We start from the raw sequence: 1,153,433 nt of genomic DNA on the forward strand, positions 1-1,153,433 counted from the left end.
TTATATGCCGGAAAATATGGTAGTTTAAACACGATATTTTATAAATAAAGTAAAACAGGACACATGAAGGTTTATAAGTAAGCTAGGACAGTACAAGCTGAGTATAATAGATTAGAATTGATAAATGAAATATTTACAATTTGAAAATTTCCAACTTGATATAAAGCTAATTTTAGTGGTTGGTGTTAGGTGTCGAGTTCCCACCGCTGCACAGGGGGAATCTCGAACCATGTCTGCTGTGGTCTCCCATTCTCCTCCAGCCGCAGTGGAGCCTGCTCATTGGAGACTTCGGTCCCAGCATCTGGCTCAGGCTGATACTGGACAACTGGTTACAACTGCCCTTCCAGGCTCTGTCTTTGTAGCCAGCAATGTTCAGCAGCGAGCAGGTCTTTCTGGGACTAAGTTGCGCTTTTCCCATACTGAGCATGCCCACGGGACGACCTCCCATTGGAGGTCTGGGGTCACATGCTCAAGTCCTGTAGCAGATCCTATTGGACCACCAGGAAGGTCCTTGTCTGCTACAGCTATAAAAGGTTCGCATGGCCACACTGCCATGTGCTAGCATCAACCTATGTTTTGAACCTTGTTACTGTGTGGTCATGTTTGCATGAGGTCAGGGTTGGCTGAAATAAGCCCCTAGAATACCGGCACCTCCGGTGAAGAGTTTTGTGTGTTTGGTTTCAGGTCTGGGCTGAAATAAGCCCCTAGAATACCAGCACCTCCGGTGAGGAGTTGTTTGCGTGCTATGCTGACTGCATGACCCCAGTTTTGCTCTGTTTGGTAGCTGTGTTCCTCTGTGAGGTTAACAGAGCACAGAGTTTCCCTATCCTAGTGATTCTGTGAAGTAACAGAGTTTGCTAATACCGCCATATAGCGCTGCCATTTGCTAGCAGCAGGTTCCTCACTTGCACGGTAGACCTCGGATTGTGAACGCACCTATTCTTACATATATTTATTCTCAGTGCGTTCCGCCAACCCTAACATAATACTAGCGCCAAAGTCTGGCTAGTAAATGGTGGATGATCAGCGTCTACTGTTGAACATCCAGCAGCTGGAGGGTAGGTTGGTGGCTCTTGAGCACACAACCTCAGCTGTGGATGTCACTGCAGTCGCTGTTCAGACTGCTAGTGTAGCTGCAGCCAGTTTGTCCTCTGCCACCACTGTTCTGACTCTATCTCGCCTCCCGCTGCCCGAAAAATTCTCTGGCGATAGTAAATCTTGTAGGAGTTTCGTGAGCCAGTGCTCTATACACCTCGAGCTCCAGGCTGCATGTTTCCCCACAGAGCAGGTAATGGTGGGGTTCATTTTGTCTCTCCTGTCGGACAGGGCATTGGAGTTGGCTACGCCGCTGTGGGAGCATGGCGATCATGTGGTGCAAAGTGCTCCACTATTCTTGAGTACTCTGAAACAGGTCTTTTTGGACCTCGAGTGACCCATGATACAGTGCTCCAACTGTTGGCATTGACTCAGGGCTCGTCCTTGGTCAGCCATTTTGCCATCCACTTCTGCACCTTAGCATCTGAGCTGGAGTGGTCGGATAAAGCCCTCATCCTTATATTTTGGAGGGGGCTGGCTGACTATGTGAAGGATGCTTTGGCCACTAGGGAGATTCCCGCCACACTTGAGGAGATAATAGTTGTGTCCACTCGTATTGACCTCCATTTTAACGAGCGGAGGTTAGAGAGAGACCAGTGTAGGCAGAGTTTTCGGCTTGCTCCCACCTTCGCCAAACCTTTGGAATCTTCGGTCCAGGCCCCTGAGTCACCAGAGGCCATGGGAGTGTCACAAGCGGGATCTAAGTCCCAGACTGCTCGTGCACTCAAGGTCTGTCATGTTTGCCAGCAGTCAGGACATCTTTCCACCAGATGTACCCAGCGGTCGGGGAAACCTCAGCATCTAGTGGTAGTAGGTGAAGGTACACTAGACATGGCGACATTTGCCTCCAAATTGTCCTTTAAGGGGACAATTACAATTGGCTCATCCACTCATTTGGTTGAGCTCTGCGTGGATTCTGGGGCGGAGGGCAATTTTATGTCTTCTGCCTTCACTGAACATCACGCATTACCCCTGGTCATGCTTGCTCAACCAGTAACTGTACGAGTGATGAATGGTCGACACTGCCCTCACAGATAACACACCAGACCATCCCTTTTACTTTGTCCATGTCGCCATCCTATCAGGAGATTATATCTCTGCTCGTCATTCCTGAAGGAATTAATGAGGTCCTGTTAAGGATATCTTGGCTACGGTACCACTCTCCTCATCTTGAGTGGTCCACAGGCAGAATTTTGGGATGGGGTGAATCTTGTGGGAGTAGATGTCAGAAGGAATGTGTTCAGGTTGCTACTACTGAGGTACTCGCAGATCTAGCCTCACTCCCCAAGCAATATTGGCCCTATGTGGATGTGTTCACCAAAAGGGCTGCAGAAACCCTTCCGCCTCACCGCCCCTATGACTGTCCTATTGACCTCTTGCCTGGTGCTGAGCCTCCCTGGCATCGAGTCTATCCGTTATCTCTCTCTGAGACTGAGGCAATGTCACAGTACATCCAGGAAAATCTGGCACTAGGATTCATTAGGAAGTCAGTGTCACCTGCTGGGGTGGGGTTCTTCTTCGTGCAGAAGAAGAACGGGGAACTACGTCCATGCATAGACTACAGGGGTCTTAATGACATCACCGTTAAGAATAGGTATCCTCTGCCCTTGATATCTGAGCTCTTTGATAGGCTTCGGGGAGCAAGGGTATTTACTAAACTAGATCTGCGGGGTGCTTACAACCTGATTTGCATCCGTGAGGGGGACGAATTGAAGACGGCTTTTAACACCAGGGATGGGCACTATGAATACCTATTGATGCCCTTTGGGCTCTGTAATGCCCCAGCCATTTTCCAAGACTTTGTTAATGATATGCTTTCCACCTCGGTCGTAGTCTATTGGGATGATATTCTCATCTACTCTTCGGATATTGACTCCCACTGGAGAGATGTTTGCAGAGTCTTCGACCTCTTACGGGCAAATTCCCTCTATGCTAAGTTAGAGAAATGTGTGTTTGAGCAGGAGTTCTTACCTTTCCTGGGCTATATCATCTCCGCCCAGGGATTGGCTATGGATCCTGCCAAATTACAAGCTGTGTTGGAATGGCAAGAAGCCCATTCTCTTAAAGCGGTGCAGCGCTTTATGGGGTTCATTAACTATTACCACCAGTTCATCCCTCATTTCTCGACTTTGGTAGCTCCCTTGGTAGCCCTCACCAAGAAGGGAGCAAAACCCAAATTGTGGTGTGAGGAGGTCTCCAAAGCCTTCACTTCTATTAAGTCTCATTTTGCTAGTGCTCCCATCCTACATCGCCCCAATGTAGATAAGCCGTTTAATATGGAGGTGGATGCCTCATCCGTTGGTGCTGGAGCAGTCCTCTTCCAAAAAGATGCTCAAGGTTGGAAGCATCCTTGCTTCTTCTTCTCCAAGACCTTCACACCAGTGGAGAGGAATTATTCCATCGGGGACAGGGAGTTGCTAGCAGTGAAGTTGGCTTTCTCAGAATGGAGACATCTTTTAAAGGGGGCTCGCTTTCCCTTCTAAGTATTCACAGACCACAAAAATTTGGTCTACTTACAAACAGCCCAGCGGCTAAATTCTCGCCAGGCCAGATGGTCCCTGTTCTTCTCCCAGTTCCATTTCTCTTTCCACTTTCTATCTGGAGAGAAGAACATTCGTGTCGATGCACTCTCTTGCTCCGTTGTATCATCATCAGAGGAGGAAGAGGAGCCTCGGCTTATTGTCCCTTCTGAGAGCCTGAGAACCGTGGCTCCAGTTTCGCTAGAGTCTGTGCCCCTGGGCAAGACTTTTGTTCCTTCAAATTTGCATCCGGAGGTTCTCTCTTGGGCTCACTCATCCAGGGTGTGTGGACATTTTGGGACCAAAGGACGTCTGAGCTGCTGGCAAAGACGTACTGGGGGCCGCATATGGCCCGTGACATCGGAGATTATGTTCAGGTGTGTGTTTCCTGTGCCAAAAACAAGTCTCCTCGACAATGGCCAGCTGGGTTGCTTTACCCCCTACCGGTGGTGAACAGGTCCTGGGAGATGGTCGGGATGGATTGTGTGGTGGGCTTACCCAAGTCTCGTAGCTGCACCATTATTTGGGTTATCACCGTCAATTTTTCCAAAATGGTACACTTGGTGCCTCTTCCACGGCTACTTTCTGCACGGGCTCTGGCAGCATTGTTTATCAAGCATATCTTTCGCCTACATGGTATGCCGGACAAAATTGTCAGTGACTGGCATCCCCAGTTTGTGTTTCGGTTCTGGAGAGAGCTTTGTCGTCTACTCAGCATTGAGTTGAATCTCTCTTCAGCATATCATCTCGAGACAAATGGGTTGGTAGAGAGGGCCAATCAGGCCCTGGTCACATATTTGTGACTTTTGTTTCTGCCAGGCAGGATGACTGGGCATCCTTGCTACCATGGGTGGAATTTGCCCTTAACAACACTGTAGCCGATTCCACTGTTCAGACCCCATTCCTCCTTAATTGCGGCCAGCATCCATGGGTTGCTGTGCCTATGCCCATGTCTTCTGCTGCCTCCAGGGTGGCAGACTGGGCTGTGGAGGCACAGGACATTTGGGACCGCACTCAGGATGCCATCCGAGCTTCCAAGTAAAGAATGAGGTCCTTCGCCGATGCACATCGGCGCCCCGCTCCGATCTTTGCTCCTGGCTACTTAGTGTGGCTCTCTGCCCAAAACATCAGGCTGTGAGTTGAGTCCACTAAGTTTGCACCTCACTTGGTTCCCTTCAAGGTCCTCGAACAGGTTAACCCTGTGGTCTACCGTCTGGCTCTTCCGCCATGCCTTGGTATCACCGACACCTTTCATGTGTCCCTTTTAAAGCCCGTACACATGTCCCGGTTTTCCGAATTATCTGCCGGGACATCGGGTTCATCTATGGATGATTACCAGGTGAACGCTATTTTGGGGTGCAAGGTGGTACTTGGCAAAATATTTTATTTGGTGGACTGGAGGGGCTATGGCCCAGAGGACAGGTCCTGGGAGCTTGCTAAGCACATTCGAGCTCCACAGCTCATTGCTGCCTTCGAGCGTAGCGAGGTCCTAGGAGGGGGGGTAATGTTAGGTATCGAGTTCCCGCCGCTGCACAGGGGGAATCTCAAACTATGTCTGCTGCGGTCTCCCATTCTCCTCCAGCCACAGTGGAGCCTGCTCAGCAGAGACCTTGGTCCCAGCGTCTGGCTTAGGCTGATACTGGACTACTAGTTACTACTGCCCTTCCAGGCTCTGTCTTTGTAGCCAGCAATGTTCAGCTTTTCCCATAATGAACATGCCCATGGGACGACCTCCCATTGGAGGTCTGGGGTCAAATGCTCAGGTCCTGTAGCAGCTCCTATTGGACTACCAGGAAGGTCCTTGTCTGCTACAGCTATAAAAAGTTTGCATGGCAAAACGGCCATGCACTAGCATCAACCTATGTTTTGAGCCTTGCTACTGTGTGGTCATGTTTGCATGAGGTCAGGGTTGGCTGAAATAAGCCCCTAGAATACCGGCACCTCCGGTGAGGAGTTGTTTGTGTTCTATGCTGACTGCATGACAACAGTTTTGCTCTTTTTGGTAGCTGTGTTCCTCTGTGAGGTTAACAGGGCACAGCATTTCCCTATCCTAGCGATTCTGTGAAGTAACAGAGTTTGCTAATACCGCCATATAGCACCACCATTTGCTAACAGCAGGCCAGGTTCCTCACCTGCACAGTGGACCTCGGGTTGTGAACGCACCTATTACATATATTTATACTCGGTGTGTTCCGCCAACCCTAACAGTTGGTTTGAGAGTGTGCACATTTAATCATAGAGTGATTAATTGAAAGGTTATTCTGTACAGCTCTAATATTTATATCTAGATGAAAAACATGTAAATTGAAAGCCAAGAATTGTGTTTTTTTGAATTGAAACACCTACCTCAAATATAAAATGAAAAGTAATCATACGAATGGTTTGGTATTTTTTTTAATTATACTGACTTATAAAATCATACTGCAAGGTCATTTGTACTGCACAATGAAAAATAAAAACAAAACTGAAGTAATTGTGTTTTTTTCACCATTTAACCACACTTTTTTACAATACAATATTGGATAAGGTAAAAGGTGTCATGTAAAAAGACAATTCCTCTAATAAAAAGCAGCCTTCGTATGGCTGTGCTGATGGAAAAAATGAAAAATAAATGTATGATTCATGAATGAAGAGGAGGAAAATACAAAAGTGCAAAAAGGAAAATTCATCCTATGCAATCGTCTTCTTTTACTGTATTTGGCCAATATTTTGTGCTCTTTTTTATATTTGACCAATCCTCATCCTCCAATGGACAAAGTAGATGGCAATTGGATTTATAAAGCTTCTAAATGCTGTCTGATTCTATACTATATTAGGCTTAGGATGTGATTAAATTGTGGACAACAAACTGGATATTCACAGAAGAAATATGGTTGGAGGTGTGATTGATTTTTCAGGTGTACAGCTATTTTTTGTAACATTGAAATGTACAATAATACTCACCAGACTATACATTAAAACATTTTTTGTTTAAAGCAGTAATGGAAATCCTAATGTAATTTCAATAAACGACAGTGCAAGGACTTCCTGTCATGCAACCATTATTCATAACCGAGACGATCACATGACAGGAAGTTCATATACAAAATCAGCTTAAACATCTCTGGAGCAAATAGGAGATAGGGAGCAAGAGGGAGAAATACTGATATGTCAAAATGGGAAAGTGCTATTATTTTCAATATAAAGTTGTTGGGCTCCATTATTTTTTTAAGTATAAAACCAGTTAAAGCTGAAGAATAGAAATACCAGAAATAGTCACACTAGTTCCATACTCTATATACAGTCATATGAAAAAAATAAATGTGTTCCTTATATTTTGTAACTTATTGAAACATATTACCACATATTTCATCAAATGTGATCAAGTATCCATCATAAGAAGAAGGCTGCATATACAGGGCCGTATTTAGAGTTTCTGCTGCCCTAGGCACTTTTAGAGCTGCCCCCCCCCCATCGGTGAGTATGACACTATTGGCAGGGACTTTGGCAAGAATCGCTGATGTGAAAGTCGCCTTTTGCAGCAGATGGGGCAGTTTTTCTGCATCTGCCACGTAACGGATCACTTACGGCAACACTGCGGTTGGCCTCATTCATTCCCTATGGTATCTGCGGCACTTGCCATGATCTGGCAAATGTGGTACCATACCTCCCAACTTTTGAAGAAGGGAAGGAGGCACAAAGTGTGCAAATTTTAGGCCACGCCTCTGACCACACCCATTTCACAACTAGTCACACCCATATCCACGTCCCAACCACAGCCATATTAGCACTGCTGATCACAATGTTTTATATACAATAATTATAAACGAAAAAATATGGCCACACAGTGCTCCATACTGTATAATGGCCACACATGATGCTCCATACTGTATAATGATCCCACATGATGCTCCATACTGTATAACGGCCACACATGATGCTCCATACTGTATAATGACCGCACATGATGCTCCATACTGTATAATGGCCACACATGATGCTCCATACTGTATAACGGCTACACACAGTTCTCCATACTGTATAACGGCCACACATGATGCTCCATACTGTATAATTGCCATGGGCCACACATGATGCTCCATACTGTATAACGGCCACACATGATGCTCAATACTGTATAATGGCCACACACAGTTCTCCATGATACTGTATAATGACCCCCCCTCCTGTATGCATGGCTCACACTCCCCCCCGTATGCATGGCTCATATTCACACACCCCCCTGTATGCATGGCTCATATTCACACACCCCCCTGTATGCATGGCTCATATTCACCCCCCCCCCCTGTATGCATGGCTCATATTCACCCCCCCCTCCTGTATGCATGGCTCATATTCACCCCCCCTCCTGTATGCATGGCTCATTCACCCCCCCCTGTATGCATGGCTCATATTCACCCCCCCCCTGTATGCATGGCTCATTCACCCCCCCCCCTGTATGTATGGCTCATATTCACCCCCCCCCCCCTGTATGCATGGCTCATTCACCCCCCCCCTGTATGCATGGCTCATTCACCCCCCCCCTGTATGCATGGCTCATTCACCCCCCCCCCTGTATGCATGGCTCATTCACCCCCCCCCCTGTATGCATGGCTCATTCACCCCCCCCCCCTGTATGCATGGCTCATTCACCCCCCCCCCCTGTATGCATGGCTCATTCACCCCCCCCTGTATGCATGGCTCATATTCACCCCCCCCCCTGTATGTATGGCTCATATTCACCCCCCCCCTGTATGTATGGCTCATATTCACCCCCCCCTGTATGCATGGCTCATATTCACCCCCCCCTGTATGCATGGCTCATATTCACCCCCCCCCTGTATGTATGGCTCATATTCACCCCCCCCCCCTGTATGTATGGCTCATATTCACCCCCCCCCCTGTATGCATGGCTCATATTACACAGGAATGCAGGACTTGGATGGCGTGTGGGGAGTTTGCCAGTTAGCCAGACCGGGACCGCTCGGTTCTGCTACATCTGCGCAGCACTCACCTTCAGGTGCCCGTTGAAGTCGTGCGGGTCCCGGTCCGGCTGACTGTCATGCGATTCCTCCAGCGTCAGCATCGGGGCAGAGGAGCGGCTGAACTCGTCCATGAAGATGCGAGCGTCAGCCTCCTCCTTCTCTAGCCCCATGCCTCCTCCGAGCTGCAGCGCGAGAAGACACTTCCTGGATGGTGCAGCTGCTCTCCACGCCCCCCCCTCCCTGCTATCCGCCCGGTGTGAGTTGTGACTTGTGAGTATTGTCTTCCGGGAGGGCAGGTGGGACTCGGAGGAGGGGGGCGGGGGGAGCGGGAGGGGGGCGGGGGGAGCGGGGAGGGGGGGCGGGGGGGCGGGGCGGTCATTCGCTTGTGACCTGGGGCTAAAAAAACAAAACAAAAAAACAACCTTGCTCAGGTGCCGCCCCCCGCAATGTCGCCGCCCTAGGCACGTGCCCTCGAGTGCCTAGTGGCAAATACGGCCCTGTGCATATATGAAAGGTAGGAAGACCAATTCTGTTTTTAAAAAAATGCCCAAGATGGCCAATTTAAATGCAGTAAAGGTATACACTAAGGAAGACCCTGAGCTAAAAGTGTATCTCATAGTCCCGATTAAATCCATTAAGTTCAAGGATTTCTAATTCATGGAAACAGTATGATTTCCTCTTTTTGAGGGCACAAAGGCGATCTCCACCTCTCTGAGGTGAAGGTACATGGTCAGTGACCTTTTAAAATAAAATGATATGGTATATGGAGTAATAAGTTTTTAAATACTTCCCTGAGAAATCACTTCACCATAGTACTTAAGGCCCTGAAACTTTTCCAGAAAGATTTCCTATGGTTTATCCTTATGTGATGTGACGCTGTCTGACTCCATGATCCTCAAAGCCTCATCTCCGATCATGTCACAGATCGCATCACCACGCCCATGTTCTAATTGTAAAGTGCCACCTCATGACTCCTCCCTAGATGCATCAAGACTGTTCACTGATCAGTAGTGTTGAGCATTCCGATACTGCAAATATCGGTTATCGGTCGATATTTGCTGTATTGGAATTCCGATACCGAGTTCCGATATTTTTGCGATATCGGAAATCGGAATCGGAAGTGTGCGGTGCGTATGGTTCCCAGGGACTGGAGGAGAGGAGACTCTTCTTCAGGCCCTGGGATCCATATTCATGTAAAAAATAAATAATAAAAATAAAAAATATTGATATACTCACCCTCGGATGGCCCCTGGCTCTTAGCGGTGCCTCCGTTCCTAAGAATGCAGGGAGTGAAGGACCTTCGATGACGTCGCGGCTTGTGATTGGTCGCGTGAGCGGTCACATGAGCGGTCACGCGACCAATCACAAGCTGCGATGTCATCGAAGGTCCTTCACTCTGCATTCTTAGGAACGGAGGCAGACGCTTGGACCGGTGAGAGCCGGGGCCGTTGGAGGTGTGAGTGTATCAATATTTTTTATTTTTATTCTTTATTTTATACATGAATATGGATCCCAGGGCCTGAAGGAGAGTTTCCTCTCCTTCAGACCCTGGGAACCATTCCGATATTTTGTGTCCCATTGATATGCATTGGTATCGGGTATCGGTATCGGCGATATCCGATATTTTTTGGATATCGGCCGATCCAATCCGATACCGATACCTTTGCATATCGGAAGGTATCGCTCAACACTACTGATCAGTAAATACAGCTCAATTATCACAGTTCATCCACTGATGCTAATATGTAGTTTCTCAGTGAAGCATGTCAGTCCTGAAACATTTAACTCCTATTTACAATCAATGATGTTGCTTTTAACAGTAGAATTGATTCAATGTGTTAAACATGAGGAGAGGTTACATACAAAATGCAAATAGAAATTACGATGCACAAACTAATTGTGTGCCGACAGTTACAGAGAGGAGAGGACCATACCCTTGCAGCCTTACAATCTACAGGATAATGGGGAAAGAGACAGTAGGTTTTGGGTGCTGCAGCAGCTCTGGTGTTTGTGTGGTGGTGGCAGGGTCATTGAATCCTGCAAGCTGTTGTGAAAACATGGGTTTTCAAGATCCACTTGAAATTTACAAATGTAGGGGATAATCAAATGTGTTTGGGCCACAGATTTCTGCAGGATGGGGGAAACTCGGGAGAAGTCTTGCAGGCGATTGGATGAAAAATGTACGATTATGGAGGCGAGAAGAAGTTCTATGGAGGACCAGATTATGAATGGCTTTGTAAATCAATGTTAGGAGCTTGAAGAGGATAGTGTTATGCACAGGAATAGCTACTCTGAAGTGACTGGCATAGGACCAGCAAAAGCACAGTCACAGACACACTTTGGGCAAACCACCACTGCTACGCAAGTCTTTAAGGGCCAGGATATTTTTCACCCATTTTTCACGAAGGGGAGAGGGCGATATAGAGCCCTTCCCAGACTGCTGTCACAGGTGAGCTGGTGTCTGGTGACAATGTGGAGTCAAGTACATGAGTAAATCAAAGCTAGAAAAAAAACAAAGGCAAACCTGGACAATAGCTAGTAAAAAAGAACCAATAACGATTATTAGCAACTACTGAGCAGCAACCAGGAAGCACTCATTGTACACCTACACAAGGGAACTGAATAAACAGCACTAACCTGGACTATAAGCATGCATTTTAAAGTCAGCCCTAATCAGGGCCGGCTCCAGGTTTTTGAGGGCCCCAGGCGAAAGAGTCTCAGTGGCCCCCCCCTTTAACACATACCCCGATTTATGATGCACAGATACGGCAGAGAAATGTATAGTACAATGCCAGATTTCACTTCTTACATGACTGACAGCTATTGTAAATTCTGCAGTGTATATATACAGGACAGGATGAGTGGTACTGTGCAGTGTATATATACAGGAGGAGTGGTACTGTGCAGTGTATATATACAGGAGGAGTGGTACTGTGCAGTGTATATATACAGGACTGGAGGAGTGGAACTGTGCAGTGTATATATACAGGAGGAGTGGTACTGTGCAGTGTATATACAGGACTGGAGGAGTGGTACTGTGCAGTGTATATATACAGGACAGGATGAGTGGTACTGTGCAGTGTATATATACAGGAGGAGTGGTACTGTGCAGTGTATATATACAGGACTGGAGGAGTGGAACTGTGCAGTGTATATATACAGGAGGAGTGGTACTGTGCAGTGTATATACAGGACTGGAGGAGTGGTACTGTGCAGTGTATATACAGGACTGGAGGAGTGGTACTGTGCAGTGTATATATACAGGACAGGATGAGTGGTACTGTGCAGTGTATATATACAGGAGGAGTGATACTGTGCAGTGTATATATACAGGACAGGAGGAGTGGTACTGTGCACTGTATATATACAGGACAGGAGGAGGGTACTGTGCACTGTATATATACAGGACAGGAGGAGGGTACTGTGCAGTGTATATATACAGGAGGAGTGGTACTGTGCAGTGTATATATACAGGACAGGAGGAGAGGTACTGTGCAGTGTATATAAACAGGAGGAGTGGTACTGTGCAGTGTATATATACAGGAGGAGTGGTACTGTGCAGTGTATATATACAGGACAGGAGGAGCGGTACTGTGCAGTGTATATACAGGACAGGAGGAGTGGTACTGTGCGGTGTATATACAGGACAGGAGGAGCGGTACTTTGCAGAGTATATACAGGACAGGAGGAGTGGTACTGTGCAGTGTATATATACAGGAGGAGTGGTACTGTACAGTGTATATATACAGGAGGAGTGGTACTGTACAGTGTATATACAGTACTTCAGCATCTCAGCTGCAACCTGCAGCTGCCCAACTCACCCAGAACCACAGAATACAGGGATACCATTGCACTCAGAGTCACTCAGGCACCGGTAGGAGCTCCTCCGGAATCTGCCTGATAAGTTCAGCACGCAGGAGCCGCTCGCTCTGTATTGCCATGTGTACATGAATATGTCTTATGTCTCATGGGGTTCAGTTATGTGCTACTCTATTATGGGGGTGCTACTCTATTATGGGGGCATTGGGGTACACAGGACGGCTCTGCAGGGCACACAGGCAGGGTGAGGGTACAGGATGGATGCAGAGCAGGGCACACAGGCAGGGTGGGGGTACACAGGACGGCTGCGGAGCGGGGCACACAGGCAGAGTGGGGTACAGAGGACGGCTGCAGAGCGGGGCACACAGGCAGGGTGGGGGTACACAGGACGGCTGCAGAGCGGGGCACAAAGGCTGAGTGGGGTACACAGGATGACTGCGGAGCCTGGCAGGCACACAGGCAGGGTGGGGGTACACAGGATGGCTGCAGAGCCTGTCAGGCACACAGGCAGGGTGGGGGTACACAGGAAGGCTGCGGAGCAGAGCACACAGGCAGAGTGGAGTACACAGGACGGCTGCAGAGCCTGGCAGGCACACAGGCAGGGTGGGGGTACACAGGACGGCTGCAGAGACTGGCAGGCACACAGGCAGGGTGGGGGCACACAGGACGGCTGTGGAGCCTGGCATGCACACAGGCAGGGTGGGGGTACACAGGAAGGCTGCAGAGCCTGGCAGGCACACAGGACGGCTGCGGAGCCTGGCAGGCACACAGGCAGGGTGGGGGTACACAGGATGGCTGCAGAGCCTGGCAGGCACACAGGCAGGGTGGGGGGTACACAGGACAGCTGCGGAGGGCTGCGGAGTGGGGCACACATGCACTTACTGTAGCCAGCCAGGGGCGGAGAGCAGGCTGCATGCACTCACTGTAGCCAGCCAGGGTCGGAGGCGGAGCGCAGAGCAGGAGAACGTGCTCTCTCCGCCCACAAACAGTCACGGCTGGCTACGTTCTCGTAACCCCTATGTGCCTGCCTGCCTGCCTGGCTGAGTGACGAGTGAGAAGATGCTTGTGCCATGCATCTATGACAGCGTGAGTGGGCCCCCCTGTGTTGCCAGGGCCCCAGCACTTGCCCGGGTGCTGACGCCGGCCCTGGCCCTAATCCAAGGGTAATAATCAGGGGATGCATTCCTCCCAGTCAAGTCAGGGAACTCCTCCCTATTCAGCTGAACTGCAGGGTGTACAAATTCCCACCATTGGCTAACACCAGACAAGGCAGCATCCTGCATTAACTGGCAACTGGATGACACAGCATCCCATGTCTCCTGGGTGCAAAACCTGTGGAAAGCACAGCATCACTTGTTCCCACATTGCTCACCACTTCCACACATGAGGCACCACAATGTGTAGTTGCATCACCCAAATGCACTACCTCTGCCCCAATGCAGACCGACTGGTGGAGCAGTCTTGAAACCAGTGGAGGACTATTATGTCCATGGCATATATTTCTAATAGATGTTGTGGAATTGGGAGAAAATGAAGGGATTTGTAGACGGGAGTAGCAAAGTCAAAAGTTGAATAGTAGGGCAGAAGAATGACGGACAGACTGGAGAGGTGTGATGATGCCATGGAGATGATGAGGTTCTAGACCTCACATGGCGTCAAGGCCATCTGAATAACATGGGAAGCTTCCTAGGAAGAGGTGGTGGTCATGCTCCCCAACTACAAAGCAAACAAGGGAGCAGGGTGCAAAAGTGCCGGCCTCTAGCCATTCTGTTGGGTTCTGTTGCGCACCGCATGCAGGACAGGTGTGCCATGTTGCTAAATGTTGTGGCTGCTCTGCCTGAAGCAGAAAGCATTTTGGTGCATATCCTACCACCACAGAGGATTGCTGGATGTTTTTGGGATGTTTCTCTGTCCATGTTACCTCCTCCTCCTACTTCAATTGCTCCAATGCATCCTCATCCAGTCAGCAAAATACCTGCACCACCACCTCCAGCACAGCCAGGGGTAAACCTCAGCAGGCTGTGCTGTAACTTATCTGTTTGTGGGAAAAATCCTACACTGCACTGGAGCTGTGGATGGGGATCAAAGAACAGACAGATGAGTGGTTAGTGCCGTTAAACCTCAAGCCTTGCCTAGTGGTGTGCGATAAGAGACAAAATTTCATAGCCACTCTGGGCTTAGCCGCTTTGACACACATCACATGCCTGGCAAATGTGCTGAGTTTGTGATGTAGAGCTTCCTTAAATTTTCACAGGTATGTCAGAGCTGCTGCTGAAACTGCGGGTTTTCGGCTTTCTCACCAGTCTGCTATGCAGTTTCAATTCTGCCTTCCCACTCAATTCTTTATATGTCACGTATCCACAAGGTGGAACTCCACCTTGCCCATGCTGGAGAGACTGTGCAAACAGCAGCAGGTGATACTAGAGTTTGAGCTGCAGATGAGTCGCTCTGTGGAACAACAACACTTCACGACAAACAAGTGGGCCTCTATGCAGGACGTGTGTGTTGTGTTGTGCTGCTTCAAGTACTCCACAAACACGGACAGTGCTGATGACACCATTATTAGCACTACTGTCCAATTTATGTACCTCCTAGAAAAAGAAAGCTTCAGGTGATGATGAATGAGGTGGTGGCACAGGAGGAAGAGGAGTTGGAACAGGGACCATTCACATCTTTATTGCTATAACATCATTATCAGGCTAGGTGTTCACACATGTCTTAAGGTACCGTCACATTAAGCGACGCTGCAGCGATAGCGACAACGATGGCGATCGCTGCAGCGTCGCTGTTTGATCGCTGGAGAGCTGTCACACAGACCGCTCTCCAGCGACCAACGATGCCGAGGTCCCCGGGTAACCAGGGTAAACATCGGGTTGCTAAGCGCAGGGCCGCGCTTAGTAACCCGATGTTTACCCTGGTTACCAGCGTAAAAGTAAAAAAACCAAACAGTACATACTCACCTGCGCGTCCCCCAGCGTCTGCTTCCTGACACTGACTGAGCTCCGGCCCTAACAGCAGAGCGGTGACGTCACCGCTCTGCTTTCACTTTCACTTTAGGGCCGGCGCTCAGTCAGAGCAGGAAGCGGACGGCAGGGGACGCGCAGGTGAGCATGTACTGTTTGTTTTTTTTACTTTTACGCTGGTAACCAGGGTAAACATCGGGTTACTAAGCGCGGCCCTGCGCTTAGTAACCCGATGTTTACCCTGGTTACCAGTGTAAAATATCGCTGGTATCGTTGCTTTTGGTGTCAAACACAACGATACACAGCGATCGGACGACCAAATAAAGTTCTGGACTTTATTCACCGACCAGCGATATCACAGCAGGATCCTGATCGCTGCTGCGTGTCAAACTAAACGATATCGCTAGCGAGGACGCTGCAACGTCACGGATCGCTAGCGATATCGTTTAGTGTGACGGTACCTTTAGAGGATGGGTTCCTGTACTAACAGCGGCCAGGTACACAAATGTCCCAGCAGGGACTGTTTTGGAGGATGAGGAGGAGGAGAAGGATGATGCGGGACAACTGTGTTCACAGCAGGGTTGCACTCAAAGCAATTTATGGGCTTCACTGGAGAGCAGCTGGGGGATACAGACAATACTGAGTACCCAGATGTTACAACTTCCAGCGAGGAGAGTTTTGTAGTTACTTCTGGGCAATTTGGTACACATGAGTTGCTCAGACTGTTACAAGTGCTGATTATGGTGTGGCCACCCTGCTTGATCCTCATTACAATGCCACCCTTACTTCCGTCATTAGAGGATTATCGGAAAATGTGAGAATACAAGTGCATGCTGACAGATACACTACTGAAGGCATCCTCACCTGACAGGGGGGCTTGGTGGATGCACAAGTCAGAGAAGGAAGACATCAGCACAGCTGGGAAACTGGCACCAACTTGGAAGGGAAGATTATCATGGTAAAAATGTGCAAAGCCTCCACATCCAGCACCACCATCTGATACCGTCCATATTAGCAGGAGGCAGAGTCTACATTCTAGTTGTATAGCAACTCACTCAGGATTAATAGGTTAGAAAGTAAAAAATCCCAACTATGCCTCAGGATTCCTGTACAGACTAAATATACTGACACTGCAGTCTCTAGTAGTGCCTGCGGGCACAGAGATAGTAGTACCCTGCGGGTACAAAAGAACTATTAGATGGCAACTTGGACCTAAACTCCCTAAACGGCCGTCAAGTTGTTACACGATCCTGTTACAGAACAGTATGGCAGAGCAGAGTGTCAATTAACTACAAGAGGAGAATTGTGCCGAACAAAGAAAAAATGTTACAGTGAGCAAAGTAAATAACAAAATAAACAAAATACCAAAGTATAAAGCAATTACTCTGATCAAATATACAGCCTACTTACTAAAACTAAACAGAAGAGAGGTGCAAAGTAAAGCAAAGAAAAAACAAGGTGAAAATCCTTAGCTTAAAGCTCACAGACTGGCTCCAAACATCAATACAATGTCAAAACATCTAATTAAATCTATCACCAGCAGGAAGCGCCAATTGGGGGACAGAATATAAAGCTGCACCCAAAAGATTATAGGTGGACAAAAGAAAACACGTGTGTTAAGCCAGACAGACTGCATGCAGAAAACAGAACCCAAACTTTCAGAGGAATGGAGTGTTTCCTGTGGCTCGGCAGAAAGAGAATCTGATCACAGAACACAAGCTCTTGGGATCAAATCTATGAGCAAGACAGTTTCAAGAACATGGTGGAAGAGTATGTGTCCACACGTCTTCACATATTGATTGATGGGTTTGGCCCATTTAACTTCTTGGTCTTCAAATTGAACGCATGGCCTGAGCTTGCCCTTTACACCATGTAGGTGCTGGCCTGTCTTGCAGAAAGTGTACTGCTGGAACATGGCAGGAGGTGTGAACGCAGACAGGAGCATGCGCCTGTCCACAACTGAAGTGGGCAAGCTCACATTTATTAAAACTAACCAGGTGTGGATTCCACAAGAATTGTTGGCATCTTTGGCTGAAAATAAAAATATACCAGCCACACCCAGCCATTGTTAGACTGCATCGCAGTTTGTTTGTTCTGTTTTTCATTCACAATGTTTTGGAGCCTAGTCAAATAAAAAAAAACACAGGGTGTTTTGCAGAGTACCCCCACAGGGGATTTTTTCAGAGTACTTCCACAGAGAAACGTGCAGAGTAAACACACAATTTTTCCTTGCATGGTATTCCCACAGACACAGTTGCAGAGTAGAAAAATTTGTTTTTACGCACAGTAATCCCACAAACACGGGTGGAGAGTACAACTAACTTTTAGGCCCATAACTCGTACAGACACATCAGTAGAGTATAACTTTTTTTAGGCACACTACTCGCACAGACACAGCTGCAGAGTACACATAAAGGCTTTTTGGCAGAGTACATACATAAGCTTTTTGGCACAGTACACAGAAAGGCATTTTGGCACAGTACGCCAAGAGGCTTTTTTTGCACAGTACTTAGAGTAGATTGGCAGAGTTGCAGAGGCTTACAGGCACAGTTTTTTTGGCACAGCTGAAACTCATACATACAGTACAGACCAAAGGTTTGGACACACCTTCCCACTTAAAGATTTTTCTGTATTTTCATGACTATGAAAATTGCACATTCACACTGAAGGCATCAAAACTATGAATTAACACAAGTGGAATTATATACTTAACAAAAAATTGTGAAACAACTGAAATTATGTCTTATATTCTAGGTGCTTCAAAGTAGCCACCTTTTGCTTTGATGACTGCTTTGCACACTCTTGGCATTCTCTTGATGAGCTTCAAGAGGTAGTCATCGGGAATGTTCTTCCAACAATCTTGAAGGAGTTCCCAGAGATGCTTAGCACTTGTTGGCCCTTTTGCCTTCACTTTGTGGTCCAGCTCACTCCAAACCATCTCGATTGGGTTCAGGTCTGGTGACTGTGGAGGCCAGGTCATCTGGCGTAGAACCCCATCACTCTCCTTGGTGAAATAGCCTTTACACAGCCTGGAGGTGTGTTTGGGGTCATTGTCCTGTTGAAAAATAAATGATGAATAGCATGCCGCTGCAAGATGCAGTGGTAGCCATGCTGGTTCAGTATGCCTTCAATTTTGAATAAATCCCCAACAGTGTCACAAGCAAAGCACCCCCACACCATCACACCTCTATGCTTCACGGTGGGAACCAGGCATGTAGAGTCCATCCGTTCACCTTTTCTGCTTCGTACAAAGTGGTGGTGGTTGGAAGCAAAGATCTTCATACAGAAAAATCTTTAAATGAAAATGTGTGTCCAAACTTTTGGTCTGTACTGTGTACATCAGTAGAGTATTATTTTTTTTAGACACACTGGTCACAAAAAGATGACTGTAGAGTAGAGTAAGTTATTAGAAACACTATTCCTATAGACATAACAGCAGAATAAAATATTTTTTTCAGCCCACAAATGGGAAAGAAACTGCTGCAGAGTACAATTTTTTTTCAGGCATTTCAAAAAACTATGGCAGAGTAAACTGATTTTTAGACACATTACCACTTCTCGCATAAAAAATGGTTGCAGATTACAATTAGAGATGAGTGGTGTTCGAGTCGAACTGTTCGCCAATTTCAAATTTGAGCTGTTTTGGGCAGTGTTCGAGTCGTTCGTCGAACTCAAACAATTTGCTTAAAATTCGGCTGTTCAAGTTTCTGTTTGATAACTGTTAGTTCACCAAAAGCCTAACTTGATTTGCACATTAAAACTGTTTATCATTGTTAATAGACTGTTTCAGTGTATAGTGGGCGGGGGATAGATCTGTGCTGAAATAATGCCGACTTCCGTTTTTTTTCTTTCCCGCATTTACAGAGGGGCGGTGCAGTCTCTCAGCCTATCAGCAGTGCACACACACACAGCAATGTGCATGTGATGCACAGAAGCAAGGGCATGTGTCATTGGCTGTGTATGTCACATGTCCTTGCCCTATAAGAACCAGCCATTTACCACGTCGCCACCATTTCCTCACTGCTGCAGCTTAGTGTTAGACGGCACCACTGCTGCTGTGGGCACTATACAGTCAAAGAGTCTTTTTTTGCGAGCAAATTTTCTGAGAGAAAGGATTAGGGAGTCGGGAGTCGGGACTAGTTGTAATATCAGCCCTTTTCAGGGTAGGTTACAGCAGTTCATATCACTTTTTGCCAGGCAGGTCTGTGCCAGTTCTGTGCAAGTGTTTTCATAGCATTTGGTGTAATCTAGCTCAGCCAATCCTTTGGGGCTGGTATCATTGTCTGGTAGTCATCTGAGTAGCCCACCTGTGAAGCTAGCTACACCGCCTGTGTATCTAAATTTTTACTGCATCTAACCCATGAAATCTTTTTGGGCTTAGTAGCAGTGTCTGAACGTCAGCGGAGTAGCCCGCCTGTGAAGCTAGCTACATCGCCTGTGTATCTAAATTTTTACTGCATCTAACCCATGAAATCGTTTTGGGCCTAGGAGCAGTGTCTGCAAATCAGTGGAGTAGCCCACCTGTGAAGCTAACTACACCGCCTGTGTATCTAAATTTTTACTGCATCTAACCCAGTAAATCATTTTGGGCCTAGGAGCAGTGTCTGCACGTCAGCGGAGTAGCCCACCTATGAAGCTAACTACACCGCCTGTGTATCTAAATTTTTACTGCATCTAACCCGGTAAATAGTTTTGGGCCTAGGAGTAGTGTTGAGCGATACCGTCCGATACTTGAAAGTATCGGTATCGGATAGTATCGGCCGATACCCGAAAATTATCAGATATCGCTGATACCGATACCCGATACCAATACAAGTCAATGGGGCACCAAGTATCGGAAGGTATCCTGATGGTTCCCAGGGTCTGAAGGAGAGAAAACTCTCCTTCAGGCCCTGGGATCCATATTACTGTGTAAAATAAAGAATTTAAATAAAAAATATTGATATGCTCACCTCTCCGGAGGCCCCTGGACATCACCGCTGGTAACTGGCAGCCTTCTTTGCTTAAAATGAGCGCGTTTAGGGCCTTCCATGACGTCATGGCTTCTGATTGGTCGCGTGCCGCTCATGTGACCACCACGCGACCAATCACAAGCCGAGACGTCATTCTCAGGTCCTAAATTCCTAGAATGAGGCCGACCCCGACCCCGACCCTGTCACGACGTCTGGATGTTGGTAGGGTGATTTTAGATTTTTACTCCAGCCTTTCTTGATTTTAGAAGGGCATGGCATGCCTATATCTGTGTCTCCTCCTTCTTTTACTCCTCCACCTCTTTTCTTTTTGCATGACCATATGTAGTTGTGACTTTTCCATGTGTTTGTTGTGTCTTCTGACCAGTTTGTCAGCTTTTGGACACCTTTTAAGGTGTTTTCTATGTGTTTTTTATGTGTTTGAATGTGTTTGTGTTTGCCTGCCATTGGATTCAATGGGGTTCGACGGTGTTCGTCGAACGTTTGACGAACATTCGTCGAACACGCCCCAATTCGACGAACAGAACTCAAACATTAGGGGGGGCTCAACAATAATTACATTCATTTTTTAGACAAACTACTCTCAAAAAGCCACTTCTTAGTAAACAAATTTGGTAGACACACTACTAGCAAGAAAACGCTGCAGAGTACACTAAATTTTTTAAGACACTATTTGAAAAAAATTGTAGCAGAGTACATTTATTTTTTACACACACTACTCGGTGCTAAGTGGTACAGTAACATTATTTGTTTGATCTAGAAATGGCTAAGAGATGGCTGATGCCAGTTATTTATTGGCAACACTACTAGAACACACACAGTGGTCCAGAAAAAATATTTCTTTGGATTCTAAATGGCAACGAGATGTTTGATGACAATTATTTTTTTCTCAAGCCACTAGAAAACACGCAACGGTCCAGAAAAATTATTTGTTTAGCCTACTAATGGAAAACGAAATGGTGATGCCAAATGTTTATTTCCCAGACAATTAAAAAATACACACCGGAAAATAAAAATTATTTCCTTGGCCTATAAATGGCAACAAGATGGCTGATGACAATTATTTTTCCCATACTACTAGAAAGCACACATTGGTCCAAGAAAATTATTTCTTTGGCGTATAAATGGCAAGGTGATGGTTGATGCCAATTGTTTATTTCCCAGACAACTTAAAAGCCCACACTGTGTTAGGGCTAGCAGAATGCACCAAATAATAAAGAGATTGATACAAGGTGTGCTCGCAGCCTGGGGTGCACCGTGCAGAGATGGTACCTGCTGCTATGTAATGGTGGATGGACACTTAGTTTACACGTGGTTAAGACTTTATTCCGTGTGAAATGGTAGCAAGCTCTGTTGCTTCACCCTGTTAGCAGTCACAAGGTGCAGCTAATAGACACTAGTGGGATCCCTAAGAATCACCCCCACTAATCTGGTGATTGAACTGGCTATGACCCTCGGTGGCTTTGAGCCCGTGCCCGAGGATGCCCCGAGTCAGATGCACAGTTCAAGCGGGAATTCCCACCCTATACTGACGGTTGTCAGGAGAGCGCACTGATGGCGCACGGTGCCATAGAGACGGGCACTGCAACATGAAATAGTGTGCCGATAGCACTGTTGGGTGCTAGATAGCTTCCACCATTCGCGAGCAGTCAACAACACGAGGAATAGGAATGATTAAGGAGCTCTCATCCATCGACAGTCATTCCTCTACACACACACACATTGTCAAGATTTATACTAGCGCATGTGAACCTTTTATAGCAGTAGCAGACTGGGACCTTCCAGATGGTCCAATAGGAACCGCAACAGGACCTGAACATGTGACCCAGACCTCCAATGGGAGGTCATCCCGTGAGCATGTTCAGTATGAGAAAAGCGGCATTTGATCCCAGAAAGGCCTGCTCGCTGCTGGTCAGTACTGGCTACAAGGGCAGAGCCTGGAAAGGCAGCAGTAACCAGCAGCACAGTATCAGCTTGAGCCAAACGTTGGGACCGATGTCTCCACTGAGTAGGTTTCACTGTGGCTGGAGAATAATGGGAGACCGCAGTGGACATGGTTTGATGATTCCCCCTGAACAGTGGCGGGAACTCGACACCTAACACACTGTTCCAGAAAAAATATTTTTGGGAACTATAAATGTGAACAAGATAGCAGTTGTTTATTTGCAACACTACTAGAAAACATACAGCGGTCCTGAAAAAAAAAATTTTTGGCTTAAAAATGACAATGAGATGGCTGATAATAATTATTAATTCCCAGACTATTAGTGTTAGGTGTCAAGTTCCCACCGCTGCACAGGGGGAATCTAGAACCATCTCCGCTGTGGTCTCCTATTCTCCTCCAGCCGCAGTGGAGCCTGCTCAGCAGAGACATCAGTCCCAGCGTCTGGCTCAAGCTAATACTGTGCGGCTGGTTACTGCTGTCCTTCCAGGCTCAGCCACTGTAACCAGTACTGATCAGCCGCGAGCAGGCATCCCTGGGACTAAGTCCTGCTTTTCTTCTTCTGAGCATGCCCAAAGGACGACCTCTCATTGGAAGTCGGGGGTCACATGCTCAGGTCCTGTAACAGCTCCTATTGGACCACTAGGAAGGTCCTGGAAAGCTTCCGCTATAAAAGGTTTACATAGCCGCACGGCCATGCGCTAGTATAGACTTATCATTGTGTGTGTGTATGTATGCCTGTCGATGGATGAAAGCTCTGAATCATTCTCATAACTAGTGTTGTTGACTGTTCACGAATGGTGGAAGCTACCTATCGCCTGACAGTGCTATCCCACACAGCTAGCACATGTTACAGCGTCTGATAGCAGTGACCGCCAATGCGGCGCCATGCACTAATAGAGCGCTTTCCTGGCCCAAGTCTGGATGTTAAGTGGCATCCTGCCAGAGCAGCACTGTGCGCACTCTTGTGCAGTAAATCATTAGTTCTGTTAATTTCTGATACCCCAGTAGCGGTGTCAAGCGCAAGAGGTCTAGAGGAACTCTTTCCATGAGTCTTGGGACAGAGTTCTGTGACTCTTTACTTGCGCTCTTAGTGTGGTACCGCAGCCCTGTGACGCAACAGGGTTCGCTTCCTTCATACTGGGTGAAGTATCCACATTATACAGCCATATAGTCCGTCATTACTAAGCAGCAGGTTCCATCTCTGCACGCTGGACCCCGGGCTGCGAATGCACCTTATACCATCCTTATAATTATTTAGTGCATTCCGCTAGCCCTAACAATTAGAAAGCACACACCTGTCTAGATTTCTTTGGCTTATAAACGGCAACGAGACTGCTGATCCCAATTATTTATTTTCTGGACTACTAAAAAGCACACACCGTTCCAGAAAAAATATTTATTTGGCCTATGAATGGCAATAAGATGGCTGATGCCAGTTATTTATTTGTAACACTGCTAGAAAACACACAGTGATCCTGACAAAATATTTATTTTGCCTATAAATGGCAAGGAGATGGTTGATATCAACTGTTTATATCACAGACTACTAGAAAACACACTGTTTCAGAAAAAAAAATATTTTTGGGGCCTATAAATGTGAACAAGATTGCAATTGTTTATTTGCAACACTACTAGAAAACACACAGTGGTCCTGAAATAATATTTATTTGGCCTCTGGATGGCAATGACATGACTGATGCCAGTTATTTATTTGTAGCACTGCTAGGAAACAGCAATCCTGAGAAAATATTTATTTGGCCTATAAATGGTACAAGATGACTGATGACAATTATTTTTTCCTAGACTACTAAAAAACATATACTGGTCCAGAAAAATTATTTCTTTGGCATATACATGGCAATGAGAAGGCTGATGCCAATTATTTATTTCCCAGACTACTAAAAAAACACACACCGGTCCAGAAAAATTATATAAATGGCAACAAGATGGCTGATGTCAATTATTTTTTCCAAATCAGCAAAATAGGTGTTGCTGTCATATACATAGTAGATATAGTAATGATTACCTAGCCTAGACAGGGGAGATTTTTTATGTAGACACTATTCCAGTGTCCCCCTAGCAGGCTTGTGCAAATACTCTAATAAGAGTGATAGATATTTGGAGATTTGTGGCCCTATCGGTTTCTCCTGATATACAGCCAGTCCCCTCTTTTTAGGTGACACTGTTTTGTATGCATTTTTAGGTAATTTTCTACATTAATATACTTTGTATATATCCAATGATTGTGATTTAAATACATTTTTTGGAACATATTGTAGCTTCATTGTCCACTATTGGTCATATAAAAAACATATACTGGTCCAGAAAAATTATTTCTTTGGCATATACATGGCAATGAGATGGCTGATGCCTATTGTTTATTTCCCAGACTGCAAAAAAAAAAACACACCGGTCCAGAAAAATTATTTAACCCCTTCACCCCCGAGACCGGGCCAATTTTTACAATTCTGACCACTGTCCCTTTATGAGGTTATAACTCTGGAACGCTTCAATGGATCCCAGTGATTCTGACAGTTTTCTCATGACATATTGTACTTCATGATAGTGGTAAAATTTCTTTGATATTACCTGCGTTTATTTGTGAAAAAAACGGAAATTTGGCGAAAATTTTGAAAATTTTGCAATTTTCCAACTTTGAATTTTTATGCAATTAAATTACAGTGATATGTCACACAAAATACTTAATAAGTAACATTTCCCACATGTCTACTTTACATCAGCACAATTTTGTAACCAAAATTTTTTTTTGTTAGGGAGTTATAAGGGTTAAAATTTGACCAGCAATTTCTCATTTTCACAACACCATTTTTTTTTAGGGACCACATCTCATTTGAAGTCATTTTGAGGGGTCTATATGATAGAAAATACCCAAGTGTGACACCATTCTAAAAACTGCACCCCTCAAGGTGCTCAAAACCACATTCAAGAAGTTTATTAACCCTTAAGGTGTTTCACAGGAATTTTTGGAATGTTTAAATAAAAATGAGCATTTAACTTTTTTTTCACACAAAATTTAATTCAGCTCCAATTTGTTTTATTTTACCAAGGGTAACAGGAGAAAATGGACCCCAAAAGATGTTGTACAATTTGTCCTGAGTACGCGATACCCCATATGTGGGGGTAAACCACTGTTTGGGCGCATGACAGAGCTCGGAAGCGAAGGAGCGCCATTTGACTTTTCAATGCAAAATTGACTGGAATTGAGATGGGACGCCATGTTGCGTTTGGAGAGCCCCTGATGTGCCTAAACATTGAAACCCCCCCACAAGTGACACCATTTTGGAAAGTAGACCCCCTAAGGAACTTATCTAGAGGTGTAGTGAGCACTTTGACCCACCAACTGCTTCACAGAAGTTTATAATGCAGAGCCGTAAAAATAAAACAAACATTTTTTTCCCACAAAAATTATTTTTTAGCCCCCAGTTTTGTATTTTCCCGAGGGTAACAGGGGAAATTGGACCCCAAAAGTTGTTGTCCAATTTGTCCTGAATACGCTGATACCCCATATGTAAGGGGGGGAACCACTGTTTGGGCGCATGGGAGGGCTCGGAAGGGATGGAGCGCCATTTTGAATGCAGACTTAGATGGAATGGTCTGCAGGCGTCACATTGCATATGCAGAGCCCTAATGTACCTAAACAGTAAAAAAAAAAACCACAAGTGACACCATTTTGGAAAGTAGACCCCCTAAGCAACTCATCTAGATGTGTTGTGAGAGTTTTGAACCCTCAAGTGTTTCACTACAGTTTATAACGCATAGCCGTGAAAATAAAAAAAAAAATTTCCCCCCAAAATTATTTTTTAGCCCCCAGTTTTGTATTTTCCCAAGGGTAACAGGAGAAATTGGACCCCAAGAGTTGTTGTCCAATTTGTCTTGAGTATGCTGATACCCCATATGTGGAGGGGAACCACCGTTTGGGCGCATGGGAGGGCTCGGAAGGGAAGGAGTGCCATTTTGAATGCAGACTTAGATGGAATGGTCTGCAGGCATCACATTGAGTTTGCAGAGGCCCTAATGTACCTAAACAGTAGAAACCCCCCACAAGTGACACCATTTTGGAAAGTAGACCCCCTAAGGAACTCATCTAGATGTGTTGTGAGAGCTTTGAACCCCCAATTGTTTCACTACAGTTTATAACGCAGAGCCATGCAAATAAAAAATATTTTTTTTTCCACAAAAATTTTTCTTTAGCCCCCAGTTTTGTATTTTCCCAAGGGTAACAGGTAGTGTTGAGCATTCCGATACCGCAAGTATTCTAGAATTCTAGAATTAGGCATTCAGGACCTGAAAATTACGTCACGGCTTGTTGTGATTGGTCGCGTCGCGGTCACATGGGCGGCACGCGACCAATCAGAAGCCGTGACGTCACGGAAGGCAGTAAACGCGCGCATTTTAAGCAAAGAAGGCTGCCGGTTCCCTCGATAAGGTGCAGGCTGCGTCGGAGAGGTGAGTATATCAATATTTTTTATTTTAATTCTTTATTTTACACATTAATATGGATCCCAGGGCCTGAAGGAGAGTTTCCTCTCCTTCAGACCCTGGGAACCATCAGGGATACCGTCCGATACTTGTGTCCCATTGACTTGTATTGATATCGGGTATCGGTATTGGATTAGATCCGATACTTTGCCGGCATCGGCCGATACTTTCCGATACCGATACTTTCAAGTATCGGACGGTATCGCTCAACACTAGTAACAGGAGAAATTGGACCCCAAAAGTTGTTCTCCAATGTGTTCCGAGTACGCTGATACCCCATATGTTGGGGTAAACCCCTGTTTGGGCGCACGGGAGAGCTCGGAAGGGAAGGAGCACTGTTTTACTTTTTCAACGCAGAATTGGCTGAAATTGAGCTTGGACGCCATGTCGCGTTTGGAGAGCCCCTGATGTGCCTAAACAGTGGAAACCCCCCAATTATAACTGAAACCCTAATCCAAACACACCCCTAACCCTAATCCCAACGGTAACCCTAACCACACCTCTAACCCAGACACACCCCTAACCCTAATCCCAAGCCTATTCTCAACCGTAGATGTAATCCAAACCCTAACCCTAACTTTAGCCCCAACCCTAACCCTAACTTTAGCCTCAACCCTAACTGTAGCCTTAACCCTAACCCTAGCCCTAACCCTAGCCCCAACCCTAGCCCCAACCTAACATTAGCCCCAAACCTAGCCCCAACCCTAACCCTAGCCCCAACCCTAGCCCTAGCCCTAACCCTAGCCCTAACCCTAATGGTAAAATGGAAATAAATACATTTTTTAAATTTTTTTATATTTCGCTAACTAAGGAGGTGATGAAGGGGGGTTTCATTTACTTTTATAGCGGGTTTTTTAGCGGATTTTTATGATTGGCAGCTGTCACACACTGAAAGAAGCTTTTTATTGCAAAAAATATTTTTTGCGTTACCACATTTTGAGAGCTATAATGTTTCCATATTTGAGTCCACAGAGTCATGTGAGGTCTTGTTTATTGCGGAACGAGTTGACGTTTTTATTAGTAACATGCTCGGGCACGGGAGATTTTTTGATCGCTTTTTATTCCGATTTTTGTGAGGCAGAATGACCAAAAACCAGCTATTCATGAATTTCTTTTGGGGGAGGCGTTTATACCGTTCCGCGTTTGGTAAAATTGATAAAGCAGTTTTATTCTTTGGGTCAGTACGATTACAGCGATACCTCATTTCTATCATTTTTTTATGTTTTGGCACTTTTATATGATAAAAACTATTTTATAGAAAAAATAATTATTTTGGCATCGCTTTATTCTGAGGACTATAACGTTTTTATTTTTTTGCTGATGATGCTTTCTGGCAGCTCGTTTTTTGCGGGACAAGATGACGTTTGCAGCGGTACCATGGTTATTTATATCTGTCTTTTTGATCGCCTGTTATTCTACTTTTTGTTTGTTGGTATGAGAATAAAGCGTTGTTTTTAGCCTCGTTTTTTTTTTACGGTGTTCACTGAAGGGGTTAACTAGTATAGTATAGTTTTATAGGTGGGGTCGTTACGGATGCGGCGATACTAAATATGTGTACTTTTATTGTTTGATTTTTTTTATTTAGATAAAGGAATGTATTTATGGGAATAATATACACTCACCGGCCACTTTATTAGGTACACCATGCTAGTAACGGGTTGGACCCCCTTTTGCCTTCAGAACTACCTCAATTCTTCGTGGCATAGATTCAACAAGGTGCTGGAAGCATTCCTCAGAGATTTTGGTCCATATTGACATGATGGCATCACACAGTTGCCGCAGATTTGTCGGCTGCACATCCCAAAGATGCTCCATACAAGGCAGGATGGATCCATGCTTTCATGTTGTTTACGCCAAATTCTGACCCTACCATCCGAATGTCGCAGCAGAAATCGAGACTCATCAGACCAAGCAACGTTTTTCCAATCTTCTACTGTCCAATTTCGATGAGCTTGTACAAATTGTAGCCTCAGTTTCCTGTTCTTAGCTGAAAGGAGTGGTACCCGGTGTGGTCTTCTGCTGCTGTAGCCCATCTGCCTCAAAGTTCGACGCACTGTGCGTTCAGAGATGCTCTTAGGCCTACCTTGGTTGTAACGGGTGGCGATTTGAGTCACTGTTGCCTTTCTATCAGCTCGAACCAGTCTGCCCATTCTCCTCTGACCTCTGGCATCAACAAGGCATTTCCGCCCACAGAACTGCCGCTCACTGGATTTTTTTTCTTTTTCGGACCATTCTCTGTAAACCCTAGAGATGGTTGTGCGTGAAAATCCCAGTAGATCAGCAGTTTCTGAAATACTCAGACCAGCCCTTCTGGCACCAACAACCATGCCACGTTCAAAGGCACTCAAATCACCTTTCTTCCCCATACTGATGCTCGGTTTGAACTGCAGGAGATTGTCTTGACCATGTCTACATGCCTAAATGCACTGAGTTGCCGCCATGTGATTGGCTGATTAGAAATTAAGTGTTAACAAGAAGTTGGACAGGTGTACCTAATAAAGTGGCCGGTGAGTGTATATATTTTTTTCTTTATTTAGGAATTTTTTTTTTTTTTTTTTTACACATGTGGGAATTTTTTTTTTTACTTTTTTACTTTGTCCCAGGGGGGGACATTACAGATCGGTGATCTGACAGTGTGCACAGCATTCTGTCAGATCACCGATCTCACTTACAGCCGTGCAGGCTTACAAGCACCTGCACGGCACCCGGAAGTAATCCCTGCAGGACCCGGATGCAGCCCTGTGGCCATTTTGGATCCGGGGCCTGCAGGGATAGGAGGTAGGAGACCCTCGCAGCAACGCGATCACATCGCGTTGCTCCGGGGGTCTCAGGGAAGCCCACAGGGAGCCCCCTCCCTGCGCGATGCTTCCCTGTACCGCCGGCACACCGCGATCATGTTTGATCGCGGTGTGCTGGGGGTTAATGTGCCGGGGGCGGTCCGTGACTGCTCCTGGCACATATTGCCGGTTGTCAGCTGCGATAGGCAGCTGACACCCGGCCACGATCAGCCGCGCTCCTCCCGTGAGCACGGCCGATCGTGCTGGACGTACTATTCCATCCTTGGGAATTAGGGCCCACCCCACATGGACGGAATAGTACGTCTAATGGCAGAAAGGGGTTATATGGCAACAAGATGGCTGATGACAATTATTTTTATCGAAGACAACTAGAAAACACGCACTGGTCTTAAAAATATATTTCTTTGGCCTATTAATGACAATGATACAGCTGATGCCAAGTATTTATTTCTCAGACTACTAGAAAATGCACAACGACTTAAAGGACACTACTCCCACAGACAGAGGGGTGCAGGTATTCACAGCAGCTTAAAGATCCTCTATGATCATATGACCAGTACATGACATTATCTTCTCAAACTTAGAAATTGAATAGAAAGATAAATCTGAAATAGGCAAATGATATATGTGAAGAATAAGAATACTGGTAATTAGAAATATAAATAACAGTAAAATGCAGCAGAAATAGAGTTGGATAAAGGTGGTTATTAAGAATAGTGATGGGTAGTGTTGAGCGATACCTTCCGATACTTGAAAGTATCGGTAGTATTGGATAGTATCGGCCGATACCCGAAAAATATCGGATATCGCCGATACCGATACCCAATACCAATACAAGTCAATGGGACACAAGTATCGGAAGCTATCCTGGATGGTTCCCAGGGTCTGAAGGAGAGGAAACTCTCCTTCAGGCCCTGGGAACCATATTCATGTAAAAAATAAAGAATTAAAATAAGAAATATGGATATACTCACCCATCCGGCGGCCCCTGAACCTTACCGATTGTAACCGGCAGCCTCCGTTCCTAAGAATGAGGAGTTTAGGACCTGCGATGACGTCGCGGCTTGTGATTGGTCGCATGAGCGGTCACATGAGTGGCACGCGACCAATCACAAGCCGCGACATCATTGAGGGTCCTAAACTCCTCATTCTTAGGAACGGAGGTTGCCGGTTACAATCAGTAAGGTCCAGGGGCCGCCGGACGGGTGAGTATATCCATATTTTTTATTTTAATTCTTTATTTTTTACATGAATATGGTTCCCAGGGCCTGAAGGAGAGTCTCCTCTCCTCCAGACCCTGGGAACCATACACTGTGAACTTCCGATTCCGATTTCTGATACGACAAAAATATCGGAATTCCGATACCGCAAGTATCGGCCGATACCCGATACTTGCGGTATCGGAATGCTCAACACTAGTGATGAGCGAATTTGTTCAGAAAAAGCTAATTCAGCACGAATATGGCACATTCATATTCGTGATTGGAAATACGAGCAAAATTTTATAAAATTGGGAAAAATCGGTAACATTCAGTAAAAAGTGCAGGAAAATATTTGCGTTGCCACAAAAATATTTTCAGCACTTTAGCAACGTTAATGTTGGTGTATCATATCAGGTACAAACCCAGAACTTTCCCGTACCTATTCGCTAATCCTTATTTATTAGCCTAGACAAGGAATGCATTAGCCATGTTAGGGCTATTTTAGAATAGTAATAGTTTGTCAGAATCCAAAACTCAGCATTAAAAATAAGAAGTATAGTGTTTTATAACTGCAACACCGAAGAAGATAAGAGTAGCAATCTGTGAAAAATATAGAGATTACCTTCATAGAGAAAGTGAGAGATATGTCCATATTGACAGTAAAATAAAAAAGTTATGGCCGTGGGGAAAAAGGGGAGCAAAAAATGGAAATGCAAAAACAGGAATACCCCAGGTCTTTAAGGGGTTAAAGTTCAGTTACACATGTCTTGGTTTCTTTCATAATGCAGTATAAAGCAGAAGCACAATGGTATTTACTGAAAAAAGGAATCTCAAATCAGTGTCAGAGAAAGTATCCTTGCTTGTCACAAGGGACTGTATTAAGTTTTTGCATTGCTTGTGCAATCATTTTTAAGAAGACTAGAAAATTCTCCAAAATTCAGATACAAGTATTTTATCTGTCACCAGGTTTTTGCTATGAAATATGAAAGCAGCATAATAATGAGGAAGAGGCCTTTTTTAACTTTTTTTTTATTTAAAAAAAACATGAAAAGTTTGTCAGTGTGCTCTGCTATTACCCATTACTGCCAAATTAAAATTTTTACAAGTACGAATTTTTCAGAAAAGGGCGTCCCTAATATTCAATTAAAATGACAATGACATGATTTCCTATTTTGAAAACATTCATTTTACAAATACAACACAAAAAATTGGACCTAATTATAAAAATTATAAAATCTTAGTTGCTAGAAGCTAAAGATTAGGCGTCCAAAAAAAGGACATTGGTAGATAATGGGTTAAATTAGCTTTTTGCTACTTCTGGCAACAATATGTTCCAATGGTGAGGACATTTTCCTATTACCTCAGCTGTATTTGCACCAGAGATGGAAAGAGGTTGGCAACAGTCCTAGGAGACAACAGAGTGCTATGCAGATTTTTTAAGGGTAATCGGAGTCCGCAATCTTAGCCAATTTGATTTTCAAAAGAACCAATCTACTCTAGTGGTTAGCTCTCCAAGATGCTTGGAACATCCTCCCTTCTGATTTCCTTCAAAACTGCTTGCAAGTACCAGAAATTTCTTGACAGTCCATAGAAATATTTTTCCCCCGTCAGTAAGAAAATTAATGAGTTTATGATTTTTTGGAAGCTGTAGAGCCTGTGTCTATCATTCTTTTATTCTTCACTGTGAATACAGATGTCTTCTTATGGGATTTATGGTCTGTAGATATGTATGATTTAATCATCTTAATGATTTACTATGGTCATTTAATTTGTCGGTAAAAAAACTTGTCTGATGCTGATTTTTTCAGAAGCTGCCCAGAAAGTAAAAATCAAGTTGGTAACCCTATGCACTAGTGTACATCAAATAATTGATGCTGCTTTAAAGGCAAATGATGCACACTTAATATTTATTTGCTTTGAATTTCTCTTCTGTTCATCCACTTTGCATTTTCTTAAAAGGGAATCTGTCATCAGGTTTTGCTATGTAATCTGAGGATAGCATGAGGTAGGGGGCTAAAACACAGACTAAAATAATGTGTCACATGTCAGGCTGTGTTCGATTGTTTACTTAGACTGAAGGTTTTATCACCTTGTGATTATCATTCCTTGGACTACAGAAGTACTTGGATCCCTGGTCTGACTCCACCCCTTCTGAGATAATCTGTTCACTGTCTATAGACATTGTATATACAGAGCCTGATGTGGGCGGAGGCAGCCTTCTCAGCTCTGCTGCATTGCTTAATCTAAAAATTCTGTGTCAGAACGGCTGCATCCAGTAAATTAAGTGATACATCATTGGAGTCAGCTTCTCATTGCCTACATCAAGCTCCTCTCAGATGAGGTAGCAAAGATCTCTTTACACATTGCTTATAAATTATAATTCATTAAAAAATACTATTAGCATTTATTTTTTAAAGCGTTCTTGAAGCATTTTCCCCAAACATACCTAAAGCTTTTGCACACGGCATATATGCCTATCACTCAGACCCGTGGAAGCGCACTCCAGCACGAAACGGCTCTCATCTGCTCTGCTGCACTTGCCACCCTCCCTTTATCCATCCACTCCATCAGCCACAGAGATGGTTTTGGGTAAGATTTGAAATAAAACTTTTTATGGAGATTGGTGAGTGCCGCTGTGTTTTCCAATGGATGCACCATAGTGCCGGATCCCCATTTGGGACTGGTTAGCTGAGCACCTGCATATACGGCACTTTGGGCTTATGATATCAGACCTAGTTCACATAGGAGTTTACAAAGATAATGCAGAGCCAATTCCCCTCTTTGTGTTTTATATATCCATCTATCTATATATATATATACACAGTATATATATATATATATATAGACATACACATATATATATATATATATATATATATATATATATGAGAGAAAAAATATTGCGTAAGGGCTTTCTTTATTTGCATGTATATTGAGTATGAGGATTCTGCAACATGGACTGATCTCATCACAGAGATAATACAATCAGCCTATTGATATTATTTTGATAATTCTACAGCTTTCCCTCTATGTAAAATAGCTCTATCCACTCCTTCATTCAAGCAGCATGAAAGTTGTATTTTACCAGAATTGAATTATAATGATGAATAACTCCTGTGGTGTTTATATTATCTGATTTCTAACTTAACCTGTCCAGATAAAATTGAATCTAAAAACCACCATGCGTGATTCATTTGTATTAACATGCCAGCTGCTGCCTCAACTAATTTATTTCAAATGAACATATATATGTTTTCCTAGAAACTGAAATCTAGACATGAAAAATGTCATTTATTTGTCGAGGAAGCTGTAGGCTATGTGTTGAATTCCTGTTGCTACCAAGGCAATGACGTCTGGCTTTACTGTCTTTGTTCGCTGTGGTACTTGTCTTCTTTTTATTCCTCAATGCCATTTATAATAGTACACTTTAAGGCTGTGTAATATCAGTATAATCACTTATATATTGTGAGTCCATCAGAAAGAAGACAATCATAGTGATCCTTGCTTTTGTGTCTCTAGGAAGAGTAGAATATATTGTGACAATGTGTGTTAATTGAGCCAATGGCGGCTAATCTGACAAGCAACTATAAGAATAATTACAAAATTGACAAATTGGTCAAATTAATTGAGAAAGGCGCAACCGTGGTTTCAACTCAGAATTTGGTTTCAGGTTACCCTCTATGATACGGCATTTACTGATGAGTACACATACATTGGAGAAGGATCGTTGAACACGATAGCCATGATGCTATTGTATATAATTGAGTCAGAATATTCACCATGCTGAATTTATGGGGTTGTCAGAGATATGTAAAATTCTGCATACAAGCAATAGTAGCACTAAAATACTTAAATGACTTGTTCTATACCTTAAATTGATGGCCTTTCCTTTGGCTAGATCATGAATATCAGATTGATGGGGACCCAACACCTGACATCCCCATGATTAGCTGTTCTCTGTGGCAGCTGGATGTGTTGCGGAGTGGAACAGCATAATTCTACCAACTATAATGGCGGCAGCAGGGTAGTGCAGATCAACTCCCATTCATTTGTATAATACTTATCTTTCATACCAATGTGCATTCTCCTCCGTGTGCACGTACTGCCCGCAGAAGAGACAGCGCTACAGTAAGCGCTGTCCCCCTGTGTGTGGTGCTTAAGGCGGCATTCATCTCTTCTCCCCTGCAGGAGAGAAGAGATGAAAGATCAAGATTTTGTTCTTTTTTGTTAAAAATTAAGTTTGCTGGTGACCTCCCGCCTCCCATCCCCAGTGCGCCGCCTGGCCCCTTGCAGAGAAATACTCACCCAGCTCCCGCGATGTCTCCACTCTCCTCTCAGCGCTGGCAGCTTGTCCTGTGTGAGCGATCACGTGGGACCGCTCATTACAGCGATGAATATGTGCATACTCATCACTGTAATGAGCGGTCCCATGTGACTGCTCACACAGGACAAGCTGCCAGCGCTGACAGGAGACATCACGGGAGCTGGTTGAGTATTTCTCTGCAAGGGGTCGGGCGGCGCACTGGGAATGGGAGGCGGGAGGTCACCAGCAAACTTTATTTTTAACAAAAAAGAACAAATCTTGATCTTTCATCTCTTCTCTCCTGCAGGGGAGAAGAGATGAATGCCGCCTTAAGCACCACACACAGGGGGGACAGCGCTTACTGTAGCGCTGTCTCTTCTGCGGGCGGTACGTGCACACGGAGGAGAATGCACACTGTTCTCCATGTGCACGTGTGCAGGACGTATTGCTGTATGTGCTGCTGGAGAAAAACGGACATGTCTCCGTGTTTTCAACACGGACACATGGTCCATGAAAACATGGAGACATGTGCATAGACCCATTCATTTGAATAGGTCTACGTGTGTCAGTGTCTCCAATACGTGAGAAAACTGTCAGTACACGTACCGGAGACACTGACGTGTGAAAGAGGCCTAAAGGAGTGTGGCTGGAGGGGTTGTATTACTTAGACAAGAACCTCCTATGTAAACATTGGGCACCTACCAACAATATTCCCTAAAGGCAATGACCTCTTTCAGCAAAATAATGCTTCCTGCCACACCGCAAAAATGTTCAGGCGTGTTTGAGGAATATGGCAAATAAGCTTAAGTGCAATGTGATAAATACTTCTTGGTGTCAGATACTACAGGACACCATCAAAGGTCTTTTGTAGAGGTCAAAGAGTCTTTTCAAATTAAATTCATTAGCTCTGCTGAATTTTTGCTGGAAATGATATATGGTAAATCGATTTGCCACAAATTAAATGTACTGCAGATGACACTTAAAGGTAGTGGTCCCCAACTATTCTTACCTTGAAAGCCACATTCAGTTCTGAGATAAGATTGCAAGCAACATCTATAGCACCCACCTTGTCCCACCATAGTGTTACACTGAGCCCAAGATACTGGTATAAACCAATTTATCCCCATTCAGAATTCTTACATGACACATTCCCACAAAACAATTGCATCCGCCTTCAGCATCAATCTCTATCTAATAGCATCATTTTACAGTGGGTACGGAAAGTATTCAGACCCCTTTAAATTTTTCACACTTCATTTCATTTCAGCCATTTGATAAATTCAAAAATGTTCATTTTTTTTCTCATTAATGTACACTCTGTACCCCATTTTGACTGAAAATAAAACTGAAACGTAGAAACTTTTGCTAATTTATTAAAAAAGAAAAACTGAAATATCACATGGTCATAAGTAGGGTTGAGCGACTTTTACTTTTTTAGGATCGAGTCGGGTTTCATGAAACCCCACTTTCTCAAAAGTCGGATCGTGTGAAATCTGTTGTGAATTTACCTTTTGGCTCCCTCTAGTGGCTACTAGTGATTTGACTCTGGGTATGTCATTCATCCCTTGTATGCTCACCTGGGTCGTTAGGTCAGGGGTGTTGCTATATAAGCTCCCTGGACCTTCAGTTCAATGCCTGGCAACGTTGTAATCAGAGCTAATCTGTTGTGCTCTTGTCTACTGATCCTGGTTCCTGCTAAATTAAGCTAAGTCTGCTTTCTTGCTTTTTGCTATTTGTTTTTGTTTGCATTTTTGTCCAGCTTGTACATAATCTGTATCCTAACCTTGCTGGAAGCTCTAGGGAGGCTGGAGTTCTCCCCCCGTGCCGTTAGACGGTTCGGGGGTTCTTGAATCTCCAGTGTGGATTTTTCTTAGGGTTTTTGTTGACCATATAAGTTGTCTTACTACATTCTGCTATTAGTAAGTGGGCCTCTCTTTGCTAAACCTAGTTCATCTCTGTGTTTGTCATTTCCTCTTACCTCACCGTTACTATTTGTGGGGGGCTTGTATCCGACTTTTGGGGTCTATTCTCTGGAGGCAAGAGAGGTCTTTGTTTTCCTCTTCTAGGGGTAGTTAGTCCTCCGGCTGGCGCGAGACATCTAGCGACCAACGTAGGCATGTTCCCCGGCTACTTCTAGTGTTGGCGTTAGGAGTAGTTATATGGTCAACCCAGTTACCACTGCCCTATGGGCTGGATTTTTGTACGTCGCAGACTTACTTGTTCCTCTGAGACCCTCGCCATTGGGGTCATAACAGTTTGCCAGGCCAGTATTAAATGTTAAATGCATTGCAGAAGCGGGATTATAAGAAAGAAAGTTCTGAGTTTTTTTTTTCTCTCTCTCATTTTTTTTTCTTTTCCCCTTTACCTCTGAGTGGCTTGTGTTTGCTGCAGACATGAATGTCCAGACCTTGATTACAAGTGTGGACCAGCTTGCTGCTCGTGTGCAGGGCATACAAGATTATGTTATCAGAAATCCTGTGTCAGAACCTAAGATACCGATTCCTGAACCGTTTTTCGGAGACCGATTTAAATTTAGAAATTTCAGGAATAATTGTAAATTGTTTTTGTCCCTGAGACACTGTTCATCTGGAGACTCCGCTCAGCAAGTAAAAATTGTTATTTCTTTTTTACGGGGCGACCCTCAGGATTGGGCTTTCTCGCTGGCGCCAGGAGATCCGGCATTGGCTGACATTGATGCGTTTTTTCTGGCGCTCGGTTTGCTTTATGAGGAACCCAATCTTGAGATTCAGGCAGAAAAAGCCTTGCTGGCGATGTCTCAGGGCCAGGACGAGGCTGAAGTGTATTGCCAAAAATTTTGGAAATGGTCCGTGCTGACCCAGTGGAACGAGTGTGCATTGGCTGCAAATTTTAGAAATGGCCTTTCTGAAGCCATTAAGAATGTGATGGTGGGTTTTCCCATTCCCACAGGTCTGAATGATTCTATGGCCCTGGCTATTCAAATCGACCGGCGGTTGCGGGAGCGCAAGACCGCAAATTTCCTCATGGTGTTGTCTGAACAGGCACCTGATTTAATGCAATGTGATAGAATCCTGACTAGAAATGAGCGGAAATTTCATAGACGCCAGAATGGCTTGTGTTACTACTGTGGTGATTCTACACATGTTATCTCAGCATGCTCTAAACGTCTTACTAAGGTTGTTAGTCCGGTCGCCATTGGTAATTTGCAACCTAAGTTTATTCTATCTGTAACTTTGATTTGCTCACTGTCATCGTATCCTGTCATGGCGTTTGTGGACTCAGGTGCTGCCCTGAGCCTTATGGATCTGTCATTTGCCAAGCGCTGCGGATTTGTTCTTGAGCCATTGGAAAATCCTATCCCTCTTAGGGGTATTGATTCTACGCCATTGGCAAAAAATAAACCGCAGTTTTGGACACAGGTTACCATGTGCATGACTCCCGAACATCGGGAGGTAATACATTTTCTTGTTCTGCATAAAATGCATGATTTGGTTGTTTTGGGTTTGCCATGGTTACAGACCCATAATCCAGTCTTGGACTGGAAGGCTATGTCAGTGTCAAGTTGGGGCTGCCATGGAATTCATGGAGATTCCCTGCCCTTGTCTATTGCTTCTTCTACGCCTTCGGAAGTTCCGGCGTATTTGTCTGATTATCAGGATGTTTTCAGCGAGTCTAAGTCCAGTGCACTGCCTCCTCGTAGGGAATGTGACTGTGCAATAGATTTGATTCCTGGCAGTAAGTTTCCTAAGGGGAGACTGTTTAATCTGTCGGTACCTGAACATACCGCGATGCGTTCATATATCAAGGAGTCTCTTGAGAAGGGGCATATCCGTCCTTCTTCTTCCCCTCTTGGTGCGGGATTCTTTTTTGTGGCCAAAAAGGACGGATCTTTGAGGCCTTGTATTGACTATCGGCTTTTAAATAAGATCACTGTCAAATTTCAGTATCCTTTGCCGCTGTTGTCAGATTTGTTTGCCCGGATTAAAGGTGCCAAGTGGTTCACCAAGATAGACCTTCGTGGTGCGTACAACCTTGTGCGCATTAGGCAGGGCGATGAATGGAAAACCGCATTTAATACGCCCGAAGGTCATTTTGAGTACTTGGTGATGCCATTTGGGCTCTCTAATGCCCCTTCAGTTTTTCAGTCCTTCATGCATGACATTTTCCGGAAGTATCTGGATAAATTTTTGATTGTTTATCTGGATGATATTCTGGTTTTTTCTGATGATTGGGACTCGCATGTGGAGCAGGTCAGGATGGTTTTTGAGATTCTGCGTGAAAATTCTTTGTTTGTAAAAGGCTCAAAGTGTCTCTTTGGTGTACAGAAGGTTCCCTTTTTGGGGTTCATTTTTTCCCCTTCTGCTGTGGAGATGGATCCAGTCAAGGTCCGAGCTATTCATGATTGGACTCAACCCTCGTCAGTTAAGAGTCTTCAGAAGTTCTTGGGTTTTGCTAACTTCTACCGTCGTTTTATCGCAAATTTCTCTAGCGTTGTTAAACCGCTGACGGATATGACCAAGAAAGGCTCTGATGTAGCTAACTGGGCTCCTGCTGCCGTGGAGGCTTTCCAGGAGTTGAAACGCCGGTTTACTTCGGCGCCTGTTTTGTGCCAGCCTGACGTCTCACTTCCCTTTCAGGTTGAGGTGGATGCTTCGGAGTTTGGGGCAGGGGCCGTTTTGTCGCAGAGAGGCCCTGGTTGCTCTACTATGAGGCCTTGTGCCTTTTTCTCTAGGAAGTTTTCGCCGGCAGAGCGAAATTATGATGTGGGCAATCGGGAGTTGTTGGCCATGAAGTGGGCATTTGAGGAGTGGCGTCATTGGCTCGAGGGTGCTAAGCATCGTGTGGTGGTCTTGACTGATCACAAATATCTGATGTATCTCGAGTCTGCTAAACGCCTGAATCCTAGACAGGCCTGCTGGTCATTGTTTTTCTCCCGCTTTGACTTTGTGGTCTCGTATTTACCAGGTTCTAAGAATGTGAAGGCCGATGCTCTGTCTAGGAGCTTTGTGCCTGATGCTCCTGGAGTCGCTGAACCTGTGGGTATTCTTAAGGAAGGAGTTATCGTGTCTGCTATTTCTCCTGATCTGCGACGTGTGTTACAGAGATTTCAGGCTCGTAGGCCTGACTCTTGTCCACCTGACAGATTGTTTGTGCCTGCTAGATGGACCAGCAGAGTCATTTCCGAGGTTCATTCCTCGGTGTTGGCAGGGCACCCGGGAATTTTTGGCACCAGAGATCTGGTGGCCAGGTCCTTTTGGTGGCCTTCCTTGTCAAGGGATGTGCGGTCATTTGTGCAGTCCTGTGGTACTTGTGCCCGAGCTAAGCCTTGCTGCTCTCATGCCAGCGGGTTGCTCTTGCCCTTGCCTGTCCCGAAGAGACCTTGGACACACATCTCTATGGATTTCATTTCGGATCTTCCGGTGTCTCAGGGCATGTCTGTCATCTGGGTGATATGTGATCGTTTCTCCAAGATGGTCCATCTGGTTCCTTTGCCTAAGCTGCCTTCCTCTTCTGATCTGGTTCCTGTGTTCTTCCAGAACGTGGTTCGTTTGCACGGCATTCCTGAGAATATTGTGTAGGACAGAGGATCCCAGTTTGTTTCCAGGTTCTGGCGATCCTTTTGTGGTAGGATGGGCATTGATTTGTCGTTTTCGTCCGCTTTCCATCCCCAGACTAACGGACAAACGGAGCGAACTAATCAGACTCTGGAGGCTTATTTGAGGTGTTTTGTCTCTTCTGATCAGGATGATTGGGTGACCTTCTTGCCGTTGGCTGAATTTGCCCTTAATAATCGGGCTAGTTCCGCCACCTTGGTTTCGCCATTTTTCTGCAACTCTGGTTTCCATCCTCGTTTTTCCTCGGGACATGTGGAGCCTTCTGACTGTCCTGGGGTGGATTCCGTGGTGGATAGGTTGCAGCGGATCTAGAGTCATGTGGTGGACAACTTGAAGTTGTCACAGGAGAAGGCTCAGCGTTTTGCCAACCGCCGCCGCGGTGTGGGTCCCCGACTTCGCGTTGGGGATTTGGTGTGGCTGTCTTCTCGATTTGTTCCTATGAAGGTCTCCTCTCCCAAATTTAAGCCTCGCTTCATTGGTCCTTACAAGATATTGGAAATCATTAATCCTGTATCCTTTCGCCTGGATCTTCCGGTGTCGTTTGCCATTCACAACGTATTTCATAGGTCCTTGTTGCGGCGGTACGTTGTGCCTGTGGTTCCTTCTGCTGAGCCTCCTGCTCCGGTGTTGGTTGAGGGCGAGTTGGAGTACGTGGTGGAGAAGATCTTAGATTCTCGTCTCTCCAGGCGGAGGCTTCAGTACCTGGTCAAGTGGAAGGGCTATGGTCAGGAGGATAATTCCTGGGTGGTCGCCTCTGATGTGCATGCGGCCGATTTAGTTCGTGCCTTTCACGCCGCTCATCCTGATCACCCTGGTGGTCTTGGTGAGGGTTCGGTGACCCCTCACTAAGGGGGGGGTACTGTTGTGAATTTACCTTTTGGCTCCCTCTAGTGGCTACTAGTGATTTGACTCTGGGTATGTCATTCATCCCTTGTATGCTCACCTGGGTCGTTAGGTCAGGGGTGTTGCTATATAAGCTCCCTGGACCTTCAGTTCAATGCCTGGCAACGTTGTAATCAGAGCTAATCTGTTGTGCTCTTGTCTACTGATCCTGGTTCCTGCTAAATTAAGCTAAGTCTGCTTTCTTGCTTTTTGCTATTTGTTTTTGTTTGCATTTTTGTCCAGCTTGTACATAATCTGTATCCTAACCTTGCTGGAAGCTCTAGGGAGGCTGGAGTTCTCCCCCCGGGCCGTTAGACGGTTCAGGGGTTCTTGAATCTCCAGTGTGGATTTTTCTTAGGGTTTTTGTTGACCATATAAGTTATCTTACTACATTCTGCTATTAGTAAGTGGGCCTCTCTTTGCTAAACCTAGTTCATCTCTGTGTTTGTCATTTCCTCTTACCTCACCGTTATTATTTGTGGGGGGCTTGTATCCGACTTTTGGGGTCTATTCTCTGGAGGCAAGAGAGGTCTTTGTTTTCCTCTTCTAGGGGTAGTTAGTCCTCCGGCTGGCGCGAGACATCTAGCGACCAACGTAGGCATGTTCCCCGGCTACTTCTAGTGTTGGCGTTAGGAGTAGTTATATGGTCAACCCAGTTACCACTGCCCTATGGGCTGGATTTTTGTATGTCGCAGACTTACTTGTTCCTCTGAGACCCTCGCCATTGGGGTCATAACAGAAATCGGCCGATTATTGTGAAAAGTCGGGGGGCCGACCGAAACACAATGCAAGTCAATGGGACTTGGGGATTTTTATTTTTTTTAATCTCTCTCTCTCTCTCCTCGGACAGTGGCAGTGTAAATTGCTACATTCCTCGGACTTTGTAAATCGCCACATCCAAAACGGTAAGATGGCGTTTATACCCCCACCCCCTGTGACGCCGCAAAAAGCAAGACGAGACCCATGTCATCACGCTGCCCACACTCGTTCATTGGCTGAAAAAATGGCGGTTAAAACGTCATCCGAAACGCGACTTTGGCACGAAGATTGCCGACCGCATGGCCGATCCCACACTGGGGTCGGCTCGGATTTCACGAAACCCGACTTTGCCGAAAGTCGGCGACTTATGAAATTGACCGATCCGTTTCGCTCAACCCTAGTCATAAGTATTCAGACCCTTTGCTCGGTATTGAGGAGAAGCACCTTTTGAGCTAGTAACAGACATGAGTCTTCTTGGGAATGATGCAACAAGTTTTTCACACCTGGATTTGGGGATCCTCTGCCATTCTTCCTTGCAGATCCTCTCCAATTCCATCAGGTTGGATGGTGAACATTGGTGGACAGCCATTTTCAGGTCTCTCCAGAGATGCTCAGTTGGGTTTAGGTCAGTGCTCTGGCTGGGCCAGTCAGGAATGGTCACAGAGAAGTTCTGAAGCCACTCCTTTGTTATTCCAAAAATGGAAATTTGGTCAGCTGTAACACATATTTTTGACATTTCACCTGTCTCTTATAAGAAACTATTTGTAGCACATATACAGATTAGAAAATGCATTATGTACTTGGTCACACTCTTTGGTCTATTTTATCCATAGAGCTAAATAAAATGTGATAATATGTTGTAAAGCGTGTATGTACTTTTGTGACTCAATGCCAGAGTTGATAGAAACCTAAAAATTATATACTGATCATTTCTCTTAATCCAAATCTGACATTCCAAAGTGCAGAAGGAATCATATTAACCTTGTGAATTTCATTTTTGTGACTCAATTCTGAAACAATTAGAAGCTTCATTGTGCACTTCCAAACCGACTGGAGATGTGTGAGTTAGTGTAAAATCAGTCATTCAGAATGATTTGCATATTAACAAAAATAATTTGCATTTTTATTAAACATCTCACAAATATAAATGAAAGATTGTCACTGTTATTCCACCCATCTGAATCCTGCTGTTCCTAATTCTTACAATCTATTATCATAGATATAAATTATTGTATTTTTAGAGCAGAAAATGAACAAGACCGAGGTCAGATGATAAATATTCCAGAAATGTAGAAAACCATGCTCAGTGTTTACAGATGATAATACATTTGAGAAAAATGGTTTATGCCAAATAGGTCACAGAGTATTTTCACTATTGACAATTTAGGCACAGAAAAGACATATTGTATGAGGTTCAGTGGTGAAAAGCATTGAAGGCAGGCTCGGACTGGCCCACAGGAGAACAGATGAATTCCCTGGTAGGCCTCCCACCCAATCTATATATTTAGTGGTTTTACCAATTCAGTCATTTCATTATGTACAGACAAAGAAAGCAGGTCTTCATTCGTTTATAAAAACAAATACCCAGTTTATTATTGTATAGATGCATATTAAAATTTGTATGTAAAAATAGAGATAATATAATATACTTAATATACTATAGTTTGCGCAAAAATACCTTGTAGAAGAAAATAACAAATTTATTATAAAATCCATAAACCATTAAATTTCAGCCAATCGGCTGGTCATATTAAAAGCCACATAAAATAAATACAAAAAAAGTCCCAAGAGTCAAGTTGATTAGCTCCAAAGCATATGGAGTTAGAACGATTGATGCATAGAGTCCCCCACACTGAATAGATTTGGAGCAGCTGTATATAATATGTGATGTCAGGGTTACCTCTAAGGTCATGATGCTGGAGTCCATAGTGTAGAATTCTTCTCTGAAAATATTAGCAGCCAGAGAAAGGAAAAAATGCTTTTCAGGAGCGTGATCCTGGCCGGTGACACACGCTCCCTGAGCCTGCTACCCGCCGGCGTACGAGCGTGTGGAAGCTCGTGATTGAAGTCCATGGTAGTGGAGTAGACCAGCAGGACCTCATGTGATGTAGATAGTCATGTGACCGGCAAGGGTAAGAGGCGTAGTGAGGACCAATTTCCTACGTGTTTCGGAGAACACGGTCTCCTTCATCAAATATACTATTTGCATGTAACTTAACAATGGGCCCCTAGAGTCAATGATATTGTTGCACTTGGCACCCGAGTCTGACACAGATTAAAGGGGTATTACAATCTCAACCATTTAGGAATGTCTTTCTCTATGCACTTGGAGCGCCCCCAGACGCAGGGCCGCGGGGTACTCAGTACCGGGCCTCTCTGTCTCGGTCCTGGGGTTGTCACGGTGGCTAGACCCGGTCCGTGACCCTGCTAAGGGGCGTCCAATTAAAGGTAGTGGTGCGTGGTGCAAGGCGCGATGAAATAACGAGGACACAGGATTGCAGTCTCTTTACCTCTTTACTGAAGGCTTCGGCATCCGCAATCCAGAGCACTGCTAACAGGGCTGGCTGAGACCGGCCGGTCCGAAGGCACATCCAGAGTTCCCTTTGCAGCTGGAAATCAGTGCCTACCTACTAGATCCTGGGTGTTGTAGTACTTCCCTGATGAGCACCACGGGATAGTCCTCACAACTGTCGTGTATGTTTCTGTTCTTTCTCTCTCTCCGTCCCCCAGATGATATGGACAGGACGCACCCGTATGACGGGGTAGGCCTGGAGCTATTTTATAGGGACCCTAGAGATGCCCCTCTTCCACAATTGCCTCCGTTGTCTGCTTAGGTGATTTAGGTGAGACAGCCAACCTAAAGTTAACTGTCCTGCCGTGGGTTTGAAGTAATGCATAGAGCTTATTACTTCCTCGGCGTTCCGGCCACCGGTTACGCGCCTCAGAAGGATGTTGCCACGATCTTAGGGCACGACTCCTTCTGGTTCTTTCTCCTTTGTGCTGTGATCTCGTTTCTCACTTCTCCACAGTATACTTCCCTTCGCGTCCTTTCTTAAGATGCCGCCTCAATGAAGTGCAGGCATGGCTCCGTAATGATCTGTCCTTTCGCTAGGCCACTGTCAGGATCCCACCCCTGACAGGGACCCCCCTGAATATTCCCAGTCACCTCCTCTCTCACAGGATGTTACCTGGGCAAAACCCAGTCAGCTTCTTCCTAACTTCCTATCCAACCCCCCGTTTTACCCGAGTGTGAGGAGTGGCCTAATACATAGAAGCCTTTGCTCCCCCTGGTGGCCGGAATGTGAAGTGTAATGTGTGACTGTGATACCTGGTCAGGTGAACTCCTTTAGTGCAATCAGACATAACATCACTCCCCTTAGTGGCAGAGCGACATTACTGCAACGACCAGGACTCTGGGGCGCTGCACACTGGCCAGCGGAGGTTGGAGTTCTGGAAACCCTTTTCCCATAACCTATATTGAAAGGAACTGAAATTATGGATAAAATGCTGCTCAGTGGGCATCGCTGTTTCATTATTTGATGGTTTACTAAAAGAACTTGTATCACTGTGCTATTCAGTTTCATCTTTTTTCTTATTTACCTCTCTAAGGATTATGGGTACAATGCAGAACAGGCTTCCTCAACCGTTTCCAGATTCCTAACCTCTTGTGGCCAGCATAGACACAGATCTGATAGATATTCCCATATCAGCCATTATTGACTAGTTGGGATTGGCAGAGATATGGTTATTCCTTTATGCTGCAAATAACCCATGCTCATTTACACATACCAGTGTTGATACACAACTATGTAACAATGACTCTATTGAGCAGACTATGATGCAAATAATATTTTATGAAGGTTTCTGCATGGACATTTTCTTCCAAGTGTTGCATATTTCTATTTAGCATAGTCAGTAAATTTAATGTGGAATACATGTGTATATGGCACTATTATGAGACCATTGGGTATAAAAATATGCTGCATATAATATCACTTAGTGCACATTCAATTGTCAGTTTTTCCCATATGAGTTCTATCCCATCCTATTCTATTCTATCTATCATTTTAAAATGCGCGCGTGTCCTGCCTCCCGTGACGTCACGGCTTGTGATTGGTCGCGTCGCCCATGTGACCGCGACGCGACCAATCACAAGCCGGAACGTAATTTTAAAATCCTGAAGGACCTGAAATTACGTCACGGCTTGCTGTGATTGGTCGCGTCGCGGCCACATGGGCGGCACGCGACCAATCACAAGCCGGGACTTCACGGAAGGAAGTAAACGCGCGAATTTTAAGCAAAGAACGCTGCCGGTTCCCTCGGTGAGGTCCAGGCTGCGTCGGAGAGGTGAGTATAGCAATATTTTTTATTTTAATTCTTTCTTTTACACATTAATATGGATCCCAGGGCCTGAAGGAGAGTTTCCTCTCCTTCAGACCCTGGGAACCATCAGTGATACCGTCCGATACTTGAGTCCCATTGACTTGTATTGGTATCGGGTATCGGTATCGGATTGGATCCGATACTTTGCCGGTATCGGCCGATACTTTCCGATACCGATACTTTCAAGTATCGGACGGTATCACTCAACACTAGCTGTAATGTCTATTGTCTGTACAAGTCCCCTCTATAATTTGTAAAGCGCTGCGGAATATGTTGGCGCTATATAAATAAAATTATTATTATTATTATTATCCACAGTTATTACATATAGCACTGGTAACTTTTATAGTCTGTGGAGCTGTTCACATATTTTTTCAGACCGAGTGGTCCACACAAAATAACAGAGATACATCTGTAATGCCGGGGGTCACACTTGCGAGGTCAATGCGAGAAACTCACACGAGTCTCTTGCATCAAGTCCCACATTGCCAGCGGCACTCAGGACTGTAGCATACGACTACATATAAATGCCTGCAGCCGCAAACTCCGGTCCCAAGTGCTGGCAGCAATGCTGGGTATTGATGCGAGAGACTCGTGCAAGTTTCTCGCATTGAACTCGCAAGTGTGTCCCTGGCCCTAGAGCGAGTCTGCAGGTCCATGAAAAAATCAAACAGTATTTAAATACTATCCGCTTTTCATGGACTGTTTGATGTGAGAGACCTTCACAATTTTTTTATCCTAGAAAAATTGATGAAAATTTATGAAGCTTTAACCAAATTCTATTGGTAAAATCTGACACTAATATTATTTGTATATTGGTATACTCAAACGCAGGAGTCAACAGTGCCACGTCCATGAAATTAAGTGTTATCAGTGATCTTTTTAGGGGCTGGGCTAATCCCTACTCTATTGAGCATGCGTTGGCTGTCAATTCTAAGTGATGCTCTGTAGATTCCTGTCACTCTGCACTGTTCTTCTCAGTGTGCAGTGACAGTGCACTCTCACCAGCTCTGATCAGAAGTTATGAGCCAGCATCAGAGCGCACTGTCATTGAACATTGTAACTAAAGAGTAGTGATGAGCGAGTGTACTTGTTGCTTGGGTTTTAAGTTTTACTCACCGCAGCTGAATGATTTACAGCTATTAGCCAGCTTGATTACATGTGGGGATTCCCTAGCAAACAGGCAACCCCACATGTACTTAGCCAGGCTAATAGCTGTAAATCATTCAGCTGAGGCGATGAAAACTTAATCTCCGAACACTATCAAATACTCGGAGATCACCAGAGCGTGCTTGGGGAAAACCCGAGCAACGAGTATATTCGCTCATCACTACTAAAGAGTGATTATAGACCAGTGCCACCCACACAAGTGATGTCAGACAAGAGATTCACAGGCCTCCTGTCTAGCTGCCAGGTACCATTGATTTGAATGCTGCACCGCAGTCCCACATATCGATCTGCTCATCTCTGGATTTATCTTTTTTGTAGTAGACCTAGATACATTTAAAAGAGTAGAGCAAATCTTGTTTAAGGTCATGTGCACATGTTGCATGTGTGATGCATTTTTTTCAGCGCAAATTTGTCAGGGAAAATACTCAGCGTTTGGTTCCCCAGCCCAAGCAAATTGAATGCCCACATTGCTTATTTTTTTCTTGCAGATTTTCAGCAGATTCAAACCTGTAGCATGTGAATTTTAGCTGCTTTTTTCACCCATTCTATTGAGCCGGCAAATATAAGCAACAAAAATGTATGGCTTCAAGTAAAAGCAAGTGTACTTTAAGCAATATTTTCCTTGTCAACACAATGTTCTGCTGCAAATTCTGAAGGTGTGCACATAACCTAAGGGGATATGCACTGGTTAAGAATTTTCTGGAGACATTTCTGCACCAAAAATGTGTCCATTGGCAGGAAAAATGATGCATTAAATACACACATTTTTTATACAGATTTTTATATATTTTTATCCCCATTCATTGGCTTATGTGAAACACTGAAAGAATTGACATGCTGCAGATCTAGATCAAGTACTGAGTGCATTCACTGAACATACATTCCAATAGGCCAATATTTCAGATTTTAAAATCATTTTTCAAACTGGTGTTATAAAGTATTCTAAGGTGATTAAAAGTGGTGATAAAATTATACTGCCTCAAAGAGCGGATAACTAAGGAAGGAGGATAAAAACTGAGCAGACAATTAATAAAAACAAAAATAAGAATAAGGATAGAAAAATAGATGGGTGGCAGTATAATTTTATCACATCTTTTAATCGTAGTAATACGGAGATAAGAAACATTTTAAATAAACATTGGTACACTTGGCGTTATTTAGTTTGGAAAAGCGAAGGCTAATGGGTGATATTATTTTAATGTATAAATATATGAGGGGACAGTACAAAGACCTTTCTAGTGATCTCTTTACTCGTAGACATGAGACAGGGACAAGGGGGCATCCTCTAAGTCTGGAGGAAAGAATGTTTAAGCATAATAACAGATGCGGATTCTTTACTGTAAGAGCAGTGAGACCATGGAACTCTCTGCCGTATGATGTTGTAATGAGTGATTCATTACTTAAATTTAAGAGGGGACTGGATACCTTTCTGGAAAAGTATAATGTTACAGGGTATATACACTAGATTCCTTGATAGGGCGTTGATCCAGGGAACTAGTCTGATTGCTGTATGTGGAGTCGGGAAGGAATTTTTTTCCCCAATGTGGAGCTTACTCTTTGCCACATGTTTTTTTTTTGCCTTGCTCTGGATCAACATGTTAGGGCATGTTAGGTTAGGCTATGGGTTGAACTAGATGGACTTAAAGTCTTTCTTCAACCTTAATAACTATGTTACTATGTTACTTGTTGAAAAAGGATACATTTTTTAAAGAAACTTTTAACAGATAAACCCAATATTACTTTTTGTAGGGGCCAAACAGTGAAGGGTATAATTGTCCCTAGTAATCTCAGAATGACTAAAGATGGGGAACGGGAATGTATAAAGATAAAAGAAAAAATTAGGATTAACAAAAAGGATGCTTTTAAACCGGGTATCTATCAATGTGGTTCCCGAAAATGCTGTAACTGCAAAATTATCACCCATTTGACTCATTACATTACGTTGTTTAGTAAACCATAGTGATCACGCAAAAATTAATGTGTGATAGTGATTTTGTGATATATGTTATAACCTGTGCCTGTGGGAATGGGAATGGTTGGTGATATCAACTTCCTGTATTTGAAACATCAGTATGTGGGAGGTGGAAAGCTTTTCAAGATGGGTGGTGACTAGTGTTGAGCGATACCGTCCGATACTTGAAAGTATCGGTATCGGAAAGTATCGGCCGATACCGGCAAAGTATCGGATCCAATCCGATACCGATACCCGATACCAATACAAGTCAATGGGACTCAAGTATCGGACGGTATCCCTGATGGTTCCCAGGGTCTGAAGGAGAGGAAACTCTCCTTCAGACCCTGGGATCCATATAAATGTGTAAAATAAAGAATTAAAATAAAAAATATTGCTATACTCACCTGTCCGACGCAGCCTGGACCTCAGCGAGGGAACCGGCAGCGTTGTTTGTTTAAAATTCGCGCTTTTACTTGGTTACGTGAAGTCCCGGCTTGTGATTGGTCAGGGCGGCCATGTTGCCGGGACGCGGACCAATCACAGCAAGCCGTGACGAAATTTCGTCACGGCTTGCTGTGATTGGTCCGCGTCCCGGCAACATGGCGCCGTGACCAATCATAAGCCGGGACGTCACTGGAGGCTGGACACGCGCGCTTTTTAAAATACGCGCATGTCCAGCCTCCCGTGACGTCACGGCTTGTGATTGGTTAATGGCGGCCATGTTGCCGGGACGCGGACCAATCACAGCAAGCCGTGACGTAATTTCGTCATGGCTTGCTGTGATTGGTCCGCGTCCCGGCAACATGGCGCCGTGACCAATCATAAGCCGGGACGTCACTGGAGGCTGGACACGCGCGCTTTTTAAAATACGCGCATGTCCAGCCTCCCGTGACGTCACGGCTTGTGATTGGTTAATGGCGGCCATGTTGCCGGGACGTGGACCAATCACAGCAAGCCGTGACGTAATTTCGTCACGGCTTGCTGTGATTGGTCCGCGTCCCGGCAACATGGCTGCCCTGGCCAATCACAAGCCGGGACTTCACGTAACCAAGTAAAAGCGCGAAATTTAAACAAACAACGCTGCCGGTTCCCTCGCTGAGGTCCAGGCTGCGTCGGAGAGGTGAGTATAGCAATATTTTTTATTTTAATTCTCTCTTTTACACATTATTACATTAATGTTGTTGCGATACCCGATACCCGATACCACAAAAGTATCGGATCTCGGTATCGGAAATTCCGATACAGCAAATATCGGCCGATACCCGATACTTGCAGTATCGGAATGCTCAACACTAGTGGTGACCATGGTGGCCATTTTGAAGTCGGCCATTTTGGATCCAACTTTATTTTTTCCAATGGGAAGAGGGTCATGTGACACATTAAACTTATTGAGAATTTCACACGAAAAACAATTCTGTGCTTGATTTTAATGTAACTTTATTCTTTCATTAGTTATTTACAAGTTTATCTTTGTTTACAGCCATTGACATGTCACAGAGGTTAACACGTGAGCTTTCAGCCCCCACCCAAATTGACATGCAGGGATATCTGCTATAAAATGTGTTCAGATAGATATGTTTATATGTATGACATTATAACTGGGGAAGACTCTAAGAAGTCGAAATGGTTGTGTTCTATTTTGAAATAGAAATCATCCTTGAATCAGAATATCGAGTTCCATCATCATCTTTCAGTAGTGCACATTGCTGGGAAAAATATTTACAAAGTAATTTTTGTTCATGGAAAAGGGAGGAAATTTGAACTTTTATATTCATTTTTTTAGGCTTTTCTTTTACTTTTCATTGTATTTGTTAGTCCCCTCTGATTACTTGTGCTCTATACAGCAATACCACAGAATTGTTGTATAAAGCAAAAATGACGTTTTTTAAGGTACGCCAGCCATGTTTTGGTTTTCACAGTACCGTCTTGACAGGCACAGCATCTTCCTCAAATGCATGGCTCTCAAGATGCCCAGCAATCTCATCACGCAATGGTTGCTTAGAACAGCACGTCCTTGAGATGTAAACACTACTGTAACAGCCACTGGCAGAGGTTCACTACATGCATGGCTATTAGAGGCAGATTATGGCTAAACATTATCATCATCTGTCAGCAAAGTCAGGGAGCAGGCATACCTTGGTTGCCTTACTTTTGTATTGTGTATCAATAATTGTAATGAATGCCATGATTAAATTTGGAACATTTTAAGATACTACTAAGCCAAGCCATATTGTCTCGATATATGTCTATTAACAAGTTAAAACATTTTTTTAAAACACATAACATTTAGTAGAGTGCATGTGCGCCAGTTTTTGGCACAGTCTGGCTTTGTAAATCTTTCCTTTTTATTGTCTAAAGTTTGGAAAAAAATTTAGTTTTTTCACTAATGTGTTTATCATATTTTTATTATTGAAGCAAATCTGCAGTGAAGTGGAGAAAAGCCAAGCGATGCCTCAACCATAGATTTCAATTTGTCAACTGAATATACTTCTTGACAAAATGTAAAAAGCCATTACAGTAGACATTAATGCCACTTAATTGTTGCCTCCATTAAATTGGATTGACATGGAATAACATAAAATAACCCTTAGGTCTTTAAAGCATCACATATATATTAAAATTTATGGTATAGTCAAAGGTTAATTTACCACTACTGCAAAGCTTTCAGTCTTAAATGGATATCACTGCATATTACCATTTAACATTGTTCCATTATATGATTTATTCTTGGATGTAAAAGTATCAGTCTTCAGTAGTGTTGAGCGATACCGTCCGATACTTGAAAGTATCGGTATCGGAAAGTATCGGCCGATACCTTCACAGTATCGGAATCCAATCCGATACCGATACCCGATACCAATACAAGTCAATGGGACTCATGTATCGGACGGTATCCCTGATGGTTCCCAGGGTCTGAAGGAGAGGAAACTCTCCTTCAGGCCCTGGGAACCATATAAATGTGTAAAAGAAAGAATTAAAATAAAAAATATCGCTATACTCACCTGTCCGACGCAGCCGGGACTTCAGCGAGGGAACCGGCAGCGTTGTTTGTTTAAAAATCGCGCTATTACTTGGTTACGTGAATTCCCGGCTTGTGATTGGTCAGGTCGGCCATGTTGCCGGGACGCGGACCAATCACAGCAAGCCGTGACGAAATTACGTCACGGCTTGCTGTGATTGGTCCGCGTCCCGGCAATATGGCCGCCCTGACCAATCACAAGCCGGGACGTCACGGGAGGCTGGACACGCGCCCATTTCAAAATGAGCGCGTCCAGCCTCCCGGCTTGTGATTGGTTGATCGCGGCGCAACCAATCACAAGCCGTGACGTCACGGGAGGCTGGACACGCGCCCATTTCAAAATGAGCGCGTCCAGCCTCCCGGCTTGTGATTGGTTGATCGCGGCGCAACCAATCACAAGCCGTGACGTCACGGGAGGCTGGACGCGCTCATTTTGAAATGGGCGCGTGTCCAGCCTCCCGGCTTGTGATTGGTTGACCGCGACGCAACCAATCACAAGCCGTGACGTCACGGGAGGCTGGACACGCGCCCTTTTTAAAATGAGCGCGTTTCCAGCCTCCCGTGACGTCACGGCTTGTGATTGGTTAATGGCGGCCATGTTGCCGGGACGCGGACCAATCACAGCAAGCCGTGACGTATTTTCGTCACGGCTTGCTGTGATTGGTCCGCGGCCCGGCAACATGGCCGCCCTGACCAATCACAAGCCGGGACTTCGCGTAACCATGTAAAAGCGGGAATTTTAAACAAACAACGCTGCCGGTTCCTGCGCTGAGGTCCCGGCTGCGTCGGACAGGTGAGTATAGCGATATTTTTTATTTTAATTCTCTATTTTACACATTTTAACATTAATGTTGTTCCGATACCCGATACCCGATACCACAAGAGTATCGGAATCCCGGTATCGGAATTCCGATACAGCAAGTATCGGCCGATACCCGATACTTGCAGCATCGGAATGCTCAACACTAGTCTTCAGACAAACTAGAATTAGGAAAGACACAGTTTTTTAACCATGTGTGCTCATTTCATTTTTTTCTCAGTTTTATTCACTTAGCTTAAAGGGTTTTCTGGGCTGAAGAGAAAGTTCTGCAGTCACAGAGGGAATGGAATGATAATGTAGTTGGCACATGACCACAGGAAGGCTTGTGATCATGTAAGTGCCCACTCGTGAAGAAAAGAGAAGGGAATCCTGCATCAAGTTGAAATCAAGTCTTTATTATGTTACCATTTCACTATTTATGTTTGAAATATTCACTAGTTATTAATAGGTAACTAGTAGCATTTCTGGAATACAAATGCTGCTACTTTTCATGAATCAAATAAACAGACATGACCATGCTTCAACTCCTCTCCAGCTTCACCCATTTCTGTAGAACTGATCCAAAGTGGCGTGAAAACATCGAAAGCCACAGGGGTTTTTTTTTGCCCAAATCTGCCTTACTTAATAAAAATGCAAGTTTTTACACCACGTTTGTGGTCTAAAAGCTTTGATGAATCAGCTCCTTGGACTTTCCAGCTTTTCCCACTAAAACCATATGCAAGCTGCATACCGTATATAATCCAGATTACCCATTCATAGCCTTGTACTTGAGTTCCGATAAGGGCAAAGGCAGACAGCCGTAGATTCTCCAAGATAATTGGGCTGAATATGTAAATGACACTCAGATCAAACTCTGAAAACTTTTCCATCTTCTCTATTCTTTGAGTTCTCGGAATTCTGACTGTACTCAGATGTAATCCCATAATCCCATTGCAGTCTGTTGTTTTCCACACACTTATTGACTTGCAAGGCTGGTCATGCATCGATTTTTTTTCCTTAGACAATCTCTGAAAAAATTCAACATATTCACAGCACCATGGAATAACTCTGGTCTGAGTACGATCCGGTGTTTTGACAGGTCACATAATACACTCATCGGAAACCTGCTCTAATTCTGATACCAAATGTATTTTATTCTGTAGAAAAGAAAACACTGTATATATAGAAATGTTAATATATAGTAATAAATCTATTAAAATGCTTCACTTATGCATTAGGGGTTGTCACAGATATAAATAAATAGGCATCCACTTTAATGTAGATTTACAGAAGATATGTGCAAAAATAATTGACATGTTAAGAACACTGTTGATGTTTAATTATGTCAGCCACTGGATAATTGAAATTACTATGTTTCTACCTTATTTAATGAAAGGATGTCATATTTTACAGACTTATGATCATTCCTCATTGTTCAATAAAACATTGAAACCTAGCAGCAATAAAAATGTCACTTTGGATTCTTATCTTGAGGCAAAAACAGGAAATGAGATTGATCATTGGGTAAATTATACACCTCAGATCAGACTGTCGTTCAGTCATACAATTAATTACTCTTTAGATTAATTAATGCTTTTACTTATTGATACTTATTACTGAGTGAATCATTATCAGTCTTGTTTACAGGGTATTTGACATCTGGCACTGTGAAATACCATCACATCACTTCATTGCTGCCACCCAATCCCAAGTGATTAATCAGACATGTCAAGAGTTTTCCCGTGTTTCCTCCACCAGTATACACAGATCCATATTCATTCTTTAGGCCCAAGAATAGAGTGACCAAGAAATTATTTATTTGGTCCAAATTAATGACTATTCTATGACACTTAATGGTAAAAAGACTTGTCCCACTTAGACAACATCCTTCCAGAATGTAGTTGCCCAGTTGCTGAAACATCAATTGAGATGCTGGTTGTTAACAAATGTAGTGTATAACCCATTCAAATCCAAGAACAAATCTAAGGTCATTTTTAGGGATAATGAAGAGGAGTCCTGGTCCACATATATAGTAATTGTCTATTTGGAAAATACCATTTTAGTTACTGTACTTAAAAAAAACTTAATTTGGGTCAATGACTCACAGTAATGCACAATGTTCCACATGTGGAAAACACTAACAAATGAGTTAATGCAAATGAGCTAAATGCACTAGTGTGCTCCATTTTGTGGGTGAGATGAAGAATCATAGCCCGTGTGCTTGTCCATGGTCGCATGTACAGTACGTGGTCATTTGCTCAATTCTCCTACATCTAAACTTGGCCTAAAATGTATTTTAAAAAATTCTACTGATAATTCATTGCTTGTAGGGATGAGAAAATCTTTCCATATTAAAATTTACCTGGTTCGTCTAATTTTCCTCAAAATTTGTTTTGCAACTAATTGATTTACCACTAGTGTTGAGCATTCCGATACCGCAAGTATCGGGTATCGGCCGATACTTGCGGGTATCAGAATTCCGATACCGAGATCCGATACTTTTGTGGTATCGGGTATCGGTATCGAAACAACATTAATGTGTAAAATACAACATTAATGTGTAAAATAAAGAATTAAAATAAAAAATATTGCTATACTCACCTCTCCGACGCAGCCTGGACCTCACCGAGGGAACCGGCAGCGTTGTTTGCTTAAAATGCGCGCGTTTCCTGCCTCCCGCGACGTCACGGCTTCTGATTGGTCGCGTGCCGCCCATGTGGCCGCGACGCGACCAATCACAGCAAGCCGTGACGTAATTTTGAGGTCCTGGAAGCTTAATTCTAGGCATTCAGGATTTTAAAATTACGTTCCGGCTTGTGATTGGTCGCGTCGCGGTCACATGGGCGACTCGACCAATCACAAGCCGTGACGTCACGGGAGGCAGGACACGCGCGCATTTTAAAATTACGTCACGGCTTGTGATTGGTTACGTGCCGCCCATGTGGCCGCGACACGACCAATCACAGCAAGCCGTGACGTAATTTCAGGTCCTGAATGCCTATTTCTGCATTCAGGACCTGAAATTACGTCACGGCTTGCTGTGATTGGTCGTGTCGCGGCCACATGGGCGGCACGCAACCAATCACAAGCCATGACGTAATTTTAAAATGCGCGCGTGTCCTGCCTCCCGTGACGTCACGGCTTGTGATTGGTCGCGTCGCCCATGTGACCGCGACGCGACCAATCACAAGCCGGAATGTAATTTTAAAATCCTGAATGCCTAGAATTAGGCTTCCAGGACCTCAAAATTACGTCACGGCTTGCTGTGATTGGTCGCGTTGCGGCCACATGGGCGGCACGCGACCAATCAGAAGCCGTGACGTCGCGGGAGGCAGGAAACGCGCGCATTTTAAGCAAACAACGCTGCCGGTTCCCTCGGTGAGGTCCAGGCTGCGTCGGAGAGGTGAGTATAGCAATATTTTTTATTTTAATTCTTTCTTTTACACATTAATATGGATCCCAGGGCCTGAAGGAGAGTTCAGAGCTCCTTCAGACCCTGGGAACCATCAGGAATACCGTCCGATACTTGAGTCCCATTGACTTGTATTGGTATCGGGTATCGGTATCGGATTAGATCCGATACTTTGCCGGTATCGGCCGATACTTTCCGATACCGATACTTTCAAGTATCGAACGGTATCGCTCAACACTATTTACCACACATTGCAAATACTGCAAAGCCTCCAAATGTCTCGTAGGACTCTATATAACCCCTGTTCACTTTATATAAGGCAAACACAACTGTTGTGAATTTGGATTCTGGGCTCCCCCGGTGGCCGCTTGTGGAATTGGACTTGTCATCCTCTTTCCTGTTTCACCTGGTTCCATCAGTAGTGGGTGTCGCTATTTAAGCTCATTTCTCTGGTGGTTTCTTGCCGGTCAACAATGTTATCTGATGCCTCTCAGTGCTTGTTCCTGCTTCTAGACAACTACTAGTTAAGTTGGACTTTTGTCCATGTTTTGTTTTGCCTATTTGTTCCAGTTCACAGCTGAAGTTTTGTTACTGTGTCTGGAAAGCTCTCGTTGATCAGGGATTGCTACTCTGGCGTTATGAGTTAATGCCAGAGTTTAAGGTAATCTCTGGATGGTGTTTTGTTAGTGTTTTTCTGCTGACCATGAAAGTATACTATCTGTCTTCTGCTATCTAGTAAGCGGACCTCAAATTTGCTAAGACTATTTTCCTGCTGCGTTTGTAGTTTCATCTGAACTCACCGTCATTATATGTGGGGGGCTACTGTCTTCTTTGGAATATTTCTCTAGAGGTGAGCCAGGTCTTATATTTCCCTCTGCTAGCTATTTAGGTCTTAGGCCAGAGCTGGGCATCTAGCGATAAATAGGAAATGCTACCTGGCTATTTCTAGTTGCGCGGCAGGCTTAGTTCATGGTCAGTATAGTTCCATCTTCCGAGAGCTTGTCCCTCTATAGGCTTGCTATGATCTCTGCCTGCAGAGATCATGACAGTTTGACCGGCCTATAAAGTGTTAAAGACCCAGGTTGAGAAAGGAGAGTTATAAGAAGTCTGCTGGAATTTTTTTTTTTTTTTTTTTTTTCCTCCAGTCTGCCTTGCTGCAGTCTTTTTTCTCTCTCTCCTCCTAATCTCTGTATGCTCTGTGTGCACCTGACAATAATGGATCTCCAGAGTGTAACTGCGGGTTTGAATAATCTCATCACGAAAGTACAAAATTTACAAGATTTTGTGGTACATGCTCCGGTATCTGAGCCGAGAATTCCTTTGCCGGAGTTCTTCACAGGGAATAGAGCTAGCTTCCAGAATTTCCGAAATAATTGTAAGCTTTATTTGTCCCTGAAGTCTCGTTCAGCTGGAGACCCTGCTCAGCAGGTTAGGATTGTGATTTCCTTGCTCAGGGGTGACCCTCAAGATTGGGCCTTCTCATTGCCAGCAGGGGATCCTGCGTTACGCGATGTGGATGCGTTTTTTCTGGCCTTGGGCTTGCTTTATGAGGAACCTCATTTGGAACTTCAGGCAGAAAAAACTTTGATGGCACTATCTCAGGGGCAAGACGAAGCTGAAGTTTTCTGCCAAAAATTCCGTAAATGGTCTGTGCTTACTCAGTGGAATGAGTGCGCTTTGGCGGCAACTTTCAGAGAAGGTCTCTCTGATGCCGTTAAGGATGTTATGGTGGGGTTCCCTTTGCCTGCAGGTCTGAATGAGTCCATGACAATGGCTATTCAGATTGATAGGCGTCTGCGGGAGCGCAAACCGGTGCACCATCTGGCGGTGTCTATGGAAAAGACGCCAGAAAGTATGCAGTGTGATAGAATTCTGTCCAGGAGCGAGCGACAGAATTTTAGACGGAAGAATGGATTGTGTTTCTATTGTGGGGATTCTACTCATGTTATATCAGCATGCTCTAGGCGTACAAAGAAGCTTGATAAGTCTGTTTCCATTGGCACCATTCAGTCTAAGTTTATTTTGTCTGTAACCCTGATTTGCTCTTTGTCATCCATTGCCACGGACGCCTATGTTGACTCTGGCGCCGCTCTGAGTCTTATGGATTGGTCCTTTGCCAATCGTTGTGGTTTTAATTTAGAGCCTTTGGAGACTCTTATTCCTCTGAAGGGGATTGACTCCACCCCATTGGCTAATAATAAACCACAATACTGGACACAAGTAACCATGCTTATCAATCCGGATCACCAGGAGATTATTCGTTTCCTGGTGCTGTATAATTTACATGACGATTTGGTACTGGGATTGCCATGGTTGCAGTCTCACAACCCAGTCTTGGACTGGAGAGCAATGTCTGTGTTGAGCTGGGGATGTAAGGGTATTCATGGGGACGTACCTTTGGTTTCTATTTCGTCGTCCATTCCCTCTGAAGTCCCTGAGTTCCTCTCTGATTATCAAGACGTCTTTGACGAACCCAAGCTTGGGTCGTTACCTCCGCACCGTGAGTGCGATTGTGCCATAGATTTGATACCGGGTTGTAAATATCCAAAGGGTCGTTTGTTTAATTTGTCTGTGCCGGAACATGCTGCTATGCGGGAATATATAAAGGAGTCTTTGGAAAAGGGACATATTCGTCCATCTTCTTCTCCCTTGGGAGCTGGGTTTTTCTTTGTCTCAAAAAAAGACGGCTCTTTGAGACCATGTATTGATTATCGGCTTCTGAATAAGATCACTGTTAAGTATCAATACCCATTGCCATTGCTTACGGATTTGTTTGCTCGTATAGAGGGTGCTAAGTGGTTCTCTAAAATTGATCTTCGTGGGGCGTATAATTTGGTGCGGATCAGGCAGGGGGATGAGTGGAAGACCGCATTTAATACGCCCGAGGGCCACTTTGAGTATTTGGTCATGCCTTTTGGTCTTTCTAATGCCCCTTCAGTTTTTCAGTCTTTTATGCATGATATTTTCCGCGATTTTCTGGATAAATTTATGATAATATATCTGGATGATATTCTGATTTTTTCTGATGACTGGGACTCTCATGTCCAGCAGGTCAGGAGAGTTTTTCAGGTTCTGCGGTCTAATTCTTTATGTGTGAAGGGGTCTAAGTGCGTTTTTGGGGTCCAGAAAATTTCCTTTTTGGGGTATATTTTTTCTCCCTCTTCCATTGAGATGGATCCCGTCAAGGTGCAAGCTATTTGTGACTGGACTCAGCCCTCCTCTCTTAAGGGTCTTCAGAGATTTTTGGGCTTTGCCAACTTTTACCGCCGATTTATTGCTGGTTTTTCGGATGTCGTTAAACCACTGACTGATTTGACCAGACAAGGCGCTGATGTTGCTAATTGGTCCCCTCATGCTGTAGAGGCCTTTCAGGAGCTTAAGCGCCGTTTTGCCTCTGCCCCTGTGTTGCGTCAGCCTGATGTGAATCTGCCTTTTCAGGTTGAGGTTGACGCTTCGGAGATCGGAGCTGGGGCAGTGTTGTCGCAGAAAGGTTCCGACTGCTCCGTCATTAGGCCTTGTGCCTTCTTTTCTCGCAAATTTTCGCCCGCAGAGCGGAATTATGATGTTGGGAATCGGGAGCTTTTGGCCATGAAGTGGGCGTTTGAGGAGTGGCGCCATTGGCTCGAGGGGGCTAGGCATCAGGTGGTGGTATTGACTGACCACAAAAATTTGATTTATCTTGAGACTGCCAGACGCCTGAATCCTAGACAGGCGCGCTGGTCTTTATTTTTTTCTCGCTTTAATTTTGTGGTGTCATACCTACCGGGTTCTAAGAATGTTAAGGCAGATGCCCTTTCTAGGAGTTTTGACCCGGACTCTCCTGGTAATTCTGAACCCACAGGTATCCTTAGGGAGGGAGTAATTTTGTCGGCTGTTTCTCCTGATCTGCGGCGGTCCTTGCAAGAGTTTCAGGCGGATAGACCGGATCGTTGTCCGCCTGATAGACTGTTTGTTCCGGATGATTGGACCAGCAGAGTCATCTCTGAGGTACATTCTTCTGCATTAGCAGGTCATCCCGGAATTTTTGGTACCAGGGATTTGGTGGCAAGATCCTTCTGGTGGCCTTCTCTGTCACGAGATGTGCGAGTCTTTGTGCAGTCATGTGACGTTTGTGCTCGGGCCAAGTCTTGTAGTTCTCGGGCTAGCGGACTGCTGTTGCCCTTGCCTATTCCTAAGAGGCCTTGGACACACATCTCGATGGATTTTATTTCAGATCTGCCTGTTTCCCAGAAGATGTCTGTCATCTGGGTGGTCTGTGACCGTTTCTCTAAAATGGTCCATTTGGTTCCTCTGCCCAAGTTGCCTTCTTCTTCTGAGTTGGTTCCTCTGTTTTTTCAGAATGTTGTCCGATTGCACGGTATTCCTGAGAATATTGTTTCTGACAGAGGTACCCAATTTGTGTCTAGATTTTGGCGGGCATTCTGTGCTAGGATGGGCATAGATTTGTCTTTTTCATCTGCTTTTCACCCTCAGACTAATGGCCAGACCGAGCGGACTAATCAGACCCTTGAGACATATCTGAGGTGTTTTGTCTCTGCTGACCAGGATGATTGGGTTGCTTTTTTGCCATTGGCAGAGTTCGCCCTCAATAATCGGGCCAGTTCTTCCACCTTGGTGTCCCCGTTTTTCTGTAATTCGGGGTTTCACCCTCGATTTTCCTCCGGTCAGGTGGAATCCTCGGATTGTCCTGGAGTGGATGCGGTGGTGGAGAGATTGCATCACATCTGGGGGCAGGTTATGGACAATTTGAAGTTGTCCCAGGAGAAGACTCAGCGTTTTGCCAACCGTCATCGTCGTGTTGGTTCTCGGCTTTGTGTTGGAGATTTAGTGTGGTTGTCTTCTCGTTTTGTCCCTATGAGGGTCTCTTCTCCTAAGTTTAAACCTCGGTTCATCGGCCCTTATAGAATATTGGAGATTCTTAATCCTGTTTCTTTCCGTTTGGACCTCCCTGCGTCCTTTTCCATTCATAACGTTTTTCATCGGTCGTTATTGCGCAGGTATGAGGTACCTGTTGTACCTTCAGTTGAGCCTCCTGCTCCGGTGTTGGTTGAGGGTGAGTTGGAGTACGTTGTTGAGAAAATTTTGGACTCTCGTGTTTCCAGACGGAAACTCCAGTATCTGGTCAACTGGAAGGGTTACGGCCAGGAGGATAATTCTTGGGTCAATGCATCTGATGTTCATGCTTCTGATCTTGTTCGTGCCTTCCATAGGGCTCATCCTGGTCGCCCTGGTGGATCTGGTGAGGGTTCGGTGCCCCCTCCTTGAGGGGGGGGTACTGTTGTGAATTTGGATTCTGGGCTCCCCCGGTGGCCGCTTGTGGAATTGGACTTGTCATCCTCTTTCCTGTTTCACCTGGTTCCATCAGTAGTGGGTGTCGCTATTTAAGCTCATTTCTCTGGTGGTTTCTTGCCGGTCAACAATGTTATCTGATGCCTCTCAGTGCTTGTTCCTGCTTCTAGACAACTACTAGTTAAGTTGGACTTTTGTCCATGTTTTGTTTTGCCTATTTGTTCCAGTTCACAGCTGAAGTTTTGTTACTGTGTCTGGAAAGCTCTCGTTGATCAGGGATTGCTACTCTGGCGTTATGAGTTAATGCCAGAGTTTAAGGTAATCTCTGGATGGTGTTTTGTTAGTGTTTTTCTGCTGACCATGAAAGTATACTATCTGTCTTCTGCTATCTAGTAAGCGGACCTCAAATTTGCTAAGACTATTTTCCTGCTGCGTTTGTAGTTTCATCTGAACTCACCGTCATTATATGTGGGGGGCTACTGTCTTCTTTGGAATATTTCTCTAGAGGTGAGCCAGGTCTTATATTTCCCTCTGCTAGCTATTTAGGTCTTAGGCCAGAGCTGGGCATCTAGCGATAAATAGGAAATGCTACCTGGCTATTTCTAGTTGCGCGGCAGGCTTAGTTCATGGTCAGTATAGTTCCATCTTCCGAGAGCTTGTCCCTCTATAGGCTTGCTATGATCTCTGCCTGCAGAGATCATGACACACAACCTTAGCAATATCAAAGTGGCCTTACTATATACAGTAAATGGAGGGTAACCAATAGTAAATAGCTCATTTAATAACACACTGACATGTCAGATGTGTTATCTATTTTCCTAAATTAACAAAAGGTCCAAACATTGCCCCCTCTTTTGTGGTCAGACACAGAGTTATTTATCTGCCTGTAAATCAAGGAAAGCTATTAAAATTTTATATTCAATGGCCTACTGAGAATTTATTTGCCAAAGACAGAGGTCTACCAATAACCTGGTTTGATAATGAATTTATACATTCTTATATCAGTCTAATTTTTTTAACCGAATACACTTTTCACCACAGGACCCCAGTAGGGCAAAGGTCAATCACAGCGTCCAACACACTTCACAGTAAAAAAGACATAGTACAACTTTCCCCAATTAATGATCTTTAGAGCAGAGTCAACATTATCCAGAATCCTCTCCTTCATCATACTTCCAGTGCCAGTGTATTCATCCAATGATGTTGCTACCAATCCTGATGAGATCAATAGTTCTATAAGTGATCACTGCCATCAATAATGTCACAAGTTTTCCTGAAAGACAAACTGGATATAGAGTAGTACTGCTGGACAATTAGCTTCCAGCTTTATTTTACATAGTGGTTTGCAAAGTCCTCTTCCTTTGCAACAGTTAATTTCTTGTGGAACTTCAATTCCTTCATTGACAACTCGATACCTTAAACACTCTGCCGAATTCTGTCGCAAACTGACCGTATCACTGTCATTGGAAACATTACCCTATTGTGATGATTAAAAGAGTTGTCCCACAAACAAAAGTTAAATTTAATCAATAGATCTTGGAATAATAATAACTTCCATAATTGGATGTAGCGCAGGAATTCCAGTGGTGCATAGCTAGAGAAAGTCAAAATGTTCACATGAAGAGAAAGAAATTCATCACTCACCACATGCTAGAATCTTAAAATTCCTATAATCCAGGTCCCATAGAAGTGCTGTGGGAGCGCAAAACGGCTGTCGTCCACCTCTCTCCAGCACACTCCCTGTTCACCGCATGGATGTCTTGTTTTTTTGCATTAAAGGACTTTTAAAATTCCAGGATGTGATTAGTGATGCGTTTCCTTCCCTTAATATGGAAATGTAAATACAATGTTCCTGTGCTGAGATAATCTTATAAATGTGCCCCTGCTGTGCATTGTGTAATGGCTGTCTGTGTCTGACTGTGCAGGGACATGGCATGATCATACCACATCTCCTGGGCAGGGGGACACACTAAAGAATATACAGACATTACAGTAGGGGATTGCAGCTCATTCTTTCTGTGAGGTAAAACATTTCACTGCCTGTTGTTACACAATGTTTTACTTCAAAGAAATAATCATTTGTTATCCCCTGCTGTGCTATCTGTATACTCTTTTGCTTCCTCCCCTGCCAAGGAGCTGAGGTATGATCAGACCATGTTCCTGCACGGTCAAGCACAGCCATTACACAGTACACAGCAGGGACACATTAATAAGATTATCTCAGCACAGGAACATTTTATTTAACACATCCAATTGTGGAAATTATTATTATTCCAAGATCAATTGATTAAAATTAACTTTTGTTCATGAAAAATCCCCTTTAATGATGTGCCATATGTTTTTATAATGCCCTTCATTTCTTCTCCACTTATATGCAAAATACAAAAGAGGGCAATTGTGCCTTGCCTTTGATGGTACTACTGCCCTGACAGCTGATACCAGTGGTTGTGGTGCTACAGCTACTGCTTAGCTGCTTCCACAATTTGATTGCCAGATGCCATGGTATCATTATGGTATTTTACATTACCCCAGTATCTGCTGAATTCCCTGCCTATGCTTTTATATAGGTTTGAACAGTCCCCCTGGTTGGCTATACTAAGTGGGTATTTTTGGCAATTCGCACAAAATGAATGACAAATTGTTTGAATTGGTCAGATCCAGCAAATTCTCAAAAATTCACCACAAATCCAATTTGCATCAAATTGATTTGCTCCTCCCTAATGACTGGAGTGCCAACACTGTCGCAGGGCCGAGGGGTATCCGGTACCGGGCCTCTCTGTCTCAGTTCTGGGATTGTCACGGTGGCTAGACCCGGTCCGTGACCCTGCTAAGGGGTGTCCAATGAAAATTGTGATGGTGCAGGTCGCAATGAATAATGAGGACACAGGGTTGCAGTCTCTTTACCTCTTTACTGAAGGCTTCAGGATCCTCAATCCAGAGTATGGTTAACAGGGCTGTCTGAGACTGGCCGGTCCGATGGCACCTCCAGATTTCCCTTTGCAGGTGGAAATCTGTGCCTTCCTTCTTGCGCTTGTGTGTTGTAGTCCTTCCCTGCTGAGCACCACGGGATAGTCCTCACAACTGTTGTGTCTGTTTCTGATGTTCCCTCACAACTGATTCTGATGTTCTTCTCCGTCCCCCAGATGATATGGCTAGGACGCACCCATATGACGGGTAGGCCTGGAGTTCTTCCGGGACTCTAGAGTCGCCCCTCTCCCACTGTTGCCCCCTATGTCTGCTTAGGTGATTTAGGTGAGACACCCCGCCTATAACTGACTGTCCTGCCGTTGGTTTGAAGTAAGGCTTGGAGCGAGTACTTCCTCGGCGTTTCCGGCCACCGGCTACACGCCTCAGTAGGATGTTGCCTCGATCTTACAGCACGACTCCTACTGGTGTTTTCTCCTTGTTGCGTTGATCTCGTTTCTCACTCTTCACAATAAACCTCGCTTCTTGTCCTTTCTTGGGGTACCGCCGCGATGAAGTGCAGGTGCGGTCCTGTAACATTCTTTCTGTTTTGCTAGGCCTCTGTCAGGATCCCACCCCTGACAGGGACCCCCCTGAATCTTCCCCTGCAACACCCTCTGCCACCAGGCAACATCCTGGTTCCAACCCAGTCAGCTTTCTGTCTAACTTTCTATCTAACCCCCAGTTTTACCAGATTGTGAGGAGTGGCCTAATGCATAGTGCCCTTTGCTCCCCCTGGAGGCCAGACTATGAAGTGTATTGGTGTCTGTGATACCTGGTCAGGTGAACTCCTTCAGTGCCATCAGACGTACCATCACTCCCCTTAGCGGCGGAGCGATGTTACTGCAACGACCAGGTCTCCGGGGCGCTGCAACTTTATAAAAGTCATAGACGCAATACAGTATTTCATTGTAATTGATTTTTTAAATAAATTGTGAATATGGAATACTGTATGTCTTGACAAAATAAAAGTATGGACAAGTGGTCAGGACTCAAAATAGCAAGATAATATTTATTTGTTGCTTTTATACGAAATTAATGACTACTCCAGAGCACTGATAATTAAGTAGGTATTGGCAGAACATCTAGTGTCTGATATGTGTAATGATTGGTGATACTTGAAATAAATGCATTCTCAGCAATGCGATGTGTGGTGATATGTGATAGTTGACTTTGAAAATTGTCTATGCCATCTGTTCATGTACAAATAATATTGTTTCCTTACAGTTTTCATTTTTCATAATGCCTCCAAAAATGAATAAAATTATATGTTCAAAATTTTGTGCAACTTGTATCACAGTTCTAGTATGAGGTAGATTTCATCTCTAAAGTTTTTTAAACATGAAATCAGCCTTGGAATCTAACAAGGTTGTAATTGGTGAATTGATCCATAAAAAATCTAATTGATTATAAAATTTTCCAAACTTTTTTATGCTTTCAATTTCAAACTTTTGGGGGGTATTTGATTAACTGAAAGCCAGTAAATTAGGAGCTAGCACGTGACTATTTTGCAGGGTTCCTTTGAGGGCTGAAAGAAAAAAATATTTACTCATCTTCTTTTACCTGTTCTCATTTTGCCTCCATTACCACAGTTCCCTGGGCCTCCACGCTAATCTTCTATTATACCATCACTTAATTTTTTGTTACGGATATTCTGACGTCCGCTACTGGTTTTGTCCATTCATGTGGGGAAGCATCATGATGTGTATTGCCCAGCTACTTGACTGAGTTTGGTCATTGGTCTAAGACTGTCCTTGGTGCTGATATGGAGCAACGGAAGAACAGATAATAAGAGATCAGGGAGGCTGTGGTTGTCCTAGTATAAGAGGAATAAAAATAAGAGAGAAAAGATGAGCACAATTTTTCTAATTATATACTAACCGCTTCCATGTTCTCACAACCTCAACAGCAAAGAGAGCATTTTAGATTTAAACCAAATCAAATCTGCCTGAATTGGATTTTAGGAGATTTACTCATCTCTAGTGGATATGTTTCTCAGCAATTAACTTTAAAATAAAATCACATCAAAGTTACCCCAAGGCTATGCTCGTACATTGTATAGCACCTAATAATGCAGAGAATTCATGTAGTGTAAGTACTAGTGATGAGCCAGTGTACTCATTGCTCAGGTTTTCCCGAGCATACTCGGGTGGTCTCCGAGTATTTGTTTGTGCTTGGAGATTTAGTTTTTGTTGATGCAACTGCATAATTTATGGCTGCTAGCCAGCCTGAGTACATGTAGAGGTTGCCTGGTAGCTAGGGAATCCCCACATGTATTCAAGCTGGCTAATAGCTGTAAATCATGCAGCTGAGGCAACAAAAACTAAATCTCCGAGCAGTTACATTTACTCAGAGACAACCCGAGCAACGAGTACACCGCTCATCACTAGTAAGTACCTCTTATGATGCCTACCACATCTTCAAAATCTACAGAAGAATGTAGATTATTTCAATTGTGAAAGGGGAATAAGCTGCTGCCAAACATCCCTTAACTTGGCCTATGTACTTTGATGACTAATTATCGGGCATGTTGAGATTAATGACCAAATTAAGACTGATAAAACTGATAGGAGAAATACAAGAACAATTTAGACTAACAAGAAAAACAAACAAGATGTTAGGAATAGGATTTACATAGTCGTTAGGAACGTTGACCAAGGAGCTTTGCATGACAAGATGGACTGGAACACAGCACCAGGATAATAGGGACACTTAATTACAGGATCAAGACGATGTATCCTTCTTTACCTTTCCTACCAGCTCAAGATACCCTTATATGAGTAGCTCAGAGGCATTACAAAAATGAGTTGGACTGTTGAACATTGTTTAGAATATATTTTGAACAGGGACAGAGTTACATGCAAGACCAGTCAGAAAAGTGGGTCCCCACCATCTTCTTCGCACCCACTGAAAGCTACTGAAAGGTCTCTCCATATATTTGCGGGGAAAAACTTTTCAATTCAGGGCAGCACATCAGAAGAAACTGTCTAGGACCAACCTTTCTGACTAGTCTCCTGAACTGCTTGGTCCTCAGTGGCCTGTAAACTATGTTCTTCTCTGAAATGCCACAGCGTTTCAGAGTCAAACATACCTGGATTAGATCATACAGCCAGTGTCTGATACATGCTACCCGTGAATCGGGAAACATATGTCATTTGTCAGGTTCCCTTTAAATCTAGGCAAAAAAGAAAGGAACTACCCAGTAACTATGAATCAGCCTAAACTTAAATAAGCTCACTGCTAAGACTATAGAACTGCAAGATTAAAATTCTGAATTGCTTCTATAGAAAAATATAACATTATGATTTGTGTGCTTGATGTTACACTTAGGTTCCTATATTGTAACAACTAGTGGTTTTAATATCATTTGCAAGCAATTTGCAGTTTTCCAAATAAAGATTTTTTTAAAGGTTCTTTTCCCATGTGGAAGCATTCTCTGAAAGGAAATAATAAACATTTATTGATATAATCAAGTCAATATCTAGTAAATCTATTAAGTTTGTTTTGCCATTCATAAGGGAAAAAAATCCCTACATTGGCTGTTGCTCTACCATTATTATGAAGCACTGTGAAATTCTGTTATTAGCCAATACAATTGCATTAGTTTTAATATCTTGCAAAATTCGAAAATGCATTACCTACTGACAAAGTACTCCTTTAATAAAGTTAAATTAGCCGTACTAGTCAAAGGCATTACAAATATAGATCATGTTGAGACACAGCCACAGGGGCTGATTATTAATATAATTATGCAAATAAATGAAATCCCAGATGGCAGCATTTGTTAATTCTGTATTGATCTTTCACTGTATTAATCATATCTAGACAATGTACTTTCCATATTGTGAACTTTAAGAATGTCATAGTCCTTATAGCTAAACATTCAGAGCAAAATTAAATCATAGCTCTAGTTGACATTTGCTTTCATATGTGCTCCTTTCGGTGTGACAATGCGGTTCAAACATGCCTTTTATATTAAGTGTTGCATTATATGGTAATTGCCATTAGGGGTGGTCAGGATTTTTTTTAAAAAGAGCAAAGTGTTACTTTTTCTGGCTAATTGGCTGCATCATATAGTTCTCTGCAAATAATTAGTAGTCGTATGATGCCAATTATAATCATTTATTTACATATAATAAAATCACAGAAGATCTAAAACCAGATGGACAGACTCTTTAGTTACCTATACTATGAATAAGATATACTATAGCATGCATCTCTCCCACTTAATTGACCAATTGGAATCACTTGACAAGCTCCAGAGCTTCCTTTTCATGCTATGAAAAACAATAGTAAATAGAGCTGAACAAATCTCCTGAAATTCAGTGTTAGGGTTGGAGGAACGCACCAAATATAATATAAGAGTAAGGTGCGTTTGCAACCCGGGGTCCACCGTGCAGAGATGGAACTTGCTGCTAAGCAATGGCGGACACGATGGCGGGTGAGCACTGGAAACATGAGGGTTAAATGTCACCCAGTGTGAACAGCAGCAAACTTTGTTAACCACAGAGCCGCTGTAACAAATGTAAAGGACACGGTTCCCTGTTAACTGTCACAGGGCACAGCAGATTTAGCGCAAGTGAGGTCCCTTGGCTCAGCCCCTAGAATGCTGGGGTTATAGCCAGACCGGACCCACAATGCACATGGCATCGCACAAGTGATGCCACTACTTTGGTGCTGTCTCTAGCTCCAATCATGCCCGAACACATACACAACCAGAGGGTAGGGGATCATTAGGAGCTTGCACCAGAGACAATCATACATGCATACAGCTCATATATCATGGTCTATGCTAGCGCACAGCCGTGCAGCTGTGAGATCCTTTTATAGCTTCCAAACTGCCAGCACCTTGCTAGTGAACCAATCCGGACTTGCTTGAGGACCTGAGCACCTGACTGCCGATCACCAATGAGAGGTCACCCCACGGGCATGCTCAGAAGGGCAAGTCCTGGACTTAGTCCCAGGAACATCTGCTCACTGCTGTCTAATGCTAGTTGCTATAGCTGAACCTGGAGAGGCAGCAGCAACCAAACACACAGCTTGAGTCTGAGCATGATGCTGAGATCAACGTCTCTGCTGAGCAGGATCCACTGCAGCTGAGACCGAATGGGAGACCGCAGATGAAGACATGGCTCAGGATTCCTTCTGTGCAGAGGGAGAATCCTGACCCCTACCATTCAGCTGTGGCAAATATGTTCAATTATGGGGGATACATTAGATTATCTCTAAATAAATTCAACACAAATTGAATCTGATGAGATGAGGTTAAAAACAATAAAGTATAATCGCTTCTCATTGGTCCTCTTCTCACTTGTCCTGCCCATGCAGTTCTTTTACTGTCTCCTATCCAGTCTTCACTTATGTCTGGAAAGTTCCACAATTGACTAGGTCCTATATTGTCCTTTGGGGGGGTGATGCATGTAATTTATATTTATTGCTTGAATCTCAACCAAAATGACCACATGGGGCTTAGTAGCCAATTAAGATTTCTGACCAAAAAGAAGACAGAAGTGGAGGAAGTAAAGAATGGTAAGTTAAGAACTTGCAATGATGGTATTGATGATGGTAGGACAAAGGAGAGGTAAGCATATAAGGATGGATTTTTGCCCCATTTACCAGCCCTGAAAACCCAGAAAACTGCCTGCTATCGGACATCCATTTTACTAGACTTTCCTAAGATGAATCACAAAAAATTTGGATTTAATAGAATTTAATTTAATATGAAGACAGGATTTAAACAATAGGGCATTATATGATGGCACTTTCTCCTTGAGAATCAAGTGATGTATATTTTGTTTCCATCAGATAAATACTTTTCTAATATTTAGTGTCAACAGTTCCTATGCAAATCTATTTGTTTCCATGGCAATAGACAACAAATAACCGCTGCTCGGTCTAATTGCATATTCATATTTTCTTTCATTTGTCCTCTGTTTTGCTCAGTTAGAATAGGTAAAGACAGGATAGGGAGCTGAATGTTCAAATTATGGAAATGTATATGCACACTGCAATGATGGTGAACTATAGGTCTGTGTAGGAGTGGTAGACACATTTTAAGATATTTTTAATCAACATTTTTCGCACAGATTCTTCCTTTCAATTTTAATGTATTTTTTACACACTTTTTCTCATTTTTTACAGTTTAATATAATTTTGAAAGATAATATAAATGCTTGATAGATGTATTTAATTAGTTACTATGTGTGATTTTTTTTATTTGTAATTAAAAAAGAAATGAATATATAAAGTACAAAATGTATAAAAATATACATGTGCCATAATGCCGCATTCAAACATCCATTTTTTTGTGTACAAATGCTATTTATGATTTTCATAGATAGCATTCATACCTATAACAGTCTATGGAGACATTCACACTTCCGTGATGTCTCGCAGATCGAGCAGTCCTTGGACAATAACAGAGACATGACCACAGTTTGATTTTCACAGATGGACAGAAAGAAGAAGGTGGAAAAACATTTATATTTTTTTCTCCACTTTACAAGAAAAACTGATGACATTCTGATCTAAAGTCTTATCAAAATCTGCTCAAATTATTTAATCCTGGAGAAGTCTGTGTCCGGGGTCCATGCCCGAACAGTATGGAACCTTAACTTTACTGTTCAGGTTCACCCATCACTAGTTACCAGGTACGGTAAATTGAATAGCATACATAAAACATCCCTGTCTTTTCTTGTAAAGTGTGAACTCCTAAAGGGCTTGTAATCACTAATTGACAAATCTCATTATTACTTATATTATGACCATTTAAGGCTGGTTTTACATTTGCAGACGAGGGCTTTGCGGAGGGCTGCGTAGTTCCTCCAGTAAGCCTCGCTCACTGCCGCACCTCTTCCTTCAGCTCCGCCTACGTCGGCATACGTCCTGCATACCCTATCTTTAACATTGGGTACGCAGGCCATGCAAATGTATGCGGATGCCTCTGCATGCGTCGTTTTCACTCTGCACCGACCGCAACAAAATGCAACATGCTTTCGATATAGGTTGGCGCAGCAAGAAAACGACGCATGCGGAGGCATCCGCATACATTCGCATGGCCTGCATACCCAATGTTAAAGATAGGCTACGCAGGATGCATGCCGACGTATGTGGAGCTGAAGGAAGAGGTGCGGCAGTGGGCAGGGCTTAATGGAGGAACTACGTAGTCCTCCGCAAAGCCCTCATCCGCAAATGTGAAACCAGCCTAAGAGATATAAATTCATTTTTATACAGCTTTATTAAAATGTATTTCAAATTCAGTAAAATCAAAATTACTTTTGACACAGAAGTTAAGACCTTTTAAAAATACCAAAGGAATGTCTGCTACAGCAACTGATAACATCTCCTCAATTATGTTCTAAATAGAAATATTTTCATCAGAGAATTCATATGTATAACCCACTGTGTTGACTAGCATAGAATGTTCTTCTACCTCTTCCAGGAGAATGGCTTACGCTTGAGTTTGTATTTGTTTAATTTTCTGTTTTATATTGTGGGAGTCATCTAAAGGAATGTTGTCACCACGAGCCACTTTCCAAGAAGGAGGCTTCAAAATTTGAATATTAATATATTCGATGTTTTCAAACTTTATATGTCTATTAACCCTTCTACAGTGGAGAAAATAAGTATCACACTCCAACCTCTCCTCCATGACCAAGATGAAAGAAAGGACACAATTGGACACCTGCACAAGGCTGGAATGGACTAAAGGAAAATAGCCACGCTGCTTGGTGAGAAGCAACAACTGTTGGCACATTTTTTTAGAAAATGGAAAACATAAGATGGCTGTCACTTTTCCTTGAGCCAGAGCTTCATGCAAGTACTCGCCACGTGAGGTAAGATTGACAGGCTACACAGGAGGACCTAGTCAATGACCTGAAGAGAGCTAGGACCATAATATCAAACATTACCATTAGTAGCACACAACACCATCATGGAATTAAATCATGCAGGGCACACAAGAGCCTCCTGCTCACACCAGCACATGTCAAGGCATGTTTTAAGTTTGCCAGTGACCTTCTGGATGATCAATAGGAGGCATGGAGAAGGTCATGGGGTTAGATGAGACTAAAAAATAACTTTTTATTTTCAACTCCATTTTTGGAAGAAGAAGAATGAGTGCAACCCCAAGAACACTATCCTAACCATGAAGCATAGTGGGGTAACATCATACTTTGAGGGTGCATTTCTGATTAGGTGATCAGGCCTCATCTGGAATACTGTACATTTCCATTTTAAAAAAAAAAGACATTGAAAAACTGGAGCAAGTTCAGAGAAGAGCTACCAGGGTGGTGAGTGGACTACAAAAGATGTCCTACAAGGAATGGTTAAAAGATCTGGGAATGTTTAGCTTTCAAAAAAGAAGGCTAAGAGGAGACTTAATAGCTGTCTGTAAATATCTGAAGGGATGTCACAGTGCACAAGGCTCATCCTTATTCTCATTTGCACATGGAAAAATTAGAAGCAATAGAATAAAACTGAAAGAGAGAAGATACAGATTTTATATTAGAAAAAACTTTTTGACAGTGAAGGTGTCCAATGAGTGGAACAGGCTGCCACTAGAGGTGGTGAGCTCTCCTTCAATGGAAGTCTTCACACAGACGCTAGACAGACATTGGTCTGAGATAGTTTAGAGAATCCCTCATTGCATTGAGCAGGGCGTTGGTCACGATGACTCTGGAAGACCCTTCCAACTCTAACATTTTTTCATTCTTTGATTCTATGATAAATTGCAACTTAATTATGTAAAAATAATACAGTGTGATTTTCTGGATTTTCTTTTTAAGTTTCTGTCTCTCACAGTTAAAGTATACCTACGTTACAAATTACAGACCTCTCAATTCTACGAAGGTGGGAAAACTTGTAAAATCATCAGGGTGTTAAATACTTTTTTTATCCACTGCACTACGGTTCTTTTTACATTTTTTACCACTATCAAAACTTGTTCACCACACACGATTTTTTTTTTCTTCTTTCCTTTGTATATACCTGATTAATTTTTCAAAAATGTTTAAGCATTTTAAAGGACTAGTTTTCTGAGAGCCTCATTTTAAGTTCTTTATTTTCAACTAGTGGCAAATAATCTGCCACCACTGAGTATGCCTTCTCAGTACAGTTTAATATTAGATGAGTTAGTTTTAATTCACTTGCTCTATATTCATTCAGTCTACAATAAAATCTGAATCATCATGAAACTGTGATATGACTCAGAAAACAAGGTGAGTGATTACTTTCACAATATGATTGTAGTCAGAATATAATCTAGAAGAATTCAAAGGGGTTGATACTTTTCAATTAAATTTCTTTCCTGGCTGCAATTTGCTATAAAAAAATCAAAATGCGCTGTTCTCAAGCAGGAAATACATTTTCCTTATATGACTCATCAGACACTGCAAAAATCCCTGCTAGAGTAGAGGAGAAAGCACCTGGGTTAGTAATTGAAGAGGGGAATGATTTCTGCAGGGAAAAGAAACTTCCTAATTCTGCATAGAACAGAGAAAAGAGAAGAATTAGCTGGGTAGAGAAGCAAAGTGAGAAATTGTAAATGCATCTAATTTGATGACTGAAATTTTTTAGAAGGATGAAAACTTTGATGAAAGTGCTTTTTAAACAATCGATCAGTTAGCTCGGCGGCTTTTGCAGGGTGTTCCATCACTGAGCTCACTGACTGCTGCGCCGTCAATGTCAACAGCAGCGGAGATTTGCTTGTGGATCAGACAAAGATGAGTAGAAAGCACATTGTTATTTTATAGTAAACCGCAACCAGATGAGAAATTTAATTGAAAGGAACAATCCATTCAACTTTGTTTTCTTTCAAAAGAGATAACTTTATTTGGAAATGTTTTAATGCCCATCACCTCTAGCTCATTTCATGTTGCATTGTAAGAAAAATGCTTTTTTCTCATCTCAACCCGCAATTAAGGCTCGTATATGCATTCAATTCCCATTCTCCTCTGCTGTGTCAAGCTTTATTTTCATTGTGTGAATCGAATAGCTGCTCAAGCAATAATATTAGTCAAATATGAAGTGCAGTATTTTCAGGGAAGGTGAAGAGCAATCCTTATTTTGCTAGTATTTCAGCTGCCTCTGGTGGTGATCAGCTATTCCAGGAGAAGAGAAATCTCTTGCTGAACTCACCATCATTATAGCATAATTATATTTCCTTTACTGTGGTTACATAGTGATTAGAGAAAAAGACACTCAGCAACAGCTATACTGAGTAAGGCTATGATTGCTCTAGGCCTTGACTTTAATTTTTCAATGCTGAGATTTGACCCTTTTAAAATTTTTGAACCCATTGACATATGTGTAAAGACACACATAATTTATGCATATGCACACATATATACAGTGTGGGCAATTTATATGGATACAACTGGGTGGGCCATTAATAAAGATACATACAAAATGGCTGACTACAAAATGGCCGCCATGGTCACCACCCATTATTTAGGTGTATCCATATACATGACCCACCCAGGTTTATCCCTATATGTAGCCCACCTTGTATATATATATATATATATATATATATATATATTGTACTGTATATATATATATATATATATATATATATATATATATATATATATGTGTGTGTGTGTGTGTGTATACACACTATTCACACAAATGCATTAGTGATAAACAAGTCAATTTCAAAACAGTACAGCATGATGGCATGAAGTTGTGACGTTATTCTATCTTGCTCAGAAATATTGATTCAGCGCTCGGTGGTGAAAAGGTGATGCATCTAGGAACAAATGAGTGACAATAATGACAATAATAAGGCCAGACAGGCTAACAGTGAGGTATTTTTTTTTTAACCTGCATAAAATAACTGTGCTGCAAATCAAATTTTCCACAATGTATTTATACATATATACAATATATGCCGTATATGTATATATACAGTACAGACCAAAAGTTTGGACACACCTTCTCATTTCAAGATTTTTCTGTACTTTTATGACTATGAAAATTGTACATTCACACTGAAGGCATCAAAACTATGAATTAACACATGTGGAATTATATACTTAACAAAAAGGTGTGAAATAACTGAAATTATGTCTTATATTCTAGGTTCCTCAAAGTAGCCACCTTTTGCTTTGATTACTTCTTTGCACACTCTTGGCATTCTCTTGATGAGCTTCAAGAGGTAGTCACCGGGAATGGTCTTCCAACAATCTTGAAGGAGTTCCCAGAGATGCTTAGCACTTGTTGGCCCTTTTGCCTTCACTCTGCGGTCCAGCTCACCCCAAACCATCTCAATTGGGTTCAGGTCTGGTGATTGTGGAGGCCAGGTCATCTGTGGTAGCACCCCATCACTCTCCTTCTTGGTCAAATAGCCCTTACACAGCCTGGAGGTGTGTGTTGGGGTCATTGTCCTGTTGAAAAATAAATGATGGTCCAACTAAACGCAAAACGGATGGAATAGCATGATGGATAGCAAGATGCTTTGGTAGCCATGCTAGTTCAGTATGCCTTCAATTTTGAATAAATCCCCAACAGTGTCACGAGCAAAGCACCCCCACACCATTACACCTTCTCCTCCATGTTTCACGGTGGGAACCAGCCATGTAGAGTCCATCTGTTCACCTTTTCTGCGCCGCACAAAGACACGGTGTTTGGAACCAAAGATCTCAAATTTGGACTTATCAGACCAAAGCACAGATTTCCACTGGTCGAATGTCCATTCCTTGTGTTCTTTAGCCCAAACAAGTATCTTCTGCTTGTTGCCTGTCCTTAGCAGTGGTTTCCTAGCAGCTATTTTACCATGAAGGCCTGCTGCACAAAGTCTCCTCTTAACAGTTGTTGTAGAGATGTGTCTGCTGCTAGAACTCTGTGTGGCATTGACCTGGTCTCTAATCTGAGCTGCTGGTAACCTGCGATTTCTGAGGTTGGTGACTCGGATAAACTTACCCTCAGAAGCAGAGGTGACTCTAGGTCTTCCTTTCCTGAAGCGGTCCTCATGTGAGCCAGTTTCTTTGTAGCGCTTGATAGTTTTTGCCACTGCACTTGGGGACACTTTCAAAGTTTTCCCAATTTTTCAGACTGACTGACCTTCATTTCTTAAAGTAATGCTGGCCACTCATTTTTCTTTACGTGGCTGCTTTTTTCTTGCCATAATACAAATTGTAACAGTCTTTTCAGTAGGACTATCAGCTGTGTATCCACCAGACTTCTGCACAACACAACTGATGGTTTATAAGTAGTGTTAAGCGATACCTTCCAATATTTGAAAGTATCAGTATCGGATTATATCGGCCGATATCCGAAAAATATCGGATATCGCTGATACCGATACCCGATACCAATACAAGTCAATTGGACACAAGTATCGGAAGGTATCCTGGATGGTTCCCAGGGTCTGAAGGAGAGGAAACTCTCCTTCAGGCCCTGGGATCCATATTAATGTGTAAAATAAAGAATAAAAATAAAAAATAGGGATATACTCACCCTCTGACGTGCCCTGGTAGTAACCGCTGTAACCGGTAGCCTCCGTTCCTAAGAATGAGCGAGTGAAAGACCTGCGATGACATCGCGGCTTGTGATTGGTCGCGTGACCGCTCATGTGACCGCTCACGCGACCAATCACAAGCCGCGACATCATCGCAGGTCCTAAACTCCTCATTCTTAGGAACGGATGCTCCCGGTTACATCGGTAAAGTCCAGGGGCCGCCAGAGGGGTGAGTGTATACATATTTTTTATTTTAATTCATTATTTTTTACATGAATATGGATCCCAGGGCCTGTAGGAGAGTGTCCTCTCCTCCAGACCCTGGGAACCATACACTGGGAACTTCCGATTCCGATTTCCGATATCACAAAAATATCGGAACTCGGTATCGGAATTCCGACACCGCAAGTATCGGCCGATACCCGATACTTGCGGTATCAGAATGCTCAACACTATTTATAAGGCAATAAATCCCACTTTTCAAACCTGACAGTGCACACTTGTGAAGTGAAAACCATTCCGGGTGACTTCCTCTTGAAGCTCATCAAGAGAATGCCAAGAGTGTGCAAAGCAGTTATCAAAGCAAAAGGTGCCTACTTTGAAGAACCTAGAATATAATACATAATTTCAGTTGTTTCACAATTTTTTGTTAAGTATATAATTCCACATGGGTTAATTCATAGTTTTGATGCCTTCAGTGTGAATGCACAATTTTCATAGTCATGAAAATCCAGAAAAATCTTTCAATGAAAAGGTGTGTCCAAACTTTTGGTCTGTACTGTATATTTACTATATACATTCATGGCCAACATTGTTGACATCCTTAAAATTGTTCAAGTAAATGAAGTATTTCTCACAGAACAGAAAATTATTGCAATTGCACTTGTTATGTTATGAACATGTTTATTTCCTTTATGTATAGTGGAACAACACAAAAAAACAGAAAAAATGGCAAAGTGGACATAATTTCACACAAAATCCCAAAATGAACTGGACAAAATTGGTGTCACCCTCAATTTAATATTTGGCTGCACAGCATTTGGAATAAATAACTGCAATCAATTGCTAACTATAACCATCAACAAGATTCTTATCACTCTCAAATGGAATTTTGGACTGCTTTTCTTTTGCAAACTAATCCAGGTCTCTTGTACAGTTGTGCTGAAAAGTTTACATACCCCGGCAGAATTTTTGCTTTCTTCGCCTTTTTTCAGAGAATATGAATGATAACACCAAAACATTTTCTCCACTCATGGTTAGTGGTTGGGTGAAGCCATTTATTGTCAAACTAATGTGTTATCTCTTTTAAAATCATAATGACAACCCAAAACATCCAAATGACCCTGATCAAAAGTTTACATATCCTGATGGTTTTGGCTTGATAACACACACAGAAGTTGACACAAATCAGTTTGAATGGATACTAAAGGTATCATCCTCACCTGTGACCTGTTTGCTTGTAATCAGTGCATGTGCATAAACGCTGAGTGAGGTTCTGGGATCCAGACAGACTCTTGCATCTTACATCCAGCCACTGACGTTTCTGGATTGTAAGTCTTGGGGAAAGCAAAAGAATTGTCAATGGATCTACGGGAAAAGGTAGTTGAACTGTATAAAACGGTATATTTGTAAAGGGATACAAAAAAGATATCAAAGGAATTGATAATGCCAGTCAGCAGCGTTCAAACTGTGATTAACAAATAGAAAATCAAGGCCTCTGTAAAAACAAAACCACATTCAGACCAACAAAAATGCCGTCCACAACTTCCAGGAAAATTGTTCAGGGTGCAAAGAAAAACCCACAAATAACGTCTGCTGAAATACAGGACTCTCTGAAAACAAGCGGTGTGGCTGTTTCAAGATGCACAATAAGGAAGCACTTGAAGAAAAATAGGCTGCATGGTCGAGTCACCAGAAGAAAGCCATTACTGCACAAATGCCACAAAGTATCTCACCTACAATACGCAAAACAGCACAGAGACAAGACTCAAAACTTCTGGAGTAAGGTAAGGTGGATCACTGATGTTTTGGGGTTATGTGAGCTACAATGCCACAGGAAACTTGGTCAAAGTTGAGGGAAAGATGAATGCAGCTCATTATCAGCAAATACTGGAGGCAAATTTGCACTCATCAGCCCAGAGGTTGCGCATTGGACTTTCCAACATGACAATGATCCAAAACACAAGGCCAAGTCAACCTGTCATTGGCTACAGCAGAACAAAATGAAGGTTCTGAATTGGCCATCTCAGTCTCCTGACCTCAATATCATTGAGCCTCTCTGGGGAGATCTCAAGCAGGCATTTCATGGTATACAGCCCAGGAAAATTTACAGGAACTGGAGGCTTTTTGCCAAGAAGAGTGTACCATCTGAGAAAATAAAGAACCTCATCTACAACTACCACAAAAGACTTCATGCTGTCATTGATGATAGAGGGGGCAATACACAGTATTATGAAATGGGGTATGTAAACTTTTGATCAGGGTCATTTGGATGTTTTGGGTTGTCATTATGATTTAATAGAGAAAACACAGTAGGTTACCAATAAATGGCTTCACTGAACCACTAAACCATGAGTGGAAAATTGTTTTGGTGTTATCATTCATGTTCTCTGAAAAAAGGCCAAGAAAGCAAAAATTCTGCTGGGGTATGTAAAATTTTGAGCACAACTGTATTTGTAGGGCCCCTTGTCCCAACAGCACTCTTTAGATCTCTCCACAGGTTTTCAATGGGATTTAGATCTGGATGGTTGCTGTCCACTTCAGAACTCTCTAGTGCTTTGTTTCCATTCATTTCTTGGTGCTTCCTGAAGCATGTTTGAGGACATTGTCCTTCTGGAAGACCTATGACCTAGGACTCAACCCCAGGTATCTGACTCTTTGCCCTACATTTTAATAATAGAACAACACAGCACTCGTAGTAGTGTTTAGAGTAGGTGCTCAAGTAGGGTATCCAGCTCAACAAATCCAAATCAGTAAAAACTTGGTACTCTAGATGAATAATTATCATATGCAAAAGGTTTATTGATATGCATCCATAAAGGCAAGTTGAACGTTTTCGGTCCACATCCAGACCTTCATCAGAACAAATATAAGAGATATGGTGCAGGGAGAAACATTAATCCTGTCTCTATAAATTCCAATACTGGTAGGGTAGCCTAGGTGCAGTAAGAAGTCCTGTCCACGTAGACGCACGTGTAATGCGACAGGAGTCACTGGGTAAATGGCGCCATTTACCCAGCGACTCCGGTCGCATTACACGTGCGCCTACATTTACAGGACTTCTTGCTGCATCCAGGCTACCCTACCAGTATTGGAATTTATAGAGACTGGATTAACGTTTCTACCTGCATCATATCTCTTATATTTGTTCTGATGAAGGTCCGGATGTGGACCGAAAACATTCACCTTGCCTTTATGGATGCACATCAATAAACCTTTTGCATATGATAATTATTCATCTAGAGTGCCAAGTTTTTTGGATTTGTCTTTGCCCTACATTGCAACCTAAAATCCTTCAGTAATCTTGAGATTTCATGATGCCTTGCACACAGTCAAAACATTCAGTGCCAGAGGCAACAAAACAACCCAAAACATATTTGAATCTCAACCATATTTGACTGTAGGTACTGTGTTCGTTTCTTCCTATGCTTTCTTTCATTTTTGGTAAATAGGAGAATGATTTGCCTTACCAAAAACCTGTATATTGATCTCATCTGTCCACAAGATGCTTTGCCAAAATGATTATGGCTTACACATGTACATTTTGGCAAACTGCAGTCTAGTTTTTTAGGTCTCTGTGTCAGCAGTGGGGTCTTCCTAGGTCTCCTGCAGTAGCATTTCAATTTATTGAAATATTAACAGATAGTTTGCTCTGACTCTTACGCACCAGGAGCCTGCAGGATATCTTGAATTTCTTTGAAACTTTATTGGGGCTTCTTATCCATCATCTGGACTATCCTGCGCTGCAAACCTTTCATCAATTTTTGACTGCTGTCCACATCCAGGGAGATTAGCAACAGTGTTATGGGTTGTAAACCTCTTGATTATATTGTGCACCATGGATAAATGATACATCAAGATCTGTAGAGATGGACTTGTAACCTTGAGATTATTAATATTGATCAACAATTTTGGCTCTCAAGCCCTCAGACAGTTCTCTTCTTTCTCTCTTTCTGTACTTCATGCTTAGTGTAGCTCACACAGACACACAATGCAAAGATTGAGTCAACTTCTCTCCTTTTTAACTAGCTTCAGGTGTGCTTTTTGAATTGCTCTCACCTGTTATTTGCCTCAGGTGAGTTTGAATGAGCATTACATGCTTAAAACAATGTTGTTGACCCACAATTTTAGAAAGGGGACAAAAATTTTGTCCTGTTCATTTTCGTGGTTTTCTATCATATTATATCAAATTTGCCTTTTTTTGTGTTATTTCAATACACACAAAGGAAATAAACATGTGCTATGGAAAGATGTAAAGGGTGCCAACACTTTCAGCCATGACTGTATGTAATACTGTGCATACGTTTTAGACCAGTGTAGAAAGGATGCTAACAGTAAGATACTTTAGAAAATAGAAAAATTGAAGAATCAGCAAAATTAAAGTGCCTGAACCAAAGGGGAATATAATGCAAATCAATATTTGCTGCAATAAACCTTTGACTTCAGAACAGCATCAAAGCATCAGTTCTTTGATGCACACTTACATGCAATTTCAGCATAGAAATTGTTCCATACATATTAGAGAACTAACCACAGATATTCTATGGATGTAGGCTTGCACAAATCCTTCTGTCTCTTCGTTTAATCCCCAACACATTTGATGATATATATATAGTGGGGAAAATAAGTATTTGACACAATACCAATTTTGAAATTTTGCAAGTTTTCTCACCTACAAAGAATGAAGGGGTCTGTCATTTTTATCATAGGTACACTACAACTATGAGAAACAGAATCTAAAAATAAAAAAAGAAAATAAAAATTGTATGATTTTTTAATAAGTGAGTTGCTTTTTATTGCATGAAATAGGTATTTGATCACCTACCAACCAGCAACAATTCTGGCTCTCACAACCCTGTTAGTTTTTCTTTAAACAGCTCTTCTACTCTGCACTCATTACCTGTATTAACTACACCTGTTTGAACTCCTTACCTTTATGAAATACACCTGTCCACACACTCAATCAATCACAGTCCAATGTCTCCTCAATGGTCAAGACCAAAGTGCTGTCTAAGGTCACCAGGGAAAAAAATTGTAGAAAAGAAAAGAATGTCCAGCTTCACCGAATCCGTAAAAAAGAGTTTTCTTTATTCACATACTATTAAGCATAGAGGATACAGACTTCAGCACAAGCCATATGGGTAAGAATCTCAACGCGTTTCTGGAGACTAAGCTCCCTAAATTAAATTAAGGGAGCTTAGTCTCCAGAAACGCATTGAGATTCTTACCCATATGGCTTGTGCTGAAGTCTGTATCCTCTATGCTTAATAGTAGGGTTGAGCGAAACGGATCGTTCATTTTCACAAGTCGCCGACTTTTGGCAAAGTCGGCATCTCATGAGACCGAGCCGATCCCTGTGTGGGGTCGGCCATGCGGTACGCGACTTTCGCGCCAAAGTCGCGTTTCAATGACGCTAAAAGCGCCATTTCTCAGCCAATGAAGGTGGACGCAGAGTGTGGGCAGCGTGATGACATAGATCTCAGTCCCCACCATCTTAGAGAAGGGCATTGCAGTGATTGGCTTGCTTTCTGCGGCGTCACAGGGGCTATAAAGGGGTGTTCCCGCCGACCGCCATCTTACTGCTGCTGATCTGAGCGTAGGGAGAGGTTGCTGCCGCTTCTTCAGAAGCAGGGATAGTGATAGGCAGGGTACATAAAGCCACAAACCGCTTGTGCTGTAGCGATTTCCACTGTCCAACACCACCTTTTGTTTGCAGGGACAGTGGAAGCTACATTTTTTTTCCTCAGCGCTGTAGCTCATTGGGCTGCCCTAGAAGGCTCACTGATAGCTGCGTTGCTGTGTGTGTACGACGCTGTGCAAACCAACTGCTTTTTTCAAAGCACAAATCCTGTTTTTCCTTCCTTTCTGCACAGCTATCTTGTGTGTTTGTCCACACTTTTGTGTGCAGCAGTCCTTTTTATAGCTGCCTGCCATACTTTTCTGAGATAACTGCAGGGAGATAAATATTGGCAAGTCTGCCTCCGTGCCATTGCTGTGTGTGGCATCTGTCTCTCATTGTGTGCCACCGAAAACCACTGTGTGATACTTGGCCATTTTTTTTTTTGCTAAATTCTCCCCTTTCAAAAAAAAAATTAGTGGGAGATAAATATTGGCAAGTCTGCCTCCGTGCCATTGCTGTGGGTGGCATCTGTCTCTCAATGTGTGGCACCGAAAACCACTGTGTAATACTTGGCCATTTTTTTTGGGGGGGGTACATTCTCCCTTTTCAAAAAAAAAAATTAATGGGAGATAAATATTGGCAAGTCTGCCTCCGTGCCATTGCTGTGTGTGGCATCTGTCTCTCATTGTGTGCCACCGAAAACCACTGTGTAATACTTGGCCATTTTTTTTTGGGGGGGGGGTACATTCTCCCTTTTCAAAAAAAAAAATTAGTGGGAGATAAATATCGGCAAGTCTGCCTCTGTGCCATTGCTGTGGGTGGCATCTGTCTCTCATTGTGTGGCACCGAAAACCATTGTGTAATACTTGGCCATTTTTTTTTTTTTGGTACATTCTCCCTTTTCAAAAAAAAAAAAATAGTGGGAGATAAATGTTGGCAACTCTGCCTCTGTGCCAGTCCTGTGTGTGGCATCTGTCTCTCATTGTGTGCCACCGAAAACCACTGTGTAATACTTGGCCATTTTTTTTGGGGGGGGTACATTCTCCCTTTTCAAAAAACAAATTAGTGGGAGATAAATATTGGCAAGTCTGCCTCCGTGCCATTGCTGTGGGTGGCATCTGTCTCTCATTGTGTGCCACCGTAAACCACTGTGTAATACTTGGCCATTTTTTTGGGGGGGTACATTCTCCCTTTTCAAAAAAAAATAATTAGTGGGAGATAAATATTGGCAACTCTGCCTCTGTGCCAGTCCTGTGTGTGGCATCTGTCTCTCATTGTGTGCCACCGAAAACCACTGTGTGATACTTGGCCATTTTTTTTTTTTGGGGGGGTACATTCTCCCTTTAAAAAAAAAAATAGTGGGAGATAAATATTGGCAAGTCTGCCTCTGTGCCAGTCCTGTGTGTGGCATCTGTCTCTCATTGTGTGCCACCGAAAACCACTGTGTAATACTTGGCCATTTTTTTGGGGGGGGTACAATCTCCCTTTTCAAAAAAAAAAAATTAGTGGGAGATAAATATTGGCAAATCTGCCTCCGTGCCATTGCTGTGGGTTGCATCTGTCTCTCATTGTGTGGCACCGTAAACCACTGTGTAATACTTGGCCATTTTTTTTGGGGGGGTACATTCTCCCTTTTCAAAAAAAAATAATCAGTGGGAGATAAATAGTGGCAACTCTGCCTCTGTGCCAGTCCTGTGTGTGGCATCTGTCTCTCATTGTGTGCCACCGAAAACCACTGTGTAATACTTGGCCATTTTTTTGGGGGGTACATTCTCCCTTTTCAAAAAAAAAATTAGTGGGAGATAAATATTGGCAAGTCTGCCTCCGTGCCATTGCTGTGTGTGGCATCTGTCTCTCATTGTGTGCCACCGAAAACCACTGTGTGATACTTGGCCATTTTTTTTGGGGGGGTACATTCTCCCTTTTCAAAAAAAATAATTAGTGGGAGATAAATATTGGCAAGTCTGCCTCTGTGCCAGTCCTGTGTGTGGCATCTGTCTCTCATTGTGTGCCACTGAAAACCACTGTGTAATACTTGGCCATTTTTTGGGGGGGGGTACATTCTCCCTTTTCAAAAAAAAAAATTAGTGGGAGATAAATATTGGCAAGTCTGCCTCCGTGCCATTGCTGTGGGTAGCATCTGTCTCTCATTGTGTGGCACCGAAAACCACTGTGTAATACTTGGCCATTTTTTTTTTTGGGTACATTCTCCCTTTTCAAAAAAAAATAATTAGTGGGAGATAAATATTGGCAAGTCTGCCTCTGTGCCAGTCCTGTGTGTGGCATCTGTCTCTCATTGTGTGCCACCGAAAACCACTGTGTAATACTTGGCCATTTTTTTTTGGGGGGGGTACATTCTCCCTTTTCAAAAAAAAAAATTAGTGGGAGATAAATATTGGCAAGTCTGCCTCCGTGCCATTGCTGTGGGTGGCATCTGTCTCTCATTGTGTGGCACCGAAAACCACTGTGTAATACTTGGCCATTTTTTTTGGGGGGGTACATTCTCCCTTTTCAAAAAAAAAAATTAGTGGGAGATAAATATTGGCAAGTCTGCCTCCGTGCCATTGCTGTGGGTGGCATCTGTCTCTCATTGTGTGGCACCGAAAACCATTGTGTAATACTTGGCCATTTTTTTTTTTTTGGTACATTCTCCCTTTTCAAAAAAAAAATAATTAGTGGGAGATAAATGTTGGCAACTCTGCCTCTGTGCCAGTCCTGTGTGTGGCATCTGTCTCTCATTGTGTGCCACCGAAAACCACTGTGTAATACTTGGCCATTTTTTGGGGGGGTACATTCTCCCTTTTCAAAAAAAAAATTAGTGGGAGATAAATATTGGCAAGTCTGCCTCCGTGCCATTGCTGTGTGTGGCATCTGTCTCTCATTGTGTGCCACCGTAAACCACTGTGTAATACTTGGCCATTTTTTTGGGGGGGGGGTACATTCTCCCTTTTCAAAAAAAAATAATTAGTGGGAGATAAATATTGGCAACTCTGCCTCTGTGCCAGTCCTGTGTGTGGCATCTGTCTCTCATTGTGTGCCACCGAAAACCACTGTGTGATACTTGGCCATTTTTTTTGGGGGGGGTACATTCTCCCTTTTCAAAAAAAAAAATTAGTGGGAGATAAATATTGGCAAGTCTGCCTCTGTGCCAGTCCTGTGTGTGGCATCTGTCCCTCATTGTGTGCCACCGAAAACCACTGTGTAATACTTGGCCATTTTTTTTGGGGGGGTACATTCTCCCTTTTCAAAAAAAAAATTAGTGGGAGATAAATATTGGCAAGTCTGCCTCCGTGCCATTGCTGTGGGTGGCATCTGTCTCTCATTGTGTGCCACCGAAAACCACTGTGTGATACTTGGCCATTTTTTTTGGGGGGTACATTCTCCCTTTTCAAAAAAAAATAATTAGTGGGAGATAAATATTGGCAAGTCTGCCACTGTGCCAGTCCTGTGTGTGGCATCTGTCTCTCATTGTGTGCCACCGAAAACCATTGTGTAATACTTGGCCATTTTTTTTGGGGGGGTACATTCTCCCTTTTCAAAAAAAAAAATTAGTGGGAGATAAATATTGGCAAGTCTGCCTTCGTGCCATTGCTGTGTGTGGCATCTGTCTCTCATTGTGTGCCACCAAAAACAACTGTGTAATACTTGGCCATTTTTTTTGGGGGGGTACATTCTCCCTTTTAAAAAAAAAAAATTAGTGGGAGATAAATATTGGCAAGTCTGCCTCCGTGCCATTGCTGTGTGTGGCATCTGTCTCTCATTGTGGGCCACTGAAAACCACTGTGTGATACTTGGCCATTTTTTTAGGGGGGTACATTCTCCCTTTTCAAAAAAAATAATTAGTGGGAGATAAATATTGGCAAGTCTGCCTCTGTGCCAGTCCTGTGTGTGGCATCTGTCTCTCATTGTGTGCCACTGAAAACCACTGTGTAATACTTGGCCATTTTTTTTGGGGGGGGTACATTCTCCCTTTTCAAAAAAAAAAATTAGTGGGAGATAAATATTGGCAAGTCTGCCTCCGTGCCATTGCTGTGGGTGGCATCTGTCTCTCATTGTGTGGCACCGAAAACCACTGTGTAATACTTGGCCATTTTTTTGGGGGGGTACATTCTCCCTTTTCAAAAAAAATAATTAGTGGGAGATAAATATTGGCAAGTCTGCCTCTGTGCCAGTCCTGTGTGTGGCATCTGTCTCTCATTGTGTGCCACCGAAAACCACTGTGTAATACTTGGCCATTTTTTTTGGGGGGGTACATTCTCCCTTTTCAAAAAAAAAAAATTAGTGGGAGATAAATATTGGCAAGTCTGCCTCCGTGCCATTGCTGTGGGTGGCATCTGTCTCTCATTGTGTGGCACCGAAAACCACTGTGTAATACTTGGCCATTTTTTTTGGGGGGGGTACATTCTCCCTTTTCAAAAAAAAAATTAGTGGGAGATAAATATTGGCAAGTCTGCCTCCGTGCCATTGCTGTGTGTGGCATCTGTCTCTCATTGTGGGCCACCGAAAACCACTGTGTGATACTTGGCCATTTTTTTTGGGGGGGTACATTCTCCCTTTTCAAAAAAAAATAATTAGTGGGAGAGAAATATTGGCAAGTCTGCCTCTGTGCCAGTCCTGTGTGTGGCATCTGTCTCTCATTGTGTGCCACCGAAAACCACTGTGTAATACTTGGCCATTTTTTTTGGGGGGGGTACATTCTCCCTTTTCAAAAAACAAATTAGTGGGAGATAAATATTGGCAAGTCTGCCTCCGTGCCATTGCTGTGGGTGGCATCTGTCTCTCATTGTGTGGCACCGAAAACCACTGTGTAATACTTGGCCATTTTTTTGGGGGGGGGTACATTCTCCCTTTTCAAAAAAAAAAAATTAGTGGGAGATAAATATTGGCAAGTCTGCCTCCGTGCCATTGCTGTGGGTGGCATCTGTCTCTCATTGTGTGCCACCGAAAACCACTGTGTAATACTTGGCCTTTTTTGGGGGAGGGTAAATTCTCCCTTTTAAAAAAAAAATAATAGTGTGAGATTAAGATTGGCATTTCTGCTTGAGTGCTGGTCCTGTGTGTGCCATCTGTCTCAAATTATTGGGGCACAGAAAACCTAGTGTGTAACATTGGGCCTGATTTTCCTTTCAGTGTGAGGCATCTATAAAGGTATATATAAATCCTACAGAAGTTTGAGTTCACCTTATAAGTTGTTTTACAGTAACAAATAGCATTACTTTGGTTACATTTTGCAAACAATGAGGAAGTCTAGTGGAAGAGGTCGTGGCCGTGGGCGGTCATTGTCAGCTGGTAATGATGGTAGTGGTGGTGGAGCATCAGGTGGTCGTGGTAAAAGCAGTACAGCACCTAAGTCTCGAGTTGTTGAGCCAGGTTCGTTGTCTGGCTACACAAGGCCTCGAACGCTCTCTTTTCTGGGAGTAGGAAAACCACTTTTGAAGCCGGAGCAGGAGGAACAAGTATTGGCTTTCATTGCTGACTCTGCCTCTAGCTCTTTTGCCTCCTCCTCGGAAAGTGCCAAATGTCAGAGCAGTGCATCGTCAGTGGATGCTCCCGGTCAGGAACAAGTCGCTTCCTTGTGTCCTTCACTAAAAACAACAGTGAAGGATGCGTCAGTCGACACAACAGGTTACTCCATGGAGCTCTTTACACATACCGTTCCTGGGTTAGACAGTGAAACAGTTAACAGGCCATGCCCATTAGAGGTTGAATCGGACATGGAGTGCACAGATGCACAGCCACAGCCAGATTACTATGCTGTTCCTTTGACTCAGACCTGAACATTGCCCTCGCAGTGTACTGAGGCAGAATCAAACCCAGCGGACACTATGGTGCCCCGTCACGAACGCTATACCACCGGCTTACACGGTGACACAGACAAAGCTGCACATGACATAGAAGAGGAGGTCATAGATGACCCAGTTGTGGACCCCGATTGGCAGCCATTGGGGGAACAGGGTGCAGGCGGCAGTAGTTCTAAAGCGGAGGAGGAGGAGCTGCAGCAGGCATCAACATCACAACAGGTTACATCTACCGGGCCCCTATCTGGCCAAAAACGCGTGGCAAAACCAAAACCAGTTGGAGGACAGCGTGGCCATCCGGTTAAAGAAGCTCAGTCTGCAATGCCTGAAAAGGTATCCGATAGTAGAAAGAGTGCAGTCTGGCATTTTTTTAAACAACATCCAAATGATCAGCGCAAAGTCATCTGTCAAAAATGTTCAACTACCTTAAGCAGAGGTCAGAATCTTAAAAGTCTAAATACAAGTTGCATGCATAGACATTTATCCACCATGCATTTGCAAGCCTGGACTAACTACCAAACGTCCCTAAAGGTTGCAGCACCCTCGGCCAATGAAGCTAGTCAGCAACGCTACATCCCTTCCCTCCCTGTAAGCCGACCATTTCCCACACCACCTGCAGTATCTGTGCAGCTTTTGTCGCCAGGCCAAAGCAGTCAGGGAATCACCAGATTAGTAGTAGGAAACACTGCATGTAGGGCACCGGCAAGAATACCATTTCCAACCCTCTCTCAGTCACCCATGTCCACCGGCACCACCGCTAGTTCCACGATCTCCAGCTCTCCAGTCCAGCTCACCCTACATGAGACTCTTGTTAGGAAAAGGAAGTACTCATCCTCGCATCCGCGTACACAGGGTTTGAACGCCCACATTGCTAGACTAATCTCATTAGAGATGATGCCCTACCGGTTAGTTGAAAGCGAAGCTTTCAAAGCGCTGATGGACTACGCTGTTACCATGCTACGAGCTACCCAGTCGGCACTTCTTTTCTAGAAAAGCCATCCCAGCCCTCCAACAGCATGTTAAAGACCGCATCGCCCATGCACTTAGGCAGTCTGTGACTACAAAGGTGCACCTGACAACAGATGCATGGAGCAGTAGGCATGGCCAGGGACGTTACGTGTCCGTCACGGCACACTGGGTGAATGTGGTGGATGCAGGGTCCACAGGGGACAGCAATATTGGGACAGTTCTGCCTAGCCCACGGTCAAGGAAAGAGTTGGCTGTAGGCGTTTGCCCCCCCTCCTCCTCTTCCTCCTCCTCATGCAGAAGCGAGAGCTCGTCCACAGACCACAGTCGCACATCCACTCCATCCGCAGCTGCCACTGTTGCACACCAGGTGTGCCATTATGGGACAGCTAGTGGCAAGCGTCAGCAGGCTGTATTGGCAATGAAGTGTTTGGGCGACAACAGACACACCGCAGAAGTTCTGTCCGAGTTCTTGCAGAATGAAACTCAGTCATGGCTGGGCACTGTACATCTTGAGGCAGGCAAGGTAGTGAGTGATAACGGAAGGAATTTCATGGCTGCCATAGCCCTTTCCCAACTGAAACACATTCCTTGCCTGTCTCACACCTTAAACCTGGTGGTGCAGTGCTTCCTGAAAAGTTACCCGGGGCTACCCGACCTGCTCCTCATAGTGCGCAGACTTTGCTCGCATATCCGCCGTTCGCCCGTACACTCCAGCCGTATGCAGAACTATCAGCGGTCTTTGAACCTTCCCCAGCATCGCCTAATCATCGACGTTGCAACAAGGTGGAACTCCACACTGCACATGCTTCAGAGACTGTGCGAACAGAGCCGTGCTGTTATGTTTTTGTGGGAGGATACACATACACGGGCAGGCAGTTGGATGGCAGACATGGAGTTGTCAGGTGTGCAGTGGTCGAAGCTACAAGACCTGTGTCAAGTCCTTCAGTGTTTTGAGGAATGCACACGGCTGGTTAGTGCAGACAACGCCATAATAAGCATGAGCATCCCCCTAATGCGTCTGCTGATGCAAAGTTTGGCACACATAAAGGAGCAGGAGTCTGCAGCCGAGGAAGAGGAAAGCCTTGATGACAGTCAGCCATTGTCTGGTCAGGGCCGTGTAGAGGACACTGTAGCTGGCGAAGAGGAGGAGGAGGACGAGGAGGATGATGGGGATGAGTACTTTTTGAATGAGGAAGCTTCTCCTGGGCCAACAGAAATTAGTGGCGTTGCAAGGCCGGGTTCTGTTTTTTTAAGGGAGACAAGTGACGTAGATTTGCCTGTAACTGCCCCTCCAACCAGCACAACCGCAGATTTGACAACTGGAACTTTGGCCCACATGGCGGATTATGCCTTACGTATCCTCAAAAGGGACACACGCATTATTAAAATGATGAGCGATGACGATTACTGGTTGGCCTGCATCCTTGACCCTCGCTATAAAGGCAAATTGCAAAATATTATGCCACATGAGAACCTCGAACAAATCTTAGCAACCAAACAAGCTACTCTTGTAGACCGTTTGATTCAGGCATTCCCAGTACACAGCGCCGGTGATGGTTCTCACACAAGCTGCAGGGGGCTACAGGGCAGAGGTGTTAGAGGTGCACAGATCAGAAGTGGCGTTGGACAGAGGGGTTTTCTGACCAGGTTGTGGAGTGATTTCGCAATGACCGCAGACAGGACAGGTACTGCAGCATCTATTCAAAGTGACAGGAGACAACATTTGTCCAGTATGGTTACTAACTATTTTTCAGCCCTTATCGATGTTCTCCCTCAACCGTCATTCCCATTTGATTACTGGGCATCCAAATTAGACACCAGGCCTGAATTGGCAGAATATGCATTGCAGGAGCTTGCTTGCCCAGCAGCTAGTGTGCTATCAGAAAGAGTATTCAGTGCTGCTGGTTCAATATTAACCGAAAAAAGGACTCGTCTGGCTACCCAAAATGTGGATGATCTCACCTTCATTAAAATGAACCACTCCTGGATTTCAAATTATTTTGCCCCACCTTTCCCGGCTGACACCTAGCTTTCCTATAAAAAGGTCTTGCTTGTGGACAGGTCTTACTGAGTGTTCCAATCTCTTAATTTGCAGCAGCTGTTTGACCAGCATATGACATGTTTACACCTCCCCCAATGGGAAAACTCCCCCCACGGGGCCATGGTCTCAACACTTGGCGCAAGCACCCGTTAGTTACAGTGCTGTTTGTCAGAAGAGGTGGGTGTGCTCGCTTTTGGTCGACGGCACTGCCACTGGGTCCCTCATAGTACAATGTAGTGTCTCTGGTGGTGGTGGTGCGCACCCAACGTCAGACACACCGTTGTAACATGAGGGGCCCTGGGGCGGTACCGCCGGCCACAAGAGAGTTCCCCCCCAGCTCAAACTGTGCTCTACCACGTGCAAAATTATCTCGCACAGCTCCACCAATGTTTAGTCTATGCGCTGACATCATTCAATGCCTGGCACTGACAAACAATACCAATTTGTTGACATCTATGATGCTAGTTAAAGTAGTCTGGGTCAGTGTCCTATATTGACACCAGTAAATACTACTTTACTGCCAAATTACTTTGTCATAAACTCTGCAGATGAGCCCACCCCTGTACCTAAGCATGCCACCCTTTTTTTATTTATAGTTGTTTTGCGAGACATTAACATCTATTTATTTTTTTGGAGTACTAACTGTGTCAGACACTCCTTGCAATACTGGTAAATAACTATGAGTGGCGCTATAAGTCACAAGGCAGTTTGCCTGCAGCGAGTACAACAATCACCACCGAAGATTGTAAATGATATAAATAATATTAAATAAATGTATACATAAGAATGTATACATCAGTACCTGCGCTGGTATAACTGCCTGTCAGTACAACTTCCCCACAGTGATTGAAGCAAAGGAAAAAAGGAATAAAGGAATAATATAAACTAAAGGCTGTGTTAGTATACTTAAAATCCGATTTACAATAGGTGGACCGGCATACACGCCTGGTCAAAGAAAATGTTGCGTTCTTACCCTTAATGTGAATCCATAAGGGAAGTGACAGTCATCCTGAATGAAGATATGCTGCTAAAAGAAATCCTCCAGATGCCGCTTTACTGCCTGGGCCGGTGACAGAACGTTCAACCCCTGTGTACAGCGCGGCAATCACGAGGAGACAACTCGAATCCCCCTCCGGTGCGGGTGGTGCAATCGGCGCCTGCGCAGGACCTGTGAGCCGTAGTATGCAGCGTGACCGCGCACGTGACCAGGGGTGTGAGTACGGATGGCGATATGGACCAAAAGAATAAACAACGCGTTTCGGAGACGTCTGTCTCCTTCCTCAGGTATGGTCCATACCTCCACATAACGGTCCTTATATAGACGCCAGCCGTACTGAAGGTTATTGAAACCCAAAAAGTTCTATCCCACAATTCAAACCCTTAGGGATAATAGTGTCCAAGGTAAAAATCCATTTGGTTTCTGATCTTGACATGGATTTAATGAAACTTCCTCCTCTCCAGTGTGGATATATTCTTTCAATTCCCGTAATCTTCATGCTTTGTACTTTTCCCGCATGTTGCTCAATAAAATGCTTTGAGAGTGGATGACCCAGGAATTTATTATTAATATTCCGAATATGTTCGTTAATTCGGACCCGCAAGGATCTTTTAGTACGTCCAACGTATGTTTTATTGCAGGGGCATGTGATGGTATAAATAACCCCTGTGGATGAGCAAGTTATAAATTCTTTGATCCTCAATTCGGTATTACCAATCTTCTGTTGTTTCTGTGTTTGAGTATTTTTACACATATTGCATTTTTTACAGGGGAAAAAACCTTTTAGAACATTCCGTGAGAGAGTAGTTTGGATGGGTACTGGTTTATTTTGCACTGTCGGAGCAATATATGTACCTAAATTACAGCTTTTCCTAAAAATAAAGCGAGGTACTTCCGTAATACTGTCTCCCAGTATCTTGTCTTTTTTCAATAAATGCCTGTGTTTTCTCACTATACCTCGCAGTAATTGCAATACTCCTCCACTGACCACAATGCTGCCTGCCTGTGTATCCATGTAACCAATTTAAAACTGCCATGAGCCTATTGTTTGTTATTTTAGGCCTTTGATAGCCTGTCTGCGGTCCCTACTTGCAATACTCCTCCACTGACCACAATGCTGCCTGGAGTGCCAGCCTGTGTATCCATGTAACCGATTTAAAACTGCCATGAGCCTATTGTTTGTTATTTTAGGCCTTTGATAGCCTGTCTGCGGTCCCTACTTGCAATACTCCTCCACTGACCACAATGCTGCCTGGAGTGCCTGCCTGTGTATCCATGTAACTGATTTAAAACTGCCATGAGCCTACTGTTTGTTATTTTAGGCCTTTGTTAGCCTGTCTGCAGTCCCTACTTGCAATACTCCTCCACTGACCACACCAATGCTGCCCGTGTACCCCTGGAACCTATTTAAAAGTTCATAGAGCCTAGTTATATATTGTATTTACTATTAATAAGGCCATGATGGACTACGCTGTACCACGCTACAAGCTAACCAGTCGACACTTCTTTTGCGAGAAAAGCCATCCCAACCCTCCACCAGCATGTAAAAAAACGCATTGTCCATGCACTCTGGCAATCTGTGAGTACAAAGGTGCACCTGACAACAGACGCATGGACCTGTAGGCATGGCCACGGAAGATTACGTGTCCATTAAGGTGCAATGGGTTAACGTGGTGGATGCATGGTCCACAGGGGACAGCCTACTAGTCTGTCTGCAGTCCCTAATTCAAATTGTCCTCCACTGTCTAAATCGGAGCTTCAACCTTCTGGCTTTCGGCCTATAGCATCAGATATTAAACTGCATTTGGCCTTCAACTTTGGTTACGGCCTACTAACGGTGTCTGCCGCTCCCTGGTGTTGTTCTCCACTGTATAAAGCTGAGCTTCAACCTTCTGGCTCTAATTTTTTTTTTTTTTTTAAGTGCTGGTTTGGGCATAATACCTCTGTTTGCTGCTCCCTGGTGTTGACCTCAACTGAATAAAGCTGAGCTTCAACCTTCTGGCTCTCATTAAGTGCTGTTTTTTAAAAACTTAGTGGTTAGGGCCTACTAACGGTGTCTGCCCCTCCCTGGTGTTTGCCCTCAACTGAATAAAGCTGAGCTTCCACCTTCTGGCTTTCAGCCTATAGTATCAGATATTAAACTGCATTTGGTCTTCAACTTTGGTTACGGCCTACTAACGGTGTCTGCCGCTCCCTGGTGTTGTTCTCATCTGTATAAAGCTGAGCTTCAACCTTCTGGCTCTCATTAAGTGCTGTTTTTTAAAAAACTTGGTGGTTACAGCCTACTAACGGTGTCTGCCCCTCCCTGGTGTTTGTCCTCAACTGAATAAAGCTGAGCTTCAACCTTCTGGCTCTCATTAAGTGCTGTTTTTTAAAAACTTGGTGGTTAGGGCCTACTAACGGTGTCTGCCCCTCCCTGGTGTTTGCCCTCAACTGAATTAAGCTGAGCTTCCACCTTCTGGCTTTCGGCCTATAGTATCAGATATTAAACTGCATTTGGCCTTCAACTTTGGTTACGGCCTACTAACGGTGTCTGCCCCTCCCTGGTGTTGACCTCCACTGTATAAAGCTGAGCTTCAACCTTCTGGCTCTAATTTTTTTTTTTTTTTTTAAGTGCTGGTTGGGGCATAATGCCTCTGTTTGCTGCTCCCTGGTGTTGACCTCAACTGAATAAAGCTGAGCTTCAACCTTCTGGCTCTCATTAAGTGCTGTTTTTTAACAACTTGGTGGTTAGGGCCTACTAACGGTGTCTGCCCCTCTCTGGTGTTTGTCCTCAACTGAATAAAGCTGAGCTTCAACCTTCTGGCTCTCATTAAGTGCTGTTTTTGAAAAACTTGGTGGTTAGGGCCTATTAACGGTGTCTGCCCCTCCCTGGTGTTTGCCCTCAACTGAATAAAGCTAAGCTTCCACCTTCTGGCTTTCGGCCTATAGTATCAGATATTAAACTGCATTTGGCCTTCAACTTTGGTACGGCCTACTAACGGTGTCTGCCCCTCCCTGGTGTTGACCTCCACTGTATAAAGCTGAGCTTCAACCTTCTGGCTCTCATTAAGTGCTGTTTTTTAAAAAACTTGGTGGTTACAGCCTACTAATGGTGTCTGCCCCTCCCTGGTGTTTGTCCTCAACTGAATAAAGCTGAGCTTCAACCTTCTGGCTCTCATTAAGTGCTGTTTTTAAAAACTTGGTGGTTAGGGCCTACTAACGGTGTCTGCCCCTCCCTGATGTTGTCCTCCACTGTATAAAGCTGAGCTTCAGTCTTTAGGCTTTTGGCCTAAAGTATCAGATATTAAATTGCATTTGGCCTATTAGTGTGTTTGGGCCCTTAAAACAGTGTCTGCTTCTCCTGGGTTTGCTACTCCACTGAACAAAGCAATGCCGCCTGTTTAGTCCTGTTACCAATTTTGAACTGCATTTAGCCTACTTTATTCTTTGGCCCTATATCTGTTTCCTCCTCATCCTGCCCATTGCCCAGCCACTGCTAGATGAGTCTGCTGGTACATTGACTTAGACCACTACATTCCCCTTGCACTCTACACAGCCAGAATCTGACCCTGCTGAAAGTAAGGTTCCCCTTCCCGCATGTTATACCACCTTACACAGGGACAAAGAGGAAGGTGCAGATGAAAGTGCAGGTTCCTTCATCAGGTGGGGGGGCATACTCGTTGGTGATGTCACTGGCACAGGGCCCCTCAGAGTACGCAAAAGTGTCGCTGCTGGTGGGAGGCGCCCCCACCATGCAAACACACCGCTGTACTTTGAGGGGCCCTGTGCCAGTGCCAATGCGAACGAGTGGGCCTCCCCCTGCTTGCTCAGGATCACAGCACTTGCAACGTTGAAATACTTACCTCTCCCTGCTCCACCGCCGTGACGTAGTCCACGATTCCTGGGCCCACTAAAACCTTGAACCAGCCCTACCCCCCACAACTTTTGCCAAATGACCCCCAAGTTCCAATGAACAACTATTATTATAAAGTTAATTAAGATTGACAAGCTTCAGAAACAAGAATGGATGTTTTTGGCATTAAAATTGGCACTGTAGGTGTTTTCCTGGCCTCCACTCACTGCCGACTATGCTTCCCCATTGACTTGCATTGGGTTTCGTTTCGTTTTCGATCCCCGACTTTTAGCGATAATCGGCCGACTGCACTCGACTCGACTCTGGACATAGTCGGGTTTCACAAAACCCGACTCGATCTTAAAAAAATGAAAGTCGCTCAACCCTACTTAATAGTATGTGAATAAAGAAAACTCTTTTTAACGGATTCGGTGAAGCTGGACATTCTTTTCTTTTTTGGACTCTATACGCCTGAACACAGCGGGTCCGTGCTCCCGAGGATTGGTTTATGCATCACCGGTGAGCTGGTTTATATTCCTTCTTTCTAAAAAATTGTAGACCTGCACAAGGCTGGGATGGGCTACAGGAAAATAGGCACACAGCTTGGTGATATGGCAACTATTGTTGCCACAATTATTGGAATATATAATAAGCACAAGATGACCGTCAAACTTCCTCAGTCTGGGGCTCCATGCAAGATCTCGCCTCGTGGGGTAAGGATAATTCTGAAAAAAGTCAGGAATGAGCCCCCAAAAAACCTGGTCAGTTACTTGAAGAGAACTGTAACCACTGTCTCAAATATTACTATTAGTAGCACACTACACCACCAAGGATTAAAATCCTGCAGCGCATACAAGGTCCCCCTGCTCACACCAACACATTTCCAGGCCCATTTTAAGTTTGCCAATGACCATCTGGAACATCCAGAGAAGGCATGGAAGAAGGTCATTTGGTCAGATGAGACGAAAATAGAACTTTTTGGTATCAACTCCACACTCCGTGTTTGAAGGAAGAAGAATGAGTACAATCTCAAGAACATCAACGCAACCATGAAGCATGACAGGAAAAACATAATTTTGGGGTGCTTTTCTGCAAAAGGGATAGAATGACTGCACCATATTGAAGGGACGCTGGATGGAGTTATGTAATGCAAGATTTTGGCCAACAACCTCCTTCCCTCAGTAAGAGCATTGAAGAAGGGTCGTGGCTGGGTCTTCCAGCATGAGAATGACTTGAAATACACAGCTAGGTCAACTAAGGAGTGTCTCAGTATGAAGAATTTCAAGGTTCTGGAGTGGCCTAGCCAGTCTCCAGACCTTAACCCAATAGAAAATCTTTGGAGGAAGCTGAAATTCAATGTTGCCCAGAAACAGCCTCAAAACATGAAATATCTGGAGAAGATCTGTGTAGAGGAGTGGGATATAATTCTTGCTGCAGTGTGTGCAAACTTGGTCAAGAACTACAGGAATCGACTGACCTCTGAAATTGCAAATACATTTTTCTGTACCAAATATTAAGCTGTTTTTTTATTGTATCAAACACTTATTTCATGCAATAAAATGCAAACTAATTATATAAAAATTATACAACGTGATTTTATGTTTTTCTTTAAAGATTCTGTCTCTCACAGTTGAAATGTACCTACGATAAATATTACAGACCTCTCCGTTCTTTGTAGGTGGGAAAACTTGCCATTCAGTTTTTATAATGTAGAAGATAAAGTACCTGCCACAATATATGACTCAGTTATGTTCATCTTGTTTCGCCTTCTGGATGCCATATGCTGTGCTTCCCATTGATACAAAATATGTAAATATAAAGGAATTAATATTGGTATGCCATTCTGCAGCTATAAAACTGAAATGACAGGTTGCGTAAATTTTGCATATATTCAGAAAATTCTTTCTCCATGACTGTTTTATTTCCTCTTCATTTTAAAGCAATATGTCATTATATTAGTCTGTCTTGTTTAGAGTGCCTGAAGATGAGCATAGAAATAGCATGTTGGCTATCCAATTTTTAATTTGATAATTCATGGATGTTATACGACCCATGTTATTCAACAGGGCTGTTTAGATGACCGATTTTTTAATGGTCTGACTGTCCATGAGAAATTATTTTTAGCATGTACTACTTTCAAACAAGTCTTGGATGAGACTTAACTATTCAAGCCTATGGGTTCTAGAAAAAAATCATATCCTACACAAAGCATCAGAGTGGCATCAAAATGTTAATGAAAGATTTCTAACATAAACTGTGACTGAAAATTGAGAATCTGATTGGTCTTTTTGTCAAATTGTAAGACTTGTTAAAGACTTGATAGTGACTTGTAGGATTGCTGCTTCCCATAGGTGGCGCTATAGAGTTCAAGTCCTCTTCCTCTCTGGAGGCAATTTGCATATTATAAACCTAGGAAGCTCTATGTGATCATGTGCATGTTTTAATATAACTGTATGAAAATGAATCCCAAAGGGACGGCACACAGATGTGACATGGACATAAAAAACGGACACACAGATGGCACATGAATGAAAATCTAATGGAAATTACCCCTTAATGGCATCACAATTTAGAGAAGGTTCTGATGTGCTGTTAAGATGAGATGACATGAGAGACAATTACCATTCACAACTGGTTCAGGACCCAACAAGAAGGGGGGCACTGCTAGACCTAATGTTCACCGACAGGCCAGAGTGCATATCAAATATAAGGGTTGGGGGTCACTTGGGGAATAGTGATCACAAAATAATAAGTTTTCATGTATCCTTTAATAAGATGTGTAGTAGAGGGGTTACAAGGACACTAAACTTCAGGAGGGCAAATTTCCAACAGATGAGAGATGATCTTGGTGCAATTAACTTGGACGATATCCTGAGACATAAAAATACACAAAGAAAATGGGAGACGTTTATTAGCATCCTGGATAGGACCTGTGCACAGTATATACCGTATGGGAATAAACATACTAGAAATAGGAGGAAACCAATATGGCTAAATAGAGCTGTAAGGGGCGCAATAAGGGACAAAAAGAAAGCATTTAGAGAATTAAAGGAAGTAGTTAGTGAGGAGGCATTAAATAAATACAGAAAATTAAATAAATTCTGTAAAAAGCTAATCAAGGCAGCAAAAATTGAGACAGAGAGACTCATTGCCACAGAGAGTAAAAATAATCCCAAAATATTTTTTAACTACATAAATAGTAAGAAACTAAAAAAATGATAGTGTTGGACCCCTTTAAAAATAGTCTGGGTGAAATGGTGGATGAGGATGAGGAAAAAGCCCAATATGCTAAATGACTTTTTTTCATCAGTATTTGCACAAGAAAATCCCATGGCAGCCAATATGACTAGTGATAAAAATTCCCAATTAAATGTTACCTGCTTAACCCAGCAGGAAGTACAGCGGCGTCTAAAAATCACTAAAGTTGACAAATCCTCAGGCCCGAATGGGACACTCCCCCGAGTACTGCAGGAATTAAGTACAGTCATTGATAGACCATTATTTTTAATCTTTAAAGACTCCATAATAACAGGGTCTGTACCACAGGACTAGCATATAGCAAATGTGGTGCCAATATTCAAAAGGGGACAAGAACTGAACCTGGAAATTATAGGCCAGTAAGCTTAACCTCTACTGTGGGTAAAATCCTGGAGGGCATGACCCAATATCAGCATGGGTTTACTAGGGACCGTTCCTGTCAGACTAATCTTTCTATGAAGAGGTAAGTTCCGGACTGGACCAAGGGAACCCAGTGGACGTAGTGTATATGGACTTTTCAAAAGCTTTTGATATGGTGCTACACAAAAGGTTGATACATAAAATGAGAATAATGGGGATAGGGAAAAAAATATGTGTACGTGGGTTAAGAGCTGGATCAGGAATAGGAAACAAAGGGTGGTCATTAATGGAGCACACTCGGACTGGGTCGCGGTTAGCAGTGGGGTACCACAGGGGTCAGTATTGTGCCCTCTTCTTTTTAACATATTTATTACTGACCTTGTAGGGGGCATACAGAGCAGAATTTCAATATTTGCAGATGACACTAAACTCTGCAGGGTAATCAATACAGAGGAGGACAACTTTATATTACAGGATGATTTATGTAAACTAGAAGCTTGGGCTGATAAATGGCAAATGAGCTTTAATGGGGATAAATGTAAGGTCATGCACTTGGGTAGAAGTAATAAGATGTATAACTATGTGCTTAAGTCTAAAACTCTGGGCAAAAACTGTCAATAAAATAGACCTGGGAGTATGGGTGGATGACAAACTCACATTTAGTGGCCAGTGTCAGATAGCTGCTACAAAGGTAAATAAAATAATGGGATACATTAAAAGAGACATAGATGCTCATGAGGAGAACATAATTTTACCTCTATACAAGTCACTAGTTCGACCACACTTAGAATACTGTGTACAGTTCTGGTCTCTGGTATATAAGAAAGACATAGCTGAACTAGAGTGGGTGCAGAGAAGAGCGACCAAGGTTATTAGAGGACTGGGGGGTCTGCAAATATCAAGATAGGTTATTACATTTGGGGCTATTTATTTTGAAAAAACGAAGGCTAAGGGGTGATCTTACTTTAATGCATAAATATATGAGGGGACAAAACAAAGCCTTTTCTAATGATCTTTTTAATCATAGACCTGAGACAGGGATAAGGGGGCATCCTCTATGTCTGGAGAGAAGAAGGTTTAGGCATTGCCAGCTGACCCGCGGTGGATACTGCGGCTGTCTCCTTATCCTCAGTCAGATCCACGGCTTGATCGGCTGGTTATAGCCCTCTAACTACAAGGATCCCTTGCTCAGGGTACATAATTGATGCAATCCTCTCAGATATTTAGGCTCCAAAAAAACCCATAATTTCCCTTCTTTTGCTTAAATAGAGCACAGTGATGAAGGTCCAGAGTTGACCAAAACGTTTGCGAATATTGTGATACTGTATTTATTATAATAAACACTTTTGCATCAGACCCACGAGAGTGTGCCAAGTATATACTCTATAGGCATAATAAGAGACGTTGATTTTTTACGGAAAGAGCAGTAAGACTATGGAACTCTCCGCCGTATGATGTTGTAATGAGTGATTCATTACTAAAATTTAAGAGGGGACTGGATGCCTTTATTGAAAAGTATAATGTTACAGGTTATATATACTAGATTCCTTGATAGGGCGTTGATCCAGGGAACTAATCTGATTGCCGTGTGTGTAGTCAGAAATAATTTTTTTTTCCCAATATGGAGTTTAGTCTTTGTCACATGGTTTTTTTTTGCCTTCCTCTGGATCAACATGTTAGAGCATGTTAAATTAGGCTATGGGTTAGACTAGATGGACATATCTCCTTATGCCCAAAGGGTGGTTTGCACAATAATGACCGGGCCAATTTTTAACCCCTTCACCCCCAAGGGTGGTTTGCACGTTAATGACCGGGCCAATTTTTACAATTCTGACCACTGTCCCTTTATGAGGCTATAACTCTGGAACGCTTTGACGGATCTTGGCGATTCTGACATTGTTTTCTCGTGACATATTGTACTTCATGTTAGTGGTAAAATTTATTCGATATAACTTGCATTTATTTGTGAAAAAAACGAATATTTGGCGAAAATTTTGAAAATTTCGCAATTTTCCAACTTTGAATTTTTATGCCCTTAAATCACAGACATATGTCACGCAAAATACTTAATAAGTAACATTTCCCACATGTCTACTTTACATCAGTACAATTTTGGAACCAAAATTTTTTTTTGTGACGGAGTTATAAGGGTTAAAAGTTGACCAGCAATTTCTCATTTTTACAACACCATTTTTTTTTAGGGACCACATCTCATTTGAAGTCATTTTGAGGGGTCTATATGATAGAAAATACTCAAGTGTGACACCATTCTAAAAACTGCACCCCTCAAGGTGCTCAAAACCACATTCAAGAAGTTTATTAACCCTTCAGGTGTTTCACAGGAATTTTTTGAATGTTTAAATAAAAATGAGCATTTAACTTTTTTTCACACACAATTTATTTCAGCTCCAATTTGTTTTATTTTACCAAGGGTAACAGGAGAAAATGGACCCCCAAAGTTGTTGTACAATTTGTCCTGAGTACGCTGATACCCCATATGTGAGGGTAAACCACTGTTTGGGCGTATGGCAGAGCTCGGAAGGAAAGGAGCGCCATTTGACTTTTCAATGCAAAATTGACTGGAATTGAGATGGGACGCCATGTTGCGTTTGGAGAGCCCCTGATGTGCCTAAACACTGAAACCCCCTACAAGTGACACCATTTTGGAAAGTAGACCCCCTAAGGAACTTATCTTGATGTGTGGTGAGCACTTTGACCCACCAAGTGCTTCACAGAAGTTTATAATGCAGAGCCGTAAAAATAAAAAATCATATTTTTTCACAAAAATGATCTTTTCGCCCCCAATTTTTTATTTTCCCAAGGGTAAGAGAAGAAATTGGACCCCAAAAAATGTTGTGCAATTTGTCCTGAGTACGCTGATACCCCATATGTGGGTGTAAACCATTGTTTGGGCGCATGGCAGAGCTTGGAAGGGAAGGAGCGCCATTTGACTTTTCAATGCAAAATTGACTGGAATTGAGATGGGACGCCATGTTGCGTTTGGAGAGCCCCTGATGTGCCTAAACACTGAAACCCCCTACAAGTGACACCATTTTGGAAAGTAGACCCCCTAAGGAACTTATCTTGATGTGTGGTGAGCACTTTGACCCACCAAGTGCTTCACAGAAGTTTATAATGCAGAGCCGTAAAAATAAAAAATCATATTTTTTCACAAAAATGATCTTTTCGCCCCCAATTTTTTATTTTCCCAAGGGTAAGAGAAGAAATTGGACCCCAAAAAATGTTGTGCAATTTGTCCTGAGTACGCTGATACCCCATATGTGGGTGTAAACCATTGTTTGGGCGCATGGCAGAGCTTGGAAGGGAAGGAGCGCCATTTGACTTTTCAATGCAAAATTGACTGGAATTGAGATGGGACGCCATGTTGCGTTTGGAGAGCCCCTGATGTGCCTAAACATTGAAACTCCCTACAAGTGACACCATTTTGGAAAGTAGACCCCCTAAGGAACTTATCTAGATGTGTGGTGAGCACTTTGACCCACCAAGTGCTTCACAGAAGTTTATAATGCAGAGCCGTAAAAATAAAAAATCATATTTTTTCACAAAAATGATCTTTTTGCCCCCAATTTTTTATTTTCCCAAGGGTAAGAGAAGAAATTGGACCCCAAAAAATGTTGTGCAATTTGTCCTGAGTACGCTGATACCCCATATGTGGGTGTAAACCATTGTTTGGGCGCATGGCAGAGCTTGGAAGGGAAGGAGCGCCATTTGACTTTTCAATGCAAAATTGACTGGAATTGAGATGGGACGCCATGTTGCGTTTGGAGAGCCCCTGATGTGCCTAAACACTGAAACCCCCTACAAGTGACACCATTTTGGAAAGTAGACCCCCTAAGGAACTTATCTTGATGTGTGGTGAGCACTTTGACCCACCAAGTGCTTCACAGAAGTTTATAATGCAGAGCCGTAAAAATAAAAAATCATATTTTTTCACAAAAATGATCTTTTCGCCCCCAATTTTTTATTTTCCCAAGGGTAAGAGAAGAAATTGGACCCCAAAAAATGTTGTGCAATTTGTCCTGAGTACGCTGATACCCCATATGTGGGTGTAAACCATTGTTTGGGCGCATGGCAGAGCTTGGAAGGGAAGGAGCGCCATTTGACTTTTCAATGCAAAATTGACTGGAATTGAGATGGGACGCCATGTTGCGTTTGGAGAGCCCCTGATGTGCCTAAACATTGAAACTCCCTACAAGTGACACCATTTTGGAAAGTAGACCCCCTAAGGAACTTATCTAGATGTGTTTTGAGAGCTTTGAACCCCCAAGTGTTTCACTACAGATTATAACGCAGAGCCGTGAAAATAATTTTTATTTTTTTTCTCAAAAATGATTTTTTAGCACCCAGCTTTGTATTTTTACAAGGGTAACAGAATAAATTGGACCCCAAAATTTGTTTTCCAATTTGTCCTGAGTACGCTGATACCCCATATGTGGGGGGGAACCACTGTTTGGGCGCATGACAGAGCTCGGAAGGGAAGGAGCGCCATTTGGAATGCAGACTTAAATGGATTGGTCAGCAGCCGTCACGTTGCATTTGCAGAGCCCCTGATGTACCCAAACAGTACAAACCCCCCACAAGTGACCCCATATTGGAAACTAGACCTCCCAAGGAACTTATCTAGATGTGTTGTGAGAACTTTGAACCCCCAAGTGTTTCACTACAGTTTATAACGCAGAGCCGTGAAAATAAAACATCTTTTTTTTCCCACAAAAATGATTTTTAGCCCCCCAAATTTTTATTTTCCTAAGGATAACAAGAGAACTTGGACCCCAGAAGTTGTTGTTCAATTTGTCCCGAGTACGCTGATAACACATATGTTGGGGTAAACCCCTTTTTGGGCGCACGGGAGAGCTCGGAAGGGAAGGAGCACTGTTTTACTTTTTCAACACAGAATTGGCTGGAATTGAGATTGGACGCCATGTCGCGCTTGTAGAGCCCCTGATGTGCCTGGACAGTGGAAACTCCCCAATTCTACCTGAAACCCTAACCCAAACACACCCCTAACCCTAATCCCAACGGTAACCCTAACCACACCCCTAGCCCTGACACACCCATAATTCTAATCCCAACCCTAATCCAAACGTAAATGTAATCCAAACCCTAACCCTAACTTTAGCCCCAACCCTAACTTTAGCCCCAACCCTAACTTTACCTCCAACCCTAGCCCTAACCCTAACCCTAACCCTACCCCTAACCCTAACCCTAAACGTGACTGAAATACGTGGCACTGAAATACGTGGCACTGAAATACGTGGCACTGAAATACGTGGCACTGAAATACGTGGCACTGAAATACGTGATACGTGGCACTTAAATACGTGGCACTGAAACACGTGGCACTGAAATACGTGATACGTGGCACTGAAATACGTGGCACTGAAATACGTGGCACTGAAATACGTGGCACTGAAATACGTGGCACTGAAATACGTGGCACTGAAATACGTGGCACTGAAATACGTGGCACTGAAATATGTGATACGTGGCACTGATACGTGGCACTGAAATACGTGGCACTGAAATACGTGGCACTGAAATACGTGGCACTGAAATACGTGGCACTGAAATACGTGGCACGTGGCACTGAAATACGTGGCACTGAAATACGTGGCACTGAAATACGTGATACGTGGCACTTAAATACGTGGCACTGAAACACGTGGCACTGAAATACGTGATACGTGGCACTGAAATACGTGGCACTGAAATACGTGGCACTGAAATACGTGGCACTGAAATACGTGGCACTGAAATACGTGGCACTGAAATACGTGGCACTGAAATACGTGGCACTGAAATATGTGATACGTGGCACTGATACGTGGCACTGAAATACGTGGCACTGAAATACGTGGCACTGAAATACGTGGCACTGAAATACGTGGCACTGAAATACGTGGCACGTGGCACTGAAATACGTGGCACTGAAATACGTGGCACTGAAATACGTGATACGTGGCACTTAAATACGTGGCACTGAAACACGTGGCACTGAAATACGTGATACGTGGCACTGAAATACGTGGCACTGAAATACGTGGCACTGAAATACGTGGCACTGAAATACGTGGCACTGAAATACGTGGCACTGAAATACGTGGCACTGAAATACGTGGCACTGAAATACGTGGTACTAAAATATGTGGCACTGAAATACGTGATACGTGGCACTGAAATACGTGATACGTGGCACTGAAATATGTGATACGTGGCACTGAAATACGTGGCACTGAAACACGTGGCACTGAAATACGTGGCACTGAAATACGTGGCACTGAAATACGTGGCACTATGACTGTCAGAAAATGTTCATTAAACGGTTAGGGGTGAGGTTAGGGGTAGAGTTAGGGTTAGGGTTTGGATCCCTTTATCACCTTGATGGTGGTGGGTGGCTTTTCAGTGTGTTTAAATGCATGCGTTTTTAACGCAAACAAACGCATGTGCTTAAAAACGCAAGAAAATACTGCAGGTTGTATTTCTGAAAATGAACGCATGCAGAAAAAAAACGCATGCGTTTGAAAACGCGACCAAACGCGTACAAAAAAACCGCATGCGTTTTCAATGTTAAATATAGGGAAAAAATGCATGCGTTTTTTGTGCAAAAAACACTGCAGACAAAAACGCAAGTGTGAAACCAGCGACGCTTTTTATAGCAAAAAAGTTTTTGCGTCTCCACATTTTGAGACCTATAATTTTTCCACATTTTGCTCCACAGAGTCATGTGAGGTCTTGTTTTTTGCGGGACGAGTTGACGTTTTTATTGGTAACATTTTCGGACACGTGACCGTTTTTGATCGCTTTTTATTCCGATTTTTGTGAGGCAGAATGACCAAAAACCAGCTATTCATGAATTTCTTTTGGGGGAGGCGTTTATACCGTTCCGCGTTTGGTAAAATTGATAAAGCAGTTTTATTCTTCGGGTCAGTACGATTACAGCGATACCTCATTTATATCATTTTTTTATGTTTTGGCGCTTTTATACGATAAAAACTAAAATATAGAAAAAATAATTATTTTCGTATCGCTTTATTCTCAGGACTATAACTTTTTTATTTTTTTGCTGATAATGTTGTATGGCGGCTTGTTTTTTGCGGGACAAGATGACGTTTTCAGCGGTACCATGGATATTTATATCAGTCTTTTTGATCGCGTGTTATTCCACTTTTTGTTCGGCGGTATGGTAATAAAGCGTTGTTTTTTGCCTCGTTTTTTTTTTTTTTTTCTTACGGTGTTTACTGAAGGGGTTAACTAGTGGGGCAGTTTTATAGGTTGGGTCGTTACGGACGCGGCGATACTAAATATGTGTACTTTTATTGTTTTGTTTTTTTTATTTAGATAAAGAAATGTATTTATGGGAATAATATATTTTTTTTTATTATTATTTATTTAGGATTTTTTTTTTTTTTTTTTTTACACATGTGGAAAAATTTTTTTTTAACTTTTTTACTTTGTCCCAGGGGGGGACATCACAGATCATTGATCTGGCAGTGTGCACAGCACTCTGCCAGATCGACGATCTGCTGTGCAGGGCTGCAGGCTTACCAAGTGTCTGCTCTGAGCAGACACTCGGTAAGCCACCTCCTTCCCTGCAGGACCCGGATGCCGCGGCCATCTTGGATCCGGGACCTGCAGCCAGGAAGGAGGTAGGAGACCCTCGCAGCAACGCGATCACATCGCGTTGCTCCGGGGGTCTCAGGGAAGCCCGCAGGGAGCCCCCTCCCTGCGCGATGCTTCCCTATACCGCCGGTACACTGCGATCATGTTTGATCGCGGTGTGCCGGGGGTTAATGTGCCGGGGGCGGTCCGTGACCGCTCCTGGCACATAGTGCCGGATGTCAGCTGCGATATGCAGCTGACACCCGGCCGCGATCGGCCGCGCTCCCCCCGTGAGCGCCGCTGATCGGTGATGACGTACTATCCCGTCGGCGGTCATACGGGCCCACCCCACCTCGACGGGATAGTACGTCAAATGTCGGGAAGGGGTTAAAATTCTGACCACTGTCTCTTTATGAGGCAATAACTCTGGAACGCTTCAATGGATCCTGATGATTCTGACAATGTTTTCTCGTGACATATTGTACTTTATGACAGCAGTAAAATGTCTTCGATAACACTTGTGTTTATTTGTGAAAATAATAGAAATTTGGCGAAAATTTTGAAAATTTTGCAATTTTCCAACTTTGAATTTTTATGCCCTTAAATCACAGAGATATGTCATACAAAATACTTAATAAGTAACATTTCCCACATGTCTACTTTACATCAGCACAATTTTGGAACCAAAATTTTTCTTTTGTTAGGGAGTTATAAAGTTGGCCAGCAATTTCTCATTTTTACAACATCATTTTTTTAGGGACCACATCTCATTTGAAGTCATTTTGTGGGGTCTATATGATAGAACATAACCAAGTGTGACACCATTCTAAAAACTGCACCCCTCAAGGTGCTCAAAACCACATTCAATAAGTTTATTAACCCTTCAGGTGTTTCACAGGAATTTTTGGAGTGTTTAAATAAAAATGAACATTAAACTTTTTTTCACACAAAATTTACTTCAGCTCCAATATGTTTTATTTTATCAAGGGTAACAGGAGAAAACGGACCCCAAAAATTGTTGTACAATTTGTCCTGAGTATGATGATACCCCATATGTGGGGGTAAACCACTGTTTGGGTGCATGGCAGAGCTCGGAAGGGAAGGAGTGCCGTTTGACTTTTCAATGCAAAATTGACAGGAATTGAGATGGGACGCCATGTTGCATTTGGAGATTCACTGACAGGGTCGCACCTATAATGAGGCATCTTGAGCTTGTTGTCTCAGTTGGCGCCACCTGCAGGGCAGCAGTGGGAGCGTTTAGTGCAGGAGACCAGATGCACAAAAGTTCTGAGCATTGCTCCTGTGCAGAGCTGGGTGCCGCCTTCAGCACTGGCTCCTCCTCTGTCTTCTCTCCCCCTCACCCTCCAGCTGATCAGGACATCGGCAGTGAGTGACAAAGCAGGAGGAGGTTGGAGCCAGAAATCTCCTCAGTGTGTGACAATTACAGAGGCCAGTAGGTGGCAGTATCACAAATTGATATTGCCCCTCCTGGCTCCAGATGTAATTATGCTCCCTCCACTGCAGGAAGGACCCCCAGCCCCTACCATTCCTTAGAATAGATGCTGACACACTGCCTGCTGGTGCCTCTATATGGTATCCCCTCCATAACTCCTTCCTCTGCAGCTGCCGTCCTGAGATCACAGCAGGCAGTCGGACTGAGAGGAGGAGGAAGGGGAGATCTTGTCTGCAAAGACTCATAGAGGAGGCAGCAGCTCCCTGTGTCCTCCTGTGCTAGGGCCGATATGGAGCACTAGCCTCTGCCCTTGGTGTCCTGGGATGGGGTAAACAGTGATGCCTCTACTGCAGCACTCGTGAGTATATGGAAAGTCATTTATAGTGTATGTAATAGTGTGTATAGTGTCTGCTTTCCTGTGTGTAATTGGATGCATAGGTTTCTTGTGTATGTAATAGTGTATCTGTAGTGTGTAGTGTACAGTATGTGTTTCTCTGTTAATTAATGAGTGAATGTGTGATGAGTAAATGAGTGTATATGGATATACTGCCTGTGATTCTTGAGTATGATCAGGCCTGAACCCACCTTTGTCTCTGCTTAGCAGGATCCCACATAACAAATCCCCCCCAATAACAATCCCTTGCATATATCCAGCGCAGTGTAACCTGTGCGCTTCCCTGAGTATCCGTAGTCCTGTCCAGTACTGTGCTGGGGTGCAGGCAGTGTTGTGCTGGTGTATGTGATGTTGTCAGTGCAGATGAGCGCTGTGCACTCTGGTACCCAGCACCCATCACCTGAAGGTTCTGCAGTTATCACCCCTCACATTTTCACACCTCAGCTATAATGTCCGCTGTGTAACATCTCCTGAAGGATTGTGCATGATTCCAGAGCTCTGCACTCGCATATTTATTGTTCTGTTCATGCTAGCAATGGACCTAATAGTCTGGGCAGTGGTGACCATGGTTATTTCACTATATATAGATGTAGTGATGAGTCTGGGTTTAGGTTCCTCTCTGACTGAGAATAATGTCGGTTCTGTGTGGGCGGCCAAAGTCTTTTTTTTTTGTTTGACTAAACTATTACAGATAGGACACACAGGCAGGGGCGCCGCTATCATGGGGCAAGTTGAGCCCTTTGCTTCAGGCGGCAGGCGTCACTAAAAGACAGGGGGCGGCAGAGCGGCAGTCAGAACACCTGGTGCCGACTCTCCATAATCCCTGACATTTGCTGTCACTAGTGTGTTGCGCAATATCATCCGGTCATCCCTGCACCCGCAGAGCAGCACACCATATATTGCTGCTCTGTGCAAACAGGACCTGTGATGAGGTCACAGGAGGGGAGGGGGTCACATGATCGGGACCTCCATGGATTGCAGGACTCTGCTGTGCTGGTTGCCATGGTAAGTGTGTGTATGAGGTGTATGGAGTGGAGACGTGTGTGTATGAGGTGTATGGAGCGGAGCCATGTGTGTATGAGGTGTATGGAGCGGAGCCATGTGTGTATGAGGTGTATGGAGCGGAGCTGAATGTGTATGAGGTGTATGGAGCAGAGCCGTGTGTGTATGAGTTGTAAGGAGTGGAGCCGTGTGTGTATGAGGTGTATGGAACGGAGCAGTGTGTGTATGAGGTGTATGGAGCGGAGCTGAATGTGTATGAGGTGTGTTGTGAACTCTATTTCTGGGCTCCCTCTTGTGGTCACAAGTGGTACTGTGTGAGTGCTATCTTTCTGCAGGTTTGTGACTGGCATCAGCTGTCTCGTTATATGTGGGCTGGTTTCCTATTTAAGCTCACTTGGACTCTCAGTCTATGCCTGCTGTCAATGTATTCAGTGCTACTCTGATTCCTTCTGACTACCTTGCTACCAGTCTCTTCAAGAGAAGCTAAGTTTCCGTTTGTTCATTTTTTGATCATCAGTGTTCAATATATTTCTTGTCCAGCTTGCTAATATGTGATTTCCCTGCTTGCTGTTAGCTCTAGGGGGCTGAGTTTCTCCCCCCACACCGTTAGTTGGTGTGGGGGTTCTTGAATTCTCAGCGTGGATATTTTGTAGGGTTTTCTGCTGACCGCACAGCTCACTATCTGTCTTCTGCTATCTAGTATTAGCGGGCCTCATTTGCTGAATCTGTTTTCATTCCTACGTGTGTCTTTTCCCCTTACCTCACCGTTATTATTTGTTGGGGGCTTCCTATATCTTTGTGGTTATTTCTCTTGAGGCAAGTGAGGTCTTGCATTCTCCTTAGGGGTAGTCAGTTTCTCAGGCTGCGTCGAGACGTCCAGGATTTTAGGCACGTTCACCGGCTACCTTTAGTGTGTTTGGATAGGATCAGGATTGCGGTCAGTCCAGTTACCACCTCCCTAGAGCTTGTTCTTTGTTCAGTAACTTAGCTAGTATTTCCTGTGATCCCCAGCCACTGGGATCATAACAGAGGTGTATGGAGCGGAGCCGTGTGTATGAGGTGTATGGAGCGGAGCCATGTGTGTATGAGATGTATGAAGCGGAGCCATGTGTGTATGAGGTATATGGAGTGGAGCTGAATGTGTACGAGGTGTATGGAGCCAGTGTGTGTATGAGGTGTATGGAGCGGAGCCAGGTGTGTATGAGGTGTATGGAGCAGAGCTGGGTGTGTGTGAGGTGTATGGAGCTGAGCCGCGTGAGTACGGAGTGGAGCCATGTGTGCAAGGTGTACGGAGCACAGCCACATGTGTAGGAGTAACTATGTGTGGCCATTATACAGTATGGAGCATCATGTGGGCCCATTGTACAGTATGGAGCATCATGTGAGGCCATTATACAGTATGGAGCATCATATGTGACCATTATACAGTATGGAGCATTATGTGTGCCCATTATACAGTATGGAGCATCATGTGTGGCCATTATACAGTATGGAGCATCATATGTGGCCATTATACAGTATGGAGCTCTATGTGTGACCATTATACCGTATGGAGCATTGTGTGGCTATTATACAGTATGGAGCATCATGTGTGGCCATTATACAGTATGGAGCACTGTGTGGCCATTATACAGTATGGAGCATCATGTGGACCATTATACAGTATGGAGCATTATGTGTGCCCATTATACAGTATGGAGCACTGAGTGGCCATTATACAGTATGGAGAATCATGTGGACCATTATACAGTATGGAGCATTATGTGTGCCCATTATACAGTATGGAGCACTGTGTGGCCATTATACAGTATGGAGCATCATGTGTGGCCATTATACAGTATGGAGCACTTTGTGGCCATTATACAGTATGGAGCATCATGTGTGGCCATTATACAGTATGGAGCATCATGTGGGGCTCATTATACTGTATGGAACAATATATGGGGCTCATTACACTGTATGAAGCAATATATGGGGCATGTTATTCTGTATGGGGTGCTGTGCGGTGCCCACAATACTGTATGCAGCAATATATGGGGCTCATTATACTGTATGGAGCAATATATGGGGCTCATTATCCAATAAGGAGCACTGTTGTGCCCAGAATACTGTATGGAGGACTATACTGTCTGATTTATTGTAGAATGTACAATAGTTATCACTCATGTAATGTATGGGGGGGACTGTATATGAGATGGGAGCCCTATAGGGGGGCTGTACTGTATATGTGTTGGGGGGGCGCCGTTTTGAAGTTCGCCTCAGGCAGCAGTGTGGCTAGGTTCACCCCTGGCCACTGATGTGCCTAAACATTGAAACCCCCCAAAAGTGACACAATTTTGGAAAGTAGACCCCCTAAGGAACTTATCTAGATGTGTTATGAGAGCTTTGAAACCCCAAGTGTTTCACTACAGTTTATAAAGCAGAGCTGTGAAAATAAAAATTATTTTTTTCCCACAAAAATTATTTTTCAGCACCCAGTTTTGTATTTTCCCAAGGGTAACAGGAGAAATTGGACACCAAAAGTGGTTGTCAAAGTTGTCCTGAGTACGCTGATACCCCATATATGGGGGGAACCACTGTTTGGGCGTATAGCAGAGCTCGGAAAAGAAGGAGCGCCATTTGGAGTGCAAACTTAGATGGATTGGTCTGCAAGCGTCACGTTGCATTTGCAGAGCCCCTGATGTAACTAAACAGTAGAAACCCCCACAAGAGACCCCATATTGGAAACTAGACCCCCCAAGGAACTTATCTAGATGTGTTGTGAGAACTTTGAACCCCCAAGTGTTTCACAACAGTTTATAACGCAGAGCCGTGAAAATAAAAAAATCATTTTTTCCTACAAAAATGTTATTTTCCCAAGGGTTTCAAGACAAATTGGACCCCAAAAGTTGTTGTCCAATTTTGTCCTGAGTACGCTGATACCCCGTATGTTGGGGTAATCCCCTGTTTTGGAGCACAGGAGAGCTCAGAAGGGAAGGAGCACTGTATTACTTTTTCAACGCAGAATTGGCTGGAATTGAGATCAGACGCCATGTCACGTTTGGAAACCCCCAATTCTAACTGAAACCTTAACCCTAGCCCCAACCCTAACCCTAGCCCCAACCCTAACCCTATAACCCTAACCCTAGACCCAACCCTAGCCCTAACCATAGCCCTAGCCCTAGCCCTAACCCTAACCCTAGCCCTAACCCTAGCCCTAACCCTAGCCCTAACCCTAAAGGGAAAATGGAAATAAATACATTTTTTTAATTTTATTATTTTTTTCTCACTAAGGGGGTGATGAAGAGGGCTTTGATTTATTATTTACAGCTTGTTTTAGAGGATTTTTATGATTGGCAGCTGTCACACACTAAAAGATGCTTTTTATTGCAAAAAATAGTTTTTGCGTCTCCACATTTTGAGAGCTATAATTTTTCCATATTTTGGTCCACAGAGTCATGTGAGGTCTCGTTTTTTGTGAGACGAGTTGACATTTTTATTGGTAACATTTTTGGGCATGTGACATTTTTTGATCGCTTTTTATTCCGATTTTTGTAAGGCAGAATGACCAAAAACCAGCAATTCATGAATTTCTTTTGGGGGGAGGCGTTTAATACCGTTCCACATTTGGTAAAATTGATAAAGAAGTTTTATTCATTGGGTCAGTACGATTACAGCGATACCTCATTTATATCTTTTTTTATGTATTGGCGCTTTTATACTATAAAAGCTATTTTATAGAAAAAATAATTATTTTTGCATCGCTTTATTCTGAGGACTATAACTTTGTATTTTTTCGCTGATGATGCTGTATGGTGGCTCGTTTTTTGCGGGACAAGATGACGTTTTGAGCGGTACCATGGTTATTTATATCTGTCTTTTTGATCGCGTGTCATTCCACTTTTTGTTCGGTGGTATGATAATAAAGCGTTGTTTTTTGCCTCAATTTTTTTTAACCGCATTCACGGAAGGGGTTAACTAGTGAGACAGTTTTATAGGTGGGGTCGTTACGGACGCGGCGATACTAAATATGTGTACATTTATTTTTTTTATTATTTAGATAAATAAATGTTTTAGAGGATTTTTATGATTGGCAGCTGTCACACACTAAAAGATGCTTTTTATTGCAAAAAATAGTTTTTGCGTCTCCACATTTTGAGAGCTATAATTTTTCCATATTTTGGTCCACAGAGTCATGTGAGGTCTCGTTTTTTGCGAGACGAGTTGACGTTTTTTTTGGTAACATTTTTGGGCATGTGACATTTTTTGATCGCTTTTTATTCCGATTTTTGTAAGGCAGAATGACCAAAAACCAGCTATTCATGAATTTCTTTTGCGGGGAGGCGTTTAATACCATTCCACTTTTGGTAAAATTGATAAAGAAGTTTTATTCATTGGGTCAGTACGATTACAGCGATACCTCATTTATATCTTTTTTTATGTATTGGCGCTTTTATACTATAAAAGCTATTTTATAGAAAAAATAATTATTTTTGCATCGCTTTATTCTGAGGACTATAACTTTGTATTTTTTCGCTGATGATGCTGTATGGCGGCTTGTTTTTTGTGGGACAAGATGACGTTTTGAGCGGTACCATGGTTATTTATATCTGTCTTTTTGATCGCGTGTCATTCCACTTTTTGTTCGGTGGTATGATAATAAAGCGTTGTTTTTTGCCTCGTTTTTTTTTTAACCGCATTCACTGAAGGGGCAGTTCACTAGTGGGACAGTTTTATAGGTGGGGTCGTTACGGACGCGGCAATACTAAATATGTGTACTTTTATTTTTTTTATTATTTAGATAAAGAAATGTATTCATAGGAACAATATATATATATATATATATATATATATATATATATACACTTTTTCTTTATTTAGGATTTTTTTTTCTTTTTTTTTACACATGTGAATATTTTTTTTACTTTATAACATTGTCCCGGGGGGACATCATGATATAGGGTCAGATTGCTGATCCGACACTTTGCAGAGCACTGTGTCAGATCAGCGATCTGACATGCAGGGCTGCAGACTTACCAGCGCTTGCTCTGAGCAGGCGCTTGGTAAGCCACCTCCCTGCAGGACCTCGATGTAGCCCCACAGCCATTTTGGATCTGGGGCCTGCAGGGAGGAGATGCTTGGTACAAAGTGAGCACATCGCCTTGTACCGAGGGTCTCAGGGAAGCCCACAGGGAGCCCCCCCTGCATGATGCTTCCCTGTACCGCCGGAACACTGCGATCATGGTTGATCGCAGTGTTTCGGGGGTTAATGTGCCTGGAGCGGTCCGTGACCACTCCTGGTACATAGTGCCACATGTCAGCTGCGATAGTCAGCTGACACCCGGCTGCGATCGGCCGCTCATCCCCTGTGAGCACGGCCGATCCACTGTGACATACTATCCCGTCACTGAGAATTAAGTTCCAGGTCACCTCAATGGGATAGTAAGTCATATGGGATTAAGGGGTTAAAGTCTTCCTTCAACCTTAATAACTATGTTACTATGTTATGTTAAGATGACGCAACAATAAGGTTAAGGGTACGTTCATACTGGGTTGAAATTTAGAACATTTTCCATCCAAGCTACAAACAAAGGGTAACCAGAACATTTTAGCAATATCAATAGAGCTTTTTATCACTGTGGATTTTGCTGTAGCCTTCTTGCAGTGGGATATCTGCAGTGGCAATTAGTAATTAGTGGTGATGAGCAGTTATACAAAATGCAAATTTGTCAGGTGGTTAGAATTTGGCCAGGAAATTCGATTTGCATCAAATTCATTCTCCATACTTTAGAGCATAATAAACATAGTAAAAAAACATAGTTAAAATAAAAAGAATAATACTCATCTCTCCACTCAACTGTCCCGCCATCCCAGCATCCCTTCAAATTCTCTGCACTGGTTACTCAGGCATTTTATTTACTACACTTCAAAGTATGCAACATTTGTCAACCAACCAATCATTGTGCATAAAGTTAGGATTTCTCAATCCTAATATTAGTCCATTACCTCAAAGAAATGCGCACAGCAATGGAACGCCCCACATTGGTTATTCAATGCATAAAAAATCTGATGAATGATATATTTAACATACAAATCCAAATGCATCAATCTCAAGAAAGTTCCCCAATGTTTATGAATGATCTGTTGTAGCTTGGAATGCATGGGTAAACTGGGCTTTTGCTCTGTTTAATCGTAGCATACTAAGAAATTGCAAGGTGTGATATTTTGGGGGTCTTCCCCCTCTTTCATGCCTATGCAGAATGCCCTATGTCATGTGTATACAGGCAAAAACATGTTGCACAAATCACCTGATACAGTTAAAAATTGATACAAATAATTTCATATCTATATAAAATCACTATTAATCTAGTGATCCTACAGATTGATGAATAAAACTAGAGCCACTAAAATATCAACACCGCTCAAAGTATTCAATATAGGTAAGAAAGAAAATGTTGCAAAAATAAATTAAAACTGCAGGTCACCCATTGCAGCACCATGGCAGTGAATCAGCCTTGAGATATGTACTTTGTGACATCAGAAGGCTACTCTGCAAGCAATGGAAGTCCTGGTACAGAGGGATTTATGAAGGGAGGGGATGCCTTGTGCCATGGAGAAGTAAAGAAGAGGAAAAAGGGAGCCGCACAATCGGAAGGGTACAGTATTTGGACAGTTGAGCAGTGGGGTGATTTTTTTTCACACCCTTCCTTACCCTCTCCAAATCAGCCGAATGTTGGCCGGACAGTATTATATGCTGGATTCCACAAATTGAATCATAAAAGGTTTGTTCTCCGGATTATCTGTTTTTTTTTTGTAAACTTTATGACAAATTACAATGGCTTCAGACTGATTTCCTCATTTTTAGTCATTATTAGTTATAAAACACCTGCATTCTCAAAGGACACACTCCCTTAGATTCTCCTCACCACCTCTTGCTCATAGAACAATAATTAACTGATGGCCAAAACTACATGCAGATACCAGACGTTACGGCTGACAGGAGTGGAAAAAGAGAAGCTTGCAGTGGGAGAGCTTCCCTCATAAATGTGAGCTTTATCAAACCCATAGAAATCAATGAAGCCAAGCATATGTACTACTGCTCGATTTACACAGATGACTTTAGAATCCTGGTTCTTTGGATGGATAGGAATCCCAGCACAATTTTTTTTTGTTAGGAAGTTATAAGAGTTAAAATTTGACCAGCGATTTTCCATTTTTACAGCAAAATTTACAAAACCATTTTTTTAGAGACAACCTCACATTTGAAGTCAGTTTGAGGGGTCTAAATGGCTGAAAATACCCAAAAGTGACACCATCCTAAAAAATGCACCCCTCAAGGTGCTCAAAACCACATTGAAGAAGTTTATTAACCCTTCGGGTGTTTCACAGCAGCAGAAGCAACATGGAAGGAAAAAATTAGCATTTAACTTTTTAGTCACAAAAATGAACTTTTAGCAACATTTTTTTTTACCCAAGGGTAAAAGGAGAAAGTAGACCCCAAAAGTTGTTGTCCAAATTGTCCTGAGTATGCTGAAACCCCACATGTGGGGGGAAACCACTGTTTGGGCGCAAGGCAGGGCTCGGAAGGGAAGGAGCGCTATTTGACTTTTTGAATGAAAAATTATCTCCATCGTTAGCGGACACCATGTCGTGTTTGGAGAGCCCCTGTATGCCTAAACATTGAAGCTCCCCCCACAAGTTACCCCATTTTGGAAACTAGAGTCCCCAGGGAACTTATCAAGATGCATAGTGAGCACTTTGAACCCCCAGGTGCTTCACAAATTGATCCATAAAAATGAAAAAGTACTTTTTGTTCACAAAAATTTTCTTTCAGCCTCAATTTTTTTCATTTTCACATGGGCAACAGGATAAAATGGATCCTAAAATTTGTTGGGCAGTTTCTCCTGAGTACACTGATACCTTACATGTGGTCATAAACCACTGTTTTTGGGCGCACGGCAGGGCTTGGCAGGGAAGGAGCGCCATTTGACTTTTTGAATGAAAAATTAGTTCCAATCGTTAGAGGACACCATATCGTGTTTGGAGAGCCCCTGTGTGCCTAAACATTGGCGCTCCCCCACAAGTGACCCCATTTTGGAAACTAGACCTCCAAGGAACTTATCTAGATGTGTGACGAGCACTTTGAACCCCAAAGTGCTTCACAGAAGTTTATAACTCAGAGCCGTGAAAATAAAAAAATAATTTTTTTACCTCAAAAAATGATTTTTTTAGCATGCAATTTTTTTATTTTCACAAGTGTAACAGGAGAAACTGGACCCCAAAAGTTGTTGTCCAGTTTCTCCTGAGTATGCTGATACCCCATATGTGAGGGGGAACCACTGTTTGGGCGCACGTCAGGGCTCGAAAGGGAAGTAGTGACGTTTTGAAATGCAGACTTTGAAGGAATGGTCTGAGGGCGTCATGTTACGTTTGGAGAGCCCCCGATGTACCTAAACATTAGAAACGACCCACAAGTGATCCCATTTTGGAAAATAGGGGTGAAGTACAAGTCATCCTGTACCTGTGGATACGGTGACCTTTCATTGACGGCAGTCACCCGACCCCCAGGAACGCAATCTTTCTGTGACACAGCATATGCGTCACAGGTCGGATTGGCACCGACTTTCAAGATGCATACGCTGTGTCACAGGTTGGGAAGGGGTTAAAGGTATCTCTCCATAGGGTCAGAGCCAAATCTTCTAACAATATTTTCTCTGAAATGTTGGAACATTCCAAAGAAAAAATTACACCTGATTGCAATCATGGAGCCAGGCTCTGATTTGTGCTATTAGAACAAAATTAAGGATATATAGACCCATTATAATCAGAATCAAAATATGCGCAAATGATGGAGGTACCCAATTATGTATCGTGCCCAGACTATTAACACCATTATAACAGGTAAAAAAAATCTTTTTATATAAACAACTATTAAATTGTATCAAAAGTTTAATTCTTTATTGTGTCGCACAAACAGACAGACACAATCCTATAAAATATATAAATATAATCTGATTCATTCTGCCTGTGGCTTGAGCATCATGAATCATACGATAGGTTTCCTTTAAGCAAGACTTTCTCCAAGCTACATTGGAGAATTGAATGATTTTTACTGATGATAACCTTGCAAAGTAGGCAATAGTGGCTTAGGTCTGCAATTGTGGTGTTGTAAATTATCTGTAGGTTGCACTGTAGAAAGACCTTTAGATAGATATATGTGGTATCAGTGCACGACAGTATGTCACCAACTCCAACATCAAAAATGTAAAACAGGAACACATGAGCCGTGTGCACAGTGAACAAGCCTGTAGAGACATGTTCACGCCACCAAGAGACTTGAAAACACAAAAAAGCACAGTAAAACCAAAAACACCCTGTTGCAAAAAAAATCACAGTGAACAGCAAGTGCTAGGACTTGCTAGCACTTGCTGTTCACTGTGATTTTTTTGCAACAGAGTGTTTTTGGTTTTACTGTGCTTTTTTGTGTTTCCAACATCAAAAAGTAAAATGCAGAAACAAATGTTTTATATTTATTAAACTTTAGTGCTCGCAGTAACCATTTCTAAAATGTAAGATTCATGGTCAAGATCTGATCTATTCTATCCTATCAATTATAAGTTAAAATGTATACTACATGCACATCAATTGACACAAGCTAGCTCAAACACGTGTTCACCTCTCAGCTCTCACCCATCCTTGTACGTCTTTTTACTGTTAAATGTCTTTACAGTTAATCTTTCATTTTAGCTATTAACACATTTTCAAGGCATTTTTACACCCTTTCATGGGGAATAAATGTGCTGAAAGATGTAAAATACTTATACAGCATGCTATGATGACATATTTGTCAAAAACTTGAAACATTCAGATCTCTGTTTAAAAGGAGCATATGTAAAAGGACAGATCATATTTATTTTATTTTCTGCTACTTTTATTCTATAGATAAAGTCACTCATTGTGGATTTGTCACAGATTTGTGGTGCATATTCTACACCGTAAGTCAGCAAAAATGTATAATACATTACAAGTAAATGGGTTTATCAAAATCCTTGTCTTATATTGCGGAAAAAAATATGCACAAAAATTACAGCATGGTGTGTTATGTCAAAATCTGCAGAGTGCTCATTATTAGGCCACGTTCGCACATTCAGTATTTGGTTAGTATTCTACATCAGTGTTTGTAAACCAAAATCAGAAGTCGAACAATCAGAGGAAAAGTATAATAGAAACGTGTCACCACCACTTCTGCATTTTTTTTACCCACTCCTGGTTTTGGCTTACAAATACTGATATAATAAACTGACCAAATACTGAACATGTATGCAGAATTTTTTTGCAGTTTTCCCCCGAAATGCTAAAAGACCTACAGAAAACATTAAAGAAATTGTAGCAATTTCTGGAACATATTGCATGTGACAATAATCTTCCATTTTCTTCATATGTCTAGCCTGTGGGGTACAATGTCAAAACAGAAGCTTTTTTAAACAAAGAATAACATCCAAGTCCAGCTTTATTTTGCCAAAACGTACTGTACAACATGTCTGCCAAAAGCAAGTGCAGAGACATGCAATGGTCTGACAAGAGCAAGCTTTAACTTTTTGACCATAATTCCAAAAGGTGTTTGGCACAAAGCCAACACTGCACACTACAAAAAGAACACCTTACTCACAGTGAAGCATGGTAGAAGCAGCATTATGCTTTGTGGCACAACAGTGACATCACATAGAAGTGGATGACCCCCTGTGATGACTCAGAATTTATTCTTAATTATACCAGATATATATTTAGTAGGTCCAGAGACATGAACTTATGTTCATATGAGTCTGAACATTGACTCTTGTAGTTTGAATTGATGTTTGTGAATTGTAGAATGGCTACTCTTTACCTATTGTGTCAGTCCTTGCAGCTTATTTTTCTTCTATCCATGGAAAACAAAGTTACAGGACAATTGAACAATCAATGTTTGTTAATATGTTGGGACAATCAGGTCACATGGCTGCATACCTCACTGTACTATGTCAGCTTTCCTAAGCTTGTCGCTACTTCTTCTCTGTGGGTGCCCACCAAAAGCGGCGTGCCAATAGTTTAGGTAGTTGGCCATGGAAGCTTGAAGCTGCAGATGTTCTAGTTCCCTGTGAGGCAGCAGAAGGGTGAAGCTATCATTTACACCATTTTAATATAAAATTTGCTGGAATTCTTAGCATTTTGAACAACAAGGTGCTTCATAGAAGTTTATAACTTTTAGCGGTGAAAATAAAAAATCTAATGAAAAGGAACACCCCCACACTAGTAACCCCAGTTTGGAAACTAGACCAATCAAGGAATTTATATAGATGTGTGAGCACCTTGAACCCACAGGTGTTTCATTGAAATTTACATTTTTGATCTCTGAAAAATTAGAAAACATATTTTCCCCACAATTTTTTTTTTGTTGTTTTAGCCCCAACTTTTTTTTTTCATTTTCACAATAATAGTGGGAGAAAATGGACCTCAAAATGTGTTTTGCAATTTCTCCTGATTTACACCAATACCCACATGTGGTCAAAAACTATTTTTTAGGCAAAGTGCAAAGCTCAGAAGGGTAAGAGCACCATATTGGAGTTCAGATTTTGCTGGACTGGTTTGATGGTGCCATGTCACATTGACAGAGCCCCTGAGATGCCAGAACAGCAGAACCCCCCATATGTGACTCCATTTTATAAACTAAATCTCTCAATTAACTCCTCTACGGGTGCAGTGATCATATTGATACCACAGGTGTGTCACACCATTGGGCAGTGAAGAAAAAATTCATTTTATTTACCACCAAAATTTAATTTTAACCCCAGATTTTATATTGTCACACTGGAAAATAGGTAAAAATGGCATAAAAATTTGTCCCACAATTTCTAATGAATAAACAGATACCCCATATGTGGCTGTACAGTACTGCTTAACCACGTGGTGAGACTCTGGAGGGACGGGGTGCTATTTGCCTCCTTGAGTGCAGATTTTTACCGAATAGTTTGCGTACTTCTTATACAGAGCCCCTAAGTGCCCCATTTTTACAATTATACCCCTTTATCTACAGATGTAGTGATGATTTTGATTCCATGGTTGTTTTCCAGAAGCAAGCAGCAGTGGATTGTGCTGAGTGAAAATTGTGAACTGCCATTGTAGTGCCAAGTATGTTGTAGTAACCAGTACGTTGTAGTAATAGTAAAAAGATGGACATCCCTAGATCATAGGCCAGACAATGTCCACAGTGCCTCCATCTGCCTCATTGTAAGAATTCTTCCATCAGAGGTTCTGTCTGAATTACATATTTCAGAGATTTACACGGAAACCCAGGTGACAGCGCTCAGCAAAGAGTGCAGGATAAATGGATAAATGTGAGCCAAGACTTACTGCAATCTTTGGGAGGAAAAATGAAAAAAATTAATAGTAGGTCAAGAATTAGTTCTTTTTATTTTTTAAGGTGTTCCTCATGTTCTACAAGTAATTAGGCGACTTTATTCTTCGGGTATGTGTGATTATAAAGATACTAGATATACATTAATTTTTATCTTTGGCAGCCATATTTCCACCCGACAGAGTCATGTGAGGGCTTGTTTTTTGCTGGACGAGTTGATGTTTTTAATGATCACATGATATCTTTTGATAGTTTTCTATACTGATTTTTGTGAGGCAGAACGAGCAAAAAACAGCAATTCGGGATTTTTTTTGTTTGCTTTTTTATGCCATTCTGCGTTTGATAAAATTGATATTGCAGCTTTATTCTTTGGGTCCGAACGATTGCAATGATGCCAGATTTATTTATTTTTTTATGTTTTGGTGCTTTTATACAGTAAAAATGTTATTTTTGCATAGCTTTATTCTGAGATATTTCAGTGTATCTTTTTTAATAAATTTGCAAAAATTGCTACATTTCTGTTTTTTCAGTCAAGATGCGGTGCAGAGTGTACATTAATGAGAAAAAAAATTAACTTTTTAAATTTACCAAATGTCTGCAAAGAAACAAAGAGTAAAAGATTTAAAGGGGTCTGAATACTTTCCATACCCACTGTATACTGCAAAGTCGTGAAGGGGATAAGGGGGTTCTAAAGTTTTTATATCTTCTGTAAATAAAAAAGTTAAAGGCATTGTTCAATATGTATTTGTGACATTTTTTCATGTTTACTTTTATATTTTTGTCTTGCAGTTTTGCCATACTGTGTTTTAAGAAGCTGACTTATATTTCTATTTCTGCCCACAAGGTTATTGAGTTTACCTGCTCTTTATTTAATGTGAAGTGTCTAAGCACTTCTGCTTTTTTCTCTTAAGTTTTAAAATGTGTACAAAAAAAACAGCAGCATTGGCTGCAGCAAACGTCAACCTCAATGTCTATAATTGGGTTCTGGATCCATTTATCAGAATATAGTTGTCAGTTATTAGCATAACATTTTTGACCTCTTAGTGAACAACAAATGATATTCCTGCTGGCCATTTACTTCAAATACTTTACGTGCGGAAAAAGCTGCCAAAATAATTAGCCAACTGAGTTTTCCAATAATTTTTTTTCCGATGAACATTTAGAGATGAATGAATCCATGCAAATGGATTCATGTTAAATTTTTAAGAATTTGCTTAACCCCTTCATGACCTTGGGTTTTTCTGTTTTTCCGTGTTCGTTTTTCGCTCCCCTCCTTCCAAGAGCCATAACTTTTTTGTTATTCTGTAAATTTGGCCATATGAGGGCTTATTTTTTGCGGGATGAGATGTACTTTTGAATGACATCATTGGTTTTACCATGTCGTGTACTAGAAAACAAGAAAAAAATTCCAAGTGCGGTGAAATTGCAAAAAAAGTGCAATCCCACACTTGTTTTTTGCTTGGCTTTTTGCTAGGTTCACTAAATGCTAAAACAAACCTGCCATTATGATTCTTCAGGTCAGTACGAGTTCATAGACACCTAACATGACTAGGTTATTTTTTTATCTAAGTGGTGAAAAAAATTCCAAACTTTGCTAAAAAAAAAAAAAAAGCGCCATTTTCCGATACTCGTAGCGTCTCCACTTTTCATGACCTGGGGTCAGTTGAGGGCTTATTTTTTGCGTGCTGAGCTGGCATTTTTAATTATAGAATTTTGATGCAGATACGTTCTTTTGATCGCCCGTTATTGCATTTTAATGCAATGTCGCGGCGACAAAAAAAAACGTAATTCTGGCGTTTCAATTTTTTTTCGCTCTAGCCCGTTTAGCGATCAGGTTAATGCTTTTTTTTATTGATAGATTGGACGATTCTGAATGCGGCAATACCAAATATGTGTAGGTTTGGGGCAAAAGGGGGGTGATTTAAACTTTTATATATTTTTTATTTTTTTAACATTTATTTTACTTTTTTTTAACTTTTGCCATGTTTCAATAGCCTCCATAGAAGGCTAGAAGCAGGCACCACTCAATCGGCTCTGCTACATAGCAGCGATCTGATGTTCACTGCTATGTAGCAGAATTGCAGGTGTGCTGTGAGCGCCAACCACAGGGTGGCGCTGACAGCTGCCGGGGATCAGTAACCATAGAGGTCTCAAGGACCTCTATGGTTACTATTCTGAAGCATTGCTGACCTCCGATCATGTGACGGGGTCGGTGATGCGATCATTTCCGGCCGCCCGGCCGGAAGTGGTAGTTAAATGCCGCTGTCTGCGTTTGACAGCGGCATTTAATTAGTTAATAGGCGAGGGCAGATCGCAATTCTGCCCGCGCCTATTACGGGCACATGTCAGCTGTTCAAAACAGCTGACATGTCCCGGCTTTGATGCGGGCTCACCGCCGGAGCCCGCATCAAAGCGGGGCTTCTGACCTCGGACGTACTATCCCATCCGAGGTCAGAAAGGGGTTAATATGGCAAATTTGAGTGTAACCCCTGTAGGTGTACAGAGACTAGGAGCTGTGGGGAGGATTTTGTTCTCATTTCATTATTAAATGCACCAACGCTTCCACCAAGCGCACCAAAATCTATGGCAACCAGGCCACAATGTTTGACTGTGTTATATGCATTGCTGAAGCCATTTTTGGGTTAAGTGTGACTAGTTAGGAGTGTGTATGCTGTCATTTAAAGAGGAAGTGTCATCCTTAACATTAAGGCCTTCTGCAAAGCACATCTTAGACCTGTATGGTAGATTGTGCAACATTATTTGTTTTGCTGTTCCTTTTAATATCACCTGTATTTTTCACCATTTTCCCCCTATAAATAAAAATGTTAAGTGTTTTAATCTCATCTCTTGTGAGTGTGTATGGAGTGTAGACAAGGGTTTCCCAAGCCGACTCCTGGCAGAAGATGAAGATCCTCCTGCATTCCCCTACAGCTCCCAGTAAGATTCATGCAAAGACACTGTGCCATATTGATGGGAAAATTACAGGAAACTCTGCATACAGAGGCGTCTTATAGGTGTCTTACATCAACAATTTGTGTTTCTCTTCGCTCGAATCAAATAAAATGGCCACTGTGATTTTACACATTGAAGAAAATTCCATCAACCAGAGAAGGTTTAAAGACTTAATACTTGAATGGTAGGGCTTCCTTATATTGCTTTACAGCTATCACATCAAATAATATAGCAAAGCCAATCTGCAGAGAATATAGCCTGGATAAAACAACTAGAATATGCAGCAGCCAATTTAGGGTTAATCAGAATATTTAGAGATTGTCAGAGCTCATTGTTTTGCCACAGAGACAGGAAGAGAAAGCCATAAAATGATGAACAAAATTGCACAGAAGTTGTGTGTTATATCAACAGTGAAAAAGACAAGCGTGTGAGGAACAGGCTGTTGGTCACAACCATTTACCATCTGTTTTCCCATATCTATATATGTTGAGGTCAATTTGTCATTACAAAGGCTGTTTTTGCATTAAAAAGCTTGATGGGATTTGATACAATCAAGTAGACCTCAAAGTGTTTGTCTCTTAAGGAATTGGATGCTTTGGAATACTTTCGAATTGTGGCAAATCAATTTTTTGTTAAAACACAACAAAGCTGCAAAATTCTAATTTCTAAAGATTTGCTCACTACATTTGTCAATTATAAATATCTGGGGGTTTAACATCTTGCACCCCATCTGATCTAGGTCTAGTGACCTTTGTTGGATACTGCAGATAGGTTCCAAGAGAGCTGAAAAGAAAGAGATAGAGGTATTTTGTTTTAATGAAGATCATGATATTTAATAAATGTATTATTGTTTGATATATTGTTATATTCCATAAAATAGTCCATAACAATTCATAATGGGTGTACTACATTTTGAAAACTGGTCCTTATAACATCTGAATGATATTAGGACAACCATTGTCCTAGAAAGTCGTGATTTTTTTAGTTATTTACTAAATACTTTGAGTTTGATTCATGCTCATAAATTTGCACATGTTAAAAGAGTCGGATATATCACAGAAGTGCTGCCTGTGAGATTATTTGCACCCTTGTTTTCTAAACAGCTCAGGGCCTTTTCACTTGGTCTCAGAAATTACTTCTTGAAGTCCATGACTTCTTTGCCGCTACAAGCTGCTGAATCTTGTTGCTAAATCTAATCTAAAATAAAACAAAACAAATACCATCGATATATAGCTGATGTGATCACATTTCATGGCCACCATCACCTCAATAAAGAATCCCAGACTAGTGACCTCTAAAAGGAGCCTCATTAGTCAGTCAGCTGGTACCCAACATCCCAAAGTCACTAGATAGGGCCTTATCTATTACATAAACTTCAGCTATGTTTGTAATATATTTAATAGAACTTTCCTTACAGCAGCAAATAAAATGAAAGAGTTACATAGTTAAACAGCAATATTTCTGGGAAAATATTTTGTGGAGAAATTAATTGAAATTTGAGCTCCATGACAATTCATTCCAGCATTATCATTATAAACTATGGTTATGAGAAAAAATACAGTCTAACTCCAGTAAAACATGGTGGAAGATCCATCATGATGTGGAGTGGAGGCTGTTGCCTTTCTGGGACTTGATGCTTTGAATATTGAAGTATTTCTTTTTGGTGTTGCATAATGCAGTATAATGACCCAAAGCACATATGCATATGTATGCAAGAATTAATAAACGGCAAAGAAAAAAGTGAATTGCTACCAATTGGCCAGCAATCAGTCAGATTAATTTTTGTTGAAAACATTTGCAACTGCCAATAAAATAATGTACATAATAATACACAATTGGTAAATGTTCATTTATTTCTGAAGATATTGGTGTTTTTATAACAAATCATCAATATGTTGACCACAACTGATATATTTAGTGTGTTATACATATAGATTATACAAAATTTTATTAGTCCTAGTGGCATATATAAATGTAGTCGCTAAGCACCTGCAAAATTGTTCTAATTAAATGTTTGGAATAATCAGCATGTTCCTGTAATGACAACATAATAACACGTGTCACAACCTTGTCATTTGATGAATGTCAGAATTAAATAGGTCCTTTGTAACCTTTTCTTGAATTTTGTATTAGCAAGCTTTTAACCCCTATAAACTGTCAGCACTTTAATATCAACAATATTACACATCTACAGTCTATCTATCTATCTATCTATCTATCTATCTATCTATCTATCTATCTATCTATCTATCTATCCATTCCTCTATCTCCATCTATTTATTATCTATCTATCTACAGTATCTTTCTATCTAACTCATATCTATCTATCCATCTATCTATCTATCTATCTAGAGCAAAAAATTGGAACAGCACACATATAAAACTACTATGGGTGCAGGGCCTCTCAGCAAGGAGTTCCCTCCATGTAAAAGTATATAAATTGAAAAAAAGAGGCAGCACTCCAGTATTTTGAAGAATACAAAAGGGACTTTAATAGCCCTGGTGGCGTGGTGATGTTTCGGGTACAATGAGCCAATTGAGCATCTTGCTTCATTCTGAACCCTATCACCTGTACAACAGGCTGATATACCAGCCTGGGAAGGACTATTAGTTGTGGCAGGTGAAACTATCTTGTGTAGCCTTTGGGTATAAACAGTATACGCATATGATCTGCCTTATTTTGTGATTGAGTAACGAGCACACTCTCTCATCACTAATCATAATGAGATGGAAGAAAGAAAAAATGTATCTACTAGTGATGATCGAGTGTGCTCGTTACTCGAGTTTTACGAGCATGCTCAGGTGTTCTCCGAGTATTTTGAGCATGCACGTAGATTATGTTTGAGTCCCCACAGCTCTATGATTTGTGGCTGCTAGACAGCCTGTATACATGTGGGGATTGCCTAACAAACAGACAGTCCCTGCATGTGTTCAGGTTGTCTAGCAGCCGCAAAGCATGCAGCTGCGGAGACAAAAACATAATCTACGAGCATGCCCAATATAATCGGAGAACACCCGAGCATGCTCGGAAAACTCGAGTAACGAGCACACTCACTCATCACTAGTATCTACCGATATACGTAATGAAGAATTAAGTAAAGTGCATGAGTGTATAAATAATCAAAGAATGATACATAAATAAAAAATTGTCGAAATTGAATAGAGATGTACGTATTCATATTATGTGACACTGACAGGTAGCTAATAGTGATGAGCGAACATGCTCGCCACTACTCGGTACTCACCCGAGTATCACTATGTTCGGTGTACTCGGCGAGCACCGGGTCTCTGCCCTGCAAATCTGGCGCTCCTTAGAGTGCCAATGGCAATGCAGGGAATGTCAGCCATGCATTGTAATGGCACAGCCATCTTTGTTGTGGTATTACAGTGATTGGCTGGCTGCACAGCGTCATCAGGTCTATAAGAGACCTGGCGCCGCCTTGCTCATCATATTCTGCTCCGGACTTAGCGAGTGTAGGGAGACCTGCTGCTGAGATAGGGTCAGAATCATCTTTGTAATAGTTAGTATGGGTCTGCTAGTGTTCCGTCCAAAAATTCCTGAGAAACCAACAGTCCTTTTTAGGGCTAATTCGGGGGTCCAGAGATTGCAGCGCTAGGTAGGCAGGGGAATTTATGTGCACATATCTACATCAGTGCAAGGCCTGCAGGCACTGTATGTGAATACATAGCTCTCACTGCATTCCTCCAAAAGCTCCATTACTGTCTGCTGCTGCTTATTTATTATATACCTAGCTGCAGTTTTCTGTGGCATTTTTTTTCACCTTATACCAGCTCCTTTTTTTCTAAAGCAATCAATAACTTAGTTCAACATTTATTTGCTTGGTCACGCTGCAGACTACAACCAGGTTATTGTAATCGAAGAGCGTGCAAATCTAACAATTTTCTTTTTGCCCCAGGCATCAGATGGGAGTGCTCAAAAAAATATTTTTGTGTGTGTCACAGCCAACTTGTTGACACAATTTAGTTGTGCCCAAAAAAATCAAGGCCACATTTAGATCAGTCTGTTATCGCAGGCAGATTGCTGGTGTATCTCTGGTGGAAAAATTGTAGCTCTGCAGGCATAAGTTTCATAGTTCTGTCTGCTAGCCATGTTCGACTTTTTTGTTTTTTTAAAAAAATTCTCAAAAAAACCCACAAAAATGTATACAGTCTGTTATGTCAGGCTGAGGCCTGTGGTATCTGTGGTGGAACAACTATAGTTTCGCAGGCATACATAGCATGGTTCTGCGTGCTAGCCTTGTTCTACTCTTTTTTTTCCCCAAAAAATTCACCAAAATCTGGTTTGGCTGAGTGAGAGGCATTTGACCGGGATCCAAGAAGTATCATTTCTCCTTTTTGGCTTTTATTTTAAGTCATGCGACAAGGCTCGTTTAAGGGTCAACATTGACTGCTAGGATTGCTACTTCCAATAGGTGGCACTAGAGTTCTAGGCCTCTTCCTCTGTGAAGAGACAATTTGCATATTTGCCAGAGGAGCATTGCGGCTTTAAGTCCCCTCATCTCGACATGCTTAACATGTCACTCTCCGCAAGGAGAAACAATACTTATTGGATCCCGGTCAGATGCCTCTCACTAAGCCAAACCAGATCTCCACCTTGCACTGACGAGGGGCAGTACCCCGAAACACAGTATCTGCAAATTGAGATTCTGGTTTGGATTTAATCCTAAGTCATGTGACAAGGCTCATTCAAGGGTTGACATTGACTGCTAGGATTGCTACTTCCAATAGGTGGCACTAGAGTTCTAGTCCTCTTCCTCTGAGAAGAGACAGTTTGCATATTTCCCAGAGGAGCATTGCGGCTTTAAGTCTCCTCATCTCGACATGCAAGGAGAAACAATACTTCTTGGAATGACAACCCAAAGCATCCAAATGACTCTGATCCAAAGTTTACATACCCTGGTGATTTTGTCCTGATAAAATGCACAGAAGTTGACACAAATAAGTTTGATTGGCTGCTAAAGGTAACATCCTCACCTGTGTCCTGTTTGCTTGTAATCAGTGTGTGCATAAAACTGAATGAGCTTCTGGGATCCAGAGAGACTCTTGCATCTTTCATCCAGCCGCTGAGGTTTTTGGATTGTGAGTCATGGGGAAAGCAAAAGAATTGTCAAGGGATCTATGGGAAAAGGTAGTTGAACTGTATTAAACAGGAAACGGATAAAAAAAGATATCCAAGGAATTGATAATGCCAGTCTGCAGCATTCAAACTTTGATAACAAATGGAAAATTATTGCCTCTGCGACGAAAAACCCACAAGTACCATCAGCTGAAATACAGGACTCTCTGAAAACTATCAGTGTGGCTGTGTCAAGATGCACAACAAAGAGGCACTTGAAGGAAAATGGGCTGCATGGTCGAGTCACCAGAATAAAGCCATTACTGCGCAAATGCCACAAAGTATCTCACCTACAATACCCAAAACAGCACAGAGACAAGCCTTCAGGAACAAGGTAATTTGGAGTGATGAGACCAAAATAAAAATTTTTGGCCACAACCATAATCATGACATTTGGAGAGTGGTCAATAAAGCCTATGATGAAAGGACCACTATTCCTACTGTAAAGCACGTAGGTGAATCGCTGATGTTTTGGGGAGATCTTTGGAGATGAGATCTCAGCACCGATATCTCATCTCCTGAGATCTCATTCTGCACATGTGCCACCTCCTGCGGCCATTTTTATGGAGACCAATTCATTACAGCGATGGAAGTGCAGGGCCTCCGGCCTCTCACTAAATTTCGATGGAGCTCCTGCATCACCGAGCATCTACAAAAGTGCCTGCACCAGCCTGGGAAGGATGTGTGGGGGCTCCGGGATTTCCACAAATGCCATCGGAGCCCCCGCACCACCGATCATCTGCAAAACTGCCGCACATCAGCTTGGGATGGATGTGTGGGGGCTTTCATAAAATGGTGGAGCCCCCACACCACCGAACCTGCTGCATCAGCCTGTGATGAGCCAGACCACCGAATACCTCCTGTGAAACCATTCCACCAGCGCTCCCTATCACACCCTACCCCCCAGGTAAGATGAATGATTTGGACTGTAAGACGGACCCTCATTTAACGCATTTATTTTTTCCCTATATTTCTTTTGAAAATTTGGGGTGCGTCTTTTGGTCCAGTGCGTCTTATAGTCTATAAAAATATGGTATCTATTATTCACAGACTACTACTCTTACATTCTTCATTGATGCAGTTATGCAACACATTACTTTCCAGAATATTTGTGTTAAGGCTTTTTCTTCCTATCTCTTTTGCTGAGTTGTGGGCTTCGGAGTCTATTGTCACTATTGTAAAATTTCTGTGTACACTGTACTCCATCTGTCAATAATTGGTGGAGGTGGGGTTATGAAGATCTCATGAATATGGATGATTGCTTGGCAGAAGGCTAACTAATCCTCTAGTGATTATCTCACTAGAGGATAATGTGTCCAGTGAGTGACACATTGTTGAAATCAGGGTCTATGTCTTTACAAAGTCTTTGCAGATTAGGTAGCAAAAATTTGGTGACAGATTGCCTTTAATGCATACCTCAAAAATACAACTGTTTTATTAGATTTCATTGAAATTCAAAAAAAAGAAGTATTCCAATTTTCAGCACTCAGGTAAAGAAGTATTCTAAACTTCGAAATTTTTAGCATATCCAATACAAAACTCCTGACCACACTTGCACCTGAATTTTCAGAATTCCCATGATGAAAAATAGAGAGAGTATTTCATGCAGGGCCACCGTTCTAATCCTGCAAAGTGAAATGAGGATCCTTATCAAGGTCTTTTGGATATGCCATAAAAATCCAAAATAGCAATACTCATTTAAGTGAAATATATTTAGTTTGTGAAATCTTTGACATTGATGAGAAATACAACATTTATTTATGCATTTAAAAAAAAAAAAAAAAAAAGCTGTGCAGATGGAACACATGATTAATGAACATTTAATGTTTGGATTTTTTGTATTAATTACATTATGCAATAAAAATAAAATTATAAAAGTATGCAAATGTTATTTTTATGACACAAAAATATAAAAAAGGAAGAAAAACAGGAAAAAACAGGCAGTCAATAAAGACTGGAATTATTCCTACACTAAATGCATAACATTTTTGCTGTGTATTCTTTGCTGCATAAATAAAATTTGGCTTGTACTTTGTTTCTCTTTGAACAAGTAATTTCTACCATCTGTTCTGATACAGCTGTCAACACTTACGTCCAATTTTTAATCAACTGATTTCTACAACAGTTTGTGTACAGTAAAAGCTGCATTTACCTTTTATTTTCAATATATTTAGGTTCAATTTCTTCTCTAGGAGGTAAAACTGCAGGAAAAAAAACCTGCAAAAATAATAGTCAATAATCTTTTATATTGAAGGGATAAGTTTATCAAGTTAATCATGAAATTCTATTAAATTTGCAAATATTTAGTCTGATTTGTCATCATTTCTAAGAATAAAGTCTGAATGGCAACGCACAATATTTTTGGCAATTTTTTTTATTTCCCATATCGTCACACATTTGGTCACAAGAAAACATAGCTTAGTGAGATGCATATCATGTCGGGTTGAATACTTACAATATGGCCATGGTTAAAGCATGTTAGAATATGAAGCAAAATTACTCATGTCCAGTGCCAGTTTTTTGCTCAAAATCGTGGTTTATAAGGAACAAGTTTTGCATGAAATATAAACTTTGTTGCATCTTTAACCTATTCCTCTAGTGAACTTTAATTAAATGGCTTGCAATGAAATTGAGAATAAAAGCAATGATCTCATAGCTTTTTAACCCATTAGTGACTGAGCCAATTTTGACACTTATGACCATGCTAATTTTTACCATTCTGACCACTGTCAATTTATGCAGTATAACTCTGGAATGCTACAACAGATCCCCCTGATTCTGAGATTTTTATTTCATGACATATTGTACTTCATGAAAGAGGTAAAATTTCTTTGATATAGCTTACTTATTTACGAAAAAATTAAAATTTGTCAAATAGCAATTTTTCAATCTTTTAATTTGTGTTCCTTTAAATCAGAAAGTTATGTCACACAAATAGTTTATAAATAACATTTTCCACATGTCTACTTTACATCAGAACAATTTTGGAAACTTTTTTTCTTAGGAAATTATAAGGGTTAAATTTGACCAGTGATTTGTAATTTTTCAAACAAATTTACAAAACCATTTTATAAAGACTACATCACATTTGAAGTGACATTGAGGAGTCTATATGACAGAAAGTACCCAAAAGTGACACCATTCTAACATCTGCACTCCTAAGGTGCTCAAAACAACATTCAAAAAGTGTATTAAGCATTTGGTTGCTTCGCGAGAACTGAAGAAATATGGAAGTCAAAAAAATTAGCATTTAACTTTTTTCACAAAAAAATTATTTAGACCCAAACATTTTATTTTCACAAGAGTAACAAGAGAAAATGGACCACAAAATGTGTTGTTGAATTTCTCGATAGTACTTCGATTCCATATATGTGGGGAAAATCCACTGTTTGGGCTCACGGCAGTGTTCGGAAGGGAAGGAGCACAGTTTGACTTTTTGAAGGTAAAATTGGCTGGAATCAAGAACTGACGACATGTTGCATTTGGACGGCCCATGATGTGCCTAAACAGTGGAAACCCCCCACTAGTGACCCTATTTTGGAAACAACACCCCTCAACGATTTTATCCAGGGGCATTTTAAACCTACAGGTATGACAGAGAATTTCATACCATTAGATTGTCATTGAATATGTCGTTATTAGCGTTTAGCGCAAGTGCTCACTACACCAGTTTCTTTTGGGTGCTCGGGTATGTACTGAATATTGCAGGTGCTTGAGTAACATGTTCAAATCTATGCCCCACATGTTTCTTGGCTGTTAGACATCAAAAAAGAAAAATACGAGGATCCACAATACTCCATGCAAACTCAAGTAGTGAGCCAGCATATCGTCATCATTTTTTTGAACTTTTGAAAAAACCCAATTCTAACTCCTACCCTAGCACAGCCCTAAGCCGAACCCTTACCCTAACACAACCCTAACCCATCCTTAACCCTAATACAACCCTAACCACAGACCTAACCCAAACCCTAACTGAACCGTATCCCAAATCCTAACCCCAACACTAGCTGTTATATCTAGAGATGAGTTAACCTTTCAAGGTTCAGTTCAGATTTGCCGAACAGCCTGATAATCACCGAATAGGTTGTTAAACAGTTCATCCAACATATCTGAACCCCACTGAATTCAATTGAAGTAAAAAGCATAGACAGCATCTTCAGGGGGGGCAAAAAACTGCCCCAAAACCCTCAAATTAGGGGCAGACACCAGGAAAAGTGGCATCAATTAACCCACAAGAGAAATTTGCTAATGGCACAGCAGCAGTCAGCCTTTGGCCATGCATGAGGTATCATGGTCTGGGCCAGCATTCAGTGCTTTGAATTGAAATTTGAATTAAGACCTAGTGGTTAAGGGAGCAATGTATGCCTTTTTTTCTGGGAACCCAGATACCTCATGCAACAGCTTTTTTTTGTTCAGCCACACGCAGATGGCACAAACATAAATTTCATAGAGTACTATTGGTGGAAAAATGTAAGGAAAGTAACACAGGTAGATGGCTGATCAGTTGACCCACAATAAAAGATTTTAAAAAGGCACAGCAGCAGTCAGCCGCGGGCCATGCAAGAGGTATCAGGGCCTGGGCCAGCATTTAGAGCTTTGATCAAAGTTTAACCTTCGTCAGGCTGCATAATTTTACAATGTTAACAGGCTGCAGAGGTACAATTGTACCTTCATATATACCTCCACTGTGGGAAGACTTTCTCCTTTACTTGGTTTCAGAAACTAAAGTTCATTCAGCTACAAATGTTATGCTTATATATATTGGCCAGTGTTGTTACTGCTCACTTATGTTGCTGTCAATTAAGTTGATTCAAACTGGAAGTGGCTTCTACTTCTCTTCCTGCCTCCCTCCTCTCAGTAGCCATTTTGCTGTTCATCTCATTGCTGTGAGCACACACATTTCTAGGCTTGTGAAGTCTTCAGTTTCTTGGATACGAAGGTAGGAAAGTCTCACAGCATCTAACAGCCAGTTATACCTTCATTCGCCTTATGTGGGGACAGAACAGTCAGAAATTGAGCCTGGACTTGGCTTACATATATTTTGTATGGGGTCTAAGGGGTAACGTTTCTCCTTATGGAGAGTGACATACCATCTCTGGCTTGTCAAGGTAAGGAGGCTTATTCGCCGTGCAATGCTCCTCTGGGAATTTAAATATGCAAATTGCCTCTTCTGAGAAAAAGAGGACTTTTTTTATGACCCCAGTGGACAGGGTCTCAGAGGAACGTGTAAGTCTGCGAGATTCAAAAATCCAGCTCATAGGGCTGTGGTAACTGGGTTGACCAAATAGCTACTCCTAACGCCAACACTAGAAGTAGCCGGGGATCATGCCTACGGTGATAGCTAGATGACTCGCGCCAGCCGGAGAATCTAACTACCCCTAGGAGAAGAAAACAAAGACCTCTCTTGCCTCCAGAGAAAGGGACCCCAAAGCAAGATACAAGCCCCCCACAAATAATAACGGTGAGGTAAGAGGAAATGACAAACACAGAAATGAACCAGGTTCAGCAAAGAGAGGCCAGCTTACTAATAGCAGAATATAGCAAGATAACTTATCTGGTCAACAAAAACCCTATAAAAATCCACGCTGGAGATTCAAGAACCCCCGAACCGTCTAACGGTCCGGGGGGAGAACACCAGCCCCCTAGAGCTTCCAGCGAAGGTCAGGATACAGATTGGAACAAGCTGGACAAAAATACCAAACAAAACAAAAGCAAAAAGCAAGGAAGCAGACTTAGCTTGAAATACAGGAACCAGGATCATAGGACAAGAGCACAACAGATTAGCTCTGATTTCAACGATGCCAGGCATTGAACTGAAGGTCCAGGGAGCTTATATAGCAACGCCCCTGAACTAACGGCCCAGGTGAGGATATAGGAAAAGACAGAAGCTCCAGAGTCAAATCACAAATGACCACTAGAGGGAGCAAAAAGCAAAATCACAACAGTACCCCCCCCTTAGTGAGGGGTCACCGAACCCTCACCACGACCACCAGAGCGATCAGGACGAGCGGCGTGAAAGGCACGAACTAAATCGGCCGCATGAACATCAGAGGCGACCACCCAGGAATTATCTTCCTGACCATAGCCCTTCCACTTGACCAGGTACTGAAGCCTCTGCCTGGAGAGACGAGAATCCAAGATCTTCTCCACCACGTACTCCAACTCGCCCTCAACCAACACCGGAGCAGGAGGCTCAGCAGAAGGAACCACAGGCACAACGTACCGCCGCATCAAGGACCTATGAAACACGTTGTGGATAGCAAACGACACAGGAAGATCCAGGCGAAAGGATACAGGATTAAGGATTTCCAATATCTTGTAAGGACCAATAAAACGAGGTTTAAATTTGGGAGAGGAAACCTTCATAGGAACAAAGCGGGAAGAAAGCCACACCAAATCCCCAACACGTAGTCGGGGACCCACACCGCGGCGGCGGTTGGCAAAGCGCTGAGCCCTCTCCTGTGACAACTTCAAGTTGTCCACCACAAGATTCCAGATCCGCTGCAACCTATCCACCACAGAATCCACCCCAGGGCAGTCAGAAGGTTCCACATGACCCGAAGAAAAACGAGGGTGGAAACCAGAGTTGCAGAAAAACGGCGAAACCAAGGTGGCGGAACTAGCCCGATTATTAAGGGCAAACTCAGCCAACGGCAAGAAGGTCACCCAATCGTCCTGATCAGCAGAGACAAAACACCTCAAATAAGCCTCCAAAGTCTGATTAGTTCGCTCCGTCTGTCCATTAGTCTGAGGATGGAAAGCAGACGAAAACGACAAGTCAATGCCCATCCTACTACAAAAGGATCGCCAGAATCTGGAAACGAACTGGGATCCTCTGTCTGACACAATATTCTCAGGGATGCCGTGCAAACGAACCACGTTCTGGAAAAACACAGGAACCAGATCGGAAGAGGAAGGCAGCTTAGGCAAAGGAACCAAATGGACCATCTTGGAGAAGCGATCACATATCACCCAGATAACAGACATGCCTTGAGACACCGGAAGATCAGAAATGAAATCCATGGAGATATGTGTCCAAGGTCTCTTAGGGACAGGCAAGGGCAAGAGCAACCCGCTGGCACGAGAACAGCAAGGCTTAGCTCGAGCACAAGTCCCACAGGACTGTACAAATGACCGCACATCCCTAGACAAGGAAGGCCACCAAAAGGATCTGGCCACCAGATCTCTGGTGCCAAAAATTCCTGGGTGACCTGCCAACACCGAGGAATGAACCTCGGAAATGACTCTGCTGGTCCACTTATCAGGCACAAACAGTCTGTCAGGTGGACAAGAATCAGGCCTATCAGCCTGAAATCTCTGCAACACATGTCACAGATCTGGAGAAATAGCTGACAAGATAATACCATCCTTAAGAATACCAACAGGTTCAGCGACTCCAGGAGCATCAGGCACAAAGCTCCTGGAAAGAGCATCGGCCTTCACATTTTTTGAACCTGGTAAATACGAGACAACAAAGTCAAAACGGGAGAAAAACAATGACCAGCGGGCCTGTCTAGGATTCAGGCGTTTAGCAGACTCGAGATACATCAGATTTTTGTGATCAGTCAAGACCACCACACGATGCTTAGCACCCTCGAGCCAATGACGCCACTCCTCAAATGCCCATTTCATGGCCAACAACTCCCGATTGCCCACATCATAATTTCGCTCCGCAGGCGAAAACTTCCTAGAGAAAAAGGCGCAAGGTCTCATAACAGAGCAACCAGGGCCTCTCTGCGACAAAACGGCCCCTGCTCCAATCTCTGAAGCATCCACCTCAACCTGAAAGGGAAGCGAGACATCAGGCTGGCACAAAACAGGCGCCGAAGTAAACCGACGTTTCAACTCCTGGAAAGCCTCCACGGCAGCAGGAGCCCAATTAACCACATCGGAGCCCTTCTTGGTCATATCCGTCAAAGGTTTCACAATGCTAGAAAAGTTAGCGATAAAACGACGGTAGAAGTTAGCGAAACCCAAGAACTTCTGAAGACTCTTAACTGACGAGGGCTGAGTCCAATCAAGAATAGCTCGGACCTTGACTGGGTCCATCTCCACAGCAGAAGGGGAAAAAATGAACCCCAAAAAGGGAACCTTCTGTACACCAAAAAGACACTTTGAGCCCTTGACAAACAAAGAATTTTCACGCAAAATTTTAAAGACCATCCTGACCTGCTCCACATGCGAGTCCCAATTATCAGAAAAAACCAGAATATCATCCAGATAAACGATCAAAAATTTATCCAGATAGTTCCGGAAAATGTCATGCATAAAGGACTGAAAAACTGAAGGGGCATTAGAGAGCCCAAAAGGCATCACCAAGTACTCAAAATGACCTTCGGGCGTATTGAATGCGGTTTTCCATTCATCCCCTTGCTTAATGCGCACAAGGTTGTACGCACCACGAAGGTCTATCTTGGTAAACCACTTGGCACCTTTAATCCGGGCAAACAAGTCAGACAACAGCGGCAAAGGATACTGAAATTTGACAGTGATCTTATTTAAAAGCCGATAGTCAATACAAGGCCTCAAAGATCCGTCCTTTTTAGCCACAAAAAAGAATCCCGCACCAAGAGGGGAAGAAGACGGACGGATGAGTCCTTTCTCCAGAGACTCCTTGATATATGAACGCATAGCGGTATGTTCAGGTATCGACAGATTAAACAGTCTTTCCTTAGGAAATTTACTGCCTGGAATCAAATCTATTGCACAGTCACATTCCCTATGAGGAGGCAATGCACTGGACCTGGACTCGCTAAAGACATCCTGATAATCAGACAAATACTCCGGAACTTCCGAAGGCATAGAAGAAGCAATAGACACAGGCAGGGAATCCTCATGAATACCACGACAGCCCCAACTAGACACTGACATAGCCTTCCAGTCAAGGACTGGATTATGGGTCTGTAACCATGGCAGCCCCAAAACAACCAAATCATGCATTTTATGTAGAACAAGAAAACGTATCACCTCGCGGTGTTCAGGAGTCATGCACATGGTAACCTGTGTCCAATACTGCGGTTTATTTTCTGCTAATGGCGTAGCATCAATACCCCTAAGAGGGATAGGATTTTCTAATGGTTCAAGAATAAAACCACAGCGCTTAGCAAATGAGAGATCCATAAGACTCAGGGCAGCACCTGAATCTACAAACGCCATGACAGGATAAGATGACAGTGAGCAAATCAAAGTTACAGACAGAATAAACTTAGGATGCAAATTACCAACGGTGACAGGACTAACAACCTTAGATATACGTTTAGAGCATGCTGAGATAACATGTGTAGAATCACCACAGTAGTAGCACAAGCCATTCCGGCGTCTATGAATTTTCCTTTCATTTCTAGTCAGGATTCTATCACGTTGCATCAAATCAGGTGTCCGTTCAGACAACACCATGAGGGAATTTGCGGTTTTTCTATCACATTGCATCACATCAGGTGTCTGTTCAGACAACAACATGAGGGAATTTGCGGTTTTGCGCTCCCGCAACTGCCGGTCAATTTGAATAGCCAGGGACATGGTATCATTCAGACCTGTGGGAATGGGAAAACCCACCATAACATTCTTAATGGCCTCAGAAAGGCCATTTCTAAAATTAGCGGCCAGTGCACACTCGTTCCAATGTGTCAGCACGGACCATTTCCGAAATTTTTGGCAATACACCTCAGCCTCGTCCTGGCCCTGAGACATAGCCAGCAAGGCTTTCTCTGCCTGAATCTCAAGATTGGGTTCCTCATAAAGTAAACCGAGCGCCAGAAAAAACGCATCAATATCAGCCAATGCCGGATCTCCTGGCGCCAACGAAAAAGCCCAATCTTGAGGGTCACCCCGTAAGAATGAAATAACAATTTTTACTTGTTGAGCAGAGTCTCCAGACGAACAAGGTTTCAGGGACAAAAACAATTTACAATTATTCCTGAAATTCCTAAACGTAAATCGGTCTCCTGAAAACAGTTCAGGAATCGGAATCTTGGGTTCAGACCTAGGATTTCTGGTAACATAATCTTGTATACCCTGCACACGAGCGGCAAGCTGGTCCACACTTGTAATCAAGGTCTGGACATTCATGTCTGCAGCAAGCTTAAGCCACTCTGAGGTAAAGGGGAAAAGAAAAAAAAAGAAAAAATGAGAGAGGGAAAAAAAAAACTCAAAATTTTCTTTCTTATAATCCCACTTCTGCAATGCATTAAACATTTAATACTGGCCTGGCATACTGTTATGACCCCAGTGGACAGGGTCTCAGAGGAACGTGTAAGTCTGCGAGATTCAAAAATCCAGCTCATAGGGCTGTGGTAACTGGGTTGACCAAATAGCTACTCCTAACGCCAACACTAGTAGTAGCCGGGGATCATGCCTACGGTGATAGCTAGATGACTCGCGCCAGCCGGAGAATCTAACTACCCCTAGGAGAAGAAAACAAAGACCTCTCTTGCCTCCAGAGAAAGGGACCCCAAAGCAAGATACAAGCCCCCCACAAATAATAACGGTGAGGTAAGAGGAAATGACAAACACAGAAATGAACCAGGTTCAGCAAAGAGAGGCCAGCTTACTAATAGCAGAATATAGCAAGATAACTTATCTGGTCAACAAAAACCCTATAAAAATCCACGCTGGAGATTCAAGAACCCCCGAACCGTCTAACGGTCCGGGGGGAGAACACCAGCCCCCTAGAGCTTCCAGCAAAGGTCAGGATACAGATTGGAATAAGCTGGACAAAAATACCAAACAAAACAAAAGCAAAAAGCAAGGAAGCAGACTTAGCTTGAAATACAGGAACCAGGATCATAGGACAAGAGCACAACAGATTAGCTCTGATTTCAACGATGCCAGGCATTGAACTGAAGGTCCAGGGAGCTTATATAGCAACGCCCCTGAACTAACGGCCCAGGTGAGGATATAGGAAAAGACAGAAGCTCCAGAGTCAAATCACTAATGACCACTAGAGGGAGCAAAAAGCAAAATCACAACAGACTTTACTCTATAGCGCCACCTGTTGGAAGTAGCGATCCTACAAGTCACAATCAACCCTTTAACGAGTCGTGCAATATGACTTAGGATAAAAGCCAAATCAGTATCTCAATTCGCAGACACGGTGTTTCGGGCTATTGGCCCTCGTCAGTGCGAAGCATGAGAACTGATTTGGCTAGGTGAGAGGCTCTGGAGCATATTTAAATTCCCAGAGGAGCATTGCACGGCGAATAAGCCTCCTTACCTTGACAAGCCAGAGATGGTATGTCACTCTCCATAAGGAGAAACATTACCCCTTAGACCCCACTCCAGAGCCTCTCACCTAGCCAAATCAGTTCTCATGCTTCGCACTGACGAGGGCCAATAGCCCGAAACACCGTGTCTGCAAATTGAGATACTGATTTGGCTTTTATCCTAAGTCATATTGCACGACTCGTTAAAGGGTTGATTGTGACTTGTAGGATCGCTACTTCCAATAGGTGGTGCTATAGAGTAAAGTCCTCTTGTTCTCAGAAGAGGCAATTTGCATATTTAAATTCCCAGAGGAGCATTGCACGGCGAATAAGCCTCCTTACCTTGACAAGCCAGAGATGGTATGTCACTCTCCATAAGGAGAAACGTTACCCCTTAGACACCACTCCAGAGCCTCTCACCTAGCCAAATCAGTTCTCATACTTCGCACTGACGAGGGTCAATAGCCCGAAACACCGTGTCTGCGAATTGAGATACTGATTTGGCTTTTATCCTAAGTCATATTGCACGACTCGTTAAAGGGTTGATTGTGACTTGTAGGATCTCTACTTCCAATAGGTGGCGCTATAGAGTAAAGTCCTCTTTTTCTCAGAAGAGGCAATTTGCATATATATTTTGTATGAAACTTATCACTATAGGTATGATTTTTATATGAAAAATGGATAATAATTAGTATCTACATATTGTTTTACGATGTTTTACTTATATTCAGCACAAAATAAAGATGGTGGCTCTGTTACAATTTTCCTATTGGTCGAAAAAACAGACTAGAAAGTCTTGTGTGGTTTGTGTGAAACCCATTTGCGATGAACATTAGCAAAGACAACATGCATTACTTGCGAAGAAAATCAATAAAAAAAGTTTCTTACATTTTCTTTTATAATGTAAATGAACAGTATACAGTTTAATAATAAAATAGCATTATCATTAAAAAAAATATTATTCTTTTTTCCTTGCATTATCTTCATTCAAAATATATGAGGGTACATTTGTACCTATGCAGCTTGTTATGGATGCAAAAATATCTCAACCCCTTATCTCAGAAAGGGGTGGAGATATTTTATTGAAATTTGGCCAATATATTCTGGACCAAAACTGCAGAGATGTCACGAAATTTCAGCCCTCTATGGCTTTTCAAAAAAAAGTTATTGCAATTTTAAAACGGAATAGTTACAATTGTACCTACTCAGCCGGACGAAGGTTAAATTAAGGCCTAGTGGTTAAGGGAGGGGTGTAATACTTATTTGCTGGAAGCCCTGAAACCTCATACAACAGCTTTTTGCTTTTTTTTTTTTACCTAGCTACTTGCAGATGGCACATACATAAGTTTCATAGAGTACTATTGGTAAAAAAAATGTAAGGAAAGTAATATGGGTAGTTGACTTATCAATTGACCCACAGTAGCACATATTGTAATGGCACAAAAGCAGTCAGCCATAGGCCATGCATGAAGTATCTGGGTCTGGGACAGCATTTAGAGCTTTGAATTGAAATTTCAATTAAGACCTGGTTGTTAAGGGAGCAGTGTAAGCCTTCTTTGCTGGGAGCCCTGATACCTCATACAACACTTTTACCAGCCACACTCAGATGGCATAAACATCAGTTTCATAGAGCAATATTGGTAGAAAAATGTAAAGATAGTAACACAAGTAGTTGAGTGAAAGTAAGTGCAGGCCTGCCTGTCTGGGAGACCTACTACTATGGGCAGCACACAGGAAGGAGACTCAACTTGGATTTTACCCATTTAAAAAAATTATTGTCACACACCACTAAAGTGGCATCAATATCCACAGAGTAGAAACAGCATAATTGGCTACTGACACACCTACCACTACAGGCAACCCTCTTGATGGAGACCCAACTTGAAGTTTCCACATTTAAAAAAATTACTGTCGCACACCACTAAATTGATATCAATTTCCTCAGAGTAGACACAGTATAATAGAACACTGACAAACCTTCCACTACAGGCAACCCACGCAACTCCAAGTCTCCAGATTTCAAAAAATTGTTTGTAACATCAGTAGCAGTAGCAACAGCAGGCACAGAAGCCACAACAAAAGTGTCACAGACTGCTTGACACTAAAAACAACTGTGGTGTATTATTCATTGGAGACCCATGAATTGTTGATTTTAATGAAAGTTAGGCTGTCTACATTTTCAGGGGAATGCTGGATGCTCTTATCCATCATCATACCACCAGCAGTGCTGAAGACATGTTCTTAGAGAACGCTGGCTGTTGGACATGACAAACCCCTGAAGGCGTGACAGGTGATCTCAGGCTACTCTTCCATTTTGGAAGACCAAAATGCAAAAGGGTCCAATTTCCCCCTGATGGCATTGATATTGAGCTCCGGATACTCCTGCACCATCTTCCCAAGTTGTTCACAACATGTCAGACTTGTAGTCTGTTTAAAAGATGCATGGGCTGGTCAAAAAAAATGTGTCAAATGACTCATAGAAATTACATATGCCACTTACACTGCTTCTGCTAATGTTGTGCAGTGATGCCTTGATGTTTCCAGGGTTAGAAGTCAGAACTGCAATGCACTCTGGTTACCTCACTGCTGTCTTGGGGAAAACCACTCTTAAGATTGTCTACAAGCATGTTTCAATAATCCCCCAAGAGGGGAAGCATCTGGCAAAATGTACTCTTGTACCGTGGATCGATCAAAGTGACAACCCACTAGTCAGCACTATGTCTAACTCTAAGAATACAGGAACTATGTTGAAGATATTGTAGCAAGATGATGGTCATATGTTGGGCACTTCCAAAAGGTCCAAGTCCATGGTGTGCTGCTGGCAGGGTAGCACTCAAGGTTGCTTCCTCTGCCCCCTCTAGCCAACTAAGACAACAGAGAGGGGATCATTATCCTCTTCATCTCCTGACTGTTCTGCATCCATCACCTCATCCTCCTCTTTTTGTTCTTCAGCTCCTGCTCCTTCACTAACATTTGTTCTGGTACCATGAGCCACCCTTGATCACTGTAAGCTACACTCCCATGGCACCTGCCTGTGCCGCGACAGTCCAGAACTTATAGATATTGTTACGACTACTACATCCTTCTTTTCCACTGGGACCATCACCTCCTCCCACAGACTATTCAAAGTGTGCTCCAGCATGTAGTTGACGGGAATAGTGATGACGATGATGGCATCATCAGAGCTATCTTAGTAGCCATTTTGAAACTGTGCAGAAGGGTGCAGAGGTCGTTCATCTGTGCACTCTCCACAAGCATGATTTGCATCACATCCAAACTATTAGCCAAGGTTATGCAAAAGTACATACTGCACACGGGCTCATCACTGCTGCCACAGTCACCGCAACATGTGCAGAGTGGAATTTCACCATGATTTTCACCATTTCAGCATTGAAAATCAAATGGTTAACTGGTAGGCCGAAAGATTTCTGTAGCAATGCAAGTCGATGACCTGCCGGGTGCGATCATCATAAGTGAGCACACAGCAATTTTGCCTTCCCTGGCTCCAGGTTCAGTGGAGACAGCTATTGCTCTAAATAGGCCTGAATAGCTGTCCACAACTCTTGAGCGGTGTGACTGCGATCTAAAAGGCATATTAATTTTACCAATACATGACTGCAGTTAGCCATGGATGCACAGTATGGAGGTGGGGGGATTATATCTGCACTGTTGGGACACATGTCTCATTAAGGGAGAGTTTGAGAATGCATGTTGAGGCACTAGAGTAGGTGCAGGAGCCAGTGTCAGTTGAGGAAATTTTAGATACAGAGATTTGTCCCCCAAGCATTGGAGATTCCAAGACTTGTGGATGAGCCCATTGACTGCCTGCAGCCACAGCCACCACCCAGTGCCCAGTCAGCGAGATATAACAATCCTGCTCATGTTTAATTGTCCAGGTGTCAGTGGTGAAATGCACCCTGGCAGATATAATTTTTTTCAGGGAATGGGTGATGTCTGCAACATGCTGGTGTAGCACAGGCAAAGCTTTCTTAGAGAAGTAATGGCAACAGAGCAAATTGTACTAGGGGGACTTTCACATCCATCAACTTTGAGAAACTGTCTGTATCCACCAGATGGAAAGGCAAAATTTCCATGGCCAACAGATCGGTTATGGTGGAATTCAAGCTCTTAGCTTTGGCATGTGTAGGAGGAAACATTTTTACATAACCACGTCAGGACCGAGGGATGACTTCTGTGGTGAGTGAGAGTGGTGTAGGGTGAACAAGACCAACTGATGGACTGTGAATGAGGTGCATGCGGAAATGTTATGGTGGAATGAGAAAGATTTGTTAGGTGACACAAAAGCAGCAGGCATCTCAACTTCCATAACAGCTGCCAGGCTTTCACTTACCCCAACAGTACGGAGTAAACAATTGCAGTATCTGCAACTGGAGAACTGTCTGAGAACACCTGGCAAATTGATAGAGGAGGAAGAAGCAGCAGATGTGGTTGATGGGCCAGTTGTTTCTCAGCCTCATCTACAAGATGTACCACTGTGTGGCTGCCAAGAAGGGAGTCAAGTAGCCCTTCCAGTAACATGTAACCCTTGTACATGTCAAACTCCAAGCCTATGCTTTCCACCACAACCAAGCTTTTTCACACTCATGTTGTATGTACCCTTCCCTTCTTTTCACTTGCTGTTTCACAATTTTAGACCCACAGTCTAAGAGACAGTCACCTGTCATTAAATGATCAAACACTATTTATTTTCTTAGATAGTGTGCCAGAACAACACTCTTATACCTAATGATTTTGGTAAGAAAATGAGGCCTCTCGATTTCTCACTGCAACACAGTTTTATCCCAAACTATTTGGATTAGCAAATAGAGACTCCAGGTTGAACCTCAATATTAGGCCTAATGAATTTAAAAATAAATATGTCTTCCTGATTCGTCACTGCAACACAGTTTTATAGCAGAATTTTTGTTTCTTGGCCTTTTTTCAGAGAATATGAAGCCATTATTGTCAAACTACTATGTTTTCTCTTTTTAAATCATAATAACAGCTCAAAATATCCAAATGACCCTGATCAAAAGTTCACATACTAACCATGAGTGGAGGAAAAGTTTTGGTGTTATCATTCATATTCTCTGAAAAAAGGCCAAGAAAGCAAAAATTCTGCCGGGTATGTAAACATTTGAGCACAACTGTATTTGTGAAGTGTAAACAAAATTACACATAGTTTTGTAATTGTTGCTAAAATATAAATCTGTAAATTGTTATGTGAATTTGTATTCAGCCACATGTAGTCTGATACCCCTAAATAAAATCTCAAGAGAGAAATTGACTCCAGAAGTCACATAATTAGTAAATTATGCTCACCTGTGTGTAATTTATTCTCAGTATACCTACAGCTGTTTTGTGAAGGCCTCACAGGTTTGTTTGAGAATATCAGGGATCAAAAAGCATAATGAAAATCAAGGAACACAACAGACAGGCAAGGGATAATGTTGTGAAGAAGAGCAAAACAGGGTTAGGTTATAAAAAAACAGCTCAAGTTCTGAACAGTGCCGAGCACTGTTCAATCCACCATCTAGAAATAAAAGGAATGTGGCACAACTGCAAACGTACCATGACCATCCCCCTAAACTGACATTCTAAGCACAGAGAGCAATAACTAGAGAAGCAGCAAAGAGACCCATAGTCATCTGGAGAAACTACAAAAATCCATAGTTTAAATGGAAGACTCTGTCCTCAGTATAACTATTAGTCATATACTGCACAAATATGGCCTTTAGGAAAGAGTGGCAAGAAGAAAGCTATTTTGTAAAGCAAACCTTAAGAGTCCCTACAAATTGCCTCATCAACACCATGCTCTTTACTTGATCATTAAACATAGAATGCAGTCACATATCACCCCTTGCTCGTGACAGCCTCACTCAGATTTAATTTGGTTTGCCAATCCACCAGTGGAAACCTGCTTGTAAATAACTAAGTAAACAAAAGAGCATATAGGATTAGACTTGAAAAATTGAACACTTACACATCAAAATACTTATGGAAATGATGAGGTGATGCGTTGGAGCAGGATAAGGACAAGCCCCGACTCTAGAACGAATTATTCTAGTGGTACTTACTTCCTCTGCTCTGAATGTTCATTGCTCTTTGCTGGGGTTGGTGGAGCACAGTGCCTAGCAGTACAGTGCACGTATCAGAGGAGATGCTTTTCCTACATGGAGAACACATGTTGTACCCATGACTCCTATGTCCCACTACCCCAAAATTGCTAGTTCAGAAGAAGGCACAGAAAAGCTTGCAAAACAAGAAAAAAGGTGAAAAAAGGTTCTGATCTCACCCTTGGCACCAGACCTCCAGTACCTAATGGCAAATACGAGTCTAAGTGTGAAAAGAGGGAGTTTATTATGGAACCATATTTCTTCTTTTTCATTAAAGCTTAGCTCTTAACATGACATACTTAAATATGTCTGTTTTTACCCAAATAAGTTTTACAAAAAGCTCTTATCATTGTGATACATATTTACAATATTTCTCCTTGTGTATCGAAAATGTTGGTGGCTCTAAGGAATCCGAGCTGACAACTGAATCAGTCTGATTAAATCACTCTTATTAAACGGCAATTGAAAAGAATGTTGATAATGAAAACAAAACAATGAACACTTAAAATGTCTAGTAAATAAAAAAGACTGACTTAATTAACCAAAGCACAATATGACTATGCTAATTAGACATGAGTTCGGAATGACAAGAGAGATTTAATTAAATAGGCAATAAACTGGATCCTGGCATAAAGAAGAAGGAAAACCATTCCCAAATGAAAGGTATTCCTACTCTCCTCTGCTGAGACCTCTTCTTATTTTAAGGAAAAAAACAAACATATGAAGAGGACATAAAATGCAAATTCAACCATGTTAACTGACTTAACATTTATTATTTCCTTCCCTCGAACATGCTGTGCATATGTTTATTCATGATATGAAATAAAATGAATGTCAAGTCAACAATTATGGACTGTTTGTGAATGCCTTAAAAGCATTGATTAGGTCTGAGATATATTCCATGGCCTATGTTTAGCATAGGAAATCAATTTCTTTGCAATGTCCATTCTTGGGTATTGTCTGGGGTACTAAGGCAGTGAAGTGAAAGGGAGCTAAACTGCAGTACTTGAGAATTGACACTGGACAATGCATGCTATGACATTCTAGCTCAACTCTTTAACCCCTTAATCCCATATGACATACTATCCCGTCAAGGTGACCTGGGACTTAATTCACAGTGATGGGATAGTACGTCATAGCGATCCCCCGTGAGCGCGGCTGATCGCGGCCGGGTGTCAGCTGCCTATCGCAGCTGACATCCGGCACTATGTGCCAGGAGCGGTCACGGACCGCCCCCAGCACATTAACCCCCGGCACACCGCGATCAAACATGATCGCGGTGTACCGGCGGTACAGGGAAGCATCGCGCAGGGAGGGGGCTCCCTGCGTGCTTCCCTGAGACGATCGGTACAAGGGAATGTACTCACCTTGTACCGAGCATCTCCTCCCCGCAGGCCCCGGATCCAAAATGGCCACGGAGCTGCATCCGGGTCCTGCAGGGTGTACTTCCGGGTGCCGTGCAGGCGCTGGTAAGCCTGCGGCGATGTGAGTGAGACCGCTGATCTGATAGAGTGCTATGCAAACTATCAGATCGGCGATCTGTGATGTCCCCCTCTGGGACAAAGTAAAAAAACTAAAAAAAAAAATTTCCACTTGTGTAAAAAAAAAAAAAAATCCTAAATAAAGAAGAAAAAAAAAATATTATTTCCATAAATACATTTCTTTATCGAAAAAAACAAACAAAAAAACAATAAAAGTACACATATTTAGTATTGCCGCGTCCGTAACGACCCAACCTATAAAACTGTTCTACTAGTTAACCCCTTCAGTGAATACCGTAAGAAAAAAAAAAAAAAACGAGCCAAAAAACAAGGCTTTATTATCATACTGCCAAACAAAAAGTGAAATAACGCGCGACCAAAAAGACGGATATAAATAACCATGGTACTGCTGAAAACGTCATCTTGTCCCGCAAAAAATGAGCTGCCATATAGCATCATAACCAAAAAAATAAAAAAGTTATAGTCCTCAGAATAAAGCAATGCCAAAATAATTATTTTGTCTATAAAATAGCTTTTATCGTATAAAAGCGCCAAAACATAAAAAAATGATATAAATGAGATATCGCTGTAATCGTACTGACCCGACGAATAAAACTGCTTTATCAATTTTACCAAACGTGGAACGGTATAAACGCCTCCCCCAAAAGAAATTCATGAATAGCTGGTTTTTGGTCATTCCGCCTCACAAAAATCGGAATATAAAGTGATCAAAAACTGTCACATGTCCGAAAATGTTACCAATAAAAACGTCAACTCGTCCCACAAAAAACAAGACCTCACATGACTCTGTGGACCAAAATACGGAAAAATTATAGGTCTCAAAATGTGGAGACGCAAAAACATTTTTGCTATAAAAAGCGTCTTTTAGTGTGTGACAGCTGCCAATCATAAAAATCCGATATAAAAAACGCTATAAAAGTAAATCAAACCCCCCTTCATCACCCCCTTAGTTAGGGAAAAATAATAAAATTAAAAAAATGTATTTATTTCCATTTTCCCATTAGGGTTAGGGCTAGGGTTAGTGTTAGGGCTAGGGTTAGGGCTAGGGTTAGGGCTAGCGTTCGGGCTAGGGTTAGGGTTAGGGCTAGGGTTAGGGTTAGGGCTAGGGTTAGGGTTAGGGTTAGGGCTAGGGTTAGGGTTAGGGCTAGGGCTAGGGTTGGAGCTAAAGTTAGGGTTGGGGCTAAAGTTAGGGATAGGGTTGGGGCTAAAGTTAGGGTTAGGGTTTGGATTACATTTACGGTTGGGATTAGGGTTGGGATTAGAATTAGGGGTGTGTCAGGGTTAGGGGTGTGGTTAGGGTTACAGTTGGGATTAGGGTTACGGGTGTGTTTGGATTAGTTTCAGGTAGAGTTGGGGAGTTTCCACTGTTCAGGCACATCAGGGGCTCTCCATACGCGACATGGCGTCCGATCTCAATTCCAGACAATTCTGCGTTGAAAAAGTAAAACAGTGCTCCTTCCCTTCCAAGCTCTCCCATGTGCCCAAACAGGGGTTTACCCCAATATATGGGGCATCAGCGTACTCGGGACAAATTGGACAACAACTTTTGGGGTCCAAGTTCTCTTGTTATCCTTGGGAAAATAAAAATTTGGAGGGCTAAAAATCATTTTTGTGGGGAAAAAAGGATTTTTTATTTTCACGGCACTGCATTGTAAACTGTAGTGAAACACTTGGGGTTCAAAGTTCTCACAACACATCTAGATAAGTTCCTTTGGATGTCTAGTTTCCAATATGTGGTCACTTATGGGGGTTTATACTGTTTGGGTACATCAGGGGCTCTGCAAATGCAACATAACGCCTGCAGACCAATCCATCTATGTCTGCATTCCAAATGGCGCTCCTTCCCTTCCGAGCTCTGCCATGCGCCCAAACAGTGGTTCCCCCCCACATATAAGGTATCAGCATACTCAGGACAAATTGTACAACTTTTGTGGTCTAATTTCTTCTCTTACCCTTGGGAAAATAAAAAAATTGGGGGCGAAAAGATCATTTTTGTGAAAAAATATGATTTTGTATTTTTATGGCTCTGCATTATAAACTTCTGTGAAGCACTTGTTGGGTCAAAGTGCTCACCACACATCTAGATAAGTTCCTTAAGGGGTCTACTTTCCAAAATGGTGTCACTTGTGGGGGGTTTCAATGTTTAGGCACATTAGGGGCTCTCCAAATGCAGCATGGCGTCCCATCTCAATTCCAGTCAATTTTGCATTGAAAAGTCAAATGGCGCTCCTTCCCTTCCGAGCTCTGCTATGCGCCCAAACAGTGGTTTACCCCCACATATGGGGTATTGTTGTACTCAGGACAAATTGCACAACAACTTTTGTGGTCTAATTTCTTCTCTTACCCTTGGGAAAATAAAAAATTGGGGGCGAAAAATAATTTTTGTGAAAAAATATGATTTTTTATTTTTACGGCTCTGCATTATAAACTTCTGTGAAACACTTGGTGTGTCAAAGTGCTCACCACACATCTAGATAAGTTCCTTAAGGAGTCTACTTTCCAAAATGGTGTCACTTGTGGGGGGTTTCAATGTTTAGGCACATCAGGGGCTCTCCAAACGCAACATGGCATCCCATCTCAATTCCAGTCAATTTTGCATTGAAAAGTCAAATGGCGCTCCTTTGCTTCCGAGCTCTGTCATTTGCCCAAAAAGTGGTTTACCCCCACATATGGGGTATCGGCGTACTCAGGACAAATTGTACAACATCTTCTGGAGTCCATTTTTTCCTGTTACCCTTGGTAAAATAAAACAAATTGGAGCTGAAGTAAATTTTGAGTGAAAAAAAGTTAAATGTTCATTTTTATTTAAACATTCCAAAAATTCCTGTGAAACACCTTAAGGGTTAATAAACTTCTTGAATGTGGTTTTGAGTACCTTGTGGGGTGCAGTTTTTAGAATGGTGTCACACTTGGGTATTTTCTATCATATAGACCCCTCAAAATGACTTCAAATGAGATGTGGTCCCTAAAAAAATGGTGTTGTAAAAATGAGAAATTGCTGGTCAACTTTTAACCCTTATAACTCCCTAACAAAAAAAAATGTTGTTTCCAAAATTGTGCTGATGTAAAGTAGACATGTGGAAAATGTTACTTATTAAGTATATGACGTATCTCTGTGATTTAAGGGCATAAAAATTCAAAGTTGGAAAATTGTGAAATTTTCAAAATTTTTGCCAAATTTCCATTTTTTTCACAAATAAACACTAGTTATATCGAACAAATGTTACCACTATCATGAAGTACAATATCTCACGAGAAAACAATGTCAGAATCGCCAAGATCCGTTGAAGCGTTCCAGAGTTATAACCTCATAAAGGGACAGTGGTCAGAATTGTAAAAATTGGCCCGGTCATTAACGTGCAAACCACCCTCGGGGCTTAAGGGGTTAAACTAAGCACTGTTAATCACAAATTTGAATTTGATGAGCCTTCTATTTATGCCTTAATAAAAGATAAACACTTTAAACTGAATGTCTTACCTTTCAGGACTTTTTTTTATTCAAAAAGATTAAACGTTTTGAGGATTTAACTTTATTTTTTAATCATAACTAAAACTTTATTTTTATGATTCAGAGCTCCACATACCCTGTATAGATATAATTACACTACCAATTTTGTATGCCTGCAGTCATCACTAGAGGGAGCTCTGTAGTATAATGCATACACTTTACTCCTTAGCTCCCTCTAGTGGATTTTGGTATGAGAAAAAAATAAAAGCTCCAACTACAATTAAAATAAGTTATGGAATCATTGCAAAATTAAAGCCGTAGAATAATATTATGATAAAATATGCTAAAGGAGAAACATTGTTAACATTTTTTCATGGCATCAATCATGTTAGAAAGGACCTTGAATATTAACATTTTTTACAATATACTGACACTCTTTGTTTTCTAAGGATCAATTTCAGATTGTACTGGGTACATTGCAGGCAGGTACATGAGTATTCTTATGGCATCTCATACACAACTTAGCTCTTTCTACTTGATCTCACTTCCTGAACATAGATGTATGCCTAAGCTTGACACAGAGCAGCTTTCTCCAAACAACAGCTGTTCTGTTTCTTTTCTTTCATCTTGGCCAGACATATCCTGCAATATGAGCTAGGAGCTGACCAGTTTTCATATTTACATGATTTTGTGATACACTGCTGGAAGATGTTAATGCTGTACAGTGGGGAAAAAAATACTTAGTCAGCCACCTATTGTGCAAGTTATCCCACTTAAAAAGATGAGAGAGGCCTGTAATTTACTTCATAGGTAGACCACAACTATGAGAGTCAAAATGTGAAAACAAATCCACAAAATCATGTTGTCTGATTTGGCAAGATTTATTTTGCAAATTATGGTGGAAAATAAGTATTTAGTCATTAACAAAAGTTAATTTCAATATTTTGATATATATTCTTTTTTGGCAATGACAGAGGTCAAACTTTTTTCTGTAAGTCTTCACAAGGTTGGCACACATTGGGGTGATATGTTGGCCCATTTCTCCATGCAGATCTCCTCTAGAGCAGTGATGTTTTGGGCCTGTCACTGGTCAACACAGACTTTCAACTCCCTCCAAAGGTTTTCTATGGGATTGAGATCTGAAGACTGGCTAGGCCACTCCAGGACCTTCATATGCTTCTTAAGAAGCCACTCCTTTATTGCCCTGGTGGTGTGCTTGGGATCTTTATCATGCTAAAAGACCCATCCACATTTCATCTTCAATGCCCTTGCTAATGGACGGGGGTTTGCACTCAAAATCCCACAATACATGGCTCCATTAATTAAATAATTGATTCATTCATTCATTCATTCATGTACATGGATCAGTCGTCCTGGTTGCTTTGCAGAGAAACAGCCTCAAAGCATGATGTTGCCACCCCCATGCTTTACAGTAGGTATGGTGTTCCATGGATGCAACTCAGCATTCTGTCTTCTCCAAACACGATGAGTTTTGTTTCTACCAAACAGTTGTACTTTGGTTTCATCAGACCGTATGATATTCTCCCAATACTCTTCTGGATAATCCAAATGCTCTCTAGCCAACATCAGACGGGACCGGACATGTACTGGCTTAAGCAGGGGGACACGTCTGTCACTGTAGGATCAGAGTCTCTGGTGGTGTAGTGTGTTACTGATGGAAGCCTTTGGTACGGTGGTCTCAGCTCTATGCAGGTCATTCACTAGGTGTGGTTTTGAGATTTTTGCTCACTGTTCTTGTGATCATTTTGATCCCACGGTGTGAGATCTTGCATGGAGCCCCAGATCGAGGGAGAATATCAGTGGTCTTTCATGTCTTCCATTTTCTTATTATTGCTCCCACAGTTGATTTCATCACACCAAGCTGCTTGCAAATTGCAGATTCAGTCTTCCCACTGTTGTGCAGGGCTACAATTTTGTTTCTAGTGTCCTTCAACAGCTGTTTGGTCTTCACCATAGTGAAGTTTGGAGTGTGACTGTTTGAGATTGTGGAAAGGTGTCTTGTAAACTGATAAGTTCAAACAGGTGCCATTACTACAGGTAATGAGTGGAGGACAGAGGAGCCTCTTAAAGAAGAAGTTACAGGTCTATGAGTGCCAGAAATCTTGCATGTTTTTAGGTGACCAATTACTTATTTTCCACCATAATTTGCAAAATAAATCTTGCCAAATCAGACAAGGTGATTTTCTGGATTTGTTTTCTCATTTTGACTCTCATAGTTGTGGTCTACTGTTGTGAATTCTGCTTTTGGGCTCCCTCCGGTGGTTGTAGGTGGTAATGCAGTTGCCCCTGAGTTGCAGTCCTGGTCAGGTGTATCTGCTAATTGCAGTTCTGACTGGGGTATTTAGGCGTGCAGGATTCATTAGTCCTTGCCAGTTGTCAATTGTTGTTGGGAGGTGTAGGACCTCTGCCTGGTTCCTCCTGCCTTTCTGCCAAATCAGCAAAGATAAGTGTCTGTTTTTTTTTCCTGTGGCACACATGTTGTGTGCTTCACAATTCAGTGCTATTCTTTGTGTTTTCTTGTCCAGCTTAGGTTGTGTCAGTATTTTCTCAGTCTTGTTGGATTCTCTGGAGTGGCAGATATACATTCCATGTCTTTAGTTAGATTGTGGAACTTTTTGTATTATCTGCTGTGGATATTTTTGGAAGGGTTTTAATACTGACCGCCTAGTAATCTGTCCTATCCTTTCCTATTTAGCTAGAGTGGCCTCTTTTGCTAAATCCTGTTTTCTACCTGCGTGTGTCTATTCTTCTCCTACTCACAGTCATTATTCATGGGGGGCTGCCTATCCTTTGGGGGTCTGCTCTGAGGCAAGGTAGCATTCCTATTTCCATCTATAGGGGTATTTAGTCCTCCGGATGTGTCGAGGTGTCTAGGGTATGTTAGGCACACCCCATGGATACTTCTAGTTGCGGTGTTAGTTCAGGATTTGCGGTCAATACAGGTTCCACCGACTGCAGAGAAAGTTTCATGCGGCTCCAAGGTCACCAGATCATAACAGTCTACCTATGATGTCAATTATAGGCCTCTCTCATCTTTTTAAGTGGGAGAACTTGCACAATTGATGGCTGACTAAATACTTTTTTTCCCCCACTGTATGTGTCTGCATGTAGTCTGTATCCTGTCCTAAGCAAAATAACATGTTATAAAGCATATCTAATTAGCTACTTTTGCCACAGGTCAGAGGGATTTTTTTCCCAACAATCATGTAAATGTAGCAGAATAAAAAATGGAATTACCGTATATACTCGAGTATAAGCCGAGATTTTCAGCCCAAATTTTTGGGCTGAAAGTGCCCCCTCGGCTTATACTCGAATCACGGTCGGCGGGTGTGGGGGAGAGGGCACTGAGGCATACTTACCTAGTCCCGGCGATCCTGATGCTCCCCCTGCCCGTCCCACTCTCTTCGGTGCAGCAGCCTCTTCCCCTGTTCAGCGGTCACGTGGGACCGCTCATTAGAGAAATGAATAGGCTGCTCCACCTCCCATAGGGGCAGAGCCGCATAATTCATTTCTCTAATCAGCGGTGCCGGTGACCGCTGACAGAGGAAGAGGCTGCGGCACCGAAGACCAGCTGTCCGGGGGAAGGAGCGGGACGCCGGGAGCAGGTAAGTATCGCATATTCACCTGTCCTCGTTCCACACGCCGGGCGTCGCGCCATCTTCCCAGCGTCTCTCCGCACTGACTGTGCAGGTCAGAGGGCGCGATGACGCATATAGTGTGCGCGCCGCCCTCTGCCTGATCAGTCAGTGCGGAGAGACGCCGGGAAGATGGCGCCGAGGAGCTGCAAGCAAGAGAGGTGAGTATGTGTTTTATTATTTTATTGCAGCAGCAGCACAGCTATGGGGCAATAATGGACGGTGCAGAGCATTATATGGCACAGCTATGGGGCAACGGTGCAGAGCACTATATGGCACAGCTATGGGGCAACGGTGCAGAGCACTATATGGCACAGCTATGGGGCAATGGTGCAGAGCACTATATGGCACAGCTATCTATGGGGCAACGGTGCAGAGCACTATATGGCACATCTATGGGGCAACGGTGCAGAGCACTATATGGCACAGCTATGGGGCAACGGTGCAGAGCACTATATGGCACAGCTATGGGGCAATGGTGCAGAGCACTATATGGCACAGCTATGGGGCAATGGTGCAGAGCACTATATGGCACAGCTATGGGTCAACGGTGCAGAGCACTATATGGCACAGCTATGGGGCAACGGTGCAGAGCACTATATGGCACAGCTATCTATGGGGCAACGGTGCAGAGCACTATATGGCACAGCTATGGGGCAACGGTGCAGAGCACTATATATATGGCACAGCTATCTATGGGGCAACGGTGCAGAGCATTATATATATGGCACAGCTATGGGGCAACGGTGCAGAGCATTGTATATATGGCACAGCTTTATGTGGAGCATCTATGGGGCCATAATGAACGGTGCAGAGCATTATATGTGGCACAGCTTTATGTGGAGCATCTATGGGGCCATAATGAACGGTATGGAGTATCTATTTTTAATTTAGAAATTCACCAGTACCTGCTGCATTTTCCACCCTAGGCTTATACTCAAGTCAATAAGTTTTCCCAGTTTTTTGTGGCAAAATTAGGGGGGTCGGCTTATACTCGGGTCGGCTTATACTCGAGTATATACGGTAGTAAATAAAAATATTATGCACACAAGAAAAATATGCGTTAATCTAATTTATGACTGTATTTTAATTAAAAAATAAGATAATACATTAATTTAAATAATTTTACCCCACATAGTATCAAGTACCTGTCTTTCCAACCATAAGCAAATGAGGCATTCATCATGTAGGCTGCTGAGTTTGAAGATAATGGATACATAAAAAAATATTTGTCAATCCCTAACTATCTCTTCCAACTTACCTGATAAAAAAGCAATAATAAATTACTGGCTACTGTTGTTTTGGATATATTTATATAATCATGGGTGGACTAACTTTGATTTACCTTCCATTTCTCATAGAAATTGGTGGTTGGGCTCCAGCTGTTGTGGTGGCAGAGAAAGCTGTTTGGAGAATGCAGACATTTCCTATCATCTCTTAGGTAAACATTTAATTACCTATGGTCATCTTTAAGGAGATTTGCAAGAAACTTTGTATGGTGATTTTTCTTCTTTGACATTATGTTATATAGCCCTAAATACTTTTATGACAGATGTATTATAAAGACTCTCATCTAAAATTTAAGAAATACAATCTGTTATTCACTGTAAGTTTCCCTGGCCATTTCAGTAGACAACTATGACATTGAGTTTGAATGTATGAGCAATTTGGTTCTTACATGGAATATCTTATCTTTCCTGCCAGGCATTCGATATTGCATGTTCAATCTTTGATCATTATAAAATACAGGTTATTTTTCAGCTTAACACAATGAATTGCTCCTGCAAAAATAACTATAAAATGATGTATGTTGTGCTGGTTCAAACATAAAAAATTACCAGAATGATTAAACATTCAAGGTCAAACAGGGAGAGGTGTACCTACTCAGCTAACCACCGAGAGGTACAGGGACAGTAAGTACTAGCTCAGCTAGCCACCAAGGGGTACAGGGAAGGTTAGTACCAGCTCAGCTAACCTCCAAGGGGTACAGAAATGGTAAGTACCAGATCAGCTAACTACCGAGGGGTACAGAGAAGGTAAGTACCAGCTCAGCTAACCACCCAGGGGTACAGGGAAGGTTAGTACCAGCACAGCTAACCACAGAGGGGTACAGGGACAATAGGAAGTGTGCAATACCCCATTAGAATCACTGCAAAAGAACATGTGGGTTTAACTTGCTCTGTGGTGCAATACCCTGTTAACCACACAGGGAAGTATAGCATACACACGGGACGGAGCAGATAGCAAAAACTCACAGACAGCGAGAACACACAGCAAACCTCCTCTCCGGAGGAGCCAGAATTCTAATGGCTTGATGTTAGGCCTGAACCCACACATCCAATCTCCCCGCCCTGAACACATGCTGACACAGATCCCTGATGTCCCACTGGTAGCTGATATGGTAATAAACACACAAAACGCACAGACAGAGCGGTAGCTTATTCACCCACACATACACCAAATACAAGTGGCGCTAGCACGCCTGCATAATTTGCTTAAAAACCTTTATGCACCAGGCTTCACCCCAAACACTCACACCCAGTCTGATGGGGCTTCGCCCGTGGGCTAATCCAGAGCTGCCACATCACCAGAGCAGAAAACATCCGAGCACCAATGACAAGGCGCCACATCACGGACATGCTCAGTATGGTGATTTCTGGACTTCTAGACTCCAGAGAGTGGGGCTGCCTCTGTATATCACTGGTTACCATAGACTTTAATTGGAGAGCCAGCAGTAACCACACGTATAACAGGAGCCTGAGCAAGATGCTGGGACCAATGTCTGTACTAAGCAGCAGGCCCAGTGGCTGGACCTGGATGGGAGACCAGAGCAACAAACAGTGCCTGCGATACATCCCACATGGCAGGGAAGTCCTGGCCTCTAACATCGTGCTGATTAGTTGGTACCCTAGTACGGTTTTAATCCATAATAATAAGTACATGAAACCTTGGCACTCAAAGAAAATCCAAAAGATTAATCCAGAATTGTTAGCATTTCGACCCTGTATCAGGACCTTCATGAGAATTGTGTGAATGCTAGCGTAGCTATGAAAAATAACTCAGTATAGCATTATGATGGGAGCGACAAATGACACTGGCTGCATGGCACTCTTTAATCACACCCAAAACAGAACTGCAAACAATTCTTTTAAATTCTGGATATAATGGATTGCATGAACAAATATTTTCTTTGCAGCATTTCATTTCTCTGAGTGCTGAGTTTTCACATACCTTTAGCACTGTTCTAGTTTCACATTAGCGTTCGAATCCGCAGCGTTTAATCCACATCCGCAAGTGCAGGAAAAAACACATGGAAACATGTACAAACACGGCGTCTTTTAGACGCATGCGGGAACGCATGCGGTTAAAAAAACGCAGCGTTTGCACGGTTTTCTATGCGTTTTTTCCTGCGTTTGCGTTTTTGGTGCGCATGGTGACAAATTTTACAGGAGAAAAATCTAGATACCCAGAAACCGCCAATGGGACTACAGAGGGCGTGTATTATGGGATCTCTATATATAGACCCTTGAACAGCTGAAATCTTCAGATTTTGCTCCTGTATGCTGTGTCAGAATGGATCATTGCATGGAGAGCTTTTATTTCAATCTGGATTTAACCACTTACTGACCTCGGACGGGATAGTACATCCGAGGTCAGCTCTCCTGCTTTGATGCAGGGCTCCGCGGTGAGCCCGCATCAAAGCCGGGACATGTCAGCTGTTTTGAACAGCTGACATGTGTCCGCAATAGCGGCGGGTGAAATCGCGATTCACCTGCCGCTATTAACTAGTTAAATGCCGCTGTCAAACGCAGACAGCGGCATTTAACTACCGCATCCGGCCGGGCGGCCGGAAATGATGACATCGCCGACCCCGTCACATGATCGGAGGTCGGTGATGCTTCTCCATTGTAACCATAGAGATCCTTGAGACCTCTATGGTTACTGATCCCCGGCAGCTGTGAGCGCCACCCTGTGGTCGGCGCTCACAGCACACCTGATTTTCTGCTACATAGCAGCGAACAGCAGATCGCTGCTATGTAGCAGAGGCGATCATGCTGTGCCTGCTTCTAGCCTCCCATGGAGGCTATTGAAGCATGGCAAAAGTTAAAAAAAAAGTAAAAAAAAAGTGAAAAAAAAAATATATATAAAAGTTTAAATCACCCCCCTTTCGCCCCAATCAAAATAAATCAATTAAAAAAAAATCAAACCTACACATATTTGGTATCGCCACGTTCAGAATCGCCCAATCTATCAATAAAAAAAGCATTAACCTGATCGCTAAACGGCGTAATGAAAAAAAAACCGAAAACGCCAGAATTACGTTTTTTTGGTCGCCGCGACATTGCATTAAAATTCAATAGCGGGTGATCAAAAGAATGTATCTGCACTGAATTGGAATCATTAAAAACACCAGCTCAGCACGCAAAAAATAAGCTCTCAACCGACCCCAGATCATGAAAAATGGAGACGCTACGAGTATCGGAGAATGGCGCAATTTTTTATTTTTTTTTTTAGCAAAGTTGGAATTTGTTTTCACCACTTAGATAAAAAATAACCTAGTCATGTTAGGTGTCTATGAACTCTTAGTGACCTGGAGAATCATAATGGCGGTCAGTTTTAGCATTTAGTGAACCTAGCAAAAAAAACAAGCAAAAAACAAGTGTGGGATTGCACTTTTTTTGCAATTTCACCGCACTTGGAATTTTTTTCCCGTTATCTAGTACATGGCATGGTAAAACCAATGATGTCGTTCAATAGTACAACTCATCCCACAAAAAATAAGCCCTCAAATGGCCAAATTGACGGAAAAATAAAAAAGTTATGGCTCTGGGAAGGAGGGGAGTGAAAAATGAACACGGAAAAACGAAAAATCCCAAGGTCATGAAGGGGTTAAGCATCAAGCTGTTTCTTGTCTGTGCATTTGCTTGGGAGCAAGACAGAAATCGAGAAAGATGGAGACACCCCATTATCGAACTACGTGAGATCCGTGGAACCTATCACACGCTGTATGGCGAGCTTAATGCCAACCCGGAGAAATTCCATTAATATACAAAGATGTCGCAAGACTCATTCCGGGATTTGCTTGCTCGTGTCCAAGGGGCCATACGGAGACAGGACACCCAGCTCCGTAGAGCGATTCCACCCGAGGAACGTCTACTGGTTACATTAAGGTACGTTTCAAATCTAAACCAATGACAGTCCAAATTTTGGGTTTTCTGACATGTATTTTTGGGGTATTTTCCTTTCTGTCTTTAGCGTTCCCACACCATAAATAGAATAGATTGTAATTTTTTTCGGTTTGTTTTTCTTACAGATTTCTTGCAACCGGAGAGAGTTTATCATCCCTCCACTTCCAATACCGGCTTGGAATATCCACCCTGTCCGGAATAGTTGCGGTCACCTGCCTGGCTTTGTGAAATGTATTCCAGGATGAGTTTATACCCCTACTCACCTTGGACATGTGGCTTGAAATTGCGGAAAAATTCGGGAGTGTGTGTGATTTCCCAAACTGTTTGGGAGCGGTTTATGGAAAGCACATTCGCATTATCAAACCAGCCAGAACAGGATCGGAGTACTTCAATTACAAAAAATATTTTTCTGTTGTGCTCATGGCAATAGCCGATGCGGACTGTCGCTTCATCGCCGTGGACATTGGAGCTTTTGGCCATGGCAACGATTCCCAGACTTTTAAGAACTCTGATATGGGACGCCGTGTGTATGGCAAAAATTTTAATTTTCGACGGCCACAACCCCTCCCCAACAGTCAAGGTCCACCGATGCCATTTGTTATGGTTGGGGATGAGGCCTTTCAGATGTGTGAAAACCTACTGAAGCCATATTTCAGTCGTGACTTGAATCACACTAAAAGGATCTTTAACTACAGACTGACCAGGGCACGAAGAACTGTAGAGTGTACCTTTGGGATTCCAGTCTCAAAATGGCGCATTCTTGCATCAGCCATAAATCTAAAAATGGAGACAGTTGACGAGGTGGTCAAAGCCTGTGTGGTTCTGCACAATTACATTATGGCTAAGGACAGTGGCCCAACATTAAACTGGATGAACCAATTGCACACCCACTGCCCGATTACCAGCATCACCCGCTGCGGTCAACTGCTGAAGTTGGTCACATGCGGGACCAATTTGCTGCCTTTTTTTATTCTGAAATTGGACGTGTGTCATGGCAGGACAATGTTGTGTAAATGTCCGGTTGTAATTTTATCTGTACCAGTAATTTTCTTAAATGTTAATAATATTTCTCATTAATAAACTTTATTTTTTGTTGTGTTGACCGTGTCTCCTATGCATTTCCTCTACAAACCAAGGCTGTCCTAAAACTAGCAGTATTTGGTCTGTATTTGATATCAGTATTTGTAATCCAAAACCAGGAGTGGGTGATAAAGGCAGAGGTGCTAGTTATTATGTTAATATTATAATTTACCTCTAATTGTTCCACTCCTTGTTTTGGCTTACAAATACTGATATAAAACACTGACCACATACTGCTAGTGTGACGGCAGCCATGTTGCTTTAGTGGTAAGCTTGTTGACATCATTGCATCCTGATTCTGTTCTGCAGTATCCATTGGACACAGACTGAAGAGACAATGACTGTCATACTAAAGAGATGTATACTCATCAAGTCAGGTGTCAGAAATAATGAATTCATGATGCACATATAACAGCCTCATGAATTCACTATTTCTGACACCTGTGCAGGTGAGCATAGATATGCCGTGTATGACCACCATTGTCCCTTCACTTTGTTTGGAATAGATTACGTACACAGAAGAGAAAATGGAGGTTATACAAGGCAGTTCTCTACTCACCAGGTCAGGTGTCCTAACTAACGAGTTTTTGGACACCTGACCTGTTGCGTATAGTTCTGCATTGTATTTTTGCCATTTTCTCTTCAGACTGCAACACTAGTCACAGACTAAGCAGAAGGAAGAGATTATGGAGATAATGCATTAACTAATTTTTTAACCAACCTCATATCTCTATACTAAAGACACAAAAAGCTGCAGTCTTTTATTTGCTAACTACTGGAGATATGATGTGGCCAAAAAATAAAGTGTGTGGCGAAGTTTCTTATTTGGCGCACGGTGTGTGTTGCCAGCGGTGAAAGACACAATAATCCAAACATAATTGGGGCAAAAAAACTTGTATTTATTTTGTAACAACCACAATATTTGTTTAACTGCGCCGGCATGGAGTAGAGTGATGTGAATGGGGGGTGTGAAGCACTGAGGCCTGGCTAACTGTGGACGACGCAGAGGTGGCAGGAGAAGGGGCAATTAAACTAGTGTGGTCTTGTAGTTCAGGGAGAGGGCTTAACATATGAGAGGCTTGAGACGCACTGGAAGGGTGAGACAAACCTGATATTACAGACACACTGAGAGGTGAAGGGGGAGGAATACTAAGAGTCCGCTGTTTGTTTGTTTTTTGTGATTGCCGAGTTCTGAGAAGCCTCGGTGGGCTCATGTGTCATGACATGGTCGTGGTGGGTGACCTGTCAGGATCCGGCTGCACTGTGTCAGAGTCCATAGTGCTCGTAGAGCGTACAGCCATGCCAGAGTCCATAGTGCTCGTACAGCGTGCAGCCATGCCAGAGTTCATAGTGCTCGTAGAGCGTGCAGCCATGCCAGAGTCCATAGTGCTCGTAGAGCGTGCAGCCATGCCAGAGTCCATAGTGCTCGTAGAGCGTGCAGCCGTGCCAGAGTCCATAGTGCTCATAGAGCATGTAGCCATGCCAGAGTCCATAGCACTAATAGAACGAAAGGCCATGCCAGAGTCCATAGTGCTCGTAGAGCAAGCAGCCATGCCAGAGTCCATAGTGCTCATAGAGCATGCAGCCATGCCAGAGTCCATAGTGCTCGTAGAGCGTGCAGGCATGCCAGAGTCCATAGTGCTCGTAGAGCGTGCAGCCATGCCAGAGTCCATAGTGCTCGTAGAGAGTGCAGCCATGCCAGAGTCCATAGTGCTCGTAGAGTGTGCAGCCATGCCAGAGTCCATAGTGCTCGTAGAATGGAAGGCCATGCCAGGGTCCTGCTGCATCGTGGTGGTGGCGGTACGGAAGGCCATGCCAGGGTCCTGCTGTTTTTTGGTGGTGGTGGTACGGAAAGCCATGCCAGGGTCCTGCTGCATCATGGTGGTGGCGGTACGGAAGGCCATGCCTGGGTCCTGCTGCATCGTCGTGTCAGTGGAGGAGGTCCAAGCAGGAGCAGCGGTTGTCATGGTGGTGGCGGTGGGCTGTCCAACAGCACTCGGCATCGTGGTGGTGCTATACTGGTGTCTGGCAGTGCTAGGAATAGAGGTGGCCGTGCAGTGGTATGCAGCAGTGGTCGGCATTGAGGTTAATCGTGACAGTGAAAGCACAGGTGGATATGCTGCTACTGTCTGCTGAAAATACCGACTCTGCTGCATAGCCTGCATGTAAGCAGCATTGCAGGCCTGCATGACACTCAGCTGGAGATCAGAATTAAGGTGTTCCGACATGCCCTGTTCAATTTGGTAAAAAAATGATGTGCTGGCCTCTGGAGGTCGGCTTTTACTTGGTCAAGGCTTTTGGTGACCTCCTTGATACGTGTATTCATGTGGCTAAGTGAAATATCCATTCGGTCACCCAAAGCCTTGAGTCCTTCGTGAAAAACCGAGCTCAAGTGCAAAAACTCGGGCATGAGGGACCTGTCCAATGCCCTCTGCCACTGCTGGGAGGAACCTAAAAAAAGGGGCAGTGGCAGAGGACTGGTAAAGGGGAACACCTGATGGACCAGCTTCCTGGTCTCCAGTTAGTGTAGCAGGCCCACTTGCTGCAGCACTGCTGGATGGCTGGGACGGGTCCGTGGCTGTCTGATGAAGGACCACTCCAGAACCTGGGCCAACAGTAGTGCTCCATGTGCTGTGAAAAAGTAAAAAGAAAATTAATACCACAAATTAACCTGATGCAAAATCCTGTGGAATAGAAATATACAGATTCTGGCAATACAATACAACCTAATGCAAGGGAAAAATACTTACGTTCTCTTGGCAAGGACCGGTCTTAAAAATGCCAGAACGCAATGGTATTTGTATTTTCTGATCCTTGCTCCTGAACCACTGGGAACACGGCTCTCTTAACGCAGGTCCTTGTTGAAGCGGTCCTTCATCGAACGCCAACGTGTTTTGACTTTGGCCACTGTTAAAAAAAACATGGTCAGAAAATGGACTTTTTGCCATGCTCACACAACTGTTTATGATGAGAGAAACTCCTGAGAGTTTCTTTCATCACACACAGTTGTGTGAGCACAGCCAAGGTCTCTGCTGCTTCACACTGCATTGCAAAACTTACCAAATGCAGTTCGTACCCAATTTGGCGTGTTGTCCCAGCCATCCCACATCGCTTTGGCCACCTCATTCCATAGGCACTGGATCGTCACGTTGTTTGAGTGCAGTGGATCCCGGGTGTCCCACAACGGGACTCGCTCCTGGACCAGGGAGATGAGGAGGTCATTTTCTATGAGGTCTTCATCCCGTTCTGGAACCTAAAAATTAAATAAAGACATTATTGTTGGGTCAATTAACATAAGGAAAAGAAAGAAAACAGAGGCTGAGAAATGGCATGAATGGGAAAGTCAAGATACAAAAAGGATTCCAGAAGAAAAATGTAAAGAAATAGGAATGTAAAGAAAGGAAGATTCAAGAATACTAAAGTGAGGATACAGTAAACAGTCAGCCTTGTATACGTACATGCTGCCTCCTTGCCACCCCACTGTGACTCCGCTGCTCCTGCCCAGTCTCTGCCGCAGTAGAAGAGCTCTAAAAAAAGAAAAAGAAAAATTGTCATATGTGTAGATGTGACAGTGAATACTTACCAATCTGAGGAGGCAAGTACTCACCTCACTGACATGTTCTACTTCAGAAGGCCCAGGACGTTGCTCCTCATCAGAAGAAAAAGACATTCTGATGCATGCAGAAAGAAAGAAATGGCAGAAATTAGGACATGTAGAGACAGAAAATAGAAAATAAAGGCATTGGATGGGATATACTCACATTGTTCAGTGTCTTGTTTTCCTCCAAGGATGTAGCCTGCGTCTCGTCTGCTTCAGTGTCTGCTGAGTAGTGACCTGCAAATGTCTACTCTCTCCCTTTATCACCTTGTAGGTGGGGGGTGGCTTATCATTGTCTAGACATGTTTTTCTCTTGTGGAACGCATGCGTTCATGAACGCAAGCAAACGCATGTGCTTGTGAAAGCATGCGTTCATATAGACAGCAATGCGTTTTTTTGGCGCATTCCTTGCGCAATCGACCGCATATGTTTTCAGGTGGCAAATTGACGCCTCTAAAAATTACTACATGTTGCATTTCCATTACAAGCCGCAGACGACGAAACGACGCATGCGTCATCAAACGCGGCAAAACGCGAACGATCACAGATGCATGAGTCCCTTATGTTAAAGATAGGAATACACAACACATGTGGATATATTTGCGGAAGAAACGCTGCAGACACAACCGCAAATGTGAAACCGGCATGGTAAATGGTACTAATAAATTGTATCCAAATAGCAGAATACCTTTTTCTTTTATTCTTTTTGATATTTTATTTTATTGACAATGTAGTATATACGGACCAGAGGATTTTGACTAGGATGTCACATCCAGGAAATGGCAGTAGCTGGACTTTACCAGTGCATAAGGCCTTGTAAAAATAATAATAATAATAATAATCTGTGTGTAAATTTCACTCATAAGCTTGGTAAATAGAGATGGGCAGACACCTGGATGTTCGGGTACAGGGAGTTCGGCCAAGCAATTAAAAATGTTCAAGTTCGGGTAGCAGAACAGTACCAGGACTCCATTCACTGAAATAGGGGGACCGAACATCCAGTGTTTGCCATGCTATAATGTGCATACATAATATTCCCATCAGCCTTTGATGGTGTGATATGTTATGTGGGTATTAGGGTTGAGCAAAATGGGTCAGCCATTTTCAGAAGTCGCAGACTTTTGGCAAAGTCGGGTTTCATGAAACCCGACCCGACTCCTGTGTGGGGACGGCCATGAGGTCGGCGATCTTCTGAATCTGGCATCGGAATTCCAATACCGAGTTCCGATATGTTTGCGATATCGGAAATCGGTATCGGAATCCACATTTAAGTGTAAAATAAAGAATTAAAATAAAAAATATTGATATACTCACCTCTCCGGAGGCCCCTGGACATCGCCGCTGGTAACCGGCAGCCTTCTTTGCTTAAAATGAGCGCTTTTACGGCCTTCCATGACGTCACGGCTTCTGATTGGTCGCGTGCCTTCCATGTGACCGCCACGCGACCAATCACAAGCCGTGACGTAATTCTCAGGTCCTAAATTCCTAATTCTAGGAATTTAGGACCTGAGAATTACGTCACGGCTTGTGATTAGTCGCGTGGCGGTCACATGGGCGGCCGCGACCAATCACAAGCCGTGACGTCATCTAAGGCCCTGAACGCGCTCATTCTTAAGAAGGAAGGCTGCCGGAAAGAAGCAGGGCATGTCCGAGGGTGAGTATATACCTAACAGGAATATACTCACCCTCGGCTTCTTTCCGGCAGCCTTCCTTCCTAAGATACCACCTCCTCCCAGATATCTGAAAGACGAGCATTGGAGATGAGGACCCCCACCCCAAAAAGCCAGTGGGTGGTGTGGTACGAAGAAGAGATGGTGGTTCTGGGCCCAGGCATCTCTCAGGAGTATGAGGAGGCTGCCCGCCGGGCACAGCGGAGACAAGAAGCAATGGAGCTTGAAAGAGGGAGTAACGCAATGTGGAATGTAAACCTAATGATCCGGGAGCCTGTACAGATCACCCGGACAGAGTTTAAGCCATTTGATGAGGCTTCCGGAGATGTGGATGGGTTCTTCAAGGACTTTGAGCAGCAGTGTGCTGTGATGGAGGTGCCCCACTCTGGCTGGATGCGTTTGTTAGTGGGACTCCTGAACAGTAGCCTGGCGTAGGCTTACCGAACCATTGACTCACAGTGGAATCGGTATTATAACATTGTAAAGCGGACTATCCTGGATTACCATGCTATCACCCCAGACTCATATAGGGCCCAGTTCCGAGACCTCCCATGCACTACGGGGAGATCGTTTAGGATGTATGCACATAAGATGTCCCAGGCATGTCGGAGATGGCTGGTAGCAGAAAATGCCTTTACTGTGGAAGATGTTATACAGGCATTCCTTATAGAACAATTTTTTGCCAAGTGCCCCACAGAGGTATGGGAATGGGTCCGGGAGCGCACGCCGTGTACCGTGGATAGAGCCACAGCCCTGGCAGATGAAGCACTTACTATCTGACCGCAGTGGAGAGGCTTCTGGACAATGAACCACGGCCTGCTCCTGTGCCCCGTCCCCTTCTGATTATATCTGCCCTTCCACCTAGTCGCAGGCCAATGACAATCACGCTTCACAATCCTACGCCCCAACAGTTCTGACCGTGAACTGGTGGTATCACAAAGAGGAGATGTTATAGGTATGGGAAACCTGGACATTTGCAGTCTGGTTGTCCCTCAAGGATTTGGAGGGAGCCCCACGTAGCCCCACCTCGTCCAGTGCATCCTGTACACTCCTTCCCACCTGAGGAAGAGCTACGACCACCCCAACCAGAGTGGACCACTGACCCCAGCACCTTAGATACCCCTCCTGGAATGTTCGGCCTTTGTCATTTAGCTACCCAGAGCAACGGCAACTCCACCTGCAGGATGTCTTAATTGATGGATACAAAGTGTCAGGATTTAGAGACACAGGGGCATTCCTTACTATCGCTGACCCCCTTGTGGTTCGACCAGAGGCAATTTATCAGGGTCTGAGAATTCCCATTGTCCTGGCGGGGGGTGCCCACAAATATATACGTGCATTTGGATTATGGTTGTGGAGAAAAACTGTGTTGGATTGGAGTTATAGGAGGACTACTTGCAGATATCCTCCTTGGAAATGACATTGGGGAGTTACAGTGTCATTTTGTGGGAGCAGTCACCCGACTACAGGCCCATCAAGCACTACGTCATCTGGACCTCACCAGGGAGCAACCTCCACGAACCGCATCAGAGTTGGTGAGCAATACGTTCGCTGCTACTACATTGGGAGAGTCTTGGGATAGAGAGGAGTTAAAGAGAGAAATAGAGGGTGACACTACTTTTGCAGCCCGTAGGCTAAGGGCAGAAACTGGGCACATGGGAGATAATGGAGATGGCTTCACTCGAGAAATCGGATTATATTATCGTGCAACAAAGGTCAGTGACAATGGCAACCCTGATGCAATGACTAGGCAACACATTGTCCCTCAGAAGTACAGGGCACAGCTACTCCAACTGGCTTATGACATCCCCTTGGCTGGGCATCAAGGGAGAAAAAGGACTGAAAAGATGCTCACCCAAAGTTTTTACTGGCCTGGCATCTCGCAGTCGGTAGCCCATTATTGCCGCACCTGCGATGTGTGCCAGCAAATGCGGCATCCAGGAGCTCGACACAAGTTACCCCTGCAATCCCTGCCCATTATTGAAGAACCATTTCAGCATGTAGCTGTCGACATCATAGGTCCTCTGGCCCACCCCAGCCAGTTGGGGAAAAAATATATCCTGACAGTGGTGGACTATGCCACTAGGTATCCTGAAGCTGTGGCCCTGTCCAGTATTACAGCAGTAAAGGTAGCTGAGGCCCTTGTTACCATCTTTACCCAGGTAGGGTTTCCTAGTGAAATATTATCGGATCAAGGCACTCAGTTTATGTCAGATCTGGTCCTGTTCCTATGGCATACCTGTGGTGTTCGAGCCATTCACACCACCCCATACCATCCGCAGACCAACAGACTATGTGAACACTTTAATGGAACCCTAAAAAAATATGCTGAGGGCTTTTGTTGATGTTGAAAAAGACTGGGAAAAATACCTGCCACATCTCCTCTTCGCCTCTCTGGAGGTTCCCCAAGAGTCCACAGGAATCTCTCCCTTCGAACTACTATTTAGCTGGAAGGTCCATGGACCTCTCACTCTTCTGAAAGAACATTTGGAGGGAGATATATCAGACACCGGAATGCCCATCATTCCCTATGTTCTAGAGTTCAGAGACCGCCTCGTCCAGCTATCTACCTTGACTAAAGAACATCAGCGAATGGCCCAGTCCAGACAAAAAACCTGATATGACCGTAGTGCCAGGACCCGGGAATTTATGGAAGGACAACAAGTGCTCATGATTACTGCTTCCCCTGCCAACAAGTTTCAAGCAGTGTGGGAAGGCCCTTGTCAGGTTGTCAAGAAAATTAATGACACTAACTACGTTATTGCCCTGGACTCTAGTTGTCACTGACAGAAAACCGTTCACATTAACATGCTGAAAGACTACCACGACCGATCTCTGCCTGGTCTGCCACCCCCCTAGTGATACCGTCGACTATGAGTATTTCCCCGATCTTCTCCTGGTCGCCCAAGCGGGAGGATCACTGGAACAAGTGCCCCTAGGTGCCCATTAATCGGATATACAAAAGGACGATATTCTCGCCGTGCTAAGGCCGAGGGCTGCTGCTTTCTCCTCAAAGCGGGGGAAGACTACTCTCACCAGCCACCATGTGGAAACCCCTGGACAACGCCCCATCCAGCAGGCTGCCTACTGGGTTCCAGAGGCTGTTCAATGCATGATAAAGAATGAACTGGAGGAGATGAAACGACTGGGAGTTGTTCAGCCATCTCACAGTTTTTGGGCCTCTCCTGTCATCCTGGACCCCAAGAAAGATGGTACAACACGATTCTGCATTGATTACAGATGATTAAATGATGCCACCAAGAGTGATGCTTACCCCATGCCCAGGATTGATGATCTTTTGGATCGTCTGGCCAGTGTCCAATTTGTGACCACGTTAGACTTGAGCAAGGGGTACTGGCAGATACCCCTAATGGAGGACGCTCGGGAGCGCTCGGCCTTCATTACTCCCTTTGGGCTTTTTGAATTCCTGGAAATGCTCTTTGGGATGAAAAATGCCCCTGCTACTTTCCAGAGACTGGTAGATCAACTGTTACAACAATGTCAGGACTTTGCTGTCCTTACTTAGATGACATTGCCATTTTTAGCACCACCTGGGAGGAACATCTTAAACACTTGGGCATAGTGCTAGGCTGTATCCTTACTGCAGGACTTACCATTCACCCTGATAAATGCCAAATAGAGATGGCTGAGATGCAGTACCTCGGGCATAGAGTAGGGGGTGGGACCCTAGAACCTGAGCCTGACAAGGTGGAAGCCATTAGCAACTGGTGTAGACCCCAGACTAAAAAGCAGGTACTTGCATTTTTAGGAGCTGCTGGTTACTATCGCAAATTTGTTTCTAACTTCAGCACCTTGGCCAAACCCCTAACCGACCTGGCACTGCAAGAACATGACTAGGAATGTGACGTGGACGACTGCATGCGAGGATGCCTTTTCAGCGTTAAAGACCACCCTCATCACTGCTCCTGTCTTGGCTGCCCCTGATTATACGCACAGGTTCCTCGTGCAGACAGATTCATCCATCTTTGGGATTGGAGCAGTACTTAGCCAAGTGAACGCTGATGGAGAAGAACATCCTGTTGCTTTTGCCAGTCGGAAACTACTGGATCAGGAAGTTGCCTATGCCACTATTGAAAAGGAGTGCCTTGCCATCGTATGGGCACTAAAAAAATTGCAGCCATACTTGTGTGGCAGAGACTTTACAATTGTTACAGACCACAACCCCCTCACATGGCTGAACTGCGTATCAGGGGACAATGGAAGATTGCTGCGGTGGAACTTGTCCTTACAACCCTACAGCTTCTCCATCCAATACAAGCGGGGAAGCCAACATCAGAATGCCGATGGACTGTCTCGACAAGAAGAACCATAGGCTCCCCAGGCCTACCTACCCCTGCCACTGTACAAGGAACTATAAATGATTGAACAATGTGGACTAAAGTGAGCAGACCAGAGGCCTATGTAGACCTCATGGTGTGCTTACTTATTATGAGGGGGGAGAGGTTGTGATGGTGCGATATGTAATGTGGGTATAATTTTGTGTATATTTATATTTTACTGATTATCATGGTGTTCTCTTGTAGGATGAGTTATTATTTGCCATCTGATATCAGCCCCCACAGTCCTGTACTGATATCTCTCCACAGGGTCAGTGAATAATGTTTGCTAATATGCTAATGACTTATTTAACTAGCTTGTTGAAACAATGAGCCCCTGCGACCCACCCCCCTAACCTGTGAATGAGGAGAGGGACTTGTAAATATCAGGGAGGTGAGACACAGATCAGTCCTGTGTGGAATGATGATGGGTTGAGAGCATCTCAGAGAGAAAGAAGAGTATATGGACTATGCTATCCTCTGTCTGCTGGATTGTTGGACTTTAATGCTGTTACTGAACTGCATTCATGTTCTGGACTATTTTATCCTTTGTGTGGTGGATCGTATATGGACCTTTCGTATCTTTGCCTAAATAAAGGTCTTGGAATTGTTTACTATACTCTTGCTCTGTTGATTGTGTGGTACCGGAGAAGGACCCCGTGACACAGCCGCTCCTGATCTCACCATTATTCGTGACAGCAGGTGTCTGCTGATGGGCACGGTAGTCCCATCCCCTGCCACGACTGACCGGAGGTAAATTTTATACCTCTGATCAAAGCTGCGAGCTCACGCTGTTATTTGACAGCGTGGGAATCACATCTCTCAGACCGGCAGGGATGATTTTACCCACAATCAGAAGCAGTGTTTGCCATGCTATCATGCACATGACAGCATTACAAACACCCGGTGTTCCAGCAGCAGGACCTAAACAGGTACATAGACTTCCTGGTGAAGTCCGTATTCGGTGTCCTTGCCCAAACAGTAGGTGTTCAGTATGGATGCCGAACTTTACTCTTCGGGTTCTCCCATCTGTATTGGTAAAATGTTAATATAAAACAATTTTATAAATATAAAAAAGATATTAATGAAGCAAAATAAAGTTTTGTTCAAATGTATCTCTGGTACTAATCCCCACAATTAGGTCCACCTCACAGATTGAGAAGCGTGGTTATAAATGAAGAAATATGAGCATTTAGTATGAGAAGTGTTAGTTAATTTTTATCAAAAAGAGTCTTCTATTGACTACTATTATCATCATCTATGGAATTATTTTTAGCACATATTGTTGGGGGTCGAGTTTCCGTCTCTGCACAGGGGGAATCTTGGGCCATCTCCGCTGCAGTCTCCCATTCTTCTCCTGCCGCAGTGGAGACGTCGGTCCCAGCGTCTCGCTCAGTCTGACTCTGTACAGAGAGTTGCTGCTGCTTTTCCTGCTTCTGCTATTGAAGTCAGTGCTGGGCTGCGGCGAGCAGATGCTTCTGGGACTAAGTCCTGCTTTTCTCGTTCTGAGCATGCCCAGAGTAAGATCTCTCAGTGGAGATCAAGGGTCACATGATCAGACACTGCAGCTAAGGTCCTGTAGGTGCTCACGCTCTGTGGCAGCCTCTCATTAGTCCTTCCAGGCAGGTCCTGTACGTGCTGCAACTATTTAAGGCTCGCATGGCCGCACGGCCATGCGCTAGTATTGCTCTTTATTTATGTACTTTGCGCCAGTGTGGTCTTGTATGAGTGTGTTCAGGGACCCGGCTGAAATAAGCCCCTAGAATGCTGGCACCTCCGGTGAGGAGTTTGTATGATAGGGTATTCAGGGATCTGGCCAAAATAAGCCCTTAGAATGCTGGCACCTCTGGCGAGGAGTTTCGTGTGCATGCATGACCACTGACTGCTCTTGTTTAGGCAGTTAGCCTGTGCCTCTGTGGAGTCTAACAGGGCGCAGTGCTTTGAGCTCACAGCTGCTCTGTGAAGTAACAGAGTTAGCTAACACCGCCATTTAGTTCTGCTATTTGTTAGCAGCAGGTTCTCCTGCATGGTGGACCCCGGGCTGCGAACGCATCTGTCATAATAAAATCTATGTATTCATTAGGTGCGTTCCACTAGCCCTAACACATATCATCATCTTCATTCTAGGATAATGGGTGAAGACTAGGGTTGAGCGACCTTTACATTTATAGTATCGGGTCGGGTTTCACAAAACCCGACTTTTTCAAAAGTCGGGTCGAGTGAAATCGGCCGATCCTATAAAAAAGTCGGGGTCGGGGTCAGCCGAAACTCGAAACCCAATGCAGTGCATTGGGTTTCCAATGGTTCCCAGGGTCTGAAGGAGCGGAAACTGTTGTGAATTTGGATTCTGGGCTCCCCCGGTGGCTACTGGTGGAATTGAACTGGTGTCTTCATCTTCTCTGTTCACCTGTTCCCATCAAGATGTGGGAGTCGCTATATAACCTTGCTGCTCTGTTAGTTGCTTGCCGGTCATCAATGTTATCAGAAGCCTCTCTGTGCTTGTTCCTGCTCCTAGACAACTACTAGATAAGTTGGACTCTTGTCCATGTTTGTTTTTGCATTTTTGTTCCAGTTCACAGCTGTAGTTTCGTTACTGTGTCTGGAAAGCTCTTGTGTACAGGAATTGCCACTCTGGTGTTATGAGTTAATGCCAGAGTTTTAAAGTAATTTCTGGATGGTATTTTGATAGGGTTTTCAGCTGACCATGAAAGTGTCCTTTCTGTCTTCTGCTATGTAGTAAGTGGACCTCAAATTTGCTAAACCTATTTTCATACTACGTTTGTTATTTCATCTTAATTCACCGCCAATACATGTGGGGGGCCTCTGTCTCCTTTCGGGGTATTTCTCTAGAGGTGAGCTAGGACTAATATTTTCCTCTGCTAGCATTATTTAGTCCTCCGGCTGGTGCTGGGCATCTAGAATCAACGTAGGCATGCTACCCGGCCACTGCTAGTTGTGCGTTAGGTTTAGTTCATGGTCAGCTCAGTTCCCATCTTCCAAGAGCTTGTTCCTATATATGCTGATGCTATGTTCTCTTGCCATTGAGAACATGATAGTTTGACCGGCCCACTAAAGGGTTAAAATCCTTGGCTGAGAAAGGAGAGAAATAGGAAGTCTGCTGAGATTTTTTTTTTTTTTTTTTCTCCTTCTAATCTTTGAATGGCTCTTTGTTCACCTGTTTGTAATGGATCTTCAGAGTGTAACTGCAGGTTTGAATAATCTCGCCACGAAGGTACAAAATTTGCAAGACTTTGTTTGTCATGCACCTGTATCTGAGCCGAGAATTCCTTTGCCGGAATTTTTCTCGGGGAATAGATCTGGGTTTCAGAATTTTCGAAATAATTGCAAATTATTTTTGTCCCTGAAATTTTGCTCTGCCGGAGACCCTGCACAGCAGGTCAGGATTGTGATTTCCTTGCTCCGGGGCGACCCTCAAGACTGGGCTTTCTCATTGACACCAGGGGATCCTGCGTTGCTCAATGTGGATGCGTTTTTTCTGGCCTTGGGGTTGCTTTATGACGAACCTCATTTGGAGCTTCAGGCAGAAAAAACTTTGATGTCCCTATCTCAGGGGCAAGATGAAGCGGAAATTTACTGCCAAAGATTCCGTAAATGGTCTGTGCTTACTCAGTGGAATGAGTGCGCCCTGGCTGCGACTTTCAGAGAGGGTCTCTCTGATGCCATTAAGGATGTTATGGTGGGGTTCCCTGTGCCTGCGGGTCTGAATGAGTCCATGACAATGGCTATTCAGATCGATAGGCGTTTGCGGGAGCGCAAACCAGTGCACCATCTGGCTGTGTCCACTGAGAAGTCGCCAGAGAGTATGCAGTGTGATAGAATTCTGTCCCGAAGCGAGCGGCAGAATTTTAGACGGAAAAATGGGTTGTGTTTCTATTGTGTTGATTCTACTCATGTTATATCAGCATTCTCTAAGCGCACTAAAAAGCTTGATAAATCTGTTTCCATTTGCACCTTACCGTCTAAGTTTATTCTATCTGTGACCCTGATTTGCTCTTTGTCATCTATTACCACGGACGCCTATGTCGACTCTGGCGCCGCTTTGAGTCTTATGGATTGGTCCTTTGCCAAACGCTGTGGGTATGATTTAGAGCCTTTGGAGACTCCTATTCCTCTGAAGGGGATTGACTCCACCCCATTGGCTAATAATAAACCACAATACTGGACACAAGTAACTATGCGTATTAATCCGGATCACCAGGAGATTATTCGCTTTCTGGTGCTGTATAATCTACATGATGATTTGGTGCTAGGATTGCCTTGGCTGCAATCTCACAACCCAGTCCTCGACTGGAGAGCTATGTCTGTGTTGAGCTGGGGATGTAAGGGGGCTCATGGGGATGTACCTGTGGTTTCCATTTCATCATCTATTCCCTCTGAAATTCCTGAGTTCCTGTCTGACTATCGTGACGTCTTTGAAGAATCCAAGCTTGGTTCGTTACCTCCGCACCGAGAGTGCGATTGTGCCATAGATTTAATCCCGGGTAGTAAATACCCAAAGGGTCGTTTGTTTAATCTGTCTGTGCCTGAACATGCTGCTATGCGAGAATATATAAAGGAGTCCTTGGAAAAGGGACATATTCGTCCATCGTCATCTCCCTTAGGAGCCGGTTTTTTCTTTGTGTCAAAAAAAGACGGCTCTTTGAGACCATGTATCGATTATCGGCTTTTGAACAAGATCACTGTTAAATATCAATACCCATTGCCGTTGCTTACTGATTTGTTTGCTCGCATAAAGGGGGCCAAGTGGTTCTCTAAGATTGACCTTCGTGGGGCGTATAATTTGGTGCGAATCAGGCAGGGGGATGAGTGGAAGACCGCATTTAATACGCCCGAGGGCCACTTTGAGTATTTAGTGATGCCTTTTGGTCTTTCAAATGCTCCGTCAGTTTTCCAGTCCTTTATGCATGATATTTTTCGCGATTATTTGGATAAATTTATGATTGTGTATCTGGATGATATTCTGATTTTTTCGGATGACTGGGACTCTCATGTCCAGCAAGTCAGGAGGGTTTTCCAGGTTTTGCGGTCTAATTCTTTGTGTGTGAAGGGTTCTAAGTGTGTTTTTGGGGTACAGAGGATTTCCTTTTTGGGATATATTTTTTCTCCCTCTTCCATTGAAATGGATCCTGTCAAGGTTCAAGCTATTTGTGATTGGACGCAGCCCTCTTCTCTTAAGAGTCTTCAGAAATTTTTGGGCTTTGCTAACTTTTATCGTCGATTTATTGCTGGTTTTTCGGATATTGCTAAGCCATTGACCGATTTGACTAAGAAGGGTGCTGATGTTGCTGATTGGTCCCCTGACGCTGTGGAGGCCTTTCGGGAGCTTAAGCGCCGTTTTTCCTCTGCCCCTGTGTTGCGTCAGCCTGATGTTGCTCTACCTTTTCAGGTTGAGGTCGACGCTTCTGAGATCGGAGCTGGGGCAGTGTTGTCGCAGAAAAGTTCTGACTGCTCCGTGATGAGGCCTTGTGCCTTCTTTTCCCGTAAATTTTCGCCCGCTGAGCGGAATTATGATGTTGGGAATCGGGAGCTTTTGGCCATGAAGTGGGCTTTTGAGGAGTGGCGCCATTGGCTTGAGGGGGCCAGACATCAGGTGGTGGTATTGACTGACCACAAAAATTTGATTTTTCTTGAGACCGCCAGGCGCCTGAATCCTAGACAGGCGCGCTGGTCATTATTTTTCTCTCGGTTTAATTTTGTGGTGTCATACCTACCGGGTTCTAAGAATGTTAAGGCGGATGCCCTTTCTAGGAGTTTTGAGCCTGACTCGCCTGGTAACTCTGAGCCCACAGGTATCCTTAAGGATGAAGTGATATTGTCAGCCGTTTCTCCAGACCTGCGGTGGGCCTTGCAGGAGTTTCAGGCGGATAGACCGGATCGTTGCCCACCTGATAAACTGTTTGTTCCTGATGATTGGACCAGTAGAGTCATCTCTGAGGTTCATTCTTCTGCGTTGGCAGGTCATCCTGGCATTTTTGGTACCAGGGATTTGGTGGCAAGGTCCTTCTGGTGGCCTTCCCTGTCACGAGATGTGCGAGGCTTTGTGCAGTCTTGTGACGTTTGTGCTCGGGCCAAGCCTTGTTGTTCTCGGGCTAGTGGATTATTGTTGCCCTTGCCTATTCCTAAGAGGCCTTGGACGCACATCTCGATGGATTTTATTTCAGATCTGCCTGTTTCTCAGAAGATGTCTGTCATCTGGGTGGTGTGTGACCGTTTCTCTAAGATGGTCCATTTGGTTCCTCTGCCCAAGTTGCCTTCTTCTTCCGAGTTGGTTCCTCTGTTTTTTCAAAATGTTGTTCGTTTGCATGGTATTCCTGAGAATATCATTTCTGACAGAGGGACCCAATTCGTGTCTAGATTTTGGCGGGCATTCTGTGCTAGGATGGGCATAGATTTATCTTTTTCGTCCGCTTTCCATCCTCAGACGAATGGCCAGACCGAGCGGACTAATCAGACCCTGGAGACATATCTGAGGTGTTTTGTGTCTGCTGACCAGGATGATTGGGTTGCTTTTTTGCCATTGGCAGAGTTCGCTCTCAATAATCGGGCCAGCTCTGCTACTTTGGTGTCCCCGTTTTTCTGTAATTCGGGGTTTCATCCTCGATTTTCCTCTGGTCAGGTGGAATCTTCGGATTGTCCTGGAGTGGATGCTGTGGTGGAGAGATTGCATCAGATCTGGGGGCAGGTGGTGGACAATTTGAGGTTGTCCCAGGAGAAGACTCAGCTTTTTGCCAATCGCCACCGTCGTGTTGGTCCTCGGCTTTGTGTTGGGGATTTGGTGTGGTTGTCTTCTCGTTTTGTCCCTATGAGGGTCTCTTCTCCTAAGTTTAAGCCTCGGTTCATCGGCCCGTATAAGATATTGGAGATTCTTAACCCTGTTTCCTTCCGTTTGGACCTCCCTGCATCCTTTTCTATTCATAACGTTTTTCATCGGTCATTATTGCGCAGGTATGAGGTACCGGTTGTGCCTTCCGTTGAGCCTCCTGCTCCGGTGTTGGTTGAGGGTGAGTTGGAGTACGTTGTGGAGAAAATCTTAGACTCTCGTGTTTCCAGACGGAGACTCCAGTATCTGGTCAAGTGGAAGGGATACGGCCAGGAGGATAATTCTTGGGTGAATGCATCTGATGTTCATGCCTCTGATTTGGTTCGTGCCTTTCATAGGGCCCATCCTGATCGCCCTGGTGGTTCTGGTGAGGGTTCGGTGCCCCCTCCTTGAGGGGGGGGTACTGTTGTGAATTTGGATTCTGGGCTCCCCCGGTGGCTACTGGTGGAATTGAACTGGTGTCTTCATCTTCTCTGTTCACCTGTTCCCATCAAGATGTGGGAGTCGCTATATAACCTTGCTGCTCTGTTAGTTGCTTGCCGGTCATCAATGTTATCAGAAGCCTCTCTGTGCTTGTTCCTGCTCCTAGACAACTACTAGATAAGTTGGACTCTTGTCCATGTTTGTTTTTGCATTTTTGTTCCAGTTCACAGCTGTAGTTTCGTTACTGTGTCTGGAAAGCTCTTGTGTACAGGAATTGCCACTCTGGTGTTATGAGTTAATGCCAGAGTTTTAAAGTAATTTCTGGATGGTATTTTGATAGGGTTTTCAGCTGACCATGAAAGTGTCCTTTCTGTCTTCTGCTATGTAGTAAGTGGACCTCAAATTTGCTAAACCTATTTTCATACTACGTTTGTTATTTCATCTTAATTCACCGCCAATACATGTGGGGGGCCTCTGTCTCCTTTCGGGGTATTTCTCTAGAGGTGAGCTAGGACTAATATTTTCCTCTGCTAGCATTATTTAGTCCTCCGGCTGGTGCTGGGCATCTAGAATCAACGTAGGCATGCTACCCGGCCACTGCTAGTTGTGCGTTAGGTTTAGTTCATGGTCAGCTCAGTTCCCATCTTCCAAGAGCTTGTTCCTATATATGCTGATGCTATGTTCTCTTGCCATTGAGAACATGACAGGAAACTCTCCTTCAGGCCCTGGGATCCATATTTAAGTGTAAAATAAAGAATTAAAATAAAAAATATCGCCATACTTACCATCTGATGCACCCTGGTACTAAGCGGGAACCTTCCTTCCTTAGAATCAGCCTTCCAGGACCTTGCGGTGACGTCGCAGCTTGTGATTGGTCGCGCGGCCGCCCATGTGACCGCTCGCGCGACCAATCACAAGCCGCGACGTCACCGTGACGTCGCCGAGGGTCCTGGAAGGGCTGATTCTTAGGAAGGAAGGCTGCCGGAAAGAAGCCGAGGGTGAGTATATTCCTATTAGGTATATACTCACCCTCGGACGCACCCTGCTTCTTTCCGGCAGCCTTCCTTCCTAAGAATCAGCCCTTCCAGGACCCTCGGTGACGTCACGGTGACGTCGCGGCTTGTGATTGGTCGCGCGAGCGGTCACATGGGCGGCCGCGCGACCAATCACAAGCCGCGACGTCACCGCGACGTCACCGCACAGTCCTGGAAGGCTGATTCTAAGGAAGGAAGGTTCCTGCTTAGTACCAGGGCACATCAGATGGTAAGTATAGCGATATTTTTTATTTTAATTCTTTATTTTACACTTAAATCTGAATTCCGATACCAATTCCCGATATCTTAAACATATTGGGAATCGGTATCGGAATTCCGATTCCAGATTCAGAAGATCGCCGACTTCATGGCCGACCCCACACAGGGGTCGGGTTTCATGAAACCCGACTTTGCCAAAAGTCGGCGACTTCTGAAAATTGCCGACCCGTTTCGCTCAACCCTAGTGAAGACATGAAGATTAGTCCTTCATGTCAACAGTTCAGAATCATAACTATTTAGCACCAATAGTGCAAGGAACAGATAAAACATTAATTCTAACTTAAAATATGAAAACAGTAGGAAGTGTTACTCCTCGATATTCAAGATAGAAAATATAAGGATTAATTACCTTTGTTGTTTTACAGTGCTGAAAATGTACATGTAAAAAAGATTATGTTCCTTGAGTAATGTTCCATGTGTAATGTAGTTTTTTTGGTTCCTTTAAGTCATTCTTATCTTCATCCTGTTGAGCTGGCCATTTTTAGGTCTGCGTTCACGCATTGTGGCAGCGTTGAATTTTTTTATTTCAGCAATCTAACAAAAAAAATGCACCATTTTTGCTGTGATTTTCCATAACCACAGTACAATGTTGCAGTGCTACTAGAGGTGAGCGAATCTGACGAGATTCATATTGGCCAAATCATGCTAATTTTTTCAGTAAATTCAATTTGCAGCACCGGTGGCTGGAGAGGTGACAATTGAGGAGGGTATTACGTTTCTTGTTTTTTTAGCCTTTTATAAACCTATAGTTTTGACAGCTGTCATTTTTTCTGAATTCGCACAGAGCAAGTTACATATAATCCATATTTTAATGAATACAGATTTTATTAACATTTGAGTAGAATTTAAGTTTGACTCAAATATATTTGCCCATCTCTGTGTCCTACAATGACTTACAAAAAGCTACACCCTTAATAGTTTTTCTGCTCACCCTTCCCAAGCACATGTCTTTTCAACTGGGGAAGGGGAATAAGCTTCTGCGCAATACTTCTACTTTAAAATTAATCTGCCTGCAGCACAAAGGTTCAGCATTTCTGATGTTTTCAATATGCCCAATCTTTTTTCTCAATGACGTTTTCCAAACTAAAGTTGGTTGACTTGCTCATACATATTAGATGAACGACCGATTTTCTTTTTTTTAGAAATCCATGAGTTTTGCAAATTTTAACCTAAGAGATGGCTGAAGCTTTGACTACATTTACTTTGTAGGAATATACTGTATATTTTTATACCTGAATGCTACAATCAGCATGTAGTTCTACAAAATGGCCAATTTGAACTGACTGCAGTAGGCATTTTGCTATTAATTTTAAATGGTGTGAGCAAATACATGTGTGTACTTTGCCTTGTTTCTGGTTTTACAAGCAGAGAACAATTTTAACTATAAATACAAACACGTTAAAACGGAAAAGGAAAAAATCAAAATCTAAACTTTTTTACATATTAGTTGCCTAATCTACAGAAGAAAGGCAATAAGTTATTATAAAGATTTTGAAAATCACAAACATAGGCTATTGAGAATAGCTGTTAATTACAATTATTTTCCCCTTTAAAAGCAAAGTTATTTTTCTTACCCCCTATATGCCTATACAAAGAAACTTGAGGCACGATTACTGAATTTTGAACAAAAACTCGCATGCCCCAGCTTACAGTAAAACTTCGCAGGTGGCTCAAAGCATTATTTAAGGGCTTTGATAATGCGGAAAACCAATTACAGAGTATTCAATAATAAATGAGCCAATTCAGGTTATGCAATGCTGCTTCAGATCAAATAAGTAAATCTAGAGCTATACACAAAATGAACTTTAATCATTTCACATTTATTTCAAATGTGTTTTGCTTGGGATCAATGCCCACAAAGTACAACCTGTTGTTTAGTGAAGTGTTTGCTGCCATTTTATGTTTTCTGACGATAGGGAGTCTCAATTTCTATTATTCTTCTAGCACCTTGAAGCCTTGCAGAAAGCAGAAGCATTTTAACTTATAAATGCTAAACATTTCTTTTAATGGGCAAATAAAACTAATGACTAAAGTCATGTCCATTTGTGTTAGTTTTTGGTTGCAGAGACATGGGAGTCAGCAGGTGCTCTAGTCCGCTAGTTTGAGACCATTTGGACCAGGGATGATCCCACTGATCGCCTGCTTTCCTTTTTTCCGTGGGCATAATACTAATCCGACAACACAGGGTGAGGGTAAAACAGTGTGGCAATGCTTTATTGTACCACAAGCAGACAATACCACATAAAACATTCCCAGCAAAATACCCAAGATGCGGCAAAAATACAGAGTCTCACCCTTCCGCTGACTTGCCAGGTTTAAAGTAACTGCAACTTCCAGGGTAGACTTCCGCCACCTGTGGCACTTACAGAGAGGAGGTAATGACAAGCTTAGGAAGCTGATAGTCCATTGAGATACGAAGTCCATTGAGATACGAGCCCAGGTGACCGGTTGGTCACAAACTGGCTTCTCCGAACATCTCCATGGAGCCAGGTATTCAGTGGGTACCAATCCTGGCTTTCTTAAATGTAACAATGGGTTCAGTTGAACAGTGGGTCCAAATCCTCGCTTCCCCAAATATAACCATGGGTTCAGTGATAGTCAATGGAGCAAATCTGTATTCTTTCATCTGGGGCTGTGGACCCCTAAGCTGGCATCCTAGAGAATGTTCTGGCAGCTGTCCTGTAGAGTGTTCCTGACTGTATTTTTTTAAAGAGTTTCTGGTTCTCTTGTTACAGAGGCATATTACCTTTATATGGTTCACAACTGTTGTTCTTCAAGCCATCATCCAGAGGTCAATAGGAAGGTACTGTATGATGATATCAACTTGCATTGTTTGAGCATTTATTCAATCTGCACAGTTCCTCCTTCTCTGCTTTGCCAGTCAACAACAGCAACCCTCACCTGTCAGCTTCAGCATGGCTGGTTATCAAGAACAGAGGGTTCCCCACACCGTATTTTTTAATTATCTAAGAAAATAATTTTTAAAAAATGGCATGTAGTCCCCCCATTTTTTACAACCAGCCAAGTTAAAGCAGACTGCTGGTGCTGGTATTCCCAGGCTGGTAAGGGGCCATGGATAATGGCCCCACCAGGCTAAAAATAGTTGAAGCGCCCACAGCTGCCATAGAAAAGGTGCAGCTATTATTACATGCTCCAATTCTGGCACTTTGCCTGTCTCTTACAACTTGCCCTGTGATGGTGGCAAGTGGGGTTCATATTTGTGAGGTTTATGTCACCTTTTTATTGTCTTGTTATATCAAGCCCATGGGTTAATTATGAAGAGGCATCTATAAGACACCTATCCATTACTAATTCCATAGTTACATTGCAAATATACACAAAACCAGAAGAAAGTGTTTTAATTGAAGGAATGACACAGAATCCTTTAATGAATCTAAATTAATCAAAACTCACATCGCCGCCCAGTGCACAGAAACCATGGTCTCCGGTAGCAGAGTTAATATAATAAACGACAATATTCCTTACTTGTCCACTGAGAAGATAATAATCCATTTCTCCTGTGATGGGTTTAGCTCTGCTACATCTAGATCACAGGCTGCATTGTTGCATGATGCAACTATACAGGCTGCCATCCAGCAGAGACACTGATCAGCATGTGTTACAGCTGTTCAGTATCTTGCGGTGAACTCCTATGACCTGACTGATCTGACCGCGTGCATGAGAAAGTTCACATGCTTGCTGTGCTATTAGAAAAGTCCTGTGACATCACAGTCAACTAACTCAGTTCAAGTCACTGACGTCAATGTGAGCACTGTGGGAACAGTTGTAACACCGCTTGTGCTGATGTCAGTGGGTTAAACTTTATTCATTGGCAGTGAACTCCCAGGACCTTTTTCATGCTTGTAGTAATGTTAGTCAGGTCATATGAGTACACCGTGAGACACTGAGAAGGGGTAGCAAATGCTGCTCATTGTCTGTGCTTGATGGCAGGCTATGTAGTCACATCATGCAACAATACAGCCTGCCATCTAGATGTAGCAATGCTAGACTTGTCGCAGGACAAGTGGATTATTATCTTCTCTGCAGACAGGTGAGGAATATTGTTGTTTATTATTTCATATCTGCTACAGAAGATATTGGTTTCTGTGGACTGGGCAATGATGTAATATGGTTTCATTTAGATTCATTAAATGAGTCTGTGTCATTCTTTCAATTAAAGTACTTTATTATGGGTGTGTGTGTTTTTTTATACAATATGATAATGGGGTTAGTAATTCGGGCATCTTATTGATAAGGATGTCACCTTTGTATTGTCAGGTAACATCAAGCCCAGAGGTTAGTAATGCGGAGACATCAATAAGATGCCCGAATTACTAACCCCATTGTCATATTGTATAAAAAAAAAAAACAACTATCACCCCCCATACCACTGCACCAGGGCATGGGAGAAGAGCAAGGCTAAGTGCCCACTTCCCTACTTAATGTTTTAGGGGTGTACCCCATTTTAATAACCAGGAAAGGCTAAATATACAGCTGTGAGCTGATCTTAATAGCCTGCGAACCATTATGAATATTGTATTTTTACCAGAATATTAACATCAGCCTCCAGCCGTTGGCTTTCTCTTGGCTGATTACGGGGGCCCCAAGTAGTTTTTTTCAATTACTAATATAAATTGTCAACAAGAACAGTAAGATTACTTGAGTTAATAGCAGCTGTTTCTCTTGCACTGCAAGTGCCGGTGCAGTAATGATGAATGCCCCTGAGTCCGGCACTCAGCACTTCGTCATTCAACTGTCCGGCACTGGAGCTACTGTGAGACCCAGTGGCTTGAGCTCAGGTGCCCTTTAAGGGTATCAGAGCTCAGAGCCGCTGGGTCTCCTGGCATCTGCGAGGCAAGGAAACTTTATATGAAACTTTGAGGGTATGTGCACACGTTCAGGATTTCTTGCAGAAATTTCCTGAAGAAAACCGGAAATTTTCTGCAAGAAATCCGCATTTTTTTTTTGCGTTTTTTTTCCGTTTTTTTCGCGTTTTTTTAGCATTCTGCAAGCGTAATTAGCTTGCAGAATGCTAAAGTTTTCCAAGCGATCTGTAGCATCGCTTGGAAAACTGACTGACAAGTTGGTCACACTTGTCAAACATACTGTTTGACAAGTGTGACCAACTTTTTACTATAGATGCAGCTTATGCAGCATCTATAGTAAAAGATAGAATGTTTAAAAATAATAAAAAAAATAAAAAAATGCTTATACTCACCCAGACATCTCATAAGCGGCGTCCGTTCGTCTTCCTATAGCTGGTCTGTGCGCACAGGGCCTTCCGTGACGTCACGGTCACGTGAGCGGTCACATGACCGCTCACGACCAATCACAGGACAGTGACGTCATCGGCGAGGTCCTTCGCCGCACACCAGCTACAGGAACCGAATGGCAGCGTGCAGCGGTGAGGCGGGAACACTGCGCGGGACATCGAGGGTGAGTATAGGACTATTTTTTATTTTATTTCTTATTTTTTGACCAGTTATATGGTGCCCAGTGCGTGGAGGAGAGTCTCCTCTCCTCCACCCTGGGTACCAACCGCACATAATCTGCTTACTTCCCGCATGGTGTGCACAGCCCCGTGCGGGAAGTAAGCAGATCAATGGACTCCTAGGTGTGCGGAATCCCTGCAATTCCGCATTTTTAATGAACATGTTGCTTTTTTTTCCGCTATGCGATTTTTTCGCGGAAAAAATCGCAACATTTGCCCAAAAAATGCGGAATACCTTGTAAATAATAGGAGGCATATGTTAGCGTTTTTTTCGCGTTTTTATCACGTTTTTATAGCGAAAAAACGCGAAAAAAACGCTAAAAATCCTGAACGTGTGCACATGGCCTGAGGGACATTTTAATGTTACTGAAGTTTCCAGAAGCTGGAACACCTGAAGGCTGTAAAATAAGGTTACTTTGGGTGTGTATTCTACTGTACTAGAAAATAGATTAAAAAAAGTAAAAAAAATGGAGTGAGGTCCCTTTAATATTCATATAAATAGCCGAGGGAAAGCAGAAAGCTTAGTAAGTAAATCATTTAACAAAATGGTACAGGGAAACCTCTATCTTTAACAGCCAGCCAAAATAACTCTTACAGTTGAGGGTTGCAGCCCATAGATGTCAGTTTTGCCTGGCTGGTTATCAAAAATAAAGGGGAATCCACATCAATTTTTTTTTAAATAATTTTTTATAGCACAATTGATGGGTCAATTGATGTCACTTTTCTTGGAGTCTGCCCCTAATTTCAGCTATTTTGGCAGCTTTTCCCCCCTGCAGGTGTTGTCTATACATTTGGTTTTGCCTCCCATTGAAGTCAATGGGGTGCGGGTATGATTATTAAACTGTTCGGACAACATGTTTGGCGAACATCGGGACCCTCGCCGATCAAAACAGAACCTTGAAAGGTTCGCTCATCTCTAGTGAGAAGCTCTGTCTGTGACCAGCAGTAACCTTAAAGTTACAGGAAGAGCTTCTCACACTCTGCTCAGTGTGAGCTGGCTGGCAGGGAAAGTGGTCGCATCACTAATGTGACCGCTCTCCTACCATCCTGATCTTTGTGGTACATGACCATTAATGCATTATCTGCAGATTGGTGAGTATAACTTTGCTTTTTTATTTTTTATTTTTGGTCAATAAATGGGTTAAATAGGTTATGGTAGTTTTTATTTCAAATAAAGGAGTCTGTGCATTTATTTCAATTTCAGGGAATCTTTCACCACATTTGAACTATCTAAACTATTAATATGGGCATTCAGGCTATAAACTGCTAAAAAAAAGTCATATCTGTAAGTCTTACATCAGCTGTGCTGTTGCTGAGAAATCATCTTTTATCACTTTATATAAGAGACCTCTTCCAGGCTCTGGGGCAGATGGTAGCTGGAGATAACTTTACCCCGTAGCTAATTTTAACTCTAAGGGGGAGTTAACAGTGTGATGTGTAATGGCCACTCTTTGCTCTCTGGATAACTGACGCATCTGCAGGTTACTTTCAGCTTCAGCTTCCAGCACACAAGCAGAGAGTGTTGTTGAGCAAGAAGCAAAAATATGTTTGCAAAAAGACAATTTAATTTCTCCTGTTTTGTGTTAGTTACTTGTCTCACACTGGGAACACGTCCTTAATGTAAAATAACCTCTGGGGCAAAGTTATCTCCAGGCATCATCCCCCAGAGCCTGAAAGAGGTCACTTATATAAAGTGATAAAAGTTGATATCTCAGCAACAACACAGCTGATATGAGACAGAAAGGGAGAACACACAGGAAGTCTTTAACCTCTATGGCAATATTAAGAGCTTAGATAGGTCAAATGTGGTAACAGATTCCCTTTAAAGAACTTGACTCTATCTGTGCCTTTATTACATTTGACTACGGGGTTAGTAATGGGAATAGCTTATAGATGACTCTTCATTACAAAGCCCTGGGCATAATGTCAGTATTTGACATCAACACCACCACTATTACCCCACTTGCCATTGCACCATGGCAAGTGGGAAAAACCTGGCAAAGTGCAAGAATTGGTGCATCTAATAGATTTGCATGTTTTGGCATGGCTGCTGGCTGCTATGTTTAGGCTTACATTGGCCAATATCCATTGCCCCTTTGCAGTCTGAGAATACCATCTCCTAGCTGTCTACTTTAGCTTGGCTGGTTGTCAAAAATAGTGGTGGAGGGCTACGCTTTTTTTAGTATTTTAAATAATTGAAAAAAATGTCTTGGGGACCCCAGCATTCTGACAGGCGATAACGAACTTACCGCCAAACAGAGCCGGTGTTTGCCGCACTGTAACATAGATGACTACCTAGGAATGCTGAATTTTCAGGACCCCAATTCATTTGAATGAGGTCTGGGTTTGGGTTCATGTTCAGGTACTGTTCTGGTACCTGAAGCAATCTTTTTTTTTTCTCTTCAGCCGAACTCAATGCACCAGAACATACACTGTGTGCATAATTATTAGGAAAGTTGTATTTTGATCACTTGATACTTTTTATACATGTTGTCCTACTCTAAGCTGTTCAGGCTTGAGAGCCAACTACCAATTAAGTAAATCCGGTGATGTGCATCTCTGTAATGAGGAGGGGTATTGTCTAATGACATCAAAACCCTATATAAGGTGTGCTTAATTATTAGGCAACTTCCTTTCCTTTGGCAAAATGGGTCAGAAGAGAAATTTGACAGGCTCTGAAAAGTCCAAAATTTTGAGATGTCTTGCAGAGGGAGGAGGCAGTCTTTAAATTGGCAAACTTTTGAAGTGTGATAACCAAACAATCAAGCGTTTCATGGCAAATAGCCAACAGGGTCACAAGAAGCGTGTTGCGCAAAAAAGACGCAAAATAACTGCCCATGAATTGAGGAAAATAAAGCGTGAAGCTGCCAAGATGCCAATTGCCACCAGTTTTGCCATATTTCAGAGCTACAACATTACTGGAGTAACAAAAAGCACAAGGTGTGCGATACTCATAGACATGGCCAAGGTAAGGAAGGCTGAAAAACTACCACCTTTGAACAAGAAACATAAAATAAAACATCAAGACTGGGCCAAGAAATATCTTAAGACTGACTTTTCAAAGGTTTTATGGACTGATGAAATGAGAGTGACTCTCGATGGGCCAGATGGATGGGCCAGAGGCTGGATCAGTAAAGGGCAGAGAGCTTCACTCCGACTCAGATGCCAGCAAGGTGGAGGTGGGGTACTGGTATGGACTGGTATCAACAAAGATGAACTTGTGGGACCTTTTCGGGTTGAGAATGGAGAGAAGCTCAACTCCCAGACCTACTGCCAGGTTCTGTAAGACAACTACTTCAAGCAGTGGTACAGGAAGAAGTCAGTATCGTTCAAGAAAAACATGATTTTCATGCAGGACAATGCTCCATCACATGCCTCCAACTACTCCACAGCGTGGCTGGCCAGTAAAGGTCTCAGAGAAGAAAAAATAATGACATGGCCCCCTTGTTTACCTGATCTGAACACCATAGAGAACCTGTGGTCCCTCAAAAAATTTGAAATCTACAGGGAGGGAAAACAGTCCACCTCTCAGAACAGTGTCTGGGAGGCTGTGTGGCTGCTGCACGCAATGTTGGTCGTAAACAGATCAAACAACTGACAGAATCTATGGATGGAAGGCTGCTGAGTGTCATCATAAAGAAAGGTGGCTATATTGGTTACTTTTTTTTGGGGGGGTTGTTTTTGCATGTCAGAAATGTTTGTTTCTAAATTTTATGCAGTTATATTGGTTTACCTGGTGAAAATAAACAAGTGAGATGGGATTATATTTGGTTTCTATTAAGTTGCCTAATAATTCTGCACAGTATTAGTTACCTGCACAAACAGATATCCTCCTAAGATAGCCAAATCTAAAAAAAAAAACACTCCAACTTCCAAAAATATTAAGCTTTGATATTTATGAGTCTTTTGGGTTGATTGACAACATAGTTGTTGTTGATCAATAATAAAAATAATCCTCTAAAATACAACTGGCTTAAAAATTCCGCACACAGTGTATACGGTTCCGCTCATCGTGAGTAGTGAGCAAAATCATCCAGTTATAAGAAAACTGTTAAAAGACATTCAAGTCTGCCTCCAAAGACAAAATTCCAATTAATGTTCGCTAATCCTGTAATTTATTTAACGTCTGTGTATTATAGCTATTCCTTTGCATGACTGTACGTTATTTATGCACCTTGGGAAAAAGTTAATCTCAAAATATGACTAAATCTGGCAGTAAAAACACAGGAAGAATGTGATCTTTCCTTCTTACTATAATATGTCAGCAGTGTATCATCACTAGATAACATTAAACATTCACACCTGTCATTTTATCTCATGAAACATTCTCCAATTTTTCACACCTCTCTTGTAATGGACACTTTTCATTCACTCCACGGCAAATCTTCTCCATTTGTGTAATATGCTTTTCAATGATTTAATCATAACAAAATTATCTTAAAGGAACATGGTTATAAATTCTATATAAAAAACAAAAGAGATTCTGATGCCTTACATATTCCCTATTAGACGTTATGAGACATCTAAGTTTGGATATATGAATAAATTTGTCCATTTGTTCATTTCTCACTTTAAAGAAAAAAAAATATTTTTCCTTTACATGAAAGTTATTCCCAACATGGCAATTTATCTCTTAATTTACAGGATAGGTGATATCTTGAAAATCACAGGAGGGTTGACCACTAGGAATCTCACTGATCCCAAGAACAAGAATATATGTGTACAGAGGAATAAAAAAAGTTATGGCTCTGAGAAAAAGGGGAGGAAAAAGCTAAAACATAAAAATGGAAATTGGCAGCGTTGCTAAACAGTTAAAATAATCTTTCAAAATTTAAAAAGTCCTTTTATTATAATGAAAAAACATTAATTTTACAAAATGCATGGAATCATGGAAGCAGATTTTTTTATATATCAAATCTAAAGGAGAGAAGTGGGACAGGAAGAGCTGATTGGTAGGTAGAATGAAGCATTGTATTTCTTCAATGTACTGACTGTGCTCCTCTCTTGTTGTGACAGTGATTGCCTTCAATTCCTTTATCTTTTTTTTCCAGAATGTCTGCGTTTTATTTCATTTTCCATTGATCATGGAACTCTGTAATGTTATATAAATAGAAGTTCCTCTCTTATACGTTATTGACTACATGTTTACATTTTTCTCCACAAGGACAGGTTATTAAATTCTCATTGGGCTTCTTTGTTGAAGACTATTCTACGTTTTTGCACTTTATTGATTTGTAATACATTTTTCATACACTCACCATATTCTTTTGTCATTTTTTTATAATATTTCTTTAGTGGTTATTATTATTTGGTTTATCTGTCTAATAACAGAAGTAGAAGGAAAAAACATAATGCCACGAGAGAGAGGAAAAAGGATCAAATTAAAGGCAGATATTGAATCTACTACATTTTGAAAGGATAACCTACTTGCAAACTTAGAAAGATATAATTTTAATTCAAAATAGTGAATCATATGGTGAAAGAGTATAGCTAGGAGAACATTTTTATTATTCTGCACCAGTTGACTTTTAGCTATTTTTGCTCACCAGAAAAGATATGCTAAACTAAATGTGAAATTCTTACCTGGACTTGCTACAGTAATATTTGCCTATGTTGCCAGGCAGTGCTGCATTTATCTTGAGAGAAACATTGTCAGAATCATGAAGAGCCAAGGCTGCTGTCCAGCAAAAAATACTGGTGTGAAAATTATTACTGGCCAGTTAGGATGAATGTATATGTATGTTGTCCAGAAAGTGTAATTAATTCCTGTAGTGGCCTATTTGGCACCACATCCTATTTAAACACTTCATGACTAAGGGTGCTTGGTCACCAGAAACGCGTTGATATCGCATTTCATTTTCTGTAATTGCTGATGTTTTTATCCTCCACTGAACACATTTTTTCAAGTGAATAAAGAAAAGAGTTTTTTCACTATCTCGCTGAGCTGGATTCCTCATCATTTTCTTGATTCCTCCACGCCTTGACACAGCGATTCCGAGCTCCGAGTCTTCAAGGATGTTAACCATTGTGAGCTGGACTTTGTTCTATTTTAGCAAAAAGTCTTGCCTGCATTCTGGTCCTCTTCTTTCCACTCTTCTAGCTTTGACATGTTCAGTCTAGGCTAGAATTTATGGGTACGACCAAGCAAAAGAGGTAAGTTCACATTGCTCACTGCAACATCACGATGAAAGATGTGCAGTAACCTTAGAGACCTGGTCACGTCTGGAAGTCCCGGCCTAGAGTGAACAGGCTGGGAGATGAGGCTCATGATGAGAGAAGGAAGATGACCAAACAGCAAACAGCAGGGGGCCAGACAGATGAGCAGTAATGTGAGTGCAATTGATTTTTGAAACCTTTACAGCCCTCCATGGTTTAGCAAAATGGTGGCCAGCTACCTGATACTTGCTGAATCTGCATACATCGAAATTGCAAAAATCTGTATTCTCCATAATGCACTTTTTCTGTATATTAAAATATATCTAAAATTCTCTCAAATAAATGTGCTGATCTCTAGTAGCCACACATGACACATTATCACCACATCTTTATTTCTTGTGTTTGGAACTGACATACGGAAAGTAAAGCTTTCATCTTATTAGCAGACCCAGAAAGAATGAATAGAGGAATTTATGACCTCCCCTGTCCTCCTGTTATTTTCCCAGCTAGTTTGTCTAAGATTTACTCCTCCAGCCTGAAGCTACACAGTGGACAAAACCAAAGAAACTGGTTGAAAAGGTACCTTCACACATAACGATTTTGTTAACGATATCGTTGCAACGTCACGCTTTTGGTGATGTAGCAACGATCCCGCTTAACGATCTCGTTATGTGTGACAGCGACCAACGATCAGGCCCCTGCTGGGAGATTGTTGGTTGTAGGGAATGATCAGGACCTTTATTTGGTCGCTGATCACCCGCTGTCATCGCTGGATCGGCGTGTCTGACGCCGATCCAGCGATGTGTTCACTTGTAACCAGGGTAAATATCGGGTTACTAAGCACAGGGCCGCGCTTAGTAACCCGGTATTTACCCTGGTTACCATTGTAAAAAAAAAACAGTACATACTCACATTCCGATGTCTGTCACGTCCCCCGGTGTCAGCTTCCCGCACTGACTGTCAGCGTCGGCTGTAAAGCAAAGCACAGCGGTGACGTCACCGCTGTGCTCTGCTTTACGGCTGGCGCTGACACAGTCAGTGCGGGAAGCTGATGCCGGGGGACGTGACAGACATCGGAATGTGAGTATGTACTTTTTTTTTTTTTAACTTTTACAATGGTAACCAGGGTAAATATCGGGTTACTAAGCGCGGCCCTGCGCTTAGTAACCCGATGTTTACCCTGGTTACCCAGGGACTTCGGCATCGTTTAAGACAGTTTCAACGATGCCGAAGTCGTTCACCTGATCATTGGTCGCTGGAGAGAGCTGTCTGTGTGACAGCTCCCCAGCAACCACACAAAAACTTACCAATGATCACGGCCAGGTCGTATCGCTGCTCGTGATCGTTGGTAAGTCGTTTAGTGTAATGGTACCATAAGTCCTGATCCACGTACAAGGGTTAAAAAGTCAAGGTCAGGGATACTATTAAAGCTGCTAAACAGGTGGTTAGCACCAAATTTATCCAAGGATGATTTTTTTTTCAGCCTGATATATACTTTACATGAAATAAGTAGAATAATGGCTGGTTGAGCTAACCAAGCCTCTAAAAAATAGAATGCTGCTATTTTGTTGAATGTCAACTTCCCTATTGCAAACATATTTCCCACTTTGTTTTTCTATTGTGACTTTTGATGTGGTCATTGATATCTGCAGTTCCTAATATTTTCTTTTTTATTTAGGGTATTTTCTTGGTGAAAAACACTATCCAGCATATTGCAGAGCTGTAGAACTAGAGAATAAATACTGTTTGTTTATTTTACTCTAAAGCATTTCCAGTCTTTACTAAAAATAAATAATTCTGGACAACGCCTTTAAACTTCCTACCTGATTTCCCAAAAGTCATTTGTATCTATGTGTATTATAATCATAGTATTTTATAGATGTTATAGATAACTCAACATAAATTAAACCCTTATACTGCTAAAGATTTGTCAATGGAGATGAGCAATTTTATTTGCATGATTCAAGTTTTTCTGATTTGTGAATTGATTTACAATTTATCTACCATAAGGATTCCTTGAATTGATTTGACATGTTTATGGTTCACTGCAATAATCTACAAATCAATTTAACTCATTGTGTCGAATCTGTTAATGAGGTGGATTGGTTTGATTTAGGAAAGGTGGAAGAACAACATATATTATCACTGATGTGCATTAGATAATTGGAAAAGACAAGAAATCTAGACGAAAGTAAGCGTGTGCAGCACTGAATACAGCAAATCCTTGGGCTTTTTTATAGAATGTTCTCACGAAATTAGAATCAGTACCTATTGGCAAAAGAGTTAGACTTACATTAAAATACGTATTCAAGTAATAGACTAAACACAGTAAGACTGGGGGATGCCTGAAGACACGAGATTGGTGGAAGGAACATCAAGTTTGTTATAAATAAAAAAAAATCTAAAATATATAGAAAAGTTAAAGAATAGAGTGAAAACATTGTGCAGATACAATTACAATTTGTTTCAATTTTAGTAGTTAGAAGGGGAAAATGCAATAACATTGGTAATTATTGTAATAACATAAAAGCAGAGAAATGGTGATATGAAACATTCCTCATTGACTGGAAGCACTCTATGTTTAGCAAAGATTATCTTGACTTGGATACCATGGCATAAAAAGAGTAATTTAAAGCCAAAAAAGTGTAATTCAACAACTAACTTAGCATTGAACAGTAACTTCTGCAATCATGTAAATGAGATAAGATTCTGTTACAAATTATGAAAATGTTGCATTGTAAGTTATGATAAACTATGCTACATCTTTATTGGACAATGGGGCAAATTCATTAAGGTGCTAATGCCTGAATTCTCAAGTAAAATACCTAAATAAATAAAAAAAATCACAATATTTACTCTGAAGTTGCATAAAATTATTCTGACAACTAGAAAGCCTATGTGAGAGTAACATATGACAGAGAAATAGAAACTGAGAAGCACTTTAACACCCTTAGATGCCATAGTCAATAGCTGTGGTGGTAAAAAAGAAGTTTAGAGTTTAATGGTAGAAGACTTACTCTGCTGTTGGGTTGCTGCCAGGGGCTCAACAATGGCCTCCAGGTTTGCCATCTATGGATGCATATTCACTTTCAGTTGCAAAAAACTAAGCCATTTTCTGTACAAAAATGCTTTATTAGAAGATAAAAAATACTTGTTATCACTGCTGTCACAGGTTTTCTGTGATAGATAGGAGCCAGAAGACCACAGAGTCTGATTTCTCCTACTTCTGCACTGAATAGAAACACTTCATCTTATTAAACAGTGTAAATTTCCTTTTGCAGTGCAGGGGTTAATCTGCTCTGTTGAGAGCTCCTGGAGCATTTAGGATCTCAGCTGTGCACTGTTAACCACTCCCCTCCTATATAAGCTGGGTCCTGGCTAGCAATTAACATCAGAGGTAGCTTTTTCATCATGGCTGGAGGTATATAGTGGTTATTATTGCAGAAACTCAGTTGGTGGATTTATGTGTGACTGTTGCTAGGTTTTGTATATGTGATAATTCCCTTTCTTATTCTACTTTGCTTTAACACCATCCTTCACTCCCCAGTGCATTCCTCAGTTACATGTGTGAGTATATTTGTATGTTTGGTAGTTTTTCGTTACCCCTGTTCATACTACCCTATAGTCTGGTTTGATGTACCTTGGTATACTACTACTCCCATCTTCCCTGGGAGGAGGAAGGGTACAGACTGAGGGCGGATTCAGGAGCTAAGGCAAGGTATGTAGCCTCGGCATCTTCACCGTCAGAAGTAATCTGGCGAGCAGGGCGAGCTATGGCGCCTCCTAGCATTAGGGATAGGAAAGGAGCCCCTAGTCATGGGACACCCGACAACAGAGTCATAACAACTGCATCTGTAATGATCAGTGTTATAAATTACCATGTTGAACAATGTTGAATGTCATGAAACAAAAGAAAAATAATGTCAAAATTGCTGTTTTGTTCTCAAAAACACCCAAAAGCAAAAATAAAGAAAAAATCTGAATATACTGTATATCTCAAAATGGCACCAAAGGAAAGTATAGTATAGCTACAGCATTTTCTGCAAAAAAGGCACCCATATACATTACCCCTGCAAAATGTTTGCTTTCTTTGCCTTTTTTGAGAAAATTTGAATGATAACACTAAAACGTTTTCTCCACTCATGGTTAGTGGCTGGGTGAAGCCATTTATTGTCAAGCTACTGTGTTTTCTCTTTTTAAATCATAATGACAACCCAAAACATCCAAATGACCCTGATCAAAAGTTCACATACCCTGGTGGTTTTGGCCTGATAACATGCACAGAATTTGACACAAACGGGTTTGAATGGCTACTAAAGGTAATATCCTCACCTGTGACCTGTTTGCTTGTAATCAGTGTGTGCATAAACGCTGAGTGAGTTTCTGGGATCCAGACAGATTCTTGTATTTTTCATCCAGCCACTGACATTTCTGGATTGTGAGTCATGGGGAAAGAAAAAGAATTGTCAATGGATCTACGGGAAAAGGTAGTTGAACTGTATAAAACAGGAAAGGGATACAGAAAGATATCCAAGGAATGGATAATGCCAGTCAGCAGCGTTCAAACTGTGATTAAAGAATGGAAAATCATGGGCTCTGTAAAAACAAAACCAAGATGCAAAGAAAAACCCACAAATAACATCAGCTGAAATGCAGGACACTCTGAAAACTAGCAGTGTGGCTGGTTCTAGATGCACAATAAAGAGGCACTTGAAGAAAAATGGGCTGCATGGTTGAGTCGCCAGAATAAAGTCATTACTGCACAAATGCCACAAAGTATCTCACCTACAATACGCAAAGCAGCACAGAGAAAAGCATCAAAACTTCTGGAACAAGGTAATTTGGAGTGATGAGACCAAAATTAACCCTTTTGGCCACAGCCATAAATGTTACATTTGGAGAGAGGTCAACAACGCCTATGATGAAAGGAACACCATTCTTACTGTAAAGCATGGAGGTGGATCCCTGATGTTTTGGGAATGTGTGAGCTGCAAAGGTACAGGAAACTTGTTCAAAGTTGAAGGAAAGATGAAAGCAACACGTTGTCAACAAATACTGGAGGCAAATTTGCACTCATCAACCTGGAAGATGTGCATGGGACGTACTTGGATGTTCCAACATGACAACAATCCAGAACACAAGGCCAAATTTTCCAGTCATTGGCAGAACAAAGTAAAGGTTCTGGAGTGGCCATCTCAATCTCCTGACCTCAATATCATTGAGCCACTCTGGGGATATCTCAAGCATGCAGTTCATGCTGAGCAGCCCAGGGATTTACAGGAACTGGAGGCTTTTTGCCAAGAAGAGTGGGCAGCTTTACCATCAGAGAAAATAAAGAACCTCATCCACAACTACCACAAAAGACTTCAAGCTGTCATTGATGTTAGAGGGGGCAATACACTGTAATAAGAAATGAGGTTTGTAACTTTTGATCAGGGTCATTTGGATGTTTTGGGTTGTCATTATAATTTTAAAAGGGAAAACACAGTAGCTTGACAATAAATGGCTTCACCCAGCCACTAACCATGAGTGGAGAAAAAGTGTTGGTGGTAGCATTCATATTCTCTGAAAAAAGGCCATGAAAGCAAAAATTCTGCTGGGGTATGTAAACTTTTGACCACAACTGTAGCTCCATAAACAGAAAAATTAGAACATTATGTTGTTTATAATAGGGAAATTAAAAATAAGAAAGACAGATACATGGCGAATGAATATTTTTTCCTCTAATACAGATGGGCGAATCATTCTAAGTATTTATGCCAAAAAATGGTGTAAAATACTTTAAATAGTTGCAACATTTTTGCATAACCTGAAATAGTGAAAAACAAAACTTTGACTTTAGACATGTTTATGACAATTTTAAGCAGATGCCCCAAGAAATTGGCAGATCTGGGTAGGAAACTGTGTGGGACTGGGCATAACACCCATGGAAAGTGGTAGCATTTCATATGGCAGGAATGTTACTCCAGTATCGGACTGGAGTAACATTTCTGGCGAGGCACACAAAGGCAAACGCCATTAATAATCTGTACCAAAATAAATGATGTAGCACACACTGCAATCTTATTCCTAAAACTGAAATACAAAACACCAGTCTTAAAGAATCAGGGTCAAAGTTTATTTATCTTCACTTGCTGTTGTTGTTAGTTTGTGAAATAAAAAAATAAAAGTTTATTGTTTCATTATCGAAATACTATTGTGGTACAACTCTATCTATGTTAAATGCCTGATATGTTAAAAAACTCTGCACACTTTAAGAAGAAATCTTATAATACAGTACAGTATTGTTTAGACTCCATCCCAAATTGTATTTTTTCACAGAATGCAAAAATTATTTAATCAGATACTTTTGCATATCTTTTCACTAGTGTTGAGTGATACCTTCCGATACTTGAAAGTATCGGTATCGGATAGTATCGGCCGATACCCGAAAAATATCGGATATCGCCGATATCGATACCCGATACCAATACAAGTCAATGGGACTCAAGTATCGGAAGGTATCCTGGATGGTTCCCAGGGTCTGAAGGAGAGGAAACTCTCCTTCAGGCCCTGGGATCCATATTCATGTAAAAAATAAAGAATTAAAATAAAAAATATGGATATACTCACCCGTCCAGGGGCCCCTGGACCTTACTGATTGTAACCGGCAGCCTCCGTTCCTAAGAATGAGCAGTTTAAGACCTTCGATGATGTCGCGGCTTGTGATTGGTCACGTGCCGCTCATGTGACCGCTCACGCGACCAATCACAGGCCGCGACATCATCGCAGGCCCTAAACTCCTCAATGAGGAGTTTAGGACCTGCGATGACATCGCGGCCTGTGATTGGTCGCGTGAGCGGTCACATGAGCGGCACGAGACTAATCAGAAGCCGCGACGTCATCGAAGGTCGAGGTGAGTATATCCATATTTTTTATTTTAATTCTTTATTTTTTACATGAATATGGATCCGATTCCAATTTCCGATATCACAAAAGTATCGGAACTCGGTATCGGAATTCCGATACCGCAAGTATCGGCCGATACCCGATACTTGCGGTATCGGAATGCGGAACACTACTTTTCACACTATACTGTACATAATGTCTCACTACTGACAAGCTATAACAGACATATGCTGTATGAAGTGACGACAATGGGCTATAAAGCTGTGGTATGTATTTCATTATACTGTATATTCCCAAGAGGCTTTTTTTTAAAAAAAAAAAACAAGTTTTGCTTCTAAATGGAAAACAGAACATTGTATCACTTCCTAATTTTTCATAAGATAACAAAAATAGATATGATTTTAAATCCCATAAGGTAAGGGAATCTGACTGCAAATAGGAGCACTGAGGGTAATGATAGAACAATGCACTGAAGATAACTTTACGGAACAATATTGTTCCATTATTATAATTGAATAAGCTTAGATCCACAGGGAGTATTTCATCACTGTGCTGGAAAATAAGATATTGAAAAGGAATTATTATTAGCATAAAATCAATTGTTATTTCTACGACTTACTGCTCGAGTACAAATTCCATACCTGATTTGTATACTTCATAAAAATTCTATGTAATGTAGTATATTAAGAAAGCAGAAGAGAATTTCCTATCAAAAAGAAAAACTTGATTTATTGGCTCTAAAAAAGAAAGGAACTAATACAACTAAGTTAGACAGCAAAGAAAACCATGGGGTGACAGAACCTTTATGGTAGAATTAGTCATTATGCTGTGTCAATTTCTGGTGTCAAAAAGTCACAAAAATTTCACAAGTGATATTTGTGCACAATTTTCAACTAAATAGCAAAAGGGCAAATTACTTTAATTATAAATATGATTTATTACCCCCAAAAATAATGTCTTTAAAGCTATTGTCACTCTGTGAGTCACTTGTTCCAAACTTGCCATTCACTGCCTGTTACCAAGGCAAATCTGTTTCCTGCAGCAAAGCTTTGAAAAGTCAAAAAATTCTCACAACAAACTGCTGTGCTAAAATTTAGCAAATTCTGGTGATCTCAAGTCATATTTGTCCTGCTCTGATAAAGTGGGTGGAGTTGGGGTGGAATGGGGGTGTGGCAACCCCAAATCACCAAAGTCAGAGCAAAGCGGTGGCATTCCTTTTTCCACAAATCTTAGTCCAGTCCTTTACTGGAGTAAGATTTGCAGTGAGGTGCATGCAGAGGCACACACAACTTGTCAGGCACTCCTTATTCAATAAGAGGCTCCTGCAGACACTACTTTTCATATGCTCCTGACTCCATAACAACCCATCAACAAGACTACGCTGAAAATTGTTGGGCTTCATGAATAGGGGTCATAGTTTTTGCTGTGAGGAGAGGGGTTAACACTTTCTAAACCTTTATTAAAAAAAACTACAGGTGAGATGGGTCAATCAATTCAAGTTTAACCACATTTGATGTGAATTTCACAAGAAAATTTGAAATAAGCAAATAATTAATTTGCTAAACTCCATGAACATGGCGATTTGCTGGATAATTTTTTTGGCCAGGAAGGAATTAAAACATAAAAATTAATAAATATTAATATATATATATAACCTCAAACTCCCAGGCTTCTGGTAGGGGACCCAAGAATGAGAATGGACAAAAAAGACCACCTCTATTGGTGGGTGAGAAGAAAGTTAATATATTGATTCATCCTACTCCTCACGTGTTCCTTTACCACAGCTCCCCTCTGTGTACTTTTTTTTTTAACATAAATGCGGTTATTAGTCTCGGTGCATTTCAAAGTTCACAAGTTTCTTCATCAGGAATCCACAACAGAACTGTGAACAGTGACCTGCTGTGGTTCTCCTGATGAAGATGATTACTAAATTCTAAATATATGAAAGCGCATTAAGACCTTTATTGCGAGCATCGAACAAGCAGCAAAGGTTTACCCACTTCTCTTCACTACCTCAATACCACAATGGATTTTCCCACCTTTTAGGTTGTAGCAGCTATCATTACTACCTCTCAAAACACTGAACTTTTTCTGTGGTCTCACAACATCCTTAGTCTAGTGAGTAATTCTCATGCACCATTGGTAGCTCCGTACTGCCTTGTATTAACTAATAACTAATCATATGCTAAATAGTTGCAAGTCAAATTTATGTATGAGATAGTCAAGCTAACTGTCTATAAAATAATTTACCATTTATACTCAAGTATAAGCCGACCCGAGTATGAACCAAAGCATCTAATTTTGCCATGGAAAACTGGGTAAGCTTATTGACTTGAGTATAAGCCAGGTATGTATTGTCCCCTCATTCTTATCCCTGTATGCGTGGTTCCCTCCATCCTGTCCTGCTCTGTTTGGCTCCCCCTGTTGTATGCATGGCTCCCCAGTCCCCTTGTTGTATGCATGGCTCCCTCAGTCCCATCTTGTATGCATGGCTTGGCTCCCCCATCCAATTCTTCAATGCATGGCTCCCCCATCTCATCATTGTATACATTGCTCCCCCATCCCATCTTGTATGCCTGGCTCCCCTGTCCCATGTTGTATGCATGGCTCCCCCATCCCATCTTGTATCCACGGCTGGGTTCCAGCTTCCTCTCCTTTCCTCTCCCTTGTATGGATGGCTCGGCATCCTCCCCATTTTCCCCGTCCTCTCCGTCATACTCACCATCCTTGCGCCATCACTGGAAATCCCCTGCATCTCCATTGCCCTGGGGCGGCAGCTTCTTCCTGTGCTGAGCGGTCACATGGTACCACTCATTAAGGTCATGAATATGTGCTGTATGCTTATGGGAGTGGAGTCGCGTGCATATTCATTACCTTTATAAGCGGTACCACCTGACCGCTGAGCACAGGAACAAGAAAGAGCTGCCGGCGCCGGGACAGAGATGCAGGTAGAGAGATGCAGCGATGGAAAGTGAGTATTGATGTCTTCTGCAAGCCGGCGGTAGCAGCTGTCACTGTGCTACAGCCGACGGCTCCCCGCTCCCCCTCCCCTGCCGACATTCTGGACCATGACTCAATTATAAGCCGAGGGGGGCATTTTCAGCACAAAAAAGTTTTGAAAATCTCTGCTTATACATGAGTATATACAGTAAGTCTCACTTTTGAAGCAGTAGTGGATAATGAGATATGAAGTCTGAAAGTCAAAAGTTAAAAACATTGTTACCCTTTTGCTTGTGTGTACTCACCCTTTTTGCTATGAAGCCCCTAAAAATTACTGGTACAAGCAAATACCTTTATAAGTCACACACTTAGTGAAAGGAAGTTCACCTGTTTGCATTCTAAGTGTCACATGTTATGTCAGTATAAACAGTGGGGAAAAAGTATTTAGTCAACCACCAATTGTGTAAGTTCTCCCACTTAAAGGGAACCTGTCACCTGAATTTGGCGGGACCAGTTTTGGGTCATATGGGCGGGGTTTTCGGGTGTTTATTTCACCCTTTCCTTACCCGCTGGCTGCATGCTGGCCGCAATATTGGATTGAAGTTCATTCTCTGTCCTCCGGAGTACACGCCTGCGCAAGGCAATATTGTCTTGCGCAGGCGTGTACTCCGGAGGACAGAGAATGAACTTCAGTCCAATATTGCGGCCAGCATGCAGCCAGCGGGTAAGGAAAGGGTGAATCAAACACCCGAAAACCCCGCCCATATGACCCAAAACTGGTCCCGCCAAATTCAGGTGACAGGTTCCCTTTAAAGAGAGAGGCCTGTAATTGACATTATAGGTAGACCACAACTATGAGAGTCAAAATGAGAAAACAAATCCAGAAAATCACATTGTCTGATCTGGAAAGATTTACTTTGCAATTATGTTGGAAAGTAAATATATGGTCACCTAAAAACATGCAAGATTTCTGTCTCCCACAGACCTGAAACTTCCTCTTTAAGAAGCTCCTCCGTCCTCAACTCATTGCGTGTAGTAAAGACACCTGTACAGTAATGTACATGCCTGGGCCTGTCTGAAGTTTGCTAGAGAGCATTTTGATTATCCAGAAGAGTATTGGGAGAATGTCACATGGTCTGATGAAAGCAAAGTAGAACTGTTTGGTAGAAACAAAACTCGTTGTGTTTGGAGGAGACAGAATGCTGAGTTGCATCCAAAGAACACCTTACCTACTGTGAAGCATAGAGGTGGCAACATCATGCTATGTGGCTGCTTCTCTGCAATGGGACCAGGACAACTGATCCGTGTACATGAAAGGATGAATAGTGCCATGTGTTGTGAGATTTTGAGTGCTAACCTCCATCCATCAGCAACAGCATTGAAGAGGAAACGTGGATGGATCTTTCAGCATGACAATGATCCCAAGCACACTGCCAGCACAACAAAAGAGTGGCTTCATAAGAAGCATATGAAGGTCCTGGAGTGGCCTAGCCAGTCTCCAGATCTCAACCCCATGGAAAACCTTTGGAGGGAGTTGAAAGTCTGTGTTGCCCAGCGACAGGCCCAAAACATCCCTGCTCTAGAGGAGATCTGCATGGACGAATGGGCCAACATACCACCAACAGTGTGTGCCAACCTTGGGAAGACTTACAGTAAACATTTGACCTCTGTCATTGCCAACAAAGGATATATAACAAAATATTGAGATTAACTTTTGTTAATGACCAAATACTTATTTTCCACCGTAATTTGCAAAATAAATCTTGCCAAATCAGACAAGGTGATTTTCTGGATTTGTTTTCTCAGTTTGACTCTCATGGTTGTGATCTACCTATGATGTCAATTACAGGCCTCTCTCATCCTTTTAAGTAGGAGAACTTGCACAATTGGTGGCTGACTAAATACATTGTCCCCACTGTATGGCATTTTGATTGTTTTTTCAGTTTTTTGTGGGTCAATATAATGAAAAAGTGAAAAAGTGAAATTGTTGGCTCACATTTTATTATTTTTTTATAGAATTCTCCAAACAGAATAAATAACGTGCCAGTGTTTTAGAATGGGTCAGTATGGATGCAGCGATACCAATTATGTGTACATTTTTTTTTTTAAACAAACGCTGCATTTTGAGTGGTGAAACAGATTTAATTGATTTTTGTGTGCTTTTTGTGTTTTTTTTACTATTTTACATATTTTATTTAAGTTAGTTTTTTTTCACTGTTTTACTTAGTCCCACTGCGGGACATGTATAATTTGCAGTTTGATTACTTGTCTCATACACTGCTGTACTCATGTAAAGCAATGCATGAGACCATCAGTGACCAGTGACTCCCTGACTGTGCCTATTAAAGCCAGATAATTGCTGGATCTCAAAGGCCACTGCACCCTGAGATGATCACATGACCTCAGGGTACCATGGCAACCATCGGGACCCACGATACTCATCCCCCTATGTAACAACTTAAATATAACTGTCAAGATTAACAAGAGTATTACGGGGTTAATCAGACCGATTGGTCACAAAAAATGTAGGCATGTTCTTTACATTAACTGATGATGCAAATGCTCAAAACAAAACAAGGAAATTCCACAGTGTGAGGTAGCAAAACACCAAAAATGTTAAAGGGGATGAATGCTTTTGCAAGCTAATGTAAATGTTTTAACGAAGCAGAATTAAATAGCACAGCAAAAAGAAACAACATAATTTACTTGCCCAAGTCTAAGAAACCAATGCAGCAAACCAATTTAATTCAGGATGCTGCAAACAAAGATGGAGGCAACACAGGTGCAAAATACTGATGAGACAACTACTCATAATCTATCAATTCATGGTGATTTTTTAGTATTAAACTTGCTCACACAAAAACTTGTATAGGACGCTGGTCACACACAGGTAGTGCAGTGTCTGACTTACAGCCTATTAGTGACACCCATACTATTAGATTAGGCATGGAGCCCAGCACTGTATAAGTGCACCCCATAAGGACAGAAACTCTAGTTTACAAGGTTAACATTGATGGTCACGTCTGCATCCTGAATAAAAACATACTGTTCAAAAACGTCCAATAAAAGTAAAGTTTTATCAGTAAAAACAATCAATCAGAATTTGTACACCTATTGAATATAGTATTTTTTGCTGCTGTAACATTCTGTAAATTGATAAAACACATATCAGCATTAAATTTACATCACCAAGAAGAAAAAATCATGGAATTATGGAAATAACAGGATCAAGACATGTTAATTATGTTCAAATTGTGAAAAAATGGAAGCTACATTTTCAAAACATTTGCATTTTTTCCATTTTGAGTATGACTGCTATGCACAGGAATACACATGTTTGTGGTTGGATGCTATCAATGAGGCTGTTAATGGTTGTCTAAGGAATGTTCTGTCATGCTGAATGGACTTGGGAAAATCATGAAGAAGTGCTGCTGGCAGCTCCCGATTCATGCCGATTCATGATGTCTAAGATGTGCTCAATGGAAGACAAGTCCAGGGAGGCTAGAGGACATGGTAGCATGGCATTGTTGTGCTGAAAAATAGATCCTCAGACACTTTGGAGAAATGTCCATACTACTGGGCACAATTGATCCATTCTGTGCTGCACATGAAATTGGATGTTACATTTAAAGTCAAGGCATTGAACATAGTCAGAACAGACTATCAGAAAGTGTTTGAAGATCTGCGAGCCAGGCATCCACCACTCTCAAAGGATATCATGGTAAAAAGAAAGATGGCAATGGAAGCTGGAGTAGAGGGCTATCCTCTTCAGTGATTATTCTTGCTTTTGCCATGGATGCAGTGCACGAAGAGACAATCACTAGTGAATGTCTAACTATTCCTCCTACCAGGATTATGGTATGGTGTGGCATAATGCATGGTAAATACACCCCTCCAGTCTTCATTATAGCTACTTTAAGAATTTACAAGGAACCAGTGGTATTGACATGTCTCTAAAGTGTCCAAGGAGTCATTTTTCAACATAATAATGTGAGACCTCATGTTGCGTGTGCTACAGTGAGCAGCCTGACTAGCGTACACCAGCGACCATGGCCTGCAGAGTCCCCAGACTTGAGCGCATCTGGGATTTCTTTTTAAAGAGAACTGCCAGTAGAGGATCTTAATCTGAATGTACAAGTAAAGTCTGCATTTCAGAACATTTCTTATATAATCATTGCTAACCTCATTGATAGCAGCCAAGGCTTGAAAGTGTGTGTATTTCTGTGTGCGGTGCTCATACTCAAAGCTTAATAAATCAGTGTGTTTTGAAACCCATGTTTCCATTTTTCCACCATTTGCATATCATGAACATTATTGATCTTGTGATTCCATAATTTTATGACTTTCCTTTTTAGTGTTGCAATTTCAATGTCAATGAAGGTTAAAAAAAAAAAATCATGAACCCTATTGGGTCAGGGATTGATGAGAGTGATGGCAATACCTCTACTCTAAAGAATTTGTTTACACTACATAAACATTCAGGAAATAAATACAATAATAAAAATAAATTATGGAAAATAAAGAAGTTAAATAATAAACAAAAACTTGCATATGACTATATAAAACATGGCATTCTGGTGTATTAAATACACTAATCCTATAATACAAGAATTTTGGGAATCATGGATGGTTTGAGAATGAACAAGTGTGTGAGTATACTAGGGAGATGTCTGTCTGCTTATGTAACAGCTTCGATCCAATTAAATATTTGTGTATTACTGCTATATACAATACAATTATGGAAAATAAACAAAAAGACAATAAAAATCCAAAAGTTCTAAGGCAAGCTTTTCATACTATAAAAGTTGGTGACAGAATATTAGAAAGCTAAAGATAAACTTTCAGAATGTAATAGGAGACAAGCTTCTCAGTGTTCGTTTTGAGTGTATGGTCTTAAATGAAGCTGAAACTATTATTAGATTATGTTGTTATGGTGATACAATGTATTTTTTAATAAAAAGAGGTCAATGATAAGAACTGAGATGTAGCACTGATCTGTTGAATTTTTTTCCAATAATGACGTTACTAGGAGAGACTTTTTTACTGTGTGCAGCACTTTTTCCCTGGAGATCTACCTCTTAAAATTTTTAATTTCATTTTTGCAACAGCTGAGTTGAGTTTTACATGTGAGACCTGTATACATTTATAAACTCAACTTGGTCTAATCTGTCATTTCATTAAATTAAATACATTAATTCTACAAACAAACTTAAGAAGCTTTGTAAAATATCATATCAGAGAAATATACTTTTTCCTCAGCCTACGAGCCACTTCTAGAGATGAGTGTGTTAGGTGCCAGGATTCTCCCACTGCACAGGGTACATCCCAAGACTTGTCTGCCTCAGCGGTCTCCCATTTGGACTCAGCTGCTGCAGGGGCTGCTCAGCATAGACATCGGCCCCATTGTCTAGCTCAGGCTCGTGGTATATGGTTGGTTACTGCAGGATTTCCAGCCAAGTCCTTTGTAACGTCTTCAGCTCTGTTTGATGTGGCAGCTCTGGATTGGCCCTCGGACAATGTCATGGCCGGCTAGGTGTGAGTGTTTGCGGTGGAGCTTTGGGTTTAAAGGCTTCCAATGGCGCCTGCGGGTGCACTAGTATCATTTGTGTGTGGCTATATGAGTGAAGACCCTACCACTCTGTCTGCAAGTGTCGTATGTCTGTCTAAGCTTTGGGACTGTACATGTAGGCAGGCAGCTAGCATCAGTGGGGGCAATCAGCCATTTGGCTTAGCATCTGTTACCTACATGTGTGCGGTTAGCACAGTAGAGTTCCAGAGCAAGCCCAACCCTAGTCAGGGTATTATGCAGAGTATCTGTTTTGTTTCTGTGTGTGATTGACTCAGCTCAGATTCAGAGCATCTGTTTAATTTCTGTGTGCAAGTTCAGTTCAAATGCTTGTACTGCTTCCTGTGGAGTAACAGAGTTGGGAACTCAGCGTCCTGTTCCAGTGAGTGGCGTTAACCCAGTGTGTACAATTAATCGCTCGCCATGTGTTCCGTCAGTGTTCACTAGCAGCAGTTTTCCATCTCTGCATGGTGGACCCTCGGTTGCAATTGCGCTTTATTATTTATTTTATTTAGCGCAATCCACCTACCCTAACAGTGAATCAAGCAATATTCAAACTTGCCTGTTACCGATGATTTTTTGGGGCAATTCCATTTGCTTTAACATAAGTTAACTGAATATCTCTTTTTATGTTCTGGGGTGTCTTCAGTCTGCAGAGCATAATAAATGTTAGATTTAAAAAATGGAAAGAAAAAAGTACTTATACTCACCTCATTGTTCATCTATCTGACTCCTCCACTCCTCGCTATCACCTATCTGATTCTTGACACATCTTATAACTGTCTCGAGCACCAAAACCCTGTGATTAATCAGAACCTATTGTGAAAAGTCCTAGGGACAATTCTGCGCAAACACACAAAAGAACATAACATGATAACTAGGGATTAGGGAACTTATTCGAAAAATGTTCGCCGATCTCAAATTTGGCACAAATTTTGCACATTCGGATTCGTGTTCGGTTTTTCAAGTATTTTTATACGAAGTCATCAAAGTTTAGTCACAGTTCAGTAAATCATCGAATTTCCACTAATGCTTTTGTTGTGACTTTGGCTTAGATAGTGGTGCTTTAGGATGAGTGGAGTCGGTGTAAAGATTAGAGATGAGTGAATCTGTTCGGGTCCCTCCTTATTCGGCCAGCTATAGCGCTTACCGAATAAGCTGCAGAGGGAGCCTGGCTTCCTGGATCATTCCTGCTGATCAGCTGTTCGGCGCCACAGCTGCATCTGTCCCTGATGTTTCACAGTCACAGCATTGTCAGTACACCAGCGCAGAGAGGCCACTTCTGCTGTTATAGGATAGTCAGAAAGTTATGCAGGTGGTTGATTGTCAGCTAGCTCAGATATATAGGATCCTGTGTGGCTGTGAACTCGACCTGCCAGCAGATCAATCGTTTTTGCTCATTGTGTGTTACATCAGGGCTAGTGTTGAGCCAATTCTTCGGGTAGACCCTATAATTAAAAAATTCATTCCCAACAAACCATCTCTGACGTTTAGGCGAGCCGCTAATCTTAGAGATCAGCTGGTTCCTAGTCAACATGAGGGACGGTCTCCTGTATCTTTCTTGGACAATTATACACCTATTGTGGGCTGCTTTCCGTGTGGTCGGTGTGTCGCCTGTCCCAACATTGATAAATGTGACTCTTTTTCCAACTCCAGTGGTACACAGGTGTTTTCAATTAGACAACGAATCACCTGTACCACTAGGTATGTCATTTATTATGCTACATGCCCCTGCGGACTTTTATACATTGGCCTTACTACCGGCCAGCTAAAAGTCGGCGTGAGGGAGCACGTGTTGGGGATAGAGGTGGCCGCCAGCCACATGGATGTGACCACGTTGAAAACTCTGCCGAGGCATTTTAAAGTATACCATGGGTGTGATGCCACAATGTTGAGGGTGAGGGGGATTGATGCCCTAAAGATCAACATTAGGGGTGGTCGCCTATCTAAAAGACTCGGTATGTTAGAGACGCGTTGGATTTGGCGTTTATGCACTGTTCAGCCAGATGGGTTAAATGAATGTCTGTCGTTTGCCCCGTTTTTGCAGTTCCCCGTATGCTGTGCACCTTTTCCTCTGTATGACTCCTCATACACTATTTTGATGTGATTTTAATCTTCATTTTATTGTTTCATATTTTTAGTTTATCCTTGGATTGTGGCCTTTTTGCGGGACAATCCCTTTAAGTGATCGGGTGAAGAAGGTGGATTTAATATAATGGATACACCATTGGTGGACTATTTCGAGTGAGTATCTACATCTCCACCAAGAATATGTTCTATGCATTGGACACTGTTCATCATACGATAAAGAAGTTACTGGCTTACTATATGCCTATATATGGATATATGATATCCATATCTTTTTCTCTATATAGAAACTAGATGGTGGATAGTATGGATATAGTGTCCGTATATGTGTAGTCATGATGATAAATGTGTAATTTGTTTTTTTTGGCCGCCATATACACATAATCAACTTTGATAGATTTTGGGTGTCACTATCTGGTGGGTTTGGGCCACATATAGGGGTTGTCTACCATAACATTGGTCATTAAAGTGGATAATAGGAATTATATTGTAATAATAAGTAGTCTGATCTGTTTGATATTGTTTTACAATTGTTGCACTGCGGTTTGATGCATGAGCATCATATACTGTATATTTTTATGGTGTCTTGCTGCATGCCAGTGAATATGCCCTATTAAAAGATGGCCGCGGTTGCTGTTCGCGCATGCGCTGTGGCGTCGTTCCTGCCTTCGGCTTTTGCGTTGTCTTGTGGGGCGGATCACATGGGGCCCGTGTGTTTCCGGTCCCGCAGGCCATGCAGGCCGGAAGCGGGAGGATGCGACACGCCAGGGAGCGCGATCACCGCTATTTCCGGGCAAAAAGTTTAAATTTAATCTGTGCCCCCCGTCACCGGGCACTCCCCCTGAGGAAAGTAGTCGCCGAAACGCGCGTCGGGGTGGACGGGATTGGTGTGCATGGGCATTGTGACTCTCCATCGTGGTATGTACTTTATCTCTCTCTATATATATAGACATAGTCACATGTATTGATGATAGGCATCTTTACATTGTTGCATGATGCAATTGTGTATTTAATACGGACTTTTTGCAATCATTGTATATGACTATGTAAGTGCACCCTAATCTGGTCCCTGTTTGATGTGTGTGCGGGCTTATGTAGGGGAATTGTTTGCCTGCCATGCTGCATACCTGTGTTTTATGTGTATTTCTTAATAAAGTTTTTGTATATTTGTATTAATTGGACGTCTTTTGACTGCTTTTTTGGTGCTCTCAATTTATTCTATATATATATATGTGCAGTTGTCCATATATGGTCCTAGTCTGCCTTGGTGAATATGATGGCTATACCAAAATGACAAGGTAACTAAGACAGACCATGTATTCCATTGATTTGTTGCTAATTGTTACTGTGTTATGCACAGGTTTCGTGGTTTCCAGCATGGACTATTGGGCCAAAAAGAAAATTTGGCTAAACCAGGTTGATCAGGTGTTCAGCGATGGTGGGACTGGTGCACAGCAGTCGGGTGACTCGGGATGGGATGACAGACTCCAGTCTATAAAAACTATGTTGCTGAAGCGTTCACGATACTGGTGGAATAGATTATTCCTAGAAAAATACATCAGGAATAAGATGATTCCTAGGGGTCTCAGAGTTAGGGTGATACCTTCCTTTGTGGTGGAAGATATAACGTTTATAGCACACTGGGAGGATGCATGCACATTATGCTCTCTCACGTTGATGCAATTGCTAATCAACCTTAACACTACAGGAATCACCGAACTAGATAAACAGATAGATGCTGCACAGAAGGAAGTGAGGGCAGGGTGCCACCCAGATAAACTTCAATCCTTTGATATGGATTTGGATAAATCTATGGACGCATTAGCAAAAAAGATCCAAGGGACTCAGTTGTCAAAATTTGGTAGAGACACCAAGGATTACCAGTCCAAAAGAGTTTACCTATGGAGAAACAAAGATAATCAGCACCTGCATCGATCCGGATCAAACATGTCTCTATCATCATTGAGTGGGCGGTCAGACCTATCTTCTACATCAGTATCTACCACCGGAGTAGTAGATAATGGGAGATTACGGGATCATTCATATCACCCCTATAGGAGAGGCAATTTAACATCTACTACATTTAAAAAGGATAATAAGGTGATTAATAGTGTTGAGCGATACCTTCCGATACTTGAAAGTATCGGTATCGGATAGTATCGGCCGATACCCAAAAAATATTGGATATCGCCGATACCCGATACCAATACAAGTCAATGGGACTCAAGTATCGGAAGGTATCCTGGATGGTTCCCAGGGTCTGAAGGAGAGGAAACTCTCCTTCAGGCCCTGGGATCCATATTCATGCAAAAAATAAAGAATTAAAATAAAAAATATGGATATACTCACCCGTCCGGCGGCCCCTGGACCTTACCGCTGTTAACAGGCAGCCTCCGTTCCTAAGAATGAGGAGTTTAGGACCTTAGATGACGTCGCGGCTGATGTCGCGGCTTGTGATTGGTCGCGTGACCGCTCATGTGACCGCTCACGCTACCAATCACAAGCCGTGACGTCATCGCAGGTCCTAAACTCCTCATTCTTAGGAACAGAGGCTGCCGGTTAACAGCGGTAAGGTCCAGGGGCCGCCGGACCGGTGAGTATATCCATATTTTTTATTTTAATTCTTTATTTTTTACATGAATATGGATCCCAGGGCCTGAAGGAGAGTCTCCTCTCCTCCAGACCCTGGGAACCATACACTGGGAACTTCCGATTCCGATTTCCGATATCACAAAAATATCGGAACTCGGTATCGGAATTCCGATACCGCAAGTATCGGCCGATACCCGATACTTGCGGTATCAGAATGCTCAACACTAGTGATTAACCTAAGTAACCATGTTTTGTCTGAGGTGGATCTTAAACTTCTGGAACGGGGTCTCTCTTTCTCTCCCACATCTAGATTTAATTTGTTCACTACAATTAAGGATCTTCACCTTTTTGCTAGATCATTGCTGTTCAAGAGGTATCAGTTTAATAACGAATTACATCTACTATTCCCTACAGAGGAGGAACAGAATGCGTTAATGATTCTGGAAGAGCTGGCAGTGGAACATGTACACGCAGGAGGTAAGGTTCCTCCATCTATTCGCCCACGCTCCAGTAGATTAACCCCTCTATCGTCATGTGCTAGCATCGATTTATTTGTTCGGGTGGTGACTGAGGATCTTTCTAACATCCACAATTTTGGTAAACATGACAATCTTTCTGGGGAAGAAAGGGAGAGATTATGTTTCCTTAAAAAACTCCCCGATATAGTTGTAAAACCAGATGACAAAGGTGGTAACGTCGTTCTGTGGCCCGTGGAGATGTATGAGAGAGAGGCATAGAGACAGCTGAATAATAACATCTGCTATAAGAAACTTACATATAACCCTCTCTCGGCCTATAGTGCACAATTAGATTCTATCATCCAATGGGCCTTACAGAACGATGTTATCACCAAAGATCTTGCAACAGTTTGGTGGTTACTGAACCAACTGTTCCGACACTATATTTACTCCCCAAGATCCATAAGAATATACTATCACCCCCAGGGAGAACGATAATATCTGGAAGGGGAAATCTACTGGAGCATGTCAACAGGTGGATTTCCATCTGCAGCCATTGGTAACCAGCCTTCCCTCCTTCCTTAAAAATACTGGGGATGTATTGCACAGGGTTGATGGTCTGTGTCTTGAGGGTGATATTCTATTGGTTTCGGCAGATGTCGAATCTCTGTACACCAATATCAGGCATAGAGATGGCATTGGTGCTGTCAGATATTTTTTAGAGTCATCTACTCTATCTACTGGTATGAGATCGCTTCTCCTGGAGCTTCTAGAATTCACCCTCACCCATAACTTGTTTTTAAGGGGTCCTTCTACCTGCAGCTCCAGGGGACTGCCATGGGAGCGGCCTTTGCGCCCTCCTATGCTAACCTCTTCCTGGGGCTGTGGGAGAGGGACCTCCTCCTGTCAGGTGAACAGGGATCAATGGACCGTGTCCCCTTATGGACACGGCACATTGATGACATCTTCATCTGGCAGGGCACACCCGCCGACCTTGCGCAATATATTTCTTCCTTGAATAGCAATGTTCTAAATATCCATTTGACATTTGTGTGGAGCAGTGAGTCCATTGATTTCTTGGATGTGACGATCAAGAGAGACCCTAGTGGCATGATATGTACGGATATTTTCTGGAAGTTGACGTCCACTAACACCTTGTTGCATGCATCCTCAGGTCATCCTCAACATATGATTCGATCAATTCCGGTGGGACAGTTCCTTCGGTTACGTCGTATCTGTTCTACCGACAGTGACTTTGAGAAAAGAGCTGAGGAACTGAGGATGCGATTTTTAGCACGAGGCTATAGTGGCAGATCCATCAAGAAGGCATATCAGAGGGCTAAACACACTACACGCCATAATCTTCTTTATGGCAATCAACATGGACCAACAAATAGTGGTTTAAACAAAATTAGGCTCATCACCACCTTTAATTCCAAGGCTGATCGGATACGGAGAGTCTTGGATAAAGCTTGGCCGATTCTTCGGGTAGACCCTATATTTAAAAAATTCATTCCCAACAAACCATCTCTGACGCTTAGGCGAGCCGCTAATCTTAGAGATCAGCTGGTTCATAGTCACCATGAGGGACGGTCTCCTGTAACCTTCTTGGACAATTATACACCTATTGTGGGCTGCTTTCCGTGTGGTCGGTGTGTCGCCTGTCCCAACATTGATAAATGTGACTCTTTTTCCAACTCCAGTGGTACACAGGTGTTTTCGATTAGACAACGAATCACCTGTACCACTGGGTATGTCATTTATTATGCTACATGCCCCTGCGGACTTATATACGTTGGCCTTACTACCCGCCAGCTAAAAGTCCGCATGAGGGAGCACGTGTTGGGGATAGAGGCGGCCGCCGGCCACATGGATGTGACCACATTGAAAACTCTGCCGAGGCATTTTAAAGTATACCATGGGTGTGATGCCACAATGTTGAGGGTGAGGGGGATTGATGCCTTAAAGATCAACATTAGGGGTGGTCGCCTATCTAAAAGACTCTGTATGTTAGAGGCGCGTTGGATTTGGCGTTTACGCACTGTTCAGCCAGATGGGTTAAATGAATTTCTGTCGTTTGCCCTGTTTTTGTAGTTCCCAGTATGCTGTGCACCTTTTCCTCTGTATGACTCCGCATAAACTATTTTGATGTGATTTTAATCTTCATTTTATTGTTTCATATTTTTAGTTGATCCTCGGATTGTGGCCTATTTGCGGGACAATCCCTTTAAGTGATCGGGTGAAGAAGGTGGATTTACTATAATGGATACACCATTGGTGGACTATTTCGAGTGAATATCTACATCTCCACCAAGAATATGTTCTGTGCATTGGACACTGTTCATCATACGATAAAGAAGTTACTGGCTTACTATATGCCTATATATGGATATATGATATCCATATCTTTTTCTCTATATAGAAACTAGATGGTGGATAGTATGGATATAGTGTCCGTATATGTGTAGTCATGATGATAAATGTGTAATTTGTTTTTTGTGGTTGCCATATACACATAATCAACTTTGATAGATTGCGGGTGTCACTTTCTGGTGGGTTTGGGCCACATATAGGGGTTGTCTACCATAACATTGGTCATTAAAGTGGATAATAGGAATTATATTGTAATAATAAGTAGTCTGATCTGTTTGATATTGTTTTACAATTGTTGCGCTGCGGATTGATGCATGAGCATCATATACTGTATATTTTTATGGTCTCTTGCTGCATGCCAGTGAATATGCCATATTAAAAGATGGCCACGGTTGCTGTTCGCGCATGCGCTGTGGTGTCGTTCCTGCCTTCGGCTTTTGCGGTGTCTTGTGGGGCGGATCACATGGGGCCCGTGTGTTTCCGGTCCCGCAGGCCGTGCAGGCCAGAAGCGGGAGGATGCGACACGCCAGGGAGCACGATCACCGCTATTTCCGGGCAAAAAGGTATTTAAACTGTGCCCCTCGTCACCGGGCACACCCCCTGAGGAAGGTAGTCGCCGAAACGCGCGTCGGGGTGGACGGGATTGGTGTGCACGGGCATTGTGACTCTCCATCGTGGTATGTACTTTATCTCTCTATATATATATAGACATAGTCACATGTATTGATGATAGGCATCTTTACATTGTTACATGATGCAATTGTATATTTAATACGGACTTTTTGCAATCATTGTATATGACTATGTAAGTGCACCCTAATCTGGTCCCTGTTTGATGTGTGTGCGGGCTTATGTAGGGGAATTGTTTGCCTGCCATGCTGCATTCCTGTGTTTTATGTGTATTTCTTAATAAAGTTTTTGTATATTTGTATTAATTGGACATCTTTTGACTGCTTTTTTGGTGCTCTCAATTTATTCTATATATATATATATATGTGCAGTTGTCCATATATGGTCCTAGTCTGCCTTGGTGAATATGATGGCTATACCAAAATGACAAGGTAACTAAGACAGACCATGTATTCCATTGATTTGTTGCTAATTGTTACTGTGTTATGCACAGGTTTCGTGGTTTCCAGCATGGTCTATCGGGCCAAAGAGAAAATTTGGCTAAACCAGGTTGATCAGGTGTTCAGCGATGGTGGGACTGGTGCACAGTAGGGTTGAGCGACTTTTATTTTTATAGGATCGGGTCGGGTTTCACGAAACCCGACTTTCTCAAAAGTCGGGTCGAGTGAAATCGGCCGATCCTATAAAAAAGTTGGGGTCGGCCGAAACACGAAACCCAATGCAGTGCAATGGGATACTATGGTTCCCAGGGTCTGAAGGAGAGGAAGCTCTCCTTCAGGCCCTGGGATCCATATTTAAGTGTAAAATAGAGAATCAAAATTAAAAATATTGATATACTCACCCTCGGACGCGCCCTGGTACTAACTGGCAGCCTTCCTTCCTAAGAATGAGTGCGTGAATGACCTGTGGTGACGTCACGGCTTGTGATTGGTCGCGTGAGCGGTCACATGGGCGGCCGCGACCAATCACAAGCCGTGACGTCATCTAAGGCCCTTCACGCGCTCATTCTTAAGAAGGAAGGCTGCCGGAAGGAAGCAGGGCGCATCCGAGGGTGAGTATATACCTAATAGGAATAAACTCACCCTCGGCTTCTTTCCGGAAGCCTTCCTTCCTAAGAATGAGCGCGTGAAGGGCCTTAGATGACGTCACGGCTTGTGATTGGTTGCGGCCGCCCATGTGACCGCTCAGGCGACCAATCACAAGCCGCGACGTCGCCGCAGGTCATTCACGCGCTCATTCTTAGGAAGGAAGGCTGCCAGTTAGTACCAGGGCACGTCCGAGGGTGAGTATATCAATATTTTTTATTTTGATTCTATATTTTACACTTAAATATGGATTCCGATACCGATTTCCGATCGCAAACATATCGGAACTCGGTATCGGAATTCCGATACCAGATTCAGAAGATCGCTGACCTCATGGCCGACCCCACACAGGGGTCGGGTTTCATGAAACCCGACTTTACCAAAAGTCGGCGACTTCTGAAAATGGCCGACCCGTTTCGCTCAACCCTAGTGCACAGCAGTCGGGTGACTCGGGATGGGATGACAGACTCCAGTCTATAAAAACTATGTTGCTGAAGCGTTCACGATACTGGTGGAATAGATTGTTCCTAGAAAAATACATCAGGAATAAGATGATTCCCAGGGGTCTCAGAGTTAGGGTGATACCTTCCTTTGTGGTGGAAGATATAATGTTTATAGCACACTGGGAGGATGCATGTACATTATGCTCTCTCACGTTGATGCAATTGCTAATCAACCTTAACACTACAGGAATCACCGAATTAGATAAAAAGATAGATGCTGCACAGATGGAAGTGAGGGCAGGGTGCCCCCCAGATAAACTTCAATCCTTTGATATGGATTTGGATAAATCTATGGACGCATTAGCAAAAAAGATCCAGGAGAACCAGTTGTCAAAATTTGGTAGAGACACCAAGGATTACCAGTCCAAAAGAGTTTACCTATGGAGAAACAAAGATAATCAGCACCTGCATCGATCCGGATCAAACATGTCTCTATCATCATTGAGTGGGCGGTCAGACCTATCTTCTACATCAGTATCTACCACTGGAGTAGTAGATAATGGGAGATTACGGGATCATTCATATCACCCCTATAGGAGAGGCAATTTAACATCTACTACATTTAAAAAGGATAATAAGGTGATTAACCTAAGTAACCATGTTTTGTCTGAGGTGGATCTTAAACTTCTGTAACGGGGTCTCTCTTTCTCTCCCACATCTAGATTTAATTTGTTCACTACAATTAAGGATCTTCACCTTTTTGCTAGATCATTGCTGTTCAAGAGGTATCATTTTAATAACGAATTACATCTACTACAAGAATACCCAGAAGAACTACAATACCCAGATAGATTAGCGAAATTAGGATTATTTAGTCTAGAAAAAAGACGACTGAGGGGCGATCTAATAACCATGTATAAGTATATAAGGGGATAATACAAATATCTCGCTGAGTATCTGTTTATACCAAGGAAGGTGACGGGCACAAAGGGGCATTCTTTGCGTCTGGAGGAGAGAAGGTTTTTCCACCAACATAGAAGAGGATTCTTTACTGTTAGGGCAGTGAGAATCTGGAATTGCTTGCCTGAGGAGGTGGTGATGGCGAACTCAGTCGAGGGGTTCAAGAGAGGCCTGGATGTCTTCCTGGAGCAGAACAATATTGTATCATACAATTATTAGGTTCTGTAGAAGGACGTAGATCTGGGGATTTATTATGATGGAATATAGGCTGAACTGGATGGACAAATGTCTTTTTTCGGCCTTACTAACTATGTTACTATGTTACTATGTTACTATTCCCTACAGAGGAGGAACAGAATGCGTTAATGATTCTGGAAGAGCTGGCAGTGGAACATGTACACGCAGGAGGTAAGGTTCCTCCATCTATTCGCCCACGCTCCAGTAGATTTCCCCCTCTATTGTCATGTGCTAGCATCAATTTATTTGTTCGGGTGGTGACTGAGGATCTTTCTAACATCCATAATTTTGGTAAACATGACAATCTTTCTGGGGAAGAAAGGGAGAGATTATGTTTCCTTAAAAAACTCCCCGATATAGTTGTAAAACCAGCTGACAAAGGTGGTAACGTCGTTCTGTGGCCCGTGGAGATGTATGAGAGAGAGGCATATAGACAGCTGAATAATAACATCTGCTATAAGAAACTTACATATAACCCTCTCACGGCCTATAGTGCACAATTAGATTCTATCATCCAACGGGCCTTACAGAACGATGTTATCACCAAACATCTTGCAACAGCTTTGGTGGTTACTGAACCAACTGTTCCGACACTATATTTACTCCCCAAGATCCATAAGAATATACTATCACCCCCAGGGAGAACGATAATATCTGGAAGGGGAAATCTACTGGAGCATGTCAACAGGTGGATAGATTTCCATCTGCAGCAATTGGTGACCAGCCTTCCCTCCTTCCTTAGGGATACTGGGGATGTATTGCGCAGGGTTGATGGTCTGTGTCTTGAGGGTGATATTCTATTGGTTTCGGCAGATGTCGAATCTCTGTACACCAATATCAGGCATAGAGATGGCATTGGTGCTGTCAGATATTTTTTAGAGTCATCTACTCTATCTACTGGTATGAGGTCGCTTCTGCTGGAGCTTCTAGAATTCACCCTCACCCATAACTCACCCCGCCAACCTTGCGCAATATATCTCTTCCTTGAATAGCAATGTTCTAAATATCCATTTGACATTTGTGTGGAGCAGTGAGTCCATTGATTTCTTGGATGTGACGATCAAGAGAGACCCTAGTGCATGATATGTACGGATATTTTCCGGAAGTTGACGTCCACTAACACCTTGTTGCATGCATCCTCAGGTCATCCTCAACATATGATTCGATCAATTCCGGTGGGACAGTTCCTTCGGTTATGTCGTATCTGTTCTACCGACAGTGACTTTGAGAAAAGAGCTGAGGAACTGAGGATGCGATTTTTAGCACGAGGCTATAGTGGCAGATCCATCAAGAAGGCATATCAGAGGGCTAAACACACTACACGCCATAATCTTCTTTATGGCAATCAACATGGACCAACAAATAGTGGTAAAAACAAAATTAGGTTCATCACCATCTTTAATTCCAAGGCTGATCGGATACGGAGAGTCTTGGATAAAGCTTGGCCGATTCTTCGGGTAGACCCTATAATTAAAAAATTCATTCCCAACAAACCATCTCTGACGTTTAGGTGAGCCGCTAATCTTAGAGATCAGCTTGTTCATAGTCACCATGAGGGACGGTCTCCTGTAACCTTCTTGGACAATTATACACCTATTGTGGGCTGCTTTCCGTGTGGTCGGTGTGTCGCCTGTCCCAACATTGATAAATGTGACTCTTTTTCCAACTCCAGTGGTACACAGGTGTTTTCGATTAGACAACGAATCACCTGTACCACTAGGTATGTCATTTATTATGCTACATGCCCCTGCGGACTTATATACGTTGGCCTTACTACCCGCCAGCTAAAAGTCCATGTGAGGGAGCACGTGTTGGGGATAGAGGCGGCCGCCGGCCACATGGATGTCACCACGTTGAAAACTCTGCCGAGGCATTTTAAAGTATACCATGGGTGTGATGCCACAATGTTGAGGGTGAGGGGGATTAATGCCCTAAAGATCAACATTAGGGGTGGTCGCCTATCTAATAGACTCTGTATGTTAGAGACGCATTGGATTTGGCGTTTACGCACTGTTCAGCCAGATGGGTTAAATGAATGTCTGTCGTTTGCCCCGTTTTTGTAGTTCCCCGTATGCTGTGCACCTTTTCCTCTGTATGACTCCGCATACACTATTTTGATGTGATTTTAATCTTCATTTTATTGTTTCATATTTTTAGTTTATCCTCGGATTGTGGCCTATTTGCGGGACAATCCCTTTAAGTGATCGGGTGAAGAAGGTGGATTTACTATAATGGATACACTATTGGTGGACTATTTCGAGTGAATATCTACATCTCCACCAAGAATATGTTCTATGCATTGGACACTGTTCATCATACGATAAAGAAGTTACTGGCTTACTATATGCCTATATATGGATATATGATATCCATATCTTTTTCTCTATATAGAAACTAGATGGTGGATAGTATGGATATAGTGTCCGTATATGTGTAGTCATGATGATAAATGTGTAATTTGTTTTTTGTGGCCGCCATATACACATAATCAACTTTGATAGATTGCGGGTGTTACTATCTGGTGGGTTTGGGCCACATATAGGGGTTGTCTACCATAACATTGGTCATTAAAGCGGATAATAGGAATTATATTGTAATTATAAGTAGTCTGATCTGTTTGATATTGTTTTAAAATTGTTGCGCTGCGGTTTGAGCATGAGCATCATATACTGTATATTTTTATGGTCTCTTACTGCATAGTAACGAAAAAGAATGTCCAGCTCACCATAGTCGATATCCCTGAAGGCTCGGAGCACGGAAACGCTGTGTCAAGGCGTGAAGAAACCAAAATAGAAAAAAGGATCCAGCTCAACGAGATAGTGAAAAACAATGTCTCGATACTTTATTCACTTCATATCAAAAATAGAGGATAAAAACATCAGCACAATGTGATTTAAAAACAATATCTACGCGTTTCTGGTGACAGAGCACCCTTAATCATGATATCTGTTATACAGCCTGTCCCATGCTTTTATATTAACATCCGGTAGTCACACCGGTGCTGAGACTAATTAATAAAGTGATTTAACAAAGTAAAAACACATGTCAGTATGTGCAAGCTAAGATTAGCCGCACATACCAGATAAGGAGAAAAAAGAAAAAACAAAAGACAAGCAAATAACTATTTACATGCTTTGGCTATATGGAACAAGAAATGTAGGATGTAGCATATATAATTGCACAACACGAAGAGAAGAATAATGATAAATATTTGCACATGAGATATACAGAATTTCATTGAATACAAAAACAGTTATCGAAAGAGTTATTATACATCAGACCATTCATGAAATAATCTAAAAGAACAAAATTAGTGTAATATCAGAGTATAAAGCCTGATGAAATAATGTGTTTATATTCTCCATGATAATCATTTATAAATATCAGGCTTTATACTCTGATATTACACTAATTTTGTTCTTTTAGATTATTTCATGAATGGTCTGATGTATAATAACTCTTTCGATAACTGTTTTTGTATTCAATGAAATTCTGTATATCTCATGTGCAAATATTTATCATTATTCTTCTCTTCGTGTTGTGCAATTATATATGCTACATCCTACATTTCTTGTTCCATATAGCCAAAGCATGTAAATAGTTATTTGCTTGTCTTTTGTTTTTTCTTTTTTCTCCTTATCTGGTATGTGCGGCTAATCTTAGCTTGCACATACTGACATGTGTTTTTACTTTGTTAAATCACTTTATTAATTAGTCTCAGCACCGGTGTGTCTACCGGATGTTAATATAAAAGCATGGGACAGGCTGTATAACAGATATCATGATTAAGGGTGCTCTGTCACCAGAAACGCGTAGATATTGTTTTTAAATCACATTGTGCTGATGTTTTTATCCTCTATTTTTGATATGAAGTGAATAAAGTATCGAGACATTGTTTTTCACTATCTCGTTGAGCTGGATCCTTTTTTCTATTTTGGTCTCTTACTGCATGCCAGTGAATATGCCCTATTAAAAGATGGCCGCGGTTGCTGTTCGCGCATGCGCTGTGGTGTCGTTCCTGCCTTCGGCTTTTGCGGTGTCTTGTGGGGCAGATCACATGGGGCCCGTGTGTTTCCGGTCCTGCAGGCCGTGCAGGCCGGAAGCGGGAGGATGCGACACACCAGGGAGCGCGATCACCGCTATTTCCGGGCAAAAAGGTATTTAATCTGTGCCCCCCGTCACCGGGCACACCCCCTGAGGAAGGTAGTCACCGAAACGCGTGTCGGGGTGGACGGGATTGGTGTGCACGGGTATTGTGACTCTCCATCGTGGTATGTACTTTATCTCTCTATACATATATATAGACATAGTCACATGTATTGATGATAGGCGTCTTTACATTGTTGCATGACGCAATTGTATATTTAATACGGACTTTTTGCAATCATTGTATATGACTATGTAAGTGCACCCTAATCTGGTCCCTGTTTGATGTGTGTGTGGGCTTTTGTAGGGGAATTGTTTGCCTGCCATGCTGCATACCTGTGTTTTATGTGTATTTCTTAATATCCTAATAAAGTTTTTGTATATTTGTATTAATTGGACGTCTTTTGACTGTTTTTTTGGTGCTCTCAATTTATTCTATATACATATGTGCAGTTGTCCATATATGGTCCTAGTCTGCCTTGGTGAATATGATGGCTATACCAAAATGACAAGGTAACTAAGACAGACCATGTATTCCATTGATTTGTAGATATACTGCTGTGCGGTTGCCAAAGAAAAGAAGTCAAGTAGCCTGTCCAGATGTTGTCAGTGGTCTTTGGATAGGATGAGACGATGTTTGTTCAGATCAGATTTTATTAACATTAAGGGTATGTGCACATGTTGCTGATTTGCCTGTGGAATTTTTTGTGTGAGTTCTGCATCTCTTGGCAGAAAACGCTGGTCAAAATCTGCACTTTTTTATGCTGATTTTGTGCATTTTTGCTGCGGATTTCATGTGTTTTTACCCCTGCTGATTTCTATTATGGAATGGGTGCAGAAACATTGCAGATGCGCACAAATTTTTGATATGCTCCTTCTTTTTATCCGCTGCATTTTTCGTGTGGAATTTTCTGCACCATTAGCACAGCATTTTTTTTGCCATCATTGTACTGCAAATGACTTGCGGATCTGCAGTATTTCTGCGCGGAAAAAAACGCTGCGGATCCGCAGGAAATCTGCAACGTGTGCACATAGCCTAACACCTAACCCATGTACACCTCAAACACCAAGCCTATTCCCCCTTCCACCACAACCTCCTTTTTCCCACTCATGTATGTATCCTTCCTATCTTTTAACCTGCTGTTTCACAACCTTAGGCCCACACCTGTTAGTCACTTGTCACTAAATGAACAATCACTATTTATTTTCTTAGATACTGTGCCTGAACAACACTTGTATACAATTATGATATACTGTGCAATATGCGATATACATACATATGATATACAATTTTGATAAGCAAATGGGGCCTACTGATTCCTCACTGCAACCCAGTTTTATCACAAATGATTTGAATTAGCAAATAGGGCCTCCAGGTTGAACCCCAATATTAGGCCTAGTGATATCTAAGAGCAAATGGGCCTACTGATTCCTCACAGCAGCAAAGTTTTATCCCAAACTAATTGGATTAGCAAATAGGGCCCCCTGGCTGAACCCCTCTATCAGGCTTATTAATTTTTAAGAGGAAATGGGACCTCCTGATTCCTCACTGCAACACAGTTTTATCACAAACTATTTGGATTAGCAAATATGGCCTACTAGCAGAACCCTAATGTTTGGCCTAGTGATTTTTAAGAGCAATTGTGGCCTCTTGATTTCTCACTGCAACATATTTTTATCCCAAGCAATTTGGATTAATAAATGGGGCCTCCTGACTGCAATACACTTTTAGCACAATCTAGTTAGATGCTGTATGATCGATTTCATACAGGACGAAATTTTATCTAGCTAACTGACAAGTTTGCTTTCAACAGCAGCAGGAGCAATTTCTCTGCATTGTTACACTGAGAAAATGGTGCCAGCAAAACAAGATGTCCAGTTTTCAAAAGGACAGAGATATCACAGGGACCGGGAATGTTGTGGCTGCCAGAATGTACACACAATAAGTTATTACAGAAGAAAAAAATATGAAAAAAAACCTCTGCCTTTCCTCTGACCTAGACACACACCCTCCCCTCATAAAACATGTTCCCCCCACTTGTCATACACCACCACTATACTAGACCAAGTCAAAACAAAAGCATTAGTGGAAACGCGATCATTTACCGGTCTATTACTTAATTTTGACGACTTTGAGGAAAAATGCTCAGGAAACTGAAAAGTAATCCAAATGTGCTATGTTAGTGCTGAATTTGAGGTTGGTGAATGGTTTCCGAACAAGTTCGCTCATCTCTAGTCACAGCATCATGATGTCTGAATGTTCTCCGGGACCTTACCCATGCATGACCAAGGATAATAGTGTGTGTGGCAGTGAAAAAAAATGTTGTGAGGACCAGAATGGTGATGGTGTGGAACAGAGGGGCCAGAGAGGTCATTAGGGAGTTGAATATAAGGATTCTTAGAAAACTTTTGTTGCCCTTTTGCTGACACCATTTTCTTGAGTCAATGTGGTAGAAAATAACATACATTCCACATTTTTTTCTAATGTCCATTTTTGTAAAAGTCCAGTAGAACTGAATTCAAATAGAAAATATTTGCTCAACTCTTGCCTGCACTAACAAGGATTATACATTCATCCTGACCAGGATTTGCAGCTTATATTCACCAGCTTCATTAGGTCAAAGAAATCTATTTAGTAATGTGTGTAGGTTGTAATCTGGTGACAGGTTCACAAGGGATTGTTGGGACTTTAATATGGATGGCCTATCCTTAGGGTAGGTCATCAATGTCTGATGGGTGGGGTTGTGACACCATCCTTTGCTACATTAAAGTCAGGGTTGCACAGCTTCGTCTTTGCTGTTCTAAGGCCTTGATTGCTGTGAGACCCAATTATCAGACCCCCCAACGATCAGTAAGTTATCCTTTATGCAATGGATTTTTTTTAGCCGGGGAACAACCCTTTCAGATGTAATACATGCAGCACAAATTAGTTTTCTGCTCAAATAAACAAAGCAATGCTTTTAGAAAAATGTACCTGTGCAATGCAGAATTCCATAAAGAACATTACCTTTTTTTCTTACTTCTCTTGTGTTTCAGATTTGGTAAGTTTATACTGATGTTTCCTTATCTACAGAGATTATTTTTTTCATCCATGTCACGGTTCATTTTTAATCCATTTGAGTTCCCAGCATCCATTTCTATTTCTACATTTGATTAACTTTCTATCATCACCCAAACAATGTATTGTAATGTAATGGTGTTGCCAACTGCTACATCTTTGGAATCTGTATTGAGAAATATAGCAAATTCATATGGACAACAATAGACTCCATTAATTTTAATAGGTTCCATGAAAATTCTGTAAAGGTTTTGTATGGATTCTTGTATGTTATGTAGTGATGTAGTTTGCACTATTCTTGCCATCAAAAATTTCAGAAAATGACACAAACTCCTGTATAATTATATTCACAAAGATTTAAAGTTGGTAATGAATCAGTAATTAAAAACAGTATCTAGAAATGAAGGTTATTATTTAATGATTACATTTTCAAGAAGTAAAAAGATGCAGGAGACTGACATTACTTTTGGAATAGTTGATACAAACTATTCCAGAAGCTATCTGAAGTTTTTCAATGTTATGGTATATAATTTCCAAATATAAAACTTGAGTTGTACATTTGATTTTTGTATGTTGTACTACACTAACTTATGGGATTATGGGTCGCACGGTGCTGTAATAATGCATCGGCTCTGTACCTCCATGGGCTTCCAATTTACTACAGAGACATACCGAGTTTTATGTTGTTAGATTCATTTGTAATTCTCAATTTGCGAGAAGCTTTGAAAATACATGCTGATTTATTTTGAAAGCATGCCAACATATTGTATTTGCTCTCATGTTGACTCAGAAAGCCTAGAATGTGGTAAATCTATATGAGAGACACTGAGAAATACAGGGTAAGGGGCATGATCTACTTCTACAAATATATAACCATGTCATTTAATAAATGTTGCAAAAACCTTTTTATTTCAGGATCATCTCAAGAGACACAGGGTACTTTGTGTCACTGGAAGAAAACTGTGAAAAGGGATTCATTTCTGCCAACTCTACGAAGGGCTGGTTTAGTCTCATATAACAATTGATTTTTGTACAAATGGTTGGTCTCTTCTAAGAAGATTCAATAAATAGGAAAATAAACAACAAATTTATAACCAATGATTAAATCAAATTAGAAAGTAGAATGCAAGATTAAAGTTAGGGCTGGTCAAAGTCCTTTTCTGAAATCCAAGGAACAACCAAAACTTTGACATCCTCCATCCTTGAATATGTTTTATTACAAGATGGCTATCTCTGTCTCAATAGCAAAGCCAGCCTTCTACCTTGACAACACTTTGGGAGATAGAGTCTGCCAGTCCAGTTAATGGACAGCATTGGTCACTTGCCAATTCCAGAAACTTTATACTGTGCCAAACAAAAGCCAAAAGCTACACTGTGGGAATCTGAGAACAACATTAATATTGAGAAATAGGGGCACCTAAGCTAATTAAAATACATGAGTAAGTAGTGTATAGTTATTTTACATATATTGAAAGATATTTTAAACAGAGCAAACTTATACTAGATGGTCTTAAAATGTTCCAAATGTAATAAAGCAGTTCATGTTGTGTGTTATCTATGTCTACGATTTTTAACTCTGTCTTATTTTACTTTGTATTACCTATTAGTTGACTTACCTTGTACCAAAAATGGGTGTCATATTTTTGGTGCATTTTTAACTGCAAGGTGCTGCATTTGAAGCCAAGTTCCTTTCCCTGATTAGCCATATCCCTTTTCAGCAAGTTCATACCCCCTATTTAAACACTTGAACAAAAAGTGTCTAACATGCATTATATGTGTGGTGCAAGTGACAAGAGACATTTTTTGATTCTCTAGAATTCTTTCACATTCACAGTCCCTTGCAAAAGTATTCGGCTCCCTGGAACTTTTCCACCTTTTCCCACATATCATGCTTCAAACATAAAGATACCAAATGTAAATTTTTGGCAAAGAATCAACAACAAGAGGAACACAATTGTGAAGTTGAACAAAATGTATTTGTTATTTTAAATTTTTGAGGAAAATCAAAAACTGAAACATGGGGCGTGCAATATTATTCGGCCCCTTTAACTTAATACTTTTTTTGCGCCACCTTTTGCTGTGATTACAGCTGCAAGTCGCTTGGGGTATGTCTCTATCAATTTTGTACATCGAGAGACTGAAATTCTTGCCCATTCTTCATTGGCAAACAGCTCGAGCTCAGTGAGGTTTGATGGAGATCATTTGTGAACAGCAGTTTTCAGCTCTTTCTACAGATTCTCGATTGGATTGAGATCTGGACATTGACTTGGCCACTCTAACACCTGGATACGTTTATTTGTGAACCATTCCATTGTAGATTTTGCTTTATGTTTAGGATCATTGTCTTGTTGGAAGACAAATCTCAGTCCCATGGTGGCGTGGATGACTAAGTTGAGATATGGCTCTATTGGGTTATGCTGTTATGTTCGTCATGATGTTGTGTTTTTTTTTTTTTGTTTATATTTAGAGTTAAATGATTAATATTCTAGGGCACTACAATGTAATATGTAAATGTGATTTTTTTTTTTGCATATTGTGATGTATATATTATTAAACGATTGGGAGGGATGTGTTTTCCCTTTTAGGTATATTATATTCTATTATAGGTTTCAGCACAGCATTAAGGACATATTTAAAGGTGCGATTATTTAAGTCATGTGTGCCATTACCATATATATGGAGGATTGAAGAAGGCTTTCTGGACATGCATAACACCGTTCTATCGGTTATCTGGAGATACGATTTTTGATTTCAGACATACGCATCATTGTTTTGCTATGTATCGGCGCTGAATGCAGGAGTGTTGAGGAGGAGTTCCGGACATGCGCACTATTGATCTGCTTCCCCACTGCGGACATTGACTGAAAAGATATGTGTGCGCAAGGATATCTCTGGATTTATGAGCCCTATGGACATGCGCACTAATATGTGGGACTTTGCCTCCTATGAGCAGAATTTTGCCGGCGACATGCGCAGTTGAGATTACTATTCGGACTGGGGAGGTGTTTGCAGGACCTGTGCAGTGTGATACATATCACATGTGGATGATGCGGTCACATGACCTGTAACCTGGCGATATGATTGGATGATATCCTTCATGAACACGCCTGTGGGAGTATCTGGGTACTATGGTAACCGCCAAAGCATTGCTCCGAAAGGTGGGACACGGTTTGTTTACATTCTATGTACTGGGATTTCATCTCTGTGTTTTGGTAATAAGATGTATGCAAAAGAGGGATCAGTGTTAGTTGATCTATGCTAGAAGGGGTGATGCAATGATTACTACTCGTGTACAATTGTTTTGTATGTGTATATGTGAACTGTTATGTATGTTTTTCTATTGTATTTTTATTGGTAGATGGTTAATTAAAGGGGAGGGCTTATGGATATATAATGGTGGTTGAAATGCTGTGTACTGGGCTTGACAAAGGTCTTCGGACCGAAACGTTGCCACAGGAGGCAGAATAAATATGTGAGCTGCTTTTCACTATCTGGTGTGGTGCTGTCCTTTTCTTCAGTTTGAATTTAAATCTCGGTCCCAGTCTCAGGTCTTTTGCAGACTCCAACAGGTTTTCTTCAAGAATGGTCCTGTATTTGGCTCCATCCATCTTCCCATCAAGTTTAACCATCTTCCCTGTCCCTGCTGAAGAAAAGCAGGCCCAAACCATGATGCTGCCACCACCATGTTTGACAGTGGGGATGGTGTGTTCAGGGTGATGAGATGTGTTGCCTTTACGCCAAACATATAGTTTGGCATGGTTGCCAAAAAGTTTGATTTTGGTTTCATCTGACCAGAGCACTTCTTCCACAAGTTTGGTGTGTATCCCTGGTGCCTTGTTGCAAACTTTAAATGACACTTTTTATGGATATCTTTGAGAAATGGCTATCTTCTTGCCACTCTTCCATAAAGGCCAGATTTGTGCAGTGTGTGACTGATTGATGTCTTATGGACAGACTGTCCCACCTCAGCTCTAGATCTCTGCAGTTCATCCAGAGTGATCATGAGCCTCTTGTCTGCATCTCTGATCAGTCTTCTCTTTGTTTGAGATGAAAGTTTAGAGGGACAGCCGGGTCTTGGTAGATTTGCAGTGGTATGATACTCTTTCCATTTCAATATGATCGCTTGAACAGTACTCCTTGGGATGTTTGAAGCTTTGGAAATCATTTTGTATCCAAATCCAGCTTTAAACTTCTCCACAACAGTATCACAGACCTGCCTGTTGTGTTCCTTGGTCTTCATGATGCTCTCTGTGCTTCAAACAGAACCATGAGACTATCACAGAGCAGGTGCATTTATACGGAGAATTGATTACATACAGGTGGATTATATTTATCATCATTAGGCATTTAGGACAACATTGGATCATTCAGAGATCCACAATGAACTTCTGGAGTGAGTTTGCTGCACTGAAAGTAAAGGAGCCGAATAATATTGCATGCCCCACTTTTCAGTTTTTGAATTTCCACAAAAATTAAAAAAAAACAATAAATTTCATTCAACTTCACAATTGTGCTCCACTTGTTGATTCTTCACCAAAAATTTACATTTGGTATCTTTATGTTTGAAGCATGATATGTGGGAAAAGGTTGAAGAGTTCCAGGGAGCCGAATACTTCCACAAGGCACTGTAACTTGATAAACAATCCCCAGTGTTTTCAAACTGGACCAGCCCTTCAAGTAACAGTGATCCAATGGTGAAAATTTAGACCACAGCATTTTCTCTATGAATATGAATTTATTTTTAGAGTAAAGTTTTGGAAACCTTTGGTTTTTCCTTCTTCTCAGCTGTCTTCTCTCTTCCTTTGTAAGTAAAATATCTAATTTAGCCAATTTAGATGCGCAAGAAGAAAATTGCAGAGCCTCTAACGTGTTTGGCTAGTTCCTTGTTTAAATGTTAAGGTCTCTTTGAAGAATAACTTAATGTCATCGACACCTGTGGGAACATCTTAGTTGGCAGCACATCTATGTTTTATGTTAGGAAGGATCGAAGAGCAATAGTGGCAGAAGAGGGCACAAAAGTAAAGAGTTTTGAAATTACTGATACAGAATTGGCATTTGGCTAATTATCTGGTAAGTGTACAATCACATTATTTGACTGTTCAGTTACTGAACTATCACGACGGGTAAACATAAAGTTTAAAAGTGGTTGTCAAAGAAGAGTTTAATTGAAAAAGTAAATTTTCTCTTTTGCTTACTTCCACAATCTACACATGTGCTAGTTGTCGTAAAGAAAGATTTTGGCCACTCATATTTATGGTGAATATTAGTGATGAGCGAGCATACTCAGAGTATGCAGGAGTGTTAATAGAGCATCTTTGGCATGCTCTAATACTATTTTTGAGTTGCCATGGCTGCATGTCTCATGACTGTTTCACAGCCCCAACACATGCGGAAATTGCCTGACAAACAGGCAATCCCTGCATGTGTTGTGGCTGTTGAACAGCTGCAAAACATGCAGCCATGGCGACTCACCTACAGAGCAGTTGGATCTGATGGGCATCGCTGTCTCGGTCTAGTGTCTCCATTCTTCTTGAGATACCATCCTCCTCTCATCTGCTTAGTGTTAATGACATGTCCTACGTAATCACACAGTATTCCTGGCATCGCGCTCCTAGCAGGCGTACTTCTCAGCCCTGACCAATGAAGAGTAAAGTACTGCAGTGTGAATGCGCACTCCAGTACTTTGCTCTGCCCTTGATTGGGCAGAGGAAAATATGTCTGTGCAGGAGTGCAATGTCAGTGACACTGCGTGGATGATGTATGATGCATCATCCACACAAAGCAAGAAGAAAGACAGCATCTCAGGAAAAAGGGAGGTACAGGACCGAGATAGTCATGCCCATAGGACCGCTCCATATGTGAGTATTATAAAAGGTCTTTTTCTTGTCTTGCAGGCTGGATTAGGAACAGATATAAAGCAAATTAGAATGCTGTATGTCAGGGCTGAAAGGTTGTGGTCTTATCTCAAGTGGAAAAAACCTTGTGACAGGTTGACTTTAAGTTATGTTTCATGGTTACAGATCAGCAATTTATTAGGGTGGAATTGAATTCTACTTAATTATGACAAAAATCCACATTCGCCAAAAGGCAGATTTTTTGTGATTCACTTTAGCTCGGATTCAGAATATTGTCAGTCAGCTGGTGCCAATTCGACTGAACCTTAAAGGCCATCAAAAGTTAAAAAAATAAACTCACCTTACTACTCACCTCTCCAGTCCCTCTGTACTGCTCCACCTCCTGTCTGATGCTTCGGGTGTCTTCTTATCACTGCCGTAATACATTGAAACCACGGGTCTCTTCATGTTATGGCCAGTACTTACAGTTCTAAAAAGGTCCGGGATGATTTCATGCATGTGTGAGCAAAGTCCTATCACACATTGTGACATCCTGGCATCATAGCCTTATGTGTCCAAGTCATATCAGGGCAGTTAGTGCCATACTTGGCCAAGGTAATTAAAAGATGTGCTAAGGACTGGATGGGGAACAGTGAAGATCTAAGGGGCTAGAGATGTGAGTGGTAAGGTGAATATAAGGATTTCTATTCTTCATCTTACATTTATTATGTTCTGGAGTCTGAACTTTCAATTAAAAGAGAATAAATGCAATTTGGTGAATTAGAATTTTTGTAAGCCCCACTAATCTTTCTTCATGGTGACATATTTTACTCATTTTCTTCTCTCAGATTGGCTTGGGATGGGGAAAAGGTTTATGATTGAGTGTTAGGATATGTCTCCTTTTTTCTGTATTGTATGTCACATTTGGAGATAAAAACATTGAGTTGAGCTCACAAAGCATTATTTAAATTTTAATCAAAATATCTTGGTATCTGGAAACCATAGTGGACACAAAGGGAGTTGTCCAGGACAGAGGATCTACCTTTGGGATAGGTCATCAATAAAAGATCAATGGGGATCTGATACTCTGCTTCCCAATCTTTTTTAATGGCCAAACCTACGTAAACATATTTATAGACTTATTTTGTTCTGGGTTAAGTGACTTCTACTACAACTTTGAGACTCACACTAGGCTTTCTGTGTGAATCAAAAGTCATTTTTAGAATATAAGTCTATGAATAATCATATGAAGGATCCATTGATGTACGTTGTAAAAGCGAACATTGTAAAAGTGACTTCTGGCACATACATAAACTTTAATATGAGCCAGTCAAACAGAATAGCCATCACGTGACCCAGAAGAGGACCAAAGCGGTGCTGGAAACCAGGGAAAACAGCAATTGGTGAGTAAATTACTGCACTACCACTACACTATATATCACCCCTTGAGAAAGGCAGCAGCCGAAACGCGCGTCGGGGTGGACGGGGGTGAGGTGCCTACCCATATTAGGTATTCTCCTGCATTAACTGGTATGTATTTTTGTGCACATTTTTTGTGTGGGCTTTTCTGCTATATGTGGACTCTATTACCCTTTACAAGCAGTTATTGTTTTCTAGCCCCACATGATTATTGTTTCTTCTAATGGTTGATGGGTGTACCTATATTTGTTGGAGGCACCTACCCCCTGTCCTTTTAGGTGCATGCCATGGGTAGCATGGGGATTTTCTCCTTCTGTCATGTTTTTATCTGGTATTATCTCTAATAAAGGTTTCTTGTATAATTATATATGTCTGGACTATTGACTGTTTTTTCTTGGTTGGTTTGGTGTATATTCTTGCAGTCTGTCCACTATGGTCCTAGTTTCGGTCCCATTTTATTGAACTTTATTTATATCCCAAAAGAGTTAATAATAATGGTGGTGACCCCTTTGCTCTCCACAATATTGCTTTATCCACTACACTATATATACAGTGCTTTGAAAAAAAAGTATATGCCTGTGAACGTTTCCACATTTTTTTACACTTAAATGTATTTTATGTGATATACCAACAGAAAGTAGCAAGCACTTGTGAAGTCTAAAGGAAATGATACGTGGTTTTGTAATTATTTAAAAATGTAAATCTGAAATTGTAATGTGAATTTGTATTCAGTTCCTTGTATTGTAGTCTGATACCCTTAAATTAAATACTGAGTGACCAATTGCTTCCAGAAGACACATAATAAATAAGTTGAGTCTACCCTGCTGTTTAATTTGTTCTTCGTATAACTATAGCTATTCTGTGAAAGGCCTCAGAGATTTGTTTGAGAACATTAAGCATCAAGCAGGGTCATGAAGACCTAAGGTACCTTCGCACTAAACGACTTTGCAGCGATAACGACAGCGATCCGTGACGTTGCAGCGTCCTGGATAGCGATATCGTTGTGTTTGACATGCAGCAGCGATCTGGATCCTGCTGTGATATCGCTGGTCGTTGCTGAAAGTTCAGAACTTTATTTGGTCGTCAGATTGGCGTGTATCGTTGTGTTTGACAGCAAAAGCAACGATGCCAGCAATGTTTTACAATGGTAACCAGGGTAAATATCGGGTTACTAAGCGCAGAGCCGCGCTTAGTAACCCGATATTTACCCTGGTTACCATTGTAAAAGTAAAAAAAAAAACACTACATACTCACCCTCTGATGTCTGTCACGTCCCCCGGCGCCCGCGCTGCTGCTCAGAGCTTCCTGCACTGAAGGTGTCAGTGCCGGCCGGAAAGCAAAGCACAGCGGTGATGTCACCGCTGTGCCCTGCTACTGCCGGCGCTTACACAGTGCAGGGAAGCGGACGCCGGGGGATGCGAATGTAAGTATGTAGTGTTTGTTTTTTTACATTTACACTGGTAACCAGGGTAAACATCGGGTTACTAAGCACGGCCCTGCGCTTAGCAACCCGATGTTTACCCTGGTTACCCGGGGACTTCGGCATCGTTGGTCGCTGGAGAGCTGTCTGTGTGACAGCTCTCCAGTGACCACACAACAACGCTGCAGCGATCGGCATCGTTGTCGATATCGCTGCAGCGTCGCTAAGTGTGAAGGTACCTTAAGGAACACACCAGACAGGTCAGGGATAAAGTTTGGGAGAAGAGTAAGGCAGGGAAAGATTACAAAAAATAGTCCAACCTCACAGAGCACTGTTCAATCAATTATCCAAAAATGGAAGGAGGTTTATGGTACAACTGAAACCTTTCAAGTCATGGCCATCCACCTAAAATTACATTGCAAGATAGGGGAGCACTAACTAGAGAAGCCTAGATGCCTATGGTCTCTTTGGAGGAGCTGCAGAGATCCACAGCTCAGGTAGGAGGATATATCCACAGGACAATATAAGTTTGCCACAAATCTGGCCTTTATGAAACAGTGGCAAGAAGAAAGTCTTTTTCAAAAGCAAGCTATTAGAAGTAATATTTTCAAATTGCAGAAGGCCATGTAGGGGACACAGCTAGTAAGTGAAAGAAGGTGTTTAATTAATATGAGACCAAAGTAGTTTTTTTTGTTAAATGCAAAATGGTGTGTATAACAGAAGACTAACACTGCACATCACCCTAAAAACACCATCCCAAATGTCTAACAAGGTGGTGGCAGCATCATGCTGTGGGTATGCTTTTTTCAGCATGGATAAGGAAGATGGTAAAAGCTGATGGGACAGTTAAATGGAGCTTAATACAAGGCAATTCTGGAGAATAACCTGTTGGAGGCTGAAAAAGACTTTATTCTGGGGAGTAGGTTAACCTTCCAACAGGGCACCAACCCTAAGCATACTGCTAAAGCTACATAAAATGGTTTAGATCAAAATCAAAGTATAATGTTTTATTTGAATGGGTCAGTCAAAGTCCAGATCTAAATTCCATTGAGAATCTGTGGCAAGACTTGAAAATTGCTGCTCATCCAATCTCACTGAGCTAGAGCTCGTTTGTCAAAAACAACTGGCAAAAATCTCAGCCCCTATATGTACAAAGCCAGTAGCGACATAACCCAAAAGATTTGTAGCAGTAATTGAAAGAAAAGTGGTCGTACCAAGTATTGACTCAGAGGGGCTGAATACAAGTCCCAGTCACATTATTCAGATTTATATTTTTAAAATATTTAGATAACCCATGTATCATTTCCTTTCCACTTCACACATACGTGCTTCTTTGGTTGTTATGTCATATAAAATCCAAATGAAATACATGTGGAAATGTACACAGGGTATGAATAATATTTCAAGGTAATGTACATTCGCAAAGGATTCTGTAATAAAAAGTAAGGGCTTCTTTGAGCTGGCTACGAACATTAATTTTGTTTGTATTCAAGACAGAGATGCAGTAGTTGCATTCAGGCTATCTATTCTGTAAGAAGACACTAGTATTACACATGTCACATTAGGTTGTGGAGAGGGATTTTGTTACAGATTTTTCATGATCATTCAGAACCACATTAAAATGGGATCCACCATGCATAAACATGTTCTTTAGGGAAAGAGAAGAGATAGATATTTTTTATCTGAGAATTCCAAATGCTTTCTTTGAAAATAAACTTTGCCAGAATTGTCATTATAGGATCTACTAAGCTATGCAAATAAAAGGACTTGACATATATTAACACTTGAATACTTAATTTGATAGCTGTGATATGCATGTTTTCTAAAAAAAATTAACTGTCCTTTATTTTTTAAAAATATATTTTGACACAAACTGAATAAAATGGATACAAACATCAAGTTCTCAATGTAAATGACTCATTTTGTATGTTTTTTTTTCAATATAGCAGACCAACAATGTGAAATGTTACATTTGTTTTGATGTGTCATGTGAAACTGCGGTTAAATCAATAGCCACAAAATATTTAGAAAAAGAATCTTTTATCCAACCACATTTCCAATTGAACAACCTGTGGAACATAAAGAACTTCACAGCTAGATGACAACAGACTTGTATTTTTTTCCCATAGCATAGTATATATTTTACAAAAAAAATCATAATAAAAAAGCATGAAAATGAAAAAAATTAAATTCCTATGCACATATGAACAAAAGAGGAAGTGTCTGTGTTCATCTGAAAAAAACCGACAGATCATGTTAGGAATATTCTTTGTTGCATCTAGAACTGAACATAACTAAGATTGTCTTTGCCTTGTGATGTCAGCCATGACCATTTAAAGTGATCTCCACCTTCATATGACTTTATGACTTAAGTATTTCTAGCAAAATTTATTACAAGAGTTGATATAATATTTTTTTTCACACAAATATTTACATCAAGGGGAAGATTTTCATTTCTTGCCCAACCATCTTCTAAGATGAATTATGTCAAGACATTAAAGAGCTACCGCAATACCACCAAGCTAAAGGGTGTCCTCATTAGGTGCCCAACATTGAGAAATATAGGTTGGTACACATTACTTTCCCCTTTCCAAGGCTCTTAACACAGTGTTCCCCAACGTCAGTGCTCAAAGTCCTCCAACAGATCCAGGAATCCAGGAGTAAAGTGAAGATTGCTTAATTCTCCTGGTTCTCAAAACACCATGTATTGGGTTTTATTACAACCACCAGTTCTGTTTTGGAGGTCAAATACATGTCTGTAGTAAAAGCATGTCCTAAAATTATCTAACATGTAATTTTATAATTTTACAAGAGAAGAAAAGTCAATGATAGAATTTCAATCACCATAGAGGATATTACTACCCCTTGTTTTGGGGTATTAATTCAAAATAAATGCAAAGGGTATTCCCTTTGATATATTTATGACATACTTCATCTCGGAAATCATCACTTATCAAGAGATTGGAGTCTCATGACAAGGTGAGAGGTGGGATTCTCATTTACTAGACATTATAAACCGTGAATTTTTCCATAAAGTCCAAATACCCCTTTGGAAAGGAATGTCCCTTTCTCTTTTTTTTGAGAAGTCCTTCATGGTCATCTGTGTCTGTCTTGGGTTTACATGTATCTTGGCCATGCATTTCGCATCAAGAGTGTTGGGTGCCGTTCACCTTCAATAGTGAAGTATTTTCTAGGCAATGAAAATTAAAAAATCTACCTGATGACATAAATATCTGTCTAAGAAAAGAAGATTCAATTACACACGACAATGCTTTTGGAATTAAAAGAAAAAGAAATTCTAAAAGTCATGTGAAGGTAGAAAACCCCTTTAATATAATTTGCAATAATATTCAAAATTTTAATCATCGCAACATGTGTCAAAGAAAATAAACCAGTTCAATGTATAATACAGTTTGGAATCACATTTTTGACAACATAAGCGATAGTTATACAGATCTCTGTAAATATCATATAAAAATGTAAGAATATTTTTTTTTCAGTTTTGACATATCTTACAAGTTACTATAAACTGTCTCCCCCTTGAAGACATTAAAAATATACATGAATAGATTGTAACATTTCTTTCTCTTTCCGTAAAATGCTTCCATAGATTTTCAGCATGCCCCTACTGCATACAGAAACATAGCTTTCCAGGTCAGAAGTTTTACATTTGCTAGTTACTGTATCTAGTTTTATATTCCATTACACAAATGGTAACATTCAATAGCAGTAAAAGCACTAGAATCTGGTTTACATTGCGTCTTCTAATATATATTTTAAATCTATAAAAGCTAGTCTAATATATAATGCATACTTATAACTATCGTAAAAAAAATATCATACACCGCCATTATCAGATTCTTCATACTAATCTGAGACAAAATCTTTCAAAGGGTTATTAAGGACCAATATGATCTTGTCTCATGGGCCTGGGAACTGACATGCAAGTAATTGCAAACTACTCGCCTGTACAGGCTCAAAGTGATCATGGATCACTCCTGCCGATGATTCATTTGGTTCATTTGACCTCATGTCAATAGAGCAGTAACACTTTTTCCAGGCTGCTCTGTCAAAGGGGCATGATGGTCGATGTACTGCTGATTGAACTAGTGGAAAAGAGTTGATGATCTGTGCTGCTGATTCTATTATCCACAATAAAGATCCAATATATGGTATAAAAGTGTCTATGCGATTTTATTCTCACAATGTTTCAAAGTTAGCAAACTTCTTCAGGAGTACAACTTTTGTGGTTCTACTGAAGAAGTTTGCCATCTTCGAAACACGCTGAGAATAAAAACACATATACTCTGATACTGGATCATTATTGTGGATAACAGAACTAGCAGCCAGGATCACCAACTTTTTTTCCACTATTTGAATACCACATTGGAACATCTAACCTGTGAGTTTTTCAGCAGCTTTAACAACTCTTTTCCAAAGCGTATACATATGTTGTAGGTTACACAACTCATAAAGTGAGCAGTTAGTGTACCCTTTCATCATATAACGGTTTATTGGATAGGACCCTATCGCGATTGTTTTGCCCACCCAGTCTCTTCAGACGTCCCACTGATTGACAGCCGGTTGCCTGCAGTTAGACAGTGGTGAACTGGCTGACACACACACACACACACTCTATTAACAGAGCACAATGGAAGACAATCAGCTACTCTGTTGACTTGAAGTCATAGAACCTCCAGCAGTAGTAATCTGTGAACGCTCTGAGCCGCAGGCAACAACTTAGAGCTGAACAGGAAAGTATTTAACAACTACTTTCTTCTAAGTTTTTAGACCCATAAGAGAAAGATAAAATAATTTCAGATAACCCCTTTAAATGTAACAGTGAGTAACCTTACAATACATTCTGAAAAAAACAGAATAGATATGTACAATCAGTTCCTAATCATGGAAATCATGAATAAACCTCAAAACCCAACATGTGTATCTTGCTTGATACAAATTCAGCCCATTCTGCCTCTTCTATAAGGTCTTCTCTATGACAGGTAGCCCCATGTCATTAAGAGGCATAGTTGACATTTTAATCTGCTCTTAATTTCAACACAAATTTTTCCTTCATTACCATTCCTCTTATCTCCACTTATTCCAAGATGACTGGGTTGAAATTTCCAGCTTGAAAAACAAAAACACGACCTTGCGATAATCATCATGTTAAGAAAGGTTTATGAATCGATATATGTCTATATGGTTGTGATGTAGGTTGTAGGCTGTCAAAAAATGTAGCTAGCATGTTACAATAATGCATTCAATTTTTCTTGTACGTTATTGGAGGCTTAACCAAATTTTAAGAAAGATAAAAGTGGGCATATCTGTATCTACAGCAGCCATTAACAAGATTCAGTTACTCCAACTTTGCTCAAGTTTACAGCTTCAAGTCCTTCAGCTACTACTATATGCAATGCAATTGTAAAGAGATTGCTTGTGAATTAATAATTGATGTTGCACCCATTGGATAGGCCAGCCATTTGAGATCAATGGGAGTCTCACATTTGGCCGTTCCACCGATGAGCTGAAATGTGCTCTGGCAACGTCGGTATATTAAAGGTTTTGGGGGGACCCTGCCACCATCTAAAATTATAAGTGGCCGCTGCCAAATACTACTGTTTATCACCTATTCAAATGAGTTGGAAATCAAGTCTAGCTTTTGTTATCGGCCACTAAGCAATGTATGGGGCTACTGTGTTATGGCCGCTGTTAGAGCAAATTTCATCTGGACGTTGGGACCCCCAGTGATCTCATACTGATGACTTATGTTATCGATTGTTAACGGGAATATGCCACCAGATTTTTATTATTTAATGTGAATGCACCATGATGTAAGGGCTGAGGCCCTAATGCCAGCGATGTGTCACTTGATAATTTGCTGCTGTCATTTTGACACAATCACTGTTTTCTCAGCTGCAGATCTAGCAGTGCTCAAAGTGCTGAGCCCTATATAACCCCACCCACACAACTGATTGGCAGCTTTTTGTGCACACTGTATATTGACAGAAAGCAACTTCCAATCAGAGGTGGAGGCGGGGTTACACAGAGCAGTTGACTAGGAGGTACAAAACACCTAGTCCTGTGATGATATTCTCCTGCTGCTCTTTTTTGAAACAGCAACACACTGGAATCAGGTTCTCAACCATTACATTATGCTGCTTTCAGATTACATTGAAAAAAAACTGCTGACAGATTCCCTTTAAATTCCGAGTCAACCCTTATAAGATAGAAAAGTGAACTCTCACATTATTATTAATCTTATTATTATTTATTTATATAGCACCATTAGCAACTTTATAATTATAATACCAGATTATATCTTAGCATGCATCTATTTTTATCTTTTTTTTGTTGAAATATTTTGAAGAACATATTTTGTGATGCTTTGTCCTGAATTTATTTTCTCTGGTGCTGATAAGTAGAGATGAGAGAATTTGCTTGGGTTCCCTATTATTTGGCAAGCTATAGCAAAATCGCCAGCCCAAGCAAATTCGCTCATCTCTACTGATAAGTATAAATAGATTCTACTCTATAAAAAAAAATCATCAATAGAGCTCCAATGCCTGATTGGTGGAAGTCCAACAGAAGGGCTCCTCAGTACTCCCAAATCCAACTAAAGGTTATTTGAAGGTTCTTTGAAAGAAGACTCCAGTGAACCCATCATGTAGTCTTTGTTAATATCATCAGCTCGCTGCCCGGAAATATAGTGGCACGTTTCCTAGCACCACAAATCCTTTATTTTAGTTATTGTAGGAAGCGCAGTAGTCAGAGCAATTAACTTTGAACAATCACTGTTTGCTTAGCAGGAATGTATCATCAGATATTGATTTTTTTTTCTAATATTGAAACCATTTTTGTGTTTAATGTATTCTTTAAAACATGTTGGAAAAGTTTTTATTTTCATACTACATTATGTAGAAGAAAAATATAAAATGAATCCTTTATATTTTCACAATGGCCAGTGGGGGTTAATGTAGAATAATACTTCCTGTTATTTCAAGAACACTTTTCAGACATTTCATTATCATCACAGGCAGGATTACAATGACAGGTAACACCTATATACATAACTGTTGTCAGGATTCTGAACATTTTTTACCTTTTGTGCATTACTGCCCTTTTCCAAGATGGCGTCTTTGGTCTCATGTGCACTGTGTCTTCCTGCTATAAAACTCCACCCCAGCCTTCAGTCTGTGCTAGAGTATTCTGCCTTGAATCCAGTTCCTGATCTCTGATTACTCCCTGGCTATACACCTGCTCCTGTGAACCTGTGGGGTTATCCTGCTACTCTGCTCTGAGTTCCTGCTGCATACACAAGTTTCCAGTAATCCTCCTTCATCTGCTGCTCGTGTTTACTTCCACCTGCATTTGCTGGACATGTAAGCTGCTGCTGATTTGCATTAACCTGAGACTATTAACCAGGCCTCCCTGGTTGAGCTAAGATATGATTTGAGCTGCCTATAACCATATCTATCTGTGTCTGGACTAAGACAAGGATTTATTCGTGTCAAGTATCCACAAGAATAACTGTGCTTCATAGACTTTCTGCATTTTGCTCTGAAGTTTCCTATAGACTGCTAAGCTGCGTTTATTATTTGCACCAAGTGTTGTGGACTTGAGTTTCTCTCTGCACCTGTTTGAATCACCGTGTGATAATATAGACTTTACCACTTATAAAACTGTGTCCTGTAGTTGTCTTGTTCCACGCAAAGAGTCTCCTGAGTTATCCCCTATAATTATTACAACTGTATAGATTCCAGTATTAAGTAAAAGTGGGCAAATAAAATTGCATGCCCCACTTTTCAGTTTTTGAATTTCCACAAAAATTTAAAATAACCAATAAATTTCGTTCAACTTCACATTTGTGTTCCACTTGTTGATTCTTCACCAAAAATTTGCATTTGGTATCTATATGTTTGAAGCATGATATGTGGGAAAAGGTAATACCACAACTCCCTCCGTCAACCTTTCAGAGTGACCTTCTACATGCTTCAAAATAAAAGATAGTCAGTCTTTTGTTGCAAATGTATGTGTGGATTACCAGAAAAATCAGGAAATATGCTCGTAGAAAAGCTCTACTGGCCGGTGTGAAGATGGCTCGATTTTATATTTTTTTATTTTTCACAGATTGCAATATGAAAACAAAATAAAAAAACGACCAAAATTAAAAAGAAAATACATTTAACATAAAAACTTGACAAACTCTAAGTCATTTTCAGGATCACGTGACATTATGGTGATCTGCTGATTCTACCATCTGCTGTCAGCTGTAATACATCATGCCACAGGTGTTCAATTTCTCTACAGCACCCCCACAGGGAGAATAAAGCATTACACATGTCTCATTAAAATCAAAATACTGCCTAAGTAATATACAGACGAACTGGGACTTACAGAGCAATATACGGTCTTTATGAGGATAAAATGTGTTTGGAACCAAGTAACAACCTCTTGCACGTGTTGAACAGTGCTAAGCAACATAGTTAAAAAAAATGCAAATAAAATAAAATGATTAAATCATAAGAATGTACAGCTATTTCTGTGATGTCTGAATTACTTAGTTTGATTACATCCTCTCTGAATAATACAAATCTATATGAACTATCTACTGTGTGTCATAATTACATTAATTTTGCAAGAATTAACTTGGAGATTTAATTTTCGCAGTCATTTTTTGCTTGCATGCTCCCACTCGTGTACTAATGAAATCTGAATGTATTATACATTTCATAAATATGCATTTATACATTACTTAGCTACTGTAGCAAAAAATTGCCTTCGGAGTTTGGATTTAGGCAGTAAAGTTGAGGTCGGAGTGAAGTGTAAGGGCTCCCAGAAAACACATAGAGGCAAGCACTCCATGAACATTACCGAGGGCATGTTCACACAATATTTTTAATGTGGATTGTAGAGCAGATGTTACTCCAAAATCCACTTCCAAAACTTTTAAAGGGAGCCTGCATTGTCTCCAGATGATAAAGACCTACAAACATGTGGTTAATCTGCATGCTAATTACATTCTAAGGCCGCCACAATGAAAGCCCGGCTACCGGGAGGAAATTAACTTTGTTCCCCCGGCAGTCTCCGGCTTTCGATCATAGAGGCAAATTGTATGCTGTGCACCCATTCAAAAGTATGAGTGCGTGGAAACCATCGGATTCCATAGGGTGATATCTGAGTGTAGTCTCACATCAGTGGACTCACAGAATGGAGAAAGTGTATTTTCCATCTTCTTCTCAATTATACTATGGTTCTCTTATCCAAGATCATAACGGATCACATTAAGTCGACACTCTAATTAAGCTCGGATCAGAATTTGATCGGAGTGTCATTACCAAAATCGACCAGATTCTCTCACATGTGATAACTATCTGACCGTAGCCTTAGAGTTGAACTGTAATAATAATCAGCACGAAATGATGTTGTTTCGGGAAAAAAAGAACAACAAAGTTTGCTTCCAATCTCAGATCCCTTTAAATCTAAGGTATACTAAAAGTAATACATAATGTGAGAATAATTTTGCTTTCAGAGTTGTCTGCAAAGAGATAAAAGGATCTGTTTTTTTTTATCTCCCCTAAACAATGCATCTATCTCCAGCTTAGGTAATACTAAAATGCCAGATGCATTCTATAGAGAGTGCCATTTAAAAAAAAAACCTGTTCTCTTTTTCCTATATTCAACAACTGATATATCCTGTCAATTTGGCCTTCTTGGACACATAAGACATATTAAGATTCATAAAGGACTACCAAATACTCTTGATGATCTCCTGTATGTCCACTGGGTAACCAAAGATAAAATCCATTTTGCTAGCTGTTTACATCTCTCAATATTAATCCTTGGCTGAGGAGTTAAATAAATTTCCATGCCCAACTTTACATTTGTTACAGTGTTAAAATTTCACATACTGTAGATCATATAAAAAAATAAAACTTTAACATTTTTTAAACTTAAATTGTAAAAAAATAAACATGGTTATAATTCACTCCAAATGTATTTATTTGACAGGAAATCTAAGTGGAATGATCTAAGGCTACATTATTCTCTATATTGCCCACAATCATGTTTCCCAATCCCTACAGGTAAGCCTGGTCCAAGCACTTTCCATGACACATTATATATTTTAGGTTCTACCTAATGAATAGACTGTACTGGTCATTGGCACTAAACCTTATGTAAATGAACCACTTATCAGAAAAAAGTATGCATTATATATTAGCATAGCGGATTTGCCAACCACAGGACATCTTTTTAACAAGGAAAAAAAGGAAATATTTTATAAATAGTACACTTTATTTTATAATAAATTAAAAGAATTTTTGCAGTCATTTTCAACTTTGTACAATTATACTGTTATCAGTCAGACAAACATACTAAATTAATCAACAAAACCTTAAAGTACAATAGATGTGAGTTGTTCAGGTATGGACATGGACTGACAATCGAAAGCTAATATTAGCCAATAATTGCCTGCATCAGAGTGCTGACATTGGGTGTGCATCACCAATCTCCCTCATTGAGTGATAATGGGCTGTATCATGCTATGCTTTACTGTCAGTTTCTTTTGTTTGGATGATGTCATTCGATATTTTAATCTCAATTGTTTCGGCGCTCAAAGCTTCTTTGCCATTTTCCTCCTTTAGTAATAATTTCCTACAGAAAAGATAAACATGGATCAGTCATTAAATACAAAAGGAATGCTATATCATAACATATACAAATATATCATACATGTTTGAGTACATTCTGCACATCATGATATGACTAGGATTAGTCATCAGCAAATTTATTCGAGGCTAAATGAATTTGAATTAATAAAGAAAATGTAACTTTCTTGTGAATCACTTTGGGAAAATGTAGCAAAATGATGACCAACCAGCATGGATTACAGAGGGCAAAAAAGGGCTTAAAAGAATCTTATCTTCACCTCCTTCTCCTTCTCCTCAGCTCACCTGAGACCTTTTCTGTTGCCTCAAGTTCTTTGGTCTGCACTTCTATTTTCTGTCTTCTATCTTCTACCTTCCTACCAGCCAGGTCTTCCAATCAAAATGTCCTATGTCATCATGTGACTTGTAATGCATATCAGTAATTTAAAGGTGAAAATGGAATTGACCAGCTCTTCTATATTTTCAACTTTAGATTTTGGACAGAACCAAGCAGATGCCATTACTTGGCAAAGATCAATGGAAAAAATGAGGCTGGTTTGTCTATCTCAATGCATTATTAAAGAGGTTATCAGGGACTTTTGCATTGTTTATTATGGGACTAAACACTTACAGGCTGGTAGTTGTTGACTTCCTGCCTGTTCTGCCTGGCACTGATCTCAGATAAATCAGAGTGTTTGTAGACCAGTCCTGCTGGAAAGGCAGCTCTTCCTCTTCAAGGCAGCTCTTCCTCTTCTGGTCTGCCCTGTTAATGGATTGTCACTGTTGAATTCATGCTGAATGACAGCCAGCTCCATGTAGCTAGGCAGCAGGTAGAATGCTGTCAATCAACATGACATTGACAGAGATGCTCCATCAACTGAGCAGAGAAGAAACTGGCAGGAAAAGTCCTTGACTGTTCTGAGCCAGCAGAATCTGATGCCAAGCAGAACAAGCACTGAGTCAGCAACTTCCAGCCTGTACAATCTTAGTTCCATAAGAATAAAAATACAAAAGTCTCAGGAAACTCATTTAATGGTGATGAAAGTAATGCATTATTTTCATCATCATTGAAAAAGCATATAGCTATGGAAACATGTTAATGATCAGTAGCTGATCCCCACTCGTCTATGGATTTTAAATGTTTGAATTAAAGTGCTAATTTTAACCTGTTTAGCTTGAGCTGGAAAAACCCACCATTTTTTTCAATTCCAGTGATATGCATTGTGCCTAACATGACTACATGTGGCGCAGTAGATATCATAACATTGATTATGCCACATGTGACGCCAGTGTAGGGCCTAGTGAATGGAAGTCCTGACCAGAAGGATAACACAAGAAAAAAGATAGATAGAAGGAAGAGACAGATTGCATGCATTCCAAAGGAATACAATTTCTTCCAAGCCTATTCTGTTTTCATTGAGTGTATTTGATTTGAATCAGGTTTATCTTCTGAATTTAGCAAATGTGTCATATGAGAATTTGAGAAATTTTCTCATGTATAACTAGGATCATAACTTTTTTATGTATTCTTAAAAAGTTGCAAATATTGCATAATCTTGGCATATTGTGAATCAGCAAAGATGCGGTTAGCAGTGGGGTACCACAGGGGTCAGTATTGGGCCCTCTTCTATTTAACTTATTTATAATTTACCTTGTAGGGGGTATACAGAGCAGAATTTAAATATTTGCAGATGACACTAAACTCTGCAGGGTGATCAATACAGAGGAGGACAATTTGATATTACAGGATGATTTATGTAAACTAGAAGCTTGGGCTGTTAAATGGCAAATGAGCTTTAATGGGGATAAATGTAAGGTCATGCACTTGGGTAGAAGTAATAAGATGTATAACTATGTGCTTAATTGTAAAACACTGGGAAAAACCATCAATGAAAAAGACCTGGGTGTATGGGTGGATGAAAAACTCACATATAGTGGCCAGTGTCAGGAAGCTGCTACAAAAGGCAAATGGGATGCTCATGAGGAGAACATAATTGTACCTCTATACAAGTCACTAGTTCGACCACACTTAGAATACTGTGTACAGTTCTGGTCTCTGGTGTATAAGAAAGACATAGCTGAACTAGAGCGGGTGCAGAGAAGAGCAACCAAGGTTATTAGAGGACTTTGGGGTCTGCAATACCAAGATAGGTTATTACACTTGGAGCTATTTAGTTTGGAAAAACGAAGGCTAAGGGGTGATCTGATTTTAATGTATAAATATATGAGAGGACAGTACAAAGACCTTTCTGATGATATTTTTAATCATAGACCTGAGACAGGGACAAGGGGTCATCCTCTATGTCTAGAGGAAAGAAGGTTTAAGCATAATAACAGACACAAATTCTTTACTGTAAGAGCAGCGAGACTATGGAACTCTCTGCTGTATGATGTTGTAATGAGTGATTCATTACTAAAATTTAAGAGAGGGCTGGATACCTTTCTTGAAAAGTATAATATTACAGGTTATATATACTAGATTACTTGATAGGGCATTAATCCAGGGAACTAGTCTGAATGCCGTATGTGGAGTTGGGAAGGAATTTTTTTTCTCCAATGTGGAGCTTACTCTTTGCCGCATGGGTTTTTTTTTGCCTTCCTCTGGATCAACATGTTAGGTCTGGTGGAATGCACCGAGTATATTTAGATATTATTATTGGTGCGTTTGCAGCCCGGGGTCCACCGTGCAGGAGACCAACCTGCTGCTATCAAATGTTGGCACAATATGGTTGGTAGAAGCAAACTCTGTTACTTCACAGAGTCAAACAGAAGGGAAAACTCTGTGCCCTGTTAGCGCCACAGGGGAACCCTGCTGCCTAACAGAGCAAAAGCAATCAGACGTCAGGGAGTGGCAAGCACACAAACACCTCGTCTCCGGTGGAGCCGGAATTCTAATGGCTTTACGCCAGCCCTGAATAAACCATACAAACTCCTCACCGGAGGTGCCGGTATTCTAGTGGCTTACTTCAGCCAGACCCTGACGACAAGCAGACAAGACCACTGAGTAGCTAAAGCTCATAACATACACTGATACTAGCACATGGCTGTGCGGCCATGGGAACATTTTATAGCTGCAGCAACTTCAGAAACTTCCTAGAGGACAAATAGGAGCTGCTACAGTACCTGAGCAACTTCGGGACCTTCCTAGAGGACCAATGGCAGCTGCCATAGTACCTGAGCATGTGACCCCCGACCTCCAATGAGAGGTCTTACGCCGGGCATGCTCAGAAGGGGAAAAGCAGGACTTGACGTTCCTGAGACGTCTGCTGGCCGCTGACCAGTACTGGCTACAATGGCTGAGCCTGGAAAGGCAGCAGTAACCATCCACACAGTATCAGGCTGAGCCAGATGCTAGGACCGATGTCTCTGCTGAGCAGGTTCCACTGCGGCTGGAGAAGAATGGGAGACCGCAGCAGAGATGGTTCAAGATTCCCCCTGTGCAGAGGTGGGAACTCGACCCCTAACATTAGGTTAGGCTATGGGTTGGACTTAAAGTCTTCCTTAATAACTATGTTACTATTTCAATTCAATACAAACAGACATCGAGTTAAATATTTTTAATGAAAGTCTGTGGTCAACATATGATGGTACTATTGAATGGAATTCTCATAGTGTAAAACTAATTTTTATTAATCTTTATCAAAGGAGTGATAGAAGAAATTAACAACTTCTTACCCGGACAGAACAAAGTCTGACATTGAACAGATTATTCCTTTCCACTAATTTTATTTTTGCTTTAATCACATTAATGAAATATTAGATTGTCTATATTTTTATTATATTTAAATGTTTTAGTCCATCCTACTAACAGATGTGTCCACCTTAATCTGTCCGATACACATTCAATGCATTATCACAATATGCTTGCAGAACTACAATTCACATAATAACCAATGAAAGGTCATATACATACTAAAGATAATCAAAATGAGTTAATATTAAACTTTTTACAATTCACAGTTTCCGACAAATTCAAACAACTATAAATTCATTTTGCAACAATCAGCAAAATAAAAATCCTGCCAACTTTTTACAGATGCTGACATGACCTCAGGCACAGTCACATGGGCTTTCTCTTTCTGCTATGCAGCTAGCAAATCACATGCTATAGCACAGCCAGTCAGAGAGGAATATCATAACCTGTATAAAAGCTTAAGCTGTCCATAAAGCTGTTATTTTTAGAGAATTGTGGATTAACATTTTTTTTTTCAATGATGAGGTCACTTTGACATTAACAAATTTGTATTTGCATTATAGAGGTTGAAAGGGTTTGGATACAGTCCATGGAGATCTCAGAGTGATATGTACTGTACATCTTTTCAGGGCAATCAGAGTACCTGTGATTTGCAAGTTTATTGCAAATCAATTTTTGTGAAAAATCAAGTCAAATTATGAAAGATTCAATAATTTCCAGTAAAGTCGCATTCAAAATAATCATCTCCCAAGAGGTTAAAATCCTGCTTTTTTTAAAGCTGATCTTCTCACACCACTCATCTCAGGATTTGCCAAGCAAAAAGGAAAGACAATGAAGGACATACACTTAGTATGTGCTATAAATTAAACTAGTTCACTAAAGCTATGTGCAAGAAGGTCAAATATGTTACTTCTCCACGCGCTACAACTTGTTTCCCTTCCACTTTAAAATACAATGGCTTGCACTTGGCATTTTCATGTTTTTCTACCTCACAACCTGGAATTTCACAGTTTTTTTTAGGTTCTGAATCAGTTAATGTAAAGAGCATGCCTACAACTGTGAACATTTCATTTTATTTTATTATGAAGCAAACAACAAACAGAACAAAATAATTGAAAATGTCAGTATGCATAACTATTCACCCCCCTAAAGTCAGTACTTTGTAGAGCCTCCTTCTGTGGCAATTACAGCTGAAAATCGTTTTGGATAAGCCCCTATGGTCTTTCCACATTTGCCACTGTGATTTTTGCCGATTCCTCAAAGAAAAACTGCTCCAGCTCCTTCAGGTAAGATGGTTTCCTTTAGTGAAAAACAATCTTCAAGTCTGTCTATAGATTCTTAATTGAATAAAGGTCTGGGCTTCCACTAGGCCACTCCAAAACATTAACACGTCTCCCCTTAAACCACTCAAGTGTTGCTCTACCAGTATGGTTTGGGTCATTGTCTTGCTGTAAGGTGAACCTTAATCCCTGTTTCAAATCACTGACAGACTGAAAAAGGTTTGCTCAAGAATCTCTCTCACTATCCATTGTCCCCTTGACTTGGACCATTTTCCCCGTCTAAGCTGACAAAAACATCCCCAAAGCACGATGCTGCCACCACCGTGTTTTACTATGGGGACGGTGTCCTTGGGGTGATGATCTGGGTTGGTTTAGTGCCAAACATAGCATTTACCTTGGTGGCCAAAACCACCTTCCTCCATACATTCGGGAACTTTCCCACATGTATTTTGGCAAACTAAAAACAATTATTACAACTTTAGTGTGCAAGCAAAGCCTTTTTTGTCCATTCTTCAATAAAAAACACTTCTATGGAGTGTACAGCTTATTTTGCTCATATGGACAGATACTCCAGTGTCTGCTTGGGAACTCTGTAGCTCCTTCAGAGTTTTCTTTGGTCTATGTACTGCCTTTCTGAATAATGCCCTCCTTGCCCACACTGAGAGTTTTGGTTGGCGGTCTTCTCTTGGCAGGTTTGTTGTGTTACCATGTTCTTTCAGTTTGATGGTTTTGGATTTGATGGTGCTCGAGGGGATCATCAAAGATTGGGATTTTTTTATAACCCAACTCTGACTTGTACTTCTCAAAAACTTTGTCTCTGACTTATTTGGAGATCTCCTTGGTTTTGTGGTGTTTGGATAGTAGTGCCTCTTGCTTAATGGTGTTGCAGCCTCTGTGGCCTTTAAGGAAAGGTATGTGCAGTAGAGACCAAAAGTTTGGACACACCTTCTCATTTAAAGATTTTTCTGTATTTTCATGACTACGAAAATTGTAAATTCACACTGAAAGCATCAAAACTATGAATTAACACATGTGGAATTATATACTTAACAAAAAAGTGTGAAACAACTGAAAATGTCTTATATTCTAGGTTCTTCAAAGTAGCTACCTTTTGCTTTGATGACTGCTTTGCACACTCTTGGCATTCTCTTGATGAGCAGAGAAGCAATAGATATTGCAACATCTCATCATAATATAATGCTATAAGGACCCACTAAAGGTATAGGAACTAGTGATGAGCGAGTATGCTCGTTACTCGAGTTTCTCTGAGCATGCTCAGGTGGTTTCCCAGTATTTTGGCATGCTCAAAGATTTAGTTTGTGTTGACGCAGCTGCATGATTTGCAGCTGCTAGACAGCTTGAATACATGTGAGGATTGACTGTTTGTTAGAGAATACCCACATGTATTCAAGCTGTCTAGCAGCCTCAAATCATCCATCTGCATCGAAACAAACTAAATCTCCGAGCACGCCAAAATTCTTGGAGACCACCTGAGCATGCTTGGAGAAACTCGAGTAACGAGCATACTAGCTCATCGCTAATGGGAATGCCTTAAAGAATATTTTTATAACTACTAATCCTAGGGGTCTAACAAATTAGAAAACAAAAAAAGAGGCATAAAGCAAGCAAAAATGATAGCTTCATCATACAACAGGATCTTTCTTTTATGAGATCTCTGATGTGGATAAGCCCGTTCTTCAGAGTTGACTCACTTTTTAACCCATAAATGGTCTTGATAAATTCACTTTGCTGGAAAACATATATTTAATTTGCAGACTGATGTCATTCAACCTTCTTTAGGACCCAGAATGATATAGGGCTTAACACCTCAAGACAGACAAATTCTTAATTATCCTTAGGAAGCAATCATCTGCTTATCTAAGTAATCCGTCCTCTCTACAATTCCATTTAAACTTTTACCAGTCTTGGAAATTGTTTCTAACATAACGGGCAAACATTTTTAAAATATAAACTGTAATAATAACAAAGGAAATAGCTTGACAATGGAGGGATGAAGCTCCCCCAGGAAGAAGCGACAGAGAAACGTGCGTCAGGGTTTTTCCCCCCTTGTTTGTTATATCTTGTATATATTGTTTTTTTTAGTTTTATTTGAGCTACAACAATAAAAATATTTATTTTATGTTTTGGGTTGTGTACTTCCGTTCTTTGGGTATATCAAAAGCAACCATGTAGCAGAGCAGGTTCAATCACCAGCATAGTTGGGTGTGAGTTATAGGGACCCCACTGGCGTCATTTCTACTGTGATGTCTAACTGTGATGGACACGATACCAGACTCACTACCAGAGTCTACACATGTGCAGGAATGTGCTGGGGAACTGTTGTGAGTTCTGCTCTTGGGCTCCCTCCGGTGGTTGTTGGTGGTAGTGCAGTTGTCTTGGGGTTGTAATCCAGGGCAGGTGTTTCTGCTGATTGCAGCTCTACTAGGTATTTAGGTGTGCAGGATCCATGAGTCCGTGCCAGTTTTCCATTGTTTTTGGAGGGATTGCATCTCTCTCTGGTTCCTCATGCCCTGCTGCCGATTCAGCTAAGATAAGTGTCTGGTTTTTTGTCTCTGTGCACACGTGCAGTGTGCTTTGCAATTCAGTGCAATTCATTGTGTTTTTGTCCAGCTTAGACTTTGTTTGGATTTTTCAGTCATGCTGGATTCTCAGGAGATGCAGATATACTTTCTATGTCTTTAGTTAGATGTAGAATATTTGTATTATCTGCTGTGGATATTTTTAGGATTTTAATACTGACCGCTTAGAATTCTGTCCTATCCTTTTCTACTTAGCTAGAAGTGTGTCATGATCTCAATGGCAAGAGATCATAGCATCAGCATATATAGGAACTAGCTCTTGGAAGATGGAAACTGAGCTGACCATGAACTAAACCTAACGCACAACTAGCAGTGGCCGGGTAGCATGCCTACGTTGATTCTAGATGCCCAGCACCAGCCGGAGGACTAAATAAAGCTAGCAGAGGAAAATATTAGTCCTAGCTCACCTCTAGAGAAATACCCCGAAAGGAGACAGAGGCCCCCCACATGTATTGGCGGTGAATCAAGATGAAATAACAAACGTAGTATGAAAATAGGTTTAGCAAATTTGAGGTCCACTTACTACATAGCAGAAGACAGAAAGGACACTTTCATGGTCAGCTAAAAAAACTCTATCAAAACACCATCCAGAAATTACTTTAAAACTCTGGCATTAACTCATAACACCAGAGTGGCAATTCCTGTTCACAAGAGCTTTCCAGACACAGTAACAAAACTACAGCTGTGAACTGGAACAAAAATGCAAAAACAAACATGGACAAGAGTCCAACTTATCTAGTAGTTGTCTAGGAGCAGGAACAAGCACAGAGAGGCTTCTGATAACATTGTTGACCGGCAAGCAACTAACAGAGCAGCAAGGTTATATAGCGACTCCCACATCTTGATGGGAACAGGTGAACAGAGAAGATGAAGACACCAGTTCAATTCCACCAGTAGCCACCGGGGGAGCCCAGAATCCAAATTCACAACAGTACCCCCCCTCAAGGAGGGGGCACCGAACCCTCACCCGAACCACCAGGGCGATCAGGATGGGCCCTATGAAAGGCACGAACCAGATCAGAGGCATGAACATCAGATGCATTCACCCAAGAATTATCCTCCTGGCCGTATCCCTTCCACTTGACCAGATACTGGAGTCTCCGTCTGGAAACACGAGAGTCTAAGATTTTCTCCACAACGTACTCCAACTCACCCTCAACCAACACCGGAGCAGGAGGCTCAACGGAAGGCACAACCGGTACCTCATACCTGCGCAATAATGACCGATGAAAAACGTTATGAATAGAAAAGGATGCAGGGAGGTCCAAACGGAAGGAAACAGGGTTAAGAATCTCCAATATCTTATACGGGCCGATGAACCGAGGCTTAAACTTAGGAGAAGAGACCCTCATAGGGACAAAACGAGAAGACAACCACACCAAGTCCCCAACACGAAGACGAGGACCAACACGACGACGGCGGTTAGCAAAAAGCTGAGTCTTCTCCTGGGACAACCTCAAATTGTCCACCACCTGCCCCCAGATCTGATGCAATCTCTCCACCACAGCATCCACTCCAGGACAATCCGAAGATTCCACCTGACCAGAGGAAAATCGAGGATGAAACCCCGAATTACAGAAAAACGGGGACACCAAAGTGGCAGAGCTGGCCCGATTATTGAGAGCGAACTCCGCCAATGGCAAAAAAGCAACCCAATCATCCTGGTCAGCAGACACAAAACACCTCAGATATGTCTCCAGGGTCTGATTAATCCGCTCAGTCTGGCCATTCGTCTGAGGATGGAAAGCGGACGAAAAAGATAAATCTATGCCCATCCTAGCACAGAATGCCCGCCAAAATCTAGACACGAATTGGGTCCCTCTGTCAGAAACGATATTCTCAGGAATACCATGCAAACGAACAACATTTTGAAAAAACAGAGGAACCAACTCGGAAGAAGAAGGCAACTTGGGCAGAGGAACCAAATGGACCATCTTAGAGAAACGGTCACACACCACCCAGATGACAGACATCTTCTGAGAAACAGGCAGATCTGAAATAAAATCCATCGAGATGTGCGTCCAAGGCCTCTTAGGAATAGGCAAGGGCAACAACAATCCACTAGCCCGAGAACAACAAGGCTTGGCCCGAGCACAAACGTCACAAGACTGCACAAAGCCTCGCACATCTCGTGACAGGGAAGGCCACCAGAAGGACCTTGCCACCAAATCCCTGGTACCAAAAATGCCAGGATGACCTGCCAACGCAGAAGAATGAACCTCAGAGATGACTCTACTGGTCCAATCATCAGGAACAAACAGTTTATCAGGTGGGCAACGATCAGGTCTATCCGCCTGAAACTCCTGCAAGGCCCGCCGCAGGTCTGGAGAAACGGCTGACAATACCACTCCATCCTTAAGGATACCTGTGGGCTCAGAGTTACCAGGCGAGTCAGGCTCAAAACTCCTAGAAAGGGCATCCGCCTTAACATTCTTAGAACCCGGTAGGTATGACACCACAAAATTAAACCGAGAGAAAAATAATGACCAGCGCGCCTGTCTAGGATTCAGGCGCCTGGCGGTCTCAAGATAAACCAAATTTTTGTGGTCAGTCAATACCACCACCTGATGTCTGGCCCCCTCAAGCCAATGGCGCCACTCCTCAAAAGCCCACTTCATGGCCAAAAGCTCCCGATTCCCAACATCATAATTCCGCTCAGCGGGCGAAAATTTACGGGAAAAGAAGGCACAAGGCCTCATCACGGAGCAGTCAGAACTTTTCTGCGACAACACTGCCCCAGCTCCGATCTCAGAAGCGTCGACCTCAACCTGAAAAGGTAGAGCAACATCAGGCTGACGCAACACAGGGGCAGAGGAAAAACGGCGCTTGAGCTCCCGAAAGGCCTCCACAGCATCAGGGGACCAATCAGCAACATCAGCACCCTTCTTAGTCAAATCGGTCAATGGCTTAGCAATATCCGAAAAACCAGCAATAAATCGACGATAAAAGTTAGCAAAGCCCAAAAATTTCTGAAGACTCTTAAGAGAAGAGGGCTGCGTCCAATCACAAATAGCTTGAACCTTGACAGGATCCATTTCAATGGAAGAGGGGGAAAAAATATATCCCAAAAAGGAAATCCTCTGTACCCCAAAAACACACTTAGAACCCTTCACACACAAAGAATTAGACCGCAAAACCTGAAAAACCCTCCTGACTTGCTGGACATGAGAGTCCCAGTCATCCGAAAAAATCAGAATATCATCCAGATACACAATCATAAATTTATCCAAATAATCGCGAAAAATATCATGCATAAAGGACTGGAAAACTGACGGAGCATTTGAAAGACCAAAAGGCATCACTAAATACTCAAAGTGGCCCTCGGGCGTATTAAATGCGGTTTTCCACTCATCCCCCTGCCTGATTCGCACCAAATTATACGCCCCACGAAGGTCAATCTTAGAGAACCACTTGGCCCCCTTTATGCGAGCAAACAAATCAGTCAGCAACGGCAATGGGTATTGATATTTAACAGTGATTTTATTCAAAAGCCGATAATCAATACATGGTCTCAAAGAGCCGTCTTTTTTTGACACAAAGAAAAAACCGGCTCCTAAGGGAGATGACGATGGACGAATATGTCCCTTTTCCAAGGACTCCTTTATATATTCACGCATAGCAGCATGTTCAGGTACAGACAGATTAAATAAACGACCCTTTGGGTATTTACTACCCGGGATTAAATCTATGGCACAATCGCACTCTCGGTGCGGAGGTAACGAACCAAGCTTGGATTCTTCAAAGACGTCACGATAGTCAGACAGGAACTCAGGAATTTCAGAGGGAATAGATGATGAAATGGAAACCACAGGTACATCCCCATGAGCCCCCTTACATCCCCAGCTCAACACAGACATAGCTTTCCAGTCGAGGACTGGGTTGTGAGATTGCAGCCAAGGCAATCCTAGCACCAAATCATCATGTAGATTATACAGCACCAGAAAGCGAATAATCTCCTGGTGATCCGGATTAATACGCATAGTTACTTGTGTCCAGTATTGTGGTTTATTATTAGCCAATGGGGTGGAGTCAATCCCCTTCAGAGGAATAGGAGTCTCCAAAGGCTCTAAATCATACCCACAGCGTTTGGCAAAGGACCAATCCATAAGACTCAAAGCGGCGCCAGAGTCGACATAGGCGTCCGTGGTAATAGATGACAAAGAGCAAATCAGGGTCACAGATAGAATGAACTTAGACGGTAAGGTGCAAATGGAAACAGATTTACCAAGCTTTTTAGTGCGCTTAGAGCATGCTGATATAACATGAGTAGAATCACCACAATAGAAACACAACCCATTTTTCCGTCTAAAATTCTGCCGCTCGCTTCGGGACAGAATTCTATCACACTGCATACTCTCTGGCGATTTCTCAGTGGACACCGCCAGATGGTGCACTGGTTTGCGCTCCCGCAAACGCCTATCGATCTGAATAGCCATTGTCATGGACTCATTCAGACCCGCAGGCACAGGGAACCCCACCATAACATCCTTAATGGCATCAGAGAGACCCTCTCTGAAAGTCGCCGCCAGGGCGCACTCATTCCACTGAGTAAGCACAGACCATTTACGGAATCTTTGGCAGTAAATTTCCGCTTCATCTTGCCCCTGAGATAGGGACATCAAAGTTTTTTCTGCCTGAAGCTCCAAATGAGGTTCGTCATAAAGCAACCCCAAGGCCAGAAAAAACGCATCCACATTGAGCAACGCAGGATCCCCTGGTGTCAATGAAAAAGCCCAGTCTTGAGGGTCGCCCCGGAGCAAGGAAATCACAATCCTGACCTGCTGTGCAGGATCTCCGGCAGAGCGAGATTTCAGGGACAAAAATAATTTGCAATTATTTCGAAAATTCTGAAACCCAGATCTATTCCCCGAGAAAAATTCCGGCAAAGGAATTCTCGGCTCAGATACAGGTGCATGACAAACAAAATCTTGCAAATTTTGTACCTTCGTGGCGAGATTATTCAAACCTGCAGTTACACTCTGAAGATCCATTGCAAACAGGTGAACACAGAGCCATTCAAAGGAGAGAAAAAAAAAAAAAAAAAAAATTTCAGCAGACTACTTATTTCTCTCCTTTCTCAGCCAAGGATTTTAACCCTTTAGTGGGCCGGTCAAACTGTCATGATCTCAATGGCAAGAGATCATAGCATCAGCATATATAGGAACTAGCTCTTGGAAGATGGAAACTGAGCTGACCATGAACTAAACCTAACGCACAACTAGCAGTGGCCGGGTAGCATGCCTACGTTGATTCTAGATGCCCAGCACCAGCCGGAGGACTAAATAAAGCTAGCAGAGGAAAATATTAGTCCTAGCTCACCTCTAGAGAAATACCCCGAAAGGAGACAGAGGCCCCCCACATGTATTGGCGGTGAATCAAGATGAAATAACAAACGTAGTATGAAAATAGGTTTAGCAAATTTGAGGTCCACTTACTACATAGCAGAAGACAGAAAGGACACTTTCATGGTCAGCTAAAAAAACTCTATCAAAACACCATCCAGAAATTACTTTAAAACTCTGGCATTAACTCATAACACCAGAGTGGCAATTCCTGTTCACAAGAGCTTTCCAGACACAGTAACAAAACTACAGCTGTGAACTGGAACAAAAATGCAAAAACAAACATGGACAAGAGTCCAACTTATCTAGTAGTTGTCTAGGAGCAGGAACAAGCACAGAGAGGCTTCTGATAACATTGTTGACCGGCAAGCAACTAACAGAGCAGCAAGGTTATATAGCGACTCCCACATCTTGATGGGAACAGGTGAACAGAGAAGATGAAGACACCAGTTCAATTCCACCAGTAGCCACCGGGGGAGCCCAGAATCCAAATTCACAACAGTACCCCCCCCTCAAGGAGGGGGCACCGAACCCTCACCCGAACCACCAGGGCGATCAGGATGGGCCCTATGAAAGGCACGAACCAGATCAGAGGCATGAACATCAGATGCATTCACCCAAGAATTATCCTCCTGGCCGTATCCCTTCCACTTGACCAGATACTGGAGTCTCCGTCTGGAAACACGAGAGTCTAAGATTTTCTCCACAACGTACTCCAACTCACCCTCAACCAACACCGGAGCAGGAGGCTCAACGGAAGGCACAACCGGTACCTCATACCTGCGCAATAATGACCGATGAAAAACGTTATGAATAGAAAAGGATGCAGGGAGGTCCAAACGGAAGGAAACAGGGTTAAGAATCTCCAATATCTTATACGGGCCGATGAACTGAGGCTTAAACTTAGGAGAAGAGACCCTCATAGGGACAAAACGAGAAGACAACCACACCAAGTCCCCAACACGAAGACGAGGACCAACACGACGACGGCGGTTAGCAAAAAGCTGAGTCTTCTCCTGGGACAACCTCAAATTGTCCACCACCTGCCCCCAGATCTGATGCAATCTCTCCACCACAGCATCCACTCCAGGACAATCCGAAGATTCCACCTGACCAGAGGAAAATCGAGGATGAAACCCCGAATTACAGAAAAACGGGGACACCAAAGTGGCAGAGCTGGCCCGATTATTGAGAGCGAACTCCGCCAATGGCAAAAAAGCAACCCAATCATCCTGGTCAGCAGACACAAAACACCTCAGATATGTCTCCAGGGTCTGATTAATCCGCTCAGTCTGGCCATTCGTCTGAGGATGGAAAGCGGACGAAAAAGATAAATCTATGCCCATCCTAGCACAGAATGCCCGCCAAAATCTAGACACGAATTGGGTCCCTCTGTCAGAAACGATATTCTCAGGAATACCATGCAAACGAACAACATTTTGAAAAAACAGAGGAACCAACTCGGAAGAAGAAGGCAACTTGGGCAGAGGAACCAAATGGACCATCTTAGAGAAACGGTCACACACCACCCAGATGACAGACATCTTCTGAGAAACAGGCAGATCTGAAATAAAATCCATCGAGATGTGCGTCCAAGGCCTCTTAGGAATAGGCAAGGGCAACAACAATCCACTAGCCCGAGAACAACAAGGCTTGGCCCGAGCACAAACGTCACAAGACTGCACAAAGCCTCGCACATCTCGTGACAGGGAAGGCCACCAGAAGGACCTTGCCACCAAATCCCTGGTACCAAAAATGCCAGGATGACCTGCCAACGCAGAAGAATGAACCTCAGAGATGACTCTACTGGTCCAATCATCAGGAACAAACAGTTTATCAGGTGGGCAACGATCAGGTCTATCCGCCTGAAACTCCTGCAAGGCCCGCCGCAGGTCTGGAGAAACGGCTGACAATACCACTCCATCCTTAAGGATACCTGTGGGCTCAGAGTTACCAGGCGAGTCAGGCTCAAAACTCCTAGAAAGGGCATCCGCCTTAACATTCTTAGAACCCGGTAGGTATGACACCACAAAATTAAACCGAGAGAAAAATAATGACCAGCGCGCCTGTCTAGGATTCAGGCGCCTGGCGGTCTCAAGATAAACCAAATTTTTGTGGTCAGTCAATACCACCACCTGATGTCTGGCCCCCTCAAGCCAATGGCGCCACTCCTCAAAAGCCCACTTCATGGCCAAAAGCTCCCGATTCCCAACATCATAATTCCGCTCAGCGGGCGAAAATTTACGGGAAAAGAAGGCACAAGGCCTCATCACGGAGCAGTCAGAACTTTTCTGCGACAACACTGCCCCAGCTCCGATCTCAGAAGCGTCGACCTCAACCTGAAAAGGTAGAGCAACATCAGGCTGACGCAACACAGGGGCAGAGGAAAAACGGCGCTTGAGCTCCCGAAAGGCCTCCACAGCATCAGGGGACCAATCAGCAACATCAGCACCCTTCTTAGTCAAATCGGTCAATGGCTTAGCAATATCCGAAAAACCAGCAATAAATCGACGATAAAAGTTAGCAAAGCCCAAAAATTTCTGAAGACTCTTAAGAGAAGAGGGCTGCGTCCAATCACAAATAGCTTGAACCTTGACAGGATCCATTTCAATGGAAGAGGGGGAAAAAATATATCCCAAAAAGGAAATCCTCTGTACCCCAAAAACACACTTAGAACCCTTCACACACAAAGAATTAGACCGCAAAACCTGAAAAACCCTCCTGACTTGCTGGACATGAGAGTCCCAGTCATCCGAAAAAATCAGAATATCATCCAGATACACAATCATAAATTTATCCAAATAATCGCGAAAAATATCATGCATAAAGGACTGGAAAACTGACGGAGCATTTGAAAGACCAAAAGGCATCACTAAATACTCAAAGTGGCCCTCGGGCGTATTAAATGCGGTTTTCCACTCATCCCCCTGCCTGATTCGCACCAAATTATACGCCCCACGAAGGTCAATCTTAGAGAACCACTTGGCCCCCTTTATGCGAGCAAACAAATCAGTCAGCAACGGCAATGGGTATTGATATTTAACAGTGATTTTATTCAAAAGCCGATAATCAATACATGGTCTCAAAGAGCCGTCTTTTTTTGACACAAAGAAAAAACCGGCTCCTAAGGGAGATGACGATGGACGAATATGTCCCTTTTCCAAGGACTCCTTTATATATTCACGCATAGCAGCATGTTCAGGTACAGACAGATTAAATAAACGACCCTTTGGGTATTTACTACCCGGGATTAAATCTATGGCACAATCGCACTCTCGGTGCGGAGGTAACGAACCAAGCTTGGATTCTTCAAAGACGTCACGATAGTCAGACAGGAACTCAGGAATTTCAGAGGGAATAGATGATGAAATGGAAACCACAGGTACATCCCCATGAGCCCCCTTACATCCCCAGCTCAACACAGACATAGCTTTCCAGTCGAGGACTGGGTTGTGAGATTGCAGCCAAGGCAATCCTAGCACCAAATCATCATGTAGATTATACAGCACCAGAAAGCGAATAATCTCCTGGTGATCCGGATTAATACGCATAGTTACTTGTGTCCAGTATTGTGGTTTATTATTAGCCAATGGGGTGGAGTCAATCCCCTTCAGAGGAATAGGAGTCTCCAAAGGCTCTAAATCATACCCACAGCGTTTGGCAAAGGACCAATCCATAAGACTCAAAGCGGCGCCAGAGTCGACATAGGCGTCCGTGGTAATAGATGACAAAGAGCAAATCAGGGTCACAGATAGAATGAACTTAGACGGTAAGGTGCAAATGGAAACAGATTTACCAAGCTTTTTAGTGCGCTTAGAGCATGCTGATATAACATGAGTAGAATCACCACAATAGAAACACAACCCATTTTTCCGTCTAAAATTCTGCCGCTCGCTTCGGGACAGAATTCTATCACACTGCATACTCTCTGGCGATTTCTCAGTGGACACCGCCAGATGGTGCACTGGTTTGCGCTCCCGCAAACGCCTATCGATCTGAATAGCCATTGTCATGGACTCATTCAGACCCGCAGGCACAGGGAACCCCACCATAACATCCTTAATGGCATCAGAGAGACCCTCTCTGAAAGTCGCCGCCAGGGCGCACTCATTCCACTGAGTAAGCACAGACCATTTACGGAATCTTTGGCAGTAAATTTCCGCTTCATCTTGCCCCTGAGATAGGGACATCAAAGTTTTTTCTGCCTGAAGCTCCAAATGAGGTTCGTCATAAAGCAACCCCAAGGCCAGAAAAAACGCATCCACATTGAGCAACGCAGGATCCCCTGGTGTCAATGAAAAAGCCCAGTCTTGAGGGTCGCCCCGGAGCAAGGAAATCACAATCCTGACCTGCTGTGCAGGATCTCCGGCAGAGCGAGATTTCAGGGACAAAAATAATTTGCAATTATTTCGAAAATTCTGAAACCCAGATCTATTCCCCGAGAAAAATTCCGGCAAAGGAATTCTCGGCTCAGATACAGGTGCATGACAAACAAAATCTTGCAAATTTTGTACCTTCGTGGCGAGATTATTCAAACCTGCAGTTACACTCTGAAGATCCATTGCAAACAGGTGAACACAGAGCCATTCAAAGGAGAGAAAAAAAAAAAAAAAAAAAATTTCAGCAGACTACTTATTTCTCTCCTTTCTCAGCCAAGGATTTTAACCCTTTAGTGGGCCGGTCAAACTGTCATGATCTCAATGGCAAGAGATCATAGCATCAGCATATATAGGAACTAGCTCTTGGAAGATGGAAACTGAGCTGACCATGAACTAAACCTAACGCACAACTAGCAGTGGCCGGGTAGCATGCCTACGTTGATTCTAGATGCCCAGCACCAGCCGGAGGACTAAATAAAGCTAGCAGAGGAAAATATTAGTCCTAGCTCACCTCTAGAGAAATACCCCGAAAGGAGACAGAGGCCCCCCACATGTATTGGCGGTGAATCAAGATGAAATAACAAACGTAGTATGAAAATAGGTTTAGCAAATTTGAGGTCCACTTACTACATAGCAGAAGACAGAAAGGACACTTTCATGGTCAGCTAAAAAAACTCTATCAAAACACCATCCAGAAATTACTTTAAAACTCTGGCATTAACTCATAACACCAGAGTGGCAATTCCTGTTCACAAGAGCTTTCCAGACACAGTAACAAAACTACAGCTGTGAACTGGAACAAAAATGCAAAAACAAACATGGACAAGAGTCCAACTTATCTAGTAGTTGTCTAGGAGCAGGAACAAGCACAGAGAGGCTTCTGATAACATTGTTGACCGGCAAGCAACTAACAGAGCAGCAAGGTTATATAGCGACTCCCACATCTTGATGGGAACAGGTGAACAGAGAAGATGAAGACACCAGTTCAATTCCACCAGTAGCCACCGGGGGAGCCCAGAATCCAAATTCACAACAGAAGTGCCTCTTTTGCTAAATCCTGTTTTTCTGCCTGCGTGTGTCTTTCCTCTTATACTCACAGTCAATATTTGTGGGGAGCTGCCTATCCTTTGGGGTTCTGCTCTGAGGCAAGATAGAATTCCCATTTCCATCTTTAGGGGTATTTAGTCCTCCGGCTGTGTCGAGGTGTCTAGGACATGTTAGGTACATCCCACGGCTACTTCTAGTTGCGGTGTTAGTTTAGGGTTTGCGGTCAGTACAGGTACCACCTACTCCTGAGAAAGTCTCTCATGGGGCTCCAAGGTCACTGGATCATAACAGGGAACCCCGGGGAGATGTCCTACAGAGACGTGTGGCCGTGGTTGGGAGTGTGCTGCAGGTGAACAGGACAGGACCTGCAGCATGTGACCAACAGGGGAGTGGCTGGAGGCGGAGCAAAACCCCAGTCTCCCGGGGATGATAGCGGGACAAACAAGCCTGTAGGAGTGTCAAAACTAGCCGAGGTCAGAAGCCAACCAAAAGGGACAGACGAGTAGAGTGGTCAGAAACAAGCAGGGGCTGGAATTCAGAAGACAGAGCAGCACCAGAAGGACAAGTAAGAGGGAAGTCAGGGGACATAGCCGAGGTCAAAACCATGCATGTAGCAGACAGTACAGAGTCAACAGGCAGATAGCAAATGAGGAACAGACCGGGTCATTCACAGGCAAACATACAAAGACAAGCAATGTGCACAGAAATACAGGGGTCAGCTGCCCAGCTGAGAATGGATGTATAACTGACAACCAATACAGCACAGTGGCGGGTAGATATAGCCCTTCCCCAACCAAAGAGAGGCCACATAGTATTAACCCTAGAAGTACGGCCAAAGAACTCTTGGGCAAACCATGACAGTAACAGAGCGTAGCTTAGAGTGCTCTAATTTGTCATACTGCTCTGTGGAGTAACAGAGTCAGATGCTTTGTACTCTGTACACACTGAGTGACGTTTAACGGTGCTTACTCATGGCTACTCTCCACCATTGTTTTCTAGCTGTGGTTTTTCCATCACTGCATGGTGGACCCGGGTTGCGATCGCACCTTCTCATAATTTATATTTGGTGTCAGGGCCGTCGTCAGCACCCGGCATACCCGGGCAAGTGCCTGGGCCCTGGCGAGACAGGGGGGCCCATGCAGGGCCGGCGTTAGGGGCAGGCAGCTGCCTAGGGCCCCCGGTCCCCCAGGGGCCCTCAGCTAGCGGCACATCATGCAGCCGCTATGGGGCTTCTGTGAGGCAGTGGGGCCCGCCTGTCACCAGCGCCACCTCCCCCGCTGCTGCATTGAACTATACTGGCGTCTGGCTGTAAAGATCAAAGCAAATGATGGAGGAGAGAAAGTCTCCTGACGCTCCCTCTCCCATCATTCCCCACTCTGCCTCTGACACTGCCGCTGCAGGTGCGTGATGATGTCATCGCGCACTCGCTGTGTGTCAGGCAGTACAGCGGCAGCCGCCGAGACCGGAGCAGGAAGCAGCGTGGGCATGTTGAGAGGTGAGGAGTGTTTTTTTTGTAACTATAACAGTGAGTACTGGACTATGGGGCCATTCTTTTGGGGAGGGGGGCTGTGCTGTATACTACATGTCTGTGCTATATACTACATTTCTGTGTTATATACTATGTGGGCTGTGCTATACACTATATGGGCTGTTATATGCTACGTGGGCTGTGCTATATACTACATGGCTGTTCTACATACTATGTGGGCCGTGTAATATACTATGCGGCTGTGCTCTATACTATATGGGCTGTTATATGCTACGTGGGCTGTGCTATATACTACATGGCTGTTCTATATACTATGTGGGCCTTGTTATATACTATGTGGCTGTGCTATATATTATATGGGCTGTTATATGCTACGTGGGCTGTGCTATATACTACATGGAGGTTCTATATACTACGTGGGCCGTGTTATATACTACGTGGGCTGTTATATATACTACGTGGGCCGTGTTATATACTACATGGGCTGTGTTTTATAATATTTGGCTGTGCTATATACTATATGGGCTGTTATATGCTACGTGGGCTGTGCTATATACTACGTGGCTGTGTTATATGCTTCGTGGGCTGTTATAGACTACATGGCTGTGTTATATGCTACATGGGCTGTGCTATATACTACATGGCTGTGTTATATGTGATCATGTATCAGGGTATGTGTTAAAAGGGGGGCCCACTGAGACTCTTTCGCCCGGGGCCCTCAAAAACCTGGATCCGTCCCTGTTTGGTGTGATCGGCAAACCCTAACAGTATCACAGGTTGTAAACGCCTTTTCTAGCTAGCTAAGAGACTTTCAATTCTTGTTGGAGGGATTTTTATCCATCCTTCCTTTGAAAATTCTTCTAGTTCTGTGAGATTCCTGCATAATCTTGCTTGCACTGTTACTTTGAGGTCTAGCCACAAATTTTCAATGATGTTCAGATAGAGGACTGTGAGGGCGATTGTAAAACCTTCAGCTTGCGTCTTTTGAGGTAATCTTTTCCTGAAGTTATGTGTCCTTTTTCTCAACACAATTCATTAATCATTGTGGCCAAAGAGTTCTATTTTAACCTCATTTATATACAGGACATGTTTACAGAATTCATCAGGCTTGTTTAGATGTTCTTTTGCGTAATTCTGACACTAGATTTTATGGTGAGGATGAAGGAGAGGTTCTCTTCTTATGACTTATGAACAGCAGCAACATACTACAACTTCAGAGGCTGCTAAATGTTTCTGAAGGTTTTTTGTTGTCAAGCAGGGAGTTCTGAATTGCCTCTATTGCAATAATATGTCACCTGTCACTGAAATTTTGATTGGTATTCCAGACCTTACCCTGATCGCCACTGTCCCTGTTAACTGCCATTTCTTAATTACATTTTGAAATGAGGAAAGTGTAACTTGCAAATTATTGACTATCATCTTATACCCTTCTCCTTGTTTATGGGCCTCCTCGATTTTTGTGTTCAGAATGCTAGGCAGCTGCATGGAAGAACCCAGTTGCAATAGAGTATTGGCATATGTCTTGTATTGTGCTGTTTTGGCATATGGTCTTAATTTTGTGCCTGACAGGAAATTTGATTTATTCAGCACTGTTATGGATATTAACAAATTCATTTGAAATTTAACAATTAAAAGACTCTTTTTTTGGAAGACTCCATGGACAGAAATACAATTGCAGATGAACAGCAAGATAACAAATATCATAGCTTTAATTTTCAGGATCAAATGGCCTTATTAAAACTACAAGAACTACAAATAAATAACACACCAGTTGAATCCCTGATTAGTCATTCTCATACTTTCAAAACCAATAATCCTAATTTTTACCCCGTCCAGTCTAGAACAGATTCAATGAATCATTTCCAGAAGGCTGTAAAATGGGAATTAAAAATATTTTACACATTATTGTACACAGGATACACACACCAGAACCTAACTAGAAAGGAAACCACTGCTATTAACGAGCTACAAAGTATGAATGATATTATAGTAAAAATGTCAGATAAAGGAGGACTCCTTGTGGTTACGGACATGGATATTTTTATTTCTCAAAAGATGGAGATGTTGTCGGACCAAACAACACACAAGAAATTACTTTTTAATCCTTTACCAACATACACAATGGAAATGCACAACATAATTGAGGAAGGTTTTTTCCTTGGAGTCTTATCGGATAACCAAAGAGATTATTTGATAGTTGACCATACAATGCTCACTCGTCTATATGGTCATACATAAAGCTGTCAATCCACCCCCATGGACCAATAGCATCAATTTGGTTACTGAACATCTGGGGGACTGGCTGGACACATTATTACAACCTATTGTTCAGAGAACAGCTGGCTTCCTGAAGGATTCAAGAGATGTACTAGATCAAATCTCACATCTTTTATGGTCTTTAGAGTAAACACGGTTAAGTTGTGATGTGGTCTTGCTCTACATTTGCATCCCCTATGAAAGAATTACAAGCTGTGATGTATCATTTAGCCAAGTACAGTAAGTATACATTTCACCTAAGCAGCTAAATTGTGCATGTTGTACAGTTTTTAATTACTTTTTTGTGTTTCAGCACAATCTTTTTCTCCAGTGCAAAGGCGTATCTATAGGGGACAAAAATTCACTTTCTCTTGCCAATCTTGTGATGTCCCACTGGGAGCTGAACTACACGTATGTGTCTACTAACCCTTTTTACAGAATTTTCTTTTGAATGGTAGCTATATCAATGGCATCCTTTTCATATGGAGGGGCAATAAATCTGCCATACCTGAATTCAGTAGATGCATAAATTTGATTGTGTACAACTTTTCCTTCACACGTAGTTTTCATCCTTAGATCTATTTATTTTCTAGATCTGAAATTGGAAGGGGTTGATTGTCTCATATCTACCTTCACTTTTTCTATATCAATGTCTGGTAACACAATTTTGCATTGAAGCTAGCGGGCATCTGCAGCATACAATCAAAGCAATCCCGGTGGGTGAGTTAACTAGAATAAAGTGCAATTGCAGTAATAGTGATACATTAAATAACTTAATTATCGAGTGTAACACTAAATTAAAAAAAGAGAGGATATCCATCTTGGCCTCTAAATAGAGCTTTCAATGTTGATAAGAGTAAAAATAGAATACATCTAATTCAATTCCCACAGTCTAACAGGAAAGATTTTATGCCAAATAAACCAGTAGTCTCCTTGCAATTTAGTCCTCAGTTTTACAAAATAAAAAAGTAGTTTTGAAATACAATCCTATACGAGGACGCCATCATTTACAATATTTTAAGTCCAGGCTGCCTAGTGGTAACTAGAAAAGCACAGACATTGGGAAATATTTTATCTCCAAGTTTGCATAACTATGAAAAAACATCACTCCGGGCTGAACTATAAAGTTTTTATACATTTTTTCTATTGTAATATACATTTTCTATACATTAGTGATTTTAGTGACTTCACCATGTGACTGCGGTCTGCATTCCCATTGACAACTTGCCATATTAATGAACTCTCAGCCAATATGTGTGCAGGTCTGATAAAGATTGCACGTTGTGCATTCAAAACATGTTGCCATGTCGATCCTGATTATGGAATCTTTTTAACAATGGAATAAACTTTTGCATATTGAACAAGTTGGAACCCTTTCTTTTTTTCTACCCTATTGTAAGTGATCCCTTGAGTCTGGTGCTTCAGGACACCAGGAGCCTGGGTTAGCTGATTGCCTTCTTTTTGATATTAGAAGAATCCATGGCTGCTATTTTTTGGCACAAAGTTAGAGAAGGCTGGGTTTTTATAATGCTCGGAAGTTTGCATCACCTGGCCATTACTAATGAAGATAGAGGAAAAAGCCATAACCCTAATGGGCTAATTAAGGTCTGCAACCTTGGTCAACGGTATCTGAGCACACAAATCTCCAAGGGTGCCCAAACTTCCCTTCTCTAATTTTTAAAATGTGAACAATGAAAATATATATATTTTTTGCTGAAAATACAAAGGAAATGTTTCAGTTTTAACTTTTGTCCTTTTAGAGATCATTTCATCTTGAACTTGCTTAACTTTTCACAATAACAATAATTTTGACCAAGGGTGCCCAATCCCTTACATTCCATTGTATGTGTATATTTATTACAACACGCAAGCTTTATGGGCTAAACGTTTGTGCTTACAATCTTGAATTATGGAAATTTTTCTTATGGCTTTTAAAAAATAAAAAATATGGTTTGCAAGTGTCTCAGTCCTAGAAGTAAACTATGTGCGACAAAGAAGTCTTAGTTACAGGATTTTGGTTAGGCAGTAAAATTAGAAAAGCGCGGCACAAAAATGTCCTCCTTATTTTTAGTGTGCAAAGAATGAAAAAGAAAACACTGGTACTGCAGTAAAAGACAGATTAATCAATTCAAATCCACACCATGAGGACCATGAGGATACAGAACATTGTTATATCACTTGAATCTTTGTATTATTATTCATAAATGGAGACTACCATTCTTATTTTTTGCATGTTTCAGCATTGCGGAAGTACACAGAATTCAGATAAAGCCTTTTTCTACCCGTATGTGGAACGATATTTGCGCTCTGAGCACTATTCCTATGCGGTGAAAACCTAAAGTGGTGCTGCTTTACCAGACCTCATCTTCTAGAGCCTCTATGATAGAATATAAGCCCTTTCGGAGCCAAAAAATGATAAAGGTCACTGTCTTATTTTTGGAGAAACATGGTGATTGAAATGAACTATCAAAAATATCTTGAGTACAACTGTGCTGTCAGTTCTTTGGTGAAAATGTCCATCACTGTGTATAACACGGTGGCTCAGTGGATGGCACTGCAGCCTGGGTTCAAATTCCACTAAGGACAACATCTGCAAGGAGTTTGTATGTTCTCCCCGTGTTTGCGTGGGTTTCCTCCAGGTTCTCCGGTTTCCTCCTACCCTCCAAAGACATACTGATAGGGAATTTAGATTGTGAGCCCCATCGGGGACAACGATGATAATGTGAACAAACTGTAAAGTGCTGCGTAATATGTTCGCGCTATATAAAAACAAAGATTATTATTAGTGATGAGCAAATATACTCGTTACTCGAGATTTCCTGAGCACGCTCGGGGGTCCTACGAGTATTTTTTAGTGCTCGGAGTTTTAGTTTTTAGCGCCGCAGCTGAATAATTTACATCTGTTAGCCAGCATACGTACATGTGGGGGTTGCCTGGTTGCTAGGGAATCCCCACATGTAATCAAGCTGGCTAGCAGATGTAAATCATTCAGCTGCGGCAATAAAAACTAAAACTCCGAGCACTAAAAAATACTCGGACACCCAAGCATGCTCGAGAAATCTCAAGTAATGAGTACGGTATATTCGCTTATCACTAATTATTATTATTATTATAACATTAAACAATATATTTAACTATTACATGACTGAATGTTCCACCAATTACATATTAATATCAGCCCTTGCTTCACCTCCATGTAGCTTCACAATTGTCTGTCACAACACCTGCTTCATGCAAGCGCCTAACATGCAAAGGGAAGAGAAATCCAGACACGCAGGGTTTATTGTAGATTTTAAGAACACATTTTCAGCTGTCGACACTTTTTATAATTTACACTTCAGTTACAGGCTTTTTTGCAAATGTGATTTAATGAAGCATCGGTTCTACACATGACAGCAAATTCCTACACCGCTCAGACAGCTAAGGGCAATATCTGCTAAAGTGCTTTATCTCACATGCATTATAAACAGACTGACAATTTATTTACAGGTGTAGCTAAAGCAAATTTGTAAGTGTTGAACATTTTTTCTTCGAACTGTGGATAAAGCTACTGAGCCATCAACTTCTAAATTTGCTATATCATGTAAGAATTAATCAGGTTAAGCCAAAATCCTAATATAATAATTTAGATATCTCTGACTTTCAGAGCTTAAGGAGGATCTTTTCAGCTACCCTGACATTTCTATCGTAGTAAATCCTTATATTTCCCATAAGATAATAATTCAGTAAAATTTTGTCTTATCACTGTGAGTTGTGTCCTTCCTTTGTCATTCCTCCTACAATTCTATGAGTAAATTAACAACTAGGTGTCTCTGTTCCATGTGAAAAAGGAGTATGTCCCTACACTGTCAGCACTGATTGGGCAGTGCCAGGCTAAGGTCACATATATTCTCTCATCCAAGAGAATGGCGTCAATTATTCTAATTACACTCTGATCAGAGTCTGATCGACAGTTCTGTTTTGAAAATAGTTTTTCACATTATTTAAAAATATTTAGAATAAAGTTTTTTATTCTTTATTATATAGAAATGAGACACTTACAATGGGTTTTTGATTTTGAGCTAATTTTTCACGTTGGCATACCCTTTTTCACTGTACGTAATAGCACAGTATAATATTCCAGCTTACACAAAGAAACCCAATAAAATGTACACTAAATATTTTTTTTTACAATAGGTCGCCTTTTACTGACACATGTAGTATGCTTTCCATCATCTGCATACAGTGAGAAATTCTACCAATATATATACCTCTCATAGAAGGTTTGAGCGTAGTGTGACTAGTGTCTTAAGCCCCCATCTCACATAGCGAGATCGCTAGCGAGATCGCTGCTGAGTCACAAGTTTTGTGACGCAACAGCGACCTCAGTAGCGATCTCGCTATGTGTGACACGTACCAGCGACCAGGCCCCTGCTGCGAGATCGCTGGTCGTGTCGGAATGGCCTGGACCTTTTTTTGGTCATTGAGGTCCCGCTGACATCGCTGAATCGGTGTGTGTGACACCGATCCAGCGATGTCTTCACTGGTAACCAGGGTAAACATCGGGTTACTAAGCGCAGGGCCGTGCTTAGTAACCCGATGTTTACCCTGGTTACCAGCGTAAATGTAAAAAAAAAACAAACAGTACATACTCACCATCTGATGTCCGTCAGGTCCCTTGCCGTCTGCTTCCTGCTCTGACTGAGATCCGGCCGTACAGTGAGAGCACAGCACAGCAGTGACGTCACCGCTGCGCTCTGCTCTCACTGTACAGCGGCACTCAGTCAGAGCAGGAAGCAGATGGCAAGGGACCTGACAGACATCAGATGGTGAGTATGTACTGTTTGTTTTTTTTTTACATTTACGCTGGTAACCAGGGTAAACATCGGGTTACTAAGCGCGGCCCTGCACTTAGTAACCCGATGTTTACCCTGGTTACCCGGGTGCTGCAGGGGAACTTCGGCATCGTTGAAGACAGTTTCAACGATGCCGAAGTCATTCCCCTGATCGTTGGTCGCTGGAGAGAGCGGTCTGTGTGACAGCTCCCCAGCGACCACACAACGACTTACCAACGATCACGGCCAGGTCGTATCGCTGGTCGTGATCGTTGGTAAATCGCTATGTGAGACGGGGCCTTTAAATACAAAGAACCTGGTAAGTAGCCCCAGGCAAAGGATAGATGTTAAAGATAGTAGAGCCTACTAACAATGATCAAAGTACAACCTTCTGGTTTTAGTTTTCAATAGAGATCGGCAAATTTGCTTAAATTCAAATTTGCCGATTCGATCAAATTAGACAGAGAAATATTGTTCACAGTAAAAATTATTTGATGCACATGAAGAGACTAAAAAACTTTGAGAAGAAAGCCACTTCAGTGTTAATGTATAGTACATTCCAAGAAGCTAAATACAGACATAACCTGACATGTTGGACTTTCTATTTATTATTGCAATAGTTTGATCATCTAAAAAGGGTACTTGAGAAAAGAGACATTTTCTGTTGCTTTCCTTTTGTAGGATCATAGTTTTCATTCCACTAAAAGCATCTTAATAGCACATTTTTCACTCTAGTTTTGAGTTAATATGTTAGGTGAGCATCTTGTTAGACGCAGGATATAAGACTTTTTCTCTAAAGTGAACAGTATAAGGCTTGGCTTTACGTCATAACGTGACCACATTTTTGGGCCGACATTATGGCTACAACTTTAAGTTATAATGCACATCCCAAAATACTTTCTTAAAGAGGTTATAGAGGACTTTAACATCGATGGCCTATCCTGTATTGAATAAGTATGGCCATACACAACTTCCATTGGCGATAAACCCATTGCAAGGACTGCAAAGGTCAGGTTTGCTTGGCCACCTACTGTGTCAGGTCAAGCAGAAAAAATGGTTCTGTTGACAAAGACAATTACAGGGTACACCGTTGTTTCAATTATTATTTCATAAATCAATAATGCCCATAAAAATAAGCAACTCTAATAAATCTTATAGGATAAATCTACCGTAATTCTTTCTCCTGGACTGATCTTTGATTCTCAATATTCTCAATTCACCCAACTCAACAATGGATGCAAATTTTCCTTTACTGAGTCATGACATGAGACGTGATGAGAAAGAGGGAGACCCAGAAATTCTGCTGCAAGTTCATCTGAAAAAACAGTTACACTTTCTTTAATTGCGATTTCAGGAGAACTTACTGCAGAATGTCTGCGTCTGATTCTTGAACATTTTTAAAATAAATGATAAGTCCGACAGGACAGCACATTTCTTTGGTAAAGTTTATTGCAATGTTTTTTTATATTCATATGTACTATTGATTTATGAAATATAAATTAAAACAATGTAAAAAATGTATTATTGCCACACTAGCCATGCAAATATGCTGCAGAGCAGGTGGCACGGCTGGCACCTGCCTGCAGAAGCGTTTTTTGTCTCTTTCTTCAGTATGTTAGGTATTCAATATCGAAATTAGGGGGCAGGTCACTGAGGGATCAGTGACCTGTCAGCAGTCTGCATTATGAATATCTAATCAGAGCACCACACACCAGCCCCGCCTTAGGGCACGAGAATCTCATTAGCTACAAACTGAAAATAAAGATTAAACCACAAGACAGATTTAATCAAGCAAGGTATCATTGTAATCAGTATAATGGTGCTGACCTGACACTGTGTGTAGGTTACTGTGCACAATCCTGCTGACAGGTTCCCTTTATCCATACCATTTAATTTACAACATTAATTATATTTTATTATGTTAATCGTAGAATTATTGTGGGATTATAACTTGTTAGCTTGTATTTTAGTTAGTAATGGTTTGACTTTATATATTCAATTTGCTTACTTTCCCAAAAATTCTATCACCTTTTCATTATCAGAGAATAGAGACTTAACGTGTTTTATGCTGACTAGGCTCCAATAAACACTTCCATGAAATATTGCAAACCAATAAATTATGGTTTCCTTGAGCTGTCCAGCGGTGTGACATATTTGCTCTTCAAAATCCAAAGTGTTTTGACATTTTATAAAATACTGATACGATCACATGCAGCCATGGTAAAGATTATGAAATGGCAGGTGTTATAGTCCGCTAGCTATGCTGACAGATGGCTCACTAGAAACTGGCTTTAGAAAGTATACGAAAAAAAGAAGTTTAAGCAAAGTTTGCAAAGAAACAATATACTGTATGCAGGCAGAGATTGGATGAGAAATAATCTGAGGAATGAGCTGCCTATGGCTCAGATAGGGGGGAATCCAAGAAATGAAACAATGGTCTGTCTTTAAATTTGTTTCTAAAGACAAATGCCCAATGCCTCCAAGCTATTAGTAAAGCTCTAAGTGCTGGTGAATGATAACGAGATGAAACTTATCATACAGAAATAGACTTGAACTGTGTGGCAGACACTAGACGTCGGCAAGCAACAAATCCCTTTAAAGAGAGGGTATATTTATAGAGATTGGAAGAAACATGCAAGATGTGTAAAGCTTGGTAGGGAAGCAAAGAGAGAATCAAACAAATGATTGTTGTTCGCACTGCTATCATTCTTCACCAGGGATCAGGAGGCACAACCTAAAAAATTCCGACCTAAGAACTTGGCATTGATTGATATATTGTACGTATAAATAGTCATCATGATTCTCTTTTCATCAAGGCCAAAAGAGAGAATACTGAATAAGTGTTTAAAAGCAAAAATAAATAATTTCCATATGCTGGCAAAGCAATTTTAAAGGGAACCTGTCACCCCCAAAATCGATGGTGAGGTAAGCTCACCATCATCAGGGGCTTATCTACAGCATTCTTTAATGCTGTAGATAAGCCCCCGATGTTACCTGAAAGAGGAGAAAAAGAGGTTATAATAAACTCACCCAGGGGCGGTCCGCTGTGGTCCGCAGTCAAATGGGTGTCTCAGGTCCGCTCCGGCGCCTCCTATCTTCATTCCATGACGTCCTCTTCTGGTCTCCGCGCCGCGGCTTCGGCACAGGTGTACTTTGTCTGCCCTGTTGAGGGCAGAGCAAAGTACTGCAGTGCGCAGGCGCCGGGCCTCTCTGACCTTTCCGGCGCCTGCGCACTGCAGTACTTTGCTCTGCCCTCAACAGGACAGACAAAGTATGCCTGCACCAGAGCAGCGGCATGAAGACCAGAAGAGGACGTCATGGAATGAAGATGGGAGGCGCTGTACCGGACCTGAGACACCCATCGGAGCGGGACCGCCCCTGGGTGAGTAAAATCTAACGTCTTTTTCTCCTCTTTCAGGTAACATCGGCGGCTTATCTACAGCATTACAGAATGCTGTAGATAAGCCCCTGATGCCGGTGAGCTTACCTCACCATCGATTTTGGGGGTGACAGGTTCGCTTAAATCATGGAAATAAAATGTTTTTGACTGTTGACATTAAGAAAAAATGTTCCAAACTATATTATCTCACATGATGCCTTACGACTAAAGCATATGACTAGAGAGGTTTATGAAATACAAAGAATTAGCCAAATTTTTCCATAACAAATTGTTTCACAGGGGGAAAAATTAGAGTGAATCTCAATACTGGAAAGCTTGAAATTGCTCACAAAAAATACATGAGGGAGGAGAGAGAGAGAGAAGCCGTCCAACCATAAAAGCTTACATTCCACAGGTGAGAGAGAGAACCTCTGTAATCATAAGAGTTTACACTCTACAGGAGAAAGAAAGACATAAGCTGGAGTCACACAAGAGCATAACATGGCCAAGTGGTTTGTGATACATCACATCGCATGTGGACCAGTGTTATTCTATGTGGCAGCTCACTTCTGCGATTATTTTCTCATGCCGACTTGGCATGAGAAAAGAATCGCAGCATGTTGTGATTTCATCCGAGAATAGGATCGCCCTCACCCATACACGTCTCTGTCTTACAAATTGTGCTCCACTAGAAACCGCTGATCTGTGATGGCCCACGCTGTCCATCACTTTACAAGGTATAATAATATGATAAATGTCATAGGTGTAGGACATTATGGGTAGGTCCACGCAGCAAATTATGTTAGCCTGCTCTGTGAAGCTTTCGGAGTGTGGGAAATGGTGCAGGGCATTTTTTTTTGAGACAATCTCAAAATGTTTGAAATCACTTGAAACTGTAAAGTAAAATATAAATGCAGAAAAAAATATATGTATGTTTTGCCTAAAATACAAAGAAAATGTGTCATGTTTAACTTTAAGCCTTTTAGAGATCATTTCATCTTCAACTTGCTTAACTGTTAGCAATAACAGTAATTTTGACCAGGGGTGCCCAAACTTTTACATGCCACTGTATGAATGATGATACCTGCAGTATTTTGTGTCCCCTGTGATAATATATATTTGAATGATAAGTTAACCATTTAAAGTGATTGTTTCCTTTCAATTAAGTTTTTACTCACGTTCTCAAGCCCACCATCAAGTCTCCGTTGCTGGTCCTGATGACTGGCATTGGCTGCGGTGATGACGTCATATTGACAGCGCGGCAGCCAATAAGCAAGCTTAGTGGCTCTAAAAGCGGCATTTGGTCTATATGGGAAGATCCGTGAGATCACCAATTGATTCATGTTACTGTCAAGGTAACTTCATCCAATGCCTGGTACCTGGAGCAGGGTAGAGTCTTGCCAGCAGATCAGGACCAGGGGAGCACATCAGGGTTTGTAGTTTTATAAACTGGGCAAAAGGATAAAATTCTAATTTTCTTTTTACTTTTTCTTCTATAAATATATTAAAATGTATTTTATTATAAAAGTTTTATATTGCTACAAATAAGGGGTGGGCCACAATAAAACAGCTTTTTGTTTCTCTTTTGTGATATATGCAGGATAATATGTGTTGGGTTTCATTCATCAATGCTGTTCTTCAAGTAAAGCTATTTATTTACAAAGATCTATTCCTTTTTACAAACGAAGTATAATGAATTAATGAGGTTCATCATAACCTTCCAGTTAAGTGCCAGTCTATGGAAGGAAGAAGTATTGTGTGTGTTAAATGTGCCATATTTTGATAGTGATGACCTACAATATGTACACCCAGACTCGTTCATAGGATGGTCTCCTGATGATCTACCCATTCACAGGAACCTACAAATGATCTACTGGTCAATTTCTGATCCTTTCCAGTCTAGCACAGAGAGTACTTGGCCAGTGTCAAAAATATAGATAACCAACGTCAAGGACAGGATTATGAGAGACCCAACAAATTGGATGAGAAAATGATCCAAGCAGACGGACGTTAGAAGAACGTGTCAACATGTACTGAAGTCACTTTACGTGAAGCCATGCAGAGTATCAGTAGTGCTTTGATGGGACATACTATAATGATAGATACAAATGGGTATGTTATTTCCCAAAGAATGGCCATATAGGGTTCAAATTTTGGGGGTGTATAATATATAACACCAATGAACTACATTTCTACGTAACCTTAACTTGTATAGAACATGTAAACTAAGACATGGGAGATCTTCAAAAAATACACAATTCCAAAGTTACCTATGTATCGCAGCCAATGTCTATCTTCTTTCTTTTTAAGAAGCTATTACCGGTATAACTACAATTTGTAAGCTGCTTTCCCAAATTGGTATGTTGAATTACCAACCAATTAACACATGAACGCAAATGATTATACAAATTACATAACTGAGAAAGCATATCCAGAGAAGGTGCAATGAAACATTTAGATAGGCATTGTGAACTGCAAATATGTCTTATATTGGCTGGCTTTAATGCTAAATTTATAAGAAACAACAAAACAAGAATACATACTCAGGTTCTGTAAGAGGTGTTGTTTCATTGGGTTCATTAACTGGGCTCCCATCATGATTAGTAACTCTTTCATCCTCAGTTCTCATCTCTACTATGGGGTCTTTTGATCCATCTTTCCTACAAGATATCAAGCATTCCCGAAATTATGCATATACTACATAGATATGCAGCAGATTGGAAATTATGATTTGCTATGTTGCAGTAAAAGAAATAAAGGCCTACTGAAATGATTGAGTGCTAGAGGTATCTGACTAAGATAACTAATCACCTTCATCCAGGTGTAATGGATGTAGGTCGGGATTTGCTCCTCAAATATACCAACTAACCACAGAATAGATGATAAATGCAAGTTGGCTATGGGAATCAATGTTGGGACTCCTATTATTACTAGAATGTGGATGTCAAATATCCCTTTTCACTCAATTAAGAAAGAGCTTGAATGGTGTGGCAGTCAAGCATGGCTATGGCTGTTTTATCAATCTCATATAGTTTAAGGGGGATATCCAGCCACATAAAATTATCTGGAAATCAACTCAAAGTATCAAGCAAAGTTAAAGTATCATACTGATTATCCATTTGGGAATACAGTTAATTATCCCCTGCAGTACTTTCCTGCAATTCTTTGAGATGAGGGTCAAACCTGCCTACATTACAAGGAAATGCTGTCCCATCTATCGTGTAAGAGCATTATCAACTTATATGATCTTTGGGGGTGTTGCACTATAATGTAGTCAGTGGGGAAACATAAGTACCTTAAACTGTATTTCCTTGCACATGCTTATTGTAATGGTTTGTGGATAGCTCTTACACTACACAACTAACTTCAATTTCACAAACTTCTTATTCTTCTCCCAATGAAGGAGAGTGTTGGGACTTGTTGTTTACTTACTTATATTGTATTTTGCTCATTTATGGTACTTGGATTTGTATGAAAATACATTGTTAAATATTTTTAAGTTTTTATTTTTTTCTTGTATTGGATGGAGACTGGATAATCCATTTAATCCCTAACAATTTTAATGGAATCTCACAGCTGTCCTATTGTATGCATAGCAACTTTTTCCTGCACTCTAACATGCACATTTATGTGGCTTAGTAGTTGCTTTGAATCTGCACTTGCACTATGCAAGTTAGTGGTTGACTAGATGGGGGGTGTGAGGTGTTAATTAGCTTGGACTAATCCTCCTTATAATAATGTAAGCACGCCTTTGTGGGTATTAGTGACATGATTTCTAAAAACATTGTTACCATCAGCTCTCTTCAAATATTGTTCATGCATTCAATGTTCTACCTCCCTGGGAATGCATAATGAAGCCAGGTGTAGATCCCTGGCTTCAGCAGTGGACTGTAAATTGCTTGGTGTGGAACTTCTCTGCAACTGTCTGGGTTCGGTGTCACTGCTGCCTCCCTGGGCCTACACAATGCGCCCATGAAGCTGTGGATATACTCCTAGCTTCATTATGCATTCCCAAGAAGGGAGAACATAATGTGCATGTGCAATATTTGCAAAATGCCGGCAGTGATATCACTTTCGCAAATTGTGTTACTCATGCTCAAAGGAGCATGCTTACATGATTAGAGAAAAGATTAGTCCAGAGTAGTCAATGCCTCCTCAAGTAGTCGACCACTAATTTGCATAGTACGATCACGGCTTCATGGTTCAGTTTTTTATTAATGTAGCAAACACTAAGCCATATATGTAAGCATGTTCTAATGCAGGAAAAAAGTTTGATACATAAATGGTAGCTGTTTTGGGGGACTAGGGCAGCTGTCAGGTTCCCAATAAGACAAACATCATTCTTCCAACTTACTATGGTACCTGTAATAACAAAGGGTATTGAGACCTACACTCTTCTACAGTTCACAAAACTATTTTGTTTAAAAAATTGACTATTGTCAACCATACAGTTTAAGCTGCTTCATGTGAAATTACAGTGGTTTGTTTTTTTATAAACCTCTTGGCCTGCTAAAGGTGACCAATTTTTTTTTTTATTAAAAAATGTAGTTTCAATTAATGAAGGAAACTTGGTTTTCATATACCTAGCAATTACAAAATGTGTAAGGCGTGCGGTAAGGCAAGGGGAAGTAGACATGCTGATGATGGTGCACCCAGACGGCGATGACATGGGGAAGGTGCGATCGTGCCTGTTGCTGAAGCACAAGCAACATGCTCATCTATGACACATAACTTCCTGTCCCAATTAGCAGGTAGGCAAGGGATAACACTACTGAAGCCATGCCAGTGCAAACAGGTGATCAGGTGTATAGCAGACAAGACTTCCAGCAGGCTTGCCAGCACAACTCAGTTTTCCACACTGTCAAGTCTCATCACCAGTGCTTCTGGATCACTTAATACTCATCCTCCTTCATCACACAATGTCGAGTCTCAGGAGACCAGTAATCCCACAATAAGACACTCTGAGGAGCTCTTCACATTATAATTTCTTGATTGTGGCATCTCACCATATTACAAGAGGGACAGCAGGACATGCTGTTTAGTGAGGCAAAAAATGAGAGCAGCCACGGTTACCATAAGATGACAGTGGAGAACAGAATATTTTTTCTAAGGAGGTAGATTATGATGAGACACAGTTGACGATAAGTCAGGTTGTTGTTAAGTCACCAAATCAGGAGGATCAGGGTGGAAGACAAGGTGGTGGATAACAAAGTCACTGCCGGGTGCTGTGGTGCACACCTGTAATCCTAGCTACTATGGGAGGCTTGGGCTGTGGGATCACTTGAGCTTGTCAGTTCTGTTCCATCCTGTGCTATGTAGGTCAGGAATCTTCTCTGTCCTCAGTAATAATATCTTGACTCTGAGCCAGCTGCTTGGAGACACTGAGTTGATGGAGGAGGAGGTGTCCTTAGTAAAAAAAAAAACATGCTTTTGCATGAATTTCAGAGCACTATAGAAAAATAAAGTCACTGACACAACCTGGGAAGCTGGCATGCAGAGCAAGGCCAGCAGTGCTGAGGGTGAGGGAGTGGCAGCACTTGCACAAGCAAAAAAATTAGGTGGGGTGACCAGAGGGAGAAGATGGGCAACTGTCTGGCAGAGCACTGGCACTCGTGAATTTCTTTGTCAAAGGGTTAGATGTTCCCCAGTCTGGGACTTTTTTAAAGAGAGTTTTGAGATAAAAAATGATTATTCGCAACTTGTGCCAGCAGAGGCCTGACTACTAAGAGCCTAAACACCACCAGCATGATCAGGTACATGTCATCTAAGCACTCGACACAATAGACAGAACCCCTGGGTCCACAATTGGTGGCAGCAGGTGACACCACTGCCTCTTTCCATGTGCTAGGTGTTTGCCAATCCCCTGTCTATGACACTGGCACAGTCTGCCTCCTGCACTGCAGCTGTCCTTGTACATTCAGAGGCACCATCATTAGACACTTCCAAATCCTTGTCCCAGCACAGCATTCAGCTGTTCCTACCCTGGCCTTGGAACGAAAAAGAAAGTTCACAGCCACCTACCCACAGGCTCAAATAGTAAATGGTCAAATTTCCAGGCTGCTTGCCATGGAAATGTTGCCATGTAGGCTTGTAGACTCAGAGGCTTTCCACAAACTGATGGCTGCAGATGTCCCTCGGTACTCGGTCCCTAGCAACCTCTATTTCACCCGGTGTGCCATCTCCGCCTTGCACCAGCACGTGCCATGAACATTACCCATGCCCTTACTAACACATGTATTGTCCACTTAACAACATGCACGCGCTTGTCACCAGGGATGCTACATTTCCCTGACTGCACACTGGGTGAATATTGTGGAGGCTAGGGCTGAGTCCACCATGGCACAGCACATGTGCTACCAACTCTGAGGATTGCTGGTCCTAATTTTATCAGAGTTTACTGCACCTCTTACACCAGTTCCTGCACTTCCTCCTGCTCTTTTCCAACCTACATCTCCCATGTATTATTTCAGAGCACGGTGTCCACATTAGCCGGAAGCTGGAAGCTCTGCAGCTCTGCCTCAGCAAAGTGGCAACAGCCTCTGCTGAAGCTAATTTGTCTAGGAGACAAACTACACACTGCAGCAGAAATATTGAAAGGAATAACAGATATGTGGCTCTCGGAGCGAAACCTACTACCAGGCATGGATGTGTGATAACTTAAGGTCGTAACTTGGTGGTGGCTGTGAAGCTTGGCAAGCTCACACACGTTCCATGCTTGCCCACGTGATTGGTAGTTTAACATGGCAGTTCACCAGTTTCTGAAAACCTACCCAGATTTTCCAGATATTCTGGTCAAGGTACGCCACATAAGCATGAATTTCCGCAAGTCAGCTACAGCTACTTGCAGTTGCCAACTGACTGAATGGTGTGAGATGTTACCACGTGCTGGAACTCTACACTGCATATGCTGGCAAGGCTTTGTGAGCAACAGAGGCCAGTTGTGTAATACTCACTCCAACATTCTCATTGGTATTCTGGTAAACTTCCACACAAAACAACTGAAGAGTAAGCATGGATTTCTGACATTTGTGCGGATCTCCAAGACTGTGAGGATTGCACAAAGATGGTGAGTGGAAATGATTCCATAATCAGTGCAACAATCTTGCTTATCTGTCTACTTAAACAGTTGACAATTAAACATGAAGCTTTGCATGTGGACAAGGTGGCAATGGAAGAAGACATAAGACAGGGAGATACTACCCAGTCCAACCTTATCTCATCTGCTCAGCAGAGAGTGGGTAACAATGAGAAGGTGGAAAATGAGGAGGTGAAGAATTGAAAAAGAGGAGGAGGAACAGGAGCCGGTTGCTAGCACAACAGAAGATAGTAACCATACAAGCTTCATCACGTGTTTCATACATGGATGTTCTGTGGAGAGGAATGAGGAGGAAGAGTGGGAGAAGGAAAAGATGGAGAGTCATCATCATTACAGATGAATGAACATCGTCGGTTCCCTCCAGTATTCAGCAAGCTATAGCGCTTACCGAAGAGGCTGCATTGGGAGCCTGGCTACCTGGAGCGCTCACGATAATCAGGTGTCCGGCGCTGCAGTTGCATGTGTCGCAGCTGTGTGACAGACACAACACATGCATGGACAGCCTGTATGTTGTGACTGTCACACAGCTGCGACACATGCAGCTGCGTCGCCGAACAGATGATTATCGGGAGAGCTCCATGTATCCGTGTTCCTAAAGCAGCTTCTTCTGTAAGTGCTACAGCTTGCTGAACAAGGAGGGAGCCAACAATGTTTGCTCATCTCTAGTCATCTTGGTGGAAACAGGGAAGTGTTAGATGTATGAAACTTGGCACATATGGCTGACTTTATATACTGCTGCCTTTCCCGTGACCCTCACATTGTATTCATTTTGGCCAAAAAAAAAGTACTGGTTGGTAACTCTGCTAAACCAAGGTCACTCTAAATGAGTGATCGTCTTAATCATCTGTGGCCAAATTGTATGTCTTGGAGAGATTAATGTGTACATGGAGACTAACCAGTCATGATTGAAGACACAGTCACTAGCAGCAAGATCTGTTTATTGATCAGAAGGCACATCCTTTTAAAGGTTATCATTTATCAATGTAAATTTGTGGTTAAACCCCCTAAGTCCTCCTCCCTCAGGAGGACTTTAATCAATATTCATGAGTGTTCTATAACCTGCTGACAGGTATGACTTAGAACACATACAAACATTAATCAGTGATATCTGTGATATATATTCAGCTAAGCGTCAATTTTGTCTGCAAGCGTCCATTTTGGATATCTTCAAATCAAATACATATTCTTAACAGTCCCCATTTGGAGATATGCAAAATCAAAACCCTTATCATGTTGAGCCTATTGATCTGTCCTAGTGCACCAATGGCTGTTTCACCGCTTACAAGATGACCCATCTTTAGTAGATGGACCCCCTCCTAATGGACTTGTGCCAAAGGAAGTCAGATCCTATCAGATCCTAATCTCTCCCTCATTGGCATGTTTCAGGCAGTCATATTCCAGGCAGGTGGATATGGAATTCCTCTCATGGCATCACAGCAGCATCTTTAACCTAGAAGGTCATCAGGGCAGCATGGTGGCTTAGTGGTTAGCACTGCAGCGCTGGAGTCCTGGGTTCAAATCCCACCAAGGACAACATCTGCAAGGAGTTTGTATGTTCTTCCCATGTTTGCGTGGGTTTCCTCCGGGTTCTCCGGTTTCGTCCCACATTCCAAAGACATATTGACAGGGAATTTAGATTGTTAGCCCCATCAGGGACAGCGATAATAGTGTGTGCAAACTGTAAAGCGCTGCGGAATATGTTAGCGCTATATTAAAAAATAAAGATTATAGATCAGAGTCGGAGTGCATAGTCATCACTGTGGTTTCCATGGTTTAATCATAATTTTCTTAAGCTATGGAGCTATGCAGCATAGAATTAAGGCTAATACAATTAAAATAAATAGAATAGCTATTGCAAATTTATAGGTCAATAAATCCCTTTATAGCATCCCTAGTGTATTTTGCAGCAAACTGTTGTTGATTACAGTATATGTAGTTTATCCATTTTAAATTCTTGATTACCCCTAATTCAAATCCAGCTGATACCTCATCCTTTGCTTTGAATTCATCAGGTACTCCCAGTGAGACCCCAATGGTATCTACGTTTCTTAGCCAAAATTTACCTATTTTGTCTCGCAGATGAACCAAAATGTTAAGGTCACTCTGAATGAGTGATCATCTTAATTGTCTGTTGCCAAATTGTATCGTTCGGAGAGATTATCGTTTACATGAAGACAAAACCACTCGTGATTGAAGACACAGTCATTGGCAGCAAGATCTGTTTATTCTTTTTTTAGGCATTACTTCATTCTTGATTAACTCAGTGGACACGTTGGCATACCAAAGTCCACCTGAGTGTTCTAAATTCTGCTGACAGGTATGACTTAGAGCACGTACACACATTAATCGGTACTGAATATATATTCAGTTAATCCTCCATTTAGTCTGCAAGCTTCCATTTTAGATATTTTCAAATCAAATACATATCTTTAACAGACCCATGCTTCAAGGAGAACCTTGCATCTTTCCTTCCTGAGAATGAGAGTTCTACTAATATGGTAGATATCAGAAGGCCATTGTGGAAAAAATTCCAATCACCCAATGCTAGAAGCAGGAGACAAGCTACCTTGCCCAACCAAGGAGCAAAGGCGAGGGAGACACACACCAAGCACAGCACAAGCAGGGGTACACTGTCAAAGTCCTGGGTCATTTACATGACACCCTCCCAGCATTCAGGCCCTGATTACCAGATATTTTAGACAAGGAAAGAAAACTTTTTAAAGATGGTCAAGCAGTATCTGGCTAACAAAACCAGCATACGCCCTCAATATTCCGCGAACTGCAACTATTGGGTCTCAAAGTTGGACACCTGGTATGAGCTGTCCCTCTTTGCCTTGGAGGGGTTGTGCTGCCCTGCTGCTACCATTTTGTTTGAGCTGATTTTTCGTACTGCTGGGAAATCATTATAGAAGGATGCTTTAACCTGTTAACACAAAATGCTTGAATTAGCCCCGCATTTTCCACACCACCAGAAGACAGCAGCACATAAAGTGTTTTAAATCTTCAATATTTGAATGAGGCCCTCCAGTTGTTGCCTTTAAGGCTGTATGGATGATCCTATTTAGAATCTTCTTTCTGACTTTGTGCTGTGTGCAAAGCCATTATGAGTGTAGAAGTATCACAACTGCACTTTCTTAATTTTATTATGAGGCCCTCCAGCAGGTGCCTTCAAGGGTGTATCGCTGACCCACCTTAGAATTTTTTTATGGCTTTGCACATTGCGCTGAGCCTTTATGAGTGTAAAAGTACAACTATACTTTATTTTTATTTTAATGGGGCCCTCCAGTTGGTGCTTTAAATGCTGTATGGGAAACCCTCATTTTTCTGGCTTTCCACTGTGTCCAGAGCCTTTAAGAGTGTAGAAGTACCACAACTACAATTTCTTAATATTTGAATGAGGCACTCTAGTGGGTGCCTTCAAGGGTGTATGGAAGACCCCTATTGTAATTTTTTACAGGTTTTGCACTGTGTGCAGAGCTTTTATGAGTGTAGGAGTACCACAACTACACTTTTACACTGATATTTCCATTTTTAAAATACAATTTTAAATTTAGTTAACTTAAATTATTATTTTTTTAAATCATTTTTTAAATTTTGCCTTATTGACGAGTCATCATACAGGAAAGACTGTTTCTAAATATTTTTTTTTTCTGTAAACTCCAATTTCTCTTCAATTTTGAATTTTTTATTGTCACTTCTTAAAGTGGGGGTCAAAGGTTAACACCATTGCTTTCAGCAGCGATCATGGAGCAAAGACGCTTCCAGTTGTCTTCCCAATACTGTTCTGCTTCCATTAAACACCTTTTCCATCATTTTCAACATTTTTAAGGTCTGCCGAAAAAAATCTCGGATTTTCTATTGACTCCCATTATGCTCTTTACTCGAAATGAGCATCCGATCATTAGGAATTGCACATAGCCTTGTAGAAGATACAGACTCTATAAACAGATAACTTTTGGTTTGCTATATCTGCCTCCGCTTTTTAGAAATTTAAGTTTTATCATATCTTCTGTTTAGGATGCTCAGAGCAGAGTTGGTGTGGCCAAAAGGCTCAGTGCACTGTGTCACAGTGGTTTTTTACTCGCCTTTATAATTTGTGTCTGATAGTACAGGTTCGCCTGAGCTTAGTCTGAAGAAAGAGCTTAATCCAAGCAAACCATAATATATTTTATAAGAATTTTATCACCTACAATACTATGCACTTAGCTTACAGTGTCAGTTTGGGCTTACAGACATTCTGTAATGATAAGGACAAGCTACATAAATTTTCAGTGATTTCAGAGTTATCTTATTAGAAATAAGGGTTAGGGTTAGGGTTAATCAAACTGTGCTGAAAATAAAGTATTTAATAATCCCCTCCTGAGAAAAATGAAGTTCAAGGTCAATTGTGAGTACTCTTGCTTAACGTTTAAATTTTTTGGACATTCAATGTCACCACGTTGAAAATTATAGAACAATTTAGCTAGGACAGTTATCTGCAATCAATGGTCTAGAAACCATTTGTGGTTCTTTAGTCAATTGCATCTAGATTCCTAACTAGTGGAACCAGAGATTGTCTTGATCCTGTGGAAAAAGTCATGTTCTTGGGCAATACTTTTCCTTTGAGTACACCAACTACAATATAAGAAAGTATCCTAGAGGCTCAAAAACATTGGGGACTTCTGAACTAGGGAATTCCTAGGCTAAATTCATATCACAATTAGGCTTAACTTGGCAGAATTTGCAGAAAGGATCTTCTTTAATATACTTTCCATTGTAGTAGGATATGATGCCAATTGGATGCTTTTGTAAAGAACATACCACATGTTGTAATTTATGTAGAATAGCTCTGCCATTACACTCTTTCACAGTACAAAAAAAGGTGTGACAGCATATGTCAGCCCAATGGAGGACAAAAGGACCCTCTATGCTTTGACTGTGATGTGAACAAAGCTTACTGCACACCTTTACTTTTTTCAGACTTTGGGCTAAAAACCTAACCCAACTATAGACATGTGTAGTCACCTTAACCGAGTAAGTATGTATTCTATTTACAAGGTTAGGAGTAAGCCACTGCCAGACATGTCTTGCGGTGGATTATTTCCTTTGAGAAAAAAAAGCTGGGCATTGAAATTAATAATTATCTTTCTTTTCCAATATAATATCTGTTGTAGCAGAGTTAGGAATTTGGAGGTTCCCATTAGTGATGAGCGAGTGTGCTTGTTACTGGAGTTTTCCGAGCATGCTCGGTGTTCTCTGAGTATCTTGGGCATCCTCATAGATTATGTTTGTGTCCCCGCAGCTGCATGATTTGCAGCTGTTAGACATCCTGAACACATGCAGGTATTGCCTCTTTTTTGGGAAATCCCAATATGTATTCCAGCTGTCTAGCAGCCATAAATTATGCAGTTGCGGGGACACGAACATAATATACGAGCACGCCCAAGATACTGGGAGAACACCAGATCATGCTCAGAAAACTCATCACTAGTTCCCATACATTGTCATAGACATCTGGTCTCAACAAAATTGGTTGGTTAGACCAGCTTCACTCCTTACAATTGTCAATAGAATTAATCCCAATGTGCAAAAAGACCAAAATGTTCAAAGAACAGACCTCAAAAGTGCTCAAGAAATGATTGCTCGCATTGGAAATTACCATATAATTTAATGTTTATTGTACTTATTTACATTTTCCACCTTGGACCATCAATGACATCTATCATTCTGACTTCATTTTTTGTCAATTTAAGACAGGAATATAATACAAGGAGAGTACAGTTACACATTACTATACTGAAGAACTCTTCAGAAATGAATGCTCTCTGGGTTAGTATTAATATCCCGCAAGATGATCCAATAAATAGAAAAAAAAATCTGTATCAAAGTGTTCACATGGAAAGAGGTTTTCAGTACATCAAGTGCTTTCAATAGTACATTTCATTCCTATGACACATTTCCTGATCTTCAGAGTGCACCTTATTAAGGTCTGTGCAATACATATTTTCTTCCTGACAAATAGACTGGTAAGATTTGAGAGTCATTGATACTTACATACAAAATAGGCAGAATGATTTAGATATGGAAATTGATTTATTTTTAAGATATTAAATATACAGAATCATGCCTAACTTAATCAAACATCTTATTTTGAGAGATACAGACACATTCTTTGGAAACTTATAATGAGAACACTGTAGCCTTAACCAACATATCACAACTTAAAACCTAGTAGTTTGTAAAAAGGTTGAGAATGGGTTAAAAAATTTAAATAAGTAATACTCATTCCATCAGTGCCTTGCCACGCTGTCTCAATGCTCTCCAGTTTCTACATACTTTAGCAGTGATATTCTGACATAGGTACCTGTGACCGCTGCAGATAATCATCATGAGTGATTGGAAGTAGTTACTGTCAAGGACTGGACAGTTTAAAAAATCATAAGACAACCCGTTTAAAATTGCTATATTATTCTTGTTTTTGGCTGACCATAGTCCTTGGCTATTTGGAGATGAAAACAGCATTTTTTTATTTTTATTTTATTTTTTTTTACATTTTGTACGTAATATGTATAAATAAGTATTGAACATGTTGCCAATTTTCTAAGTTAATATATTTCTAAAGGTGCTATTGACATGAAATTTTCACCAAATGTCCGTAACAACCCATACAATCCACACAAATAAAACCATAGATGTCTGTGAATTAAGTTACCATATACTGTATACTCGAGTATAAGCCAAGAATTTCAGCCCATTTTTTTAGGCTGAAATTGCCCCTCTCGGCTTATACTCGAGTCGTTCCCAGGGGTTGGCAGGGGAGGGGGAGCGAATATTCATTACTGTAATGAGCGGTACCATGTGACAGTTCAACACAGGAAGAAGCTGCCGGCACCCGCAGAACCAGGGACATGCAGGGACCATGCCAGGAGCAGATGAGTATAACGGGGAGGGTGAGCAGCATTGCGCGATATTCACCTCTCCTTGTTCCACCACCGCTCCATCTTCCGCGTCCTCTGCTGTGACGCTCAGGTCAGAGGGCACGATGAAGGTGACTATAGCAAGTGCCGGGGGCCTGAGCGACGAGAGGTGAGTATGTGATTTTTTTTTTAATTGCAGCAACAGCATATGGGGAAAATGTGTCTATGGAGCATCTTATGGGGCCATAATCAGCATTTGTGGAGCATTATACGGGGCAAATGTGTCTATGGAGCATCTTGTGGGGCCATAAGCAGCATTTGTGGAGCATTATATGGGGCAAAAATCTCCATGGAGAATCTTATGGGGCCATAATCAACATTTGTGCTGCATTATATGGGGCATATTTTAATATGGAGCATAGTATGGGGCCCATCATGAACTGTAAGGAGCATTACATGGGACTCCTGATTCAATAGGAATATTCAAAAACACTTAACCTACTGATGTCTCAATTTATTTTACTTTTATTGGTATCTATTTTTATTTTTGACATTTACCGGTAGCTGCTGCATTTTCCACCCTAGGTTTATACTCGAGTCATTCAGTTTTCCCAGTTTTTTTGTGGCAAAATTAGGGGTCTTGGCTTATACTCTGGTCGGCTTATACTCGGGTATATATGGTATGTGTAATAAAGAGCAATGTCACAGGAAAAAGTATTAAACACATGTAGAAAGCGAGGTGCAAAAAGTCATGAAGTCATGAAAAGTCATGACGCCAGCTTAAATCTATCAGTCATTAGAAACAAGTCCTAACTAAAGAAATACACCAGCGCCCTATTGATAGGGGTAAAAAGGACACATATATCGTGACAAATCTGGAGGCAGAATCCCGGATCCTGTTTGGTAAGCCATAAAAATGTCAAAACAAAAAACACTAATGGTCCGTCGCGCTAATTCACTATGTGTAAAGTAAATCATGAATATCCAATTGCATAGAAGAAGGTGGACCAAGTGCTGTCTATTGGAATAACATGAAAATATAAATCACTAAAAGGTAAACAGTAGATAACCTATTAAAATGATTGTGAATGTTATTGGTGAAAAATATCAGCGTACAATATTAGTATACCTCGGACCACTACTGGTTAGACAAAACAAATGATTAGTAAAAAACTTTCAGATAAACCTTTTGAAATCTTTTTTGTTCATCTGAGTCTCCGTGCTTTGTCACATCACACGCCGTCTCCAGCTTTGATGGCCATCCTTTTTATGCCCTGTATCCAGCATCATTACCAGCCGGCATGCTCCTGGTTCTACACATGCAGACTTCTTCATTCCATGTCTTAACCGGCTCATTGCTTTAGTTCACGGCTTCACCTCTGTGTTAAACACCGATAACAGCAGAGACCATCTCAAGTCCTGTGGATTGCTACGTCATTGTGCAACCATATGGTATGCCACATTTATGAACTCTAACAACTTATTTTTTAAGAATAATTTGTTTGTAAAACCAGCTTTGGTCCGAGGTATACTAATATTGTGCGTTAATATTTATCACCAAGAACATTCACGATTATTTTAATAGCTTATCTATTGTTACCTTTTGGTCTTTTTATTTTGTTCCAATATGCAGCATTTGATCCACCTTCTTCTTTGCAATTGGTACAATTGGATAGTCATGATTTACTTTACACAGTGAATTAAAAAGATGGCCCATTAGTGTTTTTTTAGAAAGAAACCCTGCCACTTAGTGAAAAATAATATCAGCTGGTTCAAATGATGGACTATAAAAAGGTATCTCATCACCAAACTGCCACACAAGAAACAACTCATGATGGATAAAACCAGTGAGCTGTCTAAAGACCTTTGCAACCCTATTGTTGCAAAACATACTGACGGCATTCGTTATAGAAGAATTTTGAAACTACTGAAGGCTCCAGTGAGCACTGTTGTGATTATAATCCAGAAGTTGAATGAACATCATTTCATCGTAGAAAGAGGTTTTTTTGGTGTGCACTCAGCCTGAATACAGGTGAGGTGCTGGTGCAATGGACCAGTGGTCGCAATAGCAGAATAATTAAAATTCACCGCACTCTCTTATGGATTGGTTTCTCAAAGGTTTATATTTGTTTATTGGGAGCGTAACAGAATATTACAGTATATGCGATATACAACGTTTCGGCTCAACCAGAGCCTTTGTCACGTGTTCGCTGTAGAAAACAAGAAAATACGCAAAACAACACAAATAAAGTAAATAACACGAAATAATACAACAAAAATAATAATGAGTCATCCTAGAGGTAAAGGGAGGAAGAGAAGATACATGTCTACTAACAGACATACGAGGACGACTGTGGAAGTGATGACCAGGGGTCGAGCATAGGTGTAGGTACACAATTGTCCTGTGCATCCTGTGGATAGGAATAATAGTGAGTGCCAATAATAAAGTACAGAGGGAAAAAATACTCATAATAGTATAGGTGCCATAAATTATATGCATTCCAATATTCGTACCAGTTTCACATAATTATAAGTAACAGCACAGCCAGACTTAAAAATTGTTGCATAGGTAATTAGTTGCACGGGTAGTTACCTTGTTAGATTATAGAATGGTGTGCAGAGAGGGAGATGTCCCAACGGTGCAAAGTAGGCGTTCTGTAGAAATAGTGGAAGAGGTGAGCTGCAGTGGTATATTAGAAAAGGCCGCCCTGACTATAGACCAGGCACACGCTGCACCAGAGCACAGCGCGGGAGCGCCGCTCTTATTCAGGATCAACACAGGTAATAAGCAATCAGGTCTATATCTCTGCCTCTGCATCCATGATAGACATATGGGTATACCAGATGCGCATTTTTGCCCTACACAGGTCCACACCATCCAAAGGGAGTCTTTTTAGACATAGACGCATCTATTACATTGCTCAAGGTAATCTATCAACTTCTGTGGGCACTTTTTCTAATATACCACTGCAGCTCACCTCTTCCACTATTTCTACAGAACGCCTACTTTGCACCGTTGGGACATCTCCCTCTCTGCACACCATTCTATAATCTAACAAGGTAACTACCCGTGCAACTAATTACCTATGCAACAATTTTTAAGTCTGGCTGTGCTGTTACTTATAATTATGTGAAACTGGTACGAATATTGGAATGCATATAATTTATGGCACCTATACTATTATGAGTATTTTTTCCCTCTGTACTTTATTATTGGCACTCACTATTATTCCTATCCACAGGATGCACAGGACAATTGTGTACCTACACCTATGCTCGACCCCTGGTCGTCACTTCCACAGTCGTCCTCGTATGTCTGTTAGTAGACATGTATCTTCTCTTCCTCCCTTTACCTCTAGGATGACTCATTATTATTTTTGTTGTATTATTTCGTGTTATTTACTTTATTTGTGTTGTTTTGCGTATTTTCTTGTTTTCTACAGCGAACACGTGACAAAGGCTCTGGTTGAGCCGAAACGTTGTATATCGCATATACTGTAATATTCTGTTACGCTCCCAATAAACAAATATAAACCTTTGAGAAACCAATCCATAAGAGAGTGCGGTGAATTTTAATTATTCTATCATTTCATCGTAAGCAGTCCACGACCAGGTGCTCTCCACAAGGTTTCAGAGAAATTAAAAGAATTATCCAAATAGCTGTCCAAGACACAAGGATCACTTGTGCAGAGCTACAGATTTACCTGGCATCAGCAGTTACACTTGTTTCAGATAAAACTATAAGTAAGGTACTCATCCTCCATGGCCTGTATGCACGCTCACCATACAAGACTCCATTGCTGAACAAAAAGCATTATCAAGCATGTTTAATGTTTGCTTAACAACATTTAGACAAGCCTGTGAAATACTAGGAGAACATAGTCTGGTCAGATGAAACCAAAATTGAACTCTTTGGATGCCATAATACACACCATGTTTGCATATCACCCCAAAAGCATCATACCAACAGTGGAGTTTGGAGGTTTAAACATCATAGTGTGGGGCTAAACTTCATTTAATTGGAGGAATGATGAATCGACAAATGTACCAATACATTCTTGATAAAAATCTGCTGCCATAAACTAGGATGACGAAGATGAAGTGAGGAAGGATATTTCAGCAATACAATGATCACAATCACACAGCCAAGGAAACTCTCAATTAGTTTGGGAGAAAGAAAATAAAGCTGTTAGAATGGCCCAGCCAATCACCGGACCTGAATCCAATAGAAAATGTATGGAAAGAACTGAAGCACAGATTTCATAGAAGGAGCCCGAGAGACATGCAGGATTTGCAAAGTGTTTGTGTGGATGAATATGCCAAATCACCTGAGCCAACAAAGGCTTTTGTGCAAAGTGTTAAATAAATTTTATAAGCGTGTTCAATACTTTTTTCATGTGTTACTTCTCATTATTACACATAACTTAATTTATGGACATTAATAGTTTGATTTCTTTACCTGTGTGAATTGGATGTGTTGTTACCCACATGTGGTGAGAATTTCATGTCAATAGCCCTTTTAGAAATATATACAGTGGGGCAAAAAAGTATTTAGTCATTCAGCAATAGTGCAAGTTCCACCACTTAAAAAGATGAGAGGCGTCTGTAATTTACATCATAGGTAGACCTCAACTATGGGAGACAAACTGAGAAAAAAAAATCCAGAAAATCACATTGTCTGTTTTTTTATCATTTTATTTGCATATTATGGTGGAAAATAAGTATTTGGTCAGAAACAAAATTTCATCTCAATACTTTGTAATATATCCTTTGTTGGCAATGACACAGGTCAAACGTTTTCTGTAAGTCTTCACAAGGTTGCCACACACTGTTGTTGGTATGTTGGCCCATTCCTCCATGCAGATCTCCTCTAGAGCAGTGATGTTTTTGGCTTTTCGCTTGGCAACACGGACTTTCAACTCCCTCAAAGGTTTTCTATAGGGTTGAGATCTGGAGACTGGCTAGGCCACTCCAGGACCTTGAAATGCTTCTTACAAAGCCACTCCTTCATTGCCCTGGCGGTGTGCTTTGGATCATTGTCATGTTGAAAGACCCAGCCACGTTTCATCTTCAATGCCCTTGCTGATGGAAGGAGGTTTGCACTCAAAATCTCACGATACATGGCCCCATTCATTCTTTCATGTACCCAGATCAGTCGTCCTGGCCCCTTTGCAGAGAAACAGCCCCAAAGCATGATGTTTTCACCACCATGCTTTACAGTAGGTATGGTGTTTGATGGATGCAACTCAGTATTCTTTTTCCTCCAAACACGACAAGTTGTGTTTCTACCAAACAGTTCCAGTTTGGTTTCATCAGACCATAGGACATTCTCCCAAAACTCCTCTGGATCATCCAAATGCTCTCTAGCAAACTTCAGACGGGCCCGGACATGTACTGGCTTAAGCAGTGGGACACGTCTGGCATTGCAGGATCTGAGTCCATGGTGGCGTAGTGTGTTACTTATGGTAGGCCTTGTTACATTGGTCCCAGCTCTCTGCAGTTCATTCACTAGGTCCCTCCGCGTGGTTCTGGGATTTTTGCTCACCGTTCTTGTGATCATTCTGACCCCACGGGGTGGGATTTTGCGTGGAGCCCCAGATCGAGAGAGATTATCAGTGGTCTTGAATGTCTTCCATTTTCTAATTATTGCTCCCACTGTTGATTTCTTCACTCCAAGCTGGTTGGCTATTGCAGATTCAGTCTTCCCAGCCTGGTGCAGGGCTACAATTTTGGTTCTGGTGTCCTTCGACAGCTCTTTGGTCTTCACCATAGTGGAGTTTGGAGTCAGACTGTTTGAGGGTGTGCACAGGTGTCTTTTTATACTGATAACAAGTTTAAACAGGTGCCATTACTACAGGTAATGAGTGGAGGAAAGAGGAGACTCTTAACCCCTTCCCGACATGTGACGGAATAGTACGTCACATGTCGGGACCCCCGCTTTGATGTGCGCTCCGGCGGTGAGCGCACATCAAAGTCGCGACATGTCAGCTGTTTTTTACAGCTGACATGTGCGCGCAATAGCGGCGGGTGAAATCGCGATCACCCGCCGCTATTAACTAGTTAAATGCCGCTGTCAAACGCAGACAGCGGCATTTAACTACCGCATCCGGCCGTGCGGCCGGATATGAGCGCATCGCCGACCCCTGTCACATGATCGGGGGTCGGCGATGCTCCTCCATTGTAACCATAGAGGTCCTTGAGACCTCTATGGTTACTGATTGCCGGTGGCTGTGAGCGCCCCCCTGTGGTCGGCGCTCACAGCACACCTGCATTTTAGCTACATAACAGCGATCTGATGATCGCTGTTATGTAGCAGAGCCGATCGGGCTGTGCCTGCTTCTAGCCTCCCATGGAGGCTATAGAAGCATGGCAAAAGTAAAAAAAAAAAGTTTTTAAAAATGTGAAAAAAATAAAAAAAACATAAAAGTTTAAATCACCCCCCTTTCGCCCCAATCAAAATAAATCAATAAAAAAAAAAAAAAACCTACACATATTTGGTATCGCCGCGTTCAGAATCGCCCAATCTATCAATTAAAAAAAAGCATTAACCTGATCGCTAAATGGCGTAATGAGAAAAAAATTCGAAACGCCAGATTTACGTTTTTTTGGTCGCCACGACATTGCATTAAAATGCAATAACGGGCGATCAAAAGAACGTATCTACACCAAAATGCTATCATTAAAAACGCCAGCTCGGCACGCAAAAAATAAGCCCTCACCTGACCCCAGATCACGAAAAATGGAGACGCTACGAGTATCGGAAAATGGCGCAATTTTGTTTTGTTTTGTTTTTTGCAAAGTTTGGAATTTTTTTTCACCACTTAGGTGAAAAATAACCTAGTCATGTTAGGTGTCTATGAACTCGTAGTGACCTGGAGAATCATAATGGCAGGTCAGTTTTAGCATTTAGTGAACCTAGCAAAATAGGCAAGCAAAAAACAAGTGTGGGATTGCACTTTTTTTGCAATTTCACTGCACTTGGAATTTTTTTCCCGTTTTCTAGTACACGACATGCTAAAACCAATGATGTCGTTCAAAAGTACAACTCGTCCCGCAAAAAATAAGCCCTCACATGGCCAAATTGACGGAAAAATAAAAAAGTTATGGCTCTGGGAAGGAGGGTAGCGAAAAACGAAAACGGAAAAACGGAAAAAGCTCCGGGGGTGAAGGGGTTAAAGAAGAATTTACAGGTAGTGAGAGCCAGAAATCTTGATTGTTTGTTTCTGACCAAATACTTATTTTCCACCATAATATGCAAATAAAATGATAAAAAAACAGACAATGTGATTTTCTGGATTTTTTTTTTCTCAGTTTGTCTCCCATAGTTGAGGTCTACCTATGATGTAAATTACTGATGCCTCTCATCTTTTTAAGTGGTGGAACTTGCACTATTGCTGAATGACTAAATACTTTTTTGCCCCACTGTACATAGAAAATTGGTGATGTGTTCAATAATTGTTTCATCTGTTGTATTTCATTTTATTTTCTACTATTTTACCAAGATTATAGAATCTCAAACATCTTAATTGGAAACTAAAAAAAAAAAAAAATATGTTGAGGAAACCATGAATAAATATAATGATTGGATGATATAACTAAAAGTTGGCTGCTTCCTTTCAGGAACAGTACCAATCTAATTAATTGTCCGTGTCTGGTACTGTTGCACAACCTTATGCACATGTTTCTACTTTTCATACAACCCTTTTAATAACACATTTATTAGCCATATGAAATGGGTCATGCCTCGTTTTGTTTGGAAAAAGATTACATAGTGAAGAAGTGATGGTGCATGCATGATTGTGAGAGCATTCAACTACTTGCATTTATTTCCAAGCTATGTACAGATTAAAGGGACTCTGTCACCCCCTCCAGCCATTAGAAACAAAAAGAGCCACCTTGTGCAGCAGTAATGCTGCATTCTGACAAGGTGGCTCTTTTAGTTATTGGTGCAGTCAAAGCAGAAATAAAGCGTTTTATTATTTCGCAAAAATACCTTGTGAATCCCAGCCCCGCACTGTGTTATGCATTATGCACAGTGCGGGGCTGGGATTCACAAGCTGGGTGGCCGCACAGGCGCAGTCTGCGAGACTGCATCTGAGGTCAGACGGGCAGCGTTCACTGCACCTGCCCCAGGCAGAACAAAACAGCGCAGGCGCCAGATTTGATTTGAAAACAGCGCAGAGGGGGCAGCGCCAAGCGCCGATGAAACCTTGAGTGACTGCAGTGTGGCATGTGCAGCAGGGGGGTTAAGACCTGCCTCCAGGGCTAAAGACAGGTATTTTTGCGAAATTATAAAACACTTAATTTCTGCTTTGACTTCACGAATAACTAAAATAGCCACCTTGTCAGAATGCAGCATTACTGCTGCACAAGGTGGCTCTTTTAGTTTCTAATGGCTGGAGGGGGTGACAGAGTCCCTTTAAGTAGGTGCAGTCCACCGCTATCTCTTCTAATCAAGATTCCAGATTATCAATTGTTTTGGAACTGTTTACTCCTCAGTCACTGCATTCATGGTAATGCATCGGAGTACATCCAGTTTGCCTATATATTTCTGCTATGTATGTGGGAACCTAACATCTGCAAGAAGCAGTCGCCAATATTTCACTGCTATCATGTGGATAAAAATTACCTAGCTATAAATTCCTATTTGCATACATCTCTGCTGAAATCAGCAAGCCAGTTACTAGATTATATTTGTCTATTGCTCCTGTGTTTAACCACATCTCTGCAAACGTGAATCAGCTGACATTACATTACTGATATCCTGCTATCAACTTCATTCCTGCTGAAAAATACTGGACTGCACCTACTTCCATTATCCCTGTGATTAAATGCATCCATGTTAGAAGATATACAATTCCTTTATATCTTCTGTCCTCATGTGTAGCTTCACACCTGTCTCTGGAACTTCATGCTCTTCTTGACTCCTGATGCCCTGCATGTCCCACTCTCTTGGTCCTTGCTGATCCAAAAGCCATCCAGAATTATCCCTCCACTGCTCAATCACCTCTGGCCAGTGCAGCTCAACATGATCTTTCTCATAGAGCATCCATCTTACCAGGTAAGCCTATAGCACATTTTCAGCCCAATGATGCAAATACAACCTTAGTAAGTTCAAAGTGACCTCAACATATGTGGCTATGAGGAAATGTGTGGTAACCCATAGAGATTACTCTTATTCCTCCCACACTAATCTTCTCTGATGTGTTGTCACACACACTATCTGGAGTTGTTCATTATCTGTCTTGTTCATTGTTTTATGGCGTTCCCTACCTATTTTATTGACTAAACTATGAGCTGTGACTTCCTCTGTAGATTCACAACAAACTGGCTGCTGCACGTTCTTTTTCTGTTCAAGATATGATAGACCCTCTCAAATGACTGGGCTCTATCATATGATGTGATAATTGCAAGTGGAAATGAGCGGATCAATCTATGGAGGATCGACTTTGAGTCAAATTTCCAGAAATTCGGGGTTTCACACAAATTTAGGCAATTTTAATATTAATTCGCAAAACAAAATTTGCCCGGCAACTTTTCATGCACTTCTCCATAATTCCCTGCAACTATGACATCTAACAGATTATCATACCTTATACAGTAGTGGTCAGCACGTGGGACCATCACAGATGAGTGATTCTCAAGTGGATCACAGTTTGTACGGCAGAGTCATTTTCCATCTCTAGAGTAATTTCATTGAATAAGTCTCTCTCTCTTCTATAGAGTATAACCTCTTATGAATTATCAGATTCCTCTCTCTTTTCTGCAATTTGTGAGCCCATAGTGTCAGCAAGGTTCTTTCTCACTCTCTCCCTGAATTTCTAAAAAATTTACAAATTTTATCTGCTTACCTCAACTCCGATACCTCTCTGTATACTTTTTCAAATATTTAATTAAAATGAAATCATAAAACATATTTTGTGAGAAAATGTACTTTTATTATGTAAATTTACGCAATTTTTTAAAATCTTTTCTAGACCATAGAAACAAAAAGAGGTGCAAGGACAATGGCATGGTTAATAGTTTGACATAATATAGTAAAACAGTGTTATCTATTACATATAGTTGCATTAAAATTTGTATCTGTCCAGATCTGTCAAAAGACTTTACATGAATATTTCCTATGGCTGAATTATGAGGAGGGCAAAAAGGTCTCCACCACATTTTTAGAATAATTCAAAGAACTACAATATGGTGTATGGTTTAAAAATCTGAAACCTGAGCTCTGATAGGCCACATTCCCACAATGAGCTTTGGTGAGCTTTTGATGTTGCAGATTTTCTGCACCTATTAAATAAATTATTCTAATTGTGTTTTTTTTTCATTGCATTTTTTTAGCTTTTTTACATGCATTTTTATTGCATTTTTGACTAGGCGTATTTGTCTCTTATCATGACATGCTTTATATAAAGTTGATTTGTTTTTGATACTTCCTGGTATGTGTCTTTCTTATCGATATAATCATGTGCAGATGACATGCATTCTTGATATGTTTCCGCTCTGAAAACGAATGTGCTTTTTTTACCTGCATATTTTCCAAACCTAATGCAAGTCTAAGGAAAAAATCTGCTTAATAACTTAGCATACCCACAAGAAAAAAATGGAAATATGAGGATTTGAAACAAGTACCGCAGGTCAGTTTACAGTGATCGAAAAGGAAGCATAGTTGGCACGATATTTCTATAAATCCCATCCACTTTGCCGTAACTGTAAGATGCTGCATTTTGGATGCAGCGAAAATATGCGGCATCAAAAACTCACCAAAAACTCATTGTGGACACTCAGCCTTATTAATGTAATACGTTGTTGTACTTTTTAGGCACTATAAAGTTCAGCTATTCAACATATGGTATTATTTGGATAGTGAAAAAGCACTTTATAGAAGTTTTTTATAAGACTGATATAATTTCCACATCTTATCTATAGTCTATTTTTCCTAGTAAGTTTCCTTTGCTTTAAAAAAAAGAAGATTATAAAAATTATAAAAATATGTGAAATGGAATCCAAAGCATTAATTAGGCTGGGGAGTTTAGAAAAATTGCCTAGATACCATCTTTAGATGTTTTATGAATAAAAAGTTTTATTTTCAAAGATTCAAATAATCATCCTTCTTTCAATACCGTAAGTAATGAACAAAACAACATGTACATATCCATCACATTTACACAATGTTCATCGAACTAACGTTTCGAAGCAAAAGTACAGTATCAAAGGTTAAATCAATCCAAAAATAATCTAACTACTTGCCATAAAGTTACTGTATGCTAGAAGTTCACTCAACCGCAGACCTTGGTCACTTTCCAAAATCATGTGGGACCCAAACATCGTTAAAAGCCTAGAAGGGTTCTCAAAAGAGAACGACAAACACTTCATTCTGCAAATCATTGATATTCTTAACTCAACAATCCCGTCATAGAATTTATGCATTTGGAAAAGATGGAAACACCAATATAATGGACAATCCACTTAAGTTATATACTGCATGGTGAATATATACAGAAAACACATACAACCCACATACACACATATACTATATAATATATATAATATATATTATATATTAAAATATACAACTGTATATAACTACAGGATAATGGACAAGCAAAAAAAATCTACAGACTTTCTCAACATTATATATAAACTTGACATTTATAATAATGTTGCTAATATTGAAAATCTTAATTGCACTTACAAAGTTGAAGGAAATCTATAAATAATAGATGATTGTGGAAACGGAACCAAAACTGAAAATCACCAAATGTGAAAACAAGTAAGGTGATAGAAGTTAAAAGGTATGTGCACTTCTCAATATCTTCTGAAATATCATTTAAATGTAGCAGAGGGTTAATGGGCTGTGAAAACCTCCAGTCTGCTTTACTTTTATCAACCTTTAATCATCTTCCAATCGAAAGCAGATTGTGATCTCATTGATTTTAAGTCAACGGCTTCACTATTAAAGTCGCCAAATATATTAGATGTCAGTCAAATGATAGTTCAACTGACAGCTATGTCCCATGGCTCACCCATACATAGGCGTGCTCGAATGAGACATCCTGTGTTCTCCATGAGTCACTGACAGACTCCTCTGCTTCTCCCAGATAACAAAAGCAAAAACGTTTTGAAATCAAACAGGATGGATCCTTCTCTCCCATTACATTATATGTCAAGGAAGAGCTGGGAGGCTCCCATACCCATTAGACTATCACATCCAAGCCCTTACAATCTCCTATTGTCTCCAATTCAAAAATATTTCCAGAATCCATTCCTTTCTCAACACTAAATCTAATAAAATGTTAGTGCATGCCCTCATCACCTCCCATCTCGACTACTACAATATCCTCTTCTGTGGCCTCCCTGCTAACTATCTCGCACCTCCCTAGTCCATCCTTAACTCTGCTGCCTGAACAGTCCACCTCTCTCTTGGATACTCCTCCATACCTCCCCTCTTCAAATCCCTTCACTGGCTCCCAACTTCCCAACGTATTCAGCTCAAATTACTAACATTGACGTACCAGGCCGTCAATAATCTGGCTCCTCTATATCTCTGAACTTATCTCCTGATATCTTCCAACACATAATCTCCGGTTTTCAAAAGACCATCTTTTCACCTCCACCCTCATGCATTTTTGACCCAATGGCCTCCAAGACTTATTATTATTATTATTATTATTATTTATTGTTATAGCACCATTTATTCCATGGCGCTTTACATGTGAGGAGGGGTATACATAATAAAAACAAGTACAATAATCTTAAACAATACAAGTCATAGCTGGTACAGGAGGAGAGAGGACCCTGCCCGTAAAGGCTCACAATCTACAAGGGATGGGTGAGAATACAGTAGGTGAGGATAGAGCTGGTCATGCAGCGGTTTGGTTGATTGGTGGTTACTGCAGGTTGTAGGCTTGTTGGAAGAGGTGGGTCTTCAGGTTCTTTTTGAACCTGTATCCTTTTTATCCCAAGTATACTTCATCCTATGGAATTCTGTGCCCCAACATGTCCACCACATTCAGAACTTTCAAATTGAACTTGAAAACTGATCTCTTCAAGAAAGCTTACTGTCTGCAATGACCACCGCTGACACCTCACCACCACCGGAGCTGCTGTAATCCCCCAACCTACTGTCTCCTTTCCCATTTTACTGTAAACTGTAAGTCTGCAGTGGCAGGGCCCTCTCCCATCTGTACCAGTCTGTCATTGGTAGTTTGTTCATTGTAATCTATATTTGTATTTTGCATGACACCTCATTTTACATGTACAGCTCCATGGACTCAATGGTGCTCTAAAAGTTCATAATAATAATAATAATAATATTCCCATCAATATTTGCAGGTTCAAACAAATTTAGTCTCTTTTATGGGGGCCTTAAGATACTGAAGTTAAAGCAAAGTGAAAACAAACTCAAAGAGGACAACACTATTAAAGCCTGATAAATGGTTGTTACAATAAATTCAAAATTATAAGTAAAACAGCAGAATGTAAATTTTGGAAAATTAATAAAGAACTGAATAATAAAGATGGACTTTTCACTAGACTTGGCTCATTGACTTCTCACATCACCCATTTAGATATTTCTTTAAAAAAATATCACAGAAGATGCACATAACCTTTAGGGCATATCTTGAGAATCTTTTTAATATGGCTGTTAGGGAGTATACAAGTAGAGGTCAGAAGGTTTACACATAGGCTTGGTGTAGATTTGCATGTGATACTAATAAAATATTTGTAGATGTAAAAAAAACCATAACATATATATGTTTGAACATTTTACTATTCCGTCATCCGGTATACTTCTTCAGAATTATTGTACTTTATATTTGCAATAATCAAAAAGGTAATAACAAGTTCACATATATTGGACTATAATTTTTGTGCAAATTTGGGATTTTTTTTGTTCAAAAGTTATTTTTCGGACCTTTTAAAGGACATTTAAAAGAGACAAGTATTTTTTCTCACAAGTATGCAGCTTTTCCTTCTTCTAATTCTTTACTTTTTCCGCTGGAGCCACTTTTCTTTCCGCAGATCCGTCTGGTTATGCACATAAGCAATCCACATTGTCTCATAAAGAAGCAACTGACATCCGTCACAACGAGAATTAGAAGGAGAGCAGCTATAGCCAAACCGATGACTGCTCCGATTCCAAGGCCACTGAAAAGGGTATCTACAGGGAACAAAAGAACATACTATCCCTTAGCTCATCTTTATTTATAGGCTAATTATCATCATGATTTATGAAAATTTAGATAGAATTAAACATTACAATGTCAGAAATAAATGGTTGAATGTTACAGTACTTTATTATATATCGGCTTTCAAGGAAGGGAACAGATCATGATAAAAATCATTGGTTAGATTCTGCTTTCTCCATTATTATGGCTTATGTTCATTAAGAGACTATCCCAGCTGTACAATATAGAAACATTTAAAGTTACCAGCAAATCCTAGTGGGCCCCTTTAACGTTGAGGATTTGCTATCTTTGCTTTTAAAGGAGCATCATCAATTTTTTTTATCCTCTTAATATATTGCAGTCATCATATTATATGGCACTGTATACTTACAAATGCTCGTTTTTCCCCTCTACCCAGTTAATTCTTCTCTTTTCCATTAAGTCTACGCCATCACATGGGTAAAAACAGACTAGCTGAAATCTTTTAATCCCTGTGTAGAAACAGAAAGTCTTTTTTCCCTGCATGTGTCATCATTAGAACCACAATTCTACATCAGTGTAAAGTCCCTGGCAGTGGGAGGAGCTGAGAAGCTGAGTCAGGAAGAGGGGGATGACTCACGCAGAAAAGAGTCCTTGTTCTACAAAGAGCTAACAAGGATTCACCTAGTCTGTTTTTAATCACGTGATTTTACAATTCTAATATAAAGGAGAAAAATAGCTGGGTAGAAGGGCAAAATGAGCAATTGTAAGTACACAGTGCCATACAATATGATGACTGCAATATATTAAGAGGAACATGGACAATGAGAATATAAGTGTGAATTGAGCCTTATCAGATAAGTGGCTGACAACTAAAACTGTCATTGATTTAGTAAAGCATCAGTATGACCAGCTTATCACAGAATGTAAGGTCAAAAAATTGTGGTTTTAATCTCTTTCTATGTTCTCTGATTTTGTCAATACTGGCCCTGAAAAAATGATGTTGGAATCTTTCCCTATTGTTCCCTTTCATATTGCGTTCATATTGTAAGTCTAATTCTTATCTGAGATGCTATCGAATCCAAAGCTTAAGTTAAAATATGTAAAAACAGGTTCTCCTTATGGCCACAGGAAGAAGAGGAAGGAGAAGCTTAGTTATATGCTCTGAATGATCTATTCTTCTTAGTAAAAGTGTGGGACAGAAACATGTGAAGGTGGAGAGAAATCAGACGGACCTCAACACATCATAAGTCAAGTAAGCAGGTGATGCCCCAGGCACAATACTTAAAATGATGTCGAACTGGGACAATAAGTCTTCATTTGTCAGGCCTTTTGTGATTTACACAACTGGTTCAGCCAAATGGGAAGGAACCAACCATTGTAGTACTGCAGTGTGAAATGGCCTACGAAGCCAATGACGCTCCATACGATACATTGGACATTCCGTGCTATTACAGCATACAAGAATCCTGCCTTGCTATTCATTTCTGTGAAGCCCACTGGGCGCTTTTTCTCAGTGTATCAGCCCTACTTTGTGTAAAGCATCTCTTTCTGATTAATTTTGCTTCATTAATCTTTATCCTTGAATGGGAAAAGTTTCGAGTGTAGAATCTACAGTAGCTTGGCAAGAATTAAAAGATAATGTCCCTTGAATTAGTCTAGAAAAATAAAATACGTCCTGTTGTGTGATAGGAATCTGTGTCTGATAATGAGGGCTGTGTGGAAGACTCGCATTGCTTCTTCGCTTTAAAATATTATTTTTCTAATTATTTTTAACACAGACAACTGACGACTTCTGTGATTGACTGCTGGTTGAGTACGTATCAATGTTCTGCAGTGCAGGTGCCATGCTGAGAAACCAAGCTGCTAATCTCACTGTACTTTAGTAATATTTTTAATCACTAAAATAAGCAAGTTTCTTAACTGTTTTTTTTTTAACTCAAGCGACTAATATATTCATTCTCCATTAATTTCTTTCTATATTAGAAATTCCTATGCAATTCTTTATTTCTTTCTGTATTATAGAAAAATTGGCTAACTTCGGGATTTATCAGTGAGCCCTATGGGATAATTGTCATTAATTATCATGGACCTCTTACCAACCACTATGGTCCACTTACCAACAACCTTAGCTATAATAGACTACATATAGTTTGGAGTAATAAGTTGCATTTCCACAGACATCACTTGTTTAGATTTTTTTACAGGTCCTGTATTAAAGCTGATCTGCATGTAACATGTTAAAGAGCAAGAGAAGATGATTACATATATAGTCTAATGTGATACATTTCTTTATAACTATTATCTAATTCTGAGGGGTCCTGGAGGTGGTCCTATCATTGACTAACATTATCTGTATGGCTATGTATCCCTATTGGATCGCCTACTGGACTCATAAACAGAGTAACTGCAAGTGATGAAGAACAAGGATTAAGATAAAAATTACACTGAAACTGTTCCTACAAAATTATATATTTGTTCATCACTTTGTGCCATTAATATGCTGTTTACATACACACCCCATGTACAATGTGGCAAGTTAACTCTACACATTTAACTCTTACACATTTGTAGTTAACTCTACACATTTTCATGAGTATTTCTTGCAAAATACGAATCAACAATAAAAATAGGTTGTGACAATACTGGTGGCTAGGCTTGAGCGACTTTTCCTTTTTTGAGGTAGAGTCGAGTTTCACGAAACCCGACTTTCTCAAAAGTCGAGTCGAGTGAAATCGGCCGATCTTCTTGAAAAGTCGGGGTCGGGGATCGTCCGAAACACGAAACCCAATGCAAGGTAATGGAAAATCTATATATTTTTATATTTACTTCAGCGCGATATATGTGAAAAGCCGGTAATTCAATTGCCGGCTTTTCATTTCTCCTGCCTAAACCCGAGATGATATGAGACATGGTTTACATACAGTAAACCATGTCATATCCCCTTTTTTTGCATATTCTACACTACTAATGTTAGTAGTGTGTATGTGCAAAATTTCGGCGCTGTAGCTATTAAATTTAAGGGTTAAATCGCGGAAAAAATTGGCGTGGGCTCCCGCGCAATTTTCTCCGCCAGAGTGGTAAAGCCAGTGACTGAGGGCAGATATTAATAGCCTAGAGAGGGTCCATGGTTATTGCCCCCCCTGGCTACAAACATCTGCCCCCAGCCACCCCAGAAAAGGCACATCTGGAAGATGCGCCAATTCTGGCACTTGGCTACTCTCTTCCCACTCCTGTGTAGCGGTGGGATATGGGGTAATGAAGGGTTAATGCCACCTTGCTATTGTAAGGTGACATTAAGCCAGATTAATAATGGAGAGGCGTCAATTATGACACCTATTCATTATTAATCCCATTGTATGAAAGGGTTAAAAAAACACACACACAATATTGCAAAGTATTTTAATGAAATAAACACACAGGTTGTTGCAATATTTTATTGTTCTCTCAATCTACCTGAAGACACTCGCTCTGTAACAAAGGAAACATAATAAACCAACAATATGCATACCATCCGTAGATCTGTAACGTCCCACGATGTAAATCCATCTGAAAGGGTTAAAATATTTTACAGGCAGGAGCTCTGCTAATGCAGCTGTGCTCGTGCCTGTAAACCCCGGGGAATGAAGGAAATGTAGGTCAATGACCTATAGTTACCTTCAGTCGCAGTGATGCGCCCTCTGCTGGATGTCCTCATATGACGTCGAGCGTGGGAAAAAGTTCCCAGGCTGCAGTTCATGAGGACATCCAGCAGAGGGCGCATAACCGCGACTGAAGGTAACTATAGGTCATTGACCTACATTTCCTTCATTCCCCGGGGTTTACAGGCACGAGCGAGTGCTTTAGCACAGCTCCTGCCTGTAAAATATTTTAACCCCTTCAGATGGATTTACCTCGTGGGGCGTGACAGATCATCTGAAGGTATGTATATTGTTGGTTTATTATTTTGCAAAGCAAGGGTCTTCAGGTGGATTGAGAGAGCAATAAAATATTAAAACAACCGATGTGTTTATTTCATTAAAATACTTTTTAATCATGTGTGTGTGTTTTTTTAAACCCTTTCATACAATTGGATTGATAATGGATAGGTGTCATAATTGACGCCTCTCCATTATTAATCTGGCTTAATGTCACCTTACAATAGCAAGGTGGCATTAACCCTTCATTACCCCATATCCCACCGCTACACGGGAGTGGGAAGAGAGTGGCCAAGTGCCAGAATAGGCGCATCTTCCAGATGTGCCTTTTCTGGGGTGGCTGGGGGCAGATGTTTGTAGCCAGGGGGGGGCCAATAACCATGGAACCTCTCTAGGCTATTAATATCTGCCCTCAGTCACTGGCTTTACCACTCTGGCGGAGAAAATTGTGCTGGAGCCCACGCCAATTTTTTCCGCGATTTAACCCTTAAATTTAATAGTTAAAGCGCCGAAATTTTGCACATACACACTACTAACATTAGTAGTGTAGAATATGCAAAAAAAGGGGATATGACATGGTTTACTGTATGTAAACCATGTCTCATATCATCTCGGGTTTAGGCAGTAGAAATGAAAAGCCGGCAATTGAATTACCGGCTTTTCACATATATCGCGCTGAAGTAAATATAAATATAAATATAAATATATATATATATATATATATGTGTCTCAATGACATATATATATATATATATATATATATATATATATATATATATATATATAAAAAAACGAAACCCGATTTTGGAGCGAAGATCGCCGACGGCCGACCCGATCCCACAGAGATCCCAAGTCGGCGACTTTTGAAATTGGCCGATCTGTTTCGCTCAACCCTACTGGTGGCACTCAGCTGGAATCTAATGGCCAGGAGAGCGTGAGTGGGCAACAGCAAGTGCTAGTGGAAGTTGTTGTAAGTAGTACTAGGAATAGTTGGAACAATCCAGAGAAGAGTGGGAATAGTCTGGGTGAGACCGATCTCAGAAGCTGGAGACTAGAATAAGCTTAAATGATAGACACAATGATCAAGCGATGAGTAAGAATTCCATGTGGCTTAAAGTAGGCCCAAACAGGAAACAAGATGGCTTCCAGAGATTCAACATCAGTAATCTTACTAAAAGGCAATTGCAGAAACACAATAACAGTCTCTATTATAAGGAGTGGAATTGCAGCACAATTTATCAAAGTGAATAATAAGTGCTAAGATGACTTCATTAAAGACAGATAACCACAGCCAAAAAATGTGCTCAAACATGACTTGGCACAGTATTCAATTCATGGCCTGGAGTTTTCAGACGATAATAACTCCAGTCTAGATGACCAATTTGGGCATATTGAATTTACAGAAGGATGTCATCACATGGCATCTCTCTAATTAGTCAGAGTGGTGAGTACCAAATGTTACCAGCTGCCATTCTAGCCGACCTTGCCTTTTCATGTATTATATGGATGACCATCTAATTTAATAGCCAATGTTGCACTAACGATGTTATACTAATCATCGCTGTCATGGCTAAATGCTTAACAATTTATAGCTATTCCTACTTTTTCTAGGTAATAGTTGATCAGTGTCAGGTCCAGAGGGCACAAACCTATAGTTATTCACTGTATGACTATGCAAATTTGTTTGAAGGGGTTGTAACAAGATCCACACTTAGCACTAGAAATTATCATTTTTTTAAATTTCTAGCTTTACTGAAGTTTTTCAAAAAATGTATCTTAGCGTCAAATCGATTTACCAAAAATCACAAAGTACTGCAAAGCCTTTAACTGTCCTGAAATGAGGTGTATGACATCTTGAGATCTCATAAGACTGTTTTCAGCTACTTCCAAGCTCTTTAACACAAACAAAGCCTTAGTCAAAGGGACCTTAACATATAGTGTTATGAGTTATGGTAAATGGATGGTAACCAGTAGTAACCAATTCCTTACTCCCAATATGCAAATCTTCTTCACTTCTATGGCATCACATACCTTTGGTACAATTTTCAGTGTTTTGTGGATTTTGTCCGGTCTCTATGGCTAAGCTATGAGCTGTATTGCCCTCTCAAACTCAGATTCAGCACAAAGTTGCTGCTGCGTTCCTCACCTCTGCTTTTATACAGGCCATGAAAATCCCTCCTGATTGACTGTGCTATACCATGTGATATAATAGCTGGAAGGCAAGTGGAAGTCTATATGGACACGCTCAATGTCAGATGAGCCTTCTATGGCAGAAGCAATCTTCTGAAATGTACAGAAAAGCGAATAACAAATTATTCCAATTTGCTGTGCTTAGAGAATTATTAAAAGTTTATCACAAATTTGATTGGCATGAAATCTGCTTCCTCATCTCCGCTTGACACATATCCACCTACTTACTAGGACCCCATCGGTCATAAGAACAGAAGTGTGGAACCCCAATCTGAGTGGAGTGGTTGTTGAACCCTTGTGCTCCTACTCTACTCACTCTGAAGCACTAAAATAGTTAACATGTACAGTAGCTATTTTTGTCCCATAAACTAAGAATGGATAGTGCGTGAAGGAGCAACACTGCTTTATCTAACTTTCCCCTTTCTCCATATTGATATGGATACATTTAGATCTCCTCTGAGGCTTCTTTTTTCTATGAGGCCTTCTTTTTTCATGATATGAGAGGCCTTCCATCCCTTGTAATAATCTAGCTGCCCGCCTTTGAACTGACTCTAATTTCTGAATATCCTTTTTTAAATGTGGAGCCCAATACCAGATCCCGTATTCTAGATGTGATTTATTAGGGGGTAACAATATGTTGAGATCACGAGATTTTATTTCTCATTTTATACACCCTAAAATCTTATTTGCTTTTGCGGCTGCTGGTTGATATTGAGTATTGCTGCTCAGCTTACTTGTATCCAGAATACCCAAGTTCTTCTCCTGTTCTGTATTCTCAAGTATGGTCCCATTTAATGTATATGTAGCAATAGACTAACTCCGTCCTAGGTGCATTACTTTACATTTGTGTACATTATTGTATTATTATCTACAATATCTCTTTGCAGGTCATCTCTTATAATGCCCTCAAAAATTTTGCACACTACATTGATGATTTCTTTTTTTTTACCCTGCAAATTATAAATACTGTATAGTAAATAGTGAAAAAGAAAACTGAAATTTATGAAGGAGGAGAATAAGTGGCTTTGGTACAAGGCACTCTGAAAATTAATTAACTCATTAAGATGCATTAATTCAAGGAATCAGAATGTGCATGCTGACAAGACCTACATAAAAATAATAAATATGACGATGGGGGACTAGAGATTCCACATATATCTACAGTATATCATTGTTTGTATGTATCGATACATATCTGTAGTGCATACATAATACAACAGCAGAGCTAAATTTATTATTTAGAAGGGAAGTATTGTCAGAAATAGATATATAGGCCCAGTTAATCATTACCTTTGTGACTATTTTCTGTCTAGTTTTGTGTTTTGCTCTTCTTTTTTGCACCCAAATCATTCTATTTGCGCCTATTTTATGGGTGGAGTTTATCAATTCTAGATGTTCTAGCTTGGTTAATTAATCATGACTATTTAAATAGTTTAAAAATTTGGTGGAATTTAACTCTAGTCTTTTGTAGGGTGCTTTGACAAAACTTTTACTGTAATTTTCACAACTTTTGATTTTTTACTTTGCACCAAATTCATGAATTGTATGCGCCATTTTGATAAATTTCAGTGCCAAAAACCATGAGTAACACCACAAAGTATAGATGGAAAGTGACTTAAAAAACCCAACAAATGATGAATAGTGGCCATTATTTATGCTACAATTGATCCTGCTATTTCTGCTTCTAAATCTAGACCCACAGTGTTCTCGTGCACCTAACCATCAGAATACAGCGGGAGCTTTTCCAGATGTATATTGTAATGATGCCACTTAGAGGCCTAAAGGCTAGATAGAGGCCTAAAGTTTTCAATTTCTGCCTCTTTCTGGTTGACATACACCAGCATGCAGAGTGTGCTTTCCTATACCGAGAGTCAATTCATAAAATGTATTCCATGTTTTTTACATTTCTTTATAATGTGTCCCTTTTGTGGACAGTTGCCTTGGCATCCTTCATGACTGGATCTAACATGAGCTGTAGAAATCTAGCCTCAGAAGTTATAGGATCCACAAAAATACCTGACTGACGTATCTCACCTCCTCAAATCTAAAAAATGACCTTGGCGCATGTCCACTACTCTCCTTTAGATTTCGATGAGACATTTGCTGACGTTAGTTTCATATATCCAAGTATCTGTTGAAAGGAAAATCTCTGGATAGCTATTCTACTCAAAACAGCATCTTATGCAAGATGGCAACCTTATGAAGCACAAACAAGGTATGATTTAAAATAAAATTAGGTAAAAAACATTGTGGCAAGACAAATAAATTTCAGTAAAAAGTGACATTAGTATAAATAAAGGGAATCTTTCAAGCTGCTATTTTATTGTTTATCTTCTTTATCTAGTGATGGTACAGTCATTTTTGCAGAGAAAGAAAAATATTTATTAACTTAAAGGGAATCTGTCAGTAAAATCAATCTACCTTATCCATCTATATGGAAATGTTGGTCATAGAATGAATAGACTAAAATTCTAAATTGATTTCTGCAATCTGATGTATTAATCCTGAGCAATCCACATTTTTCTTACATGTAAATGACCTGTGAAGATCTATGGGCTGGACATAGATCTCTCTAAGAATCCACCTAAAGGAGGTGTTACCAGTGTTACACAGTACACCAGAAAGGTTTACAATCCTGCCGTGCCCGCAAAGTCCCCCTGCTCAAGAAGGCTGTAAAGGCACAGATGATTGGCCTCGGGGAGACCAAAACATCCAACACCGCGGAGACACCATCACGTGTTTCTCAACGCAGTGATCCAGAACACTGCCCCCATCCCTTATGGGAAATATGCAAATGCATGTCGGATAGCTGCGGAGACACCATCACGTGTTTCTCAATGCAAGCAGTGAATAGCCAGACCTTTCCCCGGGAAGGAACAACCACGGGAAGGGCAGCATCCAATAAAGGAAAACATCCAATACAGGACAACCACCTATGCCAAGCATGGTATCCATCCACAGACAGCTGTTTCGGGGTGTTTGCCCCTCATCAGTGTGGAGTAGGAATCTGGCTATTAGGAGTAGTGCCATTGTAAAAGACTGTAAAGGCACAGATGATTGGCCTCGGGGAGACCAAAACATCCAACACCGTGGAGACACCATCACGTGTTTCTCAACGCAGTGATCCAGAACACTGCCCCCATCCCTTATGGGAAATATGCAAATGCATGTCGGATAGCTGCAGAGACACAATCACGTGTTTCTCAACGCAAGCAGTGAATAGCCAGACCTTTCCCCGGGAAGGAACAACCACGGGAAGGGCAGCATCCAATAAAGGAAAACATCCAATACAGGACAACCACCTATGCCAAGCATGGCATCCATCCACAGACAGCTGTTTCGGGGTGTTTGCCCCTCATCAGTGTGGAGTAGGAATCTGGCTATTAGGAGCAGTGCCTACTAAAAGGCTGTAAAGGCACAGATGATTGGCCTCGGGGAGACCAAAACATCCAACACCGCAGAGACACCATCACGTGTTTCTCAACGCAGTGATCCAGAACACTGTCCCCATCCCTTATGGGAAATATGCAAATGCATGTTGCATAGGTGCGGAGACACCATCACGTGTTTCTAAACGCAAGCAGTGAATAGCCAGACCTTTCCCCGGGTCTCCGCAGCTATCCGTCAGGCATTTGCATATTTCCCATAAGGGATGGGGCAGTGTTCTGGATCACTGCGTTGATAAACACGTGACGGTGTCTCCGCGGTGTTTTGGTCTCCCCGAGGCCAATCATCTGTGCCTTTACAGCCTTTTACTAGGCACTGCTCCTAATAGCCAGATTCCTACTCCACACTGATGAGGGGCAAACACCCCAAAACAGCTGTCTGTGGATGGATACCATGCTTGGCATAGGTGGTTGTCCTGTATTGGATGTTTTCCTTTATTGGATGCTGCCCTTCCCGTGGTTGTTCCTTCCCAGGGAAAGGTCTGGCTATTCACTACTTGCGTTGAGAAGCACATGATGGTGTCTCCGCAGCTATCCGACATGCATTTGCATATTTCCCATAAGGGATGGGGGCAGTGTTCTGGATCACTGCGTTGAGAAACACGTGATGGTGTGTCCGCGGTGTTGGATGTTTTGGTCTCCCCGAGGCCAATCATCTGTGCCTTTACAGCCTTTTACTAGGCACTGCTCCTAATAGCCAGATTCCTACTCCACACTGATGAGGGGCAAACACCCCGAAACAGCTGTCTGTGGATGGATACCATGCTTGGCATAGGTGGTTGTCCTGTATTGGATGTTTTCCTTTATTGGATGCTGCCCTTCCCGGGGAAAGGTCTGGCTATTCACTGCTTGCGTTGAGAAACACATGATGGTGTCTCCGCAGCTATCCAACATGCATTTGCATATTTCCCATAAGGGATGGGGGCAGTGTTCTGGATCACTGCGTTGAGAAACACGTGATGGTGTCTCCGTAGTGTTGGATGTTTTGGTCTCCCCGAGGCCAATCATCTGTGCCGTTTACAGCCTTTTACTAGGCACTGCTCCTAATAGCCAGATTCCTACTCCACACTGATGAGGGGCAAAAACCCCGAAACAGCTGTCTGTGGATGGATACCATGCTTGGCATAGGTGGTTGTCCTGTATTGGATGTTTTCCTTTATTGGATGCTGCCCTTCCCGTGGTTGTTCCTTCCCTTGGAAAGGTCTGGCTATTCACTGCTTGCGCTGAGAAACATGTGATGGTGTCTCCGCAGCTATCCGACATGCATTTGCATATTTCCCATAAGGGATGGGGGCAGTGTTCTGGATCACTGCGTTGAGAAACACATGATGGTGTCTCCGCGGTGTTGGATGTTTTGGTCTCCCCGAGGCCAATCATCTGTGCCTTTACAGCCTTTTACTAGGCACTGCTCCTAATAGCCAGATTCCTACTCCACACTGATGAGGGGCAAACACCCCGAAACGGCTGTCTGTGGATGGATACCATGCTTGGCATAGGTGGTTGTCCTGTATTGGATGTTTTCCTTTATTGGATGCTGCCCTTCCCGTGGTTGTTCCTTCCCGGGGAAAGGTCTGGCTATTCACTGCTTGCATTGAGAAACACGTGATGGTGTCTCCGCAGCTATCCGACATGCATTTGCATATTTCCCATAAGGGATGGGGGCAGTGTTCTGGATCACTTCGTTGAGAAACATGTGATGGTGTCTCCGCGGTGTTGGATGTTTTGGTCTCCCCGAGGCCAATCATCTGTGCCTTTACAGCCTTTTACTAGGCACTGCTCCTAATAGCCAGATTCCTACTCCACACTGATGAGGGGCAAACACCCCGAAACGGCTGTCTGTGGTTGGATACCATGCTTGGCATAGGTGGTTGTCCTGTATTGGATGTTTTCCTTTATTGGATGCTGCCCTTCCCGTGGTTGTTCCTTCCCAGGGAAAGGTCTGGCTATTCACTGCTTGCGTTGAGAAACACGTGATGGTGTCTCCGCAGCTATCAGACATGCCCCTGCTCAAGAAGGCACATATGCAGGCCCATATGAAGTTTGCCAATGAACATTTGGATGATTCTGTGAGTGATTGGGAGAAGTTGATGTGGTCAGATGAAACAAAAAGTCAGGTCTTTGGCACTAACTCAACACCATCCCCACTGTCAAGTATGGAGGTGGAAACATTACATTTTGGTGGTGCTTGCTAAGGGCACTGAACTACTTCACTGCATCAATGGGAGAATTGATGACGCCAAGTCCCATAAAATCCTGAGTGACAACCTCATTCCCTCCACCAGGACATTAAAAATGGGTCGTGGCTTGGTCTCCCAGCAAGACAATGACCTAAAACATGCATCCAAGGCAACAAATGAGTGGCTCAAAAAGAAGCACATTAAGGTCATGCAGTGGCCTAGCCAGTTTCCAGACATTAATCCCATAGAAAATTTATGGAGGGAGTTGAAGCTCCGAGTTGCCAAGCGACAACCTCAAAATCTTAATGATTTAGAGACGATCTGCAAAGAGTGGCCCAAAATTCCTTCTGACATGTGTAAAAATCTCATTTAGTTGATAAACTAAAAAAAATCTGTTGTGTTTGTCAACAAGAGTTTTGCCACCAAGTATTAAGTCTTGTTTGCAGAGGGATTAATTCTCATTGCATTATTTCTCACTGTAAATTGCAAATTCCAGCGTATAAGATGACCTTTTAACCCCTGAAAATCTTCTTAAAAGTCGGGGGTCGTCATATACGCCGGGTCTCGTCTTATAGGGTGGGTGAATATGGTGGGTGGGGGGAGTGGTCCTGATGACGAAGAGAGGGGGTCTCTCACTGGGAAGGTGTAAGTGGAGTATCCCCCATTACCTCATTGTAGCAAAGCAGCAATGCTCTCTGTGCTGGGGGTTGGCATATCTCTGTGCAGCATTGGGGCTCCGCCAGCATTTCCTCAAAGCCCGGAGGCACCGGCAGCTCCATTACTGTGATGCGGTGGCCTCTGGGAAAATGGCCGCTGGGGGCGGCGCATTCTCAGATTCAGGGAGACGAGATCTGAATCTGAGCATGTGCCACCCCCAGCAGCCATTTTCCTGGAGGTCACCGCATCACAGCAATGGAGCTGCCGGTGCCTCCGGGCTTTAAGGAAATGCCGGTGGAGCTCCGATGCTGCACAGAGATACGCCGCCGCCCCCAGCACAGAGCCCCCACACTGCACAGAAAGGAGCCACCGCCGCTCCAACTCCAAGACCCGCACACTGCACATAGAGGAGCAGCCAATGCCGCCCCCCTGCACAGAGAGCATCGCTGCTACAATGAGGTAATGGGGGATACTCCACTTACACCTTCCCTGTGAGACGCTCCCTCTCTTTGTCATTGGGACCACTCCACCCCACCATATGCACATTGGTCACCCGCCCTATAAGCCGACACATGGCGTATAAGAAGACCCCTGACTTTTAAGAAGATTTTATATTTTAACTAGAAAAGTTGGGGGGTCGTATTATACGCCCAGTCATCTTATACTTCGGAAAATAAGGTAATTTATACAATGTGATTTTCTGGATTTTATTTTTGATATTCTGTCTCTCAATGTTAAAATTAACCTACCCTTAAAATTATAGACTGCTCATGTCTTGGTCAGTGGGCAAACTTACAAAATCAGCAAGGGATCGAATACGTATTTTGCCCACTGTAGATTATAGATAAATAGATATGAGATAGATAGATAATAGATAGATAATAGATAGATAGATAGATCTATATAAATAAAAGCGAGTGTATGTGTATATATGTGTATATGTGTGTGTAGTGATGATTATGTCATAATGGTGTCATGGTGACCATGATGTCATAATAGGTTGCAGTGGTGATGGTGATGTCATAATGGTTGCCATGGTGACGAAGGGACTATGGGATGGAGGAAAATCATTATAATTTGTTATAACTAACCACAGTTAGTTAATATGCCCGGGCAATGCCAGGCTCTTCAGCTAGCAGATTATATAATTATATAAATATGGTTAATATTTTATCATTGTCAAAATTAGCCAAGGTCTCTGTTGAGGGAGGCTTTGATTTGTGTTTGTGAAATTTCTCAAGAGACTATTTCTAGTGACATCTGAGAAATTAATAAACTCCTATCAGAGTTAATCCCCATAAATGCTGAGCTTCACTGTATCGATTTAATACTTACACCTGCATTTCCCAAAAGGTATTTGTCACAGCAACATCTTAGGCATGATGAGAAAATGATCTTCAGAGAAAAAAACTAAAATTATTTACTTAGCCTATTGGAAACGATAAGGGGTCTGGTGTAAATTGACCCAAGAAGAGACATTGCGATTTATCTACATCTACTTTAGATCTACCGATCCATCAGTGTCTTTGACAATTCAATAGTTTCAGTGTTTTTCATATTTCTAGAAGAGACAAATTCTTAATGGCAAAAAACATAACTGTTGTATAAGAAAATATAGAAAAAAAGTCATCATGGTCTAAAAAATTGTAATAAATTCAGATGTACACGAAACTCAGGAGCCACCTGGTTGTAATATATTCTGTGGCTGTTGGAAGGGTTAGAGTGATGAATTAAGGCACTTGTGGGTACAGGCCCTAACACAATAATGATTCCCCCCCCAAAAAAAACCCAACATTTTGAACTTCATCAACATCAACTAAATTTCTGCGCAGGTTGATTTATTAGTAACCAGTCAGGGGTCATGTTTCCAAAGCCAAGACAATGTAGAGTGGTCCCACGTAAAATACTTGTCATTTTATGATTATTCTACATTTATACTTCCAGTTCATCTAAATTTAAAAAATAATATATGTTATGACATAGTCAGTGAAGTATGCAATTTAATTATTTGTAGTTTTTCTGTATTTGTATGACACCAACATTAAGTATCACGCTTTGGTTCATGGGCCACCTTAATTTTTGCCCTTATTTCTGTGCACATTTCTTGTGATTTTCAGTCAATTGTAATTGCAGTAGGCATCAGATGTTTGAGGCATCATATAGAACATTTAGTACAACAAGGAGAATATTTCTTCATAAAATTTAACATGTGACAACCAAACTAATTAGAAATAGAACAGACAACAGGAATAAGAACGTGGTATTAATGGAATAATATCTGAGAGTTCACATGGTATCATTTTACTCTTCTAATTGTTATCGTATGGAAATGTGCACAGTTTAGCATTAGAATATGTGTCAAGGTTCAAGGTGGGGTAAGGGTTAGAATAATTTATTTTATTTGTTACTTTTTAGTTATAGGCATTTTTGACAATGCAAATCTTCAATTCAAAATTTAACTTGTTAACGTCCCAATACACATTAGGCTAATGTTTGACTGAAAGCAATAATATCAGCAGGGACACCTACCAACCTAATGTGAATGAGGGCCTCTATTTCTCCTCCAACAAGACGATGTTGGGGTGATAGTGTAATCATCTGGCTAGCAGCCTTTTCAGCCTTTTCTCTCATACTTAGGAGTCGCTTGGATAATCACTCTTGTGTATTGTATGAGGGAGCCATCGCTAGACATGTCTGTCGGGGGTGCATCTCTCGGAAAACAGAGAAATTGGCAGTCTGAAATCAGACATGCACGATCGACGTCTCCTATGACATTTGTCTAAGGCCTGTATGCACATTATACGGTCAACCAATCACGTCAATATCGGGTTTGTTCTACATCAGTCTAATGTGTATGAGGAATCACGCGGTTTGAATTCTTAAATTGACTTTATTTGATCTTCCTATTGAAAACATAAATGGTCAGATGTGTCAAACGTTCATGTGTACGGCAGAGCCGGGAGAGATGACACAAGCGTTCACCCAACACCTATTGCATGTGTATATTCAGCTTGACTCTGTTCCCATAACCACTTAATATTCCTTAGTACACCTGTAGTTAGTTTTCTGACTGAGAAAATCTATCAGAGAAAGAAAAATGGCAGCTACAGTATCTTCTGTAAAATGGCCTCATTTTTTCCAATGAACTTTAGTTAGTGCTATAGTTCAGTCTCTAAGATACCAAACATAGACAATAAAGAAGAGTTGCGCTGTTTTGGCAGAATACAGAATATATTTTAGATCAACTTTCAGTTTGACTCCTTGATCTGAACTTAAAATTATTTGAGAAAACATGGAAAAATTATTGACCTTACCTGCAATAATATTAGGTTTTGGTGGCATTATAAATTCATACATTGTTGGCTCCGAATGACCAAGTCTATTAGTTGCTATGATCTGAACTTCATATCCCATATTCCATTGTAGATGTTCTAGAACGATATGGTCTTTATTCCCAAGGAACTTTTTCTCCAGCCACTGATCTTCTTTGTCTTTCTGTAGGACAAAGTAAAAACTTTATTATTTGCATTAATCTAATGAAACAAGTTTTACACATTATGTGGCAATAATGTAAGAATTTATGTTTCTGAGTAGGCTTAGCACAGATCTTTAGAAGAGATCATTTAAAGGTAAGGTACCGCGTTTGTAGATCATTAATAAATCACTGTAATGTAGCATAACATGCTGCTATAACCAAGTTTTAAATGCATGTGAAACAGATTTCGTGTGTTATATGTGTTTAAAGAAGGAACTGGGGGCTGACATCTTGGTTTTGCAGCAGTAGCAGGGCACTAACAGTGTCATTTTACAGCACCCCATGGACATAGGAGCTAATAGACCGGCGCTGACCCTATCTTTAACATTGGAGAGGTGTTAGCAGTGAGCTGGGCACGCCTCTGTGGGCTGCACAACTCACTGCTGTAGGTGTGACTAGCAGCCATTTTATTATAGCCCAGTGCTCTCTGCCCAGCTCCACTTACTCTCTATCACAGGAGCTCCATTCACTCCATTAAGCTGCATTCCCAGCCTGCAGGGAGGTGACACCTGACACCTCTCTGCCATACAATGTATCTCCCCTCCCCTCCACAGTGCCTGGCCATTCACTGGAGACCTGGAGCTCCTTCTTATCTTACTGAGGGATGAGTCACAGACAGCTCTGCACAGACAATGCTGCTCCATACACACCACATAAACTATGGATGCAGTAACTGCTGGTGATAGCAGATCACAGAGCAGTCACACACAAAATGGCTCTGCCCTGTGATGCTGCTCTTCATTCTGCCCCAGGGATATTAGACCACCCAAAAGGGGAGGGAAATGCTGATGTCAGCAGTTACTGCCCAGATTTTCCAGCTAACAGTAAAGCTGGTTAGTCTCACTATAGCTGCTTGAGGTCTAAAACGGAAAATGCTCCCCCTAGTGGTCAATATATATATTTGTAAGAAAATATATAATATTTTTCATATAGAAATGTTTGCAAACAGTGCAAACATTGCATTAGTACATTTTATTTACTATTTTAAGCTTAATTTCACAAAAAAACAAAGTACAAGAAAACTGGTGGCACCTTCCCTTTAACACATATTGTGCAAGGCAAGAGCTCACTAAAGAAAGTTGGCTTGACTCTCCATCAAGCATTGAAGGTTAGTGGTGGGTGGAAAGTTGCTGATCAGGTATGTTCACTGAACTCTGAGTGCCAGAATAGATAAAGGGACACTTTTGACTACTCACAATCATTTGTCCATACAAAGCACTGCCAAACTCTCAAGTATTAATGTAAGGGTACCGTCTCACAGTGGCACTTTGATCGCTACGACGGTACGATCCGTGACGTTCCAGCGATATCCATACGATATCGCTGTGTCTGACACGCAGCAGCGATCAGGGACCCTGCTGAGAATTGTACGTCGTAGCAGATCGTTTGGAACTTTCTTTCATCGCTGGATAATAATAATAATAATAATAATTTTATTTATATAGCGCCAACATATTCCGCAGCGCTTTACAACTTATAGAGGGGACTTATACAGACAACAGACATTACAGCATAACAGAAATCACAGTTCAAAACAGATACCAGGAGGAATGAGGGCCCTGCTGCTCGCAAGCTTACAATCTATGAGGAAAAGGGAAGACACAAGAGGTGGATGGTAACAATTGCTTTAGTTATTTGGACCAGCCATAGTGTAGGGCTCGGGTGTTCATGTAAAGCTGCATGAACCAGTTAACTGCCTAAGTATGTAACAGTACAGACACAGAGGCTATTAACTGCATAAAGTGTATGAGAACATGATGGAGGAACGTGATTATGTTGTTGTTTTTTATTAATAGGCCACACAGGGATAATTAGGTTAATGCGTTGAGGCGGTAGGCCAATCTGAACAAATGAGTTTTTAGTGCACGCTTAAAACTGTGGGGATTGGGGATTAATTGTATTAACCTAGGTAGTGCATTCCAAAAAATCGGCGCCGCACGTGTAAAGTCTTGGAGACGGGAGTGGGAGGTTCTGATTATTGAGGATGCTAACCTGAGGTCATTAGCAGAGCGGAGGGCACGGGTAGGTTGGTAGACTGAGACCAGAGAGGAGATGTAGGGTGGTGCTGAGCCATGGAGTGCTTTGTGGATGAGGGTAGTAGTTTTGTACTGGATTCTGGATTGGATGGGTAGCCAGTGTAATGACTGGCACAAGGTAGAGGCATCGGTGTAACGGTTGGCGAGGAATATGATCCTGGCAGCAGCATTCAGGACAGATTGGAGCGGGGAGAGTCTGGTAAAAGGTAGGCCAATTAGTAGAGAGTTACAATAGTCCAGACGAGAATGAATAAGTGAGACAGTAAGAGTTTTTGCAGAGTCGAAAGTAAGAAAAGGGCGAATTCTGGAAATGTTTTTGAGATGCAGATAAGAAGAGCGAGCCAGTGATCGGATGTGGGGGGTGAATGAAAGCTCGGAATCAAGGATGACTCCAAGGCAGCGGGCATGTTGCTTTGGAGTAATGGTGGAACCGCACACAGAGATGGCAATGTCGGGCAAAGGTAGGTTTGTAGAGGGAGAGAACACGAGGAGTTCAGTTTTTGACAGGTTCAGTTTCAGATAGAGGGAGGACATGATGTTAGAGACAGCGGTAAGACAGATCTCCCGCTGTCATCGCTGGATCGTTGTGTGTGACAGCGATCCAGCGATGCGTTCGCTTGTAACCAGGGTAAACATCGGGTTACTAAGCGCAGGGCCGCGCTTAGTAACAAAATGTTTACCGTGGTTACCAGCGTAAAAGTAAAAAAAAACAAACAGTACATACTCACATTCCGGTGTCTGTCCCCCGGCGTTCTGCGTCTCTGCACTGTGAGCGCCGGCCAGCCGGAAAGCGAGCACAGCGGTGATGTCACCGCTGTGCTTTCCGGCTGGCACAGACACAGTGGAGAGAAGCAGAACGCCGGGGGACAGACACCGGAATGTAAGTATGTACGGTTTTTTTTTTTTTACTTTTACGCTGGTAACCACGGTAAACATCGGGTTACTAAGCCCGGCCCTGCGCTTAGTAACCCGATGTTTACCCTGGTTACCCGGGGACTTCGGCATCGTTGGTCGCTGGAGAGCTGACTGTGTGACAGCTCCCCAGCGACCACACAACCACTTACCAATGATCACGGCCAGGTCGTATCGCTGGTCGTGATCATTGGTAAATCGTTATGTGAGACGGTACCCTAAGGCTAACGCAGCTTACAGCACCCCAGACTTTAGATTTGTTAGCTACACAACGGTTGCTTTTACTACTTAGATGTATGTGGGATTTATTATAAAAATTATTAAAACACCTACATGAGTATAAGGAGCATTATAAAAGGGGCTAAAATGTACCAATAGATTCAACAATACCTAAATAGAAATGTGCAACACTCAAAATCAATAAAAAATATATACTGTATTACATAATTAAAAGCATAAAAATAGACATACAAAAGTCAGACATATAAACTACGAAATGTAGGTACGTGATAATAACAAAACTCCTTTGTGTTAATACTACAAATGAGTACAGATTTATATTGTTTGCAATCACAGTATTGAGGACAGATACTCAAAAACTGAAAGTTAAATAGCCAGTGCTGTAAAACTTAAGTCCCTTTAAGGTACATACAGATAAAGGGGGAGAGTGTGATATCACATGAATGTACATATAACTAAGGGTACTGTCACACTCTGCAACTTTCCAATGATCACGACCAGCCATACGACCTGGCCGTGATCGTTGGAAAGTCGTTGTGTGGTCGCTGGGGAGCTGTCACACAGACCGCTCTCCGGCGACCAACGATGCCGAAGGCCCCGGGTAACCAGGGTAAACATCGGGTTACTAAGCGCAGGGCCGCGCTTAGTAACCCGATGTTTACCCTGGTTACCATCGTAAAAGTAAAAAAAAACAAACAGTACATACTCACATTCCGGTGTCCGTCAGGTCCCTTGCAGTCTGCTTCCCGCTCTGACTGAGTGCCGCCGTAAAGTGAAAGCAGATCACAGAGGTGACGTCACCGCTGTGCTCTGCTCTTACATTCCGGCCGGCAGTCAGTCAGAGCGGGAAGCAGACTGCAAAGGACCTGACGGACACCGGAATGTGAGTATGTACGTTTTTTTTTTTTTTAACTTTTACGATGGTAACCAGGGTAAACATCGGGTTACTAAGCGCGGCCCTGCACTTAGTAACCTGATGTTTACCCTGGTTACAAGCGAACGCATCGTTGGATCGGTGTCACACACACCGATCCAATGATGACAGCGGGAGATCCAGCGATGAAAGAAAGTTCCAAACGATCTGCTACGACGTACGATTCTCAGCAGGGTCCCTGATCGCTGCTGCGTGTCAGACACAGCGATATCGTATGGATATCGCTGGAACGTCACGGATCGTACCGTCGTAGCGACAAAAGTGCCACTGTGTGACAGTACCCTAATTAAAGTAATGCACAGTAGCATGGAGTACACTTTACTTATCAAAGAAAACACACATATCTTTATTTTGGAGTGCTAAGTGTCTCAATCATTTAAGAGCTTTAAATTAACATTAAATTTAATGAAGCACTCCAGAAATATTTTCTTCTCAACAGCCTCACCTGACTATTTATCATACTCTGTACTTCATTTGTATATAGTGTATTCACTTCCCTGATGCTCACGCTCAGTTTTGCTTGTCTTTAGACACATCTTGATTTTCAGATTTTACCCTGCATTTTCTTCCATGTGATTATCATCCTTTGTATATTCTTGTACCTCGGCTGATAGGTCACAAGTGTACAGATATTGAGTATGAGTTGCCATCTTATCCATTATAACAAAAACAAGAAAATAATACCCCGCACTGCTGTTATATGGTTAGACCCTATTGTCCAAATAACCCTTTGTTAAGGGGAGAACCGTTGGAATTCCTTTATGTTTAAAACGGGGTGCAGCTTTTGTAGTGAAACATCACAGTCCAAAAAAAAGCCAAAAAAAGTGCACTTACCCGTATTCAGTGGTCACAATTTTTATTCGGACATTTTTCAAAATATGCAGGGAGGGATGTGAAAAAAGCAGACAACGGCCGTTTTGTGCCTCAGCACTTCAACGGGTCCTACACCTGTAGGACCCGTTGAAGTGCTGAGGCACGAAACGGCCGTTGTCCGCTTTTTTCACATCCCTCCCTGCATATTTTGAAAAATGTCCGAATAAAAATTGTGACCACTGAATACGGGTAAGTGCACTTTTTTTGGCTTCTTTTTTTGGACTGCGCTTATCCATTATAACTGCTTGATAGGAGCTGTATAATTACCATCAGTTACTATGATACAATTTTCAGCACCTCCTACCCTGTGCAGAACTTCAGTGTTACAGAACATGTAATATCAACATAGGAAAATAGGAAAAATTCAAGTGACAGATGGTGAGCCACATCAGAGATCATGAGCCAAATAATGTAATCACAAGACTAGATTCGAGAGAATCTTCAAAAATTTGGATTGGGCAAATTTACTTGAGTTTGACCATGAAATTAGATTCAGTTGGAAAAAATTTAGACTGAATAAAAATTGCCTGTGTGGGGAGGGAATGGGTTAAAAAAAACAACTTTCAACTCAGCTTTTTTTCACTTGTACTTATGCTACCTCCATCACCTCCAGTGCTGTTGTAATTTTTGTCACTCAACTTGCTCCATTCCAGAGCTGAGGTCAATCTAAGACCTGTGAAGCATCCATATATCATGGCCTCCTGATGATCCGTAAAGGTGAAACGCGTAGAGGTGTTCTATGACATAACAAAGAGGATAAGTATCACTCATTGTTTTGCTGCTATATTCTATCAATACTAGTGTGCATTGGGAGATAATTTTTATCTTAATCTGAAATAATATATCTAAAGTATTGACATGGCTCCCAATGCAATATTACATTAAGTTATATGATTTCTGCTACCACAGCTACCCATAGGGAAATTGAGGGATAGCCGTCGCGGAGTGGGGGCGCCATATCCGCTTCACAGTAGGGTGCCAACCCCCACAGTTAGGTAGGACCTAAGATTGTAGGTAGCAGCTTAACAAGGAGTATTTTATGTTCACTCCAGCACCTATTTTGCACTTTTTGCACTTTTTTTGTCCTAGTCTCTCATCCTGCCACTAATCAGTTGCCGTTGGCAAAATATTAGCCAATATCGGCTTTCTCTTTATCTATACCTGATTATCTCCTGTTGAATATTTGGTAGCTCAATTGTGACACAAGTCCAGGGCAATAACAGGAGATTCAGGGACAGCCGACGGTGAGCGGGGGCGCCATATCTCGTTTTTTATGTAATAGGGTGCCAACCTCTGCTGGTAGGTAGTGGCTAACAGGGTCCGTTATAGGGTTATATATAGAGAGCACGGTTGTCTGCTGTGTCTGTTTGTGGTTGTTTTTCATGGTTTTAAGTGTATTGATTAAAAGGTATGTTTTATTGTAATATCAAGTATAGGATTTAGGTCGTTTGATTGTACAATCTAAGACCTGTGATTAGCCTCACACAGTCATGTGGGAGGGCCACACATGTCATGACATCATCCTCCCCCATATGAATGCATGAGGCTAATATAAAGCTTCATACTGGCCTCAGAGATAGAATGATCGAAGAACTGGAACAATGGGAAGCTGTGATGGGTTTAAGGATTAATGTGGAAAGGTGAGTATAAAGTGTTTTTTTTTTAATCTTAAACATTTATAAGTGCCCAAAAGAATCTGTCAGCGTGGCGGTCAACTATCATATATATATATATATATATATATATATATATATATATATATATATATATATATATATATATGTATATACACTCATATACATATATATGCTTGTGTACACTATATACTGTACAACTTATATATTGTATATGCAAACAAAGAGACAGTGTATGCATATACTTCTGGCACCTTCCCTTCTGCGTTCAAACATGCCACAATCACGCCTATCCCTAAAAAGCCAACCCTCGATCCAACTGCTATGTCCAGCTATCACCCAATATCGCTGCTCCCATTCACTTCCAAACTCCTGGAGCAGCACATCCACGCTGAACTTTCCTCCCACCTCTCATCTAACTTGTTGTATGACAATCTACAATCTGGTTTCCGCCCCCATCACTCAACTGAGACTGCCCTGATCAAAATCACTAACGACCTACTTACCGCCAAAGCTACTGGACAATACTCTGTACTCCTCCTTCTAGACCTGTCCTCTGCTTTCGACACAGTTGACCACTGCCTCCTACTACAAATCCTCTCCTCCTTTGGCATCAAAGACATCACCCTATCCTGGATCTCCTCGTACCTTTCCAACTGCACATTCAGCGTCTCCCACTCCGACACTACCTCCTCATGCCACCCTCTCTCTTTTGGAGTCCCCCAAGGCTCTGTTCTAGGACCCCTACTCTTCTCAATCTATACACTTGGCTTGGGACAACTCATAAAGTCCCATGGATTCCAGTACCACCTCTATGCTGATGACACTCAGATCTACCTCTCTGGCCCAGACGTCACCGCTCTGCTGTCCAGAATCTCAGAGTGCCTATCAGCCATATCCTCCTTCTTCTCCTCTCGCTTCCTCAACCTCAATGTGGACAAATCTGAACTCATCATCTTTCCTCCATCCCACAGATCTTCCTTACCTGACCTATCTATCGCAATCAATGACATAATGCTTTCCCTCATACCAGAAGTCCGCTGCCTCGGAGTAACCTTCGACTCTGCCCTGTCCTTCAAACCGCACATCCAAGCTCTTTCCGCCTCCTGTCGCCTCCAGCTCAAAAATATCTCCAGAATCCGTCCTTTCCTCAACCTTCAATCTACTAAAATTCTTCTGCATGCCCTCATCATCTCCCGCCTTGACTACTGCAACATCCTTTTCTGCGGCCTCCCTGCTAACACCCTTGCACCTCTCCAGTCCATCCTTAACTCTGCTGCCTGACTAATCCATCTCTCTCCTCACTACTCCTCCGCTTCCCCCCCTCTGCAAATCTCTTCACTGGCTCCCATTCCCTCAGCGTATCCAGTTCAAATTACTAATTCTGACCTATGCAAATTGCCTCTTCTGAGAAAAAGAGGACTTAACTCTATAGCGCCACCTGTTGGAAGTAGCGATCCTACAAGTCACAATCAACCCTTTAACGAGTCGTGCAATATGACTTAGAATAAAAGCCAAATCAGTATCTCAATTCACAGACACAGTGTTTCGGGCTGTTGGCCCTCGTCAGTGCGAAGCATGAGAACTGATTTGGCTAGGTGAGAGGCTCTGGACTGGGGTCTTAGGGGTAACGTTTCTCCTTATGGAGAGTGACATACCATCTCTGGCTTGTCAAGGTAAGGAGGCTTATTCGCCGTGCAATGCTCCTCTGGGAAATTAAATATGCAAATTGCCTCTTCTGAGAAAAAGAGGACTTAACTCTATAGCGCCACCTGTTGGAAGTAGTGATCCTACAAGTCACAATCAACCCTTTAACGAGTCGTGCAATATGACTTAGGACAAAAGCCAAATCAGTATCTCAATTCGCAGACACGGTGTTTCAGGCAGTTGGCCCTCATCAGTGCGAAGCATGAGAACTGATTTGGCTAGGTGAGAGGCTCTGGACTGGGGTCTAAGGGGTAACGTTTCTCCTTATGGAGAGTGACATACCATCTCTGGCTTGTCAAGGTAAGGAGGCTTATTCGCCGTGCAATTCTCCTCTGGAAATTAAATATGCAAATTGCCTCTTCTGGGAAAAAAAGGACTTAACTCTATAGCACCAACTGTTGGAAGTAGCGATCCTACAAGTCACAATCAACCGTTTAACGAGTCGTGCAATATGACTTAGGATAAAAGCCAAATCAGTATCTCAATTCGCAGACACGGTGTTTCAGGCAGTTGGCCCTCATCAGTGCAAAGCATGAGAACTGATTTGGCTAGGTGAGAGGCTCTGGACTGGGGTCTAAGGGGTAACGTTTCTCCTTATGGAGAGTGACATACCATCTCTGGCTTGTCAAGGTAAGGAGGCTTATTCGCCGTGCAATGCTCCCCTGGAAATTAAATATGCAAATTGCCTCTTCTGAGAAAAATAGGACTTAACTCTATAGCACCACCTGTTGGAAGTAGCGATCCTACAAGTCACAATCAATCCTTTAACGACCTACTGACCTACAAAGCCATTCATAACCTGTCTCCTCCATATATGTCTGAACTAATCTCCCGATATCTTCCCTCACATAATCTCCGGTCCTCCCAAGACCTCCTTCTCTCCTCCACACTTATTCGCTCCTCATCCAATCGCCTCCAAGACTTCTCCCGAATATCCCCCATCCTCTGGAACTCTCTGCCCCAACACGTCCGACTATCAACCACATTTGGATCCTTCAGACGGAACCTGAAAACTCATGTCTTCAGGAAAGCCTACAGCCTGCACTGACCCCGCTGCCTCCTCATCACTACCTAAGCTACCGCCTCACCAACACCGGAGCTCCTGCAACCTCCAACCTACTGTCTCCTTCCCCATAATCCTGCAGAATGTAAGCCCGCAAGGGCAGGGTCATCGCCCCTCTGTATCAGTCTGTCATTGTTTGTTTACTGTAAGTGATATCTGTAACTTTTATGTAACCCCTTCTCATGTACAGCACCATGGAATCAATGGTGCTATATAAATAAATAATAATAATAATAATAATAATAATAATATACATATATATTGGGGAAGTACTAATAGAATGCATTACAAAAATAACTGGACTGCTACTTTAAGAAAAATCTATTTGTAGTAATCTCCTAAACTAACCCTAATGACAGCAAAATGATATTTAACTGTTGGTGTATGTGAAGGATTTGGAGCCCTGTATGGGAAAAATGAACTTTGACAGCTACAGTATAAAGATAATTTAAGCAATAATTTAACTCAGAGTTTTGGACCAATTCTGAATGTCATTGCTGTATTGTGATCCTTATAAGCCAAAATGAATATTTTAGCTTCAATACAGTGCAAGCTTAAACGAGTTCTGAAGACATGGGGATTGCCGGTCTACTCCCAAGCACCCAATTCTATAAATGACTTTGATTTGTCTCAACAGAAGAAGGCATATGTGCAAACTATGAAGCTTCACAGAGGCGTATTAGTTTGTGGTGCCTACTGTTACCTCCAATGTATATTTCTATGGTCTATTAGGAATTGAGCCAATAAATTACATGGCTTGTAATTATTAGAGAATTATTACTTAGGAGATATATAGAGGTGTGTTCTATGATTTCATATCAGAGACTATCATGCCATATTTTGCTCTTCCACACCTGCCATCTGCTGTCTGTATCTACCCCACGGCCTCAATCAGATCTTCATGAAAAGGGAGCACTATGGCTACAATATACAGTAATATTTCAAGCAGCATAATTTACTAATATACACAGTGTACAATTGTAAGAAAGGACTTATACACTTGAACAGTAGGAAGTGTTAAAGACTGATGCTTATCTCACCAGGGAAGCAGCTAAACTCATGAAACAATGCAAATGAGACAATTAAAACAACTACTTAAAACATAAAAAGAATAAAGAATCTTCTACCTAGATGGGGAGAAAGTATAGTAGAGCTTGTATTATAAAAAAAAAAACAATTATTTACAAGAGCTCCATTTGGCCATAGTTGAAATAGAAATTATTAGATTTTAGCAATTAATTGTCGTAAGCCACAAAAAGCTGGCCACCTGGTAAAAAGTAGTACCTACAATCCCGTTTAATAAAAAAAAGGAAAGAGGCTTTCTTTGCTTTCTACAATTCAACATGTTTACAATAAATTAAATCTTTCAAGGACTAGTCAAGACTTGGGATTAAAGTGTCAAATAGAGGAAATTTGTAATATGATAAAAAGGAAGAGCAGGGATTAGAATAAAAAATATTTACGGCAATATTAGACCATTTAAAAAACACATTTTAAACATCTTATTCTATAAGTTTTCACAGAGTTTTTTTTTAACTGTAATCTCTTGGCATACTGTGGCCCAAGTATAGCTTATGGTTTACCATGACACACAGTTAGGTCCGAGTGAATGTTTGGGTAGAATAGTTATCAGGGAAATGATGAGGAATCCAGCTCAACGAGATAGTGAAAAAACTCTTTTCTTTATTCACTTAAAATATGTGTTCAGTGGAGGATAAAAACATCAGCAATTACAGATAATAAAATGCGTTATCAACGCGTTTCTGGTGACCAAGCACCCTTAACCCCTTCATGACCTTGGGATTTTTCGTTTTTCCATTTTCGTTTTTCACTCCCCTCCTTCACAGAGCCATAACTTTTTTATTTTTCCGTCAATTTGGCCATATGAGGGCTTATTTTTTGCGAGACGAGTTGTACTTTTGAACGACATCATTGGTTTTACCATGTGGTGTACAAGAAAACGGGAAAAAAATTCCAAGTGCAGTGAAATTGCAAAAAAAGTGCAATCCCACACTTGTTTTTTGCTTGCCTATTTTGCTAGGTTCACTAAATGCTAAAACTGACCTGCCATTATGATTCTCCAGGTCAGTACGAGTTCATAGACACCTCACATGTCTAGGTTATGTTTTACCTAAGTGGTGAAAAAAAATTCCAAACTTTGCAAAAAAAAATAAATAAAAAATTGCGCCATTTTCCGATACTCGTAGCGTCTCCATTTTTCGTTATCTGGGGTCAGGTGAGGGCTTATTTTTTGTGTGCCGAGCTGGCATTTTTAATTATAGCATTTTGGTGCAGATACGTTCTTTTGATCGCCCGTTATTGCATTTTAATGCAATGTCGCGGCGACCAAAAAAACGTATTTCTGGTGTTTCGATTTTTTTTCTCATTACGCCATTTAGCGATCAGATTAATGCTTTTTTTTTATTGATAGATCGGGCGATTCTGAACGCGGCGATACCTAATATGTGTAGGTTTGATTTTTTTTTTATTGATTTATTTTGATTGGGGCGAAAGGGGGGTGATTTAAACTTTTATGTTTTTTTATTTTTTTCACATTTTTAAAAACTTTTTTTTTTCACTTTTGCCATGCTTCAATAGCCTCCATGGGAGGCTAGAAGCAGGCACAGCCCGATCGGCTCTGCTACATAACAGCGATCATCAGATCGCTGTTATGTAGGAGAGTTGCAGGTGTGCTGTGAGCGCCGACCACAGGGTGGCGCTCACAGCCACCGGCGATCAGTAACCATAGAGGTCTCAAGGACCTCTATGGTTACCATTCAGAAGCATCGCCGACCCCCGATCATGTGACGGGGGTCGGCGATGACGTCATATCCGGCCGCCCGGCAGGATGCGGTAGTTAAATGCCGCTGTCTGCGATTGACAGCGGCATTTAACTAGTTAATAGGCGCGGGCAGATCGCGATTCTGCCCGCGCCTATTGCGGGCACATGTCAGCTGTTCAAAACAGCTGACATGTCCCGGCTTTGATGCGGGCTCACCGCGGAGCCCTGCATCAAAGCAGGGGAGCTGACCTCGGACGGTATAGTATGCTGCAGCGATATAGACAACTATGCCGATCGCTGCAGCGTCGCTGTTTCGTCGTTGTGTGGTCGCTGTAGAGCTGTCACACAGACAGCTCTCCAGCGACCAACGATGCCGAAGTCCCCGGGTAACCAGGGTAAACATTGGGTTACTAAGTGCAGGGCCGCGCTTAGTAACCCGATGTTTACCCTGGTTACCAGTGTAAATGTAAAAAAACCAAACACTACATACTTACATTCCGGTGTCTGTCGCGTCCCCCGGGGTCCGCTTCCCTGCTCTGTGTAAGCGCCGGCCCTAAAGCAGAGTGGTGATGTCACCGCTGTGCTCTGCTTTACGGCCGGCCGGCGCTGACACAGTGCAGGGAAGCGGACGCCGGGGGACCCAACAGACATCAGAAGGTGAGTATGTAGTGTTTGGGTTTTTTTACATTTACAATGGTAAGCAGGGTAAATATCGGGTTACTAAGCGCGGCCCTGCGCTTAGTAACCCAATGTTTACCCTGGTTATCAGTGAAGACATCGCTGGATCGGTGTCACAAACACCGATCAAGCGATGTCAGCGGGTGATCCAGCGACGAAATAAGGTGCTGGCCTTCTAGCTCCGACCAACGATATCACAGCAGGATCCTGATCGCTGCTGCATGTCAAACACAACGATATCGTTATCCAGGGCGCTGCAACGTCACGGATCGCTGTCATTATCATTGTTAAGTTGTTCAGTGTGAAGGTACCTTTAGTCATGAAGTTCCGTGCTCCGAGTCTTCAAGGATGTCAACTATGGTGAGCTGGACTTTGTTCGATTTTGTAGAATAGTTATGCATGTGCCATAAAAAATAGTTGTGGCTATGCTAATTATAAGTTGTGCCCCTACTTTAAAGACCATGGTCAGAGAGTAACCTAATATTCCCACTGTTTGGCCCCTTGCATTGAGATCACAGGATAAGATGGATTTATACTGACAGCCTTCGCCCTAAGGAAATTCCTCTGTGTTTCCAATCCCTCCAATATATTAGAGTTAAAAATATATTAAATACAAGTTAATGTAATTTGTAAATGATTAAAATATTTTTAAATGATCCCCTTAGTGACGGAGCCAATGTTGACCTTAATGACAAACCCACATTTTTCAAATCTGACCATTGTCACTTTATGTGAGAATTCTGAGATATTCCAATGGATCCCAGTCATTCTGAGATTGTTTTTTCATGACATATTGTACTTCATGATAGAACTAAACTTTGGTTGATAAAACTTGAGTTTGTTTGTGAAAATATCAGAAATTTGAAGAAAATTTTGAAAATTTAGCAATTTTCAAGCTTTTAATCCTTGTACCCATAAACCAGAGAGTTATGTCACACAAAGTAGTTAATAAATAACATTTTCCATATGTCGACTTTACATCTGCATAATTTTTACAGCTTGATGATTTTTGTTATTTATAAGGGATAAAAGTTGACCAGCAATTTCTCATTTTTCCAACAAAATTTACAAAACCAATTTTTAGGGGCCACATCGCATTTGAAGTAACTTTGGGGGGCCTATATGACAGAAAATACCCAAAAGTGACACCATTCTAAAAAATGCACACCTCAAAGTCCTCAAAAACACATTCAGGAAGTTTACTAACCCTTCAGGTGCTTCACAGGAACTGAAGAAATGTAGAAGGAACATTTTCCTTTTTTTAAAAAAAAAAAAAATGTTTACTTTAACCCCAATTTTTTTTATTTTCATAAGGGAACAGGAGAAAATGAACCAAAAAATGTGTTTTGCAATTTCTCATGAGTACGTCAATGCCACATATGTTGGAGGAAGCTATTGTTTGGGCCCAGGGCAGGGCTCAGAAAGGAAGGAGCACCGTTTGACTTGTTGAATGCAAAAATAGCTGGAATGGATAGCGTTTGGAGAGCCCATGATGTGTCTAAACAGTGGAAACCCCCACAAGTCACCACGTTTTGGGAACTAGACTCTCCTCAAGTGATGTATCTAGATGTGTGGTGAGCACCTTGAACTCCAGGTGCTTGACAGAAGTTTATAATCTAGAATCATAATATATATATATATATATATATATATATATATATATATATATATATATATATATATATATATATATATATATATATATATTTTATTTTTTTTTTATTTTTTTTTTTCAAAAGGGTAACAGGAGAAAATGGACAACAAAATTTGTTGAGCAATTTTTCCTGAGTATTCTGTTACCCCATATGTAGGAAAAAACTATTCTTTAAGTGCACAGAAGGCTCGGAAGGGATGGAGTGCCATTCGATTTTTTGAAGCACAAAATTGGCTGAAATCATTAGCAAAAGCCATGTCACATTTGGTGAGCCCCTGGTGTGTCTAAACAGTGAAGACCCCCACAAGTAACCTCATTTTGGAAACTAGACCCCTCTAGAAATGTATTTAGATGTGTGGTGAGCATCTTAAATCCTCAGGTGCTTCACAGTTTATACTGTAGAGCCGTGAAAATAATAAAAAAAAAAATTTCCCACAAAAATTTACTTTTAACCCCAATATTTTTATTTTCACAAGGGTAACAGGAGAAAATGGATCCAAATTTGTGTTGTGCAATATCGCCAGAGTGGGCTAATGTCTCATCTGTGAGGGAAAATTAATGTGTAGGCACATGGCAGGGCTAGCAAAGAAGGAGTGACTTTTGGAGCGCAAACTGTGATGGAATGGTCTGCGGGCATCATGTCATGTTTGGAGAGCCGCTGATGTGCCTAAACAGTGAAAACCCCCCATAAGTTACCCCATTTTGCAAACTATACGTCTCAAGGATTTTATCCAGTGGTATAATGAGCATTTTGTACCCATATGTACTGCACAGAATTCGATAACATTAGGTCATCATATACAAAATGTTCATTTTTTTCTCAAAAATTTTGTTTTTGCCCCAAATTTGTAATTTTCACAATGGATATTAGATGAAAATGGACCCCATAATTTGACATGCAATTTCTACCAATGATACCCCATATATAATCAGAAACTTCTTTTTTGACACATGGCAGGACTAGGAAAGAAAAGTGCGCTATTTGGAATAAATTGTAAATGCAAAGTTGCATTCGGAAAGCCCTGACATGCAAAAACAGCAGAATTCCCTCACAAGTGATTCCATTTTGGAAACTAGACCCCTCAAGGAATTCACGTAGTGATCTACTGAGCATCTTTAACCTACAGATGATTTTTAAAACTTTATAACATTTAGATGTGAGAACAAAAAAATATTTTTTTCTCCACTAAAATACTGTTTTAGCACCAAAATTATAATTTACACCAGGGGGAAATGGGAGAAATTGGACCCCACAATTTTTTATGCAATTTCTCCCAAATGTGGCAGTACCCCATATGTGGTTGCACACTACTGTTTGAGTACATGGCAGGGATCAGATGTAAAGGAATGCTACTTGGCTTTTAGAATGCAGATTTCGCATGATTAAATTGTGGGCTCTATTAGCTGACCCCGTGAGGTGCCAGAACAGTAGATACCCCCAGGTGACACCATATTGGAAACCTTACTCCCTAAGGAATTCATCTAGGGGTGCACAGAGTATTTTTAACCCATAGGTGCCTCACAGAATTTTATAACATTGAGACGTGAAAACATAACATTTTAGTGGTAATTTTCAGGTACACAAGGGTTAATAGGTGAAACTGAAACCCATAATTTATTGCACAATTTCTCCCGAATGCGGTGATGCTTCACATGTTGACAGAAATTACTGTTAGGCCACACATCAGTGCAGAGAAGAAAGGAGCACTATTTCGCTTTTGGAGGAAAGATTTTGGTAAAATGTTTAAATGACAAAATTTGCGAAGCCCCTAAAGTGCCAGGACAGAAGAAAACCCCAAAAGTGACCCTATTGTAGAAATTGCACCTCTCTGAATTAATCTACAGGTGCCGTGACTATTTTGTAACATCCACCCCAGGCTTTATTCTGGAGAATTGAAAGTATACTAGTTTAGGGCCCATACATTGTAACACCTTACAGTGTAGAGCCCCATATATTGCATCAACCCCATACATTGTGCCCAGTTTGTGCTTCAGGTGACACGCATCCAGTAAATGAAGTGCTCTCTCCCCAGTACAATAATGCCAAACATTTGGCCATTTACTGTGGTTTAGGCACAGTGGGACTCAAAAAGAGGGAGGCTTTTGGATTTGAGAGCACAGATTTAAATGGATTTTATTTGAGGGGGTGTTGGAGCTTTTGTTCTACCAGTAACTTTGTTCTACTAGTAACGTGAGAACCCTGCATAATTCCAGTGACAGATGACAGAGCTGAGTGGAGGCTGGATTTGTGGGGGTAAATTAGGTTTCACTTGTAAAATTTGGGGTACATAACATTTTTTGATCAACTCCAAAATAAGGCTTGGCCACATTCTTGTATTCTACTCTGAGTGCTTATGTCAGGGTTTCCATATAAAGCTAATAAAGATGTGATTCAGACAAAACCCCCAACAGAGTCACCCACTATAATGAGGGAGATGGAGACACCTTTTTATGCATGCACAGATCTGTGGTCGTTCACACTTGTGCATTAGAAAGACACCTAAAATGTTGGGACACCGCCGGAACAAAGACTAGTCCAAAATGGTTTTCATCTGCCCATGGACTGGCAGTAAAACATACAAAACTGCAGATAAAATGGATTTGACTGGAAAAAATGATAAGGCTGGGTTCACATTTCGTTTTGGCAGTTCATTAGACGGACTACGTTACAACGCGGCATAACGCGGTGTAACGTAGTCCGTTAACGCCGCCATTAAGTTCTATGTTGGACTCATCGCTGCGCTAGCCATGTGCCATCATTGAGTGATGGACCCTAGGACGCGGGCTGCAGCATTTCTGGGTCCGTCACTGCTAGCGCAGATAGAGCTAGCAGATCCTCTATCTGTGCTAGCGATGTGACAAGTCGGCACTTGCGTTAACAGCAGCCCGCTAACGTATGTGTTGAACGGGCTGCTGTTAACACAGTGTGAACCTAGCCTAAGAAACATTCTTTCCAGGATAATGACTTGTATATAAGGCAACATAAATAAGGGGAAAAAAATGCTCCTCCACACTTTGGGCTATTTTCACATGTAGTGTTTTTGCACGTTAGCTTGGCTTTCAATAGTAAATTTTAATATTACCTTACATGTCTATGTGGCTTGTGAGACACTTCCTGTCTAGTTTATGAAGGAGAGACTCTGATAGTCACAATTTTTTTACAGAGTCATTAGGTGCCCATCACTATTTATAGGCAGCCTTACTATTGTTAGAGGGCCTGCAGGTGGTCATCACTATTGTCAGAGGGCTATTAGACAGCTCTCTCTCTCTAATTTTAGGTTGCCAGCAGACATCCATCACTAAGCATTTTTGGAGGGCCAGCTTTGCATAGCCATATATTGCAATATAATTTATCCAACTGAGGTGGGTAAATTTTATTTTTCATATTGATACTGTAAAATGTGAAACTTGGAAGGTCAGCAGGCAGCCCTCACAATTTATAGAGGGACAGAAGGCAGCCTCCACTATTTTTAGAATGCCTGCAGGCATCTTATAAACAGATGAGACCAAGATAGAGTTTTTTGTAAAACATCATTCTGCTGTTTAGTATAAATAAAATGAGGCCTAAAAATAAAAGAATACAGTAGTTACAGTTAAATATGGTGGAGGTTCGAAGAAATGTAGGTGTTGATTTGCTGCCTCTGTCCCTTGGTGCCTTGTCTGTGGGCAAGGCATCATTAAATATGCCAAAGGATTTTGGCTTGCAATGTAGTGTCCGGAGTCTGAAAGATAGGTTTGCATCTTAGGTGATAAGTCTTCCAGCAGGACAATGACCCAAACATACTTTAAGAAGCACCCAGAGATAGATGGAAACAAACCACTTGAGAGGTCAGAAGCTGTAATTTCAGCTTCAGTAGCATAAAGTGTCACATCACTACCTCTTACATACAGATGCTACAGAGAAACTTGGAATGGACACATTAAACATTAATTTTGCCTGCTTTGATGAATTTCTAAATACAGAACACCATGAAAAACATGAATCAGTTAATGAATCCATGGACAGTAGCAACATCCAGAAGCCTTAGAATTTCTAAGACAATAATCCCTGACTAGCTGCCTGTCATATGCTATACAGTTGTGCTCAAAAGTTTACATACCCTGGCTAAACTTTTGCTTTCTTGGCCCTTTTTTTTAGAGAATATGAATGATAACACCAAAACTTTTTCTCCACTCATGGTTAGTGGTTGAGTGAAGCCATTTACTGTGAAACTACTGTGTTTTATCTTTTTAAATCAAAATGACAACCCAAAACATCCAAATTATTCTGATTACAAGTTCACATACCCATGAAATTATGTGTACAGATTATAGTAAAAAATATGAATTGGTCAATGAGTCCATGGAGAAAGCAACAGCAAGGCTTAGAATTTATAAGGCAATAATCCCTGAGTAGATGCCTGTCATATGCTATACCTACTGCAACACCTCACCGTAGACGAATTGCAGATAAGAAAGGTATTATTGTAGAATATAGAATTGGCAAGAAAATGATTTTTTCATGTACGTGGCGGTAACAAAGTCTGGAGGAATGCAAGTAACACTGTCACCTTTGATGAATTTCTGAATATTATTATTATTATCATTATTATTATTATTTATTTATAAAGCACCATTAGTGTTGAGCATTCCGATACCGCAAGCCATGACATAATTTTAGGTCCTGAATGCCTAATTCTGCATTCAGGACCTGAAAATTACGTCACGGCTTGCTGTGATTGGTCGCGTCGTGGTCACATGGGCGGCACGCAACCAATCACAAGCCGTGACGTAATTTTAAAATGCGCGCGTTTCCTGCCTCTCGTGACGTCATGGCTTGTGATTGGTCGCGTCGCCCATGTGACCGCGACGCGACCAATCACAAGCTGGAACGTAATTTTAAAATCCTGAATGCCTAGAATTAGGCATTGAGGACCTGAAAATTACGTCACGGCTTGCTGTGATTGGTCGCGTCGCGGCCACATGGGCGGCACGTGACCAATCACAAGCCGTGACGTCACAGAAGGAAGTAAACGCGCACATTTTAAGCAAAGAACGCTGCCGGCTCCCTCGGTGAGGTCCAGGCTGCGTCGGAGAGGTGAGTATAGCAATATTTTTTATTTTAATTCTTTATTTTACACATTAATATGGATCCCAGGGCCTGAAGGAGAGTTTCCTCTCCTTCAGACCCTGGGAACCATCAGGGATACCGTCCGATACTTGAGTCCCATTGACTTGTATTGGTATCGGGTATCGGTATCGGATTAGATCCGATACTTTGCCGGTATCGGCCGATACTTTCCGATGCCGATACTTTCAAGTATCGGACGGTATCGCTCAACACTAAGCACTAGGGTTCAGCGAAACGGGTCGGCAATTTTCAGAAGTCGCCGTCTTTTGGCAAAGTCGGGTTTCATGAAACCCGACCCCTGTGTGGGGTCGGCCATGAGGTCGGCGATCTTCTGAATCTGGAATCGGAATTCCGATACCGATTCCCGATATGTTTAAGATATCGGGAATTGGTATCGGAATTCAGATTTAAGTGTAAAATAAAGAATTAAAATAAAAAATATCGCCATACTTACCCTCTGACGGGCCCTGGTACTAACCGGGAACCTTCCTTCCTTAGAATCAGCCTTCCAAGACCTTGCGGTGACGTCGCGGGGACGTCGCGGCTTGTGATTGGTCGCGCGGCCCCCATGTGACCGCTCGCGCGACCAATCACAAGCCGCGACGTCACCGTGACGTCACCGAAGGCCCTGGAAGGGCTGATTCTTAGGAAGGAAGGCTGTCGGAAAGAAGCAGGGCATGTCCGAGGGTGAGTATATACCTAATAGGAATATACTCACCCTCGGCTTCGTTCCGGCAGCCTTCCTTCCTAAGAATCAGCCCTTCCAGGGCCTTCGGTGACATCACGGTGACGTCGCGGCTTGTGATTGGTCGCGCGAGCGGTCACATGGGGGCCGCGCGACCAATCACAAACCGCGACGTCCCCGCGACGTCACCGCAAGGTCTTGGAAGGCTGATTCTAAGGAAGGAAGGTTCCCGGTTAGTACCAGGGCCCGTCAGAGTGTAAGTATAGCGATATTTTTTATTTTAATTCTTTATTTTACACTTAAATATGGATCCCAGGGCCTGAAGGAGAGTTTCCGCTGTTCAGACCCTGGGAACCATTGGAAACCCAATGCACTGCATTGGGTTTCGAGTTTCGGCCGACCCTGACCCCGACTTTTTTATAGGATCGGCCGATTTCACTCGACCCGACTTTTGAAAAAGTCGGGTTTCGTGAAACCCGAACCGATCCTATAAAAGTAAAGGTCGCTCAACCCTACTAAGCACCATTGATTCCATGGTGCTGTACATGAGAAGGGGTTACATACAAGTTACAGATATCACTTACAGAAAACAAACTTACAATGACAGACTGATACAGAGGGGCGAGGACCCTGCCCTTGCGGGCTTACATTCTGCAGGATTAAGGGGAAGGAGACAGTAGGTTGGGGGTTTCAGGAGCTCCGGTGTTGGTGAGGCGGTAGCTTCGGTGGTGATGAGGAGGCAGCGGGGTCAGTGCAGGCTGTAGACTTTCCTGAAGAGATGAGTTTTCAGGCTCCGTCTGAAGGATCCGAATGTAGTGGATAACCGGACGTGTTGGGGCAGAGAAATTCCAGAGGATGGGGATATTCGGGAGAAGTCTTGGAGGCTATTGGATGAGGAGCGAATACGTGTGGAGGAGAGAAGGAGGTATTGGGAGGACCGGAGATTACGTGAGGGAAGATATATGGAGATTAGTTCAGAGATATATGGAGGAGACAGGTTATAGATGGCTTTGTAGGTCAGTATTAGTAATTTGAACTGGATACGCTGAGGGAATGGGAGCCAGTGAAGAGATTTGCAGAGGGGGGAAGCAGAGGAGTAGCGAGGAGAGAGATGGATTAGTCAGGCAGCAGAGTTAAGGATGGACTGGAGAGGTGCAAGGGTGTTAGCAGGGAGGCCGCAGAAAAGAATGTTGCAGTAGTCAAGGCGGGAGATGATGAGTGCATGCACAAGCATTTTAGTTGATTGAAGGTTGAGGAAAGGACGGATTCTTGAGATATTTTTGAGCTGGAGGCGACAGGAGGTGGAAAGTGCTTGGATGTGCGGTTTGAAGGACAGGGCAGAGTCGAAGGTTACTCCGAGGCAGCGGACTTCCGGTACAGGGGAAAGCATGATGTCATTGATTGCGATAGATAGGTCGGGTAAGGAAGATATGTGGGATGGAGGAAAGATGATGAGTTCGGATTTGTTCACATTGAGTTTGAGGAAGTGAGAGGAGAAGAAGGAGGATATGGCTGATAAGCACTCTGGGATTTTGGACAGCAGAGCGGTGACGTCTGGGCCAGAGAGGTAGATCTGGGTGTCATCAGCATAGAGGTGATACTGGAATCCATGGGACTTTATGAGTTGTCCCAAGCCAAGTGTATAGATTGAGAAGAGTAGGGGTTCTAGAACAGAGCCTTGGGGGACTCCAACAGAGAGAGGGTGGGATGAGGAGGTAGTGTGGGAGTGGGAGACGCTGAAAGTGCGGTTGGAAAGGTACGAGGCGATCCAGGATAGGGCGAGATCTTTGATGCCAAAGGAGGAGAGGATCTGTAGTAGGAGGCAGTGGTCAACTGTGTCAAAAGCAGAGGACAGGTCTAGAAGGAGGAGTACAGAGTATTGTCCAGTAGCTTTGGCGGTAAGTAGGTCGTTAGTGATTTTGGTCAGGGCAGTCTCAGTTGAGTGGTGGGGGCGGAAACCAGATTGTAGATTGTCGAACAACAAGTTAGATGAGAGGTGGGAGGAAAGTTCAGTGTGGACGTGCTGCTCCAGGAGTTTGGAAGCGAATGGGAGCAGCGATATTGGGCGATGGCTGGACATGGCAGTTGGATCGAGGGTTGGCTTTTTAAGGATAGGCATGATTGTGGCATGTTTGAATGCAGAAGGGAAGGTGCCAGAAGTTAGTGATAGGTTGAACAGGTGGGTTAGGGATGGGATAAGTGTGGTGGTGAGGTTGGGGAGGAGGTGGGATGGGATGGGGTCGAGCGCACAGGTGGTGAGGTGCGATTTGGAGAGGAGACAGTTAAGCCCCCGCTCAGTGATGTTGGATAGGGATGCTATGGGGTTTGGGCATTGGTCTGGTATACAAAGGGGTTGTGGTGGTTGAACAATGAAGACTTGTCTTTTTTGGTCGATCTTATTTTTAAAGTGTGTGGCAAAGTCCTCAGCAGAGATGAGGGAGGTTGGAGGGGGCAGTGGGGGGCGGAAGAGGGAGTTAAAGGTTTTGAATAACTGTTTGGGGTTGTAGGATAGGGAAGATACGAGGGTTGTGAAGTAGGCCTGTTTAGCAGAGGTGAGAGCAGATTTAAAAGTGAGTGTTGCCTGTTTGAATGCAGTGAAATCGTCTTGCGAGTGTGTTTTTTTCCAATGCCGCTCCACAACCCTGGACACTTGCCGGAGCTTTTTAGTGGTGTTATTGTGCCAAGGTTGTCTATTGATACGTCGCACTCTGCCATGGACGAGAGGGGCAACCATGTCAATAGCTGATGCGAGAGTGGCATTGTAGAAAGCAGTGGCAGTGTCTGTGTCGTGGAGTGAGGATATGGATGCCAGTGGTAGGATGGAGTCAGAGAGTGTGTGGGCATCTAGGTGTGCAAGGTTTCTGCGGGGGTGCGCATGTTGCTGGACACGGATGGCCGGTGAGGAGGACAGGGATGAGAAGGTGAGCAGATGGTGGTCGGATAGAGGGAGAGGGGAGGTGGTGAAGTTAGATAGAGAGCAGAGACGGGTGAATACCAGGTCTAGTGTATGCCCGTCCGTGTGGGTGGCTGCGGAGGACCATTGAGTAAGTCCAAAGGATGAGGTAAGGGACAAAAGTTTGGAGGCTGTTGACTGAAGGTTATCAATGGGAATGTTGAAGTCACCCATGATGATGGTGGGAATGTCAGGAGAGAGAAAGTGAAGAAGCCAGGTGGAGAATTGGTCAATAAAAGCAGTGGTCGGGCCTGGAGGTCGGTATATGATGGCCACTTGGAGGTTGGAGGGGGAGTAGATGCGGACAGAATGGACTTCAAAAGAGGGGAGGATAAGGGAGGGAGGAGGCGGGATTGGGTTAAAGGTACAGTTTGAGGAAAGGAGAAGACCCACTCCTCCACCATGTTTGTTGTTGGGTCGAGGAGTGTGGGTGAGGTGGAGGCCTCCGTAACATAGCGCAGCAGGGGAGGCTGTGTCAGAGAGTGTTAGCCATGTTTCTGTGAGGCCAAGGAAGGCAAGATTGCGGGAGAGAAAAAGGTCGTGAATCACATGAAGCTTATTGCAGATAATATTGCAGATATACATACATTACTGTAAAAAACATGAATCAGTCAATCAATTTTTGTATCATTCCCTAAGCAGTAACAGTGATAAGACTGATTTGTTCTGCGGGTCGATATGATTACACCGACACCAGATTCATATAGTTTTTTTTATGATTTGCTATTTTTACACACTGAAAACAATGAATTTGTTTTTGCAACGTCTTATTCTGAAAGCTGTATCTTTATCTTTTTGACGAATGAGCAATAATAGGGCTTGTTTTTGCTGGACATTTGGCATTTTCATTTTTACCATTTTTTTATAACATGAATTTTTGCTTGCTTTTTATTCACCTTTTTGTCACCATGATGAAAAAGCAATATTTTTGGCATGTTTTTTATTTTTTTGTTTTACAGCATTCCTCAAATGAAATACATAACATGCCAGTATTATAGAGCGGGTCATTCTGGATATGGCGATACCAATTATATATTTTTTAAAATTTTTGTTTTATCACAAATTCTGCATTTTGAGTGGCGAAATGGTTTTTGGGGATTTTTGTGCACTTTTTTGCATGCCTTTTCCATATTTTATTTGACTTTTTCACACTTTTTCACCGTTGGACATGCCAAATTTTTATTTAGATCACTTTTCTCATACACTGATGTACTCATGTACTGTAGTGTAAGAGACTGTCAGTGTCTCACTGACTGTGCATCCGAGGCCCAGGTTATTGCTGGATCTCACAGGCCACTGTACACTGGGATCATCACATGACTTCAGGGTACCATGGTAGCCTCCGGTACCCAGGATTATGATCACAGGGGTCTGATGGTTTTAAGGGGATCTTGTGAAACCCTTGCAACAACTTAAATACCACTGTTGCAATTGACAGCGGTATTTAAGGGGTTAATCAGGCCCAATGAGTTACAAAACCAGCTGGATCCAATACAGCAGGTTGTTAGCGGTTAGCTGACAACAGTGGGAATTGCTGTCGCCAGGTTGGTGCTACTCCCTTCTCCCCCATTGCTGTTTTAAAATAGCAATGAGGGAATAAGGCCCCTTATTGACCGCTGTTTTAATGTGTATTGGTGGTTTTTAAGGGGTTAAACAAATGTTCCAAAATAAAAAAATACATTTAAACAATTGTCTTTACTGTGACTAAAACATGAAAGAGATTGTTTTTTTCAAGAGCACACAGCTCCCCTACCTCCAAGCTTCTTGCTTACCGGGGTCAGTGCACTCCTGAAGATTTCCTATAAAAAAGTGCTCTATGAAGTTTGTAGCTTTGCTTCTAACTAAAGTCAAAAGAAAAAAAATTTCCAAGAAAATATGAGACCAAGAGTGTGCGCTGAAAATGGGAATTCGGAAGTTCATACATTTCCATTCATTAAGATTCTTCATCTGTTTGCTGCTCCACAAAGTAAAGTGTAATTGAATAGGATTTTCTACTTCACAATACAACACAATCTGCACAAGAATAGTCAAAGCCATGATGGATCCCAGAGAGAGAAGAAGAAGAAAAGAAGGATTTATACTCTGGATCTAATCCCATTTTGGCTAAAAAAAGAAACACATCAAACACTGTGCTGTGTTAACAAGAAACCAAAAGAAGTAGTTTAAGAATATTTCACTTACGTTACTAATGTTTAGGAATTTAGATATATGCCGGGAGGCTGAGTCTACATCATGCCATTTTGGTGCAGTATTTGAACTCTATTTTAATAGTCATTTGTAAGAAGAAAAAGTCTATATTTACATTTTAGAATGAAAAAATACATAACATAAAAAAATGAAAACAGGGCTTTAGATCAACTACGCAGTTTAGTTTGGTGTAAAATCACCAAAGATATTTTATAATGATCAAAAAAAGTGTAAAAGCCATCCCACCAGCGCCAAGGTGCACCCAGTCGGGATGGTCCTAACCTCCAGTATTAAAACCTTACCAGGTGTCAAAAATAACCTCAATGTGACCTCAAGGTGTCCATAGTTGGGACTGGTTCTGCTCGGCTTTTATTAACATTGAGGCCATTTTTGACACAAGATAAGGTTTTAATACTAGAGGTTAGGACCATCCTAAATGTGGGTACACCTTGACGCTGGTGGGATGACTTTTACGCTTTTTTTTAAATAAAAAATGGTGTTTACTAATTCCCTTTGTTATTTATATGCACTATTCCTTTTTGCTTACTTATATAAGGGTATATGTTCATTTTCTTTCTATCTTAGGTTTTGTCTGTTTAATGACCTGTGTGAACATGCTCCTACACATTGCATGTATAACAAATTATATTTCTTTTGGTTTTGCTTTAGGTTTTTGCACGCAATGGTGTGGCCTCCCTTTCTTGAGCTGGGCATTACATTTATATAGCTTTCCATTTGCTGTTTATTCGGTTGTATTCGGTCCTCATTCACATTGGGGTCATTATTGACACAGGATAAGGCTTTAATTCTAGAGGTTAGGACCATCCCGATGGGGTCACCTTGGCGTTGGTAAAATGGCTTAAATGCTTTTTTGTCAAAAACAGTGTTTAAAAAAACATAAGTTCCTTATGTAATTTATGTGCATTATTACTATTTTCATACTTATATGTTCATTGTGTATTTTATCTTGGGTTCTAAATCTATACAAAATAAATAAAATAACAATGCCAATATTACTGCTAAAGAAAAAAACAAATTATGCTACCTCTGCTACAGAAAAAGAATGCTGTACACAGTAGGATCTGCTCCATTACGATACAGTGGGTCTTTCTAATCACCTTATTTTTCTGACATTACCCCACTCCTCTCAGCTATATATGTAGAAGAGCGGGCAGAATTATTTATGTTGTTTCTATTAGATATGACAAGAAACTACTCTCTGGTTACTGTTCTAGTCAATATACAGAGCACTGTCATATCTACTATTTATCAAGACAAACCGCTGTGTCTGAATGTATAAATATTAAATATATTATTGTCAAATGCCTGGGGAAAAACATCCGATAATTAAAATAATAATCAATATCATCGTTAAAGTCGTTGTTATTTTTATATTATATTGATTTTGAGCTACACAATTTTGTCATTGGGTTCATTAAAAATGTTGCACAGTTTGACTTTTAAACGCTTTTTGTTCCTCTGCACATTCAATCTTGATGTGGCTCATAGTCGTAAATTAGCTGAAAAGAGCTAAAAAAAAGGTCAGAATTAGGAGTTAGATTGTCTCCCATTGTTTTGTCAGAATGAGCTCCCTGATGGTTCCTCAGTTAACTCGTTCTGTAGCCAGCAACACAGCGGCTATGGAAGGCAAATGGCAACTTTTTTTAATGAATCCCAAAAACAAATATAATTTTTGCCCAAAACATATGCATTTAAAGCAAAAACAACGTCCCCAAAGTGTGAACCAGTACTTATATAATAGATAAAATGCCAAATCATGGGCAACATAAATATACTGTAAATATTAACATATTTATTAACTTTATAATGAAATTATATTTATTTTTCTCTATTTTAACCCCTTCCCGACCCATGACGCCACATAGGCATCATGAAAGTCGGTGCCAATCCGACCTGTGATGCCTATGTGGCGTCATGGAATGATCGCGTCCCTGTAGATCGGGTGAAAGGGTTAACTCCAATTTCACCCAATATGCAGGGACAGGGGGAGTGGTACTTCAGCCCAGGGGGGGTGGCTTCAGCCCCCATTGGCAAGATCGCTCTGATTGGCTGTTGAAAGTGAAACAGCCAATCAGAGTGATTTGTAATATTTCATTATGAAAACTGGTGAAATATTATAATCCAGCCATGGCCGATGCTGTAATATCATCGGCCATGCCTGGAAACCCTGATCTGTCCCCCCCCACCGCCACCGATCTCCTCCCCAGTCCTCCATCCTGTGCTCCGCTCCCCTCCGTCGTCCTGTCCACTCCCCCGTCCTCCTGTCTGCTCCCCTCGTGCTCCGATCCCACCCCCATGCTCCGATCACCCCCCGTGCTCCGATCCCCCCCTCATACTTACCGAGCCTCCCGGTGTCCGTCCGTCTTCTCCAGGGGCGCCTCCATCTTCCAAAATGGCGGGCGCATGCGCAGTGCGCCCGCCGAATCTGCCAGCTGGCAGATTCGTTCCAGCTACATTTTGATCACTGTGATAAAACCTATCACAGTGATCAAAATAAAAAAAATAGTATATGAATCCCCCCCTTTATCACCCCCATAGGTAGGGACAATAATAAAATAAAGAAAATAATTTATTTCCCACTAGGGTTAGAACTAGGGTTAGAACTAGGGTTAGGGGTAGGGTTAGGGTAAGGGGTAGGGTTAGGGTTAGGGGTAGGGTTAGGAGTAGGGTTAGAACTAGGGTTAGCATTAGAATTAGGCTATTTGCACACGGTGCGGATTTGGCTACGGATCCGCAGCGGATTGGCCGCTGCGGATTCATAGCAGTGTTCCATCAGGTTTACAGTACCATGTAAACCTATGGAAAACCAATTCCGCTGTGCCCATGGTGCGGAAAATACCGCGCGGAAATGCTGCGTTGTATTTTCCGCAGCATGTCAATTCTTTGTGCCGATTTAGCAGCGTTTTACACCTGTTCTTCAATAGGAATCCACAGGTGAAATCCGCATAAAAAACACTGGAAATCCACAGTAAATCCGCAGGTAAAACGCAGTGCCTTTTACCTGTGGATTTTTCAAAAATGGTGCGGAAAAATCTCACACGAATCCGCAACATGGGCACATAGCCTTAGGGTTGGAATTAGAGTTAGGGTTGGAATTAGGGCTAGGGTTGGAAATAGGGTTAAGAATAGGCTTGTGGTTAGGGTTATGGTTAGGGTTAGGGGTGTGTTGGGGTTAGGGTTGGGGTTAGGGTTGGGATTAGGGTTAGGGATTAGGGTTAGGGTTGTGGTTAGGGGTGTGTTGGGGTTAGGGTTGTGATTAGGGTTATGGCTAGAGTAGGGATTAGGGTTAGGGGTGTGTTGGGGTTAGTGTTGGAGTTAGAATTGAGGGGGTTCCACTGTTTAGGCACATCAGGGATCTCCAAACGCAACATGGCGCCACCATTGATTCCAGCCAATCTTGCGTTCAAAAAGTCAAATGTTGCTCCCTCCCTTCCGAGCCCTGACGTGCACCCCAAACAGTGGTTTACCCCCACATATGGAGTACCAGCATACTCAGGACATACTGGGCAACAATTATTGGGGTCCAATTTTTCCTGTTACACTTGCGAAAATAAAAAATTGCTTGCTAAAACATAATTTTAGAGGAATGAAAAATTATTTATTATTTTCACGGCTCTGCGTTATAAACTTCTGTGAAACACTTGGGGGTTCAAAGTGCTCACCACACATCTAGATAAGTTCCTTGGGGGGTCTAGTTTCCAAAATGGGGTCACTTGTGGGGGGTTTCTACTGTTTAGGCACATGAGGGGCTCTGCAAATGGAATGTGACGCCCGCAGACCACTCCATCAAAGTCTGCATTTCAAAACGTCACTACTTCACTTCCGAACCCCGACTTGTGCCCAAACAGTGGTTTACCCCCACATATGGGGTATCAGTGTACTCAGGACAAACTGGGCAACAACTATTAGGGTCCAATTTCTCCTGTTACCCTTGTGAAAATAAAAAATTGCTTGCTAAAACATCATTTTTGAGGAAAGAAAAAAGATTTTTTATTTTCATGGCTCTGCGCTATAAACTTCTGTGAAGCACTTGGGGGTTCAAAGTGCTCACCACATATCTAGATAAGTTCCTTGGGGGGTCTCGTTTCCAAAATGGGGTCACTTGTGGGGGGTTTCTACTGTTTAGGCACATCAGGGGCTCTGCAAACGTAACATGATGCCCGCAGACCATTCCAACAAAGCCTGCATTCAAAAAACTCACTACTTCCCTTCCGAGCCCCGGCATGTGCCCAAACAGTGGTTTTCCCCCACATATGGGGTATCAGCATACTCAGGAGAAACAACTGGACAACAACTCTTGGGGTCAAATTTCTCCTGTTACCCTTGGGAAATTTAAAAAATTTTGGGCTAAAAAAATATTTTGAGGAAAGAAAACACATTTATTATTTTCACGGCTCTGCGTTATAAACTTCTGTGAAGCACTTGGGGGTTCAAAGTGCTCACCACACATCTATATAAGTTCCCTTGGGGTTCTAGTTTCCAAAGTGGGGTCACTTGTCGGGAGTTTCTACTGTTTAGGCACATCAGGGGCTCTGCAAAAGCAATGTGATGCCCGCAGAGCATTCCATCAAAGTCTGTATTTCAAAACGTCACTACTTCCCTTCCGAACCCCGACGTGTGCCCAAACAGTGGTTTACCCCCACATATGGGGTATCAGCATACTCAGGAGAAACTGGAAAACAACTTTTGTGGTCCACTTTATGGTGTTACCCTTGGGAAAATAAAAAAATTGTGGGCTAAAAAATCATTTTTGAGAAAAGAAAAAATATTTTTTATTTTCACAGCTCTGCGTTATAAACTTCTGTGAAGCACTTGGGGGTTCAAAGTGCTCACCACACATCTAGATTAGATCCTTGGGAGGTCTAGTTTCCTAAATGGGGTCACTTGTGGGGGAGCTCCAATGTTTAGGCACACAGAGGCTCTCCAAACGCGACATGGTATCCGCTAATGATTGGAGCTAATTTTCCATTCAAAAAGCCAAATGGCGTGCCTTCTCTTCCGAGCCCTGCCGTGCGCCCAAACAGTGGTTTACCCCCACATATGGGGTACAATCGTACTCAGGACAAACTGGACAACAACATTTGGGGTCCATTTTCTCCTGTTACCCTTGGGAAAATAAAAAATTCTGGGCTAAAAATCATTTTTGAGGAAAGAAAAATTATTTTTTATTTTCACAGCTCTGCTTTATAAACTTCTGTGAAGCACCTGGGGGTTTAAAGTGCTCACTATGCATCTAGATAAGTTCCTTGGGGGGTCTAGTTTCCAAAATGGGGTCACTTGTAGGGGAGCTCCAATGTTTAGGCACACAGGGGCTCTCCAAACGCGACATGGTGTCCGCTAACGATTGGAGCTAATTTTCCATTCAAAAAGTCAAATGGCGCGCCTTCCCTTCCGAGCCTTGCCGTGCACCCAAACAGTGGTTTACCCCCACATATGAGGTATTGGCGTACTCAGTAGAAATTGCCCAACAAATTTTAGAATCCATTTTATCCTGTTGCCCATGTGAAAATGAAATAATTGAGGCTAAAAGAAATTTTGTGTGAAAAAAAGTACTTTTTCATTTTTACGGATCAATTTGTGAAGCACCTGAGGGTTTAAAGTGCTCACTATACTTCTAGATAAGTTCCTTGGGGGGTCTAGTTTCCAAAATGGAGTCACTTGTTGGGGAGCTCCAATGTTTAGGCACACAGGGGCTTTCCAAATGCGACATGGTGTCCGCTAACGATGGAGATAATTTTTCATTCAAAAAGTCAAATGGCGCTCCTTCCCTTCTGAGCCTTACCATGTGCCCAAACAGTGGTTTACCCCCACATGTGAGGTATCGGTGTACTCAGGAGAAATTGCCCAACACATTTTCGGATCCATTTTATCCTGTTGCCCATGTGAAAATGAAAACATTGAGGCTAAAATAATTTTTTTGTGAAAAAAAAGTAATTTTTCATTTTTACGGATCAATTTGTGAAGCACCTGGGGGTTTACAGTGCTCACTATGCTCCTAGATAAGTTCCTTGGGGGGTCTAGTTTCCAAAATGGAGTCACTTGTGGGGGAGCTCCAATGTTTAGGCACACAGGGGCTCTCCAAACGCAACATGGTGTCCGCTAAAGATTGGAGCCAATTTTTCATTCAAAAAGTCAAATGGCGCTCCTTCCCTTCCGAGCCCTGCCGTGCACCCAAACAATGGTTTACCCCCACATATGAGATATCAGCGTACTCAGGACAAATTGGACAACAAAGTTTGTGGTCCAGTTTCTCCTTTCACCCTTGGGAAAATAAAAAAATTGTTGCTAAAAGATCATTTTTGTGACTAAAAAGTTAAATGTTCATTTTTTCCTTCCATGTTGCTTTTGCTGCTGTGAAACACGTGAAGGGTTAATAAACTACTTGAATGTGGTTTTGAGCACCTTGAGGGGTATAGTTTTTAGAATGGTGTCACTTTTGGGTATTTTCTCTCATATAGACCCATCAAAGTGACTTCAAATGTGAGGTGGTCCCTAAAAAAAATGGTTTTGTAAATTTTGTTGTAAAAATGAGAAATCGTTGGTCAAATTTTAACCCTTATAACTTCCTAGGAAAAAAAAATTTGTTTCAAAAATTGTGCTGATGTAAAGTAGACATGTGGGAAATGTTATTTATTAACTATTTTGTGTCACATAACTCTCTGGTTTAACGGAATAAAAATTAAAAATTTGAAAATTGCGAAATTTTCAAAATTTTCACCAAATTTTCGATTTTTTTAGAAATAAACGCAAAAATTATCGGCCTAAATTTACCACTAACATGAAGCCCAATATTTTATGAAAAAACAATCTCAGAATTGCTAGGATCCGTTGAAGCGTTCCTGAGTTATTACCTCATAAAGGGACACTGGTCAGAATTGCAAAAAATGGCCAGGTCATTAAGGTCAAAATAGGCTGGGTCATGAAGGAGTTAAAGCTGAATTAAACTGAATATGATTTCTATATTTTTATATATTGCTGTTAGGCATGTAACCTATCATATTGTATGACATTTTTAAAATTGATAAATGGTCAAATAAGGGGACCCAGAAAAAATATTCTACTTGAATAGAGTGGTTACCCACAGCTGCCATAGGGGGCGCTCACTGCATAGGGTTCAGACAGCTTGCATTTAGTGCTAATTTAGCCACTTAAATTCATGTGCAGTGAGCTCCCCCTGGTGGAGGCTGTAGGCAGCCTGAATTTTATTATCTGTGAAGTCATAAACACAGATGTTCCCACTAAAGAAATGATTTATGAATCATATCTTTGAAGGTAACACATGACAATAATTTTTTGAAAGATGTAACTTGTGGATCTCTCTTAGTGGATGATAAAAACTATTATCAACTTTCTATTGGTATATGTCTGTGAATATCATTGCTAATATAACACATGCAGCTAATCTGCATGATATGATCAGCAATGGCCAAAACGAAAAACCAAAACCCCAAAAAAAAAACATGATTTTGTGGTATTCTGTCTGGAGTTGTTTATAATATATGTATCTATATGTTGCCACCCAGTGGTTCTAATGTGAATTGCAGCCTGTTAATGGTTATGTTCCTATGTAGACGTATGTTGTATTGAAGTCAAAATTTGTGGAAAGGCAAGATTGGTCATATCTGTCACTAAGCATTTTGTAATATTCAGTAACATTAACATTTTGATGTAACAATAGCACACAATAGTTAGGAGTAGGAGGAAAGTAGGGAGAGTATTAAGGTATATTTATGGGGATAGTGAAGGGTCCTGCTTATCTGTAACTATTTAATACACTATACAATGTTATTAGAAGCATTAATACATAAGGGGTGTCTTTGATCAATTATTCCGCCCTGCTTAATTCTCCCTCCGATATAAGAAATAATGGAAATGGCTGTATGTCAGATCTGTAAACACTGTATAGAGCTGTATCTCTGCATCCATAGCAGCAAAGGGGGCACTACTATATACTGCATGCCTCGGGTTTTCAGAAAAGCTTACATGCTAAGGAGCTAAGTGCATCTTAAAAGGCTAAAGTTTACAAAAATTGCAAAAATGTGTAGCAGCTGTGTCTAACATTGTAGATCGTGACGAGGGACTGAATGAAACGATGAGATTTTTCCACCCTTTTTTGAGCAACATCATCACAAAACTGTTATAATCTTAAAACTACAGTAATCAGATGTAATCCTTCATGTTAATCCTGTAATTTTCGGTTTAGTGAGAGGACACCACTGACCACTGTATTGTACAGGCCTGCAATTTGTGAGTCACATCGAGTGTTCGAGATGCCAGAATATTCAGTCTAAGGTTTCCTGTGTATCAAACAGAAGATTTCACAGGGAAATTGTTTTCCCACCTGCAGAATAGCAATATATTCATTTCCGTGAGAAAAGGCAAAATTGTGTTACTTCCCCAGAATCTTTCAGCCTGGAAACCTTTGCTGATTTATAGCTCAGTCTCAATGTACTCTCAGTTTGATGTGACAAACAGCAGTATCAGACAAAAGAAGGACTTAATCCACCCTCCTAATGTTACTGTCACTGCAAGATCTGCACAAAGAAACCACAGAACAAACAGTCTGTTTCTAAGGTGTCATTTAATTTAAAGGTTATTCTATCTGTACCTCCATTTCTCTAGAGGATGATTAGCGGTGTAACTAGAGTCCTACAAATCCAGGTAAAAATTTGGACTTGGGCTCCCATTAGCAAGTTGGTGTGATGGCCCCTTTTTAATATTTTCCGTTCTTACCCCCATCCTGTAATAATATCCCCATCTTGTGAAAATGTACCCCATCCAGTAATAATGGGTTGCCGTCTCCTCTTCCTCTCCTCGTCCCTTTACTATCAGGGTTCCGCAAGGCTCAGTCCTAGGCCCCCTCCTCTTCTCTCTATACACTGCCCCTATTGGACAAACAATCAGCAGATTTGGGTTCCAGTATCATCTCTATGCTGATGACACCCAATTATACACTTCTTCCCCTGACCTTACCCCTACCCTAATTCAAAATACCAAGGATTGTCTGTCTGCTGTCTCTAACATCATGTCCTCCCTCTATATGAAACTAAATCTCTCCAAAACGGAACTTCTTGTGTTTCTCCCTTCTACTAAGCTCACTCTACCCAACATCGAAATTACCCTGGAGGGTTCAACCATAACTCCCAAGCAGCATGCCCGCTGTCTTGGGGTCATATTCGACACCGAACTTTCCTTTACTCCCTATATCTGATCACTCACTCGCTCTTGTCACCTGCATCTTAAAAACATCTCCAGAATCTGACCTTTTCTCACCTTTTCTTACTGTCGCTCTTATTCATTCTCGTCTGGACTACTGCAACTCTCTTCTGATCGGTCTCCCTCTTTCCAAACTTTCTCCTTTCCAATCCATCTTGAATGCGGCAGCCAGGGTCATATTTCTGTCCAGCCGCTTCACCAATGCCTCCATCTTGTGCCAGTCATTACACTGGCTACCCATTCGCTACAGGGTCCAGTACAAACTCATCTCTCTCACCCACAAAGCTCTCCACAGTTCTGCACCGCCTTATATCTCTTCTCTCATCTCTGTATCGCCCTACACGTGCCCTCCGTTCTACAAATGACCTAAGACTAACATCCCCTGTAATCCGAACTTCGCACCTCCGTCTCCAAGACTTCTCTCGTGCTGCGCCAGCTCTCTGGAATGCACTTCCCCAGACGATCAGACTGATACCTAGCCCTGACCTATTCAAGCGCGCTCTAAAAACCCATCTCTTCAAACAAGCCTACCACATCAACTACTCAGTAAACTAACTTTGCCCTGTTCCCTCCCTCCAAATATTATTCTAAATCTGCACCCTACTATTCATCTGTCTCCACATCCTCCATACACATGATAACTGCACTTGATACTTGACTATTGCACTTAAACACACGGGCTGATGACCGGATCTTGCAGCTTTTTATGAAAATACCTGACTCCATTGTTTGATAATATCCCTCATCCAGTAATAATGTCCCATGTACTGGTTAACATCCTTTAATAGTCAACCATTTTGTGATTTTATTTGTGCTCTCATAATAATGTCCCCCATTCTGTCTGCCATGCTGTAATAATACCCCTTACCCAGGTCCCCATCCTGTGATAATGTAACTGACCCTGTAATAAGGTCACCCATCCTGTAACAATGTCCCCTATCCTGTAATAATGTCCCTCATCCTGTAATAATTTTCACCATGCTGTAATAATGTCTCCAATCCTGGCCTACCTCCAGAAATAATGTTCACCTTCTTGTAATATTGTTCCCTGTTCTGACCCCCATCCTGTAATAATGCCTCCTGTCCTAGCCTCCATCTTGTAATAATGTTCCCTAGGGTTGAGCGACTTTCATTTTTTTAAGATCGAGTAGGGTTTTGGGAAACCCGATTTTGTCCAGAGTCGAGTCGAGTGCAGTCGGCCGATTATCGCTAAAAGTCGGGGATCGACCGAAACACGAAACCCAATGCAAGTCAATGGGGAAGCATAGTCGGCAGTGAGTGGAGGCCAGGAAAACACCTACAGTGCCCATTTTAATGCCAAAAACATCCATTCTTGTTTCTGAAGCTTGCCAATCTTAATTAACTGTATAATAATAGTTGGGCATAGGGAATTGGGGGAAAGTTGTGGGGGGAGTAGGGCTGGCTCAAGTTTTTCGTGGGCCCAGGAAATGCGGACTACGTCACGGCGGTGTTGCAGGGAAAGGTAAGTATTTAAAAGTTGCAAGTGCTGTGATCCTGAGCAAGCAGGGGGGGCCCACTCGTTCGCATTGCCACTGGCACAGGGCCCCTCAAAGTACGGCGGTGTGTTTGCATGGCGGGGGCGCCTCCCACCAGCAGCGACACTTTTGCGTACTCTGAGGGGCCCTGTGCCAGTGACGTCGCCAACGAGTATGCCCCCCCACCTGATGAAGGAACCTGCACTTTCATCTGCACCTTCCTCTTTGTCCCTGTGTAAGGTGGTATAACATGCGGGAAGGGGAACCTTACTTTCAGCAGGGTCAGATTCTGGCTGTGTAGAGTACAAGGGGAATGTAGTGGTCTAGGTCAATGTACCAGCAGACTCATTTAGCAGTGGCTGGGCAATGGGCAGGATGAGGAGGAAACAGATATAGGGCCAAAGAATAAAGTAGGCTACATGCAGTTCAAAATTGGTAACAGGACTAAACAGGCGGCATTGCTTTGTTCAGTGGAGTAGCAAACCCAAGAGCAGCAGACACTGTTTCAAGGGCCTAACCACACTAGTAGGCCAAATGCAGTTTAATATCTGATAGTATAGGGCGAAAGCCAGAATGTGGAAGCTCAGCTTTGTTCAGTTGAGGACAACACCAGGGAGGGGCAGACACCTTTAGTAGGCCGGAAAAGCCTATTGCATTTTTTAAAATGGTAATTTGGAGCAGAAGGTTGAAGCTCAGCTTTATTTAGTTGAGGACAACACCAGGCAGGGGCACACAGACAGACACCTTTAGTAGGCCGGAAAAGCCTATTGCATTTTTTAAAATGGTAATTTGGAGCAGAAGGTTGAAGCTCAGCTTTATTTAGTTGAGGGCAACACCAGGGAGGGGCAGAAGCCGTTAGTAGGCCCTAACCACCATTTTTTTTTTTTAAAACCACTTAATGAGAGCCGGAAGGTTGAAGCTCAGCTTTATTTAGTTGAGGACAACACCAGGCAGGGGCACACAGACAGACACCTTTAGTAGGCCGGAAAAGCCTATTGCATTTTTTAAAATGGTAATTTGGAGCAGAAGGTTGAAGCTCAGCTTTATTTAGTTGAGGGCAACACCAGGGAGGGGCAGAAGCCGTTAGTAGGCCCTAACCACCATTTTTTTTTTTTAAAACCACTTAATGAGAGCCGGAAGGTTGAAGCTCAGCTTTATTTAGTTGAGGACAACACCAGGCAGGGGCACACAGACAGACACCTTTAGTAGGCCGGAAAAGCCTATTGCATTTTTTAAAATGGTAATTTGGAGCAGAAGGTTGAAGCTCAGCTTTATTTAGTTGAGGGCAACACCAGGGAGGGGCAGAAGCCGTTAGTAGGCCCTAACCACCATTTTTTTTTTTTAAAACCACTTAATGAGAGCCGGAAGGTTGAAGCTCAGCTTTATTTAGTTGAGGACAACACCAGGCAGGGGCACACAGACAGACACCTTTAGTAGGCCGGAAAAGCCTATTGCATTTTTTAAAATGGTAATTTGGAGCAGAAGGTTGAAGCTCAGCTTTATTTAGTTGAGGACAACACCAGGCAGGGGCACACAGACAGACACCTTTAGTAGGCAGGAAAAGCCTATTGCATTTTTTAAAATGGTAATTTGGAGCAGAAGGTTGAAGCTCAGCTTTATTTAGTTGAGGGCAACACCAGGGAGGGGCAGAAGCCGTTAGTAGGCCCTAACCAAAGTTGAAGGCCAAATGCAGTTTAATTTCTGATACTATAGGCCGTAAGCCAGAAGGTGGAAGCTCCGATTTAGACAGTGGAGGACAATTTGAATTAGGGACTGCAGACAGACTTAGTAGGCTGTCCCCTGTGGACCATGCATCCACCACATTAACCCATTGCGCCGTAATGGACACGTAATCTTCCGTGGCCATGCCTACAGGTCCATGCGTCTGTTGTCAGGTGCACCTTTGTACTCACAGATTGCCAGAGTGCATGGACAATGCGGTCTTCTACATGCTGGTGGAGGGTTGGGATGGCTTTTCTCGCAAAAGAAGTGTCGACTGGTTAGCTTGTAGCGTGGTACAGCGTAGTCCATCATGGCCTTATTAATAGTAAATAAAATATATAACTAGGCTCTATGAACTTTTAAATAGGTTCCAGGGGCACACGGGCAGCATTGGTGTGGTCAGTGGAGGAGTATTGCAAGTAGGGGCTGCAGACAGGCTATCAAAGGCCTAAAATAACAAACAGTAGGCAGTCATGGCAGTTTTACATCGGTTACATGGATACACAGGCAGGCACTCCAGGCAGCATTGTGGTCAGTGGAGGAGTATTGCAAGTAGGGGCCGCAGACAGGCTATCAAAGGCCTAAAATAACAAACAATAGGCTCATTGCAGTTTTACAGCGGTTACATGGATAGACGGGCAGGCAGCTTGGTGGTGAGTGGAGGAGTATTTAAAGTAGGGACCGCAGACAGGCTATCAAAGGCCTAACATAACAAACAATAGGCTCATGGCAGTTTTACAGCGGTTACATGGATACACGGGCAGGCAGCTTGGTGGTCAGTGGAGGAGTATTTAAAGTAGGGACCGCAAACAGGCTTCAAAGGCCTAACATAAGAAAATGGGCTGGCTGTAGGCACTTTATAATTGGTTCCAGGGGTACACGGGCAGCAGTGGTCTGGTCAGTGGAGGACTAGTGGAAGGAGGGACCGCAGACAGGCTTCAAAGGCCTAACATAAAAAAATGGGCTGGCTGTAGGCACTTTATAATTGGTTCCAGGGGTACACGGGCAGCAGTGGTCTGGCCAGTGGAGGACTAGTGGAAGGAGGGACCGCAGACAGGCTTCAAAGGCCTAACATAAAAAAATGGGCTGGCTGTAGGCACTTTATAATTGGTTCCAGGGGTACACGGGCAGCAGTGGTCTGGCCAGTGGAGGACTAGTGGAAGGAGGGACCGCAGACAGGCTTCAAAGGCCTAACATAAAAAAATGGGCTGGCTGTAGGCACTTTATAATTGGTTCCAGGGGTACACGGGCAGCAGTGGTCTGGTCAGTGGAGGACTAGTGGAAGGAGGGACCGCAGACAGGCTTCAAAGGCCTAACATAAAAAAATGGGCTGGCTGTAGGCACTTTATAATTGGTTCCAGGGGTACACGGGCAGCAGTGGTCTGGCCAGTGGAGGACTAGTGGAAGGAGGGACCGCAGACAGGCTTCAAAGGCCTAACATAAAAAAATGGGCTGGCTGTAGGCACTTTATAATTGGTTCCAGGGGTACACGGGCAGCAGTGGTCTGGTCAGTGGAGGACTAGTGGAAGGAGGGACCGCAGACAGGCTTCAAAGGCCTAAAATAACAAACAATAGGCTCATGGCAGTTTTACAGCGGTTACATGGATACACGGGCAGCTTGGTGGTGAGTGGAGGAGTAGTGCAAGGAGTGTCTGTCCCAGTACTCCCAAAATATAAATAGATGTTAATGTCTCGCAAAACAACCAAAACAAAAAAAAAGGTGGCATACTTAGGTACAGGGGTGGGCTCATCTGCTGAGTTTCTGACATAGTAATTTGGCAGTAACTATTTAATGGTGCCAATATAGGACACAGACACAGACTACTTTAAGTTGCATCGTAGATGTCTACAAATTTGTATTGTCAGTGCCAGACATTGAATGATGTCAGCGAATAGACTAAAGATTGGTGGAGCTGTGCGACATAATTTTGCATGTGGTAGAGCACATTTTGAGCTGGGGTAGGGGGGAACTCTCTAGAGGCCGGCGGGACCGCCCCAGGGCCCCTCATGTTACAACGGTGTGTCTGACGTTGGGTGCGCACCACCACCGCCAGAGACACTACATTGTACTATGAGGGACCCAGTAGCAATGCCGTCAACCAAAAGCGAGCACACCCACCTCTTCAGACAAACAGCAGTCTCACGGGTGCTTGCGCCAAGTCGCGATACCACGGCCCCGTGTGGGGAGTTTGGCCATTTAGGGAGGTGTAAACATGTCGTATGCTGTACAATCAGCTGCAGCAAATTAGACATTAGAAAAGTAATTCACAGGCAAGAGCCTTTCATAGGAAACCTAGGTGTCGGCCGGGCAAGGTGGGGCAAAAGATTTCGAAATCCAGTTGTGGTTCATTTTAATGAATGTTAGATCGTCAACATTTTGGGTAGCCAGACGAGTCCTTTTTTCGGTTAATATTGAACCTGCAGCACTGAATACTCTTTCTGATAGGACACTTGCTGCCGGGCAAGCAAGCTCCTGCAATGCATATTCTGCCAATTCTGGCCAGGTGTCTAATTTGGAGGCCCAGTAATCAAATGGGAATGACGGTTGAGGGAGAACATCGATAAGGGATGAAAAATAGTTAGTAACCATACTGGACAAATGTTGTCTCCTGTCACTTTCAATTGATGCAGCAGTACCTGTCCTGTCTGCGGTCATAGCAAAATCACTCCACAACCTGGTCAGAAAACCCCTCTGTCCAACGCCACTTCTGATGTGTGCACCCCTAGCACTCCTAGTCTGCTGCCCCCTGGAGCTCGTGTGAGAACGATCACGTGCGCTGTGTGCTGGGAATGCCTGAAGCAAACGGTCAACAAGAGTTGATTGTTTGGTTGCTAATATTAGTTCCAAGTTCTCATGTGGCATAATATTTTGCAATTTGCCTTTATAGCGTGGATCAAGGAGGCAGGCCAACCAGTAATCGTCATCGTTCATCATTTTCGTAATGCGTGTGTCCCTTTTTAGGATACGTAAGGCATAATCCGCCATGTGGGCCAAAGTTCCAGTTGTAAAATCTCCGGTTGTGATTGGTTGAGGGGCAGTTGCAGGCAAATCTACGTCACTTGTGTCCCTCAAAAAACCAGAACCCGGCCGTGACACGCAACCAATTTCCTGTGCCCCCGGGAAAGGTTCGGCATTAAAAATATACTCATCCCCATCATCCTCCTCGTCCTCCACCTCCTCTTCGCCCGCTACCTCGTCCTGTACACTGCCCTGACCAGACAATGGCTGACTGTCATCAAGGCTTTCCTCTTCCTCTGGTGCAGACGCCTGCTCCTTTATGTGCGTCAAACTTTGCATCAGCAGACGCATTAGGGGGATGCTCATGCTTATTACGGCGTTGTCTGCACTAACCAGCCGTGTGCATTCCTCAAAACACTGAAGGACTTGACACATGTCTTGTATCTTAGACCACTGCACACCTGACAACTCCATGTCTGCCATCCTACTGCCTGCCCGTGTATCCTCCCACAAATAAATAACAGCACGCCTCTGTTCGCACAGTCTCTGAAGCATGTGCAGTGTTGAGTTCCACCTTGTTGCAACGTCTATGATTAGGCGATGCTGGGGAAGGTTCAAAGACCGCTGATAGGTCTGCATACGGCTGGCGTGTACAGGCGAACGTCGGATATGTGAGCAAAGTGCACGCACTTTGAGGAGCAGGTCGGAGAACCCAGGATAAGTTTTCAATAAGCACTGCACCACCAGGTTTAAGGTGTGAGCCAGGCAAGGAATGTGTTTCAGTTGGGAAAGGGAGATGGCAGCCATGAAATTCCTTCCGTTATCACTCACTACCTTGCCTGCCTCAAGATCTACTGTGCCCAGCCACGACTGCGTTTCTTGTTGCAAGAACTCGGACAGAACTTCCGCGGTGTGTCTGTTGTCGCCCAAGCACTTCATAGCCAATACAGCCTGCTGACGCTTGGCAGTAGCTGGCCCATAATGGGACAACTGGTGTGCAACAGTGTCATCTGCCGATGGAGTGGTTGGCAGACTGCGTTCTGTGGAAGAGCTGTAGCTTCTGCAGGAGGACGAGGAGGAGGAGGAGGAGGGGGTGCGAACGCCTACAGCCAACTGTTTCCTAGACCGTGGGCTAGGCACAACTGTCCCTAAATTGATGTCGCCTGTGGACCCTGCATCCACCACATTCACCCAGTGTGCCGTGATGGACACATAACGTCCCTGGCCATGCCTACTGGTCCATGCATCTGTAGTCAGGTGCACCTTTGTACTCACAGATTGCCTGAGTGCATGGACGATGCGCTGTTTAACATGCTGGTGCAGGGCTGGGATGGCTTTTCTGGAAAAAAAGTGTCGACTGGGTAGCTCGTATCGTGGTTCAGCGTACTCCATCAGGGCTTTGAAAGCTTCGCTTTCAACTAACCGGTAGGGCATCATCTCTAACGAGATTAGTCTAGCTATGTGGGCGTTAAAACACTGTGTACGCGGATGCGAGGATAAGTACTTCCTTTTTCTAACCAGAGTCTCATGTAGGGTGAGCTGGACTGGAGAGCTGGAGATCGTGGAACTTTCGGGTGTGCCGGTGTACATGGCAGACTGAGAGACGGTTGGAGACGGTATTGTTTCCGCCGGTGCCCTAGATGCAATATTTCCTCCTACAAAACTGGTGATTCCCTGACCCTGACTGCTTTTGGCTGGCAAAGAAACCTGCACAGATACTGCCGGTGGTGCGGAAAATGGTGGCCTTACAGTGACGGAAGGGATGTTGCGTTGCTGACTAGCTTCATTGGCCGAGGGTGCTACAACCTTGAGGGACGTTTGGTAGTTAGTCCAGGCTTGAAAATGCATGGTGGTTAAGTGTCTATGCATGCAACTAGTATTTAGACTTTTCAGATTCTGACCTCTGCTTAAGCTAGTTGAACATTTTTGACAGATGACTTTGCGCTGATCAGTTGGATGTTGTTTAAAAAAATGCCAGACTGCACTCTTCCTAGACTCGGATCCCTTTTCAGGGATTGCAGACTGAGCTTTAACCGGATGGCAACGCTGTGCTCCAACAGGTTTTGGCTTTGACACGCGTTTTGGGCCAGATACGGGCCCGGCAGATGGAACCTGTTGCGATGTTGATGCCTGCTGCGGCCCCTCCTCCACCTCCGCTTCTGAACTACTGCCGCCTGCACCCTGTTCCCCCAATGGCTGCCAATCGGGGTCAATAACTGGGTCATCTATTACCTCCTCTTCGAGCTCGTGTGCAACTTCGTCTGTGTCACTGTGTCGGTCGGTGGTATAGCGTTCGTGGCGGGGCAACATAGTCTCATCAGGGTCTGATTGTGGATCTGTACCCTGAGAGGGCAATGTGGTGGTCTGAGTCAAAGGAGCAGCATAGTACTCTGGCTGTGGCTGTGCATCAGTGCACTCCATGTCAGAATATACTTGTAATGGGCATGGCCTGTTAAATGTTTCACTTTCTAAGCCAGGGACGGTATGTGTAAAGAGCTCCATGGAGTGACCCGTTGTGTCGCCTGCTGCATCCTTCTCTCTTGTTGTAGTTTTTGCTGAGGAGGACAAGGAAGCGACTTGTCCCTGACCGTGAACATCCACAAGCGACGCGCTGCTTTTACATTTACCAGTTTCGGAAGAGGAGGCAAAAGAGCTAGAGGCTGAGTCTGCAATGTAAGCCAAAACTTGCTGTTGCTGCTCCGCCTTTAAAAGCGGTTTTCCTACTCCCAGAAAAGAGAGCGTTCGAGGCCTTGTGTAGCCTGACGACGAAACTGGCTCCACAGCTCCAGACTTAGGTGGAATATTTTTATCCCCACGACCACCTGATGCTCCACTACCACTACCATCATTACCAGCTGACAATGAACGCCCACGACGACCTCTTGCACCAGACTTCCTCATTGTTTTAAAATCTTAACCAAAGTAACTTTATTTGTTGCTGTCAAACAACTTACACGGTGAGCTATAACTTCAGTATGATTTCAATATCCCTTAACAGGTTGGTGAGACCACAAGGAAAATCAGGCACAATGTTACACACTCTGTTTTCTGTGGCACAAAATCACAGAGATGACACACACGCAGGACTGTCACTCAAGCACTAATGTCAATATTAATCTCCCACCTAATTTATTTATTTTTTTTTCTCAGGGAGACTTTAGAAACCAAATAATATTAAAAAAAAAAAAAAAAAAAAAAGGCTTTCTATGGCCCACAATTAGAGAGAGAGAGGTGGCACACCCAGGAGTCAAGACTGGCGCACAAGCTGAAAGGGCAATATTACTCTCCCACTGTTTTTTTAAGTTTTTTTTTTATTTCAGGGAGACTTTAGAAACCAAATAATATTAAAAAAAAAAATAAAAAAAAAAAAATAGGCTTTCTATAGCCCACTGAATGAGAGAGAGAGGTGGCACACCCAGGAGTCAAGACTGGCACACAAGCTGAAAGGGCAATATTACTCTCCCACTGTTTTTTTATGTATTTTTTTTTTTTTTCAGGGAGACTTTAGAAACCAAATAATAAGAAAAATAATAAATAAATAAATAGGCTTTCTATAGCCCACTGAATGAGAGATAGCACACACAGCAGTGGCACACAAGCCCTGACTGAGGCCAATATTTTTCTCCCACTGATTGATGTAGTGTTTTTGTGTTGAGGTAGATTTTAGAACACAAATCAAGGAAAAAAAAAAAAATGCTTTCTATGGCCCACTGAATGAGAGAGAGGTGGCACACCCAGGAGTCAAGACTGGCACACAAGCTGAAAGGGCAATATTACTCTCCCACTGTTTTTTTATGTATTTTTTGTTTTTTCAGGGAGACTTTAGAAACCCAATAATATTTAAAAAATAAATAAATAGGCTTTCTATGGCCCACTGAATGAGAGGGAGAGAGGTGGCACACCCAGGAGTCAAGACTGGCACACAAGCTGAAAGGGCAATATTACTCTCCCACTGTTTTTTTATGTTTTTTTTTTTTTTTCAGGGAGACTTTAGAAACCAAATAATAAGAAAAAAAATAAATAAATAAATAGGCTTTCTATAGCCCACTGAATGAGAGATAGCACACACAGCAGTGGCACACAAGCCCTGACTGAGGCCAATATTTTTCTCCCACTGATTGATGTAGTGTTTTTGTGTTGAGGTAGATTTTAGAACACAAATCAAGGAAAAAAAAAAAATGCTTTCTATGGCCCACTGAATGAGAGAGAGGTGGCACACCCAGGAGTCAAGACTGGCACACAAGCTGAAAGGGCAATATTACTCTCCCACTGTTTTTTTATGTATTTTTTGTTTTTTCAGGGAGACTTTAGAAACCCAATAATATTTAAAAAAATAAATAAATAGGCTTTCTATGGCCCACTAAATGAGAGGGAGAGAGGTGGCACACCCAGGAGTCAAGCCTGGCACACAAGCTGAAAGGGCAATATTACTCTCCCACTGTTTTTTTATGTATTTTTTGTTTTTTAAGGGAGACTTTAGAAACCCAATAATATTTAAAAAAATAAATAAATAGGCTTTCTATGGCCCACTGAATGAGAGGGAGAGAGGTGGCACACCCAGGAGTCAAGACTGGCACACAAGCTGAAAGGGCAATATTACTCTCCCACTGTTTTTTTATGTTTTTTTTTTTTTTTTCAGGGAGACTTTAGAAACCAAATAATAAGAAAAATAATAAATAAATAAATAGGCTTTCTATAGCCCACTGAATGAGAGATAGCACACACAGCAGTGGCACACAAGCCCGGACTGAGGCCAATATTTTTCTCCCACTGATTGATGTAGTGTTTTTGTGTTGAGGTAGATTTTAGAACACAAATCAAGGAAAAAAAAAAAAAAATGCTTTCTATGGCCCACTGAATGAGAGAGAGGTGGCACACCCAGGAGTCAAGACTGGCACACAAGCTGAAAGGGCAATATTACTCTCCCACTGTTTTTTTATGTATTTTTTGTTTTTTAAGGGAGACTTTAGAAACCCAATAATATTTAAAAAAAAAAAAAAAAAAAATAGGCTTGCTATAGCCCACTGAATGAGAGATAGCACACACAGCAGTGACACACAAGCCCTGACTGAGGCCAATATTTTTCTACCACTGATTGATGTAGTGTTTTTGTGTTGAGGTAGAATTTAGAACACAAATCACGGAAAAAATAAATAGGCTTTCTATGGCCCACTCAGTGAGAGATGGCACACACAGGGATGGCACTGTAGCAGAAATGCCAATCTTAATCTCCCACAAAAAAAACAAAAAAAAAACAGGGACTGTCCTACAATTACTATCTCCCTGCAGTAATGTAAGCCAGGTATGGCAGGCAGCAATAGGAGTGGACTGATGCACAAATTAAATAAAAAGTGTGGACAAACAAAAAAGATAGCTGTGCAGAAAGGAAGGAACAAGAGGATATGTGCTTTGAAAAAAGCAGTTGGTTTCCACAGTGGCGTACACACAGCAATACAGCTATCACGGAGCCTTCTAGGGCAGCCCAATGAGCTACAGCGCTGAGGGGAAAAAAAAAAAAAAATAGCTTCCACAGTCCCTGCACACCGAAGGTGGTGTTGGACAGTGGAAATCGCTGCAGCACAAGCGGTTTGGTGGTTAGTGGACCCTGCCTAACGCTCTCCCTGCTTCTGACGAAGCGGCAGCAACCTGTCCCTAAGCTCAGATCAGCAGCAGTAAGATGGCGGTCGGCGGGAACGCCCCTTTATAGCCCCTGTGACGCCGCAGACAGCAAGCCAATCACTGCAATGCCCTTCTCTAAGATGGTGGGGACCAGGATCTATGTCATCACGCTGCCCACACTCTGCGTTCACCTTCATTGGCTGAGAAATGGCGCTTTTCGCGTCATTGAAACGCGACTTTGGCGCGAAAGTCGCGTACCGCATGGCCGACAAGCACAGGGGTCGGATCGGGTTTCATGAGACGCCGACTTAGCCAAAAGTCGGCGACTTTTGAAAATGATCGACCCGTTTCGCTCAACCCTAATGTTCCCCATTGTGGCTTCATCCTGTGATAATGTCCCCCATCCTGGCTGCCATGATGTAATAATGCCCCTCATACTGGCCCCCAGCCTGTGACAATGTAACTGACCCTGTAATAATGCCACCAATCCTGTAATAATGTTGCCCATCCTAGGTTCCATCTTGTAATAATGTTCCCCATTCTGGCTCCTTCCTGTAATGAAGTCCCCCATCCTGGCCGCCATAATGTAATAATGCCCCTCATCCTGGCCCCCATCCTATGATAATGTAACTGACTCTGTAATAAAGTGACCCATCCTGTAATAATGCCCCCATCCTAGGCTCCATTTTGTAATAATGTCTCCCATTCTGGCTCCTTACTGTAATAATTTCCCCATCCTGTAATAATGCTTCCCGTCCTAGGCTCCATTTTGTAATAATGTCCCCCATTCTGGCTCCTTCCTGTAATGATGACCCCATCCTGGCCACCATGCTGTAATAATGCTCCCCATCCTGGCTCCCATGCTGTAATAATGTCCCCCAGACATCCAGAAATAATGTTCCCTGTCTGGTAATAATGCTCCCTGTTCTGACCTCCATCATGTAATAATGTTCCCCATTCTAGCTCCTTCCTGTAATGATATCCCTGTCCTGGCCACCAACTTGTGATAATGTTCCTCATCCTGTAATAATTTCCCTCATCCAGGAATAATGTAAGCAGACATATTTTTTAAACTAAACAATTCTTCTCAACTGTCCCGCTTCCGTGACAAGTAGAGTCATCTGACTGCTCCATTGCCAGCACAGGGAGAAGGGACGGAGCATGGCAATGATGCCCTTTCAACAGAGCAGAGAGGAATAGAAGAAGCTGCTCTCAACATGACGTCACAGGGAGCAGCAGAGTCACCGACTGGAGCGGTCAGTGATCACTCTGAGCTGCCGATGATTGTCGCCAGGCAGAACAGGCAGGTAGCACATTACTTCCTATAAGTTCTTAGCCTCAAAGCAAAAAATAGGCAAATTCACAGACAACCCCTTTGAAAGTTCTTTGTCTATATTATTTATGCATACTATATACACTCACCGGCCACTTTATTAGGTACACCATGCTAGTAACGGGTTGGACCCCCTTTTGCCTTCAGAACTGCCTCAATTCTTCGTGGCATAGATTCAACAAGGTGCTGGAAGCATTCCTCAGAGATTTTGGTCCATATTGACATGATGGCATCACACAGTTGCCGCAGATTTGTCGGCTGCACATCCCAAAGATGCTCCATACAAGGCAGGATGGATCCATGCTTTCATGTTGTTTACGCCAAATTCTGACCCTACCATCCGAATGTCGCAGCAGAAATCGAGACTCATCAGACCAAGCAACGTTTTTCCAATCTTCTACTGTCCAATTTCGATGAGCTTGTACAAATTGTAGCCTCAGTTTCCTGTTCTTAGCTGAAAGGAGTGGTACCCGGTGTGGTCTTCTGCTGCTGTAGCCCATCTGCCTCAAAGTTCGACGCACTGTGCGTTCAGAGATGCTCTTAGGCCTACCTTGGTTGTAACGGGTGGCGATTTGAGTCACTGTTGCCTTTCTATCAGCTCGAACCAGTCTGCCCATTCTCCTCTGACCTCTGGCATCAACAAGGCATTTCCGCCCACAGAACTGCCGCTCACTGGATTTTTTTTCTTTTTCGGACCATTCTCTGTAAACCCTAGAGATGGTTGTGCGTGAAAATCCCAGTAGATCAGCAGTTTCTGAAATACTCAGACCAGCCCTTCTGGCACCAACAACCATGCCACGTTCAAAGGCACTCAAATCACCTTTCTTCCCCATACTGATGCTCGGTTTGAACTGCAGGAGATTGTCTTGACCATGTCTACATGCCTAAATGCACTGAGTTGCCGCCATGTGATTGGCTGATTAGAAATTAAGTGTTAACAAGAAGTTGGACAGGTGTACCTAATAAAGTGGCCAGTGAGTGTAGATTAACAGTGTATTGTATTTTGGGGTTTAGCTACTTTTGGGGCGAAGGTGTTAGGGGCCAGGATTCTCCCATTGCACGGGGTAGATCCAAAGCCTTGCCTGCATCTGTGGTCTCCCATTCTGCTTTAAGCGCTGCAGGTGCTGCTGAGCATGCTCGGGCTCATGTTATTCGTCTGGTCAGTGCTGGCTCTTCAGCCAAGCCTATGGTAACCAGCGGTAGTCAGCGATGAGTGGACATGCTGGAGACTAAGTTCAGAAATCACTCTGCTGAGCATGCTCATGATGTGGTGATGTCTCATTGGAGGTCGGTCATCAGCTGCTCTGGTGATGTGGCAGCTCTGGATTGGTTCACGGGCAAGGTCCTGTCTGACTGGACTTGAGCTGTATGTATAAAAGGTTTTCAGAGGCTGTGACGGGGTGTACGGCAGAGCAGGAAGGGACAACAGGCTGAGGGACGATCCAACGAGATTTATTAAAGCAGGGAGCATACAACATCAAATATCCATAATGTCCTTCAAGTCCACGAGAAGTCCACAATAAGTCCAAGTAAAGAACAGATCTGGAGGTGCTTTCCAGTAATCCCGCACCCGATAAACAAAACAACAGTCCTTCCACGAGTCCAACAGATCCACCACAATCACATGGATACCGATTGCTTCCTCAGACAGCTTCGGTTTCTTCTCTTCCAGTATCCAACACACAACTGGCTAGATCACACATGGGTCTCTTGTCTGTGCTCCTGGGGTCAGCCCATGTGTGTGTAGGGGAGGAGGGTTCATCCGAAGCTTCTAGAATGGTAGGCTCCGGTGTGTCTAGAAGTTTGTGTATTTGGAGTTATCTTCTGTTTACAAAAACAATGGGGGAATTCCCCTAGCTGTTGGCACAAGCCTGAATTAAATTAAGGTCCAGGTACACAATTCTTGTGGAAAGGAGACAGGTTACTTACATAATTATATTAGAGTCCAGGAATGCAATTTTTGGGGAAAGAGACATATTGTTACAGGTGAACTCCCAGCACAAGAAAATACATAAATTACAGCTAATGGAAACCAGAGAACAGTTACATACATCAAATGGCATATTATTCAAATACAGGACAGGGCAAAAGTACATATCATGACAATCCCTTCCCCTCCCAATTTGTGTACGTACTAGGGACTTTTACAGGTCGCTGGTTAAGTACACACAGGCAGAGCGTAACTTACATGTGGCTTCATGCAGCCACGAATTGGCATTGTAGCTCTCCCACATCATTGCCCAGGAGAACATCTTCAGGCAGACCACCCATCACCCCAACCACACATCGCCTGACCCCAAAACCAAAATTCAGATCCACAGTGGCTGTGGGAATAGTCCTCCATTGTCCACCAGCCAGTTCAATGACAATCCCAGGTCCTCTATGAATTGCCTCAGGCCGAACCACTCGGGGATCAGCCAGTGTGAGGAAAGCCCCTGAGTCACAAAATCCAATAAGTCTCTGTCCATCCAGCATGACCTCCTGCAAGTGCTTACCTCGATGAGCAGAAGTCATCATAGCTGCGGGTCGCACACCATAAACTCCTAGTGGTGCAACATGGGTGGGTGAGGCACAAGGCCAGTCCTCACGTAGTGGTGACACATCTTCCTCCATGGCACTTGGCTGTACATAATTAATAATATGACTGGGTACATGATCAATCCTCATTTGAACAGCTGGCAGGAGGCTTGCAGATGCCCCGGCTGCCCACATCTATAGCATCTGTGCTGGGTCTCACTCCATCCAAGGCGTCCTCTTGGGCGAGGGGTAATGGAACCTGAAGGCCGGCTCCCACCTGGAGGTGCTGTAGGGGTTTGAGGACGACTCCTCCATGGGCTGGCTGAGCATGAGGCCTGCAGATGCCCCGGATGCCCACAACCATAACACCTGTGCTCTACTACTTCCTCTCCTCGTCGTATTCCAGAAAACACAGTAGAAGCAACTGGAGGCACATTTATATGGGTATCAGCATGAGGTGGTGGCTTAGAGGAACAGGGAACAATGGGGACAGAAGAACTGGGGGCCACCGGTGTTGTGGAGCTGGTAGGCCTCTCTCCATCCTCCAACAGAACCCTCCACTGAGGCTTGATGGTGAGAGCCTCATCAGCGAGAGATGCAGCTTCTCCCACTGTCTCTGGTCTCCTCTCATGCACCCATTCCCTGATCTCAACAGGGCACTGGGCAAAGAATTGTTCTTTTAGGATAACCTGGAGAAAGGTGTTCCAGGTTAAGGCCTCCTCTGCCTCCAGCCAGTGATGACATATTTGTTTGAGTCTATGAGCATATATCTTAAAAGACACTTCCCCATCACAGGCTAAAGTACTGAACTGAGTCCTGTAAGTGTCTGGCATCACAGCATAATGTTCTAGAATAGTCTGTTTAATCTCCGCATACTCATGGTTCCCCCGAGGGTCCATAGCTCTATAGGCTTCGGCAGCTCCACCCTCTAAGAGCCCCACAAGATGTCGGACTCGCTCCCTTTCTGGGACTTCCATTAATCGACACTGATGCTCAAAGTCCTGGAAGAAGCCCTCAATGTCACCTGCAGCCTCATTAAAGGGCTTAAAGTCTTTGCAGGACACTCTGGGGAGTTCCCTCATGGTGGGTGCTGAGGTTGCAGTCTGTCTGGAGCTTCTAGCTGCTTCCAAAGCGATCTGCCTCTCCAGCAATGCCATCTCCTGAGCTCTGTGAATGGCCTCCCTCTTATCTTCTATGGTGGCCTCCTCTCCCAGCACTGCCATCTCCTCCTCGTACCACACAACCCACTGACTTTTTTGGGTATTTACCTCCGGCTGCAGTCTTTTCTCCATTTGCTGTGAGGATCCTTCCTCAGCGTGATCTTGCAGGCGAACTCCTTCCAAAGCCTCAATTAGCTGCTCCTTGGAGAGTCCTTTAAAACGGACTCCTACTTCACGGGCCTTTGATTGTAGGCTCCCCAAAGTCCATTTCTTGTACTCTGAGGTGCTGGTTCCCAATGTTGGGCCATTGTCCTCCATTCCTTCTGCTCTGATCCCACTGCTTGCTACCAGTTTGTGACGGGGTGTACGGCAGAGCAGGAAGGGACAACAGACTGAGGGACGATCCAACGAGATTTATTAAAGCAGGGAGCATACAACATCAAATATCCATAATGTCCTTCAAGTCCACGAGAAGTCCACAATAAGTCCAAGTAAAGAAACAGATCTGGAGGTGCTTTCCAGTAATCCCGCACCCGATAAATGAAACAATAGTCCTTCCACGAGTCCAACAGATCCACCACAATCAGACGGATACCGATTGCTTCCTCAGACAGCTTCGGTTTCTTCTCTTCCAGTATCCAACACACAACTGGCTAGATCACACATGAGTCTCTTGTCTGTGCTCCTGGGGTCAGCCCATGTGTGTGTAGGGGAGGAGGGTTCATCCGAAGCTTCTAGAATGGTAGGCTCCGGTGTGTCTAGAAGTTTGTGTATTTGGAGTTATCTTCTGTTTATGAAAACATGCTGTAATAATGTCCCCCAGACATCCTGAAATAATGTTCCCTGTCTGGTAATAATGCTCCCTGTTCTGACCTCCATCATGTAATAATGTTCCCCATTCTGGCTCCTTCCTGTAATGATATCCCTGTCCTGGCCACCAACTTGTGATAATGTTCCTCATCCTGTAATAATTTCCCTCATCCAGTAATAATGTAAGCAGACATATTTTTTAAACTAAACAATTCTTCTCAACTGTCCCGCTTCCGTGACAAGTAGAGTCATCTGACTGCTCCATTGCCAGCACAGGGAGAAGGGACGGAGCATGGCAATGATGCCCTTTCAACAGAGCAGAGAGGAATAGAAGAAGCTGCTCTCAACATGACATCACAGGGAGCAGCTGAGTCACCGACTGGAGCGGTCAGTGATCACTCTGAGCTGCCAATGATTGTCGCCAGGCAGAAAAGGCAGGTAGCACATTACTTCCTATAAGTTCTTAGCCTCAAAGCACAAAATAGGCAAATTCACAGACAACCCCTTTGAAAGATCTTTATCTATATTATTTATGCATACTATATAGATTAACAGTGTATTGTATTTTGGGGTTTAGCTATTTTTAGGGCGAAGGTGTTAGGGGCCAGGATTCTCCCATTGCACGGGGTAGATCCAAAGCCTTGCCTGTATCTGTGGTCTCCCATTCTGCTTTAAGCGCTGCAGGTGCTGCTGAGCATGCTCGGGCTCATGTTATTCGTCTGGTCAGTGCTGGCTCTTCAGCCAAGCCTATGGTAACCAGCGGTAGTCAGCGATGAGTGGACACGCTGGAGACTAAGTTCAGAAATCACTCTGCTGAGCATGCTCATGATGTGGTGATGTCTCATTGGAGGTCGGTCATCAGCTGCTCTGGTGATGTGACAGCTCTGGATTGGTTCACAGGCAAGGTCCTGTCTGACTGGACTTGAGCTGTATGTATAAAAGGTTTTCAGAGGCTGTGACGGGGTGTACGGCAGAGCAGGAAGGGACAACAGGCCGAGGGACGATCCAACGAGATTTATTAAAGCAGGGAGCATACAACATCAAATATCCATAATGTCCTTCAAGTCCACGAGAAGTCCACAATAAGTCCAAGTAAAGAAACAGATCTGGAGGTGCTTTCCAGTAATCCCGCACCCGATAAACGAAACAATAGTCCTTCCATGAGTCCAACAGATCCACCACAATCACACGGATACCGATTGCTTCCTCAGACAGCTTCGGTTTCTTCTCTTCCAGTATCCAACACACAACTGGCTAGATCACACAGTGGTCTCTTGTCTGTGCTCCTGGGGTCAGCCCATGTGTGTGTAGGGGAGGAGGGTTCATCCGAAGCTTCTAGAATGGTAGGCTCCGGTGTGTCTAGAAGTTTGTGTATTTGGAGTTATCTTCTGTTTACGAAAACAATGGGGGAATTCCCCTAGCTGTTGGCACAAGCCTGAATTAAATTAAGGTCCAGGTACACAATTCTTGTGGAAAGGAGACAGGTTACTTACATAATTATATTAGAGTCCAGGAATGCAATTTTTGGGGAAAGAGACATATTGTTACAGGTGAACTCCCAGCACAAGAAAATACATAAATTACAGCTAATGGAAACCAGAGAACAGTTACATACATCAAATGGCATATTATTCAAATACAGGACAGGGCAAAAGTACATATCATGACAGAGGCACACACCAATGCGCTAGTATCAGTCTAATTTCATATGTGAATGTACTTTGCAACGCTGTTAGCCGTTAGAATTCTGGCACCTCTGGAGAGGAGTTGTTTGAGTGCAGTTGCTAACTGTCTGACCACTGTTGCTACCTGCCCCATTAGTGGGCTTCGATCCTCTGTGAAGTTAACAGGGATCGTGTCTAGGGTCATATCTTTCGTTACTGTGTGCAACTGACACAGCTCTATTGAAGAGCATGAGCTTAGTTACTGTGTGTGAGTAACGTGTAACTCAGTGCGAGCTAGCAATAGCTCGCTGCGTTCTCTGCCATTGTTCACATTAGCTGCAGTTTTACATCTCTGCATGGTGGACCCCGGGTTGCGATTGCACTTCCTCATTAAATCTATTTAATGCAATCCGCCAACCCTAACAGAAGGTATAGATAGTGCAGTGGTAGAAGTTAAAACCCAGCCCCAATGACCGGTGAGATCTAGTAGCCCCTCTGACAAATTGTAAAACACTAGTATTATAAATGCTGCATGTTAGATGGGGGCAATTTTATATATTTTTGCAAACTATATCAGTTGGTTATTTGATAGCTGCTACCATTACAGTATATGGACCTTTTCATCCTTTTTTTAACCCCTTCACCCCCGGAGCTTTTTCCGTTTTTTCATTTTCGTTTTTTGCTCCCCTCCTTCCCAGAGCCATAACTTTTTTATTTTTCCGTCAATTTGGCCATGTGAGGGCTTATTTTTTGCGGGACGAGTTGTACTTTTGAACGACATCATTGGTTTTACCATGTCGTGTACTAGAAAACAGGAAAAAAATTCCAAGTGAGGTGAAATTGCAAAAAAAGTGCAATCCCACACTGGTTTTTTGCTTCGCTATTTTGCTAGGTTCACTAAATGCTAAAATTGACCTGCCATTATGATTCTCCAGGTCAGTACGAGTTCATAGACACCTAACATGACTAGGTTATTTTTCACCTAAGTGGTGAAAACAAATTCCAAACTTTGCAAAAAAAAAAAAAAAAAAATTGCACCATTTTCCGATACTTGTAGCGTCTTTGTTTTTCGTGATCTGGGGTCAGGTGAGGGCTTATTTTTTGCGTGATGAGCTGGCGTTTTTAATGATAGCATTTTGGTGCAGATATGTTCTTTTGATCGCCCGTTATTGCATTTTAATGCAATATCGCGGCGACCAAAAAAACGTAATTCTGGCGTTTCGATTTTTTTTCTCATTACGCCATTTAGCGATCAGGTTAATGCTTTTTTTTTATTGATAGATCGGGCGATTCTGAACGCGACGATACCAAATATGTGTAGGTTTGATTTTTTTTTTATTGATTTATTTTGATTGGGGCGAAAGGGGGGTGATTTAAACTTTTATATTTTTTTATTTTTTTCACATTTTTTTTTACTTTTTTTTTTCACTTTTGCCATGCTTCTATAGCCTCCATGGGAGGCTAGAAGCAGGCACAACCCGATCGGCTCTGCTATGTAGCAGAGATCATAGGATCGCTGCTACACAGCAGAATTACAGGTGTGCTGTGAGCGCCGACCACAGGGGGGCGCTCACAGCTGCCGAGGATCAGTAACCATAGAGGTCTCAAGGACCTCTATGGTTACCATTTAGAAGCATCGCCGACCTCCGATCATGTGACGGGGGTCGGTGATGCGCTCATATCCGGCCGCCCGGCCGGATGCGGTAGTTAAATGCCGCTGTCTGCGTTTGACAGCGGCATTTAACTAGTTAATGGGCGCGGGCGGATCGCGATTCCGCTCGCGCTCATTGCGCGCATATGTCAGCTGTACAAAACAGCTGACATGTCGCGGCTTTAAGGTGGGCTCGCCGCCGGAGCCCACCTTAAAGCGGGGGTTCTGCCAGCTGACGTACTATTCCGTCAGCTGGCAGAAAGGGGTTAATTTATAGCTCTGCACAATTTTGCATCTGTTCAAGCAACAGAAAATATATATCTAAGAAAAAAAAAAAAAAATCTAATGAAACAGACAAATATCAATTTCCAAAAACTACAGATGAAAATTTTTTTTAGACAATAAAAAACAAACAAAAATACACAAAAACTTTGCTATCAGGGATTTTTTTTCCCCCATTGTCGTTTTTCTGGCAAATGCAAATATTAGTGATTCAATTTCAATGAAATTGTATTCTTTCACCTATCGGTGCACACGACAGTTATGGCTTGACGCGCATAGGTAAAATTTCCATTTTTAGTGGAGCTGTGAATTAATTTAAAATGTTGATTGCGTGAGCACCACGGAATACATTTAACGTTTTGACAAATGAGTGAATTGTAAATTAAAACATTTCAGAATTAATGTTATTTGTTTCACTATACAACTCGACAATGAATTCCTGTTCATCTAGTGTATCATTAGAATTTCATCAAATTCACTTACTGTGAAAAATAAGGCGACTAATACTCAATTCCCCACAAAGTTAAACTGCTGTCATTGTTTTTTTTCTTTGAAAGTTTACTTTTTTATTTAAAGGGAACTGAACAGCTGATACATGATGCACGATCAATGGGCAGCACTGGTTACCTGACTTCAGCCATGAATGTTTCAGAGAAAATAATACTTTAACCCCCTACACCACCATAATCCCTGTTTACACCAGCATTGGTCCTGCTAGAATATCCATTATGGCGATCACAGGGTGCCGATGGGTTACCATCACTCGATACCATTTTTACAATGAAACATGCATGTTGTGCTTCATAAGAGACAGTGATTTTTACTATATAATGCAATGATAAAATATTAATAGTATGTAGTACAAGCCATTATGTCCACTATATAGATTAAAAGTAAAGCAAAAAATACAAATACGTATTAAAAAAATAAAAAAATTGAATCACCCTCTTTTTTTCAATCCAAATTTAAAGAGAATCTGTCAACAGATTTCTCCTACCACATAATCAGAGTTTATAGGTACAGCATGTTGCAGAACTCAGAAGGCTAATCACGCCCACACCACAGCTTTCTGTGTACACTGTATATTGACCGTGAGCTGCTAATCACAGGAGGGGGCGTGGTCAGTCTAGCAGACCTAGTCTAGGCAGTGATAATCTCCTGCTGATGAAACACTTATTATATAACAGCACACAGCCTGTAAGTGATACATCACTGAACTCAATGTCTCAGACACTGCCTCATGTTGCCCTGAGATTAAGCCCTTCATGACCTGGGAATTTCCATTTTTCCAGGTTCGTTTTTCGCTCCCCTCCTTCCCAGAGCCATAACTTTTTTATTTTTCCGTCAATATGGTCATGTGAGGGCTTAATTTTTGCAAAACAAGTTGTACTTTTGAACAACATCATTTATTTTACCATGTTGTGTACTAGGAAATGGGAAAAAAATTCCAAATGCGGTGAAATAGCAAAAAAAGTGCCATCCCACACTTGTTTTTTGTTTGGCTTTTTTACTAGGTTCACTAAATGCTAAAGCTGACCTGCCATTATGATTCTCCAGGTAATTATGAGTTCGTAGACACCAAACCTGTCTAGGTTATCTTATATCTAAGTTGTGAAAAAAAAAAATTGCGCCATTTTCTGATACCCGTAGCATCTCCACTTTTCGTGATCTGGGGTTGGGTGAGGGCTTATTTTTTGCATGTTGAGCTGATGTTTTTATTGATTCCACCTTTGTGCAGATATTTTCTTTTGATCGCCCATTATTGCATTTTAATGCAATGTCGCGGCGACCAAAAAAGCGTAATTCTGGTGTTTTGAATTTTTTTCTCGCTACCCTGTTTAGCTGTTTAGGTTAATGCTTTTTTTATTGATAGATCAGGCGATTCTGAACGTGGTGATACCAAACATGTGTAGGTTTGTTTTTTTATTGTTTTATTTTGAATGGTGCCAAAGTGGGGATGATTTAAACTTTTATATATTTTTTATATTTTTTTTACTTCTGCCATGCTTCAATAGCCTCCATGGGAGGCTAGAAGCTGGCACAACTCGATTGGCTCAGCTACATAGCAGCGATCATCAGATCGCTGCTATGTAGCTGAATTACAGGCTTGCAATGAGTGCCGACCACAGGGTGGTGCTCACAGCAAACCGGCATCAGTAACCATAGAGGTCTCAAGGACCTCTATCATTACTATGCAGAAGCATCGCTGACCCCCGATCATGTGACGGGGGTCGGCGATGCACTCATCTTTGGCCCGATGGCCGTAAGTGCCGGTTAAATGCTGCTGTCAGCGTTTAACAGTGGCATAACTGCGATTTCACCCGCCGCTATTGCGGGCACATGTCAGCTGTTCAAAACAGCTGACATGTCCCGGATTTGATGCGGGGGTTCTGACCTGTATGTAAAGGTGCTGCAATACTGAATAAATCCTTAACTTTCTTGTGAAAACTCTTTTTTTGCCATTTTAAAGAAAACTATGAATGAAATCTTATGCGAATGAGCTGCAAGTGCAGATTGGTGGTCCGGCATCCAAAGCATCATCAGGGCCTTACAATGCCTGCTGGGCCCCAGGCAGTGACTGTGCTGGGGGGACATCTCTTTAGGTAAAGCAGAGAGACCAGTCAATTAGAGGCAAGAGGACGGCAGCAGGCGGGGAACAGAGGGAGATGCAGGAGAGCTGTAAGTGCAGTGTCCCACCCCACTGCACTTGTGACTCATTTCCATAAGATTTCAACTATGGATTGCTTTAAAACAGCAAAAATGATTTCAACACATAGATATGGCCTTATTCAGCATCACACCACCTTACATCTACATCATTAGTTTGGGGTATCAAATCCCGGTGACAGGTTCCCTTTAATGTTCAAACAGTATGCATTAGTGTTGAGCGACTTTTATTTTTATAGGATCGGGTCGGGTTTCACGAAACCCGACTTTCTCAAAAGACGGGTCGAGCGAAATCGGCCGATCCTATAAAAAAGTCGGGGTCGGCCGAAACACGAAACCCAATGCAGTGCAATAGGATACTATGGTTCCCAGGGTCTGAAGGAGAGGAAACTCTCCTTCAGGCCCTGGGATCCATATTAATGTGTAAAATAAAGAATTAAAATAAAAAATATTGATATACTCACCTCTCCGGAGGCCCCTGGACATCACCGCTGGTAACCGGCAGCCTTCTTTGCTTAAAATGAGTGCGTTCAAGGCCTTCCATGACGTCTCGGCTTCTCATTGGTCGCGTGCCGCTCATGTGACCGCCACACGACCAAACACAAGCCGTGACGTAATTCTCAGGTCCTAAATTCCTAATTCTAGGAATTTAGGACCTGAGAATTACGTCACAGCTTGTGATTGGTCGCGTGGCTGTCACATGGGCGGCCGCGACCAATCACAAGCCATGACGTCATCTAAGGCCCTGAACGCGCTCATTCTTAGGAAGGAAGGCTGCCGGAAAGAAGCCGAGGGTGAGTATATTCCTATTAGGTATATACTCACCCCCGGACGCGCCCTGCTTCTTTCCGGCAGCCTTCCTTCTTAAGAATGAGCGCGTGAAGGGCCTTAGATGACGTCACGGCTTGTGATTGGTCGTGGCCGCCCATGTGACCGCTCATGCGACCAATCACAAGCCGTGACGTAATTCTCAGGTCCTAAATTCCTAGAATGAGGAATTTAGGACGTGAGAATTACGTCACGGCTTGTGATTGGTCGCGTGCCGCTCATGTGACCGCCACGCGACCAATCAGAAGCCGTGACGTCATGGAAGGCCGTAAACATGCTCATTTTAAGCAAAGAAGGCTGCCGGTTACCAGCGGCGATGTCCAGGGGCCTCCGGAGAGGTGAGTATATCAATATTTTTTATTTTAATTCTTTATTTTACACTTAAATGTGGATTCCGATACCGATTTCCGATATCGCAAACATATCGGAACTCGGTATCGGAATTCCGATACCAGATTCAGAAGATCGCCGACCTCATGGCCGACCCCACACAGGGGTCGGGTTTCATGAAACCCGACTTTGCCAAAAGTCGGCGACTTCTGAAAATGGCCGACCCGTTTCGCTCAACCCTAGTATGCATTAAGCTCCTAAGCTCCCCCTAGTGGCAGATATTTGGCATGATATTTTTTCATTTATGACTATACAGAGGATTTAAAGTAACTTACCATAAAGAGGGACCCTTGGCTGGCAGCAAAATTTTAATCTTTTCAAAATAACAATTGCTATAAAAATGTTGGACTTATAATTTAATATTTTTTCCAGTAAATGAAATGAAAAATAAGCAGTACTTACACTTTTGTATTTGACAACATAATTTAAGATTGGAGCACCCCCATCATCTTGCTTTGTTATGCTTAGCTTAAAGCTCTTGCCCGCACCTGGCTGTCCATGAATAGACGGAGGACTTGGCTCACCTGAAGATTACACAAATACAACCAGTATTATATTGATATATTTATGATGAGATAACGTCATTAAAGAAATTCTACCACTGTTTTTTTTCTATTAAATGGAGACCAGCATATTGCAAGGGGAGAGACCCCGATTCCAGGGATGTGTCATTTACTCAACAGCTTGCTGTACTTTCAATACAATCAGTGTTTTATCAGCAGGAGATTATCACTAGAGGACTAAGTGTCCTGTGTCTGGCAGCCCAGATAATCTGTGTAACCCTGCCCCCATCACTGATTGGCAGTGCACACAGGAGCTACCAATCAGGGGTGTGGGCGGGGTTATACACAGCTCTGCATTCATAGCACTGCTACAGCAGGGATTCTATCAAGACTGCACCAAGCAATCTGGTAGATGACACATTGCTGGAATCAGTATCTCCGTCCTTACATCATACTGTTCTCAGAATTCACATGTATTTTTGTAACTGAAAATGCACATGCAAAAACTGAAAAATACAATTTTTTGGGAATGTTTTGTTTGCAGTTTTTTTGGGGAATTTTTGTGAAATGGGCATTTTTTATACCTTTGTTTCATTGGTCAAATTTGGAGCAGCTTTTTGAGCATGCCTCAAGAATTGACATGTTCTTTCTTTGTCCACTATGGAAAAAGAAATGTGGAAAAAAACACTATGTGCACTATATAGTGTGCTTTCCAGCTGAAATGAACAGGGAGCTTATTTGAAGAATACTTTAAAAGTTTTCCATGCGGACTTTGGAGCATACTTTGTATGTAACTTTATTCTGTAAATATGACTAAATAGTAAATCTTGGAGCACGGCAAGACAGTAAATCCAGTCTATAAACAAGATTACTTGACGTACATAAATCACAAGTAAGATATGCAATAGAAAAAAGTTATACGAGATAAATCAAGCAAAAGCCATAGAAGCCTCTTCTTTCCATAAAATGTGTGCCAAATATTGTCACATGGAGCCTAATCCACATTATGTATTTTATCATGGGATCCCAAATGTTTTTCTATGAATACCATGTTAATAACTGTAGATAATTTGGTAACACTTCTCATCGGCATTTCTATACGTCATTAGTGTTGAGCGATACCTTCCAATATTTGAAAGTATCGGTATCGGATTGGATCGGACGATATCCAAAAAATATCAGATATCGCCGATACCGATACCTGATACCAATACAAGTCAATGGGACACAAATATCAGAAGGTATCCTGGATGGTTCCCAGGGTCTGAAGGAGAGGAAACTCTCCTTCAGGCCCTGGGATCCATATTCATGTAAAAAATAAAGAATAAAAATAAAAAATATGGATATACTAACCCTCGGACGAGCCCTGGCTGTCACAGCTGCAAGCGTCTGCCTCCGTTCCTAAGAATGCAGAGAGTGAAGGACCTTCGATGACGTCGCAGTCACGTGAGCGGTCACATGAGCGGTCACACGACCAATCACAAGACCGCGACGTTATCGCAGGTCCTACACTCACTGCATTCTTAGGAACGGAGGCTGCCGGTTGCACCGCTGTGAGCCAGGGGCCGTCGGTGGGTGAGTATATCCATATTTTTTATTTTTATTCTTTATTTTTTACATGAATATGGATCCTGATCCCGATCCCGATATCGCAAAAATATCAGAACTCGGTATCGGAATTCCGATACAGCGAATATCGGCCGATACCCGATATTTGCAGTATCGGAATGCTCAACACTATACGTCATATAAGAATATAGAATATTTGGATATTATACAGTCAGAAACCAGTTTAGCCCCCTTTACACACAGTGTTCAGCATAATTCAATACACCCTCTATGAAAACTAAGATTTTAATCAATATCTCACTGGTCACAAGGACAATTATCAAAAATATGTCAAGTCTGAGTTTCATAGAACATTTTTTAACCCATAATATGAAAGTAAGGTTAAGGCTATGGTCACACTATCAGTTTTTCTTCAGTATTCACATCAGTATTTGCAAGTCAAACCTAGGAGTATGTGTGAAAAAAACAAAAGTGGTGCATATGTTTCTATTCTACTTTTTCTCGGATTGTTCCTCTCCTGATTTTGGCTTACAAATACTGATGTAAGATACTGACCAAATACTGAATGTGTGAACATGGCCTTATAATAAAACTTACACTACAAAATCTTCAGTATTTGGTCCTCTTATAAACTGGTATTGGAAAAAACAATACAGGTGTCATCAGTGTTTTGGATCAGTGTGCCATCAGTGTTTTTCCGGTATGGATAAAGAAAGAATGAAATTACAAAGATTCTCCTATACTTTGCAATGTTAAACACATAAAGCACAGTGATGGCACAAAGATGCCATCCATGTGCTGTACGTGTTTTTCACAGACCCATAGACTTGCATTGGCCTTTGTCTTCTGTGCTGCCAAAAAAAAAATGGAATATCTCCATATGATTCACACAGACACATGGTTGATGTGAGAACACGGATATGTGAAAATCACCATAGGTTTAATGATGAAAAAACGGGCACCATGCATACCAGAAACACAGACATATGAACGGGCCTTATTAAAATTAGTTGATGTAAAAATGAATGCAAGAAAAAGAAAATATAGGACGGCACCGTCTCAAAGCATAGAGGTTCTTCTGAGACTAGGACTTAGGTGTCACTCAATATCCAATTAGTGACCAGCCACACATCATGATCCCAGGTGCTCTTCCGAAAATAACATGTAAATCCTATCCATATGCAAAAATGAAAAAAGAAGGCACTCACCGATCCGAAATTCATCACTTTATTTCATCATCCAATAAAATTCATGGCCGGGGGAGTGAACATAGGAGCTAGAGTGAGCAGGGCAGGTGACGACCGTTTCACGCTGTGCTTGCGCTTCCACGGGTTGATACTGATGCGCGCAACGGCCATCATCTGCCCCTGCTCACTCTAGCTCCTATGTTCACTCCCCCAGCCATGAATTTTATTTGAAGATGGAATAAAGTGATGAATTTCGGATCAGTGAGTGCCTTCTTTTTTCGTTTTTGCGTAAAAATGAATACACTCTACATAAAAACTACTGCATCTAGTGTTTTGTATGACCTCCATGGGTAATGTATAGTTTAGTAGTCTTGTTTGCGTTACTAGAAATAAACAAGCTTACTCTGAAGCAGAGGAGAAAACCTACTGATGAGGATTACAATGATAGCACTGACTGCAAGGTTAAACTGCAAATGCGCCATTTATGCAAAAACAATTCCCAAACGGCTTTTAATAAAATCTTCCATTGGTAACTGCACAAAGTCAAGAAAATCCAAGGTTGTGCTCTACTTCTGAAAGCTATAATTTAATTGATCCAATTATTGCAAAAAAGGTGTTTAGTTTAGTGTTCAATTTGTCTGAATTATGAGCTTCATTGAAAGTGTCCAGAAAGCTTTATGCTAAGGCATGGCATCCAGATGAGCGCCGTGTACAGCAGCAGACGGCCTGTAATTAGCCGCACTCTTTCTATGCTCTTCAAATTACAGAGTGATTGGCTGGCAAAAGTAACCCAAAATTACAAAATGCAGCTTTGTAATGTTCCTTCCATTCAGCGGTTTTTAAACAATTCTATGATACTGCACATATAGGAATCCAAGGAGTATATTGACATAATTATGTAAAACTTACTATTAGGTTAGTGTTAAAGGGACTGTACAATGAGGCAAAATACTTTATAACTTGACTCAGAATGGTGTATAAAAATATAAAAGACCCTGGGTGTGTGGACTGGGTGGACTTAGGTGATAAGGGCTCACAGTAACATTAACTCCAGGGTTCACTTTTCAGCTACACGCAAATATGACATTTTCATCATTCACAAAATGCCAAAGCAATAATCTGGGTTGATTATAAAAAAAATAAGATGTTGCCTTTGCGTGTATACAGTAAATCAAGTGTATTAGGCCACGTACTACTCATATAAGTGGATGGAGGCCCATTCCTGCACAGGGACCCACCTGTGGATTCTCCTGTTCTCCTGTGGGCTAGTCCGAGCCTGGACATACCTTACTGATCATTTAGTGCTCTGATCTGATTCTGCCCGGTCACCCACTGAGGTGTTTAATGTCACTTTAGCTAAGGTGCCCCTCTGCTGATATAACCATCCATTACTTAAGTAGGCCCAATAGAAGGTCTTTTGCCCTCTAGGCTGAACTCATAGCTACGTCTCTGACTATAACACTTTTTGTGGCCACTGATAGTAGGAAACTGATTCTTGCTGAAGAATTCAGTAATTTACTGATGCAACAGCATATAGTGTTGCTCATTTATGAATACACAGTCATGCGCTGCATTAGCTAAGCTAATGGCTATAACATATATAATGGGGAAAAGAAGTGTTTCATACACTGCCTTTGACACAGTGAACCATTCCCTGTTGCTGCCGACCCTCTCATCCCTTGGCATCACAGACTTGGCCCTATCCTGGATCTCATCATACCTAACTGACTGGACATTTAGCGTCTCCAACTCACACACCACCTCCTACACACGCCCTCTATCTGTCGGAGTCCCGCAAAGTTCAGTTCTTGGGCCCCTGCTCTTCTCCATTTACACTTTTGGCCTGGGACAGCTCATAGAATCTCACGGTTTCAGTATCATCTCTATGCTGACGACACACAGACCTACATCTCTGGACCAGATATCACCACCCTACTAACCAGAATCCCTCAATGTCTATCCGCTATTTCATCCTTCTTCTCAGCTAGATTTCTAAAACTTAACATGGACAAAACAGAATTTATCATCTTTGCCCCATCTCACGCGACCCCCCAATAAACCTATCCATTACAGTAAATGGCTGCCCACTCTCCCCAGTCCCACAAGCTAGCTGTCTCGGGGTAATCCTTGACATTGATCTCTCCTTCAAACCACATATCCAAGCCCTTTCCACTTCCTGCCGCCTTTAACTCAAAAATATTTCACGGATCCGTACAGTCCTAAATAAAGAATCTGCAAAAACCCTAGTCCATGCCCTCATCATCTCCCGCCTTGACTACTGTAACCTCCTGCTCTGTGGCCTCCCCTCTAACACTCTCGCACCCCTCCAATCTATTCTAAACTCTAATCCATCTGTCACCCCGCTATTCCCCGGGCTCTCCCCTCTGTCAATCCCTTCACTGCCTCCCCATTACCCAGAGACTCCAGTACAAAACCCTAACCATGACATACAAAGCCATCCACAACCTGTCTCCTCCATACATCTGTGACCTTGTCTCCCGTTACTTTCCTGCACCCAACCTCTGATCCTCACAAGATCTCCTTCTCTACTCCCCTCTTATCTCCTCTTCCCACAATCGCATACAAGATTTCTCTCGTGTATCACCCCTACTCTGGAACTCTCTACCACAACATATCAGACACTCACCTACCATCGAAAACTTCAAAAAGAACCTGGAGACCCACCTCTTCCGACAAGCCTACAACCTGCAGTAACCACCGATTGACCAAACTGCTGCACGACCAGCTCTATCCTCACCTACTGTATCCTCACCCATCCCTTGTAGATTGTGAGCCTTCCAGGCAGGGTCCTCTAATACAATGACAATTTTACAAGTTTTCCCACCTACAAAGAATGGGGAGATCTGTAAATTTTATCATATGTACACTTCAACTGTGAGAGACAGAATCTAAAAATAAAAATCCAGAAAATCTCATTGCATGATTTTTACGTAATTAATTTGCATTATATTGCATGAAATAAGTATTTGATACAATAGAAAAACAGAACTTAACATTTGGTAAAAAAAACCTTTCTTTCCTGTACTTCTTGACCACGGTTGTACTCAATGTACCAGAGATTTTGGTACACTCCTCCATACAGATCTTTTCCAGGATTTGGGGCTGTTGCTGGACTACATTGAGATTCATCTCCCTCCAAAGATTTTCTATTGGGTTCAGGACTGGAGACTGGCTAGGCCACTCCACGACCTTGAAATGCTTTTTAAGAAGCCACTCCTTGGTTGCCCTGGCTGTGTGTTTCGGGTCATTGTCATGCTGGAAGATGCAGCCATGAACCGTCTTTAATGCCCTTACTGAGGGAAGGAGGTTGTTAGCCAAAATCTCATGATTCCATCCATCCTCCCTTCATTACTGTGCATTTGTCCTGTCCTCTTTGCAGAAAAGCACCCCTAAGTATGATGTTTTCCCCACCATGATTCATAGTTGGGATGGTGTTCTTTGGGTTGTACTCATCCTTCTTCTTCCTCCAAACATGGAGAGTGGAGTTGATGCCAAAAAGTTCTATTTTGGTCTAATCTGACCACATGACCTTCTCCCAGCCTGATCTGGATCATTCAGATGGTCAATGGTAAACTTCAAATGGGCCTGGACATGTGCTAGCGTGAGGGGGGCCTAGCGTGTCCTGCAGGATTTTAATCCATGAAGGCGTAGTGTGTTACTAACGGTAATGTTTAAGACTGTGGCCCCAGATCTATTCAGATCATTGTAGTGTACAGTAGTTCTGAGCTGATAACTGACCTTTCTCAGAATCATCCATACCCCACAAGGCAAAATCATGCATGATCAATGCAGATTGACTGTCATTAGGGTTGAGCGACTTTTACTTTTTTGGGGTCGAGTCGGGTTTTGCGAAACCCAACTTTGTCAAAAGTCGAGTCGAGTGAAATCGGCCGATCTTCTTGAAAAGTCGGGGTCGTTGTTCGGCCGAAACACAAAACCCAATGCAAGTCAATGGGGAAGCATAGTCGGCAGTGAGTGCCCATTTTAATGCCAAAAACATAAATTCTTGTTACTTAAGCTTGTCAATCTTAATTTACCTTACAATAATAGGTAGCCATTGAAAATTGGGGGGTCATTTGGCTAAAGTTGTGGGGGGTAGGGCTGGTTCAAGTTTTTAGTGGGCCCAGGAAACGTGGACTACGTCACGGCGGTGGAGCAGTTAGAGGTAAGTATTGCAACGTTGCAAGTGCTGTGATCCTGAGCAAGCAGGGGGTCCCACTCGTTCGCATTGGCACTGGCACAGGGCCCCTCACAGTACGGCGGTGTGTTTGCACGGCGGGGGCGCCTCCCAACGGCAGCGACACTTTAGCGTACTATGAGGGGCCCTGTGCCAGTGACGTCGCTAACGAGTGGGCCCCCCCACCTGATGAAGGAACCTGCACTTTCACCTGCACCTTCCTCTTTGTCCCCGTGTAAGGTGGTATAGTATGCGGGAACAGGAACCAGACTTTCAGCAGAGTCAGATTCAGGCTGTGTAGAGTGCAAGGGGAATGTAGTGGTCTGGGTCAATGTACCAGCGGGCTAATCTAGCAGTGGCTGGGCAATGGGCAGAATGAGGAGGAAACACAGATCTAGGCCCAAATAATAAAGTGGCCTAAATGCAGTTCAAAATTGGTAACAGGACAAACCAGGCGGCATTGCTTTGTTCAGTGGAGGACAACTGTAATGAGAGGCTGACACAGTGAGTAGGGCCAAATAAGTAACTAGGCTAAATGTAGTTCTAAATTGCTAACAGTAGGAAACAGGTGGCACTGCTTTGTTCAGTGGAGGAGAACACCAAGGAGCGGCAGACACCGTTACTAGGCCCCAACCCAAGTAGTAGGGCAACTGCAGTGTTACATTTAAAAATACTTAATGAGAGCCTGAAGGTTGAAGCTCTGACAAGGAAACCTGGAGGAGAACACCAATGAGGAGGAGAACACCAAGGAGCGGCAGACACCGTTACTAGGCCCCAAAGTAGTAGGGCAACAAAAGTGTTACAGTTAAAAATACTTAATGAGAGCCAGAAGGTTGAAGCTCAGACAAGGAAACCTGGAGGAGAACACCAAGGAGGAGGAGAACACCAAGGAGCGGCAGACACCGTTACTAGGCCCCAACCCAAGTAGTAGGGCAATTGCAGTGTTACATTTAAAAATACTTAATGAGAGCCTGAAGGTTGAAGCTCAGCTTTTTCAGTGGAGGACAGCGTGATTTAGTGGTGCAGACAGACAAAGGTAGTATGTGTTAACTAAAAAAGTTAGCTCTATGCAGTTTTAAATTGGTTACAGGGGTACACAGGCAGCATTGGTGTGGTCAGTGGAGGACAATTGGAAGGAGGGACCGCAGACAGACTTCCTAGGCCTAAAATAATAAAATAGGCTCTATGCAGTTTTAAATTGGTTACAGGGGTACACAGGCAGCATTGGTGTGGTCAGTGGAGGACAATTGGAAGGAGGGACCGCAGACAGACTTCCTAGGCCTAAAATAATAAAATAGGCTCTATGCAGCTTAAATTTGGCAAAAGGGGTACTCAGGCAGCATTGGTGTGGTCAGTGGAGGACAATTGGAAGGAGGGACCGCAGACAGACTTCCTAGGCCTAAAATAATAAAATAGGCTCTATGCAGCTTAAATTTGGCAACAGGGGTACTCAGGCAGCATTGGTGTGTTCAGTGGAGGACAATTGGAAGGAGGGACCGCAGACAGACTTCCTAGGCCTAAAATAATAAAATAGGCTCTATGCAGCTTAAATTTGGCAACAGAGGTACTCAGGCAGCATTGGTGTGGTCAGTGGAGGACAATTGGAAGGAGGGACCGCAGACAGACTTCCTAGGCCTATAATAATAAAATAGGCTCTATGCAGTTTTAAATTGGTTACAGGGGTACACAGGCAGCATTGGTGTGGTCAGTGGAGGACAATTGGAAGGAGGGACCGCAGACAGACTTCCTAGGCCTAAAATAATAAAATAGGCTCTATGCAGCTTAAATTTGCCAACAGGGGTACTCAGGCAGCATTGGTGTGGTCAGTGGAGGACAATTGGAAGGAGGGACCGCAGACAGACTTCCTAGGCCTAAAATAATAAAATAGGCTCTATGCAGTTTTAAATTGGTTACAGGGGTACACAGGCGGCATTGGTGTGGTCAGTGGAGGACAATTGGAAGGAGTGTCTGACACAGTAAGTACTCCCAAAAACAAACTAGATGTTAATGTCTCCCAAAAAAAACCAACCCCCCCCCAAAAAAAAAGGGTGGCATACTTAGGTACAGGGGTGTGCTCCTATGCTGACTTTCAGACATTGTAATTTTGCGCAAAGTATTTACTGGTGTAAGTGTAGGACAGGGCCCCTGACTATTTTAACTAGCATCATACATGTCAACAAATTGTTATTGTCTGTGCCAGGCATGGAAGGATTTCAGCGCATAGACTAAACAGTGGTGGAGCAGCGACAGAAAACTTTGCAAGTGGTAGAGCACTGTTTTACCTTGGGGGGACACTCTCTCCTGGCCAGCGGTACAAGGCCAGGGCCCCTCATGTTACAACGGTGTGTCTGACGTTGGGTGCGCGCCACCACCGCCAGAAACACTTCATTGTACTATGAGGGACCCAGTGCCAGTGCCGTTGACCAAAAGTGGGCACACCCACCTCTTCAGACAAAGGGCACTCTGACGGGTGCTTGCCACAAGTGGCGAGACTACGGCCCCCTGGGGGGAGATAGGGCATTTAGGGAGGTGTAAAGATGTCGTATGCTGGACAAACAGCAGCTGCAAATTACGAGATTGGAACAGTCAGTAACACCAGTACCAAAGCAAGACCTTTTTACAGGAAAGCTAGGTGTCAGCCGGGAAAGGTGGGGCAAAATAATTTGAAATCCAGGAGTGGTTTATTTTAATGAAGGTTAGATCATCAACATTTTGGGTAGCCAGACGAGTCCTTTTTTCGGTCAGTATTGAACCAGCAGCACTGAATACTCTTTCTGACAGCACACTAGCTGCTGGGCAAGCAAGCTCCTGCAATGCATATTCAGCCAATTCAGGCCAGGTGTCTATTTTGGATGCCCAGTAATCAAAGGGAAATGACGGTTGAGGGAGAACATCGGTAATGGAGGAAAAATAGTTAGTAACCATACTGGACAAATGTTGTCTCCTGTCACTTTGAATGGATGCTGCTGTACCTGTCGTGTCTGCGGTCATTGCGAAATCACTCCACAACCTGGTCAGAAAACCCCTCTGTCTTACGCCACTTCTGATCTGTGCACCTCTAACTCCTCTGCCCTGTTGCCCCCTGCAGCTCGTGTGAGAACCATCACCGGTGCTGTGTGCTGAGAATGCCTGAATCAAACGGTCTACAAGAGTAGCTTGTTTGGTTGCCAATATCTGTTCGAGGTTCTCATGTGGCATGATATTTGGCAATTTGCCTTTATAGCGAGGATCAAGGAGGCAGGCCAACCAGTAATCGTCATCTGTCATCATTTTTATAATGCGTGGGTCCCTTTTGAGGATACGCAAGGCATAATCCGCCATGTGGGCCAATGTTCCAGTTGTCAAGTCAGTGCATATGCTGGGTTGAGGAGCACTTTCTGGCAAATCAACGTCACTTGTCTCCCTCAAAAACCCTGAACCCAGCCTTGCACCACCAGCAGTTTCTATTGCCCCCTGAGAAGCTTCCTCATCCAAAAAATAGTCATCCCCATCATCCTCCTCGTCCTCCTCCTCTTCACCCGCCACCTCGTCCTGTAGACTTCCCTGAGCAGACAATGGCTGACTGTCATCAAGGCTTCCCTCCTCCTCGGCTGCAGACGCCTATTCCTTTATGTGCGTCAAACTTTGCATCAGCAGACGCATTAGGGGCATGCTCATGCTTATTACGGCGTTGTCTGCACTAACCAGCCGTGTGCATTCCTCAAAACACTGAAGGACTTGACACAGGTCTTGGAGCTTCGACCACTGCACAGCTGACAACTCCATGTCTGCCATCCAACTGCCTGCCCGTGTATGTGTATCCTCCCACAAATACATAACAGCACGCCTCTGTTCGCACAATCTATGAAGCATGTGCAGTGTGGAGTTCAACCTTGTTGCAACGTCGATGATTAGGCGATGCTGTGGAAGGTTCAAAGACCGCTGATGGTTCTGCATACGGCTGTAGTGTATGGGCGAACGGCGGATGTGAGAGCAAAGTCTGCGCACTTTCAGCAGCAGGTCGGGTAACCCCGGATAACTTTTCAGGAAGCACTGCACCACCAGGTTTAAGGTGTGAGCCAGGCAAGGAATGTGTTTCAGTTGTGAAAGGGCTATGCCACCCATAAAATTCCTTCCGTTATCACTCACTACCTTGCCTGCCTCAAGATGTACAGTGCCCAGCCATGACCGAGTTTCTTGCTGCAAGAACTCGGACAGAACTTCCGCGGTGTGTCTGTTGTCGCCCAAACACTTCATTGCCAATACAGCCTGCTGACGCTTGCCACTAGCTGTTCCATAATTGGACACCTCGTGTGCAACAGTGGCAGCTGCGGATGGAGTGGTCGTGCGACTGCGGTCTGTGGATGAGCTCTCGCTTCTGCTGGAGGACGAGGAGGAGGAGGGGGGACGAACGCCTACAGCCAACTGTTTCCTAGACCGTGGGCTAGGCAGAACTGTCCCAATATTACTGTCCCCTGTGGACCCTGCATCCACCACATTAAACCAGTGTGCCGTGATGGAGACGTAACGCCCCTGGCCATGCCTACTGGTCCATGCATCTGTTGTCAGGTGCACCTTTCTACTCACAGATTGCCTGAGCGCATGGACAATGTGGTCTTTTACATGCTGGTGGAGGGCTGGGATGGCTTTTCTCGAAAAGAAGTGTCGACTGGGTAGCTCGTAGCGGGGTACAGCGTAGTCCATCAGGGCTTTGAAAGCTTCGGTTTCAACTAACCGGTAGGGCATCATCTCTAACGAGATTAGTCTAGCAATGTGGGCGTTCAAACCCTGTGTACGTGGATGCGAGGATGAGTACTTCCTTTTCCTAACGAGAGTCTCATGTAGGGTGAGCTGGACTGGAGAGCTGCATACGGTGGAACTAGCGGGGGTGCCGGTGGACATGGGTGACTGAGAGAGGGTTGGTGATGGTATTCTTGATGTTGCCCTACATACAGTTTTTCTGACGCGAACCTGGTGATTCCCTGACTGCTTTGGCCTTGCGACGAGACCGCAACATTACCTGCAGGTGGTGTGGTAAACGGTGGGCTTACAGTGAGGGAAGGGATGTCGCCTTGCTGATTAGCTTCATTGTGAGAGGGTGCTACAACGTTAAGGGACGTTTGGTAGTTTGTCCAGGCTTGCAAGTGCATGGTGGTTAAATGTCTATGCATGCAACTTGTATTTAAATTTTTAACATTCTGACCTCTGCTGAAGGTCCTTGAGCATTTCTTACAGATGACTTTGCGCTGATCATTGGGATCTTGGTTAAAAAAATTCCAGACTGCACTCTTCCTTTCGGATACCTTTTCAGGAATTGCACACTGAGCTACTTTAACCTGATGGCCACGCTGTCCTACAACTGGTTTTGGTTTTGCCACACATTTTTGGCCAGATATGGGCCTGCCAGATGGAACCTGTTGCAATGTTGATGCCTGCTGTGGCTCCTCCTCCTCCGCTTCAGAGCTACTGCCGCCTGCACCCTGTTCCCCCAATGGCTGCCAATCGGGGTCAACAACTGGGTCATCTATGACCTCCTCTTCTATGTTCTGTGCACCTTCCTCTGGGTCACCATGTAAGCCGGTGCTATAGCGTTCGTGACAGGGCTCCATAGTCTCATCGGGGTCAGATTCTGGATCAGTACACTGCGAGGGCAATGTTCTGATCTGAGTCAAAGGAACAGCATAATAATCTGGCTGTGGCTGTGCATCTGAGCACTCCATGTCTGATTCATCTTGTAATGGGCATGGCCTGTTAACAATTTCCCTTTCTAACCCAGGCATGGTATGTGTAAAGAGCTCCATGGAGTAACCAGTTGTGTCGTCTGATGCATCCTTCACTGTTGTTCTGGGTGAAGGACACAAGAAAGCGACTTTTTCCTGACCGGGAGCATCCACTAACGACGCACTGCTCTGACATTTGGCACTTTCTGAGGAGGAGGCGAAAGAGCTAGAGGCAGAGTCAGCAATGAAAGCCAGTACTTGTTCCTGCTGCTCCGGCTTCAAAAGCGGTTTTCCTACTCCCAGAAAAGGGAGCCTTCGAGGCCTTGTGCAGCCAGAAGATGACGCTGGCTCAACAACTCGAGACTTAGGGGCTATACTGCTTTTCCCACGACCACCTGATGCTCCACGACCACCACCACTACCATCATTACCAGCTGCCAATGACCGCCCACGGCCACGACCTCTTCCACCAGACTTCCTCATTCTTGGAAAAATGTAACCAAACTAACAACCATTATGTAGTCCTGTAAAACCAGGTACAAGGTGTGTGTGAACTTGTTGGGAATGTAAATCTCCCTTTTTTATGTGTGGGAGAATGCAGTGAAAAATGAGGCCCACTGTATTACACTAGACAGTTTGATTGGCAGAAAGAGGCTGGCAGATATGGCACTAACAGGAGTGACGCAGATGCACACACTGGCAATAGAAATGTCCCTCTTTGTGTGTGGGAGAATGCAGTGAAAAATCAGGCCCACTATATTACAGTAGACAGTTTGATTGGCAGAAAGAGGCTGGCAGATATGGCACTAACAGGAGTGACGCAGATGCTCACGCTGGCAATATAAATGTCCCTCTTTGTGTGTGGGAGAATCCAGGGAAAAATCAGGCCCACTGTATTACACAACAACACAGTTTGATTAGCAGAAAGAGGCTGGCAGATATGGCACTAACAGGAGTGACGCAGATAAAAACACTGGCAATAGAAATGTCCCTCTTTATGTGTGGGAGAATGCAGGGGAAAATCAGGCCCACTGTACTACACAACACAGTTTGATTAGCAGAAAGAGGCTGGCAGTTATGGCACTAGCCGGACTGACGCAGATGCACACACTGGCAATAGAAATGTCCCTCTTTTTTTGATATGGGAGACAAGGGATTGAATCAGGCCCACTATATCACGGTATAGTTCCTGTGGCACAAAATGACTGACAGATACCACAGACAGCACTCGCACAGATGCACAGGTTTGGCAAGATTATTCTCCCTTTATTTTAATTTTTTTGGGGGATATGTGAGACAAGTGATTTAATCTGGCCCACTGTTATACAGTAGGTTTTCTGTGGCAGAAAAAAAGACAGATGCCACTCACAGGACTGGCACTAATGCAGATTTGCCAGTCTTAATCTCCCACTTTTTTTTTGTTTTATGGGAGAATTAGGAATAAATCAGGCACACTGTTATACAGTAGGTTTTCTGTGGCAGAAAAAAAAAGCCACACACAGGACTGGCACTAATGCAGATTTGCCAGTCTTAATCTCCCACTTTTTTTTTGTTTTATGGGAGAATTAGTAAGAAATCAGGCACACTGTTATACAGTAGGTTTTCTGTGGCAGAAAAAAAAGACAGATGCCACACACAGGACTGGCACTAATGCAGATTCGCCAGTCTTAATCTCCCACTTTTTTTTTTTGTTTTAATGGAGAATTAGGAAGAAATCCGGCACACTGTTATACAGTAGGTTTTCTGTGGCAGAAAGTGGCTTGAAGAGATATAACAAAAAAAAAAAGTACTACAATTACTATCTCCCTACAGTAATCTCAGAAAAGTGTGGCAGGCAGCAATAAAAAGGAGTGCTGCACACAAAAGTCAAAAGTGTGGACAAACAAACAAGATAGCTGTGCAGAAAGGAAGGAGCAACAGGATTTGTGCTTTGAAAAAAGCAGTTGGTTTGCACAGCGGCGTACACACAGCAACGCAGCTATCAGGGAGCCTTACAAGCTTCAGAGCTGATGAAGAGAAATCTAGCCTCCACTGTCCCTGCAAAGAAAAGGTGGTGTTGGACAGTGGAAATCGCTACAGCACAAGCGGTTTTGGGGTCAATTTACCCTGCCTAACGCTATCCCTGCTTCTGACGAAGCGACAGCATCCTCTCCCTACGCTCAGATCAGCAGCAGTAAGATGGCGGTCGGCGGGAGCGCCCCTTTATAGCCCCTGTGACGCCACAGAAAGCAAGCCAATCCCTGCCATGCCTTTCTCTAAGATGGTGGGGACTAGGACCTATGTCATCACGCTGCCCACACTCTGCATGCACCTTCATTGGCTGAAAAATGGCGCTTTAAGCGTCATATGAAACGTGACTTTGGCGCGAAGATCGTGTACCGCATGGCCGATCCCACTCTGGGATCAGGTTGGGTTTCATGAAACCCGACTTTGCCAAAAGTCAGCGACTTATGAAAATGACCGATCCGTTTCGCTCAACCCTAACTGTCATCTTTCTAATAATTGCACCAATAGTTATTGCCTTCTCCCCAAACTGCTTCTTTGTTGTCCTGTAGCCCATCCTAGCCTTATGCAGGTCTGCAATTTTGTCCCTGGTGTCCTTTGACAGCTCTTTAATATTGCCCATGGTAGAGAGGTTGGAGTGTGATTGATTGAGTGTGTGGACAGGTGTCTTTTATGCAGGTAATAAGTTCAAACAGGAGCAAATAATACAAATAATAAGTGCAGAGTAGGACGGCTTCTTAAAGAAAAACTAACATGCTTTGAGAGCCATAATTCTTGCTGGTTAGTAGGTGATCAATTTCTTATTTCATTCAATAAAATGCAATTTATTTATTTAAAAAATCAAACAATGTGATTTTCTGTTTTTTATTGTTAGATTATGTCTTTTACAGTTGAAGTGTAACTATGATAAAAATTATAGATCTCTCCATTCTTTGTAGGTGGTTAAACTTGCAAAATCAGCAGTGTATCAAATACTTATTTTCCCCACTATATATATATATATATATATATATATATATATATATATATAGTGATAGATTGTTTCTACCTCTATGTGCAGCCAAGTGAGCCAAAGAAACCACCTGCTTCAGGAACAAACAACAAAAGGTTTAGTTTTGCTTAACATGAAACCAAAGCTCCAGAACTTGCACCTCTGGGCCCACCCAGAATTTGAATGCTCTAGAAGGCTAGGTAATTATCCTCTGGCCTTCTCCCATTCTACAGCTGTTCAATCAACCTACCACTAAGCATGGCTAATTAACCACTTTAAGCACTTGGTGTGCTGGTGTCACGCAAAGTGTGGGAAGACTAAATGCAACATGAGGGGAATAGGGGAAGGAAGCCCAAAGATAGGGAAAGGGGAGTGGAGACCTGTATGCAGGTCTAATAGCATCCTGCCTCCCCTACGACCCTAATTTGGTTCCAAAAGCTAGGCCCTGAATAGGGAAGGGGGTGTCACTGGTCAGTCCTCACTGTACCCTTAATAAAAGGGAGACAAACAAGGGGGAAGCAACTTAGCTTGAGCAGACTCAGAGAGGTAACACCAAACGTGCTCTAACAGCACCAGAGAGGAAGTTAGCCGACTGCTATTGCTCCAAGCCTTCATAAGGGAAAACGTGAATATCACCGGCAACTTCCTGAAGCAGACTGGGAGTCTATAAACACCCAGGTCCAGGTGTGTCAACTAAAGCCAAAGGGAAGTTGCCACATGGGACCAAAAGTCAGAAGGATTAAGAAGGCGTCTATAATGCCAAAGCAGAGACCATTTGCAGCCAAATGCAGAGCGACTATCCATAGCATCTGACACACCCATGACAGCCAGAGCTTTTCCTAGGCTGCTATCACTGAAGTACCCTTAGAGAAACATACCTCCCCTACTTTGCCATTGACATGGTCACTATATACAGTTGTGCTCAAAAGTTTACAGACACCGTCAGAATTTTTGGTTTCTTGGCCTTTTTTCAGAGAATATGAATGATAAAACCAAAACTTTTTCTCCACTCATGGTTAGCGGTTGAGTGAAGTCATTTATTGTCAAACTACTGTGCTTTCTCTTTTTAAATCATAACAACAACTTAAAACATCCAAATGACTCTGATCATAAGTACACACACCCCATTCCTTAATACCGTATATTGCCCTGTTAGGGGTCGAGTTCCTGCCTTTCCACAGGGGGAATCTCGAGCCATCTCCGCTGCGGTCTCCCATTCTTCTCCTGCCGCAATGGAGCCTGCTTGGCGGAGGCATCGGTCCTAGCATCTTGCTCAGTCTGACTGTGCAGAGGGTTACTGCTGCCTTTCCAGCTTCTGCCATTTTGGCCACTACTGGGCAGCGGCGAGCAGACATTTTTGGGACTAAGTCCCACTTTTCCCCTTCTGAGCATGCCCAGGGTAAGATCTCTGATTGGAGATCAAGGGTCACATGCTTAGATACTGCAGCAAAACCCATTGGTCCTCTAGGAAGGTCCTGAAGGTGCTCAAACATCTGTGGCAGCCTCCCATTGGTCCTTTTTGGAAGGTCCTGTACTTGCTGCAGCTATAATAGCTGCACAAGACCGCATGGCCATGCGCTAGTATCAATTCATGTGATGAGTTTTGCGCCAATGTGGTCACTCTTGTGTGTATTCAGGGACCCAGCTGAAATAAGCCACTAGAATATTGGCACCTCCCATGAGGAGATTGTATGTTTCTCTCTTTGACTGCGTGACCACAAGCTGCTATCTGCTCGGCAGTTACTGTGTACACCTGTGAGCTAAACAGGACACAGTGCGTTCTTTATAGCGACTCTGTGAGGTAACAGAGTTCGCTTCTACCGCCATATTGTGCCACCATTTGCCAGCAGCAGGTTCTTTCCTGCACGGTGGACCCCGGGCTGCGAACGCACCAAATATCATCTCTCTATTTACTCGGTGCATTTCGCCAGCCCTAACATTGCCCCCCCTCTAACATCAATGACAGGTTGAAGTCTTTTGTTGTAGTTGTGGATGAAGTTCTTTACTTTCTCAGGTGGTAAAGCTGCCCACTCTTCTTGGTAAAAAGCCTCCAGCTCCTGTAAATACCTGGGCTGTCTAGCATGAACTGCGCGCTTGAGCGCTCCCCAGAGTGGCTCAATGATACTGAGGACAGGAGACTGAGATGGCTATTCCAGAACCTTCACTTTGTTCTGCTGTAGCCAATGACAGGTCAACTTGGCCTTGTGTTTTGGATCGTTGTTATGTTGAAACGTCCAAGTACGTCCCAGATGCAGCTTCTGGGCTGATGAGTGCAAATTTACCTCCAGTATTTGCTGATAACATGCTGCATTCATCTTTCCTTCAACTTTGACCGAATTTCATGTGCCTTTTTAGCACACACATCCCCAAAACATCAGCGATCCACCTCAGTGCTTTACAGTAGAAAAAGTGTTCCTTTCATCATAGGCCTTGTTGACCTCTCTCCAAATGTAACGTTTAACGTTGTGTCCAAAAAGTAATATTTTGGACTCATCACTAGTGTTGAGCGATACCGTCCGATACTTGAAAGTATCGGTATCGGAAAGTATCGGCCGATACCGGCAAAGTATCGGATCCAATCCGATACCGATACCCGATACCAATACAAGTCAATGGGACTCAAGTATCGGACGGTATTCCTGATGGTTCCCAGGGTCTGAAGGAGAGGAAACTCTCCTTCAGGCCCTGGGAACCATATTAATGTGTAAAAGAAAGAATTAAAATAAAAAATATTGCTATACTCACCTCTCCGAGGGAACTGGCAGCGTTGTTTGCTTAAAATTCGCGCTTTTCTTTCCTTACGTGAAGTCCCGGCTTTGTGATTGGTTGCGTCGCAGTCACATGGGCGACGCAACCAATCACAGCAAGCCGTGACGTAATTTCAGGTCCTTAAGGATTTTAAAATTACGTCCCGGCTTTGTGATTGGTTGCGTCGCAGTCACATGGGCGACGCAACCAATCACAAGCCGTGACGTCACGGGAGGCTGGACACGCGCGCATTTTAAAATGCGCGCTTGTCCAGCCTCCCGTGACGTCCTGGCTTGTGATTGGTTGCGTCGCGGTCAACCAATCACAAGCCGGGAGGCTGGACACGCGCGCATTTTAAAATGCGCGCTTGTCCAGTCTCCCGTGACGTCCCGGCTTGTGATTGGTTGCGTCGCGGTCAACCAATCACAAGCCGGGAGGCTGGATACACGCGCATTTTAAAATGCGCGCTTGTCCAGCCTCCCGTGACATCCCGGCTTGTGATTGGTTGCGTCGCGGTCAACCAATCACAAGCCGGGAGGCTGGACACGCGCGCATTTTAAAATGCGCGCTTGTCCAGTCTCCCGTGACGTCCCGGCTTGTGATTGGTTGCGTCGCGGTCAACCAATCACAAGCCGGGAGGCTGGATACACGCGCATTTTAAAATGCGCGCTTGTCCAGCCTCCCGTGACATCCCGGCTTGTGATTGGTTGCGTCGCGGTCAACCAATCACAAGCCGGGAGGCTGGACAAGCGCGCATTTTAAAATGCGCGTGTGTCCAGCCTCCCGGCTTGTGATTGGTTGACCGCGACGCAATCAATCACAAGCCGGGACGTCACGGGAGGCTGGACAAGCGCGCATTTTAAAATGCGCGCGTGTCCAGCCTCCCGGCTTGTGATTGGTTGACCGCGACGCAACCAATCACAAGCCGGGACATCACGGGAGGCTGGACAAGCGCGCATTTTAAAATGCGCGCGTGTCCAGCCTCCCGTGACGTCACGGCTTGTGATTGGTTGCGTCGCCCATGTGACTGCGACGCAACCAATCACAAAGCCGGGACGTAATTTTAAAATCCTTAAGGACCTGAAATTACGTCACGGCTTGCTGTGATTGGTTGCGTCGCCCATGTGACTGCAACGCAACCAATCACAAGCCAGGACTTCACGTAAAGGAAAGAAAAGCGCAAATTTTAAACAAAGAACGCTGCCGCTTCCCTCGGTAAGGTGCAGGCTGCGTCGGAGAGGTGAGTATAGCAATATTTTTTATTTTAATTCTCTCTTTTACACATTTTTACATTAATGTTGTTTCGATACCGATACCCGATACCACAAAAGTATCGGATCTCGGTATCGGAATTCCGATACCCGCAAGTATCAGCCGATACCCGATACTTGCGGTATCGGAATGCTCAACACTACTCATCACTCCAAATTACCTAGTTACAGAAGTTTTCAGCCTTGTCTCTCTGCTCTTTCGCATATTGTAGGTGAAATACTTTGTGGCATTTGTGCAGTAATGGCTTTCTTCTGGTGACTCGACCATGCAGCTCATTTTTCCTCCTTATTGTGCATCTTGAAACAGCCATATTGCTAGTTTTCAGAGAGTCCTGTATTTCAGCTGATGTTATTTGGGGGTTTTTCTTTGCATCCCGAACTATTTTCCTGGCAGATGTGGACAACATTTTTACTGGTCTATCTGAACGGGGTTTCATTTTTACAGAGCCCCTGATTTTCTATTTGTTAATCACAGTTTTAACGCTGCTGACTGGCATTATCAATTTCTTGGATATCTTTTTGTATCCCTTTCCTGTTTTATACTGTTCAACTACCTTTTCCTGTAGATCCATTGACAATTATTTTGCTTTCTCCATGACTAACAATCCATAAACATCAGTGGCTGGATGAAAGATGCAAGAGTCTGTCTGGATTCCAGAAGCTCACTTAGCTTTTATGCACACACACTGATTACAAGCAAACAGGTCACAGGTGAGGATGTTACCTTTAGTAGCCATTCAAACCCATTTGTGTCAACTTCTGTGCATGTTATCAGGCCAAAATCACCAGGGTATGTGAACTTTTGATCATTCAGGATCATTTGGGTGTCGAGTATGTAAAATTTTGAGCACAACTGTATCTATCTAGATAGATAGATAGATAGATAGATAGATAGATAGATAGAACTTTTTTATATATGTTTTTATTATTCAATTATTTGTAATCTTTATTTTTTTCAGATCGTGTTGCACTTGATCATATTCAATGAGAACAGATTAGGATGCACTTTGTTGTATCCAATTTAAACAGAATGACTTAACCACAAGAGAATTTGAACTCTAGGACATGTTTTTTTTACCATAATTTATACATGTTGCTTGAAGCTTTGTTTCTGTACATTTTTCCATAGACTCAAGTGCTGACTCCATTGTAACCATAAGGGTTATCAGGAGCACAACATATTAGGTACAATATATTACCCACTAATTTTTCATGAGGACTCCGTAATAGCCAATTGTCCAGTTTGTTGTGTGTCAAGATGATTCATACCATAGTCTGTATTTGCTAGAATACCTTCCTTTAGGTGTGCAATATTAAAAAAAAATTAAGACCATGGAGCCTTCCTCGTTACAATATATTTTCATTGGGAATTATGATAGACACTGTCTTTTTAATGGTTTAATAACTTTTGCACAGTATGTGGTATATAAGCACAATACCTTGTCCTTCTCTTACTGTGTTCCTCTCGTTAGTTTATTGCTGAGGTGATTGATAGTGTGATTGCTATGCTGTGACCATTCTGGCTCTTATCTCTCTTAAAGGCTAGTGCTATTTCTTATGGCAATTGGTGGGTAAATACCTGCCTCAAATTCCAAAATAATAGGTAATGCACTCATGCGCTTTATCTTATGGCACGTGTGAGCATTGGTGAAAAGTGCTCTGTGCTCTGCTGCCTAACAGAGTCTCTCAACTTGTTGCTTTTGGTCTACACACATCATATTGGTGAACATCACCTATGGTGTCCTCAATTATCATGATGAGATGATCCACTATTATTAATAACTAAGGTTATTATTAATCAACTCAATTATTTGAAAACTTGCTCTTTTATATATTATGCATTATAAAAACTTTGTTGTGGCCACTGCTATTAGACATTGCACAATTATATACATTGAGTGATCGTGTATTTATCATCTATTTTATTCTGTATTGCTATTCTAATTCTTACATTTTTTGATGACTGACACATCAATTTAAATCTGCTCACTACACCATGTACCGTATATACTCGAGTATAAGCTGACCTGAGTATAAGCTGACCCCCCTAATTTTGCAACAAAAAACTGGGAAAACTTATTGACTTGAGTATAAGCCTAGGGTGGAAAATGCAGCAGCTACCGGTATATGTCAAAAATAAAAATAGATACCAATAAAAGTAAAATTAATTGAGACATCAGTAGGGTAAGTGTTTTTGAATATCCATATTGAATCAGGAGCCCCATATAATGCTCCATGCAGTTCTTTATGGCCCCATAGATGCCCCATATAATGCTCCATGCAGTTATGGCCCCATAGATGCCCCATATAATGCTCCATGCAGTTATGGCCCCATATAATGCCCCATATAATGCTCCATACAGTTATGGCCCCATATAATGCCCCATATAATGCTCCTTGCAGTTATGGCCCCATATAATGCTCCATGCAGTTATGGCCCCATATTATGCCCCATATAATGCTCCATGCAGTTTTGGCCCCATATAATGCTCCATACAGTTATTGCCCCATAGATGCCCCATATAATGCTCCATACAGTTTTGGCCCCATAGATGCCCCATATAATGTTCCATACAGTTCTTTATGGCCCCATAGATGCTCCATATAGCATTGTGCCACATGTAATGCTGCTGCTGCAATAAAAAAAAATCACATACTCACCTCTCGTCTCTGCTTCTCAGAGTCCCGTCTCTCCGCACAGACTGTTCAGGCAGAGGGCGGCGCACACACTAATACATCATCGCGCCCTCTGACCTGCACAGTCACAGAAAGAGGACGGGAAGACGGAGCGGCGCCCGGCGAATGGAACGCGGACAGGTGAATATGAAATACTCACGTGGTCCCGGCGCTCCTGACGCTGTCCCTGACTGTCCCATGGTACCGCAGCTTCTTCCTGTAATGAGCGGTCAACGGTACCGCTCATTACAGTAATGAATATGTGACTCCGCCCCTATGGGAGTTGAGTCCATATTCATTACTTTAATGAACGGTACCACGTGACCGCTGAATAAAGGAAGAGCTGCAGCGAGGGAGACCATGGGACAGCGCTGGGAGTGCCGGGACCAGGTGAGTATGCGACGGTCCTCTCTCCCCCTCACCCACCGACCCCTTTGCCGACCATGACTAGAGTATAAGCCGAGAGGGGCACTTTCAGCCCAAAAATGTGGGCTGAAAATCTCGGCTTATACTCGAGTATATACGGTACTTACTTGTGAAAACCTCAGTTTTGCAGCTAAAATGGAAAAAACTTTGGTATGGAATAAATTAGAGTTAAGTGGTTCTTTTGAAATTCAAATTTGCGGACTTTGCCAAATTTCCACAGAAAATTCTATTTGTGGGAAACAAATTTGCGCAAATTTCAATACTGATAAGATTGCAATTGCTCATAAAATACATGTTGGTGAGAGGAGAGAGAGAAAACCTTGCTCATCTTAAGAGCTTACACTCTACAGGACCGAGAGGACCCCACTGACCATAAGAGCTTTCACTTTACAGAAGAGAAGATTCCACTGACCATAAGAGCTTTCACTTTACAAGACAGAGAGAGAGGACCTCACTGACCATAAGAGCTTACATGCTACAGAAGAGAGAGATGGCCTCACTGACCATAAGAGCTTACACTCTGCAGGACAGAGAGGGTCCTGCTGACCAGAAGAGCTTACATGCTTCAGAAGAAAGAGAGGACCAAGGTGCCCATAAGTGCTTACACTCTACAGGAGAGAGAGAGGACCCCACTGACCATAAGAGCTTACATTCTACAAGACAGAGATAAAACCCTGCTGATCATAAGAGCTTACATGCTACAGGAGAGAGAGAGATAGAGAGGACCCCGCTGACAATGAGAGCTTACACTGTACAGGAGAAACTGACTCTGTCTTATAATCTGTACTCCCCTGGGAACCTCTGATATGTGATGCTTAGGTACTGACCACCACTTTATAAAGTATGATATTCCCGAATATGTCATAGCTGCAGGGCCTAAAGGCCACGCAAAATGGTATTTGCTTGATTTCTGGTGCTTCAGTGGTCTGGAAAATAGTACAGGACAAGTTTTAGTTTTGGCAAACCAAAATTCGAATCTAAAAATTGAGAAATTCAGGAAATTCGACTCAAACTCAATCCCGCGCATATCGATCCACTCATCACTTAATAAATAATTTATTTTTTCACTCTATTCATCTCGATGTGCTGCATTTTTTCTTTATCTGTTCAACTATCTAGCTATCTAGCAATATAACAGAAGGCTTAGACATGGCATAAAATCAGACAGAGGCCTTTCTTGTGACACTTGTAGCACTGAGATAATTTTACGAAGATAACAAAATCCATGACCTTCATTACACTGCAATGGATAAAAAAACAGCTATTGATGTTATTTACTGTCCCTATCAGATGGTTGCAGCAGCCTTTGCTTTTTCAGGGAAGTCAGCAGGATCAGGGTCATGTCCCTTCTGGTACACAACTAATGTTCAGTATAATTACAATGAAAGCATAGTCTTGAGTTCATCTACTGCTGCCGAAAGTTCAGAACATTATGTGTTCCCATTAATGTAGAGCCAACAACCATATTGGTTTATGTACAGAGAAAATATGAAGCTCCACTTTTAGGGGACCGCCAGGGCCTGTAGGCCATTCATGATGGACTTCAAAGTGCTGCAATTTCCAGCATACTAAGATTGTTAGTAATTTGGATACCATTATAGGAATGGGAGTCGTTGAAGCAAAATATTTTTCAGTAGTCTATTGTAAACAATTGTTAGAAGCTATGGGGAGCCCATCACTGGATAATGCACTAAACTTTTGAGGATGATATATTGTGAGATTCAGCTGGGCTGAGGAGTATTTATCACCAGCCTGTGTCCGGCTGCCCTTTTTTCAGTGAGAAAAGAATAGGCATCCAAAGCCTGATGATTTTTCTAAATGTCATTAGAAAATCATCTAATACCACCTTAAGTTGCCCAACTTTCTAGCACAAAGTTGGATCCAAACTTGCAGATGGTGAGATTTTGACAGGTAGAATGGGATCCCACAAACTTAGAGCCAAATCATTTCAAAGGCACCAAAGAGATGATTCTATTCCTTTATTCATCGAAAATGCATCATAAATGCAATGCTTCGGCCAGCAAGCAGCCTTTTTCATGCAAAAAGAAAATGCCAGACTAAGCTTTTGTTCATGCTTGAAAAAGGCTGATTGCTGGCCAAAACGTTGCATTTATGATGCATTTTGGATGAATAAAGGAATAGAATCATCTCTATGGTGCCTTGGAAATGATTAGTCTCTGAATTTGCTGGTCACTCGGTGGTAAGTTGCCCTGAGGAAACACAAAGCCTGCGGGGTGGTAAAAAGGGAATTACCATTACCGAGACTGGGATCCCACAACCCCTCCCATGTCAACCCTCACTCTGAAAGCACAAGATCTCATGGTTTATTGCAAGATCTTGTGTTGGAGCTTAACAAGCCTTGCCACATCTTTGACAAAGCAATTGCCGATTGGTAATATCATTAGCACAGTGCTCATTCATAAATGTCTAGTCAAGGATTTAGTTCACTTCACAAAATCTTGCGATAACACAAGAGATCTCATGCTTTCACAGTGAGGTACACCATGGAGGTTTGTTGGATCCTACTATGCATTTCGGAGTCCCAATAAATGCAAGTTTGTTCCCAACATTTGTTGGAAAGTTTGGTCATTTATGGTGGCATTAGGAAAACATAATTATCATCATTTTTGATAATAAGTGTTATTTGGAAAAATCAGGATATGGCTGGCAGCTGTCTTCATAAATAAAAGGGCAGCCATAAACTGGTGATAGGTATTATTTAATGGATTGTCAGGTTTGGGACAAAAGTTTGTAGTCAATCTATAACTGCAGACTGCCAAATTGTGACTGCATGGGGTATGCACGCTCTCCTGATTCCCAATGGTGAGAGTGGTCACATTGCAACATGTATGCAATTTGCATATTTGCTGTAAAATGCCGACTTGAGAAGCCGCTTTCTCCAAGTTCTCCTTTCCTGAATCCACATACATGCAGTCACATATCAGGAATAATGACAGTGTGAAGGATGCAGTCTTGATTGCTGGTATGTCAAAGCAGTCTGCAGTCACAAAGACTGACTGTAAACTTTTTTCCCTAGCCTGGACAATCCCTTTAATGATGAGGGAGTAAAAAGTTAAATAAGCATAAAGCCAGTTCTATAGTGTTAAATAATAACATTTACAGCATTTTGATTGGCTTATTTGTTTCACCTTCACCAAATGCAAATTAATTTTAAGATGATGTGGATGGTTCCTAAAAGTCTTCATCATCCAAATAGCAAACTGTGATGGTCTTCAGTTATGCTTATTCTTAATGTAGGGTAATGGTATGTATCAATGGCCCATTAATTCTATACTTGTATTCAGATCAAACGTTTTTATGATTCCCAAGATTTTGTTCTGACTCTGTTTTTTCAGGTATGTGTCCCTGTATTGATCACGGACAGAACTCGTACATAACCATTATAGTCTGTTCAGATGTCACAGCCTGCAGCACCCATTGTCAGCTCAGTGTGAGCCGTCCATTGAACTGCTGCCAATGAACTGTGCTGAAGTTATTAAGGTTACCGCAGTTTATTGGCTGGCTCACACTGAACTGACCATGGGTACTTAAGCTCCACATTTATTATCCCCTTTCCAGACTATAAACATCAGTCCCAGCTGTCAGCTTTCCCTGGGCTGGTTAAGAAATAGAAGGAGGAACCCATGCCATTGTTTAATATAATTTATTTAATTATGAGCTAAATACATGTACAGTGAGCTGAGCTGCACTGATTATACAGTATATCTCAATGACATCTATGTATCTATTATGTATCTATCTGTCAATCTATCTATATTAGTATATAAGATTGTTTTATCATTAAACTTGAAATAGCAGGGAAATAGAGTATATAAAACCTGATGTTAAAAAAACTCATTGCATACAGATTGCATGCACATGTTATACAGATGTCATACAGATGCTAGGTGAGGAAAATCGTATTGTACACGCATCATACTCACATGCCACTCATCCTACTTTTCAGAAACAGCATCAGACAAATGTTATTTACGCTGATGAATGTGAGCCCTTAACCCCTTCCCGACATGCGCCGTACTAGTACTGCGCTGCCGGCACTGCATTACTGACAGCCGCAGTACTAATATACAAACAAAATCCAAAGACACCCCTATACGGTAAGTTTGGGAGAGAAACTCTCTCCCCAAATGCCTCAAGGGCTCCTTAACAGGACAACTCCAAAAGTAGTATGACAAGAAACAACGGAGTAAAATAGTCCCAAACAACATATTAGTAGTTTAGTCATATTAGTAGTATTACTAGTACGGCGGCTCGATCACCGCGGTCTCGCGCTGAGCGCCGCGGTGATCGGGTGCAGGTGTCAGCTGTATATGACAGCTGACACCCCGCAGCAATGCCCACGATCGGCGCTATCGCCGATCGCGGGCATTTAACCCCTCTGATGCCGCTGTCAATAGTGACAGCGGCATAGAGGGGGATCGCGCAGGGACGGGGGCTCCCTGCGCTCTCCCACCGGAGCAACGAGATGAGATCGCGCTGCTCCGGTGACCTGGAAGGAGTCCCCGGATCCAAGATGGCCGCGGGACTCCTTCCGGGTCATGAGATGACTCTGCTTGCCGGCGTCTGCTGACAATTCCTAATAGCAGGCGCCGGCAAGCCTCTGCAATGTGCCTGTCAGATCGATGATCTGATAGAGTGCTGTGCACACTGTCTGATCACCGATCTGTGATGTCCCCTCCTGGGACAAAGTAAAAAAGTTAAAAAAAAAATTTTCCACATGTGTAAAAAAAAAAATAAAAAAAAATTCCTAAATAAAGAAAAAAAAAAAAAAATTCCCATAAATACATTTCTTTATCTAAATTAAAAAAAAATCACACAATAAAAGTACACATATTTGGTATCGCCGCGTCCGTAACGACCCCACCTATAAAACTATATCACTAGTTAACCCCTTCAGTGAACACCGTAAAAAAAAAAAAAAAAAAAAAACGAGGCAAAAAACAACGCTTTATTCTCATACCGCCAAACAAAAAGTGGAATAACACGCGATCAAAAAGACGGATATAATTAAGCATGGTACCGCTGAAAACGTCATCTTGTCCCGCAAAAAAAAAGCCGCCATACAGCATCATGAGCAGAAAAATAAAAAAGTTATAGCTCTCAGAATAAAGCGATGCAAAAAATTATTTTTTTATATAAAATAGTTTTTATTGTGTAAAAGCGCCAAAACATAAAAAAATTACATAAATGAGGTATCGCTGTAATCGTACTGACCCGAGGAATAAAACTGCTTCATCCTTTTTACCAAATGCGGAACGGTATAAACGCCCCCCCTAAAAGAATTTCAGGAATTGCTGATTTTTGTTCATTCCGCCTCCCAAAAATCGGAATAAAAAGCGATCAAAAAATGTCATGTACCCGAAAATGGTACCAATAAAAACGTCAACTCGTCCCACAAAAAACAAGATCTCACATGACTCTGTGGACCAAAATCTAGAAAAATTATAGCTCTCAAAATGTGGTGATGCAAAAACTATTTTTTGCAATAAAAGCATCTTTTAGTGTGTGATGGCTGCCAATCATAAAAATCCGCTAATAAACCCGCTATAAAAGTAAATCAAATTCCCCTTCATCACCCCCTTAGTTAGGGAAAAATAATACAATTTAAAAATATATATTTTACAGGGTATATACATGTTACAGGGTATATACACTAGATTCCTTGATAAGGCGTTGATCCAGGGAACTAGTCTGATTGCCGTATGTGGAGTCGGGAAGGAATTTTTTTCCCCATGATGGAGTTACTCTTTGCCACATGGGGTTTTTTTGCCTTCCCCTGGATCAACATGTTAGGGCATGTTAGGTTAGGCTATGGGTTGAACTAGATGGACTTACAGTCTTCCTTCAACCTTAATAACTATGTAACTATGTAACTAAGTAACATTTTCCCGTTAGGCTACTTTCACACTAGCGTCAGTACGGGGCCGTCGCGCTGCGTCGGCCCGACATACCGACGCATACTGTGCAAGCGCCGCACAACGGGGGCAGCGGATGCTGTTTTTCCACGCATCCGCTGCCCCATTGTGAGGTGCGGGGAGGTGGGGGCGGAGTTCCAGCCGCGCATGCGCGGTCGGAAATGGTGGACCGTCGGCACAAAAAAAGTTACATGTAACGTTTGTTGCTGCCGGCGGTCCGCCACAACACGACGCAACCGTCGCACGACGCTTGCGACGTGTGTCAATATGTCGCTAATGTTAGTCTATGGGGAAAAAACGCATCCTGCAGATGACTTTGCAGGATGCGTTTTTTCGCCAAAACGACGCATTGTGACGTATGCAAAAAAATGCTAGTGTGAAAGTAGCGCTAGGGTTAGAACTAGGGTTAGGGCTAGGGTTAGGGTTGGGGTTAGGGCTAGGGTTAGGGCTGGGGTTAGGGTTGGGGTTTCAGTTAGAATTGGGGAGTTTTCACTGTTTAGGCACATCAGGGGCTCTCCAAACGCGACATGGCGTCCGATCTCAACGCGTTTGTTTGCGTTAAAAACGCATGCGTTTTTATAGAAAAAAAACAGAACACACACTGAAAAGTCACCCACCACCATCAAGGTGATAAAGGGATCCAAACCCTAACCCTACCCCTAAACTCACCCCTAACCGTTTAATGAACATTTTCTGACAGTCATAGTGCCACGTATTTCAGTGCCACGTATTTCAGTGCCACGATATTTCAGTGCCACGATATTTCAGTGCCACGATATTTCAGTGCCACAAATTTCAGTGCCACGTATTTCAGTGCCACGATATTTCAGTGCCACGTATTTCAGTGCCACGTATTTCAGTGCCACGATATTTCAGTGCCACGATATTTCAGTGCCACGATATTTCAGTGCCACAAATTTCAGTGCCACGTATTTCAGTGCCACGTCTTTCAGTGCCACATATTTCAGTGCCACGATATTTCAGTGCCACGATATTTCAGTGCCATGTCTTTCAGTGCCACGTCTTTCAGTGCCACGATATTTCAGTGCCACGTCTTTAAGTGCCACGATATTTCAGTGAAATACGTGGCACTGAAATATCGTGGCATTTATGTGAAATACGTGGCACTTATATACGTGGCACTTATATACGTGGCACTTATATACGTGGCACTTAAATACGTGGCCACTGAAATATCGTGGCACTTATATACGTAAATACGTATATAAACGTATTTCAGTGCCCCGTATTTCAGTGCCATGTATTTCAGGTTAGGGTTAGGGGTAGGGTTAGGGTTTTTTGGTTTTTTCTTGTTTTCTTGTGTTTTTCTATAAAAACGCATGCGTCTAAAAAACGCATGCGTTTTACCGCGTTTACATGCGTTTTTTCACACATGCGTTTTTTTTAAAAAAACGCATTTAGATAAAAACGCAAGTGTGAAACCAGCCTTACCCTTGGGAAAATAAGAACGTGGGGGCTAAAATATAATTTTCGTGGAAAAAAATATATTTTTTATTTTCGCGGCTTTGCGTTATAAACTGTAGTGAAACACTTGGGGGTTCAAAGTTCTCACAACACATCTAGATAAGTTCCGTGGGGGGTCTAGTTTCCAATATGGGGTCACTTGTGGGGGTTTCTACTGTTTAGGTACATCAGGGGCTCTGCAAATGCAACAAGACACCTGCAGACCAATCCATCTAAGTCTGTATTTCAAACGGCGCTCCTTCCCTTCCGAGCTCTGCCGTGCGCACAAACAGTGGTTCCCCCCACATATGGGGTATCAGCGTACTCAGGACAAATTGGACAACAACTTTTGTTGTCCAATTTCTACTGTTACCCTTGGGGAAAAAAAATTGCGGGCTAAAACCTCATTTAGTGGAAAGAAAAAATTATTTTTTAATTTTCATAGCGCTACATTCTAAACTTTAGTGAAACAATTGGGGGTTAAAAGTGCTCACCACACATCTAGATAAGTTCCTTAGGGGGTCTTCTTTCCAAAATGGTGTCACTTGTGGGGGTTTCCACTGTTTAGGCACGTCAGGGGCTCTCCAAACACGACATGGGTTCCGATCTCAATTCCAGCCAATTTTGCATTGAAAAGTCAAATGGCGCTCCTTCCCTTCCGAGCTCTGCCATGCGCCCAAACAGTGGTTTATCCCCATATATGAAGTATCAGCGTACTCAGGACAAATTGCACAACAACTTTTGGGGTCCAATTTATCCTGCTACCCTTGGGAAAATAAAAAATTTGGGGCAAAAAGATCATTTTTTGTGAAAATTAATATTATTTTTTTTTTTACGGCTCTACATTATAAACTTCTGTGAAGCACTTGGAGGTTCAAAGTGCTCACCACACATCTAGATTAGTTCCTTAGAGGGTCTACTTTCCAAAATGGTGTCACTTGTGGGGGTTTCCACTGTTTAGGCACGTCAGGGGCTCTCCAAACACGACATGGGTTCCGATCTCAATTCCAGCCAATTTTGCATTGAAAAGTCAAATGGCACTCCTTCCCTTCCGAGCTCTGCCATGCGCCCAAACAGTGGATTATCCCCATATTTGAAGTATCAGCGTACTCAGGACAAATTGCACAACAACTTTTGGGGTCCAATTTATCCTGCTACCCTTGGGAAAATAAAAAATTTGGGGCAAAAAGATCATTTTTTGTGAAAATTAATATTAATTTTTTTTTACGGCTCTACATTATAAACTTCTGTGAAGCACTTGGAGGTTCGAAGTGCTCACCACACATCTAGATTAGTTCCTTAGAGGGTCTACTTTCCAAAATGGTGTCACTTGTGGGGGTTTCCACTGTTTAGGCACGTCAGGGGCTCTCCAAACACGACATGGGTTCCGATCTCAATTCCAGCCAATTTTGCATTGAAAAGTCAAATGGCGCTCCTTCCCTTCCGAGCTCTGCCATGCGCCCAAACAGTGGTTTATCCCCATATATAAAGTATCAGCGTACTCAGGACAAATTGCTCAACAAGATTTGGGGTCCAATTTATCCTGCTACCCTTGGAAAAATAAAAAATTTGGGGCAAAAAGATCATTTTTGTGAAAATTAATATTATTTTTTTTTTACGGCTCTACATTATAAACTTCTGTGAAGAACTTGGAGGTTCAAAGTGCTCACCACACATCTAGATAAGTTCCTTAGGGGGTCTTCTTTCCAAAATGGTGTCACTTGTGGGGGTTTCCACTGTTTAGGCACGTCAGGGGCTCTCCAAACACGACATGGGTTCCGATCTCAATTCCAGCCAATTTTGCATTGAAAAGTCAAATGGCGCTCCTTCCCTTCCGAGCTCTGCCATGCGCCCAAACAGTGGTTTATCCCCATATATGAAGTATCAGCGTACTCAGGACAAATTGCACAACAACTTTTGGGGTCCAATTTATCCTGCTACCCTTGGGAAAATAAAAAATTTGGGGCAAAAATATCATTTTTTGTGAAAATTAATATTAATTTTTTTTTACGGCTCTACATTATAAACTTCTGTGAAGCACTTGGAGGTTCAAAGTGCTCACCACACATCTAGATTAGTTTCTTAGAGGGTCTACTTTCCAAAATGGTGTCACTTGTGGGGGTTTCCACTGTTTAGGCACGTCAGGGGCTCTCCAAACACGACATGGTTTCTGATCTCAATTCCAGCCAATTTTGCATTGAAAAGTCAAATGGCGCTCCTTCCCTTCCGAGCTCTGCCATGCGCCCAAACAGTGGTTTATCCCCATATATGAAGTATCAGCGTACTCAGAACAAATTGCACAACAACTTTTGGGGTCCAATTTATCCTGCTACCCTTGGAAAAATAAAAAATTTGGGGCAAAAAGATCATTTTTTGTGAAAATTAATATTAATTTTTTTTTACGGCTCTACATTATAAACTTCTGTGAAGCACTTGGAGGTTCAAAGTGCTCACCACACATCTAGATTAGTTCCTTAGAGGGTCTACTTTCCAAAATGGTGTCACTTGTGGGGGTTTCCACTGTTTAGGCACGTCAGGGGCTCTCCAAACACGACATGGGTTCCGATATCAATTCCAGACAATTTTGCATTGAAAAGTCAAATGGCGCTCCTTCCCTTCCGAGCTCTGCCATGTGCCCAATCAATGGTTTACCCCAACATGTGGGGTATCGGCGTACTCAGGACAAATTGTACAACGACTTTTTTGGTTCAATTTCTCCTGTTACCCTTGGTAAAATAAAACAAATTGGATCTGAAGTAAAAATTTTGTGAAAAAAAAGTTAAATGTTCAATTTTTTTTAAACATTCCAAAAATTCCTGTGAAGCACCTGAAGGGTTAATAAACTTTTTTAATGTGGTTTTGAGTACCTTGAGGGGTGCAGTTTTTAGAATGGTGTCACTTTTGGGCATTTTCTGTCATATAGACCCCTCAAAGTCACTTCAAGTGTGAGGTGGTCCGTAAAAAAAATGGTTTTGCAAATTTTGCTGCAAAAATGAGAAATCGCTTTTCAACTTTTAACCCTTATAACTCCCTAACAAAAAAAAAATTATGTTTCCAAAATTTTGCTGATGTAAAGCAGACATGTGGGAAATGTTGTTTATTAACTATATTATGTGATATAACTCTCTAATTTAAGGGCATAAAAACGATAAATTTGAAAATTGCGAAATTTTCATAATTTTCGACAAATTTCTGTTTTTTTCACAAATAAATGCAAGTCATATCGAAGAAGTTTTACCAGTATCATAAAGTACAATATGTCACGAGAAAACAATCTCAGAATCACCAAGGTCCGTTGAAGCGTTTCAGAGTTATGACCTCATAAAGTGACAGTGGTCAGAATTGTAAAAATTGGCCGTGTCAGTTAGGTGAAAACAGGCTTCGGGGTGAAGGGGTTAAGCTGATACAGATGAAATAATAGCTGCATTTTCTGTGAGGACATTGTTAAAGAAGCCTTTCATGCTCAAGTTATATTAATGTTATAACTGATGAAGATTGACATCTTATTGGCGGTAAAAGAAATCTTGGCAGGTTGGATGTGGTGACATTTGTTGACAGGTAACAGATTAAGAATGAAGCACTTTGTGCAGTTCTTCTGTGTGATCCATTTCAGAAAAAATAATGGTACTGTACAACTTAAAAACATCTTTTTGAAATTTGGAAAGAATTTAAACCTTAGTGAAAACAACATCCAGTTTTGCCTCCATTGAAGCTAGACTTAATAGCTTTTCAATAATATATTCCCCTGAAATGGATATATAATGAGGGTTCTTTGGTTACATCATCCCAGTATAAAAACATTACAAAGAGGAGTCTGTGTTGAAAACCTCTCTATTGAATGACGGCTCGGAGATCCATTTGTATAGGAGGGTAAAACAATTTGTTGATGCTCTAATCAGTATCCAGTAGAATGTATATATTTGAGTGGAATTGGATTGTATTCACATATTATAAAATTATGCACGGAACAAAGATTTTTAGTAACTTTGCTCGGATTCAGCAAAATGATGAAATTCTGGAACCCATTTTTCTGTATTTTTACATCATGGGCCATCAAAAGTTTAAAAATAAAAAGAATACTTTTACTCATCTTACAGCTCACCTCTTTGGCCCCTCTGCTCCCCACATCTCCTGCCAGTCTTTGGCTTTTCTTTATACCACCACCGTCAAGCAGACAATCAGATCTTGAAGACCCAGCCTAGCTTGAACAGGCCCAGGAAGTTTTGAATGTAAACACGCTCAAGGTCATGATGTTATGATTAACAAAAAAAGTTGCACTATGTAGTGCTAAAGCACGTAAACATGTAATATATGAAATATGACTAGCGTTACTGCACTAGATAATAATAAAAATAGATTTCGCCAATTCATGCATCCGCAGCAGCCAATGACAAGGTGGTCACAAATCTGCTGGGAACCTACGTGTCTAGTGTCAATACCTATCTAAGGCTCAAGTCTGAATTTCTGCATAGATAGAATGCCGCTGCAATTAAAACCACTAGAGGATGGAGGGCAGTCAGAGGACTGATATACAAATAGCAAAAAACTGAATGGCACTTCCAAATCAGAAAACTGGTGTGTACAGTTGAGAACTAGCAGTAGCCACCTCCATATACAACAAACAAATAAAGTTAAACTCTGCATGTAAAGACGTAATATATGAAATACGAACAGCATTACTGCTCTAGCATGATGTCATGACCAGGGATGATGGGAGCCGTGGAATTTCGGATTCCTGTACCTGACCTGAACTTTATTTTAAAGTTTGGTTCCGGTACTAGAACTATAACCAAACTTGAAAAAGACCTTAAGTTCATTGAAAACAATGGTTACCTGAACTTTTGAGATAAAAAAAAGTCACTCTTTCTCGGAGTTCCCTCAGAACTCCGAACACTGCAACGGATTTCTGGGAGAAGTCTGTGTTTGGTGTTTAGCAACTAACACTAACTGTCCAGTACAAACCCCGAACATTTAAGTTTGGGTTCGCTCATCTCTAGTCTGACCTTATGTGCACTTAAGGAAGGTTCTCATCAGAGCCTGACATCTTGGCCTAGCATACTATGGCTTAGGGCTTCAGACCTCGGCCACGGTGATAAGAAGATGTGTCAAGGACCAGACAGCACACGGCGAAGAATAAAGGGGCCAGATAAGTGAGGTGAGTATAAGAATTTTTTATTTTCTGCAAAAATCTTACAATTACTAACCACTGGAATCTGGAAAGACATTAGAGCATAATAAGGGACATTCAATTTTGGGAAAATAATGCCACTGCAAATCAAAAATCCATGTGATCTGGATAATTTTAATTTTGACAGATCTACTCCACTCTAGTATTCAGATTCTGTGCTCATTTGTATGACTTAAATGGAATGGGTCATCAGAAAATAACCTATTGTTTAAATCAGGTTTTTGTGTTATGTAGGGAGGAGGACCAGGCTAATGGTCCCCCCCTGCATCTCTGGGTCGGAATTGTGGGGACTGTCACTATTATTCCAGGGGGAAGAGACTTCAGACCGGAGCAGGGCAAGACACCGGACTGGTGGGGGCGGGTCCGACTGAAATAGTGGTGTGCGCGGGAATACAGGGCCTTTGGTGGGGAACCAGAGTGTAAGTACAGAGACAATTGACTGCCTCTCAACTTACCCACACCAGCTATCCGTGCCATCATACCCGGTTAGTGTGTCCACCCCGACTGATGACACACAGCTCAGAGAGACCCCTGCATTGTATTGTGACCCGTGCAGAGTGCATAGCATCGTTCTGCTGACCACCGCGGAGGCACTTCTCAGTCAAATCCCTGCGGTGCCTGCTGAGTACCAGCCTGCTACTGAGGCTGTGACCACTGGACTGTGTACTTCTACTGCGGCCTTGTCTACTGAACTATTTGCTTCGTCCACTGTGCCGCAGACCTACACCTCTACATCATCTTGTGTCTGTACTAGGAAACCACGTGCCGAAGGGCCCGGAGGAATCATCACAGGAAACAGTGCATCACCTTTCTGCGGGACCGGATCGGAGACATCTCACGCTGCCTTCGGTGCCACCAAGGGATCTTCCAGCCACCTTCCACCAAGGCCCAGAGACTGATAAGTTAAACTGTTATTACTAGTGTTGAGCGATACCGTCCGATACTTGAAAGTATCGGTATTGGATAGTATCGGCCGATATCCGAAAAGTATCAGATATCGCCGATACCGATACCCGATACCAATACAAGTCAATGGGACACCAAGTATCAGAAGGTATCCTGATGGTTCCCAGGGTCTGAAGGAGAGGAAACTCTCCTTCAGGCCCTGGGATCCATATTAATGTGTAAAATAAAGAATTAAAATAAAAAATATTGATAACTCACCCGTCCGGAGGCCCCTGCGCCTTACCGCTGTTAACCGGCAGCCTGCTTTGCTTAAAATGAGCACGTTCAGCACCTACCATGACGTCACGGCTTCTGATTGGTCGTGTGCCGCTCATGTGACCGCCACGCGACCAATCACAAGCCGCGACATCATTCTCAGGTCCTAAATTCCTAGAATGAGGAGGTCACATGAGCGGCACGCGACCAATCAGAAGCCGTGACGTCATGGAAGGTGCTGAAAGCGCTCATTTTAAGCAAAGCAGGCTGCCGGTTACTGCCAGGGCACGTCAGAGGGTGAGTATATCCCTATTTTTTATTTTAATTCTTTATTTTTTACATGGATATGGATCCCAGGGCCTGAAGGAGAGTTTCCTCTCCTTCAGACCCTGGGAACCATACACTGGGAACTTCCGATTCCGATTCCCGATACCACAAAAGTATCGGATCTCGGTATCGGAATTCCGATACCGCAAGTATCGGCCGATACCCGATACTTGCGGTATCGGAATGCTTAACACTAGTTATTACCTTTATTTATTGTACCCCCTGCTTTACCTACTATCGTTCTATATAAAGAAATACCTGTTAACCCTTGCTCTACCTTCTGTGTGTCACTGCATCCCACGCACCTGCTAACATTCCTACAGTTACATTTTTTTTTTTTTTAACATTTTTGGAAATGCTTTTCTCTTCAATATCATGATCTTTATTAATAAACAAAGAGTAATCTTACAATTTTCACATTGATCATAGGAGTATATTTAAATTCACACTTCCTCTCCTTTTAGCAAGAGATTTCATCAAAGTTCATTATCATAAGAAGCAGGATTTTTATGTCAGATAAAACCTCAATAAATAGTTGAAAACACAGGATTTACCAATCACAATAGGCGATATCACAGAACACCTTCTTTCCTAATGACCTTTCCACACTCTCATTAGATGTTTCAGTACAAAAGGTCAGAGTCTTTTCATTGCTGCTAATTTACATGTGAATTTGGTGAAAGAACATGAAGTAGGAGGCTACAATAGCCTCATTGGTCAGTGTGAAAATTGATAGATTTCTAATTCTTACTGTTCAGATTGCGATAAACCTTGCCAATTTTATATATATATATATATATATATATATATATATATATATATATATATATATATATATATATATATACTGTATATATACACATACATACAGTGATGGAAATAAGTATTTGATCTCAAAAGATTCGATGTTACGCAAATAACAAGCCTTGGATTACAAAAGAATTGAAACACTTACTAAAGAAGAAAAAAATGGCATTTAAAATTAAGGATACAAAGAAACTGAAATTGTTACAAAGGGATTTAAAGGGGAAAATTAGGAATGCCCGTGAAGTGTTCCGAATTAAATTAGAAAATAAATTGTCACACAACAATTCCATGGAGGTGTGGTCTGGCATGAAACAGCTAACTGGGTTTAAGGCAAAGCCGAAGTGTGGGGAAGAGGATCTGCCCTTGGCTAAAGAAATGAACGAGTTTTTCAACAGATTCCCCAACACAAGCACAGTGTCATCAGGAATGGGGGATGGAGCTGGGAAACGACCGGCAGCATTGACATTGGGGGATAAACTGCCTGCTTGCACCATCTCCCAAAGAGACGTGAAAAGACAGTTTAGTAGACTTGTTATTGGCAAAGCAGCTGAGCCCGGTGGCCTCAGTCCACGTGTCCTCAGTGCGTGTGCAAACCAACTGTGTACTGTCTTCCAGGACCTGTTTAACTGGAGCCTTCAATCACAGGGTGTACCAGAACTGTGGAAGACCACCTGCCTGGTGCCGGTTCCTAAGACCACTTTTCCAACTTCCTTACAAGACTATCATCCAGTGGCCTTAACATCACATGCTATGAAGTCCTTGGAAAGAATAATACTCGCCTACTTGTGTCCGATGGTGAGGGCTTTTACTGACCCCCTACAGTTTGCGTACCAGCAGAGATTGAGGGTGGATGATGCTGTAGTGTCTGTGCTACATACAGTACATTAATTCTTGGAAAATGATGGATCTGTAGTTCACGCCTTGTTCTTTGACTTCTCAATACCTTACAGCCACCCTTACTACGTAATAAGTTGACAGATATGGTGGTAGATGAGGGGATGGTGAACTGGATAAATGACTGCCTGACGGACAGGCTGCAGTTTGTAAGGATGGGGGAGGTGGTATCTGGCAGTGTACGGAGCAGTGTTGGAGCCCCTCAGGGTACAGTACTGTCACCCTTCCTCTTCACATTGTATACAGCTGACTTTCAGTATAAATCAGATTTTTGTCACCTCCAAAAATTCTCAGAAGACTCAGTGATTGTAGGGGGCATTGTGGGGGGCCGAAGGAATATAGAATGGTGGTTTCTGATTTTGTGGATTGGTGCCTGACTAACTGTCTTGAACTAAATGTAAAGAAAACCAAGGAGTTGGTGGTGAGTTACAGAAAGAAAAAGGAGGATTACTCACCAATCAATATTGCTGGCCAGGAGGTTGAGATTGTTGAGAGCTACAAGTATTTGGGGGTTCACCTTGACAGTAAACTCGATTGGAGGTGTCATACAGAAAAGGTTTACAAGAAGGGAATGAGCAGACATTACTGTCTTTGGAAGCTCAGGCCATTCAATGTGTGCAGTAAAATGCTGGAAATGTTCTACCAGTCCATTGTGGCAAGCGCCATTTTTTTGCTATCATATGCTGGGGCAGTAGTGTGCGAGTAGCTGACGCTAATAAGCTCAACAAACTTACCAAGAAGACAAGCGCGGCTGTTGGCCTCCATCTGGACTCTTTGGAGGAGGTATTGGAGGATAGAATTCTGAAGAAGTGTAGGGCTATAATGAACAATAATACACACCCACTATACGAGCTGTTCTTGAAGCAGAAGAGCACTTTCAGCAGCCGTCTAATCCTACTGAGGTGTAAGAAGGAGAAATTCAGGAAATCGTTTGTACCTACTGCTATGGGGCTGTATAATAATTTCCTAAGGGTGGTAGACAACAAAGACTGATTGCAGGTGTACTAATATCAATTAACAGTGACTTATATACCTGTACTACTCACATTTATTTGTTATGTAATGTTGGTTTACTTGTGCAAGATTTGTGTCATAATATTTAATGTACTGCTGTTTGTATTGGGGCTGTAATACTGTAATTTCCCCCGGGATCAATAAAGTGTATCGTATTGTATCGTATCGTATAATTTTAAGGGTAGGTTAATTTTAACATTGAGAGATGGAATATCAAAAATAAAATCCAGAAAATCAAATTGTATAAATTATATAAATGTATTTGCATTTTGCAGTGAGAAATAAGTATTTGATCCCTTTGGCAAACAAGACTTAATACTTAGGTCACTTTCTGATGACACATTGCTTTTAAGGCCTTGGTTTGGCCAGATACCTGACCAGGATCTTTGTTAAAAAATTGCAAAGTTTGCAGAAGGGTGTAATTCCCAAACAAAATGTGGCTTTTTGTTCTTTTTCACTGCATCAGACTTTTATAAAACATGAGTAGAGATTAGTGGTCAGGATCAATCCCAGCATGATAAATATACTGGTGTAAAGCCACGAGCTGGTGTAAGGATCACATTCTGGAGCATTGAAATTCAGCACATCTTACACCGGTGAGGTTTTGGTTAAAGACAAGACAGATTGAATGATAATACAAAATAATTGATTTTATTTCTTTGTTTAGTCAATTCACATACTGGATAATGATTTTTCAGCCATTAGAAGATTTGGAAAAAAAAATTGGAGAAATTACAAATTTTCTTTAGAGAATTGTTAAGTAGTCATTTGAGGATCGATTCTCATTTTATTCTACAGACTACTGAAATTCAATACTATTGGTAAACTGATGTTTCCAGCAAAATAGCAAGACCGGAAGCATGATTAACAAGTAATTGCACCATTTATTTTTTTTTTATAAAAGGTCTATTGTGACCATTAACTATAGCTAGCTGTGAAATCCAAAGGGAGAAATGACTACACTTTTATCCTTAAAGAATGAAAAAAAGCAAAACAAATTCAAAATTGTAATTATTGATATTATTTATACCTTTTGCTGCTTTCTCATTTTTGGTGAGTGTTTTAATATTGAATTAATTAACCAAATTGAACAAAACTGAATCACTATTGTCAAACATCATGGTGCTTATCACTTGGCAATAGAAAATGCATTTTGTTAAAAGAAAATTTTCCTGGTTAAAATATTTGTCCAAGGCTGAAATATTGATAACCTATCTATTGGCTTAGAAATCAATACCAAATATATCAGTGCCTGTCAATCCCATTCATCAACTTTTAGCAAGTCCCATGGTTGTTAGAAGTATATAATATAACTAGACTGTGGCCCGATTCTAACGCATCGGGTATTCTAGAATATGCATGTCCCCGTAGTATTTGGACAATGATGATTCCAGAATTTGCGGCAGACTGTGCCCGTCGCTGATTGGTCGAGGCAACCTTTATGACATCATCGTCGCCATGGAAACCATTATGACATCTACGTCGATACTGTGCCCGTCGCTGATTGGTCGAGGCCTGGCGGCCTCGACCAATCAGAGACGCGGGATTTCCATTATGACATCATCGTCGCCATGCTGTGCCCGTCGCTGATTGGTCGAGGCCTGGCGGCCTCGACCAATCAGAGACGTGGGATTTCCAGGACAGACAGACAGACAGACAGACGGAAAAACCCTTAGACAATTATATATATAGATTAGCCAAAACACCACAGCTCCGAATATTGTGTAGTGGCCATTATCAGATAGTTCAGTGAACAGGTATGAATCGGGCAGACGTAGGCAAAGTGTGGCCCAAGAGCAACATGTGGCCCTTTGGGTGTTTCTGTGCTGACCACAGATTGGGCTAGCCAAACAGTTGGATTCAGTGGTGTCCTGCACTACACGGCCACTACCTGTACAGCATCTATCTTTTATTAGATATCTTGATCCTCAGGAAACAGATACCAGTGAATACAATGATGGAACAGGGAGCTGTTGGATGCCTCTTCCATCACTAAGCCTTTGCGTCTGAGAGTACAGCAGGTGCTATGACTTGATTACATTGCATCAGCTGTGCCTCAGCACACAGGGCAGACTGGTGCAGTGGGGTAACGGAGTGAGGTATGTAGCTGCTTTTTTTATTTCATAGTACATTGTGGGAAATTATAGGGTCATCATGTTGTGGCCTATGGGGCATGTTAAGGGACATCATGATGTGCCCCATGGGGCATGTTTAGGGACATTATGCTGTGCCCTAAAGGGCATGTTTAGACATTGTGCTGTGCTCTGAGGGACAAAAGTGAGGGGCTGTGTGGGGATATTATACTATGTAAGGGGGCTGTGTAGGAATATTATACTATGTAAGTGGGCTGTGTGGGACGGAACGGGCTCTGTCTGAGGGACATCAATACTGTATGGGGGGCATTGTGGGGACATTATACTGTGTGATGGGCTCTGTTGGGACATCATACTGTGGAGAGACATTATACAGTGTGAGAGGCTTTATGGGGACATCATACCATGTGACAGTACAGTATAAAGCATGACTGGTTTTGTAGGGACACACACTATTTGAGTGGCTGTGTGAGGACATCATACTATGTGGAGAGCTGTGCTGAGCATCATACTATGTGGGGACATCACACTGTGTGTGGGGACTGTTATGATCCCAATGGCAAAGGATCTCAGAGATTACAGCAAAGTCTGCAAACATAAATACCAGCTCATAGGGACGTGGTAACTAGGCTGACCATATACCTGATCCTAGCACAAACACTAACAGTAGCCGGGGAACGTGCCTACGTTGATCCTAGACGTCTCGTGCCAGCCGGAGAACTAACTAACCCTATAAGGGAAAATAAGACCTCTCTTGCCTCCAGAGAAAAGACCCCAAAGTAATACAAGCCCCCAACAAATAATAACGGTGAGGTAAGAAGAAAAGACAAACGTAAGAATGAACTAGATTTTAGCAAAGAGAGGCCCACTGACTAATAGCAGAATATAGTAAGATGACTTATATGGTCAGCAAAAACCCTGCAAAATATCCACGCTGAATATCCAAGAACCCCCAAACCGACTAACGGTGTGGGGGGAGAATATCAGTCCCCTAGAGCTTCCAGCGATATCAGGAATCACATTTTGTACAAGCTGGACAAAAATATAAACAATGCAAATGATCAAAAATAAGAAAGCAGGACTTAGCTTATCTTGCAAAGAACCAGGACCTGAAGACAGGAGCAAACAGAAATGAACTGATTACAACGATGCCAGGCACTGGACTGAGAATCCAGGAAGTTAAAATAGCAACACCCCAGGCCTAAAGAAGCAGGTGAGTACCAACCTGGTAAAAGACAATTCAAGTGCCAAATCACTAGTGACCACAAGAGGGAGCCAAGAAGTATAGTTCACAACAGTACCCCCCCTTTAAGGAGGGGTCACCGAACCCTCACCAAGACCACCAGGGTGACCAGGATGAGCAGCGTGGAAGGCACGAATCAAATCGGCCGCATGAACATCAGAGGCGGCCACCCAGGAATTATCCTCCTGACCATAGCCCTTCCATTTGACCAAATACTGAAGCCTCCGTCTAGAGAGACGAGAATCCAAGATCTTCTCTACCACGTACTCCAACTCGCCCTCAACCAACACCGGAGCAGGAGGCTCAACAGCAGGAACCACAGGCACAACGTACCGCCGCAACAAAGACCTATGGAACACGTTGTGAATGGCAAACGACACCGGAAGATCCAAACGAAAAGAAACTGGGTTAATAACTTCCAAAATTTTATAAGGACCAATAAAGCGAGGCTTAAACTTAGGAGAGGAAACCTTCAGAGGGACATACCGAGAAGACAACCAAACCAAATCCCCAACACGAAGTCGGGGGCCCACACCGCGGCGGCGGTTGGCAAAACGCTGAGCCTTCTCCTGTGACAACTTCAAGTTGTCCACCACAAGATTCCAAATCCGCTGCAACCTATCCACCACGGAATCCACCCCAGGACAGTCAGAAGACTCAACATGACCCGAGGAGAAACGAGGATGAAAACCAGAGTTGCAGAAGAATGGCGAAACCAAAGTAGCGGAACTAGCCCGATTATTAAGGGCAAACTCCGCCAATGGCAAGAAGGTCACCCAATCATCCTGGTCCGCAGAAACAAAACATCTCAAATAAGCCTCCAGTGTCTGATTAGTTCGCTCCGTTTGATCATTAGTCTGAGGATGGAAGGCAGATGAAAATGACAAATCAATGCCCATTTTAGCACCAAAAGATCGCCAGAATCTGGACACAAACTGGGATCCTCTGTCGGACACGATATTCTCCGGAATGCCGTGTAAACGAACCACATTCTGAAAAAACAAAGGAACCAGATCGGAAGAGGAAGGCAACTTAGGCAAGGGTACCAAATGGACCATCTTGGAAAAACGATCACACACCACCCAGATGACAGACATTCCTTGAGACACCGGAAGATCAGAAATGAAATCCATGTAAATGTGTGTCCAAGGCCTCTTCGGGATGGGCAAGGGCAGAAGCAACCCGCTAGCACGAGAACAACAAGGCTTAACCCGAGCACAAGTCCCACAGGACTGCACAAATGACCGCACATCCCGTGACAAGGAAGGCCACCAAAAGGACCTAGCCACCAAATCTCGGGTACCAAAAATTCCCGGATGCCCTGCCAACACCGAGGAATGAACCTCGGAAATGACTTTGCTGGTCCATTTATCAGGAACAAACAGTCTGTCGGGTGGACAAGAGTCAGGTTTACCAGCCTGAAATCTCTGCAACACACGTCGCAAATCAGGAGATATGGCCGACACGATTACTCCCTCTTTAAGAATACCAGCTGGCTCCGAGACTCCAGCAGAGTCAGGCACAAAGCTCCTAGAAAGAGCATCAGCGTTAACATTCTTCGAACCAGGCAAGTACGAGACCACAAAGTCAAAACAAGAGAAAAACAATGACCAACGAGCCTGTCTAGGATTCAGGCGCTTAGCAGACTCAAGATACATCAGATTTTTGTGATCAGTCAAGACCACCACACGATGCTTAGCACCCTCGAGCCAATGACGCCACTCCTCAAATGCCCACTTCATGGCCAACAACTCCCGATTACCAACATCATAGTTCTGCTCAGCAGGCGAAAACTTCCTAGAGAAAAAAGCACATGGTCTCATCACAGAGCAACCAGAGCCTCTCTGCGACAAAACAGCCCCAGCACCGATCTCAGAAGCATCCACTTCAACCTGAAAGGGAAGTGAGACATCAGGCTGGCACAAAACAGGCGCCGAAGTAAGCCGGCGCTTCAGCTCCTGGAAGGCCTCCACGGCTGCAGGGGCCCAACTAGTCACATCAGAACCTTTCTTGGTCATATCCGTCAAAGGTTTAACAACGCTAGAAAAGTTAGCGATAAAGCAACGGTAGAAATTAGCAAACCCCAAGAACTTCTGAAGACTCTTAACAGACGTGGGCTGAGTCCAATCATGAATAGCTCGGACCTTGACTGGGTCCATCTCCACAGCAGAAGGGGAGAAAATAAAACCCAAAAAGGAAACCTTCTGCACTCCAAAGAGACACTTTGAGCCCTTCACAAACAAAGCATTATCACGCAAAACCTGAAACACCATCCTGACCTGCTTTACATGAGAATCCCAATCATCCGAGAAAACCAGAATATCATCCAGATAAACAATTATAAATTTATCCAGATACTTCCGGAAGATATCATGCATAAATGACTGAAACACTGAAGGAGCATTAGAGAGCCCAAAGGGCATCACCAAGTATTCAAAATGACCTTCGGGCGTATTGAATGCAGTTTTCCATTCATCTCCCCGCCTAATGCGCACAAGGTTGTACGCACCACGAAGATCTATCTTGGTGAACCACTTGGCACCCTTAATCCGAGCAAACAAGTCTGACAATAGTGGCAAAGGATACTGAAACTTAACAGTGATTTTATTCAGAAGCCGATAGTCTATACAAGGTCTCAAAGACCCGTCCTTCTTGGCCACAAAAAAGAATCCCGCACCAAGAGGGGAAGAGGATGGACGAATATGCCCCTTCTCCAAAGACTCCTTGACATAAGAACGCATTGCGGCATGCTCGGGTACAGACAAATTAAATAATCGTCCCTTAGGAAATTTACTGCCAGGAATCAAATCTATTGCGCAGTCACAGTCCCTATGAGGAGGAAGAGCACTGGACCTGGACTCACTGAATACATCCTGATAGTCACACAAATACTCAGGAACCTCTGAAGGAGTAGAAGTAGCAATAGACACCGGCGGAGAATCGCAATGAATTCCCTGACAACCCCAACTCGACACCGACATAGCCTTCCAATCCAAAACAGGATTATGGGTCTGTAACCATGGCAGACCCAACATGACCAAATCATTCATTTTATGCAGAACAAGAAAATGAATCACCTCCCGATGTTCAGGAGTCATGCACATGGTCACTTGTGTCCAATACTGCGGTTTATTTTCCGCCAGTGGCGTAGCATCAATTCCTCTGAGAGGAATAGGAACTTTTAAAGGCTCCAGGACAAAACCACAGCGCTTGGCAAACGACAAGTCCATAAGACTCAGGGCAGCACCTGAATCCACAAATGCCATAACAGGGTAGGAAGACAATGAACAAATTAAAGTCACAGACAAAATAAATTTAGGCTGCAAATTACCAATGGAGACAGGACTGACAACCTTGGTTAGGCGTTTAGAGCATGCTGATATAACATGTGTAGAATCACCACAGTAAAAACACAGCCCATTCTGTCGTCTATGATTTTGTCGTTCGGTTCTAGTCAGGATTCTATCACATTGCATTGCTGGATCGGGGTTTCTATCACATTGCATTGAAACAGGTGTCTGTTCAGACAACACCGCCAGAGGATTAGTGGATATGCGCTCCCGCAAACGCCGATCAATCTGAATAGCCAGCGCCATAGAATCATTCAGACTTGTAGGAATTGTGAAACCCACCATCACATTCTTAATGGCTTCAGAAAGACCATTTCTGAAATGTGCGGCCAGAGCACATTCATTCCATTGAGTAAGCACGGACCATTTCCGAAATTTTTGGCAATACATTTCGGCTTCATCCTGGCCCTGAGAGATAGCCAGTAGAGCTTTTTCTGCCTGAATTTCAAGATTAGGCTCCTCATAAAGCAATCTGAGCGCCAGAAAAAACGCATCAACATCCGCCAATGCCGGATCTCCTGGCGCTAACGAGAAAGCCCAATCCTGAGGGTCGCCACGCAAAAAGGAGATAACAATTTTAACTTGCTGAGCTGAATCTCCAAACGAACGAGGTTTCAAAGATAGAAACAATTTACAATTATTCCTAAAATTCCTAAATTTAAATCGATCTCCAGAGAACAGCTCAGGAATAGGTATCTTAGGCTCAGACATAGGACTGCTAACAACAAAATCCTGAATGCTCTGCACTCGTGCAGCAAGCTGATCCACACTAGTAATCAAGGTCTGAACATTCATGTCTGCAGCAAAGCTTACAGCCACTCTGAGAAAAAGGGGAAGGAAGAAAGAGGAGAAAAAAAAACAAAAAACTCAGAACTCCTTTTCTTTTAATCCCACTTCTGCAATGCATTAACTATTCATAGGCCTGGCATACTGTTATGATCCCAATGGCAAAGGATCTCAGAGATTACAGCAAAGTCTGCAAACATAAATACCAGCTCATAGGGACGTGGTAACTAGGCTGACCATATACCTGATCCTAGCACAAACACTAACAGTAGCCGGGGAACGTGCCTACGTTGATCCTAGACGTCTCGCGCCAGCCGGAGAACTAACTAACACTATAAGGGAAAATAAGACCTCTCTTGCCTCCAGAGAAAAGACCCCAAAGTAATACAAGCCCCCAACAAATAATAACGGTGAGGTAAGAAGAAAAGACAAACGTAAGAATGAACTAGATTTTAGCAAAGAGAGGCCCACTGACTAATAGCAGAATATAGTAAGATGACTTATATGGTCAGCAAAAACCCTGCAAAATATCCACGCTGAATATCCAAGAACCCCCAAACCGACTAACGGTGTGGGGGGAGAATATCAGCCCCCTAGAGCTTCCAGCGATATCAGGAATCACATTTTGTACAAGCTGGACAAAAATATAAACAATGCAAATGATCAAAAATAAGAAAGCAGGACTTAGCTTATCTTGCAAAGAACCAGGACCTGAAGACAGGAGCAAACAGAAATGAACTGATTACAACGATGCCAGGCACTGGACTGAGAATCCAGGAAGTTTAAATAGCAACACCCCAGGCCTAACAAAGCAGGTGAGTACCAACCTGGTAAAAGACAATCCAAGTGCCAAATCACTAGTGACCACAAGAGGGAGCCAAGAAGTATAGTTCACAACAGGGGACTGTGTGAGCCATCATATTGTGTTGTGAGCTGTTGATTTAGATATAACAGCTGAATAAAGGGAGCTGCATAATATATTGCTTAAGATAACAAGCGATGCTCTAGGTGTGCTGAATGCTTAGGAAAACTCGCACACCAGAAGACTTCATACACTTAAAATTTATGTTAAGATCCTATAATTCTGCCCTTCACCTCACCAAACAGACTTTCTTCACCACCCTGATCTCCTCACTATCCAACAACCCCAAGAAACTTTTTGACCCCTTTCACTCCCTCCTCAGGCCGAAAGAACAAGCCCCTATCACAGACATTTGTGCCGATGACCTGGCCTCCCACTTTTTAGAGAAAATAGATAATATCCGTTAGGAAATCCGCTCCCAGCCACCAAGTGCAGTGACTCCCATCCCTCCCTGCATTTCCTCTGGCTCACTATCCACATTCGATCCCATCACAGAAGGAGAAGTCTCCAAGCTCCTCTCTTCTTCTCGTCCGACTACATGCACTACTGACCCCGTTCCCTCTCATCTCCTCCAGGCTCTCTCCAGTCGTCACAACTCACCTAACTACAATTTTTAATCTCTCCCTCTCCTCTGGCATTTTCCCCTCCTCCTTCAAACACTATCATTACTCCATTACTAAAGAAACCCACCCTCGACCCATCCTGCACAAACAACTACAGACCAGTCTCCAATCACCCCTTCCTCACTAAACTCTTGGAGCGCCTGATCTACTGCCGCCTTACCCGTCACCTCTCCACTCATTCCCTCCTAGACCCTTCACAGTCCGGCATCCCCCCTGCATTCAACAGAAACTGCACTCATCAAAGTGACCAATGACCTTCTGACAGCAAAATAGAACGGTGACCACTCTCTTCACGCCAGTGACTGTCTGTCCGTAGTCTCCAACATCATGTCCGCTCTCTATCTGAAACTCAACCTCTCTAAAATTGAATTTCTTCTGCTCCCACCATCTAGTAACCTCCGTAAATCTGACATTTCCCTCTCCGTGGGTGGCACAATAATAACATCCCAGCAGCAGGCGTGCTATCTGGGTGTTAAGTTTGACTCCGGTCTCTCCTTCACATCCCATATACAATCTCTTGCCTGCACTTGCTGCTTACACTTAAAGAACATCTCTAGAATCCGCCTTTTTCTCACCATGGAAACAACAAAAACCCTCATTGCCACCTTGATCCACTCCCGCCTGGACTACTGCAATGCTCTATTAATTGGCCTACCCCTTACTCGACTTTCCCCTCTCCAGTCTATCCTTAATGCAGCAGCCAGGGTTGTCCATCTAACTAATGGGTTTTCAGACGTGTCCGTTCTTCGACAGTCGTTACACTGGCTGCCCATTCATTATAGAATCCAATTGAAAGTACTTGTTCTCACCCATAAAGCTCTCCACAGTACGGCACCCCCTTCCATCTCCTCTCTCATTTCGGTCTATCGGCCTAACTGACCACTGTGCTCTGCAAATGACTTTTGAATAACCTCTGCACTAATCCGTACCTCCCAATCCCGTCTCCGGCACTGCGCCAATCCTCTGCAATGCTCTACCCAAAAATATTAGGACCATCCACAATTTGAATAGTTTTAGGCACTCCCTCAAAACACATTTGTTCAGAGCGGCCTATCACGTTCACTAATCAAAGTCATTTTATGTTTGTGTGTGTAGCCCATTCACTACTTCCATCTATCCCCCACCCCCTGAAGATGGCTGGACCATCATTGTAAATACATCATTGTAAATACACATTTGTACTTTGTATCCCCCCCACGTCATTGTAGATTTTAAGCTCTCACGACCAGGGTCATCTTATTTTGCTGTAATTATTGTATTGTTAATGTTGTTACTTATGACTGTTGTGTTTGAAACTGTTAAACTGTAAAGTGCTGGGGAACATGTTGGCACTATATAAGTAAAGATTATTATTATTATTATTATTATTATTATTATTATTAATATTAAAAAGCAGTCAATTATACTGTATGTTTTTTATTAGTTGCCACAGGGAAGAACACTGTACTTGTATTAACAGTAGCAGTGAGTCATCTGGCTTAATTAGGCTCAAGATTAAGTGATGAATATTGATATAAAACCATAATAATTAACAGGATTAAGTTTGTCCGGTTGGTTTGGCCCTCCACAACAGTCACAATCTTTGATATGGCACTTGAGAAACTTAATTGCCCACCCTTGCTTTAGGGTTTTTAAAAGATTCCATGATGAAAAGTTTGGCTGTCATTTAATACTACATTTCATCTGACCCCAGCTTTGTTCTTTAATGATGATATTGATGACCAGACCTGTAGCAATGCATCTCCCATGAAGCGAGTCATCTGTGACCTTCCTGAGCACAACTTCTTCTGGTCAGAAGGTTACATCGTGAGATTAAACAATTACAGAAAGCTAAAGGGGTATTTCCATCTCAGACATTTTTGGCATATAGGGAGATTGTCTATGACTTGAAGCAAAGAATGATATGGTAGGTTGATTGTGGCCTCTGGGATGCAAGTTGTGCGCCCCTTTATAGGAATGCTTCAAGAAATACTTCTACTCTGTTTTTGGCCCAGTGAAAGGCCTTAAAGGACATTGAATAACTCCTATTGCATCATTTAAATCTTTGGGTCTTGTACAATCCCTAATATCCAGCACAACACAGAATATAATTTTTTCTGACATTCTTTAAACTACGTAAAAATATAGTAAATGAATGCATAAAACACAAAGAATCGCATAACACATATGTTTTATACTTACGAACAGGAAGAGTCTGAAAAATGTCTATTTTACTGTATTCTCCTTGTCCTTTACCATTAACAGCAGCAACCTTGACTTCATAAGTCGTATTGGCTTCCAAATTGGCCAGAACAACAATAGCTGCACGAATAAAAATGCCATTAAAGAGAAAGCATTAAAATACATAACAGTAACTCAGAAAACATCTTGTAAATAGGCCATTCATATAGTGTCACATTTGCTTGTCCTACTTTTTCACATCATAGGAAGAATTGATTTTCTTATTGGAAATCCGTGATACAACCTTGATGTTTGTCTGCTGCAGAAATATCTAAAAGCATATTAGTCTATGTTTATTGTAATAATGCAGAGTCATAGCTCTACTTTACTTCAATAGTAGTCAACTTGGCCAAGATCAGCTTGTTGCTTCCCCTCCCTCAGAACAAAGCAATTGGTGCCAGTCCTCTGCCGCTTTAAACTGATTTTGAACAGCAATTCTTGCAAATAGTGTTGAGCATTCCGATACCGCAAGTATCGGGTATCGGCCGATATTTGCTGTATCGGAATTCCGATACCGAGTTCCGATATTTTTGTGATATCGGAAATCGGAATCGGAAGTTCCCAGTGTATGGTTCCCAGGGTCTGGAGGAGAGGAGACTCTCCTTCAGGCCCTGGGATCCATATTCATGTAAAAAATAAAGAATAAAAATAAAAACTATGGATATACTCACCCCTCCGGCGGACCCTGGACCTTAGCGATGTAACCGGCAGCCTCCGTTCCTAAGAATGCAGTGAGTGTAGGACCTGCAATGACATCGCGGCTTGTGATTGGTCGCATGACCAGTCACATGAGCGGTCACGCGACCAATCACAAGCCGCGACGTCATCGAAGGTCACTCTGCATTCTTAGGAACGGAGGCAGACGCTTGGACCGGTGAGAGCCAGGGGCCATCCGAGGGGTGAGTATATCAATATTTTTTATTTTTATTCTTTATTATATACATGAATATGGATACCAAGGCCTGAAGTAGAGTTTCCTCTCCTTCAGACCCTGGGAACCATTCCGATATTTTGTGTCCCATTGATATGCATTGGTATCGGGTATCGGTATCGTCGATATCCGATATTTTTAGGGTATCGGCCGATCCAATCCGATACCGATACCTTTGCATATTGGAAGGTATCGCTCAACACTACTTGCAAATCTTTTTGAAAGCTAAAAAAAAACTATTCACCCCATAGCCAATTTTATAAAATGGTCTTTTAGAGTATTATAGGAATTGATGGCCCCAAAGTGCTAAAGTTTTTTCTTAATCTTGAAGCATTTTACATAATCCAAGATAAAAGTTGTTGACTGGTCAAAAGATCTTAATAACTGTATTTATTGCATAGCGGCTTGTAATCATAACTTTGATTGGTTATTTCATGGTGACAAAAGCATATGTATAAAAGAGAAAAACAAGGCCACAAAACGTAATAAATATTCCAAATGCTTCAATAACAGAAGTGGAGAGCTGACAATTTTAATGGAACTTGGAGAAATGATAGGTGTACAATGTAATTCTTCAATAGTTACCAGCTCTAGGATGTCTTCAAAAGTTAAGAAAGGGCCCTGCTGAACCCCATAACAGCTATCTTAACAGCAACTGTTTTAGTTACACCCTACATTACCAAAGGCCAATCTTCTAAGAGACCTACTCTGTTCAGATAACAGATTTTAGCTACTGTTCAGCCCCCATACACATTAGACTAATAAAATAGATATCGACGGGTTAGGCCCACAGTCATATGCATATGTGACCCCAAATTTTGGACTGCCAACTCTTTTGTTCTCCTAGAAATTAGGTTTTCTCATAGAGAAAACAAGAGTGCTCGGCGGAAAAGTTGCTACTATGAATAGTAGAGCCTGACACCTGAAAGATTTGCCGAACCATTGTTACCTGACAACCATCTAATTTGTATGGTGGTCTTAAGACTATTATGACATATTAGAATAATGGATCCATCAGACTATACTACCCAATGTAAGTGCAGAATAGCATTGGAAAAGGTCAACTCTCCATGTCCTTCAAGATCTCAGTTACTGTAATTACTCACTTTGTGTTCCATGTGAATGAACAACTTTCCAAGTGTCTGAAGACACTTCTTTAAAATCCATTTGATAGTGATGTATGGGGACACCACCATGAGAGTCTGGTTTATTGAAAAATATTTTGGCATAAGTCTGAGATAGTTCTATAACTCGCAAACCATGCGGACTGGAAGGCACATCTACGGGATAAAAAAACATCAAATTAAATAAGTGTAGCTACAAAGTATTCAAGCACTAAGTATGAGAAAATAAGTCTTCAAATTTCATAGGCCAAAAGAAGTCAATATGTCTGGATTATCTGGTAGTCAGTAGTCACCAATCACACAAGGAGGCTAGCGTATCAAAAGGATAGGCTGTTTTAATATTCTTCAAAATCTTCTTTAAAGCCAAGCTATCATAATAATTTATTTGGTATATATGAGTTGTACACGTAAACATATGTAATGTAATTAATATGTCTTTCTAGAGAAAAGTGACAGTCTCAACATTTTTATCAATTTGCCTCTACTGGCTCTCCGCAAATGTTGATAAGTGTCATAAGTATAAAGAGTATCTGTCAGTAGGATTTCACAAGCCCAGTATACCTGTACAAAGCCGGTCTGTTCCTCCATTATAGGGAAATTAGTGTTTTAATTGAAATGCAAATGAGGCTGAAGAACTATTTGTAGACCTAAAGCCTCTGTCACTCCAACTCTATTTCACACACAGCGCTGCCTCCTTCTGCTTAACTGATGACTCCGTTGCCTGAAGTCACACAGTTACATGGCCAGTACTGGGAGAATGGACTGGCCAAGTAAAAGTATTGATGGACTTATCTTTCAAAGAGCTACATACACAGATTAAAAGTTTGGGGGTGAAATAGTACTGAAAAGTTCCCTTTAAGAAAGAAATAGAGTGCTGCGTGGTAATACCATACAAACCACAATTTAACTGTTTTTCAATCTTGCCAGAAAGGTACAATCACCCTTTGTTTTTTTGATAAAAGACAATAATTAATACAGAATGGAATTATCACGTTTAATGGAATCTCCATGTGTCCTCTGCTGCCATCTTATGAAGTTTATAGGGGTGTTTTAGACTTCTGAGCAGAAGTGCAATAACATTTTGGAAAAAATCATCATTAATTTGGCTCAAGGACAAAATATCAATATTGACAAGATTGCGCACAAATAAAGCATTTTTAGAAATACCCCCTTCTACAGATTTCACAGGATGTTTGCATTTAAAGTCACTTATCAGTTTGCATACATGACAAGATCAGACAAATTGCTCCAATATGATACAAATAAACCTAAGAGGAAAAACAGGAAACAAAATGAATAATGTAAATGGTTCCTAAAAAAGGAATAGAATAAGTCAAGTAAGAGGCACATGAACATGCTCCGCTCTGCATGCCTAATCATGTAAATAAGCATTGGTAAAAAAGTGGCTCAGATGCCGAGATCTAGCAAGAAGTAGAATTTGGTATATGTGCGAAAGAGCAAATTTGGCAAAATTAGAGTCTTGTAGATTTACTCAAAATTGGCAGTGAAATTCAAATACATGTGATGCAAATTGAATCTACCAGAAAAGGGTTTAAAAAATCTTATCCACGACCTTTCCATTGTGGTCCCTCCCATACTCCTTTTGCCACTGTCAGTCCACCCCTAGGCTCCTATGTCTTTTGTCTACTATCCTCTTCCTTCCAGTCCTCTGGAGCTGCTATTCTTCACAAGCTTCCACACCATCAGCTGGGGAGAGATTCACATCATTGACTTTAATTAACTTCAGACATGGGTTACATCCCATGTGGTCATGTGGGACAAAGTGAAAAATGGAGGCTCCACAATACATAAAGAGAAAACAATAGAACTGATCAAAAGATTGGCGGTGGAGGGAGAGGTATGGAAGGGACCAAGGAAAGGTGAGGATAAAAAAATGTTAAGCTCTTCCTGGCCCTCTGAATTAATTTGGCTGCCATTTTTGCAAAAACAATTCAGATTCTGGGTGATAGAAATTTCTGAGGAAATTAATAACAAATGTGAATATTCCAAATTGATTTGATCATCTCAAACTCTTGTAAGGCAGCTACTAGACACATCGCTGATGTTTGATCGTTGATGGGAAGAATGCATCACAGAGATGGTTGTCATCTGTGATGTAATCCTAGAGTATTGCTCTAGTGCACATAGCACAAAGAGGATTGTTTGGTGCATTTGGGCCAGATTTTACATGCAGCCTGAGACATGGGCTGCCCACATCCCTCAACTGTGGGTGTGGTTGGAGTCCATTGTTTGACACATGATCTGTGTGTGGAGGAAGACGGCTTCCGGTGTGTTATATCCAAGGTGAGCCCTTATACTAGATGCTATCCAGCCTGTGTGACCAGGACTGCTTCTCAAGAGACTTTGACAAAATAACTATTTATTTTGTTTTACCTGCACTGAAAGCCGTTTATTTTTTTGTCTGCTTATGGCTGATTTATGAAGCAGCAATAAACCAGAATGAACATTTAAATGGAAATGCTTCCTGTTTTGCCTCCCGACACACTCAAGAGAGTATCATTCCCACACTGTGTAGCAATGCGTTTTTTCTAATCAAGTTTTAATTGATTTTCCAGAAATTTTATTGCAATTCCGCTCAGAAATGTTAGTACTCACCACTATGCAACCAGCCTCTGCAGAGAGGATGAGGACTTCAACTCTAAAGCCACATATTGGATGTAGCAATCCTATAATTTAATATTGACCCTTTAATGAGCCTTGCTACATGACTGATAAGAAACCACACCAAAAACTCTATTTGCAAACATGTGTTTTTGGGTGTTTGCCCATCCTCAGTGCAATGCATGAAATCTGATTTGGCTAGGTGATAGGCCTTTGACTAGACATTTGCTCAACAAAGAATCTGTCTATTGAGGCACAGAGTGGCCAACAAAATATGAGAATAGGGTGCACCTTCCAGGATGTCCTCTGCAGATGTCTATTTCTAAGGAATATTCTGCGGTAGGGGAGTGGGAGCATATAAATCGCTCGAATCACACAGTAGAGCTCAATCATAACAGTCACCAGGCAGGAATAGAGACAACGAACAATTACAAAATGTAACAAAGGGGAAAAATACATAAATATGCTTCTTCGAAACATTTCATGCAGCACAACCTTTTTTTATAATGACAGTTAGTGTATAAAATGACCCATTTCTCTATGTATAAAAACAATCAAGAGGAGTTTCAATGCTCTCTTAAGACCAGTGTCTCAGAAATCATTGCAGTCTTTGGTGGCAAAATCCAAAGGTAAGAAAAAAGTGGGGGTTCTGTGGCACATTCCTCTGCTTTTGATGACATTTCTGATTTGAGATTTAAAATTCTAATAATTATTAGTGATGAGCGAATATACTCGTTACTCGAGATTTCCCAAGCACGCTCAGGTGACCTCCGAGTATTTTTTAGTGCTCGGAGATTTAGTTTTCATCGCCGCAGCTGAATGATTTACATCTGTTAGCCAGCATAAGTACATGTGGGGGTTGCCTGGTTGGTAGGGAATCCCCACATGTACTTATGCTGGCTAACAGATGTAAATCATTCAGCTGTGGCAATAAAAACTAAATTTCTGAGCACTAAAAAATACTCGGAGGACACACGAGCATACTCGGGAAATCTCGAGTAACGAGTATATTCTCTCATGATTAATAATTATGTTATGACAATGGTCTCTAACCTGTGGCTTTCCATTTACCACAAGACTACAAGTAGGCTAGAAAGGTCACTGACTGACTGAGTCTTTTGATGTGGTTTGTTTGGATTTTAATAGCACTTTTTGGGGGCAAAAACCTTTTTTTCTGCTTACATTATTGGATGTTAACTTGGAACATGATCTGTGCAGCATTCCGGTGTAAGATTGGAGAGACAGATGATCTTTTTTATAAAAAAAAAATCATAATATTCCCATTGCTCATGATAATGGGGGTTATTCACAAATTATTTATTTATTTTTTCTTATGAGGCTCAGAACTTGCAAGTAGTTGCCTGTATGCCTGTATGCCCACCACTGATTGCTGCTGGCTAACAGTGGTCTCAGACCGCTCCTGCTGGCGACTCTGCTGCTTCATTTGATCTCATGTCAGTTGAGCAGCTCTTGCTCTTCCGGTGTCCTCTCTTGACAGGGCATCACTGCCGACATCATGCTGATTGACAGCTGGCTCCCCACAATTAGGCAACAGGGAGCCATCTGTCAATCGGTTTTACATCGACAGTAATGCCCTGTAAACTGAGTAAAGTGGAAAGGAAGAAGGCTGCTCTGTTGACATATTAGCAAATGTAAGACTTTATACCCATAAGAAAATAATAAAAAAGTCCCCTTAGGGCATCCTCGGAATTTTATATTTGCAAACGTATGCCATATATCTCGAATGAGAATCGTGTTCTAAAGTAATCATAAGACCTGTTTACATAGATAATCTGTATGTTGTGACTGACTAAGACTTGCTGGTGAGACGTTTGAGAACAATATCCCATGGTGGATGTGAGCATCAGATGTCTGGTCAGCCGTACCTCATGCCCAGTCATGTGCTTTTCCGCTTCATGCTTTTCAGCTTTACACTATAAATACCATACAAGTTATACTTTAGGGAAATCATCCACTCAATTTAATTCATATCCCAGACTGTCAAAATGCAACATTTGTAATCTTGTTTAAAAAAGAAATACCAACATCTCGAAGGGAATACAAGACAAATATAAAACCTTAAGCCCTTTCAGAGTGACTGGCAAAGTTATTTATCTTGAGGGTAAAAGAACCTAAATAGGCATTAGTAAAAGTCTGTTACATAAGAATCACACTGCACATACCAGCCAATGTGAGCACATACTCCTGAATTCTTGATCCTATTGAATTGATCGCTGTACAGTTGTATCGTCCAAAGTCATTGTCTGATATTGGAGTAATCTAAAAAAAACAATAATAATAAAAATAAAAAAATAAAAACTTTCTGAATATAAAAGTTATACTTATGAGACGTTAAGCACATTGCAATATATCATCATTCTGAACTTTGTTCCCTTTCCTCACCACCAAACTAATGTCCTCCTTGTTTCCCAGCTGTATGCAGTCGTCTGACATCCTTGTCGTAATGTCATGCCATGTGATCATGACAGTCAATTAATGTCTAACTCTATGATATTCCTCCCATGAGGACATCACATGCCATTCCTTGACCACCATGATCACCTGATATGAAGTCACATGGCTATCAAGTCAATGCATGAAGCTGGAAGAACCATGGACCTCCAGTAACAACACTATTATAATACGAACAGTAGATATATTGAATTTGTTTGAATGCAAACCATTTAAAGGACATTCAACTTCAATGTTTGTATAACATTGATGTCTCATCCTTAGGGAAGGATGAAACTGCACTTGGGAGCAGTGTAATAAGTAGGGTTTCTTTCCCTACATTTCTTGACCCTCCTCAAACTCTTGCCAGTATCAGTTTATGCCTCTTTATTAATCATCCTTAGCATTTTGATGTGGTTTGGATCTCTATTTACTGTGCTGCATTTATTGTTTCATGATTTGTTTTAATTTTACCTTTTTGCTACTGCTTCACTGTTGTGCCATGTTGTACATTTATAAAATTGGATATTGAGGTTTACAGTTGAGGGTATTTCCCTGTATCTTTTGGGTAGGTTATATTAGTTACTCGCTTTAAACATAAACAAGGGCGGAAATAATGAGGGCAATCTGGACTACCGCCCAGGGGGGTCCATGTCCAGATTAGATTACCCTTATCATGATACTTTTGGCGCTTTTTGCTGCACAGGGATAATTCCTATTGCTCTGCTGCTGGCAATAAAGCGATGGAGTGCAGCTGCACATGGAAGGTGTGGTGGTGCACCATCTTGGGTGTCAGGTCCAAGCATTCCTACATGAACAGTTTCCTGGAAAGTGGATTGGTCATCACGGGCCAGTTGAATGGCCACCAAAGTCTCCCGATCTGACAACCTTAGACTTTTATGTTTGGGGTCATCTGAAGGCAATTGTCTATGCTGTGAAGACACGAGATATGCAGCATCTGAAATAACGGATACTGGAAGCTGGGGCTAGCATTTCTTCTGCGGTATTGCTATCAGTGTGTCAAGAGTGGGAGAAGAGGGTTGCATTGACAATCCAACACAATTTGCAGCACTTTGAACACATTTTATAAGTAGTCATAAACTTTTAAATAACTCAGGAAAGAATAAAGTTACGTTAAAACCAAGCACACCATTGTTTTTCTTATTAAATAAGTTTGATGTGTCACATGACCCTCTTCCCATTGGTAAAAATAAAGTTGGATCAAAAATGGCTGACTTCAAAATGGCCGCCATGGTCACCACCCATCTTGAAAAGTTTTCTCCCTCCCATATACTAATGTGCCACAAACAGGAAGTTGATATCACCAACCATTCCCATTTTATTTAGGTGTACCTATTCAAATTGCTCACCCTGTATATTCAGTGATGCAATGTGGGGGATTTTTTATTCAGGAAACACATGTTTATGTATATATATATTTATATATGCAACCTTTTTATTATCAGGGGCACAATGAACAGGACAGCAAATTTTACAGTGACCACATCACAGCTTTAGGAAATTGTCAAGAAGGTTTCGAAAGATGGAAAAGAAACCAAGAAAATGGCTGTATTCAGATGAAAAGTCAGCGGCAAATTACAGGATATAAGTATTTGTTTTGTTTCTACACTGTACAAAGGTCCATTTACAGGATGACGGGTGGCACTAAATGACCATTGATTGGTAGGTAGATTATTAGCGATAGGTGGGCGTTTAACAGCCTGTTTACATAGGAGGACCACAGTAAACGATGTGCATTTGGCGATCTGTAATAGATTGTTTAGTGCATATGGGATGCCATGGTTCGCGGCTGCGTGAGCCCTGTTTACACAGGACAATGCACGGCAGAGAATAATGATCTTTTGTGCTGCACAAAAGATCATTTCACCAGATGAACGAGCATTTGACTCATCCAGCTGATGATCAGCAGCATGCTTACACATAAAGATTATATCTTAAGTACACATGTTCACAATAATGTTTCAATGTTAATTTAGCTTTACTTGCAGAGAGATGATGAGTAATACTCTTGTTTTTAAAAAACCTCCCTTATTATGCATAACATCGTCCTTTAGTTTTTTCTTCTCTTGTTATAGCGCCGTCCCTTATTACATAATATATTTTATTGTTATCTATAGCCCTGTACATCAGAGGAAAAAATTGTCGAGCCGCACTATGCATGCCTCTCTCTATCTCCCTACATCTGCCCATTTGTTCATCATGTACATGCCCTCCCAAAAACATTATGTGAAAAATAACATGATACATTGGGGACTATGTCTTTTTAACAATTTTTATTCTGTGTTTCTTATGTTGTACTTGCTTATTAAACAACTAGGTTTAGACATATATCCAGGTATAGAAAATGTAAAGCACAGCCTAAGGGGGGAGGTGCACAGTCATAGGTTCCCAAACCTTGACGTATATATGCAAGTGACTAGCACACTCCGGAGTGTTGTGATGCAAGAGAAGAGGGTTTATTTACATACAATGATCACAAACGTTTCGGTCGATACTGGACCTTCATCAGTGTGCTAGATACACTTGTATGCTTGATTGTGCCCCCCCAAAAAATAGTTAATTTGCATCCGTATAACAGGCCTGGCAGTATACACCAGTTAAGGCAAATTTGGCCTTCTAGTGGAGGAAAGAAATGTCAATATAAAAGACCTGGAAGACTTAGGTCAGTGAGGCTGCAAAGGCCATCAAAGACTCACAGAGACAGGATGTGGGCACACGCGGTATCCACCGCCTCACTGACCTAAGTCTTCCAAGTCTTTTATATTGACATTTCTTTACAGTCAGCAATTTTGATCATAATGATCAAAAACTATCCAAGGTCCGCTTACTATCAACTAAACCCTGCTGACAGTACCCCACTTTGGTATGCTTATAATCAAACCCATGAATTAGACCTCTGTTTGAATCTTCCGATGACATTTCTACAGGAGTTGAAAATGTACATCCAACTACACGTACAGACATGTTTCTAGAGGTATCATAGACTATTATTCCTTCCTTTCCGACAGAATCCAAACTCTGCTAGCCATAGTGCTGATCTTGTTCCTGAGGGTCCCAAATGCACTTTGCAACCATTATCTTGGAGCTGTAATGTACCTGGAATGATCTTCCTCTAAATCTTTATGTAAGACATAAATGTTTGATGGTAGTTGTATTTTTTTCATTTTTGTGACTAAAAGTCATACTTCCAAATAGTACCGTAATTGCCTAATCAGTGGCTCTCTAGCCCATCTCCTATTTGTACGCGTACATATCTACAGTATATCGAGACTCGTTATTTGTAGCTATTCTCTGCTACACTGAATCAGTTTTCTGTTCAAAATTAAAAATATTATAGGGAATTTTAATAATAATAAAAACTGTTGACTTTCAAAGCTTAACATGTCTCTGAAGAGTAATAAAACAGATCTGAGCTAAGTAATGACTATAGTGATAGAACGTCAATTCTAATAAATATGTCATTTTTGTCATCTGAGACATTGTACCACTCAAAGAAAATAAAACTGTGCCATGAATAATGAATATGGCACTGATTATACCCTGTATCTACAAATATCTGGATAGGGGCTGATGACCTACAGCTTGATAAATGCTTGTTTAGCTTCCTAGGCCCAAAACCTTTCATGATTAATGGCACAGAAACTCTCCATAATTCTCCCTGGTGCTAACAAAATTGAAAACACGGAATATTCAAGAAGTTGAGTTTCACCCAACTTTATGAGTAATTGTCTGAGAAATAACACTGCAAGAAGAACAAATTCCAAACGTATGTGAGTTAGAAGAAAATGTAAATGATCAATGTAAGGATCATTGTAAAAAAATATATAAAAAAATAAAAAGTGCTAAAAAAAAATTATGTACTTAAAAACAGGGGTACGTTTGTAGGGGTATGTTTCCTCTTAGGTGCAAACAAATCTCCTGTGTAATATGGTCCCAGCTAAGTAGACAAGACCTCAACAAATCCCATCTACACATTTTGTAAGATTTCTGCTCAGATATTGATATTAGGTGCAGGTTTTACTGCAGCATGTCTGGAATTGCTGTCAATCAATGCCAGTAGACAGTGGGAGTGCAGTAGTGTAATTGCCATTTTAGCATGTACCAGAAAGCATGGAGGAGTAAAATAAGCCATCCTTCTCCTCCTACTCCTTGCTCTCTCCCACACAGATTTCAGATATACTGCGGCATTCATGCTGACATTGAGAGCAGGGACAATTAAAGGGAATCTGTCACCTAATTTTTCACATATATGCTGTGGCCACAGCCATCAGGGGCTTATCTACAACATTCTGTAATGCTGTAGATAAGCCCTTGATGTAACCTGAAAGATAAGAAAAAAAAGTTATATTATATTCATCCAGGGGCGGTCCCGGTGCGGTCCGGGCCGATGGGCGTCCCGGTCCGGGTCAGGTGCCTCTCATCTTCATACGATGACATCCTCTTCCTTGCTTCGTGTCGCGGCTCCTGCGCAGGCATACTGATTTGCCACATTGAGGGCAGAGTAAAGTATTGCAGTGTGCAGGTGCTGCTCCTCTCTGAGCTTTCCCAGCGCCTGCGCACTGCAGTACTTTGCTCTGCCCTCAACAGGACAGAGAATTACACCTGCGCAGGAGCTGCAACGGAAGCAAGAAAGAGGATGTCATCGCATGAAGATGGTTGAGGCGCCAGACCCAGAACTGCGACGCCCATCGGACCCGGACCACAACGGACAGCCCCTGGGTGAGTATAATCTAAATTATTTTTCTTACCTTAGAGATTACATCGGGAGCTTATCTACAGCATTACAGAATGCTGTAGATAAGCCCCTGATGACGGTGGGCTTAGCATATATGCGAAAAATGAGGTGACAGATTCCCTTTAAACTTAGTTTTTAAAAGGAACCTGATAGCTCATATATTCTGCTTGATCCACAGGCAGCCTGTATTAGCCATGTATGTTTGACTCTCTTTGAAAATACCACAGTGTTCCAGAAAAAAACATAATTATTGGACAGACATGTCCCTGGCGGCTACTCCTTGTCCAGAATTGACAAGCTTCTTCCTGCATGCATTTATGGTGAGAGACCGGGAAGTCCAGAGGAGGGGTCAGGGAGAAGCATCTGGGGACCTGTCTGCCCAAGTAGTCTTCCATATGGCTCAATCCATGGCAGCTGTCTATTTCTGAAGCATCAAACAGACAATATCTGTTACATGTTTACCATGCATCGGACAGCATGTATCAGCTTTAAACACTTAATTTTACCATTTAGAGGATAAGAGGATATTAGGTATCTGATAATATACTTCTCATGCCTTCCAAGGGTAAATCCTGATGACTGGATCCCTTTAACTTTAACCATTTTTCACTTTTATCCTGTGCTGTAACATCACTATATTAATTATCTAGATGTCTTGACCATATAAAAACTCATCACTGTAATTTCATTGTTTATTATCCCAGCTCTGTGTCTTTTATGTGACATCATTGTCACTTAAATCATTTCCATACCATGACATCACTGTAGGCAATGATCTTATCCTATGTCTCCCCAGTGTTTATTATTTATGTATTATACCATCACTGTGCCTGATATTCCTGTGAAGAGACATCAGTTCGCCAACATTGTGTTCATGTTTACATTGCTGTGACATCACCGTGTACATTATTTCCATATGGTGAGGTCATGATGCTGTGACATCACCGTGTAAATTATTTCCATATGGTGAGGTCATGGTGCTGTGACATCACCGTGTACATTATTTCCATATGGTGAGGTCATAGTGCTGTGACATCACTTTGTACATTATTTCCCTACGGTGAGGTCATGGTGCTGTGACATCACATGTACATTATTTCAATGCTGTGTACCGCACACTGTTTATTATTCATATTTTGTGACATTATGGGGTTCATTAGAACTGTGCTCACCTCTAACAGAATCTTCTTCCCGTCCCTGTAGGTTTTTATATTTGTTATATTCCGTGCAGGTAAGAGAATTTTTTCTCTACTCCAGAAAATTGATGATGGTGGGTTGGAGATAACATCACAACTGATATTAATTGGATTGTTTTCCCAAGAATAATAGATGGTTTGATTTGAAATAAATTTCGGTGCATCTGTTGGAAGACAAAGTTTGCAATGAATATTACAAATGAAATTTAAATTGATTTGTCACAATTGCAGATGTAACATCTACACAGATCGCATCAGGCTCAGGTGAAAAAGAGAACAAATCATAATAATCTATGAAGGGTAAAATTGGAAACAATATGTGAAGCAAAACAAAGAAATATGAGACAAACCTATAGTAAGGGAATACAGAAGGTGCTAGAACACTTACAAAAGCAAATCCTGGGGTTACTGAGTGTTATCAAACGGTGTAATCAAAATATTGCATGACATATAAGTTAACGGGGAGTTCTGAGCCTTTAATATAGAAACATACCTACATGTTGGTGAATGCTTATCAAAACATATCTAGATGAATGAATGATAGAAAAATAGCAAACAGGAGCAGCTCTGTGCTTCCCAATATATGGGTTTAAGTCTCAAGACCCTTACTTGCTAAACCCATAAAAAAAAAGACAAGCAATGACCTTACTTTTCACAACCAGAATTTCGGATCAATACCTTAGAGAAAAACAGAGAGGCTTCGGAAAGGTTCTCACTAAACAGCCTGCTGTATCTGGCACTTCCTGTTTGGCTTATTGATTTACTATCTTGATTATCCAGTTGTACTGGTCATCACTGTTCCATGTGTAATCCAGCAAGTTCTGCACTGCTGTATCATCGACTCCAGTCATTGCTGCTCATTCTGACTTACAGAATCCACATCACCAGATCAGTCCATAACACTTTCACTGATGGGAGGATTGCTAAGCCACCTATGGAGGAAGTTACTGACTTCAAAAGTATGCTACAAAAAACAAACTTAACCAAGGCGTCCTAATAAAATGATAAAGAGTGAACAGGTGAACAGTCCCACCAGCTTGCACCTGTTCACATTTTCAGCATTCTGTTAGGAGGTTCTGGTCAGATTTTTTTTGTAGCATGCATTTAGAGGTGGTGACTGCCTCCTCATTTGTCTGAGCACAGGTCCCATTAATCCAAGGTTGCTATTAACTAGTGCTGGATTATACCTTCCCTTTAAATTTTTAGGCATTGGCTTGGCCAGAAAGAAGTATGTGTGACTTTTTTTGTGGTTGATCGGCACACATGTTTTGACTAGTGATGAGCGAGTGTACTCGTTGCTCACGTTTCCCACAGCACGCTCAGGTGATCTCCGAGTATTTTGTAGTGCTCGGAGAATTAGCTTTCATCTCCGCAGCTGCATGATTTGTGGCTGCTAGAGAGCCTGAATACATGAGGGGATTCCCTAACAAACAGGCAACCCCCAGATGTATTCAAGCTGTGTAGCAGCTGTAAATCATTCAGCTGAGGAGACAAAAACTAAATGTCCGAGCACTAACAAATAATCAGAGACCACCCGAGCGTGCTCTGGGAAACGTGAGCAACGAGTATACTCGCTCATCACTAGATTTGACCAATTTGTCAGCTGAAAACCTCAATTTAACAACTAAATTCCCAAAATGTTGTGACGCTGTGTAAAATGTTAAGAAAATAAGAATGCAATGATTTTGAAATCTCTTGTAGGCATTTTTTATTCATAACAGAACATAGATCACAGATCAGAAGGTTGAATAGTGGACGTTTTTTCTACTTCATTTAAAAAACTACTATTGTAGAAATATTAGAATAAAGATAGGAGAAACTGGAGCATAATATATAAAAAGATACTTTATTATTACAAAAATTTAAAACCAACATCAGTAATACTTAGAGGTATATAGTAGTTGCCATGATTCATATACTGTATATCGGGGGAAACCCACCCCTCTAAAGTCCCCATGCTGTACAATGGTCCTGGAAGGGGGGAAAAAAAGGGATATAAGAATCCCTTCCGTACAATACCGCCTGGTACAGTGATCAGCTGGTGACTGGATGTCAAATGAACAAAATAAATATATAAACAATAAATCAGCCTAATCAACTTACCAGGACGCAGGAGGGGAGATAGAGGAGCGTGGTCCCGCCAGAATAACAACCCCGACACGTGTTTCGCGGCTGGAAAACGCCGCTTTTTTAAGGAAGTGCAGTGTAGAAATATTAGGTAGCAACTAGTGATGAGCGAGTATGCTTGTTACTCGAGATTTCCGAGCATGCTCGGGTGTTCTCCTAGTATCTTGGGTGTGATCATAGATTATATTTGTGTTCCTGCAGCTGCATGATTGCCTGGTTGTTGAGGAATCCCCACATGTATTCAGGCTGTCTAGCAGCCGCAAAGAATGCAGCTGTGGGGACACAAATATAATCTACGAGCACGGCCAAGATACTCGGACAACTCCCAAGCATGCCATGAAAACTTGAGTAATGAGCACACTTGCTCATCATTAGTAGCAACACATCTCAAAAAAGTTGGGCCCGGGCAATGTCTATAATTGTGTAGTATTCCCTCTTCTGTTTGTAACAGTCTGTAAACAATTGGGAAGTGAGGAGTCCAATTTCTGGAGTTTTAGAAGAGGAATGTTACCCCTTTTCTTGTTTGATGCAGGATTCAATTGTTCCAAAGTCCTGGGTCTTCTTTGCCTAATTTTTTTTGTTTCATAATGTGCCAAATATTTTGTCTTGGTGAAGTCTGGACTGAAGGTGGCCGGTTCATCACCTGAACTCTACTGATAGGTAATAATTCTGTTGTGATGGATGCAACATGTGGTTTAGCATTGTCTTGCTGCAATATGAAGGGCTTTCCCTAAAATAGACATTGTCTGAATGGGAGCATATGTTGTACTGAAACTTCTATATTATACCAAGCACTGATATTGCTTTTCAAGATGTGCAAGCTGCCCATACCACTGGTACTAATGCAGCCACATACCATCAGAGATGCAGTTTTGAACTGTGCAATTTTAATAACCTGGATGGTCCTCTACTCTTGGATCTCCTGATTTCAGAGAGTTTTGACTCAAAGAAGATGGCAGTTGTTCCACAATTTTTAAATTGCAGCTGTTCACAGATTGGTTAACCTCTCACCATCTTTGCTTCCGAGATCCGAGAGACTCTGTCTCTTTAACATGTTATTTTTATACACATTATAGGGTTCATTGTCTCAGGTAAGTGCTGAAGTTCACTAAGGCATGGGATTGTCAAAGCAGTGTGAGATTTATTTAACTCCAAAAACTCGCTCAGCTCTTTTTCAATGAAGTCAAAGCAATAATGTAGTCTCACCCAGATGACAATACAGATCTTTCTTTAATTCAGTGTGCTCACATTCACCGGTGACTCAGACAAGGCTGATCTAGTCCCAGTTCAGTCACACAAAATGCCTATTGTTCATAGCAACCAGTGATACTTGCTGTTTGTTGCACACGACCTTGTGCAGTCTCCTCACAGAGAGACTCTGACCTGTCTCTCTCTGCTCCAACACAAATCCAATCTGCTCAGCTTCCCGTAGCTGACTGACCAATGAATAAGTCACCTGGCCATGGCCATCCAGGTACACCTAATCAGAACCTGTGGTGCTAGGATTTAACCCTAGCCTACCTGGCTTTCCTACAACAGTTATGTGACTTACGCTTAGCGTTTTTTTTGTTAATACCACTTTACTTTCCCAGCCTTATGTTAACCTTTCCCATCTCTTTTGAGACTCGTCGCTTCCAATCAATTTCTAAATTAGTTCATACTTTTTTTAAATGAAATGGAAAATCATCTAACTTTACAGTCTGATCTGTGTTCTATGTTCTGTGATGAATAAAATATAAGAGATTTCCAAATCATGGAATTCTTGCTTTCTTTACATTTTACACATAATTTTTGCAACTTTGTTGGAATTTGGGTTTAGGAGTAAATTGTATATGGCAGTAATTAAATTTGAAATTCAATTATTTAATATTTGCATATGTGGTATCTTGGTGCAGTCTTGCACCTGTTCACATTTGCTTTTTCCGTTAGCAGGTGCCGATCAGATTTTTGATAAGTAAATATTTATATTTTATTTATATTATTTTGACTGGTTTTATGCTGCACCTCTGTTTTGATGCTAGTGGGACTTACTTTGGGTTGGATGATCATGTAAAAAAAAGTAGTTTCATGAATTCTCTTTCTTCTTATAGACATAGCCAATATTTATAGCTACCAGCACAAATCCCCTAAAGGCACAGTGAGAGAGATAACAGGCATGTTATGTGTGAAGTCCTGTGTTACAGGAAAAAGGATCTGAGATATATTAATGTGCTCCGAGTTCACACAAGAAGAAAATGTAGATCAGGGTGACTTCTGTACATGTCAGACCATCATAAAAAGACATTTGAGCTCCAGAGAGAAGCAGCTTAGTAACTTTACATGGAAACCATTTTGCCAACATTTCTTATACACTCACCGGCCACTTTATTAGGTACACCATGCTAGTAACGGGTTGGACCCCCTTTTGCCTTCAGAACTGCCTCAATTCTTCGTGGCATAGATTCAACAAGGTGCTGGAAGCATTCCTCAGAGATTTTGGTCCATATTGACATGATGGCATCACACAGTTGCCGCAGATTTGTCGGCTGCACATCCCAAAGATGCTCCATACAAGGCAGGATGGATCCATGCTTTCATGTTGTTTACGCCAAATTCTGACCCTACCATCCGAATGTCGCAGCAGAAATCGAGACTCATCAGACCAAGCAACGTTTTTCCAATCTTCTACTGTCCAATTTCGATGAGCTTGTACAAATTGTAGCCTCAGTTTCCTGTTCTTAGCTGAAAGGAGTGGTACCCGGTGTGGTCTTCTGCTGCTGTAGCCCAATCTGCCTCAAAGTTCGACGCACTGTGCGTTCAGAGATGCTCTTAGGCCTACCTTGGTTGTAACGGGTGGCGATTTGAGTCACTGTTGCCTTTCTATCAGCTCGAACCAGTCTGCCCATTCTCCTCTGACCTCTGGCATCAACAAGGCATTTCCGCCCACAGAACTGCCGCTCACTGGATTTTTTTTCTTACCATTCTCTGTAAACCCTAGAGATGGTTGTGCGTGAAAATCCCAGTAGATCAGCAGTTTCTGAAATACTCAGACCAGCCCTTCTGGCACCAACAACCATGCCACGTTCAAAGGCACTCAAATCACCTTTCTTCCCCATACTGATGCTCGGTTTGAACTGCAGGAGATTGTCTTGACCATGTCTACATGCCTAAATGCACTGAGTTGCCGCCATGTGATTGGCTGATTAGAAATTAAGTGTTAACAAGAAGTTGGACAGGTGTACCTAATAAAGTGGCCGGTGAGTGTAGACTGAAATTTTGTTTTGTTTTTTCCCAAAAATCACAATGTAGTCTTATAATAATGTACACATATACTCATTCATTTGTGCCGATATAGCATATTTTTTAAAATCTGCCCATTTTTTAGATATCACCGAGGGTAGAGCAAAGTATTGTAGTGCGCATGCGCCAGTATTCTTTGGCCTTTTCTCATGCATGCACATTACAGTACTTTGCTCTCTGCCCTCAGCAGGGCACAGAAGTGTGGCCTGCGCAGAAGTGCGATGTCAAGGACACTGTGTGGATGACATAAGGGGCATCATCTACAAGAAGCAAGAAGAGAGGAGGCACCGGATCAAGAACAGTGACCGCCTCGTAGGTGAGTATAATAAAAGCTGTCTTTTGTTTTATAGGAAGCACATTGGGGACATATAGGCAGCATTCTAGAATGCTATCACATAGGGCTTACAGGTGCTGGCCCTACTGTATATGGGACAAACCTGGTGACAAGTTCCCTTTAAGAGGAACAATGTGCTGCAGGATGCGGATGGGACTGTATATAGAGGTGCTAAAAGGAGAGTCATACTGCAGGATGGGCTGTATACAGGGGTCTAGCAGAAGATATATTTTGCAGGATGGGGTTCTGTATAGTGAAGGTAAAAGGAGAGATATAGGGCAGGATGGGGCTCTGTGTACAGGGGGTGACATTTTGAGTTTCATAACACTGATGTGTCGATATAGATGTGGATCACATTACCGGGGCCTCATCTGCTATATATTTACAACATATCTCATGGATATGTCATAAATGTACAAGATGGGAATAGCCATTTAAACATCTTAATGTTACAGTTAAAGTAAATCTGTCACCAGGTTTTTTCTACCTAATCTGAGAGCATCATGATGTAGAGATCTAATTCCAGCTTTGTGTCACTTACCGGGCTGTTTGCTGTAGTTTTGAAAAAAAATCACTATTTTACCAGCAAGATATTATGGCTAAAAGACCAGTAAACCTGCTCCCATGTAATCCATTATATTCATAAATTCTGTCCCGTCCCCACCATTGATTGGCAGCTTTCTGCCTATGCACAGAAAGCTGTACATCAGCGGTGTGGATGGAGTTATACATAGCTTAACATTCAAAGAACTGTAGATCTGCAGCAGATGTGATTTTATCAAAACTGCTTCAAGCTGCCCAATAAGTGATACAATGCTTGAATCATTTATTTTAGATTTTTATTATAATTTGTCCTTTTTTTGCTAAAATTGAAGACAGGGAAAACATGACTTTGAGCCCAATAAATCAGATCGGTACAGTACATTTTTTTCATAACACTAATGACATACTACACAGAAAGTGACTTACATTCAACATTCAGATACATGCTCTTCTGATGGCCGCCAATTCTGCTTGCTGCTTCACAGTCATATCTTCCCGCGTCTGATAACATCACATTTCTAATGCGCAAAGAGGACTTCCCATGATGTCCTACACTTTCTATACGATCATCTTGGCTCTGTTCATGGTGTATGAAGAAGAAAATATGTCCAACATGATTCCATGATACTGCACAGTATATACTAATACATGTATAACTGAACCCAACTCAGGAAAGTATAACACAGGGCTTTAATTACACCGCCAGAATTGTATGCACCAAAAATGGAGTAATACCCTATGAAAATACAAATATTAATAAAGAAGTTTGGTATTAGATTATCGAGTTATGGAGCAATGTCAGGGTGATTCTGGAAAATATCAGTCCGTTTTTCATTACTCTCATACAGATCTCTTTTAATAGAGCAGCTCATATTCTCAGAACACCATAGATGGGACCAAACTGTCTGAAAATACCCTACTTCCTACAGTTTTGCACACTAGCTCAATGCTGTCAATCAATGCTGCATCCAGCTGAGACTAGCCATGAAAAATAGAAGAGTTTGTCTTCCGCCATTTTCAAAGTAAGAGATAAAAGTTGCCATCTTTAAGAGATTAAAGGGAACCTGTCACCCCCAAAATCGAAGATGAGCTAAGCCCACCAGCATCAGGGGCTTATCTACAGCATTCTGGAATGCTGTAGATAAGCCCTCGATGTATCCTGAAAGATGTGAAAAAGAAGTTAGATTATACTCACCTGGGCGGGCGGTCCGATGGGCATCGCGGTCCGGTCTGGGGCCTCCCATCTTCTTACGATGACGTCCTCTTCTTGTCTTCATGCTGCGGCTCTGGCACTGGCATACTTTGTCTGTTGAGGGTAGAGCAAAGTACTGCAGTGCGCAGGCGCCGGGAAAGGTAGCAGACGCCCACCACCTGCGCAATGTAGTACTTTGCTCTGCCCTCAACAGGGCAGACAAAGTACGCCTGCGCTGGAGCCGCAGCGTGAAGACAAAAAGAGGACGTTATCTGATGAAGATAGGAGGCCCCGAACCGGAGCGCGACACCCAGGTGAGTATAATCTAACCTCTTTTTCTCATCTTTCAGGATACATTGGGGCTTATCTACAGCATTACAGAAGGCTGTAGATAAGCCCCTGATGCTGATGGGCTTAGTTCATCTTTGATTTTGGGGGTGACAGGTTCCCTTTAACCTCTTTTTAATAAAATTTATATAGATAGAAGTACATGCTAAATTCTCCTCTCACTATTGAAAAATGGAGAGTAGTTACAAGAGGCAACTCCTGCGGTGGAGGACTTATTTGAATGTGCACCATGTATTACCATGCATCTCCTGCTGTGGCCACTGCAGGAGAACTGTAAGATGGGACCACTGGCGATCAATTGATCTCTTGCCTGTGAGTATTTGGTGAAGGGCTTGTCAGAATGGGACATGATTTTTCATAAAGCATAATTATTACTTTTTAAGGAAATAGCTCCTCACCGTTTGTACAAATGTCCTTTATGGAAAGAGAAAATATATTCTGCAAATCTGTTTTTAGGAATGGAAGCACAGTGGCTTATTATACACTTTTGATAAAAACGGAGTCTGACTGATGGCTGTTCTCCTTGCCCAGAATTGACAACCTCATTCTAAGTGAATCAACAATCATAGTTAATGTGAAATGAAATAGCTGGAAGGGCATGTATATTGGCATGGCCATGGACTATAGCATATAATAACTGTCAAGAAATGAGATTTTTTTTTTCCAAGTGTGTTATAATATATCCATCTATCGCTCCATGTTTGCATTTTTTTCCAAGGCTATTTAGAATAAAATAACAGATGCGAATAAGGAAAGAGAAAAAATAAAATCTCATTCTTGCAGGCGAGAAATATTTCAAGTTCATAAATATAAACAAGAGCATCCATAATTTATGAGGCTTCCAGCAAGAGTCCATAGACTCGATGTTTATCACTAAACTCTGGAAGTTGCAGTTGTTACTCTTTTATTGAGAGGATATAGGCAAAGAATAAATTAATGGCTTAGGAACAGGAGAAACAGGTACAAAAATTAAAGGTGTTGTCCAGGATTATAATATTAATGAACTGCACTGATCATCTGTTACAAGGGTCAGAGACCTCCGGAAGTACACGAGGTACAGACCTGAAACACCATCGTTTAGTACCTTGTGCAGTGGTCATATTTGGCTGATCATTTCCTATTGATGAAAATGGCAGAGGAGATACATTATCTAAGATGGTCACTAGTGTCCATTTACTAGCTGTGATGTTCCACCTCTATTCACTGTGTCTTCCAGTGGCCTTGGGACCTCACAGCAGCTGATCAATAGGGGGTGATGGGTGTTGGATATTGATGAACTATTCTAAAATTGCTGCTTAAAAATACACACTAGTTATGAGCGAGTATACTCGTTGCTCGGGTTTTCCCGAGCACGCTCGGGTGATCTCCGAGTATTTGTTAGTGTTTGGAGATTTGGACAGTCTGAATACATGTGGGAATTCCCTAACAAACAGGCATTCCTCACATGTATTCAGCTTCTCTAGCAGCCATAAACCATGCAGCTGCTGCTACTAAAACTAAATCTCTGTGCAGTCTCAAATACTCGGAGACCACCCGAGCGTGCTCCGGAAAACCCGAGCAACGAGTATACTCGCTCATCACTAATCCACACCCAAAATAAGTTTGGGCTTTTAGTAATATCATTAAAAAACATGCCTAGATCTCCCCAATTCTACAAATGCTACCGTAATGGTGACAGATTGATTGACTCAAGATTTAATGGATAGAGTCACAGTGAATATTTTTCGTATCCACGCAGGAATTCTTAAGAAAAGTTCTCCTATCCGTGTACCCAGTGTCAGACTGAAGAACATTAGGCCCACCAGAGGATATGATTCTGAGGGCCCACCTTTCTCCCCCACTCCAGAGCCCCATAACAGCTGCAAGGTTTGCACTATGTGCTCTCCTGAAGAAGAAGGTAGTGCCCACAGGAGGAATCTCTGGTCCTCTGGTGGGCCAGTCCAACCCTGCATGTACACTACTAGAGCATATTTACGTCATAAAGGAAGGTCCCCCATTCAAGGGAGAATCGTTCTGGTAGACCTGTCCAGCTAGTGCATTAAACTGCTACCCAGACACTTCAATGGCTTCCATGTAATGCTATATTTCCCTACAGCACTTTCTACAGGGAGAATAAGAAGCCAGACCTGCAGTCATCAGCTCATTGGCCACTTGGTTTCATTCCAAAAAGTAGTTATCTGAGTGAGACAAGTATTTTAACTAGACAAGCTTAGAAGAAGAACTCCAATGTCCCTTTTCCTATGACAAGAGGGTTCTGTCTTCAGCCCAGGTTTGTTGGTCTCCACCTGGGAAGAAGCACTTTCTGCTCTGGGTATACTGGCTTGTAGCTTCCAGAAACTAATGGATATTTTTGCTTTTACTTTGAAACATGATTGGCTCATTAGAACCAATGTGACCTAATGTATATCAACAAAACATGAATGCAAATGTAAAAAATAAAGAAACTCTCACCTTATCTCCATCAGTGAAAGTCTTTCCATCACTTGCTCTCTTCCATGTGATCTCCGGTACGGGTTCTCCCTCTGCTTCACATGTCAGGGTTACATGACCATTTTCAACCGTAGTCTCGTTTTGCAATTGTATAATATGAGGCTGCACTGTTAAGAAAATTAATTAAATTACTGCTTAAATTATTTAATAGAGTAACTTAGCAACAAGACTCATGGGCTGTGGATGGGATGTATTCCATATTGTCGAGGTTTGTTTAATCTACTAGAGAAACTAACAGTAAATGCCTTTGCTGTGTTGATATACTGCTTAATCAGGGTTACTGAACGGACATTTACTTTTATTCAGCTGGGTTTTATGTAACAGTTTAGAATCCATGTAATCAAATTAGCTTCCTGAAGATACATTTATAGTTTATGTATCCAACAGCACTGATATAGAAGTAAAATCTGAACTGTGGCAAGCTATTGTTTTTTTCCAGAACTGGTTTTATATGGATGTATAAAGAGGGCCCAATGCCAGGTTCACAAGCTCAGCATTTGGTCAGTACTTCTTGTCAGTATTTGTAAGTCAAAATCAGAAGTAGGGCAATTAAATGAAAAGTACAATAGAAACAAGTCACCACTTCTGCATTTTTCACACACTCCTGGGTTTGGCTTACAAATAATGACATAAAAATGCTGACCACATACTGATTGTATGAACGTGACCTTTGGCTGCGACACAGGTTGTGTCTAAGGCTGGAGTCACACCAGCATATAGCATCAGATGTGAGAGCATTGGATGTTATATGCTAATGACCCTCGGCTCCTGCTTTGCTGCGACCTCCAACCTCCAACCTCCAAATGGCCATCATATACCGATGTCCAGACCTGACGACTGCCTTTATTGACCAATTATCCACCTGGCTCCTTCACTTTCTCTCTGCTGACATTCCCACCATCATCATGGGTGACTTCAACATCCCCATTGACATCCACCAGACAGCAGCCTCCAAACTCCTGTCCCTTACTTCATCTTTTGGGCTTACTCAGTGGTCCTCCTCAGCCACCCACACAGACGAACACACATTACACCTGTTCTTCACCTGTTTCTGCTCCCTATCTTACTTCACAGCCTCCCCTTTCCCTCTATTTAACCACCATCTACTCACTTTCTCATCCCTGTCCTCCACACCTGTCCCCCATGTCAAGCAACATGTGCACCCCCACAGCCATCGACTCAGTAGCCCCTGTCATGCATAGCACAATAACATCATTAAAAAGCTTCAGCAAGTATCCAGAATTGCGGAACGGAGTTGGAAGAAATTGCATTTGCAAGATGATTTCACTGCACTCAAACAAGCAACACTTGCATTCAAATCAGCTCTCACCTCTGCTAAACAGGTCTACTCTACATCCCTTGTACCTTCCTTATCCCACAACCCCAAACAGTTGTTCAAAATATTAAACTCCCTCCTCTGCCCACCACTGCTCCTCCAACTTCCCTAATATCTGCTGAGGACTTTGCCACGCACTTCAAAAATAAGATAGACCAAACAAGGCAAGTCTTTGTTGTCCGACCACCACAACCCCTTTGTATGGTAGTGCAGCACCCCAGGTGACCGGTTGCTGCAGTGATGTTGCTTTTCCTTCAGGGAAGGTAATGTCATGCTCAGAGGCAATGGGGTTCTCTTCACCAGGTAAGGCACACTGTCATGAATCCCAATGGCTAGGGATAGCAAGGGACAAGCAAAGTCATGCAAAATAACGGACGAGCTCTAGGGTGATGGAACCTGGGCTGACCGCTGCCCTACGCCTGACAAACGCAACTAGAGATAGCCAGGGAGCGTGCCTACGTTGGTTCTAGACGCCACGCACCAGCCTAAGAGCTAACTAGTACTGCAGAGAAAATAAAGACCTCACTTGCCTCCAGAGGAATGAACCCCAATAGGTATAGTTGCCCCCCACATGTATTGATGGTGAAAATGAGAGGAAGGCACACACATAGAGATGATATATATAGGTTCAGCAAATTGAGGCCCGCTGTAAACTAGAAAGCAGAACGATACAAAAGGGGTCTGAGCGGTCAGCAAAAAACCCTAATCAAAAAACCATCCTGAGATTACAAGAACTCATTTGCCAACTCATGGCACATGGGGAGAACCTCAGTCCACTAGAGCTACCAGCTAGCATAGAGACATAATAAGCAAGCTGGACAAAAAAACCAAACAACTGAAAATCAGCACTTAGCTTATCCTGAAAGATCTGGGAGCAGGTAGGCAGGAACCAAACAGAGCACATCTGAATACATTGATAGCCGGCAAGGGAATGACAGAAAGGCCAGGTAAAATAGGAAACACCCAGCCTCTGATGGACAGGTGGAAACCAAAGGCCGCAACCCACCAACGTCACCCAGTACCAGCAGTAACCACCAGAGGGAGCCCACAAACAGAATCCACAACAGTACCCCCCCTTGAGGAGGGGTCACCGAACCCTCACGAGAACCCCCAGGGCGATCAGGATGAGCTCTATGGAAGGCGCGGACCAAATCAGTCGCATGAACATCGGAGGCGACCACCCAGGAATTATCCTCCTGACCATAACCCTTCCACTTAACCAAATACTGGAGTTTGCGTCTGGAAACACGAGAATCCAAGATCTTCTCAACAACATATTCCAATTCTCCCTCCACCAGCACCGGAGCAGGAGGCTCAACCAAAGGAACAACGGGCACCTCATACCTCCGCAACAACGACTGATGGAACACATTATGAATAGCAAACGATGCTGGGAGATCCAAACGAAAAGATACAGGGTTAAGAATCTCCGAGATCCTATAAGGACCGATGAACCGAGGCTTGAACTTAGGAGAAGAGACCTTCATAGGGACAAAACGAGAAGACAACCACACCAAATCCCCAACAAGAAGTCGGGGACCCACGCGGCGACGGCGATTAGCAAACTGCTGAGTCTTCTCCTGAGATAACTTCAAATTGTCCACCACCTGATTCCAAATCTGATGTAGCCTGTCCACCACCACGTCCACTCCAGGACAATCCGAAGACTCCACCTGACCAGAGGAAAAACGAGGATGAAACCCCGAATTACAAAAAAAAGGAGAAACCAACGTGGCAGAACTAGCCCGATTATTAAGAGCAAATTCGGCCAGTGGCAAAAAAGCAACCCAGTCATCTTGATCAGCAGAAACAAAACACCTCAAATAAGTTTCCAAGGTCTGATTAGTTCGCTCCGTCTGGCCATTCGTCTGAGGATGGAATGCAGACGAGAAAGACAAATCAATGCCCATCTTGGCACAAAACGTCCGCCAAAATCTAGACACAAACTGGGATCCCCTGTCAGAAACGATATTCTCCGGAATCCCATGCAAACGAACCACGTTCTGAAAAAATAAAGGGACCAACTCAGAGGAGGAAGGCAACTTAGGCAAGGGCACCAAATGAACCATCTTAGAAAAGCGGTCACACACAACCCAGATAACGGACATTTTCTGTGAAACCGGGAGATCAGAAATAAAATCCATGGAAATGTGCGTCCAAGGCCTCTTCGGGATGGGCAAGGATAACAACAACCCACTGGCCTGAGAACAGCAAGGCTTAGCTCGAGCACACACTTCACAAGACTGCACAAAGGTACGCACATCCCTAGACAAGGAAGGCCACCAAAAGGACCTGGCCACCAAGTCTCTAGTACCAAATATTCCAGGATGACCAGCCAACACAGAAGAATGGACCTCGGAGATGACTCTACTGGTCCAATCATCCGGAACAAACAGTCTTTCTGGTGGACAACGATCCGGTTTATCCACCTGAAACTCCTGCAATGCACGTCGCAAGTCTGGGGATACGGCGGACAATATCACCCCATCCCTAAGGATACCAGTAGGCCCAGAGTCTCCAGGAGAGTCAGGCACAAAACTCCTGGAAAGAGCATCTGCCTTCACATTCTTTGAACCTGGCAGGTATGAAACCACGAAATTGAAACGAGAAAAAAACAACGACCAACGAGTCTGTCTAGGATTCAAATGCCTGGCCGACTCAAGGTAAATGAGATTCTTGTGATCAGTCAAGACCACCACACGATGTTTAGCACCCTCAAGCCAATGACGCCACTCCTCAAATGCCCACTTCATGGCCAAAAGCTCCCGATTACCCACATCATAATTGCGCTCGGCGGGCGAGAATTTCCTAGAGAAGAATGCACATGGCTTCATCACCGAGCCATTAGAACTTCTCTGTGACAAAACCGCCCCCGCTCCAATCTCGGAAGCATCAACCTCAACCTGAAAAGGAAGCGAAACATCTGGTTGACACAACACAGGAGCAGAAGAAAACCGGCGCTTAAGTTCCTGAAAGGCCTCCACGGCCGCAGGAGACCAATCAGCAACATCAGCACCCTTTTTAGTCAAATCAGTCAAAGGTTTAACAATACTGGAAAAATTAGCAATGAACCGACGATAAAAATTAGCAAACCCCAAGAACTTCTGAAGGCTCTTAACAGATGTAGGTTGTGTCCAGTCACAAATCGCCTGAACCTTGACGGGATCCATCTCAATAGTAGAAGGAGAAAAAATGTACCCCAAAAAAGAAATCTTCTGGACTCCGAAGAGACACTTTGAGCCCTTCACAAACAGAGAATTGGCCCGCAGAACCTGAAACACCTTCCTGACCTGTAGAACATGAGACTCCCAGTCATCAGAAAACACCAAAATATCATCCAAATACACAATCATAAACTTATCCAGATATTCACGGAAAATATTGTGCATAAAGGACTGAAAGACTGACGGAGCATTGGAGAGTCCAAAAGGCATTACCAAATACTCAAAATGGCCCTCAGGCGTATTAAATGCGGTTTTCCACTCATCACCCTGTTTTATCCGCACCAGATTATACGCACCGCGAAGATCTATCTTAGTGAACCACCTAGCCCCCTTAATGCGAGCAAACAAATCAGTCAATAATGGCAATGGATACTGATATTTGACTGTAATCTTATTCAGAAGGCGATAATCTATACAAGGCCTCAGGGAACCGTCCTTTTTTGCCACGAAAAAAAAACCTGCTCCCAGAGGGGACGAAGATGGACGAATATGTCCCTTTTCCAAGGACTCCTTAATATAATTCCGCATAGCAGTATGCTCTGGCAGTGACAGATTAAATAAACGACCCTTAGGGAACTTACTGCCAGGAATCAATTCTATAGCACAGTCACACTCTCTATGAGGAGGGAGCGAATTGAGCTTAGGCTCCTCAAAAACATCCCTATAGTCAGACAAAAACGCAGGGACCTCAGAAGGAGTAGATGAAGCGATTGAAATCGGAGGTGCATCATCATGAACCCCCTGACATCCCCAGCTTAGCACAGACATTGTTTTCCAGTCCAGGACAGGATTATGAGTTTGTAACCATGGCAGACCCAGCACTAGTACATCATGTAAATTATACAGTACAAGGAAGCGAATCACCTCCTGATGAACGGGAGTCATGCGCATGGTCACTTGTGTCCAATACTGCGGTTTATTCATAGCCAATGGTGTAGAGTCAATTCCCTTCAGAGGAATAGGAACTTCCAGAGGCTCCAGACTAAAACCGCAACGTTTAGCAAATGACCAATCCATAAGACTCAGGGCAGCGCCCGAATCCACATAGGCATCGACGGAAATGGAAGACAGAGAAAAAATCAGAGTCACAGACAAAATGAACTTAGGCTGCAGAGTACCAATGGCAAAAGATTTATCAAGCTTTTTTGTGCGTTTAGAGCATGCTGATATAACATGAGCTGAATCACCACAATAAAAACATAATCCATTTTTCCGCCTATAATTTTGCCGTTCACTTCTGGACTGAATTCTATCACATTGCATAGTCTCAGGTGCCTGTTCAGAAGACACCGCCAACTGGTGCACGGGTTTGCGCTCCCGTAAACGCCGATCAATCTGAATGGCCATAGCCATAGACTCATTCAGACCTGTAGGCGTAGGGAACCCCACCATAATATCCTTAATGGCCTCAGAAAGACCATTTCTGAAGTTTGCAGCCAGGGCGCACTCATTCCACTGAGTAAGCACCGACCATTTCCGAAATCTTTGACAATATATTTCCGCTTCATCATGCCCCTGAGAGAGGGCCAACAAAGCCTTTTCAGCCTGAATCTCCAGGTTAGGTTCCTCATAGAGCAATCCCAATGCCAGAAAAAACGCATCCACACTGAGCAATGCAGGATCCCCTGGTGCCAATGCAAATGCCCAATTCTGAGGGTCGCCCCGCAGGAAAGATATTACAATCCTGACCTGTTGAGCAGGGTCTCCAGAGGAGCGAGATTTTAAAGAAAGAAACAATTTACAATTGTTCCTGAAATTCAGGAAGGTAGATCTATCTCCAGCAAAGAACTCTGGAATAGGAATTCTAGGTTCAGACATGGGAGTGTGAACAACAAAATCCTGTATGTTTTGAACTTTTGCCGCGAGATTACTCTGGCTGGAAGCCAAACTCTGGACATCCATGTTAAACAGCTAAGATCAGAGCCATTCAAGGGTTAAGAGGAGGTAAGAAGCAGCTAGACAGCAATTAAGGGCTAGGCAGCAAAACTCTGAAGGGAAAAAAAAAAAAAAAAAAAAAAAATTCCCTTAAACACTTCTTTTTCTCCTGCTTCAGCCCAAACAATTAACACTTTGTGGGCCGGCTATACTGTCATGAATCCCAATGGCTAGGGATAGCAAGGGACAAGCAAAGTCATGCAAAATAACGGACGAGCTCTAGGGTGATGGAACCTGGGCTGACCGCTGCCCTACGCCTGACAAACGCAACTAGAGATAGCCAGGGAGCGTGCCTACGTTGGTTCTAGACGCCACGCACCAGCCTAAGAGCTAACTAGTACTGCAGAGAAAATAAAGACCTCACTTGCCTCCAGAGGAATGAACCCCAATAGGTATAGTTGCCCCCCACATGTATTGACGGTGAAAATGAGAGGAAGGCACACACATAGAGATGATATATATAGGTTCAGCAAATTGAGGCCCGCTGTAAACTAGAAAGCAGAACGATACAAAAGGGGTCTGAGCGGTCAGCAAAAAACCCTAATCAAAAAACCATCCTGAGATTACAAGAACCCATGTGCCAACTCATGGCACATGGGGAGAACCTCAGTCCACTAGAGCTACCAGCTAGCATAGAGACATAATAAGCAAGCTGGACAAAAAAACCAAACAACTGAAAATCAGCACTTAGCTTATCCTGAAAGATCTGGGAGCAGGTAGGCAGGAACCAAACAGAGCACATCTGAATACATTGATAGCCGGCAAGGGAATGACAGAAAGGCCAGGTAAAATAGGAAACACCCAGCCTCTGATGGACAGGTGGAAACCAAAGGCCGCAACCCACCAACGTCACCCGGTACCAGCAGTAACCACCAGAGGGAGCCCACAAACAGAATCCACAACAGCACACACATGCAGCACATTCTGAATCCAGGCCAGGAGGGGGAGCTCAGGACCTGGATTCAGGGGAACTCCCTTATGCTTTATGTTTCCTGACCTGGAGGAGGAGTTATACAGTTGGTCCTAGGAGACCAAGCAGAACAGACATTCAGGAGGGACGCAGAGAAGACAGAGAGGCCTGGAAGCAACAAGGGAGCTGCAGCCTCTGGAAGGAGTGAGAGAACCTGAAGGGTTATTGAATGTGGAGTAGCAGGAAGGGAAGGAGCACAGGAGAGGAGCAGAGCTCAGAGGCAGGGCACCCTCAGAGCTGAAGCAGTAGCCAGGAACCGGGAGCCCGAGGCTTTTGTGGTACTTTAGGACACAGATCAGAACCGGAGGGCACGACTCTACATGTTACCTGCCCGCACCAGGCCTGAGACACAGCAGCACCTGAGGAGCCCGGGGCATGTTAGAGTCCCTGTAAAAAGGCTCAAGCTGCCCATTGTGTGGGTACCTGTCCCAGGACAAGGGGAAACTGGAGGACCGTGTAGGAAGCTTCAGGCAGCAGGGACCTCACCTTTAATGGTACTAGTTGGAAAGGATCACAGACCTCTACTGGAATAGGGGAACTCTTCATTGTCTCTGAGCCGGCCGGACCACCATCATCCGTGCCTGGTACCCTGGACTGTGGCCAGCAATCTACAGTAAACCAGGTAAAGACTTACAACTTGTCTTCTCCATTTATTCACTGGCACATACCATCCACGCCTTACACCATAGGACCCCTGGGGACCCTACTTCACCTGTGGGGAGTGTAACACCAGTCCACACCGATCTCTTCAATCTATAACTAACTTCTGGTACCTTCCCCTCTGCTTTCAAACATGCCAGAATCACACCTATCCTCTAAAAGCCATTCCTTGACCCAAGCGCTATGTCCAGCTATTTCTTCATATCTTTGCTCCCATTTGCTTCCAAACTTTTTAAGCAGCACGCCTACGCTGAACTTGACTCTCACCTTGCATCTAACTCGCTCTTCAACAACATACAATCTGGCTTCAATCCCCATCATTCAACTGAGACTGCCCTGACCAAACTTACAAATGACTTACTTAAAGCCAAAGCTAACAGACAATTCTCTATACTCCCCCTTCTAGACCTGTCCTCTGCCTTCGACACAGTTGACCACTGCCTCCTACTACAGATCCTCTCTTCCTTTGGTGTCAAAGACCTTGTCCTATCCTGGATCTCCTCATACCTTACCAACCGCACATTTAGCCTTTCCTACTCCCACACTACCTCCTCATCTTGCCTCCTCTCTGTTGGTGTCCCTCTTGGCTCTGTCCTAGGACCCCTTCTCTTCTTAATCTATACCCTTGGCCTTGGACAAATCATAAATTCCTATGGCTTCCAGTACCATCTGTAGGTTGATGACACTCAGATCTACCCCTCTGGCGAAGACATCACCACTCTGCTCTCCACAATTCAGCCATATCCTTCTTCTCCTCTCGCTTACTCAAACTCAATGTGGACAAATTTGAACTAATTTTCTTCCCTCCATCCAACATACCATTCCTACCTGATCTATCTATCACAATAAATGAATTCACACTTTCCCCTGTCCCGGTAATCTGTTGCCACGGAGTAACCCTTGACTCTGCACTGTCCTTCAAACCGCACATCCAAGCTCTCGCCACCTTCTGTCGCCTCCAGCTCAAAAATATTTCCTGAATCCATCCCTTCCTCAGCCCTCACTCTACCAAAATGCTTGTTCATGCACTAATCATCTCCTGCCTTGACTACTGTAACATCCTCCTCTGTGGCCTACCTTTTAACACTCTCACACCCCTCCAGTCCATCCTTAACTCTGCTGCCCGACTAATCAATCTCTCCCCTCGCTACACTCCTGCTTCCCCTCTTTGCAAATCCCTTCACTGGCTCCCAATTTCCCAGGGTATCCTGTTTAAACTACTAATACTGATCTTCAAAGCCATCCATAAACTTTCTCCTTTGTATATTTCTGAACTAATCTCTCAATATCTCCCCTTACGTAATCTCCTGTCCTCCCAAGACCTCCTTCGCTCCACACCCAATCGCCTCCAAGACTTCTCCTGAATATCCCCCATCATCTACAATTCTGTGCCCCAACACGTCCGGTTTTCCACCACACTTGAATCCTTCAAATGGAACCTGAAAACCATCTCTTCAAAAAAGCTTACCGCCTGCAATGACCCCGCTGCCTCCTCAACCCCATCGGAGCTACTGCAACCCCCAACCTACTGTCTCCTTCCCCATAATCCTGTAGAATGTAAGCTCGCAAGGGCAGGGTTCTCTTCCCTCTGTATCTGTGTCATTGTTAATTTTATTTACTGTAAGTGATATTTGTATTTTGATGTAACCCTGTCTAATGCACAGCACCATGGAATTAATGGTGCTATATAAATAAATAATAATAATAAACACATCCATTTGTAGAAGTTATTATTATTCCAAAATCTGTTAATTAAAACCTACTTTAAAAATAACTTTGTTTGTGGAAAAAAAACTTTGAAGACATATTTTTAAGTCTAAGGGGGTCATATTGGGAGACCTTGGTGGCCATTCAACTGGCCCACGGTGACCATCATGATGATATGTTGCCTTCTTTATGCACTGAAGATGGCACGTTCCCTGAGTTTTTCCAGCAAGATGGTGCAACACCACATAATGGGTGTCAGGTCCAAGCATTCCTACTTGAACAGTTTCCTGGAAAGTGGATTAATTGTCATGGGCCAACTGAATGGCCATCAAGGTCTCCCGATCTGACCCCCTTGGAGTTTTATCTTTGGGGTCATCTGAAGGCAGTTGTCTATGCTGTGAAGATAAGAAATGTGCAGCATCTGAAACAACGGATACTGGAAGCCTGTGCCAGCATTTCTTCTGCAGTGTTGCCATCAGTGTGTCAAGAGTGGGAGAAGAAGGTTGCATTGACAATCCAACACAATGGGCAGCACTTTGAACACATTTTAGAAGTGGTCATAAACTTGTAAATAACTCAATGAAAGAATAAAGTTACATTAAAACAAGCACACCATTGTTTTTCTTATGACATTTTCAATAAATTTGATGTGTCACATGACCCTCTTCCCATTGGAAAAAATTAAAGTTGGATCCAAAATGGCCAACATCAAAATGGCCGCCATGGTCACCACCCATCTTGAAAAGTTTCCCCCCTCCCATATACTAATGTGCCACAAACAGTAAGTTGATATCACCAACCATTCTTATTTTATTTAGGTGTATCCATATAAATGGCCCACCCTGTACATTCAATTTATTATTGTATCATGCTAAAAGACTTGTAACTGGCTACAATCCACATTACACATATGGATTGCTATATAGACACATTTAGCCACAACATATCCCAACACAGTATGTTGTTCATAGCTGTTCATTTTGTGCCAAATATCAGATACACGTAGCAGTAGGAAAGATAAGGAATGACACATCTCAATATTAAACATGAGACCTGCAGAAAAGGAGAAACTCTTTCCAGAAACGATGCACTATGACTGATAAGCGACTTTACTCTGATGGCAAAATAAGTACAAACATAAACCCAAAGCTAAATCATCAACAGATTGTAACTCATAGAATAGCGGTGAGTAAAGAAATTTGAGGCAAATCACAAGGATTTGTATAAGTCCAGCAAAATGACAGCTTACGAGATTTAAAAGGGCTAGGATAAAAAAAAATTGTACATATGTATTTTAAGGAGGTGACAAGTAAAGTGGTTGACAGCATGCATGTGTCACCGAGGTGGCTGGCCTTGGTGATATAAATCCTGGGAATTCTGTACCTAGTAGATTCTAGGTCCAAGATTTAGGAGTTATCAGAGAACCTGGGTGGGAAAGGTCACTCCCATACTCCAGCTCGGGCTTTACAAGCCTAATAACAAGGAGCTGAGACAGCTCAGGGGCTCTGTGTTGGAAGCAAACAATTGTGTTTGTTGGTGAAAGCATTTAAAGCTGCTTGAGCTACTACTGCACTCGGCACCAAGATGGGTAAGAATGTTTCATTTATTTTGTTTTGCCTTACCTGAAGAAAAGACTATTTATGTATCCATGGTATGCCATTGTCTTGCTGTTATAATGACAATTCAATAAATGTCCAGTTTTATTCATAAGTCCATTGCTGGAGAAAACTTCCTTTTTCTATTTTTTTGCTATGGGGCTAATAATGTATAGGCACGTAGTTGCTAATTATCTTCCTGTTGTGACCGACACCAATATCTGCAGCTCCAGCCGGCAATACTGCAGCTTCTGGTGATGTCACATTGACAGAGCAGCTTATTTTTTTCTGCAATGCTCTGTTGACAGGGTGTCATGATGATTGACAGACTGCCTTACTGCGGGGAGCCGACTGTCAACCAGCATGACGGTGACAGTGATGCTCCATTGACAGATGATACCGGAAGAGGAAAAACTGCTCTGTTAATGAAGCCGCAGATCACCTGCTGGAGCGGCGACTATCTGCCTGTAAGTTCTCATCTCCTTAGCAAAATATAACCCTTTAACTTTACACCTCTGTGGGGGAAATCAGGATCTGTATCAGAAAAACTAAGCTCTGACCAGAAAAATAAGAAATGAACTCCCACAGGGTTCTAAATATATTTATTTGTGCTCAATGGTCGACATAGATGTGATATGCAATGCTAGAAATCAGTAGGAATACTAACATATGATGCCCTACTCAACAATATTAAAATCCCAAATATTCATGAAAGTCAGCATTCAACTATAAATATTTACAGTATAAACTTCAATTGTCTTTTGTAATTCTTCCCTTACAGCACCCGATTTTACATAGTATAGCCGTAACACAGAATAATCCTCCAATTCTCTCAATAAGGTTATAAAATCAGAGGTCCTTAGTGATTTTTACTGTATTATCTAAAATGACATTTTATATGCCATAAGTGCTGGAAGCAATAGTACATCTCTCAAAAAAGCACTTGCGAAAAAAAAAGAATCACCGTCAAAATGTTATTTTCTTGCAATACCTCAGCGTATATATTAACTCCCAGGATAAGATGCATTATGCAAAAACATGTCACCGCTATCATATGAATATAGCATAAGAAACGTGTATTTTCTTTTCTATGTTAAGCCTATAAGTATTGATTGTCATTCTACACAGTGATGGAATAAAAGTCAAACCTTAAAGAGGACCTTTCACCAGTTTGAGCATTTTAAACTGACCACACATGATGGAATAATAGTGGCTACAGAGCTGAGTAAAACATAGTTTTAATTTTTCAATTTTTAATCTACACTGCAAAGATATTACCTTGCAAATTTAGGTAACAATTTATCTTAAGCATATGGTACCAGAGATTTTTCTCTGGATTTGTGTACTTCTGCTGATGAATGACATTGACCAATCATAAGTATAAAGCAAAATGCAGGTTAAAAGGACCACACTCCTACAACAGCCTAGAGCAGGTTTCTCCTGTGTGAGACATGTAATGACAGACAGCCTGCTCTGCTCACTGACTTTACTGCAGACCCATACATGATTGCAAGTGGAAGAGCTGGCAAACAAAAGTTTAAAAAACAAAAAAGTCTAATTCATCACTTTTCCCGCCACTCACAACACTGCTCACTGCCCACTTCTTGTTTCTCCAAACCTGTTTTTTACCCCATCTTGAGACACATTTCTGGTGTCTTCACTGTAGGTATGGACTTTCAGCCATGACCATGCCTCAGAGGTCCAAAAGTCACAGTGTGTGCCACATATGTACCATGTACAGGGATGTCCAAAGCCTGATTGCAGCTGGAAGTTCCAGACTAGAGTGAAAGCACCAAAGATCCAGCACCCGATGGCAGAAAGAAGAAGTAGGCAGAGAACGGAGAAGTATTACTTTTTATTTCTTTTCTAAACCTCCTCTGTTTATTATACTCTGGGGTCAAGAGAGCTCAAGAGAGACCCCAGAGCGTAATTTGGGACATTCAATAACTTTGCTGCAGATCAAATTTAAAAAAAAAATCTGTTCTTCAATCTGATTTTGCTAATTTAATGAATCAGGCCTAAATTAACGAATCATGCAAGGAGAGAGTTGGCACAAATCTTACTCCAGTCCCGGCAGTCCGGTACCATGATTGTCACTGGTCTTGGTCTGGTGCCTCCTCTCATCTTGCGATGCCCTCCTCCTGTGCTTCATGTGGATGACGCATCCTACGTCATCTACATCATCCACAAAGTGTTCCCCTTTGCACTTCTGCGAGTGAGAAGTACGCCTGCACAGAAGTGCGAAGGGAAACAATGTGTGGATGACGTAGAATGCATCTTCCACATGAAGAACAGATAGAGAATGACATCACAAGAAGAGATGAGGCACCTGACCAAGACCAGCGACGACCATTGGACCGGACTGCCAAGACTGGAGTAAGATTTGAGACAAGGCACACAAGGGGGCACATGCCTACTCTCTCCTTGCCTGTTGCATTAAGGACATGCACATCTTAATGAGAAACTCTGGTCTTGATGAATTGGGGACCTAGTATCACTTTTTTTGGACTAAAATGTTATTTTGGGCAGATAAAGTACCATATAATATTAGTAATTGCATTGGACATTAGATGAGATAAATTTATCCCAGTGCTCGAGCCGTGTGATAGCCTTGGTGCATCTTATTAGACATGTTGGACACTTTATCTTACAATACCTCCTTTCCTCTAAGCCTTACTGCATTTACAAGAATTTTTTTAAAGGGACAGTCTGGAGCAAAATGTGTCTAAAAAACAGATTTCATTTGCTGCACGATATGCACTTCAGTTTTTTTGGTCCATTTGAGAAATCGCATTTTCGTATTCTACCAAATAAATTTCCGCCAGTGTGTTAGAACTGTTACAGGGCCTTAAGGGCTGACTAATTAGAGTGGGTCAGCAGACCTATCAGCAGATGACTTCTATGACCCATCCTTGCTCCCAACACTTTATTTCCATCCTCTATTTCCTATAATCACCTGTGCTACCTAGCTTCTACTCTTTAGGAAACAAGCCATTTGGGCTGTAGCTCTCTGTTCTGTACTGGCTGTGCTTCTGACCATTCTCCTGATTAACCCTTTTGTACCTATACTGGTTTATTCTTTTGACTTCCACACACCATGTCTGACTATTACTTCTGATTACCCCTATAATCTCTGACCCAATTTCCCAAATGAATCTCCCAGCTTTCTTTACTTCTCAGCAACTGCTCTACAAATATAGTCTAATGGCTCACCAACAAAGCTTGCTTGGACTCATGTAGTATAGTGGTTAAAAAATAACTCAATTTCCTTTTTTAACTTATTTTTTATTTAATTTATTTTATAATAATAACACAGGTCAACAAAAAAAAAAAATTTTTCTGGTGTCCAAAATATTTTAATGAATTTGGGGTATTTTTGGGGTGCTGATTCTGAATATGCTATCAGTTTTGCCAGATTGGCTCAAGTTTTTGAGATTTTTGGTATCTTATTTATAGCACTTGTTGGTAAATGCGACGCATCATCTCATTAATTTCTTTGGATTAGTACTTGAACTGAGCAGTTCTCAATATAGTTTTGTGTTAATTAGTGTTCTAAAAGTTTGTTCATAGCTTGATTTTTGCACTAACTTTATGTTGTTGTCTGTTTTCCAGTGAAAAGCATGAACTCATCAAGAAGAAGTTGTCTTAACGATCCAGACTCATTCTGTTACATTTGTGGTGAATACACACTGCCAAAACATAGAAGAAACATAACAGACTTCGTAAAAAAAAGTGTATTTTGCCTATTTTGGGGTTATGCTTGGGGACCAAGACAAGTTTTGGGCACTACACATAGTGTGCAAAGCATGTATCGAATAATTACGAAAATGGAGCAAAGGACAAAGAAAAAGCTTCAAATTTGGTGTTCCAATGGTGTGGAGAGAGCCAAAAAATCATCATGATGACTGTTATTTCTGTGCAGTGCAAGTGCAAGGATTCAATAAGCATAAGAAACGAAAATGGGAGTAACATGGAATCTGCAAGAAGGCCTGTCCCTCATTGTGAAGATGTGCCTGTACCTGTGTTTACCATAAATAACAGTCATCATGATGATTTTTTGGCTCTCTCCACACCATTGGAACACCAAATTTGAAGCTTTTTCTTTGTCCTTTGCTCCATTTTCGTAATAATTCGATACATGCTTTGCACACTATGTGTGGTGCCCAAAACTTGTCTTGGTCCCCAAGCATAACCCCAAAATAGGCAAAATACACTTTTTTTTACGAAGTCTGTTATGTTTCTTCTATGTTTTGGCAGTGTGTATTCACCACAAATGTAACAGAATGAGTCTGGATCGTGAAGACAACTTCTTCTTGATGAGTTCATGCTTTTCACTGGAAAACAGACAACAACATAAAGTTAGTGCAAAAATCAAGCTATGAACAAACTTTTAGAACACTAATTAACACAAAACTATATTGAGAACTGCTCAGTTCAAGTACTAATCCAAAGAAATTAATGAGATGATGCGTCGCATTTACCAACAAGTGCTATAAATAAGATACCAAAAATCTCAAAAACTTGAGCCAATCTGGCAAAACTGATGACATATTCAGAATCAGCACCCCAAAAATACCCTAAATTCGATGAAATATCTTTGGCACCAAAAATGCTGTTGACCAGTGTAATTATTGTGTCTGGCATGGAAAGTTACGAAACATTCCAAATCACATTAATATATATTTTGTCTTCATTATTGTAAAAAAGAAAGATCTATGTAAGTGGCTTCCAAATCCTGGGCTTTCTCAAGGCTATTTGGCTGCCTTCTGCTGCATTGATAACAGAACATACTAATTTGGAGTACAGATGATGGCAGTGATGGGACAGCTCAGTTTCTGTCTCCTTATTTAAGGACAAAGTCATACGAGCATTGATTCTCCCATGCAAGAGAATCTAATCGATTATGCTAATGACTCAAACTCTGATCAGAGTGTTAGCATAGTAGACTCCGATTCTCTTGGATGAGCAGAAGATGGAGAAAAAGATTCCTCCATCTTCTCCATTGTGTGAGTCCTTGGATGTCGTTTGAGTGCACTCTGATGTTTTGCATGTCCCCTCATTCATAGACTTGAATAGGAGTGTGTCATCCAATTAGTGGACAACTCGCAGCATGTAACCGCTACAGGACAGTGGGAAGAAAGAGGCTAATTGCTGGAATTGGCACATCTTACAGATGCACCATTTCTGGAGCGGCTGTGAGCTGCTGTTTGTAGCCAGGGGGCAATAACCATGGTCCCTTCCTAGGCTATGAATATCAGACTGCAGCTGTCTGCATAGCCTTTTCTGGTTATTAATTATAGGTGGACCCCACATTATTGTTTTTTAGAGTCCACCTATTTTAATAGTCAGTAAAAGCTAAATAAACAGCTGTGGGCTGAGATTCAAAGCCTGGGAAGATCCTTGAGTATTAACCCCTTCCTAAGATATAAACGTCGGCCCCCAGTCGCTGGCATTCCCTCTCTGGTGCAGAAAATTGCGTGGGAGCCAATGCCATTTTATCTCAAAAAGATTATTTTATTAAATACACACAAGTCCCAAAATTTGAACACATACTAATTGTATTGGTTACACAGATCTATATATCAAACTATTCTGCATGGTTTTTCTGTATGTAAACCATGTCTCCTACCTGTCGGCACCTGCATTGAGTTTACGGAAGCCGACAAATTAATTACCGGCTAATCTTCTATCTGTCTATGAAATATAAAGATATATATATATATATATATATATATATATATATATATATATATATATATGTGTCACTGATATATATATATATATACATATATATTCACCTATTCTATGTGTTCATATGTGTTCTATCTATTCTATTCTAACCTGTCAGTGTGATTTTACTGTAGCCGCATATGAATTGCCAGCTTTTCAAAGGACACTGGTGTGTAAAAATTGGACAGCACTCTCATGGTGCGAGTGCTGTGCGATTTTTTTCTCATACCCATTGACTGGGAGGGAGATCACAATATTGCGAGGTGAGTAGTGAAATACTCACTATGTACCGCATTACTCGCCGAGTACCGAATACTTGCGAATATACTCGCTCATCCCTAGGTGCAGCCTTAACACATCAGATTAGTTGGAAGAGTGACTATGAAAAGTCCGATTTTGAGGTTCCAGAGCCCATTCTCAAGATTCATGGGGGCTAAATGGTCTAGCAGTGGGCCCCAAGCAATCAGTATGTTACCCAGCTTCCAGTACAAAGGGTTTAACTTACCATCTTGGGAATGGTCCCTTAAATGGTGAAAAATAAGAATTCTTACACTGCTATAAAGAGAGGCCAGCGCCATTTCTGACTATGGAAGATTTTTACTTGAAGGTTGAGTTTTGTGCTGAAAACAATTGCCATAATATTAGACACTTTGTGTGTATTCTAGTGTGTGAATTGATTTTGTCTTGCGCCATTTTGAATTTTTCACAATACTATAATGTGTATCATTTGTCATTATAGAAATATTTGATTTTTGAAAACATTTGAGCTTTCACAGAAGAGTGTCCTTATTACATAACAGACTTACCAAACACCTGCAGAAATGACTGCTTTTCCGTAAATCCCGCTTTGTTGGTTGCTCTGCAGGTATAGGATCCAGCATCACTGTTAATGATGTTTTTAATTGTTAACTCTGTGTTGTCTTCTCGTAATGAATACTTGTCATTTTCATCAATCATTTTTCCATTCCTGCAAAGAAAACCATCAATAAACAATCACAAAGCAAATGGAACTTTATATAGAATAGGAAAGAAGAATCTGACACTCAAACATTTCTTCCCATCAATGGAAAGCCGATTTCTGCATAGAAAAAAGTCAGATTTGTCATAATATTTATGTACACAGCAGAAATTAGCCAAAGACAAGTCCTCAGCTTAAAAGACAGTCACAGGCGCACATGGATTACAATTTATTGACGCAGAACCTTTTACTTTGTGGCTTCTGTAGTTTGAACTGCTGTTTCAACAGCTTCAAATGTACCCACCTCTCTGTCTGTCTATCTATCTTTCTATTATCTATCTATCTATCTATCTATCTATCTATCTATCTATCTATCTATCTATCTATCTATCAATCAATCTCTACAGTTTGCTTACACTATATAAAAAGACACATCTGCATGTTTTTCTCAATATCTGAAATGAAATCAGAATAAACTTTCCATGTTTTAGGTCAATTAGGATTACCATGATTATTAATATTTGCCAGATGCCAGAATAATGAGAGAGAATGTTTTAAGGCATTTTTATTACTTACTGCAAAGTCAAAAGTTAACATACACTAATATTATTATTATTATGTATTTATTTATTTATACAGCACCATTGATTCCATGGTGCTGTACATGATTACTATGCCTTTAAACAATTTTGGACTGCCCATATGATGATGGCATATGTTTGGAAGCTAATTAGAGACACACCTGTGGATGGTTTTTAATGCACACCTGGAACACACTGCTTCATTGTGTAACATCATGGGAAAGTGTCAAGAAATCAGCCAAGATATCAAGAAGAAAATTGTGGACTTGCACAATTCTGGCTCATTCTTGGGTATAATTTCAAGATACCTGAAGGTGCCTTGTTCATCTGTACAAACAATTATATGCAAGTACAAAAAAGATTGGAATGTCCAGCGATCATACCGCTCAGGAAGGAGAAGGGTTCTGTGTCCCAGAGATGAACGTGCTTTGGTCCAACATGATCATATCAACCCAAGGACGAAAGAAAAAGACCTTGTGAAGGTAATGACAGAAGCTGGTAAGATTGTGTGCATAAACACAGTGAAACTAGTATTGTATCAACATGGGCTGAAAGGCCACTCTGCCAGGAAGAAGCTATTACTCCAAAAGAAAAATAAAAAAGCCAGATTAATTCTTGCAAATGCACACAGGAATATTCTTAATTTTTGGAGACATGTCCTGTGGTATGATGAAACTAGAATTGAACTTTTTGGACATAATGACCATTGTTACATTTGGAGGAAAAAGTGAGAAACTTGGAAGCCTAAGATCACCATCCCAACTTTGAAACACAGGGGAGGCAGCATCATGTTATGGGGTTGTTTTGCTGCAGCAAGGACTGGTGCACTTCACAAAATAGATGGCATCATGAGAAAAGAAGATTATGTGGCAATACTGAAGCAACATCTCAAGACATCAGACAGGAAGTTAAAGCTTGGGTGCAAATAGGTCTTCCAAATGGAAAATGACCAGAAGCATACTGCCAAAATGGTAGCAAAGTGTCTTCAGGATAACAAAGTCAATGTATTGGAACGGCCATCACTGAGCCCTGATCTCAATCCTATTGAAAATTTAAGAAGAAAGCTGAAAAGGCCAGTGCGGGCAAGGCAACCTACAAACCTGGATCAGTTACACCAGTTTTGTCAGGAAGAATGGGGCCAAATTCCAACCAACTATTGTGAGAAGCTTGTGGAAGGAGATCCCAAATGTTTGAGCGAAGTCATTTAGTTTAAGGGTAATGCTACCAAATACTAATGAATGTATGTAAACTTTTGGCTTTGCAGTAAGTAATAAAAATGCCTTATATCATTCTGTCTCTCATTATTCTAGCATCTGGCAAATATTAATAATTATGGTAATCCTAATTGACTTAAAACGGGGAAGCTTTGTACAGATTTCATGTCAAATATTGAGAAAAACATGCAGATGTGTCTTTTTATATAATGTATGTAAAATTCTGGTTTAAACTGTACCTCTATCTACCTTGTCTATCTATCTATCTATCTATCTATCTATCTATCTATCTATCTATCTATCTATCTATCCATTCAATTATTAATCATTAGAAATAATTATTTTCTGCAATATCAAAAAAATGAATGACTATCAAGACAAAGTAATTATTTTTAAAGGTTACTGTCATTTATCCATGGACATAACTGAAAGTCTATTTTTCAGCTAGGCTTACTATAATTTGTCTCTGCTGCAATGGTAATCTTGCCCAATCTATGTTCTCTTTGTCTTTTTCTTTCTAGGTGAGCAATAAATATGGACATTAGGGGTATGGCTCCACGGTACGGCTTGCCGGCGGGTTCGCCGCAGCAGCGAAGCCGCTCGGAGCTAAGCCCCGCCCCCTTTCTGGGACGCGATGGTGCCGGATGTGTACAGTACACATCCGGGATCATCGCACCCCTCGCCATAGGGCCCTGTGATATGCCTTGCGGGGACGCTGCGTCCCCGCAAGGTGTACGGACATGCTGTGTTCTGAAAAGACGCGCAGCATGTCCGGAGTCGCAGGGCCGCCGCGTGCGGGTTTCCACGCATAGTGGAGACGGGATTTCATAAAATCCCCTCCACTATGCTGGAACATCTGGACGCTGCTTGTTTGACGCTGCAGCGTCAAACAAGCAGCGTTTACTGACCGTGGAAACATACCCTAAAACATCAGATTTGTAAAAAAAAATAGTAAAAAAGAAAAAATACTTTAAAAGGAGAAGAAACTTGGTAACATATACTTTCAGAAAATTATTTTCTTTTTCTCCACCTATGAGCCACTTTAGTCTCCATTTTACTGCTGTTTCTATACATACGCTATATAGATATAAGAGAACAGAAATCTTTCATGTCTGTGTAGTGCCTATGGAGACAGCTAAACCCCACCCACTAGCTCAGATTCAACAAAAAATAAGAGTAAATGCCTGCAGAGGGGAAAACTGGTGAAAACTGCAGGCAACAAGTCATATAATGGCCAGTAATATTGTTTTCCTCATGTACATACACCTTATTGTAAATAATCACCTGAATTAGAAAGTATAATTTAAGCTTTAAGTGAAGCCCATTTACTGTAGACATGACAGACCAAGACCACAAGCATGTTTCTGATTTTGTCTACTCAATTTTCATTAACCTTAAAGAGGTTATTTGGGAATTTCCAATGGGACTTTCCACTGGGACTTTCCAATTTCTCTTTCCAATGGGACTTAGAACTTACAGGCAGGAATTTGCTGACAACCTGCCTGTTCTGACCAGCGATCTCTGCTGGCTCAAGATGTGACTCTCCCCCTGCTTCATGTCACTTTACATCGACAGAACAGCACCTTCTCTTCTGGTCAGCTCTGTCGCAGTGGTGTTACTGCCAATGTCATGCTGATTGACAGCTTGACATCAGATGCCTATTCCCTACAGCCTAACCATTTTCCCACAGCTAGGCAGTGGGGAACCTGCTATCAATTAACAAGACATCAGCAAGAACTTCAACAGAGCAGAGAGGAAGAGAAGAAGCTTCTCTGTCGACATGATGTCACTGAAAACTACAGAATCGCCAGCAAGAACAGTCCACAGAGATTATCCCCAGGTTGCCCAATATTCTCTTTGGTTTACAAGGTTTAACTCCTATACAGGAAGTCCCTAGGTAACATCCTCACGGTAGTCTCGGAAAAACACCAGTACTTTAATAATACTGTTTTTCCATTGAAAACAGACCACAGAGAGCCAACAACAGTCATAAAATGTTAAGAGGTTTTTCAAGTAAACATTCTTAGATACTGTAGATCAATTCACTGTAGAACTATTAACACTGAGCAGAACTTCAACGGTGTAAGCAAAGTCAGCAACCAGAATAATAGAAAGTAGAGATGGTGCAAATCAATTCGCTGTAATCGATCCAATGGCCATATGACTAATATGTGGCAATTGAGCGGGTGCCCTGCAAAGTGCCTCCTACCTGCCAGCATTAGTAGCTCTTCTTTTAACTAGCTGCCTGACTCATTGTCGCAACAATGACTTTGAACAAGGTCGGCTAATCAAAAGCTGAGCCAGGAATGCTGTCAGGCTCTTGTTTGTCCACTTTCTAATTCTACTGCGATAATAAATTAGACACCAAGACCATCTGTTTTGGAAAATACAGCAGCAAAAAAAACAGATTAAATACCAAAGTTGGTGATGTGATAAGCTTCGGATCAAACTAAATATTTTGTTGCCAGTTTTCCTTGCAATCCAACACCAATCTGACGGATCGGTGGGAGGGAGCATTTGGGCTAAAGGAGAAGAAGTGAATGTTGCTGGTTATACAACATCAGCCTTCATGGAGCCAAAAGGGGATAACTCCGAGAGAGGGAAGATGGACACTGCCGATTGCAAAACATGGTGAGACATTCGTATAGACTGCAGAGACACAGAGCTGACACCACACATGAGACTTCATCTTCATGTATGATGATGCTCCATTACCCAAGAGTTGTGAAACAATATATTTTCTTGAGGATCAATAAAGAACCAACAGAAAGTTCTAAAATTGGACTTATGACAGGACATTTTAACAATAGGAAAATATTGGCAGGCACTTCGACTAAGGAAATGGGTGTCAAGTACTAGAAAGACTTCACAGTATAATAGAATACCACGGTGCTCAAATAGTAAAAAATGTTTCAAATTTATTAGAAGAAAATGCAGCCATGAATTTTTATAACAGAAAAGGCCGTATCAGTTCACAGACCTTGGTCATAGAATGACAAGAGGTACACACTGCTGTGAGGTGCACATACAGACATATTGCTGCATTTTCTTCTAATAAATTTGAATCATGTTGGACTCATTGAGTGATGTGGTATTCCATTAGACTAAGAACATCTTGTTCTCTCAATGCCTGACAGTTACATAAATGGTTTAATGGTTACGTCGTTAACCCATTACTTGCCAAATTAGCAATTTTCACTTTTTTTTTAAATGACAGATTTTTAATGATTTGGATCCTAATGAATCAGAAACATAATTTGCCAAATTTTTTAAAAAACATTGAAAATAGATGCATTCTGCCAATGTCCCAAAAATGGGACGGCAAAAACCTCGAAAATAGGTGCTTTGAAAGCTATCTGGGTGGAAGAATATTCAATTAAGAATGACAATGACATGATTGGACCTAATGATAAAATCTTAGATGCTGGAAGCAAAAGATTAGGCGTCCCAAAAAAAGGACATTGGTAGATAATGGGTTAATATGGTTGAAAACGTAAAATGTCCATCAAGTTCAACTTAAGGATGGACATTTGAAAAATATCACCATTATTCTATTTTCTAAATAAATGTTTTGTGTAAAACAACGTGCGTAACATTGTATTGGATTTATTGACACGATGGACAAAACAGAAATAAAAATGCTGATTTCTGAAAACCGTTCTATTGATCTATACACATTGTACAACATGAGCTAAAGTAGTTGATAACAGGTGAATCTAAATATTCCAAATAGTTACTTACAGGCTGATAAATTATGAATGAGCACATACTATTTTTTTTTGCTGTACACTGACAAACATAAAAGGAAACTTGACATTGTCTTATTTGTGCCTAAGGATTCTTATTTCTCTTTCTGGAGACCGCCAACTGATGTGAAGAACCTTATAGGCCAAGCAATGCTTCTTAGGGAAAAAATATGGAAATTAACACTCCTCAAGAAAAAGAAGAAAAAAATATCTCTGTAGTGCCACCTATTGGGTTCAGCTAACCAAAACAGAATTTCAATGTTTTACCCTGTAACATGTATTAAAACATTTCTAACATCTTACATGTTTGTGACAGTTTGACGCTTTTCAGACTAAATGATGTTTCAGACTAAATCATACAATTCAGACTAAATGATGAGTAAATCTATTTGTGTCAATCAAAAAAATGTAGGAATTCAGTTTGCATGAATCCAGCAAATCGCCATAGGCCACCATGTTTCTGGATTCTTTTGAATGCCAGGAAAAGGTTAAAAACTAAAAAAAAAGTTAATCTCACCTGTCACAAGCCAACCCTTTAACTGCCCTGTAACCACAGTTCCCTTGGTACTCAGCTAATTGGTCACTTTGGATTGGTCTTTGGACTGGTTGTTGCTCTTTCGTCCACTGGATTTTCTGGTGCTGACTACACATCATACGATCACATGGGGCACGATGCACATCAAGTGATCATGTGGGGCCATGTCAGTGCTGACAGATCCAGAATGAATACTGATACCAGGTAGAAAACTAAAGCAAAGCTGTCAGAAGAGTAGGTGGTGAGCTGCAGCTGCAGGACAACAGAAGGACAGGCCTATGACACTAAGCTTAAAGGAGTTCTCCACTACTCTGACAATCATTTCTGAATCCCTATGTTTGCCACCAGTAAAATGATAATACCTATACTCACCTCCGATGCTGGCACCGTTCCAGAGGTGTTGTCACTGTCTCTTCTGGGGATCGTCTGACATTGTTATAACAAACAACATGATTCTTGTGGCCAATCAGCGCTGGCTTCAATCTCTACTACTAAGGATAAATCAAGACATCTAAAGGAAGTGAAAGCTTCTGCTGCCCTCTCAGTTCTTCCGGATGTTAATTACTTCCGTAGGAGTAGTGAGGCCAGTGCTGTCTGGCTACAGGGATCTTTCCATAGCAATGTCAAGTGAGCCCTGGGAGAGCTAGTGCCAACACCGCTATAATGGCGTTGGAACTAGAGGTGAGTATAGGAGTTGCTATTTTACTGTGTGGTCCTATCTTGTCGAAGAGGTTAGCACCCTAGACTTTTGCCACTGCCCCCACTCACTGATGACTTACCTTTCTAAATAAAAACATCAATAGTCATTTTGTAAAAAAAAAAACAATAAACTCAATAGTAGTGTTGAGCGATACCTTCCGATATGCATTGGTATCGGTATCGGATAGTATCGGCCGATACCGGCAAAATATCGGATCTCGCCTATACCGATACCCGATACCAATGCATTTCAATGGGATGCAAAGTATCGGAATGGTTCCCAGCGTCTGAAGGAGATGAAACTATCCTTCAGGCCCTGGGATCCATATTCATGTAAAAAATAAAGAATTAAAATAAAAAATATGGATATACTCACCTCTCCGGCGGCCTCTGGACTTTACCGATGTAACCGGGAGCCTCCGTTCCTAAGAATGAGCGCGTGAAGGGCCTTCGATGACGTCGTGGCTTCTGATTGGTCGCGTGAGCGCTCATGTGACCGCTCACGTGACCAATCACAAGCCGCGACGTCATCGCAGGTCCTTCACGCGCTCATTCTTAGGAACGGAGGCTCCCGGTTACGGCGGTAAGGTCCAGGGGCCGCCGGAGAGGTGAGTATATCCATATATATATATATATATATATATATATATATATATATATATGTATATATATATATATATATATATATATATATATATATATATATATATATATCCATATATAATAATGGTATTTTTTTCAAAAAGACTAAGATGTTTTTTGTTACCTACAAATGTTACATACAGTATACCAATCGATTACAACTATATGAACAAAAATTACATAGGTACAAAGCTAAGGTTTGTTCATGTTACATCAGTACATCAGCTGCTGCTACTTCTAACTACCTCACTGTATATATTTTGTACATATGCATTTGGCAGTTTTTGTTATATCTTTTGATGGGAACAACAAGTAAGCAAAACAATTACTTGGGTGGTTTTGAGCCCTAACTCTCATTTTTTGCCACTATAGGGTGATATAGGGTGAGAAGGGTGAGTCGTTGGTGAGTGGAGGCGCCACTTGCGCAGGCCTAGAGTGTCAACTTCCACGACAAGGTAGGATCAGACAGTATAGCTATATGGTAAGGCACAAGCCCCCTTTATATCATATTAATGTTTTTAGTCCTTCACTAAATTTTTTAATTGTAATTAATAAAGCTTTATATTTTATGGTGATTAGTCTGAGTTTCAGTTGTACTACATGAATCTAGTTAAGCTGTGAAAAATATTTTACTGGGGCGCAAACATAGGATTCAGAAGGGGTTGTCTTAGTAGTGGACAACACCTTTAAGTCCTTTTATCCCCTTCCAGACTTTAGGTTTATTATGCCTTGGTGTAGTGACAAGCCTCTGAGCCTAGTAATTGATTTTCTGGGGCAGACTGGTGTCAGAACAAATTTATTTCTAACTGAATCAAACCTGCCGGTTGATTTAAGGAATTCTGCTCAAATTAAATTTTGGGAGATTCTCTCATCTCTTATTAGTACGGTTAATTATATTATCACATGACAAAGTAGGGCACCAAATAAGGAAATATAACTAAAACTGAAAAGGAACGATTAAAGTAGTGAAAGGAAAAGGCATTTCTTGCTCTTTAAGAAGCTTAGACAACCTACAAGGAAGCTACTAAATAGACAATCCAACAGCAGGGGATGGAAATGAGACACCTCATTATTGTGGTTTATATCATTACGCGTTAGGTAGTTGTATTCTTCTGGGTTGGTTGGTTCTGTTGTTCCCATATTAAACAGAACTTAGGTTAAGTGCCATTGACAAATTACTTTCTAATGGGTGACAGTCCAATGTTTATCACACTGTCCTTAATGAGAAGCCGCATTCACTTCATCAGTGTGATGTCAAGATGTATTTTTCAATGGAGCAGCTCTTGACAAGACCTAGCTACCTCCGTCTCTCTTCTTATCATTGATATGCACCTCTTTCTGGCTAGTGCACAGTGTTTAGTTCTCCCTGGAATAAGCGCTGTCAATCACCGTAAATCACACCACACATAGAAGTTAGCTGTCAAGACCTCTCTTCTTACACAGTGTAGGCCTGGAGGCTCTTCGTTAAATTTGAACATTGCTGCAGATCCTATAAAGGTATGAAACCAAGAGCTCTGTACACAAATTACAATACCTTTCAGACTAGAAGAGACAAAATGACACATCATGTACTCATCTGATTTGTGTGTTCTAGGAGGACAGCCAAAAAAAGAGAAAAAAGACCCAATATGAGGTCTATAGATGTTTCATTACTGCTAAAAAGCAAACCATGGCTTTGCGTGTTAGCAAAGTTTAAATTTACATTTTTTACAATTATTATTATTGCCATGGCCAATTAAAGTTGGCAGGATTCCAATCCTTTCTTTCAAACCTGGACCATTTAGCAATCATCACCACACCATGAAGTTGACCGTTTTGTGATCAACATCGAAAATGAAATATTTTTTAACAAATATGCATGAAAAACTCAGAAAGCAAATTCTGCAACATGTTCTTCCTCTAATATATGTAATCTATAATTATGTTCTTGTTCCCAAGGAGTTTTTTGCCCCCCCCAGGTATTATGCTTAGAATGGGTTGTGACTCTTACATCTGCACTATCTAAGGCTATGTCTTTTTGTTTAATTAATTTGTCTTTAACTAATTAGATGAGCATTTAACAAATACAAAATAAAATTTATTATGAAGGAGCTGTTACACACCTGGCTCAGATTGGTGCTTTGCTCTGTTGTGTTCTACTTTGAGTTTTGCAAATAGCCTGGTGTGATCCCATGTTTTCATCTGCCTGGGCCTATATAAAGCTTCGGCAAGCTTCAGTGTTCCTAAGACTCTTAGTTTGTATTTGCACCTCGACCTACTCAGCGGTGTCTAGGACATCTCCTGCCTGCATTTTCAGTATATCACCAGGGGCGTAACTACCGCGGTCGCAGGGGTCGCAATTGCGACGGGGCCCGCAGTGCTTAGGGGCCCACCCAGTCCAGCAGACTGGGCGGGCTCCTAAGAACTCTAAGCTACAAAATGGGCCGCCGGCCCTTTAAATAATTCTTCCTTACAGGCCCTGCTGCGCGTGCACTCGCGATCACGGGTGGGACTGCACTTGACCCGCAGCAGAGCCCCTCCACCGCAGAGAGCCGCACACCACTACTATAGCTGCCACTGCTCTGTGCGCACAGGACCTGTGATGAGGTCACAGGAGGGGAGGAGTTGGAGTCACATGATCAAGGGCTTCCGTGTAGTGCAGGACAGTAGTGCAGTGCCAGTGCTGGTTGTCATCATGCTGGAGGAGGGTAAGCTTTTGTGTGAGGTCAGGAGGGGTTTGTGTGGATGTAGCAGAGCCGTGTGTGTATGAGGTGTACGGAGCGGAGCCGGGTGTGTATGAGGTGTACGGAGCAGAGCTGGGTGTGCATGAGGTGTACGGAGCGGAGCCGGGTGTGTATGAGGTGTACGGAGCGGAGCAGGGTGTGCATGAGGTGTACGGAGCGGAGCCGGGTGTGTATGAGGTGTACGGAGCAGAGCCGGGTGTGTATGAGGTGTACGGAGCAGAGCCGGGTGTGTATGAGGTGTACGGAGCGGAGCCGGGTGTGTATGAGGTGTACGGAGCAGAGCCGGGTGTGTATGAGGTGTACGGAGCAGAGCCGGGTGTGCATGAGGTGTACGGAGCAGAGCCGGGTGTGCATGAGGTGTACGGAGCAGAGCCGGGTGTGTATGAGGTGTACGGAGCAGAGCCGGGTGTGCATGAGGTGTACGGAGCAGAGCCGGGTGTGCATGAGGTGTACGGAGCAGAGCCGGGTGTGCATGAGGTGTACGGAGCAGAGCCGGGTGTGTATGAGGTGTACGGAGCGGAGCCGGGTGTGTATGAGGTGTACGGAGCGGAGCCGGGTGTGTATGAGGTGTACGGAGCGGAGCCGGGTGTGTATGAGGTGTACGGAGCAGAGCCGGGTGTGTACGAGGTGTACGGAGCGGAGCCGTGTGTGTACGAGGTGTACGGAGCGGAGCCGTGTGTGTACGAGGTGTACGGAGCGGAGCCGTGTGTGTACGAGGTGTACGGAGCGGAGTCGGGGGTGTACGGAGCGGAGTCGGGTGTGTACGAGGTGTCGCATCTCTGCTTCAGGAAAATGGCCGCCGCGATCTCCATCTAGGCACGCGCGGCATCCTGCGGCCATTTTCCTGAAGCCGCGGCCAGCAGAGCGCCGCTTCTGCGCACGCGCGGCCAAAGGAAGATGGCCGCCCCCACCGATCACCAATGAAATGTCGCACATCACGCTATTTTCACTCCCCTGTGCAGTGGATTCGGGACCTTGGGCATGTGCACACCACTACGCCACCAACGGAAAACTAAGCAAGATCTGGGGGAAGACACCACGCCCATCTGACCAGACCAGCCTGATTGACAGGCGAAAACGACTACTTTGGTAACGTATTTCGGCAGCATAGGTGGGGAATCGGGGTCCACAAAATACACTATTGCAATGCACAGCTCAGGCCCTATTTAACAGTATTTTTATCTCATACGGAAAAAACGGGGTGACAGGTTCCCTTTAAGAGAAAGCCAAAATAACCCCGGGACAGAAGGCGAGAGCAGGGGGGAGGTGCGGGACAGAGCCGCTTTAGGCTAGTTTCACACTAGCGTTAACTGCAATACGCCGCAAATGCGTAGTTTTGCCGAAAATACGCATCCAGCAAAAGTTCTTGCTGGATACGTTTTTTCGTCATAGACTAACATTAGCGACGCATTTGCGACGCATTGCCAAACGTCGCGTCCGTTTTGCGTCGCTTGGGCGTGTGGTAGTGGACCGTCGGGAGAAAAAAACCTTACATGTAACGTTTTTTGCTCCCGACGGTCCACTTTTTCCGACCGCGCATGCGCAGCCGGAACTCCGCCCCCACCTCCCCGCACTTCCCCGCACCTCACAATGGGGCAGCGGATGCGTGGGAAAAATGCATCCGCTGCCCCCGTTGTGCGGCGGAGACCACACTAGCGTCGGGAACGTCGGCCCGACGCACAGCGACGGGTTGTTCCCGACGCTAGTGTGAAACTAGCCTTAGTCAGGAGAAGCTGAGGAGCTGCAGCCGGTTTACATCAGCCACCCCTGTACCAGAGAGGAGATTGTGAGTTGTGTATATGAGCTGGTATCTCTGGTGTGTGTGTGTGTGTGTGTGGTATCTGTAGTGTGTGTGTGATAACTGTAGTATGTGTGTGATATCTGTAGTATGATGTGTGTGTGTGTGATATCTGTAGTGTGTGTATGTGTGTGTGTGTGTGATATCTGTAGTGTGTGTGTGTGTGTGTGTGTGTGATATCTGTAGTGTGTGTGTGTGATAACTGTAGTATGTGTGTGATATCTGTAATATGATGTGTGTGTGTGATATCTGTAGTATGATGTGTGTGTGTGTGATATCTGTAGTGTGTGTGTGATATCTGTAGTGTGTGTGTGTGTGAGGCAGCGGCGTAACTACTACGGTCGCAGCTGCAAGCGGCTCTGGCAGGTCAGGGGGCCGTGAGTCCCCTTGAGCCTGTCTCCCTTATGCTTGTGTCCCCATGTGCCAGTCTCCCTTGCCCATTAGTCCCTGTGTGTCCCCATGTGCCTGTCTCCCTTGTCCCCTTATGCTTGTGTCCCTTGTCCCCGTGTGCCAGTCTCCCTTGCCCATTAGTCCCTGTGTGTCCCCTTGAGCCTGTCTCCCTTATGCTTGTGTCCCCGTGTGCCAGTCTCCCTTGCCCATTAGTCCCTGTGTGTCCCCATGTGCCTGTCTCCTATGTCCCCTTGTGCTTCTGTCAGTCTCCTTTGTCCCCTTGTGCTTGTGTCAGTCTCCTTTGCCCACTAGTCCCTGTGTGTCAGTCTCCCTTTCCCACTTGTCCCTGTGTGTCCCCTTGTGCTTGTATCCCTTGTCCCCTTGTGTCAGTCTCTTGCTCACTAGTCCCTATGTGTCCCCTTGTGCCTGTCTCCCTTGTCCCCTTGTGCTTGTCCCTTGTCCCCGTGTGTCAGTCTCCATTGCCCACTAGTCCCCTTGTATCAGTCTCCCTTGCCCACTATTCCCCGTGTGTGAGTCTCCCTTGCCCACTAGTCCGTGTCCCCGTGTGCCAGTCTCTCTTGTCCACTAGTCCCCGTGTGCCCTTTGTGTCAGTCTCCCTTGCCCACTTGTGTCAGTCTCCCTTGCCCACTAGACCCCTTGTATCCTTCTCCCCTGCCTCCTAGCCCCCATGTGTCCCCTAGTGCCTGTCTTCCTTGCCCCCTTGTTCCCTCTCCTCTGCCCCCTCGTCACCATTTGCTCGTGTCTTTGTCACTGCCCCTGTATGGAGGGGCTGCATTATACTATGAGGGGGGGGCTGCATTGTATTCTATGGGGCTTACATTGAATTTTATGGCGGGGGGGCCCCATTTGCAAGTTCGCACCGGGGCCCATAACTTTGTAGTTACGCCACTGTATATCACCTATCTGTCTGCAGTCTCCAGGACATCTCCTGCCTGCCTATAGTTTCCAGTATCTGAGCTACATGTGTGTGGACTCCAGGACGTGTACTGAAGGCCTACAGTTTCCAATATCTCAACTATCTTCATTCTCAAGGACATCTCCTGTTTGTGGTTTCCAGTATTACAGTTTCCTGTATTTTTGTGTCTTCAAGTACCTTTGCTAAAGGTCTACTGCCTGCTTTTATAGTACATTCATTTCCTGTCTACCTGTGACTTCCAGTACCTCTGCTAACAGTCTGCTGTATGCATGCAGTCTCCAGTCCATCAGCTATTTGTGTCCTGTGTGCCTCACATTTCTAGTGTACTGATGCCTGTGGCCTGTGTGCTCACCCAGACCTTAGGCTTGGAGGATCCACCTCACCAAATGAGCCTAACAGGAGACTAAATGAAGCTTTAATGAGTTTCTATGAAGAACACATGGGTTACTTTCCTGATAATCTCTTCAATTTTCAAATGGTAACTGGCTGAAGGGGAAAAGCCCCCTGGCACATTAGATGACTTTTGGCAGAATGATGCTTTGACTGGCAGCTCAACCGACAGTTATTTTGAGCATATCTCACATACACAGGAGCTCTCGCTTGGCCAAGCGCTCATGTGTTCTCTATGAGAAAGCATCCAACAGATATATCTGTGGATGGCTTATCTCTAGGAGAACAATATGATCAGCAGTCTAATATCGGATATGCCCGATCAGCATCTCCCCCAACAATCAATTGGCCAAAAGCATCATGCTCATTAGAGTGTCAGGTGAACTCAACTATATGGGTGAGTTCGGGCAACAGAATTCTCATATGTATGGGGGCCTTAAAAGGCTTCCATCAGCAGGTTCTTGCTTTTTAATCTGAGAGAAGCATAATATAGGACAAGTGAAACCGATTTCAAGGTTGTATGTTATAATTTCAATACAATCAGTGTTTTATCAGTAGGAGATTATCTCTGCTGCACTAGGCAGTCCAGATAATCTGTGCAGCCCTGCCGCACCACTAATTAGCAGCAAGCTGACAGTGTACATAAAAAGCTGCTAATCAGTGGTGTAGGCGGGGTTATACACAGCTTAGTAATATGATTATTGCTACATCTACAACAGATAAAACATGGATTCTATCAAAAGTACTATAAGCAGTCCAGTAAGTGATACATTGTTGAAATCAATACAGTATATTATGCTGCTGCCAGAATGAATAGCAAAAACATGCTGACAAATTCCCTTTAAGATAAGGTGCGGAACTTAATTATCTTTGTATCTTTGCTGTAATGAGAATATTGGGGGGAGGGGGTTCTGCTGTAGCCGGCTGTCGTACAGCCCAGACAGCATTTCTCAGTTTTCATTGCATTTATGAGACATAATAGGAACAAAGAAGAACAGAAGATTAAGAAAAAAATTCCAGTGAATGTACTTTTCCTCTTTTTTCTACACTTTCCATGTTTACTGGTCATGTAAGCTATTTAATTGGAATTCTTAACTGAGGCTTACCTGTGCCAGCTGATATAGGGTTTGGGAGAGCCGGTGGCTCTGCAAAATATCGTAATTTCCTCTTGGCGATCTGCAGTTGCATTGAAGGATTTTTGTTGAATTAGGATAGCTGGTGGTACTGAAAAAAAATATATAATAAAAAGTTTTCCTTCAATTTTATGTAAATGGAAATAAAATTAGTTAATAACTAGTGATGAGTGAATATACTCGTTACTCGAGATTTCCCGAGCATGCTCGGGGGTCCTCAGAGAATTATTTAGTGCATGGAGTTTTAGTTTTTCTTGCCGCAGCTAAATGATTTACATCTGTTAGCCATCATAAGTACATGTGGGGGTTGCCTGGTTGCTAGGGAATCCCCACATGTATTATGCTGGCTAACAGATGTAAATCATTTAGCTGCGGCAAGAAAAACTAAAACTCCGAGCACTAAAAAATACTCGGAGGACCCCCGAGCATGCTCGAGAAATCTCGAGTAACGAGTATATTCACTCATCACTATTAATACATTTAATTTATTATTACTTTTTAATTGTTTTCCTAGCTAAAATTAAAATTAATATTTTAAAAGTCCAACCATAGCTCATTTACTGTCTAATTTATATTATCAGGCAATAAATATTTTCAAATAGAATACATAGACATACTAAAATGGATTTTTGGGTCAAAGAGATCCATGAAAAAAAATGAATGAAATTTGTATTGGGAAAACTGAAAACAGATCTGCTTTATGGGTCTTTCACAAGGAAATGTATGCCAGCGCTCGACCTCGATCATTGCCTAGTGAAAGCATGTCCAGCGAAAAAATGAAAAAATGCTTGATAGTTGTTGATCTCATGTAATTATGCACATATAAACAATTCCTTCTATTGGCAGTACATATCTTAATTGATTATTTTCAGTAATGGAAACTTTAAAAAAAGTGTTGATAGACTACATATTTTATTGATCGACAAGCACTACTGGTTATCTACCCTTGTAAAAGGGCCCCTATATAATTTCTTATTATGCTAGAATGAAAACTGGTGAAATAACCAGACTTAGACGCTACAAGTCACGCTATCAATGTTTTCACAGCAGATTTCACATGTCGTCTGTAAGAAAACAGCACACAAATATTTGCAAACAAATTGCACGTTTCTAGAAATGTGTCTGTTCTGTATACCTAAAGCTCGTCATTATCATTCAATTCTTAGAAGCATCATATGAGCATTCATGTGTAAAAGCAAATTGAGTACATTTTCTTAGTATCACAAATTCACTAAGCATAGTAATTTTTCTCTATCTGCCTGTGTCTGTCAACCAGACAAATTCCTTAGCAATAAAGCATAAAAGTAAGAAACAGTGCAAATACGTGCAATTCATCTTCATCACCTTCTCACCTCCTTTCGTGCCACTTCCTGCCCTTAACATCTTTATAGATATTCTCAAAATAGTTATTTTAGGTATGAATAATTATGTAACACAACATTCAATGGAACATGCCAGAATTTTTCCTTATAGATTATTGCTAAAAAAAACTACTATATGTGGCCATATACTGTACAGTTATGTCCAAAAATATTTGGACAGTGACACAAGTTTTCGCTTTTTAGCTGTTAACCAAAACATATTCAAGATACAGTTACATAACCAATATGGGCTTAAAGTGCAGACTCTCAGCTTTAATTTGAGGGTATTTACATCCTAATTGCGTAAGGGTTAAGAAATTATAGCTCTTTAATATGTAACTGTCTCTTTTTCAAGGGACCTAAAGTGATTGTACAATTATATCAAAAGCTAGCTCTTTCATGGGCTGCATGGGCTTTTCCCTAACTAATTCATGATCAATTAAGAAGGTAAAAGGTCTGGGGCTGATTCCAGGTGTGGTATTTGCATTTGGAAGCTGTTGCTGCATACCGAAAACATTCGGTCAAAGGAGCTCTCAATGGAAGAGAAACAAACCATCAATAGGCTGAAAAAAAGAGATCCATCAGAGAGATACCTGAAATGTTAGGAGTTGTCAAATCGACAGTTTGGTACATTCTGAAAACCAGAGCGCACTGGTGAGCTTGGGAACTCAAAAAGGCCTGGACATCCGCAGAAGACAGTAGTGAAGGATAATGTCAAAAATCCTTTCTATGGTGAGGAAAAACCCCTTCACGGCATCCACTCAAGTAAATAATACTCTGCAGGAAGTAGGTGTTTCAGTTATACCATAAAGAGAAGACTTAAAGATAGCAAATAAATAGGGTTCACCACAAGGTGAAAACCATTAATCAGCCTTAAAAATAGAAAGACCAGAAAAGAATTTGACAAAAAAACATGTAAAGAAGCCTGCCCAGTTCTGGAAAGGAAAGTTATATGTCTTAACATAGTAACATAGTAACATAGTTAGTAAGGCCAAAAAAAGACATTTGTCCATCCAGTTCAGCCTATATTCCATCATAATAACTCCCCAGATCTATGTCCTTCTACAGAACCTAATAATTGTATGATACAATATTGTTCTGCTCCAGGAAGACATCCAGGCCTCTCTTGAACCCCTCGACTGAGTTCGCCATCACCACCTCCTCAGACAAGCAATTCCAGATTCTCACTGCCCTAACAGTAAAGAATCCTCTTCTATGTTGGTGGAAAAACCTTCTCTCCTCCAGACGCAAAGAATGCCCCCTTGTGCCCGTCACCTTCCTTGGTATAAACAGATCCTCAGCGAGATATTTGTATTGTCCCCTTATATACTTATACATGGTTATTAGATCGCCCCTCAGTCGTCTTTTTTCTAGACTAAATAATCCTAATTTTGCTAATCTATCTGGGTATTGTAGTTCTCCCATCCCCTTTATTAATTTTGTTGCCCTCCTTTGTACTCTCTCTAGTTCCATTATATCCTTCCTGAGCACCGGTGCCCAAAACTGGACACAGTACTCCATGTGCGGTCTAACTAGGGATTTGTACAGAGGCAGTATAATGCTCTCATCATGTGTATCCAGACCTCTTTTAATGCACCCCATGATCCTGTTTGCCTTGGCAGCTGCTGCCGGGCACTGGCTGCTCCAGGTAAGTTTATCATTAACTAGGATCCCCAAGTCCTTCTCCCTGTCAGATTTACCCAGTGGTTTCCCGTTCAGTGTGTAATGGTGATATTGATTCCTTCTTCCCATGTGTATAACCTTACATTTATCATTGTTAAACCTCATCTGCCACCTTTCAGCCCAAGTTTCCAATTTATCCAGATCCATCTGTAGCAGAATACTATCTTCTCTTGTATTAACTGCTTTACATAGTTTTGTATCATCTGCAAATATCTTGGTACCATGTTAGCCAGTGGATAGAAAAATATTTAGAATTGAGAGTTCTCAGTGGTTGATACCTTTTAATGGCTAACTGAAAAGATGGAAACAAATTGCAAGTAGTGTTGAGCATTCCGATTCTGCAAATATCGGGTATCGGCCGATATTTGCTGTATCGGAATTCCGATACCGAGTTCCGATATTTTTGCGATATCGGAAATCAGAATCGGAAGTGTGCGGTGCGTATGGTTCCCAGGGTCTGGAGGAGAGGAGACTCTCCTTCAGGCCCTGGAATCCATATTCATGTAAAAAATAAATAATAAAAATAAAAAATATTGATATACTCACCCTCGGACGGCCCCTGGCTCTTAGCGGTGCCTCCGTTCCTAAGAATGCAGGGAGTGAAGGACCTTCGATGACATCGTGGCTTGTGATTGGTCACATGAGCGGTCACATGAGCGGTCACGCGACCAATCACAAGCCGCGATGTCATTGAAGGTCCTTCACTCCCTGTATTCTTAGGAACGGAGGCAGACGCTTGGACCGGTGAGAGCCGGGGCCGTCGGAGGGGTGACTATATCAGCCATTCCGATATTTTGTGTCCCATTGATATGCATTGGTATCGGGTATCGGTATCGGCGATATCCGATATTTTTTGGATATCGGCCAATCCAATCCTATACCGATACCTTTGCATATTGGAAGGTATCGCTCAACACTAATTGCAAGCTTTCGAGACTACACAGTTATCTATGAACTGTTCCAATATTTATGGGAACAACTGTTTATCGCTCACATAATGGTAATTCTACTTCACGTCACCTGTCTTATCTATGGCATTGTTCTGTGCTGTGTTGTACATAAATATGTGATTCTTCAGAATTTCTATTAGTCTATACCTGATGAAGAGACCTGAGTAGTCTCGAAAGCTTGCAATTTGTTACCATCTTTTCAGTTAGCCATTAAAAGGTATCAACCACTGAGGACTCTCAATTCTAAATACAGTTCTGAAAAAGCATTCCTTAGACAGATTAAACTAAACTCATTCTGTACTAGAATGATAGAAAGAAATCATGGAGAAGGCTTATGATCCAGAGCACAGCACATTCTCTGTAAAATATGGTGGAGGCAGTGTGATGGTGCGGGCATGCATGGCTTCCAATGCTATTTGATCACTAGTATTTATTGATGATGCGACTAAAGACATCATTTAGTCTCTCTTCATTTCTTTGAATTATTAGTCCCATGTTTTTTAATGGCTTTTATTTTTTATTTAGTATTGTTTTTAATATGTGATGTTTACCTTCCTTTAGCTCCTTTGGATGTCACAATTTTTCTGCCCATCTATGATTGTGCCTGCGGAATGAGTATTTTCTACTTTGGGGATTCATCTATCACAGCATTGGGAGTTCCTGTTATGTATTTGTGATTCACATATGTCTATTTATTCTCTGTATCTACATATGCACATTGTATACATTTATGTATCTTATTTTCTGTATTTTTATATATGTATCACATGCCATCTTTTATATGGCCTTATATAGATTTTTATATAAAAAAATTATTTGTAGGTATACGATTTTATAGCTCATTTTATGCTATTTTGTACACTAGCAATTTCACTTTTTGTTATGTATTTCTCTATGCCTCGCGGCAAAAACTTTATCCTTTACTCATTTTCACTTTATTGTGTGAACCCCCTTTCCTTGCTCTATTCCCTTTCAGCACCTGCGCATTGGTACCTTGTTGCCTGGCAGCGGCGGTGGTGTCTCTTTGAGTTGCGTACGCTGGGATCTTTTTCTTTCCGGCTCGCGCCTTACCGGTGGGCGTGACCTGGTTGGTCCCTGCGTCCTCCTCTTCTGACGCCTTCACCATTGCCTGGGTGATGTTTAGATCAATTGTGCATGCGCGGCCAGGCCACAATCCTGCCGTTGCCCGGGTGTTATTTAGTTTAACTGCGCATGCGCGGCCGGGTTTTAATCGCTTGGTAGACGAGACCTTATTGGTCTCTTCTTTGCTGCCGCGTCATAGTACGCCACTATGTGCGCATGCGCGGGTCTCATGCAGCTATACGGCATTCCAGTAGGGGCTTTGTGATTGGTTGACACCATGCTTAAATATCTCATACGTTCTTATTACGCCACACCCCCAGAAGAAGGCACCGCGCCGAAACGCGCGTTGGGGCTCTTGGCAGTGTGGTTTTTTCCTCAGGTAATATGACCGGTTAACTATCCGTTTATTCACTCCCTTTTTCCATCTGACTATTGGTCCCGCTATGCATGATTAGGTGATATATCTTTTTGCACTTATGCTCTTTATTTATTCATATACCTATGCACTATTAGGGGCTGATATGTTCCAAGGTACTGTATTATATAACGCACTTGTACTCTATGTAGTTAATATGAGGCTTTGATGTACCATCTACCTGTTGGTACCCACACTGTCTTTGTTTGGTGATCATTATCATCTCTTGTATTCCCTTTTGATATCAGTATGATGTTTTTACTGGCTATTTAATAAAGATTTATGTCATTTTTATTTGGTTCTTGTAGTGCTGTCTTCTTAGGTTTCTATATTTAATTTTTGTTGCACTGAACTGTTAATACACATCTGAGCACCCTTGGTATTTTGGTTAGTGGTGCATGCATGGTCTGGTATATATGATTTCCGACTAAAGACAGAAACAGTTGGAAGAATACTTTCTGTTCAGATTCAACTAGATGTAGCAAGGTTGATTGGATGGCGCTTTAAGGTGTCCAATGACCCAAACATACTGCGAAAGCAACTCAGGAGATGTTAAGGCGAAAAAGGGTAATATTCTGCAATGGCCGAGTCAATCACTAGATCTTGATCCCATCGAGCTGCATTTAAAATGATTAAGAAAAAACGTAAGGTCCTAAAGATAAACAAATAAGCAACAACTGAAGTCAGCTGCAGTAAAGGCCGGCAAAGCATCACAAAAAGGAAACCCAATATTTGGTGACTTCCATGACTTCCAAACTTCAGGCAGCCATTGCCTGCAAAGGATTCTCTACAAATTATTAAAACTGAATATTTTATTTATGAGAAAGTTCATTTGTCCAATTTCTTTTGAGGCCATAAAATGAGAAGGCTTTATAGAAAAATGGATGCACTTCCTTTACGTTTCACAGGAAATTTTTGTTCAACCCCTTTAATTAAACCTAAAAGTCTACACTTCAATTGCATCTCAGTTTTTTTTTTTCTAAATTAAAAAGAGTGGCATGTATAGCTCAAATCACAAATATTCGGTCAACGTTCAAATATTTCTGGACCTACACCAAAAATTTACATTTGGTATCTTTATGTTTGAAACATGATATGTGGGAAAAGGTTGAAAAGTTCCAGGGGGCCAAATTCGCAAGGCACTGTATCTGTATATTAGAGGCAAAGAGATTCAAAGTGTGTACATAATAGATAATGGGCACTGTGTTAGAGATCTGTGCTGCATAAATTCGTACAGTGCGCTAATTTTTCCAGTCTGTGCACACATGTGCCCTATTGTCTGTTTAATGGGTTTACAGGGGAGATGTAATCAGAAAATGACCTTTTATTCTAATAGGACCTGCACTTGCACCAAAAAATGAGTACAATTCCTTGAAAATATCAACAAGCTCTCCCGATTCTGCTGTTCTTTTCTGCTCACTTCATTGAAGAGATATTTCCATCTGTTTCTTCTGGGGTGCACTGTGTGAAAACTCAGCTTCGAATACCAATGGGGCACTTCCTCACTGTCTTCTCTTGGGGCATGAACTTTCACGCCTCACTAATGCTGCCAATCACAGCTTGGCAGTTGATCGACCATTCTATCAGTCTCAGATGCTGCCAAGCTGTGATTGGCAGCGCCTGGGAAAGAAGGGTGAAAAACGTACATCACCAGAAGAAATGCTCAGTTAGACTGCAAAGTGTCACTCTGACTTCCTCTTCATGTTCAATTTGACAGAATGTGGGGACAGTGGCACCAGTGCTGATTGACTGTTGGGGTCACAGAGCCACAACAACGGCACTGAAGCCCCAGGGAGAGAGTGCAGACACTGCCGGAATGGCATCGGCACAGGAGACCCGCTGATTATATTGGCATTTGGTCCTCTATCTCTTGGACATTTACTATATAGTTTTGCCACGATATCCCTGTGGAAAAGTACTCCCGCAAACCTCAAGGGATCTTCCTATACATCTCATTTACTCTACATCAAGCGACTATCTGATTAAGACTCGGGAAGAGTCGAAATGTCAGTTTAGCCTCTGGTCGCTTTCTACATTGTTGAATCCTATATTTAATGTCCTATGAATAAAATTCATTATTATTGCACTATAAATCACTAGAGAGTGCGGTGTATTCTATAAAACTTGATATTTAGGACTTTAACAGTCCATTACACCAGCACCTCACTCCCTTAGAATATCGAGTGTGCAACAATTTTTTCGTATTCAAATCTTCAGAAGCGAACCACCAGCAACAATTCACCAACCTTGCGGTGATGGAGCAGTGCGCTCTTGAAGACTGTTGTTGAGAACACCTTGATAGCAGCCTTTACAAGCTTGTCTGGTTTTCTTCCAACATTTTATTATATTACTTACATTGCTGTGATGGCTTATGAGTGATTATTACTTTGGGGACAGAATGTCATTAGTTTATAAGCTGATATTGCTAATTGCAGTCATTTGGAGGAACTGCAGTACGAGTTTTAGGCTCGTTGCTTGGCATCACTACTACACCTGCCTATTTACAAATATTACTGTTACTGTTGGCATAATATTAGGAACTCTCAATGCCGAAATATTTTATGTACGTGTTATTTAGCAGTTTCCATGGCAACAATACAGCGCCGGCAGTGCATGTGTCACCGGAATACGACTTGATGCCACATAAGCTCTCTGAAATATTGATTTGTAAAAGTAAAACACATCTGTGAGCCTAACTCATCAATACATTAAGAAGAAAAGCCACGTACGTACTTTTGTCCTGAAGTGTATGATCAAAGGCAAAATCTGAAGTGTGAATGTGACACATAATGACTAGATGAAAAGGAGCTGAATAAACAGCAAGCGGGGCGACTATACTGCATGGTCTCCCACTCAAGCTAAAAATTACACCTGATGCTAGGAAAAGGCAAATTTGCTCATCTGCCATGCAGCAGTGTGGCATTAAACTTTGTGGTATTCCAGAAATAATTAGAAAGTGATCCTTGCCAAGTATAATTACGCACCCGTAGATAATTCCACAATACATATCCGGCATTACTAGGAATGCTAATGTATGCTTCTGATTTGACCTTCAAGCTGCCCCCCCCCATGAGATTTTCAATTATTTCTAAAACTTGGTTATAGCATTATTTTCTCAGGATTAGTGAGCTACTGATGAGGATTTCCTTACCTTTCCTATGGGCTTGCTTAATTTATACTGAGTGATACAAGAACAATAATTCTGACCCCAGGTTTTCACTGCCCCCATAAGGCAGGGATAGAGACTGATTCCAGAAACGCGTCACTGGGCTGCTTGCAACAGTTTTCATAAATTCACCTTTTCATCTGCTGCAGATCTAGCAGTTCTCTGAATGCTGAGCTCTGTATAACCCCACCCACGCCACTGATTGGCAGCTTTCACTGTGAACTGTGCATAGGCAGAAAGCTGTCAGGCAGTGGAGGGGTTATACCCCTACATTAAACTGCTCTCAGATTAGGTGTCAAAAACCTGGTAATAGAATCTCTTTAAGAAATCAATGATTTTGTGATATTCAGTAGAAAGTTGTTTATTCTCTATGTGTCTACATGTGGCCATCTAGTGGTTGTGATATACTGGAGTAATTAATTATTTTGCATTATGAAAAATTAAGTCATTTTTATAATTTTCAGAAAAAGTAAGAGTAGACGCATCTGTAACTCCCGATGCTAAATTAGGTTTTAAGCAATTGCTGATTCTCTGCCCTGAACATTACCCTCAACAGTCCTCTGTATGTTATTTTACAATGAGAAGGACAAAAACTATTCAATGCCATACCGGATCAGCAGGTCAGAAAAAAGTTATGTGAACCGCTAAACATGAAGTGCACAAAAGTTTACTGATACCCTAAAACAATGTGTTGAAATTAGGCATAATTCGAGTTTGTGTTTTGGTCTAAGATTGGACTATTACAATAAGTGAGTGAGCAAAAAACAAAAATGTTTCTAACCAGTTTGTGAGGTAAACAGTTGTCTTTAAATTTTGGATTATGGAGATTTTGCTTTTAAAACAACAATTATGGTTGACGATATCACAATGCAGTAAGTACACTTTCTGTGACACACAAGCCTTGGTTTCAGAATTTTGGTTTGGTAGTAAAATTGACACTAAGGGTTTTAATATTGCTCTCCTTGTTAGCATTCTATGAATAATAAAAAAAGAAGTTCTGAAAGTTCAGTTACTGCAGTATATCTCAGATCAATCAATTTAGGCCTCTTTCACACTTCCGTCTTTTAGCTCCCGTCACAATCCGTTGATTTTTAAAAAAACAGGATCCAGCAAATGTTTCTGCTAGATCCTGTTTTTTCCCATAGACTTCTATTAGTGACGGATTGTGATTGATGGCCATCCGTTTCATCCATCGTGCACTGAATCCGTGGGAAAATTGCTGTCCGTCGGGCTTAGAAAACGTTCAGAGGAACGTTTTTCCTGCATGTCGGAAAATCGCTCAGCGATGGGTCCTGCGCTGCTCATCTTTGGCTATAATGGAAGCCTATGGACGCAGGATCCATCGCTGACTGTGAAAAGCAGGAATCCAGTGACGGGTTCCGTCTTTTGAAACTGAGCATGTCTGGAAGAATTTCAAGTCAGGGAAATTCTCTCGCTTGCTCCCTCTCTCTTTTTACTATTGATGCTGCCTATGCAGCATCAGTAGTAACAAGATATAATGTTAACAATAAAAAAAAAATGAAATCTTACCTTCCGGTGTCCCTCGCAGCGTTACCGATGTTACTGGTAGCTAGCGTTCCCAGTAATGCATTGTGAAATGACCCGATGATGTTGCAGACCGCGACATCATCAGATTTCATTGCATGCAAGGCATTATTGGGAACCCTAGCTACCGGGAGCATCGGTAACGCTGCACAGGACGCTGGAAGGTAAGAATATTGTGATTTTTAATTTTTTAAAATTATTTTTAACCTGGGTTGTGTTGTGTAAGCGTTTTCGCAGCGGAAAACTGCTGCGAAGACGCATACACAACAGGTGCACATAACCTCGACGGGTCAGTCAGAAAAACGTGCCCAGTGCACCCGTTTTTTACAATCTGCACAGGATCCATCATTTCAACATTTTGGTGGATCCTGTGCAGATTGTAAAGATGGAAGTGTGAAAGAAGCTTAGTCACACGGAATGATGATGCAGCTACAGCATCCTCCTGTATATCACTTGGATTTTTGGATTCATGTTCACAGACTGAGATTATCACCATTTTCTATGGGATTTACCACTGAAGTCTTACTCCACAATCAGACTAGGCCTTTTTTCCCTAGGTGAAATGAACTGTGCTCTCTGACTTTCTATCCCTACACAGTACACATATAAAATGGCATTTTTGGCTGGTCCCATATCTTTTATATTGGATGTACCACCCCTCTCCGCCCCCTGATTGGCTGCAATGACCATGTGATCTGAAAGCTGCAAATCATTAAAGGGAACCTATCACCCCGTTTTTTAAAAATTAGATAAAAATAGTGTGAAATAGGGGCAGAGCTGGGCTTTACATTAGTGCCTTTTTGGTGCCTTTACACCCCCATTAGGCTGCCGAAATACCTTTGTGAAGTGGCCGTTTTGTTCTGTCACTCAAGTTGGTCAGGTCGGATGGGCGTGGTCACAGCGCTGTTTCTCCCCCAGATCAGGCTCATCATTACGTTGGTGGCATAGTGGTGTGCGCATGTCCAAAGAGAAGATCCACTGCCCAGGAGATTCAAAACAGCATGGTCTACGCTATTCGCCGTTTACCGGTGGGCGCGGCCATCTTTCCTGTGGCCGTGCGTGCGCAGATGGAGCGCTCTGCTGCCCGGGGCTTCAGGAAAATGGCCGCAGCGATCTCCATCTGCGCACGCGCAGAATCCCGTGGCCATTTTCCTGAAGCCCCGGGCAGCAGAGCGCTCCATCTGCGCACGCGCGGCCACAGGAAAGATGGCCGCGCCCACCGGTAAACGGTGAATAGCGTAGACCGCGCTGTTTTGAATCTCCTGGGCAGTGGATCTTCTCTTTGGATATGCGCACACCACTACGCCACCAACGTAATGATGAGCCTGATCTGGGGGAGAAACAGCGCTGTGACCACGCCCATCCGACCTGACCAACTTGAGTGACAGGACAAAACGGCCACTTCACAAAGGTATTTCGGCAGCCTAACGGGGGTGTAAAGGCACCAAAAAGGCACTAATGTAAAGCCCAGCTCTGCCCCTATTTCACACTATTTTTATCTAATCTTTAAAAAACGGGGTGATAGGTTCCCTTTAAGTGAAAGTCTGTCTGATGTCAGAAGCCCACTCTTTGAGTCCTCAGCATTGTGTGAAGGACACTTTTTTTGTGATCCTCCTGCATCAAATTGCTAAATATTCGTATTTGCGGGGACCTGTGGGGTCTCAAGAGCATAATAAGGGACATTCAAATAGTGGAGAATAACTTCTATGTACATTGAACTTCCAGGGAAAATCCGCACAAACTGGCGAATTCAAAGTTTTCCTGATTCGCTCATCTCTATGGATAACCAATTTAAACCTTTCTTATTTTCACTGCAAGATTTCATAAATGAAAATCCCCTGCTGACATTATAGGCAGAGAGACGCAAGAACACAATTATAATAATATTATGTAGCAATTATTTCTCACCATTCACAATGACAAAGATATCTCGGAAATCAATTTCTCCTCTAACCTCCACTCGCCCCTCACATCTGTAAATGCCTTCATCTCTTTTACTGATGTTCATAATCTGTAGATTATTGTTTGCCAACATTGCAAATCGACCTGAAAGAGAGGAAGAAGTAAACAAGGGTCAGGAAGAAATGAACTGAAGGAAGACGTGAGGCTGCTGATTCAGATTTCTAAACAGTTTTGCGCTAACACTATCAGACATTTCATGAAAAATGCATCGCCCAATTTGAAAGTAAAATGTAATTTTCAAAGTTTAATATTTTTCGTCTACGCCAAGAAAGACAACAATGTACGCTGGGAAAAAAAAGCAATATCATACCCATATTATTACACCATAGATTGTTGAACCGATGAAGAAAGAATCTGGTTTTGCACGACAATGGTTATAAGGTCATGATTAGGAGACATTATAATAGTTCTTCACATGTATTAACCCTGTCACCGACAAATAATGGCAGTAATCAAACCACAAAATCATTTCTTGTACTGGCAAAATAAATAAAGGAAAATATAATAATTATAAGGATAATATAACAAATTTTTTGTTTGTTTTTAAATGAATGTAAAATAATATTTTTTCACTTTCACCCTCGCTACTCGTTTCCCCCCCCCCACTATCCATAGAGTATAACCTGACACCTCGCTGTCCTGCACACCATCAGGTTTTATCCAAGATGTATTTGAGCTAGTTTTCAGAATGGAAAATGAGCATCGGCAATCAAATAAGAGAATAAAAAGGGTTAATAAGTGGAGAAAGATGCTCTATCTCTGATAAGATACACAGTGGATATAAAGAGTCTACACCCTCCCTGTTAAAAATACAAGGTTTATGTCTTCTTGATAGTCATAATCTGTACAAATGCAGTTGGAAACAAACTCAAATTATTACGAGGGGAAAAATAAAAATAATCAAACTAAAATAATGAAGTTCCATAAGTGTGAACGTCCTCTTATGACTGGGAAAGTGGTTGTGTTCAGAATGCAGCCAATCACATTTACAGGAATGTTGTATAGTAGTCAGTACACAACGGCCCTCATTTACAGTAGTTATGATTGACTCCATATAATGTTAAATTATTCTGGTAGGATTTTCAAGCCATGTTCTAGGTTGCATTTCACAGCAAAAGAATCTAATTGTTTACAGCTTTCAGTCAGGAGAAGGGTGCAAACATTTACAAGACTTTAACTATACCATGGGATATTCGGAAGGTGTCATCAAGAAGTGGCTTAAATTTAGCACAACAGTGAATTAGCTAGAATTAAATGTCCATCAAAAATTAATGAAAATTGGTCTAAGATGCCTAGTGCAACATTAAATGAGCTGCAGGAATGTCTGCCAAGCACTGGTTGTGTATTGCACGTGACAGCAATCTCCCATGTTCCTCATCTATATATATATATAAGAGGCATCGTGATTACTGGCTAATCCCGCCCCTGCACAGTAGCTCCACCCCCACCCCATTACCACACACAATCCCGCCCCCCACTTTACCACACACAATCCCCACCACATCACCACACACAATCATAATCCATCCCCCCACCACATTACCACACATAATCCCGCCCCCCCACCACATTACCACACATAATCCCGCCCCCCACCACATTGACACACATAATCCCGCCCACCCACCACATCACCATACATAATCCCACCCGCCCACCACATCACCAAACATAATCCCGCCCGCCCGCCCACCACATCACCACACATAATCCCGGCCCCCCACCCCATCACCACACATAATCCCACCCCCACACGCCATCACCACACATAATCCCGCCCCCCACCACATCACCACACATAATCATGCCCCCCACCACATCAACACACATAATCCCCCCCACCACATTAATACACATAATCCAGGCCCCCCACCACATTACCACACATAATCCCACCACCACCACATTACCACACATAATCTTGCCCCCCACCACATCACCACACATAATCCCGCCCGCCCACCACATTACCACACATAATCCCACCCCCACCACATTACCACACATAATACCGCCCCCCCACCACATTACCAAACATAATCCCGCTCCCACCACATTACTACAGATAATCCCACCCCCACCGCATTACCACACATAATCCCACCCCCCACCACATCACAGATAATCCCGCCCGCCACCACATTACCACAGATAACCCTGCCCCCTACCACATTACCACACATAATCCCGCCCCCCACATCACCACACATAATCCTGAACCCCATCACATTACTACAGATAATCCCACCCACCACATTACCACACATAATCCAGCCCCCCATCACATTACCACACATAATTCTGCGCCCCCAACACATGACCACACATAATCCCGCCCCCATTACATTACCACAGATAATCCCACCCCCCACCACATTACCACAGATAATCCCGCCCCCACCACATCACCACACATAATCCCACCCCCCCACTAAATTACCACACATAATCCCACCCCCCCACCAAATTACCACACATAATCCCACCCCCACAACATTACTACAGATAATCCTGCCCCCCATCACACTACCACACATAATCCCGCCCCCAACCACATTACCACACATAGTCCTGCCCCCAACCACATTACCACACATAATCCCGCCAACCCACCACAATACTAAAGATAATCACGCCCCCACCACATTACCACACATAATCCAGCCCCCCATCACATTGCCACACATAATCCAAGCCCCCCACCACATAACCACACATAATCCAAGCCCCCCACCACATAACCACACATAATCCCTCCCGCCACCACATCACCACGCATAATCCTGCCCGTCCACCACATCACCACACATAATCCTGCCCACCACATCATCACACATAATCCCACCCCCCACCACATCACCACACATAATCTCATGCCCCAACACATCACCACACATACACTATGTTCCAAATTATTATGCAAATGACATTTTTCTTGGATTTTCCTAAATGGTCAGTGCAAATGACAGTCAGTCTAATAAAAGTCATCACCCGTTAGAGTATACATCAAATTTTATTGAAGAAACCTCCCAATGATAACAGTATAATCTCCAAAATGAATAAAAACTCAAAATGCACTGTTCCAAATTATTAGGCACAGTAGTATTTCTAAACATTTTATATGTTTTAAAGAACTGAAAATGCTCATTTGTGGAATTTGCAGCATTAGGAGGTCACATTCACTGAACAAAAAAGCTATTTAACGCCAAAACATCCTAACAGGCCAAGTTACAAGTTAACATAGGAGCCCTTCATTGATGTCACCTTCACAATTCTTGCATCCATTGAACTTGTGAGTTTATGGAGAGTTTCTGCTTGTATTTCTTTGCATGAAGTCAGAATAGCCTCCCAGAGCTGCTGTTTTGATGTGAACTGCCTCCCACCCTCATAGATCTTTTGTTTGATGATACTCCAAAGGTTCTCTATAGGGTTGAGGTCAGGGGAAGATGGTGGCCACACCATGAGTTTATCTCCTTTTATGCCCATAGCAGCCAATTACTCAGAGGTATTCATTGTCATGCATGAAGATGATTTTGTTCCTGAAGGCACGTTTCTGCTTTTAGACCATGGAAGAAAGTTGTCAGTCAGAAACTCTATTTACTTTGCTGAGGTCATTTTCACACCTTCAGGAACCTTAAAGGGCCCTACCAGCTGGTTCCCCATGATTCCAGCCCAAAACATGACTCCTCCACCTCCTTGCTGACATCGCAGCCTTGTTGGGACATGGTGGCCATCCACCAACCATCCACTACTCCATCCATCTGGACCGTCCAGAGTTGCTCAACACTCATCAGTAAACAAGACTGTTTGAAAATTAGTCTTCATGTATGTCTGGGCCCACTGCAACCGTTTCTGCTTGTGAACACTGTTTAGGAGTGGCCGAATAGTAGGCTTATGCACCACAGCAAGCCTTTGAAGGATCCTACACCTTGAGGTTCGAGGGACTCCAGATGCACCAGCAGCTTCAAATAACTGTTTGCTGCTTTGTAATGGTATTTTGGCAGCTGCTCTCTTAATCCAATGAATTTGTCTGCCAGAAAACTTCCTCATTATGCCTTTATCTGCATGAACTCTGTCTGTGCTCTGTTTCAGTCACAAATCTCATCAGAGTATGATGATCACTCTTAAGTTTTCGTGAAATATCTAATTTTTTCATACCTTGTCCAAGGCATTGCACTATTTAATGCTTTTCAGCAGCAGAGAGATCCTTTTTATTTCCCATATTGCTTGAAACCTGTGACCTGCATAATAATGTGGAACATCATTTTTGAGTAGTTTTCCTTTAATTAGAATCACCTGGAAAACTAATTATCACATGTGTTTAAGATTGATTTCAGTGATTCATTGAGCCCTGAGACACAATACCATTCACGAGTTTATTTGAAAAACAAAACAATTAAATCTTTAAGACACTTAAAAATAATTTGCATAATAATTTGGAACACAGTGTAATCCTGCCCCCAAAACATCACCACACATAATCCCACCTCCCACCCCATCACCACACATAATCCCACCCCCACCACATGATCACATATAATCCCGCCCCCCACCACATCACCACACATAATCTCATGCCCCCACCCCATCACCACACATAATCCCGCCCCCCACCCCATCACCACACATAATCCCGCCCCCACCACATCACCACACATAATCCCGCCCCCCACCACATCACCACTCATATTCCCGCCTCCCAACACATCAGCACACATAACCCCGCCCCCCACCCCATTACCACACATAACCCCGCCCCCCACCCCATTACCACACATAATCCCGCCCCCCACCCCATTACCACACAATATCCCGCCCACCCACCACACATAATCCCGCCCCCAACACATCACCACACTATTGTTATTAACTTCATTTTAAGTTAATTTATCACCTGCGTAAGCGCTATTGAATGTTGTCATTATTTACTTTAGTTTAATCACCAGCAGTGTTAATTAGATAGCAATGAGCGTGCCGAGTGTTAGCTGGCTGGAAACATCTAGTATGTCATATGCGGGGTACAGTGGCAAGATGGAAGCCTTTTCCTACAAGGGAAAACAACCAAGCTCAAAAACTATGTTTTGATAAAGCCTACATCAATTTTGGCAAAAGTATGTGGGGAAATGTGATGTGTTATGATCTGATGAGAACAAAGGTGAACTTTTTTGACCACTATTACAAAATGTATGTTTGGCGCAAACCAACACTGTGCTTCACCATCAGAACACCATACTCACAGTGAATCATTGTGGAACTAGAATTATTCTTGGTGACTTTTTTCAGCAGTTGAAACTGGGGATTTAGTCAAGATGGGGGAAATTATGAACTGTTTCAAATATCAGTCAGGTTTACATCAAGACCTTCAGGTTTCTGCTAAAAAGCTGAAGATGAAAAGGAATTTTACCTTTCATCATGACAAGACCCTAAGCATATCTCCTACTCAAAAAAAGAGTGGCACAAGAAAATCAAAGTTTTGGAATGAGCTAGCCAGAACCAAGACCTGAATCCTATTGAAAATGTGTGGGTTACTTTAGGAGGGTGCTGTAAACAGAAGATGTTCTCACAATCTGACAAATATGGCTCGCTTCTGTAAGAAAGAGTGGTCAAAGATTGCCAATGCCATGTGTGCCATGCTGATAGACTCCTAACCATAAAGACTGAAAGTTATCATAAATTCACAAGGAACTTCAACAAATCATTAGTGGTTATTTATGCAACCACACAATTTTAGTTTTTTATTTTTCTTCTTCTACTTGAAAGAATTTTTAAATTCTTTAAAGGAAGAAAAAATTCTGAAATTATTCTTCTTGGTGTGATTTATCTCCTTGTCAAAAGCCTGACATTTTAACATGGGTGTGCAGATTTTTCTTAACCACTATACCTCTATAGACAGCACCAAGTTGACATAGGGAGACTTTTTGGCCATGCAATGCTCCACTAGCAATTTAAATATGTAAATAGCTTTTTTCAGAGACAAAGTGGACAGTGGCACTTATGTGGCAAGGCCATTTAAAGGGTCAAAATTGACTTTTAGGATTATTATCTGTGATAGGCACCACTAGACTTCATATCCTCTTTCTCTCTCAAGATAACTTTTGGCAAATTTTTAAAATCAGCTTATAGAAAGTTTATTGAAATTACAGTGACTATTTAAAGAGGTTTCCAGGAAATAGCGCTGGTATGAACTGATGCTCATTACCCAGGCCAGTGGCCATGTCAATAATCAGTGTTCAATGGATGATAGCCATCAGAGTCCCCTACTTGACAGCATCTGCAGCTCTTCATTTGATTAGCTGGTCTGGTATAAGATCACATACAGCATGACAGCGCAACAATGACATCGTGTCAGGCCTGCTATTTAACTGAAGGGCTGTGGGTGACGTTCCAAGACCACGGATCAATGAAGTAACCAATGGATCGGGTCATGTGAATCAATTTACACATACTCCACCATGAATTTGATATTGATGACCTATACTTATAATGCGCCATCAATACCAGATCAGTTTGACATCCGGCAACCAACTGTTCACAGTCTTGAACCCCACATTTCTGCATACTGTATCGTGGCCGTTCTCGAATACAACTGTTCATCCTTCATTGGCAATATCCTATGGGCAACAGCTGTGATCTAAATGAATAGACCTATTAGAAAAACAGACCAAATGGAATGCCCTATTATTGTAAGCAAATGAATGTAAGACTATTGTTTGGGAATGAGTTAAAGTAAAAAAAAATCTAAAAAAGAAATTAATGAGAAAAGAATGAAAAAAACCTACAATTTTTAACGCGACAATGTTTGACATTAGAGCCAATGAAATATCATGTGGTCAAGAAAAAAGTTTTTTTTTTTTTGTTATTATTTGTTAGACTGATTCATTTCTAGTTTTAGGGGGGAGACAGATATGGTCCACCTGGCCCCAGTGTTTGAGGTTGACCAAATATGCTTCTGTGTCATATAAATTGACAACTACTTTGGTACATGGTATATAAGGGATTCTGTTACAAATTTTGCTTTAGGTTACAGTTTCAGCAAAGTGGATGGAATTTATAGAAATCTCATGCCCACTATCTTTTTACGCAGTATAAACTGACCTCCAAATAAGCAACATGTCAATTTCTCTTACTGAAACACTGAGTTTTAGGGTTCATATATAAGAACCCATAAATCGGATGTGCGCTGTACAACTATTGCTCAGATAGCACATGGACAGAACACTGACCCATGTTTTTCTATAGGGCTGCTCAGATGATCAATTTTCCTTGGTGTCAGATGAAACTCATTCAAAGTTTATAGGTGCGAAAAAAAAAAAACTATTGGAACATCTGAATAGCATCTGATTTTTATGGCTATACTTCTATTATTAACCTAGGAAATGTATTGATCATGTATATTTTTAGTTTAGTTGTATGAACAACAGGCATCGCACGGATGAAAAATGGACACATGGATGGCACAAGGATAAAAATTTGAAAAAAATTGTGCGAGTTTTCTGGATTAAACTCAAATGATTTCTCATACGCCCGTTTGCAGGGGCCTTTATGTGCTGATTTTCCCCATAGAAATGCAATAGATTTAGAAAATCCAACAGCTAAAAAACAGATGTAATCCGCACATAACTATGAAAAAAAAGTTTGTCAAAGCCAAAAACAAAGCAACTTTATTTAAAACATGACATTCCAAAGAGAGCATAAGAAAACCTAAAAATGCATGTAAAACACAATGAAATGAATGCAAGAAACCTAATAGGTGCAGAAAATCTACAACTTCAAAATCTCACCAAATACTCATCGAGGGAACATAAGTAGAAATGAGCGAACCCGAACTGTAAAGTTCAGGGTTCGCACCGGTCCAGTGCTGAACTCTGGAGACCGACTTCTCCTGGAAGCCCATTCTACAGTTTAGGAGTTCAGGAGGAGAGAGATACATTTTCCTGCTCTGTCTTCAAGTTTGGGTACAGTTTTGGTACATGAACCTAAATTTGAACTAAATTTCAGTCAAAGCCGATGAACTCGAACTTTCACGGGTCCGCTCATCCCTAAACATAAGTTTAGAGCCCAGAAGCATCAAGATCTCCTCTGAGATTTGTCACCTTCCCTTTAACCACTTCCTCTCCTTGCCCTTGGGCTAAACTTACTTTATGTCAATCTATTTTCATCTGAACTATGAAAATATTTAAGTACAGGGATTACAACCAAGCTGTTAGTCTTTCATCATGACACACAGGACTGTTTCCTACATTTTGTGTATCAACTTCTTATTGATTGCACTATACATAGAACCTTATAAACACCTCACAGTAAAGTCCGGAGGCATTAAAATGCAGGACTGATTATTTGGTTGACATTTCACTACAGATCTCCGTGCAAAATTTCAGGAAAAGATTGTCATTTAGTGAACTTCTAAAAATGGCAGAACAGGACTCCACAAATTTATTGGTAAAGGTCGTCAATTACATTTTAAACTCAAAGGTCAAAATAATAAACCATTAGAATGGCTTCTTCATGTTTCTATTTGGTTTAGCAGTAAAATTGCTGACACTTTCTACGTTAGATTTAGCTGCCTTGATGTATGGATATGTGACTTTTTGCTTACACGTGCATGTTCATCTAGTAAGAATGTAGAGCAATGCCGTAGATCCGTCATATGAAAAAAAAAAGGAAGGCAATGTGGCTGATTTACTAAAAGCACAAGTGTTTCATGCTGTCTGATAAATGTGGCACATCTTTGGACTGTTTTACTCTAAATTTAGAGATGAGTGGATCTTTTAACATTTTAATTCTGTGATTGCCAAATTTTCCACCAAAAATTAGATTTGTGGCAAACAAAATTTGTGGGAATCCCAATATTAGAAAGCTTGCAATTGCTTGGAAAATATATGTGGGGGAAAAGGAGAGCGAGAGAGGGTAGACTCTGTTCACCATAAGGGCTCATGCAGAAGTTCATGCAAATCAGTCCAAGCATGTACAATAATGCAGGAACTGGTCACTGCTCTCCAGACCAGAGCATAACAGCTTCATGTATTTCTATAAGGCTGTCACGATCGGATTGGAAGAAAAAAATGCTCAGCCTGTACATTGGGGTCAGAAATTAGACCGAAATCCACAGGCATCTGCATGAGCCCTAAGAGCTTAAGGTACCTTCACACGAAACGACGCTGCAGCGATAGCGACAACGATGCCGATCGCTGCAGCGTCGCTGTTTGATCGCTGGAGAGCTGTCACACAGACCACTCTCCAGCGACCAACGATGCCGAGGTCCCCAGGTAACCATGGTAAACATCGGGTTACTAAGCGCAGGGCCGCGCTTAGTAACCCGATGTTTACCCTGGTTACCAGCGTAAAATGTAAAAAAAACAAACAGTACATACTTACATTCGCGTCCCCCGGCGTCCGCTTCCTGCACTGACTGACTGACTGAGCGCCGGCAGTAGCAGGGCACAGCGGTGACGTCACCGCTGTGCTGTGCTTTCACTTTCACTTTGCGGCGCTCAGTCAGTGTGGGAAGCAGACAGCGGAGGATGCGAATGTAAGTATGTACTGTTTGTTTTTTTTACATTTTACACTGGTAACCAGGGTAAACATCGGGTTACTAAGCGCGGCCCTGCGCTTTGTAACCCAATGTTTACCCGGTTACCAGTGTAAAATATCGCTGGTATCGTTGCTTTTGCTGTCAAACACAACGATACACGGCGATCGGACGACCAAATAAAGTTCTGAACTTTATTTTATCCTGATCGCTGCTGCGTGTCAAACTAAACGATATCGCTAGCCAGGACGCTGCAACGTCACGGATCGCTAGCAATATCGTTACAAAGTCGTTTCGTGTGAAGGTACTTTTACACTTTACAGGAGAGAGAAAATGGACACCACTGAACATATGAGCTTACACTCTATGGTTGAGAGAGATAGAGAGGAACCCACTGACCACAAGATCTTACGTTCTACTGGAGAAGAGGGGACCCTGTTGACCATAAGATCTTACACTCTTGAGGAGAAAGAGAAGATCCCGCTGACCATAAAAGCTTACACTTTACAGGGGAGAGAGATGACCTCGCTGACCATAAGAGCTTACACTCTACAGGAGAGAGAGGACCCCGCTGACCATAAGAGCTTATAACCCAAAGGGGACAGAGAGAGGGACCCGCTGACCATAAGAGCTTGCACTCTGCAGGAGAGAGAGAGAGGACCCTGCTGAGCATAAGAGCTTACAATCTACAGGAGAGAGACGACTATGCTGACCATAAGAGCTTACACTCTACAGGAGAGAGAGGACCCCATTGACCATAAGAGCTTACACTCTATGGGAGAGAGAGGACCCCACTGACCATAAGAGCTTACACTCTGCAGGAGAGAGAGAGAGGACCCTGCTGAGCATAAGAGCTTACACGCTACAGGAAAGAGAGAGGACTATGCTGACCATAAGTGCTTACACTCTACAGGAGAGAGAGGACCCCACTGACCATAAGAGCTTACACTCTACAGGAGAGAGAGGACCCCACTGACCATAGGAGCTTACACTCTACAGGAGAGAGAGGATCTCACTGACCATAGGAGCTTACACTCTACAGGAGAGAGAGGACCCCACTGACCATTAGAGTTTACACTCTTCAGGAGAGAGAGATGACCCCACTGACCATAAGAGCTTACACGCTACAGGAGAGAGAGGACTATGCTGACCATAAGAGCTTACACTCTACAGGGGAGAGAAGACCCCACTGACCATAAGAGCTTACACTCTACAGGAGAGAGAGGACCCTGATGACCATGAGCTTACACTCTACAGGAGAGAGAGGACCCCACTGATCATAAGAGCTTACACTCTACAGGAGAGAAAGGACCCCACTGACCATAAGAGCTTACACTCTACAGGAGAGAAAGGTCTCCCCTGACCATAAGATCTTATATTCTACAGGAGAAAAAGAGAACTTTGCTGACCATAAGGACTCTAAACGAGACAGAGAAAACCACCATGGGATCTGTTTTTTTTTTTACACAATCAAAGACTTATTTCATCTGAAATATGGAGATTAGTACCAACTGCGATATTTTTTTCAAGGAAACATTCGGTCCATGTGAAATAAACAGTCATCTGGACAGCCTTACTGGATAACATTGGTCAGAGTGCTATCAGGTTTTTTTCATGGACAAGATGACAAACACAGCCTTTGGGTTCGCTCACACTGGCGTATAAATCACACAAGTGCAATGTGAGAAAACATCACATTGTACTCTGACCAATGTTATACAATGATTCAGTGCTCATCTCTGCGAGTCTTTTCTCTGCTCAGATCGGACTGAGAAAAAATTAGCAGCATGCTGCGATTGTCTGCGAGAATAGTAGTGCACTCGCCAATGCAAGCCAATGGGTGCGAGAAAAAAATCGCCCAGGACACGAACCATGCATGTTCCGCTACATTTTTATTCACACATCTCAAAGGAAACCTGGCATTTCATCAGCCAAGGACACAGCCCGAACCGTCAGAAAAGAATAGATAGAATAGATAGAAATATGTCAGTGAGATACATACATATAATCAATGCTTTGCATGAGTAGTTTTCTGTACTGGAGAGGTGCAAATTGGTTTGGTAGAAAATATTGTAAGTGAGTGACAAATTTGCTGCTGGTTAGATTTGTTAATTGAAAAGGTGCAAATGAATTCTAATTGGAGTAAAAGGACTATTAACTGGGCTGCAATAAATGTGGTGCAAAGGATTTAAGGCTGTGTGGACACAACACTCTTTTTCAAGAAGATTCTTCCCTATAAAAGAAACATAATGCACAGAAATGCAAAACCGACATTCTGCATATGTTCCGCCTTATGCCACTTCTTTTAACTGTTTTAGGAATTCCTGAAGCAGATAAAAAAGTGACATGTTCAATCTACGGATATTTTGTGCTGGGAAGCCACCTGCTCTGTATACTTAAAGGGACTCGGCCCATAATGACTGTTCAAACCAAGTGTATGCCCTCGGTGCACTAAGATGTGGCCAGTCTTTTAACTGTACCTTTCCACCTGCTTGTTTTCCCTCAATCTCCACCCCTCCTCTCTTCTTTGATTGACAGAAGGGCAGAGATAGATGGAAAACAAGCAGTTGATGGGAAGGTGCAATGCAACAAGTGCCTGTACTTGGACAGTTTCGCAGCACGATGGCTCAGTGGTTAGCACTGCAACTTTGCAGTGCTGGGGTCTTGGGTTCAAATCCCACCAAGGACAACATCTGCAAGGAATTTGTATGTTCTCCACATGTCTGCATGGGTTTCCTCCGGGTTCTCCAGTTTCCTCCCGCATTCCAAAGACATACTGATAGGGAATTTAGATTGTTAGCCCCACCGGGGACAGTGATGATAATGTGTGCAAACTGTAAAGTGCTGCGGAATATGTTAGCTCTATATAAAAATAAAGATTAATATTATTCTGTGATGACATTCTCCCTTTAACAGAGTAGAGCAAAAGATCAGAGCCACCACAACAACAACAGCAAAACCTCCGATGTTGGTTCAGACAAACGTCCGCCAATGTTTTCCTGAAGCAACTTCACCTGAGAAAGTGCAGTGGCTGTGCCAGCACCTAAGAGAAGTCATGTGCACATTGCCTTTGGCCTCATCAGTGTTTTGGATCCGTTTGTCATTAGTGTTTGGTCAGTGTGTCATTAGTATATGATCTCCTGACGAAGCTGCTTGCCTTAGCGGCGAAACGTGCATCGAGGTGCCTGGTTACCCCCATACCACACCATGACTACTGATTATGTATAGGTCTATGATTAATATAGTCTCTATCTGATTGTAATATTCACACATGCTGCAGTTTCAATTTAGTTAATATTGAGGCGCTGTTTTATATCTGTTGTGATTATTTAATACATAGGAGCAACACTTCCACTTCCTTAGACAATCATGCATAATTCTTTTAGCATGGATATTACCTTACTTATAAATATCTACACATTCAAGCCAACGTACGCCTATATCACAGTGGGGTCATTTGTTTCTATCTGCTTCTGTCTTCTGTCTAGCATTATTTATTTATGTGGTTGCCTTTGGTATACCACTGTATGTATTGCATTGTATTAATAATATTTGCTATTTATATTTGCACTATTTGGATCCCAGTATCTCTTTATTGCACCCAATCGGTTTATATATGCTCTTTTATTTGAGGGTACTATATTTTTGAAGATGATTATATGTTTTATGTTAATATGCAGATACGGGGTTAATCTGCAGGTTAATAGCATTCTGAACTGGCCCAGCACCCACACTGAGACCCCTACTACTGGTAGGAAATTATCTTTTTAGTTTTTGGCAATGTTCTGGATTCAGTCACCGCTCTGAGTATATTGAGCAGCTGCTGTAAAAGCACTGCCGGCAATGACTGACAGCAGGCGGCTCATCATTACTATACACAGAGTGGTGACTGAACCTACGCCGGCACCACTCCCGTGACTGAAAGCTGAATGTTACAGGTAAAAATAGAGTTCATTTCCTTCCGGAATAGGGGTCTAAGTGCCGGTGTCAGGCACGTCAAGAATGCTATTAACCCCTTTCTGACCTCGGACGGGATAGTACGTCCGAGGTCAGATCCCCTGCTTTGATGCAGGGCTCCACGGTGAGCCCGCATCAAAGCCGGGACATGTCAGCTGTTTTGAACAGCTGACATGTGCCCGCAATAGCGGCGGGTGAAATCGCGATTCACCCGCCGCTATTAGCAAGTTAAATGCCGCTGTCAAATGCAAACAGCGGCATTTAACCGGCGCTTCCGGCCGGGCAGCCGGAAATGAGCGCATCGCCGACCCCCGTCACATGATCAGAGGTCGGCGATGCTTCTGAATAGTAACCATAGAGGTCCTTGAGACCTCTATGGTTACTGATCACCGGCAGCTGTGAGCGCCACCCTGTGGTCGGCGCTCACAGCACACCTGCATTTCTGCTGCATAGCAGCGAACATCAGATCACTGCTATGTAGCAGAGCCGATCATGTTGTGCCAGCTTCTAGCCTCCCATGGAGGCTATTGAAGCATGGCAAAAATACAAAAAAAGTAAAAAAAATGTGAAAAAAATAAAAAAAATATAAAAGTTTAAATCACCCCCCTTTCGCCCCATTCAAAATAAATCAATAAAAAAATAATCAAACCTACACATATTTGGTATTGCCGCGTTCAGAATCTCCCGATCTATCAATAAAAAAAGCATTAACCTGATCGCTAAGCGGCGTAACGAGAAAAAAGAGAAAAAAATTCGAAACGCCAGAATTATGGTTTTTTGGTCGCCGCGACATTGCATTAAAATGCAATAACGGGCGATCAAAAGAACATATCTGCACTGAAATGGTATCACTATAAACGCCAGCTTGGCACACAAAAAATAAGCCCTCAACCGACCCCAGATCATGAAAAATGGAGACGCTACGAGTATCAGAAAATGGCGCAATTTTTTTTTTTTTTTTTTAGCAAAGTTTGGAATTTTTTTTAACCACTTAGATAAAAAATAACCTAGTCATACTAGGTGTCTATGAACTCGTAATGACCTGGAGAATCATAATGGCAAGTCAGTTTTAGCATTTAGTGAACCTAGCAAAAAAGCCAAACAAAAAACAAGTGTGGGACTGCTCTTTTTTTGCAATTTCACCTCACTTGGAATTTTTTTCCTGTTTTCTAGTACAAGACATGGTAAAACCAATGATGTCGTTCAAATGTACAACTTGTCCCACAAAAAATAAGCCCTCACATGGCCAAATTGACAGAAAAATAAAAAAGTTATGGCTCTGGGAATGAGAGGAGCGAAAAACGAACACGGAAAAATGGAAAATCCCAAGGTCATGAAGGGGTTAACCTGCAGATTAACGCCATATCTGCAGGTTAATAGCATTTTTTTCATAACAGGTTCTCTTTAATCATGGCCAGAAAATGGATCCATAGACTTGCATTGTATTTTTCATAAGTGCTGCTGGTAAAAAAAAAAACATCTCTGAGTCTTTCATGCATACACTATCTGTGAAAAAACATGGACATCTAAATAGCGACATAGGTTATAACAGGTATTTGTAAGACACGAATAGAACACATATGTGCCACACTGACATGCGAGTAAGGTATTAGACAGTTTTTTTGGGCACAAATTAAGTCAGAAATCTGGATCATGTAGCTTAGTCTGCCCCATTGGGTAAAATGACACTATTACATCAAATATCAGCTTTTTTGATAAAATATTAAATAGGCTTTTTTATCCTGATACTATAAATGTTACTTTAGGATTTTATTTGAAGACTATAGAATGCTTAATTTATAGAATATTTTTCATTTTTGTGAGAAAGTACAAATTAATCGACACAGGGAGGAATATTAACAAACTGAAACCTGTGAAACCAAAACTAATTAAAACAATGATAGACAACCAAGATGAGAAAATTTAATTAACAAACTGTTATGTGAAAGCGAATATGAATAGTCTGATACATAATACATTACTGCATTTGCACTTGTTTTTTGTCTAGTTTTTAGTGTTTAAGGATATGTTCATCCTTTGTGTCTTTTCAGAATTATTTCCTGCACTAAAAACCAGACTGATGAACAATACGCACATTTAGTCACAACAATATAACATGTTTTAACACATTATCAATCTGATGCAAGACATATAAGATAGTCATAGCTATAATATAGTTATATTATATACATAGTTATATATAGTTATAGTTAAAGTCAGAAATGCAAAATAACCAAGGGATAGGTAGATAATGTATATGTATATATATATATATATATATATATATATATATATATATATATATATATATATATATATATATATATACATACAGCTATGGTAAAAATTAAGAGACCACTGCAAAATGTTCAGTTTGTCTGATTTTTCTCTTTATAGGTATATTTTTGAGTAAAATGTAGATTGTTCTTTTGTTCTATAAACTTCTGACAACATGTCTCCGAATTTCCAAGCAATACATTTTGTATTTTTTTCTGATAAGGGGACATGGTCAAAATTAAAAACTCCCCAGTGCTTTCATATCTCAAATAATGCAAGAAAACAAGACCATAATCATTTTGAAACAACAATACTAATGTTTTAACTTAGAAAGAGTTCAGAAATCAATATTTTGTGGAATAACCATGATTTTTAATCACAGCTTTCATGCGTCTTGGCATGCTTTCCACCAGTCTTTCATACTGCTTCTGGCGCAAAAATGTAAGCAGTTCTTCTTTGTTTGATGGCTTGTGACTATCCATCATCCTCTTGATTACATTCCAGAGGTTTTCAATGGGGTTCAGGTCTGGAGATTGGGCTGCGCATGACAGGGTTTTGATGTGGTGGTCTCTTAATTTTTGCCAGAGCTGTATATAAATAAATTTAAAAAAACTGACCGTCACATCCAAACATAAACTAAGTGTGAACAGGTGCTAACCTAGAGTCACCAACTCATATACACTCAAACACTTGTATATATACAGTATGAGCTTTTATGAGGTTCTTCTCCTGTCACTCTTATGACCAGTGGTAAACTCACTCTCTTTTGTAGAATGCAAGTTATTTTCAGTGGGGTCCTCTCTTTTTCTCTCTTTCTCTCCTGTAGAGTGTAAGCTCTTATGGTCAGTGGGGTCCTCTCTCTCCTGTAGAGTGTAAGCTCTTATGGTCAGTGGGGTCCTCTCTCTCTCCTGTAGAGTGTAAGCTCTTATGGTCAGTGGGGTCCTCTCTCTCCTGTAAAGTGTAAGCTCTTATAGTCAGTAGTGTCTTCCATCTCTTTCTCTCTCTCCTGCAGAGAGTGACTTCGTATAATCAGTGGGGTCCTCTCTCTCCCCAGTAGAGTGTAAGCTTTTATGGTCAGTTGGGTCCTCTCTCTCTTCTGTAGAGTTTAAGCTCTTATGGTCAGTGAGGTCCTCTCTCTCCTGCAGAGTGTAAGATCTTATGGTCAGCGGGGTCCTCTCTCTCTCTTCTGTAGAGTGTAAGCTCTTATGGTCAGTGGGGTCCTCTCTCTTCTGTAGAGTGTAAGCTCTTATGGTCAGCGGGGTCCTCTCTCTCTCTTCTGTAGAGTGTAAGCTCTTATGGTCAGCGAGGTCATCTCTCTCTCTTCTGTAGAGTGTAAGTGTTATGACCTGGTGGTTAAGAGGCCACACTGAAATGACCTGGTGGCTAAAACGCAATATGGGACGAGCTCTGAGGAGTTGGTATCTCTACTGACCGCAGTCCCTAATCCTAACAACAACACTAGTAATAGCCGTGGGATGTTCCTGACTCTCCCTAGACACATCTTCACAGCCTAAGACTTAACTACCCCTAAAGAAGGAAATAGAAAGCTATCTTGCCTCAGAGAAAACCCCAAAAGGAAAGATAGCCCCCCACAAATATTGACTGTGAGTGGAGAGGGAAATGACATACACAGAAATGAAATCAGTTTTCAGCAAAGGAGGCCAATACTAACTTGATAGACAGAGAGAAAAGGATACTGTGCGGTCAGTATTAAAAACTACAAAAATCCACGCAGAGTTTACAAAAATGAACTCCACACCGACTCACGGTGTGTAGGGGCAAATCTGCTACCCCAGAGCTTCCAGCTAGCCTGAATATGACATAGCGACAAGCTGGACAAAATGAGACATATTTGCAAAGCAATAGAGTACAAAGCAAATGGACAAACAAGAACTCAGAAACTTATCTTTTGCTGACAAGGACAGGCCATATGAGAAATCCAAGGAGAGAACAAAATCCAACCTAAGACAATGACAGCTGGCATGAACTAAAGCCCAGAGCAGGTTTAAATAACAAACCCAGGCAAGGTGATCAGTGAATGCAGCTGCTACAGCCAGCTAAAGGAGCAGCAGTTCCACTCGAAACCACCAGAGGGAGCCCAAGGGCAGAACTCACAAAAATACCATTAGCAGCCACAGGAGGGAGCTCCAGAACGGAATTCACAACATGTAAGCTCTTATGGTCAGCGGGGTCCTCTCTCTCTCCTTACATATATTTTCTGAGATATTAGAAGTTTTCCAATATTGAGATTCATGCACATTTATTCATCGCAAAACCAATTTTTGGGGAAAATTTGATTAAGTTGGCGAATTGCTAAATTCAAATTTAAAAAGATCCACTCATCTCTAATATATCTGTACATATAAAACTAACCTCAGGTTTTTACCTGCAGGTTCATTTTACATCTAATGTGTATCAGAAAAAATTAAGAGCTCTTTTGAAGATTTCATAAACCTATCATTAGTAGGCATGGCTAGAAGTGGCCCTGAAGGGGTAAACTATTTTGAACATATATTTATTAAGAGGTTCCCTGATGAAAAGCAGAACACAGCGTGTGCTGCTACTGAGATCCCCATCTTTAAACTATAGTCTATGAAGAAAGCCATCAACTTGTTCAGTTCTCTTACAGTGTCGTTATAGAAGAGATAATTAAAGGGGTTTTCCACTTTATCCTTATTGTAAAATATTTGTTTGGGGTCAATTTGTGTCACTTACCAATGTATACCTTTTTTTGGATCTCCTGCACAGTTTTCCTGTTCTCAAAAAGATAGTTGAAGGATGAGCATGTGACCAGACTTGTCCTTCAGCCTCGTCCAATTAAATATCACCTTTCCTATATGCCTTGTTTTTCTATTGGATGAGGATCATGGTCAGAGTAGGTCACATGATCCTCCATCAGTAGTCAGAAAAGAGCTGTGTGGTGGAGGGCACTAAAATATAAAGAAGGAAACCCTGTAATAGTATATTAAAAGCAACTATCACAAAGTCCCTGACAAATTTTGGTAAAGTAAAATAATCAACCACTTTCAATTCATAGTTACTGTTGTAAATTCTGCTCTTTGGCTCCCTCCGGTGGTTGTAAGTGGTAGCGCTGCTGTCTCCAAATCGCAGCATTTGTCAGGTGTGTTCACTTTTTGCAATTCTGACTGGGCTATTTAGTCTTGCTTCACCCTTTAGTCAGTGCCAGTTGTCCATTGTTCCTGGAGGATTCACATCTCTGCCTGGTCTTTCCTGCTTTGCAGTTCATTTCAACAAAGATAAGTTCTGGCTTTGATTTTTTGCTGTCCACATGCTGTGGCCTTATTGTTCAGTTCTTTTCCATGTTTTTGTCTTTTCCAGCTTGGTCTGTATAAGGATTTGTTTAGCCAAGCTGGTATCTCTGGAGATGCAGATATACCCTCCATATCTTTAGTTAGCTGTGGAGATTTTGTATTTTCTGTGGTTGATATTTTCTAGTGTTTTAATACTGACCGCATAGTACTCTGTCCTATCCTTTCTATTTAGCTAGAAGTGGCCTCCTTTGCTAAATTCTGATTTCAGTCTGTGTATGTTTTTTCCCTCTCCTCTCACAGTCAATATTTGTGGGGGGCTGTCTATCCTTTGGGGATTTTCTCTGAGGCAAGATAGTTTTCCCTTTTCTATCTCTAGGGGTAATTAGTCCTCCGGCTGTGTTGAGATGTCTAGGGAGCGCTAGGTACATTCCACGGCTACTTCTAGTTGCGGTGTTAAGTTCAGGGTCTGCGGTCAGTACAGGTACCACCTTCTCCAGAGTACGTCTCATGCTGCTCTTAGGCCACCAGATCATAACAAGTTACCAAAGGACTGTTAGGGTTCTCCAGGGTTGACACAGTTCCAACTAATTATTTTGTTGGGCCCATTTTAAACTGTAGCTAATAGATGACGGTCCTACATCTGTGACCCCACTATTAAATTAGTATTTCAAATAGATTCCTGAGAATGGATTCTAGAAATCAAACACCTCAAACCAAACACCCCTCAAAATAAGCCATTTTCTGCATCCACATTAACTCAGATTTTAAACAGTTTTCCTAATAATCTGTATATGAAAGACAAAACATGAAATCACTTCTGAAATATAAAGAATAAATTAAAAGATATTCTACAACTTATAAATGAAAGCTAAAACCTCAGGTGAAAAACATAACTTAAAACGTTACCAAAATACTAACTGTCATCAATGTCTGTTACATCTCCACCGTTACTCAACCATCGGACCATTGGAGCAGGCGAGCTGCTGACATGGCAGACCACTTCTGCATCTTCCCCTTTCCGGAATTCCTGGGGTGACCTGACCTCTTCAAATGTCAGTTTCTCTAACGTAAAGAGAAATTTAATATTATTTCAATTGTCAATGAGGTACAATAAAATATCTACATAGTATATATAAAATACAATTCAAATTTCAAATACTCGTGTCTTGTAAAAATTTCAAGTAATTTGGAGGTGGAAGCCACGTAGTGATGGAGTCAGAAGTCAAAATATAGGTGTGCAGAGGTAGAATTCGCACCGAGGCTCCTCTACCCCAGAATCAGACACTGTTAGGGCTAGCGGAACACACCAAATAATTATTAGGATGGTATAAGGTGCGTTCGCAGCCCGGGGTCCACCGTGCAGAGATAGAACCTGCTGCTGAGTAATAACGGACTATACGGCAGTATAATGTGGATACACACACAGGTTAGCTTCATCTGGTATGAAGGAAGTGAACCCTGTTGCGTCACAAGGCACAAAGAGTGCAAGCAAAGAGTCACAGAACTCTGTCCCAAGACTCAGGGAAAGAGTTCCTCTAGACCTCTTGCACTCGACACCGCTACTGGGGTGTCAGAGATTAACAGAAATAATAATTTTCTGCACAAGGGTGCATGCAGTGCCGCTCTGGCGGATGCCACTAACCACCCAGAATTAGGTTGGGAAAGCACTCTATTAGCGCACGGTGCCGCACTGGCGGTCACTGCTGTCAGACACTGTATCGTGTGCTAGCTGTGCGGAATAGCACTGTCAGGCGATAGGTAGCTTCCACCATTCGCGAACAGTCAACAACACTAGGGATGGGAATGATTCAGAGCTTTCATCCATCAACAGGCATACATCCACACACACAATAATAAGTTTATACTAGCGCATGGCCGTGCGGCCATGCAAACCTTTTATAGTGGAAGCTCTTCAGGACCTTCCTAGTGGTCCAAAAGGAGCTGTTACAGGACCTGAGCATGTGACCTCCGACCTCCAATGAGAAGTCGTCCCTTGGGCATGCTCAGAAGAAGAAAAGCAGAACTTAGTCCCCGAGATGCCTGCTCGCTGCTGATCTGTAATGGTTACAATGGCTGAGCCTGGAAGAACAACAGTAACCAGCCGCACAGTATCAGCTTGAGCCAGATGCTGGGACCGACGTCTGAGATGGTTCGAGATTCCCCCTGCGCAGCGGCGGGAACTCGACACCTAACAGACACTACGGCAATAAATGACACATGGTATATAAAGGCTCTGATTAAGCATTTTTGTGTATTGTTGTGATTACTTAAGAATTTGAGGTGGGAGTAGGGATTGCCACTTTGGCAATTTCTTCCATTTTCGCAAAATAAAAGGATAAAAAAAATAGAGTAAAAGAGAATAAAAACCGCAAACTACAAGCTAAGTGTACTTTTCATAGTAAGTACTATGATTCAGTTTTTATGGGAGCGGTTGGAGGAATATTTGTTGAGCACACTGCTAAAGCTAAATTACTGTAGAAGCCTTAGATTTTAAGATTAAAGGGTTGTACTATCTAAAACTACAAGTCTGCAGTTATTCTATGTGGCTACAGACTTTTGAATCCTTAGATTGTGTGCCTAGCTCGCTGACAGGATTCTCCGCTGCTAGGACTGGCAGCGAACGGTCATGTGACTGCAAGTATGTGATTTGAATGATTCCAGCCACATTTTGACTAGACTGTATTCACCCTCTCTCAATACACTTGCATTGAGAGAGGCCAGATACAGTCTAGTTGGCTTGTGACCACATTTATGGAAATCACATACTTGAGGTCATGACCCTCTTCTCCCGGCGCCGACTCTGGAGAATCCTCACATCATTTGGTGCACTGGATGTGAAGATTTACAAATCTACAGTCACATAGATTCATAGTTTAAGAATAGAAAACCACTTAAATATACTATACTTGTTTGTTTCTTGTGGAGCATAGTGAAGCCATTTTTGTGTTAAATGAACCCCAATATTTCACCATAAACTTAAAGGGTTATTCCCATATTGTTAAGGCATCAACTATCCAAAGCTGATCACTGTTGGTTACAAAATTAGGACCCACTAATGATTTTGGGAACAAGACTCTGAAATGGCCCATTAGAAAGGAGCAGTTGTGATGCATGTATGCCACAACTCCATACATTGGGTCCAATTAATCAAAGCTTTGAAAAGCCACAAAATGTATGCGCAACTCACAAATGGAGCAATGATGGGGCAAGATAGAGGGGAAAAATGCTATGTTAGAAATCTTGCTATTTTACTCCAGCAGGGGCTGCAGTTTGATTTTAGGTGAGGCACACTCAGAGGTGCACAACACTTGTCCAGGGCTCCTGAATCAGGAACATCTGACTCCAGTACAGCCCCTCATCAAAATCGGTGTGAACAAAGGGAATTAACAATCCTAAACTGTCTATATGGGCATGCAGGTCACAGAAAATTCAATAAAATGATACCTTGATATCTGTGAGCTCATGTTTATTTGCAGAGAAATACACATTTTTCTTAATATGTAAATTAGCTATTAAGATCTCCCTGAGAATCTGCCTCCAGAGCTTATTTAACATGAAAGGGGGCACTACCTACATGCAGGGCCGCCATCAGGGCATTACTGCCCTGACTAATGTATGGGGCCTGGTGGGCAGAGAGGGCCCCCATCGGGCCCCGTCTCATCTGCTCACCGCCCCCCCCTACAGGCACTGCAGCACGCTATTGATGTGCGGGCCCGTGCCCGCACGTCAATAGTTAACAGCCGCCAGCCAATCGAAGGCTGGCAGCTGACTTGAGCCTCAGTGTGCACTTCGCCAGCGTCTGACGTCATTGTCAGCCGCCGGTGAGTGCACGCTTCACCTGCTTGGAGGGAGGGAGCTTTGCCCAACGCAGGAGCTCGGCCAGATAAGAACTAGTGTTTTTTATTTTTTTGAGAGCGGTGATCCAGGGGGCCCCGGGGCAGAATGCTGGACACACTGGGGCAGAAATGCTGGACATGCTGGGGCAGAGATGCTGGACACACTGGGGCAGAGATGCTGGACACACTGGGGCAGAGATTCTGGACACACTGGGGCAGAGATGCTGGACACACTGGGCCAGAAATGCTGTACACACTAGGGCAGAAATGCTGGACATTGGGGGCAGAGATGCTGGAGACGCTGGGGCAGAAATGTTGGACACACTGGGGCAGAAATGCTGGACACACTGGGGCAGAGATGCTGGACATTGGGGGCAGAGATACTGGACACACTGGGGGCAGATTTGCTGGACACACTGGGGCAGAGATGCTGGACACACTGGGGCAGAGATGCTAGGCACACTGGGGCAGAGATGCTGGACACACTGGGGCAGAGATGCTGGACACACTGGGGCAGAGATGCTTGACACACTGGGGCAGAGATGCTGGACACACTAGGGCAGATATACTGGACACACTGGGGCAGAAATGCTAGACACACTGGGGCAGAGATGCTGGACATTGGGGGCAGAGATGCTGGACAAACTGGGGCAGAGATGCGGGACACACTGGGGGCAGAGATGCTTGACACACTGGGGCAGAGATGCTGGACACACTGGGGGCAGAGATGCTGGACACACTGGGGCAGAGATGCTGGACACACTGGGGCAGAGATGCTTGACACACTGGGACAGAGATGCTGGACACATGGAGCAGAGATGCTGGATATTGAGGGCAGAATGCTGGACACTGGGGCAGAATGCTGGAGATACTGGGGCAGAAATGCTGGAGACACTGGGGGCAGAAATGCTAGAGACACTGGGGCAGAATGGAGATACGGGCATGATTGGAGACACGGGGCAGAATGAAAGACATGGGGGCATGATTGGAGACACTGGGGGCAGGATTCAAGACAGATCGTGCAGGATCATGGGGCAGGATGGATACAATGGAGACAGATGGGGCAGGATGGGGAGATCATATGGGGCGATCATATAGGGCAGGATGGGGAGATCATATGGGGCAGAATGGATACTCATGAGGGCAGGATGAGAGAACATATGGCTGGAGGCAGGAATGAGACAGATGGGGGCCAGGATGGGGGATATTGTTACCATAGGGGCTAATTAAGGGATATTATTATTGCAGTGACGTATTTATTTTATTTTTTGAGTATACTGTTTTAAATCGGGGGCGGTCCTGTTACTGTGCAGAGTGATACTATGTTGCCTTTGTTTCTTCATGTGGTGTAATGTAGAAGTTGGGAAAAATTAAGTAATGTGTTCTGCAAGCGGAGCTCGAGATAACTGTATTATTTCCTGCAGAAACAAATCCTGGCTGGAAGAAGTGATGGCGGTCTGTGCTGGATGAAAGTTGAAAGATGAAGTACTTCACCTAGAGATGTCACTGGTGAGTCAGTGTGTTACCTATAGACTGACACTATACACTGTATGCTATATACAGAGATCCTGTGCATAATGTCACTGGTGATCACTGTATTACCTATACATTATATACAGAGCTCCTGTGTATAATATCACCAGTGATCACTGTATTACCTGTACACAGACACTGCATAATAAGTACTGATCTCCTGTGTATAATGGCACTTATAGTGATGGTATTGTGTTTTTTTATTACTGATCAGTATTGTAGTATTCGGTCACTTTGTGGTGGTAATATGTGGTCTGGTCATGGTGCGGTGGTATTTGTCCCTTGTATGTGCTATTTGGTCACTATGTGGTAATAACATGGTGTCTGGTCATGGTGTTGTGGTATTTGTTCCTTGTATGTGACATTATTCGATCACTGTGGCGGTAATATGTGGTCTTGACATGGTGTAGTGGTATTTGTTCCTCGTATGTGATATTATTGGTCATTTTTAAAATTGAAAAAAAAAAATATTCCTAAATTGCATTGGATATTTTAACAAATATTTAATAGGTTATGGTAAAGGCTTAAAAAAATATTTTGGCCAAAACAAAAGCTGCTGGTTATATGTGTGATCTGGTGATGGGAATGTGTGATAGGTGAGAAGTGGAGTTTTTCCAAGAGAGAGCGGTGGGACTGTGGACAGTTCGAGGGGTGGAGGTGGGGCTGGGGTGGAGCCTGGGAGGAGTCTCAAGGGGGGCCCGAATCTCACGGAGATCTACGCCTGGCCCATAGATCTTAAGAGTTCATTTACATATTAAAAAAACTATGATTTGTTGGGAATAAGACATCGGATCGCAGATATCAAGGTGTCATTTTAATCAGCTTTCTATTACCTACATGCTGATATAGACATCTTAGGCCAGCTGAACCTATTGACAGAATTCCTTTAAAATTACAAAGGGAATACCTAATTTTTATTAATGGTCAACACATCTGTTATCTTACCCGAACACAGCACCTTCTGAATCGTTACTGCAGCATATAGCACAAAATAACAAAAAAGCTGAAATTTTCAGCCGCAGTACATTAATCACATATGACATTGACATTATTTTAAAAATACTCACGGTAAATTTCCAGAACAACTGTAGACTCTTGAGTATGCCCCCTTGAATCAGAAGCTTGGCAACGATATATACCAGCATCATCAATGTTGGCATTGTATATTGTGAGCCATGATCTCATACCCTCTCGTTGTGCCACAACTCTCTGATTTGATGTTATCTTCTCTCCTTGCGGATTATACCAGTCAATTGTTTCAGCTTCTCCTAACACTATATAAAAAAAATAATTTTCCTTACTTTTTAATTCAATACCTTTTTATTATCCAATAACAAAAACAAAATATATAAATTGTCACCGTTCCAATGTTCCAACAAATATTACATAAATTAATAGTAGAGGCAGATATAATGAAAATCAGCCTAAAGACAAAAATGAAAGCCACCTCACCCTGTTATCAGATTTCAGCAACCTACTGAAACCTACATAGAGAAGATGGTAGAGCGAAATAGGCAGAGAAACAGATCATGCACCAGCTTTTGAGTTTTTTTTATTTCACCTCATAGCTGAATTCACAGCTACACTGCTCAGTTATGTTGAAAATCTGCATTATTTTAAACTCTGTTTTCTAGTGAGTAGCTGATAACTGTTAGATTACTGTGTGTTCCTTAGCTAGAACCCCAACTGATCGCTAGAACATGGAAATTGTGACTTCCATTCTCCCTAAATTCTTCCCTTTGGCAAAATCGCCGAGATAGCCGAGCCAAGAAAATGGAATGACAGGGCAGATGTGCAACTCCCGTCTGGCAATCAATTATAATCTAATGATCTGAGATTGCAACTCAGAGAACGAAAATAGTTCTGAGCTTCAATACCATTCACAACCTGTTGACAGGTTTGGCACTGATTTCATCTAAAATCACCATTGTTTTTAAATCTGGACAAATCTTTTAAATCCAATATCTCATGTCACTTATGATACAAACAAAGGGGATCAACAAAGCTGAGGTATCAGTTTGCTGGGATGGGGGGCACACACTGCACATTAGATTTGCTTTAATGATATCTGTGTCTGTCTGTGATGTAGAAAGATGCAAAACAAAATATATTTTGATACTGGGAGCAGCAAAAACAAATGTGGGATAAAAATAATTACTCCTTTTAAAGTTAATATAAAAATCTGTAATATTTGACTATGACTATTGACTTTTGATGATGTCAATGATATCCTAGTTTTTTATCTCCGTATCATCTACTATATAATTGTCTAAGGGTCACTTCCGTCTGTCTGTCTGTCTATCGTGGATATTCATTGGTCGCGGCCTCTGTCTGTCATGGAATCCAAGTCGCTGATTGGTCTTGCCAGCTGCCTGTCATGGCTGCCGCGACCAATCAGCGACGGCCACAGTCCGATTAGTCCCTCACTACTCCCCTGCAGTCAGTGCCCGGCGCCCGCTCCATACTCCCCGCAGTCACCGCTCACACAGGGTTAATGACAGCGGTAACGGACCACGTTATGCCGCGGGTAACTCACTCCGTTACCGCCGCTATTAACCCTGTGTGACCAAGTTTTTACTATTGAGGCAGCCTATGCAGCCTCAATAGTAAAAACATCTAATGTTAAAAATAATAAAAAAAATAACAAATCATTATATACTCACCTTTCCCGCTCCTCGCGACACTCCGGTGACCGGTCCATGCAAGCGGCAGGTTCCGGTGCTAAGGATTGTATGTGACAAGGACCTGCCATGATGGCACGTCATGTGACCGCGACATCATCACAGGCCCTGCGCGCCTGCGCGAGAAGGACCTGCCATGACATCACGGTCATGTGACCGCGACGTCACAACACCCTGGGATCGGAAGCTGCCACCTGCACTGCACACAGGCGACAGAACTACTACAAGGCGCCCTCGGAAGGTGAGTATATGTTTATTTTTTAACCTGTGACATATGTGGCTGGGCAATATATTATGTCACTGGGCAATATACTATGTGGCTCTGTGCTGTATACTACTTCACTGGGCAATATACTATGTGGCTCTGTGCTATATACTACGTCACTGGGCAATATACTACGTGGCTCTGTGCTGTTTACTACGTCACTGGCAATATACTATGTGGCTCTGTGCTGTTTACTGCATCACTGGGCAATATACTACGTGGCTCTGTGCTGTATACCATGTCACTGGGCAATATACTACGTGGCTCTGTGCTATATACTATGTCGCTGTGCAATATACTACGTGGCTCTGTGCTGTATACTATGTAACTGGGCAATATACTATGTGGCTGAGCAATATACTATGTCACTGGGCGATATACTACATAACTGGGCAATATACTACGTAACTGGGCAATATACTACGTGGTTCTGTGCTGTATACTACGTCACTGGGCAATATACTACGTAGCTGGGCAATATACTACGTGGGTCTGTGCTATATACTATGTCGCTGTGCAATATACTACGTGGCTCTGTGCTGTATACTATGTAACTGGGCAATATAGTACGTGGCTGAGCAATATACTACGTCACTGGGCAATATACTACATAACTGGTCAATATACTACGTAACTGGGCAATATACTATGTGGCTCTGTGCTGTATACTACGTCACTGGGTAATATACTACGTAACTGGGCAATATACTACGTGGCTGGGCAATATACTATATGGCTGGGCAATATACTACGTGGGCTGTGCAGTGTACTACGTGGGCTGTGCAATATACTACGTGGTTGGGCAAAATACTATGTGGGCACGGCAATATACTACATGGGCTGGGCAATATACTATGTGGGCTGTGCAATATACTACGTGGACATGCATATTCTAGAATACCCGATGCGTTAGAATCGGGCCACCATCTAGTCCTTCTATAACCTTGACTACTAGGAGTTATGCACTTCTCTGTCTCCAAGCATCAGTACTGGATTTATTTTATGTTTTAGTCCTTGACAACTTTATACCTTCTGTAGTATAGTTAAGTATCAATTGTAATAATGTAAAAACTGATGAATAATAAGAGTTTAAGTGACATACCTGTACATGTGAAATACTTGGACTGTCCCACGCTAATCTCAACTTTGCTCAGTGATATCGAAACTTGTAGTAAAGCTGTAAAACAAAAATAAAGATATTGTAGAATTATTTATCATAGATTTACTCTTTAATACTAGCAAGGACGTTTTTGATGTACAGATGTAGCACAACTTAGTTTGTCATCAACTCATTGCAATATCATAGATTGGGATTCTACTTGAGATGCTATTTAGATGGCCAAAGCCTAGATGTCAGTGATTTATTCTCATAATAAGTCAGTCTGAGTTTCTTCGATGTTTCTTATCAGTGTCAGAGTTGGGTCCAAATGTCAGTTTTTACCATCAGAGTTTGGTCAAAGTTTCAATGGCTTTCAATGGCTTTTGTCAGATGAGAATAAAAAACTAATGGAGGCTTCTCAAACTTCTATCAACAGCCTATAAAAAATGGACAGTACATACAGCTCTGGCAAAAATTAAGAGACCACTGTAAAATGTTCAGATTGTCTGATTTTTCTCTTTATAGGTATATTTGTGAGTAAAATGTAAATTGTTCATTTATTCTACAAACTTCTGACAACATGTCTCCGAATTTCCAAGCAATAATTTTTTTATTTTTTTTCCTGAAAAGGAGAAATGGTCAAAATGAAAAACAAAACAGTGCTTTCAGACCTCAAATAATGCAAAGAAAACAAGTTCATAATCAGATAGAAGCAACAATACTAATGTTTTAACTCAGGAAGAGCTCAGAAATCAATATTTTGTGGAATAACCATGATTTTTAATCGCAGCTTTCATGCGTCTTGGCATACTTTCCACCAGTCTTTCACACCACTTCTGGCTCAAAACTTGAAGCAGTTCTTCTTTGTTTGATGGCTTGTGACTATCCATCATCCTCTTGATTACATTCCAGAGGTTTTCAATGGGGTTCAGGTCTGGAGATTGGGTTGCCCATGACAGGGTTTTGATGTGGTCTCTTATTTTTTGCCAGAGCTGTAGATGTCATCCAAGTGCTGTCTAATTTTTCATAGATCCATAGACTTCTTTTGGCAAGTTTGATTCGACAATCGGATCAATAATGGACAAGTCTCCAGAAGAAAAAATTATGCACGTGAGCTACCCGGTAGACTGTCAAAGGTATGAGTATTATCTGTGATAACCAAAGATATAAATCATACACGAAAAACTGATGTCTAAATGAGCCCTCAGAACAAACCAGGCCATTTTTATATGGCTGGCCATTTTTTTAATAAAGAACTTTTTAGAGTGCAGATGGATCCCACAATAAGTGCTAACTTGCTCATCAGTGTAGGTCCCAGCACCATTCCAGAGAACAGGACATTTATTGTCTTTGGGACTGCTGGAGATAACTGCTTATGGCACTTAACATTCTCTGCTTTCTCCAACAGTTCCAATTGTGTCCATTACTTTTTTATCAGTGGTTCAACAACACCATTGAGTTGTAGTCAACCATGAACATCACCACACAATCTGTTGCTTATATCTTTCTCTGTTAATCCCAAGTATGTTCACAGCTCTATTTAGGTGGGGTATTTCAAAGCCCTGTTCTTGGAATCAGTAATGGGCTCAGTGTTCAGATCTCTACCAATCACCTTGGATAAACTACAGTATAACTTGCAATCTTAGGCATAATACTAGACTAGTTTCTAAAGGGGATTTTTCTTTGACTTTTTAATATAAACCGAGTATTTCCTCCAATTGCTGCTTCTCCACTGATTCTGTAAGTTTTTATTTTTCACCTTTGCCCCCTGTTTTAAATATATGACGCATTAACAATAAAGGTACAAATTGTCCCTTTGACTAACTGGGTGTATACCACAGAACTTTTCTATGGGCGTGGCTGTGTATTGATTGGTTAGCTTCAGAGCTCAAATAGTCAGAGTCCTTATAAAAGTTCTGTGATACACGCCCACTTAGCTGAAGGATACTTTTGCACCATTATTCCCGTGGGGCATAACTTTGGAATGGAGGGTCACAGAAGAAAAAAGAAAAACTGTTCCAGAATTAGTGGACCGCACCAATTGGGAGATGTTCTCAGTGTAAATTAAACGATCCGCAGAAAAGTCCTCTTTAAGTGGTTAAAATTAACGTGGTTTAAGGAACCCATGCAGTCCGCTGCTATTACCAAGGGTTTCTTAGTCCAGGGAAATTTTGTGTCTCAGAACTACAATCCCTACTGAAATCGTGAGGCTTTCAAAGCATACTGAGAGCTGTAACATACTGAGACTACTGTACTGCATGAACTTTTCATTGTGTATATAAAAAAAGTGTTTTAATATTACTTCATGCGCTGAGCAGAAAATCTCCGTGCTGCACCAATAAGTTCCACTAATGGAAAACATATTCTCTGTGGAAAGGACTCCGTCACACTACTGGCCCATGTCATAGTCTGTATATTCAATGAGGAAAATATTATCTGTGACAACTTCTGTGTAAATAGCGCTCAGAGAAGTGAGTCCGCTTTAAATAAGTCACTCATTTGCACATTGCCGCGAGAGAACAGCTTAAAATGCTCCAAAATCCTTGTAATTAAAAAAAAAAAAAGAAAAGAAAATATTTTTCATAATTGCTTATTTTTGCAGGTGATTTACTATATGTGTTTCATTAGCAAAAACGCCTTACTAGATTCGGAACAACATATTTTATAAAAATAGAATTTTTTTTCTGAAAATTTCACACAGTAAATTATCTAAAGAACAAACTGTACCTATCGTTACTTTGTTTTATAATTAAGTAAAAATTCTGACTGCCTGAATCTCCACTTGCAGGATATTATTGAAGGCACATTTTTAAAGCTACCATTAAATTCTAGAATCCATCCGTCTATTGCAAGCTCTTTACTGGAGTTATCCAAGTTAGTTACAAAGATGCCCAAAAGCACCAATACTGCCCAAAGCAAGAATATAAATGTGCTTTCCTACTTCATTTGCCCCACATGATTGCTGTAGCCAATCACTCCCCTCAGTCGTCTCATACAACACCCCACTAAGAACTGTGATTTAAATGTATAGATAGATAGATAGATAGATAGATAGATAGATAGATAGATAGATAGATAGGTGCTTCTCAGTAAATTAGAATATTGTCAAAATGTTAATTTATTTCAGTTCTTCAATACAAAAAGTGAAACTCCTATATTATATAGAGTCATTACAAACAGAGTGATCTATTTCAAGTGTTTATTTCTGTTTATGGTGATGATTATGAATGATTATGAATGAAACCCAAAAGCCATTATCTCAGTAAATTAGAATAATTAAAAAAAAACCTGCAAAGGCTTCCTAGGCGTTGAAAAAGGTCCCTTAGCCTGCTTCAGTAGGCTCCACAATCATGGGGAAGACTGCTGACTTGACAGATATCTTAAACATTTTTACCTTTATTTTGTTAGCTGCCTAGAGGACTTGAACCTGTGATCATTTGATCACTTATACTATGTTGCAATACTTTAAAATTGAAATACAAGGTTAAAATCACAATCCCCTTCTGGGTTTCACAGGAGTACAAATATTGTGGAGATAGGGACTTTCAGCAGGAGCCATGATGCCATGACATGATAATGTTCTGAGGGGATCAGTGAGGGCACCAGAATTGAAGTAATATCAGCACCGCACCACTGAGATGTCAATGTTAGAGAATAACAGAGGCATTTAAGTGGTTAAACAGAAGTGATCAGTGCTTGCTTAAATTGCTGCTCTCTGAGGCAGGTGCCAGTTGTATAGCACAGCCGGCACCTGCCATGATGTGCACTCCTTTTCTGACATTGCTCTATGCACCTGATGTAGGATATACATGCACCTCCTATGTTGGACATGAGTTAGGCTCCCTCTATTGGTAGCCATAATCAACAAGAATTTTATTTTTCCCAAAATCAAAATGTGTCACTTATATACAGGTTGTGGGGAAGTCTGAATTCTGATCCTCAAGTAATCACAAGGTTGAGAGTCTCGGAGCTCCCCTTGTAAATAGAGTGCACTTGTGCACTGATGTTCCTTTTATTCCTGTGACTGGTATCTATCTGTACAGGTGATAGGTGATACATAGTGATGAGTGAGTGTACTCATTGCTCTGGTTTCCCAGAGCACGCTCGGGTGATCTCCGAGTATTTGTTAGTGTTCGGAGATTTAGTTTTTGTCACCTCAGCTGCATGATTTACGGCTGCTGGACAGCCTGAATACATGTGGGAATTTCCTAACAAGCATGCATTCCTCACATGTATTCAGGCTGTATAGCAGCCGTAAATCATGCAGCTGAGGTGACGAAAACTAAATCTCGGAGTACTAACAAATACTCGGAGATCACCCGAGCAACGAGTATACTCGCTCATAACTAGTGATATATTTTAATCATGGGACAGTCCAGACCCTGCAAATTTTCCACAATTAATAATCCAAAGCCATAGTTGTTTCACACTTTGTAAACAATTAGAAGAGAATGTTCTTAGTACAAACTATAGAAGACTTATTAAATGTAAGATCCGAGTAGCGCTAAGACATTAAAAGTAAGAGGAATGCATTACCGCTAAGAGAGAATGTAGTATGATGTAACATAATAAGTTATACATGATGCAGAACAAGGTATTCAGTGATAGATTACATGATAACCAAAAAGTAGAACTTCTCTTAGTAGATGTGTCCTTCACCCTTTCCTCCCTATTCTTCTTTCAACTTTTTTCCTGATGATTTATTTTAAAATTATTATTATTATTTAGATACAGGAAAGATATCTATCTTGGTACCGTGTTAGCCAGTAGATAGAAAAATATTTAGAATTGAGAGTTCTCAGTGGTTGATACCTTTTAATGACTAACTGAAAAAATTATAACCAATTGCAAGCTTTTGAGACTACTCAGGCCTCTTCATCAGGCATAGACTAAAAGAAATTCTGGAGAATCGCATATTTATGCACAACATATCACAGAAAAAAAAATATGGATAAGACAAGTGACTTGAAGCAGAATTACCATGAGTGATAAACACTGATACAAATATCACTTACAGAAAACAAATAATGACAGACTGGTATAGAGGGGAGAGGACCCTGCCCTTGCGGGCTTACATTCTACAGGATTATGGGGAAGGAGACAGTAGGTTGGGGCTTGCAGTAGCTCCGATGGTGTTGAGGTGGCCGAGTGGTCATTACAGGTTGTAAGCTTTCTTGAAGACATGGGTTTTCAGGTTCCGTTTGAAGGGTCCAAATGAATCCAAAACTCATTGCATATGCTAAGATATTCTTTTGCTATTATATAGAATTGGTATTTGGTAATTTTGTGTCACAATGACAACTTAACTGCTCTTAATTATTGGCACTCTATGGCGGAATAATACTCCTCCTTGGTCTGGCCTCATCTGGAATACTATGTCTTGTTCTGAGCACCAGACATAAAAAAAAACTGGAGCAAGTTCAGAGAAAAGCTACCAGAATGGTGAGTGGATTGCAAAGTATTTCCTACGAGGAACGGTTAAAGGATCTGGGAATATATAGCTTATTAAAAAGAAGGCTAAGAGGAGACTTAATTGCTGTCTACAAATATCTTAAGGGCTGTCACAGTGTAGAGAGGTCATCCTTATTCTCATTTGCACATGAAAACACAAGAAGCAGTGGAATGAAACTGAAAGGGAGGAGATACAGATTAGATATTAGAAAACACTTTTTGACAGTGACGGTGATCAATGAGTGGAGCAGGCTGCCACGAGTGGTGGTGAGTTCTCCTTCAATGGAAGTCTTCAAACAGAGGCTGGACAGACATCTGTCTGAGATGGTTTAGTGAATCCTGCATTGAGCAGGGGGTTGGACCAGATGACCCAGGAGGTCCCTTCCAATTCTAACATTCTATGATTTTACAATTCTGTGACTCACAGTTAAACTGCACCTATCATTTTACATATTTATAAATGTATGTGTCAAATTGTAGTACTTAATTTTATTCTTATGTTATAAAAATAACTTTAATAAATGCAGTTAAGTGAGGCTTAGTTTGAAGAGGTGCCGAGTGTTGCACTAGGAGGCCATTGGGTGGGGTCAGGAGAAGTAATATGAGAAGGAGAGTTTGTCATTAGTAGCAGAAAGTGTAGATCGGCTACATGAGGTGCCGTAAGAGCATGCAAAGTATCCATGAGGAAGTAGGGCCTGGCACAGCTAGCATGCAGTGCACCAATGAGCTGTAAACAGAGTAAATGGAAAGCCTTAGTGGAGCCTACTGGTGGGACAAAATGAAACTTAAAGAGATGTAATTTGTTGAGCTGCACAAATAGACCATAATGTTAGCTGTCAAAAGGTCAATGAACTGGTAGAATGAAGTGAGAGACCAAAGAGCAAACAGTGAGAAAATGACGATCCGGAGGTCTAATAAGGGGCCTGTTCCATCAAGGCTTGTACAGCCGGTGTAGTGATGGGACTTAGATTGACAGTTAATGGGTGCGTGGCAGACAAACTGAGTAATAGACAGTAATCTTTCCTTCTGTGTCAAGGTGAAATTTCAACTATTGCATTATGAACTGCAAGCTCACACTGGACTGTGTACACCTGTTATTACTGCTGCTAAGTTAAACGGAAGTAATCATCAGAACACGACCTATTGCTGAAATTATGTCTTGGTATGAAATGCTTTTTTATTTTGTCAGTGTTTCTTTTTTTCATATCACAATCTGAATAAAAATAAAAAATAAAAATATTACACTTTTCACACTATCTACTGCAGCTTTTTTAACCCTTTCATGACCTTGGGATTTTCCGTTTTTCCGTGTTCGTTTTTCACTCCCTTTTTCCCAGAGCATAACTTTTTTATTTTTCTGTCAATATGGCCATGTCAGGGCTTATTTTTTGCGGAACAAGTTGTACTTTTGAACCACATCATTGGTGAGGGCTTATTTGTTGTGTGCCGAGCTGACGTTTTTAGTGATACCATTGTGGTGCAGATACATTCTTTTGATCGCCCGTTATTGCATTTTAATGCAATGTCGCAGCGACCAAAAAACGTAATTTTGGTGTTTCAAATTGTTTTCTCGCTACGCCGTTTTAGTGATCAGGTTAATCCTTTTTTATTGATAGATCACGCGATTCTGAATGCGGTGATACCAAATATGTGTATATTTGGTTTTATTTTTATTGTTTTATTTTGAATGGGGCGAAAGGGGGGTAATTTAAACTTTTATGTTTTTTTATTTGTTTAATATTTTTTTAATTTTTTTTTACTTTTGCCATGCTTCAATTGCCTCCATGGGAGGCTAGAAGCTGGCATAGCCTGATCGGCTCTGCTACATAGCAGTGATCATCAGATCGCTCCTATGTAGCTTAATTACAGGCTTGCTATGAGCACCGACCACAGGGTGGAGCTCACAGCAAACCGGCATTAGTAATCATAGAGGTCTCAAGGACCTCTATGGTTACTATCCTGACTAGTGTTGAGCATTCCGATACCGCAAGTATCGGGTATCGGCCGATACTTGCGGGTATCGGAATTCCGATACCGAGATCCGATACTTTTGTGGTATCGGGTATCGGTATCGAAACAACATTAATGTAAAAATGTGTAAAAGAGAGAATTAAAATAAAAAATATTGCTATACTCACCTCTCCGACGCAGCCTGGACCTCACCGAGGGAACCGGCAGCGTTGTTTGCTTAAAATTCGCGCGTTTACTTCCTTACGTGAAGTCCCGGCTTGTGATTGGTCGCGTGCCGCCCATGTGGCCGCGACGCGACCAATCACGGCAAGCCGTGACGTAATTTCAGGTCCTTCAGGATTTTAAAATTACGTTCTGGCTTATGATTGGTCGCGTCGCGGTCACATGGGCGACGCGACCAATCACAAGCCGTGACGTCACGGGAGGCTGGACACGCGCGCATTTTAAAATGCGCGCGTGTCCTGCCTCCCGTGACGTCCCGGCTTGTGATTGGTCGCGTCGCCCATGTGGCCGCGACGCGACCAATCACAGCAAGCCGTGACGTAATTTCAGGTCCTTCAGGATTTTAAAATTACGTTCTGGCTTATGATTGGTCGCGACGCGACGCGACCAATCACAAGCCGTGACGTCATGGGAGGCTGCACATGCGCGCATTTTAAAATGCGCGCATGTCCAGCCTCCCGTGACGTCATGGCTTGTGATTGTTCGCGTCACCCATGTGACCGCGACGCGACCAATCACAAGCCAGAACGTAATTTTAAAATCCTGAAGGACCTGAAATTACGTCACGGCTTGCCGTGATTGGTCGCGTCGCGGCCACATGGGCGGCACACGACCAATCACAAGCCGGGACTTCACGTAAGGAAGTAAACGCGCGAATTTTAAGCAAACAACGCTGCCGGTTCCCTCGGTGAGGTCCAGGCTGCGTCGGAGAGGTGAGTATAGCAATATTTTTTATTTTAATTCTTTTACACATTAATATGGATCCCAGGGCCTGAAGGAGAGTTTCATCTCCTTCAGACCCTGGGAACCATCAGGGATACCGTCTGATACTTGAGTCCCATTGACTTGTATTGGTATCGGGTATCGGTATCGGATTGGATCCGATACTTTGCCGGTATCGACCGATACTTTCCGATACCGATACTTTCAAGTATCGGACGGTATCGCTCAACACTAATCCTGACGCATCACTGACCCCCGATCGTGTGATGTGGTTGGAGATGCGGTAGTTACTGTAAATGCCGCTGTCAGCGTTTGACAGGGGCATTTAACTAGTTAATAGCAGCGGGTGGATCGCGATTCCACTCGCCGCTATTGCATGCACATGTCTGCTGTTCAAAACAGCTGACATGTTGCGGCTTTGATGTGGGCTCACCGCCGGAGCCCACATCAAAGCAGGGGATCTGAACTCAGACGTACTATCCCGTCAGAGGTCAGAAAGGGGTTAAAGTCTAACTTCCTGTTGTGTCATTAAACAATGCACCTACATTCGACACAATGAATAGATCTGGACTCTACCTTTTACATTTGTGCTCATAAGTTTACATACTACAGCAGAAATTTTGCTTTCTTGGCCTTTTTTCAGAGAATATGAATGATAACACCAAAAGTTTTTTTTCACTCATGGTTAGTGGTTGGGTGAAGCTATTTATTGTCAACCTACTGTTTTCTCTTTTTAAATCATAATGACAACCCAAAACATCCAAATGACCCTGATCAAAAGTTCACATACCCTGGTGATTTTGGTCTGATAATATGCACAGAACTTGACACAAATGGGTTTGAAAGACTGCTAAAGGTAGCCTATGACCTGTTTACTTGTAATCTGTGTGTGTGCATAAAAGCTGAGTGAGTTTCTGGGATCCAGACAGACTCTTGCATCTTTCATCCAGCCACTGATATTTCTGGATTGTGAGTCATGGGGAAAGCAAAAGAATTGTCAATGAATCTACAGGAGAAGTTAGTTGAACTGTATAAAACAGAAAAGGGATACTAGATATCCAAGGAATTGAAAATGTCAGTCAGCAGCATTAAAACTGCGATTAGCAAATGAAAAATCAGGGGCTCTATAAAAACAAAACCACGGTCAGGTAGACCAACAAAAATGTCATCCACAACTGCCAGAAAAATTGTTCAGGATGCAAAGAAAAACCCACAAATAACATCAGCTGAAATACAGGACTCTCTAAAAACTAGCAGTGTGGCTGTTTCAAGATGCACAATAAGGAGGCACTTGAAGAAAAATGGTCTGCATGGTCGAATTGTCAGAAAAAGCCATTACTGTGCAAATGCCACAAAGTATCTCGCCTACAATATGCAAAACAGCCCAGAGACAAGCCTAAAAACATCTGAAACAAGTTAATTTGGAGTGATGAGGACAAAATTTAACATTTTGGCACAACCACAAGCGTTACATTTGGAGCGAGGACAACAAGGCCTGTCATGAAAGGAGCACCATTCCTACTGTAAAGCTCTGTGGTGGATCACTGATGTTTTGGGGATGTGTGAGCTACAAAGGCACAGGAAACTTGGTCAAAGTTGAAGGAAAGATGAATGCAGCATGTTATCAGCAAATACTGGAGGCAAATTTGCAATCATCAGCCTGGAAGCTGTGCATGGATAGTATTTTGACATTACAACATGACAACGATCCAAAACACAAGGTCAAGTCAACTTGTCATTGGCTACAGCATGAAAAAGTGAAGGTTCTGGAGTGACCATCTCCATCTCCTGACCTCAATATCATTGAGCCACTCTCGGGAGATCTCAAGCTCGCAGTTCATGCTAGACAGCCCAGGAATTTACAGGAACTGGAAGCTTTTTGCCAAGAAGATTGGGCAGCTTTACCATCTGAGAAAATAAAGAACCTAATCCACAACTACCACAAAAGACTTCAAGCTGTCATTGATGTTAGAGCGGCAATACACGGCATTAAGAAATGGGGTATGTGAACTTTTGATCAGGGTCATTTGGATGTTTTAGGTTGTCATTATGATTTAAAAAGAGAAAATACAGTAATTTGACAATAAATGGCTTCACCAAACCACTAACCATGATTGGAGAAAAAGTTTTGGTGTTATTGTTCATATTCTCTGAGAAAAGGCCAAGAAAGCCAAAATTATGCCAGGGTATGTAAACTTTTGAGCACAGCAGTATATTGAAGCATCTAATAAGCATCTGCAAATGTCATTGTGAAGGAGGGGAGCAGGGTCAGTTTTGTCATCACCTATTGTGATTGTTGGATCCTGTGTTATCAACTGTGTGTCCGAAAAGACAGAAAGTATGAGTCTAACAAAGTCTTAATGGCCAGGGTGAAAAAAATGCAAGACTGTATTTTCTAATAAAGATTGTGATATATATATATATATAAAAAATCAATTATCAAATAAAAAAAATAAAATAAAAGTACAAGTGGTAAAAAAGCCTAATTTAACCAATAGGTAATTTTCCAATGCTAGCTTCCGTTAAGTTGAGTGGTTCCTTAGAAAGATGGCACCTCTAGTCAAAAATTGTTAGACAACTGTGGGCTTTGGATGGATTTCTTGTTTTACAGACTTGGGTGCTCAAGCGTCTGTGAAAGGTGATAGCACGGCAAGGAACCTTAAGTTTAAATTATTGGTGGCACTCTGAATATTGCTTGAAGATGGGGTAGGCTCCTTCAAGAACGTCACCCTCAGCAGCACAGTAGGATGGGTGAAAGTCAGGTACACTTTGGCATAATTGCTTATCATCATAGTCCATGGGTTGCCCAGAATGTCATCATGCCAGTGTTTTGAAGACATAGAAGTTACTTGGTCACCTACAATATTTTGCATTCTTTTAAGGGGAGTGTTAATGTAAATCAAGTACACTTGGTTCAGCTTTGGTGCCTTAGTTGTCAGTAAAAGGCATTCTGCAAGCTCTTAATCTGTGAATGTGAATACAAGGTGGTGCAGTGAGGAAGTATATTGTACAGCCAATAGGTGAAACTAAAGTTATTTTGTAAGCCCTTTATACAGATCAAAAGTAACTCCCAAAATAATCAATACCAGGTGTCAGAAGTTGATCAACAAAAAGTATTCACAAAGATAATTGTGTCAGAGAAAGTGCTCTCAAAATGATGATGCATTTTCTAAATTGATTTTCATGGCACTTGCTTAACCTTGTAGCTTTGGCAAGTGTTCCCTTCATTCCTTACTTAGTACTACATTTTACTTCTCTTTATACAAATCAGCATTTTTCCCAAGGGTTGCCTGTAGAATGTGCAACTCTAAGGACGAAAAGACTTAGCACTAAAACTGTAAAGTGAGGAAGTTACCCTCCAAGGTAATTTAATAATTTAAGTGCGTCTAGATACCATCAAAGGGCTGCGAGAGGAGAACAGTGAGAATAGATGAAGACAAACTGTTTAACAACCACTATGCATTTTAGGGACGGTCTGTCCCCTTCATCAGGTGAGTACAAACACAGGGCATCACTACTGGATTTTATAACAGTCAGCAAATGATATACCAGATGCAGTTCCTCAAAACATCTCATAAAATTGAAATACAATCAATGTATCAAGACATAAGTACAAAAACAATGAAAAAATAATAAACATACAGTACAGACGAAAAGTTTGGACACACCTTCTCACTTAAAGATATTTCTGTATTTTCATGATAATGAAAATTGTAAATTCACACTGAAGGCATCAAAACTGTGAAATTATGTCTTATATTCTAGGTTCTTCAAAATAGCCACCTTTTGCTTTGATGACTGCTTTGCACACTCTTGGCATTCTCTTGATGAGCTTCAAGAGGTAGTCAATGGGAATGGTTTTCAATTCACAGGTGTGTCCTGTCAGGTTTAATAAGTGGGATATCTTGCCTTATAAATGGGGTTGGGACCATCAGTTGTGTTGGGCAATAGTCTGGTGGATACACAGCTGATAGTCCTACTGAATAGGCTCTTAGAATTTGCATTATGGCAAGAAAAAAGCAGCTGAGTAAAGAAAAATGAGTGGCCATCATTACTTTAAAAAATGAAGGTCAGTCAGTCCGAAAAATTGGGCAAACTTTGAAAGTGTCCCCAAGTGCAGTGGCAAAAATCATCAAGCGCTACAAAGAAACTGGCTCACATGAGGACCGCCCCAGGAAAGGAAGACCAAGAGTCACCTCTGCTTCTAAGGATAAGTTTATTTGAGTCACCAGCCTCAGAAATCACAGGTTAACAGTAGCTCAGATTAGAGACCAGGTCAATGCCACACAGAGTTCTAGCAGCAGACACATCTCTACAACAACTATTAAGAGGAGACTTTGTGCAGCAGGCCTTCATGGTAAAAAAAACTGCGGGAAACCACTGCTAAGGACAGGCAACAAGCAGAAGAGACTTGTTTGGGCTAAAGAACACAAGAAATGGACATTACACCAGTGGAAATCTGTGCTTTGGTCTCATGAGTCCAAATTTGAGATCTTTGGTTCCAACCACCATGTCTTTGAGTGATGCAGAAAAGGTGAACAGATGGACTCTACATGCCTGGTTCCCACCATGAAGCATGGAGGAGGAGGTGTGATGGTGTGGGGGTGCTTTGCTGGTGACACTGTTGGGGATTTATTCAAAATTGAAGGCATACTGAACCAGCATGGCTACCACAGCATCTTGCAGCGGCATGCTATTCCATCCGGTTTGCGTTTAGTTGGATCATCATTTATTTTTCAACAGGACAATGACCCCAAACACACCTCCAGGCTGTGTAAGGGCGATTTGACCGAGAAGGAGAGTGATGGGGTGCTATTCCAGATGACCTGGCCTCCACAGTCACCAGACCTGAACCCAATCGAGATGGTTTGGGGTGAGCTGGACTGCAGAGTGAAGACAAAAGGGCTAACAAGTGCTAAGCAACTCTGGGAACTCCTTCAAGATTGTTGGATGTCCATTCCCGGTAACTACCTCTTGAAGCTCATCAAGAGAATCAAGAGAATGCCAAGAGTGTGCAAAACAGTCATCAAAGCAAAAGGTGGCTATTTTGAAGAACCTAGACTATAAGACATAATTTCACACTTTTTTGTTAAGTATATAATTCCACATGTGTTAATTCATAGTTTTTATGCCTTCAGTGTGAATGTACAATTTTCAAAGCCATGAAAATACAGAAAAATCTTTAAATGAGAAGGTGTTTCCAAACTTTTGGTCTGTCATGTACATATTACAATGGATCGGTAATCATAATACCCAAAATTTAGTTAAGAGCCAGGGTTCTACATTATGTTATTATTTAGTGAAGAACCCTGGCTCTTAACTAAATTTTGGGTGGTATGATTGCGATCCTTTGTAATATGTACGTTTATTAATTTGTTCATTGTTTTTGTACATATAGTATGTCGTGATGCATTGGTTTTGTTTCAATTTTATGAGATGGTATTTTATTTATTATTTATATATGTTTTAATTTATTTAATCTGGTTTATCATTTGCTGACTTTTAGAAAAGCCAGCAGTGATGCCTTGTTTTCGCACTCACCTGAGGAATGGGATGGACCGTACCTGAAATGTGTAGTGCTGATTAAACAGTTTGTCTTCATCTTGTTTGGCTTGTCTCCTCTGTTTCAGCACCTTTTTCTTCGCTTCAATTCCCTCATGTTACAGTTCCAGCGGTAGAAGTCTGGTGCCAACATACAGTGCAGCAGTGATGGGGTCAATGTTGTGCCTGATTTGCACAACTCTCGAAGGTAAGTATGGTAAACCCACCTCCCTATGATATTTACTGCAGACCATCACGTGGAGCACCCTCTCTCATTTTCTCTAGTCCATAAAAATTGGATGCAATCCGAGTGCAGTCCGATTTTTTCATGGAGCCATAGACTTGCATTGCTAATATTCATCCGACCCTTGGGTCAAAATAGTACATGTCTCCATGATTTTCTGTGGACTGCACAGTCAGCAAAAAAATCACAGACATGTGACCGGCCCCATATACTATCCCTGGTATGAGTGCTATCTATGAAAATTATGGATACCACTTGTATGAAAATATCTGACGTCTGAATGAGAACTAAGGATATGTGCACATGTCCGGTATCTTCAGGAATTTTTGCATTTTTTTTGCGGATTTCCCCTATAAAAATGCTATAATACCGCTAAAAAACGCATACATTATGCATCCTATCATTTAGAATGCATTCCGCATTTTTTGTGCACATGTTGCGTTTTGTTTCCACACAAAAAATGCATTTCAGAAAAAGAAGCAACATGTTCATTACTTTGGCAGATTTTTTGCGGATTTCCCATTAAATTGGAGTGTCAGGAAAAAAACGCAAAAAATCTGCATAAAATCCGCAAAAAAAACGCACGAAAAATGCATGCTGATTTCTGGCAGAAATGTCCGGAATTTGTCAGGAAAATTTCTGCAAGAAATCCTGACGTGTGCACATACCCTTACACACAATTCAGACACATAAAAAGGGAGTAAAAGCTCTGCTCACAAGATTATAATCTATCAAAAACTTATTTCCTATACATACAATATGTTGAATCAAATATTAGAAATAAAAAGTGACATTTTTGCAAGATTTTTAAAAAATATATGGCTCGTAAGTGATTAATATTTTTATATCCTAGAGCCTTTTTTGCCTTTATTACCTTATTTAATGACTCTTCGCATTTCACAGCAGCAGTTCTAACCTCCACTAAAATAACGCGTGAGGTTCATTTTAGAACATTCCTAACTCATATCTACAGTATATCTTTTATGTAAATAATTAAATTAGCCGTAATGTTATAAATAGGAAGTTTTGCTTAAGGCTGGAATAAATTAATAGAATGAATAAACACGGTCTTGACCTACTTTTAAAATCAGGTAAACTATAAATGAACACCGTTCTTACCATTGGAAGGGCTATAATTAGGCTTTGAACATCAACATTTTTCAAACTATGTCAACTAATCTCTAAAGACAAATGATAGAGAACAAAAATAGGATTTTTATCTAATATCATGTTTAGTATGAGCATTCTAATTTCTATCTCAGTATGTTCATTATACCGACCCAGGAGTTCTAGATTTTTTTGTAATTAGTGCAATGTATCATGTTATAGAGTAGAATTAACATATTCAAATAAATCCAAACAAAATGTTTCATTTCATTCTGGTAGAATTAGGATATGAAATTATAAATGGTGGGGATGAAGCCAGATATATACTCTACTGATGCTACTCAGTTTGTCAAAAGACAGTGGGACACAAGTCAAAGGTGTTGTCTGGCTTTCGGGCATGAGCCTACAGTGACTCTCTGTGACTGCACACATGTGAATCCTCACATCATGTGCACTGTGAGGATTCTCTGCTGTTGGTGCAACGTACAGTCACATGCCAACTTGTTGGGTGCAGCCTCATTAATGCAGATGTATTGAGTGAGGCTGAACACCTTCACACATTCCTCTCCCCTTGCTGGCAGTGTGTTGAAGCCTCCCCTCTCGTTTCTCAGGAGGCATGAGAAACCCCTCACACAAACCCCCTTTTTTTGGGAGTCAGGTCCAAGGTGTTGTTTTAGGTTTTGCAGCTAGGGATTGACTAGCCTGTACAGGGACCAGTTGGGTGTAAGTGCAGATTCTCTCTATAGTAGGTTTTCCCTACTTTCTTTACATGTGTGAGTGTGGTACATGTATAACAATTAAAAAAGTATCATTTACTTTCTTTAAATCAATTACCAGTTTGGCCAGAAACTTGTTGATAGAAGTGTTTGTTGAAGAAATTATACAAATGTTAGGTGCCAGGATTCTCCTGCTGCACGGGGTAGATCCCAAGCCTTGCCTGCGTCTCTGGTCTCCTATCCAGCTTTGGCTGCTGCGGGTGCTGCTGAGCATAGATGTCAGTCCCAGCATTTTGCTCAGGCTTGTGCTATTTGTCTGGTTACTGATGGCTCTTCAGCCAAGCCTATGGTAACCAGCGGTAGGCAGCAACGAGCGAATGCTCTGGAGACTAAGTCAAGAAATCACCTTAGCGAGCATGCTCGTGATGTGGCAACATCTCATTGGTGGTTGGTCGTCAGCTGCTCTGGTGATGTGGCAGCTCCGGATTGGTCCACGGGTAAGGTCCTGTCCAACTGGACTTGAGCTTTACGTATAAAAGGCTTTCAGAGATGAACGCCGGTGTCCTAGTATCAACCATTTTACATGTGTGTATGAGATATTGCAGCAGTGTGGTCAATGTCAGCATGTGCTCAGGGTCGGTGGTAAGCCGTTTTTTTTGGAAGTGCATCTGAACAGCAAGGTGGATTGCTGTTGAGGGGAGATAGAGAGAAAAAAAAAATCTATAAATCTTTAGCACAGCGAGTGTGAGCGAGCTGAGTGTGACCTGAGCGTAAGTGTGAACGGCGGTAAGTGTGTGACTTGTGATTCAGTGAGGAGGTATTTGGAAGGCCTTTAACAAATACCTGTGTGAATTTGTGTGAGTTGCTGAATTGGGAGTAGCTATATTCATAAGGAGTTAACTTAGGGTGGGGGCTCATAATTAAGGGGATATAAGGGGCAGCTGTTTGGGGCTCAAGTCCTTTTTGGAAGTGCATCTGAACAGCAAGGTGGATTGCTGTTGAGGGGAGATAGAGAGAAAAAAAAATCTATAAATCTTCAGCACAGCGAGTGTGAGCGAGCTGAGTGTGACCTGAGCGTAAGTGTGAACGGCGGTAAGTGTGTGACTTGTGATTCAGTGACTTTGGAATCAGGGAGTTTCCAAGGGAGGAATTGCTTCTGTTTTTTTTTTTTTTTAAATTAATACTTTGTATTTATTTTTAATTAACGTTTCTGTGTGGTGCAATCCCCATTAGGAAATGTGCTCCACAATTGTTAATGCCATCCAGTGCACATCTTGCCACATGTATGCAGTCCTTGACCAGCTGGTCGAGGGTGCATACTGCTGTGCGAGATGTGAGCACATTGTGCATTTGGAAACCCAGATACTGGATCTAAATGTGCAGCTGGCAACACTGAGATCCATAGACAATATGGAGAGGAGTCTTCTGCTCACAGAGCAGACGCTCAATGGGATAGATGAGGGGGGGATGGTAGGATGGAGCTGCAGGATAGTGTGGCAGTTAGCTGGGTGACAGATAGAAGGCGGGGTAGAGGGAAGAGTGCCAGGGAGGCTAGTCCTGATCTGGCACACCCCAATAAGTTTGCTAAGTTGGCAGATGAGGGGGGTGCCAGTACAGGGGTAGCACTGCTGCAGCCAGGCATGTCCTCTGAAAGCCGGAGGAGTGACTGCTCCAGGAAGGAGGGAAATAGGAGAGCAGGGCAGGCCAGACAGGTGCTGGTAGTGGGGGACTCAATTATTAGGGGAACAGATAGGGCAATCTGTCACAAAGACAGGGATCGTCGGACGGTGTGCTGCCTACCTGGCGCTCGAGTCCGACACATCGCTGATCGGGTGGACAGATTACTGGGAGGGGCTGGTGAGGACCCAGCGGTCATGGTGCACATTGGCACAAATGACAAAGTTAGAGGTAGGTGGAAGGTCCTTAAAGATGATTTCAGGGAATTAGGCTGCAAGCTGAAAGCAAGGACCTCCAACGTGGTATTTTCCGAAATACTGCCTGTACCACGTGCCACGCCAGAGAGGCAACGGGAGATTAGGGAGGTTAATAAGTGGCTCAAGAATTGGTGTAGGAAGGAGGGGTTTGGGTTCCTGCAGAACTGGGCCGACTTCTCAGTTGGCTACAGGCTCTACGCTAGGGACGGGCTGCACCTCAATGGGGATGGGGCAGCTGTGCTGGGGGAGAAAATGGTTAGAAGGTTGGAGGAGTGTTTAAACTAGGGATTGGGGGGGAGGGTATTCATTTTATAGGAGGGGAAGATAGTGCAGATAGAGACCTGGGCACAAATAAGGAAGTTGGGGGTGGCGGTGGCATGGGGGGTGGGGTTAGAACAGTTAGTAATTTAAGAAAGAATAGCGGTACAGAGAGTAACATCAAGTGCATGTATACTAATGCCAGAAGCCTCGCCAACAAAATGGATGAATTAGAACTAATGTTGTTGGAGCATAATTATGACATGGTGGGGATATCTGAGACATGGCTGGATGAGAGCCATGACTGGGCTGTTAACTTGCAGGGCTATAGCCTGTTCAGAAATGACCGTACAGATAAGCGAGGGGGAGGGGTGTGTCTATATGTAAAATCTTCCTTAAAACCCATCCTGCATGATAATATAGGTGAATTTAATGAAAATGTAGAGTCCCTGTGGGTGGAGATAAGGGGAGGGGGAAAAAATAATAAATTACTGATAGGGATTTGTTATAAATCTCCAAAAATAATGGAAGCAATGGAGAATATCCTCGTAAAGCAAATAGATGAAGCTGCGACTCAAGGAGAAGTCATTATTATGGGGGACTTCAACTACCCTGAAATAGATTGGGGAACAGAAACCTGCAGTTCTAGCAAAGGTAATCAGTTTTTGACAACTATGAGAGACAATTACCTTTCACAACTGGTTCAGGACCCAACAAGGAGGGGGGCACTGCTAGACCTAATATTAACCAACAGGCCAGACCGCATATCAAATATAAGGGTTGGGGGTCACTTGGGGAATAGTGATCACAAAATAATAAGTTTTCATGTAACCTTTAATAAGATGGGTAGTAGGGGGGTGACAAGGACACTAAACTTCAGGAGGGCAAATTTCCAACGGATGAGAGAGGATCTTGGTGCAATTAACTGGGACGATATCCTGAGACACAAAAATACACAAAGAAAATGGGAGACATTTATTAGCATCCTGGATAGGACCTGTGCACAGTATATACCGTATGGGAATAAACATACTAGAAATAGGAGGAAACCAATATGGCTAAATAGAGCTGTAAGGGGCACAATAAGGGACAAAAAGAAAGCATTTATAGAATTAAAGGAAGTAGGTAGTTAGGAGACATTAAATAAATACAGAAAATTAAATAAATTCTGTAAAAAGCAAATCAAGGCAGCAAAGATTGAGACAGAGAGACTCATTGCCAGAGAGAGTAAAAATAATCCCAAAATATTCTTTAACTATATAAATAGTAAGAAACTAAAAAATGACAGTGTTGGCCCCCTTAAAAAAAATCTGGGGGAAATGGTGGATGAGGATGAGGAAAAAGCCAATATGCTAAATGACTTTTTTTCATCAGTATTTACAAAAGAAAATCCCATGGCAGACAAAATGACTAGTGATAAAAATTCCCCATTAAATGTCACCTGCTTAACCCAGCAGGAAGTACAGCGGCGTCTAAAAATAACTAAAATTGACAAATCTCCGGGCCCGGATGGGATACACCCCCGAGTACTGCAGGAACTAAGTACAGTCATTGATAGACCATTATTTTTAATCTTTAAAGACTCCATAATAACAGGGTCTGTACCACAGGACTGGCATATAGCAAATGTGGTGCCAATATTCAAAAAAGGGGCAAAAACTGAACTCGGTAATTATAGGCCAGTAAGCTTAACCTCTACTGTGGGTAAAATCCTGGAGGGCATTCTAAGGGATACTATACTGGAGTATCTGAAGAGGAATAACCTTATGACCCAGTATCAGCACGGGTTTACTAGGGACCGTTCATGTCAGACTAATTTGATCAGCTTCTATGAAGAGGTAAGTTCTGGACTGGACCAAGGGAACCCAGTGGACGTAGTGTATATGGACTTTTCCAAAGCTTTTGATACGGTGCCACACAAAAGGTTGTTACATAAAATGAGAGTAATGGGGATAGGGGAAAATATGTGTAAGTGGGTTGAGAGCTGGCACAGGGATAGGAAACAAAGGGTGGTTATTAATGGAGCACACTCGGACTGGGTTGCGGTTAGCAGTGGGGAACCACAGGGGTCAGTATTGGGCCCTCTTCTTTTTAACATATTTATTAATGACCTTGTAGGGGGCATTCAGAGTAGAATTTCAATATTTGCAGATGACACTAAACTCTGCAGGGTAATCAATACAGGGGAGGACAATTTTATATTACAGGATGATTTATGTAAACTAGAAGCTTGGGCTGATAAATGGCAAATGAGCTTTAATGGGGATAAATGTAAGGTCATGCACTTGGGTAGAAGTAATAAGATGTATAACTATGTGCTTAATTCTAAAACTCTGGGCAAAACCGTCAATGAAAAAGACCTGGGTATATGGGTGGATGACAAACTCATATTCAGTGGCCAGTGTCAGGCAGCTGCTACAAAGGCAAATAAAATAATGGGATGTATTAAAAGAGGCATAGATGCTCATGAGGAGAACATAATTTTACTTCTATACAAGTCACTAGTTCGACCACACTTAGAATACTGTGCACAGTTCTGGTCTCCGGTGTATAAGAAAGACATAGCTGAACTGGAGCGGGTGCAGAGAAGAGCGACCAAGGTTATTAGAGGACTGGGGGGTCTGCAATACCAAGATAGGTTATTACACTTGGGGCTATTTAGTTTGGAAAAACGAAGACTAAGGGGTGATCTTATTTTAATGTATAAATATATGAGGGGACAGTACAAAGACCTTTCTGATCATCTTTTTAATCGTAGACCTGAGACAGGGACAAAGGGGCATCCTCTACGTCTGGAGGAAAGAAGGTTTAAGCATAATAACAGACGCGGATTCTTTACTGTAAGAGCAGTGAGACTATGGAACTCTCTGCCGTATGATGTTGTAATGAGTGATTCATTAATTAAATTTAAGAGGGAACTGGATACCTTTCTGGAAAAGTATAATGTTACAGGGTATATACACTAGATTCCTTGATAAGGCGTTGATCTAGGGAACTAGTCTGATTGCTGTATGTGGAGTCGGGAAGGAATTTTTTTCCCCATGGTGGAGTTACTCTTTGCCACATGGGGTTTTTTTGCCTTCCTCTGGATCAACATGTTAGGGCATGTTAGGTTAGGCTATGGGTTGAACTAGATGGACTTACAGTCTTCCTTCAACCTTAATAACTATGTAATTAGAATTCCAGCACCTCCGGAGAGGAATTGGCTGAGTGTTTTGCTGGCTGTGTGACCACTGTTTGTTATTTACACTGTGTGCGGGTTTCTATCCCCTGTGAGGTTAACAGGGGTCATGTTTAGTGCCATACCTGCTCTGCTACTGTGTGCGAGTGACACAGTTTTACTGCAGAGCATCAATTCCATTACTGTGTGCAAGTGACACAGCTCTATTGCAGAGCATCTATTCTGTTTCCGTGTGCCAGTGACACAACTTCGTGTGCTGTTCTCTAAGTGATGTGTAAGTCAGTGCGAGCTACCAATTGCTCGCTGTGTGTTCTGACATTGTTCACATTAGCTGCAGTTTTACATCTCTGCACGGTGGACCTGGGGTTGCAATTGCATTTCTTTATTAAATTTATTTAGTGCAATCTGCCAACCCTAACATGTGAGTCAATAATTTTATTCAACACTATCTAGTCATCTAAATGTTGGTAATTTAAAAAATGAAGCTTTGAGTCATTCATTGTATGAGAAATATTGGTGATACTAGAGAACATATAAATTTGCTCCTCAAAGGTGTGTTGTTATATTTGAAGGTATAGACAGTATACATGAATATTTCCTGTATTATACTGATCCGACTTCTACAATGTGAGTTGTAGTGCAGAGCTGCATACTTTAAGGGTATGTGCACATACAATTTCTCCAAAAAACTCCTAAAAAGTCAATTCACAAACAATTAAAAGGCTCTTCCTCTCAATTTCTAATGTGAGTGCTATGACAGGTGGAAGTTACCAAATGAAGTCAATTCATACATTCAAATTCCAAGAGATGGACATCCAGGCAAAATATCAGGGTCAACAAGTTGGCTCACTGCAAGGTCTATCAGTTTTGGTTAGACAAAAATGGCAATGGAGGTGGCTCGTATGCTTTGTAATAGTGAAATCACAGATGTGTATGAAAGCACCATGCAATGCATGTTACACAAGTCTGGAATGGTGGCTTGAAAAAAGGTGAAGTAGCCTTGTCTTCAATATCGCCATCAGAAGCGTTGGCTCAAGTTTGCAAAAAAGTATGAAAAGTGGACAGTAGAAGATTGGAAACAGGTGATTTGGAGTAATGAGACAAAAGTTAATAGACTAGGCTATGATGTGTGCAAAAAGATTTTAAATAAACAAGGGAAAATAGGGGCTGATGGATTGAGAAATTGAAGGAATTGTCAAATTCAGTGAAGGAAGCCTGATGATATGGGGTTGTTTCACAGCCAAAGGCATTGAATCCTTGACCAGGATCGATGGTGGTCTCAATGCTGAGCTATAGGTGAGTGTCCTACAAGTCAAGTTACTTTGTACTCTGAACTCAATTACTATAGGTATGAAAAGGATGATGTAGTGTTCCAGCAGGACATTGATTTGAAGAATACGTCTAGATTGGTGAAGAAATGGTTCAATGACAATAAAATAGAGGTTCATTGGCCCCCAAAATCCCAAATCTCAACCCATTTGAACACCTGTGGGTACAGTTTAAGAAAAAAAACTCATTTTCCACCATAATTTGCAAAATAAATCTTGCCAAATCAGACAGAGGTGATTTTCTGGATTTGTTTTCTCATTTTGACTCTCATAGTTGTGGTCTACCTATGATGTCAATTACAGGCCTCTCTCATCTTTTTAAATGGGAGAACTTGCATAATTGGTGGCTGATTAACTACTTTTTTCCCCACTGTACCTAAATGAGTTGACCAGTATGCACCTTCTTTGTGAATGTGTAGAAGAGACCTGGGATTCAATTTCAGTCGAGACATGTTTGAATCTCTACAAGAGCCTGCTTAGAAGGATTCCGGCAATGTTGAAACCAAAGGTGAAATTAAAAAATAATACAAAATAAAATTTAGATTTTTAGGAGCAAAACATTAACAGTGCAGTGACATAACAAGAATCTGCATAACTAATCCTGTGCTAAATAGTTGCAAGTCAAAGTTATGTATGAGATAGTCAAGATGATTGTCTATAAAATGAGGGTAGTCTCACGTTCAAAGCAGTAGTGTATGGTGAGATATGGAACCTGAAATGTCAAAAGTTCAATGTTACCATTTTGCTCGTCACTGTACATTACGTCTCTTACCTAGTGGTTGGCACTATAGGGTGAATTTTTGGGAGAAAAACTGCATAAATTTTAAATAAAGTGATTTGCAGATTGTTGGTTTATCGCATTTTCATATGAAGTTAAATTCCAATATATTATAATAAAATATGTTAAATTCTGTGAGCAGCGAATGCACAGCAGAGCGGTAAAATCTGTGTCCCAGAGAGGCATGAATGTGAATGCAAGGGTTGGTGATAAAAGCTGGGCAAATGCCAGATCCCAAGAGCAAAGTGGGCACACAAGCTAATAATTTATGAGTCTCCTCAATTAAAAATATTATCTGCAGAACATGCTGAATTCCCGCTTTGACAATTGGCTCTCATTCTGACACCACCGCCTCTCAGATAGAAGGCTTCTTGTTCTACACTGAAGTCCTGATGTAGTGCCAGGTTTATTCCTATAATTAAACACTTGAATGGACAGTAAACCTATAATGAGTCTTATCCCGGTAAGTTTAGTGGAAATGAATCAAGAATTGAATGTTCTTTCATTGGATATAGACATGCAGAAGATAAGTGATGTAATATTTAATTTTTTAATTATTGCAACTTAAAAAAAAATCCCTGAGAGTGCCCATGTTCCTTGTTCCTGGACTACCTGTATACACAATGCTGCAGGAAACAGTATGCATGCTTTATAGCTGCTGAATGGAACTAAAGACCTATCAGCTCTTTTAACATAATTCCTCTTGTTGTTATTTTTAATAACATTTCTGATGCATCCTTTCACAGAACTGAAGTGTTCCTCTGTTACTTCCCCTGGGAATGTATCTACAATTTGACTCTTGTCAATAAGGCATACCCCTATACTCTCTGCCGCTGTACCATAAGAGTGCACAGCTTCACACTGTGAACAGACATGAATTCTCAACATGGACACAGCTATCACCTAGTTGTAACTGTATTCAAACTTTTCCAAGAGGAAAATTACTGTTAGTTTACACCCCATGAGTAACGCCCCCTCTGTGGTCAATTCACATTTACAGGGCAGAATTGTCTTTATTAGTCCTATACATACAGCTACATTCCAAAATTTGCATAGTCGTTACCACAATTTATAAACTTTCTGCTATTTGCAATAAACAATTTGAAGAACAATTTAAATAGATCAACATTACTTATATAATAAATGTTTTCTCCATATTTAACACAAGATTTCACTTTTACTGACTACTGCAGTCTCATAATTATTCACCCATTAATAACAATTATTTTTTAGTACTTAGTAGAGCACCTCTGGCTGTTGTGATCTGCTGCAAAAGTGAAGCACCGCAAGGACACCAGTTCCTTGCTGCATTTCTGAGTAACCTGAGCCAATCTCACCTTGGAAATGGCCTCCAGTTCACCAAAATTCTTAGGTTTGTGTGGTGCAACTTCAAACTACACCAAAGATTTTCTTTGAGGAGCAAGTCTTTGAGGACTTCTGGGAATTTAAAGTTCCTAGAGATAGCTTAGCAGAAATGGCAGATTTCACAAGTTCAAATTTTAGAAACATTGATTACACTACTTGGACGTGAGATAAAAAATAAGCTAAAACTAGCTGCCACCAGATTCCAGAGAATGCAGTAGGTCAAAAACACTTGAGGGACATCGAAACATTTGCAGCAAGATTTAGTGGCATTAGGCACTGAGATCTCAGTTTGCACAGTAAGGTGCATACCAAATCCTGAAGGTCTCTATGTCTGAACTCCGAGACGTTCCCCATTGTTGACCCAAAAGTACAAGAAAAGTAATCTGCAATAATCCAAAACCATATAAATATTTCACAGAAGTTTTGAAATATTTATAATATTTTTTGTTTTATTGGCTTGTTGCTTTTACAGAAAGTTTGTAAACTCTGCTAATAAACCTCATTTGCAATTGAGGGTGAATAATTTTCATTGCAGCTTTAGATTAGAATTGTGTATCTAAAAGGTTGTTTAAGTAGTATGCCAAGAATTTGCTGCAAATCTGTATGTAACACCCTCCAATATTACATCGCGCATGCTGCATTTTACTGCCACCATTCTCATTTTCACTCTCATGGTTGTGGTTGCTATTTCTATATGTTATGCTGCAGTGTCCACCACAAACATTTAGATTAAGAAGGGGTTGTCCAAGTAGCGGACAAACCGTTAACCATGGATACTAGATGTCAATCTCAACAAGAGCTAAAATTGACTTGTAGCAGTAAAAACAAGACATGTGGCTCGGCCACATGGTGTCATAAAGGAGCTTTTTGTACCTGAGTAAGTTGTACGGTGAAACTGATGTCATGCCACAGTGCAAATGGTGAAATTTAGCAATGTTTAGAATTACTGGAGTCAATGGCACATTGCTAAAACGATGAAGAAATACGACAGAGGCATCTGGTCACAGTAGAACCTTTGTCAAAGAGTCAAAGTCAAGCGGATCTACAATAGGACTGAGGAGGTTTACTGATGTCACAGTTGGAACACTAAGAGGTCAAGGTGGTCAACAGAAGGTCTTCGAACAATCTGAAGTTTAAGAACCACCACTATACAGACTTATACCAAAAATTGCCCTGCTGTATATTGCCATTACTGTCAAGTAATTATCATCCAACTGCAGGACTAATAAATAAATCATAGGATTTGATATCTGGCTTTTCTGAAGTTACGTTAAGTAAGAAAAATCTACATGAAAAACAAATTAAATGCAAAAAGCAAAATTAATTGCATTGACATGTCAATCTACTGTGATAGAAGAGTACTGAGGAATCTATATTTTAGCTGCCATGAAATCTGACAAGCCTTGTATCAAACCCATAGACAAAGGCAGCTTAATGTTAGGTTGTGAGAGGATAGACATTAGCATGTGAATGATATACAGCCATTACTGCTGTATTTCAGCCATTTCTTCACTTTCAAAAGCGCCGCTAAGCCCTCACTCAAAACAGTCTGTTCAGTGCTGAAAACATTAACTACTGGCGAGAAATAAATAAATGAGTGAGTGACAGCCGCTAAGTGCAGACAAACATGACGACATTCACATAATAAAACTAATCGTCGGAAAATAAAGAAATTCAATGCATTCATTTTACATAGAAAAGTAGACGTTACTTTTTTTTAAGGATAATGGGATTTAAATTCAGGCGATTATGTAAAATGCACAGTAATGTCAAATACTGCAGATTGCAAGGAGTTCAATGGGCACTGTTCTTTCAACAAATTTTGCATAAATTAATATTACAAGTGTCTATTAGTGTTGAGCGATACCGTCCGATACTTGAAAGTATCGGTATCGGAAAGTATCGGCCGATACCGGCAAAGTATCGGATCCAATCCGATACCGATACCCGATACCAATACAAGTCAATGGGACTCAAGTATCGGACGGTATTCCTGATGGTTCCCAGGGTCTGAAGGAGAGGAAACTCTCCTTCAGGCCCTGGGAACCATATTAATGTGTAAAAGAAAGAATTAAAATAAATAATATTGCTATACTCACCTCTCCGAGGGAACCGGCAGCGTTGTTTGCTTAAAATTCGCGCTTTTCTTTCCTTACGTGAAGTCCCGGCTTTGTGATTGGTTGTGTCGCAGTCACATGGGCGACGCAACCAATCACAGCAAGCCGTGACGTAATTTCAGGTCCTTAAGGATTTTAAAATTACGTCCCGGCTTTGTGATTGGTTGCGTCGCAGTCACATGGGCGACGCAACCAATCACAGCAAGCCGTGACGTAATTTCAGGCCCTTAAGGATTTTAAAATTACGTCCTGGCTTTGTGGTTGGTTGCGTCGCAGTCACATGGGCGACGCAACCAATCACAAGCCGTGACGTCACGGGAGGCTGGACACGCGCGCATTTTAAAATGCGCGCTTGTCCAGCCTCCCGTGACATCCCGGCTTGTGATTGGTTGCATCGCGGTCAACCAATCACAAGCCGGGAGGCTGGACACGCGCGCATTTTAAAATGCGCGCTTGTCCAGCCTCCCGTGACGTCCCGGCTTGTGATTGGTTGCATCGCGGTCAACCAATCACAAGCCGGGAGGCTGGACACGCGCGCATTTTAAAATGCGCGCGTGTCCAGCCTCCCGGCTTGTGATTGGTTGACCGCGATGCAACCAATCACAAGCCGGGACGTCACGGGAGGCTGGAAAAGCGCGCATTTTAAAATGCACCCGTGTCCAGCCTCCCGTGACGTCACGGATTGTGATTGGTTGCGTCGCCCATGTGACTGCGACGCAACCAATCACAAAGCCGGGACGTAATTTTAAAATCCTTAAGGGCCTGAAATTACGTCACGGCTTGCTGTGATTGGTTGCGTCGCCCATGTGACTGCGACGCAACCAATCACAAAGCCGGGACGTAATTTTAAAATCCTTAAAGACCTGAAATTACGTCACGGCTTGCTGTGATTGGTTGCGTCGCCCATGTGACTGCGACGCAACCAATCACAAGCCGGGACTTCACGTAAAGGAAAGAAAAGCGCAAATTTTAAACAAAGAACGCTGCCGCTTCCCTCGGTAAGGTGCAGGCTGCGTCGGAGAGGTGAGTATAGCAATATTTTTTATTTTAATTCTCTCTTTTTCACATTTTTACATTAATGTTGTTTCGATACCGATACCCGATACCACAAAAGTATCGGATCTCGGTATCGGAATTCCGATACCCGCAAGTATCGGCCGATACCCGATACTTGCGGTATCGGAATGCTCAACACTAGTGTCTATACGAAACTGTAATACATTTTATCTGAGGAATTATCTTCTAACTTCACTTGTGAGCAACTTCTTTCCCTCCATCTTGCCTCTCGAACTCATCATTTACTTTAAAAAACAGCTCAAATCCATCTTACGAAAGACAAAACATACTGACAGTCAAGGAGATATAAGGCTACACAGAGTATGGAAGTCTTAGGAGAAGGGAAATGGAGGAGGAGTGATCCACAAGCACAGGAACATATTGTGCCAAAGGAAGTACTGTATATTAGCATAAGCCAGAACAGGATTCACAGCTGCCTTGCTAAGTACTGCTGCATAATGTTGTACGTCACCCTGTGGCTCCTGTCTTTTTACTTCCCAAGGAAAGAAGAGCAAGAGCAAGCTATTCTCCATTCGCTTAGGCTAAGTTCACATTAGCGTATCTGTGCGCAGCATATAATCTGCATGTGCAAATGCATGCCAAAACACATTTAAACGCATGCTTACACTGCACTTTTTATCTGAATAATCATGCTGCGTGTGCATGCATTTGTACGTTTTGCCTGCATTTGCGTTGTTTATGCACACGAGTTCGATATTTCCAGGAGAATTTGTGTATGCTTTTCTAGTAGAATTTCCTTGATACAAGCCACACACAATGGGCGTGTCTCAATCAGTTCCTCGTCATGCTCAGTCTGGAGTACGTATGTGCATCGAACGCATGCATGCATGTCCTTGCTCACAATGCATTCCCATAGACAGTGATGCGTTATTTTGATGCGCTCATCTGCATGCGCATGCATGCGCATATTTGACGCCTCCAAAAAATGCAACATCTTGCATTCAGCAGGCACCGCAAAATGACGCACGCAGACGCATCCGCACCAAAACTGATGCAAATGCATGTCCCTACATACACAATGGTAAATATAGGTACGCAAGACGCATGTGGATCTATGCGGATCTGTATGCAGGCATACACTGCGCACAGATACGCAAATGTGAACTTAGCCTTAGAGTCAATTGTAAATTAAGGAAAATGAGGAAAGAGGCTATAAATGGAAAATCTGGTGAATAAGGCAGTATACACATCACATAATGCCAAAATTGGTGTTTTTCATGTACACACAAAAATGAGTTCACTCTGAAAAGTTACATAAAAGTGCAGGTACCCTTTAAGTTTGTTTAGTACCAGATCACTGGCCAGGCCTCCATCATGTGACAGATCTATTAAAAGATGTGATTATTTGACAAGACTATTTGACTGTTGACCGCTTACAAAACTCTCTATATAGCACATTCTGTAAAAATTATGACATGCCCATCAATAGTTATGTGAAAAAGTGCTTGCCCCCTTCCTGATTTCCTAATCTTTTGCATGTTTGTCACACTTAAATGTTTCAGATCACCAAACAAATTTAAATATTAGACAAAAAGTATCACAAGTAAACATAAAATGCGGTTTTTAAATGAAGGTCTTTATTATTAAGGGAAAAAGAAATCTGTGTGCAAAACCAACATGGCCCTGTGTGAAAAATTGTTTGCCCCCTAAACCTAATAACAGGTTGGGCCACACTTAGCAGCAAGAACTCCAATCAAGTATTTGCGATAACTGGCAATGGAGAGTCTTTTACAACGCTCTGGAGGAATTTTGTCACTGCCTTCTTGCTTTGAGCACCCACCACCCGGTAGTCACCGCTCATAGCAAGTGAGCAATCCTACTACAAACAGGTAATCTGGTCATTGCCTGTATGTACTCTAGCAGAGCCGATCGGGTTATGGCAGCTTCTAGTCTCCCATGGAGGCTATTGAAGCATGCCAAAAGTTTTTAAATTTTTTTTTTTTTTTTAAATGTAAAAAAAAAAAAATCTAAAAGTTTAAATCACCCCTCTTTCGCCCCATTAAAAATAAAACAATAAAAAAATCAAACATACACATATCTGGCATCGCTACATTTAGAATCGCCCGATCTATCAATAAAAAAAGGATTAACCTGATCACTAAATGGCATAGCGAGAAAAAAGTAAAAACGCCAGAATTACGTTTTTTTGGTCACCACGACATTGCATTAAAATGCAATAACGACCGATCAAAAGATCGTAACAGCACCAAGATGGTATCAATAAAAATGTCAGCTTGGCATGCAAAAAATAAGTCCTGAGCCAACCTGAGATCACGAAAAAATGCAGACTCTACGGGTCTTGGAAAATGGTGCAATTTTTTTTTTTTTTTACAAAATTTGGAATTTTTTTTTCACTGCTTAAATAAAAAAGAACCTAGACATGTTTGGTGTCTGTGAACTCATAATGACCTGTAGAATCTTAATGGTTGGTTAGTTTTACCATTTGGTGCATATGGTAAAAAAAATCCCCAAAAACTTTGTGAAATTTCATTTTTTTTTGCTATTTCATCGCACTTGGAAATTTTTTCCCGTTTTTGAGTGCATGATATGGTAAAATCAATGGTGTCGTTCAAAATTACAACTTGTCCCACAAAAATATTGACAGAAAAATTAAAAATTTATGGCTCTGGGAAAAAGGGGAGCGAAAAAAACATAAACGCAAAAACTAAAATGGGCTCCTGAGAAAACGGGTTAAGCTATTCAGAGGTGGATGAGCTGGTGTTATGGATCATTATACTGCTACATAACCCAAGTGTGCTTCAGCTTGAGGTCACAAACAGATGGCCAGACATTCTCCTTCAGAATTTTTTGGTAGACAGCAGAATTCATGGTTGCATTTACCACTGCAAGTCTTCCAGGTCCTAAAGCAGCAAAACAGACACAGATCATTACTACCACCACCATATTTTACTGTTGGTATGATGTTCCTTTTCTGAAATGCTATTACTTCTACGTCATATGTAATGGGACATACACCTTCCAAAAAGTTTAACTTTTCTCTTGTCACGTCACAGAATATTCTCCCAAACGTCTTGGGATCATCAAGAGGTTTTCTGGCAAATCTGAGAGGAGTCTTTGTTCTTATTGCTCAGTAGTCTTTTTTGTTTTGGAACTCTGCCATGCAGGCTATTTTTGCCCAGTCTCTTTCTTATGGTGGAGTCAGGAACACTGACCTTAAATGAGGCAAGTGAGGTCTGCAGTTCTTTGGATGTTTTTGTGGGGTCTTTTGTGACCTCATGGACGAGTCGTCGCTGCGCTATTGGTGCAATTTTGGTCAGCTGGCCATTCCTGGGAAGGTTCACCACTGCTCCATGTTTTTGCCATTTGAAGATAATGCCTCTCACTGTGGTTTGTTGGAGTTCAAAAGTTTGAAAAATGGCATAATAAGCTTTTCCAGACTGATAGATCTCAATTACTTTGTTTTTCACTTGTTCCAGAAATTGTTTCAGTTGCGGCAGGATGGCTAGCTTTTGAGGATCTTTTGGTCTACTTCACTTTATCAGGCAGGCTCTATTTAAGTGATTTCTTGATTGAGAACAGGCATGGCAGTAATTAGGCCTGCGTGTTGCTACAGAATTTTAACTCAGTTTCCCAAAGATGGGATAAACCACAGTTAATTTTTTGTTTTAAGGGTGAGGACAACCACTTTTTCACACAGAACCCTGTAGGTTGGGTAACCTATTATTAAATCTATATCGATAAGTAGCATAATTTTATTAACAGATTATTTCTGTTATAGCAAACAATGAAAATCCTGAAGGTTTGTACCAGTGGAAAACAGGAGGCTGTGGGAAGATCTGGTAATATGGATGGCACTGACATTTTTGCTGGACACAGGTTAATAATCAATTAAATAAGCTTAATTTGTCTTCTGGATGGAGTGCTGTAATCCCTGACTCTTCCTGCTGAGCATCATTTATTCTTATACTGTATGAAAATATATGTTAATAAAGTCTTGCTGATTGACAAATTTCAAGGGTTGTTGAGCAGAATTATTATAGGGCTTTATTGGTGGCAGGCAAAGCACTCAATTTAAATCCCACAATGAAACCCTGTCATTGTTACGGCTCCTTGTGCAATATGCTTGATAGTTATCCCCGGTACCTGACTGGGCTTATTTACTTCCATTCTTCAGTCTGATCCTTAGGCTGGGGTCACACTTGCGAGTGTGATGTGAGAAACTCGCACGAGTCACTTGCATCAATAACCGGCACTGCTGTAGGCACTCAGGACCGTAGTGTGCGGCTGCATGTATTTCTATGCAGTCATACACTCCGGTCCCAAGTGCCGGTGGCAGCGCCGATTATTAATGCGAGAGACTCGCATGAGTTTCTCGCATCACACTCGCAAGTGTGACCCTGGCCTTGAATTGATACTTTGACTTCTCCATCAAGTGTTTTCACCATTTTGGCTGTTCTGATGTTGCCTCACATTTTGTGCTCCTGGCTCTTTTCCCCACTTAATCTTTATGTGCTGGTGTCCTAGGTTTTATCCTTCTGGTATTGACAAGGCCTTACGACAACCCAATGCTGCTCCACCAGTTAGCAACTACTCTGTTGACACAACCTAGGGTCCTCTGCACCAATGTAAAGAGGTAAAAGGGTGAACAGAAAAGTGTTCCTGGGACCTCCTCTGGACTGGAGGCAGAACACCAAAAGTAGTGAAAAATAATGGTTTTGATGGCCCACTGTGGCAACGTTTCGGTTCTCAAGCTTGAGAAAGATTTTCATCTTTGACCTGAAACGTCAGCACAATGGGCAACTAAACCAACTATTTTTCACTACTTTTGGTGTTCTGCCTCCAGTTGCTTTACCTATCCATCTATCTAACTATGCATCATTCTATCTATCTGTCTACCCCAGTAATTAAACAGGTTTGGTTCTGCTTTGTCTTGTTTTGCTCTTGAATATCTGAATGTCTTTTCGTCTGTCTGTGCATCTATCTGTCTATTATAAGTCTACAAACGCTACGACACTTCTAATGGACTGTACTTACACCTGTCGTTAAACGTTAAATATAATCCCATCGTTCTACAGGTGCTTAAATTAGAACATAATTAAAGTCAGAATCTTTTTACAGGATTATTGGCAATTTAATTGGAAGTTATTAAATGATCTGCACATATTATAGACTGCGTCATATAACAATTTTATAAATGAACCAATTTAATGGGATATGAGGCATCCGTCCAACATATCTCACACTACAGTAATTAAAGCACAAGTCTGCACTGGGAATATTGCACACTGCCAATGTTTTTCAAGTAGAAGTTATCTACAGTAAAGCTCTGGATATTATGAAGCTCAGAGTCATAGTTAATTGTTACAGTCTAAACACAAACTCAAATAGAATAATATCATTTATATGCTTTAAATTTGTATAAGGGGTCTCCAATACCCAAACCTGTAGAATTCTTGGCCAATTGTCCTTGATGGGGGGTACTGGAACTTGTAAAACTCCTGTAAATGGAATGAACAGACACAACAAGCACAGCCCGCTAGAGATGAGACGTATGCAATCATGGGAATCTGGCATTCAGGCGGGCAGAGTTTTTTTCTCTGAGCTGTTTTGCATGAGATGGGAAAAAAGAATGTTCAGTTTATGTAGAATTGCTGCAGTCATTACCAAAGATGGCACAGAAGTGTAGGATTTACACCTTGTGGTGTGTTCTGAAAATATTTAAGTTGGGTTTAATGTCTTTTACACAATAGTAATTACACAACCTTGTAACTACAAAAGCTCCAACTCTGTTTAGCTCTGTAGGAACAATTAAGACACAAAGCAGCAAATCATTGATCATTGAAAATCACAGCAGAAGATGAGTGTACTGATGTTATAGAGAACGGAGCACTATTGTTGGGATTAGAAATAGGAGAATCTATTTGCCGGACTCTGGTCCATCGACAACGTCAGTAATCTGTGACCAGTAGATCGAGGCCTCCAAATCTCCTATCCTCCCGACATTTCCACCTCTTATTTCAATTAGCCAGGCTAGTGCCATGACGTGTGTGTGTCACACCACAATGATGATGTCGCATCAGCCCTGCTACTCAAAGGAAGAGCCTGGAATATTGGGAAGTAGGAAGATTCACAGGTGCCCAGTCCAGGGGTCACAGATTATTGACCAGGCTGATGGACCAGACACTTGAGAACTGATTCATTCATCTCAAGTGGTAATAGAACATATTGCAACCAGTTGGATTGTGGATAATTACTGAATCAGTAGATGAGTATGTTGATGTTGGTGGAGGCAGTGACCCATAAGATTATAAATTTACAACAGTAATAATATGGCTTTATGTGGAGAGACAGTGTCGTAAAAAATAATCACCAGAATGTGTGATCTTCTGGGATTGCAGAAAAAAAGACTGTGGAGAATGTAAATAGCAACACGTGTTGTAGTCTATAGAGAGTGTTAATGAGAACACATAAATGTTCACTCCTCACACATCTTTATTCTCTCATGTTATGGCGCCTTATATGATGACTATCCATGTAACACAAATATATCTTTCAGTAATCGGCAGCCAGTTATTGTTACGCCTAATTACATGGCTACTCTTGGTTACTCGTAAATACTCCTTTCTAAGCAAAATCCAAAACAACCTTATATCTTAGGATATTGGATAAAACCAATTTTTATTTATACCATTAAAACCTAGAACAACATCAATCAACATACAAGCAACCGTGTCAGACTAAACTGCCCCTTACACTGTATGTCCTAAATTGCCCTACCTTGCAGCGGAGGTTGGCACCCTAAACAAATATCGAGATAGGCGCCCCCGCTCGACGTCGACTATCCACTATTTCTCCTACCTGTCAACTACGCAATGTGATGCATTTATGCCAACATACTGACAGGGATAGACAGAAGAAAGTCTTGTCGACTAATATTTCAGGACAATAATGGCAGTAGGTCACCCATGTGATAGAGGTGCAAAACACCATACCCTAAAGTGCAAAAAGTGCAAAAAACAGTGCTGACCATACACCAAGTACCTCGCTCTGACTGCTCCCTGCCAAACTGACTCCTGCCTGGCAGTGGGGGTTGGCACCCTACTGTAAAGCGGATATGGTGCCCCCACTCCACATCGGCTGGCCCTAAGAGCTAGCCCTACATGTGCTACTTAACAAAGATATTTTTGCGCGCAATGTGGCCCCAGTCAGCAGTTATGGCCACGGCACTAAAGTTTCAGGCAGGAGATATGGGTACAACCTTGATATATAGTTGTAACCCCATCCTATGATAAATGTATATAGCAGTTATGATAGCCAGGTACTTATCAGGCACATGAATGAGGTCCATCAGGGCAATGTGAACGAAATCTCATTCAGTGTCATTGAGTCATTTACCTTAAACCCCCAGGGGGGAAATCTTGACAGATTGTTGCTTCAAAAAGAGTGTGCTTGGATTTATCGATTCAACTGCATTACTCCAAGAGGCTTGAATGAGAATATGTTTTACGCTTGTTTTCTATAGTGCATCCTCTTGTCCTTTGGTCCATATGAGTTAAAATAAGACATTATTGAGCTGTTTTGTCCATGTAGTAGGGGCCAGTGCTTGATCATTATATTGCACTTGCTGTGCCGGGCAGTTTGTGCCCATTGTTTTCAATGGCATCCATGAATTTTAATGGAGTATCACTTTATATCTACAAAATACATGTATCCAATTATTGTTAATTTAACATCTACGGTTCCCTCAGACCATTAGTGGATGAGTACTCAATAACTCTATATGTTATAAATTATCTATCAGTTATGCTCTACCATGTATGCAATTTATATTACAGTATGACAGACATAGCTGCGAGCTAGAACGGGATGTGTTATGCGTAAAATCTATACCGTACATTACTGTTCTAGGGAGAGCGTCTGTATACACGTAAATCTGCATGATTGCTAACTTTAATGAAATATATTTATACAAAAAATGCTGGCGTATATCAGACCACACAATGAGCATAGCTGCCATAATACAGGCGTTGTTATGTAATTTTGTATCACTATAGCCATTTGTGCTATATAAATATGCGCATTAGCATACAGTGTTTAGCATCAGGCAATATGTATACATTCGTGGGGCATACTGATCCAGGATGTCATCCCAGGCAAAATGGCAAATGGGAGATTTCCGCAGTTGCACGGAATATCTCCTAGCATTTGGCCTCTGTACATGCGCATAAGCGTCCTGAATTCATGGTCGAGTCCTTCCAAAAATGGAGGTTAATCACCCCTGTAGCGCACAGTAGCTGGTTTCAATGAGTAGCCGGTCTTCAGGAATATGGAAGCCGGCATACTTCCGGTCATGCGCAGAAGAAGTACATACACGCCGGTACTATGCATGCTATAGACGCCGGTCCTCGTGGCGTCATTAGTTCACCACAGGATCGCGGATGGCAGCGTGAATATCAGTTATAGAGTGAGTAACTAAATAGAGTTATATATTGCGAACACATACATTGGGCCCACGGAATTATGATTTAACACGCACCTCTATGGTTGAAAGGGTGCGGTGGGGGTGGTGCCCACCCCTAATGGTCTATATATACATGGGGAATGGGGTGAGTCAACATGCAGTATCCATCCATCCTAGCCTCCTGATGAGCCATATTGGTGAAACGCGTCGGGGCGTTTATATACATCAAAAATGATAAGCACCTGGCTATCATAACTGCTATATACATTTATCATAGGATGGGGTTACAACTATATATCAAGGTTGTGCCCATATCTCCTGCCTGAAACTTTAGTGCCGTGGCCATAACTGCTGACTGGGGCCACATTGCGCACAAAAATATCTTTGTTAAGTAGCACATGTAGGGCTAGCTCTTAGGGCCAGCCGACGTGGAGTGGGGGCACCATATCCGCTTCACAGTAGGGTGCCAACCCCCACTGCCAGGCAGGAGTCAGTTTGGCAGGGAGCAGTCAGAGCGAGGTACTTGGTGTATGGTCAGCACTGTTTTTTGCACTTTTTGCACTTTAGGGTATGGTGTTTTGCACCTCTATCACATGGGTGACCTACTGCCATTATTGTCCTGAAATATTAGTCGACAAGACTTTCTTCTGTCTATCCCTGTCAGTATGTTGGCATAAATGCATCACATTGCGTAGTTGACAGGTAGGAGAAATAGTGGATAGTCGACGTCGAGCGGGGGCGCCTATATCGATATTTGTTTAGGGTGCCAACCTCCGCTGCAAGGTAGGGCAATTTAGGACATACAGTGTAAGGGGCAGTTTAGTCTGACACGGTTGCTTGTATGTTGATTGATGTTGTTCTAGGTTTTAATGGTATAAATAAAAATTGGTTTTATCCAGTATCCTAACATATAAGGTTGTTTTGGATTTTGCTTAGTTTTTGGACCTTAGTTGAACATTCTATTCAGTTTTTCTAAATACTCCTTTCTATAGTAACAGAGTTATTTAGGAATACTCATATGTCTTGGAAGTCATATATAGAATGATACAGTTTAAACATGTACATATTGTTCAATGTTTTTTTTTTTTTGCAGCTTTTCTATATGGGACTAATCCTTATTCCCAAATGAAAAGACTCAAACTACAGAAAACATGGGCCATACTTCTTCTATTTTTTTTTTGTCAGAAATCTGGCATAAAACACTTTAAAAAGTTGGAAAATTTGTAATTTTTGGAACTTTCACGTCGGTTTTAGGCTGTTCTTCCAAAATAGATGGAATTGTGAAGGAGCTAGCGGCAGACGGAGACCCATCAAATTCTTCAAAAATGGCAGCATAATTCTGACTGGAGTAACTTTTTAGCTGAAGTGCATGGAGTTAAAAAACATGGATGTGTGAACAGCTCCATAGATTATTATGCCAATGTGTTCTGTCTGTAAAGATCATGGATTAAACACATACATGATTCACGGATGTCTAGGTGATACTGGATTTTATTCTTAGAAAGCACAAACGTAGACCGGACTGTCTTAAAAATGTTAAAGTAGCTCATGTTGTTTGATTAATCTCCGTAATATTATAACTGAGTAGTGCTAAAAAATGTGCACCTTAATTTTGTTGGATTTTTGTGCTCATTGTGTCACCACTCCAGTTAAGCCATTCCCCTTTCCAGTTAGAACATGCCTCCTCATCGAAAAAGATGTAAAAAAAGGGTCAAAAACACATAATAAATGTCTCAAATCAGGCATGAAAAAGTTATTTGCTACAAATTTTGTCAGCATTGTTGAGCGTTTTGGAAATATGCCCTATTGTATCTAGAAGTAACTGACTACAGCAAGCAATGTGGAATTCAGATGAAGAGGTTAATATCCATTGGTTACACAAGACCTCTGACTATCATACAACCAAACAACTAGACAAAGGTTTTTCGACTTGCACTGATGACCCTACCAAATATCCTAGAGTGGCATGTAGAAAGACAAAATGACAGAAAAATACAATAAAACACTAGCTGTAATAATGACTAATAGTTATATATAGAGAGAGGTTGCTTGACCCAATGTGTTCTGAGCCCCAGGGCAGGATACCTAACTATTAGTTACTATCTACAATAATCAAGAGCGCACAGTTCGGGCCAGGAGCACGACAATGCCACTACTCCAAATAGTTAATCAAGCAGGAAATCACTGCCTCCTCCCAGCAAACAGGAAGATGGGAGTCTTGGGAGCAAGGCTCTCCTAATTAGGAACACGAGACTACCCTTATAATTAAACTCACTGATAGGTAAGTATGACCAAATCTGTATATGCCATGTGGGATTGTGGTTTTTAGGTCCATTAGTAGAAACGATATTGAAGACTACACTTTCATCTATACAGAACATGTTAAGAAACCGCGACAATTTTCAGCCGGTTATTATACAAGCGGTCTATTAGTGTATATATTCAAGAAACCACATACTGCTATCTTTGGTATAAGAAATTAATTAATATATGTATTTTTAGCTGCGTTTTCCGAATAAATAGCTAGTTTCGATTCTCTTAAACTTCCAAAAGCGCACAAAAAACAGAATACTATCCAACACTCAGAAACTAAACATTGCAGCTGAATGACACCTGTTAAGGATCAGTGCTGGATAATGGTTGCATCCAACTGATGCAATAGATTTTTTTTCATAAATAGGTTAACCTATTATTTCTGCACATCACTGAGAATATTCGCCAGCAATGTTGGACACCAAAGAGAGGTACAATTTGGGGTGAGTGGTAAGAAGGGCATAATTCCAGTAGTGTAAGCCATGTACTGTTGCAAATTACAGGATATGGATAGCTTTGGGGACTACCGTGTATGTTATCTTTTTAATTAAATACATGATTTTTTAAATTAAACCTATTTTTGCAAGAGACTTTATTAATACATTTGGAACGATTGACTTCTACACTCTCTATGAATAAGTTAATAGTAAAATCTGTCATATAACTGATTTAACAGCAACATTTGTGACATTTATCTTTTTTTCTGAACATTTATGACCATGAATATGCTTAGAAAATAGTTCAGGAGAAGAAAAAGAAAATGTATTCATTCATTCTGCAATCTGCAAACAGATGAAGTAAAAGTCAAATGGCTACTAATTCTTAAAAGGAATTTGACATTTTTATTTCATAATCTGTCCCAAGTTCCTATATAATTACTGTAGGTAGATTACAAATAGAAGATTTTTTTTTATTCTAGCTTGCTAGCTTATAATTGTTTATCATCATACTTTGGCTAGGGTCAGATGGCTATAAATTCTGTCATCAAAGAGAATCAGGCCAAATATGAAAATGACACTCTGATCACACTCTGATCAGAGTGTGATCATAGTGTGATCCGATTCTCTTGGATGAGAGAATCCAGAAACACCTTGGAAGTGAATAAGAATCTCTTCAGCTAAGTACTTTGTTCTACGTTATTTCTGAAGTCTATCTTTGGGTGTTTGATCAGCTCCAATTACATTTGTTGCTGTGATTTGGTAATGTTTCTTGTTTTTGTTGGACCTAAGATTAACATCCTCAATGATCAGAACCTTCCACTCCCATCTCCAAGACTTCTCATGTGCTGCACCAATTCTTTGGAATGCACTACCCAGGATAATTTCATTAATACCCAATACCCACAGTTTTAAGCATGCCTTAAAAACACATTTTTTCAGACTGGCCTACTGCCTCAACTTATTAACCTAACTATCCCTGTGTTGTCCATTCAAAATTCTCTTCATAACCAGGTTCCTCGTATTATGTTCTCACACGGTTTAAGCATTTCATAGCCCTCTGTGTCTGTACTTTTATAGAATATTGCTGATAACAAGTTCATGCAACATTACATGAACACCTAAATTATTGCATTATGGCTGGTCTGTACAATGAAAGCAATTGTTACCATACACCTTTTGTGTTTCCCCTATTTTCTCATAGATTGTAAGCTTGCGAGCAGGACCCTCATTTCTGTTGGTATTTGTTGATTTATGTGATTACTGTTATGCTGTAACGTCTTTTATTGTCTGTACAATTCCCCTCTAAAATGTAAAGTGCTGCAGAATATGTTGGCGCCATAGAAATAAAATTATTATTGTTATTGGCCAAATGTGTTTGTTCAGCTTTCCAGTGAAGCTATGTTCATCCAGTTTCCATCATGGTTTGAGTCCTACATGAGTGCTCCTCTTGTTTGTTAATTCACACAGTGACCATTGTGTGTGGTGGAGCTACTAACTTCAATGTATATCTGTGAATAAAGATGGGCGAACCCGAATAGTAAAGTTTGGCATCCGTACCCAAACACTTAATATTTGGGCACAGTCACCGAACACGAGCAGCATCAGTGACTAGTGGTGATGTCATCGAGGTTACCGTTGGTCACCAAGGCTGGTTTCCCAGCTGGGCCACTGATCTGCGGGGACTTTCAGTGAGATCACTGCTAGCACAGTGAGAAAAATTATCATGGTGCAGCGCTGAGCTCAGAGAGTTCACCGGTAGAAATGAGAAATGTATCCAGGAGAATTGTGGTGAACTCATCTCTGCAGTGTGAGACTTTTTCTCACTGTGCTAGCGATGATCTCACTGAAGATCCCTGCAGTTCAGGAGCCTAGCTGAGAATGCAGCCTCAGTGACCAGGAGTAACCTTGATGAAGTCACCCCTAGTCACTGATACTACACTCGCAGCAGCTCATTCATTGGTGCTTCTCAGCCTGTATGGTTGCATCCTGGCATCATCCAGGTTGAAAACTATTTTTCCACAGACATAGATTACAGAGTGGGACAGAACGATGGACAGGTGAGGGATACTGTTGTTTTTTATTTTTCCTCTTTGACAGGAGACAAGGGATTCAGTGGAATTAGGTACTCGGTGAAACCTGTTTTTGCTATTTTTAAATAAAAAAGTAAAAGTGTGTTTTTTTCTACAAAAAAAAGGACTTTATACTTGCTGTGTGTTTATTTACCATACAGCTATAGGTTTAGTAATGGACAGGCTTCATATAGATGCTTCTCCAATAATAAGCCATGGGTTTGATGTCACCTCACAATACAAAGGTGACATCAACCCCACAAATATGAACCCCATTTGCCACTACCATAGGACAAGTGGGAAGAGCTGGGCAAAGTGCCAGAATTGGCGCATCAAATAGATGAGCCTTTTCTTGGTGGCTGCAGGCTGCTATTTTTAGGCTGGGAGGGTCAATATCCATGGCCCCTTACCAGCCTGAGAATATCAGCCCCCAGCTGCTTGCTTTTGCTTGGCTGATTGTCAAAAATGGGAGGGACCCCATGCCATTTTTTTGTTAATTATTTAATTAGGTAATTTAAAAAAATGGAATAGGGACCCCTCTATTCTTGATAATCAACCTTGCTAAAGCTGACAACTGAAGGTTGCAGCCCGCAGCTGTCAGATTTGCTTAGCTGGTTATCAAAAATACAGGGGAACCCACTCCATTTTTTAATTATTATTTATTTAGAGCGCAGGAAGGAACTACGACTGTCTGACCAGCGGTAATGATTTTACCGCCAATCAAAGGCAGTGTTTGTTGTGATGTAATGACAGCATGTCAAACACTGGATGTTCAGGTCCCCCTTTGAATGAATAGGGTCTGTGTTTTTTAACTGTTTGGCTGAAGCCGCTGGACCCAAAAATCCAGGGGTCCGCCCATATCTACCTAAGAAGTCTCATAACGAAGCTCCTTAGACTTACACAGAGTAAGCAACTTACGGCTCAAACATAAACCCCATTTGGAGCTGCTGTATCTATTTTCAGGTCACCTTTGTAAGAAGAGAACTGGAGTGATGCTGGAAGCCAGGGAAGATCGATAGGTATATTAATATACTTACACATAATATATCTATATATCTTTCTAAATATCTATCTTAGATCTCCTGCTGCTGGAATACTAGGGACAGTAAAGACAGCTTATGAAATATCCTCATTTTTAGATGCTCACATTCATTGAAATATGTTTTGTTTTATTAAAAAAAAAACTTCAAGAAGACAGCACATACAAAAATGATTCCTTTCATGTCTGATACAATCATTGAATTTGTGAGATTCCACATAATTTGAAGTTATGAGCTATCTAAATATGGAGTTATGCAGAGAATCACTATTCAATATATATTATATATATCTACTATATAATTGTCTAAGGGTACTTCCGTCTGTCTGTCCTTCTGTCTGTCTGTCTGTCGCGGTTATTCGTTCGCTGATTGGTCTCGGCAGCTGCCTGTCATGGCTGCCGCGACCAATCGGCGATGCACACAGTCCGGAAAAAAATGGCCGCTCCTTACTCCCTGCACTCACTGCCCAGCACCCGCATACACCCCTCCGGTCACCGCTCACACAGGGTTAATGCCGGCGGTAACGGACCACGTTATGCCACGGGTAATGCACACCGTTAAAGCCACTATTAACCCTGTGTGTCCCCAACTTTGTACTATTGACGCTGCCTATGCGGCATCAATAGTACAAAATGTAATGTGAAAAATAATAAATAAAAAAAAAACCCTGCTATACTCACCCTCTGTAGTCCGCTGAGCAGCTCGCGCCGCCCACCATCTTCCGTTGCAGGTTGCAATGGCAAACATGGTATGGCAGAAGGACCTGCCATGACGTCACGGTCATGTGACCGCCACGTCATCACAAGTCCTGCGCGCCTGCGTGGAAAGGACCTGACATGATGTCACGGTCATGTGACCGCTACAAGGTCATGTGACCGCGACGTCATCACAGGTCCTGCGCTCATACCAACCCTGGGACCGGAAGCTGCCGTGGACTACAAGGGGCCCTCGGAAAGGTGAGTATATGTTTATTTTTTATTTTTTAACCCGTGACAAACGTGGCTGGGCAATATACTACATGGCTCTGTGCTGTATACTACTTTGCTGTGCAATATACTACGTGGCTCTGTGCTGTATACTACGTCACTGGGCAATATACTACGTAACTGGGCAATATACTATGTCGCTGGGCCATAGACTACATCGCTGGGCAATATACTACGTCGCTGGGCAATATTCTACGTCACTGGGCAATATACTACATGACTTGGCAATATACTATGTGGCTGGGCAATATACTACGTGATTGGGCAATATACTACGTGACTGGGCAATATACTATGTGGCTGGGCAATATACTACGTGGCTGGGCAATATGCTACGTGGACATGCATATTCTAGAATACCCGATGCATTAGAATCGGGCCACCATCTAGTATATATATATATATATATATATATATATATATATATATATAAATAATACTCTGTCTATTGAAGCTCTTGCCTATTTCTAATACTACCCTTTTCAGTTTGTAAGGTTTGAATAAGCAACCTCTAATTGAAGGGGAATGGTAGCCATGAATAGAGCCAGTAGAAGTCAATGGGCCATCTGTATAATGCATAAATTAGGAGGTTCTTCCAAACGGCTTCATACAGCTTTGGCCACTGACTATTACAAGGTGAATGTTTCAATTAGCCTGATCCCTTAATACACTAAATAGGATATGAAGTATGAAGCTTCTGGGTCCCAATGCAAAATCTTTACCTGGGACCCCTAAGTACTGTACACCATTTAAAATGCTGACATTTCCAGCCCTTACAATAAACTTGCATTCCAGAATGAGGAGCAATCTAAGAATAAAGGTGCAGAAGTTGAATATGTAGCATGACACGATTATTCAGCTGATGCTTGCTACGTTTCCAGTCTTTGAACCATACAGTGCCTTTCAATAAGGAGTTACAGAACTTCTGAAGGCAGAAGCTATGCATTGTTCACATAGGACTGCATGAAACACAATTGGTCGTATTACAGAGGAAGAAAAAAGCCAAAAAAAAAGAAACATGAAACAGGAGTAGTAGGGCAGTGTGAAATCACAACAGGCGCCCGGCTCCAAGATACTCACAAAAGAACTGGCGTTGTATCTAACTTTTATTCAACATGAAAGAAAACTTATCCACTCTGATCCCAAAAACGTTCTAAAAAGATGAAAAATATCAGATATTATAATATTAGAATTGCAATGACTTAAAGGGTTATTCTAGGGTTAAAATCTAATCTACCCGAAGATTTCATCCATTATAAGTTCATGCTAAAAACATACAACTCTGCCCTTCACCTCTCCAAACAAACCTATTTCAACACCCTCATCACCTCGCTGTCAAATAACCCTAAACATCTCTGTTGTGGATTCTGTTGGTGGGCTCCCTCTGGTGGTTACTGCTGGTACTGGGTGACTTTGGTGGGTTGCGGCCTTTGGTTTCCACCTGTCCATCACAGGCTGGGTGTTTCCTATTTTACCTGGCCTTTCTGTCATTTCCCTTGCCGGCTATCAATGTGTTCAGATGTGCTTTGTTTGGTTCCTGCCTACCTGCTCCCAGATCTTTCAGGATAAGCTAAGTGCTGATTTTCAGTTGTTTGGTTTTTGGTCCAGCTTGCTTAGAATGTCTCTATGCTAGCTGGTTGCTCTAGTGGACTGAGGTTCTCCCCATGTGCCATGAGTTGGCACATGGGTTCTTGTAATCTCAGGATGGTTTTTTTGATTAGGGTTTTTTGCTGACCGCTCAGTCCCCTTTTGTATCATTCTGCTTTCTAGTTTCCAGCGGGCCTCTATTTGCTAAAGCTATATACATCATCTCTATGTGTGTGCCTTCCTCTCATTTCACCGTCAATACATGTGGGGGGCAACTATACCTTTGGGGTTAATTCCTCTGGAGGCAAGTGAGGTCTTGTTTTCTCTGCAGTACTAGTTAGCTCTTAGGCTGGTGCGTGGCGTCTAGAACCAACTTAGGCACGCTCCCTGGCTATCTCTAGTTGCGTTTGTCAGGCGTAGGGCAGCGGTCAGCCCAGGTTCCATCACCCTAGAGCTCGTCCGATATTTGTTATACTTTGCTTGTCCTGTGCTATCCCTAGCCATTGGGGATTCATGACAGTATAGCCGGCCCACAAAGTGTTAATTGTTTGGGCTGAAGCAGGAGGAAAAGAAGTGTTCAAGGAAAATTTTTTTTTTTTTTTCCTTCAGAGTTTTGCTGCCTAGCCCTTAATTGCTGTCTAGCTGCTTCTTACCTCCTCTTAACCCTTGAATGGCTCTGATCTTAGCTGTTTATCATGGATATCCAGAGTTTGGCTTCCAGCCTGAGTAATCTCGCGGCAAAGGTTCAAAACATACAGGATTTCGTTGTTCACACTCCCATGTCTGAACCTAGAATTCCTATTCCAGAGTTTTTTTCTGGAGATAGATCTACCTTCCTGAATTTCAGGAACAATTGTAAATTGTTTCTCTCTTTGAAATCTCGCTCCTCTGGAGACCCAGCTCAACAGGTCAAGATTGTTATATCGTTCCTACGGGGCGACCCTCAGAATTGGGCATTTGCATTGGCACCAGGGGATCCTGCGTTGCTCAGTGTGGATGCGTTTTTTCTGGCATTGGGATTGCTCTATGAGGAACCTAACCTAGAGATTCAGGCTGAAAAGGCTTTATTAGCCCTCTCTCAGGGGCATGATGAAGCGGAAATATATTGTCAGAAATTTTTGAAATGGTCGGTGCTTACTCAGTGGAATGAGTGCGCCCTGGCTGCAAACTTCAGAAATGGTCTTTCTGAGGCCATTAAGGATATTATGGTGGGGTTCCCTGCGCCTACAGGTCTGAATGAGTCTATGGCTATGGCCATTCAGATTGATCGGCGTTTACGGGAGCGCAAACCCGTGCACCAGTTGGCGGTGTCTTCTGAACAGGCACCTGAGACTATGCAATGTGATAGAATTCAGTCCAGAAGTGAACGGCAAAATTATAGGCGGAAAAATGGTTTGTGTTTTTATTGTGGTGATTCAGCTCATGTTATATCAGCATGCTCTAAACGCACAAAAAGGGTTGATAAATCTTTTGCCATTGATACTCTGCAGTCTAAGTTCATTTTGTCTGTGACTCTGATTTTTTCACTGTCTTCCATTTCCGTCGATGCCTATGTGGATTCAGGCGCTGCCCTGAGTCTTATGGATTGGTCATTTGCTAAACGCTGCGGTTTTAGTCTAGAGCCTCTGGAAGTTCCTATTCCTCTGAAGGGAATTGATTCTACACCATTGGCTATGAATAAACCGCAGTATTGGACACAAGTGACCATGCGCATGACTCCCGTTCATCAGGAGGTGATTCGCTTCCTTGTACTGTATAATTTACATGATGTACTAGTGCTTGGTCTGCCATGGTTACAAACTCATAATCCTGTCCTGGACTGGAAAACAATGTCTGTGCTAAGCTGGGGATGTCAGGGGGTTCATTATGATGCACCTCCGATTTCTATCGCTTCATCGACTCCTTCGGAGATCCCGGCGTTTTTGTCAGATTATAAGGATGTTTTTGAGGAGCCTAAGCTCAATTCGCTCCCTCCTCATAGAGAATGTGACTGTGCTATAGAATTGATTCCTGGCAGTAAGTTCCCTAAGGGTCGTTTATTTAATCTGTCACTGCCAGAGCATACTGCTATGCGGAATTATATTAAGGAGTCCTTGGAAAAGGGACATATTCGTCCATCTTCGTCCCCTCTGGGAGCAGGTTTTTTTTTCGTGGCAAAAAAAGATGGTTCCCTGAGGCCTTGTATAGATTATCGCCTTCTGAATAAGATTACAGTCAAATACCAGTATCCATTGCCATTATTTACTGATTTGTTTGCTCGCATTAAGGAGGCTAGGTGGTTCACTAAAACAGATCTTCGTGGTGCGTATAATCTGGTGCGGATAAAACAGGGTGATGAGTGGAAAACCGCATTTAATACGCCTGAGGGCCATTTTGAGTATTTGGTAATGCCTTTTGGACTCTCCAATGCTCCGTCAGTCTTTCAGTCCTTTATGCACAATATTTTCCGTGAATATCTGGATAAGTTTATGATTGTGTATTTGGATGATATTTTGGTGTTTTCGGATGACTGGGTTGCTTTTTTGCCACTGGCCGAATTTGCTCTTAATAATCGGGCTAGTTCTGCCACGTTGGTCTCTCCTTTTTTTTGTAATTCGGGATTTCATCCTCGTTTTTCCTCTGGTCAGGGGGAATCTTCGGATTGTCCTGGAGTGGACGTGGTGGTGGACAGGCTACATCAGATTTGGAATCAGGTGGTGGACAATTTGAAGTTATCTCAGGAGAAGACTCAGCAGTTTGCTAATCGCCGTCGCCGCGTGGGTCCCCGACTTCTTGTTGGGGACTTGGTGTGGTTGTCTTCTCGTTTTGTCCCTATGAAGGTCTCTTCTCCTAAGTTCAAGCCTCGGTTCATCGGTCCTTATAGGATCTCGGAGATTCTTAACCCTGTATCTTTTCGTTTGGATCTCCCAGCATCGTTTGCTATTCATAATGTGTTCCATCGGTCGTTGTTGCGGAGGTATGAGGTACCCGTTGTTCCTTCGGTCGAGCCTCCTGCTCCGGTGCTGGTGGAGGGAGAATTGGAGTATGTTGTTGAAAAGATCTTGGATTCTCGTGTTTCCAGACGCAAACTCCAGTATTTGGTTAAGTGGAAGGGTTATGGTCAGGAGGATAATTCTTGGGTGGTCGCCTCCGATGTTCACGCGACTGATTTGGTCCGCGCCTTCCATAGAGTTCACCCTGATCGCCCTGGGGGTTCTCGTGAGGGTTCGGTGACCCCTCCTCAAGGGGGAAGTACTGTTGCGGATTCTGTTGGTGGGCTCCCTCTGGTGGTTACTGCTGGTACTGGGTGACTTTGGTGGGTTGCGGCCTTTGGTTTCCACCTGTCCATCACAGGCTGGGTGTTTCCTATTTTACCTGGCCTTTCTGTCATTTCCCTTGCCGGCTATCAATGTGTTCAGATGTGCTCTGTTTGGTTCCTGCCTACCTGCTCCCAGATCTTTCAGGATAAGCTAAGTGCTGATTTTCAGTTGTTTGGTTTTTGGTCCAGCTTGCTTAGAATGTCTCTATGCTAGCTGGTTGCTCTAGTGGACTGAGGTTCTCCCCATGTGCCATGAGTTGGCACATGGGTTCTTGTAATCTCAGGATGGTTTTTTTGATTAGGGTTTTTTGCTGACCGCTCAGTCCCCTTTTGTATCATTCTGCTTTCTAGTTTTCAGCGGGCCTCTATTTGCTAAAGCTATATACATCATCTCTATGTGTGTACCTTCCTCTCATTTCACCGTCAATACATGTGGGGGGCAACTATACCTTTGGGGTTAATTCCTCTGGAGGCAAGTGAGGTCTTGTTTTCTCTGCAGTACTAGTTAGCTCTTAGGCTGGTGCGTGGCGTCTAGAACCAACTTAGGCACGCTCCCTGGCTATCTCTAGTTGCGTTTGTCAGGCGTAGGGCAGCGGTCAGCCCAGGTTCCATAACCCTAGAGCTCGTCCGATATTTGTTATACTTTGCTTGTCCTGTGCTATCCCTAGCCATTGGGGATTCATGACACATCTCTTTGACACTTTCCAGTCCCTACTCAACCCAAGAGAGCAGGCCCCAACCACAGATCTCCGCGCTGATGATCTGGCCAATTACTTCAAAGAAAAAATTGACCACATTCGACAGGAAATCATCTCCAAATCTCTTCATACCATGCATTGTCCTCCCTCCCCCACTGCATCTAGTTCACTCTCTGACTTTGAACCAGTTACAGAAGAAGAAGTAAGCAGGCTCCTTGCATCTTCTCGCCCGACCACTTGCACCAGTGACCCCATTCCGTCACATCTCCTCCAGTCCCTTTCCCCGGCTGTCACCTCTCACCTAAAAAAAATATTCAACCTTTCCCTCACTTCCGGTATTTTTCCCTCCTCATTTAAGCATGCCATCATACATCCATTACTTAAAAAACCCTCCCTCGACCAAAATTGTTCCACTAATTATAGACCTGTCTCTAATCTTCCCTTCATCTCTAAACTCCTCGAACGCCTGGTCCACTCCCGTCTTACCCGCTATCTCTCAGATAACTCTCTTCTCGACCCTCTTCAATCTGGCTTCCGCTCTTTACACTCTACTGAAACTGCCCTCACTAAAGTCTCTAATGACCTACTAACAGCTAAATCTAATGGTCACTACTCCATGCTAATTCTCTTGGATCTCTCTGCAGCATTTGATACTGTGTATCATCAGCTCCTCCTCACTACTCACTATGCTCCGCTCCATCGGCCTCAAGGACACCGTTCTCTCTTGGTTCTCCTCCTATCTCTCTGACCGATCCTTCACTGTATGTTGGGGTTCCTCCTCCTCTCACCTTCCCCTTACTGTTGGGGTTCCTCAAGGATCAGTCCTAGGCCCCCTCCTCTTCTCTTTGTATACTGCCCCTATTGGACAAACAATCAGTAGATTTGGTTTCCAGTACCATCTCTATGCTGACGACACCCAATTATACACCTCTTCTCCTGTTATCATGCCGACCTTTTTAGAAAACACCAGTGATTGTCTTACCGCTGTCTCTAACATCATGTCCTCCCTTTATCTGAAACTGAACCTGTCAAAAACTGAACTCCTCGTGTTCTCTCCCTCTACTAACCTACATTTGCCTGACATTGCCATCTCCGTGTGTGGTTCTACCATTACTCCAAAGCAACATGCCCGCTGCCTTGGGGTCATCCTTGACTCTGAGCTTTTATTCACCCCCCACATCCGATCACTGGCTCGCTCTTCTTATCTGCATCTCAAAAACATTTGTAGAATTCGCCCTTTTCTTACTTTCGACTCTGCAAAAACTCTTACTGTCTCACTTATTAATTCTCGTCTGGACTATTGTAACTCTCTACTAATCGGCCTCCCTCTTACCAAACTGTCCCTGCTCCAATCTGTCCTGAATGCTGCTGCCAGAATCATATTCCTCACCAACCGTTACACCGATGCCTCTACCTTGTGCCAGTCATTACACTGGCTACTCATTCACTCCAGAATCCAATACAAAACTACTACCCTCATCCACAAAGCACTCCATGGCTTAGCACCACCCTACATCTCCTCTCTGGTCTCAGTCTACCACCCTACCCGTGCCCTCCGCTCCGCTAATGACCTCAGGTTAGCATCCTCAATAATCAGAACCTCCCACTCCCGTCTTCAGACTGGCCTACCGCCTCAATGCATTAACCTAACCATCCCTGTGTGGCCCATTCGAAAAAAAAAACATAATCAGGTTCCTCTCATCATGTTCTCGTACACTTTATGCAGTTAATAGCCCTCTGTGTCTGTACTGCTACATACTTAGGTAGTTATCTGGTTCATGCAGCTTTACATGAACACCCGAGCCTTACACTATGGCTGGTCCAAATAACTAAAGCAATTGTTACCATCCACCTCTCGTGTCTCCCCTCTTCCTCATAGTTTGTAAGCTTGCGAGCAGGGCCCTCAATCCTACTGGTATCTGTTTTGAACTGTGATTTCTGTTATGCTGTAATGTCTATTGTCTGTACAAGTCCCCTCTATAATTTGTAAAGCGCTGCGGAATATGTTGGCGCTATATAAATACAAAAATTATTATTATTATTATTATTCCTTAAATATGAATCTGACTGCTGGGACCCACATGACCCCAAGATTGGGGCATTGTAGCCTAAGTATTGGACTGTGCAGACCCCAACCTTAAATGGAGCATGCTTGAACTTCACTCTCCTTATTGTCTTTGGGTATGACTGATACTCAGTTTACAGAATCCTGAACTTGGGTTTTAGTGGTCGAACCACCAGTAATCAATTACTTATCCCAAGGATAGGGGGCTACATAACAACTTGGGATAACCCTTTAAAGGTCATGTAAAATAATGCTATTAACCAACAAATATGGGGTTAGTCTGCAGGTTCATAGAGTTTATTGAGTGGCGCCTGCACTGAGAGCCCCACTGCTGGGACTAAATTTTAACTTTATTCCCATGGCAGTATTCTTCATTCAGTAGCAGGGTTGATGTTGGCAATAATTGACAACAGACTCAGCATTAGGGGCGGCTATCAGTTAGTGTCACGGGTGCAGTTACAGCCACAGCTCTCTATAAATAGAGCGGTGACTGAAACCATGCCGATGCTACCAATTCCACTGAACATCGAATGCTGCTGGAAGAAATAAAGTTAATTTCCTTCCGGCAGTGGGGCTCACAGTGCGGGTGCTGCATGATGTCAAAATGCTATTAACCTACATATTAATCCTATATCTGTATGTTAAGCCCCAAGCCTCAATACTTTATGAATGCTCTACATTCTGCTCTTGAAAATGGTCTGAATTGAGAGAAATAGATAAGAAAAAAGTCAAAACAGGATTGCAAGTATGAAGCGGTCACATGACTACCATCAGTGTGAAACGGAGCAGAATCTTAACAGTTTAGTACTGTATATTACACACCATTTGAATGTAGCATGTTATACTCCTCCCCAGTTTTATACAACCCCTTTAAGTTGCTTATACCTTTCAGCTCATTTGGAAGACAGATATATCTCTTGACTTCCCCTTACACATGAACACTTAGCTCTGCCGAGTGATTGAGTTTTTTTGGGACAGAATGTAGTTGCCTTGGCAAGAGCATATCTAGCTAGAGAGAAAAAAAATGGGCATTTGAATTTAAATTCAGGATCCTTATCACCTTCATGTGTGAAGAGGACAGCAAGCAAGATGGATTTCTGAGATAAAATGTATGTGGGTCTCTACATCCTTCAGGAGAGACCTGCTCCCATTGAAGAGGCACACTAGAGCTTGTAGACATTTTTACTGGCAACGTTCAACTTGGAAAAAGGTATGCAACTTAGTTCTCTCCAGAAAGGAGGAAGCCTTCATCCAAAGCTGAGAATCCTCCAAATGGATACCAAAATAACTATTTGTTGGTCTCCCTTCTTTTCGGAGAAGTTTTTATTTTGGCCAATATAAGAGCTAATTTGCAGGTTTCGTTCCAATGCATCAGTCCAAGAAATAAATTCTTTATGCACCTTTTGGTCTCCTCAATGAGAGCCGGTATCCTCCTGAGCTTAGTAAAATATCAAAATAATTTTACGCAAAATGAATCGACCATTGTGGTCAAAAGAAATATGAATCAATGAAAAAAGGGAGAATTTTTCCCTAGGCGGCACCCAGTACTTGAATGTTACTGCGTGGAGGCTGTTGGAAGATGGATGGGTATAAATAATTTGCTACCTTAAATTTGGAGAAATCAAGCACCAATTATTATAGCACTTTAAATCGGGGAAAAAAGAAAGAACCTTCAGTTTATGTGGATTTGATGTTGTTATTATCAAAGATGACACAAAAGTGTAGCATTTACATCTTGCGTTGTGTTCTGAAAATGTTTACGTTTAGTTTAATCTGTCTTTTACACAATAGTAATTACACATATTTGTAACTACAAAAGCTTTAACATTGTCTAGCTCTGTAGGAACAATTAGGAAACAATGTAGCAAATGTATCAAATTGGATTGAAAATCACAGCAGAAGATGAGTGTACTGATCTCGCAGAAGGCAGTGACCTGTTCAATTGTATTTAGCTACTAAAGACGGAGATGAATATGGTAATTACAGTATAAATAAGTAAAATAGGATGGGGCAGTTGATAACTTATAGGATCATTTACATTATCACAACAGTAGGGGAGAAGTAGACTGATTCTAGCAGAGAAAACAACAAACATAGTAATAACATTATATTATTAAGAACGGGGCACTATTGTTGGGATTAGAGATAGGAGAATCCATTCGCAGGACTCCGGTCCATCAGCCACGTCAGTAATCTGTGACAAGTAGATCGGAGGCCTCCAAATCTCCTATCCTCTTGACATTTCCAGCTCTTCTTTTGATTAGCCAGGCTGGTGATATAACGTGTATGTGTCACACCACAATGATGACGTTGCGTCGGCCCGGCTTCTCAAAAGAAGACCCTGGAATATTGTAAAGTAGGAAGATTCCCTTTTCCAGGTGTCACAGATTATTGCCGCAGCCAATGGATCTTGTGAACAAATTATTTCATCTCTAACGGTGACTGAACATATTGTAACCAGTTGGATTGTGGATAATAACTGCATCAATAGATGAGTATGATGATCTTGGTGGAGGCAGTGACCCATAGGCTTATACATTTATGACAATAATATAATGGAGAGGCAGAGCCATAAAATGATAATCATCAGAATGTGTGATCTTCTGAGATTGCAGGAAAAAGACTGTGGAGAATGTAAATAGCAACACGTGTTGTAGTCTATAGAGAGTGTTAATGAGAACACATACTGTAAATGTTCACTCCTCACACACCTTTATTCTCTCATGCTATGGCGCCTTATATAATGACTATTCATGTAACACAAATATATCTTTTAGTAATCTGCAGTCAGTTATTCTTACGCCTAATTTCATGGCTACTCTTGGTTACTCATAAATACGCCTTTCTATAGTAACAGAGTTATTTAGGAATACTCATAAATGATAATATTATTCAATGTTTTCTTTTCCAACTAGATATTTTGCAGCATTTCCATATGGGATTAATCCTAATTCCCACACAAAGTGACCCAAATTACAGAAAACATGGGCCACATTTTGTCTAAGTATTTTTGTCAGAAATATGGCATAAAACACTTTGAAAAGCTTCAAAATTTGCAACTTTTGGAGCTTTCACATCAGTTTTAGGCAGTTCTGCCAAAATGGACGGAATGGTGGAGGAGCTAGGGGAAAATGGAGTAACTTTTTAGTTGAAGTGCATGGAGTTAAAAAATATGGATGTGTGAACAGCTCCATAGATTATAATGTCAATGCGATCTATCAGTAAAAATCAAGGATTATATAACACATATGTGATTCATGAATGTCTAAATGATAGCTTATGTTTAGATAGCACAAACTTAGTGTTATGGTCTGGTGATTAAGGAGCGACATGCGACTAGCTCTGAGCAGGTGGTAACTATACCGACCGCAGTTCCTGATCTTAACACAGACACTAGCAGTAGCCGTGGGATGTTCCTGTCACTCCCTGGACACCTCGTCACAGCCGGAGATCTAGCTACCCCTAAAGGTAGAAGCAGGAAAGCTATCTTGCCTCAGAGAAAATTCCCAAAGGATAGGACAGCCCCCCACAAATAATGACTGTGAGAGGAGAAGGAAATGACATACGTAGTATGAAACAAGATTTAGCAAAGGAGGCCACTACTAGCTAGAAAGAATTAGTAAAGGACAGAACACTGTGCGGTCAGTAATAAAAACTAGAAAAAGTCCACTGCAGAGAAATGCAAAAATCTCCACACCTGACTAAAGGTGTGGAGGGCAAACTCTGCTGCCCAGAGCTTCCAGCTTAGCTGACTAGATACATACTGATAAGCTGGACAAATGAGCAAAACATAGAAAGTGCTAAACAACAAAGTCCACAACAAGTGAACTGCAAAAAAACAAGCAAGGACTTAGCTTTGCTGAAATGGTCAGAGTGACAGGGAAATCCTCAGAGAGCCATGACTCCAAGCTCAACAATTGACAACTGGCATTGAATTAGGGAAAAAGCCAGACTAATATAGCAGAGCCAGAAAGATGATCAGTGAAAGCAGCTGCTGATGCTAAATCCAAGAAGCAGCCATACCACTCAAAACCACAGGAGGGAGCCCAAGAGCAGAACTCACAAAAATGCTACTTATAACCACCGAAGGGAGCCCAAGAGCGGAATTCACAACACTTAGATGGGACAGTCTTAAAATGTGCCAAATTGATCAAAGTAGTTGCTGTGTGACAAATCTCTGTAATATTATCAATGTGTGTACTCTAAGTTTACACCCCTTCTTATTTGCCTTCCTTTGTGTTAGAAATGTGCACCTTAATTTTGTTCCATTTTGTGCCTATTATGTCACTCTTTAAGCCATTCTCCTTTCCAGTCAGAACATTCCCCCCATCAGAAAAGAGGTAAAAAGTGTCAAAACACATAATTACCATGGCCAAGTTTTTTGCCACAAATTTTGCCAGAATTCTTGAGCGTTAGGCTTGATAAATTGCACCATTGTATCTTCAAGTAACTGCCTACAGCAAACACAGTGGAATTCAATCAAGTAAGAGGTTAATATCCATTGGTACCACAAGAACTCTGTCTAGTATTCAACCAACCAACCAATGATAACTTATAACTAGTGATGAGCGAGCGTGATCGTTACTCGAGATTTCCAAGCCTGCTCGTGTTTTATGTTTGTGTTCCCACAGCTGCATGATTTGTGGCTGCTAGACAGCCTGAATACATGTGGGGATTCCCTAACAAACAGGCAAGATAGACATCTATTTTCTTCGGCATGTTTTAAGTCAAACACAGTTTTTAATTTTTTTTTTTATTATATTATTTATCGCTATTCATGTTATCTACATTTCAAAAAATCTTGAATATTAAAAGTTTCCATTCTGGTCACTAACAAAGTTAATCGAATCTGCAGAGAATGAAATTTGAGAAATCATGCAGATTTATCAGGGAAATTCGATTCACATTAAAATTATTGAATGCCTATTGAATGTACTCTCCAGACCCCAAAGCACAATAAACATAGGATGTAAAAAGAAAATCATAATTCATCGCTCACCACTAGAGTTGAGCGACTTTTACTTTTTTCGGATTGAGTCGGGTTTCGCGAAAGCAGACTTTGTCAAAGTCGGGTCAGGTGAAATCAGCCGATTATTGCGAAAAGTCGGAGGCCGACTGAAACACGAAACCCAATGCATGTCAATGGGGAATCAAAGTCGGCAGTGAGTGGAGGACAGGAAAACACCTACAGTGCCCATTTTAATGCCAAAAACATTGATTCTTATTACTTAAGCTTGTCAATCTTAATTTACTTTATAATAATAGTTACGCATTGAAAACTGGGGGTCATTTGGCTAAAGTTGTGGGGGGGTAGGGCTGGCTCAAGATTTTCGTGGGCCCAGGAAACACAGAATACGTCACGGCGGTGGAGCAGGGAGAGGTAAGTATTTCAATTTTGCAAGTGCTGTGATCCTGAGCAAGCAGGGGGGCCCACTCGTTTGTAGGAAGGTGCAGATGAAAGTACAGGTTCCTTTATCAGGTGGGGGTGGCATAATCATTGGCAACGTCACTGGCACAGGGTCCTTCATAGTACGGCGGTGTGTTTGATGGCGGGTGGCGCCTCCCACTGGCAGAGACACTTTTGCGTACTATGAGGGGCCCTGTGCCAGTGAAGTCGCCAACAAGTATGCCCCCCACCTGATGAAAGAACCTGCACTTTCATCTTCACCTTCCTCTTTGTCCCTGTGTAAGGTGGTATAATATGCGGGAAGGGAAACCTGACTTTCAGCAGGGTCAGATTCTGGCTGTGTAGAGTTCAAGAGGAATGTAGTGGTCTGGGTCAATGTACCAGCAGACTCATCTAGCAGTGGCTGGGCAACGGGCAGGATGAGGAGGAAACATAGTTAGTAGGCCAAAATAATAAAGTGGGCTAAATGCAGTTCAAATGTGGTAACAGGACTAACCAGGCAGCATTGCTTTGTTCAGTGGAGGAAAACTGTAATGAGTGGCAGACACAGTTAGTAGGCCCAAATAATAAAGTGGGCTAACTGTCTGCCAAAAAATTGTTCATAAATAAACAGGTGGCATAGCTAGGTACAGGGTTGGGCTCTAGGGTTGAGCGACCTTTAGTTTTTTAGGGTCGAGTCGGGTTTTGTGAAACCCGACTGTCTTAAAAGTCGAGTCGAGTGAAATCGGCCGACCACCGTGAAAAGTCGGGTTTCGGCCAAAACACGAAACCCAATGAAGAAATTATTTATTTTATTTTTTATTTTTTTTCTCTCTCTCTCTCTCTCTCTCTCTCTCTCTCTCTCTCTCTCCCCTCCGTCCCAGCACAGAAAATTTCGTATTGCACATTCCAAATCCCTACTGCGCACAAGCGATAACATGACGATAGGCGCTCACTCCCCTAAGACCTATGTCATCACTCTACCCACGCTCATTCATTGGCTGAAAAAATGGCGCTAAACGCGTCATACGAATCGCGACTTTAGCACCAAGATCGCGTACCGCATGGCCGACCCCGCACAGGGATCGGGTCGGGTTTCATGAGACGCCGACTTTGCCAAAAGTCGGCGACTTATGAAAATGAACGACCCATTTCGCTCAACCCTAGTGGGCTCCTCTGCTGAGTAGCAGACAGTGGTAGTAGGCACAAAGTATTAACTGGTCTAAATGGAGGCCAGGGCTCCTGTATATTTTAACTATCATCTATCATTTCAACAAATTTGTATTGTCAGTGCCATTGAAGGATTTTACTGCACAGACTACACAGTGGTGGAGCAGGGAGAGGTAAGTATTGCAAGTGGTAGAGCACTGTTCGAGCTGGGGGGGAACACTCTCTCATGGGCGGTGCTACTGCACAGGGCCCCTCATATTACGACGGTGTGTCTGACGTTGGTTGTGCACCACCACAGACACTTCATTGTACTATGAGGGACACTGTGCCAGTGCCAGAAAATCTAACCAAAATAACAACCGTTATATGGTACTGTAAAACAAGGTAGAAGGTGTATATAAACTTGTTGAGAATTTAAATCTCCCTTTTTTTGGGAGACTGAACCAAAACTCAGGCCCTGTGCATAAAACAACACAATGTAAGTGGCAGAAAGTGGCTGGAAGATATATGAAAAAATACAAGGACTGTAGTACAATTTCAATCTCCCTACAATGATCTCAGGACAAGTATGGCAGCAATAAGAAGGACTGCTGCACACAAAGGTGTGGACAAATAAACAAGATAACTGTGCAGAAAGGAGCAACAGGATTTTTTCTTTAAAAAAAGCAGTTGGTTTGCACAGCAGCGTGCAAACAGCAATGCAGCTATCAGGGAGCCTTATAAGGTAGCCTAATAAGCTACAGAGCTGATGCACAAAAATATAGCCTCCACTGTCCCTGCAAAAAAAAGGTGGTGTTGGACAGTGGAAATCGCTACAGCACAAGCGGTTTGGGGGTTAATCTTCCCTCCCTAACTATATCCCTTCTTCTGATGAAGCTGCAGCAACCTCTCCCTATGCTACAATTGGCAGAAGTAAGATGGCGGTCGGCATGCACGCCCCTTTATACCCCCTGTGACGCCGCAGAAAGCAAGCCAATCACTGTCATGCCCTTCTCTAACATGGTGGGGACCGAGACCTATGTCATCACGCTGCCCACACTCTGCGTCCTCCTTCATTGACTGAAAAATGGCACTGAAAGCGTCATACGAAATGCGACTTTTGTGTGCAGATTGCCGATCCCACACTCGGATCGGGTCGGGTTTCATGAAACCCGACTTTGCCGAAAGTCGGCGATTTTTGAATTTGTCCGATCCGTTTCGCTCAACCCTACTCACCACCCTTACAGCCTGCTGTCTGGTTCTCCATGACTCCTCTTTTCACCTCCTCTTTGCACACATGTTCTTTTGACTGCTTTACTTTAGGCCTTTCTTTAAAGGTGCGACTATGTCTCTGATATCCATGTGTGCCATGCCATTGTGGGGCACACCATGATGACACGACATAATGATGCGATTTGCCCTAAAGCATGCCCGACAAAGGCCTAATTGCTGCAGCCTGGAGTGAATCAAAACAAAAGCATTGGGGAAATGCCAAAAAAAAGTGGTGCAGGGACTGGACGGAAGTCTGTAAGGCAGTGTGAGAGGTGAGCAGTAAGGTATAATTTTTTTCTATTTTTCAAATATGGTTCTGCAAATCAGCAGCTAGGATTTATGATCCCTCACATTAAAGGATTCATAACTTATCCATATCAGAGGCTCTAAGTTCAGCGTATTAACTCTAATTCATTAGTTGTCACTAAACAATATAGAAGACTACTGTGTTACACCCTGTAACCCCTTATATCTGGCAGCTGGAACAGTTTTCTGAGGAACAATGGTGGTATCGGGTATCTGAACTCCATCTACCTCATAATGATTATGAACCTTGACTTGAATGGGAGATTACCAGCAGTGCCTGGCAATGTCCACTAAGCAATGTACGCAGCTGCTGATTTCCACCTTGTAGATTGTCTATATCCAGCCACTGCTGGAGCAGTTAACAGCTGGTAATAGGAGCACTGGGTGCCAGAGCACTATCAAACTCATATTCAGGCCTATTCTGAAGGAGAGAAAAAACTCATTGTTTAGCAGTGACCACAAAGCAATATAGCTGCTGTGTTCCACCATGTGCTTCTCTTGTATCCAGTTCAATCATTGCCATTAACAGCTTTCTGGTTCTGCAAAATGGTTGTCAGGACATATAATCACTGCCAGTAAAGGGTTTGTACAAGATTGAATAATTGATGACTGATCCACAGCAGAAGCGTGAAGTAGTGCAAATTGCTGCATTCATCGCTTATATGCATCCACTTCTGGTTTGCACTGATCAGTGGGGATGCCAGGCGTCAGACCCCCACTGAACTCGTACTGATGGTCTGTCCTATGGATAGGTCAACAATAATTTGGTCCCAAGCAAACCCATTAAAGGGAATCTGTCACCCCAAAAATCATTTCTGAGCTAATCCCACCGGCATCAGGGGCTTATCTACATCATTCTGTAATGCTGTTGATAAGCCCCCGATGTAACCTGAAAGATGAAACATAAAGGTTAGATTATACTCACCCAGGGGCGGTTCCGGTGCGGTCCGGGTCCGATGGGTGTCGCGCTGCGGGTCCAGCGCCTCCTATCTTCATTCGATGATGTCCTCTTCTTGTCTTCTTGCAGCGGCTCCGGCGTAGGCGTACTTTGTCTGCCCTGTTGAGGGAAGAGCAAAGTACTGCAGTGCGCAGGTGCCGGGAAAGGTCAGAGAGCCCTGGCGCTGGACCGGACCGCGACGTCCATCGGACCCAGACCGCACCGTGACCGCCCCTGGGTGAGTATAATCTAACCTTTATTTTTCAACTTTCAGGTTACATCGGGGGCTTATCAACATTATTACAGAATGCTGTAGATAAGCCCCTGATGCCGGTGGGCTTAGCTCAGATACAATTTTGGGGTGACAGATTCCCTTTAAATTCTCACAATTATTGGCTGTAGCCAGTCAAATGACACCTATCAGTAGGTGTGGATTATCATAGAATTGTGTGTGACTTAACTGGGAGAGGATCACTTTAAACAGATCTGTTACTTTACGCTGTATTTGCACTGCATATGGTGCTAGGGAAAGCAGGCATGGTCCTGTTCAAGAATAGTTTGGCTGGCACTTAAGGTGCCACATAGCCAAGGAATCCATATTTTACGGAACAGTACTGTTTTTTAGTTGCCACATCTTATTTAAACCCGCAGAAACTTGCTGAAAGCTGTCAGTTATAGATTGTACTTACCCTGATCTGCTCCTTTGTTTAGACAAGTGTCTAGAATTTCCCAGTTATTAGTTCCTGATCTTAGCTTGTATTTCAAACTACCCAACTGTCTAACAATTCTGTCCCTGAACTTGACCTATTGATTTTGAGCTGGCATCAACTATTGTCTGCCAAATCGTTTAACTATCCAGCAGCCATTCGGCATAGTCTTGTGGAGTCCTGTGTGAGGCCAGATCCCTATACAAGGGTTAACAAATTAAGGCCAGGGTTCCACTGGAACTGGTAAGAGGAGTGGTTTATGCAAATAAACAGAAACAGTATGCCATTACAGTACGTATTTAGGAAATTCTTTCCTTGATACGATCCTGTATACTACATGAAGATCAAGCAATTACATTTAAGAAGCTGCCAAGTAATTCAATGTAACATTTTGTAGGGCATGTTGTCTAGTATTTGCAATAGGGAATTAAAAACTTTGGGATGTAGCTTAGCAAATAGTTGATGACGTCCAATGGAGATGAAACCTATGTACCATATGCATTGTATAAAAATTATGTAGGATGAATTGCAAAACATTTGGTAGCATTATTTGAACACAGATTGTCTGTAAAGCAGCATGAAATGTCGATCACTAATGCAAGCAAATGATTAGTAACTATTAGCAACATTTTTTCTTTAAAGTTGCAATGCACATTTTTTTAGCTGAAATTAATTTTTATGCAGTGTACTCTTCTTGTACTGAAGATTATTTTTGCAGTATTTTCAACAGCAAGCACATTTCCAAATACATATAAAACAAGCAAAAAGTTCTGGCATGCAAAAATCCCAAAGTTCTTTTAAGACTTTGCTTTGCCCATCTTTTCCATTTAGCTACAACATTTAGAGTAGACAAATGGATCAGATATAGAGAATTGGTACTTTTTACGCTCCTGTGTCAAACAGAAGCAGAGGGGACCAATATATATATATATATTGGGGCTGTCTGATTTCTTTTTGTTAATTTTTAAGTGCCTATTGCAGAAACTTTTCTTTCTTTTTAAAAAAAAAAATAACAAATGGAAAGCAGACACAAGAAACAATGGGGCCTCTATTCTTACATTGGACACAGGAATGCACAGGATATGAATTCTGTTTATCTGTTCTGTTTGTCTGTTTTAAATGGAACAGGAAAATGGAAACGATATAAGGACATGTGAACAAAGCCTAATTCAGTACTTGCCTCCAATACAGAACATCTGATATTTTCCTAGATTAGAACCAAAAGTCTGAACTGAGAGAATAAACTATCAGATGGGGTATCCTGAGACACAAAAAAATGTGTAAAGTGACTCATAACTTTACATAGGTCAAAGGCTTGTGTGAAGTTAAGTTATTTTATCCTCTTAAGTGAGATAACTTTCAGCGACAAGTTACCAAGACTCTTTCTACATTTGAATGTACATATATTAATATGCTCTCGGTTAATATTTTATTCTAGTCTGCTTAACCTAAATCTCTCCACTCTCAGAACTAAATTCTTTAAGCTTTACAATAAACCACCACCTACAATAATCCAAAACATGCTGTATCTGTGAAACGAAAACACTTTTTACAGTGTACAATATATACAGTATGTATATACAGGTGCTTCTCACAAAATTAGAATATCATCAAAAAGTTAATTTATTTCAGTTTTGCAATACAAAAAGTGAAACTCATATATTATATAGAGTCATTACAAACAGAGTGATCTATTTCAAGTGTTTATTTCTATTAATGTTGATGATTATGACTTACAGCCAATGAAAACCCAAAAGTCATTATCTCAGTAAATTAGGATATGAACAAAACACCTGCAAAGGCTTCCTAAGTGTCTATAAAGGTCCCTCAGTCTGTTTCAGTAGGTTCCACAATCATGGGGAAGACTGCTGACTTGACATATGTCCAGAAGGCAGTAATTGACACAGTCCACAAGGAGGGTAAGCCACAAAAGGTCATTGCTAAAGATGCTGGCTGTTCACAGAGTGCTGTATCCAAGCATACTAATGGAAAGTTGAGTGGTAGGAAAACGTGTGGCATAAAAAGGTGCACAAGCAAACGGGATAACCGCAGCCTTGAGAGGATTGTTAAGAAAAGGCCATTCAAAAATTTAGGGGAGATTCACAAGGAGTGGACTGCTGCTGGAGTCATTGCTTCAAGAGCCACCATACCCAGACGTATCCAGGACATGGGCTACAACTGTCTCATTCCTTGTGTCAAGCCATTCATGACCAATAGACAATGCCAGAAGCGTCTTACCTGGGCCAAGGAGAAAAATAACTGGACTGTTGCTCAGTGGTTCAAGGTGTTGTTTTTAGATTAAATAAAAAGATTTAGAAAGCCATGTCATCGGCTGGTGTAGGTCCACTGTGTTTTAAGAAGACCAAAGTCAGCACAGCCGTCTACAAGGAAATATTAGAGCACTTCATGCTTCCCTCTGCCGATAAGCTTTTTGGAGATGGAAATTTCATTCTCCAGCAGGACTTGGCCCCCGTCCACACTGCCAAAAGTACCAAAATCTATTATACAAACAATAGTATCCCTGTGTTTGATTGGCCAGCAAACTTGCCTGACCTTAACCACATAGAGAATCTATGGGGTATTGTCAAGAGGAAGATGAGAGACACTATACCCAAAAATACAGACAAGCTGAAGACTGCTATCAAAGCAACCTGGGTTTCTATAACACATCAGCTGTGCCATGGGCTGATTGTGTTATGATCTGGTGACCTTGGAGCCGCATGAGAGACTTCCTCAGGAGTAGGTGGTACCTGTACTGACCGCAAACCCTAATCTAACACCGCAACTAGAAGTAGCCGTGGGATGTACCTAACATGTCCTAGACATCTCGACACAGCCGGAGGACTAAATACCCCTATAGATGGAAATGGGAATTCTATCTTGCCTCAGAGCAGAACCCCAAAGGATAGGCAGCCCCCCACAAATATTGACTGTGAATATAAGTGGAAAGACACACGCAGGCAGAAAAACAGGATTTAGCAAAAGAGGCACTTATAGCTAAATAGAAAAGGATAGGACAGAATTCTAAGTGGTCAGTATTAAAATCCTAAAAACATCCACAGCAGATAATACAAATATTCCACATCTAACTAAAGACATAGAAAGTATATCTGCATCTCCTGAGAATCCAGCATGACTGAAAAATCCAAACAAAGTGTAAGCTGGACAAAAACACAATAAATTGCACTGAACTGCAAAGCACACTGCATGTGTGCACAGAGACAAAAAACAGACACTTATCTTAGCTGAATTTGCAGCAGGGCATGAGGAGCCAGAGAGAGATGCAATCCCTCCAAGTACAATGGACAACTGGCACAGACTCATGGATCCTGCACACCTAAATAACTAATAGAGCTGCAATCAGCAGAAACACCTGCCCGGATTACAACCCCAAGACAACTGCACTACCACCAACAACCACCGGAGGGAGCCCAAGAGCAGAATTCACAACAGTACCCCCCCCTTGAAGAGGGGTCACCGAACCCTCACCAGAGCCCCCAGGCCGATCAGGATGAGCCAGATGAAAGGCACGGACCAAATCAGCAGCATGGACATCAGAGGCAAAAACCCAAGAATTATCATCCTGGCCATAACCCTTCCATTTGACAAAGTACTGAAGCCTCCGCCTCGAAAAGCGAGAAACCAAAATCTTCTCAACCACATACTCCAACTCCCCATCAACCAACACAGGAGCAGGAGGATCAACAGAGGGAACAACGGGCACCACATATTTCCGCAATAAAGATCTATGGAAAACATTATGGATGGCTAAAGAGGCCGGAAGGGCCAAATGAAAAGACACCGGATTGATAATCTCAGAAATCCTATAAGGACCAATAAACCAAGGCTTAAACTTAGGGGAAGAAACCTTCATAGGAACATGACGGGAAGACAACCAGACCAAATCCCCAACCCGAAGCCGGGAACCAACACACCGAGGACGGTTAGCAAAACACTGAGCCTCCTCCTGAGACAACACCAAATTGTCCACCACATGAGCCCAAATCTGCTGCAACTTGTCAACCACAGAATCCACACCAGGACAATCAGAAGGCTCAACCTGCCCCGAAGAAAAACGAGGATGAAAACCAAAATTACAAAAGAAGGGCGAAACCAAGGTAGCCGAACTAGCCCGATTATTAAGGGCAAACTCGGCCAATGGCAAGAAAGCCACCCAATCATCCTGATCAGCAGACACAAAGCATCTCAAATAAGTTTCCAAAGTCTGATTAGTTCGCTCGGTCTGGCCATTTGTCTGAGGATGAAATGCGGAAGAAAAAGACAAATCAATGCCCAGCCTAGCACAAAAGGTGTTATGATCCTTAGTGGCTGAGGATCACAGAATGAACTAGCTAAGTTACTGAACATAGAACGAGCTCTAGGGAGGTGGTAACTGGACTGACCACAAAACCTGATCCTAACCAAACACACTGAAGGTAGCCGGTGAACGTGCCTAAATTCCTGGACGTCTCGACGCAGCCTGAGAAACTTGCTACCCCTATAGAGAAAGTAAGACCTCACTTGCCTCAGAGAAATGACCCCAAAGATATAGTAAGCCCCCAACAAATATTAACGGTGAGGTAAGGGGAAAATACAAAACGTAGAAATTAAAACAGATTCAGCAAATGAGGCCCACTAATACTAGATAGCAGAAGACAGGCAGGGAACTGTGCGGTCAGTAAAAAACCCTATACAAAATATCCACGCTGAGAATACAAGAACCCCCACACCAACTAACGGTGTGAGGGGAGAAACTCAGCCCCCTAGAGCTACCAGCAAGCAAGGAAATCACATATTAGCAAGCTGGCCAAGGACAAGAAAATAACCAAGAAAATATTGAACACTAATGAGCAAAAAATAACCAAACAGAAAACTTAGCTTCTCTTGGAGAGACTGATAGCGAAGGAATTCAGGAGGATCAAGATGGCACTGAATACATCGACAGCAGGCAAACACTGAAAGTCCAGGTGAGCTAAATAGGAAACCAGCTAACAGATAACGAGACAGCTGATCCGCCTCAGACCTGCAGAAAGACACAAAGAGCCACCAGAGGGAGCCCAAAGACAGCACTCACACAGTACCACTTGTGACCACAAGAGGGAGCCCAAAAACAGAGTTCACAACAGTACCCCCCCCCTTGAGGAGGGGTCACCGAACCCTCATCAAAACCCCCAGGCGATCAGGATGAGCCACATGGAAGGCATGAACCAAATCGGCTGCATGAACATCAGAGGCGACAACCCAGGAATTATCCTCCTGACCATAGCCCTTCCACTTAACCAAATACTGAAGCCTCCGTCTAGAAATACGAGAATCCAAGATCTTCTCCACCACGTACTCCAATTCGCCCTCAACCAGCACTGGGGCAGGGGGCTCAAAAGAAGGAACCACAGGCACCACATACCTCCGCAACAAAGACCTATGGAACACGTTATGAATGGCAAACGACACTGGGAGGTCCAAACGAAATGACACTGGGTTAAGGATTTCCAAAATCTTATAAGGACTGATGAAGCGAGGCTTGAACTTAGGAGAGGAGACCTTCATAGGAACATACCGAGAAGACAGCCATACCAAATCCCCAACACGAAGTCGGGGACCCACACCGCGACGGCGGTTGGCAAAGCGCTGAGCCTTCTCCTGTGACAACTTCAAATTGTCCACCACATGGTTCCAAATCTGCTGCAACCTATCCACCACAGAATCCACCCCAGGACAGTCAGAAGGCTCAACCTGACCCGAGGAAAAATGAGGATGGAAACCAGAATTGCAGAAAAAAGGCGAAACCAAAGTAGCAGAACTAGCCCGATTATTAAGGGCAAACTCGGCCAATGGCAAAAAAGTCACCCAATCATCCTGATCAGCAGAAACAAAACATCTTAAATAAGTTTCCAAGGTCTGATTAGTTCGCTCGGTTTGGCCATTCGTCTGAGGATGGAAGGCCGAGGAAAAAGACAAATCAATGCCCATCTTAGCACAAAAGATCCGCCAAAATCTGGACACAAACTGGGATCCTCTGTCAGACACAATATTTTCAGGGATGCCGTGCAAGCGAACCACATTCTGAAAAAATAGAGGAACCAAATCGGAGGAGGATGGCAACTTAGGCAAGGGCACCAAATGGACCATTTTGGAAAAACAATCACACACCACCCAGATGACAGACATTCTATGAGAGACTGGAAGATCTGAAATAAAATCCATGGAAATGTGCATCCAAGGCCTCTTCGGGACAGGCAAAGGCAAAAGCAAACCGCTGGCACGAGAACAGCAAGGCTTAGCCCGAGCACAAATCCCACAGGACTGCACAAAGGAACGCACATCCCGCGACAAGGAAGGCCACCAGAAGGACCTAGCCACCAAATCTCTGGTACCAAAAATCCCAGGATGGCCTGCCAACACCAAAGAATGAACCTCGGAAATAACTCTGCTGGTCCATCTATCTGGGACAAACAGTCTCTCTGGTGGGCAACGGTCAGGTCTATCCGCCTGAAATTTCTGCAGCATTCGTCGCAAATCTGAAGGAAATGGCAGACAAAATCACTCCCTCTCTGACGATACCAGCCGGCTCTGAAACTCCCGGAGAGTCAGGCACAAAACTCCTAGAAAGAGCATCAGCCTTCACGTTCTTCGAACCAGGCAGGTACGAGACCACGAAATCGAAACTGGAGAAAAACAACGACCAACGAGCCTGTCTAGGATTCAGCCGCTTGGCAGACTTGAGATAAATCAGATTTTTGTGATCAGTCAAGACCACCACACGATGCTTAGCTCCCTCGAGCCAATGTCGCCACCCCTCAAATGCCCACTTCATAGCCAACAACTCCCGATTACCAACATCATAATTCCGCTCGGCAGGCGAAAACTTTCTTGAAAAGAAAGCACAAGGTTTCATCACAGAGCAATCAGAGCTTCTCTGCGACAAAACAGCCCCTGCTCCAATCTCAGAAGCATCAACCTCGACCTGAAAAGGAAGAGAGACATCAGGCTGACACAAAACTGGAGCCAAAGAAAACCGGCGCTTCAGCTCCCGAAAGGCTTCCACGGCCGCAGGAGACCAATTAGTCACATCAGAACCCTTCTTGGTCAAATCTGTCAAGGGTTTAACCACGCCAGAAAAATTAGCAATGAAGCGACGGTAAAAATTAGCAAAACCCAAGAACTTCTGAAGACTCTTAACAGATGTAGGCTGAGTCCAGTCATGAATAGCCTGGACCTTGACTGGGTCCATCTCAATAGTAGAAGGAGAAAAAATAAAACCCAAAAAGGAAACCTTCTGTACTCCGAAGAGACATTTTGAGCCCTTCACAAATAAGGCATTAGCATGCAGGACCTGAAATACCATCCTGACCTGCTTCACATGGGACTCCCAGTCCTCAGAAAAGACCAAAATGTCATCCAGATACACAATCATAAATGTATCCAGATATTCTCGGAAGATGTCATGCATGAAGGACTGGAACACAGAAGGAGCATTAGAGAGTCCAAAAGGCATCACAAAGTACTCAAAATGGCCTTCGGGCGTATTAAATGCTGTTTTCCATTCATCCCCCTGCTTAATACGCACAAGGTTATACGCACCACGAAGATCTATCTTGGTGAACCAACTGGACCCCTTAATCCGAGCAAACAGATCAGATAATAATGGCAAAGGATACTGAAATTTGACCGTGATTTTATTTAGAAGACGATAATCTATACAAGGTCTCAGAGAACCATCCTTTTTGGCCACAAAAAAGAATCCTGCACCAAGAGGGGAGGCGGACGGGCGAATATGTCCCTTCTCTAAAGACTCCTTTATATAACTCCGCATCGTGGCATGTTCTGGTACAGACAAATTAAAAAGTCGTCCCTTAGGGAACTTACTACCAGGAATCAAATTTATAGCACAATCACAATCCCTGTGAGGAGGCAGGGCACCGGATCTGGGCTCATCAAATACATCCTGGTAGTCCGACAAAAACTCAGGAACCTCAGAAGGAGTGGAAGAAGCAATTGACACCAAAGGAGCATCACCATGAATCCCCTGGCAACCCCAACTTGAAACAGACATAGCTTTCCAATCCAGAACTGGATTATGGGCCTGCAGCCATGGTAGACCCAAAACGACAACATCATGCAAATTATGCAGCACAAGAAAGCGAATCACCTCCTGATGTACAGGAGTCATGCACATGGTCACTTGAGTCCAATACTGAGGCTTATTCTCAGCCAATGGTGTAGCATCAATTCCCCTCAGTGGAATAGGGAATTCTAAAGGCTCCAGAACAAAACCACAGCGCCTGGCAAACGACAAATCCATCAGTTTCAGGGCAGCACCTGAATCCACAAAAGCCATAACCGAGTAGGATGACAAAAAACAAATTAAAGTAACAGACAAAATGAATTTAGGCTGTATAGTACCAACGGTGACAGATTTAGCGATTTTTTTTACGCGCTTAGAGCATGCTGAGATAGCATGAGTTGAATCACCACAGTAAAAGCACAACCCATTTTGATGTCTATGATTTTGCCGCTCAATTCTGGTCAGGATTCGGTCACATTGCATAGACTCAGGTCTCTGTTCAGAAAACACCGCCAGATGGTGCGCAGATTTGCGCTCCCGCAAACGCCGATCAATCTGAATGGCCAAAGCCATTGAGTCATTCAGACTTGCAGGCGTGGGGAACCCCACCATAACATTCTTAATGGCTTCAGAAAGACCTTCTCTGAAATTTGCAGCCAGGACACACTCATTCCATTGAGTAAGCACCGACCATTTCTGAAATTTTTGACAATACACCTCAGCTTCATCCTGGCCCTGAGAGAGAGTCAGCAAGGCCTTTTCTGCCTGGTTCTCAAGATTAGGTTCCTCATAAAGCAAACCAAGCGCCAGAAAAAACGCATCCACATTCAGCAATGCAGGATCTCCTGGCGCCAGGGAGAAAGCCCAATCTTGAGGGTCGCCACGTAACAGGGAGATAACAATTCTAACTTGCTGAGCGGAATCACCAGAGGAACGAGGTCTCAAAGAAAGAAATAATTTACAATTATTCTTAAAATTCAGAAACCTAGATCTATCTCCAGAAAACAACTCAGGAATAGGTACTTTTGGCTCAGACTTAGGACTGTGAACAACAAAATCCTGAATGCTTTGCAACCTTGCAGCAAGATGATCCACACTAGAAGTCAGACTCTGAATATCCATGTCTTCAGCTGAACTCAAAGCCACCCAGAGATTAAGGGGATGAGAGAAGCTGGACAGACTGCAGCAAAGGGAGAGGGAAAAAAAAATGTACTCAGGGCTTCTCTTATCCCACTTCTGCGATGCATTAAACACTTTATGGCCTGCTGTACTGTTATGATCCTTAGTGGCTGAGGATCACAGAATGAACTAGCTAAGTTACTGAAGATAGAACGAGCTCTAGGGAGGTGGTAACTGGACTGACCACAAAACCTGATCCTAACCAAACACACTGAAGGTAGCCGGTGAACGTGCCTAAATTCCTGGACGTCTCGACGCAGCCTGAGAAACTTACTACCCCTATAGAGAAAGTAAGACCTCACTTGCCTCAGAGAAATGACCCCAAAGATATAGTAAGCCCCCAACAAATATTAACGGTGAGGTAAGGGGAAAATACAAAACGTAGAAATGAAAACAGATTCAGCAAATGAGGCCCACTAATACTAGATAGCAGAAGACAGGCAGGGAACTGTGCGGTCAGTAAAAAACCCTATACAAAATATCCACGCTGAGAATACAAGAACCCCCACACCAACTAACGGTGTGATGGGAGAAACTCAGCCCCCTAGAGCTACCAGCAAGCAAGGAAATCACATATTAGCAAGCTGGCCAAGGACAAGAAAATAACCAAGAAAATATTGAACACTAATGAGCAAAAAATAACCAAACAGAAAACTTAGCTTCTCTTGGAGAGACTGATAGCGAAGGAATTCAGGAGGATCAAGATAGCACTGAATACATCGACAGCAGGCAAACACTGAAAGTTCAGGTGAGCTAAATAGGAAACCAGCTAACAGATAACGAGACAGCTGATCCGCCTCAGACCTGCAGAAAGACACAAAGAGCCACCAGAGGGAGCCCAAAGACAGCACTCACACAGTACCACTTGTGACCACAAGAGGGAGCCCAAAAACAGAGTTCACAACAAAAAGGTCCGCCAAAACCTAGAAACAAACTGGAACCTCTGTCGGACACAATATTCTCCGGAATACCATGCAAACGAACCACATGCTGAAAAAACAACGGAACCAAATCAGAAGAGGAAGGCAATTTAGGCAAAGGCACGAAATGAACCATCTTAGAAAACCGGTCACAAACCACCCAGATAACCGACATCCTCTGGGAAACCGGAAGATCTGAAATAAAATCCATAGAAATATGCGTCCAGGGCCTCTCAGGGACCGGCAAAGGCAAAAGCAACCCACTAGCACGGGAACAACAAGGCTTGGCCCGCGCACAAGTCCCACAGGACTGCACAAAAGAACGCACATCACGCAACAAAGAAGGCCACCAAAAGGACCTACCAACCAAATCTCTGGTACCAAAAATACCAGGATGGCCAGCCAACACAGAACAATGAACCTCAGAAATGACTCTACTAGTCCATCTATCAGGAACAAACAGTTTCCCCACTGGACAGCGGTCAGGTTTGTCAGCCTGAAATTCCTGCATATCCCGTCGCAAATTAGGGGAAATGGCAGAAAGGACCACCCCTTCCTTCAGAGGCTCAAGTACCTCAGGAGAATCAGGCAAAAAACTCCTAGAGAGGGCATCAGCCTTAATATTCTTAGAACCCGGAAGATACGAAACCACGAAATCAAAACGGGAGAAAAACAGGGACCATCGAGCCTGTCTAGGATTCAGCCGTTTGGCAGATTCGAGGTAAATCAGATTTTTACGATCGGTCAAGACCACAATACGGTGCTTGGCTCCCTCAAGCCAATGTTGCCATTCCTCAAACGCCCACTTCATAGGCAACAACTCCCGATTGCCGACATCATAATTGCGTTCAGCAGGCGAAAACTTACGGGAAAAGAAGGCACACGGTTTCATCAAGGAACCATCAGAATTCCTCTGAGACAAAACAGCCCCTGCCCCAATCTCAGAAGCGTCAACCTCAACTTGAAACGGAAGAGAAACATCTGGCTGACGCAACACCGGGGCAGAAGTAAATCAGCGTTTAAGCTCCTGAAAGGCAGAATGTTGTGAATTCCATTCTTGGGCTCCATCCTGTGGTTGCGAATGGTATTTTTGGGAGTTCTGCTCTTGGGCTCCCTCTGGTGGTTTCAAGTGGAACTTAGCAGCTGCGTTCACTAATCGGTTCCCTGGCCTTTGTTATTTAACTGGGCTTTTGGCTGTAGTGAATGCCAGCTGTCAATGTATTTCCTGTGGATTCAGTTCTTTCCTGGAAGTTCTCTGTTGGCCAGTCCATTTTCAGCTTAAGATAAGTCTGCTAGTTTTGGGGTGTTTCCCTGCTTATGACATTCTGTTCAGTTTAATTTTGTCTCTTTTGTCCAGCTTGTCATTAAGAAATATTCCGGCTAGTTGGAAGCTCTGGGGTCGCAGATTTGCCCCTCCACACCGTGAGTTGGTGTGGAGGTTATTTTTTGTAAACTCTGCGTGGACTTTTTAGTTTTTATACTGACCGCACAGTAGCCTTTCCTATCTCTGTCTATTTAGATAGTATTGGCCTCCTTTGCTAAAAAATCTAGTTTCATTTCTGAGTTTGTCATTTCCCTCTCCACTCACCGTCAATATTTGTGGGGGGCTGTCTTCCTTTTGGGGTTTCTCTGAGGCAAGATAGTTTTCCGTTTCCATCTTCAGGGGTAGCTAGTTCTTAGGCTGTGCAGAGGCGTCTAGGCAGAGTTAGGTACGCTCCACGGTTATTTCTAGTGTTGGTGTTAGGAGTAGCGTTTTTACCACCTCCTCAGAGCTAGTACATTATTTGTTTTACCCACCAGGTCATTTCAGTGCTGCTCCGTATTCACTAGGTCATATCAGTGATTACTGTCTGTGGAGCTGCTACCTCCTCTAAGTTTTTCCATGATTGGTTTTACCCACCAGGTCATCTCAGTACCGCTCCGTAACCACCAGGTCATAACAGCAGAGACAGCCACAGAGGACCAATTCGTTACATCAGCGCCTTTCTTCGTCAAATCGGTCAGGGGTTTAACCACACTGGAGAAATTAGCAATGAAACAGTGATAAAAATTAGCAAAACCCCAAAATTTCTGAAGGCTCTTCATGGATGTGGGCTGAATCCAATCATGAATGGCCTGAACCTTAACCGGATCCATCTCTATAGATGAGGGAGAAAAAATGAAGCCCAAAAAAGAAACCTTCTGCACTCCAAAGAGACATTTAGACCCCTTCACAAACAAAGCATTGTCACGCAGGATCTGAAATACCATCCTGACCTGTTTCACATGAGACTCCCAATCATCGGAAAAAATTAAGATGTCATCCAAATATACAATCATGAATTTATCAAGATAATTCCGGAAGATGTCATGCATGAAGGACTGAAAAACAAATGGAGCATTAGAGAGCCCAAATGGCATCACAAGGTATTCAAAATGGCCTTCGGGCGTATTAAACGCAGTTTTCCATTCGTCACCCTGCTTAATAAGAACAAGATTATATGCCCCCGAAGGTCAATTTTAGTAAACCAACTAGCCCCCTTAATCCTGGCAAACAAATCGGAAAGCAAAGGTAAAGGGTATTGAAACTTGACCGTGATCTTATTCAAGAGGCGATAATCAATACAGGGTCTCAAGGAGCCAACCTTCTTAGCAACAAAAAAAAATCCCGCTCCCAACGGTGAAGAAGATGGCCGAATATGCCCTTTCTCCAAAGACTCCTTAACATAACTCCGCATGGCGGTATGTTCCGGCACAGACAGGTTGAAAAGTCGGCCCTTAGGAAACTTACAGCTTGGAATCAAGTCAATAGCACAATCACAGTCCCTATGCGGTGGAAGGGAACTGGACTTGGGCTCATCAAATACATCCTGAAAATCAGACAAAAACTCTGGAACTTCAGAAGAGGAGGAAGAGGAGATTGACATCACAGGAACGTCATTATGAACCCCCTGACAACCCCAACTAGTCACAGACATAGACTTCCAATCCAACACAGGATTATGTATCTGCAACCATGGAAACCCCAGCACAATAGCATCATGCAAATTATGCAACACCAGAAAACGACAATCTTCCTGATGGGCTGGCGCCATGCACATGGTCACCTGTGTCCAAAACTGGGGTTTATTTTTAGCCAAAGGTGTAGCATCAATGCCCCTCAAAGGAATAGGGTTCTGCAAAGACTGCAAGGGGAAACCACAACGCCTGGCAAATTCAAAGTCCATTAAGTTCAAAGCGGCACCTGAATCCACAAACGCCATGACAGAAAATGACGACAATGAGCAGATCAAGGTCACAGATAACAGAAATTTAGGTTGTACAGTTCCGATGGTAACTAAACTAGCGATTCTCTTTGTACACTTTGGGCAGACTGAAATGACATGAGAAGCATCGCCACAATAAAAACACAACCTATTCTGATGTCTGAATCCTTGTTGTTCCGTTCTAGGCAGAATCCTATCACACTGCATAGGCTCAGGCATCTGCTCTGAGGACAACGCCACAGCGCGCACAGTTCTGTGCTCCCGCAAGCGCCGATCGATCTGAATGGCCAGAGACATAGAATCACTCAGACCAACAGGCGTGCGAAACCCCACCATAACATCTTTAACAGATTCAGAAAGACCCTTTCTGAAAATTGCTGCCAAAGCATCCTCATTCCATTTAGTCAGCACAGACCATTTTCTAAATTTCTGACAATACAATTCTGCCGCTTCTTCACCCTGAGACAGGGCCAACAAGGTCTTCTCTGCTTGATCCACAGAATTTGGTTCATCAAATAATAATCCTAGAGCCTGAAAAAAGGCATCTACATTAAGCAAGGCCGGATTCCCAGATTCCAGGGAAAATGCCCAATCCTGAGGGTCGCCACGCAGCAGGGAGATGATAATTTTAATCTGCTGAATGGGATCACCAGAGGAACGAGGCTTCAGAGCAAAAAACAGTTTACAGTTGTTTTTAAAACTCAAAAATTTGGACCTGTCCCCAAAAAACAAATCAGGAGTAGGAATCCTAGGCTCTAAAAGCGGAGTCTGAGCAATATAATCAGAAATACCCTGTACCCTAGCAGCAAGCTGGTCTTCACGAGAAACTAATCCCTGAACATCCATGCTAGCACAAGACTCCTCAGTCACCCAGAGGAAAAGAGGGAAGAAAAGACAGAACAGGCTACAGAAAAAAAATGGCTCTTTCTTCCCTTCTTCTGAGATGCATTTAACTCATTGTTGGCCAGTTGTACTGTTATGATCTGGTGACCTTGGAGTTGCATGAGAGACTTCCTCAGGAGTAGGTGGTACCTGTACTGACCGCAAACCCTAATCTAACACCGCAACTAGAAGCAGCAAGAGAATATGGGTCACAAGGACCCAGAGACAACGACCAATACGTCCAGATATGACAATGTATGTAATTATTAAATAACTTTATTTCATCAAAAAATTCATATATACTACATAACATACATTATATAAACAAGGTACAGGTGAGTATCAGGTGCTGCAAGGTGTGCCAAAACACCACATGAACATAAAAACAAACAGATAAAGGGCGCACGGAACCCAGGACATGCACACCCATAATGATCAAAGCATGTGCCAACCAGAAGTTAATAAATAGTTAAATATATTGCACATATTGGGCTGTATATGACCTCACTTGGACCTAACAACTGGTCCTTTTAATGCAAATAGGGTAACAATTATCCAATAAGGAATATCCATCCGGGGCACAAACAATATAAGTAACATTTACCTCTAAGTAGAGAGCTGGGTGGGATGTCCACAGGGACCATGCGTCCTCCCCGACGCACGTTTCGGTTTAACACCTTCCTCAGGGGGCATGAAACACTGAGGGAGCTATATATGGGAACAGAAAGACTAAAGAATAAAAGATTCTAATAGGTTAATTTTAGTAAATATGACTGTACCAATTGAACCCAGTGTGATACCTTTATTTACTATAATCCTTGCATTAACTGTCATATGACTGTTAAGTATTGTATCTGTATGATGTCCGAGTGTAGACTTCTACTATCAAAGAGTACAATATATATATATATATATATATATATATATATATATATATATATATATATACAGTTGTGGCCAAAAGTATTGACACCCCTGCAATTCTGTCAGACAATACTCAGTTTCTTCCTGAAAATGATTGCAAACACAAATGCTTTGGTATTATTATCTTCATTTAATTTGTCTTAAATGAAAAAACACAAAAAGAATTGTCCTAAAGCCAAATTGGATATAATTCCACACCAAACATAAAAAGGGGGTGGACAAAAGTATTGGCACTGTTCAAAAAATCATTTGATGCTTGTCTAATTTGTGTAATTAACAGCACCTGTAACTTACCTGTGGCACCTAACAGGTGTTGGCAATAACTAAATCACACTTGCAGCCAATTGACATGGATGAAAATTGACTCAACCTCTGTCCTGTGTCCTTGTGTGTACCACTTTGAGCATGGAGAAAAGAAAGAAGACCAAAGAACTGTCTGAGGACTTGAGAAACCAAATTGTGAGGAAGCATGAGCAATCTCAAGGCTACAAGTCCATCTCCAAAGACCTGAATGTTCCTGTGTCTACCGTGCGCAGTGTCATCAAGAAGTTTAAAGCCCATGGCACTGTGGCTAACCTCTCTAGATGTGGATGGAAAAGAAAAATTGACAAGAGATTTCAACGCAAGATGTTGGATAAAGAACCTCGACTAACATCCAAACAAGTTCAAGCTGCCCTGCAGTCCGAGGGTACAACAGTGTCAACCCGTACTATCCGTCGGCGTCTAAATTAAAGGGGACTGTATGGTAGGAGACCCAGGAAGACCCCACATCTTACCCCGGGACATAAAAAAGCCAGGCTGGAGTTTGCCAAAACTTACCTGAAAAAGCCTAAAACGATTTGGAAGAATGTTCTCTGGTCAGATGAGACAAAAGTAGAGCTTTTTGGGCAAAGGCATCAACATAGAGTTTACAGGAGAAAAAAGAGGCATTCAAAGAAAAGAACACGGTCCCTACAGTCAAACATGGCGGAGGATCCCGGATGTTTTGGGGTTGCTTTGCTGCCTCTGGCACTGGACTGCTTGACCGTGTGCATGGCATTATGAAGTCTGAAGACTACCAACAAATTTTGCAGCATAATGTAGGGCCCAGTGTGAGAAAGCTGGGTCTCCCTTAGAGGTCCTGGGACTTCCAGCAGGACAATGACCCAAAACACACTTCAAAAAGCACTAGAAAATGGTTTGGGAGAAAGCACTGGAAACTTCTAAGGTGGCCAGCAATGAGTCCAGACCTGAATCCCATAAAACACCTGTGGAGGAATCTAAAAATGGCAGTTTGGAGAAGGCACCCTTCAAATATCAGGGACCTGGAGCAGTTTGCCCTAGAAGAATGGTCTAAAATTCCAGCAGAGCATTGTAAGAAACTCATTGATGGTTACCGGAAGCGGTTGGTCGCAGTTATTTTGGCTAAAGGTTGTGCAACCAAGTATTAGGCTGAGGGTGCCAATACTTTTGTCTGGCCCATTTTTGGAGTTGTGTGTGAAATGATCAATGTTTTGCTTTTTGCTTCATTCTCTTTTGTGTTTTTTTCATTTAAGACAAATTAAATCAAGATAATAATACCAAAGAATTTGTGATTGCAATCATTTTCAGGAAGAAACTGAATATTATCTGACAGAATTGCAGTTGTGTCAATACTTTTGGCCAAAACTGTATATACATATATTCTTTAAAGTGTGGTGCCTCATTTTTATGTGCAGGATCACACTGCTCCATTTTCCCCCAACTTCCTGTTTGGCGGGGGGGAAGTGATAAACATCTGGAGATTAATAGATCAGACCAGTGGCATGGTTGTGTTGATTGTCCTATCTGTGCACTTCATGACTCCAGTGATCTAGCTATCTTTAGATCAGTGTTATAATTGAATTTAAGGGATTAGTGACGGAGCCAAATTTTTTAAATCTGACCAGTGTCACTTTTTGTGGTAATAACTCGGGAACACTTCAACAAATCCCAGTGATTTTGATATTGTTTTTTTCATGACACATTATACTTTATGATAATGGTAAATTTAGGTTGATATGTTTTGTGTTTATAAAAAAAAATCAGAAATTTGAGAAAAATGTTAAAAAATTTGCAATTTTCAAACTTTGAATGATTATCCCTTTAATTCAGAAAGTCATGCCACAGCAAAACATTAATAAATAACATTTCCCACATGTCTGCTTTACATCAGCATCATTTGTAAAATGTTCTTTTAATTTGTTAGCATTTTAGGAGGCTTAAAAATGTAGCAGAAATTTTTCATTTTTTCAAGAAAATTTACAAAATTTATTTTTTTAGAGACTTGGCTATGTTTGAAGTGCCTTTAGGGGTCCCATATATTTAGAAACCCCTAAAAGTGATACCATTTTAAAAACAGCACCCCCTGACATGTTGAAAACTGCTGTCAGGTAGTTTATTAACCCTACAGATGCTTTTCAGGAATTAATGCAAAGTGACATGACAGAAATGACAATGTGTATTTTTACCACCGAGGACTCTTAATTCTAAATATTTTTCTATCTACTGGCTAACACGGTACCAAGATATATATCTTTCCTGTATTTTTACCATCTAAATGCCGCTATAACTTCTGAACAGGTTACAACAGCCGGCAGACACTTAGGCCAGAATTTGGTCATGAATTGCCAAGCGCAAACATCAGGACCTCAAAATCATAATCTGAGGGCACCAATTGGGATTAGGAGGAAGCCCCCACACTCTGTTAACCATTTATAATGATGTAGTCACTATTGAAAGCAGCATCTACACATTTGGACGGTGCAAACACTGATCGTGGCTGATGCAGCAAGTTGTCAGCTATAGTGTACAGCCGACAGCTGCAGGATTGTCTCCTGTATGGGGATGCTATTCTCTTATATCTCATGTCAGTTAAAAGATGTATTGGCGGTCATTAAGGGGTTAAAGACCAGTGGATGAATTTTCAAAAGGGACAAAAAATGATTATAAAACCACCAGAAATGAACAAAATAAGTGTGACTGAATTACTAAGCTAAATACACAAGAAATCTGACTTAATTCATTATATATTTTACATATTTTAAAGAGATTTTCACATGTTCAAGAAGGCAATGTGGTCTATCTAAAAAAATCAAGATAGTGGTCTGTTAAATTACAATCTCCTGCACTCATTAAGCATACTCTCCGCAACGAGAATGTTACTTCTTGGATCCCGGTCAGGCGCCTCTCACACAGCCAAACCAGATCTCACACTTTGCACTGATGAGGGGCAGTACTTCAAAATACAGCGTCTGCAAATTGAGATCTGATTTTGGTTTTTATCCTAAGTCATGTGACAAGGCTCGCTAGAGGGTCCACATTGAATTTTCAGATTGCTACTTCCTATAGGTTGCACTAGAGTTCTAGTCCTCTTCCTCTCTGAAGAGACAATGTGCATAATCTCCTGCCCTTAAATTGTGTCAGAATTGTGTCATAAGTTTGAGTAATTCAGTTGACCAAAGTAAGTCAACTTATAGATGAGGCAAACTTAAATCCAATTTCATTGTTTTTACACCTTTTTTTAGAGGAAAAGTATATATTCTAAGCATTTCTGGAACAATATTTACATTATTTTTTAAACCACTCATCTTTTTGTTGTTTGCTTAACCATGTGAGTATCCTTTTAATTATTAAGATATATTTAGCTTATCAACCGTTCAACTTTTTCAGTACAGTTGAAAACGAATGTGTGACATTTTAAAATGTATTGAAAGGATAGTGCTCTAAAACTGTGCAGCACATGCACCAAATTCATCAAACAGCAAGTACTTTTTTTTACAAATGTGGTACAAAGTCCACCAGTGAAAACAGAAAGAGAAGAAAGGAAAATGACTTAATGTAAAACTAATATATCGAAGCATTAAAATTTACACACTATGGACATGAGAAGAAAGTTGGCCAAGGCATCAATTTTGATGGGAACTCTTCCTTCTCAAATGACAAAGTGAAAGAAGGGTTGGTAAGTTGGAATTTCAACCTTTAAATACAACCTGTCATCAGGATCATGTGCGTTAAAATAAAGCTTTAGGCATGGTATTACAGAGAATCTGACATCACAGAATCATAGAATCAAAGAATGTTAACGTTGAAAGAGACGTCCAGGGTCACTGTGTCCAACCCCCTGCTCAAAACGGATTATTCATGTTAGACTAAAGGTATGGACATACTGTAGTATTAAAGAGAACTTGTCTTCAGGATTATCCATGTTAGACTAAAGGTATGGACATAGTATTAAAGAGAACTTGTCTTCAGGATTATCCATGTTAGACTAAAGGTATGGCCATAATGGTGCTGTCATACAGATTTCATAGATACCATCAGTGTAGAAATCCGCAGCCTGATTTTTGTTAAATCTTCATTATAATTTACAGATTCCTAAACTCTTCATGCATCTTGACTGAGCTGTGAGGCGCTGTCCTAGCTGTGGATAGTGCTTACACACAGGGCCGTATTTGCCACTAGGCACTCGAGGGCACGTGCCTAGGGCGGCGACATTGCGGGGGGCGGCACCTGAGCAAGGTTTTTTTTTTTTTTTAGTCCCGAGTCACAAACGCGACCGACAGCCCCGCCCCCCCACCTCCCGCCCCTGCCCCCGCCCCCGCCCGCCTCCGAATCCCACCCACCCTCCTTGAAGACGATACTCACCCTGCTCCAGCGATGCCTGGTCTCAGCGTCTGTAGCACGTCCTGAGTGAGCGGTCACGTGGTACCGCTCATTAAGGTCATGAATATGCACATATTCATGACCTTAATCAGCGGTACCACATGACCCGCTCACTCAGGAAGAAGGCGCTGCGGCGGGACAGAGCCAGAGGGAGGATGTCCGCGCAGCCGCGCGGTGCGTGGGACAGCTGACAGGTGAGTATGGGGGACGGGGGGCGGGGGGATGAAGGAGGAAGGTAAGCCGCCCGAGCCATGCAAGATGGGAGAAGGAGCAGGGGAGGGGGTGGAGAGATGAGCCATGCATATTGGGGAGTATGAGCCATCAGCCATGCATATGGGGGGGGAATTATGAGCCATCAGCCATGCATACAGGGGGGGGAATTATGAGCCATCAGCCATGCATACAGGGGGGGGGAATTATGAGCCATGCATGATACAGGGGAATATGAGCCATCAGCCATGCATACAGGGGGGGGAATTATGAGCCATCAGCCATGCATACGGGGGGGGGAATTATGAGCCATGCATACAGGGGAATATGAGCCATCAGCCATGCATATGGGGGGGGAATTATGAGCCATGCATACAGGGGAATATGAGCCATCAGCCATGCATACAGGGGGGGAATTATGAGCCATCAGCCATGCATACAGGGGGGGGGAAATTATGAGCCATGCATACAGGGGAATTTGAGCCATCAGCCATACATACAGGGGGGGGAATTATGAGCCATGCATATGGGGGAATATGAGCCATCAGCCATGCATACAGGGGGGGAGGAATTATGAGCCATGCATACAGGGGAATATGAGCCATCAGCCATGCATATGGGGGGGAATTATGAGCCATGCATACAGGGGAATATGAGCCATCAGCCATGCTTAAAGGGGGGGGAATTATGAGCCATCAGCCATGCATACAGGGGGGGGGAATTATGAGCCATGCATACAGGGGAATATGAGCCATCAGCCATACATACAGGGGGGGAATTATGAGCCATGCATACGGGGGAATATGAGCAATCAGCCATGCATACAGGGGGAATTATGTGCCATGCATACAGGGGAATATGAGCCATCAGCCATACATACAGGGGGGGAATTATGAGCCATGCATATGGGGGAATATGAGCCATCAGCCATACATACAGGGGGGGAATTATGAGCCGTGCATACGGGGGAATATGAGCCATCAGCCATACATACAGGGGGGGGATTATGAGCCATGCATACAGGGGGGGTGGAGAGATGAGCCATGCATACAGGGGGAGGTGGAATATGAGCCATGCATACGGGGGGGTGAATATGAGCCATGCATACAGGGGGGGAGTATGAGCCATGCATACAGGGGGGGAATATGAGCCATGCATACGGGGGGAATATGAGCCATGCATACGGGGGGAATATGAGCCATGCATACAGGGGGGGAATATGAGCCATGCATACAGGAGAGGGGGTCATAATACAGTATGGAGAACTGTGTGTGGCTATTATACAGTATGGAGCATCATGTGTGGCCGTTATACAGTATGGAGCATCATGTGTGGCCATTATGCAGTATTGAGCATCATGTGTGGCCGTTATACAGTATGGAGCATCATGTGTGGTACAGTATGGAGCATCATGTGTGGCCGTTATACAGTATGAAGCATCATGTGTGGCCAATGGCCATTATACAGTATGGAGCATCACGTGTGGCCATTATACAGTATTGAGCATCATGTGTGGCCATTATACAGTATTGAGCATCATGTGTGGCCATTATACAGTATGGAGCATCATGTGTGGCCATTATACAGTATTGAGCATCATGTGTGGCCAATGGCCATTATACAGTATGGAGCATCACGTGTGGCTATTATACAGTATTGAGCATCATTTGTGGCCATTATACAGTATGGAGCATCATGTGTGGTCATTATACAGTATGGAGCATCATGTGTGGCCATTATACAGTATGGAGCACTGTGGCCATATTGTTTCGTTTATAATTATTGTATATAAAACAGTGTGATCAGCAGTGCTAAATGGCTGTGGTTGGGACGTGGATATGGGTGTGACTAGTTGTGAAATGGGTGTGGTCAGAGGCGTGGCCTAAAATTTGCCGCGCTCCGCACGCTTTATACCTCCTTCCCTTCTTCAAAAGTTGGGAGGTATGGTACTGCATTTGCCAGATCATGGCAAGTGCCGCAAATGCCATAGGGAATGAATGAGGCCGAACGCAGTGTTGCTGTAAGTGATCCGTTACGCGGCACATGCAGAAAAACTGACGGATCTGCTGCAAAAGGCGACTTTCACATCAGCGATTCTTGCTAAAGTCACTGCCGATAGTGTCATACTCACCAAAGGGGGAGGCAGCACTAAAAGTGCCTAGGGCAGCAGAAACCCTAAATACGGCCCTGCTTACACAGATTGATCTGGTGGCGGCACATGCAGAGATTGATGAGTTAATACTAATGTGGTTGAGGAAAGGGTTCAATTTACCCTAGGGAAAATTTGAGTGTTAGAGCAATTCCTCTGAAGAATCCAGGATGGAAGAAACACATCTAGAAAGCTATAGTGAATAAACAGAGTCAAAACAACATAGTATGGTCAGCTGTGTACTGCCCTTGTAAGGGGCTGGAGTCTTGGGGCTTGAGGATCAGGTATATTATAAATAATCCCCCTTTTAGCTCCAGAAACAACTACTCCTGACTAGGGTTGAGCGACTTTTGCTTTTTTAGGATCGAGTTGGGTTTTGTGAAACCCGACCTTCTCGAAAGTCGGATCGCGTGAAATCGGCCGATTCTACTGTAAAGTCGGGTTCCGGACCGGAACACGAAACCCAATGCAAGTCAATGTAGATTATTTTTTACATTTACTTAATCAATATCTCTCTCTCTCTCTCTCTCTCTCTCTCTCTCTCTCTCTCCCCTCCGTGCAAAGCATATGTTGTGTTTGACTGCGGAAATCACTGCAGCCCAAACGGTAATATGACTCTATGACGCCGCAGAAACCAGGCCGGAACCTATGTCATCACGCTGCCCACACTTCTTAATTGGCTGAAAAAATGGCGGGGAAGGCGTCATACAAAACGCGACTTTGGCGCCATGATCACCGACCACGTGGCCGATCCCACGCTGGAGTCGGGTCGGGTTTCACGAAACCCGACTTTGCCAAAAGTCGGCGACTTTTGAAAATGGACGATCCGTTTCGCTCAACCCTACTCCTGACCCATCATTCTGTGAGGGTGTTATCTTTGGAGGTGAGATCTTTCAATTTATATACACTGTGATATAACAGTGGTTGATCTTATACACGTTTGCAGAAAGATTTATATGTGTATTTATTTGTGTGTGATGTAAAGATCTAGCACATGGTATCTGATATATCAGCTCAGTCAAACTTATATGAGTCTGCAACCCATTCATATTATGAAAACTATAACCTTTTTAACATTTTTTTATTTTTCTACTGTCTGTCACATGAGGGCTTGATTTTTGGCACTCCATGATTGCAATACACGGGGGCACATGTGATAAGAAAGAGGAATCCCCCTATCTACACTTAGATGCTGGGGTTTGATATTGACCATCTATAGGGTTACCTAGCCAGGAACAATTCTGACACTGGCACTTGGTTGTTACTATCGGTTAACGCAAGCTTTTACAGTGAACAAGACAAGCATGTCTCGTGTCCCTGCATGATCACGTGAATTTAAAGGTATATCAGTTTGCAGAAATACCTTGGCAAACAGGATGCACCTATGTGTCTCTGCAACTGACAGGCTGATAGATGAGCTGCCGAGCTGTGATTGGCAGCATTTGAGAGGGAGAGATGAAGGAACATGCCCTCAGAAAATCCTGTGAAAAACTTCCAGTTGGACATTACGTGGAGATTTCACATACTGTACTCCAGAAGAAACAGATGAGAATTTTTTTTAAATGAAGTGACACAGTGGAAAATGGGAAAGACTTGCAAAATCAGGGGAAGTCAGGGACTTTTTACAAGATATTTAATGTTTTTTATGCAAGTGACAGGTCCTCTTTAAGTGTTTATACTTACTATTGGTGAGTCAGTGTCATGGATGTACCATGACAGAAAGAACGAGAAGACAACAGGGTCTGATTTCTCCTACTCTTAAACTGATTAGAAGTACTTCACATTCATATTAAACGGTGAAAGTTTCCTCTAGCAGTGTAGGGTTTAATCTGCTTTGTTGAGAGCTCCTGGAAGCTTTTCTGTGCTAAGGCTCAGCTGTTCACTGTCAGCCACTCCCATCTCCTATATAATTTGGGCATTGGCTAGCACTCATTGTCAGAGTTAGCTTTTGCTGCATGGCTGGAGGTTATTGGTGGTTTTTATTGGAAAAAGCATTTGGTGGATTTACAGTATCTGTGACTGTTCCTAGGTTTTGAGTGTGTGATAATTACCTTTCCTCTCCTACTTTGGTTCAACCCCACCCTACACTCTCTGATGCATACCTTTGTTGTCTCTGTGACTATATATTTGAATGTTCGGTATTTTTCGTTATCCCTTTTCGTATTACTGTGTTTGTCTGGTTGGTGAATTACGGTAAACTACTACTCCCCTCTTCCCTGGGTGAGGGAAGAGTACAGATTGAGGGTGAATTCAGGAGCGAAGGCAAGGTACGTGGCCCTGGCATCTTCACCATCAGAAGTAATCTGGGGAACAGGGCAAGCTAGAGCACCAATAGCGTTAGGGTCAGGGAAGGAGCCCCTGGTCCCAGGACACCCAACAACAGAGTCATGACAGTCAGGCTTCACCAAATGTTTTGCAAATATGTATAGAAGGAACATGAGAACTAACGTTTTAGGAGCCTGGTGTAGATGCAAATCCTATCACTATGGAATAGTGCTGCTGAAGTCTAGACTTATGGATCAAAATATCTGTGGCATTTTAGATTGCATGAGAATTAAAAATTTGTAGTGCTGAGTTAAGATGCATTTTTGTAGAACCCTCCTTGAGCACTCGTTTAAAAGATCAGTATGTGGTATAGCTTACAATTTTCAAGAATTCGACTAAGCTCATAAACAAATCTATCTCATGTCATAAATATTCAGAATTTCAGCAGAACAAAAAAATGAGTTTCATGTTGCACCTGTTCCCTTGCAAAAACAACTATGCAAATCTACTAACTTGATTGACAGTTGCTAAAACTGATTCACTACAGCAAACTGCTTTTCGTTTATTTATCACTTACGTCATTTGACTAATTTCCGAAAAATGTGAATGAAAGCTACACACTCATTGCTAAAATAAGAAAATGTACTGAACAATCCAACCAGCAAATAAGTTATTACAACAGCTTTTAAATTTATTACACACTGTCTCATGCTTCTTTAAAAAGCAGATTCTATTTTTTATCTACATATTTCACTAAGGTCACATTCATATGATCATATTTCTGGTCGGAGTGCTGTCTGTTAAAAAAATGGAGTAATGTTGTTCAATGGGGCAGCGCAGATGAGTGATTTTTTCACTGATCGATTCTGTGTATGAAAAAAATTTCAGCACGTATGCGTTTCTTCCATGAATTGGATCAGACTCACCCATTCAAGTTTACGGATGCACAAAAAAAAAAATTTGGATTCTGTATGGAGCCATAGTATAGAATCCCTTTTTATGGATGCATTACAGTTGTGTAACATAGGAAACTGCATATGGTCTTGCAAATTATTAATAGTCGCCGAGTAAAAAACAGATTGTATATGAATGACAAGTGAGAAAAAAAATTGACCAAGTTTTCCGTTATACGCTTAGGTGAATCTAAGTTTTATAGAATAAAGCTGTATGAATTTATGGTCCAGTGGTTAATATTTAATTTTTATATAATAAAAAATTTGCGCTGGTATACCCCAGGTGTATATTAGACATAAAATCATGTAAAAAAAGGACAGGTATGGTCTTGTGACCAACAAACCCACACTGTATATATATATATATATATATATATATATATATATATATATATATATATATATATATATAAATATATATTAAATGTAGCTACCTCCTACGGTGCATATATTATCTACACATACATTGTATTGGTGCACTGAGTCAATTAAAAATCTGTATCTGTACGGAAAAATGGACGCTACAGCCAAATGTTTTGGACGCTACAGCCTGCTGCTTAAGCCTCCAATATGAAAATCACATAAAATAGTCAGTACCTTGAGAGGTAGAGATGAATCATCTGCCGGTTTCCATAATTCTCAGGATTACTGGATGGCACGAGCACAAACTTCAGCAAATATAGTACCGGAGGGCTGCCCCGGCCGGTGGCAGCTGCTCCATGTACCATACTCCAGCGGGGGGCGGAGATACACCGCCTTGGGCTGGCAGCGCCGCAAGGTGCGAGTGATGTGAGCGGCGTTTCTAGGACCTGCGGGACGTAGTGATCAGGTGACCTCCCCACGTGACTAGAGCATTCAGTACGGATCGCGGTAAGGACCAACAAAGCCAACGCGTTTTGAAAAAGACTGTTTTCTTCCTCAGGGCTGGTCCTTGCCCAGCTTAAGGGTCCTTTTATAGCCTCCGCGATCCTGCTTGTTAAGCAGAAGCTATAAAAGGACCCTTAAGCTGGGCAAGGACCAGACCTGAGGAAGAAAACAGTCGTTTTCAAAACGTGTTGGCTTTGTTGGTCCTTACCGCGATCCGTACTGAATGCTCTAGTCACGTGGGGCGGTCACCTGATCCACTACGTCATGCAGGTCCTAGATGCGCCGCTCTCACCGCTCACACCTCGCGGCGCTGCCAGCCTAAGATGGTGTATCTCTGCCCCCCGCTGGAGTTTGGTACACGGAGCAGCTGCCACCGGCCGGGGCAGCCCTCTGGTACTATATTTGCTGAAGATTGTGCTCGTGCCATCCAGTAACCCTGAGAACTTACGGAAACCGGCAGATGATTCATCTCTACCTCTCAAGGTACTGACTATTTTATGTGACTTTCATATTGGAGGCTTAAGCAGCAGGCTGTAGCGTCCACAACATTTGGCTGTAGCGTCCATTTTTCCGTACAGATACGGATTTTGAGTTTACTCAGTGCACCAATACGATGTATGTGTAGATAATATATGCACCGTAGGAGGTAGCTACATTTAATATATAGATACAGTGTGGGTTTGTTGGTCACAAGACCATACCTGTCCTTTTTTTACATGATTTTATGTCTAATATACACCTGGGGTATACCAGCGCAAATTTTTTATTATATATTTTATTTAGCATTTTTTACAATCTTGTGGTGATTGTTTAATTCGCTGCAGGTAATTTCATACCCTGCACCATCAGCGCCGCTTTCATTTTTTATTTATAAATATTTAATTTTTGCAGTTATTATACTGATTTAATACATACATTCAGTGACAAACTCCACAGCCTGATTATTTTAAAATCTTTATTAAAAGTTTTGGTCCCCGTTCATTGGGGCAGGACTGTGAGGTGGCACTGTGAGTAGGGTCTTTGGCTTTGCCATGGCCCCTTTGATAAAATAGCGGCACCTGAGCAGATTAACCTAGGCTGGTCTTCAGTAAAATGGTGCCGTTAGCGACACATGGGCAGATTGTGTTCTTGGCTCAGCACTGAAGAGATCTTAATCTGAATATGGGCCTGCATCGGCGATGTTTTCCTGAAGACCACTGGAGATAAACCTGTGTAAGAGCTGCCTGCTGCAATTTAAATAAAAAAGTGGCTACTAGGTGTGCATCTTGTGAGATGTATGCATGCCTTGAACAGCCATTTGAGGGTGAATATATCTGCACTCAGTGTTATTGAGTTACATGTTTGGAAGCCCAGGTAAAAGATCTAAATGTGCAGCTTGCAACAATCAGGAACATTGCAAACATGGAGAGGAGTTTAGAGCTCACCGAGCTTGTGATGGCTGGGGCCAGTAATATGGAGCAGGTGGGGAAGATCAGGATAGAGAAGTACATAGCTGGGTAAATGCTAGAAGAAGGAGTAGGGGGAAAGTGCCAGGGAGCCCAGTCCTGATCTGGAACAACCTAGTAAATATGCCTGTTTGACTAATATTAGGAATACAAGTCCAAGACTGGTATCACTACAGAAGGGTGTTGCTCCTAGCAACCAGAAAAACAATGAAGAAATTATAAGTGCAGCAAAGGCCAGACAGGTGTTGGTGGTAGAGGACTCTACAATTAGGCTGACAGACAGGGGCATCTGCCAGGTGCTCGAGTTCGACATATTGCAGATCGGATAGACAGATTGCTGGGTGGGGTTTGGAAAAAAAGTGGTCATGGTGCACATCTGTACCAATGACAAAGTTAGAGGGGGTGAAATGAGGAGGTGAAATGACGGTCACATAATACGATGTGGTGGGCATTTTACGGAAACCTAGATTTACTGGGTAACAAACATAGAGAGGTACACTACATTTTGAAAGGACAAGAAATACAAAAAAGGTTGAAGAGTGTGCATTTTGGTAAAAACCCAACTTAAAACCTGTGCTCAATGAAGACATTGGGGGATGTCAATAATGGAAAGCTGCTAGCTAGCTAGTCAGTTACACGCCCCCTAATATAGCTGAACAGGTAGATGATGAAATGCTTCAACAAATTAAAAAGCCAGCAAACAGTAATAGGGTTCTTATAATGGGGGATTTGAGCTATCCAGACATTCAATCGGACATAGATTCTTCTGTTTGTGCTTAAAGCTACAAGTTCCTATACATAGTTCAGGACACATACCTCTCTCAGCTGGTAGATGAACCAACCAGGGGAAGTAATCTGCTGGATGTGGTTCTGTCAAATAGACCAGATACAATTTCAGATCTACAGGTCAGGGATCATTTGGGATGCAGTGACCATACTAGGGAAAGTTTCAATGTAATTTTCAATCAAACATTCAAAAGGGGAAATGCCAAAACCTGTAACTTTAAGAAGGCTGATTTCAACAAATTAAGGGAAGAGCTTAATCATGTAGACTGGGACCATGTCATGGTAACTGGGGATGCCAAACATAAATGTCGCATTTTTAAAGAAATACTACTAGAATTCTGCATGAAACGCATACCCTCTGGTAATAAAATGTCAAGGAATAAAAAGAAACCATTATGGATAAATAAGATAGTACAAAGATTAACAAGAAAGGGCATTCAAAACCTTGAAAGCTGAGAAAACTGAAGTAGCATTTCGGGAGTATAAAGATCTCAATAAGAAATGTAAAAAATAAATCAAGCTAGAAAGAGGAACAAATTGCCAACAACATTAAAATGAATCCCAATTTTTTTTATAAAAGCCAAAAAAACAGATGGTATGGCCCATTAAAAGACCACAATAGCAAGATAATTATAGAGGACAAAGAAATGGCTGAAGTATTAAACAAGCACTTTTCATCCGTGTGCAATGAACTGTCTGTTACAGGGATCATTCAATGAGGCAAAAATCAAAGTTCACCACCTGATATAACTTGTTTAACAAAAAGAAGTACATCTACATCTGGGCAATTTAAACATTGACAAATCCCCCGGCCCAGATGACATTCATGCATGGATACTGAGGGAATTATGCTCAATAATTGACAGTCCATTGTATCTCATATTCTTAGACTCACTTGTAACAGGGGTGGTGCCATGGGATTGGAGGATGGCTCATGTGGTACCATAAGCCTGATATCAATAGTGTAACATTTTTTTAGCTCATTTTAAGAGATGGCTTGAAGAAATATATTATAGATAATAATGTAATAGCTGACAACCAGCATGTATTCACGAAGAATAAGTCGCGTCTATCCAACAAATTGGGTTTCTATGAGGAGGTAAGTGCAAATCTGAATGTTGGTAATGTAGCTGATCTGATTTATCTGGACTATACAAAGGCATTTGATACTGTTCCACATAACAGCCTTATACAGAAGTTCTATAAGCAGGGACTGGAGAAAACTATATGCAGATGGGTAAGGTATTGGCTGAATGACAGGAAACAAACGGTTGTCATAAATGGTGCATTGTCCAAATGGGATATACTTAGCAATGCGGTACCGAAAGTATCTGTGCTAGGACAATTTTTTTTTATCTATTAATGACTTTGTGGATGGGATTCAGAGTAAAGTGTCAGTCTTTGCTGACAATGCCAAACTATGTAGGATATTAAAATCTGACCTTGACATTGCAATATTGCAAAAAGATCTGAATAAGATGACTGAGTGGGCAAACACTTGGCAAATGAGATTTAATGTAGATAAATATAAAGTAATGCACGTAGGAAAGAATAATCATATTGCTGCATATACAGGGTCTTCTCACAAAATTAGAATATCATAAAAAACGTTAATTTAATTCAGTTCTTAAATACAAACAGTGAAACTGATATATTATATAGAGTCATTGCAAACAGAGTGATCTATTTCAAGTGTTTATTTCTGTTAATATTGATGATTATGGCTTGCAGCCAATGAAAACCCAAAAGTCATTATCTTAGTAAATAAGAATAATTAACAAAAATCACCTGCTATGGCTTCCTAAGCATATGCAAGTTTAAAAATATCCCTTAATCTGTTTCAGTAGGTTCCACAATCATGGAGATGACTGTTGACTTGATGGATGTACAGAAGACAGTCATTTACACACTTCACAAGGAGGGTAAGCCACAAAAGGTCATTGCTAAAGAAGCTGGCTGTTCACAGAGTGCTGTTTCCAGGCATATTAATGGTAAGTTGAGTGAAAGGAAAAAGTGTGGTAGAAAAAGGTGCACAAGCAACTGGGATAACCGCAGCCTTGAAAGGATTGTTAAGAAAAGGCCAAAAATTTGCGGGAGATTCACAAGGAGTGGACTGCTGCTGCTGGAGTCATTGCTTCAAGAACCAGCACACACAGACATTTCCAGGACATGGGCTACAAGTGTCGAATTCCTTGTGTCCAGCCACTTATGACCAATAGACAATGCCAGAAACATCTTACCTGGGCCAAGGAGAAAAAGAACTGGACTGTTGCTCAGTGGTCCAAGGTGTTGTTTTCAGATTAAAGAAAATGTTACATTTCATTTGGAAATCAAGATCCCAGATTCTGGAGGAAGAGTGGAGAGGTGCACAATCCAAGCAGCTGGAGCTCTAGTGTGAAGTTTCCACAATCAGTGATGGTTTGGGGAGCTGTGTCATCTGCTGATGTAGATCCACTGTGTCTTATCAAGACCAAAGTCAGCACAGCTGTCTACCTGGAAAAATTTAGAGCACTTCATGCTTTCCCCTGCCAACAAGCTTTTTGTAGATGGAAATTTAATTCTCCAGCAGCACTTGGCACCTGTCCACACTGCCAAAAGTACCAATACTTGGTTTACAAACAAAAGTATCACTGTGCTTGATTGGCCAGCAAACTCGACTTACTTTAACCCCATAGAGAATCTATGGGGTATTGTCAAGAGGAAGATGAGCGACACCAGACCCAACAATGCAGACGAGCTGAAGGCTGCTATCAAAACAACCTGTGCTTCCAAAACACCTCAGCAGTGCCATAGGGTGGTCTCCTCCATGCCACACCACATTGAAGTAGTAATTGATGCAAAGGAGCCCCAAACAAGTATTGAGTGCGTTCACTGAACATAGATTTCAGTAAGCCAACACTTTAGATGTTAAAATAATTTTTCAAGCTGTGTTTGTTAGAGTTGGCGGAACACACCAAATAATATTAAGGAAGATATATTTGCGTTTGCAGCCCAGGGTCCACTGTGCAGAGATGACACCTGCTGCTTGGTAATGGCGGACAGCATATGGCGGTATAGTATGAACTTACATGGGTTAGCTTCACCCAGTATGTAAGGGGCCAACCCTGTTGCATCACAGGGCCGCAATACCGCAGAGGGAACTCTAGTGTTTGATCACAGAACTCTACCCCAAGGACACAGGGTTAGAGTGCCTCTAGACCCGCTAGCATTTGGTGCTGCAACTGCGGTGCCAGAGAGAAAACTGAAGTAAAGATTTACCGCACAAGGTGCGTACAGCGCCGCTCTGGCAGACTCCACTAACCACCCTAAACATAAGCTAGGAAAGCGCACTAGTTGCTCACGGTGCCGCTCTGACAGATGCTGCAATAGAAGCAGTACTCTCGTGCCTAGTGCTGGATGGCACAATCTGGTGCTAGTTAGCTCCAATCACCCACACTCAGTCAGCAACACTAGAGAAAGGGTTCAATTAGGAGCTTTCATCAGATTGCATACACTCATCCACACATACACGATTTCAGATTTATACTAGCGCATAGCCGAGCGGCCATGTGAACTTTTTATAGCTGCGTCTTTTCGGGACCTTCCCGGTGGTCCAATCAGGACTGCTTCAGGAGCTGAACATGTGACCCCCAACCTCCAATGAGAGGTCATCCCATTGGCATGCTCAGTTGACCAAAAACAGTCCCTGGAATGTCTGCTTGCTGCTGGTTACAATAGCTGAACCTGGGAGGGCAGCAGTAACCAGATGCTCAGCATCAGCTTGAGCAAGATGCTGGGAGTGATGTCTCTGCTGAGCAGGCTTCTCTGTGGCTGGGGAAGAATGGGAGACCGCAGAGGACATGGTTTGAGATTCCCCCTGTGCAGCGGTGAGACCTTGACACCTAATTTACTAACATAATGACTTTTGGGTTCTCATTGGCTGGAAGTCATAATCATCAACATTAACAAAAATAAACATTTGAAATAGATCACTATGTTTGTAATGACTCTTTACACGCTCTTTACACTCTACTGAAACTGCCCTCACTAAAGTCTCTAATGACCTACTAACAGCTAAATCTAATGGTCACTACTCCATGCTAATTCTCTTGGATCTTTCCGCAGCATTCGACACTGTGGATCATCAGCTCCTCCTCACTATGCTCCGCTCCATCGGCATCAAGGACACTGTTCTCTCTTGGTTCTCCTCCTATCTCTCTGACCGATCCTTCACTGTATGTTGGGGTTCCTCCTCCTCTCACCTTCCCCTTACTGTTGGGGTTCCTCAAGGATCAGTCCTAGGCCCCCTCCTCTTCTCTTTGTATACTGCCCCTATTGGACAAACAATCAGTAGATTTGGTTTCCAGTACCATCTCTATGCTGACGACACCCAATTATACACCTCTTCTCCTGCTTTCACTCCGACCTTCTTAGAAAACACCAGTGATTGTCTTACCGCTGTCTCTAACATCATGTCCTCCCTCTATCTGAAACTGAACCTGTCAAAAACTGAACTCCTCGTGTTCTCTCCCTCTACTAACCTACCTTTGCCTGACATTGCTATCTCCGTGTGCGGTTCCACCATTACTCCCAAGCAACATGCCCGCTGCCTTGGGGTCATCCTTGATTCCGAGCTTTCGTTCACCCCCCACATCCGATCACTGGCTCGCTCTTCTTATCTGCATCTCAAAAATATTTCTAGAATTCGCCCTTTTCTTACTTTCGACTCTGCAAAAACTCTTACTGTCTCACTTATTCATTCTCATCTGGACTATTGTAACTCTCTACTAATCGGCCTCCCTCTTGCCAAACTCTCCCTGCTCCAATCTGTCCCGAATGCTGCTGCCAGGATCATATTCCTCACCAACCGTTACACTGATGCCTCTACCTTGTGCCAGTCATTACACTGGCTACCCATCCACTCCAGAATCCAGTACAAAACTACTACCCTCATCCACAAAGCACTCCATGGCTCAGCACCACCCTACATCTCCTCTCTGGTCTCAGTCTACCACCCTACCCGTGCCCTCCGCTCCGCTGATGACCTCAGGTTAGCATCCTCAATAATCAGAACCTCCCATTCCCGTCTCCAAGACTTTACACGTGCTGTGCCGATTCTTTGGAATGCACTACCTAGGTTAATATGATTAATCCCCAATCCCCACAGTTTTAAGCGTGCCCTAAAAACGCATTTGTTCAGGCTGGCCTACCGCCTCAACGCATTAACCTAACTATCCCTGTGTGGCCTTAAAAAAAATAAAAAATAAAAATGAGGTTCCTCGCATCATGTTCTCATACACTCTATGCAGTCAATAGCCTCTGTGTCTGTACTGCTACATACTTAGGCTGTTAACTGGTTCATGCAGCTTTACATGAACACCCGAGCCTTACACTATGGCTGGTCCAAATAACTAAAGCAATTGTTACCATCCACCTCTCGTGTCTCCCCTTTTCCTCATAGTTTGTAAGCTTGCGAGCAGGGCCATCATTCCTCCTGGTATCTGTTTTGAACTGTGATTTCTGTTATGCTGTAATGTCTATTGTCTGTCTCCGGTGGACCCTGGACCTTAGCGATGTAACCGGCAGCCTCCGTTCCTAAGATTGCAGTGAGTGTAGGACCTGCGATGACGTCGCGGCTTGTGATTGGTCGCGTGAGCGGTCACATGAGCGGTCACGCGACCAATCACAAGCCGCGACGTCATCGAAGGTCCTTCACGCTGCATTCTTAGGAACCGAGGCAGACGCTTGGACCGGTGAGAGCCAGGGGCCATCCGAGGGGTGAGTATATCAATATTTTTTATTTTTATTCTTTATTTTATACATGAATATGGATCCCAGAGCCTGAAGGAGAGTTTCCTCTCCTTCAGACCCTGGGAACCATTCCGATATTTTGTGTCCCATTGATATGCATTGGTATCGGGTATCGGTATCGGCGATATCCAATATTTTTTGGGTATCGGCCGATCCAATCCGATACCTTTGCATATCGGAAGGTATCGCTCAACACTAGTGAACAGGTGACTTTTATACAGGTAACAAGTTGAAACAGGTGCAATTAATACATGTAATGAGTGCAGAGTAGGCAGAAAAAATAACATGTCTGTGACAGCCAGGATTCTTGCTGGTTGGTAGGTGATCAAATACTTATTTAATGCAATAAAATGTAATTTAATTATTTATAAATTATACAATGTGATTTTCTGGTTTTTATTTTAGATTCTGTCTCTCACGGCTGACGTGTACCTACAATAAAAATTATAGACCTCTCCATTCTTTGTAGGTGGGAAAACTTGCAATATCGGCAAGTTATTTTCCCATCTGTAATAAGAGACATTACATTTGCAGAGTATAACTCCTCTGTAAATCTAGTTTCTTGCGAAAATCTGCATGAACAGGTGAATTTAAATTTTGCCTGATCCGCTCATTCTTATAATCTAGCCTACAAATTCACTGTCTAAATATTGAATAGAATTAGTATATCTGCACCAAAGCTTCCTGAAAGATTGCTCTTACTGAGTGTATTGGGGGACACTCGCTTGGCACGGGATTAACGTAGTCGGGCACGATTTTTGAACACAAAACAGTCCATGCGGTTTATTAAAGTGTCATAAACCAGGTTATGCACAGTTCATTATATACATTTCATAACACAACAGGCACCAACTGGTGATATTAGCTTGCAGCTTTATCTTGTACACTTCAAACACGGCTTTGTTTCACGGACACTAAACATGCTGGACCTCTCACTTCGCCCAGTTACCATGGGTGTCCGTACGCCGTACAGTTCACCAATGTCCCAAGTCACATACAGCGCATATGACACTGGGTTGCAGTCTCTAAACATGCTGAACCTCACTCCGTTCAGTTGCCGTGGGAGACCCCACAGTTCATAGACTCTCACAAGCACCAACAGTAAATGGTACCTTAAGGGAGCTACTGCTCCACCTGCTGTCTCCTTGTCTGTCCTCTCTTCTGGGGAAACTGCCTTTACGTGGTTCACCAACTTGCCTGGCCGGCACACAACAGTCAGTCCAGAGCCACCAAAGGACGATAGCTTCCCCATCACAGACTATCCAGAATCATAGTCTTACTGTGTGCTATTCAGGACGTCCATCCCACATGGGACCGTCCGACACACTGGCATGTGCTCTTCAGGATTCCTACTCCCAGGAAATCCAACACAGGTTGTGCTATTCAGGAAGCCTACTCCCAGGTCTTCCAACACAGGTTGCCCAGTGTGCTATTCAGGATGTCCATCCCACATGGGACCGTCCAACACACTGGCATCTGCTCCTCAGGATTCTTACTCCCAGGAAATCCAACACAGGAATGGCACGTGTGACCTGTCCAGGTGCTATTCAGGACCTTGTCCAACATTCCAGGCATGTGACCTGTCCAGGTGCTATTCAGGACGTCAGTCCAACACCCCAGGCCACCAGGTCTGAAGCCTCACCATGTGCTATTCAGGACTCCTACTCCCAGGAAATCCAACACCGGCTTCCAGGACCTTGCACCATTAGCATGTGCTCTTCAGGATTCCTACTCTCAGGAAATCCAACACATACTTCCAGGAAATTCAACACTCAGGTCCAAACACTGGAACCACACAGGAACATGTGACCCACACCCTGGTCACATTATATACCCTTAACCACTCCCACAGGTGGGAGTGTGGATGTGTGGCTAGTTTGTCCTGCCCATCTCACACAACTAGCCTAGTAAGTCTCCCTTACAACTACACCATACATATACACACTCTTGAGGGACTACAGGTCCCAGAACAACAACATTGCATCAGACTTACCACGCAGACTCCCTCTGCAACACATATCGGCCACTCACAATTCTGCCAATCACTGTTTCACCACCATTGTAACAACAAATATGCCTCCATGCATATCCCAAGGAGCACACACAGAGCCCCCTAGTTGCCACAGGGGTCACTGCATCACATTCCTAAATATGGAAAGAAGAGAAGGGCCAAAACTGAAGTCAGAGCCATCAATGTCTCTGTATGATTGTAGACAGAGGGGATACAAAGACAACTCTCTAAAGCACTTAATACTCTCATGGTTTTTATATTTTTCTCTTGGCCGCTGTCGGAAGAGCAGCTGGGCAGCATACACTGCACATCTAACTAAGTAAAATCCTGTCAAACTAATACAAGAGGACGATTTACGAGCTTTTTTTATTAAGGTTGAGAGGCATTTTTAAAGTATATTATAGTTATAAAATATATATATATATATATATATATAACTTCATAGTAATTGCCACTTTTGTATTATTATTTTAGCATGAAGTGTAAGGTAATCATCTTCACACGCTCATCATAGACATAAAACAATGGCTGATTATATACTTTGCATATTTTTATTTTTTTTGCATATTGCCTAAAACCGTAAAGATTTTTAATGTTTTCACTTATCATCGGGTGTAAACAATTTCAGCACACCCTAGGCACAAAGAGAGTAGATCTATGTGAGATATTAAACCGTGGAACACCTGAAAAGGTGGAGCTCTGCAACATTGCGCACAGCCGGCTGCAGGCAGTACTTTATCAGACTATTGATGCATGTACACCAAGCAATGAATACAGTCCGGGAAATTGCCTTGAATTGGATTTAAATGTCAATTACTTGCACTGTAAAGATATTTGCCTGTTTCTTATAGCCACATTCGAAGATAAAATCAAACATAAAATAACAATAGTTTCTAGGAAAAATATCGACAGCAGAAACCATATCAGCAAGCACCGTAAGCGGAGTTATAAAGTCATGTTTTAACTGTTTTCTGTTTCATTGACTTTGCCTAAAAGTAGCAATGAGAGGTAAAAAAAAAGCTAGGCTATAGTCCTAAAGGAGTTTTGTAGTTCTCATCTGATTGCAGACCATTCATTATTAAACAGATAGCGGAAGCACAGCCGGGCGTGAAAGAAAACAAATTTCTCGACTTGTGCGTATTGTTTGCCTTCGAATACACAAGGCTGGAAATGTACCGGTTCATTGTTGTAATGCTCCCAAAATTATGCATTCAAAAAACAACTCAATAACTTGCTAGATTGCATTTTATAAGGAAAATAACAACCGGGGACATAGCTTTGGGCAAGGGAAATTGCAGATTTCATGGAATAAAAAAAGAAAAGAGGTAACAACGTCTTGTGTAATCACCTTGGTTCTTTATAGTCCTTACCACAGAGGCACATAACCTATTCAGAATGTCACAGGCTGTTTTCCATGTGATTTCTACATGCAGGAAAATATGCAAATGGCTTGCAGCTTTGCGGCTACGTTTGATTATTTGTGATTCATGCAAGTATTGTATCTTTTAGTTTATATGGTCCAGGCTTCTTCTAGGCGCATGGAAATATAAAGTCAAGATATGGGACAAAGTTAATACTGCATAATAGTATAGTGTGGACGTATTCAGTTTAGTTGTCCTTGGCAAAACCAGGGTCCTTGACATAGTTATGCCATTGGGCACTGTAAAAAATTGTACAGGTTATAACAATTAACCATTCATTTGAAGAATATGATAGTACCACCACTAGTGTTGAGCGATACCGTCCGATACTTGAAAGTATCGGTATCGGAAAGTATCGGCCGATACCGTCACAGTATCGGAATCCAATCCGATACCGATACCCGATACCAATACAAGTCAATGGGACTCAAGTATCGGACGGTATCCCTGATGGTTCCCAGGGTCTGAAGGAGAGGAAACTCTCCTTCAGGCCCTGGGAACCATATAAATGTGTAAAAGAAAGAATTAAAATAAAAAATATCGCTATACTCACCTGTCCGACGCAGCCGGGACTTCAGCGAGGGAACCGGCAGCGTTGTTTGTTTAAAAATCGCGCTATTACTTGGTTACGTGAATTCCCGGCTTGTGATTGGTCAGGTCGGCCATGTTGCCGGGACGCGGACCAATCACAGCAAGCCGTGACGAAATTACGTCATGGCTTGCTGTGATTGGTCCGCGTCCCGGCAATATGGCCGCCCTGACCAATCACAAGCCGGGACGTCACGGGAGGCTGGACACGCGCTCATTTTAAAATGGGCGCGTGTCCAGCCTCCCGTGACGTCACGGCTTGTGATTGGTTGCGCCGCGATCAACCAATCACAAGCCGGGAGGCTGGACGCGCTCATTTTGAAATGGGCGCGTGTCCAGCCTCCCGGCTTGTGATTGGTTGACCGCGACGCAACCAATCACAAGCCGTGACGTCACGGGAGGCTGGACACGCGCCCTTTTTAAAATGAGCGCGTTTCCAGCCTCCCGTGACGTCACGGCTTGTGATTGGTTAATGGCGGCCATGTTGCCGGGACGCGGACCAATCACAGCAAGCCGTGACGTATTTTCGTCACGGCTTGCTGTGATTGGTCCGCGGCCCGGCAACATGGCCGCCCTGACCAATCACAAGCCGGGACTTCGCGTAACCATGTAAAAGCGGGAATTTTAAACAAACAACGCTGCCGGTTCCTGCGCTGAGGTCCCGGCTGCGTCGGACAGGTGAGTATAGCGATATTTTTTATTTTAATTCTCTATTTTACACATTTTAACATTAATGTTGTTCCGATACCCGATACCCGATACCACAAGAGTATCGGAATCCCGGTATCGGAATTCCGATACAGCAAGTATCGGCCGATACCCGATACTTGCAGCATCGGAATGCTCAACACTAACCACCACTAAGGGTGAGGAAATCAATTCCAAACTAAATGAATGTTGCAATGTTGTATAGAATTTCCCCAAATTTGAAGATTGCAGAAAAATTCAAATTTTGGGGATTTCGAAAAATTATACTCGCCTAGACCCTAACTCACCACTGCTGTGGCAGCTTTTTGCGTGCCCTCTATTGGCTACCTAGGCATTTGTAGCTCTTCGGCACCAGTCCCTTCTTCTCTTCACCGGCAAGGACTTAACATGCATTTAACATCCTGATGTTATGATGTCACGACATTTGACTGCACAGGGCAGCGCATGTTCTGATGTCATGACATCAGAAGCGGCTTTAAGGGCTGGTTGGTGGCAGGATTGTTGGTGAAGAGTAAAGAAGAGATCGAAGGACTGGTGGGCAACTGTGATGGAAGGGAGGAATTAGGTTAGTATAATTTTTTATTTAACCCCTTCCAGGACCATTTGATCATAATACTTTAGGGTCGAGAGACCACACAGAATTATAAATGGCTTTATGTAACAGTAAACAAGGAATAATTATTTGCATCAACTTAATTTCATGAAAATCAAATTTTACAGTCAAATTTCAGCAAATCTGTTGAACTCGAGTTTTGGCACATTGGATCATCTCTAGTAGTCACTATGACCAAGCAGAATATAGTTTGCCACCCAAGTTACGTGCCAAGAAATGCACTGATAATTGCACATAACTCCTACGTTAGATGCTTTAAAATGGTATTCACATTTTAGAACATCGTGTTGTAAGGATACATTTTTTTAGCAGCAGAAACCGAAATCCTGGGATTCTTATTGAACTCATTGGATGCCTTCTATTAAAGGGCATTTACAATGCAAGATAATCAGAAATGATCTATGTCAAAAATACTCATTTCATGATTATCTTATTGTCAGGTGATCAGGCTGCTGATCACCTGATGAATGAGCAAAATGCTCATTGATCAGGTTAATTGATCTTTTGTGCAGCATAAGAGATCATCATTCACCACGGTGCACCATCCTGTGTAAATAAGACTTGTACCGCCAAAAAACCACGGCAGCCTATGGGCAATGAGTAATCTAATACAGTTCGCTCAATGCATATAACTTACTTTGATCTGCCTGTGTAAACAGGCATTTAAACAACAGTTGATCGATAACAGCTTACTGATCGGCAGTACCATTGCACAGCGGGTTGGTCCATGTCAATGGAGCTTCACAAAAGATTTATTTCACATTTCTACTGAACAATAGTACTATTGACCTCAGCAACACCAGTCTGATCAAATAAAATTTAAATGTGTAAAATTGCTGGACTTAAGGTGGTCTTCTAGCATTATAAAACATTTTTTCTAAGAGTAAGGAAAGTTATGAAAATAACATCATGTATCTTTTGAATGTTTCAAAACTGAAAAAAAAACTGTTCCCTACCGGATGATATCTGATCCATTTTTTCCATGATTGTTGCAGCCAATCACTGGCCTCAGCGGTCCTATGCCATTCATAACTGCTTGACTGACGAATCGACGGAATGTGATAGTTGTAGGAACGGCAGTGTCCTCAACAGTCGTGACTCTGGAGCGGTGAATTATTCAGTTTTTTAATTGGTTATTAATTATTTTTCTTACCATTCCCTATGCTTTGCAACTTTTCTACAAAAACTAGTTAATAAGTGGTACAGCCCCTAAAATTGTCAGGTTGGCTGAGGTCCCAGAAATTAAACTGGCTGCCTCATTCAAAAATATCACGTCAATGAGCTCTGTCTACTTCTGCAGCTCAGCTCCACTGAAGTAAATGGGACTAAGCTGCGATAATACATGTAATTTGTAGAAAGGTGTAGGGCGGATTTTGGAAGAAATCAGCCATGTTATTTATTTCTATCCAAAGCAATAAAAAGCTGTTTTACTATGAAATACGTTAGTGTTTAAAAAATGAGCCAGGAACGGAGAGAAGCGTCAGCTCTGAGGCAGCTCTTTCTAGGTATCTGCCCTGCTGGCTAGGCTTCATTGACCAGTTTATATGGAAACTCTTCTCCTTGTGCTACATTCTAGCATGCTACACATACACCGATTTACACAAGTAAACATAAAGTGCCAGAACCAAATCTTCAGCATGCCAAGCGTTCATACGCAAACTGTGAATGACATATATGGCCGTGAATCTGCACATCTGTCACATGAAAAGGGTTCTCTGGTCTAAAATGAAAAGTCTACAGTCACTTTGACTGCAGACTTATGATTCCCCCAGCACAAGCACTGTGCTTTGTGAGGTTTCGCCGGCTTCTGAGCCTGGAATGGAAGTGATATATATATATATATTATGCATACTCCGGGGCAGAGCCCATTTAGTGCAGACAGCCTCGCTCCATACACGAGGCCGTGCCCTGTCTAGTGATGCGGTTGTTCAGTGGGCGCAGCCATCTAGTTCAATACAAGTGCATGGAGCAAGGCCGTGCCCACTAGACGGGTTCTGCCCCTGAATACGCATAACACATAAATCACCACCGTTCCTGACTCAGAAACCGGTGACTCATCGCAGCGTACAGCGCATGCAAGGGGGGATTCACTAGTCTGCAGTTCATTTTAGACCGGACAACTCCTTTAACCAGTCTTGTTAATCAAAGAAATATAGCACCATTAATCATTACGGAGATACTCTCGTTTACAATATCTGTATGTTTTTACTGCATGATTTGAAAAAGAGGGAGCCTGTCCCAGTTTTATGATGCATGAGGCTCGAGGAGGGTACCTTTTAAAACATTCAGACAGTCCAACTTTGTATATTGACTTATACAAACGTATCAAACAAAAACACATTTTAAGGGGAATCTATTACCCCATAACACAAATTAGATCACTTATACACCCTCTAAAAATCATACATGCAGTAAACATTATATTACTTTAGTTCTACATAAAAACAGATTTTTTTACTATGTAAATGAGGGATTTTTGGTGTACCCTTATCAAAGCCAGGCACTCAGTGCACTATTCTACCCCTCTATTAGCCAGTTACCTGAATTGAATCCCTGCACATGTGCGCTTATGCTGCCGGAGCCACACACAGTGTCAGTCTGGGCATGCTCTCATTCCTCTCTCCTGTCTGCTGTTGTATGACCCTGTGCATGTGGCTGCTGCAGACAGGAGAGAAAGATGAGAGCTTGCCTGCACTAATATGAAGTAAATGCATGCGTGTTGGGTTCCTGTAGTGTCAGTGTGAACAAGGGATTCGACATAGGCACAGCTTTGAGGGAGCGAGCACTGTCAATCAAGCTAAGGAGCAGTGCAGAGGATGCAAATTGAGGTGGAGGAATAATGCACTGAGCCATTGGCAAGGATGCAATGAGGAGCCATCATTTACATATGTAATAAAATGTATACCACAGGTATTGTGAATCATATTATCATGGCCACAAATCGGAGGTTATAAATAAGTTTTTTAAACATGGATTTCAGTAAAAAAAAATTATGAAAATCTGGTTGGACAGGGAATTCAATAATACATACATGAATGCTGCTGGATTGGAGGGTATGGGGGACCTGACAGGTTCCCTTTAATTTCAGGTATAATAAACAATTTTCGAACAAATAAATAAAAAAGTATATCCTGTTATATGTATATTAAGTACTCACCTAAAGTTGAAAGAAGGAGGACAGGAGTTTGAAAAATGTCCATACAGGAGGGAATAAAAGAAGAAAGAAAAGAAAATGAGCAAAATGAATAAACATAAAAAACACAACACATGTTTGCCTTTATGACTCTAGTAGAATTTACATATTGTCTCAATTTTTTAGGTCCATCATTCGGTGCTGACTAATTTTTCAATACATTTGCATCACAGTTTTTATAAAACAGAGCTATAATTACCCAACTAATTAATGGTGTGATTTGAAACTAACAATCATTTAATCCCAAATGTCTATTTATTCAGTGTAATAATCTATTTGTTTTTCTAATACACTGTAATTAAGAATTTCCTATTGTTCCTTCTCTACTCTGACAGCTTTATTTTTTTTTTACCAATTTCCTGTTTGATGACATTTTGTTTGAGAATCCCCAGTGCATGCTGAGACACTCAAATGAGATGTCATCAGGGGAGAGAGGCGTCATAGATAATGTCCATTTCAAGGGCTGGGCTAGTCCCAGCTCTACAGATCATAAGTCGGCTATCAATTGCAATGTATGCCTAGTAGGAAATTGTTACTGCACAATAATTTTTTTAATGCACAGTGACAGTGCACTCACTCAGTGGCTCTGATGAGAAGTAACAAGAAAGTGCACTATCAGTACGCATTCTAAAGATATTACACAGTGAGCAGGAAAAGCAGAGATGAGCCCAGCCACCAAAACTGATATACTCGTATTATCTTATAACACCCACTTAGACTTCAGGAAATTAACTCATTAGGGTCATATACTTTGATTTCTAATATCTCAACGACCGAGAGTCAAAAAAAAAATTCTCCTCTTTAGTTACAATTATATCCTATGTTCAGATCAGCGTGAAAAAATTTGTGAAAAGTTATCTTTAATTTAATTAAACATTGAAATAAACCATTATTTCCTTGATTCTATATGTCTTTTTTTAAAAGGACAATGGTTTTATAATGAATTATGTATTTGTGTGTAATTTCCACACTCTCATAATCTTTTGTTATATTCCTAGGTACACATACATCATGATATCAGGGAAAACTAACATACTATAAATGGGGTATTTCATCCATCAACTGGAGAGTGCAAAATCTTAAACCTGCTTTGCCAGGTGCAGACAGTCCAAATCTGCAGAGAAAAGCTATAAAGGTGACTATAACGGATGGAGCTGAGCTGCTTACTGCATGAATACATTACAGATTGTTTATCATGACAAAACCATAGAATATCTGGGCCAATCTCACAGCTGCCGATAACCTGACCTATGGTCTGCACACATCTTTTCACTTTCATTCTATATTTGTTATCAAAATTAGGATTGGCAATAAGAATTCATTAGCATTTATCACTAGAGTTGAGCGACTTTTACTTTTTTCGGATCGAGTCGGGTTTCGTGTCAAAAGTCGGGTCGGGTGAAATCGGCCAATTATTGCGAAAAGTCGGGGGCCGAATGAAACACGAAACCCAATGCAAGTCAATGGGGAGTCAAAGTCGGCAGTGAGTGGAGGACAAGAAAACACCTACAGTGCCCATTTTAATGCCAAAAACATCAATTCTTATTACTGAAGCTTGTCAATCTTAATTTACTTTATAATAATAGTTAGGCATTGAAAACTGGGGGTCATTTGGCTAAAGTTGTGGGGAGTACGGCTGGCTCAAGATTTTCGTGGGCCCAGGAAATGCAGAATATGTCACGGCGGTGGAGCAGGGAGAGGTAAGTATTTCATCTTTGCAAGTGCTGTGATCCTGAGCAAGCAGGGGGGCCCACTCGTTGGCACTGGCACAGGGCCCCTCATAGTACGGCGGTGTGTTTGATGGCGGGTGGTGCCTCCCACCGGCAGAGACACTTTTGCATACTATGTGGGGCCCTGTGCCAGTGACGTCGCCGAGTATGCCCCCCACCTGATATAGGAACCTGCACTTTCATCTGCACCTTCCTCTTTGTCCCCGTGTAAGGTGGTACAGTATGTGGGAAGGGGAACCTGACTTTCAGCAGGGTCAGATTCTGACTGTGTAGAGTGCAAGGGGAATGTAGTGGTCTGGGTCAATGTATCAGCAGACTCATCTAGCAGTGGCTGGGCAATGGGCAGGATGAGAAGGAAACACAGATATAGGCCCAAATAATAAAGTGGGCTAAATTCAGTTCAAAATTGGAAACAGGACTAAACAGGTGGCATTGCTTTGTTCAGTGGAGGACAACTGTAATGAGTGGCAGACACAGTTAGTAGGCCCAAATAATAAAGTAGCCTAAATGCAGTTCAAAATTGGTAACAAGACTAAACAGGCGGCATTGCTTTTTCAGTGGAGGACAACTGTAATGAGTGGCAGACACAGTTAGTAGGCCCAAATAATAAAGTGGGCTAAATGTCTGCCCAAAAATTGTTCATAAATAAACAGGTGGTATAGCTAGGTACAGGGGTGGGCTCCTCTGCTGAGTAGCAGACAGTGGTAGTAGGCACAAAGTATTAACTGTTCTAAATGGAGGCCAGGGCCCCTGTATATTTTAACTATCATCTATCATTTCAACAAATTTGTATTGGCAATTGAAGGATTTAACAGCACAGACTACACAGTGGTGGAGCAGGGAGAGGTAAGTATTGCAAGTGGTAGAGCACTGTTCTAGCTGGGGGGAACACTCTCTTGTGGGTGGCGGTACTGGCACAGGGCCCCTCATATTACAACGGTGTGTCTAACGTTGGTTGTGCACCGCCACCATCAGAGACACTTCATTGTACTATGAGGGACCCTGTGGCAGTGCTGTCGCCCAAGAGTGGGCCCACCCACCTGTCCAGGCAAACAGCACTTGCACGGGTGCTTGCGCCAGGTGGTGACCACGGCCCTGTGGGGGGAGTCAGCCCATTTAGGGAGGTATAAAAATGGCCCAAGGTGGACATTCAGCAGCTGCAAATGGAGGAATTGGAGAAGTCAGTAAGAGGAGGCCAAAAGCAAGACATTTTTCAGGCAAGCTACGTGTCAGCAGGGGATGATGGGGCTAAATAATTTGAAATCCATGATTGGTTCATTTTAATGAAGGTTAGATCATTAACATTTCGGGTAGCCAGACGTGTCCTTTTTTCGGTCAGTATTGAACCAGCAGCACTGAAGACTCTTTCTGATAGCACACTAGCAGCAGGGCAAGCGAGCTCCTGTAATGCATATTCTGCCAATTCAGGCCAGGTGTCTATTTTAGATGCCCAGTAATCAAAGGGGAATGACCGGTGAGGGGCAACTGTTCCAGCTTTAAAAGCTGTTTTCCTACTCCCAGATAAGGGAGTCTTCGAGGCCTTGTGTAGCCAGACGATGACGCTGGCTCAACACCTCCAGCCTTAGGTGCTATTGTGCTTTTGCCACTACCACCAGATGCACCACCACCACCACCATCAGTACCAGCTGGCAACCACCGCCCATGGGCTCTTCCACCAGACTTCCTCATTTTTTGGAAAATCTAACCAAAATAACAACCGTTATATGGTACTGTAAAACAAGGTAGAAGGTGTATATAAACTTGTTGAGAATTTAAATCTCCCTTTTTTGGGGGGGAGACTGAACCAAAACTCGGGCCCTGTGCATAAAACAACACAATGTAAGTGGCAGAAAGTGGCTGGCTGATATACGACAATACTAACAGGACAGAAGTATATCCACTTTGTGAGAATCAAAACAACACAATGTAAGTGGCAGAAAGTGTCTGGAAGTTATGTGAAAAAATACAAGGACAGTAGCACAATTTCTATCTCCCTACAATGATCTCAGGACAAGTATGGCAGCAATAAAAAAGACTGCTGCACACAAAAGTGTGGACAAATAATCAAGATAACTGTGCAGAAAGGAGCAACAGGATTTTTGCTTTTAAAAAAGCAGTTGGTTTGCACAGCAGCGTGCAAACAGCAATGCAGCTATAAGGGAGCCTTATAAGCTACAGAGCTGATGCACAAAAATATAGCCTCCACTGTCCCTGCAAAAAAAAGGTGGTGTTGGACAGTGGAAATCGCTACAGCACAAGCAGTTTGGGGGTTAATCTTCCCTCCCTAACTATATCCAATCTTCTGATGAAGCTGCAGCAACCTTTCCTATGCTAAGCTCGGCAGAAGTAAGATGGCTGTTGGCGTGCACGCCCCTTTATAGCCCCTATGATGCCGCAGAAAGCAAGCCAATCACTGTCATGCCCTTCTCTAAGATGGTGGGGACCGAGACCTATGTCATCACGCTGCCCACACTCTGCGTCCTCCTTCATTGGCTGAAAAATGGCACTGAAAGCATCATACGAAACACGACTTTGGCGCGAACATCGGCGACAGCATGGCCGATCCCACACTAGGATCGGGTCCGGTTTCATGAAACCCGACTTTGACGAAAGTCGGCGATTTTTTAATTTGTCCGATCCGTTTCGCTCAACCCTATTTATCACTGTTATCAACATTTTGCAACATTATTTTTTTTAATAAACTTTGCACATACTGTAACTTTTTGTTATGTTCTCTGTTTGTCCTCACTGCATGGAAGCCCTAATTATAGGGACCTTATACATAAATTAGAAAGTCACCAAATGTTTCATTTTTCATTGAGTTTCATTTGCAGAACACATATGTCATAATTTTTATCCCAAATTATATGATAGTAATAATTTGCCCATATCATGTTATGATCATGGTTGTTACAAGAAAGAGTTCAAATGACAGTAAATCAAGAGCATAAACAAATCTAAGAACTTTGTAATATATGTTCGGGGACGGAGATGACACAAACTTGCATCCGAATCCTGAATTTGGACTTTAAATATAGAGGGGGAGTTGTAAAAAAAGCAAAAAATGAATAATAAACATTAGAATTATAATTACCTGTCCAACGACACGTCCTCCCATCCCACTGTCTCCCGGACGTATCTGCTTCCGGGGCTGCTCATTAACTGCCGGCAGTATTCACTTCACTCGGCAATCTTCGTCTTTTTCCGGCAGTGTTCGTGCAGTGACATCACCACACGAACACTGCCGGATAAAGCCGAGTGCTGTGGATAATGGCAGAAGGTAATGAGCGGCCCCGGAAGCAGATGCGGTATGAAGACAGCGGGATGGGAGGACGAGACGCTGGACAGGTAATTATAATTCTAATGGTTATTATTCATTTTCTGCTTTTTTTTTTACAGCCTGAACTGGACCCGAACTTTACAGTTCGGGTTCGACTATCCCTACAAATGACCCTTAGATACATTCATTAAAGAATCCTTCATTTAATCCCTTAACTCCCGGAGGTAATTTTGTTTTTTCATTTTCGTTTTTTGCTCCGCTTCTTACCAGATCCATAACTTTTTATTTTTCAGTTAATATAGCCATGTGCTGGCTTGTTCTTTGCGGGAACGAGTTGTACTTTTGAACAACACCATTGGTTTTAACATATAGAGTACTGGAAAATGGCAAAAAAAAATCCAAGTGAGGTGAAATTGCAAAAAAAAGTGCAATCCCACAGTTGTTCAATAAATGATAAAGCTGATCAGCCATTATGATTCTCCAGGTCATTACGAGTCCATAGACATCAAACATGTCTAGGATCTTTTTTTATATAAGTGGAGAAAAAAAATCAAATGTTTATTAAAAAAAAAATTGTGCCAATTTTGGATACTCATAGCGTCTCCATTTTTCCTGATCTCGGGTTGGGTGAGGACTTATTTTTTGCACACCGAGCTGACGTTTTTAATGAATCCATATTGATGCAGGTACGATCTTTTGATCGCCCGTTAATGCATTTTAATGAAATGATACGGCAACCAAAAAACGTAATTCTGGCGTTCTGACTTTTTTTATCGTTACGCCTTTCAGCAATCAGGTTAATTTTTTTGTATATTTATAGATTGGGCTATTCTGAATGCGGCGATACCAAATATGTGTATGTTTGATTTTTTTTATTATTTTATTTTGTATGGAGCGAAAGTGAGTGATTTGAAGTTTCATTTATTTTATTTTTTACATATTTAAAAAAAATATTATTTTTTTTTACTTTTGGCATGCTTCAATAGTCTCCATGGGAGACTAGAAGCTGCCATAATCTGATCAGTTCTGCTACATACAGGCGATGATAAGATCACCACCTGTATGTAGCCGAATTGCTGACTTGCTATGAGCGCTGACCACCGGGTGGCGCTCATAGCAATCTGGCAGTGACATCCATAGAGGTCTACTGGAGACCTCTGGTTGTCATGCCAACCCATCAGCGACCCACAGTCATGTGACAATGCTGCCGATGAGTGGGATTTCTGATGTGATTGCAGGAAGCACGTGTTAAATGCCGCTGTCAGAGATTGACAGCAGCATTTAACAAGTTAACAGTCACGGGTGGATCGCAATTCCACCCGTGGCTGTTAGAGGCAAATGTCACCTGTTTAAAACAGCTGATATGTGTCGGAAAACATGTGGGCTCAGCGCCGGAGGCCACATCAAAGGGAGGGAGTCCGACATTGTCATACTATTACACCTGATGACGGAAAGAGGTTAAAAACAATACATGAAATTCTTGAAAATAATACAAAATATGTCATTCCTTTGTTCTCTGATCTTTCGGCTATGTGTATAATGCTGAATGCATCATCCATATTGATTAAAGCTGGAGGATGGGTTTTGCTGGCAAAGAGGTGGCGCATACTACAAGAAATGATGCCCATCGGAATGGACCAAAGGCATTTACATAGAATGTGGGAGAAAATAAAAAGGTGTCTGTGGTGATATACAGGGAGAATTAGGTGATGATGCACAGGCACTAAAAAACTGGCGACAGCTAAAGAAATGATCAGCAATAGATTTACATTTTTGTTCTCTGCAGGATTTCTGACTGAGGATCCTGCAGAAAATACTGCAGACTGACAAACAGTAAGGGAAATTCTATTTTTTTGGTTAATTTAAAACTTTAATTTTTATTTTTAATGTTCCTTTGAATCTAATCTGGTATGTTCCTGAGAAAGTGACCAGTGCAACGAAAAAATAGAAATAGTCATATTACAGGCAAATAATGCAAAATGCAGACTAGGCTCCATTCTCCATTTTTACAAAGTCCACAGACTCTTAGCGGGGACAGCTGAGCAAAGCGGGATGCTGCATTTTAAGTGCAGGGCTGCAGATAAGTGCATAATTAAATATAATATCATAAATTGACATTAAAGCATAATATGGTGTTTTCCTTACTAGTTTTCCTTTGCTTTCTGTTTATGGCCATTTAAAGGGAACCTGTCAGCAGGATTGTGCTCAGTAGCCTACAGACAGTGTCAGGTTGGCGACGTTATACTGATGAAAATGATACCTTGGTTGATGAAATTAGTCTTGTGGTTGTTGCTTAATGTTTATTTTCAGTTTTCAGTTAATGAGATTCTCGTGCTCTGGGGTGGCCTGTGAGGGGAGTCTTTATGTGCTGCTCTGCTTAGGCATTCATACTAATGGCTTGTGACAAGTTACTGATCCCTCAGTGACCTGCACTCTATTTTACATACTGAATGTAATATGTATTGAAAAAATCACATTCAGCAGGCAGGCACCGGCAGTGGAGCCTGTTATGCAGCATGATCGCATCTATGATATGCGTTAAATTGCTTTATTTAGTGATATACATTTATTCTGAAAAAATATATTTTTTTTTTTTCAAAATGATGCCCGCTGCGCCTGCGCAGTAGCATCTGTCGTCTTGTCTGCTGGGTGCCCGGTTTAGGCATATTGCGGATTGGATAGACAGATTGCTTGGTGGGGCTGGGGAAATCCCAGCGGTCATGGTACACATCGGTACTAATGACAAAGTTAGTGGGAGGTGGAAGGTCCTTAAAAATTATTCCAGGAAGTTAGCAGAGTAGCTGAAGTTTGGACCTCCAAGGTGGTGTTTTCAGAAATACTAATGCTGCCACAAGCCTCCCTAGAAAGACAGCGGGAATTTAGGGAGATAAATAGGTGGCTTAAAAATTGGTGCAGGAAGGCATTTTTTGGGTTCATGGAGAACTGGGTCTACTTCTCTGTCGACCACAGGCTCTAAAGTCAGAAAAGGCTGCACCTCAATGAGGAGGGTGCAGATGTGCTTATGGAAATAATAGTCAGACGCACAGAGGAGCTTTTTAACTTGGATCTGGGGGGAAGGAGGGTAGTTGTGGAAATAAGGGGATAGAGTAAACAGAGAAAGTGAGACAGTAGGGGTCAATGAGGATTTTGGGGGGCTGAGACTTGCAAAAAAAGTAAGGAGTAGGAGTAATATATGTGCTAACAGTATTAAATGTCTGCTGGCAAATGCAAGAAGTCTTGCAAACAAAATGAATTGATTATTATTATTTTTTATTACAGCGTCATTTATTCCATGGCACTTTACATGTGAAAAGGGGTATACCTAATAAAAATGAGCACAGTAATCTTAAACAATAAAAGCCACCACTAGTAAAGGAGGAGAGAAGACCCTGCCCATAAAAACCTGGAAATGGAACTTTAGGAAAGCTGATTTAAAGAAATTAAGGGAACAGCTTAAGCGTAAAGACTGGGACCATGTCATGGTAACTGGGGATACGGAACACAAATAGGGCATGTTTAAGGATATACTACTAGAATCCTGCAGAAAACGTTGGTAATAAAATGACCAAGAGTAAAAATAAACCAATATGGTTACTAAGACAGTACAAAGTTTAATAAGACAAAAACAAAGCGTATTCTAAATCTTGAAGGCCAAGAATACAGAAATAGAGCATTTCAGGAGAATAAAGATCTCAATAGGAAATGTAAACATTAAATCAAGCTAGCAAACTTAGCTACTGAAACACAAATCGCCAGCGAAATTAAAATAAAAGCCAAATATTTTTATAAATATATCAATGTTAAAAAGAAAAAAACGGATGGTATCGGATGATAACAAGATAATTATAGAGGACAAGGAAAAGGCTTAGATGTTAAACAGGCACTTTTCATCTGTGTTCACCATTGAACTGACTGTTCCAGGGATCATTCTAAATAGAAAAAAAATCAAAGTTCACCACCTGATAAACAGTGACTAGCAAAAGGGTAACAATGTTTAGAACTTTTGAGACTACCATCATTTTATAGACAATTGTCTTGGCTATCTCATACATAAATTTGACCTGCAACTATTTAGCATAAGATTGCTCAGATTCTTTTCATATCATTGCATTGTTATATTTTTTGCTCCTAAGAAACTAATTTTAAATTTATATTATTTGATTTGTATTTTGTAAATCCACCTATGGTTTTCAACACGGCCTGAATCCTTCTGGACATGCTCTTAGTTAAATTCAAACATGTCTTGAGTGAAATCTGAACCCATGTGTCTTCTACATATTCCCAAAATTGGTGAATACTGGTCGACTCACTTGGGTATGTATACAGTTTTTTCTTCACCTCTTTCCCTGTTTGATTTGGATGAGTTCTGGGGACTGTGGTGACCAATTCAGCACTTCTACTTCATTATCATTGAATTATTTCTTCATCAATATCGACATATGCTTTCAGTTGTTGACCTGCTGGAATACCATGTCATCCTGCTCGTACCTATAGTACTCGAGTGTACAAAGTAACTTTTCTTCTAAGATACTCAATTATAGCTCTGCATTGAGACCACCATTGATCCTGGTAAAGTATCCAATGCCTTTGTCTGTGAAACAACCCCATATCATCAGGGTTTCTCCATCAAGCTCCACAGTTCCTTTAATTTCTCGATCCATTATGCCCTTTTTCCTTTGTTTCTTCCAGACCCATTTGCACCCAGCAGAGCCTAGTCTATTGACTTTCATCTCATTGCTCTAAACCACCCATTTCCAATCTTCTACTGTCTACTTTTCATACTTGTTGCAAACTCGAGCTGATGCTGATTATGATGATAGTGAACTCAACACTAGTGTTGAGCGACACCTTCCGATATTCAAAAGTATCGGTATCGGATTGGATTGGCCGATATCCAAAAAATATCGGATATTGCCGATACCGATACCCGATACCAATGCAAGTCAATGGGACACAAATATCGGAAGCGATCCTGGATGGTTCCCAGGGTCTGAAGGAGAGGAAACTCTCCTTCAGGCCCTGGGATCCATATTTATGTAAAAAATAAAGAATAACAAAAAAATATGGATATACTCACCCCTCCGATGGACCCTGGACCTCAGCATTGCAAGCGTCTGCCTCCGTTCCTAAGAATGCAGTGAGTGAAGGACCTGCGATGACGCGCGGTCACGCGGCCAGTCACAAGACCGTGACGTCATCGTAGGTCCTACACTCACTGCATTCTTAGGAACAGAGGCTGCAGATTGCACCGCTGAGAGCCAGGGGCCGTCGGAAGGGTGAGTATATCCATATTTTTTATTTTTATAATTTATTTTTTACATGAATATGGATCCCAGGGCCTGAAGGAGAGTCTCCTCTCCTCCAGACCCTGGGAACCATACGCACCGCACACACTGAAGATGACTGGGAACTTATAGGAACTTCCGATTCTGATTTCCGATATCACAAAAATATCGGAACTCGGTATCGGAATTCCGATACAGCGAATATCGGCCGATACCCGATATTTGCAGTATCGGAATGCTCAACACTACTCAACACTTGTTCATCTTTTTTCGAGCCACCATTCTGGGCTTGAGTAAAGTGTTGCATGGATTTCTGTGATTGCACTATTATGAAGCATTTGAAAGTATTCACTCCTTTGGCTTTTTGCTTATATTGTTACATTACAACCTGTGTTTGAATATTTTTGTAATCTGTTTTATTGTATGATGCATCAGGTCTAAATAGTCTAAGTTGGTGAAGTGCAGTGGGCAAAATGTAGGCAATAATGAAATGCATGGGATCAAATAACTAAAAATTGGTAAGTGCACATGTATGTACCGCTTTTGCTGAAGCCCTAGAAATTTCTGGTGCAAGTAATTACCTTCATAAGTCACATGCTTACTGAAAGGAAGTCCACGTGTGCAATTTAAGTGTAAAAAGAAGATGATCCAGCTCCCAAGCTTGCATAAATTTTGTGGATTAAAAAATATTAATAGATTCCATCAATTTTTGCAAGCTTGGGAGCTGGATCATCTTCTTTTTCATTTCCACAAGTGGTTCCGTGCCTCCAGGGACGACTACCTGGGGTGAGCTGGCTAATCTTTTTCTATTTTTACAATTTAAGTGTCTCAATGCCATTAAGCAGGCGATACCACTAACCATGAAGACCAAGGAAATTTCCAAAAAAGTCAGAGACAAAGTTGTTGAGAGGTAGAAGTCAGGGTTGGGTTATGAAAAAATATCCCAATCTCTGATGATTAGTGTTGAGCATTCCGATACTTGCGGGTATCGGAATTCCGATACTTTTGTGGTATCGGGAATCGGTATCGGGATTAATATCAATGTGTAAAATAAAGAATTAAAATAAAAAATAGGGATATACTCACCTCTCCGGCGGCTCCTGGACTTTACCGCCGTAACCGGGAGCCGTTGTACCTAAGAATGCGCGCTTGAAGGACCTTAGATGAGGTCACTGCGCTCTGATTGGTCCGTAGCGGTCGTGTGACCGCTACGCGACCAAACACAAAGCAGTGACGTCACCTAAGGTCTTTCAAGCGCTTGAAATACCTTAGAAGACGTCACTGCTTTGTGATTGGTCGCGTAGCGGTCACGCGACCGCTACGCGACCAATCAGAAGCTGCGGACGTCTTCTAAGGTATTTCAAGCGCTTGAAAGACCTTAGGTGACGTCACTGCTTTGTGATTGGTCGCGTAGCGGTCATGCGACCGCTATGGATCAATCAGAGCGCAGTGACCTCATCTAAGGCCCTTCAAGCGAGCATTCTTAGGTACAACGGCTCCCGGTTACGGCGGTAAAGTCCAGGCTGCGTCGGAGGGTGAGTATATCCCTATTTTTTATTTTAATTCTTTCTTTTACACATTGATATGGATCCCAGGGCCTGAAGGAGAGTTTCCTCTCCTTCAGACCCTGGGAACCATACAGGATACCATCCGATACTTGGTGTCCCATTGACTTGTATTGGTATCGGGTATCGGTATCGGATTAGATCCGATACTTTGCCGGTATCGGCCGATACTTTCCGATACCGATACTTTCAAGTATCGGACGGTATCGCTCAACACCCTCAGTGCATCATCAAATCCATTGATCATCAAGTGGAAAGAAAAAGGTACCACATGAAATCTGCCAAGAGAGGTCATTCACCAAAACTCTCAGCTCTGGCAAAGAAGGCACTAATCAGCGAGGTATCACAGAGACCAAAGGTAACCCTGAAGGAGCTGCAGTTCCCAAGAAGAGACTGGAATATCTGTACATATGACCACAAAAAGCTGTACACTCCACAGACGTGGCCTTTATTGAAGAGTGGGCAAAAATAAAGCCTTTATTTACAAACAAAAATTGTAAGGCTCTTTTTGAGTTTGCCAAAAGACATGTGGGAAACTATCTAAAAGTATGGAGGAATGCGCTGTAGTTAGGTCAGATCAAAATTTAACTTTTCTTGGTCACCAAGGTAAACTTAAAACTATGAATGATGCCAAACAAACACAGCTCATCACCCCAGGAACACAAACCCCATGGTGAAACAAGACAATAACCCTATGCATACTGCAAAAACAATACTCAAATGGTTTAAGGGTAAACACGTAAATGCTTTGGAGTAGCCTAGTCAAGGCTCAAACCTTGAAGGAGCTGGAGCAGTTTTACATTGAAGCCAAAAATCCCAATGGCAAAATGTGGAAAGTGCAGAAGGACTTATCCAATGTGACTTGCAGACTTTTTTAATTGCTGCAAAAAGAGGCTCTACAAATTACTGACTTTAGGAGGGTGAATAGTTTTGCACACTGAAGTTTTCAGTTACTTTGTCCTATTTGTTGTTTGCTTCACAATAAAAAAACCAGATGTTCACATTTGTATCCAAGCTGAGAGGTAGCAAAACACAAAAAAAAGCAAATTAGGGTGAATAATTTTGCCAGCCACTGTATAAAGGGGTGATAATACATTGTAGTCACAGGATTTTATCACTCTTTAGACACCCTAAAATCGTGTTTGCTTTTGCAGCTGCTGCCTGACATGGAGTACTGCTGCTCATCTTACTTGTAACCAGAATACCCAAGTCCTTCTCCTGTTCTGTAGTCCCGTAACACAATCATTTTTTTTAAATTGGAAAAAGTACAAACTGTACTAATTGTATATGTCACTGACATCTCCGGTACAATTTGTTTCCGATACCAGAAATATCAGGACCTGTGAAACCGGCCTTAGGATGTAAATCGGATGCTAGGTGATAAAAGTCAGATTGTACTCGCTTGAAAAATGCATGGAACATAATCGGAACCATTTTAAAAACGCTAGTATGACTGCAGCCTTAGGGTATGTGCACACATAGAGTATTTGCTTGCAGAAATTTCTGCAAGGTTTCTGCATTTCTTGGCAGCAAAAACACGCATTTTGCCGCTTTTATTGGCCACATTTTTTTGCCGCTATTTTGTATGTGTTTTTGTACAGCAATGAAGGCTTTGTTGAACTAAATAAAGATATTTAAAAATATATATATTTTTCAAATAAAATGAAAATGAAAAAAGTTTTCTTTTTCATTCTGATGCAGTAGCATTAGGGTAATGGGATTAGGGCTTGGTGTCAGTAGCTGTCATTGACACCAAGCCCTAGGTTTAGTAATGAAAGGGTGTGAGACAGACACCCTCATTACTAAACCGGTAAGTAAACACACACGCATATACACATGCACGCATGCACACATGCATGCACGCACGCATGCACACATTGTAATCAGTGTATGTAGCAGCGTTAACAGAATGTAACTAGGTGATCTTTTTGTTACTACCAAAAGATGGTACCAAACTTTCCTTCCTCGCCATCACCGAAGCCTGGCTCACCCCTTCTGACACAGCCTCCTCTGCTGCACTCTCTTACGGTGGCTTCCACCTTTCTCACACACCCCGCCCCAGCAGCAAGCATGGCGGAGGAGTTGGTTTTCTCCTGTCAGATAACTGCTCCTTCACCCCAATCCCACTGCCACCCTCTGTTACCCTCCCTTCCTTTGAGGTGCACTCTGTGCGCATCTACTCCCCCTCCAACCTCCAACTGGCTGTCATTTACCGCCCCCCAGGGCCAGCCACCACCTTCTTTGACCACTTCACCACCTGGCTACTTCATTTCCTTTCTGCGGACATCCCCACTATCATCATGGGCGATTTCAACATCCCCATTGACACTTCCCTCTCAGCTGCCACTAAACTTCTATCTCTCACTTCCTCCTTCGGTCTCACTCAATGGTCTTTTGCAGCCACTCACAAAGATGGTCACACACTGGACCTCATCTTCACCCGCCTCTGCTCCCTATCTAACCTCTCTAATTCACCTCTTCCACTCTGACCACAAGCTTCTCACATTCTCATCTCTCTCCACTCCATGTCTACAATCCCCACCCCACAAACTTTCACACCCTCGCAGAAATCTTAAACATCTTGACCTACATTCATTCTCTGAATCCCTCCTCCCTCTCACAGATATAAGTTCCATACACAATGCGGATGACACTGCCGCTCTATATAACACCACAATAGCTGTAGCTTTGGAATCTGCTGCCCCACTTACACATACCAAAGCTCGCAAAATCAACAGACAGCCCTGGCACACCAGCCTGACCAAAGAACTGAGGCGAGCTTCCAGGGCTGCTGAGCGCAGATGGAAAAGATCCCACTCCAACGACCACTTCATCGCATTCAAACAGTCCCTCACTACTTTCAAGACCACATTCGCCACAGCTAAACAAACCTACTTCTCATCTCTCATATCCTCCCTGTCTCACAACCCTAAACAGTTATTCAACACCTTCAATTCTCTCCTCCGTCCCCCAGCACCTTCTCCCTCCCCACTTATCTCCGCTGAAGACTTTGCCTCATTCTTCAAGCAGAAGATTGATAGCATCAGAGACAGTTTTGGTCAACAAGCCCCAGAGCCCTTCCTCCCAACTTTTCTGCCCTCCACCTCCAAAACCAACTTCTCCACCATTACAGAAGATCAACTCGCCACTCTACTCTCAAGATCGCATCTCACCACCTGTGCACTTCACCCGCTCCCATCCCACCTCATCCCAAACCTCACCACAGTCTTCATCCCAACTCTAACCCATCTCTTCAACCTATCACTAACAACTGGTGTTTTCCCCTCAAGCTTTAAACATGCCTCCATCACACCTATCCTCTAAAAGCCCTCTCTTGACCCATCCTCTGTATCTAGCTATCGCCCTATATCACTTCTCCCTTATGCCTCCAAACTACTGGAACAACACGTTTACCTTGATCTGTCCTCCCATCTCTCTTCTTGCTCTCTCTTTGACCTCTTACAATCTTGCTTCCGGTCACACTATTCCACTGAAACTGCCCTAACTAAGGTCACCAACGACCTCTTAACTGCCAAGAGCAAGCGACACTACTCTCCTCCTCCTCCTCGACCTGTCGGCTGCCTTTGACACATTGGACCATTCCCTATTATTACAGACCCTCTCATCCCTTGGCATCACAGACTTGGCCCTATCCTGGATCTCATCATACCTAACAGACCGGACATTCAGCATCTCCCACTCACACACCACCTCCTCACCTCGCCCCCTATCTGTCGGAGTCCCACAAGGTTCAGTCCTTCGGCCCCTGCTCTTCTCCATTTACACCTTTGGCCTGGGACAGCTCATAGAATCTCACGGCTTTCAGTATCACCTCTATGCTGATGACACACAGATCTACATCTCTGGACCAGATATCACCTCCCTACTACCCAGAATCCCTCAATGTCTGTCCACTTTCATCCTTCTTCTCCGCTAGATTTCTGGAACTTAACATGGACAAAACAGAATTCATCATCTTTCCCCCATCTCACGCGACCCCCCCAACGAACCTAACCATTACAGTAAATGGCTGCCCACTCTCCCCAGTCCCACAAACTCGCTGCCTCGGGGTAATCCTTGACGCTGATCTCTCCTTCAAACCACATATCCAAGCCCTTTCCACTTCCTGCCGACTTCAACTCAAAAATATTTCACTAATCCGTTCATTCCTCAACCAAGAATCTGAAAAAACCCTAGTCCATGCCCTCATCATCTCTCGCCTTGACTACTACAACCTCCTGCTCTGTGGCCTCCCCTCGAACACTCTCGCAGCCCTCCAATCTATTCTAAACTCTGCTGCTCAACTAATCCACCTGTCCCCCCGCTATTCCCCGGCCTCTCCCCTCTGTCAATCCCTGCACTGGCTCCCCATTGCCCAGAGACTCCAGTACAAAACCCTAACCATGACATACAAAGCCATCCACAACCTGTCCCCTCCATACATCTGTGACCTCGTCTCCCGGTAGTTACCTACACGCAACCTCAGATCCTCACAAGATCTCCTTCTCTACTCCCCTCTTATCTCCTCGTCCCACAATCGTATACAAGATTTCTCTCGCGGATCACCCCTACTTTGGAACCCTGTACCACAACACATCAGACTCGCCTACCATCGAAATCTTCAAAAAGAACCTGAAGACCCACCTCTTCCGGCAAGCCTACAACCTGCAGTAACCACCGATCGACCAAACCGCTGCATGACCAGCTCTATCCTCACCTACTGTACTCTCACCCATCCCTTGTAGATTGTGAGCCTTCGCGGGCAGGGTCCTCACTCCTCCTGTACCAGTTATGACTTGTATTGTTTAAGATTATTGTACTTGTTTTTATGTATACCCCTCCTCACATGTAAAGCGCCATGGAATAAATGGTGCTATAACAATAAATAATAATAATAATAATAATAATAATAATAATAATAATAATATTAATGTAACCAAACAGCAACTGTTAATTTTTATTTTAAAAATTTAAAAACAATTGTGTGGGCTCCCGCTTAATTTTCATAACCAGCAGAGGGAAAGCCGATGGCTGAGGACTGATGTTAATATTCTGGAAAGGAGCCAATAGCCATAAAGGTTCCCAGGCTATTATTATCAGCCTTTACTGCTTAGTTTACAGGGGGACCCCAGAAAAAGATGACATAAAGTCTCCCTATTAAATAAAACTAGCAAAGACTATGCAGATAGCAGTGTGATGATATTAATAGCCTAGGAAGGGGCCATAAATATTTGCCCCTTCCCAGACTAAAAACTTCAGCTTTCAGCCGCCCCAGAAAAGGCACATCTGTAAGATGCGCCAAATCTGTTGCTTAGCCTCGCTCTTCCCACTTGCCCTGTAGCGGTAGCAAGTGGAGTAATGTTTGGGGAGGTTGATGTCACCTTTGTTTTGTCAGTTGACATCAAGCCCACAGGTTAGTAATGGAGAGACTTCTATAAGACACCCACATTACTAACCCCATAGTGATATTATAAAAAATACACACCCAAAAGAAAGTCCTTTATTTGAAATAATGACACAGACTCCTATATTGAATCTAAATTAAACCATACTCACTGAACTCCTAATCCACTGATGCCAATGTCTCCTGCAACAAAAAATAAAATAAATAAACCACAATATTCCTCACCTGTCCATGGAGAAGGTAATCCATAATGTCCCAAGATGATCTTGATGACTTTGAGAGCAGTCACTAATGTGACTGCTCTTTAAGACAGCCGGCAATACACTGACAGGAGGTAGTCGCTCCTCCAGTGTATAGCACTAAGCTGCCGTAGGAGAGGTCACACGAGTTCATGATGAGCTCCGTTGATCTCACTTACGGTACCACTGCTGTGTGAGAAAGCTTAGTGGAGTTCATCATGAACTCGTATGACCTCTCTCACAGCAGCTCAGCACTTTACACTGAGGGAGCGATTACCTCCTATCAGTGAATCACTTGCAGCCGGGTAGAGCAGTCACATCTTCCCATGTGACTGTTCTACACGAGAGATTGCCATGGGACACTCAGGATTATGTGGACAGGTGAGTATATGGCCGTTTATTATTTTTGAGTTTTTTCAAGTAGACAAGGGCATTGGGGATTAGGCGTTAAGGTGAGTATATGTTGTTTTTTAATTTTACATTTCTTATAAGAGACAAGCGCATCTGGGATTTGGTGTTAGGTGAGTATAATATATAATGGGCTCATTTTATTTGAATATGTATTTAAGTTATTTACTTTTTTTTTACTTTTAGCACAGGCATCGGCAGACTATTTCTTCCATTAGCGGCACCTGCTGTCACTGCTATCAGTGACAGCAGACATTGCCTGATGGGAGGAGTAGTCTCTTATCAGCTGGTGCCTGCTGACTTGCGGTTAGCTTTTTACCATGGGTCACCGCATCTTTGCGGGGTCACTCCGACATCTGACAGCATGACCCCGTAGGGCTCTGATGGTGGTAACGAACCACTGGCAGTAACGTTACCGCAAGTCAGAAGTGCTACACTGGTGTTTCCCATGCTGTCACACAGTGTGGGAAACACCAGCTTTTGTGCTGCGTATGTTCGGCTATATTCGGCGATTAAATCAGCGAATATTGCAAATTCGGCGATTGTGGGCCAAACCAAATATTGTTCGCTCATCTCTAATCATGAACGCTATATGACTATATGATTATATGACCTATATTCTGCAAACTTTATTTTAAAGGACTCTGTCACCCCCAAAATGCAAACTGAACTAATTAAACAGTTATGCAAGGAACGTTGTTGCTACAAAAATCAGAAAAGCAGTATACATTTCACAGTTGTAATTAGTTTGAATACTCTTTGTATTCCATATGCAAATGAGGGGGCTTTGGTGCACCCTTGGTGTGGCTAAGAGCTTGGTGCACAGCATACTTTGCATACTGAGCAGTTCCCTAACCCTGCTTGACAGTACTCACTTGGCCAGAACCCTAACCTCAATGCTGTTCATGCACACTGACTATGCAGGAGCCATCAGTGTGCACACAGTACAGGGGAGAGTCCAGCTTTCACCCATACCTCCTGGTATGGCACTACCACTTTTATATTACGTGCAGACCTACACTGTAATGCACTGACGACAGCAGGAGCACATAACTGATCTCTCCTCCCCTGCTCGCCACACTTCTGGGAGTAGAAGCGATGATGCCATGACAGGAGGCAATGATGAAAAAATGAGGACCTTCCCCTGATCTGTGTACAAGCCTCTGACTTCTGGATAGTCTGTGTGCATGCACATCACCACTGTTTGGATACAGATTGTGCTCATCTGCCCATGTGAGCACTGTCAATGAAAGTCCGGGAACTGCTCAATACTCAAATTGCCTGAGGTGTAGCAGTGCACCAATCTCTTGGCCATACCAAGGGTGCACAAAAGCCCTCTCAATTGCATATATTACATAATGAGTTTTTAAACTAATTATAACGGTGAAATGTTTACTGATAATATGATTTTTATAAAAGATAAATCCCCTACATAACTGTGTAATTAGTTCAGTTTGCATTTCAGGGGTGACAAACTCCCTTTATTATGATCCACATGACCAGGACCTTCACTCTTTCTCTCTGTCCCCGACCCTTGTTCCATCATCCAAGACTTTCATAAGTGCCAAATTAACATGTAGTTTCCATATAAATCCAGAATAGGACTGTTTCTTGATTTTCCAACTTTCTAGACTGTTAGTTGAATTGCAGGTTTATTAAGTTTGCATTTTATTTCTAATTTTAGACATACATATCGTTATTGCCTTTTATATTTTATATTACATAAAATATTTTCTGTTTATTTTTGTAAGAAATCATATAAAGATGAAAAGTTCTCATGTAAATAAATAAAACCCAATAATGAGGATTGTATTCATTTTCAGCGCTACGAAATCCACCTTATATATCAGCATGGTTGAGAACCAATAGTCAGGGCACTGGTTTGTGCAGAGACATGTCTTGACTGATGGCTATTTTTTCCATTCAACTTTGTTGCTATATTTATTTTCCTTGTTGTGTTTTATCTGCAACAAAGAGACCAGCCGCCCAGAGCAAGAAGGACAAGTAGGAAGCGTTCAATCAATACCAGATACCAATGTGCAATGCAAACAAATGTGCTGAGACAGACAGCCTAACACAAGAAGCAGACTGATCCATTTATCCCCAGCTAATTAATGGCAATAGATGGCAGTAATTACGTTTGATTATTTCAGCCATCTTTAAATTATGATTTATGGCTCCTGGAATATTGCAGATCTAATTCAATGATAACATACCATGAAAGCTGACACGAAGGAATCGCCGGGCACCAAACACTGTCATTTATTTGCCAGCAGATACTGAAAACTTGACACATCAATTCTCATTGTTCCTGCCCTACAATTGTTAAGCTTAATGGAATTTAATGGAATTTGTACTTGTAAAAAGATTACAAGCGGCTCAACAAGGACAAGCAAGATAATATTGGAATGCACTACCTCCACTTTGCCAAATAAAATTATATATTTAAACTGAAAAACATGAATAAGAATTATTGCTTTTTTATTTTATATGTTGCATAAATGGGTTTTAACATTATTAGTGGTAATAAAAGGGTTTTTTTAAATAAAGAAATGCTTACAAAGGAGTAAAAAATAAAAAAAGATATATCTAGCCCTACTTCTCCTGTTGCATCCCTGCTGGTTCCCCGCCAGTCTCTTTTTGCTGCTGAAGAGATGATGTCTCGTCACAGAGACACGTCACCGCTCATATCTCGCTTAACATTTTCTTCTGTCCGCGCTGATCGCAGGACGAGCAGGGGACAGTCCTGTGAGCTGTCTTCAGCACCTGGCACTGGGGAACAGCATGAACTGTACTGCTGATTTCCAGATGCTGTTACATGTGATACTGATGTGGCACAGAGGTGGCGCATACTTGACACACGTATGCCACATGTGCCAAACACACGTACACACACGGACATGGATATATCCGGTACTGGTTTTCCAGTACCGGAAATATCAGGACTTGTGAAAGAGCCCTAACAAGAGCCGCATAAAGCATCAACTAAATGTCAGTTTTCATAGCTCCCATTTAGCGGCCACAGATTACAGATATGGCAATGGGCCAAGTCCTGTTAATGGACTCCCACCAACTTCCACCAACTCTACTAATAACTGATCCCACAAATCTTTAGATTTGAAGATTAGAAGACATAATTTCAGGTACACATATTCTTACATAGTATGCTCACTTAATTTGAAGCATAACTGCTCAAGCTTTTCTAATTAGTACCGAGACCTTTTGCAAGAATAAAAGTGCAGGAGTGTGCCTACTACTAGACTTGATATGTTTATTATAGGCCCAGAAGCTTCAAACAGTTACAATTCATTACATGTCTGCAGTCCAAAACATCAATGTGTTATAATAGATCACCGAATTTCAAAAAAGAAGTCAAAATTTTCACCAAAAAAATCATTAACGCAATATGCTAGAAAATCCTTTGACATGCTTCAAACCACATCACAACTACTGGGTGGCTACAGACAGACACTTATAGCATAAATATCTACTGACAGATAATCACAACAAGATAATACTTTTTTTCTCAAAGCTGCACATCTCAATCCAATCCATTCATTCAGAAAAAGTTAAGCCAAGAGTAAATATGTACAAGATTATTTTTTATGTTCCTGGATTCCCCCCAATACATAAAAACACAATCATGCCTCAAGTCTCGTGAGTGTCTGCCAGCATCCATTGAGCCACTGGAGATCCTATCGCTAGCCGGGTGCTGACTTCCCTTTGCCTTTTCTCACTCCTTTCTTACAGCAGGTGTTTTCCATTTGCTATTTCACCTAACCTATCACTCTGCAGGGTCTTCTATTTATTCCTCACTGGTGATAGTTTACAACTACCCAGTTTGTTATTTATGACAGTCATTTGGTGTTAACTCTAGGAGTGTTCTGCTTTGTTTTTGTAGTGTATGCATTTCCTTATCCTCTCCTATTTGGTTGGTCGCTCCTACTGTTTTTGTATGATTGCACTTTCCTTTCATCTCAGTCTGTTACCCCTGTCTATCTGTTTTACGCTATCATTTTCTCGTCAGTCCATACCTCCCAGAGTGGTGGAGGAACTAGTTCACTGTGCATTCAGGAGCACATTAAGGTTGGAGACCCAGGACTCTCTACCTTCAAGAGTACCCCTGGTACAAGGAAAGAGAGGATCCCAACTCCAGGGACAGTTGCAAGCCCCTCCTCCTTACTTCAGACCAGCACATCGTGGCACACACATCTATAATATGCACACCCACTCTGCTCGGCCTGCAATAATAACTGATTAAGTCCTGTCTTGTCCTCCTTCATCTGCCATTTAAAAAAAAAAAATAGAAAAAAAAACACTTGTTTTCTCTGAAACATTTTCACAATAAAGTTTCAGAAGTGTGCAGCACATTCTGCAGACTGTCAGTACATAGCAGGTTATGACCTTTTATTTTTAGTAATTCGTTTTGAAATGATTTCATTAAATACATATCAATAATGAATTATGCTGTGATTGTCAGTGTGATTAATAACTAAAAGGAATATATTAACACTTTTCTCATCCTTCCCCCAAATTGTTTATATGATCATTTGCTCTCTGAACAATAATCTCATCCATTTTTTTACTGATGCAATTTTTAAATTGACTGAAAATGTTTCTATTTAATTGATATGCAAATTATGCTTAAGTGCTCTGTGATGGTTGAAGCATTTCCAAAGCCGCTACCTCCCAGGGTTTCAGCTTGGCCCCACCTTTCTATCCTTGACTGACAATTCATTGGGTTAAATAGAAGAGAAGAAAGTCTGGTTGGGAGGAAATAGAGTATGGGTAGAAGAAGACATGCAGCCATGGGGACTTGAACATATTATCCGAGCATGCCCAAGATACTCAGATAACACTCGAGCATGCTCGGATAATACGGTATCAGAGCACATTTGCTCATCACTACTTAAGACTCATTTGCATATTAATTAAACCAGCATTTTTTTCGGTCAGGTAGTTACAGTTTGCATCAGTAAAGCTGTGGAGGATAACATTAGATTTCATAGTTTTATATCATATATAAACAGTTTATTTCAGAAAAGAAACCAGGACTTATAGTTAGGTCATTCCATTTTATGCTGTAGCAGGGTCTCAGGCAGTGAGCATCCATGACCAAAGCAAGCAATTAGCCTGACCTTTGCTGGTTAGATTGACGGAAAGGTAGATCTGTACTCAAAAGAGCTGGAGAGCATATAGAGAAAGGCACATCTGGATGAAATATGGAGGTCATTGGTGGTCAAACCTGAAAGTGTAACTTGATGGGCACCACGGTGGCTCAGTGGTTAGTACTTTTGCATTGCAGTACTGGGGTCCTGGATTTAAATAAAATCAAGAACAACATCTGTAAAAAATGTAGATGTTCTCTGTTTTAGTGTGTTCCACACACAAGAAATTAGATTGCAAGCCCTGATTTAGACAGTAAAGTATGCCAATGCTGGGAAAGCACTGCAGAATATGTTGGTGCTATATAAGCCATTGTAATAATTAGGAAACATAAGTGTGCTGTAGTTCTTGTTACTGTAGTTCGATTTTAATCATACATGCAGGATAATGGTGCTTTTAGAGGTATTGTAAGTCAGTGGAAAGATCAACACATGTCTTGTTGAAGATAAATAGCCTAATAAAGTGAATTGCAAATTTTCATAATCTTCTCTACTTTACAAAAAATATTAACGCCTTCTCGACATGCGCCATACATATACTGCTCAGCAGGAGCTGCGTTCCCGCATTGAGCAGTATATCTATGGTGGCACGATCATGAGGCCTCACGCTGAGCACCGTGGCGATCACGTGTGGGTGTCAGCAATGCCCATGATTGGTGGGCATTTTACCCCTATGATGCCACTTTCAGTAGTGACAGCGGCATAGAGAGGCATCGCACAGGGAGGGAGCTCCCTTCGCACTTCCATCAGGCCAATGTAATGCATTGCACCAAGATGGCCGCGGGGTCCTTCTGGGTCCTGGAGGGAAGGTGGCTTGTGAGCGCCTGTTGGGAGCAGGCACCGGCATGCCTCATTCCCTGCCTGTCAGATCCTAATCTGATACTCTGCAGTGCAAAAATTACAAAGTGTAAACATATTTTTTTTAAACATCCCTAAATAAAGACTTTTTTTTCCCAATAAATACATTTATTTATGTAAATGAAAAACAAAACAAAAGTACACATATTTGGGACCACCGCATCCATAATGACCAGCTCTATAAAACTGTCCCACTAGTTAACCCCTCAGTGCACACCGTAAAAAAAAAAAACGAGACAGAAAACAATGATTAATCATCATACCACCAAACAAAAAGTGCAGTAAAACGCGATCAAAAAGATGAATGTAAATAAAAATGGTACCACTGAAAACGTCATCTTGTCTCACAAAAAACAAGCCGCCATACAGCTCCATCAGCAGAAAAATAAAAAAGTTATAGCTCTCAGTATAAAGCAATGCAAAAATAATTATTTTTTATATAAAATAGTTTTATTGTGTCAAAGCGCCAAAGCATAAAAAAAGATATAAATGATGCATCACTGTAATCATACTGACCTGAAGACTAAAGCTGTCTTACCAATTTTACTATACGCGGACCGGTATAAAAAAAGAACAATCAAAAAGCAATTCCTGAATTGCTTGTTTCTGTTCATTCTGTATCACAAAAATCAGAATAGAAAGCGATCAAAAATTGTAATGTGCCCAAAAATGGTACCAATAGAAATATCCGCTCGTCCAGCAAAAAAAACCAAGCCCTCACATGACTCTGTCGGTCAAAATATAAAAATATTATAGCTTTCAAAATATGGTGATGCAAAAACTAGTTTTCGCAATAAAAAGCGTTTTTAGTGTGTGACAGCAGCCAAACATAAAAACCCGATATAAATCTACTATCAGTGTAATCGCACCGACCCCAAGAACAAAGTCGCCTAATCACTTATACTGCATGAGGAACGGCATAAAAAATAAATAAAACCAATTCTTCACCTAGTGTTGATTTTTTAATTCTGCCTCCCAAAGATCACAGTAAAGCTTGGCGCACATTTATCCTGCGCTCTGAGCTCAATGCTTACACCGGGGTGTCCATGTAAATCTCTGAAATACATGATTTAGACAGAACCCCTGGTGTAACATTCCCTATAATGAGGCAGATGGAGTCACTGTGGACGCCATATGACCTGTGAAACGGCGGTTTCTGTCTTTTTAGGACTGCACAGTTTTTGTGCACTTCTGAAAAAGACACCACTGAACAGAGGCCAGACACAGTCCAGAGTAAACCTGCTGCCTCATTATAGTGAATGGATCCCTTGGGGGTTTCATCTGTCATGTCACTCAGAGATTTGGATGGAAACCCCAAAGTAAGTGCTCAGCGCAGAGCGCCAAATTAAAGGGGATCCCAAACATTATGTAAAATGTTCCCAATAAAAGCTTCCACTGAATCCACAAAAAAGTAAATCCTCACTCAGGTCTGTCATCTGATAACAGAAATATAGGGACTTCCTCGTTACTGGTTGCACAAAGGCTCTAGAAAAGCTGAATGGCTACTTGCTCCCAAAAGAAATTCAGCACATTTTGCGCTTCCAAATGCAAATGGCCCCCTCCCTTCTGAGCCACAGTGGGCCTAAACAACATTTAGCGCCCACATGTTTGAAATTTCTGTAGTGGTGAGAGCCTGCCTGATTTACTGGTGCATGTCTCCAGAAGCAAGAGCTGGGCATAATGCACTGGTCACCACAACGTCATTTTGCACTTTTCACTCAGCAACATCCACTGCTGCCTGTTCTTGAAAACACCCATGGAGTTAAAATCATCACTACATTTGTAGATAAATTCCCAATGGGTTATTATTTCTAAAATGGGGTCACTTTCCACTGTTTAGGTACACCAGGGGCTCTCCAAACGCGACATGGCATCCGCTAATTATTCCAGCAAAATTTAGATTCAAAAAGTCAAATGGTGGTCCTTCTCTTCCAAGCTCTGCTGTGCGCCCAAACAATACTATTCCCCCACATATGGGGTATCACTGTACTCAGGAAAAATTGCACAACAAATTGTATGGAGCAACTTCACCTGTTATACTTATGAAAATGCAAAACATCGAGCTAAAAAACAATTTATTTTGGAAAAATTTAATTTTTTTAGTTCCACGGCTCTACGTTATAAACGTCTGTGAAGCACATGTGGGCTCAAGGTGCTCAATTACACATCTATATAAGTTCCTTAAGGGGTCTAGTTTCCAAAATGGTGTCAATTTTGGAGGTGTTTCCACTGTTTAGGAAAATCATGGGCTCTTCAAATGCGACATGGCATCCGCTAATTATTCCAGCGTATTTTACATTCAAAAAGTCAAATGGCGCTAATTTTCTTCCAAGCCCTGCCGTGCACTCAAACAGTTGTATTCCTCCACATATTGGGTATTTGAGCACTCAGGAAAAATTACATAACGCCAACACAATTTATGGAGATATTTCTTTTGTTACCCTTATGAAAATTCAAAATTTGGAGCTAAAAAAGATTTATCTGGGAGAAATGTGATCTTTTTTTCACAGCTTAACGTTATAAATTTCTGTGAAGCACCTGGTGGTTCAAGGTGCTCAATAGTCAATACACATCTAGATAAGTTCCCTAAGGGGTCTAGTTTCCAAAATGGTTTCACTTGTTGGGTGTTTCCACTTTTTAGCCACATCAGGGGCTTTCCAAACGCAACATGGCATCCGCTAATTATTCCAGCAAATTTTACATTCAAAAAGTGAAATGGCACTCATTCCCTTCCGAGACCTGTCGTGTGCCCAAACAGTAGATTTCCCCCACTTATTGGGTATTGGCATGCTCAAGAGAAATAGCACAACAAAATGTATGGTCCGTTTTCTCCTGTTACCATTGCAAAAGTAAAAAAAATGGGTCTAAAGGAATTTTTTTGTGAAATAAAAGTAAATGTTTATTTTTTCTTCTACATTCCAAAAATTCCTGTGAAGCACCTGAAGGGTTAATAAACTACTTGAATGTGGTTTTTCACACCTTGAGTGGTGCAGTTTTTAGAATGGTGTCACTTTTGGGTATTTTCTCTCATGTAGGCCCCTCAAAGTTACTTCAAATGTGATGTAGTCCCTAAAAAAAATGGTTTTGCAAATTTTGTTGTAAAAATGAGAAATTGCTGGTCAACTTTTAACCCTTATAACTTCCTAACAAAAAAAATAAATTTCCAAAATTTGTTGATGTAAAGTAGACATGTGGGAAATGTTATTTATTAACTACTTTTTTGTGATATGACTCTCTGATTTAAGGGATACAAATTAAAATTTTGAACATTTTGAAAATTGTAGCCAAATTTCCATTTTTTTCACAAATAAAGGCAAGTCATATCAAATAAATTTTACCACTATCATAAAGTACAATATTTCATGAGAAAACATTGTTAAAATTACCGTGATTTGTTGACGAATTCCAGAGTTATGACCTCATAAAATGACAGAGGTCTGAATTGTAAAAATTGGCCTGGTAAGGAAAGTGAAAACAGGTTTTGGGGTGAAGGGGTTAAATTACTCATTAAAGGAAATTTGTTATCAATTTTGTACTGTGTAGTCTGAGAGCAGGACGATGTAGGGACAGAGACCCTAATTCCAGAGATGTGTCACTTAGTTTGCTGGGTGCAGCAGTTGTGATATAATCACAGTTTTCTCTGCTGCAGATCTAGCACAGCTTAAATGCTGAGCCATGTATAATCCTGCCCACACCACTGATTGGCAGCTTTCTGTGTTCAAAACCAAAAAGCATGACTGCAATTGTACAAAATGGTAGATTTAATGTTTTAAAATTGCATAAAAAGTAGATTCAAAATGAGTAAATAGAGAAGGCATCGTCATGGAAAAATACCCACCAAAGAAGACATAAGATATTCCAGCTGATATGTAAGTAAAATACTTAAAAAGACGTGTAGGCATGCCCCCGGAAGAAGCCATACAAAACATACTTCGGGGTGGAGGGAAGCGGTCCTCTTGTAGCTACAGGTGTATATATTATTAAAGGTAAAATCTATGTTACTTATTTTGATGCTGTTCAGCTAGTTCACCATGCAATATATGGATTACCAAGGATGCCATTAATCTATAGGTATATACACTACGGTTCCAAAGTTTTGGGTCACCCAGATAATTTTGTGTTTTCCATGAAAACTCATGCTTTTATTAATCAAATGAGTTGCCAAATGAATTGAAAATCTTGTCAAGACATTGACAAGGTTCGAAAAAAAGATTTTTATTTGAAATAATAATTTTTTCCTTCAAACTTTTCTTTCGACAAAGAATGCTCCCTTTGTAGCAATTACAGCATTGCAGACCTTTGGCATTCTAGCAGTTAATTTGCTGAGGTAATCAGGAGAAATTTCACTCAATGTATCCAGAAGCCCCTCTGACAAGTTGGTTTGGCTTGATGGGCACTTTTTGCGTATCATACGGTCAAGCTGCTCCCACAGCAGGTCAATGTGGTTGAGATCTGGTGACTGCACTGGCCACTCCATTACAGATAGAATACCAGCTGCCTGCTTCTTCCTAAAGACTTCTTGCATAATTTGGAGGTGTGCTTCGGGTCATTGCCCTGAAGCGCTGTCCACAGGCTATGGTATGGTGTTGCAAAATGGAGTGATAGCCTTCCTTTTTCAAAATCCCTTTTACCTTGTACAAATCTCCCACTTTACCAGCACCAAAGCAACCCCAGATCATCACATTACCTCCACCATGCTTGACAGATGGCGTCAGGCACTCTTCCAGCGTCTTTTCAGTTGTTCTGCGTCTCACAAATGTTCTTCTGTGTGATCCAAACACCTGAAACTTGGATTCGTCTGTCCATAACACTTTTTTTCCAATCTTCCTCTGTCCAATGTCTGTGTTCTTTTGTCCATATTAATCTTTTCCATTTATTAGCCAGTCTCAGATATAGTTATTTCTTTGCCACTCTGCCCTGAAGGCCAGCATTCCGGAGTCGCCTTTTCACTGTTTTGCATGTACTATTTAATGAAGCTGCCATTGAGGACCTGTGAGGCATCGATTTGTAAAACTACAGACCCTAATGTACTTGTCTTGTTGCTCAGTTATGCAGTTGGGCCTCCCACTTCTCTTTCTACTATGATCAGAGCCTGTTTGTGCTCTCCACTGAAGGGAGTAGTACATACCGTTGTAGAAAATCTTCAGTTTCTTGGTAATGTCTTGCATAGAATAGCCTTCATTTCTAAGAACAATAATAGACTGTCAAGTTTCACATGAAAGTTCTTTTTTTCTGGCCATTTTGAGAGTTTAATTGAACCAACAAACGTAATGCTCCAGATTCTCAACTAGCTCAAAGGAAAGTCAGGTTTATAGGTTGTCTAATCAGCCAAACTGTTTTCAACTGTGCTAACATACGTGCACAAGGGTTTTCAAGGGTATTCTAACCATCCATTGGCCTTCTTGCACAGTTAGCAAACACAAAGTAGCATAAGAACACTGAAGTGATGGTGGTTGGAAATGGGCCTCTATACACCTATGAAGATATTACATCACAGCTAGAATAGTCATTTACCACATTAACAAAGTATAGAGTGTATTTCTGAATCAATTAATGTTAGCTTCATTGGAAAAAACTGTGCTATTCTTTCTAAAATAAGGACATTTCTAAGTGACCCTAAACTTTGGAACGGTAGTGTATGTAAACTGAAGATATAAAAAATTGACGCTTGCAGACAAAATGGACGCTTAGCTGAATACATATGTATGAATCACAGATACTAGTTAAAGTGTGTACGTGCTCTAAGTCGCACCTTAACCTCAACAGGTTATACAACACTCAAGTGGACTCTGATATGACAATGTGTCCACTGAGCTAATCAAGAATGAAGTAATACTTATGAATAGGGTTGAGCGACTTTTATTTTTATAGGATCGGGTCGGGTTTCACGAAACCCGACTTTCTCAAAAGTCGGGTCGAGTGAAATCGGCCGATCCTATAAAAAAGTCGGGGTCGGGGTCGGCCGAAACACGAAACCCAATGCAGTGCAATGGGATACTATGGTTCCCAGGGTCTGAAGGAGAGGAAACGCTCCTTCAGGCCCTGGGATCCATATTAATGTGTAAAATAAAGAATCAAAATAAAAAATATTGATGTACTCACCCTCGGACGCGCCCTGGTACTAACCGGCAGGCTTCCTTCCTAAGAATGAGCGTGTGAATGACCTGCGGTGACGTCGCGGCTTGTGATTGGTCGCGAGCGGTCACATGGACAAGCCGCAACATCATCTATGGTCCTTCACGTGCTCATTCTTAGGAAGGAAGGCTGCCGGAAAGAAGCAGGGCGCGTCCGAGGGTGAGTATATTCCTATTAGGTATATACTCACCCTTGGACACGCCCTGCTTCTTTCCGGCAGCCTTCATTCCTAAGAATGAGCACGTGAAGGACCTTAGATGATATCGCGGCTTGTCCATGTGACCGCTCGCGACCAATCACAAGCCGCGACGTCACTGCAGGTCATTCACACGCTCATTCTTAGGAAGGAAGCCTGCCGGTTAGTACCAGGGCGCGTCCGAGGGTGAGTATATCAATATTTTTTATTTTGATTCTTTATTTAACACTTAAATATGGATTCTGATACTGATTTCTGATATTGCAAACATATCGGAACTCGGTATCGGAATTCTGATACCAGATTCAGAAGATCGCCGACCTCATGGCCGACCCCACACAGGGGTCGGGTCGGGTTTCATGAAACCCGACTTTGCCAAAAGTCGGCGACTTCTGAAAATGGCCGACCCGTTTTGCTCAACCCTACTTATGAATGAAACAGAATAATAAAAGCTAATGAATATTAATTAAAGCCCTCCCAAGGGGAGGAGGACTTGGGGGTTTAACCACAGATTTACATTGATAATTGATAACCTATAAAAGGATGTGACTTCCAAACAATAAAACAGATTTGTTGCTAGTGACTGTGTTGTCAATCACAAGTGTTTTTTCTCCATGTACACATTAATTTCTCTCAGAGATACAATCTGGCCACAGACAATTAAGAAGATCACACTCTAGTGTGACCCTTCAACAGTGGCAGCTCTGAGTTTTCTGAAATTAAAATGTTTTTTCCTTTGGTTCAGCAAAAGTGAATGTCAGTCTCTTGATGGCACTTTCTTTTCGGCTAGTCAGCTGATCCTGGTTGGGAATCGCTCCTACCTTTAAATAGTCACATGACCCATCAGCTGATCGTCGGTTAAAGAGTTTTTGTTTTATGCTGATGAGCTTGTTGTTTGGAGCTCGCCACTGATGGTGGTGTTGCTGCGGTTGGATTTCTGCTATCCTGGTGCCATCTTCTCTGCTGTGGAGGTTAGCAGTAGAGCCTGAGCTGAGTAGTTTCCTTTTTTCTGTCCCTTGTTTATCTCTTTCCCTGTGTGCTATCATCTGGAGTGGTGAGGCTAGCGGCCTTGCAGTGCACTAGTGAAGGTTCATAGAGGTGATAGACAGTCAAATACTAGGCACTTGACAGAAGTGGAGGGAAGGACCCACATAGGGCAATAGGGAAGCCTAGGGGCAGACACAGGTTGGTGTCAGGAGGTGTCCCATCCCCTGCTCCCTTCCTTTAGGGTCTTACTCTTCTTTTTCCATCCCATCGTATTTATACGCTGTGTCTTCCACCAGACTTACCCATATCCGAGCATGACAACTGTTCCTTGCACTCCCTGAACTGCAATTTCCCTGTGAGATCTGCTATCTGCATTCCCTCTGTTGAGGAACCTTTTTATACCTCTGTGTTATTATCATTTTTTCAATAAAGTAATATATTTTTCAATAAAGTATTATATTACATCTTTGTTTCACTTTTTTCCGGAGATCTATCTTATTGCTGGTATTGATGCAATGTTCTATAATTTATTTGCTGCCCATGAATCCATTCCTTGTGCTATTCCCTGGACAAACATATGTTGATTAAGCTAAAGGTACATGCATAATGCAGGTCAAAAGCAGCACTGATAAATATTTAAAATACAAGCACAGTGTGCATTGTATATTTAGCAAAAAATACCTGCATAATATTGAAAAGGCAAAACACAGCCTAGTAAGTGACACATCACTGGACTCAAGGTCTCTGCCCCTACATCATGCTGCTTTTAGATTACATAGCAGAAATCTGTTGACAGATTCCCTTTAAAAAAGTGGGCAACTTCTTTGAATACTCCTTCTCATACTATACACTTGGCCTTGATAACATAAAAAAGTCTATACTCACCTCTCATGCTGGCGCTGTTACAGTGGTGTCGGCAGTAGTGGTCCCGGAGCTCCCATACGGTTGTTGTGGCACATAAGCCCGGTGCCCAATCAGCGCTAGCACCAATGTCTCCACCTTTTGTCGAATTGAACATGAAGAGCAAGGCAGGGTTGAGTTGCATCCCTGACTTCCTCTTCATGTTCAATTCGTACAAAGGTGGGGACAGTGATGCCAGTGCTGATTGGGCACCGGGCTTATGTGCCACAACAACTGCACTGGAGCCCCGGGACTGACAGTGCTGACGCCGATGGAATTGCACCACCACGGGAGGTGAGTATAGGATTTTTTATTTTATCTGGGCCAAACATTTAGATCAAAAGGGGGTTGTCCTAGTAGTGGACAGCCCCTTTAATTTTTTAATTTGATATTGATTGTTGAGTTGGATTTCATTCTTTGCCATACAACACATATCTATCTATCTGATGTATTTATGCCACATCAGACCACATCCTAAACGCACCAATCTTAGAATGGATCTTGATCCTGTAAGTGTGAATGAGGCTTCACTTTGATTTCCTTTAGCATATAGTCAGGATGCAGAAAACAATTTGGTACAGAACATTTTGCTGGTCGCTATGCCTTTAACATCAAAGCAATAAATACTGTATATACGTTTTTTAAGTCAATCTCCTATTAAAGGCATCTTAAAACGAACCAAGTCAATGTAATCTGTGAACAGAAAATAAACCGTGAAAGAACAATTTCTGAAAATAATCTAAAATTCAGAGAAGCATAGAAATGGAATCACTGGGATGAAACAGATGTATATTGATAAATGACTGATACAGCGGGATATAGCAAACACATATATTTTTATACACAGCAATTTTCCACTGAGACGATGAAAAAATAATTATTTGAAAGAGATCAGTGAAGTTAATTCAACATACAGCGGCCATAGCTTATGATTAGTGCAATTAAACATCAAGCCTGACATACAGTAATATAAGCACAGGCAGAAAGCAATTATAAAAAATCCAATTATTCTGCTTTCTTGGTAAAATCATTCCTAATTCCTGTTAAACTGACAGTTTTAGGGATTGTGATTTAACTACTTTAAAGATAATCTGAAAGTGAATTTTGCTGCATTAATCTTTTCTACTGTAGGATGAAGCAATGATATCTACAGATAGCTATGTAGGATGATAATGGGTAGGCAAATTTCATGCTAAAGAGCTTGATAACAAAACAGCCCTACTTTTTACACTATGGTCGCATATGTGAAAGAAGGGGAACTACGCACAACACTTCTCAGAAGCAGAAATGAGCGAACCCAAACTTTGGAGTTCGTACCAGACAACGAGTGTTCAGAGCTAATCATCAACAAAGACTTCTTCCGAAAGTCCACCGCAATGTTCTTAGTTCCGGGGGAAATCTGAAAGGTGTGAGTGAGAGAGAATTTACCAGCTCAAAAATTCAGGTCCTCATTGTTCTCAATGGAGTCCAGGTTCTCCTTCAAGTTCGGGTACAATTCTGGTACCCAAACTGAACTCTGGAATAAAGCTTGGGTCGGTGCCAGAATCCGAAACTTCTATGGGACAGCTCATACCTACTCAGAAGTTGTAGCTTGGGGGCAGTTCTGTTGAGCTCCAGGGTGGTCCTGAGCACTGGGCCTAAATCTGCTTGATTTTCCTGTGAAAACTTTTGTAGGTTTGTTGGTATAAGTTGAAACATCAAAAATGGAAAGTCTTACAGAACTATAAAAGCAAAAGCTGGGCAATCATCAGACCAATATCAACATGTGAATACCCAGAATTTAAAAGGTCAAAATTTTGATTCCAGCCCAGACAAACCTACACATAAATACACATCATAGACGGTAACTTTTATCAGACCTTCTAGTAAGGTGCTGCTCATGAAGAAAGGAGATATAGATCTGGCCATATACTCTTCCATCAATAACCAATATTGGACAGAAGTGCTCTTCAAAGCAAAGCTGCACTAACAAGAGCAATGGACAAACCTCTTGAACCCATTAGCACCCTCTCCGGAAGCCAAATTTCAATGAGACGAGTGAGAATTTCTTTGTCCCTCATAGGAAGTGTTTCTTATCATTTAACGCACTTATCCTCACCTCTTCACCAGTATTTATCCAATGTGTTCATTTACATTTTTCTTATTACTTCTACTGCTCATGTGATGTTTGATGCAGTAATCATTTTTCCATTTTTGTTTATATGAACTGTATATATTTTCTTGTATTTATTGCATTGGTTTGTGATATGTTTGCTTTAGGCTACATTTGTACGATAAGCTCTTGATGCATTTCTGACACTGCATATTTTTTGCTGCATCAAAAACGCAGCGTCTTACGGTTCCAGCAAAGTGGATGGGATTTGTAGAAAAATACTGTCCCCTGTGCTTCTTTACTCACCTGCAGTGCGTGTTTTAAATCCGCAGCGTGCAAATTTCTCTTGCGGGTACGCTGAGTTTTCTGTGCGGACTTGCCATATAGACTTGTACTAGTTGTTGAACATCTGCAGGTAAATAATGCACATGCGGTTTTAGTGCATTTCCGCCGCGGAAGTGCATCAAAAATGCATGTAATATGCACCTAAGTATGTCTAAAAAGTTTTGTCAAAGCCAAATACCAAGAAGTATCAAATACAAAGCAGCTTTATTTAAACCATGACATATCAAAAAAAGAGCAGCATCAAAAACACTATAAAAACACATATTAAAAAATGCAATAAAAAATGCAAGCACCTGGATTTATATAGTAGGTGCAGAAATGTTGCAGAACTTCTGCAACATCAACAACTCAACAAAAGCTCATCGTGATAACGTAACCTAACAATTCCAGGTGTTTTTTCTTAAGGTACCGTTACACTAAACGACTTACCAACGATCACGACCAGCGATACGACCTGGCCATGATCGTTGGTAAGTCGTTGTGTGGTCGCTGGGGAGCTGTCACACAGACAGCTCTCTCCAGCGACCAACGATCAGGGGAACGACTTCGGCATCGTTGAAACTGTCTTCAACGATGCCGAAGTCCCCCTGCAGCACCCGGGTAACCAGGGTAAACATCGGGTTACTAAGTGCAGGGCCGCGCTTAGTAACCCGATATTTACCCTGGTTACCATTGTAAAAGTAAAAAAAAAACAGTACATACTCACATTCTGATGTCTGTCACGTCCCCCGGCGTCCACAGGGTTACGCACTGCTGCTCAGAGCTTCCTGCACTGAATGTGTCAGCGCTGGCAGTAAAGCAGAGCACAGCGGTGACGTCACCGCTGTGCTCTGCTTTACGGCCGGCGCTGACACAGTCAGTGAAGGAAGCTCTGAGCAGCAGCGCGTAACCCTGTGCATGCTGGGGGACGTGACAGACATCAGAAGGTGAGTATGTACTGGTTTTTTTTTTACTTTTACAATGGTAACCAGGGTAAATATCGGGTTACTAAGCGCGGCCCTGCGCTTAGTAACCCGATATTTACCCTGGTTACAAGTGAACACATCGCTGGATCGGCGTCACACACGCCGATCCAGCGATGACAGCGGGTGATCAGCAACAAAATAAAGTTCTGGACTCCTAGCTCCGACCAGCGATATCACAGCGGGATCCAGATCACTGCTTCGTGTCAAACACAACGAGATCACTATCCAGGACGCTGCAACGTCACGGATCATCGTCGTTCTCGCTGCAAAGTCACTTAGTGTGAAGGTACCTTAAGATATGTCCTTTTATCACCTGTGATAGGGTCTCTTATCTCAATATCTGAGCTTAGACTTATTCTCATATTGGCACTATGGTATTGTGCATGTTTTTAATTGGTTTTAATTTGTATGTATTTGGTGTTTTTTTTGCATTACTCAATAAAAATATTGCATATATAAATAATAAAAATATATATAAATTTTAATAAATATAAATATAATTAATAAATATATAAATAAATATACAAATATTTGCTTGTCCAAGCATAGTTTACTTTTCATCTCCTACATTTACATCAGCACTGTTCAAGTTGCCTAATAGAACAAAAAATAATGTAAAATATAAAAAAACTTTAAAAAATATATCATTCAAATCACCCCTTTTTTCCCCTTTATAATATATAATTTTAAAATAGTTAACATAAACGTGTGATCAATGAAAATATAAAATTGCTTAACCCCTTTCTGACATCTGACGTACTATCCCGTTGAGGTGGGGTGGGTCCGTATGACAACCGACGGGATAGTACGTCATATGCGATCGGCCGCGCTCACGGGGGGAGCGCGGCCGATCGCGGCCGGGTGTCAGCTGCCTATAGCAGCTGACATCCGGCACTATGTGCCAGGAGAGGTCACAGACCGCCCCCGGCACATTAACCCCCGGCACACCACGATCAAACAAGATCGCGGTGTGCCGGCGGTACTGGGAAGCATCGCGCAGGGAGGGGGCTCCCTGCGGGCTTCCCTGAGACCCCCGGAGCAACGCGATGTGATCGCGTTGCTGCGAGGGTCTCTTACCTCCTATCCCTGCAGGCCCCGGATCCAAAATGGCTGCGGGGCTGCATCCGGGTCCTGCAGGGATCACTTCCGGGTGCAGACCAGGCTCTGGTAAGCCTGCAGCACTGGAACTCAGATCGGTGATTTGATAGAGTGCTGTGCAAACTGTCAGATCACCGATCTGTGATGTTCCCCCCTGGGACAAAGTAAAGAAGTTAAAAAAAAAATTTTCCACATGTGTAAAAAAAAAAAAAAAAAAAAATTCCTAAATAAATAAATAAAAAAAATTATTTCCATAAATACATTTCTTTATCTAAATAAAAAACAATCAAACAATAAAAGTACACATATTTAGTATCGCTGCGTCCGTAACGACCCCACCTATAAAACTATATCACTAGTTAACCATTTCAGAGAACACCGTTAAAAAAAAAAAAAAACCGAGGCAAAGAACAACGCTTTATTCTCATACCGCCAAACAAAAGGTGGAATAACACGTGAACAAAAAGACGGATAAAAATAACCATGGTACCACTGAAAACGCCATCTTGTCCCGCAAAAAACGAACCACCATACAGCATCATCAGCAAAAAAATAAAAAAGTTATAGTCCTCAGAATAAAGCGATGCCAAAATAATTATTTTTTCTATAAAATAGTTTTTATCGTACAAAAGCGCCAAAACATAAAAAAATGATATAAATGAGGTATCACTGTAATCGTGCTGTCCCGAAGAATAATACTTGCTTTATCCATTTTACCAAACGCGGAACGGTATAAACGCCTCCCCCAAAAGAATTTCATGAATAGCTGGTTTTTGGTCATTCTGCCTCACAAAAATCGGAATAAAAAGCGATCAAAAAATCTTCCGTGCCCAAACATGTTACCAATAAAAACGTCAACTCGTCCTGCAAAAAACAAGACCTCACATGACTCTGTGGACTCAAATATGGAAAAATTATAGCTCTCAAAATGTGGTAACGCAAAAAATATTTTTTGCAATGAAAAGCGTCTTTCAGTGTGTGAAGGCTGCCAATCATAAAAATCCGCTAAAAAACCCGCTATAAAAGTAAATCAAACCCCCCTTCATCAACCACTTAGGGAAAAATTTAAAAAAATTAAAAAATGTATTTATTTCCATTTTCCCAGTAGGGTTAGGGTTAGGGCTAGGGTTAGGGCTAGGGTTAGGGTTAGGGTTAGGGCTAGGGTTAGGGCTAGGGCTAGGGTTAGGGTTAGGGTTGGGGCTAGGGTTGGGGCTAGGGTTAAGGCTACATTTAGGGTTGGGGCTAAAGTTAGGGTTAGGGTTGGGGCTAAAGTTAGGGTTAGGGTTTGGATTACATTTACGGTTGGGAATAGGGTTTGGATTAGGGTTAGGGGTGTGTCTGGGTTAGAGGTGTGGTTAGGGTTACCGTTAGGATTATGGTTAGGGGTGTGTTTGGATTAGGGTTTCAGTTATAATTGGGGGGTTTCCACTGTTTAGGCACATCAGGGGCTCTCCAAACGCGACATGGCGTCCGATCTCAATTCCAGCCAATTCTGCGTTGAAAAAGTAAAACAGTGCTCCTTCCCTTCCGAGCTCTCCCGTGTGCCCAAACAGTGGTTTACCCCAACATATGGGGTATCAGCGTACATTGGAGAACAACTTTTGGGGTCCAATTTCTCCTGTTACCCTTGGGAAAATACAAAACTAGGGGCTAAAAAATAATTTTTGTGGAAAAAAAAAATTTATTTGCATGGCTCTGCGTTATAAACTGTAGTAAAACACTTGGGGTTGAAAGCTCTCACAACACATCTAGATGAGTTCCTTAGGGGGTCTACTTTCCAAAATGGTGTCACTTGTGTGGGGGGTTCTACTGTTTAGGTACATTAGGGGCTCTGCAAACGCAATGTGATGCCTGCAGAACATTCCATCTAAGTTTGCATTCCAAATGGCGCTCCTTCCTTTCCGAGCCCTCCCATGCGCCCAAACGGTGGTTCCCCCCCACAAATGGGGTATCAGCGTACTCAAGACAAATTGGACAACAATTTTTGGGGTCCAATTTCTCCTATTACCCTCGGGAAAATACAAAACTGGGGGCTAAAAAATAATTTTTGTGGGAAAAAATTTTTGTTTTATTTTTACGGCTCTGCATTATAACCTTCTGTGAAGCACTTGGTGCATCAAAGTGCTCACCACACCTCTAGATAAGTTCCTTAGGGGGTCTACTTTCCAAAATGGTGTCACTTGTGGGGGTTTTCAATGTTTAGGCACATCAGTGGCTCTCCATACGCAACATGGCGTCCCATCTCAATTCCTGTCAATTTTGCAGTGAAAAGTCAAACGGCGCTCCTTCCCTTCCGAGCTCTCCCATGCGCCCAAACAGTGGTTTACCCCAACATATGGGGTATCAGCGTACTCAAGACAAATTGTACAACAACTTTTGGTGTCCAATTTCTTCTCTTACCCTTGGGAAAATAAAAAATTGGGGGCAAAAAGATAATTTTTGTGAAATAATATGATTTTTTATTTTTACGGTTCTGCATTATAAACTTCTGTGAAGCACTTGGTGGGTCAAAGTGCTCACCACACATCTAGATAAGTTCCATAGGGGGTCTAATTTCCAAAATGGTGTCACTTGTGGGGGGTTTCAATGTTTAGGCACATCAGTGGCTCTCCAAATGCAACATGGCGTCCCATCTCAATTCCTGTCAATTTTGCATTGAAAAGTCAAACGGCGCTCCATCCCTTCCGAGCTCTCCCATGCGCCCAAACAGTGGTTTACCCCCACATATGGGGTATCAGCGTACTCAGGACAAATTGTACAACAACTTTTGGGGTCCAATGTCTTCTTTTACCCTTGGGAAAATAAAAAATTGGGGGCGAAAATATAATTTTTGTGAAAAAATATGATTTTTTATTTTTACGGTTCTGCATTATAAACTTCTGTGAAGCACTTGGTTGGTCAAAGTGCTCACCACACCTCTAGATAAGTTCCTTAGGGGGTCTACTTTCCAAAATGGTGTCACTTGTGGGGGGTTTCAATGTTTAGGCACATCAGGGGCTCTCCAAACGCAACATGGCATCCCATCTCAATTCCAGTCAATTTTGCATTGAAAAGTCAAATGGCGCTCCTTCGCTTCCGAGCTCTGTCATGCTCCCAAACAGTGGTTTACCCCCACATATGGGGTATCAGCATACTCAGGAAAAATTGTACAACATCTTTTGGGGTCCATTTTCTCCTGTTACCCTTGGTAAAATAAAACAAATTGGAGCTGAAGTAAATTTTGTGTGAAAAAAAGTTAAATGTTCATTTTTATTTAAACATTCCAAAAATTCCTGTGAAACACCTGAAGGGTTAATAAACTTCTTGAATGTGGTTTTGAGCACCTTGAGGGGTGCAATTTTTAGAATGGTGTCACACTTGGGTATTTTCTATCATATAGACCCCTCAAAATGACTTCAAATGAGATGTGGTCCCTAAAAAAAATGGTGTTGTAAAAATGAGAAATTGCTGGTCAACTTTTAACCCTTATAACTCCCTAACAAAAAAAAAATTTGGTTCCAAAATGGTGCTGATGTAAAGTAGACATGTGGGAAATGTTAATTATTAAGTATTTTGTGTGACATATCACTGTGATTTAATTGCATAAAAATTCAAAGTTGGAAAATTGTGCAATTTTCAAAATTTTTGCCAAATTTCCGTTTTTTTCACAAATAAACGCAGGTAATATCTAAGAAATTTTACCACTGTCATGAAGTACAATATGTCATGAGAAAACTGTGTCAGAATCACCAGGATCCGTTGAAGCGTTCCAGAGTTATAACCTCATAAAAGGACAGTGGTCAGAATTGTAAAAATTGGCCTGGTCATTAACGTGCAAACCACCCTTGGGGGTGAAGGGGTTAACCATTACATAAAATGCTATAAAAAAGAAAGAAAATGACAGAATTTTCCAGCCACCACACTTTCTTAAAAAAATAAATATTGATATAAATGTTGTAAGCAACTCAAACTTGTATAAAATTGTCAGCTTGCCATAGAAAAATAAAATTCAGTAAGTTCGTGTACAGCTCAATTGATGGAAAGTTGAACTGCTGGGGTCTCAGAAAGCATGCAACACCATCATTTTTTTAAATTAAATTCAGAATTTTTTTTTCATTAACTAGACAGAAAAAAATTCTATGCACATTTAATATCTTTTTAACTGTTCTGAACCGTAGAATCATGTTTCCAAGTAATTTTACCTTGATATGAACACCGCAAAAACAAAAACTTAAAAAAACTATGTAGGAATTGCATTTTTCATCACTTTATCACACTTGGAATTTTTTTCCCTATTTTTCAGTACATTCATTATATTGTAAAATGGATGGTGAAATTTAAAATTAAACTTTTCCTGCAAAGAATAAGCTGTCATATACAGTATATCTATGTCAACCTAAAAATAATTGTAATTTTTTTTATAGATCTTGGAAGAATTGAGGGGAAAAATTCAAACTGTAAAAATGAAAAGGATTAAAGCAATATTTGTTCCCTCATTTTTTACTACAGCTGCTATAAAAATGGTTATGGTCATACATTTTCTAATTAGTTTTTTCTCTTCTTTCTTACTCTATTATTTCTTGTTTGTTTCCCTCTTTTTACCTTCCCTCCTTCAAAGTTACATAGCTATGTAGGTTGAAAAAAGACATATTTTCAAGTTCAACCTTTCGTCACTAGTTAAATATTCTCTATCGCTAGAATATATAATAACATTTGTTGTGAGAAAAACATTTGGCCCTCCTATAAATGCTGTTATAGTGTGGGCCATTTCTACCGACACTATAATTCTTGGATTGCAGGATTTTCTTTCTCTTTAAATACACCCTAAAATCCTGTTTGCTTTTGTGGCTGCTGCCTGACATTGAGTACTGCTTTTCAGCTTAGGCCTCTTTCACACTTCCGTCGGTACGGGTCCGTCGCAATGCGTCGGGCCGACGTACCGACGGACGTTGTGAAAGTTTTGCATGACGTGGTCAGCGGATGCAGTTTTTCGACGCATCCACTGCCCATTCTGCAGTCCGGGGATGAGGAGGGGGCAGTTTTTTTAGGGATGACGGTTCGCCAAAACACGACAGATCCATCGCATGACGGACGCGACGTGTGGCCATCCGTCACGCTCCGTCGCTAATACAAGTCTATGGGCAGAAAACGCATCCTGCGAGCACATTTGCAGGATCCGCTTTTTGCCCACAACGATGGATTGCGATGGATGCCAAACGACGGAAGTGTGAAAGAGGCCTTACTTGTAACCAGAATACCCAAGTCCTTCTCCTGTTCTGTAGTCCAAAGTATACTCCCATTTAATCCATATGCAGCAATAGGATTACTCCGTCCTAGGAGTAGACATCTTATCTAGGTTGTAATATTATACAGTATCATCTTTCCCTCATTTATTTTTTGATATCAGCAAATTAACTTCTTAATTTAAATAATCACTTATTTCAATCCACCTTTATCATATCTGCTTCCATTTAGCAAGAAACAGGAAAAAAAAAACAATGTTCACTTGTTCAGTCCCCTACTATTCCGTCACCAAAGCTCTACTTGAATTTGTTTATTTCCCTGCAGAAATGAGGTGGCAGCCTTGTGACAGCTGCAGACAATCACTGCCTAAAACTACTGGCAGCTTTTATGGTTTCAGTGATGTAAGGCATGTCATCACTACAGAAAAGTACACAAAGACAAGCAGGGATTTCATAAGTAACAACATTGGGTAGTAGAGAAGTAATGCATTTATTTTTACTTTATTTTAGCACATTTCCTGCTGTTTGCTATTCTTGCCAACTTGACAACCCTTTTAGATCTGTATGGTAGTGTTGCCAAAGATAATCCATTTAGATTGCATGAAATTCAGCCTTATAAAAACCACAATTAGCACACTCTATTATATTATCATAGTATTATTCTACTGATTGTGGAATAATAATATTTATATAGCACAAAACAGGCTCAGCTGGACTTCATCACCTTCTCCTATGGCAAATGCCCTCTGCTGTGCTCCACGCCGGGATTTACAAGTGGCCCGGCGTACTCCCATGTGATCATCTGCTTAAGCCTATACAAGGCCCACTAAGACATACATCTCTACCTTGGTATTTAGACTCTTGGTTCTGTCTGTTTAAGGCTATGTGCACACGTTGCGGATTTGTCTGCGGATCCGCAGTGGATTGGCCTCTCCGGATTCGCAGCTGTTTTCCATGCGTTGTACAGTACCATGTAAACCTATGGAAATCCAAATCCGCTGTGCCCGTGTTGCGGAAAATACCGCCTGGAAACGCTGCATTGTATTTTCCGCAGCATGTTAATTCTTTGTGCGGATTCCGCAGCGGTTTATACCTGCTCCACAATAGGAATCCGCAGGTGTCAAACCACAGGTGGAATCCACACCAAAACCCAAGGAATTCCACGGTAAATCCGCTGTAAATCTGCAGGTAAAATGCAGTGCACTTTACCTGCGGATTTTGCAAAAATGGTGCGGAAAAATCCGCGATGTGTGCACATAGCCTTACTGTGCACCACTACCTGCTCCTAGCCTGCATCTGCCTGCATTGACTGGGACTTTCCTATGTTCTGTCTGCTTGTGGCCTCCCTTGCTTGAAGTCCTTGCTTTATAGCTGCTTTCTGAGTCTTGCTTTCCTGCAGCCTGAGGTAAATCAAGTTCTCACTCCATATGTTCCTTCCTGCTTCAGAATCAACCCTGGGATCCATGTGCCCATGCAAACCTGGGCTTAGAGGATCCATCTTACAAGGTGAGCCCTTAACAATGTAAGTCATAAAAAGTTGAATAAAAAGATACACTGATATCTGCTATCTGATGTCTTATTTCAGAGAAGTCCATATTTTTCTTAATATGCAAATTAGAATTTAAAATCTATGGGCCAAACATAGAACTCACTGAGAATCTGCCTCCAGAGCTTATGTTTAAACTCAGGGGTGACACATGTAGATCATCAGAGCAGTCTGTCAATCACTGCATGTCTCACCCTGGTAACTCCCCCTTTCTTGTATAATAAGCTCAGGAAGCAGATTCTCAGGGGGATTTATGTCCGCCCACATATCTAATTTACATATTAAGAAAAATGTGGATTGTTTTGGAATAAGACATTGGATCAAAATATCATTTTATTCAGCTTCCTATGACCTAAATGCCCATATAGACGGCTTTTGAGGGTCTATCCTACTGACAGATGCCTTTTAACAATAAAAGCACCAGTGGCAGGTAGTAGAAATGTGGCGTTTTTGACTTGAAGAGGTTTGTTGAGTACAGTCAGTGTGCTAGGATCATTAGGATGGCATCAATATCCGATCAGCGGAGTTCAAATGTTGTGACCACTGCTGATTGCTAGAACAGTATGAGAATAATGTGTAATTTCAGCCTTTCTAGCACCTTACGTCTTTGGAATGTTAAACGATTATTTACTGGCAATGCCTTAGTAAAAACTATTCCCAGACTTCAGATCTAGGCACATGCAGGAGTCAGGTCCATCATACTGTAGATCACATTGTATTTTCCAAATATTAAAATTATGTTTTGTTAGCTATATACAAAAAAAAGTTAAACAAAATAACAAAATAAATGACAAAGAAAAGAAGTATAATGTTAAAAAAAACCCCTAAACAATGACAATTAATGTTTAAGACAGAATATGCTGATTACAGTGTCCACCCTTAACCACTAAGGTCCATATAAAGAAAGGATGATTGTGCTTGTTCCGCGAAGGCTTCTTTAACGCTGTGTTGAACGCTTGCCAGTGAAGCTTTTTGTATCCTGCTTGCTATTCATGATGCATACCGTGTGCCAAGCATTTTAAAGTATGATTGACTTTTACACATTAGAACAAAAGTTCTCTATGAGATTTTAATTGGAAATCTTTCCTGTGTGACATTTTAGAATCTTCCACTTCAAAATCTGGTTGATACAAAGTACCAAAAAGTCAATGTGTGACTCATATAAAAGCTCAGAAGATGATCTGCTTTTGTTTAAAGACATTCACTTTGTAACTTCAGGTATCTGATGCATCATACACCGATATTAATATTAACATAGCGCTTTCATCCTGATGTGAAATATTCTGTAGTGTGAGTATTAAGTGAAGGGCTTTTGCCGAGATTATTGAATTTTCCTAAAGGTCATTTGCAAATGTAGAAAAGAACATGGAAACGCTGTAAAATCCAGAATGTTCTGTTTGCCTAACTGCTAAAATGTACATGTAGTTACTTTAAAAAATCACAGCCATATAGCTATAGATATAACTGTTGTATACTGCATATAGAATTGTTATTTCATTTATTTATGACTTTACTTTGGCATCACTTTTGAAAATACTGTTTCCCTTGTCACACTCCTACATGAGTACATGGGCTTTTCCTACAGGTTACTCATGGAAAAGACTCTTACTGCCTCTCTTATTCATTATTGTCTGGACTGCTACAACTCTCCACAGATTGGTATACCACTAACCAAACTTTATCTTCTCTAATCCATCCTGAATCCGGCAACCAGGGTCGTATTTCTGTAGAGCTGCTTCACTATGCTGCTACTTTGTGCCAATCACTACACTGGCTGCCCATCCACTACATATTACAATGCAGACTTATCTCCCTCTCCAACAAAGCTCTTCACACTTCTACACCACCCTATATCTCATCTTTCATGTCTGTCTATTCACCTAACTGTGCCCTCCATTCTCTAACTGATCTAAGACTAGCATCCTCCATAATCCGAAACTTGCACCTCCTTCTTCAAGGCTTCTCCTGTGCTGTGCCAATACTCTGGAATACACTACTCCGGACAAACCAACTGATATCTAGCCCCCATATTTTTAAGCATGTTTTAAAAACACATGTGTTAAGACAAGCCTATCACCTCAACTCATTAACCTAAGTATCTCCCCTACCTTCCTCCTAAATGTTAATCATAATCTGCGCCTTCCTATTCGTCTGCTCCGCCTCCTCCATTCACCTAATACCACAAGGTTTCTGCACTTAGACAGATAATGGCAATATTGTGCATCTATGTTTGAAAATGATTATTTATTATAATGATGGCTGGACCATACTTGACAAGCATGTTTTACCTACTGTGTCCTATTTCCTTATAGAGTATAAGCTTACGAGCAGGACCCTCACTCCTCCTGTAACTGTTGAACTCTGTGTTACTTTGTAATGTCTTTATTGTCTGTCCCCACTAATTGTAAAGTGCTGTGGAATATGTTGGCGCTATAGAAATAAAATTACTATTATTATTACGACTTCTCACATTTGCAACTTTTTCCTCTTACAATGGACATTTCAAAGACTGCACTTACACCTCCTCTATAATTTAAGATTTTGTTAATCATACCATTCAATATAGCTATTGTTCAGTTTGCCTAATTATATCCATGTTGCTACATTGCCTCGAGCATAACTGAAGTGAAAGTTTATTTTTTTTAAATGCTTTTTGATTATGTAAAATGCAGTTTAGAAAGAAGTGGTGCACTGTTAGAGACAATCTGGTCTTCGGGGAGATTTGAGAACAGTATTAGGAAATTTATAATTTAGAGTATTAAATGTTTTCATTTTGAATTTCAATTTATTTATTTAACTTGCTTATAATTCACCAATAATTTGCTTTACAGACATTATCATCATTGTCCCCATTGGGGCTCACAATCTACATTCCCTATCAGGCGAAACCCATGCAAACACGAGGAGAACATTGAAACTCTTTGCAAATGTTGTACTTCGTTGGATTTAAACCATTGACCTCACTGATGAAAGGTTACACTGCTAACCACTGAGTCACCATACTGCATATTTTCAGCCAAAAAATGAAAAAAACTCAATGTTTTCAAATTTTTCATGGTATTTTGCAGTATTGGTGTAAATAATCATTAATAAAGCTTAGCTATTTCTCCGCCTCACCTCCAAAATGTTATTCATTTGAAGCCAAGAACTGTTTGTTAAACCTATCCATAAATTACATTATTTGTTAGTTTTCTTGGTCACATCATAGTCCCTGTCCACTTCTCCCATAAAAAGAATATATAGCATTGTTGCAAAATGTCACACTGCAGACTGTCTTGATACAAACTGTAACATTGATGTATTAAAATTGATGACTTTATTCGATAAAGTATGACTCTTCCTGTCTTCTATAATGGTGGAGTCATAAGCCTCAATTCATCAAGACTGGAGAGTTGGAATTAGAAGCACCTGATTTATTAAGAGGCGCCTCCGTGCTCTCCACCACAAATTTTACTCCAGTCACCAGTAAGAATTGTGGCGTAAGGTACTCCAGAACTTGTCAAGAACTTGATGAACGGTCATCGCTATGCCCTTTTCTGCCCCAGCTGTGCTCATTTTGGCAGTCCTGGCTTTAACAGGCATGGTAACGCCAAAAGTTACATCGTTTTATGAATTTTCAAAGCATCTTCTAGCATTATTACTTTAATGAATTGGGGCCTTTCTTGATATTAGGTATACTCGACTGAATTATTTAATTATGTCACAGATGTCTAGTTATATTTTGTATGAGTAGCTATATATAATGTCCATTCCCCTAGGAACCTCAGCACCACAAAATAAAAATGAAACTGTAGGTCTTGCTGCAGTGTAAATTTATTTTGATCTGGTCCATATCTTTGCTTCGACTCCTTGCCGGATCAAAATAAATTTACACTTCAGCAAGACCTACAGCCTCATTTTTCTTTTGGGGTACTGAGATTCCTGCCTCAATAAGTCTGGACCACGAGTACCTTCCTCAAGCACACAATTCTTTAAATATGACAGTGTGCCAGTCTTTCTTCCTCTAATGTATATTCACCTGTTATGGGACTCTTAAGGATCTCATGGGAAGAAAGCTGGCTATATAATAACCATGTGACTCACCTAATTTATAAGGTCTTGTACCAACCAGTCAATAAAAACTGCCTCATGTTGTTCCTGCCAAGGCTGCTGATCATGTACCAGCAGTCAAGTTCTGTATCCCTCGGTACCTCCTTCTACCCAAACCTATCTCCTGTGTTCTGATGCTAGGGCGCACTCTTCCATCTAAAAAGGCCAACCTAGGTTCATCTTCCCAAGCCAATGCTGCAATAACCCAGGATTCATAAAAAAGTTCCCCCATCATGCACTGCCTGAGCAATACATTTCCAAGAGTGATTAGACTTGATTAGTTTACTTCTGAAGTTTGATCGTTCATCACTTACCCGGGTCTCTTATTTTCTTATTACTGTGTGCTTACTGTGCTCACCTATGGCATGAACCACCATATTGAAAACACACTGACCTCCCCAAAACAAGGCTGTTTGACTACACCTTACTACCCTTTTGCCAGGACTTTAGGTACAGCAACTGTTAACAGAGACAGCATCAGGTACATCTCTCCACAATCTGCCCTCCCCATCCATTGCAACCTAGGGGTCCACTGCTCCCAGATAGACTTTTGTCATGATTCTCAATGGCGAGAGAACATAGCCCAGCATATATAAGAACTAGCTCTTGGAAGATGGAATCTAAACTGACCATGAACTAAACCTGCCGCACAATTAACAGTGGCCGGGTAGCGTGCCTACGTTTTATCCCTAGACGCCCAGCGCCAGCCGGAGGACTAACTAATCCTAGCAGAGGAAAATACAGTCCTGGCTCACCTCTAGAGAGATTTCCCCAAAAGGCAGACAGAGGCCCCCACATATATTGGCGGTGATTTTAGACGAAATGACAAACGTAGTATGAAAATAGGTTTAGCAAAATCGAGGTCCGCTTACTAGATAGCAGGAAGACAGAAAGGGCACTTTCATGGTCAGCTGAAAACCCTATCAAAACACCATCCAGAAATTACTTTAAGACTCTAGTATTAACTCATAACACCAGAGTGGCAATTTCAGATCACAAGAGCTTTCCAGACACAGTAACGAAACAGCAGCTGTGAACTGGAACAAAATGCAAAAACAAACAAGGACGAAAGTCCAACTTAGCTGGGAGTTGTCTAGTAGCAGGAACATGCAAAGAAAGGCTTCTGATTACATTGTTGACCGGCATGAAACTGACAGAGGAGCAAGGTTATATAGAGACTCCCACATCCTGATGGGAACAGGTGAACAGAGAGGATGATGCACACAAGTTCAATTCCACCAGTGGCCACCGGGGGAGCCCAGAATCCAATTTCACAACAGTACCCCCCCCTCAAGGAGGGGGCACCGAACCCTCACCAGAACCACCAGGGCGATCAGGATGAGCCCTATGAAAGGCACGGACAAGATCGGAGGCATGAACATCAGAGGCAGTCACCCAAGAATTATCCTCCTGACCGTATCCCTTCCATTTGACCAGATACTGGAGTTTCCGTCTGGAAACACGGGAGTCTAAGATCTTTTCCACAACGTACTCCAACTCACCCTCAACCAACACCGGAGCAGGAGGCTCAACGGAAGGCACAACCGGTACCTCATACCTGCGCAATAATGACTGATGAAAAACATTATGAATAGAAAAAGATGCAGGGAGGTCCAAACGGAAGGACACAGGGTTAAGAATCTCCAATATCTTGTACGGGCCGATGAACCGAGGCTTAAACTTAGGAGAAGAAACCCTCATAGGGACAAAATGAGAAGACAACCACACCAAGTCCCCAACACAAAGCCGAGGACCAACACGACGACGGCGGTTGGCAAAAAGCTGAGTCTTCTCCTGGGACAACTTCAAATTGTCCACTACCTGCCCCCAAATCTGATGCAACCTCTCCACCACAGCATCCACTCCAGGACAATCCGAAGATTCCACCTGACCGGAGGAAAATCGAGGATGAAACCCCGAATTACAGAAAAACGGGGACACCAAGGTGGCAGAGCTGGCCCGATTATTGAGGGCGAACTCCGCCAATGGCAAAAAAGCAACCCAATCATCCTGATCCGCAGACACAAAACACCTCAAATATGTCTCCAAGGTCTGATTAGTCCGCTCGGTCTGGCCATTAGTCTGAGGATGGAAAGCAGACGAAAAAGACAAATCTATGCCCATCCTAGCACAGAATGCCCGCCAAAATCTAGACACGAATTGGGTCCCTCTGTCAGAAACGATATTCTCCGGAATACCATGCAAACGAACAACATTTTGAAAAAACAGAGGAACCAACTCGGAAGAAGAAGGCAACTTAGGCAAGGGAACCAAATGGACCATCTTAGAGAAACGGTCACACACCACCCAGATGACAGACATCTTCTGAGAAACAGGCAGATCCGAAATAAAATCCATCGAGATGTGCGTCCAAGGCCTCTTCGGAATAGGCAAGGGCAACAACAATCCACTAGCCCGAGAACAACAAGGCTTGGCCCGAGCACAAACGTCACAAGACTGCACAAAGCCTCGCACATCTCGTGACAGGGAAGGCCACCAGAAGGACCTTGCCACCAAATCCCTGGTACCAAAGATTCCAGGATGACCTGCCAACGCAGAAGAATGAACCTCAGAGATGACTCTACTGGTCCAATCATCAGGAACAAACAGTCTACCAGGTGGGCAACGATCAGGTCTATCCGCCTGAAACTCCTGCAAGGCCCGCCGCAGGTCTGGAGAAACGGCAGACAATATCACTCCATCCTTAAGGATACCTGTGGGCTCAGAATTACCAGGGGAGTCAGGCTCAAAACTCCTAGAAAGGGCATCCGCCTTAACATTCTTAGAACCCGGTAGGTATGACACCACAAAATTAAACCGAGAGAAAAACAACGACCAGCGCGCCTGTCTAGGATTCAGGCGCCTGGCAGACTCAAGGTAAATTAAATTTTTGTGGTCAGTCAATACCACCACCTGATGTCTGGCCCCCTCAAGCCAGTGACGCCACTCCTCAAAAGCCCACTTCATGGCCAAAAGCTCCCGATTCCCAATATCATAATTCCGCTCGGCGGGCGAAAATTTACGGGAAAAAAAAGCACAAGGTCTCATCACGGGGCAGTCGGAACTTCTCTGCGACAACACCGCCCCAGCTCCGATTTCAGAAGCGTCGACCTCAACCTGAAAAGGAAGAGCAACATCAGGCTGACGCAACACAGGGGCGGAAGAAAAGCGGCGCTTAAGCTCCCGAAAGGCCTCCACAGCATCAGGGGACCAATCAGCAACATCAGCACCCTTCTTAGTCAAATCACTCAATGGTTTAACAACATCAGAAAAACCAGCAATAAATCGACGATAAAAGTTAGCAAAGCCCAAAAATTTCTGAAGACTCTTAAGAGAAGAGGGTTGCGTCCAATCACAAATAGCCTGAACCTTGACAGGATCCATCTCGATGGAAGAGGGGGAAAAAATGTATCCCAAGAAGGAAATCTTTTGAACCCCAAAAACGCACTTAGAACCCTTCACACACAAGGAATAAGACCGCAAAACCTGAAAAACCCTCCTGACCTGCTGGACATGAGAGTCCCAGTCATCCGAAAAAATCAGAATATCATCCAGATACACAATCATAAATTTATCCAAATAATCGCGGAAAATGTCATGCATAAAGGACTGGAAGACTGAAGGGGCATTTGAAAGACCAAAAGGCATCACCAAATACTCAAAGTGGCCCTCGGGCGTATTAAATGCGGTTTTCCACTCATCCCCCTGCTTGATTCGCACCAAATTATACGCCCCACGGAGATCAGTCTTAGAGAACCACTTGGCCCCCTTTATACGAGCAAACAAATCAGTCAGCAGTGGTAACGGATATTGATATTTAACCGTGATTTTATTCAAAAGCCGATAATCAATACACGGCCTCAAAGAGCCATCTTTCTTAGACACAAAGAAAAAACCGGCTCCTAAGGGAGATGACGAAGGACGAATATGTCCCTTTTCCAAGGACTCCTTTATATATTCTCGCATAGCAGCGTGTTCAGGCACAGACAGATTAAATAAACGACCCTTAGGGTATTTACTACCCGGGATCAAATCTATGGCACAATCGCACTCCCGGTGCGGAGGTAGTGAACCAAGCTTGGGTTCTTCAAAAACGTCACGATAGTCAGACAAGAAATCAGGAATCTCAGAGGGAATAGATGATGAAATGGAAACCAAAGGTACGTCCCCATGAGTCCCTTTACATCCCCAGCTTAACACAGACATAGCTTTCCAGTCGAGGACTGGGTTATGAGATTGCAGCCATGGCAATCCTAGCACCAAAACATCATGTAGATTATACAGCACCAGAAAGCGAATAATCTCCTGGTGATCCGGATTAATACGCATAGTTACTTGTGTCCAGTATTGTGGTTTATTACTAGCCAATGGGGTGGAGTCAATCCCCTTCAGAGGTATAGGAGCTTCCAAAGGCTCCAAATCATACCCACAGCGTTTGGCAAAGGACCAATCCATAAGACTCAAAGCGGCACCAGAGTCGACATAGGCGTCCGCGGTAATAGATGATAAAGAACAAATCAGGGTCACAGATAGAATAAACTTAGACTGTAAAGTGCTAATTGAAACAGACTTGTCAAGCTTCTTAGTACGCTTAGAGCATGCTGATATAACATGAGTTGAATCACCACAATAGAAGCACAACCCATTTTTTCGTCTAAAATTCTGCCGCTCGCTTCTGGACAGAATTCTATCACATTGCATATTTTCTGGCGTCTTCTCAGTAGACACCGCCAAATGGTGCACAGGTTTGCGCTCCCGCAGACGCCTATCGATCTGAATAGCCATTGTCATGGACTCATTCAGACCCGCAGGCACAGGGAACCCCACCATAACATCCTTAATGGCATCAGAGAGACCTTCTCTGAAAATCGCCGCCAGGGCGCACTCATTCCACTGAGTAAGCACAGACCATTTTCGGAATTTTTGGCAGTATATTTCAGCTTCATCTTGCCCCTGAGATAGGGACATCAAAGCTTTTTCCGCCTGAAGCTCTAAATGAGGTTCCTCATAAAGCAACCCCAAGGCCAGAAAAAACGCATCCACATTGAGCAACGCAGGATCCCCTGGTGTCAATGCAAAAGCCCAATCTTGAGGGTCGCCCCGGAGCAAGGAAATTACAATCCTGACCTGCTGTGCAGGATCTCCGGCAGAGCGAGACTTCAGGGACAAAAACAATTTGCAATTATTTTTAAAATTTTGAAAGCAAGATCTATTCCCTGAAAAAAATTCAGGCAAAGGAATTCTAGGTTCAGACATAGGTGCATGAACAACAAAATCTTGCAAATTTTGTACCTTCGTGGCGAGATTATTCAAACCTGTAGCTACACTCTGAAGATCCATTTCAAACAGGTGAACACAGAGCCATTCAAGGATTAGAAGGAGAGAAAGAGAGGAAGGCTGCAGTATAGGCAGACTAGCAAGTGATTCAATTATGAGCACACTCAGAACTAGAGAAAAAAAAAAAAAAAATTTCAGCAGACTTCTTTTTTCTCTCCTTTCTCAGCCAATAATTTAACCCTTTTGGACCGGTCAAACTGTCATGATTCTCAATGGCGAGAGAACATAGCCCAGCATATATAAGAACTAGCTCTTGGAAGATGGAATCTAAACTGACCATGAACTAAACCTGCCGCACAATTAACAGTGGCCGGGTAGCGTGCCTACGTTTTATCCCTAGACGCCCAGCGCCAGCCGGAGGACTAACTAATCCTAGCAGAGGAAAATACAGTCCTGGCTCACCTCTAGAGAGATTTCCCCAAAAGGCAGACAGAGGCCCCCACATATATTGGCGGTGATTTTAGACGAAATGACAAACGTAGTATGAAAATAGGTTTAGCAAAATTGAGGTCCGCTTACTAGATAGCAGGAAGACAGAAAGGGCACTTTCATGGTCAGCTGAAAACCCTATCAAAACACCATCCAGAAATTACTTTAAGACTCTAGTATTAACTCATAACACCAGAGTGGCAATTTCAGATCACAAGAGCTTTCCAGACACAGTAACGAAACAGCAGCTGTGAACTGGAACAAAATGCAAAAACAAACAAGGACGAAAGTCCAACTTAGCTGGGAGTTGTCTAGTAGCAGGAACATGCAAAGAAAGGCTTCTGATTACATTGTTGACCGGCATGAAACTGACAGAGGAGCAAGGTTATATAGAGACTCCCACATCCTGATGGGAACAGGTGAACAGAGAGGATGATGCACACAAGTTCAATTCCACCAGTGGCCACCGGGGGAGCCCAGAATCCAATTTCACAACAGACTTTGTGTAATTCACAAAGAAAACTCATTGACAATTTTGATTAATTTATTTTCTTTTCTGAATTAAAAGTGCTATAAAAGGATTGCCTTATGTTGCCTTAAGGGGCACACTGAACTTTAGCCTCCTTGTCTACTGGGGGAAATGATAACGTCCTGATAATTGACAGATATGAATCTGCAGCATCGGAAAAGTGCAGGGCCACAGAAGTTTGCCATGTCCATTTGTAGAGGTGCCGATAAACTACAGAGGTGACCACATATTACCAAAAACCTCCCTATTTGGATCTCACTCAGAAATACATACTGTTTTTTAATTACTGGGCAATACCCACTGAATATATATTTATACTAAGAGATACCAATAAAGAGAAAAAAGAAAAAAAGGGGATTTATCAATGAAAATATTTATAAATTTTATTGCACATATTAAGACATACAAAACGACAATAGTGGCATTCAAAGTGAAAAAGCAGCTAAAAGAGTATCGGCGATATCAAGTTGGTAAATCAATGCCGAAAAGAAAAATAGCCGTGTTGACGCCGGCACCGCAACACAGGACAAAAAAATATATCTAATATACCATAACAATCATGTCATTGGAGTGGAGTAAAAGGTAAATGAAAACCACGTCCGATGACCTACCATGATGCATAGCTAATACGATCAGAATCTATTATTTCCAATTGCTCATGGTTTAACAAGAAAGTGTATGGAAATAGTGCACCAAGCTGTCTGCAATAGGACCCTGGCGGGTCCATTCACATTGCGGTGGGTACTCATTAATTAATGTCCAATTATGGTATGATTATGTGGTGCACTGATTATTACTATCAGAATGAAGGTGTAGCAGAGTTGGCTAACTGCTATACTGAGTTCCACTGTTGATGGGATGCAGCGTTCCTTTGTAGTCTCTTCATACTAACAAGTACCTCGTGTTGGTTTAATGCAATAATAATTTATATGAGGTTACCTCCTGATTTTTGGAGGATCTTGATCAATATACTATGACTATTATATAATATCTCTGCACCCTGAATTATATCTCTATTCTATGACCCCCCGGCTACACGCCTTCTGTCAATGCTTTGTATAGCACTCTTTAAGGCCTTGCTCTATATTCACCTCTACACATTTGATGTCAATTTTTTAATCTTTGTCTAATAAAGTATTGATTTTTTATATGATATTCATTTTTGACCTGGTCTCATCTGTTTCTTGGTTATATGCAATAGGAAAATGCAGTAGAACTTGAATATAAACTTATTTACCTTCGGACATGGTGCAGGAGGTGTGCTGGGGTGCCGGTGAGACACGCAGGAGGCTTGACGCGCGTTTCACCGCCCTCGGCTTCATCAGGAGGCGTAGTTTAAAAGAAGGGGTAAGCGGATTATATATACAAGGATTAGAATCAATCAGCAAATCTTAGCGCCGTGGTGCATGATGCCCCACCCCATGACGAAGCAGGCCGGCGCGCGATGTGAATGATGGGAAGGAGGACGTGCGTCATCACTTCCCATCACCACGGCAATGCGTCCATGCCAGCGACGCCACCGGAAGAGTGCAGCGCATGAATCAGGTGCGTCTGCGCATTAGGGAAAGCTAACGTACGGAGCTACAGCTAATAAGTGAGTATTTTGATAACCCTAAAGTGTAATAGCTATATAGATGCAGCACCGTGATGGACTAATGATCATATGAACAAAGGAAGGAATGTTTTTTTGAATATAAAGCATTGTTCTGTCAGAAGCAGTTATATTGTTGAAATAAATAAATTCTTACAGAGGTGACCAGTAGCCTGTTCTTCGAACAGAGAGAATTTTTAATAAAAAGAAAATTGCAAAGTTGCTTGTTTTTTCGAAAACTTTTCATTTTTACCCATCTAATAAAATGAGGCAACTTTAATCTCCATTTCATCTACAGCACATAAAAAAAGAATATGACAACATTCACCATACGTATAAAGTGGAATGTAACATCATTTTAAAAGCAGTGAAAATTGGGTAAGGCTGATCAATGTGCGGAATGTCTACTTAGGTCTTATTGACTTTTTCTGAGCTTAACTTTTGCCCTGTTCATTGACTTTATTCTTACAAGATAACGAACAGCCAAAGGGCAATTCTCTATGTGACAGATTGTTGGAAAATACAAACCTCTAAAAATACTGGACAACCGATATATGAAATTACAGTATCATTATTGTATAGCGAAACATAAAATGACATATTGTACAGAAAATATCCTGCTATACTTCCAGGTCGTACATGATGTACACAAGAACCCAAGCGAACATATTGGTCCCAATTCACCAAGCCTTTTACTTTAGCATTCTGGTGCAAAAATCTTTGAAAGGTTACATGATCCTGTCACAACTTGAGATGGCACTAAAATCTTGTGATTATTGGCATTCTTATGGCTATTTTGCCCTGATCTAACAAAGTATTATTTAGAGGAGGGCACTACCAAATAAATCCGTATCAGTCGTGTACATACTAGAAATAATACCATAATAATTCATAAAAGAAGAAGTACGCAGTAGCAAATGGATCACCATATAAAAGTGTTTATTTTATTACCAATGACAAAAGAACACAAAAAGACGTGCTAATTAAAACAATTAAAAAGTCACAAGTAGTGTTGAGCGATACCGTCCGATACTTGAAAGTATCGGTATCGGAAAGTATCGGCCGATACCGGCAAAGTATCGGATCTGATCCGATACCGATACCCGATACCAATACAAGTCAATGGGACTCAAGTATCGGAAGGTATCCCTGATGGTTCCCAGGGTCTGAAGGAGAGGAAACTCTCCTTCAGGCCCAGGGATCCATATTAATGTGTAAAATAAAGAATTAAAATAAAAAAATATTGATATACTCACCTCTCCGACGCAGCCTGGACCTTACCGCTGTGAACCGGCAGCCTTCTTTACTTAAAATGAGCGCGTTCAGCACCTTCCATGACGTCACGGCTTCTGATTGGTCGCGTGCCGCTCATGTGACCGCCACGCGACCAATCAGAAGCCATGACGTCATCCCTCAGGTCCTAAATTCCTAGAATTTTAAACAAAGAAGGCTGCCGGTTACCAGTCGTGATGTCCAGGGGCCTCCGGACAGGTGAGTATATCAATATTTTTTATTTTAATTCTTTATTTTACACATTCATATGGATCCCAGGGACTGAAGGAGAGTTTCCTCTCCTTCAGACCCTGGGAACCATACACTGGAAACTTCCGATTCCGATTCCCGATACCACAAAAGTATCGGATCTCGGTATCGGAATTCCGATACCGCAAGTATCGGCCGATACCCGATACTTGCGGTATCGGAATGCTCAACACTAGTCACAAGGCTATATAATGGTTATTTCACATGAAAAGTGGATTTACATATAAATAGTTGGAAAAACAGTGATTGGGGCTAGCTAAAAAAAATGTACATTATATACCAATATCACATTGCCGTATTACCAAATAGTGGTAGTTAATAAAAAAAATTAGTTAGAATGTCAAACTACCAGGATCAATAACATACACAGTGTGAACAAACACCCTTGAAATGATAATAGTGTCAAATACTATGATAACTTGTCAGAACAAAAAACAATAATTATCATCCATATTAATGATTATCAAGGGTTTTGCATATGTATAAAAGAATGAGCAAGAAAAGGGGGCCAGTGAAAAGAGGCAATGATGAGGAGAAAAGAATAAAAGTGTATCGCCATCTGATAATAATAATAATCTTTAATTTTATATAGCGCTAACATATTCCGCAGCGCTTTACAGTTTGCACACATTATCATCGCTGTCCCCAATGGGGCTCACAATCTAAATTCCCTATCAGTATGTCTTTGGAATGTGGGAAGAAACCGGTGTACCCGAAGGAAACCCACACAAACACGGGGAGAACATATAAACTCCTTGACGGCTTCCTCACGGGGGCGACTTTTTGTGTTCTTTTGTCATTAATAATAAAAAAAATAATATTTTTATACAGTGATCCCTATCCTTCTACATATTTCTTCTTTTATGACTCATAAAAAATTAAAATTTATGATGAAAAATAGTGCCGTTCGTTCTGTCACAAATCTTACTCCGGCTGCGACTGGAGTAGGATTTGTAGAGAGGCTCACAGCGAGGTTCCTGTCACTCATTCGGCGTTTTTGATTTATGAAGAAGCATATGTCTCTTCATGAATCAGGAGCATCTGACTTCTGCACACCCGCTCGTTAAAACCGGCGCAAACTACTCTGGTGCTGATGAACTGATGCCATTATTTTAACTTTTGTAACTTGGAAATATATATAGTGGCCCATATTTAGCATAGTACTGTATATTGTTCCATCTCACTTATAGGATCACCTCGATATCTGCAGTACTGGATTGGAATAAATAAAATGTGTAAGCACTAGGGTTGAGCGAAACGGGTCGGCCATTTTCAGAAGTCGCCGACTTTTGGCAAAGTCGGGTTTCATGAAACCCGACCCGACCCCTGTGTGGGGTCGGCCATGAGGTCGGCGATCTTCTGAATCTGGTATCGGAATTCCGATACCGAGTTCCGATATGTTTGCGATATCGGAAATCGGTATCGGAATCCACATTTAAGTGTAAAATAAAGAATTAAAATAAAAAATATTGATATACTCACCTCTCCGGAGGCCCCTGGACATCGCCGCTGGTAACCGGCAGCCTTCTTTGCTTAAAATGAGCGCGTTTACGGCCTTCCATGATGTCACGGCTTCTGATTGGTCACGTGCCGCTCATGTGACCGCCACGCGACCAATCACAAGCCGTGACGTAATTCTCAGGTCCTAAATTCCTCATTCTAGGAATTTAGGACCTGAGAATTACGTCACGGCTTGTGATTGGTCGCGTGAGTGGTCACATGGGCGGCCGCGACCAATCACAAGCCGTGATGTCATCTAAGGCGCTTCACGCGCTCATTCTTAAGAAGGAAGGCTGCCGGAAAGAAGCAGGGCGCGTCCGAGGGTGAGTATATACCTAATAGGAATATACTCACCCTCGGCTTCTTTCCGGCAGCCTTCCTTCCTAAGAATGAGCGCGTTCAGGGCCTTAGATGACGTCACGGCTTGTGATTGGTCGCGACCGCCCATGTGACCGCCACGCGACCAATCACAAGCCGTGACGTAATTCTCAGGTCCTAAATTCCAAGAATTAGGAATTTAGGACCTGAGAATTACGTCACGGCTTGTGATTGGTCGCGTGGCGGTCACATGAGCGGCACGCGACCAATCAGAAGCCATGACGTCATGGAAGGCCCTGAACACGCTCATTTTAAGCAAAGAAGGCTGCCGGTTACCAGTGGCAAGGTCCAGGCTGCGTCGGAGAGGTGAGTATATCAATATTTTTTATTTTAATTCTTTATTTTACACATTAATATGGATCCCAGGGCCTTAAGGAGAGTTTCCTCTCCTTCAGACCCTGGGAACCATAGTATCCCATTGCACTGCATTGGGTTTCGTGTTTCGGCCGACCCCGACTTTTTTATAGGATCGGCCGATTTCACTCGACCCGACTTTTGAGAAAGTCGGGTTTCGTGAAACCCGACCCGATCCTATAAAAATAAAAGTCGCTCTACCCTAGTAAGCACAGATTGGTACGCTATGCTCCTTCGATCAAGTGAGCCACGCCACTATGATAAACTCAATGCTGAATTTGCATATAAGAAGGCTAAAACTAACACTTATAGGAAAAATGTGCACACCAAATAATATAATAAATAATCTTATTTTATCCAAAAATACCCAAAAGACAATCGACATGGACAGTAAAAGGTATCAGCTTCAGGAAAACAAACATGAGTATTCTGACCAGGCAAAATATTACATATTTCAGAAATAGGATACAACACATAAAACACAAGAGCCTTTTAGCAAGCACAAAGCAATGATTAAGCCATGAGTATGGAAAAATCAATAAATGTGTACAAACATGTGAATATTTAGACAAAACAAAATAAAATTCCAAGGCATTAAAAACAAAAGTGCCCTAGATTAACAAAAGCACTAAAAATGCAACAGAGGAGAAATAAACTCAATCAAATGATATTTAAATATGTTGCATTTTCAAAGTTAACCAGGTATGTAGGTGTGATGGGAAAGACTATGATGCCATTTTATATGCTTCACTGTGTATCATTGCAAAAATCAGGCTTTATCACTGAACTGGTAACAATAAAGCCACAATGTCTGCTGGAAATATAAACAACTGTAGCAATTTATACTCTATTAAAATTAATGTATAATCAAAAAATGAACTATTGATTAAAACTGTTTTTTTGTGCTAAAATATTTCTTTTTTTAATTTGTTGTTTTTTCATATTATAACCTTATAATTTTGGAATATCGTGAGGAAATCTTATTATCTTATCATCACAGGCAGAATTACAGGTAACTCCTTTGCACATGCTCATTCGATGCTTATATATAAAACATAGGGATTAAGTCAGCCGGGTAATCTACATGTTGATTTCCTGAAACAAAAAGGAATCTAAAATAGCCTGAGTGGACAATGTCAAAATTACAAGATTTCTAGATATATTTTTTTAATATATATAAGCAGCCAAAATTGAGTTACAAAGAAGTTCAAGCTGTCCTGCAAACTAAGGGTGCATCGGTGTCAATGTGAACTATCCATCGACATTTGAATTAAATGAAATGCTACGGAAGGAAACCCAGGAGCACCCCACTGCTGACACAGAGACATAAAATAGACTGCAGTTTTTATAAAATGTATATCATGAGTAAGCTAAACATCTTTCTGTGAAAGTGTCTTATGAGCAGATGAGACAAAGATAGAGATTTTTGGTAAATCACATCATTCTACTGATTACCGAAAACAGAATGAGGCCTACAAAGAAAAGAACACAGTACCTATAGTCAAATATGGTGGAGGTTCAAAGATGTTTTGGGGGTGTTTTGTTGCCCATGGCACTGAGTACCTTGACTGTGTACAAGAAATTAAAAAATCTGAAGATTACCAAAGGATTTTGGGTCACAATGTAGTGCCCGAGGTCAGAAAGTTGGGTTTGTGTCCTAGGTCATGAGTCTTCCTGTAGGACAATGACCTCAAACATACTTCATGAAGCACACAGAAATAAAAGGAAACAAAGTCCTGGAGAGTTCTGAAGTGGCAGCAATGAGTCTGGATCTAAATCCCATAGAGATATTTTAAAATTGCTGTTAGAGAAGGCACCCTTCAAATATGAGAGACCTGGAGCAGTTTGCAACAGAGCAGTAGTCCAAAATTCCTGTTGGGAGGTGTAAGAAGTTGGTTTATTGCAGTTATTTATTCCAAAGGGTGTACAAACAAATATTAACTTGAGGGTGCCAATAATTTTGTATGTCCCGTTTTTTTTTTGTGAAATTATGTCCAATTTGCCGTTTTGTCTCTTTTTCTGTGTTGCTGCAATACACACACACGAAATTAACATGTGTAAACAAAATGTGTAATTGCAATAATTTTCTGAGTAGAATATTTCATTTTCTAGAACAATGCCAAACGTACCTACACTTTTGGCCGTGATTTTATACATATATATATATATATATATATATATATATATATATATATATATATATATATATATATATATATATTGCTCAAAAAATAAAGGGGACACTTAAACAACAGAATAAAACTCCAAGTAAATCAAACTTCTGTGAAATCAAACTGTCCACTTAGGAAGCAACACTGTTTGTCAATCAATTTCACAAGCTGTGCAAATGGAATAGACTACAGATGGAAATTATTGGCAATTATCAGGACACCCTCAATAAAGGAGTGGTTCTGCAGGTGGGGACCACAGACCACATCTCAGTACCAGTGCTTTCTGGCTGATGTTTTGGTCACTTTTGAATGTTGGTTGTGCTTTCACACTCGTGGTAGCATGAGACAGACTCTACAACCCACACAAGTTGCTCAGGTAGTGCAGCTCATCCAGGATGGCACATCAATGCGAGCTGTAGCAAGAAGGTCTGCTGTGTCTCTCAGCATAGTGTCCAAAGGCTGGAGGTGCTGCCAGGATACAGGCCAGTACACCAGTAGATGTGGAGGGGGCCATAGGAGGGTAGCAACTCAGAAGCAGGACCTCTACCTCAGCCTTTGTGCAAGGAGGAACAGGAGGAGCACTAACAGAGCACTGCAAAATGACCTCCAGCAGGCCACAAATGTGCATGTGTCTGCACAAACCGACTCCATGAGGATGGTCTGAGTGTCCGACATCCACATATGGGGGTTGTCCTTACAGCCCAACACCATGCAGGACACTTGGAATTTGCCACAGAACACCAGGATAGGCAAATTCGCCACTGGTGCGTAGTGCTCTTCACAGGTGAAAGCAGGTTCACACTGAGCACATGTGACAGATGTGGCAGAGTCTGGAGACACCGTGGAGAGTGACTTTCTGCCTGAAAAATCCTTCAGCATGACCAGGTGGGCAGTGGGTCAGTAAGAATGTGGGGTGGCATTTCTTTGGAGGGTCGTAGAGCCCTCCATGTGCTTGCCAGAGGTAGCCTGACTGCCACTAGGTACCGAGATGAGATCCTCAGACCCCTTGGGAGACCATATGCTGCTGCGGTTGGCCCTGGGTTCCTCATAATGCAGGACAATGCCAGACCTCATGTGGCTGGAGTGTGTCAGCAGTTCCCATAAGATGAAGGCATTGAAGCTATGGACTGGCCCACCCATTTCCCAGACCTGAGTCCGATTGAACACATCTGGGACATCATGTCTCGCACCATCCACCAACGTCACATTGCACCACAGACTGTCCAGGAGTTGGCAGATTCTTTAGTCCAGGTCTGGGAGGAGATCCCTCAGGAGACCATCTGCCGCCTCATCAGGAGCATGCCCAGGCATTGTAGGGAGATAATACAGGCACGTAAAGGCCACACACTACTGAGCATCATTTCCTTGTCTTGAGGCATTTTCACTGAAGTTGGATCAGCCTGTAACTTCATTTTCCACTTTGATTTTGAGCATCATTTCAACTCCTGACCTCTGTGGGATATTAGTTGTGATTTACGTTGATCAGTTTTAGGTTTTATTGTTCTCAACACATTCCACTATATCATGAATAAAGGTTTACAACTCAGTGATATATAGGATGTGTGACTTTAGTGTTCCCTTTATTTTTTTGACCAGTGTATATGTGTATTTATATATATGTATATATATATTGTAGCATGGCTAAAGGGTGTCTAATCGACGGGAGGTATGTATCACAGAGAAGGCTTGTCGCTGTGATGTGACCCGGAGTGTTTTCTGTAATGCTCATAAAGTAATAAGGAATTGTGTAGTATATTTGGGTCCGGGTTACGGGTAGCTATGAGAGATGGGAGGGTCTGGCTACCCATATACCTCACCCCTGGGTAAGGGGCATAACCATGCCTGTCTATGTTTGTGTCAGGACCTGTGGTGATGTCACAACCACATGTCTAATCATGTGATGGGTTCTGGGTGTGGTTTCAGGCTACTTAATGGAGGTGTGTTTGGCACATGGGAGAGTGTTTGGAAGTCTGTCAGAGTGGACACACTTCCATGTGTGGCTGGACACTGCAGAGTGGCCTGTGTGTTGGACAGTTCCAAGTGGGGACAGACGTCCTGGAAGCACACAGAGACCATATTTAGGCTGGAGAGCCTACGTGCTGGACATGGCACAGCCTGTATGCCTACAGGTCTGAGGGAGAGCGGAGCTCTACTATGGACACTGAGGACTTATCCGTCTGATGTAAGACTGTTTACCTTTGTTTTGCTGACTTAAATGGCTTATGGAGTGAATAAACCTACATGAACGCTGAATAGAATGTGCATCCTGTTTCCTCCTATGCACCTGAACGAGTGAATCCCTACAATATATATATATATATATATATATATATATACAGTATATATATATACTGTATATATATATATATATATATATATATATATATATATATATATTACTATACATATATAATGTAAAAAAAAATACATTTGTTTTTCATAACGTAATTTTATGTTTGCTGACACATAGTGAGTACAATATTTAAGTCCCCTCCTAATTGGGTATATCTTGTCACGGTGGAGTGGTTTTTACGTTTTTTTTTTTATCAAAACAGTGTTAACTAAGTATCCTATATTATTTACATGCACTATTACTATATATTTACTTACTACATAGTACTTTCTCATGTTGGTAACTTCAATCCTATTTGTTAAATGGCCAAAGTATGAAAGCACTCCTATGCATTGCACTTATAACAACATGCTCTAGCTTAATATTTTTGGTTTTGGTTAAGTTTTTTGCAATTTTTACATTTTGTTTATATCGCTTTTCACAAGCAGGTGTTTTAACAGTCATGACTAATGTTGAGTAGGGTTGAGCGACCTTGACTTTTTTAGGGTCGAGTCATGTTTCACGAAACCCGACTGTTGGAAAAGTCGAGTCGGGCGAAATCGTCCGATTACTGCGCAAAGTCGAGGATCGGCCGGAACACGAAACCCTATGCACGTCAATGGGGATTTTTTTTTTATTTTTTTTTTTCTCTCTCTCTCTCTCTCTCGCTCTCTCTCTCTCTCCGTCCCAGCACAGAAAATTTTGTTTTACACATTCCAAATCGCTACTGCGCACAAGCGATAAAATGATGATAGGCGTGCACGCCCTAACCCCTATGTCATCACTCTGCCCACGCTCCTTCATTGACTGTAAAAATGGCGCTAAACGCGTCATACGAAACGCGACTTTGGCACCAAGATCGCGTACCGCATGGCCGACCCCACACAGGGATCGGGTCGGGTTTCATGAGACGCCGACTTTACCAAAAGTCGGCGACTTATGAAAATGAACGATCCGTTTCGCTCAACCCTAGTGTTGAGTATTCCGATACCGCAAGTATCGGGTATCGGCCGATATTTGCTGTATCGGAATTCCGATACCGAGATCCGATACTTTTGTGGTATCGGGAATCGGAATCGGAAGTTCCCAGTGTATGGTTCCCAGGGTCTGAAGGAGAGGAAACTCTCCTTCAGGCCCTGGGATCCATTTCCATGTAAAAAATAAAGAATTAAAAAAACAAATAAGGATATACTCACACTCAGACGCGCCCTGGTAGTAACCGGCAGCCTTCTTTGCTTAAAATGAGCGCGTTCAGCACCTTCCATGATGTCACGGCTTCTGATTGGTCGCGTGCCGCTCATGTGACCGCCACGCGACCAATCACAAGCCGCGACGTCATCCCTCAGGTCCTAAATTCCCTTCTAGGAATTTAGGACCTGAGGGATGATGTCACGGCTTCTGATTGGTCGCATGGCGGTCACATAAGCGGCACGCGACCAATCAGAAGCCGTGATGTCATGGAAGGTACTGAACGCGCTCATTTTAAGCAAAGAAGGCTGCCGGTTCACAGCGGTAAGGTCCAGGCTGCGTCGGAGAGGTGAGTATATCAATATTTTTTATTTTAATTCTTTATTTTACACATTAATATGGATCCCAGGGCCTGAAGGAGAGTTTCCTCTCCTTCAGACCCTGGGAACCATCAGGGATACCTTCCAATACTTGGTGTCCCATTGACTTGTATTGGTATCGGGTATCGGTATCGGCGATATCCGATACTTTTTGGGTATCAGCCGATACTATCCGATACCGATACTTTCAAGTATCGGACGGTATCGCTCAACACTAGTCATGACCCTTGTCCTGCTCTGCCCTTATCTATGATTACGTCTGATGACACAGAGTGAGGTGAACTACAAGAGATAGATATGATCCCAATGGCTTGTATGCCTTTTTGATCAAAACAGTTTTAATTATGTATCCTATGTAATTTACATGCACTATTACTATTTAATAACTACAGTATTTGCTCATTTTGTTTTTATTTTAGGGTCTATCATTTCTAAAGGTAGCGGAAAAGAATGCTAATGTTATATGGAATGGCTTCCCATCGGATTACTTATTTTATTAGGCATTTGGAATACAAAAAACTGTTGCTTCAGGTAACTTTTCAGAATAAGCTGCCATGAGGAATAACGCAAATTGAAACCATTATGTGACTTTTCAGCAGTTTTATACTTTGCAAACACTAAGTTTCAGTTGTCTCTGAGCTAGTGGGTAGAGATTTGCAGAGAATGATGGATTCCTGCCCTTCTGTCCCTATGAAGTACAGGTCTAGAAGCAGCATATTAGACATTATACATGAATACTTACTGTGTAGCACAGCTGTCAAATAATCTCTGCATTAAGCCATAGAAATCATTCCTAGCTACGTGTCTTTTTGACTCTCTCACTCTAATCCTTTCTTCTCCTTCACTTTTACACAGACTTGAAAACAGAGGTGTAATCTGATCCCTCAATGAGCTGGCAGTCCATTTTTCCTTTTTGATTTTAGCTGTTTTTCTAAGTGACTGTTTAGTATAGGATGGCGTGGAGAGAGAATAGATGGCTCATAAGTGGAGAAAGAATTATTTTTCAAATATGATGTATTACAATTTTGTTTGTATCATTGATTTATGCATATTTTGCTGAAACAAAAGATTGACCATTTAAATCTTGTATTCAAGCTGCAGATTTGGCTAAGTGCTCTTATATCCTATCAAGTTTAATACAAATTGTTTTATAAAACAATATTTATATCACTTATCTGAAGACTACTTCTTTTACAATTGCTTGCAGACATTTGGTGCATTGCCTTTTACATAATGTGCTAGTCTTAATTTCCTTATTTATGATTTATAAATATTTTATGCAAACCACAACAGAGTACATATTTATCACAGCATCCAATAGATTTTTTAATCTAGAAATGATGAATTAAAGATAAATATTTATGAGTAAATCATTTCATGAGTGTGATTGCCTGTAGCATAGTGAACAGTTCTGCTGCATGCCACTCATGACATGATATATACATTATGCACATTACATTGCAGACAGATGTGTTTCATCTCTAAAACTACTTATAAATCAATAATTCTCCACATACCACTATAGCTTTATGCTAATTGTCCACTCTCAGTGTCGCAATGTGATATTAAACACAGATGTCAAAATTAAACCATAATTACTAAGGATAAATTTTGCATTCCTATGCCACAGTGCAAAACCCGGAATAGGCCCCCCAACTATCATCCAGTGGGGCAAAGTAAGCTTTTGATCAATCTTAAGCTCCAGGACCCAGGTGCCAGTCAGAACACGGCCTCTCTAGCCCTCTAACTAAATAGCCTTTCTGATGCATTTTGGAAACAAGTCCTGTGGACCGATGAGATTAAAATAGAACGCTTTAGTAGAGTAGAGAAAAAACGGCAAAGAATTTCAGAAAAAGAACATCTTGCCAACCATTAAGCATAAGGATGGATCAATCATGCCTTGTGGTTGTATTGCAGCCAATGGCACAGGGAACATTTCAGAGGGAAGATACAATCAATTACATTTCAACAAATTCTTGATGCAAACAGCAGTCAAAGATTTGGCCTACAGACACACAACTTTCTCATCTCACCCCCTATCAGTTGGTGTCCCCCAAGGTTCAGTTCTAGGACCCTGCTTTTCTCCATCTACACCTTTGGGATGGGACAGCTCAGAGTCCCATGGCTTTCAGTACTGTATCTGTGCTAATGACACACAGATCTACCTCTTTGAACTTGATATTACCTTCTTTCTAAAGTGAAACCCACAATGTCTGGTGGCTATTTTTTCTTTCTTCTCTGCTAGATTTCTAAAACAGAATTCATCATCTTTCCACCATCTCACTCAACCCTCATAACAGACCTAGCCATCAAAGTTAATGGCTGCTCACTCTCCTGAGTCCTGCAAACTCACTGCCTCGGGGTAACCCTTGATCCTGATCTCTCACTCAAACTACATATGCAAGCCTTTTCCGACTCCAACTCTAAAATATTGGATGGATCAACACATTTCTTATTGAAGCATCTGCAAAAACACTGGTGCGTACCTTCATCAACTCCCACCTCAACTACTGCAACCTCCTGCTCTGTGGCCTCTCCTCTTTTACCCCCTTAATCTATCCTAAACTCTGCTGCCCGACTAATGCACCTGTCCTCCTCTATTCCCTGGCCTCTCCTCTCTTTCAATCCCTTCACTGCCTCGCCACTGCCCAGAGACTCCAGTTCAAAAACCTAACCATGACATACAAAGCCATCCACAACCTGTCTCCTCCATATATCTGTGACCTCGTCTCCCGGTACTTACCTGCACGCAACCTCCGATCCTCACAAGATCTCCTTTTCTACTCCCTTTTCTCCTCTTCCTACAATCACATAGAAAATTTATCCCATGCATCCCCCCTACCCTGGAACTCTCTACCCCAACATTTTAAACTTTTGCCTACCATGGAAACCTTCAAAAGAAACCTGAAGAACCACCTCTTCCGACAAGTGTACAACCTGCAGTAACTCTCATTTCATCATATTGCTGCACAACCAGCTCTCCCCTCACCTAATGTATTCTCAGCCATGCCTTGTAGACTGTGAGCTCTTGCTGGCAGGGTCCTCTCTCCTCCTATACCAATCTGTGACTCATTTTGTTCAAGATTATTGTACTTGTTATTTATTGTAAAAAATTAAAAATCGAAAGGAGGAACATCGAATATGAGGTCATAATTAATTATAGAACATAAATCAGAAGATGAAAAATATATCTGCTTTACTATTATAATTGACAACATGGACAAATAACAGCGAGTGCTCCACACAGGTAAAATACATGAAATAGCAAAATTGTGGTGTGGTGTGGTGCATTCACTGCTGTTTGTCCCATGTTGTTGCCTATTATAATAATAAAGCATACAGTATATATTTTTTCATCTTCTGATTTACGTTCTATAATCAATTATGACTTCATATTCTGTGTTCCTCATTTGGGTTTTTCTGATTTATTGCAAATGGTCTGCCATTTCTATCCTAGCATAAATATATAATATATATAAATATATAAATATTAATCTATCATTATTGAACATCTAATAGTATATATATTTTTCTGACACATGTATATTGCTTTATCCACAGTTATAACTTGTCTTGTTTTTTATTATGTATAATCCTTTTCACATGTAAAGCATCATGGAATAAATGGCGCTACAATAAATAATAATTGGAATAATAATCATAATATATGTACTGTATATTAGTTTCCTGTATTTTCACATACTAACAATGCTGTATAGTGACATATTAATATTAATAATAACCTTTCCCTGTTAGTAAAATAACACAGATATACATGTGCTTCTCACAAAATTTGAATATCATCAAAAAGTTAATTTATTTCAGTTCTTCAATACAAAAACTCATATATTATATAGAGTCATTACAAACAGAGTGATCTATTTCAAGGGTTTTTATTTCTGTTAATGTTCATGATTATGGCTTACAGCTAATGAAAACCCAAAAGTCATTATCTCAGTAAATTATTTATGACTTTATGACACCAGCTTTAAAAATTATATTAAAATCTGAAATGTTGGCCTACTGAAATGTATGTTAAGTAAATGCACTCAATACTTGGTCGGGGCTCCTTTTGCATCAATTACTGCATCAATGCAGCGTGGCATGGAGGTGATCAGCCTGTGGCACTGCTGAGGTGTTATGGAAGCCCAAGTTGCTTTGATAGCAGCCTTCAGCTCGTCTGCATTGTTGGGTCTGGTGTCTGTCATCTTCCTCTTGACAATACGCCAAAGATTCTCTATGGGGTTAAGGTCAGGCGAGTTTGCTGCCAATCAAGCACAGTGATACTGTTGTATATACACCAGATATTGGTACTTTTGGCAGTGTGGACAGGGGCCAAGTCCTGCTGGAGAATGACATTTCCATCTCCAAAAAGCTTGTCAGCAGTGGGAATCATAAAGTACTCTAAAATTTCATGGCAGATGGCTGCGCTGACTTTGGTCTTGATAAAACACAGTGGACCTACACCAGCAGATGACATGGCTCCCCAAACCATCACCGATTGTGGAAACTTCACACTAGACCTCAAGCAGCTTGGCTTGTGGCCTCTCCACTCTTCCTCCAGACTCTGGGACCTTGATTTCCAAATAAAATGCAAAATTTACTTTTATCTGAAAACAACACCTTGGACCACTAAGCGACAGTCCAGTTATTTTTCTCCTTGGCCCAAGTAACACGCTTCTGACATTGTCTATTGGTCATGAGTGGCTTCACACAAGGAATGCAACACTTGTAGCCCATGTCCTGGATACATCTGTGTGTGATGGCTCTTGAAGCAATGACTCCAGCAGCAGTCCACTCCTTGTGAATCTCCCCCAAATTTTTGAATGGCTTTTTCTTAACAATCCTTTCAAGGCTGCGGTTATCCCGATTACTTGTGCATCTTTTTCTACGGCACGTTTTCCTTCCACTCAACTTTCCATTAATATGCTTGGATACAGCACTCTGTGAACAGCCAGCTTCTTTATCAATGACCTTTTGTGGCTTACCCTCCTTGTGAAGCTTTGTCAATGAATGTCTTTTGACCATCTGTCAAGTCAGCAGTCTTCCCCATGATTGTGCAGCCTACTGAAACAGACTAAGGGACCTTTGTAAATGGTTAGGAAGCCTTTGCAGGGGTTTTTTTAAATTAATTATTCTAATTTACTGTGATAATGACTTTTGGGCTTTCATTGGCTGTAAACCATAATCATCAACATTAACAGAAATAAACACTTGAAATAGATCACTATTAGGTAACTAGCTATTGAACCCGTTCTACGCCTGGGTGGCGAGCATTTATATTGGTATATGGTCTCCATCCTGGTATGTGTTGCTTCCATCCTGCGCCCTAATCTTGTCATGTGCTGCTACCATCTTGCAACCCCCATCCTGTCATGTGCAGCCCCAATCCTGTTTTGTGTGCCTCCATCTTGTGATGTGCTATTGTCTTCCTGAGCACTCATCCTGTCATGTGATCCCATCCTGTACCCAAACCATGTCATATGGTGCTCCCATACTCCACCCCAATCCTGTCATATGCTGCTACCATCATGCGCCCCCATCCTGTCATGTGCTACTCTCTTCCTGAGCCCTCATTCAGTCATGTGCTCCCATCCTGCGCCCCCATGCTGTCATGTGGTGCTCCCACCCTGCACCCCCATGCTGTCATGTGCTGCTCCCATCCTGCGCCCTCATCCTGTCATGTAGTGTTTGCATCCTGCACCCACATTCTGTCATGTGCTGCTCCCATCCTATGCCTCCATTTTGGTTATGTGCTGCTCTCATCCTGTGCCCCCATCCTGTCACATGCTGCTCCCATCCTGCGCCCTTATCCAGCCATGTGCTGCTCTTATCTTGTGCCCCCATCCTGTCATGTGCTGCTCCCATCCTGTCATGTGCTGCTGCTATCCTGCTCCCCTGTTCTGTCATGTGCTGCTCCCATCCTGAGCCCCGAATCTGTCATGTGCTGCTCCCATCCTACCCCCCATTCTGTCATGTGCCGCTCCCATCCTGTGCCCCCATGCTGTCATGCGCTGCTCCCATCTTGAGCCCCCATGCTGTCATGCGCTGCTCCCATCTTGAGCCCCCATTCTGTCATGTACTGCTCCCATCCTACACCCCATTTCTGTCACGTGCTGCTCCCATCCTGCGCCCCCATTCTGACATGTGCTGCTCCCATCCTGTGCCCCCGTTCTGTCATGTGCTGCTCCCATCCTGCGCCCCCGTTCTGTCATGTGCTGCTTCCATCCTGCACCCCCGTTCTGTCATGTGCTGCTGCCATCCTGCACCCCCGTTCTGTCATGTGCTGCCCTATTCTGTCATGTGCTGCTCTATTCTGTCATGTGCTGCTCCCATCCTGCGCCACAGTTCTGTAATGTGCTGCTCCCATCCTTCGCCACCGTTCTGTAATTTGCTGCTCCCATCCATATGCCTCATACACTGCTCCATAAAGGTTGATGGCCCCATAAGATGCTCCATATTATATGCCTCATATGCTGCTCCATTATGGTTGATGGCCCCATAAGATGCTCCATAGTATATGCCTCATATGCTTCTCCATTATGGTTGATGGCCCCCATAAGATGCTCCATAGTATATGCCTCATATGCTGCTCCATTATGGTTGATGGCCCCCATAAGTTGCTCCATAGTATATGCCTCATATACTGCTCCATTATGTTCGATGGCCCCCATAAGATGCTCCATAGTATATGCCTCATATGCTGCTCCATTATGGTTGATGTCCCCCATAAGATACTCCATAGTATATGCCTCATATGCTGCTCCATTATGGTTGATGGCCCCCATAAGATGCTCCATTGTATATGCCCTGTATGTTGATCCATAAAGGTTGATGGCCCCATAAGATGCTCCATAGTATATGCCCTGTATGCTGATCCATAAAGGTTGATCGCCCCCATAAGATGCTCCATAGTATTATATTCCCTGTATGCTGCTGCAATAAAAAAAAAATAACATACTCACCTATCATCGCTGGGCGCTGAGTGCTGGGGGGCCTGAGCAGGCGGGGACACCGGCGCGCTGTGTGGGGTCAGGTGCTGGAGTTGCCACTAGCTCAGGCCCCCGACACTTGCTACAGTCACCTGGCCCTGATCCACTGCTGTGTGCTGCTCCGTCTTCCGGGTCCTCTGGCTGTGACTGTTCAGTCAAAGAGCGGCGCGCATTAAGCGCGTCATCTCGCCCTCTGAACTGAACGTCACAGCCAGAAGATGTGGAGGACGGAGCAGCGCGCATCGGTGGAACGGGGGACAGGTGAATATAGCATACTCACCCTCCTGGCACATCCCTGCTTCTCCGTTGGAGATCTTGGTGTGCGTTCATTGCTTACGCATACCGCGATCTCCTGGGCTGCGCCACTCTGTGGGGTCTAGACTGCGCTTGCGCAGTCTATAAAGGCTTCGGACAGAGTGATGCTCCCAGCGTGATATTATAGATGACTATATAATATATGAGTTTCTTTTTTTGCATTGAAAAACTGTAATAAATTAACTTTTTGATGATATACTAATTTTGTGAGAAGCACCTGTTGACCCATTTCTATAAACAAAGGGTTAACCCTGAACTTGATCTTGATTGTGACATTTTATCATTCCTATAAAGCCTTTTACGCACTTTTCTAGAGTAGCTGCCAAAAACTCTTTGTGATCTTGGCATAATGGTCTAAAATTGCCCTCTCCAGCTAGCTGATGTAATTTCTTCTCTTGACATCTTTCCATCCTTTCAATATCCCATCTTTTTTTTTTTATCTGATGATTTTTTTTTCATTTAAAAGGAGTGTACAGAGAGTATATACTAATTGACCTATTAATTATATAAACAGTATACAGTATGTGAAAAAAAATTACAGATGACTTTTGCATGCTTTGATTTAGTCAGAGTCTGAGAAAAGCAATATTAAATTTAGATACTCACTGTAAACAAAAAGGAAGGCATTACAATGATACAAAACCACTATAATGAATGTAGGGGTCTGGTCTGGTGTATGAATTTATTTAAGGGGTCAGTTTTGGGTCTGGTTTTATTTGTGTTCCTAAAGCGTAAGGAGATGAATGCAGAAATGAAAGAAAAATTGGGCAGTAAAATCTGCAGCCAGGAGAAGTCATCATAGCAATGTGGGCAGGAATGAGAACAAAAAATCTATGTATTATCTAGGACAGAACATTTCTGGGGAAACTGCATTGTGACATTCCTTTGTCATTCGTCCTGTAAAATGTAAAATAAGGCTGATCTTATACTCTTTTTAATGTAGCTGATTGTTTTGAAATAAGAAGCTACAGCTTTAGCTTTTTTGCGCTACATGTAGCAGACACTTAATAGTCTTGTTTAAAAATCTCATTCCAATTTGATGGCCACAGATATTCAATATTGAAGAGATCTGCAGCAAAAATATTCATGAATCAGTTTTAAACAGCAAATTCCATATCTGAATAATCTGAATAATACAGTTATTTCAGGAAAGATGCCACTTCATCTCCAGTGCAAACAGTTTGGCTTACAGTCTTTTTCTTGACAACATTTCCTGTGGCGGCAAATCCCTGGAGCAGAGTGTGAGGGAGGCTGGCTGAATTCTCATCTCAATAGATAAGCCAGCCCCCTTTTTCTGATCATTAATCTGCTTTAGTAGATATCACATCATATAGTAGATATCTTGTTGTACGGGCTGCGTTGCGGGAATAGACAAACCGTTTCTGTTCGAAAATGGTGATTAATTGTCCCAACACAATTTGGAATCTTTGTCAATGTTAAAAAAAAATCAAAAATTAACCACATGTCTTTTTTTTTAATCCTTGAAAAATGCACTGATCGGTACGGAAACCATTTTGGAATACAAAAGACATTTGCTTTAATGCAACGCAGAGCGCACACAACATGATATCATCCTCCTCTACTATTATACATCTGGAAAAAAGAGTCCGTGCTCCTGCCATGGGGCCGCCACATCGATTACATGCGTCTACAGGTGTCATGCCTTCACACAAAACCGCCATGTGAGTGCATACTCCCACCTTTCCCTATCAGATGACACTGCTCTATGTGTGTTACGCCTTTGCCCCCCACATAGTTATTATTATTATTATTATTATTATTATTATTATTTATTTATATAGCACCATTAATTCCATGGTTTTGTACATGAGACAGGGTTACATCAAAATACAGATATCACTTACAGTAAACAAAACTAACAATGGCAGACTGGTACAGAGGGGAGAGGACCCTGCCGTTGCGGGTTTACGTTCTCCATACATTTACTTTAACATAGGCTGGCTTAGCTCTTGGAATGAAGTCTCACCCAGTCACTTCACAGTTCTCAAATCAAGTGCCGACACAAGAAATACTGTCGTAGGAAAGGAATTCAAGCCACCTATACAGGAGGATTGTACTACCTTGCCTGATAGAACTCTTGAGAAAGCAGAGCTGTATAGCGGCGAAACGTGCATTGGGGTGCATCCAGAGGTGTATATCAGCACTGGTAAGGGTAACTTCCATTCATTTGGCCACATATTTACTGTATGTTGTGACTATATGCACTTTATATATGATTATATGCAGTTGGGTGGCAGCACGACAAAAAGGACCTTTGGGTCTAGGAATTCCATTATGTATTAACCACTTGGTCACAATTAGTGGCGTCCTCCTTCCGAAGACTATGGGAGTACATGGATGGACTTGATATTGGATGGGGTTATATTTAATATACTTGTAGTCCCTTTGTTTGGGACAGATACTTAGCAGGGTGCTGAATATTACCTGGATTGGTGTCCTTGTTATCACATCTTTTAATATTTTTTCTATTTATGTGTAATTTTGATAATAAAGATTTGTTATAAATTTTACCACAAACTCCTATGTTTCTCCTTTGTTGGTGTATGCAATATGGAGTGGTATGAGGGTAGCTAGGCAATTTTTGCTTGGTTCACTGATCAATAGGAGTCTGGGATTTTTTGTATTGACTTGCCTGATAGAAGCATATTAGTAAGACAGATAACTTTGTAATTAAAACCCATGAAAATTTTTTTAAGTAACATATGGGAATAGCTGAAAAATTTGAAAAAATGGTATGAAAAAATCATTCTAAATGTACTGGTCATTATCGTCTCAAATCTCCTTAATTTTACGAAAATGACATAGGCAAAAGTACATTTTAGAAACTACTTGGTTCTAAGAAGTAGGACAGCTAATATACACCAGAAAAACTTTTCACTTAATGTGCATTGCAAGAAAACGTTTTTCTCCTGGGAGCCTGGATACCCATTATGTGAGTGCAAAAGAACGAAGCCCATTTTCTATCTACTCCTCTTGTCTTGAAATGGTCTAACAGTAATAAAATGCTAGCTCACGAAACTTTGATGATCAATAATCGCCGGTTTCCCTGTAGTTCTTTGGCGCATGTATAAAAGTATGCCCTCACTATGAAAGCAGGACGTAGTTCACCAGCCAGGGCTTTTTAAATGCTGCGTTTACTTCTTCTTTTTTTGTAAGAAAGTATTGCTGGAGCCATGAAGTTTAATCTACTCCTAGATATCCTACAGTGTTTGTGAAAAAGCTCACTTAGCCAGGGCTCCTTTTATTTCTCGCCGAGGCACGAGTGCTTGATTTATAAGTTCACGTCTTGGTTTTGCTGCCTACTGCTGCTACCTTATATAAACTCACATTTGTTGTATTACAAAAAAAAGCAGAGACGCTTTATAACAACAAGTTTGGGATAACAATCAGGAAATATACAAAACCCTGCTTTTGATAAACTCCTATTCTCTGAAACTGCTTATTATTGTGCACAAATAGAGTTCTTACAGAGAATTTCGGAGTATAATACCCCCCAAAATGGATAAATAATAACAACCTTAATGAACAGTACACATTATAAAACATACAGAAAAAAACATATACAACATTGCAGTAATAGAGATGGGTAGATGGTGATGACAAAAAGGAAACAAAAAGCGGCACCATACAAATTAATAGTACTGTATGCAAAAAGTCTTTGAGGCTCACAGATTCAGATGATTGAGTGCCGTATTGTATGTACCAGAGACTGCCCCATTGGAGACTGGGAGTGGGATAGCATATGTGTCAGCAAAAATGCCAGAAGTCTGAGAAATATCTCATAGTATACCCAAAATTCCAGTCCACAACGGAAGCAACTATCTGGTATCAAGACACATAGTCTGAAAAAAGTGCACAGTGTCTATTAAAGTGCTAGATACAGTGTTTACTAGTGTTGAGCGATACCTTCCGATATTTGAAAGTATCGGTATCGGATTGTATCAGCCGATATCCGAAAAATATCAGATATCGCCGATACCGATACCCGATACCAATACAAGTCAATGGGACACAAATATCGGAAGTGATCCTGGATGGTTGCCAGGGTTTGAAGAAGAGGAAACTCTCCTTCAGGCCCTGGGATGCATATTCATGTGTAAAATAAAGAATAAAAATAAAATATAGGGCTATACTCACCCTCTGACACGCCCTAGTAGTAACCGCTGCAACCGGCAGCCTCCGTTCCTAAGAATGAGCGAGTGAAGGACCTTCGATGACGTGGCGGCTTGTGATTGGTCGTGTGACAGCTCATGTGACCGCTCATGCGACCAATCACAAGACTGCGACGTCATCGCAGGTCCTTCACCACCTCTAATTCCACAGGGTACCCTATCTATGCCCAGTACTTTGTGTGAATCTGGGTCACAATTATGGAACAGCTTTAACGTTGCGGGATAGTCTTGGGGTCAGAGACATCAGCAGTGTCTTTGGCTGCCCTGATGTCCCTGACATGTTCCCTCACCCTGATGCAGACCTCCCGGGAGGTAACACCCACATAAATCAAGTTGCATGTACACAGCATAGTATACAACATAGCTAGTGCTACATGAAATATAGCATGTGATCCAGTAGTCCCTACTTCCTTCTGCCGATTAAAATGAGGTTGTGCGTGTGATGTTTCTAAACACCAAACAAGACCCACAAGGATAACAGCCCCATTTTTGTTGGCTTGCTCCAAAGGGATTTGGTGGCCTAGCCACATAGTGGCTCCTGACTAGTAAATCCTTAAGGTTTCTCCCCCTTCTTGTGGTTAAGAGTGGTCGATCTAGTAGGATCTATTTTAAGGTAGCTTAGTTTTCAGTATCGACCAATGTTTCTGCACAACCTGCTATATCTTGTCCCCACTGCTTGTTATATGTTGCGATGCAGCTAAGTGGTGGGTCCTGATTGACAGTGATTGATATCCTACGTAACTGGTGTTGCGGCACCCTCCTGGCACAAGAATAGCCATTTTTGATATTTCTTCTGCTGTATCCTCGATCTTGGAAATGGTGTATAAGGTCTTGGACCTGATATTCAAAAATTTCATTCATGCAAGATATTTGTTACATCCTCAAAAATTTGTATAATAGGGACTGCATGTATAGTTGAGGATGTATGTACAGATGTGGCATGAAGCAACGCATTAGCTGATGTTACTTTGTGGAATCCATCAGTTTGAATCATGCCATCAATACATGACATGATTTTAATATCCAAAAAATCAATCTCGCTTGCTGCAATTTTCTATGTTAATTTGATATTGTGTCTATTTCGGCTTAGACCATGGATGAAATTCAGAAAGTCAGGCTCTGGACCCTGCCAAATGATAAGCACATCATCGATGTATCTGTACCAGCACTGCGCCTGGGAGGTGGCACATGCATCATCCCCAAAAATCTCAAGCTCCCAGTACCTGAAGAAGAGATTAGTGTAAGACGGCGCTCACGCTGCGCCAATTGTAGTGCTGCAACCTAGAAGGTAGAACCGGTCCTTGAATGTAAAGTAATTATGAGTTAAAATGAACTCTGATAATTCCAAGACCAAGGATCATAGTGCCAAGTCTAAATGACTAAAGCCCAGGAAGTTTATACCACAGTTGGTATAAAAATAATTACAGGCAATGCACTATGGGAAAAAGTATGAAAATTAGCTCTCCTCCAGAAGGAAGAAAACTGACTCTATAGTGACACCTAGAGGTAACCTAATATCTATTCCATTAAAAGGAACCTATCACCAGGGTTTTGCTGCCCCATCTGAGAGAAGCATGATATAGTTACAGAGAAACTGATTCCAGTGATTAAAAATAGTTTTTTCCAGATCTCCCAGTTCTCTGTATGCTGAGCTCTGTATTACCCCTCCCATATCACTGTTTGGCAGTTTTATGTGTTCAGTGTGCATAGGCAGAAAGCTAACAATAAGTGGTGGGCATGTGGCAGCAGGTTTACTAGTACTCTAGTGATAATCTCCTGCTGAGAAAACTGTGATTTTATCAATGTTATAAGAAGCTGCTCAGTAAGTGAAACATTGCTGGAATCAAGGTCCCTGCCCTTACATTATGCTGATCTCAGTTTTGCTGCCAAAGACATGGTGGCAGATTCCCTTCAGGCTATGTTTCACATTGCATTTTTGCTGCTTTTTTTGCTGTTTTTTATGCAAATTTTAAGATGCATTTTAAAGTACCAGCGAAAGCTATGAGATTTTAGAAATCTCATGTACACATATTTTTTTATTCATTAATGAATTTGAAAACTGCTACATTTTTGAAAATGGCAGCATATGAATTCTTTCAGAATTTTTTCAGTGTTTTTTCACCTATAGAAAGCAATGAGTAAGTGCAAAAACGCAGTATAAAGCACAGGTATCAGATTATGCTGAGTTTTTAGTGAAAAAAGCAGGTACAGCAGTAAGAGAAACACATTTATTTTAGTGATATTCCCACGTTTAAACCATAGTGTCTTGGTGTTCTCTTCTGAAAATGGCAGTTAGGATTAGTACAGTTTAATTACATTTGTGATCTGTACAAACTAAATTTTGGCTGACCAAGGTGTGAAAATGAACAAGAACTAATCTACTCAAGAGTTGACCAAAGTGTGAAACTAAACAGTGCCTTACAATTTCAATGCTCTACCAGTGTCTAAGGTAAACTATTCCCGACCAATTCATCTCCGCTACTGGTTTTTTTTGTAGTTGTGTATTTCTTCATGAACTCATGTGAACTTTTTTTGCTCAGAAAAGTCACTATTTTTTCTGACATAAAAATATGTTACCACTAAATAATTTGATCAAATTTTCCTTTTTTTCTAAAAATGGTTTTATGGTTTCTTGTGTGAACACGCCTCAAGGAAACTTGAAATACATTTATAGATCAGCTAAACCAGATATCTTCATCAATAGACAGCACTGTCTTGTACTCACCACTCCTTTTCAGTATAGAGTAGGCTATTGGTTGTCTGGATGAGATGATTTTCCAAGAAATATGTCAAAGTCATCACATTCAGCCAACCGTTACACTACTCTATGCTGCTAAGCTGAATCTGTAGTCAGGTTTCAAGGCTCCATAATGGTTCGGACACTGTAATACAGATTTATTCCCTATAGGTGGCAGCAGAGACAGTGAGTTTTCTTCCTTCTGGAGCAAATCTGATTTGTAAACTCCTAAAATTCGCTTTATTAGTATATTTTTCAGCTTCTGAAAAAAAATATTTTGGCTGAAACTTTTAGCTTGCGCTATAGAGAATAAAGCAACTTGAGCCTATATCATTGATATCATTGCCTGCAAGTGGCACCATTATTAACCCTTGTGCATCTCCCATTATGCCTTGCCCAGACATCAGACATCACATGGAGAAGTTAATGGCAATATTAATCCCAAGGACATAATAGTAGGCCGAGGTCGTGGCATAAATTGCCATCCACCCTCAGACTAACTACACCGGCTGCAAAAATGCATACAAGAAAAGGAGGGCAAGGAAGAATGATGAAATTTGTTAAAATCAAAAAACTGTTTTATTAATCAATATATAAAGATTAAAAATTACATATTGTATCACAGAGTAACAAGACAATGCCTGTCCGATACAGAAAAGAAAATCCCCCCTTGTCAGGGAAAACCCCATATTACAATGTATGTCAAGATGACAAATGAAAAGGTAATAGCATACACCAGGTAAGCTCATGCAATAATGTCAAGTGGTAACAGGGCTACAAGCTCCTCAAGATAGATTAGTGTCACTGGACACCGTGACAAGTGTCAGAACCAACCGTATAAGTGAGCAGAGATTACCGGCGAGTGGGTGAGAAGGAAGGAAGCCGGATGGAATACCCCGACGCGCGTTTCACGGCAGCACGGTGCCGCTTTCTCAAAAACTTGTAGCCCTGTTACCACTTTATATTATTGTTTGTTTGAATCAAGAACCAATTTTGCCATATTATTATTATTTATTGTTATAGCGCCATTTATTCCATGGCGCTTTACAAGTGAGGAGGGGTATACATAATAAAAACAAGTACAATAATCTTAAACAATACAAGTCATAACTGGTACAGGAGGAGAGAGGACCCTGCCCGCGAAGGCTCACAATCTACAAGGGGTGGGTGAGAATACAGTAGGTGAGGTGAGGCATATGTAGCAATGTTGTGCTTGGTTTGAACAGTTATTTTATCCTTACAGACTCTCTTTAAGTGTGGGATATAGGCTTTGTCATTTACACTTCTAAACCTAAAAATAGGGAGAGACTGGTTAGAAAATACTGTATAAACCTCTAAGAATACTTGGCACTCGGCAAAGTTGACTTTAAATCATGAGAGGGTAGGTATTAGAAAAAACAAAGATAAAGCTATCATATACTATAGTTATAAGCATAAAAAGTGTTGAAGAGCAACCTACAGCTTTCGAGCTATTTGGGAATGACGACCCACCATACTTTGATAAACGATGGATGTCAGAGCTTGTTGGGAGACACATTTTTTATTCTATTTTTCCATTTCTGCTCCTGTCTATACAGCAGTAGATCTCACAAGTTAGGTTGAACGTCTTTACTTTGCCAGTAATACTCTGTTATTGAATTCCACGGAAAAATAAAGACTTCTAGAACCACAAAGGCGATAACTTTATAATGTTATTTTATATGACAACCACATGTTAGTTGAACTTGTGGCATTGGAAAAATTCAAAATATAACTATGGGTCAGCGAAGGATCGCAGGGACTCAACTTCTAAAATTTAGGTTTGCTTTTTTTCAATTAATAAACTGTTCTATTTGACCAAAGGGATATGAATTCCCCAAAATGTGTTGTAATACACAGACTATTTTATTGATTCATTCATTACAAAAATTAACAGCGAGATTGTCATTTTTCCCTGGATTTCAGTTTTGGTCTCCTTTTGATATTGATCTTTCGGAGTACTCGGCTTTGGTTACTAAAGAGGATACGGCAACAGCAGCAATTTTCAATTACATTTTTCATTTACATGTCGTGTTTTTTACATTGACTAAACCTATGCAGGGCCTTAATGTTTTTTTTGCTTCATGTCATTAAGCTTTTTTCCTTGAGTTGTTACATTTGATTTGCATTGTTTCAAGCGTTTCTTCCTCTCGATATGAAGCTTTGTGTTAGTTTTTACAATATTGCACCTCTAACTGCAGAATGTAATGGCGAAGAAATAATTACCAGTTAATGAGCTATAAAGGTATCTGCATTAGTAAGTTTAGAAACATTTATAGGAAAAGATAACTATTAAAGTCCGTGTATGACTATCCAAGAAAATGGAAGACACTACAGAGATGAATTTGAAGACTTGGTTTCCCTTTTTTCAATGGGATAAGGCTCAGGTTATATAGTAAACTAGGTCATTGTGACATATCAACAATAAATGAAATTATTTCATCATATGTTTAGGCTCACAACATAAGTTGGTCAATTTGTACCCTAATTATATTCATTTTGTAAGTATATTTTATATAGTGGTATCGCAGTCCAAATTATATGTGTTCAATGTCTGCATACGCCGTAGCGCTTACAGAGCCTGTGATATTATTTTGTTTGTATTTATCTGGCACAGAGGACGGGCATTTTTAGAAAAGATCCCTTCCCCATGCTTGGATGCGCTCTCGCTCTGTCCAATCACGCAGTCCCTACCTTGGATCCAATCACGATTGGCCACGTCAGACGCGAGCGCACTAGCATCACATGAGATGTAGTGGTTTCCATGATACAAGAACACCAGACGGCAAGGACAATTAACCCTGTCACACCCATTTAACCTATCCAATGACCATTCATGTGTTCTATATTCCACCTAGATGGCGGGATTAAGGTTGTCATAGTCTATAGATCACCATCCATTTAGTCATTATGGCTGGCGATCTATTTCATATCTAGCACGGTTTATATATCTAATATATAAAGCTGAATGTGTGTATGTGTGTATGTGTGTATGTGTGTGTGTATGTCCGGGATTGGCATCTGCACCGTCACAGCTACAGCCACAAAATTTTGCACAGTCACACGTCTGGACCCCGAGAGCGTCATAGGCTATGTTGTGAGGCAAAATTTTAACCCCGCGCGTTCCAATTCACCAAACAATTTGGCCCCTATCTACATACAGGGGAAAAAGGCAGCTGCCAGATGTGAATGAAGGGGACTTAAAGAACAAGAGCGATGGTGCCAAAGAGTATATACCGTACAGTTGCTAAGGTGGAGCCCCGACATGGGATACTCACCACACACGGGGATGTGAACACACACACAAAACGCGCCACACACTACCACGTGCTTGAACACATATACCACCCTCAGCACACATTTCACCACACATACACCAACCTCGCCACATAAAAGTCGAAACACAAAAGTCACCGCTCAAAACTCGCCACTCGCCAAACTCGCCACATGCAAAACTAGGCTCACGCAAAACTCGCCACACGTGCAAAACTCACCTCATGGAAAACTCGCCACACGCAAAACTTGCACACGTGGAAAAATTGCCACATGCACAAAAGTTGCAACACATGCAAAAGTTGCCTCACACAAAACTTGCACATACTCAAAACGCACCACACATAAAACTCGACGCGCAAAACACACTAACCTGTCACATGCAACTTGACACACAAAAAGTTGCTACAAGCATGTCGCCACACAAAACTCATCTCACAAAATTCGCTACATGCATGTCACCACACGCAACTCAACACAAACAAATTGACACATGAAACTCGCCCTAAAACACACACAAGTCTGGTATTATCCTTCAAAAATAAAAATCTGATTAATAAGCAGAAAAACTACAAGAGCAACAAATGTACCATATAGGAAATCCGGCAGCTGTCAGTCACATGACCTGTGTATTATGTGTATGTGTGAGCTAATATATACTGCCAGGGGGGAGGACTTCCTGTTGGCTTGGATTTATCAGGCTGCTAATAGCAACCAATCACAGCTCAGCTTCTACTTTGCTACAGATAATTAATCTGAGCTCTGATTGGTTAATATAGGCAGGACATTCTCAGTATAACAAAGCTTGTGTGAGGTAATAGCATGTTGTTAGGGTGTGTTGGTGGAAAGGCTGATGTCAGTCACATTACCTCTATGTGAGAGGATATAGAAACTGCCAGTTACAGACTATTTTTACCACAATAATGCCTCATAAGAAAAGGAATTCCATGGCACGAATGTCAGCTGATGCGAAAAGAAAAGCTGCATTACGGGCCAATGAAAAATGTGAAGACCGAGAAACAAGGCTGACACACATGAGAACAGCAGCTGCTTTCTCAAGAGCCAATGAACTTTCTGAGCAGAGGGAAGCAAGGCTTGCAGACTAGAGAATAAGAGCTGCTTCCTCAAGAGCCAATGAACTTTCTGAGGAGAGGGAAGCGAGGCTTGCAGACAAGAGAATAAGAGCTGCTTCCTCAAGAGCAAATTAACTTTCTGAGGAGAGGGAAGCAAGGCTTGCAGACATGAAAACAAGAGCTGCTTCCTCAAGAGCCAATGAACTTTCAGAGGAGAGGGAAGCGAGGCTTGCAGACAAGAGAACAAGAACTGCTTCCTCAAGAGCCAATGAATTTTCTGAGGAGAGGGAAGCGAAGCTTGCAGACATGAAAACAAGAGCTGCTTCCTCAAGAGCCAATGAACTTTCAGAGGAGAGGGAAGCGAGGCTTGCAGACAAGAGAACAAGAACTGCTTCCTCAAGAGCCAATGAATTTTCTGAGGAGAGGGAAGGGAGGCTTGCAGACATGAAAACAAGAGCTGCTTCCTCAAGGGCCAATGAGTCATCTCAGCAGAGAGAAGGCCGACTTGCCACTAAGAGAATTGCTATTTCTTCCACCAGGGCACAGGAAATGGTTGGAGATTTGAAACATGCTGCCTTTTGTTACCAGTCAGACATAAACTATCAGGATAATCCTAAAGTTCATATAGGAAAAATGGATGTGGTCTGCATGTACTGCAGTGCCCTAAAATGGAAAGATGAACCACCAGGTTTATGCTGTGCATATGGCAAGATAAAACTTCCACCTCTCCTGTCACCACCAGATCCCCTAAAGTCTCTGATGACAGGTACCAGTACAATATCAAAGCATTTCTTGGACGACATCAGGAAGTACAACTCCTGCTTCCAAATGACATCATTTGGTGCAACAAAAGAAATGTTTACAACAGGATTTATGCTGACATTTAAAGTTCAAGGACACTGAGCCACTCAATTGGCTCACTGCTTCCATTACAAGGAGAAGAACCTCAATTTCTTCAACTCTTCTTCATGGGAAATGCAGAAGCAGAGGCTCAGCGGAGATGCTCTTTAATTCCTAACACTCACCTTGATATTGTCACTAATTTGCAGCAGTTCCTTCACTCCAACAATCCATATGTTCAACTTTTCAAGACTGCACTTGAATGCATGCCAAATGACGATTACAAGGTTGTCATTCGGGCTGACAAAACACCACAAGGTGAGCATCAGCAACGTTTCAATGTTCCCACATTTGATGATGTAGCAATCTTGATTGTAGGCAATGATTTTCAAAGCCGTGGCATTGTGCTTCAGAAAAGGAACAATAGTTTGCAACGAGTAGCAGAAACTCACAGGTCCTATGATGCACTGCAATATCCAATCATCTTTTGGCAGGGACAGGATGGCTATCACTTTGAAATACCTCAGAAAGATCCTACAACAGGCAACCCTTCAGGAAAAAAAGTGTCTGCCATGGACTTCTATGCATATAGGATCATGACAAGATTTGCAGAGGAAAATCACATCTTGAAATGCAAACACCTCTTCCACCAATTTATTGTTGACATGTATGCAAAGATTGAGAGTGAACGTCTTTTATATATCCGACTAAATCAAAAGAAGCTCAGGGCAGAGGAATATATTCACCTTAGAGATGCTGTTGCAAATGATGCTGATCCAAAAGAGTTGGGGAAAATGGTTATTTTTCCATCAACTGTCACTGGAAGCCCACGACACATGCATGAATACACACAGGATGCAATGACTTATGTGAGAAAGTATGGCCGTCCAGATCTTTTCATCACCTTTACTTGCAATCCTGCCTGGGAGGAAATTGGAGGGCACCTGTTGCCGGGCCAAAAAACAGTGAATCGCCATGACCTTATTGCTTGGGTTTTCAAACAGAAACTATCAAAAATGATTACTCTCATCACAAAATCACATATTTATGGTGAGACGCAGTGCTGGATGTATTCAGTTGAATGGCAAAAAAGAGGCCTTCCTCACGCCCACATCTTGATCTGGCTGAAGCAAAAAATACAGCCTACCGAAATTGACAATATCATCAGTGCCGAATTGCCAGACCTTCAGATTGACCCATTGCTGTTTGACACCATCACAAAAAACATGATCCATGGTCCATGTGGGAGTCTCAACAAAAATTCTCCCTGTATGATTGATGGCAGGTGTTCAAAGCATTACCCACGATCCCTGGTCCAAGAAACCCAAACAGGACAAGATGGATATCCAGTCTACCGAAGAAGAAAGCCAGGGGATGGTGGTTTCACAGCAAAGCTCAAAATGCGTGTTGGATCATCACTCCAAGAGATAGAAATTGACAACAGGTGGGTAGTGCCTTACAACCCTTTGCTCTCAAAAATCTTCCAGGCCCACAAAAATGTCGAATCTTGCCACTCTGTGAAATCAATCAAGTATATCTGTAAATATGTCCACAAAGGAAGTGATCAAGCAGTTTTTGAACTCCAGAAAAATGGACCTATTATTGATGAAGTGGAGGCATTCCAGATGGGCAGGTACATAAGCAGCAATGAAGCTGTTTGGAGAATACTAGGATTCTCCATTCATGAGCACTACCCACCAGTTGTGCATCTGAGTGTGCACTTGGAAAATGGACAGAGAATTTATTTTAACCCAGCAAACTTGCAGCAGCAGCTCCTAACACCACCTGAGACCACCCTCTTGGCATTTTTTGAGCTGTGTCAACAAGACCCTTTTGCAAAAACAATTCTCTACTGTGATTTACCAAAGTACTACACTTGGAATGGCTCCAGAAAAACACTGGAACGGAGGAAACGGGGGCTTGATATTGAAGGCTACCAGGGGTGAAAGCAACTGATACACTTGGTCGCGTCTACACTGTTCATCCGTCAAATGCAGAGTGCTTCTACCTGCGCATGTTACTTCATGTTGTCAAAGGCCCTACATCATTTTCTGACTTGAAGACCGTCGGAGGCCATGAGTGTGAAACATTCAGGGAAGCTTGCCAAAGAAAAGGACTACTGGAAAATGATGGACACTGGGACATGACCCTCAGTGAAGCAGAAGCCACACAAACCCCAAAGCGACTAAGACACCTCTTTGCTATTATTCTAACAACCTGTAGCATTTCAAATCCTCTTGAGATTTGGACAAAGTACAAAACTGATCTCAGTGAGGACATCCTCATGCAGATTAGAAGGGAAAATCCTCAGCAACTCATCAACTTCACTGAGGAAATGTTCAATGAAACTTTAATGCTCCTTGAAGATCAGTGCATAGCAATGTCAGGAAAAGCCTTACAGTTGCTTGGTTTGTCTGCTCCAATAAGAAATCCTGAAGGCATCTAAACATGTAGGGAGATTTTCATAGAAACAAACTACAATATTGATGAACTGACAGCATGTGTGTCTCAGAACGAGCCAATATTGGTACCAGATCAAAGGGACACCTATAATTATATTTTAAGTTTCAGTGAAACCAACAAAGGTGGGATTGTCTTCCTTGATGCTCCAGGTGGAACAGGAAAGACATTTGTAATCAACTTTCTCCTGGCAAAATTTCGACAACAAAAAAAGATTGCACTTGCAGTGGCATCTTCTGGAATTGCAGCTACGCTTTTAAACGGTGGCAGGACAGCACATTCGACATTCAAACTAACACTTAACCCGTCTCATAGTGACAGCCCCATGTGTAATATTGCCAAGGGATCAGGACTGGCCAAATTGCTTCAAAAATGCAGTGCCATCATTTGGGATGAATGCACCATGTCACACAAAAGGGCTCTGGAAACTGCTTCCAGAGCCCTTTTGTGTGACATGGTGCATTCATCCCAAATAATGGGACAGACTGCTGCAAGACCTGCGTAGCAACAAATATATCATGGGAGGAGTAGTTGTTGTTTTGGCAGGTGACTTCCGCCAAACACTACCTGTTATTCCAAGATCAACCCCTGCAGACAAACTCAATGCCTGTCTCAAAGCATCGTACCTTTGGAGAAAAGTAAAGAAAATGTCACTGAACACAAACATGAGGGTCTACATGACAGGCGATGTTTCTGCTGGACTGTTTTCGAGCCAGCTGTTGAATATTGGAGATGACAAGGCACCAGTAAACTCAACCACTGGACAGATCACCTTCCCAAGCAACTTTTGTTGCATTGTGACTTCCATTGAGGAGTTGAAAGCAAAGGTTTTTCCAAACATTCAACTCCACTTAAAAAATTCTGGCTGGCTGTGTGAAAGGGCTATTCTAGCTCCCAAAAACGACAGCGTCAACAAGATCAATCTTCAAATTCTAAATCTCCTTCCAGGTGTGTGCACAACCTACAAGTCAGTAGATACAGTAATAGACCCTGCTCAAGCATTATTTTATCCAACTGAGTTCCTCAATTCCTTGGAGCCACAAGGACTTCCTCCTCACAACCTCTTTCTAAAACCTGGAGCACCTATTCTGCTATTGAGAAATTTGGATCCGCCAAAGCTGTGTAATGGAACAAGACTCTTGATTAAGAACCTGTTTCCACATGTAATTGAGGCAACCATTTTGACAGGATGTGCCACAGGAGAAGATGTTTTCATTCCAACAATTCCTCTCATTCCATCTGATTTGCCTTTTGATTTTAAACGCCTCCAGTTTCCTGTTCGACTGGCATTTGCTATGTCCATCAACAAGGCTCAGGGACAGTCCTTGAAAGTAGTTGGAATCGATTTACAATCTCCATGCTTTTCTCATGGTCAATTTTATGTGGCCTGTTCAAGAGTTGGAACAGCCAAAAATCTGTTTGTCTTTGCACCTGAAGGAAAAACTAAGAATGTCGTTTATCAAAAGGCTCTCGAATAAGTAGTAGAAGATTACTTCACATTACTTGGCCAATTTAGTTAAATCTGTGTGGAATATCTTTGGTGTTGAAATATATGTTGTAAAATGCTTCTATTAGCTTAGTTTTTGCCTTTTAATAACTACATTTCTATCTATTTGTTTTGTGGGTTTTTTGTGCAGAATAAATTTTTGTTAACACATTCTATTTTGCTAACAGCAGTTATTGCCCCAGGCGAAGCCGGGTAGTACAGCTAGTGTATATATATATATATATATATATATATATATATATACAGTAAATATATATGGGGTCTTCTGAAGGCAACTGTCTATGCTGTGAAGATATGAGATGTGCAGCGTCTGAAACAGATACTGGAAGCCTGTGCTAGCATTTCTTCTGCGGTGTTGCTATCAGTGTGTCAAGAGTGGGAGAAGAAGGTTGCATTGACAATCCAACACAATGGGCAGCACTTTGAACACATTTTACAGTGGTCATAAACTTGTAAATAACTCATGAAAAAATAAAGTTACGTTAAAACCAAGCACACAATTGTTTTTCTTGTGAAATTCTCAATAAGTTTGATGTGTAATATGACCCTCTTCCCATTGGAAAAAATAAAGTTGGATCCAAAATGGCCAACTTCAAAATGGGCGCCATAGTCACCACCCATCTTGGAAAGTTTTCCCCCTCCAATATACTAATGTGCCACAAACAGGAAGTAGATATCACCAACCATTCCCATTTTATTTAGGTGTATACATATAATATCCCACCCTGTACAATTCCTGATAGCTCAGGTCAAAGGATAAAACAGTTTCTTATCGATTGCATCCTATCCCACCTACCTAGCAATAGGATAAACTATTCCATTATTCTACATAGGAGAATTATCTCATAATGCATATCCCCAATCACCCACAACTCACATTCCGTTTTAAAGAAGTGTGAGAAATGGATTAATTTAGGCCAAGTGGTGTAACGGATTTCAGCCTGAAAATCCATTGTGCTTCTTTTCTTAGAATTCTATGCTCATGATCCCCTCTTCTAGGAAACATTCTGATCTCTTTAATCCCCTGGGATTTAGTCAATTTAGTTTTACCTCCATGTACCATCCAAATATGTCTTGAAATAGGGGTGTCCTCCTTTCTTCGAGTAACTCCAGTATGCTCCAGAATTCTTTTTTTCTGAACTGACGGTTTGTTTTATCAGCATAGCTATTTGGGCACGTGCATTTAGCTAGAGAAACAATTGTCCTACACTGTCTCCTTTTCTCCCTTTGGCTCTGGTTGTCTTCCATCTTTTATTCTTATTGTTATTATTATATTTGGACCCATGACATTGCGTAGACATTAAGTAGCATTTTGATGTTGCAGTCCTGGATAGATTGAAGAGGGACTTGAGTAAAGAAGCAAACAGAGTACCAGCTGGGGAGCTCAGGATTTGGGACAAGTGAGATGCAAGGAGAGTACTGTGTATATATATATATATATATATATATATATATATATATATATATATATATATATATAATTTCTAAATCTTTTTCATGCTTTGGGTTCTGGGGAGGGAGGCATCAGAGCTAGTGTTGAGCATTCCGATACTGCAAGTATCGGGTATCGGCCGATATTTGCTGTATCGGAATTCCGATACCGAGTTCCGATATTTTTGCGATATCGGAAATCGGAATCGGAAGTGTGCGGTGCGTATGGTTCCCAGGGTCTGGAGGAGAGGAAACTCTCCTTCAGGCCCTGGGATCCATATTCATGTAAAAAATAAATAATAATAAAAAAAATATTGATATACTCACCCCTCTGGCGGACCCTGGACCGTAGCGATGTAACCGGCAGCCTCCTTTCCTAAGAATGAGTGAGTGTAGGGCCTGCGATGACGTCGCGGCTTGTGATTGGTCGCGTGAGCGGTTACATGAGCGGTCACGTGACCAATCACAAGCCGCAACATCATCGAAGGTCCTTCACTCTGCATTCTTAGGGAACGGAGGCAGACGCTTGGACCGGTGAGAGCCAGGGCCGTCAGAGGGGTGAGTATATCAATATTTTTTATTTTTATTCTTTATTTTATACATGAATATGGATCCCAGGGCCTGAAGGAGAGTTTCCTCTCCTTCAGACCCTGGGAACCATTCTGATATTTTGTGTCTCATTGATATGCATTGGTATCGGGTATCGGTATCGGCGATATCCGATACTTTTTGGGTATCGGCCGATCCAATCCGATACCGATACCTTTGCATATCGGAAGGTATCGCTCAACGCTAATCAGAGCATAATACATGGCTTTTATGACTTTTACCATAAATTAAATTTGTGTTGACTCAAACAGGATTTTTTCTGTCAAATTTGTGCAAATTGAATTTCGGCAGTTTGGCTCCTTTCTACTATCTGTCTATGTACAGCTATTTAAATTAAAAAAATGAAGGCAGCACTCCAAAAACAGATAACGGGAACATGGAATCAAAACAGGTCCTGGCAACATTTCGCCTCAAAATGGTAGTTCTTCTCAAGTTTGAGAAAGTCTCTGCCATTTTCAGCTGGAACGTTGCATGGACTGATTCAAGTTTTTTCATCACTTTGAAGTGCTGTATCCATAGGATATGGGCACAAGCTGATAATCTCGAAGGCTTTGCACTAAAAGTACTGCTTTGATCTGATCTAATCTATCTATCATATCTATTTCATATCTATTTATCTATCTATCTATCTATCTCTCTATCTATCTCATATCTATTTAGACAAAAAAAATGAAGGCAACACACCAGTTCAGGATGAAAAATTTGACTATTTAATTGCCCAAAATAGCGATGTTTTGGTTCAGGATTGTGAGCCATTCTCATATCTATCTATCTATCTATCTATCTATCTATCTATCTATCTATCTATCTATCTATCTGTTATCCATCTATCTATCTATCTGTTATCTATCTATTATCCATCTATCTATAATATGTCTATCCATTATCTATTTATCTATTATCTATCTATCTATCTACATATCTATCTATCTATCTATCTATCTATCTATCTATCTATCTATCTGTTATCCATCTATCTATATATCTTCTATCTATCTATCTATCTATCTATCTATCTATCATTTATCTATCTATCTTCTATCTATCTGTTATCTATCTATTATCCATCTATCTATAATATGTCTATCCATTATCTATTTATCTATTATCTATCTATTATCTATCTATCTATTATCTATCTATCTATCTATCTATCTATCTGTTATCCATCTATCTATATATCTTCTATCTATCTATCTATCTATCTATCTATCTATTATCTATCCATTATCTTTCTATCTATTTATCTTTCTATCTATCTTCTATCTCGTATCTATTATCTATCATCTAATATCTTTCTAACCAATGTATGTCATATCGATATATCTGTTGATCATTTTTTTTCCTATACTGCATATATAGAGCTGAAACTATATTATACTACATCTTTCTATGAATCATAGATTTATCTATCTCATATTGACTTCTCTCTTTCTACAGTATTTTATGACAGCATTTGTCTACTCTTGTTCTCTCTCATTTCTATCTGTCTCATTCTTTTTTTTTTTATTCCCCTTCTTTTTTTACTACCTCTACCTTCGTTTCCATGGTACTATCTATTCACTATTTATCCAGCTCTGTTATCTTCCTCATCCTTCTTCTATCTTATCAGCTTACTACTGACAGGCTCCCTCTTCCCCCTGTGTGTTTGCTCTGCATGCTGGATGTGTTGCCTCTGGCAGTCTATTTGCACATTCTGAGGTTCCCAAAAGGCAAAAAAGGAGCACATATATTTAATGACAAATAAGAAAAAAGATGAAAAGCTACCACTATAGTCCAACAAAAATAAAAACAGTGAAAAGACTGGCCTCGCTGTAGACTATATAAAAAACAAAACTCTTACCATAGTCAAAATAAAATATCTGATTATCTCCTATTGACTATTAGTGATAATAATTGAGCCAAAAAGGAAAAATTTGAGAAAAAGCCTCTGTAAAAAAGGAAAAAAAAAGATTTCTTGACAAGTTATTGAAGGGTCGCTTTGGAAACCACAGCATGAGTGCGGTACAGTTGTGTTGTCCAGCTGACTCGTTTTCTTCTCTACATTTTATCTCCAGACGGAACGTAGAAAGAGGAAAATGCCGTACACCATGTACAATGAGATGCGATTTGATTTTACAGAACATAGCTGTAATTTAACAATATAGAAAATAAAAAAAAATCACCTAAATGCAGTGTAAAAAGTTCCTGTGAATTGATTTCTTTGTTTGCCCTAATTGCTGATGATCAACTTAAACTGCATCTGCCATTTCAAAAGTTAAAGGATGACACAGAATTGGCGCAAGTCCCAGAAGAGGGAGAGAGAAAAAAGACTTATGGATTTAGACTGCTCTGCATTCTGATCAGGAACACACAGTAACAACATTATAAGCAAGAGCTGCGAGTCTGGGAACAACTGGTGGAGCTGGGAAATAAAGGCACAGTGTGCAGAAGCATTACTTGTACAGCTCAAGACGAAGAAACAGGAAAATGAATGACGGGGGACTGCTGAGGACAGCACACTTAGCAATGTTCATTTTGGTCTCTATTGATTGTTGCTGTTGATGTAGAAAATTTTAATTATTTGGAACAAAAAATAATTTTTTAAAGCCTTTTCTGATAATGCATGATCCATGGTTAGAGGTGGGATAATGAGTAAAATTGCCTTCAATTCTAAACAGAGTAATTTAATTGAAAAACAGAATACACATGTTTTTATTTATTATATTATTAATTTAGGTCTTTCTCTATAGGCGATCTCTCACAATAACAAATCCAGTTTACAAGCCCTCTTATGGCTTACAGAATTCATTGATCAGGATTGGCCAAATCGAGGTCCGCTATGTAAGAGCACCTACTGCTCTGATCAGCATTGGCCAAATCGAGGTCAGCTATGTAAGAGCACCTACTGCACTGATCAGGATTGGCCAAATCGAGGTCAGCTATGTAAGAGCACCTACTGCACTGATCAGGATTGGCCAAATCGAGGTCCGCTATGTAACAGCACCTACTGCTCTGATCAGGATTGGCCAAATCGAGGTCAGCTATGTAAGAGCACCTACTGCACTGATCAGGATTGGCCAAATCGAGGTCAGCTATGTAAGAGCACCTACTGCACTGATCAGGATTGGCCAAATCGAGGTCCACTATGTAAGAGCACCTACTGCTCTGATCAGGATTGGCCAAATCGAGGTCCACTATGTGAGAGCACCTACTGCTCTGATCAGGATTGGCCAAATCGAGGTCAGCTATGTAAGAGCACCTACTGCACTGATCAGGATTGGCCAAATCGAGGTCAGCTATGTAAGAGCACCTACTGCACTGATCAGGATTGGCCAAATCGAGGTCAGCTATGTAAGAGCACCTACTGCACTGATCAGGATTGGCCAAATCGAGGTCCACTATGTAAGAGCACCTACTGCTCTGAGCAGGATTGGCCAAATCGAGGTCCGCTATGTAAGAGCACCTACTGCTCTGATCAGGATTGGCCAAATCGAGGTCCACTATGTAAGAGCACCTACTGCACTGATCAGGATTGGCCAAATCGAGGTCAGCTATGTAAGAGCACCTACTGCACTGATCAGGATTGGCCAAATCGAGGTCCACTATGTAAGAGCACCTACTGCACTGATCAGGATTGGCCAAATCGAGGTCAGCTATGTAAGAGCACCTACTGCACTGATCAGGATTGGCCAAATCGAGGTCAGCTATGTAAGAGCACCTACTGCACTGATCAGGATTGGCCAAATCGAGGTCCACTATGTAAGAGCACCTACTGCTCTGAGGAGCCTGGAACATGTAAACATCACATGTGAGTCAGTATATTTTAATAACCAGTATGTCATGCCACATTCATCCTGTAGTGGCCACTGTAAGGAAAAGTTATGAAGAAAGACAACGTAAAGCGAACCCGTCAGCATGATTTTGCATGTTAAAGTAAAGGCTTGGTCCTTGTGGTGCTGTTAAACAGATTAAATAGATACTTGTAGTGTAGAAATCCACACTTGAAATGTTGGTGTAAAAAGCCTCAGGTGCATAGGGGAGAGTCTCCAGCTCCTGCTCCGATGCCTTTGCCTGCCTCTGATGTCTGATTGATAGGTCACTGGAGGATTGGTTGATAGGTCACTGCATTGTGAGCAAACTGCCTCCTATTTGAAAGTTCATGCCGGCACCGTCCCCACCACGGGCGGCGCTTGCACAGATTGATCTCCCAGCAGTGTTCGCTAAAATAGTGCCAGCGGTGGCAAATTGACCGCCCGGTGGTCTTCAGTAAAATGGTGCCGGCACATGTGCAGATTGAGATTTCGTAGAGACAAAGATTAAATCTGCTCATGCGCTGACATCGGTGCCGTTTTACTGTAGACCATCGGAAAATCAATCAGTGAAAACAACGCTCATGGCAAGGATCACACCGGCTCATACTTTCAAACTGAGGCAGGTCACTCTGAAAGCGATGATCTGTTAATCACCACAGTGACCGAGGCCAATGACTCTACTCACCCTTATTATTATTATTTATTATTTAGTATTATTACAGCGCCATTTATTTCATGGCACTGTACATGTGAGGAGGGGTATACATAATAAAAACAGGTACAATAATCTTAGACAATGCAAGTCATTGCTGGTACAGGAGGAGAGAGGACCCTGCCCGCGAGGGCTCACAATCTACACCCAAAGCTAATTATTACACCAACAATTCAAACACTGATTAAAGAACTACCACCATGAGGATTCCTGTATTAAATGTACATATTTAATCTGTCTAATATCACCATTACGGCCATGACTTTACTTTAGAATGCAAAATCGTGCTGACAGATTCTCTTTAATAAAGATCTTTGGCGATCAGCAATTGTCACACAGAAGAATCAAGATTTATAATGTCTCTTATATAAAACATAATGAGACGTCAGTACTTAGTGGTTAGTTTATTCTGGATGTCTACTGAGTACTTTCTTGCGATAACTTTAGCCTACGCCCATTGTACCACTTTTTCCGAGGCTGAGATGTGACTCGGTTCCTCATACAGATTGCCTCTTTTCATAATTATTGTGATTGGTGTTCTTTAACACTGTGATGTTAGAAGAAAAAAGTCCCATGCATAATTAGGATCTCTAAATAATTTGGTTTTGCTAAAAAAGTCATGTTACATATTAACAACCATCAATAACCACTTGTCCATGTGGCTTTGATGCTCCTTGGATTAAAAATTGAAAATTAAATGTTTAAATCTTCATTGTAACTTTTTTTTTATAATTTAATAATCCAAAATTCACAATCCAGGCTTCTAAATTTTCTTGAGCTGCACCAGTTCTCCAGAATGCGCTACCTCAGGAAATCTAACAATTATTACATTCATTAATATAACACTTCTTTTTTCCCCCTTTTACTGAACGTTAGTCTTTAGAAGCTGTTTCTGTCATCCAACAGTAATTGCTACACTTCTTGCACACTAATTACACTTTAAATGGGTAAGGACTGCAGTACAAGAGGAGGAAAAGGTGGTGGCATTAGTTTTATATTGAGAAAAACTGCTGGCTAGTTCCATTTAAGGGTTCGCTCACATTTTCATATATTCTCTCTTGCGAGAGAATTTGGCTGATTATGCTGTTGATGATCCAAGTGTTATCTAAATGGCCTCCGATTCTCTTACATGAGAGAATCACACTAAAGGTGCGGAGAAGACGGAGAAATTAATTTCTCCATCTTCTCCATTGTCCATGTGAGCCTATATCAAACTGCACTTGGATGACTTCCGAGTGCAGTCAGATATTTCACTCACACCCAAAGGGGTGCTTGCCGTCCGATTATCTTAGCGACTTATTGTGTGGTGAGATTATTTTCTCATGTAAAATCGGCATAAGGAAAAAGATGTCCCATAGTATAACAGTGGGCTCAGTGCTGTCCGATAAAACATCGCATAGCGGTTGACCATGTTATACGCCAGTGTGAGCGAGCCCTTAATCTGTTCTCTAAAACTTCGACTGAAGAAAAAATTAAATTATTGTTCATTCTAGAAGACTCTTAATATCAACTAATAATCATGATTATCTAATTACTTCCCGGTAGTAAGCTAAGTATTTATGCAAATTAGTATCAAGCCCAAAGGATTATAAAGGCAGAGGACAATATTAACTTCAATTTCCTAATAAGTTTTCTTATAATATATTTATGAGAAATATTAATGAGCTGGGAATTGCAGGAGGAGCAGAAAAAAGAAAGAATAACATGCAAATTACAGATGCTGGGAATTTCTCAAATGTAGCAAAGCTTTTCGTGTGTGCCCACTTTCTGGCCATATATTACAAACTATGCTCAATAGGGAGTACATTGGCATGTAAAAGTTTGGGCACCCATGGTCAAAATTACTATTATTGTGAACAGTTAAGCAAGGTGAAGATGAAATGATCTCTAAAAGACCTGAAGTTAAGGATGACACATTTAAAATTTACAAAAAAGGAAAATGGGCTCATGCTAAATTTTGGGCATCCTTGGAGATTTGTGTGCTCAGACAACTTTGACCAATGTTTCAGACCTTAATTACCCTGTTAGGGTTATGGCTTGCTCACTATCATAGTTACATAGTTACATAGCTATTAAGGTTGAAGGAAGACTTTAAGTCCATCTAGTTCAACCCATAGCCTAACCTAACATGCCCTAACATGTTGATCCAGAGGAAGGCAAAAAAAACCCATGTGGCAAAGAGTAAGCTCCACATTGGGGAAAAAATTCCTTCCTGACTCCACATACGGCAATCAGAATTCCCTGGATCAACGCCCTATCAAGGAATCTAGTGTGTATACCCTGTAACATTATACTTTTCCAGAAAGGCATCCAGTCTGCTCTTAAATCATCATCAGCCTTCTCTAACCTTGTACCAAAAAACAGCAGCCATGTGTTCTTCTAAGCAGCTGCCTAGCACTTTAAAAATGAAAATGGTGGAGGCCCACAAAGCAGGAGAAGGTGATAAGAAGATAGCAAATCATTTAACTGTTATTTCCTCAGTTTAAAATGTAATTACGAAATGGCAATTAACAGGAACAGTGGAGGTCAAGATAAGGCTTTGAAAACCAAGCAACATTTCAGTGAGAGCTGCTTATAGGATTGCTAGAGAGGCAAATCAGAACCCCCTCTTGACTGCAAAAAAACATCAGAAAGATCTAGCAGACTCTGGAGTTGTGGTACATTGTTCTACTGTTCAGATACACCTGCACAAATATGGCCATCTTGGAAGAGTCAGCAGAAGAAAACCTCTCCTGCACCCTCATCATAAAATTCAGCATCAGAAGTATGCAAAAGAACATAAAAAAAGACTAATGCAATTTGGAAACAAGACCTGTGGACCGATGAGGTTAAAATAGAACTCTTTGGCCACAATGATCATAGGTATGTGTGGAGACAAAAGGGCACAGAATTTCAGGAAAAGAACATCTCGCCAACCATTAAGCATGGGGTTGGATCAATCATGCTTTGGGTTTCTGTTGCAGCCAATGGCATGGGGATCATTTAATGGGTAGAGGGTAGAATGAATTCAATGCAATCTCAACAAATTCTTGATGCAAACATAACACCATCTGTAAAAAGTTGAAGATGAAAAGAGGATGACTTCCACTAATGGATAATTGTTCTAAACTCACAATAAAATCCACAGTGGACTACCTCTGGAGACACAAGCTGAAGATTTTACATTGGCACTCACAGTCCCGATCTGTACATCATTGAAAATGTGTGACTAGACCTCAAAATAGCAGTGCACACAAGATGACCCAGGAATTTCACACAACTTGAAGAATTTTCCAAGGAAGAATGGATGAATATCCCTCAAACAAGAACTGAAAGACTCTTGTCTGGTTACAAAAAGTGTTTACAAGCTGTGATACTTTCAAAAGGGGGTGCTACTAGGTACGAACCATGCAGGGTGCCCAAACTTTTGCATCAGCCCATTTTTCTTTTTATAATTTTAAAAATTTAAAAGATTAACATTTTTTTGCCTAAAATACCAACAAAATGAGTCATCTTTAATTTTAGGCCTTTTCGAGATGATTTCCTCTTCAACGTCCTTATCTGTTCACAATAACAGTAATTTTGACCAGGGGTGCCGAAACTTTTATATGCCACTGCATAGCAGAAAAGCAGTTACTGTACATTACACTGGTTTCATCTGCTGTGTGGTTTCTGTTTTTATCCCCTTAATGCCTGGGTTATTTTATGTTTTTTTGCAGTTTTTTCCTCACCTTCTTCCAAGCGCCATAACTTTTTCATGTTTCTGTCCACATGACTACATGAGGTCTCGTTTTTTGAAGGACAAGTTATACTTTTGAATGACACAATTCATTTTATCATGTGATTCACTAGAAATCGAGAAAAAAATAAATTCCAAGTGAACTGAAATTTTTTTAAAAAGTTCAATTCTACAATCATTTTGGAGCTTTTAAGTGCCATGTTTACTATTCGGTAAAACTGACCTGGCAATATGATTATCTAGGTCAGTAGAAGTACGCAGATACCAAACATCCATGTATATATTTTTTTTTATTAAAGAGGTGAAAACAATTCAGAAATTTATAAATTTTTTCAATTTTTGTGATATAGGTCTGTGTTAGGGCTCACTTTTTGCACCAGAACTGATGTTTTTACCGATACCATTTTTGTGGTAGATATGATGTTTTTATTACTTCTTTTTGCATTTTATATTAAAAGGAATCAGTCACCCCAAAATCGAAGGTGAGCTAAGCCCACCAGCATAAGGGGCTTATCTACAGCATTTTGTAATGCTGTAGATAAGCCCCCGATGTATCCTGAAAGATGAGAAAAAGAGGTTAGATTATACTCATCCAGGGGCGGTCCCGGTCCGGTTCTGGTCCAGTGGGCATCTCGGTCCGGCCCAGGGCCTCCCATCTTTTTAAGATGACGTCCTCTTCTGGTCTTCATGCTGCGGCTCTGGCGCAGGCGTACTTTGTCTGCCCTGTTGAAGGCAGAGCAAAGAACTGCAGTGCGCAGGTGCCGGGACCTTTCCCTCAACAGGGCAGACAAAGTACGTCTGTGCCGGAGTGTGAAGACAAGAAGAGGACGTCATTGTAAGAAAATGGGAGGCCCCGGACCGGGAGCGCCCCAGGGTGAGTATAATCTAACCTCTTTTTCTCATTTTTCAGGATACATTGGGGGCTTATCTACAGCATTACAGAATGCTGTAGATAAGCCCCTGATGCTGGTGGGCTTAGCTCACCTTCGATTTTGGGGGTGACAGGTTCCCTTTAATGATGCGATGGCCAAAAAAATGTAATTCTGGTGTTTAATTATTTCTCTTATTACGCCAATTACTGATCAGATTCATTTTTCTATTTTGATAGATTGGACTTTTACAAACACAGAGATACCAAATATAGATATTTTCCATTAATTCTTTAATTTCTAAAGGGGCAAAAGGTGTGATTTGAACTTTTGCATTTTTCATTTTGTAATGTTTTAAAAATAAAAATATTCACTTTTAACTGTATTTGTTAGTTACCTTAGGGGATTTGAAGCTTTGGTCATCCAATCGCTGGTACTATACTTAGCAGTACTCTGGTATGTATATCAAAAATCACAATCTCATATGAACACCAGCTACAGGCTGGCTTTCACAGGAGAACTGTTATGGCTAGCACAGAGGTCTTCAGCAGACTCCTGCTGTCATTGTAACCCATTGGCGCCCTATGATCATGTTATGGGTGTGCCAATGGGCATGTGGAATAACACACCGCTACTGCCGTCGCATGTTAAATACCACTGTCAGAGATAGTGAAGCTTCGTCTCAAGCTGTTAGAGGCAGAAGATGGTTGGTAAATCAGCTATCATCAGCTGGGAAAAATGTGGGCTCAGCTTATGAGCTCATATCAAAATCAGGGACATGACATATGATGTAAATTTATGAAAAAGTCATGAAGAGGTTAATGTAAACACAAGGCAGTGCTGAATTAGTCGCATGACAGACACCAGTCGCACCCTGGGGAATCCATGACATGTAATGATAATAATGGAATTGGCGATGGAATCTCCAAACAGGGCCTCTGACGAAGATGATAACAGAGCATACTGCAAATGAAAATGGCCGTGTTTCCTGCTCCTGTGGCATTGTTTCACAGAATATATACAACTGATGCCCAACGGACTGACTTAGAATGGGATCTCTCAGGTGCTTTTTCGGTCTCTATAGTTCTGATCATTAATATATGATGGGGCTGCCGGTAGAGCCTCTGACTGCTCTGTTTGAATGAAGCATAATCAGTTATGGAATAATTAGTTTTGTCCTTCTCTCCAAGTTTACTGGACAGCACTTTTTTGTGATTTGCACAATAAGCTTTGCTGCCGTACATAAAAATTTGTTATATTATAAATAAGAGAGGGTTCATGCAAATTGCTAAACTGTCACTCACTTCAATGTTTGAGTTTCCTTAATTAAGAGTCACACTTCTGTGTCTGCTGAAATAAACATGCAAAAATCTGACACCAATAGTCAATTTCATGAAAGACTCAACCGTTTGTGTCATAATGCAGAGTTTGGTGTGAAAAGCCACTTCTCATTGCTTTGACACATTGAAAGGAAATTGGTCAAACATTTACACCAGTTGACCCTCCAGAGCTTTTAGAGATGACAGAAAGAATGGAGTTAGACATTATACCTGATGCCTGACACAGAACTTGCAAAAAATCTCGAAAAAAAAAACATACATATTTTTAGAAACTTTAAATCCATAAATTAGCTTGGCTTTTCTTTACTTCTACCAAAATGCCTAACTTATTATTACACAGCACATTACAGTGACTACGAAGAGCATGAGGACGGAATAAGAAAACTACCATTTTTTCATGCGTATAAGACGACTGGGCGTATAAGACGACCCCCAACTTTTCCATTTAAAATATAGAGTTTGGGATATACTCGCCGTATATGTCGGGGGTCATCTTATACACCAGGTGTCATCTTATACAGCGTGTGCGGAGCTCTGAGGTCACGGAATATGGTGCAGGGAGCGGTCCCGGATGGTACCCAGGATCTCAAGGAGAGGAGACTCTCCTTCAGGCCCTGGGTACAATATTCATGTAAAAAAAGAAGTAAAATAAAAAACAGGGATATACTTACCTTCTGATGGCCCCCAATTCCTCCCGCCTCTCAGCGGTGCACGTGGCGGCTTCCGTTCCCAGGGATGCTTTGCGCAAAGGACCTTTGTGACGTCACGGCCGCATGACCGCAACGTCATCTCAGGTGATTAACACCGATTTCAATTCTGTGATTGTTGTTAGTATTTATATAACATTTATTTATTTGTTCATAATGTCAGCGCACTACGCTTGTTCTCTTCGCTTGAATTTTTAAATATTTCTTTCAATATTTGACCCATTAAAAATTTAATTTTTTAAGTACTCTTGCAATGGAACCTCCTTTCTCTCTAACTTATATATTTGGGGTTGTGTGAATATATACTTTTAATTTGCTGTTTGTGATTGGTCAGCATCATATAGGAGGCAGAAGTACACGCCCCCATCAAAAACTAACAATACCTGGTTAGAATTAATGAAAGTTAACTCATTAGGTGACTAATTTTTGATTGCTAATATCTTCATAATGGAGAGGTGATGTGTTAGGAGTAGTGTTGAGCATTCCGATACTGCAAGTATCGGGTATCGGCCGATACTTGCTGTATCGGAATTCCGATACCGAGATCCGATATTTTTGTGATATCGGGTATCGGTATCGAAACAACATTAATGTAAAAATGTGTAAAAGAGAGAATTAAAATAAAAAATATTGCTATACTCACCTCTCCGACGCAGCTTGCACCTTACCGAGGGAAGCGGCAGCGTTCTTTGTTTAAAATTCGCACTTTTCCTTCCTTTACGTGAGTCCCGGCTTGTGATTGGTTGCGTGCCGCCCATGTGACCGGGACGCTACCAATCACAGCAAGCCGTGACGTAATTTCAGGTCCTTCAGGATTTTAAAATTACGTTCCGGCGTTGTGATTGGTTGCGTCGCAGTCACATGGGCGACGCAACCAATCACAGCAAGCTGTGACGTAATTTCAGGTCCTTAAGGATTTTAAAATTATGTCCCGGCTTTGTGATTGGTTGCGTCGCAGTCACATGGGAGACGCAACCAATCACAAGCCGTGACGTCACGGGAGGCTGGACACGCGCGCATTTTAAAATGGGCGCGTGTCCAGCCTCCCGTGACGTCCCGGCTTGTGATTGGTTGCGCCGCGATCAACCAATCACAAGCCGGGAGGCTGGACATGCGCGCATTTTAAAATTTTAAAATGCGCGTGTGTCCAGCCTCCAGGCTTGTGATTGGTTGACCGCGGCGCAACCAATCACAAGCCGGGACGTCACGGGAGGCTGGACACGCGCCCATTTTAAAAAGCGCGCGTGTCCAGCCTCCCGTGACGTCACGGCTTGTGATTGGTTAATGGCGGCTATGTTGCCGGGACGCGGACCAATCACAGCAAGCCGTGACGTAATTTCGTCACGGCTTGCTGTGATTGGTCCGCGTCCCGGCAACATGGCGCCGTGACCAATCATGAGCCGGGACGTCACTGGAGGCTGGACACGCGCGCTTTTTAAAAAGCGCGCGTGTCCAGCCTCCCGTGACGTCACGGCTTGTGATTGGTTAATGGCGGCCATGTTGCCGGGACGCGGACCAATCACAGCAAGCCGTGACGTAATTTCGTCACGGCTTGCTGTGATTGGTCCGCGTCCCGGCAACATGGCCGCCCTGACCAATCACAAGCCGGGACTTCACGTAACCAAGTAAAAGCGCGAATTTTAAACAAACAACGCTGCCGGTTCCCTCGCTGAGGTCCAGGCTGCGTCGGACAGGTGAGTATAGCGATATTTTTTATTTTAATTCTTTCTTTTACACATTTATATGGATCCCAGGGCCTGAAGGAGAGTTTCCTCTCCTTCAGACCCTGGGAACCATCAGGGATACCGTCCGATACTTGAGTCCCATTGACTTGTATTGGTATCGGGTATCGGTATCGGATTGGATCCGATACTTTGCCGGTATCGGCCGATACTTTCCGATACCGATACTTTCAAGTATCGGACGGTATCGCTCAACACTAGTTAGGAGTTGAGTTCCCGCCACTGCACAGGGGGAATCTTGAGCAGTGTCTGGTGCGGTCTCCCATTCTGCATCAGCCGCAGTGGAGCCTGCTTGGCGGAGACGTCGGTCCCAGCGTCTCACTGAATCTGATACTGTGCAAAGGGTTACTGCTGCCTCTCCAGGCTCTGCTGTTGTACCCTGCACTGATCTGCAGCGAGCAGGCTTTTCTGGGACTAAGTTCTGCTTTGCACATACTGAGCATGCCCAGGGAAAGATCTCTCAATGGAGATCAAGGGTCACATGTTCAGGTACTGCAGCAACTTCCATTGGTCCTCCAGGAAGGTCCTGAACCTGATCAAGTTCTGTGGCAGTCTTCCATTGGTCCTTCTGGGAAGGTCCTGAAGTTGCTGCAACTATAAAAGGTGTCTCATGACCGCACGGCCATGCGCTAGTATCAAATATGTATGAGCTCAGCGTGGTCGTGTGTGTGGTCAGGGACCCGGCTGAAATAAGCCCCTAGAATGCTGGCACCTCCGGTGAGGAGTTTTGTGTGTATGCAGTCAGGGACCCGGCTGAAATATGCCCCTAGAATGCTGGCACCTCCGGCGAGGAGCTTCTTATGAGTGAATTCAGGGCTGGCATATAGCCATTAGAATCCCGGCTCCACCGGAGAGGAGCTGCTTGTTTGGTTTGGACTGCATGACCACTGTTGGCTCAACTCAGTAGCTGTGTCCCCTGTGAGCTAAACAGGGCACAGCGTTCTCTTTACTACGGGCTCTGTGAAGTAACAGAGTTCGTTTATACTAATTTACTTCACCGCCTTGCTTAGCAGCAGGTTCTTTCCTGCACGGTGGATCCCGGGTTGCGAACGCACCTATCTCACCTAATAAATATATTCGGTGCATTCCACCAACCCTAACATGACATTAAAAAATAAATTATTATTGTGCTCTGCAAAGACTAATACATGGGGTGTCCAAATCAACATGAAAAATGTGGTGAAAGGTTCCACGTAAGCAAGTTTTTGCCATAGGGCTTTTGGGTAAAAAGATTTACAGATGTATCTAGACAAAATGATTTAAAAATACATTTATGAACATAATTTCCAAATGGACCAAGAATCAAATCAACTTGAGGCATTTGACAAAAAATACAATAATTGTGTTTTTTGTAAATAATTTATAGAGACCAATCCTGTCTTCTAAATATGAATCTAGTTTATTTCAAGATTTCAATCAAAGATTTCTTCTTTTTTTTACTGGAAGGATATTCAACTTTGCATGAAATATGACATCACAGGAAATCAGTATCCACTACAACTAGTAATTATCCAGGCAATCATTTTTTTTTCCTTCTGAGGGTCAGCCTTGGGTCCAGAGAAAGCAGACAACATTTATTCTGCATGATACTTAAACAGTACCTGTAAAGTTTACAATCTGCTTGATCAACTGCCTAAGATCAATAGTCTTCTCTTTATTTCCTACCCAAATTATCAAATCATTGAGAGAGATTTTATCATCTTCACCTCTCACTCCAAATCCCATATTCTTGGAGGCTTTAATAATCCTTAGTACCAGATAAGGAAGAGGAAAGGGGAAGAGGGCAGAGCCCGTTGCTCCTCGATATAGGTTAAAATAGAATGTGATTGTTGAAAATAATAGGAAACAAAGCAAAAGAGAGAGACATGTTACAAAGATCATGGATGGGTGGACTCATAAATTGGCCTTATTCTCGAGTCAATTAGCTCCGATTGTGAAGGATGTAACAACTTCTCTTTTATATGTGACCCTTGGCCTCACTTATGAAATATAACAGATCATCACAGTCTTGTTATGTTACAATCACCATATATGAGTAATATGATATTGGTAAGAATCCCGATGTTCTTTCCAAAGCAAAATACCAAACTGGAATCCCTAATAGAGTTTTTCTTCATTTGCAGTCCACAAACAGAAACATATCAATAATTAATATATTTGCATGAATTAGTATTTTTTATTCATTTATTGCTGAATTCCAATTCTTGCTAAGTACAGTATATCTAATATGGTTTCAGGTCAGTCGCCCCACCGTGTCCTCTCCGTCCTTTGGATCCTTATTGGTCTTTGGTCTTTCAATGCTTATTAGTACACAGTGTTCCAAATTATTCTGTAAATGCTATTTTTTCATAATTTTCCTAAATAGTCTATGCGAAAGGGTCAGTATAATGTTGACGCAACCATCAATTGTTACAGTATGTTGCACAAACCTCCAAATTATAATTTTTTTTCCAAATGTCAAAAGCTCAATATGAACCAAATTATTATCCACAATAGAGTTTCCAAACATTTTATAGGTTGTAAAAAAAAAACTGATAGCGGCCATTTGTTGAATTTGCAGCATTAAAAGGTCTTGTTTACTGAAATCAAAAGCTTTTTCAATCAAAAACAGGCCAAGTTACATGTTAACATAGGATCCTTCTTTGATCTCACCTTCACAACTTTTGCATCCATTGCACTTATGAGTTTTTGGATAGCTTCTCCTTGAATTTCTTTTCTGGATATCAGAATCGCCTCCTAGAGCTGCTGTTTTGATGTGAACGGTCTCCCACCCACATAGATCTTTTGTTCGACGATACTTCAGAAGTTCCCAATAGGGTTGATGGCAGGGGAGGATGGTGGCATCACCATGAATTTCTCTCTTTTATGCCCACTGCTACTAATGACTAGGAGGTATTCTTTGCCGCATGAAATGTTGCATTGTCAGCATGAAGATTTTGCTACGGATGGCACATTTCTTCTTTTTGTACCATATTAGAAAGTGGTCTGTCAGAAACTCTATATATTTTGACAAGGTCATTTTCACACATTCAGGAACCCTAAAGGGGACCAGCAGTTTTTTCCCCATTATAGTGGTCCAATATATGACTCCACCACCAAAGGGTATAGGCATAAAAAGTCTGAACCGTAAAAGAAAAAAATTTCTAACAAAGTAGACAACAGTTTTCACATAAATATTATGCTAAACACAATTCTGTTTAGCGTTACCTACAGGGGAAACATGTAGTGCACTCATTTACATATTTTATTCTCTAGGGCTTTTTTATAGACTTATATTTTGTCTTACAACAGAGCATCTACCATGTGTCGTTATTCCATGAAATGTTTCATCTGTTGCTACATGGTGCTCATTAGTCATATGTATCGAAAAGTTTGAATTCTTCCTTTTTTATTTATACAATTTACTCTAACTGGATATTGAATGCATAGATTCTATATGATAAAATGGACAAAAGATTGTATTATTCGTCTCGTACATTTCCCATTCACTGCTTGCTGCTTGTTATGTCGTAGCGACAGCAAACATAAAATAAATCCAAACATTGATGTGAAAAAGAAAATATCAAGAAGAGCAATGCCATTCTGTCGCAAACATCAGCCTATTTAACCCTTTAATGAACATACAGTGGGTACGGAAAGTATTCAGACCCCATTACATTTTTCTCTCTTCGTTTCATTGCAGCCATTTGGTAAATTCAAAAAAGTTCATTTTTTTTCTCATTAATGTACACTCTGCCCCCCATCTTTTCTGAAAAAAACAGAAATTTAGAAATTTTTGCAAATGTATTAAAAAAGAAAAATTTGAAATATCACATGGTCATAAGTATTCAGACCCTTTGCTCAGTATTGAGTAGAAGCCCCTTTTGAGCTAGTACAGCCATGAACCTTCTTGGGAATGATGCAACAAGTTTTTCACACCTGGATTTGGGGATCCTCTGCCATTCTTCCTTGCAGATCCTCTCCAGTTCCATCAGGTTGGATGGTAAACGTTGGTGGACAGTCATTTTCAGGTCTCTCCAGAGATGCTCAATTGGGTTTAGGTCAGGGCTCTGGCTGGGCCAGTCAAGAATGGTCACAGAGTTGTTCTGAATCCACTCCTTTGTTATTTTAGCTGTGCGCTTAGGGTCATTGTCTTGTCGAAAGGTGAACCTTTGGCTGTTGGGATTGTATTGGGCAGGTGATGAACAGTGCCTGGTTTTCTCCACACATGCCACTTAGAATTATCATCAAAAAGGTCTATCTTCATCTAATCAGACCAGAGAATCTTATTTCTCATAGTCTGGGAGTCCTTCACGTGTTTTTTAGCAAACTCTATGCAGGCTTTCATATGTCTTGCACTGAGGAGAGGCTTCCGTCGGGCCACTCTGCCATAAAGGCCCAACTGGTGGAGGGCTGCAGTGATAGTTGACTTTGTAGAATTTTTTCTCATCTCCCTACTGCATCTCTGGAGCTCAGCAACAGTGATCTTGGGGTTCTTCTTTATCTCTCTCACCAAGGCTCTTCTCCCACGATTGCTCAGTTTGGCTGGACGGCCAGGTCTAAAAAGACTTCTGGTGGTCCCAAGCTTCTTCCATTTAAGGATTATGGAGGCCACTGTGCTCTTATGAACCTTGAGTACTACAGAAATGTTGTTGTAACCTTGGCCAGATCTGTGCATTACCACAAGTCTGTCTCTGAGCTCCTTGTTGAGTTCCTTTGACCTCATGATTCTCATTTGGTCTGACATGCGCTATGAGCTGTGAGGTCTTATATAGACAGGTGTGTGCCTTTCCAATTCAAGAGTTATCAGTTTAATTAAACACAGCTGGACTCCATTGAAGGAATAGAACCATCTCAAGGAGGATCACAAGGAAATGGACAGCATGTGACTGAAATATGAGTGTCTGAGCAAAGGGTCTGAATACTTATGACCATGTGATATTTCAGTTTTTCTTTTTTTAATAAATTAGCAAAAATTACTACATTTGTTTTCTTCAGTCAAGATCGGGTGTAGAGTGTGCATTAATGTAAAAAAATGAACTTTTTTGAATTTACCAAATGGCTGCAATGAAATAAAGAGTGCAAAATCTAAAGGGGTCTGAATACTTTCTGTACCCACTGTATGTAAAATAATAAACCCTGTGCAAGCAAGAAGAATTGGGCTCAATACTTTCCTGTTGGAGACAGGGTGATAAGATGTTAGAAAAGTTGCAAAACACCACACACATGATGAAAACTTCAAAACTCCCATGGAATAATTGATTTATTGCTGTATTGTAGGTGTAATAATAATATATTCATCGATTGCTGTCTTCCCATAAACCAGTACTGCTACACTGGACTTCTGGGTTTTGTGGTAGAAGGCCCTGCTCGCAGGATCACACTGGGACTATGTGTGAGCCCAAAATCGCTTTTACAATGTAAGAATAGGAAGCCTTGCTCTGCCACTGTGTACACTTGCGTTGTAAAAGCAACTTCCAGCTCACACATGGACCCCAGTTCCAGAAAGTTGTAACTTCTATCACTGTTATGATCCTGATAAAAAAAGGCTGGGATCCAAAGGCCAGAGCTGGACTAGCAGGAAACAGCAGCTGGTAGGGAAAGTCCTTGGAGGTAACAACAGGAGTTGTAGAAAAATAATTTGGTGAGCAGTAGGAACATTCTAAATAAGACAGTTCTTGGAGCTAGACACGATACTCAAGCAATGTGCGAGTGTGTCATGTGGCTTTAAGTAGGCCCAAACAGGAAACAAGATGGCTTCCACAGGTTTAACATCGGAAATCTAAATAAAGGGCGATTGCACAACAGCTCAAACTGTAGGGAGTGGAAATGCAGTAGAATTATCAAGGTAAACAATATCAGCCACTAGTGGTCAATTTGTAAAAGTACAACAGGAAACCTGACAATCACGTGACCCAGAAGATGACTGAAGCAGCACTGGAGACTATGGAACTCGATGACTATATTAATAGACCTAAACTATATTCACACAGCTTTAGCCCCAAAAATAGGAGTGCTTCTTAAAGAGAGGGCCAATAAGAGGACCTGGGAAGTTGTTCACTGACTGTAAGGTTTCAGTATTGGGAGTCATATCAGGATAACTTTTTTTCGACAGGTTCTTGTTATTGTACCTTTCTAACAAGTAGGACTGCTCTAAATGGAGAACCACTTTATATCAAACTGGCATAAAACATATTTGACACCACAATACTTCTATTTTGTCACTACATTTCTTATACCTCTATTAGAACATTTCTAAATACAACGTAAAGACTCATGACCAGTAGATGTTCTAGATATATTAACCGTGATGCTAGTATTGATGGACATGACATTTGTTCTCTGCTTCGCAACAACTGACGACTGTATCTTTATAAAGAACATGGAAAAACCTACATAACATTTTAATCTTCTTTTACTAACAGAAAAAAATTACATAGAAGATACTTATACAGGACTGAAATAGTACTGGTCGACCATCAATTGGTTACAGACTAGGGAATTGCGGTATTTTTTTATTGTAAAATTTTGTTAATCCTAGAAATTTTTCATTTGGAATCATTAAAAAAATACTCATATGCCAATATATTGTTGTTAAATACTTGTTACAGTGATCTTTTCATTCCCTCCAGTCCAGATAGCTCATTTAGACTGGATGGATCCTCCTGAGTGATTTTATTGTGCCAATGTAAATTAGTTCATGAATGGTTTTCTCTCCAGCACTGGACACATTACGTGGATGATATACGAAAGAATCAAAAGAGCATAAGCGGGCTGTATAACAAGTACTGTTGGCCCGATTCATCACTTACATTTTGTTTTTAACTTACTATCGTTTCCTTTTTGTCTTGTAGCGTCCATTGACATATTTTGCACCAAATTCTTTAAAATGGTGCATTTAGAGCACATTCAAAAATTATCTTAATTTGCGCCATTTTAAAGATATATTTTAAAATCATTTCATAAAACAGGCTTTAAAGGGCACAAATTAAAAGAGGAATATGGCTCAAAAGAAAAACAGGCCTTGAACACTGAAAACTACACCAAAAATAGGCAAAAATGTAATAATAAATCTGGCCCTTAACTAAAATTAGGAAAAAAGTATCTCATGATAGTTAAGGCTTATCTGATGGTGTAAGGAAAGTGAAGGGTTAACAAACGATTACAGTCTGCACAAATATTATTTCAGGAATAGCCAAAGCTAAAATTATTAGTAAACTGTTCCGTATGTTTTAATACTGAAACATGTTGTGGACTTTAGGAGCAAGTCTGGTAAATTTAGGATTAAATTGGGAATTAAAGGGAACTTGATAGATGATACATGCTGCCCAAACCACACTGCTGTACAATCGCTGGCTGTGTGAGAACAATTATATGTGTTTGATGCTGAAACACTGCAGCATTTCAGAGGAAAAATATATTTTGGGTGCCAAGTCGCACAGGTGACTAGTTGGACATGAAGATCTGCAGTGACTTCTACCCACTCACTGAGCTTGAGTGACAGGTCTTTTTCTACATGTGTATAGGGAGTCTTGTCAATCATTGGCAGTGGGCAGGAAGATCCGCCTATTCTACTAGTCTTCCATGCAGCTCAGTCCCTGGCAAATTTGAAAGTATGTCTTCTTCTGAATCACGGCAACATTACCGAGTCTAGCATACATGACTGGAATTATTCAGCCATTGACTATGTGTTGAACGTGGTAGCCATTGTCTGGTTCTTTTTAAATCTTATCTTGCCTTTGTTCTACGTTATTAAGCAGATAAGTACACCTTATCAACCAAGGGTAAAGTTGGTCTAATGAATGTAAAAAAGGGCAGAGCATGTGCTGACTTGAAAGCAGTATACATACCGTGGGAGCAATCTTGCAATCTTCCACTGTATCCAAAAAATTACCGCCATGTGATAGAACACATGACTATTTTGTTTCTAGTCATTTTAATGTATGTAATGTACTAGAGGGAAACTGTTACGTGGCAGCAATATCTAGACACAGGAGCATTTTTTTCAATGATTCCAACTGAAAAATTGTTTTGTTTTGAATGATCTAAAGAAGTGCATTGTTATTTAGTTAAAAAAATACAGATGTTGAACAGAATACATCCATATGACGGGGCAACATCCATCCAACATGTGTCTGACCTCACAAATGCTCTTCTGGATCATTGGGCAAAAATTCCCACTGACATCTCCAAAATCTTGCAGAAAGTCTTCCCAGAACAGTGAAAGCATTTATACATGGAAGGGCGGACTGACTATTAATTCCTATAGATGTAAAATTGAGTGTCATAGAAGTTCCTGCCGGTGTCTTATGAAGATGACCCTATACTTTGGTCCACATAATTTTATGTGTGTTTAGTGATAAAAGTAAAAACTATGATTGGATTATACAGCTCTGGCAAAAATTTAGAGACCACCACATCAAAACCCTGTCATGGGCAGCCCAATCTCCAGACCTGAACCCCATTCAAAACCTCTGGAATGTAATCAAGAGGATGATGTATAGTCACAAGCCATCAAAGAAGAACTGCTTACATTTTTGTGCCAGAAGCAGTGTGAAAGACTGGTGGAAAGCATGCCAAGACGCATGAAAGTGTAAGGAGTGTAAGTGTAACTGTAAGTGTAAACCCATGCCAGCTAGCTGTGCCTGTATTCCCAGCTAGCAAGACTGCCGACATGTGTTACCCTCAGCCCAGAGAGACATCCGCACTGGGTAGTGACCAGGATAGAGTGCATAACTTGGCTCCGCTCACCACTGCGGAGGCACTGCTTAGTCCCATCCTTGCGGTGCCTGCTAAGGACCAGCCCGAGACTGTGGCTGTGTCCACTGGACTGTGTGCTTCTATTGCGGCCTTGTCTACTGAACTTTCTGCTTCTTCCACTGTGCCGCCAACCTTCATCTCTACCCCACCGTGTGTCTGGATCAGGAGATCACATGCCAAAGGACCCAGAGGAATCATGATTGCAAGGAGACAGTGTATAGCCCTTCTGCGGTACCGGATCGGAGACATCTCGCGCCACCAAGGGATCTTCCAACCACTTTCCTCCACCACACAGAGACTGATAAGTTAACCTATTATCTTCTGCATTTCACTTTCCCAATCCGCAAGTTCACGTCCTTTACCCCCCTGCTTGTACTATCACTGTTTGGTATAAAGAACCTGTTAACCCTTGCTCTGCCTCCTGTGTGTCACTGCATCCAATGCACCTGCTAGCATCCTACAAAAGCTGGGATTAAAAATCATGGTCATTCCACAAAATATTGATTTCTGAACTGTTCCTGAGTTAAAACATTAGTTATTGTTGTTTCTAAATGATTATGAACTTGTTTTCTTTCCATTATTTGAGGTCTGGAAGCACTGTTTTTTTTTATTTTGACCATTTTTCTTTTGTCAGAAAAAAATACAAAATTTATTGCTTGGAACTTCCGAGACATGTCAGAAGTTTATAGGCTAAAAGAACAATTTACATTTTACTCAAAAATATACCTATAAAGAGAAAAATAAATCAAACTGAACATTTTGCAGTGGTCTGTTAATTTTTCCCAGAGCTGTGCTGTATAAGAAGGAGGAAAGAAAATCTCTATTGCACCAAATTGTTACTAATGTAGTAGTAAGAGTTAAATCTCTTTCTCTGCAGGATTTTGCACACTTGGCAACATGAAAAGTGCATCAAATATTTATTTTCGGATATTACTATTAATAATGGGGCTTGTGCTGAATAAATACTAAGTCTTGAATATCTGTAATTTGAGCTTCCTTTTTGCTAAATTAGTAAAATTCACTTGTAGAAATTTGAAGTAGGATCAAGCAAAGAATATTAAACAGTGGTTATTAGGAAGTACCTTAAATTGCAATGTAGAATTGCTGATTGCCCTGCATGTATATTTTATCACTTCTCTGTTACATTTTTATGTCAGTAAAGAAAATTTAATTTTATTACAACAAACAGAATCATGACAGAAATGCTTTCTTTCATGTGAAAAGACAACTCTCTGTACATATTGCCATCCAAAAAAGAAAAGAATGTCCAGCTTAGCTGGACATTCTTTTCTTTTTTGGATTCTATACGCCTGGACACAGCGGGTCCGTGCTCCCGAAGATTGGTTTATGCATCACGGGTGAGCTGGTTTATATTCCTTCTTTCTAACATATTGCCATCGCCTAATATTTATTAGTAGTGTTGAGCGATACCGTCCGATACTTGAAAGTATCGGTATCGGAAAGTATCGGCCGATACCGGCAAAATATCGGATCCAATCCGATACCGATACCCGATACCAATACAAGTCAATGGGACTCAGGTATCGGACGGTATTCCTGATGGTTCCCAGGGTCTGAAGGAGAGGAAACTCTCCTTCAGGCCCTGGGAACCATATAAATGTGTAAAATAAAGAATTAAAATAAAAAATATCGCTATACTCACCTGTCCGACGCAGCCGGGACCTCGGCGATTGTAAGCGGCAGCGTTGTTTCTTTAAAATTCGCGCTTTTACTTGCTTACGTGAATTCCCGGCTTCTGATTGGTCAGGGCGGCCATGTTGCCGGGACTCGGACCAATCACAGCAAGCCGTGACGAAATTACGTCACGGCTTGCTGTGATTGGTCCGCGTCCCGGCAATATGGCGCCGTGACCAATCACAAGCCGTGACGTCACGGGAGGCTGGACACGCGCGCTTTTCAAAATAAGCGCGTGTCCAGCCTCCCGTGACGTCACGGCTTGTGATTGGTTAATGGCGGCCATGTTCCTGGGACGCGGACCAATCACAGCAAGCCGTGACGTAATTTCGTCACGGCTTGCTGTGATTGGTCCGCATCCCGGCAATATGGCGCCGTGACCAATCACAAGCCGTGACGTCACGGGAGGCTGGACACGCGCGCTTTTCAAAATAAGCGCGTGTCCAGCCTCCCGTGACGTCACGGCTTGTGATTGGTTAATGGCGGCCATGTTGCCGGGACGCGGACCAATCACAGCAAGCCGTGACGTAATTTCGTCACGGCTTGCTGTGATTGGTCCGAGTCCCGGCAACATGGCCGCCCTGACCAATCAGAAGCCGGGAATTCACGTAAGCAAGTAAAAGCGCGAATTTTAAAGAAACAACGCTGCCGCTTACAATCGCCGAGGTCCCGGCTGCGTCGGACAGGTGAGTATAGCGATTTTTTTTATTTTAATTCTTTCTTTTACACCTTTTTACATTAATGTTGTTTCGATACCGATATCCGATATTACAAAAATATCGGATCTCGGTATCGGAAATTCCGATACAGCAAGTATCGGCCGATACCCGATACTTGCAGCATCGGAATGCTCAACACTATTTATTAGTAATCACAGGGAAATGGTCATCGGACCAACCCACTTATCTGACCTTTTAAGAAGTCTTGGACTTTGTATTTACCCACTGTAAGGTTTCTCTTACTGAGAGTGTTGGGGGACACTCACTTGGCCGCGATATTCAAGCACACGGGCACGGGTTTATAAAACAAAGCAGTCCATGCGGTTTATTAAGCCTCATAAACCGGGTTACGCACAGTTCATAACATGAAACACAACAGGCACCAACTGGTGATATTTACTTGCAGCTTCTAACACTTCAGTGTACGGCTTTGCCTCACGGACACTAACACGCTGGTCCTCCCTTAACCAGTTCTCAAGGGAGACCACATAGTTCATAGAACTTCACAAGCACTACTGGCCTGTACGATACCTGACGGGAGCTCCGGCTCCACCTGCTGACTCCTCACCAGTCCACACCTCCGGGTAAGCTGCCTTACAGGGATCACCAACTTGCCTGGCCGGCACGCACTAGTCAGTCCAGACCTCACCGAAGGACTCCAGCTTCCCCAGACTCCGTTATCACTCTTCTGGGTAAGCTGCCTAACAGGGATCCCCAACTTGCCTGTCCGGCATACAGTAGTGCAGCACCCCAGAGTCCTGGTTGTTGCAGTACTGTGGCTCCGCCACTATGGGGAGCTATGGTACGTCTGATTGCACTAAGGAGTTTCTCTGACCAGGTACACTCACACCACACTTCACACTCCGGCCACCAGGGGGGGTGGTCCTATCTAGTAGGCCACTCCTCACAACTCTGGTAAAACTGGGGGTTGGACAGGAAGACAGGGAGAAGTAGCTGGGAAGAGCTAGTGAGAGGACCTGTCAGGGATGGGATCCTGGCAGACTCCTCAGAGCAGAACAAACCAGTGAACAACGGGAATACAGCAAAGAGGAATTAGAACCAGAAGGAGTCGTGCTGTTAGACCGAGGCAACATCCTTCTGAGGCGCAAACAGTCGGTGGCCGGAACGCCGAGCAAGTAAGAGACTTTAAGTACACTGCAAACCACGGCCGGACAGCCAATTATAGGTTGGCTGTCTCACTTAACACCTAAGCAGACAACGGAGGCAGCTGCGGGAGAGGGGCGACTCTAGGGTCCCGGAAGAACTCCAGGCCTACCCCGTCATACGGGTGCGTCCTACCATATCATCTGGAGGACGGAGAAAACGAACATCAGAGACAGACAGAAACAGTTGTGAGGACTATCCCGGGAGCTCAGCAGGGAAGAACTACAACACCCAGCGCCAGCAGGTAGACACTGATTCCCACCTGTAAAGAGAACTCCTGATGTGCCTTTGGACCGGCCGGTCTCTGGCAACCCAGTTAACAGCGCTCTGGACTGAGGTCTCCAAAAACCTTCAGTAAAGAGGTAAAGAGACTGCAACCTGGTGTCCTTGTTATTTACCGTGACCTGCACCTCACAACTGCACCGTTACAACACCACTTATTGCACCGGACGTCCCCCACTGACAGACAGGGCCACGGACCGGGTCTAGCCACCGTGACAACCCCAGGACTGAGACCCAGAGGCCCGGCTCCGGGTACCCCTCGGCCCTGCGGCGGTGTGGGGGCGCTCCAACTTGGCGTCACGAACAGGATCTACTTAAGCCTGAAGAACCAGGTCATGTGTGCCTTGGAACTGTGATTTATTGCGCTTGAATTGTACTTTATTGAAAAGACTGTGTATTGCCATTTACCGCCAAAATTCGCCATTGCCGCGCACGGAGGGAGGAGCCTTAGCTACGTGGGCGGAATCAGCCAAAAGAAGCGCAGAACGGAAAGCGCGGTAAGGCGCCAATCCCGGAAGAGGAACTCCGACCTCCAGCAGGTTCGTGGGAGGAAGGGACAGCCATGTCTGAGTCGGGAGGAGAGGAGGTGGCGGTCGCAGCCGCGGACGCAGGGGCAGCTCCGGTCCCCGCAGCGGACGGAGCCGCGGCCCTAATACCACCACCGGTAGCCGCAGAACCCGCTGTTCCTCCCAACCAGCCGGACGCTGCCGCTAACACAAAAGCCATAATGCCCTTCTCCATGCCGTACCTGCCCGGAGCGGCTTGGCTTCCGCGATACTCTGGGGAGTCGCATACGTTCACTGACTTTAAAGAGGGGCTCTGCAGCCTGCTCGAGTTCTATCCCCTAACCGAGCCTCAGAAGGTCCATATGATAGCCGGCCAACTCTTTGGGGCGGCTCTGAGAGAATTGAAATCCTGGCCCGCTGAGGATAAAGAAACTGCACAACAGATTTTTGCCAAGCTTAAAGCCACCTTTGATACTCGCACTGCTACAGAAATTAAACTGACTTTTTATGGATGCAAACAAAGGCCACAGGATAGCTTACGGGACTATGCCCTTAATCTCCAGGAAGCGATGCGGGCCATTAAGCAGAGTGACCCCGGCAGCATGCAGGATGAGGATAAAATCCTGAAGGAGCGGTTCATTGAGGGGCTCCTGTGCAGTCACCAGCGGGGCCAATTGCACTTCCTGGCCATGCAAAATCCAGACTTGACTTTTGCGCAGTTTAAAGATAAAGCTATCCAGGCATTGCAGGAGCGACAGCCCAGCCGCGCAGTACCACCCAGGCGCCCCGCTCTCACATACCACCAGGAGGTGGCATCGGATACCCCAGTTGCCGCGGAGGCCGACGCCCAGAGCTTCGAGGACGACTCCCCTGCAGGACTCCGTCTCCAGATGCAAGAGCTAACCAAGAGCGTTGCTGCCCTGGCCCGGACGGTGCAGTCCCTACAGGAGGCCCCCAAAGAGAAGATCCAGTTGGCTTCCAGCCCGGAGGATGTCCCTTGGATGCAACAGAGGAGGACTCCGCCGACCAGGAGCCGGCCCGACGATCGCTTCCACCAGGATGGACGACCCATCTGCCGCCGCTGTCACCAGGTGGGCCATCTTGCAAGGTACTGTCCTTTAAACGAGCAACCCCTGGGGCAAAGGGCCAACCCCCAGGAGTAGGACGGTCAGGCCCGCAACATTGGAGAACCAAGTATATTGGAGGACGACCAGTTCTCCCTGTAGTGATTGATGGAATCCCCTTGAATGCTTTGCTGGACACCGGTTCTCAGGTGACGACTATACCTTACGTGCTCTCCAAATGGTATTGGGAGGACGCTGATATTACTCGTGGCCCTGACGATGATTTCACCATAATCGCCAGTAATGGTCAGCCGTTGCCACAAGTGGGGTATAAGGAGGTCACCATCAAAGTGGGGCGGGTGGAATTGAAAGCCCAAGGGATTGTGATTGTTGATATTGATCGTCGAGAATGTAATCCCATGATGACTCTTGGTACTAATGTTATAGAAAATTGTCTTGCAGAAGTGATTGTTTTGTTGCAACAGGTGGCAGAAACCGCTGGCCACAGTGAGCAACGTGCCCTGCAGAAGGAAATCAGTGCTCTGATGCAGAGACAGCAGGTAGAGCTGACTGGTGGTGAGATTGGTCGTGTCACTGTGAGTGATTCAAACCCCATCGTGATACCCCCCAAGAGTGAAATGTTAATATGGTGTCGAGCAGCCATAGGCCTCAGGGGTAGGGACTACCAGGCCTTGGTAGAACCCGTATATTCAGACCATAGGCCTACTGTTCTGACAGCCCGGGGGGTGGTCGACGTCCGTCAGGGGAGAGTGCCCGTACGTGTCCTCAATTGTGGGGAGGAAGAGGTTCACCTCACCAAGTATACCACGCTCGCCAAATTGTTCACTGTCAATAATAATGTGATACAGACACCTGAACCCTTGGTCCCGTCAAACTTGGCGGAGAACAAAGGTTCTGCAGAGCCCTCGAAGGACTGGTGTCGGGAATTGCATGTGGGCACTGATTCTACCCCATCCCATCAAAAACAGGGGGCCTACAGGGTGGTACACGAGTACGAGCAGATATTCAGCAAACACCTCTCAGATTTTGGGCAGGTGAAAGGGATCCAACATCACATCCCCACGGGAGATCACTGACCCATAAAAGAGAGATATCGCCCTGTACCCCCAGCTCATTACCAGAGTGCCAAGGACATGTTGCGGGAAATGAAGGAGGCTGGGGTGGTGAGAGACAGCTGTAGCCCCTGGGCAGCTCCGTTAGTCCTTGTTAAAAAGAAAGATGGTACAATGAGGATGTGCGTTGATTACAGGCAGTTGAATCGCATTACACATAAGGACGCATACCCACTGCCTAGGATAGAGGAGTCTCTGGCTGCCTTAAAATCTGCTAATTACTTCTCTACCTTAGATCTCACCAGTGGGTACTGGCAGGTTCCTGTAGCGGAGGCGGACAAAGAGAAGACGGCCTTCACGACGCCAATGGGTCTCTGTGAGTTCAACTACATGCCCTTCGGATTGTGCAATGCTCCCGGAACGTTCCAGAGGATGATGGAGTGCTGCCTGGGACACCTGAACTTTGAAACCGTGCTGCTATATTTGGATGATGTCATTGTCTTCTCTAAGACCTACGAAGACCACCTGAAGCACCTGGCCGAGGTGTTTGAAGCCCTATCTGTTATGACCCCAATGGCGAGGGTCTCAGAGGAACAAGTAAGTCTGCGACGTACAAAAATCCAGCTCATAGGGCAGTGGTAACTGGGTTGACCATATAACTACTCCTAACGCCAACACTAGAAGTAGCCGGGGAACATGCCTACGTTGGTCGCTAGATGTCTCGCGCCAGCCGGAGGACTAACTACCCCTAGAAGAGGAAAACAAAGACCTCTCTTGCCTCCAGAGAATAGACCCCAAAAGTCGGATACAAGCCCCCCACAAATAATAACGGTGAGGTAAGAGGAAATGACAAACACAGAGATGAACTAGGTTTAGCAAAGAGAGGCCCACTTACTAATAGCAGAATGTAGTAAGATAACTTATATGGTCAACAAAAACCCTAACAAAATTCCACACTGGAGATACAAGAACCCCCGAACCGTCTAACGGCCCGGGGGGAGAACTCCAGCCTCCCTAGAGCTTCCAGCAAGGTTAGGATACAGATTATGTACAAGCTGGACAAAAATGCAAACAAAAACAAATAGCAAAAAGCAAGAAAGCAGACTTAGCTTAATTTAGCAGGAACCAGGATCAGTAGACAAGAGCACAACAGATTAGCTCTGATTACAACGTTGCCAGGCATTGAACTGAAGGTCCATGGAGCTTATATAGCAACACCCCTGACCTAACGACCCAGGTGAGCATACAAGGGATGAATGACATACCCAGAGTCAAATCACTAGTAACCACTAGAGGGAGCCAAAAGGTAAATTCACAACAGTACCCCCCCCTTAGTGAGGGGTCACCGAACCCTCACCAAGACCACCAGGGCGATCAGGATGAGCGGCGTGAAAGGCACGAACTAAATCGGCCGCATGCACATCAGAGGCGACCACCCAGGAATTATCCTCCTGACCATAGCCCTTCCACTTGACCAGGTACTGAAGCCTCCGCCTGGAGAGACGAGAATCTAAGATCTTCTCCACCACGTACTCCAACTCGCCCTCAACCAACACCAGAGCAGGAGGCTCAGCAGAAGAAACCACAGGCACAACGTACCGCCGCAACAAGGACCTATGAAATTCGTTGTGAATGGCAAACGACACCGGAAGATCCAGGCGAAAGGATACAGGATTAATGATTTCCAATATCTTGTAAGGACCAATGAAGCGAGGCTTAAATTTGGGAGAGGAGACCCTCATAGGAACAAATCGAGAAGACAGCCATACCAAATCCCCAACGCGAAGTCGGGGACCCACACCGCGGCGGCGGTTGGCAAAACGCTGAGCCTTCTCCTGTGACAACTTCAAGTTGTCCACCACATGACTCCAGATCCGCTGCAACCTATCCACCACGGAATCCACCCCAGGACAGTCAGAAGGCTCCACATGTCCCGAGGAAAAACGAGGATGGAAACCAGAGTTGCAGAAAAATGGCGAAACCAAGGTGGCGGAACTAGCCCGATTATTAAGGGCAAATTCAGCCAACGGCAAGAAGGTCACCCAATCATCCTGATCAGAAGAGACAAAACACCTCAAATAAGCCTCCAGAGTCTGATTAGTTCGCTCCGTTTGTCCGTTAGTCTGGGGATGGAAAGCGGACGAAAACGACAAATCAATGCCCATCCTACCACAAAAGGATCGCCAGAACCTGGAAACAAACTGGGATCCTCTGTCCGACACAATATTCTCAGGAATGCCGTGCAAACGAACCACGTTCTGGAAGAACACAGGAACCAGATCAGAAGAGGAAGGCAGCTTAGGCAAAGGAACCAGATTGACCATCTTGGAGAAACGATCACATATCACCCAGATGACAGACATGCCCTGAGACACCGGAAGATCCGAAATGAAATCCATAGAGATGTGTGTCCAAGGTCTCTTCGGGACAGGCAAGGGCAAGAGCAACCCGCTGGCACAAGAGCAACAAGGCTTAGCTTGGGCACAAGTCCCACAGGACTGCACAAATGACCGCACATCCCTTGACAAGGAAGGCCACCAAAAGGACCTGGCCACCAGATCTCTGGTGCCAAAAATTCCCGGGTGCCCTGCCAACACCGAGGAATGAACCTCGGAAATGACTCTGCTGGTCCATCTAGCAGGCACAAACAATCTGTCAGGTGGACAAGAGTCAGGCCTACCAGCCTGAAATCTCTGCAACACACGTCGCAGATCTGGAGAAATAGCAGACACGATAACTCCTTCCATAAGAATACCCACAGGTTCAGCGACTCCAGGAGCATCAGGCACAAAGCTCCTAGACAGAGCATCGGCCTTCACATTCTTAGAACCTGGTAAATACGAGACCACAAAGTCAAAACGGGAGAAAAACAATGACCAGCGGGCCTGTCTAGGATTCAGGCGTTTAGCAGACTCGAGATACATCAGATTTTTGTGATCAGTCAAGACCACCACACGATGCTTAGCACCCTCGAGCCAATGACGCCACTCCTCAAATGCCCACTTCATGGCCAACAACTCCCGATTGCCCACATCATAATTTCGCTCTGCCGGCGAAAACTTCCTAGAGAAAAAGGCACAAGGCCTCATAGTAGAGCAACCAGGGCCTCTCTGCGACAAAACGGCCCCTGCCCCAATCTCCGAAGCATCCACCTCAACCTGAAAGGGAAGTGAGACGTCAGGCTGGCACAAAACAGGCGCCGAAGTAAATCGGCGTTTCAACTCCTGGAAAGGCTCCACGGCAGCAGGAGCCCAGTTAGCTACATCAGAGCCATTCTTGGTCATATCCGTCAGCGGTTTAACAACGCTAGAGAAATTTGCGATAAAACGACGGTAGAAGTTAGCAAAGCCCAAGAACTTCTGAAGACTCTTAACTGACGAGGGTTGAGTCCAATCATGAATAGCTCGGACCTTGACTGGATCCATCTCCACAGCAGAAGGGGAAAAAATGAACCCCAAAAAGGGAACCTTCTGTACACCAAAGAGACACTTTGAGCCTTTTACAAACAAAGAATTTTCACGCAGAATCTCAAAAACCATCCTGACCTGCTCCACATGCGAGTCCCAATCATCAGAAAAAAACAGAATATCATCCAGATAAACAATCAAAAATTTATCCAGATACTTCCGGAAAATGTCATGCATGAAGGACTGAAAAACTGAAGGGGCATTAGAGAGCCCAAATGGCATCACCAAGTACTCAAAATGACCTTCGGGCGTATTGAATGCGGTTTTCCATTCATCGCCCTGCCTAATGCGCACAAGGTTGTACGCACCACGAAGGTCTATCTTGGTGAACCACTTGGCACCTTTAATCCGGGCAAACAAATCTGACAACAGCGGCAAAGGATACTGAAATTTGACAGTGATCTTATTTAAAAGCCGATAGTCAATACAAGGCCTCAAAGATCCGTCCTTTTTGGCCACAAAAAAGAATCCCGCACCAAGCGGGGAAGAAGAAGGACGGATATGCCCCTTCTCAAGAGACTCCTTGATATATGAACGCATCGCGGTATGTTCAGGTACCGACAGATTAAACAGTCTCCCCTTAGGAAACTTACTGCCAGGAATCAAATCTATTGCACAGTCACATTCCCTATGAGGAGGCAGTGCACTGGACTTAGACTCGCTGAAGACATCCTGATAATCAGACAAATACGCCGGAACTTCCGAAGGCGTAGAAGAAGAAATAGACAAGGGCAGGGAATCTCCATGAATTCCATGGCAGCCCCAACTTGACACTGACATAGCCTTCCAGTCCAAGACTGGATTATGGGTCTGTAACCATGGCAAACCCAAAACAACCAAATCATGCATTTTATGCAGAACAAGAAAACGTATTACCTCCCGATGTTCGGGAGTCATGCACATGGTAACCTGTGTCCAAAACTGCGGTTTATTTTTTGCCAATGGCGTAGAATCAATACCCCTAAGAGGGATAGGATTTTCCAATGGCTCAAGAACAAATCCGCAGCGCTTGGCAAATGACAGATCCATAAGGCTCAGGGCAGCACCTGAGTCCACAAACGCCATGACAGGATACGATGACAGTGAGCAAATCAAAGTTACAGATAGAATAAACTTAGGTTGCAAATTACCAATGGCGACCGGACTAACAACCTTAGTAAGACGTTTAGAGCATGCTGAGATAACATGTGTAGAATCACCACAGTAGTAACACAAGCCATTCTGGCGTCTATGAATTTTCCGCTCATTTCTAGTCAGGATTCTATCACATTGCATTAAATCAGGTGCCTGTTCAGACAACACCATGAGGAAATTTGCGGTCTTGCGCTCCCGCAACCGCCGGTCTATTTGAATAGCCAGGGCCATAGAATCATTCAGACCTGTGGGAATGGGAAAACCCACCATCACATTCTTAATGGCTTCAGAAAGGCCATTTCTAAAATTTGCAGCCAATGCACACTCGTTCCACTGGGTCAGCACGGACCATTTCCGAAATTTTTGGCAATACACTTCAGCCTCGTCCTGGCCCTGAGACATCACCAGCAAGGCTTTTTCTGCCTGAATCTCAAGATTGGGTTCCTCATAAAGCAAACCAAGCGCCAGAAAAAACGCATCAATGTCAGCCAATGCCGGATCTCCTGGCGCCAGCGAGAAAGCCCAATCCTGAGGGTCGCCCCGTAAAAAAGAAATAACAATTTTTACTTGCTGAGCGGAGTCTCCAGATGAACAGGGTTTCAGGGACAAAAACAATTTACAATTATTTTTGAAATTTCTAAATTTAAATCGGTCTCCGGAAAACGGTTCAGGAATCGGTATCTTAGGTTCTGACACAGGATTTCTGATAACATACTCTTGTATGCCCTGCACACGAGCAGCAAGCTGGTCCACACTTGTAATCAAGGTCTGGACATTCATGTCTGCAGCAAACACAAGCCACTCAGAGGTAAAGGGGAAAAGAAAAAAAAATGAGAGAGAGAAAAAAAAACCTCAGAACTTTCTTTCTTATAATCCCGCTTCTGCAATGCATTTAACATTTAATACTGGCCTGGCAAACTGTTATGACCCCAATGGCGAGGGTCTCAGAGGAACAAGTAAGTCTGCGACGTACAAAAATCCAGCTCATAGGGCAGTGGTAACTGGGTTGACCATATAACTACTCCTAACGCCAACACTAGAAGTAGCCGGGGAACATGCCTACGTTGGTCGCTAGATGTCTCGCGCCAGCCGGAGGACTAACTACCCCTAGAAGAGGAAAACAAAGACCTCTCTTGCCTCCAGAGAATAGACCCCAAAAGTCGGATACAAGCCCCCCACAAATAATAACGGTGAGGTAAGAGGAAATGACAAACACAGAGATGAACTAGGTTTAGCAAAGAGAGGCCCACTTACTAATAGCAGAATGTAGTAAGATAACTTATATGGTCAACAAAAACCCTAACAAAATTCCACACTGGAGATTCAAGAACCCCCGAACCGTCTAACGGCCCGGGGGGAGAACTCCAGCCTCCCTAAAGCTTCCAGCAAGGTTAGGATACAGATTATGTACAAGCTGGACAAAAATGCAAACAAAAACAAATAGCAAAAAGCAAGAAAGCAGACTTAGCTTAATTTAGCAGGAACCAGGATCAGTAGACAAGAGCACAACAGATTAGCTCTGATTACAACGTTGCCAGGCATTGAACTGAAGGTCCAGGGAGCTTATATAGCAACACCCCTGACCTAACGACCCAGGTGAGCATACAAGGGATGAATGACATACCCAGAGTCAAATCACTAGTAACCACTAGAGGGAGCCAAAAGGTAAATTCACAACACCTATCCAACTTCGGCTTAAAGGTGAAACCGTCCAAGTGTCATCTGCTGAAACCTAAAGTGCAGTACCTGGGCCATGTGGTGAGCGCTGAAGGAGTGGCCCCAGACCCCGACAAGGTCACAGTGATTAAGGACTGGCCAAAGCCCAGTGACCTCCACGAAGTCCGGCAGTTCCTCGGGCTGGTAGGCTATTACCGGAGGTTCATTAAGGACTTCACCAAGAAGGCCGCACCCTTGCAAAACCTGTTGGTGGGCCAACCAAAGAAGACCAAGGGGAGGAACACCCCCTTTGATTGGAACGAAGAGCTGGAGGAATCCTTCACCTGTTTGAAGTCGGCACTGACGGGAGAAGAGGTACTGGCTTACCCCGAATATGACCAACCGTTTGTGCTGTACACAGATGCCAGTAATGTGGGACTAGGAGCCGTGCTGTCTCAAGTCCAGAAAGGCAAGGAAAGAGTGATCGCTTACGCCAGCAGGAAACTCCTTCCCACGGAAAGGAACACTGACAACTACAGTTCCTTCAAACTGGAATTCCTTGCCCTTGTCTGGGCAGTGACAGAGAGGTTTAAGCACTACCTGGCCTCCGCGAAATTCACCGTCTTCACGGACAACAATCCGCTAACGCATCTGGGTACTGCCAAACTCGAGGCTTTGGAACAGCGGTGGATGGCCCGGCTGTCCAACTATGATTTCACCATCAAATACCGGGCAGGACACCAGAATGCCAATGCCGATGCTCTGTCCCGAATGCCCAATTTACCAGAAGTGGGAGAAGACCCAGAGGCACTTGAAGAGGTGGAGCTGCCTGCCTTCCATCGCCCCAAAGCCACTCAGAACTCTCACCATGTGAAGAACAGGCACAAGAACCAACCGGATGCCACGCTGAATCCCCTGCCCCACCACGGATGGGCAGAAACCCAGGATAGTGACCCCGCGGTCCGTCAGATGAAGGAGCTCTTGACGCAGGCTGGGTTGCACCCTGGCCCAGATGATCCACAAGAAACCCAACAGCTGTGAAAGGGGAGAAGCAAGCTGTTTATCCATGATGGCAAGCTGTGCAGGAGGAGCATCGACCCACTGTTGTGGATTCTGTTTGTGGGCTCCCTCTGGTGGTTACTGCTGGTACTGGGTGACTTTGGTGGGTTGCGGCCTTTGGTTTCCACCTGTCCATCAGTGGCTGGGTGTTTCCTATTTTACCTGGCCTTTCTGTCATTTCCCTTGCCGGCTATCAATGTATTCAGATGTGCTCTGTTTGGTTCCTGCCTACCTGCTCCCAGATCTTTCAGGATAAGCTAAGTGCTGATTTTCAGTTGTTTGGTTTTTTGTCCAGCTTGCTTATTATGTCTCTATGCTAGCTGGTAGCTCTAGTGGACTGAGGTTCTCCCCATGTGCCATGAGTTGGCACATGGGTTCTTGTAATCTCAGGATGGTTTTTTTGATTAGGGTTTTTTGCTGACCGCTCAGTCCCCTTTTGTATCGTTCTGCTTTCTAGTTTACAGCGGGCCTCAATTTGCTAAAACTATATATATCATCTCTATGTGTGTGCCTTCCTCTCATTTCACCGTCAATACATGTGGGGGGCAACTATATCTTTTGGGGTTCATTCCGCTGGAGGCAAGTGAGGTCTTTATTTTCTCTGCAGTGCTAGTTAGCTCTTAGGCTGGTGCGTGGCATCTAGAACCAACGTAGGCACGCTCCCTGGCTATCTCTAGTTGCGTTTGTCAGGCGTAGGGCAGCGGTCAGCCCAGGTTCCATCACCCTAGAGCTCGTCCGTAATATATTTGTACATTGCTTGTCCTGTGCTATCCTTAGCCATTGGGATTCATGACACCCACGTACTCATGAATTGGTGTGGCAGATAGTGGTGCCAAGGCGAGATGCGCCCATGGTTCTGGGAGCCTACCATGATGGAGCCGGACACTTCGGATGGAGGAAGCTGGAGAAGCTACTCCGAGGGAGGTTCTATTGGATTGGCATGAAGAGAACCATTGAGAAGTGGTGTCGGGAGTGTGGTCCATGTAGTCTGCGCAGAAAGGACCGTGACAGTCAACGGGCCCCCCTGCGGCCTATCATCACCAAACGGCCGCTTGAACTGGTCGCGCTGGATCATGTGAAGCTGACACCTAGCCGGTCAGGCTATATCTACGCCCTTACCATCGTGGACCACTACTCCAGGTTTTTGGTGGTTGTGCCTGTTAAAGATCTAACGGCCAGGACTGCCGCCAGGGCCTTCCAGCAGCACTTTTGTAGACCCCATGGCTACCCAGAGAAGGTACTGACCGACCAGGGACCTGCCTTTGAAGCAGAAGTGTTCCAAGAATTCTGATCTTCTGTACGGGTGTAAGAAGATCAGAACCACCCCGTACCACCCTCAAACCAACGGGATGTGCGAGAAGATGAACCAGGTAGTGATCGATTTATTGAAGACCTTGCCTGTGGAGGAACGGAACCTGTGGCCGACAAAGTTGCCTGACCTGGTGGATATGTACAACCACATCCCAGTAAGTTCCACCAACTGTACTCCAGCGTACCTGATGCGAGGAAGGTCTAGTCGGTTACCTGTTGATCTGGACATGGGGGTCCTAGTACCCGAAGATACCTCGCCGGAGGCAGATTGGGATACAGAAAGGCAGCGAAGATACCGCGAAGTACAGGAGTGTGTAGAGAGAAGTCTCGCCCAGGCTAGGCAGAAACAAGAAAAGGACTACAATCAACACGCTCCTGCGATTCCCCTGTCACCTGGTGAGCAAGTACTTAAACGAAAGAGGAGATTACATAAGCTCGATGACCAATGGGAAGCGGAACCGTATACCATCCTGCCATCCGACTTCGACAACACAAAGGTCTGTCTCATCAGCAAGGACAGAGGGGAGACCTCGACAGCGGTATCCAGGGATCACCTTAAGGTCTGCCCCGATAAGTTGAAAGAGAGGGGCACGGCCCCAGAAATCTCCCCGCCGGTGGAAAAGGATAAAATGTTCCATACCGTCCTTGGTGACTTTCCCCAATCCTGGATTCAGATAAACCAAGCCATCGCGGTGCCTGTTCTAATGTTCCAACAGCCGGACCCACCAGAAACAATGGTGGTCTCAGATCAGCCGGCCCCGCTACCTCAACAAGCCTTAACTGATGACACCATGCCGACCGCTGAACCAGCAAATCCTCCCTCTGCTGTCAGTGAATCTGCTGTACCCACTGTTGATAGCAGCAGCTCTGAGAGCCCCAACCTGCCAGTGCTACCCAGACTCACTAGAAGTGTAGCTAGAAGACAGTGCACTATTACCTGTTAGGCCAATAGCAACCCCTGCGCTGCGAAGGTCCACACGCAGCACTCAAAATCAAACTCCCCTCCGCTACAAAACTTGGAGGTATTGATAAGGGCTGCTATTTAATTGAAAATGTTTGTATGCATATCTTTTTGTTACAGGTTTTTAAATGGACACTAGAGTAATGGACGGTGAATTGCTCAAAAACTTTCATAAGGGGGACCCCTTTGTTTACCCGGGGTCCCCGCTGTTTCAACCACTGAACTGAGAGTCATAAACTGTGCATGACCTAACTTTTGCAACGTTCAAGAATCCTCACCTCCCGTAAAGGGAAGCATAGTTATGTTCAATTGGTATGCTATTTCAAAAATTTGTGTGTTTCCTGTTAACATGTATTATTGTTCTTGTTTTCCCAGTCCCGGAGTACTGGATTTAACCGGGGGGGAGTGCAGCACCCCAGAGTCCTGGTTGTTGCAGTACTGTGGCTCCGCCACTATGGGGAGCTATGGTACGTCTGATTGCACTAAGGAGTTTCTCTGACCAGGTACACTCACACCACACTTCACACTCCGGCCACCAGGGGGGGTGGCCCTATCTAGTAGGCCACTCCTCACAACTCTGGTAAAACTGGGGGTTGGACAGGAAGACAGGGAGAAGTAGCTGGGAAGAGCTAGTGAGAGGACCTGTCAGGGATGGGATCCTGGCAGACTCCTCAGAGCAGAACAAACCAGTGAACAACGGGAATACAGCAAAGAGGAATTAGAACCAGAAGGAGTCGTGCTGTTAGACCGAGGCAACATCCTTCTGAGGCGCAAACAGTCGGTGGCCGGAACGCCGAGCAAGTAAGAGACTTTAAGTACACTGCAAACCACGGCCGGACAGCCAATTATAGGTTGGCTGTCTCACTTAACACCTAAGCAGACAACGGAGGCAGCTGCGGGAGAGGGGCGACTCTAGGGTCCCGGAAGAACTCCAGGCCTACCCCGTCATACGGGTGCGTCCTACCATATCATCTGGAGGACGGAGAAAACGAACATCAGAGACAGACAGAAACAGTTGTGAGGACTATCCCGGGAGCTCAGCAGGGAAGAACTACAACACCCAGCGCTAGCAGGTAGACACTGATTCCCACCTGTAAAGAGAACTCCTGATGTGCCTTTGGACCGGCCGGTCTCTGGCAACCCAGTTAACAGCGCTCTGGACTGAGGTCTCCAAAAACCTTCAGTAAAGAGGTAAAGAGACTGCAACCTGGTGTCCTTGTTATTTACCGCGACCTGCACCTCACAACTGCACCGTTACAACACCACTTATTGCACCGGACGTCCCCCACTGACAGACAGGGCCACGGACCGGGTCTAGCCACCGTGACAACCCCAGGACTGAGACCCAGAGGCCCGGCTCTGGGTACCCCTCGGCCCTGCGGCGGTGTGGGGGCGCTCCAGTAGTCAGTCCAGACCTCACCGAAGGACTCCAGCTTCCCCAGTTCCACTGTGCACTGCTCCGGGATCCGGTCCTCCTACTAGGACCTCCCACGCCAGCAGGTGCTTTCCAGGAAGCCTCCTCTCAGGCTTCCAACACAGGAACACACCGAGCCCTCAGGAACTCCCTCAGGGGTTTTGCACTTGGACCCTTCAGGTCCAAACACTGGAACCACACAGGAACATGTGACCCACACTCTGGTCACGTTATGTACCTGTAACCACACCCACAGTAATGGATCACATGGACTGGTCATGTGATCCTGACATCACTGCAGGTCAATTCTCACGGCCTCAATACAACTCCGTGCAGATCCCGGGGAGACCACGCAGCGCCCCCTACCTCTTACAGGGGTCACTGCATCACATATATCACACCACAAATAAAGAAGCTTTGTTCGTGAAACGAAAGTTTCCACTTACTGCATTTATTGCACGTCATTGAATCGGGTTTCTTCTGAATACTCAACCTCAAAGACACATCTTCTGTGGAATCGAGAGAAGTGCCTACATCCCACTATTTTCTTGTTTGACCTCTAAGATACATTGAATGCCAACAAAGACAGGCCATTAGAAATAGCAGCATTTTCGCCACAAGAACTTCATTATATTTGAATACTGATATATCCAATAATCAACAATCAGCCTTGCTTATTGACTTGTTCTGCAATTTTTGGCTTGACAAAGTATGGATTTGAAGGTACTGGTTAAAGTATCTATTTACACATGGTGTCCTGTATATTTTGATCTCATGTCATCTTTGGAATTACACATACCACAAGGACTTTTCTTTAACTTTTCTTTGGAGATGCCTCCGCATGATCTATGTATCTCAGGTTACTAATAACTCATATAATTATGTTGTGATAGGTTCCATAATGTTGGATGTATACCTACAGTATCTGGATTTATCCTGATCCTGATATATATTTACGATTTAAATACATAATCCCAACATATCATCATATGCCGATTGCTGTACACCTCAATACGTGCATGGTTATCATACTTGGCTGCCAAACCGGTGGGTTTTTAATATAATATATATACATATATTGTAGAGGTTGTACTCACTCATCTGAAAATAAGTAGTCCATATAATACAGCGGGTATGCCCGCTCAGGTCAGTGTCTTTACCAATACACACTGGAGGTCTGCACACCTACAGCCACAGGCACTGAATGAGAGACTCGGACGGTATTTTATCTGCCAAACCATGCCCCTGGGCTTGGGATATGTGAGTAGTCATTCTCATCCATCTCTTATGACTGCTTGTAAAACCCAGCCCTGGAATGGCCTGATAACTCTCTCAGCACAATATGTGCAGGAGCATGCTTCCAAGCTCACATCACCACAGCTAATAGCCGCGATGACACATGCAGTACAGACGAAAAGTTTGGACACACCATCTCATTTAAAGATTTTTCTGTATTTTCATGACTATGAAAATTGTACATTCACACTGAAGGTATCAAAATTATGAATTAACGCATGTGGAATTATATACTTAACAAAAAAGTGTGAAACAACTCAAAATATGTCTTATAGTCTAGGTTCTTCAAAGTAGCCACCTTTTGCTTTGATGACTGCTTTGCACACTCTTGGCATTCTCTTGATGAGCATCAAGTGGTAGTCACCAGGAATGGTCTTCCAACAATCTTGAAGGAGCTCCCAGAGATGCTTAGCACTTGTTGGCCCTTTGCCTTCACTCTGCGGTCCAGCTCACCCCAAACCATCTCAATTGGGTTCAGGTCTGGTGACTGTGGAGGCCAGGTCATCTGGCATAGCACCCCATCACTCTTCTTCTTGATCAAATAGCCCTTACACAACCTGGAGGTGTGTTTGGGGTCATTATCCTGTTGAAAAATAAATGATGGTCCAAGTAAATGCAAACCGGATGGAATATCATGCCTGTTATGGTTCTCAATGGCAAGAGAACATAGCCCAGCAAACATAAGAACTAGCTCTTGGAAGGATGGAAACTTAAACTGACCATGAACTAAACCTGCCGCACAACTAACAGTAGCCGGGTAGCGTTGCCTGCGTTTTATCCCTAGACGCCCAGCGCCGGCCGGAGGACTAACTAATCCTGGCAGAGGAAAATATAGTCCTGGCTCACCTCTAGAGAAATTTCCCCAAAAGGCAGACAGAGGCCCCCACAAATATTGGCGGTGATTTTAGATGAAATGACAAACGTAGTATGAAAATAGGTTTAGCAAAATTGAGGTCCGCTTACTAGATAGCAGGAAGACAGAAAGGGCACTTTCATGGTCAGCTGAAAACCCTATCAAAACACCATCCTGAAATTACTTTAAGACTCTAGTATTAACTCATAACATCAGAGTGGCAATTTCAGATCACAAGAGCTTTCCAGACACAGAAACGAAACTACAGCTGTGAACTGGAACAAAATGCAAAAACAAACAAGGACTAAAGTCCAACTTAGCTGGGAGTTGTCTAGCAGCAGGAACATGCACAGAAAGGCTTCTGATTACAATGTTGACCGGCATGGAAGTGACAGAGGAGCAAGGCTAAATAGCGACTCCCACATCCTGATGGAAACATGTGAACAGAGAGGATGATGCACACCAGTTCAATTCCACCAGTGGCCACAGGGGGAGCCCAAAATCCAATTTCACAACAGTACCCCCCCCTCAAGGAGGGGGCACCGAACCCTCACCAGAACCACCAGGGCGATCAGGATGAGCCCTATGAAAGGCACGGACCAAATCGGAGGCATGAACATCAGAGGCAGTCACCCAAGAATTATCCTCCTGACCGTATCCCTTCCATTTGACCAGATACTGGAGTTTCCGTCTGGAAACACGGGAGTCCAAGATTTTTTCCACAACGTACTCCAACTCGCCCTCAACCAACACCGGAGCAGGAGGCTCAACGGAAGGCACAACCGGTACCTCATACCTGCGCAATAATGACCGATGAAAAACATTATGAATAGAAAAAGATGCAGGGAGGTCCAAACGGAAGGACACAGGGTTAAGAATCTCCAATATCTTGTACGGGCCGATGAACCGAGGCTTAAACTTGGGAGAAGAAACCCTCATAGGGACAAAACGAGAAGACAACCACACCAAGTCCCCAACACAAAGCCGAGGACCAACCCGACGCCGGCGGTTGGCAAAAAGCTGAGTCTTCTCCTGGGACAACTTCAAATTGTCCACTACCTGCCCCCAAATCTGATGCAACCTCTCCACCACAGCATCCACTCCAGGACAATCCGAAGATTCCACCTGACCAGAAGAAAATCGAGGATGAAACCCCGAATTACAGAAAAAGGGAGACACCAAGGTGGCAGAGCTGGCCCGATTATTGAGGGCAAACTCCGCTAAAGGCAAAAAAGCAACCCAATCATCCTGATCTGCAGACACAAAACACCTCAAATATGTCTCCAAGGTCTGATTCGTCCGCTCGGTCTGGCCATTAGTCTGAGGATGGAAAGCAGACGAGAAAGACAAATCTATGCCCATCCTAGCACAGAATGCTCGCCAAAATCTAGACACGAATTGGGTACCTCTGTCAGAAACGATATTCTCCGGAATACCATGCAAACGGACCACATTTTGAAAAAACAGAGGAACCAACTCGGAAGAAGAAGGCAACTTAGGCAGGGGAACCAAATGGACCATCTTAGAGAAACGATCACACACCACCCAGATGACAGACATCTTCTGAGAAACAGGAAGATCCGAAATAAAATCCATCGAGATGTGCGTCCAGGGCCTCTTCGGGATAGGCAAGGGCAACAACAATCCACTAGCCCGAGAACAACAAGGCTTGGCAAACGTCACAAGACTGCACAAAGCCTCGCACATCTCGAGACAGGGAAGGCCACCAGAAGGACCTTGCCACCAAATCCCTGGTACCAAAGATTCCAGGATGACCTGCCAACGCAGAAGAATGAACCTCAGAAATGACTTTACTGGTCCAATCATCAGGAACAAACAGTCTACCAGGTGGGCAACGATCAGGTCTATCCGCCTGAAACTCCTGCAAGGCCCGCCGCAGGTCTGGAGAAACGGCAGACAATATCACTCCATCCTTAAGGATACCTGTAGGTTCAGAATTACCAGGGGAGTCAGGCTCAAAACTCCTAGAAAGGGCATCCGCCTTAACATTCTTAGAACCCGGCAGGTAGGACACCACAAAATTAAACCGAGAGAAAAACAACGACCAGCGCGCCTGTCTAGGATTCAGGCGTCTGGCGGACTCAAGATAAATTAGATTTTTGTGGTCAGTCAATACCACCACCTGATGTCTAGCCCCCTCAAGCCAATGACGCCACTCCTCAAAAGCCCACTTCATGGCCAAAAGCTCCTGATTCCCAACATCATAATTCCGCTCGGCGGGCGAAAATTTACGCGAGAAAAAAGCACAAGGTCTCATCACGGAGCAATCGGAACTTCTCTGCGACAAAACCGCCCCAGCTCCGATTTCAGAAGCGTCGACCTCAACCTGAAAAGGAAGAGCAACATCAGGCTGACGCAACACAGGGGCGGAAGAAAAGCGGCGCTTAAGCTCCCGAAAGGCCTCCACAGCAGCAGGGGACCAATCAGCAACATCAGCACCCTTCTTAGTCAAATCAGTCAATGGCTTAACAACATCAGAAAAACCAGCAATAAATCGACGATAAAAGTTAGCAAAGCCCAAAAATTTCTGAAGACTCTTAAGAGAAGAGGGTTGCGTCTAATCACAAATAGCCTGAACCTTGACAGGATCCATCTCGATGGAAGAGGGGGAAAAAATATATCCCAAAAAGGAAATCTTTTAAACCCCAAAAACGCACTTAGAACCCTTCACACACAAGGAATTAGACCGCAAAACCTGAAAAACCCTCCTGACCTGCTGGACATGAGAGTCCCAGTCATCCGAAAAAATCAAAATATCATCCAGATACACAATCATAAATTTATCCAAATAATCACGGAAAATGTCATGCATAAAGGACTGAAAGACTGAAGGGGCATTTGAAAGACCAAAAGGCATCACCAAATACTCAAAGTGGCCCTCGGGCGTATTAAATGCGGTTTTCCACTCATCCCCCTGCTTAATTCGCACCAAATTATACGCCCCACGGAGATCTATCTTAGAGAACCACTTGGCCCCCTTTATGCGAGCAAACAAATCAGTCAGTAGTGGCAACGGATATTGATATTTAACCGTGATTTTATTCAAAAGCCGATAATCAATGCACGGCCTCAAAGAGCCATCTTTCTTAGCCACAAAGAAAAAACCGGCTCCTAAGGGAGATGACGAAGGACGAATATGTCCCTTTTCCAAGGACTCCTTTATATATTCTCGCATAGCAGCATGCTCAGGCACAGACAGATTAAATAAACGACCCTTAGGGTATTTACTTCCCGGAATCAAATCTATGGCACAATCGCACTCCCGGTGCGGAGGTAATGAACCAAGCTTAGGTTCTTCAAAAACGTCACGATATTCAGTCAAGAATTCAGGAATCTCAGAGGGAATAGATGATGAAATGGAAACCACAGGTACGTCCCCATGCGTCCCCTTACATCCCCAGCTTAACACAGACATAGCTTTCCAATCAAGGACTGGGTTATGAGATTGCAGCCATGGCAATCCAAGCACCAACACATCATGTAGGTTATACAGCACAAGAAAGCGAATAATCTCCTGGTGATCCGGATTAGTCCGCATAGTTACTTGTGTCCAGTATTGTGATTTATTGCTAGCCAATGGGGTGGAGTCAATCCCCTTCAGGGGTATAGGAGTTTCAAGAGGCTCCAAATCATACCCACAGCGTTTGGCAAAGGACCAATCCATAAGACTCAAAGCGGCGCCAGAGTCGACATAGGCATCCGCGGTAATAGATGATAAAGAACAAATCAGGGTCACAGAAAGAATAAACTTAGACTGTAAAGTGCCAATTGAAACAGACTTATCAAGCTTCTTAGTACGCTTAGAGCATGCTGATATAACATGAGTTGAATCACCGCAATAGAAGCACAACCCATTTTTTCATCTAAAATTCTGCCGTTCACTTCTGGACAGAATTCTATCACATTGCATATTCTCTGGCGTCTTCTCAGTAGACACCGCCAAATGGTGCACAGGTTTGCGCTCCCACAGACGCCTATCGATCTGGATAGCCATTGTCATGGACTCATTCAGACCCGCAGGCACAGGGAACCCCACCATAACATCCTTAATGGCATCAGAGAGACCCTCTCTGAAATTTGCCGCCAGGGCGCACTCATTCCACTGAGTAAGCACAGCCCATTTACGGAATTTCTGGCAGTATATTTCAGCTTCGTCTTGCCCCTGAGATAGGGACATAAAGGCCTTTTCCGCCTGAAGTTCTAACTGAGGTTCCTCATAAAGCAACCCCAAGGCCAAAAAAACGCATCCACATTGAGCAACGCAGGATCCCCTGGAGCCAATGCAAAAGCCCAATCCTGAGGGTCGCCCCGGAGCAAGGAAATCACAATCCTGACCTGCTGAGCAGGATCTCCAGCAGAGCGAGATTTCAGGGACAAAAACAACTTGCAATTATTTTTGAAATTTTGAAAGCAAGATCTATTCCCCGAGAAAAATTCAGGCAAAGGAATTCTAGGTTCAGATATAGGAACATGAACAACAAAATCTTGTAAATTTTGAACTTTCGTGGTAAGATTATTCAAACCTGCAGCTAAACTCTGAATATCCATTTTAAACAAGTGAACACAGAGCCATTCCAGGATTAGAAGGAGAGAGAGAGAGAAAGGCTGCAATATAGGCAGACTTGCAAGAGATTCAATTACAAGCACACTCAGAACTGAGAAAAAAAAAAAAAATCTTCAGCAGACTTCTCCTTTCTCTCCTTTCTCTGTCAATTAATTTAACCCTTTTTGGGCCGGTCAAACTGTTATGGTTCTCAATGGCAAGAGAACATAGCCCAGCAAACATAAGAACTAGCTCTTGGAAGGATGGAAACTTAAACTGACCATGAACTAAACCTGCCGCACAACTAACAGTAGCCGGGTAGCGTTGCCTGCGTTTTATCCCTAGACGCCCAGCGCCGGCCGGAGGACTAACTAATCCTGGCAGAGGAAAATATAGTCCTGGCTCACCTCTAGAGAAATTTCCCCAAAAGGCAGACAGAGGCCCCCACAAATATTGGCGGTGATTTTAGATGAAATGACAAACGTAGTATGAAAATAGGTTTAGCAAAATTGAGGTCCGCTTACTAGATAGCAGGAAGACAGAAAGGGCACTTTCATGGTCAGCTGAAAACCCTATCAAAACACCATCCTGAAATTACTTTAAGACTCTAGTATTAACTCATAACATCAGAGTGGCAATTTCAGATCACAAGAGCTTTCCAGACACAGAAACGAAACTACAGCTGTGAACTGGAACAAAATGCAAAAACAAACAAGGACTAAAGTCCAACTTAGCTGGGAGTTGTCTAGCAGCAGGAACATGCACAGAAAGGCTTCTGATTACAATGTTGACCGGCATGGAAGTGACAGAGGAGCAAGGCTAAATAGCGACTCCCACATCCTGATGGAAACAGGTGAACAGAGAGGATGATGCACACCAGTTCAATTCCACCAGTGGCCACAGGGGGAGCCCAAAATCCAATTTCACAACACATGCCACTGCAATATGCTGTGGTAGCCATGCTGGTTCAGTATGCCTTCAATTTTTAATAAATCCTCAACAGTGTCACCAGCAAAGCACCTCCACACCATCACACCTCCACCTTCTTGGTTGACGGTGGAAACCAGGCATGTAGAGTCCATCCGTTCACCTTTTCTGCATCGCACAAAGACACGGTGGTTGGAACCAAAGATCTCAAATTTAGACTCATCAGAACAAAGCACAGATTTCCACTGGTCTAATGTCCATTCCTCATGCTCTTTAGCCCAAACAAGTCTCTTCTGCTTGTTGCCTGTCCTTAGCAGTGGTTTCCTAGCAGCTATTTTACCATGAAGGCCTGCTGCACAAAGTTTCCTCTTAAAAGTTGTTGTAGAGATGTGTCTGCTGCTAGAACTCTGTGTGGCATTGACCTGGTCTCTAATTTGAGCTGCTGTTAACCTGCGATTTCTGAGGCTGGTGACTCAGATAAACTTATCCTCAGAAGCAGAGGTGACTCTTGGTCTTCCTTTCCTGGGGCGGTCCTCATGTGAGCCAGTTTCTTTGTAGCGTTTGATGGTTTTTGCCACTGCACTTGGGGACACTTTCAAAGTTTTCCCATTTTAAAATGCGCGCGTGTCCTGCCTCCCGTGACGTCCCGGCTTGTGATTGGTCGCATCGCCCATGTGGCCGCGACGCGACCAATCACAGCAAGCCGTGATGTAATTTTAGGTCCTTCAGGATTTTAAAATTACGTTCTGGCTTATGATTGGTCGCGACGCGACGTGACCAATCACAAGCCGTGACGTCACGGGAGGCTGGACACGCGCGCATTTTAAAATGCGCGCGTGTCCAGCCTCCCGTGACGTCACGGCTTGTGATTGGTCGCGTCGCCCATGTGACCGCGACGCGACCAATCATAAGCCAGAACGTAATTTTAAAATCTTGAAGGACCTGAAATTACGTCACGGCTTGCTGTGATTGGTCGCGTCGCGGCCACATGGGCGGCACGCGACCAATCACAAGCCGGGACTTCACGTAAGGAAGTAAACGCGCGAATTTTAAGCAAACAACGCTGCCGGTTCCCTCGGTGAGGTCCAGGCTGCGTCGGAGAGGTGAGTATAGCAATATTTTTTTTTTTAATTCTTTCTTTTACACATTAATATGGATCCCAGGGCCTGAAGGAGAGTTTCCTCTCCTTCAGACCCTGGGAACCATCAGGGATACCGTCCGACACTTGAGTCCCATTGACTTGTATTGGTATCGGGTATCGGTATCGGATTGGATCCGATACTTTGCCGGTATCGGCCGATACTTTCCGATACCGATACTTTCAAGTATCGGACGGTATCGCTCAACACTAGCCATAATACAAATTCTAACAGTCTATTCAGTAGGACTATCAGCTGTGTATCAACCAGACTTCTGCACAACACAACTGATGGTCCCAACCCCATTTATAAGGCAAGAAATCCCACTTATTAAACCTGACAGGGCACACCTGTGAAGTGAAAACCACTCCCGGTGACTACCTTTTGAAGCTCATCAAGAGAATACCAAGAGTGTGTAAAGCAGTAATTTTCTTCATGATCATGTTTGTATAGAAATATTTATAACACCATGAACCGTGTATCCTTTATTTAGAGTAAAATTTCACCTTTCTCCACTCTCATGATCATGTGCACATTATCCATGTGAATATTGTAATCTGCTCATACAGTACATTATCGCATAAATTGTATATCCCCAATTTTTTATAGCAGCACTCTGTTGTTTTTATTATTATTGCTGAATTTTATGCAATTCAGATAACAATTGGTATAGAGGCTCCTTCTATGCCAATGTTTATGTAATCATATACGTATTGCATAGTGACCTACAAATAAGTTTACTTTTTAAGACAACTCTCTTAAATTGATGTTACTGTGTCCAGTCAAAGTCATCTTCTGTGCTCTAAACTGCAAGGACATGTGATGAGGGAGACGTGGATTACTTTCCTCACGCTACTTGACTACTGCACCCACTGAGCAGCTGGAAATGCAGAAGAAAAAATAAATATGATTTTTCTTTTTTAAATTTACAACATTTTCAGAATTTTCTAAATATCTCCTTTTAAAGGAGGCTTAAAAACAACTGCAACAAACAATTACACAACTGCACCTTTAAAGGGATTTTCCAACATGAAGTCGGTGACTCTGTGTGACTACAGACTGTGGAATCATGAGAGTGTGTGATGTGCACTTTGTCACAATTCTTATCTATTGCCCATAAGGTTAGAGGTTTCATGACTGCAATTTGCCTATTTTTGTTCACTTGTTGATGAATTTCATCCAGTTTCTGTCAATAGAAGAGAACTGAGACTAGTTGACACGTGACCGCAAATATGCAAATCGCATACATGTGGTTAACCACTCGCTCTGGTCTTACAGGGGAGTCGCATCAAGCTGTCACAAAGTGGCAGACTGCAGTCCCATAGAGTGACTGCAAACTTTTCAGGTCTTAATAGTAATATTGTCACTTGTATTAATAACGCATACATATTAGGATAAAATACTTTTCTAGCCTTTCACAATCCTTTTGATTTTAACGTGAAGCTGACATTTTGAAAATGCTATCAGATATGACACTACTCACGGACAAGCCAGGAGGTCAAAAGGTCAGAAGCCAAGAGGGAATATCATAGACAGAGAGATGATACAAAAGAAAAGTCAGGTCACGGTCCAGGGGTCAAAAGCCAGGAGGGTGTGTCATAGACAGAGGGATGAGACAAAACAATAGTCAGGACATGGTCCAGAGGTCAAAATGCCAGAAATACAGTGGAACAAGCAAAGGATCAAAGAAAATGGATAGTCAGAACGAGGTCCAAGGTCAGGTAGCAGTAGATCAGAGCACAGAGCAACAAGGACATTGACAGCATCCGATTGGGCAGATGAGCTGTTCATCAAATACTCAGCATGCTCTACTGCTCTGGCAAAAAATAAAAGATCACTGCAAAATGTTCAGTTTGTCTGATTTTCCTCTGTATAGGTAAATTTTTGAGTAAAATGAAAATTTTTCTTTTAGTCTATAAACTTCTGACAACATGTCTCCAAATTTCCAAGCAATAATTTTTGTATTTTGTTCTGATAAAGAAAAATGTCAAAATTTAAAAAAACAACCCAGTGCTTTCCGACCTGAAATAATACAAAGAAAACAAGTTCATAATCATTTAGAAACAACAATACTAATGTTTTATCTCAGGAAGAGTTCAGAAATCAATATTTTGAGGAATAACCATGATCTTTAATCACAACTTTCATGCGTCTTGGCATGCTCTCCACCAGTCTTTCACACTGCTACTGGCGCAAAAATGTAAGCAATTCTTTGTTTGTTGGCTTGTGACTATCCATCATCCTCCTGATTACATTCCATAGGCTTTCAATGGGGTTCAGGTCTGGAGATTGGGCTGCCCATGACAGGGTTTTGATGTGGTGGTCTCTTAATTTTTGCCAGGGATGTAGATCTAGATTGGAGTGTTATAAAGCAGGTTTATGCACATTTTTATGGGAAACGTTTCAACTAAATATTTTATTTATTGAAGTTCCTGCTGTTTTAACTCATGAGTCCAGTAGGTGGTCCTATCAGTGATTGATAGTCTTCCCTGCATGACTGGACCTGCAGACAGAGCTGTAAATCACTGATTAGGACTGTCCACTGGACTGATATACATACAAACCCTAGGGATTTCATTTAATAAAGTTCAAGTTATTCTGAATCTTTTCCAACCAGCCTGTATATCTTTCTGCTCAGCTTCTCCTCTATACCTTCCTACCCACAGATCGGACTTCTTACAATGTGACAACTTCCCTTTAATCTTATTGCCTACAGAAAATAAAATTTCCCATAAGATTGACATAGTCACTGTAAATTGTTTCCCACTGTCAAAGGGAATTACTGAAGAAATATTTCAGACTAGAAATGGAAACAAGGCCATCTCCAACCTCTGGAAATCCATAAACTACAATGAAAGCTATTAAACTCCAAATGGAAAAGTCTTAGAAGTGAAGTAAATCATTCTTGGACTTACTCTGATATGAAAATTACTGCAGTGGCAAAAACAAAATGGGCTTAAGAAATGAGAAACAGCAGAAATGTATCAGGTCAGTATCTGCTATCCAACACAATAGTAAGGGTATAATAAAAAAAAAATCAGCATTATTTTACAGCTAAATAGTGTTACATTACAATGTAATCCTAGAGGTAGAAACAACTCCCCAGAGGAGCATTTCGGGCCATAATGACTGGTACAAATATTCTGATATTTTATTCACTGGAATAACATTACCATATATTTACTTAGGTTATTAAAGTGATTTGATAATGTTTTTTTCATGATTATAAAGCATTAATAATAATTTACCATTTTCTTTGACTATTTTTAACCATATAGCAGTTTTTTTTGTAAGATTGGCCTTTTGTGTAAAAAAGTAAAAAAAAAAAATACTGTGTTTTTGTTCATATTATTTTTAATTGAATATTAATAAAAATCTTATATTTTATTTTTTTTTGTGCCATTTATATTGGCAAGCCTTGTTATAATATTGTGAGTGCAGGTATGACTTAACAATTGCTGATCAGTTTCATCAGTATTTATTATTTTTATGGGCCATATTTTCATTTTCTTTTTTCTTGTTTTATTAAATTAATGTGCCCCCAAAGGAGGGTTTTTTTTTTTTTAATTTGCTTGATTGCTTTATATCCGGAGATCCTATAGTAAAACAGCCCCAAATAAAAACCAACAATCACTGCAATTGCTATTTTGGTTGTGTCTATTACATCATAATGTGACCTATTACCTGGCAATCAGGTTATCACTGGGACAAATGGGAACTGGCAGTAGCACTTAATCTTAGGAAGGCAGAAATAGCATTATAAAGTTTCTGCCTTCTCTTGTCATGGACAGTCAAGCACTCGAACCAGGGGTGCACGGCTTACCATGAAGCCATAAGAGCACAACTCTAAGCAAAGACAAGGAAATTAATGAGTCTTCTAAAAGGAAGTATCAATATTTAGAGATTAATGATAGCTCCTACTGACCATTTCTTAGCAAAAGGGGCATCTAATGAAGATTCATGATTTAAGCTTTATCTTAAGATACACAATTGTCAGAATGAGTTATACGAAGAAAATCTTTGTACAGAGCATGAGAAATCCATCACATTCTAAAACAAGAGCTGGAGCAGTTGAAAATGGATTCAATATAATACATTATTTTCAAATAAGCATTTCAAAATGAAAGCAAAAAATAAAAAATAAAATATTTAAAATAAATTAAACTATGTATTTGAAATATTTAAAAATATTGTAATATATTTAGGAAGATTGTCTCATTTAGATAACCTGTTTCTTTGAGGTGATGCCATTGTACAGTATGACTGCACAGGAAATGAATTTTTACGTTACTACAGTATTACATAGGCTGCTCTGTTATTTAGTTTTGTATATTATGCAGTCATAACAGCTTGCACCTGTAAACACTTGCTTTATTCAGGTAGAAGATGCTGACCAGTTTTTTGCTTTTTTCCCCGAATTATTAAATGCCGCTTGTGTATAGACAAATTTTCCACAATTCAGGTCCAGCAGTTTACTCAAATTTGGACAGGAAATTCGATGTGCAGAGAGGTTATTCAATCCAGGCGGTATAGACTCTTACTCTAGAGTTATCTCTCCAGTATCCATAGCAAAATAAACTGCTTATAGTATTAAAAATGTAGAAATAAATGTAGGGTGAAAAAAAATTCCAACCATGGTGTTCGCTAGTGATGAGCGAATATACTCATTGCTCGGGTTTTCCAGAGCGTGCTCGGGTGGTCTCCGACTATTTGTGACTGCTCGGAGATTTAGCTGTTGTTGACGCAGCTGCATGATTTACAGCTGCTAGCCAGCCTGACTACATGTGGGGGTTGCCTGGTTACTAGGGAATCTCCACATGTAATCAAGCTGGCTAGCAGCTGAAAATCATGCAGCTGAGGTGAAGAAAACCAAATCTCCGAGCAGTCACAAATCCTCGGAGACCACCCGAGCGCGCTCAGGAAAACCCGAGCAATGAGAACATTCGCTCATCACTAGTGAACACCCTGGTTGGACTAGTGTTCACCTGTCCAACTGTCACAGTGCCCAGTCCTGTCTTCAGCACGGCTCTTTCCAGCCTCTTATTTACTTGTCCTCCATGAATGACACCCTCTTCCTCCATCCTTACTCTAAGCTGGGGATTCCAGTAGTTTTCTGACATCACACCGTGAAATGGCTTCCTGAAGTTTGTCATCCGTTGACAGTGCCTTTGGCATTGAACCTCATGCTGTGGTGATTCCATGAAGTGTGTTGTGTTGTCAGTGGTCTAATCGGCACAGTGAAGATTTAGGAAGAAATTGTTGATGGACAAGTAGAGGCCAGAGTGAGCTGAATGGAAGACCAGATTGGGAGACGCAGCAGTGGTAACGGTGAGTGGCAGGGTAATTATTATTTTTTATTATTATTATTATTTTCACTCCTTTTTGGTCTTTCTGCAAATCAGCAAAATGGCAGCCACAAGAAATACCCTAAAAATTCAGATCCAATAAAATCTAAATTTTTTGTAAAATTGAATTTGCTTCAAACCAATTTGCTCTTCTCTAATGACAGCTATTTAAATGACTGACTAATCTTGTAATACGGTACATGGGCAGGATGTGTCTGCCCTTTGTTAGCAGATCTTGACTATGACTTCTAGGGGGATTTATTAACTGGAACCTTTCTCTTTGACGCCCACATTCCCTAATAGGGCATATAGTGAATTCATCCAGCTAAATAGTCCCAAAAATGCACATAAACATTTAATACATATTAATTTAATTATATAGATATAATCCTATTTTATGCATTTGCATTGCTTCAGTGTTGTTATTATGTTTTCTAAGATGTCCTGCAATTTGATTTATAGTTTTCCTTTTGGCTATTTTTGCTGTTTTTTCATTTTGTAATTTCCACTTTTCTCATCGTACATATTTATTCAGTTTTGTATTTGCATTTTTTAAAGACTTGCTAGCAAATAAACAGAATATTCATGATGCTTCACATCATTATCAAGTCATTATAAGTGTTCTTCATCTTCCAGCGAGGACTGTCTATATCCGGCAGACAGCACTGAATTCCGTATAACAATGATTCATGTTGTACTAGCTTGTGCTAATGAAGAATTACATAATGAATAAGGCACTAGAAAATATTTATTCTTCACTCCAGCTGCAATTGTTTCAGCAACTGCTAAATATTTAAATGTGGCTTTTTACAGATTAAGTCTATTTTGAAGTATTTATCATTAGCTGTGATTGCAGTGCCCCTTGCTTGATTGTGTCTGTGACTTACTTGCTGGAGGGATAATGGCATGCTGAGAACTTCTAAACATGGTGTCATTAAAAGCTTGAAGTGAGGACTTCTATTTTCAATATTTAATAAATAGCAAATTAGATGGTTATGTAAAATAAGTCATAACTAGATGTCAACATTTCAATGAGACAAATTTTTCAAAGTACCCTTCTTAAAGGGAATAGGTTGGAGATGAGTGAATTGCTTTGAGGTTGATTCAACTTTCCTCCAATTTCACAAAAAAAATTGCATTCATCAGACTCTGATTTTTTTGTGGGTTGATTTTGGAATACCCAGTAAAATGGTAGCCAGTAGAGGTTAAATAAATAATAATAGAAAAGTAAATACATAATTCTCCCCCATCCAGTCACCTATAGGGTCATCATTGGGCCATCTTTAGCACCTTTTGGTGTCTGACATCTTTGGGGTCTCACATTCTAAATAAACCAAGACACACAATGTCAGAACATTGTGGACTGATCAGGAGAAGTGGAAGAAACCAGCCTAGAGAGGTGCCAGGCATCAGAAAATGCCAAAGATGACCCAATGATGACCACATTGGTAACTGGGCCAAGAAAGAAGACTAAATAAGATCAAGGCTAACATAAAACCACATCCACCAATTAAATTTTAAAAAAAGGAAAAACTAGAAAGCTACGTGAGGTTTACAGGATAATGTACTGCAACCCACACGCCAAGATGTGCTCTTAACAGGACCAACTCCTGCCCAGTATATTACATTCTTCAAAATCCACTATTTAACAAAAGTGCCAAGTGCCAAGTACAAAAGCACAGTTAGAAAAGTGCCAAGTGCCAAGTACAAAAGCACAGTTAGAAATTAGCAAATTGCTTTAAGGCAAATTTACTTATTCTTAAATTTAATAAAAATATTGGAATATTCAGAATCCTAATTTTGTTATTCGATATGAGTGAACTCAGCCTAATAGCGATACGCAAGCTCAGTTCAAAAGGTCTGGAAAGTGTTTAAGAAATGTAAACAATTACCATAATAAATTATTCCTCACCTGTTTCTGGACCTCATCTTCCTGCTTGGTCGAACCAGTCCAGTCTCCACTCAAAGGCAGCTGATTTTCCTCACACTACAAATCACATCAGAGCTTACTATGCCTTATACTCCATAACATCGTGTGAGGTCTAAAATGACTAGATCACACATGACGAAAAAGGAAAATGTCCACAGCAAAGTCAAAGTAGCATAAGCGACATATTAAAAAAAAAAACAAAAGCAAGAAATTCTGTTGGCAAAAACAGATTAAGAAATATGTAGAAGTGGCAGTGCTCATCAGAATGGCAAACTGTAGAAAAAAAATTATTCCACCAGGAGAGGCTTTCGTCTGATGACTCTTACACGAATGCCAAATTTGTGCAGGTGTCTCTGAAGAGTAGAACAATGTATCACAATTTCAGAGTCTGCCAAATCTTTCAAAAGTCTTTTGAAGTCAAGCGGGGGTTCTAATTTGCCTCACTAGCAATACTATGAGCAGCTCTCACTGAAATTTTGATTGGTCTTCCAAATCTTATCTTGACCTCTACTGTTCCTGTTAACTGTCATTTCTTAATTAAATTTCAAACTGAGGAAAGCGCAACTTGAAAACACTTTGCCATTTTCTTATAGCCTTCTCCTTCTTTGTGCGCCTCCACCATTTTCATTTTCAGAGTGCTAGGCAACTGCTTAGAAGAAACCATGGCTACTGATTTTTGGAACAACGTTATAGGAGGCTGGGTCTTTATAAAGCTGAGAAATTTGCATCACCTGGCCTTTCCTAATAATGATAGTGAACAAGTGATAACCCTAACAGTCTAATTAAGGTCTGAAACTTTGGTCAAAGTTATTTGATGACACAAATCTCCCAGGGTCCCCAAACGTTCGTATCAGCCAATTTTCCTTTTGTTAATTTTTAAAATGTAAAAATTTTAAAAAAATTTTTGCCTAAAATATGAAGAAAGTGTCTCATCTTTAAATTCAAGCCTTTTTGAGATAATTTCACCTTCATCTTGCTTAATTGTTCAAAATAACAATTAACCTGACCGGGGTGCCAAACATTTACATTACACTGTATATCTTAACTGGTCTCATGAACATAAAAATACACCAGAGTATCAAAATATTATAAAAGCTTACCAAGGATCGGTATATGTCAACTGTGCAAGAACCATTGACCTCAGAGGCAGTATCGTGTATGCATCGCTCACATAATCATAGTCCAAGCATCTTTGTTTTCCAACAGCGCTGAATACATAACTTGATCTATTGACAACTATCAATATATCTGATAACCATCACTATCTCTAAAAAAGTGTTCCTGCTGCCTAGTAAAAACAACCATGTTATCACATCTTGCACAATCTACATTGAGCAGGGTAGGTGGACGATGACTGCAGGTATAAAGGCAGGGCCCATCTAATCGGATGTGCAGTTGAGGGGATTTTAAAATATATTTTTGGGGTATGCAGAGGGGGTTTGATACTTATATACAGATTGCTAGACTGCTGTAAAAGAGATGTTAAAGGTGGTGGCCTTAGTTTATATTTGGAAAACCTGCTGCTGACAGGTTCCATTGAAGCCCTGTTCACCTGACCTACTGGAAGTGTGGCTATAAAGAGAATTTAAAGTCATATTCTCCCTGCATCACCTCACTCCCTGTGATTGTGATGGTGCAGTTAGTGGTCTCACAAAGATACTGGCAAAGTACTGGAGGGGAGATACGCATCACTGAGGCTGTTAGCTTCAATGATATGAACCTAGGAAAACGCTATAGCACACTAAGTGCCGAGAAGGGTTAATTAGCCATGTGTAGTTCTAGGTTAAGTGAACAGCTGTAGAATGGGTGGAGTCCAAAGGATAAATACACAGCCTTCTTGCTCATTCAGTGTTGGGTGTGCCTGGAGGTGCAAGCTCCAGAGCTGTGTTTTCATGATTAGGAAAACTTAACTTTTTGTTGTTTATTCCTGATTGGGTGGATCCTTGCAGCAACAAGAACTGTGCCATATGTTATGGTTATTTTGTTTTTCGTTAGGCCTTAAGGCTGTGTTTTGTCTTGCTGTACTGGTTTATGCAGTACATTTAATAAACCAGTGGAAGATTTAAAGAAACAATGTTCCTGTGAACACCGAGAGCCGATCTGCCACAGTGGTATCAGTCACCATACACTGTATAGCAGCTGTGAGTGGCTGTTTCAATCCATTTGATTGACAGCCTCTAAAGCATATGTGAGCAGTAAAATATCCAGGACTCATGAATCAAAAAAGCAGATAAATTATTTCATCTTATGGTCTAATTTGCAGTGTATATATAATAAAACATTTTGGTTAACTGACCTCTATCAAACATGCACGCAGGTGACTGAGGACCAACAGGCAAAGCACTTTCCTTATAGTGACAGTGGTCACATTTCTTATTGCACTGTTTCTACAGCCTTTGACAGATGGTCCTAAGTCTATAATTAATGAAGATCAGATCGACTGAAATGTCACATTATATAAACGCTGCAAAATGGACAGTACAATTAAAGAAATGATCAACATTTCTAATTCTTGAGCACCGGATTTTGTCCTACTTGAGTATTTACGGACCGTATCCAAGCACCATTACACTTGTGGAGTGCCGTATTCAGCATCTCCAGAATATGTGTGCAGAGCATGTACATATTGCATATAATATATAATAAATGACAAGAGAATAAGGTGATAGACAGCAAGCAATAAGTACATGCCAAAAATAAAAATGTATATTATTATTTATTATTATAGCGCCATTTATTCCATGGCGCTTTACTTGTGAGGAGGGGTATACATAATAAAAACAAGTTAAATAATCTTGAACAATACAAGTCACAACTGGTACAGGAGGAGAGAGGACCCTGCCCGCGAGGGCTCACAATCTACAAGGGATGGGTGAGGATACAGTAGGTGAGGAAGGAGCCGGTCATGCAGTGGTTTGGTCGATCAGTGGTTACTGCAGGTTGTAGGCTTGCTGGAAGAGGTAGGTCTTCAGGTTCTTTTTGAAGGTTTCGATGGTAGGTGAGAGTCTGATATGTTGCGGTAGAGAGTTTCAGAGTAGGGGTGATGCGCGAGAGAAATCTTATATGCGATTGTGGGAAGAGGAGATAAGAGGGGAGTAGAGAAGGAGATCTTGTGAGGATCGGAGATTGCATGCAGGAAAGTACTGGGAGATGAGGTCACAGTTGTATGGAGGAGACAGGTTGCAGATGGCTTTGTATGTCATGGTTAGGCTTTTGTACTGTAGTCTTTGGGTAATGGGGAGCCAGTGAAGGGATTGACAGAGGGGAGAGGCCGGGGAATTGCGGGGGACAGGTGGTTTAGTCGGGCAGCTGAGTTTAGAATACACTGGAGGGGTGCAAGAGTGGTAGAGGGGAGGTCACAGAGCAGGAGGTTACCGTAGTCAAGGTGGGAGATGATGAGTGCATGGACTAGGGTTTTTGCAGATTCTTGGTTTAGGAATATACGGATCCGTGAAATATTTTTGAGTTGAAGGCGACAGGAAGTGGAAAGGGCTTGGATATGCAGTTTAAAGGAGAGATCAGTGTCAAGGATTACCCCGAGATAGCGAGCTTGTGGGATTGGGGTGAGTGGGCAGCCATTTCCTGTAATAGATAGGTTCGTTGGGGGGTCGATGAATTCTGTTTTTTCCATGTTAAGTTTTAGAAATCTAGCGAAAAAAAGGATGAAATAGCGGATAGACATTGAGGTATTCTGGTTAGTAGGGTGGTGATATCTGGTCCTGAGATGTAGATCTGTGTGTCCTCAGCATAGAGATGATACTGAAAACCGTGAGATTCTATGAGCTGTCCCAGGCCAAAAGTGTAAATGGAGAAGAGCAGTGGCCCTAGAACTGAGCCTTGTGGGGCTCCGACAGATAGGTGGTGAGGTGAGGAGGTGGTGTGTGAGTGGGAGACGCTGAATGTCCAGTCAGTTAGGTATGACGAGATCCAGGATAGGGCCAAGTCTATGATGCCAAGGGATGAGAGGGTCCGCAGCAACAGGGAAAGGCCCACTGTGTCAAAGGCAGAGGACAGGTCCAGGAGAAGGAGGATAGAGTAGTGTTGCTTGCTCTTGGCGGTAAATAGGTCATTGGTGACCTTAGTTAGGGCAGTTTCAGTGGTGTGACTGGAAGCCTGATTGTAAGCGATCGAAGAAGGAGCAGGAAGATAGATGGGAGGACAGTTCCAGATGGACGTTTGTTCCAGTAGTTTTGAGGCATAGGGGAGAAGTGATATAGGGCGATAGCTCGATACAGAGGATGGATCAAGAGAGGGCTTTTTGAGGATAGGTGTGATTGAGGCCTGTTTAAAGCTTGAGGGGAAACACCAGTTGTTAGTGATAGGTTGAAGAGATGTGTTAGGGTTGGGATGAAGACTGTGGCAAGTTTTGGGATGAAGTGGGAAGGGATCGAGTCAAGTGCACAGGTGGTGAGATGCGATCTTGAGAGTAGAGTGGAGAGTCAATCTTCTGTAATGGTGGAGAAGTTGGTTTTGGAGGTGGAGGGCTGGGTAGTTGGGAGGAAGGACTCTGTGGGTTGTCTTAATGTATATTGAAGCTCGAGCACACGACCAATTTTCTCTTGCAAGTACTAGCCGTGTTTTTCACGGATTTAACTTGTACCTATGATATTCTATGGGACTGTTCATGCCTGATTTTTTTTTTGACCCTAGTGTTGAATCAAAATCACAAATGCAAGTTAATAAATCCATGAAAAAAATCGGACCGCACTCAGATGACATCCAAGTGTCATCCAACTTTTATGGACTGACAGAATGGAAAAGGTGGAGAAACCTAATTTTTTTTCTCTCTCTCCATGTCTGACGACAAAAGTTGATGTCATGTGTAAATCTAGAAGTGGAAAACAGAGCACAAAATAAGGTGATACCCTATGGAGGGAGAGTTGGAGATCACTGGTCACGCTCAACTGATGGGGTTATGACAGGCAAAACTCCTACATAGACATGAAGAAAAATAGCTGCTGCTGCCCCATTTCTGGTGGATAAATCCTCCAGGAGATTTTAGATACAGTGGAAGAAAATGAAGATGGGCTGCGCTGTTGGAGTAAATTAATTCTTCAGAAATGATGATGAGGAAAAGGCTTTTTATTCACAAAGCATTTCAGCGCCGTACTGGGATCTTTTTCAAGTGAAAAAAAAAACTAATGTGAAGTGTGAAAAACATTTTTTTTCACTTGAAAAAGACAGTGGTACAGCGTTGAAACACTTTGTGAATAAAAAGCCTTTTCATCATTTCTGAAGAATTGATTTACTCCAGCAGCACAGCCCACCTATGTATTCATTCAACTGGTTCCAAAAGCTGATGCCACACTGATCAAACTCTGATCAGAATAATAGAGCTCACATGTGGAGAAATCAGTCTTATGAACCTACATCTAGAGTTATTGTTGGATATTGATTTCCTTTAAAGGGTATAAGAAATAAACACATACATATTCTGTTTAGAGATATTAATTGGGTGCATCGATTCACGGGACTCTGGTCCATTGGCCAGATCACTGGCTACTGATCTGGCCAATGGACCAAATCTTGAAAATCTTTTACCTTCCAGGATCTCTGGCACAGCATTTGATAAGCCAGGTTGGTGTGACATTATACAGCTCTGGCAAAAATTAAGAGACCACTGCAAAATGTTCAGTTTGTCTGATTTTTGTCTTTATAGGTATATTTTTGAATAAAATGTAAATTGTTCTTTTATTCTATAAACTTCGGACAACATAGTAACATAGTAACATAGTAACATAGTTAGTAAGGCCGAAAAAAGACATTTGTCCATCCAGTTCAGCCTATATTCCTATATTCCATCATAATAAATCCCCAGATCTACATCCTTCTACAGAACCTAATAATTGTATGATACAATATTGTTCTGCTCCAGGAAGACATCCAGGCCTCTCTTGAACCCCTCGACTGAGTTCGCCATCACCACCTCCTCAGGCAAGCAATTCCAGATTCTCACTGCCCTAACAGTAAAGAATCCTCTTCTATGTTGGTGGAAAAACCTTCCCTCCTCCAGACGCAAAGAATGCCCCCTTGTGCCCGTCACCTTCCTTGGTATAAACAGATCCTCAGCGAGATATTTGTATTGTCCCCTTATATACTTATACATGGTTATTAGATCGCCCCTCAGTCGTCTTTTTTCTAGACTAAATAATCCTAATTTCGCTAATCTATCTGGGTATTGTAGTTCTCCCATCCCTTTTATTAACTTTGTTGCCCTCCTTTGTACTCTCTCTAGTTCCATTATATCATTCCTGAGCACCGGTGCCCAAAACTGGACACAGTACTCCATGTGCGGTCTAACTAGGGATTTGTACAGAGGCAGTATAATGCTCTCATCATGTGTATCCAGACCTCTTTTAATGCACCCCATGATCCTGTTTGCCTTGGCAGCTGCTGCCTGGCACTGGCTCCAGGTAAGTTTATCATTAACTAGGATCCCCAAGTCCTTCTCCCTGTCAGATTTACCCAGTGGTTTCCCGTTCAGTGTGTAATGGTGATATTGATTCCTTCTTCCCATGTGTATAACCTTACATTTATCATTGTTAAACCTCATCTGCCACCTTTCAGCCCAAGTTTCCAACTTATCCAGATCCATCTGTAGCAGAATACTATCTTCTCTTGTATTAACTGCTTTACATAGTTTTGTATCATCTGCAAATATCAATATTTTACTGTGTAAACCTTCTACCAGATCATTAATGAATATGTTGAAGAGAACAGGTCCCAATACCGACCCCTGTGGTACCCCACTGGTCACAGCGACCCAGTTAGAGACTATACCATTTATAACCACCCTCTGCTTTCTATCACTAAGCCAGTTACTAACCCATTTACACACATTTTCCCCCAGACCAAGCATTTTCATTTTGTGTACCAACCTCTTGTGCGGCACGGTATCAAACACTTTGGAAAAATCGAGATATACCACGTCCAATGACTCACCGTGGTCTAGCCTATAGCTTACCTCTTCATAAAAACTGATTAGATTGGTTTGACAGGAGCGATTTCTCATAAACCCATGCTGATATGGAGTTAAACAGTTATTCTCATTGAGATAATCCAGAATAACATCCTTCAGAAACCCTTCAAATATTTTACCAACAGTAGAGGTTAGACTTACTGGCCTATAATTTCCAGGTTCACTTTTAGAGCCCTTTTTGAATATTGGCACCACATTTGCTATGCGCCAGTCCTGAGGAACAGACCCCGTCGCTATAGAGTCCCTAAAAATAAGAAATAATGGTTTATCTATTACATTACTTAGTTCTCTTAGTACTCGTGGGTGTATGCCATCCGGACCCGAAGATTTATCTATTTTAATCTTATTTAGCCGGTTTCGCACCTCTTCTTGGGTTAGATTGGTGACCCTTAATATAGGGTTTTCATTGTTTCTTGGGATTTCACCTAGCATTTCATTTTCCACCGTGAATACCGTGGAGAAGAAGGTGTTTAATATGTTAGCCTTTTCCTCGTCATCTACAACCATTCTTTCCTCACTATTTTTTAAGGGGCCTACATTTTCAGTTTTTATTCTTTTACTAGTGATATAGTTGAAGAACAGTTTGGGATTAGTTTTACTCTCCTTAGCAATGTGCTTCTCTGTTTCCTTTTTGGCAGCTTTAATTAGTTTTTTAGATAAAGTATTTTTCTCCCTATAGTTTTTTAGAGCTTCAATGGTGCCATCCTGCTTTAGTAGTGCAAATGCTTTCTTTTTACTGTTAATTGCTTGTCTTACTTCTTTGTTTAGCCACATTGGGTTTTTCCTATTTCTAGTCCTTTTATTCCCACAAGGTATAAACCGCTTACAGTGCCTATTTAGGATGTTCTTAAACATTTTCCATTTATTATCTGTATTCTTATTTCTGAGGATATTGTCCCAGTCTACCAGATTAAGGGCATCTCTAAGCTGGTCAAACTTTGCCTTCCTAAAGTTCAGTGTTTTTGTGACTCCCTGACAAGTCCCCCTAGTGAAAGACAGGTGAAACTGTACAATATTGTGGTCGCTATTTCCTAGATGCCCGACCACCTGCAGATTTGTTATTCTGTCAGGTCTATTAGATAGTATAAGGTCTAAAAGTGCTGCTCCTCTGGTTGGATTCTGCACCAATTGTGAGAGATAATTTTTCTTGGTTATTAGCAGAAACCTGTTGCCTTTATGGGTTTCGCAGGTTTCTGTTTCCCAGTTAATATCCGGGTAGTTAAAGTCCCCCATAACCAGGACCTCATTATGGGTTGCAGCTTCATCTATCTGCTTTAGAAGTAGACTTTCCATGATTTCTGTTATATTTGGGGGTTTGTAACAGACCCCAATGAGACTTTTGTTACCATTTTTCCCTCCATGAATTTCGACCCATATGGGCTCGACATCCTCATTCCCTTCGCTAATATCCTCCCTTAAAGTGGACTTTAGACAAGATTTTACATAGAGACAAACCCCTCCTCCTCTCCGATTTTTACGATCCTTTCTAAACAGACTGTAACCCTGTAAGTTAACTGCCCAGTCATAGCTTTCATCTAACCATGTCTCGGTTATTCCCACTATGTCAAAGTTACCAGTAGATATTTCTGCTTCTAGTTCTTCCATCTTGTTTGTCAGGCTTCTGGCATTTGCGAGCATGCAGTTTAGAGGATTTTGCTTTGTTCCAATCTCCTCGCTGTGGATTGTTTTAGAAATGTTCTTACCTCCCTTCTGAGTATGTTTTCCTGGGTCTTCTTTGTTCGAGTCTAATGTTTTTCTTCCCGTCCCCTCTTCTTCTAGTTTAACGCCCTCCTGATGAGTGTAGCAAGTCTTCTGGCGAATGTGTGTTTTCCAGGTTTGTTGAGGTGTAGTCCATCTCTGGCGAGGAGTCCATCATACAAGTAATTCACACCGTGGTCCAGGAATCCGAATCCTTGTTGTCTGCACCATCGTCTTAGCCAGTTGTTCGCATCAAGGATCCTGTTCCATCTCCTGGTGCCATGCCCGTCTACTGGAAGGATAGAAGAAAAAACTACCTGTGCATCCAGTTCCTTTATTTTCTTCCCCAACTCTTCAAAGTCCTTGCAGATTGTCGGTAGGTCCTTCCTTGCGGTGTCATTGGTGCCAACATGTATCAGAAGAAATGGGTGGACGTCCTTGGAGCTGAAGAGCTTTGGTATCCTATCAGTCACATCCTTGATCATCGCACCTGGAAGGCAGCATACTTCTCTTGCGGTTATGTCCGGTCTGCAGATGGCTGCTTCTGTGCCTCTCAGTAGTGAGACATGTCTCTGAATTTCCAAGGAATAATTTTTGTATTTTTTTCTGACAAAAAAATGGTCAAAATTAAAAAAAAACAGTTCTTTCAGACCTCAAATAATGCAAAGAAAACAATTTCATAATCATTTAGAAAAAACAATACTGATGTTTTAACTCAGGAAGAGTTCAGAAATCAATATTTTGTGGAATAACCATGATTTTTAATCACAGCTCTCATGCGTCTTGGCATGCTTTCCACCAGTCTTTCACACTGCTTCTGGCGCAAACATTCAAGCAGTTCTTCTTTGTTTGATGGCTTGTGACTATCCATCATCCTCTTGATTACATTCCAGAGGTTTTCAATGGGGTTCAGGTCTGGAGATTGGGCTGCCCATGACAGAGTTTTGATGTGGCGGTCTCTTAATTTTTGCCAGAGCTGTATGTGCAACAAACCGCAATGATCACATTGCATCGATTTTCCCAGAAGGTAAGAAAATGGAGAGCTTCCCATCTACTGTAGAGACCAGATCTTACTGACCTGGCTGATGGAACGGAGTCCCCTGAATCACTGCAGCCAATAGATACCATGTACTGCACCATATATTGGAAGCAATCATACAATGGAGTCTTGTACTACAAATCTACCAAGAGAGTTTAGTAAGATATATTTGGATATCTACTGTAGCTAGATAAAACATGTCCATTTTTGTGAGAGATTTAAAAGAACATATATGTAATCCTTTAAATATTACTCATTATAATATGTTGGCGCTAGAGATGAGTGAATATATTTGAATTAAATTCTACTCAAAATTTTACAAAAATTCACATTCATCAAAGTCTGGACCTTGCAACTTTTGATCTCTCGCCACTTGCGCTGAAATCCCTAGGCTTCTAACACTGAACCCGGATTTATGGCTTTCATTGCTCATGGCACTGAGTAACATGGCGCATGTCGAACCATCATGGCGCTATGACCTTCCACGTTCCTGCGGACTCCAGCAAGAGTGGTGGAAGATCAAAACATGCTTTGAGGACTGGATGAGTCGTAAGGAAGCAGCGGAAGGGCCGGACAGGATGTTAAAATAAAGCCATTCTGCAAGGACTGGAATGTTACTTTACATTTATTGGTGAATTTTTCTTTCATGGAGGAAAGCTCTTTTAACCCAGCTCATTCTCTAGAAACTTAATGGGTACTTGACTGCATTACACATAGTAAAATTTAAATGCTTTTTATCGCAGAGTTGAGATCCACTCACACATACATCCAAGGTCATGTAATAGTTGACAGCTGTCATCTAAAAGTGACATAGTGGCCAATTTTATCCAAGAGGCATGTCATTTAGAAAGCTTAAAATATCACACAGCTAACTGTCATTTGACAATAACATTTCACAGGATCTCGCTCCACGCTTTTTCAGTGGAAATGATAAGGCTACATTTTCATCCAATGTCTTATGCTCATATCTGTATATTTAAAGAGCAGTTAACGTCACAATTCCTTTTCATATCAAAACTTCGCTAAACACTCAAGAGTCAAATGAGAACTTCTCAAAATGGTATTTCCTAATTGTCCTTCTTCATATTCTCAATGTCATCTCTGTAAGATACCAACACTAAGACAGGATGACCTAGACTTCAGATAGGACCTGAAGAAAGATGTCATCATATCTGATGTAAATTTTTTTTTTAAAGAAAACTTCTGGTTTTACAATTTTTTTTTCAATTTTTCTGTCCAAGTTTGGATGAGTCTTCAAGCTTCAAATCCCTTATGTAGAGTTAATACTTTGGTGTACCTTCAACCACAACTTGGGTTCAATGTATAAGTTCAACAAACAGTATAATCAGTATCTATTAAGTATTAAAGGGGTTTTCCAATACTCGGATAACTCCTTTTCAATCCCTACCTATGTTTCCCCCTTGTGAAATAATCCCACCTATAATCACTTTTGTTGCCGGTGTCATTCCATCGGTGTCAGCACTGGTCTCCCAGGGATCGCGTGACATTATGTCGATTGTATGACATTTCCTCTCTTGCTTCCTCCGCATGTGTATGATTGATACGGAGGTGGAGAGAGTGAAGTCAGCGCTGATTGGTGGCAGCAATCGAGTGAAATGACAACATCACGCAAGCAACATAACAATGCCATGCAATTCCTGGGAGAGACAGTGTCAACACTGTTGGTGAGAGACTGATCAAATTTCCTGATTTCTCTAAGATATATTATGATTCTTAATTTTTTGACTGCTATTGAATTAGAAAAATAAAAACTAAAACCTTGGTCTTTAACCTTGTAGGTAAAAAGATTGTTCTTAGCTCAAGATATCTCAAAAAGGTATGACAGAAATAAGAAATAACGTAAATATGAAATAATCTCTTGAGAGATGTCTATGTTCTATGAGTCTACTTGTGCCAGCCCTCCACCCATTGGTTGCGATCTGAATCTTTTGCTTGTTAAAGGGAATCAGTCAGCATTGTTTTGCTTTGTTATCTGAGAGGACCATTGTGTAGTAGCAGTGAGCATGATTCTAGGAATGTGTCACTTACTACGCTGTGTACTGTAGTTCCAATACAATCAGTGTTTTATCAAAATTATCAAAAAGAGATTATCACTGCAGGACTAGGTATCACATGAAAACCAGTCCAGCTAATCTATGAAATCCCGCCCCCACCACTGATTGGCAGCCTACCAATGCTTAGTATACACAGGAAACTGCCAATCAGGGTTGTGGGCGGAGTTATACACCACTCAGCATTCTGACCACTACTACAGTTACTACAGAGGAAACTGGGATTCTATCAAAACTGCACCAAGCAGTCCAGAAAGTGACACATTGCTGAAATCAGGCTCTTTGCCTCTATCTTATGCTGCTCTTAGATTACATAGCAAAACCCGAATGAAAGAATCCCTTCGAGGGTTATGTTCAGCACAGAACTTTAGAGATGCTAAATCTTTAAGTGGAACAGAGGAATTCTGATTTTTTTTCAGTACCTGCAATTAAGATAAGCAATACAATCTTGAACTAAGTTTTGTGCTTTGTGTGAAAAAAATTGGTGTACATTAGTGATGAGCGAGTGTACTCTTTGCTCGGGTTTTCCTGGGCACGCTCGGGTGACCTCTGAGTATTTGTTTGTGCTCGGAGATTAAGTTTTCATCGCCTCAGCTCAATGATTTACAGCTATTAGCCAGCCTGAGTACATGTGGGGGTTGCCTGGTTGCTAGAGAATCCTCACATGTAATCAAGCTGCCTAGTAGCTGAAAATCATTCAGCTGCCGCGATGAAAACTTAATCTCCGAACACTAACAAATACTCAGAGATCACCCGTGCGTGCTCGGGAAAACCCGAGCAATGAGTATACTCGCTCATCACTAGTGTACATTACTATTTGTCTCTTATTGTTTCCTAAGCTCTGCACATTACACATTTTTCAAGGTACAAGTCAAAGGATTAGATGGCCTGTTCCCATTCAGTAAATAATGTCCCCAGCTGCAAATATAAAGGAAAGCACCACAGTTCCTGCATTCTTTCACCAGACCCATTAGCTGCCACGCTGGCTTCTCAGCTTTTTCGGCAATCAGCCTGTCTATCAAGGTGATGTCCAGTAGACAGACCAAATAGGAGGAGGCAGAAAGGAATCAAAGATGGTGGTGGCCATGTAATATGTGCAAGGATGTGACTAACAGAGAAAATGGGTATAGAAATTTAATTAACAATTAGCTTACAGAGAAAATGGGTATAGAAATTTAATTAACAATTAGCTTATTAGGGGTAATAGGAACCTTAGTGAAAACTTGGGGTAGAAGTGAAGAAACCCTTATGAGAATATTAAATGGTCCGTCGAGGATCCAAAAGAAGCCCAGGAGGTCCAAAAACCTAAGGCCTTCAAGACTTTGGAGGTGGAAGATAAGACTGCTTCCTCCATGGATATACTACACATTGACTAAATCTATCTATATAATCATCTAAGGGTCACTTCGGTCTATTTGTCTGTCCCAGAAATCCCGCTTCGCTGATTGGTCGCGGCCCACGAACAGTTCAGCCACGAATTCACCCTTCCCTTCAGTCAGTGCCCCCTCCATACTCTCCAGTCAGTGCCCCCACAGCGGTTTAGCAGTTCGTTAAACGGACTTCGTTACACCGGGCCATAACACGGTGTAACGCAGTCCGTTAACACTGCTATTAACACTGTGTGACCAACTTTTTACTAATGATGCTGCCTATGCAGATCTAATGTTAAAAATAACAAAAAACAAATCATTATATTCTCAACTTCCAGCGCCTTTCCAGCTCCTCGTGACACTCCGGTCCCAAGAATCCATTGCGGCATTGACCGGAGTTGACGTAGCAGTCTCGTGAGACCACTACATCATCACGTGTTATTGCCGCAATGCATTTTTGGGACCGGAGCATCGTGAGGAGCATCGCTAAATGCCTGGGCTGGATCCGGGGGCCGCCGGAAGGTGAGTATATAACTATTTTTTATTTTAATTCTTTTTTTAACAGGGATATGGTGCCCACATTGCTATATAGTACGTGGGCTGTGTTGGATACTATGTGGGCTGTGTTATATACTGCATGGGCTGTGTTATATACTGCGTGGCCTGTGTTATATACTATGTCTCTGTGCTATATACTATGTGGGCTGTGCTATATACTACATTGCTGTGCAATATACTACGTGGCAGTGCAATATACTACGTGGGCTGTGTTATATACTATGTGGGCTGTGTTATATACTATGTGGGCTGTGTTATATACTACATGGGCTGTGTTATATACTGCGTGCGCTGTGTTATATACTATGTGGGCTGTTATATACTATGTGGGCTGTGTTATTTACTGCGTGGGCTGTGCTATATACTGCGTGGGCTGTGTTATATACTGCGTTGGCTGTGCTATATACTACTATACATATTCTAGAATACCCGATGCGTTAGAATCGGGCCACCATCTAGTAATTAATATTTATGCTGTACTGTAAGACGGAATATAAAATGTTAGAATAAGTGGAGGATTTGTATCTGGATTATGCCGCCGTTCTTGCATTAATCATTCTAAGGTTATGATTTCTTCTTTCTTGTAAAACATTTATGACCTTACTGTGCTTTTAATACTTTGCAGGTGCACAGAAGGTAATAAACACGACTTACAGTTTTATTTTATACTATTGATATGAAACCAGCAGTAAAACAGCATTAACATGTGTCAGGTGGATGTAGCGCCTCAGTGCCGTCAGTTTTTCATAATTCTATTTTACAATTATTTTGTGCTGAAAAGTAAAGGATGAATTTAACATTTACTATACATTTATACTGAAGGTTCATTTTTTGAACGTCGTTATGCAGGTAGAACCTTTAATAGCAAGTGAAAGTCTGTATGATGGTTAAGAGCATCACTGATGTGTGTTCCAGTTATGGAATGTCATCTCTGATAAGCTTGGTCCAGCGTCCAGTCCTCCAAGGGAGCTGATCTTCACTGGATGCTTCTGGTGCTTACTAGGCCAACATGATGTCATGGCATTGCAGCCCAAAGGACATCGTGACATTGAGTTGCTAGTAACCAGGAGAGGTTTCCACATTGCCGGGCCAAGGATGTCAGACATAGAAGTGAAGATCATCTACCATAGCAAACCCAACTAGTCGCTAGACCAGCGGAAATCAAATGGAAGTAACCCCTACAAAAAATCTGCAATGCCATCTACTGGCTGTAAAAAAAACTGCATCAATAACACCAGGAAATATAGAGGCCACAATATCTGCATCATAAAAGCAATAATGTCTGCAACATGAACACAGGACCACCTAGAAGAGCTGTCAAAGAGTTTTGAAAATCGTGAAACAAAGAAGAAATATATTAGAATAATAAAATAATCAATTACTAACAAATGAAATCCCCGCCAGCTGCAACTCTGGGCTCTGGTGGTTCTGTCAGTCCTACATCGATGACATAGTGAACAATCACTTGATGCTGTAGCCTGTGAACTCAGCGGTGGTGCATGCTAGTACAACATGGGACTTGTAAGTTCAGTGATTGGCTGCAGCAGTCATGCGAATGACTGAAGTGAGTTAATTAGTAGTGATGAGCGAATATACTCGTTACTCAAGATTTCTCGAGCATGCTCGGAGGTCCTCCGAGTATTTTTTAGCGCTCGGAGATTTAGTTTTCCTCACCGCAGCTGAATGATTTACATCTCTTAGCCAGCATAAGTACATGTGGGGATTCCCTAGCAACCAGACAACCCCCACATGTACTTATGCTGGCTAACAGATGTAAATCATTCAGCTGCGGCAAGAAAAACTAAATCTCCGAGCACTAAAAAATACTCGGAGGACCCCCGAGCGTGCTCGAGAAAGCTCGAGTATCGAGTATATTCGCTCATCACTATTAATTACGGCAGAATGAGTGAGCTGAACACAAAGAGGCAGAGAACTGGCAGAGTTACCTGACCTCTTCTTCTATTTTCACTATTCTTTTACTCTTTTAAATATTGCAATTTAAATAATTTAGAATTGACAACCTTAAAGGGAATCTGTCAGCAGGTTTTTGCTATGTAATCCGAGGACAGCACGAGGTAGGGGTTATAACACAGAATTCAATGATGTCTTACGTCAGGCTTTGTGCTGTTGTTTACTTACACAGAAGGTTTTATCACCTGGTGATTATCATTGATGTGACTAGCTGGTGATTGCTTCCAAGTACAACTTTGCCCCCTTCTGTGTTAAGCAGCTTACTGTCCATAGACTGCAGTATACAACTAAAGAGACTGATTTGGGCAGAGGAAACTTTCTCAGCTGTTCTGCATTTCTAAATCTAAAAACTCTGATCATGTCAGACCGTCTTTTTTTTTGTTGCAAAAACTAGTTTTTGCATCTCCATATTTTGAGCGTTATATTTTTTTTCCATATTTATACCGACAGAGTCATGTGAGGTCTTGTATTTTGCTGAACAAGTTGATGATTTTATTGGTACCATTTTGGGGCAAATGACATTTTCTGATCGCTTTCTATTCCGATATTTAGAAGGCAGAATTAACAAAAAACAGCAATTGCTGAATTTGTTTATTGCGCTTTGTAAAATTGAGAAAGCAGCTTTATTCGTTGGGTCAGCAAGATTAGAACAATATCACATTTACATTTTTTTATGTTCAGGTGCTTTTACATGATAAAAACTATTTAATAGAAAAAATAATTATTTTTGCATCGCTTTATTCTGAGAGTTATAACTTTTTTTGTATTTTTCTGCTGATGGAGCTGTATGGCAGCTTGATTTCTGCAGGACAAGATCACATATTGTACTCAGCTATACTATTTTTATTTAAATTCGCCATTTTGATGGCATTTTCTTTCACTTTTTGTTTGGAGATATGATGAAAAACCATAGTTTTTTGCTTTGTTTTTCTTTTTTTCTTTTACAATGTTCATGGAAGAGGTTTTATAGATCGGTCGTTCCCGATTGTGGCGATACCAAATATGTGTACCTTTTTTTCAATTTTAGTTTAAGAAGGGATTGTCCTATTAGTAATTAACCCCTTTAAGTGATTATTAATTCTCTTTTTTCTGTAAATAATTACTGTACACTGAACATCACATATTAGTCTGATAACTCATCTTGTACAAGGAATGCTATTTCTTTATAGATTTATTGTCTTCTCAATAAAATATTCTATGTAAATTGTTTTACCTACACATCACCCTGTACACATCTGATTTTGTCTCCTTTTGGATAATTGATCTTTTTATGCTCAGTTTCTCTAGGTAATTTGTACCAGTCCTCCTCACATATCCTTTTATCTCACTGGTACCAGCCCCAGCTACTGGCCGGTTCCTTAGGCTTCTCTTTGGTTATTCCCATATTTCCTCACAGCTTGGGATCTTTCCCGCCTATCTATAGAGTGGTGCTGCCATTGCCAGTACACTTGCCCTTTAGCACGATGGCGTTTTCAACACCATCTAATGGGCAACAATGCATCTGGCTTCCTTCACACGCTGTGATGTCAACTCACATGGCTTTTATACTATTGAATGAGTGCGGAGCTATGCACAGCGCTCACTATCCTTTTCCAAGATGGAGCCGGTGACCTCAATCTTCACTGTGCGTGTGTCTTTTGTTCTGAAATGTGCATTGGGCTAATTAGTTCGCCGAATATGGCAGCTTTGTTATCTGGATGTTCCTGTGACCTATAGGGTGAGACATCTGTGCTGTATTTAATTATGGTGATTTTTCACCTTGCATTTAGCTGTATAATTAAGCACTACTGCACATCTTCTGCGCATCGTAATACTATAATATCTTCACGTTCAGTTATTGCTCATGGTCATATATCTGCATATTGTAGATTCACCTTGTATATTTATAAGGTTGTATATTCAGCTTCCTATTCACTTTGCCTTTAGATATATCACATTTCTATCTTATCAGTGCCTGAGAAATCAGCCCTTATTCACAGTTTTAATACTAGAGGTTAGGACCATCCCAGATAGGGTCATCGTGACGTGGTGGGATGGATTTACTTTTTTTTTTATTTACAAAATCACATTAACTTATTATCCTATGCTAGTTCCATGCACTATTGCTATTTATTTCCTGTAGGGCATTTGCCTATTTTGCTTTTATTTTAGGTTTTCTCCATTTATATGTCTATTTAATTTTCTCTCTAGATCTGTCCATGTATCGTTTTGTCTATCACCAGATTTTTGCCACTGAATCTGACAGCAGCATAATGTAGAGACAGAGACCTTGATTTCAGTGGTGTAATATGTACCGGGATGCATATTTTTTAATAAATTCACAGTTTTATCAGCAGGAGATTATCACTGGAGGACAAGTAAACCTGCATTGAGAAAACTGGTATAACTGCAGCAGATAAAACAGTGATTGTATTAAAATGACAGCAAGCAGCCCAGTAACTGAAACATCGCTGGAATCAGGGTCTCTGCCCCTACATTATGCTGCTTTCACCAGTGGTAGCAAAAAAATGGTAACAGATTCCATTCCACATGCTTCTTCCAATGATGAGATCAGATCTCTTTTGCCACATTAGATCCTCAGATGAGTGACACAGTCAGAACAACCAATAGGAGCCAACAACTTGTTCAACTCTAATTGGTACGAGTCGTCCGTTCACCTTTTCTTAGCTCTTCATCACCTCCCTGAGACTTGCTGCAGGCTTTGGCGTCATTTGCAGAAAGCACAGCACATTTTTCCACAGTCATTGCTATAAAGAGAGCAAATAAGCTTTGTGTAAAAACTCAGTTGTCTTCTTACTGGAATGATAGACTGTCGTTAATGATTTGATATGCTTCCTTGTAAATGATACGAGGTCACAGCAAAAATTCACTAATTGCTGGAGTGGGGCTACTACGCTATCCAACGTTTTAATTGACAAGCTTGTATCTCAATGAGACGGCGATAAATATGTGTCCTGTAATCTGTTGTCCCAGAGTTACTGAGAACGCGAGGCTTCGTTCTCTTATAGGAGATTGGATATGTTGCTATAAAAATGTTGGATAATTCTGGAATTATCATCTTTACATAGTTAACAGTATGACGTCTATAGGACTGGATGAAAAAATGCTATTGTTTGTAAAGAATGGCAGATACGTGGACTAATACAGTTTTAAAGGTTGAAAAAAAAAACCCAATAATTTAAGCATGTAATATTGATCCCGAGGAAAGCAAATGCTCCTGTGAGTTAAAAGCCCTTTTTCTACTTTTAGGGAAAGAGATCCTTCTGTACTCCAAATATGGTGATTTCTTCTCGAAGCAGTGCCATAGTCTCACTGCTTTTACCAAAAAGAATCCCTTCTACTTTGCTCCAGAAATCTTTTCTCCAGAGGTAAGGGTGCCCTCTTTTTATATATAGCTACAGTCCTGGGTATTATTATATCATAGTAGAGAGATCTCTGTATTGATCTTTAAAAGATATTTCTACATACAGTATTTATTACATCAACACTTAGTAGACATTTCTCTCTACCCATTACATTTCTAACGAGCACTTTCATAATTTTTTTATAATTGCTCAACCTGTGTGTCTGCCATATGCTGTAAATGCAATCAGATACTTACCCATCAATGTCTTCCCCAGTCTCCAAACTGCTTCAGTCATGTGTCTTCTGAGTCATGTGACTTCTATTCCCAATTGCCGGCTCACACTGTTGGTCTAAATATGAGCCATAAGTAACATCAACAATGTAAAACTATGGAGACTCATTTTGACACTTTACAGGCTTACACTGCAATAGCAACTTTCAGCTCATGCTTAGACCCCAGTATGATCTGACTGGTCGGTGAGTGAGAAGTGGATCTGTGCTGTGCTGTAAATCAGGGAAGATGGTGATTGGTAAGTATCTTAATGCATTTTCAGCAGTGCTATCGGGTCAGTTGGTGTCCATTTTGGTGGAGTCGTAATAAACTAGACTGACTCTGACTCCTAAAATATATAATAAATTAGGTACAGTAGTTCAATGCAGTATGTGCTGAATATTATTTCATAAGAAAGTTGTGAAATGTCCTACAAATGTCTGTTCTGTTCCTGATCTAATGATTTCAGCTTTTAGTTTAGACTAATCTGTGCTGCACTTTATGTACATGCTCAGTAGTGAGGCAGTGCTGTGGAGTCATAGATGAGATGAATCTGTGCTGCATTTTATGTACATGCTCAGTAGTGAGGCAGGGCTGTGGAGTCATAGATGAGAGGAATATGTGCTGCACTTTATGTACATGCTCATTAGTGAGGCAGGGCTGTGGGGTCATGGATGAGATGAATCTGTGCTGTACTTTATGCACATGCTCATTAGTGAGGCAGGGCTGTGGAGTCGCAGATGAGATGAATCTGTGCTGTACTTTATGCACATGCTCATTAGTGAGGCAGGGCTGTGGAGTCGCAGATGAGATTAATCTGTGCTGTACATTATGCACATGCTCAGTAGTGAGGCAAGGCTGTGGAGTCATAGATGAGAGGAATCTGTGCTGCACTTTATGTACATTACAGACCAAAAGTTTGGACACACCTTCTCATTTAATGATTTTTCTGTATTTTTATGACTATGAAAATTGTACATTCACACTGAAGGCATCAAAACTATAAATTAACACACGTGGAATTATATACTTAACAAAAAAGTGTGAAACAACTGAAAATATGTCTTATATTCTAGGTTCTTCAAAGTAGCCACCTTTTGCTTTGATGACTGCTTTGCACACTCTTGGCATTCTCTTGATGAGCTTCAAGAGGTAGTCACCGGGAATGGTCTTCCAACAATCTTGAAGGAGTTCCCAGAGATGCTTAGCACTTGTTGGCTCTTTTGCCTTCACTCTGCGGTCCAGCTCACCCCAAACCATCTCGATTGGGTTCAGGTCTGGTGACTGTGGAGGCCAGGTCATCTGGCGCAGCACCCCATCACTCTCCTTCTTGGTCAAATAGCCCTTACACAGCCTGCAGGTGTGTTTGGGGTCATTGTCCTGTTGAAAAATAAATAAACTAAACGCAAACCAGATGGAATAGCATGCAGCTGCAAGATGCTGTGGTAGCCATGCTGGTTCAGTATGCCTTCAATTTTGAATAAATCCCCAACAGTGTCACCAGCAAAGCACCCCCACACCATCACACCTCCTCCTCCATGCTTCACTGTGGGAACCAGGCATGTAGAGTCCATCCGTTCACCTTTTCTGTGTCGCACAAAGACACGGTGGTTGGAACCAAAGATCTCAAATTTGGACTTATCAGATCAAAGCACAGATTTCCACTGGTCTAATGTCCATTCCTTGTATTCTTTAGCCCAAACAAGTCTCTTCTGCTTGTTGCCTGTCCTTAGCAGTGGTTTCCTAGCAGCTATTTTACCATGAAGGCCTGCTGCACAAAGTCTCCTTTTAAAAGTTGTTGTAGAGATGTGCCTGCTGCTAGAACTCTGTGTGGCATTGACTTGGTCTCTAATCTGAGCTGCTGTTAACCTGCGATTTCTGAGGCTGGTGACTCGGATAAATTTATCCTCAGAAGCAGAGGTGACTCTTGGTCTTCCTTTCCTTTGGGCGGTCCTCATGTGAGCCAGTTTCTTTGTAGCGCTTGATGGTTTTTGCCACTGCACTTGGGGACACTTTCAAAGTTTTCCCAATTTTTCAGACTGACTGATCTCCATTTCTTAAAGTAATGATGGCCACTCGTTTTTCTTTACTTAGCTGCTTTTTTCTTGCCATAATACAAATTCTAACAGTCTATTCAGTAGGACTATCAGCTGTGTATCCACCACACTTCTACACAACACAACTGATGGTCCCAACCCCATGTATAAGGCAAGAAATCCCACTTATTAAACCTGAAAGGGCACACCTGTGAAGTGAAAACCATTCCCGGTGACTACCTCTTGAAGCTCATCAAGAGAATGCCAAGAGTGTGCAAAGCAGTCATCAAAGCAAAAGGTGGCTACTTTGAAGAACCTAGAATCTAAGACATATTTTTAGTTGTTTCACACTTTTTTGTTAAGTATATAATTCCACACGTGTTAATTCACAGTTTTGATGCCTTCAGTGTAAATGTACAATTTTCATAGTAATGAAAATACAGAAAAATCTTTAAATGAGAAGGTGTGTCCAAACTTTTGGTCTGTACTGTACATGCTCATTAGTGAGGCTCCGCCTCTACAGATCAGAGGATAAAGGAACTGGGAAGGAATATCTGCAGCCCTGTACTCATCTCAGTACTGCTAGAGTGAACAGGAAAACAGGATTAAGGCAAGGAAGTAGCCCAATTATTGTATCATAATGGTGATGAAAAGCCTTATGTTACCATTTTACTACAGTAAATTTACCACTTAAACATGAGTCATGTATGAGGGAGTAATAGTCAGGGAAATTGAGGAGCTGGAGTGGGAGGTTTGGCTTACTGACTCTGCAGCCCTGATTTACAGCACACAGCACTGTAAAAAGGTTGAATAAAATTAACTGGAGTGCTTATTTGTGATCTACTGCCCAAAACTGTGCATACCGTATCTATGTGCGACCTTACTATTGATTAGTCAAATGTTAGAGCTACAGATACAGCTTACATTGCATAACTATGGCAGCCTACAAGGTAGATGTGGTGCCTACAACATTTACACAGCAACGCCCATAATCACTGTGTGTTAGTAAATAGCGCACAAACATTAAGCATGCTACACTGTTCACATTTACCAGACTCTACATCTGTATCTTGTCATGTACATCTATGTCCCCAGGAAAGAGCTACTTGATAATAAATGCAGCTACAGTTAAAGGGCTTGTCCATTTTTAGACATTTGTTTTTCTAACGAAAAATGCATGTAACTGTTGCTAAACAACATTTTTACAGATGGGTTTTGATACAAATTTTGCATTTTTTGACTCCTATGGTTTTCTCAGCTCCTCTCAGCTGATTTATGACTACATCAAAGTTGAATATGCAGGGACACAAACAAAACCCAATGATACAAAAGTTTAACAAAACCCAAATGCAAACATTTTTTTTCTGCCAAAATGCATGAATTTAAGGAAAAAAAATGCCCAGAGGTAGAAAACTTAGGTCCTCCAATGTGGCATTTTTATCCTGAGTTTTCTAATTTAGTAAGTAATATCTTACCATTATCCTGGCCATGAGCATAACTTTTCATTTATCAGTATTATACCTCATTTGCTACTTCTCCGAGCCTTCACTTGTTGAGATCCATTTGTCAGAGAAAAATTATCCTCCTTTGTGTTCATAACTTACCGTAATAGAATAATTAACAGAATAATATCAGCTGCAAAAGTGTTTATTTTATTGTGCTCTCCCTCTACAAGGTCAATAATGTATATAATTATTAGAACAGAGTGCCATACTAAGCCCTGTAGTACCCTACGATCTGACTGTTAATAATTATCCGCTATTATTATACCTTTAATTGCCCGTTTATACGTATTTTCCTCCAATCTCACAATCTCATTTTATGTTTTAACCTTTAATGCGACAAACTATTATCTGCTTTGGAAAAATCAAGATACTTAAAAGGGTTTTCCACTACTAGGACAACCCCTTTTTGATCTAAATGATTGGTCTCGATAAAATAAAAAGCCTATACTCACCTCCCGTCCCGGGGCCGATCTAGTGGTGTCCTTGCGCTCTCATACAGTGGCTGTAATCCAATCAGTGTGGGCATCAGTGTCCCCTTCTTCTAACTAATTGAACATGAAGATGGAGTTGTGGCTCACATGTTACAACCACAAGAAGGCCCCGGTACCGTGAGTGCCAACATCACTGGAATGGCACAGGAGGTGAGTATAGGCTTTTTGATTTTATCAGGGCCAAACATTTAGATCAAGAAGGGGTTGCCTTAATAGTGGACAACTCCTTTAATATTCAAAGACTATTCAATCACACATTAGACAACCGATCGTTTGGCCTACGGCTTTCTCCTCTTAATATTCCTGTGGTTTCTATGAGAGAGCATCAGCTAGACTCCTATTTTGGTGGCTTATTTCCTGAATCACAAAAGGACCAGCAGTCTGAAATCGGACATGCTGAATAAATAACTGTTCCAGCAATAATTTGTTGGTGGCCCTTATACACAATAGACTATACAAAACCCATTAATATCTGTGCGTTTGGCCGAAGTTAGTCTAACGTGTATTGGAGCCTTTACTTTAGTTGAGTCTAGAATTTAGATTAGTCCGACAAGACCAATCTGACATAAACCCATACTGATACGGTCTTATACGTTAAATTTCATTAGGATACTTTAGGATGCCATCTTTTAGAAAATGTTCAAGCATTTTACGCCCAATGGAGATAAAACTTACACGCCTAGAGATTATGTGCTCACTGTTTCACCCCTTTGTGAATATTTGCTATGCCCCAGTATAGTGGAACAGATCCTGTTAGAATAGAATTTTAAATATTAGATATCTTGGTTTATAATAATGGCATAAAGTTCTCATAGAACCAGGGGATGTATCTGAGCCCAGTGACTTACCTACTATTTTTTGGGCAGCCCTGTGGTTCTTTTTGGGTTTGTATCCCTTCACTTTTCAAGTAACATTTCAATTTTTTATGTGTGAAGCTTATTCCGATGTGAGCGATAAATGTGCTTCCTTCTCATCACCCTCCAACATTCCTCCCTTAATATTTTGTAGTATTTGCTTTGCACAATAATGTCTAGATTTTCACAGTTGCTTTGGTAACAGCAACTCTACCATTTCTATGATTGTGGATTAAAGAATAACTAGTCTTAAGAAGCAAACATGATAATCACTTCACTAGCTATGCATGTGTATTAACAAACCAGTTTTGCCGCATTGCACTGATGAGGGGCAAAAACCCTGAAACACATGTCTTCTAATGGTCCTGTCTGTGGCCAAGTCAATATTGACTTTTAGGATTGCTATTTCTAACAGGTAACACTTGAGTTTGTCATCTTCCTCCATAAAGTGGCTATTTGCATCTTGAGTTATTACCTTCGCTGTGCATCATTTCTGTAAATGTTCACTCTCTTTCATACTTGCTAAGTGCAGTCCCTTGTTCTCCTCTTATCCTTGTGTTCTCTGAAAAATAAGATTCCTCACCAAATTTTAGAGTCTTTAGCATTGTGCCCCTTCTCCCGCTCACAGTACACAGCTGAGGAAAGGATGCTGTGTAATATTCGCCTAGAATTTATTATGTAAATCTAGATGTCTAGAATGCTCTTAAACAATTAACAAACAGTGCAGATTTTCATTCACTTCAGCTGCAGGGCTGGCTCCACGAGACTGATCGGGCTCCAACATAGACATCACCATTATAGTTGATCAATGAAGCAGGTGTGCCAAGGTAGACATCAAAAGATGAAGAGTTCAGTGATTGACAGCATGCGTCACCATTGAAGCCAAAATACAGAAACTCAAACACTAGCTCCTTCAAAGGGTGCTAACCTGTTCCATTTGTTATTTTCTGTGTTTTAGAGCATTTAGGGTCCAATTTCCTAAAAGTGGAAAACCCCTTTAAGATCTATTGACATATACTGCCTCCATGTCCTATTACAGTTATGCTCAAAAGTTTACATACCCCGGCAGAATTTTGGCATTCTTGGCCTTTCTTCAGAGAATATGAATGATAACACCAAAACTTTTTCTCCACTCATGGTTAGTGGTTGGGTGAAGCAGTTGTGCAGTAATGGCTTTCTTCTGGCGACTCGACCATGCAGCCCATTTTTCTTCAAGTGCCTCCTTATTGTGCATCTTGAAACAGCCACACCGCTAGTTTTCAGAGAGTCCTGTATTTCAGCTGATGTTATTTGTGGGTTTTTCTTTGCATCCAGAACAATTTTCCTGGCAGTTTTAGATTACATTTTTGTTGGTCTACCTGACCGTAGTTTTGTTTTTACAGAGCCCCTGATTTTCCATTTGTTAATCACAGTTTGAAAGCTGATGACTGGCATTATCAATTCCTTGGATATCTTTTTGTATCCTTTTCTTGTTTTATACAGTTCAACTACCTTTTCCCTTAGATCCACTGACAATTCTTTTGCTTTCCCCATTACTCATAATCCAGAAATGTCAGTGGCTGGATGAACGATGCAAGAGCCTGTCTGGATCCCAGAACCTCACTCAGCTTTTATGCACACACACTGATTATAAGCAAACAGGTCACAGGTGAGGATGTTACCATTAGTAGCCATTCACACCCATTTGTGTCAACTTCTGTCCATGTTATCACACCAAAGTCACCAGGGTATGTGAACTTTTGATCAGGGTCATTTAGATGTTTTGGGTTGTCATTATGATTTAAAAAGAGAAAACACAGTAGTTTGACAATAAATGGCTTCACCCAACCACTAACCATAAGTGGAGAAAAAGTTTTGTGGTTATCATTCATATTCTCTGAAAAACGGCCAAGAAAGCAACAATTCTGCCAGAGTATGCAAACTTTTGAGCACAACTGTAGATGTTTGAATAATATATTTTTCTCAGCTTTTTATACAATGTATGAGACTGTTTTATAATATATTTAGAGCTAATCTGATTGTTCCACTTAGTTTCCCCTATTCGCTTTTAATGTTTTTACACAAAGAAATGGGTGAATTCATTAAAAATAAATTCACTTTCATATTTTGCGCTAAAATACATATTTGTGCTATACATTCATATGGTTGTAATTTAATATACATAAGATGGAAAATTTTGATAATATTGATACACAATAGAAAAGCTAAACTATTATAATGGCGCACAAGAGCATAATAGACTTTTTAATAACTCTACTTACTTACAGAACGTCTGTTGTGTTACTTACTGTAAAAATACCTTTTTTAAATTAGTAACTACAGCTCAAATGACAAAGGAAATACACACTTCATTATGAAGATGTTGCGCAAAAAAAACATATTTTATGTATGCGGATTCCAGCATTTGCAATATGGCATATGAAAACAAATTATTCATAGCGCCGTCTGTTTGTTTTGTATTCCATTATTCTCTCACTATTAATAACTGGCCAGAATACTGCAGAAGTGATATGTTCTGGGATTGTTTTTTCCCAGAATTATAATTAATCCTTATACCACCTTCCTAACCTTCCTTTTATTATTATCCAGGTGAATATAACATAACTTCTTAGAAAACAGAAATTCTGCATAATCATTAAAATCTGGAGAGTCTATGGAGAATTTTTTTGTACTTTGTGATGTACTATACTATGCGATATGCTATAATGTGTGATAACATACTATGTGATGTGCTATAATGTGTTATGTATTTTACTATGCAATGTAGTATACTATATGATATGCTATACTATCTGAAGTGCTATACAGTGTGATGTGTTGTACTATGTGATGTACTATGCTAAGGGTGCACAACAATTTTTAATCCAAAGGCCAAACTGTCATACTGAACCAACCCCAAGGGCCAATTTTTTTTTAAAGGGATACTTATAAGAATACATGGCCAAAAATACCATCAGTACATTAGTACATCATCAGAACCAAGTTTTGAGTATTTGTGGAGGATCTAGAAAGTTTATGCTCAGTTACTGCTCCAAAAACTCAGTGTAAACACATCTTGACTTACACTGAGTTTTTGAAGCAGAAACTTGCCAAATTCCCTTAACAATCTCAGAAATCTAAGTTTTGAGCATATTTTCAGTTTTAAAATAGCCATAAATCACAGTATGGATTAATATGTGTGTACATGGTCAGAAACGCCGTCATTACATGAAAGCAGCACCATAACCACTGTCAGTACCTGAAATCGGCACCAAGCTTAGCAGAGGGATCAATTGCAGTGTCGGGTTAGCCCCATATACATTTGTATCACATGAACCTGCAACTCCCCGTATGTCTTTAACAAAGGTAAGGGGATGCTGGGAGTGGTTACCAGCCTCCACCAGACTGATGATTGTATCGCAACCATAGCCACTGAAGAGACATAGTAAGTATCATAAATTTACTTTTTACATCCAGTTATCCTACAGGTGACATCCTTTCTTCATAATGTACCAGACTGCCCTTCCCCAAAATATTCACACACTGCCCTCTCTATAATATCTATCACACAGGCCTTGTCCACTATATCCACATACTGCCCCTCTTCATAATATCCCCCCACACTGCCCATCTCTATAATATCCACCACACTTCCCCTTTCATAACATACCCCCCCACACACTGCCTCTTTCCTTAATATTCCTCCCATACTGCCCCTCTCCATAATAACACCATGCCACCTACCTATATAATATCCCCCACACTCCAACTTAATATTATCCCTCACACTTCCCTTCTCCATAAAATCCCCCCACACAATGTCAATACTGAGTCCCCTTTAACTATTTTCCCTTAATTGCCCCATATAGTGCCCTGACAGGTACACCCTGCCCCATACCCTCCCTCCTTCCCTCTCTTTCTCCCCCCTCGCATTGTCAAGAGATATAATGATTCACTCCTTCATGAAGCGCTAATCATTCCCCACCACACTCTCACCATGTCTCCACGACACTGCGTTAATAGCGGCAGTGTGAAGAATTGTCAGCATAATGACCTCATCACACTGCTGTTCATCTGGGTGGGGGCTTACTAGCTCAAGTATTCAAATATATTTGAGTTCCAAAGACACGAATATCGTTAAATATAGAAAGCTGAGAAGCAGACTCTTCTGGATATTTGCGAGACCCAGAAACCTTTGTATGTTGTGCAGGAATGTGCTATATTACAGTGGCTTGTGAAAGTATTTACTCCCCTTAGCATTTTTCCTGTTTTCCTACACAACCTGCAATTTCACTTTCATTTTTTTTCAGGTTTGCATCAGTTCATGTAAAGAACAACTGGGAACATTTGGTTTTCTTTTTAAAATACTGTAGTATAAAATAACTGAAAACGTCATTGTGCCTAACTATTCACCCCCATAAAATCAGTAAAGTACAGACCCTCCTTTTGTGGCAATTAGAGCTGCAAGGCACTTCGGATAAGTCTCTATGAGATTTCCACATCTTCCACTGAGATTTTTGCCCATTCTTTAATGCAAAACTGGTCCCATTACTTCAAGTTAGATTGTTTGCTTGGGTAAACAACAATCTTCATGTTTTCTACTGATACCGTGCCTCTTGCAGCTTGTCCAGGCAGAGGGGGCACGTTCCTCTCCTCTGCCTGTGGACCTCCATCTTGCTACTTCTTTCAACATCTTCACTGGTCGGCACATTTCAACCTGTAAGAAGCACCTCCTTCTCTCTGAGGGATCGTGCACACTTCCTGATTCAAGCAAAAGTGCCCAATCTCCCAGTAAGTCCTCTTTCACACTTCCGTCTTTCTCCTCACGTCGAAATACGTCGGTTTGTGAAAAAACAGGATCCTGCAAATTTGTATGCAGGATCCTGTTTTTTCCCATTGATTTGTATTAGCGACGTATGGGCACACGTTATGTTCGTCGTGCACTGGATCCTGTGCATTTTGGCGGACCGTCGTCTGCTAAAAATGTTCAAGGGAACATTTTTCTATACGTTGGATCCTGTGTTTCCAACTGAGCATGCCCGGCAGGAAATCTCTCTCTCCTCCCCTGGATGTTACACTTTACCTTTCCGGACAGCGGACCCATTGAAAAACGTTATCCACTATTTCCCAAACGTCTGTCGGTAAGTCGCGCCGACGCTTTGTGATGGCCAACTACCGACGGAAATGTGAAAGAAGCCTAAGAGATTGGGTAAAATGTGTGGATGCAGTTATAACAGCAGAGAACTTATCCCTCGCTATTGCTGGCAATACAGATAACTTATATTACACAAGCATGCATTTTGTGGCACTACAGGCTAGGGCGCAACAAATTCATATCAAATTGTTTCACTCATATCTACTGTTTACACATATAATTATGAAGCAATAGCATGGAAGAGGAGCCAACAGGACATGCAAAAGAAGTGAGTATAGATACAAAACACCCAGCAGGAACTAATGGTATGGTGGCTGACAGCTAGAATGACTGTCTAGAAAGAGGACTGGAAATGTAGGCCCTGATTCATCAAGATCAAGGGTCTTGATTTGGGGATATGGTGGAGTTAGAGGCTCCTAATTCATTATGAGGCATACGTCTCTTAATGAATCATGCACGCATGAAAAGTGGTTTGCACATTTTTGCGCCTTGCCACAAATCCCACCCCTACTCCCTACAAAACTGTTGTGAAAATGCCCCAAAAAATGTAACTATTCAATGAGCTTTAAGCCAAAATTGTGACGTAATTGCTTTGATGAGTTGTGGCCAGACTGTCCAAACCCTCCTAATTAATGTTATTAAAGTATCAGTATGACCTAACAGCCATATGAGGACAATGAGGGGTGGCAGGTAATGGGCCTATTCAAGGATGCTCACGAAGAGATAAAACTTTTTTTAAATGACTTACAATCTCAAATGCAAGAAAAGAACAAGCTTACCAATTAAAAATTAAAATGTAGTATTGATCATAAAGAAATTGCATAGAAAGAAACAGCAAATCAGAGGTAATTGCTCTGACAGAACATATTGAAAAAGCGATTTGATTTGCACAACACAGCATTTATGAGTAAAGGTGAATTAAGTTTTAAGCTCATTATTAATATTTATATACAGTATCTGCCAAAAGTCAAGAATCTCTAGAACCTGCAAATATAATGCAACATATTAAATTGAACCTGTCACCCCAAAATCCAAGGTGAGCTAAGCCCACCAGCATCAGGGGCTTATCTACAGCATTCTGTAAAGCTGTAGATAAGCCCCCAATGTATCCTGAAAGATGAGAAAAAGAGGTTAGATAATACTCCCCCAGGGGTGGTCCCGGTACGATGGGTGTCGAGGTCCAGTTCGGGGCCTCATCTTCTTACGATGACGTCCTCTTCTTGTCTTCACACTGCGGCTCCGGCACAGGTGTACTTTGCCTGTCCTGTTGAAGGCAGAGCAAAGTACTGCACTGCACAGTCACTGGGCCTCTCTGACCTTTCCCGGCGGCTGTGCACTGCAGTACTTTGCTCTGCCCTCAACAGGGCAGACAAAGTACGCCTACGCCGGTGCCGCAGCATGACCAAAAGAAGAGGACATTATCTTAAGAAGATGGGAGGCCCCGGACAGCAATGCCCATCATACCGGGACCGCCCTGGGGGAGTATAATCTAACCTCTTTTTCTCATCTTTCAGGATACATCGGGGGCTTATCTACAGCATTACAGAATGCTGTAGATAAGCCCCTGATGCTGGTGGGCTTAGCCCACCTTCGATTTTGGGGGTGACAGATCCCCTTTAATATAAAATGCAAAAAGAAGTGATAAAAACATCAAATCTACCACAAAATGGTATCAGTAAAAACATCAGTTTGGGTGCAAAAAGTAAGCCCTAACACAGACCTATATCACAAAAATTGAAAAAGTTTACAAATTTCTGAATTGTTTTCACCTCTTAAATAAAACAGTGGATACTATACCACTCTTTATACATGTGGTGTGAGACTGTAGCGCTGGGACTGTACACTCAGGCAGGCAGCTAGCGTCAGTGGGGCCAATTAGCTGTTGGCTTGCTTGCAAGCACAACCCTAGTTAGGGCTATAGTTTTTGTGTACAGTGCAACTCTGTGCGGCAACAGAGATCGCTTTTAGTTCACACGGGGTGAAGCTTAACCCACGTGTGAGATCCGCCATTACTTTGCAGCAGATATCTCTGCACGGTGGAACCCATGCTGCAAACGCACCTTGTTGCTTCCTACCTATACTCGGTGCGTTCCGCTAGCCCTAAAAACTCGTCTACTCCATAAGGAGGAGCAAGGAATTGTAAATGAGGCAAATTCATGTAAAATTTCCCAAAATTTACGGACTTTAGTGAATACAAATTTTTTGGAATTCATTTCACTTAAGTCCAGCAAACTGGTGGCTTGATGATGCTTGGTAAAAAAAAACAATAAAGGATTATACTCATCTAATCTCTTACCTGTCCCTACCATGGTAGCTCCCCTCTTGGACTCTCACTGGGCTTAGGTCTGTTCACTCTTCGCTGGTGCTTCTGACCTGATACACATTCTGATGTCAAGATGTCATGTCGCTATGACTTGTGTCACCCCACGTATCCATGAGGAATAATGCACATTCTGACATCACAATGTCACAACATGTATTGAAACCTAGTACATTAAACCAAATGAAGGACGAAAAGGAGACCGGCGAGAAAGCAAAGCAGGGGCCTAGGAAGCTGGGGAATTGCAATGGAAGGGTTGGGTGAGTATAATTTATTTTTGTTTTTTCACACCTTCCTAGCTCCTCCGTTTGTTATGTTTTTAGAATGGTAGGAGCAATAGTAAACAACCTTTATCATTGATTTTGACTTAATCGATTCGTATCCCAAAACATATATCCTGACTGGATTGGAGCAAATGTTCCCAAATTTGAATTTTGGCAGCTTTATTCTTCTTTACCTTTATATTTTAATTACAGACAAAAGCCTCTGTTTAACAGTCACTAATAGAAAGTGGACATAAAAAGTTGAGTCACATATAGAACTGATCCCGAGTTGTAGTCTGTATTATTCATTTGTTACAGTGCTGAAATCTAATATATTTGCAAAATCAATAAATGTTTTATGCTAAAGATTTCCATGTCAGCTGTAAAATTGCGCTCTATGTGAACATGCGCAAAAATTGAAATATTGCTGCAATGTAATGCTCTTTTAACATCTTTGAAGGATTACATGCTGCTCTTTCCTATTAACAATTCTGGTATGGGAGTGAATGTAATGCTTGACTATTAGATTACCGACAGGCCAGAAAATGGTCTCCATAATGAGTAAGCAAAGAAAAAATAAAACGTGATGACAGGAGCAATGCAAAAAACGGGAACATCCAGAGGTATAGATAAGTCTTTTATTCATGCAACGCATTTCAGATTAAATTTGACTCCTTCATCAGGCATCGCTAATGAAGAAGCCATATTGCCTCAAAAGTGTTGCATGAATAAAAGACCATAATCTATACCTCTGGATGTTGCCGTCCTTGGCAGTGCTCCTGTCATCATGGTTTTGTTTTTTTCTTCTTGGTATACAGTTTCCTGTCGGTGACCTCAGGAATCTGTGAAGGTAGCTGCAGTCTTGGGGAATTGGATCCATACTCGCAAAAATAGTGTTGTGCCTCGCAAAACTGCTCGGGGTGAGTTTGCTTTAATCACCTATCTTTCCACACTGCTGGAGATACTACATATAGGAGTGCTGTTTTTTAATTTCTTCGATAATGAGTAAGGGAAGTGACCCTCAAAATGTTTGAAGGTAGCCACAGCCATTTTTAAGCCCCAAAGACCAAACAACGTACTGTAGACAAAGGGCAGAATGTGAGCCATGATGCCATTCAGGAGAACACTGGCATTCTATGGATATTATTGATATTGATTTTGAAGTTGTTGATTCTTCTTCTGTCTTGTTTCTTTATCATCCAGTTTTCACATCCATATGTTACTATAGAATAGACAAGTCTATGTATGAGTCGTGTTTTTGTTGCCAGTGAAGTGTTCTTCAATTGAAGACCATATCCAGTGATTTTATTGTTCATTTTCCCATATCTATTCTCCTTTTGTCTTCCAGTGTCATTTTTGCATCTTTAGTGATCATTGATCCGAGTAGGTTGAAGGTCTTTAAAACGTCCAATTCATCGCAGTCCATCACAAATGTGTACTGGTCATACCTGCCAGGAGTCAATATTTTATGATACTTTTATTGAGTACGAGTCCCTTGAGCTTTCTATCTTGACACTCTCCAAAAATGTCCTTCATTCCATCTACACTTGTTGGTATGAATGTTGTTTCGTCTGCGTATTTAAGATTGTTGATGATTCATCCAGCAATTTTGATTCCTTCTTCTTTTTTGGCAAGTCCACCTTTCCTGAAAATAGCTTTCTGCATATGAATTGAAGAGAAATGGTGACAGGATGCAGTCTTGTCTGATGCCTTGCTTTACTTTGAACCATGACGTGCGGTTGTGTTCCGTTCGGTCTGTTGCTTCTTGGTCAATGTAAAGGTTCCTAATGAGACTGATCAGATGGTTTGGCACATCCATATCCTTCATGGTATTCCAAAGTTTCTGGTGATCAACATGGTCGAAGGCTTTGCTGTAGTCGATGAAGCAAAAATAGATCTTATGTATTATTTGGCCTTTTACAGTATCCATCTAATGCTAGCAATTACATCTGTTGTTCCTCTACATTTTCTGAATCTTGCTTGTTTCATCTGACAGCTCTTTGTCAAAGTAATGCTGCAACAGTCTCTGCAGGATCTTCAGTGGTATTTTGCTGGTATGAAGAATGAGCGCAATAGTCCTATAGTTTGCATAGTTGGTAACATTCTCCTTCTTTGAATTGCAATAAGCATGAATCTTGTCCAAGTCCTTGGGCCATTTACCATTTGTCCATATCTACTAACACAGACCTGTGATGGCATGAACTGCTGTTTCAGTAGACTTTATTAGCTCTATTATAGAAAAAAAAACTGAATTCCTAACACAGACATGAATATAGGTATCTTATAACTTTGTAAATTGATACCACAGGTTTTTCTTTCTTAATTACATGCAACATACATGCAGATATAAGAAAGGGAGGGATGGGGATACTGTTCATTACTGTTTTTTTTTTTTTTTTTTTTATTGATTTGCTATATTATATACATTATTGTTGTGATGATTGTATGCTGAGCTTATGTACAGAAATTATTACTGTGATTATTAAAATCTACACAGCTGTATCATGAATAGTTTTTGTTGTCTTACATATATATATATATAAAAAAAACAAAACGGAGATAATAATAATTTAAAATAATACTAATAATCTAAAATAATTTTTACCAAAAACATAACACTACTGCTAATAATAATAATAATAATAAAACGCTGCTAAATACTAATAATAATCACAATACTACTAGTACTAACAAAAATAACACTACTACTAACAATAATAACAATATCACTGCTACTACTACCACTAACAATACAACTACTAATAACAACAATACTACTAATAATAACTACTACTAATAATCTAAATAATAATACAAATAATCTTATAATATTTTAGAGCTGACACTACATTAAAATCTCTTCGGATGGCCTAGCCATCTATACGTTACATTTAGAATAGATAATGGGAATGGGAATTCAGCCATCTACGCATTATCTCACATTTCTTCCCATCCAATATTTCAGGATGTTCATCACTATAAACAGATGGATTTGCATGATTCATTCTTATTCATACTGATACCAATTAATAGCGTTGATCTTCTTATATGTCTTTCTGTAAAGATGAAAATAGCTCCTGTACTGTGTCTGTAGGTGGAAAATTATCAAAGAGAATACCCCGTGTATAACAATCCCGTAAATAGATCTGTCATTTTGTTTTAGGTTGCCATCATGTTTGCATACTCCTTTTTGCTGTTCTGTACATTATGTTGCTGGATTATTCATGCAGTTTTATAGAGAAGGTGTCTATGCTGTTATTCTGTTTAATAGATCCGGGTGCTTATTTGTATGCAGAGATACAAGGTGATCTATCTCCTAAAGTAACTGAATAATTCAATTACAGTATCTGGCAGATAATACAAATCTGGATAACTATGGATAAACTAGATGGTGGCCTGATTCTAACGTATCGGGTATTCTAGAATATGTAGCTAGTATATAGCACAGGCTATGTACTATATTGCACAGTGACGTAGTACATAACACAACCGACATAGTATATAACATAGCTACGTAGTATATAACAGAGCTACGTAGTATGTAACACAGCATACGTAGTATATAGCAGAGCTATGTAGTATATAAAACAGCCACGTAGTGTATTGCACAGCAACATAGTGTATTGCACAGGCACGTAGTTTATTGGTCAGCCACGTAGTATATAGCAGAGCCACATAGTATATAATATATCCACGTAGTATATTGCATAGCTACGCAGTATATTGCACAGCCACGTAGTATATAACAGAGCCACGTAGTATATTGCACAGGCGACGTAGTATATAACAGAACCAACACAGCCACATAGTATATTGCACAGCTACGTAGTATATAACACAGAGCACGTAGTATATTGCACAGCCACGTTGTATATTGGACAGTCACATTGTATATTCCACAGTCACATTGCATATTGCCCAGCTACATAGTATATAGTACAGAGATGTAGTATATAACAGAGCCCACACAGTATGTAACACAGACCACATAGTATATAGCAATGTGGGCACTATATGCGTGGTTAAAAAAGACTTAAAATAAAAAATAAACATATACTCACCTTCCGAAGGCCCCTTGAAGTCCTGGTGCCTGTGTGCGGTGCACGCAGCAGCTTCTGGTCCCAGGGTTGGTATGAGTGCAGGACCTGTGATGACGTCGTGGTCACATGACCGTGACGTCATGGCAGGTCCTTCTCGCATAGCATCCTTGGCACCGGAACCTGCCGCTTGCACTGTCGAGGACAGCGTGCGACGTGGGAAGGTGAGAATAACCTTTTTTAATTATTATTATTTGTAACATTAGATCTTTTTACTATTGATGCTGCATACACAGCATCAATAGTAAAAAGTTGGTCACACAGTGTTAATAGTTGCGTTAACGGAGTCCGTTACACCACGGCATAACACGGTCCATTAATGCTGCCATTAACCCTGTGTGAGGGCTGACTGGAGGGGATTATGGAGCAGGCAATCACTGCGGCGAGGAAGGAGCGGCCATTTTGCCGCCGGACTGTGCCCGTCGCTGATTGGTCGTGGCTGTTTTGCCGCGACCAATCAGCGACTTGGGATTTCCGTTACAGACAGACAGACAGACAGAAAGATGGAAGTGACCCTTAGAAAATTATATAGTAGACTATTAAATATAACCAAGGATCATTTTTGGTGGCTATACCACAGTTTTATAGGTCTGATTCACCAAAATCATGAACAACAGGTTTCCATTTAGTTAACCAGTCCTAGATTGATGACACTGTGCCGCCATTGGCCGTCTTTTCCTCCCAACTTTACTGCCTAGTACAGAATGAAATGACTACATTCACGTTGTTACTAGAGATGGGAACATTTGCTGAAATTCGATTCAATGTCCAAATTTGATTCAATGTCCAATCAGCCAGATTCACACAATTTTGGCTAATTGGACATATGACATAACAACCTCATGTGAGCCCCAGGAACATGATTGCTGACACCACTGCCGACACCATTGCCGACACCACGGCACCGACCAGGGTGGTGAAAAGAAGTGTTTTTCTTTTAGCGGAGGAAAACATTCAGTTTGAGAAGTTGTTGTCCTACTAATGGACAACTCCTTTAATGACATCAACATAGGAAGTGTATGCAATTAAGTTCTTGTTGTTTGCTGCTACTATGTTTATTCTTGTTTATATAGCATCTTCATATTTCTCATTATCATTATCATCAATGTGACCACTGGGCTCACCATCCAACTTGTCTATCAGTATGTCTTTAGAGGGTGGGAGAAAACTCAGGCAAAATGGGGAGAACATACAAACTCCTTGCAGATGTTGTTCTTGGTGGGATTTGAACCCAGGACCTCAGTGCTGTAAAGGAACAGTGCTAACCCATGAGCCAACGTGCTGCTGTAGTTACAATCAAAACTATTCAATCCCCATTGAGTATTGGTTTATTAACAAAATTGCCAAATTTTAAACTGTTTAAAATAAATCAATCAAATAAACAAGAATCAGTTAAATAGCTCACCACAAATAATAACTATAACAAGTGATTTCTCCAAATTCTCCACAAAATGTCACTTTTACTGTCTACTGAAGTCTCACAATTATTTGCCCCTTCATGACAATCTTCTTTAACACTTAGTAGAGGCCCTCTGGCTGTTACAACCTGCTACAAATAAGATGCAGTGATGGATAATCAAACATCAGCTTCTAACAGCGTTTCGGAAGAAACTTAGCTCATTCCTCATGGGCAATGGCCTCCAGGTAATATTTTTGGGTTTGTGAGCTGGAGCCATCTTCAAATCACATCAAAGATTTTCCATAGAGTTCAAATCAAGAGACTAAGACGGCAACTCCAACAAGGGCTTCTCCTGAAATAAGCCTTGATGGAATTTGGGGTCAACTTGGGATCATATGTCCAAGGAAATATACAATTTGATAGCGGACTAGAAATGTTTATATGATACATTTTCAATTGAAATAATATAGAAGTTTAATTTATAAATCAAAACCACAGTCTTTTACACGTAAATTTACTGTATGACACAACTAAACATGATGTGCTATAAGGGAATGATGAAAGCTAGAAAATATTGTAGAACATGAAAAGAAATAAAAGCAGAAAAAACTACTGAATAAGACATTCAGCTGTCCTGACATATTGACCTTAACTCTGAATAACATTTATATCTCATGTATCTCAAAGCACTGCACTGAAATACTGTAATATCACAAATCCCGGATAAAAAAAATCACAGCATAAGATATTCTACTGCTGTTTCCATATAATCTTACTACAAGCCAGTGGTGCTCCTGTACCCCAATGCAAAATGTAAGGATGTATTTAAATGCAACAATTTTGTTGCACTAAATCAATCTAAATAGGGTTGTTTTGGTGCAAGCCACATTCATAAACAGAAATGTCTGTATTCTTGGGTCACAAATACAACCTGATGATTGCAGAACTACTAGCTCTGCCATCCCTTAGAGCTACACTTCTACTAGATAGATAGATAGATTTATAGATAGATAGATATATAGATTTTCTAAATCATCATCTGTATTGTGTTCATATAAAATAAATTATGAGAATAAAAGAATGTCTAACTTTTTATCTTTTCTTGAATTTGAAGAGGTTGTTGGGGACTAATTTATTTCTTTCTCATGGGGCTAAGAAAGTGCTAAGATTTCTATCATCCTGCCTGTTCTACCTGGAGCTGGCTCAGAGTGATCACAGACTTCTCCCGTTGGCAATTTTGCACTTCACATCAACGGAGCAGGTCTTCCTCGTCCGGCTCCCTGCAGTTATGTAGAGGGCTGGAGACTGTCAATCAGTATAACATTGACAGTTATGCACCACTAACAGAGCAGAGTGGAAGAGAAGCAACTGTTCTGTTGACGAGATGTCACAGGAAGCGGCTGAAGCACTCCATGACCGCTCTGAGCCAGCAGAGATCAGCACCGGGCACAACAGGCAAATAGTTAAGTAGTACCTGCCTGTAAGTTCTTAGGCCCATGAAAGAAAAAAAAATGATCACAGATAACCCCTTTAAGTAGCATAATTTCACACAAGTCCTGCAAAGGTTCGCAATTCACTTCACAACCACCGAGTGGCTTTACATGCTGTATATACATTGGGTGAAATGTGTACTGAAAAAATCACCAATTTTCTAAGTAAATACATTTCTAGAAATGCTATTGACATGAAATTCTTACCAGATGCCAGGAACAACCCTTCCAATCCACACAGGCATAGGAATCAAACCATAGATGTCCATAAATTATGTGTAATAATAAGAAATCACACGGGAAAAAGTATTGACCACACAAAGAAAGAGAGGTGCAAAAAGCCATGGAAAGTCATGACACCAACTGAAATCTAACAGTAATTAGAATGCAATCCTGCCACTTAGTGAAAAATATCGGCTGGTTCAACTGATGGCCTATAAAAAGGTGTCTCATTATTAAGGTGCCACACAAGAAACCTCTCATAATGGGTTAATAGGTAAAACTTGTGAGCTGTCTTAAGACTTTCGCAACATTATTGTTGCTAAACATACTGATGGTATTGGTTAAAGAAGCATTTCTAAACTACTGAAGATCCAGTGAGCACTGTTGGGGCCTTAATCTGCAAGCAGAAAGAACACCATTTCCCCATTAACCGGTCACGATTAAGTGCTCCCCACAAGATATCAGACAGAGGGGTGAAAATAACTATCAGAAAAGTTATCCAAGAGCCAATGACCACCTGTGGAGCACTTCAGAAGACCTGGAATCAGAAGGTGCAATTATTTCAAAGACAACAATAAGTAATGCACTCAACCTCCATGGCCTGTATGCAAGCTCACCACGCAACACTCCATTACTGAACAAAAAGCATGTTCAAGCATGTTTAAAATTTGTTCAACAATATTTAGACAAATCTGTGAAATATTGGGAGAATATAATCTGGTCAGAAGAGAACCAAAATTGAACTCTTTGGATGCCATAATACACACCATGTTTGGAGACCAAAAGGCACTGCATATCACCCCCTGAAAAGACACCAAGAGTGAAGTTTGAAGAGTGTTTATTTTTGGAAGAATTGGTCAAACTCACACCCAGGTCTCCCTAGAGTCTTGAAGCTGTAATTATCAGCAAAGGCCTTTTCAAAAATATTACATTTTAGTAAGTATGCTCAATACTTTTTCGCCGTGTCATTTCTCAATATTATGCATAAATTAATTTACGGACAACCATCGTTTGATTTATTTGCCTATGTAGATTGGATGGATTGTTACCGACATCTGGTGAGAATGCGATTTCAATAGCACCTTTATGTCATCTGCTGTACATCTATCAACAGACTGTTTCAAAATAATATTTTCTTAAAAGGTGGTCTTCTGGAACTATGCTTTTTGGGATATGCCTAGTCAAAAAGAAAGGAAGAACATATTGGTAACAACATTTTAGTAAGCATTATTTTCCAGATCTGCACACGTCCATCATTATGGAACTGCTTCACAATAGATTGCAAAATGCTGTCATTTGTCCAGGGAGAATGCCAATATGCAGGAATAATACTGGATGCTACTATGTGTATCTTACTATTTGGAAGCTCACTGAGAACAGACATTGATATTGTGTTTCTCAATCTTTCCATACATCAATTGTTAAAGAAAAAGTTTGGGCACACAGGCTTAGAAAAAACTTGGCTATTGTCTGTTACTAACAGCTCCACACCTGACCAATGGGTTGTGACTGAAATGGCAGCTTACTTCCATGAAATGAAGGTCTTTCTCACATCTTAGAAAAACAGAGAAAAAAATAGATTGATGAAATCATGAGACTTTTCTCAAATATATATGATCAGTACATCAGGTGATTTCCCTGGGGACTATAGGCTTTACTTTTATAATACCAGAGTAAGAGTAAAATCTTGGGATTCACTTGTGCAAGAGGGAAGCTGATTTTCTATAGTTTATGAATTCTAGATTGAACATTGTGTACAGATCTGGTTTAATAGGGGACTTATGGTGGCAAGGGAATACTGAAGTATAAATAAGGCAAATGTCTATGTAGGATATCCTGTTGAAATGTATCGGCGAGCTAAAGAAAGAAGAAATAACTGCTGTAAAACAATGTCTACAAAAGGAGGACATTGAATCTTGTTGAGGATCACTTAAAAAAGTGTATATAGATGCTTCAAGCGCATAATCTACTATAGGAGGACATGGCTGCTTATCAAGGGTTAATCCAGAGTGTCAAAGCTGCTTGTAAAGGGTTAATCTGAGTCTCCTGCTACATACATACAAGCATACATACATACAGCCATTATGACCAACAATGAAGAGAAGGCTGAGCTACTTAAACTGTAAGACTGCTTCGTCTAGATTTTATTTCCTACTTATGCTTCACAATATGCATGAATCCTTCTTGCACTGCCACATATACAACTTCCTCCAGCATAAAGTAAGATAGAGCTCCCCTTGTGTTTACAACGTCCAATGACTATAACAAATATCATTGTGGGCAATCTCAGTTGACCATACTGTATAGTCTCCATCTGCATTTTCTCGATCTTCTTTATTCCGGTTGTAGAATAGTAATCACTAGTGATAAGTGAATGTGGTTGGATAAGGTGCTATCCGAGCATGCTTGGATTCTAACTGAGTGACTTCAGCATGCTCAAATAGAATGTTCGAGTCCCTGCGGCTCGACAGCCGCCACACATGCAGGAATTTCCTAACAAAGAGGTAATCCCTGCATGTGTTGTGGCTGTCGAACAGCCAAGAGACATGCAGCCGCGGGGACTCGAACATATTTTCTGAGCACGTTAGAATCCAAGCTTGCTCAGATAACACCTTATCCCAGCATGTTCGCTCATTACTAATAATAATCACACTACTGAATATTTGCCAACTGATTCCTATGGAAGCTCGGATAATTTACACATAGATGACACATTTGGTGTGTGGGAAATGTATTGTGAGTCACAGAGATACTGCCACACTTCCAATCACTTCAATGTAGAAGCCATACTGTGAAAATGACTATAAAGAAAATAATTAGACAATGCATATGTGTAGGCCAAGTTTTAATTTAGATGTGTATTTTGCATTAATCTGTTAACATTTGCATTGGTTTAAGAAGGCTTTTAAGTATTGCTATACATATGGCTAGGCAAAAAAATTATAGTGACTGTCCATATCAAAAATAGGCATGCTAAAGCCCCCGTCTCACTAAGCAAGATCGCTAGCGAGATCGCTGCTGAGTCACAAGTTTTGTGACGCAACAGCGACCTCAGTAGCGATCTCGCTATGTGTGACACGTAGCAGCGACCAGGCCCCTGCTGTGAGATCGCTGGTCGTGTCGGAATGGCCTGGACCTTTTTTTGATCGTTGAGGTCCCGCTGGGTAGCACACATCACTGTGTTTGACACCTTACCAACGACCTCATTGACGACTCAGACACTGAATCGTCATAATAGCTCCCATGTGACATCGTTGTGCAGGTCGCTACAGGTCGCTGGTGAGATGTCAAACAGTGAGATCGCTGCTGCGTCGTTGGGAAGATCTCACTGTTTGACATCTCACCAGCGACCACATAGCGACGCAGCAACGATCCCTGACAGGTCGTATCGTTGTCGGGATCGCTTTAGCATCGCTAAGTGAGATGGGGCCTTTACTTTACTAACTGCTAACTCTACTGCAAACACTTTCTCTTAAGTTTCTTTACATATTCAAGGTTCTTTTAAGATCTATTTTTTTGATACCATCTAAAATGCAAAACCTAATAAAATGCATGATTGCTTCCATCTTTCTATACTGAAAATTAAAATTGCATTTTGTGCACATACAGGTCAAATATACACATTCTCTATCACTCTTTTGTGTGAGTGGCTCCTCTTTATTAGCAATTTTCCAGCATTATACTCGTAGGTGCAAGAACATTGTTCTAATAAATCGCACTGTTTACCTATTTCTTAAGCCTATATGCATGTATGCCTGTTTCACTGGAGAGCAGGAGCAAAGAAAAGAGAAAAAGACTCATCCTGCCTCACATAATAAATGTCATCTTCTTTGGAGCTAGACATGGATTACAATTGACAACAGGCAGCAGACAGCAAGTCAGACATATGGGAGCCACGTATTAGCTGGCAACTTGGAGTTATTTTTTTGAGAGGGTAAGACAATATCATTAAGTAAAATGAAAATCAAATTGTTTATCACATAAGATACCAAATTAGATCAAGTTGTCTGAAAGTACAAGGGCCATTTGCTGTAAGGGAATGTTCCCACGGTCAGGAGGAACCGGCAGCACTTTGGAGGCAGCACATGTCCACTTCGTCCAAAGCGCAGCTGGCATTTGAACGCAGATGATTCTGCATGTGTTCATTGAACCATGCTGAATCAACGCGCCAAATACATTGGATGGGAAATTTATCTTGTGGAGACAGAGATGTTGCGGTCTGGAAAGACGCGCCGCCTGTCCGTCTCTACAGGGAAGCCAGAGGCATCTGTAAACGAATAGTGGAGATGGTATTTCTTCAAATCCCATCCTCTATGCTGTAACATCTGGCCGCTGCAGGATGGCTGCTGCGGATGTATGCAGCGTCCAACCTGCAGCATTTCCTGACCATGGGAATATACCCATAGGAAAAATAAATGGAACACAAAGAAGTTCTACCTAAAATGACAAAACAAATACAGAAAGTACAAAATTTAACAAATAACTCAAAATAAAAAAAATTGCTAAAAGTGTCCAAGATTTTAAACTCACATTATACTAGTTACTTGGTGTATTTATTATTATTATTATTATTATTATTATTATTATTATTATTATTATCACCACAACTATTATTTTACAATATACAACATATTTAATTCATGCAGTCACGACAGTGGTGGAATAGATCTTAAAGAGAACCTGTCAGCACAATATTGTAATGGAAAGTAAAGACATGGCTTTAATGGCATTGTAATACTGATTACATTGACAACTTTTGTGAAGATGTCCACTTTGTTCCTCTTTAATCAACATTTGAAGTTTTCTGCTAATTAGATTTCGGTGCACAGGAGTTAGACCGTGCACTGGGCCTTCTCCTCCCTGTGTGCGATTCCGGCCCCTCTGCTGCCTCCGGTCTTTGAATGACAGGTCACTGCTGAGATTTCCAAGAGAGGAAGCAGATTATCCAGAGACTGGAGGCAGGTGAAGTGGTCGGGAATCACAGACTGGAGGCAAGAGGAGGGGCCAAGAGATCACAGATCAGAGGCAGGCTGAGTGGCCGGAGATTTACAGACTGGAGGGAGGTGGAGGGGTTGAGGAATCACAGATCGGAGGCAGGCGGAGGAGCCAAGGAATCACAGACTGCAGGCAGGCGGAAGGGCCAGAGAATCAAAGACTAGAGGCAGGCGTAGGAGCCAAGAAATCAGACTGCAGGTAGGCGGAGGGGCTGTGGAATCACAGACTGGAGGCAGGCGGAGGGACTGAGTAATCACAGACTACAGGCAGGCGAAGGGGCCATGGAATCACAGACTGCAAGCAGGCGTAGGAGCCAAGAAATGACAGACTGCAGGCAGGCGAAGGGGCCGTGGAATCACAGACTGGAGGCAGGCGGAGGGACTGAGGAATCACAGACTGCAGGCAGGCGGAAGGGCCAGGGAATCACAGACTTGAGGCAGGCAGAGGGGCCGAGGAATAACAGACGGGGGGAAAAAGGCCCAGTACACAGTCCAGCCCTTGTGCACCGAAATCGAATTTGCCAAAAACTTCAAATGATGATTAAAGAAGACCCACAGAGCATAAATTTAATCTATAATACAGCCATGTGTTTATTTTAAAAATTGTGCTAACAGATTCTCTTTACAAATATAAGAAATAATGTCAGTCACTTTGCTTCCCCTACCCCACTTGAGAACTTATGCTTTCATTCCTTATCAGACAGTGACAATCTTTAGTCTATGGTGAAGCATAACCAGATTTATTTTGCCATGTTCTTTTTTCCATAATCCCATTTTCTTGTTTGTGTACTATAAAGACCATCAGAAGAATTGAGACCGTATGCTTAACCACTGATGGCCACCTTACCGAACTTGATTCAAACATTCCAACTGCAAATTAACTATGAAAGCTTAGCTAGAACTTCAAATCAAAAGCAAGCCTTTTCATTTTCCAGAGTTTCACTTTATTTTTATTTTATTTATACCACCTTTCACCAGCTGTGTGCTTAGCCCTTGAGGAAGGCTCCCAGAAGCTGAAACATTGCCTAGGTGAAAAAGGCTTGCTTTTGATTTAAAGTGCTGCCCCAAGCTCTCTGTATTTAGGTACTGATAGCCTTCATTTCCAGTGTAACTGGAGTTGCCCTTGTTACTGAAAATAACGTCAGCTTGTATTAAAGTCCTGCTATGACCTTATGTGATTGCATCATCTATTGTTGTCTACAAGCAAATAAGATGTCTATGACATTCATTACTGCACACTTAATTCCTCTTCCCATAATGTGCCATCTTGCCAAACCACAAGCAACATCTCATGGTCAATTACTTGAATTAATTTAATGAACGGCAACGGGTAGCGCCTCCCTATGAATATGCATTTTATTTTCCCTGTAGAACTGGTGTATTGATAGGAAGATACACCTTTCTATAAACCTTCATATATATTTAAAGGGGTTGCCTGATTTGAAAAACCTTTATAATTAAATTCTTTACTGTAGAATTCTTAGTTGATAATAGGGATGAGCGGACCCGTAGATTTTCAGATTCGTTGATTTCGACCAAACTTTAGTTCAAAGTTCCGTTCAGGTACCAGAACTGTGCCCGGACTTGAACACAAACCCATAAAAATACAATACAAAAAGTTGTATTGTCAGGTGACATCAAGCACACAGCTTAGTAATGGAGAGGCGTCTATAAGACACCTATCCATTACTAACTAATAGTTATATGGCAAACAAAGACAAGGCAAGAATAAGAGTTTTTTTCACAGTGCTAGTGGGGATCTCACTGAGGTGAGCCTGGCTGAGAACACAGCCTCAGTGACTGGAGGTAACCTCGATGATGTCACTGCCGGTCACTGAGTCTGCACTCGCAGCAGCTCATTCACCAGTGGTTCTTAGCCTGGAAGGTCGTATTTTGGCACCGTCCAGGTTGAAAACTGTTTTTCCTCCAGACATGGATTACAGCATGGGACAGAACGACGGATAGGTGAGGCATATTGTTGTTTTTTTATTTTTGTTTTATTACAGGACAACGAGGGCTTTGATGGAAAAGGTGTTTGGTGAGTATAACTGTGTTTGTTATTTTTAAATAAAAAAGTAAAAGTGGACTTTATTCTGGCTGTGTCTTTATTCACCATATAACTATAGGATTACTAATGGATAGGTGCCTTATAGACGCCTCTCCATTACTAAGCCGTGGGCTTGATGTCACCTGACAGTACAAAGGTGATATCAATCCCAAAAATATTAACCCCACTTGCCACCGCTACAGGGCAAATGGGAACAGCATGGCAAAGAGCCAGAATTGGCGCATCTAATAGATGTGCCTTTTCTGGGCAGCTACAGGCTGCTATTTTTAGGCTGGGGGGACCAATATCCATGGCCCCTTATCAGCCTGAGAAAACCAGCCCCCAGCTGTCTGCTTTAGCAAGGCTTGTCGTCAAAAATGGGGTGACCCCATGCAATTTTTAAAATTATTTATTTAGATTATTCAAAAATACAGCATGGGGACCCCTCCATTCTTGATAACCAGCCTTGTTGAAGATGACAGCTGAGGGTTGCAGTCCCCAGCTGTGATTTTTGCCTGGCTGGTTATCAAAAATACAAGGGAACCCACTCCGTATTTTTTTATTATTTATTTACAGCACAGAAGCCAGCTAATGAATACACCCATCAGCCACTGCTGCTCTTGCTGTTATTAGTGGCAACAGATGTTGGATGATGGGAGCTGTAGTCCCATCAGTTGACACTAGTAACCGGAGGTAAACTTTATACTTTCGATCACAGCTGAGCGCTCACGCTGTCTTTTTGACAGCATGGGAACCGCGGCTCTCTGACCAGCAGGGATGATTTCACCGCCGATCAGAAGCGGTGTTTGCCGTGCTGTCATGCACAGGACAGCAAGGCATACAGTGGATGTGTGGGCCCCCAATTTAAGTGAATGGGGTCCGGGCCGGGTACTGTTCTGGTACCTGAACTTTTTTTAACAGTTCGGCCGAACCCACCGGACCCGAACACCCAGGGGTCCACCCATCTCTAATAATCATGTAAAATGTCTCTTCTATTAACCATGGTGGGGAACATCTTCACCTGCCCTGAAGGACCAAGCACAATTTTGCATTACCCAAACGGCCCATTTATTTCAATGTATGTCTGTGTAGTGCCTGATTCTCCCTGAGGAGGCACTGTAGGTAAATTGAACATCTGCTGCATGGATTCTGACAGCAGGATACCCTGTGATTAGCCTATCGGCATAGACCCCTAATACAAAAAGGGATTTTCCAAAGTAGATGACCCACTCCTTATCTTCATTCGTGGTCATTAGAGAAAGTGTTACATCATCATTTTGGGACATGATATGAATATTGTAGACTTTTCCTAGTGATGCTTGCTACAATAATACAGATTTAAATCATTATAATTTATGCCCACTGGTAAAATCCCATCAGAACTGAAGAATTTATGTAAAAAGCAATGACCCCAAAAGAATACATCTTGCACATACTGATTAAACTCAGAGTTATCCACCTATATGAGACCCACGACTGTTATAACATAATGGTGACTCCAAATTGCAAATAAGTAATTGAACATGAATCTGAAAAGAAATAATGCACGTGTTCTGGAATGTTTCATCAAAATGTTAATTACAATTCTTCAGCTCCTTTTGGGTGTCTCAAGAGAACAATAACACTACAGAACGTATGGGGACAAAATATCCATTATAGTGTCACATATGGTAATGTGGGGGCTCAATGACTCGCAGTATTAGGGTCTGGGGTACAAATCCATCCAGGACAACTTCTGGGGTACAAATCCATCCAGGACAACTTCTGCTGGAATTTTGTGCGGTGTGTTGTTTGGGGGTTTCTCCTGATTTGCTCTCAAACTCCAAAAAGATCAATGCAATCAAAGTCAATCCACAAGAAGCCAATATAAAAGCTTCCTGAGAAAACGCCTCTCGTGAGTTCTGAGGATTTTGAGTTCCCTTGGGAATAGGGAGTAATTTGAGTGGTTACAATCTAAGCACAGCAACTTTGGAACATATTGGCGGAAAGGAAAACAAGTGCACTAGTCCTGCCCTGGAACTAGACGCAGGTGGGAAAAATGGATTAAATGATAGTGATATGAGATAGGAACATTATGAAGACAAAGAAGTTGTAGAATGGATGTATACAAAGAATGAAAAAAGTAAATAATTAAAAACTGCAAAACAACGGTGATGATGATGACCAGTAGGAGGAGGAGGAAGGTGACGATGGTGATGTAGCATCTTCATACAAAAATGATGTGGAGCAACTCTTACATGTCAATAGCAATTACATGGATCTACAGACCATGGATTACAACACATTTGTAAGACCATGTACTGTATCTATCCATCTATCTATCTATCTATCTATCTATCTATCTATCTAAAATATCAAAAATATGAGTGCAGCTGAGCACCAGCAAAAAGGAAAAAAAGGGGCGTAAAGCCTCCCAGGTAAAAAAAAACACACCTCCAATAAAATTGAGGAAGCACAACCAATACAGATACATTGAAAAATAAGGATATTTCAAGAGCCATTACATTTTTTTATTTTTCAATATAACACTAGTGATATGCTGCCTCCATTATTTATATTTATCTGCATATCCATCCATCTGTATATACATTTTGAAGATATATATATATATATATATATATATATATATATATATATATATATATAATGCATGTGTTTGCTTGTCATATGGAGACTGATCTAATCAATAATAATATCTCTATAATAATATATTATTATTTTATTTTATGAATATATTATTATTTTATTTTATTAATGAGGATGACAATGATAAAAATGGTAATCAAAATGGTAATACCCATGGTAGCTTAAAATATTTATCATTATTATTTATAGTATGATAATAAAATATTTAATATACACAACATATATACATCCCTATAAAAAGTTGACTCTGATTTGATAAGATTGTTTTTAATAATTAATCATTCCAATCTGCCAGTGAAAACCATGTTGCTAATTAAAGAATTAATTAATTGTCTATCTTTTTTTTTTCTTTAACTCCAGATAGATACTTTTATTTGTAAACAATGATGGAAAACAGACCAACAACCCGCCCATGGTTGACTAAGTCTTCTGGTTGCTTGCCGCTAGTGATCTCACTTCTCTCTGCGTTTGCCTAAACTCGAGGTTTGATCTTTTTACGCCGAATGCACAATCAATGATTGTAAACGAGCGTTTCATGGCTCCCTACTGTCGTATTAATGGAGCAGGAGCAGTGTAGACCAGCAGCCTGGTTGAGTAAACAGAAGCATCGGATGGTTCCAGAGCCTGCATTAATTCTCCTGAAATCACCACTATGCTAATAGAGAGGCAGCCCCGTACCGCTGGCATGCACAGAGTCACTAGCTGACCATTAAATGGCCGGCACTTTTGTTTTCACGATCACATTCTGCTGAAATATTAATGGATCAGGTTCGAACATCTCATTATGCCAGCAAGTTCTTGCTTCCCCAAAACACTAATTGGTTTCTAAGCCCCTGTCTCAGTAGGCTGCCAGTGACAGGTCAGGTCTGCAGACTTGCTACGGCTCAATGTATTATTGGACATGATTAAAGTTAGCTGACATTTCCATTGTCTCACTGATTATTACTATTTTATAGCATTTTATGCTTTTATTTGCATATGCAATGCAGAAATGATAGCAAAGCAGCACATCCATGGGTAAGTCAAGCTACATGATACTGTAGATAAAATAGTCATCAGTAAGCCATTTTATACTGGGGTCTCTGAGATTGGGTCTCTATTGGGGTCTTCTGTTGTGCCAGGCTCATGGCATATGACTTGAATATCTGCCCTTCTTTCTGTATGAAGAAATGAAAAGCTTTGTGTCCAAAATGTCAAGGTGTGCTCCAGAAATGATAGAAGACAGTCCTGGAGAGTGTCAAAGCTTATCCTAACACATAGTTATAAGGCAAGGAAGAAGGAAACTAGACTCTGTTACTCCAAACATAGAACTCTAGCTCCCCCTGCTGTCTGAAAACCAGAACTCCTCAACCTCGGTGCTTTCTCCCTCCCATTAACATGCAGAACTTGTTTTTTTTTTTGGTGCTGGTGACTTGATAATTACAACCTCAGCTTTCCAGCCCCTCAGCATCGGAAAACAACTTAAAATGGGTGTCAAATTAACTATTATGGCTTGTATTTATCATTTTAATGAGTCTTATAGGAATAAGAAGGCAAAAGAGGGAGGCAAACATAGTGGGGGGGGAGAGTCATAGACAGTTATAATATTAATATGTTGATACTATATTGAAATGGTGAAGCCATATACATGTGAGGAGGACATAGAGCTCAGTCTAATTGCATAACACAAGTTATATATAGTGTATATGTATATATATATACAGTATATATAGTAGAAATGCACATATATGACGCATTCTAGGGATCTCATGGGGAGATAATGCACTGTTACAATGAAGCACTACTAATGCCATAATGACTGTATCCAGCAGTGTACAGGCAGGGATCAGCCAGGATGATGGATGACTTGGGCTTAGTTCATGGATGTCAGCGCTTCCTACCTTGCCCGCTGGTGACCAGTAATCCAAGCAGGTAGAGATGAGGGAGGTTCATGTTCAGCAGGTTCCAGTGCTGGACAGCTCCTTAGTTCCCAGCTAGTTCTTGCTAATGGCAGACTGTGAGGCTGTGCCGGCTCCCACCTGCTCCTCTTGTTGCATACACAATGAGTAAGAAGTGGAGTGGCTGCAGAATACAGACACAGCCGGCTCCTCGCACGCAGCCCGCAGCTCCAGCCCTGGCAAAGTGATGGGGAGCCAGCTGACTGCAGCTCTATATCAGCCACCAGGCGGCTAAGGTGTTCATCCGCAAGAAGCGCGTCACCCTCTCCTGGCTCAGGGATTCGTCCGCGCTGCAGCCTCTGGCAATGCAAAAAAGAGAGAGAAGAAGCTGCAAAGAGTGAACTTGTGCGGAGACGGCCCCTGTCTGTGCCGGCAGCTGTGTGATCTGGAGGCTCTGACTGTCCCTGCAGAAGCCCTTGTCTGTGCCCTGCCCCCTCCCTCCTGACGCGGACCCTCCCCCAGTGTGAGAGACCAGCGCAAACTTAGGCAAACTTGTTCTGGGGGCTGCAGAGAAAGCCAGGACTGGCCTCAGATACACTGGACAAAAGGGATGTGAGATGGAAATGTCTCTAGGAAAAGGATTTAGATTTCTAGAATGGATAACAGATACATAGATGCAGTGGCTTGCTAAAGTATTGACACCCTTGTTAGCATTTTTACTGTTTTGCTACCTCACAACCCGGTGTAACAGGCCAGTTTAACCCCCCGCCCAGAATATACGCGGGGTTAAAGTGGCCTAGGCCAGATTATATCCCTCCAGGTCAGAATATACCCCAGCTGCTGTAGATCAGGCAGCACACAGGGGCCCCAGGCAGCGCACAGGACCCCAGGTAGCGCAGGGGGCTCCAGGCAGCGCACAGGGCCCCAGGCAGCACATGGGGCCCCAGGCAACACATGAGGTCCCAGGCAGCACACAGGGGCCCCAGGCAGCACATGGGGCCCCAGGCAGCACACGGGGCCCCAGGCAGAGCACGGGGCCCAAGGCAGCACATGGGGCCCCAGGCAGAGCACAGGGGCCCCAGGCAGTACACAGGGCCCCAGGCAGCACACCGGGACCCAGGCAGCACATAGGGTTCCAGGCAGCACACGGAGCCCCAGGCAGAGCATGGGGCCCAGAGAGCGCACAGGGGCCCCAGGCAGCGCACAGGGCCCCAGGCAGCACACGGGCCTCAGGCAGCGCACATGGCCCCAGGCAGCGCAGGGGGCCCCAGGCAGCACATGGGCCCCAGGCAGAGAACGGGGGCCCAGACAGCACACAGGGGCCCAAGGCAGCACATGGGGCTCCAGGCAGCGCACAGGGGCCCCAGGCAGCGCACAGGGCCCCAGGCAGCACACGGGCCCCAGGCAGCGCACAGGGGCCCCAGGCAGCGCACAGGGCCCCAGGCAGCACACGGGCCTCAGGCAGCGCACATGGCCCCAGGCAGCGCAGGGGGCCCCAGGCAGCACATGGGCCCCAGGCAGAGAACGGGGGCCCAGACAGCACACAGGGGCCCAAGGCAGCACATGGGGCTCCAGGCAGCGCACAGGGGCCCCAGGCAGCGCACAGGGCCCCAGGCAGCACACGGGCCCCAGGCAGCGCACATGGCCCCAGGCAGCACAGGGGGCCCCAGGCAGCACACGGGCCCCAGGCAGAGTGCGGTGGCCCAGACAGCGCACAGGGGCCCCAGGCAGCGCATAGGGCCCCAGGCAGCTCACGGGGCCCCAGGCAGCACACAGGGCCCCAGGTAGAGCACAGGGGCCCAGACAGCGCACAGGGGCCCCAGGCAGCACACAGGGCCCCAGGCAGCGCAGGGGGCCCCAGGCAGCACAAGGGGCCCCAGGCAGCACACGGGGCCCCAGGCAGAGCACAAGGCCCAAGGCAGCACATGGGGCCCCAGGCAGAGCACAGGGGCCCCAGGCAGTACACAGGGCCCCAGGCAGCACACGGCGCTCCAGGCAGCACACGGGGCCCCAGGCAGAGCACGGGGGCCCAGACAGCGCACAGGGGCCACAGGCAGCGCACAGGGCCCCAGGCAGCACACGGGCCCCAGGAAGCGCACATGGCCCCAGGCAGCGCAGGGGGCCCCAAATAGCACACAGGCCCCAGGCAGAGCACGGGGGCCCAGACAGCGCACAGGGGCCCCAGGCAGCACATGGGGCTCCAGGCAGCGCACAGGGGCCCCAGGCAGCACACGGGGCCCCAGGCAGAGTACGGGGGCTCAGACAGCGCACAGGGGCCCCAGGCAGCACACAGGGCCCCAGGCAGCACACGGGGCCCCAGGCAGCACACAGGGCCCCAGGCAGAGCACGGGGGCCCAGACAGCACACAGGGGCCCCAGGCAGCACACAGGGCCCCAGGCAGCACATGGGCCCCAGGCAGCGCAGATGGCCCCAGGCAGCGCAGGGGGCCCCAGACAGAGCACGGGGCCCCAGACAACGCACAGGGGACCCAGGCAGCACATGTGGCTCCAGGCAGCGCACAGGGGCCCCAGGCAGCACACAGGGCCCCAGGCAGAGTACAGGGGCCCAGACAGCGCACAGGTGCCCCGGGCAGCACACAGGGCCCCAGGCAGCACACGGGGCCCCAGGCAGCACATGGGGTGCCAGGTAGAGCACAGGGGCCCCAGGCAGCGCACAGGGCCCCAGGCAGAACATGGGGCCCTAGGCAGCACATGGGGTCCCAGGCAGAGCACAGGGGCCCCAGGCAGCGCACAGGGCCCCAGGCAGCACATGGGGCCCCAGGCAGCCCATGGGGCTCCAGGCAGAGCACAGCGGCCCAGACAGAAGACAGGGTCCCCAGGCAGCGCACAGGGCCCCAGGCAGCACATGGGGCCCCAGGCAGCACATGGGGCCCCAGGTAGAGCACAGGGGCCCCAGGCAGGGCACAGGGCCCCAGGCAGCACATGGGGCCCCAGGTAGAGCACAGGGGCCCCAGGCAGCGCACAGGGCCCCAGGCAGCACATGGGGCCCCAGGCAGAGCACAAGGGCCCCAGGCAGCATATGGGGCCCCAGGCAGCACATGGGGCCCCAGGTAGAGCACAGGGCCCCAGGCAGCACGTGGGGCCCCAGGTAGAGCACAGGGGCCCCAGGCAGCACACAGGGCCCCAGGCAGCACATGGGGCCCCAGGCAGCGCACAGGTCCCAAGGCAGCACATGGACTCCAGGGAACGCACAGGGACCCCAGGCAGCGCACAGGGGCCCCAGGCAGCACACGGGGCCCCAGGCAGAGTACGGGGGCTCAGACAGTGCACAGGGGCCCCAGGCAGCGCACAGGGCCCCAGGCAGCACACGGGGCCCCAGGCAGCACACGGGGCCCCAGGCAGAGCACAGGGGCCCAGACAGCGCACAGGGGCCCCAGGCAGCATACAGGACCCCAGGCTGCACATGGGCCCCAGGCAGCGCACATGGCCCCAGGCAGCGCACATGGCCCCAGGCAGCGCAGGGGGCCCCAGGCAGAGCACGGGGCCCCAGACAGCGCACAGGGGCCCCAGGAAGCACATGGGGCTCCAGGCAGTGCACAGGGGCCCCAGGCAGCACACAGGGCCCCAGGCAGAGTACAGGGGCCCAGACAGCGCACAGGGGCCCCAGGTAGCGCACAGGGCCCCAGGCAGCACACGGGGCCCCAGGCAGCACATGGGGCGCCAGGTAGAACACAGGGGCCCCAGGCAGCGCACAGGGCCCCAGGCAGCACATGGGGCCCTAGGCAGCACATGGGGTCCCAGGCAGAGCACAGGGGCCCCAGGCAGTGCACAGGGCCCCAGGCAGCACACGGGGCCCCAGGCAGCACATGGGGCCCCAGGCAGAGCACAGGGGCCCCAGGAAGCGCACAGGGCCCCAGGCAGCACATGGACTCCATGGAGCACACAGGGGCCACAGGCGGAACATGGGGCCCCAGGCAGCACATGGGGCTCCAGGCAGAGCACAGCGGCCCAGACAGCACACAGGGTCCCCAGGCAGCGCACAGAGCCCCAGGCAGCACATGGGGCCCCAGGCAGCACATGGGGCCCCAGGTAGAGCACAGGAGCCCCAGGCAGCGCACAGGGCCCCAGGCAGCACATGGGGCCCAGGCAGAGAACAAGGGCCCCAGGCGGCGCACAGGTCCCCAGGCAGCACATGGACTCCATGGAGCGCCCAGGGGCCCCAGGCAGCGCACAGTGGCCCCAGGCAGCAAATGGGGCTCCAGGCAGAGCACAGCGGCCCAGACAGCGCACAGGGGCCCCAGGCAGCGCACAGGACCCCAGGCAGCACATGGGGCCCCAGGCAGCACACGGGGCAGAGATAGCGAATGGGGTCCCAGGCAGCACACAGGGCACCAGGAAGCACACAGGGTTCCCTGGCAGCACACGAGGCCCCAGGCAGCACACGGAGTGGCAGACAGTGCACAAGGGAGGGGGAAGAGACAGAGTGCAAGGGGGGAAGAGACAGTGAACGGGGATCCAGGCAGCACACAGTGCCCCAGGCAGCGCACAGGGGGGCAGAGGCAGTGCACATGGAAGGGGAAGTGACAGTGTGCAAGGGGGGAAGAGACAGCACGCAGGGCCCCGATGCACTGTCTCTGCCTCCTTTGAGCTCTCTGGGATCCCATGTGCGCTGTTTGGGACCCCCTGTGTGATGTCTGTGGCCCCGTTCTTGAGTATATTAAAGATTAAAGCATATTAAAGATCCAATTTTTCATGCTTATGAGAACCATTGAGTGATGTACTCAAGAACGGGACCCCAGACATCGCACAGGGGCCCCAGACATCGCACAATCCACAGGGGCCCTAGACATCTTAGGCTAGTTTCACATTTGCGCACGACTGTGTACGCTCTCAGTGAAGCCCCGCCCATTGTCACGCCTGCCAATTAAGCTCCACACAGGTGCATACCCTATCTTTATCATTGGGTACGCAGGCCCCGTGGATGTTTGTGTTAGCGTCCGCATGCGTTGTTTTGACGATTCAGTGAACGCAAGAAAAGCCAACTTGTTGCCTTCGCCGTGGGTTGCAGCACCATCAAAAGAACGTCGGCGGAGCTTAACCGGCAGGGCACAGCAGTGGTCAAGGCTTCACTGAGAGCATACGCATGCGCACAGCTGTACGCAAATGTGAAACTAGGATTGAGTGATATACTCAAGAGCAAGGCCCCAGACATCGCACAGGGGGTCCCAGACAGCGCACAGTGGGTCCCAGATAGCGCACAGGGGGGCCCAGACAGCGCACAGGGGACATGCGTCCCTTGCGTGCTATCTCTTACCCCCTTGTTCACTGTCTCTGCCCAATGTGCGCTATCTGGGACCCCCTGTGGGCTGCCTGGGGTCCTGTGGGCTGCCTGGGCCCCTGTGTGCTGCCTGGAGCCCTGTGGGCTGCCTGGGGCCCCTGTGGGCTGCCTGGGGCCCTGTGCGCTACCTGGGGCCCCTGTGGGCTGCCTGGGTCCCTGTGCACTGCCTGGGGCCCCTGTGCACTGCCTGGGGCCCTGTGTTCTGCCAGGGGCCCTGTGTTCTGCCTGAGGCCCGTGTGCGCTGCCTGGAGCCCTGTGGGCTGCCTGGGGCCCCTTTGGGCTGCCTGGGGCCCTGTGTGCTGCCTGGGGCCCTTTACTCTGCCTGGGGCCCTGTGCGCTGCCTGGGGCACCTGTGTGCTGCTTGATCTACAGCAGCTGGGGTATATTCTGACCTGGAGGGGTATAATCTGGACTAGTCCAATTTATACTCCGGGGTATAGTTAGGGCTAGGCCAGAATATACCTGGGGTATATTCTGGCCCAGAGGCGTATAAACTGGACTAGTCCAATTTATACCCCAGGGTATAGTTTGGGCTAGGCCAGAATATACCCTAGGCCACTTTAATCCTGGGTATATTCTGGGCGGGGGGGTTAATCTGGCCTGTTACACCGGAATTTCACTGTTTTTTTAGGAGTTTGCATCAGTTCATGTAAAGAAAATGCCTACACCTGTGAATAAGCAAACATCAAATAGGACAAAATAACTGAAAACATCAGTGTGCATAACTATTCACCCCCCCTAAGTCAGTACTTTGTAGAGCCACCTTTCTCAGCAATTATAGCTACATGTCGCTTTGGTTAAGTCTCTATGAGCTTTCCACATCTTGCCACTGGGATTTTTGCCCATTCCTTTAGACAAAACTGCTCCAGCTCCTCCAAGTTGAATGGTTTCCTGTGGTAAGCAGAAATCTTCAAGTCTGATCACAGATTATCAGTTGGATTAAGGCCTTGACTTGGCCACTCCATAACATTTACATGTTTCCCTTTTAACCACTCCAGTATTGCTTTAGCAGTATGCTTTGGGTCATTGTTGGAAGGTGAACCTCCGTCCCGGTCTCAAATCACTGATGGATAAACAGGTTTTGCTCAAGAATATAACTATATTTTGCACCATCCCTCTTCTCCTTGACACAGAACATTTTTTCTGTACCTGATGCCTAAAAGAATCCCCACAGCATGATGCTTCCACCACCATGTTTCACAGTGGGGATGCTGTTCTTATGGTGATTTAGCACCAAACATAGCATTAGCATTTTTGGTGTCATCTGACCACAGTTTCTCCATACATTTGGGGAGTCTCTCACATGTCTTTTGTCAAACTCAAAACCAGCCTTACAACTTTCATGTGTAACTAAATGTTTTTTCTGCCCACTCTACCATAAAGGCCGCCTCTATGGAGTGTGCGGCTTCTTGTAGTCGTATGGACAGATACTCCAGTCTCTGCTTGGGAACTCTGCAGCTCCTTCAGGGTTATTTTGTTATCTGTGCTGCCTCTCTGATTAATACCCTCCTTGCCCGTGGTGAGAGTTTTGGGGGGCGGCCCTCTCTTGTCAGGTTTCTTGTGGTACCATTTGGTGATAATGGATTTGATGGTGTCCGGAGGATCATCAGAGATTGGGATAGTTATTTTTTAACAAAATTCTGACTTGTACTTCTCAACAACTTTGTCCTTGACTTGTTTGCAGGTCTCCTTGGTCTTCATGGTGTTTGGTTAGTGGTGCCTCTTGTTATTGGTGTTGCAGCCTTTGTGGCCTTTCAGAAAAGGTAAAGTGTATATACTGACTGACATGGGACATTTAGATTCCACACAGATAGACTTCCTTTCACAAAGCATGTGACTTATGTAGGTAATTGCTTGCTCAACAGTTTGGTACATTCTGCAATTTAAAAAAAAGTGCACTCATAGGAACTCAAAAAGGCCTGGACGTCCATGGAAGACAACAGTGGTAGATGATCACAAAATCTTTTCCATGGTGAAGAAAAACCCCTTTACAACTTCCTGCCAAGTGAAGAACACTCTCCAGGATAAAGAAAAGATGTCATGGGAGCAAATGCAGAGGGTTCGCCACAAATTAGCATTAAAAATAGAAAGGCCTGATAAGACTTTGCCAAAAGACATGTAAAAAAGCCACCCAGTTCTGGGAAAGGATTCCTTGGACAGATGAAACAAAAATTAACCTGTACCAAAATGAGGAGAAGAAGAAAGTACAGAGGAGGCTTTAAGCGGATTATGATCCAAAGCCCAACACATCCTCTGTAACATACGGTGGGGGCAGTGTGATGGCATGGGCATGTATGGCTTCTAATGGCGCTGGGTCACTACTGGTTCTTGATGATGTGACTAAAGACAGAACAAAGGATGAATCCTGTATGGCGCGATACTTTCTGCTCAGATTCGCCAAAATGCAGCAAGGTTGATTGGACGGCGCTTCACAGGACAGTTGGACAATGACCAAAACATATTGCGAAAGTAAACACAGAGTTTTTTAAGGCAAAGAAGTGGAATATTAGAAATAGATATAGATAATGGAAATAGACATATTAAGTAGTATAATCGTAACAATAGCAGACTAAAGCTGAAAAAGGGAAAAGATTAGACTAAAAATGTGTCACCTACCTAAAGGATGAAGGTACGATTGCTGATGATCCAACTATCAGTATCACCATCAGTCCCCATAATGCAAAGGACATTTGTAAATAAACAGAGGTTTGTTTGTTTTTTGCCGAACATCACCACTCATGTATTTAGCATGCATGTACCATTGACACAACCCTAGAAAAGTGACTAAGCCTGAGCTGTAATTCAGTATACAGCCCATAAACAATATTAGGGATTTTAGAAAAAAATTGGGGGCCATCTTGGTTTTAAGAAAATCCTACTATTAGAAGCTCTGTAGGCATCCTTCCAGTCTTCTGTCCTTATCCAGATAGACAGCGCACTGTGCCATCGACAGGAATGGCTGAAGACTATAGTAACATAATAATTGCATGATCACAAAAGATGGACATTTACCCTCTAAGATAAGCTCATTTTTGTAGAGCTGATGGTAACCTGCATTATGTTAATTAGTTTATTAGAAGAATGAATCTAATAACAGAGCAAGGAAATTGATTATTTGATCAAAGAATTATTCCAAACTATCACCCTAAGCATTAGTCATCCGATGACAAGCCACCTCAGGCTAGAATATCAACCTTAACCGTCTATGGATCGCAGTGTTTTTCTTTCATATTTCATATCTCTCCCCATACAGATGTATTATACGCCATTTATTCCAGTATCCACCACAATGAGCGTGCTGTTCCTGCAGTGCAACATTTTAATACACTATTATGACAATGAAACGTAGCACACAATGGTGTGTAACTTACAGGTTTTCCCAATATATTCTAAAGCCACCACCTTTAACTGCTATATTACTGTAAGGTGGTGACTCGGTACGTCACGTGCCTCCCCTCCTTTGGTTGCTATGCACATGTAATCTATATACTGTGATGCTAATGTAATGTGCTGTCCCCCCATTGTTCATTAATGTGTGTCATGCATTGTAATGTGGTGTATTCAATATGTCTAGGATTAGGGATAAGATAAGATAGAGGTTAGTATATTAGAGCAAGGTAATAGCATAGAACAGGTTAGTGAGATACAGGCAGCACAGGGGTTAAGCAGTTGGAAGAGGCTACAGAGCAGAGCAGCACAGAGCAGGGATATAGGAGAAGCACTTCCTGATTAGAGGCAGAAAGCCTGGGCATCTTGCCCAAGGGCACGAAGCATACTGCTTATGGGACAGCCTCAGGCTGTGGAGATGGAGCTCCTATGAAGAAGAGAGGCCTTAGGCCTTGGGACAGAGTGGACGGGCACCAGCTTAGTAGAACTATCTCCAGGAAAGATCTGGGGTCTATCACTAGGACGGGAGCAGCTATAATAGTGTTTCCGGTACCTTTTCCTATGGAAGCCGGACAAGGGGATTACAAGGAGCTGGTGACGCAGAAAGGACAGAGGGACAAGAAGAGTTCACAGATGCAGCTGAGATTACTGATAGAATGGAAGGAGAGGTCACAGGACTGTTGAAGTTTGCCTGGAAGCCAGGGAGAGGACAGGAGATGAAACCTTGTTTGAAGTGTTATGTGCCTGTGATTCCAGAAAAGTTGAAATGTTTGCCAAGGACTGTGACTCTGGAGTGATTTTTGGAACTTGGAACCCTGAAGCCAGAATGGCAGAAACCATAAGTGTTATGCTGCATGTGCAGCTGAAAGAACTTTATATTTCACCTGTGCGGCACCAGGGTGAGGGAACGCTAACCCCTGTTGTCATGGCTACCACCCTGGTCCCCTTACTTTACTGCAGTCCAGTCTCATGTGTATAAGCCTCCAACTCGATCTGTGTATCCTACAAAACATAACTCTCCTGCACTGTTTGTTAATCATCACCGTGCAGTCTGATGGGTATCAGTGGTCTGGGCTCTATCGGCAGCTCTACCGTCCTCCTCCCTCTGGGCCTGCTAAGAAACGCAGAGCAAAGTGCACCTGCACTTGCAAAGTGCAGATTCAAGATTCTCAGGGGTCGGTGGATCATGTAGGATTTGTCATCCACATCAATGAAGGCAGGAATATTCCAATTCTACCAATAAAAGAGATGCTGATTCTGGACCACAGATGCCCATTGGACAAGACTGTCCTACTGACTTGGTAGACTTGCAAAGGTTGATGGGCTGCTGTAATTGACCAGCTAAAGGTGGTGACTTTAGTTTATTTTGGAAAAACCTAGTCACAGCTTCCTCTGAACGAGATTAACACACCGTATATATTAATGGTGTTTGTTGCATCCATACAGCTAAGGATAGAGTTTGTTGGGTTTAGAGACATTTTAAGGAAAGACATATCTCTATATCTCTATATAAAATTTCAGTCCTGGTTGAATAAATAATTGATGATCTCGATGACGCTTTTCACTTTTCAAGAGATGATAAAGGTCTTTTTAAGGTAAGTGATGAGCACAGCAAAATCCAAGCAATCACCAAGGCTGACAATTGCAATCTATCCCACAGGGAGGTGTTTTAGACTCTGCACCCTTATCCATCTATCTTTCCAATGCTTTCTTTAATTAGAGCTAAGCTGTAGTTTGTCTTTCTCCCTGGTTAATTTGAAGCCTGGTTAGGCACATAGATAGGTAAGTCTATTGAGATAGGATCCCATCTGAGATCATCTTTTCGAGGGTAGATGGGCTTATGAAATTTTGATGAAAACTTTAAACTTACTGGTCCACAATTTTTACGTCTGTACCTTTATGTTAATTTATATATTCATCCATTTCAAAACACTGTTGCAGCACAGTGGCTAAGTGGTTAAGATCAGGATTTATTGCTTTACAGCGCTGGGGTCCTCCTGGGTTCAAATCCCTCCAACAAAACTTCTGAAGGAGTTTGCTTTTTCTCCCCATGTTTGTGTGGGCTTCCTGTGGTTTCCTTTCCCACTCAAGACATACTGATAGGGAATGTAGATTGTGAGCCCCAATTGGGACAGGAATAACAATATCTGTAAAGAGTTGATTTTTTTTTTTGGTTCAAAAACTGCTCACCTCTAACACACGGGATGTGTCTAATATTGAACTGATGACTTCAATGGGACTGATCTGCAATACTAGACACAACCTATAAGAATGACATGTTTCCTGACCAAAAAAAACAGAACAACTTCTTCAAAATGTCACTAGAGAATATTTTCCATGTTCCATGTGATCACCTACAGATGTTTCCACGCTTACAATTACATGAATTCCTAACATTAGAAATATTTTTTCATGACATCCCAGAAAAACCCTAGACAGCCTGCTGTTCATGTCATAATCACTGGGTGGAGACATGTAGACACACAGTGCATATACATCTCTGGACAGAGTATCGCAAAATCACTTGTTTTCAAAGTTGGTTATCCTGTGAAGTCAAGTAGAACTGTTAGAAGTGACAAATTGTGCTCCAAACTATTAATATGTAGTTTACCTTCTGCTTTATATGACTTCAGAGGTTATATATGTAGAATATGTTACATTGTTTGCAGCATATTTTCTAAATGTCTGCGATCAAGCATTAACCATTTCTCGTTTACCAGGACCTAACAATGCTAATCCTTGCTTAGAATAAAGGGTTCATCTGTATGGGAAATTGTGAATCCTCTTTTAGACTAAAATCTATATCTCTAGGAGTTGGTGACTCTAGGTTTGCACCTGTTCACACCTAGTCTACGTTTGGATGTGACGGTCAGTTTTATTGAAATTTGTATTAGCCTTCTGACTGAGCACTCTGCCTATTGGCTACAGGCATTTTTAATCAAGGCAAACTCCTCCACAGAGAAATAGATGTTAGTCTAAAAGAGAATTCACAGGTTCCCATACAGATGAAGACTTTATTCTAAGCGAGGATTGGCATTGTTAGGTCCTGGTAAATGAGAAATGCCTTATCGTGGCTACCAGGTACACATGAATTGGACAATTTATGTGCTAAACTTTCTTAATTTTTCATATTTCTAGTGCAGTAATGCAATTCAATTTTCATATTTCATGTTTGCAAGTTTTGGCGCTACAAACATTAACCGTTGTTACCTTAATACCTAAAAGGTCCTAATGTTCAGAAGTCATCAGTCCTTACAGCGAAAAGCTGTCATAGTTTTATGGCCACTGCACACTTCCAGAAGAATATATGCGCTTCAAATTCCTAATGCTTGGAAAACTGAACAGAGAGTCCCCGAATACAGTGTTCAATAATATCTTATATATATATATATATATATATATATATATATATATATACTGTATCTCAAAATATGGAAGAGCTGGTTAAGGAAACGCACGATACGAATACAGAAGAGTCAGAGCCAGGAATATATCCTCATGCTACAATAGATGATGTGACTCTGACAAGCAGCTGGAATGCAAAAATAAGATTTTTTTCTCTTTTCTTGTGACAGATATTCTAAGCAGATGACAATGTGAACATTATCTGCTCTCGCGCTCCCGCGCTGGCCCTGTGACTGCCGGGAGATGGTATGTGCTGTATCTTTCATTAGGAACATCCCAGAGGCAGAAGAACAGAAGAGCCTTGTGATCACACGGAAGCTTGTGTACTGCTGATACATTGTAAACCATACCTATATCAGTAATTATCCGTGCGTACCTTGTAGTGGCGGTATATGAAGACAGCCATCGTTGAAGCTTCAACGGTGTAATTTCGGATCGTGTGTTAGGTTATTGGCAGCTATGTGTTGCTTTGATTTGAGGAGTCTCACAAATTGAAGTAAAAACGTGCCTGCCATTCTAGGTAACTTTTCAGAATAAGCTGTCATGTTTGTTCAGAAGAAATAGCAATATTTTTGTTCATTATGTGACTTGTATCCTGTATTTTTTCTCTCTGTATGCTCTGTCTCTAATTTTCAGTTGACTCTTAGCTAGTGGGTGAAGACTAGTAAGCATAATGTTTCCCATACAGTACAATGACATGAGTGATTCATGCTTTACTGTCTCTGTATAGTGCATGTTCAGAAGCATAGAAAAATACAAACTGAGAGAACACCACTATTAGGTCAGGTCACACGGCTGTCGATTCTCTCATCCGAGAGAATCCAGGCAATTATGCTACTGTCACTCTGGTCAAACTCTGTCAGAGTTTGAGCCGAGTGTCACCTTAGTGTGATCCAATTCTCTTGCATGAAACAATCACAGAACAGGTACGGAGGAGAAGGAGAACCTGATTTCTCCATCTTCTCCATTATCTGTGTCCCTGTAAATCAGACTGCACTTGGATGACATCCGAGTGCTGTCCGATGTTTCACATGAACGCAATGATTTGAATGAGTGCGCATGATCCGTACTGAATCGGCATATAACGGCCATATAGTATAAGCATTGGGTCGAGTGCTATCTGATAAAACAACACATAGCACTCGGCCTTGATATACTCTCGGGTGAGTGAGCCCTAAACCCCTTATTGCTCAGAGCCTTTTTCAGTTTAGCATTTTCGTTTTTTGCTCCCCTCCTTCTCAGAGCCATAACTTTTTTTTTCTGGCAATATGGCCATGTGATGGCTTATTTTTTGCAGGACGAGTTGTACTTTTGAATGACACTATTGGTTTCAATATCAGGTAAGAGTGGGTCTGGCACCCAACACCCTCACCAATCAAGTGCTAGCAGTCCCAGGGCTACCAGATATAAGCACTGACTGAAGCTATGTTTTGGATAATACAGAGCAGGTGCTTCTCTTAAAGCACATCTGCCGGCAGATTTTGCTATCTCATCTGAGAGCAGCATGATGTAGGCAGAGAAAAACTGAAACCAACAATTCATAACTTATTTTACTGGATGCAGCCATTCTACCACAATCAGAATTTTTAGATTTAGCAATACAGCAGAGCTGAGAAAGCTAACCCCGCCCACACCAAGCTCTGAATATATAATGTTTGTAGACAGTGAGCTTATTATCACATGAGGGGGCGGAGACTGAGGACCAGACAGGCAGGCAATGCTGTGTCCAGCAATGATAAGCTACTGGGGCTAAAACAATCAGTGCAAGCAAATAAATCCTCGGAGCATGATAAGACAGGCATTGCTGGAATCTGTATTTTAACTCCTCTAGCACGCTGTCTTCAGATTATGTAGCAAAAACCTGCTGACTGATTCCCTGTTCATTATTTATTGCTAGCATCTGATTGATAGGTTATCAATATCTTGTGACCGAACAACCTTTTTAACATTCTGATAAAATTATACAGTCACAACTATAAGTAATCTGTTGTTTAGTTGCCTTTATATAACATATGAGCATTAATATATGGTAATTTATGAGTGTTACAATTAAATAGGCACAGAATAGGAATTAATATATGGACACCACTAGTGTCGGACATATAGAGAAGGTCCCTTGTGCAAGACATTTATATGGGCCTTTTGCAGTGCAATAGTTCTGTCAATGAAGGAAGCTGCTTGCTGATTTGGAGGTGTTAGTGGCCTCCCTTACCTTCACAGGTGCACAGGCTGCACCAGAGATATGTCCACCGTGTGTGGTCACAGTTATATGGACACTGCTGTTTAGATATTAATTTGTGTAAGGAAATGATTAGTAAATGGGTATTTCTGAACCTATAGCTGTGTCGTATAAGATAGTTTGGTTATTAACATATGGGCACTTTTGAGCTGGCATACTTATTGCATTACTACTAGAATTAGTGATAATTAGTGATGAGCGAATATACTCGTTACACGAGATTTCCCGAGCATGCTCGGGTGACCTCCTAGTACTTTTTAGTGCTCGGAGATTTAGTTTTCAGCTGAATGATTTACAGCTGTTAGCCAGCATAAGTACATGTGGGGGTTGCCTGGTTGCTAGGGAATCTCCACATGTACTTATGCTGGCTAACAGATGTAAATCATTCAGCTGAGGTGAGGAAAACTAAATCTCCGAGCACTAAAAAATACTCGGAGGACACCCGAGCATGCTCGGGAAATCTCGAGTGACAAGTATATTCGCTCATCACTAGTGATAATCAATTCACATGAAGTTGTTCATGTCCACAAGGTGGGAGTCTTGAGAGTCACCGGTTACTTGAAGGCATCCAAGACTTTTATTTAGGAGTGAGGTCTCATTTGCCTCAGTCCCGAATGACGACATTGTGCCAGGCCAGCTACCCAAAAGAAGCCACGGTCACAGTTATGTAAGAGATGATTCTCAGGACTCCTGTCTGGTGGTCACAAATTACTGGCATGTCCGATGGACTATGTATTCCACTTGGATTTGCGCCAAGTCTAATAGCTACAGTACTTTGTTGTGGATACTATCTGACCCGGGTAATTGGATAAAGTTTTTGAGTGAAAGCTACAACTAATGAGGTCCCAATGTCAAGTCCCTTTTATGTAAAGTAATTTGTCTCCCTGAAAATAAGACCTAGCAATATTTGTACAGGATTTTTGGAGTATATTTGAAATACATGTTCTCCAAAGATAAGCCTTAATTACAGTAAGGGCCAGCGTTAGAGAGTGGAATAACAAATTGGGCAATTGCCCAGGGCCCTCACTTTCTTAGGGGACCCTGGCATTTCTATTCCAAGGTTAAGACTCCTTAAGGATCTTTGGTGACATCATGGTCATGTGACCATATTTTTTAATTGTGGGAGTCTAGAGGAACTGAAGAAGAGACAGGCTGATATGTACAGTGTACACTGTGTGTGTATATACATGTGTATGGATGTCACCTTGCGCTTGCATGTTAAAAATTATCCCATGCCTCAGCCAAGCCAAAAGTCCTGAGAAGCCCTGGGATTTCAGTGCTTGCAACACCAGTAAGAAAGTGTGTCGAGGACTAGACAGGTAGTGATGAGAACTGAAGGGGCTTGAGAGGTGAGCGGTAAGTTGAGTACAAGTTTCTTTGTTTTTTAACCATTTGATTTCCCTTTACATTTTGCTAAAAAACACAGAAAGGAATGATTAAAAAAATCTACAGTTTGGCGACTGTTTAGCGTTTAGCTTTGTAATATTAGAGTAGAATTCAGTTCGAGTTGAATGTAGCCGCTCTTCTTTACTAGAAGCATCTCAAAGTACACCTCTTAATGCTAGCAAGCATACACACGACTCCGAATGGTGTATCTGATGATATTTGGTTACATCCTGTGTTATTTTATTAATATAACATAAAGGAATGGTCATTTGCCTCATCTTTTTCATGAAAGTCACATTATCCTAATAATAAATATATGATGTACTTTTTAGCTTGAGAAGTCTTCGGATCACAAGGTGTCTTTGAAGTGATCTCTAAATCCAAGTGCACCCAAAGCCAAGGGCAAAGCTGTAACCGTGTAAGAGTTCTTAAGCTCATTCTCGATCCCCTATAAATAATATCAAATTATTCCTACTCTTAATGGTATGATTGCTGCCTATTAGAGAGCGGCAGCTCAAGAACTGCATTAGGAAGAGGTAATATTTTGACTTGGATCGCAGGTTTTTGATGAATGTGCCTTCTGTCAGGCTATCACGTTAGTCACAGTCATCCTACTTCTTATTCAGCTCACACTTCTGTGTATTATCCAGAAAGAATTTAAAGAAGGAGAGTTTTGCTGTGGCGCTCTCCTACAGTCCTCTTTCTTTTTTCGTCTTTGTACCTTGCCGTTGCAAATAGAAGCAAGTCAGAATATGAAAAAGGGAAAATAATACAAAAATACAAAACATTGGTCCGATATATGCAGGTTGATGGCTTCCTTCTTAGTGAAGATCAGTTTAGCAGGGTTTTTTTAATAGTAAATAGAATTATGTGATGAACAAGAATAGATTGTTGCTGAAAATCCAGAATGAAATACTCTTATCGAGAACAAGCGTCTTGATTTTACTGCAGTAAATAATCTGCAGTGTGACTGTAGCAAACGGCGGAGCAGCAAAAATCATGTAAATGCTGCAGGCTTCAGCAACGGATACATTACTAATCAGGCTGTCTCACATCAGTTTTCACGTTTAGGTTTTATTAACCCTTAAAAAGATTCTACTACGATTGTTTTTCTTGTCACCTAAGGAGAAGAGATCAGTTGCTGGTCACTGAGGGTCCCACTGTTGAGTCCTCCTCTAATCATCACAGCAGAGGTCTCAAGACCCCTATTTGCCATATTCATCTATCACCATCAGTACCACACACTTTAAAATGTCCATTGACACTGGGGACTCAGGACCCCCCATTCTCATGAACAGCAACCTATCAATTATTTTTTGGATAGGAGTGAGATCTGGGAAATTTGAGGCTGACCTAACACCTCGAACTATTTGTCATTTTCCTCCAACTATTCCCAAATAGTTATGATATTGTGGGGGATTATCAGACTGAAAGATGCCATTACTAGTAAGTAGTGTTGAGCATTCCGATACCGCAAGTATCGGGTATCGGCCGATACTTGCGGTATCGGAATTCCGATACCGGGATTCCGATACTTGCCGCGTATCGGATACCGGAATCGGAAGTTCTAAGATTCAAAAAGCAGAAATTCAGCCAATGAGATTGATTCCAAGTGTGGGCACATCCTGTTTAGCATGGAGGGCATGAAACTACTGGCAAGGCTGTGATTGGCTGGTGTAATGATGTCATGATGCAGTTTAAAAGTCGCTGGCGCCATTTTGCGATCACTCTGCTGTGAATTCAGTTAGTGACAGGACGCTGTTTGCTGACTGAGGGACAGTTTAGAGATAGCGATTTGCTTCTTTGTGCTTTCCAAAGGCTAATTTAGCAACCGCTGTGTTCACCTACTATTCACCTTGCTTTTGCCTTGTAGCGCTGTTTTCACAGCGATCTGCAGGGTCTGTGTGTGTGTGTGTGTGAGTGCAGCCCAGTCTCCAGTCTGAGTGCAGCCACATAGGCCATCCATAGTTGGTTGTATTCAGTTCAGGGAGGGTGGTTCATTGCCTCATACTGTTCTTTTTTTTTTTTTTTTTTTCCCAAGTAGTGTAGTCTGCTGCTAATTTATTCAAAAAAATCCTATTAGTGTCTTTCCACCCGTCTCCAGCTAATTTGTGGAAAAACACTACATAGGATAAAGTAGAGGAGGGTTTTTGGGCCTTGCAGCGCCGTTTACGGCTGTCTGCACGGTCTCCGTGTGACTGCAGCTCGCCCTGTAATCTGTGAGCAGCTGTAGCCTGGTTGTCTCCAGCTCAGGGTTTTTCACTGCGTCATACCGCCAAATCAATTTTCTTTTTTTTCAAAGTAGTGTAGTCTGCTGCTAATTAATTTAAAAAAATCCTATTAGTGTTTTTCCACCCGTCTCCAGCTAATTTGTGGAAAAACACTACATAGGATAAAGTAGAGGAGGGTTTTTGGGCCTTGCAGCGCCGTTTACGGCTGTCTGCACGGTCTCCGTGTGACTGCAGCTCGCCCTGTAATCTGTGAGCAGCTATAGCCTGGTTGTCTCCAGCTCAGGGTTTTTCACTGCGTCATACCGCCAAATCAATTTTCTTTTTTTTCAAAATAGTGTAGTCTGCTGCTAATTTATTCAAAAAAATCCTATTAGTGTCTTTCCACCCGTCTCCAGCTAATTTGTGGAAAAACACTACATAGGATAAAGTAGAGGAGGGTTTTTGGGCCTTGTAGCGCCGTTTACGTCTGTCTGCACGGTCTCCGTGTGACTGCAGCTCTATCTGTTGTCAGTTCAGCCCCCAAAAAATAAATAAATAATAAAGTTCACCAAACACACCAGTTACACCACTTTACATTTCTGTAGGCCACATTAGCTCATATTTGTGTCTAGTCCACACTTTAGATAATTAGTGCTTCTTATACCTGTTAGGAGGAGTTGCTCAGGAATAAGCACACAAATCCGTTAGTACTTTTCTGCTTATCTTTATCAGTCAACCAAGATGAAGAAGGCAGTGAGTAAGGCACGGGGGCGTGGGAGCCGTCGCGGAGCAGGGAGGGGACGTGGGGATTCTGTGCCTGCTGCGGGCACCGGTGACTCATCAGCACCCACTTTCACCAGGCAACAGTCGTTCATGCGAAGCTTTGTGTCCGAGCGCCGTACACCGCTGCTGCGTGAAGAACAAATTGAAGCTGTTGTCGGATGGATGGCAGCTAATGCATCAACTTCCATTAGTGCCACATCCTCTCAGACACAGAGCACTGGAGAGCAGCCATCTGTCTCTTCACCACCTGCCAAATTGCCCAGGCAGACAGAGAGCCCAGGACAGGAGCCGTCTCTACTTCTGTTCTCTGAATCTCTTGGCTTGGAAACAGGGGGCCAGCCAAGCAGCATTGGAGAAATGGAAGAAGAGGCAGGGTGCAGTGATGCCCAACAGCTTTTTCTGTCTTCCTCTGAAGAGGCGGGTGGGCCAGTGGCTCCGGTCACCACATCGCAGGCCGCATCAGCTGATGATGACACTCAGGTGCCACTTACTGGTGCGTGCTCTGCTGCTGAGACTACCCAGGAGGAGCAGTTGGGGGCAGAGGGTAGTGTAGATGATGAGGTCCTCGACCCATCTTGGCGTGAGGGACAGGAAGGTGGTGGGAGCAGCTCTGAGGAAGAGATTCCCCGTACGGCCCAAAGAGGGAGAGGGAGGGGGAAGACTGCGGATCCTGCAGCCTCCGCTTTGGCACCCGTTAGGAGCATGTCTCTTCCAAAAGCCAAAAAGGGCGCTCCCAAGACTTGCAGTGCCTGGTCCTTTTTTGACACAGTTGCAGATGACATTTGCTATGTCAGATGCAACGTGTGTCATCAAAAAGTCAAAAGAGGTCGAAATGTCAGCAACCTCAATACCTCCAACATGTGGAAACATGTGCGCAACAGGCACCCGGCGGAGTTAGAAAAACACACTGAAGAGGTAGGCCAACCAACAGCGGCAGCTACCACCTCTTCAGCTCGTGTTGCCTCTTCCTCTACCTCACACGCAGCTGGTTCGGCGTCCTCCCAGGATCGCCGTGGAAGAACCTCTGCCCCTGTTGTCCAGAGACCCGCTGTAATTCCACCCGCAGCGCCACTTTCCCAGTCATCCACACACTCCCAGCCCAGTCTACAGCCATCGGTAGTACAGGCATGGGAGAAAAGGCGGCCTTTCTCGTCAAACCACCCACGAGCACAGGCTCTGACTGCAGGCATTGCCAAACTTCTGTCACTGGAAATGCTGTCATTCAGGCTGGTGGAGACTGACAGCTTCCGTGACTTCATGTCATTGGCAGTCCCACAGTACAAAGTGCCCAGCCGCTTTTACTTCAGCAGGCAAGCCGTCCCTGCCCTGCAGAAGCATGTGGAGGGACACATAAAACACGCGCTACTGAACGCCGTCAGTAGCAAGGTCCACCTCACCACCGATGCGTGGACCAGTCAACATGGACAGGGGCGATACCTTTCCCTCACTGCCCATTGGGTTAATGTCGTTGAGCCGGGTACAGACCGTGCGAGTGGCGCAGGACGTGTCCTGCCCACTCCAAGGATTGCAGGAATCCATTCTGTACGCATTGACTCCTCCTCTTACACCAGTTCCTCAGAATCATCGCTGCAGGAGCCGTCACAGTCCACCTCCACATGGACCCGTGATGAACGTGTACCTGTTACGACCGACATGAGCACAGCCGTGGCCAAACGTCAACAGGCCGTCTTGAAATTAATTTTCTTGGGGAATCGTAGCCACACAGCGCAGGAGCTCTGGAATGCCATCAAGCAGGAGAGCGATGTGTGGTTTGTGCCAGCGAATCTCCAGCCAGGCATGGTAGTGTGTGATAATGGCCGAAATCTGGTGGCAGCTCTGGGCCTCGGCAACCTCACTCACATCCCATGTCTGGCACATGTGCTCAATTTGGTCGTGCAGAGCTTTTTGAGGGACTATCCGGATCTTGATGCACTGCTGCACAAGGTCCGCCTAGAGTGTGCTCACTTGCGGCGTTCCAGCACGGCAAAAGCGCGCATTGCGGCTCTGCAGCGCCGACACCGCCTGCCGGAACATCGCATCATATGTGACCTACCTACCAGGTGGAATTCCACGTTACATATGTTGGAGCGGTTGTGTGAGCAGCAGCAAGCTGTAATGGAGTACCAGCTGCTTCAGGCGCAAAAAAGTCGCAGTCAGCGCCGTACAGACTTCACAACCACAGAGTGGGCCACTATGAATGACGTCTGCCAGGTTTTGCGTCCCTTTGATTATTCCACGCGGATGGCGAGTGCAGATGATGCACTAGTCAGCATGACTGTCCCCCTTATCTGCCTGCTTGAAAAATCACTGCAAGCGCTAAGGGATGATGTTGTGGAAGAGGTGGAGGATGAGGATTCACCATTTCCATCATCTTCTGGACAGTCAGCGCCACGTGGTTCCTCACAAACGCGTAGGCAGGGGACCGTTTGTGAGGAGGATGAGGAGGAGTCAATGGAGGAGGAAGACATCCGTCCAGAGGAGGGAGTTACACAATTGTCCAGTACTCAGTGTGTACAGCGAGGGTGGGGTGATGACGAGCGGGCAGAGATCACGCCTCCAGCAGGGGACAGCGTTTCTTGGGCAGTTGGCAGTCTGCAGCACATGGTGGATTACATGCTGCAGTGCCTGAGAAACGACCGCCGCATCGCCCACATTCTCAACATGTCTGATTATTGGGTGTTCACCCTCCTCGATCCTCGCTACCGGGACAACGTAGAAAGCCTCATCACACCGTTGAACCGGGAGCGAAAAATGCGGGAGTACCAAGACACACTGGTCAATTCCATCATCTTCTCCATTCCAACTGAGAGAAGTGCTGCTAGTGCATTCCAAAGCAGCTCAGTGCGTCCAGGCCGTGGTGGAGGCTCTGCACAAAGAGGGAGCAGAAGCAGTGCCTCTGCCCAAGGCAAGACCAGTATGGCCGAACTGTGGCACAGTTTTCTGTGCCCGCCACAAAAGTCTACACCATCACAGACGGCTCCAGTCAGCAGGAGGCAACGGTTCCGTCAGATGGTGACAGACTACATGTCTTGCCCTCTTGCTGTACTCCCAGACGGCTCTTCCCCTTTCAAGTTTTGGGTCTCAAAGCTGGATACATGGCCAGAGCTAAGCCAGTATGCATTGGAGGTGCTGTCTTGCCCTGCGGCCAGTGTATTATCGGAACGTGTCTTTAGTGCTGCAGGTGGTGTACTAACTGACCGTCGCATGCGACTATCCTCCGATAACGTTGACCGGCTTACTTTCCTGAAAATGAACAAGGCCTGGATCTCGCCGGAATTTGCCACTCCTCCTCCTGATTGAATAATTAGGTCACTGTATACGTTATCCAGGTCTCCTGTTGTGTTCATCTTTCTACCACCTGAACTTAAATTCCTGGGCTCCAACACCGCCAGTTGAGGCTCAGACGTGCCGTCTGCACAGTCAAAACATACGACCCAGTGTTATTGGGTTTCAGTAATGTCAGCTGATCCCCAGCTGTGTAGCCGGCAATGTGTCATGCGACCGCCACGCTGACACAACAACTGAAATGTAAGGGAATCTGTCCCCCCCCCCCCAAGGCGTTTGTTACTGAAAGAGCCACCTTGTGCAGCAGTAATGCTGCCCAAGGAAAAGGTAGCTATTTTTGTTTAGCTCCTTGCACACGCAGAACTTAACACTTATAAAATGTGTCCACTGATACCGTAAAACCGTCCCGGAGGTGGGACTTTACTTCGTAATGTGACGCAGCCCAGCCGTCATTCCTACCCCCCCGGCGCCGCGCACCGGCTCCTCAGCGTTGTTTTATTCCGTCCTGGAGCCTGCGCTGTTATGTTATCCCGTGGCCAGGCACACTTAGCGCTGCCCGTCTTCTGGCATCATTTGGTGTCTGGATGGCTGCGCCTGTGCGGCCGCGCTGGCAGAGAGCCCGCCTCGCAGTGTCTTCTGATTTAATCCCACTGGGGGCCTGGGATCCATGGACATGCGCAGTGCATATCTGAACCTCCACCTCTCACTCATTTCCCTATGGCTTCTTCAGACTGTTCGGTGTCAGCTGGTCCCTAACAGCATGCCACGGCCGTGACACCGCACAGTCTGAAGAAGCCATAGGGAGATGAGTGAGAGGTGGAGGTTCAGATATGCAGTGCGCATGTCCATGGATCCCAGGCCCCCAGTGGGATTAAATCAGAAGACACTGCGAGGCGGGCTCTCTGCCAGCGCGGCCGCACAGGCGCAGCCATCCAGACACCAAATGATGCCAGAAGACGGGCAGCGCTAAGTGTGCCTGGCCACGGGATAACATAACAGCGCAGGCTCCTTGACGGAATAAAACAACGCTGAGGAGCCGGTGCGCGGCGCCGGGGGGGTAGGAATGACGGCTGGGCTGCGTCACATTACGAAGGAAAGTCCCACCTCCGGGACGGTTTTACGGTTGCAGGGGACACATTTTATAAGTGTTTAGTTCTGTGTTTGCAAGGAGCATGATGAAAAGAGCCACCTTTTCCTTTTGCATCTTTTGTGCTGCACAAGCTGGCTCTTTCAGCTACAAACGCCTTGGGGGGGGGTTAAAGGTTCCCTTTCGACTTTCTCAGGCTTCGGCCTACATTGTGTTCCTCTGCTTTTCCACCTGTCCCTGGGCTCCAACACCGCCAGTTGCCGTCCAGAAGTGCTGTACGCACAGTCAACAGTCCCTCCTCTGTTATTGGGGTTCAGTAACGTCAGCTGTTCCCCTGCTGTGTGTGTGGCAATCCCTCCTACCTCCTCCAACCTCCTCCTCCTCCACCCGTCCCTGGGCTCCAACACCGCCAGTTGCCGTCCAGAAGTGCTGTACGCACAGTCAACAGTCCCTCCTCTGTTATTGGGGTTCAGTAACGTCAGCTGTTCCCCTGCTGTGTGTGTGGCAATCCCTCCTACCTCCTCCTACCTCCTCCAACCTCCTCCTCCTCCACCTGCCCCTGGGCTCCAACACCGCCAGTTGCCGTCCAGAAGTGCTGTACGCACAGTCAACAGTCCCTCCTCTGTTATTGGGGTTCAGTAACGTCAGCTGTTCCCCTGCTGTGTGTGTGGCAATCCCTCCTACCTCCTCCAACCTCCTCCTCCTCCACCCGTCCCTGGGCTCCAACACCGCCAGTTGCCGTCCAGAAGTGCTGTACGCACAGTCAACAGTCCCTCCTCTGTTATTGGGGTTCAGTAACGTCAGCTGTTCCCCTGCTGTGTGTGTGGCAATCCCTCCTACCTCCTCCTACCTCCTCCAACCTCCTCCTCCTCCACCTGCCCCTGGGCTCCAACACCGCCAGTTGCCGTCCAGAAGTGCTGTACGCACAGTCAACAGTCCCTCCTCTGTTATTGGGGTTCAGTAACGTCAGCTGTTCCCCTGCTGTGTGTGTGGCAATCCCTCCTACCTCCTCCAACCTCCTCCTCCTCCACCCGTCCCTGGGCTCCAACACCGCCAGTTGCCGTCCAGAAGTGCTGTACGCACAGTCAACAGTCCCTCCTCTGTTATTGGGGTTCAGTAACGTCAGCTGTTCCCCTGCTGTGTGTGTGGCAATCCCTCCTACCTCCTCCTACCTCCTCCAACCTCCTCCTCCTCCACCTGCCCCTGGGCTCCAACACCGCCAGTTGCCGTCCAGAAGTGCTGTACGCACAGTCAACAGTCCCTCCTCTGTTATTGGGGTTCAGTAACGTCAGCTGTTCCCCTGCTGTGTGTGTGGCAATCCCTCCTACCTCCTCCAACCTCCTCCTCCTCCACCCGTCCCTGGGCTCCAACACCGCCAGTTGCCGTCCAGAAGTGCTGTACGCACAGTCAACAGTCCCTCCTCTGTTATTGGGGTTCAGTAACGTCAGCTGTTCCCCTGCTGTGTGTGTGGCAATCCCTCCTACCTCCTCCTACCTCCTCCAACCTCCTCCTCCTCCACCTGCCCCTGGGCTCCAACACCGCCAGTTGCCGTCCAGAAGTGCTGTACGCACAGTCAACAGTCCCTCCTCTGTTATTGGGGTTCAGTAACGTCAGCTGTTCCCCTGCTGTGTGTGTGGCAATCCCTCCTACCTCCTCCAACCTCCTCCTCCTCCACCCGTCCCTGGGCTTCAACACCGCCAGTTGCCGTCCAGAAGTGCTGTACGCACAGTCAACAGTCCCTCCTCTGTTATTGGGGTTCAGTAACGTCAGCTGTTCCCCTGCTGTGTGTGTGGCAATCCCTCCTACCTCCTCCAACCTCCTCCAACCTCCTCCTCCTCCACCTGTCCCTGGGCTCCAACACCGCCAGTTGCCGTCCAGAAGTGCTGTACGCACAGTCAACAGTCCCTCCTCTGTTATTGGGGTTCAGTAACGTCAGCTGTTCCCCTGCTGTGTGTGTGGCAATCCCTCCTACCTCCTCCAACCTCCTCCTCCTCCACCCGTCCCTGGGCTCCAACACCGCCAGTTGCCGTCCAGAAGTGCTGTACGCACAGTCAACAGTCCCTCCTCTGTTATTGGGGTTCAGTAACGTCAGCTGTTCCCCTGCTGTGTGTGTGGCAATCCCTCCTACCTCCTCCTACCTCCTCCAACCTCCTCCTCCTCCACCTGCCCCTGGGCTCCAACACCGCCAGTTGCCGTCCAGAAGTGCTGTACGCACAGTCAACAGTCCCTCCTCTGTTATTGGGGTTCAGTAACGTCAGCTGTTCCCCTGCTGTGTGTGTGGCAATCCCTCCTACCTCCTCCAACCTCCTCCTCCTCCACCCGTCCCTGGGCTCCAACACCGCCAGTTGCCGTCCAGAAGTGCTGTACGCACAGTCAACAGTCCCTCCTCTGTTATTGGGGTTCAGTAACGTCAGCTGTTCCCCTGCTGTGTGTGTGGCAATCCCTCCTACCTCCTCCTACCTCCTCCAACCTCCTCCTCCTCCACCTGCCCCTGGGCTCCAACACCGCCAGTTGCCGTCCAGAAGTGCTGTACGCACAGTCAACAGTCCCTCCTCTGTTATTGGGGTTCAGTAACGTCAGCTGTTCCCCTGCTGTGTGTGTGGCAATCCCTCCTACCTCCTCCAACCTCCTCCTCCTCCACCCGTCCCTGGGCTCCAACACCGCCAGTTGCCGTCCAGAAGTGCTGTACGCACAGTCAACAGTCCCTCCTCTGTTATTGGGGTTCAGTAACGTCAGCTGTTCCCCTGCTGTGTGTGTGGCAATCCCTCCTACCTCCTCCTACCTCCTCCAACCTCCTCCTCCTCCACCTGCCCCTGGGCTCCAACACCGCCAGTTGCCGTCCAGAAGTGCTGTACGCACAGTCAACAGTCCCTCCTCTGTTATTGGGGTTCAGTAACGTCAGCTGTTCCCCTGCTGTGTGTGTGGCAATCCCTCCTACCTCCTCCAACCTCCTCCTCCTCCACCCGTCCCTGGGCTCCAACACCGCCAGTTGCCGTCCAGAAGTGCTGTACGCACAGTCAACAGTCCCTCCTCTGTTATTGGGGTTCAGTAACGTCAGCTGTTCCCCTGCTGTGTGTGTGGCAATCCCTCCTACCTCCTCCTACCTCCTCCAACCTCCTCCTCCTCCACCTGCCCCTGGGCTCCAACACCGCCAGTTGCCGTCCAGAAGTGCTGTACGCACAGTCAACAGTCCCTCCTCTGTTATTGGGGTTCAGTAACGTCAGCTGTTCCCCTGCTGTGTGTGTGGCAATCCCTCCTACCTCCTCCAACCTCCTCCTCCTCCACCCGTCCCTGGGCTTCAACACCGCCAGTTGCCGTCCAGAAGTGCTGTACGCACAGTCAACAGTCCCTCCTCTGTTATTGGGGTTCAGTAACGTCAGCTGTTCCCCTGCTGTGTGTGTGGCAATCCCTCCTACCTCCTCCAACCTCCTCCAACCTCCTCCTCCTCCACCTGTCCCTGGGCTCCAACACCGCCAGTTGCCGTCCAGAAGTGCTGTACGCACAGTCAACAGTCCCTCCTCTGTTATTGGGGTTCAGTAACGTCAGCTGTTCCCCTGCTGTGTGTGTGGCAATCCCTCCTACCTCCTCCAACCTCCTCCTCCTCCACCCGTCCCTGGGCTCCAACACCGCCAGTTGCCGTCCAGAAGTGCTGTACGCACAGTCAACAGTCCCTCCTCTGTTATTGGGGTTCAGTAACGTCAGCTGTTCCCCTGCTGTGTGTGTGGCAATCCCTCCTACCTCCTCCAACCTCCTCCTCCTCCACCCGTCCCTGGGCTTCAACACCACCAGTTGCCGTCCAGAAGTGCTGTACGCACAGTCAACAGTCCCTCCTCTGTTATTGGGGTTCAGTAACGTCAGCTGTTCCCCTGCTGTGTGTGTGGCAATCCCTCCTACCTCCTCCTACCTCCTCCAACCTCCTCCTCCTCCACCTGCCCCTGGGCTCCAACACCGCCAGTTGCCGTCCAGAAGTGCTGTACGCACAGTCAACAGTCCCTCCTCTGTTATTGGGGTTCAGTAACGTCAGCTGTTCCCCTGCTGTGTGTGTGGCAATCCCTCCTACCTCCTCCTACCTCCTCCAACCTCCTCCTCCTCCACCTGCCCCTGGGCTCCAACACCGCCAGTTGCCGTCCAGAAGTGCTGTACGCACAGAGCCAAACACCTCGCCAATGTGTTAGTGGGGTTCAGCACCGCCAGCTGTTCCCCTGCTGTGTATACGGCAACGTGTACTGCGACCGCCACGCAGGCACAACAAGTTAAATGTAAGGGAACCTGACCCCCCCCCCCCCCACAGGCGTTTGTTACTGAAGGAGCCACCTTGTGCAGCAGTAATGATGCAAAGGGAAAAAGTGCCTCTTTTCGTGATGCTCCTTGCACATGCTGAACCAAACACTTATGAAATGTGTCCCCACACAGCGTTAAACCGTCCGGTAGGTGGAACTTTCCTTTGTCGTGTGACGCAGCACAGCCATCATTTTTACCCCCTTGGCGCCGTGCGCCGCCTCCTCAGCGTTGTTTTAATCTGTCCCGGAGCCTGCGCTGTTAGGTTAGCCCTTGGCCATGCACACATGTTGCGCTGCCCGTCTTCTGACCTCATTTGGTGTCAGGCTGGCTGCGCCTGTGCGGGTGCGCTGGCCGAGATCCCGCCTCGCAGTGTCGTCTAATGTAATCCCACCGCGGGCCTGTGATCCGTGCCCGTGCGCAGTGCATATCCTCTCCTCTCACTCCCCTCCCTACGGCTTCTTCAGACTGTGCGATGTCAGCTGGTCCCTAATAGCATGCCACGGCCGTGACACCGCACAGTCTGAAAAAGCCGTAGGGAGGGGAGTGAGAGGAGAGGATATGCACTGCGCACGGGCACGGATCACAGGCCCGCGGTGGGATTACATTAGACGACACTGCGAGGCGGGATCTCGGCCAGCGCACCCGCACAGGCGCAGCCAGCCTGACACCAAATGATGTCAGAAGACGGGCAGCGCAAAATGTGTGCATGGCCAAGGGCTAACCTAACAGCCCAGGCTCCGGGACAGATTAAAACAACGCTGAGGAGGCGGCGCACGGCGCCAAGGGGGTAAAAATGATGGCTGTGCTGCGTCACACGACAAAGGAAAGTTCCACCTACCGGACGGTTTAACGCTGTGAGGGGACACATTTCATAACTGTTAGGTTCCGCATGTGCAAGGACCATAATTAAAAGAGCTAAGTTTACCTTTTCCAGCATTAGTGCTGTACACAATGGCTCTTTCAGCTACAAACGCCTGGGGGGGGGGGGGTTAAAGGTTTCCTTTCAACTTGCTCGAGTGCAGGCTTCGGCCTACACTCCGCTCCCCCTGCTCCTCCTGCTGACCCTGGGCTCCAACACCGCCAGTTGGGGCCCGGTACTGCTAGCTGCACAGAGAAAAACACCTCGCCAATGTGTCAGTGGGGTCCAGCACCGCCAGCTGTTCCCCTGCTGTGTAGCCGGCAACGTGTCCTGCAAAAGTCACGCAGACACAACACACCCAAAGCTGCCGCCTGTGCAGGCTTCGGCCTACACTCCCCTCCCCCTGCTCCTCCTCCTCCTGCTCCTCCTCCTGCTGTCCCTGGGCTCTAACACACCGCCAGTTTTTGCCCAGATGTGCTAGCTGCACAGAGAAAAACACCAGCCAATGTGTCAGTGGGGTCCAGCACCGCCAGCTGTTCCCCTGCTGTGCAGCCGGCAACGTGTCCTGCAAAAGCCACGCAGACACAAGAACTGAAATTGAAGGGAACCTGTCCCCCCTCCCCCAGGCGTTTTTACGTTATCCAGCCACCTTGTACAGCGGTAATGCTGCATGTGTGCAAGGTGGCTCAGAAACGTATTCTCCTCGCACATGTGGAACTGAAAACACGTCTGCAATGTGTCCTCTGTGTGACCATTTAACCGTCCCGGTGGTGTGACTTTCCTTTGTAATGACACGCTGCAACCCCCTTGGTAGCGCTGCCCGTCTTCTGGCATCATGGTTTGGCTGCCTGCGCCTCTGCGGCCGCCCTGACCCACACAACGCCCCTCGGTGTCTTATTTATTGGGACTGCGAGGGTGTGATTGATGGGCAGGATCAGTGCATCAGTTCGCCTGTCCCTCCTCTCCTTCCGCCTTCTTCGGACTGTGCGGCTTCATGGCCGTGGCATGCGATAAGGGATCAGATGACGCCGCATAGTCTGAAGCGGGTGTAAGAACCCAAGCGAGAGGCGAACATATGTACTGCGCCAGGCCATGAATCCCAGCCCCGCAGTGTTTAAACTATGTCAATACACTGCGGGGCTGTGATTCATGGGCATCGCGAACCGCACCGGCCAACATTAAATGAGGTCAGAAGATGGGCAGCGCTAACGGCGCTAGGCCAGGGGATAACACGACAGCGCAGACTCCTGTACAGCAAATAACAACGCTCGGGAGGCTGCACCCAGCACCAAGGTGGGATTCTTGACACCTGTGCTGCGTCTCATTACAAAGGGAACTCTCGCCTCCATTACACAGTTTGACTGTCTAAAGGGCTGAATGTTATACGTGTTCCATTCAGCGTGTGCAAGGAGAAAAATTACAAGAGCAACCTTTGACTTGCGCAGCACTGCTGCTGCATAAGCTGTGGCTCTTCTACTTTGTAACCCCTGAGGGGGGGTTAAAGGTGACTTTTGAAATCGGTTCAATTAGGCTTCGGCCTACACTCTGCTCCACCTGCAGAGCCCGGGCTCCAACAACGCTAGTTGCTGTCCGGAAGTGCTGGCTGCACAGAGCCAAACACCTCGCCAATGTGTCAGTGGGGTCCAGCACCGCCAGCTGTTCCCCTGCTGTGTAGCCGGCAACGTGTCCTGCAAAAGTCACGCAGACACAACACACCCAAAGCTGCCGCCTGTGCAGGCTTCGGCCTACACTCCCCTCCCCCTGCTCCTCCTCCTCCTGCTCCTCCTCCTGCTGTCCCTGGGCTCTAACACACCGCCAGTTTTTGCCCAGATGTGCTAGCTGCACAGAGAAAAACACCAGCCAATGTGTCAGTGGGGTCCAGCACCGCCAGCTGTTCCCCTGCTGTGCAGCCGGCAACGTGTCCTGCAAAAGCCACGCAGACACAAGAACTGAAATTGAAGGGAACCTGTCCCCCCTCCCCCAGGCGTTTTTACGTTATCCAGCCACCTTGTACAGCGGTAATGCTGCATGTGTGCAAGGTGGCTCAGAAACGTATTCTCCTCGCACATGTGGAACTGAAAACACGTCTGCAATGTGTCCTCTGTGTGACCATTTAACCGTCCCGGTGGTGTGACTTTCCTTTGTAATGACACGCTGCAACCCCCTTGGTAGCGCTGCCCGTCTTCTGGCATCATGGTTTGGCTGCCTGCGCCTCTGCGGCCGCCCTGACCCACACAACGCCCCTCGGTGTCTTATTTATTGGGACTGCGAGGGTGTGATTGATGGGCAGGATCAGTGCATCAGTTCGCCTGTCCCTCCTCTCCTTCCGCCTTCTTCGGACTGTGCGGCTTCATGGCCGTGGCATGCGATAAGGGATCAGATGACGCCGCATAGTCTGAAGCGGGTGTAAGAACCCAAGCGAGAGGCGAACATATGTACTGCGCCAGGCCATGAATCCCAGCCCCGCAGTGTTTAAACTATGTCAATACACTGCGGGGCTGTGATTCATGGGCATCGCGAACCGCACCGGCCAACATTAAATGAGGTCAGAAGATGGGCAGCGCTAACGGCGCTAGGCCAGGGGATAACACGACAGCGCAGACTCCTGTACAGCAAATAACAACGCTCGGGAGGCTGCACCCAGCACCAAGGTGGGATTCTTGACACCTGTGCTGCGTCTCATTACAAAGGGAACTCTCGCCTCCATTACACAGTTTGACTGTCTAAAGGGCTGAATGTTATACGTGTTCCATTCAGCGTGTGCAAGGAGAAAAATTACAAGAGCAACCTTTGACTTGCGCAGCACTGCTGCTGCATAAGCTGTGGCTCTTCTACTTTGTAACCCCTGAGGGGGGGTTAAAGGTGACTTTTGAAATCGGTTCAATTAGGCTTCGGCCTACACTCTGCTCCACCTGCAGAGCCCGGGCTCCAACAACGCTAGTTGCTGTCCGGAAGTGCTGGCTGCACAGAGCCAAACACCTCGCCAATGTGTCAGTGGGGTCCAGCACCGCCAGCTGTTCCCCTGCTGTGTAGCCGGCAACGTGTCCTGCAAAAGTCACGCAGACACAACACACCCAAAGCTGCCGCCTGTGCAGGCTTCGGCCTACACTCCCCTCCCCCTGCTCCTCCTCCTCCTGCTCCTCCTCCTGCTGTCCCTGGGCTCTAACACACCGCCAGTTTTTGCCCAGATGTGCTAGCTGCACAGAGAAAAACACCAGCCAATGTGTCAGTGGGGTCCAGCACCGCCAGCTGTTCCCCTGCTGTGCAGCCGGCAACGTGTCCTGCAAAAGCCACGCAGACACAAGAACTGAAATTGAAGGGAACCTGTCCCCCCTCCCCCAGGCGTTTTTACGTTATCCAGCCACCTTGTACAGCGGTAATGCTGCATGTGTGCAAGGTGGCTCAGAAACGTATTCTCCTCGCACATGTGGAACTGAAAACACGTCTGCAATGTGTCCTCTGTGTGACCATTTAACCATCCCGGTGGTGTGACTTTCCTTTGTAATGACACGCTGCAACCCCCTTGGTAGCGCTGCCCGTCTTCTGGCATCATGGTTTGGCTGCCTGCGCCTCTGCGGCCGCCCTGACCCACACAACGCCCCTCGGTGTCTTATTTATTGGGACTGCGAGGGTGTGATTGATGGGCAGGATCAGTGCATCAGTTCGCCTGTCCCTCCTCTCCTTCCGCCTTCTTCGGACTGTGCGGCTTCATGGCCGTGGCATGCGATAAGGGATCAGATGACGCCGCATAGTCTGAAGCGGGTGTAAGAACCCAAGCGAGAGGCGAACATATGTACTGCGCCAGGCCATGAATCCCAGCCCCGCAGTGTTTAAACTATGTCAATACACTGCGGGGCTGTGATTCATGGGCATCGCGAACCGCACCGGCCAACATTAAATGAGGTCAGAAGATGGGCAGCGCTAACGGCGCTAGGCCAGGGGATAACACGACAGCGCAGACTCCTGTACAGCAAATAACAACGCTCGGGAGGCTGCACCCAGCACCAAGGTGGGATTCTTGACACCTGTGCTGCGTCTCATTACAAAGGGAACTCTCGCCTCCATTACACAGTTTGACTGTCTAAAGGGCTGAATGTTATACGTGTTCCATTCAGCGTGTGCAAGGAGAAAAATTACAAGAGCAACCTTTGACTTGCGCAGCACTGCTGCTGCATAAGCTGTGGCTCTTCTACTTTGTAACCCCTGAGGGGGGGTTAAAGGTGACTTTTGAAATCGGTTCAATTAGGCTTCGGCCTACACTCTGCTCCACCTGCAGAGCCCGGGCTCCAACAACGCTAGTTGCTGTCCGGAAGTGCTGGCTGCACAGAGCCAAACACCTCGCCAATGTGTCAGTGGGGTCCAGCACCGCCAGCTGTTCCCCTGCTGTGTAGCCGGCAACGTGTCCTGCAAAAGTCACGCAGACACAACACACCCAAAGCTGCCGCCTGTGCAGGCTTCGGCCTACACTCCCCTCCCCCTGCTCCTCCTCCTCCTGCTCCTCCTCCTGCTGTCCCTGGGCTCTAACACACCGCCAGTTTTTGCCCAGATGTGCTAGCTGCACAGAGAAAAACACCAGCCAATGTGTCAGTGGGGTCCAGCACCGCCAGCTGTTCCCCTGCTGTGCAGCCGGCAACGTGTCCTGCAAAAGCCACGCAGACACAAGAACTGAAATTGAAGGGAACCTGTCCCCCCTCCCCCAGGCGTTTTTACGTTATCCAGCCACCTTGTACAGCGGTAATGCTGCATGTGTGCAAGGTGGCTCAGAAACGTATTCTCCTCGCACATGTGGAACTGAAAACACGTCTGCAATGTGTCCTCTGTGTGACCATTTAACCGTCCCGGTGGTGTGACTTTCCTTTGTAATGACACGCTGCAACCCCCTTGGTAGCGCTGCCCGTCTTCTGGCATCATGGTTTGGCTGCCTGCGCCTCTGCGGCCGCCCTGACCCACACAACGCCCCTCGGTGTCTTATTTATTGGGACTGCGAGGGTGTGATTGATGGGCAGGATCAGTGCATCAGTTCGCCTGTCCCTCCTCTCCTTCCGCCTTCTTCGGACTGTGCGGCTTCATGGCCGTGGCATGCGATAAGGGATCAGATGACGCCGCATAGTCTGAAGCGGGTGTAAGAACCCAAGCGAGAGGCGAACATATGTACTGCGCCAGGCCATGAATCCCAGCCCCGCAGTGTTTAAACTATGTCAATACACTGCGGGGCTGTGATTCATGGGCATCGCGAACCGCACCGGCCAACATTAAATGAGGTCAGAAGATGGGCAGCGCTAACGGCGCTAGGCCAGGGGATAACACGACAGCGCAGACTCCTGTACAGCAAATAACAACGCTCGGGAGGCTGCACCCAGCACCAAGGTGGGATTCTTGACACCTGTGCTGCGTCTCATTACAAAGGGAACTCTCGCCTCCATTACACAGTTTGACTGTCTAAAGGGCTGAATGTTATACGTGTTCCATTCAGCGTGTGCAAGGAGAAAAATTACAAGAGCAACCTTTGACTTGCGCAGCACTGCTGCTGCATAAGCTGTGGCTCTTCTACTTTGTAACCCCTGAGGGGGGGTTAAAGGTGACTTTTGAAATCGGTTCAATTAGGCTTCGGCCTACACTCTGCTCCACCTGCAGAGCCCGGGCTCCAACAACGCTAGTTGCTGTCCGGAAGTGCTGGCTGCACAGAGCCAAACACCTCGCCAATGTGTCAGTGGGGTCCAGCACCGCCAGCTGTTCCCCTGCTGTGTAGCCGGCAACGTGTCCTGCAAAAGTCACGCAGACACAACACACCCAAAGCTGCCGCCTGTGCAGGCTTCGGCCTACACTCCCCTCCCCCTGCTCCTCCTCCTCCTGCTCCTCCTCCTGCTGTCCCTGGGCTCTAACACACCGCCAGTTTTTGCCCAGATGTGCTAGCTGCACAGAGAAAAACACCAGCCAATGTGTCAGTGGGGTCCAGCACCGCCAGCTGTTCCCCTGCTGTGCAGCCGGCAACGTGTCCTGCAAAAGCCACGCAGACACAAGAACTGAAATTGAAGGGAACTTGTCCCCCCTCCCCCAGGCGTTTTTACGTTATCCAGCCACCTTGTACAGCGGTAATGCTGCATGTGTGCAAGGTGGCTCAGAAACGTATTCTCCTCGCACATGTGGAACTGAAAACACGTCTGCAATGTGTCCTCTGTGTGACCATTTAACCGTCCCGGTGGTGTGACTTTCCTTTGTAATGACACGCTGCAACCCCCTTGGTAGCGCTGCCCGTCTTCTGGCATCATGGTTTGGCTGCCTGCGCCTCTGCGGCCGCCCTGACCCACACAACGCCCCTCGGTGTCTTATTTATTGGGACTGCGAGGGTGTGATTGATGGGCAGGATCAGTGCATCAGTTCGCCTGTCCCTCCTCTCCTTCCGCCTTCTTCGGACTGTGCGGCTTCATGGCCGTGGCATGCGATAAGGGATCAGATGACGCCGCATAGTCTGAAGCGGGTGTAAGAACCCAAGCGAGAGGCGAACATATGTACTGCGCCAGGCCATGAATCCCAGCCCCGCAGTGTTTAAACTATGTCAATACACTGCGGGGCTGTGATTCATGGGCATCGCGAACCGCACCGGCCAACATTAAATGAGGTCAGAAGATGGGCAGCGCTAACGGCGCTAGGCCAGGGGATAACACGACAGCGCAGACTCCTGTACAGCAAATAACAACGCTCAGGAGGCTGCACCCAGCACCAAGGTGGGATTCTTGACATCTGTGCTGCGTCTCATTACAAAGGGAACTCGCGCCTCCAACACAGTTTGACTGTATAAAGGGCTAAATGTTATACGTGTTTCATTCAGCGTGTGCAAGGAGCGAAATTAAAAGAGCAACCTTTGACTTGTGCAGCACTACTGCTGCATAAGCTGTGGCTCTTCTACTTTCTAACCCCTGAGGGGGGGTTAAAGGTTACCTTTGAAATTGGTTCAAGTAGGCTTCGGCCTACACTCTGCTCCCCCTGCAGAGCCCGGGCTACAACACCGCTCGTTGCTGTCCGGAAGTGCTGGCTGCACAGAGCCAAACACCTCGCCAATGTGTCAGTGGGGTCCAGCACCGCCAGCTGTTCCCCTGCTGTGCAGCCGGCAACGTGTCCTGCAAAAGCCACGCAGACACTTGCTCTTGTACCTTCTGCTCCACATCCTGGTTCCAGTACCGTCAGCTGGTTCCGGGCAGAGCCTTTGGCTTAGGTGCCTCCCTCTGGGTATCCGAGTTCCACCAACGTCAGGTGGTCCTTGGTAGTGCTTTCAGGCACGGGTACCTCCTGCTTAGTAACCGGGTTCCAGTAACGTCAGCTGGTCCTCGGTAGTTCCATTGGCTCTTGGACCTTCGGCTACCCATCCGGGTTCCAGCACCGTCAGCTGGTTCTCGGCAGTGTCTTTTGCTCTTGTACCTTCTGCTCCCCATCCTGGTTCCAGTACCGTCAGCTGGTTCCGGGCAGAGCCTTTGGCTTAGGTGCCTCCCTCTGGGTATCCGAGTTCCACCAACGTCAGGTGGTCCTTGGTAGTGCTTTCAGGCACGGGTACCTCCTGCTTAGTAACCGGGTTCCAGTAACGTCAGCTGGTCCTCGGTAGTTCCATTGGCTCTTGGACCTTCGGGTAGCCATCCGAGTTCCAGTTCCATCAGCTGGTTCTCGGCATTTTCTCAGCCTTCTTGTACCTTCTGCTACATTTCCAAGTTCAAGAGACTAAACACGATGACCCGGAAGAACACCCCTAAGATGACGACGACACCAGAGACGACAACCACCGTGATGACGACGACCCTGGAGACGATGACCCTGAAGACCACCCCGATGACGACGACCCCGGAGACCACCCCGATGACGACGACCCCGGAGACGACGACCCTGGAGACGACGACGACCTGGAAGACCGAGAAGCAGAAGAACAAGAGGCTGCAGAACAAAGAGCAGAAGGACATTAAGCATAACACAAAATATCAGAGCAAAAAAATATTATGTAAATTATAAGCAGAAGAAGACTAAGCAGTGTATGGGGGTGAGTCCGTTCCTCCTCGTGGTGCCCCTGGATAAAGCCTGATGCTGCAGGCCAAACTGAACGCGGACAAATGTAACTGGTTTGTGACAGGCAGAACGGAAGGTGTAATCTTCAAACTTTTATAGATAACAACTACGGGAATGCCTGTCACAAATAAGAATATGATGAAGAAGTTGAATATGATGAAGATAATAGTAAAATAAAAAGAATATGAACAATGTAACCCAAAAAATAATAGGTAGAAGATGAAGAAGAAGATGAATAAGGTGAAGAAGTTGATGTCAAAGAAGCTGATGATGAGGATAATTAAGAAGAAAGCGTGGGAGAAGTAAAAAAGAAGGTGAAGGGCGTGGAAGTAGTGAAACATCAATATCTGACATAAAAAAAAAAAAAAATAACATAGTCAAATTCTTTCTAACGCCGAACTTCATAAAAAAAAATAAAAAATCCTGCTATTCTATTACATTGGGCTAAACCTCTGTCCCTTTAATATCTCCGCCACGTCCCCCAATACATCCTACATTATTCTTAGTTGTTTTCCTTCATGTAGAATGAACCTACAAGTTTATTAAGGGTTTATTTTAATTCCGATATTTTCGTCCCATTGACTTGCATTGGGATCGGGTATCGGTATCGGATTGGATCCGATATTTTGACGGTATCGGCCGATACTTTCCGATACCGATACTTTCCGATATCGGAAAGTATCGCTCAACACTACTAGTAAGATGTTCTTCTACCATAAGGCGGAATAATGGTCATCTGTGCGGTTGCTACACATCAAAATAACAACCACATGATTACCAGGATCTAACGTTTCCCAACAAAACATTTCCAAACTCCCCACGCTGGCTTGTCATCTCGTAATAGATCCTGATGCCATCTCTTCCCCAGGTAAGTAACAGTACTCAACCATAATATAAATGAAAATATGATTCATCATTGCAAAGTTGCCACTTTCTCCTGATCCATGCTCCAGTTTTGTGCCCGTGCCCCCAATGTACGCATTTCTGGTGGTGGACAGTGGTTGCACTCTGCCCGATTAATGGTTAACCAACCAGATATGCATGCATAGCCAGTAGCCATAGCCAGTAGTAATTCTTAAAGTCTACAGTAGATCTTTTGATGGTATCAGACTAGACAAAATACTAATCACTGCATACCAGGTAAACTGTGAAGTCCGACCATTTTAGAAATTCTCTTACCTAGTGAAAACAGTGTGGTCCTTGTCAAAGTTGGTCGGATCCTTAGGCTTGCTGATTAATATATTCCACCTCTTAACAGGTGCCATTGTCACTCCACCTGTCACTAGTTTTATATTTGTCTGTGTATAATTAAGATAACTCCTTTTGTGGTAGACGTATCGTGAGACCTTCAACTCCAATAGGATTCATATGTGATTGCTCTTCTGCATTCCTGATTGCAAACTGATTTGGAACAGTTACATTAATCCAAACCATTAAACTATAAAAGTGTTTTTTTAGGCTGCCATTGACCTTGGTCTATGGTAGTAGACAATTCAGATCAAATCTCATTATAGTTACTCTTAAAATTGCTTGAAAAGCATCTAAGTGCCATGGTTTATCTAATGTTATGGGCATTAGATTCTGTGAGGGGGTTATGATCCATGGATCTAGTCTGATTGCTGTATGTAGTCGGAAGTAATTTTTCTCCTAATATGGAGACATTACTGTCTGCCCCATGGGATTTTGCCTTCCTCTGGATCAACATGTTAGGGTATAAATTAAACTTGATGGACTGGAGTCTACCTACAACCTAAAAAACTATAAAACTCTATCTATAAAATGATAGCAGGAGAAAACTTTTCAATTGCAGATGCTTCCATCTTATATTTATTGAATTGACATTATTCAGTCCAACCAATATGGAGTTTCCTAGTTAGGAGCAGTCTAAAAACTTCTCCTGTGTGTGTCGTAACCTATCAGATCATTTCCTTTTCATGGTATAACAGATCTTATATCTGGAATATCATCAAGACAAGTCAATTGTGCATTACCTAGAGTGACACACATCAATTTTCACAGACTGCATTGTATCTTCTAGTTAGAAATTTTATCAGTGAGACATTGGAGCATTTATAGATACAGTAGAGTTATGAACGTCACTTGAGAAATGGTAAGGTTTTAATATTAGAGGTTAGGACTGGCCCGATTAGGGTCACCATGACTTGGTGGAATGGCTTTTCCATTTTATTGATCAAAATTATGTTAGCTAAACACCCTATATTATTTTCATATTTTCATGCACTATTGATGTGTATTCGCTTATTATGATTTTATCTTGGGTTTTGTCTGTTAAGTGGCCATTGTGAACATGCTTTACACGCTGCATGCACACCAACTTACTGTACATATCCCAGTTTGTTTTTTGTATCTAGCGCTGATAAAGGTGTGACCTGCCTTTTCTTTGACCTGGACATTACATTCCTGTAGTTCTCCATGGCTGCATGTCCACTAGCTGGATCTCAGTCTTTCTCAGCTCTAATTCACATGTACGTCACTTGACAAATAGTAAGGTTTTAATATCAGAAGTTAAGACCACCCCAAATGTAATGTTACGTGCTAAGCATCTAATTTTTTCCTAGTAACCAGAACCAGTATTGCTATTCATATTTCATAGAGTTCTCATTGACATGATTTAGCACTACAAATTGCAACTTTTTTTGTTTATTGTATATGGAGGTAGCTGCTCCCAGTTGGCACCTGTTCACGGTAGCTTGGAAGTGCCAGTAGGTCTTTTAGTCATTTTCTTTGAGCTGGACATCACATTCCTGTAGTTCTCCATGGCTGCGTGTCCACTAGCTGGATCTCAGTCTTTCTCAGTGCTAATTCACATGTACATCACTTGACAAACAGTGAGGTTTTAATATCAGAGGTTAAGACCACTCCGAATATGGTCACCATGATGTGGTGAGTTTTTCATTTTTTTAATCAAAATTATATTAACTAAGTACCCTGTATTATTTTCATGACCTATTGATGTTTATTTATTTGCTTATTATGTTGTCATCTTGGGTTTTGTCTGCTTAGTGGCCAGTGTAAATGCACCATTTCTGGGGCTGCTGAGGGCTGGTCTTATTAGGTTGGAAAGGGGCCAATATCCATGGATATTCGCAGCCTATTAATATCAGCCCCCAGCTATCTGCTTTGCCTTAACTGGTTATTTAAAATAGGGGGTACTTCACATGATTTTTTGGGGTCCCCCCATTTTTAATAACCAGTAAAGCAAACAGCTGTAAGCTCATATTAATAGGCTGGGAAGGTCCATTTATATTGGCCCCTTCCCAGCATAATAAGACCAGCTTACAACTGTCTGCTTTCTCTTAGCTGGTTATTAAAAAAAGGGGAGGCCCCAAGTCATTTTTTAATAAATTATTTATTTATTTTACACTGTCCCTCACTCAAGCAGCATCACCACCCGTGATCTGGTGGCAATACAAGTGTATGAAGTTGTATTCACTTATACACTTATATTGTTTGACCTGCCATCCAAACTGCTTACTAGAAGTGGACATGCAAAAAAGAAAAATTTTATTACCTTAAACTTCCAACTATAGAAGTGTCAAAATTATATTAATTTTTTTTAAATGTTACATGATTATGGCTAATATAGAACCTCCCTGACATGTTTCTTTTCCAATAGAGCACCTCTAGTTTTAGAATACCCCTGATATTCTATGACTGTGGATGCCCTGTTGCCCCAAAAATGTGTCAGACAGTTTCTCTATTAGCTATAATCGTGCCATTTAAAAAAAATGTTCTAATACAATTTTGGAATTTTTATAACTGGACGTTGACTGTAACCAATTTTTCTTTTTTTCATAGAAAAATTTTGCTCTGTAGGAATAAATGGTAGAAAGATTTTAATGGAGACGATTTAGAAAGTTTCTAAAGTTTGCATTCCAGAAGCAAATAAACAATAAAAAAACACTGCCAAGGTTATCATTAGCTTAAGTCTGAATTTGAATGTCCTACGACAAAGAAAAGATGGAAAGCTGTGTACAAAATGACAAAGCAGACAAAACAGAAATCTCCTGCTCCTGCATCCTGACCCTTCAGGCACAAAGGACAAACCTAAAATGTTAATATGAATGCCAGAGGGACAAACTCAGGACTTTTCTAAAACATTGAAGAAGTTTGCCTCTAGCTAGTTAATATTGAAGAAGATTAGCAGTCAGCAGGCTTCACCTGACATTGCAATGTAGTACTGAAATACACACTTTATATATGTTTTAAGCTTAATATTGTGGATTACTGCACACAATTTCATACAGAGGAAAAACAATGTTAAAGATAAACCTAAAATATTAGCTGGCACATATTTAAAGAGATTGTGCTATAAAACAATATCTGTTCAGGTTCTGGATGGTTCCCCATCTATGAGCAAGAATGGAAAGATGCTCAGTGCAAGTGATTTCAGTTCTGTCACACTTGAGCCCAGGGCTTTATTTGGAGTTCATGTTGCCATGGTCACTTTAATTGGTCACCCCTCTACTGATAAGTTAGACCAAGGCTAGGGTCACATGACCATTTTTATCTCATCTGAGAAAATTTGTTTGATTATGTGAGATCAGATTTTCTCAGATGTGGAGAATAAAAAAACAAACAAACAAAAAAATTAAAATAAATTCTCCAAGTTTTCCATTCTGTCAGTCTGTGAAAATTGGATAAACCTATTGACATACAGTATATCACTGAGTGCCATCAGAGAATTGGAGACAAATCGTGCATAAGTTTTTTCTTTTGAGCTGCTTTTAACCTGTTCAGGTTTACAAAGAAATAAAGCAATTAAAAGATGTAACCTAGATTATTTAATACAATTTAAATAAAAACACTCCCATACACAGGAGCGCTCGCTTGTCATCTACAGCATCTACATTAATACATCACCAGGACCGCAGTCAGTAGACGACTACATCACAAGAACCACTGTCAGTAGACGACTGCATCACCAGAACCACCATCAGTACATGAATACGCAACCAGTACCACCATCACTACATGAGTATGGAACCAGAACTACCATAAGTGCGTAAAGACAACACTAGAAAAATTCAGTGAATGAAAACAATACCCTATCCACCATCAGTACATGAATACAGCACCAAGCTTAGTACAGTGATCAATTGCAATGCCATACCAGTGCCATATACAATTGTATCTTATGAACCTACAACTCCCAGTATGTATTCACCAATGGTAAGAAGATACTGAGAGTTGTTGTTACCAGTCATAAGACTGCAGAGACTACAGGAACCAAAGTACTGATTAGAAGCAGGCAGTAGAACTTATAAACATTTAAAGAGTAACTTGACTTTTGGGAGATATATTGAATGTGTTAGGTCCTTTAATTTTGAGCAGGTTAGTGCAGATCTGAGTCCTGAATCCCTATTGCTCAAAAGTCCTCTTTGTGGTGTACAGCTGTGGAGTCAGGACTACGATATTCTACTGCCTTGGCTCTACACTGTGTGCTCTCCTGTTTACTGAGCTTAGCTGTGCTCCTGTAAAAGGAGCAACTGGTGGGGTTCAGGAACAGGTACCCCACCAATCTGCTCAGAATTAAAGGGAATCTGTCATGTCATTTTTGCATACCATACTAATAGTATCCTGATGTGAGACCCTTTTAAGATATGTAACTTTTATTGCTATATATTGCTACATATTGCCCATTGTGTCGCTGTAAGTCCTGGAAAATTTAGTCGCACGCCAGCAAGTCAAGCGTATGAAAATCCAAAATTAATGTTCACTCCTTACCCCACCCATAATCCCATGCACCCCTCTGTGCTGGTGCCAGTGATCCAGTTAGACTGATATTGCAATCCTTAGACTGGCAGTCTGCATCAAGTATTTCTATCGAGCTATCACAATCAGGTCAGGAAAGCCAACGACCAGTCCGGGTGACTTCAGTCAAGATGAGAGGTATTGAAGTGAGCAGTCAGCATCCGCATGTTGCAGGGCTCTCTCCTCCTCACTGAAGCCATTTGCTTCTACACTTCTGGAGGCATCACGTGGCAGCTGCAGACATGCAGCAATCCAGTGTCATAGTGCACCCACCACCACATTACGTGCCCTCCCACTGAGTCTGGGAGAACTTCTGTGCTCCTCTAGTGTCAAATCAGATCACTAATTCAGAATGGAAACTGATTTTAGACATTTCTCATTTTTACCAAGTTATCACTGTTAATCATGACAAAGAACTGGCTTTAATATGCATACATTACGGCATATAAGGTGCACTAAGACATGTTATTTCTCCATCAGCGCAGGATACTTCCATCACCAGTGAAAATGTCATTACTATTCTTTGGAACCTGCAGCAGTTGGAATCTATGCTTTTGTAGTGGAAGTGTCTTACACAACCCTACAAGGTGAACATAATTACCTATTGATTCTTTCACCTCTTGTATAAGACCCTATTGCGCTTTTGCATATACAGTTTAGCTTAATATTTGCTGAAAAATCTTTTAATATGCAAATAATGCTTATGTGCACCTTTACCATGGCTTATGCCTGTCATGTCCCCCATGCACTCCAACCAAGCGGCATTCACCTGTATGTCTAATCTCCTTGCCTATCCAACCCTGTGTAACATAATTCAGTTAAAAATGCTTTAAAAAAGTATTTATAATGTCCCCGATTCCTATGATAAGGAGGGCTTTGACTAGTAGATGAGGCTTTGGTTCCACAAACTAGTCAGCTCTCTTTACATGTTTTCACACCCTTGTGGGCATGATAACATAATTTGCATGCATGACGTCATCACCGCTCAGCGCTCACGCAATTCTAGCGAATGTGCACCACTCATTCCAGCAGTGCCACTGCACCTCTGCAGCCGAGTGTACACTTCCCAGCTTCAGAGATGCGCACTGCAGATGACCGGAAGCTATCTTCTAAACTTCCAGACATGCACAGTGCATTCCTCTAAAGCTGGGTGTATGCTTTACGGATTCACAGGTGCACTGCGCATAACCGGAAGCCATCTTCTTCAATTTTTGACATGCGCAGTGTGCGTCACTGAAGCTGGGAAGCATACACCTGGCTTTAGAGAGACATCACTGCTGGAAAGATCAGCATGCATGTGCAGATTTGCAGGAGCTGGCAATAAGGCCAGCTCGTGCAAATTATCTTATCACCCCCACAGGGACATGACAACATGGAAATACGGCTGAGTAGTGTGGGACAACGAACACCCCATCAAGTGATTCTTTAAAGGTAGCCTGTCAGCTGATTAATGATGCCCAACCCATGGGCAGCATGTATCAACCACTGGCAATATGATCACAGCCATGTATGTTTGTCTATGAAACGCTGCAGTGCATAATTTTAATCACTGCTGTGGACCGCGTATAAGCAGAGGCATATCAGTCAGTGTAAGGGGGTGGGGAAAAGCTGTTGAGGATCCGCCTGTATGACTACTGCACAATGTGGCTTGATCTGCGATGACTAGTCACCTGTGTGCGGCTCAATAATAATAATAATAATAATAATCTTTATTTATATAGCACCAACATATTCCGCAGCGCTTTACAGTTAAACAGTTTTAAACGCAACTGTCATAAGTAACAACATTAACAATAATATAATGATTAAAGCAAAATAAAACAACCCTGCTTGTGAGAGCTTACAATCTACAATAAGGTGGGGAAGATACAAAGTACAGGTGTGTATTTACAATGATGTATTTTCAATGATGGTCCAGCCATCTTGAGGGGATAGGTGGAGATAGTGAATGGGCTACACACACTTACACATAAAATGACTGACTAGGGAATGTGATAGGCCGCTCAAATGTGTTTTGAGGGAGCGCCTAAAACTGTGCAAGTTGTAGCTGGTCCTAATTTCTTGGGGGTAGAGCATTCCTGAGGATTAAGGCAATGCGGGAAAAGTCTTGGAGTCGGGAGTGGGAGGTACAGATTAGTGCAGAGGTTAGTCGAAAGTCGTTTGCAGAGAAAAGCGATCAGCTAGGCTGATAGACAGAAATGAGGGAGATGTAAGGGGGTGCCGCACTGTGGAGAGCTTTGTGGGTGAGAACAAGTACTTTGAATTGGATCCTATAATGAATTGGCAGCCAGTGTATTGACTGGCGAAGAGCGGACTCGTCCAATTATTGATTAGCCAGGTGGATGACCCTGGCTGCTGCATTAAGGATGGACTGGAGAGGGGAAAGTCGAGTAAGGGGGAGGCCAATTAATAGAGCGTTACAGTAGTCCAGGAGGGAGTGGATCAGGGTGACAGTAAGGGATTTTGTTGTTTCCATGGTGAAAAAAGGGCGGATTCTAGAGAGTTTCTTTAAGTGTAAGCGGCAAGAGCAGGAATGAGATTGTATATGGGAGGTGAAAGGAGATATTGGTGTCTAACATAACAGACAGCGCACGTGCTTTTGGGGTGTTATTATGGTGCCACCCACGGAGAGGCAAATGTCAGATTTAGTGAGGTTAGTAGATGGCGGGAGCAGAAGAAGTTTTGTTTTGGAAAGGTTGAGTTTCAGATAGAGAGCAGACATGATATTGGAGACTGCGGACAAACAGTCACTGGAGTTCTGTAGTACAGCGGGGGTAAGGTCAGGGGATGACATGTAAAGTTGTGTGTCTTCAGCATAAATATGGTAATGAAAGCCAAATCTGCTGATGGTCTGTCCAATTGGGGCCATGTAGAGGGAGAAGAGAAGGGGGCCAAGGACTGAGCCCTGAGGTACCCCAACAGTGAGAGGAAGGAGATGAAGTATAGCCACCGAACAAAACACTGAAGGAGCGATCAGAAAGATAGGAGGAGAACCAGGAGAGAGCAGTGTCCTTAATGCCTAGTGACTGGAGCCTAGAGAGTAGGAGATGGTCACCATTACGTTTTGCTGTCAGAAGGTCGTTGGTAAATCCTTGGCGGTGATTAAAAATATGTTTTTCTCTAAAACGTCACACTATCCTTTCCTATAAAATATTCCCCCGCCACACTGCCTGCCCTATGACTCATAAAACACTTAAAGACCACACTGTCCTCCCCTATGAATTATACCTGCCACACCTTCCTCAATTATGAAATCTAATCACCACACTGTCACACGTAAAGCTGCCTCCTCTCCCTTCCCCCTCCATACTGAACCCAGTCTTCACACTGTCCCCTCTCATGATGCCCCTCTTCATACTGATTCTGTGAGACTGACCCTCCATACTGAGCCTGCCATGCTGCTCTTTTTTATACTGAGTCCTTCCTGATGGCTATCTGCATACTGAACCCACTACACAGCCCTCTTTCTATATTTAATATCAGACTTCCCTCTTTCTAAACTGAGAAGTCACGCTACCCTCTTTCCAAGCTCTACCCCCCATGCTGCACCTCTCTGTGCTGAGAGTTCCACGCTGCCCTTCTCTCCATATTGAGCCCTGACACTACCCTTTTTTATACTGAGCCCTTCATGCTGCCCTTCTCCATACCTGCCTCCTCACATTGGCCCACTCCATACTGTGCCCGCCATGCTGTCCCACTCTCCATACTAATCCTCCCATCCTGACCCTTCTCTATACTGACCCTGCCATGATGCCCTTTTATTATACGTAGCCCCTTATGCTGCCCTTCTCTCCATACTGACCCTGCCATGCTGTCCCTCTCCTAACTGGGCACCTCTCCATACTAAATCCTCCATGAACCCCTCTTTCAATAATAAAACCTCCGCTCGGCCCTTCTCTCAATACTGAGCCTAGTATGCTGCCCCAATCTCCATACTGAGCCTCCCATGCTGCCCCATTCTCAATACTTATCCCACCATTCTGCCCATTTCTTATATTTAGCCCCCATGCTGCCCCTCACCACACTGTGCTCCTAGTTTTTTCCATTCTCCATACTGAGCTCCACACAATGCACCACTTTCCATATAGAGCCCCCAAGCCAGGGTGTCTTCCATGAAGGAATACTCTCCTAAACCCCATACACAAAAAATATTGTGCAATTTGCAAGGGACCATACTGAAAAATATGAAGACTACTGGGACTCTATACTGTGGAGTAATGAGAACAAGAAAAATGTGTTTGGAACTAATGGCTTCAAAACTATGTGGCGTTGCAAATGTGTGGAAGTGCAAGGAAAAATACTTGGTGGGCGCCTACAGTGAAACATGGTGCTGGCAGTGTTCTTATGTAGGGCTGAATGAGTGCTTCTTGTGTAAGGGAGCTATATTTAATTGACAATATCATAAACACAGAGATGTGTCATGCCGTACTTACTTAATGTAGAGGCGCAACTCGTATAGGTGAGCATACTGCTTCTAACATCTTGTTTGCCTTTGTATGTGTTCCACTTTTTTTTGTTTTATTTCTAGGCTATTTGAGACCCTGTTTTTTCTCTATTTTTTAATTCTTATATTCTATTGAAATATGTTTATCCCACAAGTGTCTATACTGTGACCACCCTGTGGTTGCGATGCAGATTGTAGCATGTGAAGAACATTATCAGTGATTCACAAGTAAACTTGTCACTTGAGTAATTTGACTCCTAAATGAAATTTACAGACAGGAAAGAGCTCATTAAGATGTCTGAGCAAATAGGTCCAATCACAACCTGCGGTGCACGGATTGGCGGTGAGTCTCCCGACAGTAATATGAGAGCTTCATACATTTCTCTGAGGCTGACACACTCCGTTCTGCAGAACCGCGGCCAGTCTGTGCATTGCGGTCCGAGATCAGACCTATTTGCACGGATGTCTGAATGAACCCTAAGGGTGGACACATCTGTACTATATAACGGCTGTTACAGTACATGATACAACAATTTAAAGATACCAAGCAGAGTTCCTTGTATCAGATGAACAGCCATTTTTATAATTAAATACATTTGGAGATCAGCAGGAACATAATGTAAGTCCTATCAAGGGAAAAAGCCTCACAAAGCAAAATACAATTAATTTCATCACTCAAAAACGGTAATCGAAGCACAAAGAAAAAGATAATTTTTTGGTCAAATAGTACTCTTTAATTTAACCATCAATTTAGACATGGAGTTCCTATATCTAAACAATGCAGCATAATCACTGTGAAAGTATTTCTTTATTATCTCAGCACTTATCATCTGCTGAGCCTGTAACTATGGGGAGGTATGATATAATGGAGTGACATTAATCCATGACCAAGAAATGTCAGTCCCTGTGCTGCAGCAAACATAGTTATTGAATTGTGCCCTAAAGGAATAAATTCCATTATAATACTTATGACAAGTGTATTATGTTCTTTTTAAATAATACACATTATCCTTATAGTGCCATCTACAATTCAGTACCACATGTTAGTAAATATGCAGATTAGGAATGTGAAACATTCTGCAGACTATTAGCTTATTGAAAAATACAAAAATTGAGCTTGGATTAAGTTGGTATACAGGCAGCACATAAACGCATGTTCACATTGGCCATAAAGCATGGAAAACCTACAAGAAACAAAATGAGCAAAAACCCTGCTGCAATTAAATAAGTAAAAAGCAAAAGTACATTTAAATAACCTAGGGTTCTTAGTAATACTGTTTTTGAGCAAGAGTAGCATAAAAGCCATCCCACCATCGTCGAGGTGACCCTGATCGGGACGGTCCTACACGAACCTTGCCATGTGTCAGAGTTGACCTCAGTGTGTTAATAAGGGCAGACAAGCGGACCAGGTCCCAATCTATGGACACCAGTCTGGGAAAGCTTTTAAATGTGATTACAGCTCAGGAGAGGGAGGCCACACCCCGCCTTGCACAAAATGCAAAAATACAGAGAAAAAACACAAAAATTGAGCTTGGATTAAGTTGGTAAATATGCAGCACAAAACCTGCAAGAAACAAAATGAGAAAAAACCCTGCTGTAACTAAATAAGTAAAAAAACAGTGCATTTAAATAACTCAGGGGAGTTATTCCAGTCTGGGGAAGCTATTTAGTTGTTAGTGGCCTTAACCATGGATACCTAAGTTACTGCAATGCCCTGCACATGGGGTAAGTGACACAGCGAATCACAAGAACTATACTACATTTCTAACTGGAGGTATTTGTCAATATTATAATTATTACACTTACTACATATTGGGATAGGATCTTATAGATTAGTATAGCCCTTAAAGTCATTCTTTTCCAAATCCTTGACTTTGAAAATGGGAGTAGTGACTGTATTATTTCCTAGGAGCACTGCAAGGGTCTGTCATACAATGCTCGAAAGGAAAATATGCAGTATAACTCTCCAATGGAAGAATGGAAACCAAAATAGTGGATGATTTATGCAAGGGAACTGGACATCATTAATCTGATAGATTTATTAGAACTGTAGAAGAAAAAAAATTATTGCAGAAACCTACGACAATTTATTTTGTACAAATGTTTAGAAAATAACAGTTCATACATTTTAGAGTGAAATTAAACTTTGCAACTTTTGCTAATGTTTTGTTTGCCTGAACGTTTATAATGGAGTTGTGTATCCTTTTTATAAGACTACTAGCTGAAGAGCCCAGCGTTGCCTGGGCATAGTAACTAACTGTGGTTAGTTATAGCAAATTATAATGCTTATCCTATCCCATAATCCCGTGCCCATATATCCATCATAAATTTCCTCCATCCCATAGTCCCGTGCCCATATACCCATCATACATAACCTCCATCCCATAATTCCATGCCCTTATACCCATCATACACATCCTCATCCCATAGTTCCATGCCCATACTGTATACCCATCATACACATTCTCTATCTCATAGTCCCGTGCCCATATATCCATCATACACATCCTCCATCCTATAGTTCCGTGCCCATATACCCATCACACATCCTCTATCCCATAGTTCCATGCCCATATACCCATTATGACAACATCTTTGCCATGGCAACCATTCTGACATTAACATCGCCATGGCAACTTATTATGACATCATCGTCACCATGACAACCATTATGACATAACTGTCACCATTGCACCCTATTATGACATCATCTTCACCATGGCAACATTTATGATATTGTCGCCATGGCAACCATTATGACATCATCATCGATGCACACACATACATACACTAGTTTTTATATATATACTGTATATATATAAGACTATGGTGGTCTAAAGCTTTAATGCATTGATTAATTTCATCCTATATTGTAGTATGTAAGAATGATATAGCTCCTGAGCAGGAAATTGGAAACAAGGAGTAGGTTTTTTTCATGGCTCTGAGATTGGATATAAGAAAGAACTGATACATGGAAGAGGAAAGGAAGACGAGATGTTTATCTATAGTTTTATGAAGTCATATTGAGTTATTAATCTTTGTGTCAATCACAAGGTCAGGACAGATTTTTATCCTCTAGAAATTAACATTATAGGTTACTAATAAATTGTTAAATTCGTTCTACCCCCTTTTAGAACTCAAATATGTTCTACTATTCAAAATAAACAACCACATACTACACCTTTAATTTTGCAGCAAAGGATCCATTTTGCGTATGTTAAACTTTCATTGCTTTGTAATCACAGTTGATTGCTTTCTTTTACTGTCTTTTCTGCATTAGTAACACTTTTGTCACAAGTCAAAAAGTACAGCAGAAGGTTCAGCTCACTGACTGTCATTAGAGACACAGGAAGTTCTAAGTGACAGATTTCAATTAAAAAACTCAACATGTTTCCCATTTCCTAATGTAGCAATCCAAACTTCACTGTCTTTAAAGTAAATTCCATGAATGGTAATGGAGTAATATGTCTGTAAGCAACAGTGAGACCAAGAAGGTACGCAATATCATTGATTATCATTATTGAGAATGATTAGACAGCTTATATGTTACTAAAAGTCTTAAAAAAATTGTCCACTACTTGGACAACCCCTTCTTATATCCCATGCTTGGCCCCAATAAAATAAAAAAAAAGCCTATACTCACTTCCTGCGCTGTTCCACCGGTGTTGGCAATAGCCTGGTGGCCTATCAGAGCTGGCATCACTGTCCCCACCTTTGTTCGGTTAAGTTTTTAACAGGAAGTGAGGTCTGTGCTTGCACGGGAGGGGAGTAAAAGTTTTTTATCTTATTGGTGCCACACATTTAGATCAAGAAGGGGTTGTCCTAGTAGTGGACAACCCCTTTAAGGTTACCTGTAGTATCTAATCTGGCAACAAGGCATTAATAAGGCATCTTGTCCATTTAGTGGGTGGGACATTGAGGAAACCGACTTGTACTTCCAGCACTTCCAGAGATGTTCGATCAAATTGATATCTGGGCATTCATGTGACCACAATTATGTGATTTTCCTATTGTCACGCCAGCGACTAGCACAGGCAATAAGTGCCGCCTTACTCACTGCAGTCACCGCTCTACTGCTCCCAGTCTGGGGTCATTTTGCTGAGCTGCCTTTTATAGCATTTCCAGCTCTGCTCTCCACCTGGCTATAGGGAGGAGAAGACAGAATTTGTAGGAATTTAACCACTTGTGTCCCACAGAGTTTTGTTTCCCTATCCAATCCCTAAGCAGCAGGGGGTTTATTAGGCAGCTCCTCCTACCTCTCTTTGCCTGAACATAGGTTCGTATTTACTTGTTTCTAGTTACTGTTCATGCATATCTGTTCTGTCTCACCTGTTTTTGACCCGGTTCATTTACTGTTTATCTGGATCTCTCCCTTACCTACCTCGTATGCGTATATTGAATCTGTGCTGCCTGTTCTGATGTTGGATTGTTTTACCCTGTCTTTACGTTTGTCTTCCTCTACCTCTTAGCTGTGTCTCTGACCCTACTTGAAAGTATCGGTATCGGATAGTATCGGCCGATACCCGAAAAGTGTCGGATATCACCGATACCGATACCCGATACCAATACAAGTCAATGGGACACCAAGTATCGGAAGGTATCCTGATGGTTCCCAGGGTCTGAAGGAGAGGAAACTCTCCTTTCAGGCCCTGGGATCCATATTACTGTGTAAAATAAAGAATTAAAATAAAAAATATTGATATACTCAAATTTACTCACTGTAAAATAAAGAATTAAAATAAAAAATATTGATATACTCAAATTCCTAGAAAAAGGAGTTTAGGGCCTGAGAATGACGTCACGGCTTGTGATTGGTCGCGTGGCGGTCACATGAGCGGCACGCGACCAATCAGAAGCCGGGACGTCATGGAAGGCCCTAAACGCGCTCATTTTAAGCAAAGAAGGCTGCCGGTTACCAGCGGTGATGTCCAGGGGCCTTCGGAGAGGTGAGAATATCAATATTTTTTATTTTAATTCTTTATTTTACACAGTAATATGGATCCGATACCGATTCCCGATACCACAAAAGTATCGGATCTCGGTATTGGAATTCCGATACCGCAAGTATCGGCCGATACCCGATACTTGCGGTATCGGAATGCTCAACACTACTCATAGCATGTAGTGTGTACACTGTGATGATCCACAAATCTGCAGACTTGTACCCTATCACCAGAAAACCTCTTTCAGTGGTGTCCTTGTAGGCTTCAGTCTTTTGGTAATTTGCATGTGTAAGAAGAACATCCACATGAATGCCCAAGCCTTCCCCACAGAACTGTCATGCGGGTACTGGGTAGACTACAGCTGATTACCCGGGCCCCTGCGATATCCCTCAGACTAGGGAAAACCCTGTCTGTCCCTCTCCCAGAATTTACACTGATGGTGTGCTTGTCTGGGCCTCCAGGCCTGACCCTGACTCCTGTTTCAGTCCTATGCTGAAACCTCCACCCGCCACCCAGTGATTAGACCACACACCAACACCTACAGAAAGCACAGACAGGGAAAACTAAAAATGTACCACGCCGCAGACACACAGGAAAATACTATAATGTGCACAGGGCAAAACAAATACAAATATAGGAAGGAGAAATATGACAAAGGATAATGCACCACCAGATATGATATTCCTCCTCCTAGACCACCACTCCAGACCGAGATCACCAGGCACAAGACACAAGCTATAATCGGTGACGCCCAAAGTCCAGAATGACTATTTAAAGGCCACGGGCGTGACCCAGCCTCCAACCCGATTACCAGCTAGATTAACCCCGGACAACCAGGATAAAATCTAGCCGGCGCCACTGAGCATATAGTGGACGAATGTGGAATTACCGCTGTCTGTCGAACGCCCTAGTGTGAATAGCGTCCAACATGACAGTACCCTGCCTTCTACGAGGGACACCAGGGCCCTCACGACTTATAGGACCCAGCTTGTCCAGATGGCGGCGGTGAAACATACTGACCAGCCGGTCCGCATGTATGTCCGAAGCTGGTACCCAAGACCTCTCCTCCGGCCCATAACCATGCCAGTGTACCAGGTACTGTAATGTGCGGTGCACTATACGAGAGTCAACCATCTTGAAGACTTCAAACTCCAAATTACCATCCACCAAGACTGGAGGTGGCATCGGCGCCGCATCCACAGAACCCACCACCTTCTTTAAAAGAGATCTGTGAAACACGTTGTGTATCTTATATACCGTAGGAAGCTCCAATCAGTAGGCTACCGGGTTAATGATGGCGGCGACCCTAAATGGACCAATAAACCTTGGACCCAATTTCAGGGATGGTACTTTGAGTTTTATGTTTTTTGTGGACAACCACACCCAATCACCCACACTCAGGTCCGGACCTGGCACACGTCTACTGTCAGCCACTTGCACCCACGCTCAGCAAGCGCTGTTTCACTCTCCTCCAAACGGATGACAGTTGTGCTCCTAGCTGGTCCTCCTCCGGAATGCTAGCAGAGCCACCCTGACGCAGAGTACAAAATTGAGGATGGTACCCATAAACACAAAAGAACGGGGACTCCCCAGACGATTCCTGGCAGTGGTTATTAATGGCAAACTCAGCCAAAGGAAGGAACATTGACCACTCCTCCTGGTTGTCAGAAACAAAGCAGCATAAGTACTGCTCCAAATTCTGACCATTTGACTGAGGATGAAACGCTGAAGAATGTGACAACTTGATCCCCAGCCACGAGCAAAATGCTTTCCAAAACTTTGCCACAAACTGAGTACCCCTATCAGACACTATGTCAGTCGGGACCCCGTGAAGTCTGACCACCTCCTGCACAAAAACCTGAGCCAGAGTCTTCGCGTTGGGCAATGAAGGCAAGGACACAAAGTGTGACATCTTTGAGAACCGATCAACAACTACCAAGATGACCGTGTTCCCAGCTGAGGAGGGTAGGTCTGTAATAAAATCCATGGAGATCTCTGTCCATGGCCTACTGGGTACCCCTAGAGGATGTAATGAGCCAGCAGGATGAGAGTGAGACGTCTTAGCCCTAGCACACATGGTACATGCTGATACGTATGAGACCACATCCTGTCGGATTTTGGGCCACCAAAACCGACGCAACACCAACTCTAAGATACCCCTAACCCCTGGATGGCCAGCCAGAACAGCATCATGATGCTCACCCAACACCTTTAGGCAAAGATGGAGCGGTACAAATGATTTGTTAATGGGAAGCTCTGGTGGTACTTCCTCCTGAGCCTCGGCAATCTCAGCCTCAACCTCTGTTGTGAGAGCCGAGACCACTACACCCTTTTGGAGGATGGGTACCGGATCTTCTCGAGGTTCACCCCCTGGAAAACACCTGGATAAAGCATCTGCCTTAGAATTCTTAGACCCCGGTCGGTACGTAACAAAAAAGTTGAATCACGTGAAAAACAATGGCCAGCGAGCCTGCCTGGGGTCCAGATGCTTGGCTGACTCTAAATAAAGCAGATTTTTATGGTCGGTGATAACTGTAACCTGGTGAACCGACCCCTCCAAGAAGTGTCGCCATATCTCAAAAGCCAACTTGATAGCCAACAACTCCCTGTTGCCGATATCGTAGTTACGTTCAGCGGGTGACAGCTTCTTGGAAAAGTAGGCGCATGGATGCAACTCGCCCAAGGTTGAGCCTTGTGACAGCACCACCCCCACTCCAACCTCAGACGCATCGACTTCCATGGTAAACGGTTTTAATATGTCCGGTTGCACCAGAATGGGGGCCAAAGCAAAACTGTTCTTCAGAAATTCGAATGCATGCACAGCAGCATCAGGCCAGGCGGAGAAATTGGTACCCTTTTTCGTCATGTCAGTAAACGGTTTAGCAATGGTAGAAAAATCTTTGATACATTTTCTATAATAATTAGAAAATCCAAGGAACCACTGGTGCACTTTTAGGTTATCAGGCCATTCCCAATGCAGCACCGCTTGCACCTTAGTGGCGTCCATTTTAAACCCTGAAGCAGACACAATATAACCCAAGAAAGGCAACTCCTGAACCAAAAAAACACATTTCTCCAGTTTTGCATAGAGCTTATTTTCTCTGAGTAGCTGTAACACCTGCCTCACATGCTCTAAATGAGTATCACAGTCGCATGAATAAATGAGAATGTCATCTAGGTACACAATAACAAATTTCCCCAGTACATGCGAGAACACATCATTTATGAAATGTTGAAATACAGCAGGCGCGTTTGTCAACCCAAATGGCATCACCAAATTTTCAAAATGACCCTCAGGAGTATTAAAAACCGTCTTCCACTCATCACCTTGACGGACTCTTATGAGGTTGTATGCCCCCCTGAGGTCAAGCTTGGGAAACCACTTAGCACCAGCCACCTGGTTGAACAAATCAGGTATCAGTGGCATAGGGTATGGATCACGAACCGTAATCTGATTTAACTCCCTGAAATCCAGACACGGGCGTAGTCCGCCATCTTTCTTCTTAACGAAGAAGAACCCCGCTGCCACCGGCAAGGACGAAGGCCTGATGTGCCCTTTGCTCAAACTCTCAGCAATGTAGTCCTTTAAAGCTTGTCTCTCAGGACCAGAGATGTTAAACATCCTAGCTTTTGGCAATTTGGCCCCTGGTTTAAACCTAATAGTACAGTCATAGGGTCGATGTGGTGGCAATTCTGAGCAACCCTTCTCAGAGAACACATCTGCGAAATCCAGCAGTGACTCAGGAATGCTAGGAGTCACAGCGGACACACATGTGGCCAGGCAATTCTCCTGGCAGAATCCGCTCCACTGAATTATGTCCTGAGTTTTCCAGTCAATCACCGGGTTGTGCATAGACAACCATGGAAAACCCAGAACCATTTGTGCAGGAAGATTACTGAGCACCCTACATGTAACTTGCTCAGAATGTAGGACCCCAATGTGGAGTTTAACCTCAGCCACAAACTCAGTAATCTCCCCCTGTGGGAGTGGAGTAACATTGATGGTGACCACCCGGATAGGATGAGGCAGTTTTTCGACCGTGAACCCGGCCGTGCGCGCAAACTCCTCATCAATGAGATTAGTGGCCGACCCACTATCCACAAAAACAGTGATTGGCAGCTCTCTGCCAGCGACCATAACTCTGGCAGGAAGCATACATTGAGAGACCACCATGGAGGATATTCATAAGCTCAGATTGGCCTCCTCCACACCCTCTGAGCTTAGTAGTTTTCCGCCGTTGCGCCTTTCTTAGAAAACAGAGGACAAGCATTAACATAATGCCCTTTTTTACCACAGCAAAAACAGGCTCCCTGCTTCCTGAGCGAGGGAGCTCGATGATGTGACACCCCTGCGATTTGCATAGTCTCCGTGGGCTCACCTACAGCAACCTCACGTGCACCTACGCCCTCTCCCATAAGCGGCATCTCTTGCACCCCCTGACGCAAATGGCGATCAATGTGGACAACAAGACTCATGGCAGACTCTAGAGAAGCAGGAGTCTCATACATCAGGAGGGCTTGTTTAACCCTTCTCGAAACCCCATGTACAAACTTACTCCGCAGCGCCGGGTCATTCCACTGTGTGTCCACTGCCCAGCGGCAAAATTCAGAACAGTAATCCTCCGCCATTCGCTCTCGCTGGTGGAGAGCACGTATTTTAGATTCTGCTAGAGCCAATCTGTCAGGATCATCATATATGAGCCCAGGAGCAGAAAAAAAACTCTGCCGAGTTAAATGCAGCTGAAACAGATGGTAATGAAAATGCCCATGCTTGGGGGTCTTCGTTCAGTAATGACAATACCAGGCCCACACGCTGAGCCTCATTACCTGAGGAAACCGGGCACATACGAAAATATAATTTGCAAGATTCACGAAAAACAACAAATTTACTGCGTTCCCCAGCAAACCTCTCAGGTAAAGGAATCTTTGGCTCTGCAACTCTACCTGCAGTTTCAGCTTGCACATTAGATACTACAAGACCCTGTTGCTGAACTGCCCCCTTCAACTCAGTGACCTGTAAGGACAGCGCCTCCAACTGGCGGGTTATGGAAGTCATGGGATCCATGGCATCCAAAATGTATTTAGGTCGATTATAATGTCATGCGGGTACTGGGTAGACTACAGCTGATTACCCGGGCCCCTGTGATATCCCTCAGACTAGGGAAAACCCTGTCTGTCCCTCTCCCAGAATTTACACTGGTGGTGTGCTTGTCTGGGCCGTCAGGCCTGACCCTGACTCCTGTTTCAGTCCTATGCTGAAACCTTCACCCGCCACCCAGTAATTAGACCACACACCAACCCCTACAGAAAGCACAGACAGGGAAAACTAAAAATGCACCACACCACAGACACACAGGAAAATACTATAATGTGCACAGGGCAAAACAAATACAAATATAGGAAGGAGAAATATGACAAAGGATAATGCACCACCAGATACGATATTCCTTCTCCTAGACCACCACTCCAGACCGAGATCACCAGGCACAAGACACAAGCTATAATCGGTGACGCCCAAAGTCCAGAATGACTATTTGAAGTCCACGGGCATGACCCAGCCTCCAAACCGATTACCAGCTAGATTAACCCCGGACAACCTGGATAAAATCTAGCCGGCCCCACTGAGCGTATAGTGGACGAATGTGAAATTACCGCTGTCTGTCGGACGCCCTAGTGTGAATAGAGTCTGACATGACAAGAACATTGCCCAGAACATCACTCTGCCTCTATTAGATCTATTAGCTTGTCAACTTCACATTGTCGAATTTGGTGCTAGCTCCTCACAGGTTAAGACATGCATATGCTCCCTAAATTCCCCATTCATGTGAGGTAATAAATGTATTATCAGACCAAAATATTACTCCATGTTCCCATTCTTGTGCTAAAGTACTCATCTTTAGTCTTTTAGGGACCACATGGATAGGGTGACTGGACTGTGATGATGCAGTTGTGATGCACAGTACTATTTTTTATATCATTGCCAGCATTAACTTTTTTCAACAATTTGTGCTCTTCTATGAGAGTGGAATAAATGGACCAGCATAAGCTTTTGGTGCCCAAGACCTTGTCGTAGTTTCACCTCTTGTGCTTCCTTTTGATAGGTACAAACCTCAGCTTATGAAAAACAGCCCACCAAATCACCTAGTTTAGAGACTCTCTGACCCAGTCATTCACAGTTCGTTATTACAGTCGGGTCCTTGTCAATTTCATTCAGATACTACATTTGCCCATTTGTGTACTTTCAATACATCGACTTCAAGAACTGCATTTTAAACCTTTAGCTCTATTAAAATAAAACTTTAAAACCTTTGTAAGTATTTTTGTATGTGTTTGATTTACGTCAAACATGATCAGAATAGCAATGTAGTTCAATTTCACAGAATGGCCAATCAATATTACAGACCTTAACCCATCAAAATAATGCTTGGGGAGATCTTTAGCCATAAAGGTACATGAAGGAGGGGCACACAGATCACTAATACTCATCCACCGGCAGCACCCACCCATCTCTTCAATACTGAAGAGAACTTGTCATCTGGTTCATGGTGACCAAACCACGGGCAGCCTAAATAAAAAACTGCAGCATTTCTGAGAAAACATTCTTTAAAGTTGTCAGGGGACTATGTGCCTAGGTTGACTTGTCTGAAGCTAGTCACCAGTGGTCCCCTGTAGCTGCTCCCCTAAACGGACGAGTCTCTTTCTATGTGTGTGTATATGGAGAGACCGGTCAATCAAGGAATCTGGACAGGGAGAAGCTACTGCACACCTGATTTGGACAAATCATCTGAGACACTCACTCTTCCAGCTTTTCAAAGTGTGTTTCCTCTGAAACAGTACATCATTTCAGAGTAAAAAATACTGGCTGCAATAATGCAACTAGTGCCTAAATCATGCTGCCCATGACCAGTTCCCTTTAAATGAGAACTGCAGGTATATTCAGCTCCCTCTTTAAAGCCAGGAAACCTAATTCTAACAACAATCTAGCTTAAACTTGAGTCTATAAGAGGAGCTCCCCTCATACTACAGTCTCAGCTACACTCATTTCAAAGCGTGATGTCATTTTTCAGTTTAATAAGCACTACCTGGGATAAGCAGTAATGGGGGTCGGGGTACCAAGACCTAGAAATACTCATTGTATTTGTAACGGATTGCCACATTATTCAGTTTATGTATGTTTATTTTTTTTTTAAATGCTACATCTGTCAATAATAATTATTTTGGCTGCCTGTAACCACCACTAGGGGGAGCTCAGGAGTCTTCTATATATACATTTAATATTAGGAGCTACCATTGGAAGCTTAGATTAAGTTGGACATATTAGACTCTGTCGCATGCACATAGGATTTCTATTCTAATTACTGTGCAATGTTTTCAATATTAAATCTAATAATGGATTAAAACATGATGTAATATTGTTATGATGTCATATGTGTATGTCGGTACCATTATCTGCTCTTAATTTTATTAGTTATTCTCTAAAGTCAAATAATCTATATAGCTCTTTGCTTGCAAAATCTACAACCTTTCTCAGCCCCCCAAAAATTCAACATAATATATCATGCAGAAAAACTATTTGTGAATCTTTGACGTTAAAAGCCTTTCTCCGAGCCATCAAATCCAACAGTTCAACTAAAAAGTAAATAAAAAAAGAGCAACGATTCTCACATAGTAAAAAATCCATATTGTTAAAAATGAGTATGGTAATGAGCTCATTAAAATTTGATGTAGGTTGTATTTAATGAGCGGTATTACAGTATCTAAGTAATAACTATTAAATCTTAAACTGCAGTTAAATCTACAAAGCAACCGTTAAAAGCAGGAATAAATCTTAAAACGCATTGTTGCCAATAAGGAAGTAATGGGGGGATTTACAAATTCTACCAGAAAATGAGGACAGAAAGAGACAGAAGGTTACATTCTGTACAGAACGAAGCTCCTGGATATATAGGAACATGAAGGAGACAGAAGGAAAAGCTGAATGTGTTAAGATTTCTCGTACATTTACATTGAAGCTATTCTTGCCATTCGTTTCCCCAAAGCGGTTCTACAAACGTGTAATTTATGCAACTCTGCGCTCTGCTCTGTGCAAGAATCCAAAAGAAAGCCTTCAAGACTAAAATAATATGGCTGGTACCGGGCCTTCAAAATACTTCATTGTGTGCGCTCAGTGTATTTTTAAAGTGCGCTTGTCACATATGTGTAGTGGGGAAAAACCATTGTGTGGGATGGAAGAAGATTCAGGAAATTCACTAGGAACTGAATATGAATGGAAATGTTATTGTTCTGTACAGTACAAGCAATGACAATGAGATTAATAGTAAGTAGTGATGATACCAAGGAGCCAAGATTGGGTAAATTATGTAAACAAAATAGTTTACAGCTTTTGGGAATATTCACTTGGGTAAAAAGAATAAAAAACAAGAAACGTGTCATTTGTGCCATGAATTTGCAGTTTGCATTGCTTTGAATGTATATGAGAATTAGCTCTGTTGTAATTTAATGACACAAATTTCCTGCTTTAAAGGGAATCTGTCACCAGTATGGATGAGTTAACCCAAACTGTAAAGATCAGGGTCGGTATGAGACACCTGGTGTCTGGTACTGAACTCCAAGCACGGACTTTTAACAAGATTTTTGGTTTGCAGTTTGGGTTTGCATGCCTAATAAAGATGGTTGAAAGGCTGCAGTGCAGCATATAAACAAGCTTTAAAGCCATGCCAAGTATTGACACGGCTGTGATTGGCCGCGCACCAAGTGAGCCAGCATGTATAAATTCTGGATCATGAGTGCTGCCACCATTCTGCTCTGATTAGTGTAAGAAAAGGATACAGCTGGAGTGAGTTACATTTACATAATATTGAGGGAGTGACATATACACAGTATTGAGATAATAGATCTGCGCGCTCTGCAAAAAAAGTCACTGTGTGCACTCTGCAACCCATATCAAGTGAGTATTGTACCAAAAAGCTGCTGGGTGTACTCAACACCTATATCTGTAGGAGTACTGTGCCAAAAACTGCTGTGTGTATTCTGCATCCATATCTGTGAGAGTACTGTGCCAAAAAGCTGCTGTGTGTACTCTGAAACCTAGTCTGGGGGAGTACTGTACCTTTAACCCTCTGTATGTACACTGCACCTCTGCCTGTGGGAGTACTATTCCAAAAAGCCTCTGTGTACTCTGCAGTCATGTCTGTATGAGTAGTGTGCCCACAGAATAATTCTACTCTGTAGCGTCTTTTTCATTTGTACACTAAAGAAAATAATTTTAGTCTATGGCTGTGTCTATACAAGTAGTGTGCCTAAAAAATCTACTCTACTGCTGTATTTTTATGAGTTGTAGCTCTGCTTAAAAAATAATAGTGCCTTTAAGTATCTTTGTGCACTCTGCAACTCTGCCTCTGGGAGTACTGTGCCAAAAAATATCTGTGCTTACTGTGTTAAAAAGCATCTGGGAGTACAGTGCCTACAAGCCTTTGTGTGTACTGTGCCAAAAAGCTACTGTGTGTTCTCTGCAACTTTGCCTCTGGGAGTACTATGCCAAAAGCCTCTGTGTCCACTGTGCCAAAAAGCCTCTGTGTGTACTGTGCCAAAAGACTCTGCAACCTTCCCTCTGGGAGTATTGTGCCAAAAAGCAATTGTGTACACTGCAGCCGTGACTGTACGAGTAGTGTGTCTTAAAAATAATTATGCTATGCTGCTGTGTTTGTATGAGTTGAGGGCCTAAAAACAGTTATAATCTGCACCCGTGTCTGTGGGAGTAAGAGTAAAAACACATTTTTCTACTCTGCAACTGTGTCTGTGAGAATACTGTGCCAAAAAATCTGTGTACTCTGCGCACATCTCTGTGGAAATACTCTGATAAAATCCCCTGTGGGTGTACTCTGCAAACTGCGGTGGAGTCTAACAATGGCTGACTGTGTGTGGTGTGCTTCTATATTCAGCCAAAGGTACTGATAAGTCCTGTTGGATCCACGCCTGGTTCATTTTAATGAATGTGAGTTTGCCAACGTTGGCTGGGGACAGGCACATGCGCCTGTCTGTTATCAAACTTACTGCCATGCTAAGCACACGTTCTGACAGTACACTTTCTGCAGAGCAGGCCAGCAACTCCAAGGCTTAAAGGGCAAGCTCATGCCATGTGTCCAATTTGGAGATCCTGCAGTTAAATGGGCCAGACCCATCACTCATTATGTGGAGATGTGTGTACACATATTTGTGACGAAACAGCATTTAATCTTAATTATGCCAAACATCTATTTTCAGTAGGCCCGGGAAATTGGCTATTGTCTGAATGTTGACAATTGAATGTGTTTTTCTTCCATGGGTCAAAAAACATGAACTGTTGGACTATTGTCATGTGAATCTTAACGTTGACTTTTGAAATTGATATTTGTTAATTGTTTAAGGCCTGCTGTTTGCCTCTTATGTCAGCTTCTTCAGGTTATTGTCTGATATCCTTAGGGAACAGTGAAAAGGGTGATTGAACAGTGTTTGCTAATATGTTGATTATCCATTGTACCAGGCCATGCAGTTTGATAACCTGCAAACAGTGAAAGACAAACTGTGCAGATTAATTAAATATTCAAATAATGAGAGTTGACCTCCTGTCACCTTCCTCCAATCTTGTGGGAAAATTTCTGAATAAGTGCTGTGAACTGTAAAAGGGGAATAGTTTTCAGTGAGACTCTGATTTCAGTGAGACTTTACAAAACAACAGCCAGGGGACCATGGATCCATCAGGAGATACTCTACAAAACAACAACCAGGATGAACAACTGGTCCATGTGGACTTTAGCCAGCCCATGACAGCACCCACTGACCCTCGTGTCTCCAAAATACTATTCCACCATGTTGTTAAAACTGTCATGCTCATGGATTTTATCCCTTGAGCTTGTGTATTGTGGTTGGCTTCCCTTTCTGCCAAACCACAGGAGACACACAATTTCTCTGGGAGTTTGGGTTTTCTTTCTTTCCTGACATCTGTCTAGCTTAACACAGGTGTTTTCAATAGTCCACCTATACCTTTTTTAGTGTCTAAATTATTATTCCCTAATGAGTTTCTACACAGTCATGACTTAAATACTGCCTCCTATTAATGTGGACCAAATAAGATTCTAGTGCTGGATGTTGCGACATGCTTCGTAGTATGTCTACCAGAGTGTTCTTTTTCTAGGAGGCAGAGAAGTGGGTTAGTAACACTGATGATGGCGTCATCAGCACTGCCCATGTTTGTTGAGTTCTCGAAGCAGCACAACCAAGCACACTTGTCCTGTATGGAGGCCCTCTCATTGGTTGTGGAGTGGTATTGTGACGCAGAGTGACTCACCTGTGCATGCTACAGCTCAAACTCCAATGTTGCCTGCTGCTCGCACAGTCTCTCGAACATGTGCAAAGTGGAGTTCCAACTTGTGGATACGTCGCATATGAAGCCATGAGTGGAAAGGCAGATGTTTAGCTGCAGCATAGACATGCAGGCAAAATTAGGATGAGAATGCCAAAAGCGAGCAAAGATTACCTGCACTTTTAGCAGCACCTGTAGTAAGTAAGTAGGTTAGTAAATAATAATAGTACATGTAAATAAAATAGGGTGCTTGATCACACTATTTAGATTAAAAAAAGTGTAAAATTCATTCCACCATGACAGGGTGTTACCAATCAGCATGGAATCTCGGAGTGCTCATAATGCTGAGGCCAGAATAAACTCTTCCACCCCTGTACATTGAGAGAAAGCTGCTAATCACTGGTGGGGGAAGAGTTACACAGAGCAGATGACTAGTCAGCATGAGACACGTAGTCCTGTAGTGATAATCTGCTGAAAAAACACTATTTTTATTGACACTTCAACACATAGCCTAGTAAGGGATACATTACTGGAACCAGGCACTCTACCCCTACATCATGCTGCTTGCTGACATATTTAATATAAACTACTGAAATAAGTAGGATGCAATCTATTTCCAGATTTTTTATTGTGGTAGTGCAAAACATTTTCATGAAGATTGTATGTGGTATGAGAAATGGGTTTTGGGAACCATGTTATCATGCATTGGATGCAGTTTGTTATTGGAGTCATGTGAATGAATTTGGATGCAAAATCTGTTTCTGACATACTGTAGATATACACTCACTGGCCACTTTATTAGGTACACCTGTCCAACTTCTTGTTAACACTTAATTTTTAATCAGCCAATCACATGGCGGCAACTCAGTGCATTTAGGCATGTAGACATGGTCAAGACAATCTCCTGCAGTTCAAACCGAGCATCAGTATGGGGAAGAAAGGTGATTTGAGTGCCTTTGAATGTGGCATGGTTGTTGGTGCCAGAAGGGCTGGTCTGAGTATTTCAGAAACTGCTGATCTACTGGGATTTTCATGCACAACCATCTCTAGGGTTTACAGAGAATGGTCCGAAAAAGAAAAAAAATCCAGTGAGCGGCAGTTCTGTGGGCGGAAATGCCTTGTTGATGCCAGAGGTCAGAGGAGAATGGGCAGACTGGTTCGAGCTGATAGAAAGGCAACAGTGACTCAAATCACCACCCGTTACAACCAAGGTAGGCCTAAGAGCATCTCTGAACGCACAGTGCGTCGAACTTTGAGGCAGATGGGCTACAGCAGCAGAAGACCACACCGGGTACCACTCCTTTCAGCTAAGAACAGGAAACTGAGGCTACAATTTGTACAAGCTCATCGAAATTGGACAGTAGAAGATTGGAAAAACGTTGCTTGGTCTGATGAGTCTCGATTTCTGCTGCAACATTCGGATGGTAGGGTCAGAATTTGGCGTAAACAACATGAAAGCATGGATCCATCCTGCCTTGTATGGAGCATCTTTGGGATGTGCAGCCGACAAATCTGCGGCAACTGTGTGATGCCATCATGTCAATATGGACCAAAATCTCTGAGGAATGCTTCCAGCACCTTGTTGAATCTATGCCATGAAGAATTGAGGCAGTTCTGAAGGCAAAAGGGGTCCAACCCGTTACTAGCATGGTGTACCTAATAAAGTGGCCGGTGAGTGTAACTATACAATATAATTAAAATGAAGCCTTTTAGATTAAAGCTTTTGTTCCATCTTTGTAGTCAGCGTAAAAAAAAATGCTAAGAAAGTTCCATTGCCTTACATGTTTCTTAATGAACAAAACCAATAAAGTATATCTGGATATTGGTATTACTCAGTTTAAATCAATAAATGTGATGATTGCATCTTTTTTGTGATATGTTAAGAGTGTATGTTCCTGCATTCTACTATCAGCACTATTTTTTATCAGAACTTTTTTACGCATTGCTCAACTACATTGTCACCTGACCACTTTCTCAGTATCTTTAAGATGCATGAGCTGGCATTCTTGCCAGTTAGGGATATTACTTCACCTTTAGAGTGGATTGTGATTTGGTATTAGGTGGTAGAATTGATTGCTTAATCCAATGTGCGTTATCTAATTAACGATATTTGTGAAACTTAAAGTATCTATGTTGTTCGTTATCTCTGCCATTTAAATACATTCCCTTTCAACCACCAATTACCACCTGATGAAACCATTGGCGAAACAAGCATTGGGTGTATTTGGTGCATGAAAAAGTCACAGAAAGATGTATCTGGCATTTATACTTTCCTTTATGCATTTTCTTTTTTGGTCCATTGGGATTGTATATGACGTTCTTCAGTGGATTTTCCCTTTTTCTTTTCTTAATGTCTCATGCTCCTGATTTCCATGTTTTCTCTGACCAACTGTAGATTGTTTTATGATAACTATAGTATTCATATTTACCTGTGCTATGCATTAACATATTTAACTATCCAGATATTCACTGGGGTTATAGTTCTGCTTCAACTGTAAAGAGAAGAAAATTTCTCAGCTTGTTGGAGGATAATTTTATGCCCCAGTTCATGGAATAGTCAAGAAGAGCTGATACTCTGTTGTATCTTGTCATCTCTAACAATGCAGAGCCTATTATAAATGTCACTGTTCACAAAATCTGTGGTACCAGTGATGACAATAAATTTTCATTTTGTCTACATTGTTAAAAAGCATACTCGAGTCGGGATAGCAAAAACACTTAATTTTTAAAAAGGACCTTTTTAGCAGGTTGGAGCCTGCTCTTCACGACATTGACTGGGAACAGCTACTGTCACATAGTGATTCATATGATAAATGGGAATGTTTTAAGTCTATATTCTTAAATTAGACTGCATAATACTGTATATTCCTATAGGTAACAAGCATAGACAAAAAAAATGAAACTCCACTTAGCTTACACCTGTGTTCAGGAAGGTCATTAATTTCAAAAACAGATAATTTAGAATATATAAATTTGAGGAGGTATTTTATAACTACAAAGAACTGAAAAGAATCAATAAAAAAAGTAAACAAATCAGCCCTCAATATGACATTATTCCATAAGTTAAATGAAGATCTTGTCCAAGCAAAGCTAAGTTAGAAAGATGCAAACAAGGCCTCAGGTCCAGATGGGCTGCATCCACGTGTACTTAGGAAACTCAGTTCAGTTATTGCTATGCCCCTACTTAATTTTTAGAATTTCTTTACAGACTGATCAAGTACTAAGCAACCAAGCTAATGTGGTCTCCACTTTCAAAAAGGGCTCCAGGTCTTTCCTTGAAAATTGTAGTCCAGTAAGCTTACTGTTAGGACTGGCGGAACGCACCAAATAATGATAATAGAGAATATGAGGTGCGTTCGCCGTCCGGGGTCCACCGTGCAGAGATGACACCTGCTGCTGAGTAACGGCAGATGGACGCTTGCTCACATGTGGGTTTAGACCTCACCCTGTGTGAATGGAACTGAACTCTGTTGCTTCACAGAGTCGCCAATATAAGCTGCGCCCTGTTAGCAGCTGAAAGACACTAGTGGGATCCCTATGAATCACCCCCACTAAACTGGTGATTGGACTCGCTCTGACCCTCGGTGGCTTTTGAGCCCTCGCCTGAGGATGCCCTGAGTCAGTTGCTGAGTCCAAGTGGGAATTCCCACCCTACACTGACCGGTTGTCAGGAAAGCACACTGATAGCACATGGCGCCGCACTGACGGGCACTGCAAAGAGATGCTGTAATGCATGCTGAGTGTGCAGGTTAGCACTGTCTGGGGCTAGGTAGCTTCACCATTCGCGAGCAATCATCAACACAAGGAATGTGAATGATTAAGGAGCTTTCATCCATCGACAGACATTCATCTACACACATGTTAGTAAGTATACACTAACGCAAGGCCTAGCAGCGATGAAAACCTTTTATAGCAGTAGCAGACCGGGACCTTCCAGGTTTTCCAATAGGAACTGCAACAGGACCTGAACATGTGATCCCCAACCTCCAATGGGAGGTCGTCCTGTGGGCATGCTCAGTATGAGAAAAGCAGCACTTAGTTCCAGAAAGGCCTGCTTGCTGCTGATCAGTACTGGCTACAAAGGCAGAGCCTGGAAAGGCAGAAGTAACCAGTCGCACAACATCAGCATGAGCCAGACGCCTGGCCTGATGTCTCCGCTGAGCAGGTTCCATTGTGGCTGGAGAAGAATGGGAGACCACAGCGGACATGGTTTGAGATTCCCCCTGTGCAGTGTCAAGAACTCGATATCTAACATCAGCCCTCCTCCTAGGTCCCCCCTCCCTGGCCCTCGCTACGTTCAAAGGCTGCAATGAGCAGCGGAGCCTGAATGTGCTCCACAGGCTCCCAGTTTCTTCCTCTGGGCCGTGACCCTTCCAGTCCACCAGATAGAACTTTTTGCTATGTACCACCTTGCACCCCAAGATAGTGTTCACATGATAATCATCCATTGAGGAACCCGATGTCCCGGCAGATGACTCAGAAAACCGGGACAGGTGTCGGTGATACCCAGGCATGGAGGAAGAGCCAGACAATAGACCACAGGATTAACCTGTTCCAGAACCTTGAAAGGAGAGTGATGCAAACATAGGCTACTTTCACACTGATCCGTCGGTACGGGCCCGTCGCAATGCGTTGGGCTGACGTACCGACGGACGCTGTGAAAAACTGCAAGACGTGGGCAACGGATGCAGTTTTACAACGCATCCGCTGCCCATTCTGCAGTCCGGGGAGGAGGAGGTGGAGTTTCAGCCGCGCATGAGCGGTTGAAAATGGCAGACGCGATGCACAAAAAAGTTACATGGAACTTTTTTTGTGCCGACGGTCCGCCAAAACACAACGCATCCGTCGCACGACGGATGCGACGTGTGGCAATTTGTCACAATGCATCGCTAATGCAAGTCTATGGAGAAAAACGCATCCTGCGGGCAACTTTGCAGGATGTATTTTTTCTCCCAAACGATGCATTGCGACATATGTCACACAACGCTAGTGTCTTAGTCGACTTAACTTGCAGCCTGATATTGTGGGCAGAGAGCCATACTAAGTCGCCAGGAGCAAAGGTCGGGGCGGGGCATCGATGTGCACTGGCAGAGACCCTCCTCTCCTTGGAAGCACGGATAGCATCCTGTGTTCGGTCCCAGATGCCCCGTTCTTCCACTGCCCAGTCTAGAGTCGGCAGAAGACATGGGCATAGGCACAGGAACCCATGGATGCTGGCCGTAATTAAGGAGGAATGGGGTCTGCCCAGTAGAGTCCACCATGGTGCTGTTCAAGGCAAACTCTGCCCAAGGTAGCAGGGAAGCCCAGTCATCCTGCCTGGCTGACACAAAATGTCGTAGATATGTGACCAGGGTCTGGTTGGCCCTCTCTACCAACCCCTTTGTCTCGGGATGGTATGCTGAAGAGAGATTCAGCTCAATACTAAGTAGGTGACAAAGCTCTCTCCAGAACTGAGATGCAAACTGGGGACCCCGGTCACTGACAATCTTGTCAGGCATACCGTGAAAATAGAAGACATGTTTGACAAACAACGCCTCCAAGGCTCGTGCAGAAGGTAACCGTGGAAGAGGAACCAAATGCACCATTTTAGAGAAATGGTCGGTAACTACCTAAATAACGGTGCAGCCACGGGACTTGGGTAAGCCTACCACAAAGTCCATCCCAACCATCTCCCAGGGCCTATCAGCCACTGGTAGGGGGTAGAGTGACCCAGCAGGCCGTTGTCAAGAACATGTATTCTTGGCACAAGAGACGCACGCCTGAATAAAGTCTCTAACATCACGGGCCATATGCGGCGACCAGTACGTCCTCGCCAGAAGCTCAGATGTCCTTTTAATCCCAAAATGTCCACCCACCCTGGATGAGTGAGCCCAAGAGAGAAGCTCCGGTCACAAATTGGATGGCACGAAAGTCTTGCCCAGGGGCAGAGACTCTAGCGACTTCGGAGCCACAGTTCTCAGACTCTCAGAGGGAACAATTAGCTGAGGTTCCTCCTCCTTTAATGACACCATGGAGCGGGAGAGAGCATTGGCACAAATGTTCTTTTCCCCAGATAGGAAATGAAGAGTGAAGTGGAACCGGGAGAAGAAAAGGGACCATCTGGCCTGGCGAGAATTCCGCCGCTGGGATGTCTGCAAATATACCAAATTCTTGTGGTCAGTGTAGACTTGGAAGAGAAAGTGAGCCCCTTCCAGGAGGTGTCTCCATTCTGAAAAAGCCAACTTTATTGCTAGCAACTACCTGTCCGCGATGGAATAATTCCTCTTCGCCGGTGTCAAGGTCTTGGAGAAAAAGAAGCAAGGATGCTTCCGACCTTGAGCGTCCTTTTGGAAGAGGACCACTCCAGCTCTGACAAATGAGGCATACTCCTCAATAATAAAAGGCTTATCTACATCGGGACGATGTCGCACAACATCAGCATGAGCCAGACGCCTGGTCCGACGTCTCCACTGAGCAGGTTCCACTGCAGCTGGAGAAGAATGGGAGACCGCAGCGGACATGATTCAAGATTCCTCCTGTGCAGCAGTGGGAACTCGACACCTAACACTTACCCTCTATTTTGGGAAAATATTCAAGGAGCTTGTAAAAGATTATATACAGGAGTATGTGAAATGCAAAAGCCAACTCGATTTACTCTGTTTCTAAGGATAGATTTTGACAAAAAGATAAAAGTATGAAGAAAGAATCCAGGAGACAGAATTAATAGCAATGTGGTTTATATCAACTTGTTTTGAAGCCATCTGATTTCTTCATCAGGAAAAACAACTCGAGTCGTAATTTTTCCTGATGAAGAAGTCAGATGACTTCAAAACGCGCTGATAATAACCTGCATTGCTACTGATTCCAGTCTCCTACATTCCTCCTTTGGATTTTCTTCAGCAACACAGAAAACCCATTTTAATCCTTTTGACATTTTGCTAGTTTTTAATCTGTGGGGTTGCAGCAACTGAAAACATTGCGCTTCATCCATTTTTGTGTAATAAGCAACAAAATTAGGTGAGCACCTCTTACCTTACTGTCTCTGATTATCAGAAAAGACCCTTTAGCTCTTTTATCGTTTCTCCAGTTTTTTCTTCATAAGGATAGAAGTTGTCAAACTAACCTGATTACTCTTTATGAAGAGTTCAGTGGAAACCAGAACAGAGGGGTAGCTCTGGATATAGTACTTCTGTACTATGCAAAGGCATTTGACACTGTCCCATATGACCACGTAATGGATAAATTAAGTTCTATAGACTTAGAAAATAAGATTTGTAAGGTGATCAAAACTGTCTCAAAGATCGCACCCAGAGAGTTGTGGAGAATGAATAGTCTATATTGGATAGTCTATGGTTATAAGTGATGTATTCCAAGGTTCAGTGCTGGGTCTGCTATTATTCAACTTATTTATTAATGGCGTAAAAAAAAGGGATTAACAGTGTTGTTTCTATTTTTGCAGATGATACCAAGCTATATAGCTTAGTACAGTCTATGGAAGACGTTCATAAGTTATAAGCAGACTTGGATTAACTGTAAAAATGTAAAAATAAGCATCTGTGTACTAATAATATGTAAGCATTATATCTTCTGGGGCGAATAAAGCTAAAAGAGTTATTTGAAGACCTCCAATAGCATTTTCTTAAAGGCAATCGGTGCACATTCCATTTGAATCAAATAAATTCAATGAGTTTTGACTTCCTGGCAGAATGTGAGCAAATTTGCCAAATTCAGATTTGGCAGTATCGGTCATCCATACTGCTTAGCAAAGAATGTCAGTTCATGGACTTGTACTTCACTGAGATTTTGATTTTTAGTAAAAGGAAAGATGCTAGTTTTCAAGTACTATTATATAAAATAGAAATCATTTCACCAGAAAACTGTAATAAGTTTTCTGCAAATTCTGTAAAAAATAGACCACTTTAAGGTGTAAATAGGGGTTTAAAGGTCATTACTTTTGTTGCTTTACATTCTGTGTAGAACGAGGAAGAAATAATTTGCCTCCTTTTCTGTTTGTTCCATTGCTGGAGAGAACCCTTCAAATGTCTAAAGAACGTCTTGTCTTATATTTCATGGATGATGGCAGCTAGCTTGGCTTTTTAATGGTGTCCTTGAAGGAAAAGATCATGCTCAAACATGGCGTTTTCTTGCTGTCACAATACAATGGGCGCCATTCATTATTCACATGAATTACTTGACATGACAGGAGCCTATTGTATAGCGTAAATGCAAACATTTTAAAAGTAATGGAATTTATTATTCCCAGTTTTCTATTTCAAGAATTTGCCTCTAGCAAGAAAAAAAACATAATTATGGAAGGCAATGTTTACTAAACGTAATATTTTTATTGTCTTCTCCCTTAAAGGTTGTAGTGATCTATAACTACAAGAAGTCTATCTCTTACAAAATGACAGCCAGATGCATCGAATAGTCAGGATACATGTTTTGTTTCATCACATGGATATCATCTTACGTAGAACATATGATAGAGAGCTGGTTTTGCTTTTCTTTTAAAGCTGTATCACCTTGTATGGTGTATATTGTCCATGTTGTACTTGTTTTTGATGTTGTATCTCCAGTTTTTAAAGAATTTGTGTAAAATAATATTTCTATCATTTAACCATATAATGAGTAGTGATGGGCGAGTATGCTTGTTAGTCGAGATTTCCCGAGCATGCTCGGGTGTTCTCCGAGTATTTGGATGTGCTCGTAAATTTTATTTGTGTCGCCGCAGCTGCATGATATGCGGCTGCTAGACAGCCTGAACACATGCAGGGATTGCCTGTTTGTTAGGGAATCCCCACATGTAATCAGGCTGTCTAGCAGTTGCAAATCACGAAATCACGAAATCTCTGAGCAGTCACAAATACTTGGAGAGCACCAGATCATGTTCGGGAAATCTCGAGTAACGGTCACACTCGCTCATCACTAATATTGAGTTTTAACCTCGCACTATTGTAAATACATGCTGTCAGGTTAAAGTTCCTACAATCTAGCCGGAAAAGGTAAAGTCTCAAAAACTAGAAAAAGCTCAAAAGCAATGTTTTGCCACTTCTGTCTCCTCAATGAGCGGAATGCAGTGAACAGGATCATCAGCATTGCACATGATGCCAATTGTTCCTAGCAAACCCACATAAGCTCTACCAGTGATGTATGTCAAGGCAGGAAAATGTTTTTCTCCCCTGTAATTGAGGCGCTGAAGAGTTTCCCAGTCATAGTGGAAGAAATAATAATAATAACAATGATAATCTTTTATGATCTCAACATGGACAAATTATATTATTAAATACTTCCTAGGATCTTTGTTCTTTTTTCATGTAATAAGTCATCCACCATAGAAAGACTAAGCACATCAACAAGACACAGTGTAGTTATACTGCATCAGCAAGGTCTTTCCCAGGAAATTTTTTTAAAGCAGATTGAGATTTCAAGATGTGTTCTTTGGAAGAAGCACCAACAAATAGGCAATGTTGAGGAACTTAAACCATGGAACCATGGTCAGCCATGGAATCTTAGTGAAGAAGAGTAAAAATATATCATGCTTATTTTACTTTTGAAATTGGAAGATTCCCAGTAGTGCCATCAGCTCACAACTGGCAGCACCCAGTGGTTCACAGCTATATACATAGTCATCTTCATGGAAGAAACTAGGCCAAAATGCCATCCCTTTAACATGACAAACAAGTCTTTGCACCAAATATATTTTTTGCAATTATGGGCAAAATAGTTCAACCTTTTTCTCATCATACCATCACACATTTCCCCACATGCGCTTTTTGGCAAAACATGGCCAAGCTTGGATGTTCTTTTTTTGCTAGACAGATGAAGAATTTGGTAGACTGTTGCCACTCGCGGAACACAAGCGGTACTTTCCAGAAATGTTTGCATCTCTTATATGTTGGTGTAGACTTAAGAACCAATTTTATTCTTGTTCTTTCATCATTTTTTAGGAAAAATTTAAGATGGATCTGTCAGGAGGATCAACCCACCTAAGTTGCCTATATAGGTATGCAGGTCATAGGTTAAAGTTGAAAATGGCACCTTGATATCTGTGATTTGATGTTCTATTCCAGAAAAATCCACATTTTTCTTATATACGATTAAACTGTTAAGATCTATAGGCCGGACGCAGATCTGCATAAGAATCTGCTTCCAGAAATTATTTTAAATCAAAGGGAGCATCTTAATTGGGATTGCAGGGAGATCATTAGGTTAGACCCACAGTGATAAATAATATCCTCTATCCATAGGTGAAGGGATATTTTTTGTTTATGGAAATAACCCTTGAAGGGTAGCATACATATTAAATTTTAGCCTTATAATCCCACTGATTGAAAAGATTGGCCAATCAGGTTGGGACCCCTTTGCTAGAAATGTGTCTGGGCCCCCCTCCAATGATACATACAGTGGGAGAAATAAGTATTTGATCCCTTGCTGATTTTGACATGAACAGTCTATAATTTTAAGGGCAGGTCAATATTAACATTGAGAGATAGAATATCAAAAATAAAATCCAGAAAATCACATTGTATAAGTTATATAAATTTATTTGCATTTTACAGTGAGAAATAAGTATTTCATCCCCTACCAACCATTAAGAGTTCTGGCTCTTACAGACCAGTTAGGCGCTCCTAATTAACTCGTTACCTGCATTAAAGACAGCTGTCTTACGTAGTCACCTTTATAAAAGACTCCTGTCCACAGACTCAATTAATCAGTCAGACTCTAACCTCTACAACGTGGGCAAGACCAAAGAGCTTTATAAGGATGTCAAGGACAAGGTCATAGACCTGCACAAAGCTGGAAGGGGCTACAAAACCATAAGTAAGATGCTGGGTGAGAAGGAGACAACTGTTGCAATAGTAAGAAAATGGAAGAAATACAAAATGACTGTCATTCGACATCCCCGAGAGGAAGGCAATACCACTGTAGTACCTGAACTCCTGGTGTGCCACACATATGCATAGAAATAGTGGCATAGTCAGTTTACACCGGGGCTGAGACACGAGGCTTTTAATGTGTATTTCTAATAATGCTTTATATAGTGCTCTATGTGCTTATTCTGACTGGGAGAGGTGTATCTAGATTTTCTGGCACCCAGTGCAAGAATTCAGTTTGGCACCCCCCACCACTACCCCAAGCACAAATGCAATTTGCACACTTAGTAATGTGCTGTTGAGCTGCTCACCCTAATTCAATGTTCAGTGAAAAACTCAGAGAAACAAAAGAGAAGCTCAATGTCACAAGACAGCATAAGTATGAAAATCACATATGAGTGTAGCGGAATCCTGACAGTGAGGATATTACGTACTGTTAGGATTGGCTGTAGGACTTAAATTTATAATTTAAGGATGCGTCTAGGTTTGAGATTAAAATCTGCAGTCACTATAGGTGGCTGCAGGTTTATGAATTCTCACATGTGCATGCACTGCACACTATTAGGATTCTCCCTTGCACAGGTATGCGATTTGGATACTTCTGGTAACATTCCGACTAGACATGCCCGGCCTCAATCAATTAATTTTCATTGAGTGAGGCCACACATGTCTAGTCAGCATGTGACCACATGTATGCAAATCACCGGCACCAGAGAATCCTGACAGAGTGCAGTGTGCACTGTGAGAATTCAGAAGTCTACAGTCATGTAGAATGACTGTCAAAAAGGAACCAGGAACCTTACAGATGACGTTGTCTCTGGAGTCATTCTCTTTCCTTTCTTCTTCATCTTGTCCATACTCCATGAGTTTTCTCATCCACAACTGTCTCTGTAGACTTCCATCTTCTCCAATCTTCTGCAGCACATCCCCACATGACGCCCTTAAAAACAGAAGTGTCATTATAATGCTCCCAATACAAATATTTTCCCTACACTGAGCCCCTGAATAAATAATTGCCCCTCACTATATTCTCTGCTCAAAATATGACCTCACGCTCTTATGGTACATGCTCTCCACACTGCTCCTTTCTTTCCATACTGGGCCAACTTTTCACACTGTTCTCTCACACTGAGTCCCCTTTATAGGGCTCAGTCTCTAAACTGTGCTCCCTCATCACAACCCCCCATGGTATAACCCCATTGTATACTGTCATCTCCTGGCTATGCACAATCACACTTTCCTTCCCCTATACTTTCTCCTCGCATGTTTCCCTATCTCTCCTCATACATTTACCCTCTCACTTTCCATACTGTCTCGTCACACATCCCTCCGAAACCCATATTGTGTCCACAGCCATCGCATCACTCTTCATACTGTGTTCTCATACATTTTCCCCTTGTTATTCATTCTGTGTCTATACCACCACTCACCATACTGTGTCTGCATCCTTTCCTCATACATGCCCCCATATCATACCTTTCTCCTCATATTGTGTCTTCAAATTTCACCCGCTCCCCATATTGTCTGCACCTGCCACATCCTTGCTCCTCAAAGTTGTGTCCTCAAATCATAGCACATTACATCTCACCCAGCCCTGTTCCACTAAATTCCCCCACACAGAAAATACCTCCCCACACACAGTGAATACCACTCTCATGCACCTTGAATACCCCCCATGTGGTAAATGCACTCCCACACACAGTAAATACCCCCTCACACACACTTTAAATACCCCACACACAGTAAATACCCCCCACACAAAGTAAATACCCCCTCACACACAGTAAATACCCCCCACACAAAGTAAATACCCCCTCACACACAGTAAATACCCCACACACACAGTAAATAAACCGACACACAATAAATCCCTCTCACACACACCATAAATACCCTTACACATAGTAAATATCCCCTCACAAACACAGTAAATATCCCCCTTGTACACAGTAAACACCCTTTCACACACATAGTAAATCCTCCCTTACACATGGTAAATACCCCTCCACACAGTAAATACCCCCCACACACTCAGTAAATACCCCTTCACACACACACAGGAAATAGCCTCTCCACACACACACACACACACACAGTAAATAACCCCCTCTACACACACAGTAATTACCCTAACCCACATACAGCAAATACCACCCCACACACTAAATACACCACCCGCAGTAAACACCACCCAGTAAATATGCCCCACCTCCAATCTTCAGTGTCTTCAGCTCCACTAATGTGGAGCACTTACCACCCATCTGTGCCTGTGATGTGCCGGCGAGTGATGTCAGCAGCGTGATCACATGAAATGATCACACTGCTGGCGTCGCTCTGACCTGGAGGTCCGAGCTTCAATTGTACCTGCATCTGTTAAGCGCCAGTAGAATTGAACACTGGGAGCCAGCACTGCACTGCAGTTTCTCTGTGCCGGCTCTCAGCTTGAAAACGTAGAAAACTGCTGACTCCCAGTCCGGCAGGTGGCAGAATGCAGCATTAATTAGGCAGTCCGACTGTGCCCACTGCCGGCTGCGCCCGAGGCACAGGCTCTGGCTGCCCCCTCCCCTCCAGATACACCTCTGCTGACTAGTACCAAAGGATTGGAGTTTGAAGGCAATCACATGGCACAATAAAATGACAGAATAAAGAACTCAGAAGGTGAGAGTAAGTATACAGTAAATACAGTTGTATTGTTGAAGAAGCTGACGTTTTAAAATAGAATGTATCTCTTTATTAAAATGCTTATTAATACAGTATAATTCTGTATACCTATATCTTGATGTATAATGGTAGGTATACATCACTGTACTCTTATTCTTATTACATTTTTTCTGAATGTTCTTTGAATATCTAGCAAGTGAATAATAAAGCTATAGCTCTTTCACAAGAAATACATCAATCACCTATTTGAATTTTTGACCCGTACCCACGTCAATGTAAGCCATTAATTTAAAAATCAATAGCATGTAGTGTTTCATTGTCCTCTTTCAGCAAATCTGATAACTGATATGTTCAGTATTCATAAAGGGTTCATCTATAAAGAGGAGCAATTAGGAGCATGTCCCATTACATGGAGTCAAATGACAATAAGTACAATATGAACATGAAAAATCATTTTGACAAAGAACACCATCAAAGATATCCGAACATTGGCAGCCAATGTCTTTTCATTAATGAAAATTGTCTTTCAATAATTATAGAAGTAGAGAACAAAATACATTTTCAAAGCCTATTATTTCTCTATTTGCCACAGAATATATCTTATATATCCAGATGTACAGGAAGTTAGCGCTTTTGATGTGATACTTTATTCATGGCTGAAAAAATACGGCTCAAAATTGTATAAATGCTGCATTTTACATTATATTTTTAAACATTCTAACATTCTAACATTTCTATAAAGTATTCAATAAAAATGGTTTATTGAAAATATTGTAATAACTGACAGCATAGTTTTAGTTGGAGATTGTAATTTCCTGCTTTCCAAACTTTTTCCAACAAGTTTTTCCTATAGTTGCTTCTACCCTTTTAAGTCAATGAAGGAAAACTGGGATTGGAGGAGGGGAATATTTTCCAGAAAGCTTTTTCTGCAAGTACAGGAATCAAAATAAGGGTCAAATGGGAGACCAGATAAAATTAAAACGGTTGCCCAATTTTCAGGAATCGTGGGCATCATGCTGCAATGATAATGTGCAGGGCTGGTTACTCAAAAGAGAAGCCAGTGATTGTTGGAAATGGTTACCAGGCTCCCATCTGGCAACCAAAGATTAATCATGTAGCCACTGGACTGGGTCCTGTAAATCAAATCATACCATCTCTATTGTCCATTTTATCTTGACTTTAACAAATGTCATGTCCCATGACTTGGTAATCATAGAGACAGAATTGTATTATCATTGTATTGTTGTGTTATTATACTGCTATGCAATAAGGTTTGCCTTTTAGAAGCTTGTCCTTTCTACTTGTCTGCATCCCCAGCTCTGATGTCAGTATCCCCTGCATTCCTCCTTATGTCTCACAATATAGGTCAGTCTTCTTTATGTGAGTACCAAGTTTGTATAAGCTCTGGTCCAGAAGAGCCTTTTTTACTTACTGTCAACAGGCCCATGATGACCAATCCACTTTCCAGGAAACTGCTCATGTTGGAATGCTTGGACCTGACACCCAAGATAGTGCACCACCAAATTATGGGTGTCAGGTCCGAGCATTCCTACATGAACAGTTTTCTGGAAAGTGGATTGGTCATCATGGGCCAGTTGAATGGTCACCAAGGTCTCCCGATCTGACCCTTTAGACTTTTGTCTTTGGGGTCATCTGAAGGCAATTGTCTATGCTGTGAAGATACGAGATGTACAGCATCTGAAACAACAGAAACTGGAAGCCTGTGCTAGCATTTCTTCTGCGGTGTTGCTATCAGTGTGTCAAGAGTGGTAGAAGAGGGTTGCATTGACAATCCAACACAATGGGCAGCACTTTGAACACATTTTATAAGTGGTCATAAACTTATAAATAACTCATGAAAGAATAAAGTTAAGTTAAAATCAAGCACACAGTTGTTTTTTGTGTGAAATTTTCAATAAGTTTGATGTGTCACACGACCCTCTTCCCATTGAAAAAAATAAAGTTGGATCCAAAATGGGCAACTTCAAAATGGCCTCCATGGTCACCACCCATCTTGAAAAGTTTTTTCCCCTCCCATATACTAATGTTCCATAAACAGGAAGTTGATACCACCAACCATTCCCATTTTATTTAGGTGTATCCATATAAATGGCCCACCCTGTATAACACATATATCAACATATGCTCAGGCTGAATTATTTTGGGTTTTCTATATGTAAACAGACCTACATGTGTTTTTGATTATATGAGGTGAGTAAGGTACAGTTCTTCTCCCCTGAAAAAATATAATCAATTGTGGAAATCCAACCTGTCAAGTCAATGGGTTTGGCAAGTCTATAGTGTACTCATGCATACAGTACTGTGAGAGTGTCATAACATTTTTGTACCATATAAACAAGGTCATTTATTCTAATTATACATTATTTTTCCTTTGGCAGAAGGCTTGAGACAATGTTGCTGGGACTTGGAAGCACTAAAATAGTTATTTTATTAGAAGATTCAAAAATGAAAAAATATAAAAGCAGAAAGATATGTTATTGGGGTTAAAGAAATAAAAAACAGGGTATTTTTAAGAAATCAAATAAGTTTTATAATCTTGCACTTCTGAAAACTGACAGCTTGGATCAATGGCATGGTTGTGCCACTGTGGCAAACTGAGTGCTCTTTCATGCTGCTATATGATGAGGCAGTGTCAGATTCTCCCTAGTAGCATGCAAGAAGCACAAGGGTACAAAGTCTGGAGGAATCCAGCAACCCAACAAGCATCAAACCAGCACTTGCAATCTCTAAAGCATATAATCTACAAGTAGTGAAGACTCCTTGCCTAGGTAACCTGACCACTTTTAGAGTTCAGGGTGACCGTTAACGTGTAAAGATTTCTCAGATCAGTGAGTGATTGCTTTGCTGTCCTATGAAAACTGAGTCATGCTGAGTTGTCAGTGTTTTGATTGACAGCTTGGCTGTCGAATGTGGGACTGAGAGGTACAGGACTTTTTCAAGTATTCTCTGTTCTGGAGATTGCCCAAGCTATTTAACTGAACTGTTTGCCTCTGTTCCTTTACAAATATAGTTTGTGCTTCATGGTGAGTGTTTGCTTAATTCTGTCGTTCTGAGTTCTGATATTCTGCTGCTTGACCCTTGGGCCATGTGCTGACTATCCCTTGGTTTTGTACTTTTGCCTTTATCTGCTATCTCCTAGTATTTTGACCCTGGACAGCTACCTGACTTACGCCTTTGTCTTTTCCCTTGGTTTTCTACATGCTATCTTGGTACTGAACCCAGAACATCTGACTTCTCTGCCTCACGGTCTATCCGAGAGTAGTTTCTAGCCTCACTTTACGTCTTGCCGTATACTTCTTTTTCCTCACCAATTGATCCAGTTTGTGCACTCGGTGACCAAGTCACAATGGAATTAAATAACCCTCCAATATTGAGAATGGAGAGGCAAATTACACAGTTCAGTATTTTTACAAGCAGTTTGCAATTTTATCTATTTCAAAATTTCTGACAACTCCTTTATGAGCTCCATTCTTCTTTCACTTGGTGTTGTTACTGTGTGGTGACCATTGTTGCCTGGGTGCTGTACTTGTGGGGTGATGTGGCTTGGAGTCATGAGGGCTCAGTCTTGGAATATTAGTGCTGTGGAGGACTAGGTTGCTTGCCGTCCTGATGAACAATCAATGTGGCTGTAGTTGGCATATAGCATCGCACGTTTAAGGTGAGGTACCCATTTAGAGGTTTGCTGTGGGCTTCATACAGTCTTATCTGAAGGTTAAACTAAAAACCTTATGTTCAATTTTTTAAAATTTTGCATATAGACCATTGTATACATTTTGGTTGTGCGGTTCAGGTATTTTTCTACAGCTATGGTACCATTTATTCCAAAATATTTCGGAAGTAATTGGAAGGATAGAAATTGTATTACACTATTATACAGAGGGATTGACTGTAATGGGGTTCAAAACTTGTAATAATAGCTACTAAATAAAAAAAGGGAACACTTAAACAACAGAATATAACTCCAAGTAAATCAATCTTCTGTGAAATCAAACTGTCCACTTAGGAAGCTACACTGTTTGACAATCAACTTCACATGCTGTTGTTCAAATGGAATAGACAACAGATGTAAATTATTGGCAATTATCAAGACGCCCTCAATAAAGGAGTGGTTCTGCAGGTGGGGACCACAGACCACATCTCAGTACCAATGCTTTCTGGCTGATGTTTTGGTCACTTTTGAATGTTGGTTGTGTTTTCACACTTGTGGTAGCATGAGACAGACTCTACAACCCACACAAGTGGCTCAGGTATTACAGCTCATCCAGGATGGCACATCAATTATAGCTGTGGCAAGAAGGTTTTCTGTGTCTGTCAGTGTAGTGTCCAGAGGCTGGAGGGGCTACCAGGAGACAGGCCAGTACACCAGGAGACATGGAGGGGGCCGTAGGAGGGCAACAACCCAGCAGCAGGACCGCTATCTCAGCCTTTGTGCAAGGAGGAACAGGAGGAGCACTGCCAGAGCCCAGCAAAATGACCTCCAGAGGCCAGAAATGTGCATGTGTCTGCACAAATGGTTAGAAACCAACTTCACGAGGATGGTCTGAGTGCCCGATGTCCACAGATGGTGGTTGTGCTCACAGCCCAATACCGTGCAGGACGCTTGGCATTTTCCACAGAACACTAGAATCGGCAAATTCGCCACTGGCTCCCTGTGCTCTTCACAGATGAAAGCAGGTTCACACTGAGCACATGTGACAGATGTGACAGAGTCTGGAGACACCTTGGAGAGTGATCTGCTGCCTGCAATATCCTTCAGCATGACCAGTTTGGCAGTGTGTCAGTAATGATGTGGGGTGGCATTTATTTGGAGGGCCGCACAGCCCTCCATGTGCTCGCCAGAGGTAGCCTGACTGCCATTAGGTACCGAGATGAGACCCTCAGACCCCTTGTGAGACCATATGCTGGTGTGGTTGGCCCTGGGTTCCTCCTAATGCAGGACAATGCCAGACCTCATGTGGCTGAAGTGTGTCAGCAGTTCCGGCAAGATGAAGGCATTGAAGCTATGCACTGCCCACCCCCATTCCACAGACCTGAATCCAAGTGAACACATCTGGGACATCATGTCTCGTACTATCCACCAATGTCACGTTGCACCACAGACTTCCAGGAGTTGGTGGATGCTTTAGTCCAGGTCTGGGAGGAGATCCCTCAAGAGACCATCCGCCGCCTCACCAGGAGCATGCCCAGGTGTTGTAGGGACTTCATACAGGCACGTGGAGGCCACACACTTGATTGAGCATCATTTTCTTGTGTTGAGGCATTTCCACGGAAGTTGTATCAGTCTGTAACTTCATTTTCTACTTCGAATTTGAGCATTATTCCAACTCCAGACCTCCGTGGGTTATTAGATGTGATTTATTTGATCATTTTTAGGTTTTATTCTGAACACATTCCACTATGTAATGAATAAAGATTTATAACTGGAATATTTCATTCAGTGATATCTAGGATGTGGGATTTTAGCGTTCCTTTTATTTTTTTGAGCAGTGTATTTTAAACGTAATCATATTTTTTCATCTATTTATTTACAATGCTCACTGGTTTGCACATGATCTCCACTGTCATCCTTTGACAGCAAATCAGAACCCACCACCGACAGGAATCGATTGGCTGAGGGATAAGGAGACAGGAAAGTAACTGTCAGGTATCACTGTTGACATAGCAACCATCAGTACCTCGCGATTGTGCTGCAGAGGTGCCGATGGGCTGATGAAGGGATCTCACTTTTTTGGACTGCTCACATGTTGCTTCCACTACTGACATTGGTGTATTAGCGCTTCAAGTGCAAAATGAAGACTATGCCTGGTATCAGCTCTTGAAGCATGATCCTGACTGTGTATAACAGCGAGCTTATGCTGTGGATGGCACAGGCAGAACTTTGATGCCCTTGCCATTTCACTTACATAAGTGTATGTCAGATTGCAATTAATCACCTACAATATTGATGTACAGTTAAGTCATTTTGTGTCAAGGAGTTAAAGGGAACTTTACAGCTGATACATGTTGATTGAAACATGGACATCAGGCACTGGTAAAACATAATCAGGCTGAAACATCAGCCATTGGATGAATGGTTTCAGCCAGGTATGTCTGATTCTTAAATACTGCAATGCATCAGAGAAAAACATATTTTAAAAGTTGTTGGGGACCGAACTGCATTGGGGACTAGTGAGATAGGTGGGTCCCTGGCGGCTTCTCTCTGCCTGCTCCCTGGGAATGATAGGCCTCTCCCTATATTCACATACAGGGAATGACTTATCACTCAAGACAAGCTGGTCAGGTGAAACCATCGGGGATCCAACTGTTCGACCATTCTTCAGTTCGGCTTGGTTCCTGATGACTTTTAAAGTATGTTTTTTTGAAACACAGCAATACTTAACAGACAAAAATACATGGCTGAAATCATGCAGACAGTGTCTGATACTTGCTGCCTTTAGTTCGGGCAGCATGTACCACCTGTCAGGTTACATTTTATAGGAGTTGGCGAAAGCCACATACTGTAATTTAATTTTGAACCATTTTTCTATTTCTTCTTTGCGTTGTAAAGCTGCAGTAGCATCATATGCAGTGAAGAGGCAGTGACCCACAAATTCAAACACAAAAGTCTCTTTTAATGTGTTTCTTCACAGCATTAAAGTCCAATTCACATAAATGCATATAATTTCAGTGGATATTATCAGTGACCAGTTTACACCAGTTCAAAGCAATACATATCACATGGCTTTAGATTTGCGGTCCCTAAACAGGCCAGACTTCCCTTGTCCAGTTTCCCTGGGCAACCGCACGCCATATCACAGTCTCTACACGTCTCCATACACTCAGCCTCATATGTTGCAGACACTACACATGCCAGCCCTCCTCTGACTAGTTCTCGTGGGTGTCCTGCATTGCTGTATCACAGTCTCTTTACAGACTCTTTACTCACACAGTCGTACACAGTTCAGGATATCCTCCGGATAGCAGCCGGGCACCATATCCACCTGTTTGCAATCGTTGCACATGCTAGTCCTCTTTCGGGAACAGGACATCCACCTCCAGGCACAAGACTGTCCACATCCGACTCCTTTGGGCACAGGACATCCACGTCCGGGCACAGGACTGTCCACATCCGAGACCAGTACCATAGATGACTTGCATCTCTGTGTACACTGCGGGTGCCAGGCTATTCAGCTGCCCTGGGTGCTGGCTCTGCAGACCAGCACACACCAGACTGACACTGACGTGCACCTCGCACACCTGGCCTCACCTGGCCAGACACTTGACACACCCATACCCCTTACTGCAGGGTTTTTAAACACACACAAACCTGTGGCCTTCAGCCACATGGAAAACCCGGACCGGAAATCCGTGACTCTCATGCACACCTATGGACTTCATCCGTCTGCATGCACATTCTGGGGAGAACAAACAGCGCCCCCTAGCTGTATCAGAGTCCACAGCCTCACAGCGTATTAATTTGTCATGGATTCCAAGATTTCTTTTTTAAGTCATTCAATAAGAACTTTTATTGTTTGCTTCCAATGTATGCTGATCACAAGATATATCTCTGACATATATACTCTAACTGCACTTCTGCGATCATCATATGACCAAAATGCATTTTTTTATCATTTGAAAGTAAACAATGAAAGTTCTTATCATCACAAGCAGAGATCTAAAAAAGCACGAGAAACTGATACGGAAAATAATGTACACTGAAAAATTGTGCTGCTTTTCATTCTCAGTGAGCATGCTAATTTTTGTGAATTCACAGTATTACATTGCACACATTCCAACTCTCATTTTTAGTTCCCTTATACTATGTCATTGCTGAACACAGGTCTCAGCTGAAATTTAGAACAATCTTTGCAGTCATAAATGTTTAATAAAAGACTTTCAGGATTTAATTTCTTCATTTGTAGAGATCTGCTAACAGTAATATTTTGACTTGACATTTTTTATAATCTTTTAACAATACACTTGATGTAACTTTTGAACATTTAATCTTAATTAATTTCTGGATATCGTTGCAGCTCAGTCTTGTAATATTCTTGAACATTTAGGTGTAACAAAATATATTATTTTATATGATTTTTGAGCTTAAAGGATATTCAATTAATGACCATGCTGAGAGAAAATTGATTTTGTGAAACGGCATTCTAACTGACTCAGAACCCAAAGAGAGACCTCATTATTTTTATGTTTATTTTTAAGCAATGACACACTTTTTATTGCATGGGGATTATATGGTATAACACTAATTGCCAAAGAAGGATTCATTGTAACCTTCAAAAAGCTTCTTTGACTAATTGAGCAAAGCCTTGAATTCTATTTTGGCTATGTGCTTTAGAGAATAGAGAAATAATAATTTGTTTATTAAATCTTGGTTTTATATTGTTTGTGTGTTTTATTAAAGATAATTTTTAATTAGATGATTTTTGACAATTTAAAATGTTTATGGTGAGACATGTGTTAAAACAAAGTAAGGAAAAAAGCAGCATTAAAACAAACGACTTTCAGGCCGGATGCACACTTGGCATTAGCTTCACAGTCTTCATAGCTCTCTGTTTTTTATAGCTTTCTATCTAATCTGAAATCCATTCCCTTGATACACTAATAAAAACCAAAAAACTCTAAGGCCATGTGCACACGTTAAGTATTTTTCGTGTTTTTTTCGCGTTTTTTCGCTATAAAAACGTGATAAAAACGTGAAAAAACGCGAAAAAAAAGCTTACATATGCCTCCCATTATTTTAAGTGTATTCCGCATTTCTTGTGCAAATGTTGCATTTTTTTCTGCGAAAAAATCGCATCGCGGAAAAAAAAGCAACATGTTCATAAAATTTGCGGAATTGCGGGGATTCCGCACACTTAGGAATGCATTGATCTGCTTACTTTCCGCATGTGGCTATGCCCACCATGCGGGAAGTAAGCAGATCATGTGCGGTTGGTACCCAGGGTGGAGGAGAGGAGAGGAGACTCGCCTCCACGGACTGACCACCGTATAATTGGTAAAAAAAAGAATTAAAATAAAAAATAGTCATATACTCACCCTCTGATGGCCCCCGGAATCTTCCCGCCTCTCAGCGGTGCATGCTGCCACTTACGTTCCTATAGATGATGTGGTGAAGGACCTGCGATGACGTCGCGGTCATGTGACCGCGACGTCATCGAAGGTCCTGCACCACACCATCTATTGGAACGGATGCCGCTGAGGAGATCGGCTGTCTGCAGAGGGTGAGTATAACCATTTTTTAAATTTTTTTTTATTTTTAACATGATATCTTTTTACTATTGATGCTGCATAAGCAGCATCTATAGTAAAAAGTTGGTCACACTTGTCAAACACTATGTTTGACAAGTGTGACCAACCTGTCAGTCAGTTTTCCAAGCGATGCTACAGATCGCTTGGAAAACTTTAGCATTCTGCAAGCTAATTTCGCTTGCAAAATGCTAAAAAAAAAACGCGAAAAAAACGGGAAAAAAACACACACAAAAAAAAAAGCGGATTTCTTGCAGAAAATTTCCGGTTTTCTTCAGGAAATTTCTGCAAGAAATCCTGACGTGTGCACATACCCTGAATGTGTGAACACAGCCTAAATGTTTAGCCTTTTAGTTTCTGTGTTTTTGTCTTTCTTATTTAAGTCCTTGTATGTTGTAGGATAATTTTTGTCACTAAATCATTTATACACATGTAAAGTGGTCAAGAGTGGTAGTCTTGACAGAGTTACTGTCCCGTTACACTCTGGTGCTTCAAAGGAAAACTGTGTCCCAATCCCAATGTGCTGTCATGTGTGGGTTGCATAACACTAATTTGTAGGCTGAAGGTCTCTGCTGTCTCCAGGTCTCCATCTTCAGGAGCCGCCAGACACAACTCAAGGGACACCAAGTTCATTTTAACAAGCGAATGTTTACTAGACTGTTCAAGTTAATCAAATTAAAACATGTTAGATAGGGCACAATATTTATTCAGCCCTAACATTCATTCCTCCAGGACTATCCCTTTACCCACTTGCTCCATCAGTCTTAAGGATTTTCTATCTGGCTTCGCAGTCCACACAGGATCTGTCACCTCCCCTACATACAGCTTTGTGTCCCTCTTCCTTTGCACACCAGAGCACCCTTTAGCCCCTATGCCGGCCTTTAGCTCCTGAAGTTGCTGTAATGACCGCATGGAATTTAAGTATGGCCTCACACTGCTTTGAACGGTAGGTACATGCTGGCTCTAGCAGTCTACTGTAATTGAACTTGGCCTTGTTAGTGTACTTCCCTAACTTAAGGTACCTTCACACGAAGCGATGCTGCAGCGATAGCGACAACAATGCCGATCGCTGCAGCGTCGCTGTTTGATCGCTGGGGAGCTGTCACACAGACCGCTCTCCAGCGACCAACGATGCTGAGGTCCCCGGGTAACCAGGGTAAACATCGGGTTACTAAGTGCAGGGCCGCGCTTAGTAACCCGATGTTTACCCTGGTTACCAGCGTAAAAGTAAAAAAAACAAACAGTACATACTCACCTGCGCGTCCCCCAGCGTCTGCTTCCTGACACTGACTGAGCGCCGGCCCTAAAGTGAAAGTGAAAGCACAGCGGTGACGTCACTGCTGTGCTGTTAGGGCCGGAGCTCAGTCAGTGTCAGGAAGCAGACGCTGGGGGATGCGCAGGTGAGTATGTACTGTTTGTTTTTTTTACTTTTACGCTGGTAACCAGGGTAAACATCGGGTTACTAAGCGCGGCCCTGCGCTTGGTAACCCGATGTTTACCCTGGTTACCAGTGTAAAACATCGCTGGTATCGTTGCTTTTGCTTTCAAACACAACGATACACGGCGATCGGATGACCAAATAAAGTTCTGGACTTTATTCAGCGACCAGCGACATCACAGCAGGATCCTGATCGCTGCTGCGTGTCAAACTAAACGATATCGCTAGCCAGGACGCTGCAACGTCACGGATCGCTAGCGATATCGTTACAAAGTCGTTTCGTGTGAAGGTACCTTTAGTCAGTACCAAGATGTGCCTGCTTTTCACTATCACGTGCCCCTCCCATTGTTTACTTATTGTTTGGAACCTTAGGTTGTGTTTAGGTCTTATGGGCAGAAGAAAATGATAAATAATGGCATCATCTTTCAAATTGGGGATCTCTCTTCTACTCCCTCTCACTCTTTCTCCCTTGGTCCCTTACTCCCTTCCTCCTCTCTATCCCTCTTCATCTCTCTCTCTCTCTATATATATATATATATATATATATATATATATATTCTGATGAGCAAAAGGGTAACAATGTTTTGAACTTTTGAGTTTCAAGCTCCATGTCTCACCGTACACTCCTGCTTCGAACATGAGACTACCATCATTTTATTGACAATCATCTTGGCTATCTCATACATAATTTTGACATGCAACTATTTAGAAGATGATTAGTTATGCAGATTCTTGTCATGTCACTGCATTGTTACTGTTCTGCTACTAAAAATCTCAATTTAAATTTTTATTATTTTGTTAGTATTTTGTAAATCCATCTTTGGCTTTCAACACTGCCTGAATTCTTCATGGCATGCTTTTGATCAGATGTAAATAAGTCTTGACTGAAATTTGATCCAAGGTTTCTTGTATTAGTTCCGAAAGTTGGTGCATACTGGTCGACTCACTTGAGTATGTATACAGCTTTTTCTTCAGGTCTATTCACAAGTGTTTCATTTCCTACATATATTTGTTAGCATTCTTTAGGGATTATTCAGATAATCCTATATTTCTATGCATGCTATTACATCCAACTCCCCTCCTGTGTAACTCTATTTTCACACTTTATTTCTATTTAATCCCTCGCCCATTTCTTCACCTTTTTCTATTTAACTTTATACATTGTAAGTTCTAAATGACATATTTGTATAATCTTGTCTAATAAACATTATTGTTGATTTATTATTCTGCCTGCACTCTCTTACTTTCTCTTTTTTTCAGTTCTACAGGATTAGTAAATCTGCATCAGTTTCCTGATTCTGCCAACCAGTTAAAGGTCACATGAACCTGTAAATATTTAGAGGGGTCATCCACTACTTGGAAAACCCCTTTTAAATCTCAGTTTCTCCCCTCTGTAAAATAATAGCACTTATACCCACTTCCGGTGCAGGGGACATTCCCGCAGTCTCAGCACTGGTTCTCCTGTAGCTTATCTGACATTGTTACGTTACACAATCCCTTCAGTCACTCAGCGCTGGCTTCACTTTTCTCTCCTACTGACTTAATTGACATCTGCAGCTGTCACTTCCTCCGGATGTCTTGAATTGTCAGAGGGTGGGGAGAGTGGTGCCAGAGCTGATTGGCCACAGGGATCACGTGACATTATAATGTCATGTGAGCCCTGGGAGAGACAGTGCCGAAACTGCTGGAATGGTGCTGGCATATGAGGTGAGCATAAGTGTTTTCATTTTACGGGGGAAAACAGGGATTCAGAAGGAGTAGACCGAGTAGTGTGCAAAAACATGTCTGGTAGTGCCATGGCTCTAAGTGTACCGTTACACAAAACGATTTACCAACGATCACGGCCAGTGATACGACCTGGCCGTGATCGTTGGTAAGTCGTTGTGTGGTTGCTGGGGAGCTGTCACACAGACAGCTCTCCAGCGACCAATGATGCCGAAGTCCCCGGGTAACCAGGGTAAACATCAGGTTACTAAGCGCAGGGCCGCGCTTAGTAACCCGATGTTTACCCTGGTTACCATCGTAAATGTAAAAAAAAACAGTACATACTCACATTCCGGTGTCCGTCAGGTCCCTAGCCGTCTGCTTCCCGCACTGACTGAGTGCCGGCCGTAAAGTGAAAGCAGAGCACAGCGGTGATGTCACCACTGTGCTCTGCTTTTACTTTCCGGCCGGCAGTCAGCCAGTGCGGGAAGCAGACGGCTAGGGACCTGACGGACACCGGAATGTGAGTATGTACGTTTTTGTTTTTTTTTACATTTTTGATGGTAACCAGGGTAAACATCGGGTTACTAAGCGCGGCCCTGCGCTTAGTAACCCGATGGTTACCCTGGTTACAAGCGAACGCATCGCTGGATCGGTGTCACACACACCGATCCAGCGATGACAGTGGGAGATCCAGCGACAAAATAAAGTTCCAAACGATCTGCTACGATGTACGATTCTCAGCAGGGTCCCAGATCGCTGCTGGGTGTCAGACACAGCGATATCGTATGGATATCGCTGGAACGTCACGGATCGTACCGTCGTAGCGACAAAAGTGCCACTGTGAGACGGTACCCTAACTCGCATGCCTCCACAGTGCTGCTCTCTCACTGTGCGGCTTCTCCTCATGTCAGGCCATCCCACTGAGTTTGCTTCTTACAGCACTCCTCAGCACTGTTACATCTGCATGTGGTTCCCATTTTGCTTTAAGGAAGTGTGGCTGGTCATTGCAAAAATTTAACCCTGCTGTTTTCTGCAGAGATTAGGTTCCATGTCATATGCCATGACAGCAGGATATATAAGGCAGTTCCTTTCACCACTCCTTGCCTTAATGTTGATTTCTGCCAACACCCGTTTATGCATATCTCCATGTTCTTATAAACAAATGTAACCAACAGCACCAGAATGATTAGGATGCACGCTCCAAAGTTCAAGGATCCAAATTGAACAGTACTCACAATTGTAGAAAAAGAAGCAGCATCCGTTCCAGGTGAAACAAGTTGTATCAAAAAGAAGTCTTTATTCTGCCATAGAAACATACAACGTTTCGGCCATATTGGCCTTTATCAAGTATAACATATACAACACCTGACCGCCTTAAATAGTGTGGAGCTACAGCCAGCACCAATCACAGATAGAGGGCAGCCCTAATAAAATTACATAAATATATACAAAAAATACATGTATAACATCAATCCACATCACATTACAAACAATACATTGTGAAACTCGCATAAAATATACAAAAATCACTATATTCAAACGAGACCAATCCGCTATGGGCATCGCAGTCCAATCACAGCGTTGTTGTTTAGGTAGTCATAGTAACCACCCACCGATCGTTCTAATCCCATCGCTGGGGTGTATGACATCCGATCACAGTTGTTTTTTGCTGAGCACACCACCTGTAAAGTAACAAAAGTCCTCACATCATAAAAAAACCATATAATCACCTCAGGATCCGCCGATCAATGACGCCGGAGACAGCGCGAGGGCTCATCACGTGCACGCGGTCACATGACCGCAGCACCGACAGGTCTCTCAGCGCATGCGCCGGCCGCATCAGATCCGGCTACACTACCAGAGATGTAGGAGATCACACCCGTTCACGTCAGAGGGAGGAGGGGGCGGAAAAACCGTCCTGCTCAACACCTCTGAGTGACGTAGTGCAACTCCCCACACAGCACGGGAGGTATAGATCCAGCCAACTCCATGGCAATCAAAATAATTGGCGTCCTACCATATGGACAAAGGGGAGGGAAAAAGGATTACCAAAACAAACAAGGGAAAAAAAGCAACTTATAAATAGATCGGACAACAGTACAACCACACAGAGAAAAAAAAGGATTTTTGTATAAGAAGTCCCATACAGGGCACAGTGGACATAATATAAATATAAATAGCACATATTAAAAACAAATATACAGATTTAGGACACCACCCAAAACAGAAGGGGATTTAGGAAACACATATTTGCAAATTATATTCAATATTGAGTCCTTTTGGTTGTAGAGACTCCAGAACGGAAATCCACCTCAGTTCTTTTTGTTTTAACAACTTCACCCTATTCCCACCCCTTCTTAGAGCAGGAACCCCATCGATCACTCTGAACCTGAGTTGATTAACGGAGTGTCGACATTCATTAAAATGTTTGGGAACTGGTAATTCAAGTAGTTTAGTTCTTATAGTGCTCTTGTGCTTACTTATACGCGCTCGAATCTCCGTCGTGGTCTCCCCCACGTATATCAGTCCACAAGGACACACTATTGTATAGATTACATAGCTTGAAGAGCACGTATATCGATCTCTAATCAAAAATTTTTTCCCAGTTTGAGGGTGAAAGAAGCTGTCACCCTTCAACATGTTACCACAACAAGCACAGTTGAGGCAAGGAAAATTGCCCATCCTGGGTGGACACAGAGTCCTTTGGAGGGCAACCTTCCTAGTCCCAACATCAGACCTTACCAGTTGATCCTTTAGATTGCGTCCCCGCCTATAGGAAAGAATCGGTCGTGAATGAAATTCCTCAATCTGTGGTAGCCCTCTATTCAAAAGATTCCAATGTTTGTTAAGAATACTAGAAATCTCCCCACTCGCTGGGCAATAGGTAGACACAAAGGGGATCCGTTTCTGCATTTTCCTATTTTTATGTGTTTGTAAATCACCGACTGTTAATTCGGTCACCCTATTTTTTTGAGACATCACTTTCTTTTTAGGGTAACCCCTACGTATAAACTTATCACACATCTCGTCCAACCTAACATCGCATATCTCATCGTCAGAGACAATGCGACGAACCCGCAATAATTGGCTCCACGGAAGGGAGTCCATCATCCTCCTTGGGTGATAACTGTCATACTCAAGAAGGCTATTTCTGTCTGTTGCCTTCACAAACAGGTCAGTACACAGCTTATCATCATGTTTATACACCATGGTATCTAGGAACTGAACTCTATCCATTGAATGTGTGATAGTAAATTTCAATTGTGGATGTACATTGTTCAGTTCCGTAAGGAAATCAAAAAGGTCATTCTGTGGCCCCTCCCAAATACAAAAAATGTCGTCGATGTAGCGCCACCAGGATCGGACGTGGCGCCAGTAATTGGAATTGTACACAAATTGGTCCTCCAGTACCGCCATATAGATGTTAGCATAAGTGGGGGCCACATTGGACCCCATGGCGGTACCCCTCTGCTGGAGGTAGAAATCATCCCCAAAGAGGAAATAATTCCTCCTGAGGATGAACTCCAGCAGAGAGAGGACCAACTGTGCACAAGCTGGGGCCACGTCCGAGCCCGATAGCACCACACCGACAGCATTAAGTCCCTTCTCATGTTCAATTGACGTGTACAGGGAAACAACATCAAAGGATACCAAGATAGTGGAAGCACAAACCCTGATATCCTTCAGTTTCTCCAAGAAATCATTAGTATCCCTAATGTATGACCGGGCTGAAGTAGCATAACAACGCAAAATTTTGTCAAGAAAAATTGCCACCTTATGACACATAGAACCCCTCCCTGACACGATTGGACGTCCAGGGGGGTTTTTTAGGTCCTTATGTATCTTCGGCAATGTGTACAGGACCGGGATAGTGGGTGAATCTACCAGGAGAAATTCAGACAGCTTCTGATCGATGAGTCCATTGTGTAAGGAATCCTCGATCAGAAGCTGTAGATCTGTCTGAAAGCGAGTTGTAGGGTTATGTGTCAGTTTTAAATAGACATCAGTATCCGCTAGTTGCCCTAAAATTTCGGCTTCATATTTCACGGTATCCATGACCACAACCGCACCGCCTTTGTCGGCCGGCTTAATTGTGATCATGGTATTACCTGCCAAATTCTCAAGTGAGCGTCTTTCAACATTGGATAAATTATTAAAGCCCTTACTGTGAAACCTAGCCTTCAATAGTTTCATATCCTTCTCTACCAGCTCGATATAGGACTCAATAAAATGATTTCTACCAGGAGGCTGGAAAGAACTTCTATTAAACAGCCCTGTGTCTTTCAAAGTAAATCCATTCCCCGCCCCCGAGTCCAGATTCTCACCCAATTGTCGCTCAGAAAAAAATGCAGCAAGCCGTAAACGTCTGAAGAAGGCATATAAATCACATTCTATACGAAACCAGTCAGGGAAGTTTCTAGGGCAGAATGTAAGTCCCTTGGATAACACACTGTAATCACTTTCTGACAACTCCACTGATGATATATTTACCACTAGATCTTTGGAATTCAATTCGCTTTCCGCCTCTCGTCCATATTCCGGGTCCTCATGGGTGACTTGAAGGCCTTCCTCCGCTCCCGACCTGTACCTCCACCTTTTGTGTTTTCTGCCACCTCTCCGGATGCGTCTTTTGTTCCCAGAGTATTTGATTTCTTGTTTCCTAAAAAACTAGAGGAAGAGGAAGCAGCTCCAAGATTGGAGTCATCAGTAGAATCAGAGTCTGCAGTCGTAAAACCAAACCTCTGAGTGTCCTTATCAAATGACCTTTTCTTTCTCCTTGTTTGTTGAAATCTGGGTCTCCTATTGAAGGAAGACTGCACACCAGCATGCCAAGAAAACACTCGACCAGACCTATAGTCCTCCATATCACGGAACCATTTAGATCTTTTGGTCCTTTCAATGTCATTCCGGAATTTCAATAGATTTTCCTCTAATTGCTTCTTAAAGAGATCAAGCTCTTGTGTTGTCATCAAACCAATCAGCTGTTGTTCCAAATCCCTCACAATGGTGTTAATACCTTCCATTTCAATCCGTAAAAATTCAATGTTCAAAAGCATCAGATCAAATGCAAATTTATTAGTGATGGACTCAAATCTGTTGCAAAACTGTATATTGTCAGCCAACAAAGTGGGACGTAGATGTGGGCGTAAGCCTCGAGGTATCCTCCGTGCTTTATAATACTCTGTGAGTGTAGTCACATGTAATTCAAAAGATATCAATCTTCTTTTCTCACTTTCAAATTTCTTACGGAGCATATCCGCAGTTGGTTTATTCAAAAAAGCATTGTCTATAGAGGTGCCGGATAGAATCCGTCTGGCATCCTCATCCGTATATGAGAAAGTTGTGGCAGTCTCCAGTTCACCCATTACTGGATTAGTGCATGGCTCCATAGCCAATAGTTAGTGCACGCTGGTTTAAGATCCCAAGCACATATAAACAAATGTAACCAACAGCACCAGAATGATTAGGATGCACGCTCCAAAGTTCAAGGATCCAAATTGAACAGTACTCACAATTGTAGAAAAAGAAGCAGCATCCGTTCCAGGTGAAACAAGTTGTATCAAAAAGAAGTCTTTATTCTGCCATAGAAACATACAACGTTTCGGCCATATTGGCCTTTATCAAGTATAACATATACAACACCTGACCGCCTTAAATAGTGTGGAGCTACAGCCAGCACCAATCACAGATAGAGGGCAGCCCTAATAAAATTACATAAATATATACAAAAAATACATGTATAACATCAATCCACATCACATTACAAACAATACATTGTGAAACTCGCATAAAATATACAAAAATCACTATATTCAAACGAGACCAATCCGCTATGGGCATCGCAGTCCAATCACAGCGTTGTTGTTTAGGTAGTCATAGTAACCACCCACCGATCGTTCTAATCCCATCGCTGGGGTGTATGACATCCGATCACAGTTGTTTTTTGCTGAGCACACCACCTGTAAAGTAACAAAAGTCCTCACATCATAAAAAAACCATATAATCACCTCAGGATCCGCCGATCAATGACGCCGGAGACAGCGCGAGGGCTCATCACGTGCACGCGGTCACATGACCGCAGCACCGACAGGTCTCTCAGCGCATGCGCCGGCCGCATCAGATCCGGCTACACTACCAGCGATGTAGGAGATCACACCCGTTCACGTCAGAGGGAGGAGGGGGCGGAAAAACCGTCCTGCTCAACACCTCTGAGTGACGTAGTGCAACTCCCCACACAGCACGGGAGGTATAGATCCAGCCAACTCCATGGCAATCAAAATAATTGGCGTCCTACCATATGGACAAAGGGGAGGGAAAAAGGATTACCAAAACAAACAAGGGAAAAAAAGCAACTTATAAATAGATCGGACAACAGTACAACCACACAGAGAAAAAAAAGGATTTTTGTATAAGAAGTCCCATACAGGGCACAGTGGACATAATATAAATATAAATAGCACATATTAAAAACAAATATACAGATTTAGGACACCACCCAAAACAGAAGGGGATTTAGGAAACACATATTTGCAAATTATATTCAATATTGAGTCCTTTTGGTTGTAGAGACTCCAGAACGGAAATCCACCTCAGTTCTTTTTGTTTTAACAACTTCACCCTATTCCCACCCCTTCTTAGAGCAGGAACCCCATCGATCACTCTGAACCTGAGTTGATTAACGGAGTGTCGACATTCATTAAAATGTTTGGGAACTGGTAATTCAAGTAGTTTAGTTCTTATAGTGCTCTTGTGCTTACTTATACGCGCTCGAATCTCCGTCGTGGTCTCCCCCACGTATATCAGTCCACAAGGACACACTATTGTATAGATTACATAGCTTGAAGAGCACGTATATCGATCTCTAATCAAAAATTTTTTCCCAGTTTGAGGGTGAAAGAAGCTGTCACCCTTCAACATGTTACCACAACAAGCACAGTTGAGGCAAGGAAAATTGCCCATCCTGGGTGGACACAGATTCCTTTGGAGGGCAACCTTCCTAGTCCCAACATCAGACCTTACCAGTTGATCCTTTAGATTGCGTCCCCGCCTATAGGAAAGAATCGGTCGTGAATGAAATTCCTCAATCTGTGGTAGCCCTCTATTCAAAAGATTCCAATGTTTGTTAAGAATACTAGAAATCTCCCCACTCGCTGGGCAATAGGTAGACACAAAGGGGATCCGTTTCTGCATTTTCCTATTTTTATGTGTTTGTAAATCACCGACTGTTAATTCGGTCACCCTATTTTTTTGAGACATCACTTTCTTTTTAGGGTAACCCCTACGTATAAACTTATCACACATCTCGTCCAACCTAACATCGCATATCTCATCGTCAGAGACAATGCGACGAACCCGCAATAATTGGCTCCACGGAAGGGAGTCCATCATCCTCCTTGGGTGATAACTGTCATACTCAAGAAGGCTATTTCTGTCTGTTGCCTTCACAAACAGGTCAGTACACAGCTTATCATCATGTTTATACACCATGGTATCTAGGAACTGAACTCTATCCATTGAATGTGTGATAGTAAATTTCAATTGTGGATGTACATTGTAATTAATTGTTGATTTCTGCCAACACCCGTTTATGCATATCTCCATGTTCTGTCTCTTGTCATCAATTCAGCCTGCTTAACCACTCAGCTTGACTTCTCCATCCCTATATTCAGCTTTGTATTGCAAATCTATGCCACCTGCCCTGACCTTGGACCATATGACTACTCTTCTGTCTCATCCTTCTGTAGCTCGTACATGTACATCTGACTCTCCGGTCAAGTGCTGCAGTCCTGGGGACTGCCCTGGAGTTGTCCTGGTGTCTACCTGCAGCCCAGCCTATTCTCTCCATCAGTGACCCTAGTGAAGACCTGGTAAACAATTAGTCAGGGTAAACCCGGCCAATGGCGCAGTGGGTCAACACCCACCAGTGTTACAGATAGGATTATGTTTTGGGCAGTTTTTGTAAGCCTCTTAGATATTTTAGAGAGATTCACATTTTCTATTCATAGTGCATCTAATTCAAGATGCATTCACCTGCAAATGGATATTATAGGACTTTCATCCCAATGGGTGGAGGTTCCAAAGGTGAGTCCTAACCTTTTCAGAAGTTGTATAGGTATAAGCCAAAAATGGTTTCAGTGATAAAATCCCTTTTAAGCAATATCACTATGCTGAAATTCATGTTTCAAGATATATTGAGTATATCATCTTTGATATGTTGATCTAACAGCAGACTTTTTAAAGTATCTCTTTTGCTTTAACTTTTTTCACACTTAGCGTTTACTAACTTTACTTTGAGTCAAGTGATATCTCCATACTATTAATACAGTATTTGTTGATCAGCTGCAGTAGTGAGATTGTGTGTACAGTGCACATAACTGCAGATAAATGTTGCAACCAATCACTAGGCTCAGTTGCTCTGCAGATGTAAACAATACACGATGCTGAGCTCAGTGATTTGCTGCCGCATTATAGACATCATATAACCCCTGCAAATGATCAACAAAGACTGGCATAATGGCAGAGAGGCAGTGTTGGTCCCAGTAAGGGGAAATACGAGTTCAGTTTGTTATTTTAACAGTCTATGAAGTGATTCATGGTAATTTTATGAGTCTCTGAAGTGATAAACATAAAAATACTACCTCTTTACTGATAGCCCTATGTTTGCAGTCTACTGAAAGCAAATAGGCATAGAGTTGATTCTGACATTCTCAGAATCGGTTGAGGTCCTAGAATTGGACACACCAAAATTTTGTTAAATATCATAGCAAAAAAATGCCATAAGTTTATAAAATGGGGTGTACCCAATAAAAGGGAACCTTCTGAAAGCAACATTATGTAGGAAAAGAGTCCCTGATTCTTACAATGTATCACTTACTTTACTAGGTGCAGCAGTTGTGACACAACTTTCTGTGTACACCTGGATACATCAAGCCTGCTTTCTTAGAATTCATCCTCATTGGCAGTTTTACCGCCAGAGTTTAGACAACCTCCTTACCTATATTTAAGTAGATTCTATGGGGGAACTAGCAAGATGTGGGTCATTGCAGTAATCTTTGGACCAGAGCAGTCCTCACCAATTTATGTCAATGGATGATATGCACTAGCATGGCATTATAGTATACATCTATGGGAATTTAGCCTTTTTTGGTATACATTACTGATTTTACATGCAGGTTCTGATGTTCATACAGAGGCATTCCTTGTTTTATATATGTTTTTATCTTGAATTTGTATATACCATATTTTCCGGCTTATAAGATGACTTTTTAACCCCTGAAAATCGTCTCATAACTCAGGGGTTGTCTTATACACCGGGTGCGGCGTGTGCAGGGAGCGGTCCTGGATGGTTCCCAGGGTCTGGAGGAGAGGAGACTCTCCTTCAGGCCCTGGGATCCATATTCATGTAAAAAAAAAAGAAAAAGAATAAAAAATATGCTCAATGCATCGTTAGGAACGGAGGCCGTCGCTTTCACCGCTGAGAGCCGGGGGCCGTCGGAGGGTAAGTATATCCATATTTTTTATTTATTTATTTTTTTTCTACATGAATATGGATCCCAGGGCCTGAAGGAGAGTCTCCTGTTCTCCAGACCCTGGGAACCATCCGGACCGCACACGCCGTATAAGACGACTGGGCGTATAAAATGACCCCATCTTATACGGTGAGTATATCCCAAACTCCATATTTTATATGGAAAAGTTGGGGGTCGTCTTATATGCCCAGCCATCTTATACACCAGAAAATACGGTATATATATTTTCAATACACTTTGAAGTTTTTATTATGCCATAGATTTCTTCTTTTTTTTCAGGGGTCATAGAGTATCACAGGTTTTTGATTTACATGTATTCCTTGAAGTGCTCATTTATCATTTATAATTGATTTCTGGGTACATTGTCTATTGACAGAATGCTGCTTATCAGAGAAGGCATGGTCAGACCAAAGCTCACATGAGCATCAGTCCTGGTAGTGATTATCTCTTGGTGATAAAACTGTTATTGTAAGTAAGCAACAACACACAGCCTAATAAGTGACGTGTCCCTGAGATCTGTCTCTCAGCTCCTACCTCATACTGCCCTCACTTTACACAGCAAAAAACTGCTGACGGATTCCCTATAATGTCACTTTATTTTAAAGTAATGCATAATGGTAAAATGTACCAATGTGAAAAACTGAAAATATTTAGCTCTAATCACATGCCTTTCATTATGTCATTCCAATATATTGCATTTATATGTCACATGGCTACATATATAGCCTAACACGAGAATAAAGAGGAAATGAGCTAAGGATTATGAACACAGTCATGCGAATAGTCATCGTAAATGGATTCCTAGAACTCATTGAGTTTATTTATAGCCAATAACCACTGACATGATTAAGAATATTTATATTAAAGCAAGGGGCCAATGGCATATGTTTAAAGTCAGGGCATGTATATTGAAACATTACCGCAGCATGACAAGAATGAGCATTCTCTCTCAGGTGCATACATAATACTCCCTTTTATTATTCTTCCTGCCGTGCCTTATTGTCTGATTCACAAGTCACTTAGCCCTTTCAAAATTATTTGATTCACTTGATTTACCTCTTCTTATTTCTCCATTAATTTTTACAATACATGCCTCATAATGGATTTCTGAATTATACCCGATGCAATTGACCTGATTACTTGAAAAGGCTATTTATGACATTTTAAGTTACTCAGATTGCACCTTGCAAAACAGAAATAAATAGAAATAGAAAACATTTATATTGCTGTCATGCTGGGTACCCTCTATACTTTAAGTGAAGTAATCCAAGCAGCAATGGATCAGTGGATACAGCTACAGAAATGTTAGGAGACTGATATGTGAAATATAATGATAATTTGCAGCCTATGGTGCTATGACCATAGTATGTGGACGCATAACGCCAATTTACAGATTGCCGATATAGCTACATATATACCTTTCCATGAATTTAATCAATTTCTCATAATACAAATGCTATATGTTATAGGAAAAGAATTCCAAATGCCTGAATATTTTTTGTTATAGACTGCAGTTCACATCACAACCACTGGGTAACTGAATTCAAATCACAGTCACTAGGTAGCTACACACAGACACATATATCATAAACATCTGACACAGTGTCACAAAAGCATTTATTTGTTCAAAGCCGTTCATCTTGTGATTGTTCTAGCTGAGAGAAAAGGTAAACAAGAGCACATCTTTAACTCAGTATATAGCATCGTGGTCATCCAACATAACTGAGATCCTTAGCTGCAGATGGAGGAAAGATACGTAGAAAAAAATGAAGTGCATTATCACCAAAGTTGAGCAAATCTCTTCATATAACCCTGGTCCAGGTCAGTGCTCTTGGCTGGTGAACTTTAGCCTTGTGAATTTCATTACCCTCCGGGCTCCCAGACTCGGCTGATGTCACACCAGGCTGTCAAATCAAATGCTGTGCTGGGGAACCCAGAAGCTCAGGAAATTTGGCTCCAGTCCATGTTAATTTGAAGAAACCACTTGTTTTATTCATTTTCAAAAATTGGTTCTTAAAAATAAGGGGGACCCCAAGTCATTATTTTAGCGCCCCCCCATTTTTAATAAGCAACAAAGGCAAAGCTGACTGCTTTCCCTTGGCTGGTTATTACAAACTAGATTGTGGCCCGATTCTAACGCATCGGGTATACTAGAATATGCATGTCCCCATAGTATATGGACAATGATGATTCCAGAATTCGCGGCATTCGCTGATTGGTCAAGGCAACCTTTATGACATCATCATCGCCATGGCAACCATTATGACATCTACGTCGATTCTGTGCCCGTCGCTGATTGGTCGATGCGAATTTGCGGCAGACTGTCCCCGTCGCTGATTGGTCGAGGCAACCTTTATGACATCATCGTCGCCATGCTGTGCCCGTCGCTGATTGGTCAAGGCCTGGCGGCCTCGACCAATCAGAGACGCGGGATTTCCAGGATAGACAGACAGACAGACAGACAGAAAAACCCTTAGACAATTATATATATAGATAGGAGGCACCCCACATGATTTTTTTTTACTAATGTATTAATTTATTTATTAACAGGTACAGTAAAATACACACACAAGGCACCACACCTCTCCCCCACTTGCATCTCCGCCTCCTGGTTCAATATTATAATTTTTTTTTATTATATGTTATTTAAGTCATTTTCTTATCCACATTTGTTTGTAGGGCAATTGTCCTGCTCTTACATCCATTTCGCTTTCTTTCACGGCCCCCGAGTCCTTACTACGACCATTTTTATAGTCATTTTACTGTACCAAAGCTCGGGTCCCCATCGACTTGTAAGAGGTTCGGGTCTGGGGCCAAGTTCTTTGCACTAAAGTTCGGCTGAACCTGACAAACAGGAACTTCTATGGGTTTGTTCATCCCTAGTCATCAATATCATTAGTCTAGATAACACCTGTAAGTTATACAATTTCTCTTGATAACATTTAAATGTAATCTCCAACTAGTAAAAAAAATATAAAATAATGTACAGTATATGGTCTTTTAACATGGAAGCTAATTGGTGATGGGTGACCAATAGATAGCTAACAGATGGCATCTGTTGAGGCTTCCATCGAACATTTCAATTGATATTTGACTATTTTGGGCTGAGAAGCAATTTTGTGTACATTTGTACTTTTACAGCTTTTTCCATCAATCTCTTAGTTCTGCATGCTGATTCAGTTAACTGTTTTATTTTTCATTATTTATTTCTTATGCCTATCTTTTTCTTGAATCCCTAGGCAAAGTAATACCAGATGGCGCATTAAAGGGCATTAAAATCACTGGAAATATAAGTTCCTGAATTGTTCTCTTATTTGAAGACTTTTAACGTTCTATTCATCTGTTTCTGAATTATACTGGTCTCCTATGAAGGTAATAGCTGCTCAGTGCAGACCACTAATGATGACCAGAACTGCGCTAATAGGGTATGTCACTTAGCAGTTAGAGGTATAAAAAATTTTAGATTTATGTTCTGTGACAATGCAGAGATACAAATGCAGCAGAGCTTAACTTTTGGTACAAGTTATTATGATACAGCATGTGTATGTGATCTGTGGTTTCACATTCATTTCATCTTGAGATGAGACCATTTTTGGGGGACATGATTAACTTGTACAAGAATACAAATTGCCCATACAAAAAAAGTGGTAAAAAGTTATTCAATGAAAAACCCACTAAAAAGAAGGGACTTCCACCATCTGGAAAAGAAAAATGTTTGACCTGCATAGAAGACAAGGCTTTTTATTATGAAAAATTTTAATCTGTGGAATTAAAAAAATATATTATGAGCTGTTCACAGCGGAAACTCTCAATGATTTCAAAGCAGTCATAAATAGCGATGAGCGAACCCAAACAGTAAAGTTTGGGGTCCGTACCGAACACCTAGTGTTTGGGCACAGACTCCGAACACATACATCTCCAGGAAGTCAATGTTATTGTTCACGTTCGGCCGAACATCAGGTGTTTCACAATCTGTTATCTATATGATAGTGTGAAAAACACCGGTGGCTCGGATCGGCAGTAAGATCAATACTTTTTCCCACCAGTCACAGCTGCTGGCTCACTGTCGTCTGACAGCGTGGTAACCATAACTCTCTTACCGATGATAGTCTAAGGGGTATCGTTTCTCCTTATGGAGAGTGACATACCATCTCTGGCTTGTCAAGGTAAGGAGGCTTATTTGCCGTACTTATTTGCTCCTCTGGGAAATTAAATATGCAAATTGCCTCTTCTGAGAAAAAGAGGACTTAACTCTATAGCGCCACCTGTTGGAAGTAGCGATCCTACAAGTCACAATCAACCCTCTAACGGGTCGTGCAAGACCCGTTAGAGGGTTGATTGTGACTTGTAGGATCACTACTTCCATCAGGTGGCACTATAGAGTTAAGTCCTCTTTTTCTCAGAAGAGGCAATTTGCACATTACCGATGATAGAAAGTTTACCTCCGGTCACAGATGTCGGCTTATAAGAGTACTACCCACATCAGCAAGCAACTGCTGGGAGAATTCATCAGCCAACCCTTGTGCTATAAATAAATAGCTAAGAAAAAAATTATGTGGGGCCTCTTATATTTTTGATAACCAACGTGAGCAAACCTGGTGTCCCCATTTCTGACAACCAGCCAAACTAAAGCAGACAGCTGAGAGCTGACATTCTCAGGCTAGTAAGGAGCCTTGGATATTGGCCCTCCCCAGGCTAAAATTAGCAGCTAAAAAGGTGCTTCTATTATGTGCACCAATTCAGTCTCTTTGTCCAGTCCTTCCCGCTTGCCCTGATGTGATAGCAAGTGGAGTAATGGTTGTGGGGTTGATATCAGCTGTTTTATGGCTGCTGACATCAATTCCACTGGGTAGTAATGGAGAGGTATCTATGAGACTCCCCCATTACTAACCCCATAGGTAGATTTAAAAAAGACACAGCTTGAATAAAATCCCTTATTTGAAAGAAAGACACACACTCCTTTATTTGAAAAGACTCCTTTATAAGACATTCCCATTTTGAGGGGTGCAGTCACTGAGGTGATCGGGGTTTATCAGGTTTGAACTCCGGTGAACTTTCTTGTGGCAGCTCAGCATTAGGCACAGCAGGAGCGATTACGTTCCTGTCAGTGTGTGCCAGCTGGTGGGGTCTGGGGTCAAGTTCCTGTGCACTAAAGTTTGACTGAACCTCACAAATAGGAACTTCTATTGGTTTGCTCATCCCTAGTCATCAATATCATTAGTCTAAATAATACCTGTAAGTTATAAAATTTGTCTGCATAACATTTAAATGTAATCTCCATCCAGTAAAAAAAAATATAAAATAATGTAAAGTATATGGTCTTTTAACATGGAAACTCATTGGTAATGGGACACCAATAGATAGGTAACAGATGGCATCTGTTGAGGAGATGACAGCAGCTCAAGCTGTCATTTGACATCATGGATACTGGAGCTTTCTGAGCTAAGATCATTACTGCCGATCATAGCCCATGTTTGCCATGTTGTCATGCACTTGAATTGGTTCCAGGTTACCATGAAGGCCTGCTGCACAAAATCTCCTCTTAACAGTTGTTGTAGAGATGTGTCTGCTGCTAGAACTCTGTGTGACATTGACCTGGTCTCTAATCTCAGCTGCTGTTAACCTGCGATATCTGAGGCTGGTGACTCGAATAAACTTATCCTCAGAAGCAGAGGTGACTCTTGGTCTTCCTTTCCTGGGGCAGTCCTCATGTGAGCCAGTTTCTTTGTAGCTCTTGATGGTTTTTGCCACTGCACTTGGGGACACTTTCAAAGTTTGCCAAATTTTGGCGGACTGACTGACCTTCATTTCTTAAAGTAACGATGGCCACTCGTTTTTCTTAGCTGCTTTTTTCTTGCCATAATACAAATTCTAACAGTCTATTCAGTAGGACTATCAGCTGTGTATCCACCAGACTTGTGCACAACACAACTGATGGTCCCAACCCCATTTATAAGGCAAGAAATCCCACTTATTAAACCTGACAGGGCACACCTGTGAATTGAAAACCATTCCTGGTGACTACCTCTTGAAGCTCATCAAGAGAATGCCAAGAGTGTGCAAAGCAGTCATCAAAGCAAAAGGTGGCTACTTTGAAGAACCTAGAATATTAGACATATTTTCAGTTGTTTCACACCTTTTTGTTAAGTATATAATTCCACATGTGTTAATTCATAGTTTTGATGCCTTCAGTGTGAATGTATAATTTTCATAGTCATGAAAAAAACAGAAAAAATCTTTAAATGAGAAGGTGTGTCCAAACTTTTGGTCTGTACTGTATGTCCCCCCCAGTATGATGGCCTCCATAACCCACACAAGCAATATGATGTCCATTGACATTTTACATTCCACCAGTCACCCCCTCCATGTATGATAAATTCACAGCCCCTACACAGTATGATAGCACTCTATAGCTTCCACACACATCTTCTAAATTCAATGTGATGTCCCTCAGAGCCTCACACAAAGTTTCATAGTCCTCACAGCCCAACCATATTTTTAAAACCTCTCTGCTTCTCCTATATAGTACGATTGTGCCCAACAACTCCCTAAATATACAATGGTTTCAATAGTCCTTCTCCACACACACACTATGATTACCCCCACAGCTACTCCTCACATTAAGATTGCCCCCACAGATACCCAATTTATTTCAATGGCTGCCATCTAACATTTCCTGTTCCCTGCAGTGGCTTCTTCAGAAGAAACATATGATTTCTGCAGTTTCACTCGTCAAAATCAGTAATCATCAGGGGCTTCTGATCGCTGTGCAGGCATTAATTTACTCTAAAAGAGGGTCTCTTGATATGACAATACCATTGACTGCTAATACAGAAGTGAATGCTTCACTCCAAGAGAACTTGATATGATACATAGCGTAGAAACACCATATGAAATTAGGTAAACATTTACTATTAATTATATTAAGCAACAATTTAAAAGTTTAATGCAAAAATGATGACCATAAAATAGAAGAATCTTAAGAACCATAGTTCTATTGACATGTCAAAACCATATTATACCTCAAAAGGATAAGTTTTAAGTAGAGCCTGCCTGATACAGTACACTAAATTGTTCTAACAAGTCACCCGTTACTCAATGAATTAGGGATCTCAAAGGCTAAACTACAGCAGTATATCTCTAATATTGCCAAAGACAAAATGTTACATATCTTGACAGGGCATAAAATATATTCATCGCCATATTAAATACTATAATTCCTAAAAAAAGGTCCCTTTGTCTTCACTACAGTATATGATCTGTATAATTGCTCAGTCAGGAAAGGTCTTAAAAGAAAAAAAATTCAGGGAACAGTAGTCGTAAAACGCAAGCTAAATGAATCAATCTAAAGAACAGGTAACATCGAAAGTGATTGCTTCATTTAATAGAGTTCTGACAACTTTTTAACATTGATTGAGGTCAAACAAAGAAAGGAAACCAAGTTCACAGTAAGAGTGAGCCAAGTTCTTCTTGATTATAGCTAGTCAAAGAGAAATACATTGAGATTGTACTTTTAGTTATAAAGCCCTCATTGTACTTTTCAATAATAACGATATGCCATTGTGAAAGATATATTGCACAAGGTTATTTGGTGCAATTCTTAGTTGTGAATTGTACAAATGCCCAAGAAGGCATCTGCAGTATGAGGCTTCTCTTGTTTCTTGCACTAGTTATATGCACAGCTCAAAATAATAAAGGGAACATTTAAACAACAAAATGTAACTTCAAGTCAATAAAACTCCTGTGAAATCAAGACACCCCCTATAAATAAATGGTTCCGTGTTATGACCCCAATGGCGAGGGTCTCAGAGGAACGTGGAAGTCTGCAGAATACAAAAATCCAGCTCATAGGGCAGTGGTAGCTGGGTTGACCATATATCTACTCCTAACGCCAACACTAGAAGTAGCCGGGGATCATTCCTACGTTGATTCTAGATGACACGCTCCAGCCGGAGAATCTAGCTACCCCTAGTAGAGGAAAACAAAAGACCTTTCTTGCCTCCAGAGAAGGGGACCCCAAAGCTGGATAGAAGCCCCCCACAAATAATAACGGTGAGGTAAGAGGAAATGACAAACACAGAAATGAACCAGGTTTAGCACAGAGAGGCCCGCTAACTGATAGCAGAATAAAGAAAGGTAACTTATATGGTCAACAAAAACCCTATCAAAATCCACACTGGAAATTCAAGAACCCCCGAACCGTCTAACGGTCCGGGGGGAGAACACCAGCCCCCTAGAGCTTCCAGCAAAGGTCAGGATATATATTTGGAACAAGCTGGACAAAAATACAAAACCAAAACAAAATAGCAAAAAGCAAAAAGCGGACTTAGCTGATATAACTGGAACCAGGATCAGTAGACAAGAGCACAGCAGACTAGCTCTGATAACTACGTTGCCAGGCATTGAACTGAAGGTCCAGGGAGCTTAAATAGCAACACCCTTAACTAACGACCCAGGTGCGGATAAAAGGAATGACAGAAAAACCAGATTCAAAAACTAGTAACCACTAGAGGGAGCAAAAAGTAAATTCACAACAGTACCCCCCCCTTAGTGAGGGGTCACCGAACCCTCACCACGACCACCAGGGCGATCAGGATGAGCGGCATGAAAGGCACGAACTAAATCGGCCGCATGAACATCAGAGGCGACCACCCAGGAATTATCCTCCTGACCATAGCCCTTCCACTTGACCAGGTACTGAAGCCTCCGCCTGGAGAGGCGAGAATCCAAGATCTTCTCCACCACGTACTCCAACTCGCCCTCAACCAACACCGGAGCAGGAGGCTCAGCAGAAGGAACTATAGGCACAATGTACCGCCGCAACAAGGACCTATGAAATACATTGTGAATAGCAAACGACACAGGAAGATCCAGACGAAAAGATACAGGATTAAGGATTTCCAATATCTTGTAAGGCCCAATAAAACGAGGTTTAAATTTGGGAGAGGAGACCTTCATAGGAACAAAGCGGGAAGAAAGCCATACCAAATCCCCAACGCGTAGTCGGGGACCCACACCGCGGCGGCGGTTGGCAAAGCGCTGAGCCCTCTCCTGTGACAACTTCAAGTTGTCCACCACATGATCCCAGATCCGCTGCAACCTATCCACCACAGAATCCACCCCAGGACAGTCAGAAGGCTCCACATGACCCGAAGAAAAGCGAGGATGGAAACCAGAGTTGCAGAAAAAAGGCGAAACCAAGGTGGCGGAACTAGCCCGATTATTAAGGGCAAACTCAGCCAACGGCAAGAATGTCACCCAATCGTCCTGATCAGCAGAGACAAAACACCTCAAATAAGCCTCCAAAGTCTGATTGGTTCGCTCCGTCTGTCCATTAGTCTGAGGATGGAAAGCAGACGAAAACGACAAATCAATGCCCATCCTACTACAAAAGGATCGCCAGAATCTGGAAACGAACTGGGATCCTCTGTCTGACACAATATTCTCAGGGATGCCGTGCAAACGAACCACGTTCTGGAAAAACACAGGAACCAGATCGGAAGAGGAAGGCAGCTTAGGCAAAGGAACCAAATGGACCATCTTAGAGAAGCGATCACATATCACCCAGATAACGGACATGCCCTGGGATAGCGGAAGATCAGAAATGAAATCCATGGAGATATGTGTCCAAGGTCTCTTCGGGACAGGCAAGGGCAAGAGCAAACCGCTGGCACGAGAACAGCAAGGCTTAGCTCGAGCACAAGTCCCACAGGACTGCACAAATGACCGCACATCCCTTGACAAGGAAGGCCACCAAAAGGACCTGGCCACCAGATCTCTGGTGCCAAAAATTCCCGGGTGACCTGCCAACACCGAGGAATGAACCTCGGAAATGACTCTGCTGGTCCACTTATCCGGGACAAACAGTCTGTCAGGTGGACAAGACTCAGGCCTATCAGCCTGAAATCTCTGCAACACACGTCGCAGATCCGGAGAAATAGCTGACAAGATAACTCCATCTTTAAGAATACCAACAGGATCAGCGACTCCAGGAGCATCAGGCACAAAGCTCCTAGAAAGAGCATCGGCCTTCACATTCTTTGAACCTGGTAAATACGAGACAACAAAATCAAAGCGGGAGAAAAACAATGACCAGCGGGCCTGTCTCGGATTAAGGCATTTAGCAGACTCGAGATACATCAGATTTTTGTGATCAGTCAAGACCACCACACGATGCTTAGCACCCTCGAGCCAATGACGCCACTCCTCAAATGCCCATTTCATGGCCAACAACTCCCGATTGCCCACATCATAATTTCGCTCGGCAGGCGAAAACTTCCTAGAGAAAAAGGCACAAGGTTTCATAACAGAGCAACCAGGGCCTCTCTGTGACAAAACGGCCCCTGCTCCAATCTCTGAAGCATCCACCTCAACCTGAAAGGGAAGTGAGACATCGGGCTGGCACAAAACAGGCGCCGAAGTAAACCGGCGTTTCAACTCCTGGAAAGCCTCCACGGCAGCAGGAGCCCAGTTAGCTACATCGGAGCCCTTCTTGGTCATATCCGTCAAAGGTTTCACAATGCTAGAAAAATTAGCGATAAAACGACGGTAGAAGTTAGCGAAACCCAAGAACTTCTGTAGACTCTTAACTGACGAGGGCTGAGTCCAATCAAGAATAGCTCGGACCTTGACTGGGTCCATCTCCACAGCAGAAGGGGAAAAAATGAACCCCAAAAAGGGAACCTTCTGTACACCAAAGAGACACTTTGAGCCCTTGACAAACAAAGAATTTTCACGCAAAATTTTAAAGACCAACCTGACCTGCTCCACATGCGAATCCCAATTATCAGAAAAAACCAAAATATCATCCAGATAAACAATCAAAAATTTATCCAGATACTTCCGGAAAATGTCATGCATAAAGGACTGAAAAACTGAAGGCGCATTGGAGAGCCCAAAAGGCATCACCAAGTACTCAAAATGACCTTCGGGCGTATTGAATGCGGTTTTCCATTCATCACCTTGCTTAATGCGCACAAGGTTGTACGCACCACGAAGATCTATCTTGGTGAACCACTTGGCACCTTTAATCCGGGCAAACAAGTCAGACAACAGCGGTAAAGGATACTGAAATTTGACAGTGATCTTATTTAAAAGCCGATAATCAATACAAGGTCTCAAAGATCCGTCCTTTTTTGCCACAAAAAAGAATCCCGCACCAAGAGGGGAAGAAGACGGACGAATATGTCCTTTCTCTAGAGACTCCTTGATATATGAACGCATAGCGGTATGTTCAGGTACCGACAGATTAAACAGTCTTCCCTTAGGAAATTTACTGCCTGGGATCAAATCTATAGCACAGTCACAGTCCCTATGAGGAGGCAGTGCACTGGACTCAGACTCACTGAAGACATCCTGATAATCAGACAAATACTCCGGAACTTCCGAAGGCGTAGAAGAAGCAATAGACACAGGCAGGGAATCCCCATGAATACCCCGACAGCCCCAACTTGAGACTGACATAGCCTTCCAGTCCAGGACTGGATTATGGGTCTGTAACCATGGCAGCCCTAAAACAACCAAATCATGCATTTTATGTAAAACCAGGAAACGTATCACCTCGCGGTGTTCAGGAGTCATGCACATGGTAACCTGAGTCCAATACTGCGGTTTATTTGCTGCCAATGGCGTAGCATCAATACCCCTAAGAGGAATAGGATTTTCTAATGGTTCAAGAGTAAAACCACAGTGCTTAGCAAATGACAGATCCATAAGACTCAGGGCAGCACCTGAATCTACAAACGCCATGACAGGAAAAGACGACAGTGAGCAAATCAAAGTTACAGACAGAATAAATTTAGGTTGCAAATTACCAACGGTGACAGGACTAACAACCTTAGCTATACGTTTAGAGCATGCTGAGATAATATGTGTAGAATCACCACAGTAGTAGCACAAGCCATTCCGGCGTCTATGAATTTTCCGCTCATTTCTAGTCAGGATTCTATCACATTGCATTAAATCAGGTGTCTGTTCAGACAACACCATGAGGGAATTTGCGATTTTTCTATCACATTGCACCGAATTAGGTGTCTGTTCAGACAACACCATGAGGGAATTTGCGGTTTTGCGCTCCCGCAACCGCCGGTCAATTTGAATAGCCAGTGCCATAGTATCATTCAGACCTGTGGGAATGGGAAAACCCACCATAACATTCTTAATGGCTTCAGAAAGGCCATTTCTAAAATTAGCGGCCAGTGCACACTCGTTCCAATGTGTCAGCACGGACCATTTCCGAAATTTTTGGCAGTACACTTCAGCCTCGTCCTGCCCCTGAGACATAGCCAGCAAGGCCTTTTCTGCCTGAGTCTCAAGATTGGGTTTCTCATAAAGTAAACCGAGCGCCAGAAAAAACGCATTAATATCAGCCAATGCCGGATCTCCTGGCGCCAGCGAAAAAGCCCAATCCTGAGGGTCGCCCCGTAAGAACGAAATAACAATTTTTACTTGCTGAGCAGAGTCTCCAGATGAACAGGGTCTCAGGGACAAAAACAATTTACAATTATTCACAAAATTCCTAAACTTAAACCTGTCTCCGGAAAACAGTTCAGGAATCGGTATTTTAGGTTCTGACCTAGGATTACTGATAACATAGTCTTGTATGCCCTGCACACGAGTAGCCAGCTGGTCCACACTTGTAATCAAGGTCTGGACATTCATGTCTGCAGCAAGCATAGCCACTCTGAGGTAAAGGGGAAGAAGGAAAAAAAAAAAAAAAACTCAGAATCTTCTTTCTTATAATCCCTCTTCTGCAATGCATTAAACATTTAATACTGGCCTGGCAAACTGTTATGACCCCAATGGCGAGGGTCTCAGAGGAACGTGGAAGTCTGCAGAATACAAAAATCCAGCTCATAGGGCAGTGGTAGCTGGGTTGACCATATATCTACTCCTAACGCCAACACTAGAAGTAGCCGGGGATCATTCCTACGTTGATTCTAGATGACACGCTCCAGCCGGAGAATCTAGCTACCCCTAGTAGAGGAAAACAAAAGACCTTTCTTGCCTCCAGAGAAGGGGACCCCAAAGCTGGATAGAAGCCCCCCACAAATAATAACGGTGAGGTAAGAGGAAATGACAAACACAGAAATGAACCAGGTTTAGCACAGAGAGGCCCGCTAACTGATAGCAGAATAAAGAAAGGTAACTTATATGGTCAACAAAAAACCCTATCAAAATCCACACTGGAAATTCAAGAACCCCCGAACCGTCTAACGGTCCGGGGGGAGAACACCAGCCCCCTAGAGCTTCCAGCAAAGGTCAGGATATATATTTGGAACAAGCTGGACAAAAATACAAAACCAAAACAAAATAGCAAAAAGCAAAAAGCGGACTTAGCTGATATAACTGGAACCAGGATCAGTAGACAAGAGCACAGCAGACTAGCTCTGATAACTACGTTGCCAGGCATTGAACTGAAGGTCCAGGGAGCTTAAATAGCAACACCCTTAACTAACGACCCAGGTGCGGATAAAAGGAATGACAGAAAAACCAGAGTCAAAAACTAGTAACCACTAGAGGGAGCAAAAAGTAAATTCACAACAGTTCTGCAGGGTGTTACCACAGACCAGTTCTATGTTCTCATCCTTTTTTACTGTTGTTTTAGTCACTTTTGCATTTTGTCATTGCTCTCACCCTTAGAGTACTGTAGCATGAGGTGGTGTCTACAACCAACAGAAGTTGCTCTGGTAGTGCAGCTTATCCAGGATGGCACATCAATGCGAGTTGTGGCAAGAAGGGTAGCTGTGTTTGTCAGCACAGTATACAGAGCATGGAGAAGATACCAAAGAGACAGGCCAGTGTGTCGGGAGACTTGGAGTGGGCTGTAGCAGAGCAACAACCCAGCAGCAGGACCATTAGCTCTTCCTTTGTGCAAGGAAGAACAAGAGAAGCAGTGTCAGAGCCCTGCAAAATGATCTCCAGCAGGTTGCTAACATCCATGTGTCTGTTCAAACTGTCAGAAAAAGACTCCATGAGGATGGTATGAGGGTCCAACATCCACAAGTGGGAGTTGGGTTGTAAGCACAGGTCAAATTGCATTTGCCAGAGAACACCAAGAATGGCAGATTCTACATTGGCAATCTGTGCCCTGAGGCTTTAATCCAGGTCTGGAAGGAGATACCTCAGGAGAGTATTTGCCGCCTTATCAGGAGCATGCCCAGGCATTTTAAGGAAGTCATACAGGCACGTGGAGGCGACACAATCTACTGAGCATCATTTCCTTGTCTTGAGGCATTTAAACTGAAATTTGATCAGCCTGTAATTTGATTTTACACTAATTTTGAGTATCATTCCAAATCCAGACCACCATTGGATATTATTTTTTATTTATATTGTTCATATTTATGTTTTATTGTTCTCAATGCATTCTACTATGTAATCAATAAAGATTTTGTAACTTGAGTATTTCTTTCAGTGATATCTAGGATGTTGTTTTCCCTTTATTTTTTTGAACAGTGTATTTAATTTTATGCTCTACATATATTAACTGAAAGTATCACTAGGGTTGAGCGAAACGGGTCGTTCATTTTCAAAAGTCGCCGACTTTTGGCAAAGTCGGGTTTCATGAAACCCGATCCGACCCCTGTGCGGGGTCGGCCATGCGGTACGCGACTTTCGCGCCAAAGTCGCGTTTCAATGACGCAAAAAGCGCCATTTCTCAGCCAATGAAGGTGAACGCAGAGTGTGGGCAGCGTGATGACATAGGTCCTGGTCCCCACCATCTTAGAGAAGGGCATTGCAGTGATTGGCTTGCTTTCTGCAGCGTCACAGGGGCTATAAAGGGGCGTGCACGTCGACCACCATCTTACTGCTGCTGATCTGAGTGTAGGGAGAGGTTGCTGCCGCTTCTTCAGAAGCAGGGATAGTGATAGGCAGGGTACATAAAGCTGCAAACCGCTTGTGCTGTAGCGATTTCCACTGTCCAACACCACCTTTTGTTTGCAGGGACAGTGGAAGCTACATTTTTTTTCCCTCAGCACTGTCGCTCATTGGGCTGCCCTAGAAGGCTCCCTGACCCTGATAGCTGCGTTGCTGTGCCTGTGTGTGTACGACGCTGTGCAAACCAACTGCTTTTTTCAAAGCACAAATCCTCTTGTTCCTTCCTTTCTGCACAGCTATCTTTTTTGTTTGTCCACACTTTTTATTTAATTTGTGCATCAGTCCACTCCTTATTGCTGCCTGCCATACCTGGCTGAGATTACTGCAGGGAGATAGTAATTGTAGGACAGTCCCTGTTTTTTTTTTTTTTTGTGGGAGATTAAGATTGGCATTTCTGCTAGAGTGCCATCCCTGTGTGTGACATCTCTCACTCAGTGGGCCATAGAAAGCCTATTTATTTTTTTGCTTGATTTGGGTTCTAAAATCTACCTGAAAAAAAATCACTACATCAATCAGTGGGAGAAAAATATTGGCCTCAGTCAGGGCTTGTGTGCCACTCCTGACTCCTGTGTGTGCCATCTCTCACTCAGTGGGCCATAGAAAGCCTATTTATTTTTTTGCTTGAATTGGGTTCTAAAATCTACCTGAAAAAAAATCACTACATCAATCAGTGGGAGAAAAATATTGGCCTCAGTCAGGGCTTGTGTGCCACTCCTGACTCCTGTGTGTGCCATCTCTCACTCAGTAGGCCATAGAAAGCCTATTTATTTTTTTGCTTGATTTGGGTTCTAAAATCTACCTGAAAAAAAATCACTACATCAATCAGTGGGAGAAAAATATTGGCCTCAGTCAGGGCTTGTGTGCCACTCCTGACTCCTGTGTGTGCCATCTCTCACTCAGTGGGCCATAGAAAGCCTATTTATTTTTTTGCTTGATTTGGGTTCTAAAATCTACCTGAAAAAAAAACACTACATCAATCAGTGGGAGAAAAATATTGGCCTCAGTCAGGGCTTGTGTGCCACTCCTGACTCCGGTGTGTGCCATCTCTCACTCAGTGGGCCATAGAAAGCATATTAATTTTTTTGCTTGATTTGGGTTCTAAAATCTACCTGAAAAAAAATCACTACATCAATCAGTGGGAGAAAAATATTGGCCTCAGGGCTTGTGCGCCACTCCTGACTCCTGTGTGTGCCATCTCTCACTCAGTGGGCCATAGAAAGCCTTTTTTTTATTATTTGGTTTCTAAAGTCTCCCTGAAAAACAAAAACAAAAATTCAAACAGTGGGAGATTAATATTGCCCTTTCTGCTTGTGTGCCAGTCTTGACTCCTGGGTGTGCCATCTCTCTCTCTCAAATTGTGGGCCATAGAAAGCCTATTAATTTTTTTGCTTGATTTGGGTTCTAAAATCTACCAGAAAAATAATCACTACATCAATCAGTGGGAGAAAAATATTGGCCTCAGGGCTTGTGCGCCACTCCTGACTCCTGTGTGTGCCATCTCTCACTCAGTGGGCCATAGAAAGCCTATTTATTTTTTTGCTTGAATTGGGTTCTAAAATCTACCTGAAAAAAAATCACTACATCAATCAGCGGGAGAAAAATATTGGCCTCAGTCAGGGCTTGTGTGCCACTCCTGACTCCTGTGTGTGCCATCTCTCACTCAGTGGGCCATAGAAAGCCTATTTATTTTTTTGCTTGATTTGGGTTCTAAAATCTACCTGAAAAAAAATCACTACATCAATCAGTGGGAGAAAAATATTGGCCTCAGTCAGGGCTTGTGTGCCACTCCTGACTCCTGTGTGTGCCATCTCTCACTCAGTGGGCCATAGAAAGCCTATTTATTTTTTTGCTTGATTTGGGTTCTAAAATCTACCTGAAAAAAAAACACTACATCAATCAGTGGGAGAAAAATATTGGCCTCAGTCAGGGCTTGTGTGCCACTCCTGACTCCGGTGTGTGCCATCTCTCACTCAGTGGGCCATAGAAAGCATATTAATTTTTTTGCTTGATTTGGGTTCTAAAATCTACCTGAAAAAAAATCACTACATCAATCAGTGGGAGAAAAATATTGGCCTCAGGGCTTGTGCGCCACTCCTGACTCCTGTGTGTGCCATCTCTCACTCAGTGGGCCATAGAAAGCCTATTTATTTTTTTGCTTGATTTGGGTTCTAAAATCTACCTGAAAAAAAATCACTACATCAATCAGTGGGAGAAAACTATTGGCCTCAGTCAGGGCTTGTGTGCCACTCCTGACTCCTGTGTGTGCCATCTCTCACTCAGTGGGCCATAGAAAGCCTATTTATTTTTTTGCTTGATTTGGGTTCTAAAATCTACCTGAAAAAAAAACACTACATCAATCAGTGGGAGAAAAATATTGGCCTCAGTCAGGGCTTGTGTGCCACTCCTGACTCCGGTGTGTGCCATCTCTCACTCAGTGGGCCATAGAAAGCATATTAATTTTTTTGCTTGATTTGGGTTCTAAAATCTACCTGAAAAAAAATCACTACATCAATCAGTGGGAGAAAAATATTGGCCTCAGGGCTTGTGCGCCACTCCTGACTCCTGTGTGTGCCATCTCTCACTCAGTGGGCCATAGAAAGCCTTTTTTTATTATTTGGTTTCTAAAGTCTCCCTGAAAAACAAAAACAAAAATTCAAACAGTGGGAGATTAATATTGCCCTTTCTGCTTGTGTGCCAGTCTTGACTCCTGGGTGTGCCATCTCTCTCTCTCAAATTGTGGGCCATAGAAAGCCTATTAATTTTTTTGCTTGATTTGGGTTCTAAAATCTACCAGAAAAAAAATCACTACATCAATCAGTGGGAGAAAAATATTGGCCTCAGGGCTTGTGCGCCACTCCTGACTCCTGTGTGTGCCATCTCTCACTCAGTGGGCCATAGAAAGCCTATTTATTTTTTTGCTTGAATTGGGTTCTAAAATCTACCTGAAAAAAAATCACTACATCAATCAGTGGGAGAAAAATATTGGCCTCAGTCAGGGCTTGTGTGCCACTCCTGACTCCTGTGTGTGCCATCTCTCACTCAGTGGGCCATAGAAAGCCTATTTTTTTTTTTGCTTGATTTGGGTTCTAAAATCTACCTGAAAAAAAATCACTACATCAATCAGTGGGAGAAAAATATTGGCCTCAGTCAGGGCTTGTGTGCCACTCCTGACTCCTGTGTGTGCCATCTCTCACTCAGTGGGCCATAGAAAGCCTATTTATTTTTTTGCTTGATTTGGGTTCTAAAATCTACCTGAAAAAAAAACACTACATCAATCAGTGGGAGAAAAATATTGGCCTCAGTCAGGGCTTGTGTGCCACTCCTGACTCCTGTGTGTGCCATCTCTCACTCAGTGGGCCATAGAAAGCATATTAATTTTTTTGCTTGATTTGGGTTCTAAAATCTACCTGAAAAAAAATCACTACATCAATCAGTGGGAGAAAAATATTGGCCTCAGGGCTTGTGCGCCACTCCTGACTCCTGTGTGTGCCATCTCTCACTCAGTGGGCCATAGAAAGCCTTTTTTTTATTATTTGGTTTCTAAAGTCTCCCTGAAAAACAAAAACAAAAATTCAAACAGTGGGAGATTAATATTGCCCTTTCTGCTTGTGTGCCAGTCTTGACTCCTGGGTGTGCCATCTCTCTCTCTCAAATTGTGGGCCATAGAAAGCCTATTAATTTTTTTGCTTGATTTGGGTTCTAAAATCTACCAGAAAAAAAATCACTACATCAATCAGTGGGAGAAAAATATTGGCCTCAGGGCTTGTGCGCCACTCCTGACTCCTGTGTGTGCCATCTCTCACTCAGTGGGCCATAGAATGCCTTTTTTATTTTATTATTTGGTTTCTAAAGTCTCCCTGAAAAACAAAAAAAAAAATCAAACAGTGGGAGATTAATATTGCCCTTTCTGCTTGTGTGCCAGTCTTGACTCCTGGGTGTGCCATCTCTCTCTCTCAAATTGTGGGCCATAGAAAGCCTATTAATTTTTTTGCTTGATTTGGGTTCTAAAATCTACCTGAAAAAAATCACTACATCAATCAGTGGGAGAAAAATATTGGCCTCAGTCAGGGCTTGTGTGCCACTCCTGACTCCTGTGTGTGCCATCTCTCACTCAGTGGGCCATAGAAAGCCTATTTATTTTTTTGCTTGATTTGGGTTCTTAAATCTACCTGAAAAAAAATCACTACATCAATCAGTGGGAGAAAAATATTGGCCTCAGTCAGGGCTTGTGTGCCACTCCTGACTCCTGTGTGTGCCATCTCTCACTCAGTGGGCCATAGAAAGCCTATTTATTTTTTTGCTTGATTTGGGTTCTAAAATCTACCTGAAAAAAAATCACTACATCAATCAGTGGGAGAAAAATATTGGCCTCAGTCAGGGCTTGTGTGCCACTCCTGACTCCTGTGTGTGCCATCTCTCACTCAGTGGGCCATAGAAAGCCTATTTATTTTTTTGCTTGATTTGGGTTCTAAAATCTACCTGAAAAAAAATCACTACATCAATCAGTGGGAGAAAAATATTGGCCTCAGTCAGGGCTTGTGTACCACTCCTGACTCCTGTGTGTGCCATCTCTCACTCAGTGGGCCATAGAAAGCCTATTTATTTTTTTGCTTGATTTGGGTTCTAAAATCTACCTGAAAAAAAATCACTACATCAATCAGTGGGAGAAAAATATTGGCCTCAGGGCTTGTGCGCCACTCCTGACTCCTGTGTGTGCCATCTCTCACTCAGTGGGCCATAGAAAGCCTTTTTTATTTTATTATTTGGTTTCTAAAGTCTCCCTGAAAAACAAAAAAAAAAATTCAAACAGTGGGAAATTAATATTGCCCTTTCTGCTTGTGTGCCAGTCTTGACTCCTGGGTGTGCCATCTCTCTCTCTCAAATTGTGGGCCATAGAAAGCCTATTAATTTTTTTGCTTGATTTGGGTTCTAAAATCTACCTGAAAAAAAATCACTACATCAATCAGTGGGAGAAAAATATTGGCCTCAGGGCTTGTGCGCCACTCCTGACTCCTGTGTGTGCCATCTCTCACTCAGTGGGCCATAGAAAGCCTATTTATTTTTTTGCTTGATTTGGGTTCTAAAATCTACCTGAAAAAAAATCACTACATCAATCAGTGGGAGAAAAATATTGGCCTCAGTCAGGGCTTGTGTGCCACTCCTGACTCCTGTGTGTGCCATCTCTCACTCAGTGGGCCATAGAAAGCATATTAATTTTTTTGCTTGATTTGGGTTCTAAAATCTACCTGAAAAAAATCACTACATCAATCAGTGGGAGAAAAATATTGGCCTCAGGGCTTGTGCGCCACTCCTGACTCCTGTGTGTGCCATCTCTCACTCAGTGGGCCATATAAAGCCTTTTTTTTATTCTTTGGTTTCTAAAGTCTCCCTGAAAAACAAAAAACAAAATTCAAACAGTGGGAGATTAATATTGCCCTTTCTGCTTGTGTGCCAGTCTTGACTCCTGGGTGTGCGATCTCTCTCTCTCAAATTGTGGGCCATAGAAAGCCTATTAATTTTTTTGCTTGATTTGGGTTCTAAAATCTACCTGAAAAAAAATCACTACATCAATCAGTGGGAGAAAAATATTGGCCTCAGGGCTTGTGCGCCACTCCTGACTCCTGTGTGTGCCATCTCTCACTCAGTGGGCCATAGAAAGCCTTTTTTATTTTATTATTTGGTTTCTAAAGTCTCCCTGAAAAACAAAACAAAAAATTCAAACAGTGGGAGATTAATATTGACCTTTCTGCTTGTGTGCCAGTCTTGACTCCTGGGTTTGCCATCTTGCTCTCTCAAATTGTGGGCCATAGAAAGCCTATTAATTTTTTTGCTTGATTTGGGTTCTAAAATCTACCTGAAAAAAATCACTACATCAATCAGTGGGAGAAAAATATTGGCCTCAGTCAGGGCTTGTGTGCCACTCCTGACTCCTGTGTGTGCCATCTCTCACTCAGTGGGCCATAGAAAGCCTATTTATTTTTTTGCTTGATTTGGGTTCTAAAATCTACCTGAAAAAAAATCACTACATCAATCAGTGGGAGAAAAATATTGGCCTCAGTCAGGGCTTGTGTGCCACTCCTGACTCCTGTGTGTGCCATCTCTCACTCAATGGGCCATAGAAAGCCTATTTATTTTTTTGCTTGATTTGGGTTCTAAAATCTACCTGAAAAAAAATCACTACATCAATCAGTGGGAGAAAAATATTGGCCTCAGTCAGGGCTTGTGTGCCACTCCTGACTCCTGTGTGTGCCATCTCTCACTCAGTGGGCCATAGAAAGCCTATTTATTTTTTTGCTTGATTTGGGTTCTAAAATCTACCTGAAAAAAAATCACTACATCAATCAGTGGGAGAAAAATATTGGCCTCAGTCAGGGCTTGTGTGCCACTCCTGACTCCTGTGTGTGCCATCTCTCACTCAGTGGGCCATAGAAAGCCTTATTTATTTTAATATTTGGTTTCTAAAGTCTCCCTGAAAAACAAAAAAAAAATTCAAACAGTGGGAGATTAATATTGCCCTTTCTGCTTGTGTGCCAGTCTTGACTCCTGGGTGTGCCATCTCTCTCTCTCAAATTGTGGGCCATAGAAAGCCTATTAATTTTTTTGCTTGATTTGGGTTCTAAAATCTACCTGAAAAAAAATCACTACATCAATCAGTGGGAGAAAAATATTGGCCTCAGGGCTTGTGCGCCACTCCTAACTCCTGTGTGTGCCATCTGTCACTCAGTGGGCCATAGAAAGCCTTTTTTATTTTATTATTTGGTTTCTAAAGTCTCCCTGAAAAACAAAAAAAAAATTCAAACAGTGGGAGATTAATATTGCCCTTTCTGCTTGTGTGCCAGTCTTGACTCCTAGGTGTGCCATCTCTCTCTCTCAAATTGTGGGCCATAGAAAGCCTATTAATTTTTTTGCTTGATTTGGGTTCTAAAATCTACCTGAAAAAAAATCACTACATCAATCAGTGGGAGAAAAATATTGGCCTGAGGGCTTGTGCGCCACTCCTGACTCCTGTGTGTGCCATCTCTCACTCAATGGGCCTTAGAAAGCCTTTTTTTTTATTATTTGGTTTCTAAAGTCTCCCTGAAAAACAAAAAAAAAATTCAAACAGTGGGAGATTAATATTGCCCTTTCTGCTTGTGTGCCAGTCTTGACTCCTGGGTGTGCCATCTCTCTCTCTCAAATTGTGGGCCATAGAATGCCTATTAATTTTTTTGCTTGATTTGGGTTCTAAAATCTACCTGAAAAAAAATCACTACATCAATCAGTGGGAGAAAAATATTGGCCTCAGTCAGGGCTTGTGTGCCACTCCTGACTCCTGTGTGTGCCATCTCTCACTCAGTGGGCCTTAGAAAGCCTTTTTTTTATTATTTGGTTTCTAAAGTCTCCCTGAAAAACAAAAAAAAAAATTCAAACAGTGGGAGATTAATATTGCCCTTTCTGCTTGTGTGCCAGTCTTGACTCCTGGGTGTGCCATCTCTCTCTCAAATTGTGGGCCATAGAAAGCCTATTAATTTTTTTGCTTGATTTGGGATCTAAAATCTACCTGAAAAAAAATCACTACATCAATCAGTGGGAGAAAAATATTGGCCTCAGGGCTTGTGCGCCACTCCTGACTCCTGTGTGTGCCATCTCTCACTCAGTGGGCCTTAGAAAGCCTATTAATTTTTTTGCTTGATTTGGGTTCTAAAACCTACCTGAAAAAAAATCACTACATCAATCAGTGGGAGAAAAATATTGGCCTCAGTCAGGGCTTGTGTGCCACTCCTGACTCCTGTGTGTGCCATCTCTCACTCAGTGGGCCATAGAAAGCCTATTAATTTTTTTTATTATTTGGTTTCTAAATTGTCCCTGAAAAAATCATTTTATCTTATTTGGTTTCTAAAGTCTAACTGAGAAAAAAAAAATAAAAATAGGTGGGAGATTAATATTGACATTTGTGCTTGAGTGACAGTCCTGCGTGTGTGGCATCTCTGTGATTTTGTGCCACAGAAAACAGAGTGTGTAACATTGTGCCTGATTTTCCTTGGGGTCTCACCAACCTGTTAAGGGATATTGAAATCATTCTGAAGTTATAGCTCACCGTGTAAGTTGTTTGACAGCAACAAATAAAGTTACTTTGGTTAAGTTTTTAAAACAATGAGGAAGTCTGGTGCAAGAGGTCATGGCCGTGGGCGTTCATTGTCAGCTGGTAATGATGGTAGTGGTAGTGGAGCATCAGGTGGTTGTGGGGATAAAAATATTCCACCTAAGTCTGGAGCTGTGGAGCCAGTTTCGTCGTCTGGCTACACAAGGCCTCGAACGCTCTCTTTTCTGGGAGTAGAAAAACCGATTTTAAAGCCGGAGCAGCAACAGCAAGTTTTGGCTTACATTGCAGACTCAGCTTCTAGCTCTTTTGCCTCCTCTTCTGAAACTGGTAAATGTAAAAGCAGCGCGTCGCTTGTGGATGTTCACGGTCAGGGACAAGTCGCTTCATTGTCCTCTTAGGCAAAAACTACAACAAGAGAGAAGGATGCAGCAGGCGACACAACGGGTTACTCCATGGAGCTCTTTACACATACCGTCCCTGGCTTAGAAAGTGAAACACTTAACAGGCCATGCCCATTACAAGTAGATTCTGACATGGAGTGCACTGATGCACAGCCACAGCCAGAGTACTATGCTGCTCCTTTGACTCAGACCACAACATTGCCCTCTCAGGGTACTGATCCACAATCAGACCCTGATGAGACTATGTTGCCCCGCCACGAACGCTATACCACCGACCGACACAGTGACACAGACGAAGTTGCACACGAGCTCGAAGAGGAGGTAATAGATGACCCAGTTGTTCACCCCAATTGGCATCCATTGGGGGAACAGGGTGCAGGCGGCAGTAGTTCAGAAGCGGAGGTGGAGGAGGGGCCGCAGCAGGCATCAACATCGCAACAGGTTCCATCTGCCGGGCCCGTATCTGGCCCAAAACGCGTGTCAAAGCCAAAACCTGTTGGAGGACAGCGTGGCCATCCGGTTAAAGCTCAGTCTGCAATCCCTGAAAAGGGATCCGATGCTAGGAAGAGTGCAGTCTGGCATTTTTTTAAACAACATCCAATTGATCAGCGCAAAGTCATCTGTCAAAAATGTTCAACTAGCTTAAGCAGAGGTCAGAATCTGAAAAGTCTCAATACTAGTTGCCTGCATAGACACTTAACCACCATGCATTTTCAAGCCTGGACTAACTACCAAATGTCCCTTAAGGTTGTAGCACCCTCGGCCAATGAAGCTAGTCAGCAACGCAACATCCCTTCCGTCACTGTAAGGCCACCATTTTCCGCACCACCGGCAGTATCTGTGCAGGTTTCTTTGCCAGCCAAAAGCAGTCAGGGTCAGGGAATCACCAGTTTTGTAGGAGGAAATATTGCATCTAGGGCACCGGCGGAAACAATACCATCTCCAACCGTCTCTCAGTCTGCCATGTCCACCGGCACACCCGAAAGTTCCACGATCTCCAGCTCTCCAGTCCAGCTCACACTACATGAGACTCTGGTTAGAAAAAGGAAGTACTTATCCTCGCATCCGCGTACACAGGGTTTTAACGCCCACATAGCTAGACTAATCTCGTTAGAGATGATGCCCTACCGGTTAGTTGAAAGCGAAGCTTTCAAAGCCCTGATGGAGTACGCTGAACCACGATACGAGCTACCCAGTCGACACTTTTTTTCCAGAAAAGCCATCCCAGCCCTGCACCAGCATGTTAAACAGCGCATCGTCCATGCACTCAGGCAATCTGTGAGTACAAAGGTGCACCTGACTACAGATGCATGGACCAGTAGGCATGGCCAGGGACGTTATGTGTCCATCACGGCACACTGGGTGAATGTGGTGGATGCAGGGTCCACAGGGGACATCAATTTCGGGACAGTTGTGCCTAGCCCACGGTGTAGGAAACAGTTGGCTGTAGGCGTTCTCACCCCCTCCTCCTCCTCGTCCTCCTGCAGAAGCTACAGCTCTTCCACAGACCGCAGTCGGCCAACCACTCCATCGGCAGATGACACTGTTGCACACCAGTTGTCCCATTATGGGCCAGCTTCTGGCAAGCGTCAGCAGGCTGTATTGGCTATGAAGTGTTTGGGCGACAACAGACACACCACGGAAGTTCTGTCCGAGTTCTTGCAACAAGAAACGCAGTCGTGGCTGGGCACAGTAGATCTTGAGGCAGGCAAGGTAGTGAGTGATAACGGAAGGAATTTCATAGCTGCCATCTCCCTTTCCCAACTGAAACACATTCCTTGCCTGGCTCACACCTTAAACCTGGTGGTGCAGTGCTTATTGAAAACTTATCCTGGGTTCTCCGACCTGCTCCTCAAAGTGCGTGGACTTTGCTCACATATCCGACGTTCGCCTGTACACTCCAGCCGTATGCAGACCTATCAGCGGTCTTTGAACCTTCCCCAGCATCACCTAATCATAGACGTTGCAACAAGGTGGAACTCAACACTGCACATGCTTCAGAGACTGTGCCAACAGAGGCGGGCTGTTATGTTTTTGTGGGAGGATACACATACACGGGCAGGCAGTAGGATGGCAGACATGGAGTTGTCAGGTGTGCAGTGGTCGAAGATACAAGACATGTGTCAAGTCCTTCAGTGTTTTGAGGAATGCACACGGCTGGTTGGTGCAGACAACGCCATAATAAGCATGAGCATCCCCCTAATGTGTCTGCTGATGCAAAGTTTGACGCACATAAAGGATCAGGTGTCTGCACCAGAGGAAGAGGAAAGCCTTGATGACAGTCAGCCATTGTCTGGTCAGGGCAGTGTACAGGACGAGGTAGCAGGCGAAGAGGAGGTGGAGGACGAGGAGGATGATGGGGAGGAGTATATTTCTAATGCGGAAGCTTTCCCGGGGGCACTGCAAATTGGTTGCGTGGCAAGGCCGGGTTCTGGTTTTTTGAGGGACACAAGTGACGTAGATTTGCCTGAAACTGCCCCTCAACCAATCACAACCGGAGATTTGACAACTGGAACTTTGGCCCACATGGCGGATTATGCCTTACGTATCCTAAAAAGGGACACACGCATTACGAAAATGATGAACGATGACGATTACTGGTTGGCCTGCCTCCTTGATCCACGCTATAAAGGCAAATTGCAAAATATTATGCCACATGAGAACTAATATTAGCAACCAAACAATCAACTCTTGTTGACCGTTTGCTTCAGGCATTCCCAGCACACAGCGCACGTGATCGTTCTCACACGAGCTCCAGGGGGCAGCAGATTAGTAGTGTTAGGGGTGCACACATCAGAAGTGGCGTTGGACAGACGGGTTTTCTGACCAGGTTGTGGAGTGATTTTGCTATGACCGCAGACAGGACAGGTACTGCTGCATCAATTGAAAGTGACAGGAGACAACATTTGTCCAGTATGGTTACTAACTATTTTTCATCCCTTTTCGATGTTCTCCCTCAACCGTCATTCCCATTTGATTACTGGGCATCAAAATTAGACACCTGGCCAGAATTGGCAGAATATGCATTGCAGGAGCTTGCTTGCACAGCAGCAAGTGTCCTATCAGAAAGAGTATTCAGTGCTGCAGGTTCAATATTAACCGAAAAAAGGACTCGTCTGGCTACCCAAAATGTTGATGATCTAACATTCATTAAAATGAACCACAACTGGATTTCGAAATCTTTTGCCCCACCTTGCCCGGCCAACACCTAGCTTTCCTATGAAAAGCTCTTGCCTGTGGACTACTGTGAATTACTTTTCTAATGTCTAATTTGCTGCAGCTGATTGTCCAGCATACGACATGTTTACACCTCCCTAAATGGCCAAACTCCACACACGGGGCTGTGGTATTGCGACTTGGCGCAAGCACCCGTGAGACTGCTGTTTGTCTGAAGAGGTGGGTGTGCTCGCTTTTGGTCGACGGCATTGCTACTGGGTCCCTCATAGTACAATAAAGTGTCTCTGGCGGTGGTGGTGCGCACCCAACGTCAGACACACTGTTGTAACATGAGGGGCCCTGGGCCTGTACCGCCGGCCACAAGAGAGTTCACCCACCCCCAGGTCAAACATTGGTCTACCACTTCCACAGTTATCTCTCACATTTCCACCAATGTTTAGTCTATGCGCTGACATCCTTCCATACCTGCCACTGAAAATACCATTGTGTTGACATGTATGATGGTAATTAACATAGTCAGGGGCAGTGTCCTCTATTTACCACAGTAAATACTTTGCGCTAAATTAGTAGGTCTGAAACAACGCAGAGGATCCCACCCCTGAACCTAATGATTGCACCCTTTAGTGTTTTTGTTTTGTTTTAATGCGAGACATTCACATTTATTTGTTGTTTTGGACTACTAACTGGCAGACACTCATTACAATCGGCCTCCGTTGACCAGACCACTGCTGCCCATGTACCCCTGGAACCAATTATAAAGTGCCTACAGCCAGCCCATTTTAGTATGTTAGGCCTTCGAAGCCTGTCTGCGGTCCCTCCTTCCACTAGGCCTCCACTGACCTGACCACTGCTGCCCGTGTACCCCTGGAACCAATTCTAAAGTGCCTACAGCCAGCCCATTTTAGTATGTTAGGCCTTCGAAGCCTGTTTGCTGTCCCTCCTTCCACTAGGCCTCCACTGACCTGACCACTGCTGCCCGTGTACCCCTAGAACCAATTTTACAGTGCCTACAGCCAGCCCATTTTAGTATGTTAGGCCTTTGAAGCCTGTCTGCGGTCCCTCCTTCCACTAGGCCTCCAATGACCTGACCACTGCTGCCCGTGTACCCCTGGAACCAATTCTAAAGTGCCTACAGCCAGCCCATTTTAGTATGTTAGGCCTTCGAAGCCTGTCTGCGGTCCCTCCTTCCACTAGGCCTCCACTGACCTGACCACTGCTGCCCGTGTACCCCTGGAACCAATTTTACAGTGCATAGAGCCTATTTTTTTATTTTATTTAATATTAATAAAGCCATGATGTACTACGCTGTACCACGCTATGAGCTACCCAGTTGACAATTCTTTTGTGAGAAAAGCCATCCCACCCCTCCACCAGCATGTTAAAGACCACATTGTCCTTTCATTCTGTCAATCTGTGAGTCCAAAGGTACACCTGATAACAGACACATGGAGCGGTAGGCATGGCCACGGAAGGTTACGTGTCCTTTGTGGCGCAATGGGTTAATGTATTGGATGCATGGTCCACACAGGGGACAGCCTGGTAAGTCTGTCTGCAGTCCCTAATTCAAGTTGTCCTCAAATGAATAAATCTGAGCTTCAACCTTCTGGCTCTCATTAAGTGCTGTGTTTTTAAAAATTGGTGGTTCCGGCCTACTAATGGTGTCTGCCCCTGCCTGGTGTTGTCCTCAACTGAATAAAGCTGAGCTTCTACCTTCTGGCTCTCTTTAAGTGCTGTGTTTTTAAAAATTGGTGGTTCCGGCCTACTAACGGTGTCTGCCCCTGCCTGGTGTTGTCCTCAACTGAATAAAGCTGAGCTTCTACCTTCTGGCTCTCTTTAAGTGCTGGGTTTTTAAAAGATTGGTGGTTCCGGCCTACTAACGGTTTCTGCCCCTGCCTGGTGTTGTCCTCAAATGAATAAAGCTGAGCTTCTACCTTCTGGCTCTCTTTAAGTGCTGTGTTTTTAAAAATTGGTGGTTCCGGCCTACTAACGGTGTCTGCCCCTGCCTGGTGTTGTCCTCAAATGAATAAAGCTGAGCTTCTACCTTCTGGCTCTCTTTAAGTGCTGTGTTTTTAAAAATTGGTGGTTCCGGCCTACTAACGGTGTCTGCCCCTTCCTGGTGTTGTCCTCAAATGAATAAAGCTGAGCTTCTACCTTCTGTCTCACTTTAAGTGCTGGGTTTTTAAAAGATTGGTGGTTCCGGCCTACTAACGGTGTCTGCCCCTGCCTGGTGTTGTCCTCAACTGAATAAAGCTGAGCTTCTACCTTCTGGCTCTCTTTAAGTGCTGGGTTTTTAAAAGATTGGTGGTTCCGGCCTACTAACGGTGTCTGCCCCTGCCTGGTGTTTGTCCTCAACTGAATAAAGCTGAGCTTCTACCTTCTGGCTCTCTTTAAGTGCTGTGTTTTTAAAAATTGGTGGTTCCGGCCTACTAACGGTGTCTGCCCCTGCCTGGTGTTGTCCTCAACTGAATAAAGCTGAGCTTCTACCTTCTGGCTCTCTTTAAGTGCTGGGTTTTTAAAAGATTGGTGGTTCCGGCCTACTAACGGTGTCTGCCCCTGCCTGGTGTTGTCCTCAAATGAATAAAGCTGAGCTTCTACCTTCTGGCTCTCTTTAAGTGCTGTGTTTTTTTAAAATTGGTGGTTCCGGCCTACTAACGGTGTCTGCCCCTGCCTGGTGTTGTCCTCAAATGAATAAAGCTGAGCTTCTACCTTCTGGCTCTGATTAAGCTTTTTTTTTTTTTTTTTTTTTTTTTTAATTGCTGGATGGGGCCTAATACCTCTGTTTGCTGCTCCCTGGTGTTTGTCCTCAACTGAATAAAGCTGAGCTTCTACCTTCTGGCTCTCTTTAAGTGCTGTGTTTTTAAAAATTGGTGGTTCCGGCCTACTAACGGTGTCTGCCCCTGCCTGGTGTTGTCCTCAACTGAATAAAGCTGAGCTTCTACCTTCTGGCTCTCTTTAAGTGCTGTGTTTTTAAAAGATTGGTGGTTCCGGCCTACTAACGGTGTCTGCCCCTGCCTGGTGTTGTCCTCAAATGAATACAGCTGTGCTTCAACCTTCTGGCTCTCATTAAGTGCTGTGTTTTTAAAAATCGGTGGTTATGGCCTACTAACGTGTTGTGATTTTGCTTTTTGCTCCCTCTAGTGGTCATTAGTGATTTGACTCTGGAGCGTCTGTCTTTTCCTATATCCTCACCTGGGCCGTTAGTTCAGGGGCGTTGCTATATAAGCTCCCTGGACCTTCAGTTCAATGCCTGGCATCGTTGAATTCAGAGCTAATCTGTTGTGCTCTTGTCCTCTGATCCTGGTTCCTGTTTTTCAAGCTAAGTCTGCTTCTTTGCTTTTTGCTTTTGTTTTGTTTGGTATTTTTGTCCAGCTTGTTCCTATCTGTATCCTGACCTTTGCTCTGGAAGCTCTAGGGGGCTGGTGTTCTCCCCCCGGACCGTTAGACGGTTCGGGGGTTCTTGAATCTCCAGCGTGGATTTTTATAGGGTTTTTGTTGACCAGATAAGTTATCTTGCTATATTCTGCTATTAGTAAGCTGGCCTCTCTTTGCTGAACCTGGTTCATTTCTGTGTTTGTCATTTCCTCTTACCTCACCGTTATTATTTGTGGGGGGCTTGTATCTTGCTTTGGGGTCCCTTTCTCTGGAGGCAAGAGAGGTCTTTGTTTTCTTCTCCTAGGGGTAGTTAGATTCTCCAGCTGGCGCGAGTCATCTAGCGATCACCGTAGGCATGATCCCCGGCTACTTCTAGTGTTGGCGTTAGGAGTAGCTATTTGGTCAACCCAGTTACCACAGCCCTATGAGCTGGATTTTTGTATCTTGCAGACTTACACGTTCCTCTGAGACCCTGTCCACTGGGGTCATAACAGTATGCCAGGCCAGTATTAAATGTTTAATGCATTGCAGAAGTGGGATTATAAGAAAGAAAATTTTGAGTTTTTTTTTTCCCTCTCTCATTTTTTTTTTTTCTTTTCCCCTTTACCTCAGAGTGGCTTAAGCTTGCTGCAGACATGAATGTCCAGACCTTGATTACAAGTGTGGACCAGCTTGCCGCTCGTGTGCAGGGTATACAAGATTATGTTACCAGAAATCCTAGGTCTGAACCCAAGATTCCGATTCCTGAACTGTTTTCAGGAGACCGATTTAAGTTTAGGAATTTCAGGAATAATTGTAAATTATTTTTGTCCCTGAAACCTTGTTCGTCTGGAGACTCTGCTCAACAAGCAAAAATTGTTATTTCATTCTTACGGGGTGACCCTCAGGATTGGGCTTTTTCGTTGGCGCCAGGAGATCCGGCATTGGCTGATATTGATGCGTTTTTTCTGGCGCTCGGTTTACTTTATGAGGAACCCAATCTGGAGATTCAGGCAGAGAAAGCCTTGCTGGCTATGTCTCAGGGCCAGGACGAGGCTGAGGTGTATTGCCAAAAATTTCGGAAATGGTCCGTGCTGACACATTGGAACGAGTGTGCACTGGCCGCTAATTTTAGAAATGGCCTTTCTGAGGCCATTAAGAATGTTATGGTGGGTTTTCCCATTCCCACAGGTCTGAATGATACCATGTCCCTGGCTATTCAAATTGACCGGCGGTTGCGGGAGCGCAAAACCGCAAATTCCCTCATGTTGTTGTCTGAACAGACACCTGATGTGATGCAATGTGATAGAAAAACCGCAAATTCCCTCATGGTGTTGTCTGAACGGACACCTGATTTGATGCAATGTGATAGAATCCTGACTAGAAATGAGAGGAAAATTCATAGACGCCGGAATGGCTTGTGCTACTACTGTGGTGATTCTACACATGTTATCTCAGCATGCTCTAAACGTATATCTAAGGTTGTTAGTCCTGTCACCGTTGGTAATTTGCATCCTAAGTTTATTCTGTCTGTAACTTTGATTTGCTCACTGTCATCTTATCCTGTCATGGCGTTTGTAGATTCAGGTGCTGCCCTGAGTCTTATGGATCTCTCATTTGCTAAGCGCTGTGGTTTTATTCTTGAACCATTAGAAAATCCTATCCCTCTTAGGGGTATTGATGCTACGCCATTAGCAGAAAATAAACCGCAGTATTGGACACAGGTTACCATGTGCATGACTCCTGAACACCGCGAGGTGATACGTTTTCTCGTTCTACATAAAATGCATGATTTGGTTGTTTTGGGGCTGCCATGGTTACAGACCCATAATCCAGTCCTTGACTGGAAGGCTATGTCAGTGTCTAGTTGGGGCTGTCGTGGTATTCATGAGGATTCCCTGCCTGTGTCTATTGCTTCTTCTACGCCTTCGGAAGTTCCGGAGTACTTGTCTGATTATCAGGATGTCTTTAGCGAGTCCAGGTCCAGTGCATTGCCTCCTCATAGGGAATGTGACTGTGCAATAGATTTGATTCCAGGCAGTAAATTTCCTAAGGGAAGACTGTTTAATCTGTCGATACCTGAACATACCGCTATGCGTTCATATATCAAGGAGTCTCTGGAGAAAGGACACATCCGTCCGTCTTCTTCCCCTCTTGGTGCGGGATTCTTTTTTGTGGCTAAAAAGGACGGATCTTTGAGGCCTTGTATTGACTATCGGCTTTTAAATAAGATCACTGTCAAATTTCAGTATCCTTTGCCGCTGTTGTCTGACTTGTTTGCCTGGATTAAAGGTGCCAAGTGGTTTACCAAGATAGACCTTCGTGGTGCGTACAACCTTGTGCGCATTAAGCAAGGGGATGAATGGAAAACCGCATTCAATACGCCCGAAGGTCATTTTGAGTACATGGTGATGCCTTTTGGGCTCTCTAATGCCCCTTCAGTTTTTCAGTCCTTTATGCATGACATTTTCCGGAACTATCTGGATCAATTTTTGATCGTTTATCTGGATGATATTCTGTTTTTTTCTGATAATTGGGACTCGCATGTGGAGCAGGTCAGGATGGTCTTTAAAATTTTGCGTGAAAATTCTTTGTTTGTCAAGGGCTCAAAGTGTCTTTTTGGTGTACAGAAGGTTCCCTTTTTGGGGTTCATTTTTTCCCCTTCTGCTGTGGAGATGGACCCAGTCAAGGTCCGAGCTATTCTTGATTGGACTCAGCCCTCGTCAGTTAAGAGTCTTCAGAAGTTCTTGGGTTTCGCTAACTTCTACCGTCGTTTTATCGCTAACTTTTCTAGCATTGTCAAACCTTTGACGGATATGACCAAGAAGGGCTCCGATGTGGTTAATTGGGCTCCTGCTGCCGTGGAGGCTTTCCAGGAGTTGAAACGTCGGTTTACTTCGGCGCCTGTTTTGTGCCAGCCTGATGTCTCGCTTCCCTTTCAAGTTGAGGTGGATGCTTCAGAGATTGGAGCAGGGGCCGTTTTGTCGCAGAGAGGCCCTGGTTGCTCTGTTATGAGACCTTGCGCCTTTTTCTCTAGGAAGTTTTCGCCTGCGGAGCGAAATTATGATGTGGGCAATCGGGAGTTGTTGGCCATGAAATGGGCATTTGAGGAGTGGCGTCATTGGCTCGAGGGTGCTAAGCATCGTGTGGTGGTCTTGACTGATCACAAAAATCTGATGTATCTCGAGTCTGCTAAACGCCTGAATCCTAGACAGGCCCGCTGGTCATTGTTTTTCTCCCGTTTTGACTTTGTTGTCTCGTATTTACCAGGTTCAAAGAATGTGAAGGCCGATGCTCTTTCCAGGAGCTTTGTGCCTGATGCTCCTGGAGTCGCTGAACCTGTTGGTATTCTTAAGGATGGTATTATCTTGTCAGCTATTTCTCCTGATCTGCGACGTGTGTTGCAGAGATTTCAGGCTGATAGGCCTGATTCTTGTCCACCTGACAGACTGTTTGTGCCTGATAAGTGGACCAGCAGAGTCATTTCCGAGGTTCATTCCTCGGTGTTGGCAGGTCACCCAGAAATTTTTGGCACCAGAGATCTGGTGGCCAGATCCTTTTAGAGGCCTTCCTTGTCTAGGGATGTGCGGTCATTTGTACAGTCCTGTGGGACTTGTGCTCGAGCTAAGCCTTGCTGTTCTCGTGCCAGCGGGTTGCTCTTGCCCTTGCCTGTCCCTAAGAGACCTTGGACACATATCTCCATGGATTTCATTTCTGATCTTCCGGTGTCTCAGGGCATGTCTGTTATCTGGGTGATATGTGATCGCTTCTCCAAGATGGTCCATTTGGTTCCTTTGCCTAAACTGCCTTCCTCTTCCGATCTGGTTCCTGTGTTTTTCCAGAACGTGGTTCGTTTGCACGGCATCCCTGAGAATATTGTGTCAGACAGAGGATCCCAGTTCGTTTCCAGATTCTGGCGATCCTTTTGTAGTAGGATGGGCATTGACTTGTCGTTTTCGTCTGCTTTCCATCCTCAGACTAATGGACAGACGGAGCGAACTAATCAGACTTTGGAGGCTTATTTGAGGTGTTTTGTCTCTGCTGATCAGGACGATTGGGTGACCTTCTTGCCGTTAGCTGAGTTTGCCCTTAATAATCGGGCTAGTTCCGCCACCTTGGTTTCGCCGTTTTTCTGCAACTCTGGTTTCCACCCTCGTTTTTCTTCGGGTCATGTGGAACCTTCTGACTGCCCTGGGGTGGATTCTGTGGTGGATAGGTTGCAGCGGATCTGGAATCTTGTGGTGGACAACTTGAAGTTGTCACAGGAGAGGGCTCAGCGCTTTGCCAACCGCCGCCGCGGTGTGGGTCCCCAACTACGTGTTGGGGATTTGGTGTGGCTTTCTTCCCGCTTTGTTCCTATGAAGGTTTCCTCTCCCAAATTTAAACCTCGTTTTATTGGTCCTTACAAGATATTGGAAATTCTTAATCCTGTATCCTTTCGCCTGGATCTACCTGTGTCGTTTGCTATCCACAACGTGTTTCATAGGTCCTTGTTGCGGCGGTACGTTGTGCCTGTGGTTCCTTCTGCTGAGCCTCCTGCTCCGGTGTTGGTTGAGGGCGAGTTGGAGTACGTGGTGGAGAAGATCTTGGATTCTCGTCTCTCCAGGCGGAGGCTTCAGTACCTGGTCAAGTGGAAGGGCTATGGTCAGGAAGATAATTCCTGGGTGGTCGCCTCTGATGTTCATGCGGCCGATTTAGTTCGTGCCTTTCATGCCGCTCATCCTGATCACCCTGGTGGTCGTGGTGAGGGTTCGGTGACCCCTCACTAAGGGGGGGGTACTGTTGTGATTTTGCTTTTTGCTCCCTCTAGTGGTCATTAGTGATTTGACTCTGGAGCGTCTGTCTTTTCCTATATCCTCACCTGGGCCGTTAGTTCAGGGGCGTTGCTATATAAGCTCCCTGGACCTTCAGTTCAATGCCTGGCATCGTTGAATTCAGAGCTAATCTGTTGTGCTCTTGTCCTCTGATCCTGGTTCCTGTTTTTCAAGCTAAGTCTGCTTCTTTGCTTTTTGCTTTTGTTTTGTTTGGTATTTTTGTCCAGCTTGTTCCTATCTGTATCCTGACCTTTGCTCTGGAAGCTCTAGGGGGCTGGTGTTCTCCCCCCGGACCGTTAGACGGTTCGGGGGTTCTTGAATCTCCAGCGTGGATTTTTATAGGGTTTTTGTTGACCAGATAAGTTATCTTGCTATATTCTGCTATTAGTAAGCTGGCCTCTCTTTGCTGAACCTGGTTCATTTCTGTGTTTGTCATTTCCTCTTACCTCACCGTTATTATTTGTGGGGGGCTTGTATCTTGCTTTGGGGTCCCTTTCTCTGGAGGCAAGAGAGGTCTTTGTTTTCTTCTCCTAGGGGTAGTTAGATTCTCCGGCTGGCGCGAGTCATCTAGCGATCACCATAGGCATGATCCCCGGCTACTTCTAGTGTTGGCGTTAGGAGTAGCTATTTGGTCAACCCAGTTACCACAGCCCTATGAGCTGGATTTTTGTATCTTGCAGACTTACACGTTCCTCTGAGACCCTGTCCACTGGGGTCATAACACTAACGGTGTCTGCCCCTCCCTGGTGTTGCCCTCAACTGAATAAAGCTGAGCTTCTACCTTCTGGCTTTCGGCCTATAGTATCAGATATTAAACTGCATTTGGCCTACTAGTGTGGTTGGGCCCTTAAAACAGTGTCTGCTGCTCTTGGGTTTGCTACTCCACTGAACAAAGCAGTGCCGCCTGTTTAGTCCTGTTACCAATTTTGAACTGCATTTAGCCTACTTTATTCTTTGGCCCTATATCTGTTTCCTCCTCATCCTGCCCATTGCCCAGCCACTGCTAGATGAGTCTGCTGGTACATTGACCCAGACCACTACATTCCCCTTGCACTCTACACAGCCAGAATCTGACCCTGCTGAAAGTAAGGTTCCCCTTCCCGCATGTTATACCACCTTACACAGGGAAAAGACTTTTTACACAAAGAGGAAGGTGCAGATGAAAGTGCAGGTTCCTTCATCAGGTGGGGGGGCATACTCGTTGGCGACGTCACTGGCACAGGGCCCCTCAGAGTACGCAAAATTGTCGCTGCTGGTGGGAGGCGCCCCCGCCGTGCAAACACACCGCTGTACTTTGAGGGGCCCTGTGCCAGTGCCAATGCCAATGAGTGGGCCCCCCTGCTTGCTTAGGATCACAGCACTTGCAAACTTGACATACTTACCTCTCACTGCTCCACTGCCGTGACGTAGTCCACGTTTCCTGTGCCCACTAAAACCTTGAACCAGCCCTACCCCCCACAACTTTTGCCAAATGACCCCCAATTTCCAATGCCCAACTATTATTATAAAGTTAATTAAGATTGACAAGCTTCAGAAACAAGAATGGATGTTTTTGGCATTAAAGTGGGCACTGTAGGTGTTTTCCTGGCCTCCACTCACTGCCGACTATGCTTCCCCATTGACTTGCATTGGGTTTCGTGTTTCGGTCGATCCCCGACTTTCAGCGATAATCGGCCGACTGCACTCGACTCGACTCTGGACAAAATCGGGTTTCACAAAACCCGACTCGACCTTAAAAAAATGAAAGTCGCTCAACCCTAAGTATCACTCCTAATGAATTTTATTTAAAGGGGAAACGCCTTTAGTTTTGTTTGACTGGTAATGAGTTTTTTGGCTTATATGGAACGCTGAGCCCAATGACTGCACTACCACTTTTTATGTAAATTTTTTTGTATCATACCCTTTGATGCTAACCCTGTCCCCTGTTATTTTTAATATTAACACACCTACAGGAAGTTATAGTATATATCAATTTTTGACATAGCTTCTTTCCTCCCATCAACATGGTGTAATAGGATGAGAAGGGTCAGCCGTCATCAAGTGGGGGCGCCATCTGCTCAAGTCTAGGGTGCCAACCTAAGCTGTAAGGTTGGAGAAAGACTGAGGAATCAAATAGGGATAGACTGTTTACTTTTTGCTGTATATATTTCAATCATTATATTGGTATTGATTTTGTCATTTGTATGCATAATGGGTTTTTTTTAATCAGTTAATTGAAAAATTATTTAACATATGACTTTCAAGGTACAACAATTAGCGGTGATTTGATTTTAAATCATTTGTACTCTAATATCTATTATGCTGTGAATTTGCTCAGTGATGAATTGAATGTACTCATAAGAGCAATGGAGCATTTAGTGGCATCATTCACGACCGGCAATTTTTGTGAATGCCTTGATGTGACTTAACTTGCATTAGTGTGCCACAGACAAGGATCTTGATGACGAAAATCTTGGTTTATTTCCAGTGCAATGAACAGTTTTTTTATGTTGGGCATCATGGAATTATGAAGCTTCTTGTGTCTTCGGCAAGCTGCACATGAGTTGAGCATACATTGTTGCCTTCCTTCTGCAGAGCCAGTACCATCTCAACCCTTTCTGCGATTGTAATCTCACTGTAAAAAAAAAAGCCAGACCCTCCTTAATTTCACTGAGGTGTCACATGGGTGGGGGCTCAGTCTCGCAGCATGGGTGCTGTGGGGCAACAGGCCGTCCGCCCTGCTAGTGCATGGCCGCTGCGGCGGTGGTCGCCGCACGGCTCCGCTCTGTTAGGGCGGTAGGACCCACTACGAGGTTTGCCGTGAAGTGGCAGTGGGCTTCATACAGTCTGATCAGAATGTTAAACTGAAAACCTCATGTTCAGTATATAAATTTTTGCCTAGCGGCTTTAGATCAACGTATGATTTTGGGATGTGCGGTTCATGCTCTTTTCTTTTTTTTTTTTTTTCTTTTTGTACAAAGACTGTCACATGTGTCTATTGAAAGTTTTTATTGCTGCCTCAGCAACAGGAGCTTTTTGCAGAAATGTAAAGTCATTTTGCACTGCTGTGGCTGGGATCTGATCAAGCTTTAAAGTATATGCGAACAGTAAAAGTGCAAAATGTATGGATTTTTTTTAACTCTGTCAAAGTTAAACGAAATTGGCCATCTATCGAGTCTGATGAGGTGCCTGAAGTATTGATGTGTATTTCTGAGTTTGTCAATGAAACAAGGAAGAGGAATGCCAGTGTTAACAATTCCTTGTAGTCGTGTAATCATTTCTTGGATAGCATTGTGCAAGCTGGTTGGTGCAAAATTCAACTAGACACTCCTTAAGTGGACCTAGCTCAGTTAAAACTGTCATCTTCCATTCCAGCCAAAAACTTGGTTTTATCCAGTTGATATCAGGAAGCAAAAAAATCTCTCATACAGCTTTATATTTGGACCTGTTGATGTTGGCCAAGACGTATCAAACACTCTTGCAATAGTTAGCTTGTGAAGGTGGGGCCTACATGGCAAACTCAGTAGTTCTTTCTGTAGTTTTGTTGCAAGAGGATGCACGCATCAGCCTTTGTGCTAGTCTTAATACTGGTCATGTCGAATGACATAAACTTCACGTTATCCAAGAGCTGCCAATCCTGAAGAGCCTAAAATACAGCCTTGCTTTTGCTACTCCTGTGCTGTTAGGTATCTCTGGGATCGACAACCACTTCTCAGTTCCTCTTCTTTGCAATTATTTTCCCATCCGACTATACAGTCAGTAGACCACTGGTATCGAAAGAATCTTTGAAAGCATTTACTGCAATCTCTATTGAACGTGAGACTGTCTGGAACATGACCAAGAGACTGAGAAGCAGCAGCAAGCAGGTAAGTTGCTTTTTATCACTGGTATTAGTTCTATCTATAGCTGCAGCCACATCCGAAGTCACAATGTTTGCAGATCTTATCTTCTTATATTGGGACTAAAGGTACCTTCACACTAAGCGACGCTGCAGCGATATCAACAACGATGCCGATCGCTGCAGCGTCGCTGTGTGGTCACTGGAGAGCTGTCACACAGACAGCTCTCCAGCGACCAACAATGCCAAAGTCCCCGGGTAACCAGGGTAAACATCGGGTTGCTAAGCGCAGGGCCTCGCTTAGTAACCCGATGTTTACCATGGTTACCAGTGTTAAATGTAAAAAAACAAACACTACATACTTACATTCGCGTCCCCCGGCGTCCGCTTCCCTGCACTGTGTGAGCGCCGGCCCTAACAGCAGAGCGGTGACGTCACCGCTGTGCTTTGCTTTCCGGCCGGCACTGACACACTCAGTGCAGGAAGCGCTGAGCAGCAGCGCGGACGCCGGGGGACGTGACAGACATCAGAGGGTGAGTATGTACTGTTTTTTTTTTTACTTTTACAATGGTAACCAGGGTAAGTATTGGGTTACTAAGCACGGCCCTGCGTTTAGTAACCCGATAGTTACCCTGGTTACCATTGTAAAACATCGCTGGCATCGTTGCTTTTGCTGTCAAACACGACGATACACGCTGATCTGATGACCAAATAAAGTTCTGAACTTTCAGCAACGACCAGCGATATCACAGCAGGATCCAGATCGCTGCTGCGTGTCAAACACAATGATATCGCTATCCAGGACACTGCAACGTCACGGATCGCTATCGTTATCGTTGTTAAGTCGCTTAGTGTGAAGGTACCTTTAAATGAGCTTTGTCCTCATCTCTATCGTCAGAAGCGCCGATGTCGCTGTAACTGCTACTACTACTGCAAAGTCCAGTCGAGTCTGTCGACTGTTAAACTCAGTTTCCTTTTTTCTTCCTTTTTTGGCCTGTAATTCTCTCATGAATCTTCCTTCCTCAACCTTGGCTAGCTTTCTGTCTAACGGTCCCATGCTTCAACAATGACCTTTTTCTCTTTGAGCAAGCAAGAAGTCACAATCTTCTTAAAGTTTTATACATTTCATGGTATTAGCATGGATGACATCAAACAAATCATCAAGTTTGTTAACAAATTCCTTATTCTTGGATTCTTGTGTTTTGGTTTGCCATTTAGCATTCTTCTTGAGAGTCGTCCAATGATCAAACAGACTCTCCACCTTACTGATCACGTAATATTCTTTCCTTGCCGGAAATTTCACTTTTTCACAGAACTGTAGTACTTTGTTGGCTGTGACAGTAGCACTGGTACATGTTGTTTGCAATTCTGTACAGTGCAGGAAGTAAAACCTGGCCAACACTTGCCAATTGGAGGGCAGTTTAGAGCCGGATAATAGAACCTCCCTCCAATTAACAACATTCCCCTAACACTGCAATTTGAAGACACCATTTTTCCTTACAACAGTGACATAACCTGTGGGGGGCCTAAGTAGCAAACATAAAACCACATTTTATTACAGTTTGATATGTCGCTGCTAGAGATGAGCGAATCCCTGTGTATTCAGTTGTGCACCTTCTCTTTCACCATTAACTAACTATGCTAATGACTGAGGGAGGGGCTACAGCTGCAAAGTTTGTAACTTGGCTGCCCTACACTCAGCCTTTATTGTTCAGGTCGGAAGGCGGGACAGTGAATGGAGCGTGAGGGCGCTCTACTGAGCATGCTCACTACCAGTATGAGCTGGACAGTAGCTGAATGCTGCCGAAGCTGAATATACTACAGGGATTCGCTCATCCTTAGTTGCTACAAATCACCCTAATAGGGTTCACAAACACTTGCAAATTACTGTTATAAATTAAAGTAAGGTTACCGTCACACAGTACCATTTACATGGCTACGACGGCACAATTCGTGACGTAGCAGCGTCGTATGATTATCGCTCCAGCGTCGTAGACTGCGGTCACACGTTGCAATCACGGCGCTGGAGCGATGCCGAAGTCCCCAGGTAACCAGGGTAAACATCGGGTTACTAAGCGCAGGGCCGCGCTTAGTAACCCGATGTTTACCGTGGTTACCAGCGTAAAAGTAAAAAAAAAAAAACAGTACATACTCACCGTCTGATGTCCGTCAGGTCCCTTGCCGTCTGCTTCCTGCTCTGACTGAGATCCGGCCATACAGTGAGAGCAGAGCGCAGCGGCGACGTCACCGCTGTGATCTGCTCTCACTTTCCGGCCGGCAGACAGTCAGAGCGGAAAGCAGACGGCAAGGGACCTGACGGACATCAGATGGTGAGTATGTACTGTTTGTTTGTTTTTACTTTTACGCTGGTAACCACGGTAAACATCGGGTTACTAAGCGCGGCCCTGCGCTTAGTTACCCGATGTTTACCCTGGTTACAAGCGAACGCATCGCTGGATCGCTGTCACACACAACGATCCAGCGATGACAGCGGGAGATCCAGCGACGAAAGAAAGTTCCAAACGATCTGCTACGACGTACGATTCTCAGCTGGGTGCCTGATCGCAGTAGCGTGTCAGACTCTGCGAGATCGTAACGATATCGCTAGAACGTCACGAATCGTGCCGTCGTAGCGATAAAAATGCCACTGTGTGACGGTACCCTAAGGAAATTAATTAGACAGTAAAAGATACATGCTAGTGGTGTAAGCTGCTGGGTAAATATTTATGGATTAGACTTACCAAAAAATGTGAACAATACTGAAAGTAATCTGGCAAGTTTACTTTGCAACAGGAAATATTATTTTAAAATTAAATATTATTTACATATTACAAATTAAATTGGAGATAGTTTCAAAGAGTGATCCAGCCCTTATTGTTGCTCTATAGTGAACCTACCCAAGTTCTTTTTTAATGACTATTAAGTGTTCAAGGGCTGACACTGAGCCTCCTTTATAAATACAACCAAAAGAACCAATTTTTTAAAGGATATTATCATTATGTGTAACAGTTATAGGGGGTGAGACTTTGAATAAATCTCATTTTTATTTTTTCTGTAGAACACATTGTCACCCTATTGAGGCCCTTCTTTATATCTAATACAGGGTGTATCAGAGTCCATCGTCCTTCGAATTTTTCAAAGTCCATCCTTCATAAATTAAACAGGATGTGTCTGACCACATCTCACACACACACACACACACACACACACACACACACACACACACACACACACACACACACACACACACACACACACACACACACACACCACATGGCCAGATAAGGTAGTAAAATATTAAAATTATATTTACCAGTGAATACAGGTGGATGTAGTTTATTTCCCCCTCTACTATGTAATTTACTGTAGTCATAGGCGACCTTGAAATATGGTGAGAGGTGGCCCTGCTTGAAAGGCTATGTGCACTCATTGTGTTTTTGCTTTGTTGTTTTGCAGCATTTTTCCATGAGTTTTATGCAAATTGAAAGCTGCTTTTTACAGTACCAGCAAATCTATGAAATCTCACAAATCTCATGCACATGATTTCTTTTTTTTTCAAACTGAAATGGAAAACTGCTGCATTTTTTACAGAAGCTGAATGTTCATTCTTTTAGCATTTTTGTGAACATAACCCAAGGGGTGGAGGAAGCGTTTCTTTTCTCTTTTTAATTTTGCCTGTTATATAAGGTTACTAGATGGTGGCCCGATTCTAATGCATCGGGTATTCTAGAATATGCAGGTCCACGTAGTATATTGCCCAGCCACATAGTATATTGCCCAGCCACGTAGTATATTGCCCAGCCACGTAGTATATTGCCCAGTCACGTAGTATATTGCCCAGCGACATAGTATATTGCCCAGCCACATAGTATATTACCCAGCCACGTACAAAGTATATTGCCCAGCCACGTAGTATATTGCCCAGCCACGTAGTATATTGCCCAGTCATGTAGTATGTTGCCCAGTCACGTAGTATATTGCCCAGCCACGTAGTATATTGCCCAGCCACGTAGTATATTGCCCAGTCACATAGTATATTGCCCAGCCACGAAGAATATTGCCCAGTCACGTAGTATGTTGCCCAGTCACGTAGTATATTGCCCAGCCACGTAGTATATTGCCCAGCGATGTAGTATATTGCCCAGTCACGTAGTATATTGCCCAGTCACGTAGTATATTGCCTAGTCATGTAGTATATTGCCCAGAGACGTAGTATATTGCCCAACCACATAGGATATTGCCCAGCCATGTAGTATATTGCCCAGTCATGTAGTATATTGCCCAGTCACGTAGTATATTGCCCAGCCACGTAGTATATTGCCCAGCCACGTAGTATATTGCCCAGTCACGTAGTATGTTGCCCAGTCACGTAGTATATTGCCCAGCCACTTAGTATATTGCCCAGCCACGTAGTATATTGCCCAGTCACGTAGTATATTGCCCAGCCATGAAGAATATTGCCCAGTCACGTAGTATGTTGCCCAGTCACGTAGTATATTGCCCAGCCACGTAGTATATTGCCCAGCGATGTAGTATATTGCCCAGTCACGTAGTATATTGCCCAGCCACGTAGTATATTGCCTAGTCATGTAGTATATTGCCCAGAGACATAGTATATTGCCCAACCACATAGGATATTGCCCAGCCATGTAGTATATTGCCCAGTCATGTAGTATATTGCCCAGTCACGTAGTATATTGCCCAGCGACGTAGTATATTGCCTAGTCACGTAGTATATTGCACAGCCATGTAGTATATTGCCCAGTCACGTAGTATATTGCCCAGTCACGTAGTATTTTGCCCAGCGACGTAGTATATTGCCCAGTGATGTAGTATATTGCCCAGCCATGTAGGATATTGCCCAGCCACGTAGTATATTGCCCAGCGACGTAGTATATTGCCCAGTGATGTAGTATATTGCCCAGCCATGTAGGATATTGCCCAGCCACGTAGTATATTGCCCAGTCATGTAGTATATTGCCCAGTCACATAGTATATTGCCCAGCCATGTAGTATATTGCCCAGCGAAGTAGTATATTGCCCAGCCACATAGTATATTGCCCAGCCACGTAGTATATTGCCCAGCCACATAGTATATTGCCCAGCCACGTAGTATATTGCACAGCGACGGAGTATACAGCACAGAGCCACGTAGTATACAGACTTAAAATAAAAAATAAACATATACTCACCTTCCGAAGGCCCGTTGAAGTCCTGGCCCTGTGTGCAGTGCACGCGGCAGCTTCCGTTCCCAGGGTTGATATGAGCGCAGGACCTGTGATGACGTCACGGTCACATAACTGTGACGTCATGGAAGGTTCTTCTCGCAGGACCTGTGATGACATTGCGGTCACATGACCGTGACGTCATGGCAGGTCCTTCTTGCATACCATCCTTTTCCACTGGAACCTGCCGCTTGCATGGAGCGGTCACTGGAGAGTCACGAGGAGCGAGAAAGGCGGCGGAAGGTGAGTATATAATAATTTTTTCTTTTTTTAATTATTTTTAACATTAGATATTTTTACTATTGATGCTGCATAGGCAGCATCAATAGTAAAAACTTGGTCACACAGGGTTAATAGCGGCAGTAAGGGAGTGAGTTACCTGCGGCATAACGCGGTCCATTACCATTGGCATTAACCTTGTGTGAGCCGTGACTGCGGGGAGTATGGAGCGGGCACACGGGGAGTATGGAGTGGGCACACGGGGAGTATGGAGCGGGCACTGACTGCAGGGAGTATGGAGCGGGCACCGGGCACTGACTGCAGGGGAGTAGGGAGGGACTAATCAGACTGTGCCCGTCGCTGATTGGCAGCCATGACAGGTAGCTGGCGCGACCAATCAGCGACGTGGGATTTCCATGACAGAAGTTGCCAACAGATAGACGGAAGTACCCCTTAGACAATTATATATATAGATATACAGGAAAGAATGTTTCCTAACATTTTTTCCTATAAATTTCATTTTACCTCAGGTCTGTATGTTTTATTGTCACTCTGTAATAGTGAAGTCATTATCTAATTATTTGCTTCCCAGCAGCGACCTGGGAGTCAGAGATGTGTCACGATCTCTTCCCCATGTTGTTCGCTTTTCATTTGAGTGCTGTTTCCATCCATTTCAGTGATTTTCCTACCCACCTCCTCAGACCTCCTGTTAGGGTTTGCTTAAAAAATTCTTGAATTTCACATTGACTTCCAATATACTCATTACTCGAATCGAGCCCACCCGAGTGTCTGACCTGCTTGATTTGACATACAAGCACTCTAGCATTTTAGTGCTTGCTCACCATTAACCCCTTACCGCCCTCCGCTGTACTATTACGGCGGAGGATGTATCCCCTGCTTTGATGTGAGCTCCAACGGTGAGCCCGCATCAAAGCAGGGACATGTCAGCTGTTTTGGACAGCTGATATGTGCCCGCAATAGCGGCAGGTGAAATCACTATTCACCCGCTGCTATTAAATAGTTAACTGCCGCTGTCAAATGCTGACAGCGGCATTTAACTAGCGCTTCCAGCCATCGGGCTGAAAATGAGCGCATCGCCGACCCCCATCACATGATCGGGGTCAGCGATGCATCGGCATAGTAACCAGAGGTCTCCTTGAGACTTCTATCATTACTGATGCCGGCTTGCTGTGAGCGCCACCCTGTGGTCGGCGCTCATAGCAAGCCTGTAATTCAGCTACATAGGAGCGATCTGATGATCGCTGCTATGTAGCAGAGCTGATCAGGCTATGCCAGCTTCTAGCCTCCTGTGGAGTCTATTAAAGCATGGCAAAAGTTAAAAAAAAAGTTGAAAAAACATATGAAAAAAAAATAAAATAAATAAAAGTTTAAATCACCTCCCTTTCGCCCCATTTGAAATAAAACAATAAAAAAACTCAAACCTACACATATTTGGTATCGCCGTGTTCAGAATCGCCCGATCTATCAATAAAAAAAGCATTAACCTGATCGCTAAACAGCATAGCGAGAAAAAAATTTGAAACGCCAGAATTACGGTTTTTTGGTCTCCCTGACATTGCATTAAAATGCAATAACGGATGATCAAAAGAACGTATCTGCACAAAAGTTGTATCATTAAAAAATCAGCTCGTCACGCAAAAAATAAGCCCTCAACTGACCCCAGATCATGAAAAATGGAAACGCTATGGGTATTGGAAAATTACTCAATTTTTTTTATTCTTAGCAAAGTTTGGAATTTTTTATTTTACCACTTAGATAAAATGCAACCTTGACATGTTTGGTGTCTATGAACTCGTAATGACCTGAAAAATCATAATGTCAGGTCAGTTTTAGCACTTAGTAAACCTAGCAAAAAAGCCAAGCAAAAAACAAGTGTGGGATTGCACTTTTTTTGCAATTTCACCGCACTTTGAATTTTTTCCCATTTTCTAGTACACAACATGCTAAAACCAATGACCTCATTCAAAAGTACAACTTGTCCCACAAAAAATAAGCCCTCACATGGCCATATTGGCATAAAAATAAAAAAGTTATGGCTCTGGGAAGGAGAAGAGCGAAAAACAAGAGCACAAAAACGGAAAAGGGCAAGGTCTTGAAGAGGTTAATATTAACCAATAAAAAATAGACAAGTAAATCTGAGTGACTCTATTGTGTCTCAAGAGTACAGAAAGTTGGTGATGTACAATAAGTCAAACAACGCTTATGACCAATGCCTTGTCCACTGGCTGCAGGATAAGAATAATAAAGTACCTTGCTCCAGATTATACCATGCCTCATGAGTAGTATTGAGCATTCCGATATCGGGTATCGGGCGATATTTGCTGTATCGGAATTCCGATACCAAGTTCCGATATTTTTGCGGAATCAGAAGTGTGCAGTGCGTATGGTTTCCAGGGTCTGGAGGAGAGGAGACTCTCCTTCAGGCCCTGGGATCCATATTCATGTAAAAAATAAATAATAAAAATAAAAAATATTGATATACTCACCCCTCCGGCGGACCCTGGCTCTTAGCGGTGCCTCCGTTCCTAAGAATGAGGGAGTGAATGATCTTCGATGACGTCGCAGCTTGTGATTGGTCACGTGAGCGGTCACATGAGCGGTCACGCGACCAATCACAAGCCTCAACGTCATCGAAGGTCCTTCACTCTGCATTCTTAGGAACGGAGGCAGACGCTTGGACCGGTGAGAGCCGGGGCCGTCAGAGGGGTGAGAATCAATATTTTTTATTTTTATTCTTTATTTTATACATGAATATGGATCCCAGGGCCTGAAGGAGAGTTTCCTCTCCTTCAGACCCTGGGAACCATTCCGATATTTTGTGTCCCATTGATATGCATTGGTATCGGGTATCTCTATCGGCGATATCCGATATTTTTTGGGTATCGGCCGATCCAATCCGATACCGATACCTTTGCATATGGGAAGGTATCGCTCAACACTACTCATGAGAATACATTTTTCTAGCAACACATAATGATATACATAGTCTCCTCTTATTATGTATATTACTGACCCTTAGGGCACAGTGCCCTCTCTTGCTATGTACAGCACTGTATCTTCCACATCGGATTCTCTTGATGTTTTTGTTACTTATTGTCCCGTATCTTTATTTGATAGTGTCCTCTTTAATGGAACATGATAAAACTAATTTTCCGATAGAGGCGGCTGATGGACTGGTCTTCTGGTCATATGCGGCTGTATCAGCAGTCATTTTATTTTATGTCTAACAAGAGAGGATTATGTAATAAAAAGAGGATGCTGTGAAAAACAAAAATAATGAGAATATGCTATGTAAGGAACAGTGCTGTAAATAATTACAGAACGCTACATAAGGGACGGCAACATACATACATAAAGAGTATGCTGCATAATAAGGGATGGTGTTATGCTATAAAAGAAGAAACTATGCCATAAAGGATGGCACTATACATAATAACTGAGTATTCTATATACTAAGAGACAGTGCTATACATAATACTGTTACATTTCTATTTCCATGTGACAAGTCGGGGTGGTACCTCTTTTTTTTTCTTGGATAGCACTCAGACTCATTGAGCATGTCCTATCCTATTCTCAAAATCAGACCACAGGAGAACATGCTCCGAGTCTCACAGATCTCTTTCACGGATCCGTGATTTTCACGGATGTGTTCATGGATCTATAAAATTCTTCCATCTAATGAAACGGACATAGCGCATGAATGTGAGAAAGCAGCCTAAAGGATTTAACAAATAACCATCACTCCAAGTCATGCAGTGCAGATACAGAATAAATACTTACATGCAGTGACCGCTGACGTCTCCTCTAGTCATCTGATGTTATTTCTTCTTCATCTGGTCAGACCTTCATGTCATTTCCCAGCTACAACTCGACTTGTCAGACTGATCACTGCAGACCTGAAAATAACAAGGTCACATCTATTGTAACTTTGCAGTACATTTGTCTCCTAAATAAAAATCCCCCACTGTGCCCCTAACTACATACATGTACCACACCATTAATATGCTATTAGCCACACAGCACACAATACGCAACGTTTTACAGTACAAGCAAAGTGAATATAATCCCTGATGTCTCATGCACACGCTGCTTATTTTTTCCTGCAAATTTGCAGCAGAATAAAATTTGCAGAATGTCAATTCTTACAGCTTTTTTTTATGCTTTTTTCACCCATAATAATGAATGCGGGAAAACATGCAACAAAAACTTATGTCAAAACTGTGGCAAAAGCACATATTTTGCACAACATTTTTCCTACCAACATATCACGATTTGCAGCATAATTTCCTGTTGCAAATCCTGAATTTGTGTACACAGCAATAGTCCCTGTCCTGTGTCCTCCCTGCACAATTCTATAAGTTCCTGATGCTGTCATAATGAGTTTGGGGGTGAGAGATGTTATCGGGGTCTTTTAATGAAATTTGAGTGGGAAAGGTACTTAGCATCCTCCGCTACCTCCTAATTCATTACAAGTCCTTGATAGCATCTTCTCCCACCTTTCAAATGATTACAAAGTGTCCTATCCCCTTACCCTCTGCTCTCCCACTTCCAATAAATTGTAATTTCCTGATTGCATTATAATGAATTTTATTGTGGGAGAAGACACTATCAGGGTCATATTATCAATTGTGGGGTGGGTGAAGACCCTCTCAGGACCTTTTAATGAATTATTGGGTGAAGCAGGACACTATCAGGGATGCTACATCGTTGCCTATCTCCCAATTAATTTTACTTCCATAGGTGATGTCCTCCCTGATCAATATAAGTCCTTGAAATCCCTTTTGCATTCCTTTCTCCCGTCCCAATCCTTCACCCCACGATCCCCCTCATTGTCCTCTCACCAGAGTATTAAAAAAATTAAGAAATAAAAACAACACTCACCTCTCACTCCGCTCCCCAACTGCATCATTTCTTTCTTCTTCACTGGTAACTTTTTCTTAATGACAAAATTATGCGCAGCATGCTGACGTCATCAATCCTTGCTTGACAATGTCACAGAGAAAGCACCAGCAAGGAAGCTGAGGATGGGTTCATGTGGCTCCGCTGCCATTTATCACAAATCAAGCTCAGAGTCTAAATTAGAAAAATCCCCAGAGACGTAGTCCTAAGCCTACGTTCACACAGCCATGTGAATTTTACTATCCATCATAAAACGGACTTTTTTTCAGGAGTCATCTTAGTTGTATTTGTGTTATCATTATTTATTTTTAGAGCATCATTGATTCCATGGTGCTGTACATCGTAGGTTGTTAAGGAGTTAATGCATGGAAGCTATCCATTATTTTTTTTTCCACTGTGTTCATTCCCAAGCTATTGAAAGGAAGGAAGGTTTCAAATTATATTCAAAATGATCACCAAGTAATGGATCCGTGAGATATGAAGCAGAACCGGATCCCCGTTGACTTCGTCTGCTTGAGTCTGAAGTGATCAGTAAACATGGATCAGAATAGAATCTACAGATAGTCTTATGGATCTCACTGATTTCTTTGACCAGAAATGGGTTAGACAGAACATGGTTTTTATTGTGTGTAATGTATGTCCTATTTTTAACTTGATGGAATAAAGATTTGGAATTTAATTTCTTTTTTTTCCAGAGCCTTTTGCTTCTTATACCATAACTTATGGTCAATGGTTACTGATTAAGCGCATATCCAGTAAGAGCAGCCAATTCATTTATTACACATGGAGGCTTTTTCTCCACTTTTTCTTTTTGTATCAATATAGAACACTGTTAATAGATGTCACATGGAGAAGATTTATTAACCCTTAATGACCATTGATATGCCTTTTAACGGCGGCAGTTAAGGGTAATTATTATTCCCTTTTTAACAGAGCTGAGAAATAAGATTATAGCGCCCCCTAGCATCGGAAATTCTCCAGGGTCTCAGCTAACGGAGGTAGCTGAGACCCCGGAGAACATGATTCGTGTTGGATTTTGCCAAACCCCGTGTTACGATCACAGTTATTCATGGAATAACGGCGACCGCGAAATAAAAAAAGTCTGATTTCCCATTTAATTTCTTTCTCCTCTGATATGATCTAGCACATCAGAGGAGAGAGAAATGGGGTCCTCAAAACCCCCATTACCTCTGGTGTCCCCAGACCCTCCTGCAACCCCTGGTTCTGTCGCCCGGCCATTGGCGTCTGCTTCCAGGAAGAAAATGGCGGGCGCATGCGCAATGCGAATGCCGAGATCTGCCGACTGGCAACCAGCAACAATAGGACATTTTTCTAATTGGTTCATTTTGATCACTGTGATAGACCCTATCACAGTAATCAAAATAAAAAAATGTAAATCAAACCCCCTTTATCACCCCCTTAGTTAGGTAAAAATAATAAATAAAAACTATTTATTTCCATTTTTCCGTTAGGTTTTGGGTTGGGGCTAGGGTTAGGGTTGTGGCTAGAGCTAGGGTTAGGGTTGGGCTAAGATTAAGGTTGGGCTAAAGTTAGGGTTGGGGCTAGGGTTAGGGTAAGGGCTAGGGTTAGAGATCGGTCTAGGGTTGGGGCTGGGGTTAGGGTTGGTGCTAGAGCTAGGGTTAGGGTTGGGCTAGGGCTAGGGTTGGGGCTAGGATTAGGATTGTGGCTAGGGTTAGGATTGGGGCTACGGTTGGGGTTGTGTTGTGGTTAGGGTTGAGGTTAGAGTTATGGTCGAGGCTATGGTTGGGATTGCTTATAGGGTTGGGATTAGAGTTAGAGTGTGGTTAGGGTTATGATTAGGGTTGGGATTAGGGATGTATAGGGATGTATTGGGTTAGGGTTGTAGTTAGAATTGGAGGTTCCACTGTTTAGGTACATCAGGGGGTCTCCAAACGGGACATGGTGCCCACTATTGATTCCAGCCAATTTTGCGTTCAAAAGTCAAACGGTGCTCCCTCCCTTCTGAGCCTTGCTATGCGCCCAGACAGTGGCTTTCCCCACTTTTGGGGTATCTGCGTACTCAGAAGAAATTGCACAACAAATTTTGTGGTCCATTGTCTCCTGATACCTTTGTGAAAATAAAAAAAATTGGTTTCAAAGTAAATTTTTTGTGAAAAAAGTAAAATATTATTTTTTTCCTTCCACATTGTGGTTTTGTGCACCTTGATGGGTGCAATTTTTAGAATCGTGTGACTTTTGGGTATTTTCTGTTATATTGACCCCCCAAACTCACTTCAAATGTGAGGTAGTCCCTAAAAAATGGTTTTGTAAATCTTGTTGGAAAAATTAGAAATCTCTGGTCAACTTTTAACCCTTATAACGTCCTAACCAAAAAAAATTGTTTCCAAAATTGTGAAAATGTAAAGATGACATTTTGGAAATGTTATTTATTTACTGTTTTGTGTGACACCACTCTCTGATTTAAGGGTACAAAGATCAAATTTTGCAATTTTCAACATTTTTGCAAATTTCCATTTTTTTCATAAATAAATGCAAGTTATATCAAAAATTTTTTACCACTTACATGAAGTACAATATGTCACGAAAAAACTGTCTCAGCATCAGTGGGATACTTTGAAGCATTCCAGAGCTATAACTTCATAAAATGACAGAATTGCAAAAAATGGCTTGATCATTAAGTACCAAATTGGCTCTGTCACTAAGGGATTAATCCTGGTGTCTACTAGATGGTGAATTGAAAATGGACTAAAATTGTCCTCGTGACTTCTGCTTACTTTTAAACCAAAATTTTGGCTCAATTATATACACCTTCTCTTTTTTGGATAACCCAGTTTTCCACTATTTCTTTTCCACCAATTCTCAGTCATAATAAATAAGTGCAACTTAAATAAAAATGCATTTAAGACCAAAGACGAGGTCTAGACACATTAGTAAAAATGACCCATGTTTGCTTACCTGGTGTGTGTCGATCACAATAGAAACACTATCACAACACATCAATATAGAAAATCGTCCTTGGATTATCATTCCCATAAGACAGAGCTGAAGAAAAAAAAATCAGCTTTGAAATAATCACAAAGGGGATAGAAGAAAAACTATTATATACTGTTTTCTCAATATCAGAATAAAGAACAACCTACATATAAAATAGCAAACTATTACACAATCTTGTCTGTGGCAGATCGCAATGTCTTAATGAGGACTCGGTTCATTTTGATTTTGCTTTAAGTTCAGAAACAATTCAAACAAACTCATACTGTAGCTCTAATGCCTATTGTTACAGTAGATGAAAGCCTTTGAATGAAGATATAATCTATTGTTATATTATCGAAAAAGAATCCAAGTCAAAAATGCTGCGTCCATTGTTTCATCATCACAACACAGCATTTCAGAATGGTGACTCAGGCATTCTAACACGTTAAAGTAAAATAACAGAACTATAAAGGCAAACAAACTATTGTGATTTGTGACATTGTTAGTGCTGCGAAGAAATAAAGTCAGTGTTGTAAGATAACAATAAAATGCCGCTCTTCAATAAAGGTAAATATTGTTGTGGCACAGTAACAATGGAAAATTACATAGCCCTTTGTGACAGCAAAAAAAACACAAAAAGGGCAGCAGCAAGCTGCAAAGATATGTACATTGTGTTTAGGAATTGCTTAAAGGGTTTTTTTGGCACAATTAAAGTATATTTTAATTGATAGATTTTTGAATAATAATAAGTTCCACACTTGGATATGTTAAAATATTGTTCCGGTGCTGAGATAATCTTATAAATGTGCCCCTGCTGTGTACTGTGTAATGGATGTGTCTGATAATGCAGACATGGTCTGATCATATAACAGCTCCTAGGCAGGGGAGGAAGCATAAGAGTATACAGACATTAGCTATGCACGATATGCAAAAAATTCAAATAAACCCTGCAGATTTCTGTGTGCATTGTGCATAGGCAGAAAGGTGCCAATCAGTAGTGGGGTGGGGTTATACAGAGCTCACTAGTATGGAAAGTTGGTTAGCAAATCCTAAAAATGTAAAAATAGATGTAAATCTACAGGCTGCAATGCTTCAGCAAAAATAAAACATAAGGGGCAGCGGTGCTCTACAAGCTCTAAGATATATGGGAACATTGTACTGTTTACCTACACAGTGATTATACTGCTCCTAATATTTCATGAGTAATTTGATTAGCTGTATCATCTTCAGGTGGTGCTCAATGGAAGCAATAAAGTCCTCATATACTCAATGTTTCAAAAAGCAGAATTCCACGGCACACACCAACATGTAAAATAAAGAGCTGTATTCCATTAGAGATACATTTATGTTCTTAAACAATCCTATGTACGTTTCGCATAATGAACCGCCTCATCAGGCATTGAAAGTTTTGACAAGGCGTCGAAACGGCTGTAGGCTTGTCTCACCACATATATCTACTGCTAATGGAATAAACCACTGTATATTACATCTTGGTGGGTGTCGTGGAATTCTGCTCTTTGAAACATTATACTGTATATAGATTTCTTCATATTGTGATACTGATACATTTACCTAGAAATGTGAGCTTCTTAGTGGACATTTTGATAAAAATTTGTGAACCTACATTTCACGTCAAGTCAATTTTATACAGATGGGACTTTTGTGACATCAACAACGCAAAAGAAAGACAAAGAACAAATAAACACCATTGTGACATAATATAACAGAACAAAGACTTTGACAGATACAGCACAACCTTGGTTTACAAAGAAACAATAACTGACATTATCGTAACATAGCATAGCCTAGAAAATCAAATCTGTCTTATACCGATGAGAGCTTTGCAACTTTTTTGACATCATCAATATAGTACAAAGGCTAAGAATAAACATAAGCACTGCAAGTAAAAATATTATACTAGATAAGGAATATTTGTGACACAATGCACACACAATCTAGAGATAATATGAAAGTTTCTGACAACATCATAAAATAATCTAAAATGGCAAGGAGAACTCAGACATTTAAGACATCATCAATTTAGAACCCAACCCTTAAATAAGTCTTCCTTATCTAATTTTTTTTATCCAATTTTAATTTTAACTTATTTTTCTTACAATTATTTTATTCACACGTTTTTGATTTTGAGTCAATATTTTTTTAAATATTTTTCTGTTTTTATCGTCTATCTTCCCGTTCCAAGCTTTATCACCTTTTCCCCTTCTTTTATTTATTAATTCATTTATATTTTTTGTTAAAGCTTGCCTACTTTTTTGCCTTTAAATAGTAAAATCTCTCTCATCTTTTCACCATACTTTATTCCTGCTCATATCTTTGCCATGAATTATCATGGCCTCCCCAAGGTCGCGAGCTTGACATCTTTCCTGGCACTTTCACTGTCTCTCAGGCACATCGCCTGCAGCGTCACAGTCAGTGCCGCACTATCTTGTGATGTCAACACGATCTGCTGGATGCACGCGCAGCAGTGTCTGAGGCCATGTGGACACGTTAAGTATTTTTCACGTTTTTTTCGCGTTTTTTCGCTATAAAAACGTGATAAAAACGCGAAAAAAACGCTTACATATGCCTCCCATTATTTTAAGTGTATTCCGCATTTTTTGTGCAAATGTAGCCTTTTTTTCCGCGAAAAAATCGCATCGCGGAAAAAAAAGCAACATGTTCATTAAAATGCGGAATTGCAGGGGATTCCGCACACCTAGGAGTCCATTGATCTGCTTACTTCCCGCACGGGGCTGTGCCCACGATGCGGGAAGTAAGCAGATTATGTGCGGTTGGTACCCAGGGTGGAGGAGAGGAGACTCTCCTCCACGCACTGGGCACCATATAAGTGGTCAAAAAATAAGAATTAAAATAAAAAATAGTCCTATACTCACCCTCGATGTCTTCCCGCCTCCACTGCATGCTGTCGCTTCGGTTCCTGTAGCTGATGTGCGGTGAAGGACCTTGCCGATGACGTCACTGTCCTGTGATTGGTCGTGAGCGGTCATGTGACCGCTCACGTGACCGTGACGTCACGGAAGGTCCTGCGCGCACAGACCAGCTATAGGAAGAGGATCGGACGCCGGTGAGGAGATGTCTGGGTGAGTATAACCTTTTTTTTTATTTTTTTTATTATTTTTAAATATTCTATCTTTTACTATAGATGCTGCATAGGCTGCATCTATAGTAAAAAGTTGGTCACACTTGTCAAACACTATGTTTGACAAGTGTGACCAACCTGTCAGTCAGTTTTCCAAGCGATGCTACAGATTGCTTGGAAAACTTTAGCATTCTGCAAGCTAATTACGCTTGCAGAATGCTAAAAAAACGGAAAAAAAACGCAAAAAAAAAATGCGGATTTCTTGCAGAAAATTTCCGGTTTTCTTCAGGAAATTTCTGCAAGAAATCCGCAACGTGTGCACATACCCTGAATGTCTGTGCTTACGACAGATAATTGGCTGCTGTGTGAGTTTTAGTTGAATTTTAATTTTAATTTAAGCCTTATTATGCCCTCATGCTCTATCACTCCCTGAGGAAGCTCGTGCGAAACGTACGTTAGAGTGAGGGGTGGCAGCATCTCCACCATAAACTCGATTTACCATGTTTTATTATTGTGGTTATGATATTCATCTCACTATTTCATTGCATAACTTCTACTGTTACTAATTCTTGTTTTTAGTGCACTCGCACATTTTAATTTGAGTATATTTATTTGTTATATTGCTTACACATGACCACAATTGATTCATGGTGCTCATGTCCCTCCGCCTGTCAATATTTATTTTGTATTCGTTTTTAAATTTAGTCTTGTTTCATGTTTTTATATTGTCTTGTCAAATTGGCGTTTCTATAATAAAGTACGAGTTATTTAATAACTTCTCCAAGCAGTTTTTTAGGGTTCACAAGACTGAAAGTAAATCAAAAGGAATTTTAACATAATCAGAATAGAATATATTAAAGAAATATTGTTAGTCTCATATCTAGGTTGAAGTCTCCACTGAAAAGTTCCATCACAGATTCCATAATTTTTCTCCAGAACATATAGTGAAGTAGGGTGAAACACTATGTTGGACCCCATTATAAGTGACTTGGGTTTGCCTGGGACAGGCGGTGACTATTATCTGAGAAATCCTTCCTTGCCCTGAATTATATTAATATGTTCCAAATACAGAATTGAATAATGAAAATCAAAGATCTGGTGTGCCATTTGCACCAGAATTAATTCTACCAGAACATAAGTTGCAAATAATGAAATAGGGTACAATCTAGGAAAAAGACAAACCCAATTGTCACATCATTACAATGAAAAAACAGCCTTTCTATAGACATAGATACTGTATTTTGCCGATTATAAGATGCACCAGATTTTAAGACGCACCCAAAATTTTGAGGAGCAAAATAGGAAAAAAACCTTTTTTTTTAATAAAATGGCGGTGCTCCATATAATCCACGCATCTTATTGCTTAGCGGGTGCAGTGGCTGCGGTGAAGCGGGGTCCCAAGGTGACTGCTGGAGAAGGCAAGAGTGGAGTGTTGCTGCAGGCTACAGACTAGGATGAGGGGGTGTTCGGCTGTGCGGCGTGCCACTGCAGGTGTTTGGAGCTGCGGTGGCTCTGCTGACATTTTTTGAAAACCCAGAGCACCCGCAGTTACATGGTTTCCTATGCGGTGGACTCCGTGAAATGGCTGCTGGGGGCGGCGCATGCCCAGATGGAGATATCGGCACTAAGATCTTAGGAGATGAGATCTCAGCGCTTAAGTAATACATAAAAAAAGTTATGTAAACAAAACGTGAGAGATTATCTTTTAGACCCCCACAGGAATTTACTTGAATTATATTTTTTCTTTTCTCCTGTGTCTCACATTTATTTTTATAGAATGTATGAGGCATGGGTAAAATACTTATACATTAATGAATTATAAATGGTGTACTTTATTAAGAGGTTCTGTGCAAATATGGAATCCCTCACCAGCTCACCAGGTTGATTTGCACATCTCTGTCACACTATAATGCATTATGTATGTTGTGTCCAGGTCGCCTGGACTAAGTCCTTCCGGCCTTGCGCTGGCTTGTGGGAGACTATGATGTCAGGCTGCTTCTGCCCTCTGTGACGCATCACTTATCAACTTTGTGTGCACTCTGTGTGGGCTCGGCTTTGGGGTAATGTGTCCACAGAACCATTTGCTGGCTCTGGGGGCGGCACATTCGCACATGGAGATCTTGGTACCAAGATCTCGGGAGATGAGATCTCAGCGCTGAGATCACATCTCCCAAGATCTTGGTGTCAAGATCTCCATCTGTGCATGCACCACCCCCAGCAGCCACTTTCCCGGAGTCCACCGCATAGGAAACAATGTAACTGCGGGGGCGCTGGGTTTTCACAAAATGTTGGCAGAGCCATCGCAGCACCAAAGACTCACAGCGGCGCGCTGCATATCCGAACACCCCCTCATCCCAGCCCGCGGCCTGCAGCAGCAATGCGCCACTCTTGCCTCCTCCAGCAGTGTCCCTGGGACCCTGATCCACCATGGCCTGTAAGGTATATCCGCATTATAAGACGCACCCTCATTTTCCCCAAAAATTTGGGGGTAAAAAAAGTACTTCTAATAATACGAAAAATACGGTAAATCATTTTGAATCAAAGGCTACTCTGCCAAAACAACTAGATACAGGCTAGAAATAAACATAGAAATATACGCATTGTAATATATACTGTACACAAATATTAGTACAATGCTAGCACTATTATTGTCACAAAGGAACATAACCTGGGAACAAAGTAAAAAAAACTATTGTGTTATCACATTAATATATACTGTGGTCTATGAATAAATAATGATGACAATGAATTCTACTGTATATTCAATACAAAATTTATTATAGCATTATCAAAGTTAGGCATCTCTTTTAAAGTGGACTTTCCACTACTTTGAGTATGTTAAACTGGCCGCATCATGGCATAATGATTTTTGTACAGCTGAGTAAAATGTTTTTTTGGTTTTTTTTAAATTTTTCTTCTCTGTTGCAGAAATATTTCCATGTAAAGTTTAAGTTTTAATTTATATTAAATTTAACTGAGTGTTTCCAGAGTTTTGTCTCGGGGAGTGTATACTTAATCTCCAGCTTGAGATTGTCCAATCATAAGCATGCAGGAACGCACAGGGGAAAAATAACATGCCCTCCTATCCTTACTGATCTCTGCAGCAACTGTGCAGAGATACAGCAGAACTGAGTTATTTATCATTACAAACACTTTCAGTTCTCATCTTACAGTAGTCAGTGGGGGAGAAGTTTAAGGATTGCACTGTGAGATGACTTCTGGAAGAAACTGTTATGATATAAAAAAGATCTCTGTTAAATTTCTTCCGCGGTTGCGCGGGCCAGGGGATACTCGGTAGCCAAGCAGGCAGTCTATCAGGGATGTCACAGTGGCAATTGCCAGCACCATGGCCCTGACTGGACAATTGAAAGGGGAATATTTACAGGGGATAATAGTTTATGGTTTTATTGTGATGCCAGCTGAGGTGTCTGGCCAGGGATGGCCAGTGCAGCAAGTGGGGTCCCCAGGAGATAGATGGCAATGCAACAAGATGCCCCTGGTGCAATGATAGGAGTTGTAGTGAGCAGTGCAGCAGAAAGAAGCAAGGAGGAGGAAGAATTCAGTCTTTACCTTTACTGATGATGGATGCAGGTTGAATCCAGGGGTACTGGTCACTAAGTACAGGGTCCAGCTGGTCTGGAAGCAGCTGGAGTCCACACCACTTAGTGGGCAGAATTAGCCGTCCGTTCTGTCTCTTTGGAGATTCAGCAGCTTATGAGCTGATCTGTACTCCTTGCTTGTCTATTCTGCAGCAGCTCCAGCCAGGATACATTGCAAGCCCCTTTTGGAAGCTATCCTCTCGGTCCCAGCTCTGAACTCTCTGTAATGTGTTGCTTCTAGTGCTGTAGGGGTGACCAGAGGACCTGCAGTCCCTCTGGTCTTCAGAATTCTGCTCTCAAGTTTTGCAATCCCTGGTAGCCTAGGGCTTTGGTGTCCTGTTTTCATTGTTATCCTTGGGTGAGCTTTCCATATTTCCAACCCCTTGAAATGCCATGTGCTCTCTCTGTCCTACCTCACACTACACTGCACTACTGTGCACTTACTCCTCCCCCTCCTGGAAGAGGCAGTCACCCTATAAACTAGGGGCTTGTGCTCCCCCTTCTGGTCCGGGATCAGACTTGTGTGTGGATGTGTAGTCTACCTAGTTTAGGGAGCTCCATTTACCTCCAGAGATGATACCACCACTGGTTTGGGAGGCGATACCATTGTGGCAGCTGGACCGAATGGGCACCACATTTCTACACAGTAATTTCTTTTGGAATAACATCTTAACATTTTATTTATTTTTTGGATGTGCTGATCAACCTTTCTTGGACTAATTTACTGATTGTCAGCAGTATTTGAAACAGCACCCATTGAATATATAGGACAAGTTTGTTAATTCACTCCTTTTTACAGTAATTGCAGAGTTACGTTTCGTTACAAATATATCCTTGAAAATACAGATGTGTTGTGATATGTTCGATGTGAATTTAGGAAAGAGGTGGACAGCTATAGGTTAAAAAGGAAAAATTAACATACCGTATATACTCGAGTATAAGCCGACCCGAGTATAAGCCGACCCCCCTAATTTTGCCACAAAAAACTGGGAAAACTTATTGACTCGAGTATAAGCCTAGGGTGGAAAATGCAGCAGCTACTGGTGAATTTCAAAAATAAAAATAGATGCTCCATACCGTTCATTATGGCCCCATAGCTGTGCCATATAGTGCCCTGCACCGTTCATTATTGCCCCATAGCTGTGCCATATAGAGCTCTGCACCGTTCATAATTGCCCCATAGCTGTGCCATATAGTGCTCTGCACCGTTCCTTATTGCCCCATAGCTGTGCCATATAGTGCTCTGCACCGTTCATTATTGCCCCATAGCTGTGCCATATAGTGCTCTGCATCGGTCATTATTGCCCCATAGCTGTGCCATATAGTGCTCTGCACCGTTCCTTACTGCCCCATAGATGTGCCATATAGTGCTCTGCACCGTTCCTTATTGCCCCATAGCTGTGCCATATAGTGCTCTGCACTGTTCATTATTGCCCCATAGCTGTGCCATATAGTGCTCTGCACCGGTCATTATTGTCCCATAGCTGTGCCATATAGTGCTCTGCACCGTTCCTTACTGCCCCATAGATGTGCCATATAGTGCTCTGCACCGTTCCTTACTGTCCCATAGCTGTGCCATATAGTGCTCTGCACCGTTCCTTATTGCCCCATAGCTGTGCCATATAGTGCTCTGCACCGGTCATTATTGCCCCATAGCTGTGCCATATAGTGCTCTGCACCGTTCCTTATTGCCCCATAGCTGTGCCATATAGTGCTCTGCACCGTTCCTTACTGCCCCATAGCTGTGCCATATAGTGCTCTGCACCGTTCCTTATTGCCCCATAGCTGTGCCATATAGTGCTCTGCACCGTTCATTACTGCCCCATAGCTGTGCCATATAGTGCTCTGCACCGTTCCTTATTGCCCCATAGCTGTGCCATATAGTGCTCTGCACCATTCCTTATTGCCCCATAGCTGTGCCATATAGTGCTCTGCACCGTTCCTTACTGCCCCATAGATGTACCATAGAAAGCTGTGCCATAGAAAGCTGTGCTGCTGCTGCTGCAATAAAAATAATAAAACACATACTCACCTCTCTTGCTTGCAGCTCCTCAGCGTCCGGTCCCGGCGTCTCTCCGTACTGACTGATCAGGCAGAGGGCGCTGCGCACACTATATGCGTCATCGCGCCCTCTGACCTGCACAGTCAGTGCGGAGAGAGAGACGCCGGGAAGACAGAGCGGCGCCCGGCGTGTGGAACGCGGACAGGTGAATATGCGATACTTACCTGCTCCCGGCGTCCCGCTCCTTCCCCCGGACAGCTGGTCTTCGGTGCCGCAGCCTCTTCCTCTGTCAGCGGTCACCGGCACCGCTGATTAGAGAAATGAATAGGCTGCTCCGCCCCTATGGGATCCACTCCCATAGGGGCGGAGCCGCCTATTCATTTCTCTAATGAGCGGTCCCACGTGACCGCTGACAGAGGAAGAGCTGAGGCACCCGTAGACCGTGGGACGGGCAGGGGGAGCGCCAGGAGCCCCGGAAGCAGGTAAGTATGCCTCAGCGCCCTCTCCCCCTCACCCGCCGACCGTGACTCGAGTATAAGCCGAGAGGGGCACTTTCAGCCCAAAAATTTGGGCTGAAAATCTCGGCTTATACTCGAGTATATATGGTACCTCACTGCTCACCTCACATGCAAATGAATAGTTAAATTAAGGGCCTTCTAAGAGTTTGAAGCCCCAGCCTAGAATAAACACCCAGCTGTATATGCAAAACCACCAGGACACAATGGACCAAACAGTGGGCAGGGAGCAGTGGAAGCACCCTGAAAGGTGAGTGGTGCTGTGAACATAAGTATTTTTATTAGTTTTACATGTCACGTTTATTATGCTTCTGGGTCTGGAGAGACCTCACAGCATGATAAGTAACATTAAATTTGAATGGACTATCCCGGTAAAATACAGATGAAAACACAAAATCAAATTTTGCCAGATACGCTCATCTATGTAATAATTATAGGGGATATCCCTGCCATCTTATCAGATATTGGAGCCGATTTCTGCGAATCCTGGAATCAATAATTTCCTCCACCACGAATTGTTCTTGCCCATCAATCACCACAGGCTGCGGAGGTGGCACAACACGTCCCTGGAAGGTATTAGGAGATACATGCTTTAGTAAAGATACATGAAAAACTGGGTGTACCTTCATAGTCCTAGGCAGCTTCAACCGGCAAGCCACAGAGCTCACAATACCGTTGATCTTGAAAGGGCCAAAGAATTTCTGTCCAAGTTTTTGTGAAGGAATGTTTAACTTCAGATTCTTAGTTGCTAACCACACGGAATCTCCTACCTTGAACATGGGTGCAGGTTTACGGAATCTATCAGCCGATCTCTTATAATGTTCTTGAGCTGTGGTCAGGGATTCCTTCAGAACTTCCAGATTCTGTCTCATCGCAGTCAGCCTTTTCTCCACTGCCGGAACCGGAGAATTAATTGGAGACCTAGGTAAAATACACGGATGATAACCCAGATTGGCAAAGAAAGGTGTAAATTTAGTGGAGGCGCTCTGAGAATTATTATATGAAAATGCGGCTAACGGCAACAACTCCAACCAATCATCCTGGAGATGGCTGACATAACATCTTAGATATTGTTCCAGCGTCTGGTTGGTACGCTCAGTCTGACCATTTGTCTGGGGATGGTAAGCAGAAGAGAGACAGACATTAGTATTGAGTGCAGAGCAAAACCCCTTCCAGAATCTTGAAGTGAACTGTACTCCATGGTCAGAGATGATCTCATCCGGAACCCTGTGCAACCGAAAGACATTCTGTATAACCAAGTTCACTGTATCTTTAGCTGAGGGGAGGCTGGTGCATGGAACAAAATGAGCAGCTTTAGTCAGGCGATCAACTAACACCATGATTGTATTCATGCTCCCCGATGTAGGCAGCTCCACAATAAAGTCCATTGACATAGATCCCCAAGGGTGGGACAGAACAGGTAATTGTTGAAGACCCGTAGGTGCCACATGAGGTGTCTTGTAACGGGCACATACCTCACAAGAGAGAACATAGTCCTTAGTATTCTTGGTAGCCAACTTGGAGTCATGTACCAACTTGAGGATCTGCAGACGGATGACCTCCGGGACTTAGATACATCAATCTCTGAACCACATGCCACCCATAAAGACAAGATTAATATCCACAGGTGGGTTGGGCAGAAATACATCACCTTCATAGGCCTCCCTGCACTCCTTCCACAAGTCCTGATCGTGGATAACTCCGATGAAATTGGCATTCGATAGAATGGTCTTGGACGGGGCTCCAGGTACGGAATCCGCAGCATGGATTCGGGATAAAGCATCAGCCTTCCCATTATGAGAACCTGGATGGTACGAGATAACAAAGTTAAATTGATTTAAAAATAAGTTCCAATGAGCCTGACGAGGAGAAAGACATCTAGCGGATCTAAGGAACTATATATTGCGATGGTCAGTTAGCACTATGATCTGTTGTGCAGCTCCTTGCAGATGATGCCTCCGCTCTTTAAAGCCGCAATAATAGCCAGCAATTCCTTGTCTCCCACATCGTAATTCTTCTCTGCTGAGGTTAGTCTATGGGAAAAGAAAGCACAAGGATGTAGCAGATCCTTCTCTCCAGTTCTTTGGGAGAGAATAGCCCCCAAAGCATTATCAGAAGAGTGCACCTCCACAATGAAAGGAAGTGTTGGATCTGGGTGTATCAACAGTGGTGCTGATGTGAAACAGACTTTAAGCCGATCAAAAGCTTCTTGAGCCTGTGATGACCACTTAAAAGGCTTTTCCTTCTTTGTCAAGGAAGTAATGGGATGGACAATATCTGAAAAATTTCGAATAAAGCGTCTGTAGAAATTTGCAAAACCAATAAAACGTTGGACCTCCTTAATGTTCTTGGGTACCGGCCAGTCAAGGATAGCCTGAATCTTACCAGATTCCATGTTCAGCCCCTGGGAAGAGATGATATAACCTAAGAACTGTATCTCAGAACGATGGAACTCGCATTTCTCCGGCTTAATATACAGATGGTTCTCTTTCAGACGTCTTAAAACAGTTTTGACATGTTCTTCATGTTCCTGTAGAGAGTCAGAAAAGATTAGTATATCGTCCAAATAGATCACAACAAACTGGTCCAACAAATCTCTGAAAATGTCATTAGCAAGGTGTTGAAATGTTGCAGGGGTGTTACAAAGCCCGAAGGGCATCACAAGAGATTCAAAGTGTCCATACCGGCATCTGAATGCTGTCTTCCACTCATCCCCTGGACGAATACGCACCAAATTATAAGCCCCACAAAGATCCAGTTTAGAGAACACCTTAGCATGGCGGACTCTTTCCAGTAATTCGGGAATCAGAAGCAAAGGGTAACGGTTACCTTATTGAGTTCTCGATAGTCAATACAGGGTCTCAGGGTCCCATTCTTCTTCTTTACAAAAAAGATAGGTGCCCCTGCTGGTGAGGAAGAAGGACGTATGAAGCCTTTGGCCAGATTTTCATCAATATACTCTTTTAAGGCTTGAAGCTCAGGTGCCGCCAAAGGGTATACGTTACCAAAAGGAATAGCTGCCCCGGGAAGCAGCTAAATGGGACAGTCACAATGCCTGTGTGGAGGAAGCTGATCTGCATTCTTCTTGTCACAGATGTCAGAGAACTCTTTATACGCTGGAGGTAAAGAAAATACCTGTACATGTGGTTCCGTAGCCGTGGACTCAGGGACAGCTTCTGTTAACGCTGAGTTGCTCCTTGTTGGGAAGATAATCTCCTTGGTCTCCCAGTTGATAATTGGGTTCTGAGAATGCAACCAAGGACTGCCTAAAATCACAGGAAAATGAGGAGCAGAAATTAGCAAGAAAGAAAGTTGCTCCTGATGCTTAAGCTCCAACAAAATTTCAAGGGGTACGGTTTCCTGATCCACAGGCCCAGAGATTAAAGGTGACCCATCCACTGTTTCCATGGTAATTGGAGAGGCTCTTTGCTGAATTTTAATACCATGTTCCTCGGCAAATGCGATATCCATGAAATTGCCACCTGCACCAGAGTCAATCATAGCTGAACTGGAAATCCACTGTCCTGAACACAGGATCTTAATAGGGAGAGAACAGTGAGAGTTCTTTTCCTTCAGCTCCTTGGGGGGTGAAGTCATAGAAAGTGAATGGAATACAGCATATAAAGGCAGGCTACATTCAGAGATGTCAGATTCATCATCACAGTTGTCATACTCCCCTATTGCTGCTAGCACCTTGTTAGGCCATCTGGGACACTTAGGACAATTGATCAAGAAGTGGTCAGACTGGCCGCAGTAGAAACATAGACTTTCACACAGGCGATGCTCCCAGTGCTCATTGATCTCGCGCCTCTGAACAGAATCAATTTGCATGGGCACCTCCTTCTCCTCCCAAGAGGTTTTACCTGCAGGCTCTTTGGAAGGAAGGTAAAAGTTAGAAACACGGTTATATGCAGCAAATTTCTCCTGCCTACACTCAGTAAGGCGAATGTCTATGTGCACACAATGCTATATAAATGTCTCTAGCTCTTGTGGTGACTCAGAGCAGGCTAGTTCATCTTTTACAATACTAGACAGACCCCTTTTAAAAATAGGCAATTGTGCATAACTGTCCCAATTGGTATCTACCGCCAATCTCCTGAATTCAGTGGCATACTCAATAACAGAACGTTTAGCCTGGCGTAAAAGCAACAAAGCAGATTCAGTGGTTGCACGGCGATTAGGGTCATCAAACATTAATGCCATAGCGGCCAAGAAATCATCCAAGTCATTTAACTGTGGGTCACGAGACTCAATCATTGGATTCACCCAGGCGAGCGCTCGTGAGGTCAGTAGCATTATTACACACAATACTTTGGATTTATCAGTAGGAAAACGGTCAGCATGCACATCAAAATATAGCATACATTGATTCAAAAAGCCACGAAATTTGTCACGATCACCATTAAATCTGAATGGGGGCAACTTAGGTGGGCCAGCTGGTGGCGGTTGCCCAGAGGGTAAAGTCACTTGTGCAGCTATTTGCGTGCTTATGTCCTGAAAAGCCCATCCATACTGGGACTCTGTGCCAGCAAGTTTGTTTTCCTGGGCTGCCATGTGGTTGCTCAAGTCCTGCAAAGTTTGTCCAAACACTTGTTGATTGTGTTCAAAGCTTCCAAACTTCTTTTGCAGACCTTCCACATCTTTCTGCAGTGATCTAATTATGGAAAACACCTGCTCTAATTTGCTTTCTGCAGTCATTGTTCCAGCAGTCTCCTTTTTTTTCTTAGGCTAGAGTATCCTGTAATAATTATAGGGGATAACTCAGGAGACTCTTTGCGTGGAACAAGACAACTACAGGACACAGTTTTATAAGTGGTAAAGTTTATATTATCACACGGTGATTCAAACAGGTGCAGAGAGAAACTCAAATCCACAACACTTGGTGCAAATAATAACCGCAGCTTAGCAGTCTATAGGAAACTTCAGAGGAAAATGCAATCAAGCAGAAAGTCTATGAAGCACAGTTATTCTTGAGGATACTTGACATGAATAAATCCTTGTCTTAGTCCAGGCACAGATAGATATGCTTATTAGGCAGTTCAAATCATATTTTAGCTCAACCAGGGAGGCCTGGTTAATAGTCTTAGGTTATTGCAAAGCAGCAACAGCTTACATGACCAGCAAATGCAGATGGAAGTCAACACGAACAGCAGATGAAGGAGGATTACTGGAAACTTGTGTATGCAGCAGGAACTAAGAGCAGAGTAGCAGGATCACCACACAGGTTCACAGGAGCAGGTGTATAGCCAGGGAGTAATCAGAGGTCAGGAGCTGGATGCAAGGCAGAATAATCTAGCACAGACTGAAGGCTAGGGTGGAGTTTTATAGCAGGAGACACAGTGCACATGAGACCAAAGACGCCATCTTGAAAAAGGGCAGAAATGCACAAAAGTTAAAAAATGTTCAGAGTCCTGACAATCTATAGGTACAAATGATAAATCAAGCTAATTCAGTAATTCTAATGATACTATAAATCATCAATCTCCCATCCTTCATTATATTTAAACACACTGAATTATTTCTACTCTTTGTAGCTGTGTCTTTTCAGTTATCTAATCCAAAAGAGTAAAGGGGCCTACTATAATCAGCTGTAATGTGTGGTGAAATTTGACAATAAGGCTAGGGGCAAACAACTGTTTTCTCTCCATTTTTAAAAATTAGTTGGATTATGCTATTCACATTGTAATCAGAGTTTGATCACAGTTTGATCAGAGTGGCATCCGATTTTCTCCGAGGTGGACAAAAAAAAATATCTCCACGTTCTTCAATATGTCAGTCTGTGAAAATCAGACTGCACTGAAATGTCATCTGTCATGGGTTTACCACTGACAGAGAGAAGCCAGAAGACCGTGGCGTCTGATTTCTCCTATTCCTGCACTGTTTAGAAGCACTTCACCTTCATATTAAATGGTGCAAGTTTCTTTTAGCAGTGAAGGGCTTAATCTGCTCAGTTGGAAACACCTGGAAGTTTTCCTGCATTAAGGCTCTCAGTTGTTCACTGTTAGTCACTCCCATCTCTTTTATAATCTGGGCCCTGGCAAGCACGCATTGCCAGAGCTAGCTTATGTTAGAAGATGGCGATTTGTGGTTGTTGTTTGAGAATGCATTTAGTGGCTTTATCTGAGACTGTTGCTAGATTTGGGCATTTGCTCATTCCCCTCCTTTTCCTACTTTGGTTGTGCCCCATCCTCCACTCCCTTGTGTTTACCTCTGTTTGCGTGAGTATATTTGTATGATTGGTATTTTCCTTTATCCCTGTTTGTGTTACCTTCTTTGTCTGGTTGGTCCATTACGGTACACTACTACTCCTCTGTTCCCTAATTGAGGGGAAGGGTACAGACTGAGGGTGGATACAGGAGCTAAGGCAAGGTGCGTGGCCCCAGCATATTCACCATCAGAAGTAATCCGGGGAACAGGGTGAACTAGAGCACCCCTCGTATTAGAGACAGTTAAGGAACCCCATAGTCCTGGTGTTAGAGCACATGCGATGCATGTGTGTTCATCTGAGTTGTCTGCTGCCAAATTGTATATGAGAGTTTTACGGCTGGAGAAATCAGAGTACAAATGCAAGCAGTTGTGTCTCAAATGATTTCTGATTTATGGCTCAAAAAGCACAGACTTTTATAGGGTAAAATCAGTCAGTTTCAACACATTACATCATATGTTTTTCAACTAATAATTATTGCTAGTCATTATTGATCTCACATGTTCAATGTCATTACCTTTATTACTATAGGATCATTACTAGTGTTGAGCATTCCGATACCGCAAGTATCGGGTATCGGCCGATACTTGCGGTATCGGAATTCCGATACCGGGATTCCGATACTTGCCGCGTATCGGATACCGGAATCGGAAGTTCCAAGATTCAAAATGCAGAAATTCAGCCAATGAGAATGATTCCAAGTGTGGGCACATCCTGTTTAGCATGGAGGGCATGAAAGTACTGGCAAGGCTGTGATTGGCTGCTGAAATGATGTCATGCTGCAGTTTAAAAGTCGCTGGCGCCATTTTGCGATCACTCTGCTGTGAATTCAGTTAGTGACAGGACGCTGTTTGCTGACTGAGGGACAGTTTAGAGATAGCGATTTGCTTCTTTGTGCTTTCCAAAGGCTAATTTAGCAACCGCTGTGTTCACCTACTATTCACCTTGCTTTTGCCTTGTAGCGCTGTTTTCACAGCGATCTGCAAGGTCTGTGTGTGTGTGTGTGTGAGTGCAGCCCACTCTCTAGTTTGAGTGCAGCCACATAGGCCATCCATAGCTGGTTGTATTCAGTTCAGGGAGGGTGGTTCATTGCCTCATACTGTTCTTTTTTTTTTTTTTTTTCCAAGTAGTGTAGTCTGCTGCTAATTTATTCAAAAAAATCCTATTAGTGTCTTTCCACCCGTCTCCAGCTAATTTGTGGAAAAACACTACATAGGATAAAGTAGAGGAGGGTTTTTGGGCCTTGCAGCGCCGTTTACGGCTGTCTGCACGGTCTCCGTGTGACTGCAGCTCGCCCTGTAGTCTGTGAGCAGCCGTAGCCTGGTTGTCTCCAGCTCAGGGTTGTTCACTGCGTCATACCGCCAAATCAATTTTAATTTTTTTTCAAGTAGTGTAGTCTGCTGCTAATTTATTTAAAAAAATCCTATTAGTGTCTTTCCACCCGTCTCCAGCTAATTTGTGGAAAAACACTACATAGGATAAAGTAGAGGAGGGTTTTTGGGCCTTGCAGCGCCGTTTACGGCTGTCTGCACGGTCTCCGTGTGACTGCAGCTCGCCCTGTAGTCTGTGAGCAGCCGTAGCCTGGTTGTCTCCAGCTCAGGGTTGTTCACTGCGTAATACCGCCAAATCAATTTTAATTTTTTTTCAAGTAGTGTAGTCTGCTGCTAATTTATTTAAAAAAATCCTATTAGTGTCTTTCCACCCGTCTCCAGCTAATTTGTGGAAAAACACTACATAGGATAAAGTAGAGGAGGGTTTTTGGGCCTTGCAGCGCCGTTTACGGCTGTCTGCACGGTCTCCGTGTGATTGCAGCTCGCCCTGTAGTCTGTGAGCAGCCATAGCCTGGTTGTCTCCAGCTCAGGGTTGTTCACTGCGTCATACCGCCAAATCAATTTTCTTTTTTTTTCAAGTAGTGTAGGTTGCTGCTAATTTATTTAAAAAAATCCTATTAGTGTCTTTCCACCCGTCTCCAGCTAACTTGTGGAAAAACACTACATAAGATAACGTAGAGGAGGGTTTTTGGGCCTTGCAGCGCCGTTTACGTCTGTCTGCACGGTCTCCGTGTGACTGCAGCTCTATCTGTTGTCAGTTCAGCCCCCCAAAAAGAAATAAATAATAAAGTTCACCAAACACACCAGTTACACCACTTTACATTTGTGTAGGCCACATTAGCTCATATTAAAGTCTAGTCCACACTTTAGAAAATTAGTGTTTCTTATACCTGTTAGGAGGAGTTGCTCAGGAATAAGCACACAAATCCGTTAGTACTTTTCTGCTTATCTTTATCAGTCAACCAAGATGAAGAAGGCAGTGAGTAAGGCACGTGGGCGTGGGCGTGGGCGCGGAGCAGGGAGGGGACGTGGGGATTCTGTGCTTGCTGCGGGCACCGGTGACTCATCAGCACCCACTTTCACCAGGCAACAGTCGTTCATGCGCAGCTTTGTGTCAGAGCGCCGTACACCGCTGCTGCGTCAAGACCAAATTGAAGCTGTTGTCGGATGGATGGCAGCTAATGCATCAACTTCCATTAGTGCCACATCCTCTCAGACACAGAGCACTGGAGAGCAGCCATCTGTCTCTTCACCACCTGCCAAATTGCCCAGGCAGACAGAGAGCCCAGGACAGGAGCCGTCTCTACTTCTGTTCTCTGAATCTCTTGGCTTGGAAACAGGGGGCCAGCCAAGCAGCATTGGAGAAATGGAAGAAGAGGCAGGGTGCAGTGATGCCCAACAGCTTTTTCTGTCTTCCTCTGAAGAGGCGGGTGGGCCAGTGGCTCCGGTCACCACATCGCAGGCCGCATCAGCTGATGATGACACTCAGGTGGCACTTACTGGTGCGTGCTCTGCTGCTGAGACTACCCAGGAGGAGCAGTTGGGGGCAGAGGGTAGTGTAGATTATGAGGTCCTCGACCCATCATGGCGTGAGGGACAGGAAGGTGGTGGGAGCAGCTCTGAGGAAGAGATTCCCCGTATGGCCCAAAGAGGGAGAGGGAGGGGGAAGACTGCGGATCCTGCAGCCTCCGCTTTGGCACCCGTTAGGAGCATGTCTCTTCCAAAAGCCAAAAAGGGCGCTCCCAAGACTTGCAGTGCCTGGTCCTTTTTTGACACAGTTGCAGATGACATTTGCTATGTCAGATGCAACGTGTGTCATCAAAAAGTCAAAAGAGGGAAAAATGTCAGCAACCTCAATACCTCCAACATGTGGAAACATGTGCGCAACAGGCACCCGGCGGAGTTAGAAAAACACACTGAAGAGGTAGGCCAACCAACAGCGGCAGCTACCACCTCTTCAGCTCGTGTTGCCTCTTCCTCTAGCTCACACGCAGCTGGTTCGGCTTCCTCCCAGGATCGCCGTGGAAGAACCTCTGGCCCTGTTGTCCAGAGACCCGCTGTAATTCCACCCGCAGCACCACTTTCCCAGTCATCCACACACTCCCAGCCCAGTCTACAGCCATCGGTAGTACAGGCATGGGAGAAAAGGCGGCCTTTCTCGTCAAACCACCCACGAGCACAGGCTCTGACTGCAGGCATTGCCAAACTTCTGTCACTGGAAATGCTGTCATTCAGGCTGGTGGAGACTGACAGCTTCCGTGACTTGATGTCATTGGCAGTCCCACAGTACAATGTGCCTAGCCGCTTTTACTTCAGCAGGCAAGCCGTCCCTGCCCTGCACAAGCATGTGGAGGGACACATAAAACACGCGCTACTGAACGCCGTCAGTAGCAAGGTCCACCTCACCACCGATGCGTGGACCAGTCAACATGGACAGGGGCGATACCTTTCCCTCACTGCCCATTGGGTTAATGTCGTTGAGCCGGGTACAGACCGTGCGAGTGGCGCAGGACGTGTCCTGCCCACTCCAAGGATTGCAGGAATCCATTCTGTACGCATTGACTCCTCCTCTTACACCAGTTCCTCAGAATCATCGCTGCAGGAGCCGTCACAGTCCACCTCCACATGGACCCGTGATGAACGTGTACCTGTTACGACCGACATGAGCACAGCCGTGGCCAAACGTCAACAGGCCGTGTTGAAATTAATTTTTTTGGGGAATCGTAGCCACACAGCGCAGGAGCTCTGGAATGCCATCAAGCAGGAGAGCGATGTGTGGTTTGTGCCAGCGAATCTCCAGCCAGGCATGGTATTGTGTGATAATGGCCGAAATCTGGTGGCAGCTCTGGGCCTCGGCAACCTCACTCACATCCCATGTCTGGCACATGTGCTCAATTTGGTCGTGCAGAGCTTTTTGAGGGACTATCCGGATCTTGATGCACTGCTGCACAAGGTCCGCCTAGAGTGTGCTCACTTGCGGCGTTCCAGCACGGCAAAAGCGCGCATTGCGGCTCTGCAGCGCCGACACCGCCTGCCGGAACATCGCATCATATGTGACCTACCTACCAGGTGGAATTCCACGTTACATATGTTGGAGCGGTTGTGTGAGCAGCAGCAAGCTGTAATGGAGTACCAGCTGCTTCAGGCGCAAAAAAGTCGCAGTCAGCGCCGTACAGACTTCACAACCACAGAGTGGGCCACTATGAATGACGTCTGCCAGGTTTTGCGTCCCTTTGATTATTCCACGCGGATGGCGAGTGCAGATGATGCACTAGTCAGCATGACTGTCCCCCTTATCTGCCTGCTTGAAAAATCACTGCAAGCGCTAAGGGATGATGTTGTGGAAGAGGTGGAGGATGAGGATTCACCATTTCCATCATCTTCTGGACAGTCAGCGCCACGTGGTTCCTCACAAACGCGTAGGCAGGGGACAGTTTGTGAGGAGGATGAGGAGGAGTCAATGGAGGAGGAAGACATCCGTCCAGAGGAGGGAGTTACACAATTGTCCAGTACTCAGTGTGTACAGCGAGGGTGGGGTGATGACGAGCGGGCAGAGATCACGCCTCCAGCAGGGGACAGCGTTTCTTGGGCAGTTGGCAGTCTGTAGCACATGGTGGATTACATGCTGCAGTGCCTGAGAAACGACCGCCGCATCGCCCACATTCTCAACATGTCTGATTATTGGGTGTTCACCCTCCTCGATCCTCGCTACCGGGACAACGTAGAAAGCCTCATCACACCGTTGAACCGGGAGCGAAAAATGCGGGAGTACCAAGACACACTGGTCAATTCCATCATCTTCTCCATTCCAACTGAGAGAAGTGCTGCTAGTGCATTCCAAAGCAGCTCAGTGCGTCCAGGCAGTGGTGGAGGCTCTGCACAAAGAGGGAGCAGAAGCAGTGCCTCTGCCCAAGGCAAGACCAGTATGGCCCAACTGTGGCACAGTTTTCTGTGCCCCCCACAAAAGTCTACACCATCACAGACGGCTCCAGTCAGCAGGAGGCAACGGTTCCGTCAGATGGTGACAGACTACATGTCTTGCCCTCTTGCTGTACTCCCAGACGGCTCTTCCCCTTTCAAGTTTTGGGTCTCAAAGCTGGATACATGGCCAGAGCTAAGCCAGTATGCATTGGAGGTGCTGTCTTGCCCTGCGGCCAGTGTATTATCGGAACGTGTCTTTAGTGCTGCAGGTGGTGTACTAACTGACCGTCGCATGCGACTATCCTCCGATAACGTTGACCGGCTTACTTTCCTGAAAATGAACAAGGCCTGGATCTCGCAGGAATTTGCCACTACTCCTCCTGATTAAATAATTAGGTCACTGTATACGTTATCCAGGTCTCCTGTTGTGTTCATCTTTCTACCACCTGAATTTAAATTCCTGGGCTCCAACACCGCCAGTTGAGGCTCAGAAGTGCCGTCTGCACAGTCAAAACATACGACCCAGTGTTATTGGGTTTCAGTAACGTCAGCTGATCCCCAGCTGTGTAGCCGGCAATGTGTCATGCGACCGCCACGCTGACACAACAACTGAAATGTAAGGGAATCTGTCCCCCCCCCAAGGCGTTTGTTACTGAAAGAGCCTCCTTGTGCAGCAGTAATGCTGCACAAGGAAAAGGTAGCTATTTTTGTTTAGCACCTTGCACACGCAGAACTTAACACTTATAAAATGTGTCCACTGATACCGTAACACCGTCCCGGAGGTGGGACTTTCCTTCGTAATGTGATGCAGCACAGCCGTCATTCCTACCCCCCCGGCGCCGCGCACCGGCTCCTCAGCGTTGTTTGATTCCGTCCCGGAGCCTGCGCTGTTATGTTATCCCGTGGCCAGGCACACTTAGCGCTGCCCGTCTTCTGGCATCATTTGGTGTCAGGATGGCTGCGCCTGTGCGGCCGCGCTGGCAGAGAGCCCGCCTCGCAGTGTCTTCTGATTTAATCCCACTGGGGGCCTGGGATCCATGGACATGCGCAGTGCATATCTGAACCTCCACCTCTCACTCATCTCCCTATGGCTTCTTCAGACTGTTCGGTGTCAGCTGGTCCCTAATAGCATGCCACGGCCGTGACACCGCACAGTCTTAAGAAGCCGTAGGGAGGGGAGTGAGAGGCGAGGATATGCACTGCGCATGTCCATGGATCCCAGGCCCCCAGTGGGATTAAATCAGAAGACACTGCGAGGCGGGCTCTCGGCCAGCGCGGCCGCACAGGCGCAGCCATCCTGACACCAAATGATGCCAGAAGACGGGCAGCGCTAAGTGTGCCTGGCCACGGGATAACATGACAGCGCAGGCTCCGGGACGGAATCAAACAACGCTGAGGAGCCGGTGCGCGGCGCCGGGGGGGTAGGAATGACGGCTGTGCTGCGTCACATTACGAAGGAAAGTCCCACCTCCAGGACGGTTTTACGGTTGCAGGGGACACATTTTATAAGTGTTTAGTTCTGTGTTTGCAAGGAGCATGATGAAAAGAGCCACCTTTTCCTTTTGCATCTTTTGTGCTGCACAAGCTGGCTCTTTCAGCTACAAACACCTTGGGGGGGGGGGTTAAAGGTTCCCTTTCGACTTTCTCAGGCTTCGGCCTACATTGTGTTCCTCTGCTTTTCCACCTGTCCCTGGGCTCCAACACCGCCAGTTGCCGTCCAGAAGTGCTGTACGCACAGTCAACAGTCGCTCCTCTGTTATTGGGGTTCAGTAACGTCAGCTGTTCCCCTGCTGTGTGTGTGGCAATCCCTCCTACCTCCTACTACCTCCTCCAACCTCCTCCTCCTCCACCTGTCCCTGGGCTCCAACACCGCCAGTTGCCGTCCAGAAGTGCTGTCCGCACAGTCCCGACAGTCCCTCCTCTGTTATTGGGGTTCAGTAACGTCAGCTGTTCCCCTGCTGTGTGTGTGGCAATCCCTCCTACCTCCTCCAACCTCCTCCAACCTCCTCCTCCTCCACCTGTCCCTGGGCTCCAACACCGCCAGTTGCCGTCCAGAAGTGCTGTCCGCACAGTCCCGACAGTCCCTCCTCTGTTATTGGGGTTCAGTAACGTCAGCTGTTCCCCTGCTGTGTGTGTGGCAATCCCTCCTACCTCCTCCAACCTCCTCCAACCTCCTCCTCCTCCACCTGTCCCTGGGCTCCAACACCGCCAGTTGCCGTCCAGAAGTGCTGTCCGCACAGTCCCGACAGTCCCTCCTCTGTTATTGGGGTTCAGTAACGTCAGCTGTTCCCCTGCTGTGTGTGTGGCAATCCCTCCTACCTCCTCCAACCTCCTCCAACCTCCTCCTCCTCCACCTGTCCCTGGGCTCCAACACCGCCAGTTGCCGTCCAGAAGTGCTGTCCGCACAGTCAACAGTCGCTCCTCTGTTATTGGGGTTCAGTAACGTCAGCTGTTCCCCTGCTGTGTGTGTGGCAATCCCTCCTACCTCCTCCTACCTCCTCCAACCTCCTCCTCCTCCACCTGTCCCTGGGCTCCAACACCGCCAGTTGCCGTCCAGAAGTGCTGTCCGCACAGTCCCGACAGTCCCTCCTCTGTTATTGGGGTTCAGTAACGTCAGCTGTTCCCCTGCTGTGTGTGTGGCAATCCCTCCTACCTCCTCCAACCTCCTCCAACCTCCTCCTCCTCCACCTGTCCCTGGGCTCCAACACCGCCAGTTGCCGTCCAGAAGTGCTGTCCGAACAGTCCCGACAGTCCCTCCTCTGTTATTGGGGTTCAGTAATGTCAGCTGTTCCCCTGCTGTGTGTGTGGCAATCCCTCCTACCTCCTCCTACCTCCTCCAACCTCCTCCTCCTCCACCTGTCCCTGGGCTCCAACACCGCCAGTTGCCGTCCAGAAGTGCTGTCCGCACAGTCCCGACAGTCCCTCCTCTGTTATTGGGGTTCAGTAACGTCAGCTGTTCCCCTGCTGTGTGTGTGGCAATCCCTCCTACCTCCTCCAACCTCCTCCAACCTCCTCCTCCTCCACCTGTCCCTGGGCTCCAACACCGCCAGTTGCCGTCCAGAAGTGCTGTCCGCACAGTCAACAGTCGCTCCTCTGTTATTGGGGTTCAGTAACGTCAGCTGTTCCCCTGCTGTGTGTGTGGCAATCCCTCCTACCTCCTCCTACCTCCTCCAACCTCCTCCTCCTCCACCTGTCCCTGGGCTCCAACACCGCCAGTTGCCGTCCAGAAGTGCTGTCCGCACAGTCCCGACAGTCCCTCCTCTGTTATTGGGGTTCAGTAACGTCAGCTGTTCCCCTGCTGTGTGTGTGGCAATCCCTCCTACCTCCTCCAACCTCCTCCAACCTCCTCCTCCTCCACCTGTCCCTGGGCTCCAACACCGCCAGTTGCCGTCCAGAAGTGCTGTCCGCACAGTCCCGACAGTCCCTCCTCTGTTATTGGGGTTCAGTAACGTCAGCTGTTCCCCTGCTGTGTGTGTGGCAATCCCTCCTACCTCCTCCTACCTCCTCCAACCTCCTCCTCCTCCACCTGTCCCTGGGCTCCAACACCGCCAGTTGCCGTCCAGAAGTGCTGTCCGCACAGTCCCGACAGTCCCTCCTCTGTTATTGGGGTTCAGTAACGTCAGCTGTTCCCCTGCTGTGTGTGTGGCAATCCCTCCTACCTCCTCCAACCTCCTCCAACCTCCTCCTCCTCCACCTGTCCCTGGGCTCCAACACCACCAGTTGCCGTCCAGAAGTGCTGTCCGCACAGAGCCAAACACCTCGCAAATGTGTTAGTGGGGTTCAGCACCGCCAGCTGTTCCCCTGCTGTGTATACGGCAACGTGTACTGCGACCGCCACGCAGGCACAACAAGTTAAATTTAAGGGAACCTGCCCCCCCCCCAGGCGTTTGTTACTGAAGGAGCCACCTTGTGCAGCAGTAATGATGCAAAGGGAAAAAGTGCCTCTTTTCGTGGTGCTCCTTGCACATGCTGATCCTAACACTTATGAAAAGTGCCCCCTCCTACCGTGATACCGTACGGTTGGTGGAACTTTCCTTTGTGATGTGACGCAGCACAGCCGTCATTCTTACCCCCTTGGCGCCGTGCGCCGCCTCCTCAGCGTTGTTTGAATCAGTCCCGGAGCCTGCGCTGTTAGGTTAGCCCTTGGCCATGCACACATTTTGCGCTGCCCGTCTTCTGACATCATTTGGTGTCAGGCTGGCTGCGCCTGTGCGGCCGCGCTGGCCGAGATCCCGCCTCGTACTGTCTTCTGATTTCATCCCACTGGGGGCCTGAGATCCATGGACATGCGCAGTGCATATCTGAACCTCCACCTCTCACTCATCTCCCTATGGCTTCTTCAGACTGTTCGGTGTCAGCTGGTCCCTAATAGCATGCCACGGCCGTGACACCGCACAGTCTGAAGAAGCCGTAGGGAGGGGAGTGAGAGGCGAGGATATGCACTGCGCATGGCCACGTATCTCAGGCCCCCAGTGGGATGAAATCAGAAGACAGTACGAGGCGGGATCTCGGCCAGCGCGGCCGCACAGGTGCAGCCAGCCTGACACCAAATGATGTCAGAAGACGGGCAGCGCAAAATGTGTGCATGGCCAAGGGCTAACCTAACAGCGCAGGCTCCGGGACTGATTCAAACAACGCTGAGGAGGCGGCGCACGGCGCCAAGGGGGTAAGAATGACGGCTGTGCTGCGTCACATCACAAAGGAAAGTTCCACCTACCGAACGGTATCACGGTAGGAGGGGACACTTTTCATAAGTGTTAGGTTCAGCATGTGCAAGGACCATAATTAAAAGAGCTAAGTTTACCTTTTCCAGCATTAGTGCTGTACACGATGGCTCTTTCAGCTACAAACGCCTGGGGGGGGGTTAAAGTTTCCCTTTCAACTTGCTCCAGTGCAGGCTTCGGCCTACACTCTGCTCCCTCTCCTCCTCCTGCTGACCCTGGGCTCCAACACCGCCAGTTGGGGCCCGGTACTGCTAGCTGCACAGAGAAAAACACCAGCCAATGTGTCAGTGGGGTTCAGCACCGCCAGCTGTTCCCCTGCTGTGCAGCCGGCAACGTGTCCTGCAACTGCCACGCAGGCACAACAGACCCAAAAGCTGCCGCCAGTGCAGGCTTCGGCCTACACTCTGCTCCCTCTCCTCCTCCTGCTGACCCCGGGCTCCAACACCGCCAGTTGGGGCCCGGTACTGCTAGCTGCACAGAGAAAAACACCAGCCAATGTGTCAGTGGGGTTCAGCACCGCCAGCTGTTCCCCTGCTGTGCAGCCGGCATCGTGTCCTGCAAAAGCCACGCAGACACAAGAACTGAAATTGAAGGGAACCTGTCCCCCCTCCCCCAGGCGTTTGTACGTTTTAAAGGCCACCTTGTACAGCGGTAATGCTGCATGTGTGCAAGGTGGCTCATAAACGTATTCTCCTCGCACATGTGGAACTGAAAACACGTCTAAAATGTGTCCTCTGTGTGACCATTTAACCGTCCCGGTGCTGTGACTTTCCTTTGTAATGACACGCTGCAACCCCCTTGGTAGCGCTGCCCGTCTTCTGGCATCATGGTTTGGCTGCCTGCGCCTCTGCGGCCGCCCTGACCCACACAACGCCCCTCGTTGTCTTAGTTATTGGGACTGCGAGGGTGTGATTGATGGGCATGATCAGTGCATCAGTTCGCCTGTCCCTCATCTCCTTCCGCCTTCTGCGGACTGTGCGGCTTCATGGCCGTGGCATGCGATAAGGGATCAGATGACGCCGCACAGTCTGAAGCGGGTGTAAGGACCCGAGTGTGAGAGGCGAACATATGTGCTGCGCCAGGCCATGAATCCCAGCCCCGCAGTGTTTTAACAATGTTAAGACACTGCGGGGCTGGGATTCATGGTCATCGCGAAACGCACCGGCCGACATTAAATGATGCCAGAACATGGGCAGCGCTAACAGCGCTAGGCCAGGGGATAACACGACAGCGCAGACTCCTGTACAGCAAATAACAACGCTCAGGAGGCTGCACCCAGCACCAAGGTGGGATTCTTGACATCTGTGCTGCGTCTCATTACAAAGGGAACTCGCACCTCCAACACAGTTTGACTGTATAAAGGGCTAAATGTTATACGTGTTCCTTTCAGCGTGTGCAAGGAGCGAAATTAAAAGAGCAACCTTTGACTTGTGCAGCACTACTGCTGCATAAGCTGTGGCTCTTCTACTTTGTAACCCCTGAGGGGGGGTTAAAGGTTACCTTTGAAATTGGTTCAATTAGGCTTCAGCCTACACTCTGCTCCCCCTGCAGAGCCCTGGGCTCCAACACCGCCAGTTGGGGCCCGGTACTGCTAGCTGCACAGAGAAAAACACCAGCCAATGTGTCAGTGGGGTTCAGCACCGCCAGCTGTTCCCCTGCTGTGCAGCCGGCAACGTGTCCTGCAACTGCCACGCAGGCACAACAGACCCAAAAGCTGCCGCCAGTGCAGGCTTCGGCCTACACTCTGCTCCCTCTCCTCCTCCTGCTGATCCCGGGCTCCAACACCGCCAGTTGGGGCCCGGTACTGCTAGCTGCACAGAGAAAAACACCAGCCAATGTGTCAGTGGGGTTCAGCACCGCCAGCTGTTCCCCTGCTGTGCAGCCGGCATCGTGTCCTGCAAAAGCCACGCAGACACAAGAACTGAAATTGAAGGGAACCTGTCCCCCCTCCCCCAGGCGTTTGTACGTTTTAAAGGCCACCTTGTACAGCGGTAATGCTGCATGTGTGCAAGGTGGCTCATAAACGTATTCTCCTCGCACATGTGGAACTGAAAACACGTCTAAAATGTGTCCTCTGTGTGACCATTTAACCGTCCCGGTGCTGTGACTTTCCTTTGTAATGACACGCTGCAACCCCCTTGGTAGCGCTGCCCGTCTTCTGGCATCATGGTTTGGCTGCCTGCGCCTCTGCGGCCGCCCTGACCCACACAACGCCCCTCGTTGTCTTAGTTATTGGGACTGCGAGGGTGTGATTGATGGGCATGATCAGTGCATCAGTTCGCCTGTCCCTCATCTCCTTCCGCCTTCTGCGGACTGTGCGGCTTCATGGCCGTGGCATGCGATAAGGGATCAGATGACGCCGCACAGTCTGAAGCGGGTGTAAGGACCCGAGTGTGAGAGGCGAACATATGTGCTGCGCCAGGCCATGAATCCCAGCCCCGCAGTGTTTTAACAATGTTAAGACACTGCGGGGCTGGGATTCATGGTCATCGCGAAACGCACCGGCCGACATTAAATGATGCCAGAACATGGGCAGCGCTAACAGCGCTAGGCCAGGGGATAACACGACAGCGCAGACTCCTGTACAGCAAATAACAACGCTCAGGAGGCTGCACCCAGCACCAAGGTGGGATTCTTGACATCTGTGCTGCGTCTCATTACAAAGGGAACTCGCGCCTCCAACACAGTTTGACTGTATAAAGGGCTAAATGTTATACGTGTTCCTTTCAGCGTGTGCAAGGAGCGAAATTAAAAGAGCAACCTTTGACTTGTGCAGCACTACTGCTGCATAAGCTGTGGCTCTTCTACTTTGTAACCCCTGAGGGGGGGTTAAAGGTTACCTTTGAAATTGGTTCAATTAGGCTTCGGCCTACACTCTGCTCCCCCTGCAGAGCCCTGGGCTCCAACACCGCCAGTTGGGGCCCGGTACTGCTAGCTGCACAGAGAAAAACACCAGCCAATGTGTCAGTGGGGTTCAGCACCGCCAGCTGTTCCCCTGCTGTGCAGCCGGCAATGTGTCCTGCAACTGCCACGCAGGCACAACAGACCCAAAAGCTGCCGCCAGTGCAGGCTTCGGCCTACACTCTGCTCCATCTCCTCCTCCTGCTGACCCCGGGCTCCAACACCGCCAGTTGGGGCCCGGTACTGCTAGCTGCACAGAGAAAAACACCAGCCAATGTGTCAGTGGGGTTCAGCACCGCCAGCTGTTCCCCTGCTGTGCAGCCGGCATCGTGTCCTGCAAAAGCCACGCAGACACTTGCTCTTGTACCTTCTGCTCCCCATCCTGGTTCCAGTACCGTCAGCTGGTTCCGGGCAGAGCCTTTGGCTTAGGTGCCTCCCTCTGGGTATCCGAGTTCCACCAACGTCAGGTGGTCCTTGGTAGTGCTTTCAGGCACGGGTACCTCCTGCTTAGTAACCGGGTTCCAGTAACGTCAGCTGGTCCTCGGTAGTTCCATTGGCTCTTGGACCTTCGGCTACCCATCCGGGTTCCAGCACCGTCAGCTGGTTCTCGGCAGTGTCTTTTGCTCTTGTACCTTCTGCTCCCCATCCTGGTTCCAGTACCGTCAGCTGGTTCCGGGCAGAGCCTTTGGCTTAGGTGCCTCCCTCTGGGTATCCGAGTTCCACCAACGTCAGGTGGTCCTTGGTAGTGCTTTCAGGCACGGGTACCTCCTGCTTAGTAACCGGGTTCCAGTAACGTCAGCTGGTCCTCGGTAGTTCCATTGGCTCTTGGACCTTCGGGTAGCCATCCGAGTTCCAGTTCCATCAGCTGGTTCTCGGCATTTTCTCAGCCTTCTTGTACCTTCTGCTACATTTCCAAGTTCAAGAGACTAAACACGATGACCCGGAAGAACACACATAAGATGATGACGACACCAGAGACGACAACCACCGTGATGACGACGACCCTGGAGACGATGACCCTGAAGACCACCGTGATGACGACGACCCCGGAGACGACGACCCTGAAGACCACCCCGATGACGACGACCCCGGAGACGACAACCCTGGAGACGACGACGACCTGGAAGACCGAGAAGCAGAAGAACAAGAGGCTGCAGAACAAAGAGCAGAAGAACATTAAGCATAACACTAAATATCAGAGCAAAAAATATTATCTAAATTATAAGCAGAAGAAGACTAAGCAGTGTATGGGGGTGAGTCCGTTCCTCCTCGTGGTGCCCCTGGATAAAGCCTGATGCTGCAGGCCAAACTGAACGCGGACAAATGTAACTCTTTTGTGACAGGCAGAACGGAAGGTGTAATCTTCAAACTTTTATAGATAACAACTACGGGAATGCCTGTCACAAATAAGAATATGATGAAGAAGTAGAATATGATGAAGATAATAGTAAAATAAAAAGAATATGAACAATGTAACCCAAAAAATAATAGGTAGAAGATGAAGAAGAAGATGAATAAGGTGAAGAAGTTGATGTCAAAGAAGCTGATGATGAGGATAATGAAGAAGAAAGCGTGGGAGAAGTAAAAAAGAAGGTGAAGGGCGTTGAAGTAGTGATAGTGAAACATCAATATGTGACAAAAAAAAAAAAAATAACATAGTCAAATTCTTTCTAACGCCGAACGTCATAAAAAAAAAAAAAAAAATCCTGCTATTCTATTACATTGGGCTAAACCTCTGTGCCTTTAATGTCTCCGCCACGTCCCCCAATACATCCTACATTATTCTTAGTTGTTTTCCTTCATGTAGAATGAACCTACAAGTGTATAAAGGGTTTATTTTAATTCCGATATTTTCGTCCCATTGACTTGCATTGGGATCGGGTATCGGTATCGGATTGGATCCGATATTTTGACGGTATCGGCCGATACTTTCCGATACCGATACTTTCCGATATCGGAAAGTATCGCTCAACACTAATCATTACTCTAATGGTTTATTCCTGTGCCGGTTATTTCCATACAGGATATCACCCTAATGGTACACAGATAGGTCAAGCTGACATCTGCTTGGCATGTATTATCGATCTTTAGTTTATGAGAGGGGCAATATCCCCATGTGCAGGTACATTTACTTTAGATAAGTTGGGTGGATTATACAATCATTTCATAGTCCATTTGTAACCTGGGGAAAATTAAGAACTTTGTCACAAGTGAGAATCAGAGCACAGAAAAACATGTTTGAGGACATATTTTCAGCAAAGCGTCCATTTTGAAATATAAGCTTGATTTTAATATATCTCCATATGCCATATATTATTCATATATCATCTCCTTAACACCGGGACACCCGACTACAGAGTCATGACATCATGTGAGTGCCCCTGTTTTTTTGCCCGTTTTTTTCACAGACTCATAGACATAAATGAGGGAGTGTTATCTGATGCTTGGAGGGAAATCATGTATGCTGCAATTTTTTCCTTGGACCACTTGGTCTGAGGAAGAAATAGAACATGTGAACAGCCCCATAGAATAACATGGGTGCAAGTGCTATACATCCAAACTACGGATAGCACAAGCCCTACGAGTAAGTGCACAAGACTTCATTTAAAAGAAAAAATTGCTAAGAAAATACCAAAAAGAATGCACACATCACAATGATTTGCCATGCATATGTTCCATCTTTTACAACTCCTTTTAATCACTTGTTGTGAAGCGCCTAATGTGATCTGATCATACTTCAGGCTCTTGCTTTGGAAGCTGCTGGTGGAGAAACGGTGCAGAAAATATCAAAGAATAAGCACCATAAAAAGCACTAACTCATTTTTCTGAAACTTCCTCTACAAAAAAACAATCTGGGTTAAAAGACATTGTATGTAAGAGGCAGATTTACTGCTCTTGTGTAATAGCATGTACAATGTGATAAATCTGTAGTATGTTCCTGATGGTTTAATCCAGCTCTGCACCATCTTACCACTAGCATAATGTCAACATTTTCTAAGTCAAAATACTGAAGCCCACCTTTAGAAAATGTATTCTATTTTACAAACACACATAACTATACATTTACAAGGCAAAAGAAAATGAGAAGACCCCACTGATAATAAGAGTTTACACTCTACAGGGGAGAGAGACCCCAACAATTAACTTGCGCTTATCGGAAACACATCACTAATCCCACCCATCGGTGACCACTAGGGTTGAGCGAAACGGGTCGATCATTTTCAAAAGTCGCCGACTTTTGGCTAAGTCGGCGTCTCATGAAACCCGATCCGACCCCTGTGCTTGTCGGCCATGCGGTACGCGACTTTCGCGCCAAAGTCGCGTTTCAATGACGCGAAAAGCGCCATTTCTCAGCCAATGAAGGTGAACGCAGAGTGTGGGCAGCGTGATGACATAGGTCCTGGTCCCCACCATCTTAGAGAAGGGCATTGCAGTGATTGGCTTGCTGTCTGCGGCGTCACAGGGGCTATAAAGGGGCGTTCCCGCCGACCGCCATCTCACTGCTGCTGATCTGAGCTTAGGGAGAGGTTGCTGCCGCTTCGTCAGAAGCAGGGAGAGCGTTAGGCAGGGTCCACTAACCACCAAACCGCTTGTGCTGTAGCGATTTCCACTGTCCAACACCACCTTCGGTGTGCAGGAACAGTGGAAGCTATTTTTTTTTTTTTTTCCTCAGCGCTGTAGCTCATTGGGCTGCCCTAGAAGGCTACGTGATAGCTGTATTGCTGTGTGTACGCCACTGTGGAAACCAACTGCTTTTTTCAAAGCACATATCCTCTTGTTCCTTTCTGCACAGCTATCTTTTTTGTTTGTCCACACTTTTTATTTAATTTGTGCATCAGTCCACTCCTATTGCTGCCTGCCATACCTGGCTTAGATTACTGCAGGGAGATAGTAATTGTAGGACAGTCCCTGTTTTTTTTTTTTTTTTTTTTTTTTGTGGGAGATTAAGATTGGCATTTCTGCTACAGTGCCATCCCTGTGTGTGCCATCTCTCACTGAGTGGGCCATAGAAAGCCTATTTATTTTTTCCGTGATTTGTGTTCTAAATTCTACCTCAACACAAAAACACTACATCAATCAGTGGTAGAAAAATATTGGCCTCAGTCAGGGCTTGTGTGCCACTGCTGTGTGTGCTATCTCTCATTCAGTGGGCTATAGAAAGCCTATTTATTTTTTTATTTTTTTTTCTTATTATTTGGTTTCTAAAGTCTCCCTGAAAAAAAAAAAAAAAAAAAAAAACAGTGGGAGAGTAATATTGCCCTTTCAGCTTGTGTGCCAGTCTTGACTCCTGGGTGTGCCACCTCTCTCTCATTCAGTGGGCCATAGAAAGGCTATTTATTTTTTTGGTTTTTTTAATATTATTTGGTTTCTAAAGTCTACCTGAAAATAAAAGAAAAAAAACTTAAGAAAACAGTGGGAGAGTAATATTGCCCTTTCAGCTTGTGCGCCAGTCTTGACTCCTGGGTGTGCCACCTCTCTCTCTCTAATTGTGGGCCATAGAAAGCCTTTTTTTTTTTGTTTTTTTTTTAATATTATTTGGTTTCTAAAGTCTCCCTTAAAAAACAAAAAATACATAAAAAAACAGTGGGAGAGTAATATTGCCCTTTCAGCTTGTGTGCCAGTCTTGACTCCTGGGTGTGCCACCTCTCTCTCTCATTCAGTGGGCCATAGAAAGCCTATTTATTTTTTTGGTTTTTTTAATATTATTTGGTTTCTAAAGTCTCCCTGAAAAAAAAAAAAAACATAAAAAAACAGTGGGAGAGTAATATTGCCCTTTCAGCTTGTGTGCCAGTCTTGACTCCTGGGTGTGCCACCTCTCTCCCTCTCATTCAGTGGGCCATAGAAAGCCTATTTATTTTTTTTTTAAATATTATTGGGTTTCTAAAGTCTCCCTTAAAAAACAAAAAATACATAAAAAAACAGTGGGAGAGTAATATTGCCCTTTCAGCTTGTGTGCCAGTCTTGACTCCTGGGTGTGCCACCTCTCTCATTCAGTGGGCCATAGAAAGCATTTTTTTTTTTTCCTTGATTTGTGTTCTAAAATCTACCTCAACACAAAAACACTACATCAATCAGTGGGAGAAAAATATTGGCCTCAGTCAGGGCTTGTGTGCCACTGCTGTGTGTGCTATCTCTCATTCAGTGGGCTATAGAAAGCCTATTTATTTATTTATTTTTTTTCTTATTATTTGGTTTCTAAAGTCTCCCTGAAAAAAAAAAAAAAAAAAAAAAACAGTGGGAGAGTAATATTGCCCTTTCAGCTTGTGTGCCAGTCTTGACTCCTGGGTGTGCCACCTCTCTCTCATTCAGTGGGCCATAGAAAGGCTATTTATTTTTTTTTTTAAATATTATTGGGTTTCTAAAGTCTCCCTTAAAAAACAAAAAATACATAAAAAAACAGTGGGAGAGTAATATTGCCCTTTCAGCTTGTGTGCCAGTCTTGACTCCTGGGTGTGCCACCTCTCTCTCTCATTCAGTGGGCCATAGAAAGCCTATTTATTTTTTTGGTTTTTTTAATATTATTTGGTTTCTAAAGTCTCCCTTAAAAAACAAAAAAAACATAAAAAAACAGTGGGAGAGTAATATTGCCCTTTCAGCTTGTGTGCCAGTCTTGACTCCTGGGTGTGCCACCTCTCTCATTCAGTGGGCCATAGAAAGCCTATTTATTTTTTTTTTTAAATATTATTTGGTTTCTAAAGTCTCCCTGAAAAAAAAAAAAACATAAAAAAACAGTGGGAGAGTAATATTGCCCTTTCAGCTTGTGTGCCAGTCTTGACTCCTGGGCGTGCCACCTCTCTCTCTCATTCAGTGGGCCATAGAAAGGCTATTTATTTTTTTGGTTTTTTTAATATTATTTGGTTTCTAAAGTCTCCCTGAAAACAAAAAAAACATAAAAAAACAGTGGGAGAGTAATATTGCCCTTTCAGCTTGTGTGCCAGTCTTGACTCCTGGGTGTGCCACCTCTCTCTCTCATTCAGTGGGCCATAGAAAGCATTTTTTTTTTTTTCCTTGATTTGTGTTCTAAAATCTACCTCAACACAAAAACACTACATCAATCAGTGGGAGAAAAATATTGGCCTCAGTCAGGGCTTGTGTGCCACTGCTGTGTGTGCTATCTCTCATTCAGTGGGCTATAGAAAGCCTATTTATTTATTTATTTTTTTTCTTATTATTTGGTTTCTAAAGTCTCCCTGAAAAAAAAAAAAACATAAAAAAACAGTGGGAGAGTAATATTGCCCTTTCAGCTTGTGTGCCAGTCTTGACTCCTGGGTGTGCCACCTCTCTCTCTCATTCAGTGGGCCATAGAAAGGCTATTTATTTTTTTGGTTTTTTTAATATTATTTGGTTTCTAAAGTCTCCCTTAAAAAACAAAAAATACATAAAAAAACAGTGGGAGAGTAATATTGCCCTTTCAGCTTGTGTGCCAGTCTTGACTCCTGGGTGTGCCACCTCTCTCTCTCATTCAGTGGGCCATAGAAAGCCTATTTATTTTTTTGGTTTTTTTAATATTATTTGGTTTCTAAAGTCTCCCTGAGAAAAAAAAAAAAATAAATTAGGTGGGAGATTAATATTGACATTAGTGCTTGAGTGACAGTCCTGCGTGTGTGTCATCTCTGTGATTTTGTGCCACAGAAAACAGAGTGTGTAACATTGTGCCTGATTTTCCTTGTGGTCTCACCAACCTGTTAAGGGATATTGAAATCATACTGAAGTTATAGCTCACCGTGTAAGTTGTTTGACAGCAACAAATAAAGTTACTTTGGTTAAGATTTTAAAACAATGAGGAAGTCTGGTGCAAGAGGTCGTCGTGGGCGTTCATTGTCAGCTGGTAATGATGGTAGTGGTAGTGGAGCATCAGTTGGTCGTGGGGATAAAAATATTCCACCTAAGTCTGGAGCTGTGGAGCCAGTTTCGTCGTCAGGCTACACAAGGCCTCGAACGCTCTCTTTTCTGGGAGTAGGAAAACCGCTTTTAAAGGCGGAGCAGCAACAGCAAGTTTTGGCTTACATTGCAGACTCAGCCTCTAGCTCTTTTGCCTCCTCTTCCGAAACTGGTAAATGTAAAAGCAGCGCGTCGCTTGTGGATGTTCACGGTCAGGGACAAGTCGCTTCCTTGTCCTCCTCAGCAAAAACTACAACAAGAGAGAAGGATGCAGCAGGCGACACAACGGGTCACTCCATGGAGCTCTTTACACATACCGTCCCTGGCTTAGAAAGTGAAACATTTAACAGGCCATGCCCATTACAAGTAGATTCTGACATGGAGTGCACTGATGCACAGCCACAGCCAGAGTACTATGCTGCTCCTTTGACTCAGACCACCACATTGCCCTCTCAGGGTACAGATCCACAATCAGACCCTGATGAGACTATGTTGCCCCGCCACGAACGCTATACCACCGACCGACACAGTGACACAGACGAAGTTGCACACGAGCTCGAAGAGGAGGTATTAGATGACCCAGTTATTGACCCCGATTGGCAGCCATTGGGGGAACAGGGTGCAGGCGGCAGTAGTTCAGAAGCGGAGGTGGAGGAGGGGCCGCAGCAGGCATCAACATCGCAACAGGTTCCATCTGCCGGGCCCGTATCTGGCCCAAAACGCGTGTCAAAGCCAAAACCTGTTGGAGGACAGCGTGGCCATCCGGTTAAAGCTCAGTCTGCAATCCCTGAAAAGGGATCCGAGTCTAGGAAGAGTGCAGTCTGGCATTTTTTTAAACAACATCCAACTGATCAGCGCAAAGTCATCTGTCAAAAATGTTCAACTAGCTTAAGCAGAGGTCAGAATCTGAAAAGTCTAAATACTAGTTGCATGCATAGACACTTAACCACCATGCATTTTCAAGCCTGGACTAACTACCAAACGTCCCTTAAGGTTGTAGCACCCTCGGCCAATGAAGCTAGTCAGCAACGCAACATCCCTTCCGTCACTGTAAGGCCACCATTTTCCGCACCACCGGCAGTATCTGTGCAGGTTTCTTTGCCAGCCAAAAGCAGTCAGGGTCAGGGAACCACCAGTTTTGTAGGAGGAAATATTGCATCTAGGGCACCGGCGGAAACAATACCGTCTCCAACCGTCTCTCAGTCTGCCATGTACACCGGCACAACCGAAAGTTCCACGATCTCCAGCTCTCCAGTCCAGCTCACCCTACATGAGACTCTGGTTAGAAAAAGGAAGTACTTATCCTCGCATCCGCGTACACAGGGTTTTAACGCCCACATAGCTAGACTAATCTCGTTAGAGATGATGCCCTACCGGTTAGTTGAAAGCGAAGCTTTCAAAGCCCTGATGGAGTACGCTGAACCACGATACGAGCTACCCAGTCGACACTTTTTTTCCAGAAAAGCCATCCCAGCCCTGCACCAGCATGTTAAACAGCGCATCGTCCATGCACTCAGGCAATCTGTGAGTACAAAGGTGCACCTGACTACAGATGCATGGACCAGTAGGCATGGCCAGGGACGTTATGTGTCCATCACGGCACACTGGGTGAATGTGGTGGATGCAGGGTCCACAGGCGACATCAATGTAGGGACAGTTGTGCCTAGCCCACGGTCTAGGAAACAGTTGGCTGTAGGCGTTCGCACCCCCTCCTCCTCCTCCTCCTCGTCCTCCTGCAGAAGCTACAGCTCTTCCACAGAACGCAGTCTGCCAACCACTCCATCGGCAGATGACACTGTTGCACACCAGTTGTCCCATTATGGGCCAGCTACTGCCAAGCGTCAGCAGGCTGTATTGGCTATGAAGTGTTTGGGCGACAACAGACACACCGCGGAAGTTCTATCCGAGTTCTTGCAACAAGAAACGCAGTCGTGGCTGGGCACAGTAGATCTTGAGGCAGGCAAGGTAGTGAGTGATAACGGAAGGAATTTCATGGCTGCCATCTCCCTTTCCCAACTGAAACACATTCCTTGCCTGGCTCACACCTTAAACCTGGTGGTGCAGTGCTTATTGAAAACTTATCCTGGGTTCTCCGACCTGCTCCTCAAAGTGCGTGCACTTTGCTCACATATCCGACGTTCGCCTGTACACGTCAGCCGTATGCAGACCTATCAGCGGTCTTTGAACCTTCCCCAGCATCGCCTAATCATAGACGTTGCAACAAGGTGGAACTCAACACTGCACATGCTTCAGAGACTGTGCGAACAGAGGCGTGCTGTTATTTATTTGTGGGAGGATACACGGGCAGGCAGTAGGATGGCAGACATGGAGTTGTCAGGTGTGCAGTGGTCTAAGATACAAGACATGTGTCAAGTCCTTCAGTGTTTTGAGGAATGCACACGGCTGGTTAGTGCAGACAACGCCGTAATAAGCATGAGCATCCCCCTAATGCGTCTGCTGATGCAAAGTTTGACGCACATAAAGGAGCAGGTGTCTGCACCAGAGGAAGAGGAAAGCCTTGATGACAGTCAGCCATTGTCTGGTCAGGGCAGTGTACAGGACGAGGTAGCGGGCGAAGAGGAGGTGGAGGACGAGGAGGATGATGGGGATGAGTATATTTTTAATGCCGAACCTTTCCCGGGGGCACAGGAAATTGGTTGCGTGTCACGGCCGGGTTCTGGTTTTTTGAGGGACACAAGTGACGTAGATTTGCCTGCAACTGCCCCTCAACCAATCACAACCGGAGATTTGACAACTGGAACTTTGGCCCACATGGCGGATTATGCCTTACGTATCCTAAAAAGGGACACACACATAACTCTTGTTGACCGTTTGCTTCAGGCATTCCCAGCACACAGCGCACGTGATCGTTCTCACACGAGCTCCAGGGGGCAGCAGACTAGGAGTGTTAGGGGTGCACACATCAGAAGTGGCGTTGGACAGAGGGGTTTTCTGACCAGGTTGTGGAGTGATTTTGCTATGACCGCAGACAGGACAGGTACTGCTGCATCAATTGAAAGTGACAGGAGACAACATTTGTCCAGTATGGTTACTAACTATTTTTCATCCCTTATCGATGTTCTCCCTCAACCGTCATTCCCATTTGATTACTGGGCCTCCAAATTAGACACCTGGCCAGAATTGGCAGAATATGCATTGCAGGAACTTGCTTGCCCGGCAGCAAGTGTCCTATCAGAAAGAGTATTCAGTGCTGCAGGTTCAATATTAACCGAAAAAAGGACTCGTCTGGCTACCCAAAATGTTGACGATCTAACATTCATTAAAATGAACCACAACTGGATTTCGAAATCTTTTGCCCCACCTTGCCCGGCCGACACCTAGCTTTCCTATGAAAAGCTCTTGCCTGTGAATTACTTTTCTAATGTCTAATTTGCTGCAGCTGATTGTACAGCATACGACATGTTTACACCTCCCTAAATGGCAAAACTCCCCACACGGGGCCGTGGTATCGCGACTTGGCGCAAGCACCCGTGAGACTGCTGTTTGTCTGAAGAGGTGGGTGTGCTCGCTTTTGGTTGACGGCATTGCTACTGGGTCCCTCATAGTACAATGTAGTGTCTCTGGCGGTGGTGGTGCGCACCCAACGTCAGACACACCGTTGTAACATGAGGGGCCCTGGGGCGGTCCCGCCGGCCTCAAGAGAGTTCCCCCCTACCCCAGCTCAAAATGTACTCTACCACGTGCAAAATTATGTCGCACAGCTCCACCAATCTTTAGTCTATTCGCTGACATCATTCAATGTCTGGCACTGACAATACAAATTTGTAGACATCTATGATGCAACTTAAAGTAGTCTGTGTCTGTGTCCTATATTGGCACCATTAAATAGTTACTGCCAAATTACTATGTCAGAAACTCAGTAGATGAGCCCACCCCTGTACCTAAGTATGCCACCTTTTTTTTTGTTTTGGTTGTTTTGCGAGACATTAACATCTATTTATATTTTGGGAGTACTGGGACAGACACTCCTTGCACTACTCCTCCACTCACCACCAAGCTGCCTGTGTATCCATGTAACCGCTGTAAAGCTGCCATGAGCCTATTGTTTGTTATTTTAGGCCTTTGATAGCCTGTCTGCGGTCCCTACTTTAAATACTCCTCCACTGACCACCAAGCTGCCTGTGTATCCATGTAACTGATGTAAAACTGCCATGAGCCTATTGTTTGTTATTTTAGGCCTTTGATAGCCTGTCTGCGGTCCCTACTTTAAATACTCCTCCACTCACCACCAAGCTGCCTGTGTATCCATGTAACCGCTGTAAAACTGCCATGAGCCTATTGTTTGTTATTTTAGGCCTTTGATAGCCTGTCTGCGGTCCCTACTTTAAATACTCCTCCACTCATCACCAGCTGCCTGCCCGTGTATCCATGTAACCGCTGTAAAACTGCCATGAGCCTATTGTTTGTTATTTTAGGCCTTTGATAGCCTGTCTGCGGTCCCTACTTTAAATACTCCTCCACTCACCACCAAGCTGCCTGTGTATCCATGTAACCGCTGTAAAGCTGCCATGAGCCTATTGTTTGTTATTTTAGGCCTTTGATAGCCTGTCTGCGGTCCCTACTTTAAATACTCCTCCACTGACCACCAAGCTGCCTGTGTATCCATGTAACCGATGTAAAACTGCCATGAGCCTATTGTTTGTTATTTTAGGCCTTTGATAGCCTGTCTGCGGTCCCTACTTTAAATACTCCTCCACTCACCACCAAGCTGCCTGTGTATCCATGTAACCGCTGTAAAGCTGCCATGAGCCTATTGTTTGTTATTTTAGGCCTTTGATAGCCTGTCTGCGGTCCCTACTTTAAATACTCCTCCACTCATCACCAGCTGCCTGCCCGTGTATCCATGTAACCGCTGTAAAACTGCCATGAGCCTATTGTTTGTTATTTTAGGCCTTTGATAGCCTGTCTGCGGTCCCTACTTTAAATACTCCTCCACTCATCACCAGCTGCCTGCCCGTGTATCCATGTAACCGCTGTAAAACTGCCATGAGCCTATTGTTTGTTATTTTAGGCCTTTGATAGCCTGTCTGCGGTCCCTACTTTAAATACTCCTCCACTCATCACCAAGCTGCCTGTATATCCATGTAACCGCTGTAAAGCTGCCATGAGCCTATTGTTTGTTATTTTAGGCCTTTGATAGCCTGTCTGCGGTCCCTACTTTAAATACTCCTCCACTCATCACCAGCTGCCTGCCCGTGTATCCATGTAACCGCTGTAAAACTGCCATGAGCCTATTGTTTGTTATTTTAGGCCTTTGATAGCCTGTCTGCGGTCCCTACTTTAAATACTCCTCCACTCACCACCAAGCTGCCTGTGTATCCATGTAACCGCTGTAAAGCTGCCATGAGCCTATTGTTTGTTATTTTAGGCCTTTGATAGCCTGTCTGCGGTCCCTACTTTAAATACTCCTCCACTCACCACCAAGCTGCCTGTGTATCCATGTAACCGATGTAAAACTGCCATGAGCCTATTGTTTGTTATTTTAGGCCTTTGATAGCCTGTCTGCGGTCCCTACTTTAAATACTCCTCCACTCACCACCAAGCTGCCTGTGTATCCATGTAACCGCTGTAAAGCTGCCATGAGCCTATTGTTTGTTATTTTAGGCCTTTGATAGCCTGTCTGCGGTCCCTACTTTAAATACTCCTCCACTCACCACCAAGCTGCCTGTGTATCCATGTAACCGCTGTAAAGCTGCCATGAGCCTATTGTTTGTTATTTTAGGCCTTTGATAGCCTGTCTGCGGTCCCTACTTTAAATACTCCTCCACTGACCACCAAGCTGCCTGTGTATCCATGTAACCGATGTAAAACTGCCATGAGCCTATTGTTTGTTATTTTAGGCCTTTGATAGCCTGTCTGCGGTCCCTACTTTAAATACTCCTCCACTCACCACCAAGCTGCCTGTGTATCCATGTAACCGCTGTAAAGCTGCCATGAGCCTATTGTTTGTTATTTTAGGCCTTTGATAGCCTGTCTGCGGTCCCTACTTTAAATACTCCTCCACTCATCACCAGCTGCCTGCCCGTGTATCCATGTAACCGCTGTAAAACTGCCATGAGCCTATTGTTTGTTATTTTAGGCCTTTGATAGCCTGTCTGCGGTCCCTACTTTAAATACTCCTCCACTCATCACCAGCTGCCTGCCCGTGTATCCATGTAACCGCTGTAAAACTGCCATGAGCCTATTGTTTGTTATTTTAGGCCTTTGATAGCCTGTCTGCGGTCCCTACTTTAAATACTCCTCCACTCATCACCAGCTGCCTGCCCGTGTATCCATGTAACCGCTGTAAAACTGCCATGAGCCTATTGTTTGTTATTTTAGGCCTTTGATAGCCTGTCTGCGGTCCCTACTTTAAATACTCCTCCACTCACCACCAAGCTGCCTGTGTATCCATGTAACCGCTGTAAAGCTGCCATGAGCCTATTGTTTGTTATTTTAGGCCTTTGATAGCCTGTCTGCGGTCCCTACTTTAAATACTCCTCCACTCATCACCAAGCTGCCTGTATATCCATGTAACCGCTGTAAAGCTGCCATGAGCCTATTGTTTGTTATTTTAGGCCTTTGATAGCCTGTCTGCGGTCCCTACTTTAAATACTCCTCCACTCATCACCAGCTGCCTGCCCGTGTATCCATGTAACCGCTGTAAAACTGCCATGAGCCTATTGTTTGTTATTTTAGGCCTTTGATAGCCTGTCTGCGGTCCCTACTTTAAATACTCCTCCACTCACCACCAAGCTGCCTGTGTATCCATGTAACCGCTGTAAAGCTGCCATGAGCCTATTGTTTGTTATTTTAGGCCTTTGATAGCCTGTCTGCGGTCCCTACTTTAAATACTCCTCCACTCACCACCAAGCTGCCTGTGTATCCATGTAACCGATGTAAAACTGCCATGAGCCTATTGTTTGTTATTTTAGGCCTTTGATAGCCTGTCTGCGGTCCCTACTTTAAATACTCCTCCACTCATCACCAGCTGCCTGCCCGTGTATCCATGTAACCGCTGTAAAACTGCCATGAGCCTATTGTTTGTTATTTTAGGCCTTTGATAGCCTGTCTGCGGTCCCTACTTTAAATACTCCTCCACTCATCACCAGCTGCCTGCCCGTGTATCCATGTAACCGCTGTAAAACTGCCATGAGCCTATTGTTTGTTATTTTAGGCCTTTGATAGCCTGTCTGCGGTCCCTACTTTAAATACTCCTCCACTCACCACCAAGCTGCCTGTGTATCCATGTAACCGCTGTAAAGCTGCCATGAGCCTATTGTTTGTTATTTTAGGCCTTTGATAGCCTGTCTGCGGTCCCTACTTTAAATACTCCTCCACTCACCACCAAGCTGCCTGTGTATCCATGTAACCGATGTAAAACTGCCATGAGCCTATTGTTTGTTATTTTAGGCCTTTGATAGCCTGTCTGCGGTCCCTACTTTAAATACTCCTCCACTCACCACCAAGCTGCCTGTGTATCCATGTAACCGCTGTAAAGCTGCCATGAGCCTATTGTTTGTTATTTTAGGCCTTTGATAGCCTGTCTGCGGTCCCTACTTTAAATACTCCTCCACTCATCACCAGCTGCCTGCCCGTGTATCCATGTAACCGCTGTAAAACTGCCATGAGCCTATTGTTTGTTATTTTAGGCCTTTGATAGCCTGTCTGCGGTCCCTACTTTAAATACTCCTCCACTCATCACCAAGCTGCCTGTGTATCCATGTAACCGCTGTAAAGCTGCCATGAGCCTATTGTTTGTTATTTTAGGCCTTTGATAGCCTGTCTGCGGTCCCTACTTTAAATACTCCTCCACTGACCACCAAGCTGCCTGTGTATCCATGTAACCGATGTAAAACTGCAGTATTTTGCTTATAAAAAAGAAAATACTGGAGAGATATCAAATGCAGACATTTTAACATTAAAAACAAAAACACATACAACAAAAAACTGGTACAGTACAAAAATTGGCCACCAGCTACAAAAACTTGCTCCTGCAAGTAGTTAACTGAAAGGTTTTTTTCCATTGAAAACACAGATATGGCATCCACCGAGTGTTGTCCTGTCGCGTCTTCTTTATATTATTGCCAAGAAGCTGCAACTGAATAAAGCTGAGCTTCTACCTTCTGCCTCTTACTAACTGCTGTTTTTTTAAAAAATTGGCTGTTCCGGCCTACTAAAGGTGTCTGTCTGCCCCTGCCTGGTGTTGTCCTCAACTGAATAAAGCTGAGCTTCAACCTTCAGTTCCAAATTACCATTTTTAAAAATGCAATTGGCTGTTCCGGCCTACTAAAGGTGAATGTCTGCCCCTGCCTGGTGTTGTCCTCAACTGAATAAAGCTGAGCTTCTACCTTCTGTTCCAAATTACCATTTTTAAAAATGCAATTGGCTGTTCCGGCCTACTAAAGGTGAATGTCTGCCCCTGCCTGGTGTTGTCCTCAACTGAATAAAGCTGAGCTTCTACCTTCTGTTCTAAATTACCATTTTTAAAAATGCCATTGGCTGTTCCGGCCTACTAAAGGTGTCTGTCTGCCCCTGCCTGGTGTTGTCCTCAACTGAATAAAGCTGAGCTTCTACCTTCTGTTCCAAATTACCATTTTTAAAAATGCAATTGGCTGTTCCGGCCTACTAAAGGTGAATGTCTGCCCCTGCCTGGTGTTGTCCTCAACTGAATAAAGCTGAGCTTCTACCTTCTGTTCCAAATTACCATTTTTAAAAATGCCATTGGCTGTTCCGGCCTACTAAAGGTGTCTGTCTGCCCCTGCCTGGTGTTGTCCTCAACTGAATAAAGCTGAGCTTCAACCTTCAGTTCCAAATTACCATTTTTAAAAATGCAATTGGCTGTTCCGGCCTACTAAAGGTGTCTGTCTGCCCCTGCCTGGTGTTGTCCTCAACTGAATAAAGCTGAGCTTCTACCTTCTGCCTCTTACTAACTGCTGTTTTTTTTAAAAATTGGCTGTTCCGGCCTACTAAAGGTGTCTGTCTGCCCCTGCCTGGTGTTGTCCTCAACTGAACAAAGCTGAGCTTCCACATTCTGGCTTTCGCCCTATACTATCAGATATTAAACTGCATTTGGCCTACTAGTGTGGTTAGGCCCTTGAAACAGTGTCTGCTTCTCTTGGGTTTGCTACTCCACTGAACAAAGCAATGCCGCCTGTTTAGTCCTGTTACCAATTTTGAACTGCATTTAGCCTACTTTATTCTTTGGCCCTATATCTGTTTCCTCCTCATCCTGCCCATTGCCCAGCCACTGCTAGATGAGTCTGCTGGTACATTGACCTAGACCACTACATTCCCCTTATACTCTACACAGCCAGAATCTGACCCTGCTGAAAGTAAGGTTCCCCTTCCCGCATGTTATACCACCTTACACAGGGACAGAGAGGAAGGTGCAGATGAAAGTGCAGGTTCCTTCATCAGGTGGGGGGGCATACTCGTTGGCGACGTCACTGGCACAGGGCCCCTCAGAGTACGCAAAAGTGTCGCTGCTGGTGGGAGGCGCCCCCGCCATGCAAACACACATCGCTGTACTTTGAGGGGCCCTGTGCCAGTGCCAATGCGAACGAGTGGGCCCCCCCTGCTTGCTCAGGATCACAGCACTTGCAACGTTGAAATACTTACCTTTCCCTGCAACACCGCCGTGACGTAGTCCGCATTTCCTGGGCCCACGAAAAACTTGAGCCGGCCCTACTCCCCCCACAACTTTTGCCAAATGACCCCCAATTCCCTATGCCCAACTATTATTATAAAGTTAATTAAGATTGACAAGCTTCAGAAACAAGAATGGATGTTTTTTGCATTAAAATGGGCACTGTAGGTGTTTTCCTGGCCTACACTCACTGCCGACTATGCTTCCCCATTGACTTGCATTGGGTTTCGTGTTTCGGTCGATCCCCGACTTTTAGCGATAATCGGCCGACTGCACTCGACTCGACTCTGGACAAAATCGGGTTTCACAAAACCCGACTCGATCTTAAAAAAATGAAAGTTGCTCAACTCTAGTGACCACGTCTCATGATTGTGTGTCACCGATGGGTTGGCATGACAACCAGAGGTCTCCAGCAGAAATCTATGGTTATCATAGCCAGATTGCTATGAGCACCACCAGGTGGTTGGCAGGTGAGCATTTCTGCTACACACAGGCAATCTGATCATCGCCTGTGTGTAGAAGGAGATGTAGCACGCCCATCGGACCAGACCGCAGTGGGACCGCCCCTGGGTGAGTATAATCTAACCTGTTTTTCTCATCTTTCAGGATACATCAGGAGCTTATCTACAGCATTACAGAATGCTGTAGATAAGCCCCTGATGCTGGTGGGCTTAGCTCACCTTTGATTTTGGGGGTGACAGGTTCCCTTTAGAGTCCTACAATAATTGGGAAACTTTTAGAGCATGTACATTTGGGCCCAAAATGTAGTTATGTCACTGTGTGGTATAATCATACCATATTAATGATTAGTGCCATGATAATAACTGTTGTGAGAAAACTCAAGCACAGGCTTGACCTAGTGTGTGTGGATTCTCCAGTGAGGGATTTTTGAGGGGTTTTAAACTTTCATAAAAATGTACAATACTAATTTCATGGAAGTATAAGATTAGCTATTGTATCTGTAGAGCGAGCTGATGAACATTCAATTTATATATTGTGTTCCTTTTGTAAAAAGTGCAGCCTTCCTAATAATAACAATCATAAAGCGCAGGTGCCACTGTGTTAACTCCTGCCCTGTTCAGGTTTGGATTTGAGTCAGAGCATTTGGCTCATACTAAATCACTGACACGACTTAAGAGCTTTCACTTATATTTGTGATTTGTTCAAAATGAAATGTGCAATTTAGAATTCCTATCATGAAGCTGTTTAATCACATCGAATAAAAGCTGGAGGCATGACCCATCAATGTTTTGCCTCCTCTGCAGATGTATTTTTTGCAGCAGGATCAGAGCCATATTACTTCTCAGCATTGTCATTTGCTAAGCATAAGTCCGCCAACTCAATTATTCCACATCCTATTTACAACGCATTAACAGGATAATATCCTACTTACTTAGTTATTCACATACCAGAAAAATCTACACTAGGAAACAATAGAGCATATCCATGTAATGTAGAGTTTTCATAGAAAAACAAAGCCTCAGCCTAAAAAGGGAATCTGGCAGATCATTTTTGCATACCATAGTAATAGTATCTTGAAATTGGGCTTTTATTTTTGTACATTGCCCTGCTATGTTGCTGTAAGCCCTGGGAAATTTGTAGTCACGTACCGGTTAGCCTCCTCCTATAATCTCACCCACACCTCTGTGCCATCATCAGTGTTTCAGTCAGACTGCCGTATTAATCGCCCAAGGATCGCACTGCAATCCATGGACTGGCCATCTGTTCGTACACAAAACTGACATGACAGATTTCCATCACCATGATAACTTGTTGGATGGTCCAAGAAGACCTCAAGTAGTGGTAATCTAACATATAATCAGAACCACCTGTAAAGACTCTCTGGATGGCATGTTTGGATTATGAGTAGAGAGGAGGCTGCCACCCTGACTTGCCTATGCTATTTGCATTCAAAGTGACACCAACGCTATAGAATTAGTGTGGGATACCAAGGTGGGCTATACTCAGTGGCGTAACTTGAAGCTTGTTTGTGGCAGTGCAAAATCTCTAGCAGGGCCCTCAGCTACTAGAGGTCTTTATTAGTATTCACCTTTTCTTGTAGGTCTAATGGACATTTGGGACCACCAAGGCTCCAGGGCTAAGGTACAATTGCAACCATTGCACCTGTTATAGTTATGCCCTTGGATATGCTTCTAAAGTCGCATTTGTAGCTGCTACATCTGCAGATGCTGCTTTATGGCATTTCTATTATACAGGATGTTTGTAAAATTTAACTCATCATAATCCCCATCGTAAAATTCAGAATGGTCATTACTAGAGATGAGCAATTGGATTTGAAACAAAAACGAATTAGTCATAAATTTCCCCTTAAAAAAAAATCAGATTTGCTGACTATCACATTTTCAAGATTCAATATTTTGTTATATTCCTTTCAGGATCAAAAGAGGGTAACATAAAAAACCCTTTCTACTCATTTTTCATTACATGCTCTTACTCCTTCTGCCACAGATTCCTAGTCATCTGCAATTCCGTTGTTCCATTCTATCTCTTATAGCCAATCTGAGGTCGTTGGACTCATGTTGTCACTAAATAACCAAGATGACCAAAGAGCTGTGATGGTGGGAGAGCTGATGGGAGTTGCATATGAACAGGCAAGGAAAGGAGAGTATACCATTAAAGTTTTTTTTTTTAACTTCTTCATGTGGCCAATTTCTGTTTTTTCTTTTTAATTTTTTCCTCTCTTCTTCCCAGAGCATTATTTTTTTATTTTTTTTTTGTCCACATTGACGTATGAGGGATTGTTTTTTGCAGGGTGAGTTGTACTTTTGAATGACCCTATTTCATTTTACCACATAATGTATTGGAAAGTGGGGAAAAAAATTCCTAGTGTGGTTAAATTGTGAAAAAAAACCTAAAATTATTCTACACCCAGAAACATTTCTGAGTGATCAAATAATGCCAGGTGTCAAGGGTACAATGACATAGCAAGCTGGTAGACGGCATCAACATTGAATTGCACCTAATATACCCAGACATGGCTGAAAGATAAAGTTGCTCAATTGAAAGAGGTTGGTTTTAGTAGTATTATTCTGCTCCAGTTGAGGTGATCCATCATCAGTGCACCCCTACTAGTAGTTTAATGAACCCAGATATCTTGCTAAAGATTGCCAAGTAGAAATGATGAAAAATATTCACTAATTCATCAGCTGTATCGGTAGTTCACAAAACTGCTATCCTACGCATACCTGCTGAAATTCCTAGGGCTTCTTCTGATTAGTTTAAATTAGATTAGTTTGAACAGCATGAATTTATGCAAAAATGAAAGGATTTTGGAAGTTAGAAGGATGGTCACAGTGCCATGGTCTTGTAGCCACAGACTACCAACATGACTGCTGGATCAGTGCCCTGCAAATATTTTTTATCATCTCGAGTGTTAAGCACTCAGAGTAAGGCTACTTTCACACTAGTCCGTCGGTACGGGCTGTCGCAAACCGTCGGCCCGACGTACCGGCGGACAGTGTGTTAATTAATCACAACGGAGGCAGCGGATGCAGTCTTAGGACACATCCGCTGTCCAGTGTGATGAGCGGGGAGGAGGAGGCGGAGTTCTGGCCGCGCATGCCTGGTCGGAAAAAGCGGAACCAATGGACCAAAAAACGTTACATGTAACTTTTTTGTGCCGACGGTCCGCCAAAACATGACGCATCCATCGCACGACAGATGCGATGTGTCGTAATGCGTCGCTATGTATAGGTCTATGGAGAAAAAACGCATCCTGCTGGCAACTTTGCAGGATGCATTTTTTCTCCAAAATGACGCATTGCAACATGTGTCGAACGACGCTAGTCTGAAAGTAGCCTAAAAGGGAAACTCAGTCCCTGTGAAACCAAGTGCGTCCACGGCTAAGTACGAAGTGGTACTGTATATTATGGTATATACTTTAATTTAATTGTTCCTTCACTTTTTTTTACTGCTTTTTCTTTGATGACACTTTAAGAATCCCACTATCAGTGTCCTCCATTTCAGGGGCTAGGCTGTGTTCTATTGAACATGCGTTAGTTGTCACTTCTGACATATGCTCAGTACATTCTTGTTACTGTGTAATATGCAAAGTGAAGGAGCGCTCGCTCCCTTGCTCTGATGAGAAGTAACAAACCAGCAAGAGAGCGCACTGTCAGTGCACATTGTAAGAAGAATATCCGATAAGCAGGAAAAGCAGAGACCAGCACTAGCCCCGCAACTATTTAATTAAAGTAGATTATGAAAGAGGTTATATTATGACATAAAATAGATGGTCATTAAGGATTAAAATAAATTTATTTTCTGACCACCCCCTTAAATACTGCTGTCCCAATTATTTGTCCAGAGTGCTTAGATTCAAATACAGCTCTGTGATCTTGAAAACCGCCAAAAAAAAAACAAAAGAAGCATTAAAATTTTTAATTATGCAAAGAAAAATCTTTATTCCCTGAAATCATGATATTCTTTTTTTTTATTGTGTGTATTTCTAATAAATGTAATATCTTATCTGGATAGATTTCATCTATAGAGCATGTAAAAATATATAAAACTGCGTGTATTCATTCTTGGAGTGTGGCTTAATATAGTGAATAATCTTGCATTGTCATAGGGTAAGGCAGACATAACCTCAGATTTCTGGTTCAGGATGCTTTTGAAGAAGCAAACAGTTTAATGTGTATGACTTAACTCCAAGTCACGAGGTTCTTGTTCTGTGAAAGCATTAATCCACAAAGAAAAGGAACCAGAATACTCAGGAATTTTAAAATATCCAATCCAATAATATTCCTTTCTATCCTCCCATCAAGAGTTCTTTGTAAACGCTGACAAATTTCAACCACATATGCCAAGAAGTATATATGCAGTCAGAAAAGACATATGGTGCAAAGCAATGGTAATAATAATAATATAAAAATCTACTTTAGCAACTAAGAGACACATACAATTGAAAGAGGAAAAACATATATTCATTTTCTGTCTATAAAGTTGCTGACATAATAACTTAAGCTTTCATCATAATGGCAACATGAGCTGTTGTTGGGTGTCTGCTGCCATAGCATTTATTTCTATCTATAGCATTTCTGTGTCAGCAGTGCGTCAGATTGTCAGTCTGGACCTCACATAAAATATTTGTTTCCATTCCTTTGTATGAAATGTTACCATCTGTTATTAAAAAGATATTAAAGTGGTTGTCCATAAAAAACAAGTTATAACCTATCAGGGGGATAGGTGGTCGATGGGGGTTCAACTGTTACAACTCTCATGGATTGATCGAGCAGTTCACTTTTATTCCTATTAGGTTGGATTGCAAGTGTACATGCTTTACCGTCACTTCACATGTGCTTAAGAAAATATACGTCACTTCTGGAAAGTAGATGAGGTGCTCAATTGGGGTTCCAACCCGTAATTGAATAAGTGAAGGAATCGGCACAGTGCATCGCAGTATGTTAGTGCAACCTGCGTCACTATGGAATGGCTCTTGCCAATAAAAATGTTGTGCCATCTACTTCAATTTTGAGTGCCAAGTTTCTTCACTTACCGCCACTTCATTCACACCATATGGGGCTGCCAAACGATGAGCTTGACTTTCTCCAGCAGCCCCCTAAAGAATGATGGAACAGCGGTTGGGCATCTAACATGCTACTCCATTTGTAAACGGGATAATATTATATATTATAATACTTTTATTATTACTATTATTATTTATTGTTATAGCACCATTTATTCCATGGCGCTTTACATGTGAGGAGGGGTATACATAATAAAAACAAGTACGATAATCTTAAACAATACAAGTCATAACTGGTACAGGAGGAGTGAGGACCCTGCCCGCGAAGGCTCACAATCTACAAGGGATGGGTGAGAATACAGTAGGTAAGGATAGAGCTGGTCATGCAGCGGTTTGGTCGATCGGTGGTTACTGCAGGTTGTAGGCGGTACTATAATACTATAAAAAATTCCTTGTTCTGCTGTTGTGAGTCCCAAAGTTGAACTCCACTGATTTTTACTGTACAACCTCTTTAATTTAAAGCAATAATTACTGTAATTGATTGTCTCGGTATAACACCAAGCAATGTCATATCTTTATGGGGCAACTTGGTATTTCTTAAGGCATAGTGATTTGGTGTAACTTGACATGATGTCAAGTAATGTATGTGGATCTATGATATCATGGCATTACTTGAGTCTTATGGAGTGCTGGAGGCACAAAAGAGCTCGGAAACTTGGAAAACCAAAGGAAGAATGTTGCATAAAGGATGAGGCAGGGAGTTGTGCAGTGGATCAGATGAGGGCCAGGTGAGTATAGTTTTTTTCTTTTCTTTTTTTATATGACTCTACTATGCTTTGGAGTCTGGAAAGATTCCAATAAGGCACATTTAATTTGCATCAAAAACATTTTATGCAAATCAAGTTTCCTGGCCAAATTCAAGCAAATGTGTAGAATTTCAATTTCAGTAATTCTCTCATTTCAAAGACTACATTTCTTACAAAAAGGAATTGTTGAAGATAGTAAAAACAGATTCAGTAGGCAGTATAAGAATTTGGGGTATTTATTTAATTAGGGGTCAAAAACAAGCTAGAGAAATAGTGCTCCTTCATGTGAATACAGTCTGCAGCTATATATCTTAGCCCAGTAAAACACTTTTAATTACACTTGGCAGTGACTTGAAAATGCCTACAGATTTCTTTCAAGTACAAATAAAAGGGATGTCAAAGCCGATTTCCTGTTAGTTCTCCATCTGTTTTTCACTGACCCTAAACTGAGAATTAACATAAACTCTTTGTAATATTGCTCCTACGCAGTTAAGATTAGCAACTGTATTGTAATATACAGGTCCTTCTCAAAAAATTAGCATATAGTGTTAAATTTCATTATTTACCATAATGTAATGATTACAATTAAACTTTCATATATTATAGATTCATTATCCACCAACTGAAATTTGTCAGGTCTTTTATTGTTTTAATACTGATGATTTTGGCCTACAACTCCTGATAACCCAAAAAACCTGTCTCAATAAATTAGCATATCAAGAAAAGGTTCTCTAAACGACCTATTACCCTAATCTTCTGAATCAACTAATTAACTCTAAACACATGCAAAAGATACCTGAGGCTTTTAAAAACTCCCTGCCTGGTTCATTACTCAAAACCCCCATCATGGGTAAGACTAGCGACCTGACAGATGTCAAGAAGGCCATCATTGACACCCTCAAGCAAGAGGGTAAGACCCAGAAAGAAATTTCTCAACAAATAGGCTGTTCCCAGAGTGCTGTATCAAGGCACCTCAATGGTAAGTCTGTTGGAAGGAAACAATGTGGCAGAAAACGCTGTACAACGAGAAGAGGTGACCGGACCCTGAGGAAGATTGTGGAGAAGGACCGATTCCAGACCTTGGGGAACCTGAGAAAGCAGTGGACTGAGTCTGGTGTGGAAAGGCGTGTGCAGGAAATGGGCTACAGGTGCCGCATTCCCCAGGTAAAGCCACTTTTGAACCATAAACAGCGGCAAAAGCGCCTGACCTGGGCTACAGAGAAGCAGCACTGGACTGTTGCTAAGTGGTCCCAAGTACTTTTTTCTGATGAAAGCAAATTTTGCATGTCATTCGGAAATCAAGGTGCCAGAGTCTGGAGGAAGACTGGGGAGAAGGAAATGCCAAAATGCCTGAAGTCCAGTGTCAAGTACCCACAGTCAGTGATGGTGTGGGGTGCCATGTCAGCTGCTGGTGTTGGTCCACTGTGTTTCATCAAGGGCAGGGTCAATGCAGCTAGCTATCAGGAGATTCTGGAGCACTTCATGCTTCCATCGGCTGAAATGCTTTATGGAGATGAAGATTTCATTTTTCAGCACGACCTGGCACCTGCTCACAGTGCCAAAACCACTGGTAAATGGTTTACTGACCATGGTATTACTGTGCTCAATTGGCCTGCCAACTCTCCTGACCTGAACCCCATAGAGAATCTGTGGGATATTGTGAAGAGAAAGTTGAGAGACGCAAGACCCAACACTCTGGATGAGCTTAAGGCCGCTATTGAAGCATCCTGGGCCTCCATAACATCTCAGCAGTGTCACAGGCTGATTGCCTCCATGCCACGCCGCATTGAAGCAGTCATTTCTGCCAAAGGATTCCCGACCAAGTATTGAGTGCATAACTGAACATTATTATTTGATGGTTTTTTTGTTTGTTATTAAAAAACACTTTTATTTGATTGGACGGGTGAAATATGCTAATTTATTGAGACAGGTTTTTTGGGTTATCAGGAGTTGTAGGCCAAAATCATCAGTATTAAAACAATAAAAGACCTGACAAATTTCAGTTGGTGGATAATGAATCTATAATATATGAAAGTTTAATTGTAATCATTACATTATGGTAAATAATGAAATTTAACACTATATGCTAATTTTTTGAGAAGGACCTGTATAATAAAAGTTGTCAAATTTCAGCAAATTATTAAAATATCCAATATATAAAGAATTGAAACTCTCAGAAGTCTATAGGTTCCTGCAACAAAAAAATATTACTACACATGAGAAAATATATTTGTGTGGAATGGAATTCAGCTTCAGTTTAAAAAATAAAAAAATTCTTATGATCACCTTATTATTTACTTCTCTGGCCCTCCTTCTTCGCACTGTCACTGACAAAATTTGAATTCACCTGATTGCACAAACTTTCCCAGGAGATTTAATTTGAGGAGAAGTTATTCATCAAAAATGTATTGTCCATTATTATGTTCTGGGGTCTCTCCAGACCACAGACCGTAATAAACGTCAGATGTAAAAAAAACAAAAAAACTTTACTTACCTTACTGCTCATCTCTCTAGGCCCTATACTCCTCATTATCCCCTCCTTGCCATCCTCTACTCGTCACATCTTCTTATCACTGCCATGAGTGCTGGAAACCCTGGGCCTCTCATCCTAGGCTGGGACTTCTGGCTCTACTGAAGCCCAGGAAGGTTAAGGAGCTCAGACATCATGATGTTGTAACATTCGACTCATAGTCTAGTCCTGACCTAGCGTAAACAGACCTGTGGATTCAACTCGCATTGGTGATAAAGACATGTGGCAAAGACATGGCAGGGGATGGTGAGGAGTGAAGGGGCCAGAGATGTAAGCGCTAAGATGAGTAAAAGTATTTCATTTTACTTTTAACTTCTTATCTTTATTATTGTTTTGGGTCTGGACCACAATAAGGAACATTAATTTGCAAAAAGTTTCTTCTCCGCAAATCAAATTTCCTGGAAAAAGTTGCGTGAACAGGCTACTTGAAATTTTGCCTGATCTAATGTTATATTCAAATTTTTATGTATAAAACATTATAGTACCATATATACTCGAGTATAAGCCGAGATTTTCAGCCCATTTTTTAGGCTGAAGGTGCCCCTCTCAGCTTATACTCGAGTTGTTGTCCCAAGGGGTCGGCGGGGTAGGGGGAGCAGCAGGAGTGACTGCTGTCACATCATACTCACCTCCTCCCGGCGCGGTCTATGCAAGTCCCTGCTTCTCAGATTAATTCCAGCGCCTGCAGCTCTTCTTGTGTTCAGCAGTCACGTGGTACTGCTCATTAAAGTAATGAATATGGACGCGACTCCACTCCCATAGGTGGAGTACCATGTGACCGCTGAACACAGGAACAAGCTGCCTGCACGCGCCGGAGAACATCGGAGAGGCAGGGACATTCAGACCATGCCAGGATGGGGCGAGTATGATGGGGGAGGGTGAGCCATGTGATATTCACCTGTCCCCTTTTCACCACCAGGGCTGTGTCTTTCAAATCCTCTGGCTGCTACGTTCAGGAAGAGGGTGCAAAACGTGTTTAGTGTGTGCCCTCTGTCTGAACAGTCACAGCCAGAAGACATAGAAGACACAGCGGTGTGCAGTAGTGGAACGGGGACAGGTGAATATCGCAAGTGCCGGGGGCCTGAGCCAATGGCGACACCTGCACCTGGCGCCCAGCGACAAGAGGTATGTCATTTTTTATTAATCGCAACATATGGGGCATATTATTCTATGGAGCATCTTATGGGGCCATCAACCTTTATGGAGCAGCATATGCGGCATATTATTCTATGGAGCATTTTATGGGGCCATTATTTAACCTTTGTGCAGCATTATATGGGGCACATTTTAATATAGAGCATCTTATGGGGCCATTATTAACCTTTGTGCAGCATTATATGGGGTATATTTTTTGTATGGAGCATCTTATGGGGCCCATCATGAACTTTATGGAGCATGATATGGGTCGTATTTTGTATGGAGCATCTTATGTGGCCCATCATGAACTGTATGGAGCATTATATGGGGCTCCTGATTCAGTAAGGATATTCAAAAATACTTAACCTACTGATGTCTCAATTAGTTTTACTTTTATTGGTATCTATTTTTATTTTCGAAATTTACCAGTAGCTGTTGCATTTCCCACCCTAGGTTTATACTTGAGTCATTAAGTTTACCCAGTTTTTTAGTGGCAAAATTAGGGGTCTCAGCTTATACTCGGATCGGCTTATACTTGAGTATATACGGTATATAATTATTTTATAGTGATAAACAAAGAGTACAGTTGTAGGACTAGTATAGTACATTATTATATAGTGATAAACAAAGAGTACATTTGTAGGACTTTGGTCCATCAGTCTCATCATTAGTTCATTATCTTCGGATTAAAGCCCATTGAACCTTCTCCGGTTTGCTGCCATCCTGGCAACTCTTCTAATTAGTAGGTCCTGCCCAAAGTCCTGCATTTTTCACATTATAATGATGTTATTCTGGGCCTACTAATCAGAAGAGACATCAAGGATGCTAGGTCTGCAGTCTATCATCTGGCAGCCATGAACTACAAATGTGGCCTCAGGATCAAGGTCATTCAGATAAGATGAAATTCTGTCCCAGAGCACAGTCTTTCAAACGAGGCTCCGGTGCATTGGTCCGGTATCGGCAGTATATAGATAAAGCACAATTACCTTGGGAGTCTGCGGTGATGATAAACAATCTTCCGTGCAGCTCTATAGAGGGTGCAGCTTTCTTTGCGAGGTCTTCAGGTAGGCAGGCTGTGTGCGCCGCCCCGGCCGGTGGCAGAACGCCACAAGCACGCCTACCACAAGTAAAGGTGAGCGCTGGTATAGCCGTTAGGTGCTCCACCGCAGCAGGACCTATCGTGACGTCACGAACACGTGGGTGAGCACGTGATTCGGCTAAGGAGAGCAAGAAGGACCAAAATCCAACGCGTTTCGGAACTGCCGCGTTCCTTCCTCAGGGATCAGGGAAGGAACGCGGCAGTTCCGAAACGCGTTGGATTTTGGTCCTTCTTGCTCTCCTTAGCCGAATCACGTGCTCACCCACGTGTTCGTGACGTCATGATAGGTCCTGCTGCGGCGGAGCACCTAACGGCTATACCAGCGCTCACCTTTACTTGTGGTAGGCGTGCTTGTGGCGTTCTGCCACCGGCCGGGGCGGCGCACACAGCCTGCCTACCTGAAGACCTCGCAAAGAAAGCTGCACCCTCTATAGAGCTGCACGGAAGATTGTTTATCATCACCGCAGACTCCCAAGGTAATTGTGCTTTATCTATATACTGCCGATACCGGACCAATGCACCGGAGCCTCGTTTGAAAGACTGTGCTCTGGGACAGAATTTCATCTTTAGGTATTCTCTTAGCGCGGGTATTTTTCATTTTTGATTATTTATTTGTTATTACTATACAAGCAGGGTGGGCTTGTGTTTTTACCTGCAGCTCCTTGGATTGGCGCTACTGGTTTCTTTTACTAATTTGTCATTCAGATAAGAGTGGACATGTAATCTTAAGCAATGATGGATATTGTGCTACTGAATGACCTTCAGTATGAAGAACATCAAACATTTCAGATATAGGAATTGCTCACACAAACTTGGGGAATTATATGGAGAGTAGAAAAGGAAGTACACTTTATTATACATAATGTGAGCATCAACTATAAATCTTGATGGCAATTTATGACTTCCATTCTACTGTTGCCTTTCGTTGGCTTATTTTGTGTTTAATCATAGTTTTCAAAATGTATCTGTTTTCTTTTGTGTTTTGAGTTTTTCCTAAGACACTGTGGTTTAATGAAGAATATCAATTCTAAGTGATTTTCTATTGGTAAAAACTAAAAAGTCATGTATTTTGTATTATTATTTCAAATACCTATAATATGGCAAAAGAGAATTTTTGACTGAATTTCCCGTTCAAAAATAGCTACATTTAAAGGGAATCTGTCACATGTAAAAACATTATCAACATGCAGATATAGTGTTAATCTTAAGGTTAATAGGTTTCTAAACCTGACCGGTGCCGGCAATTAAACCCTGATGTCAGGAGGAAATGAACTTTATTCCTCCCTGTAGCATTCCGGTTTCAGTCACGGGGACAGTGTCGGCACAATTTCAGTCACTGCTCAGTCTATAGAGAGTAGCAGCTGTAACTGCATCCCTCCCCCGCTCTGACGGACAACCCGCCCTAATGCTAAGCTTCTGTTAGTTCTGTTAGTGCAGTTGCAGCCTATGCTTTCTATAGATAGAGCGGTGACTGAACCCGCACGGGGGTTACTCCCATGACAGAAATTTGAACACTGCCAAAAGCAATAAAGTTCATTACCTACCAACAGCAGGACTCTAAGTGCGGGTGACAGGCAGTTTCAGAATTATCACTATTCATTATGAGATTCATGACAGCTCTGGTTCTGCTGATGGTTAAATGTCATTTTTTTCCTTTTGGTCCAGCAAGAGTTAATGTCTGTCTCTTGCTGGCTGTTCTTTAGGTTGCTCAGCTGATGTTGGCTGGTAACCATTCCCACTTTCTTTAGACACATGACCCACCAGCTGATCATCGGTAATAGAGTTACTTCTTTGCAGACCAGCTAGGGTTGTAGAGCGCTCCTGTTTCGGTGGTCTTGCTGCTGTTGGGGGTGCAGATTCCTGTTGCCATATTCTCTGCTGCTTTGGAGCTTAGCAGCAGAGCCTGAAGCTAAGTAATTCTCCCCTTTTCTTTGTCTGTCCTGTGTTGTCACTAGTGTTGAGCGATACCTTCTGATACTCAAAGGTATCGATATCGGATGGGATCAGCCGATATCCAAAAAATATCGGACATCGCCGATACCGATACCCGATACCAATGCAAGTCAATGGGACACAAGTATCGGAAGCTATCCTGGATGGTTCCCAGGGTCTGAAGGAGAGGAAACTCTCCTTCAGGCCCTGGGATACATATTCATGTAAAAAATAAAGAATTAAAATAAAAAATATGGATATACTCACCCCTCCGGCGGCCCCTGGACCTTACCGATGTAACCGTCAGCCTCCGTTCCTAAGAATGAGGAGTTTAGGACCTTCGATGACGTCGCGGCTTGTGATTGGTCACGTGACTGCTCATGTGACCGCTCACGCGACCAATCACAAGCCGCGACGTCATCGCAGGTCCTAAACTCCTCATTCTTAGGAACGGAGGCTGCCGGTTACATCGGTAAGGTCCAGGGGCCGCCGGAGGGGTGAGTATATCCATATTTTTTATTTTAATTCTTTATTTTTTACATGAATATGGATCCCAGGGCCTGAAGGAGAGTCTCCTCTCCTCCAGACCCTGGGAACCATACACTGGGAACTTCCGATTCCGATATCACAAAAATATCGGAACTCGGTATCGGAATGCTCAACACTTGTTGTCACCTACTCTGTGTATTTCTATCTGCAGTGGTGAGGCTGGCATCCTTGCTGGTCAGTGTACTAGCCATTGTTTAGTAAGGTGACAAGACATGTGATGGCAGTGGGAAGAAGGACCCGTATAGGGCATTAGAGGAGATTAGGGACAGGCACAGGTTGATGTCAGGAGATGTCACATCCCCTGCTCCTTACCATTAGGGCCTTCCTCTCTGTTTTCCATTCAGTCGCATTTGTCTGCTGTGTCGTCCGACGGAGTTATCCGTGTCAATGCGTGACAGCTATTAATCTGTAGATTAACCGATTATCTGCAGGATAAGTGTTTTTTCATGTTTCCTTCAACTAAATAACTGTGATTTTAATGAGAACCTCACAGCTCCTGAGCCCCTCTTAAACAGTTACCATAACTTTACATAAATGTGCCAAAACTAATTTCTAAGTCTGAAAAATCAGGTTATAAATCTGGGTCATGGTAAACAAATTATCCAGGACTAATCTAAGCACTGATTCTAGTTAAGCCACAGATCTTGTAATCACATCTAGGGGGAGTGTGATAACATGTACTACACAGGCAACATTACCGTCAGGACTTTGGAACTCTTGTCACTGACCTCAACATTCTGCCTTCTTGGTCATGCCTAATGAAGGAATGTATATGCTCATCAGCTTCCTATGTTAATTCTGTCACACTAGGTTGCGACCCCTCTTAATTGTCTGTGGCCAAATTGGTTCTCTGAAAGAGAAGGTACGTGCACGGAGGAAAGAACACGCAAGACACAGTGGATCATGTCTCAAATGCTTCTCGGCTAATTTATTCGTCCGCAGAATGCCTCCTTTTATAGGAGAAATCGGGCAGTCTCAGCACATTACATCACTAGTTTTTCCAACTTAACAATTATCACTAATCACTTTTGATCTTACATGTTCTATGTTATTATCTTTATTACTATGGTACCATTTTTCTAATGATTATTGCTATTAGTCTATTTCTGTACCGTTATCGCCCTAATGGCTGCTTTGGGTCAGGCTGACATCTGTCTATGCACGCATTTTTCTTATCTTTGGTTTATGGGGGATCAGTTCACCTACATGCAGGTACATTTACTCTTGATAAGGGTAGGGGATATTAGGTGTATCTTGGTACATCCTGGTACAGAGTAATAAACAGAATTTAGTCTTATAACAGTGAATCAGAAAACCTTAAAGCTACATGAATCTAATATATTAAGCAAAGCGTCCATATAAATTTGATTTCAGTATATCTTCATATGCCATACATTCTCTCCTTAACACCTAAGTACACTGATCATGCCTGGGTAGGTATAGTAACATTAATCACATTTCACTGTAGCTGCCGTCACCAGGCATGTGCACTGATAAAGACAGAGATCATACATCTAACATAATTGCTCATGACCAGAAAAACATAACATGGCTAAGAGTTGCAGAGTCACCTGTCTAGTGGATGTTATCATGTCCAACTTGGCATGATTGCTACATCCAAGGAAGGGCTATACTGGTGGAATCGTCTCCATGATATATTTGTCCTCGATAACTTGCATACTGCAAGCCTGATTTATAACTTGATTTTTCAGATTTGGAAATAAGTAAATGGCAAATAGAGGACATTTTTATCATTAAGGAATAGATTCATATATTGTTATGGTGGCAGTTTAGGAAGTGTTGGGAAGCTGATAATTTACTATTTAGACATTAAATATTCAGGCATTTGGGCAGTACCTTAAAAAATAACCTTTTATATTTCCAGTTCAGAGACCTGATGCTTAAAATCTAGTTTTGAAATAACGAAGGAAGGATATCCAACAGTGTGTTCATATAGAAGTTTCACATTTACTATATGTGACATAATTTACCATACCACTGCCAACTCTTATATTAAAGAACCTATGCTATGAAGAGTGACATATAGTATCTATAAAATTTTTCTCAAAAAAGGCATAGCTTGCCAAAGTTAGCAGCAAAATCTAACATAATAAAGTGTCTTGTGTCTGTTTAAGATGATTTAAAAAGTTCAGACTGTGTATATTTCTGAAATACAACCTTTTATCATTTTTGCAATTAGAACTATAGCCTGTGATGATGACAGACTTGGGCGCTCGGGGCACTTGCCATTGGAAAGAGGACAACTACATAGAGACATTGACAATTTTAATGAGCTAATATGCAATGATATTGTCGGGGGTATCTGCTGACAAGTCATTCATTCATTTCTATTTGCTTTCAGCTATGAAAGATTAGGAGGATGTTCTCCAAAGTAGGTTGTTCTTTTATTTGAAGATAAAATACCTCGCTTACCAGAATGAAAGATATGTGCTGCCATAATTAATCTATTTCCAGAGATGGAGATGTATTGGCAGATGGTGATGAGGAGTTGTGGGGTGAAGATGAGCTTTCGGGGAAGAGATGCTGCAAAAGGAGTTTAGCATATTGTGAGTTATAGCTTGAAGTCTCCATATTTGTGCATAACACATAGAGGCCACAGGCCTTTTAAACTGTTTTTCAAACGGGAACAGCAAAATTAGAGGGTGCATTATAAGTTGATTAGGTATCAATCCCTATTAGAGTTGAGCGACTTTTACTTTTTTCGGATCGAGTCGGGTTTCGCGAAACCCGACTTTGTGACTTTGTCACAGAAATAACATTCCTGACCACAGGAGGGAGTTCCAGAACAGAGTTCACAACAGTACACCGCCTTGAGGAGGGGTCACCGAACCCTCACCAGAACCCCCCGGCCGATTAGGACAAGCCAAATGAAAGGCACGAACCAAATAGGCAGCATGGACATCGGAGGCAAGAACCCAGGAATTATCTTCCTGACCATAGCCCTTCCATTTGACTAGATACTGAAGTTTCCGTCTCGAGATACGAGAATCTAAAATCTTCTCCACCACATACTCCAATTCTCCCTCGACCAACACCGTAGCAGGAGGGTCAACGGAAGGAACCATAGGCGCCACATATCTCTGCAACAACGACCTATGGAACACATTATGGATGGCAAAAGAAGCTGGAAGGTCCAAACGAAATGACACAGGATTGAGGATTTCAGAAATCTTATAAGGCCCAATAAAACGAGGCTTAAACTTAGGAGAAGAAACCTTCATAGGAACATAACGAGATGACAGCAAAACCAGATCCCCAACACGAAGTCGAGGACCAACACGGCGACGGCGGTTAGCGAAACGTTGAGCCTTCTCCTGTGACAATGTCAAATTGTCCACTACATGAGTCCAAATTTGCTGCAACCTGTCCACCACAGAATCCACACCAGGACAGTCCGAAGGCTCAACCTGCCCTGAAGAAAAACGAGGATGAAAACCAGAATTACAATAAAAAGGTGAAACCAAAGTAGCCGAACTGGCCCGATTATTAAGGGCGAACTCAGCCAATGGCAAGAAGGTCACCCAATCATCCTGATCAGCAGAAACAAAGCATCTCAGATAGGTCTCCAAAGTCTGATTTGTTCGCTCAGTTTGGCCATTTGTCTGAGGATGGAAAGCAGAAGAAAAAGTCAAATCAATGCCCATTTTAGCACAAAAGGACCGCCAAAACCTCGAAACAAACTGGGAACCTCTGTCCGACACAATGTTCTCCGGAATGCCATGCAAACGAACCACATGCTGGAAAAACAACAGAACCAAATTAGAGGATGAAGGCAACTTAGGCAAGGGTACCAAATGGACCATCTTAGAGAAGCGATCACAAACCACCCAGATGACCGACATCCTTTGAGAGACAGGGAGATCTGAAATAAAATCCATGGAAACATGCGTCCAGGGCCTCTTCGGGACCGGCAAGGGCAAAAGTAACCCACTGGCACGAGAACAGCAGGGCTTCACCCGAGCACAAGTCCCACAGGACTGCACAAAAGCACGCACATCCCGGGACAAGGAAGGCCACCAAAAGGACCTAGCCACCAGATCTCTGGTGACAAAAATTCCCGGATGCCCTGCCAACACCGAGGAATGAACCTCGGAAATGACTCTGCTGGTCCACTTATCAGGAACAAACAGTCTGTCAGGTGGACAAGAGTCAGGTCTACCAGCCTGAAATCAACCAAAAATTCCAGGATGACCAGCCAACACCGAACAATGAACCTCCGAGATAACCCTACTAGTCCATCTATCAGGGACAGTCTCTCAGCAGGACAGCGGTCAGGTCTATCCGCCTGAAACTCCTGCAGAACCCACCACAAATCAGGGGAGATGGCAGACAAAATCACCCCCTCTTTGAGAATACCAGCCGGCTCAGAAACTCCCAGAGAATCAGGCACAAAACTCCTTGAAAGGGCATCAGCCTTCACATTCTTAGAACCCGGAAGGTATGAAACCACGAAATCGAAACGGGAGAAAAACAGTGACCATCGAGCCTGTCTAGGGTTCAACCGCTTGGCAGACTCGAGATAAGTCAAATTCTTGTGATCCGTCAAGACCACCACGCGATGCTTGGCGCCCTCAAGCCAATGTCGCCACTCCTCGAATGCCCACTTCATGGCCAACAACTCCCGATTGCCAACATCATAATTACGCTCAGGAGGCGAAAACTTTCTAGAAAAGAAAGCACAAGGCTTCATCACAGAGCCATCAGAACTTCTCTGAGACAAAACAGCCCCTGTTCCAATCTCAGAAGCATCAACCTCGACCTGAAAAGGGAGCGAAACATCTGGCTGACACAACACAGGAGCCGGAGAAAAATGACGTTTCAGCTCCTGAAACGCCTCAACGGCCGCAGAGGACCAATTCACCACATCCGCACCTTTCTTGGTCAAATCAGTCAGTGGTTTGACAACACTAGAAAAATTAGCGATAAAGCGACAGTAAAAATTTGCAAAGCCCAGGAATTTCTGAAGGCTCTTTACAGATGTAGGCTGAGTCCAATCATAAATGGCCTGGACTTTAACTGGATCCATCTCGATAGTAGAAGGGGAAAAAATGAAGCCCAAAAAGGAAACCTTCTGAACTCCGAAGAGACACTTAGACCCCTTCAAAAACAAGGAATTAGCACGAAGGACTTGGAACACCATTCTGACCTGCTTCACATGAGACTGCCAATCATCCGAAAAGACCAAAATATCATCCAAATATACTATACTATAGAACTCACAGAAATACCATTCCTGTCCACAGGAGGGAGTTCCAGAACAGAGTTCACAACAGGGTGGTGCCTCCCACCGGCAGAGACACTTTTGCGTACTATGAGGGGCCCTGTGCCAGTGACGTCTCCAACGAGTATGCCTGTCCACCTGATGAAGGAACCTGCACTTTCATCTGCACCTTCCTCTTTGTCCCAGTGTAAGGTGGTATAGTATGCGGGAAGGGGAACCTGACTTTCATCAGGGTCAGATTCTGGCTGTGTAGAGTGCAAGGGGAATGTAGTGGTCTGGGTCAATGTACCAGCAGACTCATCTAGCAGTGGCTGTGCAATGGGCAGGATGAGGAGGAAACAGTTAGTAGGCCCAAATAATAAAGTAGGCTAAATGCAGTTCAAAATTGGTAACAGGACTAAACTGGCGGCATTGCTTTCTTCAGCAGAGGACAACTGTAAGGAGTGGCAGACACAGTTAGTAGGCCCAAATAATAAAGTGGGCTAAATGCAGTTTAAAATTGGTAACAGGCCTAAACAGGCGGCATTGCTTTGTTCAGCGGAGGACAACTGTAAGGAGTGGCAGACACAGTTAGTAGGCCCAAATAATAAAGTAGGCTAAATGCAGTTCAAAATTGGTAACAGGACTAAACTGGCGGCATTGCTTTCTTCAGCAGAGGACAACTGTAAGGAGTGGCAGACACAGTTTGTAGGCCCAAATAATAAAGTGGGCTAAATGCAGTTCAAAATTGGTAACAGGACTAAACTGGAGGCATTGCTTTCTTCAGCGAAGCACAAATGTAAGGAGTGGCAGACACAGTTAGTAGGCCCAAATATTAAAGTAGCCTAAATGCAGTTCAAAATTGGTAACAGAACTAAACAGGTGGCATTGCTTTGTTCAGTGGAGGACAACTGTAAGGAGTGGCAGACACAGTTAGTAGGCCCAAATAATAAAGTGGGCTAAATGCAGTTCAAAATTGGTAACAGGACTAAACAGGCGGCATTGCTATGTTCAGTGGAGGACAACTGTAATAAGGGCAGATACAGTTAGTAGGCCAAAATAATAAAGTGGGCTAAATGTCTGCCAAAAAATTGTTCATAAATTAACAGGTGGCATAGCTAGGTACAGGGGTGGGCTCCTCTGCTGAGTAGCAGACAGTGGTAGTAGCGCAAAGTATTAACTGGTGTAAATGGAGGCCAGGGCCCCTGTATATTTTAACTATCATCTATCATTTCAACAAATTTGTATTGGCAGTGCCATTGAAGGATTTAACAGCACAGACTACACAGTGGTGGAGCAGGGAGAGGTAAATATTGCAAGTGGTAGAGCACTGTTCGAGTTGGGGGGAACACTCTCTCGTGGGCGGCGGTACTGGCACAGGGCCCCTCATATTACGACGGTGTGTATGACATTGGTTGTGTACCACCACCATCAGAGACACTTCATTGTACTATGAGGGACCCTGTGCCAGTGCCATCGCCCAAGAGTGGGCACACCCACCTGTCCAGGCAAACGCCACTTGCACGGGTGCTTGCGCCAGGTGGTGAACACGGCCCTGTGGGGGGAGTCAGCCCATTTAGGGAGGTATAAAAATGTCCTATGGTGGACATTCAGCAGTTGCAAATGGAGGAATTGGAGCAGTCAGTAAGAGGAGGCCAAAAGCAAGACATTTTTCAGGCAAGCTACGTGTCAGCAGGGGAAGGTGGGGCAAAATAGTTTGAAATCCATGATTGGTTCATTTTAATGAAGGTTAGATCATCAACATTTTGGGTAGCTAGACGAGTCCTTTGTTTGGTCAGTATTGAACCAGTAGCACTGAAGACTCTTTCTGATAGAACACTAGCAGCAGGGAAAGCGAGCTCCTGTAATGCATATTCTGTCAATTCAGGCCAGGTGTCTATTTTAGATGCCCAGTAATCAAAGGGGAATGACCTGTGAGGGAGAACATCAATAAGGGAGGAAAAGTAGTTCGTAACCATACTGGAGAAATGCTGTCTCCTGTCACTTTGAATCGATGCAACAGTACTTGTCGTGTCAGTGGTCATTGCAAAATCACTCAACAACCTGGTCATAAAACCCCTCTGTCCAACGCCACTTCGGATTTGTGCACCTCTAACACCTCTGCCATGTTGCCCCCTACGGCTCATGTGAGAACCATCACCGCCGCTGTGTGCTGGAAATGCCTGAACCAAACGGTTTGCAAGAGTTGCTTATTTGGTAGCCAATATTTGCTCAAAGTTCTTATGTGGCATGATATTTTGTAATTTTCCTTTATATTGTGGATCCAGGAGGCAGGCCAACCAGTAATCGTCATCGGTCATCATTTTGATAATGCGGGGGTCCCTTTTAAGGATACGCAAGGCATACTCAGCCATGTGGGCCAATGTTCCAGGTGTCATTTCACTGCTTGTGCTGGGTTGAGGAGCACTTTCTTGCAAATCAACATCACTTGTGTCCCGCAAAAACCCTGTACTTGACCTTGTAACGCCACGAGTTTCTATTGCCCCCTGAGAAGCATCCTCCTCCCATAAATATTCATCCCCATCATCCTCCTCCTCCTCCTCTTCCTCTGCCACCTCATCCAGGAGAGTTCCCTGAGCAGACAATGGCTGACTGTCATCAAGGCTTTCCTCCTCCTCAGCTGCAGATGCCTGCTCTTTAATGTGCGTCAAACTTTGCATCAGCAGACGCATTAGTGGGATGCTCATGCTTATGATGGCGTCATCCGCAGTTGCCAGCTGTGTGCATTCCTCAAAACACTGAAGGACTTGACAGAGGTCTTGTAGCTCCGACCACTGCACACCAGACAACTCCATGTACACCATCCAAGTGCCTGCCCGTGTATGTGTATCCTCCCACAAATTAATTACAGCACGCCTCTGTTCGCACAGCCTCCGAACCATGTGCAGTGTGGAGTTCCACCTTGTTGCAACGTCGATTATTAGGCGGTGCTGCAGAAGATTCAGCGATCGCTGATGGTTCTGCATAAGGGCTGGAGTGTACGGGCGACCGGTGGATGTGCGAGCAAAGTCTTCGCACCTTCAGGATCAGGGCGGGTAACCCCGGATAACTTTTCAGGAAGCACTGAACCACCAGGTTCAAGGCGTGAGCCAGGCAAGTTATGTGTTTCAGTTCTGAAAGGGCTATGGCAGCCATAAAATTCCTTCCGTTATCACTGACTACCTTGCCTGCCTCAAGATGTACACGGCCCAGCCATGACTGCATTTGTTGCTGCAAGTACTCGGTCAGTACTTCCGCGGTGTGTCTGTTGTCACCCAAACACTTCATTTGTAACACAGCCTGCTGACGCTTACCACTAGCTGTTCAATAATGGGACACCTCATGTGCAACAATGGCAGCTGCGGATGGAGTGGTCGTGCGACTGCATTCTGTGGATGAGCTTTCGCTTCTGGAGGAGGAGGAGGAGGGGTGGCGAACACCTACAGCCAACTGTTTCCTAGACCGTGGGCTAGGCAGAACTGTCACACTATGGCTGTCCCCTGTGGACCCTGCATCCACCACATTAACCCAGTGCGCCGTGATGGACACGTAATGTCCCTGGCCATGCCTATTGGTCCATGCATCTGTTGTGAGGTGCACCTTTCCACTGCGGTCTTTGACATGCTGGTGGAGAGCGGGATTGGCTTTTCTCGCAAAGAAGTGCTGACTGGGTAGATCATAGCATGGTACTGCGTAGGCCATCAGGTCTTTGAAAGCTTCGCTTTCAACCAACCGGTAGGGCATCATCTCTAATGAGATTAGTCTAGCAATGTGGGCATTCAAACCCTGTGTACGCGGATGTGAGGATGAGTACTTTCTTTTCCTAACAAGAGTCTCTTGCAGGGTGAGCTGGACTGGAGAGCTGCATATGGTGGAACTAGTGGTGGTGGAGGTGGTGGACATGGCGGCTTGAGAGAGGGTTGGTGATGGTATTCTTGATGTTGGCCTACATACAGTGTTTCCTACCAATAGCCTTGCGATTCCCTGACTGCTTTGGCCTTGTGACGATACCTCCACATTTGCTGCTGGTGGTGTCCTAACCGGTGGGCTTACAGTGAGGGAAGCAATGTAGCGTTGCTGACTACCTTCATTCTGAGCAGGTGCACCAACGGTACGTGATGTTTGGTAGTTAGTCCAGGCTTGCAAGTGCATGCTGGTTAAATGTTTACGCATGCACGTTGTATTTAAATTTTGAAGATTCTTCCCTCTGCTAAAGGTCTTTGAGCATTTCTTACAGATAACTTTTGACTGATCATTCGGATCTTGGTTAAAAAATTGCCACACTGCACTCTTCCTACTATCGAATACCTTTTCAGGCATTGCACACTTTGCTAATTTCACCGGATGGCCACGCTGTCCTAAAACCTTTTTTATTTCTGACACACATTTTTGGCCTGATATGGACCTGCCAGATGACAGCTGTTGCTATGTAGATGGCTGCTGCGGATCATGGATGCTGCGGAAGGCCTACGGGTTGCCTTTCCGGTGGTTCCAACCATATATTTTTTACCTAAAGTCCATAAGAGTCTTTCGAACCCACCCGGGAGACCTATTGTCTCCGGGTGTGGTGGATTGAATGAGATGATTTCTCATTTCTTGGACTACTATTTGAAGCCATGTGTGGTGGAATTACCATCATACATTCAAGATTCTGGTGATGTACTACGGAGACTGCAGGGTATCACTTTTGAACCGGATATGTTGCTTATCTCTGGTGACATAGAATCACTATATACCTGTATTGAGCACCAGAAAGGCATTGCGGCTGTTAGATTTTTTCTAATGAATAAGGGTATAGATTTGGATTTATTGGAACTCCTTTTGGAGTTATTGGAATACACTCTTACTCACAATTACTTCACTTTTAAGGATCGTTATTTCAAACAAAAACGGGGAGTGACGATGGGGGCGTGCTTTGCGCCCTCATACGCAAACTTATTTATGGGCCATTGGGAACGTGAATATATGTTATCATATTCATCTAGGGTATTGGACCCAACCGTTTTAAGTTGGATGCGTTTTATCCACGATGTCCTTGTTACATAGTTACATAGTTACATAGTTATTAAGGTTGAAGGAAGACTGTAAGTCCATCTAGTTCAACCCATAGCCTAACCTAACATGCCCTAACATGTTGATCCAGAGGAAGGCAAAAAAAACCCATGTGGCAAAGAGTAACTCCACCATGGGGAAAAAAATTCCTTCCCGACTCCACATACGGCAATCAGACTAGTTCCCTGGATCAACGCCTTATCAAGGAATCTAGTGTATATACCCTGTAACATTATACTTTTCCAGAAAGGTATCCAGTCCCCTCTTAAATTTAATTAATGAATCACTCATTACAACATCATACGGCAGAGAGTTCCATAGTCTCACTGCTCTTACAGTAAAGAATCCGCGTCTGTTATTATGCATAAACCTTCTTTCCTCCAGACGTAGAGGATGCCCCCTTGTCCCTGTCTCAGGTCTATGATTAAAAAGATCATCAGAAAGGTCTTTGTACTGTCCCCTCATATATTTATACATTAAAATAAGATCACCCCTTAGTCTTCGTTTTTCCAAACTAAATAGCCCCAAGTGTAATAACCTATCTTGGTATTGCAGACCCCCCAGTCCTCTAATAACCTTGGTCGCTCTTCTCTGCACCTGCTCCAGTTCAGCTATGTCTTTCTTATACACCGGAGACCAGAACTGTGCACAGTATTCTAAGTGTGGTCGAAACTAGTGACTTGTATAGAGGTAAAATTATGTTCTCCTCATGATCATCTATGCCTCTTTTAATACATCCCATTATTTTATTTGCCTTTGTAGCAGCTGCCTGACACTGGCCACTGAATATGAGTTTGTCATCCACCCATATACCCAGGTCTTTTTCATTGACGGTTTTGCCCAGAGTTTTAGAATTAAGCACATAGTTATACATCTTATTACTTCTACCCAAGTGCATGACCTTACATTTATCCCCGTTAAAGCTCATTTGCCATTTATCAACCCAAGCTTCTAGTTTACATAAATCATCCTGTAATATAAAATTGTCCTCCCCTGTATTGATTACCCTGCAGAGTTTAGTGTCATCTGCAAATATTGAAATTCTACTCTGAATGCCCCCTACAAGGTCATTAATAAATATGTTAAAAAGAAGAGGGCCCAATACTGACCCCTGTGGTACCCCACTGCTAACCGCAACCCAGTCCGAGTGTGCTCCATTAATAACCACCCTTTGTTTCCTATCCCTGAGCCAGCTCTCAACCCACTTACACATATTTTCCCCTATCCCCATTACTCTCATTTTATGTAACAACCTTTTGTGTGGCACCATATCAAAAGCTTTGGAAAAGTCCATATACATATTTGACAGGGGAGCAGAACTGAATTGGATGACTTCTTCACATACCTTAATGCCAATGATTGGAATATCAAGTTTACCGTTAAAGTGGCGGAGAGTAAAATAGATTTCCTGGACCTTAAACTTTCTTTTGACCAATTGGGTAATATCCACAGTACCATTTACCGCAAGGAAACGAGCACAAATTCTTTGCTACACGCAAGATCTGCACATCCAAGACACACTATTAGGGCAATCCCTAAAGGACAATTTATTAGAGCCAGAAGGATTTGTGACTAGTGTTGAGCATTCCGATACCGCAAGTATCGGGTATCGGCCGATATTTGCGGTATCAGAATTCCGATACCGAGTTCCGATATTTACCGCATATCGGATACCGGAATCGGAAGTTCCCAGAATTCAAACTGCACGAATTCAGCCAATGAGCAATGTTTACAAGTGTGGGCACATCCTGTTCAGCATGGTGGGCATGTAACTACTGGCAAGGCTGTGATTGGCTGCTGAAATGATGTCATGATGCACTATAAAAAACGCTGCCGCCATTTTGGGCTCACTCTGCTGTTAATTCAGTTAGGCATAGGATGCAGTGTTCTGACTGAGGGCCAGTTGAGATAGCGATTTGCTTCATTGAGCTTTCCCCAGCCTAATTTAGCAACCGCTGTGTGTTCACCTTGCTTTTGCCTTGCAGCGCTGTTTTCACAGCTGTCTGCAAGGTCTGTGTGTGTGTGTGTGTGAGTGCAGCTCACTCTGTAGTCTGTGTGCAGCCACAGCCGGTTGTATTCAGCTCAGAGTGCTTCACTGCCTCATACTGTTCTATCCATTGTCCTTTTTTGCTATTAGTGCAGCCTGCTGCACATTTTTTTCAAATATTTCCTATTAGTGGCTTTCCACCCGTATCCAGCTAAATTGTGGAAAAACACTACATAGGATAACCTAGAGGAGGTTTTTTGGGCCTTGCAGCGCCATTTACGGCTGTCTGTATGGTCTCCGTGTGAGTGCAGCTCGCCCTGTAGTCTGTGTGTAGCCACAGCCGGTTGTATTCAGCTCAGTGTGCGTCACTGCCTCATACCATAAAATCCATTGTCCTTTTTTGCTAATAATGCAGCCTGCTGCACATTTTTTCAAATAATTCCTATTAGTGGCTTTCCACCCGTATCCAGCTAAATTGTGGAAAAACACTACATAGGATATCCTAGAGGAGGTTTTTTGGGCCTTGCAGCGTCGTTTACGGCTGTCTGCACGGTCTCCGTGTGAGTGCAGCTCGCCCTGTAGTCTGTGTGTAGCCACAGCCGGTTGTATTCAGCTCAGGGTGTGTCACTGCCTCATACCGTAAAATCCATTGTCCTTCTTTGCTAATAGTGCAGTCTGCTGCACATTTTTTCAAATAATTCCTATTAGTGGCTTTCCACCCATATCCAGCTAAATTGTGGAAAAACACTACATAGGATAACCTAGAGGAGGTTTTTGGGGCCTTGCAGCGCCGTTTACGGCTGTCTGCATGGTCTCCGTGTGAGTGCAGCTCGCCCTGTAGTCAGTTCTGCAAAAAAAATAAATAAATAAATAATAAAGTTCACCAAACACACCACTTTACAGTTGTGTAGGCCACATTAGCTCATATTAAAGTCTAGTCCACACTTTAGAAAATTAGTGTTTCTTATACCTGTTAGGAGCTGTTGAGGAATAAGCACACTATGCCCTTAGTACTTTTCTGCTTATCTTTATCAGTCAGCCAAGATGAAGAGGGCAGGGAGTAAGGCACGTGGGCGTGGGTGTGGAGCAGGGAGAGGACGTGGGGATTCTGTGCCTGCTGCGGGCACCGGTGACTCATCATCACCCAGTTTCAGCAGGGAACAGTCCTTCATGCGCAGCTTTGTAGGAGAGCGCCGTACACCGCTGCTGCGTGAAGACCAAATTGAAGCCGTTGTCGGATGGATGGCAGCTAACGCATCGACTTCAATTAGTGCCACGTTCTCCCAGGCACAAAGCACTGGAGAGCACCCTTCTGTCTCTTCACCACCTGCCAAATTGCCCAGGCAGTCAGAGAGCCCAGGACAGGAGCCATCTCTACTTCTGTTCTCTGAATCTCTTGGCTTGGAAACAGGGGGCCAGCCAGGCAGCATTGGAGAAATGGAAGAAGAGGCAGTGTGCAGTGATGCACAACAGCTTTGTCTCTCTGACTCTGAAGAGGTGGGTGGGCCAGTGCCTCCGGTCACCACACCGCAGTACGCATCTGATGATGACACTCAGGTGCCACTTTCTGGTGCATGCTGTGCTGCTGAGACTACCCAGGAGGAGAAGTTGGTGGCAGAGGGTAGTGTAGATGATGAGGTCCTTGACCCATCATGGCATGAGGTACAGGAAGGTGGTGGGAGCAGCTCTGAGGAAGAGATTCCCCGAACGGGCCAAAGAGGGAGAGGGAGGGGGAAGACTGTGAAGCCTGTAGCCTCCACTTCGGCACCCGTTAGGAGCATGCCTCTTCCAAAAGCCAAAAAGGGCGCTCCCAAGACTTGCAGTGCCTGGTCCTTTTTTGACACAGTTGCAGATGACATTTGCTTTGTCAAATGCAAGGTGTGTCATCATAAAATCAAAAGAGGGAGAAATGTCAGCAACCTCAATACCTCAAATATGTGGAAACGTGCGGACCAGGCACGTGGTGGAGTTACAAAAACACACTGAAGACCTAGGCCAACCAACAGCGGAAGCTACCACCTCTTCAGCTCATGTTGCCTCTTCCTCCAGCTCACACACAGCTGGTTCGGCTTCCTCCCAGGATCGCCATGGAAGAACCTCTGGCACTGTTGTCCAGAGACCCACTGTAATTCCACCCACAGCACCACGTTCCCAGTCATCCTCACACTCCCAGCCCAGTCTACAGCCATCTGTAGTACAGGCATGGGAGAAAAGGCGGCCATTCTCGGCAAAGCACCCACGAGCACAGGCTCTGAATGCTGGCATTGCAAAACTACTGTCCCTTGAAATGCTGTAATTCAGGCTGGTGGAGACTGACAGCTTCCGTGACTTGATGGCATTGGCAGTCCCACAGTACAATGTGCCCAGCCGCTTTTATTTCAGCAGGCAAGCCATCCCTGCCCTGCACAAGCATGTGGAGGGACACATAAAACACGCGCTACTGAACGCCGTCAGTAGCAAGGTCTGTCATGAATCCCCAATGGCGAGGGATAGCACAGGACAAGCGAAGTATAACAAATATCGGACGAGCTCTAGGGTGATGGAACCTGGGCTGACCGCTGCCCTACGCCTAACAAACGCAACTAGAGATAGCCAGGGAGCGTGCCTACGTTGGTTCTAGACGCCACGCACCAGCCTAAGAGCTAACTAGTACTGCAGAGAAAACAAAGACCTCACTTGCCTCCAGAGGAATTAACCCCAAAGGTATAGTTGCCCCCCACATATATTGATGGTGAAATGAGAGGAAGGCACACACATAGAGATGATGTATATAGCTTTAGCAAATAGAGGCCCGCTGAAAACTAGAAAGCAGAATGATACAAAAGGGGACTGAGCGGTCAGCAAAAAACCCTAATCAAAAATACCATCCTGAGATTACAAGAACCCATGTGCCAACTCATGGCACATGGGGAGAACCTCAGTCCACTAGAGCAACCAGCTAGCATAGAGACATTCTAAGCAAGCTGGACCAAAAACCAAACAACTGAAGATCAGCACTTAGCTTATCCTGAAAGATCTGGGAGCAGGTAGGCAGGAACCAAACAGAGCACATCTGAACACATAGATAGCCGGCAAGGGAAATGACAGAAAGGCCAGGTAAAATAGGAAACACCCAGCCTCTGATGGACAGGTGGAAACCAAAGGCCGCAACCCACCAAAGTCACCCAGTACCAGCAGTAACCACCAGAGGGAGCCCACAAACAGAATCCACAACAGTACCCCCCCCTTGAGGAGGGGTCACCGAACCCTCACGAGAACCCCCAGGGCGATCAGGGTGAGCTCTATGGAAGGCGCGGACCAAATCAGTCGCATGAACATCGGAGGCGACCACCCAGGAATTATCCTCCTGACCATAACCCTTCCACTTAACCAAATACTGGAGTTTGCGTCTGGAAACACGAGAATCCAAGATCTTTTCAACAACATACTCCAATTCTCCCTCCACCAGCACCGGGGCAGGAGGCTCAACCGAAGGAACAACGGGCACCTCATACCTCCGCAACAACGACCGATGGAACACATTATGAATAGCAAACGATGCTGGGAGATCCAAACGAAAAGATACGGGGTTAAGAATCTCCGAGATCCTATAAGGACCGATGAACCGAGGCTTGAACTTAGGAGAAGAGACCTTCATAGGGACAAAACGAGAAGACAACCACACCAAGTCCCCAACAAGAAGTCGGGGACCCACACGGCGACGGCGATTAGCAAACTGCTGAGTCTTCTCCTGAGATAACTTCAAATTGTCCACCACCTGATTCCAAATCTGATGGAGCCTGTCCACCACCACGTCCACTCCAGGACAATCCGAAGATTCCCCCTGACCAGAGGAAAAATGAGGATGAAACCCCGAATTACAAAAAAAAGGAGAGACCAACGTGGCAGAACTAGCCCGATTATTAAGAGCAAATTCGGCCAGTGGCAAAAAAGCAACCCAGTCATCCTGATCAGCCGAAACAAAACACCTCAAATAAGTTTCCAAGGTCTGATTAGTTCGCTCCGTCTGGCCATTCGTCTGAGGATGGAATGCAGACGAGAAAGACAAATCAATGCCCATCTTGGCACAAAACGTCCGCCAAAATCTAGACACAAACTGGGATCCCCTGTCAGAAACTATATTCTCCGGAATCCCATGCAAACGAACCACGTTCTGAAAAAACAAAGGAACCAACTCAGAAGAGGAGGGCAACTTAGGCAAGGGCACCAAATGAACCATCTTAGAAAAAACGGTCACACACAACCCAGATAACGGACATTTTCTGTGAAACCGGGAGATCAGAAATAAAATCCATGGAAATGTGCGTCCAAGGCCTCTTCGGGATGGGCAATGATAACAACAACCCACTAGCCCGTGAACAGCAAGGCTTAGCTCGAGCACACACTTCACAAGACTGCACAAAGGTACGCACATCCCTAGACAAGGAAGGCCACCAAAAAGACCTGGCCACCAAGTCTCTCGTACCAAATATTCCAGGATGGCCAGCCAACACAGAAGAATGGACCTCGGAGATGACTCTACTGGTCCAATCATCCGGAACAAACAGTCTTTCTGGTGGACATCGATCCGGTTTATCCACCTGAAACTCCTGCAATGCGCGTCGCAAGTCTGGGGATACGGCGGACAATATTACCCCATCCCTAAGGATACCAGCAGGCCCAGTGTCTCCAGGAGAGTCAGGCACAAAACTCCTGGAAAGAGCATCCGCCTTCACATTCTTTGAACCTGGCAGGTATGAAACCACAAAATTGAAACGAGAAAAAAATAACGACCAACGAGCCTGTCTGGGATTCAAACGCCTGGCAGACTCAAGGTAAATGAGATTCTTGTGATCAGTCAAGACCACCACGCGATGTTTAGCACCCTCAAGCCAATGACGCCACTCCTCAAATGCCCACTTCATGGCCAAAAGCTCCCGATTACCCACGTCATAATTGCGCTCGGCGGGCGAGAATTTTCTAGAGAAGAAAGCACATGGCTTCATCACCGAGCCATTAGAACTTCTCTGTGACAAAACCGCCCCCGCTCCAATCTCGGAAGCATCAACCTCCACCTGAAAAGGAAGTGAAACATCAGGTTGACACAACACAGGAGCAGAAGAAAACCGGCGCTTAAGTTCCCGAAAGGCCTCCACGGCCGCAGGAGACCAATCAGCAACATCAGCACCCTTTTTCGTCAAATCAGTCAAAGGTTTAACAATACTGGAAAAATTAGTAATGAACCGACGATAAAAATTAGCAAACCCCAAGAACTTCTGAAGGCTCTTAACAGATGTAGGCTGTGTCCAGTCACAAATAGCCTGAACTTTAACGGGATCCATCTCAATAGTAGAAGGAGAAAAAATGTACCCCAGAAAAGAAATTTTCTGGACTCCGAAGAGACACTTTGAGCCCTTCACAAACAGAGAATTGGCCCGCAAAACCTGAAACACCTTCCTGACCTGTAGAACATGAGACTCCCAGTCATCAGAAAACACCAAAATATCATCCAAATACACAATCATAAACTTATCCAGATATTCACGGAAAATATTGTGCATAAAGGACTGAAAGACTGACGGAGCATTGGAGAGTCCAAAAGGCATTACCAAATACTCAAAATGGCCCTCAGGCGTATTAAATGCGGTTTTCCACTCATCCCCCTGTTTTATCCGCACCAGATTATACGCACCACGAAGATCTATTTTAGTGAACCACCTATCCCCCTTAATGCGAGCAAACAAATCAGTAAATAAAGGCAATGGATACTGGTATTTGACTGTAATCTTATTCAGAAGGCGATAATCTATACAAGGCCTCAGGGAACCATCTTTTTTTGCCACGAAAAAAAAACCTGCTCCCAGAGGGGACGAAGATGGACGAATATGTCCCTTTTCCAAGGACTCCTTAATATAATTCCGCATAGCAGTATGCTCTGGCAGTGACAGATTAAATAAACGACCCTTAGGGAACTTACTGCCAGGAATCAATTCTATCGCACAGTCACACTCTCTATGAGGAGGGAGCGAATTGAGCTTAGGCTCCTCAGAAACATCCCGATAATCCGACAAAAACGCAGGGATCTCCGAAGGAGTAGATGAAGCGATAGAAATCGGAGGTGCATCATCATGAACCCCCTGACATCCCCAGCTTAGCACAGACATTGTTTTCCAGTCCAGGACAGGATTATGAGTTTGTAACCATGGCAGACCAAGCACTAGTACATCATGTAAATTATACAGTACAAGGAAGCGAATCACCTCCTGATGAACGGGAGTCATGCGCATGGTCACTTGTGTCCAATACTGCGGTTTATTCCTAGCCAATGGTGTAGAATCAATTCCCTTCAGAGGAATAGGGACTTCCAGAGGCTCTAGACTAAAACCGCAGCGTTTAGCAAATGACCAATCCATAAGACTCAGGGCAGCGCCTGAATCCACATAGGCATCGACGGAAATGGAAGACAGTGAAAAAATCAGAGTCACAGACAAAATGAACTTAGACTGCAGAGTATCAATGGCAAAAGATTTATCAACCTTTTTGTGCGTTTAGAGCATGCTGATATAACATGAGCTGAATCACCACAATAAAAACACAAACCATTTTTCCGCCTATAATTTTGCCGTTCACTTCTGGACTGAATTCTATCACATTGCATAGTCTCAGGTGCCTGTTCAGAAGACACCGCCAACTGGTGCACGGGTTTGCGCTCCCGTAAACGCCGATCAATCTGAATGGCCATAGCCATAGACTCATTCAGACCTGTAGGCGCAGGGAACCCCACCATAATATCCTTAATGGCCTCAGAAAGACCATTTCTGAAGTTTGCAGCCAGGGCGCACTCATTCCACTGAGTAAGCACCGACCATTTCCGAAATTTCTGACAATATATTTCCGCTTCATCATGCCCCTGAGAGAGGGCTAATAAAGCCTTTTCAGCCTGAATCTCTAGGTTAGGTTCCTCATAGAGCAATCCCAATGCCAGAAAAAACGCATCCACACTGAGCAATGCAGGATTCCCTGGTGCAATGCAAATGCCCAATTCTGAGGGTCGCCCCGTAGGAACGATATAACAATCTTGACCTGTTGAGCAGGGTCTCCAGAGGAGCGAGATTTCAAAGAGAGAAACAATTTACAATTGTTCCTGAAATTCAGGAAGGTAGATCTATCTCCAGAAAAAAACTCTGGAATAGGAATTCTAGGTTCAGACATGGGAGTGTGAACCACAAAATCCTGAATGTTTTGAACCTTTGCTGCGAGATTACTCAGGCTGGAAGCCAAACTCTGGACATCCATGATAAACAGCTAAGATCAGAGCCATTCAAGGGTTAAGAGGAGGTAAGAAGCAGCTAGACAGCAATTAAGGGCTAGGCAGCAAAACTCTGAAGGGAAAAAAAAAAAAAAAATTTCCCTGAACACTTCTTTTTCTCCTGCTTCAGCCCAAACAATTAACACTTTGTGGGCCGGCTATACTGTCATGAATCCCCAATGGCGAGGGATAGCACAGAACAAGCGAAGTATAACAAATATCGGACGAGCTCTAGGGTGATGGAACCTGGGCTGACCGCTGCCCTACGCCTAACAAACGCAACTAGAGATAGCCAGGGAGCGTGCCTACGTTGGTTCTAGATGCCACGCACCAGCCTAAGAGCTAACTAGTACTGCAGAGAAAACAAAGACCTCACTTGCCTACAGAGGAATTAACCCCAAAGGTATAGTTGCCCCCCACATATATTGACGGTGAAATGAGAGGAAGGCACACACATAGAGATGATGTATATAGCTTTAGCAAATAGAGGCCCGCTGAAAACTAGAAAGCAGAATGATACAAAAGGGGACTGAGCGGTCAGCAAAAAACCCTAATCAAAAATACCATCCTGAGATTACAAGAACCCATGTGCCAACTCATGGCACATGGGGAGAACCTCAGTCCACTAGAGCAACCAGCTAGCATAGAGACATTCTAAGCAAGCTGGACCAAAAACCAAACAACTGAAGATCAGCACTTAGCTTATCCTGAAAGATCTGGGAGCAGGTAGGCAGGAACCAAACAGAGCACATCTGAACACATAGATAGCCGGCAAGGGAAATGACAGAAAGGCCAGGTAAAATAGGAAACACCCAGCCTCTGATGGACAGGTGGAAACCAAAGGCCGCAACCCACCAAAGTCACCCAGTACCAGCAGTAACCACCAGAGGGAGCCCACAAACAGAATCCACAACAAAGGTCCACCTCACCACCGATGCGTGGACCAGTCACCATGGACAGGGGCGATACCTTTCCCTCACTGCCCATTGGGTTAATGTTGTTGAGCCGGGTACAGATCGTGCGAGTGGCACAGGACGTGTCGTGCCCACTCCAAGGATTGCAGGAATCCAGTCTGTACGCATTGATTCCTCCTCATACACAAGTTCCTCAGAATCATCGCTGCAGGAGCCGTCACAGTCCACCTCCACATGGACCCGTGAACGTTTACATGTTACAACTGACATGAGCACAGCGGTGGCCAAACGTCAACAGGCCGTCTTGAAATTAATTTCTTTGAGGAATAGAAGCCACACAGCGCAGGAGCTCTGGAATGCCATCAAGCAGGAGAGTGATGTGTGGTTTGTGCCAGCGAATCTCCAGCCAGGCATGGGTGTGTGACAATGGCCGAAATCTGGTTGCAGCTCTGGGCCTCGGCAACCTCACTCACATCCCATGTCTGGCACATGTGCTCAACTTGGTCGTGCAGAGTTTTTTGAGGGACTATCCGGATCTTGATGCACTGCTGCACAAGGTCTGCCTAGAGTGTGCTCACTTGCAGCGTTCCAGCATGGCAAGATCGCGCATTGCAGCTCTGCAGCGCCGATTCCGCCTTCCGGAACATCGCATCATATGTGACCTACCTACCAGGTGGAATTCCACGTTACATATGATGGAGCGGTTGTGTGAACAGCAGCAAGCAGTAATGGAGTACCAGCTGCATCAGGCGCAAAGAAGTCGCACTCCGCGCCATTCAGACTTCACAACCACAGAGTGGTATGAAGGACGTCTGCCAGGTTTTGCGTCCCTTCGATTATTCCACGCGGATGGTGAGTGCAGATGATGCACTAGTCAGCATGACTGTCCCCCTTATCTGCCTGCTTCAACAATCACTGCAAGCGCTAAGGGATAATGTTGTGGAAGAGGTGGAGGATGAGGAGTCACCATTTCCATCAGCTTCTGGACAGTCAGCACCACGTGGTTCCTCACAAAGGCGTAGGCAGGGGACACTTTGTGAGGAGGATGAGGAGGAGTCAATGGAGGAAGAAGACATCCGTCCAGAGGAGGGAGTTACACAGTTGTCCAGTAGTCAGTGTGTTGTTATGACCCCAATGGCAGAGGGTCTCAAAAGTACATACCAAGTCTGCAAACACAAAAAACCAGCTCATAGGGCAGTGGTAACTGGGCTGACCATATATCTAATCCTAGCACCACAAATAGCAGCAGCCGGGGAACATGCCTACGTTGGTTCTAGACGTCTCGCGCCAGCCGGAGAACTAACTAACCCTAGAAGGGAAAAGATAGACCTTTCTTGCCTCCAGAGAAAAGACCCCAAAAGTTGGATACAAGCCCCCAACAAATAATAACGGTGAGGTAAGGAGAAAAGACAATCGTAAGAATGAACTAGATATTTAGCAAAGAGAGGCCCACTGACTAATAGCAGAATATAGTAAGATGACTTATATGGTCAGCAAAAACCCTATCAAAATTTCCACGCTGGATATTCAAGAACCCCCGAACCGTCTAACGGCCCGGGGGGAGAACACCAGCCCCCTAGAGCTTCCAGCAAAATCAGGAATCACATTTAGTACAAGCTGGACAAAAATTAAGAGCAAAGCAAATAACCAAAAAACAAGGAAGCAGGACTTAGCTTAATTTTGCAAGATCCAAGACCAGCAGACAGGAGCAAACAGAAAGGAACTGATTACAATGATGCCAGGCACTGGACTGAGAAACCAGGAAGGTTATATAGCAACACCCCTGGACTAACGACCCAGGTGGGTGCCAAACTGAGGAAAGACAATCCCAGAGTCATATCACTAGTGACCACAAGAGGGAGCCAAAAAGTCTAATTCACAACAGTACCCCCCCTTTAAGGAGGGGTCACCGAACCCTCACCAAGACCACCAGGGCGATCAGGATGAGCAGCGTGAAAGGCACAAACTAAATCGGCCGCATGCACATCAGAGGCAACCACCCAGGAATTATCCTCCTGACCATAGCCCTTCCACTTGACCAGATACTGAAGCCTCCGCCTGGAGAGACGAGAATCCAAGATCTTCTCCACCACGTACTCCAACTCGCCCTCAACCAACACCGGAGCAGGAGGCTCAACAGAAGGAACTACAGGTACAATGTACTGCCGCAACAAAGACCTATGGAACACGTTGTGAATGGCAAACGACACCGGAAGATCCAAGCGAAAGGACACAGGATTAGGGATTTCCAATATCTTGTAAGGAGCGATGAAGCGAGGCTTAAATTTAGGAGAGGAGACCTTCATAGGAACAAATCGAGAAGACAGCCATACCAAATCCCCAACACGAAGTCGGGGACCCACACCGCGGCGGCGGTTGGCAAAACGCTGAGCCTTCTCCTGTGACAACTTCAAGTTGTCCACCACATGATTCCAGATCCGCTGCAACGTATCCACCACGGAATCTACCCCAGGACAGTCAGAAGGCTCCACATGTCCCGAGGAAAAACGAGGATGGAAACCAGAGTTGCAAAAAAATGGCGAAACCAAAGTAGCGGAACTAGCCCGATTATTAAGGACAAACTCAGCCAACGGCAAGAAGGTCACCCAATCATCCTGATCTGCAGAAACAAAACACCTCAAATAAGCCTCCAGAGTCTGATTAGTTCGCTCCGTTTGTCCATTAGTCTGAGGATGAAAGGCAGACGAAAACGACAAATCAATGCCCATCTTAGCACAAAAGGATCGCCAGAACCTGGAAACAAACTCGGATCCTCTGTCAGACACAATATTCTCAGGAATGCCGTGTAAACGAACCACATTCTGAAAGAACAAAGGAACCAGATCGGAAGAGGAAGGCAGCTTAGGCAAAGATACCAAATGGACCATCTTGGAAAAGCGATCACATACCACCCAGATGACAGACATGCCCTGAGACACCGGAAGATCTGAAATGAAATCCATGGAAATGTGTGTCCAAGGCCTCTTCGGGACAGGCAAGGGCAAGAGCAACCCGCTGGCACGAGAACAGCAAGGCTTAGCTCGAGCACAAGTCCCACAGGACTGCACAAATGACCGCACATCCCGTGACAAGGAAGGCCACCAAAAGGACCTAGCCACCAGATCTCTGGTGACAAAAATTCCCGGATGCCCTGCCAACACCGAGGAATGAACCTCGGAAATGACTCTGCTGGTCCACTTATCAGGAACAAACAGTCTGTCAGGTGGACAAGAGTCAGGTCTACCAGCCTGAAATCTCTGCAACACACGTCGCAAATCCGGAGAAATGGCTGACAGGATAACTCCCTCTTTGAGAATACCAACTGGTTCTGCGACTCCAGGAGAGTCAGGCACAAAGCTCCTTGAAAGAGCATCAGCCTTCACATTCTTTGAACCTGGTAAATACGAGACCACAAAGTCAAAATGGGAGAAAAACAATGACCAGCGGGCCTGTCTAGGATTCAGGCGTTTAGCAGACTCGAGATACATCAGATTTTTGTGGTCAGTCAAGACCACCACACGATGCTTAGCACCCTAGAGCCAATGACGCCACTCCTCAAATGCCCACTTCATGGCTAACAACTCCCGATTGCCAACATCATAATTCCGCTCAGCAGGCGAAAACTTCCTAGAGAAAAAAGCACATGGTCTCATTACAGAGCAACCAGGGCCTCTCTGCGACAAAACGGCCCCTGCCCCAATCTCAGAAGCATCCAATTCAACCTGAAAGGGAAGTGAGACATCAGGCTGGCACAAAACAGGCGCCGAAGTAAACCGGCGCTTCAACTCTTGAAAGGATTCCACGGCTGCAGGAGCCCAGTTAGCAACATCAGAACCTTTCTTGGTCATATCCATCAAAGGTTTAACAACGCTAGAAAAATTAGCGATAAAACGACGGTAGAAGTTAGCAAAACCCAAGAACTTCTGAAGACTCTTAACTGACGTGGGTTGAGTCCAATCATGAATAGCTCGGACCTTGACTGGGTCCATCTCCACCGCAGAAGGGGAAAAAATAAAACCCAAAAAGGGAACCTTCTGTACTCCAAAGAGACACTTTGAGCCCTTAACAAACAAAGCATTCTCACGCAAAACCTGAAACACCATCCTGACCTGCTCTACATGCGAGTCCCAATCATCAGAAAAAAACAGAATATCATCCAGATAAACAATCATAAATTTATCCAGATACTTCCGGAAAATATCATGCATAAAGGACTGAAACACTGAAGGAGCATTAGAGAGCCCGAAAGGCATCACCAAGTACTCAAAATGACCTTCGGGCGTATTAAATGCAGTTTTCCATTCATATCCTTGCTTAATGCGCACAAGGTTGTACGCACCCCGAAGATCTATCTTGGTGAACCACTTGGCACCTTTAATCCGGGCAAACAAGTCCGACAACAGAGGCAAAGGATACTGAAATTTAACAGTGATTTTATTCAGAAGCCGATAGTCAATACAAGGTCTCAAAGATCCGTCCTTCTTGGCCACAATAAAGAATCCCGCACCAAGAGGGGAAGAGGATGGACGGATATGCCCCTTCTCCAGAGATTCCTTGATATACGAACGCATTGCGGTATGCTCAGGTACAGACAGATTAAATAATCTTCCCTTAGGAAATTTACTACCTGGAATCAAATCTATAGCGCAGTCACAGTCCCTATGAGGAGGAAGAGCACTGGACCTGGACTCGCTGAATACATCCTGGTAATCAGACAAATACTCAGGAACTTCCGAAGGAGTAGAGGAAGCAATAGACACCGGCGGGGAATCACCATGAATTCCCTGACAGCCCCAACTTGACACAGACATTGCCTTCCAATCCAAGTCTGGATTATGGGTCTGTAACCATGGCAGACCCAAAACGACCAAATCATGCATTTTATGCAGAACAAGAAAACGAATCACCTCCCGATGTTCAGGAGTCATGCACATGGTTACCTGTGTCCAAAACTGCGGTTTATTTTCCGCCAATGGCGTAGCATCAATACCTCTAAGAGGGATAGGATTTACCAACGGCTCAAGAACAAAGCCACAGCGCTTGGCAAACGACAGATCCATAAGACTCAGGGCAGCACCTGAATCCACAAACGCCATAACAGGGTAGGAGGACAATGAGCAAATTAAAGTCACAGACAAAATAAATTTAGGTTGCAAATTACCAATGGCGACCGGACTAACAACTCTAGTTAGGCGTTTAGAGCATGCTGATATAACATGTGTAGAATCACCACAGTAAAAACACAACCCATTCTGACGTCTATGATTTTTCCGTTCATTTCTAGTCTGAATTCTACCACATTGCATTAAATCAGGTGTTTGTTCAGACGGTGTTTGTTCAGACAACACCACCAGAGGATTCGCGGCTTTGCGCTCCCGCAAACGCTGGTCAATTTGAATAGCCAGCGCCATGGAATCATTCAGTCCTGTAGGAATGGAGAAACCCACCATCACATTCTTAATGGCTTCAGAAAGGCCATTTCTGAAATTTGCGGCCAGAGCACACTCATTCCACTGAGTAAGCACGGACCATTTCCGAAATTTTTGGCAATACACTTCAGCTTCATCCTGACCCTGAGAAATAGCCAGCAAGGCTTTTTCTGTCTGAATTTCAAGATTGGGTTCCTCGTAAAGCAATCCGAGCGCCAGAAAAAACGCATCAATATTTGCCAATGCCGGATCTCCTGGCGCTAGCGAGAAGGCCCAATCCTGAGGGTCGCCCCTTAAGAAAGAGATAACAATTTTTACTTGCTGAGCTGAGTCTCCAGATGAACGGGGTCTCAGAGATAGAAACAATTTACAATTATTCCTGAAATTCCTAAACTTAAATCGGTCTCCAGAGAACAGTTCAGGAATAGGTATTTTAGGTTCAGACATTGGACTACTGGTAACAAAATCTTGTATGCCCTGCACACGAGCAGCAAGCTGATCCACACTTGTAATCGAAGTCTGGACATTCATGTCTGCAGCAAGCACAAGCCACTCAGAGGTAAAGGGGAGAAAAAAAAGAGAGGAAAGGAAAAAAAAAAAAAAATCAGACTTTCCTTTCTTGTAATCCCACTTCTGCAATGCATTAAACATTCAACCTTGGCCTGGCATACTGTTATGACCCCAATGGCAGAGGGTCTCAAAAGTACATACCAAGTCTGCAAACACAAAAAACCAGCTCATAGGGCAGTGGTAACTGGGCTGACCATATATCTAATCCTAGCACCACAAATAGCAGCAGCCGGGGAACGTGCCTACGTTGGTTCTAGACGTCTCGCGCCAGCCGGAGAACTAACTAACCCTAGAAGGGAAAAGATAGACCTTTCTTGCCTCCAGAGAAAAGACCCCAAAAGTTGGATACAAGCCCCCAACAAATAATAACGGTGAGGTAAGGAGAAAAGACAAACGTAAGAATGAACTAGATATTTAGCAAAGAGAGGCCCACTGACTAATAGCAGAATATAGTAAGATGACTTATATGGTCAGCAAAAACCCTATCAAAATTTCCACGCTGGATATTCAAGAACCCCCGAACTGTCTAAAGGCCCGGGGGGAGAACACCAGCCCCCTAGAGCTTCCAGCAAAATCAGGAATCACATTTAGTACAAGCTGGACAAAAATTAAGAGCAAAGCAAATAACCAAAAAACAAGGAAGCAGGACTTAGCTTAATTTTGCAAGATCCAAGACCAGCAGACAGGAGCAAACAGAAAGGAACTGATTACAACGATGCCAGGCACTGGACTGAGAAACCAGGAAGGTTATATAGCAACACCCCTGGACTAACGACCCAGGTGGGTGCCAAACTGAGGAAAGACAATCCCAGAGTCATATCACTAGTGACCACAAGAGGGAGCCAAAAAAGTCTAATTCACAACAGTGTGTACAGCGAGGGTGGGGTGATGAAGAGCGGGCAGAGATCACGCCTCAAGCAGGGGACAGCGTTTCTTGGTCAGTTGGCAGTCTGCAGCACATGGTTGATTACATGCTGCAGTGCCTGAGAAACGACCGCCGCATCGCCCACATTCTCAACATGGCTGATTATTGGGTGTACACCCTCCTCGATCCTCTCTACCGGGACAATGTACAAAGGCTCATCACACCGTTGAACCGGGAGCGTAAAATGCGGGAGTACCAAGACACACTGGTGAATTCCATCATCTTCTCCAGGCCAACTGAGAGCAGTGCTGCTAGTGCTTTACAAAGCAGCTCAGTGCGTCCTGGCAGTGGAGGAGGCTCTGCACAAAGAGGGAGCAGAAGCAGTGCCTCTGCCAAAGGCAAGACCAGTATGGCCCAACTGTGGCACAGTTTTGTGTGCCCGCCACAAATGTCTACACTATCACAGGCGGCTCCAGTCAGCAGGAGGCAACGGTTCCGTCATATGGTGACAGACTACATGTCTTGCCCTCTTACTGTACTCCCAGACGGCTCTTCCCCTTTCAAGTTTTGGGTCTCTAAGCTGGATACATGGCCAGAGCTAAGCCAGTATGCATTGGAGGCGCTGGCTTGCCCTTCGGCTAGTGTATTGTCGGAACGCGTCTTTAGTGCTGCAGGTGGTGTACTAACAGACCGTCGCATGCGACTATCCTCCGATAATGTTGACCGGCTTACTTTTCTGAAAATGAACCAGTCCTGGATCTCGCAGGAATTTGCCACTCCTCTTCCTGTTTAAATAATTGGGTGACTGTCTACAGTATCCAGGTCTCCTGTTGTGTTCATCTTTCTACCACCTGATAATGTTGACCGGCTTACTTTTCTGAAAATGAACCAGTCCTGGATCTCGCAGGAATTTGCCACTCCTCTTCCTGTTTAAATAATTGGGTGACTGTCTACAGTATCCAGGTCTCCTGTTGTGTTCATCTTTCTACCACCTGAACTGTAATTCCTGGGCATCAACACCGCCAGTTGAGGCTCAGAAGTGCAGGCTGCACAGTCAAAACATACGACCCAGTGTTATTGGGTTTCAGTAACGTCAGCTCATCCCCAGCTGTGTAGCCGGCAATGTGTCCTGCGACTGCCACGCTGACACAACAACTGAAATTTAAGGGAACCTGGCCCCCCCAGGCATTTGTTACTGAAAGAGCCACCTTGTGCAGCAGTAATGCTGCACAAGGAAAAGGTAGCTCTTTTAGTTTAGCTCCTTGCACACGTGGCGGGATCTCGGGCAGCGCAGCCGCACAGGCGCAGCCAGCCTGACACCAAATGATGTCAGAAGACGGGCTGCGCTATGTGCGCCTGGCCAAGGGATAACATAACAGCGCAGGCTCCGGGAGAGAATCAAACAATGCTGAGGAGGCCGCGCATGGCACCAAGGGGGTAGGAATGACGGCTGTGCTGCATCCCATTATGAAGGAAAGTCCCACCTCCAGGATGGTCTCACGGTATCAGGGGACACATTTTATAAGTGTTTAGTTCTGTGTTTACAAGGAGCATAATTAAAAGAGCCACCTTTTCCTTTTGCATCCTTAGTGCTGCACAAGATGGCTTTCAGCTACAAACACCTTGGGGGGGTTAAAGGTTCCCTTTCTACTTGCTTTAATCAGGCTTCGGCCTACACTGTGTTCCACAGCTCCTCCTGCTGTCCCTGGGCTTCAACACCGCCAGTTGGTGCCTGGAAGTGCTGTCCACACAGTCAACAGTCGCTCCTCTGTTATTGGGGTTCAGTAACGTCAGCTGTTCCCCAGCTGTGTGTGCGGCAATACCTCAAATCTGCTCCTCCTGCTGTCCCTGGGCTCTAACACCGCCAGTTGGTGCCTGGAAGTGCTGTCCGCACAGTCAACAGTCGCTCCTCTCTTATTGGGGTTCAGTAATGTCAGCTGTTCCCCAGCTGTGTGTGCGGCAATACCTCAAATCTGCTCCTTCTGCTGTCCCTGGGCTTCAACACCGCCAGTTGGTGCCTGGAAGTGCTGTCCGCACAGTCAACAGTCGCTCCTCTGTTATTGGGGTTCAGTAACGTCAGCTGTTACCCAGCTGTGTGTGCGGCAATACCTCAAATCTGCTCCTCCTGCTGTCCCTGGGCTCTAACACCGCCAGTTGCTGCCTGGAAGTGCTGTCCGCACAGTCAACAGTCGCTCCTCTGTTATTGGGGTTCAGTAACGTCAGCTGTTTCACAGCTGTGTGTGCGGCAATACCTCAAATCTGCTCCTCCTGCTGTCCCTGGGCTCTAACACCGCCAGTTGGTGCCTGGAAGTGCTGTCTGCACAGTCAACAGTCGCTCTTCTGTTATTGGGGTTCAGTAACATCAGCTGTTCCCCAGCTGTGTGTGTGGCAGTAACTCAAATCTGCTCCTCCTGCTGTCCCTGGGCTTCAACACTGCCAGTTGGTGCCTGGAAGTGCTGTCCGCACAGTCAACAGTCGCTCCTCTGTTATTGGGGTTCAGTAACGTCAGCTGTTCTCCAGCTGTTTGTGTGTGTGTGGCAATACCTCAAATCTGCTCCTCCTGCTGTCCCTGGGCTCTAACACCGCCAGTTGGTGCCTGGAAGTGCTGTCCGCACAGTCAACAGTCGCTCCTCTGTTATTGGGGTTCAGTAACGTCAGCTGTTCTCCAGCTGTGTGTGCGGCAATACCTCCAATCTGCTCCTCCTGCTGTCCCTGGGCTCTAACACTGCCAATTGGTGCCTGAAAGTGCTGGCTGCACAGTTAACACTTGCTGCCGTGTTATTGGGGTTCAGTAATGTCAGCTGCTCCCCTGCTGTGTATCCGGCAATGTGTCATGCAACCGCCACGCTGGCACACTAACAGACATTTACATGCCTCCAATGCAGGCTTCGGCCTACACTCTGCTTCTCCTGCTGTCCCTGGGCTCCAACACTGCTGGCTGATGCCCAGAAGCGCTGTTTGCACAGAGCCAAACACCTTGCCAATGTGTTAGTGGGGTTCAGTAACGCCTGCTGCTCCCCTGCTGTGTATCCGGCAACGTGTCATGCGACCGCCACGCTGGCACAAATACTTAATTTTAAGGGAACCTGCCCCCCCAGGCATGTGTTACTGAAAGACCCACGTTGTGCAGCAGTAATGCTGCACAAGGAAAAGGTGCCTCTTTTCATTGTGCTCCTTGCACACGCTGAACCTAACACTTATGAAATGTGTCTCCTCACACCGTTAAACCGTCCCGGAGGTGGGACTTTCCTTTGTAATGTGAGGCAGCACAGCTGTCATTCCTACCCCCTTGGCGCGGTGCGCTGCCTCCTCAGCGTTGTTTGATTCTGTCCCAGAGCCTGCGTTGTTATGTTATCCCTTGGCCAGGCACACTTAGCGCTGCCTGTATTCTGACATCATTTGGTGTCAGGCTGGCTGCGCCTGTGCGGCCACGCTGCCCGAGATCCCGCCTCGCAGTGTCTTCAGATTTAATCACACTGTGGGCCTAGGATCCATGGGCATGCGTAGTGCATATCTTCACCTCAGGCTCTCACTCATCTCCCTCCGCCTTCTTCAGACTGTGCGCTGTCACCTGATCCATATTAGCATGCCACGGCCATGACGCCGCACAGTCTGAAGAAGCCGGAGGGAGGGGAGTGAGAGGCGAGGATATGCACTGCGCATGCCCATGTATCCCAGGCCCGCAGTGGGATTGCATTAGACGACACTGCGAGGCAGGATCTCGGGCAGCGCGGCCGCACAGGCGCAGTCAGCCTGACACCAAATGATGTCAGAAGATGGGCAGCGCTAAGTGCGCCTGGCCAAGGGATAACATAACAGCGCAGGCTCCGGGACAGAATCAAACAACTCTGAGGAGGCCGCGCACGGCGCCAAGGGGGTAGGAATGATGGCTGTGCTGCGTCACATTACAATGGAAAGTCCCACCTCCGGGACGGTTTTATGGTGTGAGGGGACACATTACATAAGTGTATAGTTCAACGTTTGCAAGGAGCATAATTAAAAGAGCCAACTTTTCCTTTTGGAGCATTAATGCTGTACAAGATGGCTCTTTCAGCAACAAACGCCTGGGGGGGTTAAAGGTTCCCTTTTAACTTGATTCAGTGCAGGCTTCAGCCTACACTCTGCTCCTCCTGCTGTCCCTGGGCTCTAACACCGCCAGTAGGTGCCCGGAAGTGCTGGCTGCACAGAGAAAAACACCCGCTAATTAGTGTTGAGCATTCCGATACCGCAAGTATCGGGTATCGGCCGATACTTGCGGGTATCGGAATTCCGATACCGAGATCCGATACTTTTGTGGTATCGGGTATCGGTATCAAAACAACATTAATGTGTAAAATAAAGAATTAAAATTAAAAAAAATTGCTATACTCACCTCTCCGACGCAGCCTGGACCTCACCGAGGGAACCGGCAGCGTTCTTTGCTTAAAATGCGCGCGTTTACTTCCTTCCGTGACGTCACGGCTTGTGATTGGTCGCGTGCCGCCCATGTGGCCGCGACGCGACCAATCACAGCAAGCCGTGACATAATTTCAGGTCCTGAATGCAGAATTAGGCATACAGGACCTGAAATTATGTCACGGCTGGCTGTGATTGGTCATGTCGCGGTCACATGGGCGGCACGCAACCAATCACAAGCCGTGACGTAATTTTAAAATGCGCGCGTTTCCTGCCTCCCGTGACGTCACGGCTTGTGATTGGTCGCGTCGCCCATGTGACCACGATGCGACCAATCACAAGCCGGATCGTAATTTTAAAATCCTGAATGCCTAGAATTAGGCATTGAGGACCTGAAAATTACGTCACGGCTTGCTGTGATTGGTCGCGTCGCGGCCACATGGGCGGCACGCGACCAATCACAAGCCGTGACGTCACGGAAGGAAGTAAACGCGCGCATTTTAAGCAAAGAACGCTGCCGGTTCCCTCGGTGAGGTCCAGGCTGCGTCGGAGAGGTGAGTATAGCAATATTTTTTATTTTAATTCTTTCTTTTACACATTAATATGGATCCCAGGGCCTGAAGGAGAGTTTCCTCTCCTTCAGACCCTGGGAACCATACAGGATACCGTCCGATACTTGAGTCCCATTGACTTGTATTGGTATCGGGTATCAGTATCGGATTAGATCCGATACTTTGCCGGTATCGGCCGATACTTTCCGATACCGATACTTTCAAGTATCGGACGGTATCGCTCAACACTACCGCTAATGTGTCAGTGGGGTTCTGCAACGCCAGCTGTTCCCCTGCTGTGTAGCCGGCATCGTGTCCTGCAAACGCCACGCAGACACAACAGACCTAAAACTGCCTCCAGTGCAGGCTTCGGCCTACACTCTGCTCCCTCTCCTCCTCCTGCTGTCCCTGGGCTCTAACACCGCCAGTTGGTGCCCAGAAGTGCTGGCTGCACAGAGAAAAACACCAGCCAATGTGTCAGTGGGGTTCAGTAACGCCAGCTGTTCCCCTGCTGTGTAGCCGGCATGGTGTCCTGCAAACGCCACGCAGACACAACAACTGAAATTGAAGGGAACCTGTCCCACCCCCTGGCGTTTGTATGTATAACAGCCACCTTGTACAGCAGTAATGCTGCATTTGTACAAGGTGGCTTATTAAGTTATTCTCCTTGCACACGTCTAACTCAACATGTATAAAATGTGTCCCCTGATACCATTAAACTGTCCCTGAGGTGTGACTTTCCTTTGTAATGACAAGCAGCAACTCCCTTGGTAGCGCTGCCGGTCTTCTGACATCATTGGTTGGCAGGCTGGCTGCGCCTGTGCGGCCGCCCTGCCCGACACAACGCCCCTCGGTGTCTTATTTATTTTGACTGCGAGGGTGTGATTGATGGGCATGAGCAGTGCATATCTTCGCCTGTCACTCATCTCCTTCCGCCTTCTTCAGACTGTGCGGCTTCATGGCCGTGGCATGCGATAAGGGATCAGCTGACGCCGCACAGTCTGAAGCAGGTGTAAGGACATGAGTGAGAGGCGAACATATTTACTGCGCAAGGCCATGAATCCCAGCCCCGCAGTGTGAATAAATGAATAGACACTGCGGGGCTGGGATTCATGGGCATCGCGAACCGCACCGGCTGACATCAAATGATGTCAGAAGACGGGCAGCGCTAACAGCGCATGGCCATGGGATAACACAACAGCGCAGACTCCTGTACTGCAAAAAACAACGATCAGTAGGCTGTGCCCAGCACCAAGGTGGTATTTTTGACAGCTGTGCTGCGTCTCATTAAGAAGTTAAGTCCAGCCTCCAAGACAGTTTGACTGTATAAGGGGCTAAATTTTATACGTGCTTCATTCAGCATGTGCAAGGAACAAAATTAAAAGAGCAACCTTTCACTTGTGCAGCATTACTGCTGCACAAGGTGGCTCTTCTAGTTTGTAACACCTGAGGAGGTTTTAAAGGTTACCTTTAAAATTGGTTCAATTAGGCTTCGGCCTACACTAGGCTCCTCCTGCTGTCCCTGGGCTCTAACACCACCAGTTGGAGCCCGGAAGTGCTGGCTGCACAGAGAAAAACACCCGCCAATGTGTCAGTGGGGTTCTGCAACGCCAGCTGTTCCCCTGCTGTGTAGCCGGCATCGTGTCCTGCAAACGCCACGCAGACAAAACAGACCTCCAAATGCCTCCAGTGCAGGCTTCGGCCTACACTCTGCTCCCCCTGCTGACCCTTTGCTCCAACACCGCTAGTTGGGGCTCTAGGAAGACAAGCTTGAATAGGTCCCCATCCTGGTTCCAGTACCGTCAGCTGGTTCCGGGTAGAGCCTTTGGCTTAGGTGCCTCCTTCTGGGTATCCGAGTTCCACCAATGTCAAGTGGTCCTTGGTAGTGCTTCCAGGCACGGGTACCTCCTGCTTAGTAACCGGGTTCCAGTAACATCAGCTGGTCCTCGGTAGTTCCATTGGCTCTTGGACCTTCGGCTACCCATCCGGGTTCCAGTACCATCAGCTGGTTCTCGCCAGTGTCTTTTGCTCTTGTACCTTCTGCTCCCCATCCTGGTTCCAATACCATCAGCTGGTTCCGGGCAGAACCTTTGGCTTAGGTGCCTCCTTCTGGGTATCCGAGTTCCACCAACGTCAGGTGGTCCTTGGAAGTGCTTTCAGGCATGGGTTCCCCCTGCTTAGTAACCGGGTTCCAGTAACGTCAGCTGGTCCTCGGTAGTTCCATTGGCTCTTGGACCTTCGGCTACCCATCCGGGTTCCAGTACCGTCAGCTGGTTCTCGGCAGTGTCTTTTGGTCTTGTACCTTCTGCTCCCCATCCTGGTTCCAGTACCGTCAGCTGGTTCCGGGCAGAGCCTTTGGCTTAGGTGCCTCCTTCTGGGTATCTGAGTTCCACCAATGTCAGGTGGTCGTTGGTAGTGCTTTCTGGCACGGATACCTCCTGCTTAGTAACCGGGTTCCAGTAACATCAGCTGGTCCTCGGTAGTTCCATTGGCTCTTGGACCTTCGGGTAGCCATCCGAGTTCCAGTTCCATCAGCTGGTTCTCGGCATTTTCTCAGCCTTCTTGTACCTTCTGCTACATTTCCAAGTTCAAGACCCTAAAGACCCGGAAGACCACCCCTAAGATGACGACGACACCAGAGATGACAACCACTGAGATGACGATGACCCTGGAGACGATGACCCTGAAGACCACCCAGATGACGACGACGACCCCGGAGATGATGACCCTGGAGACGACGACATGGAAGACCGAGAAGCAGAAGAACAAGAGGCTGCAGAACAAAGAGCAGAAGAACATTAAGCATAACACTAAACATCAGAGCAAAAGATATTATCTAAATTATAAGCAGAAGAAGACTAAGCAGTGTATGGGGGTGAGTTCGTTCCTCCTCCTGGTGCCCCTGGATAAAGCCTGCTGCTGCAGGCCAAACTGAACGCGGACAATTCCTGCTGTAACTCTTTTGTGACAGGCAGAACGGAAGGTGTAATCTTCAAACTTTCATAGATAACAACTACAGGAATGCCTGTCACAAATAAAAATATGATGAAGAAGTAGAATATGAAGAAGAATAATAGTTGAAAAAAAAGAATATGAAGAATGTAACAAAAAAAAAATAGGTAGCAGATGAAGAAGGTGAATAAGGTGAAGAAGTTGATGTCAAAGATGCTGCTGCTGAGGATGATGAAGAAGAAAGTGTGGGAGAAGTTAAAAAAAAGGAGAAGGGCATGGAAGTAGTGAAACATCAATATCTGACAAAATAAAAAAAATATTCACATAGTCAATATCTTGGTAAATCCGAATGTCTTAAAAAAATTAAATAAAATTCCTGCTATTCTATTTGATTGGGCTAAACCTCTATGCCTTTAATGTCTCCGCCACCTTCCCCAATACATCCTACATTATTCTTAGTTGTTTTCCTTCATGTAGAATGAACCTACAAGGAAAGAAAGGGTTTATTTTAATTCCGATATTTTCGTCCCATTGACTTGCATTGGTAACGGGTATCGGTATCGGCGAGATCCGATATTTTGCCGATATCGGCCGATCCAATCCGATACCGATACTTTCCGATATCGGAAGGTATCGCTCAATACTATTTGTGACTCTGATGAGGAATTTGAGAATCAGGCCAAAGACTTGAAGTTACGATTTCTTTGTCATGGCTATGAGATGGAGGATGTTGAGAAAGGATATCAACAAGCCAAAGACAGGAGCCGTAACAGTCTTCTCCTTGATCAAGTATGGGGAAAAGAGGCGCCACGTCTGCGGATTATCACCAATTATCAGAGTGTCATGGTCAGGACATGGTTATGTCTTGTACTCTCAGAGTTAATGTTCTTAGCCTCTCTTTCATGATGGGAGGGCTATTTATACTCGCTCCTAACCTGGTATCCTTGTCAGCTATAGGGCTTCTGCAGTCTGTATGCTTGACTTCTGTAGTGTGTGTTGGCTTGCTGTGTGTCTTGCTGTCACCTGCTTTATTCGCTTTCCAGGATTACTGACCCCTGGCTTGGCTTCTGACTATTCTCTGACTCTCCTTGTTGGTATCTTGTAATCTCCTGGCTAAGATCTCGGCTTGTTTCACTATTCTTTCATGCTTGTCCCTTCTCTGTTTCCACGGCATCTGGCTCCACCCCCTGACCACCTCCCACTCTGTCACATGATCGTAGGTCCTTCTACTTTGCCTGTTCACTCTGTCTCATGTGAAAGGTCCCGTTGATGTTCATGTTAGTTACCCGGTGTCTGGTTCAGTTCTGTTGCTGCTGGGTGCAGTTTCCCCTGCAGCATTCATACCCAGGTATCGTGACATTATAGCTGACCTGATAGTTTTGTGGGGGGGAGGTGTGTGTATGCCATGGACCCGGTAAAGGCTCTCACGGCACAGGTTGATGAGCTTTCTCAGCTGTTTCAGAAGCTGTCTGTGGAACAGCAAGCCCTGGTCCACTCGCAACAACAGGTGCAGAGAGATGTGGCAGGTGCTTTACAGGTGTCTGCTCCATTTCGGTCTCTGGAGGGGTGTCCCTCTGATGTATCCTTAGCGGACCCCGAACCACCGGTAAAATTACCCGACACTTTTTCTGGGGATAAAAAATTGTTCAGGGTCTTTAAGGAGGGATGTAAGGTTTTTTTTGAGTTACGTCCCCGGGCCTCTGGAAATGAAAGGCAGAGGGTGGGGGTAGTTATGTCTTTATTAAGGTGGTCCCCGCAGGCATGGGCCTTCTCTCTCTCTTCCTCTGCTCCTGAACGCATGTCTGTGAACCTGTTTTTTGAGTCTCTGGGGCACATTTATGATGAGCCAGATAGAGTGCGTCTGGCAGAAGATATGGTAATGAGTGTGACACAGGGGAAGCACTCCGCTGAATGGTTCTGCTCAGAGTTTAGGCGCTGGGCAGCTGAAGTTTCTTGGAACGATGCGGTCCTGAGGGGGTTGTTCCGCATGGGTCTGTCCGACCCTCTGAAGGATGCTCTAGCACTTCATCCTCCTCCTGATACCCTGGAGGACACCATGACGCAGGCAGTTCGAATGGACCGGAGACTCCGTGCTAGAGGAATGATGCAACAGGAGACTTCCTTGTTCTCTAAGTTATGTGACTTTGCACCTGAATCTGAAACCATGGAGATTGGGTCAGTCTCGGTCTCTGAAAGTGAGAGAAGACACCGCAGAGACAATCAACTGTGTTTTTACTGTGGAGCCTCTGGACATTGGAAAAGGAACTGTCCATCCTGCCCTTCTGTGAAACCATCTGAGAAACGACTGAGTCTGGGCAACAATCAAGGAGGTTGTCCAGACTCCCAGGTACATTTTTTCTCGCTTACTAAACTTGTGCTCCAGGTGAAATTGGAGCTTGCTGGTGGTCCTGTGGTGACCACCGCTTTTGTTGACTGCGGTTCTTCAGTTAATTTGATTGATGCCCAAGTTGTGACTCGTAATAAGATAGGGACAGTTAGGTTGAAAAACCCTGTTAAAATTGTGGCTGTTGATTCGTCCCCTCTTACCCGGGATGGAATTTGTTTCAAAACTTATGTTTTTTCTCTGAAAGTGGGTTCCACTCATGTGGAGCAATTAAGTTGTTTTGTATTGAATAATCTGCCTGCAGGACTGGTTCTGGGAATGCCCTGGCTGCAACGCCACAATCCTGTCATTGATTGGGTGGCAGGGGAGAGTACTCAATGGAGATGTAAGAGTAATGGTCCATGTTGTAACCTAGGGCCTTTTGTTAACCCGATAAAGTCTGTATCTGTGTCGTCTGTCGGTCTGGAGGGTATTCCGGAGTACCTGAAAGACTTCGAAGACGTGGTTTCCGAAAGTGAGGCCGAGGCGCTTCCACCACATCGACCCGGTGATTGTGCTATTAATTTAATCCCAGGAGCCAAATTACCCAAGGCTCGTTTATACAATTTGTCTGGGCCCGAGCGCCAAGCCATGAAAGAGTACATTACTGAGAGTCTCCGTAAGGGGCATATTCGGCCTTCTGTTTCACCCATCGCAGCAGGGTTTTTCTTTGTGAAGAAAAAAGATGGTGGTTTGCGACCGTGCCTCGACTTTCGGGAACTGAATAAGATCACTGTGAAAAACACGTATCCTCTTCCTCTAATTCCTGATTTATGTAATCAACTCACTGGGGCCAAATGGTTTTCTAAGCTTGACTTACGAGGGGCTTATAACCTGATAAGGATTCGAGAGGGAGATGAATGGAAAACAGCTTTTCTGACTACCGAGGGCTTATTTGAAAATTTGGTTATGCCCTTCAGTCTCACTAACGCCCCTGCTGTGTTCCAGAATTTTATTAATGTTGTTTTTCTGACCTGATTGGGCGCTATGTTGTCATTTACCTGGATGACATCTTGATATACTCAGAGGACAGTCAGTCTCACTTACACCATCTTCAGACAGTTCTTGTGAGACTCAGGGAGAACCATTTATACGCTAAACTGGAGAAGTGCTCATTCTTTATGCAAGAACTGTCTTTTCTGGGATTAATTGTATCTGGGGATGGGTTCCGCATGGACCCGGGGAAGGTTCAGGCCATTTCTGATTGGGTGCAACCTCATGACCTGAAGGGGTGGCAGCAATTTCTGGGCTTCGCTAACTATTATAGGAAGTTCATTAAAGGGTTTTCGCAGGTGGTGAAACCCTTAACGGACCTCACACTAAAAGGGGCGGAGGTAAAAAATTGGTCCGAGGCCGCAAAAAATTCCTTCCAGACTCTGAAGAAATGTTTTGTTTCAGCCCCCGTGTTGATACAACTCGATCCGTCGAGACCTTTTATTGTAGAGGTTGACGCATCGGAGTTGGGGGTGGGGGCAGTGTTGTCTCAGGGCCCGTCCACCCTTACTAATCTTAAACCCTGTGCCTTTTTCTCTAAAAAATTCTCTTTGGCTGAGAGAAATTATGATGTCGGCAACAGGGAATTGTTGGCAATTAAATTGGCCTTCGAAGAATGGAGGCATTTTTTGGAGGGGGCTGTTCATCCTGTTACGGTCATCACTGATCATAAAAATTTGGCCTATAGTGAGTCTGCTAAGAGATTGACCCCCCGACAGGCTCGGTGGGCACTTTTTTTTTCTCGGTTTCATTTTACCATTACGTTCCAACCAGGGTCTAAAAATGTAAAGGCGGATGCCTTATCCCGAAGCTTTGATTGTGTGTCCCCTCCAGAACCTCCTTCCTCCATTCTTCAACCTGGAGTGGTTGTGGCTGAAATCTCATCTGAGTTACAGAGAGAGATTTTGGAAGCACAGTCACAAGCTCCCAAGAGTAAACCCTCTGGCAAATTGTTTGTACCTGATCATTTCCGTCTCACACTTCTGCAAGAATTTCATGACTCTGTGTTGAGTGCACACCCTGGGATTGCAGCTACCCGGGGGGCAGTAGCTAGGAATTATTGGTGGCCTTCTATGGGTACTGATATTAAAAAATTTGTGAATACTTGTGGGGTGTGTGCTCGCTCTAAGAGCTCTCTGGTCCAGCCGGCCGGGGAATTGGTACCTTTACCAATTCCGGATAAACCTTGGACACACCTGTCCATGGATTTTACCACTATTCTTCCTCCTTTAAAGGGCAACTCTGTAGTCTGGGTAGTGGTTGATAGATTTTCTAAACAAGCCCACTTTGTGCCGTTATCTGCATTGCCTTCTGCTGAAACCTTAGCTCGTTTGTTCATTCAGCATATAGTTCGGTTGCATGGGGTCCCTGTGAATGTGGTGTCTGACAGGGGTGTGCAATTTGTTGCTAGATTTTGGAGGGCTTTTTGTAAGAAGTTGGGGGTTACGTTGTCTTTCTCCTCTGCTTATCACCCGGAATCTAATGGTCAGACTGAACGCACCAACCAGTCATTGGAACAAATTTTAAGATGCCTTGCCTTTTCCAGACAGGAGGACTGGTGTGAGGTATTAACAATGGCAGAATTTGCATTCAACTGTCGTATTAATCAGTCTACTGGCAAATCTCCTTTTCAGGTCAACTACGGATTTGCTCCGCAATTTGGAGAATTTTCCCGCATGGATTCTGGTTGCCCTGGTGTTGAGGGTCTGGTGCAACAGTTAAGAACCCTTTGGAGGGAGGTCCAGGGTAATATCTCCAAAGCTCAAAGGAGGTACAAACATTTTGCAGACAGGAGGAGGGGGTCAGCTCCTACACTGACAGTGGGGAAGAAGGTGTGGTTGTCTACCCGTAACATAAAACTTAAGGTACCCTATATGAAGTTGGGCCCCAGGTTTATAGGTACATACAAGATATTAGAGGTGATCAACCCGGTGGCCTACAGATTACAGTTGCCCACCTCCTTCAAAATATCAAATGTCTTCCACAGGTCCCTATTAAAACCTGTGGGGACGGTTAGAGAAGATTCCTCATCCAATGTTCCGCCGGTATTGGTAGAGGGTCAGCCGGAGTATGAGGTAGGGCGCATTATTGATTCACAGTGGATGCGTCGAAGGCTTCAGTAATTAATACATTGGAAGGGTTATTCTATTGAGGATCGGTCATGGGTTCCGGCCAGTTCTGTGCATGCTGATCGACTGGTGCGGGCTTTTCATGCCAGGTACCCTGAGAAGCCTGGGGGTCCAGTGGCCCCCCTTTAAGGGGGGTACTGTCATGGTCAGGACATGGTTATGTCTTGTACTCTCAGAGTTAATGTTCTTAGCCTCTCTTTCATGATGGGAGGGCTATTTATACTCGCTCCTAACCTGGTATACTTGTCAGCTATAGGTTTTCTGCAGTCTGTATGCTTGACTTCTGTAGTGTGTGCTGGCTTGCTTTGTGTCTTGCTGTCACCTGCTTTATTCACTTTCCTGGATTACTGACCCCTGGCTTGGCTTCTGACTATTCTCTGACTCTCCCTGTTGGTATCTTGTAATCTCCTGGCTATGATCTCGGCTTGTTTCACTATTCTTTCATGCTTGTCCCTTCTCTGTTTCCATGGCATCTGGCTCCGCCCCCTGACCGCCTCCCACTCTGTCACATGATCGTAGGTCCTTCTACTTTGCCTGTTCACTCTGTCTCATGTGAAAGGTCCCGTTGGTGTTCATGTTAGTTACCCGGTGTCTGGTTCAGTTCTGTTGCTGCTGGGTGCAGTTTCCTCTGCAGCATTTATACCCGGGTATTGTGACACATAGCAGATGGAGGGACATGGGTGACATCATGAATCGATTCTGGCCTATATTGAAAGAGGATCCGGAATTGACCAAATTGGTTGAGGATACACCACGGATCGTTGCATTGAGGAACAAGACCATAGGTGAGATGATCACACATAGTCTTTATATTCCTCTGAGGTCTCAATTTATTTTCAACTCTAAAGGACCTGCTTGGGGCTCACGACCCTTTGGTGACTGCAGTGCATGCAGGTATGTGGTGAAGACCGATACGTTTGTGAACTCCTCGAAATCCCATACTTTTAGGATTGTACACCCTATTAATTGTAAAACGACATCTGTGGTGTATTACATCACTTGTCCGTGTGGGCTTATTTATATAGGTCTCACATCGAGACAATTACATGTACGTATCTTGGAGCATATAAGGGACATACGAGCGGCTAGATTGATCCTGAGGACCTGCATAAAGAAGAAGTCGCCAAATTAAAAACAATACCCTCTCATTATCGGGAATTTCATTCAGTGGGTACCATTGACATGCAAGTGAAGGGTATTGATGTTGTTCACTTAGGGGCTCGTGGTGGTCATTTGATGAATAAGTTGGCACAGAAGGAGTGTCGTTGGATAACGAAACTTAGAACGATGAAGCCATTCGGCCTTAATGACCAATGGGGTTTCTCTAGCTTCTTGTAGTTTGTGTCACGGTCCCTCTGTCGCTGTTCATTAGCCTCTCTGCATATTATCATATGTATTATATATATTTTATATATTGAATAATTAATAAGTGTATTATGAGATATTTTGTTTTTATATGTATATTGTTCTCTTTTTGCTTTTATTATTTTTTTAATTCATTTATATTTATCTCTTTATATAAGGGATTTATATGCTGGTTAAATGTCTTTCTAAAAATTTATTCTTTGTCTTTAGCATCTTAGGCTTACTATTCTGTATATAACAAGAGTGATTCAGATTGGAAGACTGCATGAATATGAAAAAAGAGTCCATCTGGAGAAAATATATATATTGGAAACACTTTTATTATATGTTTTTTTCACATTTATTTTTGTTGGTTCACTATTCACTAATATTTTATTATTTTTTTCTTTATTTTTCTTTATTGTAATTATGTTGTATGTCAATTTGTAGATTATTTTTGTATTTATTATATTATTCACACATTATGGCTTTATACTTCTTTATATTAATATGTGTTGGTTTGTTATTTTGTATGTCATTTTTATCATTAATAATTTATTGTATGATTAATTATTGTTGCACACTTCATTAGTAAATTGTTGATGTAATGTTTATATGTTCACCATTGTTCATGCTAGCGTCTTCCTATGCCCTTTTTGTTGCCCTTATTTCTAATGGCCGCTCTGGTGTTGCACGCTTGGTCTGCCTTCCCGGTGCGCATGCCTGGTCACGTGCCTCGCTTGTGACGTTGCAGATGGTGCGACTGTGCCCTCTAGTGATGTTGCCACGAGGCCGGTGACATGGATGCGTTGTCTGTGGCGGTGAATCAAGCGCCGGATAGTACACACATGGGTGAGAACAACGCCATTGGCTATATTTGATTATGTGGACCTATATTTACCTGGCTATAGTCCTCATATCCCATCACTCCCTGACAAAGCAACGTGTGAAACGAGCGTTGGAGTGTGGGGTAGCAGTGGCACCACGTGGGAAATGAATTCTGGTTGTTATATGGATGTCCTTATCATGCTTTAGTAACTCTCTTATTAGGAATCACTGTATATTATTTATCATGCTTTAGCAACTCCCTTATTAGGAATCACTGTATCTGATTTATATGTATGCACTTTATGATATATTTTGGGGCTACATGTACCCTTGTATCTATGCACTTTATTTGATACTACTTGGATTTGGATATATATTTATAGCACTTTATTAGATATTATTTATGATATAATGAGATTGTAAGTATGAAATACGTATTTTCCCTTTGTATGATTAGTTGGATATATACAGTACCGTTTGTTATATTGGTAATTAAATTGGATTACTCTGCTTCTGAGCTACAGGCAGCGGCACCCTCTTCCCCAATGGCTGCCAATCTGGGTCAACAACTGGGTCATCTATCACCTCCTCTTCAATGTCATGTTCACCTTCCTCTGTGTCACTGTATAAGGTGCTATAGCGTTTGGGAATGGGGCACCATAGTCTCATCAGGGTCAGATTCTGGCTGAGTACACTGCGAGGGCAATGTAGTGATCTGAGTTAATGGAACAGCATAATAATCTAGCTGTGGCTGTGCATCAGTGCACTCCATGTCCGATTCATCTTGTAATGGGCAGTTAAAATTTCCCTTTCTAACCCAGGCACGGTATGTGTAAGGAGCTCCATGGAGTAACCTGTAGTGTCGCCTGACGCATCCTTCACTTTTGGTTTGGGTGAAGGACACAAGGAAAAATCTTGTTCCTGACCGGGAGCATCCACTGACGATTCGCTGCTTTTATATTTTGAACTTTCTGAAGAGGAGGCAAAAGAGTTAGAGGCTGAGTCAGCAAGGAAAGACAAAACCTTTTCCTGCTGCTTTAAAAGCGGTTTTCCTACTCCAAGATAAGGGAGCCTTTGAGGCCTTGTGTAGCCAGACGATGACACTGGCTCAACACCTCCAGCCTTAGGTGCTATTTTGCTTTTCCCACTACCACCAGATGCTCCACCACCACCACCATCAGTACCAGCTGGCAACGACCGCCCACGGCCTCTTCCACCAGACTTCCTCATTATTGGGAAAATCTAACCAAAATAACAACCGTTATATGGTACTGTAAAACAAGGTAGAAGGTGTATATAAACTTGTTGAGAATTTAAATCTCCCTTTTTTTGGGGGGAGACTGCACCAAAACTCAGGGCCAGTGTATAACACAACACAATGTAAGTGGCAGAATGTGGCTGGCTGATATATGACAAACTAACAGAACTGACTTATATCCACTTTGTGACAATTTGAATCTCCCTTTTTTTTGGGGGGGAGACTGCACCAAAACTCAGGCAGCCCAGTGTATAACACAACACAATGTAAGTGGCAGAACGTGGCTGGCTGATATATGACAAACTAACAGAACTGACGCATATCCACTTTGTGAAAATTTGAATCTCCTATTTTGGGGGGGGGAGACTGCACCAAAACTCAGGCAGCCCAGTGTATAACACAACACAATGTAAGTGGCAGAAAGTGGCTGGAAGATATATGAAAAAATACAAGGACTGTAGTACAATTTCAATCTCCCTATAATGATCTCAGGACAAATATGGCAGCAATACAAAAGACTGCTGCACACAAAAGTGTGGACAAATAAACAAGATAACTGTGCAGAAAGGAGCAACAGGATGATTGCTTTTAAAAAAGCAGTTGGTTTGCACAGCAGCGTGCAAACAGCAATGCAGCTATCAGGGAGCCTTATAAGGCAGCCTAATAAGCTACAGAGCTGATGCACAAAAATCTAGCCTCCACTGTCCCTGCAAAAAAAAGGTGGTGTTGGACAGTGGAAATCGCTACAGCACAAGCGGTTTGGGGGTTAATCTTCCCTCCCTAACTATATCCCTTCTTCTGATGAAGCTGCAGCGACCTCTCCCTATGCTAAGACTAGCAGAAGTAAGATGGCAGTCGGTGTGCACACCCATTTATACCCCCTTTGATGCCGCAGAAAGCAAGCCAATCACTGTCATGCCCTTCTCTAAGATGGTGGGGACCGAGACCTATGTCATCACGCTGCCGACACTCTGTGTCCTCCTTCATTGGCTGAAAAATGGCGTTGAACACGTCATACGAAACGCGACTTTGGCGCGAAGATCGTCGACCGCATGGCCGATCCCACACTAGGATCGGGTCGGGCTTCATGAAACCCGACTTTGCCGAAAGTCGGCGATTTTTTAATTTGTCCGATCCGTTTCACTCAACCCTAATCCCTATAGATATGTCACTGTCTGGTTACAGCATTATTATGAGGTATATAGACTCATTAAAGAATCAGTCCAGTACTCTGTACTCTCTAGTAGAATGCTATTTTGTACTTTTATGTCATTCTATTTTTCAACCAAAAAAAAATTAGATTATCAGTTCCACTGTTTGGTTATGTGACACAACTATGGTCCCTTTATTCTTTGTCCAGTTTATATAATCTTTGTAAGTCACTTCTTGAGAATGTTAAGCTGGCAAATGAGCATTTCCTGCTTTGTGGCAATAAATTGCTGCCCTCCCAAGGCTCTGGCCTTTCCTTACCATGCTTTATGCTCTGTGTTTGTATACTGATTTACCAATATCCTTATGCTCTTGAAGACATTTGTGCTCTAAGGGTATGTGTCCACGTTCAGGATTGCATCAGGATTTGGTCAGGATTTTCCATCAGTATTTGTAAGCCAAAACCAGGAGTGGAACAATTAGAGGAAAAGTATAATAGAAACATGTCACCACTTCTGCATTTATCACCCACTCCTGGTTTTGGCTTACAAATACTGATGAAAAATCCTGACTAAATCCTGATGCAATCCTGAATGTGGACACATATCATAAAAGTGCAGATCCTACCATGCATCTGGACGTTTGGTGAAGAGTTGTGGATTGTGGAATCATATATATTGAGACCCAACGGCGCTTAGAGCCAATAAATTGTAGGTGAAATGGCCCCCGTATAACAGTTACAGATCAGAATATGGCAGTAGTGTTGCTCGTATAACAGTTCTACAGTAAGGGGGTGGGGGGGTTTACCTTACAGGAAACATGGATTGTGGAATCAGTTGTCTGTACTAGTGTCAAATCTCCATCATGGCTTGTTTCTGCTACGTCTTCTTCGGTTTCCTGACACCGCCATATTGATTCTGTGGTCAGCGCTGATGATAGAAGAAATGATAGAACCAGAAGCTCTGGACGGAGCAGGATCTGTCCAGCCGTTTAGGTCTGTGTGTATGAGACATGCAGTGTTGTCCAGTCTGTCAGTATCGATGTGAGTGCAGTCCAGGTGGTGTTATCAGCTCCCATCTCTAGCCAATTGGAGAGCCCCATGCCCTACTTAAGCTTCCAGCTTAGCTTATATCTGCCAGACATAGTCTTGTGCTTCTCTCATTCAGGCATGTTGGTTTAGCTCCGTGTTGTTTCATTATTCTTTTGTTTTGACCTCAGCTTCTGTTTCTAACTATTTTTGCAGATTCCGATTTTGTACTTTTCCTACACTCTTGGTTCTGAACTGTTTACCTGACCACTCCTGCTAGCCTGCACACCAAACAGCAGATTATTCTGTGGCCCCAAAACAAGAGCCCCTGTTTAAGTCCAGATCCCTGTACAGGGGTAAAAGGGCAAAAGACTGAGCAAGCCCTGGATCTGGTAAGTGGAGTGGCTCCCACTTAGCTTGTCTGTGGTACCCATTCTAGAACTGCCAAGCGACCACTGACCAAATGTTCTTACTGCATGATGGAGGGTTGTAATGCTCATAGAATTATGTAATGTCAACATAGGAAGAAGGAGAAGTTGAGGCCATAAAGGTTGCCAATCAGAAAAATACAGAGGTAAGATACAGTATACATGAAAGATTTTGGAAAGAACGTCATTATTGATTGCACTAATAGTATGTGTTTGAAGGGTAAACAAATGAGCCTCTGAACTGCTTATTTATATTCACAACCCTGTACTTACATTTATATATTCAATGAGAGAGATTAAAATATAATGGAACTATTTTACTTGTCCTAAACATAATAAAAGTAAAGACATTGCTTTATAAAATACTTTAAAGATTATGTATCAGCCTTTGTTGGGCAAACAGGCTGGGGCTAAAATTCTAATAATACTGCATTATGAAGATATTTCACAGCTTAAAGTTACGTTGGTTTTTATTCTAGATTATCATTAACTGAATGATGAAAAATAAATTTAAACAAATGTTTGCCTAAACATAAAAATTATTTTATTTGATGCTTTTGCATCTTCTAACCCCTTAACGACCTTGGAATTATATGTACGTCCAAGATCGTCTCCATGCACTTGATGTGGGCTCCAACACTGAGCTCGCAACTTTCCCTGCACACGAAATCTTATCTGATCAGCTGTTATGATATCTGATACACATAGCAGGGCTGGAGCACTGCTATATGTAGCACAGACAAAAGGAATAAATCGGCACATCCATCCAACGATGTATAAAAAATATAAAAAGTATATTGAAGAGTTATTAAAATCAAGGAGCCCAAGGATATAAAAACCTGATGCGTTTCTGGTGTCCAAGCGCCTTTAGTCATAGGATATAAAAAGTATACAGTCATAGGATATGATGCTATCCTATGACTATATCCTTGTCAGGTTATGATATCCTTAGACTCCACGTTTTTAATGAATCTTCAGTAAACGTTATATTTTTTATACATCGTTGGACAAATGTGCAGATTACTTTCTTTTTTCTGAATTTTGGCTGAAGTTCACCAGCAGGACCAGCACCCGCCATGCAGATTTCAGCCTCCAGCATGGTGAGACCGTAATCCCCTCCTCCTTAACAGGCGATCAGAAGATTGCAGCCCAAGTTGAAGGGGATTATTTAAGCAAGTAAAAAGTGTTACGAAATATTTTTAAAAAAGTTCAAATCACCCCATTTTTCATTAAAAATAAAATAAAAAAATACACAATACAGTATTTGGTATCGCTGTGTTCAAAAATTTCCGATCTATCAAAATTATAAGTACCGTAAATTAATCCGATTGGTAAATGGCATAGCAAGAAAAAAAAAATTACAGAATTACGGTTTTTGGGTTGAGGCAACATTGCAATAAAAAAGCAATAACAGGTGATCAAAAGATCATATCTACCCCAAAATGGTATCAATAAAAATGCTAGCTTGGTGCGTAAAAAATAAGCTCTCGCCCAGTCCCAAATCCCCAAAAATTGAGATGCTACAGGTTGCTGAAACCTGTGCCATTTTTGTGCCTACAACATTTGGATGTTTTTTTCACCACTTGAATAAAAAATAACCAATTCATTCTTGGTTTCTGTAAACTCATAATGACCCATAGAATATAAAGGGTAGGTCAGCTTTAACATTTAGTGAACACAGTAAATAAAAAAAATAAAAAAACAATTGTGTCGTTCAAAATTACTACTTACCCTGCAAAAAACTAGCACTTATACTGCTATATTGATGGAAAAATAAGTTTTGGCTCTAGGAAGAAAGGGAGCAAAAATCAAAAGCGCAAAAACAGACATTTGCAAGGTGGTGAAGAGGTTAAGTTCACAAAGAAACATGAAAATCAACACTTATGTTCTTTATTATAAATTTATGAGTGCATCTAACTAGGAACCTATTTTAAGAAATCAAAACTATATATTTGTACAGCCAGACTTACACAAATATTATTTAAAGTTTTTAGGCCTTTATTTTTTGCCACTTATCCTTCAAAATTGACTTTTTAGAATTGAGCTTTAGTCTTACATCTCTTAAAAATATAATTGGGTTTAGTGACACAGGCACGACTATTCATGGCCTGTCAAATAATAACCTTTATGGCAGAAATTCCAAAAATTTAGTAGAAATCTATACCAGCTAGTTACTGGCAAGGATTTTATTTTGGTATTGTGCATAGAATACAAGACTTCTTGTGCCCTAAGCTAGAAGAAAGGTTTCATTCTCATATTGCAACCTCATATTTTTGGACTATTAGGTTGGAACTTATGCCTGTTATAGGAGGTAAGTGAAGGTTTTAAGGGATGGGATGTAACAGTTTTTGGTAAGTCTCACCCTCAAATCCAAAGTCACATGTGCACAACTCAGGAAGCAGGAAATGGAGAGTTCTATACAGTTTCAATAGAAGGTTTATGAAACCCTACATCACTCTGTGTGCATAATCATTCAGGAGCAGAGTGCTCTTGAACTTTATGTCCTTGTTACTGTTCAATTTGACAAACTCATAAAGCTTGGTGAAAGGCTGCAGCACAGTAAATAAACAAGCTTTAAGGCTGTGTGCACTTCCAGACCCATCACAGCCATGTCAAGTAATGGCAAGGCTGTGATTTTCTTGCGCTCCACATGACCTGGCCTGACAGTAAGAAAATAAATAAATAATAAATGTTGTGTAGTCTACCTATTCTTATTTTATTGTTATAACCAGCCAAGGGAAAGCAGACAGCTGTGACCTTGTCTTATTATGTTGAGAAGGGGTCAATATGCATTTAGCTTCCCAGCCTATTCATATCAGCCCCAGCTGTCTGCTTTGCCTTACATGGTTATAAAAAATGGGGGGACCTTAAAAAAAGCTATGTGCTGTCCCTCCTATTTTTAAAAGCCAGCTAAGGTAAAGCAGACAGCTGCGTGCTAATATTAATAGGCTGAAAAGTGCCATGGATATTGGCCCCATCTCAGCCTAATAAAACCAGTCCTCAGCCACCTCAGAAATTGATTTTTTACATTTATTTATTAACAAATAAAGTAAAATACAAATGCAACACACTGCTCCACCCCTCTACTTGGACCTTCACCTTCTTCTTCAGCATTATTATTTTTTATTTTTTAAAATTCATATGTTTGCAGGGCAATTGTCCTGCTCTTACACTCATTTTATTTCCCTTTGCAGCTCCCTAGCCCTTACTGCGACCATTTTACAGTGACAAAGTTCGGGTCCCCATTGACTTATATGAGGTTCAGGTCCTGGTTCCAGTTTGGCAACCTGAACTGAACTTTGGACTCAAGTTTGTATGAACCTGCTGAACTCGAACTTCCACCGGTTCGCTCATCCCTATTTGTGGCAAATTTACTCACAGCAAACTGAAAGTGCTACAATTTGCCCAGAAAAGAGCTCAGCTAGAACGGTGGGTACCGTGATCTGCAGATAGAAACTGTGTAGGTGATACAGTGCTGATTCCGGTTCAGACCTCTACCAGTCATCAAATTATGAGGAAACCTGCCTGGCTGCACCCAAGATCATATAAGCCTTCTCTGTCTGGTGATATCTTCTAAAGTTTTTAAGCAAATTACACATTGTTCAGCTTCTCTCAGTTCTTTTGAAATTCTACATGAGTTTGATTTGATTTTAATCTATTCAACTTTATTGGTGGAATCTGAAAAAAATAGTACAGAATGAAATACGATTTTGTAGGCTAGAGTGAAATTTTTTTTAAGGATTTCTTATATGAGGAGTAACCGATGTGATAGAGGGAGTAAAACCGAGAGTAGATAAAAAAGGGAGAGTTAGATGAGAATTTAACATTGATGACAGGGGTGTTAACAGAGGGTGTTGCAGTGATGTAGCTGAGATATTGTGAGTGTACCCTACCTGCATTTTGATAGTCTTCTTTGTGAGGAAGATTCAGATATAGAATTTATATCTGATTTTCACTGGAGCTATTCTCTGTTAACAATGCTTTTGCTTAACAAAATTTTTTTTTAATTATTTTTAGCTGATGAGCTGTAGACTGACAAGTTTTTTTTCACTAAAACCCTATGCATACTTTCTTATACCTAAAAGGGTAATTGTTTCACTTCTTCTTGGAAATGTGAAAACCTGCAAATACCGTAATTTATTTCCAAGTAAATGGATTAATCCAGAACTCATTATTTTGTCCGGATGTATGGAGAATGTTAAAGGTGGAATATAGAATTAATTTTTACATGTGTAAAAGCATAAGTACAAACTACAGCAAGACGAGGCTATGGCTCTCACTCTCGTTTTCCATTTCCACTTCGCCAACATAAATGTTAATTGGCATTCAAACAAACTTTATCCAATGCGCTTGTCATGTAGCTGTTCATCCATAAATGGTGCATAATCCTCTATTATCTTGTTGACTAGAATATGATTAATTTCACACATCACTGTTCATTAAAATAATATGTACCTATGCTCCACTTGTGTCTCACTTCAAAGCTCAACCGCTAACACTAACACATTCATGGTCAATTAAGTCTCCCTGAAAATGAAAGGTTGAAAGTGTTATTTCTTATTCCTTGGCATTTGATATGCTGTTAAATTTAGTATTTAATAAATCAATTATCAAATAAAAATGAGTAGGTGGTTTTGGTTTTTTTGTATTTAAATATTTCAGTCCCAAATAAGAACTCGGAAAATTATCATTATTTTGTCTTACTTTTTTTACTGTAAATCTTAGAAGAAATTATATAAAGTGCTAAAACGTCTTTACTATAATTTACGATTCAAAAAAATTATGTTATAGTCACAATACGTATCCATCTCATTTGAACCTTACTAATACTGTTTATTTGAGTTGAGTAGTGTTGAGCATTCTGATACCACAAGTATCGGGTATCGGCCGATACTTGCGGTATCGGAATTCCGATACCGAGATCCGATACTTTTGTGGTATCGGGAATCGGTATCGAAACAACATTAATGTGTAAAATAAAGAATTAAAATAAAAAATATTGATATACTCACCTGTCCGGAGGCCCCTGGACATCACCGCTGGTAACCGGCAGCCTTCTTTGCTTAAAATGGGCGCGTTTATGGCCTTCCATGACGTCACGGTTTCTGATTGGTCGCGTGCCGCTCATGTGACCGCCACGCGACCAATCACAAACCGTGACGTAATTCTCAGGTCCTAAATTCCTAATTCTAGGAATTTAGGACCTGAGAATTACGTCACGGCTTGTGATTGGTCGCGTGGTGGTCACATGAGCGGCACACGACCAATCAGAAGCCGTGACATCATGGAAGGCCATAAACGCGCTCATTTTAAGCAAAGAAGGCTGCCGGTTCACAGCGGTAAGGTCCAGGCTGCGTCGGAGAGGTGAGTATACCAATATTTTTTATTTTAATTCTTTATTTTACACATTAATATGGATCCCAGGGCCTGAAGGAGAGTTTCCTCTCCTTAAGACCCTGGGAACCATCAGGATACCTTCCAATACTTGAGTCCCATTCACTTGTATTGGTATCGGGTATCGGTATCGGATCAGATCCGATACTTTGCCGGTATCGGCCGATACTTTCCGATACCGATACTTTCAAGTATCGGACGGTATCGCTCAACACTAGAGTTGAGTGAATCTCCTGAAATCAGATTTAGGGCTTGCTCGCACTGACGTATAATACGGCTGAGTGCAATCCCATGTTTTATGGGATAGCACTCAGCCCAATGTTATATATGGGGCAGTGCATATCTGAATTTTTTTTCTCATGCCGATTCGGCATGAGAAAACAATTGCTGCATTCTGCGAGTGCAACCAATGATCGAATCACACGCTCCCATACAAGTCAAGTGGTGCGTGTGAAACATCAGACTGCACTTGGATGCAGTCCGATCACCGCATACACAGAGAATGGAGAAATTAAGTTCAACGGCTTCACACCACCTGTGATGTGATTCTATCATGTAGGAGAATCTCAGTACAAGTGTCATTAGTAGAGTTGAATGAATTTTTGAAAATGCGGTTCTGATTGCGATCGGCAGCGAATATTGAATTTGCAATATTCGCCGTACGCAGCTAACCATCATTGGAATCAATGGGAGTTAAAATGACCGAATATTTTCAGACCTGATCTTCAAACATAAATTCGGCAAGAATAGGGTGCCAATATGGCACACATATGGCAAATTCAGATTCGGTGATCATTTCTGAACAAATTCGCTCATCTCTAGTCATTAGCATGATTGGTGAGATTCTCTCGCATGAGATAATCGAAAGTCGTGTGACCTCAGCCTTAGGCAGATTTACGCAATTCATGGTGAAAATTCAATGTATAAACCAAATAAAACATAAAACATGAGTGCTGCACAATGTTTCACAAATATTTTAAACTTTATTAAGAAAACATATTTTCACAAATATGCTTGACGAAGAGCTAAAATCTTTCTACCCAGGGCTGTAAAGAATATATCATATCATCAAAATATACCCATTCATCTATAAAGTATACTCCCTAGTGTGTTGCATATGCATCAACTGAGCAAGATAATTGTATGAAGAGTTCCATACTACTGGTATGGAGCCCTGTTTGGTGTATAGCCCAGTGCCCTAACATGCGTTTCACCTGGCTTCGTCAGAGGGTGTGTGAAAATTCAATTTGAAAGAGTAGATGCAAATTGAATCTGCTGTGAAGGGGGTTAGAAAAAAAATGTTATAGTAATCTCTTGTCGATGCTTACCATACGTATCTCACTGCTGCACCAGACACTTCTATAGTCTGTTTTTTTTATCTTTTCTATCTTCATTCCAGGTATCAGCCACCTCCAACCAGATCTTCCAGATAGAGGTAAAAAGATAAGACCAAGGTGATGGGACAGATAGAAGGAGGACCAAAGAAAAATTAGCGTAACATTATCTTTTTTTTAACACAACAAAATGACAGCTGGTCAACATTTTGCTCTTTTTGCCTGCAGTGAATTACAAAAAAAAATTGAATTTCAGCAAATCCATTTACTTTTTAATTCAAGATAAATTGGTTGTGTTCATCTTTACTACCCATAGTTTAGAACATTTTTTTCAATGATGATTTACTAGAGTTACACAGCGATATCTGGTTGCCTATTGGTTACTATAAGAGCATGGCATTACCATGACCATGATGAAACCTAAGAATCAGAATACTTAGAGAAAAGCTGCACAAACAGAAAGACATTCAGCACCCAAGCTCTGCAAGGCAAGAATTGTAACAATTTTAAGGATGAAGTATTTGTAGGTGACCAAACACCAAGACCTGACGCCACTATAATGCGTCATATTAAAGTTTTAGCAAATGTTATTACAATTACTTATACTGTGCTAAGTAATGCTTGCAAATTACTTTGTAGATTTTTTTTATATATTTATATTTTACAAATTTCCACTAAATTAAATAATGTATCTAAAGACTACAAGTAACAAAAAAGAAAGCACAAAAGAAAATAAAACAAAAATCAGGATCTTTGTTAAAAATGTATTTTATCCTCCTTGTTGGTTATCCTTCATCAGACTTCTTGGTCACCTTCACTATTCTCTTACACTGAAGTGTCATTTTAATGTAAGCATGCTGTTTTTCTAAGAAAAGAAAAAGAAAGAAAGAAATAAATTACTACCAGAAACAAAAAGGCTAAAAAAACAAAATCTAAAGCACAATGAGGCAGATGTACTAAGTAATGTGTGCCACAAGCCTGACTCCAATTAAATGTTTTAGACAATTTTATATGTCACTGAAAAGTCTGCTCTGCTGTGAAATTGCAATGTAAAATAAGACAGGCAAAGTGACGTAAGGAGCATAAAATTGTTTGAGAGGCGCCATCATTGGAACATGTGTACTAAATATGCAAGAAGTCCCAAAACTGTCATGAAATTTCAAGATGTGTCACAATTGTGTCAAAAACTTGGACACACATTATCAACCTAAAGAAACTAAAGTAAGAAGTGACTAAAAAAAAGAGAAATATCTAAGGTGTCTCCATCAAACGATCTATCACTCAGCATAAGCCCTGTGATAAATTTAGCACATGTTCTACATGCCTGGTTTAGCTTTAAGCTTTCTAAATTTAAGACAATATTAATTAATCTCCTTCACTTTTCTGTTAATGATTTATTTCCTACTAGATGGTGGCCCGATTCTAATGCATCGGGTATTCTAGAATATGTATGTATGTATGTACGTCACGCTTAGCACAGCCACGTAGTATATAGCACAGCCACGTAGTGTATAACACAGCCACCTAGTATATAACACAGACAGCCATGTAGTATATAGCACAGCAAGCCACGTAGTATATTGCACAGCCACATAGTATATTACACAGCCACATAGTATATAACACAGACAGCTAAGTAGAATATATAGCACAGCCACGTAGTATATAGGACAGCCACGTAGTATATAGCAGCCACATAGTATATAGCACAGCTCACATAACACAGACAGCCACATAGTATAAAGCACAACCAGGTAGTATATAGCAGCCACATAGTATATAACACAGCCTACGCAGTATATAACATAGCCCACGTAATATATAGCACAGCCCTCGCAGTATATAACACAGGCCACGTAGTATATAACACAGGCCACAGAGTATATAACACTGCCCACGTAGTATATAGCAGCCAAGCAGTATATAACACAGCCCATGTAATATATTGCACAGCCCAAGTAGTATATAACACAGCCCACGTAGTATATAACACAAGCCACGCAGTATATAACACAGCCCACACAGTATATAACACAGTTCATGCGGTATATAACACAGCCCACGTAGTACATAGCAGTGTGGGCACCATTTCCCTGTTAAAAAAAATATTAAAATCAAAAACAGTTATATACTCACCCTCCGGTGTCCACCAAAGCTGTCCTGATGAGCGCGATCCTGCCGCCAGCTTCTGTTCCCAGTGATACATTGCAAAATTACCCAGATGACTTAACGGTCTTGCGAGAACGCTAAGTCATCTGGGTAATTTCACAATGCATCACTGGGAAAGGAAGCTGGCGGCAGCATTACTCGCATCGGTGGACGTCGGAAGGTGAGAATAGCAGAATTTTTAATTTTTTTATTATTTTTAACATTATATCTTTTTACTATTGATGCTGCATAGGCAGCATCAATAGTAAAAAGTTGGTCCGGGATGGGGTGACACACTGTCACTGACTGGAGGGGAGTAGGGAGGGGGCACTGACTTGAGGAGAGTAGGGAGGGGCCATTTTGCAGCCGGACTAAGCCTGTCGCTGATTGGTCGCGGCCTGCCGGCCTGCCGGCTGCAACCAATCAGCTATGTGGGATTTCCGTTACAGGCAAACAGACAGAAAGACAGACAGACAAACAGACGGAAGTACCCCTTAGACGATTATATAGATAGATTGTATAAAAGCAAAAATGCACAAAAAAATCAGCATAAAGAAAACTGCTCTGAAAAACATATCTAAACAAAGCCTATGACAAAAATGACTATTTTTATACTTCATTTCATGTTTTGCAAATATTTCAAGCTACTATTTACATAAGCAGTTGTTACTTAAAGTGGTTGTTTCAATTTCTTAAATGGGTAAAGGTACAAAGTGCTTGTAAAAATGAGAACTTTGCAATTTACCCCTTATTAAAAAATCTTCTCCATTCTCAAGATTGCAGGGCTTCCAAGCTATTTTTTTTCAAGCTTGTAATCACTTCTCTGAAGCTGGTAGGATTGCATGATCTGGTAACCTTCATTGCCGATTGTTCCTACAATCACACAGTTCATGTCTGCATTGCTACCTTTAAGCTTGTCTGATCTGTCAGTCATCAGGAGTGCAATGCCCTCAAGAAAGGAAGCCAGAAGTCAGGTTGGGAGTGATTTGTTTCTGAACACAGAAAATTGAAAATGAAAACACCTGAAAGCTACAAACCAATAATATTTCTATAGCCAATGTTGAATCCACTTGTGGCCATTACAATTCAACAGTTCATTGATGTGACATCCGTGTCTAAACATGCTGCTGCAACCCTTATTCTGGTCACTAGGAGACGCTTCACTAACACCACTACAGTTACAGCTGACAATGTGTGGGTGTCTAGGTTTGAATTTGCTGAGACTAGTTTCCCCTTTGCTTTTCACTTGTGTTTTCCTGCAGTGAGCTGGGAGGTAACTAGCTCACTGCTAGGAACCATGGGCTGGCAATCTTTAGTGTTGTGAATTCCGCTCTTGGGCTCCCTCCGGTGGTTGTAAGTAGCACTTTTGTGAATTTTGCTCTTGGGCTCCCTCCTGTGGTTTTGAGTGGTATAGCTGCTTCTTGGATTTAGCATTAGCAGCTGCTTCCACTGATCTTCTTTCTGCTCGGCTATTTTAGTCTCCTTTATCCCTCAATCAATGCCAGTTGTCAATTGTTCTTGCCTGGAGGCACGGCTCTTGGATTTCCCTGACACTCTGACCCGTTCAGCAAAGATAAGTCCTTGCTTGTCCTTTTGCAGTCCACTTGTTGTGGACTTATTGTTCAGCACATTTATGTTTTGTTCATTTTTCCAGCTTATCAGTATGGATCTATTTAGCTAAGCTGGAAGCTCTGGGCTGCAGATTTTGCCCTCCACACCTTTAGTCAGGTGTGGAGATTTTTGCATATCTCTGCGGTGGACTTTTTCTAGTTTTTATTACTGACCGCACAGTGTTTCTTTCCTTACTGTCTATCTAGCTAGAATTGGCCTCCTTTGCTTAATCTTGTTTCATACTACTTGTGTCATTTCCTTCTCCTCTCACAGCCAATATTTGTGGGGGGCTGTCCTGTCCTTTGGGGATTTTCTCTGAGGCAAGATAGCTTTCCTGTTTCTACCTTTAGGGGTAGCTGGTTCTCCGGCTGTGACGAGATGTCCAGGGAGTGACAGGAACATTGCTACTGCTAGTGTTGTGTTAAGATCAGGAACTGCGGTCTGTATAGTTACCACCTGCCCAGAGCTAGTCGCATGTTGCTCCTAAATTACCAGTCAATAACAGTACAACTGGCCAAAGATGAGTTGAATGCATCTCAAAAGAAGGAAAAGAAAAAGAGTTCTGAGCCATTTTTTTTCTTTAGTCTGTTTTGTCTTTTTCCTTCCTCTTAATCTCTGGGTGGATTTGGGCGTGGACATGGATGTTCAGGGTTTGTTTTCTCGTGTGGATCAGCTTGCTGCAAGAGTTCAGAGTATCCAAGATTATGTTGTTCAGATTCCAGCCTTAGAGCCTAGAATTCCTACTCCAGATTTGTTTTACGGGGATAGATCTAAGTTTTTGAACTTTAAAAATAACTGCAAATTGTTTTTTGCTCTGAAACCCCGTTCCTCTGGTGACCCCACTCAGCAAGTTAAAATAGTTATTTCCCTGCTTCGTGGTGACCCTCAGGACTGGGCATTCTCCCTTGAGTCAGGGGATCCAGCATTGCTTAATGTAGATGCATTTTTTCAATCGCTCGGATTATTGTATGACAAACCTAACTCTGTAGAGCATGCTGAGAAATCACTTTTGGCCCTGTGTCAGGGTCAGGAAGCGGCAGAATTGTACTGCCAGAAATTTAGAAAATGGTCTGTGCTCACTAAATGGAATGAGGATGCTCTGGCAGCAATTTTCAGAAAGGGTCTTTCAGAAGCCCTTAAAGATGTTATGGTAGGGTTTCCCACGCCTGTTGGTTTGAGCAAATCTATGTCCCTAGCCATTCAGATTGATCGGCGCCTGCGCGAGCGCAAAGTGGTGCACCATATGGCGGCGTCCTCTGAGCAGAGTCCTGAGCCTATGCAGTGTGATGGGATTCTGACTAGAGCGGAACAGAGGGGATACAGACGTCAGAATGGGCTGTGTTTTTACTGTGGTGATTCTGCTCATGCTATTTCTGATTGCCCTAGCGTATTAAGAGGGTCGCTAGATCTGTTACCATTAGTACTGTACAGCCTAAGTTTCTCCTGTCTGTGACCCTGATTTGCTCATTGTCATCTTTCTCTGTCATGGCATTTGTGGATTCAGGCGCTGCCCTGAACTTAATGGACTTAGACTTCGCCAGGCGCTGTGGTTTTTCTTTGCAGCCTTTGCAGAGCCCTATTCCTTTGAGGGGTATTGATGCTACACCGTTGGCCAAGAATAAACCTCAGTATTGGACTCAGCTGACTATGTGCATGGCTCCAGCACATCAGGAAGATTGTCATTTTCTGGTGTTGCATAATTTACATGATGTTGTTGTACTGGGTTTTCCATGGCTACAAGTACACAATCCAGTGTTGGATTGGAAATTGATGTCTGTGACTAGTTGGGGTTGTCAAGGGGTACATAGTGACGTTCCTTTAATGTCAATTTCCTCTTCCCCCTCTTCTGATGTTCCTGAATTTTTGTCAGATTTCCAGGATGTATTCGATGAGCCCAAGTCCAGTTCCCTTCCTCCTCATAGGGACTGTGATTGTGCTATCGACTTGGTTCCTGGCTGTAAGTTCCCTAATGGCCGACTCTTCAATCTGTCTGTGCTAGAGCATGCTGCTATGCGGAGCTATGTTAAAGAGTCTTTAGAGAAGGGGCATATTTGGCCGTCTTCGTCACCATTGGGAGCAGGATTCTTTTTTGTTGCCAAGAAGGATGGCTCCTTGAGACCCTGTATTGATTATCGCCTTCTTAATAAGATCACGGTCAAATTCCAATACCCTTTGCCTTTGCTCTCTGATTTGTTTGCTCGGATTAAGGGGGCTAGTTGGTTTACCAAGATTGACCTTCGAGGGGCATATAATCTTGTTCGTATTAAACAGGGTGACGAATGGAAAACTGCATTTAATACGCCCGAAGGCCACTTTGAATACCTGGTGATGCCTTTCGGGCTTTCTAATGCTCCTTCTGTATTTCAGTCCTTCAAGCATGATATTTTTCGCAATTATCTTGATAAATTCTTGATTGTGTATTTGGATGATATTTTGATTTTTTCCAATGATTGGGAGTCTCACGTGAAGCAGGTCAGGATGGTATTCCAGATCCTTCGTGATAATGCTCTATTTGTGAAGGGGTCTAAGTGCCTATTTGGGGTCCAGAAGGTCTCTTTTTTGGGGTTTATTTTTTCTCCCTCGTCTATAGAAATGGATCCTGTTAAGGTCCAAGCCATTCATGACTGGTTTCAACCCACATCTGTGATGAGCCTCCAGAAATTTTTGGGCTTTGCTAATTTTTATCGCCGTTTCATTGCCAACTTCTCTAGTGTGGTTAAGCCCCTGACCGTTTTGACGAAGAAGGGCGCTGATGTGGCAAATTGGTCCTCTGAGGCTCTGGAGGCCTTTCAGGAGCTTAAGCGCCGATTTACTTCTGCCCCGGTCTTGCGTCAGCCTGATGTGTCTCTTCCTTTTCAGGTTGAGGTTGACGCTTCTGAGATTGGGGCAGGGGCCGTTTTGTCACAGAGGAACTCCGATGGTTCCTTGATGAAACCATGTGCCTTCTTTTCCCGAAAGTTTTCGCCTGCGGAACGCAATTATGATGTCGGCAATCAGGAGTTGTTGGCAATGAAGTGGGCATTTGAGGAGTGGCGACATTGGCTTGAGGGAGCCAAGCATCGCGTTGTGGTCTTGACCGATCATAAGAATCTGATTTACCTCGAGTCGGCCAAGCGGCTGAACCCTAGACAGGCTCGATGGTCCCTGTTTTTCTCCCGTTTCGATTTTGTGGTCTCATATCTTCCGGGATCTAAGAATGTTAAGGCAGTTGCCCTCTCTAGGAGTTTTTTGCCTGATTCTCCTGGAGTTCTTGAGCCGGTTGGCATTCTTAGGGAAGGGGTGATTCTTTCTGCTATCTCCCCTGATTTAAGGTTGGGTGCTTCAGGAATTTCAGGCTGATAAACCTGACCGCTGTCCTTTGGGGAAGCTGTTTGTTCCTGATAGATGGACAAGTAAGGTAATTTCTGAGGTCCATTGTTCGGTGTTGGACGGTCATCCTGGGATTTTTGGTACCAGAGATTTGGTGGCTAGGTCCTTTTGGTGGCCTTCCTTGTCGCGGGATGTGCGTTCTTTTGTGCAGTCCTGTGGGACCTGTGCCCGGGCTAAGCCTTGCTGTTCCCGCGCTAGTGGGTTGCTTTTGCCTTTGCCTGTCCCTGAGAGGCCCTGGATGCATATTTCCATGGATTTTATTTTGGATCTTCCTGTGTCCCAGAGGATGTCTGTTATATGGGTGGTTTGTGACCGGTTCTCTAAAATGGTCCATTTGGTACCTTTGCCTAAATTGCCTTCTTCCTCTGATTTGGTTCCATTGTTTTTTCAGCATGTGGTTCGTTTGCATGGCATCCCGGAGAATATTGTGTCTGACAGAGGTTCCCAGTTTGTTTCCAGGTTTTGGCGGTCCTTTTGTGCTAGGATGGGCATTAATTTGTCTTTTTCTTTGGCGTTCCATCCTCAGACAAATGGCCAAACTGAGCGAACTAATTAAACCTTTGAAACCTATTTGAGATGCTTTGTGTCTGCTGATCAGGATGTTTGGGTGGCTTTCTTGCCGTTGGCCGAGTTTGCCCTTAATAATCGGGCCAGTTCAGCTACTTTGGTTTCGCCTTTTTTTGTAATTTTGGTTTCCATCCTCGTTTTTCTTCAGGGCAGGTTGAGCCTTCTAATTGTCCTGGTGTTGATTCCGTGATGGACAGGTTACAGCAGATTTGGACTCATGTGGTAGACAATTTGACGTTGTCTCAGGAAAAGGCTCAGCATTTTGCTAACCGCCGTCGGTGTGTTGGTCCTCGGCTTCGTGTGGGGGACTTAGTCTGGTTATCTTCTCGTCATGTTCCTATGAAGGTTTCTTCCCCTAAGTTCAAGCCTCGGTTTATTGGTCCTTATAAGATTTCTGAGATTATCAATCCAGTGTCTTTTCGTTTGGCCCTTCCAGCCTCTTTTGCCATCCACAATGTTTTCCATAGATCGTTGTTGCTGAGATATTTGGTACCTGTGGTTCCCTCTGTTGATCCTCCTGCCCCGGTGTTGGTTGAGGGGGAGTTGGAATATGTGGTTGAAAAAATTTTGGATTCTCATTTTTCGAGGCGGAGGCTTCAGTATCTTGTCAAGTGGAAGGGTTATGGCCAGGAGGATAACTCTTGGGTGGTTGCCTCCGATGTCCATGCCGCCGATTTGGTTCGTGCTTTTCACTTGGCTCATCCTGATTGGCCTGGGGGCTCTGGTGAGGGTTCGGTGACCCCTCCTCAAGGGGGGGTACTGTTGTGAATTCCGCTCTTGGGCTCCCTCCGGTGGTTGTAAGTAGCACTTTTGTGAATTTTGCTCTTGGGCTCCCTCCTGTGGTTTTGAGTGGTATAGCTGCTTCTTGGATTTAGCATTAGCAGCTGCTTCCACTGATCTTCTTTCTGCTCAGCTATTTTAGTCTCCTTTATCCCTCAATCAATGCCAGTTGTCAATTGTTCTTGCCTGGAGGCACGGCTCTTGGATTTCCCTGACACTCTGACCCGTTCAGCAAAGATAAGTCCTTGCTTGTCCTTTTGCAGTCCACTTGTTGTGGACTTATTGTTCAGCACATTTATGTTTTGTTCATTTTTCCAGCTTATCAGTATGGATCTATTTAGCTAAGCTGGAAGCTCTGGGCTGCAGATTTTGCCCTCCACACCTTTAGTCAGGTGTGGAGATTTTTGCATATCTCTGCGGTGGACTTTTTCTAGTTTTTATTACTGACCGCACAGTGTTTCTTTCCTTACTGTCTATCTAGCTAGAATTGGCCTCCTTTGCTTAATCTTGTTTCATACTACGTATGTCATTTCCTTCTCCTCTCACAGCCAATATTTGTGGGGGGCTGTCCTGTCCTTTGGGGATTTTCTCTGAGGCAAGATAACTTTCCTGTTTCTACCTTTAGGGGTAGCTAGTTCTCCGGCTGTGACGAGATGTCCAGGGAGTGACAGGAACATTCCACGGCTACTGCTAGTGTTGTGTTAAGATCAGGAACTGTGGTCTGTATAGTTAACACCTGCCCAGAGCTAGTCGCATGTCGCTCCTAAATTACCAGTCCATAACACTTTAGCTGCCAATTATTAGTTTGTTCAGTTAGTACTAGGCTCTCCTACTTTTTTCCGGTTTAATGATTTTTATTTCCCATGTGCTGACTCAAGCATTTTTTTGGGACAAACCGCTTGTCTCCTGATTTTGTCCTTGACATGACCTCTTTGGCTCTGCTTGATGACCTTTCCTGTCTATGTTTTGCTCTTCTTGACAGCAGCCCTTCTGTGTAAGCAATTCACTGGACCCATTGTAAGTAGTGTTGAGCGATACAGTCAGATATTTGAAAGTATCGGTATCGGATTGGATCGGCCGATATCAAAAAAATATCGGATATCGCCGATACCGATACCCAATACCAATACAAATCAATGAGAACACAAATATCGGAAGCTATCCTTGATGGTTCCCAGGGTCTGAAGGAGAGGAGACTAAATAAAGACTAAAAATGAAAAATATGGATATACTCACCCCTCCGACGAACCCTGGCTGTCACCGCTGCAAGTGTCTGCCTCCATTCCTAAGAATGCAGAGAGTGAAGGACCTTCGAAGACGTCATGGTCATGTGAGCGGTCACATGAGCGGTCATGCGACCAATCACAAGACCGCGACGTCATCGCAGGTCCTACACTCACTGCATTCTTAGGAACGGAGGCAGACGCTTGCACCGGTGAGGTCCAGGGTCCGTCGGAGGGGTGAGTATATCCATATTTTTTATTTTTCTTCTTTATTTTTACATGAATATGGATCCCAGGGCCTGAAGGAGAGTCTCCTCTCCTCCAGACCCTGGGAACCATACGCACCGCACACGCCTGGGAACTTATAGGAACTTCCGATTCCGATTTCCGATATCACAAAAATATCGGAACTCGGTATCGGAATTCCGATACAGCGAATATCGTCCGATACCCGATATTTGCAGTATCGGAATGCTCAACACTAATTGTAAGACCAGATCCCTGTACAGGGGTTAAAGGGTGATGGTCGGGGTTTCTCTGGAATCTGCCAAACAGAGTGGCTTGTGCTAACTCTCTCAGAGGTAATCTATTTAAGCCTGTTTCCTCCAACAGTCGTAACAGTAGCAATTTGTGTTGCAAAGCATAAACTGAAAAATTGTGAAAAATTTGATAAAATATCTATGTAGATTGGCCAGGTCATTGTGTCTACTGGAATATTTTGGGCTATAAAGCTATAAAGTGTCATTGTATTTTAGCAAGGCCAAAAGATTCTTGCAGTGACATTTAATGTGATTTTGGTACATTTTGATTCAAGGATTAATTGCTTACAGTATCATTGAAGTTCAAGTCGCGCATTCATCCTGGATTGTTTAACATCTCCATTATAGATGTGATCCTCTCTGATAAATAATGAATGCAAGGCAAGGAGCCAAGTACTTAGAAAGATGGCCAAATGTTTTGAAAGCAGTCGTTTCATAAGAAATTATTCTTTTTATTGAGGTAATATTTGCCAAGTGCCATTCATTCTAAAGCAATACTTTTGACCCAGCTCTATTAATTCATCCATGTTGAATGGAAGGTTGACAGAAAGGAAAAGGGAAGATAATCTAGAGCGTGCTTACTTCTTCATATTAGAAAAACCTATTGTAACTGAATGAAGATAATAAGACTTTATATGTATGATTTTATACCTCAACTCTTCTAGCTTGGAGTATTGACAGCATTAAGTTACAGAATAGAATGCTATTGACTTGCTGACCTGGGGACCTTTTGTGTAAAGGAAATCTTCATGTCTATAATTTATTCCCATGAATTAGATGTAAGTCTGTAGAAGATAAATTAAATGTTTATCCTGTTTTATTTTTTAAAATTTTTTTCAATGCGGAGGGCGTCCATTTTATTAGCACACACTTCCTCCTTGCATTGCTTGTTTAGACAGTGCTGTAAAATGTGTGGGCTTTATGGCTCCTAAAATAAAGGGAGGTAATTGTGAGTAAGCTTTCGTAGAAACTTTTTATTTTGCAGTCTCTAAAGACATGATGGAGGAAAGATCCCTACAGAGGCATTGGTGTAACATTCACATTGTTATGGATAGTGTGCCATCATGTCTCATTGAGGTCTTCAGAATTAATAGAGCTGCCCTTAGACCCTTCACGTTGAGACCAATTTCCATATTTACCTTTTTCGTTTTTTTCTTCCAGAGCCTGGATTCTTATTTTTCGGTCCACATAGAGATATGAGGGCTTGTTATTTGTAGGATGAGTTGTACTTTTCAATGATACCATTCATTTTCCTACATAATGTACCGGAAAGTGGGAAATAAAATTCCAAGTGGGGAGAAATTGTGGGAAAACCCGCAATTCTTACATTGCTTATTGGGAATTGTTTTGACAGTATACATTTTGTGGTAAAATTGACCTTGCAATATGATTCTGCTCTTAAGTACAATTATGCCAATACCAAACGTTCAGTTTTTTCATTACTTTAGGGGTGAAAAAATTAGAAGTTTGAAAAAAAAGTTTGTGGCAGTGTCACCATTATCTGAGACCCGTGACGTTTTTATTTTTAAATCAATACAGCTGTGTGATGGCTTATTTTTTGCAGAACCAGACAACCTTTTTATGGCTATCATTTTGGGATTGATGTTACAATATATTTCATGGAATTTCAGAAACCAAAAGACCATTATTTTGGTGTTTTAATTTTTGTTTTCAGTATTTACTAATTGGGTTAATTTTTTTATATTTTGATAGATCGCTTTTCTGGATGCAGAGATACTACATATGTGAATTTATTTGTATATCCTTAATGGGGAAAAAGGGATGTCATTTGAACTTTTATTTATTTTTTTATTTCCTTTATCATTTTTAAAATGTTTTTTTTTTTTTTTTTTTTAACTTTTCACTGTTCTTGTTAGTCCCTTTAGGGGACTTAAAGCTACAAGTGTCTGATTATTCTTGCTATATACAGTTATATGAAAAAGTTTGGGCACCCCTATTAATCTTAAGCTTAATGTTTTATAAAAATTGGGTTTTTTTGCAACAGCTATTTCAGTTTCATATATCTAATAACTGTTGGACACAGTAATGTTTCTGCCTTGAAGTGAGGTTTATTGTACTAACAGAAAATGTGCAATCTGCATTCAAACAAAATTTGACAGGTGCATAAGTATGGGCACCCTTATCATTTTCTTGTTTTAAATACTCCTACCTAGTTTTTACTGACTTACTAAAGCACTTTTTTTGGTTTTGTAACCTCATTGAGCTTTGAACTTCATAGCCAGGTGTATGCAATCATGAGAAAAGCTACTTAAAGTGGCCACTTGCAAGTTGTTCTCCTGTTTGAATCTCCTCTGAAGAGAGGCATCATGAGCTCCTCAAAACAACTGTCAAATGATCTGAAAACAAAGATTATTCAACATAGTTGTTCAGGGGAAGGATACAAAAAGCTCTCTAAGAGATTTAACCTGTCAACTTCCACTGTGAGGAACATAGTAAGAAAATGGTACAGTTCTTGTTAAGGCCAGAAGTGGCAGGCCAAGAAAAACATCAGAAAGGCAGAGAAGAAGAATGGTGAGATCAGTCAAGGACAATCCTCAGACCACCTCCAGAGAGCTGCAGCATCAACTTGCTGCAGTTTGTGTCACTGTGCATTGGTCAACTATACAACGGACTTTGCACAAGGAGAAGCTGTATGGGAGAGTGATGCGAAAGAAGCCGTTTCTGCAAGCATGCCACAAACAAAGTCAGCTGAGGTATGCAAAATCACATTTGGAGAAGCCAAATTCTTTTTGGAAGAAGGTCCTGTGGACTGATGAAACCAAGATTGAGTTGTTTGGTCATACAAAAAGGTGTTATGCATGGTGGCAAAAAAACACAGCATTCCAAGAAAAACACTTGCTACCCACAGTAAAATTTGGTGGAGGTTCCATCATGCTCTGGGGCTATGTGGCCAATGCCGGCACCGGGAATCTTGTTAAAGTTGAGGGACACATGGATTCCTCTCAGTATCAGCAGATTCTTGACAATAATGTTCATGAATCAGTGATAAAGTTGAAGTTACGCAGGGGATGGATCTTTCAGCAAGACAATGATCCAAAACACCGCTCCAAATCTACTCAGGCTTTCATGCAGAGGAACAATTACACTGTTCTGGAATGGCCATCCCAGTCCCCAGACCTGAATATCATTGAACATCTGTGGGATCATTTGAAGAGGGCTGTCCATGCTCGGCGACCATCAAACTTAACTGTATATAAGGAAAACACCGTGTGCACTGCTATAACTTGGTGCAGAGACTAGGTACCCAACTCCTTTAGTAGACAGTAAAAGAAGTCTCGCACTCAACTTAAATATAGGTATCTTTGCAGATTTATTTGTACTGAAGTAGCACTGGAGAAACGTTTCAGCCTTAACTAGGCTTTCATCAGTCACTACAACATTCAAAACGAAAACAAAATATAATACAGTGTATAGATAACAACCAGGTACATAAAATGAAATAAAGTATATACAATTTACAAAAAAGAGAGCCATATTTGTAAAATAATCCAAAGTTTCATGACAGAGTGTAACCGAGTACAATATTCTCGCTTAGTATGTCGAACGATTAATCAAATGGGAGGAACACATCACAGGAGAAACACATACCGTACTGTGTCTTTCGAAGTGTATGGACAATTCTGATAATCAAGACGCAGATCATACGTGTTGCCTGAAGTGGCGTGACAGAGGAAGATAATAGTTCACAATTGTGTATAAGGTGAGGACATAACTAGTGGTGCATTGGGAGAGATCGTGGTACTTACAATAAGTGGCCGCCTTGTAGAAGCATGCGACACACGGGGACAGAAACACAAGAAGAAATCAGGAGACATACAAGACCACCTGATCGAAGGTATGGACAATTTAGTTACGACTCATACCCAGGGATGTAAATACTACCGCTCTCACACTACTTCCAGACAAGCGGTGGACACCGCGTCTGCGAGGATCGCATTTTCCCACAGCGGCTCCCCTCCAGGTATGATTTGTCTCCGGACACCTAAAGACATATAACCGGTTTTCCATCTTGTGCGGTATTCAGTCCCCTCTCCCCCTTTTTCTAGCCGACGGATTTCACATCAGGTCGCCCTTGGAGGCTATCACCTTATACCTGGGCAAGTCCAACTGAGGTAATCACATAATGGGGGAGGTTTCTTTCCATAAAATCGACATTGCTAGATACTGTGGACACATACCTACCTTCCTCATTTCCTCACCACCACCATTATTCCATAGTTTTTCTCAGATCCCGACTCATATATTATCGCATGCTTCTACAAGGCGGCCACTTATTGTAAGTACCACCATCTTTCCCGATGCACCACTAGTTATGTCCTCACCTTATACACAATTGTGAACTATTGTCTTCCTCTGTCACGCCACTTCAGGCAACACGTATGATCTGCGTCTTGATTATCAGAATTGTCCATACACTTCGAAAGACACAGCACGGTACGTGTTTCTCCTGTGATGTGTTCCTCCCATTTGATTAATCGTTCGCCATACTAAGCGAGAATATTGTACTCGGTTACACTCTGTCATGAAATTTTGGATTATTTTACAAATATGGCTCTCTTTTTTGTAAATTGTATATACTTTATTTCATTTTATGTACCTGGTTGTTATCTATACACTGTATTATATTTTGTTTTCGTTTTGAATGTTGTAGTGACTGATGAAAGCCTAGTTAAGGCTGAAACGTTTCTCCAGTGCTACTTCAGTACAAATAAATCTGCAAAGATACCTATATTTAAGTTGAGTGCGAGACTTCTTTTACCATCAAACTTAGCTGAACTGGAATTGTTTTGTAAAGCGTAATGGTCAAAAATACCTTCATCCAGGATCCAGGAACTCATTAAAAGCTACAGGAAGTGAGTAGAGGCTGTTATTTTTGCAAAAGGAGGATCTACTAAATATTAATGTCCCTTTTCTGGTGAGGTGCCCATAATTATACACTTGTCAAATTTTGATTGAATGCAGATTGCACAATTTCTGTTAGTAGAATAAACCTCATTTCAAGGCAGAAACATTACTGTGTCCAACAGTTATTAGATATACAGTATGAAACTGAAATAGCTGTTGCAAAAAAAACAATTTTTATAAAGCATTAAGCTTAAGATTAATAGGGGTGCCCAAACTTTTTCATATAACTGTACAAGGATGCCATGTATTGCTGCATATAGTAAAAATCATGGTCTCCTTTGAAGCCTCGCCACAGTCAGGTTTTCAAATAAGCTCCATATTGACAAACAAGGGGTCTTGAACACACCCATGTCCCATGATTATGTCACAGGAGCAGCAATGGATGCATGGAATGACACGCACCCATGCTGAAATGTTTTAAATACCACTGTCAAAGTTTGACAGTAGCACTTAACAGGTTAGCAATTGCATGTGGAGTTCCGCTCCAGACCTCAATTATTAGAGGCAGGTCCTGGCTGTAACATAGAGCCATGATATGATGAGTGTGGGGAGAGATCTCCCCGTGAGCCAGCTCCATATACCCACTTCCAAATTGCGCCGTACATGTACACCGAATGTCGTGAAGAGGTTAAAGTGGATTTTGAAGAATAAAGTTTTCAGTTTTAATAGACCGTGTTCCCCATCAAATATAAAAAGGTAAACCTAGAAGAACTGAATCAAAACAGTTGCTTTGTGGAAAGTTTAATTAAAAATTGTGGAAAAAAGAAGAAAATTTGAGGCTGAAAACAATGAATGAAACATAGTCATGTACTATTAAGGAAGTGAAAGTTTAAGGTAAGAAGGTGAGCAAAGAAAAAAGAAGGGAAAAATAAATGTAAGAATTAAAAGATATTTGTAACTATTATTATCCTCTAAGAAATTCAGAAACTATATACTGTAAACTGTATAGCTGAAACTGTATACCTGGCTCAACCCCCTGCGGACTTCTCCCAGCTGAAAGTTATTGACAGACCTCTAGTTATAGGAAGGACCTGTCAATCAGGTGCCGAGGTGCTGAAAATAGCTGGCTGAGAAAGACATTGGACTATTCTGGTCTCTGGCTATGATTCTATATCAGATCTTTTACCCCTTTCTGACATCAGACGTAATAATACATCATGGGCCTATTTGACCAGGGATGGATTATAATGTCCTCGCGATTGCCCACACACACGGTGGGTGTGCGGGCGATTGCCACCGGGAGTTAGCTGATTCTGACAGCTGACACTGGGCACTAAGTGCCAGTAGTGGTCACAGAGGCTCCGGCACTTTAACCACCGAAATGCTGCAATTGAACACAATTTCAGCATTCTGGGAGCCGGTAGAAGGCTGACAGCAACTCTGCCTTTGGATTTGAGACCTGCAGGGTGATTTGGGGTCCCAATCGTTGCCATGGTAATCCAATGTCATCATGACCAGACCTAGGAAACTTGCTGATCATGCCTAGTGCATGATGAGCAAGTTTGTCTATCAGTGCAGAGAAGACAGTTTCTACAGCATGGTGATGCTGCTGCATCCTCATGCTGTAGAAGCGATTAGCCTGCCAAAAATGATAGTCTCTTAGTGGTACAAAGTAAAAAAAATTAAAAAAAGGAAAAAAAAAATATTTTTAAATAATTGTAAAAATATTTTAAAAAAATCAAAAACAATAACAAAAAAATCAAACGATATTATACCTCTAAATAAACATTTGAATGAAAAAAAAATATAAACAATAAAAGTCACATATTTAGTATTCCCGTGTCCGCAAAGACTCAATTTATAAAACAATGCTTTATCATCATACCGCCAAACAAAAAGTGGAATAAAAATGTGATAAAAAAGAAAAACAAAAAAATGCAAAACACAAACCGCCATACAGCTCCATCAGCGTAAAAATAAAACAGTTGTAGCTCTCAGAATAAAGTGATGCAAAAATAAATATATTTTTCTATAAAATAGTTTTTATTGTATAAAAGTGCCAAAACATAAAAAAGCTATATAAATGAGGTATCGCTGTAATTGTACTGCCTTATCAATTTTACCACACACGGATTGGCATAAACCCTCCCAAAGGAAATTCCTGAATTGCTGGTTTTTGTTCATTCTTCCTCCCAAAAATCAGAATAGAAAGCAATCAAAAAATGTCATGTGCTGAAAATCGTATCCGTAAAAACGTCAACTCATCCCAAAGAAAATAAGACCACACATTGCTCTGTGGGCCAAAATATTTAAAAATTATAACTCTCAAAATGTGGTGATACAAAAACTATTTTTTGCAATAAAAAGCATCTTTTAGTGTGTGACAGCAGCCAAACATAAAAATCTGATATAAATCAGGTATCACTGTAATCGCACCGACCCAAAGAATAAAGTCGCCTAATCACTTATACCGCACGAAGAACGGCATAAAAAATAAATTAAACTAATTCTTGACATGCTGTTGATTTTTTTCATTCTGCCTCTTAAAGATCGCAGTAAGGTTCGGCGCACATTTATCCTACGCTCTGTGCTTAGCGTTTACACCGATGTTTCCTTGTAAATCTCTGAAACACTTGAATCAGATGGAACCCCCAGCAGAATGTTCCCTATTATAAGGCAGATGGAGGCACTGTGGACGCCGTAAGACCTGTGATCTGGTGATGTCAGTGTTTTAAGGATTGAATAAAAGTGCCATCGGCCACAGTTTTGTGCACTTCTGAAAAGAAGGACACAGCTGAACAGCAGCCGGACGGAATCCAGAGTAACTCTGCTGCCTCACTATAGTGAATGGATTCCTCAGGGGTTTCATCTGAAGCACATCACTCAGAGATTTAGATGGAAACCCCAAAGTAAGTGCGGAGCATAGAGTGCTGGATAAATGTCATCCCAAATGTATTGGCGCACTTAGGAAAAAATGGACCTTAGTTTGTAAAAATTTTCCTGTTAGCCCTTAGAAAAATAAAAAACTTGGGGCGAAAACAACATTTTATTGGTAAAAATGTAATTTATTCTTTCTTCACTGCTCAGTGGTATAAAACTCTGTGAGGCAGATGTGGTGTCAATTAGTGTTGAGCATTCCGATACTGCAAATATCGGGTATCAGCCGATATTCGCTGTATCGGAATTCCGATACCGAGTTCCGATATTTTTGTGATATCGGAAATCGGAATCGGAAGTTCCTATAAGTTCCCAGGCGTGTGCGGTGCATATGGTTCCCAGGGTCTGGAGGAGAGGAGACTCTCCTTCAGGCCCTGGGATCCATATTTGTGTAAAAAATAAAGAATAAAAATAAAAAATATGGATATACTCACCCCTCCGACAGACCCTGGACCTCAGCGGTGCAACCGGCAGCCTCCGTTCCTAAGAATGCAGTGAGTGTAGGACCTGCGATGACGTTGCGGCTTGTGATTGGTCGCATGAGCGGTCACATGAGCGGTCACGCGACCAATCACAAGCCGCGACATCATAGAAGGTGCTTCACTCTGCATTCTTAGGAACGGAGGCAGACGCTTGCAGCGGTGACAGCCAGGGCTCATCCGAGGGTGAGTATATCCATATTTTTTATTTTTATTCTTTATTTTTTACATGAATATAGATCCCAGGGCCTGAAGGAGATTTTCCACTCCTTCAGACCCTGGTAACCATCAAGGATCACTTCCGATATTTGTGTCCCATTGACTTGTATTGGTATCGGGTATCGGTATCAGCGATATCCGATATTTTTTCGATATCGGCCGATCCAATCCGATACCGATACTTTCAAATATCGGAAGGTATCGCTCAACACTAGTGTCAATACGATCACTGCATCACTAGATGAAGTCAATGGGGAGTGTAGTTTGTAAAATGAGTTCACATACAGGGGGTTTCTGTTATTCTGGCACCTCAGGGTCTCTGCAAATGTGACATGACACCCTCAAACCATTCCAGCAAAATCTTAACTCCAATATGGTGCCTCTTCCCTTCTGAGCTTTGCACTGTGCCTCAACAGTAGTAATCCCTCATATATGGGGTATTGGCAAACTCTGGAATAATTGCACAGCAAATTATATAGGGCAATTTTTCCTATTACCCTTCTGAAAATGCAATATTTGTGCTAAAAACATATTTGTGGGGATTTTTTTTTTTTTTACATCTCAACATTATAAACTTCTGTGAAGCACCCGAGGGTTCAATGTGCTCACCACTCATCTGGATCAGTTCCGTGAGGGTTCTAGTTTCCAAAATGGTGTCACTTATGGGGGATTTCCACTGGCTAGGCACATCAGAGGCTCTCCAAAAGCGACATGGTGTCCACCAATTGTTCCAGCAAATTTTCCATTCAAAAATACAAATGGCGTTCCTTCCCTTTTGAGCTCAGTTGTGCTCCCAAAAAGTGGCTTTCTCCTTCATATGGGGTATCAGTATGCTCAGGAGAAATTACCCAATACATTTTCAGGTTACCGTACATTTTTTCCTGTTACCCATGTCAAAAAAATAAAAAAAAATTGATCAATTTTTTTTTTAAATAAAAGTTAAATGCTATTTTTTTTCCACATTCCAAAAATTCCTGTGAAGCACATGAAGGGTTATTAAAGTTCTTGAATGTGGTTTTGAGCACCTTGAGGTGTGCAGTTTTTAGAATGGAGTCACTTTTGGGTATCTTTTATCATATAGACCCCTCAAAGTAACTTCAAATGTGGTTCCTAAAAAAAAATGGTGTTGTAAAAATGAGAAATCGCTGGTCACCTTTTAAGGGCTCATTTCCACTTGCGAGGAAAACGGACGAGTGCAATCCGATAAAAAATCGGATTGCACTCGGACCAATGTTATTCAATAGGTGTCTTTTCATTTGCGATTTTTTTCTCAGCCGAAATCGGACTGAGAAAAAAATCGCAGCATGCTGCGATTTGCTGCGAGTCTCGGAGGAGACTTGCCAATGCAAGTCAATGGGTGCGAGAAAAAAAATGCATGGAATATGGACCATCCGTATTCCGTCCGTTTTTTACGGATACATTACCATTCTGTGGCATCGAACACTGTAAATGGTCCTGTAAATGACTGTATAAAAATAGTTGCAGAGAAAAAAAACGGATTGCATACGGATGTCATACGGATGTAAAACGGATGGTGCGATTAAAAATCGCATTGCACTCGCATGACAATCGCATGACAATCGCATACTCTACATCCGTTTTTTCGGTCCAGATTACGGACCGTTTTTTCTCTTGCAAGTGGAAATGAGCCCTAACCCTTATAACTTCCTAACAAAAAAAAATTGGTTACAAAATTGTGCTGATGTAAAGTAGACATGTGGGAAATGTTACTTATTAAGTATTTTGTGTGACATATCTCTGTGATTTAAAGGCATGGAAATTTCTGTTTTTTTCACAAATAAACACAAGTCATATCAAAGAAATTCTACCACTATCATGAAGTACAATATGTAATGAAAAAACAATCTCAGAATCACTGGATCTGTTGAAGCGTTCCAGAGTTCTAACGTCATAAAGGGACAGTGGTTAGAATTGTAAAAATTGGCCTGTTCATTAACGTACAAACCACCCTCAGGAAATACATATCTGACTCCATACATACACCCAGACTCTGATTCATAATGCAAATCTCCACCATGAATCAGGTTGCAGATTCACTGTAATCAATGTACAAATAATGCAGTCATTCAGACAAGATCTGATTCATGTGTTCCACTGTAAAGGCAGCATGAATCACTTGACAAGTTCCCTTAACCCCTTCCCGACCTTTGACGCCACGTAGGCGTCATGAAAGTCGGTGCCAATCCGACCTATGACGCCTATGTGGCGTCATGGCGGGAATGCTTCCCTGCGGGTCCGGTGACCGGGGTCATTCAAATGTCACCGTACCTGCAGGTGCAGGGGGACCTGTACTTCACCCCAGGGGGGGTGGCTTTGCCCCCCCGGGTGTACGATCGCTCCCGGTGACCTTTTTTTAACCCCCTCCAGCTCTGATTGGAGCTAGCGTCCTTGTGACGCTAGCTCTCCAATCAGACCTGGAGGGGCGGAGTAAAATAGCTCTGTCCTCGTTCTCCATACTCATCCCGTTGCTGGAAGCTGGAGAACGAGGACCCTCCCCTCATATCTCCCGCCGATCGCCGCCGATTGCCGCCGCTGCCGCTCCTCTTGCCGCGTGTGCCGCCGCCGCTTGTGTTCCTGCCGCCGCTGCCGCCTGTGCTCCTGCTGCCGCCGCCAGGTACTCCCCTCTCTGCCATCTACCTCTGCGCTCTGCTCCCCTGATCACCCTCCCCCCCGATCTTACCCCCTGCCCCCCTTTTCAACCCCCCCTGCTGCTGCTGCCAGCTCCATCATCCCAGCTCCCCTAGCTCCTGACAGCCCCCGCCTGCCCCCTGGTGATCACCCCCTGCCCCGGTGATCACCCCCTGCCCCCCTGATCACCCCCCCACCCCCCTGATCACCCCCCCCCCGCCCCCCTGATCACCCCCCCCTGATCACCCCCCGCCCCCCTGATCACCCCCTGCTGCTGCCGCAGATTTCATCTGCTCCTGCTGCATTGCTTCAGCCCCCCCGTGCCTGACAGCCCCCTCCTGCCCCTCGGTGTTCACCCCCTGCCCCCCTGATCACCCCCTGCCCCCCTGATCACCCCCTGCCCCCCTGATCACCCCCGATCACCCCCTGCTGCTGCCGCTGATTCCATCTGCTGTTGCATCGCTTCTGCCCCCCCGCACCTGACAGCCCCCTCCTATCCCCCAGTGATCACCCCCTGCCCCCCTAATCACCCCCTGCCCCCCTAATCACCCCCTGCCCCCCTAATCACCCCCTGCCCCCCTGATCATCCCCCCGTCCCCCTGATCACCCCTGCTGCTGCCGCTGATTCCTTTTGCTGCTGCTACTGCATCGCCTCTGCCCCCCGCGCCTGTCAGCCCCCTCCTGCCTCCCCTGATCACCCCTACCCCCCTGATCACCCCCTGATCACCTCCCGTCCCCCTGATCACCTCCCGTCCCCCTGATCACCCCTCGTCCCCCTGATCACCCCCCGCTGCTGCCGCAGATTCCATCTGCTGCTGCTACTGCATCGCCTCTGCCCCCCCACGCCTGACAGCCCCCTCCTGTCCCCCGGTGTTCACCCACTTCCCCCCTGATCACCCCCTGATCACCCCCTGCTGCTGCTGCCGCCGATTCCTTCTGCTGCTGCATCGCCTCTGCCCCCGCGCGCCTGACAGCCCCCGCGCGCCTGACAGCCCCCGCGCGCCTGACAGCCCCCGCGCGCCTGACAGCCCCCGCGCGCCTGACAGCCCCCTCCTGCAGTGGAAAGTTTCACCAAACACTCGCACATACACACACGCACACTATAATAAAGTTTATTTTACACACACCACACACACAATGTCCCGCTCATCCCAGTCCCAGTCACAAAGGCTGTACTCAGCTGAGGAGGCATATTCCTTTCTTGCCTCCGAAGCTGATAGTGAGGGTGAGGACCCCACTTTTCTGTATTCCTCCCCCTCTTCCTCCTCCAGTGACACGGACTCGCCACCCCCAAGATGTCGCAGGACGAGAAATCGCCCGGAGCCCAGCGGAGGAGAGCCGGAGCCCAGGGGAGAAGACACACAGCCAAGGGTGAGTATCCCCCAACCTAGTGCTAGTCACGCCCAACCTAGCACTAGTGCCCCCACCTGGACCCCCGTCCCTCAAAACTTTGCTCCACGGATTCCTGATTTCATTCCCCAATCAGGAATCCAATTTGAGACTGCCAACCTCAGGGAAATAGACTTTTTCAAAGTCTTTTTCTCCGAGTCAATTGTCAGTCTCATGGTGGAGCAAACAAATTTGTACGCCCTGCAATTTTTTGCCGAAAACCCAAGTTCATCATTTACTACTTGGAATCCCGTTGACTCCGTAGAAATGATGAAATATTGGGGACTGGTCCTTCACATGGGGATTGTGAAGAAACCCGAAATTCGCCAATACTGGAGTACTGATATTTTATATCAAACTCCAGTATATGGCATGGTTATGATTCGCAAACGCTTTGAGGCGATTCATAAATTTCTTCATTTTAGGGACAACACTGACATCCTTCCCCGCGATGACCCGAATTTTGACAGACTGTTCAAAATTCGGCCTGTCATCGAACACTTCAGCAACAAGTTTGCTGAAGTGTACATTCCCCAAAGGGAAATTTGTGTGGATGAATCCCTCATCCACTTCAAAGGGCGGCTTCAGTTCCGTCAGTACCTGCCCAGCAAACGGGCAAGGTACGGGATTAAGCTCTATAAGCTCTGCGAGAGTACCTCAGGGTACACGCTCAGCTTTAGAGTTTATCAAGGAAAGGACAGCAGTATCCAGCCCCCAGAATGTCCACCCGCTCTGGGGGTGAGTGGGAAAATAGTGTGGGATTTGGTTCACCCACTGCTTGATAAAGGTTACCATCTGTACGTTGATAACTTTTATACAAGCATCCCACTCTTTCAATCCCTCTCTGCCAGAGCTACCGTCGCTTGCGGTACTGTGCGCAGAAACAAGAGGGGTCTCCCTTTGTCGCTAATTGAGCAGGCTCTCCCAAAGGGTGAGAGCCGGGCCCAATCTAGCGGCAACATGCTTGTGGTCAAGTTCAAAGACAAAAGGGACGTCTTTTTCTTGACCACAATCCATGGTCCCGGCACCACGGCCACCACCGTTCGAGGTACCCCAGCACAGGTCCACAAACCGGACTGTGCCCTGGGGTACAACAAACACATGGGGGGAGTTGATCTTTCTGATCAAGTCCTCCAGCCCTATAGTGCCATGCGGAAAACGAAGGTGTGGTATAAAAAACTGGCTGTGCACATCGTACAAATGGCACTATATAACGCATACGTGCTATCACGATGTGCAGGCCAGACCAACAACACCTTCCTTCAGTTCCAGGAGGTGGTGATAAAGGCCCTGATGTTTGGAGGCGAGGAAGGAGCGGGCCCCAGCACCACTGGAACTCAAGGTTCCCGTGTGGTACCAGGGCAACATTTTCCCTGTGAGGGGAGAGCAAAAAAAAGGTGCCGGGCGTGCTATAAAAGGGGGATAAGAAGGGAAACTCGTTTCCAATGTGAAACGTGTCCCGACAAACCTGGACTGTGTTTGAATGAATGCTTCAGAATTCATCACACGTCCGTGGACTAGCCACATCCTGATATTCCACTACAGAACTCACCCACACCAGGCTGATATACACAACACCACACACACACACCAACCTGACGTACACTACACCACACACCAACCTGACGTACACTACACCACACACCCCAACCTGACATAGTGTACGTCAGGTTGGTGTGTATGGCGTAGTGTACGTCAGGTTGGTGTGGTATAGTGTACGTCAGGTTGGTGTGTGTGTATGGTGTACGCTACACCACACACACCAACCTGACGTACACTACACCACACACCAACCTGACGTACACTACACCACACACCCCAACCTGACGTAGTGTACGTCAGGTTGGTGTGTATGGCGTAGTGTACGTCAGGTTGGTGTGTGGTGTGGTATAGTGTACGTCAGGTTGGTGTGTGTGTATGGTGTACACTACACCACACACACCAACCTGACGTACACTACACCACACATCAACCTGACGTACACTACACCACACACCCCAACCTGACATAGTGTACGTCAGGTTGGTGTGTATGGCGTAGTGTACGTCAGGTTGGTGTGGTATAGTGTACGTCAGGTTGGTGTGTGTGTATGGTGTACGCTACACCACACACACCAACCTGACGTACACTACACCACACACCAACCTGACGTACACTACACCACACACCCCAACCTGACGTAGTGTACGTCAGGTTGGTGTGTATGGCGTAGTGTACGTCAGGTTGGTGTGGTATAGTGTACGTCAGGTTGGTGTGTGTGTATGGTGTACGCTACACCACACACACCAACCTGACGTACACTACACCACACACCAACCTGACGTACACTACACCACACACCCCAACCTGACGTAGTGTACGTCAGGTTGGTGTGTATGGCGTAGTGTACGTCAGGTTGGTGTGTGGTGGGGTATAGTGTACGTCAGGTTGGTGTGTGTGTATGGTGTACACTACACCACACACACCAACCTGACGTACACTACACCACACATCAACCTGACGTACACTACACCACACACCCCAACCTGACGTAGTGTACGTCAGGTTGGTGTGTATGGCGTAGTGTACGTCAGGTTGGTGTGTGGTGTGGTATAGTGTACGTCAGGTTGGTGTGTGTGTATGGTGTACACTACACCACACACACCAACCTGACGTACACTACACCACACACCAACCTGACGTACACTACACCACACACCCCAACCTGACGAAGTGTGTCAGGTGGGTGTGTATGGCGTGTACGTCAGGTTGGTGTGTAGTTTGGTATAGTGTATGTCAGGTTGGTGTGTGTGGTGAATACTACACCACACACACCAACCTGACATACACTACATACCTTCCACACGCAACATGGTGTCCGCTAATGATTGGAGCTAATCTTCCATTCAAAAAGTGAAATGGCGCTCCTTCCCTTCCGAGCCTTGCCGTGCGCCCAAACAGTGGTTTACCCCCACATGCGAGGTATCGGTATACTCAGGAGAAATTGCCCAACAAATTTTAGCATCCATTTTATCCTGATGCCCATGTAAAAATGAAAAAAATTGAGGCTAAAATAAAATTTTTGTGAAAAAAAAGTACTTTTTCATTCTTATGGATCAATTTGTGAAGCACCTTGGGGTTCAAAGTGCTCAATATGCAGCTAGATAACTTCCTTGGGTGGTCTAGTTTCCAAAATGGGGTCACATGTGGGGGAGCTCCAATGTTTAGGCACACAGGGGCTCTCCAAACGCGACATGGTGTCCGCTAAAGATTGGAGCTAATTTTCCATTCAAAAAGTGAAATGGCGCTCCTTCCCTTCCGAGCCTTGCCGTGCGCCCAAACAGTGGTTTACCCCCACATGCGAGGTATCGGTGTACTCAGGAGAAATTGCCCAACAAATTTTAGCATCCATTTTATCCTGATGCCCATGTAAAAATGAAAAAAATTGAGGCTAAAATAAAATTTTTGTGAAAAAAAAGTACTTTTTCATTCTTATGGATCAATTTGTGAAGCACCTTGGGGTTCAAAGTGCTCAATATGCAGCTAGATAACTTCCTTGGGTGGTCTAGTTTCCAAAATGGGGTCACATGTGGGGGAGCCCCAATGTTTAGGCACACAGGGGCTCTCCAAACGCGACATGGTGTCCGCTAAAGATTGGAGCTAATTTTCCATTCAAAAAGTGAAATGGCGCTCCTTCCCTTCCGAGCCTTGCCGTGCGCCCAAACAGTGGTTTACCCCCACATGCGAGGTATCGGTATACTCAGGAGAAATTGCCCAACAAATTTTAGCATCCATTTTATCCTGATGCCCATGTAAAAATGAAAAAAATTGAGGCTAAAATAAAATTTTTGTGAAAAAAAAGTACTTTTTCATTCTTATGGATCAATTTGTGAAGCACCTTGGGGTTCAAAGTGCTCAATATGCAGCTAGATAACTTCCTTGGGTGGTCTAGTTTCCAAAATGGGGTCACATGTGGGGGAGCTCCAATGTTTAGGCACACAGGGGCTCTCCAAACGCGACATGGTGTCCGCTAAAGATTGGAGCTAATTTTCCATTCAAAAAGTGAAATGGCGCTCCTTCCCTTCCGAGCCTTGCCGTGCGCCCAAACAGTGGTTTACCCCCACATGCGAGGTATCGGTGTACTCAGGAGAAATTGCCCAACAAATTTTAGGATCCATTTTATCCTGATGCCCATGTAAAAATGAAAAAAATTGAGGCTAAAATAAATTTTTTGTGAAAAAAAAGTACTTTTTCATTCTTTTGGATCAATTTGTGAAGCACCTTGGGGTTCAAAGTGCTCAATATGCAGCTAGATAACTTCCTTGGGTGGTCTAGTTTCCAAAATGGGGTCACATGTGGGGGAGCTCCAATGTTTAGGCACACAGGGGCTCTCAAAACGCGACATGGTGTCCGCTAAAGATTGGAGCTGATTTTCCATTTAAAAAGTCAAATGGCGCTCCTTCCCTTCCGAGCCTTGCCGTGCGCCCAAACAGTGGTTTACCCCCACATGCGAGGTATCGGTGTACTCAGGAGAAATTGCCCAACAAATTTTAGCATCCATTTTATCCTGATGCCCATGTAAAAATGAAAAAAAATGAGGCTAAAATAAAATTTTTGTGAAAAAAAGTACTTTTTCATTCTTATGGATCAATTTGTGAAGCACCTTGGGGTTCAAAGTGCTCAATATCCATCTAGATAACTTCCTTTGGTGGTCTAGTTTCCAAAATGGGGTCACTTGTGGGGGAGCTCCAATGTTTAGGCACACAGGGGCTCTCCAAACGCGACATGGTGTCCGCTAAAGATTGGAGCTAATTTTCCATTCAAAAAGTCAAATGGCGCTCCTTCCCTTCCGAGCCCTGCCGTGCCCCCAAACAGTGGTTCCCCCCCACATATGAGGATTCAGCGTACTCAGGACAAATTGGCCAACAACTTTTGGGTTCCAGTTTCTCCTTTTACCCTTGGGAAAATAAAAAAAATGTTGCTAAAAGATCATTTTTGTGACTAAAAAGTTAAATGTTCATTTTTTCCTTCCATGTTGCTTCTGTTGCTGTGAAAAACTGAAGGGTTAATAAACTACTTGAATGTGGTTTTGAGCACCTTGAGGGGTGCAGTTTTTAGAATGGTGTCACTTTTGGGTATTTTCAGCCATATAGAACCCTCAAAGTGACTTCAAATGTGAGGTGGTCCCTAAAAAAATGGTTTTGTAAATTTTGTTGTAAAAATGAGAAATCGTTGGTCAAATTTTAACCCTTATAACTTCCTAGCAAAAAAAAATTTTGTTTCCAAAATTGTGCTGATATAAAGTAGACATGTGGGAAATGTTATTTATTAACTATTTTGTGTCACATAACTCTCTGGTTTAACAGAATAAAAATTCAAAATGTGAAAATTGCGAAATTTTCAAAATTTTCGCCAAATTTGCATTTTTTTCACAAATAAACGCAAAAATTATCGACCTAAATTTACCACTAACATGAAGCCCAATATGTCACGAAAAAACAATCTCAGAATCGCTAGGATCCGTTGAAGCATTCCTGAGTTATTACCTCATAAAGGGACACTGGTCAGAATTTCAAAAAACGGCAAGGTCATTAAGGCCAAAATAGGCTGGGTCATGAAGGGGTTAATTAACATTTTTGGATAGAAATGTGCAAAGGCATGTGTTGGACTATATCACAACATTTCAATGTATACACTTATATGTAAAATAAACTACAATGGTCTCCCTCGGTACTTTGATGTGTGATCAGTAATTTAGTCTTTAACATGAGCTTTGAGGAGGAGCCAATTCCTCATATACTGTTTCAGTAATTTTGGCTGGCCTTAAATTTCAGAGAATCACGAGTTAATTACTCTTAGATTAAAGAGAACCTGTCACGTCAAAAATGCTATTAACCTGCAGATATGAGGTTAATCTGCACAGTAAAGCTTCAAAAACCATGTGGCTTAGCTGAAAGCCCAACTATTATGAGGAAATGAACTTTATTATGGGTATCGGTTATATAGGTGCGACCATTTCGGCTTCAATTGAGCGGGGGTTGTAGCCGTGCCCCGTAACCACACAGCAGTTCATCACAATAGAGCTGGCTGTCAGTCAGTGACGGGCATGCCTACAGACGCCGCTCACTATATGCTGAATTATGGGAGCAATGGCGGACACTAGGGTTGACAAATTGAAAAATCGCCGACTTTCGGCACAGTCGGGTTTCATGAAACCCGACCCGATCCCAGTGTGGAATCAGCCATGCAGTCGGCGATCTTTGCGCCAAAGTCATGTTTCGTATGATGCGTTCAACGCCATTTCTCAGCCAATGAAGGAGGATGCAGAGTGTGGGCAGCGTGATGACATTGGTCTCGGTCCCCACCATCTTAGAGAAGGGCATGACAGTGATTGGCTTGCTTTCTGCGGCGTCACAGGGGCTATAAAGGGGCGTGCACGCCGACCGCCATCTTACTTCTGCCGATCTGAGCATAGGGAGAGGTTGCTGCAGCTTGGTCAGAAGCAGGGATATAGTTAGAGAGGGAAGATTAACCCCCAAACCGCTTGTGCTGTAGCAATTTCCACTGTCCAACACCACCTTTTCTTTGCAGGGACAGTGGAGGCTAGATTTTTGTGCATCAGCTCTGTAGCTTATTAGGCTGTCTTATAAGGCTCCCTGATAGCTGCATTGCTGTTTGTATGCCGCTGTGCAAACCAACTGCTTTTTTAAAAGCAAAAATCCTGTTGCTCCTTGCTGCACAGTTCTATTGTTTATTTGTCCACACTTTTGTGTGCAGCAGTCCTTTTTATTGCTGGCTGCCATACTTGTCCTGCGATCATTGTAGGGAGATTGTTATTGTAGTACAGTCCCTTTTTTTAATATATATATATATATATATCTTCCAGCCATGTTCTGCCACTTACATTGTGTAGTATAATACACTGGGCATGATTGTTGCAGCAGTCTCCCACACAAAAAAGGGAGATTTAAATTGCCACTAAGTGAATCTGCGTCAGTTCTGTTTGCCGTATATCTGCCAGCCACGTTCTGCCACTTACATTGTGTAGTGTAATACAGTGGGCCTGGTTTTTGCAGCAGTCTCCCACACAAAAAAGGGAGATTTAAATTGCCTCTAAGTGGATCTGCGTCAGTTCTGTTTGTCGTATATCTGCCAGCCACATTCTGCCACTTACATTGAGTAGTGTTATACCGTGGGTCTGGTTTTTGCAGCAGTCTCCCACACAAAAAAAGGAGATTTAAATTGCCACTAAGTGGATCTGCATCAGTTCTGTTTGTCATATATCTGCCAGCCACTTTCTGCCACTTACATTGTGTAGTGTAATACAGTGGGCCTGAGTTTGGGTGCAGTGTCACCCCCAAAAAAGGGAGATTTAAATTGCCACTAAGTGGATCTGCATCAGTTCTGTTTGTCGTATATCTGCCAGCCACTTTCTGCCACTTAGGCCGGTTTCACACGTCAGTGGCTCCGGTATGTGAGGTGACAGTTTCCTCACGTACCGGAGACACTGACACACGTAGACCCATAAAAATCAATGCATCTGTTCAGATGTCATTGACTTTTTGCGGACCGTGTCTCCGTGTGCCAAACACGGAGACATGTCAGTGTTCGTGGGAGCGCACGGATTACACGGACCCAATAGAGTCAATGGGTCCGTGTAAAACACGGACCTCACACGGACGTTCTCCGTCTGGGGTCCGTGTGCGTGCAGGAGACAGCGCTACAGTAAGCGCTGTCCCCCCCACATGGTGCTGAAGCCGCGATTCATATGTTCCCTGTAGCAGCGTTTGCTGCAGAGAAAATATGAATAATAGTGTTTAAAATAAAGATCTATGTGTCCGCCGCCCTCCCACCCCCTGTGCGCCCCCCCGCTGTCCTGAAAATACTCACCCGCTCCCACGTTGGCTGTCACTCCTTCCTCTCTGCCCCGCGCCTCCTACTGTATGCGGTCACGTGGGGCCGCTCATTTACAATCATGAATAGTCGGCTCCGCCCCTATGGGAGGTGGAGCCACATATTCATGACTGTAAATGATCGGCCCCACGTGACCGCATACACTAGAAGCCGCGGCCAGAGCAGGAAGCAGCGAGGGAGGTGGGTAAGTATTTTCTGAACAGCGGGGGGGGCGCACAGGGGGTGGGAGGGCGGCAGACACATAGATCTTTATTTTAAACACTATTATTCATATTTTCTCTGCAGCAAACGCTGCTGCAGGGAACATATGAATCGCGGCTTCAGCACAATGCAGGGTACCACATGCGTGGGTACCACACGCTCCGTGTGGTACCCACTCGCCATACGGGCGGCACACGTCTGCCGCACGTATGGCCTACGTGAGTTCCCAGGCACACGGACACAGATAACTCCGGTACTGATTTATTCCGGTACCGGAATTATCTGGACGTGTGGGACAGCCCTTACATTGTGTAGTGTAATACAGTGGGCCTGGTTTTTGCAGCATTCTCCCACACAAAAAAGGGAGATTTAAATTCTCAACTAGATTATATACACCATCTACCTTGTTTTACAGTACCATATAACGTTTGTTAGTTTGGTTACATTTTCCCAAAGATGAGGACGTCTGGTGGAAGAGGCTGTGGGCGGTCATTGTCACCTCGTAATGATGGTGGTGGTGGTGGAGCATCTGGTGGTAGTGGGAAAAGCAAAATAGCACCTAAGGCTTGAGTTGTTCAGACAGCGTCATCGTCTGGCTACACAAGGCCTCAAAGGCTTCCTTATCTGGGAGTAGGAAAACCGCTTTTAAAGCCTGAGCAGCAGGAACAAGTTTTGGCTTTCTTTGCTGACTCAGCCTCTAGCTCTTTCGCCTCCTCTTCCGAAAGTTCGAAATATAAAAGCAGCGAGTCATCAGTGAATGCTCCCGGTCAGGAACAAGTCGCTTCCTTGTGTCCTTCACCCATAGCAGAAGTGAAGGATGTGGCAGGCAACACTACAGTTTACTCCATGGAGCTCTTTACACATACCATGCCAGGGTTAGAAAGGGAAATAGTTAATAGCCCATTACAAGATGAATCGGACATGATGTGCACAGATGCACAGCCACAGCTAGATTATTATGCTGTTCCATTGACTCAGATCACTACATTGCCCTCGCAGTGTACTGAGCCAGAATGTGACCCTGATGTGACTATGGTGCCCCGTCCCAAATGCTATAGCACCTTACACGGTGACACAGAGGAAGGTGCACATGACATTGAAGAGGAGGTGATAGATGACCCAGTTGTTGACCCAGATTGGCAGCCATTGGGGGAACCGGGTGCCGCTGGCAGTAGCTCTGAAGCGGAGGAGGATGACCCGCAGCAGGCATCTACATCGCAACAGCTTTCTTCTGGCAGGACCTTATCAGGCCAAAAACGTTTAACAAAACCAAAAACACTTTTAGGACAGCGTGGCCATCCAGTTAAAGTAGCACAGCCTGCAATGCCTGGAAAGGTATTTGATAGTAGGAAGAGTGCAGTGTGAGAGTTTTTTAACCAAGATCCGAATGATCAGTGCAAAGTAGTGTTGAGCATTCCGATACCGCAAGTATTGGGTATCGGACGATATATGCTGTATCGGAATTTCGATACCGACTTCCGATATTTTTGTGATATCGGAAATCGGAATCGGAAGTTCCCAGTGTATGGTTCCCAGGGTCTGGAGGAGAGGAGACTCTCCTTCAGGCCCTGGGATCCATATTCATGTAAAAAATAAAGAATTAAAATTAAAAAATATGGATATACTCACCCCTCCGGCGGCCCCTGGACCTTACCGATGTAACCGGGAGCCTCCGTTCCTAAGAATGAGGAGTTTAGGACCTGCGATGATGTCGCGGCTTGTGATTGGTCGTGTGAGCGGTCACATGAGCAGTCACGCGACCAATCACAAGCCGCGACATCATCGAAGGTCCTAAACTCATCATTCTTAGGAACGGAGGCTGCCGTTTACATCGGTAAGGTCCAGGGCTCGTCCGAGGGTGAGTATATCCATATTTTTTATTTTAATTCTTTATTTTTTACATGAATATGGATCCCAGGGCCTGAAGGAGAGTTTCCTCTCCTTCAGACCCTGGGAACCATCCAGGATAGCTTCCGATACTTGTGTCCCATTGACTTGTATTGGTATCGGGTATCGGTATCGGCGATATCTGATATTTTTTGGATATCGGCCGATACTATCTGATACCGATACTTTCAAGTATCGGAAGGTATCGCTCAACACTAGTGCAAAGTTATCTGTAAGAAATGCTCAAAGACCTTTAGCAGAGGGAAGAATGTCCAAAATTTAAATACAATGTACTTGCGTAGACATTTAACCAGCATGCACTTGCAAGCCTGGACTAACTACCAAACATCCCGTACCATTGGTGCACCCACTCAGAATGAAGGTAGTCAGCAACACTACATTGCTTCCCTCACTGTAAGCCCACCAGTAAGGACACCACCAGCAGCAAATGTGGAGGTATCGTCGCAAGGCCAAAGCAGTAAGGGAATCACAAGGTTATTGGTAGGAAACATTGTATATAGGCCAACATCGAGAATACCATCACCAACTCTCTCTCAATCTGCCATGTCCACCACCGCCACCATCGCTAGTTCCACCATATGCAGCTCTCCAGTCCAGCTCACCCTACAAGAGACTCTCATTAGGAAATGGAAGTACTCATCCTCTCATCCGCGTACACAGGGATTGAACACCCACATTGCTAGACTAATCTCGTTAGAGATGATGCCCTACCGGTTGGTTGAAAGTGAAGCTTTCAAAGCCCTGATAGCCTATGCAGTACCATGCTATGACCTACCCAGTCGACACTTCTTTGCGAGTTAAGCCATCCCAGCCCTCCACCAGCATGTCACAGACCGCATTTTCCATGCACTCAGGCAATCAGTCAGTAGAAAGGTGCACCTCACAACAGATGCATGGACCAGTAGGCATGGCCAGGGACGTTACGTGTCAATCACGGCGCACTGGGTTAATGTGGTGGATGCAGGGCCACAGGGGACAGCCATAGTGGGACAGTTCTGCCTAGCCCACGGTCTAGGAAACAGTTGGCAGTAGGTGTTCGACACTCCTCCTCTTCCTCCTCCTCCAGAAGCGAAAGCTCATCCAAAGAGCGCAGTCGCCCTACCACTCCATCCGCAGCTGCCAGTGTTGCACACGAGGTGTCACATTATGGAACAGCTAGTGGTAAGCGTCAGCAGGCTGTGTTGGAAATGAAGTGTTTGGGTGACAACAGACACACCGCGGAAGTACTGGCTGAGTACTTGCAGCAAGAAACTCAGTCATGGCTGGGCAGTGTACATCTTGAGGCAGGCAAGGTAGTCAGTGATAACAGAAGGAATTTTATGGCTGCCAGAGCCCTTTCAGAACTGAAACACATACATTGCCTGGCTCACACCTTGAACCTGGTGGTGCATTGCTTCCTGAAAAGTTATCCAGGGTTACCAGCCCTGCTCCTGAAGGTGTGAAGACCTTGCTCGCACATCCGCCGGTCGCCCGTACACTCCAGCCGTATGCAGAACCATCAGCGATCGCTGAAGCTTCCCCAGCACCGCCTATTAATCGACATTGCAACAAGGTGGAACTCCACACTGCACATGCTTCAGAGGCTGTGCGAACAGAGGCGTGCTGTAATGTATTTGTGGGAGGATACACATACACAGGCAGGCAGTTGGATGGCAGACATAGAGTTGTCAGGTGTGCAGTGGTCGAAGCTACAAGACCTCTGTAAAGTCCTTCAGTGTTTTGAGGAATGCACAATGCTGGAAAGCGCAGATGACGCCATCATAAGCATGAGCATCCCACTAATGCATCTGCTGATGCAAAGTTTGACGCACATTAAGGAGCAGGCGTCTGCAGCCGAGGATGAGGGAAGCCTTGATGACAGTCAGACACTGTCTGCTCAGGGAACTCTCCTGGATGAGGTGGCGGATGAAGAGGAGGAGGAGGAGGATGATGGGGATGAATATTTATGGGAGGAGGATGCTTCTCAGGGGGCAATAGAAACTGGTGGTGTTGCAAAGTCAGGTACAGGGTTTTTGCGGGAGACAAGTGATGTTGATTTGCAAGAAAGTGCTCCTCAACCCAGCACAAGCAGTCAATTGACACCTGGAACATTGGCCCACATGGCTGATTATGCCTTGCGTATCCTAAAAAGGGACCCCCGCATTATAAAAATGATGACCGATGACAATTACTGGTTGGCCTGCCTCCTGGATCCATGCTTTAAAGGGAAATTACAAAATGTCATGCCACATGAGAACCTTGAGCAAATATTGGCGGCTACCAAACAAGCAACTCTTGTAGACCGTTTTTGTTCAGGCATTCCCAGCACACAGCGGCGGTGATGGTTCTCACACGAGCTGCAGGGGGCAAAATGGCAGAGGTTTTAGATGTGCACAAATCAGAAGTGGCGTTGGACAGAGGGGTTTTATGACCAGGTTGTGGAGTGATTTTGCAATGACCACAGACACGACAGGTATTATTATTATTATTATTATTATTGTTTATTTATATAGCACCATTAATTCCATGGTGCTGTACATGAGAAGGGGTTACATCAAAATACAAATATCACTTACAGTAAACAAAACTAACAATGACAGACTGGTACAGCGGGAAGAGGACCCTGCCCTTGCGGGCTTACAATCTACAGGATTGTGGGGAAGGACACAGTAGGTCAAGGGTTGCAGTAGCTCCAGTGGTGTTGAGGTGGCCGTGTAGTCTTTACAGGCTGTAAGCTTCTTCTTCAGGTACTGCTGCATCAATTTAAAGTGACAGGAGACAACATTTGTCCAGTATGGTTACAAACTATTTTTCCTCCCTTATCGATGTTCTCCCTCATACGTCATTCCCCTTTGATTACTGGGCATCTAAAATAGACACCTGGCCTGAATTGGCAGAATATGCATTACAGGAGCTTGCTTGCCCAGCTGCTAGTGTGCTATCAGAAAGAGTCTTCAGTGCTGCTGGTTCAATACTGACCGAAAAAAGGACTCATCTGGCTACCCAAAATGTTGATGATCTAACCTTCATTAAAATGAACCAATCATGGATTTCTAATTATTTTGCCCCACCTTCCCCTGCTGACACGTAGCCTGCCTGAAAAATGTCTTGCTTTTGGCCTCCTCTTACTGACTGCTCTAATTCCTCCATTTGCAGCTGCTGAATGTCCACCATAGGCCATTTTTTTACCTCCCTAAATAGGCTGACTCCCCAAACAGGGCCGTGGTCACCACCTAGCGCAAGCACCCATGCGAGTGCCGTTTGCCTGGACAGGTGGGTGTGCCCACTCTTGGGTGACGGCACTGGCACAGGGTCCCTCATAGTACAATGAAGTGTATCTGACGGTGGTGGTGCACAACCAACGTCATACACACCATCATAATATGAGGGGCCCTGCGCCAGTACCATCGCCCACGATAGAGTGTTCCCCCTGGTCGAACAGTGCTCTACCACTTGCAATACTTACCTCTCCCTGCTCCACCACAGTGTAGTCTGTGCTGATAAATCCTTCAATGACACTGCCAATACAAATTTGTTGAAATGATAGATGATAGTTAAAATATACAGGGGCCCTGGCCTCCATTTAGACCATTTAATACTTTGCGCCAACTACCACTGTCTGCTACTCAGCAGAGGAGCCCACCCCTGTACGTAGCTATGCCACCTGTTTATTTTTGAAATTTTTTTTGACAGACATTTACCTCACTTTATTATTTTGGCCTACTAACTGTGTCAGCCACTCCTTACAGTTGTCCTCCACTGAACAAAGCTATGCCACCAGTTTACTGCTGTTACCAATTTTAAACTGTATTTAGCCTACTGACTTTTTTGGGCCTACTAACTGTGTTTGCCACTCCTTACAATTATCCTCCGCTGAACAACGCTATGCCACTAGTTCACTCCTGTAAACCGTTTTGAACTGCATTGGGCCTACTTTTTTATTTTAGGCCTACTACCTGTCTGTCTGGGCCATTCCTTACAATTGTCCTCCGCTGAACAACGCTGTGCCGCCTGTGTACCCCTGTAACAAATTTTAAACTGCATTGAGCCTACTTTTTTATTTTAGGCCTACTACATGCTTACTACCTGTGTCTGTCTGCGCCACTCATTACAGCTGTCGTCCATTGAACAAAGCTATGCCGCCTGTTTATTCCTGTTACTATTTTTGAACTGCTTGGAGACGACTTTTTAAATGTGGGCCTACAACCCACAACCCTGCGCCACAAAGCTACAAACAAACAAAGCTATGCCGCCTGTTTACTCCTGTTTCGAATATTAAACTGCATTTGGCCTACTTGTTTGGTTGGGCCTACTAACGGTGTCTGCCGCTCCTTGCTTTTCTCCTCCACTGAACAAAGCTGAGCTTCAATTTTCAGCCTATATCAAATATTAAACTGCATTTGGCCTACTTGTTTTGTTGGGCCTACTAACGGTGTCTGCCGCTCCTTGCTTTTCTCCTCCACTGAACAAAGCTGAGCTTCAATTTTCAGCCTATATCAAATATTAAACTGCATTTGGCCTACTTGTTTTGTTGGGCCTACTAACGGTGTCTGCCGCTCCTTGCTTTTCTCCTCCACTGAACAAAGCTGAGCTTCAATTTTCAGCCTATATCAAATATTAAAATGCATTTGGCCTACTTGTTTGGTTGGGCCTACTAACGGTGTCTGCCGCTCCTTGTTTTTCTCCTCCACTGAACAAAGCTGAGCTTCAATTTTCAGCCTATATCAAATATTAAACTGCATTTGGCCCACTTTATTACTTGGCCCTACTAACTGTGTCTGCCACTCCTTACGGTTGTCCTCCGCTGAACAAAGCTATGCCGCCAGTTTACTCCTGTTACCAATTTTGAACTGCATTTAGTCTACTTACTTTTTTGGGCCTACTAACTGTGTCTGCCACTCCTTACAATTGTCCTCCGCTGAACAAAGCTATGCTGCCAGTTTACTCCTGTTACCAATTTTGAACTGCATTTAGCCCACTTTATTATTTGGGCCTATATCTGTGTTTCCTCCTCATCCTGCCGATTGCCCAGCCACTGCTAGATGAGTCTGCTGGTACATTGACCCAGACCACTACATTCCCCTTGCATTCTACACAGCCAGAATCTGACCCTGCTGAGAGTCAGGTTCCCCTTCCCGCATACTATACCACCTTACACGGGGACAAACAGGAAGGTGCAGATGAAAGTGCAGGTTCCTTCATCAGGTGGGGGGGCATACTCATTGGCAACGTCACTGGCACAGGGCCCCTCATAGTACGCAAAAGTGTCTCCGCCGGTGGGAGGCGCCCCTGCCATCAAACACACCGCAGTACTTTGAGGGGCCCTGTGCCAGTGCCAATGCAAATGAGTGGGCCCCCCTGCTTGCTCAGGATCACAGCACTTGCAAAGTTGAAATACTTACCTCTCCCTGCTCCACCGCCGTGACGTAGTCCGCGTTTCCTCCGTGACGTAGTCCGCGTTTCCTGGGCTTACGAAAAACTTGAACCAGCCCTACCCCCCCACAACTTTAGCCAAATGACCCCCAATTTTCAATGCCTAACTATTATTATAAAGTAAATTAAGATTGATAAGCTTCAGTAATAAGAATTGATGGTTTTGGCATTAAAATAGGCACTGTAGGTGTTTTCCTGTCCTCCACTCTCTGCCGACTTTGATTCCCCATTGAATTGCATTGGGTTTCGTGTTTCAGTCGGCCCCCGACTTTTCGCAATAGTCGGCCGATTTCACCCGACCCGACTTTTGACAAAGTCGGGTTTCGCGAAACCCGACTCGATCCTAAAAAAGTAAAAGCCACTCAACTCTAGCGGACACGCCTCTGACTGAATTCCTGAGGCTGCAAGGAAGAATAAAGTTAATTTCCTCTCAATACCTGGGCTTTCATTGTGGCGGATATAGATATAGAGCGATATTAACCTGCAGATTAACCCCATATTAGCAGGTGCTTAATAGTGTTTTGTAACTTGACAGGTTCCCTTTAAGAAGTGAAGAAAATCATTGAATTTGGAATTAATACTAAATGTTGATTTAGGTATTTGACTTATATTTGTTTGTTCCAGTTTATGTCATAAAATTGTGTTTTCTTTATGCAACATTAAAGTGAAAAGCTTGATAGTTACCTACTTGCATGAAAAACTCAAGACTATTTTGTACCTTTTTTTATGTAATTCACTAATAATTATTAGGTCTTTTCTGTAGGTTCTTACCTCAGTTTAATTGATTGTTAGGAATTCCGCAGCTTTGCGCTTTCTTTGTGGAAGTAAGTTGACACTCCGCTATTCATAATTCTTCCCCTACCCCTTCCTTTCTGAATTCCATTATATGTTCAAGTATCCCAATTATAGATACCAAGCGAATAGCAAAGTCACTAACTGTTTCCCTATGGGCATTTTTTATATAGTGCACTGTAAAAATATAACATGGTAAAATATAATAATTAGGATGAGGAAGGCTTCCTATGCTAGAACTCTGAAAGTTATTTTAGTTTGTGCAAGGCAAAAATGAGAACTTTATTTCAGAAATTAATGCACTGAAAATGTGTTTTTTTAAAAATCTAATTATGTTACACATAGGAATGTAAAAAAAAATCTGAATTCAAGCTTAATAAGTATGAGTGAATGCAAGTTAAAATGTCTATGTAAATTTGAAGGCATGAATTTTTATTACATTTAGGCTTATTTATAGCGATGTGTTATGTCCAGTAACATCTAATAAAAATCTAACTCTACCCAAAAAATTCCATAGTCCTTAATATTGAAAAAAAGACAATAAGTACATCAAGTCCCAAGTGTAAGCATAGGGTCACAATACATTTTCTCCACATCCAGAAAAATGTTTACATTTTTCTAATCAGACATTGATTACAATTTGACCATAGTTTAATCAGAGAAGCATCAGTTTTTTGGACCACTCGATCAGACTTGTGCCCAGCCCAATAGAATATCATAGATACAATTGCCATTTATGAAAACCACGGATAGTACTTGTACGAAAAATCGGTTGTGTGCATGTGCCCTAATCTTAATTATTGATCCAGAGAAAGGCAAAATCCCCATGGTACTTAATCTCAAAATTCTAAATCTGAAAATGCAGAAAACATTGAGGTCACTGATAAAAAAAAGTAGATAAAGTAATTTAATGCCCTTCGGCATCATGTTGAGCCATGGCATCTTGATAGATAAACGACCTGTAGGTGCATTTCTAGATAGGTCCACCAGACTCTTCGCCACCATTATCTTGATATTATCAAGCAATCTGCTTGCTGGTCTTCCTCTTTTCCTTGTTCCTCCTATTTTTAGAACCATGATGCCCTTCTCCAGTGATTTCTCTCCATATAATGTGTCCAACATAGGCAAGTTGTAACTTGCTGTCCCTTGCTTCGAGTGACATGTCTGGCTTGATTTGTTCCAAAATTGATTTGTTTGTTCTCCTTGCCATCCATGGCATTGATAACATCCTTCTCCAGGATGACATTTCGATGGCATTGATTCTTCTTCTCTTTGTTATGGTACAGGTTTTGCCTCCGCATGTTGCCACAGAAAGCACCAAACTAAATGCGAACTATATATCTATGCTGCAAGTGAAATGTTCCTTGATTTGAAGACCTTCTTAGTGACTTCATTGTTGACTTACCCATAGCTATTATGCTGTTATGCTATCTGTATTACATTTACAAATATAGTTCTGCAAGAGTAGGAAAATACAGATTTCATGTACCAGTGGAAAGGAAACACTAAACTGTAGTTCTTCCTTCATGTCGGTCATTTCTGTTCACTTTCCTTCCCATAATGCTGAATGTTTCTGTATTGCATGCAAATGATAATAAACAAACTTGTAGCTCCTTTTTGTTTAAAGATGACCTTGAAATGCACCTGTTGTGCTTGCACCGGTGTTTCCTGGTGCAGAGTGGTCACAGATTCAACTGCCTCTGCTGACATCACATCAAGTGGTGGCTTATTTTCCCTATGCTCCATCAATGGAGCATTGCTGTTGATGTCATTCTGATTGATAACGTGCTCCCCAATTAGACAGTGGTTGCGAAGATCCAGCTGTCAAGCAGATTTGATACCTGAAATGCCGACAAACCAAAACGAAACTTAGAAGACCCACAGATAAGAAAATATGGTAACTTGTAATAAATGATATGGTCAGGAATATCACCACAAACTTTACAATATTGAAATTATTGTTCGCACATGCTGATCTGAGAGATTTAAAGATGTTTCTCCGTAAGGCAGCATTTTCTGTCATCCAACAATATTTTTATTGATTTGCCTAGTAAATAAACATGTCTTTAATAGTTAGGTTTCTTCATTCTCCTGTGTGACATATTTTGTAATATAAAGATAATCTGAATACACTATGTATTTCTTCTATCCGACTGGCCCATCTGGACACCTGAGAACTCTTCGGTGGGCCTTGCTGGGCCCCCAATTAGGATGGTTCACTCTTCAGAATGAAACGCGTTTGTCTCAGACATGTCTGTATATGGACGGGTGCAGATCTCCTATATTGAGTGCCTGTACTTAAGCAGTAAGAAGCTGTGCTCTTAGACAAGTGAATTAACCAGCACTATTGTATGGAATATTACTTTATGCTTAACTTAGTGCCAAAGGCTGTATTTAAGTTTTCCTGTGATGTTGTTTATGAGGACTGAAATAAGTCAGCCCGACTTTAAATAGAAATGGTTCCTATGATTCCTCAGATTGCTTCTAATTGAATTTTTACATTTTTTGTTAGAAGTGCAGGAATCGTTCCCAGGGAACACACGTGACTGCTACATAAGTGTTATATGTTGTGAGTGAAGCCGGATATAGGCCAGGGAGCAGAGTCAGACAGCATGGTGGACCTGATTAATCACCAAATTCAAGCCCAACAGCTATAGCAGCAGCAGCTGACACAACAGGAGACAAGTAAGCTGCTTATGCTACATCTCCAGAAGCAGCACCAGCAACAGCAGCAGATTGTGCCACGGCATCAGCTCTACTAGGTCAGCTGATAATTTTTCTATCCAGAAGGCAGTGAGGAGAGCCTTGCAGTAAATGATCCCATGTGACCACAAATATGCCTTTTTAATTATTTTTTTTAAAGTTTCATCAATAAAGAGAAACTGAATAGTTGGCCGAAGTTCTGGTGCCATACTTAATAATACCAATAAAGACATGACTCTGTCTGCCAAAATATGGAAAAATTGTAACTCTCAAAATGTGGTGATGCAAAAACTATTTCTTGCAATAAAAGTGTCTTTTAGTGTGACAGCAGCCAAACAAAAACCTAGTATGAATCTGGCATAGCTGTAATTGCACCGACCTGAAGAAAAAAGCCACCTAATCACTTATAACGCACAAGAAACGGTGTAAAAAGTAAATAATACCTATTCTTCACCCACTGTTCATTTTTTTCATTGGGCCTCCCAAAGATTGCATTAAGACTTGGCGCACATTTATCCTGCACTCTGCGTTGAGCGCTTACATCGGGATTTCCATGTAAATCTCTGAACTACATGATTCAAACGGAACTTCTGGCAGAAGATTCCCTATTATGAGGCAGATGGAGGCACTCTGGATGTTGTCTGACCTGTGATCCAGCGATGTACATCTTTCTAGGATTGCATAAAAGTGCTGTCAGCCACATTTTTGTGCACTTCTGAAAAGAATGATACCACTAAACACAGGTCATATGGAGTCCAGAGTAAGTCAGCTGCCTCATTAAAGTAAATGGATACCTCAGGGATTTCACCTGAATAACATCACTCAGAGACCCCAAAATAAGTGCTCAGCATAGAGCGCCAGATAAATGTGATTCCAAACTTTATGAAAAATGTTCCCAATAAAAGCTTCAGCACAGTCTACAAAAAAAGCAAATCCTCACTTACGTTTGTTATCTGTTAACGGAAATATCCCTATATTCCATGGGGTTTCCATGTTGCTCCTAGTACAAAGGCTCTGGAAAAGTGAAATGGCTCTTCACTCGCCAAAAGAAATTCAGCAAATACTGTGCTCCCAAATCCAAATGCCCCCTCCCTTCTGAGCCCCACAGTGTACTTAAATCACATATAGCATCCGCATTTGGTATTTCTGAAGCGATGAGAGCCCACCTTACGTAGCGGGTGCATGCCTCCAGAAGCGCGGCCGGGCATAACTTATTGGTGACTACAATGTACTGGTCACTACAGTGTAATGGTCACTACAGCAGCAGTTTGCAATTTTCACTTGGCAACATCCATTGCTGTTTGTTTCTTGGAAATACCCATGGAGTCAAAATCAGCACAATACCTGTAGATAAATTCACAAAGGGGTATAATTTCCAAAATGGGGTCACTTGAGTGTCAATATTGGTGTCAATTAGTGTTGAGCGATACCTTCCGATATTCAAAAGTATCGCTATCGGATTGGATCGGCCGATATCCCAAAAATATTGGATATCGCTGATACCAATACCCGATACCAATGCAAGTCAATGGGACACAAATATCGGAAGTGATCCTGGATGGTTCCCAGGGTCTGAAGGAGAGGAAACTCTCCTTCAGGCCCTGGGATCCATATTTATGTAAAAAATAAAGAATAAAACAAAAAAATATGGATATACTCACCCTCTGACGGACCCTGACTCTCAGCGGTGCTACCGGCAGCCTCCGTTCCTAAGAATGCAGTGAGTGTAGGACCTGCGATGACGTTGCGGTCACGCGACCGGTCACGCGACCAGTCTCAAGACCACGACGTCATCGCAGGTCCTACATGCATTCTTAGGAACGGAGGCTGCCGGTTGCACTGCTGAGGTCCAGGGTCCGTCAGAGGGGTGAGTATATCCATATTTTTTATTTTTATTCTTTATTTTTTACATGAATATTGATCCCAGGGTCTGAAGGAGAGTCCCCTCTCCTCCAGACCCTGGGAAACATGCGCACCGCACACACCGAAGATGATTGGGAACTTATAGGAGCTTCTGATTCCGATTTCAGATATCACAAAAATATCGGAACTCGGTATCGGAATTCCGATACAGCGAATATCGGCCAATACCCGATATTTGCAGTATCGGAATGCTCAACACTAGTGTCAATATTATCACTGCAACTCTAGGTGAATTCCTTGAGAGGTAAAGTTTGTAAAATGGGTTACTTATGGGGTGTTCTGCTGTTCTGGTATCTCATGGACTCTCCCAGTGGGTCATGGTACCTGCAAACCATAACAGTAAAATCTGGCACTCCTTGCTTTGTGAGCTTTGCACTGTGCCTGAAAAATATTTCCCGATTACACGTAGGGTATTGGTGGACTCAAGAAAAAATGGACCTCAGTTTGTTGTGAAAAAATTCCTATTAGCCCTTAGAAAAATTAAAAACTCGGCCCTAAAACAACATTTTGTGTGGAAAACGTGATTTTACTATTTTCACGGCTCAATGTTATAAACGTCTGTGAAGCAACTGGAGGGTCAAGGTGCTTACCATGCACCTAAATACATTCCTTGAGGGGTCTATTTTCCAAAATAGGGTCAATTGTGGGGGTTTCCATTGTTTAGGCACATCTTGGGCTTGCCAAATGAGACATGACATCCGCTAATGATTCCAGGATATTTTACATTCAAAATGTCAGTGTTCCTTTCCGAGCCCTGCCATGCGTCCAAACAGTAGTTTTCTTTCTCATATTGAGTATTGATGTACACAAGAGAAAATGCACTACAAATTGCATGGTGCAATTTCTCCTGTTACCCTTATGAAAATGCAATATTTTGTGCTAAAAACATTTGTGGGGAAAATTATATATTTTTTTATTTTTACGGCTTAACATTATAAACTTCTGTGAAGCACCTGTGGGTTCAAGGTGCTCAATGTACATCTAGATAAGTTCCTTAAGGGGTCTAGTTTCCAAAATGGTGTCACTTTTTGTGGGTTTCCACTGTCATGGCACACCAGTGGCTCTCCAAATGCGACATGGCATCTGCCAATTGTTCCAACAAAATTTGCATTCAAAAAGTCAAATGGCACTCCTTCCCTTCCAAACTCTGCCATGTGTTCAAACAATGGTTTTCTCCCTCATATGATGTATCGGCATGCTCAAATGTTGGGGTCCATTTTTTCCTGTTACCCTTGTCAAAATAAGAAAATGGATCTGAAGTCAATTTTGTGTGAATAAAAGTTAAATGTTTTTTTTTGTTTTCAAAAAATTCCTGTGAAGCACCTGAAGGGTTAATAAACTTCTTGAATGTGGTATTGAGCACCTTGAGGGGTGCATTTTTTTTAAAATGGTGTCAATTTTGTGTATCTTCTGACATATAGACCCCTTAAAGTGACTTCAAATGTGATGTGGTCCCTAAACAAAATGGGTTTGTAAATTTTGTTGGAAAAATGAAAAATCGCTGGTCATATTTTAACTCTTCTAACTTCATAACAAAAAAAATTGGTTCCAAAATCATGCTGATGTAAAGTGTACATTTGGGAAATGTTATTTATGAACTATTTTGTGTATCATATCTCTGTGATTTAAGGACATGAAAATTAAAAGTTTGACAATTGCAAAATTTCCAAATTACCACCAAATTTCTGTTTTTTCACAAGGAAATGTAAGTTATACTGAATAAATTTTACCTCTGCCATTAAGTACAATAGGTCATGAAAAAAAAAGCTCAGAATCACTTGGATCTGTTGAAACATTACAGAGTTATAACCTCATAAAGTGACAGTGATCAGAATTGCAAGAATTGGCCCCATCATTAATGTGCAAACCATCCTCGGATGTAAAATGGGTAAAATACTCACTGATCCAGTATTCCATGCTTTGTGGTACATTTCTGTTATATTTAACTCTCCAAAAAGTGTTAACTTTTTTCTATATTCAATTAGTCATCCATACAGTGTAATGTGCTTAATGGGTGAAAAAGATGTCAGAATTTTGTGAGAATCTCTTTAGAGTTATCGGAGGTTTATTGGATTCAGAGGAAGCTGACTCGATAGCAGACATGGCAGGAGCCTGTGATCTGGATCATGCCACTTTCTCAAAACTACCAAGTCTGAACCCAGGCCGCAACCTTCACTTCTGGGATTCTAAGGCCAGTTTACTGGTGGGTCACAACCTGGCTTCTCTGAACATCTCCATGGAGCCAGGTGACCGGTTGGTCTCAATTATGGCTTTCTCCAAATGTACCCATGGATTCACAATGGTTGATGTAGCAGATGTGTATTCTTTCAGCCGGGGCCTGGTCCTCTAAGCTGGCATCCTGTAGTATGTTAAATCTGTGTCCCTTGTGATAAAGCCACAATGTAATGGCTGCTGTCCTGTAGAGACTCTATGGATGCCAGGATATCTTGGCTGAATCTCTGGTTGTCTCTGTCTCTCTATACAGAGGCATATAATCTCTTTTCATAATTTACAAGTGTCCTTAATCCAGTATTTTACAAATAAAAGAAAAACAGATTTAATTGCATAGTTTCCCTCCTCTATTTTAAGAACAATGTGAAATTAGCATAGCAGCAAACATCACTAGTCATCAAGGTAAGAGCACAATATGTTATTTCAAATGTCAACTTACAAGTCAATATTACAGGCTTAGGGTACTGTCACACCGTGCAATTTTCGTCGCTACGACGGCACGATCCATGACGTCGCAGCGTCGTATGAGTATCGCTCCAGCGTCGTAGACTGCGGTCACACTTTGCAATCACGGTGCTGGAGCGATGCCGAGGTTCGCTGGTAACCAGGGTAAACATCAGGTTACTAAGCGCACGGCCGCGCTTAGTAACCCGATGTTTACCGTGGTTACCAGCGTAAAAGTAAAAAAAAACAAACCGTACATACTCACCATCTGATGTCTGTCAGGTCCCTTGCAGTCTGCTTCCCGCTCTGACTGAGTGCAGCCGTACAGTGAGAGCAGAGCGCAGCGGTGACGTCACCGCTGTGATCTGCTCTCACTTTCCGGCCGGCGCTCACTGTCAGAGCGGGAAGCAGACTGCAAGGGACCTGACAGACATCAGATGGTGAGTATGTACGGTTTTTTTTTTTTACTTTTACGCTGGTAACCACGGTAAACATCGGGTTACTAAGCGCGGCCCTGCGCTTAGTAACCCGATGTTTACCCTGGTTACCAGCGAACGCATCGCTGGATCGCTGTCACACACAACAATCCAGCGATGACAGCGGGAGATCCAGCGATGAAAGAAAGTTTCAAACGATCTGCTACGACGTACGATTCTCAGCAGGGTCCCTGATCGCTGCTGCGTGTCAGACACTGCGATATCGTAACGATATCGCTAGAACGTCACGAATCGTACCGTCGTAGCAATCAAAATTGCACTGTGTGACAGTACCCTTACACAAGCAAAAGTCTGTTTTCTTGGCCAACCAAAAAGAAACACAAAAATTAAAAAGTCAACACTTAGATAACAGTCTATTCTTTCTGGCTTGCTAAAAATAAACATCTAATTAATTAGATACAATGCTTTGGCTCAACAGAAGCGGACATCTGAAAAGGATTACTGTATTATCCACTTTATAATTTATTTTCTGGCTTTGTATCTTGTGCAAAGCCTTTATGAGTAGTGATGGGAGAATAGTTCAATGTTCTTTTCAGATTACGTTCGCCAAATATTCGCTGAACATAGCCGAACGTCACTGAAGTCAAAAGAAGGCAAAAGGAAACGCATACACAACACCTTAAAATGGGCTCAAAAGCTGCCAAACACATCAAATGAGGGGAAGACACCAAGAAAGTGGCCTAATTTCACCCACAGTACAAATTTTAGAATGACATGGCAGCAATCAGCCATGCATGAGGTATCTGAGCCTGGGCCAGCATTTATAGCTGTCAACTGAATGTCAAATTACGACGAATAGGGTGAGGGATCAGTGTAGGCCTGCTGTGCTGGGAGCCCTGATACCACATGCAACACCTCTACCTGCTTTCATGCTCAGCCACATCAGGCACAAACATCAGTGACACAAATGAAGTGGAGTCCTGCCGGTCTCAGAGGCCTACTGCTACATGCAACACACATGCAGGAGACTTAACAAGGAGACTACATATTTAAAAAAATTAGTGGCAGACACCAACAAAGTGGCATCAATTTCATTGCAATAGAAATAGTATAATAGGGACCAACATATGTTCCACAACAGCCAACTCAGCAGATGGACATTCAACCAGGAGTGTTCACATTTCCTAAAATTAGTGGCAGACAACAACAAATTGACACCAATTTCACCACCGTAGATATAGTATAATAGGGACCGACCCCTCTTACACTACAGCCAACCCAGCAGATGCTTATCCAACCAGGAGTGTTCACATTTCAAACAGTTACAGACACCATCAAAATGGCATCAATTTCACCAAAGTAGAAATAGTATAATAGGGACCTACACATCTTCCACTACAGCCAACCCAGCAGATAGACACCCAACCAGAGTGTTAATTAATTTGGCAGACAAAATCAAAGCGGCATCAATTTCATCACAGTAGAAATATTACAATAGGGACCGACTGGTCTTCCACTACACCCCCAATCCAGCAGATAGACACCAAACCAGCAGTGTTCACATTTCCAAAAATTTGTGGCAGACACCAACAAAGTGGCACCAATTTCACCACAGTATAAATAGTATAATGGGGAGCAACAACTTTTCCTAGACAACCAACCCAGCAGATGGAGAGACCCAATCAGGAGTGTTCATATTTTATACAATTATTGGCAGACACCACAAAATGACATCAATTTCACCACAGTAGAAATAGTAAAATAGGCACCGACACATCTTACAATAAAACCCAATGAAAGGGACTGAAGGAGAAATCAGCACAAATAGGGTCTTATCCGGTAGACACAATAAGATTATACACAGATTAAACAAACCTGGTAAATCCGTTGAAAAAACATGAAATGTAAACATCAGCTGCAGCAGATCCACAGGTCAGCCAGTGACCATTAGATATTAAGGAAAGGGATTTGTGAGGATGATTTCCATGCTGCTGGATGAACTGAGACATATATCCTGGTGTGATGAGTTTAAAAGGTAGTGTTTTTTTCAAAGTAGAAAATTACTTCTTCCTCAGGATTGACAAACATGTATGATACATGTGGTCACTCCTGAGGAAGAAGAAATGTTGTACTTCAAAACATGTCAAATAAGCCACTACCTTTTCAACTCATCACACCAAGATATACATCTCAGTTCATCTAGCAGTGCGGAAACCATCCACAAAAATCTCTTTCCTTGACTACAGAAAACCCAGGAGATGGACACGCAACCAGGAGTGTTCACATTTTCAAAAATTAATGGCAGACACCATCAAAATGTCATCAATTTCACAAGAGTAGAAAGTGTTATAAGTACCGCCACATCTTCCACTGCAGCCAACCCAGCAGATGGAGACCAACCATGACTGTTCAAATTTTACAAATTTGTGTTAACATCTGCAACAGTAACAGGAGGCACAGAAGCCACACTAAATGTATAACAGAGTGCAACTATGATTAATGCAGCACACTAAAAACTTTAGTATTGCCTAGTCTGTACAATCTGCGACTGCAGTGCTGAAGTCCTTGGAGATCCATGACTTCTTCATTTTTGATGAAAGCTAGGCATTCTACACTTCCAGGGGACAACCAGCTGCTTTTATTCATCAGAACACCACCAGCAGCGCTGAAGGCACATTCTGAGAGAATGCTGGCTGCCGGGCATGATAAAACCTCCAAGGCATGAGAGGCCAGCTTCGGCCACTCATCTTTTTTTGAAGACCAAAATGTGAAAGGGGTCCAAACTCTCCCTGATGGTATTGATATTCAATTCTAGATACTCCTTGACCATCCTCTATAATCATTCACCACTAGTGTTGAGCGATACCTCCCGATACTTGAAAGTATCGGTATCGGATAGTATCGGCCGATACCCGAAAAATATCGGATATCGCCGATACCGATACCTGATACCAATACAAGTCAATGGGACACAAGTATCGGAAGCTATCCTGGATGGTTCCCAGGGTCTGAAAGAGAGGAAACTCTTCTTCAGGCCCTGGGATCCATATTCATGTAAAAAATAAAGAATTAAAATAAAAAATATGGATATACTCACCCGTCCGGCGGCCCCTGGACCTTACCGATTGTAACCGGCAGCCTCCGTTCCTAAGAATGAGGAGTTTAGGACCCTCGATGACGTCGTGGCTTGTGATTTGTTGCGTGCCGCTCATGTGACCGCTCACGCGACCAATCACAAGCCGCAACGTCATCGCAGGTCCTAAACTCCTCCTTCTTAGGAACGGAGGCTGCCGGTTACAATCGGTAAGGTCCAGGGGCCGCCGGACGGGTGAGTATATCCATATTTTTTATTTTAATTCTTTATTTTTTACATGAATATGGATCCCAGGGCCTGAAGGAGAGTCTCCTCTCCTACAGACCCTGGGAACCATACACTGGGAACTTCCGATTCCGATTTCCGATACCACAAAAATATCGGAACTCTGTATCGGAATTCCGATACCGCAAGTATCGGCCGATACCCGATACTTGCGGTATCGGAAGGCTCAACACTATTCACCACATGTCAGACTTGGACTCTGTTGTGATGGTGCATGAGCTGGTCTAAAAAAATCAAAGGACTCATAGAAATTGCTTCTGCCACTTACACTACCTCTGCTGCTGCTAATGTTTTGGCATTAACGAATTGATGTGCTGGAGGTTGAAAGTCTAGAGCTGCGTTGCACACTGTGTGCCTCACTGCTGTCTTGGGGAAAAAAACTGTTTGAAGGTTGTGTAAAAGTGTGTTTTCATACATAAATTTGGTTATATAAAGCGGATCTCATAGAGTGGCTACTCAGTTGTCAGCACTATATTAATTCATAACTATACGGGGATCATGTTGCAGATAGTGCAGCAAGAAGGCAAGCATATGTCAGACTCTTCCATGAGGTCCAAGCTCATGCTGTCTTTGTGGCTGGTTAACACTGATGCTTGTTTCCTCCATCCCCTCCAGCCAACCACGAACAACAAAATTATCCTCTTTATCTCCTGAAAGTTGATGGCCCATCACCTCTTCCACCTCTATTTGTTCCTCAGATCTTGCACCTTCACTGTTATGACCCCAATGGCGAGGGTCTCAGAGGAACGTGGAAGTCTGCAGAATACAAAAATCTAGCTCATAGGGCAGTGGTAACTGGGTTGACCATATATCTACTCCTAACGCCAACACTAGCAGTAGCCGGGGATCATTCCTACGTTGATTCTAGATGACACGCGCCAGCCGGAGAATCTAGCTACCCCTAGTAGAGGAAAACAAAGACCTTTCTTGCCTCCAGAGAAGGGGACCCCAAAGCTGGATAGAAGCCCCCCACAAATAATAACGGTGAGGTAAGAGGAAATGACAAACACAGAAATGAACAAGGTTTAGCACAGAGAGGCCCGCTTACTGATAGCAGAATAAAGAAAGGTAACTTATATGGTCAACAAAAACCCTATCAAAATCCACACTGGAAATTCAAGAACCCCCGAACCGTCTAACGGTCCGGGGGGAGAACACCAGCCCCCTAGAGCTTACAGCAAAGGTCAGGATATAGATTAGGAACAAGCTGGACAAAAATACAAAACCAAAAACAAATAGCAAAAAGCAAAAGGCAGACTTAGCTGATATAACTGGAACCAGGATCAGTAGACAAGAGCACAGCAGACTAGCTCTGATAACTACGTTGCCAGGCATAGAACTGAAGGTCCAGGGAGCTTATATAGCAACACCCCTAACTAACGACCCAGGTGCGGATAAAAGGAATGACAGAAAAACCAGAGTCAAAAAACTAGTAACCACTAGAGGGAGCAAAAAGCAAATTCACAACAGTACCCCCCCCTTAGTGAGGGGTCACCGAACCCTCACCACGACCACCAGGGCGATCAGGATGAGCGGCATGAAAGGCACGAACTAAATCGGCCGCATGAACATCAGAGGCGACCACCCAGGAATTATCCTCCTGACCATAGCCCTTCCACTTGACCAGGTACTGAAGCCTCCGCCTGGAGAGGCGAGAATCCAAGATCTTCTCCACCACGTACTCCAACTCGCCCTCAACCAACACCGGAGCAGGAGGCTCAGCAGAAGGAACTACAGGCACAATGTACCGCCGCAACAAGGACCTATGAAATACATTGTGAATAGCAAACGACACAGGAAGATCCAGACGAAAAGATACAGGATTAAGGATTTCCAATATCTTGTAAGGCCCAATAAAACGAGGTTTAAACTTGGGAGAGGAGACCTTCAAAGGAACAAAGCGGGAAGAAAGCCATACCAAATCCCCAACGCGTAGTCGGGGACCCACACCGCGGCGGCGGTTGGCAAAGCGCTGAGCCCTCTCCTGTGACAACTTCAAGTTGTCCACCACATGATTCCAGATCCGCTGCAACCTATCCACCACAGAATCCACCCCAGGACAGTCAGAAGGCTCCACATGACCCGAAGAAAAGCGAGGATGGAAACCAGAGTTGCAGAAAAAAGGCGAAACCAAGGTGGCGGAACTAGCCCGATTATTAAGGGCAAACTCAGCCAACGGCAAGAATGTCACCCAATCGTCCTGATCAGCAGAGACAAAACACCTCAAATAAGCCTCCAAAGTCTGATTGGTTCGCTCCGTCTGTCCATTAGTCTGAGGATGGAAAGCAGACGAAAACGACAAATCAATGCCCATCCTACTACAAAAGGATCGCCAGAACCTGGAAACGAACTGGGATCCTCTGTCTGACACAATATTCTCAGGGATGCCGTGCAAACGAACCACGTTCTGGAAAAACACAGGAACCAGATCGGAAGAGGAAGGCAGCTTAGGCAAAGGAACCAAATGGACCATCTTGGAGAAGCGATCACATATCACCCAGATAACGGACATGCCCTGAGATAGCGGAAGATCAGAAATGAAATCCATGGAGATATGTGTCCAAGGTCTCTTCGGGACAGGCAAGGGCAAGAGCAAACCGCTGGCACGAGAACAGCAAGGCTTGGCTCGAGCACAAGTCCCACAGGACTGCACAAATGACCGCACATCCCTTGACAAGGAAGGCCACCAAAAGGACCTGGCCACCAGATCTCTGGTGCCAAAAATTCCCGGGTGACCTGCCAACACCGAGGAATGAACCTCGGAAATGACTCTGCTAGTCCACTTATCCGGGACAAACAGTCTGTTAGGTGGACAAGACTCAGGCCTATCAGCCTGAAATCTCTGCAACACACGTCGCAGATCCGGAGAAATAGCTGACAAGACAACTCCATCTTTAAGAATACCAACAGGATCAGCGACTTCAGGAGCATCAGGCACAAAGCTCCTAGAAAGAGCATCGGCCTTCACATTCTTTGAACCTGGTAAATACGAGACAACAAAATCAAAGCGGGAGAAAAACAATGACCAGCGGGCCTGTCTCGGATTAAGGCGTTTAGCAGACTCGAGATACATCAGATTTTTGTGATCAGTCAAGACCACCACACGATGCTTAGCACCCTCGAGCCAATGATGCCACTCCTCAAATGCCCATTTCATGGCCAACAACTCCCGATTGCCCACATCATAATTTCGCTCGGCAGGCGAAAACTTCCTAGAGAAAAAGGCACAAGGTTTCATAACAGAGCAACCAGGGCCTCTCTGCGACAAAACGGCCCCTGCTCCAATCTCTGAAGCATCCACCTCAACCTGAAAGGGAAGTGAGACATCGGGCTGGCACAAAACAGGTGCCGAAGTAAACCGGCGTTTCAACTCCTGGAAAGCCTCCACGGCAGCAGGAGCCCAGTTAGCTACATCGGAGCCCTTCTTGGTCATATCCGTCAAAGGTTTCACAATGCTAGAAAAATTAGCGATAAAACGACGGTAGAAGTTAGCGAAACCCAAGAACTTCTGAAGACTCTTAACTGACGAGGGCTGAGTCCAATCAAGAATAGCTCGGACCTTGACTGGGTCCATCTCCACAGCAGAAGGGGAAAAAATGAACCCCAAAAAGGGAACCTTCTGTACACCAAAGAGACATTTTGAGCCCTTGACAAATAACGAATTTTCACGCAAAATTTTAAAGACCAACCTGACCTGCTCCACATGCGAATCCCAATTCTCAGAAAAAACCAAAATATCATCCAGATAAACAATCAAAAATTTATCCAGATACTTCCGGAAAATGTCATGCATAAAGGACTGAAAAACTGAAGGCGCATTGGAGAGCCCAAAAGGCATCACCAAGTACTCAAAATGACCTTCGGGCGTATTGAATGCGGTTTTCCATTCATCACCTTGCTTAATGCGCACAAGGTTGTACGCACCACGAAGGTCTATCTTGGTGAACCACTTGGCACCTTTAATCCGGGCAAACAAGTCAGACAACAGCGGTAAAGGATACTGAAATTTGACAGTGATCTTATTTAAAAGCCGATAATCAATACAAGGCCTCAAAGATCCGTCCTTTTTTGCCACAAAAAAGAATCCCGCACCAAGAGGGGAAGAAGACGGACGAATATGTCCTTTCTCCAGAGACTCCTTGATATATGAACGCATAGCGGTATGTTCAGGTACCGACAGATTAAACAGTCTTCCCTTAGGAAATTTACTGCCTGGGATCAAATCTATAGCACAGTCACAGTCCCTATGAGGAGGCAGTGCACTGGACTCAGACTCACTGAAGACATCCTGATAATCAGACAAATACTCAGGAACTTCCGAAGGCGTAGAAGAAGCAATAGACACAGGCAAGGAATCCCCATGAATACCCCGACAGCCCCAACTTGAGACTGACATAGCCTTCCAGTCCAGGACTGGATTATGGGTCTGTAACCATGGCAGCCCTAAAACAACCAAATCATGCATTTTATGTAAAACCAGGAAACGTATCACCTCGCGGTGTTCAGGAGTCATGCACATGGTAACCTGTGTCCAATACTGCGGTTTATTTGCTGCCAATGGCGTAGCATCAATACCCCTAAGAGGAATAGGATTTACTAATGGTTCAAGAGTAAAACCACAGCGCTTAGCAAATGACAGATCCATAAGACTCAGGGCAGCACCTGAATCTACAAACGCCATGACAGGATAAGACGACAGTGAGCAAATCAAAGTTACAGACAGAATAAATTTAGGTTGCAAATTACCAACGGTGACAGGACTAACAACCTTAGCTATACGTTTAGAGCATGCTGAGATAACATGTGTAGAATCACCACAGTAGTAGCACAAGCCATTCCGGCGTCTATGAATTTTCCGCTCATTTCTAGTCAGGATTCTATCACATTGCATTAAATCAGGTGTCTGTTCAGACAACACCATGAGGGAATTTGCGGTTTTTCTATCACATTGCACCGAATTAGGTGTCTGTTCAGACAACACCATGAGGGAATTTGCGGTTTTACGTTCCCGCAACCGCCGGTCAATTTGAATAGCCAGTGCCATAGTATCATTCAGACCTGTGGGAATGGGAAAACCCACCATAACATTCTTAATGGCTTCAGAAAGGCCATTTCTAAAATTAGCGGCCAGTGCACACTCGTTCCAATGTGTCAGCACGGACCATTTCCGAAATTTTTGGCAATACACTTCAGCCTCGTCCTGCCCCTGAGACATAGCCAGCAAGGCCTTTTCTGCCTGAATCTCAAGATTGGGTTCCTCATAAAGTAAACCGAGCGCCAGAAAAAACGCATCAATATCAGCCAATGCCGGATCTCCTGGCGCCAGCGAAAAAGCCCAATCCTGAGGGTCGCCCCGTAAGAACGAAATAATAATTTTTACTTGCTGAGCAGAGTCTCCAGATGAACAGGGTCTCAGGGACAAAAACAAATTACAATTATTCATGAAATTCCTAAACTTAAACCTGTCTCCGGAAAACAGTTCAGGAATCGGTATTTTAGGTTCTGACCTAGGATTTCTGATAACATAGTCTTGTATGCCCTGCACACGAGTAGCCAGCTGGTCCACACTTGTAATCAAGGTCTGGACATTCATGTCTGCAGCAAGCATAGCCACTCTGAGGTAAAGGGGAAGAAGAAAAAAAAAAAAACTCAGAATCTTCTTTCTTATAATCCCTCTTCTGCAATGCATTAAACATTTAATACGGGCCTGGCAAACTGTTATGACCCCAATGGCGAGGGTCTCAGAGGAACGTGGAAGTCTGCAGAATACAAAAATCCAGCTCATAGGGCAGTGGTAACTGGGTTGACCATATATCTACTCCTAACGCCAACACTAGCAGTAGCCGGGGATCATTCCTACGTTGATTCTAGATGACACGCGCCAGCCGGAGAATCTAGCTACCCCTAGTAGAGGAAAACAAAGACCTTTCTTGCCTCCAGAGAAGGGGACCCCAAAGCTGGATAGAAGCCCCCCACAAATAATAACGGTGAGGTAAGAGGAAATGACAAACACAGAAATGAACAAGGTTTAGCACAGAGAGGCCCGCTTACTGATAGCAGAATAAAGAAAGGTAACTTATATGGTCAACAAAAACCCTATCAAAATCCACACTGGAAATTCAAGAACCCCCGAACCGTCTAACGGTCCGGGGGGAGAACACCAGCCCCCTAGAGCTTCCAGCAAAGGTCAGGATATAGATTAGGAACAAGCTGGACAAAAATACAAAACCAAAAACAAATAGCAAAAAGCAAAAGGCAGACTTAGCTGATATAACTGGAACCAGGATCAGTAGACAAGAGCACAGCAGACTAGCTCTGATAACTACGTTGCCAGGCATAGAACTGAAGGTCCAGGGAGCTTATATAGCAACACCCCTAACTAACGACCCAGGTGCGGATAAAAGGAATGACAGAAAAACCAGAGTCAAAAAACTAGTAACCACTAGAGGGAGCAAAAAGCAAATTCACAACACTTCACTATCAGTTTATCTGTTATTATCAGCCCCCTCGATTGCAGTAATCCACACTGCCTGATTGCAGTGAGCCATGGTTGTGCAGTACGGAGATGGTGATATGCTCTGCACTGTTGGGATGTGGGTCTCATTAAGGCAGAGGTTGAGGGCACAGGTAGAGGCCCTAGAGGAGGTGGAAGAGGCAGAGCAGTGGAGGAAGTGTTAAATATAGAAGTTTGTCCTGCAAGCCTTGGGGATTCCAAGACTTGTAGAGCAACAATTCTCCCACCTGCCCCCACAGCCTTCAGAGTCTCCCAGTGCTCAGTTAATGAGATTTAACACCCTTAGCCATGCTTACTCATCCAAGTGTCTGTGATGAATTGCACCCTGACAGACATAGTTTTAGTCAAGGAACTGTTGATGTTGTCTGTGACATGCTGGTGTAGCGCAGGCACAGCTTTATTACAGAAGTAATCGTGACTGTTCAATCGGCACTGGGGGACTGTGACCGCCAACAGCTTTCAGAAACCATCTGTGTCTACCAGATGAAAAGGCAGCATTTCTGTGGCCAACAGATTGGAGATGGTTGAGTTCAACCTCTTAGTTTGGTCATGTGTAGGAGGAAACAATCTTTTATATGACCACAACTGCGGGACCGTGGGCTGGCTGCAGTGCTGAGAAAGGGCAGAGTACGGTGAAGGTGGAGCTGTTATGTTGGATTGAGAAAGGTTTGGTATGCTCATTCTCTTACATTGGTCAAAAACAGCAGGTATGTCTGATTCTGTTAGATCTGATGGATTCTCACTGGAGCGGGTAAAGAACCTGAGGTTCTGTGGTCGGAGACCTGTGTCACATTACTTGGCATGGTAACAGAGGTGGAAGAAGAAGAAGCAGCAGATGAGATTGATGGGGTGGCTCATGGTTGTTGAGGTCCGCTGGTCTGAATTTTAGCATAATGTGATTCTCAAAGTAACACATGTTGATTGTGCATGTGAAGCTTCATACATGTAGTAGTCAAATTATTGCATTTTTTGCCTCTACTCAGTTATTTTTTTGCAAAGTTGGCAGATTACATGAGTTGGTCATCCTTTGTGGTGTCTAAAAAGGTCCAGGCTAGGCAACTCTTGCCTCCCAACAAGCTGCAGCCCGACGAACGCTGCTGGCCACAGCCACAATTGTGGCTGAGGATGCATTGCTCATCATGGTTTCTTCAGTATGTGTCTGCACCGTACAGCACAACATAACCTCATCTTCTTCCTCCACCTCAGATAACCTACTCAACTGCATGCCTCTGTGCTCACACCAACTGGGATCTACCAACTCATCATCATCCTCTGTGTAATCACATTCCTCGCCCCGAGAGTCATGATCTTCTTCTTCCTACCCTGACAGTACAGTACAGTCTGTGTGAGACTCAGGTATCTGAGTCTCATCAGGGATCACCACTCCACCAGGGGTTAATTTTTGGTGATGACGGTAAGTGTAGATGATTTCTTCTGCTTCACTTTGTGAAGCTTTTGAGTTCACCTCTGATGCCCATGGCACAAAATGTGTAAATAGCTCTACAGACTTACCCATCTGTAGTTCCCTACAGTCAGTTTGGTGGTTGGAGAGTTGTGATGTGGGGGGAAGCAAGGGTAATTGGGGTGTCACCTCTGTGGACTGAACTGGGTGTGATGTTGAGGTGTAAGAAAAGGAGGAGAGGCCACTTGAAGCTGTGCTTGCCATCCACCTGAGCACGTTCTCTTTCTGGGACTCATCAACAAGGCGTAACTCCGTACTTCTGTCAAAGAAAGGTAGTGGAGTAGCCCATCCAGTAACAGAAGTTGTCAGTTGGCTTTGTATTGGACGTTACGTTGTTGGTTCACTAGTGCTTTCACAAACATTACCACCTGCGGCATGTACACTTTGAACACAAAGCCTAATCCCTCTTCCACCAGGACCTCGCTTTTTCCAAGTCATGTTGCTCACATAGTGTGCTAGGAGCACACTATTAGCAACTAAAAATTAGAATTTTTACTCTGCACCAGCTCTGCACACAGCTGAATTATAGCGGCAGTAAATAGCAAGGTGAAATATGGCTTGCTGAATCGCGTTAGTCAGTCATCACTACTAAATGACAAGGTAGGATATGGCAGGCTTTATCATGTTTAGCAACCAAAAGAAAATTTGCTTTTTAATCTGCATGAGGTATGCAGATAGTTGTATTTCACCATTACACTAAATGACAAGGTGGTATACAGTGGGCAAAATAAGTATTTGATCCCTTGATGATTTTGTAAGTTTGCCCTCTGTCAAAGACATGACAAGTCTATAATTTTAAGGGTAGGTTAATTTTAACATTGAGAGATAGAATATAAAAAATATATTCCAGAAAATCACATTGAATAAATAACCGTATATAGTCGCGTATAAGCTGACCCGAGTATAAGCCGAGACCCCTAATTTTGCCACAGAAATTTGGGAAATCTTATTGACTCAAGTATAAGCCTAGGGTGGGAAATGCAACAGCTACTGGTAAATTTCAAAATTAAAAATAGATACAAATAAAAGTAAAATTAATAGAGACATCAGTAGGTTAAGTGTTTTTGAATATCCATATTGAAAAAGGAACCCCATATAATGCTCCATAAAGTACATGATGGTCCCTTAAGATGCTCCATATTAAAATATGCCCCATATAATGCTGCATAAAAGGTTAATGATGGCCCCATAAGATGCTCCATAGAATATTATGCTTCATATAATGTTGCACAAAGGTTGATGGCCCCATAAGATGCTCCGTAGAATATTATGCCCCATATAATGCTGCACAAAGGTTGATGACCCCATAAGATGCTCCATAGAATATTATGCCCCATATAATGCTGCACAAAGGTTGATGGCCACATAAGATGCTTCATAGAATATTTACCCCATATAATGCTGCACAAAGGTTGATGGCCCTATAAGATGCTCAATAGAGTAAAATAAATCTAAATAATTATTTTTTACATAAAATAGATTTTATTGTATAAAAGCGCCAAAACATAAAAAATGATATAAATGAGGTATCGCTGAAATCGTACTAACCCAAAGAATAAAACTGCTATATCAATTTTACCTAACGCGGAACGGTATAAATTACCCCCCAAAAGAAATTCATGAATTGTTAGTTTTTGTTCATTCTGCCTCACAAAATTGGAATAAAAAGCGATCAAAAAATGTCATGTGCCCAAAAATGGTACCAATAAATACGTCAACTCCTCCTGCAAAAAAACAAGTCCTCACATGACTCTGTGGACCAAAATATGGAAAAATTATAGCTCTCAAAATGTGGTGAAGAAAAACTATTTTTTGAAGTAAAAAGCGTTCTTTAGTATGTGACAGCTGCCAAACAAAAACCCGCTATAAAAACCCGCTAAAAATAGTAACTCAAACCCCCTTTTATCACCCCACTAGTTAGGGAAAAACAATAAAATTAAAAAAATTTATTTACAGTATTTCCATTTTCTCGTTAGGTTTAGTATTAGGGTTGGGGCTAAAGTTAGGGTTATGGTTGGGGCTAAATTTGGGGTTAGGGTTTGGATTACATTTATGGTTGGGATTAGGGTTGGAATTAGGGGTGTGTCAGGGTTAGTGGTGTGGTTAGGGTTGAGATTAGAGTTAGGAGTGTGTTCGGGTTAGGGATGTTGTTAGGGTAATGGTCAATTTCTCCTGTTACCCTTGGGAAAAAACATAACTAGGGGCTTAAAAAAATCATTTTTGTGAAAAAAAAATGATTTTTTATTTTCACAGTTCTGCTTTATAAACTTTAGTGAAACACTTGGGGGTTCAAAGTTCTCACAACATATCTAGATAAGTTCCTTGGGAGGTCTAATTTCAAATATGGGGTCACTTGGGGGGTTTCTACTGTTTAGGTACATCAGGGGCTCTGAAAATTCAACGTGATGCCCGTACACCATTCCATCAAAGTCTGCATTCCAAAATGGCGCTCCTTCCCTTCTGAGCTTTGCCATGCGACCAAACAGTGGTCCTCCCCACATATGGGGTATCAGCATACTCAGGACAAATTGTGCAATAACATTTGGGGTCCAATTTCTTTGGTTACCCTTGAGAAGATAAAAAATTGTGGGCAAAAAATCATTTTTGTGAAAAAAATATGATTTTTTTATTGTTACTGCTCTACATTATAAACGTTTGTGAAGCACTTGTGGGTTAAAAGTGCTTACCATACATCTAGATAAGTTCCTTAGGGGGTCTACTTTCTAAAATGTTGTCACTTGTGGGGGGTTTCCACCGTTTAGGCACATCAGGGGCTTTCCAATGCAACATGGCGTCCTATCTGAATTCCAGCCAATTTTGCATTGAAAAGTCAAATGGCGCTCCTTCCCTTCCGAGCTCTGCCATGCGCCCAAACAGTGGTTTACCCATACATATGGGATATCGGCACACTCAGGACAAAATTTACAACAACCTTTGTGGTCCAATTTCTCCTGTTACTCTTGGTAAAATAAAACAAATTGGATCTGAATAGCTTTTTTGTGAAAAAAAGTTAAATGTTCATTTTTTTTTAAACATTCCAAAAATTCCTGTGAAACACCTGAAAGGTAAATAAACTTCATAAATGTCGTTTTCAGCACCTTGAGGGGTGCAGTTATTAGAATGGTGCAACTTTTTGGTATTTTCTATCATATAGACCCCTCAAAGTGACTTCAAATGTGATGTAGTCCCTAAAAAAAAATGGTGTTGTAAAAATGAGAAATCGCTGGTCAAATTTAAACCCTTATAACTTCCTAACAAAAAAAAATTTGGTTCCAAAATTGTGCTGATGTAAAGTAGACATGTGGGAAAAGTTACTTATTAAGTATTTTGGGTAACATACAGCACAGACCAAAAGTTTGGACATACCTTCTCATTTAAAGATTTTTCTGTATTTTCATGACTAATGACTATAAAAATTGTAAATTCACACTGAAAGCATCAAAACTATGAATTAACACATGTGGAATTATATACTTAACAAAAAAGTGTAAAACAACTGAAAATATGTCTTATATTCTAGGTTCTTCAAAGTAGCCACCTTTTGCTTTGATGACTGCTTTGCACACTCTTGGCATTCTCTTGATGAGCTACAAGAGGTAGTCACCTGAAATGGTTTTCACTTCACAGGTGTGCCCTGTCAGGTTTAATAAGTGTTTTTTTTTGCCTTATAAATGGGGTTGGGACGATCAGTTGTGTTGTGCAGAAGTCTGGTGGATACACAGCTGATACTCCTACTGAATAGACTGTTAGAATTTGTATTATGGCAAGAAAAAAGCAGCTAAGTAAAGAAAAACAAGTGGCCATCATTACTTTAAGAAATGAAGGTCAGTCAGTCCGAAAAATTGGGAAAACTTTGAAAGTGTCCCCAAGTGCAGTTGCAAAAACCAACAAGCGCTACAAAGTAACTGGCTCACATGAGGACCGCCCCAGGAAAGGAAGTCCAAGAGTCACCTCTGCTTCTGAGGATGTTTATCCGAGTCCCCAGCCTAAGAAATCGCAGGTTAACAGCAGCTCAGATTAGAGACCAGGTCAATGCCACACAGAGTTCTAGCAGCAGACACATCTCTACAACAACTGTTAAAAGGAGACTTTGTGCAGCAGGCCTTCATGGTAAAATGGCTGCTAGGAAACCACTGCTAAGGACAGGTAACAAGAAGAAGAGACTTGTTTGGGATAAAGAACACAAGGAATGAACATTAGACCAGTGGAAATATGTGCTTTGGTCTGATGAGTCCAAATTTGAGATCTTTGGTTCCAACCACCGTGTCTTTGTGCGACGCAGAAAAGGTGAATGGATGAACCCTACATGCCGGGTTCCCACTGTGAAGCATGGAGGAGGAGGTGTGATGGTGTGGGGGTGCTTTGCTGGTGACACTGTTGGGGATTTATTCAAAATTGAAGACATACTGAACCAGCATGGCTACCACAGCATCTTGCAGCAGCATGCTATTCC

At 42.9% G+C, this 1,153,433-nt stretch overlaps 1 protein-coding gene across 2 annotated transcripts; it reads right to left on the reverse strand.

Moving 5' to 3' along the window:
* Positions 1-244,071: 244,071 nt before the first annotated feature.
* NCAM2 (neural cell adhesion molecule 2) lies at positions 244,072-829,455 on the reverse strand. Of its 2 annotated transcripts, XM_077294012.1 has the most exons (18): positions 828,983-829,455; positions 528,873-528,947; positions 525,892-526,098; positions 520,374-520,517; positions 500,367-500,504; positions 488,229-488,346; positions 473,316-473,476; positions 455,314-455,459; positions 451,749-451,899; positions 445,016-445,203; positions 438,820-438,916; positions 433,997-434,170; positions 431,921-432,040; positions 381,122-381,243; positions 320,716-320,896; positions 304,824-305,028; positions 279,419-279,535; positions 246,229-246,602 (listed from the first exon to the last, which is right to left on the reverse strand). In XM_077294012.1, exons 1-18 carry the CDS (start codon positions 829,032-829,034, stop codon positions 246,491-246,493), a joined length of 2,508 nt encoding a protein of 835 aa, XP_077150127.1. In that variant the 5' UTR covers positions 829,035-829,455; the 3' UTR covers positions 246,229-246,490. The 2 variants fall into 2 exon arrangements, with proteins under 2 accessions (XP_077150128.1, XP_077150127.1); XM_077294013.1 differs by lacking the exon at positions 279,419-279,535 and having other exon boundaries at positions 244,072-246,602.
* Between the last annotated feature and the right edge of the window lie 323,978 nt (positions 829,456-1,153,433).

This window comes from Ranitomeya variabilis, chromosome 3, assembly GCF_051348905.1.
Source record: "Ranitomeya variabilis isolate aRanVar5 chromosome 3, aRanVar5.hap1, whole genome shotgun sequence".
In the NCBI taxonomy this organism is placed as follows: Eukaryota; Metazoa; Chordata; class Amphibia; order Anura; family Dendrobatidae; genus Ranitomeya; species Ranitomeya variabilis.

Bases quoted from the DNA above. Each gene is read 5' to 3' on its own strand.
- NCAM2 (XM_077294012.1), bottom strand. From the start codon at position 829,034: ATGAACCTCCCTCATCTCTACCTGCTTGGATTACTGGTCACCAGCGGG. The intron at 438,917-445,015 runs GTGAGCACAGTT...TGTTTTTTTTAG, and splicing joins GGAAGAAGATTCTGTTAGAG to ATTACTCCAATATCAGACAA. The intron at 320,897-381,121 runs GTAAGTACTGCT...TTTGTCCTACAG, and splicing joins ATGTTGTCAAATACAAAAGT to AAAGACAAAGAAGATCAGTG.